Raw genomic sequence first — 1,138,633 nt, 5'->3', positions numbered from 1 at the left:
GCAGACGTTCGCATTTTGGAAGCAGGGCTGCCTAAGGAACCCTGCAAGAAACCCCGAAGCTACGTTTGAAGTTAGAGGGGGCAAGACAAGCAAGCAGCCCCAGTCTCTGTGCGTCTGTGCGAGTAGTGCCATGGGCAGATGAGGCTGAGCAACAGCTTTCCAGGCTAGCCCCTTCTGGCTGAGAGCTATCTGTAGATATTCGCATTTTTAGAGCAGGGCTGCCGGAGGCGCACAGCAAGGACCCCAATGCTACTTCTGAAGTTTCAGGTGTCAAAGCAAGAAAGCAGACACAGTCTCTGTGTCTCTGTGCGAGCAGTGCCATGGGCAGATGAGTCTGAGCAACAGCATTACAGGCCAGCTCATTCTGGCTGCGAGCTATCTGCAGACTTTCGCATTTTCAGAGCAGGGCTGCCGGAGGCCCCCTGCATGGACCCCCAAAGCTACATTTGAAGTTGGAGGTGGCAAGACAAGCAAGCAGCCCCAGTCTCTGTGCCTCTGTGTGAGCAGTGCCATGGGCAGATGAGGCTGAGCAACAGATTTCCAGGCTACCTCTTTCTGGCTGAGAGCCATCTGTAGATGTTCGCATTTTGGAAGCAGGGCTGCCGGAGGAGCCCGGCACGGAACACCTAAGTTACGATTGAAGTTTGGTGGGGCAAGACAAGCAAGCAGCCCCAGTCTCTGTGCCTCTGTGTGAGCAGTGCCATGGGCAGATGAGGCTGAGCAACCGCATTCCAGGCTACCTCTTTCTGCCTGCCAGCTATCTGCAGACGTTCGCATTTTCGGAGCAGGGCTGCCGGAGACGCCCGGCACGGACCACCTAAGCTACGTTTGAAGTTTGAGGGGGCAAGACAAGCAAGCAGCCCCAGTCTCTGTGCCTCTGTGCCAGCAGTGCCATGGGCATATGAGGCTGAGCAACAGCTTTCCAGGCTAGCCCCTTCTGGCTGCGAGCTATATGCAGACGTTCGCATTTTGGAACCAGGGCTGCCTAAGGACCCCTGCAAGAAACCCCAAAAGTACGTTTGAAGTTGGAGGTGGCAAGACAAGCAAGCAGCCCCAGTCTCTGTGCCTCTGTGTGAGCAGTGCCATGGGCAGATGAGGCTGAGCAACAGCTTTCCAGGCTAGATCTTTCTGGCTGCAAGCTATCTGCAGACGTTCGCATTTTCGGAGCAGAACTACCGGAGACGCCCGGCACGGACCACCTAAGATAAGTTTGAATTTTCAGGGGGCAAGACAAGCAAGCAGACCCAGTCTCTGTGCCTCTGTGTGAGCAGTGCCATGGGCAGATGAGGCTGAGCAACAGCTTTCCAGGCTACCTCTTTCAGGCTTAGAGCTATCTGCAGACGTTCGCATTTTCGGAGCAGGGCTACCGGAGACGCCCGTCACGGACCACCTAAGCTACGTTTGAAGTTTGAGGGGGCAAGACAAGCAAGCATCCCCAGTCTCTGTGCCTCTGTGCGAGCAGTGCCATGGGCAGATGAGGCTAAGCAACAGCTTTCCAGGCTAGCTCTTTCTGGCTGCGAGCTATCTGCAGACGTTCGCATTTTGAGAGCAGGGCTGCCGGAGGCGCCCGGCAAGGACTCCCAAAACTACGTTTGAAGTTTGAGGTGGCAAGACAAGCAAGCAGCCCCCAGTCTCTGTGCCTCTGTGCGAGCAGTGCCATGGGCAGATGAGGCTAAACAACAGCTTTCCAGGCTAGCTCTTTGTGGATGCGAGCTATCTGTAGATGTTCGCATTTTCGCAGCAGGGCTGCCGGAGTCGCCCGGCACGGAACACCTAATATACGTTTGAAGTTTGAGGTGGCAAGACAAGCAAGCAGCCCCAGTCTCTGTGCCTCTTTGCGAGCAGTGCCATGTGCAGATGAGGCTGAGCAGCAGCTTTCCAGGCTAGTTCTTTCTGGCTGCGAGCTATCTGCAGATGTACGCGTTTTGGAAGCAGGGCTGCCTAAGGACCCCTGCAAGAAACCCCAAAGGTACGTTTGAAGTTGGAGGTGGCAAGACAAGCAAGCCGCCCCAGTCTCTGTGCCTCTGTGTGAGCAGTGCCATGGGCAGATGAGGCTGAGCAACAGCTTTCCAGGCTAGATCTTTCTGGCTGCAAGCTATCTGCAGACGTTCGCATTTTCTGAGCAGAACTACCGGAGACGCCCGGCACAGACCACCTAATATAAGTTTGAAGTTTCAGGGGGCAAGACAAGCAAGCAGCCCCCAGTCTCTGTGCCTCTGTGTGAGCAGTGCCATGGGCAGATGAGGCTGAGCAACAGCTTTCCAGGCCAGCTCATTCTGGCTGCGAGCTATCTGCAGACTTTCGCATTTTCTGAGCAGGGCTGCTGGAGACTCCCGGCACGGACCACCTAAGCTACGTTTGAAGTTTGAGGGGGCAAGACAAGCAAGCAGCCCCAGTCTCTGCGCCTCTGTGCGAGCAGTGCCATGGGCAGATGAGGCTAAGCAACAGTTTTCCAGGCTAGCTCTTTCTGGCTGCGAGCTATCTGCAGACGTTCGCATTTTCAGAGCAGGGCTGCCGGAGGCGCCCGGCAAGGACTCCCAAAACTACGTTTGAAGTTTGAGGTGGCAAGACAAGCAAGCAGCCCCCAGTCTCTGTGCCTCTGTGCGAGCAGTGCCATGGGCAGATGAGGCAAAACAAGAGCTTTCCAGGCTAGCTCTTTCTGGCTGCGAGCTATCTGTAGATGTTCGCATTTTCGCAGCAGGGCTGCCGTAGGCGCCCGTCACGGAACACCTAAGACACGTTTGAAGTTTGAGGTGGCAAGACAAGCAAGCAGCCCCAGTCTCTGTGCCTCTTTGCGAGCAGTGCCATGTGCAGATGAGGCTGAGCAGCAGCTTTCCAGGCTACCTCTTTCTGGCTGCGAGCTATCTGCAGACGTTCGCATTTTCAGAGCATGGCTGCCGTAGGCGCCCGGCACGGAACACCTAAGATACGTTTGAAGTTTAAGGGGGCAAGACAAGCAAGCAGCCCCCAGTCTCTGTGCCTCTGTGCCAGCAGTGCCATAGGCAGATGAGGCTGACCAACAGCTTTCCAGACTACCTCTTTCTGGCTGCGAGCTATCTGCAGATGTTCGCATTTTCAGAGCAGGGCTGCCGGAGACGCCCGGCATGGACCACCTAAGATACGTTTGAAGTTTCAGGGGGCAAGACAAGCAAGCAGCCCCAGTCTCTGTGCCTCTGTGCGAGCAGTGCCATGGGCAGATGAGGCTGAGCAACAGCTTTCCAGGCTACCTCTTTCTGGCTGCGAGCTATCTGCAGACGTTTGCATTTTTAGAGCAGGGCTGCCGGAGACGCCCGGCATGGACCACCTAAGATACGTTTCAAGTTTCAGGGGGCAAGACAAGCAAGCAGCCCCAGTCTCTGTGCCTCTGTGCGAGCAGTGCCATGGGCAGATGAGGATAAGCAACAGCTTTCCAGGCTACATCTTTCTGGCTGCGAGCTATCTGCAGACGTTCGCATTTTCAGAGCAGGGCTGCCGGAGGCGCCCGGCACGGACTCCCAAAACTACGTTTGAAGGTTGAGGGGGCAAGACAAGCAAGCAGCCCCAGTCTCTGTGCCTCTGTGCGAGCAGTGCCATGGGCAGATGAGACTGAGCAACAGCTTTCCAGGCTAGTTCTTTCTGGCTGCGAGCTATCTGTAGATGTTCGCATTTTCAGAGCAGGGCTGCCGGAGGAGCCCGGCAAGGACCACCGAAGCTACGTTTGAAGGTTGAGGGGGCAAGACAAGCAAGCAGCCCCAGTCTCTGTGCCTCTTTGCGAGCAGTGCCATGTGCAGATGAGGCTGAGCAGCAGCTTTCCAGGCTAGCTCTTTCTGGCTGCGATCTATATGTAGATGTTCGCGTTTTGGAAGCAGGGCTGCCTAAGGACCCCTGCAAGAAACCCCAAAGCTACGTTTGATGTTAGAGGGGGCAAGGCAAGCAAGCAGCCCCAGTCTCTGTGCCTCTGTGTGAGCAGTGCCATGGGCAGATGAGGCTGAGCAACAGCTTTCCAGGCTACCTCTTTCTGGCTGAGAGCTATCTGTAGATGTTCACATTTTAGAAGCAAGGCTGCCTAAGGACCCCTGAAAGAAACTCCAAAGCTACGTTTGAAGTTGGAGGTGGCAAGACAAGCAAGCAGCCCCCAGTCTCTGTGCCTCTGTGTGAGCAGTGCCATGGGCAGATGAGGCTGAGCAACAGCTTTCCAGGCTAGATCTCTCTGGCTGCGAGCTATCTGCAGACGTTCGCGTTTTCAGAGCAGGGCTGCCGGAGGCGCTCGGCACGGACCACCTAAGCTACGTTGAAGTTTGAGGGGGCAAGACAAGCAAGCAGCCCCAGTCTCTGTGCCTCTGTGTGAGCAGTGCCATGGGCAGATGAGGCTAAGCAACAGCTTTCCAGGCTAGCTCTTTCTGGCTGAGAGCTATCTGCAGACGTTCGCATTTTCAGAGCAGGGCTGCCGGAGGCGCCCGGCAAGGACTCCCAAAACTACGTTTGAAGTTTGAGGTGGCAAGACAAGCAAGCAGCCCCCAGTCTCTGTGCCTCTGTGCGAGCAGTGCCATGGGCAGATGAGGCAAAACAAGAGCTTTCCAGGCTAGCTCTTTCTGGCTGCGAGCTATCAGCAGACGTTCGCATTTTCAGAGCAGGGCTGCCGTAGGCGCCCGGCACGGACCACCTAAGATACGTTTGAAGTTTCAGGGGTCAAGACAAGCAAGCAGCCCCAGTCTCTGTGCCTCTGTGCCAGCAGTGCCATGGGCAGATGAGGCTGAGCAACAGCTTTCCAGGCTAGCCCCTTCTGGCTGGGAGCTATATGCATACGTTCGCATTTTGGAAGCAGGGCTGCCTAAGGACCCCTGTAAGAAACCCCAAAGCTACGTTTGAAGTCGGAGGTTGCAAGACAAGAAAGCAGCCCCAGTCTCTGTGCCTCTGTGCGAGCAGTGCCATGGGCAGATGAGGCTGAGCAACTGCTTTCCAGGCTACACCTTTCTGGCTGCGAGCTATCTGCAGACGTTCGCATTTTCGGAGCAGGGCTGCCTGAAGCGCCCGACATGGACCACCTAAGCTACGTTTGAAGTTTGAGGTTGCAAGACAAGCAAGCAGCCCCAGTCTCTGTGCCTCTGTGTGAGCAGTGCCATGGGCAGATGAGGCTGAGCAACAGCTTTCCTAATTAGGTCTTTCTGGCTGCGAGTTATCTGCAGACGTTCGCGTTTTCAGAGCATGGCTGCTGGAGGCCCACAGCACGGACTCCCAAATCTACGTTTGAAGGTTGAGGGGGCAAGACAAGCAAGCAGCACAAGTCTCTGTGCCTCAGTGCGAGCAGTGCCATGGGCATATGAGGCTGAGCAACAGCTTTCCAGGCTAGCTCTTTCTGGCTGCGAGTTATATGCAGAAATTCGCATTTTGTAAGCAGGGCTGCCTAAGGACCCTTGCAAGAAACCCCAAAGCTACGTTTGATTTTAGAGGGGGCAAGGCAAGCAAGCAGCCCCAGTCTCTGTGCCTCTGTGTGAGCAGTGCCATGGGCAGATGAGGCTGAGCAACAGCTTTCCAGGCTACCTCTTTCTGGCTGAGAGCTATCTGTAGATGTTCGCATTTTAGAAGCAAGGCTGCCTAAGGACCCCTGAAAGAAACTCCAAAGCTACGTTTGAAGTTGGAGGTGGCAAGACAAGCAAGCAGCCCCAGTCTCTGTGCCTCTGTGTGAGCAGTGCCATGGGCAGATGATGCTGAGCAACAGCTTTCCAGGCTAGATCTCTCTGGCTGCGAGCTATCGGCAGAAGTTCGCGTTTTCAGAGCAGGGCTGCCGGAATCGCTCGGCACGGACCACCTAAGCTACGTTTGAAGTTTGAGGGGGCAAGACAAGCAAGCAGCCCCAGTCTCTGTGCCTCTGTGTGAGCAGTGCCATGGGCAGATGAGGCTAAGCAACAGCTTTCCAGGCTAGCTCTTTCTGGCTGAGAGCTATCTGCAGACGTTCGCATTTTCAGAGCAGGGCTGCCGAAGGCGCCCGGCACGGACTCCCAAAACTACTTTTGAAGTTTGAGGTGGCAAGACAAGCAAGCAGCCCCCAGTCTCTGTGCCTCTGTGCGAGCAGTGCCATGGGCAGATGAGGCTGAGCAACAGCTTTCCAGGCTAGATCTTTCTGGCTGCAAGCTATCTGTAGATGTTCGCATTTTCGCAGCAGGGCTGCCGGAGGCGTCCGTCACGGAACACCTAAGATACGTTTGAAGTTTGAGGTTGCAACACAAGCAAGCAGCCCCAGTCTCTGTGCCTCTGTGCCAGCAGTGCCATGGGCAGATGAGGCTGAGCAACAGCTTTCCAGGCTAGATCTTTCTGGCTGAGAGCTATCTGCAGACGTTCGCATTTTCGGAGCAGGGCTGCCGGAGGCGCAAGGCACGGACCACCTAAGGTACGTTTGAAGTTTGAGGTGGCAAGACAAGCAAGCAGCCCAAGTCTCTGTGCCTCTGTGTGAGCAGTGCCATGGGCAGATGAGGCTGAGCAACAGCTTTCCTAACTAGATCTTTCTGGCTGCGAGCTATCTGCAGACATTCGCGTTTTCAGAGCATGGCTGCTGGAGGCCCACAGCACGGACTCCCAAATCTACGTTTGAAGGTTGAGGGGGCAAGACAAGCAAGCAGCACAAGTCTCTGTGCCTCTGTGCGAGCAGTGCCATGGGCATATGAGGCTGAGCAACAGCTTTCCAGGCTAGCTCTTTCTGGCTGCGAGTTATATGCAGAAATTCGCATTTTGTAAGCAGGGCTGCCTAAGGACCCTTGCAAGAAACCCCAAAGCTACGTTTGATGTTAGAGGGGGCAAGGCAAGCAAGCAGCCCCAGTCTCTGTGCCTCTGTGTGAGCAGTGCCATGGGCAGATGAGGCTGAGCAACAGCTTTCCAGGCTACCTCTTTCTGGCTGAGAGATATCTGTAGATGTTCGCATTTTAGAAGCAAGGCTGCCTAAGGACCCCTGAAAGAAACTCCAAAGCTACGTTTGAAGTTGGAGGTGGCAAGACAAGCAAGCAGCCCCAGTCTCTGTGCCTCTGTGTGAGCAGTGCCATGGGCAGATGAGGCTGAGCAACAGCTTTCCAGGCTAGATCTCTCTGGCTGCGAGCTATCGGCAGACGTTCGCGTTTTCAGAGCAGGGCTGCCGGAGGCGCTCGGCACGGACCACCTAAGCTACGTTTGAAGTTTGAGGGGGCAAGACAAGCAAGCAGCCCCAGTCTCTGTGCCTCTGTGTGAGCAGTGCCATGGGCAGATGAGGCTAAGCAACAGCTTTCCAGGCTAGCTCTTTCTGGCTGAGAGCTATCTGCAGACGTTCGCATTTTCAGAGCAGGGCTGCCGAAGGCGCCCGGCACGGACTCCCAAAACTACTTTTGAAGTTTGAGGTGGCAAGACAAGCAAGCAGCCCCCAGTCTCTGTGCCTCTGTGCGAGCAGTGCCATGGGCAGATGAGGCTGAGCAACAGCTTTCCAGGCTAGATCTTTCTGGCTGCGAGCTATCTGTAGATGTTCGCATTTTCGCAGCAGGGCTGCCGGAGGCGCCCGTCACGGAACACCTAAGCTACGTTTGAAGTTTGAGGTTGCAACACAAGCAAGCAGCCCCAGTCTCTGTGCCTCTGTGCCAGCAGTGCCATGGGCAGATGAGGCTGAGCAACAGCTTTCCAGGCTAGCCCCTTCTGGCTGCGAGCTATCTGCAGACGTTCGCATTTTTGGAGCAGGGCTGCCGGAGGCGCCCGGCACGGACCCCCAATGCTAAGTCTGAAGTTTGATGTGGCAAGACAAGCAAGCAGCACAAGTCTCTGTGCCTCTGTGCGAGTAGTGCCATAAGCAGATGAGGCTGAGCAACAGCATTACTGGCCAGCACTTTCTGGGTGAGAGCTATCTGCAGACATTTGCAATTTCAGAGCAGGGCTGCCGGAGGCGCCCGGGACGGAACACCTAAGCTATGTTTGAAGTTGGAGAGGGAAGACAAGTAAGCAGACCCAGTCTCTGTGCCTCTGTGCGAGCAGTGCCATGGGCAGATGAGGATGAGCAACAGCTTTCCAGGCTACACCTTTCTGGCTGCGAGCTATCTGCAGACGTTCGCATTTTTGGAGCAGGGCTGCCGGAGGCGCCCGGCACGGACGACGCTAGCTACGTTTGAAGTTTTAGGAGGCAAGACAAGCAAGCAGCCCCAGTCTCTGTGTCTCTGTGGGAGCAGTGCCATGGGCAGATGAGGCTGAGCAACCGCTTTCCAGGCTAGATCTTTCTGGCTGCGAGCTATCTGCAGATGTTCGCATTTTCGGAGCAGGGCTGCCGGAGACGCCGGCACGGACCACCTAAAATACGTTTGAAGTTTGAGGGGGCAAGACAAGCAAGCAGCCCCAGTCTCTGTGCCTCTGTGCGAGCAGTGCCATAGGCAGATGAGGCTAAGCAACAGCTTTCCAGGCTAGATCTTTCTGGCTGCGAGCTATCTGCAGACGTTCGCATTTTCAGAGCAGGGCTGCCGGAGGCGCCCGGCACGGACTCCCAAATCTATGTTTAAAGTTTGAGGTGGCAAGACAAGCAAGCAGCCCCCAGTCTCTGTGCCTCTGTGCGAGCAGTGCCATGGGCAGATGAGGCTAAGCAACAGCTTTCTAGGCTACCTCTTTCTGGCTGCGATCTATCTGTTCATGTTCGCATTTTCAGAGCAGGGCTGCCGGAGGCGCCCGGCACGGAACACCTAAGATACGTTTGAAGTTTGAGGGGGCAAGACAAGCAAGCAGCCCCAGTCTCTGTGCCTCTGTGCGAGCAGTGCCATGGGCAGATGAGGCCAAGCAACAGCTTTCCAGGCTAGATCTTTCTGGCTGAGAGCTATCTGTAGACGTTCGCATTTTCGGAGCAGGGCTGCCGTAGTCGCCCGTCACGGAACACCTAAGATACGTTTGAAGTTTGAGGTTGCAAGACAAGCAAGCAGCCCCAGTCTCTGTGCCTCTCTGAGAGCAGTGCCATGGGCAGATGAGGCTGAGCAACAGCTTTCCAGGCTAGATCTTTCTGGCTGAGAGCTATCTGTAGACGTTCGCATTTTCGGAGCAGGGCTGCCGGAGGCGCAAGGCACGGACCACCTAAGCTACGTTTGAAGTTTGAGGTGGCAAGACAAGCAAGCAGCCCAAGTCTCTGTGCCTCTGTGCCAGCAGTGCCATGGGCATATGAGGCTGAGCAACAGCTTTCCAGGCTAGCCCCTTCTGGCTGCGAGCTATCTGCAGACATACGCATTTTCAGAGCAGGGCTGCCTAAGGACCCCTGCAAGAAACCCCAAAGGTACGTTTGAAGTTGGAGGTGGCAAGACAAGCAAGCAGCCCCAGTCTCTGTGCCTCTGTGCGAGCAGTGTCATGGGCAGATGAGGCTGAGCAACAGCTTTCCAGGCTAGATCTTTCTGGCTGCAAGCTATCTGCAGACGTTCGCATTTTCGGAGCAGAACTACCGGAGACGCCCGGCACGGACCACCTAAGATAAGTTTGAAGTTTCAGGGGGCAAGACAAGCAAGCAGCCCCAGTCTCTGTGCCTCTGTGTGAGCAGTGCCATGGGCAGATGAGGCTAAGCAACACCTTTCCAGGCTACCTCTTTCTGGCTGCGAGCTATCTGCAGACGTTTGCATTTTTAGAGCAGGGCTGCCGGAGACGCCCGGCATGGACCACCTAAGATACGTTTGAATTTTCAGGGGGCAAGACGAGTAAGCAGCCCCAGTCTCTGTGCCTCTGTGCGAGCAGTGCCATGGGCAGATGAGGCTGAGCAACAGCTTTCCAGGCTAGCTCTTTCTGCATGCGAGCTATCTGTAGACGTTCGCATTTTAAGAGCAGGGCTGCCGGAGGCGCCCGTCACGGAACACCTAAGACACGTTTGAAGTTTGAGGTGGCAAGACAAGCAAGCAGCCCCAGTCTCTGTGCCTCTTTGCGAGCAGTGCCATGTGCAGATGAGGCTGAGCAACAGCTTTCCAGGCTAGCTCTTTCTGGCTGCGAGCTATATGCAGACGTTCGCATTTTGGAAGCAGGGCTGCCTAAGGACCCTTGCAAAAAACCCCAAAGCTACGTTTGATGTTAGAGGGGGCAAGGCAAGCAAGCAGCCCCAGTCTCTGTGCCTCTGTGTGAGCAGTGCCATGGGCAGATGAGGCTGAGCAACAGCTTTCCAGGCTACCTCTTTCTGGCTGAGAGCTATCTGTAGATGTTCGCATTTTAGAAGCAAGGCTGCCTAAGGACCCCTGAAAGAAACTCCAAAGCTACGTTTGAAGTTGGAGGTGGCAAGACAAGCAAGCAGCCCCAGTCTCTGTGCCTCTGTGTGAACAGTGCCATGGGCAGATGAGGCTGAGCAACAGCTATCCAGGCTAGCTCTTTCAGGCTTAGAGCTATATGCAGACGTTCGCATTTTCAGAGCAGGGCTGCCGGAGACGCCCGGCACGGACCACCTAAGCTACGTTTGAAGTTTGAGGGGGCAAGACAAGCAAGCAGCCCCAGTCTCTGTGCCTCTGTGCGAGCAGTGCCATGGGCAGATGAGGCTAAGCAACAGCTTTCCAGGCTAGCTCTTTCTGACTGCGAGCTATCTGTAGATGTTCGCATTTTCAGAGCAGGGCTGCCGGAGGCGCCCGTCACGGAACACCTAAGATACGTTTGAAGTTTGAGGTTGCAAGACAAGCAAGCAGCCCCAGTCTCTGTGCCTCTGTGCGAGCAGTGCCATGGGCAGATGAGGCTGAGCAACAGCTTTCCAGGCTAGCTCTTTCTGGCTGCTAGCTATCTGCAGACGTTCGCATTTTCGGAGCAGGGCTGCCGGAGGCGCCCGGCACGGACCACCTAAGCTACGTTTGAAGTTGGAGGGGGCAAGACAAGCAAGCAGCACAAGTCTCTGTGCCTCTGTGCGAGCAGTGCCATGGGCAGATGAGGCTGAGCAACAGCTTTCCAGGCTACCTCTTTCTGGCTGCGAGCTATCTGCAGACGTTCGCATTTTCAGAGCAGGGCTGCCGTAGGCGCCCGGCACGGACCACCTAAGATAAGTTTGAAGTTTCAGGGGTCAAGACAAGCAAGCAGCCCCAGTCTCTGTGCCTCTGTGCCAGCAGTGCCATGGGCAGATGAGGCTGAGCAACAGCTTTCCAGGCTAGCCCCTTCTGGCTGCGAGCTATATGCATACGTTCGCATTTTGGAAGCAGGGCTGCCTCAGGACCCCTGTAAGAAACCCCAAAGCTACGTTTGAAGTCAGAGGTTGCAAGACAAGAAAGCAGCCCCAGTCTCTGTGCCTCTGTGCGAGCAGTGGCATGGGCAGCTGAGGCTGAGCAACAGCTTTCCTAATTAGGTCTTTCTGGCTGCGAGCTATCTGCAGACGTTCGCGTTTTCAGAGCATGGCTGCTGGAGGCCCACAGCACGGACTCCCAAATCTACGTTTGAAGGTTGAGGGGGCAAGACAAGCAAGCAGCACAAGTCTCTGTGCCTCTGTGCGAGCAGTGCCATGGGCATATGAGGCTGAGCAACAGCTTTCCAGGCTAGCTCTTTCTGGCTGCGAGTTATATGCAGAAATTCGCATTTTGTAAGCAGGGCTGCCTAAGGACCCTTGCAAGAAACCCCAAAGCTACGTTTGATGTTAGAGGGGGCAAGGCAAGCAAGCAGCCCCAGTCTCTGTGCCTCTGTGTGAGCAGTGCCATGGGCAGACGAGGCTGAGCAACAGCTTTCCAGGCTACCTCTTTCTGGCTGAGAGATATCTGTAGATGTTCGCATTTTAGAAGCAAGGCTGCCTAAGGACCCCTGAAAGAAACTCCAAAGCTACGTTTGAAGTTGGAGGTGGCAAGACAAGCAAGCAGCCCCAGTCTCTGTGCCTCTGTGTGAGCAGTGCCATGGGCAGATGACGCTGAGCAACAGCTTTCCAGGCTAGATCTCTCTGGCTGCGAGCTATCGGCAGACGTTCGCGTTTTCAGAGCAGGGCTGCCGGAGGCGCTCGGCACGGACCACCTAAGCTACGTTTGAAGTTTGAGGGGGCAAGACAAGCAAGCAGCCCCAGTCTCTGTGCCTCTGTGTGAGCAGTGCCATGGGCAGATGAGGCTAAGCAACAGCTTTCCAGGCTAGCTCTTTCTGGCTGCGAGCTATCTGCAGACGTTCGCATTTTCAGAGCAGGGCTGCCGAAGGCGCCCGGCAAGGACTCCCAAAACTACTTTTGAAGTTTGAGGTGGCAAGACAAGAAAGCAGCCCCCAGTCTCTGTGCCTCTGTGCGAGCAGTGCCATGGGCAGATGAGGCTGAGCAACAGCTTTCCAGGCTAGATCTTTCTGGCTGCGAGCTATCTGTAGATGTTTGCATTTTCGCAGCAGGGCTGCCGGAGGCGCCCGTCACGGAACACCTAAGATACGTTTGAAGTTTGAGGTTGCAACACAAGCAAGCAGCCCCAGTCTCTGTGCCTCTGTGCCAGCAGTGCCATGGGCAGATGAGGCTGAGCAACAGCTTTCCAGGCTAGATCTTTCTGGCTGAGAGCTATCTGCAGACGTTCGCATTTTCGGAGCAGGGCTGCCGGAGGCGCAAGGCACGGACCACCTAAGCTACGTTTGAAGTTTGAGGTGGCAAGACAAGCAAGCAGCCCAAGTCTCTGTGCCTCTGTGTGAGCAGTGCCATGGGCAGATGAGGCTGAGCAACAGCTTTCCTAACTAGATCTTTCTGGCTGCGAGCTATCTGCAGACATTCGCGTTTTCAGAGCATGGCTGACGGAGGCGACCGGCACGGAACACCTAAGATACGTTTGAAGTTTGAGGGGGCAAGACAAGCAAGCAGCCCCAGTCTCTGTGCCTCTGTGCCAGCAGTGCCATGGGCAGATGAGGCTGAGCAACAGCTTTCCAGGCTACCTCTTTCTGGCTGCGAGCTATCTGCAGACGTTCGCATTTTCAGAGCAGGGCTGCCGTAGGCGCCCGGCACGGACCACCTAATATACGTTTGAAGTTTGAGGCGGCAAGACAAGCAAGCAGCCGAAGTCTCTGTGCCTCTGTGCGAGTAGTGCCATAAGCAGATGAGGCTGAGCAACAGCATTACAGGCCAGCGCTTTCTGGGTGAGAGCTATCTGCAGACATTTGCATTTTGAGAGCAGGGCTGCCGGAGGCGCCCGGCACGGACTCCCAAAGTTACGTTTGAAGTTAGAGGTGGCAAGAAAAGCAAGCAGCCCCCAGTCTCTGTGCCTCTGTGCGAGCAGTGGCATGGGCAGATGAGGCTGAGCAACAGCTTTCCAGGCTAGCCCCTTCTGGCTGAGAGCTATATGCAGACGTTGGCATTTTGGAAGCAGGGCTGCCTAAGGAACCCTGCAAGAAACCCCGAAGCTACGTTTGAAGTTAGAGGGGGCAAGACAAGCAAGCAGCCCCAGTCTCTGTGCGTCTGTGCGAGTAGTGCCATGGGCAGATGAGGCTGAGCAACAGCTTTCCAGGCTAGCCCCTTCTGGCTGAGAGCTATCTGTAGATATTCGCATTTTTAGAGCAGGGCTGCCGGAGGCGCACAGCAAGGACCCCAATGCTACTTCTGAAGTTTCAGGTGTCAAAGCAAGAAAGCAGACACAGTCTCTGTGTCTCTGTGCGAGCAGTGCCATGGGCAGATGAGTCTGAGCAACAGCATTACAGGCCAGCTCATTCTGGCTGCGAGCTATCTGCAGACTTTCGCATTTTCAGAGCAGGGCTGCCGGAGGCCCCCTGCATGGACCCCCAAAGCTACGTTTGAAGTTGGAGGTGGCAAGACAAGCAAGCAGCCCCAGTCTCTGTGCCTCTGTGTGAGCAGTGCCATGGGCAGATGAGGCTGAGCAACAGATTTCCAGGCTACCTCTTTCTGGCTGAGAGCCATCTGTAGATGTTCGCATTTTGGAAGCAGGGCTGCCGGAGGAGCCCGGCACGGAACACCTAAGTTACGATTGAAGTTTGGTGGGGCAAGACAAGCAAGCAGCCCCAGTCTCTGTGCCTCTGTGTGAGCAGTGCCATGGGCAGATGAGGCTGAGCAACAGCATTCCAGGCTACCTCTTTCTGCCTGCCAGCTATCTGCAGACGTTCGCATTTTCGGAGCAGGGCTGCCGGAGACGCCCGGCACGGACCACCTAAGCTACGTTTGAAGTTTGAGGGGGCAAGAAAAGCAAGCAGCCCCAGTCTCTGTGCCTCTGTGCCAGCAGTGCCATGGGCATATGAGGCTGAGCAACAGCTTTCCAGGCTAGCCCCTTCTGGCTGCGAGCTATATGCAGACGTTCGCATTTTGGAACCAGGGCTGCCTAAGGACCCCTGCAAGAAACCCCAAAAGTACGTTTGAAGTTGGAGGTGGCAAGACAAGCAAGCCGCCCCAGTCTCTGTGCCTCTGTGTGAGCAGTGCCATGGGCAGATGAGGCTGAGCAACAGCTTTCCAGGCTAGATCTTTCTGGCTGCAAGCTATCTGCAGACGTTCGCATTTTCGGAGCAGAACTACCGGAGACGCCCGGCACAGACCACCTAATATAAGTTTGAAGTTTCAGGGGGCAAGACAAGCAAGCAGCCCCCAGTCTCTGTGCCTCTGTGTGAGCAGTGCCATGGGCAGATGAGGCTGAGCAACAGCTTTCCAGGCCAGCTCATTCTGGCTGCGAGCTATCTGCAGACTTTCGCATTTTCTGAGCAGGGCTGCTGGAGACTCCCGGCACGGACCACCTAAGCTACGTTTGAAGTTTGAGGGGGCAAGACAAGCAAGCAGCCCCAGTCTCTGCGCCTCTGTGCGAGCAGTGCCATGGGCAGATGAGGCTAAGCAACAGCTTTCCAGGCTAGCTCTTTCTGGCTGCGAGCTATCTGCAGACGTTCGCATTTTCGGAGCAGGGCTGCCGGAGGCGCCCGGCAAGGACTCCCAAAACTATGTTTGAAGTTTGAGGTGGCAAGACAAGCAAGCAGCCCCCAGTCTCTGTGCCTCTGTGCGAGCAGTGCCATGGGCAGATGAGGCAAAACAAGAGCTTTCCAGGCTAGCTCTTTCTGGCTGCGAGCTATCTGTAGATGTTCGCATTTTCGCAGCAGGGCTGCCGTAGGCGCCCGTCACGGAACACCTAAGACACGTTTGAAGTTTGAGGTGGCAAGACAAGCAAGCAGCCCCAGTCTCTGTGCCTCTTTGCGAGCAGTGCCATGTGCAGATGAGGCTGAGCAGCAGCTTTCCAGGCTACCTCTTTCTGGCTGCGAGCTATCTGCAGACGTTCGCATTTTCAGAGCATGGCTGCCGTAGGCGCCCGGCACGGAACACCTAAGATACGTTTGAAGTTTAAGGGGGCAAGACAAGCAAGCAGCCCCCAGTCTCTGTGCCTCTGTGCCAGCAGTGCCATAGGCAGATGAGGCTGACCAACAGCTTTCCAGACTACCTCTTTCTGGCTGCGAGCTATCTGCAGATGTTCGCATTTTCAGAGCAGGGCTGCCGGAGACGCCCGGCATGGACCACCTAAGATACGTTTGAAGTTTCAGGGGGCAAGACAAGCAAGCAGCCCCAGTCTCTGTGCCTCTGTGCGAGCAGTGCCATGGGCAGATGAGGCTGAGCAACAGCTTTCCAGGCTACCTCTTTCTGGCTGCGAGCTATCTGCAGACGTTTGCATTTTTAGAGCAGGGCTGCCGGAGACGCCCGGCATGGACCACCTAAGATACGTTTCAAGTTTCAGGGGGCAAGACAAGCAAGCAGCCCCAGTCTCTGTGCCTCTGTGCGAGCAGTGCCATGGGCAGATGAGGATAAGCAACAGCTTTCCAGGCTACATCTTTCTGGCTGCGAGCTATCTGCAGACGTTCGCATTTTCAGAGCAGGGCTGCCGGAGGCGCCCAGCACGGACTCCCAAAACTACGTTTGAAGGTTGAGGGGGCAAGACAAGCAAGCAGCCCCAGTCTCTGTGCCTCTGTGCCAGAAGTGCCATGGGCAGATGAGACTGAGCAACAGCTTTCCAGGCTAGTTCTTTCTGGCTGCGAGCTATCTGTAGATGTTCGCATTTTCAGAGCAGGGCTGCCGGAGGAGCCCGGCAAGGACCACCGAAGCTACGTTTGAAGGTTGAGGGGGCAAGACAAGCAAGCAACCCCAGTCTCTGTGCCTCTTTGCGAGCAGTGCCATGTGCAGATGAGGCTGAGCAGCAGCTTTCCAGGCTAGCTCTTTCTGGCTGCGATCTATATGTAGATGTTCGCGTTTTGGAAGCAGGGCTGCCTAAGGACCCCTGCAAGAAACCCCAAAGCTACGTTTGATGTTAGAGGGGGCAAGGCAAGCAAGCAGCCCCAGTCTCTGTGCCTCTGTGTGAGCAGTGCCATGGGCAGATGAGGCTGAGCAACAGCTTTCCAGGCTAGATCTCTCTGGCTGCGAGCTATCTGCAGACGTTCGCGTTTTCAGAGCAGGGCTGCCGGAGGCGCTCGGCACGGACCACCTAAGCTACGTTGAAGTTTGAGGGGGCAAGACAAGCAAGCAGCCCCAGTCTCTGTGCCTCTGTGTGAGCAGTGCCATGGGCAGATGAGGCTAAGCAACAGCTTTCCAGGCTAGCTCTTTCTGGCTGAGAGCTATCTGCAGACGTTCGCATTTTCAGAGCAGGGCTGCCGGAGGCGCCCGGCAAGGACTCCCAAAACTACGTTTGAAGTTTGAGGTGGCAAGACAAGCAAGCAGCCCCCAGTCTCTGTGCCTCTGTGCGAGCAGTGCCATGGGCAGATGAGGCAAAACAAGAGCTTTCCAGGCTAGCTCTTTCTGGCTGCGAGCTATCAGCAGACGTTCGCATTTTCAGAGCAGGGCTGCCGTAGGCGCCCGGCACGGACCACCTAAGATACGTTTGAAGTTTCAGGGGTCAAGACAAGCAAGCAGCCCCAGTCTCTGTGCCTCTGTGCCAGCAGTGCCATGGGCAGATGAGGCTGAGCAACAGCTTTCCAGGCTAGCCCCTTCTGGCTGGGAGCTATATGCATACGTTCGCATTTTGGAAGCAGGGCTGCCTAAGGACCCCTGTAAGAAACCCCAAAGCTACGTTTGAAGTCGGAGGTTGCAAGACAAGAAAGCAGCCCCAGTCTCTGTGCCTCTGTGCGAGCAGTGCCATGGGCAGATGAGGCTGAGCAACTGCTTTCCAGGCTACACCTTTCTGGCTGCGAGCTATCTGCAGACGTTCGCATTTTCGGAGCAGGGCTGCCTGAAGCGCCCGACATGGACCACCTAAGCTACGTTTGAAGTTTGAGGTTGCAAGACAAGCAAGCAGCCCCAGTCTCTGTGCCTCTGTGTGAGCAGTGCCATGGGCAGATGAGGCTGAGCAACAGCTTTCCTAATTAGGTCTTTCTGACTGCGAGTTATCTGCAGACGTTCGCGTTTTCAGAGCATGGCTGCTGGAGGCCCACAGCACGGACTCCCAAATCTACGTTTGAAGGTTGAGGGGGCAAGACAAGCAAGCAGCACAAGTCTCTGTGCCTCAGTGCGAGCAGTGCCATGGGCATATGAGGCTGAGCAACAGCTTTCCAGGCTAGCTCTTTCTGGCTGCGAGTTATATGCAGAAATTCGCATTTTGTAAGCAGGGCTGCCTAAGGACCCTTGCAAGAAACCCCAAAGCTACGTTTGATGTTAGAGGGGGCAAGGCAAGCAAGCAGCCCCAGTCTCTGTGCCTCTGTGTGAGCAGTGCCATGGGCAGATGAGGCTGAGCAACAGCTTTCCAGGCTACCTCTTTCTGGCTGAGAGCTATCTGTAGATGTTCGCATTTTAGAAGCAAGGCTGCCTAAGGACCCCTGAAAGAAACTCCAAAGCTACGTTTGAAGTTGGAGGTGGCAAGACAAGCAAGCAGCCCCAGTCTCTGTGCCTCTGTGTGAGCAGTGCCATGGGCAGATGATGCTGAGCAACAGCTTTCCAGGCTAGATCTCTCTGGCTGCGAGCTATCGGCAGAAGTTCGCGTTTTCAGAGCAGGGCTGCCGGAGTCGCTCGGCACGGACCACCTAAGCTACGTTTGAAGTTTGAGGGGGCAAGACAAGCAAGCAGCCCCAGTCTCTGTGCCTCTGTGTGAGCAGTGCCATGGGCAGATGAGGCTAAGCAACAGCTTTCCAGGCTAGCTCTTTCTGGCTGAGAGCTATCTGCAGACGTTCGCATTTTCAGAGCAGGGCTGCCGAAGGCGCCCGGCACGGACTCCCAAAACTACTTTTGAAGTTTGAGGTGGCAAGACAAGCAAGCAGCCCCCAGTCTCTGTGCCTCTGTGCGAGCAGTGCCATGGGCAGATGAGGCTGAGCAACAGCTTTCCAGGCTAGATCTTTCTGGCTGCAAGCTATCTGTAGATGTTCGCATTTTCGCAGCAGGGCTGCCGGAGGCGCCCGTCACGGAACACCTAAGATACGTTTGAAGTTTGAGGTTGCAACACAAGCAAGCAGCCCCAGTCTCTGTGCCTCTGTGCCAGCAGTGCCATGGGCAGATGAGGCTGAGCAACAGCTTTCCAGGCTAGATCTTTCTGGCTGAGAGCTATCTGCAGACGTTCGCATTTTCGGAGCAGGGCTGCCGGAGGCGCAAGGCACGGACCACCTAAGCTACGTTTGAAGTTTGAGGTGGCAAGACAAGCAAGCAGCCCAAGTCTCTGTGCCTCTGTGTGAGCAGTGCCATGGGCAGATGAGGCTGAGCAACAGCTTTCCTAACTAGATCTTTCTGGCTGCGAGCTATCTGCAGACATTCACGTTTTCAGAGCATGGCTGCCGGAGGCGACCGGCACGGACCACCTAAGCTACGTTTGAAGTTTGAGGGGGCAAGACAAGCAAGCAGCCCCCAGTCTCTGTGCCTGTGTGCCAGCAGTGCCATGGGCAGATGAGGCTGAGCAACAGCTTTCCAGGCTACCTCTTTCTGGCTGCGAGCTATCTGCAGACGTTCGCATTTTCAGAGCAGGGCTGCCGTAGGCGCCCGGCACGGACCACCTAATATACGTTTGAAGTTCGAGGCGGCAAGACAAGCAAGCAGCCGAAGTCTCTGTGCCTCTGTGCGAGTAGTGCCATAAGCAGATGAGGCTGAGCAACAGCATTACAGGCCAGCGCTTTCTGGGTGAGAGCTATCTGCAGACATTTGCATTTTGAGAGCAGGGCTGCCGGAGGCGCCCGGCACGGACTACCAAAGTTACGTTTGAAGTTTGAGGTTGCAAGACAAGCAAGCAGCCCCAGTCTCTGTGCCTCTGTGCGAGCAGTGCCATGGGCAGATGAGGCTGAGCAACAACTTTCCTAATTAGGTCTTTCTGGCTGCGAGCTATATGCAGACGTTCGCGTTTTCAGAGCATGGCTGCTGGAGGCCCACAGCACGGACTCCCAAATCTACGTTTGAAGTTTGAGGGGGCAAGACAAGCAAGCAGCCCCAGTCTCTGTGCCTCTGTGCGAGCAGTGCCATGGGCAGATGAGGCTGAGCAACAGCTTTCCAGGCTAGCCCCTTCTGGCTGCGAGCTATATGCAGACGTTCGCATTTTGGAAGCAGGGCTGTCTAAGGAACCCTGCAAGAAACCCCGAAGCTACGTTTGAAGTTAGAGGGGGCAAGACAAGCAAGCAGCCCCCAGTCTCTGTGCCTCTGTGCCAGCAGTGCCATGGGCAGATGAGGCAGAGCAACAGCTTTCCAGACTAGCCCCTTCTGGCTGAGAGCTATCTGCAGACGTTCGCATTTTTAGAGCAGGGCTGCCGGAGGCGTCCGGCAAGGAACACGTAAGATACGTTTGAAGTTTTAGGGGGCAAAACAAGCAAGCAGCCCCAGTCTCTGTGCATCTGTGCGAGCAGTGCCATGGGCAGTTGAGGCTGAGCAACAGCTTTCAAGGCTAGCCCCTTCTGGCTGCGAACTATATGCAGACGTTGGCATTTTGGAAGCAGGGCTGCCTAAGGACCCTGCAAGAAACCCCAAAGCTACGTTTGAAGTCGGGGGTGGCAAGACAAGCAAGCAGCCCCAGTCTCTGTGCCTCTGTGCCAGCAGTGCCATGGGCAGATGAGGCTGAGCAACAGCTTTCCAGGCTAGCTCTTTCTGGCTGCGAGCTATCTGCAGACGTTCGCATTTTGGAAGCAGGGCTGCTGGAGGCGCCCGGCACGGACCACCTAAAATACGTTTGAAGTTTGAGGGGGCAAGACAAGCAAGCAGCCCCAGTCTCTGTGCCTCTGTGTCAGCACTGCCATGGGCAGATGAGGCTGAGCAACAGCTTTCCAGGCTACCTCTTTGTGGCTGCGAGCTATCTGCAGACATTCGCATTTTCAGAGCAGGGCTGCCGGAGGCGCCCGGCAAGGACTCCCAAAACTACGTTTGAAGTTTGAGGTGGCAAGACAAGCAAGAAGCCCCCAGTCTCTGTGCCTCTGTGCGAGCAGTGCCATGGGCAGATGAGGCTGAGCAGCAGCTTTCCAGGCTAGCTCTTTCTGGCTGCGAGCTATCTGTAGATGTACGCGTTTTGGAAGCAGGGCTGCCTAAGGACCCCTGCAAGAAACCCCAAAGCTACGTTTGAAGTCGGAGGTTGCAAGACAAGAAAGCAGCCCCAGTCTCTGTGCCTCTGTGCGAGCAGTGCCATGGGCAGATGAGGCTGAGCAACAGCTTTCCAGGCTACACCTTTCTGGCTGCGAGCTATCTGCAGACGTTCGCATTTTCGGAGCAGGGCTGCCGGAAGGGCCCGACATGGACCACATAAGCTACATTTGAAGTTTGAGGTTGCAAGACAAGCAAGCAGCCCCAGTCTCTGTGCCTCTGTGCGAGCAGTGCCATGGGCAGATGAGGCTGAGCAACAACTTTCCTAATTAGGTCTTTCTGGCTGCGAGCTATCTGCAGACGTTCGCGTTTTCAGAGCATGGCTGCTGGAGGCCCACAGCACGGACTCCCAAATCTACGTTTGAAGTTTGAGGGGGCAAGACAAGCAAGCAGCCCCAGTCTCTGTGCCTCTGTGCGAGCAGTGCCATGGGCAGATGAGGCTGAGCAACAGCTTTCCAGGCTAGCCCCTTCTGGCTGAGAGCTATATGCAGACGTTCGCATTTTGGAAGCAGGGCTGTCTAAGGAACCCTGCAAGAAACCCCGAAGCTACGTTTGAAGTTAGAGGGGGCAAGACAAGCAAGCAGCCCCCAGTCTCTGTGCCTGTGTGCCAGCAGTGCCATGGGCAGATGAGGCTGAGCAACAGCTTTCCAGGCTAGCCCCTTCTGGCTGAGAGCTATCTGCAGACGTTCGCATTTTTAGAGCAGGGCTGCTGGAGGCGCCCAGCAAGGAACACGTAAGATACGTTTGAAGTTTTAGGGGGCAAAACAAGCAAGCAGCCCCAGTCTCTGTGCATCTGTGCGAGCAGTGCCATGGGCAGTTGAGGCTGAGCAACAGCTTTCAAGGCTAGCCCCTTCTGGCTGCGAACTATATGCAGACGTTCGCATTTTCGCAGCAGGGCTGCCGGGGGCGCCCGGCAAGGACTCCCAATACTACGTTTGAAGTTTGAGGGGGCAAGACAAGCAAGCAGCCCCCAGTCTCTCTGCCTCTTTGCGAGCAGTGCCATGGGCAGATGAGGCTAAACAAAAGCTTTCCAGGCTAGCTCTTTGTGGCTGCGAGCTATCTGTAGATGTTCGCATTTTCGCAGCAGGGCTGCCGGAGGCGCCCGGCACGGAACACCTAAGATACGTTTGAAGTTTGAGGTGGCAAGACAAGCAAGCAGCCCCAGTCTCTGTGCCTCTGTGCCAGCAGTGCCATGGGCAGATGAGGCAGAGCAACAGCTTTCCAGACTAGCCCCTTCTGGCTGCGATCTATCTGCAGACGTTCGCATTTTCAGAGCAGGGCTGCCGGGGGCGCCCGGCAAGGACTCCCAAAACTACATTTGAAGTTTGAGGGGGCAAGACAAGCAAGCAGCCCCCAGTCTCTGTGCCTCTTTGCGAGCAGTGCCATGGGCAGATGAGGCTAAACAACAGCTTTCCAGGCTAGCTCTTTGTGGCTGCGAGCTATCTGTAGATGTTCGCATTTTCGCAGCAGGGCTGCCGGAGGCGCCCGGCAAGGAACACGTAAGATACGTTTGAAGTTTTAGGGGGCAAAACAAGCAAGCAGCCCCAGTCTCTGTGCATCTGTGCGAGCAGTGCCATGGGCAGTTGAGGCTGAGCAACAGCTTTCAAGGCTAGCCCCTTCTGGCTGCGAACTATATGCAGACGTTGGCATTTTGGAAGCAGGGCTTCCTAAAGACCCTGCAAGAAACCCCAAAGCTACGTTTGATGTTAGAGGGGGCAAGGCAAGCAAGCAGCCCCAGTCTCTGTGCCTCTGTGTGAGCAGTGCCATGGGCAGATGAGGCTGAGCAACAGCTTTCCAGGCTAGATGTCTCTGGCTGCGAGCTATCTGCAGACGTTCGCGTTTTCATAGCAGGGCTGCCGGAGGCGCTCGGCACGGACCACCTAAAATACGTTTGAAGTTTGAGGTGGCAAGACAAGCAAGCAGCCCCAGTCTCTGTGCCTCTGTGTGAGCACTGCCATGGGCAGATGAGGCTAAGCACAAGCTTTCCAGGCTAGCTCTTTCTGGCTGAGAGCTATCTGCAGACGTTTGCATTTTCAGAGCAGGGCTGCCGGAGGCGCCCGGCATGGACTCCCAAAACTACGTTTGAAGTTTGAGGTGGCAAGACAAGCAAGCAGCCCCCAGTCTCTGTGCCTCTTTGCGAGCAGTGCCATGTGCAGATGAGGCTGAGCAACAGCTTTCCAGGCTAGCTCTTTCTGGCTGCGAGCTATATGCAGACGTTCGCATTTTGGAAGCAGGGCTGCCTAAGGACCCTTGCAAGAAACCCCAAAGCTACGTTTGATGTTAGAGGGGGCAAGGCAAGCAAGCAGCCCCAGTCTCTGTGCCTCTGTGTGAGCAGTGCCATGGGCAGATGAGGCTGAGCAACAGCTTTCCAGGCTAGCTCTTTCTGCATTAGAGCTATCTGTAGACGTTCGCATTTTAAGAGCAGGGCTGCCGGAGGAGCCCGGCACGGACTCCCAAAACTACGTTTGAAGTTTGAGGTGGCAAGACAAGCAAGCAGCCCCCAGTCTCTGTGCCTCTGTGCGAGCAGTGCCATGGGCAGATGAGGCTGAGCAACAGCTTTGCAGGCTAGCTCTTTCTGCGTGCGAGCTATCTGTAGATGTTCGCATTTTCAGAGCAGGGCTGCCGTAGGCGCCCGTCACGGAACACCTAAGACACGTTTGAAGTTTGAGGTGGCAAGACAAGCAAGCAGCCCCAGTCTCTGTGCCTCTTTGCGAGCAGTGCCATGTGCAGATGAGGCTGAGCAACAGCTTTCCAGGCTAGCTCTTTCTGGCTGCGAGCTATCTGCAGACGTTCGCATTTTCGGAGCAGAACTACCGGAGACGCCCGGCACGGACCACCGAAGCTACGTTTGAAGGTTGAGGGGGCAAGACAAGCAAGCAGCCCCAGTCTCTGTGCCTCTGTGCGAGCAGTGCCATGGGCATATGAGGCTGAGAAACAGCTTTCCAGGCTAGCTCTTTCTGGCTGCGAGCTGTATGCAGACGTTCGCATTTTGGAAGCAGGGCTGCCTAAGGACCCTTGCAAGAAACCCCAAAGATACGTTTGATGTTAGAGGGGGCAAGGCAAGCAAGCAGCCCCAGTCTCTGTGCCTCTGTGTGAGCAGTGCCATGGGCAGATGAGGCTGAGCAACAGCTTTCCAGGCTAGATGTCTCTGGCTGCGAGCTATCTGCAGACGTTCGCGTTTTCAGAGCAGGGCTGCCGGAGGCGCTCGGCACGGACCACCTAAGCTACGTTTGAAGTTTGAGGTGACAAGACAAGCAAGCAGCCCCAGTCTCTGTGCCTCTGTGTGAGCACTGCCATGGGCAGATGAGGCTAAGCAACAGCTTTCCAGGCTAGCTCTTTCTGGCTGAGAGCTATCTGCAGACGTTCGCATTTTCAGAGCAGGGCTGCCGGAGGCGCCCGGCATGAACTCCCAAAACTACGTTTGAAGTTTGAGGTTGCAAGACAAGCAAGCAGCCCCAGTCTCTGTGCCTCTGTGTGAGCAGTGCCATGGGCAGATGAGGCTGAGCAACTGATTTCCTAACTAGATCTTTCTGGCTGCGAGCTATCTGCAGACGTTCGCGTTTTCATAGCAGGGCTGCCGGAGGCGCTCGGCACGGACCACCTAAGATACGTTTGAAGTTTGAGGGGGCAAGACAAGCAAGCAGCCCCACTCTCTGTGCCTCTGTGTGAGCAGTGCCATGGGCAGATGAGGCTAAGCAACAGCTTTCCAGGCTAGCTCTTTCTGGCTGAGAGCTATATGCAGACGTTCCCATTTTGGAAGCAGGGCTGCCTAAGGACCCTTGCAAGAAACCCCAAAGCTACGTTTGATGTTAGAGGGGGCAAGGCAAGCAAGCAGCCCCAGTCTCTGTGCCTCTGTGTGAGCAGTGCCATGGGCAGATGAGGCTGAGCAACAGCTTTCCAGGCTACCTTTTTCTGGCTGCGAGCTATCTGTAGATGTTCGCATTTTAGAAGCAAGGCTGCCTAAGGACCCCTGAAAGAAACTCCAAAGCTACGTTTGAAGTTGGAGGTGGCAAGACAAGCAAGCAGCCCCAGTCTCTGTGCCTCTGTGTGAGCAGTGCCATGGGCAGATGAGGCTGAGCAACAGCTTTCCAGGCTAGATCTTTCTGGCTGCGAGCTATCTGCAGACATTCGCGTTTTCAGAGCATGGCTGCCGGAGGCGACCGGCACGGAACACCTAAGATACGTTTGAAGTTTGAGGGGGCAAGACAAGCAAGCAGCCCCAGTCTCTGTGCCTCTGTGTGAGCAGTGCCATGGGCAGATGAGGCTAAGCAACAGCTTTCCAGGCTAGCTCTTTCTGGCTGAGAGCTATCTGCAGACGTTCGCATTTTCAGAGCAGGGCTGCCGGAGGCGCCCGGCACGGACGCCCAAAACTACGTTTGAAGTTTGAGGTGGCAAGACAAGCAAGCAGCCCCCAGTCTCTGTGCCTCTGTGCGAGCAGTGCCATGGGCAGATGAGGCTGAGCAACAGCTTTCCAGGCTAGCTCTTTGTGGTTGCGAGCTATCTGTAGATGTTCGCATTTTCAGAGCAGGGCTGCCGGAGGCGCCCGTCACGGAACACCTAAGATACGTTTGAAGTTTGAGGTTGCAAGACAAGCAAGTAGCCCCAGTCTCTGTGCCTCTGTGCGAGCAGTGCCATGGGCAGATGAGGCTGAGCAACAGCTTTGCAGGCTACCTCTTTCTGGCTGCGAGCTATCTGCAGACGTTCGCATTTTCAGAGCAGGTCTGCCGGAGGCGCCCGGCACGGACTCCCAAAGTTACGTTTGAAGTTTGAGGGGGCAAGACAAGCAAGCAGCCCCAGTCTCTGTGCCTCTGTGCGAGCAGTGCCATGGGCAGATGAGGCTAAGCAACAGCTTTCCAGGCTAGCTCTTTCTGGCTGCGAGCTATCTGTAGATGTTCGCATTTTAAGAGCAGGGCTGCCGGAGGAGCCCGGCACGAACCGCCGAAGATACGTTTGAAGGTTGAGGGGGCAAGACAAGCAAGCAGCCCCAGTCTCTGTGCCTCTGTGCCAGCAGTGCCATGGGCAGATGAGGCTGAGCAACAGCTTTCCAGGCTAGTTCTTTCTGGCTGCGAGCTATCTGTAGATGTTCGCATTTTCAGAGCAGGGCTGCCGGAGGCGCCTGGCACGGAACACCTAAAATACGTTTGAAATTTGAGGGAGCAAGACAAGCAAGCAGCCCCAGTCTCTGTGCCTCTGTGCGAGCAGTGCCATGGGCAGATGAGGCTGAGCAACAGCTTTCCAGGCTAGCTCTTTAAGTCTGCGAGCTATCTGAAGACGTTTGCATTTTCGGAGCAGGGCTGCCTAAGGACCCTTGCAAGAAACCCCAAAGCTACGTTTGAAGTTAGAGGGGGCAAGACAAGCAAGCAGCCCCAGTCTCTGTGCCTCTGTGTGAGCAGTGCCATGGGCAGATGAGGCTGAGCAACAGCTTTGCAGGCTACCTCTTTCTGACTGAGAGCTATATGTAGTTGTTCGCATGTTCGCAGCAGGGCTGCCGGAGGAGCCCGGCACGGAACATCTAAGCTACGTTTGAAGTTTGAGGGGTCAAGACAAGAAGGTATCCCCAGTCTCTGTGCCTCTGTGTTAGCAGTGCCATGGGCAGATGAGGCTAAGCAACAGCTTTCCAGGCTAGCTCTTTCTGGCTGCGAGCTATCTGTAGATGTTCGCATTTTAGAAGCAAGGCTGCCTAAGGACCCCTGCAAGAAACTCCAAAGCTGCGTTTGAAGTTGAAGGTGGCAAGACAAGCAAGCAGCCCCAGTCTCTGTGCCTCGGTGCCAGCAGAGCCATGGGCAGATGAGGCTGAGCAACAGCTTTCCAGGCTACCTCTTTCTGGCTGCGAGCTATCTGCAGACGTTCGCATTTTTAGAGCAGGGCTGCCGGAGGCGCCCGGCACAGAACACCTAAGATACGTTTGAAGTTTGAGGTTGCAAGACAAGCAAGCAGCCCCAGTCTCTGTGCGTCTGTGTGAGCAGTGCCATGGGCAGATGAGGCTGAGCAACAGCTTTTCTAACCAGAACTTTCTGCCTGCGAGCTATCTGCAGACGTTAGTGTTTTCAGAGCAGGGCTGCCGGAGGCCCCCGGCACGGACCACCTAAGCTACGTTTGAAGTTTGAGGGGGCAAGACAAGCAAGCAGCCCCAGTCTCTGTGCCTCTGTGTGAGCAGTGCCATGGGCAGATGAGGCTAAGCAACAGCTTTCGAGGCTAGCTCTTTCTGGCTGCGAGCTATCTGCAGACGTTCGCATTTTCAGAGCAGGGCTGCTGGAGGCCCACAGCACGGACTCCCAAATTTAAGTTTGAAGTTTGAGGGGGCAAGACAAGCAAGCAGCCCCAGTCTCTGTCCCTCTGTGCGATCAGTGCCATGGGCAGATGAGGCTGAGCAACAGCTTTCCGGGCTAGCCCCTTCTGGCTGAGAGCTATAGGCAGACGTTCGCATTTTGGAAGCAGGGCTGTCTAAGAAACCCTGCAAGAAACCCCGAAGCTACGTTTGAAGTTAGAGGTGGCAAGACAAGCAAGCAGCCCCCAGTCTCTGTGCCTCTGTGCGAGCAGTGCCATGGGCAGATGAGGCTAAGCAACAGCTTTCGAGGCTAGCTCTTTCTGGCTGCGAGCTATCTGCAGACGTTCGCATTTTCAGAGCAGGGCTGCTGGAGGCCCACAGCACGGACTCCCAAATCTACGTTTGAAGTTTGAGGGGGCAAGACAAGCAAGCAGCCCCAGTCTCTGTGCCTCTGTGCGATCAGTGCCATGGGCAGATGAGGCTGAGCAACAGCTTTCCAGGCTAGCCCCTTCTGGCTGCGAGCTATCTGCAGATGTTCGCATTTTTAGAGCAGGGCTGCCGGAGGCGCCCGGCATGGACCCCCAATGCTAAGTCTGAAGTTTGAGGGGGCAAGACAAGCAAGCAGCACAAGTCTCTGTGCCTCTGTGCGAGTAGTGCCATAAGCAGATGAGGCTGAGCAACAGCATTACTGGCCAGCACTTTCTGGGTGAGAGCTATCTGCAGACATTTGCAATTTCAGAGCAGGGCTGCCGGAGGCGCCCGGGACGGAACACCTAAGCTATGTTTGAAGTTGGAGAGGGAAGACAAGTAAGCAGACCCAGTCTCTGTGCCTCTGTGCGAGCAGTGCCATGGGCAGATGAGGCTGAGCAACAGCTTTCCAGGCTACACCTTTCTGGCTGCGAGCTATCTGCAGACGTTCGCATTTTTGGAGCAGGGCTGCCGGAGGCGCCCGGCACGGACGACGCTAGCTACGTTTGAAGTTTTAGGGGCCAGACAAGCAATCAGCCCCAGTCTCTGTGCCTCTGTGCCAGCAGTGCCATGGGCAGATGAGGCTGAGCAACAGCTTTCCAGGCTAGCTCTTTATGGCTGCGAGCTATCTGCAGACGTTCGCATTTTCAGTGCAGGGCTGCCGGAGGCGCCCGGCACGGACTCCCAAAGTTACATTTGAAGTTTCAGGGGGCAAGACAAGCAAGCAGCCCCAGTCTCTGTGACTCTGTGCGAGCAGTGCCATGGGCAGATGAGGCTAAGCAACACCTTTCCAGGCTACCTCTTTCTGGCTGCGAGCTATCTGCAGACGTTTGCATTTTTAGAGCAGGGCTGCCGGAGACGCCCGGCATGGACCACCTAAGATACGTTTGAAGTTTCAGCGGGCAAGACAAGTAAGCAGCCCCAGTCTCTGTGCCTCTGTGCGAGCAGTGCCATGGGCAGATGAGGCTGAGCAACAGCTTTCCAGGCTAGCTCTTTCTGCATTAGAGCTATCTATAGACGTTCGCATTTTCAGAGCAGGGCTGCCGGAGGAGCCCGGCACGGACACCCAAAACTACGTTTGAAGTTTGAGGTTGCAAGACAAGCAAGCAGCCCCCAGTCTCTGTGCCTCTGTGCGAGCAGTGCCATGGGCAGATGAGGCTGAGCAACAGCTTTCCAGGCTAGCTCTTTCTGGGTGCGAGCTATCTGTAGATGTTCGCATTTTCAGAGCAGGGCTGCCGGAGGCGCCCGTCACGGAACACCTAAGACACGTTTGAAGTTTGAGGTGGCAAGACAAGCAAGCAGCCCCAGTCTCTGTGCCTCTTTGCGAGCAGTGCCATGTGCAGATGAGGCTGAGCAATAGCTTTCCAGGCTATCTCTTTCTGGCTGCGAGCTATATGCAGACGTTCGCATTTTGGAAGCAGGGCTGCCTAAGGACCCTTGCAAGAAACCCCAAAGCTACGTTTGATGTTAGAGGGGGCAAGGCAAGCAAGCAGCCCCCAGTCTCTGTGCCTCTGTGTGAGCAGTGCCATGGGCAGATGAGGCTGAGCAACAGCTTTCCAGGCTAGATCTTTCTGGCTGAGAGCTATCTGTAGACGTTCGCATTTTCGGAGCAGGGCTGCCGTAGTCGCCCGTCACGGAACACCTAAGATAAGTTTGAAGTTTGAGGTTGCAAGACAAGCAAGCAGCCCCAGTCTCTGTGCCTCTGTGCGAGCAGTGCCATGGGCAGATGAGGCTGAGCAACAGCTTTCCAGGCTAGATCTTTCTGGCTGAGAGCTATCTGTAGACGTTCGCATTTTCGGAGCAGGGCTGCCGGAGGCGCCCGGCACGGACCACCTAAGCTACGTTTGAAGTTTGAGGTGGCAAGACAAGCAAGCAGCCCAAGTCTCTGTGCCTCTGTGCCAGCAGTGCCATGGGCATATGAGGCTGAGCAAGAGCTTTCCAGGCTAGCCCCTTCTGGCTGCGAGCTATCTGCAGACATTCGCATTTTCAGAGCAGGGCTGCCTAAGGACCCCTGCAAGAAACCCCAAAGGTACGTTTGAAGTTGGAGGTGGCAAGACAAGCAAGCAGCCCCAGTGTCTGTGCCTCTGTGCGAGCAGTGCCATGGGCAGATGAGGCTGAGCAACAGCTTTCCAGGCTAGATCTTTCTGGCTGCAAGCTATCTGCAGACGTTCGCATTTTCGGAGCAGAACTACCGGAGACGCCCGGCACGGACCACCTAAGATAAGTTTGGAGTTTGAGGGGGCAAGACAAGCAAGCAGCCCCAGTCTCTGTGCCTCTGTGTGAGCAGTGCCATGGGCAGATGAGGCTAAGCAACACCTTTCCAGGCTACCTCTTTCTGGCTGCGAGCTATCTGCAGACGTTTGCATTTTTAGAGCAGGGCTGCCGGAGACGCCCGGCATGGACCACCTAAGATACGTTTGAAGTTTGAGGGGGCAAGACAAGTAAGCAGCCCCAGTCTCTGTGCCTCTGTGCGAGCAGTGCCATGGGCAGATGAGGCTGAGCAACAGCTTTCCAGGCTAGCTCTTTCTGCATTAGAGCTATCTGTAGACGTTCGCATTTTAAGAGCAGGGCTGCCGGAGGAGCCCGGCATGGACCACCTAAGATACGTTTGAAGTTTCAGGGGGCAAGACAAGTAAGCAGCCCCAGTCTCTGTGCCTCTGTGCGAGCAGTGCCATGGGCAGATGAGGCTGAGCAACAGCTTTCCAGGCTAGCTCTTTCTGCATTAGAGCTATCTGTAGACGTTCGCATTTTAAGAGCAGGGCTGCCGGAGGAGCCCGGCACGGACTCCCAAAACTACGTTTGAAGTTTGAGGTGGCAAGACAAGCAAGCAGCCCCCAGTCTCTGTGCCTCTGTGCGAGCAGTGCCATGGGCAGATGAGGCTAAGCAACAGCTTTCCAGGCTAGCTCTTTCTGGCTGCGAGCAATCTGCAGACGTTCGCATTTTCAGAGCAGGGCTGCCGGGGGCGCCCGGCAAGGACTCCCAAAACTACGTTTGAAGTTTGAGGTGGCAAGACAAGCAAGCAGCCCCCAGTCTCTGTGCCTCTGTGCGAGCAGTGCCATGGGCAGATGAGGCTGAGCAACAGCTTTCCAGGCTAGATCTTTCTGGCTGCAAGCTATCTGCAGACGTTCGCATTTTCGGAGCAGAACTACCGGAGACGCCCGGCACGGACCACCTAAGATAAGTTTGGAGTTTGAGGGGGCAAGACAAGCAAGCAGCCCCAGTCTCTGTGCCTCTGTGTGAGCAGTGCCATGGGCAGATGAGGCTAAGCAACACCTTTCCAGGCTACCTCTTTCTGGCTGCGAGCTATCTGCAGACGTTTGCATTTTTAGAGCAGGGCTGCCGGAGACGCCCGGCATGGACCACCTAAGATACGTTTGAAGTTTCAGCGGGCAAGACAAGTAAGCAGCCCCAGTCTCTGTGCCTCTGTGCGAGCAGTGCCATGGGCAGATGAGGCTGAGCAACAGCTTTCCAGGCTAGCTCTTTCTGCATTAGAGCTATCTGTAGACGTTCGCATTTTAGGAGCAGGGCTGCCGGAGGAGCCCGGCACGGACTCCCAAAACTACGTTTGAAGTTTGAGGTGGCAAGACAAGCAAGCAGCCCCCAGTCTCTGTGCCTCTGTGCGAGCAGTGCCATGGGCAGATGAGGCTGAGCAACAGCTTTCCAGGCTAGCTCTTTCTGGGTGCGAGCTATCTGTAGATGTTCGCATTTTCAGAGCAGGGCTGCCGGAGGCGCCCGGCAAGGACTCCCAAAACTACGTTTGAAGTTTGAGGTGGCAAGACAAGCAAGCAGCCCAAGTCTCTGTGCCTCTGTGCCAGCAGTGCCATGGGCATATGAGGCTGAGCAACAGCTTTCCAGGCTAGCCCCTTCTGGCTGCGAGCTATCTGCAGACATTCGCATTTTCAGAGCAGGGCTGCCTAAGGACCCCTGCAAGAAACCCCAAATGTACGTTTGAAGTTGGAGGTGGCAAGACAAGCAAGCAGCCCCAGTCTCTGTGCCTCTGTGTGAGCAGTGCCATGGGCAGATGAGGCTGAGCAACAGCTTTCCAGGCTAGATCTCTCTGGCTGCGAGCTATCTGCAGACGTTCGCATTTTCTGAGCAGTGCTGCCGGAGACGCTCGGCACGGACCACCTAAGCTACGTTTGAAGTTTGAGGGGGCAAGACAAGCAAGCAGCCCCAGTCTCTGTGCCTCTGTGCGAGCAGTGCCATGGGCAGATGAGGCTAAGCAACAGCTTTCCAGGCTAGCTCTTTCTGGCTGCGAGCTATCTGCAGACGTTCGCATTTTCAGAGCAGGGCTGCCGGAGGCGCCCGGCAAGGACTCCCAAAACTACGTTTGAAGTTTGAGGTGGCAAGACAAGCAAGCAGCCCCCAGTCTCTGTGCCTCTGTGCGAGCAGTGCCATGGGCAGATGAGGCTGAGCAACAGCTTTCCAGGCTAGATCTTTCTGGCTGCAAGCTATCTGCAGACGTTCGCATTTTCGGAGCAGAACTACCGGAGACGCCCGGCACGGACCACCTAAGATAAGTTTGGAGTTTGAGGGGGCAAGACAAGCAAGCAGCCCCAGTCTCTGTGCCTCTGTGCGAGCAGTGCCATGGGCAGATGAGGCTGAGCAACAGCTTTCCAGGCTAGTTCTTTCTGCATTAGAGCTATCTGTAGACGTTCGCATTTTAAGAGCAGGGCTGCCGGAGGAGCCCGGCACGGACTCCCAAAACTACGTTTGAAGTTTGAGGTGGCAAGACAAGCAAGCAGCCCCCAGTCTCTGTGCCTCTGTGCGAGCAGTGCCATGGGCAGATGAGGCTGAGCAACAGCTTTCCAGGCTAGCTCTTTCTGGGTGCGAGCTATCTGTAGATGTTCGCATTTTCAGAGCAGGGCTGCCGGAGGCGCCCGTCACGGAACACCTAAGACACGTTTGAAGTTTGAGGTGGCAAGACAAGCAAGCAGCCCCAGTCTCTGTGCCTCTTTGCGAGCAGTGCCATGTGCAGATGAGGCTGAGCAACAGCTTTCCAGGCTAGCTCTTTCTGGCTGCAAGCTATATGCAGACGTTCGCATTTTGGAAGCAGGGCTGCCTAAGGACCCTTGCAAGAAACCCCAAAGCTACGTTTGATGTTAGAGGGGGCAAGGCAAGCAAGCAGCCCCAGTCTCTGTGCCTCTGTGTGAGCAGTGCCATGGGCAGATGAGGCTGAGCAACAGCTTTCCAGGCTACCTCTTTCTGGCTGAGAGCTATCTGTAGATGTTCGCATTTTAGAAGAAAGGCTGCCTAAGGACCCCTGAAAGAAACTCCAAAGCTACGTTTGAAGTTGGAGGTGGCAAGACAAGCAAGCAGCCCCAGTCTCTGTGCCTCTGTGTGAGCAGTGCCATGGGCAGATGAGGCTGAGCAACAGCTTTCCAGGCTAGATCTTTCTGGCTGCAAGCTATCTGCAGACGTTCGCATTTTCGGAGCAGAACTACCGGAGACGCCCGGCACGGACCACCTAAGATAAGTTTGGAGTTTGAGGGGGCAAGACAAGCAAGCAGCCCCAGTCTCTGTGCCTCTGTGCGAGCAGTGCCATGGGCAGATGAGGCTGAGCAACAGCTTTCCAGGCTAGTTCTTTCTGCATTAGAGCTATCTGTAGACGTTCGCATTTTAAGAGCAGGGCTGCCGGAGGAGCCCGGCACGGACTCCCAAAACTACGTTTGAAGTTTGAGGTGGCAAGACAAGCAAGCAGCCCCCAGTCTCTGTGCCTCTGTGCGAGCAGTGCCATGGGCAGATGAGGCTGAGCAACAGCTTTCCAGGCTAGCTCTTTCTGGGTGCGAGCTATCTGTTGATGTTCGCATTTTCAGAGCAGGGCTGCCGGAGGCGCCCGTCACGGAACACCTAAGACACGTTTGAAGTTTGAGGTGGCAAGACAAGCAAGCAGCCCCAGTCTCTGTGCCTCTTTGCGAGCAGTGCCATGTGCAGATGAGGCTGAGCAACAGCTTTCCAGGCTAGCTCTTTCTGGCTGCAAGCTATATGCAGACGTTCGCATTTTGGAAGCAGGGCTGCCTAAGGACCCTTGCAAGAAACCCCAAAGCTACGTTTGATGTTAGAGGGGGCAAGGCAAGCAAGCAGCCCCAGTCTCTGTGCCTCTGTGTGAGCAGTGCCATGGGCAGATGAGGCTGAGCAACAGCTTTCCAGGCTACCTCTTTCTGGCTGAGAGCTATCTGTAGATGTTCGCATTTTAGAAGAAAGGCTGCCTAAGGACCCCTGAAAGAAACTCCAAAGCTACGTTTGAAGTTGGAGGTGGCAAGACAAGCAAGCAGCCCCAGTCTCTGTGCCTCTGTGTGAGCAGTGCCATGGGCAGATGAGGCTGAGCAACAGCTTTCCAGGCTAGATCTCTCTGGCTGCGAGCTATCTGCAGACGTTCGCGTTTTCAGAGCAGGGCTGCCGGAGGCGCTCGGCACGGACCACCTAAGCTACGTTTGAAGTTTGAGGGGGCAAGACAAGCAAGCAGCCCCAGTCTCTGTGCCTCTGTGTGAGCAGTGCCATGGGCAGATGAGGCTCAGCAACAGCTTTCCAGGCTAGCTCTTTCTGGCTGAGAGCTATCTGCAGACGTTCGCATTTTCAGAGCAGGGCTGCCGTAGGCGCCCGTCACGGAACAGCTAAGATACGTTTGAAGTTTGAGGTGGCAAGACAAGCAAGCAGCCCAAGTCTCTGTGCCTCTGTGCCAGCAGTGCCATGGGCATATGAGGCTGAGCAACAGCTTTCAAGGCTAGCCCCTTCTGGCTGCGAGCTATCTGCAGACATTCGCATTTTCAGAGCAGGGCTGCCTAAGGACCCCTGCAAGAAACCCCAAAGGTACGTTTGAAGTTGGAGGTGGCAAGACAAGCAAGCAGCCCCAGTCTCTGTGCCTCTGTGCGAGCAGTGCCATGGGCAGATGAGGCTGAGCAACAGCTTTCCAGGCTATCTCTTTCTGGCTGCGAGCTATCTGCAGACGTTCGCATTTTCAGAGCAGGGCTGCCTAAGGACCCTTGCAAGAAACCCCAATGCTACGTTTGATGTTAGAGGGGGCAAGGCAAGCAAGCAGCCCCAGTCTCTGTGCCTCTGTGTGAGCAGTGCCATGGGCAGATGAGGCTGAGCAACAGCTTTCCAGGCTACCTTTTTCTGGCTGCGAGCTATCTGTAGATGTTCGCATTTTAGAAGCAAGGCTGCCTAAGGACCCCTGAAAGAAACTCCAAAGCTACGTTTGAAGTTGGAGGTGGCAAGACAAGCAAGCAGCCCCAGTCTCTGTGCCTCTGTGTGAGCAGTGCCATGGGCAGATGAGGCTGAGCAACAGCTTTCCAGGCTAGATCTTTCTGGCTGCGAGCTATCTGCAGACATTCGCGTTTTCAGAGCATGGCTGCCGGAGGCGACCGGCACGGAACACCTAAGATACGTTTGAAGTTTGAGGGGGCAAGACAAGCAAGCAGCCCCAGTCTCTGTGCCTCTGTGTGAGCAGTGCCATGGGCAGATGAGGCTAAGCAACAGCTTTCCAGGCTAGCTCTTTCTGGCTGAGAGCTATCTGCAGACGTTCGCATTTTCAGAGCAGGGCTGCCGGAGGCGCCCGGCACGGACGCCCAAAACTACGTTTGAAGTTTGAGGTGGCAAGACAAGCAAGCAGCCCCCAGTCTCTGTGCCTCTGTGCGAGCAGTGCCATGGGCAGATGAGGCTGAGCAACAGCTTTCCAGGCTAGCTCTTTGTGGTTGCGAGCTATCTGTAGATGTTCGCATTTTCAGAGCAGGGCTGCCGGAGGCGCCCGTCACGGAACACCTAAGATACGTTTGAAGTTTGAGGTTGCAAGACAAGCAAGTAGCCCCAGTCTCTGTGCCTCTGTGCGAGCAGTGCCATGGGCAGATGAGGCTGAGCAACAGCTTTGCAGGCTACCTCTTTCTGGCTGCGAGCTATCTGCAGACGTTCGCATTTTCAGAGCAGGTCTGCCGGAGGCGCCCGGCACGGACTCCCAAAGTTACGTTTGAAGTTTGAGGGGGCAAGACAAGCAAGCAGCCCCAGTCTCTGTGCCTCTGTGCGAGCAGTGCCATGGGCAGATGAGGCTAAGCAACAGCTTTCCAGGCTAGCTCTTTCTGGCTGCGAGCTATCTGTAGATGTTCGCATTTTAAGAGCAGGGCTGCCGGAGGAGCCCGGCACGAACCGCCGAAGATACGTTTGAAGGTTGAGGGGGCAAGACAAGCAAGCAGCCCCAGTCTCTGTGCCTCTGTGCCAGCAGTGCCATGGGCAGATGAGGCTGAGCAACAGCTTTCCAGGCTAGTTCTTTCTGGCTGCGAGCTATCTGTAGATGTTCGCATTTTCAGAGCAGGGCTGCCGGAGGCGCCTGGCACGGAACACCTAAAATACGTTTGAAATTTGAGGGAGCAAGACAAGCAAGCAGCCCCAGTCTCTGTGCCTCTGTGCGAGCAGTGCCATGGGCAGATGAGGCTGAGCAACAGCTTTCCAGGCTAGCTCTTTAAGTCTGCGAGCTATCTGAAGACGTTTGCATTTTCGGAGCAGGGCTGCCTAAGGACCCTTGCAAGAAACCCCAAAGCTACGTTTGAAGTTAGAGGGGGCAAGACAAGCAAGCAGCCCCAGTCTCTGTGCCTCTGTGTGAGCAGTGCCATGGGCAGATGAGGCTGAGCAACAGCTTTGCAGGCTACCTCTTTCTGACTGAGAGCTATATGTAGTTGTTCGCATGTTCGCAGCAGGGCTGCCGGAGGAGCCCGGCACGGAACATCTAAGCTACGTTTGAAGTTTGAGGGGTCAAGACAAGAAGGTATCCCCAGTCTCTGTGCCTCTGTGTTAGCAGTGCCATGGGCAGATGAAGCTAAGCAACAGCTTTCCAGGCTAGCTCTTTCTGGCTGCGAGCTATCTGTAGATGTTCGCATTTTAGAAGCAAGGCTGCCTAAGGAACCCTGCAAGAAACTCCAAAGCTGCGTTTGAAGTTGGAGGTGGCAAGACAAGCAAGCAGCCCCAGTCTCTGTGCCTCGGTGCCAGCAGAGCCATGGGCAGATGAGGCTGAGCAACAGCTTTCCAGGCTACCTCTTTCTGGCTGCGAGCTATCTGCAGACGTTCGCATTTTTAGAGCAGGGCTGCCAGAGGCGCCCGGCACAGAACACCTAAGATACGTTTGAAGTTTGAGGTTGCAAGACAAGCAAGCAGCCCCAGTCTCTGTGCGTCTGTGTGAGCAGTGCCATGGGCAGATGAGGCTGAGCAACAGCTTTTCTAACCAGAACTTTCTGCCTGCGAGCTATCTGCAGACGTTAGTGTTTTCAGAGCAGGGCTGCCGGAGGCCCCCGGCACGGACCACCTAAGCTACGTTTGAAGTTTGAGGGGGCAAGACAAGCAAGCAGCCCCAGTCTCTGTGCCTCTGTGTGAGCAGTGCCATGGGCAGATGAGGCTAAGCAACAGCTTTCGAGGCTAGCTCTTTCTGGCTGCGAGCTATCTGCAGACGTTCGCATTTTCAGAGCAGGGCTGCTGGAGGCCCACAGCACGGACTCCCAAATTTAAGTTTGAAGTTTGAGGGGGCAAGACAAGCAAGCAGCCCCAGTCTCTGTCCCTCTGTGCGATCAGTGCCATGGGCAGATGAGGCTGAGCAACAGCTTTCCGGGCTAGCCCCTTCTGGCTGAGAGCTATAGGCAGACGTTCGCATTTTGGAAGCAGGGCTGTCTAAGAAACCCTGCAAGAAACCCCGAAGCTACGTTTGAAGTTAGAGGTGGCAAGACAAGCAAGCAGCCCCCAGTCTCTGTGCCTCTGTGCGAGCAGTGCCATGGGCAGATGAGGCTAAGCAACAGCTTTCGAGGCTAGCTCTTTCTGGCTGCGAGCTATCTGCAGACGTTCGCATTTTCAGAGCAGGGCTGCTGGAGGCCCACAGCACGGACTCCCAAATCTACGTTTGAAGTTTGAGGGGGCAAGACAAGCAAGCAGCCCCAGTCTCTGTGCCTCTGTGCGATCAGTGCCATGGGCAGATGAGGCTGAGCAACAGCTTTCCAGGCTAGCCCCTTCTGGCTGCGAGCTATCTGCAGATGTTCGCATTTTTAGAGCAGGGCTGCCGGAGGCGCCCGGCATGGACCCCCAATGCTAAGTCTGAAGTTTGAGGGGGCAAGACAAGCAAGCAGCACAAGTCTCTGTGCCTCTGTGCGAGTAGTGCCATAAGCAGATGAGGCTGAGCAACAGCATTACTGGCCAGCACTTTCTGGGTGAGAGCTATCTGCAGACATTTGCAATTTCAGAGCAGGGCTGCCGGAGGCGCCCGGGACGGAACACCTAAGCTATGTTTGAAGTTGGAGAGGGAAGACAAGTAAGCAGACCCAGTCTCTGTGCCTCTGTGCGAGCAGTGCCATGGGCAGATGAGGCTGAGCAACAGCTTTCCAGGCTACACCTTTCTGGCTGCGAGCTATCTGCAGACGTTCGCATTTTTGGAGCAGGGCTGCCGGAGGCGCCCGGCACGGACGACGCTAGCTACGTTTGAAGTTTTAGGGGCCAGACAAGCAATCAGCCCCAGTCTCTGTGCCTCTGTGCCAGCAGTGCCATGGGCAGATGAGGCTGAGCAACAGCTTTCCAGGCTAGCTCTTTATGGCTGCGAGCTATCTGCAGACGTTCGCATTTTCAGTGCAGGGCTGCCGGAGGCGCCCGGCACGGACTCCCAAAGTTACATTTGAAGTTTCAGGGGGCAAGACAAGCAAGCAGCCCCAGTCTCTGTGACTCTGTGCGAGCAGTGCCATGGGCAGATGAGGCTAAGCAACAGCTTTCCAGGCTACCTCTTTCTGGCTGCGAGCTATCTGCAGACGTTTGCATTTTTAGAGCAGGGCTGCCGGAGACGCCCGGCATGGACCACCTAAGATACGTTTGAAGTTTCAGGGGGCAAGACAAGTAAGCAGCCCCAGTCTCTGTGCCTCTGTGCGAGCAGTGCCATGGGCAGATGAGGCTGAGCAACAGCTTTCCAGGCTAGCTCTTTCTGCATTAGAGCTATCTATAGACGTTCGCATTTTCAGAGCAGGGCTGCCGGAGGAGCCCGGCACGGACACCCAAAACTACGTTTGAAGTTTGAGGTGGCAAGACAAGCAAGCAGCCCCCAGTCTCTGTGCCTCTGTGCGAGCAGTGCCATGGGCAGATGAGGCTGAGCAACAGCTTTCCAGGCTAGCTCTTTCTGGGTGCGAGCTATCTGTAGATGTTCGCATTTTCAGAGCAGGGCTGCCGGAGGCGCCCGTCACGGAACACCTAAGACACGTTTGAAGTTTGAGGTGGCAAGACAAGCAAGCAGCCCCAGTCTCTGTGCCTCTTTGCGAGCAGTGCCATGTGCAGATGAGGCTGAGCAACAGCTTTCCAGGCTATCTCTTTCTGGCTGCGAGCTATATGCAGACGTTCGCATTTTGGAAGCAGGGCTGCCTAAGGACCCTTGCAAGAAACCCCAAAGCTACGTTTGATGTTAGAGGGGGCAAGGCAATCAAGCAGCCCCCAGTCTCTGTGCCTCTGTGTGAGCAGTGCCATGGGCAGATGAGGCTGAGCAACAGCTTTCCAGGCTAGATCTTTCTGGCTGAGAGCTATCTGTAGACGTTCGCATTTTCGGAGCAGGGCTGCCGTAGTCGCCCGTCACGGAACACCTAAGATAAGTTTGAAGTTTGAGGTTGCAAGACAAGCAAGCAGCCCCAGTCTCTGTGCCTCTGTGCGAGCAGTGCCATGGGCAGATGAGGCTGAGCAACAGCTTTCCAGGCTAGATCTTTCTGGCTGAGAGCTATCTGTAGACGTTCGCATTTTCGGAGCAGGGCTGCCGGAGGCGCCCGGCACGGACCACCTAAGCTACGTTTGAAGTTTGAGGTGGCAAGACAAGCAAGCAGCCCAAGTCTCTGTGCCTCTGTGCCAGCAGTGCCATGGGCATATGAGGCTGAGCAAGAGCTTTCCAGGCTAGCCCCTTCTGGCTGCGAGCTATCTGCAGACATTCGCATTTTCAGAGCAGGGCTGCCTAAGGACCCCTGCAAGAAACCCCAAAGGTACGTTTGAAGTTGGAGGTGGCAAGACAAGCAAGCAGCCCCAGTGTCTTTGCCTCTGTGCGAGCAGTGCCATGGGCAGATGAGGCTGAGCAACAGCTTTCCAGGCTAGATCTTTCTGGCTGCAAGCTATCTGCAGACGTTCGCATTTTCGGAGCAGAACTACCGGAGACGCCCGGCACGGACCACCTAAGATAAGTTTGGAGTTTGAGGGGGCAAGACAAGCAAGCAGCCCCAGTCTCTGTGCCTCTGTGTGAGCAGTGCCATGGGCAGATGAGGCTAAGCAACACCTTTCCAGGCTACCTCTTTCTGGCTGCGAGCTATCTGCAGACGTTTGCATTTTTAGAGCAGGGCTGCCGGAGACGCCCGGCATGGACCACCTAAGATACGTTTGAAGTTTGAGGGGGCAAGACAAGTAAGCAGCCCCAGTCTCTGTGCCTCTGTGCGAGCAGTGCCATGGGCAGATGAGGCTGAGCAACAGCTTTCCAGGCTAGCTCTTTCTGCATTAGAGCTATCTGTAGACGTTCGCATTTTAAGAGCAGGGCTGCCGGAGGAGCCCGGCATGGACCACCTAAGATACGTTTGAAGTTTCAGGGGGCAAGACAAGTAAGCAGCCCCAGTCTCTGTGCCTCTGTGCGAGCAGTGCCATGGGCAGATGAGGCTGAGCAACAGCTTTCCAGGCTAGCTCTTTCTGCATTAGAGCTATCTGTAGACGTTCGCATTTTAAGAGCAGGGCTGCCGGAGGAGCCCGGCACGGACTCCCAAAACTACGTTTGAAGTTTGAGGTGGCAAGACAAGCAAGCAGCCCCCAGTCTCTGTGCCTCTGTGCGAGCAGTGCCATGGGCAGATGAGGCTAAGCAACAGCTTTCCAGGCTAGCTCTTTCTGGCTGCGAGCAATCTGCAGACGTTCGCATTTTCAGAGCAGGGCTGCCGGGGGCGCCCGGCAAGGACTCCCAAAACTACGTTTGAAGTTTGAGGTGGCAAGACAAGCAAGCAGCCCCCAGTCTCTGTGCCTCTGTGCGAGCAGTGCCATGGGCAGATGAGGCTGAGCAACAGCTTTCCAGGCTAGATCTTTCTGGCTGCAAGCTATCTGCAGACGTTCGCATTTTCGGAGCAGAACTACCGGAGACGCCCGGCACGGACCACCTAATATACGTTTGAAGTTTCAGGGGGCAAGACAAGTAAGCAGCCCCAGTCTCTGTGCCTCTGTGCGAGCAGTGCCATGGGCAGATGAGGCTGAGCAACAGCTTTCCAGGCTAGCTCTTTCTGCATTAGAGCTATCTGTAGACGTTCGCATTTTAGGAGCAGGGCTGCCGGAGGAGCCCGGCACGGACTCCCAAAACTACGTTTGAAGTTTGAGGTGGCAAGACAAGCAAGCAGCCCCCAGTCTCTGTGCCTCTGTGCGAGCAGTGCCATGGGCAGATGAGGCTGAGCAACAGCTTTCCAGGCTAGCTCTTTCTGGGTGCGAGCTATCTGTAGATGTTCGCATTTTCAGAGCAGGGCTGCCGGAGGCGCCCGTCACGGAACACCTAAGACACGTTTGAAGTTTGAGGTGGCAAGACAAGCAAGCAGCCCCAGTCTCTGTGCCTCTTTGCGAGCAGTGCCATGTGCAGATGAGGCTGAGCAACAGCTTTCCAGGCTAGCTCTTTCTGGCTGCAAGCTATATGCAGACGTTCGCATTTTGGAAGCAGGGCTGCCTAAGGACCCTTGCAAGAAACCCCAAAGCTACGTTTGATGTTAGAGGGGGCAAGGCAAGCAAGCAGCCCCAGTCTCTGTGCCTCTGTGTGAGCAGTGCCATGGGCAGATGAGGCTGAGCAACAGCTTTCCAGGCTACCTCTTTCTGGCTGAGAGCTATCTGTAGATGTTCGCATTTTAGAAGAAAGGCTGCCTAAGGACCCCTGAAAGAAACTCCAAAGCTACGTTTGAAGTTGGAGGTGGCAAGACAAGCAAGCAGCCCCAGTCTCTGTGCCTCTGTGTGAGCAGTGCCATGGGCAGATGAGGCTGAGCAACAGCTTTCCAGGCTAGATCTCTCTGGCTGCGAGCTATCTGCAGACGTTCGCGTTTTCAGAGCAGGGCTGCCGGAGGCGCTCGGCACGGACCACCTAAGCTACGTTTGAAGTTTGAGGGGGCAAGACAAGCAAGCAGCCCCAGTCTCTGTGCCTCTGTGTGAGCAGTGCCATGGGCAGATGAGGCTCAGCAACAGCTTTCCAGGCTAGCTCTTTCTGGCTGAGAGCTATCTGCAGACGTTCGCATTTTCAGAGCAGGGCTGCCGAAGTCGCCCGGCACGGACTCCCAAAACTACGTTTGAAGTTTGAGGTGGCAAGACAAGCAAGCAGCCCCCAGTATCTGTGCCTCTGTGCGAGCATTGCCATGGGCAGATGAGGCTGAGCAACAGCTTTCCAGGCTAGCTCTTTGTGGGTGCGAGCTATCTGTAGATGTTCGCATTTTCAGAGCAGGGCTGCCGTAGGCGCCCGTCACGGAACAGCTAAGATACGTTTGAAGTTTGAGGTTGCAAGACAGGCAAGCAGCCCCAGTCTCTGTGCCTCTGTGCGAGCAGTGCCATGGGCATATGAGGCTGAGCAACAGCTTTCTTAACTAGATCTTTCTGGCTGCGAGCTATATGCAGACGTTCGCATTTTGGAAGCAGGGCTGCCTAAGGACCCTTGCAAGAAACCCCAAAGCTACGTTTGATGTTAGAGGGGGCAAGGCAAGCAAGCAGCCCCAGTCTCTGTGCCTCTGTGTGACCAGTGCCATGGGCAGATGAGGCTGAGCAACAGCTTTCCAGGCTACCTCTTTCTGGCTGAGAGCTATCTGTAGCCGTTCGCATTTTCGGAGCAGGGCTGCCGTAGTCGCCTGTCACGGAACACCTAAGATACGTTTGAAGTTTGAGGTGGCAAGACAAGCAAGCAGCCCCAGTCTCTGTGCCTCTGTGTGAGCAGTGCCATGGGCAGATGAGGCTGAGCAACAGCTTTCCAGGCTAGATCTTTCTGGCTGAGAGCTATCTGTAGACGTTCGCATTTTCGGAGCAGGGCTGCCGGAGGCGCAAGGCACGGACCACCTAAGCTACGTTTGAAGTTTGAGGTGGCAAGACAAGCAAGCAGCCCAAGTCTCTGTGCCTCTGTGCCAGCAGTGCCATGGGCATATGAGGCTGAGCAACAGCTTTCAAGGCTAGCCCCTTCTGGCTGCGAGCTATCTGCAGACATTCGCATTTTCAGAGCAGGGCTGCCTAAGGACCCCTGCAAGAAACCCCAAAGGTACGTTTGAAGTTGGAGGTGGCAAGACAAGCAAGCAGCCCCAGTCTCTGTGCCTCTGTGCGAGCAGTGCCATGGGCAGATGAGGCTGAGCAACAGCTTTCCAGGCTAGATCTTTCTGGCTGCAAGCTATCTGCAGACGTTCGCATTTTCAGAGCAGGGCTGCCTAAGGACCCTTGCAAGAAACCCCAAAGCTACGTTTGATGTTAGAGGGGGCAAGGCAAGCAAGCAGCCCCAGTCTCTGTGCCTCTGTGTGAGCAGTGCCATGGGCAGATGAGGCTGAGCAACAGCTTTCCAGGCTACCTCTTTCTGGCTGAGAGCTATCTGTAGATGTTCGCATTTTAGAAGCAAGGCTGCCTAAGGACCACTGAAAGAAACTCCAAAGCTACTTTTGAAGTTGGAGGTGGCAAGACAAGCAAGCAGCCCCCAGTCTCTGTGCCTCTGTGTGAGCAGTGCCATGGGCAGATGAGGCTGAGAAACAGCTTTCCAGGCTAGCTCTCTCTGGCTGCGAGCTATCTGTAGATGTTCGCATTTTCATAGCAGGGCTACCGGAGGCGCTCGGCACGGACCACCTAAGCTACGTTTGAAGTTTGAGGGGGCAAGACAAGCAAGCAGCCCCAGTCTCTGTGCCTCTCTGAGAGCAGTGCCATGGGCAGATGAGGCTGAGCAACAGCTTTCCAGGCTAGATCTTTCTGGCTGCGAGCTATCTGTAGACGTTCGCATTTTCGGAGCAGGGCTGCCGGAGGCGCAAGGCACGGACCACCTAAGCTACGTTTGAAGTTTGAGGTGGCAAGACAAGCAAGCAGCCCAAGTCTCTGTGCCTCTGTGCCAGCAGTGCCATGGGCATATGAGGCTGAGCAACAGCTTTCCAGGCTAGCCCCTTCTGGCTGCGAGCTATCTGCAGACATTCGCATTTTCAGAGCAGGGCTGCCTAAGGACCCCTGCAAGAAACCCCAAATGTACGTTTGAAGTTGGAGGTGGCAAGACAAGCAAGCAGCCCCAGTCTCTGTGCCTCTGTGTGAGCAGTGCCATGGGCAGATGAGGCTGAGCAACAGCTTTCCAGGCTAGATCTCTCTGGCTGCGAGCTATCTGCAGACGTTCGCATTTTCTGAGCAGTGCTGCCGGAGACGCTCGGCACGGACCACCTAAGCTACGTTTGAAGTTTGAGGGGGCAAGACAAGCAAGCAGCCCCAGTCTCTGTGCCTCTGTGCGAGCAGTGCCATGGGCAGATGAGGCTAAGCAACAGCTTTCCAGGCTAGCTCTTTCTGGCTGCGAGCTATCTGCAGACGTTCGCATTTTCAGAGCAGGGCTGCCGGAGGCGCCCGGCAAGGACTCCCAAAACTACGTTTGAAGTTTGAGGTGGCAAGACAAGCAAGCAGCCCCCAGTCTCTGTGCCTCTGTGCGAGCAGTGCCATGGGCAGATGAGGCTGAGCAACAGCTTTCCAGGCTAGATCTTTCTGGCTGCAAGCTATCTGCAGACGTTCGCATTTTCGGAGCAGAACTACCGGAGACGCCCGGCACGGACCACCTAAGATAAGTTTGGAGTTTGAGGGGGCAAGACAAGCAAGCAGCCCCAGTCTCTGTGCCTCTGTGCGAGCAGTGCCATGGGCAGATGAGGCTGAGCAACAGCTTTCCAGGCTAGTTCTTTCTGCATTAGAGCTATCTGTAGACGTTCGCATTTTAAGAGCAGGGCTGCCGGAGGAGCCCGGCACGGACTCCCAAAACTACGTTTGAAGTTTGAGGTGGCAAGACAAGCAAGCAGCCCCCAGTCTCTGTGCCTCTGTGCGAGCAGTGCCATGGGCAGATGAGGCTGAGCAACAGCTTTCCAGGCTAGCTCTTTCTGGGTGCGAGCTATCTGTAGATGTTCGCATTTTCAGAGCAGGGCTGCCGGAGGCGCCCGTCACGGAACACCTAAGACACGTTTGAAGTTTGAGGTGGCAAGACAAGCAAGCAGCCCCAGTCTCTGTGCCTCTTTGCGAGCAGTGCCATGTGCAGATGAGGCTGAGCAACAGCTTTCCAGGCTAGCTCTTTCTGGCTGCAAGCTATATGCAGACGTTCGCATTTTGGAAGCAGGGCTGCCTAAGGACCCTTGCAAGAAACCCCAAAGCTACGTTTGATGTTAGAGGGGGCAAGGCAAGCAAGCAGCCCCAGTCTCTGTGCCTCTGTGTGAGCAGTGCCATGGGCAGATGAGGCTGAGCAACAGCTTTCCAGGCTACCTCTTTCTGGCTGAGAGCTATCTGTAGATGTTCGCATTTTAGAAGCAAGGCTGCCTAAGGACCCCTGAAAGAAACTCCAAAGCTACGTTTGAAGTTGGAGGTGGCAAGACAAGCAAGCAGCCCCAGTCTCTGTGCCTCTGTGTGAGCAGTGCCATGGGCAGATGAGGCTGAGCAACAGCTTTCCAGGCTAGATCTCTCTGGCTGCGAGCTATCTGCAGACGTTCGCGTTTTCAGAGCAGGGCTGCCGGAGGCGCTCGGCACGGACCACCTAAGCTACGTTTGAAGTTTGAGGGGGCAAGACAAGCAAGCAGCCCCAGTCTCTGTGCCTCTGTGTGAGCAGTGCCATGGGCAGATGAGGCTCAGCAACAGCTTTCCAGGCTAGCTCTTTCTGGCTGAGAGCTATCTGCAGACGTTCGCATTTTCAGAGCAGGGCTGCCGAAGTCGCCCGGCACGGACTCCCAAAACTACGTTTGAAGTTTGAGGTGGCAAGACAAGCAAGCAGCCCCCAGTATCTGTGCCTCTGTGCGAGCATTGCCATGGGCAGATGAGGCTGAGCAACAGCTTTCCAGGCTAGCTCTTTGTGGGTGCGAGCTATCTGTAGATGTTCGCATTTTCAGAGCAGGGCTGCCGTAGGCGCCCGTCACGGAACAGCTAAGATACGTTTGAAGTTTGAGGTTGCAAGACAGGCAAGCAGCCCCAGTCTCTGTGCCTCTGTGCGAGCAGTGCCATGGGCATATGAGGCTGAGCAACAGCTTTCTTAACTAGATCTTTCTGGCTGCGAGCTATATGCAGACGTTCGCATTTTGGAAGCAGGGCTGCCTAAGGACCCTTGCAAGAAACCCCAAAGCTACGTTTGATGTTAGAGGGGGCAAGGCAAGCAAGCAGCCCCAGTCTCTGTGCCTCTGTGTGACCAGTGCCATGGGCAGATGAGGCTGAGCAACAGCTTTCCAGGCTACCTCTTTCTGGCTGAGAGCTATCTGTAGCCGTTCGCATTTTCGGAGCAGGGCTGCCGTAGTCGCCTGTCACGGAACACCTAAGATACGTTTGAAGTTTGAGGTGGCAAGACAAGCAAGCAGCCCCAGTCTCTGTGCCTCTGTGTGAGCAGTGCCATGGGCAGATGAGGCTGAGCAACAGCTTTCCAGGCTAGATCTTTCTGGCTGAGAGCTATCTGTAGACGTTCGCATTTTCGGAGCAGGGCTGCCGGAGGCGCAAGGCACGGACCACCTAAGCTACGTTTGAAGTTTGAGGTGGCAAGACAAGCAAGCAGCCCAAGTCTCTGTGCCTCTGTGCCAGCAGTGCCATGGGCATATGAGGCTGAGCAACAGCTTTCAAGGCTAGCCCCTTCTGGCTGCGAGCTATCTGCAGACATTCGCATTTTCAGAGCAGGGCTGCCTAAGGACCCCTGCAAGAAACCCCAAAGGTACGTTTGAAGTTGGAGGTGGCAAGACAAGCAAGCAGCCCCAGTCTCTGTGCCTCTGTGCGAGCAGTGCCATGGGCAGATGAGGCTGAGCAACAGCTTTCCAGGCTAGATCTTTCTGGCTGCAAGCTATCTGCAGACGTTCGCATTTTGGAAGCAGGGCTGCCTAAGGACCCTTGCAAGAAACCCCAAAGCTACGTTTGATGTTAGAGGGGGCAAGGCAAGCAAGCAGCCCCAGTCTCTGTGCCTCTGTGTGAGCAGTGCCATGGGCAGATGAGGCTGAGCAACAGCTTTCCAGGCTACCTCTTTCTGGCTGAGAGCTATCTGTAGATGTTCGCATTTTAGAAGCAAGGCTGCCTAAGGACCACTGAAAGAAACTCCAAAGCTACGTTTGAAGTTTGAGGTGGCAAGACAAGCAAGCAGCCCCCAGTCTCTGTGCCTCTGTGTGAGCAGTGCCATGGGCAGATGAGGCTGAGAAACAGCTTTCCAGGCTAGCTCTCTCTGGCTGCGAGCTATCTGTAGATGTTCGCATTTTCGCAGCAGGGCTGCCGGAGGCGCCCGGCACGGAACACCTAAGACACGTTTGAAGTTTCAGGGGGCAAGACAAGCAAGCAGCCCCAGTCTCTGTGACTCTTTGCGAGCAGTGCCATGTGCAGATGAGGCTGAGCAGCAGCATTCCAGGCTAGCTCTTTCTGGCTGAGAGCTATCTGTAGATGTTCGCGTTTTGGAAGCAGGGCTGCCTAAGGACCCCTGCAAGAAACCCCAAAGCTACGTTTGAAGTTTGAGGGGGCAAGACAAGAAAGCAGCCCCAGCCTCTGTGCCTCTGTGCGAGCAGTGCCATGGGCAGATGAGGCTGAGCAACAGCTTTCCAGGCTACCTCTTTCTGGCTGAGAGCTATCTGTAGATGTTCGCATTTTAGAAGCAAGGCTGCCTAAGGACCCCTGAAAGAAACTCCAAAGCTACGTTTGAAGTTGGAGGTGGCAAGACAAGCAAGCAGCCCAAGTCTCTGTGCCTCTGTGTGAAAAGTGCCATGGGCAGATGAGGCTGAGCAACAGATTTCCTAACTAGATCTTTCTGGCTGCGAGCTATCTGCAGACATTCGCGTTTTCAGAGCATGGCTGCCGGAGGCGCCCGGCACAGACCACCTAAGCTATGTTTGAAGTTTGAGGGGGCAAGACAAGCAAGCAGCCCCAGTCTCTGTGCCTCTGTGCGAGCAGTGCCATGGGCAGATGAGGCTGAGCAACAGCTTTCCAGGCTACCTCTTTCTGGCTGCGAGCTATCTGCAGACGTTCGCATTTTCAGAGCAGGGCTGCCGTAGGCGCCCGGCACGGACCACCTAATATACGTTTGAAGTTTCAGGGGTCAAGACAAGCAAGCAGCCCCAGTCTCTGTGCCTCTGTGCCAGCAGTGCCATGGGCATATGAGGCTGAGCAACAGCTTTCCAGGCTAGCCCCTTCTGGCTGCGAGCTATATGCAGACGTTCGCATTTTGGAAGCAGGGCTGCCTAAGGACCCCTGCAAGAAACCCCAAAGGTACGTTTGAAGTTGGAGGTGGCAAGACAAGCAAGCCGCCCCAGTCTCTGTGCCTCTGTGTGAGCAGTGCCATGGGCAGATGAGGCTGAGCAACAGCTTTCCAGGCTAGATCTTTCTGGCTGCAAGCTATCTGCAGACGTTCGCATTTTCTGAGCAGAACTACCGGAGACGCCCGGCACAGACCACCTAATATAAGTTTGAAGTTTCAGGGGGCAAGACAAGCAAGCAGCCCCCAGTCTCTGTGCCTCTGTGTGAGCAGTGCCATGGGCAGATGAGGCTGAGCAACAGCTTTCCAGGCTACCTCTTTCAGGCTTAGAGCTATCTGCAGACGTTCGCATTTTCTGAGCAGGGCTGCTGGAGACGCCCGGCACGGACCACCTAAGCTACGTTTGAAGTTTGAGGGGGCAAGACAAGCAAGCAGCCCCAGTCTCTGCGCCTCTGTGCGAGCAGTGCCATGGGCAGATGAGGCTAAGCAACAGCTTTCCAGGCTAGCTCTTTCTGGCTGCGAGCTATCTGCAGACGTTCGCATTTTCAGAGCAGGGCTGCCGGAGGCGCCCGGCAAGGACTCCCAAAACTACGTTTGAAGTTTGAGGTGGCAAGACAAGCAAGCAGCCCCCACTCTCTGTGCCTCTGTGCGAGCAGTGCCATGGGCAGATGAGGCTAAACAAGAGCTTTCCAGGCTAGCTCTTTGTGGCTGCGAGCTATCTGTAGATGTTCGCATTTTCGCAGCAGGGCTGCCGGAGGCGCCCGGCACGGAACACCTAAGACACGTTTGAAGTTTGAGGTGGCAAGACAAGCAAGCAGCCCCAGTCTCTGTGCCTCTTTGCGAGCAGTGCCATGTGCAGATGAGGCTGAGCAGCAGCTTTCCAGGCTAGCTCTTTCTGGCTGAGAGCTATCTGTAGATGTTCGCGTTTTGGAAGCAGGGCTGCCTAAGGACCCCTGCAAGAAACCCCAAAGCTACGTTTGAAGTCGGAGGTTGCAAGACAAGAAAGCAGCCCCAGCCTCTGTGCCTCTGTGCGAGCAGTGCCATGGGCAGATGAGGCTGAGCAACAGCTTTCCAGGCTACCTCTTTCTGGCTGAGAGCTATCTGTAGATGTTCGCATTTTAGAAGCAAGGCTGCCTAAGGACCCCTGAAAGAAACTCCAAAGCTACGTTTGAAGTTGGAGGTGGCAAGACAAGCAAGCAGCCCAAGTCTCTGTGCCTCTGTGTGAACAGTGCCATGGGCAGATGAGGCTGAGCAACAGATTTCCTAACTAGATCTTTCTGGCTGCGAGCTATCTGCAGACATTCGCGTTTTCAGAGCATGGCTGCCGGAGGCGCCCGGCACGGACCACCTAAGCTATGTTTGAAGTTTGAGGGGGCAAGACAAGCAAGCAGCCCCAGTCTCTGTGCCTCTGTGCGAGCAGTGCCATGGGCAGATGAGGCTGAGCAACAGCTTTCCAGGCTACCTCTTTCTGGCTGCGAGCTATCTGCAGACGTTCGCATTTTCAGAGCAGGGCTGCCGTAGGCGCCCGGCACGGACCACCTAAGATACGTTTGAAGTTTCAGGGGTCAAGACAAGCAAGCAGCCCCAGTCTCTGTGCCTCTGTGCCAGCAGTGCTATGGGCATATGAGGCTGAGCAACAGCTTTCCAGGCTAGCCCCTTCTGGCTGCGAGCTATATGCAGACGTTCGCATTTTGGAAGCAGGGCTGCCTAAGGACCCCTGCAAGAAACCCCAAAGGTACGTTTGAAGTTGGAGGTGGCAAGACAAGCAAGCCGCCCCAGTCTCTGTGCCTCTGTGTGAGCAGTGCCATGGGCAGATGAGGCTGAGCAACAGCTTTCCAGGCTAGATCTTTCTGGCTGCAAGCTATCTGCAGACGTTCGCATTTTCTGAGCAGAACTACCGGAGACGCCCGGCACAGACCACCTAATATAAGTTTGAAGTTTCAGGGGGCAAGACAAGCAAGCAGCCCCCAGTCTCTGTGCCTCTGTGTGAGCAGTGCCATGGGCAGATGAGGCTGAGCAACAGCTTTCCAGGCTACCTCTTTCAGGCTTAGAGCTATCTGCAGACGTTCGCATTTTCTGAGCAGGGCTGCTGGAGACGCCCGGCACGGACCACCTAAGCTACGTTTGAAGTTTGAGGGGGCAAGACAAGCAAGCAGCCCCAGTCTCTGCGCCTCTGTGCGAGCAGTGCCATGGGCAGATGAGGCTAAGCAACAGCTTTCCAGGCTAGCTCTTTCTGGCTGCGAGCTATCTGCAGACGTTCGCATTTTCAGAGCAGGGCTGCCGGAGGCGCCCGGCAAGGACTCCCAAAACTACGTTTGAAGTTTGAGGTGGCAAGACAAGCAAGCAGCCCCCACTCTCTGTGCCTCTGTGCGAGCAGTGCCATGGGCAGATGAGGCTAAACAAGAGCTTTCCAGGCTAGCTCTTTGTGGCTGCGAGCTATCTGTAGATGTTCGCATTTTCGCAGCAGGGCTGCCGTAGGCACCCGTCACGGAACACCTAAGACACGTTTGAAGTTTGAGGTGGCAAGACAAGCAAGCAGCCCCAGTCTCTGTGCCTCTTTGCGAGCAGTGCCATGTGCAGATGAGGCTGAGCAGCAGCTTTCCAGGCTAGCTCTTTCTGGCTGCGAGCTATCTGTAGATGTTCTCGTTTTGGAAACAGGGCTGCCTAAGGACCCCTGCAAGAAACCCCAAAGCTACGTTTGAAGTCGGAGGTTGCAAGACAAGAAAGCAGCCCCAGTCTCTGTGCCTCTGTGCGAGCAGTGCCATGGGCAGATGAGGCTGAGCAACAGCTTTCCAGGCTAGATCTTTCTGGCTGAGAGCTATCTGCAGACGTTCGCATTTTCAGAGCAGGGCTGCCGAAGGCGCCCGGCACGGACTCCCAAAACAACCTTTGAAGTTTGAGGTGGCAAGACAAGCAAGCAGCCCCCAGTCTCTGTTCCTCTGTGTGAGCAGTGCCATGGGCAGATGAGGCTGAGCAACAGCTTTCCTAACTAGATCTTTCTGGCTGAGAGCTATCTGTAGATGTTCGCGTTTTGGAAGCAGGGCTGCCTAAGGACCCCTGCAAGAAACCCCAAAGCTATGTTTCAAGTCGGAGGTTGCAAGAGAAGAAAGCAGCCCCAGCCTCTGTGCCTCTGTGCGAGCAGTGCCATGGGCAGATGAGGCTGAGCAACAGCTTTCCAGGCTACCTCTTTCTGGCTGAGAGCTATCTGTAGATGTTCGCATTTTAGAAGCAAGGCTGCCTAAGGACCCCTGAAAGAAACTCCAAAGCTACGTTTGAAGTTGGAGGTGGCAAGACAAGCAAGCAGCCCAAGTCTCTGTGCCTCTGTGTGAAAAGTGCCATGGGCAGATGAGGCTGAGCAACAGATTTCCTAACTAGATCTTTCTCGCTGCGAGCTATCTGCAGACATTCGCGTTTTCAGAGCATGGCTGCCGGAGGCGCCCGGCACGGACCACCTAAGCTATGTTTGAAGTTTGAGGGGGCAAGACAAGCAAGCAGCCCCAGTCTCTGTGCCTCTGTGCGAGCAGTGCCATGGGCAGATGAGGCTGAGCAACAGCTTTCCAGGCTACCTCTTTCTGGCTGCGAGCTATCTGCAGACATTCGCATTTTCAGAGCAGGGCTGCCGTAGGCGCCCGGCACGGACCACCTAAGATACGTTTGACGTTTCAGGGGTCAAGACAAGCAAGCAGCCCCAGTCTCTGTGCCTCTGTGCCAGCAGTGCTATGGGCATATGAGGCTGAGCAACAGCTTTCCAGGCTAGCCCCTTCTGGCTGCGAGCTATATGCAGACGTTCGCATTTTGGAAGCAGGGCTGCCTAAGGACCCCTGCAAGAAACCCCAAAGGTACGTTTGAAGTTGGAGGTGGCAAGACAAGCAAGCCGCCCCAGTCTCTGTGCCTCTGTGTGAGCAGTGCCATGGGCAGATGAGGCTGAGCAACAGCTTTCCAGGCTAGATCTTTCTGGCTGCAAGCTATCTGCAGACGTTCGCATTTTCTGAGCAGAACTACCGGAGACGCCCGGCACAGACCACCTAATATAAGTTTGAAGTTTGAGGGGGCAAGACAAGCAAGCAGCCCCCAGTCTCTGTGCCTCTGTGTGAGCAGTGCCATGGGCAGATGAGGCTGAGCAACAGCTTTCCAGGCTACCTCTTTCAGGCTTAGAGCTATCTGCAGACGTTCGCATTTTCTGAGCAGGGCTGCTGCAGACGCCCGGCACGGACCACCTAAGCTACGTTTGAAGTTTGAGGGGGCAAGACAAGCAAGCAGCCCCAGTCTCTGCGCCTCTGTGCGAGCAGTGCCATGGGCAGATGAGGCTAAGCAACAGCTTTCCAGGCTAGCTCTTTCTGGCTGCGAGCTATCTGCAGACGTTCGCATTTTCAGAGCAGGGCTGCCGGAGGCGCCCGGCAAGGACTCCCAAAACTACGTTTGAAGTTTGAGGTGGCAAGACAAGCAAGCAGCCCCCACTCTCTGTGCCTCTGTGCGAGCAGTGCCATGGGCAGATGAGGCTAAACAAGAGCTTTCCAGGCTAGCTCTTTGTGGCTGCGAGCTATCTGTAGATGTTCGCATTTTCGCAGCAGGGCTGCCGTAGGCGCCCGTCACGGAACACATAAGACACGTTTGAAGTTTGAGGTGGCAAGACAAGCAAGCAGCCCCAGTCTCTGTGCCTCTCTGAGAGCAGTGCCATGGGCAGATGAGGCTGAGCAGCAGCTTTCCAGGCTAGCTCTTTCTGGCTGCGAGCTATCTGTAGATGTTCTCGTTTTGGAAACACGGCTGCCTAAGGACCCCTGCAAGAAACCCCAAAGCTACGTTTGAAGTCGGAGGTTGCAAGACAAGAAAGCAGCCCCAGTCTCTGTGCCTCTGTGCGAGCAGTGCCATGGGCAGATGAGGCTGAGCAACAGCTTTCCAGGCTAGATCTTTCTGGCTGAGAGCTATCTGCAGACGTTCGCATTTTCTGAGCAGAACTACCGGAGACGCCCGGCACAGACCACCTAATATAAGTTTGAAGTTTCAGGGGGCAAGACAAGCAAGCAGCCCCCAGTCTCTGTGCCTCTGTGTGAGCAGTGCCATGGGCAGATGAGGCTGAGCAACAGCTTTCCAGGCTACCTCTTTCAGGCTTAGAGCTATCTGCAGACGTTCGCATTTTCTGAGCAGGGCTGCTGGAGACGCCCGGCACGGACCACCTAAGCTACGTTTGAAGTTTGAGGGGGCAAGAGAAGCAAGCATCCCCAGTCTCTGTGCCTCTGTGTGAGCAGTGCCATGGGCAGATGAGGCTGAGCAACAGCTTTCCAGGCTAGCTCTTTCAGGCTTAGAGCTATATGCAGACGTTCGCATTTTCGGGGCAGGGCTGCCGGAGATGCTCGGCACGGACCACCTAAGCTACGTTTGAAGTTTGAGGGGGCAAGACAAGCAAGCAGCCCCAGTCTCTGTGCCTCTGTGCGAGCAGTGCCATGGGCAGATGAGGCTAAGCAACAGCTTTCCAGGCTAGCTCTTTCTGGCTGCGAGCTATCTGCAGACGTTCGCATTTTCAGAGCAGGGCTGCCGGAGGCGCCCGGCACGGACTCCCAAAACTACGTTTGAAGTTTGAGGTGGCAAGACAAGCAAGCAGCCCCCACTCTCTGTGCCTCTGTGCGAGCAGTGCCATGGGCAGATGAGGCTAAACAAGAGCTTTCCAGGCTAGCTCTTTGTGGCTGCGAGCTATCTGTAGATGTTCGCATTTTCGCAGCAGGGCTGCCGGAGGCGCCCGGCACGGAACACCTAAGACACGTTTGAAGTTTGAGGTGGCAAGACAAGCAAGCAGCCCCAGTCTCTGTGACTCTTTGCGAGCAGTGCCATGTGCAGATGAGGCTGAGCAGCAGCTTTCCAGGCTAGCTCTTTCTGGCTGAGAGCTATCTGTAGATGTTCGCGTTTTGGAAGCAGGGCTGCCTAAGGACCCCTGCAAGAAACCCCAAAGCTACGTTTGAAGTCGGAGGTTGCAAGACAAGAAAGCAGCCCCAGCCTCTGTGCCTCTGTGCGAGCAGTGCCATGGGCAGATGAGGCTGAGCAACAGCTTTCCAGGCTACCTCTTTCTGGCTGAGAGCTATCTGTAGATGTTCGCATTTTAGAAGCAAGGCTGCCTAAGGACCCCTGAAAGAAACTCCAAAGCTACGTTTGAAGTTGGAGGTGGCAAGACAAGCAAGCAGCCCAAGTCTCTGTGCCTCTGTGTGAACAGTGCCATGGGCAGATGAGGCTGAGCAACTGATTTCCTAACTAGATCTTTCTGGCTGCGAGCTATCTGCAGACATTCGCGTTTTCAGAGCATGGCTGCCGGAGGCGCCCGGCACGGACCACCTAAGCTATGTTTGAAGTTTGAGGAGGCAAGACAAGCAAGCAGCCCCAGTCTCTGTGCCTCTGTGCGAGCAGTGCCATGGGCAGATGAGGCTGAGCAACAGCTTTCCAGGCTACCTCTTTCTGGCTGCGAGCTATCTGCAGACGTTCGCATTTTCAGAGCAGGGCTGCCGTAGGCGCCCGGCACGGACCACCTAAGATACGTTTGAAGTTAGAGGGGGCAAGACAAGCAAGCAGCCCCAGTCTCTGTGCCTCTGTGCCAGCAGTGCCATGGGCATATGAGGCTGAGCAACAGCTTTCCAGGCTAGCCCCTTCTGGCTGCGAGCTATATGCAGACGTTCGCATTTTGGAAGCAGGGCTGCCTAAGGACCCCTGCAAGAAACCCCAAAGGTACGTTTGAAGTTGGAGGTGGCAAGACAAGCAAGCCGCCCCAGTCTCTGTGCCTCTGTGTGAGCAGTGCCATGGGCAGATGAGGCTGAGCAACAGCTTTCCAGGCTAGATCTTTCTGGCTGCAAGCTATCTGCAGACGTTCGCATTTTCTGAGCAGAACTACCGGAGACGCCCGGCACAGACCACCTAGTATAAGTTTGAAGTTTCAGGGGGCAAGACAAGCAAGCAGCCCCCAGTCTCTGTGCCTCTGTGTGAGCAGTGCCATGGGCAGATGAGGCTGAGCAACAGCTTTCCAGGCTACCTCTTTCAGGCTTAGAGCTATCTGCAGACGTTCGCATTTTCTGAGCAGGGCTGCTGGAGACGCCCGGCACGGACCACCTAAGCTACGTTTGAAGTTTGAGGGGGCAAGACAAGCAAGCAGCCCCAGTCTCTGCGCCTCTGTGCGAGCAGTGCCATGGGCAGATGAGGCTAAGCAACAGCTTTCCAGGCTAGCTCTTTCTGGCTGCGAGCTATCTGCAGACGTTCGCATTTTCAGAGCAGGGCTGCCGGAGGCGCCCGGCAAGGACTCCCAAAACTACGTTTGAAGTTTGAGGTGGCAAGACAAGCAAGCAGCCCCCAGTCTCTGTGCCTCTGTGCGAGCAGTGCCATGGGCAGATGAGGCTAAACAAGAGCTTTCCAGGCTAGCTCTTTCTGGCTGCGAGCTATCTGTAGATGTTCGCATTTTCGCAGCAGGGCTGCCGTAGGCGCCCGTCACGGAACACCTAAGACACGTTTGAAGTTTGAGGTGGCAAGACAAGCAAGCAGCCCCAGTCTCTGTGCCTCTGTGCGAGCAGTGCCATGTGCAGATGAGGCTGAGCAGCAGCTTTCCAGGCTAGCTCTTTCTGGCTGCGAGCTATCTGTAGATGTTCTCGTTTTGGAAACAGGGCTGCCTAAGGACCCCTGCAAGAAACCCCAAAGCTACGTTTGAAGTCGGAGGTTGCAAGACAAGAAAGCAGCCCCAGTCTCTGTGCCTCTGTGCGAGCAGTGCCATGGGCAGATGAGGCTGAGCAACAGCTTTCCAGGCTAGATCTTTCTGGCTGAGAGCTATCTGCAGACGTTCGCATTTTCTGAGCAGAACTACCGGAGACGCCCGGCACAGACCACCTAATATAAGTTTGAAGTTTCAGGGGGCAAGACAAGCAAGCAGCCCCCAGTCTCTGTGCCTCTGTGTGAGCAGTGCCATGGGCAGATGAGGCTGAGCAACAGCTTTCCAGGCTACCTCTTTCAGGCTTAGAGCTATCTGCAGACGTTCGCATTTTCTGAGCAGGGCTGCTGGAGACGCCCGGCACGGACCACCTAAGCTACGTTTGAAGTTTGAGGGGGCAAGAGAAGCAAGCATCCCCAGTCTCTGTGCCTCTGTGTGAGCAGTGCCATGGGCAGATGAGGCTGAGCAACAGCTTTCCAGGCTAGCTCTTTCAGGCTTAGAGCTATATGCAGACGTTCGCATTTTCGGAGCAGGGCTGCCGGAGACGCTCGGCACGGACCACCTAAGCTACGTTTGAAGTTTGAGGGGGCAAGACAAGCAAGCAGCCCCAGTCTCTGTGCCTCTGTGCGAGCAGTGCCATGGGCAGATGAGGCTAAGCAACAGCTTTCCAGGCTAGCTCTTTCTGGCTGCGAGCTATCTGCAGACGTTCGCATTTTCAGAGCAGGGCTGCCGGAGGCGCCCGGCAAGGACTCCCAAAACTACGTTTGAAGTTTGAGGTGGCAAGACAAGCAAGCAGCCCCCAGTCTCTGTGCCTCTGTGCGAGCAGTGCCATGGGCAGATGAGGCTAAACAACAGCTTTCCAGGCTAGCTCTTTGTGGCTGCGAGCTATCTGTAGATGTTCGCATTTTTGCAGCAGGGCTGCCGGAGGCGCCTGGCACGGAACACCTAAGACACGTTTGAAGTTTGAGGTGGCAAGACAAGCAAGCAGCCCCAGTCTCTGTGACTCTTTGCGAGCAGTGCCATGTGAAGATGAGGCTGAGCAGCAGCTTTCCAGGCTAGCTCTTTCTGGCTGAGAGCTATCTGTAGATGTTCGCGTTTTGGAAGCAGGGCTGCCTAAGGACCCCTGCAAGAAACCCCAAAGCTACGTTTGAAGTCGGAGGTTGCAAGACAAGAAAGCAGCCCCAGCCTCTGTGCCTCTGTGCGAGCAGTGCCATGGGCAGATGAGGCTGAGCAACAGCTTTCCAGGCTACCTCTTTCTGGCTGAGAGCTATCTGTAGATGTTCGCATTTTAGAAGCAAGGCTGCCTAAGGACCCCTGAAAGAAACTCCAAAGCTACGTTTGAAGTTGGAGGTGGCAAGACAAGCAAGCAGCCCAAGTCTCTGTGCCTCTGTGTGAACAGTGCCATGGGCAGATGAGGCTGAGCAACTGATTTCCTAACTAGATCTTTCTGGCTGCGAGCTATCTGCAGACATTCGCGTTTTCAGAGCATGGCTGCCGGAGGCGCCCGGCACGGACCACCTAAGCTATGTTTGAAGTTTGAGGGGGCAAGACAAGCAAGCAGCCCCAGTCTCTGTGCCTCTGTGCGAGCAGTGCCATGGGCAGATGAGGCTGAGCAACAGCTTTCCAGGCTACCTCTTTCTGGCTGCGAGCTATCTGCAGACGTTCGCATTTTCAGAGCAGGGCTGCCGTAGGCGCCCGGCACGGACCACCTAAGATACGTTTGAAGTTTCAGGGGTCAAGACAAGCAAGCAGCCCCAGTCTCTGTGCCTCTATGCCAGCAGTGCCATGGGCATATGAGGCTGAGCAACAGCTTTCCAGGCTAGCCCCTTCTGGCTGCGAGCTATATGCAGACGTTCGCATTTTGGAAGCAGGGCTGCCTAAGGACCCCTGCAAGAAACCCCAAAGGTACGTTTGAAGTTGGAGGTGGCAAGACAAGCAAGCCGCCCCAGTCTCTGTGCCTCTGTGTGAGCAGTGCCATGGGCAGATGAGGCTGAGCAACAGCTTTCCAGGCTAGATCTTTCTGGCTGCAAGCTATCTGCAGACGTTCGCATTTTCTGAGCAGAACTACCGGAGACGCCCGGCACAGACCACCTAGTATAAGTTTGAAGTTTCAGGGGGCAAGACAAGCAAGCAGCCCCCAGTCTCTGTGCCTCTGTGTGAGCAGTGCCATGGGCAGATGAGGCTGAGCAACAGCTTTCCAGGCTACCTCTTTCAGGCTTAGAGCTATCTGCAGACGTTCGCATTTTCTGAGCAGGGCTGCTGGAGACGCCCGGCACGGACCACCTAAGCTACGTTTGAAGTTTGAGGGGGCAAGACAAGCAAGCAGCCCCAGTCTCTGCGCCTCTGTGCGAGCAGTGCCATGGGCAGATGAGGCTAAGCAACAGCTTTCCAGGCTAGCTCTTTCTGGCTGCGAGCTATCTGCAGACGTTCGCATTTTCAGAGCAGGGCTGCCGGAGGCGCCCGGCAAGGACTCCCAAAACTACGTTTGAAGTTTGAGGTGGCAAGACAAGCAAGCAGCCCCCAGTCTCTGTGCCTCTGTGCGAGCAGTGCCATGGGCAGATGAGGCTAAACAACAGCTTTCCAGGCTAGCTCTTTCTGGCTGCGAGCTATCTGTAGATGTTCGCATTTTCGCAGCAGGGCTGCCGTAGGCGCCCGTCACGGAACACCTAAGACACGTTTGAAGTTTGAGGTGGCAAGACAAGCAAGCAGCCCCAGTCTCTGTGCCTCTTTGCGAGCAGTGCCATGTGCAGATGAGGCTGAGCAGCAGCTTTCCAGGCTAGCTCTTTCTGGCTGCGAGCTATCTGTAGATGTTCTCGTTTTGGAAACAGGGCTGCCTAAGGACCCCTGCAAGAAACCCCAAAGCTACGTTTGAAGTCGGAGGTTGCAAGACAAGAAAGCAGCCCCAGTCTCTGTGCCTCTGTGCGAGCAGTGCCATGGGCAGATGAGGCTGAGCAACAGCTTTCCAGGCTACACCTTTCTGGCTGCGAGCTATCTGCAGACGTTCGCATTTTCGGAGCAGGGCTGCCGGAAGCGCTCGACATGGACCACCTAAGCTACGTTTGAAGTTTGAGGTTGCAAGACAAGCAAGCAGCCCCAGTCTCTGTGCCTCTGTGTGAGCAGTGCCATGGGCAGATGAGGCTGAGCAACAGCTTTCCTAATTAGGTCTTTCTGGCTGTGAGCTATCTGCAGACGTTCGCGTTTTCAGAGCATGGCTGCTGGAGGCCCACAGCACGGACTCCCAAAACTACGTTTGAAGTTTGAGGGAGCAAGACAAGCCAGCAGCCCCAGTCTCTGTGCCTCTGTGCGAGCAGTGCCATGGGCAGATGAGGCTGAGCAACAGCTTTCCAGGCTAGATCTTTCTGGCTGAGAGCTATCTGTAGACGTTCGCATTTTCGGAGCAGGGCTGCCGGAGGCGCAAGGCACGGACCACCTAAGCTACGTTTGAAGTTTGAGGTGGCAAGACAAGCAAGCAGCCCAAGTCTCTGTGCCTCTGTGCCAGCAGTGCCATGGGCATATGAGGCTGAGCAACAGCTTTCCAGGCTAGCCCCTTCTGGCTGCGAGCTATCTGCAGACATTCGCATTTTCAGAGCAGGGCTGCCTAAGGACCCCTGCAAGAAACCCCAAATGTACGTTTGAAGTTGGAGGTGGCAAGACAAGCAAGCAGCCCCAGTCTCTGTGCCTCTGTGTGAGCAGTGCCATGGGCAGATGAGGCTGAGCAACAGCTTTCCAGGCTAGAGCTTTCTGGCTGCAAACTATCTGCAGACGTTCGCATTTTCGGAGCAGAACTACCGGAGACGCCCGGCACGGACCACCTAAGATAAGTTTGAAGTTTGAGGGGGCAAGACAAGCAAGCAGACCCAGTCTCTGTGCCTCTGTGTGAGCAGTGCCATGGGCAGATGAGGCTGAGCAACAGCTTTCCAGGCTACCTCTTTCTGCCTGCCAGCTATCTGCAGACGTTCGCATTTTCAGAGCAGGGCTGCCGGAGGCGCCCGGCAAGGACTCCCAAAACTACGTTTGAAGTTTGAGGTGGCAAGACAAGCAAGCAGCCCCCAGTCTCTGTGCCTCTGTGCGAGCAGTGCCATGGGCAGATGAGGCTAAACAACAGCTTTCCAGGCTAGCTCTTTGTGGCTGCGAGCTATCTGTAGATGTTCGCATTTTCACAGCAGGGCTGCCGGAGGCGCCCGGCACGGAACACCTAAGACACGTTTGAAGTTTGAGGTGGCAAGACAAGCAAGCAGCCCCAGTCTCTGTGACTCTTTGCGAGCAGTGCCATGTGCAGATGAGGCTGAGCAGCAGCTTTCCAGGCTAGCTCTTTCTGGCTGAGAGCTATCTGTAGATGTTCGCGTTTTGGAAGCAGGGCTGCCTAAGGACCCCTGCAAGAAACCCCAAAGCTACGTTTGAAGTCGGAGGTTGCAAGACAAGAAAGCAGCCCCAGCCTCTGTGCCTCTGTGCGAGCAGTGCCATGGGCAGATGAGGCTGAGCAACAGCTTTCCAGGCTACGTCTTTCTGGCTGAGAGCTATCTGTAGATGTTCGCATTTTAGAAGCAAGGCTGCCTAAGGACCCCTGAAAGAAACTCCAAAGCTACGTTTGAAGTTGGAGGTGGCAAGACAAGCAAGCAGCCCAAGTCTCTGTGCCTCTGTGTGAACAGTGCCATGGGCAGATGAGGCTGAGCAACAGATTTCCTAACTAGATCTTTCTGGCTGCGAGCTATCTGCAGACATTCGCGTTTTCAGAGCATGGCTGCCGGAGGCGCCCGGCACGGACCACCTAAGCTATGTTTGAAGTTTGAGGGGGCAAGACAAGCAAGCAGCCCCAGTCTCTGTGCCTCTGTGCGAGCAGTGCCATGGGCAGATGAGGCTGAGCAACAGCTTTCCAGGCTACCTCTTTCTGGCTGCGAGCTATCTGCAGACGTTCGCATTTTCAGAGCAGGGCTGCTGGAGGCGCCCGGCACGGACCACCTAAGATACGTTTGAAATTTCAGGGGTCAAGACAAGCAAGCAGCCCCAGTCTCTGTGCCTCTGTGCCAGCAGTGCCATGGGCATATGAGGCTGAGCAACAGCTTTCCAGGCTAGCCCCTTCTGGCTGCGAGCTATATGCAGACGTTCGCATTTTGGAAGCAGGGCTGCCTAAGGACCCCTGCAAGAAACCCCAAAGGTACGTTTGAAGTTGGAGGTGGCAAGACAAGCAAGCCGCCCCAGTCTCTGTGCCTCTGTGTGAGCAGTGCCATGGGCAGATGAGGCTAAGCAACAGCTTTCCAGGCTAGCTCTTTCTGGCTGCGAGCTATCTGCAGACGTTCGCATTTTCAGAGCAGGGCTGCCGGAGGCGCCCGGCAAGGACTCCCAAAACTACGTTTGAAGTTTGAGGTGGCAAGACAAGCAAGCAGCCCCCAGTCTCTGTGCCTCTGTGCGAGCAGTGCCATGGGCAGATGAGGCTAAACAACAGCTTTCCAGGCTAGCTCTTTCTGGCTGCGAGCTATCTGTAGATGTTCGCATTTTCGCAGCAGGGCTGCCGTAGGCGCCCGTCACGGAACACCTAAGACACGTTTGAAGTTTGAGGTGGCAAGACAAGCAAGCAGCCCCAGTCTCTGTGCCTCTTTGCGAGCAGTGCCATGTGCAGATGAGGCTGAGCAGCAGCTTTCCAGGCTAGCTCTTTCTGGCTGCGAGCTATCTGTAGATGTTCTCGTTTTGGAAACAGGGCTGCCTAAGGACCCCTGCAAGAAACCCCAAAGCTACGTTTGAAGTCGGAGGTTGCAAGACAAGAAAGCAGCCCCAGTCTCTGTGCCTCTGTGCGAGCAGTGCCATGGGCAGATGAGGCTGAGCAACAGCTTTCCAGGCTACACCTTTCTGGCTGCGAGCTATCTGCAGACGTTCGCATTTTCGGAGCAGGGCTGCCGGAAGCGCTCGACATGGACCACCTAAGCTACGTTTGAAGTTTCAGGTTGCAAGACAAGCAAGCAGCCCCAGTCTCTGTGCCTCTGTGTGAGCAGTGCCATGGGCAGATGAGGCTGAGCAACAGCTTTCCTAATTAGGTGTTTCTGGCTGCGAGCTATCTGCAGACGTTCGCGTTTTCAGAGCATGGCTGCTGGAGGCCCACAGCACGGACTCCCAAAACTACGTTTGAAGTTTGAGGTGGCAAGACAAGCAAGCAGCCGCCAGTCTCTGTGCCTCTGTGCGAGCAGTGCCATGGGCAGATGAGGATAAGCAACAGCTGTCCAGGCTACATCTTTCTGGCTGAGAGCTATCTGTAGATGTTCGCATTTTCAGAGCAGGGCTGCCGGAGGCGCCCGGCACGGACTCCCGAAGTTATTTTTGAAGTTTGAGGTTTCAAGACAAGCAAGCAGCCCCAGTCTCTGTGCCTCTGTGCGAGCAGTGCCATGGGCAGATGAGGCTAAGCAACAGCTTTCCAGGCTAGCTCTTTCTGCATTAGAGCTATCTGTAGATGTTCACATTTTAAGAGCAGGGCTGCCGGAGGAGCCCGGCACGGACTCCCAAAACTACGTTTGAAGGTTGAGGGGGCAAGACAAGCAAGCAGCCCCAGTCTCTGTGCCTCTGTGCCAGAAGTGCCATGGGCAGATGAGACTGAGCAACAGCTTTCCAGGCTAGTTCTTTCTGGCTGCGAGCTATCTGTAGATGTTCGCATTTTCACAGCTGGGCTGCCGGAGGAGCCCGGCAAGGACCACCGAAGCTATGTTTGAAGGTTGAGGGGGCAAGACAAGCAAGCAGCCCCAGTCTCTGTGCCTCTTTGCGAGCAGTGCCATGTGCAGATGAGGCTGAGCAGCAGCTTTCCAGGCTAGCTCTTTCTGGCTGCGAGCTATATGTAGATGTTCGCGTTTTGGAAGCAGGGCTGCCTAAGGACTCCTGCAAGAAACCCCAAAGCTACGTTTGATGTTAGAGGGGGCAAGGCAAGCAAGCAGCCCCAGTCTCTGTGCCTCTGTGTGAGCAGTGCCATGGGCAGATGAGGCTGAGCAACAGCTTTCCAGGCTACCCCTTTCTGGCTGAGAGCTATCTGTAGATGTTCACATTTTAGAAGCAAGGCTGCCTAAGGACCCCTGAAAGAAACTCCAAAGCTACGTTTGATGTTAGAGGGGGCAAGACAAGCAAGCAGCCCCCAGTCTCTGTGCCTCTGTGTGAGCAGTGCCATGGGCAGATGAGGCTGAGCAACAGCTTTCCAGGCTAGATCTCTCTGGCTGCGAGCTATCTGCAGACGTTCGCGTTTTCAGAGCAGGGCTGCCGGAGGCGCTCGGCACGGACCACCTAAGCTACGTTGAAGTTTGAGGGGGCAAGACAAGCAAGCAGCCCCAGTCTCTGTGCCTCTGTGCCAGCAGTGCCATGGGCAGATGAGGCTGAGCAACAGCTTTCCAGGCTAGCTCTTTCTGGCTGCGAGCTATCTGTAGATGTTCGCATTTTGGAAGCAGGGCTGACTAAGGACCCCTGCAAGAAACCCCAAAGCTATGTTTGAAGTCGGAGGTGGCAAGACAAGCAAGCAGCCCCAGTCTCTGTGCCTCTGTGCGAGCAGTGCCATGGGCAGATGAGGATGAGCAACAGCTTTCCAGGCTAGATATTTCTGGCTGCGAGCTATCTGTAGATGTTTGCGTTTTGGAAGCAGGGCTGCCTAAGGACCCCTGCAAGAAACCCCAAAGCAACGTTTGAAGTTTGAGGCGGCAATACAAGCAAGCAACCCCAGTGTCTGTGCCTCTGTGTGAGCAGTGCCATGGGCAGATGAGGCTGAGCAACAGCTTTCCTAACTAGATCTTTCTGGCGGCGAGCTATCTGCAGACGTTCGAGTTTTCAGAGCATGGCTGCCGGAGGCGCCCGGCACGGACCACCTAAGATACGTTTGAAGTCTGAGGGAGCAAGACAAGCCAGCAGCCCCAGTCTCTGTGCCTCTGTGCCAGCAGTGCCATGGGCAGATGAGGCTGAGCAACAGCTTTCCAGGCTAGCTCTTTCTGGCTGCGAGCTATCTGTAGATGTTCGCTTTTTGGAAGCAGGGCTGCCTAAGGACCCCTGCAAGAAACCCCAAAGCAACGTTTGAAGTTTGAGGTGGCAAGACAAGCAAGCAGCCCCAGTCTCTGTGTCTCTGTGTGAGCAGTGCCATGGGCAGATGAGGCTGAGCAACAGCTTTCCAGGCTACCTCTTTCTGGCTGCGTACTATCTGCAGACGTTCGCATTTTCGGAGCAGGGCTGCCGGAGGCGCCCGTCACGGACCACCTAAGATACGTTTGAAGTTTGAGGTTGCAAGACAGGCAAGCAGCCCCCAGTCTCTGTGCCTCTGTGTGAGCAGTGCCATGGGCAGATGAGGCTGAGCAACAGCTTTCCTAAGTAGATCTTTCTGGCTGCCAGCTATCTGCAGACGTTCGCATTTTCGGAGCAGAACTACCGGAGACGCCCGGCACGGACCACCTAAGATAAGTTTGAAGTTTGAGGGGGCAAGACAAGCAAGCAGCCCCAGTCTCTGTGCCTCTGTGCCAGCAGTGCCATGGGCATATGAGGCTGAGCAACAGCTTTCAAGGCTAGCCCCTTCTGGCTGCGAGCTATCTGCAGACATTCGCTTTTTCAGAGCAGGGCTGCCTAAGGACCCCTGCAAGAAACCCCAAAGGTACGTTTGAAGTTGGAGGTGGCAAGACAAGCAAGCAGCCCCAGTCTCTGTGCCTCTGTGCGAGCAGTGCCATGGGCAGATGAGGCTGAGCAACAGCTTTCCAGGCTAGATCTTTCTGGCTGCAAGCTATCTGCAGACGTTCGCATTTTGGAAGCAGGGCTGCCTAAGGAACCTTGCAAGAAACCCCAAAGCTACGTTTGATGTTAGAGGGGGCAAGGCAAGCAAGCAGCCCCAGTCTCTGTGCCTCTGTGTGAGCAGTGCCATGGGCATTTGAGGCTGAGCAACAGCTTTCCAGGCTAGCTCTCTCTGGCTGCGAGCTATCTGTAGATGTTCGCATTTTCAGAGCAGGGCTGCCGGAGGCGCTCGGCACGGACCACCTAAGCTACGTTTGAAGTTTGAGGGGGCAAGACAAGCAAGCAGCCCCAGTCTCTGTGCCTCTCTGAGAGCAGTGCCATGGGCAGATGAGGCTGAGCAACAGCTTTCCAGGCTAGATCTTTCTGGCTGAGAGCTATCTGTAGACGTTCGCATTTTCGGAGCAGGGCTGCCGGAGGCGCAAGGCACGGACCACCTAAGCTACGTTTGAAGTTTGAGGGGGCAAGACAAGCAAGCAGCCCAAGTCTCTGTGCCTCTGTGCCAGCAGTGCCATGGGCATATGAGGCTGAAGAACAGCTTTCCAGGCTAGCCCCTTCTGGCTGCGAGCTATCTGCAGACGTTCGCTTTTTCAGAGTAGGGCTGCCTAAGGACCCCTGCAAGAAACCCCAAAGGTACGTTTGAAGTTGGAGGTGGCAAGACAAGCAAGCAGCCCCAGTCTCTGTGCCTCTGTGTGAGCAGTGCCATGGGCAGATGAGGCTGAGCAACAGCTTTCCAGGCTAGATCTTTCTGGCTGCAAACTATCTGTAGACGTTCGCATTTTCGGAGCAGAACTACCGGAGACGCCCGGCACGGACCACCTAAGATAAGTTTGAAGTTTGAGGGGGCAAGACAAGCAAGCAGACCCAGTCTCTGTGCCTCTGTGTGAGCAGTGCCATGGGCAGATGAGGCTGAGCAACAGCTTTCCAGGCTAGCTCTTTCAGGCTTAGAGCTATATGCAGACGTTCGCATTTTCGGAGCAGGGCTGCCGGAGACGCTCGGCACGGACCACCTAAGCTACGTTTGAAGTTTGAGGGGGCAAGACAAGAAAGCAGCCCCAGTCTCTGCGCCTCTGTGCGAGCAGTGCCATGGGCAGATGAGGCTAAGCAACAGCTTTCCAGGCTAGCTCTTTCTGGCTGCGAGCTATCTGCAGACGTTCGCATTTTCAGAGCAGGGCTGCCGGAGGCGCTCGGCAAGGACTCCCAAAACTACGTTTGAAGTTTGAGGTGGCAAGACAAGCAAGCAGCCCCCAGTCTCTGTGCCTCTGTGCGAGCAGTGCCATGGGCAGATGAGGCTAAACAACAGCTTTCCAGGCTAGCTCTTTGTGGCTGCGAGCTATCTGTAGATGTTCGCATTTTCGCAGCAGGGCTGCCGGAGGCGCCCGGCACGGAACACCTAAGACACGTTTGAAGTTTGAGGTGGCAAGACAAGCAAGCAGCCCCAGTCTCTGTGACTCTTTGCGAGCAGTGCCATGTGCAGATGAGGCTGAGCAGCAGCTTTCCAGGCTAGCTCTTTCTGGCTGAGAGCTATCTGTAGATGTTCGCGTTTTGGAAGCAGGGCTGCCTAAGGACCCCTGCAAGAAACCCCAAAGCTACGTTTGAAGTCGGAGGTTGCAAGACAAGAAAGCAGCCCCAGCCTCTGTGCCTCTGTGCGAGCAGTGCCATGGGCAGATGAGGCTGAGAAACAGCTTTCCAGGCTACCTCTTTCTGGCTGAGAGCTATCTGTAGATGTTCGCATTTTAGAAGCAAGGCTGCCTAAGGACCCCTGAAAGAAACTCCAAAGCTACGTTTGAAGTTGGAGGTGGCAAGACAAGCAAGCAGCCCAAGTCTCTGTGCCTCTGTGTGAACAGTGCCATGGGCAGATGAGGCTGAGCAACAGATTTCCTAACTAGATCTTTCTGGCTGCGAGCTATCTGCAGACATTCGCGTTTTCAGAGCATGGCTGCCGGAGGCGCTCGGCACGGACCACCTAAGCTATGTTTGAAGTTTGAGGGGGCAAGACAAGCAAGCAGCCCCAGTCTCTGTGCCTATGTGCGAGCAGTGCCATGGGCAGATGAGGCTGAGCAACAGCTTTCCAGGCTACCTCTTTCTGGCTGCGAGCTATCTGCAGACGTTCGCATTTTAAGAGCAGGGCTGCCGTAGGCGCCCGGCACGGACCACCTAAGATACATTTGAAGTTTCAGGGGTCAAGACAAGCAAGCAGCCCCAGTCTCTGTGCCTCTGTGCCAGCAGTGCCATGGGCATATGAGGCTGAGCAACAGCTTTCCAGGCTAGCCCCTTCTGGCTGCGAGCTATATGCAGACGTTCGCATTTTGGAAGCAGGGCTGCCAAAGGACCCCTGCAAGAAACCCCAAAGGTACGTTTGAAGTTGGAGGTGGCAAGACAAGCAAGCCGCCCCAGTCTCTGTGCCTCTGTGTGAGCAGTGCCATGGGCAGATGAGGCTGAGCAACAGCTTTCCAGGCTAGATCTTTCTGGCTGCAAGCTATCTGCAGACGTTCGCATTTTCTGAGCAGAACTACCGGAGACGCCCGGCACAGACCACCTAATATAAGTTTGAAGTTTCAGGGGGCAAGACAAGCAAGCAGCCCCCAGTCTCTGTGCCTCTGTGTGAGCAGTGCCATGGGCAGATGAGGCTGAGCAACAGCTTTCCAGGCTACCTCTTTCAGGCTTAGAGCTATCTGCAGACGTTCGCATTTTCTGAGCAGGGCTGCTGGAGACGCCCGGCACGGACCACCTAAGCTACGTTTGAAGTTTGAGGGGGCAAGACAAGCAAGTAGCCCCAGTCTCTGCGCCTCTGTGCGAGCAGTGCCATGGGCAGATGAGGCTAAGCAACAGCTTTCCAGGCTAGCTCTTTCTGGCTGCGAGCTATCTGCAGACGTTCGCATTTTCAGAGCAGGGCTGCCGGAGGCGCCCGGCAAGGACTCCCAAAACTACGTTTGAAGTTTGAGGTGGCAAGACAAGCAAGCAGCCCCCAGTCTCTGTGCCTCTGTGCGAGCAGTGCCATGGGCAGATGAGGCTAAACAACAGCTTTCCAGGCTAGCTCTTTCTGGCTGCGAGCTATCTGTAGATGTTCGCATTTTCGCAGCAGGGCTGCCGTAGGCGCCCGTCACGGAACACCTAAGACACGTTTGAAGTTTGAGGTGGCAAGACAAGCAAGCAGCCCCAGTCTCTGTGCCTCTTTGCGAGCAGTGCCATGTGCAGATGAGGCTGAGCAGCAGCTTTCCAGGCTAGCTCTTTCTGGCTGCGAGCTATCTGCAGACGTTCGCATTTTCGGAGCAGGGCTGCCGGAAGCGCTCGACATGGACCACCTAAGCTACGTTTGAAGTTTGAGGTTGCAAGACAAGCAAGCAGCCCCAGTGTCTGTGCCTCTGTGTGAGCAGTGCCATGGGCAGATGAGGCTGAGCAACAGCTTTCCTAATTAGTTCTTTCTGGCTGCGAGCTATCTGCAGACGTTCGCGTTTTCAGAGCATGGCTGCTGGAGGCCCACAGCACGGACTCCCAAAACTACGTTTGAAGTTTGAGGGGGCAAGACAAGCAAGCAGCCCCCAGTCTCTGTGCCTCTGTGCGAGCAGTGCCATGGGCAGATGAGGCTAAGCAACAGCTTTCCAGACTACCTCTTTCTGGCTGCGAGCTATCTGCAGACGTTCGCATTTTCAGAGCATGGCTGCCGGAGGCGCCCGGCACGGAACACCTAAGATACGTTTGAAGTTTGCGGTGGCAAGACAAGCAAGCAGCCCCCAGTCTCTGTGCCTCTGTGCGAGCAGTGCCATGGGCAGATGAGGATAAGCAACAGCTTTCCAGGCTACATCTTTCTGGCTGCGAGCTATCTGCAGACGTTCGCATTTTCAGAGCAGGGCTGCCGGAGGCGCCCGGCACGGACTCCCAAAGTTGTTTTTGAAGTTTGAGGTTGCAAGACAAGCAAGCAGCCCCAGTCTCTGTGCCTCTGTGCGAGCAGTGCCATGGGCAGATGAGGATAAGCAACAGCTTTCCAGGCTAGCTCTTTCTGCATTAGAGCTATCTGTAGATGTTCACATTTTAAGAGCAGGGCTGCCGGAGGAGCCCGGCACGGACTCCCAAAGCTACGTTTGAAGGTTCAGGGGGCAAGACAAGCAAGCAGCCCCAGTCTCTGTGCCTCTGTGCGAGCAGAGCCATGGGCAGATGAGACTGAGCAACAGCTTTCCAGGCTAGATCTCTCTGGCTGCGAGCTATCTGCAGACGTTCGCGTTTTCAGAGCAGGGCTGCCGGAGGCGCTTGGCACGGACCACCTAAGCTACGTTGAAGTTTGAGGGGGCAAGACAAGCAAGCAGCCCCAGTCTCTGTGCCTCTGTGCCAGCAGTGCCATGGGCAGATGAGGCTGAGAACAGCTTTCCAGGCTAGCTCTTTCTGGCTGCGAGCTATCTGTAGATGTTCGCATTTTCAGAGCAGGGCTGCCGGAGGCGCCCGGCAAGGAACACCTAAGCTACGTTTGAAGTTTCAGGGGGCAAGACAAGCAAGTAGCCCTACTCTCTGTGCCTCTGTGCGAGCAGTTCCATGAGCAGATGAGGCTGAGCAACAGCTTTCCAGGCTAGCTCTTTCTGGCTGAGAGCTATCTGTAGATGTTCGCATTTTGGAAGCAGGGCTGACTAAGGACCCCTGCAAGAAACCCCAAAGTTATGTTTGAAGTCGGAGGTGGCAAGACAAGCAAGCAGCCCCAGTCTCTGTGCCTCTGTGCGAGCAGTGCCATGGGCAGATGAGGATGAGCAACAGCTTTCCAGGCTAGATATTTCTGGCTGCGAGCTATATGTAGATGTTTGCGTTTTGGAAGCAGGGCTGCCTAAGGACCCCTGCAAGAAACCCCAAAGCAACGTTTGAAGTTTGAGGCGGCAATACAAGCAAGCAACCCCAGTGTCTGTGCCTCTGTGGGAGCAGTGCCATGGACAGATGAGGATGAGCAACACCATTACAGGCCAGCTCAGTCTGGCTGCCAGTTATCTGCAGATATTCGCATTTTCGGAGCAGGACTGCCGGAGGCCCCCTGCACGGACCACCTAAGATACGTTTGGAGTTTGAGGGGGAAGACAAGCAAGCAGCCCCAGTCTCTGTGCCAGCAGTGCCATGGGCAGATGAGGCTGAGCAACAGCCTTCCACGCTAGTTCTTTCTGGCTGAGAGCTATCTGTAGATGTTCGCATTTTCAGAGCAGGGCGGTCAGAGGAGCCCGGCACGGATTACCTAAGCTACGTTTGAAGTTTGAGGGGGCAAGACAAGCAAGCAGCCCCCAGTCTCTGTGCCTCTGTGCCAGCAGTGCCATGGGCAGATGAGGCTGAGCAACAGCTTTCCAGTCTAGCTCTTTCTGGCTGCAAGCTATCTGCACACGTTCGCATTTTCGGAGCAGGGTTGCCGGAGATGCCCGGCACGGACCACCGAAGCTACGTTTGAAGGTTGAGGGGGCAAGACAAGCAAGCAGCCCCAGTCTCTGTGCCTCTGTGCCAGCAGTGCCATGGGCAGATGCTGCTGAGCAACAGCTTTCCAGGCTACCTATTTCTGGCTGCAAGCTATCTGTAGATGTTCGCATTTTCAGAGCAGGGCTGCCGGAGGCGCCCGGCACGGACCACCTAAGATACGTTTGGAGTTTGAGGGGGAAGACAAGCAAGCAGCCCCAGTCTCTGTGCCAGCAGTGCCATGGGCAGATGAGGCTGAGCAACAGCCTTCCACGCTAGTTCTTTCTGGCTGAGAGCTATCTGTAGATGTTCGCATTTTCAGAGCAGGGCGGCCAGAGGAGCCCGGCACGGATTACCTAAGCTACGTTTGAAGTTTGAGGGGGCAAGACAAGCAAGCAGCCCCAGTCTCTGTGCCTCTGTGCGAGTAGTGCCATGGGCAGACGAGGATGAGCAAGAGCATTACAGTCTAGCCCCTTCTGGCTGCGATCTATCTGCAGATATTCTCATTTTCGGAGCAGGACTGCCGGAGGACCCTTGCTCGGAACCCCAAAGCTATTTTTGAAGTTTGAGGGGTCAAGACAAGTAAGCAGCCCCAGTCTATGTGCCTCTGTGCGAGCAGTGACATGTGCAGATGAGGCTGAGAAACAGATTTACAGGCTACCTCTTTCTGGCTGAGAGCTATCTGCAGACGTTCGCATTTTTAGAGCAGAGCTGCCGGAGGCGCCCGGCACGTACTCCCAAAGTTACGTCTGAAGGCGGCAAAACAAGCAAGCAGCCCCAGTCTCTGTGCCTCTGTGCGAGCGGTGCCATGGGCAGATGAGGCTGAGCAACAGCATTACAGACAATCCCCTTCTGGCTGCGAGCTATCTGCAGACGTTCGCATTTTCAGAGCAGGGTTGCCGGAGGTGCCCGGCACGGACCCCCTAAGCTACGTTTGAAGTTTGAGGGGGCAAGACAAGCAAGCAGCCCAAGTCTCTGTGCCTCTGTGCGAGCAGTGCCATGGGCTTATGAGGCTGAGCAACAGCTTTCCAGGCTACCTCTTTCTGGCTGCGAGCTATCTGCAGATATTTGCATTTTCGGCGCAGGACTGCCGGAGGCGCCCAGCACGGACCACCTAATCTACGTTTGAAGTTTGAGGTGGCAAGACAAGTAAGCAGCCCCAGTCTCTGTGCCTCTGTGCCAGCAGTGCCATGGGCAGATGAGGCTGAGCAACAGCTTTCCAGGCTAGTTCTTTCTGGCTGAGAGCTATATGCAGACGTTCGCATTTTTAGAGCAGGGCAGCCGGAGCCGCCAAGCAAGGATCCAATGCTATGTCTGAAGTATGAGGTGGCAAGACAAGCAAGTAGACCCAGTCTCTGTGCCTCTGTGCGAGCAGTGCAATGTGCAGATGACGCTGAGCAACAGCATTACTGGCCAGCTCTTTCTGGCTGCGAGCTATCTGTAGAAATTCGCATTTTCAGATCAGGGCTGCCGGAGGCGCCCGGCACGGACCACCTAAGCTACGTTTGAAGTTTGAGGGGGCAAGACAAGCAAGCAGTCCCAGTCTCTGTGCCTTTGTGCGAGTAGTGCCATGGGCAGATGAGGCTGAGTAACAGCTTTCCAGGCTAGTTCTTTCTGGCTGAGAGCTATCTGTAGATGTTCGCATTTTTAGAGCAGGGCTGCCGGAGGCGCCCGGCACGGAACACCTAAGATACGTTTGAAGTTTGAGGGGGCAAGACAAGCAAGCAGCCCCAGTCTCTGTGCCTCTGTGCCAGCAGTGCCATGGACAGATGAGGATGAGCAACACCATTACAGGCCAGCTCAGTCTGGCTGCCAGTTATCTGCAGATATTCGCATTTTCAGAGCAGGGCTGCCGGAGGAGCCCAGCACGGACCACCTAAGCTACGTTTGAAGTTTGAGGGGGCAAGACAAGCAAGCAGTCCCAGTCTCTGTGCCTCTGTGCGAGCAGTGCCATGGGCAGATGAGGCTAAGCAACAGCTTTCCAGGCTAGCGCTTTCTGGCTGTGAGCTATCTGTAGATGTTCGCATTTTCAGAGCAGGGCTGCCGGAGGAGCCCGGCACGGACCCCCTAAGATACGTTTGAAGTTTGAGGGGGCAAGACAAGCAAGCAGCCCTAGTCTCTGTGCCTCTGTGTGAGCGGTGCCATGGGCAGATGAGGCTGAGCAACAGCATTACAGACAATCCCCTTCTGGCTGCGAGCTATCTGCAGACGTTCGCATTTTCAGAGCAGGGTTGCCGGAGGTGCCCAGCACGGACCCCCTAAGCTACGTTTGAAGTTTGAGGGGGCAAGACAAGCAAGCAGCCCCACTCTGTGCCTCTGTGCGAGCAGTGCCATGGGCAGATGAGGCTGAGCAACAGCTTTCCAGGCTACCTCTTTCTGGCTGCGAGCTATCTGCAGATATTTGTATTTTCGGCGCAGGACTGCCGGAGGCGCCCAGCACGGACCACCTAATCTACGTTTGAAGTTTGAGGTGGCAAGACAAGCAAGCAGCCCCAGTCTCTGTGCCTCTGTGCCAGCAGTGCCATGGGCAGATGAGGCTGAGCAACAGCTTTCCAGACTCCGGGCCTGCCGGAGGAGCCCGGCACGGACCCCCTAAGATACGTTTGAAGTTGACGTGGCAAGACAAGCAAGCAGTCACAGTCTCTGTGCCTCTGTGTGAGCAGAGCCATGGGCAGATGAGGCTGAGCAACAGCTTTCCAGACTAGCTCTTTCTGGCTGCTAGCTATCTGCAGATATTCGCATTTTCGGAGCAGGACTGCCGGAGCTGCCCGGCACGGACCCCCTAATCTACGTTTGAAGTTTGAGGGGGCAAGACAAGTAAGCAGCCCCAGTCTCTGTGCCTCTGTGCGAGCAGTGCCATGGACAGATGAGACTGGGCAACAGCTTTCCAGGCTAGCTCTTTGTGGCTGCGAGCTATTTGTAGACGTTCGCATTTTTAGAGCAGGGCAGCCGGAGCCGCCAAGCAAGGACCCAATGCTATGTCTGAAGTTTGAGGTGGCAAGACAAGCAAGTAGACCCAGTCTCTGTGCCTCTGTGCCAGCAGTGCAATGTGCAGATGACGCTGAGCAACTGCATTACAGGCCAGCTCTTTCTGGCTGCGAGCTATCTGTAGAAATTCGCATTTTCAGATCAGGGCTGCCGGAGGCGCCCGGCACGGACCACCTAAGCTACGTTTGAAGTTTGAGGGGACAAGACAAGCAAGCAGTCCCAGTCTCTGTGCCTATGTGCGAGTAGTGCCATGGGCAGACGAGGATGAGCAAGAGCATTACAGTCTAGCCCCTTCTGGCTGCGATCTATCTGCAGATATTCTCATTTTCGGAGCAGGACTGCCGGAGGACCCTTGCTCGGAACCCCAAAGCTATTTTTGAAGTTTGAGGGGGCAAGACAAGTAAGCAGACCCAGTCTCTGTGCCTCTGTGCGAGCAGTGACATGTGCAGATGAGGCTGAGAAACAGATTTACAGGCTACCTCTTTCTGGCTGAGAGCTATCTGCAGACGTTCGCATTTTTAGAGCAGAGCTGCCGGAGGCGCCCGGCACGTACTCCCAAAGTTACGTCTGAAGGCGGCAAAACAAGCAAGCAGCCCCAGTCTCTGTGCCTCTGTGCGAGCAGTGCCATGGGCATATGAGGCTGAGCAACAGCGTTACAGGCCAGCTGTATCTGGCTGAGAGGTATCTGCAGACGTTCGCATTTTCGGAGCAGGGCTGCAGGAGGAGCCCGGCACGGACCACCTAAGCTACTTTTAAAGTTTGAGGTGGCAAGGCAAGCAAGAAACCCAAGTCTCTGTGCCTCTGTGCGAGCAGTGCCATGGGCAGATGACGCTGAGCAACAGCTTTCCAGGCTACCTCTTTCTGGCTGCGAGCTATCTGCAGATATTAGCATTTTCAGAGCAGGACTGCCGGAGGCGCCCGGCACGGACCACCGAAGATACGTTTGAAGTTTGAGGGGGCAAGACAAGTAAGCAGCCCCAGTCTCTGTGCCTCTGTGCGAGTAGTGCCATGGGCAGATGAGGCTGAGCAACAGCTTTCCAGGCTAGTTCTTTCTGGCTGTGAGCTATCTGTAGATGTTCGCGTTTTCGGAGCAGGACTGCCGGAGGCCCCATGCAGCAATCACCCAAAGCTTCGTCTGAAGTTTGAGGGGGCAAGACAAGTAAGCAGCCCCAGTCTCTGTGCCTCTGTGCCAGCAGTGCCATGGACAGATGAGGATGAGCAACACCATTACAGGCCAGCTCTTTCTGGCTGCGAGCTATCTGTAGATGATCGCATTTTCGGAGCAGGGCTGCCGGAGGCGCCCGGCACGGACCACCTAAGCTACGTTTGAAGTTTGAGGGGTCAAGACAAGCAAGCAGCCCCAGTCTCAGTTCCTCTGTGCGAGCAGTGCCATGGGCAGATAAGGCTGAGCAACTGCATTAAAGACCAGATCATTCTGGCTGCCAGTTATCTGCAGATATTCGCATTTTCGGAGCAGGACTGCCGGAGGCCCCGTGCACGGACCACCTAAGCTACGTTTGAAGTTTTAAAAGGCAAGATAAGCAAGCAGCCCCAGTCTCTGTGCCTCTGTGCGAGCAGTGCCATGGGCAGATGAGGCTGAGCAACAGCTTTCCAGGCTACCTCTTTCTGGCTGAGAGCTATCTGTAGATGTTCGCATTTTCAGAGCAGGGCTGACGGAGGAGCCCAGCACGGGCCACCTAAGCTACGTTTGGAGTTTGAGGGGGCAAGACAAGCAAGCAGCCCCAGTCTCTGTGCCTCTGTGCCAGCAGTGCCATGGGCAGATGAGGCTGAGCAACGGCATTACAGGCCAGCTCATTCTGGCTGCGAGCTCTCTGCAGACGTTCGCTTTTTCGCAGCAGGGCTGCCGGAGGCGCCCGGCACGGACCACCCAAAGCTACGTTTGAAGTTTGAGGGGGCAAGACAAGCAAGCAGCCCCAGTCTCTGTGCCTCTGTGCGATAAATGCCATGGGCAGATGCTGCTGAGCAACAGCTTTCCAGGCTACCTCTTTCTGGCTGCGAGCTATCTGTAGATGTTCGCATTTTCAGAGCAGGGCTGCCGGACGCGCCCGGCACGGACCACCTAAGATACGTTTGGAGTTTCAGGTGGCAAGACAAGCAAGCAGCCCCAGTCTCTGTGCCAGCAGTGCCATGGGCAGATGAGGCTGAGCAACAGCCTTCCACGCTAGTTCTTTCTGGCTGAGAGCTATCTGTAGATGTTCGCATTTTCAGAGCAGGGCGGCCGGAGGAGCCCGGCACGGATTACCTAAGCTACGTTTGAAGTTTGAGGGGGCAAGACAAGCAAGCAGCCCCAGTCTCTGTGCCTCTGTGCGAGTAGTGCCATGGGCAGATGAGGATGAGCAAGAGCATTACAGTCTAGCCCCTTCTGGCTGCGATCTATCTGCAGATATTCTCATTTTCGGAGCAGGACTGCCGGAGGACCCTTGCTCGGAACCCCAAAGCTATTTTTGAAGTTTGAGGGGGCAAGACAAGTAAGCAGCCCCAGTCTCTGTGCCTCTGTGCGAGCAGTGACATGTGCAGATGAGGCTGAGAAACAGATTTACAGGCTACCTCTTTCTGGCTGAGAGCTATCTGCAGACGTTCGCATTTTTAGAGCAGAGCTGCCGGAGGCGCCCGGCACGTACTCCCAAAGTTACGTCTGAAGGCGGCAAAACAAGCAAGCAGCCCCAGTCTCTGTGCCTCTGTGCGAGCAGTGCCATGGGCAGATGAGGCTGAGCAACAGCGTTACAGGCCAGCTGTATCTGGCTGAGAGGTATCTGCAGACGTTCGCATTTTCGGAGCAGGGCTGCAGGAGGAGCCCGGCACGGACCACCTAAGCTACTTTTAAAGTTTGAGGTGGCAAGGCAAGCAAGAAACCCAAGTCTCTGTGCCTCTGTGTGAGCAGTGCCATGGGCAGATGAGGCTGAGCAACAGCTTTCCAGGCTAGTTCTTTCTGGCTGCAAGCTATCTGTAGATGTTCGCATTTTCAGAGCAGGGCTGCCGGAGGCGCTCGGCACGGAACACCTAAGATAGGTTTGGAGTTTGAGGGGGCAAGACAAGCAAGCTGCCCCAGTCTCTGTGCCTCTGTGCGAGCAGTGACATGTGCAGATGAGGCTGAGAAACAGATTTCCTGGCTACCTCTTTCTCGCTGAGAGCTATCGGCAGACGTTCGCATTTTTAGAGCAGGGCTTCCGGAGGCCCCAAGCAAGGACCCCAATGCTACGTCTGAAGGCGGCAAAACAAGCAAGCAGCCCCAGTCTCTGTGCCTCTGTGCGAGCAGTGCCATGGGCAGATGAGGCTGAGCAACAGCGTTACAGGCCAGCTCTATCTGGCTGAGAGGTATCTGCAGACGTTCGCATTTTCGGAGCAGGGCTGCAGGAGGAGCCCGGCACGGACCACCTAAGCTACTTTTAAAGTTTGAGGTGGCAAGGCAAGCAAGAAACCCAAGTCTCTGTGCCTCTGTGCGAGTAATGCCATGGGCAGATGAGGCTGAGCAACAGCTTTCCAGGCTAGTTCTTTCTGGCTGCAAGCTATCTGTAGATGTTCGCATTTTCAGAGCAGGGCTGCCGGAGGCGCTCGGCACGGAACACCTAAGATACGTTTGGAGTTTCAGGGGGCAAGACAAGCAAGCTGCCCCAGTCTCTGTGCCTCTGTGCGAGCAGTGACATGTGCAGATGAGGCTGAGAAACAGATTTCCTGGCTACCTCTTTCTCGCTGCGAGCTATCTGCAGACGTTCGCATTTTTAGAGCAGGGCTTCCGGAGGCCCCAAGCAAGGACCCCAATGCTACGTCTGAAGGCGGCAAAACAAGCAAGCAGCCCCAGTCTCTGTGCCACTGTGCGACCAGTGCCATGGGCAGATGAGGCTGAGCAACAGCATTACAGGCCAGCTCTTTCTGGCTGCGAGCTATCTGCAGACCTTCGCATATTCAGAGCAGGGCTGCCGGAGGCGCCCGACAAGGACCACCTAAGATACGTTTGGAGTTTGAGGGGGCAAGACAAGCAAGCAGCCCCAGTCTCTGTGCCTCTGTGCGAGCAGAACCATGGGCAGATGAGGCTAAGCAACAGCTTTTCAGGCTAGTTCTTTCTGGCTGCGAGCTGTCTGTAGATGTTCGCGTTTTCGGAGCAGGACTGCCGGAGGCCCCATGCAGGGACCACCCAAAGCTACGTCTGAACTTTGAGGGGGCAAGACAAGTAAGTAGCCCCAGTCTCTGTGCCTCTGTGCCAGCAGTGCCATGGACAGATGAGGATGAGCAACACCATTACAGGCCAGCTCTTTCTGGCTGGAGCTATCTGTAGATGATCGCATTTTCGGAGCAGGGCCGCCGGAGGCGCCCGACAAGGACCACCTAAGATACGTTTGGAGTTTGAGGGGGCAAGACAAGCAAGCAGCCCCAGTCTCTGTGCCTCTATGCGAGCAGTGCCATGGGCAGATGAGGCTGAGCAACAGCTTTCCAGGCTAGTTCAATCTGGCTGCCATCTCTCTGCAGAAGTTCGCATTTTCGGAGCAGGACTGCCGGAGGCCCCCTGCACGGACCACCCAAAGCTACGTCTGAAGTTTGAGGGGGCAAGACAAGTAAGCAGCCCCAGTGTCTGTGCCTCTGTGCGAGCAGTGCCATGGGCAGATGAGGATGAGCAACACCATTACAAGCCAGCTCTTTCTGGCTGCGAGCTATCTGTAGATGATCGCATTTTCAGAGCAGGGCCGCCGGAGGTGCCCGGCACGGACCACCTAAGATACGTTTGGAGTTTGAGGGGTCAAGACAAGCAATCAGCCCCAGTCTCTGTGCCTCTGTGCGAGTAGTGCCATGGGCAGATGAGGCTGAGCAATTGCATTAAAGACCAGCTCATTCTGGCTGCCAGCTATCTGCAGATATTCCCATTTTCGGAGCAGAGCTGCCGGAGGAGCCCGGCACGGACCACCTAAGCTACGTTTGGAGTTTGAGGGGGCAAGACAAGCAAGCAGCCCAAGTGTCTGTGCCTCTGTGCGAGCAGTGCCATGGGCAGATGAGGTGAGCAACACCATTACAGGCCAGCTCTTTCTGGCTGCTAGCTATCTGCACATATTCGCATTTTTGGAGCAGGGCTGCCGGAGGCACCCCGCACGGACCCCCAAAGCTACGATTGAAGTTTGAGGGGGCAAGACAAGCAAGCAGCCCCTCTCTCTGTGCCTCTGTGCAAGCAGTGCCATGGGCAGATGAGGCTGAGCAACAGCTTTCCAGGCTACCTCTTTCTGGCTGCGAACTTCTTGTAGAGGTTTGCATTTTCAGAGCAGGGCGGCCGGAGGAGCCCGGCACGGACCACCTAAGCTACGTTTGAAGTTTGAGGGGGCAAGACAAGCAAGTAGCCCCAGTCTCTGTGCCTCTGTGCCAGCAGAGCCATGGGCAGATGAGTCTGAGCAACAGCATTACAGGCCAGCTATTTCTGGCTGCGAGCTATCTGTAGATGTTCCCATTTTCAGAGCAGGGCTGCTGGAGGCGCCCGACAAGGACCACCTAAGATACTTTTGGAGTTTGAGGGGGCAAGACAAGCAAGCAGCCCCAGTCTCTGTGCCTCTGTGCGAGCAGTGCCATGGGCAGATGAGGCTGAGCAACAGCTTTCCAGGCTAGTTCTTTCTGGCTGTGAGCTATCTGCAGACGTTCGCATTTTTCAGAGCAGGGCTGCCGGAGGCGCCCGGCACGGACCACTGAAGCTACGTTTGAAGTTTGAGGGGGCAAGAAAAGCAAGCAGCCCCAGTCTCTGTGCCTCTGTGCGAGCAGAGCCATGGGCAGGTAAGGCTGAGCAACATCATTACAGGCCAGCTCTTTCTGGCTGACAGCTATCTGCAGACGTTCGCATTTTCGGAGCAGGGCTGCCGGAGGCGCCTGGCACGGACCCCCTAAGATACGTTTGAAGTTAGAGGTGGCAAGACAAGCAAGCAGCCCCAGTCTCTGTTCCTCTGTGTGAGTAATGCCATGGGCAGATGAGGCTGAGCAACAGCTTTCCAGGCTAGTTCTTTCTGGCTGCAAGCTATCTGTAGATGTTCGCATTTTCAGAGCAGGGCTGCCGGAGGCGCCCGGCACGGAACACCTAAGATACGTTTGGAGTTTGAGGGGGCAAGACAAGCAAGCAGCCCCCAGTCTCTGTGCCTCTGTGCGAGTAGTGACATGGGCAGATGAGGCTGAGCAACAGCTTTCCAGGCTAGTTCTTTCTGGCTGAGAGCTATATGCAGAAGTTCGCATTTTCGGAGCAGGGCTGCCGGAGGCGCCCCGCACGGACCACCTAAGCTACGTTTGAAGTTTGAGGGGTCAAGACAAGCAAGCAACCCAAGTCTCTGTGCCTCTGTGCGAGCAGTGCCATGGGCAGATAAGGCTGAGCAACTGCATTAAATACCAGCTCATTCTGGCTGCCAGCTATCTGTAAATGTTCGCATTTTCGGAGCAGGGCTGCCGGAGGAGCCCGGCACGGACCACCCAAAGCTACGTTTGGAGTTTGAGGGGGCAAGACAAGCAAGCAGCCCCAGTCTCTGTGCCTCTGTGCGAGCAGTGCCATGGGCAGATGAGGTGAGCAACAACATTACAGGCCAGCTCTTTCTGGCTGCTAGCTATCTGCACATATTCGCATTTTTGGAGCAGGGCTGCCAGAGGCACCCCGCACGGACCCCCAAAGCTACGATTCAAGTTTGAGGGGGCAAGACAAGCAAGCAGCCCCTCTCTCTGTGTCTCTGTGCAAGCAGTGCCATGGGCAGATGAGGCTGAGCAACAGCTTTCCAGGCTACCTCTTTCTGGCTGCGAGCTTCTTGTAGAGGTTCGCATTTTCAGAGCAGGGCGGCCGGAGGAGCCCGGCACGGACCACCTAAGCTACGTTTGAAGTTTGAGGGGGCAAGACAAGCAAGTAGCCCCAGTCTCTGTGCCTCTGTGCGAGCAGAGCCATGGGCAGATGAGTCTGAGCAACAGCATTACAGGCCAGCTCTTTCTGGCTGCGAGCTATCTGTAGCTGTTCACATTTTCGGAGCAGGGCTGTCGGAGGCGCCTGGCACGGACTCCCTAAGCTACGTTTGAAGTTTGAGGTGACAAAACAGGCAAGCAGCCCCAGTCTCTGTGCTTCTGTGCGAGCAATGCCATGGGCAGATGAGGCTGAGCAACAGCTTTCAAGGCTACCTCTTTCTGGCTGCGAGCTATCTGTTGATGTTCGCATTTTCGGAGCAGGGCTGCCGGAGGCCCCCTGCACGGACCCCCAAAGATACGTTTGAAGTTAGAGGTGGCAAGACAAGCAAGCAGCCCCAGTCTCTGTGCCTCTGTGCGAGCAGTGCCATGGGCAGATGAGGCTGAGTAACAGCATTACAGGCCAGCTCTTTCTGGTTGCGAGCTATCCGAAGATGTTCGCATTTTCAGAGCAGGACTGCCGGAGGCCCCCTGCACGGACCACCCAAAGCTACGTTTGAAGTTTGAGGGGGCAAGACAAGCAAGCAGCCCCAGTCTCTGTGCCTCTGTGCGATAAATGCCATGGGCAGATGCTGTTGAGCAACAGCATTACAGGCCATCTCTTTCAGGCTGCGAGCTATCTGTAGATGTTCGCATTTTCAGAGCAGGGCTAACGGAGGAGCCCAGCACGGACCGCCTAATCTACATTTGAAGTTTGAGGGGGCAAGACAAGCAAGCAGCCCCAGTCTCTGTGCCTCTGTGCCAGCAGTGCCATGGGCCAGATGATCCTGAGCAACAGCTTTACAGGCCAGCTCTTTCTGGCTGCGAGCTATCTGTAGATGTTCCCATTTTCAGAGCAGGGCTGCCGGAGGCGCCCGACAAGGACCACCTAAGATACGTTTGGAGTTTGAGGGGGCAAGACAAGCAAGCAGCCCCAGTCTCTGTGCCTCTGTGCGATAAATGCCATGGGCAGATGCTGCTGAGCAACAGCATTACAGGCCAGCTCATTCTGGCTGCGAGGTATCTGTAGATGTTCGCATTTTCGGAGCAGGGCTGCCGGAGGCGCCTGGCACGGACCCCCTAAGATACGTTTGAAGTTAGAGGTGGCAAGACAAGCAAGCAGCCCCAGACTCTGTGCCTCTGTGCGAGTAATGCCATGGGCAGATGAGGCTGAGCAACAGCTTTCCAGGCTAGTTCTTTCTGGCTGCAAGCTATCTGTAGATGTTCGCATTTTCAGAGCAGGGCTGCCGGAGGCGCCCGGCACGGAACACCTAAGATACGTTTGGAGTTTGAGGGGGCAAGACAAGCAAGCAGCCCCCAGTCTCTGTGCCTCTGTGCGAGTAGTGACATGGGCAGATGAGGCTGAGCAACAGCTTTCCAGGCTAGTTCTTTCTGGCTGAGAGCTATCTGCAGAAGTTCGCATTTTCGGAGCAGGGCTGCCGGAGGCGCCCCGCACGGACCCCCTAAGCTACGTTTGAAGTTTGAGGGGTCAAGACAAGCAAGCAACCCAAGTCTCTGTGCCTCTGTGTGAGCAGTGCCATGGGCAGATAAGGCTGAGCAACTGCATTAAATACCAGCTCATTCTGGCTGCCAGCTATCTGCAGATATTCGCATTTTCGGAGCAGGACTGCCGGAGGGCCCCTGCACGGACCACCTAAGATACGTTTGAAGTTTGAGGGGGCAAGATAAGCAAGCAGCCCCAGTCTCTGTGCCTCTGTGTGAGCAGTGCCATGGGCAGATGAGGCTGAGCAACAGCTTTCCAGGCTAGTTCAATCTGGCTGCCATCTCTCTGCAGAAGTTCGCATTTTCGGAGCAGGGCTGCCGGAGGAGCCCTGCACGTACCACCTAAGCTACGTTTGGAGTTTGAGGGGGCAAGACAAGCAAGCAGCCCCAGTCTCTGTGCCTCTGTGCAAGCAGTGCCATGGGCAGATGAGGCTGAGCAACAGCTTTCCAGGCTTCCTCTTTCTAGCTGAGAGCTATCTGTAGATGTTCGCATTTTCAGAGCAGGGCCGCCGGAGGAGCCCGGCACGGACCACCCAAATCTACGTTTGGAGTTTGAGGGGGCAAGACAAGCAAGCAGCCCCAGTCTCTGTGCCTCTGTGCGAGCAGTGCCATGGGCAGATGAGGTGAGCAACAACATTACAGGCCAGCTCTTTCTGGCTGCTAGCTATCTGCACATATTCGCATTTTTGGAGCAGGGCTGCCGGAGGAACCCCGCACGGACCCCCAAAGCTACGATTCAAGTTTGAGGGGGCAAGATAAGCAAGCAGCCCCTCTCTCTGTGCCTCTGTGCAAGCAGTGCCATGGGCAGATGAGGCTGAGCAACAGCTTTCCAGGCTACCTCTTTCTGGCTGCGAGCTTCTTGTAGAGGTTCGCATTTTCAGAGCAGGGCGGCCGGAGGAGCCCGGCACGGAACACCTAAGCTACGTTTGAAGTTTGAGGGGGCAAGACAAGCAAGTAGCCCCAGTCTCTGTGCCTCTGTGCGAGCAGTGCCATGGGCAGATGAGTCTGAGCAACAGCATTACAGGCCAGCTCTTTCTGGCTGCGAGCTATCTGTAGCTGTTCACATTTTCGGAGCAGGGCTGTCGGAGGCGCCTGGCACGGACTCCCTAAGCTACGTTTGAAGTTTGAGGTGACAAAACAGGCAAGCAGCCCCAGTCTCTGTGCTTCTGTGCGAGCAATGCCATGGGCAGATGAGGCTGAGCAACAGCTTTCAAGGCTACCTCTTAATGGCTGCGAGCTATCTGGAGACGTTCGCATTTTCGGAGCAGGGCTGCCGGACGCCCCCTGCACGGACCCCCAAAGCTACGTCTGAAGTTTGAGGGGGCAAGACAAGCAAGCAGCCCCAGTCTCTGTGCCTCTGTGCGAGCAGTGCCATGGGCAGATGAGGCTGAGCAACAGCTTTCCAGGCTAGTTCTTTCTGGCTGCGAGCTATCTGCAGACGTTCGCATTTTTCAGAGCAGGGTGCAGGAGGCGCCTGGCACGGACCCCCTAAGATACGTTTGAAGTTAGAGGTGGCAAGACAAGCAAGCAGCCCCAGTCTCTGTGCCTCTGTGTGAGTAATGCCATGGGCAGATGAGGCTGAGCAACAGCTTTCCAGGCTAGTTCTTTCTGGCTGCGAGCTATCTGTTGATGTTCGCATTTTCAGAGCAGGGCTGCCGGAGGCGCCCGGCACGGAACACCTAAGATACGTTTGGAGTTTGAGGGGGCAAGACAAGCAAGCAGCCCCCAGTCTCTGTGCCTCTGTGTGAGTAGTGACATGGGCAGATGAGGCTGAGCAACAGCTTTCCAGGCTAGTTCTTTCGGGCTGAGAGCTATCTGCAGAAATTCGCATTTACGGAGCAGGACTGCCGGAGGCCCCATGCACGGACCCCCTAAGCTACGTTTGAAATTTGAGGGGGCAAGACAAGTAAGCAGCCCCAGGGTCTGTGCCTCTGTGCCAGCAGTGCCATGGGCAGATGAGGATGAGCAACAGCTTTCCAGGCTAGATCTTTCTGGCTGAGAGCTATCTGTAGATGTTCGCATTTTCAGAGCAGGGCTGCCGGAGGCGCCCGGCACGGAACACCTAAGATACGTTTGGAGTTTGAGGGGGCAAGACAAGCAAGCAGCCCCCAGTCTCTGTGCCTCTGTGCGAGTAGTGACATGGGCAGATGAGGCTGAGCAACAGCTTTCCAGGCTAGTTCTTTCTGGCTGAGAGCTATCTGCAGAAGTTCGCATTTTCGGAGCAGGGCTGCCGGAGGCGCCCCGCACGGACCCCCTAAGCTACGTTTGAAGTTTGAGGGGTCAAGACAAGCAAGCAACCCAAGTCTCTGTGCCTCTGTGCGAGCAGTGCCATGGGCAGATAAGGCTGAGCAACTGCATTAAATACCAGCTCATTCTGGCTGCCAGCTATCTGCAGATATTCGCATTTTCGGAGCAGGACTGCCGGAGGGCCCCTGCACGGACCCCCAAAGCTACGTCTGAAGTTTGAGGGGGCAAGACAAGCAAGCAGCCCCAGTCTCTGTGCCTCTGTGCGAGCAGTGCCATGGGCGGATGAGGCTGAGCAACAGCTTTCCAGGCTACCTCTTTCTGGCTGCGAGCTATCTGGAGACGTTCGCATTTTCGGAGCAGGGCTGCCGGAGGCCCCCTGCACGGACCCCCAAAGCTACGTCTGAAGTTTGAGGGGGCAAGACAAGTAAGCAGCCCCAGTCTCTGTGCCTCTGTGCGAGCAGTGCCATGGGCAGATGAGGCTGAGCAACAGCTTTCCAGGCTACCTCTTTCTGGCTGCGAGCTATCTGTTGATGTTCGCATTTTCAGAGCAGGGCTGCCGGAGGCACTCGGCACGGAACACCTAAGATACGTTTGGAGTTTGAGGGGGCAAGACAGTCAAGCAGCCCCAGTCTCTGTGCCTCTGTGCGAGTAGTGCCATGGGCAGATGAGGCTGAGCAACAGCTTTCCAGGCTAGTTCTTTCTGGCTGAGAGCTATCTGCAGAAATTCGCATTTACGGAACAGGACTGCCGGAGGCCCCATGCACGGACCCCCTAAGCTACGTTTGAAATTTGAGGGGGCAAGACAAGCAAGCAGCCCCAGTCTCTGTGTCTCTGTGCCAGAAGTGCCATGGGCAGATGAGGCTGAGCAACAGCATTACAGGCCATCTCTTTCTGGCTGCGAGCTATCTGTAGATGTTCGCATTTTCAGAGCAGGACTGCCGGAGGCCCCCTGCACGGACCACCCAAAGCTACGTTTGAAGTTTGAGGGGGCAAGACAAGCAAGCAGCCCCAGTCTCTGTGCCTCTGTGCGATAAATGCCATGGGCAGATGCAGCTGAGCAACAGCGTTACTGGCCAGCTCATTCTGGCTGCGAGCTATCTGTAGATGTTCGCATTTTCAGAGCAGGGCTAACGGAGGAGCCCAGCACGGACCGCCTAATCTACATTTGAAGTTTGAGGGGGTAAGACAAGCAAGCAGCCCCAGTCTCTGTGCCTCTGTGCCAGCAGTGCCATGGGCAGATAAGGCTGAGCAACTGCATTAAATACCAGCTCATTCTGGCTGCAAGCTATCTGCAGATATTCGCATTTTCGGAGCAGGACTGCCGGAGGGCCCCTGCACGGACCACCTAAGATACGTTTGAAGTTTGAGGGGGCAAGATAAGCAAGCAGCCCCAGTCTCTGTGCCTCTGTGTGAGCAGTGCCATGGGCAGATGAGGCTGAGCAACAGCTTTCCAGGCTACCTCTTTCTGGCTGAGAGCTATCTGTAGATGTTCGCATTTTCAGAGCAGGGCGGCCGGAGGAGCCCGGCACGGACCACCCAAAGCTACGTTTGGAGTTTGAGGGGGCAAGACAAGCAAGTAGCCCCAGTCTCTGTGCCTCTGTGTGAGCAGTGCCATGGGCAGATGAGTCTGAGCAACAGCATTACAGGCCAGCTCTTTCTGGCTGCGAGCTATCTGTAGCTGTTCACATTTTCGGAGCAGGGCTGTCGGAGGCGCCTGGCACGGACTCCCTAAGCTACGTTTGAAGTTTGAGGTGACAAAACAGTCAAGCAGCCCCAGTCTCTGTGCTTCTGTGCGAGCAATGCCATGGGCAGATGAGGCTGAGCAACAGCTTTCAAGGCTACCTCTTAATGGCTGCGAGCTATCTGGAGACGTTCGCATTTTCGGAGCAGGGCTGCCGGACGCCCCCTGCACGGACCCCCAAAGCTACGTCTGAAGTTTGAGGGGGCAAGACAAGCAAGCAGCCCCAGTCTCTGTGCCTCTGTGCGAGCAGTGCCATGGGCAGATGAGGCTGAGCAACAGCTTTCCAGGCTACCTCTTTCTGGCTGCGAGCTATCTGTTGATGTTCGCATTTTCAGAGCAGGGCTGCCGGATAAGCCCGGCACGGACCACCTAAGCTACGTTTGGAGTTTGAGGGGGCAAGACAAGCAAGCAGCCCAAGTGTCTGTGCCTCTGTGCGAGCAGTGCCATGGGCAGATGAGGTGAGCAACACCATTACAGGCCAGCTCTTTCTGGCTGAGAGCTATCTGCACATATTCGCATTTTTGGAGCAGGGCTGCCGGAGGCACCCCGCACGGACCCCCAAAGCTACGATTGAAGTTTGAGGGGACAAGACAAGCAAGCAGCCCCTCTCTCTGTGCCTCTGTGCAAGCAGTGCCATGGGCAGATGAGGCTGAGTAACAGCTTTCCAGGCTAGCTCTTTCTGGCTGCGAACTTCTTGTAGAGGTTTGAATTTTCAGAGCAGGGCTGCCGGAGGCACCCGACAAGGACCACCTAAGATACGTTTGGAGTTTGAGGGGGCAAGACAAGCAAGTAGCCCCAGTCTCTGTGCCTCTGTGCCAGCAGAGCCATGGGCAGATGAGTCTGAGCAACAGCATTACAGGCCAGCTCTTTCTGACTGCGAGCTATCTGTAGATGTTCCCATTTTCAGAGCAGGGCAGCCGGAGGCGCCCGACAAGGACCACCTAAGATACTTTTGGAGTTTGAGGGGGCAAGACAAGCAAGCAGCCCCAGTCTCTGTGCCTCTGTGCGAGCAGTGCCATGGGCAGATGAGGCTGAGCAACAGCTTTCCAGGCTAGTTCTTTCTGGCTGCGAGCTATCTGCAGACGTTCGCATTTTTCAGAGCAGGGTGCAGGAGGCGCCTGGCACGGACCCCCTAAGATATGTTTGAAGTTAGAGGTGGCAAGACAAGCAAGCAGCCCCAGTCTCTGTGCCTCTGTGTGAGTAATGCCATGGGCAGATGAGGCTGAGCAACAGCTTTCCAGGCTAGTTCTTTCTGGCTGCAAGCTATCTGTAGATGTTCGCATTTTCAGAGCAGGGCTGTCGGAGGCGCCCGGCACGGAACACCTAAGATACGTTTGGAGTTTGAGGGGGCAAGACAAGCAAGCAGCCCCAGTCTCTGTGCCTCTGTGCGAGTAGTGCCATGGGCAGATGAGGCTGAGCAACAGCTTTCCAGGCTAGTTCTTTCGGGCTGAGAGCTATCTGCAGAAATTCGCATTTACGGAGCAGGACTGCCGGAGGCCCCATGCACGGACCCCCTAAGCTACGTTTGAAATTTGAGGGGGCAAGACAAGTAAGCAGCCCCAGGGTCTGTGCCTCTGTGCCAGCAGTGCCATGGGCAGATGAGGATGAGCAACAGCATTACAGGCCATCTCTTTCTGGCTGCAAGCTATCTGTAGATGTTCGCATTTTCAGAGCAGGACTGCCGGAGGCGCCCGGCACGGACCACCTAAGTTACGTTTGGAGTTTGAGGGGGAAGACAGGCAAGCAGCCCCAGTCTCTGTGCCAGCAGTGCCATGGGCACATGAGGCTGAGCAACAGCCTTCCAGGCTAGTTCTTTCTGGCTGAGAGCTATCTGTAGATATTCGCATTTTCAGAGCAGGGCGGCCGGAGGAGCCCGGCACGGATTACCTAAGCTACGTTTGAAGTTTGAAAGGGCAAGACAAGCAAGCAGCTTCAGTCTCTGTGTCTCTGTGCCAGAAGTGCCATGGGCAGATGAGGCTGAGCAACAGCATTACAGGCCAGCTCTTTCTGGCTGCGAGCTATCCGAAGATGTTCGCATTTTTGGAGCAGGACTGCCGGAGGCCCCTTGCACGGACCACCCAAAGCTACGTTTGAAGTATGAGGGGGCAAGACAAGCAAGCAGCCCCAGTCTCTGTGCCTCTGTGCGAGTAATGCCATGGGCAGATGAGGCTGAGCAACAGCTTTCCAGGCTAGTTCTTTCTGGCTGCAAGCTATCTGTAGATGTTTGCATTTTCAGAGCAGGGCTGCCGGAGGCGCCCGCACGGAACACCTAAGATACGTTTGGAGTTTGAGGGGGCAAGACAAGCAAGCAGCCCCCAGTCTCTGTGCCTCTGTGCGAGTAGTGACATGGGCAGATGAGGCTGAGCAACAGCTTTCCAGGCTAGTTCTTTCTGGCTGAGAGCTATCTGCAGAAGTTCGCATTTTCGGAGCAGGGCTGCCGGAGGCGCCCCGCACGGACCCCCTAAGCTACGTTTGAAGTTTGAGGGGTCAAGACAAGCAAGCAACCCAAGTCTCTGTGCCTCTGTGCGAGCAGTGCCATGGGCAGATAAGGCTGAGCAACTGCATTAAATACCAGCTCATTCTGGCTGCCAGCTATCTGCAGATATTCGCATTTTCGGAGCAGGACTGCCGGAGGGCCCCTGCACGGACCCCCAAAGCTACGTCTGAAGTTTGAGGGGGCAAGACAAGCAAGCAGCCCCAGTCTCTGTGCCTCTGTGCGAGCAGTGCCATGGGCAGATGAGGGTGAGCAACAGCTTTCCAGGCTACCTCTTTCTGGCTGCGAGCTATCTGGAGACGTTCGCATTTTCGGAGCAGGGCTGCCGGAGGCCCCCTGCACGGACCCCCAAAGCTACGTCTGAAGTTTGAGGGGGCAAGACAAGCAAGCAGCCCCAGTCTCTGTGCCTCTGTGCGAGCAGTGCCATGGGCAGATGAGGCTGAGCAACAGCTTTCCAGGCTACCTCTTTCTGGCTGCGAGCTATCTGTTGATGTTCGCATTTTCAGAGCAGGGCTGCCGGAGGCACTCGGCACGGAACACCTAAGATACGTTTGGAGTTTGAGGGGGCAAGACAGTCAAGCAGCCCCAGTCTCTGTGCCTCTGTGCGAGTAGTGCCATGGGCAGATGAGGCTGAGCAACAGCTTTCCAGGCTAGTTCTTTCTGGCTGAGAGCTATCTGCAGAAATTCGCATTTACGGAACAGGACTGCCGGAGGCCCCATGCACGGACCCCCTAAGCTACGTTTGAAATTTGAGGGGGCAAGACAAGCAAGCAGCTTCAGTCTCTGTGTCTCTGTGCCAGAAGTGCCATGGGCAGATGAGGCTGAGCAACAGCATTACAGGCCAGCTCTTTCTGGCCTCAAGCTATCCGAAGATGTTCGCATTTTCAGAGCAGGACTGCCGGAGGCCCCCTGCACGGACCACCCAAAGCTACGTTTGAAGTTTGAGGGGGCAAGACAAGCAAGTAGCCCCAGTCTCTGTGCCTCTGTGCGAGCAGTGCCATGGGCAGATGAGTCTGAGCAACAGCATTACAGGCCAGCTCTTTCTGGCTGCGAGCTATCTGTAGCTGTTCACATTTTCGGAGCAGGGCTGTCGGAGGCGCCTGGCACGGACTCCCTAAGCTACGTTTGAAGTTTGAGGTGACAAAACAGGCAAGCAGCCCCAGTCTCTGTGCTTCTGTGCGAGCAATGCCATGGGCAGATGAGGCTGAGCAACAGCTTTCAAGGCTACCTCTTTCTGGCTGCGAGCTATCTGGAGACGTTCGCATTTTCGGAGCAGGGCTGCCGGAGGCCCCCTGCACGGACCCCCAAAGCTACGTCTGAAGTTTCAGGGGGCAAGACAAGCAAGCAGCCCCAGTCTCTGTGCCTCTGTGCGAGCAGTGCCATGGGCAGATGAGGCTGAGCAACAGCTTTCCAGGCTACCTCTTTCTGACTGCGAGCTATCTGTTGATGTTCGCATTTTCAGAGCAGGGCTGCCGGAGGAGCCCGGCACGGACCACCTAAGCTACGTTTGGAGTTTGAGGGGGCAAGACAAGCAAGCAGCCCCAGTCTCTGTGTCTCTGTGCCAGAAGTGCCATGGGCAGATGAGGCTGAGCAACAGCATTACAGGCCATCTCTTTCTGGCTGCGAGCTATCTGTAGATGTTCGCATTTTCAGAGCAGGACTGCCGGAGGCCCCCTGCACGGACCACGCAAAGCTACGTTTGAAGTTTGAGGGGGCAAGACAAGCAAGCAGCCCCAGTCTCTGTGCCTCTGTGCGATAAATGCCATGGGCAGATGCAGCTGAGCAACAGCATTACTGGCCAGCTCATTCTGGCTGCGAGCTATCTGTAGATGTTCGCATTTTCAGAGCAGGGCTAACGGAGGAGCCCAGCACGGACCGCCTAATCTACATTTGAAGTTTGAGGGGGTAAGACAAGCAAGCAGCCCCAGTCTCTGTGCCTCTGTGCCAGCAGTGCCATGGGCCAGATGATCCTGAGCAACAGCATTACAGGCCACCTCTTTCTGGCTGCGAGCTATCTGTAGATGTTCCCATTTTCAGAGCAGGGCTGCCGGAGGCGCCCGACAAGGACCACCTAAGATACGTTTGGAGTTTGAGGGGGCAAGACAAGCAAGCAGCCCCAGTCTCTGTGCCTCTGTGCGAGCAGTGCCATGGGCAGATGAGGCTGAGCAACAGCTTTCCAGGTTAGTTCTTTCTGGCTGCGAGCTATCTGCAGACGTTTGCATTTTTAGAGCAGGGCTGCCGGAGGCGCCCGGCACGGACCACCTAAGCTACGTTTGAAGTTTGAGGGGGCAAGACAAGCAAGCAGCCCCAGTCTCTGTGCCTCTGTGCGAGCAGAGCCATGGGCAGATAAGGCTGAGCAACATCATTAAAGGCCAGCTCTTTATGGCTGAGAGCTATCTGCAGACGTTCGCATTTTCGGAGCAGGGCTGCAGGAGGCGCCTGGCACGGACCCCCTAAGATACGTTTGAAGTTTGAGGGGGTAAGACAAGCAAGCAGCCCCAGTCTCTGTGCCTCTGTGCGAGTAATGCCATGGGCAGATGAGGCTGAGCAACAGCTTTCCAGGCTAGTTCTTTCTGGCTGCAATCTATCTGTAGATGTTCCCATTTTCAGAGCAGGGCTGCCGGAGGCGCCCGGCACGGAACACCTAAGATACGTTTGGAGTTTGAGGGGGCAAGACAAGCAAGCAACCCAAGTCTCTGTGCCTCTGTGTGAGCAGTGCCATGGGCAGATAAGGCTGAGCAACTGCATTAAATACCAGCTCATTCTGGCTGCCAGCTATCTGCAGATATTCGCATTTTCAGAGCAGGACTGCCGGAGGGCCCCTGCACGGACCACCTAAGATACGTTTGAAGTTTTAGGGGCAAGATAAGCAAGAAGCCCCAGTCTCTGTGCCTCTGTGTGAGCAGTGCCATGGGCAGATGAGGCTGAGCAACAGCTTTCCAGGCTACCTCTTTCCGGCTGAGAGCTATCTGTAGATGTTCGCATTTTCAGAGCAGGGCTGCCGGAGGAGCCCGGCACGGACCACCCAAAGCTACGTTTGGAGTTTGAGGGGGCAAGACAAGCAAGCAGCACCAGTCTCTGTGCCTCGGTGCGAACAGTGCCATGGGCAGATGAGGTGAGCAACACCATTACAGGCCAGCTCTTTCTGGCTGCTAGCTATCTGCACATATTCGCATTTTTGGAGCAGGGCTGCCGGAGGCACCCCGCACGGACCCCCAAAGCTACGATTGAAGTTTGAGGGGGCAAGACAAGCAAGCAGCCCCTCTCTTTGTGCCTCTGTGCAAGCAGTGCCATGGGCAGATGAGGCTGAGCAACAGCTTTCCAGGCTACCTCTTTCTGGCTGCTAGCTTCTTGTAGAGGTTCGCATTTTCAGAGCAGGGCGGCCAGAGGAGCCCGGCACGGACCACCTAAGATAAGTTTGAAGTTTGAGGGGGCAAGACAAGCAAGTAGCCCCAGTCTCTGTGCCTCTGTGCGAGCAGTGCCATGGGCAGATGAGGCTGAGCAACAGCTTTCCAGGCTACCTCTTTCTGGCTGCGATCTATCTGTTGATGTTCGCATGTTCAGAGCAGGGCTGCCGGAGGCACTCAGCACGGAACACCTAAGATACGTTTGGAGTTTGAGGGGGCAAGACAGTCAAGCAGCCCCAGTCTCTGTGCCTCTGTGCGAGTAGTGCCATGGGCAGATGAGGCTGAGCAACAGCTTTCCAGGCTAGTTCTTTCGGGCTGAGAGCTATCTGCAGAAATTCGCATTTACGGAGCAGGACTGCCGGAGGCCCACTGCACGGACCACCTAAGATACGTTTGAAGTTTTAGGGGGCAAGATAAGCAAGCAGCCCCAGGGTCTGTGCCTCTGTGCCAGCAGTGCCATGGGCAGATGAGGCTGAGCAACAGCTTTCCAGGCTTCCTCTTTCTGGCTGAGAGCTATCTGTAGATGTTCGCATTTTCAGAGCAGGGCTGACAGAGGAGCCCGGCACGGACCACCCAAAGCTACGTTTGGAGTTTAAGAGGGCAAGACAAGCAAGCAGCACCAGTCTCTGTGCCTCTGTGCGAGCAGTGCCATGGGCAGATGAGGCTGAGCAACAACATTACAGGCCAGCTCTTTCTGGCTGCTAGCTATCTGCACATATTCGCATTTTTGGAGCAGGGCTGCCGGAGGCACCCCGCACGGACCCCCAAAGCTATGTTTGAAGTTTGAGGGGGCAAGACAAGCAAGCAGCCCCTCTCTCTGTGCCTCTGTGCAAGCAGTGCCATGGGCAGATGAGTCTGAGCAACAGCATTACAGGCCAGCTCTTTCTGGCTGCGAGCTATCTGTAGCTGTTCACATTTTCGAGCAGGGCTGTCGGAGGCGCCTGGCACGGACTCCCTAAGCTACGTTTGAAATTTGAGGGGGCAAGACAAGCAAGCAGCTTCAGTCTCTGTGTCTCTGTGCCAGAAGTGCCATGGGCAGATGAGGATGAGCAACAGCATTACAGGCCAGCTCTTTCTGGCTGCGAGCTATCCGAAGATGTTCGCATTTTCAGAGCAGGACTGCCGGAGGCGCCCGGCACGGACCACCCAAAGCTACGTTTGAAGTTTGAGGGGGGCAAGACAAGCAAGCAGCCCCAGTCTCTGTGCCTCTGTGCGATAAATGCCATGGGCAGATGCTGCTGAGCAACAGCATTACAGGCCAGCTCATTCTGGCTGCAAGCTATCTGTAGATGTTCCCATTTTCAGAGCAGGGCTAACGGGGGAGCCCAGCACGGACCGCCTAATCTACATTTGAAGTTTGAGGGGGCAAGACAAGCAAGCAGCCCCAGTCTCTGTGCCTCTGTGCGAGCAGAGCCATGGGCAGATAAGGCTGAGCAACATCATTACAGGCCAGCTCTTTCTGGCTGAGAGCTATCTGCAGACGTTCGCATTTTCGGAGCAGGGCTGCAGGAGGCGCCTGGCACGGACCCCCTAAGATACGTTTGAAGTTTGAGGGGGTAAGACAAGCAAGCAGCCCCAGTCTCTGTGCCAGCAGTGCCATGGGGACATGAGGCTGAGCAACAGCCTTCCAGGCTGCCTCTTTCTGGCTGCGATCTATCTGTTGATGTTCGCATTTTCAGAGCAGGGCTGCCGGAGGCGCCCGGCACGGAACACCTAAGATACGTTTGAAGTTTGAGGGGGCAAGACAAGCAAGCAGCCCCAGTCTCTGTGCCTCTGTGCGAGTAGTGACATGGGCAGATGAGGCTGAGCAACAGCTTTCAAGGCTACCTCTTTCTGGCTGAGAGCTATCTGCAGAAGTTCGCATTTTCGGAGCAGGACTGCCGGAGGCCCCATGCAGGGACAACCCAAAGCTACGTTTGAAGTTTGAGGGGGCAAGACAAGTAAGCAGCCCCAGTGTCTGTGCCTCTGTGCCAGCAGTGCCATGGACAGATCAGGATGAGCAACACCATTACAGGCCTGCTCTTTCTGGCTGCGAGCTATCTGTAGATGATCGCATTTTCAGGGCAGGGCTGCCGGAGGCGCCCGGCACGGAACACCTAAGATACGTTTGGAGTTTGAGGGGGCAAGACAAGCAAGCAGCCCCAGTCTCTGTGCCTCTGTGCGAGTAGTGCCATGGGCAGATGAGGCTGAGCAACAGCTTTCCAGGCTACTTCTTTGTGGCTGCGAGCTATATGCAGATATTCGCATTTTTGGAGCAGGGCTGCCGGAGGCCCCCTGCACGGACCCCCTAAGCTACGTTTGAAGTTTGAGGGGGCAAGACAAGCAAGCAGCCCCAGTCTCTGTGCCTCTGTGCGAGCAGTGCCATGAGCAGATGAGGCTGAGCAACAGCTTTCCAGGCTACCTCTTTCTGGCTGCGATCTATCTGTTGATGTTCGCATATTCAGAGCAGGGCTGCCGGAGGCGCCCGACAAGGACCACCTAAGATACGTTTGGAGTTTGAGGGGGAAGACCAGCAAGCAGCCCCAGTCTCTGTGCCTCTGTGCGAGCAGTGCCATGGGCAGATGAGGCTGAGCAACAGCTTTCCAGGCTAGTTCTTTCTGGCTGAGAGCTATATGCAGATATTCGCATTTTTGGAGCAGGGCTGCCGGAGGCGCCCGGCACGGACCCCCTAAGATATGTTTGAAGTTTTAGGGGGCAAGACAAGCAAGCAGCCCCAGTCTCTGTGCCTCTGTGCGAGCAGTGCCATGGGCAGATGAGGCTGAGCAACTGCATTAAAGACCAGCTCATTCTGGCTGCCAGCTATCTGCAGATGTTCGCATTTTCAGAGCAGGACTGCTGGAGGCCCCCCGCACAGACCACCGAAGATACGTTTGAAGTTTTAGGGGGCAAGATAGGCAAGCAGCCCCTGTCTCTGTGCCTCTGTGTGAGCAGTGCCATGGGCAGATGAGGCTGAGCAACAGCTTTCCAGGCTACCTCTTTCTGGCTGCGAGCTATCTGTTGATGTTCGCATTTTCAGAGCAGGGCTGCCGGAGGCGCCTGGCACGGACCCTTAAGCTACCTTTGAAGTTTGAGGAGGCAAGAAAAGCAAGCAGCCCCAGTCTCTGTGCCTCTGTGCGAGCAATGCCATGGGCAGATGAGGCTGAGCAACAGCTTTCAAGGCTACCTCTTTCTGGCTGAGAGCTATCTGCAGACGTTCGCATTTTCGGAGCAGGGCTGCCGGAGGCCCCCTGCACGGACCCCCAAAGCTACGTCTGAAGTTTGAGGGGGCAAGACAAGCAAGCAGCCCCAGTCTCTGTGCCTCTGTGCAAGCAATGCCATGGACAGATGAGGCTGAGCAACAGCTTTCCAGGCTACCTCCTTCTGGCTGCGATCTATCTGTTGATGTTCGCATTCTCAGAGCAGGGCTGCCGGAGGTGCCCGGCACGGACCACCTAAGATACGTTTGGAGTTTAGGGGGAAGACAAGCAAGCAGCCCCAGTCTCTGTGCCTCTGTGCGAGTAGTGCCATGGGCAGATGAGGCTGAGCAACAGCTTTCCAGGCTAGTTCTTTGTGGCTGCGAGCTATATGCAGATATTCGCATTTTTGGAGTAGGGCTGTCAGAGGCGCCCGGCACGGACCACCTAAGCTACGTTAGAAGTTTGAGGGGTCAAGACAAGCAAGCAGCCCCAGTCTCAGTGCCTCTGTGCGAGCAGTGCCATGGGCAGATGAGGCTGAGCAACTGCATTAAAGACCAGCTCATTCTGGCTGCCAGCTATCTGCAGATATTCGCATTTTCGGAGCACGACTGCCGGAGACCCCCTGCACAGACCACCTAATATACGTTTGAAGTCTGAGGGGTCAAGACAAGCAAGCAGCCCCAGTCTCATTGCCTCTGTGCGAGCAATGCCATGGGCAGATGAGGCTGAGCAACAGCTTTCAAGGCTAGCTCTTTCTGGCTGCCAGCTATCTGCAGATGTTCGCATTGTCAGAGCAGGGCTGCCGGAGGCACACGGCACGGAACACCTAAGATACGTTTGTAGTTTGAGGGGGCAAGACAAGCAAGCAGCCCCAGTCTCTGTGCCTCTGTGCGAGTAGTGACATGGGCAGATGCGGCTGAGCAACAGCTTTCCAGGCTAGTTCTTTCTGGCTGAGAGCTATCTGCAGAAATTCGCATTTACGGAGCAGGGCTGCCGGAGGCCCCATGCACGGACCCCCTAAGCTACGTTTGAAGTTTGAGGGGGCAAGACAAGCAAGCAGCCCCAGTGCCTGTGCCTCTGTGCCAGCAGTGCCATGGGCAGATGAGGCTGAGCAACAGCTTTCCAGGCTAGTTCTTTCTGGCTGAGAGCTATCTGTAGATGTTCGCATTTTCAGAGCAGGGCTGCCGGAGGCGCCCGGCACGGAACACCTAAGATACGTTTGGAGTTTGAGGGGGCAAGACAAGCAAGCAGCCCCAGTCTCTGTGCCTCTGTGCGAGTAGTGCCATGGGCAGATGAGGCTGAGCAACAGCTTTCAAGGCTACCTCTTTCTGGCTGAGAGCTATCTGCAGAAGTTCGCATTTTCGGAGCAGGACTGCCGGAGGCCCCATGCAGGGACAACCCAAAGCTACGTTTGAAGTTTGAGGGGGCAAGACAAGTAAGCAGCCCCAGTCTCTTTGCCTCTGTGCCAGCAGTGCCATGGACAGATGAGGATGAGCAACACCATTACAGGCCTGCTCTTTCTGGCTGCGAGCTATCTGTAGATGATCGCATTTTCAGGGCAGGGCTGCCGGAGGCGCCCGGCACGGAACACCTAAGATACGTTTGGAGTTTGAGGGGGCAAGACAAGCAAGCAGCCCCAGTCTCTGTGCCTCTGTGCGAGTAGTGCCATGGGCAGATGAGGCTGAGCAACAGCTTTCCAGGCTTGTTCTTTGTGGCTGCGAGCTATATGCAGATAATCGCATTTTTGGAGCAGGGCTGCCGGAGGCGCCCGGCACGGACCCCCTAAGATACGTTTGAAGTTTTAGGGGGCAAGACAAGCAAGCAGCCCCAGTCTCTGTGCCTCTGTGCGAGCAGTGCCATGGGCAGATGTGGCTGAGCAACTGCATTAAAGACCAGCTCATTCTGGCTGCCAGCTATCTGCAGATATTCGCATTTTGGGAGCAGGACTGCCGGAGGCCCCCCGCACAGACCACCTAAGATACGTTTGAAGTTTTAGGGGGCAAGATAAGCAAGCAGCCCCAGTCTCTGTGCCTCTGTGTGAGCAGTGCCATGGGCAGATGAGGCTGAGCAACAGCTTTCCAGGCTAGTTCTTTCTGGCTGAGAGGTATCTGTAGATGTTCGCATTTTCAGAGCAGAGCTGCCGGAGGAGACCGGCACAGACCACCTAAGATACGTTTGGAGTTTGAGGGGGCAAGACAAGCAAGTAGCCCCAGTCTCTGTGCCTCTGTGCGAGCAGTGCCATGGGCAGATGGGGCTGAGCAACAGCTTTCAAGGCTACCTCTTTCTGGTTGCGAGCTATCTGCAGACGTTCGCATTTTCGGAGCAGGGCTGCCGGAGGCGCCCGGCACGGACCCCCAAAGCTACGTTTGAAGTTTGAGGGGGCAAGACAAGCAAGCAGCCCCAGTCTCTGTGCCTCTGTGCGAGTAGTGCCATGGGCAGATGAGGCTGAGCAACAGCTTTCCAGGTTACCTCTTTCTGGCTGCGATCTATCTGTTGATGTCCGCATTTTCGGAGCAGGGCTGCCGGAGGCGCCTGGCATGGACCCCTAAGCTACCTTTGGAGTTTGAGGGGTCAAGACAAGCAAGCAGCCACAGTCTCTGTGCCTCTGTGCGAGTAGTGCCATGGGCAGATGAGGCTGAGCAACAGCTTTGAGGGCTACCTCTTTCTGGCTGCGAGCTATCTGGAGACGTTCTCATTTTCGGAGCAGGGCTGGCGGAGGCCCCTGCACGGACCACCAAATTTACGTCTGAAGTTTGATGTAGCAGGACAAGCAAGCAACCCCAGTCTCTGTGCCTCTGTGCAAGCCGTGCCATGGGCAGATGAGGCTGAGAAACAGCATTAAAAACCAGCTCATTCTGGCTGCCAGCTATCTGCAGATATTCGCATTTTCGGAGCAGGACTGCCGGAGACCCCCTGCACAGACCACCTAATATACGTTTGAAGTTTGAGGGGTCAAGACAAGCAAGTAGCCCCAGTCTCTGTGTTTCTGTGCGAGCAATGCCATGGGCAGATGAGGCTGAGCAACAGCTTTCAAGGCTAGCTCTTTCTGGCTGCCAGCTATCTGCAGACGTTCGCATTTTCAGAGCAGAGCTGCCGGAGGCCCCCTGCACGGACCCCCAAAGCTACGTCTGAAGTTTGAGGGGGCAAGACAAGCAAGCAGCCTTAGTCTTTGTGCCTCTGTGCGAGCAGTGCCATGGGCAGATGAGGCTGAGCAACAGCTTTCCAGGCTAGTTCTTTCTGGCTGAGAGCTATCTGCAGAAATTCGCATTTACGGAGCAGGACTGCTGAAGGCCCCATGCACGGACCCCCTAAGCTACGTTTGAAGTTTGAGAGGGCAAGACAAGTAAGCAGCCCAGTGTCTGTGCCTCTGTGCCAGCAGTGCCATGGGCAGATGAGGCTTAGCAACAGCTTTGCAGGCTAGTTCTTTCTGGCTGAGAGCTATCTGAAGAAGTTCGCATTTTCGGAGCAGGACTGCCGGAGGCGCCCGGCACGGAACACCTAAGATACGTTTGGAGTTTGAGGGGGCAAGACAAGCAAGCAGCCCCAGTCTCTGTGCCTCTGTGCGAGCAGTGCCGTGGGCAGATGAGGCTGAGCAACAGCTTTCCAGGCTACCTCTTTCTGGCTGCAAGCTATCTGGACACGTTCGCATTTTCAGAGCAGGGCTGCCGGAGGAGCCCGGCACGGACCACCTAAGCTGCGTTTGGAGTTTGAGGGGGCAAGACAAGCAAGCAGACCCAGTCTCTGTGCCTCTGTGCGAGCAGTGCCATGGACAGATGAGGCTGAGCAACAGCTTTCCAGGCTAGTTCTTTCTGGCTGCGAGCTATCTGTAGATGTTCGCATTTTGAGAGCAGGGCTGCCGGAGGCGCCCCGCACGGATCCCCTAAGCTACGTTTGAAGTTTGAGGGGTCAAGACAAGCAAGCAGCCCCAGTCTCTGTTCCTCTGTGCGAGCAGTGCCATGGGCAGATGAGGCTGAGCAACTGCATTAAAGACCAGCTCATTCTGGCTGCCAGCTATCTGCAGATATTCGCATTTTCGGAGCTGGACTGCTAGAGGCGCCCCGCACGGACCCCCTAAGCTACGTCTGAAGTTTGAGGGGGCAAGACAAGCAAGCAGCCCCAGTCTCTGTGCCTCTGTGCGAGCAGAGCCATGGGCAGATGAGTCTGAGCAACAGCATTACAGGCCAGCTCTTTCTGGCTGCGAGCTATCTGTACCTGTTCACATTTTCGGAGCAGGGCTGCCGGAGGCCCCCTGCACGGACCCCCAAAACTACGTCTGAAGGTTGAGGGGGCAAGACAAGCAAGCAGCCCCAGTCTCTGTGCCTCTGTGCGAGTAGCGCCATGGGCAGATGAGGCTGAGCAACAGCTTTCCAGGCTACCTCTTTCTGGCTGCGATCTATCTGTTGATGTTCGCATTTTCAGAGCAGCGCTGCCGGAGGCGCTCGGCACGGAACACCTAAGATACGTTTCGAGTTTCAGGGGGCAAGACAAGCAAGCAGCCCCAGTCTCTGTGCCTCTGTGCGAGTAGTGCCATGGGCAGATGAGGCTGAGCAACAGCTTTCCAGGCTAGCTCTTTCTGGCTGCGAGCTATCTGCAGAAATTCGCATTTACGGAGCAGGACTGCGGAGGCCCCATGCACGGACCCCCTAAGCTACGATTGAAGTGTGAGGGGGCAAGACAAGCAAGCAGCCCCAGTCTCAGTGCCTCTGTGCGAGCAGTGCCATGGGCAGATGAGGCTGAGCAACAGCTTTCCAGGCTAGCTCTTTCTGGCTGCCAGCTATCTGCAGACGTTCGCATTTTCAGAGCAGGGCTGCCGGAGGCACCCGGCACGGAACACCTAAGATACGTTTGGAGTTTGAGGGGTCAAGACAAGCAAGCAGCCCCAGTCTCTGTGCCTCTGTGCGAGTAGTGCCATGGGCAGATGAGGCTGAGCAACAGCTTTCCAGGCTAGTTCTTTCTGGCTGAGAGCTATCTGCAGAAATTCGCATTTATGGAGCAGGACTGCCGGAGGCCCCATGCACGGACCCCCTAAGCTACGTTTGAAGTTTGAGGGGGCAAGACAAGTAAGCAGCCCCAGTGTCTGTGCCTCTGTGCCAGCAGTGCCATGGACAGATGAGGATGAGCAACACCATTACAGGCCAGCACTTTCTGGCTGCGAGCTATCTGTAGATGATCGCATTTTCAGAGCAGAGCTGCCGGAGGAGACCGGCACGGACGCCCAAAGTTACGTCTGAAGTTTGATGTGGCAAGACAAGCAAGCAGCCCCAGTCTCTGTGCCTCTGTGCAAGCAGTGCCATGGGCAGATGAGGCTGAGCAACAGCTTTCCAGGCTAGTTCTTTGTGGCTGCGAGCTACATGCAGATATTCGCATTTTTGGAGTTGGGCTGTCAGAGGCGCCCGGCACGGACCACCTAAGCTACGTTAGAAGTTTGAGGGGTCAAGACAAGCAAGCAGCCCCAGTCTCAGTGCCTCTGTGCGAGCAGTGCCATGGGCAGATGAGGCTGAGCAACAGCCTTCCAGGCTAGTTCTTTCTGGCTGAGAGCTATCTGTAGATGTTCGCATTTTTAGAGCAGGGCGGCCGGAGGAGCCCGGCACGGATTACCTAAGGTACGTTTCAAGTTTGAGGGGCCAAGACAAGCAAGCAGCCCCAGTCTCTGTGCCTCTGTGCGAGCAGTGCCATGGGCAGATGAGGCTGAGCAACAGCTTTCCAGGCTACCTCTTTGTGGCTGAGAGCTATCTGCAGACGTTCGCATTTTCAGAGCAGGGCTGCCAGAGGCACCCGGAACGGACCACCGAAGCTACGTTTGAATATTGAGGGGGCAAGACAAGCAAGCAGCCCCAGTCTCTGTGCCTCTGTGCGAGCAGAGCCATGGGCAGATGAGGCTGAGCAACATTATTACAGGCCAGCTCTTTCTGGCTGCAAGCTATATGGAGATATTCGCATTTTTGGAGCAGGACTGCCGGAGGCGCCCTGCACGGACCCCCCCTAAGCTATGTTTGAAGTTTGAGGGGTCAAGACAAGCAAGCAGCCCCAGTCTCTGTGCCTCTGTGCGAGCAGTGCCATGGGCAGATGAGGCTGAGCAACTGCATTAAAGACCAGCTCATTCTGGCTGCCAGCTATCTGCAGATATTGGCATTTTCGGAGCACAGCTGCCTGAGGCCCCCTGCACGGACCACCTAAGATACGTCTGAAGTTTGAGGGGGCAAGACAAGCAAGCAGCCCCAGTCTCTATGCCTCTGTGCGAGCAGTGCCATGGGCAGATGAGGCTGAGCAACAGCTTTCCAGGCTAGTTCTTTCTGGCTGCGATCTGTCTGTTGATGTTCGCATTTTCAAAGCAGGGCTGCCGGAGGCGGCCGGCACGGACCCCCAAAGCAATGTCTGAAGTTTGAGGGGGCAAGACAAGCAAGCAGCCCCAGTCTCTGTGCCTCTGTGCGAGCAATGCCATGGGCAGATGTGGCTGAGCAACAGCTTTCAAGGCTACCTCTTTCTGGCTGCGAGCTATCTGGAGACGTTCGCATTTTCGGAGCTGGGCTGCCGGAGACGGCCGGCACGGAACACCTAAGATACGTTTGGAGTTTGAGGGGGCAAGACAAGCAAGCAGCCCCAGTCTCTGTGCCTCTGTGCGAGTAGTGCCATGGGCAGATGAGGCTGAGCAACAGCTTTCCAGGCTAGCTCTTTCTGGCTGCGAGCTATCTGCAGAAATTCGCATTTAAGGAGCAGGACTGCCGGAGGCCCCACGCACGGACCCCCTAAGCTACGTTTGTAGTTTGAGGGGGCAAGACAAGTAAGCAGCCCCAGTGTCTGTGCCTCTGTGCCAGCAGTGCCATGGGCAGATGAGGATGAGCAACACCATTACAGGCCAGCACTTTCTGGCTGCGATCTATCTGTAGATGATCGCATTTTCAGGGCAGGGCTGCCGGAGGCGCCCGGCACGGACCACCTAAGATACGTTTGGAGTTTGAGGGGGAAGACAAGCAAGCAGCCCCAGTCTCTGTGCCTCTGTGCGAGTAGTGCCATGGGCAGATGAGGCTGAGCAACAGCTTTCCAGGCTAGTTCTTTCTGGCTGCGAGCTATCTTCAGATATTCGCATTTTTGGAGCAGAGCTGCCGGAGGACCCTGCACGGACCACCTAAGATACGTTTGAAGTTTGAGGGGACAAGATAAGCAAGCAGCCCCAGTCTCTGTGCCTCTGTGTGAGCAGTGCCATGGGCAGATGAGGCTGAGCAACAGCTTTCCAGGTTACCTCTTTCTGGCTGCGAGCTATCTGTTGATGTTCGCATTTTCGGAGCAGAGCTGCCGGAGGCGCCTGGCACGGACCCCTAAGCTGCCTTTGGAGTTTGAGGGGGCAAGACAAGCAAGCAGCCCCAGTCTCTGTGCCTCTGTGCGAGTAGTGCCATGGGCAGATGAGGCTGAGCAACAGCTTGCCTGGCTAGTTCTTTCTGGCTGAGAGCTATCTGCAGAAATTCGCATTTACGGAGCAGGACTGCCGGAGGCCCCATGCACGGACCCCCTAAGCTACGTTTGAAGTTTGAGAGGGCAAGACAAGTAAGCAGCCCCAGTGTCTGTGCCTCTGTGCCAGCAGTGCCATGGGCAGATGAGGCTTAGCAACAGCTTTGCAGGCTAGTTCTTTCTGGCTGACAGCTATCTGGAGACTTTCGCATTTTCGGAGCAGTGCTGCCGGAGGCGCCCGGCACGGAACACCTAAGATACGTTTGAAGTTTCAGGAGGCAAGACAAGCAAGTAGCCCCAGTCTGTGTGCCTCTGTGTGAGCAGTGCCATGGGCAGATGAGGCTGAGCAACAGCTTTCCAGGCTAGCTCTTTCTGGCTGCGAGCTATCTGTCGATGTTCGCATTTTCAGAGCAGGGCGGCCGGACGAGCCCGGCACGGATTACGTAAGCTACATTTGGAGTTTGAGGGGGCAAGACAAGCAAGCAGCCCCAGTCTCTGTGCCTCTGTGCGAGCAGTGCCATGGGCAGATGAGGCTGAGCAACAGCTTTCCAGGCTAGTTCTTTCTGGCTGAGAGCTATCTGCAGACGTTCCCATTTTCAGAGCAGGGCTGCCAGAGGCGCCCGGCACGGACCACCGAAGCTACATTTGAAGTTTGAGGGGGCAAGACAAGCAAGCAGCCCCAGTCTCTGTGCCTCTGTGCGAGCAGTGCCATCGGCAGATGAGGATGAGCAACAGCATTACAGGCTAGCCCCTTCTGGCTGCGAGCTATCTGCAGACGTTCGCATTTTCGGAGCAGTACTGCCGGAGGCCCCATGCACGGACCACCCAAAGCTACGTCTGAAGTTTGAGGGGGCAAGACAAGTAAGCAGCCCCAGTCTCTGTGCCTCTGTGCCAGCGGTGCCATGGGCAGATGAGGCTGAGCAACAGCTTGCCTGGCTAGTTCTTTCTGGCTGCGAGCTATCTGTAGATGTTCGCATTTTCAGAGCAGGGCTGCCGGAGGCGCCCCGCACGGACCACCTACGATACGTTTGGAGTTTGAGGGGGCAAGACAAGCAAGCAGCCCCAGTCTCTGTGCCTCTGTGCGAGCAGTGCCATGGGCAGATGAGGCTGAGCAACAGCTTTCCAGGCTACGTCTTTCTGGCTGAGAGCTATCTGGAGACGTTCGCATTTTTTTGAGCAGGACTGCCGGAGCCGCCCTGCACGGATCCCCAAAGCTACGTTTGAAGTTTGAGGGGGCAAGACAAGCAAGCAGCCCCAGTGTCTGTGCCTCTGTGCAAGCAGTGCCATGGGCAGATGAGGCTGAGCAACAGCTTTAAAGGCTACCTCTTTCTGGCTGCGAGCTATCTGCAGACGTTCGCTTTTTCGGAGCAGTACTGCCGGAGGCCCCATGCACGGACCACCCAAAGCTACGTCTGAAGTTTGAGGGGGCAAGACAAGTAAGCAGCCCAAGTCTCTGTGCCTCTGTGCCAGCGGTGCCATGGGCAGATGAGGCTGAGCAACTGCATTGAAGACCAGCTCATTCTGGCTGCCAACTATCTGCAGATATTCGCATTTTCGGAGCAGGACTGCCGGAGGCCCCCTGCACAGACCACCTAAGATAAGTTTGGAGTTTTAGGGGGCAAGATAAGCAAGCAGCCCCAGTCTCTGTGCCTCTGTGTGAGCAGTGCCATGGGCAGATGAGGCTGAGCAACAGGATTACAGGCTACCAGTTTCTGGCTGAGAGCTATCTGAAGAAGTTCGCATTTTCAGAGCAGGGCTGCCGGAGGCGCCCGGCACGGACCCCCTAAGATACGTTTGAAGTTTGAGGGGGCAAGACAAGCAAGCAGCCCCAGTCTCTGTGCCTCTGTGTGAGCAGTGCCATGGGCAGATGAGGCTGAGCAACAGCTTTCCAGGCTACCTCTTTCTGGCTGAGAGCTATCTGGAGACGTTCGCATTTTTTTGAGCAGGACTGCCGGAGCCGCCCTGCACGGATCCCCAAAGCTACGTTTGAAGTTTGAGGGGGCAAGACAAGCAAGTAGCCCCAGTGTCTGTTCCTCTGAGCAAGCAGTGCCATGGGCAGATGAGGCTGAGCAACAGCTTTAAAGGCTACCTCTTTCTGGCTGAGAGCTATCTGCAGACGTTCGCTTTTTCGGAGCAGTACTGCCGGAGGCCCCATGCACGGACCACCCAAAGCTACGTCTGAAGTTTGAGGGGGCAAGACAAGCAAGCAGTCCCAGTCTCTGTGCCTCTGTGCCAGCGGTGCCATGGGCAGATGAGGCTGAGCAACTGCATTAAAGACCAGCTCATTCTGGCTGCCAGCTATCTGCAGATATTCGCATTTTCGGAGCAGGACTGCCGGAGGCCCCCTGCGCAGACCACCTAAGATACGTTTGAAGTTTTAGGGGGCAAGATAAGCAAGCAGCCCCAGTGTCTGTGCCTCTGTGCCAGCAGTGCCATGGGCAGATGAGGCTGAGCAACAGCTTTCCAGGCTAGTTCTTTCTGGCTGAGAGCTATCTGAAGAAGTTCACATTTTCGGAGCAGTGCTGCCGGAGGCGCCCGGCACGGAACACCTAAGATACGTTTGAAGTTTGAGGGGGCAAGACAAGCAAGCAGCCCCAGTCTCTGTGCCTCTGTGCGAGCAGTGCCATGGGCAGATGAGGCTGAGCAACAGCATTCCATGGTAGTTCTTTCTGGCTGAGAGCTAACTGAAGAAGTTCGCATTTTCGGAGCAGTGCTGCCGGAGGCGCCCGGCACGGACCACCTAAGATACTTTTGGAGTTTGAGGTGGCAAGACAAGCAAGCAGCCCCAGACTCTGTGCCTCTGTGCGAGTAGTGCCATGGGCAGATGAGGCTGAGCAACAGCTTTCCAGGCTACTTTTTCCTGGTTGCGAGCTATCTGCAGATATTCGCATTTTCGGAGCACAGCTGCCGCTGGACCCTGCACGGACCACCTAAGATACATTTGGAGTTTGAGGGGGCAAGACAAGCAAGCAGCCCCAGTCTCTGTGCCTCTGTGCGAGCAGTGACATGGGCTGATGAGGCTGAGCAACAGCTTTCAAGGCTAGCTCTTTATGGCTGCGAGCTATCTGGAGACTTTCACTTTTTCAGAGTAGGGCTGTCGGAGGCCCCCTGCACGGACACCCAAAGCTACGTCTGAAGTTTGAGGGGGCAAGACAAGCAAGCAGCCCCAGTCTCTGTGCCTCTGTGCGAGCAGAGCCATGGGCAGATGAGGCTGAGCAACATCATTACAGGCCAGCTCTTTCTGGCTGAGAGCTATCTGCAGACGTTCGCATTTTCGGAGCAGGACTGCCGGAGACCCAATGCAGGGACCACCCAAAGCTACGTCTGAAGTTTGAGGGGGCAAGACAAGTAAGCAGCCCCAGTCTCTGTGCCTCTGTACAGTGCACAGAACACCTAAGATACGTTTGGAGTTTGAGGTGACAAAACAAGCAAGCAGCCCCAGTCTCTGTGCCTCTGTGCGAGCAGTGCCATGGGCAGATGAGGCTGAGCAACACCTTTCCAGGCTAGTTCTTTCTGGCTTAGAGCTATCTGCAGACGTTCGCATTTTCAGAGCAGGGCTGCCGGAGGCGCCCGGCACGGACCACCTAAGATACTTTTGGAGTTTGAGGGGGCAAGACAAGCAAGCAGCCCCAGTCTCTGTGCCTCTGTGTGAGCAGTGACATGGGCAGATGAGGCTGAGCAACAGCTTTCCAGGCTAGTTCTTTCTGGCTGCGAGCTATACGAAGATGTTCGCATTTTCAGAGCAGGGCTGCCGGAGGCGCCCGGCACGGACCACCTAAGCTACGTTTGAAGTTTGAGGTGGCAAGACAAGCAAGCAGCCCCAGTCTCTGTGCCTCTGTGTGAGCAGTGCCATGGGCAGATGAGGCTGAGCAACTGCATTAATGACCAGCTCATTCTGGCTGCCAGCTATCTGCAGATATTCGCGTTTTCGGAGAAGGACTGCCGGAGGCCCCCTGCACGGACCACCTAAGATACGTTTGAAGTTTTAGGGGGCAAGATAAGTAAGCAGCCCCAGTCTCTGTGCCTCTGTGTGAGCAGTGCCATGGGCAGATGAGGTGAGCAAAGGCATTACAGGTCAGCTCTTTCTGGCTGCTAGCTATCTGCAGATATTCGCATTTTTGGAGCAGGGCTGCAGGAGGCGCCTCGCACGGACCCCCAAAGATACGTTTGAAGATTGAGGGGGCAAGACAAGCAAGCAGCCCCAGTCTCTGTGCCTCTGTGCGAGTAGTTACATGGGCAGATGAGGCTGAGCAACAGCTTTCCTGGCTAGTTCTTTCTGGCTGAGAGCTATCTGCAGAAGTTCGCATTTTCGGAGCAGGACTGCCGGAGGCCCCATGCAGGGGGCACCCAAAGCTACGTCTGAAGTTTGAGGTGGAAAGACAAGTAAGCAGCCCCAGTCTCTGTGCCTCTGTGCGAGCAGTGCCATGGACAGATGAGGCTGAGCAACTGCATTAAAGACCAGCTCATTCTGGATGCCAGCTATCTGCAGATATTCGCATTTTCGGAGCAGGACTGCCGGAGGCCCCCTGCACAGACCACCTAAGATACGTTTGAAGTTTTAGGGGGCAAGACAAGCAAGCAGCCCCAGTCTCTGTGCCTCTGTGTGAGCAGTGCCATGGGCAGATGAGGCTGAGCAACAGCTTTCCAGGCTAGTTCTTTCTGGCTGAGAGCTATCTGCAGAAGTTCGCATTTTCGGAGCACGACTGCCGGAGGCCATATGCAGGGACCACCCAAAACTATGTCTGAAGTTTGAGGGGGCAAGACAAGCAAGCAGCCCCAGTCTCTGTGCCTCTGTGCCAGCAGTGCCATGGGCAGATGAGGCTGAGCAACAGTTTTCCAGGCTAGTTCTTTCTGGCTGCGAACTATATGGAGATATTCGCATTTTCGGAGCAGGGCTGCCGGAGGCGTCCCGCACGGACCCCCCTAAGCTATGTTTGAAGTTTGAGGGGTCAAGACAAAAAAGCAGCCCCAGTCTTAGTGCCTTTGTGCGAGCAGTGCCATGGGCAGATGAGGCTGAGCAACTGCATTAAAGACCAGCTCATTCTGGCTGCCAGCTATCTGCAGACGTTCGCATTTTCGGAGCAGAGCTGCCGGAGGCCCCCTGCACGGACCACCTAAGATACGTCTGAAGTTTGAGGGGGCAAGACAAGCAAGCAGCCCCAGTCTCTATGCCTCTGTGCGAGTAGTGCCATGGGCAGATGAGGCTGAGCAACAGCTTTCCAGGCTAGTTCTTTCTGGCTGCGATCTATCTGTTGATGTTCGCATTTTCAGAGCAGGGCTGCTGGAGGCACCCGGCACGGAACACCTAAGATAAGTTTGGAGTTTCAGGGGGCAAGACAAGCAAGCAGCCCCAGTCTCTGTGCCTCTGTGCGAGTAGTGCCATGTGCAGATGAGGCTGAGCAACAGCTTTCCAGGCTAGTTCTTTCTGGCTGCGAGCTACTTGTAGATGTTCGCATTTTCAGAGCAGGGCTGCCGGAGGCGCCCGGCACAGACCCCCTAAGATACGTTTGGAGTTTGAGGGGGAAGACAAGCAAGCAGCCCCAGTCTCTGTGCCTCTGTGCGAGCAGTGCCATGGGCAGATGAGGCTGAGCAACAGCTTTCCAAGCTAGCTCTTTCTGGCTGCGAGCTATCTGCAGACGTTCGCATTTTCAGAGCAGGACTGCCGGAGGCCCCTTGCACGGACCACCTAAGATACGTCTGAAGTTTTAGGGGGCAAGATAAGCAAGCAGCCCCAGTCTCTGTGCCTCTCTGTGAGCAGTGCCATGTGCAGATGAGGCTAAGCAACAGCTTTCCAGGCTACCTCTTTCTGGCTGAGAGCTATCTGTTGATGTTCGCATTTTCAGAGCAGGGCTGCCAGAGGCCCCCTGCACGGACCCCCAAAGCAACGTCTGAAGTTTGAGGGAACAAGACAAGCAAGCAGCCCCAGTCTCTGTGCCTCTGTGTGAGCAGTGCCATGGGCAGATGAGGCTGAGCAAAGGCATTACAGGTCAGCTCTTTCTGGCTGCTAGCTATCTGAAGATATTCGCATTTTTGGAGCAGGGCTGCAGGAGGCGCCTCGCACAGACCCCCAAAGATACGTTTGAAGTTTGAGGGGGGAAGACAAGCAAGCAGCCCCAGTCTCTGTGCCTCTGTGCGAGCAATGCCATGGGCAGATGAGGCTGAGCAAGAGCTTTCCAGGCTACCTCTTTCTGGCTGAGATCTATCTGTAGATGTTCGCATTTTCAGAGCAGGGCTGCCGGAGGCCCCCTGCACGTACCCCCAAAACTACGTCTGAAGTTTGAGGGGGCAAGACAAGCAAGCAGCCCCAGTCTCTGTGCGAGCAGTACCATGGGCAGATGAGGCTGAGCAACAGCTTTCCAGGCTACCTCTTTCTGGCTGAGATCTATCTGTTGATGTTCGCATTTTCAGAGCAGGGCTGCCGGAGGCACTCGGCTCGGAACACCTAAGATACTTTTGGAGTTTGAGGGGGCAAGACAAGTAAGCACCCCCAGTCTCTGTGCCTCTGTGCGAGTAGTGCCATGGGCAGATGAGGCTGAGCAACAGCTTTCCAGGCTAGTTTTTTCTGGCTGAGATCTATCTGTAGATGTTCGCATTTTCAGAGCAGGACTGCCGGAGGCGCCCCGCACGGACCACCTAAGATACTTTTGAAGTTTGACGGGGCAAGACAAGCAAGCAGCCCCAGTCTCTGTGCCTCTGTGCGAGTAATGCCATGGGCAGATGAGGCTGAGCAACAGATTTACAGGCTACCTCTTTCTGGCTGAGAGCTATCTGTAGATGTTCGCATTTTCGGAGCAGGACTGCCGGAGGCCCCATGCACGGACCACCCAAAGCTACTTCTGAAGTTTGAGGGGGCAAGACAAGTAAGCAGCCCCAGTCTCTGTGCCTCTGTGTGAGCAGTGACATGGGCAGATGAGGCTGAGCAACAGCTTTCCAGGCTAGTTCTTTCTGGCTGCGAGCTATCTGCAGAAGTTCGCTTTTTCGGAGCAGGGCTGCCGGAGGCGCCCGGCACGGACCCCCTAAGCTACGTTTGAAGTTTGAGGTGGCAAGACAAGCAAGCAGCCCCAGTCTCTGTGCCTCTGTGCCAGCAGTGCCATGGGAAGATGAGGCTGAGCAACTGCATTAATGACCAGCTCATTCTGGCTGCCAGCTATCTGCAGATATTCGCGTTTTCGGAGAAGGACTGCCGGAGGCCCCCTGCACGGACCACCTAAGATACGTTTGAAGTTTTAGGGGGCAAGATAAGTAAGCAGCCCCAGTCTCTGTGCCTCTGTGTGAGCAGTGCCATGGGCAGATGAGGTGAGCAAAGGCATTACAGGTCAGCTCTTTCTGGCTGCTAGCTATCTGCAGATATTCGCATTTTTGGAGCAGGGCTGCAGGAGGCGCCTCGCACGGACCCCCAAAGATACGTTTGAAGATTGAGGGGGCAAGACAAGCAAGCAGCCCCAGTCTCTGTGCCTCTGTGCGAGCAGTACCATGGGCAGATGAGGCTGAGCAACAGCTTTCCAGGCTAGTTCTTTCTGGCTGAGAGCTATCTGCAGAAGTTCGCATTTTCGGAGCACGACTGCCGGAGGCCATATGCAGGGACCAACCAAAACTACGTATGAAGTTTGAGGGGGCAAGACAAGCAAGCAGCCCCAGTGTCTGTGCCTCTGCGCCAGCAGTGCCATGGGCAGATGAGGCTGAGCAACAGCTTTCCAGGCTAGTTCTTTCTGGCTGAGAGCTATCTGAAGAAGTTCGCATTTTCAGAGCAGGGGTGCCGGAGGCGTCCGGCACGGACAACCTAACATACGTTTGGAGTTTGAGGGGGCAAGACAAGCAAGCAGTCCCAGTCTCTGTGCCTCTGTGCGAGTAGTGCCATGTGCAGATGAGGCTGAGCAACAGCTTTCCAGGCTAGTTCTTTCTGGCTGCGAGCTACTTGTAGATGTTCGCATTTTCAGAGCAGGGCTGCCGGAGGCGCCCGGCACAGACCCCCTAAGATACGTTTGGAGTTTGAGGGGGGAGACAAGCAAGCAGCCCCAGTCTCTGTGCCTCTGTGCGAGCAGTGCCATGGGCAGATGAGGCTGAGCAACAGCTTTCCAAGCTAGCTCTTTCTGGCTGCGAGCTATATGCAGACGTTCGCATTTTCAGAGCAGGACTGCCGGAGGCCCCTTGCACGGACCACCTAAGATACGTCTGAAGTTTTAGGGGGCAAGATAAGCAAGCAGCCCCAGTCTCTGTGCCTCTCTGTGAGCAGTGCCATGTGCAGATGAGGCTAAGCAACAGCTTTCCAGGCTACCTCTTTCTGGCTGCCAGCTATCTGTAGATGTTCGCATTTTCACAGCAGGGCTGCCGGAGGCCCCCTGCACGGACCCCCAAAACTACGTCTGAAGTTTGAGGGGGCAAGACAAGCAAGCAGCCCCCAGTCTCTGTGCGAGCAGTACCATGGGCAGATGAGGCTGAGCAACAGCTTTCCAGGCTACCTCTTTCTGGCTGAGATCTATCTGTTGATGTTCGCATTTTCAGAGCAGGGCTGCCGGAGGCACTCGGCTCGGAACACCTAAGATACGTTTGAAGTTTGAGGGGGCAAGACAAGTAAGCACCCCCAGTCTCTGTGCCTCTGTGCGAGTAGTGCCATGGGCAGATGAGGCTGACCAACAGCTTTCCAGGCTAGTTTTTTCTGGCTGAGAGCTATCTGTAGATGTTCGCATTTTCAGAGCAGGACTGCCGGAGGCGCCCCGCACGGACCACCTAAGATACTTTTGAAGTTTGAGGGGGCAAGACAAGCAAGCAGCCCCAGTCTCTGTGCCTCTGTGCCAGCAGTGCCATGGGCAGATGAGGCTGAGCAACAGCTTTCCAGGCTAGTTTTTTCTGGCTGCCAGCTATCTGCAGATATTCGCATTTTTGGAGCAGGACTGCCGGAGGCGCCCCGCACGGACCACCTAAGATACTTTTGAAGTTTGAGGGGGCAAGACAAGCAAGCAGCCCCAGTCTCTGTGCCTCTGTGCCAGAAGTGCCATGGGCAGATGAGGCTGAGCAACAGCTTTCCAGGCTACCTCTTTCTGGCTGCGAGCTATCTGTAGATGTTCCCATTTTCAGAGAAGGGCTGCCGGTAGCGCCCGACACGGACCACCTAAGACACGTTTGGAGTTTGAGGTGACAAAACAAGAAAGCAACCCCAGTCTCTGTGCCTCTGTGCGAGTAGTGCCATGGGCAGATGAGGCTGAGCAACAGCTTTCCAGGCTACCTCTTTCTGGCTGCGAGCTATCAGTAGATGTTCGCATTTTCAGAGCAGGGCTGCCGGAGGCGCCCGGCACGGACCACCTAAATATGTTTGAAGTTCGAAGAGGCAAGACAAGCAAGCAGCACCAGTCTCTGTGCCTCTGTGCGAGCAGTGCCATGGGCAGATGACGCTGAGCAACAGCTTTCCAGGCTACCTCCTTCTGGCTGCGAGCTATCTGCAGACGTTCGCATTTTCAGAGCAGGGCTGCCGGAGGCGCCCTGCACGGACCCCCTAAGCTACGTTTGAAGTTTGAGGTGGCAAGACAAGCAAGCAGCCCCAGTCTCTGTGCCTCTGTGCGAGTAATGCCATGGGCAGATGAGGCTGAGCAACAGCTTGCCTGGCTAGTTCTTTCTGGCTGCAAGCTATCTATAGATGTTCGCATTTTCAGAGCAGGGCTGCCGGAGGCGCCCGGCACGGACCACCTACGATACGTTTGGAGTTTGAGGGGGCAAGACAAGCAAGCAGCCCCAGTCTCTGTGCCTCTGTGCGAGTAATGCCATGGGCAGATGAGGCTGAGCAACAGCTTTCCAGGCTAGTTCTTTCTGGCTGCGAACTATATGCAGATATTCGCATTTTTGGAGGAGGTCTGCCGGAGGCGCCCCGCACGGACCACCTAAGACACGTTTGTAGTTTGAGGTGACAAAACAAGCAAGCAGCCCCAGTCTCTGTGCCTCTGTGCGAGCACTGCCATGGGCAGATGAGGCTGAGCAACAGCTTTCCAGGCTAATTCTTTCTGGCTGAGAGCTATCTGCAGACGTTCGCATTTTCAGAGCAGGGCTGCCGGAGGCGCCCGGCACGGACCCCCTAAGATACGTTTGAAGTTTGAGGGGGCAAGACAAGCAAGCAGCCCCAGTCTCTGTGCCTCTGTGTGAGCAGTGCCATGGGCAGATGAGGTGAGCAAAGGCATTACAGGTCAGCTCTTTCTGGCTGCCAGCTATCTGCAGATGTTCGCATTTTCGGAGCAGGGCTGCCGGAGGCGCCCGGCACGGACCCCCTAAGCTACGTTTGAAGTTTGAGGTGGCAAGACAAGCAAGCAGCCCCCGTGTCTGTGCCTCTGTGCGAGCAGTGCCATGGGCAGATGAGGCTGAGTAACAGCATTAATGACCAGCTCATTCTGGCTGCCAGCTATGTGCAGACGTTCGCATTTTCGGAGAAGGACTGCCGGAGGCCCCCTGCACGGACCCCCTAAGATAAGTTTGAAGTTTTAGGGGGCAAGATAAGGAAGCAGCCCCAGTCTCTGTGCCTCTGTGCGAGCAGTGCCATGTGCAGATGAGGCTAAGCAACAGCTTTCCAGGCTACCTCTTTCTGGCTGAGAGCTATCTGTAGATGTTCGCATTTTCAGAGCAGGGCTGCCGGAGGCCCCCTGCACGGACCCCCAAAGCAACGTATGAAATTTGAGGGGGCAAGACAAGCAAGTAGCCCCAGTCTCTGTGCCTCTGTGCGAGCAGAGCCATGGGCAGATGAGGCTGAGCAACAGCATTACAGGCCAGTTCTTTCTGGCTGAGAGCTATCTGCAGAAGTTCGCATTTTCGGAGCAGGACTGCCGGAGGCCATATGCAGGGACCACCCAAAGCTACATCTGAATTTTGAGGGGGCAAGACAAGTAAGCAGCCCCAGTCTCTGTGCCTCTGTGCCAGCAGTGCCATGGGCAGATGAGGCTGAGCAACAGCTTTCCAGGCTAGTTCTTTCTGGCTGAGAGCTATCTGATGAAGTTCGCATTTTCAGAGCAGGGCTGCCGGAGGCGCCCGGCACGGACCGCCTAAGATACGTTTGGAGTTTGAGGGGGAAGACAAGCAAGCAGCCCCAGTCTCTGTGCCTCTGTGCGAGTAGTGCCATGGGCAGATGAGGCTGAGCAACAGCTTTCAAGGCTAGTTCTTTCTGGCTGCGAGCTATATGGAGATATTCGCATTTTCGGAGCAGGGCTGCCGGAGGCGCCCCGCACGGACCCCCCTAAGCTGTGTTTGAAGTTTGAGGGGTCAAGACAAAAAAGCAGCCCCAGTCTCAGTGCCTCTGTGCAAGCAGTGCCATGGGCAGATGAGGCTGAGCAACTGCATTAAAGACCAGCTCATTCTGGCTGCCAGCTATCTGCAGATATTCGCATTTTCAGAGAAGGACTGCCGGAGGCCCCCTGCACGGAACACCTAAGATACGTCTGAAGTTTGAGGGGGCAAGACAAGCAAGCAGCCCCAGTCTCTATGCCTCTGTGCGAGCAGTGCCATGGGCAGATGAGACTGAGCAACAGCTTTCCAGGCTAGTTCTTTCTGGCTGCAATCTATCTGTTGATGTTCGCATTTTCAGAGCAGGGCTGCTGGAGGCACCCGGCACGGAACACCTAAGATACGTTTGGAGTTTGAGGGGGCAAGATAAGCAAGCAGCCCCAGTCTCTGTGCCTTTGTGCGAGCAGTGCCATGGGCAGATGAGGCTGAGCAACAGCTTTCCAAGCTAGCTCTTTCTGGCTGCGAGCTATCTGCAGACGTTCGCATTTTCGGAGAAGGACTGCCGGAGGCCCCTTGCACGGACCACCTAAGCTACGTTTGAAGTTTTAGGGGGAAGATAAGCAAGCAGCCCCAGTCTCTGTGCCTCTCTGTGAGCAGTGCCATGTGCAGATGAGGCTAAGCAACAGCTTTCCAGGCTACCTCTTTCTGGCTGCGAGCTTCTTGTAGAGGTTCGCATTTTCAGAGCAGGGCGGCCGGAGGAGCCCGGCACGGACCACCTAAGCTACGTCTGAAGTTTGAGGGGGCAAGACAAGCAAGCAGCCCCAGTCTCTGTGCGAGCAGAACCATGGGCAGATGAGGCTGAGCAACAGCTTTCCAGGCTACCTCTTTCTGGCTGAGATCTATCTGTTGATGTTCGCATTTTCAGAGCAGGGCTGCCGGAGGCACTCGGCTCGGAACACCTAAGATACGTTTGGAGTTTGAGGGGGCAAGACAAGCAAGCAGTCCCAGTCTCTGGGCCTCTGTGTGAGCAGTGCCATGGGCAGATGAGGCTGAGCAACAGCATTACAGGTCAGCTCTTTCTGGCTGACAGCTATCTTCAGATATTGGCATTTTCGGAGCAGGACTGCCGGAGGCCCACTGCACGGACCAACTAAGATACGTTTGAAGTTTGAGGGGGCAAGACAAGCAAGCAGCCCCAGTCTCTCTGCCTCTGTGCGAGCAGTGCCATGGGCAGATGAGGCTGAGCAACAGTTTTTCAGGCTACCTCCTTCTGGCTGCGAGCTATCTGCAGATGTTCGCATTTTCAGAGCAGGGCTGCCGGAGGCGCCCGGCACGGACCCCCTAAGCTACGTTTGAGGTTTGAGGTGGCAAGACAAGCAAACAGCCCCAGTCTCTGTGCCTCTGTGTGAGCAGTGACATGGGCAGATGAGGCTGAGCAACAGCTTTCCAGGCTAGTTCTTTCTGGCTGAGAGCTATCTGCAGAAGTTCGCATTTTCGGAGCAGGGCTGCCGGAGGGGCCCGGCACGGACCGCCTAAGATACGTTTGGAGTTTGAGGGGGAAGACAAGCAAGCAGCCCCAGTCTCTGTGCCTCTGTGCGAGCAGTGCCATGGGCAGATGAGGCTGAGCAACAGCTTTCCAGGCTAGTTCTTTCTGGCTGAGAGCTATCTGAAGAAGTTCGCATTTTCAGAGCAGGGCTGCCGGAGGCGCCCGGCACGGACCACCTAAGATACTTTTGGAGTTTGAGGTGGCAAGACAAGCAAGCAGCCCCAGTGTCTGTGCCTCTGTGCCAGCAGTGCCATGGGCAGATGAGGCTGAGCAACTGCATTAATGACCAGCTCATTCTGGCTGCCAGCTATCTGCAGATATTCGCATTTTCGGAGCAGGGCTGCCGGAGGCGCCCGGCACGGACCCCCTAAGATACGTTTGAAGTTTTAGGGGGCAAGATAAGCAAGCAGCCCTAGTCTCTGTGCCTCTGTGTGAGCAGTGCCATGGGCAGATGAGGTGAGCAAAGGCATTACAGGTCAGCTCTTTCTGGCTGCGAGCTATCTGCAGATATTCGCATTTTTGGAGAAGGTCTGCCGGAGGCGCCCCGCACGGACCACCTAAGACACGTTTGTAGTTTGAGGTGACAAAACAAGCAAGCAGCCCCAGTCTCTGTGCCTCTGTGCGAGCACTGCCATGGGCAGATGAGGCTGAGCAACAGCTTTCCAGGCTAGTTCTTTCTGGCTGAGAGCTATCTGCAGACGTTCGCATTTTCAGAGCAGGGCTGCCGGAGGCGCCCGGCACGGACCCCCTAAGCTACGTTTGAAGTTTGAGGGGGCAAGACAAGCAAGCAGCCCCCGTGTCTGTGCCTCTGTGCCAGCAGTGCCATGGGCAGATGAGGCTGAGCAACAGCATTAATGACCAGCTCATTCTGGCTGCCAGCTATGTGCAGACGTTCGCATTTTCGGAGAAGGACTGCCGGAGGCCCCCTGCACGGACCCCCTAAGATAAGTTTGAAGTTTTAGGGGGCAAGATAAGGAAGCAGCCCCAGTCTCTGTGCCTCTGTGCGAGCAGTGCCATGTGCAGATGAGGCTAAGCAACAGCTTTCCAGGCTACCTCTTTCTGGCTGAGAGCTATCTGTAGATGTTCGCATTTTCAGAGCAGGGCTGCCGGAGGCCCCCTGCACGGACCCCCAAAGCAACGTCTGAAATTTGAGGGGGCAAGACAAGCAAGTAGCCCCAGTCTCTGTGCCTCTGTGCGAGCAGAGCCATGGGCAGATGAGGCTGAGCAACAGCATTACAGGCCAGTTCTTTCTGGCTGAGAGCTATCTGCAGAAGTTCGCATTTTCGGAGCAGGACTGCCGGAGGCCATATGCAGGGACCACCCAAAGCTACATCTGAATTTTGAGGGGGCAAGACAAGTAAGCAGCCCCAGTCTCTGTGCCTCTGTGCCAGCAGTGCCATGGGCAGATGAGGCTGAGCAACAGCTTTCCAGGCTAGTTCTTTCTGGCTGAGAGCTATCTGATGAAGTTCGCATTTTCAGAGCAGGGCTGCCGGAGGCGCCCGGCACGGACCGCCTAAGATACGTTTGGAGTTTGAGGGGGAAGACAAGCAAGCAGCCCCAGTCTCTGTGCCTCTGTGCGAGTAGTGCCATGGGCAGATGAGGCTGAGCAACAGCTTTCAAGGCTAGTTCTTTCTGGCTGAGAGCTATATAGAGATATTCGCATTTTCGGAGCAGGGCTGCCGGAGGCGCCCCGCACGGACCCCCCTAAGCTATGTTTGAAGTTTGAGGGGTCAAGACAAAAAAGCAGCCCCAGTCTCAGTGCCTCTGTGCGAGCAGTGCCATGGGCAGATGAGGCTGAGCAACTGCATTAAAGACCAGCTCATTCTGGCTGCCAGCTATCTGCAGATATTCGCATTTTCGGAGAAGGACTGCCGGAGGCCCCCTGCACGGACCACCTAAGATACGTCTGAAGTTTGAGGGGGCAAGACAAGCAAGCAGCCCCAGTCTCTATGCCTCTGTGCGAGCAGTGCCATGGGCAGATGAGACTGAGCAACAGCTTTCCAGGCTAGTTCTTTCTGGCTGCGATCTATCTGTTGATGTTCGCATTTTCAGAGCAGGGCTGCTGGAGGCACCCGGCACGGAACACCTAAGATACGTTTGGAGCTTGAGGGGGCAAGATAAGCAAGCAGCCCCAGTCTCTGTGCCTCTGTGCGAGCAGTGCCATGGGCAGATGAGGCTGAGCAACAGCTTTCCAAGCTAGCTCTTTCTGGCTGCGAGCTATCTGCAGACGTTCGCATTTTCGGAGAAGGACTGCCGGAGGCCCCTTGCACGGACCACCTAAGATACGTTTGAAATTTTAGGGGGAAGATAAGCAAGCAGCCCCAGTCTCTGTGCCTCTCTGTGAGCAGTGCCATGTGCAGATGAGGCTAAGCAACAGCTTTCCAGGCTACCTCTTTCTGGCTGAGAGCTATCTGTTGATGTTCGCATTTTCAGAGCAGGGCTGCCGGAGGCCCCCTGCACGGACCCGCAAAGCAACGTCTGAAATTTGAGGGGGCAAGACAAGCAAGCAGCCCCAGTCTCTGTGCCTCTGTGTGAGCAGTGCCATGGGCAGATGAGGCTGAGCAAAGGCATTACAGGTCAGCTCTTTCTGGCTGCTAGCTATCTGCAGATATTCGCATTTTTGGAGCAGGGCTGCAGGAGGCGCCTCGCACAGACCGCCAAAGATACGTTTGAAGTTTGAGGGGGGAAGACAAGCAAGCAGCCCCAGTCTCTGTGCCTCTGTGCGAGCAATGCCATGGGCAGATGAGTCTGAGCAAGAGCTTTCAAGGCTACATCTTTCTGGCTGCGAGCTATCTGTAGATGTTCGCATTTTCAGAGCAGGGCTGCCGGAGGCCCCCTGCACGTACCCCCAAAACTACGTCTGAAGTTTGAGGGGGCAAGACAAGCAAGCAGCCCCAGTCTCTGTGCAAGCAGTACCATGGGCAGATGAGGCTGAGCAACAGCTTTCCAGGCTAGTTTTTTCTGGCTGAGAGCTATATGTAGAAATTCGCATTTACGGAGCAGGACTGCCGGAGGCGCCCCGCACCGACCACCTAAGATACTTTTGAAGTTTGACGGGGCAAGACAAGCAAGCAGCCCCAGTCTCTGTGCCTCTGTGCGAGTAGTGCCATGGGCAGATGAGGCTGAGCAACAGCTTTCCAGGCTAGCTCTTTCTGGCTGAGAGCTATCTGTAGATGTTCGCATTTTCGGAGCAGGACTGCCGGAGGCCCCATGCACGGACCACCCAAAGCTACGTCTGAAGTTTGAGGGGGCAAGACAAGTAAGCAGCCCCAGTCTCTGTGCCTCTGTGCCAGCAGTGCCATGGGCAGATGAGGATGAGCAACAGCTTTCCAGGCCAGCTCTTTCTGGCTGCGAGCTATCTGTAGATGTTCGCATTTTCAGAGCAGGGCTGCCGGAGGCGCCCGGCACGGACCACCTAAATACGTTTGAAGTTCGAAGAGGCAAGACAAGCAAGCAGCACCAGTCTCTGTGCCTCTGTGCGAGCAGTGCCATGGGCAGATGAGGCTGAGCAACAGCTTTCCAGGCTACCTCCTTCTGGCTGCGAGCTATCTGCAGACGTTGGCATTTTCAGAGCAGGGCTGCCGGAGGCGCCCTGCACGGACCCCCTAAGCTACGTTTGAAGTTTGAGGTGGCAAGACAAGCAAGCAGCCCCAGTCTCTGTGCCTCTGTGCGAGCAGTGCCATGGGCAGATGAGGCTGAGCAACAGCTTGCCTGGCTAGTTCTTTCTGGCTGCAAGCTATCTGCAGACGTTCGCATTTTCGGAGAAGGACTGCCGGAGGCCCCTTGCACGGACCACCTAAGATACGTTTGAAATTTTAGGGGGAAGATAAGCAAGCAGCCCCAGTCTCTGTGCCTCTCTGTGAGCAGTGCCATGTGCAGATGAGGCTAAGCAACAGCTTTCCAGGCTACCTCTTTCTGGCTGAGAGCTATCTGTTGATGTTCGCATTTTCAGAGCAGGGCTGCCGGAGGCCCCCTGCACGGACCCGCAAAGCAACGTCTGAAATTTGAGGGGGCAAGACAAGCAAGCAGCCCCAGTCTCTGTGCCTCTGTGTGAGCAGTGCCATGGGCAGATGAGGCTGAGCAAAGGCATTACAGGTCAGCTCTTTCTGGCTGCTAGCTATCTGCAGATATTCGCATTTTTGGAGCAGGGCTGCAGGAGGCGCCTCGCACAGACCGCCAAAGATACGTTTGAAGTTTGAGGGGGGAAGACAAGCAAGCAGCCCCAGTCTCTGTGCCTCTGTGCGAGCAATGCCATGGGCAGATGAGTCTGAGCAAGAGCTTTCAAGGCTACATCTTTCTGGCTGCGAGCTATCTGTAGATGTTCGCATTTTCAGAGCAGGGCTGCCGGAGGCCCCCTGCACGTACCCCCAAAACTACGTCTGAAGTTTGAGGGGGCAAGACAAGCAAGCAGCCCCAGTCTCTGTGCAAGCAGTACCATGGGCAGATGAGGCTGAGCAACAGCTTTCCAGGCTAGTTTTTTCTGGCTGAGAGCTATATGTAGAAATTCGCATTTACGGAGCAGGACTGCCGGAGGCGCCCCGCACCGACCACCTAAGATACTTTTGAAGTTTGACGGGGCAAGACAAGCAAGCAGCCCCAGTCTCTGTGCCTCTGTGCGAGTAGTGCCATGGGCAGATGAGGCTGAGCAACAGCTTTCCAGGCTAGCTCTTTCTGGCTGAGAGCTATCTGTAGATGTTCGCATTTTCGGAGCAGGACTGCCGGAGGCCCCATGCACGGACCACCCAAAGCTACGTCTGAAGTTTGAGGGGGCAAGACAAGTAAGCAGCCCCAGTCTCTGTGCCTCTGTGCCAGCAGTGCCATGGGCAGATGAGGATGAGCAACAGCTTTCCAGGCCAGCTCTTTCTGGCTGCGAGCTATCTGTAGATGTTCGCATTTTCAGAGCAGGGCTGCCGGAGGCGCCCGGCACGGACCACCTAAATACGTTTGAAGTTCGAAGAGGCAAGACAAGCAAGCAGCACCAGTCTCTGTGCCTCTGTGCGAGCACTGCCATGGGCAGATGAGGCTGAGCAACAGCTTTCCAGGCTACCTCCTTCTGGCTGCGAGCTATCTGCAGACGTTGGCATTTTCAGAGCAGGGCTGCCGGAGGCGCCCTGCACGGACCCCCTAAGCTACGTTTGAAGTTTGAGGTGGCAAGACAAGCAAGCAGCCCCAGTCTCTGTGCCTCTGTGCGAGCAGTGCCATGGGCAGATGAGGCTGAGCAACAGCTTGCCTGGCTAGTTCTTTCTGGCTGCAAGCTATCTATAGATGTTTGCATTTTCAGAGCAGGGCTGCCGGAGGCGCCCGGCACGGACCACCTAAGACACGTTTGTAGTTTGAGGTGACAAAACAAGCAAGCAGCCCCAGTCTCTGTGCCTCTGTGCGAGCACTGCCATGGGCAGATGAGGCTGAGCAACAGCTTTCCAGGCTAGTTCTTTCTGGCTGAGAGCTATCTGCAGACGTTCGCATTTTCAGAGCAGGGCTGCCGGAGGCGCCTGGCACGGACCCCCTAAGATACGTTTGAAGTTTGAGGGGGCAAGACAAGCAAGCAGCCCCAGTCTCTGTGCCTCTGTGTGAGCAGTGCCATGGGCAGATGAGGTGAGCAAAGGCATTACAGGTCAGCTCTTTCTGGCTGCCAGCTATCTGCAGATGTTCGGATTTTCGGAGCAGGGCTGCCGGAGGCGCCCGGCACGGACCCCCTAAGCTACGTTTGAAGTTTGAGGGGTCAAGACAAAAAAGCAGCCCCAGTCTCAGTGCCTCTGTGCGAGCAGTGCCATGGGCAGATTAGGCTGAGCAACTGCATTAAAGACCAGCTCATTCTGGCTGCCAGCTATCTGCAGATATTCGCATTTTCGGAGAAGGACTGCCGGAGGCCCCCTGCACGGATCACCTAAGATACGTCTGAAGTTTGAGGGGGCAAGACAAGCAAGCAGCCCCAGTCTCTATGCCTCTGTGCGAGCAGTGCCATGGGCAGATGAGGCTGAGCAACAGCTTTCCAGGCTAGTTCTTTCTGGCTGCGATCTATCTGTTGATGTTCGCATTTTCAGAGCAGGGCTGCTGGAGGCACCCGGCACGGAACACCTAAGATACGTTTGGAGCTTGAGGGGGCAAGATAAGCAAGCAGCCCCAGTCTCTGTGCCTCTGTGCGAGCAGTGCCATGGGCAGATGAGGCTGAGCAACAGCTTTCCAAGTTAGCTCTTTCTGGCTGCGAGCTATCTGCAGACGTTCGCATTTTCAGAGCAGGGCTGCCGGAGGCGCCCGGCACGGACCCCCTAAGCTACGTTTGAAGTTTGAGGTGGCAAGACAAGCAAGCAGCCCCAGTCTCTGTGCCTCTGTGCGAGCAGTGCCATGGGCAGATGAGGCTGAGCAACAGCTTGCCTGGCTAGTTCTTTCTGGCTGCAAGCTATCTATAGATGTTCGCATTTTCAGAGCAGGGCTGCCGGAGGCGCCCGGCACGGACCACCTATGATACGTTTGGAGTTTGAGGGGGCAAGACAAGCAAGCAGCCCCAGTCTCTGTGCCTCTGTGCGAGTAATGCCATGGGCAGATGAGGCTGAGCAACAGCTTTCCAGGCTAGTTCTTTCTGGCTGCGAACTATATGCAGATATTCGCATTTTCGGAGGAGGTCTGCCGGAGGCGCCCCGCACGGACCACCTAAGACACGTTTGTAGTTTGAGGTGACAAAACAAGCAAGCAGCCCCAGTCTCTGTGCCTCTGTGCGAGCACTGCCATGGGCAGATGAGGCTGAGCAACAGCTTTCCAGGCTAGTTCTTTCTGGCTGAGAGCTATCTGCAGACGTTCGCATTTTCAGAGCAGGGCTGCCTGAGGCGCCCGGCACGGACCCCCTAAGATACGTTTGAAGTTTGAGGGGGCAAGACAAGCAAGCAGCCCCAGTCTCTGTGCCTCTGTGTGAGCAGTGCCATGGGCAGATGAGGTGAGCAAAGGCATTACAGGTCAGCTCTTTCTGGCTGCCAGCTATCTGCAGACGTTCGCATTTTCAGAGCAGGGCTGCCGGAGGCGCCTGGCACAGACCCCCTAAGATACGTTTGGAGTTTGAGGGGGAAGACAAGCAAGCAGCCCCAGTCTCTGTGCCTCTGTGCGAGCAGTGCCATGGGCAGATGAGGCTGAGCAACAGCTTTCCAAGCTAGCTCTTTCTGGCTGCGAGCTATCTGCAGACGTTCGCATTTTCGGAGCAGGACTGCCGGAGGCCCCTTGCACGGACCACCTAAGATACGTTTGAAGATTTAGGGGGCAGGATAAGCAAGCAGCCCCAGTCTCTGTGCCTCTCTGTGAGCAGTGCCATGTGCAGATGAGGCTAAGCAACAGCTTTCCAGGCTACCTCTTTCTGGCTGAGAGCTATCTGTTGATGTTCGCATTTTCAGAGCAGGGCTGCCGGAGGCCCCCTGCACGGACCCCCAAAGCAACGTCTGAAATTTGAGGGGGCAAGACAAGCAAGCAGCCCCAGTCTCTGTACCTCTGTGTGAGCAGTGCCATGGGCAGATGAGGCTGAGCAAAGGCATTACAGGTCAGCTCTTTCTGGCTGCTAGCTATCTGCAGATATTCGCATTTTTGGAGCAGGGCTGCAGGAGGCGCCTCGCACAGACCCCCAAAGATACGTTTGAAGTTTGAGGGGGGAAGACAAGCAAGCAGCCCCAGTCTCTGTGCCTCTGTGTGAGCAGTGACATGGGCAGATGAGGCTGAGCAACAGCTTTCCAGGCTACCTCTTTCTGGCTGAGATCTATCTGTTGATGTTCGCATTTTCAGAGCAGGGCTGCCGGAGGCACTCGGCTCGGAACACCTAAGATACGTTTGGAGTTTGAGGGGGCAAGACAAGTAAGCACCCCCAGTCTCTGTGCCTCTGTGCGAGTAGTGCCATGGGCAGATGAGGCTGAGCAACAGCTTTCCAGGCTAGTTCTTTCTGGCTGAGAGCTATCTGAAGAAGTTCGCATTTTCAGAGCAGGGCTGCCGGAGGCGCCCGGCACGGACCACCTAAGATACTTTTGGAGTTTGAGGTGGCAAGACAAGCAAGCAGCCCCAGTGTCTGTGCCTCTGTGCCAGCAGTGCCATGGGCAGATGAGGCTGAGCAACTGCATTAAAGACCAGCTCATTCTGGCTGCCAGCTATCTGCAGATATTCGCATTTTCGGAGCAGGACTGCCGGAGGAGCCCGGCACGGACCCCCTAAGATACGTTTGAAGTTTTAGGGGGCAAGATAAGCAAGCAGCCCTAGTCTCTGTGCCTCTGTGTGAGCAGTGCCATGGGCAGATGAGGTGAGCAAAGGCATTACAGGTCAGCTCTTTCTGGCTGATAGCTATCTGCAGATATTCGCAATTTTGGAGCAGGGCTGCAGGAGGCGCCTCGCACAGACCCCCAAAGATACGTTTGAAGTTTGAGGGGGGAAGACAAGCAAGCAGCCCCAGTCTCTGTGCCTCTGTGCGAGTAGTGACATGGGCAGATGAGGCTGAGCAACAGCTTTCAAGGCTACCTCTTTCTGACTGCGAGCTATCTGTAGATGTTCGCATTTTCGGAGCAGGGCTGCCGGAGGCCCCCTGCACGTACCCCCAAAACTACGTCTGAAGTTTGAGGGGGCAAGACAAGCAAGCAGCCCCAGTCTCTGTGCCTCTGTGCGAGCAGTGCCATGGGCAGATGAGGCTGAGCAACAGCTTTCCAGGCTACCTCTTTCTGGCTGCGAGCTATCTTTAGATGTTCCCATTTTCAGAGAAGGGCTGCCGGAAGCGCCCGACACGGACCACCTAAGATACGTTTGGAGTTTGAGGGGGCAAGACAAGAAAGCAACCCCAGTCTCTGTGCCTCTGTGCGAGTAGTGCCATGGGCAGATGAGGCTGAGCAACAGCTTTCCAGGCTACCTCTTTCTGGCTGCGAGCTATCAGTAGATGTTCGCATTTTCAGAGCAGGGCTGCCGGAGGCGCCCGGCACGGACCACCTAAATATGTTTGAAGTTCGAAGAGGCAAGACAAGCAAGCAGCACCAGTCTCTGTGCCTCTGTGCGAGCAGTGCCATGGGCAGATGAGGCTGAGCAACAGCTTTCCAGGCTACCTCCTTCTGGCTGCGAGCTATCTGCAGACGTTCGCATTTTCAGAGCAGGGCTGCCGGAGGCGCCCTGCACGGACCCCCTAAGCTACGTTTGAAGTTTGAGGTGGCAAGACAAGCAAGCAGCCCCAGTCTCTGTGCCTCTGTGCGAGTAATGCCATGGGCAGATGAGGCTGAGCAACAGCTTGCCTGGCTAGTTCTTTCTCGCTGCAAGCTATCTATAGATGTTCGCATTTTCAGAGCAGGGCTGCCGGAGGCGCCCGGCACGGACCACCTATGATACGTTTGGAGTTTGAGGTGGCAAGACAAGCAAGCAGCCCCAGTCTCTGTGCCTCTGTGCGAGTAATGCCATGGGCAGATGAGGCTGAGCAACAGCTTTCCAGGCTAGTTCTTTCTGGCTGCGAACTATATGCAGATATTCGCATTTTTGGAGGAGGTCTGCCGGAGGCGCCCCGCACGGACCACCTAAGACACGTTTGTAGTTTGAGGTGACAAAACAAGCAAGCAGCCCCAGTCTCTGTGCCTCTGTGCGAGCACTGCCATGGGCAGATGAGGCTGAGCAACAGCTTTCCAGGCTAGTTCTTTCTGGCTGAGAGCTATCTGCAGACGTTCGCATTTTCAGAGCAGGGCTGCCGGAGGCGCCCGGCACGGACCCCCTAAGCTACGTTTGAAGTTTGAGGGGGCAAGACAAGCAAGCAGCCCCAGTCTCTGTGCCTCTGTCTGAGCAGTGCCATGGGCAGATGAGGTGAGCAAAGGCATTACAGGTCAGCTCTTTCTGGCTGCCAGCTATCTGCAGATGTTCGCATTTTCAGAGCAGGGCTGCCGGAGGCGCCCGGCACGGACCCCCTAAGATACGTTTGAAGTTTGAGGGGGCAAGACAAGCAAGCAGCCCCCGTGTCTGTGCCTCTGTGCCAGCAGTGCCATGGGCAGATGAGGCTGAGCAACAGCATTAATGACCAGCTCATTCTGGCTGCCAGCTATGTGCAGACGTTCGCATTTTCGGAGAAGGACTGCCGGAGGCCCCCTGCACGGACCCCCTAAGATAAGTTTGAAGTTTTAGGGGGCAAGATAAGGAAGCAGCCCCAGTCTCTGTGCCTCTGTGCGAGCAGTGCCATGTGCAGATGAGGCTAAGCAACAGCTTTCCAGGCTACCTCTTTCTGGCTGAGAGCTATCTGTAGATGTTCGCATTTTCAGAGCAGGGCTGCCGGAGGCCCCCTGCACGGACCCCCAAAGCAACGTCTGAAATTTGAGGGGGCAAGACAAGCAAGTAGCCCCAGTCTCTGTGCCTCTGTGCGAGCAGAGCCATGGGCAGATGAGGCTGAGCAACAGCATTACAGGCCAGTTCTTTCTGGCTGAGAGCTATCTGCAGAAGTTCGCATTTTCGGAGCAGGACTGCCGGAGGCCATATGCAGGGACCACCCAAAGCTACATCTGAATTTTGAGGGGGCAAGACAAGTAAGCAGCCCCAGTCTCTGTGCCTCTGTGCCAGCAGTGCCATGGGCAGATGAGGCTGAGCAACAGCTTTCCAGGCTAGTTCTTTCTGGCTGAGAGCTATCTGATGAAGTTCGCATTTTCAGAGCAGGGCTGCCGGAGGCGCCCGGCACGGACCGCCTAAGATACGTTTGGAGTTTGAGGGGGAAGACAAGCAAGCAGCCCCAGTCTCTGTGCCTCTGTGCGAGTAGTGCCATGGGCAGATGAGGCTGAGCAACAGCTTTCAAGGCTAGTTCTTTCTGGCTGCGAGCTATATGGAGATATTCGCATTTTCGGAGCAGGGCTGCCGGAGGCGCCCCGCATGGACCCCCCTAAGCTATGTTTGAAGTTTGAGGGGTCAAGACAAAAAAGCAGCCCCAGTCTCAGTGCCTCTGTGCGAGCAGTGCCATGGGCAGATGAGGCTGAGCAACTGCATTAAAGACCAGCTCATTCTGGCTGCCAGCTATCTGCAGATATTCGCATTTTCGGAGAAGGACTGCCGGAGGCCCCCTGCACGGACCACCTAAGATACGTCTGAAGTTTGAGGGGGCAAGACAAGCAAGCAGCCCCAGTCTCTATGCCTCTGTGCGAGCAGTGCCATGGGCAGATGAGACTGAGCAACAGCTTTCCAGGCTAGTTCTTTCTGGCTGCGATCTATCTGTTGATGTTCACATTTTCAGAGCAGGGCTGCTGGAGGCACCCGGCACGGAACACCTAAGATACGTTTGGAGCTTGAGGGGGCAAGATAAGCAAGCAGCCCCAGTCTCTGTGCCTCTGTGCGAGCAGTGCCATGGGCAGATGAGGCTGAGCAACAGCTTTCCAAGCTAGCTCTTTCTGGCTGCGAGCTATCTGCAGACGTTCGCATTTTCGGAGAAGGACTGCCGGAGGCCCCTTGCACGGACCACCTAAGATACGTTTGAAGTTTTAGGGGGAAGATAAGCAAGCAGCCCCAGTCTCTGTGCCTTTCTGTGAGCAGTGCCATGTGCAGATGAGGCTAAGCAACAGCTTTCCAGGCTACCTCTTTCTGGCTGAGAGCTATCTGTAGATGTTCGCATTTTCAGAGCAGGGCTGCCGGAGGCCGCCTGCACGTACCCCCAAAACTACGTCTGAAGTTTGAGGGGGCAAGACAAGCAAGCAGCCCCAGTCTCTGTGCAAGCAGTACCATGGGCAGATGAGGCTGAGCAACAGCTTTCCAGGCTAGTTTTTTCTGGCTGAGAGCTATATGTAGAAATTCGCATTTACGGAGCAGGACTGCCGGAGGCGCCCCGCACGGACCACCTAAGATACTTTTGAAGTTTGACGGGGCAAGACAAGCAAGCAGCCCCAGTCTCTGTGCCTCTGTGCGAGTAGTGCCATGGGCAGATGAGGCTGAGCAACAGCTTTCCAGGCTAGCTCTTTCTGGCTGAGAGCTATCTGTAGATGTTCGCATTTTCGGAGCAGGACTGCCGGAGGCCCCATGCACGGACCACCCAAAGCTACGTCTGAAGTTTGAGGGGGCAAGACAAGTAAGCAGCCCCAGTCTCTGTGCCTCTGTGCCAGCAGTGCCATGGGCAGATGAGGATGAGCAACAGCTTTCCAGGACAGCTCTTTCTGGCTGCGAGCTATCTGTAGATGTTCGCATTTTCAGAGCAGGGCTGCCGGAGGCGCCCGGCACGGACCACCTAAATACGTTTGAAGTTCGAAGAGGCAAGACAAGCAAGCAGCACCAGTCTCTGTGCCTCTGTGCGAGCAGTGCCATGGGCAGATGAGGCTGAGCAACAGCTTTCCAGGCTACCTCCTTCTGGCTGCGAGCTATCTGCAGACGTTCGCATTTTCAGAGCAGGGCTGCCGGAGGCGCCCTGCACGGACCCCCTAAGCTACGTTTGAAGTTTGAGGTGGCAAGACAAGCAAGCAGCCCCAGTCTCTGTGCCTCTGTGCGAGCAGTGCCATGGGCAGATGAGGCTGAGCAACAGCTTTCCAGGCTACCTCCTTCTGGCTGCGAGCTACTTGTAGATGTTCGCATTTTCAGAGCAGGGCTGCCGGAGGCGCCTGGCACAGACCCCCTAAGATACGTTTGGAGTTTGAGGGGGAAGACAAGCAAGCAGCCCCAGTCTCTGTGCCTCTGTGCGAGCAGTGCCATGGGCAGATGAGGCTGAGCAACAGCTTTCCAAGCTAGCTCTTTCTGGCTGCGAGCTATCTGCAGACGTTCGCTTTTTCGGAGCAGGACTGCCGGAGGCCCCTTGCACGGACCACCTAAGATACGTTTGAAGATTTAGGGGGCAAGATAAGCAAGCAGCCCCAGTCTCTGTGCCTCTCTGTGAGCAGTGCCATGTGCAGATGAGGCTAAGCAACAGCTTTCCAGGCTACCTCTTTCTGGCTGAGAGCTATCTGTTGATGTTCGCATTTTCAGAGCAGGGCTGCCGGAGGCCCCCTGCACGGACCCCCAAAGCAACATCTGAAATTTGAGGGGGCAAGACAAGCAAGCAGCCCCAGTCTCTGTACCTCTGTGTGAGCAGTGCCATGGGCAGATGAGGCTGAGCAAAGGCATTACAGGTCAGCTCTTTCTGGCTGCTAGCTATCTGCAGATATTCGCATTTTTGGAGCAGGGCTGCAGGAGGCGCCTCGCACAGACCCCCAAAGATACGTTTGAAGTTTGAGGGGGGAAGACAAGCAAGCAGCCCCAGTCTCTGTGCCTCTGTGTGAGCAGTGACATGGGCAGATGAGGCTGAGCAAGTGCTTTCAAGGCTACCTCTTTCTGGCTGAGATCTATCTGTTGATGTTCGCATTTTCAGAGCAGGGCTGCCGGAGGCACTCGGCTCGGAACACCTAAGATACGTTTGGAGTTTGAGGGGGCAAGACAAGCAAGCAGCCCCATTCTCTGTGCCTCTGTGCGAGTAGTGCCATGGGCAGATGAGGCTGAGCAACAGCTTTCCAGGCTACCTCTTTCTGGCTGAGATCTATCTGTTGATGTTCGCATTTTCAGAGCAGGGCTGCCGGAGGCACTCGGCTCGGAACACCTAAGATACATTTGGAGTTTGAGGGGGCAAGACAAGTAAGCACCCCCGGTCTCTGTGCCTCTGTGCGAGTAGTGCCATGGGCAGATGAGGCTGAGCAACTGCATTAAAGACCAGCTCATTCTGGCTGCCAGCTATCTGCAGATATTCGCATTTTCGGAGCAGGACTGCCGGAGGCCCCTTGCACGGACCACCTAAGATACGTTTGAAGTTTTATGGGGGCAAGATAAGCAAGCAGCCCCAGTCTCTGTGCCTCTGTGCGAGCAGTGCCATGCGCAGATGAGGCTGAGCAACAGCTTTCCAGGCTAGCTCTTTCTGGCTGCGAACTATATGCAGATATTCGCATTTTTGGAGCAGGTCTGCCGGAGGCGCCCCGCACGGACCACCTAAGCTACGTTTGGAGTTTGTGGTGACAAAACAAGCAAGCAGCCCCAGTCTCTGTGCCTCTGTGCGAGCAGTGCCATGGGCAGATGAGGCTGAGCTACTGCATTAAAGACAAGCTCATTCTGGCTGCCAGCTATCTGCAGATATTCGCATTTTCGGAGCAGGACTGCTGGAGGCGCCCGGCACGGACCACCTAAGATACGTTTGTAGTTTGAGGTAACAAAACTAGCAAGCAGCCCCAGTCTCTGTGCCTCTGTGCGAGCAGTGCCATGGGCAGATGAGGATGAGCAACAGCTTTCCAGGCCAGCTCTTTCTGGCTGCCAGCTATCAGTAGATGTTCGCATTTTCAGAGCAGGGCTGCCGGAGGCGCCCGGCACGGACCACCTAAATACGTTTGAAGTTCGAAGAGGCAAGACAAGCAAGCAGCACCAGTCTCTGTGCCTCTGTGCGAGCAGTGCCATGTGCAGATGAGGCTGAGCAACAGCTTTCCAGGCTACCTCCTTCTGGCTGCGAGCTATCTGCAGACGTTCGCATTTTCAGAGCAGGGCTGCCGGAGGCGCCCTGCACGGACCCCCTAAGCTACGTTTGAAGTTTGAGGTGGCAAGACAAGCAAGCAGCCCCAGTCTCTGTGCCTCTGTGCGAGTAATGCCATGGGCAGATGAGGCTGAGCAACAGCTTTCCAGGCTACCTCCTTCTGGCTGCGAGCTACTTGTAGATGTTCGCATTTTCAGAGCAGGGCTGCCGGAGGCGCCTGGCACAGACCCCCTAAGATACGTTTGGAGTTTGAGGGGGAAGACAAGCAAGCAGCCCCAGTCTCTGTGCCTCTGTGCGAGCAGTGCCATGGGCAGATGAGGCTGAGCAACAGCTTTCCAAGCTAGCTCTTTCTGGCTGCGAGCTATCTGCAGACGTTCGCTTTTTCGGAGCAGGACTGCCGGAGGCCCCTTGCACGGACCACCTAAGATACGTTTGAAGATTTAGGGGGCAAGATAAGCAAGCAGCCCCAGTCTCTGTGCCTCTCTGTGAGCAGTGCCATGTGCAGATGAGGCTAAGCAACAGCTTTCCAGGCTACCTCTTTCTGGCTGAGAGCTATCTGTTGATGTTCGCATTTTCAGAGCAGGGCTGCCGGAGGCCCCCTGCACGGACCCCCAAAGCAACATCTGAAATTTGAGGGGGCAAGACAAGCAAGCAGCCCCAGTCTCTGTACCTCTGTGTGAGCAGTGCCATGGGCAGATGAGGCTGAGCAAAGGCATTACAGGTCAGCTCTTTCTGGCTGCTAGCTATCTGCAGATATTCGCATTTTTGGAGCAGGGCTGCAGGAGGCGCCTCGCACAGACCCCCAAAGATACGTTTGAAGTTTGAGGGGGGAAGACAAGCAAGCAGCCCCAGTCTCTGTGCCTCTGTGTGAGCAGTGACATGGGCAGATGAGGCTGAGCAAGTGCTTTCAAGGCTACCTCTTTCTGGCTGAGATCTATCTGTTGATGTTCGCATTTTCAGAGCAGGGCTGCCGGAGGCACTCGGCTCGGAACACCTAAGATACGTTTGGAGTTTGAGGGGGCAAGACAAGCAAGCAGCCCCATTCTCTGTGCCTCTGTGCGAGTAGTGCCATGGGCAGATGAGGCTGAGCAACAGCTTTCCAGGCTACCTCTTTCTGGCTGAGATCTATCTGTTGATGTTCGCATTTTCAGAGCAGGGCTGCCGGAGGCACTCGGCTCGGAACACCTAAGATACATTTGGAGTTTGAGGGGGCAAGACAAGTAAGCACCCCCGGTCTCTGTGCCTCTGTGCGAGTAGTGCCATGGGCAGATGAGGCTGAGCAACTGCATTAAAGACCAGCTCATTCTGGCTGCCAGCTATCTGCAGATATTCGCATTTTCGGAGCAGGACTGCCGGAGGCCCCTTGCACGGACCACCTAAGATACGTTTGAAGTTTTATGGGGGCAAGATAAGCAAGCAGCCCCAGTCTCTGTGCCTCTGTGCGAGCAGTGCCATGCGCAGATGAGGCTGAGCAACAGCTTTCCAGGCTAGCTCTTTCTGGCTGCGAACTATATGCAGATATTCGCATTTTTGGAGCAGGTCTGCCGGAGGCGCCCCGCACGGACCACCTAAGCTACGTTTGGAGTTTGTGGTGACAAAACAAGCAAGCAGCCCCAGTCTCTGTGCCTCTGTGCGAGCAGTGCCATGGGCAGATGAGGCTGAGCTACTGCATTAAAGACAAGCTCATTCTGGCTGCCAGCTATCTGCAGATATTCGCATTTTCGGAGCAGGACTGCTGGAGGCGCCCGGCACGGACCACCTAAGATACGTTTGTAGTTTGAGGTAACAAAACTAGCAAGCAGCCCCAGTCTCTGTGCCTCTGTGCGAGCAGTGCCATGGGCAGATGAGGATGAGCAACAGCTTTCCAGGCCAGCTCTTTCTGGCTGCCAGCTATCAGTAGATGTTCGCATTTTCAGAGCAGGGCTGCCGGAGGCGCCCGGCACGGACCACCTAAATACGTTTGAAGTTCGAAGAGGCAAGACAAGCAAGCAGCACCAGTCTCTGTGCCTCTGTGCGAGCAGTGCCATGTGCAGATGAGGCTGAGCAACAGCTTTCCAGGCTACCTCCTTCTGGCTGCGAGCTATCTGCAGACGTTCGCATTTTCAGAGCAGGGCTGCCGGAGGCGCCCTGCACGGACCCCCTAAGCTACGTTTGAAGTTTGAGGTGGCAAGACAAGCAAGCAGCCCCAGTCTCTGTGCCTCTGTGCGAGTAATGCCATGGGCAGATGAGGCTGAGCAACAGCTTGCCTGGCTAGTTCTTTCTGGCTGCAAGCTATCTGTAGATGTTCGCATTTTCAGAGCAGGGCTGCCGGAGGCGCCCGGCACGGACCACCTACGATACGTTTGGAGTTTGAGGGGGCAAGACAAGCAAGCAGCCCCAGTCTCTGTGCCTCTGTGCCAGCAGTGCCATGGGCAGATGAGGCTGAGCAACAGCATTACAGGCCAGCTCTTTCTGGCTGCGAGCTATCCGAAGATTTTCGCATTTTCAGAGCAGGGCTGCCGGAGGCGCCCGGCACGGACCACCTAAGATACTTTTGGAGTTTGAGGTGGCAAGACAAGCAAGCAGCCCCAGTGTCTGTGCCTCTGTGCGAGCAGTGCCATGGGCAGATGAGGCTGAGCAACTGCATTAAAGACCAGCTCATTCTGGTTGCCAGCTATCTGCAGATATTCGCATTTTCGGAGCAGGGCTGCCGGAGGCCCCTTGCACGGACCACCTAAGATACGTTTGGAGTTTGAGGGGGCAAGACAAGCAAGCAGCCCCAGTCTCAGTGCCTCTGTGCCAGCAGTGCCATGGGCAGATGAGGCTGAGCAACAGCTTTCCAGGCTAGTTCTTTCTGGCTGCCAACTATCTGCAGACGTTCGCATTTTCAGAGCAGGGCTGCCGGAGGCGCCTGGCACAGACCCCCTAAGATACGTTTGGAGTTTGAGGGGGAAGACAAGCAAGCAGCCCCAGTCTCTGTGCCTCTGTGCGAGCAGTGCCATGGGCAGATGAGGCTGAGCAACAGCTTTCCAAGCTAGCTCTTTCTGGCTGCGAGCTATCTGCAGACGTTCGCATTTTCGGAGCAGGACTGCCGGAGGCCCCTTGCACGGACCACCTAAGATACGTTTGAAGATTTAGGGGGCAAGATAAGCAAGCAGCCTCAGTCTCTGTGCCTCTCTGTGAGCAGTGCCATGTGCAGATGAGGCTAAGCAACAGCTTTCCAGGCTACCTCTTTCTGGCTGAGAGCTATCTGTTGATGTTCGCATTTTCAGAGCAGGGCTGCCGGAGGCCCCCTGCACGGACCCCCAAAGCAACGTCTGAAATTTGAGGGGGCAAGACAAGCAAGCAGCCCCAGTCTCTGTACCTCTGTGTGAGCAGTGCCATGGGCAGATGAGGCTGAGCAAAGGCATTACAGGTCAGCTCTTTCTGGCTGCTAGCTATCTGCAGATATTCGCATTTTTGGAGCAGGGCTGCAGGAGGCGCCTCGCACAGACCCCCAAAGATACGTTTGAAGTTTGAGGGGGGAAGACAAGCAAGCAGCCCCAGTCTCTGTGCCTCTGTGTGAGCAGTGACATGGGCAGATGAGGCTGAGCAAGTGCTTTCCAGGCTACCTCTTTCTGGCTGAGATCTATCTGTTGATGTTCGCATTTTCAGAGCAGGGCTGCCGGAGGCACTCGGCTCGGAACACCTAAGATACGTTTGGAGTTTGAGGGGGCAAGACAAGCAAGCAGCCCCATTCTCTGTGCCTCTGTGCGAGTAGTGCCATGGGCAGATGAGGCTGAGCAACAGCTTTCCAGGCTACCTCTTTCTGGCTGAGATCTATCTGTTGATGTTCGCATTTTCAGAGCAGGGCTGCCGGAGGCACTCGGCTCGGAACACCTAAGATACGTTTGGAGTTTGAGGGGGCAAGACAAGTAAGCACCCCCCGTCTCTGTGCCTCTGTGCGAGTAGTGCCATGGGCAGATGAGGCTGAGCAACAGCTTTCCAGGCTAGTTTTTTCTGGCTGAGAGCTATATGTAGAAATTCGCATTTACGGAGCAGGACTGCCGGAGGCGCCCGGCACGGACCACCTAAATACGTTTGAAGTTCGAAGAGGCAAGACAAGCAAGCAGCACCAGTCTCTGTGCCTCTGTGCGAGCAGTGCCATGGGCAGATGAGGCTGAGCAACAGCTTTCCAGGCTACCTCCTTCTGGCTGCGAGCTATCTGCAGACGTTCGCATTTTCAGAGCAGGTCTGCCGGAGGCGCCCTGCACGGACCCCCTAAGCTACGTTTGAATTTTGAGGTGGCAAGACAAGCAAGCAGCCCCAGTCTCTGTGCCTCTGTGCGAGTAATGCCATGGGCAGATGAGGCTGAGCAACAGCTTGCCTGCCTAGTTCTTTCTGGCTGCAAGCTATCTGTAGATGTTCGCATTTTAAGAGCAGGGCTGCCGGAGGCGCCCGACACGGACCACCTACGATATGTTTGGAGTTTGAGGGGGCAAGACAAGTAAGCAGCCCCAGTCTCTGTGCCTCTGTGCGAGCAGTGCCATGGGCAGATGAGGCTGAGCAACAGCATTACAGGCCAGCTCTTTCTGGCTGCAAGCTATCCGAAGATGTTCGCATTTTCAGAGCAGGGCTGCCGGAGGCGCCCGGCACGGACCACCTAAGATACTTTTGGAGTTTGAGGTGGCAAGACAAGCAAGCAGCCCCAGTGTCTGTGCCTCTGTGCGAGCAGTGCCATGGGCAGATGAGGCTGAGCAACTGCATTAAAGACCAGCTCATTCTGGTTAACAGCTATATGCAGATATTCGCATTTTCGGAGCAGGACTGCCGAAGGCCCCTTGCACGGACCACCTAAGATACGTTTGGAATTTGAGGGGGCAAGACAAGCAAGCAACCCCAGTCTCAGTGCCTCTGTGCGAGCAGTGCCATGGGCAGATGAGGCTGAGCAACAGCTTTCCAGGCTAGTTCTTTCTGGCTGCCAGCTAACTGCAGACGTTCGCATTTTCAGAGCAGGGCTGCCGGAGGCGCCCGGCACGGACCACCTAAGATACGTTTGGAGTTTGAGGGGGAAGACAAGCAAGCAGCCCCAGTCTCTGTGCCTCTGTGCGAGCAGTGCCATGGGCAGATGAGGCTGAGCAACAGCTTTCCAGGCTAGTTCTTTCTGGCTGCGAACTATATGCAGATATTCGCATTTTTGGAGCAGGTCTGCCGGAGGCGCCCCGCACGGACCACCTAAGACTCGTTTGGAGTTTGAGGTGACAAAACAAGCAAGCAGCCCAAGTCTCTGTGCCTCTGTGCGAGCAGTGCCATGGGCAGATGAGGCTGAGCTACTGCATTAAAGACCAGCTCATTCTGGCTGCCAGCTATCTGCAGATATTCGCATTTTTAGAGCAGGACTGCCGGAGGCGCCCGGCACGGACCACCTAAGACACGTTTGGAGTTTGAGGTGACAAAACAAGCAAGCAGCCCCAGTCTCTGTGCCTCTGTGCGAGCAGTCCCATGGGCAGATGAGGATGAGCAACAGCTTTCCAGGCCAGCTCCTTCTGGCTGCGAGCTATCTGCAGACGTTCGCATTTTCAGAGCAGGGCTGCCGGAGGCGCCCTGCACGGACCCCCTAAGATAAGTTTGAAGTTTGAGGTGGCAAGACAAGCAAGCAGCCCCAGTCTTTGTGCCTCTGTGCGATTAATGCCATGGGCAGATGAGGCTGAGCAACAGCTTGCCTGGCTAGTTCTTTCTAGCTTCAAGCTATCTGCAGATGTTCGCATTTTCAGAGCAGGACTGCCGGAGGCGCCCGGCACGGACCACCTACGATACGTTTGGAGTTTGAGGGGGCAAGACAAGCAAGCAGCCCCAGTCTCTGTGCCTCTGTGCCAGCAGTGCCATGGGCAGATGAGGCTGAGCAACAGCATTACAGGCCAGCTCTTTCTGGCTGCGAGCTATCCGAAGATGTTCGCATTTTCAGAGCAGGGCTGCCGGAGGCGCCCCGCACGGACCAGCTAAGATACTTTTGGAGTTTGAGGTGGCAAGACAAGCAAGCAGCCCCAGTGTCTGTGCCTCTGTGCGAGCAGTGCCATGGGCAGATGAGGCTGAGCAACTGCATTAAAGACCAGCTCATTCTGGCTGCCAGCTATATGCAGATATTCGCATTTTCGGAGCAGGACTGCCGGAGGCCCCTTGCACGGACCACCTAAGATACGTTTGGAGTTTGAGGGGGCAAGACAAGCAAGCAGCCCCAGTCTCTGTGCCTCTGTGCGAGCAGTGCCATGGGCAGATGAGGCTGAGCAACACCTTTCCAGGCTAGTTTTTTCTGGCTGCGAGCTATCTGCAGATGTTCGCATTTTCAGAGCAGGGCTGCCGGAGGCGCCCGGCACGGACCACCTAAGATACGTTTGGAGTTTGAGGGGGAAGACAAGCAAGCAGCCCCAGTCTCTGTGCCTCTGTGCGAGTAGTGCCATGGGCAGATGAGGCTGAGCAACAGCTTTCCAGGCTAGTTCTTTCTGGCTGCGAACTATATGCAGATATTCGCATTTTTGGAGCAGGTCTGCCGGAGGCGCCCCGCACGGACCACCTAAGACTCGTTTGGAGTTTGAGGTGACAAAACAAGCAAGCAGCCCAAGTCTCTGTGCCTCTGTGCGAGCAGTGCCATGGGCAGATGAGGCTGAGCTACTGCATTAAAGACCAGCTCATTCTGGCTGCCAGCTATCTGCAGATATTCGCATTTTTGGAGCAGGACTGCCGGAGGCGCCCGGCACGGACCACCTAAGACACGTTTGGAGTTTGAGTTGACAAAACAAGCAAGCAGCCCCAGGCTCTGTGCCTCTGTGCGAGCAGTGCCATGGGCAGATGAGGATGAGCAACAGCTTTCCAGGCCAGCTCTTTCTGGCTGCCAGCTATCAGTAGATGTTCGCATTTTCGGAGCAGGGCTGCCGGAGGCGCCCGGCACGGACCACCTAAATACGTTTGAAGTTCGAAGAGGCAAGACAAGCAAGCAGCACCAGTCTCTGTGCCTCTGTGCGAGTAGTGCCATGGGCAGATGAGGCTGAGCAACAGCTTTCCAGGCTACCTCCTTCTGGCTGCGAGCTATCTGCAGACGTTCGCATTTTCAGAGCAGGGCTGCCGGAGGCGCCCTGCACGGACCCCCTAAGCTACGTTTGAAGTTTGAGGTGGCAAGACAAGCAAGCAGCCCCAGTCTCTGTGCCTCTGTGCGAGTAATGCCATGGGCAGATGAGGCTGAGCAACAGCTTGCCTGGCTAGTTCTTTCTGGCTGCAAGCTATCTGTAGATGTTCGCATTTTCAGAGCAGGGCTGCCGGAGCCGCCCGGCACGGACCACCTACGATACCTTTGGAGTTTGAGGGGGCAAGACAAGTAAGCAGCCCCCGTGTCTGTGCCTCTGTGCCAGCAGTGCCATGGGCAGATGAGGCTGAGCAACAGCATTACAGGCCAGCTCTTTCTGGCTGCGAGCTATCTGCAGAAGTTCGCATTTTCAGAGCAGGGCTGCCGGAGGCGCCCGGCACGGACCACCTAAGATACTTTTGGAGTTTGAGGTGGCAAGACAAGCAAGCAGCCCCAGTGTCTGTGCCTCTGTGCGAGCAGTGCCATGGGCAGATGAGGCTGAGCAACTGCATTAAAGACCAGCTCATTCTGGCTGCCACCTACCTGCAGATATTCGCATTTTCGGAGCAGGACTGCCGGAGGCACCTTACACGGACCACCTAAGATACGTTTGGAGTTTGAGGGGGCAAGACAAGCAAGCAGCCCCAGTCTCAGTGCCTCTGTGTGAGCAGTGCCATGGGCAGATGAGGCTGAGCAACAGCTTTCCAGGCTAGTTCTTTCTGGCTGCAAGCTATCTGCAGACGTTCGCATTTTCAGAGCAGGGCTGCCGGATGCGCCCGGCACGGACCACCTAAGATACGTTTGGAGTTTGAGGGGGAAGACAAGCAAGCAGCCCCAGTCTCTGTGCCTCTGTGCGAGTAGTGCCATGGGCAGATGAGGCTGAGCAACAGCTTTCCAGGCTAGTTCTTTCTGGCTGCGAACTATATGCAGATATTCGCATTTTTGGAGCAGGTCTGCCGGAGGCGCCCCGCACGGACCACCTAAGACTCGTTTGGAGTTTGAGGTGACAAAACAAGCCAGCAGCCCAAGTCTCTGTGCCTCTGTGGGAGCAGTGCCATGGGCAGATGAGGCTGAGCTACTGCATTAAAGACCAGCTCTTTCTGGCTGCCAGCTATCTGTAGATGTTCGCATTTTAAGAGCAGGGCTGCCGGAGGCGCCCGGCACGGACCACCTACGATACGTTTGGAGTTTGAGGGGGCAAGACAAGTAAGCAGCCCCAGTCTCTGTGCCTCTGTGCCAGCAGTGCCATGGGCAGATGAGGCTGAGCAACAGCATTACAGGCCAGCTCTTTCTGGCTGCGATCTATCTGTTGATGTTCGCATTTTCAGAGCAGGGCTGCCGGAGGCGCCCGGCACGGACCACCTAAGATACTTTTGGAGTTTGAGGTGGCAAGACAAGCAAGCAGCCCCAGTGTCTGTTCCTCTGTGCCAGCAGTGCCATGGGCAGATGAGGCTGAGCAACTGCATTAAAGACCAGCTCATTCTGGCTGCCAGCTATCTGCAGATATTCGCATTTTCGGAGCAGGACTGCCGGAGGCCCCTTGCACGGACCACCTAAGACACGTTTGAAGTTTTAGGGGGCAAGATAAGCAAGCAGCCCCAGTCTCTGTGCCTCTGTGCCAGCAGTGCCATGGGCAGATGAGGCTGAGCAACAACTTTCCAGGCTAGTTCTTTCTGGCTGCGAGCTATCTGCAGACGTTCGCATTTTCAGAGCAGGGCTGCCGGAGGCGCCCGGCACGGACCACCTAAGATACGTTTGGAGTTTGAGGTGACAAAACAAGCAAGCAGCCCCAGTCTCTGTGCCTCTCTGTGAGCAGTGCCATGGGCAGATGAGGCTGAGCAACAGCTTTCCAGGCTAGTTCTTTCTGGCTGCGACCTATATGCAGATATTCGCATTTTTGGAGCAGGGCTCCAGGAGGCGCCCCGCACGGACCACCTAAGACACGTTTGGAGTTTGAGGTGACAAAACAAGCAAGCAGCCCCAGTCTCTGTGCCTCTGTGTGAGCAGTGCCATGGGCAGATGAGGCTGAGCAAAGGCATTACACGTCAGCTCTTTCTGGCTGCTAGCTATCTGCAGATATTCGCATTTTTGGAGCAGGGCTGCAGGAGGCGCCTCGCACAGACCCCCAAAGACACTTTTGAAGTTTGAGGGGGGAAGACAAGCAAGCAGCCCCAGTGTCTGTGCCTCTGTGCGAGCAGTGCCATGGGCAGATGAGGCTGAGCAACTGCATTAAAGACCAGCTCATTCTGGCTGCCAGCTATATGCAGATATTCGCATTTTCGGAGCAGGACTGCCGGAGGCCCCTTGCACGGACCACCTAAGATACGTTTGGAGTTTGAGGGGGCAACACAAGCAAGCAGCCCCAGTCTCTGTGCCTCTGTGCGAGCAGTGCCATGGGCAGATGAGGCTGAGCAACACCTTTCCAGGCTAGTTTTTTCTGGCTGCGAGCTATCTGCAGATGTTCGCATTTTCAGAGCAGGGCTGCCGGAGGCGCCCGGCACGGACCACCTAAGATACGTTTGGAGTTTGAGGGGGAAGACAAGCAAGCAGCCCCAGTCTCTGTGCCTCTGTGCGAGTAGTGCCATGGGCAGATGAGGCTGAGCAACAGCTTTCCAGGCTAGTTCTTTCTGGCTGCGAACTATATGCAGATATTCGCATTTTTGGAGCAGGTCTGCCGGAGGCGCCCCGCACGGACCACCTAAGACTCGTTTGGAGTTTGAGGTGACAAAACAAGAAAGCAGCCCAAGTCTCTGTGCCTCTGTGCGAGCAGTGCCATGGGCAGATGAGGCTGAGCTACTGCATTAAAGACCAGCTCATTCTGGCTGCCAGCTATCTGCAGATATTCGCATTTTTGGAGCAGGACTGCCGGAGGCGCCCGGCACGGACCACCTAAGACACGTTTGGAGTTTGAGTTGACAAAACAAGCAAGCAGCCCCAGGCTCTGTGCCTCTGTGCGAGCAGTGCCATGGGCAGATGAGGATGAGCAACAGCTTTCCAGGCCAGCTCTTTCTGGCTGCCAGCTATCAGTAGATGTTCGCATTTTCGGAGCAGGGCTGCCGGAGGCGCCCGGCACGGACCACCTAAATACGTTTGAAGTTCGAAGAGGCAAGACAAGCAAGCAGCACCAGTCTCTGTGCCTCTGTGCGAGTAGTGCCATGGGCAGATGAGGCTGAGCAACAGCTTTCCAGGCTACCTCCTTCTGGCTGCGAGCTATCTGCAGACGTTCGCATTTTCAGAGCAGGGCTGCCGGAGGCGCCCTGCACGGACCCCCTAAGCTACGTTTGAAGTTTGAGGTGGCAAGACAAGCAAGCAGCCCCAGTCTCTGTGCCTCTGTGCGAGTAATGCCATGGGCAGATGAGGCTGAGCAACAGCTTGCCTGGCTAGTTCTTTCTGGCTGCAAGCTATCTGTAGATGTTCGCATTTTCAGAGCAGGGCTGCCGGAGCCGCCCGGCACGGACCACCTACGATACGTTTGGAGTTTGAGGGGGCAAGACAAGTAAGCAGCCCCAGTCTCTGTGCCTCTGTGCCAGCAGTGCCATGGGCAGATGAGGCTGAGCAACAGCATTACAGGCCAGCTCTTTCTGGCTGCGATCTATCTGTTGATGTTCGCATTTTCAGAGCAGGGCTGCCGGAGGCGCCCGGCACGGACCACCTAAGATACTTTTGGAGTTTGAGGTGGCAAGACAAGCAAGCAGCCCCAGTGTCTGTTCCTCTGTGCCAGCAGTGCCATGGGCAGATGAGGCTGAGCAACTGCATTAAAGACCAGCTCATTCTGGCTGCCACCTATCTGCAGATATTCGCATTTTCGGAGCAGGACTGCCGGAGGCCCCTTGCACGGACCACCTAAGACACGTTTGAAGTTTTAGGGGGCAAGATAAGCAAGCAGCCCCAGTCTCTGTGCCTCTGTGCCAGCAGTGCCATGGGCAGATGAGGCTGAGCAACAACTTTCCAGGCTAGTTCTTTCTGGCTGCGAGCTATCTGCAGACGTTCGCATTTTCAGAGCAGGGCTGCCGGAGGCGCCCGGCACGGACCACCTAAGATACGTTTGGAGTTTGAGGTGACAAAACAAGCAAGCAGCCCCAGTCTCTGTGCCTCTCTGTGAGCAGTGCCATGGGCAGATGAGGCTGAGTAACAACTTTCCAGGCTAGTTCTTTCTGGCTGCGACCTATATGCAGATATTCGCATTTTTGGAGCAGGGCTCCAGGAGGCGCCCCGCACGGACCACCTAAGACACGTTTGGAGTTTGAGGTGACAAAACAAGCAAGCAGCCCCAGTCTCTGTGCCTCTGTGTGAGCAGTGCCATGGGCAGATGAGGCTGAGCAAAGGCATTACACGTCAGCTCTTTCTGGCTGCTAGCTATCTGCAGATATTCGCATTTTTGGAGCAGGGCTGCAGGAGGCGCCTCGCACAGACCCCCAAAGATACGTTTGAAGTTTGAGGGGGGAAGACAAGCAAGCAGCCCCAGTCTCTGTGCCTCTGTGCGAGCAATACCATGGGCAGATGAGGCTGAGCAACATCTTTCAAGGCTACCTCTTTCTGGCTGCGAGCTATCTGCAGACGTTCGCATTTTCGGAGCAGGGCTGCCGGAGGCGCCCGGCACGGACCCCCTAAGCTACGTTTGAAGTCTGAGGTGACAAGACAAGCAAGCAGCCCCCGTGTCTGCGCCTCTGTGCCAGCAGTGCCATGGGCAGATGAGGCTGAGCAACAGCATTAATGACCAGCTCATTCTGGCTGCCAGCTATCTGCAGATATTCGCATTTTCGGAGCAGGGCTGCCGGAGGCCCCCTGTACGTACCCCCAAAACTACGTCTGAAGTTTGAGGGGGCAAGACAAGCAAGCAGCCCCAGTCTCTGTGCGAGCAGTACCATGGGCAGATGAGGCTGAGCAACAGCTTTCCAGGCTACCTCTTTCTGGCTGAGATCTATCTGTTGATGTTCGCATTTTCAGAGCAGGGCTGCCGGAGGCACTCGGCTCAGAACACCTAAGATACGTTTGGAGTTTGAGGGGGCAAGACAAGCAAGCAGTCCCAGTCTCTGGGCCTCTGTGTGAGCAGTGCCATGGGCAGATGAGGCTGAGCAACAGCATTACAGGTCAGCTCTTTCTGGCTGACTGCTATCTTCAGATATTGGCATTTTCGGAGCAGGACTGCCGGAGGCCCACTGCACGGACCACCTAAGATACGTTTGAAGTTTGAGGGGGCAAGACAAGCAAGCAGCCCCAGTCTCTCTGCCTCTGTGCGAGCAGTGCCATGGGCAGATGAGGCTGAGCAACAGTTTTTCAGGCTACCTCCTTCTCGCTGCGAGCTATCTGCAGATGTTCGCATTTTCAGAGCAGGGCTGCCGGAGGCGCCCGGCACGGACCCCCTAAGCTATGTTTGAAGTTTGAGGTGGCAAGACAAGCAAACAGCCCCAGTGTCTGTGCCTCTGTGCCAGCAGTGCCATGGGCAGATGAGGCTGAGCAACTGCATTAATGACCAGCTCATTCTGGCTGCCAGCTATCTGCAGATATTCGCATTTTCGGAGCAGGGCTGCCGGAGGCGCCCGGCACGGACCCCCTAAGATACGTTTGAAGTTTTAGGGGGCAAGATAAGCAAGCAGCCCTAGTCTCTGTGCCTCTGTGTGAGCAGTGCCATGGGCAGATGAGGTGAGCAAAGGCATTACAGGTCAGCTCTTTCTGGCTGCTAGCTATCTGCAGATATTCGCATTTTTGGAGCAGGGCTGCAGGAGGCGCCTCGCACAGACCCCCAAAGATACGTTTGAAGTTTGAGGGGGGAAGACAAGCAAGCAGCCCCAGTCTCTGTGCCTCTGTGCGAGCAATGCCATGGGCAGATGAGGCTGAGCAACAGCTTTCAAGGCTACCTCTTTCTGACTGCGAGCTATCTGTAGATTTTCGCATTTTCGGAGCAGGGCTGCCGGAGGCCCCCTGCACGTACCCCCAAAAATACGTCTGAAGTTTGAGGGGGCAAGACAAGCAAGCAACCCCAGTCTCAGTGCCTCTGTGCGAGCAGTGCCATGGGCAGATGAGGCTGAGCAACAGCTTTCCAGGCTAGTTCTTTCTGGCTGCCAGCTATCTGCAGACGTTCGCATTTTCAGAGCAGGGCTGCCGGAGGCGCCCGGCACGGACCACCTAAGATACGTTTGGAGTTTGAGGTGGCAAGACAAGCAAGCAGCCCCAGTCTCTGTGCCTCTGTGCGAGCAGTGCCATGGGCAGATGAGGCTGAGCAACAGCTTTCCAGGCTAGTTCTTTCTGGCTGCGAACTATATGCAGATATTCGCATTTTTGGAGCAGGTCTGCCGGAGGCGCCCCGCACGGACCACCTAAGACTCGTTTGGAGTTTGAGGTGACAAAACAAGCAAGCAGCCCAAGTCTCTGTGCCTCTGTGCGAGCAGTGCCATGCGCAGATGAGGCTGAGCTACTGCATTAAAGACCAGCTCATTCTGGCTGCCAGCTATCTGCAGATATTCGCATTTTTAGAGCAGGACTGCCGGAGGCGCCCGGCACGGACCACCTAAGACACGTTTGGAGTTTGAGGTGACAAAACAAGCAAGCAGCCCCAGTCTCTGTGCCTCTGTGCGAGCAGTCCCATGGGCAGATGAGGATGAGCAACAGCTTTCCAGGCCAGCTCTTTCTGGCTGCGAGCTATCTGCAGACGTTCGCATTTTCAGAGCAGGGCTGCCGGAGGCGCCCTGCACGGACCCCCTAAGATAAGTTTGAAGTTTGAGGTGGCAAGACAAGCAAGCAGCCCCAGTCTCTGTGCCTCTGTGCGAGTAATGCCATGGGCAGATGAGGCTGAGCAACAGCTTGCCTGGCTAGTTCTTTCTAGCTTCAAGCTATCTGCAGATGTTCGCATTTTCAGAGCAGGACTGCCGGAGGTGCCCGGCACGGACCACCTACGATACGTTTGGAGTTTGAGGGGGCAAGACAAGCAAGCAGCCCCAGTCTCTGTGCCTCTGTGCCAGCAGTGCCATGGGCAGATGAGGCTGAGCAACAGCATTACAGGCCAGCTCTTTCTGGCTGCGAGCTATCCGAAGATGTTCGCATTTTCAGAGCAGGGCTGCCGGAGGCGCCCCGCACGGACCAGCTAAGACTCGTTTGGAGTTTGAGGTGACAAAACAAGCAAGCAGCCCAAGTCTCTGTGCCCCTGTGCGAGCAGTGCCATGGGCAGATGAGGCTGAGCTACTGCATTAAAGACCAGCTCTTTCTGGCTGCCAGCTATCTGTAGATGTTCGCATTTTCAGAGCAGGGCTGCTGGAGCCGCCCGGCACGGACCACCTACGATACGTTTGGAGTTTGAGGGGGCAAGACAAGTAAGCAGCCCCAGTCTCTGTGCCTCTGTGCCAGCAGTGCCATGGGCAGATGAGGCTGAGCAACAGCATTACAGGCCAGCTCTTTCTGGCTGCGAGCTATACGAAGATGTTCGCATTTTCAGAGCAGGGCTGCCGGAGGCGCCCGGCACGGACCACCTAAGAAACTTTTGGAGTTTGAGGTGGCAAGACAAGCAAGCAGCCCCAGTGTCTGTTCCTCTGTGCCAGCAGTGCCATGGGCAGATGAGGCTGAGCAACTGCATTAAAGACCAGCTCATTCTGGCTGCCAGCTATCTGCAGAAATTCGCATTTTCGGAGCAGGACTGCCGGAGGCCCCTTGCACGGACCACCTAAGATACGTTTGAAGTTTTAGGGGGCAAGATAAGCAAGCAGGCCCAGTCTCTGTGCCTCTGTGTGAGCAGTGCCATGGGCAGATGAGGCTGAGCAACAACTTTCCAGGCTAGTTCTTTCTGGCTGCGAGCTATCTGCAGACGTTCGCATTTTCAGAGCAGGGCTGCCGGAGGCGCCCGGCACGGACCACCTAAGATACGTTTGGAGTTTGAGGGGGAAGACAAGCAAGCAGCCACAGTCTCTGTGCCTCTGTGCGAGTAGTGCCATGGGCAGATGAGGCTGAGCAACAGCTTTCCAGGCTAGTTCTTTCTGGCTGCGAACTATATGCAGATATTCGCATTTTTGGAGCAGGTCTGCCGGAGGCGCCCCGCACGGACCACCTAAGACACGTTTGGAGTTTGAGGTGACAAAACAAGCAAGCAGCCCCAGTCTCTGTGCCTCTGTGTGAGCAGTGCCATGGGCAGATGAGGCTGAGCAAAGGCATTACACGTCAGCTCTTTCTGGCTGCTAGCTATCTGCAGATATTCGCATTTTTGGAGCAGGGCTGCAGGAGGCGCCTCGCACAGACCCCCAAAGATACGTTTGAAGTTTGAGGGGGGAAGACAAGCAAGCAGCCCCAGTCTCTGTGCCTCTGTGCGAGCAATACCATGGGCAGATGAGGCTGAGCAACACCTTTCAAGGCTACCTCTTTCTGGCTGCGAGCTATCTGCAGACGTTCGCATTTTCGGAGCAGGGCTGCCGGAGGCGCCCGGCACGGACCCCCTAAGCTACGTTTGAAGTCTGAGGTGACAAGACAAGCAAGCAGCCCCCGTGTCTGCGCCTCTGTGCCAGCAGTGCCATGGGCAGATGAGGCTGAGCAACAGCATTAATGACCAGCTCATTCTGGCTGCCAGCTATCTGCAGATATTCGCATTTTCGGAGCAGGGCTGCCGGAGGCCCCCTGCACGTACCCCCAAAACTACATCTGAAGTTTGAGGGGGCAAGACAAGCAAGCAGCCCCAGTCTCTGTGCGAGCAGTACCATGGGCAGATGAGGCTGAGCAACAGCTTTCCAGGCTACCTCTTTCTGGCTGAGATCTATCTGTTGATGTTCGCATTTTCAGAGCAGGGCTGCCGGAGGCTCTCGGCTCAGAACACCTAAGATACGTTTGGAGTTTGAGGGGGCAAGACAAGCAAGCAGTCCCAGTCTCTGGGCCTCTGTGTGAGTAGTGCCATGGGCAGATGAGGCTGAGCAACAGCATTACAGGTCAGCTCTTTCTGGCTGACTGCTATCTTCAGATATTCGCATTTTCGGAGCAGGGCTGCCGGAGGCCCACTGCACGGACCACCTAAGATACGTTTGGAGTTTGAGGGGGCAAGACAAGCAAGCAGCCCCAGTCTCTCTGCCTCTGTGCGAGCAGTGCCATGGGCAGATGAGGCTGAGCAACAGTTTTTCAGGCTACCTCCTTCTGGCTGCGAGCTATCTGCAGATATTCGCATTTTCAGAGCAGGGCTGCCGGAGGCGCCCGTCACGGACCCCCTAAGACTCGTTTGGAGTTTGAGGGGGAAGACAAGCAAGCAGCCCCAGTCTCTGTGCCTCTGTGCGAGTAGTGCCATGGGCAGATGAGGCTGAGCAACAGCTTTCCAGGCTAGTTCTTTCTGGCTGCGAACTATATGCAGATATTCGCATTTACGGAGCAGGTCTGCCGGAGGCGCCCCGCACGGACCACCTAAGACTCGTTTGGAGTTTGAGGTGACAAAACAAGCAAGCAGCCCAAGTCTCTGTGCCTCTGTGCGAGCAGTGCCATGGGCAGATGAGGCTGAGCTACTGCATTAAAGACCAGCTCATTCTGGCTGCCAGCTATCTGCAGATATTCGCATTTTTGGAGCAGGACTGCCGGAGGCGCCCGGCACGGACCACCTAAGACACGTTTGGAGTTTGAGTTGACAAAACAAGCAAGCAGCCCCAGGCTCTGTGCCTCTGTGCGAGCAGTGCCATGGGCAGATGAGGATGAGCAACAGCTTTCCAGGCCAGCTCTTTCTGGCTGCCAGCTATCAGTAGATGTTCGCATTTTCGGAGCAGGGCTGCCGGAGGCGCCCGGCACGGACCACCTAAATACGTTTGAAGTTCGAAGAGGCAAGACAAGCAAGCAGCACCAGTCTCTGTGCCTCTGTGCGAGTAGTGCCATGTGCAGATGAGGCTGAGCAACAGCTTTCCAGGCTACCTCCTTCTGGCTGCGAGCTATCTGCAGACGTTCGCATTTTCAGAGCAGGGCTGCCGGAGGCGCCCTGCACGGACCCCCTAAGCTACGTTTGAAGTTTGAGGTGGCAAGACAAGCAAGCAGCCCCAGTCTCTGTGCCTCTGTGCGAGTAATGCCATGGGCAGATGAGGCTGAGCAACAGCTTGCCTGGCTAGTTCTTTCTGGCTGCAAGCTATCTGTAGATGTTCGCATTTTCAGAGCAGGGCTGCCGGAGCCGCCCGGCACGGACCACCTACGATACCTTTGGAGTTTGAGGGGGCAAGACAAGTAAGCAGCCCCCGTGTCTGTGCCTCTGTGCCAGCAGTGCCATGGGCAGATGAGGCTGAGCAACAGCATTACAGGCCAGCTCTTTCTGGCTGCGAGCTATCTGCAGAAGTTCGCATTTTCAGAGCAGGGCTGCCGGAGGAGCCCGGCACGGACCACCTAAGATACTTTTGGAGTTTGAGGTGGCAAGACAAGCAAGCAGCCCCAGTGTCTGTGCCTCTGTGCGAGTAATGCCATGGGCAGATGAGGCTGAGCAACAGCTTGCCTGGCTAGTTCTTTCTGGCTGCGAGCTATCTGTAGATGTTCGCATTTTTAGAGCAGGGCTGCCGGAGGCGCCCTGCACGGACCCCCTAAGACACGTTTGGAGTTTGAGGTGACAAAACAAGCAAGCAGCCCCAGTCTCTGTGCCTCTGTGTGAGCAGTGCCATGGGCAGATGAGGCTGAGCAACAGCTTTCCAGGCTATTTCTTTCTGGCTGAGAGCTATCTGAAGAAGTTCGCATTTTCAGAGCAGGGCTGCCGGAGGCGCCCGGCACGGACCACCTAAGCTACGTTTGAAGTTTGAGGGGGCAAGACAAGCAAGCAGCCCTAGACTCTGTGCCTCTGTGCGAGCAGTGCCATGGGCAGATGAGGCTGAGCAGCAGCATTACAGACTAGCTCTTTCTGGCTGCGAGCTATCTGTAGATGTTCGCATTTTCAGAGCAGGGCTGCCGGAGGCGCCCGGCACGGACCACCTAAGACACGTTTGTAGTTTGAGGTGACAAAACAAGCAAGCATCCCCAGTCTCTGTGCCTCTGTGCGAGCAGTGCCATGGGCAGATGAGGCTGAGAAACAGCTTTCCAGGATAGTTCTTTCTGGCTGAGAGCTATCTGCAGACGTTCGCATTTTCAGAGCAGGGCTGCCGGAGGCGCCCGGCACGGACCACCTAAGATTCTTTTGGAGTTTGAGGGGGCAAGACAAGCAAGCAGCCCCAGTCTCTGTGCCTCTGTGTGAGCAGTGACATGGGCAGATGAGGCTGAGCAACAGCTTTCCAGGCTAGTTCTTTCTGGCTGCGAGCTATCTGCAGATATTCGCATTTTCGGAGAAGGACTGCCGGAGGCCCCCTGCACGGACCACCTAAGATACGTTTGAAGTTTTAGGGGGCAAGATAAGCAAGCAGCCCCAGTCTCTGTGCCTCTGTGTGAGCAGTGCCATGGGCAGATGAGGTGAGCAAAGGCATTACAGGTCAGCTCTTTCTGGCTGCTAGCTATCTGCAGATATTCGCATTTTTGGAGCAGGGCTGCTGGAGGCGCCTCGCACAGACCCCCAAAGATACATTTGAAGTTTGAGGGGGGAAGGCAAGCAAGCAGCCCCAGTCTCTGTGCCTCTGTGCGAGCAATGCCATGGGCAGATGAGGCTGAGCAACAGCTTTCAAGGCTACCTCTTTCTGGCTGCGAGCTATCTGTAGATGTTCGCATTTAAGGAGCAGGGCTGCCGGAGGCGCCCTGCACGGACCCCCTAAGACACGTCTGAAGTTTGAGGTGACAAAACAAGCAAGCAGCCCCAGTCTCTGTGCCTCTGTGCCAGCAGTGCCATGGGCAGATGAGGCTGAGCAACAGCTTTCCAGGCTAGTTCTTTCTGGCTGAGAGCTATCTGAAGAAGTTCGCATTTTCAGAGCAGGGCTGCCGGAGGCGCCCGGCACGGACCCCCTAAGCTACGTTTGGAGTTTGAGGGGGCAAGACAAGCAAGCAGCCCTAGACTCTGTGCCTCTGTGCGAGTAGTGCCATGGGCAGATGAGGCTGAGCAACAGCTTTCCAGGCTAGTTCTTTCTGGCTGAGAGCTATCTGAAGAAGTTCACATTTTCAGAGCAGGGCTGCCGGAGGCGCCCGGCACGGACCCCCTAAGATACGTTTGAAGTTTTAAGGGGCAAGATAAGCAAGCAGCCCCAGTCTCTGTGCCTCTGTGTGAGCAGTGCCATGGGCAGATGAGGTGAGCAAAGGCATTACAGGTCAGCTCTTTCTGGCTGCTAGCTATCTGCAGATATTCGCATTTTTGGAGCAGGGCTGCAGGAGGCGCCTCGCACAGAACCCCAAAGATACGTTTGAAGTTTGAGGGGGGAAGGCAAGCAAGCAGCCCCAGTCTCTGTGCCTCTGTGCGAGCAATGCCATGGGCAGATGAGGCTGAGCAAGAGCTTTCAAGGCTACCTCTTTCTGGCTGCGAGCTATCTGTAGATGTTCGCATTTTCAGAGCAGGGCTGCCGGAGGCCCCCTGCACGTACCCCCAAAACTACGTCTGAAGTTTGAGGGGGCAAGACAAGCAATCAGCCCCAGTCTCTGTGCAAGCAGTACCATGGGCAGATGACGCTGAGCAACAGCTTTCCAGGCTACCTCTTTCTGGCTGAGATCTATCTGTTGATGTTCGCATTTTCAGAGCAGGACTGCCGGAGGCACTCAGCTCGGAACACCTAAGATACGTTTGGAGTTTGAGGGGGCAAGACAAGCAAGCAGCCCCATTCTCTGTGCCTCTGTGCGAGTAGTGCCATGGGCAGATGAGGCTGAGCAACAGCTTTATAGGCAACCTCTTTCTGGCTGACAGCTATCTGCAGAAATTTGCATTTACGGAGCAGGACTGCCGGAGGCGCCCCGCACGGACCACCTAAGATACTTTTGAAGTTTGAGGGGGCAAGACAAGCAAGCAGCCCCAGTGTCTGTGCCTCTGTGCGAGCAGTGCCATGGGCAGATGAGGCTGAGCAACAGCTTTCCAGGCTACCTCTTTCTGGCTGCGAGCTATCTGTTGATGTTCGCATTTTCAGAGCAGGGCTGCCGGAGGCACTCGGCTCGGAACACCTAAGATACGTTTGGAGTTTGAGGGGGCAAGACAAGCAAGCAGCCCCATTCTCTGTGCCTCTGTGCGAGTAGTGCCATGGGCAGATGAGGCTGAGCAACAGCTTTCCAGGCAACCTCTTTCTGGCTGACAGCTATCTGCAGAAATTCGCATTTACGGAGCAGGACTGCCGGAGGCGCCCCGCACGGACCACCTAAGATACTTTTGAAGTTTGAGGGGGCAAGACAAGCAAGCAGCCCCAGTCTCTGTGCCTCTGTGCGAGTAGTGCCATGGGCAGATGAGGATGAGCAACAGCATTACAGGCCAGCTCTTTCTGGCTGCGAGCTATCTGTAGATGTTCGCGTTTTCAGAGCAGGGCTGCCGGAGGCGCCCGGCACGGACCCCCTAAGACACATTTGGAGTTTGAGGTGACAGAACAAGCAAGCAGCCCCAGTCTCTGTGCCTCTGTGCGAGCAGTGCCATGGGCAGATGAGGCTGAGCAACAGCTTTCCAGGCTAGTTCTTTCTGGCTGAGAGCTATCTGAAGAAGTTCACATTTTCAGAGCAGGGCTGCCGGAGGCGCCCGGCACGGACCCCCTAAGACACATTTGGAGTTTGAGGTGACAGAACAAGCAAGCAGCCCCAGTCTCTGTGCCTCTGTGCCAGCAGTGCCATGGGCAGATGATGCTGAGCAACTGCATTAATGACCAGCTCATTCTGGCTGCCAGCTATCTGCAGATATTCGCATTTTCGGAGCAGGGCTGCCGGAGGCACCCGGCACGGACCCCCTAAGATACGTTTGAAGTTTTAGGGGGCAAGATAAGCAAGCAGCCCCAGTCTCTGTGCCTCTGTGTGAGCAGTGCCATGGGCAGATGAGGTGAGCAAAGGCATTACAGGTCAGCTCTTTCTGGCTGCTAGCTATCTGCAGATATTCGCATTTTTGGAGCAGGGCTGCAGGAGGCGCCTCGCACAGACCCCCAAAGATACTTTTGAAGTTTGAGGGGGGAAGACAAGCAAGCAGCCCCAGTCTCTGTGCCTCTGTGCGAGCAATGCCATGGGCAGATGAGGCTGAGCAAGAGCTTTCAAGGCTAACTCTTTCTGGCTGCGAGCTATCTGTAGATGTTCGCATTTTCAGAGCAGGGCTGCCGGAGGCCCCCTGCACGTACCCCCAAAACTACGTCTGAAGTTTGAGGGGGCAAGACAAGCAAGCAGCCCCAGTCTCTGTGCGAGCAGTGCCATGGGCAGATGAGGCTGAGCAACAGCTTTCCAGGCTAGTTCTTTCTGGCTGCGAGCTATCTGCAGAAGTTCGCATTTTCGGAGCTGGGCTGTCGGAGGCGTCCGGCACGGACCCCCTAAGCTACGTTTGAAGTTTGAGGTGGCAAGACAAGCAAGCAGCCCCAGTCTCTGTGCCTCTGTGCGAGTAATGCCATGGGCAGATGATGCTGAGCAACAGCTTGCCTGGCTAGTTCTTTCTGGCTGCAAGCTATCTGTAGATGATCTCATTTTCAGAGCAGGGCTGCCGGAGGCGCCCGGCACGGAACACCTAAGATAGTTTTGGAGTTTGAGGGGGCAAGACAAGCAAGCAGCCCCAGTCTCTGTGCCTCTGTGCCAGCAGTGCCATGGGCAGATGAGGCTGAGCAACTGCATTAATGACCAGCTCATTCTGGCTGCCAGCTATCTGCAGATATTCGCATTTTCCAAGAAGGACTGCCGGAGGCCCCCTCCACGGACCACCTAAGATACTTTTGAAGTTTGAGGGGGCAAGATAAGCAAGCAGCCCCCAGTCTCTGTGCCTCTGTGTGAGCAGTGCCATGGGCAGATGAGGTGAGCAAAGGCATTACAGGTCAGCTCTTTCTGGCTGCTAGCTATTTGCAGATATTCGCATTTTTAGAGCAGGGCTGCCGGAGGCCCCCTGCACGTACACCCAAAGCAACGACTGAAGTTTGAGGTGGCAAGACAAGCAAGCAGCCCCAGTCTCTGTGCGAGCACCACCATGGGCAGATGAGGCTGAGCAACAGCTTTCCAGGCTACCTCTTTCTGGCTGAGATCTATCTGTAGATGTTCGCATTTTCAGAGCAGGGCTGCCGGAGGCACTCGGGTCGGAACACCTAAGATACGTTTGGAGTTTGAGGGGGCAAGACAAGCAAGCAGCCCCAGTCTCTGTGTCCAGCCCCAAGCAGCTTCGGTCTAAGGCAGTTCAGCCCCAAGCAGACCCAGTCCCAAGCAGACCCAGCCCCTTCCAGTTGCAACCCCAAGCAGCCCCAGCTCTGAGACCTAAGCGGCCCCAGCCCCAAGCAGCCCCACTCCCAGCAGTCACAGCCCCAAGCAGGCCCAAGCCCCAAGCAGCCCCAGCCCCATGCATCCCCAGCCTCAAGCAGCACAAGTCCCCAGCAGGCAAAGCTACAAGCAGCAAAAGGCCTGAGCAGCACAAGCCCCAAGCAGCCCCAATCCCAAGCAGCCCCTTCCCCAAGCAGCCCCTGCCCCAAGAAGCACAAGCCCCAAGCAGAACAAACCCCAAGCAGCGCCAGCCCCAAACAGCCCAAGCCTCAATCAGCCCCAGCCCCAAGCAGCACAAACACCAAGCAGCCCAAACCCCAAGCAGCCCATGCCCCAAGCAGCACAAGACCCAAGAAGACCCATACCCAAGAAGCCCCATTCTCAAGCAGCCGCAGCCTCAAGTAGCCCCATCCCCAAGAAGCCCCATACCCAAGCAGCCGCAGCCCCAACAGCCGCACCCCAAGCAGCCCCAGACCCAAGCAGTACAAGCCCCAAGCAGACCCAGCCCCAAGCAGCACAAGCCCCAAGCAGACCAAGCCCCAGAAGCACCAGCCCCAGCAGCAACAGCCCCAAGCAAACCCAACACCAAGAAGCCCCAAACCAAGGCAGACCCAACACCGAGTAGCAAAAGTCCCAATGAGCACAAGCCCCAAACAGCCCCAGCCCCAAGCAGCACAAGCCCCAAGAAGACCCATCCCCAAGCAGCCCCATCCCCAAGCAGTACAAGCCTTAAACAGCCCCAGCCCCAAGAAGCCCCAACCCCAAGAAGCCCCAGTCCCAGAAGCACCAGCCCCAGCAGCAACAGCCCCAAGCAAACCCAACACCAAGAAGCCCCAAACCAAGGCAGACCCAACACCAAGCAGCACAAGTCCCAAGGAGCACAAGCCCCAAACAGGCACAGCCCCAAGCGGCCCCAACCCCAAGTGGCCCCAACTCCAAGCAGCACAAGCCCCAAGCGGCCCAAACCCCAAGCAGACTCAACCCCAAGAAGCCCCATCACAAAGCATTCCCAACCCCAAGCAGTACAAGCCCCAAGGAGCCCCAGGTCCAAAGAGCCAAAGCTACAAGCAGCCCCGGTGCCAACCAGCCCCAGCCCCAAGCACCACAAGGCCCAAGACGCAAGCAGCACAAGACGCAAGCAGCACAAGATGCAAGCAGCACAAGATGCAAGCAGCCCCGACCCCAAGCAGACCGACCCCAAGCAGCCCCGAACCCAAGCAGCTGCAGCCCCAAGCAGTACAAGCCTTAAACAGCCCCAGCCCCAAGAAGCCCAAACCCCAAGAAGCCCCAGCCCCAGAAGCACCAGAACCAGCATCAACAGCCCCAAGCAAACCCAACACCAAGAAGCCCCAAACCAAGGCAGACCCAACACCAAGCAGCACAAGACCCAAGGAGCACAAGCTCCAAGGAGCACAAGTCCCAAGGAGCAAAAGTCCCAAGGAGCACAAGCCCCTAACAGCTGTTGCCCCAAGCGGCCCCAACCCCAAGTGGCCCCAACAACAAGCAGCACAAGCCCCAAGCAGCACAAGCCCTAAGCGGCCCAAACCCCAAGCAGACTCAACCCCAAGAAGCCCCATCACAAAGCATTCCCTACCCCAAGCAGTACAAGCCCCAAGGAGCACAAGCCCCAAGGAGCCCCAGCCCCAAGCGGCCCCATCCCAAAGCGGCCCCAACCCCAAGCAGCTCAAGCCCCAAGCAGCCGCAGCCCCAAGCGAACCCAGCCCCAAGCGTTCCCAGCCAAAGCGAACCCAGCCCCAAGCATCATCAGCCCCAAGCAGCCCCAACCCCAAGCAGCCCCAACCCCAAGCAGCACAAGCCCCAAGGACCGAAGCCTCAAGCAGCCCAAGCCCCAAGCAGCCTCAGTCCCAAGCGGCTCCAGCCCCAGCCCCAAGCAGCCCCAGTCCCAAGCAGCCCCAGCCCCAAGGAGCCCCAGCCCCAAGCGTCCCCAACCCCACGTGGCCCCAGCCCCAAGCAGACCCAGAGCCAAGCAGACCCAGCCCCTGTACCAAGCAGTCCAGCCCCAAGCAGCTTCGGTCCCAAGCAGTCCAGCCCCAAGCGGCCCCGGCCCCAAGCAGTACAAGCCCCAAGCAGACCCAGCCCCAAGCAGCACAAGCCCCAAGCAGACCAAGCCCCAGAAGCACCAGCCCCAGCAGCAACAGCCCCAAGCAAACCCAACACCAAGAAGCCCCAAACCAAGGCAGACCCAACACCAAGCAGCACAAGCCCCAAGGAGCACAAGCTCCAAGGAGCACAAGTCCCAAGGAGCAAAAGTCCCAAGGAGCACAAGCCCCTAACAGCTGTTGCCCCAAGCGGCCCCAACCCCAAGCGGCCCCAACCCCAAGTGGCCCCAACTCCAAGCAGCACAAGCCCCAAGCGGCCCAAACCCCAAGCAGACTCAACCCCAAGAAGCCCCATCACAAAGCATTCCCAACCCCAAGCAGTACAAGCCCCAAGGAGTCCCAGGTCCAAAGAGCCAAAGCTACAAGCAGCCCCGGCGCCAACCAGCCCCGGCCCCAAGCAGCCCCGGCCCCAAGCACCACAAGGCCCAAGACGCAAGCAGCACAAGACGCAAGCAGCACAAGATGCAAGCAGCACAAGATGCAAGCAGCCCCGAACCCAAGCAGCACTAGACCCAAGCAGCCACAGCCCCAAGCGGCCCCAGCACCAAATGTCCCCAACCCGAAGCGGCCCCAATCACAAGCAAACCAAGCCCCAAGCGGCACAAGCCCCAAGCAGCCCCAGTCCCAAGCAGCCCCTGCCCTTAGCAGGCCTTGCCCTTAGCAGCCACAGCCCCCAGCAGCCACGGCCCCAGCAGCCACGGCCCCCAACAGCCCCAGCCACCAGCAGCCAGGGCCCACGCAGACCCAGCCCCAAGCAGACCCTGCCTAAAGCACCCATAGCTAAAGGCATCACAAGCCCCAAGTCCAAAGAGCCAAAGCTACATCAGAGTAATCCCAAAGCAGAGCAGGCCTCAAGCAGCCCTGACCCCAAGCAGACCTCGCCCCAAGCGGCCCCAACCCCAAGCGGCCCCAATTCCAAGCAAACCAAGCCCCAAGCGGCCCCAGCTCCAAGCGTTCTCAACCTCAATTGGCTCCAGCCCCAAGAAAACCCAGCCCCAAGCAGCAAAGGCCCCAAGCAGACCCAGTCCCAAGCAGCACAACCCCCAAGCAGCCGCAGCACCAAGCAGTAGAAGCCTTAAACAGCCCCAGCCCCAAGAAGACCAAACCCCAAGAAGCCCCAGCCCCAGAAGCACCAGCCCCAGCAGCAACAGCCCCAAGCAAACCCAACACCAAGAAGCCCCAAACCAAGGCAGACCCAACACCAAGCAGCACAAGTCCCAAGGAGCACAAGCCCCAAACAGGCACAGCCCCAAGCGGCCCCAACCCCAAGTGGCCCCAACTCCAAGCAGCACAAGCCCCAAGCGGCCCAAGCCCCAAGCAGACTCAACCCCAAGAAGCCCCATCACAAAGCATTCCCAACCCCAAGCAGTACAAGCCCCAAGGAGCCCCAGGTCCAAAGAGCCAAAGCTACAAGCAGCCCCAGCGCCAACCAGCCCCAGCCCCAAGCACCACAAGGCCCAAGACGCAAGCAGCACAAGACGCAAGCAGCACAAGATGCAAGCAGCACAAGATGCAAGCAGCCCCGACCCCAAGCAGACCGACCCCAAGCAGCCCCAAACCCAAGCAGCTCAAAACCCCAAGCAGCACTAGACCCAAGCAGCCGTAGCCCCAAACAGCCCCAGCACCAAATGTCCCCAACGTGAAGCGGCCCCAACCACAAGCAAACCAAGCCCCAAGCGGCCCCAACCCCAAGCAGTCCCAGCCCCAAGCTACCCCAACACCAAGCTGCCCCAATACCAAGCAGGCCCAACCCCAAGCAGGCCCACTCCCTGCAACCCAAACCCCAAGCAGCCCCAGCCCAAAGACGCAAGCAGCACAACCCCCGAGAAGAACAAGCCCCAAGCCGCCCTACCCTCAAGCAGTCCCAGCCTCAAGAAGCCCCAGCCTCAAGCAGACCCAGCCCCAAGCGGACCAATCCCCAAGCCGCCCCAGCCCCCAGCCGCCCCAGTCCCCAGCCGCCCCAGTCCGAAATGTCCCCAAACCCAAGCGGCACAGGTCCCAATCGGCCCCGGCCCCAAGCAGCCCTGGCCCCAAGCAGCCCCGACCTCCAAGAACCACAAGCCCCAAGCAGCCCCAGCCCCAAGAAAACCCAGCCCCAAGCAGATCCAGTCCCCAGCAGACCCAGCCCCATCCAGTTCCATCCCCAAGCAGTCCCAGCTCTGAGACCTAAGCAGCCCAAGCCTCAAGCAGCCCCACTCCCAGCAGTCCCAGCCCCAAGCAGGCCCAAGCCCCAAGCAGCCCCAGCCTCAAGCAGCACAAGCCTCAAGCAGCACAAGCCTCAAGCAGGCAAAGCTACAAGCAGCAAAAGGCCCGAGCAGCACAAGCCCCAAGCAGCCCCAATCCCAAGCAGCCCCTTCCCCAAGCAGACCCTGCCCCAAGAAGCACAAGCCCCAAGCAGAACAAACCCCAAGCATTACAAGCCCCAAGGAGCACAAGCCCCAAGGACCCCCAGCCCCAAGCGGCCCCATCCCAAAGCGGCCCCAACCCCAAGCAGCACAAGCCCCAAGCAGCCGCAGCCCCAAGCGAACCCAGCCCCAAGCGGACCCAGCCCAAGCGAACCCAGCCTCAAGGAGCCCCAACAGCAAGCAGACCCAATACCAAACACACCCAACCCCAAGCAGCACAAGCCCCAAGAAGCCCCATCCCCAAGAAGCCCCATTCTCAAGCAGCCGCAGCCTCAAGTAGCCCCATCCCCAAGAAGCCCCATCCCCAAGCAGCCGCAGCCCCAAGCAGCCGCACCCCAAGCAGCCCCAGCCCAAAGCAGCCCAAGCCCCAAGCAGCCCCAGTCCCAAGCAGCCCCAGTCCCAAGCAGCCCCTGCCCTTAGCAGCCACAGCCCCCAGCAGCCACGGCCCCAGCAGCCACGGCCCCCAACAGCCCCAGTCACCAGCAGCCAGGGCCCACGCAGACCCAGCCCCAAGCAGACCCTGCCTAAAGCACCCATAGCTAAAGGTATCACAAGCCCCAAGTCCAAAGAGCCAAAGCTACATCAGAGCAATCCCAAAGCAGAGCAGGCCTCAAGCAGCCCTGACCCCAAGCAGACCTCGCCCCAAGCAGCCCCAGCCCCAAGCGGCCCCAATTCCAAGCAAACCAAGCCCCAAGCGGCCCCAGCCCCAAGCGGCCCCAGCTCCAAGCGTTCTCAACCTCAAGCGGCTCCAGCCCCAAGCGACCCCAGCCCCAAGCAGCAAAGGCCCCAATCAGACCCAACCACAAGCGGCCCCAACCCCAAGCAGACCCAACCCCAAGCACACCATGCCCCAAGTACACCATGCCCCAAGCAGATCCGGCCCCAAGCAGGCCCGGCTCCAAGCAGCCCCGGCCCCAAGCGGCCCCAACCCCAACGAGCACAAGCCCCAAGGAGCCCCAGCCCCAAGCGGCTTCAGCCTTTAGCATCCCCAACCCCAAGCAGCCCCAACCCCAAGCAGCACAACACCCAAGCAGCACAAGACTCAAGCAGCACAAGCTCCAAGCAGCACAAGCTCCAAGCAGCCACAGCCCCAAACGGCCGCAGCACCAATTGATCCCCAACCCGAACTGGCCCCAACCCCAACCAAACCAAGCCCCAAGCGGCACAAACCTTAAGCGACCCCAGCCCCAAGCGGCCCCAGCCCCAAGCGGCCCCAGCTCCAAGCATTCTCAACCCCAAGTGGCCCCAGCCCCAAGCAGCAAAGGCCCCAATCAGACCCAACCACAAGCGGCCCCAGCCCAGGGCAGACCCAGTCCCAAGCAGATCCAGCCGCACGCGGCACAAGCCCCATGCGGCACAAGCCCCAAGCAGCCCCTGCGCCAAGCAGCCCAGCCACAAGCAGCCCAGCCACAAGCAGCCGCACCCCAAGCAGCTGCAGCCCCAAGCAGCCCCAGTCCCCAGCAGACTCAGTCCCCAGCAGACCCACTCCAAAGACGCAAGCAGCACAAGCCACAAGCAGCCCCAGCCCCAAGCGGCCTCAGCCCCACGCAGCCCCAGCCCCACACAGCCCCAGCACCAAGCAGCTCAAGGCCCAAGCGACCGCAGCCCCAAGCAGACCCAGCCCCAAGCAGACCCAGCCCCAACAGCACAAGCCCAAAGCAGCCGCAGCCCCAAGCAGCACAAGACCAAACCAGCCCATGCGCCAAGCAGCCCATGCGCGAAGCAGCCCAGCCCCAAGCAGCCGCAGCCCCAAGCAGCCTTAGTACCCAGCAGACCCAGCCCAAAGACGCAAGCAGAACAAGCCCTAAGCGGCAAAAGCCCTAAGCGACCCCAGCTCCAAGCGGCCCCAGCCCCAAGAAAACCCAGCCCCAAGCAGCACAAGCCCCAAGCAGCCCCAGCCCCAAGCAGCTGCAGCCCCAAGCAGTACAAGCCTTAAACAGCCCCAGCCCCAAGAAGCCCAAACCCCAAGAAGCCCCAGACCCAGAAGCACCAGCCCCAGCAGCAACAGCCCCAAGCAAACCCAACACCAAGAAGCCCCAAACCAAGGCAGACCCAACACCAAGCAGCACAAGCCCCAAGGAGCAAAAGTCCCAAGGAGCACAAGCCCCTAACAGCTGTTGCCCCAAGCGGCCCCAACCCCAAATGGCCCCAACTCCAAGCAGCACAAGCCCCAAGCAGTACAAGCCCCAAGCGGCCCAAACCCCAAGCAGACTCAACCCCAAGAAGCCCCATCACAAAGCATTCCCAACCCCAAGCAGTACAAGCCCCAAGGAGCACAAGCCCCAAGGAGCCCCAGACCCAAGCGGCCCCATCCCAAAGCGGCCCCAACCCCAAGTAGCCACAGCCCCAAGCGAACCCAGCCTCAAGGAGCCCCAACAGCAAGCAGACCCAATACCAAACACACCCAACCCCAAGCAGCACAAGCAGCCCCAGCCCCAAGCATCCCCAGCCCCAAGCAGCCCCAACCTCAAGCAGCACAAGCCCCAAGGACCGAAGCCTCAAGCAGCCCAAGCCCCAAGCAGCCTCAGCCCCAAGCAGCCCCAGCCCTAAGCATCCATAGCTAAAGGAAGCACAAGCCCCAAGCAGCCCCAGGTCAAAAGAGCCAAACCTACAAGCAGCCCAAGCCCCAACACCCTGGCCCCTTGCGGCCCAGGCCCAAAGTAGCATGGGCCTGAAGCAGACCAGGCCCAAAGCAGCCCAAGCTAAAGGCATCACAAGCCCCAAGCAGCCCCAGGTCCAAAGAGCCAAAGCTACAAGCAGCCCCGGCGCCAACCAGCCCCGGCCCCAAGCACCACAAGGCCCAAGACGCAAGCAGCACAAGACGCAAGCAGCACAAGATGCAAGCAGCCCCAGCCCCAAGCGGCCCCAGCCCCACGCAGCCCCAGCCCCACGCGGCCCCTGCGCCAAGCGGCCCCTGCGCCAAGCAGCCCAGCCCCAAGCAGCCCCAGCCCCAAGCAGCCCCAGTCCCCAGCAGACCCAGCCCAAAGACGCAAGTACCACAAGCCCCAAGTGGCCCCGACCCCAAGCGGCCCCAGCTCCAAGCGGCCCCGGCCCCAAGCGACCCCAACCTCAACGAGCACAAGCCCCAAGCAGCCCCAGCCCCAAGGAGCCCCAGCCCCAAGCAGACCGACCCCAAGCAGCCCCGAACCCAAGCAGCACAAAACCCCAAGCAGCACTACACCCAAGCAGCCACAGCCCCAAGCGGCCCCAGCACCAAATGTCCCCAACCCGAAGCAGCCCCAACCACAAGCAAACCAAGCCCCAAGCGGCCCCAGCCCCAAGCGGCCCCAACCCCAAGCAGTCCCAGCCCCAAGCTACCCCAACACCAAGCTGCCCCAATACCAAGCAGGCCCAACCCCAAGCAGGCCCACTCCCAGCATCCCAAACCCCAAGCAGCCCCAGCCCAAAGACGCAAGCAGCACAACCCCCGAGAAGAACAAGCCCCAAGCCGCCCTACCCTCAAGCAGTCCCAGCCTCAAGCAGCACCAGCCTCACGCGGCCCCAACCACACGCAGTCCCAATTCCAAGCGGCCCCCACCCCAAGTGGCCCCAACCCGAAGCAGACCAAGCCCCAAGTGGCCCCAGCCCCAAGCGTCCCCAATCCGAAGCAGACCAAGCCCCAAGCGGCCCAAGCCCCAAGGAGCCCCAGCCCCAAGCGGCCCAAACCCCATGTGGCCCCAGCCCCAAGCAGACCCAGCCCCTGCACCAAGCAGTCCAGCCCCAAGCAGCTTCCGTCCCAAGCAGTCCAGCCCCAGGCGGCCCCGGCCCCAAGCAGCACAAGCCCCAAGCGGCCCCAGCCCCAAGCGGCCCCAACCCCAAGCAGTCCCAGCCCAAAGACGCAAGCAGCACAACCCCCGAGAAGAACAAGCCCCAAGCCGCCCTACCCTCAAGCAGTCCCAGCCTCAAGAAGCCCCAGCCTCAAGCAGACCCAGCCCCAAGCGGACCAATCCCCAAGCGGACCAATCCCCAAGCCGCCCCAGCCCCCAGCCGCCCCAGTCCCCAGCCGCCCCAGTCCGAAATGTCCCCAAACCCAAGTGGCACAAGACCCAAGTGGCACAAGACCCAAGCGGCACAGGTCCCAAGCGGCACAGGTCCCAATCGGCCCCGGCCCCAAGCAGCCCCGACCTCCAAGAACCACAAGCCCCAAGCAGCCCCAGCCCCAAGAAAACCCAGCCCCAAGCAGACCCAGCCCCAAGCAGACCCAGCCCCATCCAGTTCCATCCCCAAGCAGCCCCAGCTCTGAGACCTAAGCAGCCCAAGCCTCAAGCAGCCCCACTCCCAGCAGTCCCAGCCCCAAGCAGGCCCAAGCCCCAAGCAGCCCCAGCCCCATGCAGCCCCAGCCTCAAGCAGCACAAGTCCAGCAGCACAAGCCTCAAGCAGGCAAAGCTACAAGCAGCAAAAGGCCCGACCAGCACAAGCCCCAAGCAGCCCCAATCCCAAGCAGCCCCTGCCCCAAGAAGCACAAGCCCCAAGCAGAACAAACCCCAAGCAGAACAAACCCCAAGCAGCGCCAGTCCCAAACAGCCCAAGCCTCAAGCAGCCCCAGCCCCAAGCAGCCCAAACCCCAAGAAGTCCAAACCCCAAGCAGCCCAAGCCCCAAGCAGCCCAAGCCCCAAGAAGCCCCATCCCCAAGAAACCCCATCCCCAAGCAGCCGCAGCCCCAAGCAGACGCACCCCAAGCAGCCCCAGCCCCAAGCATTACAAGCCCCAAGCAGACCCAGCCCCAAGCAGCACAAGCCCCAAGCAGACCAAGCCCCAGAAGCACCAGCCCCAGCAGCAACAGCCCCAAGCAAACCCAACACCAAGAAGCCCCAAACCAAGGCAGAACCAACACCAAGCAGCACAAGTCCCAAGGAGCACAAGCTCCAAGGAGCACAAGTCCCAAGGAGCACAAGTCCCAAGGAGCACAAGCCCCTAACAGCTGTTGCCCCAAGCGGCCCCAACCCCAAGTGGCCCCAATTCCAAGCAGCACAAGCCCCAAGCAGTACAAGCCCCAAGCGGCCCAAACCCCAAGCAGACTCAACCCCAAGAAGCCCCATCACAAAGCATTCCCAACCCCAAGCATTACAAGCCCCAAGGAGCACAAGCCCCAAGGAGCCCCAGCCCCAAGCGGCCCCATCCCAAAGCGGCCCCAACCCCAAGCAGCACAAGCCCCAAGCAGCCACAGCCCCAAGCGAACCCAGCCCCAAGCGGACCCAGCCCAAGCGAACCCAGCCTCAAGGAGCCCCAACAGCAAGCAGACCCAATACCAAACACACCCAACCCCAAGCAGCACAAGCCCCAAGAAGCCCCATCCCCAAGAAGCCCCATTCTCAAGCAGCTGCAGCCTCAAGTAGCCCCATCCCCAAGAAGCCCCATCCCCAAGCAGCCGCAGCCCCAAGCAGCCGCACCCCAAGCAGCCCCAGCCCAAAGCAGCCCAAGCCCCAAGCAGCCCCAGTCCCAAGCAGCCCCTGCCCTTAGCAGGCCCTGCCCCAAGCAGCCCCAGCCCCAAGCAGTACAAGCCCCAAGCAGACCCAGTCCCAAGGAGCACAAGCCCCAAACAGGCCCAGCCCCAAGCGGCCCCAACCCCAAGTGGCCCCAACTCCAACCAGCACAAGCCCCAAGCAGCACAAGCCCCAAGCGGCCCAAACCCCAAGCAGACTCAACCCCAAGAAGCCCCATCACAAAGCATTCCCAACCCCAAGCAGTACAAGCCCCAAGGAGCCCCAGGTCCAAAGAGCCAAAGCTACAAGCAGCCCCAGCGCCAACCAGCCCCAGCCCCAAGCACCACAAGGCCCAAGACGCAAGCAGCACAAGATGCAAGCAGCACAAGATGCAAGCAGCCCCAGCCCCAAGCAGACCGACCCCAAGCAGCCCCGAACCCAAGCAGCACAAAACCCCAAGCAGCACTAGACCCAAGCAGCCACAGCCCCAAGCGGCCCCAGCACCAAATGTCCCCAACCCGAAGCAGCCCCAACCACAAGCAAACCAAGCCCCAAGCGGCCCCAGCCCCAAGCGGCCCCAACCCCAAGCAGTCCCAGCCCAAAGACGCAAGCAGCACAACCCCCGAGAAGAACAAGCCCCAAGCCGCCCTACCCTCAAGCAGTCCCAGCCTCAAGAAGCCCCAGCCTCAAGCAGACCCAGCCCCAAGCGGACCAATCCCCAAGCCGCCCCAGCCCCCAGCCGCCCCAGTCCCCAGCCGCCCCAGTCCGAAACGTCCCCAAACCCAAGCGGCACAGGTCCCAATCGGCCCCGGCCCCAAGCAGCCCCGGCCCCAAGCAGCCCCGACCTCCAAGAACCACAAGCCCCAAGCAGCCCCAGCCCCAAGAAAACCCAGCCCCAAGCAGACCCAGTCCCAAGCAGACCCAGCCCCATCCAGTTCCATCCCCAAGCAGCCCCAGCTCTGAGACCTAAGCAGGCCCAAGCCCCAAGCAGCCCCAGCCCCAAGCAGCCCCACTCCCAGCAGTCCCAGCCCCAAGCAGGCCCAAGCCCCAAGCAGCCCCAGCCCCATGCAGCCCCAGCCTCAAGCAGCACAAGTCCCCAGCAGCACAAGCCTCAAGCAGGCAAAGCTACAAGCAGCAAAAGGCCCGAGCAGCACAAGCCCCAAGCAGCCCCAATCCCAAGCAGCCCCTTCCCCAAGCAGCCCCTGCCCCAAGAAGCACAAGCCCCAAGCAGAACAAACCCCAAGCAGAACAAACCCCAAGCAGCGCCAGTCCCAAACAGCCCAAGCCTCAAGCAGCCCCAGCCCCAAGCAGCCCAAACCCCAAGAAGCCCAAACCCCAAGCAGCCCAAGCCCCAAGCAGCACAAGACCCAAGAAGCCCCATCCCCAAGAAGCCCCATCCCCAAGCAGCCGCAGCCCCAAGCGGCCGCACCCCAAGCAGCCCCAGCCCCAAGCAGTACAAGCCCCAAGCAGACCCAGCCCCAAGCAGTACAAGCCCCAAGCAGACCAAGCCCCAGAAGCACCAGCCCCAGCAGCAACAGCCCCAAGCAAACCCAACACCAAGAAGCCCCAAACCAAGGCAGACCCAACACCAAGCAGCGCAAGTCCCAAGGAGCACAAGCCCCAAACAGGCCCAGCCCCAAGCGGCCCCAACCCCAAGTGGCCCCAACTCCAACCAGCACAAGCCCCAAGCGGCCCAAACCCCAAGCAGACTCAACCCCAAGAAGCCCCATCACAAAGCATTCCCAACCCCAAGCAGTACAAGCCCCAAGGAGCCCCAGGTCCAAAGAGACAAAGCTACAAGCAGCCCCGGCGCCAACCAGCCCCGGCCCCAAGCACCACAAGGCCCAAGACGCAAGCAGCACAAGACGCAAGCAGCACAAGATGCAAGCAGCACAAGATGCAAGCAGCCCCGACCCCAAGCAGACCGACCCCAAGCAGCCCCAAACCCAAGCAGCACAAAACCCCAAGCAGCACTAGACCCAAGCAGCCACAGCCCCAAGCGGCCCCAGCACCAAATGTCCCCAACCCGAAGCGGCCCCAACCACAAGCAAACCAAGCCCCAAGCTGCCCCAACCCCAAGCAGTCCCAGCCCCAAGCTACCCCAACACCAAGCTGCCCCAATACCAAGCAGGCCCAACCCCAAGCAGGCCCACTCCCTGCAACCCAAACCCCAAGCAGCCCCAGCCCAAAGACGCAAGCAGCACAACCCCCGAGAAGAACAAGCCCCAAGCCGCCCTACCCTCAAGCAATCCCAGCCTCAAGAAGCCCCAGCCTCAAGCAGACCCAGCCCCAAGCGGACCAATCCCCAAGCGGACCAATCCCCAAGCCGCCCCAGTCCCCAGCCGCCCCAGTCCGAAACGTCCCCAAACCCAAGCGGCACAGGTCCCAATCGGCCCCGGCCCCAAGCAGCCCCGGCCCCAAGCAGCCCCGACCTCCAAGAACCACAAGCCCCAAGCAGCCCCAGCCCCAAGAAAACCCAGCCCCAAGCAGACCCAGTCCCCAGCAGACCCAGCCCCATCCAGTTCCATCCCCAAGCAGCCCCAGCTCTGACACCTAAGCAGGCCCAAGCCCCAAGCAGCCCCAGCCTCAAGCAGCACAAGCCTCAAGCAGGCAAAGCTACAAGCAGCAAAAGACCCGAGCAGCACAAGCCCCAAGCAGCCCCAATCCCAAGTAGCCCCTTCCCCAAGCAGACCCTGCCCCAAGAAGCACAAGCCCCAAGCAGAACAAACCCCAAGCATTACAAGCCCCAAGGAGCACAAGCCCCAAGGAGCCCCAGCCCCAAGCGGCCCCATCCCAAAGCGGCCCCAACCCCAAGCAGCATAAGCCCCAAGCAGCCGCAGCCCCATGCAGCCCCAGCCTCAAGCAGCACAAGTCCAGCAGCACCAGCCCCAAGCTACCCCAACACCAAGCTGCCCCAATACCAAGCAGGCCCAACCCCAAGCAGGCCCAGCCCAAAGACGCAAGCAGCACAATCCCCGAGAAGAACAAGCCCCAAGCCGCCCTACCCTCAAGCAGTCCCAGCCTCAAGAAGCCCCAGCCTCAAGCAGACCCAGCCCCAAGCGGACCAATCCCCAAGCGGACCAATCCCCAAGCCGCCCCAGCCCCCAGCCGCCCCAGTCCGAAATGTCCCCAAACCCAAGTGGCACAAGACCCAAGTGGCACAAGACCCAAGCGGCACAGGTCCCAAGCGGCACAGGTCCCAATCGGCCCCGGCCCCAAGCAGCCCCGACCCCCAAGAACCACAAGCCCCAAGCAGCCCCAGCCCCAAGAAAACCCAGCCCCAAGCAGACCCAGCCCCAAGCAGACCCAGCCCCATCCAGTTCCATCCCCAAGCAGCCCCAGCTCTGAGACCTAAGCAGCCCAAGCCTCAAGCAGCCCCACTCCCAGCAGTCCCAGCCCCAAGCAGGCCCAAACCCCAAGCAGCCCCAGCCCCATGCAGCCCCAGACTCAAGCAGCACAAGTCCCCAGCAGCACAAGCCTCAAGCAGGCAAAGCTACAAGCAGCAAAAGGCCCGAGCAGCACAAGCCCCAAGCAGCCCCAATCCCAAGCAGCCCCTGCCCCAAGAAGCACAAGCCCCAAGCAGAACAAACCCCAAGCAGAACAAACCCCAAGCAGCGCCAGTCCCAAACAGCCCAAGCCTCAAGCATCCCCAGCCCCAAGCAGCCCAAACCCCAAGAAGTCCAAACCCCAAGCAGCCCAAGCCCCAAGCAGCCCAAGCCCCAAGAAGCCCCATCCCCAAGAAACCCCATTCTCAAGCAGACGCACCCCAAGCAGCCCCAGCCCCAAGCAGTACAAGCCCCAAGCAGACCCAGCCCCAAGCAGCACAAGCCCCAAGCAGACCAAGCCCCAGAAGCACCAGCCCCAGCAGCAACAGCCCCAAGCAAACCCAACACCAAGAAGCCCCAAACCAAGGCAGAACCAACACCAAGCAGCACAAGTCCCAAGGAGCACAAGCTCCAAGGAGCACAAGTCCCAAGGAGCACAAGTCCCAAGGAGCACAAGCCCCAAACAGGCCCAGCCCCAAGCGGCCCCAACCCCAAGTGGCCCCAACTCCAAGCAGCACAAGCCCCAAGCAGTACAAGCCCCAAGCGGCCCAAACCCCAAGCAGACTCAACCCCAAGAAGCCCCATCACAAAGCATTCCCAACCCCAAGCATTACAAGCCCCAAGGAGCACAAGCCCCAAGGAGCCCCAGCCCCAAGCGGCCCCATCCCAAAGCGGCCCCAACCCCAAGCAGCACAAGCCCCAAGCAGCCACAGCCCCAAGCGAACACAGCCCCAAGCGGACCCAGCCCAAGCGAACCCAGCCTCAAGGAGCCCCAACAGCAAGCAGACCCAATACCAAACACACCCAACCCCAAGCAGCCCAAGCCCCAAGAAGCCCCATCCCCAAGAAGCCCCATTCTCAAGCAGCCGCAGCCTCAAGTAGCCCCATCCCCAAGAAGCCCCATCCCCAAGCAGCCGCAGCCCCAAGCAGCCGCACCCCAAGCAGCCCCAGCCCAAAGCAGCCCAAGCCCCAAGCAGCCCCAGTCCCAAGCAGCCCCTGCCCTTAGCAGGCCCTGCCCTTAGCAGCCACAGCCCCCAGCAGCCACGGCCCCAGCAGCCACGGCCCCCAACAGCCCCAGTCACCAGCAGCCAGGGCCCACGCAGACCCAGCCCCAAGCAGACCCTGCCTAAAGCACCCATAGCTAAAGGCATCACAAGCCCCAAGTCCAAAGAGCCAAAGCTACATCAGAGCAATCCCAAAGCAGAGCAGGCCTCAAGCAGCCCTGACCCCAAGCAGACCTCGCCCCAAGCAGCCCCAGCCCCAAGCGGCCCCAATTCCAAGCAAACCAAGCCCCAAGCGGCCCCAGCCCCAAGCGGCCCCAGCTCCAAGCGTTCTCAACCTCAAGCGGCTCCAGCCCCAAGCGACCCCAGCCCCAAGCAGCAAAGGCCCCAATCAGACCCAACCACAAGCGGCCCCAACCCCAAGCAGACCCAACCCCAAGCACACCATGCCCCAAGTACACCATGTCCCAAGCAGATCCGGCCCCAAGCAGGCTCGGCTCCAAGCAGCCCCGGCCCCAAGCAGCACAACACCCAAGCAGCACAAGACTCAAGCAGCACAAGCTCCAAGCAGCACAAGCTCCAAGCAGCCACAGCCCCAAACGGCCGCAGCACCAATTGATCCCCCACCCGAACTGGCCCCAACCCCAACGAAACCAAGCCCCAAGCGGCACAAACCTTAAGCGACCCCAGCCCCAAGCGGCCCCAGCCCCAAGCAGCCCCAGCTCCAAGCATTCTCAACCCCAAGTGGCCCCAGCCCCAAGCAGCAAAGGCCCCAATCAGACCCAACCACAAGCGGCCCCAGCCCAGGGCAGACCCAGTCCCAAGCAGATCCAGCCGCACGCGGCACAAGCCCCATGCGGCACAAGCCCCAAGCAGCCCCTGCGCCAAGCAGCCCAGCCACAAGCAGCCCAGCCACAAGCAGCCGCACCCCAAGCAGCTGCAGCCCCAAGCAGCCCCAGTCCCCAGCAGACTCAGTCCCCAGCAGACCCAGTCCAAAGACGCAAGCAGCACAAGCCACAAGCAGCCCCAGCCCCAAGCGGCCTCAGCCCCACGTAGCCCCAGCCCCACACAGCCCCAGCACCAAGCAGCTCAAGGCCCAAGCGACCGCAGCCCCAAGCAGACCCAGCCCCAAGCAGACCCAGCCCCAACAGCACAAGCCCAAAGCAGCCGCAGCCCCAAGCAGCACAAGACCAAACCAGCCCATGCGCCAAGCAGCCCATGCGCGAAGCAGCCCAGCCCCAAGCAGCCGCAGCCCCAAGCAGCCTTAGTACCCAGCAGACCCAGCCCAAAGACGCAAGCAGAACAAGCCCTAAGCGGCAAAAGCCCTAAGCGACCCCAGCTCCAAGCGGCCCCAGCCCCAAGCGGCCCCAGCCCCAAGAAAACCCAGCCCCAAGCAGCACAAGCCCCAAGCAGACCCAGCCCCAAGCAGCACAAGCCCCAAGAAGACCCATCCCCAAGCAGCACAAGCCCCAAGAAGACCCATCCCCAAGCAGCCCCATCCCCAAGCAGCTGCAGCCCCAAGCAGTACAAGCCTTAAACAGCCCCAGCCCCAAGAAGCCCAAACCCCAAGAAGCCCCAGCCCCAGAAGCACCAGCCCCAGCAGCAACAGCCCCAAGCAAACCCAACACCAAGAAACCCCCAAACCAAGGCAGACCCAACACCAAGCAGCACAAGACCCAAGGAGCACAAGCTCCAAGGAGCACAAGCCCCTAAAAGCCGTTTCCCCAAGCGGCCCCATCCCAAAGCGGCCCCAACCCCAAGCAGCCGCAGCCCCAAGCGAACCCAGCCCCAAGCGGACCCAGCCCAAGCGAACCCAGCCTCAAGGAGCCCCAACAGCAAGCAGACCCAATACCAAACACACCCAACCCCAAGCAGCACAAGCAGCCCCAGCCCCAAGCATCCCCAGCCCCAAGCAGCCCCAACCTCAAGCAGCACAAGCCCCAAGGACCGAAGCCTCAAGCAGCCCAAGCCCCAAGCAGCCTCAGCCCCAAGCAGCCCCAGCCCTAAGCATCCATAGCTAAAGGAAGCACAAGCCCCAAGCCGCCCCAGGTCAAAAGAGCCAAACCTACAAGCAGCCCAAGCCCCAACACCCTGGCCCCTTGCGGCCCAGGCCCAAAGTAGCATGGGCCTGAAGCAGCCCAGGCCCAAAGCAGCCCAAGCTAAAGGCATCACAAGCCCCAAGCAGCCCCAGGTCCAAAGAGCCAAAGCTACAAGCAGCCCCGGCGCCAACCAGCCCCGGCCCCAAGCACCACAAGGCCCAAGACGCAAGCAGCACAAGACGCAAGCAGCACAAGACGCAAGCAGCCCCAGCCCCAAGCAGCACAAGATGCAAGCAGCCCCAGCCCCAAGCGGCCCCAGCCCCACGCAGCCCCAGCCCCACGCGGCCCCTGCGCCAAGCGGCCCCTGCGCCAAGCAGCCCAGCCCCAAGCAGCCCCAGCCCCAAGCAGCACAAGTCCCCAGCAGACCCAGCCCAAAGACGCAAGTATCACAAGCCCCAAGTGGCCCCGACCCCAAGCGGCCCCAGCTCCAAGCGGCCCCAGCTCCAATCGGCCCCGGCCCCAAGCGACCCCAACCTCAACGAGCACAAGCCCCAAGCAGCCCCAGCCCCAAGGAGCCCCAGCCCCAAGCGGCCCCAACCCCACGTGGCCCCAGCCCCAAGCAGACCCAGAGCCAAGCAGACCCAGAGCCAAGCAGCCCCTGCACCAAGCAGTCCAGCCCCAAACAGCTTCGGACCCAAGCAGTCCAGCCCCAAGCAGCCCCGGCCCCAAGCAGCACAAGCCCCAAGCGGCCCCAGCCCCAAGCGGCCCCAGCTCCAAGCATTCTCAACCCCAAGTGGCCCCAGCCCCAAGCAGCAAAGGCCCCAATCAGACCCAACCACAAGCGGCCCCAGCCCAGGGCAGACCCAGTCCCAAGCAGATCCAGCCGCACGCGGCACAAGCCCCATGCGGCACAAGCCCCAAGCAGCCCCTGCGCCAAGCAGCCCAGCCACAAGCAGCCCAGCCACAAGCAGCCGCACCCCAAGCAGCTGCAGCCCCAAGCAGCCCCAGTCCCCAGCAGACTCAGTCCCCAGCAGACCCACTCCAAAGACGCAAGCAGCACAAGCCACAAGCAGCCCCAGCCCCAAGCGGCCTCAGCCCCACGCAGCCCCAGCCCCACACAGCCCCAGCACCAAGCAGCTCAAGGCCCAAGCGACCGCAGCCCCAAGCAGACCCAGCCCCAAGCAGACCCAGCCCCAACAGCACAAGCCCAAAGCAGCCGCAGCCCCAAGCAGCACAAGACCAAACTAGCCCATGCGCCAAGCAGCCCATGCGCGAAGCAGCCCAGCCCCAAGCAGCCGCAGCCCCAAGCAGCCTTAGTACCCAGCAGACCCAGCCCAAAGACGCAAGCAGAACAAGCCCTAAGCGGCAAAAGCCCTAAGCGACCCCAGCTCCAAGCGGCCCCAGCCCCAAGCGGCCCCAGCCCCAAGAAAACCCAGCCCCAAGCAGCACAAGCCCCAAGCAGACCCAGCCCCAAGCAGCACAAGCCGCAAGAAGACCCATCCCCAAGCAGCCCCATCCCCAAGCAGCTGCAGCCCCAAGCAGTACAAGCCTTAAACAGCCCCAGCCCCAAGAAGCCCAAACCCCAAGAAGCCCCAGCCCCAGAAGCACCAGCCCCAGCAGCAACAGCCCCAAGCAAACCCAACACCAAGAAGCCCCAAACCAAGGCAGACCCAACACCAAGCAGCACAAGCCTCAAGCAGGCAAAGCTACAAGGAGCACAAGCCCCTAAAAGCCGTTTCCCCAAGCGGCCCCAACCCCAAATGGCCCCAACTCCAAGCAGCACAAGCCCCAAGGAGCACAAGCCCCAAGGAGCCCCAGCCCCAAGCGGCCCCATCCCAAAGCGGCCCCAACCCCAAGCAGCACAAGCCCCAAGCGAACCCAGCCCCAAGCGGACCCAGCCCAAGCGAACCCAGCCTCAAGGAGCCCCAACAGCAAGCAGACCCAATACCAAACACACCCAACCCCAAGCAGCACAAGCAGCCCCAGCCCCAAGCATCCCCAGCCCCAAGCAGCCCCAACCCCAAGCAGCACAAGCCCCAAGGACCGAAGCCTCAAGCAGCCCAAGCCCCAAGCAGCCTCAGCCCCAAGCAGCCCCAGCCCTAAGCATCCATAGCTAAAGGAAGCACAAGCCCCAAGCAGCCCCAGGTCAAAAGAGCCAAACCTACAAGCAGCCCAAGCCCCAACACACTGGCCCCTTGCGGCCCAGGCCCAAAGTAGCATGGGCCTGAAGCAGCCCAGGCCCAAAGCAGCCCAAGCTAAAGGCATCACAAGCCCCAAGCAGCCCCAGGTCCAAAGAGCCAAAGCTACAAGCAACCCCGGCGCCAACCAGCCCCGGCCCCAAGCACCACAAGGCCCAAGACGCAAGCAGCACAAGACGCAAGCAGCACAAGACGCAAGCAGCCCCAGCCCCAAGCAGCACAAGATGCAAGCAGCCCCAGCCCCAAGCGGCCCCAGTCCCCAGCAGACCCAGCCCAAAGACGCAAGTACCACAAGCCCCAAGTGGCCCCGACCCCAAGCGGCCCCAGCTCCAAGCGGCCCCGGCCCCAAGCGACCCCAACCTCAACGAGCACAAGCCCCAAGCAGCCCCAGCCCCAAGGAGCCCCAGCCCCAAGCGGCCCCAACCCCACGTGGCCCCAGCCCCAAGCAGACCCAGAGCCAAGCAGACCCAGAGCCAAGCAGCCCCTGCACCAAGCAGTCCAGCCCCAAACAGCTTCGGTCCCAAGCAGTCCAGCCCCAAGCAGCCCCGGCCCCAAGCAGCACAAGCCCCAAGCGGCCCCAGCCCCAAGCGGCCCCAGCCCCAAGCAGTCCCAGCCCCAAGCTACCCCAACACCAAGCTGCCCCAATACCAAGCAGGCCCAATCCCAAGCAGGCACTCCCAGCAACCCAAACCCCAAGCAGCCCCAGCCCAAAGACGCAAGCAGCACAACCCCCGAGAAGAACAAGCCCCAAGCCGCCCTACCCTCAAGCAGTCCCAGCCTCAAGCAGCACCAGCCTCACGCGGCCCCAACCACACGCGGTCCCAATTCCAAGCGGCCCCCACCCCAAGTGGCCCCAACCCGAAGCAGACCAAGCCCCAAGTGGCCCCAGCCCCAAGCGTCCCCAATCCGAAGCAGACCAAGCCCCAAGCGGCCCAAGCCCCAAGGAGCCCGAGCCCCAAGCGGCCCAAACCCCACATGGCCCCAGCCCCAAGCAGACCCAGCCCCTGCACCAAGCAGTCCAGCCCCAAGCAGCTTCCGTCCCAAGCAGTCCAGCCCCAGGCGGCCCCGGCCCCAAGCAGCACAAGCCCCAAGCGGCCCCAGCCCCAAGCGGCCCAAACCCCAAGCAGTCCCAGCCCCAAGCTACCCCAACACCAAGCTGCCCCAATACCAAGCAGGCCCAACCCCAAGCAGGCCCAGCCCAAAGACGCAAGCAGCACAATCCCCGAGAAGAACAAGCCCCAAGCCGCCCTACCCTCAAGCAGTCCCAGCCTCAAGAAGCCCCAGCCTCAAGCAGACCCAGCCCCAAGCGGACCAATACCCAAGCGGACCAATCCCCAAGCCGCCCCAGTCCCCAGCCGCCCCAGTCCCCAGCCGCCCCAGTCCGAAATGTCCCCAAACCCAAGTGGCACAAGACCCAAGTGGCACAAGACCCAAGCGGCACAGGTCCCAAGCGGCACAGGTCCCAATCGGCCCCGGCCCCAAGCAGCCCCGACCCCCAAGAACCACAAGCCCCAAGCAGCCCCAGCCCCAAGAAAACCCAGCCCCAAGCAGACCCAGCCCCAAGCAGACCCAGCCCCATCCAGTTCCATCCCCAAGCAGACCCAGCTCTGAGACCTAAGCAGCCCAAGCCTCAAGCAGCCCCACTCCCAGCAGTCCCAGCCCCAAGCAGGCCCAAGCCCCAAGCAGCCCCAGCCCCATGCAGCCCCAGCCTCAAGCAGCACAAGTCCCCAGCAGCACAAGCCTCAAGCAGGCAAAGCTACAAGCAGCAAAAGGCCCGAGCAGCACAAGCCCCAAGCAGCCCCAATCCCAAGCAGCCCCTGCCCCAAGAAGCACAAGCCCCAAGCAGAACAAACCCCAAGCAGAACAAACCCCAAGCAGCGCCAGTCCCAAACAGCCCAAGCCTCAAGCAGCCCCAGCCCCAAGCAGACCATGCCCCAAGTACACCATGCCCCAAGCAGATCCGGCCCCAAGCAGGCCCGGCTCCAAGCAGCCCCGGCCCCAAGCGGCCCCAACCCCAACGAGCACAAGCCCCAAGGAGCCCCAGCCCCAAGCAGCTTCAGCCTTTAGCATCCCCAACCCCAAGCAGCCCCAACCCCAAGCAGCACAACACCCAAGCAGCACAAGACTCAAGCAGCACAAGCTCCAAGCAGCACAAGCTCCAAGCAGCCACAGCCCCAAACGGCCGCAGCACCAATTGATCCCCAACCCGAACTGGCCCCAACTCCAACCAAACCAAGCCCCAAGCGGCCCCAGCCCCAAGCGGCCCCAGCTCCAAGCATTCTCAACCCCAAGTGGCCCCAGCCCCAAGCAGCAAAGGCCCCAATCAGACCCAACCACAAGCAGCCCCAGCCCAGGGCAGACCCAGCCCCAAGCAGATCCAGCCGCACGCGGCAGAAGCCCCATGCGGCACAAGCCCCAAGCAGCCCCTGCGCCAAGCAGCCCAGCCACAAGCAGCCCAGCCACAAGCAGCCGCACCCCAAGCAGCTGCAGCCCCAAGCAGCCCCAGTCCCCAGCAGACTCAGTCCCCAGCAGACCCAGTCCAAAGACGCAAGCAGCACAAGCCACAAGCAGCCCCAGCCCCAAGCGGCCCCAGCCCCAAGCGGCCTCAGCCCCACGCAGCCCCAGCCCCACACAGCCCCAGCACCAAGCAGCTCGAGGCCCAAGCGACCGCAGCCCCAAGCAGACCCAGCCCCAAGCAGACCCAGCCCCAACAGCACAAGCCCAAAGCAGCCGCAGCCCCAAGCAGCACAAGACCAAACCAGCCCATGCGCCAAGCAGCCCATGCGCGAAGCAGCCCAGCCCCAAGCAGCCGCAGCCCCAAGCAGCCTTAGTACCCAGCAGACCCAGCCCAAAGACGCAAGCAGAACAAGCCCTAAGCGGCAAAAGCCCTAAGCGACCCCAGCTCCAAGCGGCCCCAGCCCCAAGCGGCCCCAGCCCCAAACAGCACAAGCCCCAAGAAGACCCATCCCCAAGCAGCCCCATCCCCAAGCAGCTGCAGCCCCAAGCAGTACAAGCCTTAAACAGCCCCAGCCCCAAGAAGCCCAAACCCCAAGAAGCCCCAGCCCCAGAAGCACCAGCCCCAGCAGCAACAGCCCCAAGCAAACCCAACACCAAGAAGCCCCAAACCAAGGCAGACCCAACACCAAGCAGCACAAGACCCAAGGAGCACAAGTCCCAAGGAGCACAAGTCCCAAGGAGCACAAGCCCCAAACAGGCCCAGCCCCAAGCGGCCCCAACCCCAAGTGGCCCCAACTCCAACCAGCACAAGCCCCAAGCAGCACAAGCCCCAAGCGGCCCAAACCCCAAGCAGACTCAACCCCAAGAAGCCCCATCACAAAGCATTCCCAACCCCAAGCAGCACAAGCCCCAAGGAGCACAAGCCCCAAGGAGCCCCAGCCCCAAGCGGCCCCATCCCAAAGCGGCCCCAACCCCAAGCAGCCGCAGCCCCAAGCGAACCCAGCCCCAAGCGGACCCAGCCCAAGCGAACCCAGCCTCAAGGAGCCCCAACAGCAAGCAGACCCAATACCAAACACACCCAACCCCAAGCAGCACAAGCAGCCCCAGCCCCAAGCATCCCCAGCCCCAAGCAGCCCCAACCCCAATCAGCACAAGCCCCAAGGACCGAAGCCTCAAGCAGCCCAAGCCCCAAGCAGCCTCAGCCCCAAGCAGCCCCAGCCCCAAGCATCCATAGCTAAAGGAAGCACAAGCCCCAAGCAGCCCCAGGTCAAAAGAGCCAAACCTACAAGCAGCCCAAGCCCCAACACCCTGGCCCCTTGCGGCCCAGGCCCAAAGTAGCATGGGCCTGAAGCAGCCCAGGCCCAAAGCAGCCCAAGCTAAAGGCATCACAAGCCCCAAGCAGCCCCAGGTCCAAAGAGCCAAAGCTACAAGCAGCCCCGGCGCCAACCAGCCCCGGCCCCAAGCACCACAAGGCCCAAGACGCAAGCAGCACAAGACGCAAGCAGCACAAGACGCAAGCAGCCCCAGCCCCAAGCAGCACAAGATGCAAGCAGCCCCAGCCCCAAGCGGCCCCAGCCCCACGCAGCCCCAGCCCCACGCGGACCCTGCGCCAAGCGGCCCCTGCGCCAAGCAGCCCAGCCCCAAGCAGCCCCAGCCCCAAGCAGCCCCAGTCCCCAGCAGACCCAGCCCAAAGACGCAAGTACCACAAGCCCCAAGTGGCCCCGACCCCAAGCGGCCCCAGCTCCAAGCGGCCCCAGCTCCAAGCGGCCCCGGCCCCAAGCGACCCCAACCTCAACGAGCACAAGCCCCAAGCAGCCCCAGCCCCAAGGAGCCCCAGCCCCAAGCGGCCCCAACCCCACGTGGCCCCAGCCCCAAGCAGACCCAGAGCCAAGCAGACCCAGCCCCAAGCAGCCCCTGCACCAAGCAGTCCAGCCCCAAACAGCTTCGGTCCCAAGCAGTCCAGCCCCAAGCAGCCCCGGCCCCAAGCAGCACAAGCCCCAAGCGGCCCCAGCCCCAAGCAGCCCCAACCCCAAGCAGTCCCAGCCGCAAGCTACCCCAACACCAAGCAGTCCAGCCCCAAGCAGCTTCGGTCCCAAGCAGTCCAGCCCCAAGTGGCCCCAGCCCCAAGCGGCCCCAGCCCCAAGCTACCCCAATACCAAGCAGGCCCAACCCCAAGCAGGCCCACTCCCAGCAACCCAAACCCCAAGCAGCCCCAGCCCAAAGACGCAAGCAGCACAACCCCCGAGAAGAACAAGCCCTAAGCCGCCCTACCCTCAAGCAGTCCCAGCCTCTAGCAGCACCAGCCTCAAGCAGACCCAGCCCCAAGTGGCCCCAACCACACGCGGTCCCAATTCCAAGCGGCCCCCACCCCAAGTGGCCCCAACCTGAAGCAGACCAAGCACCAAGTGGCCCCAGCCCCAAGCGTCTCCAATCCGAAGCAGACCAAGCCCCAAGCGGCCCAAGCCCCAAGGAGCCCCAGCCCCAAGCGACCCCAACCCCACGTGGCCCCAGCCCCAAGCAGACCCAGCCCCTGCACCAAGCAGCACAAGCCCCAAGCAGCTTCCGTCCCAAGCGGCCCCAGCCCCAAGCGGCCCCGGCCCCAAGCTACCCCAACACCAAGCTGCCCCAATACCAAGCAGGCCCAACCCCAAGCAGGCCCAGCCCAAAGACGCAAGCAGCACAACCCCCGAGAAGAACAAGCCCCAAGCCGCCCTACCCTCAAGCAGTCCCAGCCTCAAGAAGCCCCAGCCTCAAGCAGACCCAGCCCCAAGCGGACCAATCCCCAAGCCGCCCCAGCCCCCAGCCGCCCCAGTCCCCAGCCGCCCCAGTCCGAAATGTCCCCAAACCCAAGTGGCACAAGACCCAAGTGGCACAAGACCCAAGCGGCACAGGTCCCAATCGGCACAGGTCCCAATCGGCCCCGGCCCCAAGCAGCCCCGACCTCCAAGAACCACAAGCCCCAAGCAGCCCCAGCCCCAAGAAAACCCAGCCCCAAGCAGACCCAGCCCCATCCAGTTCCATCCCCAAGCAGCCCCAGTTCTGAGACCTAAGCAGCCCAAGCCTCAAGCAGCCCCAGCCCCAAGCGGACCAATCCCCAAGCGGACCAATCCCCAAGCCGCCCCAGCCCCCAGTCGCCCCAGTCCCCAGCCGCCCCAGTCCGAAATGTCCCCAAACCCAAGTGGCACAAGCCCCAAGCGGCCCAAACCCCAAGCAGACTCAACCCCAAGAAGCCCCATCACAAAGCATTCCCAACCCCAAGCATTACAAGCCCCAAGGAGCACAAGCCCCAAGGAGCCCCAGCCCCAAGCGGCCCCAACCCCAAGCAGCACAAGCCCCAAGCAGCCGCAGCCCCAAGCGAACCCAGCCCCAAGCGGACCCAGCCCAAGCGAACCCAGCCTCAAGGAGCCCCAACAGCAAGCAGACCCAATACCAAACACACCCAACCCCAAGCAGCACAAGCAGCCCCAGCCCCAAGCATCCCCAACCCCAAGCAGCCCCAACCTCAAGCAGCACAAGCCCCAAGCAGCACAAGCCCCAAGGACCGAAGCCTCAAGCAGCCCCAGCCCTAAGCATCCATAGCTAAAGGAAGCACAAGCCCCAAGCAGCCCCAGGTCAAAAGAGCCAAACCTACAAGCAGCCCAAGCACCAACACCCTGGCCCCTTGCGGCCCAGGCCCAAAGTAGCATGGGCCTGAAGCAGCCCAGGCCCAAAGCAGCCCAAGCTAAAGGCATCACAAGCCCCAAGCAGCCCCAGGTCCAAAGAGCCAAAGCTACAAGCAACCCCGGCGCCAACCAGCCCCGGCCCCAAGCACCACAAGGCCCAAGACGCAAGCAGCACAAGACGCAAGCAGCACAAGACACAAGCAGCACAAGACGCAAGCAGCCCCAGCCCCAAGCAGCACAAGATGCAAGCAGCCCCAGCCCCAAGCAGCCCCAGCCCCACGCAGCCCCAGCCCCACGCGGCCCCTGCGCCAAGCGGCCCCTGCGCCAAGCAGCCCAGCCCCAAGCAGCCCCAGCCCCAAGCAGCCCCAGTCCCCAGCAGACCCAGCCCAAAGACGCAAGTACCACAAGCCCCAAGTGGCCCCGACCCCAAGCGGCCCCAGCTCCAAGCGGCCCCGGCCCCAAGCGACCCCAACCTCAACGAGCACAAGCCCCAAGCAGCCCCAGCCCCAAGGAGCCCCAGCCCCAAGCGGCCCCAACCCCACGTGGCCCCATCCCCAAGCAGACCAAGAGCCAAGACGACCCAGCCCCAAGCAGCCCCTGCACCAAGCAGTCCAGCCCCAAGCAGCTTCGATCCCAAGCAGTCCAGCCCCAAGCGGCCCCGGCCCCAAGCAGCACAAGCCCCAAGCGGCCCCAACCCCAAGCGGCCCCAGCCTCAAGCGGCCCCAGCCCCAAGCAGTCCCAGCCCCAAGCCACCCCAACACCAAGCTGCCCCAATACCAAGCAGGCCCAACACCAAGCAGGCCCACTCCCAGCAACCCAAACCCCAAGCAGCCCCAGCCCCAGCAAGCAGCACAACCCCCGAGAAGAACAAGCCCCAAGCCGCCCTACCCTCAAGCAGTCCCAGCCTCAAGCAGCCCCAGCCTCACGCGGCCCCAACCATACACGGTCCCAATTTCAAGCGGCCCCAACCCCAAGTGGCCCCAACCCGAAGCAGACCAAGCCCCAAGTGGCCCCAGCCCCAAGTGTCCCCAATCCGAAGCAGACCAAGCCCCAAGCGGCCCAAGCCCCAAGCAGCAAAGGCCCCCAAATAGCAAAACACCAAGCAGACCCAACCCCAATTGGTCCGAACCCCAAGCGGTCCAAACCCCAAGCAGACCTAATCCCAAATGGCCCCAACCCCAAGCGGCCCCACGCCCAAGCAGCACAAGTCCCAAGCAGCACAAGCCCCAAGCAGCACAAGCTCCAAGCAGCACAAGCCCCAAGTGGCCCCAGCCCCAAGCGGCCCCATCCCCAAGAAAACTCAGCCCCAAGCGGACCATGCCCCAAGCAGACCATGCCCCAAGCAGACCATGCCCCAAGGAGCCCCAAACCCAAGCGGACCAAGCCCCAAGCAGACCAAGCCCTAAGCGGACCAAGTCCCAAGCAGAACAAGCCCCAAGCGGCCCCAACCCCAAGCGGCCCCAAACCCAACGAGCACAAGCCCCAAGGAGCCCCAGCCCCAAGCGGCCCCCACCTCAAGCGGCCACAGCCCCAAGAGGCTTCAGCCTTTAGAAACCCCAACCCCAAACAGCACAAGACCCAAGCAGCACAAGACCCAAGCGGCCCCAGCCCCAAGCGGCCCCAACCCCAAGCAAACCAAGCCCCAAGCGGCCCCAGCACAAAGCAGCCTCAGCTCCAAGCGGTCTCAACCCCAAGCGGCCCCCGCCACAAGCGGCCCCAGCCCCAAGCAGCCCCAGACTTAAGCAGACCCAGCCCCAAGCAGCTCCAGCCCCAAGCAGCCCCTGAACCAAGCGGCCCCAGCCCCAAGTGGCCCTGGCCCCTTGCGGCCCCAACCCCAAGTGGCCCCAACCCCAAGTGGCCCCAACCCCAAGCGGCATAAGCCCCAAATGGCATAAGCCCCAAGCGGCACAACCCCATGCTGCACAAGCCCTAAGCGGCCCCAGCCCCAAGAAAACCCAGCCCCAAGCAGACCCAGCCCCAAGAAGACCCAGCCCCAAGCGGACAAATCCCCAAGCGGACAAATCCCCAAGCGGCCCCAGCTCCAAGCAGAACAAACCCCAAGCAGAACAAACCCCAAGCAGCGCCAGCCCCAAACAGCCCAAGCCTCAAGCAGCCCCAGCCCCAAGCAGCCCAAACCCCAAGCAACCCAAGCCCCAAGAAGCCCAAACCCCAAGCAGCCCAAGCCCCAAGCAGCCCCAGCCCCAAGCAGCACAAGCCCCAAGAAGCCCCATCCCCAAGAAGCCCCATCCCCAAGCAGCCGCAGCCTCAAGTAGCCCCATCCCCAAGCAGCCCCAGCCCCAAGCAGTACAAGCCCCAAGCAGACCCAGCCCCAAGCAGCACAAGCCCCAAGCAGACCAAGCCCCAGAAGCACCAGCCCCAGCAGCAACAGCCCCAAGCAAACCCAACACCAAGAAGCCCCAAACCAAGGCAGACCCAACACCAAGTAGCAAAAGTCCCAAGGAGCACAAGCCCCAAACAGCCCCAGCCCCAAGCAGCCCCAACCCCAAGTGGCCCCAACTCCAAGCAGCACAAGCCCCAAGGAGCACAAGCCCCAAGCAGACTCAACCGCAAGAAGCCCCATCACAAAGCATTCCCAACCCCAAGCAGTACAAGCCCCAAGGAGCCCCAGGTCCAAAGAGACAAAGCTACAAGCAGCCCCGGCGCCAACCAGCCCCAGCCCCAAGCAGCCCCGGCCCCAAGCACCACAAGGCCCAAGACGCAAGCAGCACAAGACGCAAGCAGCACAAGATGCAAGCAGCACAAGATGCAAGCAGCCCCGAACCCAAGCAGCACAAGATGCAAGCAGCACAAGATGCAAGCAGCCCCAGCCCCAAGCAGACTGACCCCAAGCAGCCCCGAACCCAAGCAGCACAAGACCCCAAGCAGCACTAGACCCAAGCAGCCACAGCCCCAAGCGGCCCCAGCACCAAATGTCCCCAACCCGAAGCGGCCCCAACCACAAGCAAACCAAGCCCCAAGCGGCACAAGCCCCAAGCAGTCCAAGCCCAAAGCAGCCCAAGCCCCAAGCAGCCCAAGCCCCAAGCAGCCCCAGTCCCAAGCAGCCCCTGCCCTTAGCAGGCCCTGCCCTTAGCAGCCACAGCCCCCAGCAGCCACGGCCCCAGCAGCCACGGCCCCCAACAGCCCCAGCCACCAGCAGCCGGGGCCCACGCAGACCCAGCCCCAAGTAGACCCTGCCTAAAGCACCCATAGCTAAAGGCATCACAAGCCCCAAGTCCAAAGAGCCAAAGCTACATCAGAGCAATCCCAAAGCAGAGCAGGCCTCAAGCAGCCCTGACCCCAAGCAGACCTCGCCCCAAGCAGCCCCAGCCCCAAGCGGCCCCAATTCCAAGCAAACCAAGCCCCAAGTGGCCCCAGCCCCAAGCAGCCCCAACCCCAAGCGTTCTCAACCTCAAGCGGCTCCAGCCCCAAGCGGCCCCAGCTCCAAGCGGCCCCGGCCCCAAGCAGCCCCAGCCCCAAGGAGCCCCAGCCCCAAGCGGCCCCAACCCCACGTGGCCCCATCCCCAAGCAGACCCAGAGCCAAGCAGACCCAGCCCCAAGCAGACCCAGCCCCAAGCAGTCCAGCCCCAAGCAGCTTCGGTCCCAAGCAGTCCAGCCCCAAGCGGCCCCGGCCCCAAGCAGCACAAGCCCCAAGCGGCCCCAGCACCAAGCGGCCCCAGCCCCAAGTGGCCCCAACCCCAAGCAGTCCCAGCCCCAAGCTACCCCAACACCAAGCTGCCCCAATACCAAGCAGGCCCAACCCCAAGCAGGCCCACTCCCAGCAACCCAAACCCCAAGCAGGCCCAGCCCAAAGACGCAAGCAGCACAACCCCCGAGAAGAACAAGCCCCAAGCCGCCCTACCCTCAAGCAGTCCCAGCCTCAAGCAGCCCCAGCCTCACATGGCCCCAACCACACGCGGTCCCAATTCCAAGCGGCCCCCAACCGCAAGTGGCCCCAACCCGAAGCAGACCAAGCCCCAAGTGGCCCCAGCCCCAAGCGGCCCCAATCCGAAGCAGACCAAGCCCCAAGCGGCCCAAGCCCCAAGGAGCCCCAGCCCCAAGCGGCCCAAACCCCACGTGGCCCCAGCCCCAAGCAGACCCAGCCCCTGCACCAAGCAGTTCAGCCCCAAGCAGCTTCCGTCCCAAGCGGCCCCAGCCCCAAGCGGCCCCAACCCCAAGCAGCCCCAGCCCCAAGCAGACCCAGTCCCAAGCGGCCCCAGCCCCAAGCGGCCCCAACTCCAAGAGGCCCCAACTCCAAGCTGCCCCAGCCCCCAGGTGCCCCAACCCCAAGCTCAAAGGTCCCAAGCAGCCCCAACCCCAAGCCGCCCCAAGCCCACACGGCCCCAACCCCACGCAGCCCCAACCCCACGCGGCCCCAACCCCAAGCGGCCCCAGCCCCACGCAGCCCCAGCCCCAGGCGGCCCCAGCCCCAAGCAGCACAAGCCCCAAGTGGCCCCAGCCCCAAGTGGCCCCAGCCCCAAGCGGCACAAGCCCCAAGCGGCACAACCCCATGCTGCACAAGCCCTAAGCGGCCCCAGCCCCAAGAAAACCCAGCCCCAATCAGACCCAGCCCCAAGCAGACCCAGCCCCAAGCAGACCAATCCCCAAGCGGACAAATCCCCAAGCGGCCCCAGCTCCAAGCGGCCCCAGCTCCAAGCAGCCCCGGCCCCAAGCGGCCCCAACCCGAAACGAGCACAAGCCCCAAGGAGCCCCATCCCCATGCGGCCCCAACCCTAAGCGGCCCCAGCCCCAAGCGGCCCCAGCCCCAAGCGGCTTCAGCCTTTAGCACCCCAACCCCAAGCAGCCCCGAACTCAAGCAGACCGACCCCAAGCAGCCCCGACCCCAAGCAGCACAAGATCCCAAGCAGCACAAGACCCCAAGACCCCAAGCAGCACAAGACGCCAAGCAGCACTACACCCAAGCAGCCACAGCCCCAAGCAGTCCCACTCCCAGCAGCCCCAGCCCCAAGCAGCCCCACTCCCAGCAGCCCCAGCCCCAAGCAGCCCCAGCCCCAAGCAGCCGCAGCCTCAAGTAGCCCCAGCCTCAAGCAGCCCCTGCCCCAAGCAGCCCCTGCCCCAAGAAGCACAAGCTCCAAGCAGAAAAAACCCCAAGCAGAACAAACCCCAAGCCGAACAAACCCTAAGCAGCCCCAGCGTCAAGCAGTCCAATCCCCAAGCAGCGTCAGCGCCAAACAGCCCAAGCCTCAAGCAGCCCCAGCCCCAATCATCACAAGCCTCAAGCAGCCCCATCCCCAAGCAGCCCCAGCCCCAATCAGCACAAGCCTCTAGCAGTCCCAGCTCTAAGCAGCACAAGGCTAGCCCATTCTTGGACATCTTCAGACATGCGAATTTTCAGAGAAGGTCTGCGTCAGGTTCCCCACAGGGACCCCCGGGCTAGGTGTGAAGTTTGAGGTGGCAAGGAAGGAGCCTCAGTCTCTGTGCGCTTGTGCAAGCAGTGTCATGGGCGGATGAGGCTGAGCAATATCTTTCCAGGCTGGACCCTTCTTGGTAAGACATATCTTGAAACGTTCGCATTTTTGGGTCGGATCTGTGGGAGGCTCCCGGCAAGGACCCCCTGGGCTACGTTTGAAGTTTGAGGGGGCAAGGCAAGCAAGCAGCCCCAGCCTCTGTGCGCCTGTGCGAGCAGTGCCATGGGCAGATGAGGCTGAGCAAGAGCTATCCAGGCTAGACCCTACTAGGTGCGAGCTATCTGAAGTACTTCTCACTTATGGTGCAGGATTGTGTGAGGCGCACGTCAAGGACACCCTAGGCTACGTTTGAAGTTTGAGGTGCCAAGGCAAGCAAGCAGCCCCCATCTCTGTGCGCCTGTGGGAGCAATGCCATGGGCAGATGCAGCTGAGCAACAGCTTTCCAGGCTAGTCCCTTCTTGGTAAGAGATGTCGTGAGACGTTCGGATATTCGGGTCAGGGCTGCAGGAGGAGCTCAGCAAGGACCCCCTAGGCTGCGTTTGAAGTTTGAGGTGGCAAGACAAGCAAGCAGCCCCAATCTCTGTGCGCCTGTGCGTTCAGTGCCACGGGCAGATGAGGCTGAGCAACAGCTTTTCAGGATAGCCCCATCTTAGTAAGAGATATCCTGAGACGTTCACATTCTCGGTGCAGGGGTGTTTCAGGTTCTCAGCAGGGACCCCCGGGCTACATTTGAACTTTGAGGTGGCAAGGCAAGCAAGTAGCCCCAGTCTCTGTGCTTTTGTGTGAGCAGTGCCTTGGACAGATGAGGCTGAGCAACAGCTTTCCAGGCTAGCCCTTTCTTGGTAAGAGATGTCCTGACACATTCTCATATTCGGTGCAGGGCTGCTGGAGTCGCCAGGCAAGAACTCCCTAGGATACATTTGAAGATTGAGGTGGCAATGCAAGCATGCAGCCCCAGTCTCCATGCGCCTGTGCGAGCAGTGCCATGGGCAGATGAGGCTGAGCAACAGCTTTCCAGGCTAGCCCCTTCTGGGTGCGAGCTACCTGGAGACGTTCGCATTTTCAGAGCCGGGGTGCTTGAGTTTCACAGCAGGGACTCCCAGGCTACGTTTGAAGTTTGAGGTGGCAAGGCAAGCAAGCAGCCCCAGTCTCTGTGCCTCTGTGCGAGCAGTGCCATGGGCGAATGAGGCTGAGCAACACCTTTCAAGGCTAGCCCCTTCTGGTTGCGATCTATCTGGAGACGATCACACATTCGTTGAACGGCTGCTGGAGGCACCCGGAAGGGACACCCGGGCTATGTTTGAAGTGTGAGGTGGCAAGGCAAGCAAGCAGCCCCAGTCTCTATGTGCCTGTGCGAGCAGTGCCATGGGCGGATGAGGCTGAGCAATATCTTTCCAGGCTGGACCCTTCTTGGTAAGACATATCTTGAAACGTTCGCATTTTTGGGTCGGATCTGCGGGAGGCTCCCGGCAAGGACCCCCTAGGCTACGTTTGAAGTTTGAGGTGGCAAGGCAAGCAAGCAGCCCCAGTCTCTGTGCCTCTGTGCGAGCAGTGCCATGGGCAGATGAGACCGAGCAACATCTTTCCAGGCTAGCCCTTTCTTGGTAAGAGATATCGTGAGAAGTTTTCATTTTTGGAGCGGGACTGCGAGAGGTGCCCGGCAGGGACCCCCGGGCTACGTTTTATTTTTCTGTTGTTGCTGTGCTCAGTTCATGACAGGATGTAGTAATAATAATGATAATAATGATGATAATAATAACAACAACAACATCTCTGAGGGAAAAAGGTGAATCTTTCCAACCTAGTAAGGAGGTGAAAGGACCAAACGCCCCAGTCCTATGCCAGGAGCAAGACCTGGGAGGCTGCAGCTGGGAAGGGCTGGAACAACACTCAAATCTTGCCCCGAATTAATATGGGAAGCAATTTCTTCTGTATGAGTACAAAAAGCTGAAAAAGAGTTGGTGAGAATCTGAAGAGGTGTTCAGGGTAATTTGCTACTGCAAGGAAGCAGTGAAATAAATCCTAGCAGTCCTGCTAAGGGCTGAGCAGTGCTCCGATGCCTCCTTTTATCCAAAACGTTTTGCTTTGTGCTGTTGGATTTTTCACTCGCTGATAGATTCAGAGGAGGGGGGGAAAGAAGCAGCCTGTAGCATATTTTTTACAGCTGTAAGCACAGAAGTGAAAAGGATCAAAAGAAATAATTTATCATCTTCTTGCATGCTTACAAAAATAAATGCGCTTTCAAGTGGCAGAGACTTTTCCCAAGTTTCCCTGCATCACAGACTATTTATAAAGGCTCAGCTCTACTGACTTTCTGTGGAGGTTTGAATTTTTCACTTCAACAGCAGCTTCTTCCTGTGGATCTCTAAAAGCTTATGTAAATAGCAATGGGTGATGGTTCCCACTGCTGCCGCAGAGTATTAGCTCCCTTTTAGATAGCATGAGACGGGTATAGAAATATGATGTAGCTTATTGCAAGTCATGTCTTGATACTATAAATAGCCTTATGAGATGCTGTCTGCTGGCTATGATGTGATGGGGGCCTAAAAATACCTGTTCTGGACTGATTTTGCATCCTGGAAATTTGCTGATGGGAACTAGGTCTTGGGCAATTGGCCACCGAGGGACACCCGCATGGTAGACCTCGCGTGCGTTTGTTCACGGATTGCTTTTAAAAGCCATTCCAGCCTCTTTCTCCAACTGCAAAGAGGTCAGATGTGGCAAAACGCGTGACACAACCTGCTTACAAAGAGCCGTGTGTCTCCGGCATGGTGGGTACCGCAGTCTGGCACCGCGCCTTGCACCGGAGCATCCCTGCTCCACGGGCCAGACAGACGGCGGTGTGAGAGCGAGCCTCCTAATTATCATCAGATTACCTAATTAAATGGTGCTAAACGCATCCACAGTGTTAGTTTCCGGGTGGCGGTCACATTTAACCGCACAGAGGAATTGATTTGGCTTCATTAGGGAGAACTAAGAGAACACATCTCCGTCTCTTGTGATGGTGGGGGGTTGCAGTTGAGGGGATCTGTGTGTAACACAGTGCAAACCGTGTTCAGCTTCCACGAGCCCACCTTGCGACTGGAGAGGCAAGCTTCAAGGAGACAGGCTGCAGAAATATGTGTTCCTTAGCAATTAAATGGTGGTGTGGTTTAACCCGGCAGCTGGCAACTAGGACCACGGAGCCACTCACTTGGTCCTCCCTCCCCAATGGGGTGGGGAGGAGAATGGGAAAAAGTAGAACTTATGGGCTGATATAAAGACAGTTTAATAAGACAACAAAGGAAATCATAATAAAAATATTATTGTTATTAATGGAATGTGCAAAACAACTAATGCACAGTACAGTTTTTCTCACTGCCCTATGAAGGATTCGCAGCCGGTGCCCAAGCAGCGATCGCAGAACTCATGGATTTTGTGGATTTCGTGGATTTTTGATGAACTCACAGAAGTTCGAGCTCATGCGAAAGATCAAACCCATGGAAAAAGGGATTCCTCTCCCCTGGCCAACCCCATTTATATACTGAGCATATGATGTCTATGGCATAGAATATTTCCTTTGGCCAGCTTGGGCTAGCAGCCTGGCTGTGCTCCCTCCCAGCTCCTGCATGCCTGCACATCTGCTGAGCATGGGAAACTGGAAAAAGGCCTGGATTTCATAGCAATAACTAAGCACATCAGTGTTATCAACATTCTTCTGGTACTAAATCCAGAACACAGCAGCTACTGGGAGGGAAACTACCTCTATCCCAGCCGAAACCAGGAGAAATGGGTGTTTAGCATTTCTGCGGCGGTTAATTTTTTTAATCTTGCCAGGATGAGGACACCTAAACCACAGGTCTGAAGTCCTGGCTATAAGCTGAAGAAGTGTTACTCCTGCGTGCAAGGCGCTGGGGATGGGTACCACGAGGCTGCCGATAGCCCGAGGGAGGTTTGCACCTGCGACGTTATTTAGGCAGCCGTTGGCTAAGGGCCTTTATTGGAGTGGATCGCTGGGGAAAGGCAGAAAACAATGCCCACATCACCTCATGGACCTTTACTCCTGTGCAATCGTCATAACACAGAATTAAACCCAGCAAAGATGTCACCTCCTTTGTGTGGAAAAGGAAAATTGCTTTGTGGAGTTTCCCGTTGAAATGCTCTTCTTGGGCACTCCCACCCGCCGCGAATCTGGTTTTGAAAGACAAACCGCAAAGCTTTTTTCAGCTTTCAGCAGACAAGAATCTGAGGAATCACATGTTTGTGGAAGAGCGTTCTCCAGCTGAAATGCTTCCTATTTTTTTTATTTTTTCTAATTCAAAGCCTTGGAAATTTCTAAGGTGATGCTGTTAAAATTTCCATTTTCTTTCCAAGGCCATCTTTTACCTAAAAAGATGACACGAAATATTAGTTTTCTTGACTGTAACTGTCAGCACAGAGTTTTTTGTTCCTTTGGACAGCACCCAGGGCCTTATTACATACAATATTGGGAAAAATGAACAAAGCCCAGTGAATCTTACTGAGAAATCAGTAGCCCAGACAAGTGTTGTCTTCCAGCACCGTGATTCTCCCTCCATCTCTTGGGTGCTCAAGCCCAGACAAGGTCTCCTTGGGAGATGGCCCTTCTCCACACTGGCCCCGCTGTTTCTCCAAGTCCCTGCGCTGAGGATCCTCACCCATGGCCCTGGTCCCTAGTGTCCTCAACATATATTCCATCAAATATCTTCTCCGATGGTGAACTAAGTGGGAAATCGGAGCTTGCTGAGCTGCGCATCTCACAGCTACTCCAGAAGTTGAAGGGTGATGAAGATCAGCTCTGAAACCCATAGGAAATGAGGAAGCCTCTCCTGATGGGACCCTGCTATGGGGCTGATACAACATCCAGCCCCTTCATGTCCAGAATAACAAGCCTTGTCTCTCTTTTCAAAGCAACCCAAGTGCTACGAGCCAGCAGTGGGCTGGAATACCACCCTGACCGGCTCCTGAGCACACAGCCTGAGGTCCCACACAGCCTGGGATGACTCCTGTGCTGTCAGAATGGACAAATCAGTCTAAAATAACACAGCTAGCCGTGTTTATACCCAGTGAGAGCTCTTTGCGTTTACTGGAGGCTGGGTGGGGGTTGATGGGCAGCCATACTCTGGCTTTTCATGCTCTACCCGAGGCAGCCCGTGGTCTCAGACCACCTTGGGCAGGCAGCAGCAGGTCCCTGCCCCACTCCTGGGGACCGCCGCAAGAGCCGGGACTCATCACCCAACGTGCCATGCAATCAGACTCATTGGCAAGTGCTATCAAATGGCAATTATCCTGATTTGCATAAATATAGGTGAGCTCATCAGCAGCAGCTGCTCTCTCCGAGCCTGGGTGCAGTGTGCATGCATCTGTGCTGAATGGCAATTCTGGGGGAAGAAGGGGGAAACGGGGGTAAAGGAGGAAGCTGCAGGGTTGTGTATCATCGCCTTTCGCTCACCCAGGGAGGTGCCGTGCTCCTTGGCCCTCCAAGACGCCCCTTTGGGGCTGAATTGCTGAACGATGGAAAAGGATGCTCACAGCCTCTGCACTCCCCCCTCGAACCTATTCAGGCACATTTTGGGCTTCTTCGCCTCTGCCCTCTCGCAGGGTTCCTCACCTGCACCCAGATGTGTTGTGCAAAACAGCTGGTGAAATTCGTATAGTGTCAGGATGGGATTTTAATCAACCAGAAGCATTTCTGGGCTCCCCAGTTCAAGAAAGATGAGGAGCTACTGGAGAGAGTCTAGCGCAGGGCTACGAGGATGAGGAGGGGACTGGAGCATCTGTCCTGCGAGGAGAGGCTGAGGGAGCTGGGCTTGTTCAGCCTGGAGAAGAGAAGGTTGAGAGGGGACCTTAGAAATACCTACAAATATCTGCAGGGTGGGTGTCAGGAGGATGGGGCCAGACTCTTTCCAGTGGTGCCCAGCGACAGGACAAGGGGCAAGGGGCACAAACGGAAGCAGAAGAAGCTCCAGCTGAACAGGAGGAAGAACTTCTTCCCCTCTGATGGTGACGGAGCCCTGGCCCAGGCTGCCCAGGGAGGCTGTGGAGTCTCCTTCTCTGGAGATATTCAAGCCCTGCCTGGACAAGGTCCTGTGCAGCCTGCTCTGGGTGACCCTGCTTGGGCAGGGGGTTGAGCTGGGTGACCCACAGAGGTCCCTTCCAACCCTGACCATTCTGTGATTCTGTGATTCGGTGATTTCGTTGCCTACTCAACCCATGACAACCTCTTAAATCCACATCTTTATTCCGTTTTAACCCCATTTGAATGTGCTCTTTGTTTAAGCCCCTGGCTGGGGTGATGCTCAGGCACGATGCCGAGGCTCCTGAGCAGAGACAGAAGAGACTTCTCCCTTTTCTTTCTGTAACTGGGAGTTTTTTCTGTTGCTGCACAGAAATCTGTTATTGGCTGTCGGTGACAGCAGAACCAAAGGTTATAGATGCGTGCAATTCTTTGTTTTATTTGATTTGGAAAAGAAGAAAGAGATTAAAAAAAAAGTAGTTTACGTTTTCAAATGAAAAGAAAGGGAACCAGCAATTCATCGAGTTTTGACAGAGCACTCCATCATTTGCTCCTCTTCCAGGAACAAAAGCGAATTTGCAAAAAAATCAAGACAATGGGAGGTACAAAGTTTTTCCAAAGGGAAACATTTCTCTGTTGTTTTAACAAATGTGAAGAATGAGTGCAAATGCACACAGATGTCCTCGGCGCACTCCTCTGAGCCATGGCTTTTCCCCTCCATTCTCCCAAAGGGATGTGAGGGCACGGAGACGTGCGTGCCCCCTCCTCCCCATCCTTCCCCCCACCAGCTGTTGGTACCTAACAGTCACTTCTTTCGAAATAATTACTGTCTGTAGTGGTTTTGGAGAGGGCTGAGGTTACGCTTCCCATAATAATGAAGGAGAGAAAGGCAGTTGGTGGTGAAATCCTTTCCTGGTGGATCCAAGCATTTGTTATATTATAAAATGATATTGCTGCATATACACCCTTGAGTAGGTGTGTTTTGAGTGTTTTCTTACTGCATAAATACTCTGACTATATTAGGAAAGTAGGAAGAAGGTTTCCAGAAGTTGAGCTGTTCAAACAAACCCTGAGAATAATGATTTTTGCTTTGGCCCGATTTCTTCTTGCTCTTTCTTCTGCACCAAGTGGCAGCTGGAGGACAGCGTGTTGTACCCAGCACCTATTAGCCCCTGACTAAGAAGTCTGTGGGAGAAATGAGTTGTTATTCAAGCACTGCGTGGAGAGGGCCCTCAAAGCTTTTCTTGCACTCAACGAAGTTGTGCCGATAGCGAAGCCCAAGGCTTGGCGGCGCAGCGTGGCTGTAACGCGGCGTGTAACCCGCCCGGCGCGCAGACGGATTAAATCTGATGGGCGGTGGGATTCGCGGGGCTGGAGTTTGCGTCTCGGTGATTGTCACGACCGTCCGGCTGCTCTCTAACGAGCGCGGCCTGATCACCCTCCGTGCTGGGCATGTGCTTTCTGGAAAAACCCCGACTTCTGCAACCGCCCCAGGGCAGCGCTCGGGCTGCAACCCCGAGGCTGGTGCTAAGCTCAGCTGATTTTTGCTTTTCTAACAGAGGCTTGCGTTAGATTAATTTTGCCACCAGCCCAGATCTGGTTTTGAAGCAAAAACTTTGTATTTTCCCCCGTTGATGAGAAATTCACGACTCTGTGAAGTTTTGGCATGGCAGAAGGTGAAGGCTCTCAGGGTTTTGCTCTGCTTTCTTTTGAGCTGCTGGGTCCTCTCCAAGCTCGCGTCGGGAAGCGGAGCTTGGGCTGTGGGAAAAGCACGGCTGAGGCACCCTGGAGGATTTGTGCTGGGGGCCCTGATAAGCAAACGCGCAGAATATTGCTCAGCTCAGCTTGCTGGGGTAGTTAGACCTTAGAAATCACTGTGAGCTGTGTGCTGGGCATGGTACAAGGCACCAGAAACAAAAATCCTTGCAAGAGGCACGGCAAGGCTCGGTCTCTCTCCAGGCTATAGAGCTATATATATATAGGCTGTAATAGAGGCTATATTCCTTTCAAATATTTTGAAAGGAATCAGAAACACTGCAGATTTTTCATAGCCTGTAACTAGGATATCCGTTCATTCCTGAAAAACATCCCAATAATACCCGTTAATAGCTGCACGCTCGTTTAACCGCCACCATCTCTCGGTTGCCCAGTCCTCGGGGTTGGGGCTGGCTCTGCCCTCCCTCCCAGCCCTCCCCGGGGCCGTGGGCTGCCATCCAGATGGACAGATTCCACGGTGTAAAACACTTACAAATTATTCAGGAGTGCACAATAATGAAGTACCTGCTTTTAATGCTTTAGGGTATTCCCAGAGTTAGTAAAAATATTATAATTCCCCATAAACAAAAGAGGTCCTGCAGCGGCTCTACGTGATATCACTAAAAGGCAAAGAAAGCAGAGGTGACTGCAGCCTGGGACCCTACTCTGCGTGTCACAACACATATTTTCATACCTAGCAGTAATAATAGTTGTCATATTTTATTTATTCTGGTAGCACAAGGTCCCAGTTAACTTCAGGACACACAGGTAGTTGTTACCCTTGCATGGAAGGCACTGAGGTGGTGTGGTTTGATCCATGCTCATTTAAATCAATTTAAAAAAGGCATTTGGAGTAAATACTACCATGAAATTTAGCACCGGGTGCTCGCCTGAGCCCACCCAAACCTCCCAGCTCCGTGGGGAGGGAAGGAGAGAAGCACCAGGGAGCTGGAGGAGGGATCTGACAGACAAACCGTTCGACTCATTGCCATGGGAAAATGGCCAAAGATATATCTATAATGGGCCAAATTCCTGCTTCCCACAGACATCAGCCTAAAAGCCCATCAGCAGGTGCTGGCGGTGGAGCAGGGATGGTTTCCACGAGCCGAACTCGGAGGTGGATAAACCTGGCTGGTGTAAAATAACCAGCTGCTGCTGTCGGCCGGATCCGAGCGTGGCGTTCAGCTCTATTTTTCACAGGGACGGATTATTTGGCCCCGTATCTCCCCAAGCAGCAGAACCCCTCACAAAGTAAAATTCAGGATTACCATCAATGTAAACATGCGCTTGCACAAGCCGTAATGCATGAAAAATGCTTATGGAGCTTTTATGAAGGAAAAAAATCACTATAATCATCATAAAAATCTCTACCTTACCAACTTACTTAATGGAAGTGTATTATACGCCCAGGGAATGTTTACTTACTCTTTTGCTTAAAACTGCTTGTGTGATGCAGAAATATTTAATGGAAATGTATATTATACACAGAATTCATTTACTGTTTCACTTAAAGAACTCCTTCCGCAGAGCAGCAATTGTTAATGGAAATGTGCTGGGGAGTTGTTTATTGTAAAAGGTAATGTTTTCCTGGTTTTTCCCCCAAATGCTATGTGACAACCAACATTTAAAAGACTTTTTTTCTGCAGGGATCTTTGTAGGGCTGGTAGGAGTCACGTCCACAAGCTATTTTATCGGTGACCGCCTGGAAGGACAGCATTCGCCCTGGGAGCCGTGGATCAGTGGTGCCGAACCGCAGGGACACAAAAAGGAGCGAAAAGCTGATTTTTTATGAGGGTGAAGCATCACTTTGCTTTCGTTGCTCTTCCGTTTGCCCCAGCGCAGCACCAAATTTCAGCTTCAGCGGCCGGGGGGGAAATCTGGAAAGCATAAAAGGGCAAAAAGCCCCCAGTCTGATGGGAGCTACTGCGACCGAGACGGGCTGGAGGAAAAGCTTTAAAATCTGGCGGTGGCTTGACTTGTATTTCACAGCCACAAGACTCCTGACAAAGTAAAGCTCCTCTCGACGCCCGCTCCAAAGACAATTCCCATTTCCCCAGCAAACGTAAGGAAAATGAAAGCATTTGGAGTTACATGACCGTGTGTGACAAATCCCAGCACAGCGGCTCTAATTGATTTAACTTGGAGCTGGGGATTAAATTACTTGAAAGGAACTGGAAAAGCTGTTTGGGTTTTTTTTTTTTCCCATCCATAACCACTAGCTAAAATACACAGCACATGCAACAAAACAGCCCGGGCGAGCGCTTGGTGGAGTGATTTAGAGTGCGCTCAGTGAAATAAAGAAGCTAAATTAAAAGTAATCATACTTAGCAACACAAACATGTATTACACTGTTAATACTCTTTGGACAGGGTGCAGTTTTTTAGAGGTGAGGAAGACGTTAATAAGTGTAACACAAATATGCGATCATTGCTTTTTAGCGGATAATTGAGTGCAACAGCGCTTTGCTGTCTAATTTTTGTGGAGCTCCATTTGTCTTTTCTCCAGCTCCCGAGCGCTCTTCACGCTTTCCCTCATGTTATTTCCATCAGTCCCAGCGTGACCCAAACCCTTGTTTACTATAAGGACTGGTGTCTGCCTTCCTATAAAACGCTGTGGTTTGGGGCATGCAGCTTGTCCCCCATCCCTACTTGCCCGGCAGACCCCGGACAGGAGAAGCCATAAACTGCTTTTTCCAGCCTAAAAGTTGGTGAGAAAGGAGCCCAGTTGCATTGCTGCAGCAAGAACCCCATGTGTCCCTTGAGTTCCAGCATCTAGAACCCCTGAACCTCTCTACTTGCATTTTGGAGTTAGAGACGTATGCATGAAAGGGGTAGCACATGTCCTACCGGCTCTGAAATAAGGAGCAGAGGAAGAGTTCAAAATGCACAATTAAAAAAGTCAAAAAACCCTCTCATCTGCTTTTTTTTTGGTGCATCAAAATTCTCATAGCAAAAGTTCTCTGAGCAAAGGCTGCTCCAGGGAGGGAGAACACCAGCTGTTTCAGGCAACAAGTTTAATAAGGGTGCCCTGACATCTCACTTTAGAACTGGACTCCTGCTTGGCCACCAGCTTGGCTTCGTTACTTGCAACCAGCTGATCCTGCTCTGCTCTGGGGGGATGAGGGCAGTGCCAAATTCAGCACACATGGGCTTAATTAGGTCAGTTTATTTAATAAGAGTGGGGCTGTGCCCTTGTCTTTTGGTGCTCTGACTGTGGTGGTTTGGTTTCTTCTTCAGGTTGATGAGGAGCTGCTTCTTGGTTGCAAGGTAAGAGTGAAGAGCTTATGTTCTTGCTGCGGGGGAAGGATTAACAACCCAAGTCTAAATTAATATCTGTGTTTAAGGCAAAGAACAATTGGGATCACTGGCTTTAGTGTAGTTGTTCCTTATTTATGTAGGTGCAAATGTGATTGTAAAGATGCTCATTGACTCCCCCCCTTATAAAACGATATCTCCAGGCTTGAATTTCTTTGTGTGGTAGTTTTATATGCTGGTGTTTTCCATGAGCTTTATGGGTTTGCTCCTGAGTTGGATGAGGGTGCGAGGGGGAGTCAGGCCATGGTCCTGGTTGCTGAGCTGTTACAGGCTTTTACTGGAAGTTTAGTGGCCCAGGAAAAAAAAAAAAATCTGCTTGCTCATCCTTCTGGTAAAGATGATTGATTGTGAAAGCAATGATATAAAATCTAATGTTATTTTAGATGACCTATGAAAGGAAACCTCTTCACCTGGGGAAGCTCCTGGGCAGGAGCCGGGTCCTTGCTAGTTGTCACCTTGTGTAGCTCTGTGTAGGAGCTGAGGATCTGGCCCGTGTAAGTTAGCACAAGTAATTTTCCAGTATTTGTCAAAATGCTCTTTCAGCCTAGTGCGCAGAAAGCTTATCTTTTTCCTGATAAGCACAGAACTGCAGAGTGTCTCTGAAAGTTTTCCATCCTTGAGTGGAAGTATGGAAAAGATAAATAGCTGCTGGGTAATTGTTTGGCAGAAGGTAACTGCAAGAAGCCCTTGGAGGAAAAGAGCTGTGGAAAACAGCAGGACTGGGGGGGGCAATGATGGCCCAGGAGCCTGTTTCAGCTCAGCTCCAGCCCTTTTCAGGGGAGAGGGGAAGAAGGTGGCCCTGGAGGTGGTGAACAACTGAAGCAGTGAGTGATCTATGCAGCAATCATAATATTTGGGTTTCATGGTGAGGTGGGATTGCAGCAGGTTGATGGGCAGCGCTTCACTGCTTTCCCAACCAAAAATGGTGTGGTTTGCTGACTGCCCCAATGGAGCAGGCAGCTTCAAGGTCCTGGAAACAAAACCAAGCTGAATCCAGAGCATCGTGAAAGCCAGGTGTTTAAAATTTGCCTTTTTATCAATGCTGGTTGGTGATGTGGCTAGTAAGAGGGCCTGGGCTTGTGCATGTCTGAGAATAAACCCTGTGCAGTTGATGTGAGAGGTGGTGAGTGGTTGGTGAGGTGGGTTATGTGGTAAGATGCATGGTTGATGTGGTGACTACAGCTTGTTCTTCGGGACTTGATGTGGAGTAAGGAGATTTTGAGACATAATTTTATGCTGTAGTGTTATAGGCTGTTCAAAAATGGTGGCATGTGAAAAGGTTTCTTAAACAGAAAACTGGAATGGATTTTAGTAACCCCAGGAAGGAGTAACTGATACAGATCTATGGATCGGCTGTGGGGCTAGCTGACTGGATGAACTCTCTCCTAGTCTTTGTGTGAAATGGAGGAGTTTAATCTGAATTTTTTCATGCCACTTAAACCTGGGAACACTTGCTGGTCCTCTCAGGCCCTTGTTGGCAAAGCTTCCTTAGAAATCCTGACATATGATGCTCTCTTAATGTGGAAACTGTGTCCCAAGCTCCAGATAATTGAATATTGACCTCATTTCAATAGACAAAGAGGTGATGACTGGTTGGAAATCTATCAGCTCAACTGGTCAGGTTATATCAACACCTCCTTTGTGCAGGAAAGAAAATGGCATTGACCACTGATGCATAATTTTGGGACTGTTAAAGGTTAAGTTACTCGAAGCCTTAAATCACTGTGGATGTAAGTGAATGGAAATTAAATGAGAAGTACTGGGGAAAAAAAAATGAACTGAGGAAGAGCGTGCTATGGAGTGCCCCCAAAATCTTGAGCTTAATGGCAAACCCATGAAAACATTGTTATAGGAATGCCTGAGAGAGGGGAAGTGGGATAAATGGTAACGAATGTGGCAATAGGTTCGGATCTCTCTGACACGTAAGAGAAGGCAAAGGGCATTGATGAAATATGTGGCCAGTAGATTATGATCTCTGTGAAACAAATGACTCTGCGGGGTCTAAGCCTGTGGCTCCACATGTACAGTATGGAGCGACTGGGAATTGCGAAGCGATGGGAGCATGGATGGGCACTCCTGGTCTGTATCTAGATTGTCATGGAAAGCATAGAAAATGGTGAGGAGGGTTCAGTTTGTCACGTGTTTGTCTAGCAAAGAGAGTTTCCCTGAGTTATTTGACGCAATGTAGGTAACATGAGTTCTGTACTTTAAAAACAACCACAGACCTCTTAGCTAGAGGGCATAAATTGGTTATGTGTTGCATTCTGGTTGGGGAGAGCTTCGCCTGCATGCAGGTGTTTGTTACTGGTCCACTTGGCTGGTTTTGCTCATTTAAAGAGAAACAAGTGTCACAGGAGAGACTTGGGCTTAATGGACTAACCTCCACTTCACCTTTTCTCCTGTTTACATCTTGTTATCTCAGCAGCTGAATTCCTCTGAATTGCTTCCAAAAGAACACAAAATCCAAAGCCAATTGCTCAGCTCGTTGGAATAGGATCTGAAATGCGTAGACCACGACAGAACATCGGAGAAGTTTCTGTAGTTTACACTTTTACTGGAGGAAATGGTCAAATTTGTTGAGGAAAATACTTGTAAACAAACTCCCCCAATTTGTCACCTTTCATCCCTGAGTAAGTATTTAGAGCAAGGCTGAAAGCCCCTTGCCCCAGGGGATAGAAGGAACTTTAATGGCAGTGCTAACCCAACCATATCTAGAGCAGCTTAAATGTGCTGCTCCAACACGAGATACAAGCAGAGTGAAATGTCAATACCAGTCAGCGTAATGCGTGAGTGGTTTCTGACATGAGAAAGGATAAGGGTGGTTGATCTTTAACCAGGGTTTTTTTTTTTGTGTGTGCAAGACTTCTGCTTGGCACTTGGCAGCTCCTTGCAGCCACCTTCCATCATCCCCTCTTGGGGTCTTGCTGACTTTTCTACATGCTGTGGGGATGGCTTGGCCGTTCTGGATAAGTTGGGTATGCCTGTACTGTGTGGGATGAAAACTCCAGGAGTGTTGCCCAGGAGTGCTTATTCTGAAGAAATATGTGGTTTGTGGCAGGGTCACAAGGTTTTTTGTGTGAGCATCTGTTATCCAGATCATCTGCGTCTTGGGCAGCTGTAAAGCTTCTTGCTCTGGCCCTGATCTTGCTTGTACCAAACATGACTGGGATTTCTAAGCTAATTAATCTTAGCCTGAGTTCATTTTGTCAACACAGAAAATGTTGATGCTTGGAGCCTGTTCTCAGGTGATCTCCAAGTGATTTCTGGGAGCAGGCAGCTCGAATGAGTGTGGTGTAGGTCTGGTGGCTTTCCTCTTTGGGAAGGAGAGAAATAGGACTGCATGCCAAACCTCAAGGTTGTCTTTTAACTCTGCTCTAGGCCCCAGGGTGCTAACATGGAAAGGAGAAGGTGCCTAAAGGGGTGAAGCTTTATGCCATTAACTTTCTATGGGAGAAGGGCATCTGCAGATAGAAAAAGACCTTGAAACCCCAGGGCAGGTCAAGGAATACCACACAGGCCAACAGATCTACAGCTGAAAAATTATTTCTGTGTCATCTCTGCAAAACTTCTTGTGTTTAGGCTCTTCTGTTGCTGTTCCAGGAGCTGCTGGTACTTATCTGCCATACGCTCTTTATGGTGAACTGGTGGCAATCTGTGTGTGAACACTCATTTTGTCTCCTATTTCTAGCAACCCAGTGCCTCCACAAGAGCAGAAGCAATCTGCTCAAATATAAAAATGGTCTTTTTCGAAAGTCATGTAGACAAGCTTGAAATAGCTGTGCTATTTGTGCTACGAAAGAATATATTTGTTCTTCAGCTGAAATAAAAATTCCTGAAATAGTCGCCAGCAGAGATGTATCAAGGCAGAAGTTCTGACCAGGAAAGGCGGCAGCTGGGGAGGAAGATGTGCGGCTTGGTCCTGAGAGGGGTCCCAAAATGGAGAAGGAGCATGATAATTGCACATCTTGTGTCCGTTCCTGCTTGCCACAGCAACCTATCTGTGTTGAGCCCTTGCTGAGTCCTGCCCCAGGGTCTGCATAGGCTTGGGCATCCCTTCCTCAAGTGAGATCTTCTGTGCTGGAGCATGAGCCTGTCTACCTTCTGGCAATGGGTGACCTCTGAGGGTGACTACTTCTGTCACAGTTACTGCACTGGTGTACGTAGCTGTACAGGCAGTGTTGGGGATAGGAGTGTTTCACTTCTCACACCTTAAACTGTGGGTTCACGTTACCTTTATGAACCAGTAGTGAAGAAGGTGCATTTCCATAGTGGCTGTAGAGTTAAGTGACCCTGGTTTAAAAAATCCAGCCATGATCTGACTTGAACAGCAGCATTTTTTACCGTGGTTGTCTCAAGCAGCAGGTAGAAGGAAGGCTCTTTATTGCCACAGAGCTGTAGGAAAGGTATGGTTTGTAATCGGCAGCAAGGGAAAGGCACAGTTTGGCTTGACCTTTTGCAGTGTGCTTCTTTCCCAGCCCCAAGGAACAAGGGGAGCCCCAAGACAGATTTTACAGACCTGACACTTAAAGTAATTAAGATTCAATGAGATTCTTGTTGAAATAGTTTCATCCTGATTTCCATCCCAGACTGATTATTGGAAATTGTCTCATTTCCCTGAGAGGGTGACTCCTGTCATGGGAAAGGCTCCTCCACAGAGTTTCAATATTCAGTAAAACCAACTTCAGATGACATTTTTTTCCTCCAAAAGGCTGGAGGAAAATGCCAAGAGAGACAGAGGAACAACTATGAGCTCGGCTGCTACAGACCTGTGGGTTTTCTGTGGTGGTGCCATGCTAATGTAAGACATGGAAAAGGTGGTGGTCTGGAAAAGAGAGGGATGTCTGAGTTGCCTTTGGTGATTTTTCTGCTGACATATGGGAGGATCTGGCTCAAAACCCAGGAAGGTGGGGACAGAAGGGTCACTTGTGAGGTGAACTGCATGGGGTTTAGCTGTGGGTCCCCAGAGTACCCTGCTAGTCTTTCTCCCTGACTTTCAGCCAGACTGAGGGTGGGTAGAGGTCACCAAGCTGGTGAAACCACTGGAGTGCTGCAGGCCCTCCTTGCAGTATATGGAACCACCTGCACATGGGTGGTCAAAGCTATTGCTGCAAGGCCCCCAAGTCCTGTACTGCTGGGATTTTGCATGCATATTTGAAATTTCTGCTGGGTTTTTATCCTACTTATTCCAAAGTCTTTATTCTATCAATGAAAATTCAAATGTTTAATTTTCCATCTGCTGTGGTGCACTTCTTGGCTCTTTTGCTGAAAAGCTCTGTTGTTACTTGACTCCTTTCAAGGATAAAGTGTGCTTCTTTACAGGTGGGACTTGCAAAATGAACATGATGGCTCTAGCTTCCATTCTTCCTTGGAGGACAGGGCTTTCTTGATGGGATTGTATTACCCATGGTGTAATAAAAATATATGACTCGTGTGAAGGCAGGCAGACCAACTAGGCTTTCCACAAAGCGTGGGATATATTAATTCTGGGATGCCTAGTTCAAAAGAGAATAAGACTGGGACTACAACCTCCATAAAGTAGCAGAAGGGCAGGCTTTGTGGCTTGAGTGTCTTGTGCATGTGGTACCTAATGGGAGAGCTCGGCTCTCAAGCTGGTTCAGATGAGGAGCCGCAGCTATGGCTACTGGAGTAAAGGCATTTAAAGTTTGGGAAGTGCAATTTTGTGTTGAGAGGACTTGGAACAAATGTTATTTGTCTCACTCTAGGAAACCAGAACAAAACGTTTTGGTTTGAGGGCTTCTGAGATGTTTGATTTGGGATGAGAGGCTTAAAAAAAAGATTTCAATGTATTTCTCTGAAATATTTTGAGATGTGTTCAAATTGCTTCTATAGAACTTGACTTATATTTCCAAGTAGTGAATCTCAGGATGCTTTGGAAAAAAGGAAAATAATTTTCTTAGCGGGCTTCCTAATGTGAGTGGCTCCTTCATTCAGTGATGCCACCACGAGAGCAAGACTCGAACAGATCAGCCAAGGCCATTATAGTAACACTGCATCCTCCTCTTCTGTCTGCATCTCCCAAAGGTGCCAGCAAACTAGAAAGGGACAAAAAAGGCTCTAGAAAAGTGGTTTTTGCTCTATTAGAAAAAGTTTATTCAGTTTTTCTGAAAGAAAAAGATGGATGAACTGGTTATAATCTTCCCATAACTTCTAATGGGGAGAATGCATCATGAGATTCGGAAGGATTGCTGAAAGACAAAGCTTGGAGCCAGAAACTTCCGACTAGGCAGAGGAGGCATGTATCATGCTGTGAGGGTAATTAACACAGGGAAAGGCCTTGCTAGGGTTGTGATGGGATTTGATGAAAACTGGAGCTTATTATTTTCTTAAAATAAATTCTGTAACTGCATCCCAGACTGGTGCAATAGAGGAATAGCTCAGCTTTACAAAGCGTGGAAGTCAGTTTAAGCAATTATCAGTTTCTTTCAGCATAAAATCAACAAAGATCTCATGAGTATGAGCAATATCAGAAAAGGAATTATAAGGGACTGAAGGGAACCTGAGAGTGCCATTATTTTCCGTGCATGGGGAGTAAAAACCAAACAGACAGAATAAATTGGCAAGTATAAATTTCCATTCATTACGATACTGAGACACAATTTCTCACAATTTGTCATGTGCAGAGCTTTAGATGTTGGAATCAATTTTCCATTCAGGGAGATGCTACAGGAAAGTGAATGTGAAAGTTTGCAGTTGTCCATGAGCACAAACTATGCAAACACACAGAATCACAGAATGGTTTGGGTGGGAAGGGACCTTGAAGATCATCTCGTTTTAACCCCCTGCCATGGACAGGGACACCTTCCACTTTGACCCGGTTGCTCATGGACTGGATCAAAAAAATTTGCTGCTTGAAGCATCTTGCTCTTAATAAATATGGATAGCTCTCTAATATCCTCCTCTTCCCATCCTTGGGGATGTGTTGCTCTGTCAAGGAGAGGGGCAAAAGCGATTTTTGGTTGTATGATCCAGCAGCCTTCCTCATGTCTCGGTTACACAGTGCAAGTTATCTGTCAGTAGGGCTGTTCTTCCAGTTTCTAATGTTGGGGGATAGCACAAAACTGGATGGTGTGAAGAAGCCAGCTTCAAGCTAGTTTGCAGGAGAGTAAAATGTCTGAAAGTCTATTAGAATTAATATGGTCCTGATAATTGCAGTATGTAATAAATGCTAGATTGGGGTCTTATATGAGGTTGAAGGAGAGGGAGTTCCCTTCTGAGAAAAATAAGGAAAGGAGGGGAGCAAAAGTTCAGAAAATAGGGTTTTTCAAAGAATTCCCAGCTGCTGAGACCCTTTGTACCCTGCCATGCAGAAGGTGCAGGTGAGAAGGTTTTCTCCTGTTTTTAGCTTATCTGCAGCTCCCTGGCATATCTCCACCCTGTGCTCACGACCTCACTGATCAGAGAGTCCAGATCTGGTTTGTTTTCTGAAGATTTCACCCATAGAAAATTTGGGGTTTTTTTGAAATCAAGGTTATGCCACAGGCAAGTGCTTATTGTATTTCTGTGGTAATGACATCTGTGTGATGTACATTCCCTCTCCTGGAGTGATGCTGAAAAATTATGGTCCAGCATAGAAGCACCATCAGAAGTTTGGAAGAAGTAAAGAAAGGAAGAGCTGATGCTGGGGCTGTTGAGTCAGGTGTCTGAAGGTGGAAATGGAGATGCTAGTGTGGAAGGCCATCACTGCATGGACCCAAAAATCGTTCCCTTGCCATCGCGCAGCCCTGGTACCCCCTCTTCTGCATGGGCAGTGAGTCCCTCCAGCACTTTTGGAGCTGCTCTGCTAGATGGTGCTGTTGCCCTGGTTTCCGAGAGCAGTTTGAGCTGGTCCTCAGCAGATGGTCCTCGGAGGAGAATTAACCCTTATTCAATTAATAGCTACTGTATTAGCCAGAGCCTGTGGAAAATATGCTGTGCTCCAGGAGCTGCTGAGAGCTGCTCAGAGCACATCTGCTGCCAAACCGCCTTCCTCGCTGGCCAAAGCCGTGCTCTGAGATGGGCCAAATCTCCTCCGGGGTCTGCTGCTGGACTTGGAAGCCTTACTGATGTGAGTGTGCAGTCTCATACAGCTCGAACAACTCTTGCCGCTGTACAAGCGGCATCCTTAATCTCCTGGTATTAAAGGAACAAGGAAAAGAAAACTCTATGGGCGTGTCAGGAGATTAGGACAAGAAGCAACCAACGTTGTGTGGCCATTAAAGTAGTATTTCAGCTTGATTTTGACAGCAAGCTGGGACATTTGAGGGAAAACTGCTTTTAAATTTTATCAGGTAGAAGCTGGCCCTGAGTTATTTCTCTGCAAATCTGGAAGAACTTCACTGCACTCAATGATGATGTTTAATATTCCTGTGAGTCTTTTCTTTGAGGAATATCCCCAAATGCTTCTTGAGCTATACACGCCCTGCCAGGGAAAGACACTCATTGCTTGGGCAGAAAAAGCTAATAACTAATATGCTTCCTGGCAATTAAAGCGGCAGTGAAATCCCGCTCTGGGGACTGAGGTAAACATTTGAAAAAATATTGAGATCTTTAGGCCCGGCAAAGAGCTGAGACAATATTAGGACTAGAGCTACTAAACATCCATAAAAGCAGCTTTTAGACACCTGAGCCCAGTGTTTAGCCTGTGAGTGCCAGAAACACCCCTGTTTCTGCTGCTCTTTGCTCAGCCAGGTGAGGTGAGCGTGTTATGGCTGAACCCAAACCAGATGTATATGAAGCATTTTTCTCTTCACGCAGCTACCATGAACACCAGAGTCGGGCAAGGTTCTTGCATGTATGGGGCACAGAAATTGTCGGGGTTTTCCCCCTCTGTGTCAAATTTAAGTGATATCTTGGTGAACTCCAGCATTTCCCACGTGTGCACCTTGTTCTCATGCGTGCTTCTGGTGGGACTGCTGCTCAGGCAGGATTAACTAAATCCCATCGTGGTGCTGGGCTCTGCTTGTCAGAGAACAAGTTGGGGGCCTGGGTATACCCCCCACTTTGTGCCTCTCGTGATTCAGGCTGCAGCTTTGCAGGCTTCAGACCTGCTGGGGGTGGGTGGTTCTGAACACAAGTCCAGGGTGGGAGGAATGGATGGATGGATGTGGCCCTTTGTCTCTCCTGGTGAAGCCCTTCTACCTCACCTAGCTCATTAAATATGAATTGCTCCAGTGTTGAACCCAGCTCTCCCACATCCCAGCTGACTGCCCTGCCTGCAGAGCTGTAATGCTGCTGGCTGGCTTGATAAATATTTAATCACCGCACAAAGTGGAGCAGCTCTGCTGTGTGGTGGCTGAAGGCATCAGGTCAGAGCACTTTGGGCAGTGCTGGGGTACAGGCAGCACCCGAGCTTCAGAGGTAGCCTCTGGCTGCACAGGAGATGGGTTGCCCATGGGTTTTGGTTGGATGAAAATCCAAGCAACCAGGCAAAAATATCTTTGTTCCACCCCAAAGTGTTAGGAAGGTCAGAGCTGGGAAGGATGTTTCCTTGGAGGTGGTCCAGGGATGCTTTATAAGCAGCTGAGCTTTCTGAGGCTCCACTTGAGGTTGATGTGGCTGGGCAGGAAGGAGCAGGGGACTCGGACACCTTCAGCAGTGGTGAAGAGTGGTTTTGAAGTCTGGGAGTGGCTGTGTGTCATTAGCTGCTGCAACAGGAGGGAGCTGAGGTGTAAATAGGCAGGGGTATCCTTCAGCAGTGGGCTAACAGCATTGCAGAGAGAAATGTGTGAGGGCAGCATGGCCTGGACTGCCCCAAAATGTGCCTTGGTGAGCCCCCAAGGACTTTGTAGCTTGAGACAAGTGATTGCATGCACCTAATTTGGGTGGCACCAGGGCACCTCATCCTGGATGCCCGCTGCCCTCCCGCTTGGCAGGACAAAGGGCTCTGAGGGACTTGTCTACAGCCCCACAAAATTTCCGTGGGTGAGCTGGAAGCTTGGAGCAGCTTTACTGCACCCAGCCTCATCAACGTGGTCAACCTCCAGCTAGGGAGCTGGAGGAAAATTTAACCCCCCCCCCATTTCTCCCAGAGGCACAGGGCTTGAGAAATGACAGCAAGGAGAAATTTCAGACTGAAGTAAGGATGCGCTGGGTGCTTCTGCGTGCTGTGAGCTCGCGTGTAGGGGAGATGTGTGGAGGACCTGGTTGATTGCAGAAGAGTAGCTGGTGTTCCCGCCAGCTTTCCTTGGCGCCTGGGAGTAACGCTGGTCCCCAGCAGACCAACCCCAGCCACCGCGCATCTGATGGCAGCCTGTAAGGTTCGCTTTAACCAGGTATATTTATAGCAGGCTTAGCTGCAGACTCCGGTGTCTTTGTATCAGATTTCCTTACATAACAGTGATGTTACAGCACCTTGGGTTTCTCTTGACAGTGAATTACAGCTAATTTCTCTCCCCCCGTGCGCCTGAAAGGAACGGGAGCAGCAGGCTGCAAATCTCTTCACGAGAGGAGCTGCGATGGTGAGAGCGGGGAGAGGAGTTACTGCCGGGGAGGGCAGCCGCTTGAAAGCGGTCTCCGAATCTCAAGTGGATGCTGTAACAATGCTCAAGTCCTAGCTCTGTGGATGAAATGGCTTAGTAATCATTAGAAAAAAAAAAAAGCTTGTGGAGACGTGTCTGAGTTCGATAGAGAGTCTTGAAAGTAAAGAACGCTGGGTTTCTGGTGCCATAACTAATCTCTGAAAGCAGCTGCACCTTGAAAGCAAACCCTGCTATCTTAATTTTCCCAATAACCATTTTAATGTCTGTGTTTCCAGCGTGTTTCTTTGCACGCAGCTGGTCCGTGTTGAATTATTTGTGAAACTCCTGTTGAAGGCAAGCCCTGGGCAAATGTGAAGTGGGGGCTGGCAAAGGGTTGCCATGCGTTTCCCAAACAATCATGTGAAGTTCAGGAGCTGTGTTTGAGGGGTGTGGGGGAAAATGTATTTATTCCCTGCCCTAAGGTAGATGGGACCAGACCAGAGGCAGTGGGTAGGATGTCAGGCTGGTACAGGGATTGCAGCCTCCTTGGTAGCAGGTAGTTTTAAGCACGCTTTATTAACTGTACTTCTGACATGGTGCTCTTATGCTTCCTGTAGTTTTGACCAATTAGTGCTCCTATTAAATTGAAACTTCTTATTTAATATCAAGCTAATGTAATGAAGTCTGATTCACTTGTTAATCCACTTGCAGGTAATTGCAATGATAATAAAGTTACCGGATTGCTGTTTCTGGAAGTGCACCCTTCTGCACTGCCCTGGAACTGAGTGGTTTTGCTAATTTGCTCAAGTAGTGGACACCCACGGATTAGATGTAGAATCTATTTAAAAACCGTCTTCATTCTGCATCTTTAGTATCCATAACCCTTTGCCAGGTTAAGACATCTACATAAATGAAATAAATAAGGGATTGATCTGATGCAAGCTTTGTGGAAACAAGTAATTTCTTAACATGAGCCAAGTGAGTAATTCACAATGAATAATTTATCTGACATCTTTTGCTGCTCATGGAGTTTCAGCAAACAGATTTCTGCTTCCTTCAATTAACAGCAGAAAGCTTTTGACAAATTTGGGGTGAATGTTCTCAACAGGATGGCTTGTTTGCAAAAAAGCCTCTCTCCAGGATCCAAGATTGCAGTTTCACAGCTTTTTTTTTTTTCCTGTCGTGAGGAGCCACGCGTTAAGAGATGAGGACTGGGGAGCAGGGTAGAGCTGGTAGCTTGGGGCTGTGGTGTGGCACCTGCCCTGATGTGGGAAGCAAATGGATTTTCCAATTGTCCACTGTTTTTTTTGTTTAAGCCAAATGCTGTTTAGATTGTGAATTTTTGCCTGGGATGTGTGGTATCAATGGTTTGAGTTTAGAGAGGCTGCAATGATGGCTTTGGAGTGGGAGCTCCCCATTGGGTGGTTCTGCCAAGGAGTCTCAAGACTTTCAGTTCATGGTTATTTCCTTGCAGAGTGAAGGGGGTAGAAAAAGGCCAAAACCTGCCCTGTTTTCTCCACTGCTGTGTTGCGTGGCTGTGGAGGAAAGCAAGGTGGGAGCAGCCCTGTGGTGGGCAGAGATCACCTCTGTGGATAGCCCACTAGGAATGAGCATGGTGACCAGGTCCCACAACTGCCTTGTCTTTCTCTACTTGACCAATGACTTGAGCTTGCAGAAAATGGGTCCCTTTGCTTGGGAACCTGGTGGTGTTCTGAAGCAGAGGAAGTTCCAGCTGAAGATGAGGAAGAACTTCTTCCCTCTGAGGGTGACGGAGCCCTGACCCAGGCTGCCCAGGGAGGTTGTGGAGTCTCCTTCTCTGGAGATGTTCAAGGCCCACCTGGATTTGGTCCTGTGCAGCCTGCTGTAGGTGACCCTGCTTTGGCAGGGGGGTTGGACTAGATGACCCACAGAAGTCCCTTCCAACCTCTAACATTCTGTGATTCTGTGATTCTGTGTTGGACACAGCTGGTAGGGCCATACGGAGCTGTGAGGGGCTGGGCTGGCTGTTGAGGTCCCCTCTTGCAGGACCTTCCGGTCTCTGTGAGCTTTGAGACTGGAGTGGATGCCAGAATGCGATGCAAGATGTGTTCTCTCTCAAGTGAAATATGTTTGTGCTCGCATGTTTTCTTCCCTTCTCTTTGCATGGCATGTGTTTCAGCCTAATTGCAGGGATGTGTGTACCCTCCAAACCTGTCAGGAGCAGAGCTGTGCTGCTGATGGCTGTCTTCAGCCATGAGTTTGTAGATGTTGTAATCAATGTTACATGAGTCACTTGTTTTCATATGTGGCAAATCTTGACTAAAGACTCCCTACTTAGCACTCCCTTGGCTTCCTCGTTGGCCTTTCCCACATGAGTGTTGGACAGCAAAAAAACCCTAAATTATTAAGGCTGTTACTTGTAACGCATTTTCTCCAAGCTAAAACAAGCTGTTTGTTTACAGAATAGAAAGACTAGCAGAAAGGAGAAGATTTGTCAGGTTTTGAAATACAAGACAGCGTACAACCCTCCATTTGAAGATGCAAATGAAAGCTTTTGAACTCCTGTTGTTGCTGTCTTCAGATACAGCCCGCACAATAAGCTGAAGAAATGATTTTGACTGGCTCTGCCTCGGTTCTTACTGGGAGCTACTTGTTACAATAATCACAGAATCATAGAATGGTTTGGGTTGAAAGGGACCTTAAAGATCATCTGGTTCCAACCCGCCTGCCATCAGCAGGGACATCTTCCACCAGACCAGGTTGCTCAGAGCTCTGTCCAACCTGGCCTTGAACCCTGCCAGGGAGGGGGCAGCCACAGCTTCCCTGGGCAACCTGGGCTAGGGTTTCACCACCCTCATGGGGAAGAATTTCTTCCCAACATCTAATCTCAGTCTGCCCTCTGTTAGTTTAGAGCCGTTCCCCTTTGTCCTATCACTACGCACCCTTGTGAAAAGCCCCTCTCCATCCTTCCTGTAGCCCCTCCAGGCACTGGCAGCTGCTCTAAGGTCACCCTGGAGCCTTCTCTTCTCCAGGCTGAACAGCCCCAACTCCCTCAGCCTGTCCTCGTAGGAGAGGTGCTCCAGCCCTCGGATCATCTTCGTGGCCGCCTCTGGACCTGCTCCAACACATCCATGTCCTTCTTATGTTGGGGGCTCCAGAGCTGGACGCAGGACTCCAGGTGGGGTCTCATGAGAGCGGAATCAAGGAACAGAATCCCCTCCCTTGCCCTACTGGCCACATAATGTCTCTGGATTTGTCCCTCTGCTTTGATGGCACAGCTGAAGGTCCAGCCTTGCTCCAAATCTGACTGTGTGTGGTCCTAGGTGACTTGGGTACAAGCACTTGACAAACTCTCCTATGTGTTCAAATTGCTTTTGTTCGTATTTTGCCATCCCATCTGGTATTTATTTTTACTTGAACATCTTCAATTTTAGATGTTGCACTTAAAAATCCAGTTGAGTTTCAGTGGATGAAGAAAATGTTATGTGCTGTTGGTAAATCAAAACATGCTGAAGAAATTGGAAGGATAGGGAGTCAAGAAGATAGATGACTTTGGATGGTCTCATTGCTGGAGCTTTGGGTCAAGTGAGACCCTACCCATGTGAATTTGATTTTTCTCAAGCCAAACTCTTGCAATTATTTATTCAGATATTCATGTTGTAACAAATCTTGATTGGCAACTTATATTGGATATATGAATTTCTTTCAGTGCCAAAGTGATGAGGTGCCCACTTAAACCAAACTTATTCTCACAGCCTGAATTTTGAAGAGCTTGCAGTGATTTGGGATCATGTGGGCACCGTCATCGTTTGCATGAGAAAGTTTGGGTGCCTCAGAGGGAATATTCTGCAGTTCCGGAAAATGAGATGCCTTTGAATTGCACCAAAAATGGTATCACTTAAAGTGCTGGATACCTTTATATCTAATTTTGAAGTGAAAGCCTTGTTTTCTGACACATTTTAACGATGTTTAAATAGGCAGTAATTGTCTTTTAATTATTAGATCAGTAATAGGATAAGTATCTTAATCTGTTACGCTGTGATTTCTAAAATATATTACTATTCATGCCTTGGAATTGATTATATTTAACGTGCATTAACTGTCTTTTAAAATCTCTAATATGTCTATTTAGGAATCTTAACTTATGCATTTAAATTAGATTTAATAGGAAAGGATTTTGTGAAGCTGAATTTTTGTCCAATAAGAACAAGTCTGAGGCTGGGGAGATGAGAGGTGTGCCATGGGCATGGCTCATTGCAGAGCTGGATGGCGTAGCAGTGTGGGGTTGGAGGTTGAAAATGTCGCCATAAAACCAGTGACTTTCACCAAGGACTAGTTCTGCCCCAAATCCCCCATTTCATCCCTCCACATGCCTGTAGGGATGCTGAAGGACCAGAGATGTCCTATGGTCAAAAACACTCCGTTAGTGCCCAATAGCCTGGCTACTTTTGGCACCTAACAAATGTTTGTGGTGGGGACTATTAAAAATCTCCTGCTGAGGAACTGTATGCATTTAGGTCTGATTAGGAACTGTAAACCTGCGTTTGCAGGAGGTTAGTAGGAAAATGCTTCCGACTTCTTTCCAAAAGTACTTTGGGACCTGGCAAAGATGAGTCACTAAATTATTCAGTAGAAGAATTTGGTTATTTTTAGCCATGTGAGGAATGGGTCATATCACTTGTACTTTGGGGGTTTTGGTTTTTTTCCCTGGAGGTCAGGTTATAAATAAAATTGTGGTGTGTTGCAGCTCGTCAGGGACTTCTCTGTGCTATGCACATCTCCCTTGGGATGATCCTGTGGATTCTCCCACTCTGCTCTTGTTGTATGTAGGTTTTCTGCCTGCCGCGAGCAGGTACGTTGGTGAGGATGCTGTCCTGGGGCCAGCCAGGTAGAAAGGTGCTGCGTGGGCATGCCTGAACCCCGCAGGCAGAGTTTTGGGGAGGATTCCCCCAGCACCAAGGCTGTCCCTTCCGTAAGGGATGAGTGCTCTTTCCCTCTCCCATCTTTTGGGGTGCCTGTGCATTTTTCTGTGCTTCTTGCAGCCCCAGTGAAACCAGGCAAGTCCTTATACCGCTGTACGGATTCCACCTAGAGCTGCTGTCCCTAACAGGGGAGAAAAGCCCATGTTTGTAGGATTGTCTTTGTGAAATGAATGGTTCCTTTCCTTCTTTCTTCTGTGCATTTAACTACTTTTTCCAATCCCAAATTAAATGTTTTCACATTGGGTTGTAGGGACCGAAGACATAGGATTGGAAAATACCATTTGTGTCGAACCGTGTATTGGTCAACACTGCTGCACAAACTGCTCTGTAAATTGATTGAGCAATTCCTTAGAGCTAATTAGGTTTCTTTTCTTCACTAATCTTCCTGGAAGGCTGAACCAGAACCCAGGTCCTTTGATAATTAAATTTGTTTTAAAAGCAGAAGCCTTTGAGTTTGTAGCAAGTTTGCATCCTTTTATCAACTCTTTGAGCCAAAAGTGCTGATTTTTTCCCATCTGATTGTCTTTTTTCAAAATGTAATTGTAGAAATTGCTCAAGCATGTACTAAGAGGTCACTTGTGCTGATGACAAAGATGATTTTCTTTCAGCATCTGCTGGTAAATGCATCTTCTGTATTGCTCTGATGGATCTTTTGTGGGCTTGGTCCAGCCTGGATCCACCTCCCCTGCACCAGGAAGGCCAGTCTGGCCAGTGACCTTCCACCAGGGTCCCACCGCTGTCTCTTACCGTAGTAGGAATGATTCCTGCAAGTGAGAAATGGTGTGGATTACCTGTCTAATGTGCCTTGGGAGCACGCTGATGCTTTTCTTAGGTACACCATGCCGGTGGACTATGCTTTTCTTGGAGGAATGTGCCCATTGGGTTGTCTGCAGGAAAACTGTGGACCATCAAGTGAGATCCTAAAATACCATGGACGAGGTAGTCATTTCAATTCTTCTGTTACAGCTGGAATCATTGTAGTTAATACCAGATGGACAATTTTGCAATCTATCCTACTAATTTGCACCTTATTTCCCCCATTCTGTGAATAATACTCTGACCCTTCTCCATATCGTTCAAGACCTACCTGGACAAGGCCCTCTACAGCCTACTGTAGGTGACCCTGCTTCGGCAGGAGGGTTGTACTAGATGACCCACAGAGGTCCCTTCCAACCCCTAGCATTCTGTGATTCTGTGATCGTTGATGCCTCCCAACTAACCATTAAAACTCATCCCTGTGCTTCTATTTTCTTCCATTAAGTTCATTAAAGCAAACATTAGAGCAGTTGCAGGTTGGCTTTCCTCCATGTTCAGCCTTAGCCACCATCGTCTCTTCCAGCACAGCCCATGATAAACTTCCAGTTCAGACCCTCTCAAAGTCTGTGGTAATCACTGGTTTTGCTGTCTTACTGACAGTTTTCGCTGTGACTACACACGAGATGCTTTATTTTTTTCTTAAGCCTTGAGCGGTAGTGTCTGCCATGTTGCCTTTGTCCTGGAAATAATTTATTCTGGCAAAGAACAGTATTGGGCTGGACTGGCAGGATCTTCTTTTGAAGAACCCCACATTACATTTTCTCCTGTCTTTCAGATACTTTCATGATTTTAATTGCTCTTTCTGTGCTCTGGCGAGAGACTAGTTTTGTGGGTATCCAGATCACACATTTTTCCTTACTTAAATGCCCAATATTGCCTGTTTTGCAGTCCAGCTGCATCACCCCAGAGCCGCGAGCGGTATTGCTACAGGGCTCAGTATCATGACAACTATTTTGGTACTCGAGGGTGGGGATTATCCCCTTCCAGAAGTTCATTTTGGAAGTCCTGTACACTGAATTTTCCTTCACTCAGAGATGTAGTTTCTGCTACAGCATGGGAGACTCCTGAGTTCCAAGCTTTTCCTCTGCACCCTCTGGAGCAGTTCTTCCATACACTCTTCCTGCCCTGGGTTTTGCATGTCTTCTGAATTTTTTTTTTGTAATGAAATGCTTTTCTTTTGTAAGGAAATACTTTTTAAAGGTACTAATAACGTGGCTGTCAGAAGCTGAAGATGCCATATGAGATCTGGGGAATTTACTGAAACACGAAATGAAAGGCTATGTTTAAATCTGGGATCTACTGCCCTGGGAAGAGAGGGGAAGTGTCGATAGCACCGAAGGGGGAAGAAAGAATGACCCCATCATGCAGCTTGCAGATGGACCATGCCTTTTGGTGTCTTAATCCAGGACTAAATCTCCTGTTTAATGAGGAGGAGGTCGTGTGAGCTGAGTGACAGCTCCCTAAGATAACCCCTCAGACAAGAATGGTGAGTGGTGGCTGTTGGGAATTAATGGACTGAACCTGTGACTCTGCAAAACCAGCATGTATGTGTGCTTGCAACATGGCTTCCCCTTGCAGAGGAGGTTCAAACAGGGCAAGACTACAGGATCAGATATTTTTACTAATGACTGACCTAACATGGGAGACATGGAGTTTGTACTTTCCCAGTGATGGGGAGCCTTTCTCCTTTCATATTTAGCTTTTTTTTGGGGGGGAAAGGCACTCGGCGGTGATGCTGTATATCTAAACACAGTGGGAGCTGCAGGTTGCCCTGTGGGGTTTAATTCTGCAGCGAGGAAAATGTTTGGGGAACTTAAACTGTGGCTATTAGCATCTCATTTAGAGATCAAACATTTTAACTTTTTTGATTTTAATTATTTTTTGGGGCGTCCACTCACCTCTATCCGTTGCTGTGGCTCTTGGAAAAAACTGTACAATTCTGTTCTTGGCAATGGGGCCTGGTTGAAAGCTTTGTTTAAAATGCGCACGTAGGGGAAGAGGGGTTTGGTTTAAATTCCTTGGTATTTAGCCACTGCCAAATAAATAGCATTTCTCCACAGATGCTCTCGGCTACAACCATCTGCATGCTCCAATTATTTTCTGCTAATATTTTTAATTATTGCAAAATACAATCACTTCCATTATTTTTCATTAATTCCTCAATAACATCTCATTTTTCAAACTTCAATTATTTTTCATGACTGATCATTTTTCCATCAATCATTCACTGTCACTTGTAGTCCTGAATGAAACTGGAGTTCTACAGTGTAGTACTTTATTTTTAAGGTCCTCCAAACATGCATTTTGAGACAACAAATTAACTCCCATTTCCTTTGCGTGGTCTGGCTTAGAGGAAGACTCTTAAAGCCCTGCATGACTCAGCAAAGTCCCCACATTGTAGGACCCTGTAGAGAAAACACTTTCTAAAGTGTTATAAAACACTTAATATTCTTATATGTAAGGGGTGTAATCCATAAGTGTGTGCATATATGACGATGTAATACACTTACATACAAGGGGTGTATAAGCACCCCTTATAGAAGACACTTCCCACCACTCGTGCCCTCTTCTGACCTGAGATGGGAGAGCCAAAGACCTTTCCTTCTTCATTTGTTCTCCCCAGATGCAAATACTGGAGCTTCATCAGAAGTATTTGGGTTCATATATGTTCTTTTTTAAAGGCAGAAATGACTCCTGAAATAAAACCTGCAGAATTGAGTGGTTTGGAGAAGTCAGTGGGGAAGAGCTCATCAGCTGTTTTGACATGGGGATTAGGGGACAGCAGATGAAATGAGTGGGCGATATACTTCCATGGATGAAACAGTGGCTTTCATTCTTAATGGCGTCCATCTTCAAACATTACCATTGCCATCAAGTGGTCTTTGCCTACAAGAATATTGCTCAGAAGTCCTTGCAGAGCTTGTGCAAGATGATGTTCAGGAGGTCTTTCCCCTTTTTATGTGCTTTTGTGTGGGTACCTGCAACAAAGGTCTGATTTTCGTGAAGCTCCTGCCATGCTGCATGGAACCGGGTGACTCCAGCCCGTGATTAACGGAGCGAAGGGTTTGTTCCAAATGCTCAAAGATGCTGGGAGAAAAAACCTCTGTGTGCAAGTGGCACCAGTCCCTTTTTGCTGCTGTGGAGAGTTCGTTCCATGCAATTGTCTCGCTTAACCTCATTGTTTAATATTTTTAATGACTTCTTTGGTCTGTGGATATTTGTAACATTAACATAATTATCTATCTTAACATACTGTATTTGCCGCCTGCTGGGGATGAAACACTGAATCTAACACTAGTAGCTCATTAACAATAATGCTACTAGCTCATTAACAATGTTGACCCAATTACATGTTGTGTGTCCCAGAGACAAATAACTGTAATTGCGACTCAAAAGTGATTTCATAAACACTGAGGTTCTTTTTGAAATGCAAAATAGGGAGCATTATTTGAATTTTCAGTATAAATACAGGTTTAAATGAGAGCAAATCATCCTACTAAAACAAAATTTCCGTCCGTGCAGACATCCTTAAAAAAGGCCTTTTGCAATGAATTGATCTGCAGTGTGTCTTGTTCTGCAGCATCAAAACCATTTTCATTTTTGTGCAAAAATTATACCAGTTATAGACAACAAAAGCCAGACATCTGGTAACTGGCAGCCGCTCTGGCTATCAGCAGGTAGCGGTTTTCTTTTCAAACCATTTGGATTATGTGGCGCACCCAGGACAATAGGAATCTGATGAAGCCATTGATATAATCTGCTAAGATTTTTTTTTTCAAGCTGTCTGGATGAAACAGAGCTAAAGAGATTTGCAGGAGATGATGCTCGTGAGCCGCATGTGCGATGCAGTGCATGCAACCTGCAGCCACGTGGTGTGTTGTGAATGGAAGTGGGGAAAAGGACTGTAATATCACATTAGCGAGGCATATGGATTGGAGCTTGGGATGACTGGTCCCAGAGGCTGGCGTGGGACATGCTAAGGGACACCGGGGCTGGTGTGGGATGGAGCTGGGGAGGGTGCTTGTCTCCCTGGGCGTGCTGATGTCCAGCAGCACTGCTGCTTGCTGGCTATGGCTCTCAGTGTTGTCTTTGTAACTGATGTTCTGCATTTTGAGTTACTCTCCCTTTGATACAGAGCATAAACTGGACTCTTTTGGGGTTGGTTGTTCATCCTTGTCGTGGGCTTGCATGCTTAGCTGTTGTTGTAGGAATACTCCTGCCTGGAAGTGGGATGGAGCTAAACTTGTGGTACAGGCAAACTTCATTGAAGGAAAACACACTGAGAAAACCAAAATGATCTTATTTACTGAACTGAAACAAGAATATTTCTTTCTCTTTGTGTACAGGAGGGCTGTTGCAAAGCAGAAACTTTGTGTTGTGGATAGGCAGTTAATGCTCAGTCTTGGGAGCGCCCATTTCACAGAATGGTTAGGGGTTGGAAGGGACCTCTGTGGGTCACCCAGTCCAACCCCCTGCCCAAGCAGGGTCACCCAGAGCAGGCTGCACAGGACCATGTCCGGGCGGGGCTTGAATATCTCCAGAGAAGGAGACTCCACAACCTCCCTGGGCAGCCTGGGCCAGGGCTCTGTCACCCTCAGAGGGAAGAAGTTCTTCCTCATGTTCAGCTGGAGCTTCCTCTGCTTCAGTTTGTGCCCATTGCCCCTTGTCCTGTCCCTGGGCACCACTGGAAAGAGTCTGACCCCATCCTCCTGACACCCACCCTGCAGATATTTAGAGGCATTTCTAAGGTCCCCTCTCAGCCTTCTCTTCTCCAGGCTGAACAAGCCCAGCTCCCTCAGCCTCTCCTTGTAGGAGAGATGCTCCGGTCCCATCGCCATCCTCGTAACCCTCCGCTGGACTCTCTCCAGTAGCATTTGCAGAGCTATTTGCCCAGAAGCTTTTCTGCTGCTGCTGTGGCCCAGGCCAATTCGTGGCATCGAACCAGTTTCCATTCTGCAGGATAATCCCCTGTAGCTTGTACAGTCCCTGCTGGAATAGAGTATGGGGAATAAATAAGAAATGCATCTTCATGCCGAAGCAGGGATGGGTAGGGAGGGTGGCAGAGCCTTTGCTGGAAGGTGTAGGGAGCCTCCAGCTCTTTGGGACATGGGGCTCTTCAACATGGTACCTCATCCTCTTGTGGTCTTGCTTCTCCCTCGGCACTGCTAGTTACTGACGGAGTGAGATTTACTTTTAAAAAGCAACTTCAGTGCTTCTGCCACAATATTTAATGACGTTACCAAGATGGCTAGGAATGGATTTTTAAGCTTGAAAGGAGATGACAACCTCGTCACACGATATGCCAGATGATGGGTAAATTGAAACTTCTCATCATTATTTATTGAAAACAGCTCCTATAGCCTACCCAGATTTTTCAGCCTGACAGGGCTCATTTATTTCATATTTTAAACATTAAAAAAACAACAACGGGGGAGGCTGTCATTAAGATATCAGTGAATCAAACCATTGAATGAGATAATTGTTCACCAAAGAGGAGTTAGCTGAATTTTTAATGCAGTGTCAGTGTGGCTTAGAGGTGAAGGTTGTTGAATTTACAGCATTTTGTATGCAATCATATCATTAGGAAACAATGCTGTATTGAAAAGCCTGGTCAAGTAGCTTGACTTGCCTCCAGCCTCCCAAACCAGTCCCTGGTCATGTCTGGGTTGCCTGGTGATGCCTGGTATGGCTGGGAGAGCCTCCCTCGGTGTTTTGCTTCCCATCGTGCTGAAGAGCTGTTTGGTTTGTTGCTCATGTCAAAGGCTTCAAGACCAAGGTCACACACCCCAAGCTCCGGCTCTCTCACACCGTTCCCCGAGAGAGACTGCCTTTATGCCTAAAGGAGGCCAACCTAGGGCAGGTTTTCAGGCAAAGCCCAGATCCCAGATTGCTAACGCCAGCCATGGAAGGGGTTCAAAGGAGGTATTAAGTCCCTGAGGCAGAATTGAAATACTTTTTTTCTTGCCCTGGCCCAAGAGCTGTAGCTGTAGCAGAGGCTTAGAAGAAGACAGAATAGGAGACTTTCAAAGAGCAGTCTGAAAGAAAAAGAGCAGAGAGGTTGAATCTCCCTGGGCAGGGAAGTGCCTCTTCTGTAAGCTCATGGCTCTGCATGGCAGATGAGGAAGCTCCTGTGTTCTGCTGCAGTTCTTCAGCAGCAATGAAGAGGCTGATTTCCTGGGTATAAATATCTCCAGAGCAGAGAGAGAAATTCAAGTCCTTGGTGGTAGGTCTGCTAGCGGCTGGGCAAACCTGTGAGCCCTGCTTGACATAGCAAAGACTTTAGTGAGAATTATGGACACAGCAGCCATCAGCAGCTCCTCAACTGCCTCAGCTGGCTCAGATCTCCCCTTTGAAGTGAAGTCATAGTTTTTTTTAAGTTCTTTGACTATTTCCACCCCCTATGCTAAAGTGAAGTGTCCTTGCAGGCAGCCGAAACGAGTGCTCTCACTGTCTTGTTATGCTTGGTAAGAGTCTTTGCGGTGACTGGAGAAGCAGAGGAAGATGTTGTTATATCAACTCGAGGAACCTCCTGCATCCTTTGAAATCATCACTTTGGTGTTTTCGCTGGGAGCTGCTGACCGCCCTGAGACTTCTCTCGCCCATTCCCTGGCTCTTTTGGGACTGGATGAACATTACTGCTGGCTGTAATTGCAGCTGCTTCTGCCCACCCAGCCCTGCTCAAACTCCTCCCAGGAGAGCTTATTACAGCGAGAGCTTTGATCCTTCATGGATTTTGAGCTGAAAGATGAAGTACCTGCCTAGCCTGGGCAGGGTTTTGTTTGGTTTTATTTTCCCGTTTTCTTCTGGTCTCTGAGAAGACAGGAGACTCTAATACGATATTAGGCTCAAAAGTTCATAATTTGGGAAAATCTTGAGATATGTGTTTTCTTCTCAGACCCTGTTGTGCAGGTGACATGATGGGATGCATATCCTGGAAGGGTGGCTCCTTTCTCTGTCCTGGGGCACATCCCTGCCAGAGCCAATACTTCTGGACACAGGACTTGAAGGAGGAGGAAAGTGAATCAGGCCACTCCTGCACCCCAGGTAGCACCCTGAGGGTAGGAACAGGTTCCTCCAGCCATGAGCAGCCACAGCCTGGGAGCTCTCTGGAGAATTGCCCAGGGGTTGGTATGAAAGCTGTGCTGATGGGGTTAATACCTCTGCAGCGGTGGTGCACATGAACATTGCCTGCCACCACTTTTAACTTGCAGATATAGATGGAGCAGGGTGGCTTGTGCATCCGTGGGCATCGTTTCCCTGCATGGGGCAAAGGGCTCTGAACCCAGGAGTGGCAGTGAAGGGACCAGGCTGAGTTTACCACGTGCCGTGGATGTGCCAGGATGAAGAACACGGTGCTCGAGCAGCTCCTGTTTTACTGGGTGTATGGGCTGAACGAGCTTTCCCTCCCCCTTAGAAAAGGGTTATAGGCATGGTGGTGATGGGTTGATAGTTGGATTTGATGATCTTAGAGGTCTTTTCCAACCTTAATGATTCTATGATTATTTTTTCTGACGTAGAGGGATGGTTCAGTGTGCCAAAATTGTGTTTGGAGTCTGTAGCAATTCAGCAACACGGGCAATGAGCTGAGTTTCTTGGCAAGGCAGGGCTGAGCTAACCTGATGGTGATCCGCCCCAGCGCTTGCTGCTCTTGTGATCCGAGAACAGTGAAACTCCAGCCCTAAACTGGGTTTATTTGGTTTGCAGGCAACATTTCACAAGTTGGCTGGCTGCAATGTTTCCAAAAGAAAGCTTACACTGGAGAGCCTGGAAATAGGGTGCTGGGGATATATCATGAAGGAGACAGCTCTGGAGTGCTTAGGAAAAAAGCAAAGGAGGGAAGGGGTTTGGAGTGTTTTTTTTCTAATGATTGCAGGAATTTGGGTCAGGGCATGGTTGGGTGTGTGTTGATAGCAAAACAGCAAAGTGCATTGGTAGCAGATAGGGTTCGCATGGCACCATGTGCCATCCTGCCTGTTTTTTGGCTTGGGTGCCAAGTTTTAGGCTCCAAGTGGAAAATGGTACGTGAGCTCAGCTGTGTTACCTGTATGAGGGAGGGGAAAGCTGAAGGTGGCTGGTGGGATCCCACCCTAGCTGGCCACAGATTTGTTGCTTTGCCCTTCTGCTAGTCAGGCGGTAAGAAGGACCTGCTGAGAAGGATGGCTCCTATTTCATATGATCAAATGCAACCAGATGTGGGCTGGCAAAGGTGGTGTGCCCTTGTACCAGCTGTGCTCTGACAGAGGGGTCTCATCTGCCTGGACTTCCATCCCATCCTCTGGAAAATGGCAAGTTTTGGCTGTGGTGCTTCATCTCCCAGGCTTCCATCAAGCCTGATGCCCTTCTCCTTATCCCCATGCCACAGCTGCAGTCACTAAAAGCCCCTTGAAGCCTGAGAAACTCCTCGACATATCCCTTTTCATCTCACATCTGAGATATCCCATTTAACCTGTGGGTCCTGGGGTTTTCCAGCAGATCTGATGGGAGGATTTAGCCTTTAGAAATATTCAGATGAGATATCTACTGCAATGGTCCTGGAAAACTGCAAACACTAGCAGATCAATTATCTATTACCAAGAACAAGTATTTTAAACCATTGGTATTCAGCTAGCTTGCTCCAGTGAGTCTTTCAGCACCTGTGTGAATTCCGAGCGGTTATCGGAATAAAGTCTGGGATGCTTTTCTGTGCTCCTTTAGTCAATGTTGCTATGTAAACTGTGCTGCCCAAGTCAAATGGAAACCTGATGGGAACGGGGATGGTTTTGCTGGTGGTGACATTTTGGTGCTGAAAGGAGGAAATAACAGGAGAAAGATGGGTTTTTGAGGAGAGAGAAAAATACCCACAACCAGAAACCTGCTAGATAGGTAAAAATCTGGGTGCAAACCTAGGTATGGGAAAATGTGTTGAACTGTCTGCACTTGGTAGTATCTTCTGCCTTTTGCATGGGGGATTTACTGTGGCAAACCTTCCTGGAAAGCAATGGGAGCAGAAGCAATGGAGACTGAAAATTAAAGAGAAAATTGTTTTTTAAAAAAAAAAAAAACAACCCCAAGCAACCATGTCAGCAAAAGGGGGGATCGCTCTGTCCCCCTTGGGTGATTTCTGCCCTTGCCTGCAGAGCTGGCTGGGCACCGGGGCTCCTGTGCTGGGGTGAGTGAGGAAGGGGTGTCAACACAATTAAACAGGCAGCTATCGATCTCCTGATGATTCCCATCGACAGGACATCGCAGCCGGTGAGGTCTAATCTGTGGCATGTTGAATTGCCTCGGAGCTCAGGGGACCTGCTGGGCTTTCCCCATTTCTCCTCTGCCTTTCCAGTATGGGCAGCTCTTTTTCATGTGTATATTGTTACTGATGTGTGTGTGACAGCATGTCAGGAAATGAAAATTGCTGCTGTCCCAATTAACTTTTCAAAAGCCAGGCTGAGGACCAGCAATGATCTGTGTGAGCTTGTGGTACCGTGGGTGGAGAATGGTGACCACTGTTGGTGAGCGGGCTGGCTCCCGAAAGGCTGCACGTGTGGCACATGTGAGCTGACAGCAAAATTAGCTGCCTGCCAGTCACTCAGTTTTGATCTGTGCTGACGTAACCAAGTGAGCTGGGAACAAAAGAGATTTTTCAGAGTTGGTTGTTATTTAGTTAACTTATTACAGTTGTTATAGTCACGCCTTCTGAGCAGCAGCCCCTGCTGCCACACTCCAGCAGGATGAGGCACTGCTGAAGCAGGCAGAAAACCTGGTGAAGAGTCATATTAACAAAAAAACACATGTTTTTTCAATTGAGTAGAGCTAGATGTGGTGGGATGCTGCTGGGGCAGGATCCTTTCCATGGGGCTTGTGATCCCTGAGCCGGATGCAAAGGGCGGGCTGGTTGTGTGTGTGCCACCCAGCAAGAGCAACGGCAGTGCTTTTGCTTTGAGAAAACTCATCTGAGCTTTATATTATGTGTACACACACATACATTGTCTTTTATTTCCATATGTTGCATGCATATTTATTTTATGCATGCTAGAAAACATCTCTGCTGGTTCCCATTGGCTCCAGCCCCTTCTGCAGACCCTGAAGATCGTGATTGCCTTTCCCCCAACCAGTTAATTCTGTTTTTCTAAGCCTCGCTCTGTCAGAGACCTTCTTGCCACTACAGCATTCGGGCAAGATTTAGCTCATAATTGCCTTCTGTTAGGAAAAATGATTTGGCATGAGAAATCTTCCTTGGCTTCTGCTGGCGAGCTTCTGTGGAAGGCTGCTTTAATATCCGCCTCGGAAATTGTCACTTACCATACTGCAGGAGTCTGCGTTGGAAAACGGGGAAGGGATCGTGACTGCACTACCACTGGAAACGAGATTTAGAGTTTATTTTTGGGGGGTATGAGAAGATAGCTCTGGTCAACAGCCTGAGTTGAACTGTATGAGTGTGGTCCCTGTGTAGTGCTTCTTCTCCAGAGATTTGGAAGTAATTCCTGGATCTGGGTAAATAGGGGTAATAGGTGTTCCGAAGGCTTCCTCAGTCCTTCCACATGAATCCGTTGTATCTGGGTCTCCTTAATGACAGCTGTGTTACAGACCTGGCCAAAACAAGCTATTCTCTGACAGCCTGACAATAATAACAAAAATACGGCTTTTTCCAACCTTGTGCGAGGTCCTTTAAAGATTTTATCTTCATCCCAGTGAAGTCCACAGTTTAATCTGGAGAGCTTGAAATCGTTCATGAAGTATGTGACAGCTCTCCATCCTTTCTGCTGGAGCCAAAGCCAACTTTTGGGGTTGTTTAGGGGACTCATAGAATGGCTGAGGCAGGAGGGGACTGTCCAGTCCCACCTCTGATCAAGCAGGGTCAGCTACAGCCAGCTGCCCAGGATGGAGTCCAGCTGGATTTTGAACATCTCCAAGGATGGAGACTCCACAAACTTTCTGGGTGACCCATTTCAGAGGTCGACTATGTCCAGTACGTCCCTACCTCTCTCAGACTAGGGAGCTTGGACCTGGGACTCCATGTGTGCCTCACCAGTGCTGTGCAGGGAGGATGCTCACATTCAGCCTGGTGTCCACCAGCACCCCAGGTCTTTCTCTGCAGAGCTCAGCCCCACCACGTACTGGTGCATGGGGCTGTTCCTTCCCAGGGGCAGGACCTGGTGTTTCCCCTTGTTGAACATCACAAGGTTCCTCCTGGCCTGTTTCTCCAGCCTGCCTAGGGGCCCCTCTGGGGCTTCACCACCATTCTTGCCACAAGCACCCCTTAACTCCTGGCCAAAATAACCAAGCCTGTGCCTGCCCTACAGATCTAACCACCTGCACTCTTGCTTCTCATCATGGCTTTTAACTCATTTGTCCATCATTTCATCAGTTTCTTGTTGCTACAGAAATGGGGAAAAAGTCTTATTTACTTCTGCTGCTGACGTTATTTTCACTTACTGTGCAGACTGCTGGTGAGTTTTATTAATATACTATTTGTCAGAGTGCTTAATGCATGTTTGTAAAATGGCTTAGAGGTAATTTGCTGTTTCTATTTAATTTTTAATAAGGCAGCTCTCTGCATCACACCGTCTGCTGGAGAGGTTTTATTTAAAAATATCGAAGCTGTGACCATTGTGTTTTAATTCTCTAATTCGTCTAGCCGTGCTGACAGCAGTGTGGCTTTGCTGCAGATACCTCCTGTGCTTGGCAATTAGCACTTTTCTGGAGGCTGTGATGGGCGGTGAGCTTTGTAGCTTTCCCCTCCAGCTGCTGCTGGGCCATTTGAGGTTCTGGCCCTGGGGATGACCTCACCTTCCAGGCTGCCACAAGTGGACCTCAAATGTCATCTTTGCTGCAAACGTTTCTATGAAGGGTTTGGGGTTGATGAACTTCTGTTATCTGGTGCAATGGCGTGGTCAGAAAATGCTAGACCATCCCTGTTCCTGGCTAAAAGTCATAATTCCTGGCCCCTCAAGGGGAAGCAAAGTGGCGATGGGACCATGCAGTCTCCAGCTATCCTGGGATGCTGCTGCTTTGTCTGACTGTAGCTTACCCATTCCACCAGGCTGCCCTAGAAATGGGTTGAACTTCTGAACCTTCCAGCCTGGTCAGGGTGAGGATGCAGCCCTCATGGACATGCCAGTGGTGGCTGGTGGACAAGCATGCAACGTAGTAAAGTAGTGTGCAAAAATTAGCAGGGAAGTAGTGCCTGGCACCTCTCTCTTTCCTGGCTTCCCTTCTATTGTATTTTCATTCTTTGGTGAGATGTTTGAAGGCTTTTTGGAGGGAAGGTCCATGGGTCTGTGAGCAAAGAGCTTCCACAAGGAGATCTATAGGATCTGATGGGGGTTCCCAGCACTGGAACATCATGGAAGGAGACTGGGAGGGGAAGGTGGGAAACACTGAAGATTCCTGTTTGGAGAGAGCCCTTTGATATCACTTTCATAACAGAAAAAGCTTCTGCGCGTAGAATGCTTAAGCCTGGAGTGTTGACTTCTGTTTTGAAATTGTGATTGTGACCACTGAAACCTGTACTTGAAGTGGTCAGGTTTTAACTACTCCGTATTTTCGAAGTCCTTTAAGATGCCAGTGCTCTGCCACAGAGGTCCTGGCTTGTTTTATCAAGGCATTTATTGGAACTGGTCTCCTGAGCCCCATGGAGAGCCAGCAGGTGTTGGGGAAACTCTTCCCCTGCCTTAAATCTCAGCCCATTTCTGAACCTCAGCCTGGCGCAATCTCTTCGCATGACACAGTGGTTCTGCCCTTATAACTAAATCTTCTATGCTTTAATGATCACGCCTTTTTTAATTTATATGCAAAATTGATTCTCAAAATCAATACCCCTGTGGGCTGAGAACCCTGGGCTGCAAGTGGAGCTTGACTCTGGCTGCAGGAATGTTAATTGTTACTCCTGATGACTATTTGAGCTTAAGATGCAACATGGCTGTGTTTTTTGTGTGTTAGTTTCTTCTTAAAAAAAAAAAAAAACCCACACCCAAAACTGAATTTGCTTCTATATCAAAATCTATAATAAACAGCAAAGTAATTTTTTTCCAGAGCCCCCAGTAAAGTGAGATTAATCACTTCTGGTTTCATCTTAGCTTTGCTGAAAATGGTGTTTAACTTTCAAGCTCCTTCTAAACCTTTAGTAAGTTTGAGTGCAACTTCTTCAATCAAGTGTAGAGAGCTCCTGGCTCACATTCCAGCTTTGAGGGTTACAGCTGCTGCTGTTAAAGATGCCTTTGCATTTTTGGATGGCTGTTAATGACTTCCCTTTGGTTTTGATGTGCTGAAATAACACTGCAAAATGGAAATGTAAATAGTTGAAGGCAAAACATTGGTACACATCCCTGCCTGATAGCAGGGAGATGTTGAATCATCAGAAGCGAGGAGTTGTACTTGGAGGTCTTGCTAGTTTTAACCGCAAGCTCCGCGGTGGACTTGGACAAATCGTACAATTCCTGTGATCAGCGTTCATTCCTTAAATGGGCACAAACTGGTGAATCTCTGATGTTTCATTTAGTGATCATGGCTGATACAAGCTGCACCTCCTGTGTCACGGAAGACCCTCGTGCTGCAGCAGGATTCATCCCAAGCAGCTCGATACGCTTGCAACTAATGCTTTTGCAACAGAAAACACTGAAGCTTACGCTGTTGCGTGTAAGCTTTGAATTTCCTGATTACTGAACCATTTTGGGAAGAGTTGTAAGCCTTGGCCAAATGTCCTATGCCAAAAGCTATTTTGAAGAAGATCCACTCCATAGGTTCAGTGACTCCATCTTGCTGAGAAGCGAGACCCTAGTTATTTCAAAAAGGTGAAAAATTGGTGTAAAAATCTGAATTAAAATTTTACTTTGTGTGTTTACTTGAATACTTTTGCGGTTCAGCTGAATAATTGAGTTTTTTAACTCTTCACCTAGCTCAGGGGTATCAGTCCTGTTTCATCTGAACACAAGGAAGAACTTCTTCCCTCTGAGGGTGACGGAGCCCTGGCCCAGGCTGCCCGGGGAGGCTGTGGAGTCTCCTTCTCTGGAGATGTTCAAGCCCCACCTGGACGCGGTGCTGTGCAGCCTGCTGTGGGTGACCCTGCTTGGGCAGGGGGGTTGGACTGGGTGACCCACAGAGGTCCCTTCCAACCCTGACCATTCTGTGATTCTGTGAATCCTAAACAAGTTTTGGGTCAAAACCCCTTGCAGTCCTCTTACCTTCTCCATGTTTTTAGCGAAATCGTTGCTCCGGCTTTGTTTGGGGTTGGGGTATTTCTGCAGGGAGAGCGGCAGGACCCTCACTGGGATGACAGCAAAGGGGGTGCCGTGGAGGTGACTTGCTGGGTACAATGCATGTGGGTTTCTTCAGGGCAGACGAGGCACCTGGTGTCAGCGTTAGCATCACTGCTGAGGCTGGGGAGAGCCAGCCTGTGCAGTCAGCTGTGTGGCATCATATGGCATTCATCACGGGCAATTGTCTTCAATTTGGACTTGACCCCTGGAAGTCCTTCAGGAGGCACTTCAAGGCAAACATCTGAGACCATAAACTGAGGAAGAATAAAAATAGGCCCCAGTCCCTGCAGGGTGGAGCTGTCAAAATGTTAAAGGCATTTTGCAGTGCTGAAGAGTCACTGTTATGTGACCCTGTGTTTTAAGTAGAAAAGATGAGAAAACAGCTCATGAAGATGCGAATTCGCCTGCGCTGAGCCTCTTCTTGGAGACAGTCCCTCAAGGAGGTGCCTGCTGGTGCCCAGCCCAGTGCACCACAAACTCAGCTTGCTGGTGGAAGCTGTTTTTACTGGGCTGATTTTGCACCAGAAAGCGTTATACTGGATCAAGTCTCATTTCCTCCAGTTTATATCCTGGCTCAGGTTTAATTTCTTCCCCAGCTAGCATAAAAGGCATCAAGCTAGCCCCAGCTTTCTGCTGTTCCCCAGTTCAAGAAAGATGAGGAGCTACTGGAGAGAGTCCAGTGGAGGGCTACAAGGATGGTGAGGGGACTGGAACACGTCGCCTACGAGGAGAGGCTGAGGGAGCTGGGCTTGTTCAGCCTGGAGAAGAGAAGGCTGAGAGGGGACCTTATAAATGCTTATAAATATCTGCAGGGTGGGTGTCAGGAGGATGGGGCCAGACTCTTTGCAGTGGTGCCCAGTGACAGGACAAGGGGCAATGGGCACAAACTGAAGCAGAGGAAGCTCCAGCTGAAGATGAGGAAGAACTTCTTCCCTCTGAGGGTGACGGAGCCCTGGCCCAGGCTGCCCAGGGAGGTTGTGGAGTCTCCTTCTCTGGAGATATTCCAGCCCCGCCTGGACGCAGTCCTGTGCAGCCTGCTGTGGGTGACCCTGCTTGGGCAGGGGGTTGGACTGGGTGACCCACAGAGGTCCCTTCCAACCCTGACCATTCTGTGATTCTGTGATTGTTTGCTGTGAGCTGCTTGCCAGGGCACCTGGATCCAATATTAATGATGGTGGACCTTGGCCTTGGCTTCCCAGGCACAGCTCTACTTGGAAAGTTCAGAAGCAAAAAATACTTTTTCACACAGTGCTTTTCTCTCTCTGGAACTGTATTTCAGGGGAAGTTTTAATTTTTTTTTAAGTTTTAATGCAAATTAGAAGAAAGCATGTTGGGATCTCCCCGTCTGCAGTGAAGTGGTTGCTGCGGAGCTCCCAATTAAGATGCTTGGGGTGAGGATACAGGTTTGCTTGGCTTTCCTGGAGCTGATTATTAATTGCCTAGCAGATTGTGAGTGGTATGTAAATAATAGATGGGTAAGGATAGATAGAATATCCCTTTGTTTCCTTGCTGCATCTGCACTGTGCAACTTGACTAAAGAAGCTGGACTTTTTAGCAACTGTCACCGCAAAGGAAGGAAGCGGTTTCCCTGCCATGCTGTGGAAACGCGCTCTTCTTTGCTTGGTCTCTCTATGGGCATCAATATTTTTGCTGTCGCTGATCCCAGACTGGCTTTGTCGCTGCCTGGTGGCTTGCGGAGCCTCGTGCCATCATGGCACATCCATGGGGGGAAAGTCTCTGCAGGGGGGAGCTCCCTGGGAACCAACTGTGCTTTGTGGAGGTGGCACCAGGATGGGAAAGACAAGAGATTTCCTTCCAGCACCTTAGCACTTGTGCTAAGGGGTCTGCTTAAATATCTGCGTGGAAGTTGTGATCACAGAATGGTCAGGGTTGGAAGGGACCTCTGTGGGTCACCCAGTCCAACCCCCTGCCCAAGCAGGGTCACCCAGAGCAGGCTGCACAGGACCGCGTCCAGGCGGGGCTTGGATATCTCCTGCTTGGTGATCCCGGTGTTAGCAAGCTGGGACTCTGCTTTGTGCGAAATCCTGCTGGAAAGGTTGTGTTGTGTTGGTTTTCCTTCCTCTAGCTATAACCCTTGATCTATTTATTGATTGCTAGCAAGATAATAGCTTTTGCTCTGGCTGTGCTCAGAAACGGGGCCTGAGGAGTGAGGGTGCAATGCAGAGACTGCAGCAACAGTGCTAATAACAAATATTCTGTGTGTCTGGTTGCAGGCATGTCGCTGCTGGGGTGGCATAGGCTGGTGAGTGGCCCCAGCCGATGGAGCAGCCCTGCTGCAGGCATCGCTGCTGTCACGGCAGAGGGACATGCGGCTGAACTCATTTCTTGTATGTTGATGTAAACCATTGAGTAGTTTGGGTGGGAAGGGACATTTGAAGGCCATCTAGTCCAACCCCCCTGCCGTGAGCAGGGACATCTTCACCCAGATCAGGTTGCTCAGAGCTCTGTCCAACCTGGCCTGGAATGTTTCCAGGGATGGGGCATCTCCCACTGTTCTGGGCAACCTCTGCCAGGGTTTCACCACCCTCAGCATAAAGAATTTCTTCCTTATATCCAGTCTGAATCTCTCCTCTTTCAGTTTAAAACCATTTCCCCTTGTCCTATAGATCATCCTCGCAGTCCTTGCTTCCCTATATGTCTCTAAGCTGTTGCCAGTCTTCATGTGATTAATTTTGTCTGTTCCTCATCAGGACAGAGCTCAGCAACTCAGTGTGGTGGCTTTGGGGTGCCAGTAAGAAGGCGGTAACTGTCCTGTACGATACCATGTGATAGAGTTTGAAGGAGGGATCTCATCTCCTCTTTGGATGCTTGGCAGCAGAAAATTCCTGGGTTCCTTTTAGCATTTACTACCTTGGTTTTGATTATTGCTGGCTTAGACACGGCTTTAGTGATAAGTGATTGCTAGGATGCTGATGAGTGTGTGAATGTTCTCGTGTTGGTGCTGGGCTGCCAGCCCCTCCTTGCTGGCATACACTGGGACCACCAATGCTCTGGGGTCGCTTTGACTTCTCTGGAGGGATGGGTTTGTCCCCCATCGCTGCCTGGGAAGTCTTCTCCAGCTGGGGTTAAAGTTTCTAGCAGAAGGATGGCAGTAACTGCTCAGGTGAGGTCTCTCTCACCTGGACCATGGGCAAGGGTATAGTTTCCTTCCTCCCTTACTGGGGAATATCTTGGCTGCTTTGCTATGAGCCTGGTTCCCTTTGCTCAGCATTGAACAACATTGCTGACATGTTCTGCAGGTGCCTAAGGGACAGCACAGATCAGCCCATGTCCCACCAGCTGAAACTGGTGCTGAGGGGCAGCTTTAAGTACAACTCAAAAATGTGTTCTTCCAGTTGTGTCAAAATCCCTTCAAATTCTTGTCTGTCACGCCGTACACAGTGGCATCTCGCCTTTATGGCATCCCCCCCAACCAGCCAAGGGGGTGGTGGACCCCCAAACACTGAGGATGGAGGATGCGTACCCGTGAGCGTATGCTGTGCTGCGGGGACATGCGTGCTCCTGTGCATACATGTACACATACGTGTCGGTGCTACACTGCAGGCCCTTAATGCTGACCTGGTGTCCACAGGCTATAATTTCTGTAATTTCCTAATCTGTATTTTAAACTTCAGATGTGGAAGTGGGTGGAAAGATGGAGAAGGTGAGTTTGGTGGTTAAATTACTGGGTACAGGTAAAGAGCTGGAAGATGAGCATCCTGGTCTGGTGGAAGATGTCCCCGCTCATGGCAGGGGGGTTGGGACCAGATGATCTTTAAGGTCCCTTCCCACCCAAACAATTCTATGAGTCTATAAGACAACACGGAAGCCTCCTTCCTGTGCCAGGGCTCCCCAGCCCACCCGGGGTTTGGACATTGGCTTTGTTCCACAACAGAAAAAGAAAATGCAGAAAATTCCCACAGAGGGATGTTTTGGTTCACTTCTCAAAAGTTGTCTTGGCTGAAACAGAGCTGTCTTATTTGCTTTTTGACCTTTCAGAAATGTTATTCTGCAATACATACTAGAAAATATCTATATTAAAAAACAGCTTAACATGAAAGGTCGACATCATCTGCAGTGAAAGTGCAAGAGGCATGGCGGCTGATGCCCCAGCGAGGCTGTGGGCGTGATGGCCCCTGGCAGGTTGGCACCGCCGAGGGTCCCTTCGCCTCTCACCGTGAGCTGGACCCTTCTCTTCCTCTTCACTGCTCCCCCAAAAAGAGCTCTGTCTTCTCTCAGGGTCCTAAAGCCCCTGCCCACAGCTGTGCCATGAACATCTATACATAACTGTATAAATATAAGTATATGTATAAATACAGGTTTGTGCATATACCTATAGATATGCTTAGATACTTATGTACTTGCAGCAGGGAACCCCATCCAGCCATGGAAAAACTGTAAAAAAAAAAAAAAAATCTATATTTAGTATGAAAAACTCCCTAGGCAAATAGTAATTAGGAGGAGGGTTTGAAATGCTTTGCTCTGGCTATTTAGTGTTTGCTTGCAGTTTAGACTGCGTTAGGAATATTGCTTTCTCCTGGTCCCTCCTGCCTGGGTGAAACAGAAACCTGACCTGGAAATAAAAGATCTCTTAAAATGGCTGTGGCTTGGGATCGCCTCCCTGCCTCGGAGCCAGTGGCTGGTGAAGAGCTGGAGGGAGAAAAACTGTCCTTTCTTGGGGAGAAGACCCCAACAGACACGGAAACCCCCCCAGGATGTACCTCCTGGGTTGAGGGGCTGCAGGGGTCAAATACCAAAGTCATGGTGTGTGTCACCGGTTTGGGGACGTTAAAGGTGGAAGTGCTCCAGCTGGGATGCACGCTGGCTGAGCTGCAGTGGGTTTACAGTGAGATTGCAGATGAAATGAGAGGGAAGAACTTAAATACTGCTAATAACACATAATAGTATCTAATAAATAATTCTAATACTAATACATAATACTAATTTGGACTTAGTGAGGGTTTTCAAGCCATCTTGAGATCCTTGCGAGCCTCACCAGAAGCAGCAAAGCACTTTGCTGGTGTCAGTAAATGTGGTGGATTTTTTTCTGTGCAGTGGGTTAGATCCCAGCATGAATAGGAGAATTTTGGGCCAGCGTGGAGCAAGGTTGCCAACAGCCGCTTTGATCAGCGGAGTTAGATGTCCTGAGCTGGGGAAAATCGGTCTGGGGGTTTGTGGATCTGAGTGCTCTCTGGTTGGGGTCCTGCCACCAGCCCCTGCTATTCTCCATCCACCTGTGCACATGCGAACACGACACCATGAGTTTTATTGCTTTTTGTTTTTTAAAGAACTATGTATTTCAGTGTAGAAACATTCCAGCCTGGCTATGATCCCTGCTCTTGCACAGCACTCCAAACGCTGGAGTGACCTCATGAAACTAAACAGACTTTGCACCCTAAAAGGAGAGCCCTGGATGGCAAACCCAGTTGAAATTAAATGGGAAAGCAGCCCCGTTGCTCTCGGGGGTTGAAAAGCAAAGCCCCATTTGTTTCTTTGCTGATAGCCCTTGAGCAGTTTGCTGCAGCTCCGGGCCGCTAGGAAGGAGGTACCTAATGCCTCGTCCCCGCAGTATGTCACGCTGATGGTCTGTCAGTCACTCCCAAACAAGTTTTACACGCAATTTTGTTCCCTCCAGGGTAGCTGCTCAGCTCCTAGTTGCCCGGGCATATAATCACTTCGAGGAAGGGGATGGCCACACTAAATATCTCACTCAGTACTCAGAGTTGTTAGCTAAGTTTTAAGGCTTTTTATGCTTGCAGTTTTTCTTTCTTCACAGCTTCGTGTATCTGTTGAGGGTACCCAGGAAAGCAAAGTGCTTGGAAAGGAGATGCCTGCACATTTTCATTGCTTTTAGGGCGGCTGTGGTAGCGATACGTTTGTACCTGTGGCTTTCTGAGCTGCGTCATCATCCAGCTCTGCTGCAGTTTTAGTCCAGTCTGTTTGTTACCAAAACCCTAGTGAGGCAGCGTGATGGTCATGGTCTTCCCAGCCTGGTCTCCAAGGTGTGATGGCATCCGTTGTAGATGGTGATTTCTGCTTCGCTGCCTCTGTGGATAAAGCGTCGCAATAAGGGACGTTGGTTTGAAGGGCAACGCGAAAAGGAAGTGGGAAAATGTGTTCTTGGTCATGAGGAATAACATAGCAGGTCACCTGCATTCAGTGGGGAAAAGCCATGGTATTGGAGGTACCTGTGAGGTGTGGACGTGTACTTCCCAGGGGAGCAGCCTGCAAAAGCTGTAAGCTGCTCTCCAGGGGAAGGTGGACATTCGAAGACAAGTTTTGGTGCCCAGCTGCACGTAGCAGATCTGATATGTGGTTTGTAAATGTATCGCTTTTTGCTCTGTTGCTGATGGAGCAAAGAACTGAGATTCATTCGAGGTAAAGAATTCTGGTTCACTTTCAAGCCTTTAATTTAAACCTGCCTCAGTTTCCCCAGTAGGAAACTGGGCAGGCCTTGGTTGGGGATAGCGCAATTACCTCGAAAGTCTCCAGGTATGCACGCTTGACTCCTTTAGAGTCTTTCTAATCTGGTAAGATACTTATTGACATATTCTCTACTGCTGTTTTAAAACTGTCTTGCTTCCCCTTTCCCTCCTGGCAGCTCTTTCACCCTGTGCAGCCTCCCAGGGAAGTCTGCAAGTGGTTTTAATTGACTGAGAGCGGTTTGTGCTGCGCTCAGATCCCCAGGCACGGACAACTGGCTGATGAGGTTTTACTCCTGCTGCAACAGATCGCAGCAGCAATGGCTTTTGCCTGTTAAAAATCTGTTTTGTTGGAATAATAATGAATTATGTGGCAAATTCTGGGTTGAACCGAGCCATGTGGATGGGGTTTCTGTGCTAAGTAGCTTTATCTTTGCTGAAAATGAGCATTTGTGCCATAATTGCAGCAAAGAACACAAAGCATTGCCTGCTCCTGGGGTTTTCCCCTGCCCAGAGCCCTGGGGACATCCTGGCTTGTGGGGTCCCCCCAGAGGTCACCTCTTCTCCTCACCCAAGACTTTCTAAGAAAGGGAATAGCCTGGGCCACCACTGGTGGTGAGAGCTGCCTTGAAACAGCAAGAAACGATGTAATTATGAGGAATTCCCATTCCTTGTCATGGGAAATGTATGAGGAGGTGCTGTCAGCTGCTCCCTGAAGATGAAATGGAAAAGCAGATCCAAACCCATCAGAAAAAGCCACAGAAACCACGAAGTAAAAGCAGCTCCCGCAAACCATTAAATGTCCCTGCATTTTAGATACGAAATAAAACCAAGAGGACTTAAAGTTCCCCCCTGTGCTGGATGGGAGACTCAACATCTTTCAGAATGTAATCCACTGTTTCGCCTCCCAACACTTGGATTGGCTTCTTCCCAAGGCTGTCACTGCCTCTGCTCCTGGCAGAGGTAAATAGGTGTTCTGATTCCTGGTGGGATTTACATCTCCTTGTTTATCCGTTCCAAGTGTTAATTCGTAACATGAAACTCTTCTTGGTCTTGAAGAACAGGTAGATGTGGTTTGATGAAGGTTCTGGTGGTGCCTTGTAAAAATATAGGGCTGGAGTACATAATCCCAACAGTTTGTTGGAAAACTGTCGGTTTTTTTTCTTTTTCCCCAGCAGAAATGAATTCAGACCAATCCGGGGCATTGGATTAGTCTTGACCTGTTAAATTGGTTCAGAGTTATACAGCATCAGATGTTCACTGCGTTGACCTTTTTAATGAGAAATGAGTCTATGAGGTCTGTTTTACTCTCAGTAAAATATTTTATGAATCTGAGCAGTGCTCTCCATCATTTAGCTATGTAGCAAGTTATAGAGGGTAGGTTACAACGTGACCAAGTAAAATTAGCTTTTTGACAGCTTGTCCAGGTGGAACATGTCTAATTTGTTAACTTGCTGGCCCCTTTTCTCCCTGTGCCAAAAACCTCAAAAAAAGCAGACACCGGTGAGCAGCCTCCACGGGGGGAAGGAAAAGGTGAAGGTGTCTGGCAGAAGCTGCTCTGGCAAATCTCTGGCAGCCTGCGCCCTGCCAAAAAAAAAATAAATAAAAGGGCAAAGCTCCAGCACTTCTCACTTTTGCAGAGCTTTTAGAGATTTTTCTGAGAGGGGAAGCCCTTTTTGTTGGAGGTGCCTGACCCTGGAGCAGTGGCTGCGCTGTCGGATGCTCCTATCCTTCGTTCTACCCCTCCTCATATGATCTGAATATTTTAACCAGCTCAAATTAAGAAATTCTTTGAATTATTTCTAACCACAGTGCGAATTAATTCAACTTTGTCTTCTCTGGGGTTTGAAGCACTGAACGCAGAATGCATTGTGCACAAGCTAAGAGCTTGGCAAACCCAACTCTCTTCAAAAACTGTTGAGATGTTGGGCTGTTTTAGAGGATCTGTGGGGATTCACCAATTTCTCCCATGGACTTTATGGAGAAAGGAGAGCGGTGACAGATGCTGACCTGCACAAGGTGCTTTGTGCTCTGCTCCTTGGCCTCTGCACATCCTTGAGGTCAGATATCTGTGTGGTGCTGCTGATACTTTGCCTAAAATTAAAGGTGCTTTAAATCCAAGTCAACTGTCTAAATACAGGCGTTTTGTCCCAGTTTAAGTACACTGTGATATCCTCCTGAGCTGCCAGTTCCCACTCCAGGGAAGTCCCCTCTAAATCCCGTGTTGTTTCTGCCAGCCCCCATGGGTGTCTCGGATGATGGGAGGTCATCTGAGATGCCAGCAAATGCTCACTACAGCACCGCTGAATCCCATCCATACAAGAGCATCCACGAAATCAGGGACTTGTAGGCAATATCTGTTTACGTAACGCTCCATTTATCCTGACTTGCTGTCGACATTGATCATTCAGTGTCTTTGGGAAAGACAGTTGATGCTATCAAATTAATTTTTACCTTTGTTTTTATGCTGCACTCAAGTAAAAACCTTCAAAAGTGGCATGTTCACGGTGCGCTTTGGTGAGACCTGGTCTTTGCCAAGATGTAGTTTCCTCTTTGTTCCCTCAAACCAACTGTTTAGTTTATAAAAACAGTCAGGTATAGAGTTTTCCTATAATTTGACAGACACCACTGGATGGGGACATGGTCCCTAGATCTTTTATGACAAATAGAAGAAATTACCATTTTATGGAAAGTGAATAGTCAATATTTCATTTCATAGTTGCCTTGTACAATTTTCTCCATTATTTGGAGAAGATTAAATGAGAACTCAATTCATTATTACATTTTAAAATATGCATTGGATTTCTCCAGTTTGTTATTTTAGGCCAGCTCTTCCTAGGCTGTTCCTTGGCAAGAATAAGGTCAGGATTTTTTTCTTGTAGTGTTTTTTTCTGTGTGAAAGATTAAAGACTCATTTAAGCTGTTATCATTGAAAACATGTGTTCCTGCTGAGTCACACCGGGGTTCCTGTTAGTCATCTGCTGAAATGCTGTCTCTCTTTTTGGCATGTTGGGTGTCGAATATCTGTTACCGCTTTCCAGGTGCAGTGGCCAACAAGCTGGGATTTGAAAGATGATCTCAGACATGTCTTCTGCGGAGATGGGAGGATTTTCCAGTGTTTTAAGGAACGAAAACCAGAAAAGCTTGAAGGAAGCAAAAGCTGGTGATGAAAGTGGAGTTGCTCCTCAGAGGAAAATTGCAGATTTTGACCAATTCTGTTCAGAAATGTCTCCATCTGGGATGGCTGCACCTCCTCTGAGACCTTGTTGACTTCATGGCAGCTTTGTCATCCCAGGAGAAGTGTCTTGGGCCACCCAGCTGAGAAGATGAGGTGAGGGAGCCCGGCTGTGTTGATCGCCTGTCTGGTGTGGCACCAGATCTTTAACCATCTGTGTCTCTGTGTCTGCTTCCAGCCTGCCCCTCTCCAGGAGTTAGTAGTCTAGGAACTAAAAAGCGGTTTAAAAAAAGGAATTTAGAGGGATAGAAATGAAAAAAAAGGAACTAAAATGATTTCATTACACTTTTGCAATGATATGATGAAGAATTAGAAATGCCCTGTACCTCGCAATTCTAGCTTTTGCAAGCATTGACTTGGAGGTGGATCTCTGTGTCAATTCTTCTGTTATTTCTTAGTATGAAGAGGGTCATTTGCAGATGGAGAGCTGCATCTGCTCTCTTCTCATGTCCTTTGTGCCACCCCTGTCCCTTGCCACCAGCTTTGCTCCAGCTCCCCCGAAGCCCCCGTAAGAAACACAGGAGGTGAATGTGGTCAGTGCAGTCTTGGCTCAGGTCATGCAGGGGTGGTGGGAGTTGCAGACAAGCTGCAGCCCCTCCTGCCCGGCTGTGACCAGCACGCGGAGAGGAGGAATCACAGCCAGCCAAACCCATGTACAGCAATATGAATCATACCCTGTGAGCGATGTGACAAACAACTTATCCACGTCTGATCTGCTAATACATATTTATTCTGTTAACAAGTAATTCATTCCCGAACAGAAAGCTGGGGAGCTGATTTATATCACAGTCAAATCAAGTCTGAACAGGCTGCTAAATTCACCTGTATAAATCATGACAGTTTTGTTTTTGCTACGGGCTGTAGAGAAAACGGGACCTGAGCAAACATGGCACTTTGACTGTTAATAATTAATAACAGTTAATGAAGAGCATGAGCGATGCTCTATTAAGATTATTATTAACACTGATAATTATTTTAGTACTCCCACAGCGATCATTCACAGAAATGATGACGAACGATAGGCACCTTAGGGTGCCCTCGTCGCTCCGAGGACGCAGGTAAGTCGCGTGGTTGAATGGGTGTAGCAAAAGGTCCACGTTCCCCTTTGCAAGATGCTTTTACTCCTAATTTGCAGTGGGGGCCAGAATAAATGCGTATGTTTTGTAGAGACTCCCCATCAGCATTGCCCCCCAAGAAGTAAATCGGTGTAAGTCATTCCCAGGTTTAGTTGTATTTACCTAATAACCTCAGGTTGTTTGAATGGGGTGAATACACGCTGCGAGGAACACTCCCAATTCAAAATATCACAGGATCCCACAGAATCACAGAATGGTCGGGGTTGGAAGGGACCTCTGTGGGTCATCTAGTCCAACCCTCCTGCCAAAGCAGGGTCACCCAGAGCAGGCTGCACAGGACTGCGTCCAGGCGGGTCTGGAATATCTCCAGAGAAGGAGACTCCACAACCTCCCTGGGCAGCCTGGGCCAGGGCTCCGTCACCATCAGAGGGAAGAAGTTCTTCCTCATCTTCAGCTGGAACTTCCTCTGCTTCAGTTTGTGCCCGTTGCCCTTTGTCCTGTCACTGGGCACCACTGAAAAGAGCTTGGCCCCATCCTCCTGACACCCACCCTGCACATATTTGTAGGCATTTCTAAGGTCCCCTCTCAGCCTTCTCTTCTTCAGGCTGAACAAGCCCAGCTCCCTCAGCCTCTCCTCCTAGGAGAGATGCTCCAGTCCCCTCCTCATCCTCGTAGCCCTCCGCTGGACTCTCTCCAGTAGCTCCTCATCTTTCTTGAACTGGGGAGCCCAGAACTGGACACAGGACTCCAGATGGGGCCTCACCAGGGCAGAGTAGAGGGGAGGAGAACCTCCCTCGACCTGCTGCCCACACTCCTCCTAATGCACCCCAGGACCCCATTGGCCTTCTTGGCAGCCAGGGCACACTGCTGGCTCATGGTCAACCTGTCATCCATCAGGACACCCAGGTCCCTCTCCACAGAGCTGTTCTCCAGCAGGTCCGCCCCAGCCTGTACTGGTGCCTGGGGTTGTTCCTCCCCAGGTGCAGGACCCTGCCCTTGTCCTTGTTGATCCTCATCAGGTTCCTCTCTGCCCAACTTTCCAGCCTGTCCAGGTCTCACTGAATGGCAGCACAGCATCACTATATTTTCATATCTGTTTTTTTCCTTCCTATTAAATTAATTCCTCTTTAGAAGGTTACGTTTTTGCTGTAGCTTTTACATATCTTCTGTCTCTGTACAAGGTAAAATTACTTTAGCTTGAATTTCTACCATTTTAACAAACAGCAAATAAAATGGATGTGGATTTCCTGAGAGGGCGAAGCGTCAGGAGCAGAAATATTCACGAAAGGTTTAAACTCCCTTGACTGAGTTTCCCTGAGAGGTTTAAGCAAGCGTTTCCGCGTTCAGATTCAAGTTAATCTACGGGTTTTTACAGACATCATGTGTTGAAAGCTCTAAATCCAAGAAAGGCTTTTTTGAGCCTTCTGCCTTGCCGTGGCTGCCTGGTGACGGTGCTGAATTTAATGCGTCGATGATATATTCAACACAGCGCGCCGTAAGTAGTTGCTAAATATTCAGCAGAGCCTTGGCTGCCTCCTTGCACTAAGACCCAAGACAAGCTCAGATGGTGACATTTTCTTCCCTAATCCTTTTACTCCTCTGCCCATGCAAGAGATTTGCAAAGGATGCTAAATGTCACCAAAGACCCTTCAAGCTTGTAAAACTATTTAAAAGTTGGGGCTTTTTTTTCCAACGAGGGTACAGCAGTGTACAGTGCCACCACCCTCTGGAGAAGAGCCTGGTTTTAATGGCTTTGAACTAGAAGAGGATAGATTAGATACAACAACGAAATTCTTCACTGTGAGGGGGGTGAGGCCTTGGCAGAGGTTGCCCAGAGAAGCTGTGGCTGCTCCCTCCCTGGCAGTGTTCAAGGCCAGGTTGGACAGGGCTCAGACCACCCTGGTTTAGTGGAAGATGTCCCTGCTCATGGCAGGGGGGTGGAACCAGGTGATCTATAAGGTCCCTTCCAACCCAAACCATTCTATGAAGAACTTTTTCACTCTGAGGATGACGGAGCACTGGAACAGGCTGCCCAGGGAGGCTGTGGAGTCTCCTTCTCTGGAGATATTCAAGACCCACCTGGACGTGGTCCTGTGCAGCCTGCTGTAGGAGACCCTGCTTGGGCAGGGGGTTGGACTAGATGACCCACAGAGGTCCCTGCCAACCCCGAACATTCTGTGATTCTGTGATCTCTTCCAGCATCCTTCCAGAGGAACCTGAAGGTTGCAAGCATGTCGTGACCCCATGTTGGGGTGAAGCCCAGATGATGTTCAACTGAGGATCATAGAATGGTTTGGGTTGGAAGGGACCTTAAAGATCATCTGGTCTCAACCCTCCTGCCATCAGCAGGGACATCTTCCACTAGACCAGGTTGCTCAGAGCTCCATCCAATCTGGCCTTGAACCCTGCCAGGGAGGGGGCAGCCACAGCTTCTCTGGGCAACCTGTCACTGTGAGATTATGGTGTGATTAATAAAATACAGCTACTTCATGCAAACCTGTAAACTAGGCTGAAGCTAACGAAGCTGATTGCTTTTGCATCTTGCAGTCTGGTTAGCACCAGCCTGAGGATGAACCATCACTCTGGGGAAACAGCATCGCATGGCAGATGAAAGGAGGATGATCTGGTAATGTTGTAGCTGGGGTTTATTTTAGATTCTTGCCCTGAAGGGAGATGATTAGTGTTTTTAACCAGATATCTCGGTTTTCTAGGATTGAAGTGGCTGCTGCATCCCAGTTACCATGTGTAAGGTGAGGCAGCAGTGCCGGTTTACCTGCAAAAACTGGCATGAGAACAAAACATTAAAAATTTAGCTCTCGGATGGGGACCAGAGAGTTTTCTGTGGGATTAAAAGCCACAGCAGAGTCCATAGATACAGCAGTTATGTCTAGCATAGCTGTTCTACCCCAGCCAAAAATGAGTTTTTAATTCACAAGGCTGGAGAGCTGTCTGTAACAGGAGATGCAACATCTGGGTGAGGATGTTCTCTCGGTGGGTTTTAAGGTGGGGAATGAGTTTGGCAAGAAAGTGTTACAAAAGCAACAGTTATTAGAAGTAGAGAATAGTCTTTCTATTCCTGCAAATGTTCAAGCTTCGAATGTTTTCCCTAGGTAAGTATGGAAAAACGTGGAGTTTTATGTGAACTGACAATTTAAACCAAAGATGATGTCTGTCTGTTATTCGGGCTGTTTCTCTTCAGCCAGTTTGAAAAACGTATTTAAACCAATGTAATTGGCTTAAATTGAAAACCAGTATTTCATTTTTAGGTTATTACGAGAGCTGTTAATAGTTTCAAAGCTTTTGTACTAGGAACTTGCTGAAAACAGCCCTTTGCAATGACCAATTTTGGTTTTGATGAACAAGAGTCCTTTGACCAAAAGAATTTAGCTGAAAAAAAACACCATCCCCAGCCCTATCCTCCGTGTCCTGGCACAAGACCCACCTTGCCTCACGCCTTCTGGCAGGCGGTGAGCTTGGTCGGGGAGAAAGGCTCAGCTTTGCGCCCAGCCTGGCACTCGGGGACTGCTCCGTGGTCCTCCAGCACAAGCCAAAGTCAGACATTGTGCACAATGTCGTCTTCTCTCCTGTGTAAACAGCCATTTATTATGCGTAGAAAGAGATCACTGCGTATACAAAAAGATTTTTTTATTCCTTTTTTTAGGTTCTTCCCAATCAAGTCTTGCTTTTTAATTGTTCATACATGGAGGGGGTTTATTGGCCATATTTCTCCCACGTTTCTTAATTGTGAGCACAGATGAATGTACCGAGCATAACATTTCAACTGCCTTACATGAGTTCATAACATTTTGCAATAACCCTCGCAATATTTTAGATGAACACTTGCAGGACATCTGTTGGTGCTGGAAAAAATGATGCAGGTTTTTGCTTTTGTTTTTTTAATTGCTATTTTGTCAGAGGAATAGGCAGGCTTCTGTCACAGAAATGAAAATCCTGCTAAGCCCCGACAAAACCTGCTTGGTGTTACCCCCGTTCCTCCTTCCCTTCTCTAATTGGTGGAGCTGCAGGAACGACTGAAGGTAAAGTCTGCAAACAGATATTTTGGAAATTGAGATCGATATCTTGCGAAGCCATATGCACATCTCCCCGGGGGGTTTATTTAGCCGGTTAGTGTCTGTGTTGATAGTAGCACCGTGAGTTCTGTTTGATGTCAGCTTTGGAAAGGTATGGGAATAAGCGATGGCATGAGCACTGAGCTGGCGTTTGCAGGAGAAATGTGCTTCGTGTGCTACAAATCTATGAATGAGAAGCTGTGTGAATAATCACAGAATGGTTGGGGTTGGAAGGGACCTCTGTGGGTCACCCAGTCCAACCCCCTGCCCAAGCAGGGTCACCCACAGCAGGCTGCACAGCACCGCGTCCAGGCGGGGCTGGAATATCTCCAGAGAAGGAGACTCCACAGCCTCCCTGGGCAGCCTGGGCCAGGGCTCCGTCACCCTCAGAGGGAAGAAGTTCTTCCTCCTGTTCAGCTGGAGCTTCCTCTGCTTCAGTTTGTGCCCGTTGCCCCTTGTCCTGTCGCTGGGCACCACTGGAAAGAGTCTGGCCCCATCCTCCTGACACCCACCCTGCAGATATTTAGAGGCATTTCTAAGGTCCCCTCTCAACCTTCTCTTCTCCAGGCTGAACAAGCCCAGCTCTCTCAGCCTTTCCCTAGAAGGGCAACTAAACCAGAGGACTCAATCAGGCAGGCCACATTTAAATCTGATTTTTGTCCCCAAGGTTTAAAAAAAACAAAAAAGCTGAAATTTTTGCAGCATCTGCTCTTTGGCAGCAACCAAGTGCTCGCAGGGGATGCCCTTGCTGGTGCCCTGTGTGGATCAGCCTCCTTTCTGGCAGACTTGTTGGGATGAAGGCCACTGCATTAGCTGGTGATGGGGATGTGAGGAGCTCCGGCAGGAACCACAAACCCTCCTCGCCCTGGGGAAGAGGCAGAAGGGGGTGGCTGCCACAAGCATGGGGGGGCTAAGTCTGGCCACCTACGCTTGGATTTCATACCCACTGTCATCATTTATCATCCACGTGCTCTCGGGGCCTGGTTCTTGTTTTCTCACATAAAATGTGAGCATTTTCCTTTGGAATAGAGGTGTTAATTCATTTTCTCAGCTCCGTCTCCCCATCTTTCCCTTTCTTCTCTCTACTTAAAGTAACAACATTGGGATAAATAGTTATACCTTTAAAAATGCATGGCTTTTGCTATATTTTTCCTTCATTTGCGAAGCATGACTGTACAGTTTCAGCCAGAGTATTTTATATGCGACGGGGACAAACACCCTAAAGGAAAAACAAGTCAGAAACTGATGTCTCCGCAGAGCATCCCACTCCAACTGCTTCCAAGGTGGCAGCAAACACCTCCTTATTTAAACTGGGGGGGTGGGACACCCCCTACAGATGTCTGTCTCAGCCTGACCCACTCATCATTTAGGAGAATCTTCCCATTTGTGCATCCCCTGGTGATGAGATGATGAGGCTGGGGGTGCCACCGCTCCCCAGAGAAGGACGGCTGAGGTGGCAGAGCAGGCTGACACCCCAAAAGAACTTGGGATTTCAGGTCCTGTTGTCTTCTGTTTCTCCTACGTGACCTCGGGCAAAGCACTCAATATCCTAGTACCTTATTTTCTCATCAGTAAAATGAAGATAATCACTCTTATCTCACTAGGGTATGAAGATGGATATACTAAAGACTGTGGTAATTAGCTGTTGTGGTATTGGGTCATCTAGTAATTCAAATGGATCTTACAGGAGAGATTAACCATCATAACATCTGTTTCCTCTGCTCTGAACCAAGTAGGAAAACACTTGATTTTTGCAGGGAGAACTTCTGTCCAGGGTGACTTTGGTGCAATTCTTTTTCTGGCTAAATTTTGACTCTTAATGGCTTGGAAAAAAATAGGAAGGAAACTTTAACATGTTTCTCCAGGTTGTTAATTAGACAAATTGATTTGAGATAATGCAGATGCTCTTAATGGCTTGCTCTGTATTTCGGTTGGTTTTAACTCAAGTAGCTGATGGTGCGGGAGCCTGTGCTACCCTCACAGCACAGCTGTAACAGCTGGAAGTGGTGTCTATGTTCTGTGTTGTGTTTCTGTGTGTCCATAACAGCCTAAAAAAGTGATGCCTTTGCCTTGGACCCCTTTGCACTTGGGCAGTGCAGGGGGTGGGCTCACCGCTGAAGGCTGTGCAGGCTGCCACAGCACGGGAACAACTTGTCGCTGGCCCCCCTGATTCTTTTTTGCAAAGCAGGTACCAGAGATCATCAAACATGGAATCTGGGGACAAACTTTTTAGCAGGGCCTGCTGCTACAGGACAAGGCATAATGGCTCTAAACTGAAAGAGGAGAGATATAGATTGGACGTAAGGAAGAAAGATTTCATGATGAGGGTGGTGAAACCCTGGCAGAGGTTGCCCAGAGAGGTGGTCGCTGCCCCATCCCTAGGAACATCCCAGGCCAGGTTGGACGGGGCTCTGAGCAACCTGCTCTGGGTGTAGATGTCCCTGCTTATGGCAGGGAGGTTGGACTGGATGGCCTTCAAAGGTCCCTTCCAGCCCGAACCATTCAATGATTCTAGGAAATCCAGCTGGGTGGTTTGGAACATCTTCTGAGATGCCAAATCGTTTGTGGTCTTTGCCCCTGTTGCATCTGGCAATGGTAACGCTGAGGTACCGTCCACTCCCTGGGGGCTTGCTGGCAGCTTCACTGCAGTGCAGTTACAAGGACTTGTGAGGTGTGCGGCACGATATTGTCAGTGAAAAACAAAATATTTAGCATAATTTTTGATGAGTACTGGCACTGTTACTGCAGTGGTAAATCTCTTTACCTTCAGGCACAGCAGGTCTGCTCTCCAGGTGCTCTTCAGAATATTACTTTGAAACTACTTCGTGGCTTTTCCCTAGTAAGCTATTTAGGAATTAAAAAACCCTGAATCATCTTTTTATTAAGTTTATGTACTGGCCCAGCACGCATTCCAACTGAATGCTGCAAAGTTTGCCAGCCAACAAAATCAAATCAATTAAGCCCACAAGATTTATGAAGCAGGTCTGTGGAAGCTTACGGGGCTGGAGTCACTGGCCTTTTGCCAGGGACAGGGAAGGAAAACACATTTTCACCTTGGCTCTTTCAACGTGCAGGGGTAAAGGTGCACCATCGGGGCGCGCGATGCGAAGTGAGCTGGGAAATTCTGCACAGAGATGTTGTGCTGTGGGAGGATTCATCCCCTGGTGATGCCTTGGGGGCTGCATCTTTTGGGATAGATTTTCAGAGGACCAATTTTTTTTTTTATTTTTTGGAAATGACAAAGGAGGTGAAGGTATCCTGGGTAAAATCACACGTGTTGCCCTTGGCATCTCTGTGATATGTCAGAAAAATTGGGGCGATGTCTGTCTTCAGATAGGCATGGGGTTATGGGCAGCGTCATGCATGGGGACATTGGGAAGTGTCCTTTGAGCAAGTCGTTAATTCCCAGACCTCTGTCTCCTCCATCCATCCCAGCAGCAACGCCGCCCTCGAGCATCCCCACCACCTCCGCCCGCACAAGAGGCTGAGTTTTTCTGCCAGCCATCCAGATGCTTTTCAGAATATTACCTGGTATCAAATGTGCAGGAAAAGTAACCTGAAAATAGCAAAATCAGAAGGGTTAATTACTCATTTGATTATAACCAACTAGCAGTACGTCCAGGCGCAGTTTAACTTCTCTTTTGATGAGTCACCAAAAATGGTCAAACCTGAATGGTACGGGGAAGACATGAAGTTACTTCATAAAAGAGATTTTTACACCTATGATTAGTTTTAATGGCAGATAGCCAGCTGAAACACTGCATAAAAGCATTGTACAGGGCACAATACCTTGTTACCTCTGAGCACACCTACATCTCGGGCCGACCTCAGCAGGCAGGTCAGCAGAGAGGGCTGGCTATGTGGGGAGGGGGAATTGCCTTTTTTTCCCAGAATGGTGACTTTTGAGTAGGATTTTACATGACAGCCTTCCTTTTCTACCTCTTTCATATTTCCATTATCATTATTTTCTTTTCCTACACACAAATCACCTCTGGTTGAAAACCAGGTTTCCTCATTCTTATTGATCTGCTCCATGAATGTAAAATTACCTAAAGCTGTTCCTGTCACTCCTTCGCATCCTGATGTGGTTTGACTGCTCTCCCAAGTGACACTTTTCAGATGCATGTTTTCATTCTTTAAAAAAATGCATCTTAAAATAGTTCTCGCTTCCCTTTGTAGTTTATCGATTACCATGTGGCAATTTCCAGTCCCAATCTCGACAAAACTTTCATGATACAGGGCTGATTATTGAGAGAAATTGCTTCCTCTCCAGCTCTTACACCTTGCATAGGACCTGGGTGACACTTGCATATCATGTCAGGACGAAATAATTGGAGACCTACAGAGATGGGATAAAAAGGGAAGCTTTTAGTGAATAAGTACGGGATTATAGGAATGAAAAAACTGAAATAGAGGTGCTACATCTTGTGGGATGTTGCTAAAGCTCCCAGTGGGTTCGATATTCCTGATGTGCCTCCATACTCTTGCCTTTGGGTGCGCTGCACGGCACTGGTGAGCACTCGCCCCATGATCACTCTAGCAAAGTGATATTAAAGGAAGGGTTTTGCTTCTCCGCTGTACTGCAAATGGATTGTGAGATGTATTCAACCTGCGCAAAGGAGGTAGAGATTCATCTGAAAAATATGTAGGCAATGCTCCCAGGGAAGGCGGTGCCTGAATGATGCATGGGTAGAAGCGAGCTCCACCAGCACCAACCTTCATGTGAAAGCAGTAAGGCATGGGGTGAAGATGCAGCAGAGGAGAGAGAAGAATTGGCAATACCGAAGCAAAGTTAAAGAGCTGCTAATTTCTCTCATCAGTGAGTGCAGGAAGGGAATTAAACTCATAAACTGGGGAGTGCAGAAGTGTGTCCAAGTAAATAAAGCTGATGGCCATGTGTAAATGCAGAGCTCATGGCATTTACCATGGGGCTTATGGGTGCTCGTCTCTGCGCTGGGAGCCTGGGGTGGGACCAGAGGTTTAGGTTGGGTATTAGCAAAAATGTCTTCGCCAAAAGGGTTATCAAGCACTGGACCAGGCTGCCCATGGAAGTGGTGGAGTCCCCATCCTTGGAGGTATTTGAAAGACGTGTAGATGTGGCACCTGGGGACAGGATTTAGTGGTGGACTTGAGAGTGTTAGGTTTATGGGTTGGACTCAATGATTTTAAGGGTCTTTTCCAGCCTAAATGATTCTAAGAGCTGGAAATGGTCTCCAGGCTGAGGGTGGAGGTCTTCAGGAGTTTAAGAAGTTGTTAAGAACTCGTGATGACATTTGAGGAAAGAAAGAGCCCTTGCTCTCATTAGCAGTAAGGCCGTTTTGCCCAGTGAGCAAGCTGAAGGGCATCAAAGCACACTGCCGTGGATGCTTGAGGATGCTTAAAAGCCTCTTCATCCTTTCAGCGTGGTGGAGCGCAGCCCAAGCTCCAGAGAGAAGAAAACCTTGCAAGCCAGATCTGCAGCTGGCACCCAGGGCTTGACGCTGCTGAGATCGTTTGCACCCAGGAGCTGTCACCTTAGAACATCCCAAATCGAAAGGCACGAAGGGCTGCCGGAGTGACGGGGGACCGCGGTAACTGCATGAAGGGCGGTGCTTAATGTTAAAGTAATTTCCTAACGTGAATTAAATTGCCATCAAGAATGGTAGCAGGTACCTTATGGGGATTGGTGACAGACAAAAAGGTGGCAATCAAAGCCTTGGTGGGCTATAGAAGATGGCACTGACATTCTACAGGATGGTATCAGGAGCTGTGATGGCAGAGCAGTCCTGGACGCAGCGACGCATGGGACAGGGGATGGAAAGGGGCTCTGGCGTGCGGCGCTGCAGCATCTTTGGCTTAAAATCCATGGGGTGTGGGGGGCAGAATCCTTGCTCGCTTGCCTGCTGAGGACAGTCCTGGTGCTCAGCAGGACTCGGGCTCCGTTGAACTTCATACGCAGCAGCAGTAGGGGATGAACCGCTGAGAAGAAAGCAGTGACACCGCTGCATGCCAGCGAGCGAGCCAGGAGGGGGATTGCCCTGTGTAGGGTATTGCTGGGTTCTGCAAACTGTAGTTTTTGGGGTAGTTTTTATAACCCAGCATGAGCCTGTCCAGGGGAGACTCTAACATTTGGGAGTACGCAAGAGGTGGAGCGTCCGTGTTGCGTTTAAGACACAGGCGGTTGTGAGCGAGGAAATTGCCGTTGCTGAAAGCCTGTGTGAATTATGTCTTTACTATTTATGGAAGAAGAGTAAGGTCACTTCCCCAGGCGTCTGGATTCAATTTGCTTACGGAGAGGAAGGTGCTAGGAAGAAAAAGTGAAAAGCCTGTTTGTAACAGAGCGAAAAAGCCAGTAAAAGCCTTAAAAGTTGGCATTGTTCTTTGAGCTGTGATAAATAATGTCCCTCAGGCTGTGAAGAAGGGCTTGAGAAAACCTTAGGTATAGATTTTAATAGCACAGTTGGGTGTGCTGTGGAGGCTGGGTGTAGCAAGGCACCGTGCCTTTAGCTTTTGTCCAAGTCAGTGGACTTGGAGGTGCTGGGGGCCTCCCTTTGCGGGGCTGAGCTCTGGTGGTTACGTCCATCACTCCACATAATTGAATGAATGATCTGGGACTTCGAAGCAGCGGAAATCAGTCCCAAACCGAGCCCGTGCCGGCTCTGCCAACACAACACTGTGAAGTCTTCGAAGTCAAGCACCCCAAAATCAGAGCATGAAGGTGCCCCTGAGACAGAACTATTATTTTCCCCTCAGGCTTTTTGCTGAAGCTCATCTTAGTTGAGGTCTTCTCCAGTGCTCACTACCTGTAGGTGCCACGAGGGAGCAGGAGATGCTTTGCATCCTTCCACAGAGATGGAATTGGGAAGATGCCACCGAACTCAAACCATGCTTAAAGCAGGGCTGTCTCTGCACTGACTGGGGCAAGAAGGCTGTCAGAAAGCCAGAAATTATTGTGGTGTTAAATATCACGTTAAAACCTTATAGAAAATTTAGACAGATACTGTACAGCCCATTTGTCCTGAATTTCCCAGTCTCCCAGCAAATCCAAGTCTTCAGATATTCTGCCCTGTGCCATCAGGTGAACCTTGCTCGTCAGGGAGCCCTTCAGAGGTCTGGTGAGGGTCTCTCTGGTGGCATGGGCAGAGGGTCACCCTCGCCGGGACCTGGCGGTGCAGCAGTACACACGTGTGGGCAGCAAGCACCATGCAGGAAACGAAGCCTGGATATTATATACATATCTATGCATTATGCACACCCTCACAGCTGTTCTCTGCAGATTCTGAGTTTTTATTTCTGAGTTTCCTGATCTGTTTGCCTAGAGGAAAGGCTCACTGGTGGAGAAGCCGGGGTGGTTCCATGCCCCAGCAGGTATGGTGCTGGTGGCTCCGCTCCCACACGCGTGGGATGGATGCTCGGAGAGGTTCCCCCAGCCCCATGCTTCTTGCTGGCAGAAGCCCATCTGATGCAGCAGTTGGGGTGATGGAGGGGCGAGAGAGGGAGCGAGGGCTGGCAGGCAGCCCCCGGAGCCCACAGCCCCACTGGCAAGGCATCCGCCGCTCTGCTCCAGCCGTGGTCTCGGTGGGTGCTCGATATTTTTCTCAAGCCTTTGTTGCTAACACAGAGTGTATTTCGCTTTACGCACAGAGGACACAGGTTTTGCAGCTCTGGCTGCTTTGTTTGGGTTTTTTTCATGCTTTTTATTGTTGTTGTGACACAGGCTGGGGTGGTTTTTTTTTGTTCCTCTCTTCCCCACTCTGATAAATGATTCACCTGGAAAGAAGCCAGCTCAGGCATTAGGTTTGGCACTGACCTGCTTCTGAGCAATGCTTACCCTTTTTCCCAGGCAAGGCCAAAGTAGCAGAGGTTCCTCCAAATTAATAATTCCATGGGGTATTCAGTGGTTCAGTCTTAATACTGATGGACCTGTCATAGAAGATGTAAAATCTGCATGCAAAGCCCTGGCAGCCAACTGAGTTCCCACCACAGCTTGTTTACCAGGGCAGAGCCACAAATTGCAGCGGATGTGGAGAAACCAGCCAGAGTGATCCTCACTCCAGCTGAAAGCTCTTCCCTGTTCCCAGCTGCATATATAAGTTTCTCCTGCCCTCTTGCCCATGCTTTGAATCACAGAATGGCGGGGGTTGGAAGGGACCTCTGTGGGTCACCCAGCCCAACCCCCTGCCCAAGCAGGGTCACCCACAGCAGGCTGCACAGCACCGCGTCCAGGCGGGGCTTGAATATCTCCAGAGAAGGAGACTCCACAACCTCCCTGGGCAGCCTGGGCCAGGGCTCTGTCACCCTCAGAGGGAAGAAGTTCTTCCTCATGTTCTGCTGGAACTTCCTCTGCTTCAGTCTGTGCCCATTGTCCCTTGTCCTGTCGCTGGGCACCACTGGAAAGAGTCTGGCCCCGTCCTCCTGAGGATGTTCTTGAGGTGTTTTGCTCTTTGCTGAGGTTGTTTGCAGAGTCTCCCCGGGTTCGTGGTACGCTGGGCAAGAAGCTCCTGGTCCCGCTGGCTCCAAGATGAAGGTTTGAACTCAAGATGGAGTAAAGCTGTTAGACAAGCAGGTATCTCTGCTACAAGTGGTAAGTGGGACCGTGCTTTCTATTGAAGTGTATATTATCACGGTGTGAGAAATATTTTTTACATCAGACTTGTGCTTGTTGGCTGTAGATTATTGTTCATCTTGGTATAGGAGGCTGCTTCTCAGACCACTCTGTTATTTAGCACTCTGGGCTCCCGTGCGCTAATCGGTGCTTATTTCTGAGTTAACGGAGGGGTATGGAGTGGGTCTGGCTCTCAATGGTGCTTCAGGTGGAGAGGAAGGAGAGAGCTTGGTGCGCAACTGTACGCGTGGGAGAAACCAGACAGGAGGGAATGACTAATTCAAATATCTTTTTCTTTCTGAGAGTTTCAAATGAATCTTTGTTTGGGGAGCAATTGAGAGATAGCTCTGTTTGGGAAATTAATCGCACTTGCTCTAAAGGACCCTTTGTCAAAGGAATGCTGAAAAAATTTATGGTCTTGAGCCAGGCCATGCAAGTATTGAATGAAGAGTGTCAATATATGGTCTTCTGTTTACAGCTTCAGAGAAAGAGGCTTTTCAGACAGAGTATGATTTGTACCAACTCCTACCCGCAATTGATCTCAAAAGGACCAATTTAATGCAGGATCTGTTTATTTTAGGAGAGTGCTAACAGACTTTTGAAAGGGTCAGCGGTGGAGCCAAACGGATTTTCAGTATCTGTGTTATCGAAGAAAAGGCTCGCTCTCCGTTGTGCTCTCCAGAAACAGTGGAAGGCAAAACTAGACATTTATACCTCAGTATCACTCTGTCAAAGAACACATTAGAGCTATGTGGCTTTTACACAATTGCAGGTAATCTCTTTCGGTGTGATTTCAAGGTTCTGGGAACTCAGGCTTATGCAAATTGTGGTAAATAACTTCACATGCTTTGCTGTAAGGGGACAACCGCAGTCTTTGGCTACTGGTAGTCCAATGCAAGATTTATCTTCGTTGAACAATGGCAAGCGTAATGTAAAAATCGCTCAAGAGACCAATAAATAAATATTCCTCCTTTGCTGGGAGTGAAGGAAAAATTAATGTCCAGGCAAAGAAAGCAATTTCTCAGCGGAGGAGCTGAGTTTCCTGATAAATGCACTCAAACTTGCACGCCAAGTTTGGAAAAATGAGGCTGCTGGTCGCGCAGAGCTTCGTGAGCCCTGGTTGCCCCTGCACCCTGGTAGGAGAGGAGGAGCAGCAGCCCTGTGCCCATCCCAGAACTGCTTGGGATTAACCCTTCGTGATATCTGGACTTTCACGCACGCCTGGGTGCAAGGACGAAGTCTCCTGGCATCGCTCCTATGTGCCACCACATCCCCACAGCACGGACGCCATCTGTCCTGGGAAAAACACTGAAATGCCTTTTTTTACACCCATTTCCTGAATGTATCTGCAAAAGTTAGGGCACCCACAGTAAACCCATGCAGCCCATGTTTGGGATATGGAGGGATTTGTGTTGCCAGACGTGCGGGTGCAGCAAAGGACCCCCCCTCTCTGCCACCCCAGTCCTGCCAGCGCAGGGTTGTGTCTTCCAGTCCCCGTATATGAGCAGTAATTCGGCACTGGGCAGGTCTCCGCATCCCAGCGCCTGCGGCGGTGACCGCGTGCCGCATCCCTTTTCCTTACGTCCTCGTGCCCGCTGCCTGCTCGGGGAAATATCCAGCCAGCCCTTTGCAACCACAGCAAAGACAGCACGCTGGGCTCGGCTGATCAATACTCTTCCTAAAAGGGTCTTCATTTTCCTCTCGCCGCCGCCTGACAAAGGGTGCCAATATTTTTCACCGGGCTGCTGGTGCCTACGTGCCCGCTGTCTGCTAACCACAGCGCTTTGCACGTACCTGCCTTTGGCCTCTTGGTCTGTGGGCATCGCCCCCTCCTTCGATTAATGCAGAATAAATATTTAGACAGTGGGATAAGAGTCTTCTTCAATGTAATTAGTGTTTTCTTATGTGTCTGTTAGATGAAATATTGAAACTTTTGTTGTCCTTCTTATTTACCTAAATTGTGAGTGACGGATGATCTTCCTTCACATGAACATCTAATTTGTGAGCAGTTATTCTGGGAGACGTATATAAAGCATTTCTTTTGAAATAGTATGAAATGGCTAGTTCAGGGCCATGCTCACATATGTTGTGCTCATTTTGGTACTGTGGATGAGTTTTGTGGAGAATGCGATTCTTGCATATTACAGACTGGTAATTTCCAGGCTTAACCTAATTTTCAGCAAGTCTCACTAGGAATTTTGACTATCCAGTACAGGCTTGGGGTGGACCTGCTGGAGAGCAGCTCTGCGGAGAGGGACCTGGGCGTCCTGGTGGACGACAGGTTAACCATGAGCCAGCAGTGTGCCCTGGCTGCCAAGAAAGCTAATGGGATCCTGGGGTGCATCAAGAAGAGTGTGGCCAGCAGGACGAGGGAGGTTGTCCTTCCCCTCTACAGTGCCCTGGTGAGGCCTCATCTAGAGTACCGTGTCCAGTTCTGGGCTCCCCATTTCAAGAAAGATGAAGAGCTACTGGAGAGAGTCCAGCGGAGGGCTACAAGGATGATGAGGGGACTGGAGCATCTCCCCTACGAGGAGAGGTTGAGGGAACTGTGCTTGTTCAGCCTGAAGAAGAGAAGGCTGCGAGGGGACCTTATAAATGCTTACAAATATCTGCAGGGTGGGTGTCAGGAGGACGGGGCCAGACTCTTTCCAGTGGTGCCCAGTGACAGGACAAGGGGCAATGGGCACAAACTGAGGCACAGGAAGTTCCGTCTGAACATGAGGAAGAACTTCTTCTCTCTGAGGGTGACGGAGCCCTGGCCCAGGCTGCCCAGGGAGGCTGTGGAGTCTCCTTCTCTGGAGATACTCAAGACCCGCCTGGACAAGGTCCTCTACAACCTACTGTAGGTGACCCTGCTTCGGCAGGAGGGTTGGACTAGATGACCCACAGAGGTCCCTTCCAACCCCTACTATTCTGTGATTCTATCCCACCAATGTGAGATGTGGTTATTTTTGCCTGAGCTTGTAGGAAGTGCACAAATTTGTGTGCAGAGACCTGTTTCCATCTAGTCTGCAGCTTTTGTGCTTTGAAGCCCTGCCAGGCTTCACCACGGCCCATAGATGAGTTAGGACATGGTCCCGTTCTCCACCTGCCTGCAGCTTCTGGGCTGATGCTTCTGCGTCTCTCGGGTGCAGGAGTCTCTTGGCACAATGAGCTTGGGGTCGGCGGGGTGTGGGAAGCATGCAGGCTTCCCCTGGGAAGAAAGTTGCTCAAAGCATGAAAAAGTCCATTGCTTTATAAAAATGTTAGGGGTTACTACCTTAGTGATGCCAAGCAAGGCGTTGAGCGAAGCCCTGGCAATACTCCGGCCCGTTGCGTCACTGTGTATTCTCCGTAATGTTGGTTCATGGAGGTTCTCATTGGTGTGACCACTAGGAAAATAACTTGGATTACCACTGAGCTTTCAGCAACATCGATTTACAAACATGTTTAACACGGTACTATGACCGTCTTCGTACACCATAAAAGTCCTGTAAGGGTTGCTTCCTGAGCAGTTCAACTCAGTCATTTTAAATGACTCGACCATAGCCATATATTCAGATATTAATTCAAAATAGTTATTCACCAAGGATATTTGAGCAGCCGATAACCAGCTTGCCTCAGACACCATGGAAGGTATAAATGGCTCAGCAGCTAAAGATATGTCAGTGCTGTTACAAGTCTACGTTTGCACAGGGGAAGAATCTTGCTTTAAAACTACTTAGCCTGTTTGGTGCTAGTTTCTGCACTCTGCTCTCTGCTAACAACATAATGGAGATGAACGAACCTAGAAGGTTTCTGACATATTTCCATAATTTGTCTTTTTTCTTTTCATGACCTGGGTTTAGGGCGGAGTTGCACCTTTTTTTCCCCTCTAAGTTTTGTGTCGGCTGACTATGCAGCAGAAAGCTTTTCCTGGTAAATGCTGTGCTCCTTTGTGCTGATGGGGAGCTGAGTCTGCCCGAAGCTGGTCAGATGAATGTCCAAGGAAAATATGTCAGGGAGACTGTTCAAAGAGCCTCACAATCCAGTCATTTCGGGCGTTTCGTGCCATCTTCTCAGTGAGATGAACAAGACCCATTGGAGAGATGTCCTTGTTATCTTTCCCTACTTGTCTGACCCTTGCGCTCTTCCTGCTGCTGAAGAGATCTGGGGCAGAAATGTCCGAATGCTGAAGCCGGTGGGGATGTGCAAGGCTGGCAGCAAAGCAGAAAGCGCTTGTCCTCTTGGGGAACCAAAACCATTCGGGTTTAACCAGGTGACACACAACACCCAGGGACTACAAACAAACCAAATAATTGGGTTGTTTAGTTACAGTTTAAAACTGAAGGGTTTCAGATTTTTTTGTTTTCAAAAATGCCTTGAATTCTCTTCTGTTTATATTAAATAAGGTCGAGAAGGGATAATCCCCATATAGAAAGACCTAGACCTCTTCTTTTCTTTTAGAGGAACACTTTATTCCACCACAAAAAAAGAGAAGGGAAGGTTTTAAAGGATTTTCTATTGTTATTTTGGAGAAAGCAGCAGTATTCTCATTTCAGATTAATCCCAAACTACAGTATATTGGTACTGAAATATCTTTTCACCTTGGCGGAGCTATAACAGTGATTACTCAGACAGCTTTGTTTGCAGTACGAGTTCCAAAAATCTTTTAATTTCATTTATATCTTAATGGTGTCAGCAGATGTATTTCACCTAGGAAATAAAGCAGAGAGGAGAGGACAGGTGTCTGCAAGCTAGAAAAATTTGAGAAGCCTACGAAAAGGCTGTTTGGGTGGAAGGAAGTGTTCTTGTATCCTTCTTGGCTGTTGCTCAGGTCCTTTCAAGATGCCTTGAAACGTCCCAGCTTTTCTCGTGTCAGCCCGTGAATGAATTTTCTTCTGTGGGGAAACTCAGTGCTGGGGCAAGGCACAGGGGCTGCGTTCCTCCCCCGCGAGACAGACGCTGGGTGGTCCCAAGTCATTTATTCCTCCTCCTCTGCCTGGTCTGTGCTGGCCGCGTGGGCTGTGCTGCCAAGGGAGCAGAAGCTGCGAGCCGGGAGCATCTTGATCTCTCCCAGCCGATTATCCTGTGACAGAAAGGGAGTAATCTATGAAGATGGCTCTATAAACACATTTTTGCCGGAGTGATGTTATTACGGCGGTTTTGCCAAAAGCAATTATTTTATTGAATAAGTTCATTGTGCTGCCAGGGGTCTGGCTATACTTTATGTGGCTTAAATGAGGTTCCTTGCTAAAGGAGATTTTCAGAGAGCTCTAATTTTATCCAGCCTCTGACTCATTAGCAGCAGCATGTCTCCTTGTCGTTGTTCTGTCACAGACGGAGGATGCGAAGAAGGATGGCCCGCTCCCGTGGCTGGCAGCGCTCAGCGCGAGGAGTGGAGAGGTGGCCCTCACATCACCGATAATGATGAAAGAACCTTTTTTTGAGGGGATGTTTTCTGTTTACCAGGTTTTGTGAGTCATCTGTAGGTGGTTCACCTAAACGGGCACGGCTGGAGGAAATGATTCACCCTGGCACCGGATGGTTGATGTTGGCTGGGTCTGATAAGCAGAGTGAAACACGGGAGCACCGGGCCTCTGACAATAACCGCCATCCCCGAGGTTATCTCGTAGGCAGGGCATTTTCATTTTTTTTTCCATGATTCACACCCAGTAGGATAGCCGAGGTGCTGGGCGTGAAGTGTGCCAGGAAGGTTTTATCATCTTGCTAGGTCTTCTTGGGGCTGGAGGTCTGAGATGTATGCTGGAGTCTGATAAAATGTGGCTTTTTTGGTTATTCCTTTGCTCCTCAGGGTCAGAAATGTTTCTGCCGCGCAATGGCAGTGATGCACGCAGCGTCCGGGGCTGCTCTCCCTGTCATGGACTGTGTGGCTCCTGCTGAAAGTAGCCGGTCAAGGGCAGAGGAGCGATGCAACGCCCGTGATCCTGCCTCCTTCGTCCCTGTGTTACCCACCCCAAGGTTAAGCAGAGAACAGCCCTCCCGGTGCAGCCGTATCCCATGCTCATCCATCCGCGGTGCCTCCCCGCGTGTTTGTTAGTTCCAACTCGTTAGCACTGAACTGATACTCCAAGGAGCCTCGCCAGGGCTTGCTATCAGCTTCAAGGTGACTTGCTGGAAGCTGCCACTCTTATCGCTGTCTCTGTTGGATGGTGGATGTGACCCAACTGTTTTATCAAGTCTCATGATGGGGAGGGGGGGGAGAGCAGTCTTGCCTGCGCTGTCTGCCGGAGACATGAAAATCCTTTATCTGATAACACGATTTTGTGGCATATTAGGAAAAGAAATTTCTCTTCAGCTGGCATTGTTCAACGCTTTGGGAAAACAGGCAGAGGTGAAGTTTTCTATCTCTCGTTTGGCACAGACCCCCAGGTAAACTAGAAGGATGATACGGTGTGTAAATGCACGCCATCTGGTTTGGAGGGATTAGGACCACGCTCAGCCTGTGGGCCAGTGTCCCTCGGGTCTCTTTATGACGGGCTGATGGTAGCAGTTTAAATTCATTGTGGATGTAAATGATGTCCAAAGGATTTGTGGGCTTGCTGCTATTCCTCTGAGCAGGTTTGGATGCCTTAGTAGCTAAATCCAAATACCTGGCCAAAGAAATGCAGATTCCTCTATAAGCCACCCTTTGTTTTTTATGCTCTTTTAGAGATAACGTGACACTGCAGATAAGCCCTGGGCGATGCTTGTCCTTTCTAACCAAAGGAACAGCACTTTGTCTGGCTTTCGCTGGGCTCACTTTTTTTTTTTCCAGTTCGGCTCTTTAGATGACATGTCCGGGCTGAAAGCTCAATCTGCTGAATTCGTTCAAAGACTTTGCCCGTCTTCTGTGCCACAGAAACACAGTGGGGCTTCCCTCTGCGGTTACAGAAGCTGATCTGACTTCTCTCATTGCTGTATATATAGTTGGGTTAAGGAAAATCACTGCCGCAGAGGAGCCCTCTGGCAGTGCTCGGTGGTGGCACCTTTCTTCAACCCAATACCTGCTTGTCAGAGGAGATCCTGAACCCCACGTTTTCTGCGTAGATGATAAATCAACAGCTCTGTGCAAATCACAGAATCACAGCATGGTTGGGCTTGGAAGGGACCTCTGTGGGTCACCCAGCCCAACCCCCTGCCCAAGCAGGGTCACCCAGAGCAGGCTGCACAGCACCGCGTCCAGGCGGGGCTTGAATATCTCCAGAGAAGGAGACTCCACAGCCTCCCTGGGCAGCCTGGGCCAGGGCTCCGTCACCCTCAGAGGGAAGAAGTTCTTCCTATAACCTGGTAGTGGCTTTGGGCAGCCTGACCAAGGCTGGGTGGTGGATGTCCTCTCTCCTGCGGTGTTGATCGGCTCCCACATGTTTTCGTTAAAGTCTTCAGTTGGAAAAAAGGACTTTAATCCAAAACTTGGATTTAGAGCCAGATTCAGTGTCTGGCACATACCTGTCATTTCAGTTAATTAAGTGGTTACGTGGAGAGCAGGTCAGAGAACTGCTGTGCTCCCTGTATGATTAATGGGACTAAGTGGTTTGAATCATTTTACAGGACCACATTGCTAGGGCAGCCAGGTGCCTATTTCATGCTCATAAATCAGACATCTAAAATGATGTGAATACCCTCATCAGAGCTTTACGCAAGAAAAGGATGATTTCTGCCTTCTGAAATTCAACACGGCAAATAAAATGCACTTTTGAACCTGCTGCAGCAGAAGATACCGGGACACGTGAGCTAGGACTGGGCAGGTCTTTATGGCCAAATAAAGAAGTCAAGTTACTGGTACTCCAAACTCCATCCTGAGGTTACTTTCTTGGCTACGTGGCTGCTGTTAGGAGCCTGCTCCAGAGCCTTCTCAGCTTTGATGGCCAGAAAGCTGCTCTTTATTTTGATGCTACGTTAGTCCCTGTCTAATTTATATCCATAGGCTCCTGCACCAGTGTCTCTTGACCTGACCAAGCTCTTCTCATCTCTGGTGCTTAGACAGGATGCCAAACCCTTGCAGCTTTTGCCATTGCTAGGCTCAACAAGGGGAGCTGGGCTTGTTCAGCCTGAAGAAGAGAACGCTGAGAGGGGACCTTAGAAATGCCTACAAATATCTGCAGGGTGGGTGTCAGGAGGACAGGGCCAGACTCTTTGCAGTGGTGCCCAGAGACAGGACAAGGGGCAATGGGCACAAACTGAAGCAGAGGAAGTTCCAGCTGAACATGAGGAAGAACTTCTTCCCTCTGAGGGTGACGGAGCCCTGGCCCAGGCTGCCCAGGGAGGCTGTGGAGTCTCCTTCTCTGGAGATATTCCAGCCCCGCCTGGCCGCGGTGCTGTGCAGCCTGCTGTGGGTGACCCTGCTTGGGCAGGGGGTTGGGCTGGGTGACCCAGAGGTCCCTCCAACCCCAACCATCCTGTGATTCTGTGACATGCTTTAGAGTTTCCTTTTGCATGATAAAGTCGGGTTTTGCCTCCTTTGGTCAGGCTAGGAAGCCTTCTCTGCAGCTGCGCAGGTCTGAAATCATCTCTGGTGGTGGAGAACTGCTTGTGCTGTTCGAGAGGAGATCTCCCTCATGCCTTGTTCAGTGAAAGGCATTAATGCTTTCCTGTCTGTGGGGGAAGTAGGTGGTGAATCCCAGAATTGCACTGGCCTTTTCGAAGGCTTCCATGAATTAATTGGGGCTGTAACGTTGCGAAGAAAAGCAAAGCAACAGTGAAATGAATCAAGCTAGTGCAGCAAAGGGGACCTTATCTACAAACCACCCTTGTTCTTCCACGTTCCTGGGTTCATTTTCTGATCTCTACTTCAAGCGCAGTGGTTGAGGACTGACAGTTGCCACCTCAAAAGCCGTTGCAGCTTTGAGGAGCTGCGATTGCGCCCTGTTAGCACGGGTGCATGGTGCTGGCAATGGTGCCAGCGAACGCCCGCAAACTGCAGGAGCGTGGCCAGCGATGGATGCCGTGGAGGGTGAGGAGGGGAGCTGTCGGAGCTGGGAACCTAGACCTGCTCCAGAGGTCCAGAATAGCTGAGAAATGAATGTATTGCTGCCCTCTGGCTATGGGTGCAGCGAAGCCAGGAGCCCCGGCTTACTCTTGCCTTCCCTGGAAGAAACCGCACTGCCGGCAGCGTCCCACGGACCAAAAGGGAGGGTTTTCACCGGGCATTTATGAATTATAACGGCAGCAAAAGCGACCCCTCCTCCCTGCCGTGGGAGAGAAGGAACACACCATTTCTGCAGGCAGACCGTGACGTTCCTGCGCTGGGCAGCTGGGCTTGTTGACAGGTTATAATCAATTCTATCCAACCTTTTAAGTAACTTAATTCCCCAAAGCAGTGCGACTTAAGTTCATAATCAATTCTTCTAACCTAATAATTGGAGGGCAAATTATTCGAAAGTGACAGCGAGGGATGTAGCTGGGGAAAAAAAAGATGCTGCCTCTTGCACTGCCCTCTCCGGAGGGGCTAAGGCTCGGCAGCTTCTCATGCTGACAGCACGTGTGTTGGGGAAAGCGCTGGCAGAAACGGCTCCGCTCCTGAAAATGCCTCGTTTCATCGCAAACAGTAAAAAGGCATTGACTTCACAGAATCACAGAATGGTCGGGGTTGGAAGGGACCTCTCTGTGGGTCACCCAGTCCAACCCCCTGCCCAAGCAGGGTCACCCAGAGCAGGCTGCACAGGACCGCGTCCAGGCGGGGCTGGAATATCTCCAGAGAAGGAGACTCCACAGCCTCCCTGGGCAGCCTGGGCCAGGGCTCCGTCACCCTCAGAGGGAAGAAGTTCTTCCTCATGTTCTGCTGGAACTTCCTCTGCTTCAGTTTGTGCCCATTGCCCCTTGTCCTGTCGCTGGGCACCCCTGGAAAGAGTCTGGCCCCATCCTCCTGACACCCACCCTGCAGATATTTAGAGGCATTTCTAAGGTCCCCTCTCAGCCTTGTCTTCTCCAGGCTGAACAAGCCCAGCTCCCTCAGCCTCTCCTCCTAGGAGAGATGCTCCAGTCGCCTCACCATCCTCGTAGCCCTTCGCTGGACTCTCTCCAGTAGCTCCTCATCTTTCTTGAAGTGGGGAGCCCAGAACTGGACACAGGACTCCAGATGGGGCCTCGCTAGGGCAGAGAGGCACTTGACATCACAAAATCGGTGTTGAGGATGGGAGGGGTGGGCTGTGACACCCCAGGCTTCCCCCGCCACTGGGAGCGGGGCAGGTTCCCAGCAGGCAGTGGAGAGCAGCTTTTCTGCCGCACCGGGGTCTTGGGTCAGCACATCCCCATCGACCGCTGAGAAATGCTCAGTGCTGTTGTTCTGAGGCCCACAGAGATCATGCAGATCCACCAAACCCAGGTTTTAAAGCGAGCGTTTAACGGGAGGAGCCGCAGAGCTGCAAGGCTGTTCATCAACTTGAATTTCAGATCCGGAGTTTTCATATTTCGGGCTGTGGACCTTGCCGTTAAGGGTGATGGGTGAAGTCCAGAGTTTGGTAGTCCCCAAAGTAGTTTTATTCACAGTAATTTAATCTTCATTTTACTGCAGCCGTGCTCTCTGGCTCCTGTTCATGAAACCTGTATCACTAGGATATGTTTCTCAAAGTTTAGTGAACATTCCCCCCATTTTTTGGGCAAATATGGAACAACTTGATGTTTTTTGCTCTTCAACACAGAAAATCGCTGAAATTTGAACCATGAAGAAATAAGCAGCCCTTCAAGCACAAAGAAAATCTTCTCCACATCTATATTTTTCCATCAGTTTTAATTTCAGATACAACCTGCTGTGACCGAGTCGGACTTTTAACATCAGAAAGAAATATTCTGTCTGAAATGGCGAAGACTGTGCAAAACAAGAGGTCTTTTGTGCGGCTGGCACAAATCCTTCGCCCTGGCTGCTGTTTTGCTCAGACCTAGGGTCAGATCAGCTTGTTATTTGGAGGAGCCTAAGGTCCTCATCTATTCCTATGCTTTTACCGTTTGTAGCTGGTGCATCCCAGGTGTGGGGAGGTCAGAAATCCCTCACCTGAATTTCCACAGCGCTCATTTATTAACCTGTTGCTCATGTAATCTGTGGATGCATCTCAAATCCGTTTGATAAATATGGATGTCGCACAGTTTACTCCATCCTACAGTTCCAATTAGCATTAATAGGATTCGCACATCCGGCGAAATCCACAGGTTGTGCAGGTTCCCACCGTCTAAGATTGTCCCTGCATCCCGTACATCCTTTTTCTCTTTTTTAATAGAGAGCAGTGCTGATGCACTGCACATCAGTTCTTGATGACAGGAGTAAATATAACTCTGGCACATTGGAGCACTGACTTTGACTTGCTCTGTTAAGGACTGGCTTGGCTCGCGGTCACTCATTTTGGCTTTTGCACTTAATTATAACTTGAGGTCACACAAGGGCCCGAAACCATAGGTATCCTGCAGTCCTTATGGGATGTACGGCTGTATAATTGGACCCATGTTGAGGATGGAAATGCTTAGCTGTCGCTGTGATACAGCCTCTGGATTGGGCAAAGCAACCTCCTGGGCTGGGAGCCCTGCACTGCAAGCGCCATTCTGCAGCTCCCTCCCTTTGAAAACTGAGCTGTGCACCCTTGCACACCTCTCCCGACACCAGCTTCTGCTGGCTGGTGGGAGCCAGTTTCTAGGGTAAGTCGGAACCAAGATGTTGAGTGCTTTAAAGGTCCTAAACCCACCTGCTGCCAGCCTGGGATATCAACCGTGGCATCCCGAGAGGGTTGGGGGGATGCTGCTTGCTGGCCCGCCGGGCTCGTGACGGCTGCCACAGCACAGCTGAGCCCTCGTGGGCAGCTCGGGGACGGCAGTGAGCGTCTCATGACCTCGCTCAGACAACAGATTTGCTCCCCATCCCCATGAGGACCACGCTATGTTAATGAAAACCTTCTAAGCAAGATCTTCAGCGGTGGCTCATGGGCATCGTTAACCACAACTGCGTATTTTTCCTGGACCCCTGGCGTCACAACCCAAGCCCACTTGGGTTTCTACCTCTTGCTTGACCCAGGAACAGCTAGCATGCAGAATTGATGTCAAACCATTCATTACTGAAAGAAAACATCAATTAGTATCAGCCATGCTGCATTCATTATTGTTTCTAAAATTAGTATAAATGATCAATCAAGGTTACGCATAATGAGCAACAGCAATACCTGAATTATGAAGCGTGTGGAAATAATAAAGGTGACAAGCAGAAATAGCTTTCCTCTGGGAGAAAATATTAGGCTCCCAGCAATAATTTACTACCTTCCTTTGTTTGAATACAGATTTGAATTTTACACCAAAATACTATTAAGAGCCATAGGGAAAAGAAGTTTCTATTTTTGCTTGGTATTTCCAAAATAAAGGTTCTGACTTTCTTTCTAAGGTCCTGTTCTGGTCATATAACATGACTGGGCTTGGGAAAAGTAGTGTGAATGTGCAGGGTTTTACCCAGTAATGAAAAATGTGTCTATGGAGCTGTACATGAAAATTATTTCAAATAAACATGTAGATGATAAAGTGATGCAGGAACGAAGGAAGAAATTCTTCTCTGGAGTATCCACTGTTGGAAAATTCAAAGGTTTAGCTTGAGACCTTGAGTTTTCTTTGCTCTTTCATTTTTACAACTGGGGAGAGAAGTGTTTGCTATTTGGACAAAATGAAGCTCATTTTGACTTCTCCTCTGCTTGGGAACCTGTATGGAGATGATCAGAGGTAAGCAGGAGCCACCTTGGCTGTGTTTCCATTGCTTTTGATTTCCAGAGGATGGGGGAAGCACGGACGGCCTGGTGGAGGTGCTGAGGATGGTCAGGAGTTGATGACTGTGAGGAGGGGATGAGGGTTGTTTCAGCGTGGTGAGCATGGAGCTAAGGGTGATCCCTTGCCAGCCCACCAGCATTTGAAGGGCAGTTACGAAAGTGATGGACACAAACCCTTCTTCGTAGTGTTAGCTATAGAACAAAGGACAGGGGCCACAAATTGTGAGTTGGGAACTTCTGGTCAGTTATTGGGAAATGCTTCTGGACAAGGAGGGTGACATAGTCCTGAAGAGGTGGCATCTCTGTCCTGGGAGGTTTCCAGGACTTCACTAGATGAAGCTGCAACTGATGGTCTTGCTGCTGCCAAGAGCCCTGTCTGGAGCAGGAGCTGGGACCAGAGACCTCCAGCATTCCCTTGCAGCTGATGTTTCTGTAATTCTTGGGTTTAGATGGTGCTGTGGTGTGCTGGGATCCAGCAGCCTCCAGCTCAGGGAAGTGTGGCTGAGAAGAAACGGTGATCGTTCTTGGCTCATGGCAGGGAAAGCCAATGACTTGGAGATACCAGAACACTGCATTAAAAATAAAGAGGGCATTCAGAACACGGTGCAGAATTCAAGCATAATTCAAATTCATAAGCAAATTGAAGTATTGCCATTTCCCATTTTTCTGTTTTGGAAGTCATTGCGATCCATCCTGGGGTCAGGATTCTGGAGCACACTGTTTCCCAAGGGATTTTGGTCCTACGGCATCGCAGGTGCTGCAGCTGCAGCCCCGCCGGGGATGCTCGTACCTGGCGATGAATAAAAAACACGGCGAGTGCCGGAGCTGTGCATTGCCTCCGACGCCGCGGGTCGTGCCACCTCTGCGTGGAAGCCTCCCCGGAGCAGACGGCAGCGAGCCGCTGCTGTTTGTTTGCAGCTCCTCGCTGTAATTCCGCTCCAGGGCACCTCGGGATCTCTGCCCCGTGCCCTGTCTCTAGCTGATCTCGTGTGCAGCTGGGGAAGCTGTGTACGAGTTTGATGGCTCCTGGCTGAGTTTGGAGGGGGAAAAAGCAAGACAAAGTTCCGTGTCTCCTGCCATATGACCTGCCTCCCACCTTGCCTGCCGCTGACAGAGGGGAGAGGCAAAGAGTGGAGGAAAAAGGGGAATTTTCGTGTGTGTTTTTGTGCACGCGGTGGTTTTGTTGCAAGAGGCTGAAGCGCTGGTTCTTCAGGGCTTTCCTCCCGGGGCCACGCACACACCGATTCCCAGGCTCCTGCTTCCTTGGCCCCAGTGAGCCCTGCCTGGCTGCGGCCGCGGGGGTCCCACCGCATCCTCTGCGGGTACCACCCATGGCACCTTCCGGAGCATCTGTTTTGTACACACTCGAAGGACTGCCGAGTGAAACTACTCTCCTGCATTAACACCGCAGCCTCTTCTCAGCATTCAATTTAATTTTAAGCCCTTCAGTTTAAAAAAAAACCAACCAAACCCAAACAACCACCAACAACAGCTGAATTATAACAGCTACGCTTTAATCAGAGCGATGATTTCCCATCTAATTGAATCACTGCACAAGAAATATTCCCTGACTGGAACCAAATACCAGAAAAAATACTTTTCAAGCCCTGGAACAGGCTTGAAGTTGTTTTTTTTTTATTTTGATGAGAATAATGGGTTTGTTTGCTTCTAATAAAATTTATGATAGTCTTAAATATTCTCATTATATCCTTACCTTCAAGTGCAGCACAGGTTTTGTAAATGTCATTGTTACTTAGCAACCTTGACTAGTTTTTGAAACACTTTTTGATTTGGGGAGTATAAAGAAGATGTAAACATGAATGGTGTGTTTTTCATAAACATAGAGCAAAGCATGTATTTCTCAATTCAGGCAACTAATTTTAGATTAAAGGGAAACAACAATCGCAACCGTGGAAAAATTCTCCAGGAAAGAGATCACAGAAATGAACGTTTTCAGCTTGTGCATCTGAAATAAACTGTAGCCGCAAGATTAACTGGGCAGGGACAGTTGGTTATATTTAAAATTGCGATATCCATCAGGCAAAATGACATCTCCTTTCAGTTATGTGGCTGCATAGATCACAGCAAGCAAGCTTATCAGGTCGGGAGGAAAAGAACATGTGTGATGCTGATGTTTTGTACGGAATGGGAATCCGAGTTGTATAAATTTGAGTATTCAGTCAACTCATGGTACCAAGAGCAAGTATAGTGGGCTTTGTGGAGGCTGTAAAAAGAAAGAAAAGGGGGAGTTAATATTGACACTGGGTGAGATAATTTTAAAGGCCATTCCCTTGATATGTTGATTTATGTATTTATATACATTTATATAGGAAAAAGTATTCAAAGCTGAGAGAATTGACTTAGATTTTGATAACATGGCAGTTCCGCAGGCTATTTCAATCAAACCCAGCGATATACAGTATCAGTTTCGTCAGTATTAGATGACAATTTACTTATTGAGTAGATGAAAATAGCTGTGATGATAGGGAAATTCTCATCTAAAGAAAATGTTTCTCCTGGAGTTGTGCAGAAACGCGTTCTTGACAACGTACTCCTAAATGCTCATCATCGATCATCCGCAGGAGACTACGACTGTCGCTGCGCATAAAGTGGGCCAGGTCCCCCAGAGCTGGTGGAACGGTAAGAAAAGGTGGCTGGGACACGGCATCGCCTGGACGAAGCGGGAGTTTGGGGTGGCAGAGGTGTCCCAGCAGCCCTGGACGAGCCTTCCTGGGTAACTGAGGTTCTCCTCGGCCACTGGAAGTCTGTGAGGAGGGATTGGTTGGACCTGATGACCTTAGAGGTCTTTTCCAACCTTAATGATTCTGTGGTTCTATATCAGCAGCCCTCCAGGAGTGCCTCCAGCAGAGCCAGCGCTGCCTTGGCACGGGAGGAAGTTTCAGATGATTCCCTGATGTTCTGTGAAGCTTTCTAATTTAGTTTCTCAAAGTCAATAATTACCCCATTATGATGACTTCACATGCCTGAATTTTTCTGGGAATTAATGATCATTTTTCTCTCAAGTTTCCTGGGGACCATTTCCAAGTAACTAGTTATCCTGTACTTATTCGACTTCATACGTGCGACTGAAAGGAAATAACCCTTCTGATTTTCGTGATGCAAATATAAATGAAAACACACACAAAAAATGTATACATTCACACATGTATACATGCATATGTATATACACAAGAAGACCTCCTGCAAAATAATATTTCCCAATGCAAAAGTTCAATCTTTGGAAGCTGGCTTTTCTGATAGATTTTTTTTTCCCCCCTTTTAGAAAATATCAGGCCAGTTCTGCCGGCAGCTTTTAGTTAGATTAAAAAATTGAACATGTATTCGTACTCCTCAGTTTCTGTCTTTTAGCTAGTTTCTATGACAATTCTTTACCTTTTGCCCCATGTCTACTTAGCTTCCTTAATAGCATCTCATGAGGGAGTTGTCAAAGGTTTTCTGAAAGTCCGTGTAGACCATCTGTCCTGTTTACAGAAAGATAGCCGAGGAAAAAAAAAGGCAGGCAGAAAGGATAAATGAGTTGTTCAAAGCCAAACAGCAGGTTGGTTTCAGAGAACCAGGGAAGGAACCCTGGAGCCCGGCGTCTCCTCAACTGCTCGTGGCGTTAGACACCGCTTTCCCCGCGGAAACACGAGCCCACTAAACCAGGCAAACGCAGGTAAAAACGAGAACAGAGTGAGTGAGAAATAAGTAGCCTCATTAGTTCCTGGATCAGCGATCGCCAAGCTGCTTTGGAACCCGCTTCCTGAAAACAAATCTGCCATTAATAAGGGACCTGCAGGTAAGTACCTCATTAGAGTCAGATTAGCAGGAGTTTAACGGTCCGCGAGCTCTCTGCGTATGGCATATTGTTTTACATAGAGACAGAAACTGCGACGAGGAGCAGGGGAGGCAAAGGGAGCTGTGGTGGAGGAGATCAGCTCTTCCTCGGGACTTGCTGCACAAACAGGCATCCCTGTGCTACGATGAGGGAAAAGGGCTCAGGTGCACAGCGAAGAGCAAATGAAACGCCCGGCTCCCAGGAATCACAGAACCACAGAATGGTCGAGGTTGGAAGGGACCTCTGTGGGTCACCCAGTCCAACCCCCTGCCCAAGCAGGGTCACCCAGAGCAGGCTGCACAGGAACTTGTCCAGGCGGGTCTTGAATATCTCCAGAGAAGGAGACTCCACAACCTTCCTGGGCAGCCTGTTCCAGTGCTCCGTCACCCTCAGAGGGAAGAAGTTCTTCCTCCTGTTCAGCTGGAGCTTCCTCTGCTTCAGTTTGTGTCCATTGCCCCTTGTGCTGGTGCTGGGCACCACTGAGAAGAATCTGGCCCCATCCTCCTGACACCCACCCTGCAGATATTTATAATGAGCATTGATCTCTACGATTAGTTGCTTATGTCACCAACATCTAACCGGCAACATACTGGGTCGCTCTACTTCTCTTTCCATGTGTATATTGTACTTCGCATGCCGGTCAAGACATCAGGTGTTGGGCTGGAAGAACCTCCCCAGACAGCCTTGGGAGGCTGCTGGAGAAGCTGAAGAGAGAAGATAGCCTGGCTGCTGGTATATCAGACTTTCATACTTTGTGGCTGAACGCATATCTGCCTGTCTCTTGATGTTTTCAAGCTGTGGGGAATGCAAAGGCTTTCTGTAATGTATGCCAATGAACACAAAAAATGTTAACAAACCTGTATGTGATTTTGTGTTTTGGAAGCATAAGCTTTTGGAGTGAAGCAATTACACGAGACTCTTGTTATTGACCAGTAAAAAATGTTTCTAGCCGTGAAGAAAAGTGAAGATGGCTTCAAAGCGTGAACTCCAGAAGGTCGTGCACCAAAGAGCAGCATGGGCAAATCCTTCAGTCCTCGTGGCTGTTGAGGGTCTGCGGGGGTGGCTGTGCTGCAATGTGAGATGACTGTGCTAAAACGCAGAGGTGGTGTGAAAATCAATTAAAACTCATTACATGTTTTGAAAAAAACATTTTGAAAGGAATGCAAGACAAAAATGTATCTTTAGACTACCACACTATACAAACATCTCCTTATCCTGGCAGAAATACACCAGTCCAAATAGATCCACTTCCCCCGATCTGTTTAAAGCCCTTTTTCTCCCTTGAATGGAAAGAGAGGAAGGCAGGGAGAGATGCTGGAGCTCTGCATTTCACACTTGGTTTGCTGTCCTGGGAGGCCTGCTGGAGGGGAGCAGAAAAGCAAACAAGAGGCAGCTTCCGCATTGTTCTGTTTATTGTGCCTCCATAATTCTCTTGGGGAAGAAGAGGGACTGATTTTTAAACATTTTTTTTGGTTTGCCTTGTCCTGCCAGGTCTAAATTAATGAGTGACTGGGCTCAACATGCGGCCAGGTTTCTGCCTGTGAGGACCGGTACTGGCTCTTTTAAAAAGGCAAGGACAGGCAGCGATGGTCCTCGATAGTCCCATGACCAGAATGTTTCCCGGCATTAAGGTAAATGCTGGCTTCTGTCTGGTTTGGAAGATGAATTTTAACCCCCTCTTATTTCCCAGGAGAGTGCCTCAAATGCCAGGTCATTTTTTATTAAGTTTCCCTCCTTCTTGCCTAGTGGTATTGTTTCAGATTTTAGGAGCAGTGGAGCATTCCCTGGTCCAGACATGAGAAGAAACAGGATAGGACAAGGGGGAACGGCTGTAAACTAAAAGAGGGCAGATTGAGATGAGATATTAGGAAGAAATTCTTCCCCATGAGGGTGGTGAAACCCTGGCCCAGGTTGCCCAGAGAAGCTGTGGCTGCCCCCTCCCTGGCAGGGTTCAAGGCCAGGTTGGATGGAGCTCTGAGCAGCCTGGTGTGGTGGAAGATGTCCCTGCTGATGGCAGGGGGGTTGGAACCAGATGATCTCTAAGGTGCCTTACAACCCAAACCATTCTATGATTCTATGATATCTGTGTTGTTTAAGAGGAATCAGGACCAAATTTTCCAGCTGTCCAAACTTTGCTTACCCTCAGGAGGGCAGTGGGAGCTGGATTTAGGACAAACCACTGGTGCACAGGGATGGATGGGGGGGAGGAAACGTCAAATATATGCCCTGTGTTTTGTAAGCATGGGAGTGTGTGCCTTCCTAAAGGGCAGACAGGTCCCAGCATCCTCCACCAGTCCTACGTGCCACCACATGAGTCAGACCATGCAGACAAGATGATCTGAAGCCATTCCTGACCTGGTCTGCTACTAGGTGACGTGGGTTTTGTAAAGAGCGTGAAGTCATCCCATGAGGTAGCTTGAGGTCTTACTGCCCAGGGGAGGGTATTCTTTGCAGAGGGGGCATTGCAATCAGAGGGACTGTGTGAGGGCTGTAATGCAGTGCTTACATCAGGGTCTAAGTCCCTAGCAGAACTGCAAGATGCTTTGGTTTGGAGATCAGTCACAAACTGGCCAGGGGCTTGCACAGGGGTCTGGTTTCCTGCTAGCCATTAGCAAAAAAATGGTCTATTTTTTGCTCAGTGCATCCTTGAGGTGATCCGTGCAGAGCAAAAGGTAGAGCAGTGCGGTACAAGACTACACAGCTCTCACAGACGGAGGGATTGAACCGAGATCTACCGCTCTGCGGGTGAACCCTTGGAAGCCATTAGGAAGGCGAGCTATTGGATGTGAGCAGGAAAACTTTACAGGAGCAGTTTTTAAAACACTTTCTTCTTTTTCCTCTTGTTTTCCAAGTTCAGGGTGTTTGGAACTAGCAGCTAGAATCTCCACAGTTTTGGGACAGCTGGCATGCTGTTTTCCAAAAAATCTGTATTCACAGCCACTTGCTCGACTCCAATGAGGACAAGGAGGTGTTTTGCATATTTCTGTGTTAACACATTAAGGGAGCTCCCACACCCAGCAGAGTCCAGGACCTGGGGATTTCTCCTCCCAGCTGAAGCCCAGTCCAGGGTACTGGGAGATCCAGGTGACTCTGTCCCAGGCTGATGGATGTGGCCGCTGCTGTCTCATTTCCAGGTCCAGCCGGGAGCAAGACTGAGCCCGTATCCCACAGAGGTACACGCACAGACACACAGACACGTCTGGCTGCACAAACTGCCATGGACACGGTGCTGCCTTTAGCAGCACCAACACGTAACACCACCAGAACTCACATGAAATGTAAGCACTGATAGCTCAGACCTGTCCTTCCTCTCCAGCCGCTTGGGATTGAAGAAGGGTGGGATCAGCCTTTTTCACTGCATCTTTTGTTGTTCTGTATATTTTTCCTCTTCAGGTTTGTGTTTCTCTCCATCTGCCTCCCCCCTCTGTGTGTGACAGGACTGCTCAGTCTGGGCGTGGGAGGGAACCACAAAGTCAGCTCATCACCTCCTCCACCTTTCTTGACACGTGTAAATTTTTGTTCATTTTTGTTTTCTCCCTAGGTCTGGAGCCGAGCCTTGCAGGAAGTTGGTGATGGGGCTTTAGCTAGACCTCCTCCTCCTCTGCCTTTCCTCAGATGCAGAGGTCCTTGAGTTGCAAACCTGAACAGGCCACCATTCCTCCCAACCAGCTGTGAAGTTCCTCTGTGTATGTGTGTGTGTTGGTGGGCCTGGTCCACTCAGGCACTCAGAAATTCCAAGAAAGCAGCTGGGCTTCACCTTCAGGGCAGGGATTAATTTTCAGATATTTGTCAGATTAAAGGCGTGCATTGGAAGTCAGGTATTGGACCAGGCTGCCCGGGGAAGCAGTGGAGTCACCATCCCTGGAGAGGTTCAAAAACCACATAGATATGGCACTTGGGGACATGGTTTGGTAGGCATGGTGGTGTTGGTTTGAGGGATGGACTTGATGATCTTAGAGGTCTTTTCCAACCTTAATGATTCTCTTATTCTATGATAAGTTCAAAATTAAACAGGGTCTATAGAAGTTAACTATTTAAACTGTTGTATTGTCCTGCAGCTCAGCTCAGTGCTGGAGGTGTTCCGACGGGCAGGGTCACTGGCAGACAGCAAAACACGCTGCCAGGAGGGAAGGGGGTGTGCAGAGCTGGGCTGGAGACGCCGTAAAGGCAGCGCTGGCTGCGCACCTCCGTGAGCTGGTGAGGAGCTGCGAGCTCCTGGCTCCTCACCTGGAAAATGAGCGGGTGACTGTCCTGAGGCCAGCACGGAGGTTGTTGTGGGAACAGGAAAACAAACCAGAGCTGGGGTGCTTTCACTGCTGGGCGACGTTTTTTTCCCACCTCAACTCTTTCTACTGTCATCACATTGCGATCGTACCGGTAGGTTTTCCCCACGTGCATTTTTGGGGACGATTAAAGAGAACTGATTCTTTAAATATGGCAAAGCGGGAGAAGCAACTCACAGGGGCTTGCTTTGCTCTTTTTCTCTTTTAGCTGTCAAATTGTGTTAACCCTGATAAATGTGCTTTCATTTCTGCAAAGCTGGTTTATTGTCTCAGTGCATTTTATTTTCAAAGTTACGAACTGTCTTGACTGCACTGCCTTTCTCTCGTGGGTCGCACCAAAGCATTGGCATTACGATTCCCACGCTAGGGATGATGCTTTGGCTCAAAGGTTGACTTGTTGAAGGTCTATTTTCTTTCAAAGTGCTTCTGATATGAGTGCAGCAACAATATGGTTTATTTTAAAGCCATTTGGTCTTCCCAGATGCTCAAACCTGTTAATTATATATTTTTTAGATATAGTCTGCTAACAGCTGAATGGAGTTGGGGCATCACACAATTTCTCTGAATCATATTTTCCCGGCAGCCAGCAAGAGTACATGTATGTTTCTGGTTTTGCTTTTTAAGCTGAAAACTCACCTGGAATTGGACTTGGACTTTTACAGAAATGGGTTTTCACATTTTTGTAGCTGAGGGTCACTTATGAAAACTAGCAAAGCCCCAGACCTTGCTGAGTCAGAGTGATCCTTCTCGTTTCCAGCCTTCTTCTCCACCTCAGCCAACTTTGGACTGATGCTTTCACTCCGACCTTCCTCTCTCCACCTTCAGCTGCTGACACCATCTCCTCTTGCTTGTGGCATGTTTCTTTTTGGCTTTAGCAGTACCAATAAATCTGTCCGACTCCCACAGACTGCCGGGAACCTCTGTAGCTCAGGAAATGCCATGTGGAAGCCAAGTCTTGGCGAGGGTCTCACTCGGTCTGTGCTGCAGCCAGCCCGCAGCACAGTGGTAAGGCACCCACAAGGCCACTAGCGCAGGGTGCAGGAGGTGATTTCATTCTCAGGTTTGCTGCTAGAGCTAGCACTAACCCTGCTTTTTTAGGTATGAACGTTTCTGATATGCTGGTGAATTAGTCTCGCTCCTGCTGGGCTTGGTTTCCGCAAAGGCCAAATCAAAAGAGTTGAGGTGGAGGAAGAGGCACAAAGATGCAGGCAAAAGATGCCCTGCTGAGAGGTCATTCAGCTTCTGAAAGGGGAAGCTCACACACTCCCAGGCCAATCAGATAAGAAGGAAAATCAAATTAAATGTTCTAAGGTTGTTTTATCAAGTTTCCTCAAAGCAGATAACCCCCCCCCAATCTAATTCTGAAGATAAGTGCCAAGTGCTGCCTGTGATTCACCATCCTAGCACTGAAGTTACAGAAATGAGTAACAGTCCTGCAGCTCTGGCTTGCAGCTGATTTTAGGTGTTTTCTATCAGTCTGCTTTTAAACAAATCGTGTGTGGAACCTATTTTTTGAAATATTGATAGTTACATGTCTCGCAGTGGAAGAGAAGACAATCCACTTTAAAAACCCTATTTAAGCTGATCAGTTCGCTGTTTTGCTCTCCATTGAGCAGACCCAGAGCCGCTTAGCTCTGTATCCTAGCTGTGGAATTGCTGAAAGTCGATGAAGAATTGCTTTCAGCTCTTCACAGATAATGATTCCTCCGGTCATTATGGGATGTGGGCTGGCCTAATAGCAAGCTGAAGGGAGTGGGGAAAGGCTGCAACTGCAAAGTGGGAAGATACTTGATCTGGCTGAGCCAAGTGAGGAAGAGGAGGAAGGTCGAGGTCCCCAGGACACCAGGTTGAGGAGATGCTGCAGCGGTGTCATTCCAAAGCACAACTCCCAGCATCCTGTGTATTGCCCTGAGTCAGCTCACCTAAGGTCTTTCTGGCACTGGGAGTCCTCGGGTTTTGGGGCGGCTGTGGTGGCATAGCTCCTGCCTGGCTGCCGGGGGGAAGCTCTCCGGGGGGATCCCCTCCTGTGCTGGCACCAGGACAGCTTTGCACAAAGAGCTGCTTCTTCCTGAGGCGACACTGGTCCCTAGGGGAGGGAGAGAGATTCCTAAATTTGATAAAGCCTTTGACTGAAAGTAGCTTTTGCTGGTCACAGTAACGATGTTTACAAAGAAAGGAAAGAAACAAGCAGCTCTACCTGTCAGATGTTTGCCAAGTCCCCCTGAGTGCACTACGGGAGGCAGAGAGGGACATTTCACCCTTGAGAAAACTTTACCTTTGTAGTGCAGCCAAGATCACCGGCTTGCATGAATGAGCTGTCATGTCAGCTCTGGTCAGGGGGGGTGATGTGAACTTAAGCACCTGACTTCTCTCATGATCTCTACATTTTGCCTTCGTGCCTGAGCGTATCTCGCCCTTTTGCGCTGCCTCCTCTCCACCTCCCCGCTGCTGTTCAGAACGGTGCGTTGTTCTCACTCGTACGCGGAAGGTATGGACCACACGGGCCAAACCCAGGGACAGAGGCTGTTAAACATGGGGACGAGCTCTGGGGCTCTGTGAGGATAAAAAGAAATGGTCTGGCTACGAAGGGGGGATTTAGAAAAACTGGGCTTAGGTTTTGCTTTGTGGGAGCTGTCTCTATGATGCTTCAGCTGTCGCCGTGCTTTTGCTGTCATTTTGTACAGATGTGATAGTAAAACTGCGCACGCCTGGCTTTCCTGCGCCTGGCCCCAGCGATGCTCGCGGCCTGGAAGGACGAGGCTGCGCACGATCGCTGGACGCGTCCAGCTCCTTCCCAGGCATTTTGAGTTTTGCCTTCTGCCAGCCTGGATGTTCATCTGCCGCCCTCAGTGAGCTGGTCCAGCTCGCTAACCCAGCAGCAAGGGAGAGCCTGGGAGAAGAAAAAAGGTGTTTTCTGTTGATTTAGTGAGTTGAAGGAGGGAAGGAGATCTCCCAGGAGAGTAGGATTTTGCCTTTCAGCAACCAGCTTGGATGTTTTTTACACTGAGGATGTGAGAAACTGGCCCAGATTGCCCAGAGAGGTGGTCGATGCCCTATCCCTGGAAACATTCCAGGCCAGGTTGGACGGGGCTCTGAGCAACCTGATCTGGGTGAAGATGTCCTTGCTCATGCTAGGGGGGGTTGGACTAGGTGGCCCTTAAAGGTCCCTTCCAACCCAAACCGTTCTGTGATTCTGTGAACTTAGAGCTGAGCAGATCTGATGTGTCATACAGAGGACAGCACGAGCCCCAGCAGTTGCTCCAGAGAGCAGAATTAGGGTCATGCTGTCACCATCACCTCTCTCCACACTGCCTTTCACCCATTCTGGGCATTGACCTTTTGAGGGCAGCATCTGACCAAGGGAGTTGGTCACTCACCCCTGCACGCCCCTTGCCCAAGCACAGGGGTGATTATACTTACCTCCTCTTTTGCAACCCCAAATCTTTTTGCGAATACTAATAAAGCCATGGTGTGAACTGAAAGGGTTCTTGCTGTTAGCAAGCAGAGCTTTATACAAGAAGTCACCAAGCAGGCACCTGTCTGAAAATTAAAGGTAGGAAGCAGATACAGGGAGGAAAAATGCAATGGTTCTCCTCCCAACACAGCACAAGGCTGTTCCCAGGAGACCAGATGCCCAAGAGGAAAAGCAACTCAGGTATCTCACGTAGGATTTTTCAACAAGGCTCCTTCCTTCCAGCACGTGGTAGTTAGAGGTGGCCGATCAAACCAGGGCAGCTTGCCCACAAGCATGCTGAAACTCCTTCTTCCCGGGTCCAAGGGCTCCTCTACCCCAGGAACACTCTCTCCATCACAGGGAAGCTATTGCAGAGCATAGGAGGCTCTGAGCTCTGGCCACCCTTTGTTTCCTAAATTGCAAGAACCTGATGTAATTCAGAGCAATCTCAGATTGCATTAGTCTTGCCTCAGAGCCCTGCCCAGTTTATTAGCTCAAAGGAAGGTAAAAGCCACATTTCTGTCCACTCTATTTTCTTGCCTTGATCCACAAACTTCAAGTGCAGATGAAACTCTGCTCGGGAAATATTTTAATGTAACACTATGTACGTATTTATCTCCCAGGTTTTTATTGTCACTCTGTGCCTTTTCACAAATAAGGAAGGAGTATGCTATCAAGTGCTGCCAATTGCATGAATGTAGAAAGCAGAGAGCGTTGAATTTTCCCTAGGTTGATATTTGGCAGCAAATTCCCTTCAGCTGGAAGAGGCAGCTCAGGGCTGGTCCCAGGTTCGTGGCCAGGTGTGTAATTGATGTTTACAGGATGCAGGGCTCTTTCTGAAAAGAGAAGGTGAAAAAATTAGGGGTCTCTCCTGACTGTCGATGTCTTGTTCTAAGTGTGGCCATGAAGTCAATGCTTGTATCAGTATTTGCAGCTAACCAGAGTCCATTAAAAACCCCAACATTTAAAAGAAATGGGGTGTGGGTGCCAGCAGGCGATGGTGTGAGCGGGGAGCTGCTGGGCTTGCGGGGAAGAGGGGGACTCTTCGTTGCGGTGGCCTTGGCGCGGCTCCTCGCCATCTCTTTACCTGTGAAAGACGCCATTTCCAGGCAAAGCTTAACCTTCCCTCGCATGGCGGTGGGGTTCAGACCACCTCCATTTTCTCTCCACTCGTGGTGGGTAGGAGGGCTGGGGGCTGAGGAGCCTCTCGCTCCTCTGAGGAGGATGCTAACGGCCGCGGCTTCGTCACGCAGCAGCCTTCGCCATCATGGCCCCCGGCGCCGTGCTGGGGAGCCCCGGGGGTCACGTTCGAGGGTTTTGCGTGGGGCACAGCTTGTTTTCCGATACCAAACGCAGCCAGCCCCAGGTACGATAGCCCAACCGCCCCAAAACCCTGGCTCCAAGCCCCCCGCTGCGCCCCAGGGGCCCTCCCATCTGCTCCTGCTGCTCCTTCCCGGCCCGGGCAGGGGTCCTTCCCGGCTTCGAGATACCCCCCCTCCCCATTCAATTTTAACGCGTTGTCTTTTATTATGGATATAACCGGAATAAAATAAGATAGACTTTCCCCGTGATTATTAGAGGTGATAATTTGCAACCTAAGTGCGTTGCCATGGAGACGTGAGAAGCCCCCGAAGAGGGAGGCCGGGAGTTGCGGCCTAATCCTGAGGTGATTTTCAATAGCACCAGCTGTCCCGGGGCTGAAAGGCATGGCAAATTACGCCATTATTGGAGGGAAACAGGGAGGCTAAGCTAATTATTTGTGGGCTTTAGACACAGGTGTTCATAAAAGCGGGGCCGTGCGCTCCTCATCAAGGGCCGCCCGGGAGGAGGAGGCCCGGCGGGAGGCCCCGGCCCTCATTACAATCACAAAGGGGCGGCGGCGGGCCGGCTGCCGCCATGGGGCTGTGCTGCAGGTAACGCGGCCTCGGCCGGGGGGCTGGCTCCTCTCCGGAGGGCTGTCTGGGTTTTGAGGGGGGTTTTGTGCCCGCTTTCCCTCATGTTTTTTCTGGGGGATGGGGTTGGAGCCTGGGGGTTTGGGGGTGTGCGGGGGGGGGGGGGGAGTGAGGCTCCTGAGGGGGCCCATGAGGTGGGCCATGAGGCCGGCCATGAGGCCCCTGAGGAAGGCCCGGCACCGCGCTGTTACTGCAAAAAAGTCGATGAGAATTCAGCATTTTGTGTTTTTAAAACTAGGCAGATCGGTTGGTATTCAAATATGACCAAACCGAAAATGTTTGGGGGATTTGTATTAAGCCCCGCTCCCTCAGCCTTTCCTCATTAAAAAAAAAAAAAAAAAAGCTGGGCTTGTTCAGCCTGGAGAAGAGAAGGCTGAGAGGGGACCTTAGAAATGCCTCTAAATATCTGCAGGGTGGGGGTCAGGAGGACGGGGCCAGACTCTTTCCAGTGGTGCCCAGCGACAGGACAAGGGGCAACGGGCACAAACTGAAGCAGAGGAAGTTCCAGCTGAAGATGAGGAAGAACTTCTTCCCTCTGAGGGTGACTGAGCCCTGGCCCAGGCTGTCCAGGGAGGCTGTGGAGTCTCCTTCTCTGGAGATATTCCAGCCCCGCCTGGACGTGGTGCTGTGCAGCCTGCTCTGGGTGACCCTGCTTGGGCAGGGGGTTGGACTGAGTGACCCACAGAGGTCCCTGCCAACCCCAAGCAGTCTGTGATTCTGTGTGATTCTGTGTATTGCTTTTGGGAGCTTGGTGAGTAACATGAGCGTAAAACTTTACTGAAGCAAACTGTGCCCTTTTATCTAAACTTTGCTTGGTGAAGGCTTTCATGTTTACTTTTTTTTTTGCCTTCACTGGATGTACTGAGGAGTGTGTAAGATAAACATATACAAGCAAAACATTTTGAGACTAGAAACTAAGCAAGCTTATTACAAGCCAGATCGGGAGCCTGACACAGGGAAATGGCATGGTTTCTGGGTGAGGAAAATTCTTAGCTATGTGTTCTGTTTATGTGTGTGTATAGAAATACTTCTATGGAAATATACTAGCTATGCTCATTACTGCCTTAGTGGTTCTGTGCTTCAGGCTTTAAAGACTGCTCCTCAACTCTGAACTAGGATTTGAAGTATCTATTATGGATACTGTAAAACCTCCTGGAGTATTTTGGGGTGTTCTTATGTTGTGATAGTGAACCCCGTGAGGCCGCGAAGCTCGAAACCTCTCTCTGCTTGTGGGGCAATGGCCCCTGTGAGCGTATGGCTCGGCCCCAGCCGATGTGGGGGGCCCCGGTGCTCCCAGAAGGAGCTGGGATAGGTCCTGGACAAACTGTGTTTTGCACAAATTCAAATTTTAGGCTGGTTATAAGGAAGAAATTCTTTACAATGAGGGTGGTGAAACACTGGAACGGGTTGCCCAGAGAGATAGTGGAGGCCCCATCCCTGGAAACATTCAAGACTAGGTTGGACAGGGCTCTGAGCAACCTGATCTAGTTAGTGGTGTCCCTGCTTGCTGCGGGGGGGTAGGACTAGATGACCTCTAGGGGTCCCTTCCAACCCAAAACTTTCTATGAGTCAAATATGACCAAACCAAAATGTTTGGGGAATTTGCATCTGTTTTATCGAAGAAGGGCACTGTTGATTTTGTCAAAAGAAAATGCTTTAAACAAGATTTTTGAAAGTGTGTTTTGAAGTTTCCTTTGCCTTTATTTAAAAAGAAAAGCTTTAAGAGTTGTAATTTGTGTTGATTATAGAAAATATTTTAGCAAGTAGAAACCACATTAATTTTGGTGAATTGCCAGATAAGCTGTTTGTCGCAATGCTAGCGAATGCATCCCAAAAAAAATGCAGCCTCTTAAAAATACTTTTGAGAAAAATACATTGTCTCCTGAGGCAATCGTGGCCCACAAAGCTGCACCTTACTCGATGCCTGACCAAAAACCTCTGTTGGCACAGAGATGTGAATTTCCTGAAGCTGGTGGCTGGACTGCTGTTGCCAGAGGATCGTTTTTCAGGTGGGGTGCACGTTAGGAGTCAGCATGAATGCTTGTGGGCTGAAAGCTTACTGCCTGGCATAAACCAAAGGGAGCATCCGCTGGGGAGCACAGCAAGGGGAATTTGCTTCATCTCAGATGGTGTGGTTACTGTGTAAATGTACTGTCTTTCTTGGCTAGAGCTTTCAGATGTGTGGAAATCTCTCTACTAGAAACTTTCTCTACTGGAGAGAGTCCAGCGGAGGGCTATGAGGATGGTGAGGGGACTGGAACATCTCTCCTACGAGGAGAAGCTGAGGGAGCTGGGCTTGTTCAGCCTGGAGAAGAGAAGGCTGAGAAGGGATCTTCTAAATGCTTACAAATATCTGCAGGATGGGTGTCAGGAGGATGGGGCCAGACCCTTTCCAGTGGTGTCCAGTGACAGGACAAGGGGCAATGGGCACAAACTGAAGCACAGGAAGTTCCAGCTGAAGATGAGGAAGAACTTCTTCCCTCTGAGGGTGACGGAGCCCTGGCCCAGGCTGCCCAGGGAGGTTGTGGAGTCTCCTTGTCTGGAGATATTCCAGCCCCACCTGGACGCGGTGCTGTGCAGCCTGCTCTGGGTGACCCTGCTTGGGCAGGGGGTTGGACTGGGTGACCCACAGAGGTCCCTGCCAACCCCAAACATTCTGTGTGATTCGGTGAAAAATAAAGGATACCAGGATTAGTATATGTTTCAAAGCCTAAGAAAGTTTTGTGGTGTATTACACTATTTGTTTTGATAAGATAACTTTATCGGGGTACTGGATCTGTTGCTGTTGGGAAGAACCCATGACAAGTGTGCATTCAGATTGTATTGTAAGTTAATTCCACATGGTATTTTATGTTTTATTTTTTCACTATCTTTCAGAATAATACTACAGCATTGAGGCAAGGTCATGTGTCTTCCCACAAGGTTAAAAACTGGATTTACTAGTACAACCTGTGATCTTGTCTAATGTATCTTTTGAGGGTGGAATTAAGTATCAAGTTCAGGATATATTGCTCAAATCAACAGTTGAGGCCACAATTCCTTACACTTTGTATTTTTATAGCCTTTTAAAGCATAAATGAAAACGTTGCATATTGTTAAATGTCAAAGTACCATAAAAAAGTTCACACTCGATAGCTTCGAATAGCAGAGTGTAGGCTGACATGGCCAATTACTTGTCTTCCGAATAATAATGCCATAATGGATTCATTACCTTGCTGCTGGAATATAACGAAGAAGTAAGAACCATTGTCATTTTTATGCACTGTGTAACACAAATATATTCACAGTGCAGTAAGATATGTACTTTACTATACATACTTAGTGTCTATATATATATATACACTTAGCATTTACTATATGCTCGCGTGCCCGTAGTGCTTTGTGAGTAGCCTTTAAGCATTTACAGCAATCTCTTTTGTAACTCCCTAGACAGCAGCACTGTTGCTAGCTTTCAGGGAAGGGTGGTTGCTGCTGAGGAAGCGAGGGAGATACCCGAATCTCTGAACAGAGGCTGTGTCTCAACAGCGCTGAATGTAGTTTTAGGAGGGGGGCTTTTGCACGTTGTAACCGGGACCACCACAATCCTTGGTACTAAAAATAATGCTGCAGTTCCCAGATGGCCCTCAGCCAAGCCTCTCTGGGCTAAGCTTTTGCAAATATTCCTGGGTTAGATTCTCAGGAAGGTTGTGGAGGAGAGCAATTGGGGTTTTTAGCTTGCAGGTGTGCCCTGTGTGTCAAGCTTTGCAAGCAGAAGCAACTTTTTATAGCTGTGTATCTCGTGGTTTGGAGACCTGTCAAGAGAAGCCTTAGCTTCTGTTTTTTCTCCCTCTATGTTGCTTTCCTCTGAATTGTTGGCTATGTGCATTTTATTGAAATGGGAACATCTGAAACAATTAAGCAGGGAGAGAGCACCACATGAGCTGAGAGAAGCCAGTGGAAAGCTGTCTCAGGTGGGTCCTTGTGGAGTTCTTCAGGACAGAGTCTGGGCTTTGAAGCCAAGTTCTTCACCATGGTATCGCTTCACCGCATCTAGAGAAATAAGGCAAGGAGGATTTAAAGCCCATAGTTAGGGTGGCAGATGCTCTTCTCCTGCACTCTTTTGTGTTGGGTGTAGCATGTGCTGTTGTTACAATGTTCTTTTCAGACTTTGAGAGTTATAGCAGTTGCTGTATAAAATCATATGTGAAAAAGCAAAGATGTCTCATGAGAAAAAGAGAGAAAAATGCAGCAAAAAGTGACGAGCTGGCATGTGGTGCTGCAGGGGGGCCTGTGATCCTGTTAGGGTCTGGCTGTGTAGCAGCAGCCCATGCACGGGGATGGGGAGTTGGCCTTTCCAGACAGGCACAGCCAAAGGGGCAGGGTGAGCTGTGGCAGCTGGGACCTGGGAGTGTTCGCTGTGGGAAGCCCTTGGCAGGGTGGAAGGGTGCTGGAGGAGGGGGTGCTGCTTTGGGGCGAGTTCTGAAGCACCGGAGCTCAGCCTGGCCCCGTTTGAGCCTTGGAGTGACACATGTCCACCATGGTCTTTTAGTTCGTGCTTTGGTGCTTCATGCTCTGGGTGGTGGTGTCCAGGGATGGCCCCTCTTTGAGTGCCAGCCATCCGCTGACTTCAGTGGTAGCAGATTGGGAAGAAGAAAAAGAGCAGAAAAAAAGCGCTTTGTGTGGATGATAAACTGTGTTTGGTGCTGGTGAATCCCCGGGGCCTCGTCCCTGCAGGCTCCAGGCCAGGCTGCCTGTGCCTCAGCTGTGCTAGCGTCTTGCTGCCCCATTCTGCTCCGTGCCCAGCTGGCCTTCAGCTGCAACCCCCTATGAGGAATCCAGGGAAGGCAGGGCTGCCGCTGCGAATTAGAAGGGTCCCGATGACAAATTTCTTTGCAAAGTGCAAGGCCAGCGACTGGGACTATTTTGTGGGCTCACTGGCGCGGTGCGAGCTGCGGTCTGGCTTGGCTCTTAAGTGCCTGGGGAGAAATGAGGGGGCTCCTTTGAAGCTAAAGGCCCTATTTAAACCCAATGCATTGTACTGTTATTGTTGTTGCTCATTATTGGGCCTTCTGCTGATTGCGTTCAGCCCGATAAGCAGTTATTGTTAAACTGAACTGTGAGACAGAGTGCAAGTGATGAACTGTGCTTGCAGGTAGATGGCAAAGCTACAGTACTGGGCAGTAGTTAGCATGTTATTTGTCTTTACTTAAATGCGAATAGCTGATACTGATCAGGAGCAGATTCTGCCTCTAGATACGCTTCCAGTTTATTACTTCTCTGGGTGCAGCACAATACTGTTATTGTTTAAGGAATGAATCAATGGAGTAGTGCTGCTGGTGGTTTTTATAATTTTCTTTGCTATGAGGATATATCCGAAGGGCGCTGCTTTCATATTTTAGCCTGATCTGGAAGGAAGAATCTTGTAGGGTGTGATTCTTTGCAGCCATGCAGGGTGTGTAGTTGCTTACTACTCTGCAAGGTTGATGTGGAAAACTTTGAATCTTTTTTATTTTTATTTTTTTTCTAGTTGGATAAAGACAATGCAGAAAAGCAGCAAGAATCATGGGATTTGCGTGCTAAATGCCACTTCAGGGCTAGTGGAGAAGTGAGGAAAGCCATTATGGCGTACTAATAAACAGAAACATAATCAGCCTGATGAGGAATAGAAGGCAAATAAAACCTAAAACCTGGGAAGCACATAGCATGGTGACAGCAAAAGAGCAGGTGTTTGGAGGATCCTGGCTTTTGATTGCGGCTCTGACACTTTGTGTGATTTTTCTGTAAAGTACTTGACCTCCTCCTGCCTAGTTAACCCAGCTGGAAAATTAGGGAAAGAAAGCAGAAGCCTCGGTAAAACTCAAATAGCACATCTGATCTGAAGTCTCCTGGGAATAGGGTTTTACAAAAAGTGTGGTGATATTAGATGTTCATTCTTTAATGCTTCCTCGCATAGTATTGCATGCCTGCGAGCGAGAGAGGTTGGGCTGGCCATGAAAAAATGTAGAGAAGCAATTTTTAAACAAGCCGTCTGATCGGCTGCGGGTACTATGTCAAAGTCACTACCTAGTTTTAGCTTTAAGGATTTCCTTCTCAACTGAAGGGTGAGCCTCTGTAGGCTTTGTTTTAATGCAGAGTAAGTATATGCAATTGATTGACCCTGTGGCAGATGTTTCTTGCTGTCATATTTGACACAAGATTGACTTTTCTCAGATTTACAAGTTGAAAAAGGCAGTTTTCTATAATGCAGTGCAAGCAAACATATATAGCGCAGGGCCAGCTGCTGCTGCCGTTAATAGAGGCCGACATGTCCATGCAGCCGGGTGCACGCGTACGCATATCCCCAGGGAACTGAAAATAATGACAGCTAAACTACAATCACTGTCCCAGCGTTGCAGCTTGGCTCACTCAAACCACTCCCTAATAATAGTATTACTTCATCTTGGACCATTTAATCTCGTTTATAATTTTAAATGGGAATAGCTAGTTAAAGCTGCCGTGTTCTCGTTTGGTGGGTGCAGAGCTGTGGTGAGCTGCTTTGCCAGAAACGGGCTGTGGTTTGTACAAAGAGCTATTGCTGCTCCGGCAGGAACCCAAGTGGCACATCCATATGGCTCGGGGCCACGCTGCTTTTTGTCTCTTCCCATGCTAGTAATAAAGCAGTACCGAATTTGTCCCTGGCTGGCTTTCACCTGCAGCCTCACAGACATGAGAGCTCAGAAGTTGTAGCTTCCATTAAAAAGAGAAAGGGCTCTTAGGATAAATGAGGTGGAGACAACTTGAGTGGTAAAATTGTTTGAAATAAGCTCTTAGCCAGGTTGAAATAATCATAGAGAGTAGAATGTGCGCAGCAGGGCACTTCCTCTGTGATTTGCAAGGGGCAATGACGTTTAAATGCTGGGAAATGCAAGTATCCAAAACCGAAGCGATGGCACAATTCAGGCTGAAGCCACTGGAGTTGGTGAACAAATACATTGTAAGCACGTTTCACGTGGCTCTGAAGAATACAGGTGGCTCGCAACTTTCCCTAGCTACATCTAGAATCTGCAGGATGTTTTTCAGCTTAGTTGTATGGTTTCCATTCTCAGTACCAAGTTTTGATTATTGCTTGAAGTAGTCCAGAGTCACATAATTGACATTCGAGAGACTGTGTCTGCTAAAATACCCCAGAGCACTCGAGAGTGGAGGGAAGGTGTAGTAAAGGAGCAAGAGGGTGAGGGCTAAAAAAGCTGAGACAGGCATACTGTAAAAAAGGGGTTCCTGAGGAACAGAGTGAATAACAGGCTTTGTCTACATAAGCAGTTACTGGAAGTAAGGTCCTTCTGGGGTGGGAGCTTCACTGCTGGGACACGTGCTTCAGGGTAAAAGTGTGTCTTGCTGCTTATTTCATCTCCCTGTGTCTAAAGAAATGCTTTTTCTGGACATGGGAATATCCATGTTTATATGAAAGTGATAATAACAAGACTCCTTGCTTTATGTGGCTGCTGAAGTATTGAATTCTGCCACTGTGGATGTGAACTCGAGGCAGATTATTCAGTATGTTTCTACTTAAGGATGTAATTTCTTCCCCCCCCCCCCCCAGATAGTGGGATCATCATTCCCTCTCCTCCTGCAGACAGATTTGGCGCTCTGTCCACACTTTCTGCAATAATCCAGTGCCCGTGCTGCAGCCTGTTTGCACGGTGTTGGGGTGTAGCACGCTCCCTCTGAGTCTGCGGACAGCACGGAACAAAACGGGAGAAGGTTTTACTGGGATGTCCCTGTGCATCCCAGTAATTTTCGAGTAGCGGGCAGTTGGGATCCCTTGGGTGTATTCTCACCATCACCCACCAGCTCAAGCCTAAGGAAAGCGCAAAAATGCTTCAGAGGTCCTTTGGCATTTGTCCTTCTGATGCCAGCTACAGCTGAAAAACCGAGCCTGCTCCTTTGCTGCTGTTTGAGTGGCATCTCTTCCTTTTTTCTTTTTTTCTTTCCTTCCCCCTCCTTGTACTCACCAAAGCAAGTCTCGGCAAATCCCTCTGGAACTCGCAGTGCTGGCAGGCTGTCATTTTATTTCATATTTTTCCTGAAACACCCTCTTTGTTTCTCATGCTTAACTTGAGCGAAGAGCAACTGGTCCTCGGTAGTTTCAAAGAGGTCTCATCCTGCCTATAAGGTGCTGAGTATGAGGTTGGTTTTGGGGTAGGACAGTGGCCTGTCAAACATCTTATGTTCCTCCATGGTTACCGTGGTTTGTAGCTGCCAGTGACTACAGTGGATGATTTCTTCTTCACCAGTAAGACCTCAAGACCCAGAGAATCGCCCCCACTGCTTCCCTCACAGGAGCTGGAAGGGGAGATGCGGGCAGAGCAGCCAGACGCAGCCGAACGTGTCGGGAGTGCCCGCCTGCAGGCAGCGAGACCCAGCCGCCGTCCCCGGCGTGGCGATGCCTTCCTCCAGCCGACAGCTGCTGTGGTCGTGTTTGTGCAAGAGGTGAGGCCGCGTGCAGGCAGCTGTTGGAGCCAGGCTGACCTGTGTGCCCGCAGCGCTCGGGGTCACAAAAGGCAGGAGTTTGTCCTCGAGGGACATGGCTGGCTCATGCTGCCTGCTGGACTGGTGTGCTTACACCACAGGGATAGCAGTCTGCTTCTAGAATAGAGTGGCAGAAAGGATTATCCTTTGATGTGAAGTGTTAGCCTGGAATATTCAGCAATAAAAATTCAGCTTTTTTTTGTAGGCAGGCGGAAGAAAAAAGGAAAACGGCGTGGTTTTGTTTAAAGGCCTAAAAAACTGTGGGATAATATTACCTAGAAACATTCACGAAGAAGAACGTAAGCGTAATGGAGAGGATTTTGTTTACAAATCTAAACAAGCACTTGTGGAATTTCATTGCAGTATTCCCCCAGCTCTAGTTGTGGCTGACCTGTAGGTTCACAGTAGTCATTCTGCAGTCAAAACATGTTTATCTAATGCTGCACTCCTTGATCTCGCTCGCTGAGTACGCTGGAACTCCCTATAGCGAATTAGTAATCATTTCAGAGAGCAGCTTTGCTCTGAGAGGTTTCCCTGTTATGGGAGTTGCATTTTCTGCGTTACAACGCACTGCCATGGTTTAGGGTTTTCTGTTTTCTTGTCTGACAGAGTTACCCGGTTCCCTCCCACGTTTGTTAGCAGTGCCTTCAGACCATCTGTGCGAGTCCCTCCTGTCCTGATCGCTGCGCTGATCTGGAGCAGCAGTCTCTGCCACGCCGGCTTGGAAGCCCTGCCAGTCTAATGGAAGGAGCAAAGGGCTAGGCTTTTGCATAGCCAAGTTTGGCTGTTTTGTCTTTCTTTTTTAATGCCAGGGTAACAAGTTCAGGAAAAAAAATCCGTGCAGCATATGCTTGAGATACTCACGAGCTGAACTCGCTTGTTAGGTTTTACAAAATTTTACTGTAATTGCGTGTAATTTCATCAGTCTTTGATTGCTAAAATTCTTCAGCCTAACGTGCTGCAGACTGGATTTTTAATGACTATTTCAAGAGGAAAGATCTGGGCACATGAGGATTATTTTTTGGGGAAAACCATCTTCCATTCGATAATAATCTGCAGTTGGCCAGCTGATCAGATTTTGTTGTTTGTACTTTTTGTAGTTTCCCTGGCAATATGTTTTCTGGACATAAGTATGAAGCTCTCCCAGGGAATTGGTCTCTCTATTAATGTATGAGGCTTTGGTAGCTGGAGCTTCCGAAGGTTGGCATCCTGGGGTGCATTCAGAGGAGTGTGGCCAGCAGGTCGAGGGAGGTTCTCCTTCCCCTCTACACTGCCCTAGTGAGGCCCCATCTGCAGTGCTGTGTCCAGTGCTGGGCTCCCCACTTCAAGAAAGATGAGGAGCTACTGGAGAGAGTCCAGCACAGGGCTACGAGGGTGATGAGGGCACTGGAGCATCTGTCCTACGAGGAGAGGCTGAGGGAGCTGGGCTTGTTCAGCCTGGAGAAGAGAAGGCTGCGAGGGGACCTTAGAAATGCCTCTAAATATCTGCAGGGTGGGGGTCAGCAGGATGGGGCCAAGCTCTTTCCTGTGGTGCCCAGAGACAGGACAAGGGGCAATGGGCACAAACTGAAGCAGAGGAAGCTCCAGCTGAAGATGAGGAAGAACTTCTTCCCTCTGAGGGTGACGGAGCCCTGGCCCAGGCTGCCCAGGGAGGCTGTGGAGTCTCCTTCTCTGGAGATATTCAAGCCCCACCTGGACGCGGTGCTGTGCAGCCTGCTCTGGGTGACCCTGCTTGGGCAGGGGGTTGGGCTGGGTGACCCACAGAGGGCCCTTCCAACCCCCACCATCCTGTGATTCTGTGATTGACAACTGGGGACCTGAGTCTGTAGTCCCACCCAGACAGCATGGGATGGGATTAGCCAGGCTGCTTGCCACCCATTCTGTGGGCTGACCCAGAACCTGGGGAACTGCACTGGTGCTGGTAAGGGCAGCAGCGTGGGGACAGTGCTGCAGGGCACCAGTGCGATAGTGGGGTAGAGTGGGCCATCAGATGGGCGACAGCAGGGAGGAGGGGTAAGTACAGGGCCAGGCTACCTACCCACTCCTCCCAAATGTGGAATTACCAACTTCTGTCAATGAGAGCCTGAAGAAACCCCTTGGGTATGTCTTGGCCTTCCCTCTCATTCATTCCAGCTGTTAATTCAGTGTCTTAGCTTGTTCTGTGAAGTTATGGGTGTTCCAGTGCAGGGAATCAACTGAGACCCCTAAATCCTAGGAGACTGCATCCAAAAGTGGATTTTTAAAAAAAACAATGAAGAGGTGCTCAAAAACTACAAAGTACCAGAGCAAATGTTTTCTGGAAGCCCGAGTTGGCTTCTTGCCAGCATGTACTGGAATGCAAAGTGGGTTTCATCTCCCCTAACTCTACCAACCCCTTCAAATTTACCTGTTTAGTCTCCTGCCAAAATGGAGAAAAGTAGGCATCCCTAGAACATTATGAATTCTTTGTGGATGGATTATAAGTCACCTAGGCAGGATACCTGTGGCATGGGTTGTGAGAAGAGCAGCGGATATCTATAGGGTTCCCTAGGGTCCCTTTATAGTCAGCAGAGAGCTCGTTAATACAACAGCGGACCGTATAGCAAGGGTCAAGTGAATCACTCCCTCGAAGCACTGCTGGCTTGTAAATGTAAATTCTGTAAATGCAGAAATGTGTCGGAAGCAGAAAGCTGAATGCCTCTGCTGTGTCTTGGTGGGGCTGGCTCCTCCAGGCTCTGCGGGGCCACCTCGTTCCTTCTCTGCTGGGTCCCCCTCTCTGTGGAGCGATGGGTGCAGGGCCCGGAGCGATGGGTGCGCGGCCAGTGCCTGTCAGCAGGACGCTGGCATTCTTTGTGGCCCTGTCAGAGAGGTGTGTTAAGTGCCTGGTGATCAGCAGGAGCGTATGGATAGCTGCGTGTGCAAGACTGGGGACTGCCTCGGAGAGATTCAGCTCATCCCTCTCGTTGCTGCTGTGTTCAATGGGATGATGGGGAGGCTGCTTAGAACTTGCCTTTTGTGGGTATTTTCTCCTTTTTTGGGTTGCATGTCCTCATTTAAGGCTGTGGGTTCTAATTAAGTGCCGTGTTCCAGGAGCTTGGACTCAACTTTGCAGGAGCCGTGATTCAGACACCCGAGGCAGTCTGTGATACTGGGGTATTTTGAAAAATTATGTCGTGGGCAGTTCAGGCTACACCCTAAAATAAAGTCAATTTTTCCACTTGATCTCTCTGCCTCGGAGATGCTAACAGCCTCTGGCCTCCTTGGTTGTTGCACAACTAAATAATATTTGTGAAGAACTTAGATAGCGTAGTCATGAGCATGGTATAAAAGTTGTAAGGAAACTAATAATCCTGTCTTCAGGGTATTTAATAAAAACCGGAGAAAATGCTATAAACGGGAGCACTGCAGCTCAAACACATGTAGCAAACAGCGATAAACAGTGCTTCATCCTAGAAACATCTCTCTCTTTATATTGTTTAATAACTGTGAGACATGAACAACTTGAGCTGTGTTATCACTGCATATTTTACTCAGCCTGATTTTTTTTTTTTTTTTTGCTTATGGAAAAAGAAAACAACAACAAAACCCGCAACCCACTAAGGTATGCATGTATCAGTAAGTGTGTTAAATGTTGCTTGTTTTTACCTTGATCAGCTAGAGTATTACATTATGATTGGGAAAGGATCTAGGCAGGGTGTCTGGAGCATCCCTTGGGAGAGGACCTGCTGGGACAGGACTGTGTTCAGAGCGGCGTGGACTGAGGGGCACTGGTTTGCCGGGGAAATGCTCCCCATCTTTCCCTGCTTGTTAAAATACATCTGTGGGTATCGTAGCCATCAAACAGGTGACCTGCCGCGCCGATTCCTTCATTTTTCTGGGGGAGGATTGGCATCCCTCACAAAACACTTTGCCAAGTGGTTATCGCAGAAGTGGAGACGGCTTTCAGTCACTCGTGTAGGCTCAGAAAAATGGGTGAGAAATCTGGAACTACTAAATGAGCACTCCAGTTTGCGCAGAGAGGTCCTGGTCACCAAGCTGGTGAGCAGCTTTCCCGGCAGATCTGGAAGTGTTTCTGAGCTACAGCAGGTCTGACGGAGTGCTTCTGACCGCTTGGATGCTGCTGTGGGAGTAAGGTTGGCTGACATCTCCTTGGCAGGCAGCAGAGATGAAGGTGGGTCTTGCCCTGTGCGAACCCCACCTGACTCAGGAGCACTGTGCTGTCCTCTTCTTGAACTTGCATGTGTTGACCAGATGTATGTTTTTTTCAGTTAAAAACTATTTTGGTATTATCTCGGATGGCTTGGTACCTTGTTTACCCTTACTACCAGCTGAAAATACTTCACAGTGTTTGGTGCCTGATGCTGCTCCTTAGTGAGGAGCTGGTGATGTTCCCTCTTGTTCTTCTCTTGTCCTACCAAGCCTGTTGTGTGCCAGAAGGCAGCTGATGCTCAGAGATGGCCCTGTTCCACAGCGGTTGCAATGGAGCCTGGCATATGGCTTGTACCTGTCTGTGTGTGTGGATCCTTTGAGCTAAGTGGTGTTTATATACTTTAAGAGCCGGTGTTTGTAGATGGAGGTTGATAACGTAACTCACTGAGGGTAAAACTGCCAGGAGAAGTATTAAATTGTAGCTCAGCCCGCTGGGTCTGGTGTTCGTAGTGGTGCTTCAGCTGTTGACTGCCTCCGCAAAGGAAAAGCGGAGAGGCAGTGGTAGAGGTGCGTTTGCAGTCACTCCGTATCATCTCCACAGGTAGATGGGAGCAGTCCTAAGTCAGGCACAGCCTCACAAGAAGAGGAGCTGTGTTGCCTGTCAGTGGTTCTCATTACCTTTTCTGCTAGAAAATGACACTTCTGATGTGCGCTGTGAGCTTTTCTGATGTATTTCAGCGCTGGAGCCTGCTCCCAGCCCGTGGTGGAAGAAGGACCTGCTGGGGGGGGGCGGGGAATAAGGCACTTGAGTGTGTGTAAAGGGAAAAAGGCTGAAGATGGAGAGTTTGCAAAGTTTTTCTGCAGAGGGAACAGTTCAAAACCAGGCAGTGACATGGCAGCGTGATGGGAGGGTGTGCAGTGGAAGCTGGAAGAAAATTGAGATTTGAGAGATTTGTGCAGGATGTGAACAGGAGCTTGAGCAGGTGCCCCCACTGGTTTGAGTGGCTAACCACAGTGGGTTTATTAAGACCCAGCTGAAGGTATTAAGCATTTGACTCATCATAATCAAATCCACTTCTTTAAGCCCACGTTTAATTACAGGAAGATGCACACCAGGCTCTGTTTCCCTGAAGACAGTGGAGATGGCTCCCTTGCAAACCCACCCCTATTGCTCCTGGAGGCTTTTCTGCCACTGTGCCATTATCCTGCTGTGGTTTTCCTCTCCCTGCGTGCCCTGGGATGCGGTGAGAGCTGCTCGGTGGCACTGGAGCATCTCCTGAGGGGTGGAGAACCTTCTTGAGCGGTCACTCTGTGGGCTGTGGAATGAAAAACCAAGTTGCCCAAGCTCCCGCCAATGCTCTGCGTGCTGTGTCCCTAGAGGGCAGTTATGTTTAAAGGAAATGTTTATGAAATATTCATATACATTAGGCATATGACTCATGTAAACCAGGAGCCTCAGCTTGCAATTTGGTTATCAGAAAAGTGTGACTTCTGAGTCATCTTCCAGAGAGCCTGCCTTTCTCTGCAGTCATAATGTATGGGCTCTGTGTAAATATATATACACTTATATATGTGCATGCATACATAAAAGCATGTAACAGTGAACTGAGTCTGGGTGGGATGGAATTAATTTTCTTTGTAGCAGCCTGTCTAGTGCTGTGTAAGGTTATATGTGTGTGTGTGTATACATACACGCAGAATCATTAGATTTATAAATCCTTCCTGTACTCTGAAAACTCTTCTGTAACCAAATTGTTTTCCCTGTGGTCAAAAAGGAAAAAAATAACCCAAATATTATTTGTTTTAGAACATGGTTTGTTGAATTGGTGATAGTTAGCGGATAAGAAGAGCCACTGTAGAGGTTTAGATGTGTAGCACCTCAGTGTCAAGCACCCGATTGCCTTTGGGGTTTCTCATGTCCCCTCAGCAGGGAGTCCCTGCTTGTCCCCACGCTGGCCTGGCCTGGAGTTGTCCCCACTGAGGCACTTTGACTGAACCCTTGGCTCTGTTTTGACACTGACAGCTCTTGCTGTGTCCGAGGCTGGCTGCGTGGCAGGGTACGTATGTCGCTCCAGTAACAGTTTAGCGAGACTGCAGTCGAGGTATCTCAGCCTGGATGTTTTATTGCCTCCTCACTTTCTGTTTAGCTTAAAACTTCTTCCATGTGTACACCCCAGGCTCCTGCTGTTCTGCTCTCCCCACCATGGCTGGAGCGCTCTCCGGCCACGGTCACCCTGGGAATCCTGGCTGTCCTCACCCTGCTGGCACATTTTGAGGTCAACAGGGGGAGGTTTAACCTTTATGACCATACAGCAGCCCTGCGTTGTCAGATCTCATCCCTCAAATCTCTTCTATGCTCTGCCTTTGTAAAATGACCTTTACAAAGCTTTAAGAGTAGAGCAAAGACACAGAACGCTTTGGCAGTTGTCCAGCCTATTTCATTGACTGTGATATTTTTCTTAAAACATCTAGAAAATAAACTAGAGAGCCGAGCTTTTGGTCTTGCTCTTGACGGAGATGTCTTTCAGTTCCTTTTCTTGCGCATCATGGCATTTTTTGTTTTTTGCTGGTCGAAGATGAATGATTACTTCAGTCTTTCAAAGATGAGGAGGTGGAGGAAGAATGGAACCGTAAAGCAACAGAGTAGAGAGGAGGAACAAAGGGGAGGGCAATGCAAAAGTCAGTGTTAGATGTGTTTAGAGCCTTTTTTTTCATAGGTGCTATAAAACTAATTAAATGCAGTATCTTGAAAGTACTTTTATGGGTCACAACAAAAGTGTGGCAGTGAAACCAAATGCTATTACTATATTATGTTTTACTTCACCCATGTTGGACCAATTTTCAGCTTTGAGACTTAACTACTGTGCCATGAATCAGGGGGAGAGGTCTGCCAGTGGTGACGGTGTTACCCTGGTGCAAAGCTGCAGTAATGGGGCTGTCTCCTATTTCTAAGTGACCTGGAGCTATAGCCTCCCATTTTAGCTACAATCAGTTACAACCTGAGTGTTTTTATTTGATATGGCTATGTTAAATTTGTCCTGGCCTAGGCTAAATAGTGACTGGATAGTCCATTTTTGTACCTACCCCTTTTAAATCTACAAATAACAGTGAAATCATTCTCGAGTGTGCGAGTTAAAAGGGTTTTGCTTTAAAAAAAAAAAAAAGAAATAACCACCACCTTGTGAAGGAAACTCAAAACCAAAGAAGAAAGCCTTGACAAAAGTGGTAATAAGAGCTGTCTCACTCACGCAAGCGAGAAGGTAAAGATTAGGTTGGAGTAGCGAAGGCTGGCTGCCCTTCCTGACCCTGTGTGCGGTTTAGAAATATCTTCACGTGGCCAAGCTCTGCGATGGCTTGGGCGCAGCTCAGGGTGGCAGGCAGTGAGCAGCCCCGGGTAGGGATAGCCATTGCCCTTGGGGCTTTGCTTGCCCGGGGGGAAGCTGCGGCTGGGTGAGGGGATATTGCCCAGCTCACTAGGGATGAGCCTAGGCTTGGAGTGCCAAGGCCAGGGGTGAGATTGACAGCCCAGCTCAAGTGTGTTTACACCAATGCACGTAGTATGGCCAATAAACAGGAGGAGCTGGAAGCCATTATACAGCAGGACGGCTACGACTTGGTCGCCATCACAGAAACGTGGTGGGACAACTCGCATGACTGGCATGCTGTCATAGATGGCTACAGACTCTTTAGGAAAGACAGACCAACAAGGAGAGGTGGGGGAGTTGCTCTATATGTGAGGCAGCAACTGGAATGCATTGAGCTTGGCCTGGGGGCAAGTGAAGAAGGAGTTGAAAGCTTGTGGGTTAGAATTAAGGGACAGGCTCACACGGGTGACATTACGGTGGGTGTATACTACAGGCCACCCGACCAGGAGGAGGAGGTTGATGAAGCCTTCTACAGGCAGCTGCAAGCAGCCTCACAGTCACAGGCTCTGGTTCTCATGGGGGACTTCAACCACCCTGACATCAGCTGGGAAGACCATACAGCTAGGCAGGCGCAATCCAGGAGGTTCCTGCAGAGCATCGATGATAACTTTCTGATGCAAGTGGTGGAGGAACCAACAAGGAAAGGCGCGCTGCTGGACCTTGTGTTAACAAACAAGGAGGGACTGGTGGAGGACGTGAAGGTTGGAGGTAGACTCGGCTGCAGTGACCATGAAATGGTCGAGTTCAGGATCCTGCATGGAGGAAGCAGGGCGATAAGCAGGATCAAAACCCTGGACCTCAGGAGGGCTGACTTTGGCCTCTTCAAGGAGCTACTGGGAGGAATCCCGTGGGCCAGGGCTCTCGAAGGCAGGGGGGTCCATGAGTGCTGGTCGCTCTTTAAACAACACTTCTTCCATGCACAGGAGCAATGCATCCCCCTGAGAAAGAAATTTAGCAAAGGAGGAAGGAGACTTGCATGGTTAAACAAGGAGCTTCTAGCGGAGATCAGGCAGAAGAGAAAGGTGCATGGCATGTGGAAAGAGGGACAGGCCACTTGGGAAGAGTACAGAAACGTAGTGAGAGCATGCAGGGATGCGACGAGGAAGGCCAAGGCTCACCTGGAATTGAAGCTGGCAAGGGATGTCAAAAACAACAAGAAGGGCTTCTTCAACTACATCAGCAGCAAAAGGAAGGCTAGGGACAACGTGGGGCCGCTGCTGAATGAGGCGGGTGTCCTGGTGACGGAGGATGCGGAGAAGGCAGAGCTACTGAATGCCTTCTTTGCTTCAGTCTTCAGTGCTAAGACTGGCCCTCAGGAATCCCCGGCCCCGGACGTAAGAGAGGAAGCCTACAGAGAGAACGACTTTCCCTTGGTCGAGGAGGACTGTGTGAGGGATCGCTTAAGCGATCTGGATGTCCACAAATCCATGGGCCCCGATGGAATGCACCCACGAGTGCTGAGGGAGCTGGCGGATGTCATTGCTGAGCCACTCTCCATCATCTTTGAGAGGTCCTGGAAGACAGGAGAGATGCCCGAGGACTGGAGAAAGGCCAATGTCACTCCAATCTTCAAAAAGGGCAAGAAGGAGGACCCAGGGAACTACAGGCCGGTCAGCCTCACCTCCATCCCGGGAAAGGTGATGGAGCAGCTTATCCTGGAGGCCATCATGAAGCAAGTGGAAGAAAAGAAGGTTATCAGGAGTAGTCAACATGGATTCACCAAGGGGAAATCATGCCTGACCAATCTGATAGCTTTCTACGATGACATGACTGGCTGGGTAGACGAAGGGAGAGCTGTGGATGTTATCTACCTTGACTTCAGCAAGGCTTTCGACACAGTCTCCCATGATATCCTCCTGGGGAAGCTGAGGAAGTGTGGGCTGGATGAGTGGATGGTGAAGTGGATAGAGAACTGGCTGAATGGCAGAACTCAGAGGGTTGTCATCAGCGGCGCTGAGTCTAGTTGGAGGCTGGTGACAAGTGGTGTCCCTCAGGGGTCAGTACTGGGCCCAGTCTTGTTTAACTTCTTCATCAACGACCTGGATGAAGAGTTAGAATGTACCCTCAGCAAGTTTGCTGACGACACCAAACTGGGAGGAGTGGTAGATACACCAGAAGGCTGTGCTGCCATTCAGCGTGACCTGGACAGGCTGGGGAGTTGGGCAGAGAGGAACCTGATGAGGTTCAACAAGGGCAAGTGCAGGGTCCTGCACCTGGGGAGGAACAACCTCATGCACCAGTACAGGCTTGGGGTGGACCTGCTGGAGAGCAGCTCTGCGGAGAGGGACCTGGGTGTCCTGGTGGACGACAGGTTAACTATGAGCCAGCAGTGTGCCCTGGCTGCCAAGAAGGCCAATGGGATCCTGGGGTGCATCAAGAAGAGTGTGGCCAGCAGGACAAGGGAGGTTCTCCTTCCCCTCTACACTGCCGTGGTGAGGCCTCATCTGGAGTACTGTGTCCAGTTCTGGGCTCCCCAGTTCAAGAAAGATGAGGAGCTACTGGAGAGAGTCCAGCGGAGGGCTACAAGGATGGTGAGGGGACTGGAGCATCTCCCCTACGAGGAGAGGTTGAGGGAACTGGGCTTATTCAGCCTGAAGAAGAGAAGGCTGCGAGGGGACCTTATAAATGCCTACAAATATCTGAAGGGTGGGTGTCAGGAGGATGGGGCCAAGCTCTTTTCAGTGGTGCCCAGTGACAGGACAAGGGGTAATGGGCACAAACTCAGGCACAGGAAGTTCCGTCTGAACATGAGGAGGAACTTCTTCTCTCTGAGGGTGACGGAGCACTGGAACAGGCTGCCCAGGGAGGTTGTGGAGTCTCCTTCTCTGGAGATATTCAAGACCCGCCTGGACAAGGTCCTGTGCAGCCTGCTGTAGGTGACCCTGCTTCGGCGGGGGGGTTGGACTAGATGACCCACAGAGGTCCCTTCCAACCCCTACTATTCTGTGATTCTGTGATTCTGAGGTGTGCAGCTGGAAGCCCCGGAGATCCCTTAGCTTGGGCTCAGCAGCATTTCCTCCTGGGTACAGAGTTCAGGTTATTTAGTGTCTCCTGAGTCATGGAATCACAGGATGGTCGGGGTTGGCAGGGACCTCTGTGGGTCACCCAGCCCAACCCCCTGCCCAAGCAGGGTCACCCACAGCAGGCTGCACAGCACCGCGTCCAGGCGGGGCTGGAATATCTCCAGAGAAGGAGACTCCACAGCCTCCCTGGGCAGCCTGGGCCAGGGCTCCGTCACCCTCAGAGGGAAGAAGTTCTTCCTCATGTTCAGCTGGAGCTTCCTCTGCTTCAGTTTGTGCCCATTGCCCCTTGTCCTGTCGCTGGGCACCACTGGAAAGAGTCTGGCTCCATCCTCCTGACACCCACCCTGCAGATATTTGTAGGCATTTCTAAGGTCCCCTCGGAGCCTTCTCTTGTCCAGGCTGAACAAGCCCAGCTCCCTCAGCCTCTCCTCGTAGGAGAGATGCTCCAGTCCCCTCACCATCCTCGTAGCCCTCTGCTGGACTCTCTCCAGTAGCTCCTCATCTTTCTTGAACTGGGGAGCCCAGCACTGGACACAGTACTCCAGATGAGGCCTCACCAGGGCAGTGTAGAGGGGAAGGAGAACCTCCCTCGACCTGCTGCCCACACTCCTCCTAATGCACCCCAGGATCCCATTGGCCTTCTTGGCAGCCAGGGCACACTGCTGGCTCATGGTCAACCTGTTGTCCACTAGCAGGGACTTTTAACCTGGCACCACCCGAAGCAGGGGTGCCTACAGCAGGCTGCCCAGGGAGGTTGTGGAGTCGTCTTCTCCGGAGATAGTCAAGACCCTACTGGACAAGGTCCTCTGCAGCCTGCTGCAGGTGCCCCTGCTTCAGTAGGGGGTTGGACTGGATGACCCACAGGGGTCCCTTGCAACCCCGACCATTCTATGATCTGTTCCTCTGAGTTTCCGGCAGCTCTGTGTGCTTTATACACTAGTACTATTCTCAAGATACTTGCTCATTAGCAGGAATTACAATTACCACATAGTTTGAACTGATTAAACAGTCTAATGATCATTACTAACAGTAGTAGCTATTCTAGTTGAGTGCAATTGGTGCATCAAAGTCTCACATTTTGGAGGTGTAAGTCTGCCCTTGGGAACAAAGATGTTCCTACTTCCTCGCAGGTATGACAGACCATAGTAACTATATATGGAAATGAGATGAAAAGGATTATTTTCCTTACCAGCATCAGCTGTTGGCTGCTGCAGGAAGGCTGTCGGATGGGCTGGAGCGGTGATTTGATCCTGCACGGCAGGCCCAAAGCTCCTACGGAACGCAGCCTTAGGTGTTCTAGCTGGAAGTGATGCTGACATGAGCAGGCTTGATGGGCTGGTGTCTGTGTGACAGCGAGGATGCGTCGGCGTGCAGAATTTGAAGAGACAGTGCTCTGAAAAATCGATGTTGCTTGCCTCGGTTTTCTGTAAACAGAGTTTTTTGGGTTTTAATAATGCATTGTTTGGATACCATAGCTTGTAATAAAGTGTTAAATTTTTGCCTTGTAGGTTTTGGACTGATTTAAACAACAACTGCCCTAGAGCAGTTAACGTGCACAGGTCTTGTATTATTTTCTATGTGGCTGCCTGCAAATGCATGCATGTTAATATAGAAGCTCTGTGCTTGGGACTCCCAGCATTAGTGCAGTATATTAGAATTTTTGTCTCAGGGTATTTACTTTTAAACATTTCATGTCTGGCTTCATCTTAGACTTACATTAACCTTGTGATGGAAGTCACAGAATCACAGAATGGTAGGGGTTGGAAGGGACCTCTGTGGGTCACCCAGTCCAACCCCTGCCCAAGCAGGGTCACCCACAGCAGGCTGCACAGGACCTTGTTCAGGCGGGGCTGGAATATCTCCAGAGAAGGAGACTCCACAGCCTCCCTGGGCAGCCTGTGCCAGGGCTCCGTCACCCTCAGAGGGAAGAAGTTCTTCCTCCTGTTCAGCTGGAGCTTCCTCTGCTTCCATTTGTGCCCGTTGCCCCTTGTCCTGTTGCTGGGCACCACTGGAAAGAGTCTGGCCCCGTCCTCCTGACCCCCACCCTGCAGATATTTATAAGCATTTATTAGGTCCCCTCTCAGCCTTCTCTTGTTCAGGCTGAACAAGCCCAGCTCCCTCAGCCTCTCCTCGTAGGGGAGATGTTCCAGTCCCCTCCTCATCCTCGTAGCCCTCCGCTGGACTCTCTCCAGTAGCTCCTCATCTTTCTTGAAGTGGGGAGCCCAGAACTGGACACAGGACTCCAGATGGGGCCTCACTAGGGCAGAGTAGAGGGGAAGGAGAACCTCCCTCGACCTGCTGGCCACACTCCTCCTAATGCACCCCAGGATCCCCTTGGCCTTCTTGGCAGCCAGGGCGCACTGCTGGCTCATGGTCAGCCTGTCGTCCACCAGGACACCCAGGTCCCTCTCCACAGAGCTGCTCTCCATCAGGTCTGCCCCAGCCTGTACTGGTGCCTGGGGTTGTTCCTCCCCAGGTGCAGGACCCTGCCCTCGCCCTTGTTGAACCTCATCAGGTTCCTCTCTGCCCAACTCTCCAGCCTATCCAGGTCACGCTGAATGGCAGCACAGCCTGCCGGTGTGTCTACCATACCTCCCAGTTTGGTGTCATCAGCAAACTTGCTGAGGGTACATTTTAATTCTTCATCCAGGTCATTGATGAAGAAGTTGAACAAGACTGGACCCAGTACTGACCCCTGAGGGACACCACTAGTTACCAGCCTCCAACTAGACTCAGCGCCGCTGATGACAACCCTCTGAGCTCTGCCATTCAGCCAGTTCTCAATCCACTTCACTGACCACTCATCCAGCCCACACTTCCTGAGCTTCCCTAGGAGGATATTATGGGAGACCGTGTCGAAAGCTTTGCTGAAGTCAAGGTAGACAACATCCACGGCTCTCCCTTTGTCTACCCAGCCGGTCATGTCATTGTAGAAAGCTATCAGATTGGTCAGGCATGATTTCCCCTTGGTGAATCCATGCTGACTGCTCCCGATAACCTTCTTTTCCTCCACTTGCTTGTTGATGACCTCCAGGATAAGCTGCTCCATCACCTTTCCCGGGATGGAGGTGAGGCTGACCGGCCTGTAGTTCCTGGGTCCTCCTTCCTGCCCTTTTTGAAGATTGGAGTGACATTGGCCTTTCTCCAGTCCTCGGGCACCTCTCCTGTCCTCCAGGACCTCTCAAAGATGATGGAGACATACCTGCAATGCTATTTTTAAACATTTATGTGTAGTGTCATGAACTATACCCATGCATCAGTACAGGCTTGGGGCGGACCTGCTGGAGAGCAGCTCTGGGGAGAGGGACCTGGGTGTGTTGGTGGACGACAGGTTGACCATGAGCCAGCAGCGTGCCCTGGCTGCCAAGAAGGCCAATGGGATCGTAGGGTGCATTAGGAGGAATGTGGGCAGCAGGTCGAGGGAGGTTCTCCTCCCCCTCTACTCTGCCCTGGTGAGGCCTCATCTGGAGTCCTGTGTCCAGTTCTGGGCTCCCCAGTTCAAGAAAGATGAGGAGCTACTGGAGAGAGTCCAGCGGAGGGCTACAAGGATGGTGAGGAGACTGGAGCATCTCTCCTACGAGGAGAGGCTGAGGGAGCTGGGCTTGTTCAGCCTGGAGAAGAGAAGGCTGAGAGGGCACCTTAGAAATGCCTCTAAATATCTGCAGGGTGGGGGTCAGGAGGACGGGGCCAGACTCTTTCCAGTGGTGCCCAGCGACAGGACAAGGGGCAATGGGCACAAACTGAAGCAGAGGAAGCTCCAGCTGAACATGAGGAAGAACTTCTTCCCCCTGAGGGTGACGGAGCACTGGCCCAGGCTGCCCAGGGAGGCTGTGGAGTCTCCTTCTCTGGAGATATTCAAGCCCCGCCTGGACGCGGTGCTGTGCAGCCTGCTGTGGGTGACCCTGCTTGGGCAGGGGGCTGGGCTGGGTGACCCACAGAGGTCCCTGCCAACCCCGACCGTTCTGAGACTGTAAATGCTTCGAAGGGTGGATATGCCTTCCCTTTTCATCTGTCCTGGGCAGGAGACATTTGCTGCAAGGTTGTGTGTCCAAAATTTACTTTTCGTTCTGTCACTTTGCATGTGTACACTTTTTGCTTGGGAGGTGAAGACAGTACTTGTTTCTCATTGTTAGTGTACTCAGTTTTTGGTGAATTGCTTTGCATTACAATTCTATCTCATTCTGTGTTGCTGTAATAAAGCCAGCAGAGCTGAAGAGTGATACGGGGTTGGAAAAATAGTTGAGCGCTACGTTATGATACAAATGTAAAAAGAAACATTTTGAAGTACTGAAGGAACATGAGTTTCTAATATATACAATAATCAAAACAGTGGGGATAAAAAGAGAACAATTTTCATGAATAATGTGGCACTTTAATGCAAACTATCAGCATATCCAATGATAAGCATTTTAAGTGGTGTTTTTACGTCTTTCAAAACGCTGTACAAATATTTACTGATTCGTGATACTACTAGGAGGAAGATAGGGGACTAGTTTTCTGGTTATAGGGCCGAGATAAAGGTAATGTTCACGCTGGGTCCCTGTGTGCTGCAGAATTTCTTTCCTTATTCATGAAAATGAGAAATGCTTTTGTCAAGTGCTTGGGATTAGATCCTTAAGGATTTATGGATGTGAAACGTGGCTGCAGCAATGCCTGTGGTTCGTGCGCCGGACCGCCGGGATCTAAAAGTTTCTCAGGGGCTCCTTATTCAGCCCTGGGGGAGCTTCTTAAAGGTCGTGTAAAATCTGTGTGTCGATACTTAGCAGCTGCAAAGTGCTCATGTGAAGCTCTGGGCTCGTCTACCCCCATGAACCTCACGGGGTTGATTGTGTGCCCGGAATGGTGGTTACAGCCCACAGGAAAAAGCCCATGGTTTGGGAAAGCAGGATTCTTTTTTTCTTGTCAGAAAACCCAGATGAAGTATGTTGGTTTTTTTCTTTACACTTGAATTTTCTGCTGTGTTGTGTGGGGGGTGTACGCAGAAAGATCTGCACGGAGGGTGAGAAACGGACAGTCGATACGCCCGGTGGCTGCGTGTGTAGACGCGCTGCTCCGTTTTACTGTGAAACAGGAAGGTTATTTTCCAAAGGCATCGAAGAACTGCGCAGAAGGAGCCTTGGACGAGCCCCTGGTTTGAGGCAGCGATCAGATGCGGGAGGCCAAGGCCCCGACCGCAGCTTTGCACCCGTGGGAAGTGATCTTCCCAACTCGGCGCCGCGAGTTCCGAGCGTACGCGGTGCTATAAATTGCGTTTAGCAGGATCGCGCCCGTCGTTTGAAGAACTGTGACATATTGCAGAGTGCCACGTGGCAGCATGCTGTAATACCCCGTGATGATAATGGAAACTTAAGCAGCTGAGAACAGGCTATAATTTTAGTCCATGTGCTTAATCGATAACATGTTGGCTTCACCTGGAGCGACCCAAAGCTTGCTCTGGAAACAAGAAGTGCTTGGGAAGTTGTTACAGTGCGTGGCTGGGTAACGAGGACAACAGCATCCAGCAAAGAAGTTTATTTAGTGAAGATAAAAGTGCGTCTCCCTGAAGTCACTTCGCTCCATAGATATTTTTATGGATGTGTATGACAACTTTCCTTTGCAGGGATCTCTATGCAATAGTAAAACCAGAAATTATGTTGCTCCCCAGGAGTTAAATTGTCCCATGTATCGTGAGATGGGGTAAACGTTTTCAGGCTGCTATAATTTTGAACACATCCTATTTATTGCTGCAATTATTGTTTCACTGTTAACAATAATTTGGCTCAGGGTTTTGTTACCAGGTACTTGCTTTGTTTAAACACCAGAAAATGTACTCCATAAAAAACCCTTTGTATTTCAAAGCTTTTGCTTGCAAATTTGACAACATTTATAAGACTGAAATGCCTTTTTATTTTTTTTCCTCTCTTGTCTTGACCTGTTTATGAGGAGAAAACACTAAAGCTCTTTGAATTCATCTGATGACCTTGTCGTGCGGCTTGGGAGATGCTGGCAGGTTTGCTTCTCTCTTCTGTACCTGGGCAGCCCCGGTGGCAGCGGCGTTTGGGCCCGCAGCGGCTCTGGCCGGCTCAGAGAGGTGTGCTCCCCTTTCCACCCACTGCGCATGGGCTTCTTCCGATCCTGACTCTGCTCTGATCTATGGCTGGGGGGGCGAAAAAGAGAATTTGCAAGCTCCTCGGGAGCGCTGGAAGCCTCTAATCAAGAGCTATTGTCAGCGCAGACAAACTGAGTTTACATGGTTTCCTGGACCCGGGTTTGTGCTTTAGTTCTGTGGTAATTTTGCAAACGTTGTCTGTAGGTTGGTGTGACCTTCCCGCAAGCCAGGCTCACCCTGGCCAGCGTGCCATCCTGTCTGGGCGAGCTTTGGGGAAGCTTTCTGCCATCGTTGCACGTTTTGGGTGCACTGCTTTTTCGCACGAGTGGGGCTAGGACCAGCAGACTGGGGCAGTGAAGAGATCTGTGATAGTTAAATGCTCTCAGATCCTCTGGGAAAGCCTAAAAATACCCAGCATCTGCGCACCACAGCCATTCACAGGACCTAGCTACTGGATGAGTGCAAGCTTTGGCTTTACTGCTGTCTGGCTCTTTATCGTATGGGCAGAGCGATGAATCACAGCATGGTCGGGGTTGGCAGGGACCTCTGTGGGTCCCCCAGCCCAACCGCCTGCCCAAGCAGGGTCACCCACAGCAGGCTGCACAGCACCGCGTCCAGGTGGGGCTGGAATATCTCCAGACAAGGAGACTCCACAACCTCCCTGGGCAGCCTGTTCCAGTGCTCCGTCACCCTCAGAGGGAAGAAGTTCCTCCTCACGTTCAGCTGGAACTTCCTCTGCTTCAGTTTGTGCCCATTGCCCCTTGTCCTGTTGCTGGGCACCACTGGAAAGAGTCTGGCCCCATCCTCCTGACACCCACCCTGCAGCTGTTTGTAGGTATTTGCCTACAAAGATGAAGTCTCTCTGCTGGAGAGCATCGTGGCTGCGATCTCTGGAAGGTGAGGTATGGAATGCACAGGCTGTGGATGGGACACCAGGAACCTGCAGGCTGGCCCAATATATCCTGAATTTCACCTCCTTGTCCCCTCCCCTGCACAGGGGTGCCCTCCCATCTGTAATTTTGGTAGGCAGCTTTCACTCAGCCAGGGTATTTTGGCCATGGGGACTGCTGCCTCTGTGGGTGCAGGTCTTGCTGCTTCTCCCACCACCCTTATGTGAGCAGTGTCTTGCTAGAGGTGTGGGGGACGGGGAGAGAAACCGTTCCTGTTCATAGAGGACACTGAGACATAAAAAAAAAACATTACTTTTAGATCTAATTTCATGCTAATTCATAATGAGGAGTGAGTTAGAGAGCAGGCCTGGAGTGAGAGCTGTCTGCCTGGAGGTCTGCCCTGAGCTGCAGGTGCTGAAAAATGGGGCTGTCTGCCTGCCAAGTGAAGTCGCTACGGGGATGCTGGGAGTATGGCTGGATAGGAAATTGGGTCCAAGCCACGGGTGATGTAAGAGGTCTTTACTGCCAAAGTTGTCTGTAAGTAAAGGCCTGGGCTTTTGGGCCAAGACTGGCCTTTTCTAACACTTCTCTCAGAACAGATCTGCTGAACTGTGGCACGCAGTAAAAGGAAGAGGCCAGCTGCATCACCGCTTCTCTTGGCGAGAGAAGAAAGGGCAGGCCTGGCCTGCTGTTACCGAAGGTCCACGCTGACCTCGTGGCCTCCCACCCTGATGGAAGAGGTGATGCCGTGCACCCCTGTGTTGTGTCCTCTGCAAAAACCCCGCTAGATACGGCGCGGTAGCAGAACTGCGCTGTTGAGTGATCTCAGCAAAGCCAAAGGTCTTTGTGGGTTGGAGTTGGGTCTGTAGGGCTTTGCTTGCTTTCTTTTTAAAGACTTTTCTTTTTGCAATCTGAATACAACTACCTAAGATCAAGGTGTTACTCTTTCATTGGCAGATGTCATTTTTCCAGCACTCCTTTACTACAGAGTAGAGAAAACTTTGTGCTCTGATGATGGGCACGAGTGTTTTAGACAGGGAAGCTACTGTTAGCAGAAAAGTGCTGTATACTGTTGGCATCGAGTGTGTTACTCCCACTGCTTTCTGAATTTCGTACTTCAGCGTGCAGATTCCTAGAAAGTCTGTGCACATGCGAAAATATTTAAATAGCGCATATTTTCCCTAAGCGCCGAGAGATACCGAACGGATACACCGTGATGAAGTTTAATGTTTAATGTTTTAAATATTCCTCACCAAATAAATAGAAGTAGATCACCCATGAAGGATGACTGTTTATTCCACTCATGAGAAGACCTTGATCATATATTAATGAGGAGTGTAATACTTCACCTTCAAGGGTGAGATACCCTATATATATGCAAAACCCCATATTGCCACACCTTGAACTTTGTAGAACAGCCAGATAGTTTTGCTACACTCCTAGACATGTCCCGTATCTATTTGCCCCACGTATGCCTGTGCTTGCATTATAAGGTAATAAATAATGACGTCTGGGGGTTAAAGAGTCTTCGTAAGAGCTGCTCTGAATTGATAAATCAGTAGCTATCGATTACCAGTGTGTTCTATTAATTTCATTGTGATGTCTAAAGGGCAATCCATAGCAATTAAATGAAAAGTCATCTGATAGCTCATGGTAATTGAATTTTAAAATTTATTAGCTTATGTTCATTTACTCCAAATACGAGTAATTAATATTTTATGCGACTGTTTTGAAAGCGAGAATTCTTTGGGGGTTCCTGTAATTGGGGCAGACAAACCTGTTTCTGTGGGAACCCCCAGCGCTGAGGAATGCTGAGGGTTGCAGATAAAGGGAGGAACTTATATCTAGGCTTCCTATGGACAGTGTCTTCTGTGTATGTGCAGAGAAACAAATAGACCAATTACTGATTTCCCAAGATTTTTTTTCTCTTACTGTAAACATTTTCTTAGCTTTCTTTTGCTTTCTCCTAGGCTGCATTTGATTTTAGTGTAGCGCTTCAGCTGTTAATAATTTAAAAAGGTATTTCTTGCGTGGGAGAGGGCCCTGGTGTGTGGCTACGCCTTCGGATTTCCAATGCAAAGCCAGCTCCAACTTTGAAATGAGGTGGGAAGGAGCGGGGGAAGCAGGTTTCTCAGTTCGATGGACTGTCCTCTGGTAAATACTGCGATGTGTATTTTCAGCATTGATTGTAACTTCACACAGCCGTGCTGATCCCGTGGAGAGATGCTCTACCATTTGGAGTAATTATTCCTTTGGATTACACCATAAATACGCCTGCTAGGTGAGGAAGGAAGAGCAGCGTTTCTCTCGGAGCTTTCAAAAGCTTGCCGATTTCTGCTTTCTTTGGGGAAGCTAATAACTAGTATAGAGACAAATGCAGACATTATCGGGCAAAATTAAGGTGTAAATCACTAGAGAGAATCTCCGCGTCGCTCCGCAGCGGTCAGGGGAAATCTAATTTTTGCGCTGCATTCTGTGTCGTGTCTGTAACTCTGTCACACAGCCCATTTGTTTGCCAGCCCCGACACCTCGTTGTTCTTCGCTTGAGCGTGCGGCTGGTAATGACATACCGGGTTAAGGGGTGTCAGAAACTCTGCGCCGGAGGAGGCAGCCGTCGGTAACCGGCCCGCGGGAGGTGAGCTGTGGTCGCTGCTGGTTGCGTTGGCTCCGTGCCCGCAGGTGCAGTTCAGCCACGGTTTCTGCTTGCATGGAAGCTTATTCTTTGACTTGCTCTAGTGATGAAATCGCCACTTCTGTGTCCAGGCATGTTCTGCTGTTCCTGGTTCACAGAATCACAGAATGGTCGGGGTTGGCAGGGACCTCTGTGGGTCACCCAGCCCAACCCCCTGCCCAAGCAGGGTCACCCACAGCAGGCTGCACAGCACCGCGTCCAGGTGGGTCTTGAATATCTCCAGAGAAGGAGACTCCACAGCCTCCCTGGGCAGCCTGGGCCAGGGCTCCGTCACCCTCAGAGGGAAGAAGTTCTTCCTCATCTTCAGCTGGAGCTTCCTCTGCTTCAGTTTGTGCCCGTTGCCCCTTGTGCTGTCGCTGGGCACCACTGGGAAGAATCTGGCCCCATCCTCCTGACACCCACCCTTGAGATATTTGTAAGCATTTCTAAGGTCCCCTCTCAGCCTTCTCTTCTCCAGGCTGGACAAGCCCAGCTCCCTCAGCCTCTCCTCGTAGGGGAGATGCTCCAGTCCCCTCACAATGGTTAGATTAATTAAGGAGGGGTGCTGGTCATTTTGTTGTGAAGGCAGTGCTTCACGTCTGGATGAAGCTCCTGCTCTGAATTAGGTGGTGAAAGGATGCAAATCCGGGTCTTTGGCGTGCTGTGTGAACGCCCGATCCACAGAGCTGTTATCTGTTAGGTCTTTTCTGCGGCAATTGCTTCAGTGATAACATGGTTGCATTGTTTCTGTGTCTGTGAGTTGACCGTGATCACCCCTGGACCATATACTCCGTGAGACTGGGAGACCCTGACTGTCCAACTTCTGTTAGTCGTTTGGTGACTTCAGTTTGTTACCTTTCCTTGAACCTTCTTCTATGAAACGTAAGGAGAGAGACTCCTTTAGTGTCTTATTACCAAATATGGTTACTAATTCCTTAATAATTATATTTGTTCATCTCGTAGTCTTTTTCCAAGCTTTCTCTTCTGAGTTATGGCTCCTGGAGCTGCTTATGATACTGAAGCAGTGCTCCAGCTGGCTCCTTTTCAGGATTTTTCCCACTCACGTCGAAAAATGGCTTTAGCTTGGTGGGGCACCAGGTTGCCGTGTCAGTTCTTTACTCAAGCTGATGTTTCCTGCGCTGCAGGACAGACCGCGCTCGTCCTGCAGCCCCCCATGCTGCTTTGGCTGTGCTGCAATGGGAAATGCATGCTGCACAGCTTGCTGAATGATCTAAATGCTGTTTTTTGTTGCTGGCCTCACCTCCTTATTGCTCTCTCATTTTTGGTGGTACCTGGAAACTAGAGTTCCTAACCATTGTGTTTGTTGTCTTTTCTTCAGATCCCCAAACCGCTGCACCGTATGTTCCCAGGAGTGGCTGTTGTGGAACTGCAATGGGATGCGCCTGCTCCACTGGCAAAGAGGATTCCCTTTCTCAGGTATGTCTTTAATCCATTTAGCATGGCCTAAACTGATTTTTCTTTTTTTTTTTTTTTTGTGTTGCCCTCCTGACTTAATCAGATATCATGCACTACAAAGATTTAAGAAGGATGTCTTTGTCAATAAACACACATTAATGCTGGCAAGATACTCTGCAAACTAAACACTGATTTCGCTAAGCTCCTGTTGATAGGCGTTAATAAAAGTTGAAATTGGGGAAATATGGTGTAATCTTTCATAGCTGATGTTGGTACATTCCAAAAGTAATTGCGATGGTGCTGTGTATTTCATCTTCTGATAGCCGTGTGTCGGCTGGCTCTTTCCCGGTTGTGGGATGCAAGTATTTGTTGAACACTACTGCCTTTTCCTATTATCAGCTCTACCACTTGCATTTAGTAATGGGCTGTACTAATATGGATAAATCCACTAAATGGATTCATTTGCTAGTAAGATGTAGGTGGTGTCTTTGAAAAGAATAACATCCCAGATTGTTTCAATTACGTCAGTCACAGACTTCTTTTTATTGTCCTATTACTTCCCTTATCTGTACTCTACAGTTCCCCGATTCTGTCACATATTGATTACCATTAGCTTCCTCTCGAGTTTGTAAATGATAATTAAAAATATTTGGTTTAGCTGCTTTCCCTTTAAGGAAGACTGGCAACACTATTATATAGCAAAAATAGAGATTTTTTTCCTTTTGTGAAAATGTGGTTTGTTGGGTATCTTTTTTTAAAAAAGCATATGATGACAGAATAATTTATATATTTGTTTTTAATCCTCACTGATTTGACTTATAATCATTTTTGAGCTTTGTGAAATTGGCTGCTTCAAAGCTGTGTGTGATTAGGGTGCAGACTGTCCTTTTCCTTAATAAATGTCATCAAGTCGTGATCAGTTGCACTCAAGAAACAGCTGATTTCCAATTTTGTGTTCAATTCCTGCTTATTTACTAAGATGACCAGCATCTGACTCTGTCCTCCTTTCCATACCTCCATCATGGCTGCAATATTGGGTTAAGAAATGCAAATCTATAACTTTTATGCCCTTGTAGGCTCTTTTAATACTGTACCTCGGAACAATTTGTGCTGTCTTGCTAGGCACTTGAACCAGCAATATCCTTTAGGAGTGTCACTTGTTTTTGCTGCTAGAGATGGTTTGTTAAATAGCCATAAGCAGTCACTGGGTCTCTGCACCCGTGGAGATCTCACTGCGCCGTGTCCTCCGTACAGACCCGGTTAGGACTCCGCTCCTGTGCGTCTCGCCAGCCCTCATGCCATACACAGACAAATGAGGCATGGGGTTTCTGTGTCTTGTGTGCTTCGTTGATTAACATTTGTCTTGGGCTGTAGCCTTGTGCAAAGGACGTTTGCATGGGTTCACTGGCTTCTGCAGAAAGCCTTTTGCTGTTCGCATGCTGTATGAACTTACCTCCCTTCTTCGTGCAGAAGGGTCTCAGCCTTTTCTCTTGCATACCTCTGCTCTTCTTCTATTTGCCGGCTTTTGGGAAATCCAGCTGGGATATTCCTGCTTTGCTTGTGGTGTCGCAGAGTCCAGGAACCCTCTGCAGCGCTCTTGATGTCCCCCAAAGACCCTTTGTGCTCCCTGCAAGGTTGGGCTGGGGCTCGTACCTGCCTGCTGCAGGGGCTTCTTCCTAGCCTGCTCCCTGGGTCTGGCCCTTGGTAGCTGTCTCCTCCCAGCTAGTCCTTCTGTCCCTATTTAAAAGATATGGTCCTCATGTAAAAAGAAGGAAGCAAAACTCAAGGTTGAAGGGCCAGGGCTTCCCTACCCTTTGGGAGGGAGCATCCGGGTGAGTTGGGCTTGCTCTCCCTGCACCCGTTCTGGGAGCTGGGGGGTCCCTGGAACAGGTCCCCTGGCATGCGGATGGCTTTTCCCTCCCACCGTGAGGGGAAGAAAAGCAGGGAGGCATTTTCTGGGTTGGGAACTGTGGGATAAGAGTGGGCAGGAAGGATGGAGCTTGCTCTGCACTTATGGATAGTGTCAAACTTGGCAGTTCTTCTTTGAAGCTTGTATTCAGGGGAAGTTTTTATGCGAACCGAGGAAGGCAGTAGACAGAAGCCATGTAAAGATGAGCAGAAATCTCTCTCCCACATCCGACGCTGCAATCTGGTTTTCTTCCACAAAGTCTGGAAATGCGTAAAAAGAAAAAAATATTTATTTTGGGGATACAGGGAAGAAATGCCAGACTCTTCACAAGCTGAATTGCGGTGTCCTTGTATCTTACAATGTATGTCAATGAGAGGGGGTTTTTTTTGTCATGAAGTTATAGGGGAAAAATCTGCTTTCACTTACAAAGGCAGCATTAGATAGTCCTGGCGTAAGATTTAACAAGTGTTACCAACCCTACAGCCAGAAAAATGTTTACACGAAAGATTTGTCTATGAATTGGTCTTTCCCTAGCATAAGGGTGCCTGCGTAAGCTGCCACCTGTGATCCATGCTGTCCAGGTCAAAGGACTTGAAAGCAGCTCTGGGGGAGAATATCTGCTCTCTGCATCTCTGCATACAGAGACTGAGATTAGCCTATTTGCGAGATCCTTTTATATTCCCTTCCCTGGCTTTCTCCCTCCCCTTTTCTTTTTAAGACATCTGTTTAAAACTCGGCATTTAGGCCAGCTAGGGGTCTCTTGATTGCACGAGCATGCTCCTGTCTCTCTGATTCAGCCAATTAAGGGCTCAGCTAGCTAACATTACCATTTTAATGCTGCTTATTGGGTGGCACAATTTGCTGCATGTGAAGAATAGAGTTCATGCCCTGCTATGTGCGAAGTGGCTTATTTGGCACGTTTGTCGTTAAAGGAATCTTTAATTAACAGCGGTTGCAGTATTTGTTTTCTCTGACTGAGGTGGGGATGGGAAAATGGAAACAAGCAGCAAGCACAAGGATTAATTGTGGAGTTAAACAGTTTATACTGTTTTGCTTAGGGTCTCGTTAGGGTGCTCATCACTGGAACATTTTTAACTGCGGTGCTGTTTTCTTGTTGCTTGCATAGATTCTAGGAAAATATGGGGTCTGATACTGCTGCTTTTAATGTGAGAGCTAACCGGAATTACTCTAAGTTACCAGTGAAATTGTGTTGGGGTAGGATTGGCATAAACTTTGGAAATAAAAGAAAAAGAGCTTTGGGTTGTTAATTGGCAAAAAGGAACACACCCTAAATGCGGCGTTTCGAATATGTTAGTCTAATAAAAGCCTTAATCTTATCAAAATACAACTGATGGGTATTATTAGTCCAGTTTCAATGCTGTGCACTTACACTTCAAATCATCTAGTTAATATGGAAAAGGCTCACTAATAATAGAGCCAAAGGCGTGCTGCTCCTCCGAAGGAGGGCAGGGATGGCAAGTCAGGCCAGCTGGGCTTCGGTGCTGGAGGTGGAGGTTATATATTCATAATAGCTGCAGACTTATTTATGCACCGCAGATAAACAAGCGTGCTGTGGGGGGGGACGTGGAAGGAAACTGCAGGACTTGGAGCACCAAAGGGCTGGCTCCTGGGCTTGGGAAACACTGGCTAAATGTAAACCAGAATAAAAAAATACGGGTAGTTGGACTTTAGAGCATAGCAGCCTGCAAGGACACTGGGATGGAAACTCAACCTGTGCGTGGCTTGGGTTAGAGGTCTCGAAAGTATGATAGCAATAAGTAGCAAAAAAAAAACCCCAACACTGTGGTTTGTTTTTTTTCCTTAAAAGATTAGCCTGCATTTCTGCATGGGTGATTACCACATGTTAGAGCAACGTGTGAGCATTCACTGTGCAGATCCCTGTATGCCCATGTTGACGGTAGCTTATTCTGAGTCTTTCTGCGTGGCTCTGGTTACTCCACTTGGAAAGCGGAGCAACCTTACTGCTGCAGAGAGCTACTACTGGTGCATACTGAGAGCATTTAAGTATTTTGCACGTCTGCTGGCCTTGCAACAGCTGAATAACCTCCCGTTAGGATTCTTTTTTTGCTTCAAATCCTGTGGCTTGAAGCCACGCTGGAATAAAATTCTTCAGGGAGTCATTTGGAGCTGGCACTAAACTAAACCAGAGGAACTTACTCGCTTTTCTGCCTCTTATTTCTATAACATTTTGGTCATTGCTGCTCACGAGGTTTGAGGAATAACATCTTCCCTTGGTGCTGTGAGGGAACAGCATCACGGTTTTTGGAGAGGAGACTCTCGTGAAGAGAAAGCCGCGAGGGAGGTGGCAGCGGCTGGCCTTGGCCCTGCAGAGCCCGCAAGCGGGGTCTTCCCTTGGTCTCCCGCTCTGCAGCTCAGGCTGAGCTTTAGCACGACGTGGGGCCTGTCCCCACTGCCTGCGGTGCCACGGAAGCCTTGACTGCTCCTTCCGTGGAGCTGTGAAGCAGCGTGCCGCGCACCCCTTGGCTTTAGCAAAGTCAGGCGTGCAAGCCCCGCTGCACCGCTCGGTGTAGCACTATCAAACGTTTATTCAGTACAGCACAACATACGGAATTCGTGCAACTTCTTAATAAAAAAAAGTGTATTAGTGATGGCAGACAACAGGGAGGATGCGATGGCGAGACACTGCACTATGAAGCTTCCCAGCCAGTTCAATGACCGGGGACGATGTGGCGGGGGTGAACGGTTCGGTTGCTTAAAACAACGTGGGTTGATTATTTCTGAAGGGTTAACAAACCCTCAGCAGGGCGAAAAAGGTGAACAGTGTGCCCAAAAAGGGATGGAGGTAAAAACCAGGCAGCAAAAAGACTTGTGTAAATGAAGCGTGGGCAAGGGCTAGGGTAGGGGAAAAGTTTTGAAATTCAAAGAACAGACTCAAAACTCAAAACTTTGCTGAAGACACCAAACTGGGAGGAGTGGTGGATACACCGGCAGGCTGTGCTGCCATTCAGCGAGATCTGGACAGGCTGGAGAGTTGGGCAGAGAGGAACCTGATGAGGTTCAACAAGGGCAAAAGCAGGGTCCTGCACCTGGGGAGGAACAACCCCAGGCACCAGTACAGGCTGGTGCTGACCTGCTGGAGAGCAGCTCTGTGGAGAGGGACTGGGAGTGCTGGGGGACAACAGGTTGGCCATGAGCCAGCAGTGTGCCCTGGCTGCCAAGAAGGCCAATGGGATCCTGGGATGCATTAGGAGGAATGTGGGCGGCAGGTCGAGGGAGGTTCTCCTTCCCCTCTACTCTGCCCTGGTGAGGCCCCATCTGCAGTGCTGTGTCCAGTTCTGGGCTCCCCAGTTCAAGAAAGATGAGGAGCTACTGGAGAGAGTCCAGCGGAGGATGGTGAGGGGACTGGAGCATCTCTCCTAGGAGGAGAGGCTGAGGGAGCTGGGCTTGTTCAGCCTGGAGAAGAGAAGGCTCAGAGGGGACCTTAGAAATGCCTCTAAATATCTGCAGGGTGGGGGTCAGGAGGACGGGGCCAGACTCTTTTCAGTGGAGCCCAGCGACAGGACAAGGGGCAACGGGCACAAACTGAAGCAGAGGAAGCTCCAGCTGAAGATGAGGAAGAACTTCTTCCCTCTGAGGGTGACGGAGCCCTGGCCCAGGCTGCCCAGGGAGGCTGTGGAGTCTCCTTCTCTGGAGATATTCCAGCCCCGCCTGGACGCGGTGCTGTGCAGCCTGCTGTGGGTGACCCTGCTTGGGCAGGGGGTTGGACTGGGTGACCCACAGAGGTCCCTTCCAACCCCGACCAGTCTGTGATTCTGTGAAAACTGGTTTTGTGGGTATAAGCTTAGGTTGCAAATAACTGCCACGGGTGGATGACGCTGAAGCTGGGGAAAAGCAGGGGAGCCATATGGGCAGCGTGCCACAGCCGGGACGGAGGGAGGGGCCAGATTTCATAGAATCATAGAATTATAGAATCATTTCTGTGCTCCCTTTTTCCATGCCTCTTCGTGCTGCCGTTCCTGCTGGTGCTGCCTGTGCCCGAGCAGCGAAACGGCGTTCCTGCCCCCAGTACCCTGCTTGTTGGGGCAATCCTGGGATGTGGAAGTTCAAACCCCGGCGGGCTGGATCCAGCCCTTGGAGCTCCGACAGTAGTTGATGTACAAAGGCATGCACGTCCCTGAATTTAATAGAGGGCAGGGAAGGAGAAATGGCCTGCTCGCCCACACCGGGGGCAGGAGGTCCAGCGGGGCGGTCAGGTACTGAATCTGTTGGGCAGAGGTTTGTAGCTGAGCTGGGGGACAGCCAGGGCTTCAAGCACACTGTTCTCTGCTGCTTTTTTTTTCTTCTTTTTTTTCTTCTTTAGCTGTTACAGCACTAAATCAAAATACCACTCGGGGACCTTGCTCTCCTCCAAAAAAACAGAATTTGGGGCAAATTCCTGTAGAGGTGGTATTTAGATGGTCCTTGTCAGAACTCCTTCCTCAAATTCCCCTCCAAGGAGGGTAACCAGGGATGGTGAGTTTTGACTGCTCGTGTGAATAGATGCAGTGGGGAGCACAGGGGAAATGCTTCGGAGAGCTGCCTGTCAGTACCAGGACTTGTCTGTGGAAAGAACATCTGTCAAGCCAAGCTGTGAAGCAAGAAACTTTCATTTAATTGAGACCATAACAAGAAATAGTGTGAGGAAAGAAAAGCCCTGTAGTCAGAGCTGAAACACCCAGGTAATGCTCAGCCTCTCAGAAGAACCAGCTAAGATGTGAGCATCTCAGAGAAGTGGGGGAAAAAATACAGCTCACTTTTTATTCCAGCAATTCATTTACTTTTATAGAACTATTTAAAAAAATGGTCGCAGTGAATTACCAGAACAGAGCTTTATGGCAACAAGCTAATGACTTCAAAACCTGATGCATTAAAAAAAAAAGAAATTACAATCACTGTTCCCTTGGGTTTGTTGTATCTTTTATTGGGAATGTTTGTCAGTAAATTATGACCAATTTGAATTCATCCGTCTCCTTTTCTCTACGTGTTAACAAGCCACTGCCTATTTAAATATGAGATGCTTCTGGAAGTCAGGCAAAAAGGAGTTGTGTCCTCTTCTCCTTCAAAGTGCTGGCCCAAGGACTGGTGGCAGAAGCTCTCTGGGAGGGTTTGGATGTTAAAGACAAATGAAGGCAGAGATCTGACCCGGTTTATTAGCAAGCCAACCTCCTCCTTGACAGGTGCTACCCAGAAAGCTGCTGTGCTCCAGAGAGCTGATTTCAGTGCCAGCCAGTATCAAGGATTTTGCAGTGCGAACCCCTGGAAAAGGGGAGGAGGATTTCCCACCTCCAACTAGGACACTGCAGGGGTTATCGCCTGCAGCTTGCAGCAGTTGGTAAGGATCTCGGTTTGCTGTTGCAGGCTGCTGTGAGAGGGTGAACAGGGCCGAGACACTGAGGAAAAGGACTTGTGTAGCCTGGATGCTGGAAGAGAGCCCTTTGCTGAGCAACACAGTGCTGCTCGGTGATGGAAGAGGGGTGTGATGTGCATTCTTCCTACCCCAACTCTCTCTGGGCTGTCCCTTGGCTGGTCCTGGCAGCTTCATGAACGCTTGCGCTGAGTCACTTGCCTCCCTAGCTCATGTCTGCTCTCCATTGCTTCTTCAGTATGACAGCGTAGGGCAATCACAGAATCCCAGCATGGCAGGGGTTGGAAGGGACCTCTGTGGGTCACCCAGCCCAGCCCCCTGCCCAAGCAGGGTCACCCACAGCAGGCTGCACAGCACCGCGTCCAGGCGGGGCTTGAATATCTCCAGAGAAGGAGACTCCACAGCCTCCCTGGGCAGCCTGGGCCAGGGCTCCGTCACCCTCAGAGGGAAGAAGTTCTTCCTCCTGTTCAGCTGGAGCTTCCTCTGCTTCAGTTTGTGCCTGCTGCCCCTTGTCCTGTCACTGGGCACCACTGGAAAGAGTCTGGCCCCATCCTCCTGACACCCACCCTGCAGATATTTAGAGGCATTTCTAAGGTCCCCCCTCAGCCTTCTCTTCTCCAGGCTGAACAAGCCCAGCTCCCTCAGCCTCTCCTCGTAGGAGAGATGCTCCAGTCCCCTCCTCATCCTCGTAGCCCTCCACTGGACTCTCTCCAGTAGCTCCTCATCTTTCTTGAACTGGGGATCCCAGCACTGGGCACAGGACTCCAGATGGGACCTCACCAGGGCAGAGTAGAGGGGGAGGGGAACCTCCCTTGACCTGCTGCCCACACTCCTCCTAATGCACCCCAGGATCCCATTAGCTCTGGGGAGTGAGGGTGTCCCTGTGCAGTTACTGGAGACACAGTAAAAGGTGACCTCTGGACCTCTGTCCATCTGGTCACTGCTCTCCCTTCCTCCCCCAAAACATTGTCCTGCGTCCTGAAGCTGACACCTGAGTGCAGGTGGGAGTGAGATGGGAGAACCTGGTGTCACAGTCCGGTCCCATGCCCTGACTTCTGCTAGTGTTCAAGGATGCCGCAAAAATAAAGGCTGCCTTGTTGCCTGAAGAGGACTGTAAATTCGAACCATAAATGTAGGGTGAATGTGAGATTTATCTGCGTCCTGCAAGACAAAGCACAGGACATTTTCATTGAACTGCCTGTCTAACTGGACCTTGCCTTCCAGCAAAAAAACCTCTCCAAAAGTAGGCGAGTGCTGGGAGCCACGGCTGGGGCTGGATCCATTTGTAGGAATGAGGACTGTACCAGTGAAGGCAGTGCTGGCAGCCTGCTGAAAAGGATTTCTCTCCCAAGTTTGTGTCACAGCTTGGTGCTTGTCGTGCAAAAATATGCAGACCCTTAAAGATGCAAATAGGTACTTAAAGTGATTCCCTCGCTTCCATGCTCCAGCAAAGATTTCGAGTACTTCCCCCCCACCCCCAATTGTGTCTATTCAGTTGTTTCTTGCTCTGAAATTAGCGTTAGTTATTCACACTTCTACATACACACACATATAATAAATTTATCTCTTTCCATATAATGCTTTGCATGTTGCTCTTAATTACATTCTCTTTCTCCCAAGGCATTTGCCTGAAAATGGTGACAACAGCGGAGTTCGGTCCTGCAGAGTTCTTGCTGCTTCTGGGGCATCTGAGGGTCAGTCCCTGTCACCTGGGGCTTCCTTGGAGAATCCCAAATCCAGCTCATAGCAAGAGGAGGAGGAGGAGGCTGGGACATACATCTCACATACAGCACGTTTTGTCCTGCATCCTGTTGTACTTGTCGGTTTTACAGCACTGTTGTTGTGAAGGATGCTAGAGTGGATTCGGAGGCGTACAGCGGTGTTCAACGTGAGGTATTCTCCTTGGTTTGTTTTCTCTTTCTGCTGTGAACCTTGTTTTCTCTTTGGTATGGCAAACTGAGCACTCCAACAGCTTCTTCTAGAATCTTTACATGGTTGGAATGGAAGAGCGGCTGAAATAATCGCTTGCTTTTCTAAATGACAACAGTATTTACTGCATGGAGTTGTGGAATTTGCTGGTGCTGGTTTTTAAGGATGGGTTAGACAAACACGTACTGAATATGATTTTGCTGTAGCTGAGGAAATGGAAATGCATTTAAGGGCTGGCTGTGTTTGCTAGGATTCCTGATAAGCAGCTATCTTCGAAAATTGTAAGTGAAGAGGGAAATCCCCGAGGAATGGGGAAAAGCAATGTATGCCTATTTTTAGCTGTCCATACTGTTAGAAAGTTTTTCCCGACATGTAATCTAATCTTGCATCTCTAGGTCTGTAACTTCAGCCTGTTACTTCATACGCTATCTGCAGAGGACAGCAAGAACGGATTTACTGCCGTTTCCTTTGCATCAGCACTTTCCCTAGTTGGAAAGTTGTGTCTTTCCATAGATGTCCCATTTCTGGACTAAACTACCTCGGTTCTCATGTGCTTTGTTTATGGACTGTATTTTCTAGATTTCTGTTCATTCCTGGAGTGTTTTTCTTTTTTCAGTCATCTCAGCATGCTCTAACTGTGCATTCTTACGGTGTTGTTCACCCTTTTCATAGCAGCAGAGACCAGCTCCTGTTTGGCCGATGACCCGCTCTAATCCTGAGACCCTTTTTGGCAGAGCTGGTGCTCAGGCTCTCATTCCTCATCCTGTGTTTGCACACCCGATAGTTTTACCTACGTGCTGTACTTCCACTGCCATTTTGAATTCCACTCTATTTCTGCGCTGTTAATCTGATCTGAAAAAGTAATTCTGAATTCAAATCCCACTCAACAAGACTTGCAGCTCTGCGTAGCTTGGTTTATTCTTCACAGTTTAATAAGAATACTTGCAATTTAATTGTTGCAGGCGTTCATGAAAATACAAGATAGCCTGGCAGAAGGGGAATCACCGCTTTTGCATCACTTTGCAATGAACCACTTGCTGTCTTTAGGAATCAGATTTGTACCTGCTTGTAGAAACTGCAGCTAGGTAGTTTTTTTCTAGGTTGCTTTACAAGAAGTTGTGAGAGGCAGAACTTTACGGGTTCCAATGTCTGCAGCTTTTCCCTGACTGCAGGGTTTCTTGTCGCGGGCATAAATTACAGAGGTTCAAATACCAGAGGCCCAAATTGAATTTCATGATACCCAGCTGAATAGGTATTCTCTAATGTCTGCTATAGATTTGTTGGTGAGATCCATCTCCTTGTTCCAAAAGCTGCTGTTAAATACCTGGGCGTAACCCAACCTTCCCCTCCTTTCCTCCAAGTTTACAGTTTCTCTTCTTTTTGCCTTTTCTGACGCTTACTCACTGGAACATTGACTGTCTTTTCTCATTTTGCCTCCCATGCTTCTGCCTTCCCTCTATCCTGAGGTCAGGTCCTTGATTCCTCTCCTTGCAGGATTTATGCCCCCCCTCTCCTTTTCCCCTTCTTTGTGTTGCAGTCGTGAAGGTCACTGAAGAGGTCCCTGAAGCAGCCTGGGCTGTCCTCTCCTGTGCTCCACGGTGTGGGGCTGCCTCGCTAGCATGTGTTCTGCTGCCTTCCTCCACACCGTCTTCCCCAGAGATGTCACTGCCAGACTGCTGAATGACCCGAGACCCGTGCTTTTCTGCACTCCGTTTGCCTTCCTCGCCTGCTCTTGCACCTTTCTTCCTTCAGAGTGATCTCCATCATCTCACCATGGCTTTGGCTCAAATTACTTCTCTGTCCTTTAGATTCCCAGCCAACCCTCCCCTGTCAGACTGGGAGCTGTTTTATTGCAGACTAGTCCAGCGGGGAGGACGATACAGACTGTTGAAATGTTTTTGGTTTTTCCCCTCCACCTGTACAGGATAGTGCTGCCTTTTGCTGTTCTCTGCAGATTGCCTGTGTACACACACCTACACCGACTTGTAGAGAAGTGATACAGAGCAGCCTTTGCAAGGACAGCAGAAATACACAGGTCTTGCCCATGAACCAGTTGCTTGCATCCAAATAAACGATTAGAAAGCAATCTAAGGGAATAAAATTCCCTAACAGCAGAAGGCTGGCAGGTGTGTGGACCTGGCAAGGTTTGTGGAAGGAGGTAATATCTCTTATTAGACCAATTGATACAGTTCATAAAAACAAGGGAGCCTGAGGCTCACAAACAGCAATGTTCAAAGCTAGATATGATTTGAAGGCTATTGCTCTGAGTTTTAACCAGATATGATAATCATTTGGACTGTGGGAGAGAAAAGAGTGGCTGCGTGGGGGAGAGGGGGTTAGCAGCTGGGGAGGGAAACCGTGGCTCTCTGGGAGGGAATTTATTGCGATTAGAACTTGCGAGCGGGGTCTCACAGAATCACGAATGGTTGGGGTTGGAAGGGACCTCTGTGGGTGACCCAGCCCAGCCCCCTGCCCAAGCAGGGTCACCCACAGCAGGCTGCACAGCACCGCGTCCAGGCGGGTCTTGAACATCTCCAGAGAAGGAGACTCCACAACCTCCCTGGGCAGCCTGGGCCAGGGCTCCGTCACCCTCAGAGGGAAGAAGTTCTTCCTTGTGTTCAGCTGGAATTTCCTCTGCTTCAGTTTGTGCCCGTTGCCCCTTGTCCTGTCGCTGGGCACCACTGGAAAGAGTCTGGCCCCATCCTCCTGACACCCACCCTGCAGATATTTAGAGGCATTTATTATGTCCCCTCTCAGCCTTCTCTTCTCCAGGCTGAACAAGCCCAGCTCCCTCAGCCTCTCCTCGTAGGAGAGATGCTCCAGTCCCCTCCTCATCCTCGTAGCCCTGTGCTGGACTCTCTCCAGTAGCTCCTCATCTTTCTTGAAGTGGGGAGCCCAGCACTGGACACAGGACTGCAGATGGGGCCTCACTAGGGCAGTGTAGAGGGGGAGGAGAACCTCCCTTGACCTGCTGGCCACACTCCTCCTAATGCACCCCAGGATCCCACTGGCCTTCTTGGCACCCAGGGCACACTGCTGGCTCATGGTCACCCTGTCTTCCATCAGGACACCCAGGTCCCTCTCCGCAGAGCTGCTCTCCAGCAGGTCAGCCCCAGCCTGTACTGGTGCCTGGGGTTGTTCCTCCCCAGGTGCAGGACCCTGCCCTTGCCCTTGTTGAACCTCATCAGGTTCCTCTCTGCCCAACTCTCCAGCCTGTCCAGGTCACGCTGAATGGCAGCACAGCCTGCTGGTGTATCCACCACTCCTCCCAGTTTGGTGTCATCAGCAAACTTGCTGAGGGTACACTCTAACTCTTCATCCAGGTCACTGATGAAGAAGTTAAACAAGACTGGGCCCAGTACTGACCCTTGGAGGACACCACTAGTTACCGGCCTCCAACTAGACTCAGCGCCGCTGATGACAACCCTCTGAGCTCTGCCCTTCAGCCAGTTCTCAATCCACCTCACCGACCACTCATCCAGCCCACACTTCCTGAGCTTCCCTAGGAGGATGTGATGGGAGACAGTGAGACAGTCTCTGCTCCTTGCCATTTACCATTTTAACTTGTTCTTATGTTAGACCTTTCTGCCTCCCCAATGACAAGGGGGAAAGCGAGGGCAATTTATCCCCCCGTGGAAAGCAAAGATCCGCAGCTTGCGCTGGGTGAAGCCCGGCCGGTCGCTCTGCCTCGGCAGCGGTGCGCTGGAGCAGCAGGGATGCTGCCGCCCGGGATGTGGCTGAACGGGGCTCGTGTACCCACAGCAATGCAGCTGTTTGGTAGGAACAAAATTCTCCCTTCTGCTTCCAGTTTAGTATCCGTATAATAGCTAGATTAGCCTCAACAGCCAGGCGAAAATAATGAGCGTTTTGATTAAGACAAGCTGGAAAAGGGCCAAATGCTAATAAAATTAGAAAGAACTTAGCCTCTTCAAATTAAATGAATTGTCTGCGTAATGAGAAAAAAGTTTGAATTAGCTAACCAGCGCCCCAAAATGAAGCATTAGTAATCTTTATTACTGGAAACCTGTAGAATCTGAAAACAAATTGTTCTGTTTTTCATTAATGCTTAATTTAGCTGATAAGCATAGAGTTGCAAAATCATTTAGGGGAGAGAGTTATTGCAGGAGCTGTGCTGAGGTCTCCCTGTTGTGCGCTGGTGTTCTCTGGTGTGGCACAGAGTTTTACAGCCCTTCCTGGGCAGGCGGTCCTGCGGGCTCCTGCTCCCTCCAGCTGAGCATCTCCCTTTGCTCAGCGTGGGCTGGAAGGGGCTGGAAGTGCGGACGTTGTCAAGGTGGTGGGTGAATACAGCTCACCATTTCTTCTCCAGAGCTGCAGAGAACACTAAATGCCTCAAACGCAAGCCTGCCGCGGGCTCGGTGCATTGATGGTGGCTGTCACTGGAGCTTGTGTGAAGCTGGTGGGGACTGGGGGAGATTCACGGATTAAAGGTACTTAAAATATGGGCGAAGACAAGAGGAAAAGTCCATATTTTGGACCAAATGGATGGAGCTCACCTCTGAGCAAAGCCCGCCTCGATGCCGTAAGTAGTAAGCCAGAGAAGTGGGAGCCCTGCTGCTGGAGAAGGGTGCTGACTTTGCAGTAGCTGGGAAGTCATAAAGACTGGATTAAAATATGTTAAAACTGAAGTGTTCAGAGTCAGATTCTGTCAAACTTGTGAGGCAAGGGTAGAAATGCACTGAAAGTAATTTGACATCTCTGAAGATACGGGCAGAGTTGTTTTTTCTTTTGCCTGTGGAGGAAAATACCCTTAAAAGTAGCGTAAAGACATCCGTGGTGCCTGTAGTAGCCGTCAGTTTGATACCCTACAAAAAATCTACCTAATTCTAGTGTACTAATAGGAAGCTGGTTTGGATAGCAACACATTTCTTTAACGTTATGCTTGTGGCCAAAGGGACTATAATGTGTTGGAGGAAGGGGAGGGCTGATCTGAAGACTCAAGCTGGTCCCGGCTCAGGAAGGTGATTACTGTTATTAGAGCTCTGCCCAAGCTGGACTCACACCTGTGAAGTGACTGTGAGGAAATGGCCTTTTTACTCAGCAGGTTCCCTGCCTTGGTGCGCTCAGAAACGTCTGCGCTGCTGCGGCCACCAGGAAATGCAGCCATTTACTGCCTTTTTTTCTTTTTTTCCACCATTTAGCCATGTTCATTCTGCAGGGTGGAGGGAGAGCAAGCTGCGGGGTGATGCTCAGCCCTTGCCACGTTCAGTGACTGGCATGTCTGCGGTGAGACTGGTGGTCATCACTGGGTAGGATGAGAGGGACCGCTTTTCAGCTGCAAGTGTGGCCAGCAGGTCGAGGGAGGTTCTCCTTCCCCTCTACTCTGCCCTGGTGAGGCCCCATCTGCAGTACTGTGTCCAGTTCTGGGCTCCCCAGTTCAAGAAAGATGAGGAGCTACTGGAGAGAGTCCAGCGGAGGGCTACGAGGATGGTGAGGGGACTGGAGCATCTGTCCTACGAGGAGAGGCTGAGGGAGCTGGGCTTGTTCAGCCTGGAGAAGAGAAGGCTGAGAGGGGACCTTAGAAATGCCTCTAAATATCTGCAGGGTGGGGGTCAGGAGGATGGGGCCAGACTCTCCTCAGTGGTGCCCAGCAACAGGACAAGGGGCAAAGGGCACAAACTGAAGCAGAGGAAGTTCCAGCTGAAGATGAGGAAGAACTTCTTCCCTCTGAGGGTGACGGAGCCCTGGCCCAGGCTGCCCAGGGAGGCTGTGGAGTCTCCTTCTCTGGAGATATTCCAGCCCCGCCTGGACGCGGTGCTGTGCAGCCTGCTGTGGGTGACCCTGCTTGGGCAGGGGGTTGGGCTGGGTGACCCACAGAGGTCCCTTCCAACCCTGACCATTCTGTGATTCTGTGATTTTCTGGGAAGTGGCTGGCCTCGTGATGTTAGAGAGGAAAGATGATGGCTTCCCTACCCCGAACGCCTGTATTAGCTGGGAAACTGCAGACAGCAATCAGTGGCTGCCTCTTTGCTCTTCCCCAGCTGCTTCCCATGCAGCCGAGACCAAGCAGAATTTCTGTCTGTGTACAGAGGGGTGGTTTTTTTCCCTGCCTGTTGTGTAGGATCGCTTTGATCGATTGCAAAAGTAACTTGTATTCCGGAGTATTTTTTTACACTTGCTCTGAAGCGGTGCAAATAATCGCTCGGGGTGATGGGACCATCAAGCGAGGCTGAGGTTTTGGCAGCGAGAGCGCTGTGACCCGCCAGTAACCCACGCCAGCCGGAATCATCGCGTAGTTTCTTTATATTCCCTGTGTGTTTATCACCTGCTGCTGAAACTAAGAACTCTCAGGTAAAACCTCTTCGTGTGCAGTTGCGTGGCGTTTAGTGGCAGCGATGCCCCGTTTCCTTGCTGCCGCCCTGATGTGCGTCCAGCCCGAAGCGGGAGGCAGCCGTCTGCCGAGCAGAAGCAGCTCCCGCAGAGGTTTTGCCTGCAGAGCTGGAGGGTTCGCTGGTTCTGTGACACAAGCCTTTAGTGCTGTCCGACCTCGCAAAAATCGTTATCAGAAACTAGCAGTGAGTGCTTGAATTCAGACAGCAATGCTATTGACTCCGAAGTGAAATGAGGTTTGATTTAGCTGCCAGGCAGCAATATAGCCCTGCAACAAATTAAAGTAAGATGATGTGACAGTTAAAGTGTTAAATTACATTTCTTGGGGATGGTGGTGGGCCCCGCTGTCAGCTTTTAACTCTGATGAATATTGCTTGCTTGATATTTATTTTGTACGTTCTGTTTGGTGTTAGGGCTGCCTTTGTGAGCAGCATCGTTGTTTCCAGTGTTGGTTTCAATTTTCTGTGTCATTACGTTGCTACATCTGCCGCAGACCAGCACCTGAACCTGGGATGATGATGGTTTTGGAAGAGGGATAAATTTCTATGCAGCTCAAAAGAGGCAAGAACGGCTGCGAATTAGAAAAATGTGTTTGTCGCCAGCTGTCGTCAGCACCGCTGTCTGCTTCCTTAGATGCTTTGGGAGGATTTTACTTTCAACTGATAGTTTTGCAGAAGGTACTTTCAGGAAAAACCCTTCATGGAGGTGCATCTGCTTCAAGTCAGCTTCTGATTAGAGCTTCAAAGATGATCACGGTACTCTGTCAACTTCTGTTTAATTCATTTGTGGCTTTGGCTTCCAGGTGAGGCTATTATTTGCTTGTTACTTGCTTTCTAAATAGGACTTTTGTTTTGGTTGAGTTGCCTTTAAAATGAATGCACGTTTTTAATTACGTTGTCTGGTTTGTCTTTTAAACGAGGCAGGTGCTGTGTCTTGGAAATAACATATGTGAATCCGGTACCTGGAATATAGAAATAGCAGATGTTGAGCCATACAGCTGTGGCTACGGGGCACTGTTTTGAACACTTAGTTTTACTTCTGCACAGTGACAGAAAGGTTAATCTTCCCACTTCCCATTACTTTATTAGCTCGTCAGACAACTGGTAAAAACCTGAACTCTTCCTCCTTTCCTGATTCTTGCCTCCCCAGACTGTGCTCCAGGTTGAGGGAGCTCCAAAGACTTTCAAGTCGGACTGCCTATGCCAGGATGTGGATTGATAATAGTGTCTAGAGCTGTGACAAGCAAATAAGGGACATGGCAATTAGTAGTTCCATTAGATGCCGTATTACTAACACTAAGGCAGTGGAGGGAGGCGAGATCTATGAATCCAGCTATGTGGGAACCTTTGCAAAAGACAGGCTTTGCAGAAGACTCTTTTTTTACTGAGTAGACATCATAGTTTCTTATGCCCAGTGATCGGTGCATTTAATCTAGGCTGTACTGGGGAATCACAGAATCACAGAATGTTCGGGGTTGGAAGGGACCTCTGTGGGTCACCCAGCCCAACCCCCTGCCCAAGCAGGGTCACCCACAGCAGGCTGCACAGCACCGCGTCCAGGCAGGGCTTGAATATCTCCAGAGAAGGAGACTCCACAGCCTCCCTGGGCAGCCTGGGCCAGGGCTCCGTCACCCTCAGAGGGAAGAAGTTCTTCCTCATCTTCAGCTGGAGCTTCCTCTGCTTCAGTTTGTGCCCGTTGCCCCTTGTCCTGTCGCTGGGCACCACTGGCAAGAGTCTGGCCCCGTCCTCCTGACACCCACCCTGCAGATATTTAGAAGTATATATTAGGTCCCCTCTGAGCCTTCTCTTCTCCAGGCTGAACAAGCCCAGCTCCCTCAGCCTCTCCTCCTAGGAGAGATGCTCCAGTCCCCTCCTCATCCTCGTAGCCCTGTGCTGGACTCTCTCCAGCAGCTCCTCATCTTTCTTGAAGTGGGGAGCCCAGCACTGGACACAGTACTGCAGATGGGGCCTCACCAGGGTGGAGTAGAGGGGAAGGAGAACCTCCCTCGACCTGCTGCCCACACTCCTCCTAATGCACCCCAGGATCCCACTGGCCTTCTTGGCACCCAGGGCACACTGCTGGCTCATGGTCACCCTGTTGTCCCCCTGCACTCCCAGTCCCTCTCCGCAGAGCTGCTCTCCAGCAGGTCCGCCCCAGTCTGTACTGGTGCCTGGGGTTGTTCCTCCCCAGGTGCAGGACCCTGCCCTTGCCCTTGTTGAACCTCATCAGGTTCCTCTCTGCCCAACTCTCCAGCCTGTCCAGGTCTCGCTGAATGGCAGCACAGCCTGCTGGTGTATCCACCACTCCTCCCAGTTTGGTGTCATCAGCAAACTTGCTGAGGGTACATTCTAACTCTTCATCCAGGTCGTTGATGAAGAAGTTAAGACTGGAGAAGTTAAACAAGACTGGGAAGTCCTGCATATGCTGGCCACCTGTGGCATACTTAGGCAATGCTTAAATCCAGTCCCTGGTGGCTACATCTAGCTGAAATCGATGGCTGGTGTGACTTAAGCAGACGTTTAAGGGTTATTGTAGATGGGGAGAGTAATGTGAATCAAAGACCAGATGTTTAATGCATAGGGCAACTTTTCATCCTGGCTTCAGCTCTAGTACCTGCCGTGGCATCTCTCGAAGACGAAGCGAGGTGTCCGTCACTCCCCTGCCCGTAATTGCTCCCAGAGTGACCGATTACGGGCTGAGGTGATGGTAATGAGCTCTGTGCACGAATCCCTCCTATACGATTGCATGCTGATGGTTGGTACGAGACGTAAAATGCCTCGTGCGAGAGGGCATCGCACGGGACTCGCATGTGGCCCTGCTGGGTGGGAGCGTGTTTGACCTTGGGAAGGGCGTGAACCCCTTGGGTGTAGCTGGCTGAAGTGCTGTGGCACTTGCCAGTACAGCTGGAGGACTGAAACTGCCTCGTAATTAAGTCAAGGAACAAAATAGCCTGAGGGGAGAGATTTTGAATTTAAATGGAGCCCCAAGGAAACCTGAAGGAAGGGATTAGATACAAGAGGAAATGCATTCCAGGTCTGGGGTAGGCTGCTGTGGTGGGGCCTGTGGAAGATGTAAGGCTTGCAGAAAAACATGATTTTAAACACACAGCTAAGGCTTGTGATGGTGGTGAGAGTGGGAGAAGCTGCTCGTGCTGGGATCAATGACAAGAAACAGCCTCTGAGACCATGTTATTTGGAGTTTGTAAATAATTCTGGATTTGTCCTGACTGATGTCTGGCGATTCTCCATTTGCCTTTGTGTTTTAGCAGTCTTTTTATGTTGGCGGCTCTTTGAATGCTGCCTTGCTTCTCCAGGCCACCATGAGGCAGGAGGAATCACCTCGGCAGAAGGGCGTGGGGTTGGAGTTGGTAACGTGGAGGTCTCCTGGCAGAGGTCCTCCTCCTGTCCCGCTTGCTCCGCTTTTCTCTCACGTACATGTGGGGATTGAGTTTCCACCTGGCAAATGTTGGCTGTGTTTTTGCTGGGATCCCCCGGGCTGTGTTTGTGCCATGGTGAGGAGGCTCCCTGCAGCGTGTGGATCTCGACTGTGTTTGCCCAAACCATCCCACGTTGTCCCCAAACGCTATTTAACTTAGGTAGTATCTTGCTGGTACAGTCCAGGTGGTTACTTTAAATGTGGTGATTTTTGCAATATCTGATGATTTTATGAAATGCTCTGTTCTCCTCATCTTTGATAAAGAGGAGGGATCCCGGAGACTTTGCAAATCTTCTCTCACGTAGACCATGAAAATTATTCTGGAGGAATAGCTGGAGTGCTGGGTGCTCCTGCACGTCAGGTGCTACAGGGTGTAATCCGCTGCTGTTGTGCGTGAAGAAAAAATGGGAGTGCATTTCCTTCTCACTGCTTATTTTCCAGTCTTTTTCTGAAAGGTTCATTTTTCTGTATATACATAGAAACTTTGGAGATTTACTGTTCCATTTAGAAGTACAAGCATATGTATCTCTCCTCTCATCTCCTTGCTGCGGGAGTTGTGTGTAGATCTAACATGCTCAGATAAGAATGCCCTCCAATGGAGTCAGTAGTGAAGTGAATTAATTTTGCAAAGTAATTTTATAAGTAAATTAATGAAGGGAAGAGGCTAAACCTGGCAGGGTCCTTCTAAGAGCAAGGAACAGGCAGAACAGGTTAAATATTGTCTTCTCTTTGTGTGTCTTTTGGGGAAGGACACCTGTTTCTGATCCGTTGTTGTTATTTATGGAGTCAGGTTAATTAACAACGAAAGGAGCTGTTATTTCTTTACAAGTGTGGGAATGTATAATAGTTGCTAGCATGTGTGGGAGGAACTCCTGTGCTTGTTTTGCTTTGAAGGCAAGGCACAAATCTTGAGTGTCATGATGGTGGGTGACTGATTCAACCAATCTTTTTTCCAGTCGTGTCAGATTCCTTGGGTTTGTATAGAATTGTATATGTTTATGCTGTTCTGTGGCTTTAGAATTTACTGCATTGTTAGTTCATGACTGCAGCTAGAAAAACCTAGGAATAATGGCACTGGAGCAGGCCAGGGTGTTGGTGTCTTTTCTGGAGGTGCCACCGGGAGACAGATGCTCTGAGAAACACTGCAATGAAGCAGTCAGATAAATAAAACATGTCCTTTTTGTCCCAGCCTTCCAGAAGATATTTTTCTGGTAGATAAGCATCGATTCTAACTATTCAGATAAAAAAGGGTCTGTAACAAACATGCTAAGCTTAACACCTCTGACAACCAGTCAGTGCTTTTCCCACAGCAGAGCTAAATCTCCCCAGTTCATTGGCAAAACATGGGAGAAACAACAGGTCTACCAATATTTTTCTGATAGATAAGCATTGATTCTAACTATTCAGATAAAAAAAGGTCTGTAACAAACATGCTAAGCTTAACACCTCTGACAACCAGCCAGTGCTTTTCCCACAGCAGAGCTAAATCTCCCCAGTTCATTGGTAAAACATGGGAGAAACAACAGGTGGTGGTGTTGGTGAGAGAAGGAAATAAAAGAGGATTCAAGCAAAGTACATTTTGCTGAAGGGATTCCTACCTGCTATAAAAGTTATTTTCAACTTAATAGCCCTTCTCAGAGCTGATAGTACAGACACATGAACAAAAGAGCTAAGTGCACTTGGAACAGCTTGAAAAGAGTGCTGAAATGGCTTAAAATAGGGAGAGAATATTAACTACGTGGATTTAAACCTACAGGACTACACTGTGTTAATTGCTTAAAGTCAGCCTTACTGCAGCTTCAACACGGGCTGGCATTGAAAATGTCACAGAGGGAACCACCAGTGCCTCTGAGTATCTGGATTTTACTGAGGTATCTTAACAGGAATCTTCACAACATCTGGCCTCAGCTGCACATGCAGAGCACTTGAAAAACCGAGTGCTGAGCAAAAGGGAGGCAAACATCCCTGGGGAGCTTCCCGGTGAGAAGGGAGCCCGCGCAGCATCCTCCAGAGGTGCAAGGTACGCTGCTCCGCGTAGGAAAATCTAACGTGCTGGCTCTGTCGCGTAGGGCTGGGAGGTGAGAGGGGTCCTTTGGCACTGCCACGGATCTCCTGCTCCCTGCAGCGCTGGGCTCCTGCCAGCTCTTATACAACTTTTATGAGGGGTCTGTTCTCCCCTCTCACATTTGGCACGTGTGTAACCAGCAGGCAGGCTCTGGCCGGCAGGATTTGCTGTGTTTGCCAACACCCGTGTGCAGTTCTGTTGTGGTTTTTACCGCTGACACAACTGTCAGTCCGGAGACTCAGCTGGAAGCAGCGAGCTTAGCCAGGCTTCGTGCTGGAGATATAAATTTGGACTCTACTTGACTCATCAACAGGATCAAAATATATTCCCTCTTCCCTTCAGTAACCATGATGAAACAGGTCACCGTGAAGACTTATTGTTTGGTGCTAACCACCGAAGAGATTAAGAAATTGAACTAAAGCCAAGCTGAGCATATGGCAAGCCGGTCCCAACCTACTGCAGCCATGAGCTGCCGCTGTTCGGAGAAGGGTGTTCAAACAGAGTGTCTGGTTATAGAATACTTGGTCTTAACCTGATCACCTCCAGTGAAGCAGGTCTGTTTAAACTGACCACAGCGGTATCCTGAGGCCTCACCTCGAGTACTGTGTTCAGTTTTGGACCCCTGACTACAAGAAAGACATAGAGTTGCTGGAGCGTGTCCGGAGAAGGGCAACGAGGCTGGTGAGGGGTCTGGAGAACAAGTCTGATGAGGAGTGGCTGAGGGAACTGGGGCTGTTTAGTCTGGAGAAGAGGAGGCTGAGGGGGGGCCTTGTTGCTGTCTACAACTAACTGAAAGAGGTTGTAGTGAGGCAGGTGCTGGTCTCTTCTCCCAGGTAACTAGCGATAGGATGAGAGGCAATGGCCTCAGGTTGCATCAGGGGAGGTTTAGATTAGATATTAGGAAAAATTTATTCACAGAAAGAGTGGTTAGGCATTGGACCAGGCTGCCCAAGGAGGTGGCAATGGCACCAAGGGGCAACGGGCACAAACTGAAGCAGAGGAAGTTCCAGCTGAACACGAGGAAGAACTTCTTCCCTCTGAGGGTGCCGGAGCCCTGGCCCAGGCTGCCCAGGGAGGCTGTGGAGTCTCCTTCTCTGGAGATATTCCAGCCCCGCCTGGCCGCGGTGCTGTGCAGCCTGCTGTGGGTGACCCTGCTTGGGCAGGGGGTTGGGCTGGGTGACCCACAGAGGTCCCTTCCAACCCCTGCCGTGCTGGGATTCTGTGATTCTGTTTGTGGTGTAACATCTCCGATTGTGAGTTACTCCGAGTTGCCCCCTGAAAGGGAACAGACTTTTCAAACTGCAGCAATTAGGCTTCATATTCTTCTATAATGCTTGCGATAATACAGACACAGGAACATGTAATTCCCTTTTTGATGCATTGATGCTATCATTTTTCCTTTCTTACATTCATTGGTGCTTTGTCTGGTGTCTTGAGATGGCTGGTGGGAGGAGGTTTCTCTTTGATTTCTTTCTGGGGTAGTATGCACCCACGTATTATCGGCCCTAAAAGTCGGAGTGTTGATGCTCGAAGGGAACCTTCTGGTGTTTGAGACGTTTAAAAGAAATGTGAGTGATCGCATGTGTGAGACTGAAGGACGTTTATCTGAGAGGTGCCCCCAGGCGAGGAGTGAGAGTGGTATGAGAGGTTTGTACCACGCTGGGGAAAAAGTTTTTTGATCAACAGAGCGATCTGGCCATGACTGCAAACCCAGGGAGCATGGCCTCAGTCAAATGCTGCTCGGTGGCTTTAGCTTCTCCTACTGCGTTGTCTAAATCTGGCGAGGGAAGGGCAACTTGCTGATACTTGAAGCGAGAGGAGTATGGAGCAGAAGACACAAAAGGGCAAGAAGAGACTCTGACCGCTTCAGGGGCCAGGCAGCCGCTGAGAGCGGAGCAAACAGTGATGCTACCAGCGAGCCGGAGTGTGTAAAATCCATTTGCATGCGGGATGCTCCCTTTTTTGTCAGCTAAGCTGCATGTGGCGGAGGAGCCAGAACAAAGAAAGATGATGAGGGAAGGCCCAACACATGGAGCTTTGAGTGTAGCTGCTCTTGCTCCCGACTTGGGATAAAAGCTTGACGGGGGATGAGCATCCCTCGCCCGGTAGGAAACCGTCGGGCTGTAAAAGAAGTGACAAGGTGTGGGTGAGCGGCGAGGGAAGGAGGCCGGTTGGCAAAGGCAGGCGAGAGAATTCAATCTGGAGTGAAATGTGTGAGGACAAGCACCGAGAAAAAAACGGGAAGGAAAAATTTGAGAGTGAATAGCAAGCAAGCCATCGTTTTAAATTTGGATATATACAACTGAGCTGCACAGACAAAAACAGGAGGAATGCAAATAACAGGCCAGATTTTAAGAGCGCAGCTCTCTGATATGTAAATAGAGAGAGTATGTGGGGGATTCAGCTCTATCAGTTCCTCCTTTTAGTAGTCTCCCGCATTGCTATGAATTCCTCTAGGTCGCAGACTCTGTTTTGCTAAAGTTAATTTCTTCGTCAGTGTTGGGATTTCTTCTCCTGAGATTTTCGGGCAGCAAGGTGTGCTTTGGATTCTGCAAGCTCAAACACACAAACGTGATATATTGGGTGGAGAGTGAATTTTGATGTTGATGCTATTCTGAGCTGTTTAAATTGACTTTCCAGGGCAAAAAAAATCTTTTCACTGATGTGAACAGAGGCAAATTAGCTACAGTAATTGAGATCAGAGTCGGTCTGTTTACCTTTCTTTAATGTTTGGAGCTTCGAATATGGTCATCCTGTTGTAGAAACACAGCACCAGCCCAACAGTTTGCATCCAGATTAAATAACTTTGGTTCCTGTGGCAATTTTGCCTCTTCCTTGGAGGAATATGCTGTGGAAATGGTGCTGCCTCTATGGCAGCAAGTAAATGGGATTATGAGCTTTTTGTTGTGTTATTTTTACATCTTATTTTTTCCTTAATCCAGATAAGGATTTATAATAGTCTTTGGCTTAGAAATACCCTTCTGCGTTACCCCAAGCAGCGTAAAGGCCTCTCGGTGCTATTGGTATCTCCCAAAATCTAGTGATTTCTAAAGCGTTTTACTATGAGATTAACGGAGCAATCTGCCAGGACGGTAACAGGCCAAAGTGGGGGGGCATACACTGTCAGTAACTCAAAATGACAAACCTTGCTGCCCACAGATTTTCCCAGCCCTTGGGCAACAACATCTGATGCCAGGAAGGTGGAAAATGGGGTACAGGGTGGGGTTACAGCTGTAGTGAGCTTCTGATGGACCTGTGTGGAGGTTATTGTCTGGGCTGAGAGCCCTTGTCTTGGGGGATGTGGAAGCCGAGCTGGTTTTTGGCTGTGTCTTCCCACAGTCCAACCCCAGCCCCCCCTTCCAACCTCTACTGGAAGGAGCTTTAGTGTCGCTGCCGGCAAGATCGCTCACTGGTTCTTGATGTCCTTCATTCGTCTTCTACTGCGTCTTCTTGTTGCTACTGCTCTTTTAGATCAGCCATAAAAACAGGGTACGCTAGTGCCTGTGGACTAGTAAAGCTTTAGAAGAATTAAATGATCCTTCAGAGGTGACTCAGACTCATGGTAGTTTGCTTAGAAGAAGAAAACCACGATGTAATAGATATTTTTTTTTCATGTGTCAAGAGATGACCTCCATCCTCATTGACCTTTCTGCTTGCTGGACTAAAGACAGTGTAGGAGAAACATCAGTGATTTCAAGTAATGTTGATGAATAACTGACAGTTATTTCTGTTCCTAAATAATTTCTGTGGTTGATCTTGCTTTTCAGGACATGGTTTAGTAGGCATGGTGGTGTTGGGGTGAGGATTGGACTTGATGAACTTAGAGGTCTTTTCCAACCTATGATTCTATGATTCCTCTGTGCTTTCTAAATATTACCTAGTCCCCTAGAAGGGATACTTAAAAAGTTATTTTGCTTTTCACATTTGGTTCCTTTGTGGTTGCTGATCTATTCCAGTACTTCTTTGAAAAGTCACTGGCTGTGTCAGGATAGGGGCACTCCTCACTGTGGAAAAACACCTAGCCACAAAGTTGTATTGACATGCAAATTTTGAAATCTTTTGACCGCTCAGAACTGGACTTTGATTTGTTAATCTCCACTGATGACCTAAAGGAGGTGGCAGAGATTCAAGCAAATGGTTGTTTTAAAATAAAGGTAAAGAATCTCTGTTTCACGGATTCTTAGTCAAGTTTAATCTCTGTGAGGAGTGGACCTGTCATGAATCCCTCAGGCTGTCAGCTATCCTCAGGTACCTGGAGCAGCAAGATGCAGCGTAAGCCAGAGCTGTGCAGGGGATGCTGATATGAGCAGAGGTGGGAGCATCGGGCTGCAGGTCCATGCACGGAAGAGCCAAGGGCATAACCCTTTGCCGGGGGTTCTCCTCTCTCCCATGGGATAGTTTTCTTCTGCACAGACCTCCTGTGTTCTGCTGAAATACAGCCCAGTCTATGGACAAAACTCAAGGTGCTGGACCACATTTTTCCTGATTTTTCACATGTTAATTTTATGTTCCTTCAATAAGGAGTGAAGGTGATTGAGAACTTACGCAAGGCATTTTGGGGATATTTCTGACCTGGCTGGGATTTCCCTCTTGTAGAGCTCTAACAGCTCCTTTGTCATCTGGACAGGAGAGAAGAAACAAAAGTTGTCTTCCTCCAAACACAAAGGCTTTTTGTATTAAATAACAATCCCCGTATGGTAGCAATGGTGAGACTGCAGGTGCACGCACTGCGTTCTCGCCTGTGTGCTCGAGCCATTTAACCTCAGCAAAGCGGAGCAGCAGGCGTTGGGCGGGTGCAATGCCAACCCCTGATCTCCTCTCCTGCAGCTGCAGCCATGGTGATTCGCCTCCTGCAAAAAAGGGTTACGCGCTGAACCGCAGCAGCAGATCTTAGGTGCTCAGCTGAGATCCAACGTGTAGTCAAGGGAGCTGTTTCCACCATTTTCTGGCTCGCTGCCACCTGTACAACTGCTGAGGAGAAGCACTGACGACGAGGTTCTTCACTGGGAGGGTGGTCGGTCATGGGACCAGGCTCCCCAGGGAAGTGGTCACGGCACCAAGCCTGTCAGAGTTCGAGGAGTGTCTGGATGATGCTCTTAGTGCTGATGGTTTAGTTTTAGGTAGTCCTGCGAGGAGCAGGGAGTTGGACTCGATGAGCCTTATGGGTCCCTTCCAACTTGAGATGTTCTATGATTGTATGACTGTGTCGCCCACTGGACTGCCAGCAGATCCAGCTGGCAGTGACCGAAGTGGTAAGGACAACATGGAAACTGGTGCCAGGGCATGTGAATCAAGCTCCTAATCTGTGGTGGGACCATCAGATTCCCGGTGTGGGGCTGAACCCAAGCGACCTGTTAAAAACCAACTCAGAAGCACAGCGTGGAAGAGTTTAATAGCTGGAAGAAAACCCCATCTCTTGATTCATCCAGAAGTCATTTTTTGCAGTTTCTCTAACATACATATTGCAGATATTCTATGTCAAAATCACTTATTGTCAGAAATAGAGAAGTTAAAAGGAAAAATATACACTGTAATGATACTCCCCCACGCGCTTTTGCAGAAACCAGCTTTTTTCCTGGATCACTGAATGTGCACCTTGAATAAATGTGTATTTGTGACACACAACTATTGGAGAAGCTACATGTTGTAAACAGGGTGTCAAAAGGGTATGGCTGTTTTTCAGGTCAGCTGCACAAATGAAGGGGAAGAATGTAATGAAGTCTACAAAGAGGCCCACTTTTGTCACAGTCTGACACCACAGGTTAACTACTGCTGCAAGGTTGACTTCACGTCCTATGATGCAAGCTCCTTCCTCTCTCTCTCTCCTCCTTTTACCATCAAAAGGCAGGGCTTTATAGTAAAGCAAAACCTTGGCATCATTTGTGGTGGGTTTTGTCTCTGCTATTGCTTAACCGTGTCTGTGTATTTCATCTCATAAATATTGAAGAGCTCATGATATGAAAGTGTCTCTCATGAATTCTCAGAGTATATGAAAAACACTATTGAAAACTCCTTTATCTCATTGTGCTGATCAAGGAAAAAATGGCAAAAGCTTGGTAATGATACTGATTGGCTCAGATTATTGATGCATCCTTGGGTGGTCTTTGGGGGTCTCAAGATGAAGGCTTATACTCCTCATCACAGTGTCCGCTGGTTGACCTTTGTTTCTGCGCAGACTCAGTTCTAAGATCACGTATACCGTGTCACAGAATCACAGGATGGTCGGGGTTGGCAGGGCCCTCTGTGGGTCACCCAGCCCAACCCCCTGCCCAAGCAGGGTCACCCACAGCAGGCTGCACAGCACCGCATCCAGGTGGGGCTTGAACATCTCCAGAGAAGGAGACTCCCCAGCCTCCCTGGGCAGCCTGGGCCAGGGCTCCGTCACCCTCAGAGGGAAGAAGTTCTTCCTCATGTTCAGCTGGAGCTTCCTCTGCTTCAGTTTGTGCCCGTTGCCCCTTGTCCTGTCACTGGGCACCACTGAAAAGAGTTTGGCCTCATCCTTCCAGGTTATTTTGCTCCAGTCTTGTTGTCCTCTTGGTGCCTCTTTATCTCTGTAGCTTGGTACATCTGCCCTCCCAAGGCTCAGCTGTCTGGGGTAGAATTGCTTAGGAGCCTCTCTACCTTAGAGCTTTCTTGCCTTCTCAAAACAGCAAGTCAAGTTTGTCTAAGTAGCGTTATTGAGGAGCCCCTTTATCTTAGCGCTTTCCTGTCTTCTCAAAACAGCAAGGATCTCCTTTAGTTTAATTAGAATCACTCTGGTAAGTGGAAATTTTACATTTACAGGTGTCACTATGCTGGTTTGGACTGTAAGGTCGCGATGCCTGCTCAGAACATGTGATTCAAAGAGGAATTACGGAGCTTGTGATAGTGGTAGCCTGAAATCCTATGGCATGTGTTATAGAGAGGTCATACTAGACCATTTGGCAGTCCTTTCGGGAAAATCCATGAGTCTAACCAAAGCCTGTAGATCCCCTTTGAAGACTGCTTGGGTAAAGCATTAATCCCTTTTCTTACCAGTGGGAGAACTGGTGTTATTTTGCCCAAGTGATCTGCAGCATAACAAAGATGGTCCAGCTTTAGAGAAGCAACTTACTCTGTAAACAGCTTCCTACATACCCACCCACTCTAGGAGAAGATATATGGGCAGTAATTGAGGTTTAGTGTGATCAGGAAAGGAAATTTCCCAGGGAATGGTTTCGCCTGCCTACAAATCAGTTTGGTCTCATTCCTCCTTACTGAAAATTCATTGAGACAAAAGGTATTTTAAGTTCTTGGGTTTGGTGGTCGAGATTACTGTATCTTTGGTGAGCTCCGAAAGGGCAGTGAATTCTTCAACTTGTAGATTTTGTTCTCAGAACAGAAATGTTTTTGTGAAATACATGATTTCCCCCCCCCCCCCCCCCCCCCTCTGTTTCTTGCTGTAAAACGTGTTTGGGGCATGACAGTTCTGGTTTGTGACAGATTTTAAGCCTCAGGTTTATTTGTCCAGTCTCAGAATGCCATAAAGGAACTTGTGAAGGTGTTGTGGCTTGGGCTTCGGTGACAGGGCCCCTTGCGTGGGGGTGTTTGTATGCTGCTTTCCTGCTCCGTCCACCTATTCTGCCCAGCGGATCTGAGCAGTAAACCGTGGTGGCCAAGTTTCCAATTATCCCGAAGCCGCTAACAAGCTTCACTCCAGGCTTTCAGAACCAACTGTGCAGACCCTCTGGTCCCGGAGTTTGCTTTATTTGCAATACCTGCACCGTAAGGAATTACGATAAGGTGCATTCCTGAAAACAACAGAAAGAGCCGGCGCTACGCAACGTCTTGTATTGAACGAGGTCTGTGAGCTTTGCACCTATAGCTCATTTCTGTGAGCTCCTCTCATTCTAGAGTTTACCAGGGATTACAACAGGAGCCATCAGGTTACCGTTGCCCTAAATGCTGTCCTCCTTCCTTCAGAGATAACCTTCTTGCTTTGGTCGTGTTAGACAACTGTAGCACACACCAGCGTTAAAGGATTACTGTAGAAGTCACCCACTAATACAAAACAGTTGCTCAACAGAATCCACAATTGCTGTCTCCCCATGCAACTCCGCTTTATAACTTTATTTTACATGACAAAATGTTCTTAACTCATCTAATTTAGATTGACAGCACATGGGCCGCAATGCTTCACAGACGGAAAAATCAACGAGCACACACTTATTTATGTATAAAAAGCAATGTGAACACCTTGTCAGTACTGCGATGGATCAGAATTCCGAAAATACATGACAGTTTGCCAGAGATGAGCCAAGAAGTCTGAAGCTTCCTCAGCTGCCACATACTGGAAGCAGAAAGAGGGCCTCAAGAGCCATGGGTGCTGCACCCTGAATCTTCTAAGTTCTGCAGAGCGAGACCCTCTGTAAGGGCTAACTCTGCTCCAGAGAAAGAGGCCACCAAGCTGTTGAAGAAAAGAGGGGAAGAGCTACCTTCCAGTGGCTGCTGGAAACAATTGATCTCCCATTAGCTTTCCAAACTGGCCAAAACCAAGCCAGAGCCTGGGTAATCGGCTTTACGACTGACTGCGTCTAGAAGGCTGATCAGAGCTTTTTATAAAAAAAGGAGCTGCTGGAGAGAGTCCAGCGGAGGGCTATGAGGATGATGAGGGGATTGGAGCATCTCTCCTACGAGGAGAGGCTGAGGGAGCTGGGCTTGTTCAGCCTGGAGAAGAGAAGGCTGAGAGGGGACCTTAGAAATGCCTCCAAATATCTGCAGGGTGGGTGTCAGGAGGACGGGGTCAGACTCTTTCCAGTGGTGCCCAGCGACAGGACAAGGGGCAACGGGCACAAACTGAAGCAGAGGAAGTTCCAGCTGAAGATGAGGAAGAACTTCTTCCCTCTGAGGGTGACGGAGCCCTGGCCCAGGCTGCCCAGGGAGGCTGTGGAGTCTCCTTCTCTGGAGATATTCCAGCCCCGCCTGGACGTGGTCCTGTGCAGCCTGCTGTGGGTGACCCTGCTGGGGCAGGGGGTTGGGCTGGGTGACCCACAGAGGGCCCTTCCAACCCCTACCACTCTGTGATAATACACCAAACCAACTCAAAATGGAGCGGCAGGCAGGCAGGATTGTAGAAAAGAGCTTCTTTAGGAGTAAGAGAAGTGGAACCGGGAGAAAGTTGAAACCAGAGTGGGTTTGGATGAGTCAGTGGTTTGGGCAAAACTAATGCAAAGCTAGGTGGAGGATTCTCCCCTGCCCCTTCTTGAATGGGAATGTGAGTGAATGAAGATAGAACTGTTCTTTGGGCTGCGGAGGAGACACTGGAGTGGGCTCATGTTAGCTGACTTGGAAAAACTGAGTAGGCAAACTTGTAAAGGTGACAAATTGTATTTTAATGACTTAGGACCTCCAGCTGATGGGACATGTAGTAGAATCCAGACTTTGTCTCCAAGTGAACTATGATGCCCGTGGTTGGTGGAAGGGGTCTTTGTTCCATTGTCAGCATCAGCTCCCTGGGATAAATAGTTTCAAGTAATACTTCAGTTGGTGATTGTTAACATTTATCATAGCCCACTGTATTCTTCTCTGGCTCAAATTAGGGTAACTCCTTTAAAAATAGTTGCGCTACACTGGTCTATATCTGCCATACAGTTGGCTCTGACACCCACTTTAAATTCATTGCTCCTTCTGACCATTTTCCCCTGCTCTCTGCTTTATTCCTGATGAATTTTTTTTCTCTGACTTTGTTCCCATCAGGTTCTGTTTCACCCCTACAGATGGGTTGAGAGATGTTATGCTGTCATCCAGATTATGCTGGGCGGGGAATCATATAATTCTCTTCATTTCTCCCCAGTCGTTCTTTAGTGTGTCGGTACATTTGCATGAGAAGAGGATCTTTGTGAGCTTTGTTCCTTAAGGGCCCATCTGCTCTTGCTGCTGATTTCCCCCACCTGAAGTCATAATCCTGCTTTTGGTATGACAGTAGCGGGGAAGAAGTTACAAGATGTCAGAGGATTATGGCGCTTTCAGGTAGAGGAGCAGATGGACTTCACACAAGCAAGGTTGCAAGGTTATAACTCAGAAAGCAAAAGGATGGGGGAAAAATGCAAGGAAAGGGTAGAAGTGTTCTGCCAAAATGGGTCTGTATATTGCTGAATAGATTTTTTTTTTTCCCCAAAATAATTATAATACATTCTTAGCTCTTGAGCTCCAATGCTGATTAAAGCAGAATAATATTCACAAGGCAGCTGTTTTATTAATTTCTGTCTGGATAAACTAATCTCAAAGGGAAGTCAAAGCCTCAGCGTGCCGCATATGGAATACAGCCATGGTAAGAGATTGGACCTGTCATTAATAATTTGCAAAAAAAATTTAATGTGCTGGTGAAAAAGAGTTTGGTGTGTTGTTTTTTCGCCCAGCATTGTTGCTGAGGCACGAAGGAACTTTGGGAGTCAATGAGTCGCTCCGGGTACCGCTCAATATGACGTGGCCTTTTGCTTGTACAGGTTGGTTCCCTGCCTCTCTCACGCACGGAGACTCAGGAGAAAAAGCCAGTTTTCCATGCCAACATCTAGAACTGCAAGTATCTTTCTTCTCTGTGGTATGCGTCCTCCTCCTGCCTCACCACCGGCTGTGCGGAAGCAAACTCTCCCCTGGTACCGAGCAGAAGTTGGAAGAGTAATGAAATTCCTCCTAAACTTTGCTCCTGGAAATTCAAGCTCCTGCTGTCCTTCAGCTGTCATTGGAGCTACCCTCTGCTGAGAGTATATACTCTTTTCGTTCCCATCGTCTTGATCTTCTGGAAATGTGGTTTTTTATATTTACACACATATTTCATTTGTTATCGTGGTGCATTGCTTATGAACTGGCCCCAGAGCAATACTTTTGACAATATTTTAGGCTTTGATGGTATTATCTGTTCCCTGTATAGGGAGAGAGAGAAAAGCTAGTGACTTTGATTTTGAAAGATAGTAACTGTATTATCCTGAAAGCGCACAAAGGTCCCTGCTCCCTTTCTTAGACACTCCCTATGGTCACGGCAACATCTGAAATCAATGCTACTCATTCATCCCTGTCGTAACTGAAATGATGGCAGCTGGCCCCATGCCCTGTTACACACAGACGTCTCCTGTACCGTCTCCGCTTACACAGCACGGAGAACTCACTGGTTTGGAGTCTCCCAGCCCTGCAGTTTCGCCAGCAGTAAATCCCAGTAAATCTTGCCCTCAGCGCGCTTCGTTCCCTCTCTGTTTGAAGTAAATCAGATAACAAACAACATTTGAATCGAAAAATAGACTGGTTGGCAACAGAGAAAATTTTCATAAGTAATACTGGCAGCTTAGGGAGGATAAAATTTGTGAGGCTCCGTCCTTATGCTTTGAGGCTTGGGACGCATTGCCAGACTCGGAGATGCAGAAGTTCTCCCTCAGTGGGACTTTATGCCATGATTTTGGCAAACTTTAGGGAATTTGCTTCTATTTGCTAAGAATCCAGGATTTGGCATTGTTGGATGCAAGATACGCAATGGGTTATTATGGCAACTCCTGTGATCCAGCGAATGTGACTCCGTATGCTTGTAGTAGAAGGGTGGGAAGTTACCTGTTGTTGCCTCCAAAAAGTCTTCCCCAGTGCTAGATTAAGCATACTTTGCACATTTGATGCATACTGAGATGACCCAGAGATCCGACAGACCCCTTCGATTCAGCTTGCAGTGGGTTTGTGGACTTCTTATCGGCAGGGACTTCCTTAATTCTCTTAGGCCAGATAGAAGAAGGATTTCTTTCTGGAGTTTTTGTGGTCGCGGTCACGTGGGGAACTAAAAGGGAATGGAGTTGTTTGGAAGGAACTTTATGTTGGGAGAAAGGACGAGCTGTGGACATAGGGTTTCTGCAGCCTCTGCAACAGAAATGGCAAGAAAGCAAAGGGAAAATTGCGGCTGAAGGTGAAGGCAACGTGTTAGTGCAGGGATTTATCAGTGGGGGAATGTTTCTCACGCAATAACCGTTCCCCCACTGACTGTCGTGCTCTGTTTCTTGACAGAGCGCTACAAAAATAGTCTGGAGAAGGGAAGCCAGGGAACTGAAATTCATAAAGTAGTGTTGACGGTCCTGGAGTTCATAACAGAATGATTTTTCTGATACACCTCAACTCTCCTCTTCTGTCGCTCTGCCTTGCCAGGTTTGGTAGCGGACTCATCAGGGTTCAAGTGCGGAGATGAGAACAGGGATCTGGGATTTCAGCAGTCTACTTCTGCTGCTCACTTGGGGCATGGCTTCAAATAAGTCATTTACACCTCTTGGTGCTTTAGATTGCACTTGGTTCAGACGGGAGGAGGGCCTGCTACCAGCCTGCCGAGACTGGCTAGCAATGTTTTGTCAAGCGATGCTTAGGCAGGGCGCTGTATGCCTGCGCAGCATGCGGTGTGCAGAGGTTATTTGTCTTATCTTCTTTTATCCTGGAAAGGTAGGGGACAGCTGGTTCCCTTTATCTGGGCAGCGCCGGCAGTGATGGGGTTTCTCATGTGTGAGCAGTGGGCCACTTTGAGACAGCTGTGATTTATCTGAGTCATGCATGTGTGCTGTACCTCTTCTGAAAGCAAAACCTCCCCTAGGCATGAGCTGATCTACCGCTGGAGGGAAGATACATTGCAGACTTTTCTCCTCCAGTTAATTTAGTAGCTAGCCAAACTGCCTCACAGGCAATCCGTGTCCCACTGGGTTGATATTTTCCAGCTGGAAAGATACAGCCTGTGAATAAAAATGGAAGAAAGAAGCAGAAAGAGAAGTTGGCTCAGTGGTTACCAGGAAAGTCTAGGCCCAGGCCTCAGTTTCTGCGGAGTTTAAGTCACTTAGCTACTGTAAGTGAGAAGCCACTGCATCTGTGTGTTCTGTTCCTCAGGCTCACGTTCCTTGCGCACTGTTGTCTTCAGTTTCCCTGAAATTCTTCATCCTCCTATATAGCTCGGTCATGCTGGGCAAGAACAACCCCATGCACCAGTACAGGCTGGGGCGGACCTGCTGGAGAGCAGCTCTGCGGAGAGGGACTGGGAGTGCTGGTGGACGACAGGTTGACCATGAGCCAGCAGTGTGCCCTGGCTGCCAAGAAGGCCAATGGGATCCTGGGGTGCATTAGGAGGAGTGTGGCCAGCAGGTCGAGGGAGGTTCTCCTACCCCTCTACTCTGCCCTAGTGAGGCCCCATCTGCAGTGCTGTGTCCAGTTCTGGGCTCCCCAGTTCAAGAAAGATGAGGAGGTACTGGAGAGAGTCCAGCGGAGGGCTACAAGGATGAGGAGGGGACTGGAGCATCTCTCCTACGAGGAGAGGCTGAGGGAGCTGGGCTTGTTCAGCCTGGAGAAGAGAAGGCTGAGAGGGGACCTTAGAAATGCCTCCAAATATCTGCAGGGTGGGTGTCAGGAGGACGGGGCCAGACTCTTTCCAGTGGTGCCCAGTGACAGGACAAGGGGCAACGGGCACAAACTGAAGCAGAGGAAGTTCCAGCTGAACATGAGGAAGAACTTCTTCCCTCTGAGGGTGACGGAGCCCTGGCCCAGGCTGCCCAGGGAGGTTGTGGAGTCTCCTTCTCTGGAGATATTCAAGCCCCGCCTGGACGCGGTGCTGTGCCCCCTGCTCTGGGTGACCCTGCTTGGGCAGGGGGTTGGGCTGGGTGACCCACAGAGGTCCCTGCCAACCCCGACCATTCTGTGATTCTGTGATGCTTACTTGTGTCTGCGCCGCAGCTCGGTCACCAGCCAGTAAGGGAGCCGAGGAGTCTCAGAACTGCAGTAAAAACACCAGCTCCAAGTGTGGGCAAACAGTGCAGGTACAAAGAGGAGATGAATGTCGTTCTTTAATGTGCTCTTTAGATCAGATTGCTGTAAAGTAGCCCCGAGGAAATAGGCAGCAGTTGTATTTGTGTGTCTGTGTAGGCACTCCCCACCTACTGCTCAAATTTAAATTTGAGCAAATGCAGTTGGGTAACTGTGTTATTTATTGCTCTTTATCTGCAAAATCACCAGGTCTCCATCCAGAACTGTGCTGGGGAGAATAAAAGATGCTTTTCCCAGGCCTCCACGAGAGACATGTACCAAAATCAAAGACAACCTGTAGGAGAGGAAAAGAACCAAGAGAGAGACTGATGGCTAAAGCTGAGCAGCAAAACCAGTAGCCAAACTGGAAATGTAGCTTTTACAGCCTAGGCTACAGCTATACTGCAGGCAGAGCCCGTTTCTCCCCTCTGGGGGCAAATGACCCAGCGTGGTTAAGGTGCATCCTAATGGGAACAGCCCTTGCCCTTGGTTTCTTTTGTCCCTCGGATCCTGCTGGGGCACTGCCCGGTGCTCTTTTCCCTGGATCAAAGCAGTTCCAAGGATCAGGGTGATAGCTGAGCTGTCGGGATGACGGCGGGTCAGCGTCCGAGTCCCCGGCTGGTCTGCGTGTGAACCTGCTGCAGTATCTGCTGGCTCGCGTCCTGCCCCACGCAGTCTCTGCCGCGAGCGCCAGCCAACGTCTGCTTGACACATGCTGACTCTTGGTGTACTCTGGCTGCTTAGCACTGATCTGACAGCACAGAGCAGCCAAAGATATGTTGAAATGGCTCTTGAAAATTACCTTTGTGCAAAGAGGATCTGGAGAGTGTAATATTGCCAAAGCAGCTTTCTGCTCAAGAGTGGAAACAGGACTTGGCAGCGATTCTCTTGCCAGAACTCTTCCTTGGGGCTACAGCGTCCAGCCACAAATCTGATTAACTTTTTGATTACTCTAATTCATGTTGAGATGTAGATGAGTCCCAGTTAGGCTTCGGTTTGGGAGAGCCCAGTGGTGGCTTCAACTTCTCACTCTCTGGTCAGCCCACCACATCTGGACACTTGTTTGCCCAGAGCAGAAAGTTCTGACTCCCCGTTGTCTCCTTTCTCCCCCTGCTCCCATCCCAGCTGTAACCCTCCTCTGTGGGAGTCTGCAGGTACCAGCTCCGCTCCGACGCGATTCTGTTCGTGTGGTGATGGTGGGGAGGCATCTTCATGCCTGCCTTAGTCTACCTTGCCTAGTTTAGACGAGCTTTTTGAGACAGCAACGTTAAGTCCATCACTTGAGATACAGAGCCCCTATGTTCTCAGAGTGCTGTAATCTGAGAAAACCAACTAGGTATGCATTAAGAACAGGGGCAATAAACCAAATTATTGAATTCAGGCGTGGGGGGAAATGAAAACGCTGAAAAATATCAAGTTTCTTTAAGAAAAATAGAATTAATCCTTAAATCACACCTTGTCAGAGGAACGCTGCAATCCCTCAATCTTTCAGCAGCAGCTGGGTTTCCAGTTCACTGTGAGTGATCGTTGCAGCATATAAATAAAATTGCCCGCTAAAACTAACCTGATATTTTGGGATTTATTTCTTCCCTCTCCTGTTGTGACACTTAACGCTAGTTTCACCTGAAGTCATTCCCATGTTTGTCCTCTTGTGTGGGTAAATATGCAGAGAAACGGGTACCGTGCAGCAGCCAGTGCCTGGGCAGCTGCCGTGGCACACTTAGAGCCGAGATACTGGAGAGAGTCCAGCGCAGGGCTACGAGGATGAGGAGGGGACTGGAGCATCTCTCCTACGAGGAGAGGCTGAGGGAGCTGGGCTTGTTCAGCCTGGAGAAGAAAAGGCTGAGAGGGGACCTTAGAAATGCCTCTAAATATCTGCAGGGTGGGTGTCAGGAGGACGGGGCCAGACTCTTTCCAGTGGTGCCCAGCGACAGGACAAGGGGCAATGGGCACAAACTGAAGCAGAGGAAGCTCCAGCTGAAGATGAGGAAGAACTTCTTCCCTCTGAGGGTGACGGAGCCCTGGCCCAGGCTGCCCAGGGAGGCTGTGGAGTCTCCTTCTCTGGAGATATTCCAGCCCCGCCTGGACGCGGTGCTGTGCAGCCTGCTGTGGGTGACCCTGCTTGGGCAGGGGGTTGGGCTGGGTGACCCACAGAGGTCCCTGCCAACCCTGAACATTCTGTGATTCTGTGAGATCTGCAGGCTGGGGGAGAGGGGCCGGAGCCCTCAGCCATGCTCTTCACACCCGGGGGTCCTGTAGCAAAAGCCGGATCGCTTTCCTTGCCGTGTTGCCTGGCCTTCCCATCTCTTGGATGAAGTGGGAAAATCTCTTTCGAAAAAGGGAAAAGAGAGGCTGCCTGGGTGCAGTCATAGGTCTGAATCCTTCGGTCTGGTATCCTCGTCCGGAATTAACGGCAGCAGCCTGTGAAATGTGCGGGAGCTGTGGGGAGGCGGGTGAGAATGGCGTTGGAGAGATTTGGTACAGACGCAGCCAAGTCCTTACAGCACGTGTGTAGCGTCACTCCTGGCTCTCGTGTTAAGGTTGGGCGCGCGTTGAAGCGCGTTACCAACTCAACACCTCGACGCCGGTGATGGGCGGCGGGATGCCCTCTGCAGAGCGGCGCTACTGTCGCCTTTCTCAGCCTGTCTAAGGCGAAACTGGATTTTTGGTGGCAGACGCTAAAGTTCCTGACGGTTCCTCTCAGACTTCCTCTGGGTCTCATGCTATTTTTATTTCTCTTCCTGCAGGAAAAAAATAAACCACCCAAAGCTGCTTGTGCCCTGCTTCGTGCGCGCTCGCCGGCTGTTACGGGCCCTGCTCGTAATGCAAAGCAGCTCTCCTGCCACACGGGAGCGTCCAGGTGGTAGGCTCTCTAATATCGTGTGGCTTTTCTGAAAATTCCATTAAGTTGGAGCAGGGAGAAAGGACTGAGAGATGGCAAACCCTTCTCCGGAAAAAATCACACTCTGAGGTTAGCTGAGGCTAGCTGGCAGTGAGCTCTTTTTGCTCGTAACATACTACTGCAAGTTTTTGGGGTTTTTTTGAGATGTGCTTTTTTTTTAGTGTGCCTTATAAGAAAAAAAGCTTCTCTTGGCTATCTGATGACTGTCAAGATTCAGGAATTTGATGCAGAGAAGAGGAGAAAGAAACAAACCAATAAAATGCTGCTGTATTTTCTGATCTGTAGGCTTTTTAAAAAAGCTGGGACTATTACCCAGCACAGCAAGGCTAGTGGATAAAAAGCCAGTGGGACCTCTTGTAGGCAACGATGCGGATTAAAGAAAGTTTGTTTCATTAAAGGAGCCAATGTGAAAATACAGTTTGCAGGGTGTTTTGGTAGCGGAGGAGGAAGGCAAAGGAGTGCAAATGGGAGTGAGGTGGTGTTGTTGAGCAGCTGTGTCTCTACTGAAGGTCCACAAGCTGCACGTAAAAAGCAGGTATTGGCACCAGGCTGTCGAAGGTGAGGTTGGCGGGGCTGCAAGTGTGTCTGGTCCGGCGTGGAGATGCTGTGGGAAGGAGAGCTTGCTCAGCAGCATCTCCGAGGGAACGGCATGAACCCAGCTGGTCGCTTAGGCTGGAGCAAAGAGACCAAGCTGCCCTGTAGCTGAGTTAATCCCTGCTGGATGCAACGCCCTGGGAGGAGCAGGGGTAGCAGGACCGGGTGGTGTGGCAGGCTGGAGCAGTGCCTGCCAGCGTGGGGTTTTTTGTTTTTTTTTCTTTTTTTTTTGAATTTGAAGTTTTTTCTTTCTGCCTTGGTCTGTTACCATGCTTGCTGTGAGTCGGTCAACCCAAGATGCAGAGACAAGTGGACTTAGTGCACACTTGGCAGGGCCAGTTGCAATCTTTTGCTGTAATAGCATGTCATTATAGGGTCAAAAAGTTTCTTCAGAGGTATTTATTCTACTTGTATTGAAATTAAGACATGAATTTTATAATAAAATCAATTTTGGATCTCAGGTTGCTTCTCAGTGGATAAAGATGATACACCGATATGATGTATGCTTAGGAAATGAAGAGGGAGAGAAATTAAACCTCACTCTGATTTATTTTCTCGAAAGAGTTATCTGTATAAATCAAATCGTTCTTCCAAATGGACCCACGTCCTGTTAGTGGTGACTTGGGCACAGGGAGGTTTTCTCTCACTTCTACATGTGGTCAGCTCTGCTGCGTTGCGCAGGGTGGAACCGATGGACTTGCTTCCTAGTTCAGGAGCATTTTGTTTGTATGAAACATGAAACTGGAACAACGCTTTGCTTGTTTCTTATGAAGAGTTTATAGCTCTTTTTTTCAAAAGTAAGCTTCTAAGTGCTTGGGTTATGGACAGTGTTTTTCTGGGGGTGAGTTAACGGGTGCTGACGTTGCAGCATCACTGTGACTGTTTGGTCTGGCTCCTTGGGCAGGACAGAGTACGAAATAGCTGTGGTGTTGTATTTTTTCTTCCAGTTCAATAGGTGTGCTGAGGTGAAATGATGTTACCAAAAATAAAAGTACTCATGCCAACAAAATAAACGTTGTCAGCAGAGGACCCACCACAGTCCTCTGGTCCTGTGGTTACATTGCTGTCACTCTTGAAAACTTGTACCATGCTTCAGGTTGAACTTCCTTCTGTGGCCAGAACTTGTAGCTGCTGCTGCTTGTCACAACATATTGCATGCTACAGTGAGAAGTCCTCTATTAATTTTGAATCCTCTGTAGTTATCCTTATTGACCCCTTAATCTTCTTTCTGACAAGCTAGAATATTACAGCTTTTCTCTTCTTCTCTAATTAGCCTTGAGGCTTTTGTTTGCATCCTCACCGGCTTTCCAGTACCTGATTCCTGACTGGTAGGGCAGGGTAGGACACAGTGGTGTTACCCCCAGAGCCATTCCAAAGGTAATTTCACTTCTCCTACTCCAAGATTATTTAGTTTTGACACTCTTAATCATTATTGTCTTTTGCTGTTCGCTCCAGTGTTGTACAGAGAGCTCTCCATCCACCATGACCCTTCCTGAGGTCCTTCTAGAAGAGGTGGTTTTCAGGGGAGACAACCTTGCTGTGCGACTGTATCCTGCGGTATTGGGTTGGATTTGTGGAAAACGGCTTTGTGCTGAGCCATTGGTCATGTTAAAGCACCTGTGCCCAGGTCATCCGGTCTTTCTGCACTGGTGACTACTTCTGTTGCCGTTGACCAGTTGCTTAAGTGTTTTGTCAAAGGCCAACTTTGTCAGAGACGCATGGGTGTGTTTGGTTGGAGATAAGAAATGTCAAAGTGCAGTTTAGTTGAGTGCTACTTATTATGAAGCCTTCTTAAAAACAGAGGCTGATGGGGTGAGCAATGCCCCGTCTCCAGCTATGCTGGAGAATTGTCGATAGGTTTGTCTTGAATTGGTTTCCGTGAGAGTTCGTATGTTGGTCACTCCTGATGGCGGCTGAAATCCTTGCCGTTAATTGCCCCGAGTTCTTTATCTCCAGTCAGTGATTGGCGTTTTCATGTTTCATTGGCACCGTTTCACCGCAGAGCGACGGGAGGAAGAGGAGGTCAGCTGAAGGCTGTAGCCAGCAGCAGGCCAGCAGACAAGCTGTGCGCAGCCAAGTGCCACAGGCGTTTTGACCCTCCCAGGTAAACGGTGTGACCTGAGCTGTGGCCCTTCTGCACGGGTTCAGCTAGCGTCAGGGCTGGCAGTGGGGACCAAAAGCTGGTGTTTTTATGCTGGAGGAAAAGAAGGTTATCAGGAGTAGTCAGCATAGATTCACCAAGGGGAAATCATGCCTGACCTATCTGATAGCTTTCTACGATGACATGACTGGCAGGGTAGATGAAGGGAGAGCATGGATGTTGTCTACCTCGACTTCAGCAAGGCTTTTGACACGGTCTCCCATCACATCCTTCTAGGGAAGCTCAGGAAGTGTGGGCTGGATGAGTGGTCGGTGAAGTGGATTGAGAACTGGCTGAATGGCAGAACTCAGAGGGTTGTCATCAGTGGCGCTGAGTCTAGTTGGAGGCTGGTAACTAGTGGTGTCCCCCAAGGGTCAGTACTGGGCCCGGTCTTGTTTAATTTCTTCATCAATGACCTGGATGAAGAGTTAGAATGTAACCTCTGCAAGTTTGCTGATGACACCAAACTGGGAGGAGTGGTGGATACACCAGAAGGCTGTGCTGCCATTCAGCGTGACCTGGACAGGCTGGAGAGTTGGGCAGAGAGGAACCTGATGAGGTTCAACAAGGGCAAAAGCAGGGTCCTGCACCTGGGAAGGAACAACCCCATGCACCAGTACAGGCTTGGGGTGGACCTGCTGGAGAGCAGCTCTGTGGAGAGGGACCTGGGTGTGCTGGTGGACAACAGGTTGACCATGAGCCAGCAGCGTGCTCTGGCTGCCAAGAAGGCCAATGGCATCCTGGGGTGCATCAAGAGGAGTGTGGGCAGCAGGTCGAGGGAGGTTCTCCTTCCCCTCTACACTGCCCTAGTGAGGCCCCATCTGGAGTCCTGTGTCCAGTGCTGGGCTCCCCAGTTCAAGAAAGATGAGGAGCTACTGGAGAGAGTCCAGCGCAGGGCTACGAGGATGAGGAGGGGACTGGAGCATCTGTCCTACGAGGAGAGGCTGAGGGAGCTGGGCTTGTTCAGCCTGGAGAAGAGAAGGCTGAGAGGGGACCTTAGAAATGCCTCTAAATATCTGCAGGGTGGGTGTCAGGAGGACGGGGCCAGACTCTTTCCAGTGGTGCCCAGCGACAGGACAAGGGGCAACGGGCACAAACTGAAGCAGAGGAAGTTCCAGCTGAAGATGAGGAAGAACTTCTTCCCTCTGAGGGTGACGGAGCCCTGGCCCAGGCTGCCCAGGGAGGCTGTGGAGTCTCCTTCTCTGGAGATATTCCAGCCCCACCTGGACGCGGTGCTGTGCAGCCTGCTCTGGGTGACCCTGCTTGGGCAGGGGGTTGGGCTGGGTGACCCACAGAGGTCCCTTCCAACCCCTACCATTCTGTGATTCTGTGTTTGTCATTTAAGGCACAGAAAAAGCTGCTTGGCTCCATCCGAGTACAGCGCTGATGCAGTTCCTGGAGAAAAGGCAACGTGTGGCTGAGCGGGAAGCGAGCGGCGACAACCCCGTCCTGCCGTGGAGTCCCTGGAAATAAGTCTTGTCGGGACGATCTTATGCAGTAGTTTGAGGGAATAAATGATGAAGGATGGACAGCTAATAACGTTATCAGTCGCATTGCTGAAATAGATAGAAATCCTCCCAGTGAGGTGTTTTCTTTCCATTTTTTTGGCACATTTTAGGAATGTGAGACTGCACAGGCTCTTCTGAGCACTCTCTGTCTCAGACTCACGTAATCATCGCTTCATCTGCGCTTTTCTATCGGAGTTAAATTATGCTGCCCTTTAACGGATCTGCGCTGGGTGGGTGGTGCTTGGCCTGATGGTTTTAGAGATGACCTCAGCAGAGGAACTTGGCAGGGTCCTGCCTGCAGAGCTGCCTCAGCTGGGGCCGTTTTCCATAGGGATGGGCAAAAACCAGAGCCTGAGACTTGCCAGCCACGCAGTTTTTCATATTCACAGTGTCTGTGAGCCTGTCTTCTCTTTTCTCTTTAAAGGTTCTGCGTGCATATATATGTATTTATGTGTAGATTCAACCAAAAAGACTTCTGTTTTCTACAGGGGATGCAAAGATGGGTTGTAAACGGCGCAGAAACTGGAAATAAGATTTCTAACAGTGGGGGTAGTTAAGCATTGGAGTAACTTTCCCGCCTTTCAGAGCATCCGTTTCCCAAAATCTTTACTTGAATATCACATCCTTGTCTGAAACACAGACTGTAATCCAGCTCTGAACAGTTCAGAAGCTCTGTGGCCTGGAAGAGGTGGTGACAAGGGTCCCTTCAGGGAGGGATAACGGGAACCCGAGGAGGGCTGTGCTCAGGGGCTGCTTGATAGCGCAGCAAATGGCAATTAGGGGGTAGTTTTATTTAGATATAAACGTGATATTTTTAAATGAAGCAAATAGAGAGCTGGATAACATAATCAGTGCTGTAGACCCTTCAATCGTATTCATTCTGCTGTTACTTCAGCTTTCTCAGGGTGCCAAAAATGTTTGTATTGAGAATTCATCTCTCTGAAATAGCAGCTGGAGGTTTGTGAAGGGGAGAGACAGATGGGGTTTTTGACCCCTGGGGAGACAATTTGAGATGGAAAAGAAGTACGCTAACAGAATAAATTCTGCTGAAATTATGGTTAAGTGACTAGCTAAGAGTGTTGACCTTTAAATCACCATATTTAAGGTTTGAAGTCAACAAATGGTCGGGGTAAGCGAGGTGGTGCTGAAGGGAATGAATTACTGTTGTAGGCTGCCTGCAGACTCAGGAAGACAACAGAGTGTTGAGGAGTTCCTGTTTAAACCACTTTTATTCTGTCAAGTGAACACATTTTTCAGACGACCTTTAGATCTGGGACGCAATGCACGTGCAGGTAAGGTGAGGCAGCTTGAAGGAGAGGGGAGTGTGCTTTGACTAACAGATGTGCAAAACCAGCAAAGGAAGGAGACTTAGGGATAAAAGCATGTGATAATTAGAAGGTAAAGATCCAAGCGTGTGGCAGATGCAAGAGAAGCTAATCAGGTCTTACGGTGAATAAGCAAGAGGATTAGTTAAAATCAGGAGAGAGAATGATTTCATTGTACAAAGCATTTGTAAAACCTCATTTGTAATATCACGTCCAGCACTGGGCGGTGCGTTTAAAGAAGGATATTCACAATATCACTGGAGTGTAAAGGCAGCGTTACAGGGTTTATCGAGGCATTACGAGGGCTATCAGGGCTACGAGGATGAGGAGGGGACTGGAGCCTCTCTCCTACGAGGAGAGGCTGAGGGAGCTGGGCTTGTTCAGCCTGGAGAAGAGAAGGCTGAGAGGGGACCTAATAAATGTTTATAAATATCTGCAGGGTGGGTGGCAGGAGGATGGGGCCAGACTCTTTTCAGTGGTGCCCAGCGACAGGACAAGGGGCAACGGGCACAAACTGAAGCAGAGGAAGCTCCAGCTGAAGATGAGGAAGAACTTCTTCCCTCTGAGGGTGCCGGAGCCCTGGCCCAGGCTGCCCAGGGAGGCTGTGGAGTCTCCTTCTCTGGAGATGTTCAAGCCTCACCTGGACGTGGTGCTGTGCAGCCTGCTCTGGGTGACCCTGCTTGGGCAGGGGGTTGGGCTGGGTGACCCACAGAGGGCCCTTCCAACCCCAACCATTCTGTGATTCTGTGATTCTGTGATTAGGAGGGCGAGCCCGGGAAGAGAGGCTCCCGGAGCTGCCCTGACAAGAGAGGGACAAGAGGACTTGGTTGTGCTTCTCAGTATTGATGTATTGAGGCGAATGGTTTTAAAAATAGTCGCAGCCTTCTATGGGACAAGCTTGAAAGCTGAACGAGAGTTAAAGCGTAGGGTTGAGCGAGGGTGTGAAAGCACAAATGCCTGTAGAAGCACTGCTCCTGCCTGCAGGGCTGTCACAGACCACTCTTGAAGACTGGAGAGGATCAGTGCCAGGATCAAACTCAGCAGCGTTGCCTCCTCCAGTGCTTCGAGAGGTGCTCGAAGGCATCGTCTCTCAGAGTCCTTTGCAGATGGGAATTATGGCAGAGAGGGAAAGCTAGAGCTTACAGCTTGAAGCAGTGCAGGATTCAACACTGATTTCTGTGCTGGGGAGTGAATTTGCCTGCAGTGATGAGAAATATGATGTCACAGCAGGAATGCTGTGAGAGGGACATCAGTGTCCCTTTTATTCCTTTGTCCCTTTATTATATCCCTCATTAACTTGTGATGAGAACAGATCATAAAGTAGAAACTCCAACTCACTTATACTTAGCCAAATAATGCATTGGTTTCTATATAGAAATTTATAAGCCAGAAAGTTGGGCCATGGTGACCTGGTGACAGCCACACATGGGAGATACCCAGCTGCAGTTTGTTGGACTGGGCATCGAGTCTAATCACTAGTAAGAAGAAGCCTCATGGAATTAATTGCCCTTCCCCTTCATTTTTTGAAGAGAAAGATCTATCTTTTTCTTTACTCCAGGGCAGAAGGCATAGACATTAAACAGTGCAGGTATGTCACTGCTCGTTTCAGTCTTAATGCAAACATATTGGAATTTTCATTATGTTTGTTCATTGTTCTTCGAGCCCTTCATGCAACCTGATGGAATTGAGCTCGTTTATGAAGATGGAAAAGGAGGGGGAAGAATCATTATCATCTTTATGAGGTATTACGGTCCCACCGATCAGCAGCCTGTTCAGTTCTGAGGGGTAATCAACATGCACCTTTCATCTTTTTTTGTTTTATGCTTTTGCCATGGCCTGTAGTCTGCCAGACGTGGGCATGTAAAACAGAGAATGGGCAATTAATAATTTGGATTGGCTTGCACGCTTGCAGCATTACAGAAACGTGCGTGTGCATGCATAGAAAAAACGGTGTTCCAGTGGTCCACAGAGCATCCACCCATTGCAATTTCTCATTCTTCTTAGAAAAAAAAAAATAAACTAAGCCTTATCTTTGAAACCCGTGTGGGACAAAGGCAGAGGAAAACCTGTCCTATTGGCAAATTCAGGAGGTGCCACTGACTAGTGCCCAGCGTTTAGTAAAGTTACTCTGTTCTGTGTGCTAGGTGTGCAAAAATACACGCAGATTAATGAAGGCATTGCCACATAGTCTGTAAGATGGTGTTGGCTTGCTAAACCCCAGGCTTTAGAGCGCGCTGAGTTTTTATTTTTAACCTGTAAGTACATAGAGCAGCAACATTTTGGGGGAGAAATCAGAAATCCAGGCAGGGCTGGTTCAGGCTAAGGCAGGGCTCTAAATCGTCAGAACTGGGGAACCTGCCCCAAGCCCAGGGAGGGGTGTAGGACCTCGAATCCGCATCCTCCTGGGACTACCTGGATTTTGCTGCCAGGGAATAACGCCTGGGTGCTTGGGAGCTGTCTGGTGGCAGGGCCTGGCGCCACGTGAGGGCTGCAGCTCCAGACACACTTCTCAGAAGCATCAGCTGAGCACAGAAATGACGGGCAGTGGCTTCCCGGGGCACTGGGATGTCTGGGAATCGGCAGGATAGCCTTGTCCAGCGAGGAGGGGGTGAAAATCTCCCAAGTAGGGAATGGGGACGGACAGCCATACCGATAAAATGGGATTTTTGAAAGAAGTCAGAAGATTTCAGTGTGATTTAGAGAGGTTCCTTGGCCTCAGCCTTCTCAGATGTTTCTCCTGACTTGGTAGGAGTTTGTATCTAGCAAGCGCGTCTCGTGTTACAGAATCACAGAGTCACAGAATGGTTGGGGTTGGAAGGGACCTCTGTGGGTCACCCAGTCCAACCCCCTGCCCAAGCAGGGTCACCCAGAGCAGGCTGCACAGCACCGCGTCCAGGTGGGGCTTGAACATCTCCAGAGAAGGAGACTCCACAGCCTCCCTGGGCAGCCTGGGCCAGGGCTCCGTCACCCTCAGAGGGAAGAAGTTCTTCCTCCTGTTCAGCTGGAACTTCCTCTGCTTCAGTTTGTCCCTGTTGCCTCTTGTCCTGTCACTGGGCACCACTGAAAAGAGTCTGGCCCCATCCTCCTGACACCCACCCTACAGATATTTGTAAACATTTGTGAGGTCCCCTCTCAGCCTTCTCTTCTCCAGGCTGAACAAGCCCAGCTCCCTCAGCCTCTCCTCGTAGGAGAGATGCTCTAGTCCCCTCCTCATCCTCGTAGCCCTCCGCTGGACTCTCTCCAGTAGCTCCTCATCTTTCTTGAACTGGGGAGCCCAGCACTGGACACAGGACTGCAGATGGGGCCTCACCAGGGCAGAGTAGAGGGGAAGGAGAACCTCCCTCGACCTGCTGGCCACACTCCTCCTAATGCACCCCAGGATCCCATTGGCCTTTTTGGCAGCCAGGGCACGCTGCTGGCTCATGGTCACCCTGTCGTCCACCAGGACACCCAGGTCCCTCTCCACAGAGCTGCACTCCAGCAGGTCCACCCCAGCCTGTACTGGTGCCTGGGGTTGTTCCTCCCCAGGTGCAGGACCCTGCCCTTGCCCTTGTTGAACCTCATCAGGTTCCTCTCTGCCCAACTTTATTTATTTATTTATTTATTAATTTATTTCACTTTATTCGCTTCCGCGTCGGATGGGCTGTCTCTTGCTGACCGCTGAGCTGCTGGTTTTAATGGCAGTACTGGACTGGTCCTCCACTGGGCTTCCCAGCGTGGCATCCCTGAAGCTGAGTGCAGGGAGGAGGGGGAGGCACGTGCATAGAGGGAGGCCGTAATGAGCTGGGGATGCTGATTCAAATCTGCTGTCTCAGACGATGAACTGGGGATCTGGGGGTTGGACTTCAGAGTCCCAAGCTGCAAACTGTTCTTTCTGGCTGGTTTTCATAGAGTCAGGCACTGTGCAATGCGAAATGAGCCCCTTCTCTTTCCTCCGAAGCTGCTTACACCGTCCTTACTACTTGTAAGGTCTGAGCAATTCACTGTCTTTAAGAGAATTTGAGGGAGCTGGGCTTGTTCAGCCTGGAGAAGAGAAGGCTGAGAGGGGACCTTAGAAATGCCTACAAATATCTCAAGGGTGGGTGTCAGGAGGATGGGGCCAGACTCTTTCCAGTGGTGCCCAGTGACAGGACAAGGGGCAATGGGCACAAACTGAAGCAGAGGAAGCTCCAGCTGAAGATGAGGAAGAACTTCTTCCCTCTGAGGGTGACGGAGCCCTGGCCCAGGCTGCCCAGGGAGGCTGTGGAGTCTCCTTCTCTGGAGATATTCCAGCCCCACCTGGACGCGGTGCTGTGCAGCCTGCTCTGGGTGACCCTGCTTGGGCAGGGGGTTGGGCTGGGTGACCCACAGAGGTCCCTGCCAACCCCGACCATGCTGTGATTCCGTGAATTATCTGTGTAACTGTGGGGTGAAGCAGAAAGGGGTGGTTCTTCCTGTGGTAGAGCTAGGATGCTCTTAGGTCACTGGCTAATGTTTTCCTCCTCACCAGTGCTGAGTCTTCCACTGGGTTCCCATCTCCTCAGCCCTAGCAAGGGGATGTGATAGCGAAGCACTCCAGTCAGGAGGAACATGGTAATTTATATGTCCTGCTGATGCGGGGTGAAAAGGGAAGGAAATTTATGACTTGCCTATCCACATCACTTCTTTGACAAAATTGGTAGGGTAAATAGACCAAAGCCCTGTCTGCAAGTCCAAGGACAGTGACTGTCTGACCTGTAGTGTCAGGGACTGGAGGAAGGCTGCAGCACAGAGAAATGATCATTTAGCTTGGTGTCCGAGGATGTTATCCCAAGAGTAGTTAATGCATTTATGGTACTGCACTGTCTTCTATTGGATTCAATATATTCAAGTGTTACTCAATCTATTTTCTATTTAGTTTGCAGTAACCTCTGGTATTAACCTTTCCTTCTTCAGCGTGTGCTGGAAGAACAGAACAGACAGCAAATAGAGATCTGCCTGAAATTATGTGGCGTTTGTGGAGAATGTGAATCTATTTGCAAATGTCTAGGAACAAACTTTGAGTGGGTGGAGTTAGCTAATAAACTAGAATATTCATCTTTCGTGGCGCTCGTGAATTTAACTTCTTTAAAAGCAGTTGGTTTTATGCTGCGTTCACCTTGGAATCTCTCATTACTGTCAGGGAACTGAGGCGTCAGTTATCATTTTCTATTAAAAGCATTAAAAGAAAAATGTGATAGATTATGGAAGTGATAGCCTGTGCTACAGATGAAGGTGTGGAGACCCTGCTGTCAGTGGGAGTCTGTGCGTGCTAAAAAAGTGCTGCTCCAAAGCTGTTGGAATTTGGAGCCACGTTAATCTGGAAGTACCCAAATACCAATTAAATTTTGCTTTATTTGCTGGTGTAAAATAACTTCTTTAGACAGATGAAGCAGATAATGTCTATCCCCAGCAGACCAAGTGAAAACAACTGGCTGAGAGCGCGTTATGATTTCCAGAAGTCATAGCATTGGTGAAATATTGGTGAGTCAGCAATAGCCTTGAACAAGGCGATCGCAGCTTTCTTACCAGCTCCCCTGATGGTTTCTCATTGTTCAGACAGATACAACCCCAGAACCCTTCGGGTCCGATCGTGGTGACACCTGGCACATAGGATCAGAAACCTTTTTTAGCTATAATTGTTGCTGGGGACTCCTCTTGACCTTCTTTTTCAAATTACTTTTTTAAAGCTATATAGTAATACTTTGCACCTGGAGTGCTGAAAGCTGAATTGCAGAGAAGTGAAACTGAACTTTCTGTTGCATGCATCAATTCTGGATAATTGTAGCTTTAAAATACGTATTTTCCTGCATGGTTTAAAAAGAAACTGTCGTGGAAACTTTTTGCAAGAGAAAATGTCATTATGCTGGAACAATGTAGTTGGAGAAAACAAAGAAAAAAAAATAGAAAAGTGGTAATTAGTACAGAAACCCAACCAGAAAACATTATGCAGTCATTTATTCTCTCCTACACTCCACACGCTGTCACGTAGTTCGTCATATTTGCCTTACAGACAGCACAATAGAGCGCCCTAAAAAGAAAAGGAAAAGCTTGCCGGGCCGAACAGTAAATCTGGAGGTGCTCCAAAACTGAACCCACGCCTATTTGCTTTATGGCAGCCGGTAAAAGTCCCTTGTGCTTTTGATACCTGTAATTTTTCGTAGCTAATCCTTCCTTTCTCCTTATTTCTAAAATATCTCATTACCAGGAACCGCACAGCCCAAAGGTGGTATTGCCAATATTTTTAACTGGGGGCTCCAAGCAAAGCTGTTAATCAGCCACCCACGGCAAACCTCCTCGTACTGGCAGAAGGGAGTTGGTTTCTTTGCCCATTTTAGACAAAAGCTCGTTCTCAGATCCGGGATCCAAGCGGGCAGGATAATACTGCTGGGCAGACAAACATATGTTTTACAGACTTGTTGGAAATCTTCCCGCTTTGTTCCGAAAAAAATATGGTGTGTTGAGGGTACAAGAGAAAGTTCAATTTACCTCGGAGGGAGGCGGTGAATTCCCGTCCTGGGAAATCCTTGGGAAATGCTGCCGTTCAGCACAATCTGTTCTGCACCCAGGGCAAAAGAAGAAATACGCTCTTTAGAAGTACTTCTGTGACCCTCCGGGCTCAACCGGCGCTGGCACCGGTGAATTAGCAAGATAGCCAGACAGGGATTAGCATTACCAGAGGCAGGGGAATCGGCCCCACCTTCCTTCCAGTTTGGTGGTGGGATTTTAAAAAGCGATTTTAGTGAAAACACGGGAGGAGATTTCAGTTCCAGGTGACGTTGAATCATGCAGAAGGACAAAATGAGTCCTAAATGCTGTATAAAAAGGGGAAAATACCCCCCCAAGCCCAACCAAACATTTTGATGCTATTCCTTCATACATTTTCCAAACCCTATTGAAGATTATTTTGGCAAAAAAGAAGCTTTTGCCGTGTTCGTGGGCAGGGGAATCGGCCCCACCTTCCTTCCAGTTTGGTGGTGGGATTTTAAAAAGGGATTTTAGTGAAAACACGGGAGGACATTTCAGTTCCAGGTGACGTTGAATCATGCAGAAGGGCAAAATGAGTCCTAAATGCCGTATAAAAAGGGGAAAATACCCCCCCAAGCCCAACCAAACATTTTGATGCTATTTCTTCATACATTTTCCAAACCCTATTGAAGATTATTTTGGCAAAAAAGAAGCTTTTGCCGTGTTCGTGGGCAGGGGAATCGGCCCCACCTTCCTTCCAGTTTGGTGATGGGATTTTAAAAAGGGATTTTACTGAAAACACGGGAGGACATTTCAGTTCCAGGTGACGTTGAATCATGCAGAAGGACAAAATGAGTCCTAAATGCCGTATAAAAAGGGGAAAATACCCCCCCAAGCCCAACCAAACATTTTGATGCTATTTCTTCATATATTTTCCAAACCCTATTGAAGATTATTTTGGCAAAAAAGAAGCTTTTGCCGTGTTCGTGGGCAGGGGAATCGGCCCCACCTTCCTTCCAGTTTGGTGGTGGGATTTTAAAAAGGGATTTTACTGAAAACACGGGAGGACATTTCAGTTCCAGGTGATGTTGAATCATGCAGAAGGACAAAATGAGTCCTAAATGCCATATAAAAAGGGGAAAATACCCCCCCAAGCCCAACCGAACATTTTGATGCTATTTCTTCATAAATTTTACAAACCCTATTGAAGATTATTTTGGCAAAAAGAAGCTTTTGCCATGTTCTGACAGTTTATCTTCCTGCTTGAATTGGGTGCTCATCTGTGCTGGAAGGCAGACGTCAGTCTTTTGTCGCCTCAGACAAGTTCTCAGGGTTAAAGGGTCAAGAGTCGCAGATTGGAAGCCAAAGCAAGATGAATTGAGAAAAAATAATGTGCACAATTTTAACAATGAATGCAATTAACTGTTGGGATAATTTACCTCGGGGTATGATGGCTTCTCCCTCACTCGAAGTCTTTAAATCATGACTTGAACGGCTGTCGAAATGGGGTTGTGTAGCTCAGAATTGAATTATGTTGAATTTTGATATAGTAGGGAGCGATTATTTGTCCTTTGATGTCCTTTAAGTGTATGCATATGTAGGGAGAGAAGCATATATATGTATATCTATAAATAGAATACCCCTAAAAGATGTAATGCATTGAGCACAACTCCATGTTGGGAGAACATAAGCCTTCTCTGCTTGTAGTTCCAGAATTATATAATTATAAGTATATATATATTAGTATAAAATTCACATCCTACCCACTCCCAGGCTTTCCCGTACTTTCGTTGCGGATTAATGTTTTCCCTACAGAAACTCGTTAGTGAATAGCTGAAGCCATGATCTGCAGTCCAGCAGATTTGCCTGCAGTAAAGAATCTCCGGTGGCAAGAAGTGGTTTTAAATTTTCATAGTTCTCACTGTAAAATAAGCCTTCTCCTCCCCTACAAATATTTAATAAATATTGCTAAAATGCACAGGTGTGCATTTTATTGTGTGTTGTTCCAATTTTGTTGTCCATTTTTGTTGGATATTATTCCAAATAAGGAATAACAAACTAATCTGAGCTATGGAACAGGACAAACTATTTCTTGCTGGAAGAGAAAAATCTGAATTTTTTCCTGACAACTTTGCTCGTATTTTAATGACAGGCATGGGTCAGGTTGGATTAAATTCACGACCTGTCTGGCTGCCCAGGTCGGGTGCCGCCGGGGGGTCCATGCACAGTGCTTACGCAGAGCCACGCTGCCGGCGCGGGGCTCTTCTGTGAGACCCTTGCTGCAATTCCTCGTCTGCAATGGCTTTCACAGAATCACAGAATAGTAGGGGTTGGAAGGGACCTCTGTGGGTCATCTAGTCCAACCCTTTCCCCACATGTTCCCAGTGATTCCTCGATGGATTGACTTCACAGGGCTCACGTTTGAGACTCGCTCCTCTTCCTGGGCGTCATCCAGGTTAACTCGGGGAGGGGCAGGGAGCCTCTGCTGCCCGGTGAGCGGCGAGGTGCTTGGTCCCCTTCATGGGAGCGCGGGCGACAGCTTCGCTCTGGCGCGGTGGGCATCTGTTCAAGAAACGCGAGGTACTGCTGATGCTGCAATTTTTAGCCACATCCTAAGGCTTGATTTTTTTTTTTTTTTTTTTTTTGATCCTTGTTTGATGGGTTTAAGCATTAGGGAGTAGTAAAAATATCACAGTCTTCAGCAAGACTAAGGATTTCCCACTCTTGTTCAACTTCTTCATCAATGACCTGGATGCAGAGTTAAAAAGTACCCTCAGCAAGTTTGCTGATGACACCAAACTGGGAGGAGTGGTGGATATACCGGCAGGCTGTGCTGCCATTCAGCGAGACCTGGACAGGCTGGAGAGTGGGCAGAGAGGAACCTGATGAGGTTCAACAAGGGCAAAAGCAGGGTCCTGCACCTGGGAAGGAACAACCCCATGCACCAGTACAGGCTGGGGCGGACCTGCTGGAGAGCAGCTCTGTGGAGAGGGACCTGGGTGTCCTGGTGGATGACAGGGTGACCATGAGCCAGCAGCGTGCCCTGGCTGCCAAGAAGGCCAATGGGATCCTGGGGTGCATTAGGAGGAGTGTGGGCAGCAGGTCGAGGGAGGTTCTCCTCCCCTCTACTCTGCCCTGGTGAGGCCTCATCTGGAGTCCTGTGTCCAGTTCTGGGCTCCCCAGTTCAAGAAAGATGAAGAGCTACTGGAGAGAGTCCAGCGGAGGGCTACGAGGATGAGGAGGGGACTGGAGCATCTCTCCTAGGAGGAGAGGCTGAGGGAGCTGGGCTTGTTCAGCCTGGAGAAGAGAAGGCTGAGAGGGGACCTTAGAAATGCCTCTAAATATCTGCAGGGTGGGTGTCAGGAGGATGGGGCCAGACTCTTTCCAGTGGTGCCCAGCGACAGGACAAGGGGCAACGGGCACAGACTGAAGCAGAGGAAGTTCCAGCTGAAGATGAGGAAGAACTTCTTCCCTCTGAGGGTGACGGAGCCCTGGCCCAGGCTGCCCAGGGAGGCTGTGGAGTCTCCTTCTCTGGAGATATTCCAGCCCCCCTGGCCGCGGTGCTGTGCAGCCTGCTCTGGGTGACCCTGCTTGGGCAGGGGGTTGGGCTGGGTGACCCACAGAGGTCCCTGCCAACCCTGAACATCCTGTGATTCTGTGAGATAGGGTGGTTATTTCAGCTTAAGGTTTGCACTGCCTGTTAGGGTTCGTTTGATGCCAACTGTCTCTGCTTTTAGGAGGCTGCAAAATTCTTCCCTCGGGCGTTTTTCTTCCTATTCTTCACCTGCCCTCCTTTAATATTGTCACCCCATAAATATACCTTTACATTCCTGCCATTGACACACGCTGAGGATGGGATGCTGAGGATTTTGACAGCCCAAATCCTTCACAGCCTGAGCTGGATAACTTGGGTGAAATGAGGTACCTGCAGCTCAACCTGAATCAGCCGTGTGTGGCGGCGGAGGCTGTCCGTGTTGTAGCGGTCAGATCAGTTATATTGGAAACAAATCTTTTTTTTTAAGCTTAAGTGATCTACTTAAAATGTCTGTGGACATATCACTTTATCCTACGGCCGCTCCGCGAAGCAGCGTGAATCGGGATTGCCTCGGGGTTCGTGCAGGGATCCAGACAGCCGGGCACGGAGGAGGTGTGGAGGCAACAGGAGGAGCATCTCAACCACTCAAGGGCCAGAATACCCTGGGTTAGATCTGCTGCCCACCCAGCTGGGACCCCTCTTCCACAGTGTCCAGTGCCAGACATTGCAGGGGTATGAAAAAAATAAAGTTTGAGAGTTATTTTCCTTATCAAACAGGTTATACCCTGAAAACCCAACCAGCTGGGGTGTTCTCAGATTCGTGTCCTGTCCTCCTGTTGTTTTAAATTTCTCTCTACTACAAAACATCTCATGTTCTCTACTTTTATACAGTGTTTATCACTGGGACAAGTTTATTTCCAATTTACCATTACTGGTATAACGAGATAGTTATATTTATAACCAAATGTAGCTTGTTAATAATACAGTTTTTTAAATGGAATTGAATAATTGAGGTCTTGGTTGCTTCAGATGGCAGCACGTTTGGGTCTGATGTCTGGCTTTGGATAATCGCTCCTGCTTTTCCTTTGGCCTTCGATTGGGAAGCCTTCCCTGGCCCATCCTAACTCGTGGTTTAATGTATCCGAGATGTTTGCAGCAGCCAGAAGTCTATGCATAAACATTTTTGTCTTCCTTTGCTGTGGCTGGCAGTGTTCTGGGGCCATCTGAATAGAAGCATAAGTTATATTTATAGCAGGTTTGCTCCTGCGTGTGTGACACCGGCGTATCAGAGTCCAGTAGTCTGCGGGGCACGGAGAGCAGCTGGCCTCCCTGCTGTGTTTTAAACGTCCCCACTGTGTTACGGGTTGGATAATGCACTTTTCCTACTTCACTGGTTTATAATGGGAGGGAACCGTTTTCTTGGCGTAGGAAGAATTCTGTATCGGGGCAGCGGGTGCAGAAGTTACCGTCTGTCCTTCCAGGAGGACAGGCTTTTTGGGCACGTGTGGGCGCGCAGGCACCGCGCTCTGGCAAAGGTTTTAGCAAAGGGCATTTGGGGAGAAGAAGCTCTGAGGGAGAAAGGCATTTTTGCTCTCCTCTCTGCCCAGCTGTGTAAAGAAACACCGCAGAGCTGGGAACCGCTACGGAAACGCAACCTGCTCACCAATTTGACTAGGTTTTCTTGCTCTTGAATTATGCAGTTGCATAATTTTCTCAGTGTGTGTTTTACATGGCAGGTCTTTTGAACCGAAGAATTATGTATGAGCAAGGACCTAAGGCCCTGCAAGTGCGAGCGGGCCGTGCGTAGCTTTTATTGCAATACAGAGTTTCAGCATCGTTACGGACTCAGCTAAATTACGTCTGAAAGAAACGGCGTGTTGGGTAAACACGAAGACCACGAGACCCAGAGCAAACGGAGAGAGCGTGGTAGCAATTCAAATATGAACAAACGGCAGCGCAAAGAGAAAGGTGGAGCAGACAGAGGCGTTTGCATACTTTGCTTAGGAGACGGCGGTACGAAGCCGTTGGCACTGCAGCTCGTCTCAGGGGTATTCTGGCTGCCGTGAAAGGGTACGGAGAGAGGTTCTTCCGAGCCGCGGCCATTTGTATTTCTCACGTGCAGGTTTGCTGTAAGGAGAGGTATCCTGGGAAACTTGTGGCTTCAGCTTGTACCCTGGTACTGGTTTTGAGTGAAAAGTTACCACATTGTGACCCTCAGCAAGTTTGCTGATGACACCAAACTGGGAGGAGTGGTGGATACACCAGCAGGCTGTGCTGCCATTCAGCGTGACCTGGACAGGCTGGAGAGTTGGGCAGAGAGGAACCTGATGAGGTTCAACAAGGGCAAGGGCAGGGTCCTGCACCTGGGGAGGAACAACCCCAGGCACCAGTACAGGCTGGGGCTGACCTGCTGGAGAGCAGCTCTCTGGAGAGGGACTGGGAGTGCTGGGGGACGACAGGTTGACCGTGAGCCAGCAGCGTGCCCTGGGTGCCAAGAAGGCCAGTGGGATCCTGGGGTGCATTAGGAGGAGTGTGGCCAGCAGGTCGAGGGAGGTTCTTCTTCTCCTCTACTCTGCCCTAGTGAGGCCCCATCTGCAGTGCTGTGTCCAGTGCTGGGCTCCCCAGTTCAAGAAAGATGAGGAGCTACTGGAGAGAGTCCAGCGGAGGGCTACGAGGATGAGGAGGGGACTGGAGCATCTCTGCTATGAGGAGAGGCTGAGGGAGCTGGGCTTGGTCAGCCTGGAGAAGAGAAGGCTGAGAGGGGACCTTAGAAATGCTTACAAATATCTGCAGGGTGGGTGTCAGGAGGACGGGGCCAGACTCTTTCCAGTGGTGCCCAGCGACAGGACAAGGGGCAACGGGCACAAACTGAAGCAGAGGAAGCTCCAGCTGAAGATGAGGAAGAACTTCTTCCCTCTGAGGGTGACGGAGCCCTGGCCCAGGCTGCCCAGGGAGGCTGTGGAGTCTCCTTCTCTGGAGATATTCCAGCCCCGCCTGGACGCGGTGCTGTGCAGCCTGCTCTGGGTGACCCTGCTTGGGCAGGGGGTTGGACTGGGTGACCCACAGAGGGCCCTGCCAGCCCCTGCCATTTTGTGATTCTGTGATAAAATGACTACAGTGACAAGGCAGCTTGTGCGGTGATGCCCAGTGCCAGAGATCCCTCTACAGAGCCTGTGCAGGGGCTGGAGTAAAGCTGCAGTACGTGCATACTAATAGCAAGCGGCTGAAGGTTTTTGCCATTAAATTTGCTTCCTTTGTTGACCAAGGAAATAAACTTGGTCCAGTGCTTGCATGAGCAGAATGCGAAACTGCAGCGTGGTTAGTGGAGGCTCGTAATTATGCCTCATCTCTGCCGTGTGCTATGTCGGATCCCAAACTGCGCTCCATGGTGCGTCTAAGAGTGATGGAAATCCCACCTTGCTTTGAGCAGGGGAGAGCAGAGCCGGCCGCATACTGCTGGTAGTTTCTAGCAGTGATTAATCCCTGCTGTACGTTAATGGTGCTGTGCTGCCCGCCCAGCTTCGGAGAGGGAGGCAGAATATGAAGTTATCGGGGTCCTGATCTGAAGATCCGGACTCACCTCCCTCCTGGATCCCCTTTAGGTACCCCTGAATTCACAGAATCACAGAATCCCAGAATGGTCGGGATTGGCAGGGACCTCTGTGGGTCACCCAGCCCAACCCCCTGCCCAAGCAGGGTCACCCAGAGCAGGCTGCACAGCACCGCGTCCAGGCGGGGCTGGAATATCTCCAGAGAAGGAGACTCCACAGCCTCCCTGGGCAGCCTGGGCCAGGGCTCCGTCACCCTCAGAGGGAAGAAGTTCTTCCTCATCTTCAGATGGAGCTTCCTCTGCTTCAGTTTGTGCCCGTTGCCCCTTGTCCTGTCGTGGGCACCACTGGAAAGAGTCTGGCCCCATCCTCCTGACCCCCACCCTGCAGATATTTAGAGGCATTTCTAAGGTCCCCTTGCAGCCTTCTCTTCTCCAGGCTGAACAAGCCCAGCTCCCTCAGCCTCTCCTCGTAGGACAGATGCTCCAGTCCCCTCCTCATCCTCGTAGCCCTCCGCTGGACTCTCTCCAGTAGCTCCTCATCTTTCTTGAACTGGGGAGCCCAGAACTGGACACAGGACTCCAGATGAGGCCTCACCAGGGCAGAGTAGAGGGGAAGGAGAACCTCCCTCGACCTGCTGGCCACACTCCTCCTAATGCACCCCAGGATCCCATTGGCCTTCTTGGCAGCCAGGGCACACTGCTGGCTCATGGTCAACCTGTCGTCCACCAGCACACCCAGGTCCCTCTCCACAGACCTGCTCTCCAGCAGGTCCACCCCAAGCCTGTACCGATGACTTGCTGTTGAAATGGTCTCATATGCCAAAGTGATCTCACTGCAGATGTTTAAGTGGGGCTGCTTTTTCTTGAAAATGTTTGCTCGTAAGCGTAATTCCCATGTGCTTGCGGGTGTCTTTTGAGCCTCCTCTGCCAGAAGTCCGCGTGAGCTGGGCATACTCTGACTCAGCGCTGGGGGCCCGGCAGCTGCGTGGCTGCAGGCGGTTGCTTGGGTGGTGGTCCCTTCTTTGTGCTTCTTCTCGCGCCTTGCGTTTGAATGTCACAAAGTATTTCACAAGATAATAACTGACTACTGAATTTTTGTAGTAGTCCAGTGAGGTAGCTGCTCTCGTTAAATGTTTTGCTCGTGGGTGAACTACAAAAGCACTGCTCTGGCTAAGGCTGGAGAAATTAAAGTGTGATGTGTTGCAAAGCCCTGTGAAACCTGGAGGAAAATAGACCATCTCTTCATCTCTCGGGAATAGAAGGTGAGGAGGTCAGCAGCTTAGAGCATGACTGATCTTCAGGGCAGCAGAAATTAGATTATTAAAGGAATATTCAAATGAATCTCAAATAGTTTCACTTTGAGGGCTGTGACCCGAAATCACAGAAGTTTTGACTTGGTTATTACGGTGAGGTCTATTAGCAGCGTGAGTACAGTCACCACTGAAGTCCTGGAGTTGCAGGGGTGAGAATTAATAGATTAAAAGGGGGACAAAAGCACAGGGTGCAGGGGGAAGCCCGAAGTAACGCACATCAGTGGGACTCTTGGCTGCTCCTCGTGTCCTGGCCACATGCCTTGTCCTTTTCCTCCTCGAACCAGGGGCTGTGTCTCTCCAAGGCCTTCCCTTGCAAGCAGGTCTACTCTGACAGCTCAGATTTGGAACTGTGCTGCTCCTTCCTCATTAGTAGTTTTAAAAGTTGTGTCTTCCAAAGCAGCTTTTCTTCTCCTTCCCTGTCTCCTCCCGCTCTGTAGCGCTCATTATGGAGGTGACAGATGAACTGGAGGTGACTGAGCCGTGGACCTTCAATTGTTTGTTGACCTATGCTGTCTTTCCTCTGAACAGCTCCTAAAATTACAAATTACAGATCTGCTATGAAGCTATTTAGTTTAATTGGTACATTCATTTTTATGGAAAGAAGGTTACTGAACTCTCGGCGCTCTAGTGTCAAAAACCTACAAGCTCCTGACGCCCAAATGACTTTGCATGGTGAAAGGAATAATCCACCATTACTATGCTGCTAGCATTTATTGTTGGTGTGACTTGCACAGCTCGTGAAACTCCGGAGTTAAAAATGATGAAGTGGTGATGGTTATGGTTTTAATGCTTGCTTCTTTGTAAATTGCTATCTGAAGTGTCACTGGAAGGAATGATTTGTGAGCGTGATGGTGCACTTTGCCAGCTGAGCATCTCATTAGCACAGTGGACTGTAAACTGCTTTATCACTTGCTATGGTTTATAAGTGCATTCTAATAGCTTCCTCCTCTCAGGGAGGTAATCTTTTGCTTTGTAAATGTGAGCCTATTATATATTCATGTTAATCAGCAAAATCAGTATTCCCTCTTGAGAAGTATGAAGATACCTGACTGAGAAAATGCTCCCAGGTTCCCTTGTATTACGACCCTTCTCTGGGTGCCGCAGGAGAGCCGTCGGATGTGCTCTGCGTGCATCGCTCTCCTGTAACCCAGCAGCTTGGAGAGGGAAGAACTTCCCCAAGTCCAGCTCTCGCATCACAAGCAATCGTGTCTGTAATCCCTCGCCTTCCCCTTGACTTGCTCGCCCTCCTCTCCGTATCGTTTGGCTGTTCCAAGAAGCTCATGTGCTTGGCTGAGCCACAGCTGTGCTTGTGCCAGCCTTGCTCGCTAGCTCCGAAGGTTGTCTCCTGCTCCGCGCTACCCCCGGGAGCCAGAAACAGGCACCGATTTGGGGGTCTGGCGTGTGCCTTGGCTCTCGGTTGTCTTATTTTAGGGGTGAAGTTTTTGGCTTTGTACTAAGGGGCGTTATTCTGCAACCAGCATCGCCTCCCAGGGCAGTTTGTCTGTAATGGCTTGGGGACACCGGGCGTCTGTGGCCGCTGGGGCTCACGTGCTGAGGGTATGGGAGACGGCAGTCCCTTCCATGTAAGCTGGCTACCAAACTTCACTGACAATTTTTACATGCATTATTTTTAATGAGCTGCTGTACGTTCTCTAATGCACTTTCCATAAAAAAGATCTATTTATGTGTGCGTACATACACTTCTCTTTTGTGCTTTTCTGCTTTGGACAGAAAATTGCAGTTATGTTGCACGCAGTGACGTTTTATTCCCATTCTTTCTTTTGCCTAATTATAGAACAAAGAAGTAAAATACAGCAACTAAGGATCCTGTGTGGTTTTTGAAAGTGGCATGAATTGGAATGAAGAAAGGGATGACTGTACAGCTTACCTTTAAATTGGGTTTACCTTGGCTAAATTCCAGGCTGTAAAGGAATAATCAGTGTTTGGAAGTGAGTTCCCATCACCGCAGTCTGAATAGTTAATTCCCTCACTCTGTTGGCACACCGAAGGCTTCTGCTGATGGCTCCATAAATTCTTCTCGTTTTTATATTTGTGATAATTGCTGTCATGTCATAAAGGGCTACAGCAACATTTCTAAAATCAGCAGCTTACCTTCAAGCCTCTCAGTCTATATTTCAATGGACTGTTCAAGTTAATAGATCAAGTAAAGTCTTAACTTTTAGGATGAAGTTAAGAGCGAGACAAGTATCTTGGATATAATAGTCACACTCAGTAACGCTTAAAACTCTCAGGGGCCTTATATAAATGACATTTTTTTCAGGCTTTTCTATCGGTGCACTTTGGAAAAGAGCAGACTGAAGCACAGTGCCACACGATGCACGAGGCACTGAAGCACAATATGAACATTCGGCCGAGCTAAATGGGTGCCTCGTCACTGAACGCAAGGAAGTTTGGGGTTCTCGGAGCCTCCGAGTATCAGTCTGCTCTGCGGAGAAGAAGTACTGCGTACTTGGAAGTACGGCTTGAAGCATCCAAGCCTTGAAGGCTTTGGTCCAAAAGCACCGTGTTTTAATGCCAAGCATCAGTCTATGTACGTAGATAGGGGATCACAGAATCACAGAATGGTCGGGGTTGGAAGGGACCTCTGTGGGTCACCCAGTCCAACCCCCTGCCGAAGCAGGGTCACCTACAGTAGGTTGTAGAGGACCTTGTCCAGGGATGTGTGTATGTATGTCCTTTCTTCCTGACTTAAATGCAATAGGCAATAAAATGATGTTGGAAAAAATAAGGACTAAACCAGTTTATATTTTTTACCATCTGTCCTCCATCAGCGTCCCAAAGTGCCTCTGATGGCCAAAATCTGCTCTTGGGTTAAAGCATAAAATTCCAACCAAAATCGACGGGAGCTGGACACGCACATCTGAGGGCAGAAGTTGGCCCTACGAGCTCTACATATGGCACCACTGAAAAGCTGCCGGGCACCTTTGGGATGCAGGACAGAAGGCAGATGGGTTAACAGTGTGCAGCAGGCAAGAAAACGTTGGCTGAGGACTTTGGGGCAAACCCGATATCAGTACGGCGAGAGCGAGCCGGAATCTGGATTCCCTAACGGCAGGGGACAGGGTCTCTCGGTGAGATGTCCTCAGAGAGCTTCCCCCTGCTCTCAGAGGAGATAGCAAGCCTACTCCACCGAGTGAATTTATGATTTTCAAGCAATAATCAAGCTGAGGGTGCGAATGAAACCAAGAGCTGAAGCAGGAGTAGCTGCTGTGTTTGGCACACCTGGGGTGCTCTTAGTGGGAAACACGAGAACGCACAGGCTTTGCAAATAAACCTCTGCTGGCAGTGGGATTTTGGGAAACTGTGTTTGGGGACTGGGATTTGGAGCTGGAAGTGGTATCCTACACAGGTGATTGGGGAAGTGCTTGGAGTGTTGATTTTGGGATGTTTCCTCGTAGCCTCAGCTATTAATTCACCGACTTTGGTATCAGGAGGTTCAGAGAGGCAGAAGGGGATGCACGTTTCTCACTTCTGCTGTTCTGAAAAGACGACTGCAAATGCCAAGCCATGCCAGTTGTACACTGTAATGTGAATTACTGAGCAACAGCTTGTTTCTCCCTGAGCATACTGTTTTTGAGTGGTGTTCCAAGAAAAGCCTCAGCTTTTTTGAAAGGTAGGAGAGGAATCTCTCACCAACGCAGATTAAAGCAACTGTGATCAGGCGAAGGGAAAGGATTCGGATTTTCCTGGATTTGTTTTTTTCGGCTGTGGAGGAAGGGAAGTGTTTCAGGTGGAAAGCACAAGCTTACATTTTTTTCTATTTTAAAAGCACTATATTGCGACAAGTGTAGTATCCTGCCAGATTTCACATATGCATTCGAAGTTGTAGATAAGGAAGACATGATAATTTTGTATGTGAATTTTTTGGGCAGATCTTCTACTTCAGCAGAGCTGCGGGTGGTGGAAGAGGTATAGCAGGTGTGGAAGAAGAGAATGGAGGCAAACGTGGCTGTAGGAAAGGGCTGCTTTAGAACAGTCTGGACCCAGCCTGAACTAAATCCAAGTTGTCAGGTAGCAGCTGGTAGGAATTAGAGTTGAACCACGTATAAGTACAATTTCTTCTCCTTCTTTTTGAAAGGGCCAGAAAAGAGAAAGCAGGTGACTGGGGGCTCTACGCTCCCCAGCAGAAATCCTGGGTTGGAGGAAGGTTTGTAGTCGGTATTACGTGACGTGATTATTCCTGCTGATTTTTTTTTTTTTTCCTTACCCTTGGTCATGTCTATTTAGCTTTTGATCATTATGTGTCAGGGATTGTCTGTGCAATAGGGGCTTGCTTTTCTGCTGAGTACATCAGTAATATAATAACTTATTTTCTGAGCAGATATGTGCATGGGAGAGGTCCTGTTTTTTCAATAGCTCTGTGTCTCCTCGATAGGATTCTCTAGTGACTATTAACCTCTGACTGAGGCTTTTCTTGCTTTAACGGGGGCTATTTTTCTATTCTGACAAATTCAGTTCCAGGAAACCAACATCTTTTAAAAAAAAAAAAGGAGAGGAAGGACAGAAAGACCAATAGATGGATCGTGTTCCAATAGTCCTTGCTTCCTTAAGAAACCACATTAAAAGCATACAAAAGGATGAAATAATCTTGAATTGAACCTTTTCTATGAATATACCATTAAAGCGGCAACACTTGAAAGTGAAGGCTACTGCCAGCTGTCCAGGTTTTTGCACAGCACTTGGATACGTGATTGCTGCACCTTCCTGAGGTTTGCCACAGCTTCATATGTGCAAATTGATTAACTAAGCGTTAATCCTAAATATCTCCCACCAATTTGTGGCATTCTTGAAAGTTCTTTGGGGAACTTTCTCCGATTCTTGGAGAAAATATGTTAGGACAGCACAAGGTCTTGTCTTTTCCTTGATATGCAAAGGCACCCTACGGCAGGCATGGCATCTGTTGGGGATCTGGGACTTGGGCAGCCTCATCATGTCTGTAGCTCCCGACTCCCACCACCTCACACAGAATCACAGAATCACAGAATGGTTGGTGTTGGAAGGGACCTCTGTGGGTCACCCAGTCCAACCCCCTGCCCAAGCAGGGTCACCCAGAGCAGGCTGCACAGCACCACGTCCAGGCGGGGCTTGAATATCTCCAGAGAAGGAGACTCCACAGCCTCCCTGGGCAGCCTGGGCCAGGGCTCCGTCACCCTCAGAGGGAAGAAGTTCTTCCTCGTGTTCAGCTGGAGCTTCCTCTGCTTCAGTTTGTGCCCGTTGCCCCTTGTCCTGTCGCTGGGCACCACTGGAAAGAGTCTGGCCCCGTCCTCCTGACACCCACCCTGCAGATATTTGTAGGCATTTCTAAGGTCCCCTCTCAGCCTTCTCTTCTCCAGGCTGAACAAGCCCAGCTCCCTCAACCTCTCCTCGTAGGAGAGATGCTCCAGTCCCCTCCTCATCCTCATAGCCCTCCGCTGGACTCTCTCCAGTAGCTCCTCATCTTTCTTGAACTGGGGAGCCCAGAACTGGACACAGGACTGCAGATGGGGCCTCACCAGGACAGAGTAGAGGGGGAGGAGAACCTCCCTCGACCTGCTGCCCACAGTCTTCTTGATGCATCCCAGGATCCCATTGGCCTTCTTGGCAGCCAGGGCACACGCTGCTTCTCCAGCAGCTCCCAGTCAGCTGCCAGTAGTCACTTGTTCTTCTGTCCTTCAAAAGGACTAAAAATGGCAGCAAGATCATACAGATATTCTTTGCATTACCCTTCTCTGACCCTTTGTCACTCAGCTGACTCATCTGCCTTGGCTTTTTTTGGTAAGTTTCCCAGCTGGTTCCGCAAATGTGCCAGTGCGATGCCGATGCTGGTTTGCCAGCCGCTGGACTGGATGCACCAGGCATCTTTGAAAAGCTTGAGACCTGCTCACCACTGGGTAATAAAGAATTTAAATCACCGCTAGCTGTGCATTTGGGAATGTGTGATTAGCTAACCCTTTGCTCTGCTGGCCTTTGGACTGCTCTGCTTTTAATTTATTCTGAACCCTCCCATGCCGTTGTGAGGTGCAGCTGGGACATCTGTAATGCCTCTGGAGTAATCGCACCAGCGTTTAATCCAGGGCTGTTGGTAGGAATGTGTGTCTCGCTGGGAGCAATTACAGGAGGCACGATACCTCCCTGCTGAAAGACATCCTTCCTGCATGGGACAGACCGGGTTTCTCTGGGTACTTTGAAGCAGAAGGTCAGCTCAGAGGGCATGGGTATTTATTTCCTGCTGTTTTCCATGGTCCCAGAGGGGAGGCCAGTGGCTCTTTCAATAACTAGGAAATTGCATTCTCCGGGTTTTTTGTAACCAGTTACTTCGCCAGTTCCAGACTACCAGAATCGCAGGTGAAAGTGGTGTTTCGATAATTCACAAGCAACCACCTAGCAAGAGTTTCTCAAAGATTGTACGAAATGTAGGATGGACCCCAAAACCAGAGGCAAAATGAAAACAGAAGGTAACTGGGTGTGTTTCATCAGACACTGGTCCAGAAACTGGTGGCCTGATTCTCAGGTGGACAAGACGTCTGTCTCTGTCCAGGTGATGCCCGGAGACGTTATCTCCCCCGGACTGGTTGGGATTTCTTGGTGGTGTTACTCTGCTCCTGGCCTCTTGGACCAGGGGTGGACCTTACACGTTGTAAGTTTTCTTTGCACGTGTTCATGACATGCATGTGGGTTGTGCCCTGTGGCTCCATGAATCTCAGGGAAATCCCTACCTGAAAGCCACGTTTTGTCTTTCACAGAATCACAGAATGTTCAGGGTTGGAAGGGACCTCTGTGGGTCACCCAGCCCAACCCCCTGCCCAAGCAGGGTCACCCAGAGCAGGCTGCACAGGACCTTGTCCAGGAGGGGCTTGAATATCTCCAGAGAAGGAGACTCCACAGCCTCCCTGGGCAGCCTGGGCCAGTGCTCCGTCACCCTCAGAGGGAAGAAGTTCTTCCTCATCTTCAGCTGGAGCTTCCTCTGCTTCAGTTTGTGCCCGTTGCCCCTTGTCCTGTCGCTGGGCACCGCTGGAAAGAGTTTCAAATGGGTTTATAAGTGTTACTGGGTTTGATCTTGAAGTAGGTTAGGAGTAGCTATGACTGTGCCACCTACCAGGAGGGACAGAGGTCGATTGACAGGAGAATGAATAAAGTTTTTGCAGGCAACTTTGTCAGACATGGTAAAGGATTCCCACATGAAAAACATCAGTTCCAACTTCAGTAAACAGACGGTGTAAGCAGTTCCTTCCTATATGTGGGAGTAAATGGTCTCTCTTGAGACAGCCATGGGACCTGGCAGACCCTGAGAATGAAATCTGGGAGGCTGTGAGGTGGGCAGCTTCCTTGGCAACAGACGCAGAGGGAGGAGAGAGGAGCTGTGCTCCAACCCTTTGGCATGACAAAACGAACACCAATGATTTGTTTGTTTGACAAAAACAAACGTCTGAAAGTCGCTCTTTCTCCTCAGAGCTACTTGGACTGGCTTTTGTGGTACCTCATCCGATGCTCGTCCTTTAAAGCCTTGGTTGCTAGGAAGGTTTTCTAAAAAAATACCGTAATTACATTTCTTCGGGTGGAATATTGTACGTAAAAGTGAAGCGATGCCTGGAGGGCTAATGGGTTGCTAGCATCCGAATCCCAAGGATCAGTGAGAGATGTGCGAGTCTATAACAAGAAACTGGGTGGGTTTAATTAAGAGTTTTAAATACCCCTAGCGCTGGCGCAGATCTGATCCACTTCAACAAGTGTGCAGGGGATGGATTACCTGGGAGGAGTCTTCAGTAAATCAGTTGTGAACATGCTGCATTTTTGCAAAGCTCTGTAAATAAAAGCAGTGCCGTTGAAACTTTCTTGGATTTATCTGCAGTCTTTCTGGAGAGGTGGCATAGCCTGGAAATTCTTCTAAATACTGTTCAGATGGCTGCCTTGAAATTTGGTTTACGGAGGTGATTGAGATCCTCAAGGGTTACAGCACATTATGGGGAAAAACCCAGATAACTTCCCGAGTTCTTCATTAAAACACTGAAAAGTGATCAGTGCGTTGGATAAAGTTCCATAGGGCACAATCTTATATTTAAAAGAGCCACTACTAGCCTGGGTGCCCGTCTGTCCTCTTAGCTCTTCTGGCTGAATGATGCTCCTCTGAAGTGCCATCTTGTAGATGGTTTGGATGTCTCCGGGGGTCTGGAGGGCAAGAGCAGAGCTGCGTGCCTCCGCGGCGAGGCCGGGCAGCAGCTGAGATACTCAGCCTGGTTACTGGCGAAATAATCCTTCGGTCTTACCTGGTTGGGTGCCAGCTGCGAGTCCCAAACTGGGACGCTTTCTGAGCGCGTCGCCGGCGAGCGATGGAATTGCCCATTAAACCCAGAACTGGTTGACAGGCAGGATTACTAGCTGGGGTTTGGATTAGCCCAGCTTTATTTTTTAATGTACCGTGGTGTGTAGTCGCTTGCGGTCCTGCTGCATTCTGGCGGGGTTTAGTCCCTCGGACAGAATATAATCAGCATTTGCAAGCCTGTAGGTCTCTTGCTAGTTTAACTGGTGAAGGTGGAAGCAGTTCTTAGGTATACATAAAGCACAATTTGTTATCTCAAGACATTTGAGACCTCAAGGAATATCTTTAACTGTATCGTTCTGCTCATTACAAGAGGTATTATAATAGATTCCCATGGCGGAAGAGGCTTGGGTGATAACATTCAAAGGAAACTGATTGGAAAATCTACATGATTTGTAAAATACCTCTTGCTAAAGCACATGAGAAGTGTAATGAAAGCATAATAGTAATTATATGAAATTCATACAAGCGACAGTCTCCAGCAGCTCCTCATCTTTCTTGAACTGGGGAGCCCAGCACTGGACACAGCACTGCAGATGGGGCCTCCCCAGGGCAGAGCAGAGGGGGAGGAGAACCTCCCTCGACCTGCTGGCCACACTCCTCCTAATGCATCCCAGGATCCCACCGGCCTTCTTGGCAGCCAGGGCAAACTGCTGGAAAGATGAGGAGCTGCTGGAGAGAGTCCAGCGGAGGGCTACGAGGATGGTGAGGGGACTGGAGCATCTGTCCTACGAGGAGAGGCTGAGGGAGCTGGGCTTGTTCAGCCTGGAGAAGAGAAGGCTGAGAGGGGACCTAATAAATGTTTATAAATATCTGCAGGGTGGGTGTCAGGAGGACGGGGTCAGACTCTTTCCAGTGGTGCCCAGCGACAGGACAAGGGGCAACGGGCACAAACTGAAGCAGAGGAAGCTCCAGCTGAACACAAGGAAGAACTTCTTCCCTCTGAGGGTGATGGAGCCCTGGCCCAGGCTGCCCAGGGAGGCTGTGGAGTCTCCTTCTCTGGAGATGTTCAAGCCCCGCCTGGACAAGGTCCTCTGCAGCTGCTCTGGGTGACCCTGCTTGGGCAGGGGGTTGGGCTGGGTGACCCACAGAGGTCCCTTCCAACCCCAAACCTTCTGTGATTCTGTGATTCATGCTGATATGGCACTTTACAACAAAAATGAATTTGTGTGATGAAAGTAGAAGTGAGACAAAGGAATAGTGTTTTAAAAGGCAGTGTTGAGGGAACTTGGATGTTCTGGAGAGGCTGGTGTTGACTGCAAGAAAAGGTCAATTCTTATTTTTGTGTGGAGCTGGCAAACTGCTGAGCCAAGCTGTCAGAACAGCTCTGGTTCCCTTGGAGGGTCTGCTGCCGGCGAGTAAAATCAAACCAACCTTGCTGGGAACGCAACTGCCGCTCAACAGAAGCAAAGCTGCTCCTGGGTACAGCGATGGCGTTCGGGTGCTCGTTCCTGCCGACGGCGTCGTTCGGTTCTCAGCACTTGCAGTTTTGGAGAGACCTCAGTAGTTGTTTGGGTTGTTTTTTTCCTTTTCCTAATCTTCAGGTGGAGCTGGGTAATTAGAAGACTTGTCGGAGAGCCTGCAGCACTCAAGCTATGGCTGAGGCAAATTTCAGTCCGTCGGTATTTCCAAAAACTCTCACGTCAATTTTTTAATGAAATTTTGTTTGAAATGGTGTTATATGGCTTGTGCTCATATCTCTCTGGTTTTGCAGTGTGCGCTGAGTGACAAACTAATAGACTGGTGTTTCTGTCTTGGTATTGCTTCACACGTATCTCTACTACCTCTTGGTAGCCTACTACCTTGGCTCTAATGACAACAGCCTGAAAGTGTTATTTCATTTTGTCAGAACTGTTTTCATCCAGGAAAGAAGGCAGCACACTTCAGTGAGCACCAAATTGCAGCTGCCCTTAGTTATTCAGAATGCAGTATTTTAACTATTTAATGTTCATAATTATTCAGAATGCAATATTTTAACGATTTAATTTTAATGCTATACTGTGACATCAAAAGATGTCGTTTTAAACCACATTATTTACACTTGTGTAACTTCAGAATATAGAATATATAGAATGTATTTTCCCCAAGATAAAAGTTGCTATTGTCACATGAGATTTTTGTTTTCTGTGTTGAAAACATCCCCTTTTGTTTTTCTACATCACTGTACTGCAAGGAGCAAAAAAGAATGAGTTTCAGTAAAGAATTCTAGCTAAAACGATACCTTAGACCCAGCTTTTATAGGAATGCTGTGAAAGTCCAGATGAGACTTTCCGTAGTCCTGCGAAGGGCAATTTGTCTGGCCCTCAGGCAGGTTTGATGCCAGGTCGGGTGAACTGCCCTGCGAAGGACCCGTGTCTGTGCGTTAGCGTGGCAGAGCCCTAAGGTGCCGAGCCTGGGCTAAGAGAACTAATTTTTGTATGCCAGATTTAGGACAGATAAATCCCTCCTTGACACTTCTGCTGGTTCTACACACGGCGCAAGAACGGGGAGGAAATCGGTCCAGACCTGCCCATGGGCTCAAAACTTTTCGTACCCCTGAGACTGTTTGCATGGAAGGCTGGAGCCACGTCCAGTAAAGCCGGAGGATGCGTTTCCAGCTGGTCCAGCGGTGTGGGAAATCCAGCCTTGCCTTTGAGGCGTGCGGAGAGCGGGCAGGACGTGAAACGAGGGGGTTTATCCTCTGGGCGTTCGACGTGGTGCTGCGCTGGGCGGGCGTGTGGGTTGTGGCTGTTGGTTTCTGAAGCGCAGCCGGTGGCAGTTATTGTCACGCTGCCGTTTCGTACGTTGGGAATCGGCGAATAAATAACTGCCGGCCGGCAAATGCTGCTCCCTGGCAGATACAGATTCCTGGCACTGGAGGATTAATGGCTTGAATAACTTTTTCAAATAGTGTTCTGCTGAGGCAGCACGAATGGGGCTCATGGTCACTTTTTGTCACCTAATATGAGCCCTAAAAGGTTCAGTAAACGACACTGCCGAAATGGAAAACCAGATCAGCCGTCCTATCTCGGCACCGAGCCTGCTGCGGGGGAATGCGGCCGGGCTCACTTATCTTCCCTAAGCCACAACGCGCGCAGATCTTGTGGTCAAAATACAGCCTCTGATTTCATTTTCTATCTTTAGTACATATTTATTTGTGTGTAGTTGAATGCTTTCCTTCGTTCCGATTTCATTATGGTGAAGTAATCGATACCGAGTGGAGTACATTGGGCATGACATGATTGCTGGTGCAGCGAGTGATAGCTTGCGTCTGGGAGGGATGGCCTGTGGGGCTGTAACAGCGGGCAGAGCTTTTCATCTCCGTGTCGGATTCAAATCCCTGACATGAAATGAATTAGGAGGATCAGTCTAGCCTGTATCCTGACGGACTGACGCCTTTCACAAAGCACATTATTACTCTTGGTCCCGGTTTTCACCTTTGTTGCAAACTCAGCCCACAGCCCGAGAGCCTGAACAGACACGAAAAGAGAAAATGAGGTTCCAGCTTTATCCCACAAGCTCTGGCCCAGGCCACTCGGGATCAAACAACATCACGGAGAGAGTACAGGAAAGCTTCGATTGCTGCTGTCCTGGGTGGAAACATGAGGCGGCTAAAGTCAGGGTTCAATTTTCCAGGAACTACCAGTTCAATAATTGCAACCATTGAAGTTAATAATAAATTGCCCTCCTCCATAGTTCTTTTGGTTTAAAATTTCCTAGGGCCTCACTCGGGAAGCCAGCATCACGACCTCCTTTTACGATTTGCAATTGTAAGTGTAATTTTGCAATCTCCGGTTCCCCCGGGGAGAAGCAAGGCAGAGCTGAAACGAGAGATCGCCGCAAGGACGCGGCGCAGGGGCGGTTACGTGGCTGCGTTGCTGAGCCCTGGCCCAGCGCTCTGTGTCCTGGCCGGAGCGCAGAACGACCAGCGGTTTGGCTTCACAGGTTGCCCCTGAGTGTTGGGTTCTCGTGAGAAGGCACCTATTACAGAATCACAGAATCACAGCGTGGTCGGGGTTGGAAGGGACCTCTGTGGGTCACCCAGCCCAACCCCCTGCCCAAGCAGGGTCACCCACAGCAGGCTGCACAGCACCGCGTCCAGGTGGGGCTTGAACATCTCCAGAGAAGGAGACTCCACAGCCTCCCTGGGCAGCCTGGTCCAGGGCTCCGTCACCCTCAGAGGGAAGAAGTTCTCCCTCCTCTTCAGCTGGAGCTTCCTCTGGTTCACTTTGTGCCCATTGCCCCTTGTCCTGTCGCTGGGCACCACTGGAAAGAGTCTGGCCCCATCCTCTTGACACCCACCCTTGAGAAGACGTTGGTAGACTCTCGCCTCCCAGATCCTTTGTACTACACCAGGATTTTTGTTTTCAAGCTTTTTGGGAACAGACCTGTTGCCCAACGTATGTTTATATTTATCTGTCAGTTAGAACTTTTACACAATTGCATTTGGCTACGCCTAATTGGAGAGCTGAGGGTTAAATTTCTCCTGCTCAAACTGAAGGTGAAACTTCTCCGTACATCAGTGGAGCCGGCCCTTAATTGCTAGTGCTCATTTCAGATAATGAAAGCCTGCTGCTCCTTCAGAGCCGTCTGCAGATTCATCACTTCCAAGCTAGGAGTTTGCACTCCTCCATTTTTTATAATTCAGTGGTCTGTTAACAGTCCACACGTCTTTGATTTCTGGCTGTCAGCGCTGTGTAACTCCACGAGTTTCTGTGCTGAGCTCTGAACGGAGGTGGCTTCTCTGGGAGGGTTTGCTTTAGCCCTCGCCGGAGCCCTGGGCTGCAGCTCAGTCGTGAGGATCTGGGATCTGGATACCTGCAGCGGGAAGAGGCAGGGAGATTTGTGCCGCTCTGGTTAGATCACAGAATCACAGAATGGTAGGGGTTGGAAGGGACCTCTGTGGTCATCTAGTCCAACCCCCTGCCGAAGCAGGGTCACCTACAGCAGGCTGCACAGGACCTTGGATGACGCCTGGGGGACACCACTAGTTACCGGCCTCCAACTAGACTCAGCGCCGCTGATGACAACCCTCTGAGCTCTGCCCTTCAGCCAGTTCTCAATCCACCTCACTGACCATTGATCCAGCCCACACTTCCTGAGCTTCCCTAGGAGGATGTGATGGGAGACCGTGTCGAAAGCCTTGCTGAAGTCTAGGTAGACAACATCCACTGCTCTCCCTTCATCTACCCAGCCAGTCATGTCATTGTAGAAAGCTATCAGATTGGTCAGGCATGATTTCCCCTTGGTGAATCTATGCTGACTACTCCCGATAACCTTCTTTTCCTCCACTTGCTTGTTGATGACCTCCAGGATAAGCTGCTCCATCACCTTTCCCGGGATGAAGGTGAGGCTGACCGGCCTGTAGTTCCCTGGGTCCTCCTTCTTGCCCTTTTTGAAGATTGAAGTGACTTTGGCCTTTCTCCAGTCCTCGGGCACCTCTCCTGTCCTCCAGGACCTCTCAAAGATGATGGAGATAGGCTCTTAGAAGCCAGCATCCCTTTCTGAAAACCAAACCCAACCATAACTGATATTCAAATCACTATAAAGGCTCCGGGTCCTGGTGGCCTGGGTATGGAAGTGGGATTCGGGCCACTTCGTTGCTGTGTGACTCGGGCAGGTTGCTTAATCCCCCCGTGCCTTGCTTTCTCCCTTCATAAACCTCCAAGAATTTGAGAGGTGTCATTTGGGAAGTGCTGTGAGATTTACAGATGAGAAATAGTAGCATTTGATGTGCCTACAAATACACATTATGATTGCAACCTTACTGTATAAAATGAATATTTAAACAAAATACCTATATATAGATGATAGAATCATAGGTTGGAAAAGACCTCTGAGATCATCAAGTCCAACCATCTTTGATCAAGATACCAAACTCTTAAACATCCTTGCTCCAAAGTAAATGTATTTTGAGCTTGTATGTAAACAAAAGGGTGCAGAATTTGCTCTTTTGCCTTCATTTCTAGAAAGCCCATTTTATTGCGAACTTGCCACGTAGGGGCAGGGGATCTGTTAATTTGGAGGCAGCAGGTAAGTGAATAACGGAAACTGAGCGTTAGTTGCATGATGGAGTGAAGGTGCCAAAAGATATTTTAGATGCCCAAATGAAGGGAAGCAGAAAATAGGAGAAAATGTACAATAAAATGGGTGTAGACAAAAGAATTGTCATTAAACATATATACTATGATAGAAGAAGGTCTATCTTCTATATTTCTATATTTCAGGAGGGTTGGACTAGATGACCCACAGAGGTCCCTTCCAACCTCTACCATTCTGTGATTCTGTGATAGAAGAACGTCTGCAAAGGAACAACAACATAGGTAACATGCCAGTTTCCCAAAGTGCTAGAAGACACAAGTAAAACTCCATTTTTCCCAAGCAGTCAGTGCAATGAAAAATGTTTATTATTACATATGTCTGGCTAAGAGAGACCTTATGGGAGAAGAAGTCGTGGAAGAATTACAGTAGGCCATTTTTTTGCCCTGGGAAGCTCCAAGGGGCGGTTTGGGAAGCGGGGAGCAGGGTGTGAGCTCTTTGCGGGCGGGAGTCCCTGCGCTGCGGGGATGGGGTAGGGACTGCGCAGTGACCTCCCGTAAATTGGCGGGTGCCCGGCTGATCCCCTGCTCGCCGCCTGCCGCGGCTCCGTAAACCCCAAGCCGGGCACATCCGCCTCCATGGGCTGTGCTCACCAGTGCGGTAGGTACAGCTAAAAATAAATGATAGCTCTGATAAAGAAATGAAAGAAAATCTGCTTGTTGTCGTAACAACTGTAGGCTCCTGGGAATTAAAATCTGAGGAGCTACTGGAGAGAGTCCAGCAGAGGGCTGCGAGGATGATGAGGGGACTGGAGCATCTCTCCTACGAGGAGAGGCTGAGGGAGCTGGGCTTGTTCAGCCTGGAGAAGAGAAGGCTGAGAGGGGACCTTAGAAATGCCTACAAATATCTGCAGGGTGGGTGTCAGGAGGATGGGGCCAGGCTCTTTTCAGTGGTGCCCAGTGACAGGACAAGGGGCAATGGGCACAAACTGAAGCAGAGGAAGCTCCAGCTGAAGATGAGGAAGAACTTCTTCCCTCTGAGGGTGACGGAGCCCTGGCCCAGGCTGCCCAGGGAGGCTGTGGAGTCTCCTTCTCTGGAGATATTCCAGCCCCGCCTGGACGCGGTGCTGTGCAGCCTGCTGTGGGTGACCCTGCTTGGGCAGGGGGTTGCACTGGGTGACCCACAGAGGTCCCTGCCAACCCCTGCCATTCTGTGATTCTGTGCTGTACAGGACCTATGCCTTTTTATCACTGTGCCCTGAGATGAAATCTCTCTCTCCTGCTTTTATTTTTTTTCCCAACTTTGCTCTTGGAGTGCGTGTAATTATCACAATTTGCATGTCGCACGATGTGGGACTGCAGTTTTCAAATGCCAGCAGGTAGCATAGGGAGGCGGGAGCTGCGAAGCCTGAGGGAAGCCTGGAGGAATCCAAGGAAGCCCGTGCCAGCCCCGAGAGCTGCAATTGCTACGGTGGCAAATGAGTCAGACTCATATTTTTGTCTAACTGTCCTGCAGTTGGCAGGGATTCCAGTAGAAGCCAATACAGAAAGCTTCTGAAAAAGCCATTTCTAATTCCCACGTCACTCAGTTGCCCTCTGTGCTCCTCAGCTTTCTGAGAGGGTCAGTCGTGCTGTGCCCCGACTCCTCGCTGGCCACCAAGGTGAGGGGACTTCACCCCAGAGACGACGCAGGTGGCAAAGGTGAAGAGCTGGAAGGGGGTAGGTGGCTTTTTGCTCTCCCTGTTTCTGTGTTCCTGAACAGCAGACGTGTTCCTGTACACAAGCATCGTGGTACCTCCACAACCCTGAACAACTCCCGGGAGTACTAATGGGAGCTGCGTTGCACGTATTGTGTAGTGTCCAGCCGAACCCTGAGAGCTGGTAGTGTTGCACACACACTCGTGGTATTTTATTGACCTACCAGCCATGGTTTCTAGGTGAACACTGACAAGAATCACAGAATCACAGAACAGTAGGGGTTCCAAGGGACCTCTGTGGGCCACCCAGCCCAACCCCCTGCCCAAGCAGGGTCACCCACAGCAGGCTGCACAGCACCGCGTCCAGGTGGGGCTGGAATATCTCCAGAGAAGGAGACTCCACAGCCTCCCTGGGCAGCCTGGGCCAGGGCTCCGTCACCCTCAGAGGGAAGAAGTTCTTCCTCATCTTCAGCTGGAACTTCCTCTGCTTCAGTTTGTGCCCCTTGCCCCTTGTCCTGTCGCTGGGCACCACTGAAAAGAGTCTGGCCCCGTCCTCCTGACACCCACCCTGCAGATATTTAGAGGCATTTCTAAGGTCCCCTTGCAGCCTTCTCTTCTTCAGGCTGAACAAACCCAGCTCCCTCAGCCTCTCCTCGTAGGAGAGATGCTCCAGTCCCCTCCTCATCCTCATAGCCCTCCGCTGGACTCTCTCCAGTAGCTCCTCATCTTTCTTGAAGTGGGGAGCCCAGAACTGGACACAGCACTGCAGATGGGGCCTCACCAGGGCAGAGTAGAGGGGAAGGAGAACCTCCCTCGACCTGCTGGCCACACTCCTCCTAATGCACCCCAGGATCCCATTGGCCTTCTTGGCAGCCAGGGCACACTGCTGGCTCATGGTCAACCTGTCGTCCACCAGGACACCCAGGTCCCTCTCGACAGAGCTGCTCTCCAGCAGGTCTGCCCCAGCCTGTACTGGTGCCTGGGGTTGTTCCTCCCCAGGTGCAGGACTCTGCCCTTGCCCTTGTTGAACCTCATCAGGTTCCTCTCTGCCCAGCTCTCCATCCTGTCCAGGTCACGCTGAATGGCAGCACAGCCTGCTGGTGCATCCACCACTCCTCCCAGTTTGGTGTTGTCAGCAAACTTGCTGAGGGTACATTCTAACTCTTCATCCAGGTCGTTGATGAAGAAGTTGAACGAGACTGGGCCCAGTACTGACCCCTGAGGGACACCACTAGTTACCAGCCTCCAACTAAACAAGCTTCGCTTCAAAACCCCAATGATTTGGTGATGGAGAAGGCTGGAGTCGGGAGGTCCCTGTGTGCGGCTCCAGGCGCTTCCTACCCAGGGAAAGGACTTGCCCATGGAAACACGAGCCGTGCACCACGCATCAGTGCTGCTATGAGCATAACTCGCCAGCGCACAGTGAGAAGTTAATGACATCTCGGGGTTAAACATTTAGTGACACATCAATTTTGTTGTCGTAACAATTTTTCCTGGCATCTGGCACGTAACACAGATCCATGAAATTTTGTTTAAGTATGAGAAACATGAAGTAAATTGCCTCTGCTTGTGTGTGTGTTTCAGAAGCCCTTACTCCACAGCTGTCCTGTGTCCTACGCTATACACACGTACATATACTATTGCTGTGGTTTGTAAACTCTCTTGGTGTCTGTATTCAAGTAGCAACCTGCTGCCTAACTAAGGGGGAGCATTCCACGATGTTCCAAGCATTGGCAATGACGTGAAATGATCTACAGCAGGAGAGGGGGAAATAAAAAAACCCAGCCTTGATAACGCGCACCCTTCCCAAGCTGCCCGATGAATGTAGACCACAAGGACTCCGTTATGAAAAGTGTTGTGTGCCGTTCTGTGTAGGTGCAAACCATGTCAGAGAAGGCAGTGCGCCGAGTGAGCTCGAAGCCTGGCATTTTAATAAGCGAAATATCTCATTTTAAGTGTGTAGAGTTTATTCCCCCCTGGGGCCAATACTTATTTTTATTTTATTTTTTTTCGTCGAAGGGAAGCAGGAGAGCTATCAGTAGTTGCAACCACTGTATATGACATTTTAAGGCAAACCCCTATAGTATATAACAGAAATACAGTATTTGCTTAACACTGCATTAATAAATATGTACTTGCTCATACATTCTCTGATAAGGTGTTCAAAGGCATAATGAAAGATGGTGATAGAGTTCATATGAGTAGAAGGGTGGTGTAAACTCATGCATATAGCCAGAGAAGGAGAGAACTTTGTAAGAAATGGGCAAACCACACTGTTCTCATTCCTGGTGGGACCAGTGACCTGTTTCTGGCCACACTGGCCAGATGGGCTTTGCCCCTTGTTCTGTGCAAGGAGGCAGTGTCTCCCCACAGATGTTCCGCAGGTAGGGAAGGGACCAACCCGTGATGTCCCTCAGGTCCCCACCATCAGCCTTCTCTGCCAGCTTTCGTGCTTCATCTCAAGCTACACTGTCCACCCTCACCTTAACTCTGCTTCGCACACCTCCTTTTCATTTCTCTAATTTTCCTTTGTGTACAACTCTGCCATGTCTTTCTGAGAGCATCTCCTCGCTGCTGCAGGCCATCATTGAGGTGCATTAGGAGGAGTGTGGGCAGGAGGTCGAGGGAGGTTCTCCTTCCCCTCTACACTGCCCTGGTGAGGCCCCATCTGGAGTCCTGTGTCCAGTTCTGGGCTCCCCAGTTCAAGAAAGATGAGGAGCTACTGGAGAGAGTCCAGCGGAGGGCTACGAGGATGAAGAGGGGACTGGAGCATCTCTCCGATGAGGAGAGGCTGAGGGAGCTGGGCTTGTTCAGCCTGGAGAAGAGAAGGCTGCGAGGGGACCTTAGAAATGCCTCTAAATATCTGCAGGGTGGGTGTCAGGAGGACGGGGCCAGACTCTTTCCAGTGGTGCCCAGCGACAGGACAAGGGGCAACGGGCACAAACTGAAACAGAGGAAGTTCCAGCTGAACATGAGGAAGAACTTCTTCCCTCTGAGGGTGACGGAGCCCTGGCCCAGGCTGCCCAGGGAGGCTGTGGAGTCTCCTTCTCTGGAGATACTCAGGCCCCGCCTGGACACGGTCCTGTGCAGCCTGCTGTGGGTGACCCTGCTTGGGCAGGGGGTTGGACTGGGTGACCCACAGAGGTCCCTTCCAACCCCGACCATTCTGTGATTCTGTGATTCTGTGATCATGCTAAGAATGGTGTTTTCAGAGCCAGTGCAGTCACTTGTCTCCCTGCCCAGTCTCCAGTAAAATTGGTTGTTTACAAAGCTCTGAGGAGACTTTGAAAGTCGTACCGGAGTCTTCAGAGCCAGCTGGGTCACAAGTTGTGCCTGCTCTCAACAGGACGGAGTCACGGTGGTTTATGGTCCTCCTGCTCTGCTCATACTCACTGGTCAGGCAGGATTTGGCTAACCCCTTCGTTAGCTGCAGAGGAGCAGGAGATACTCGGAGATGGGACCTAACATCCACCTCTTGCAGCAGCCAGTGCCAGTTGCTTCAAAGCAGTGACTATTTAGCACAACTGCTGCAATGCTGTGTGAGAATTTGGTCTTCCCAGAGCCTTTCTTCAATCCCCTGACATCCTGATTTAAGACTCAGAGCAACAAGTTGGAGGCATGCCTGTAGGTGTTCGTATTTTTTTTGTTTGGATTCACTCTGTCTAGTCCTGATCCTAGACTGAAAAGGGCTTTCTTGTGTATTATCTTGAATACTTGTGCTGTACTTCTGCACCATCTTCAGCGTCTTACCGAAAAGCTGCTGCTTTCTGCCTGCCCGCTCTTCAGATTTGCCCTTTACTTATTTTTTTGTCCGAACTCTGTAACTAGATATGGTCAAAAAGTAGTGTTGGCAAAAAACCCCAAGCAGCGTGTGGAAGTTTGTCTGCTGAATTCATTTTCAGCGCAAACTCTGTCAAACAAATCGTGCGTCGAGTGTTTCGATACAGAGCGTGCCTGAAGGAGCGGATGTGTGTGAAACTATATTCTGTATTTCCCATTTTGGAGGTTGTATGTTCTGTTTGCTGACAACACCAAACTGGGAGGAGTGGTGGATACACCAGCAGGCTGTGCTGCCATTCAGCGTGACCTGTACAGGCTGGAGAGCTGGGCAGAGAGGAACCTGATGAGGTTCAACAAGGGCAAGTGCAGGGTCCTGCACCTGGGGAGGAACAACCCCAGGCACCAGTACAGGCTTGGGGTGGACCTGCTGGAGAGCAGCTCTGTGGAGAGGGACCTGGGTGTGCTGGTGGACGACAGGTTAACCATGAGCCAGCAGTGTGCCCTGGCTGCCAAGAAAGCCAATGGGATCCTAGGGTGCATCAAGAAGAGTGTGGCCAGCAGGACGAGGGAGGTTCTCCTTCCCCTCTGCTCTGCCCTGGTGAGGCCTCATCTGCAGTGCTGTGTCCAGTGCTGGGCTCCCCAGTTCAAGAAAGATGAGGAGCTACTGCAGAGAGTCCAGCGGAGGGCTACGAGGATGAGGAGGGGACTGGAGCATCTCCCCTACGAGGAGAGGCTGAGGGAGCTGGGCTTGTTCAGCCTGAAGAAGAGAAGGCTGCGAGGGGACCTTAGAAATGCCTACAAATATCTGAAGGGTGGGTGTCAGGAGGATGGGGCCAAGCTCTTTTCAGTGGTGCCCAGTGACAGGACAAGGGGCAACGGGCACAAACTGAAGCAGAGGAAGCTCCAGCTGAAGATGAGGAAGAACTTCTTCCCTCTGAGGGTGACGGAGCCCTGGCCCAGGCTGCCCAGGGAGGTTGTGGAGTCTCCTTCTCTGGAGATATTCAAGCCATGCCTGGACAAGATCCTGTGCAGCCTGCTGTGGGTGACCCTGCTTGGGCAGGGGGTTGGACTAGATGACCCACAGAGGTCCCTTCCAACCCTGACCATTCTGTGATTCTGTGTTTTGCAACACAGTTGTAGCGCAAATGGCAATGCTGTACACACAGAGCTACCGATACTTATCCAGAATTCTGGAAGCTCAAATCTCTCTTTAATCCACTGAATGTCGGCTTTTGTTGCGTGCGTCCTTTTGGAGATAGGTAACAACCCAAAGCTCATCTTTAATATCAGCGTACGAGATGGATTTCATGTTCTGTAGGTTTCAGTTGCTTGCTCGGTGGTTATGCTCAGATAGCCAGCGGTAAGCTTTTTTTGTATGCTACAGATTCCTCGAAAGCGTTACTGTTTTGTGACCTGGAAGACTTACAAAAGGCTTTTAGTTGAGATACGTCACACCCGGACGTTTCTTGTTGCCCCTGGCATGCAGGACAGGTTGTTGTATTGATTTGATTATTGGACCTTTGATCAACCTAATAAAGTACTTCCCAACATCTGGGGAGCGTCGGGAGAAAGAAGTTAATCCTGACATCATGAGGTGACGAGAGTTTTTTTTGTAGAGTCATTCCCTGAAATCAGCCTTCATGCTGGAGTGAAGTGAAAGCTAATTAAAAACTGCAGATCTCGAGGACGGATTGCAGAAACCGTGGCCGTTTAGCACGAATGACAATACAGGGAGACATTTCCCTAGCTGGGTTTTGCAGCCAGAGCTATAACTACGAGGCAGGGAGGATGATTTTCTCCTCTAAAGCAGAACATTCCCCTGTGCTGTACTCCTCTTGTCCTCTTGCTGGTTACATTTCTCAAACTATTATGGCTCTTCCATTATATTTGTATGATAATTTGCATTAACATTAAAAGAAATGGAGAGGGGTGAGAAAACCCGGAATAGAACTTGATGTGAATTGACATCTAGGAGCTATATTGATTTATATTCACTGAGAAATGTAATCTAAACGCAAAGAGAAAGGAGCTAACAACGTGTAGAACTTCAAATAGGTAATCATATTATCTTTGCCTTTTACTTCCCATATCAATCCTGAAATCTGAGAGGCTCTTGTGCATGTGTGATCTTCCTTTGCTGCCGTAGATGGCAGAGAGCTTGTTGCTTCTGGTTTTGAATGAAGCAATAGGATTGATTTCTGGAAATAAACAGAATAAATTCACAAATGAGAAAATAGTGGGTTGTGACTGTCAGGGCTTGGACATGAACTAATGAGTGTCACATGAATATCTAATTGGCGTCTTCTGGCACCCATTTCATAGCAGTGAGGCTGCAAGGTATTTTACGATGCTCCAGTGGCCAAACAGCGGCAGCACCGGGAACCCCCTTTGGTCTGCTTCGCTTCCAGGGCTCCGGACGTCCCGAGCGTGGGAGCGTCCGTCCTCGGAGGGACACACCACACACTTCATTCAGCAGCAACGTGACATCTGGAATGCTGATTTTGAGGGATGCTGAGCAACTCCTGTCATTAAATTATGGTTTAGAGCAGTCGGTATTTCCCAAGAATGGCCCCTGGGGACAGAGAGTAAGAGTGAAGATTCACACCTCTATTTTAGGCAGCATTAGGCAACTAATTGAGTTGTGTTTGAGCAAAGTTCGAAGCCTGATTTCTTTACAGAGGCAGTGGAGAAAAATTTGGTACCTTTGGGGATGCGTCTGATTCAGAATGTCAAAATGCTCCTACAAGAAACATATCCTATAGAAAAGGGCCGTTATCTGTAAGTCAGGTCTCCATTAGGGTTTTTTTGGGTTCCAAGATCATCTTGAAGTCTTAAAAATCTCCTTCTAGGTAACTTTCCAAGGAAAAGGAAAAGGTGACTTTCCAAGGAGGTCAAGGAAAAGAGGTTTTAGAAGTAGTATTTGACCTCCACGCCCTGACTCCCAAGTGTAGGATACAGAAATGTCTTGATAATAAAAGATTGATCGAAAATACAGCAGAAAAATCAGCTTTGGGAAGAGAATGGTTATTTCTCCCAGGAGCACGTGGCAGATTTCAGTCGCCAGAGCTGCCTTGTGGGCTGTCAGCTGTTGTGTCGGGGGGAGAAGCGTGGACGTCTCGTGCCAGCGTGGCGTGCCCAACGCTGGATAGTTACACCGAGGAACATTAAACCCATGGCAGCCTCTGCTAATGGAGATAGCTGCAGGTGCGGAGTTTATTGTTGTGTAACTGGAAAGTGTAACTCTGAGTAAGTGGATTGCTAACGACCGATTCTTTGGCAGCCCAACAACAGTACGCTGAGATTAAACGGAGTTAATGATCATTTGTCGGCAAGTATCAGTTTACTTTCCATTAAAAAATACGGTAGCTCTTCAAGCTGCAACAAGGATTTTAAAACAACGAGGGGTTTATGGGAAAAAGAGGTTTTGAAGTGGCAGATAACTACCGGCTAACGTTTGGACTAGCATTAGGCAGCGTATTCTGTTTCTCACTGGGAGCCGTAGCTCGGTTGGCGAGCTGAGCCGCCGTGGGCTGTTTTTCCTTTCGTTGTGATTTTTGTCTCATCTTGGCCACGTTGCTCCTAGTAAAGGACTTCACATTTGAACAAATTGCTTCTCAGCCTGAACAGTCCAACACAGAAAATGAAAAAAAAATGACCAGATGCTTGTCTGTCTCCCAAAGGGAAGAGCGCAGTGGTCTGACCGTCAAGTTTGACATACCTAATCAGCAGTTCAAGCCCTGGCAGTCGTTCAGAGGCAGATAATGCAGACTTGATATTTTGGCTGGGGACTGGCTGGGGCGAAGAATTAGGCATGGCAAAACAGTTTCCAAAGGGAGCTGACAGGAGATGAAAACAAAATTTGTTCAGTAGTGTAATTTGTTGTCAACGCGGCTGCTCCGAGTTCGCCGCGTGTTGGGACAAGTGTCTTCTGAACCACGACGGGAGAAAATAAATCCAGAGGAAGGCAGAAAAGAGGCTTGGCTGGTGAAGCTGGCGCAGGGCAATCCGCTCTGCGGTCACACAGCCCTGGTTTAACCCGTACTGAACATCGTGCCTGCCCCAGCCCAGTCAGGCAACGTTTGCGTGAGATGCGTGAGAGGATCTCCGTAGCTTTGCCGGTCGGGAATCAGGGCAAGGAGTTTCCCCAAGGTGAACCGTAAGTGCACGCTGTGACGCTGTGGTGCCCTGCCCAAGGCAGAGGTATGGCTCTAGGTGCTCATCGTGGGGACCACCTCTGCCCGTGGGCACAAATAGCCTTTTTGATCCCATCATGGCATGCAATGAAATTGCTTTTCCGGCTGATTTCCACAGGGACAGGTTCAAGGCCAAAGAAACACAGCCAAGAGTAAAACTGGGTGTGTGGCTTCGCTTCCATTACCCGCCACATCTGGGGATCACTGATAACGCCCAGCGCAGGGTTTGAAGTCGTAGCTGTGGTAAAGGTTTAGTCTCTCCTACAGGTTGGATGTAGGAGGGGAGCATGATTGTGCAGCTTCGCTCGCGGTGTCAGACGGACAAGTGTGCCCTGAGGCATCAGAATCGGCTGCCCCAAGCAAAGGGACTGGAGGGCCACGTGTGCAAGAGTGGTGGGTCTGTCACCATTTAGCAGTAAGGCATTGCCAGTTGTGAATTCACAGAATCACAGAATCACAGAATGGTCGGGGTTGGAAGGGACCTCTGTGGGTCACCCAGCCCAACCCCCTGCCCAAGCAGGGTCACCCAGAGCAGGCTGCACAGCACCGCGTCCAGGTGGGGCTTGAAGATCTCCAGAGAAGGAGACTCCACAGCCTCCCTGGGCAGCCTGGGCCAGGGCTCCGTCGCCCTCAGAGGGAAGAAGTTCTTCCTCATCTTCAGCTGGAGCTTCCTCTGCTCCAGTTTGTGCCCATTGCCCCTTGTCCTGTCGCTGGGCACCACTGGAAAGAGTCTGGCCCCATCCTCCTGACACCCACCCTGCAGATATTTGTAAGCATTTCTAAGGTCCCCTCGCAGCCTTCTCTTCTCCAGGCTGAACAAGCCCAGCTCCATCAGCCTCTTCTCGGAGGAGAGATGCTCCAGTCCCCTCCTCATCCTCGTAGCCCTCTGCTGGACTCTCTGTAGTAGGTCCTCATCTTTCTTGAACTGGGGAGCCCTGCACTGGACACAGCACTGCAGATGGGGCCTCACTAGGACAGAGTAGAGGGGGAGGAGAACCTCCCTCGACCTGCTGGCCACACTCCTCCTAATACATCCCAGGATCCCCTGGATCTAATGGAAATCTCTTCCTTCTCTGATTTATAAGAGTCGCAGGCACTTCCTTACAAAATTTCTGGCATTTAAATTTAGAGGTCATAAATGATTTTCTTAGCATTTAATATTAGCTATAAAATATCCGTATTTTAATATATTAGTGTAGCATTAGCTGTAATCCTCGGAGACCTGCTATTGACTGAGAGTCCTATTTAGCAAAGCTTTTCAGCTCTTGCTTCCCTTTGCTCTTGTGACTAATCTGTCGACATCAGTGGGGCTTGTCTGCTTGTTCGTGCACTTCAAACCAGGCACGTCCCTGAGAGCCGTTTGCAAGCTGTCTGTGAGGAACTTCTGTGCCCTGCTGGTTGTATCGAAATGGCTTTGTTTGCAAACCGAGGGGTCATCTGGTTGAGGGTGAGGGTCAACAGAAAGAGTTAGGCTCTTCCAGAGTTTGGATCACCTGATCCTAAAGGAGGTGTCCAAGAGTGATGCATTGAAACTGGGTTTTCTCGCTCTTTTGACTGTAATGAAGAACCTCAGATGATTAGATCAGATGGAGACATCTGCATTTTATATGGCAAAAATTTAAGGCAAAAGAACACTGCCAAGACTTCACCAGTACTTGGGGAATCCATCTTTTTCTGTCAGTGCTGTTGCCTATCTCCCTGGGTGGTTGAGGATAAGGTTAGTGATGCTAGAGTTCCTCCAGCCCCTTCCCTAGGGAGCAGCAGCATTTTCCGAGGGTGAGGAGACATTAATCAGGTTTTGCTCTGAACTCGAAAAAACTCAGAACTTGCAATGCATGGAGAGGATGCATGGGTTTCTGAGGGGCAGCCACTGCTTGCAGGGAGAGGTGCCTGTGGTGGGTAGGACTAGCTAGGGCTACAGGAGTCGGGTCTGGAGGAGAGAGCGGGTAAGAGGAGACCCTGTGGCTCAGAAAGCTTGGCTCCCTGGAGAGCGGAATAGAGAAGGGGCATCTGGAACCCAGAAAGCACACTGAACTGGTTCCTGGAAGCTGTCACAAAATGAGCATCATTTCCAAAATCATTAAAAATGAAGCAAATTCACTCTTCGACCGAACTCTTACTGGCAGCTTCCCCATGTAAGAATGAGGATTTCTCAAAGGGTGTCCTCTGATTTCAGTAAACCATGGGGGCATGACACGGTGCGTTGGGCACAGGTAGCCTTCAAGATCACCTTCGGGAAAATGTGGAGAGAGGAGCTGTACTTTTTGCAGAGGGAGGCATTAATTGCTGCATTTTTGAAACCTGTGCTGGCACAAGGTACCCTGGACTTTGCCCTCCCTCTCTTTAGGGAAAACAAATCTTTCCAAGAGGCTTCACAACTGCTGTAAGAGAAGAAACATCTTGGCAGTCCGTCAGAGACCGTAATGCACCAGAGGCACCTGAGCACCTGGTGGTAAGTCACTGAGAATTTCACAGCTACATTTTACTCGGAAAGAAGGTCACTTTCATAAATTTCTAAGGCTGAGCTGACTCCCACATGGCTTGATGTCCAGAAAAGTCCACGGTTCATCCAGTTGGGACGAGACCAGTACCCACTTGTGTAAGAACAGAGAAGTCGGCAGGTTTTGTTGGTGATCCTCTAGAGGAATGCCAGTTGTACCTTCATGTAACTTCCAGAAAGGAAACTCTTCCTAAGAAAATGCCCATCTGGAGTTAGAACGAGGATTAGTGAAAATGGAGGAGTGCTGACCTTGAGAAGAGCAGCATGGGAGTGAACTTTGCTGAGACATCTCTCGCTGCTTGTGCTTGATAACTTTGAGAGGATCTCGGCTGCTAAAGTCCAGGATCATCAAAAGAGGAATGACTGGCATCTTTAAAAATTTGGATATTGCAGCAGACTAAACCATTTAATCCTGTTTGTTACAGCAGATTTACTGTCCTTTGTTCAAGTTACAAAGTTGTGGGAAGAGAGGGGAGAAACTAATTTATTTTGATGAAATAAGGGAGATAACAGGAAGGTCCAAAATACAGCTGCATCCCTCTAACCTGAAAAATGAACTCCAGGAGAAGTATGGCTGGTATCCACACCTTCTGGTCTCCTCTCTTGCTGTTTTTGGCAGTGCCGGGGTTGCAAAGCCCGTGTGATAGACCAGCGATTACTCTTTGCTAGGTGAGGTTGCCTGTAGAGTTGGAGCTTGGGCTTGAGGGTGCTTGTGAGCTGCGAAAGGCTCTCCGGACCAGCATGGATGTGCAAGCAGCCGTCTTCTCCGAGTGGTGGGAACCACGGCTGGTACCTGCCTGACCGTGCTCAGCCGCAGGGAATTTAAAAGCACGGAGGATGTGTGCTTGTGGAGTAGCAGTGTGGTGGATGGCCACCTTCACCTGCGACAATGTGACGGTTTCATTGCTCAGGATGGAGTTATTTGAGCTTCAGTGCTGTGTGGACACTTACTTAGAAGCTGCTCGGTGGGTGGGAGAACGTGAACCAATGCAAGGACTCTGCAGAAGAGAAACAACGTTTAGATTTACCAGCTGGACTCACAAGTGGCAAAACAGGAACGATGATTAAACTCTAACCACAGGAAAACAAGAACTTGCCATACAGCGTTAGACCTAGATTTCTCAAGGCAGCAAATCATAGAATGGTTTGGGTTGGAAGGGGCCTTAAAGATCACCTGGTTCCAACCCCCCTGCCATCAGCAGGGACATCTTCCACCAGACCAAGCTGCTCAGAGCTCCATCCAACCTGACCTTGAACACTGCCAGGGAGGGGGCAGCCACAGCTTCTCTGGGCAACCTGGGCCAGGGCTTCACCACCCTCATGGGGAAGAATTTCTTCCTAGTATCTCATCTCAGTCTGCCCTCTTTTAGGTTAGAGCGGTTGCCCCTTGTCCTGTCACTACACACCCTTGTGAAAAGCCACTCCCCACCCTTCCTGTCAGCCCCTTCAGGCACTGGCAGCTGCTCTGAGGTCACCCCGGAGCCTTCTCTTCTCCAGGCTGATACTCTAGAGGAGGGTGAGGAGAAGCACTGCTTCCTTCAAAAAACATGCCGAGGCAATGGAAGTGGTTGCTTGTCCTGCCAAAGCAAAAACCATTCTCTCTTTTGCATGAAAACCAGAGACTCTTTATCTCATCTGTCTAATAAGCTCATTAATTGTAAGTCATTTAGTTAATTTAAGGATCTTTGTAAGGGGGACTTAATTCTGTGTTGCTGTAATGCTGGAGTAACATCAATGTGGTTGTTATTGTGGCTGTTCAGTGCTTACATTGGGAAAACTGCAAGCGAAACAAAAAGAGCAAAGAAACGAAGTTAATTGTAACAAAAAAGAATATAAACTCTCTTTAGGTGGCATTTCATAATGGAAAGATGCCATGGACATGGAAGGACGTACACGGAGGAGCCAGCTAGGAGTGGGGCCCTGGGCTGGGATGCAGCCAACGTCAGGGAGAGCGGCACGAAACTTCCCGACAAACAGGTAGGAGAGGAGAAAACTTCACTGCAGCTTGGCTTGACTCGCACCAATTTTCTAATTATGTTTGAAAGGCACTTAAGTAAGTGTGATGAAATTATGTGTTCTGATCTACTGCGTAGTTGGATGAATTCATAGAGGTGTATAAAATATTCCTTGTAACAAGTGAAAGGGGAGTGGCAATTCTGGAGAACAAAATTATATGAGAAGGAGGTAATTGCACATAATCTTACGGTGGATAATAGTACCTTAAACATGGGTATTGGGATGTAAAAGTTGGTAAAAGAAATGTTCAAGTTTTTGAGCAGGTCTCTTGAGGTAGAAGGAACCAGATCCTAGAAAAAGTGGTAATGTGTTACAGGGTAAACAGAATCACAGAATCACAGAATGGTCGGGGTTGGAAGGGACCTCTGTGGGTCACCCAGCCCAACCCCCTGCCCAAGCAGGGTCACCCAGAGCAGGCTGCACAGCACCGCGTCCAGGGGGGGCTTGAATATCTCCAGAGAAGGAGACTCCACAGCCTCCCTGGGCAGCCTGGGCCAGGGCTCCGTCACCCTCAGAGGGAAGAAGTTCTTCCTCGGGTTCAGCTGGAGCTTCCTCTGCTTCAGTTTGTGCCCGTTGCCCCTTGTCCTGTCGCTGGGCACCACTGGAAAGAGTCTGGCCCCGTCCTCCTGACACCCACCCTGCAGATATTTGTAGGCATTTCTAAGGTCCCCTCTCAGCCTTCTCTTCTCCAGGCTGAACAAGCCCAGCTCCCTCAGCCTCTCCTCATAGGAGAGATGCTCCAGTCCCCTCCTCATCCTCGTAGCCCTGCGCTGGACTCTCTCCAGTAGCTCCTCATCTTTCTTGAAGTGGGGAGCCCAGAACTGGACACAGCACTGCAGATGGGGCCTCACCAGGGCAGAGTAGAGGGGAAGGAGAACCTCCCTCGACCTGCTGGCCACACTCCTCCTAATGCACCCCAGAATGCCATTGGCCTTCTTGGCACCCAGGGCACACTGCTGGCTCATGGTCACCCTGTCGTCCCCCAGGACACCCAGGTCCCTCTCCGCAGAGCTGCTCTCCAGCAGGTCCGCCCCAAGCCTGTACTGATGCATGTTGAGCACTGAACAGTGTCCTGGGGGTTAGAGAAGGAAAAGCCTGCTGGTTTGGACTGGGTGAGACGTGCAAAGGCAGTCGTACGTGATGGAAAGCATCTCTGTGGAGGTGAACTCCTGCGGCCCCGGGGCAGGCTCCATGGTGCCAGTCGGAGGATCAGCTGTAGCCAGTGGCTGCGGATACAGAACAGCTCAAGGTTTTCATTGCGTGGACAGGAATGGAAATCTCCTCCAGCCCAGTGAGTGCTTTTAACCCCTGACCTTCAGGGTCACACTCGCTCTTATAACTTCTCAGCCCATGAATCTCCTTTTATTTATTTTTTTTCCTGGCACAGTAGAAGGGATGGGTTTTGGCTGAGGAAGGCAGCAGTTCTTCCTGCAGAAAATGTATGTGCAACAAAACCTGTTGGCCATAAGCCTCAAAGAAAACCCAGGACTGATTTCTGATCTCCATCGCAGCATCTATTGTGGTTTGCAGGGTCTGGATCAGACTTCAAGCCCTCCCCTGGGCTTGGCGCTGGGGCTGTAGGTGAAACAGCGAGACTTTTCCATAGCCTGAGGGGAGAGGGCAGCCGAGCGACTCGGGCAGTTGTCGCTGCAGTGACTGACTGGGCAGCTGTTTGTCCTAAGACCCAGATGTGGCTTTACTGGTCTCTCTATCCCCTTACTTCCCGAAAGCGATGCCCACAGAGGTCCCTTCCAACCCCTACCATTCTGTGATGCTTGCTTCCACTGATGGGGAGCCTGTTTATTTTAAGGCCCACACCAGCCTTTTACCTCTCAGGATCCGCATTCAGATTGAAAGCGAAAAAGGAGTTTCGTGGTGAAAACGTGCTCAGCCATTTGTGAAGCTCCTAAACCCCCAGCGCAGCACCACTGGCGCGCTGTTCCTAACGAAGCTCAAGGCAAAAATAAAAGCGGTCGCGTGTCAGAAGAAAGCACAGCGCTTGCCTGTTCTCTGCTCGGTTCACATCCGTTCTGCTCGTCCTCCACCAACACTCGCTCTGAAGTTGGAAAAAGTACCCAGCTGGCACGGAACGCTGCCGGACGGCTTGAGAGAGAACGGCCGCTTCCTGTGCTCTGTCTTTGCTCTTTGTTTGCTTTCATGTGCAATGCAGCAGGACTTACCGTGTTTTCACACCTAGAATACGTGCAAAACTTCAATAGAAAACCAAGATACGGAACCTGCAGAAGCTCTCGGTGACACCTTCATAGAATCATGGAATGGTTTGGGTTGGAAGGGGCCTTAAAGATCATCTGGTTCCAACCCCCCTGCCATCAGCAGGGACATCTTCCATCAGACCAGGTTGCTCAGAGCTCCATCCAACCTGGCCTTGAACACTGCCAGGGAGGGGGCAGCCACAGCTTCTCTGGGCAACCTGGGCCAGGGCCTCACCACCCTCATGGGGAAGAATTTCTTCCTAATATCTAACCTAAATCTGCCCTCTTTTAGTTTAGAGCCGTTCCCCCTTGTCCTATCACTACACACCCTTGTGAAAAGCCCCTCTCCATCCTTTCTGTCGGCCCCTTCAGGCACTGGCAGCTGCTCTGAGGTCACCCCGGAGCCTTCTCTTCTCCAGGCTGAACAGCCCCAACTCCCTCAGCCTGTCCTCGCAGGAGAGGTGCTCCAGCCCTCAGATCATATTTGTTGCCCTCCTCTGGCCCTGCTCCAACACATCCATGTCCTTCTTCTGTTGGGGGCTCCAGAGCTGGACACAGGACTCCAGGTGGGGTCTCATGAGAGCAGAGTAAAGGGGCAGAATCCCCTCTCTCGCCCTGCTGGCCACACTTCTCTTGATGCAGCCCAGGACATGGTTGGCTTTCTGGGCTGCCAGCGCACATTGCTGGCTCATGTTGAGCTTCTCATCCAGCAGGACCCCCAAGTCCTTCTCCTCAGGGCTGCTCTCAGCCACTCTCCGCCCAGCCTGTACTTGTGTTTGGGATTGCCCCGACCCACATGCAGGACCTTGCACTTGGCCTTGTTGAACTTCATGTGGTTCACGCAGGCCCACGCCTCCAGCCTGTCAAGGTCCCTCTGGATGGCATCCCTTCCCTCCAGCGTGTCAACCACATCACACAGCTTGGTGTCAGCAGCACCTTGAACGTGTTCACCTTGAACAGCGGAGCTGCGATGGCACGGTTGGACCAACAGCCCTGTTCACTCTTTAGCCTTAGGCTGAGCAATCTGAATGTTGTGTCTTTTTTTATAAATTAGAAAATTTACCTGCTTTGCCCTGACCGCGTTCTGCTCTTCAGGCTTGACATAGCACATGAAGTCATGTGCTGGGTGATAGATTCCAGTCCAGCTTGTGGTGTTCTTGGCCACGTAGACTTGCACCTGCAGACGTTCCCTGTGCTTTGAAGTCAAGAGCGCAGTTTCTTAGGGAAAGATCTGCTCCCCAGAGGACTGGGAGAATCTTGGCGAGAAGCTCCCGTCTCAGCGTGGCTACGAGTAGTAAGATTATCACCATATGTTGCTCTGTGTGTTCAGATAGAAGGGGTCTTGGCCACATGCTGGCAGAAGTCTTGGTTCTGTTTGAAACAGAAGCCTGCGTTTTCTCAGCTTGCTATTTCCTTGGAGCCAAATCCATATTTAGTGTTGAGACTTTTTTATTTTAATTGTAAAATCAGGCTTTGCGGGAGGAAAAGTGTTTGTGCTACATGAGCAGACACTCGAGGAAAGGCTGATTTTGGAAGGGCAGTTTTTAGAAACAAGTTGTGAAGAGCCGCTCGGAGCTCACGCTGAGAACACTGTTGGGCTATGGTTTCGGTGCACGTGCAGAGGTGGCGATGGTGCTACTGAGAACAGGGAGAAGACCGGTCACGGGGGAAGCGAGGAGAAAGAAGAGACCAAAAGACGAGCAAACCCAGAGGAAACAGCAGAGGCGAGTTGTGGACCAACGGCGACAAGTGCCAGGAAGAGAGACTTTGCAGAAGGAGCTGTCTTGCAGAGCCAGGGGAGAGGATTTGGTGCGTGAAAGCTCCTGGGGATGGCACTGGGACCACCCTCGAGAGCAGGGAGCGGCGAGGGTGGTGGAGCAAGGTCAGTCCGTCATGAGGAATAGGGTGGCAGGGTGCCTTCCCCAGGGCCCGCGCCCCGGGTGATTTCTAGAGAGAAACCTCCCGCGTGCAGAGGTCTGTAGGCAGGTAGTGATGGTGTTTCCAGAAGACTGGTGCCTGGCCGGTGGACATTCACTCAATTAGTTGTCTGAGCTCCTCGGCTTTCACTTCAGACCCAACATGTGCTCTTCCAGCAGCCAAAAAGTCACTGAAACGCGTGTGGCAGCTCGGTGCGTTGCGCTTGCGGGAAAAGCGGGTGGAGAGCGGCCAAGTAAGCTGTGCAAGGTTGGGGTTCCTCCGCTGCTGGCAGTGCTTTTGCTGCTGCAGAGACCACGGTTCGACCTAAGGCATGACACGCTCTAATTGAGACAAAGCAACGGTTGCAGGCAGAGCAGATTGGTTTGGTTATTTGAAATGAGTCTTGCGTGAAGTCATGCTGAAAGCCAGAATCCCCGAAGAAGAAAAACCTGAGCTGCAGAGTTCTGCTTGGGATTTGAATCCTGTTTCCCCCCGAGGTGCGTGTTGTGGAAACGTTGGAGGTGTTGATTCACAGAATCACAGCATGTTCGGGGTTGGCAGGGACCTCTGTGGGTCACCCAGCCCAACCCCCTGCCCAAGCAGGGTCACCCACAGCAGGCTGCACAGCACCGCGGCCAGGCGGGGCTGGAATATCTCCAGAGAAGGAGACTCCACAGCCTCCCTGGGCAGCCTGGGCCAGGGCTCCGTCACCCTCAGAGGGAAGAAGTTCTTCCTCGTGTTCAGCTGGAGCTTCCTCTGCTTCAGTTTGTGCCCGTTGCCCCTTGTCCTGTCGCTGGGCACCACCGAAAAGAGTCTGGCCCCGTCCTCCTGACACCCACCCTGCAGATATTTAGAGGCATTTCTAAGGTCCCCTCTCAGCCTTCTCTTCTCCAGGCTGAACAAGCCCAGCTCCCTCAGCCTCTCCTCGTAGGGGAGATCTCCAGTCCCCTCCTCATCCTCGTAGCCCTCCACTGGACTCTCTCCAGTAGCTCCTCATCTTTCTTGAACTGGGGAGCCCAGCACTGGACACAGCACTGCAGATGGGGCCTCACCAGGGCAGAGTAGAGGGGGAGGAGAACCTTCACGCTCATCACACTCCAAAACTCAACACTCAAGAGAAGACGCAGCCGGTGCCACCGCCGTGGCTTGGAGCTCCGTCTCTGCGGCTGGAGGCTGCCTGGCCGTGGCCCTGCGCGATGAGAACCCTCCATCCCGCCTTCACGTGCAGGTATGTCCAGCGATGCCGCGCACGCTCTCGTCGCTGACAGCCAGCGAGTGGGACTGCGCGAGGTCTCGCCACCCTGAGAGCTGTGACAGGTTGTCCTGACGCAGCCCCAGAGCTCCTGAACCCTCTTAGATCCGGCTCGCTCCCTGCCGGATTGCGGTTGGAAGTGCTCAGGCCTTTTCATCTTCACATTTCCCCCCAAATTATGGATTTTCTGGGTTCTATCGTGTGTATTCAGTGCTGTATTTGGGACTGCTGTTCAGCCACCCCCTGAAGTTTAATACAGGGCTCGTTTAGCTGCTCCGGACCCCTCATCCTGAGCCCTGATGTTTTTTTCCTTCGGAAGTATTGGTGCCGGTCCTCAGCTGCAGGATCTTCCCAGCGCCCTGCTGGCCTTGGGGCCGAGCCCGCGGTCTCTTCGTTTTGCTTTCCGATTCTCTCCTCTTTAGGTAATATTTTTTCTCGAGGGCAAATTGGATGTTTGGGAGAGTCTCGTCTTCCTCGTTCCAAGCAATTCTCAGGAGAGGACCCATCTTCCTCGTTCAAAATAATCCTCTGTGCTAGGAGAACTCCGTGTGGGTTTCTTTCTGGGCTCCCCAGCTTGAGAAAGATGAGGAGCTACTGGAGAGAGTCCAGCGGAGGGCTACAAGGAAGAGGAGGGGACTGGAGCATCTCTCCTACAAGGAGAGGCTGAGGGAGCTGGGCTTGTTCAGCCTGGAGAAGAGAAGGCTGAGAGGGGGACCTTAGAAATGCCTCTAAATATCTGCAGGGTGGGTGTCAGGAGGATGGGGCCAGACTCTTACCAGTGGTGCCCAGCGACAGGACAAGGGGCAACGGGCACAAACTGGAGCAGAGGAAGTTCCAGCTGAAGATGAGGAAGAACTTCTTCCCTCTGAGGGTGACGGAGCCCTGGCCCAGGCTGCCCAGGGAGGCTGTGGAGTCTCCTTCCCTGGAGATATTCCAGCCCCGCCTGGACGCGGTGCTGTGCAGCCTGTTCTGGGTGACCCTGCTTGGGCAGGGGGTTGGGCTGGGTGACCCACAGAGGTCCCTGCCAACCCCGACCATTCCGTGATTCTGTGAAAATGCAAAAAAAGCGCGGGGGAAGGAGTCGAAGTGCCGGGTTAGCGGGGAAGAACCGCGGGCGGTGGGCCCGGCCCCCCCCCCGGGGCAGGGCAGCGCGGAGAGCGCAGTTCCCCCGGCGGCCCCCAGAGGGCGCCCGCGCTCCCCGCCGCGGCGCTGCTGAGGCGGCGGCTGCCGAGCGCGGCCCGGCCCCGTCCCCCCCCCCCCCCCTCCCCGTTCCCCCCCATTCCCCCCCTCCCTTTTCCCGCCCTCCCGGGGCCCGCTCCCGCCGCCTCCCCCCGCCCCCATGGCCGCCTCGGCAGCACGTCCGGGCTCGGCGGCGGAGGCTGCGGGCGGCAGCGCCCGGAACGAGTGAGACGCCGCAGCCCTGCCTCCGGCGGCACCCCGCCGGGAGAGGAGGCAGAGCCGCCCCCCCCCCCCCCCCCCCCCCCCAGCTCAAATTCCCCTTTTTTTATTCTTTTTTCCACTTTTTCTGCTCCGCGTGGAGATGGAGCCGCCGCGACTCCGTTGATGCCCGCCGGACGGCTGTTTTTCGGAAGGCAGGATTTCCCTCTCGGGTTTTTTTTTTTCGCTGTGGAGGTGGGAGGACCCTTCCCCAGCCTTCCCAGTCTCCCCCAGTCCGTCCCCGCCGCGCTCGGGAACCGCGGAACCTCCGGGACCGAAGGCAACTTTTTTTGTTGTTTTTTTTTCTTTTCCTTCGCTCATCCCCCGTCTGCAGGCACCGGCGGAAAAAAAAAAAAGGGAATAAAGCAGCCCCGGCGAGGAGGAGGAGGAGGAGGAGGAAGGGGCCGTGCGTGCATGTGTGGCTGCCGCCGCTGCTCCGGCCCCCGGATCCGGAGGTGCGCGGTGAAATATGGAGAAGAACCTTGGATGTGTTTGGCTACCGAAGCTGGTTCTTCTCCTCCTCGGGTCGGCGAGCCTTCAGCCTCCGGTCTCCGGTAAGTCAGCGCTGCCTTGTCCGCCTCGGAGACCCCGGGGGGGGGTTTTTTCTCCGCAGCCCGGAGCGATGTGCCCGTTTCTTGATGGACTTTCCCCCCCCTTCCCTCGCCGTTTGGGTTTTTTTTTTTTGGGGGGGGGGGTCGGTGTGGTGTTGCTCGCCGGTGCGAGGTTTTGCATCCCGCGGCTGGGAAGCGGGGAAGCGGGGCGAGAAGCGCCTGGGAAAGGGGGATATCCATGGAAAAGAGCGGAGAAACGGGGCAGGAGCTGGCACGGTGGGTGCCGCGGTGCTTGGCACCCATCCTCCTTCGCACCGCATCCCGCTCGCGGGTGGATTTGTTCTCCCGGAGCTTTTTGGGGTCCACCAAGGTTGCGTCGGCTGGGTGAAGGCAGAAAAGCGGCGGAGGAGTTGGCAAGGCGAGAACCCGGCCCTTGTCATCTGCAGAGCAGCTCCCAGCTGTGCCGCGCTGCGATGCGCGGGGCGCATCTTCCAGTTCTAAATCGGAATTGTGATCCCGAAGGCGGTTGTGCGGGGAAGCGGGGTCGGGGACGGACGCGGCGATGCTGCGGAGCTGCTCGTGCGGGAAGGGCTGGGCGGCACGCAGAGCTCTGGGTCAAAAAGGAAGGAAAGAGAAATGGGAGCGGGAGCCGAGAAGTGTTGGGAACTAAGAAAGTGCAGCTTTGATTTGCGGGAGGCGGAGGGAGATGCGTGCAAGGAAATATTATTCTCCGGCGCTCCCAGTTCTCTCTAAAAGCGAACGAGGAGCGCTTCGGGAGGGGAAACCTTGGGAAGGGAGAGCCTGGAAGATACAAAAAGGGATGCGAGCCCCCTTGCTTTCGCAGCAGAGACGGAGGAACAATAGGGACCAAGTCCCCACGCCGGCGCCGAAGCGGGTTGCTGCCATGGGGGGAAAAAAAAAGCGCTTTGCCTGCGGTGAGCTCCTCGGCGTCTGCTGGCGAGGCTCAGGTTATCAGCTCTAGGCAGGCGGTGGTGGTGCTGCCTCCGCACAAGCCCGGCGTATCTTTGGGGTGTCCTGATTTTGGGGAGTTGGCAGGAGAGCTGGAAGATGCTGCTGTGCCGGAGCGGGAGGTGCCCGTCCCCACCGTTGTCCTCTGCGGTTACTCGCGTGGAGGGTGGGAGCAGGGCGATGAGTAGGTGTTTCTCTTGCCTTTCCAGCTTCAAAGCTGCTCGGCGTGGCAGGGATCCTCCTTTGGGAAAGGGGATTGACTCGCAGGCTGCTTCGCTGCCGGAGGAGGGGATGGAGCCAGAGCCTGCGGAGGGAAGGAACCCGGCTGCCGTGGCAAGGGTCAGGCGTGCTGCAAAACCGCGGCTCCCACGGTTTGGTCCCATGGGGACCATGGAAAACCGCGTGGTCCACGTATGGGTTGTGTGTTTCGCGCCCCATCTACCATCCCACGGGTGTTTATCGCACCGATTTTGAAGGGGACATCTTTGCCTTGCGCCCAGTTCCTCGTGCTGCGCTTCCCAAGCTGCGAACGGGCAAAGTTTTCCCCGCGTCGCAGCCCCGGGGGGGCCGTCGGGACTTCGTGCTTCCCTGAGCGTCCTTGTCACCGGCCCACGTCAGCCCACGAAACCGAATCGAGCGGATCCTGGCCTTCTCCCTGGCCTGGACGAGCTCCTCTACAACCTACTGTAGGTGACCCTGCTTGGGCAGAGGGTTGGGCTGGGTGACCCACAGAGGTCCCTTCCAACCCCTGCCATGCTGGGATTCTCAGGCAAGGCCGCGGCCTCCCGCTCGCTCGCCGCGGCGTCTCCGCTCCCCGCACGCTGGCACGCCGCGGGCAGGAGGTGCGTGGCACGCTCCCCACGCAGAGGTTCCCGGGCACGCAGCGAGCCAGCGCTGCTGACAAAGAGCTCCCGGGGCCGGGGCCGGCTCCTCTCCTGCTCCCTGCCCGGAGCTGCCATGGACGTGCCCGCCAAACTTTGGTACCCAAGGACGGCGGCGTGGGCAGGGGCCGCGTCCCGCGCTTGTCGTGCGAGGGGCGAAACAGTTTGGGGGGTGAGAGGAAAAGTAAAGCACCACGGGAGACTTGGGCTGGCTAAAAACACGTGCGTGTGGACGGGAGAACAGAGGAAGGGCAGCGTTTGCCATTTTGGAGAGCGTGTTCCTGATCAAGGCGGGTGTAAAGGAAGCGGTGTTTGATCGTTACGGTGCCCTACGGTTTGTTCTGTGTAGGTATAAGCAGCTATAAAATGCTTTTCCTTCTTTTTTGTCTGTAGGTGGGGAATTTAACTGGACCTCAAAGGTTTTTTATTGAATGGCTGCTGTGTTTGGTGCCTTTGACTCCCGCTAGCTCTTGGTGAGGAATTTAGCGTTAGTGGAGCCCGTGGCGGTCGCTCCTGTGAGTGGTGCAGTATAAATCACCGCTGACCCGGCGCGGCGTCCGTGTCCCGTGCGCTGCGGTTGCCTTCCGTGCTGCGAGGCGTGCGAGCCGCTGCGCGTGTGACGGGAGCGGGGCGCCCGCCGCGCGTTTGCCGGGGTGCGTTCGAAAATTGCCTACAAATATCTGCAGGGTGGGTGTCAGGAGGATGGGGCCAAGCTCTTTTCAGTGGTGCCCAGTGACAGGACAAGGGGCAACGGGCACAAACTGAAGCAGAGGAAGCTCCAGCTGAAGATGAGGAAGAACTTCTTCCCTCTGAGGGTGACGGAGCCCTGGCCCAGGCTGCCCAGGGAGGCTGTGGAGTCTCCTTCTCTGGAGATATTCAAGCCCCGCCTGGACAAGGTCCTGTGCAGCCTGCTCTGGGTGACCCTGCTTGGGCAGGGGGGTTGGACTGGATGACCCACAGAGGTCCCTTCCAACCCCTACTATTCTGTGATTCGTGGAGGACGAGCAGTTTACGTTTGAGTACTCCTCTTCTTTCTACGGTTTGTTGAATGTTTTCGTATTTAGCTTTGCTTTTTTGTCCTCCCCCCTGCTCCACGTGCTGACTTGGAAGACGCAGTCAGGAGTGTTTGTTCTCAATGAGATCACGCCAAGTGCGATATCCAGATTTCACGCTCGGTTCGTTTATCCTTGACTGCTACACAAAACTTAGCGTGAAAGGTCTGTTCCAGAGCTCAAGACATGGCAGTGCCATCAAGATATTCTTGCATTTCTGTCTGAACCCGTCTTTGCTTGACTGTTTAGTGCTGGGACGGCGAGATCTTTGGGGCAGGACTGCAGGGGCTTCGCTCTGCAGACCCCCAGCAGGAGCGCGGTCCGCAGCGAGGGCTTCCAGATCAAAATGCTGAATATATATAGCTGCGCTTCCCAAACTTGGAGAAGAAAACCTGTGGGACTGCTCATTCCAGACGCAGCTTGCGATCTGGGCGAGTTCTTCACATCACCTGGCCGAGCTGAAGTTCGGAGCCGGTGCGCTGACCTTGCTGTCTGCATCTCCCTGGAGCAGCCCGGTGGGAGATGGATGAGCAAGTGCCGCCTTCTCCCAACCCACCCGGGCTTTCTCCCCGCTGTCCGGGAAGCAGAGAGCCTTGTCCTGCCTCACATTTTGACTGGCAAAAGCCTGGTGCTGTCTGTGGGCTGGTGTTTCCCCGTAGCTTGTTGTTTACCGTCGTCCTGCCATAATCTGGGTTCTGCGCGAGCTCGGTGACGTCTGGGGTGGCCTCTGCTAACGGGAGACTGCTGTCAATCCAGTGACATGACAGCTGAAGTAACCCTTTCAGCCAGTCATCAGATGCTCAGCGCACGGATTTTCCACCAGATGTCCTTCAGAGGGCCGGTACTGATATTTTTAAACGCTGCTTTTATGAGATAAAATAACGCTACCAAACGGAGGGTTTCCTACGCGCCCGCTCGCGCGGCCTGTCCACCTGCGAGGAGAAAACTCTGCGATGGGTTTGCACCTCCGTCCTTGGCGGAAAAGGTGGTCAGAGAGACTCCAGCAAGCGTGCTGTCGCGAGTAAGCTGTGGAAGAAGTTTGCCTTTTGCTGGTGTTTTAACATCGAGCCGGAATAAAGCTGGCCGGTGCCGCTCCGCTGACGAGGAGCCTTGGCCGTGCCGCTGAGCGGGGCTGGGGACGCGCGGACCCGGAGGCTGCGCGTGGGTCCTCAGGTGGGTCCTCGCCTCGGCTTGGCTATCGCAAACCCCTCGGTTGATGTGATTTACGGCGGTTAAGTGACTTCGTGCGTGGAACGAAGCGCTTGTGGGAGAAGGCTCGAAGAGGGGACCGCGTTTTCACGTGCCGGATCTTCCCTTCCGCGGGAACGCGGATCTGGAGCAGCGTGAGGCAGCGCAGCCAGTCTCCGTGTTGTAATACAAATAGATGGAAATTCCTTAAAACGTTGGCCTTGCTTGAGTGGAAAATATACTGACAAATTCCGCCGAGGCTTTCATGATTAATTAACTAAAGGCAAAAAAACTCACTCGCTCTGTTAAAATTATCCCATGGGTGAAAGATTGACCTGAATTTTTTTATTTCCATTGGAATCCAAAGTAAACACGCTGGCCCCGTCCTCGTTTCCCTTGCACCCCCCTCACCGCAGCTGCGGTGCCGCGGGCTGGACGGAGGTGCTGCTGCCCGGGAGCGTCGCCTCGGGAGGCAGCACCCAGGTCTGCAGGGTGCAGAGCGGTCCCCGCGCCTCTGGAAGCCATCTGCTGCCAGGTACTGCTTGCTGTTCTCAGGGTCTCTGGACACCCTTGCTTTTAATTTCCCCAAGGGAATTCCTTTCTCCATGCCGGCCTGAAAATTGATCTGCTGAAAAATAGGAATCGTGATGTTCGTTATCCACGCTGTGAGGCTGCGCCGCGGGCAGAGCTGAGCTCTGGTTTGCAGGGAACTGGCTTCAGCGCCGGTGTTCGTGCCACTTTCTGTCTGGCTCCCTGGGGAAGATTTCTGACTCTCACTTTAAAGAGTTGCTCCCTGGTCAGCCTGGAGACGAGACGGCTCCGGGGTGACCTTAGAGCAGCTGCCAGTGCCTGGAGGGGCCGACAGAAAGGATGGAGAGGGGCTTTTCACAAGGTCGTGTAGGACAAGGGGGAATGGCTGTGAACTAAAAGAGGGCAGATTTACGTTAGGTATTAGGAAGAAATTCTTCCCCATGAGGGTGGTGAAACCCTGGCCCAGGTTGCCCAGAGAAGCTGTGGCTGCCCCCTCCCTGGCAGGGTTCAAGGCCAGGTTGGATGGAGCTCTGAGCAACCTGGTCTGGTGGAAGATGTCCCTGCTGATGGCAGGGGGGTTGGGACCAGATGATCTTTAAGGTCCCTTCCAACCCAAACCATGCTATGATTCTATGAATTTCTTCTCCAATGTTTGTTGTGGGGGTGGCTTAAATCGTTACCGGTTCTGGTCCTTGAGAACTTGATCTACTCTGTGTCCATTACCTTTCTGCTCCTCCCCATCCCCTTCGATAAACTTCCCAGTCTGTTTGCCCGCTTCTGCTGTTGAAAAGCAGCTGTGGTCCCCGCTGTGAGAGAAAGGATGCTTGGGAATCTTCTTTTAATGCAGGTGGAGAGGCTCAGGCATTTGAGATTTGCTCCTTTGGGTCTTCTGTGCTGCCTCGTGTAAGGAAAACTACCCAACTATGGGAGGCAGTGACGGGAAGTGAAGTGTATCTCCTGCTTTCTGACAGTAAATTCACTGCTAAAATAGAGTATATTATTCCTGAAAGAGAGCACATCAGATAATTGTAAACTTAGCAGGATTTTTTCTTTCTGACAGCGTAGCTCAATTTCTGCTTTGATGTGAAGGGCTACAGCTAAATTGGGCTAACGACAGAACATCTCGCTGGAGAGCTTGGAGATGGCTGCGCTCGGAAGGAAACGGAGTTCTCGGAGCGGCGCGATAAACGCGCGGTTGAACGTCTCAATTTCTGTCTCGGTTGATGGCAGTCGTTTGTCGATGGTAGTGCCAATATGTGCTGTAATTTTATAAATGCTCTGAAATATTCAAAATAGGTTGAAAACTACTCTGAATTGCTACCCGAAGTTTTAGCAAAATATTGGTTGTCAAACAGAGAGGCTGAAGGAGTAGGGTCTGCTTGGAAATTGCGTTACTGGCTGAAAACCGGGTATCTTCTCGCCCTGCGAAGCAGAGTTGAAAACAGGGAGACTGCTGATGTTCTGGTGATTTTATTTACTTTTATGGTGCTTTACAGTCAGATTCATTGATTTGATCGTGTGCACCCAGCCCACGGTCACACTTTCCCGGGCTTGAGGGCTGAGGAGGTGGCTCCTCTCCCAGCCTGGAAGCAGAAGGTGAGCAACCACCAACTTTTGGTTTGCTCTCAACCACTAAAGCTTTCATATCGATTTCCGTCTGTCTTGGGAAACCGCATCCTGACCAGCTGAGAAGTTTGGCTCATTGAAACAAATCGTGTCGTTCTCTTGTGGGATCTTACAGCAAGAACATAGGGTGACAAAAAGAGGTGAAGTGTAAGAGAAAGATGTTGGAAATGACACAGAAAAGCTCCTGCTCTGTGCACATAGCTTCCTGGACAGTGAAATGTCCCCCAACCACCAGTGCAGGTGTTGATGGAAACATTTATTTTAGTTAGAGAGGGTAGAGTGGTTGGCTACTTAACGTGACACGTGTTAGGAGACACAGAATTTATCCAAATCATGGGGGAGGTGGTGCTTGTCCAGCATGGATGTACTGTGGGATGAGGACGTGCCGTGGGAGGTGAGGCTGCTCGCTGGGGAGTGGATGGAGAGCTTTATAAATTGCAGGGTTACGACTCTTCTGAGAGGCTCTGTAGATGAGCTGAGCTAAGGTCACCTCTTCAATCACCAGAAGAGCTCTGTAAATGAATGACAGTCTCCTAGTTCATATTTTTATCATTTATATGTAATTATAGTTTCACGGCCTGGTGTCTGCGTTCCGTGTACCCTGTCAATCAACGGGGGCTTCAGAAGTTGTGCTGACAGGGATGTGTTTGTCCCGTGCAGGTGAGGAGCTACATTGCTGTATTTCCATGCTGCCTTTGCTTAGTGCTTTCCTTTTTCCCCTCAATAGCGTAGCAGACGTTCTTGTCTCCTGTTTCTCGAGCTTTTGTTGGCTCCCACCACAGACCTTCCGCCATCTCCACAGTGGCCCGATGCTCTGTCAAACCTCAGTGCAGCACTGCAAGGACAGGCTCTTTTGGTAGGGGTAGCAGCAAGGTTACTCGTGGATATGGGTGGTTTCTACAGTGAAAGATTAAGGAAGTGGAGAGATTATGGCATGATAAATTGGATTAAAGCTAACTATTATTTTGCGGTTCCCTGCTTGATCTTGGGTACACTGAGTGGAGAGAGATTGTTATAAAAAATAGTGGCATGAAGTTTTATCTTCTGCCTGGCTTATCACAGATGTGAGTCTCAAGGAAAGCAGCTAAGGTGAAGCCCCTACTTGAGCCCTGCGCGTGATGCACTTGGGCACGTGCTGGAGATCTTGCAGCCGGGGTGGGAGCAGATAATGTTTCCACTAAAAGAGGAATCATTTGCTTATTTTGTCTGTTCTGCATGTGGACAATCCATAGAACTTCATCCGTTTGCCTTGCAGGGCTGTGCTGGGCTGGAGAACATTCTCCCTCGGCAGAATCGCACTCTCTGGGTTGCTTTTTGCTTGCTCGTTCTTCCTTGGTTTCTCGTTTGGATTTGCTTGGCTTTGGTTTCTTGCCACTGGTTCTTGCTGTGCCTCTCCCCATGAAATTAGCAGTGAATTCTCCCCGAGAAGGTACGAAGTACAGTGAAGAGCACTGGAGCAGGCTGCCCAGGGAGGCTGTAGAGTCTCCTTCTCTGGAGATATTCAAGCCCCACCTGGACGCGGTGCTGTGCCCCCTGCTCTGGGTGACCCTGCTTGGGCAGGGGGTTGGGCTGGGTGACCCACAGAGGTCCCTTCCAACCCCGACCAGTCTGGGATTCTGTGATTCTGTGAAGGCACATCTTCATAGCCTTGCTGACAAGCTGAACAGATTGATCCTGGACGGATGCTCCTGATCTGCCTGTGCTGCTGCCCGCGCAGCCGGAGCCAGCGCCCGTCCCTGGCCCTTTGCCGCCAGGAGCAACCGTCGTGAGCCGGAGGTGGGTGCTCTTGGCGTAGCTGAACACCGACCTCCTAAATATTTTTTTCAGAAGCTTAATCCGGGTTCGTTGTTGCTTTTTCTTGGACTGTGTTTTGAGGAGGAACATAAAAGCCCCCAGCAACCAGATCTGGTTCAGTGAATCCGAGACATCTCGGTTCGGAAGGCTGGTGCCTACGTTAGTGGTGTGACCTGCAGCTCAACTGGTGGGCGCTTCTGTCTGGCTGTCGAGCTCGGAGAGCAGTAATTAGCCAGAAACGCGACAGCTCTGGAGAAAGTCGGTGATATAATTGTGTAAAGTGTTTCTTTTTAATGGCAGGGCTCCCAAAAACCTTGTGATAGAACCTGAAGGTTGCTTCCCTAGGAGTGGAGTTGACTTAGGAGCAAGGAGTGGGCTGTCCTGGGGCCGGCAGCAGGTACTGGGCAGAGCTGGATGTTCATCCTTAGCCCACAGCTACCCAGAAGGGCTCATTTGGTGCAGAGCTCGTGCTTGAACCTGCTTCCCCCTGAGTCTCTCCAACACTCCTCCCTTCGCTAGCCAAAGTCTAAAAAGCATTTTATAAACATTCTTTTAAGTTTCTGTCCACAATGTTCATTCATATTTTTCCTGTAGAAGCATCAGGGGAAGAAGACAGACATTTAAAAGGGCTCTGAGGGGCCTTTGTCCATATTCCCTTCCTTTTTTTTTTTAATTCTCTGCCTTCTGATGCTCAGAAGAGAGAAAAAGTCCTTAAAACTTTTCCCTCTGCTCTTCCCCGCTGTTGAAGACACCCAACAGACCATGGTGGTGGTGGGACCCAAATGCACCAACCTGTAGACTGCTGAAGAAGCGGGGCATCGTCTTGCTCGGGTTGAGGTTCTGGTTGTCGTCATGGTGGCGGCGGGCGCTGGAGTCGGGTCCCAGGGAAGGACTGGCGCAAATTCTTTGTAGGTGTGTAGTTAGTAACCATGGTGTTGGCTGGGGTTTGTGCCGAACCACCCGTGGAACCGCCTGAGGGAGAGCCTTGGAGGAGGGTGGTCCAGCAGAACGGAGTGTGCATTTTAGGAGATGGTTGTAGATGGCATTTTGTATATATTTTGTATGGTTGCAGTGTTGTGAGGTTTTCCCCATCATGATACAACTCTATGAATTTCATACTCGTTTTCCAAATGCCATGGTGCTTCTGTTTCCCTTCTCCCCAGTGAATACCCTTTTTTCCTAGTTTCTCCCTCCTTTGTTGTATTATAGATGCTCTGAGCGTGCTATTGGCGTGACCGGTTATCCCAGTCTCCTCCGTGGTATTTGTAAATTTGGCAAAAAGGCCCACAATCCCCTCATTCTGCTGTGGAAGGAAGCTTCCTACACGGCTTTCCGCTCAGAAGACTGCAAAGGTTTAGATGAATTATTGAAGAGGAGCCTGTCATACGTGTGAAAGTAGTTAACGGTCTTAGATTTGGACTTTGCTGTTATAAAGGACATTGGGACTTTTATGTATTTATTTATGGGGGCTCCGGACCTCTTTATTTTCCCTGGACGCAATGAATACCGTGTCCTCCTGTGTGAGGAGCAGCGTGAAGCGAGTTAAAAAATTAACTGAATCTGACAGCTCTTGTTTACACCACAAGGCTGTGCTGCCATTCAGCGTGACCTGGATAGGCTGGAAAGCTGGGCAGAGAGGAACCTGATGAGGTTCAACAAGGGCAAGTGCAGGGTCCTGCACCTGGGGAGGAACAACCTCATGCACCAGTACAGGCTTGGGGTGGACCTGCTGGAGAGCAGCTCTGCGGAGAGGGACCTGGGTGTCCTGGTGGACGACAGGTTAACCATGAGCCAGCAGTGTGCCCTGGCTGCCAAGAAAGCCAATGGGATCCTGGGGTGCATCAAGAAGAGTGTGGGCAGCAGGTCGAGGGAGGTTCTCCTTCCCCTCTACACTGCCCTGGTGAGGCCTCATCTGGAGTAATCTGTCCAGTTCTGGGCTCCCCAGTTCAAGAAGGATGAAGAGCTACTGGAGAGAGTCCAGCGGAGGGCTACAAGGATGGTGAGGGGACTGGAGCATCTCCACTACGAGGAGAGGCTGAGGGAGCTGGGCTTGTTCAGCCTGGAGAAGAGAAGGCTGCGAGGGGACCTTATAAATGCCTACAAATATCTGAAGGGTGGGTGTCAGGAGGATGGGGCCAAGCTCTTTTCAGTGGTGCCCAGTGACAGGACAAGGGGCAACGGGCACAAACTGAGGCACAGGAAGTTCCGTCTGAACATGAGGAGGAACTTCTTCCCTCTGAGGGTGACGGAGCACTGGCCCAGGCTGCCCAGGGAGGCTGTGGAGTCTCCTTCTCTGGAGATATTCCAGCCCCGCCTGGACGCGGTGCTGTGCAGCCTGCTGTGGGTGACCCTGCTTGGGCAGGGGGGTTGGACTGGGTGACCCACAGAGGTCCCTTCCAACCCCTACTATTCTGTGATTCTGTGATTCTGTGTTTCACCGTTCCTTATTAGGAGGATGCAAAACAGGGACGGCTTCATACCGCCGGATAATGGCAGAATGGCTTTTTTCAGCGTCCACAGAGATTTGTAAGCGTAGAAATTTTCTGTGCCGCTGACAGAGCTGCCAAAAGGGGCTGATGTCTCCCATGGTCCCAGTGTTGATAGGACGTCTGGCGAACCAGCGGCGTAAGGCTGCTTAGAAAAGGGTATTAATGCATAATTAGAAGTGCTGTAGGACTGAGGGTGTTGTACGTGCAATGCTTTTTTGAAAAATCCTGGAGATTTATGTTTTTAGATTTCTGACTAATCGCTTTTGACTTTAAAGGTAAGGGGATACTCAGTTTGTGGAAATTAGCACAGCTGCGTGCTCTGGAATTGCAGGTGTGTGTTAGGAGACGTATATTCTGGTGGAGACGGTTACACGTGGCGGTTTGCTGCGATCGCCCTCTCGCACAGGCATTATTCATTCTTTGTTTTCATTAATCTGAAATAAAGGTCATCTGGATGAAAGATTCAGGAGGAAACTGGGTAAACAGCTGTACTTCCATACTGCCCACACAGTTCTCTAAGCCCACAGTAATGGAGAATAAATCAGATTTTTTTTTTTTTAATCCATCAAATATTAACGATTTAAACAATTATAAAAAGCGAGAGAAAGGTTCTTTCAATACATTAGGCCAGATTCTCAACCTGAATAAATCTTCACTGACTTCCACGGAGACACCTTCGCATCAGCAAAAGGCTCCTAACGCAGTTTGCTGTCCATCATTTGCGTTCCCGATGTGCTCACCTCGGCGCTGAGTCTCTGTAACCAAATAGCTTCGCTGTAGCAGGTGTATTGATATTAAAAGGGTTGTTAACATCTCTCCAGAGGGGGATATTCTGTTACTGGTAACTCTGTCAAGCTTTTCCATCTGCGTAGGGAATTTGTCAGAAGCTGGCCGTGTGTTGTTAAAAGTATTAGTTATCTCTTGATTTGGGTCTAATTGAATTCCGTCATTAATAGAACTCAATTACAATCGATGGCAGATGACACCACCGCGAGGACAGCGGCCACTCGAGGTTGGGAGCAATGCTTGGTGCTCAACCAAGCAGTCACAAACGGGGCAAACGCCGTCGCTCTCTTAATGAGCAAATTTTCCGATCCTCACCGAGGGGAGGTCTCCTGCTTAAATGGGCACACTGGCTGGGAGCCACCCAAATCCCTTGACACCGTCGCTTCGTTGCAAATTGGTTTTTGTGCATCAAGTATGAGATGGTTTTAATCTCAAACGTGCAATAAAAGAATACTCTGGTTCCCCCCCCGCTCCGCGATGCTCCTTATGTGAGCTTGATCTGTCTTGATCGCAAATTCTTGAAGTGCTGCGGAGTGAGGCCGTTGATGAAGAGTCACAGGAGGCATCTATATCTATATCTATATACATACTATATGTATATTCATAGATTCATAGAATCATTTAGGTTGGAAAAGACCCATAAGATCATCAGGTCCAACCGCTAACCTCACACCACCCAGTCCACCACTAAACCACGTCCCTAAGTGCCACAACTCCACAGCTTTTAAATCCCTCCGGGGATGGGGACTCCACTGCTTCCCTGGGCAGCCCGGTCAAGTGCTTGGCAAGGTTTTTGGTGAAGAAATTTTTCCTAATACCCAACATAAACCTCCCCTGGCACAACTTGACGCCACTTCAAGCTGCAGCAGGGGAGGTTCAAATTCAATATTAGGGAAAAGAGAAAAATAGAAAAAATTTTACCTGTGTCAGTGGTCTCACCAGTGAGGGAAGCCGCCTAATCCCTTTTCTTTGTTGCAGGAGGAATTAAGAAATGGTGAGTTTATATTTTTCCTGAATTTTACCCCAAACTGAATGTTGCTATCTACAGCTAAAAAGGAGGATAGTGTCAAGCAGCTGGAGCCACGGACTCCATGCACCACAGATATTTCCACTTCAGTCCTGTAATGTCCTGTTTTGTTTAAGGTAACGTGAGAGCAAGGTTGGAAGAGAGAGTCATTAACTCTGAAAAAGTCTAAAGTATCTTCTCCCTCCCACCCCTTTGCCCATTCACCTTGGATTTGAGATTTTTTATACACCTCCGCATCCCTTGCATCTTTTCCCTTAGAAAACAGGAGCAGGTTCCCATCCTTGGGTGGGAAGAGCCTGAAGCAGCCCTTTGCAGAGCTCTTTCAGCCAGGCCAGAGGAGGAAAAGCTCCTCCCTGCAAACGGTCTTTGCATTTCTTTCCCCACCAGAAACACCTTCTCTCTGCCGGTGACTTGCTGAAGTCTGATACTGTGCACGTTCCTTGGTCTGTCTTTATCACAAATTCTTGAAGTGCTGCGAAGTGAGGCCGGTGATGAAGAGTCACAGGAGGCATCCCTGCGTGCGCCAAGCCTGGGCTGTTGGTGTTGTGTTGTTACTCCTCCTTTTCATATCGGAGCTTGCAGAGCGTCCCAGGAACGCCACGTGCACCCAGCAGTAACCACAGAACTAGTTAGGTGCCACCAAACCCGTGAGGCTCAGGAGAACAAGCTCACAGCCAGAGAGAAACCGGAGCAGAGCCCAAAGTGGAAGTGTGAGAGCGATGGATTTGCAGGTTTTTGCTGAGCCTGCACAAATCAGGTCGGAGACTCTTGCTCCGTTGTTTAATTTGCTGCCCTCCAGCAATGGCCACCAACTGCTGCTGGTGGCGGCGAGACCTCTGGAAAGATCCTGCAGGGACAGTACAGAACAAACAAGCTCATCCATCACCCGTGAGACTGAGAGCTATACCGCTAGGCGTATGTTACAGCAGAACCCTGGGCTATATTATACCATTATTTTTTTTTAAAGTAATACTCTTGACAGATTTTAATGGGAAATTCCACTTACAAATCAATGGTGTGATTCAGGCCTGTGTTTATTAACACATTCCTCAGATTGCAGATGAGTGGAACTACCTGAGTACAATTCAAATGGCCCTGAAAGGCGGAGTGTGACGGTGCTGGAGCGTCGGATAATTGATATTGCCAGGCTCTGTCTCGGTAAACGAGATCTGTCCGTGTGCGTTAACGTGCCCCATACCTGAGAGCAGTGACTATTTCATTAGTTCTGATTGCTCCTGACACCTCTCGCAGCGCCGGGAGTTTCCCTGCGTCGCCCTTTGCCGGGCTCCGGGCTTTGCCTGCTCCGTTCCCATATGGTGGGTAAACGGGTTGTGTCAGAAAGAAGGAAACCTTCATACAAGGTCAATCCGGGTCACTGCATGACTTAAAAAACATCAAAAAACCCACAGCCAGATGCTCCTGGAGCTGGGGTTGCCTTGCCCGGTTTGCTCAGCCAGCTAAATGAATGCTGGCGCAGAGGTTTCCGCCCCGAGTGCTTCTCCTTGGCTGAGCTGCAGAGCTGAAGGTCCTGTGGTCCTTCCCGCTGACGCTGAGGCCAGACTGCTTTGGCATAGAGTTTATTATTATCTAATTTTTTTAGTTTAATATTATCTAATTTTCTAGTTGGTTATTTAGCATCTCTGCCCGTGACAGGCGGGTTGGAACCAGATGATCTTTGAAGCTCCCTTCCAACCCAAACCACGCTATGATTCTACGAATCCTGATTGCTTTGTAGTTTTCAATCGTACCCGTTCGAAAATCTCATTTTCCCAAACGGCTCTGTGACGCTGCCACGGCCTCCTAACTGTCCCATTGCCGCCTCTCCGCGGAGTTAAATGAGGATGAGGAGGTGCTTATCGCGGTTGTACGGCTGCACCGCTGCGAGCACCTATGAAGGGTGGCAAAATGCTTGGAGATTCCTGTAGTAAAAGGGGTGCGACACAGCTGTGATGTACGGCGGTCGTAAAATGCTGATCGTCCCGGCGCTTGTGAGCTCCAAATGAGACCAGAGTTAGCCTGACGATAAATTAGATTTTAAAAGGTAATTCGGTGAATGTATGATGAAAATTTGGCCTCTCGGTATACGATCCGTCAGCAACTTACCTGAATTTGTTCCTCATTTTTTGTAAAGCATTTCTGGATGGCATATACGTTAGTCTGTAATATGAAAAAGCGAGCAGCTAACGGTTTCCAAAATCCATCCCTGGGAACAGTCTATCTGGCTCCTGGGAAGAAGTCGATCTTTTAAAATTACAGTTGGTAAAGATTTCCACAGACATCGTTGGCAGATGCCTCCTGAAGCTGTGACCAAGGAAAACCATTCTCCTCCTTCGTGGTCATCAGCCTTCCAAGGGTAGGTGCCGAAGGCTGTCCCGCACCCCTCCGTTGCGACACGCGAGCCCTCCCTGGCGTTCGCAGCCCCGATAATCACAGAGTCACAGAATGGTCAGGGCTGGAAGGGACCTCTGTGGGTCACCCAGCCCAACCGCCTGCCCAAGCAGGGTCACCCACAGCAGGCTGCACAGGACCTTGTCCAGGCGGGGCTTGAATATCTCCAGAGAAGGAGACTCCACAGCCTCCCTGGGCAGCCTGGGCCAGGGCTCCGTCACCCTCAGAGGGAAGAAGTTCTTCCTCATCTTCAGCTGGAGCTTCCTCTGCTTCAGTTTGTGCCCGTTGCCCCTTGTAAGGTGAGGAGGGGCTGAGAAATACCCCTCCGCGGTCCTTCGAGCTGCAACGGGTGACTTCTCCGCGTGGCTCGAGGTGTTGCTTCTCTCCCTTCCTCAGCAGATTAAGGAATAACCATAATGGTTCCAAACCAGGACTTAACTGTCAGCTGTCTGGACTAGAAGGGCTGCAGCTAACGAACACATCCCATCCTCTGCTCCCACCTCCTTGCAAATCCTTTGTACTGTGTTACTCTAAACGCTAGCAGGGCTTTTTTGGGTGTTGTGGCTTTGGGCTTTGGTTTGCTGCGTCGCCTTAAATACGTAACAAATCTGCATCTCATATCTGTGAGGGAAAACTCCTTCAATGATCACAGAAGAGGCAGGGTGGAGGAAGGGGCAGTTGCATTCCTGTTAGTATCAGTTCCTGTGGGTTCCTGGCTGCTGTCTTCTGCTTGTGCATCTGTACTTAAAACAGCTGCCAGGTTTGGGGTCACAAGGGAGTTTTTCCCTAACAGCCAGATTGCCAGGGACTGGTTTTTCCCCCCTTTCCTGCAGAGTGGGGTCTGCTGGGCTTCGTAGCATCTGTTCAGTGGTGCCCAGCGACAGGACAAGGGGCAACGGGCACAAACTGAAGCAGAGGAAGTTCCAGCTGAAGATGAGGAAGAACTTCTTCCCTCTGAGGGTGACGGAGCCCTGGCCCAGGCTGCCCAGGGAGGCTGTGGAGTCTCCTTCTCTGGAGATGTTCAAGCCATGCCTGGTCCTGTGCAGCCTGCTCTGGGTGACCCTGCTTGGGCAGGGGGTTGGACTGGGTGACCCACAGAGGTCCCTGCCAACCCCGACCATGCTGGGATTGTGTGATCGTGGTGAAGACAGTGTGCAATGATTAAACCATGAGCACGCAGGCGATCTCTCTTCATCACTGAGGAGAAAGTAGGATTTGAGCGCTCGCGGTGAGTATCCTCGCGGTGCGTGCAGCCCTGGCTCTGCCTTGCTCCAGCTGTTAGCAGCTGTCCCGGGCTGATGTGGGTGGCCAGGGGGTAGAGCGAAGCCGGTGGAAGTATGTGAGGTCCCTAGGAGGTGGCCTCCCCCTCCTCGGAGAACGTTGCAGGCCGTTTCTCATGCAGGCAGCGCGCTGGCATTTCTGTGGGTCGGGAAACCAAGTTGTTTTTGTGACTGATGGAATAGATGAGCATTTGGGTGACTCTGCACTTCAGCAGGTTTTGAAAAAACAAAAGAACTCCTTAGCCTGCTGTACAGATAAGTGCATAATTGCTCACCGTATGCCGAAGCTCCGTGTCGCTCGTAAAAGAGCTCGTAACGAGCCAGAAAGCGCTTGTTTTCTGGTAAGACCAAATGATGTAGCAAAATACCTACTGCCCTGCCGAGAATGAACCGGGTAGGGGGGCTCAGCTCCACCGGTGCTACCTGGGAATGGCTGAGGGAGCAGTGCCCTCATTAGACTAAATCCTGCTTTAATTCCCAATGTTCATTAGGGGCCTGACAGTCCCTTCAGAGTGCCTGGGCAGCTTTTTGCAGTCCGGTGGCTTCTGTGGGTGCTCTGCGCGTGTGGACAGGGCATGAGATGCGGTCTGGTGGCTGGAGGTGGTTTAAATTCTGTATGTGGCGAGTTGGTGCGTGTGAAAGTGGGTATGTTTGTGTGTGCATTGCTGAAGTTGAGTGTATTTTGGTGTCTCGGATACATCTGGGTGTACACCGGGGTGCATTAGGAGGAGTGTGGGCAGCAGGTCGAGGGAGGTTCTCCTCCCCCTCTACTCTGCCCTGGTGAGGCCCCATCTGCAGTGCTGTGTCCAGTGCTGGGCTCCCCAGTTCAAGAAAGATGAGGAGCTACTGGAGAGAGTCCAGCGGAGGGCTACGAGGATGAGGAGGGGACTGGAGCATCTCCCCTACGAGGAGAGGCTGAGGGAGCTGGGCTTGTTCAGCCTGGAGAAGAGAAGGCTGAGAGGGGACCTTAGAAATGCCTCTAAATATCTGCAGGGTGGGTGTCAGGAGGACGGGGCCAGACTCTTTCCAGTGGTGCCCAGTGACAGGACAAGGGGCAACGGGCACAAACTGAGGCAGAGGAAGTTGCAGCTGAAGAGGAGGAAGAACTTCTTCCTTCTGAGGGTGACGGAGCCCTGGCCCAGGCTGCCCAGGGAGGCTGTGGAGTCTCCTTCTCTGGAGATATTCAAGCCCTGCCTGGACGCGGTGCTGTGCAGCCTGCTGTGGGTGACCCTGCTTGGGCAGGGGGTTGGGCTGGGTGACCCACAGGGGTCCCTGCCAACCCCGACCATGCTGGGATTCTGTATGCACGTGAACATACATATAGAAAATGTATGTGCATGCATGTATACCTGCAGTGAGAGGGAAAATGCAGGTTCTTAGTAGTCCGTAGTTAGAGAAGCAAACCGGCTTGCTAGAAGAGACGAAAGCAGAATTGGAAGTGTGCGCTACTGCGGTAATTAACTTTTTCCTTCAGATTGTGATCTAACATTTGAAAAAAAACCCAAGCTGGAAGGACTTATCTGGAACTGAAGGTTTCAGTTTTTATCCCTAGGGTTAATATAGTCATGATATTATTTGGTCGTCTTAGAATCAGAAGTTCAGTGCCAGATTAAACACATCCTAGCAGTCTTTCGCCACCGTGTCAGATACTCATTTTGTAAATGGAAATAGAAGCGTGCGTTGGAAGCCGGGGAGATGGCAGCCTCCCTCCCCCTGCAGAGAATTAGAAAATTTCACATAGTTTTGATCTATAGTGTAAATTAGGCCTCCGAAGCGGTGTGCTACGTCTTCATTAAAAGAGGCGAGGGTAATTGTGAGACCGTGTAGCATGATGACGCGGGGTTTTCTCGTCTTCTTTTGTTGCTGGATGGGTTTATTTTGTGTTATGACTTCTGGAGAGCGGTTTTGCACTCATGCAAAAATATGGCTTTGTGTGCTATATATAATCAACAGAAGCATGCACTCCTTTTCCCTGAAAGATGTGGTGCTTTACTGAAGTGTTGGATGTTCATGATTAATGCATGGGTTCATTAAAAAATACTTTTTAAAGTAGAAATGTGATGTCTTCTCCTGTTAGTTATAGTAATTAACAGTACCCAGGGACGGATTTTACAGGGATAAATCAGAAGTATGCGTTCAGGCCACCTTTTGGCCCCCTGGGGTTTTCTATTTTCACTTCCAAACAGCGATAAATGACGCTCTTTACATACAATTAATGTGTTTTTAATGAACAATTAGAAAATTGCTGTGGGATGAAATTACTGCGAGGTAAACTTTGACTTTTAAAGGGAAAACCGCCCTCTGTGTTTATACACTTGCCAAACTTTTCCTGTGCAAGTGTTCTTGTCTTTGCAATCCCTTTCAGTTGTTTTTCCTTGCACCGCTGTAAAAGCTCCTTCAGGCGATAGGAGAAAAGCTGTTGATGTTTTGAGGTTTCCCGTGTCAAGAGTGGACTTTGGACACGGGCTAGGAATAAAAAAAAATACCTTGGAAAAGCAGAGTCAGTTGTTCCTGCAAATCAGAAGTCTCAACCCAAAGTGCTCGCGCACGTAGAGACGCCGGGACAGGAACGGGGTGCAGGACGCATGACTTCCGCGCCGCGACAAATCCCCGTCGCGCCGGTGATCTCGGCCGAGGGTGCGTTGGGGATTCGGATCAGGGCTTTAGGCTTGATAGGCACCTGCAGAGATTTCATCTTCTGTCTCACGTGGATTTATTCCGTTTGCTAGAATTTGATTCCAGCAGACAGTTTCTGGAAATCGGAATAATTTTTTCACACCTGTGTTTCGTGAAGTGATTGGCTCTGTGTGAGCAAAGAAGGTAAATATGAAGAGGGGAAGGAGAAACACTGATTTGTAATGTGTTAAGCCGGAGCTTTACATACGTAATTTGGCTCCTGCATTTTGTGATGGAAATACCCATCTCACAAAAATGTTTGATTGTAGGCACACAGTGTTTTCCAGATATTCCAGACCCGCCTGGACGCGGTGCTGTGCAGCCTGCTGTGGGTGACCCTGCTTGGGCAGGGGGTGGGACTGGGTGACCCACAGAGGTCCCTTTCAACCCCGACCATTTTGGGATTCTGTGAAATGGGTGATGGGTGGGTTTAGTGTGTTGTATGAGCCTGCTGGTTAATATTCAGCGTGACGCTGGAATCGCTGGAAGATGAACGTCTTTCCCCATTATACTGTCCTGTAACTGTGAGGGTGCCAACATGGCAGAGGCCGAGCAGCACCCTCGTTGCGTTTGGCTTGCACAACGGCGGGGTTGGGTCTTCAAACCCTTGACGTTCAGTTTGCTCTTAAAATTCTTAAGCAGTTACAGAATCACAGAATCCCAGAATGGTCGGGGTTGGAAGGGACCTCTGTGGGTCACCCAGCCCAACCCCCTGCCCAAGCAGGGTCACCCACAGCAGGCTGCACAGCACCGCGTCCAGGCGGGGCTTGAATATCTCCAGAGAAGGAGACTCCACAGCCTCCCTGGGCAGCCTGTGCCAGGGCTCCGTCACCCTCAGAGGGAAGAAGTTCTTCCTCGGGTTCAGCTGGAACTTCCTCTGCTTCAGTTTGTGCCCGTTGCCCCTTGTCCTGTCTCTGGGCACCACTGGAAAGAGTTTGGCCCCGTCCTCCTGACACCCAGCCTTGAGATGTTCAACAGCCTGAGGTTCTGGCACTGACGAGGTGAATCAAAGATGCAAAATCTCTCATGTTTTTGAACAAATGAAGCACTTAAATCCCCTTCTGCGCAACCCGAATCCTGCACATGTAGAAAAGCTTGAGTAAATGAGGAGCGCCTGCGTGGGGTGAGCCGATGCGTGCTGCCGTCGGGCACGCCGGCTGCGATTCAGGCTTACCTTGCTGTGAAGTTTGCAGTGCTGTGTCTTCCCGCTTCCTCAGACGGATCCGGAGGGGCTTTCTGATGCCGTAGAAGCCAGCGTGCAAGTCTGCATTTCCACCAGATTTGGCTTTGAGTAATTAGGTGGACAGATTAATTGATGGGTTATGTTTCTATTTCTGGGCCGCTCGTTATTTGAAAGGGAAGTACTGTAAAAAGGCAGTCAATATCAGAGTAAAGGTACATGACATCACCTTCTGTAGCTGTGGATTTCTCTTCCTTGGTCATTTTGTGAAGTCAAAGGAGAGGAAAACTATGGTAGAACGTCTGCTGTGACCAAACCTCTAGAAAACATCCTCTCCTGGCATGAAGCCCCATCGATGTGCTGGGATCTTTCCAAGAGTGGCGAGAAGTCCTTTGGCAGACGTTCTTGAAAGGACTCTCTCAAGTTAAGTGCAGACCACATTGTCCAGACTGGTTTCATCTTAACTTCGGAGCTCAGAGGCTCTTTCTCAATCAAATTTGACCGAGGAGTTAAATTGCTGTGAAAATGGGGTGTTAGAGACCCGTAGATGGTTACAAAGGGCTGCTGGAGGAGAGGCAGCAATGTACGTATGCCGCTCGGGACGCAGAAGGAGACCCGAAATCGAGACACCGGGCTGGGCTTGGAGACTTTGGCTGCTGCCAGATGTGTCTGTATTGGAGTGGGAGCGGCATCCTTCAGCGCAGTGCTCCTGCGAAGGGGCTGTTGTAACCTAGTAGGGGTTGCTTTAATGTAGGCTGCACAGGCCCTTGTCTAGGTGGGTCTTGAATATCTCCAGAGAAGGAGACTCCACAGCCTCCCTGGGCAGCCTGGGCCAGGGCTCCGTCACCCTCAGAGGGAAGAAGTTCTTCCTCATCTTCAGCTGGAACTTCCTCTGCTTCAGTTTGTGCCCATTGCCCCTTGTCCTGTCACTGGGCACCACTGGAAAGAGTCTGGCCCCGTCCTCCTGACCCCCACCCTGCAGATATTTGTAGGCATTTCTAAGGTCCCCTCTCAGCCTTCTCTTCTCCAGGCTGAACAAGCCCAGCTCCCTCAGCCTCTCCTCGTAGGAGAGATGCTCCAGTCCCCTCCTCATCCTCGTAGCCCTCCGCTGGACTCTCTCCAGTAGCTCCTCATCTTTCTTGAACTGGGGTGACCCTGCTTCGGCAGGGGGTTGGACTGGGTGACCCACAGAGGTCCCTTCCAACCCCGACCATTCTGTGATTCTGTAGCATCAGCCTCAGAGCAGCGCTGGGCTTCCAGCTCTTGCTCTCTGCTTTGCAGGAGACCTGGATTTGGTTCCTGCAGTTGCTGGCCCGCCATGAGCACCAGTGAGACGAGTCAGGCATTTGTTGTGCACCTTTACAAGGTTAATCCTGGCAATAGCAATCCTAAAAACAAGCCATTTTTTAATTCTCTCAAAACCATTTAATTCTCTCAAAACCAGGACGGCATGATCCTGTCCAGGGCCAGCCAGAGCAGAGTAAAAAAATTCTGCCATCTCTTTCACTTTCTCATCGAGAGCGATGATGTCTTCCTTCCCCCTCACAAGGAGCATTTGCTGCGGCTCCCACTGGGCTGTTTGTGTTAGAAATTAAATGCAGTCAGACCTGGTTAATCCCCATCTTGCTCAGCCACGTGCCTGGGTGGCCAGAAGTCCTGTGCAGCTGACACGGTGAGGATGCACCCTGGGAAGGGCTGGACTTGCGGGGCGCGACGTTTATACTGGTTTAACTGGTCTGGATGGAAATAGGGCAGAGTCTTCTGTACTTTGTTATGAAATAAAGCAGGAGGGTTATGGGTGTTGTGGTTTCAGGGCCTCTGCTGCGTTTGGTGACTTGGGTGCTTTGGTGGCTTTTGCGTTGTGTGAAAGGCAGGAATGTGTCAGGGCTCTGGAGGACGCAGCATGGACGCTCACACTGGTTCTGCCCCAAGATGGCTTTTCATGTCATTTGTGTTCCTTTTCTCCAGAGAGAAAAAGAACAGTAAGAACAGGAAAGACTGAACGATAAACATGATCTGCATTTACTGTAAAAACACCTCTTGGTGGTGTTGGGTTGAAGGTTGGACTTCATGATCTTAGAGGTCTTTTCCAGCCTTAATGAGTCTATGATTCTATATACTCTCCAGTTCTTTTGAGGCCAAAAGCACTCAGAAAAGTCCACGGAAGAAGGAAAGGGAGATTTAGTTGGCCCTTGTCTTCCCTGGTGAGACAGATTTGCCAGCAGCAGTATTTTCCACCCCATGGAGGTTGCTGGAGGTTCCGTAAGTGTCTCGCCTTTCTTCAGGTCTGAAATTGAGTCGATCCTGGAGCGTTTATCGGAGCTGGCGTTAGTTGGGCGGATCCTAGGGAATCTGCTGTGGCAGCAGGTAACACTGAAAGCTCCTCCAGAATAAACTTACTGGGGCAGTTATTTCTGAGGGAGTCGTTGCGTGAGGTGCTCAGAAGAAAGGGAAAGAATTGCAGAAAGCAGAAAGGCAGTGAGGAACTGGAGAAGAGAGTTGGATGTCCAAATTAAACGCAACAGCAGTGATTTTGAACACGAAAGAAGCAATTTATGGGAAGCTAGTGAAGTGAGAAGGGAGGCGAAACGGTGAGAAACAAGGCAAATTGCAAAGCACGAGGACGCTGCCTGTGGAATGGAAATGCGTGGAGCGGCCAGGCAGGTTAGAGGAGCGCTGCCTAGATGGGGAGGGATACAGCAGAAATGGGTAGGAATATGCATATTACATCATCTGCATATTTCCCTGCTGATTTTTTTTTTTTCTTCCTTTTTGTGCAAAACCATCTTTGCCAACCTGATGTTTGTGTTGGCGTTCACTGACCCCACAAGCAATTATTTGCACGCCTCTACTGAGAGATCGCAGCGACAGAGCTTTGCTCTCCACCATCCCACACCTACGTGTGCACTCCGTATGGCCCTGGATTTCCACGTATACATGGTCCTGGTGTATTTCTTTTCTGTAGAATAAGCTGGATTCTTAAGATTTGAGGGCTTTGGAGTGCTCAAAAGTCATATTTCAGTTTGCTTACTTGAAACTTTGGCTTTCAATTAGTTGGAGGTTGTTCTGGTTAACACCCTGCTGAAGGGAAGTGCTCAAAGCTGTTTGTCACTTGTTTCAGTTGCTGGTAATTGCAAATAGCTGGAGAAGATTCGATGCAAATTTTGTTCTAAAAATTAGTCACCCTCCACAAGAAGCCGCACCACGTTGTTTTTGAAGAGGCCTGCTTTGAATCTTCAGCCGTACGCGTGCTGGGCCACCGTGATGGATGAGCTCAGGGCTGTGCTGTGACTCCGAGCTCAGAGATCACGTGTTTGATGGATGCTCTGAGGAACGTCGGATGCCTAAATAACAAGAAGTTGGGAGCGTGATGGCTTCCAGGAATGGCCAGTCCTGTAGGAGAGTGGGGATGGTGGGACGTGAATTAACGATCAGTCCCTCCTGCTGTTTCAGTCAGTGAAAAGCCAGGACTGACTGACATTTACGTGCTGTTTGTCCATACGGGGAAGGGATTTCTACAGGAGCAGTTGCTTTTCCGAATGGAAATGAGGATGCCTTTTCTAGCGGTGCTGCCACTGGTGAGCAGAGGTAGGGAAGGATGCGCAGGAGGGATGCGGAGAAGGGTGGGCCGTGGAGCAGAGGTAGGGCGGTGGATGTTGTGTGGGGGACTGGACACAGTACCAAGAGTAGAAAATGCTTCTTGGGTTGGCATTGCTGAATGGCATTTATCACAGAATCACAGAATGTTTGGGGTTGGAAGGGACTTCTGTGGGTCACCCAGCCCAACCCCCTGCCCAAGCAGGGTCACCCAGAGCAGGCTGCACAGCACCGCGTCCAGGTGGGGCTTGAATATCTCCAGAGAAGGAGACTCCACAGCCTCCCTGGGCAGCCTGGGCCAGGGCTCCGTCACCCTCAGAGGGAAGAAGTTCTTCCTCATCTTCAGCTGGAACTTCCTCTGCTTCAGTTTGTGCCCATTGCCCCTTGTCCTGTCACTGGGCACCACAGGAAAGAGCTTGGCCCCATCCTCCTGACACCCACCCTGCAGATATTTGTAGGCATTTTTAAGGTCCCCCTCTCAGCCTTCTCTTCTCCAGGCTGAACAAGCCCAGCTCCCTCAGCCTCTCCTCGTAGGAGAGATGCTCCAGTCCCCTCACCATCCTCATAGCCCTCCGCTGGACTCTCTCCAGTATCTCCCCATCTTTCTTGAAGTGGGGAGCCCAGAACTGGACACAGGACTGCAGATGGGGCCTCACTAGGGCAGAGTAGAGGGGAAGGAGAACCTCCCTTGACCTGCTGCCCACACTCTGCTTAATGCACCCCAGGAGACCATTGACCTTCTCTCACCAGAGAGCTGGCCGCGCGTCCTCCTGTCCTCCCGCAGGCGTGCGGGGCTCTGTTGGTTAAAGCAGGGCTTATCCAAGAACTGAATCCAGCCCCAAATCTTTACAATAAATACAGCATCAAGTGTATGGGCATTTATCAAGTGTGGGCAGATGCACCTTTTGTTGAGGACCGTGAGCATCAGATTCCTAACGTCGGTGCTGGGCCAGCCCGGAGGCTGAATTATTTGCGCTCTCGCAGGGAGCTGCGAAGCTTTTCAGTGCTTTACTGCAGCATAAATCCTGTTGTTACGCTGATTTACCTGTGGCCTTTAGAAATGTGAGAAATATTTTCCCACCGACAAGAATATTTTCCCAAAAGTTCTCCGATGGTCTGAAGCGAAGAGTCCTTAGCGTGTGATAGAGAGGTCCGGGGAAAGGACCTCTGGTGTGGTAAACCAGATCTGGTGACTTCTCGAGGAGAAATTGCTTTGGGTTTGCTTCCAAGCACGGAAAACGATCAGGTTTTGGAGAGGAATTGGTGTTTGGCTTCTCATATCTGAGCTGGAAGGATACCAACCACTTGGGTTTTTTCGTGTGGGTTTCTCGATCCAGCTGTTGGTTTTCCGTCGGTCTGAGGGCTGTTTTGGGAAGGGAAGGTTGCATCCGTGGGGCTCGTCTCTGGGAGGTTTTGATGTTCTTGGAGAGATTAGGGAGGCTTTTGAATGCTGTCCCTCAGTTTACTGGAATGCTTTGGCTTTTTTAATTTTTTGTTACTATTTTGAAAAGTATTGTCCTTGAAGCCGGAACGCAGAAGTAACACATTTCAGTAAATCAAATTTATAATAAATAAGTGCATGTAATTCTTCCTGCTTTACTTTTCTCACAAGTATTTGCTGCTATCTCTTGCAAAGTTACGCCTGAGCTAGGTGGCAAGGACGAGACACTACACTATTTAAGGACACAGGTACTGGGTGTTCCCCCATCCCAGTACTCGGTTGCCTTCTGCCTCCACCCATGGGATGGCGGAGGGGTCAGGCTGCCCTGTGAGCTTCAGGGAATGGCCTCTGTTTTCTTGCGAGCGTCGTTTCTTCCTCTTGATACAAAGGTTGCGATGGCCTGGAGCCATCCAGCCTAGCTGGTGGCTGGCGGAGGGGCCAGTGGCTTTCTGTTAGCAGGAGGGGCTGGCCGGTCTGTAAGGTCATGGTGAAACATCTCCCAAGCTGCTGAGCTGGGGACGTTAGAAATGCCTACAAATATCTGAAGGGTGGGGGTCAAGAGTGGTGGATACCCCGGCAGGCTGTGCTGCCATTCAGCGTGACCTGGACAGGCTGGAGAGTTGGGCAGAGAGGAACCTGTTGAGGTTCAACAAGGGCAAGGGCAGGGTCCTGCACCTGGGGAGGAACAACCCCATGCACCAGTACAGGCTTGGGGTGGACCTGCTGGAGAGCAGCTCTGTGGAGAGGGACCTGGGAGTGCTGGGGGATGACAGGTTGACCATGAGCCAGTAGTGTGCCCTGGCTGCCAAGAAGGCCAATGGTCTCCTGGAGTGTATTAGGAGGAGTGTGGGCAGCAGGTCGAGGGAGGTTCTCCTTCCCCTCTACTCTGCCCTGGTGAGGCCCCATCTGCAGTGCTGTGTCCAGTGCTGGGCTCCCCAGTTCAAGAAAGATGAGGAGCTACTGGAGAGAGTCCAGCAGAGGGCTATGAGGATGGTGAGGGGACTGGAGCATCTCTCCTGTGAGGAGAGGCTGAGGGAGCTGGGCTTGTTCAGCCTGGAGAGGAGAAGGCTGAGAGGGGACCTAATAAATATTTATAAATGTCTTCAGGCTGGGTGTCAGGAGGATGGGGCCAGACTCTTTTCAGTGGTGCCCAGTGACAGGACAAGGGGCAACAGGCACAAACTGAAGCAGAGGAAGCTCCAGCTGAACCCGAGGAAGAACTTCTTCCCTCTGAGGGTGACGGAGCCCTGGCCCAGGCTGCCCAGGGAGGTTGTGGAGTCTCCTTCTCTGGAGATATTCCAGCCCCGCCTGGCCGCGGTGCTGTGCAGCCTGCTGTGGGTGACCCTGCTTGGGCAGGGGTTGGACTGGGTGACCCACAGAGGTCCCTTCCAACCCCCGCCATGCTGGGATTCTGGTACTGAACCCAGCAGAGATTACTTGCCAAGGCAGAGGATGTGCAGCTCTCTGTATGAATTCCTGACGTACGTATGGGTGAGGACTGGGCAGTGTCTGTACCCTGGTAGACCCTGTGAATGTTGTGTGTACCTGTGGCCCTTTATCAGCGACTGAACCTCGCTGCTGATTTATAAACCAGCATTCCCTAGGGGTGAAAACTCAGAGGGACAAGCGACTTGTGTATTGCTGGTTAGCTTTGGCAGTGAGCAGTGAGTATCTTTTGACTTTCACCTTCATGTCATGGGTCAGCGTGGAGATCACGGAGGACAAAATGGCAGTATGCTAAGAGTGATAGAAGAAAACCTCTCCGCGTCAGTTGGATATTATTCAGTGAGTGATGGGGAAATTAGGCGAGGATCTGAAATTTGTGCTCCTTGTCTTATGAGAGTTCAGCGATAAATTGCTCTCTCCTAAGCAGGACCTTGATTGCGGTGATGGACAGGAGGGTGTGGAGACTGGAAATCAATAGCTGGGAGAGATTCAGGCAGGAATCATCAGTTTGCGGGCAGCGGAGACCGAGATCTGCGCGGCTCAGTCACGCAGAGCTCACATGGCTTCAAGGGGACTTTTTTTGTGCCAAGAACGGCAGGATTTGGCCCTCGCAATTTTTGTAAGTACTTTCCAGAGGATTTATGAATAAGCTTTGGGTCCAATTTTATTAGTAGTGATTGTATAATAACATCAGCTTATGACGGCTGAACATTGCTCCTTCTGACGCGTGGTCTCGGGGCAGGACAGCCCATTCACTGCGCAGCCCAGATGCGCTAATTTTGTTAATTAACCGAGGCTTTTGGTTCTGTCGGGCATCTCCGTCCTTCTCTGTGTATCCAGGCCCTTTTGCTTTGTATTAGCTAAAAGGATTCACGCGAGGACAGGACAGAAGGAGGTTGGAATTTTGCTCTGGAAGAACCACACGATTCCGTTCCTCGTGGTCAAACCATCAGCGGAGGAGTTGTTGGCGGGTCCCGGTCAGGACCTGTGCGTGCCGGGCACGTGCGTGGGGAAATGAATCCGATTCGAGCTGGAAAGGTTAGGCCCCACAATGTCCCCTTATTTAAAAAAAGGTGAATAACGTAGATGAAACCACGTATACGTACACACACCCAGTTGCACGCTTATGGGTATCTGTAGATAGATGAAGGACCAGGGGGGAGATGTTTAGATACTGGGTTACTGCCAGAGGGGTGTGGGTACCAAATTCTGATTTATGTGAATAAATGTAAAACGCAGTCAGTTACTGCAGAAAGGTCAGAATAAAACCAGAGGCTCTAAGAATACTAGAAGTGTTTCCAGAAACCGAGAGTATTTTTTTGTCCGAGATGTGGCAATGAATGAGGGAAATGATGGAGGACTTGAATTTGGCTCGTATTACGAAATTTGAGAGTTTAATTAGTTAGAGCACTTCTCTCGTTTAATCTTCAAGCATTGTATTAACGGCACAAGTGTTCAGTGATGATCTCCATAGCTTGAGCTTAAAAAAATTAAATCAAGTTTTAATGCAATTTTTTCTGGGTAGAATTAACCGTAGAAAGATTTTGGGGCCAGAGTTCTAACATTACGTCCAATCCTAGCGTAAAGATTGTTTTTATTATTGACAAAATACTTTCACATATTTGATGTTACTCATCCTGGATGCCAGGCTCTGGTATCCCACACAGTGTTACTCTCTCATGGGAATTCATTTCCCGACCGGCGTTTTTGGGATAGTCCAGCCTTAAATTCAGCAGAAAACCCCCCAAGCCCCTGACAGCTTTCAAGTTGATGATTTTTCAGTTACTGTTGGGATTGTGGTGGGCCTGGCTTCCGCCGAAGGACGGGAAGAGGACGGGTTGTGCTGGGGTTGAGCATTTTCTGTGCTGTTTGAGACCTTTACAGCATCCCGTACCAGATGTCTTTTGCAAAGTACCAGACAGTGAATTAAAAAATAAAAACCCCAACCAAACCTTAGTGAGCAACACGGAAATCAAATCTCTTTGGTTAATAACTGCGGATGAAAGCCTGGCAGTTGTCAAGAAATCATATTTATTTGCCAAGCACTGCTTTGTCTGGAGTCTAGGGGTAACAAAGCACTTCATAATTAAATTAATTTCACGGCGTCACTGTAAATGGAGGAGCACAATCGCTCTTGGTAGTTTTGTAGCTTGGGGCTACGCGGGTGAGATTTTGAGAAGAGGCTGGAGAGTTTTAGCTGAGAGCTTGGCAGCTGAGTGAAGCCCTCGTAGATGACTTTGGCCACCACTCTGTGAGTCCAGGGGAAAAGAGGCCTTCTCCAGGATCTCCTGGGGCAGGAGCTCCCCTTCCCTGCCTCTTCCCTTGCACCCAGGACCGAGCATCTGGGGAGCGGAGCGCCTGGGGCTCCCCAGCATCCATCTCCTACGCAGGTCAAGTGGAAAACTGCACAGAAAGTGGATTTTTTTGGTAGTAAATTAGGCCATAAAATAAAACGGATGGTAACTGATGTAAGGAGGATTCTTGTGTCCCCGTTCTCACCCCATGGGCAGAGTCCCACACCCCATGAGTTTTGACAGCGGAAACATGGAGTCTTTTTGCCATAAAAACTGATGTTTCTGGAAGGGAAGGGGAGTTGCTCGCCAACGGTTATGTAGTCTGCGAAGTGAATTCTCCAGGATGGTTCAGGAGACCGAGGGACCCCTCCCTCCTTCTCCCACTTCTACAGGCACCGGGTCATAGAATCACAGAATGTTAGGAGTTGGCAGGGCCCTCTGTGGGTCACCCAGCCCAACCCCCTGCCCAAGCAGGGTCACCCAGAGCAGGCTGCACAGCACCGCGTCCAGGCGGGGCTGGAATATCTCCAGAGAAGGAGACTCCACAGCCTCCCTGGGCAGCCTGTGCCAGGGCTCCGTCACCCTCAGAGGGAAGAAGTTCTTCCTCGGGTTCAGCTGGAGCTTCCTCTGCTTCAGTTTGTGCCCGTTGCCCCTTGTCCTGTCGCTGGGCACCACTGGAAAGAGTCTGGCCCCGTCCTCCTGACCCCCACCCTGCAGATATTTATAAGCATTTATTAGGTCCCCTCTCAGCCTTCTCTTCTCCAGGCTGAACAAGCCCAGCTCCCTCAGCCTCTCCTCGTAGGAGAGATGCTCCAGTCCCCTCACCATCCTCGTAGCCCTCCGCTGAACTCTCTCCAGTAGCTCCTCATCTTTCTTGAAGTGGGGAGCCCAGCACTGGACACAGCACTGCAGATGGGGCCTCACCAGGGCAGAGTAGAGGGGGAGGAGAACCTCCCTCGCCCTGCTGGCCACACTCCTCTTAATACACCTATTTTGGGGACTCTGGACTGAGAAGGGCTGTCACCGAGAGTTCGTATGAATTTTAATCTACCTGATACCAGAGTGGAGGCAATGTGAGTCCGGGTTGGATATTTTCGGCTTCATTCGACACGAAGGGAGATAACTCCTCTTACCTGGCATCCCACAAGCCACCTGCCTACTGAGCGTGGGGTTTAATCAAAGTGACAAATCTGGAGCCAGTGAAAATGAACCAATTAATTGTAGTCAGTGGATTTTTCTCCTCATTTCACTTGGGTGGATTTAGGCCATTAGGTTATTTTCCATTCCGAATCTCCGACAAAAATATCACACGAAGCTAGACAGCGATGCTGTTCCCTGTAAGGAGGAGAATGAAAGACAGAAAAAGCCTTAGGGAAGAGGGCACCAGGGCTTTCGCAGCTACGAGAAGTAGTCACATTTTAGACTCTTGTATTTCTATTTTAAGCCGCAGGGACTTCACTTGGACCTTCACCTTTGCTGAAGTTGTATTAAGCAGAGTCTGTATCTGATATAATGTTTATGCCTTTGACTTCACAGCTGAGATTTAAATACTGAGGGTTTTATATCCGTAAAAAGTGCAAATGAAAACAGAATATTTACGGATCATTGCAAACCACGGTGCGTTTCCTCCTGGATTACTTTGGGGTAATCACCAAAGGGATATTTTATAACTTCTAAAACAGTTCCTTCCTCTTACTTGGTATTCGGTGTGATCTCCTCGTCAGCTTGTTACTGAGTGACTTCACAGCTGAATTTTTGTATTTTTTAGTTAGGTTTCACCAAACATGAGGCTAAAAAAAGCTGGTGTGGCTGTTCAGTCCGCTCTCCCGTGGTGCATCAGACGTTGCTTTTTCCCCCGTGGTTCCTGGTGGGAAGCTTGGTGGTGGTGGTGGCAGGAGCCGCAGAGAGGTTTTGTAGGGCGCTGGGGACCGCCGGTCGTGTCCCTCGGTGCGTTGGGGGTTCCTGCCTCCGCCGGTGCTTCGGTTTTATGGTCGAAAGGAGAGGGAATTTGGGGTGGAAATGTTGGAAAATTAAAGGCCGAGCTGCGTGGGCCTTGCAGCCGGTGGAGGGAAGGTGAGGCAGAGGAGAGCGGTGATGGTGTCCACCTTGCCAAGCTGATGATCTCATTTCGAAGATGAACTGAAGTTGGATCCAGGCATTTCACAGGGATTTCCCTGGACTCAAGTTGTGTCATCAAGTACTTCTGTGGAAAGAAACGGCAAATCCTTTGTTTCCTGCAGTTTGGACATTACAGAGGTGTTCAGACGTACTGGAAAACTGAGCTCTTGTGTAGGCTGGGATCGGAGGAAGGCGCTGAGAAGGCAGTGTGGGTCTCCTGGGGAGCGAACCCACTTGGGAGAGGGGCTGTCTGCCCAGGCAAGGGGACTCTGTTGGACATCTCTGGCTCTGACGCTCTACCAGGTGCTGGCAAGGGGCTGGCTGTGCCAGGACGCTCGGGTCGTGCCCAGCCTGCCAGCTGATGACTGATGGAGAACAGCCCAGAGTTCAGGTACCATGGGTGGCGGTGGGAGGAAGGGTCCCGTTGGTGTCCCAGCCTCGCATGGCTGTGCTCAGCGCAGGTGGTGGCCGTGGCTTGTTTGTGGGGAGCTTTTCAGGCTGCTGGGCAACGGAGGAGAAATAAATTCAACTCAGATTGAGCAGCAAATGCCTTGGTAGTGCCTTTCTTGCTTACACTGAGACGGCTTTCTGAAGGTGATGCCTTCTTCTGATGGCTGCTGGCAGGAGGTGAAGTTTCGAGAGAGTTAAATGCGAATTGCTCCCTTCAGTATAGGCAATTCACCGATACAGAATCACAGCACGGTTGGGGTTGGCAGGGACCTCTCTGTGGGTCACCCAGCCCAACCCCCTGCCCAAGCAGGGTCACCCAGAGCAGGCTGCACAGCACCGCGTCCAGGCGGGGCTGGAATATCTCCAGAGAAGGAGACTCCACAGCCTCCCTGGGCAGCCTGGGCCAGGGCTCCGTCACCCTCAGAGGGAAGAAGTTCTTCCTCATCTTCAGCTGGAACTTCCTCTGCTTCAGTTTGTGCCCGTTGCCCCTTGTCCTGTCGCTGGGCTCCACTGGAAAGAGTCTGACCCCGTCCTCCTGACACCCACCCTGCAGATATTTGTAGGCATTTCTAAGGTCCCCTCTCAGCCTTCTCTTCTCCAGGCTGAACAAGCCCAGCTCCCTCAGCCTCTCCTCGTAGGAGAGATGCTCCAGTCCCCTCCTCATCCTCGTAGCCCTCCACTGGACTCTCTCCAGCAGCTCCTCATCTTTCTTGAAGTGGGGAGCCCAGCACTGGACACAGCACTGCAGATGGGGCCTCACTAGGGCAAATACTGGAGGAGTTACACTGGTTTGACTAGAGTCAGAATTTAGCTGGCAGTGTGAATATTGAAGGCATTTTCAAAAATCAGAGTCCATTCCAGGGTCTGCTCTGAGGCTTTTGCCAGAGCCGAGGCCGACCGCAGCCGAGCAGTCGTTGTCGGAAACCCAGCAGCGAACAGGTAGGCGGCCTGGGACGCGCCTTGATTGACAGCAGGCTACTGATGTCTGCGAGATGACAGGCTCTGACTTCGAAAGAAGAGCTTAATTAGCTCCGCTCCAAGAGGTCCATTCTCCCCTGTGTACGCGTGCATAGCTCCAAGTGACATTAATGTGAATTATGTACCGGGAGGAGAATAGACCCAGAGGAACGTGGGGGAGGTGTGGGACGGAGAGAGGCAGAAAACGAGGTGGTGGTGGGGGAGGAGGAGGAGGGAGCACAAAGGAAAGGAAATGCTGGGGGAGTGGGTATGTGCCCCAGGGAGGAGAGGTGGCCTGCTGGGTGCTGGGAGCGCGGGGACCTGCTCGTGGCTACCCCCACCGGGGAGGTGACGCCAGGGCAGATGACCATGTTCTCCTTCCCCTCTGCACTGCCCTGGTGAGGCCCCATCTGGAGTCCTGTGTGCAGTTCTGGGCTCCCCAGTTCAAGAAAGATGAGGAGCTACTGGAGAGAGTCCAGTGGAAGGCTACGAGGATGAGGAGGGGACTGGAGCATCTCCCCTACGAGGAGAGGCTGAGGGAGCTGGGCTTGTTCAGCCTGGAGAAGAGAAGGCTGCGAGGGGACCTGATAAATGCCTCTAAATATCTGCAGGGTGGGTGTCAGGAGGACGGGGCCAGACTCTTTGCAGTGGTGCCCAGTGACAGGACAAGGGGCAACGGGCACAAACTGAAGCAGAGGAAGTTCCAGCTGAATAGGAGGAAGAACTTCTTCCCTCTGAGGGTGACGGAGCCCTGGCCCAGGCTGCCCAGGGAGGCTGTGGAGTCTCCTTCTCTGGAGATATTCAAGACCCGCCTGGACGCGGTGCTGTGCAGCCTGCTGTGGGTGACCCTGCTTGGGCAGGGGGTTGGGCTGGGTGACCCACAGAGGGCCCTGCCAACCCCCACCATTCTGGAATTGTGTGATTTTGTGACCAAGGAGTCTTCCCCAAGGGGAAAATCCTTGGGAAATCTCCCTCCCTCGCCTCTCTTCCTTCAGAGACTCCAATTCCTGTGTGAGAACGTTCCCCAGCCTGGTTTCAGCAGCAGCCAGATGTGGAATGGCCAGATGTGGGACAGACATGTTGGGATTAGGGGATGGAGGAGAGGATCCGCGTGTGCTGGGGCTGGCGGGGCGGGAGGCTCCTTTTAATAAGGAAAAAAAGAGAGTGTTAGATGCGTGACCAAAAGCTCCTGTTTAAACTGTAGTTAAAGACGAGAGAGAAGCGAAATGGAGTAAGACATAAACTACAGAAATGATGAATGGCTGCGTCTGGTACGTCCGTGTATGGGAAAGGAGCTGCCGTGCATAATTAAACGGGGCAGAAATGGAAACGTGCGTGGTCGCTGCCAACTAAAGAGCGTGATGAATGAGTTGTGCTCCGTCATGTTCACGTATCGCCCGCTGCAGGTTAGTGGTGGTGCTTTTGTGGTTACTTACTCTACTTTTGTTGCTTGTGCCAACTTATTTTTGGCAGTAAACGAGACAGGGTTTGGTTCCTCTGCCCAACAGGTCTGCGAGTCGGTGCTCCTGCAAAGTCCCTGTCTCTCAAAATCTCTCCGGGACACAGGAGAAAACAAGGCTTTTCACAGAATCACAGAATGGTCGGGGTTGGAAGGGCCCTCTGTGGGTCACCCAGTCCAACCCCCTGCCCAAGCAGGGTCACCCAGAGCAGGCTGCACAGCACCGCGTCCAGGTGGGGCTGGAATATCTCCAGAGAAGGAGACTCCACAGCCTCCCTGGGCAGCCTGTTCCAGGGCTCCGTCACCCTCAGAGGGAAGAAGTTCTTCCTCATGTTCAGATGGAACTTGCTCTGCTTCAGTTTGTGCCCGTTGCCCCTTGTCCTGTCACTGGGCACCACTGAAAAGAGCTTGGCCCCATCCTCCTGACACCCACTCAACCCCCTTTTTTTTTTCCCACCCCTAGAACTGAATAGACTTCTAGTGTTTAGACTTAAATAAAGAGAGTTGGTGATAAACCTCCCATTGGGGAAGATACTGAGATCAATCAAAAAACAAAATCCCAAGGTACCGCTTGCCGTTGTAACCTTTGCCAGGCCCCCGGAACCCAGGTACTAACTTGAAATGCAAGAAAAGGTCCCTAATTATTTTTAAATAGTGTTTGGGTGTGTGGGGTCCATAGCTGGAATTTCTTTTTAGGTTTCATCAAACCTCAGGCAGCGCTGAAGACGCTGTGGTGTGTGACGGGGAAGCTCTTGTGGAGAGCTGTGGACATTGCAAAACCCCGTCCCGTACGCGCTGGCATCACTTGGTGGTTACTGGGGCTCGCGGCTGTCACGTGGGACGGACGTCTGTCCGTCCGCGTCGACCGGTGTCATCGTACCCCTCGCCGAAGAGCTCGCAGGGCAGCCGGAGCCGTTGTCGGAGGTGTCAGGTCCTGGTGGTGATGGGACGTGGAGCTGTGGTTGGGCATGGACCTGCGCACCTCTCCGGTGCCAGGCCACCGACCGGCCTCCCAGGCACGAGCCTGGTGGCTCCCCGTCTGCTGACGGGCACCCAGCTCCCTCTGATCCAGAGGTCAACGCGGGCGTTTGGGTAGTGTGCAGGGAGAACGGCTGAAAATTTGAGAAGGGATTGAATACTCGTGGCCGAATATCAGAGAGACCACTTGGTTCCCTGCTAGATTTGCTGGATTGAGCCCTCAAAGCCCACGTAGAAGAGCTGTGCAGAGGTTGCATGGAGGGGACCTGTGTGGGCCAGGGTCAATTGCTGGTGACACAGTGCTGGTAACAGAATCATAGAATGGTTTGGGTTGGAAGGGACCTTATAGACCATCTGGTTCCAACCCCCCTGCCATGGGCAGGGACCTCTTTGACCAGCTCAGGGTACTCAGAGCTGCATGCAGCGTGGCCTTGAACGCTGCCAGGGAGAGGACAGCCACAACTTCTCTGGGCAACCTGGGCCAGGACCTCACCACCCTCATGGTGAAGAATTTCTTCCTAATATCTAATCTAAATCTGCCCTGTTTCAGTCTAAAGCCATCACCCTTTGTCCTATCCCTACAGGCTCTTGTTCAAGGCCAGGTTGGATGGAGCTCTGAGCGACGTGGGCTGGTGGAAGATGTCCCTGCTGATGGCAGGGGGGTTGGAACCAGATGATCTTTAAGGTCCCTTCCAACCCAAACCATTCTATGATTCTAAAAGTCCCTCTCCAGGTCTCTCGCAGGCCCCTTCAGGCACTGGCAGCTGCTCTAAGGTCTCCCCAGAGCGTTCTCCTCTCCGGGCTGAGCAGCCCCAGCTCTCCCAGCCTTTCCTCACGGCAGAGGGGTTCCATAGTGGCTCCCTCCCACAGCCTCCGTTCATTAATGGTACTGTAGAGTACCAAGGGATTAAATCACTGCAGTAAAAAAAAAATATGTATGTGGGCATTAATGAAGGTCAGAAAGATATTTACCAACTAAAGGGGATATGTCTGTATTATATTACGGCCCCAAATCCAAATTTTTCAGGTGTTTTGACTTCGCTGCTTTATGGCGTCAACGCGAAGTGCCTTAAGACCCGGAGGAAAATAAATTTAAATTCACAGTAAAAATACATACAATTTCAGATTATATTGAGCTTTTCCACCTTCTAGTCTAACACTTCTATTTTTTTATTGGAATTTGATTGAAAAACACAGCAAGTATATAAAATGCCTCCTTGGAACATAATAAAAAGTAGGATTAATTTGCACAGCTAGCGTTAATGCTAATCTAAAGAGCAGATGTTTAAGTAATTGTAATGTACGGCCCTGCTACAAACTGAAGTTGAACTTGAAATACCTTTGCCTGTGAAAAAAAACCCCAGATAACAGCGACTCCGAAGGCAGATTTGCCCATAATAGGCTTGAGAAATGTCCCTTTTAGGCTTTTTCACGTAGAGAAGTTGGTTTTACAACTGTGCGTGTTAAAAAAGGTGCCTGAGGGATTCATGGAGCTCAAATGTGACAACACGAGTGTGACAACGTGGGCGTGATGGCACGGGCACTTCGGGAAGGGCACACGCTGTTGCTGAGGTGGTTCTTCAAGGCGTTGGACCTTCCTGCTCCATCCAGCCTCTTCAGGCTGTTCTTGTTTTCGCCGTTGTCCTTCCAACCAGAGGATGCAGAAGACTTCTTGCCCGGGTAGCGTCGTGGTGCTCAGCGAGCCAACCGCGTCCCTCTGCCTGGCCTCACCCTGGGCAGGGCTGGGACGGAAGGACCTCCGCAGGTCCTTCCCAGCCCGAGGCCATGTGCTCCCCTTGGATTGAAAGAGTCCGGAGCGATTGCTCCCAAGCCCAAACCTCAGAGGGTGAGCTAGGAGCGTTATGGTAAGGCTGGGCTGTCCGGAGGGAAGCGAAGAGCCTCAAATTCCCCACGTAGCTTCTGGAGGCACCTGAAAAGGTTGTGGCTGAAAGCCAACCTTCTTCGGCTGGGGCGGGAAGCTCCAGAAGAAACCCTGAGCAACGGCAGGATGAGGTAGGGGGCAAGTTTCAATTTTGCATTGGCTGTGCCTGTAATATGAGCGGCTTCTGCAAACCGAATCTGAATATTACTTTATTTTATGAATCAAATTCCCTCTGACGCAGGCTGATGCTGCTGATAACTGCAAAGCCAGCTCCGTTTTGACTAAGTCTGTGTCTTCGCTTCTGAGCTTCATTGCTACCTGACAGTCGAGATATAGTTCATTTTCTTCTGAAAACAGAATGTTATGAGGAAAAGATGTTTCTGTTTTCTGGTTAAGATAAATGCGCTGTTTTTTATTTTTGGAGTCTGAAGGGCAATAAACACTAAACAAGGGAAAGGAAGGAAAAAGGCGCATTCAAAACCTGCTCACATACTCTGTGTTTTCTGCTGTTATTACTTTGGATCAGGTTATAAAGAGCGCCCTGGACGGGGACAGATTTAGAAGGGTGATCGACATCCACCAGCTCCTTTCCTTCCCCAGATTTTCCCCGAGGAGCAGGCCAGGACGCAGCGGGCTCTTCGCGAAGCCGTCTGCTCGCGCGACTGCGCAGCGGAGCCCGTGGGGAAGCGGCACGTCCCCAGATCCGCAGGGGGACCGGAGGGCCCTGTCCCTTCTGATGGCGACCGTGACGCTGACGGTGTCCTGCGCCCAAAGCAGGTCACGTAGCTCCGCCGCCTTCGTTTGTCCTGGTAATAATTCTCCCCTCTCTGTCCCACCGCACCTTGCTGCGCCGAGGCCCGTTAGCAACGCGCACCTTGCCAAAGACGTTTGCCGAGGCGTGAGAGGAACAGCGAGCAGCTGCCGCGCTCCCGCTGCCAGCCCTGTGAGCCCGGCGATGAAGCCTCATGACTAAAACCATGAAGGCTAAATAAATAAATTAAAAATAAGGAAGTTATTCCCCCAGTGGAATCACAGAATCACAGAATGGTTGGGGTTGGAAGGGACCTCTGTGGGTCACCCAGTCCAACCCCCTGCCCAAGCAGGGTCACCCAGAGCAGGCTGCACAGGACCTTGTCCAGGCAGGGCTGGAATATCTCCAGAGAAGGAGACTCCACAGCCTCCCCGGGCAGCCTGGGCCAGGGCTCCGTCACCCTCAGAGGGAAGAAGTTCTTCCTCATGTTCAGCTGGAGCTTCCTCTGCTTCAGTTTGTGCCCATTGCCCCTCGTCCTGTCACTGGGCACCACTGGAAAGAGTCTGGCTCCGTCCTCCTGACACCCACCCTTGAGATATTTATAAGCATTTCTAAGGTCCCCTCTCAGCCTTCTCTTCTCCAGGCTGAACAAGCCCAGCTCCCTCAGCCTCTCCTCGTAGGAGAGATGCTCCAGTCCCCTCCTCATCCTCGTAGCCCTGCGCTGGACTCTCTCCAGTAGCTCCTCATCTTTCTTGAAGTGGGGAGCCCAGCACTGGACACAGGACTGCAGAGCAAATGCAGTGTAAGCTGCGTTAGGGCGGCAGATAGAGATCTGCCCTTTGGCCATAATAGAATGAGGTTACCACTGGGCTTGTGCAAAGAAAGAGCGTGTTAGGGAGAAAGCGTGGCATTGCTGCTTGCTGGAGCTTATCGCGAGAATTCATGGCACCAGCGTCATCCAGGAAAGCTGAGGCTTTTTGGGTGTTTAGATGGAGTAGAAGCAAAAGGCAGTGATGCTCGGTTACAAAATAGATGTGTGCAATAACGTTCGTGCTGTGGAGGCGTACGCAGGGTGGTGTTCGGTTGATGGTTGGACTTGATGATCTTAGAGGTCTTTTCCAAACTACGATTCTATGATTCCATGTCCTGTGGAAATGCGCTTTGAGAGTACTGTCTGGCTGTGATGAGGATCTTCTGAAGCCCGTGCAGCTGTTGTGATGTGTTGCTTCCCAACTATAGAGGACAAGATATCTAAAGAGTTTCAGAATCAACGAGGAGAGACGAGAAATGCTGGGAATGCTGCAAGTAAGATCTAGGGTGCAGGTGATTTCAGGCTGATACCCAGAGAGTTTCCCATGTTGCGAGAGTGCCCAGGGAGAGGTTGCCCAGGGAGGTTGTGGAGTCTCCTTCTCTGAAGGTATTCAAGACCAGCCTGCTCTGGGTGACCCTGCTTTGGCAGAGGGGTTGGACTGGGTGACCCACAGAGGTCACTTCCAACCCCAACCATGCTGTGATTCTGTGAGATAAAAGGGGTTGTAGAATCATTGCCTGATGTAAAATTGTTGAAGATCTATTGCCTTGATCGTTTAAAACTGAAAGGGATAATGGCAGCCTTCGTAGCGATGTTCAGGGTTGTCTCGGATCGCCGGATGAGGTGACGCTGCAGTAGCTGTCTTTGCACAGGCGTGGGACCTCGTGTGTGAAGGTCTGGGACCTGGTGGCACGCATCCAACCCGGTGTCTGCCGTTGGAAATTAGTGGGATTGCTGGAAGACAATTATAGAATTGCCGTGATTTGAAGGAGCTTTGTTCCTTCTGTACCTGCCCTTTTATCAGGGTTAAGAAAAGGCAGCCGCATCCCGGAGCGGTTGTTTAGCCGGGGGCTGCGCTGCCTGAACAAGGCTGGAGCGAGGTCCTGTGTGTGCGGAGAAACGGCCGAACCTGGGTGTTTCTCCTTCGGTTTTGCCCACCCGAAGCAGCGCCAGGCTTGTACTGGTTTGGATTGGCAGCTGTGGTTTGCTTCTGTTGGCCAGCACGGCGCTGGGCTGATGAACCCATAGATTGGAAATAGTGACCCTCCGTGTGAAAACGGTGCGTGTTGACTCGGGACGGGCCACGGGCTGGGTCGCAAGCGGCTGGAGGAAAGCAGGGGGGCAGAAAATGATCTGTTGGACAGGCAGTAGCTGCGCAGCGAGCGATATCCAATAACCCCACGGCGCGAAGCGTTTTGCTGTCGCCGTGGCAAAGAGAACTTTTTAGGAGGGATCCAGCGAAGCGGCGGGAGCGGAGGTCCCAGGTGGCCGTCCGTGTGCCGTGACGGATGGCAGAGTTGGGGTAGGTGTGAGCTGATTCTGCGGCGTTCGGGGCGTGTGGTTGTGCACTGAAATATTGATGTTGCTCCACCTGATGACAGGAGCTCCACGCTGGCAAATGGCTGGAGGTTTGTAGTTCAATGAGGAGCAATCGTGTTAACAAAGGTAGCACAAACCATTAGGAAATCTCCGTGCCGCATCTCCGCGTCAGCTCCCCCCGAACACCGATATTAACGGCGTAGCCAGACTTTAATGATTTATAACAATGGGTGCTGCATCAGCACGGAGAGCAGCCAGCAAAAGGGAAAGCGAACCTGGAGGGGAACAAATGACGAGAGGAGGAGGTAACACAACTTGAAATTGAAGAAAGGTGAAATACTACTGCAGTAGGGAATATGTGATTTTGTGTGATGCGACAGAGGTTTTTTTGAGCTGAAGACCTTCAGGTGGTACCCAAATGCTGGATATTTCACAGAATCACGGAATAACAGAATGGTCGGGGTTGGAAGGGACCTCTGTGGGTCACCCAGCCCAAACCCCTGCCCAAGCAGGGTCACCCACAGCAGGCTGCACAGCACCGCATCCAGGCGGGGCTGGAATATCTCCAGAGAAGGAGACTCCACAGCCTCCCTGGGCAGCCTGGGCCAGGGCTCCGTCACCCTCAGAGGGAAGAAGTTCTTCCTCGGGTTCAGCTGGAGCTTCCTCTGCTTCAGTTTGTGCCCGTTGCCCCTTGTCCTGTCACTGGGCACCACTGGAAAGAGTCTGGCCCCGTCCTCCTGACACCCACCCTGCAGATATTTGTAGGCATTTCTAAGGTCCCCTCTCAGCCTTCTCTTCTCCAGGCTGAACAAGCCCAGCTCCCTCAGCCTCTCCTCGTAGGAGAGATGCTCCAGTCCCCTCCTCATCCTCGTAGCCCTCCGCTGGACTCTCTCCAGTAGCTCCTCATCTTTCTTGAAGTGGGGAGCCCAGCACTGGACACAGGACTCCAGATGGGGCCTCACCAGGGCAGTGTAGAGGGGAAGGAGAACCTCCCTCGACCTGCTGCCCACACTCCTCCTAATGCACCCCAGGATCCCATTGGCCTTCTTGGCACCCAGGGCACACTGCTGGCTCATGGTCAACCTGTTGTCCCCCAGCACTCCCAGTCCCTCTCCACAGAGCTGCTCTCCAGCAGGTCCACCCCAGCCTGTACTGGTGCCTGGGGTTGTTCCTCCCCAGGTGCAGGACCCTGCCCTTGCCCTTGTTGAACCTCATCAGGTTCCTCTCTGCCCAACTCTCCAGCCTGTCCAGGTCACGCTGAATGGCAGCACAGCCTGCTGTTGTATCCACCACTCCTCCCAGTTTGGTGTCATCAGCAAACTTGCTGAGGGTACCCTCTAACTCAGTACTGTGCACCGGGCCCAGAGGCACTGCAATACCGGGACGATGCGCGGGGCAGAGGGAGCAAGCTCCAGGTCCAACCCCCGAAGGTTGGAAGAGAAGGTTGAAAGAAGGAAAGGATCCACAGCTGTTTGGATATTTATTGTCAGGCTCCAGCGTGCTACCAGAGGGTAAAGAACCGACCTGGGGAGCTCTGGCACAGCCGATGGAGGTGTGAGAGCTGGGGGTCCGCAGGCTCCGCCGGCGCCCGGGGCAGGGGTGATGGGCAGCGCCGGCTCCCCGTAGGCGCTGGCGGGGAGCGGAGGGTGACTCAGCTCCCCGTCAGCGAGGCGAATTGCCACGAATTGCCACGTCTCGCAGGAGTGACCTTTGCCACTTGTGAAAACTTTCCGCTTTTCCCTCTGCGTTTATTAACACTGCCTTCCTTTAGCAGCTCCGCTCCCCGCCTTGGCAAAGCCCCAGTGCCCAGCCACCCCGTTCTGCGCCGTCCTCTCCCTCTCCAGTGACTGCACACCGTAATTCCGTTATTCAGCAGCAACCCTGCGAGGCGTTTTGCCGTGGCGGTGAGAGAGCCCGGCAGCGTGAGGAGCAAAACCACGCCGCCTCGCGCCAAGCTGCGTTCGCTTTTCCGCGTTTATTAAGGGCCGGTGCCACGGTCGGAGTCGCATGCAGGTCGGAGGCGACGAGAACGCATTTTATTCTGACTAAATGCTTCCTATCGTTTCTGATCGGGGGAGATTTATGACATCTGATTATAGTAACACCATTACCCGGGCAGCTGCTCTCTGCAGAGGGTAGCAGAGCTGGCCAGTTAGCTCGGACGCTCTGCCTGCGTGTCTGTCTGCGCTAGCATCAGGAGGAGCTGCTGCTCAGCTTGCTGGTGGGACACGAGCCCCGAAGCTACAGCTCACCCCGAAGCTACAGCTCGCCCCGAAGCTACAGCTCGCCCCGGGTAGGAACACGGCTGGATTTTTTTGTTTGGGATTTTATTGCTGTTTATTTGAACAACAGTGAAGGGAGATTTGCACTCTCATTGCTGTTCGTGGCTATGGACTGATCCCGCTGTTCAGCCAAGTGCCTCTTCTCCTTTCTCCTCTCTCACAGAGAAGCCCCAGTTTTACTCGTTTCTTAAAAAATTCCGATTTTCCAGAAAATATCCCTACAAGGCACATATACATGAAGTTCATAGAATCATAGAGTGGTTTGGGTTGGAAGGGACCTTAAAGATCATCTGCTTCCAACCTCCCTGCCATCAGCAGGGACATCTTCCACCAGCTCAGGGTGCTCAGAGCTCCATCCAACCTGGCCTTGAACCCTGCCAGGGAGGGGGCAGCCACAGCTTCTCTGGGCAACCTGGGCCAGGGCCTCACCACCCTCATGGGGAAGAATTTCTTCCTAATATCTAATCTCAGTCTGCCCTCTTTTAGTTTAGAGCCGTTCTCCCTTGTCCTATCACTACACCCCCTTGTGAAATGTCCCTCTCCAAGTTACGGATTTTTTGCATACCTGGACTGCTATTCTCCCAGCAGAGTTTGGCTTGTATGTAGAATTAAGTCCAAATCCCCCAAACTTTGGTGTAACTTGCGTAGGGAGGTTGTGGAGTCTCCTTCTCTGGAGATATTCAAGCCCCGCCTGGCCGCGGTGCTGTGCAGCCTGCTCTGGGTGACCCTGCTTGGGCAGGGGGTTGGGCTGGGTGACCCACAGAGGGCCCTGCCAGCCCATAATGTTCTGTGATTCTGTGAATATACAGATTAAACGAAGCAACGTTTCTTTGTGTGTCACCCACACTGATGGGTTCACGTTCGGGATGAAAAGGGACTGAAGGGAAAGATGGGGCCAGTAAAAGCTGATGCGGAGCTAAAAGGCACTGGGACGATCCCGGGGAGAAGGAGATGGCTGGAACCCCCAGCCCTGGTGGGAAGTGAACCTGGATTTTGGCACCGGCTGCCGGCGAAGCTGCAGCACTTAATGGTTTGTGGGAGGTGAACTGGGACGGGAATTTGGGGCATGGTAGTGATGGCAGTTAGTGCTCAGAAGAGGAGACTTTCCCAGAGTTCTCGGCTGGTGGTTAAAGAGCTGTCTGACTCAGCATAGGTAACTGTGATTAGCCTGTTTTTATGGCGAGAAGTTAATTAATAAATAGCTGAGTAAGGGATTTGCACATCTCTTCCGCTCTGGTGGCCGCAGCGGCAGGCGGGAGGTAACAGGTCTACCCCGGAGCGCTTCGCGTGGGGCTGTGTCCCTGCATCCGCGATGAGAGCCGGGGGGAACGGGCAGCTGCGGATGTCTGGTGTTCGGCGAGAAAGCGGGGAAGCAACGTCCCCAGCCCGAGATGCGTGTGCCAGTCTGGCTAAAACACAAGTCCCTTCCGACCGCGGAGCAAATGCTGCGTTACGTGATGTGTAACGTAGCGATGGGGTAAAAAAGAGTCTTAAATACCACTTAGAGACTGAAAAACAACCCAGGGAGTTGTTTTTTACTGGCTGCAAAATGACAGTGGCGTTGAAGGTAGTGTCTCAAAGCAGACTGTCATCCAAGCAAACGGCACAGACCAGCAATGCAGATAATCCCCCTTCTTCCTCCTCACCTGCAAGAGCCAGAGGCAGCCCGGAGATCCTGAATCTGCTTTCATTGCCGAGAGCCAAATGTTGGGTTGGGTTTATAAATGTAGAGCAGGAAGGTAACTGTGCCAGAAAGTTTGAAAATTTACTTCCAGTATGTTGCTTTGGAGTTGTGACCCATTTTCAGACTTCTCCTTTTGCTCAAACTGGGAATTGTGTCTTCTGTCAACGGACAGTACTCACCAAGGGACTTCCTTCATGTATTTTGGAAAAATTACTCCTGGCAGTGTCCATTTTGGGATGGGGAAAGCGTTGGTTTTGTTACTTTTTATGGCTTTTGGGAAAAAACCCTGTGAAGCCTTTTTAGCACAAATATATTAGTCTGTTCTGAATCACAGAATCACAGAGTGTTAGGGGTTGGAAGGGACCTCTGTGGGTCACCCAGTCCAACCCCCTGCCCAAGCAGGGTCACCCAGAGCAGGCTGCACAGCACCGCGTCCAGGCGGGGCTGGAATATCTCCAGAGAAGGAGACTCCACAGCCTCCCTGGGCAGCCTGGGCCAGGGCTCCGTCACCCTCAGAGGGAAGAAGTTCTTCCTCATCTTCAGCTGGAACTTCCTCTGCTTCAGTTTGTGCCCAGTGCCCCTTGTCCTGTCGCTGGGCACCACTGGAAAGAGTCTGGCCCCATCCTCCTGACCCCCACCCTGCAGATATTTAGAGGCATTTCTAAGGTCCCTAAGGTCCCCTCGCAGCCTTCTCTTCTCCAGGCTGAACAAGCCCAGCTCCCTCAGCCTTTCCTCGTAGGAGAGATGCTCCAGTCCCCTCCTCATCCTCATAGCCCTCCGCTGGACTCTCTCCAGTAGCTCCTCATCTTTCTTGAACTGGGGAGCCCAGCACTGGACACAGCACTGCAGATGGGTCCTCACCAGGGCAGAGTAGAGGGGAAGGAGAACCTCCCTCGACCTGCTGCCCACACTCCTCCTAATGCACTCCAGGATGCCATTGGCCTTCTTGGCACCCAGGGCACACTGCTGGCTCACGGTCACCCTGTCGTCCCCCAGCACACCCAGGTCCCTCTCCACAGAGCTGCTCTCCAGCAGGTCCGCCCCAGCCTGTACTGGTGCCTGGGGTTGTTCCTCCCCAGGTGCAGCACCCTGCCCTTGCCCTTCTGAGCATCAAACCTCCAACAAACCTATCTGAATTTGGCATTTGTTCTCCAGCTGCCGGCGTCTGCGTGCGCGGCTGCGAGCAGCGAGCGGAGGAGCAGCCTTGCCCTGCAGCAGCGTCCGAGCGATGTTTCACACGCCGAAGGCGGAACGAGCGCCATCGATCCTAGCTACGCTCCGGAGGCTCGGGGAGGGGGGAAAAGTAAAGCAGCATTGATTTGGAAATGGTAGTAATGGAATCGAGGGTGCTGTTTGCTAGGAATGGATAAAAATGAGTGACCTTTCTGGTGCGCTCTGTCTGCTTAAATCAAACCGTAATAAATGAGGCAGCATTTTCGGACAAGCTAATCAATAGGTCGGCGTAGTCGGGGAACCTCATATCACAGAAGCTAACTGGGTTGGACTTCATCGTGTGAGTTACAGCCTCCGCGTAGTCCTTGGGAGGCTTGGGAAAGTGCAAAGGGTCTGGAAAAGGGAGGAAAGGCTTTTGCTGGAGAAGCAGCTCGTGCCGTGAGTGGCCCCGGGGAGCTGGCTGCAGTCCCCCCGCCCAGCATCGCCTCTCGAATGAGCAAGTGGGTGCTGAGAGAGCCTGGGGTGAAATCTGTTTGAGGGGCTGCTAGAAACGGAGCTTTACTGGGAAGCGTAACTGGGGAGGAAAACGTGATGGATGGTTGTGTTTGACAGAATCACAACATCTCAGAATCAGAGAATGTTCAGGGTTGGAAGGGACCTCTGTGGGTCACCCAGCCCAACCCCCCTGCCCAAGCAGGGTCACCCAGAGCAGGCTGCAGAAGACCTTGTCCAAGCGGGTCTGGAATATCTCCAGAGAAGGAGACTCCACAGCCTCCCTGGGCAGCCTGGGCCAGGGCTCCGTCACCCTCAGAGGGAAGAAGTTCTTCCTCATGTTCAGCTGGAGCTTCCTCTGCTTCAGTTTGTGCCCGTTGCCCCTTGTCCTGTCCCTAATCACGACGTCCTGGGCATGCACAGCCTGGATGCACGCGTGCTCGCGGTCTGCACAGCCTACGAGATGCTCCGGGGGCTGGAGAGTCTGGCTGCTTGTTCAAAAGCTGCAGGGAGCCATGGAGAGAAGGCCATTAAATAGTAATTACCTGTCTTGGTATCGATGGAGTTGACCTGATTATAGGCAGGGAAAGGCTTGGAGTGGATTAATGGTGGATTCTGGGGTGCATCAAGAGGAATGTGGCCAGCAGGTCGAGGGAGGTTCTCCTTCCCCTCTACACTGCCCTGGTGAGGCCCCATCTGCAGTGCTGTGTCCAGTGCTGGGCTCCCCAGCTCAAGAAAGATGAGGAGCTACTGGAGAGAGTCCAGCGGAGGGCTACGAGGATGAGGAGGGGACTGGAGCATCTCTCCTACGAGGAGAGGCTGAGGGAGCTGGGCTTGTTCAGCCTGGAGAAGAGAAGGCTGCGAGGGGACCTTAGAAATGCCTCTAAATATCTGCAGGGTGGGTGTCAGGAGGATGGGGCCAGACTCTTTCCAGTGGTGCCCAGCGACAGGACAAGGGGCAATGGGCACAAACTGAAGCAGAGGAAGCTCCAGCTGAAGAGGAGGAAGAACTTCTTCCCTCTGAGGGTGACGGAGCCCTGGCCCAGGCTGCCCAGGGAGGCTGTGGAGTCTCCTTCTCTGGAGATATTCCAGACCCGCCTGGACGCGGTGCTGTGCAGCCTGCTCTGGGTGACCCTGCTTGGGCAGGGGGTTGGGCTGGGTGACCCACAGAGGGCCCTTCCAACTCCGTACATTGTGTCATTTTTTTGAATGGTGGCAATGCAGCGTTCACAACGTGATTGTGTCCGTGCAAACCTTCCAGATACTGGATGATATTAGCCTGCAGGAACTTCACAGTCTGGACCTACAAGGTTCAAGCTGTTACCTTTGATCCTACAGATGCCTTCTCTGGTCCTCTGGCTCCCGTCTGGCACCCAGTATGTGGAAGGAATCATGATGGTGCCGATGTGGCACCTGGCAGTGCTTCAGAAGGAGCTTGGAAGGGCTTGCCTTGAGTAATTTTAGCTGTCTGGCTTGGTTACCATATAAAAAGGTTATGCAGAACTTGTTTGCATTGCAAAGCTCTCAATATAGTTAATATTAATATTAATAGTTAATAATTAGGTGTCTTTATGCACTAGGTAGAGATTTGTGGCATCTATATGATATTCTTGGGAGAGTATGCACTGTACCTGACTGACTCTGGTGGCCCACCCCTGCATGTGAAGTCATGTCTCAATCTAATTATTTCTTTTTTTGTGGGGACTTCATTAGTGGATGCAGTTGTGCTGTAAAGGTTGCTTTTCTGGGAACTGGTTTGCTCGCCCTAAGTTTTACTGTACCGCGTTTGAAACACAGTAATAATAATAATAATAATAATAATAGTGGTTTGCACCGCTGCAGCAGTTTTTTCACACAAAGAACAGAGAGTACGTTAGGGAAATTCTCGAAGTATACCTGACAGCAAATCAAAGCTAGCTGTCATATTGCCACTTATCAAAAATTCGTAGCAATTAGTAGCCTGTGCTTTGCAGATAGGGACGGCGAGGAGAGGGTCCAGACGATGCGCGCTGCATTAGTGGCTGAGATCAACACCACTGTACTGGTTTAGACACAGTACCAAACAGTCTCTGAAAGGGCTTTTTCTGCTGGTTAAACTTAATTTAGCCTTTTCTTTCTTTCTTTTTTTTTTCCTTTCCTTTTTTATTTACAATCCATTTCCTCTGTGTTTTTCTGCCTGGTTATTAAGAGTAATGTCACACCCCTTTCCCCAGCAGCATTCTGCGTGCCGATCTTCACTGTAATTATATTTTGCGCTTAAATAATGGTTTTCACTCAGATTTCGAAGTGTTTTCGAAAGGTGGTAACGTTTTCTCTGTGCAGCCTCGGCAAGTTGCACGTGACGTGAACGCAGAGGTGAGTTAGGAACTCGGTCCTCCGCCGAGACCGGGAGCGTGCCCTGGCCGGGCTGAAATGGAGCTGCCGTTTCACGGCTGTTATTTCCCCCGCTGCCCCGAACAGCCCCTTTCTCTCACACCCTGATGGCAGTGGGATGCTACGGGCTGCGTTCTGGCTGCCGGTCGCTTATACGCATCCTTTCTCCGCACGCAGCCCTTCGGGTACCGCTCAGCAAGAAGTGCCGGTCCGCGGACCTGGGTTATTCTCTCTTCTCTCACCTCCTAAATGGCCAGGGAGACTCTCGGACAACTTCCAGTGGCTTTTGTCGGACAAATTTCTGTTTAGGCATGTTGGACAAGCCTAAGTTCTGGGAGGCATTAGGAGGAGTGTGGGCAGCAGGTCGAGGGAGGTTCTCCTTCCCCTCTACTCTGCCCTAGCGAGGCCCCATCTGGAGTCCTGTGTCCAGTTCTGGACTCCCCACTTCAAGAAAGATGAGGAGCTGCTGGAGAGAGTCCAGCGGAGGGCTACGAGGATGAGGAGGGGACTGGAGCATCTCCCCTACGAGGAGAGGTTAAGGGAGCTGGGCTTGTTCAGCCTGGAGAAGAGAAGGCTGAGAGGGGACCTTAGAAATGCCTCCAAATATCTGCAGGGTGGGTGTCAGGAGGATGGGGCCAGACTCTTTCCAGTGGTGCCCAGCGACAGGACAAGGGGCAACGGGCACAAACTGAAGCAGAGGAAGCTCCAGCTGAACATGAGGAAGAACTTCTTCCCTCTGAGGGTGATGGAGCCCTGGCCCAGGCTGCCCAGGGAGGCTGTGGAGTCTCCTTCTCTGGAGATATTCCAGCCCCGCCTGGACGCGGTGCTGTGCAGCCTGCTCTGGGTGACCCTGCTTGGACAGGGGGTTGGGCTGGGTGACCCACAGAGGTCCCTTCTAACCCCAAACATTCTGTGATTCTGTGATCTCCACAGAAGGACTTTGCTGACGATGCACGGTCCATTCAGAGATAAATACCCGGGTAACTCGTTCCAAACAGAGCATCGGTGGAGGAAATACATAGTTGCCTTAAAACAGTAATAACAACAGGGAAATAATTCAATGTGGCAGAGTTAAGGTGTGATAAAACATTTATTGCTGTACACATGACAAGAAAAAATGTGTTTATGTTTATATGGCAGCGTAAGATTTATGATATCATTAACTATTCATTTCCCTGGCTTTAAGTGCTGGGGGTTTCTAGATGGTGCGATAGACAATTGCTCTGCTTTCATTTAGCAGCCTTCAAAATTGGGTTTTCTTTTTCAAATGGCGTTGTGGGGGCATTGGACTTCGTGAAAGGATGATTTCCCACATGGAGAGGAGAATAAACTTGCCTGAGGTCTCCCACTGAGTTGGGAACAGGTCTGGTTTCTCCGACTTGCTGCAGCAGGGATGCTGGGGACCGGCCTCCCCTTGCACGTGGGCAGCAGCCTGATGGTTTCACCTGCCCCGTACATACCACACAGCCTTCATTTTTCCTCACAGCCCATTTCCTTCAAACCTCCCAGCATCCCACGGCTCTAATCCTTCCTCTCACTGCTTTCTCCGTGCCCGTTTCTGTGCCGGTGTTGTATTCAGCAGGCGACAAGTGGAATTGGTGCCCTGAAGATGGGCTCAAAGGGTGAGGAGGGAGTTGGCACGGCTGCGTGCGTCGTGGCCGTTCGAAGCAGAACTCGGACATAATTAATGCATCTGCTGCTCATTCAGCAATGCATTTCACACCCCAGAAGTGCCTTTTTGTCAGTGCCTCGTCTCAGCACCTGCTCGCCTAAAAGAAGGCCCCTTTAATGTATATTTTATGAGGGTGTAGCGCAGCGAGGGAGAAGGCGTTATTATTTGGAAATCTCTATGTCAGTACACATTAAATTGGGACTTAGTCATGGGTAATTAGCAAGCATTGACCCACACCGTGATTTATACCGTATTTTGTAAGCTTAAAATAGTCATTTTCCTGACGAACAAAAGTCCTGTGTATCTGAGGAAGGCCGGGGCTGGCGGGATGCTCAAGCCGAGTGAGAGCGGCTGAGGAGGGGTGGAAACAGGGTTGTTCCCCGAGTCCTTCGGGAACGGGGACACGGATCTGAGGTGCGGCCCCAGACAGAAAAACTCACCGTTGTTCACTTAAACGCAGAGGATTACTGAAACATTTTATCCTATTTAAAGCAGGAGAGTAATAATTTACATAGTGCTGAGATGTAATGAATTGCGATTAAACATGCGTCATTAAGCAACCGACCTTCCAGACGTAGACCAAGGTGGTTGGTTGATTCAGAAGACTTCTGAGGGGGGAAGAAAATGTGCAAGTGTGTGTATGTGTGTAAGCAAGCTGGCATTGTAATAAGTGCACCACTGTGCCACTCTTTCTTCTGTCTGTCCCACTGAAATCAGCAGGGAGGTGGATTTATTCTACTCCCAATACTTGAGAAGAAACAGGAGGGGAGAAAATCACAGAGTGTTCGGGGTTGGCAGGGACCTCTGTGGGTCACCCAGCCCAACCCCCTGCCCAAGCAGGGTCACCCAGAGCAGGCTGCACAGGACCTTGTCCAGGTGGGGCTTGAATATCTCCAGAGAAGGAGACTCCAGAGCCTCCCTGAGCAGCCTGGGCCAGAGCTCCGTCACCCTCAGAGGGAAGAAGTTCTTCCTCATCTGCAGCTGGAGCTTCAGTTTGTGCCATTGCCCCTTGTCCTGTCACTGGGCACCACTGAGAAGAGTCTGGCCCCATCCTCCTGACCCCCACCCTGCAGATATTTAGAGGCATTTATTAGGTCCCCTCTCAGCCTTCTCTTGTCCAGGCTGAACAAGCCCAGCTCCCTCAGCCTCTCCTCACAGGAGAGATGCTCCAGTCCCCTCCTCATCCTTGTAGCCCTCCGCTGGACTCTCTCCAGCAGCTCCTCATCTTTCTTGAAGTGGGGAACCCAGAGCTGGACAGAGTACTGCAGATGGGGCCTCACCAGGGCAGAGTAGAGGGGAAGGAGAACCTCCTGTCACTTCTGTTAATGAGGTTGTTTCTCTTGCCATCCCTCACTAAGACGGTCGACAGGCAAAACCTCTCTGAGCGGCGATACGCCCTAGCAAAATGTTGCGGTTGTGTTATCCTAACTGTGAAAATAGATGTAGGGACAGTGTTTACGCTCGATGTCTTGTGCCGTCTGTCGATGTACGCACAGCAAATGAAATGTAAAAAGAGACAGAGCTGAAATTTTGGTGCTTTTTTGTATTTGGCAGAAGAATAGATGCGAAGTCTAGCACTGGCCCAGGCTGCCCAGGGAGGTTGTGGAGTCTCCTTCTCTAGAGATATTCAAGCCCTGCCTGGACGAGGTCCTGTGCATCCTGCTGTGGGTGACCCTGCTTGAGCAGGGGGTTGGGCTGGGTGACCCACAGAGGTCCCTGCCAACCCCGACCGTTCTGTGATTCTGTAAAAATCAGTCTCGAAAGGCTGCATGATCTGCGCCGATGGCCACCAGCGAGAAGTGGCGTAGGCAAGGTTGGCGTGCCAGGGAGGGAGGTGAAGGTGCCCGCTGCAGCTCGGTAGCGGTTTCTGCCCCGACGCCTTTGGATATGAACACATTTCTTTGCACTGCAGCTGGAGTCAAGCTGCGTCTCGGTTTAGACACAAGTGAGAGGTTTCCCGTCTAGGTTGAATGCCATCTTTAAAAGTGAACTAAAAATATTGCGGTGTCTTTTCATATTCTTGATACGCCCAAGTCCAGAGCGCGCTGGGTTCCATCAACGCCGTATCATGGGCAGGTTTTCTTCCCGCCGGTTCCTTCGCTGGGTTACGCCTTTTAAGCCCACCTCGACTCCTCTGATGTTCCGGAATGTTGCCTTTCGGTCCACCCGTCCCCTCTCACACTGCGCGGCGCTCCTCAAAGGCAGCAGTATGTGATGCTGCAGCTGGGGGGTGATTAGGAACCAGCAATTAAGCTGGCGACATTTGTCGCTTTCCGTGGGATCGGGTTGGTGTTTGATCTAACCAGCCCGAACTCTTCCCAGCTATAAATGACGCTTTATTGCCCGGTTTGAAAAGAAGCTCTGTGTCCTGAGTTATGGATGCAAAGAGCTTGCATTAATGAATTTTTCAACTTTAGTAACCCAGGAAATTGAAAATGGGAGAGAGAGAGAGGAGGAGAGAATATATTCTTGTTATGAAGCAAATGCAGCTAAGATCCAGAAATAAAAGATGGTAAATTAGCTAGTGGGTATTTTATGTTCTCTCTTTTGACTTGTCTCTTTTCCAGCTTTTCATTAATAAGGCTGGCTTAAAAATTATAGCCCTGTTCTGACAAGAAGTGCTGTGGATACCCGACCGATACGCCGAGTATATCTGGAGGCTGGAGAAAAATGGGAGGCAGATGGGGAGCAGATGCGTGTAGCACTTTATTCTGGGTTTTTTACAGCAGTGGGGCAGCGTCGGCAGCGCCATCCAGCTCCTGGACAGGTAGGAAACTGAGCAATATCCCATAATTTTGCCAGGAGCTTGTGACACTGTTTGGATTCATTCTGCTCTGAGCCTGTTCCCGGCTGTTTTTTGGTCTAACCAAGCCGATGAAGGCTCTGACGGTGGTTTTGCCCAAATCATGCAGTCCAGAAACCCCAGGCTGCGAAGGGCAGGGTGGTTCCCGTTTCAGCTGCGTCAAAAGCTCCGCTAAAGAGGAGCTGCCGGCGCTCAGCACTCCGGAGTTTATCCAACTTTTTGACACTAGAGATTGAAGTGTTTAGCCTTGACGACTCCCCTCGCCGTACCGTGTGAATAATAATCACTCACTCGACGGGAAGGACTTGCTGGAATCCGTCAGCAGTCCGTGCCTGGAAAGCCTGCAGAGCTGGAAAATAGCTGAAGAACGCCAGGTCTGGTTTTTTGTAACAAAATGAACCATCTTGTGCTTCTCTCAACTTTAAATCTTCTTTGATGAGGCAGCACAGACGCTACTGCTTTTCAGTGATTTCACCCTAAGCGGTAAATCCCTGTTTTTTTCAGGTTCCTTGCCTTGTCACTGTTCCCACTGAAGGCGAGTTTTGAGTGGGTAAAGAGTGGGAGGTGAAGTCACCGAACGCAGGGTGAGAGTCCAGTGTGGCTGGTGTGAGCCCCAGGGAAACACCGTGGGGTCGCATCATACCGGCGGGCTTGGTAAATTGGGACTTGGCAAATTAGGGTTTGGGGTTATCTGTGGTTCACCATCTGTAACCCACTGGTTATCCCGTATTTGGGGCCTCGCTGGTTTGTGTGACTGGGAGAAGAAATGAAAGGCGTGAGTTAAAAATAGAGATCAAGAAGTATCTCTATATGGGGAGGGAGTTTGTGGTCGTTGCTGCAGAGGCGGGCAGTGTCCGCGGGGACAAAAGGGTTTAGACCGACTCATGGGTGGTGGCAGGTCCGTAAGTGGGTGGTAGGGGACTAGGCAGGGTGGACTCTGCCATCACTCGTCCAACAGCTGTGGGTGCTACAAAGGTTGTCTTGGCTTGGTCGTCAAGAATTGAAGGCGTTTGGTCGGAGTCAGGATTTGGTCTGAGTCCGGGTGATGGAGCCTTCACCCTGCCCCAGCCCGTGGTGACCGCTGCGGTGGGCAGGCGTCCCGGCTCCGGGAGAGCCTGTCTGCTCCGGGGGGAGAGGGGGGCTTTGCTACGGCGAAAGAAGAGTTATATTGACCAAAAAGGGGAGCTTTGCTACGGCAAAACAAGAGTTATATTGACCAAAAAGGGGAGCTTTGCTATGGCGAAATAAGAATTATATTGACCAAAAAGGGGAGCTTTGCTGTGGTGAAATATGAATTATATTGACCAAAAAGGGGAGCTTTGCTACGGCAAAACAGGAATTATATTGACCAAAAAGGGGAGCTGTGCTACGGCGAAATAAGAATTATATTGACCAAAAAGGGGAGCTTTGCTATGGCGAAATAAGAATTATATTGACCAAAAAGGGGAGCTTTTCTACAGCAAAACAAGAATTATATTGACCAAAAAGGGGAGCTTTGCTACGGCAAAACAAGAATTATATTGACCAAAAAGGGGAGCTTTGCTATGGCGAAATAAGAATTATATTGACCAAAAAGGGGAGCTTTGCTACGGCGAAACAAGAATTATATTGACCAAAAAGGGGAGCTTTGCTATGGCGAAATAAGAATTATATTGACCAAAAAGGGGAGTTTTGCTACCTCAAAACAAGAGTTGTATTGACTAAAAAGGGGAGCTTTGCTATGGCAAAACAAGAGTTATATTGACCAGAAATACTGAAGCGTGAATGGCGTTTCTTTGCGGCTGAAGATCAATGTAGGAGAGCGTATTTTTTTTATTTACACCACCGAGGGGTTAAGGTGTTTGCCTGAGAAGAAAGGAAAACAGATCAAAACTCTTAGGCAGCTTTTGCCAAACCCGCAAGAAGCTGTTTTTTTTTTTTATTGTTTTAATTTAGCTGTAATTAAATTCTTTAATTAAAATGCTCTGCTGAAATATTTCACAGACAACGGCAATTTGGTTCCCGCGTGTTGACTTTTCCCTTCTGCTGCCTGGGAATTTTATCGTGGCTCGGATCCACCCGAACTGGTCCCCGCGTGGGCACGCGTGTGCCGGGCCGTCGGCCGGAGGTGGTTTGGTAGCCGGCACCGCCAAACCCCCGTCGCCGTCTCAGCCGGCAAAAGCCTCCGCTGAACGCGCTGTTAAAAAATAATCACACAGTTTCTTTGCAGAAGGATCTTCCTTTAATTAAAAATCTGTAGACCGATATTATTAGCACTGAAATGCAAGCTGGTGTAAACCAGGGTTGATCGCTTCTAAAAGAAACGGCTGAAAAAAGGGTTTGAAAGTACCGTTGGGGTAAAGACTCGAGTTTGCATCCCTAACGCTCAGTCCATTAAACCATTTGCAAATCCTTCTTTTTTTTTTTTAATTTTTCAGCACGGTGGTTCTTTATTGCAGTCTGCAGCTTGAACTTTGTAAAGGTTACCTAATCCATATCTGATTAAATACGTGATTGCGGGCCCCGATTACGGGCGCGCCGGCTCGTTCGTGTGTAACCTGGCTTGGGTGGCGGGGTGCCCAGAAATCGGTCCCAACCGGGTTTTAGGCAGAAGACCTGCCTGACGGACGAGGATTTCAGCTTGTAGCTGAAGAGTAAACGAAGAAGTGCTGGGACATCCTGGGATGTCTGAGCGCTCGTGCGTAACGCGCGCTCTCAGAAGCGGCCCATTTGTACCGTGTTCCCGAGCAAAGCGTGAGGAGCAGCCGCGCTCTGCAGGTAGCAGCTAAATTCAAGCCCTAAATCTGGATGCCGTCGGTGGGTACGGACCCCCTGCGCTGCCCGGACCCCCGCCCGGGCAGACCCTCTGGCTTGCCTTTATTTTACCATATCACAAGGCAGGTTAAGCTGTTTTGCCCCCGCTAAGGATGGTGTGGGCTCTGCGAGGCGCGCGGCGGTGGGGTTCGCGATGGGTCGTTCCACCGCTGCTCTCCGGCGACCGCGTCGTATCAACGAGTTTATTCAAACCAGCAGAAATTCGAGGGCCTGTTTTTGCGAGGAATGGATTTAAGCTCTATTGACAGAGCTGACTTTTATCTCGGAATTAGTCCCACATAAAATAATTGCATTTAAAAAGGACTCAGCAGGCTGCTGTTATCAAAACCTTTTGAAAGGTCTGTTCTGTTTGATATTGCCGTTTGGCTTTTTTTAGACAACATCAAAGAAAAAAAAGAAAAAGACCAAAAAAAACAAAAAGGGAAAAGAAAAAAGGAATTGATAAGAGACATGGCAGTGCACGCTAGCTTACCCTTGTCCCCTGCTGTTAAAAAATGCCCGAGCAGGCTCAGGGCACCACGTGGCAACTCCGTACGCCGCTTCAGAGCGGTGCCGGGACAGATGCCGATGGATGGTGTGCCGCCGTGGAGCCGCTCGTGTAGACGGCATCGCAAGAAGGGATTTCACCAAGAGAGAGATTTGTTTGCGTCTCTCTCCATCTTCATTAATGAAGTTCTGAGCCCGAGGATTGTCTGCTGAGGAGCGTTTCTCCGCCTGCTGACGCAAGGAGACGGTGGGTGAAGGCTCATCTGCAGGTGGCCAGCACGGCTTTGGTCTTCAGGCCAGGTCTCGGCTTCTGGGCTGACGCGGGGAGGTTGCGGGAGCTCTGTGCTGGTGTGGCGGTGGGTTTGAGTCGTGAAGAAGAATCACAAAAGGGGAATCATGGCAGGAATAAACTCCCACAGCCGTCCTGGAGTGAAGCTTCTTCAAGCAAAGCCGGGAGCGACCCTGCAAGGTTATTCTGGAGGTGGAAGCGTACCAAAATTTGGGCATTTCTCTGCTCTGTCCATGGAAGAGGTAAAACTGCAGCTTTGTACACAAAACAACGGTGTCCATGGAGTTGAGTGCCTAGGCCTCCCATTGCATGGCCGGCTCTTCTGTGAGATGCACGGTGGACAAGTGGACAAGCCCATGTGGATGGAGATCCTGTCTCTGCCCGGCTTTGGTCCCTGCTCTGGCTTTCCCTCCTGCAGGTATTAGCAAGGCACAGCTGGAGGAAGTATTTCATCACAGCCCAGATTAGAAGTTAAAGAGAAACGCGACCCAGGCTAAGACAAAGGAGTAGCCATACTGGCCTTTGGAAATGTCAGTGGGGTACTGGTTGCTGTTGTGTAGCTCTTCGTGTCTGTCTGTGTAAATGGAAGCTGCAATCATAACGCACAGACATGACAGGAGCTGGAAGAACTTCTTCACTTTGAGGGTGACGGAGCCCTGGCCCAGGCTGCCCAGGGAGGCTGTGGAGTCTCCTTCTCTGGAGATATTCAAGCCCCGCCTGGACGCGGTGCTGTGCAGCCTGCTGTGGGTGACCCTGCTTCGGGAGGAGGGTTGGACTGGGTGACCCACAGAGGTCCCTTCCAACCCCGACCATTCTGTGATTCTGTGATTAGACGTTCACACCTATTTAAGCACTTTCTAAAAATGCTAGCAGAGTAAGAGATGAAAACTGGAAAGACCGTGGGTTAATAGGCACCGTCCTCTGTTCTGCCGTACGGGGTCTCGCTCATGGTGGAATCCCCAGGGCCTTCTCCAGTGGGGAAGCGTTCACATCGCAACTGTCCTGCTTCAGCAGCTGAAGTGGAAAGAACAAGGGGATTGGATCAAACTAGATTTAAAATGTAGCTTTTTTTTTCTTTCCTGATAGAATTAGCATCTGAAAATTCAATTAACGTCAAAAGAAATTTTCTGCTCAGCCCAGACCAACGTATTACACTCAGTCTTTGTGCGAAATGAAGGACTGCAGAACTGACTCACTGAGGAGATGGGAGAGAGCCGGTCCTTTCTGTCCGACGGCCTGTGCTGCGGGCTGCATGGGGGGGGCGAGGTCCCCCACCCCGTGTGGAAGCACCGCAGGAGGGCTTCGTGGCTCTTCTCACAGAGCTTTTCCACTTCCAGTTGGTGGCATGTTTAGAAGAGGGGATAACACCCTGTCCCCCTGCTCGGCTGTGTGATGGGAAATTCAAGTCCTGGCCTTGGGATCAATGAGTATTACTTTGCAGGATGTCTGGTATTGCCGACAGCAGCCAGAAGATCTCAGAGCCTAAAAATGGTGACGTTTCCCTGAGCAGGAGGGGAGGAGGCAGAGGAAGGAAGGCAGGACCAAAGCGGGTCCAAGGAGCCTTGACGACACCTTCTTTCTGTTCGCTGTCTGTCTGTCCTTGCATTTTCTCCTTCAAATCCTGTAGAAAACATTGAGGGAGGTTCTCCTTCCCCTCTACACTGCCCTGGTGAGGCCCCATCTGGAGTGCTGTGTCCAGTGCTGGGCTCCCCAGTTCAAGAAAGATGAGGAGCTACTGGAGAGAGTCCAGAGGAGGGCTACGAGGATGAGGAGGGGACTGGAGCATCTCTCCTACGAGGAGAGGCTGAGGGAGCTGGGCCTCTTCTGGAGGGTGGGTGTCAGGAGGACGGGGCCAGACTCTTTCCAGTGGTGCCCAGCGACAGGACAAGGGGCAACGGGCACAAACTGAAGCAGAGGAAGCTCCAGCTGAAGATGAGGAAGAACTTCTTCCCTCTGAGGGTGACGGAGCCCTGGCCCAGGCTGCCCAGGGAGGCTGTGGAGTCTCCTTCTCTGGAGATATTCAAGACCTGCATGGCTGCAGTCCTGTGCAGCCTGCTGTGGGTGACCCTGCTTTGGCAGGGGGTTGGACTGGGTGACCCACAGAGGTCCCTGCCAACCCCGACCATTCTGTGATTCTGTGAACTGCCCACATTGGCATCTTTTAGGTGAATTCTCTGCTTGCCAAGAGTTCCTCTTCTTTAGCTTTCTGTGGACGCTATAAAGTCATTAAATCGAAGCATGGAGTAATACGTGAGCTGCCTGGGGTCAGACGGGAGCGGAGGGCTCGTGTCACTCCTCGGTGACAAACACAACATCGTCTGCCTTCAGACACCCCGTCCCTAGGAGCTTGGACCAGAACCTCGCCTTGCCCCTCATCAGACCGCTCCGCGTTTCATCTGTCCCCGCTCCGTGTCGCTCCCCTGCCTGCTCAGCTTGCGGCCGCGATTGCCGAGTTAACAACGGGTCGCTCGATGGTGAGGAGCCAGCTGTCTGGAAGCGGATTTCACAAAGAGAAATCTGCTGAGAGTTTCCTGGGTGGCTCAAAAACTCAGCTCCGGAGCCGAGAGAAACGTGGCGAAAGAACGTTTGCCGGTGGTTTAACGGAGCGTGGGGTGACCGGGCAGGGCACGGCGGCGTCGAGGCGAGAGAAGCTTGTGTCACTTACAGTCCTTCAGGGAACTGGATGTTCATTTTTATTAACTTTAATTATAGGAGCCCTATAAAATTTTCCCATTTTGTGTTGCATGAAAAATGCGGGGGTTAATTGCTCTTGACATTTTGCCGGTTTGTGTTTCCCTCGAACGCGATCTTGTACTCGCAGTAGAGACGAGGACACCAGTTGGCTTCGTTTAGAGTTCAGAGGCTACGATCACACCGTGAAATTAGTATTTTTGCTACTTCTCTCAGCAGCTTTACAAGCACGGGTGTAAATGCGTGTGTTTTAAGAGGGTGTTCTTGGATTTGTGGTGCTTGGCTTGTTAAATACAACAAGCTTCCTTCGCTCCGTGCTCTACCTACCCAGTCAGGTCTGCATTGTGGTTTTTTTTTTCCCCCCCTTTCATCCTTTCCTTCCCCACAGAGCTGTCAGATTTTTCATCCTCGTTGTAGGTTTCAAGCCATCTGGACTCTTAACTGTCTGTATTTATTTCTTTTTTTTCCAAATGTCATCTTGTCTGCTATTAAAAAAAAGGCATCTGAATATTACCAATTATAATGTCTGATGGCTGGGTAATCTCTGAGCTCAAGGCAGCTGCTGTTCCCCGTTCCTGGTGGCAGCCGGGCACGTTGGACTGCATCCATTACCTGTGATGACGCCTCGGGATCTCCGAGCGGGGAGATGATATGCAAAGCGAACTGATCTGATGGTGATTTGGAGAGACAGAACAACGCAGAGCGCAGGAGACCGACGGTGCGCCCGCCGCGCTTGGAAATGGAGAGTCGATCTGGAAGAAGAACGTCAGACATCGCGGCAGAGCAGGGCTGGTGGAGCTGGTGGAGCATGGTGGACCATCACCTCTTGGTGTGTAGATGTGGGTCAGTGGTGGACTTGGGGGTGTTAGGTCAATGGTTGGGCTCTGTGATCTTCAGGGTCTTTTCCAATGCCTTATGATGGTTGGACTTGATGATCTTAGAGGTCTTTTCCAACCTTAATGACTCGATGGTTCCATGATCCTGAAAGAACAGAGGTACGTGCCTAGCAGGCTGGTTTCTTCTAAGAGTCGCCTGATTCAACCTATTTGGGTAAATAATGTTTGAGTATAGCATAGATTTGAGTGGTGGCCGAGAAAGAGAATTACTTGGATGCTTGTCTGCAACATAAAAATATTTTCCAGCGTTGTTATGCCGATGAGAAGTTCAACCCCCAGCTCAGTAAATACGGAGGACGCAGTACGAGACCTATCTTGAAGGTCGTGGAGATGCAGAGAGAGATATCCAGAAATAGTAGTGTTCTTTTATTTGTTTTTAAGGTATAGAGATTAAGACTAGACAGAAACGATAATACAGGAGATAACAAAGCTGCTGCTAAATCCATCTCCTATGCACAAGTCAAAATTGTCATGAAAAAATGGATGTGAAGCCGTGGAGGTTCTTGCTGAGTAGAAGACTATACCCAGATAAACTCCAAACTCTGGAATTAATCTAATGAAGTAGCTGTTGATCCTACCATAATGTAAATCTGTTCCCTCTGCATTTGCTGAGTCTTTGCAGCTCAAGTGTACTGAATGCGACGTTTTTAGTCAGGTCGTGTTTTCATCTTGGACTTAGAGGAGTCTTAGACTTCAACTTAGACTTCAGAGGAGAGAAAAATTGTTGCTCTGCAGTACGGTTGAGACCGGGAGAATATATACGCAGAGTAGGTCCGTGTAAATAAATAAATAAGTAATATTAGCGCTGTGATGTGAAATGAGGGAAAAAAATGGAATGGTTATTGAAACGGCACTGTGTTCTGTGTCATAAATTTCCTACTCCCGTGGGCTGCTGTAGCATTTCAATCTGAGCCGCCTGCCGGCACAGATAGCCAGGAAAGAAATGAAAAAAAAAAAAAAGGAAGAAAAGAAAAAAAAAAAGAAAAGGCTGACACGTATCTCACGAGCAGCGTGGTGCAGAATACCAAATGAGCAGCCCGGCTCATCGGGATGAGGAACGGTCCCGGCAGGTGAGCTGGCAACGAGCAGCGGGCACGGGAAGGGCGGCTGCTGAGCTACACCACCTCCAGAAACTTTTTCGTAAGGTCTTTGCGGCTCTAACACAGATAAATTCATTTTTTTCCCCCGAGGTGTGGTGTTTATTGTAACACACGGTGAGTCTGTGGCGTGCCTGGCGCAGGCTGGGGTGGAGCTGCCCGCAGCATCCCGCTCGGCCGCGCCATCCCCGGGTGCGGCCTCTTTACATCGCGGCTCTGCTGCCCACCGTGTATTACTTTCACTTTAAACGATTACAAATCAGGGTGCAACTTTATTTTCTATCCTTGGTTCAGGATCAAATATTGAAATTTCTCAAGAGCCGAGCAAAAAATGCTCAGGACTTGGGGCTTTGAGATATAAATACATACTACTGGTAGCGTGCAAAATGAGGGCTATTAATAGGTAAGAACATCTTTCATTTTTCTCGTCTCTCCCTGAAGAACAGCAGTCAATTAAACCCGTCTGAGTGAGGGGATTGGGGTGGGTTTTTTTTTTTTTTAAGAAGCCAGGATTGACTGTTTATGCAATGAAATTGAAATAGCTGGCAGCGTTGCGGACTGCGGTGGTTTTAGCCGGAGACCCGTCGTCGTGCAGAGCGCTGCACCGCGAGCCTCCCCTCGCTGCCCCGCCAGTGAACTTGGCCCTGGGTGCCAAGAAGGCCAATGGGATCCTGGGGTGCATTAGGAGGAGCGTGGGCAGCAGGTCGAGGGAGGTTCTCCTTCCCCTCTACTCTGCCCTAGTGAGGCCCCATCTGCAGTGCTGTGTCCAGTGCTGGGCTCCCCAGTTCAAGAAAGATGAGGAGCTACTGGAGAGAGTCCAGCGGAGGGCTACGAGGATGAGGAGGGGACTGGAGCATCTCTCCTAGGAGGAGAGGCTGAGGGAGCTGGGCTTGTTCAGCCTGGAGAAGAGAAGGCTGAGAGGGGACCTTAGAAATGCTTATAAATATCTGCAGGGTGGGTGTCAGGAGGATGGGGCCAGACTCTTTCCAGTGGTGCCCAGTGACAGGACAAGGGGCAATGGGCACAAACTGAAGCAGAGGAAGCTCCAGCTGAAGATGAGGAAGACCTTCTTCCGTCTGAGGGTGACGGAGCCCTGGCCCAGGCTGCCCAGGGAGGCTGTGGAGTCTCTTTCTCTGGAGATATTCCAGCCCCACCTGGCCGCGGTGCTGTGCAGCCTGCTCTGGGTGACCCTGCTTGGGCAGGGGGTTGGACTGGGTGACCCACAGAGGTCCCTGCCAACCCCGACCATTCTGTGATTCTGTGATCTATTAACAGGGTTGATTCGCTCACCGCGTTGACCCAAATTTGGCCGAGGGCTCCGCGCCGCACCGGCTGCCCGGCTCCGCGACCGGGGGAGCGCCTGCAGACGAGTTTTGGGATCTGTTTTAGTGCATGTTTGGCTGAAGTTTGTACTGTAATTCCCTTAAGAAACGTCAGGGTGTTGTATTTGTATACATTTGTAGTTTATGGATTGATTTTTTTTTTTTTTTTTTTACGATCAATAAAACAGAAAGAGTACATGAAGGAGCCTGAGTGTTATAAATCTCCTCCGAGCAGTTTATGGACTGTCAGTTTGCTGCGTTCCCGGAATGATTTTATAAGGGCTTCAATCTCGGGCATTAAGGGTCTGCTCCCTGGGGGGCCCAAAGGCCTTGTGAAGAAGTTGGTTTCTGCGGAGCGGAAGAGCAGAACGTGGTGTTTGCCCACCGGCTCGGGTGCTCCTTCTCCTCGAGGCTCCACCAAGACCTCGAATGTGTTTTGGGTTTCCAATGATGCCGTGAAAAGCCAGAGTTGAAGCTAAGTGCTTGCTCCTTCGGCGTTGTCGCAGCGCTGCTTCGGTAGGAAGGAAACCAAACGGTGCTTTTTCGTTTTGTAATCATTTTTATGGTCATTTCTGCGTGGCAAGTTCCCAACTTTTTAGTTTTACAGCTGCGGTACGCACCGACATTGTACAGTTTCTTCTCGTTCTGCTTCACTTCATGCTGCGCTTTCTGATATTGGTGCCGTCATCAACGGGAGTCCTTCTTACTGAACTCTTTTCAAGGCTTTTATTTGCTTTGGTCAAAGCACATTGATTTTCCTACCTTAAAAATGAAGGAATGAATCTCATTGTGATCTCGGTTTTGTCTGGTTTTCAGCTCTGAAATGGGCCGTGGAGGACGACAGCGCGCTTCGGGCGTTTCCTTGCGGTGAAATCTGTAATGTGGGCAGAGGAACTTGGTGGTTAATCCATGCCACGGGCAAAATTTGGTCCTGTTTTAGGCAGAACAGTCTTTGCTGTCGGGGATGAACCTTGGTTACGCTACGCACAGCCTGCCTTGCTCACAGGGAGGCTGTGGCACAGCAGCCGGGAGGAGAGTTGGCTCTTGTGGTAGGAACGTGGGGATTGATTTTGAACACACGCCTTGCTCCTCACTTGCTCTGCCTGATGGAGATGGGATTCGTTGCACTCGGTGTCAGGGCTCTCTGAGGCAGGTATCGCTGGTGGAGATGCCCACAGCTCGTCTGCATCAGCAAATTAACCACCTTTCCACTCGTCTTTTACGTTTCTATGGGCCTCTTTTGCTACTCTTTGCATTTTTGGTAATTATTGTAGTTATAATAGCGTCATGTTTAATAATCCGGAGCTGTTTGAAGCCCACGTGTGTTGCCAGAGCATCCTGAGCTGAGCCAGGTCGTGCACACACGAGTGTTGGAAGGGCCACGGAGTCTCTTTGGTCTCTACCAATTGTACCTGGAGGTGAAGCAGGGATGGAGCCAGGCATCTTTGATGTTCTTCAGATGCATCTGCTCCCGTTGTCTGCTTCGGACGACCCCCTGGGCTGCGTCTGATCCGGTGGGGTAATTCCTCTGGGAGTCCTCCTTTTCCCGTGACAGGGACCGTTACAGGAGACTGGAAATACGGCGTTAGCATGTTGATGGCATCTCTGAGGGAGTCGGCGTAGGAGCCACATGAGTAGCTGGTGCTGATGACTACTGCCCTGCTGCAAGTAGACAGGGACGTGGCTGTGAATATAAGGGATGAAACTCACTCCATGCATCAACTCCTGCAACAGGTTTACTTTAAATGTTCCAATCTGGTAGCTGTGGGTAGTTACTATGAGCGTTTTATTACTCATTTCTCTTACTGATGTCTTCTGGTTGGTCGCTGGTTGTGTTTGACCGGCTTACGCGGCTTAGAGAGAGGAAAATCTGCGACGAGCCCAACTGTGCAAGGGGGGAGTCGAGCTCTGTCATTTCTCTCCGCGCTCTTCCACCCCTTTCCTCTGTTTTTCACAGCGGGAAGGAATTTGGCCTCGAGGTTTTTTTATTTCGCATGCATCGTCGCTGCCGAAGTGCACAAGCTGCTCTCGACCTGCATTTATAATCTGTCTTTTTTTAATGACGTTTCCCTGAACACCTGACAGTCTCAGCAAGGGGTAGACCTGCCGCCTCGGATGCTGTGGACCGGTGTTGGCTCTTGCTCCTGAAGTATTTGGTTTCATATCTCAGCTGGCACTTGAAGGGAGGTGTCACCACCGTTGCTGCGGGCTTGGAAGCAGGTTGTGTGGGTGCGTTGCCCGCTCTCTTACCCCGCAGCTGTATTTGGCACATTTCTCTCATCGCATCTGGATGTCTCTGGGGCGGGGGCTGGTGTCCCTGGGCTGGGCTGAAGTGGGTCCGGCCATGGGCAGGGCTGGGGGAGCCTGGGGCGGAGGCCAGGACACCTTGCTTGCTGGCTTTTGCTTTGATCGCTTGCTTTCCTCGGTGGAAGGTTCAAGAAGTACATTTGCCTAAGGAGTAGGTGAAAATCCATACGGGTATCGCTGTACCAATGTAGCTATAGGGACACAGGCTGACGCGTAGAGAAAAGACATGGATCATGTTCTTGGTAAATATTTGCTGTCAGTAGGTAATTTCTCTTGAAAAAGAAGAATAATTCCTCCTATTTGCAGAGAAAGGAGAGATCCCCTCTCCCCCCTTCTCCCATCCCCCAGGCTGGCACATCCTTGCTCTGCTTTAATCCCTGACCTACATCCAGCATCCAGGCTCCCACTTCTCGTGGTTTCTCTCGCCGCGAATATTCTTTTCAAGAGCAGTTGGCTGAAGGATTCCCTGAACGTGTTACGAGGCAAACAGAGCAATCTTTCACACTGCTGATCTGGAACCGGGAGAAAAACCCTCTACAAATCTCCCCGCTGCTCATTCCTGTCACGTCCCTGCAGCTCGATTGTCTCTCCTCGTGTCTTGGCACACGTCTTCACTTCTTCCTTGGCCTTGCATTTTGAATGCTACCTTCCTTATCTCTCTCTCTCTTTTCTTTTTTTTATCCACTTTCACTTATCTTTTGTCCTCTATCCACAAACCATCACCCTTCCATGAGCCTTGCTGCAGCTGAGTGTGCCTCCCCGCATAGTTATTAGCCATCTAATTTTTCTAATTTCACCCAGAACCTTATTTAGCGGAGTCATTGTGCGAGCCTCATCTAGGCAGGAATTACTTGAATTAAATAGCTGTCTGCTGTGTGGTGTTTTGGCTTCAGGTTCCTTTTGTAGTGAGTAAAATTTGCGAGGAAGATACATCTCGACTAGTCTGAAGATAAGTCCTGCTTCTTTTTACTTATTAGACTCTTTTTTAAGAGTAAAAGAGCTTTAAAAATACCCCGGATAATAAAGCAAATAGAGGTGCCAACTGGGGAGTCGTGTTGGACTGAACGGCTCTTTGGAAAGTCTGGGTTCCTGCGCTCGCTGAGAAGCAGGTGGAGAAGCAAAGCATCTTCACGCAGGTGTTGGGAAGTTCACCTTGTTTCTTCAGCACGCTGATGGTGTGACAGTAGGTGGTACTGCAGTCAAATAGATCTCCCAGGTTGCTGGAGTGTGCCAAATCGTCTCGCCGGCGCGGTACGTGCCGAGGTCTTGGTGGCTGCGTCTTCCTCCCTTGAGCACAACAGTTGCGGGACTTGCCCGGCACTGCCCTCACTCCATCACCCCCTTCACCTCACACGCACACGGGTGAAGAGCTCCAGGGGTAGAGTGGGTGGCTGGAGGAGGTTGGGTAGATGTGGAAAATACGTTCACTTCTTGTTCACGTAAATGGTTCTGTAGATAGCTGGTTTTTCAGCCCGCTTGCTGATGCGGGAGGATGAAGGACTCAGAATCATAGAATGGTCAGGGTTGGAAGGGACCTCTGTGGGTCACCCAGTCCAACCCCCTGCCCAAGCAGGGTCACCCAGAGCAGGCTGCACAGGACCGTGTCCAGGCGGGGCTTGAATATCTCCAGAGAAGGAGACTCCACAGCCTCCCTGGGCAGCCTGGGCCAGGGCTCCATCACCCTCAGAGGGAAGAAGTTCTTCCTCATCTTCAGCTGGAGCTTCCTCTGCTTCATAGGACTGGAGAGTTGTCGGAACGGTTTTGTTTCGCTCCACGTGCAATCTTCGGTTGGAGTCCGAATAATCAATGCAACAAAACAAACAAAGCTGTTAAAAGTTGGCAAAACTGCTGGAAGAACATCATTGCTTCTCTACCTGATATCTCGGTGGAGTACTCGCGTTGGGTGCTTCACACCAAGCTTCGAATTCCTTCTCCTGCCAGAGAGGGTGTGAAGACACATCTCTCCTGCTGCAAGAATGCCCTAACTGCTAACCTGAGGAGCAGCAGCGGCTGAGATCTCACGGTCTCCTTTGGTGCTCTTCCAGGTAAATAATCTGCTCAACAGCAGCAAAAAGAAGTGTCTAACCTGGCAGGTTTTCTATATGTCTAAAAATACTTCGGGTTTCCTCGTAGACATCTCACTCGCTCAGTTTTTCGCTGTTCCAGTATTAGCCCTTCACTTCTTGACCTCTGAAAGGGTACTTTCTTTGCTGGCCCATCTCCAAATTATTCCATCTTATTAATTCTTTTCCTGAGGTGCTTATTTAACTAGACAGCTCTGGACACCCTTGCCAGAAGTATTTTCTCCTTTGTTTGCCGGGGATGTACGTTCCAGACAGCGTTTGCACTTGGCATTTAAATTCAAGCCCTGCCTACGTTGAAGTTCACAAGATCTTTAAGGGCATTTAGAATTGACAGAGAGAAGAAAATCTGTCTTTATTGTGTTTTCTACAGTGTTCTCGCTAAAGGAAAGATCTTTCTTCTGAAGGTATTTCCAATACGGCTGCAACCAGAGGAGACAAAGTTATCAAGGTGTTGTTGGAGGCTACTAAAGAAGATGGATTTGGCAGGGTCCCGAGAGTCGGCGTTGTCTAAGATGCTGAAAATCTTCCTTTTTTTCTCTCTGCTTTCCCTGGTCAGGCTTGTGCATTTGTGTCAGAAAAAAATACTCTTGTTGGGTCATCAGAGGCTTTGGCTTCCTTTGGCTTTTCACTTTCTTTTTTTTCTATTTCTTTGCTGAGGGATCTTTGTACCCTGTTAGGGCCATCAAAAAGAGCTGGAATTGTCGAGTATATTTTGATTTTTTTCACCTCACTTCTTCTTCTGAGAGCTTTGTTGGACCTCCAGTCACCGCAGAGTACTGGAGATTCTCCCAAGCCAGCTTCTTCCCGGTGGGCAAAGACACCCACAGCCGTGGGGACCCCCAGCTTGGCAGAGGCTGGTGGAGAAGGTGGATGAGCCTGCCTTGGGCGCAGTGCTGCTGGGCTTGGGTGGGCGGCCAGGCTGGAGCTGCTGGGCTGCTGGTAGGGACGAGGGGAAGGTCCCAGGGCTGTAGCAGAGGGGTTACGCCACTGGCTGAAGTTGTCGTGGTCAAAGGAGGGTCTTACAGAGGGTCTGACAGCGGGTGGGAGGAGACTTCCTAATAATTTTTGTGCAAGCTACGTTGCTTTTATGGGGCTCCGGTTATGCATCGTTCATCCCAGGAGCAACTGCACTGCAGTTCTTTTTAAGGTATTATTTCTTAATTTTTCTGTTCCCCTTTTGTCCCAGCAAGTTGTCTGTACTCCTCGAGCTAGTTCATGTTCTCCATCCCTTGGGCAGGAGAGGGATGAGGGCTCTAGGTGCCTTTTCTCCCTCTCTGGGGCTGGGCAGACTGAGGTCCAGACCCTCAGCCAGTTTGCTGATGACACAAAACTGGGAGGAGTGGTGGATACACCAGCAGGCTGTGCTGCCATTCAGCGAGACCTGGACAGGCTGGAGAGCTGGGCAGAGAGGAACCTGATGAGGTTCAACAAGGGCAAGGGCAGGGTCCTGCACCTGGGGAGGAACAACCCCAGGCACCAGTACAGGCTGGGGCGGACCTGCTGTAGAGCAGCTCTGTGGAGAGGGACCTGGGTGTCCTGGTGGACAACAGGTTGGCCATGAGCCAGCAGTGTGCCCTGGGTGCCAAGAAGGCCAATGGGATCCTGGGGTGCATTAGGAGGAGTGTGGGCAGCAGGTCGAGGGAGGTTCTCCTTCCCCTCTACACTGCCCTGGTGAGGCCCCATCTGCAGTGCTGTGTCCAGTTCTGGGCTCCCCAGTTCAAGAAAGATGAGGAGCTACTGGAGAGAGTCCAGCGGAGGGCTACGAGGATGAGGAGGGGACTGGAGCATCTCTCCTACGAGGAGAGGCTGAGGGAGCTGGGCTTGTTCAGCCTGGAGAAGAGAAGGCTGAGAGGAGACCTTAGAAATGCCTCTAAATATCTGCAGGGTGGGGGTCAGGAGGACGGGGCCAGACTCTTTCCAGTGGTGCCCAGCGACAGGACAAGGGGCAACGGGCACAAACTGAAGCAGAGGAAGTTCCAGCTGAAGATGAGGAAGAACTTCTTCCCTCTGAGGGTGACGGAGCACTGGAACAGGCTGCCCAGGGAGGTTGTGGAGTCTCCTTCTCTGGAGATGTTCAAGCCCCGCCTGGACGTGGTCCTGTGCAGCCTGCTCTGGGTGACCCTGCTTGGGCAGGGGGCTGGGCTGGGTGACCCACAGAGGTCCCTTCCAACCCCGACCATTCTGTGATTCTGTGATTCTGTGATCTTCAAGTCCTACCTTTGGGCTTTTCCAGTGGTGCTGGGAGGAGCGGTTTGGTTTTCTCCCTTACCTGTTCCCTCTCACTCGAGATAAGGGAGGACGAGAGAGTCTCTGTGTACGTTACCTCCCATTTTTTGACCTGCATACAAATTAATCCAGGATCCTGCTGATGATGTATCTAAGTATCGAGCCTCCCTGGTAGAAGAGACTATATTCTCTAGGAGGAAAGGGAGGATTTCTGTCTGAACCGTGTGTTACAGGAAGCACAAAAATAAGATAGATATATGGAAAGTCTTTTAGTGTTGATGCCTCTGGTAGTTGTTAAAAGCTGATGCCTTAGCACCTGATTAGTGCCATAAATAGAAGTGAAAACCCGAAAGGCTGAAACCATCCCTCCAAAAGCATAAAACGATCTCAGCGTCATCCCGTCAGCATTTTGGAGCAGTGAGGTGTCTTGTCTCTCGATCGCAGCTTGGGCATCTTCCCAGCCAAAGCAGCCAGAGATGCTGCCCCGACTCGGGCGAGGAGTTTCTTTCCCAGGAGAATGTTTGTCCTTTCAGCCCCGTGCTTGGCTTGCTCATCGTGGGCCCTTTCTCTGTATCTAAATCAGGTGCAGAGGGGTACTGCCAGGTGGGTGACTACTGCTTTCTTTGCTGGAAGTTATTTTATTTTGTTTGCCTCATCTCAGAAGCTGAAATACCTGAAGGGTGGGTGTCAGGAGGACGGGGCCAGACTCTTTCCAGTGGTGCCCAGCGACAGGACAAGGGGCAATGGGCACAAACTGAAGCAGAGGAAGCTCCAGCTGAACAGGAGGAAGAACTTCTTCCCTCTGAGGGTGATGGAGCCCTGGCCCAGGCTGCCCAGGGAGGCTGTGGAGTCTCCTTCTCTGGAGATATTCCAGCCCCACCTGGACACGGTGCTGTGCAGCCTGCTGTGGGTGACCCTGCTTGGGCAGGGGGTTGGGCTGGGTGACCCACAGAGGTCCCTTCCAGCCCTGACCATTCTGGGATTCTGTGATTCTGTGATCCTTTTACTTGCAGGCACTGAGAGGATTTTCTGGCGTGCTGATGACATCGGTACCTTATTTAAATGCATGGAAAGCATTTTCCTGTGAGGTGTGAACATACAAAGGGGAAAGAAAAGCCTTGGGCTCTCCTGTCTGGGCAGATTTGCTCTCCGTCTGATGCTTTTTTGTCAGAGAGAAGCGGATATCTGAATTTCTCAAGTCACTTGATGAATCTTTTACATGGCAAAACGCGTGAAGGTTGCAGAAACTTCGGTTTCCAAACTCCCCTGGTGTGGTCCTTTTAAGCTTTGCAGGAGAAAAGACACTCTTAGCCCTTGACATCCCCAAAACCGAAGTGCATTTCAGCAGAGCGTCGGAAATGTCAGATCTGCCTTGCTTGATTTCCCCTCTTCCCCGTTTTATCTGCGGTTCACTTTTGCTGCCCTGTTTACCACTTTTATCTTTCTCACCCTGACAGGTTGCTTTTTCCACTGCTGTCCGGGCTTTGAAAACATGGCATCTCCCCTTAGCTGATCCCCGCTCTTGAAATTTCCATTGACCACTGCTTATCTTCAACGTCTTGCATCCGCGCTCTTAAGGTTTCTTTAGTAATGCGTTCGCTCCCCCAGTCCAGCATGGAGATGCCCGTGGGGTGCTAAAGTAAATGATATTAATTTTTTTTTAAAAGCTTTCATCTGTTTTCTGTTCTCTAAGTGCCTTATAGTGGCATTTATAAAATTGGTCTTATTCTTGCGTCTATGGCAGGATTTGGCTGGGACCGGGTGACTGAAATGGTGGTGTAGCTTCTCATCTGTTGTGACAGCAGAAGAAACAGTGCCTTTGGTGGAGCACACACAGAGCAATAGAAAATGGGATCCTGAGAGGTTGCTCAGTTCTCCATAAAGTCTTCTTATGTGTCCTTTTTGTTCTGATCTGGTTTTATTCTCCACTAATTTGCTCTCGTGAGATCTCACCTGGAGTCCTGCATCCAGCTCTGGAGCCCCCAACACAAGAAGGACATGGATGTTTTGGAGCAGGTCCAGAGGAGGGCCACGGAGATGATGCGAGGGCTGGAGCACCTCTCCTACGAGGACAGGCTGAGGGAGTTGGGGATGCTCAGCCTGGAGAAGAGAAGGCTTTGGGGTGACCTTAGAGCAGCTGCCAGTGCCTGAAGGGGCCGACAGGAAGGATGGAGAGGGTCTTTTCAGAAGGGGGTGCAGTGATAGGACAAGGGGGAACGGCTCTAAGCTAAAAGAGGGCAGATTGAGATGAGATATTAGGAAGAAATTCTTCCCCATGAGGGTGGTGAGGCCCTGGCCCAGGTTGCCCAGAGAAGCTGTGGCTGCCCCCTCCCGGGCAGTGTTCAAGGCCAGGTTGGATGGAGCTCTGGGCAACCTGGTCTGGTGGAAGATGTCCCTGCTGATGGCAGGGGGGTTGGAACCAGGTGATCGTTAAGGCCCCTTCCAACCCAGACCATTCTATCATTCTATAATTAAAGGTGGGGAGGTGGAGGTAAATGCCTCATGTCTTCAAGACCCAGCAGCACAGCCAGAATAGGCTTCTTTGAAAGCCCGTGAGGCTTCAAATCCTTTGATGCTTTCTGGCTCTTAGCTTCATGGAATGCCGTACCAGTGCTGGTAGGATGGAGGTTGTCAATACAAGCACACTGAGAGGTGCCACAAGCAGAGCCAGAGAACATCCGTCTCCGTGTAGGTGCAAATCTACAACCACCTCAATTTATTATTAGTAGTGACTGGCCAGCATTGAGCTTTTTCCTCCAGACTTCTCCAGGCTTTGCAGAGATGCCGTGTTACCCGTTCCCTCCCGCTTTCCCTCTGCAACTGCTAGTAGTTTTCCCTCTGTGTGGTAGACAGATCCAGCTCATCCCACCCACTGCTCTCCTACCTGTGCTCAGCAGAAAGACTCACTGACTTTTTCCACCCCTTGCTGTTGTCATCTAAGTGTCCAGCAGCAATGTTGATGCTTTTCAAGTCTTTTCTGTGCTCTGCTAACCTGCTTATCCTTCGCACTTTGAAAACTGCTGCTCCAAAAGTTGTCTTTGCCAACCGACCGATCGCTTTCCTATACTGGAGCCTTCAGAAACTCCCCCTCCAAACCTCCTCTATCCATGCCCGCCTGCGTCTGAGCAGGAAAAAAACATCTCTGCTTACGAGGCTGCGCCCTGCAAAGAGTACACTGCCGGCGGTGGAACGATTTATTTTGTTTCTCTGCTTTTTTCTGAACAAAAAGAAGATAAAAGCGCTAAAAGAGGGACTCTCCATTCTCACAGAATCCCAGAATGGTTGGGGTTGGAAGGGACCTCTGTGGGTCACCCAGCCCAACCCCCTGCCCAAGCAGGGTCACCCACAGCAGGCTGCACAGCACCGCGTCCAGGTGGGTCTGGAATATCTCCAGAGAAGGAGACTCCACAGCCTCCCTGGGCAGCCTGGGCCAGGGCTCCATCACCCTCAGAGGGAAGAAGTTCTTCCTCGGGTTCAGCTGGAGCTTCCTCTGCTTCAGTTTGTGCCCGTTGCCCCTTGTCCTGTTGCTGGGCACCACTGGAAAGAGTCTGGCCCCATCCTCCTGACACCCACCCTGCAGATATTTGTAGGCATTTCTAAGGTCTCCTTGTTCTCTCCCTTGCCCTGGCTCCTGCTGGGCAGGGTCAGGGGAGAAGCTGGGGCATCTTCACGGCGCGGCAGTGCCCAGACGCCCCGAAGCTCTTACTTGGGATTCTGGGGACGAACGAGCGAGTTGTTCCCCATCCCGCAGCGGCAGCGCGGTGGAGGATTTCCCATTCATCACCGGAATGACAGCAATTCGCGTCGCTGCCTGCCTCCTCCTGGGCGATGCTCGCTTTCGGGCTGCTGCCGAGATTGATACTTGCCATTCCCTGCGATCCAGGTGATTTGGGTTCCTGTAGACACATCTGGCGGCTTTCGGTCTGCCGTTCGCATCGCTGCCTCAGGAGCTCTGTCAGAAGGAGATCCAGGGAGAATAAAAAAAGCAGAGGCTTGCCTTGTTCTCTGCCGAGCTAAACTCGTCCTTTGTTGGGGTGAGAATCTGAGCTGTTCCTGAGAATCAGCCAGCTTCGTAGAATAATAAAAACTCAAGATAGAGAGGGTGTTCTGGTCATCTCATCTACTCCTCCCTCCCTGTCAGCGCGGATTTTCTCCCCTATTGTGTGCTTTTCAGGTGCCTTTGTGGTGTGAGATCCAATTCAGCTTTGGTTGTCCCAGGCAATAACGTTCTTCCCCCCGGCCTCGTTACATACCCCAGCGAGGCTCGGCTTCCTTCGGTCGAACATCGCCATTTGCCTCTGACAAGGCATCATTTCTTTTCCGTTGAAGGTGCAGAGATGATTCAAGCGCCCTGCTTTTTCCATCAGGATCACCTTGTTAAAGGGAATTAATCCCAGGCTCCTCTGTTCCTTATGCTCGCTCCTTTTTTTCCTTTCCCTCCCGTTCCATTGTGCTGGCGGTGCGGCGAGACGAGAAGCGATCACAGCTTCGCTTCGTGCAAAAATGAAAGCAGCCATCCCGAGACCCCCATCCTCCATTCCAGCACCTGGCTTTTCACAGAATCCCAGAATGGTCGGGGTTGGCAGGGACCTCTGGGGGTCACCCAGCCCAACCCCCTGCCCAAGCAGGGTCACCCACAGCAGGCTGCACAGCACCGCGTCCAGGCGGGGCTGGAATATCTCCAGAGAAGGAGACTCCACAGCCTCCCTGGGCAGCCTGGGCCAGGGCTCCGTCACCCTCAGAGGGAAGAAGTTCTTCCTCATCTTCAGCTGGAGCTTCCTCTGCTTCAGTTTGTGCCATTGCCCCTTGTCCTGTCACTGGGCACCACTGGAAAGAGTCTGGCCCCGTCCTCCTGACACCCACCCTGCAGATATTTATAAGTATATATTAGGTCCCCTAAATTTAGAGATAGACCTCTTGGCATCCCGCTCTCCGTCTGTATTTATCTGCTTCCCTGCCTCGTGTCCTTAAATCCCGGAGAAGCGGAAGCCGAAAATACCCGTCGCGATGAACTGGGGAGTCGCCAGAGCTCGATACCACGATGCCGTGGGAGAAGCGCTTGGAGGTGGGTGAGTCGCAGGCGGCGGTGGGTGGGCTGTGGGGAGCAGACCCGTGAGCCGGGTTGGGGTTACTGTGCTGACGTTGAACGGTGGGGTCCCTCTGCCAGCTGCCTCTCAGCACAGGGCAAGGGAGTTGTTACGTCAGGTTTGCTTGGATGTTTCTTTCATTTTTTTCTCCATTAAAAACCAGGCAGTTTCTGACCGGCGACGTTTAGCAGCCCGCTTTTTATTTTGTTTTTTGTGCTGGTGAGGTTTCGGAGCTAGAAGCGCTGTTGCTTTATGGACAGTCCAGGCCCTGCTGCAGCTGACAAGTCCTGACAGATTGATGGCCGTCGTAACACGGAATGAATTTGCTGATTCCTCTGTTTATAGCAGTGCTCCTGCTCTGAGAGTATATTTGGCTTGCACGAAACGGTGGTAATACACGGAGCAGATCTGCGTCTGATACTGTCATAAGGAGACCGCCGTAGCGTGGCGAGATTTATTACGGGGCTCGGATTGAAAAATCCCGAAGCTGAGCTCACCAGGAATGTTGCAGGGCGTACAGCGTTTGGGTAGGACGTTTAGATGAGCACTGGGGTGACCTCAGAGTGCGGGGACGGCTCAGGGGACGCGCGGATGCCCTCGGGGCTTTGGCATTCTGCGCTGCTGGCGGAGGATGCCCTGCGTTGTGGGTAACTTTGGGTTGTGAATTTAGTTTGTCTCGTGGCTCCGAGTGCAGCTCTGCGGAGAGGGACCTGGGTGTGCTGGTGGACAACAGGGTGACCATGAGCCAGCAGTGTGCCCTGGCTGCCAAGAAGGCCAATGGGATCCTGGGGTGCATCAAGAGGAGTGTGGGCAGCAGGTCGAGGGAGGTTCTCCTTCCCCTCTACTCTGCCCTGGTGAGGCCCCATCTGGAGTCCTGTGTCCAGTTCTGGGCTCCCCACTTCAAGAAAGATGAGGAGCTGCTGGAGAGAGTCCAGCGGAGGGCTACGAGGATGAGGAGGGGACTGGAGCATCTCTCCTACAAGAAGAGGCTGAGGGAGCTGGGCTTGTTCAGCCTGGAGAAGAGAAGGCTGAGAGGGGACCTTATAATTGTTTATAAATATCTGCAGGGTGGGTGTTAGGAGGATGGGGCCAGACTCTTTCCAGTGGTGCCCAGCGACAGGACAAGGGGCAACGGGCACAAACTGAAGCAGAGGAAGCTCCAGCTGAACCCGAGGAAGAACTTCTTCCCTCTGAGGGTGACGGAGCCCTGGCCCAGGCTGCCCAGGGAGGTTGTGGAGTCTCCTTCTCTGGAGATATTCCAGCCCTGCCTGGACGTGGTGCTGTGCAGCCTGCTGTGGGTGACCCTGCTTGGGCAGGGGGTTGGACTGGGTGACCCACAGAGGTCCCTTCCAACCCCGACCGTTGTGTGTGATTCTGTGTGTGAATTATTCTGCATTCAATCGATGCGTGAACCCTGGAGAGCACCTTCAAAGTGTTTTAAAATAGATGTTAGTTGAGAGCAACCACCAAGAGGTACTTACAGGAAGAAGTTACGGCCTAGTCTGCTGTTCATTTCTAAACGACCGTTCAGGAGTCTGTTAATTCAGCTTTGCTTTGAGCGTTAGCTTGGGAAACAGCCCGGCTCTGCTGATGGGTCCCTTGGGGGTTTCCCAGCGAGTTGTGGGGTCCCGGGAGTTTGGAAGCGAGGGCTGTGACCGCAGGAGAATGATTTGTGAAAAGACACCGCTTGGAAAGGGCAGAGGTTCTTAGCCAGGCGCAGCAGCGTCAGAAGGGTCCGTGTGGGAGCCCTGCAGAAAGGCTACGGACCCGTTCGGGACGAGGAGAGCGACTGCCGCTCCACCTGTACGGAGCCCGTTGCTGCGTGGGCTTTCGCCAAGTTGGGTCCTTCCTTCTGGGCTGAATGAACTGCTCTTCCGTACTCCTTTTTTTCTTATTTTTGGTAAAACCAATTGCATCTTCTCTGTATTAAAGCTGCTGATGCCTTGGTGGTGGTCGGAGACCTCCTAAACCAGTTATCCCCACTGCCAACCTGTTTTTCCTCCACGGAGACGTCTGATGTCTTCTGCTAGCAGCATCTTTTTTGCATCTGCTCTTACACTCAGATAATCATAGAACCATAGAATTCTAGGTTGGAAAAGATCTCTAAGATCATCAAGTCCAACCATCCACCCAACACCACCATGCCTACTAAATGATATCGTGAAGTGCCACATCTACACTGCTTTTAAAACACCTCCAGGGATGGTGGTCAATGAAGTTTCTTTCTAAGAGGGTTTTGTTATCTTGGTTTTGTTCTTCTTCTCCTTCTTTGACCTTAAAAACATTAAAAAAAGCCTGCGTGAGTTTTCAACCTTTGACTTGAGTTCATGTTTAATAAGGAACAGAAGTTCAGGCGGTGTCATGCCCGCAAAGGAAAACTGAATTTATATTTTGACACAACGAGATTCGGAGATGGTTCATAAACCCCAGCCCGCCCTCTCTCTCCTCCCCCGGTAAGGAGTTCAGCAGGCGGTGATGGTGCGGAGGCCTTCATCGGGACGCGGCCGCCGAAGCAGGGCTTCCAAATTCTGCAGACGAGCTGGGCACCGTAAACTGTCGCCGTCCGTCACGATGAAGTAGCTTGTGCTTGGCCAAAGGCCCGTTGGGCAGAGTCGACGAAAGGCGCGTTGTCAGAGCTCGGCGCTCCTGCGTCCTTCCGTCGGGGCGAGGGGAGGAGGGAACCCGGCCGCGGCGCGAGGTGTTGATTGGTGCCGTTGCCCTTTCCGAAAGCGAAGCCGTAAAGCAGAGATGGACCCGTCAGACGCACCGGTAATGGCCTTTGCTGTAAAAAAGCCCTCACCCCGATTGTAGCCTATTTGTGCTTTCAGCAGTCATTAAATGGCAAATGCTACGCTTAAGTAGTGTTATATTAAAATCAAAGTTCATAGTCTGCTTGGTATTAATCACAGAATCACAGAATCACAGAATGGTCGGGGTTGGCAGGGACCTCTGTGGGTCACCCAGCCCAACCCCCTGCCCAAGCAGGGTCACCCAGAGCAGGCTGCACAGCACCGCGTCCAGGTGGGTCTTGAATATCTCCAGAGAAGGAGACTCCACAGCCTCCCTGGGCAGCCTGGGCCAGGGCTCCGTCACCCTCAGAGGGAAGAAGTTCTTCCTCATCTTCAGACGGAACTTCCTGTGCCTCAGTTTGTGCCCATTGCCCCTTGTCCTGTCACTGGGCACCACTGAAAAGAGTCTGGCCCCATCCTCCTGACACCCACCCTGCAGATATTTAGAGGCATTTCTAAGGTCCCCTCTCAGCCTTCTCTTCTCCAGGCTGAACAAGCCCAGCTCCCTCAGCCTCTCCTCATAGGGGAGATTCTCCAGTCCCCTCCTCATCCTCGTAGCCCTCCGCTGGACTCTCTCCAGCAGCTCCTCATCTTTCTTGAACTGGGGAGCCCAGAACTGGACACAGGACTCCAGATGGGGCCTCACCAGGGCAGAGTAGAGGGGAAGGAGAACCTCCCTCGACCTGCTGGCCACACTCCTCCTAATGCACCCCAGGATCCCATTGGCTTGATTAAACTCCGAACTGTGGGAAGAGAAAATCCCAAGTTTCCTTAATGCAATTCCGAGGCATTATTCCAGATTTCCTCCGCCGCCTGAAGCTGCTCTGTTCAATTCGGGAAAGGTTTTGCCTGCGTTAGGGGGCCATGGGGTTTCTGTTGGTTGCCAGTGTGAAATGGGTCTTTCTGAAATATATGAAAAGTTCTCTGGCTCCAAAAGTTGCTTTAATGAGGGCGTTTATTAATTCCCTGGCTGAGGATCGGCAATAGCGGTTTCCCTGCTCAGCGGGGCTGGTTGATCTGCCGCCTCCGCCGCTACCCCAGCCCGCCCCGCCGCGCTGCGAACAGCAAAAAGCTGCGAGGAGCCCAAGTTAAAAGTCAAAGCAAGAAAGGAGGCCCTCCAAAATCGGGGACGGGAGTCGGGAGCACTTCACTTTCGCCCAGAAAAGATTGGTGAATTGTTGCTAAACAGTGCCAGTGACATTTCTTCTCCTCAGATTAGAAGTGATAAAAGAACTAAATGAAAGACGCAGCTTTTCCCAAAGCCTTCTAATCTGATGTTTTGTGCATCTTTCTTTATGCTTGATATTATGTTGAATTATGTTTGTTAACCCCCTGAGAATCACAGAATGACAGAATGGTCGGGGTTGGAAGGGACCTCTGTGGGTCACCCAGTCCAACCCCCTGCCCAAGCAGGGTCACCCAGAGCAGGCTGCACAGGACCGCGTCCAGGCGTGGCTTGAAGATCTCCAGAGAAGGAGACTTAAAAAAATTTGGGTTTTCCTCCAAAATGATAGCTAAAATGGAATTATTTTTTCCCATGATTTATTCATTCCTGAACCCGGGATCGTATATTTACGTGGCATCTTGTATATCTATCAAAGAATTCGTCATGCTCTTGAATTTGAACTCCTGACCGGCCTTTACAACGGTACTAAAAATATTTGATGGCTGCCTTTGAGCTGTGGGCCAAACCGAAAGACGAATTGCAATCAGCTAATGGCTGCGTGCGCCTTACCCGCACAAGTTACTTACGTTCCTTACGTTAACTTGTGCTGAGTCTGGTAAAAAAAAAAAAAAAAATCAGATTTTAGCACTGGAAATGGGTGTTTGCAGCACTGTGCCGATTGGGTTGAACAAGCCTGGACCCGGAGCTGGCTTCCACCCGGGGAGGCACCCGCGGAGCTCGCCCGTGCTCGGCAAAGCACCGAAACGGGGCCAGAGCATCCCATCACGGGGTAAAAGGGAAATCCGGAACTCTTCTGTCGAGCCGTCGGGTGTCGAGCGAGGTAGCTGGGGCTGCCGAGCTCCAGGGGAAATGGAAGCGCTTTGGGCCGGGCGGTGGGGCTGGGGACGGGCAGGTCCTCGGGGTTTCGGCTCTCCCGAAGCGCGGCAGGGAAGGGGATGGGGAGGGACGGTAGAGCAGTGCCCTGCAGGGTAAAGGGAAGGGTCGAAGGAAGGCGTGTGACTATCACAGCCCCTAATGGGAGTGATTTGGTCAAACCGGGCTGGGAAAATCAACCCAAGGGAAGGATGTCCCTGGTGATGATCCCTGATGATGATGAGGACCCTGATGTCCCGTGGAAGGGGGCCGACTCGTAAGCAAGCGCGTTAGACCCGGCCGGTGCTGTCGCCAGCACAGCTCCCGGGTCGTTTGTCTCCCTCGTGGTTCCATCAGGAGCGAGCCTCGCACCATCGCGTGCGTCTCCGGGGGAGCGGAGGGTTGTGTGGCGTGCAAGGCCCAGAGAGGCATTTCAGTTCAGCTGATTGATTTTTGGTTTCATGCCCCGGGAGGTCTTCCAGCCCGCTGCCGTCCCCTGCCTGGCACGAGCCAGGCTTCGCCGCTCCCCACTGCCTCCAGGCTTGGCCAGCGTCTGCGCCCGGTGACGACAAGGACCTTCACCGACCATTTAGCATCGCTTTAAGGGCTGCTTCCCAAGACAAGATTAGGCTCTCACAGTTTTTGGTTTCAGAAACTGTTTTTTCCCCTTAGCAGTTCTGCGAGCGAACGGTCAAACTGCCGCCGCCGTTCACGCATGCCGACGAGGTGAAAGAACGGGTTGGAAGACGTGCAGACAGTGCCCCAGGTTGGGCTGAAGGCAATTAATGGAGTGAAAGCTGAGTAACTGCTTCAGAAGCATCTGGGTGACAAGAAAATAGAGAATTGCAAGCGTCTGCTTCGCTGTTATCACGCAATGCCAGAACTTCTTGCTGCCGGCGTAAGGTTTGAATGCAGTAAATTAGCCCAATGGAAGTAACGTGGTCTGGTCAGTAGGAGAAGAATGGTTTAGGTCAAGCTTTGGTAGAACTGGAGGCAAACGTGTTGGCGCATCGTTGTCATTTTCCGAATGGATGCTGGGATGCTGGAGAAACGTGCAGTCTGTGCTGGAGTGTGGCTCGTTAGGTGAAGCCGACTGCAGTCAGGTAATGTGAGGAGAGCGTCTGCCAACGCGTGGAAGCAAATGACCTAAATTAACATTATCAGAGAAATCTTGGAGGAACTCCTTCAGACAACCTGCAAGGGAACCACCAGCTCCAGGAACAGAGGAACAACCCCATGCACCAGTACAGGCTGGGGCTGACCTGCTGGAGAGCAGCTCTGTGGAGAGGGACCTGGGTGTCCTGGGGGACGACAGGTTGACCATGAGCCAGCAGTGTGCCCTGGCTGCCAAGAAGGCCAGTGGGATCCTGGGGTGCATTAGGAGGAGTGTGGCCAGCAGGTCGAGGGAGGTTGTCCTTCCTCTCTACTCTGCCCTAGTGAGGCCCCATCTGCAGTGCTGTGTCCAGTGCTGGGCTCCCCAGTTCAAGAAAGATGAGGAGCTACTGGAGAGAGTCCAGCGGAGGGCTACGAGGATGATGAGGGGACTGGAGCATCTCTCCTACGAGGAGAGGCTGAGGGAGCTGGGCTTGTTCAGCCTGGAGAAGAGAAGGCTGAGAGGGGACCTTATAATTGTTTATAAATATCTGCAGGGTGGGTGTCAGGAGGATGGGGCCAGACTCTTTCCAGTGGTGCCCAGCGACAGGACAAGGGGCAACGGGCACAAACTGAAGCAGAGGAAGTTCCAGCTGAAGATGAGGAAGAACTTCTTCACTCTGAGGGTGACGGAGCCCTGGCCCAGGCTGCCCAGGGAGGCTGTGGAGTCTCCTTCTCTGGAGATATTCAAGCCCCACCTGGACGCGGTGCTGTGCAGCCTGCTCTGGGTGACCCTGCTTGGGCAGGGGGTTGGGCTGGGTGACCCACAGAGGTCCCTGCCAACCCCGACCATGCTGGGATTCTGTGATACTTCTTTGAGGCCGGGATGATGAGATCTGTAAAAAAAAAAAAGTATATTTTTATTTTATCGAGACAGAAGACTCTATCCTTTGGTTTGAAAAACTATTTCAAATGAGGTGGAGTCCTTCCACGTAAGATTTTTTTCTCCCTGCAAGTTGCCCTGTAAAGAATTAAAAAAAAAAGAAGCATTGACAAGGAGGCAAGGCAAGAAAAGTGTCGCCTGCGTTGGTTATTACAATGTCCTTTATAGTTTGCTCTTCCTCTTATGGCGTGGTTTAACATATGGCTTTTTGTAGCCCACCCATAAATATCTTTCTGGTGCTTCTGCTTGCGTTTTTGATGGAATAACACACATGCCACATGTCTGCGCTTGAGACGAAGCAGTTGGTGATGTATCTGCTCACTTTCTCGGCTGCAATCAGCGTTTGCTTTTCATGTATTTATAATTCATCTTGGTTAAAAAGACACCGTTGTGGCTGACGGAAATAAAACCTAACAGGCCTTAAAGCCCGCAATAAATATGAATTCATTCTTTCAATTGCTCCCTTGAGGCCTGACACTGCAAAGTGGCGAGGAGCTTGTGTTCACGCCGAGATCGATGAGACTCCACCAGCCACCCCTGCGACGCGTGCTGATCTATGGAAATCCTCCCCTTTTTTCAGTTAAATTTAAAAAAAATGCCGATAGAAACCCAAGAGAGAAAAGGCGGAGGGAGGAATGGAGTTACAAATATATTTAAAATTGTCTTTCTACGAAGCCACGCTCAGAGTGGGGACTTCAGCGCGTGGCAGTGTGCTGGGAGCTGGGGTGATGTCCAGGGGACATCGTGAATGCTTCCCCGGGCGGGTGGTGGTCAGGGACCGGGCTGGAGGGACCGCGCTTGCTGTGGGCAATCGGAAGTGTTACGGGGCCCTGGCGACTTAAATGGGCAGAATAAGTGAATGGACTTGGGGAAAAAACTCTAAATAAAATACTAGCGAGTGTTTTACCTTTGGCAGAACATCGTATCTCTGCTCCGTGCTTTTTCTTTAAAGATCCGCGGGTGGGTATCATCAGTTGGTTACCAGTCTTTGCCATCGTCCGCCACCTTGCAGAATCACAGAATCACTGAATGGTTGGGGTTGGCAGGGACCTCTGTGGGTCATCTAGTCCAACCCTCCTGCCGAAGCAGGGTCACCTACAGTAGGTTGTAGAGGACCTTGTCCAGGCGGGGCTTGAATATCTCCAGAGAAGGAGACTCCACCACCTCCCTGGGCAGCCTGGGCCAGGGCTCCGTCACCCTCAGAGGGAAGAAGTTCTTCCTCATGTTCAGCTGGAGCTTCCTCTGCTTCCGTTTGTGCCCATTGCCCCTTGTCCTGTCGCTGGGCACCACTGAAAAGAGTCTGGCCCCATCCTCCTGACCCCCACCCTGCAGATATTTGTAGGCATTTCTAAGGTCCCCTCTCAGCCTTCTCTTCTCCAGGCTGAACAAGCCCAGCTCCCTCAGCCTCTCCTCGTAGGAGAGATGTTCCAGTCCCCTCCTCATCCTCGTAGCCCTCCGCTGGACTCTCTCCAGCAGCTCCTCATCTTTCTTGAACTGGGGAGCCCAGCACTGGACACAGCACTGCAGATGGGGCCTCACCAGGGCAGAGTAGAGGGGAAGGAGAACCTCCCTCGACCTGCTGGCCACACTCCTCTTGATGCATCCTAGGATCCCGTTGGCCTTCTTGGCAGCCAGGGCACACTGCTGGCTCATGGTCAACCTGTCGTCCACCAGGACTCCCAGGTCCCTCTCCACAGAGCTGCTCTCCAGCAGGTCCGCCCCAAGCCTGTAAGACCTCTTTTCAGTTGTGGCCGGGAGAGTGAATCGGGATGAAGTAGAGCTGAGGAAAAAAGGGGTCTCCTGCCAACGGGTGCGGAAAAGTGACCCAGACGCTGGTTTCCCCCGAAGCTCTGGTGGGTCATAAATGGCTGTGGGACCTTGTTGTCCTCTGTGGTGGGATGGCCTGGCCCCGGTGCCGGCTGCGTTCCCTGGGGCAGGGATGCTGCCGCTAACCTGCCGTGCCGATGGAAAATGCGAAGCAGGATCGCGGCCCCAGAGCTTTCAGGTCAGCGGTGTTTGGTAAGGACAGCGGTGTAACGAGTTGCTTAATTGTCCTGCTGGGGTTAACGAATCGGGGCTGGGAGCTGCGTTCTCAAAACACCCGTGTGCGGTTTTGAGTAAGAAATACTGCTTAGTTAGGGTAAAGTTGGGTTTAGGGTATGGCAGGTGTTGCGGTACTAAAAGCGATTTTGTGACCTGAAAGGTGAAGTAATATGCATATGAAAAGGTAGAATAATACGTATATGATAAGCACATGTCCCTTCAGTAATGAAGAAAAATACTGCTTATTGCTCCCACCTTGGCTAACTCGTATGGAACACTGAGACAAAATGAAATGCAACACTGCTTTTTTTCTGAATTTGCAGTTCGTTTTTCAGTTGTGTAAAACGTGATCCCTCTCCTGAAACTTCTCACGCGGCTTAAAATTGGACCTAGAACATACGGCGTAAGCGTAGTGATGGACCAAAGAGATGGGGTTCCTGTTCAAATCCTCCTGGTCAGAGAAAGCTTGGAGTCAGGGTTTGAACCCAAGTATGGAAAGGGGTCTTGGAGCGCTGGATCTGCACGGGAAGTCTTGGGAGAACAGAGTTGCAGCACTCTTAGTGGGAAAAACACAACTGGGGGGATACTGGGCAAGGCTTCTCTCATTGCTGCTCGTCTCTGGGACAACGTGAAGCAGATGGGAAACTCAACTGGCGTTGGGATTCCGACCACTTTGTCCTTCCTTGTAGTCTCCTTCCCCCTGAAGAAGCTTCTGGAGGGATGTAGGTGAAAAATGTGGTCATTTTCATCTGTCGTTGTTGCAGCTTTGTTGCCACCGAGGAGATATTTTATGATGGGTTGGTGGGTTATTATGCGTTTGTGCCCAGATCCTGAGGTTTTCTGTGTCTTGCGGCGTATCGCGTCTCAGGGAAAGGAAGTAGAAAAGAGCGTTTTAAATATTCAAAGAGAAAAGAAACCAAAGTGAAAGTTTACATGAGGCAAGTATATAATAAAAACGCACAGAGGTGCTCTAGAAAGGTAAAAATAAATTGAAATCGTGAGCAACCTGGTCTGGTGGAAGATGTCCCTGCTGTTGGCAGCGGGATTGGAACCAGGTGATCTCTAAGGTCCCTTCCAACCCTGACCATTCTATGATTCTATGATTCTGTATGCCATTAATATTTTAGTGATCAGATGCTGGTAATTAATCTGTGCTGTGTTGGGTGAAGGAAGGGATTGGTTGAATGCACAAACTGAAGCAGAGGAAGCTCCAGCTGAACTGGAGGAAGAACTTCTTCCCTCTGAGGGTGACGGAGCCCTGGCCCAGGCTGCCCAGGGAGGCTGTGGAGTCTCCTTCTCTGGAGATATTCAAGCCATGCCTGGACAAGGTCCCGTGCAGCCTGCTCTGGGTGACCCTGCTTGGGCAGGGGGTTGGACTGGGTGACCCACAGAGGGCCCTGCCAACCTCAACCATGCTGTGATTCTGTGATACCCCTTGTCAATGGGGAGGGGTATCACAGTTGCCCCGTTAGCGTGCAGATTAAGATTCGTTGTTGTTCTCGCTGGTAAGAACTCAACAGCCTGCTCTGCAGGATGCTGCTGATGGGAGCAAAAGAGCTTTTTTTCTTTTCTTTTCTCCAGGGGAGCTTCAGGCTTTAGGTGAAATGGTATCTTTTGGTGTAATTAGCAGTTGATTTTTGATGTAATTAGTTGCTGTTTTAGTCTAATGGCTGGGACATGCATGTGGGATAGGGGCAGGTGGGACGATTTTTCTGCAGGATTAACAGAATGGCATAAAAAAGCTTCTTTCCTTGCCGTGAAATTTATTCAGGGCTGCAAAAATGCCTGCCTAATTAATAAGCAAGTCCATAATAATCTTATCTTGCAACAAAAAGGTTTTACATGAAGCCATTAGTGAAGGTAAGACTTTGCCTTTTCTCTGAACCCATCATCCCTGCGGGTGGAAGTGATGGAGTGACGGAGAGGTGGTTTCTATTTCATCATTTGGGGCTGTCATGACAGTTGCCGCAGATCAGTGATGCTTCTCCGAGGTTTATTAATGATCTCTTTATCTAACCTTAATTCCGTGGCGCTGACGTATAAGAAGTAGGTACAGGAAGGAGTTGGAATTGTCTGAGCAGAGCTCGGGAATGACTTCTAAGGAGCCGTCTGAAATTCTGCAGCTGTGATTGATACATAAACCAGGCACTGCATGGGACCAGATGCCCTCTGCAAGCCACCTTTATATTTGAACGTATGCAGAAGCCTTGGCCTCTACTCTGAGCGTGCATCTCACAGCTCACGTCTGCGGTGGGTACAGTTGATAGAGTCTCAGATATGGCCGGGCAGGTCTTGTATGTGCACTTATTATAAACCTGGGGTGCATTAGGAGGAGTGTGGCCAGCAGGTCGAAGGAGGTTTTCCTCCCCCTCTACTCTACCCTGGTGAGGCCCCATCTGCAGAGCTGTGTCCAGTTCTGGGCTCCCCAGTTCAAGAAAGATGAGGAACTACTGGAGAGAGTCCAGCGGAGGGCTACGAGGATGAGGAGGGGACTGGAGCATCTCTCCTACGAGGAGAGGCTGAGGGAGCTGGGCTTGTTCAGCCTGGAGAAGAGAAGGCTGAGAGGGGACCTAATATATGCTTAAACATATCTCAAGGGTGAGTGTCAGGGGGATGGGGCCAGACTCTTTTCAGTGGTGCCCAGCGACAGGACAAGGGGCAATGGGCACAAACAGAAGCAGAGGAAGCTCCAGCTGAAGATGAGGAAGAACTTCTTCCCTCTGAGGGTGCCGGAGCCCTGGCCCAGGCTGCCCAGGGAGGCTGTGGAGTCTCCTTCTCTGGAGATATTCCAGACCCGGACGCGGTGCTGTGCAGCCTGCTGTGGGTGACCCTGCTTGGGCAGGGGGTTGGGCTGGGTGACCCACAGAGGTCCCTGCCAACCCCGACCAGTCTGTGATTCTGTGATTCTGTGATCTTTACTCCGCTGTGAGCTGAAGTTACTGCTGCTCTTAATGTATATGGCTAAGTCTGCAGCAGAGCCTAGAGACCCCAGTAAGGGTCTTCATAAGGGTCTTCATCAATGGTCATGCCATGTACATTCTACGTTGCGCCTCGCATCAGAGAGGATACAGGGCTGTTACAGCTCTGACTCAACAAGACTGCAGTCTGCAGCTCAGTTTGTAACAGATTACTGCTTTCGCCTCGGAAAATCTGCTGTGCGGAGATGTTTTGTCCTTGATGGCCATCGTACAAATGACTGTGAACATACAGTCTTGGAAAGCTATGAAGAGGCAACCACAGGTCAGATTAGAACTGAATATGTAAAACGTGTGGGCTTATGTTTGCATTTCTCACCTTAAATTAGTAAGATTTAACAAAAAAAAGATTTATTTTTGGTTTAAAACATTTGAATCCATTGCTCATGAGCTGGTTTCTTGCTTTAGTTCTGCAGCACAATTTGTGTCTTCAGGAGCTGGACCTAACTTTGCAAAGCACAGTCTGGGCATAGCTGCAGGGACGCAGGCCGTTCCATGCCGTAGGGAGACAAAATCCACTCCAGGTCAGAAACACAGCTGGACTTAGGAGAAATAATCATGGAATGGTAGGAGTTGGAAGGGCCCTCTGTGGGTCACCCAGTCCAACCCCCTGCCCAAGCAGGGTCACCCAGAGCAGCCTGCACAGCACCACGTCCAGGCGGGGCTTGAATATCTCCAGAGAAGGAGACTCCACAGCCTCCCTGGGCAGCCTGGGCCAAGGCTCCGTCACCCTCAGAGGGAAGAAGTTCTTCCTCAGGTTCAGCTGGAACTTCCTCTGCTTCCGTTTGTGCCCATTGCCCCTTGTCCTGTCACTGGGCACCATTGAAAAGAGTCTGGCCCCATCCTCCTGACACCCACCCTGCAGATATTTAGAGGCATTTCTAAGGTCCCCTCTCAGCCTTCTCTTCTCCAGGCTGAACAAGCCCAGCTCTCTCAGCCTCTCTTCATAGGACAGATGCTCCAGTCCCCTCCTCATCCTCGTAGCTCTCCGCTGGACTCTCTCCAGTAGCTCCTCATCTTTCTTGAAGTGGGGAGCCCACAACTGGACACAGGACTCCAGATGGGGCCTCACTAGGGCAGAGTAGAGGGGAAGGAGAACCTCCCTCGACCTGCTGCCCACACTCCTCCTAATGCAGCCCAGGATGCCATTGGCCTTCTTGGCAGCCAAGGCACACTGCTGGCTCATGGTCAACCTGTCGTCCACCAGCACACCCAGGTCCCTCTCCACAGAGCTGCTCTCCAGCAGGTCAGCCCCAGCCTGTACTGGTGCATGAGGTTGTTCATTCCTGGACATGTCACTGACCTTGTTGAGCCGCTTCCCTCACTGTCCTCGTGTCTCTTCTCCAGCAGCGCTGCGCTCTCTTTGGGACGGGGCAGCCCTAACACCTCCGGCTGGGCTCAGTGGGGACATCTGCTGCGATGACACGGAGAAAGTCCCACTCGTGATCTGCAGGGCTGTAGATTCGCGTATTTAGAGATAAAGACCATCTCCTGTGCCTGTCGAGGTGCAGCTTGTACCAACCTCTGGTGTCCCGGGGCGGCCGAGAGGGCTGTGTCTGCGGCTGGGCTGGGTGCGGCGGCTCAGCGGGGTGGTACGGGGACTACAGGGTGAAAATACCGACGGGGAGACAGGGCTCAAAGGGTGAATGTGCTGCCAGGAAAGTTAAAAGAAGGGAGATTTAAAAAATGACGGGCTGAGAGCGGTTAAATCTGCATGAGGGTACGGAAACTGAATCCATGAAAAATGAATGAACAGTAAGCGCATCGAGATACGTGTTGAATAAAAGGGAATGCCAGAGGAGGAAGGTTAGAAGAAGAGACGCAACACGTTTCCTGATTTTTATGCAACGTTAATGGTAATTTTGCGTGTCTTACCCGTGTCAAATTCCAGAAATCTTGTCAGCGACGGGAGAGCTTGGAGCGTGGCGCCGTTTCCTTGCTCTCTTTGGGGGTGATGGAGCGAGGCGGGAGCGCGTACGGCTCCCAACAGTCTGCTAACGCCTGCTGACGCGGGGAGTTTGGGTGCTGTGGAGGCCTGAAGGGCTCAGCAAGGCAATGCCATTCCTGACTTCAGGTCTGCTGCCAACCAGTGGCTTTCTACCCCAAACCAGTAGATTTCGACCTCGATTTTCATCTGGAAAGCTTTAAAGGTCTACAGATGCGTTATAGGAAAAAAAATCTTTGTAGGCTCCATATGATTGTCCCTTTAGCACTTGATTTTTCATAATGGGTAGAAATCAAAAGCGACTTTTAGCGTTAAATGAGCAAAGGGGTGGAAGCATCTTCTCACCATTGCATTCTCTTTAGATATTAACTCAATTAGATTTGTTTTAAATTCTCCCTGTGCAATAGCTGGCGCAGCATCGCATGACACCAGCGTGTTTGGAAATAACTCGAATATTGTAATTTATTACCAACAAAACTGGCAGCACTAAGAAGTGGCAGAAGCATTTTTGCTTGGTCTTTACTTGGGAAGCGTGAGCCGAACGGTCCCAAGCAGGAGAGAAACCTGGAAATCAGGTCGCGAATGCCCTGGCTTCTCTTGGAGCTCTGCGTTGGGTGCCTGTGTTCACAGAATCACAGAATGGTCGGGGTTGGCAGGGACCTCTGTGGGTCCCCCAGCCCAACACCCTGCCCAAGCAGGGTCACCCAGAGCAGGCTGCACAGCACCGCGTCCAGGTGGGGCTTGAATATCTCCAGAGAAGGAGACTCCACAGCCTCCCTGGGCAGCCTGGGCCAGGGCTCCGTCACCCTCAGAGGGAAGAAGTTCTTCCTCATCTTCAGCTGGAACTTCCTCTGCTTCAGTTTGTGCCCATTGCCCCTTGTCCTGTCGCTGGTCACCACTGGAAAGAGTCTGGCCCCGTCCTCCTGACACCCACCCTGCAGATATTTAGAGGCATTTCTAAGGTCCCCTCTCAGCCTTCTCTTCTCCAGGCTGAACAAGCCCAGCTCCCTCAGCCTCTCCTCGTAGGACAGATGCTCCAGTCCCCTCCTCATCCTCGTAGCCCTTCGATTCAGCGGAGGTTGTGGACCTTTAGAAAACTACAGAGATTTTCTGTTAAGGGTACAGCTGATGAGTCCTGAGGGTAAGAACTGACTGTGGACTACTGGCTGTTGATAATAAGTTTTCTGTACAGATGTGTGTTGGGGTGGTAGGGGCTAAGTGAGGTGTCTCTCACCTTCGTGCTCTGCGTCTTGGAAACGTTCAGCTTGCAGCTAGGCCCCCAGTTTGGCTCTGCGGTCGTGCCAGTATAGAGAGCCAGCTGACTGCAGTTCCCCACATGCATATTTAATTTCGCTGTGTATGGCAAGGTAGGGGATCTGATAAATATTTTATGAAATGATAGGGGGAAAGAATTTTGTGTGCGTGGAGCAAAACCAGGGATCAGTTTTTGCTGGGACGCTTGTCCCTCGCTCAGCATATACTGTCTGAGCTCAGCGCTGTCTGAAGGACGGGATTTGATTTGTAAAGGTCCGAGATCTTGGGAAAACTCCAGCAGAGCATTGAAACACATACATCGTCTCATTAAAACAATCTGTTCCGATGTGGAAATGAGTTTGCCGTGTTACCTTTGTCCCTGGGCTAAATACTGCTCTCCTACATAATAGCAAGAGCGTGGGCTCGGGAGCAGAGTCAATTATAGGCGGCCACGCTGTCCCCGGGGGAGCGAGGGGTCGCGGCGCGGCCGAGGAAGCGGGAGGGCAGATGTCCTTTGATGAATGGGACGCCCCGTGCGCTTGGGGCATCTGGCAGGCAGGCAGATCCTCGCTGCTGCTCCTGCTGCCGCGTGGGGACAGCGTGGCCCTGATCGCTTGGCCCCCAGCTTGCCACCCAGCCCTCGCTTGAGGGGGAGCGGGGGGGACACGGCTGGCCCAGCAAAAGGACGTTTAAATATCTGAGTTTTGGGGACCTGTGTGGCATTGAATTGCCCGAGAGCGAAGGTGGCCCAGACGTGGTCCTCTGAGGAAGCCATTCCTCAAGGCACCAGTTGCGGCCAGCGCTGGACTGGGAGGAATCCAGGAGCCCACGCACGAGGGACGTTGGCTGTAGAAGGATGGTTCCCATTTTTTCCCGTAACGTGGGAGTGTTTTGGTCCCCGTAAAGCAAACGATTTCCGCGTAGTTAATTAAAGTCTGATTTCTAACAGCGGAAGGGAACGGCACCGCTTTCTCTGGCTCCTTTGTTGCCGGCGTGAAAAGCTGGGGGAGATCGATGGGTCACCGCCTCCAGAAGGGGCACAGCCATCCTGTTTCCAATTGCTCTCTTAAAACATGGCACAGAAAGGGAAAAAAGTGCAGCTGCAGCTTGGTAACACGTCAGCATTTACTTCAAAACCCTAAACATCAGTGGGTGTTTTTAAATGTGAGCGGTGGGGTGTTAACTTCCCAATATTCTGTGTATGGAATTGATGACTCCGTTGTCTTTTGTTAGCTGACTCGTAGCTACCCGCATTTTAACGTTCACATCATTAAGTTTTAGAAGTAAATAGTGATGTTTAGCTTTTTGCGTTGTAAAAGGAATGGATTTAGGTCTGTGCTTGTTCCAGTGAGATATAGATATAGATATATATGTATATATATTTATATATGTGGCTGGGGGCACATTGTGTTACAGAAGGAAATATATTTTTATATTTTTTATATTATATTGTTATATCCTAGGAAATGGTCCTATTTTCCTTAAATTCAGAAACACCGGGATGTAAAACCCGGCAGCCCTCCCGCTGCTCTTTTGTAGTGCGTGCCCCGCGGGCCGGAGAAGCCGAGGGCGAAGCAACCGGGGACGCCGTCGGTGGCATCGGCCACGCCGCCGCGGCGAGGGCTCTCGGGGTGTCCCGGTGCGGGACCCCACATCTGCCGGGCCGGGTTGCCGAGCCCCCGGGGCTGCCGGCAGCGGGGCCACGCTGCGTGGTGGGACGCGCACAACAGCCGCGTCTCGTCCAGGGGGAGGAGGTGGGTTTTGAAGAGGTCCTCGGGGGAGCTGGGCGAGACAATGGCTACTGAAGGAAGCCACGGGGGCTTTTGAGGAGAAAAAGCAGCATCTGTTTGAGGTCTAGGCCTTGGAGTGGCTCTATTCAACCCGCCGGAGTTGGGCTTGTCCTTTTGAATTGCCCCGCACGTCGTTGAGCGGGAACGTAGCACTTTTGGAAAGGGAAAAGTAAGGAAAGTTCTTAATTTTTTTTTTTTTTGCTTTTGCTGAGCTTGTTTCCAAGAGTTTTCCGCTCCTTAACCGCCTGCTGCTGTGTCTGACGGCTGTCTAATACCGAGCTAACAGGAGGAACGCTGCGGGAACGTCCGGAGCTGTTGCGTTGCTTTCTTGGCGCTCTCGGCACCGTGTAGCTGGCTCTCTAGTCCTTGACTGCACCAGCGTAAATATGGGCTGAACCCTGGCAACTCCTCTCTGCTCATGCTGTTGAGAAGTGATTTATAGAAACATCGAATGATAGAATGGTTTGGGTTGGAAGGGACCTTAAAGATCATCTGGTTCCAACCCCCCTGCCATCAGCAGGGACATCTTCCACCAGCCCAGGGTGCTCCGAGCTCCATCCAACCTGGTCTTGAACCCTGCCAGGGAGGGGGCAGCCACAGCTTCTCTGGGCAACCTGGGCCAGGGTTTCACCACCCTCATGGGGAAGAATTTCTTCCTAATATCTCATCTCAATCTGCCCTCTTTTAGGTTAGAGCCGTTCCCCCTTGTCCCATCACTACACCCCCTTGTGAAAGCCCCTCTCCATCCTTCCTGTCGGCCCCTCCAGGTAGTAGAAGGCTGCTCTTAGGTCACCCCGGAGCCTTCTCTTCTCCAGGCTGAGCAGCTCCAGCTCCCTCAGCCTGTCCTCGTAGGAGAGGTGCTCCAGCCCTCGGATCATCTTCATGGCCCTCCTCTGGACCCACTCCAACACATCCATGTCCTTATGTTTGCTGGGCACTCTGGAGGCCACAGGCAGCCACGTCAGGATCGGGCCCATCATGTATGGGGTGCAGAAGCGATCCGTGGAAGAGCTGCTTTCTCCTGTATTTGTCAGGTAAACAGTAAAATGCCCAATGGCTGTCTGAGCTCTGGTGGCTCTTAATCCGTGTCCACCGTAGCGAGGTTGGGGCTGGTGGAGCACAGCCCAGCGCTGCTCCTGCCACGTTGCAGGAGTTGAGGTGGTGGTCCCAAGCAGGGACCTGGTTTTCTTTGAATCTCCTCTCCTGCAGCGTTCAGGCATGCCTGATTTCCCTTCCCAAGGTATTTCTTTGCCAGCCCTAAATCGGCATCGTGTGGCAAAAGGGGGGTGAGTGATGCTGAGCGGTTACACCAAACCACTCCAGGCTCCCAAGGAGATTTGGGATGAGCAAACCCAATGGCTGCTCTCCTCTGAACTCCTCTCCGGGCTCCTCTCGGCTCGAAAGCCCGTGAAAAGTGTGTAAGCGCGGTGTGTTGATATGAATTGAACATCAGCTCCCATTTGCGTTGTGTCAGTGGAGCTCCACCATTTGGGCTGGTTAACAGTTCTGAAGACTTCTGCTCTGGAAAGTTGGGCAGAGAGGAGTTGGGCTGGAGAGTTGGGCAGAGAGGAACCTGATGAGGTTCAACAAGGGCGAGTTCAGGGTCCTGCACCTGGGCAGGAACAGCCCCATGCACCAGTACAGGCTGGGGCTGACCTGCTGGAGAGCAGCTCTGTGGAGAGGGACCTGGGTGTGCTGGTGGGTGACAAGCTGACCATGAGCCAGCAGTGTGCCCTGGGTGCCAAGAAGGCCAATGGGATCCTGGGGTGCATTAGGAGGAGTGTGGGCAGCAGGTCGAGGGAGGTTCTCCTTCCCCTCTACTCTGCCCTGGTGAGGCCCCATCTGGAGTCCTGTGTCCAGTTCTGGGCTCCCCAGTTCAAGGAAGATGAGGAGCTACTGGAGAGAGTCCAGTGGAGAACTACGAGGATGATGAGGGGACTGGAGCATCTCTCTTGCGAGGAGAGGCTGAGGGAGCTGGGCTTGTTCAGCCTGGAGAAGAGAAGGCTGAGAGGGGACCTTAGAAATGCCTCCAAATATCTGCAGGGTGGGGGTCAGGAGGATGGGGCCAGACTCTTCCCAGTGGTGCCCAGCGACAGGACAAGGGGCAACGGGCACAAACTGAAGCAGAGGAAGCTCCAGTTGAATATGAGGAAGAACTTCTTCCCTCTGAGGGTGACGGAGCCCTGGCCCAGGCTGCCCAGGGAGGTTGTGGAGTCTCCTTCTCTGGAGATATTCCAGCCCCGCCTGGCCGCGGTGCTGTGCAGCCTGCTGTGGGTGACCCTGCTTGGGCAGGGGGTTGGGCTGGGTGACCCACAGAGGTCCCTGCCAACCCCGACCATTCTGTGATTCTGTGATTCTCTTGCACGTGAAATTGCACGTGGGTGTGCTGGTGACTGATGGGCAGCCACGTGGACCTGCTTTCCCTGAAACGACATTTCCTACGAGCGGCGTTGTCCCGCCTAAAGAAGGAAAATTTAGTAGTGGCAGAGAAGTGCAAAGAATTAGAGATTTTCTCCTGGGTGGCATAACAGAGCGACCCGAGGACCAAACTCAGGACTCTTCTGTCTTCTTCTGGTGTGTCTCCTTCAGTATGTGGCATTTCTCCCGTGGATGCTGGCTTCTCACCGTGGTTAGGAGATCCCTAAAACGCTTCACTTCTGTTCCGTACCTCCTGTGAAATGCTGCTCATGCTCAGGCCTCTCTGTGCGAAGGCTGTGTCGCTGGATTGAGTTTCCCACACCACTGCAGTTAAATAGAATATATAAAAAGTCCCTTTCGCTTCCCTGGGAGATACGAAGATTCTTCTCTAGTGGATGCTGCAGAATGCTGTTTGAAATATTTAATTTGCATTTTTGTTCCAAGCTTAATAATAATGTAAAAAAAAAACAATCCCTGCGAACAAAGGGGTTGCTTGACAACATGAATTTCTTCACTTTCAAGCGTGCTGAGAGTGTGGCGAACACATTTATCACTGATGAAGCAAAACAAGGAGCGAAGCACATGCTTTGTCGTGAGGTTTGTCCGTCTGCAACAGGAGCTTGGGGTTTTTTGGCCTTCTGGGTGCTTTTTTAACTCCGTCGGTGCATGACCCTTCCTCAATACAAGCTCTGGCGTTCTGCAAGTTGTTTTTATTTTGCTAGCCCTAAGTACTGACCAAATTATTTCGCATTTATTATTGAATGAGGAGGGATTAGGAAGTCGTGCATACGCTTCCCCAGCAGCCTCTCTGCCCTTTTGACTCGTCGCCTAAACGAAGGGCTGCTTCCTCCATGGGACTATTTAACTCTTTGAGCTGAGAGTGGAGATTCTTCAGCTAAATGGAGACGGACACTGGCTTGAATGGCCTTAATCTGCTAACGCTCTCATTAACATGCAAATTGAGGTTTCCTCTATCACCAGCAGCCTTGTTCCATCAAATAAGGAAGAGCTGAGCTAAGCAGGGCTAATCTGGCTGCCTGAATTAGCAGTCTTGGAGCACGCCTGTGTGGAGGTGGGCTGGACATCACAGAATCCCAGAATCCCAGAATGGTTGGGGTTGGAAGGGACCTCTGTGGGTCACCCAGTCCAACCCCCTGCCCAAGCAGGGTCACCCACAGCAGGCTGCACAGCACCGCGTCCAGGCGGGGCTGGAATATCTCCAGAGAAGGAGACTCCACAGCCTCCCTGGGCAGCCTGGGCCAGGGCTCCGTCACCCTCAGAGGGAAGAAGTTCTTCCTCGGGTTCAGCTGGAGCTTCCTCTGCTTCAGTTTGTGCCCGTTGCCCCTTGTCCTGTCGCTGGGCACCACTGGAAAGAGTCTGGCCCCATCCTCCTGACCCTCACCCTGCAGATATTTGTAGGCATTTCTAAGGTCCCCTCTCACTCAGCCTTCTCTTCTCCAGGCTGAACAAGCCCAGCTCCCTCAGCCTCTCCTCGTAGGACAGATAAGATCAGATGCAAGTCCTAAGAAGAGTATAAATAATTTTTTGCCTAAACTTCAGAGGCATCAGTTCAGAGAGAAAACAAAAATATGTTGTCCCTGTAAGCTTCCAAAAGTGTTTTTAGCACCGTTCTCATGCGGTAACGTGGCCGAAACCTGCTCGGTGTTGGCATGGTGGGCTCTCACAAACCCACAACGCCGTTCTGCTTGGGTTTAGCAGGTTGGGGAGTTAATCCATGGACGTGAAAAGCTACGTCGCTTTGTGGTTTTGTTTCCAGGTGGCAGCATAGTTATTGCCAGTGCTGAAAAAAGCCTGGCTGTTTACCCCTGAAAATACAGAACATCTTTTCAGCCCTCGGAAATGAGCCCGAGGAGGTGCGATGCCTGTCCTGTCCGTGAGTGTCCCTCGCAGACCCTTTTCTCTGACCACTTACTTTGCGTTCGATAGACCAGGTCTCTCAAATCTAAGAAGTTCTCCCAGGTTTCATGGGTTGGGGCATGTTTGTCATGTCTTTATACTGTACAGAAGGGTCTAATCCAGAAGGACATCAAGGAATTTCCTACCTCTTGGGATAACAATTTGTCTTAGCATAAGGGTTCTCCAACAGCACAAATTTTGATCACATTTGGTCTGAAAGAACTCGTTGTAGCTTGTTAGAGCAGGTCCTGCTGCTGCAACAGGTAAAGGCTGAGACCACACGTGGTGGATATGGAGCAGTGGCCTTGATTTAGGGTTGTCCCTTCAGCCCGTTGCGTTTGCCCTGACTCCAAAGTCTCTTGATTTCTTGATTTTAGTAGGGTTGGACCTTATTTTCACTTACACCCCGTGGATGTGAATCTTTTCTCCCTCACGACATTGTAAACCATGAGTAACTAATGGGTCCTTGACACTGCGTACGCTGGTGAGGCTGGTGCAGACCACCTGAAAGCAGTTTTGGCAGCACCCCATGTCTCACTTCTCCTTGGGAGCCACCGAGAGCTTCACAATCTTGAAACCCAGTCGTCTCAAAACCGCTTATATTCGTCTCTGACCTCTTACTCGACTTCGGGAAGCGATAAAACAATTTTGTCTGAGGAAGTAACGCGGTTACAACCTCTGAAATGATGCTAAGAACATTGAGGAACTAATCTCATTGAGTCTTCGGGAGGGCTGACAGCTGGAGCCCGGCCTTGCGCGAGGGAGGGAACCTAAGCAGGAAAAAATTGCTTCAACTTTCCGTAGTTAAATCCTAATAGGCTTAGTAGGAGAAAATAAAAGCAATTCATTTAATGTTACACTCGTTTAAATGAAAAAGAAACAAGTGGGGACAGAGAAGAAGAGATGCAGCCTTTAAAATTAGCCAACGTTTCACGCCTATTTCTCCTCGCCGTCCTCGTTTGCTGATTTCAGGCTTGTCAGAAGCATCGGTTTGGGCCTTCAATCTCGTGACGGCCATGAATTTTCATGGCAGCCCGCGTGACCCCTCGACACGGGCTATCAGCCGGGTGTCCTTCGCCGAGCGGGCTCGGCCGGCGCTGGGGTGGGCACAGGGGCCGCGGCCGCCCCCTGCCCCGCGCCGGCGTGGGAGAGGCCAAATTGAATTTCAAACAATGGAATCGAGTGGAAAATTCAACTTGTCGGGGGTGACGGGGGGAGGATGGCTTGCTGCCACGCTTGTCGAGTGCAAGTCCCCGATGGCTTTGCTTGATTGGCTTCAGCTTCCGTCGTTATAACCCTGGCTCCCTTAATTTGTCTTTGCGATGAAAATTGCTGTGCGAAATAATAACGTTACTCCCCTTAATTAATCTGCAAGATAGCCCTGCGCGGAGCGGGTAAATCTGAGTTCATGGTCAAGGTTGGATTTGTTGCCAAGAGATGATGCGGGTTTTCCTTCTGGGTTGTTTATTATTTAAAATAAATACGTACAACGGAACGGCGTTCTGCTTTATGGTGATTGCAAGCGAAATAAAACCAAGTTATTAGCAGTCAGGTTAGGTATTTTGATAGAAGACCGCTGGAGGTTTTAATTAGAGCAGAAAACAAAAGGCAGAACAGTAAATAGTGGTTGTCATCGATCAACGGGTTTTATTACTCTGTCTGTTAATAAGGGCTTCCCATTTTCCCAGTAAGAATCGCTACTGCGAAGTAAACTTTTAAAGTGCATTTTGGAGATATTCTGTGGAGATGTTCAAGCCCCACCTGGACGTGGTCCTGTGCAGCCTGCTCTGGGTGACCCTGCTTGGGCAGGGCGTTGGGCTGGGTGACCCACAGAGGTCCCTTCCAACCCCGACCATGCTGGGATTCTGTGGTTCTGGTTCCCACCAAGTTTTCTCTCAGAAATACCGCGAATTCTGCGGAAGGCTGTGAACTCTGCAGAGAGTCTCCTCTTCTGCAGGGGAAGTGGCCCAATTTTCGCCCCGCTCGGCTGGGGTGGGAGATCACGGACACCAACTTTGGGGCAGGGGGCCACAGCCTGGCTGGGAGTTTGCCTGCTTTCATTGAGGGCACTCAACGTAAGTTATAGCAGAGTTAGGTCGTTAGGAAATGCTGCTTTTCTGGGAATAGAGAAACAGAAAATGAAATATTTGTCCTTTGAAGTCAATGGTTTTTTTGCCATTAACCTCGGCGACAGTAAGGTTTTTTTCTCTATAGCAGCTATTTTAAAACAGATTTGTTCCTTCTCTTCTCTCCCACCGTAATGAAGAAAGATGCCGCTTAACTACTAGATCTCGATCTTCCTCGCTTTGGAAGAGAGGACGATGTGTATTTAGCATTGTTTGAGCACAGCCTCCTGCAGGGCAGTAGGATGCTAAAATTCCGAAAAACCTTCCAAAATACCTGCTTGTTTTCCTCTGCTTGGGCCCCTCCAGTTCCGGTGCTGCCGAAGCACGAGGGGAATTTCAATAGAAAATCTGGAGGAAAAATATCCACGGTCAGCAAGCAATTAACACGCACAGATTTTTTTCCGAGGGGGACTAATTCTTGCCTTTCTAGTTCGTAACCATTTAGCACGCTGTGTTACAGTAAAGCGATGTTGCTGCTTCCACCCCTTATAATCGACGGTCGTTATCCTCCGTTCCGCAGTGCTTTGGGTAGAAACCCGAGTACTCCAAAGAAGATGAAAAACTGCTGGCTCCACAGCCAAGTTGCGAGACAGTAATTAACGATCTTCATATTCATCTCCTGAAGCAACAGCACTTGGGGCTCCAGAGAGATTTTTGCCTCTCAAGCTGAGAGACTTTTATCACTGCTTGCATAAAAACTTTCCTTTTATACCCAGCAAAAAGTTCTTAGCGTTGCAGAAGGCACGCTCTTGCCCTGGTTTATGGTTGAACTGGTGTTAGAAGGCTCTGTGACCATTAGGGAGGTTTCAAATTCCCAGGTTTCTTGACCTCCAAGCATTAAGGTTCCTTGGTTGTTTGCTTCAGAAGTAACAGCAGATGTTGCCTCTACTTGCCTTGAGTTGTGTAGAAACAGGACAATTTCTTCGTTCTCCAGAGGTTTTAAATTCCCAGGTTTCATGGCCTGCAAGCATTAAGGTTCCTTGGTTGTTTGCCCCAAAAGTAGCAGCAGATATTACCTCTGCTTGCCTTGAGTTGTGTAGAAACGGGACAATTTCTTCGTTCTCCAGAGGTTTTAAATTCCCAGGTTTCATGGCCTCCAAGCATTAAGGTTCCTTGGTTGTTTGCCTCAAAAGTAACAGCAGATGTTACATCTACTTGCCTTGAGTTGTGTAGAAATGGCGGCAGTTTCTTTGTTCTCCAGAGGTGCTGGGCTGTTGTGGTTCTGCTGTGCCCAGTCCTGCTAGGCCTGGTGTGCCTCCAGCCACGTGAAGGTTGCTTGCAGACATGGGCAAACAGGCAGAAGCTGTTCTGCTCTGTTATCTGGTCGTTGTGCAGTGTGGCGTGGTCAGGGCCATTGTCTTTTCATCCTCTGGTTGAAGCACATCTGATTGTATGAGAGAAGAAGGGTGCAGCACGTGGTCCCCAGGTACCTTCTGAAATAATGGTGGGGATCACAGCCGGCCTTGCGCCGTGGTCACCTGGGCTTTGCACAGAATGGGGGACATGTGGGATCACTGCACGGTGAACACGCAAGGTGTTTGCCCTCAGGGTCTCCTCCCACTTGTTCTCTTGACTACTTTGAGAGAAATCTAAATTTCACTGATTTTCGAGTTTTCCCTTGTGAAATCCAGATGTGCATTTGCTGCTAATTCCATAAAACGTTCAAAGACACGAGCATCCTATCAGCAATCCCCACGATGCTTCCTACACCTGGACAGAAGGGAAGAACAGATGGTGGTACTGAAATGGGACTTCCACAGCTCCAGAGGTCCAAGAGGTCGGTTTGCACGTGCCACTGACTTTTAGAGATAAAAGGGTCACGTGGTACCTCCGGCACTTAGGATGTATAAATTTGTTCCATTCTTTTTTACTTGCTTTCTTAGACTTTGTTAATTTTGGTGCCCGTATCCTCTTTACTGGTGGATCGTTCTGCTCGTTCCCTGGGCTGACTCTCAGCAGGCCTTGCTTTGGAGAAGTCTTACTGTAATAAATGTAATTACTGGAAGGAAGAGCCGCGTGGAGAGCGTTTCCCCAGAGCCCATGAAAGTCAGAAGAAGCTTCTCCAGGAGGAGAGCTGGAGAACTGCAGCGTGGCGGTGGTGGGAACAAGGCATCTGTAACCGCTGAGGTTGGGCTGCAAAGTTATTTTCCAGAAGTGTGTGGTTGGTTCCAATCTGTTGTTGGGAAATGCTGAAAAATAACCTTGTTTTCAGAAATGCCTTTGCGCGGTTGGAAGGTGCGATGCTCACAGCACAGCTTGGTTTTTCATCTTCTGCAGAAGGCCTTAAAACAAGCTATGGGACAAATGAACAATGCCAGCCTGAAGGCGGCCCCGTCTATTTTGCCCCTCGTGCCTTCCAGAACAACAACTTTTCAAGAATTCAGGTCAACCGCAGCTCATATGTTGCTGAAGAAGCACGTTTAGGTGTGGCAAGTAGGAGGTAGAAAATACCTAAACCCACGCGTTATTTTCAAAGCTTTGAATATTGAATTTTCACATCTTCCAATAAAACTTTTCAGTATTTCATTTTGAGCAGGACTTTATGTTTAATAGGAAAAAAATGTCAATCATAGAGGTGAAATGAGGCCCCATCTGGAGTTCTGTGTCCAGGTCTGGGCTCCCCAGTTCAAGAAAGATGAGGAGCTACTGGAGGGAGACCAGCAGAGGGCTATGAGGATGATGAGGGGACTGGAGCATCTCTCCTACAAGGAGAGGCTGAGGGAGCTGGGCTTGTTCAGCCTGGAGAAGAGAAGGCTGAGAGGGGACCTTAGAAATGCCTCTAAATATCTGCAGGGTGGGTGTCAGGAGGACGGGGCCAGACTCTTTGCAGTGGTGCCCAGCGACAGGACAAGGGGCAATGGGCACAAACTGAAGCAGAGGAAGTTCCAGCTGAACATGAGGAGGAACTTCTTCCCTCTGAGGGTGACAGAGCCCTGGCCCAGGCTGCCCAGGGAGGCTGTGGAGTCTCCTTGTCTGGAGATATTCCAGCCCCGCCTGGACGCGGTGCTGTGCAGCCTGCTCTGGGTGACCCTGCTTGGGCAGGGGGTTGGACTGGGTGACCCACAGAGGTCCCTTCCAACCCCGACCATTCTGTGGTTCTGTGAAATGTGTAGTTCTGGGTGAAACAGAGCATTTCACCTCAATGCAAAATAAATGATGGAGACCGCAGTGGGAGGAGCTGATTCTGCAAATTGCTTCCAAGCTTTACATTTCATTTATACCTGGACAGCTTTTTTCCTTGAATTTTAATTTTTTTCCCAGCAAATCTGAGATATCTGTTCCCTGGCCGTCTCCAGGGCTGGGGAGAGGTGCACGCCGTGGCTCACCGTGCTGAGTGCTTAACGTCTTTGACCCGGCTATCCCCACGACCTGGACTTCATATTCTTCTCCTCCTAATTCCAAAACGATGTTTGCAAAGAGGTTTTTTTTTTCTCCCACAACTAATCCATTAAGCCAGAATTGAAGGATAAATACCGACAACACGCTCTGTTAGCCTGAATTTGATCTTCGCTGTCCTAACATGCCTGTGGTGGAAAATCAATAGAGGAAATAGAGAGGAGCACGAGAGACCCCCCAGCGCGGTGGGGAGCGCCCGTGTCTTCTCCGTCTTCTGTTATTCCAACTATCCATAAACTCTGTGTCATATTTGGAGAATGTTGTAATTGCTGTTCGTCGGCGTTTGTGTTCTTGGGTACATATTTTGAATGGAAGAAACAAAAGGATGATGGTCTTGTCATCGCGTGCTGTTAATTAATTACACAGTTGGGCTGGTTCCACAACTCAACACGTGAGCTTGCTTTTGTTAGGCTGCTGTGAAAAAAACCTTTACGGTGCGAAGGAAAATAACTTCTTGATTTTTGTTGCGTCTACGGTTAAATTATACCCCTGCGCAGAACTCCGTGCTTCACAATTTAATCGAGTATATTAATTAAATTCTCAGTGTTTTCTGAAAGTCAAGTTTCTGTACAAACGATGTCGTTCTCTGCAGACACCGACTGGCATCAGGCCCGTCAGCTCGCTGTAGTTTTCCCACCGAGATAGCTTCATCGGTAGGTTTTTACCCCTGGAACAGCGTCGCAGCAACTGACCCCTCAGCATTTTGAAATGCCCGTCGTCGTCGTTGGGACCCCAGCGACACTGGGTGAAGGCTGGGGAGCGCTTTGTTGCAGGTAGGGCGCTGCCCGTTGATCTCCCTCACTGGAAGGAGAAGAATGAGGAGGAGAAGGGCTGTTAGAAGGCTTCAGTGGCCTCAGGTTGCGTCAGGGGAGGTTTAGGTTGGATATTGGGAAAAATGTCTTGACTGAAAGAGCGGTCGGGCATTGGACAAGGCTGCCCAGGGCAGTGGTGGAGTCCCCATCCCTGGAGGTATTCAAAAGTACGTAGGTGTGGCACTTGGGGACATGGTTCAGCAGGCATGGTGGTGTTGGGGTGATGGTTGGACTTGGTGATCTGAGAGGTCTTCTCCAACCTTAACGATTCTGTGGTTCTATGATTTGATGATTCTATGATTCTAGGTAAGGAATCTCTATCAAGAGAACAAAAACAATTAGAAGAGAAGATCTTTTGACTGTCATTCCCTGTTGGTGGAATATATTTCTTATGTGCCCTTCGCTGGTGTTTTTTCCTCTCTCTCTCTCTCTCTCTCTCCATCTCCTTATCTGTCTGCAGGTTCTGTACCTCCCTCAGCCTATTCAGCAGCCAGGTATACCTTTGAATTGGCCATTATTTTTTTGAGGGATAAAAATGCACACAACTCTTACAAAAAGGAGAGGCTCCCGGAGGCCAAAGGCATGGGTAGCTTCTTGGGGGGGCACACGGGGAGGAGGGGAGGAGGTCACGTCAGCCTGCTCCTTCTGCCTCCTCCTGCTTTGCACTGATTTCCATTTCTCCCAGTCCCTTCACTGGATTTATATCACCAGATACATACACATGAGGATTATTTATAGCGTTGTCAAACGTATCCAGTCAGTCAAACACGATGGAGTTGCTGGAGTTGCTGCATTCCTACTCGAAGAAGAACTGTAGCGGGAGGTGCCCAAAATCCGGAGGAGATCCGGAATCTGCAGTTGCCGTGCGTACATTTTAGGTTGGAAATTAATTTCCAGCGGGCTGTGTGCAATCATGGAGTATCATCCCCAAGAGAGATTCTGGGGTGCATTCAGAGGAGTGTGGCCAGCAGGTCGAGGGAGGTTCTCCTTCCCCTCTACTCTGCCCTGGTGAGGCCCCATCTGGAGTCCTGTGTCCAGTGCTGGGCTCCCCACTTCAAGAAAGATGAGGAGCTACTGGAGAGAGTCCAGCGGAGGGCTACGAGGATGAGGAGGGGACTGGAGCATCTCTCCTAGGAGGAGAGGCTGAGGGAGCTGGGCTTCTTCAGCCTGAAGAAGAGAAGGCTGAGGGGGGACCTTAGAAATGCTTATAAATATCTGCAGAGTGGGTGTCAGGAGGACGGGGCCAGACTCTTTGCAGTGGTGCCCAGCGACAGGACAAGGGGCAATGGGCACAAACTGAAGCAGAGGAAGCTCCAGCTGAAGATGAGGAACATGAGGAAGAACTATTCTGAGAAGTCCCCAGACTTTCTTCAGAAAAGTCCTTTCTCCAACCATTGTCTAGCAGCCTGCTGGGAGCAGAGGTGTTTTTTTCGCGAGCATGTGTGCCGGGTCCCCGCTTGGCTTTGCAAAAAGGTTTTTTTCAGTGCCACAGAGGAAATTGTGAGAGACTTCAAACTATGCTCAACAGGCTTAAACGTTAGCTTTTAACTTCTCCAAGTTTCTAGCAACATCTAGGAAGAAAATTAACTTTCAAACAGAAATAAATAGCAGTCAGGCTTTGGGCTTTTCCTCTTTAACTTTTATATTCTGTTTTACTTTATTATCTCTTTCACTGTATTCATCTTTTCACTTTGAGCTTCCATCCAGAAGCTCAGCCAAGTCCAAAAACAATGGTTTTTGTGATATTTGTAGACTTGCCAGAGTTGAGGAAATCTCTTGGTAGCCTTGTTTATACAAGAATTTTGGCAGGCTTTATAGGCAAATGCTGCGAAACAGGTAGGGATCAGACCAATTCCTAAAAGGTTTCTGTGTTTAGGAGCTTGAGACCCAAGGCTGTTGTTGCTGAATATAAAAAAAAAGTCCCAAAGCTTGTAGTATCTCAGCTGTGTTGATGATTTTGGAGCCTAATTCTTCCTCTCTGTACTGCACTTCACAAGAGGGCTAAGAAATGGAAATTGCAACCCCTCTTTACGGACCTGCATACAGGCACAGCGCACAGGCAGGGTTTCAATGCGTACACGCGTGTTGGCCAGGGGAAAATAAATATTGGCTATAAAAAGCCTGAAATTGCCTGAGGATATCAGAAATAGCGTAAACTGGAAGCCGCGTCTGCCCGGCGATCGCTGGCCCCGTGGCCCGCGGTGCGGCGTGGCGTGTCCATCTATTCTGTGTCAGTTGTGGTTCAGCTTTTCCGTGCTCCTTGTGGGATCCCACAGAATCACAGAATCACAGAATGTTCGGGGTTGGCAGGGACCTCTGTGGGTCACCCAGCCCAACCCCCTGCCCAAGCAGGGTCACCCACAGCAGGCTGCACAGGACCGCGTCCAGGCGGGGCTTCAATATCTCCAGAGAAGGAGACTCCACAGCCTCCCTGGGCAGCCTGGGCCAGGGCTCCGTCACCCTCAGAGGGAAGAAGTTCTTCCTTGGGTTCAGCTGGAACTTCCTCTGCTTCAGTTTGTCCCCGTTGCCCCTTGTCCTGTCACTGGGCACCACTGGAAAGAGTCTGGCCCCATCCTCCTGACCCCCACCCTGCAGATATTTAGAGGCATTTCTAAGGTCCCCTCTCAGCCTTCTCTTCTCCAGGCTGAACAAGCCCAGCTCCCTCAGCCTCTCCTCGTAGGAGAGATGCTCCAGTCCCCTCCTCATCCTCGTAGCCCTAAAAAAATCTTGAGGCATGATAATAGGGTTTTTTTTTAACTCAAAGCCCTGAAAAAGGAATCACCGGGTAACAGGGCACCGGGGCGATGTGGAGCTGAGGCCTCGCGTTGCTTGGCCTGAGGTGCGAGAGAAAGGCACGCGCGGGAACGAGCATCCAAGGCATTCTGGGTTGGTGCTGGAGGCTTCTGGAGGTAGTCAGGAGCAAAAAAATAAAGGCTAGTGCTTATCAGCAGTGATTCTTAGAGCAATCCATCTGCAGATCCACAACCAGACTTGAGTGGTTTCATTCCGAAAGAGCGTCTCCCGGTGAAGCAGCATCTTTGCGACGTGGCTGGCCAGGGACTAAACCTGGGAGCCGCGGATTTAATGGCAAATAAATCCTGGTGGGATGCAGGAAAGCCTGCTCGAACTGGTAGAAAATATGGGGAAAATCTCATTTTACACTCCACTGGATGGACCAGTTGCACCAGTGGGATGGCGTCTTCAGCAAGCGAGATATGGGCAGTGTTAAATACAGATTATAAAGTGGCAAAGAAAAATCATTTTCAATTTAGGCAAATTTTGTGCTGTGCGATTCTGCAGGACTGTGACCCCAACGTACCAGATCTTAAATCACTGCCCGATCAATCGTATTTCAGCTTACGCGGAGATTTCCGAGGGGATTGTGCAAAAAGCTCCTTTGCGCTCGGCAGCGCGGCGCCCGTCCACCCATGGGCAGGAAGGTGGCTTTTCCCCGGGGTTGAGGGGACAGAGGTGAAGGTGCACATGAACTCACCTTGTTAGCTCATGGAGGAAAAAACCCTGTATTTTGCTTTTTAATCACGGTGCGATGTGCGAGGACGGACGGTTTCACCTCCGCCATGCTGCTGCAGAGACACAGCAGGGACACGTAACCTGTTGAACCCAAAGTTTTCATCTACTTTAAAGCAGTCACATTAGTGCAAAGTTGCTAAAAAGGTCTTCTCTTGGCCTTCTACACTTTGAGAAGATGCTTTCGTGGTTAGAGATGGCTGTGCTTGATGGACATGTGCTGTGGAGCGAACCTATAAGGGCTGCATATTCTGGTGGTGGGATTTGTTTGCCCGTGGTGAGGGTAATGCTTCCATTCTCAGAGCACTGGAGATAGAGACCTTTTTTTTCTTGAGGACAGTATTTCTTTGCACCAAAAGATCTTTCATTAAAAGAAGCTAAGTCTAGCTCTCTTGTATTAATAATTACCCAGATATATACTGTAATAAATGAGTCCCGAATGATCCCCCCAGGGAGATGATGCAGAGAGAAGCAGCAGTTTCAGCCTGCGGAGCCTGAGCTCTATGCAGTACCTCCATCCAACACCAAAAGCATCTTATGTCTGTATCCAAAAGCAAAAAATATGATTCAAATCATCTGATATTTTCCGGCAAAAAATATCATTCCAGTCATCTGATATTATCCTACATGAGATTCTAAATTGCTAGATTTCCTGACTCAAATTCTTGTTCTTTCTTTCTTTGCTAAGATGCACAGTCAGCATAGGAAAGAAAGAAAGAAGAACAAGAATTTAAGTCATAAATGTATCAATATCAGAAAAGTGCACTAAAAAGTGTGAATTTTTCATGAAACTCCTATCATAGCAGATTTTCCAGTCCAAGATGCATGGTCAACATGGACTGGAAAATCTGCTATAATAAGAGTTTCATGAAACTCCTATCATAGCAGATTTTCCAGTCCAAGATGCATGGTCAACATGGACTGGAAAATCTGCTATAATAAGAGTTTCATGAAAAATTCATACATTTTGGTGCACATTTCTGATATTGGTCCAATCACACTATCATATAAAAGGCATTTTCTAATGGGGGGAAAAAAAAAAATCAGATGCTGCTCAGGGCGCTGGCCCGGTGACCAGCCATGCTGTTGGAGCCTGGACAGAAGAAGGCTGTTGTGGAAGCGCAGCGGGACCCAAGGTCGGGTGGGATCTGTGGGCCCGCTCGGCGCTCGAAAATTTAACTGACTGACCGCTGTGCCTGGTGAGAATGAGCTTGTAGTCAAGGACATCAACGTGGTTATGTTCGTGCCATGTGGATTATTTTTATTGCCCGGCAAAGGACCAGAAGAAGATAGACTTCGTTGGAAATTTGCTTCCACTCTGGCTGTTCAATCTGTTGCACTAAATAAAGCTGCTGGAGGACGCTGGCTGCACCCGTCGTCTCTCGATGGTGCCACGTAACATCTGCTCTGCTCGGGAGACGTGGGAGCTGGGTTCCCGTTTCCAGCCGCTGGCTGGGCACCCTCTCTCGAGGGACCAGCTGGAAGTCCCACAGTCGCCTTTCCACCTCTTTTGGCCACCAGAAGGTACAGACGCAGTAAAAATGCATTTATTACTAAAGCTGTTGGGGATCTATGGCTGATTTTCAGAAGAACACGCAATTTTTGCAAGGCTCTGTTGCAAAATATATGCTAGATACCTACTTACGCTATACAGAATCACAGAATCACAGAATCCCAGCATGGTGGGGGTTGGAAGGGCCCTCTGTTGGTCACCCAGCCCAACCCCGTGCCCAAGCAGGGTCACCCAGAGCAGGCTGCACAGCACCACGTCCAGGTGGGTCTGGAATATCTCCAGAGAAGGAGACTCCACAGCCTCCCTGGGCAGCCTGGGCCAGGGCTCCGTCACCCTCAGAGGGAAGAAGTTCTTCCTCATGTTCAGCTGGAGCTTCCTCTGCTTCAGTTTGTGCCCGTTGCCCCTTGTCCTGTTGCTGGGCACCACTGAAAAGAGTTTGGCCCCTTCCTCCTGACACCCACCCTTGAGATATTTGTAAGTATATATTAGGTCCCCTCTCAGCCTTCTCTTCTCCAGGCTGAACAAGCCCAGCTCCCTCAGCCTCTCCTCGTAGGAGAGATGCTCCAGTCCCCTCCTCATCCTCGTAGCCCTCCGCCGGACTCTCTCCAGTAGCTCCTCATCTTTCTTGAAGTGGGGAGCCCAGCACTGGACACAGCACTGCAGATGGGGCCTCACCAGGGCAGAGCAGAGGGGAAGGAGAACCTCCCTCGACCTGCTGGCCACACTCCTCCTAATGCACCCCAGGATCCCACTGGCCTTCTTGGCAGCCAGGGCACACTGCTGGCTCATGGTCATACGTGCATTTGTTGTGGTTGCATATGCTGCTCACATACATACTCAGAAGCAGCCAGCACTTAGGTGTCCCATTTAGCTGGGAGATCTTACGCGCAGACGAGCTATGCATGTAAATGCATATTTATGTATTGCAGCGCTTTCGGTGCCTTTTTAAAATTGCTGGAATGTGTTCGTTATTTCCTGGTATTTCAAATGTTTCAAAGGAATCTAAAATTGAGTAGATGTACGGAAAATAATAATTGCATTCCCTGTTTGTCTGTGTGCACGCGCAGGTTTTCAGATTCATGGTTTTGTACTTGGAAACCTCCGTCTTTTATACGGAGACGTTATTCATTCGTGCCGCTCAGTCATTTAGTTGTCTACTAAACATATGCATCCAGCAAAAAAAATGAAAGGGAAGCTTTTCAGAAACAAATTCGGTCTGGTTGCAAACATTGTTTTGGGAGAAGCTGGTTCAACAGCGTCCTTTGAAGTTTCTGGAGCTGCTGGGAGATTATGCGAGTTGGGAATTACGATACGGAAACGGGGCGGAAATACATCGTCCCGGGTACGCAAGGCTGAAGAACCCACCGCTTGGAGATGGTGTAGGCTATCCCTAACCCCACAACCCAGGTGTAGATAGACCCACCTGCCAGAAATCCCTTCCAACCCACATCATCAGTGATCTTCTGGCCAGATGATTTATTGATGCCCCGTTTCCACAGCAGAGGGATGAGGTTTTACATCTTTCATTCTTGTTTTTTCTTTTTTGCTTTTTATTAACGAGACTCTTGATACGGTTGCTAGAACATCACCTCTTTCAGCCCATTATTTTTTCCGTACGCATTGGTGGGTAGATAAAATATTGTTGTGCCTTTTAGGATATGGAAGATTGATGAGGAAAGTGGCTGTTGCTTTTTTCTGCGATTTGCATACTGAATTACGAGGGTCATCGCTTCTTCCCTGAAAGCTTTTCCTTTTAGCAGCGATATTTACTGCAATTCATCTGGGAAACCAATAGCTCTAATTTTTTAGAGTGAGGTGTGGGGTTCCGACCGCATGACTCTCATTAGATTCGATGGGAAACTTTCAATAATTAAAACCTATTTTTCATTGGAGTTGCACCTCCGTCGCGGAGGGAGCAAAAAAAACTAATGAAGAAGGATTCTGATGCACCCAACTCTTGCACACCATTAGACCGCTGATTAGCGGTGATGCGAGCGAGCGAGCGAAACCCCCTTACCCTGCTCTGCGCTGCCAGATAGGGATGAAAGGAGAAAGTGAAGGCTAAAAAGGAAAGGACAGCCATTCCGACTGCGCTGACATTTATATATGAGCTAAGCTGAAAAAAATAATCATTTGGAGGAACGCAAGGCGGCGAATATTTAGCTGGCTCGGTGGCGGGGAGCGGAGAACCGGGAGCTTGTTTAGATTATATGTACTTAATGAGTCTAACTGGCCTTCCAAGTTTGCCTTGAATTGGCATTACGGAATGAAAGGTGGTGATATTTAATTGGAAAGACTGAACCCTGATGAATGTCTTAGAATCATAGAATCATAGAAAGTTTTGGGTCGGAAGGGGCCCCTAGAGGTCATCTCGTCCAACCCCCCGCAGCGAGCAGGGACACCGCTAACTAGATCAGGTTGCTCAGAGCCCTGTCCAACCTGGTCTTGAATGTTTCCAGGGATGGGGCCTCCACTACCTCTCTGGGCAACCCGTTCCAGTGTTTCACCACCCTCATTGTAAAGAATTTCTTCCTTATATCCAGCCTAAACCTACTCTGTTTTAGTTTAAAACCATTACCCCTCGTCCTGTCACTGCTGTCTCTACTAAAAAGATTGTCCCCATCTTTCCTATGGGCTCCCTTTAAGTACTGAAAGGCTGCAATCAGGTCACCCCGCAGCCTTCTCTTCTCCAGGCTGAACAAGCCCAACTCTCTCAGCCTGTCCTCGTAGGAGATGTGCTCCAGCCCTCGGATCATTTTTGTAGCCCTCCTTTGGACCCGCTCCAACAGTTCCATGTCCTTCTTGTGCTGAGGGCTCCAGAGCTGAACGCAGGACTCCAGGTGAGGTCTCACCAGAGCAGAGTAGAGGGGCAGAATCACCTCTGTGGACCTGCTGGCCACGCTTCTCTTGATGCAGCCCAGAGTCTTCACTCTTACTGTGATATTTCTGCTTAGGGAGATGTAGCACTTCAGAGGAGACCGGGCAAATCGGGTTCGTGGGGAAAGGCGTGCGGTGGAGTAAGAGTTTGGTTCTTGCCGCGGAGGTGCGAGCCGCGTGATTCATGCGCGAGGTGACATTTTCACCAGCAGTCGAAATGACTGGTTTCACATTTGTACCCGAACAAGGCGAGCAGAGTGTTTTTAAAACCTTGTTAACCTCTCATGTAGGAGCACATTTCTGTTTCAGAATAATGAAAAAATGTTCTCCTCGGTCCCTGGGAAGGCTGCAGAGATCCTGGGGAAAGGCAGAGAAAACCTCTCTCTTGGGCAGGCGGCGGTCGGAGGATGTGATGGGAAGATCACACACACAGAATCACACAGAATGGGAGGGGTTGGAGGGGACCACTGTGGGTCACCCAGTCCAACCCCCTGCCCAAGCAGGGTCACCTACAGCAGTGGGTCACCTACAGCAGGTCGCCTTGGGCACCCCCAGCGAGTCACCAATGGTTTTTCTTCTAAGAACTCAATGAATTTGGTCTCTTGGGGACAAATATCTGAGGTTTTAGTGCCCATAAAGTGATGACAAATAGATGTGTGTATCTGTAGATACGGGGTTGCAAATTATGTCCCTCTCAACCTTCTACCGATGGCTTTTGGATGAATTTCCACACCAATGAGCACCCGAGCCAAGGTTTCCCCGGGGCAGGAGCGCACCAGTCCCACCGAGGATCACAAGGCACTGAGGTGGTTGTGTCGTAGAGTACAAAAATCATGGAATCATAGAATGGTCAGGGTTGGAAGGGACCTTAAAGATCATCTGGTTCCAACCCCCCTGCCATGAGCAGGGACATCTTCCACCAGCCCAGGGTGCTTAGAGCTCCATCCAACCTGGCCTTGAACACTGCCAGGGAGGGGGCAGCCACAGCTTCTCTGGGCAACCTGGGCCACTCTTTCACCACCCTCACAGAATCACAGCATCACAGAATGGTCGGGGTTGGCAGGGACCTCTGTGGGTCACCCAGTCCAACCCCCTGCCCAAGCAGGGTCACCCACAGCAGGCTGCACAGCACCGCGTCCAGGTGGGTCTGGAATATCTCCAGAGAAGGAGACTCCACAGCCTCCCTGGGCAGCCTGGGCCAGGGCTCCGTCACCCTCAGAGGGAAGAAGTTCTTCCTCATGTTCAGCTGGAGCTTCCTCTGCTTCAGTTTGTGCCCGTTGCCCCTTGTCCTGTCACTGGGCACCACTGGAAAGAGTCTGGCCCCGTCCTCCTGACACCCACCTTGCAGATATTTAGAGGCATTTCTAAGGTCCCCTCTGAGCCTTCTCTTCTCCAGGCTGAACAAGCCCAGCTCCCTCAGCCTCTCCTTGTAGGAGAGATGCTCCAGTCCCCTCCTCATCCTCGTAGCCCTGATGTTTCCAGGTGCTTTGGGTTTTACACTTTCTTGAGGTAGCAGATTGCAGAAATCCTCCCAGAGTTCTGTAGCCAGTCAAGGATTCCTTTGTTTCTACCCCCAAGTCTGGCTATGACTTTTTTTTTTTGTCGAAGCTCGATGAAACAGTTGAAAACCAGTTTTATACCTGTCCTGAGCTGTTTACATCTCGTTGCTGGGAGGTGCTGGAGGCAGGAGCATCTGCCCGGCGCCCTGTGCCTTTCCAGGGCAATATTGCCGGCTTGGATTCCAGCCCATCCTGCCGACTGGACAGCTGTCATCACTGTAATAAAATTGAAAATATAAGCTGTGATGATGACACCCGTCATCTCTGTGTCGCTAGCAAAGGCCTGCCTGAAAATGACCCGCATTTTCTAACGATCCAGGCTGAGAAATCCAAAGCCCTCTGATCATCTCCTCTCTGTGACCTTATCAGGGGCCAGGTTTTTTTTTTTCCCCCTTTATGATTTCCTTTTGTCATAAATTCAGGCCGTTAATGCTGCTTTTTATGCATACATTTATCGTGAGCACTGCAAATATTTTGACAAGGTATTATTCTTTCATAAGGTTTCTGTAAATACAATTAGACTGGCTCTAACTCAGAGTGACGGTGGTCCTTCCAAGATCTTCTAGACCTCCCGTGGGTGCTGTTTAGTCCTTTAATTGCTTACTAATGTAAAAATATCATTGTGAGTATGGCATAAATCATGACAATTTTGTCCCACAAGAGGCTAAGAGCAGCTCGAGATGCCATAATTAAGATATACTAATAGATCCAGCAATTTATATAACAGCAGCCTTTAACGAGGATGAAAAATGGTATTGCTCATGTTGTTCCAGAGGCAGAGTTGCTGTTTGCCACGACGGGGGGGTTAGCTGAGCTTCAGTACTTGTGGGGAACATCGTGTGGGAGCTGTTAAAGCTGCAAATGTGGATTTTTCTGCAAATACCCGTGTGTGTGGCTTTGTAAATCTCAGATGCTCTTGAATAGGTGCGTTGAAGACTGGGAACTAGGACCTCTGGAACGATGTCAAAATTATTCTGGCTATATCTCCTTATAGGATTAGGAAATGTAAGCCTTGGGATCTGCCTGAGGATTGCAGATCATTTGTGTCCCCATCAAGAAGGTTTTGTCCAGGACCAAGAATCACAGAATCACAGAATGGTCGGGGTTGGAAGGGACCTCTGTGGGTCACCCAGTCCAACCCCCTGCCCAAGCAGGGTCACCCACAGCAGGCTGCACAGCACCGCGGCCAGGCGGGGCTGGAATATCTCCAGAGAAGGAGACTCCACAGCCTCCCTGGGCAGCCTGGGCCAGGGCTCCATCACCCTCAGAGGGAAGAAGTTCTTCCTCGGGTTCAGCTGGAGCTTCCTCTGCTTCAGTTTGTGCCCGTTTCCCCTTGTCCTGTCGCTGGGCACCACTGGAAAGAGTCTGTCCCTGTCCTGTGCAGCCTGCTCTGGGTGACCCTGCTCCGGCAGGGGGTTGGACTGGGTGGCCCACAGAGGTCCCTTCCAACCCCGAACATTCTGGGATTCTGTGATTCTGTATTTTATAAAAATCTATTAACAATTCCTGGAGCAGTCTTGGGACTCCCTTTTCTTTCCTCCTCTGAAAGAGGACTACGGTTACACGCCAGCTCTCATTCCCTCTGGACCGTCAGCCCGTGACATTTTTCCGTGCGAAGATGAACGCCTTCGAAACGTGGTCGGTGAGGGCCACCCACCCTTGCGCACCTCGGACCTGAGCAGCAGCCTCAGACCCGGGGGTGCTCCTGGCACCAGGGACTCACCCCTCCAGCTCGGGTGACCTCCCCGCTCCGAGCAACTTCATAACTTAGATTTTTTTAATGGGTTTTTCTTGCCTTCATGATGGGGTTTACGGTGCATTGTTGGATTCCTTAATCACCATGAAAATATTTTACGACAACAAAGGTGGTAAAACCCTAGCCTTGCGCCAGGTAGCGGTAAATTCGGGGCCGTACCAGCGACTACGGAGAGCTGTATACTTTCAGAGATGCCTCCCCGGGTGGTGCTCTCAGTCTGTGTACCAAGAAGAGCAATTTTACATCTTAAAAGCGGTGGGAGTGAAGCGACTGATGACTCGGGGCATCCCTCCTGTAAAAGCTCGTTAAGAAACGCCGTGTAGTTTGGAGGCAAGGATTGCCAACTCAGCAAGACTTTATTTTATTAAGAAGCAGATGAATTTTCTGTTTGGTTTCCAGGGTGAATGAAAGTAGCCCAGCCAAAAGGCAAGCCTGGAGGCATGGGGATGGTTTCCATCAGAGGGTTGGGGTCATCATGACGTGTTTTGGTTGGCAGGAGGACATGGCAGCACCAGGATGGGGTGGGCTGATGGAGCTGGTTGTACCCAGTTACCCTTCAGCAGCAGCTTTGGTAGATCTCAGAGCCACCTGCCCCCATCTATGGTCGCCTGCGAGACCTCCATGTGTTGCCTGCAGAGCTGCCTGGGGCCAGGTGAGACTCATCCACCATCACACAACGAGTATTTGGGGCAGAAACCTGCCCAGGGCTACCTCTTTTGGTCCTGCCCTGCTGCTGGTTTCTGTCCCCACGTGAGTGTGCTGGAGGGACTCATCCAGGTTTGTAGCCAAATCCATGTCTGAAATTAATCTCTGTTAGTGTTTGCAATTTGTGAAGTATTTAGTAACCTTCAGCTTTCACTAGTAATTACTACAGGTGTGTTTTCTTACTCTGTGAAGGGATTTGGGTACCCTTGTTGCAGTGAGGAGCGCGGGAGAGGAGGTTACCGAGTGATGCTTGGAGGAACCGTGGAACTGAGGATGCAGAAAATGTGTTCAAATGCAGAAAAGCAAACGCAGGGGGAGGTGTTTTCCCCTCTATTTGCTTTCATTTATGGCAAACCTAGGTGTGATTTGTTCTATTAAGTTAAAACAATTTTAGCCAGCATGTAGGGGATATTTAAGTTGAGGGTGTTCCTTTTAAGAGCTGTAGAAAGGTAAGGTGTTTCATAGCGGCTTCAGAAAAGGGCTTCTTGGTGTTTAAACACCAGAAGGAGTCAAGTCACCTAATGGAAACTAAATACTGCCAGGTTCTTTGCTGGTGTCGATTAACTCCTCTCTGGTGGCTTGAATAAAGAGATAGGGTTGGAGCAGAAGAAACCTGGGCAAGGCTGGGGTGCGTACCAGCAAGCCAGGAAAAACCAGTGTGAATTGCAGGAAAGGGCAGGAAGGGAACTGGCTGGTTTAAACCCCTCTAAGATGGTGCTCTTCCATGCTCAGCACCTCCTTGCTGGTGGCACACAGGCTTCTCTGGAGCCCTGCACTGATTTTTAGTCACAGTGCTGAAGAATTCAACTTCCAGCATCCCTTGGTGGAAAAAAATGTATCCTGCTATTTCAGGATTTCATGGCGGAAAAAGTCCTGGGGGCTTCGATTCTCAGGGATCACAGAATCGCAGAATGGTCGGGGTTGGAAGGGACCTCTGTGGGTCACCCAGTCCAACCCCCTGCCCAAGCAGGGTCACCCAGAGCAGGCTGCACAGGACCGCGTCCAGGTGGGGCTTGAATATCTCCAGAGAAGGAGATTCCACAGCCTCTCTGGGCAGCCTGGGCCAGGGCTCCGTCACCCTCAGAGGGAAGAAGTTCTCCCTCCTCTTCAGCTGGAACTTCCTCTGCTTCAGTTTGTGCCCATTGCCCCTTGTCCTGTCGCTGGGCACCACTGAGAAGAGTCTGGCCCCATCGTCCTGACACCCACCCTGCAGATATTTTTATAAGCATTTATTAGGTCCCCAGATGCGTAGGTAGAAGGTGTCCCTCTCTTTCAACTACTTGGGAGCTTGATTTCAGAACATCTCTTGATGTGTTGATGCGAAGGCATGGAGGGATGTGCGGGGCTGAGCCTCCCTTCCTGCCTCCCCCCGAGTTTTGCAGTGGTATTTGCACTTCATTTCACCCAACGTGTAGATCCGATTCGTTGACATCTGCTAAGGAGGCAGCGGAGAGAAATCCGCGCATGTGAAATTCCGGCGAATAACGTCTGCATTTCAATGAGCCGGAGCCGTTGTTACCTCGCCGTTTATTCTGTGGCCTTTGGGGCTCTGACAGGCAACACCCAATCTGTTTCTCATCAGTTGAAATTCCAACAGTTACTTACAACTGGTTTACTACAAAGACTTTCCTTAAGGTCGTGCACGTCAGCTTCGTGGTGAAAACATCTCCTCTCCAAACCTGGCCGGCGATTGCTTGGACATTTAGATAGATCAGCGATGGAGTGGTGGAGAGGAGCTGGAGGACAGGAGCTGATGCCGAGAGCTGGCGTGGACATAATTACGCTCTCTGTTCCCTCAGAAGACAACAGTAAAGGGCTCATCACAAGCTCCAGCAGGAGTAAAGGCTGCCCTCGGCAGTGGTTTTTTCAAAAAGAAAAAAAAACGTCTAGGAGGGTGTTATTGAAGGTGCAAGAATGCCTGCTTCATGTCAGGAGTGATAGAGGGGATTGTAAAAGTGAAAGTATAATAAAAAAGCCTTAATATTTTCTAGTTTTTAGTAGCCTTTAGGACTGTAACTCGTATTCCTGCACGCACAGTGATCTAACGATGTACCTGTTGCACTGATCCCCGTTTTCTCATTAAGGAATGTAGTAGAAGGACATGGGCACAAGCTATCACTGAGTCGTCAGACAAAATAATCAAGTGAAACAAAAGTGGTCTTGGTTCCCAGCAAATAATTGGGAAAATTGTGGGATAAAAGAGACTCCTAAATAATTCTACTCCAGACAGCTCGGCCTCGGGAGGGCAAAGGCGCCAAGCTCCAGAGATCAGGAGACACCAAGAGAGCAACAAGACCAGAGCCAAACAACCTGAAGGACACGATGGACGTGATCCTGGAACTGAGTTTGTGCAGAAACAAAGGTCAATCAGTGACCAGCGTGATGAAGATGATGATGAGAGCTGGTGTGGTGGGGATATTCAGAGTGGGGATGCAAAGATGCTGGGGAGGGAACGTGTGTGTCCAGGGTTGGGGGGGTAGCCAGAGCCAGAAGAAGCAACTCTCACCAAACTAAAAGAGCAGGTTGGACTCTGAGATGTGTTGTTAGGTCTGCCTTGCTCCTGCGGCGTTTTCGGAGCTAGCGCTTGTATCCCTGTCCTAACTCATCTTTGGTGGCAACTGCCTGGGAATGCGAAATCCGTTCAGCGTCTACGTGGTGTTTTCTCGGTTGCCCCGATGGAATCTGGCTCGGCGTCGCGGGGTCGTTCCCGAGTACAGGGCTGCTCACATCGCCTTCCCACGGCGAAAAGAGCAGCGAGATGATGGTGGGGAGGATACAGCGCACGGAGCTTCCAGGTGGATGCCAGGATTTCCAGGCGAGGGGCAGCTGAGCCCAGCGCCCGTCGCTGTGGGTGTAACCTGGGGGTCCTGATGGTGAAGAGACAGCTTGCCCTGGGGGGGTGGTGATGTACGTGAACGCTCTGCCAGTCTCCCTGGGACTCTCATCGGCAGGTTATGGTGGAATTTGCTTGCCAGGGGGGTTTCTGTCCCCTTGTTTCTTCTGGACTGTGAAGCACCATCAGCTGTTGGAGGTAGGCTGCTGCATGGGGTGGGTTTTGCCGCACCTGTGCAGTCAATACTAAATTCCTATATGACATTTTTCACTAGAATCAGAATGGTGGGGGTTGGCAGGGACCTCTGTGGGTCACCCAGTCCAACCCCCTGCCCAAGCAGGGTCACCCAGAGCAGGCTGCACAGCACCATGTCCAGGCAGGTCTTGAATATCTTGAGAGAAGGAGACTCCACAGCCTCCCTGGGCAGCCTGGGCCAGGGCTCCGTCACCCTCAGAGGGAAGAAGTTCTTCCTCATCTTCAGCTGGAGCTTCCTCTGCTTCAGTTTGTGCCCATTGCCCCTTGTCCTGTCGCTGGGCACCACTGGAAAGAGTCTGGCCCCATCCTCCTGACCCCCACCCTGCAGATATTTAGAGGCATTTCTAAGGTCCCCTCTCAGCCTTCTCTTCTCCAGGCTGAACAAGCCCAGCTCCCTCAGCCTCTCCTCGTAGGGGACGTGTTCCAGTCCCCTCCTCATCCTCGTAGCCCTCCACTGGACTCTCTCCAGTAGCTCCTCATCTTTCTTGAACTGGGGAGGCCAGAACTGGACACAGTACTGCAGATGGGGCCTCACTAGGGCAGTGTAGAGGGGAAGGAGAACCTCAAACTTTCCCCCCCTGATGCTCTCAGGTCAGCTCACCTGGGAAGGTGGTAGGTGGCCTTGTTGGTTGCCTTGTTGAAAAGCAGGCTAAGCCAAGAACCGGGGAACGTATTCCAGGAAACGCTTGTTGTTTGAGAAGGGAATGTTGATGGGAGATCCCTCCAAACACCTGCTCCCTTTACCAGCGATGGTTGCTACGCTTCAGTAGGGGGTTTGCCACCTGTACCGTGTGCCCTGTCTATGGTGACAGTATAATACCAACGGAATTGTCATTAGTTTTCCCGTCTCTCCGTGCTGAGGAGTATCATTGCAGGTGACAGAAAGCAAGCGTTCCAGTTTCCTCTCACCACCTTGGAAGAATAACAACACACCTTTCATTTTCTCCCCCCTGCATGCCCAGCTGATGCCTGGAGAACGTCTGCAAACAGTGCCGGGCAGCGCTCCTCCGGTAACGCACGGGTGCGTCTGAAATATTCATGAATTACAAATGAGGTCTGGGAACGGAGAAGCTCTGGCTAGGTAGTAATGGATTAGCAAATTAGGATGTGACTTGTTACCTAGAAATCTACTCCTTCCTATTTAATTTATGGGATTTATCATTTTGTGAAGGAGGCGCTGGCCCTTAAGGCCTAATGTAAAGTAAAATAAGAGAATGGTTTTACAGATGTCATGCATGATACAATAATGGATTTCTGCCAGGGAAGAAATCATTTCAATATTCTTCATACTCTGAAACTAAAGCACCTTCAGACTCTTGAAGTTGTGTGTAGGCTCAGGGACAGGAGGTAATTGCGCTCCCAGATGGAATTGCTGCAGTTTCATGCCTGAGCGAGTGACAACTGAACGACGAGGCTGCGCCGACCGGCGTTTTCTGAGGTCTCTTTTTTTTACCTGTCATGCTAGGGAAATCTGAAACGCAAAAGGCTGTCAGAAGAAACAACCGTAGCTCCGTTGGAAACCAATTTGCAGGAATCCCGTTGAGCAGCGCTCCAAAGAACGGGGTTTGACCAGTTGGGGCTGTGTTTTCTGTGCGAGACAGTTGGAGAGCTGGAGACACATCTCCTGGTGGGCTCTTGGCGTTGTAAGCGGTGTAAGGTGCTACTGATTTTGGGTGAGGAACAGCAGAAAGCATGGGCTGCAGGGTCTCTCCCGGTCCTGGAGAGGACTTCTTCACCTGTCCTAGGCGGACCTGCTTTCCGCCTGCATCTGGACCCGTCCCCTTCCATTTGCAGTCGGTTCATCTCCCAAGGCAAGGTCAAGGATGTTCTTCAGTTGCGGAGAAGTTTTCAGGCCATCTCTGCAGTTTGGAGAGGTTCCTCCTGCTCTGCAGACTGGGTGCTCTGGCTGCTGGCAGCCGTGGAAATGATTCTTCCTGGGCTACCTGAAACTCTCCCCAGCTTTTATATGGTCATCCTAAAAGAAGAATTTACTCCCTTTACTCTGGAGTATGTAGACTGTGGTTTTGACCTGAGTTGTAGCGGTGGAGTATTGCCTTGCAGATGGGACGGAGGGAAGGGAGAGTGAGCCGCTCATGAGAAAATGTCTGATTCGTGTTTGATGCCATTAAATTTCCAGCTCAAGTGAGCCTCAAGGCTCCTCCAGAGGCTTGTGATGGCACTTGTTTCAGGGCTTCTCCGGCGTGCTGTGCAGATGGTGGGTCCTCCTTGTCCAAAGCCCTCGAGCTCTCGGTGGAGTAGGCGTTGGTGACCACCCTCCCTCCTGCCTCTTTGTTAGACCTCACGGTCCTTTCCCCTCACAAAATATAGTGTATTTTATGTAAAGCGAGTAGTGTCTGTAGAAAAGCCTAAAGATATCCCCATCCTTGTTGGTGGGTGATGTGGGTATGAATGCTCCCTGGCCTTGGAGAGCTGAGCTGGAGGTGCACGATGCCCTGGGCAGCTGCCAAAGCCTTTGGGCTGATGGAAAGGGTGATGGGGCCGAGGTCATGTTCTTCTTCCTCGAGTTAACGAAGTTCAAGCTTCTGTGACAAACGTAAACTATTTGGAAAGCTCAGTGTGGTGATAATTTCTTCCCAGATAAGGAAGATTATTTAATTCAAGCTCATTACGCAAAGAGGAGGGCAGAAAATACTGCCTGCTGCGTGTAATGGTGTAATATTTTCGCAGCGTGCTTGCAGGGGCCTTGCTGCTGCCCGGCTGCCCTGACGTGATATCGCCTGAAGTTTTCTACGCGCAGCACGGCTCGGTACGTCGCAGGCTTCTGAGGAGCTTCGTTGGGGCCCCGGGGGCATAAATTCCGACGTATTCTGATTTCTGTGTTCCTATTAACCAGGCCTTGGGGAGATTTCTGAGCACCTGAATGTATCTTTCTTTCTCCATCTTCTTCACGGAGACGTACAACCGTGCTGTTTCGTCCTCCCTGCTTTAACGGCGGAATGCTGAGGTGTCCCCATCGTCCCGGTTCATCCCCGCAGGAAGACCTTGGGCCTTCGCAGTTGCACACTGAGGATTTGTTTTGGCACTGGGTGTCAGATAATGAAGTGGATAATTATTTTGACTGCCGTTTCCCTTGAAAGGGGTAGAAGACAATTCATTTTTGTGGTCTGCCCTTTGTTGGTTATCAAGCTTTGCTGAGCTTTGTGCTTAATTCAGGTTTCCTTCTGATGGCGATGGGCAACAGAATCACAGAATGGTTGAGGTAGGAAGGGACCTCTGTGGGTCATCTAGTCCAACCCCCTGCCGAAGCAGGGTCACCTACAGTAGGCTGTAGAGGACCTTGTCCAGGTGGGTCTGGAATATCTCCAGAGAAGGAGACTCCACAACCTCCCTGGGCAGCCTGGGCCAGGGCTCCGTCACCCTCAGAGGGAAGAAGTTCTTCCTCATCTTCAGCTGGAGCTTCCTCTGCTTCAGTTTGTGCCCGTTGCCCCTTGTCCTGTCACTGGGCACCACTGGAAAGAGTCTGGCCCCATCCTCCTGACCCCCACCCTGCAGATATTTGTAGGCATTTCTAAGGTCCCCTCTCAGCCTTCTCTTCTCCAGGCTGAACAAGCCCAGCTCCCTCAGCCTCTCCTTGTAGGAGAGATGTTCCAGTCCCCTCCTCATCCTCGTAGCCCTCCGCTGGACTCTCTCCAGTAGCTCCTCATCTTTCTTGAACTGGGGAGCCCAGAACTGTGCAGTGCCTTTCCGTGCAAGTGCGGCTCTTTATTATTGAGACTCTGTCATTTATGTAAATCCTTTCCCACATTATCATTTCTAAGCAGGGAGAGAGAGGATTCCCAGCTCCTGGAATCGGTATCCAGTGGATACAGATGATCCAGGTATGAAAGCGCCCGAGACAGGCGGGAATTCTTCTGCCTTTATCTGCTCTTTGCAGCTGAATTTCTCCAGGGCTGATTCATGTAGGTCCTGGAGACTTGGTACAGCTTTATAGCTAGGTACCGCTGTCAAACACTTGCTTGGCTGACAAGCTGGCAACATCGAGGTTTTGAAGGACACTAAATTAAATTAGAGCTGCAAGATCCCAGTCTGTTCTCTATGCAACAGCGACTGCATCAGTCTATCCGGATTTGAATGCTGTTTCCACTCGCGCACGCTGACGATCTCCCTCCCTGACACTTTGCCAGCGTCTCCCCGGTCTCCTCTGATGCCTGCCGTTACGGATAGACCAGTGAATTTCTCAACATGCCAAAGGCAGATCCGTCAGCCGATTCTTCTTTCGGCTACAGAGAGCGGGGGGGGAAAAATAAAAGCTGGGAGTAGGATGTACACAGCAGCGGTGATTGGGAAATTGGCCTGGGAAGATCGTTATGTCGTTGGAAATTGGGCAGAGGGAGTTTGACGTGGAGACTGGGCACGGGCTTCTGAGTAAAGAATTAATTCAGTTGCGTTAACCTAGGGCTGATCTCTGATGCTTTGCTGCAGGAGGCCAGTAGGTCGAGGGAGGTTCACCTTCCCCTCTACACTGCCCTGATGAGGCCCCATCTGGAGTCCTGTGTCCAGTTCTGGGCTCCCCAGTTCAAGAAAGATGAGGAGCTACTGGACAGAGTCCAGCGCAGGGCTACGAGGATGGTGAGGGGACTGGAGCATCTCTCCTACGAGGAGAGGCTGAGGGAGCTGGGCTTGTTCAGCCTGGAGAAAAGGCTGCAAGGGGACCTCATAAATGCTTCTAAATATCTGCAGGGCGGGGGTCAGGAGGACGGGGCCAGACTCTTTCCAGTGGTGCCCAGCGACAGGACAAGGGGCAATGGGCACAAACTGAAGCAGAGGAAGCTCCAGCTGAAGATGAGGAAGAACTTCTTCCCTCTGAGGGTGACGGAGCCCTGGCCCAGGCTGCCCAGGGAGGCTGTGGAGTCTCCTTCTCTGGAGATATTCCAGCCCTGCCTGGACGCGGTGCTGTGCAGCCTGCTGTGGGTGACCCTGCTTGGGCAGGGGGTTGGACTGGGTGACCCACAGAGGTCCCTTCCAACCCTGACCATTCTGTGATTCTGAGGGATCTGGGGGGCTTTGTGTGCCCACGAATTGCCGGCAGACCTGCGGCGCGATCCCCGAGCTGGCCTTCCACCCTGTCCCATTCTGCTTGGGAACCCCATACGGCACAGCTCGAATGCCAATATATCCTGATGGGATATTCCGAAACAAAGATGTTTGGCACGTCAGAGGAGGCGCAGAGCTGTTCCTCTCCAGCCCCGTTCCAGGAGTGAAGCTACATTCTACACTCAAGATCCGACGTTCGGTTTGCACAAGCCTATAATAGTCGTGTCTGTTTTGCTTGCTGGCCTGGAGGAAGGAGATTCGCCATCTTGGGTGAGCACCGGGGCCGCTTTCGAGTGGGCTGCATCGGGCTTGAACGTACCATATGTGCACGTAGGTACATGTAGGTAATTGTAGGTACACGTAGGTAATTGTAGGCAATTATTGTCTATTCTGCCGCTGCTGGAGTTTTTTTCCTTCTTCCATCTTTGTCAGCACGGTAATTGCTGGTTTTATGCTGTGGTGGTTGTTGACCCAAGCTGTCCCCAACCGTGGGTGCCTCGGCGCTGCCTGGTCCCTGGAGAAGGCGATGGGAGCGTTGCCACCCCTGTGGATGGCGATGAGCTTCGCCCTCAACCGAAAATGTTAAGCAGCCTTAAGATGAGCTTTTTCTCAGGGTGTTGTGTATCCCTACGGTAGGTAGATTCCTCGGGGTGTTCAGGATGGCCTGAGCCTCTGGGAGATGTTGCTCCCTTGCTCTTCACCTTTGTGGGCACTGACCTGTGAATTGGGAGGGTTGCGTTCAGCCCCTGGCTCCCTCTTCACCCTCGGAGTGTTCCCTGCTCCCGGGATATCATAGAACTGTAGAATCATCAAGGTTGGAGAAGACCTCTAAGATCAAGTCCAACCATCAACCCAACACCATCACGCCTGCTAAACCATGTCCCGAAACCATGTCAGAACTTCCTAAGCTGTAAAATGGGATTTTTATAATAGGGTGAGATGTAAAGTGGGGGAGAGGGAGGGATGGACCTGAAAGCTGTTGCTTCAAGGCTCCGGAGAGCTGTATTGTGTTCTGCACATTGGCCTGAGCATCAAAAATGATGTCCAACTGTTCCTCATTTTGAAGAAGGAAAGGGGGGGGGGGGGGAATCACCAAAAAGAAAGCAGCTGTGAAACAGCTGTGATAGTTGCAGATGACTTGCTAATGCATAAGCCAGTCTGTTAAAGAGGCTATTTACAAAAATCTGCATATTGTGCTGGCAGGTAGGGTGGGCCGAGCCATAGGTGCCTCCTATGACCACGTCCACAGCTTGGAGTTCCTGCAAAAACCATATATATTCATGTGCACACATTCACTGTGTCTGATTTTTGTGGTCTTGGCAATGCAAAACTGCCAAGGGTTGAGCGCTATAGCCAATAGTCACAGCCTTGCCGTGTGAATAACGTCTTTGCTTTTATTTTATATGATTATGATTGGATAAATAATATTGATTTTGAAAGCACAGTGTGCAGTTTACCCCGCTTCAGCTGAACATTTCTCAGTTTTCTGTTTCTTTCCATATGACACCTGTACCAGTCCCTCCCCACTGGAGTTTCCTGAAGGCATTTGCACCTATTGCACTAAAAAAATCTCCGCTGAATAAGTACAGGTGGAATAAAAGCTTCACGATTAGATCCCGAGAGAAGATCCTAGCGCCTGTGCGATAATTATGAAATGATTAATGGGAGTAACGTTCTCTGCAAGTGAAAGATTTGGAGGTGTATTATTATATTAGGAGTGTTTATAGCAAAACAGGTAATCGCGTCCCAATTAATGTCACAGTGTGTGCTCATTAGGTTTTCAGCTGATCTTCGGAAACTTCATTCTTGTGACAAATAAGAACTTGCCGGTGGAATAATAAGAATATTAATAAGCGAATTGCCTTGAATAAAGCCTTGACAGAAATACTGTGTTGAATAAGAAGTATAGATCGCTGGTCTTCCCAAGCTGTCTAATGCTTTAAAGATTTATACCAAGGTGTAAAATACACCAGGGCTTGTCATTTGTATTCACAGAATCACAGAATGTTCAGGGTTGGAAGGGACCTCTGTGGGTCACCCAGTCCAACCCCCTGCCGAAGCAGGGTCACCTACAGTAGGCTGTAGAGGACCGCGTCCAGGTGGGTCTTGAATATCTCCAGAGAAGGAGACTCCACCACCTGCAGCCCGGTCGGCGGAGGATAAAGCCCACGGATGCAAGGGGGAGAAGACGTTGGCTTCTCCGCTGGGTTCCTCCCAGGTCAGGAGCTCACAGGGTGGCTCGGTCCCGCAGGGTCTCGGCGTTTGCATGTTCCCGAGCTTTTCTTTCCCCCCGCTGAGCGGGGAGACAGTGTAAAGCAATCTGCCTGAAGGCTTTGTCAGCGAGAAAGCTGGGAATAAAACCTGACTCATTTTGTAAAGGGTTAGGGAGATAAAATGGAAGGTGCAGTTAGCAAATCCGCAGGTGTCCCCAGCCTGGGAAGAACATGGGAAGGAAGGAGTCAGACTTGTTAGGGGAATGAAAGCTTGGAGAAATAATGCCAAATTGACATGACAGAGTGAAATAAAGGTAAGAAGATGTAGGCAAGAGACCCCCGCAAGCGTTGGTAGAGATTGACAAAGGTTTGGGCTTGACAGCACAGTTAACAAGAGGAGCTGGGAGGGATGGTGGATCCCATCACCAAAAGCATGGTGTGAAAAAGGCAAATATTGCTGCGTTCACTGAAGTGCCCCGGGTAGCAGCAAGCAGAGGGAGTTTTTCCTCTCTACTGGGCACCGATGAGGCCGCAGCTGGAAAACCGGGCTCAGGGTCGGGCACTGCACATTCAAACTCAGCAGCCAGTCTGGGGAGCGTGTAGAGGTCTGGGGAGAGGTGACCTTGAAGGCGAGGTTTCGGGTCTCTGGCTGAGCTGGAAAAAGGTGGTTGAAGCACGAGCAGGTCGAGGGAGGTTCTCCTTCCCCTCTACTCTGCCCTAGTGAGGCCCATTCTGCGGTACTGTGTCCAGTTCTGGGCTCCCCACTTCAAGAAAGATGAGGAGCTACTGGAGAGAGTCCAGCGGAGGGCTACGAGGATGAGGAGGGGACTGGAGCATCTCTCCTATGAGGAGAGGCTGAAAGAGCTGGGCTTGTTCAGCCTGGAGAAGAGAAGGCTGAGAGGGGACCTTAGAAATGCCTCTAAATATCTGCAGGGTGGGTGTCAGGAGGATGGGGCCAGACTCTTTCCAGTGGTGCCCAGTGACAGGACAAGGGGCAATGGGCACAAACTGAAGCAGAGGAAGTTCCAGCTGAACATGAGGAAGAACTTCTTCCCTCTGAGGGTGACGGAGCCCTGGCCCAGGCTGCCCAGGGAGGCTGTGGAGTCTCCTTCTCTGGAGATATTCCAGCCCCGCCTGGACGCGGTGCTGTGCAGCCTGCTGTGGGTGACCCTGCTTGGGCAGGGGGTTGGGCTGGGTGACCCACAGAGGTCCCTTCCAACCCTGAACATTCTGTGATTCTGGCTGAGCTGGAAAAAGAAGGTTGAAGCACGAGGAGATCTTATAGTAAAGAACATTCTGTTGTAGAGAGGATGTTAGCGGTGATTTTCTGTATCTACTGGGGACATTGTTGCTAGAGACCGGCTTAATAACCAGCAGAGGCTTGAGCTGGATGCCAGGATAAAGCTTTCCAAATATAAAAATAATTGTGGACGAGTGTTCTTTGGAGGCTCTTCAAGGCGAGCATCGGTTGGGGACGCTTCAGGTCCACCGCTTCTCCCCAGCACACTGCTGAGGTGTCATTTGTATTCACAGAATCACAGAATGGTAGGGGTTGGAAGGGACCTCTGTGGGTTACCCAGTCCAACCCTTCTGCCGAAGCAGGGTCACCTACAGTAGGTTGTAGAGGACCTTGTCCAGGTGCGTCTTGAATATCTCCAGAGAAGGAGACTCCACCACCTGCAGCCCGGTCGGCGGAGGATGAAGCCCACGGATGCGAGGGGGAGAGGACGTTGGCTTCTCCGCTGGGTTCCTCCTGGGTCAGGCGCTCACAGGGTGGCAGCAGCTTTCTGCCTCCCGCGTCCGTGTTTCCCCCCGCACCACCCCAGCGCTCGGGACGAGCCCTGTTTAACCACAGTTTTTCAGGCGCTGGAGTGGCTGCGCAGGCCGGGATTAATTATGTTTGTCTCCGTGATAGATGCTTTTCAGCAAGCATTTTCATGAGGGAATCGGCAAATTAGACCGCAGCGGTCTTTACGCTTTAACAACGTGTCATCGGGACGAAACCGCGGTGCGGCTTGATGCTGCCACAATTAACGGCCGCGCTAATTTGTCATCTCTTCTTGCTCTCTCTTCAGCCATCGCTGTAACTTCTTGCCCCTGTCGTGCCCCCCTGCGTCGCAATGAAATATTCAGGAGCAATCACCGACGATAAAATGGATAGGTAATCCGAAGCGACAGCTGTTGTATGCGAAGCATTGATATTTTAGATAATTGCATTTAAAATCCAGTCTCGCCGTGGTGCGTATCGATCGAGGGTCGGTAGCCAGATGTACCGTGGAGCTGCCCTGGCAGCTGGATTTCGGATAGCGGGGAGAGCTTTTCCATCTGGGAGGGCGAAGACCGGGGCTGGCTGCTGGCAGGGCAGGCGCAGCCGCGGCTCCTCCGTTCGGTGCCTCCGCGGTCTCGCTCGGCTCCGGTCCCGCTGAGCGAAAGCTCGGGGCTCCTCGGGGCGTTTTGTAGAAGGTCCCATTATTTCCAGCTGCCCGCGGGCAGCTGGCTCTGCGGCTGCAGCGCGGGCGGCGAATTTGCTGGTCGAGGGGATGGTTTTCGGTTGTCGCACGCTGCGAGCATCCCTCGAGGTTTTTAGGGGCTGGCGTGAACAGATACAGCTACGCAGCAGGCAGCTGAGACGCTTTTGTTTAACTGAAAATGAGAAATGTGATGGTTAAATGCCTCGGCCTAGAGGATCGGTTTGTGTTTGTTCAGCGGTCTGTAGCTCCACGATGTAAGGGTTCTCCACCAGCATAATGGAAGGTGATGCCATCAAGAGACGTAGAAATTCTGTCAAGATTTTAGTATTTACCCGTGGCCGAGATCAGAACGAGCTCAGGAGCATCTCAGTTGCCAGGTCTGTCCCTTTCCAACCCCCACACTGTGCTGCCTTCTTGTCATAGCAAATTAAAATTAAAGATGTCCATAGCTCAGGTACGCGGAGAATCACAGAATCACAGAATGTTCGGGGTTGGAAGGGACCTCTGTGGGTCACCCAGTCCAACCCCCTGCCGAAGCAGGGTCACCCAGAGCAGGCTGCACAGCACCGCATCCAGGTGGGGCTGGAATATCTGCAGAGAAGGAGACTCCACAGCCTCCCTGGGCAGCCTGGGCCAGGGCTCCGTCACCCTCAGAGGGAAGAAGTTCTTCCTCGTCTTCAGACGGAACTTCCTCTGCTTCCGTTTGCACCCGTTGCCCCTTGTCCTGTCGCTGGCTACCACTGCAAAGAGTCTGGCCCCGTCCTCCTGACACCCACCCTGCAGATATTTAGAGGCATTTCTAAGGTCCCCTCTCAGCCTTCTCTTCTCCAGGCTGAACAAGCCCAGCTCCCTCAGCCTCTCCTCATAGGAGAGATGCTCCAGTCCCCTCCTCATCCTCGCAGCCCTGCGCTGGACTCCCTCCAGTAGCTCCTCATCTTTCTTGAACTGGGGAGCCCAGCACTGGACACAGGACTCCAGATGGGGCCTCACCAGGGCAGAGTAGAGGGGAAGGAGAACCTCCCTCGACCTGCTGCCCACACTCCTCTTGATGCACCCCAGGATCCCATTGGCCTTCTTGGCAGCCAGGGCACACTGCTGGCTCATGGTCAACGTGTCGTCCACCAGGACACCCAGGTCCCTCTCCACAGAGCTGCTCTCCAGCAGGTCCGCCCCAGCCTGTACTGATGTATGGAGTCGTTCCTCCCCAGGTGCAAGACCCTGCCCTTGCCCTTGTTGAACCTCATCAGGTTCCTCTCTGCCCAACTCTCCAGCCTATCCAGGTCACGCTGAATGGCAGCACAGCCTGCCAGTGTATCCACCACTCCTCCCAGTTTGGTGTCATCAGCAAATGTCTCCGATTGCAGTTCAGCTGTCTTCCTTTTCAATGCACACTAATCAGGTTTAACTAATTCCTCGCATCCGATGTGTCAAAACCCGGTGAGCAAGAAGATGGGACGTGGGATGTCATTGCCCCGTCGCTTGGCTAAATCTCCGAAACAGAGCGAAGCGCGTTGGTCGAGCGTTTGCACATACGGCGCTGTCGGGAGAGCGGGCAGCGGGCTGGGATGCAGGGCGCGCGGCTGGGCTGTGCCTTACCGGGACAATTAATGCAGTAAATGGGAGATGAAGTTAGGGACGCGATAGACTGAGCCAACGCAGGAGACGCTCCATTTATTTCCCTGTTTTTTTCTTTCTTATGTTATCAATAAGCATTAGTTTGGGATTACGAGCTACAAGAGAGGTTAAAAATTGAGTATGGTAGCATGGAAATATGGACAAGAATCAAATAATGGCCTTGCACAGATCTGCAGGGCTCCCATCTGCGGTCCCGGGGGTCAAGCGGGGTTTGCTGGGCTGGAGAGGAGCTCGGCAGGGCAATGCCGCGCGGGGCTCCCCGCTGGGGACAGGCGTGGGCAGAGGTCTCTGCGATGAGGGTTTAGAATGGTTTGGCAGGCATGGTGGTGCTAGGTTGATGGTTGGACCTGATGATCTTAGAGGTCTTTGCCAGCTTTAATGCTTGTGTGATTTGCTGAGCTCCGTAGAGACTTTAGCCCAAGTCCTAGCTGAGCTGCAAGCCTGGGCAGGATAAATGCACCCTCCTGTAGATACTTCAGGACCGCTCCAGGATTGATTTCCCCTCTCCAATTGCAGCAAGATCTTATCTTCTTCACCTTCTCCTTCGTTTCTATGCACTCTCCCATGCAATGGGTTTATTCATCTTCTGAGAGTCTCCATCACGGCCCACCATGCAAGATGTGTCAATGGGGCAGTGGGTTTATTGATCATCTGAGAGTCTCCATCACGGCCCACCATGCAAGACGTCGGGTCAGTGGGGCAATGGGTTTATTCATCTTCTGAGAGTCTCCATCACAGCCCACCATGCAAGACGTCGGGTCGGTGGGCCAATGGGTTTATTCATCTTCTGAGAGTCTCCATCACGGCCCACCATGCAAGATGTCGGGTCAGTGCGGCAATGGGTTTATTCATCTTTTGAGAGTCTCCATCACGGCCCACCATGCAGGACATCAGGTTGGTGGGGCAATGGGTTTATTCATCTTCTGAGAGTCTCCATCACGGCCCACCATGCAAGATGTGTCAATGGGGCAGTGGGTTTATTGATCATCTGAGAGTCTCCATCACGGCCCACCATGCAAGACGTCGGGTTGGTGGGGCAATGGGTTTATTCATCTTCTGAGAGTCTCCATCACGGCCCACCATGCAAGACGTCGGGTCGGTGGGGTTTTCTGCCTCCAGGCTGGTGCGATGCACATGCTGCGCCGTAAGCAGAGCTTACCCTTGGTGGGGGCTTGGGGGATCCATCGCTGTGTCCAGCCTGGCTTTCGGAGCTCTTATGGGCTGACCAGGCTCCAGACTGAAATCTCTGTGAGATGCCAGTGTCTTGTGAAAATCGGAAGACTTCCTGAAACAGCCATCACGACAGAGTTGAGAAGGATACCTGGTAGGAGGCTTCCAACTGAGCACGCGGAGGGTTTTTGCTATCACTAGCAAAATGTTCTTTCTGTGCTCCTTGGAGGTCCTTGGGCTGCCTTGGACTCGGCTTCAAATGAAGCCCTGGAATTCTAAAACGAAGACCAAGCATGGTATGGTCCCAGGAGCTCCATGTCTGTGTCCCCGTTCCCCCCACAGCGCCGGGACGTAGCTCTGCTCGGCTGCTCCCTCCGCTGGGGCAGGATCACGGCCTGTGCCCGGGAAAGAACCACTTTGTTTCTCTCTTCCTCCATTCCCCTGTCTGCCCAAGAGGATTCATAATAATAAAAGGTGCCCTTCCCGAGGCTCAGTTCGTTAGCGTTGATAAAGCGCTTTGGGTCCTCCAGCGGGACGTGCGAGATGGAAGGAGGCGAGGGAGGCATCTTGATTTTAAGCTGTTGGTGGCGTGTAAGATATCGCTGGCAAGCGAGAAGACTCTTTGTCTCCATGGAAGGCTCCGTACGGGGGGAGAAAATGAGAAGAAAGGCACTTTTAGAGTCTTTTTTCAGGTATTAATCACACTCTTAAGTATTTACAGAGTGTCGCTGTCATATTTACTTTCCATCCGCAGTCAATCTTTTGCTCACTCCGCTGATTAATTGCCTGTCTGGACATCTGAAGTACTGATTAATTGATGACCCAGAAATACTAACTAGCGTGCCCCTGTGCTTAAATGCTTTTTTATATGCAAAAGAAAACCCTCAGCGTGCATATTTTGAGGGCAAAACCGGAAAGTTTTCCTTTTCTTTAATAGGTCGTTTTGCTCCCTGCAAAGATGGGTGAGGTAGGGTTTTTATAAAACAAACTGGCAGAAATGGAAAATCATACCCTTTTGGGTTTTAAACTCAAAATCTGTGTATGATATTATGTTTTATGCAAAAAAAAAAAAAAAGTACTTAGTGTATTTTCTATTTGCTGCCGTGCAGCCTGTCGCCTTCCCGTTATCCGATGGTAATCTGCTATGCCAGTATCGCAGGAAAATAGAGCGGAGAGCTGCGTGCCGAGCTGCAGAGGAGTGTGACAAGGAAAAATAACTCTTTTGCTATGCTTTTATAATCTCCCCAGCCCGCTCTCGTTCCCAAGGAGAAGTTAAAGAAGTGCCAAGGGGAGAGGGGACAGTGTTTAGCTACTTCTGCATCATTCCGGTCTCCCTTCTGGCCCTTCTTCGGCTCCACGCGGGTTTCTAAAGTGGAGTCCTGGTGGGATCCTCTGCTGTAATTCTCTCTCATCGTGCAGAGCCTAAATAATGCAGAAGCGAGGAATGGAGATAATAGGGCTGCTGACATCTGGCTAATTGCCATGCCGGCTGGGGGCTGCCTGGCAGCTGAGGGAGGCGTGATTTGGGGGTGAAGAACTTCTAGTGAACCGTGATGGACAGAAGCCATCAGAGAGAGACAATACATGGGTTTTTTTTTTTCTCTCTAAACGGGTCTCGGTGGTAACGCCGTCACCTCTGGTATCATGCGGCTTCAGCTGAGCAGAGAGAGCAGCCTTGAGGATGGGGAGGGGTGGGCACTGTTTAACAGTCGCAATATACGGCCTCGTAATTGTTGCAGCTGAATTTCAGCGTGAAGTGGAGAGGAGTCGCGTCTTTTCTGCACATTTCCCTGTTGAAGATTGCAGTTAGTAGTGGGAAAATGTGAGGAATCACAGAATGGTCAGGGTTGGAAGGGCCCTCTGGGGGTCACCCAGCCCAACCCCCTGCCCAAGCAGGGTCACCCAGAGCAGGCTGCACAGGACCGCGTCCAGATGGGTCTTGAGTATCTCCAGAGAAGGAGACTCCACAGCCTCCCTGGGCAGCCTGGGCCAGGGCTCCGTCACCCTCAGAGGGAAGAAGTTCTTCCTCGGGTTCAGCTGGAGCTTCCTCTGCTTCCATTTGTGCCTATTGCCCCTTGTCCTGTCACTGGGCACCACTGGAAAGAGTCTGGCCCCATCCTGACCCCCACCCTGCAGATATTTGTAAGCATTTCTAAGGTCCCCTCTCAGCCTTCTCTTCTCCAGGCTGAACAAGCCCAGCTCCCTCAGCCTCTCCTCGTAGGAGAGATGCTCCAGTCCCCTCATCATCCTCGTAGCCCTCTGCTGGACTCTCTCCAGTAGCTCCTCATCTTTCTTGAAGTGGGGAGCCCAGAACTGGACGCAGTACCTCCAGATGGGGCCTCACGAGGAAGCCCCGCCTCATTTTTTTTATCACTCTCTGAATTTGTTTGTTCCCCTTTCTAACATGCTTTTAGACTAGAAAAAAAAACAAAAAAAAGGCAAGAAGACAACTGTGCTTTTATGAATTCACTACAGGCTCACTAATGATGGCTGTGGTTTGAATGGCTGCACTCCCTCCTGTCCTGTATTGTTCTCTCAGATTTGAAGCTCTTCCAGGTAGACGCGATGTCTCTGTAGGCACCTGGCCTCTGGAGCACGGCTATGCCATTAGTATGAATAATCTTTCATTTTTGAACTGTCTGTATCGGCAGAAAATATGTCTCTTTAAAAACATGAGTTCCATTTAGAACTTTCTGCAAAGAAATTCAAAGGGACTTCAAACCTACCTGCAGCTAAAAATAGTGATTTTGGGCACCTGCTTTGGCAAGGAGTTGGCTGAATGTGGCGGAACTTTTCCAACTGGACGTAACTATGCTCTTCGAGATGGATGAGCTGTTCGGAGTAGAAATATTATGTAACACTTTTGGGAAAGCTCCAAGTTCTCTTTTATTAATATCATTAGTTAGGTCATTTCAAATCAACCCAAAACTTTCAATACATGCGCTGGGTTTGTTTCAAATAAATAAATAAATTTTCAGTAAATAGGGCGAGATAGAATATCTTCTACCAATTCTATTTCCGTGTCATGCTCAGTGAAATACTGAAAATTTTCTCCTTGTCCAAACCCTGGATGTTTCTGAAGAAATCATAGACGAAAGGCTGGACATGAGCCGGCAATGTGCGCTGGCAGCCCAGAGGGCCAACCATGTCCTGGGCTGCATCAGGAGAAGCGTGGCCAGCAGGTCGAGAGAGGTGATTCTGCCCCTCTACTCTGCTCTGGTGAGGCCTCACCTGGAGTCCTGCATTCAGCTCTGGAGCCCTCAGCACAAGAAGGACATGGAACTGTTGGAGCGGGTCCAAAGGAGGGCTACAAAAATGATCCGAGGGCTGGAGCACCTCTCCTATGAGGACAGGCTGAGGGAGCTGGGCTTGTTCAGCCTGGAGAAGAGAAGGCTGCAGGGAGACCTGATTGCAGCCTTTCAGTACTTAAAGGGAGCCTATAGAAAAGATGGGGACAATCTTTTTAGTAGAGACAGCAGTGACAGGACGAGGGGTAATGGTTTTAAACTAAAACAGGGTAGGTTTAGGCTGGATATAAGGAAGAAATTCTTGACAATGAGGGTGGTGAAACACTGGAACGGGTTGCCCAGAGAGGTAGTGGAGGCCCCATCCCTGGAAACATTCAAGACCAGGTTGGACAGGGCTCTGAGCAACCTGATCTAGTTAGCGGTGTCCCTGCTTGCTGCAGGGGGATTGGAGTAGATGACCTCTAGGGGTCCCTTCCAACCCAAAACTTTTTATGATTCTATGATAACTTGGTTGTGTAGCGAAGATGGAGACCATCGGGAAGAGGCAGCAGCGTTTTGCGAGGCGGTGGGAACGCGTACCCACTGCCTTCCACACACGCACGCTGCTGCCTTGTAATTCAGTGTTTGGGTTTGCCGGTGGTTAACGTTTTAATCTACGGCCTCCAAATATGCAAAATGTTCAGAGGGTAAATCTAAACTATTACCTTTACATTATGAATGCCGCTGGCTACATGTTTATTGTGCAACTTCATCTGGAAGGGTTCTTTCATGAATTTTGATCAATTTTTCAACAAAGCCCTGTTGCAAGCGGTGAATTATGTATTAACATATGCTCATGCTAATTTATACGACGCTGACAGCTTTTGGGCGTTGGATCAGTGACGAACATTTCTATTTCTAAAGTTTATTTATTGATAATATCAAGGGTATTGGGACTACCATTCAAGAGAGGAGGCATCTGTTCTTTGCTTGCTGTGAGTTATTAGGCCGAAGTAACGAGTAACGAACAGGGTCGTGGACGCCGTTATGGGTTCACGGTGCGATCCATGGCTTTAACAGATGTCAAATGCCTGACGTAGCAACCAGACAGCAACTGACAGTTTGACCTGTTTAGCTTCATCACGTTGGTAGTTTGGTTTAGCTGGAGAGTGGGCTGGATCGGTGGTCGGTGAGGTGGATTGAGAACTGGCTGAATGGCAGAGCTCAGAGGGTTGTCATCAGCGGCGCCGGTAACTAGTGGTGTCCCTCAGGGGTCAGTACTGGGCCCAGTCTTGTTTGACTTCTTCATTAGTGACCTGGATGAAGAGTTAGAATGTAGCCTCAGCAAGTTTGCTGATGACACCAAACTGGGAGGAGTGGTGGATACACTGGCAGGCTGTGCTGCCATTCAGCGAGACCTGGACAGGCTGGAGAATTGGGCAGAGAGGAACCTGATGAGGTTCAACAAGGGCAAGGGCAGGGTCCTGCACCTGGGGAGGAACAACCCCATGCACCAGTACAGGCTGGGGCGGACCTGCTGGAGAGCAGCTCTGTGGAGAGGGACCTGGGTGTGCTGGTGGACGACAGGTTAACCATGAGCCAGCAGTGTGCCCTGGCTGCCAAGAAGGCCAATGGGATCCTGGGATGCATTAGGAGGAGTGTGGCCAGCAGGTCGAAGGAGGTTCTCCTTCCCCTCTACTCTGCCCTGGTGAGGCCCCATCTGGAGTCCTGTGACCAGTTCTGGGCTCCCCACTTCAAGAAAGATGAGGAGCTACTGGAGAGAGTCCAGCGGAGGGCTACGAGGATGGTGAGGGGACTGGAGCATCTCTCCTACGAGGAGAGGCTGAGGGAGCTGGGCTTGTTCAGCCTGGAGAAGAGAAGGCTGAGAGGGGACCTTAGAAATGCCTCTAAATATCTGCAGGGTGGGGGTCAGGAGGATGGGGCCAGACTCTTTTCAGTAGAGCCCAGCGACAGGACAAGGGGCAATGGGCACAAACTGAAGCAGAGGAAGCTCCAGCTGAAGATGAGGAAGAACTTCTTCCCTCTGAGGGTGATGGAGCCCTGGCCCAGGCTGCCCAGGGAGGCTGTGGAGTCTCCTTCTCTGGAGATATTCCAGACCCGCCTGGACGCGGTGCTGTGCAGCCTACTCTGGGTGACCCTGCTTGGGCAGGGGGTTGGACTGGGTGACCCACAGAGGTCCCTGCCAACCCCCACCATTCTGTGAGAAGGTAATGTGCCTGTCAATGAAAAAAGGGATTCACTGCTTCGTGGCAGCGCCCCGCGCCGCACCCCTGGATGCGGTGTCGCTCGCGCCTTCGTCTCTGCTGGATTTTTCTGCCCTTTGCCACAGGGCTAATTGCGATGTGCTGCAATTTTAGGGAGAGTACGCGGAATTCTGGTTTTGGAGAGGACAGATTCAGTAGGCTGGAAGCTGATGGCAAAACGATGGACGCGGCCGATGGGTCGGGAGGATTGGAAACGTTGGTGCTTTTGAAAAATAAACGCTCATTGACTCTCACGCAAAATAGAATGATGCACTGGGAATAATAGGGTGGTAGAAAATGGCAATTAGAAGCAAGCCTTTCCTTCTGATGGGAGAAGAGCGAGAAAGCTTGGAAAGTAGTGGATTTTTCTGTTGGTTTTTGATGTCTGCTTTTGCAATTTTTGCCTGTGATGAAGTCTCACTGGCCTGAGACATGCGAGGTCCAGGGCTGAAGGCTGACCGTAGTTACTTTAAACTGTGCAGGGCATATATGCCCGATGAGATTTCTAGTTATTCAAATCAGGGGCTACTGCTGCAGTGAAATGTCTTTAGAGAAGAAGATGACATGTTATAAATATGGTAAGAAATATTGAGATAACAGACCAGAGGTACACCAAAATAAATGCCAGTAGCGGGAATGCGATACCGCAGTCTGTTCCTTCGCTGTTTTAATTTGATGATGAGTAGCCTTGTGAACCACTGGATCGATGGACAGATGGTTTTGTTCATAGAGCCCAGTTCCCAAGCAGGGGTTTAATTTTTTTCAGCTCAAAAGTCTATTAAAAAAAAGTCAATGGTGTTAACATTCAGACATTGCTTTGACTCCCTGGTCTGTCTCCACTTAGACTCTAATGCTCTAAGCCCCTTAGGACGTTTGGATAAATGCCCATAGGTAAGAACAAGTTTAGGGGCTGGAGAAAGACATCTTGACCTTACCAAAAAATAAAAAATCAAGGGAAAACATAAGCGGGCATTTCAGATGGGAAAATCCACGCTAGGATTTTCCGAGGAACCAAGAAGCAGCTTAGGCACCTCCTTTCCCATTCCCTCTTCTCTCAGTGATGTTTTAGAGCTGAATTTCCCTTTTTTTTTTTTCGGAAATGTCAATTATTGACTGGAAGCCGCGACCCCGAGCTACTGGGGGAGAAGCCCCGTCGTTTCGTTTGGTGTCGGCGCAGTCGTTAGCGCAGCGAATTGTCGGGCCGTTCCCCTTGGGTGGAGAGACGCTTGCCGCGGTCCGAAGGAAGCCATCCCACTCTCAGATTCATACGGAAGGGGTTGGGTTGGTTTGTCGCGAAGCCGCAGTTTTTCCTCGACGCCTTGATTGGGTTCTCACACCCGTTTCTGTCTCGTCGGTTCAATTTGTACTGGTTGCACTGGAGGTGTCGCGGTGATTTGTCTGACGTGATCTCGTCCGAGGCTTCCCTGCTCTTGTGCAACACCTCTCCCCCATCCCTCCCTTTGCCAGCTTGTACTTATTAATCTTTTCTACCACATGATTAGGTTTTGTATAAATACTCTATAAATAAACATACTTAATGATGCCACTAATGATTAATTGGTTCATAATGGTTTACTGGTCATGATTTATGGATGACAAGTTTAAGCAATTATTAAGCTTAATTATACGTAATCGATGGGGTATTATTCCATTGTTTGTCGCAGCCTTTGTTAGCAATGTGAATGAAAATAAATGTGGTAGGAAAGACTGCGAGTTCAGTAGTTGTTAAATGGGTGTATTAATGCTTACATGTGTAAATAATTAAATGTACTGCTGCGCGCTGAACGCGTGGCTGAAGGGGCACCGGGACCTCACCTCCCGTGCCACGTTTGGGGAGCAACAGGGAGAAGATATAGGAGGAATCATTTTGATTTTGAGAAAGGAAGGAAGCTATGTACTATATATGTATCTTTATGGATATATAAGTGTATGTATGTATATAAAAAAATGTCACTGGCCCATACTGATGCTACCTTTCCTTACTACTTACTTCCAGCCTTCTGGTACTTGAAGGGGCTACAGGAAGGATGGAGAGGGGCTTTTCACAAGGGTGGGTAGTGATAGGACAAGGGAGAACGGCTCTAAACTAACAGAGGGCAGATTGAGATGAGATATTAGGAGGAAATTCTTCCCCATGAGGGTGGTGAAACCCTGGCCCAGATTGCCCACAGAAGCTGTGGCTGCCCCCTCCCTGTCAGGGTTCAAGGCCAGGTTGGACGGAGCTCTGAGCAACCTGGTCTGGTGGAAGATGTCCCTGCTGATGGCAGGGGGGTTGGAACCAGATGATCTTTAAGGTCCTTTCCAACCCAAACCATTCTATGATTCTATGATTCTACTAAAATACGAAATTACGTAGCCAACCTGAATGCATACTGTTTAATCACACATGAGAGTGTCATGTCTGTAGTGGGCTGAAGGCTGTATCTTAAATAAATTGTAGTTGTCCTTATCTCTCTGAGCATCAAAGGCTTTGATGAAGCCTAGGTTCCTCCCTGGGATACATTCACCAGAGCCTAAGCTTACCTGAGAACTTAGCTGACATGGGACAAGCAGCCAGCAAGGAGTGACACGTTTTCTGTGCTTGCTTAGTGTGAAGGTTTTCATCCAGACCAGTATGAGATCGGGTTCTGTGTTACTGCTCCCGGCGTTGCGCGCGTGGTTTGGAGTCAGATACGCTGCTTTGTGCTTGCTTTGCAGGGGCTCTTCAGCAGCTGTCAACTAATGCAGATCCGCAGGGCGGTACTCGTTGTCATCTGCTGAGGGTGGCAGACAAATAAAGGTGTCTGGAATACATTAGGAGGAGTTTGGTCAGTAGGTCGAGGGAGGTTCTCCTTCCCCTCTACACTGCCCTAGTGAGGCCCCATCTGGAGTCCTGTGTCCAGTGCTGGGCTCCTCAGTTCAAGAAAAATGAGGAGCTACTGGAGAGAGTCCAGCGGAGGGCTACGAGGATGAGGAGGGGACTGGAGCATCTCTCCTACGAGGAGAGGCTGAGGGAGCTGGGCTTGTTGAGCCTGGGGAGGAGAAGGCTGAGAGGGGACCTTAGAAATGCCTCTAAATATCTGCAGGGTGGGTGTCAGGAGGACGGGGCCAGACTCTTTCCAGTGGTGCCCAGCGACAGGACAAGGGGCAACGGGCACAAACTGAAGCAGAGGAAGCTCCAGCTGAAGATGAGGAAGAACTTCTTCCCTCTGAGGGTGACGGAGCCCTGGCCCAGGCTGCCCAGGGAGGCTGTGGAGTCTCCTTCTCTGGAGATATTCCAGCCCCGCCTGGACGCGGTGCTGTGCAGCCTGCTCTGGGTGACCCTGCTTGGGCAGGGGGTTGGGCTGGGTGACCCACAGAGGGCCCTGCCAACCCCGAACATTCTGTGATTCTGTGCTTGTTTATCACTGAGTTACTTTGAAAAGTTGGAATGGAGTCAAAGCACTGTGTTAATTCAGGCTGCAGTCAGAACGGAAGAAAACGCATTGTTTGCTGCATAATAGAAGGACAGATTGCTTCCAACGCACAAGAAAACGCTACCGAAAATGTCCCTTTAATCTAAGCATTGGGAAAAACTCACCAGGCCTTAAGAAATCTCCTAAAATATAAATATTGAAGGGTAGGTGTTGAGGTGTTAGAGGGAGGAGTATCTGATCGGTTTGCCCTGTTCTGGCGTTGGATGCTCCAGCGGTGGCTTGGGTTGCTGTGCTGGCTTGCAGCGGCGGGTTGGTGTGGGAAGAAGCTTCCCGTGTAAATTATGAACGCAGAATGGAAGAAAAAATGCGAAGAACACTCAGCAATTGTTTGACATTTCAGGGAGAAAGGGTTTTCTCCTTGTTACGCCAAAATCACAGGATCACAGAATGGTCGGGGTTGGAAGGGACCTCTGTGGGTCACCCAGTCCAACCCCCTGCCCAAGCAGGGTCACCCAGAGCAGGCTGCACAGGACATGGCGCTTGATAATTCAGTGAGCCAACAGCTGACTCGGTAGGAAGGCGGCTGTCCTTGTCACGAAGCCAACAAGACCAGAATTTCTCTACTTTCATCCCCAAATAAGCGTTCCTGATGTGTAAAATCCCGCAGGATGTTGGCAGACTGGACCGTCCTCGCGGGTTCAATCCTCGGTGATGGCCCCGGGGGGGACCCCAGCCTTCCCGCGGGGCTGCCCGGGGTGGATGGTTGCGCCGGGCCATTCTTGGTGGCTCTGCGTCGTCTCCTGTGGGATTTCAACCTGGAAGGTGTCCCCAGATCGGTGCCTGCTGGTGCCCTGGGGATGGTCCTTGCTGCCCTAAACCAGGGCTGCAGGAGGGGATTTTTTTCCCCTGTCCTGAGCCCACCAGAGCCTGCAGCATCGCCACGCGCCCAGCCAAGCGCGAGGAGTTGCAGCCAATTTCATCATGGAAGCGTGGAGATGATTGCAATCAATAATCAATCAAACCACTTGCGGTACTCATCATACATCACTTTTCAACGTGGTTGCTCCGTGCCGCTCCTTAAAATTATAGATGCTTCTCTCTAAGCAGATTTACTCCTTTGCGTGCTGGAAAATGCCAGCTAGTCTTAAACTTTTAGGTGATGTTGTCAGCATTTCGGAGCGGCGATTAAGGGAGTAACAACAAAGAAAGAGTTGGATATAGAGCATCAGGGCTGGGCGTCCTCTCCCTTTGAAGGTGGATGTCCCCGGGCAGAGCTGCGCCGCAGCCCTTGGCCGTCCTCCTGCGAAGGAGCCCTGCCGGTCCGCCGCACGCCGTAACTCGCAGCCAAAGCCCGGGGATTTTGCAGGGATTTTTTGATTTAAAAATGGTCCCGCGCATCCGTCTGCGTGGAATGTCTCTCAGGTCTTCCCGGCACTGACGTTCGTCTTGTGAGTTTGGGAAATTAAAAAGCCCCGCATCGCAGTGACCCTGCGAAACGGGGCAGCTTCTCTTCTCGCTTCTCTCTCTTTTCTTCTCTCTTCTCTCTCTTTTCTTCTCGCTTCTCTCTTTTTTTCTTCTCGCTTCTCTCTTTTTTTCTCAATTCTCTTTTCTTCTCGGTTCTCCCTTTTCTTCTCGCTTCTCGCTTCTCTCTCCTTTTTCTTCTCGCGTCTCTCTCTTTCTTCTCGCTTCTCCCTTTTCTTCTCGCTTCTTCTCGCTTCTCTCCTCTTTCTCTTCTCGCTTCTCTCCTCTTTTTCTTCTCGCTTCTCTCCTCTTTCTCTTCTCTTTTCTCTCCTCTTTTTCTTCTCCCTTCTCTCTTCTTTTTCTTCTCCCTTCTCTCTTTTCTTCTCGCTTCTTCTCGCTTCTCTCTTCCGCTTCTTCTCGCTTCTCTCTTCCTTTTCTTTTCTCTTTTCTTCTCGCTTCTCTCTTCCTTTGCTTCTCTCTGCTTCTCTCTTCCTTTGCTTCTCTTTGCTTCTCTCTCTCTTTGCTTCTCTCTCTCTCTGCTTCTCTCTCTCTCTGCTTCTCTCTCTCTCTGCTTCTCTCTCTCTCTGCTTCTCTCTGCTTCTCTCTTCCTTTGCTTCTCTCTGCTTCTCTCTTCCTTTGCTTCTCTCTGCTTCTCTCTCTCTCTGCTTCTCTCTCTCTCTGCTTCTCTCTCTCTCTGCTTCTCTCTCTCTCTGCTTCTCTCTCTCTCTGCTTCTCTCTCTCTCTGCTTCTCTCTCTCTGCTTCTCTCTCTTCTCTCTGTTGTTCCTCCAGCTTTGGGAAGAAAGCGGCGCTGGGGTTTCGTAGCTCGCCTTTGGTCTGTGGGTAATGATGCTGGATGGTGAACATGTTTGTGTCTTCCTTTAAAAAAAAACCAATAGACCGGAATATTATTATTTTTCATTATAGATGTTACAGTGGCAGGACTATTTGGCTCCGGTTTTCGCAGTTCTGTCTCTCCCGAGCACATGTGAGGCTTGGAAATATTTTAGTCTCCTAGCCCAGGGCAGGACTGTGCTGGGTCCAACAGGCTTTTTGGGTGCTGGGTGCTGCGCTGGCGATGCCAGACCGCCGCCCCGCTGCCGGGGAGCACGGTGCAAAGTCCCTGGCGCGGTTATAATCCTGATTTTGTGAGAGCTTTATATTATAGGAGCTGCTCCTTTTCATAGCTGGCATTTGGTAGTAGGTGTTTACCATTGGGATTTGCACTCTGGACCATCGCTGGGTAGAAACCAAGTGCCGGGAGCTAATGTTAGAAAGCTCTGTTCTGCTCTAGTCTCTTGGGTTCACATGCGCGTCGCTTCCCGAGTCGATCCTCACCGGATTTGAAATGCCAGTGCTTGATGTTTATTCAGACTGGATTATTCAGCATGACCTGGATAGGCTGGAAAGTTGGGCAGAGAGGAACCTGATGAGGTTCAACAAGGGCAAGTGCAGGGTCCTGCACCTGGGGAGGAACAACCCCAGGCACCAGTACAGGCTGGGGCTGACCTGCTGGAGAGCAGCTCTGTGGAGAGGGACCTGGGTGTGCTGGTGGACGACAGGTTGACCATGAGCCAGCAGTGTGCCCTGGCTGCCAAGAAGGCCAATGGGATCCTGGGGTGCATTAGGAGGAGTGTGGGCAGCAGGTCGAGGGAGGTTCTCCTTCCCCTCTACTCTGTCCTGGTGAGGCCTCATCTGGAGTGCTGTGACCAGTTCTGGGCTCCCCACTTCAAGGAAGATGAGGAGCTACTGGAGAGAGTCCAGCAGAGGGTAGAAGAATGGTGAGGGGACTGGAGCATCTCTCCTACGAGGAGAGGCTGAGGGAGCTGGGCTTGTTCAGCCTGGAGAAGAGAAGGCTGAGAGGGGACCTTAGAAATGCCTCTAAATATCTGCAGGGTGGGTGTCAGGAGGATGGGGCCAGACTCTTTCCAGTGGTGCCCAGCGACAGGACAAGGGGCAACGGGCACAAACTGAAGCAGAGGAAGCTCCATCTGAACCCGAGGAAGAACTTCTTCCCTCTGAGGGTGCCGGAGCCCTGGCCCAGGCTGCCCAGGGAGGCTGTGGAGTCTCCTTCTCTGGAGATATTCCAGCCCCGCCTGGACGCGGTGCTGTGCAGCCTGCTCTGGGTGACCCTGCTTGGGCAGGGGGTTGGACTGGGTGACCCCCAGAGGTCCCTTCCAACCCCGACCATTCTGTGATTCTGTGATTATGCTGGGAAATTTCAAGGCAAAACGGTGGGGGAAACATTTTTCTTCTTTGGAATAAATGAAAAGCATCCTGAGCTCCCATCCGGTCTAAAAGTTTGCAGATGAAAACGGACTCTGCTGGAAGTCTAAACGTGGCATTTATTATTAATTAGTCCTATTTTTTATTTATTCATACACCACCACACATTACATACAAATGAAAACCTTCCCCTCAGGAGTCGCAGGGTGCCTCAGAGATACGCGTGCGCCGTCGTAGTCGAAACGGAGACGTGAAAGAAGCCTGGGAAGCTGAATTTATACGAGAAAGGTCATAAGGTTACCCCACCTCACCCCTCTGCTTTGGTTTCCTAGGTGGGAAACGTGTTCAGCTGACCCCTGTTCCATCAGAACGAAGGAAGGATGAATTAAGAAGGGTTTTTCAAAGATGCCTGAGAAATTAATGGGAATTAATGAGAATTCCGCAAACTCTCAAAAGCTCCTATCCCTGATTTTTGTGGGGTGCTTTGAACAAGAGAGCTCATAAAAAAGACGACAGAATTTGTTCAGCTTCAACAAGTTTCTTCTTCAGGAGCCATTTAGAGACGTGGAGATTTTCTTAGTTTTATTCTGCTCTTGGCTAGCTGAGATAGCAGACACTCAGACATTGCGACCCAGCCCTTCTTTCTAGAATTTTCTCTTTGTACTGTGAAACTGGTCTTTGTCTTCCTTGCCTTGAGAGGTTTTATGGTGACCTAGATGTACTCAGAAAGTAAGAAAAACATTATGGTAATAGTAACCAGAGCCACTTTTGTGTGATCTCCTACTGATTCGAAGAAGCTTGTTTTATTCTTGCAGATCTTCCTCTTACACGCTGTAGTACACCTCTGTGTACCCTGTGTGTACGTTGGGACAACAGAGCAAAATCATGAGTCGTCTTGTCCTTGACGCTCAGATAGATGTGTGTGTATTGCAATTAAACCCTCCAGAAGAAAGTTTCCTTCTGTGCTGCTGCGAGGTGAAGGCAGTTCTCGGTAGCATCTCTATCGCCTGTGGGCAACGAGACAGCCAGCAGCAACCTTCTCCCATCTCTACGTCTGCTGGGACTTGCACCTCCGAGGCTCCTTGGGGGGCTGTTCAGGGCAGATGGGACCTGAAATACTCCCGGTGTTTAGCTTAGAGGAGGTCAGCACTGCCTCGTTCTGTACGGTTTGGGTTTGGAAGCGGCAGGGAGAAAGGAGGGGAGGCAGAGGGCCTGGTGAGGAGCAGCTTTGCACGATCTCCTGTGTCTTGGACACTGCACTCAGAAAATTTTAAACTGTCTGTAGACTTTTAACCTAACATGTCTTTTTCATAGAATCGTTAAAGTTGGAGAAGACCTCCAAGACCATCGAGCTGTCACCCCAACCCCACCATGCCTGCTAAACCATGTCCCCAAATGCCACATCCACAGGTTTTTTTAACCCCTCCAAGGATGGGGACTCCACCACTGCCCTGGGCAGCCTGGTCCAATGCCTGACCACTCTCACTCAAGACATTTCTCCTAATATCCAACCTAAACCTCCCCTGATGCAGCTTGAGGCCATTGCCTCTCGTCCTAAGATGGGCACGCGGGCACAGCGAGCTGCTTTTGTTGGGGTGAACCGTAGAATCATAGAATCATTAAGGTTGGAAAAGACCTCTAAGATCATCAAGTCCAATCGTCAGCCCAACACCTCCATGCCTCCTGAAGTGCCATATCTATGTGTTTTTTGAACCCCTCCAGGGATGGGGACTCCCCCACTGCCCTGGGCAGCCTGGTCCAATGCCTGACCACTCTCACTCAAGACATTTCTCCTAATATCCAACCTAAACCTCCCCTGGTGCAACTTGAGGCCATTGCCTCTTGTCCTAAGATGTGGATGTGGGCACAGCGAGCTTCTTTTGTTGGGGTGAACCATAGAATCATAGAATCATTAAAGCTGGAAAAGACCTCTAAGATCATCAAGACCAACTGTCAGCCCAACACCCCCATGCCTGTTGAATCGTGTCCTGAAGTGCCACATCTACATGTTTTTTGAACCCCTCCAGGGATGGGGACGCCACCACTGCCCTGGGCAGCCTGGTCCAAGGACTGACCGCTCTTCCAGTCCAGACATTTTTCCTAATACCGAATCTAAACCTCCCCTGGCGCAACTTGAGGCCATTGCCTCTCGTCCTATCACTGGTTACTTGGGAGAAGAGACCAACACCCGCCTCACTACACCCTCCTTTCAGCTAGTTGTAGAGAGTTATTTCTGGACTTTAAAGTTCTTACAAGCATGTGCCTTTTGTGAGTGAGATGCAGTTTCGTGCCGTACAGCCGATGCCGGGCAGACAGATGCCCTGATTTTGGCCAGTGACTGTAAATGAGGGTTGCTCCTCCTGATGCTTGCTAGAAATGACGCCTGCCGGCCGCCTGGCCAAGGCTCTTGGGCTCTTCTCCAGGGCTTGGGTTGCCTTCGCGTTTCTGTTGTTTGCCTTGGCAGCCGCTCGCCGTGTGGGCTGATCTGATCAGCTGTGGTTTTGGAAGACGTTGCTCTTTGGAAGTGATGTACCTAGTTACGCTTCTGAAGTGGTGCACCTCAGTTGCGTGAGGGAACAGAACATAGAAAAGCAAGGGGATGAAAAAAATTGGGTCATCATTTTAAGACATATGTGAGATAACGACAAAAATGGAAGTCGGTTCAGGTTTCCGGCGTCCCTGGCGTGCCCCTTGCTTTGCAGGTCTCAGTGCTCGACTGGGACTTCAAGAAAGCAATTTCCCATTGACTCGTATTTTGAAAAAGCCATTTTTGAAAAAGGTGCTTCTTTGTCATTATTCCTTTCACAGCTGTGCTTGCTCATTTGCGATTCGGCTTACCAACGCGCGTGCCGCACGAGCAGGGTGTGATTTTAATTAACTAGCTGTTGAGATCCTTGAGTAAAAGGTACTGCTGTAATTAAATGTTATTTGCAATTGTCTGCCCTTGCTTTTTGATTTGCATTGGAGAAGATTACTGGGAGCCAATCTGGAAAAAGGGTCTTGATTTTCGATATTGGCTATAGCAGCGGTGACGACTTCCCAAACTCAGGAGTTTCCGTGGAGGAATCGCTGGAAATAATCCCTGATACAAACAAGACCTTTGCCACCTGTGTCCTAATCAGGGTGGGAGAATGGGACCCATCTCAAACTGGATGCGTTGGGGAGAATTTGGAAAAGAAGAACAGTTAGAATCTTTTCTGTTTGGAAAAGAAGAGTTGCCGAGGAGCAGAGAGGTGAGGGCTCAGTGCTGAGAAGGCTTTATGCGGCCAGTCAGTAGGGTGTCACCACCCCAGGGTGTCCCTCCACCCCATCCACATCCGCACCCACTGACTCCTTAGCACATTCCCAAACTGCCCCCAAAATGCATCCTCGTCCTCCTCCTGCTTGAGATCCAGTGAGAAAAAAGGGAAAACCTCAGCTTATTATGACTTGGAAACCTTCTCAGTATCTTAAAGATTTCTTCCACCCACCCCGAAGTTACTTATTTATTCAGGTGTGAACTCTGCTCGGTGATTTATTGTTTGTCATTTGATTCGATCTTGATTAAAGCTGTAATATCACTATTTAAAGGAAATCAAATCAGGATTGCAATTCTGCAATCAATCATGAGTCTCCCTGGGATTTCTTGCTGGCCTCTCTCCCCGACTTCCCATCTTGTTGGAAAAGAGCCTTCCATTGGTGCTTGGTTTTAGAAAAAGCATTGATCTTCTGTCTTGGATGTGGCAAGAAGGGCTTTTTTTTTTCTTTAACGCATCACCTAAATATGGGTAGGGCTGGGGTGGTTGGGGTTTTTTTTGTTTGTGTTTTGTTTTTTTTTGGGGGGGGGTTGTTTTTTTTTGACAGGCAATATTTTACATTTATGTAGCAATTTCCAGCCAAGGATTTCCAAATACTTTTAAAACATAAATGTATTCAGCCTTGCAGAAATCCAGGAGGGAGGAGAGGTAAATGGGAAGACTGGTCTCCCGTGGTTTTTATGGGATATAGAGAAGTTTGACGAGCCAGAAGGACTGACATACATATATTCAACTCCTGATACAGGCTTTCTGAGTCTGCAAAGCACTGAGAATATTTGTAAGACCTTATATACCAGAATGAATAGATGGTATTTTAAATTTGCACTCTGATGTATTCAAGCGGGAGCCCAAAAAGATCTGGGCACCTAAACTGGAACTTCATTTCCCTTCCTACGGAACAGCTCCAGCACTGAGCATCCCTTCTTGATAGAAAGACAAAAGGTTGAATTTCTTCGTTACTGGCTAAAAAATGTCAAGCTGCAGCCCGAGCCGAGTAAGTGCCTTCATCTCGATTGCTTTTCTTCCCCCTCTCTGCTCACTAAACCTGGATTATTTCCAGTAAAGCTGAGGAACGGTGATGCTGTGAGACGGGGACGTGCCCAGTCCTCGTGGAGCAAGCTGGGATGGGGCGGGTTGGTAGAGCGTAACGCGAAGCGTTCTCCGAGCTGCTGTGAAAAATGGGAAATTCTCGGGCTAGGTCTGAAGAAAAAAATCCATTTTTAAAGGGAAGAGCTTGAGGTCTTGGCTTCAGAAGAGAGTAGGGAGCTGCTGGTGGGACATGGGTGTCCCGGCACGTCCCTGAGATGCCGAGAGAGGGTTTATTTCCCGCTCACGTCGGCATTTCCTCGCTGGTCGGTTCAGGGCAGCTTCCCCCTCCGCTGTCTCCCCACACATTGCATTTCCCGGCACCTCGCGCTCCCCTTTGGTAGCAAGGGGTCTTGGTGCCTGACAAAAACGGTCTTGATTTGAGCCAGGAATGTGGTGTGGAGGAGACACAAGGCATTGCCTGGTGGCCGCAGTGAGAGGAGGTGCCTGGGCAGCCTACTGACTAGCCTCACTAGTCTACATTTTTTTTTCCTTACAAAACAAGGTCTTTTTTAACCAGTTTATTACCACTAAAAAGTTTTTTCACGGCGTTGGTTGTAATTCAGAGCCGTTCTCCCATTTCAACTCGGATGCTCGTACCGCTCTGATAGGGTTAATTAAGGCCGCCGGCGCGGCCTTCTGCGGTGTTTTGGATAACGAGAGGGACGTGGGGAGAGGGACGTGGGGTGAGCGGCGTCTCTCCCGCCGGAGCAGCAGATGGGACGCTGGGGAGGAGAGCTCCGGTTGGCAGATGCGAGCGTGTTTGCAGGGAGCTTTGCTCCTGCAGCCCCTGCTGAGCGGCATCTGAAAGGTCACGGAGATGGAGGCATCCAGCTGGGCGCGGAGACGGAGCCTGGGGACCAGGGAGCCTTCCTCCAGGAGCCTTCCTCCTCTGCGGAGGAGCCAGGGAGAGCCGACGACTCTGGGAGCAGGTCCAGTGCCAGTGACACCGTGCCCAGTCCTGAGCCTGGGGTGGTGGGCAGGAGATCAGTCCACCCCTGCAAAGCCTCTGATGCCTGCAGGGCAATATTTTGTGTGTTTGTTCTTCTTCTCCAGCTTTCCTCTATTGGGAATGGAGACATTAAGGGCCTACACGCTCATACCAGAGTCCTTCGGTGCTCGCGGCGTGGTCAAACAGACCCCCACGTACTGGAGAGACTGGTATGGCTCTGGTCATCTCTGCAGCACTGGGACACCTCAAACCTGGCTCAGAGCACAGGTCCATGCTGATCTGCCCTACAGAAATGGTCAGGGTTGGAAGGGACCTCTGTGGGTCACCCAGCCCAACCCCCTGCCCAAGCAGGGTCACCCAGAGCAGGCTGCACAGCACCGCGTCCAGGTGGGGCTGGAATATCTCCAGAGAAGGAGACTCCACAGCCTCCCTGGGCAGCCTGGGCCAGGGCTCCATCACCCTCAGAGGGAAGAAGTTCTTCCTCATCTTCAGCTGGAGCTTCCTCTGTTTCAGTTTGTGCCTGTTGCTCCTTGTCTTGTCCCTGGTAAAAATGTCGCTCGTAGAAATGAGGTCTTGTTGTTCTGGAGAGTCAAGGGCGTAGTCCGTTCTTCACAGCCGCGCAGCGTTAGCTATGTTAATGCGTCCGTCTTGACAAATAATTGCAGCAAATACTGAGGAAAAGCGTCTTTTGAGGTAATGGCCAGAAAAGAACACGCGACCTGACCTGCAGTCTCGATTTTTAAATGATTTTTTCTATGTGCCTGTAATCAAGAGAGCTAACTCCCCGTTTTCTGTGGGGCCAGACGCTGTGGTTTCTAGGTACAAAGCATTTTTTTCTGCCGTTCTCACTCAGTGCTTTGTGGTTGGGTGGGTTTTTTTTCCCCATTTTCCCTGGAGAGGTGTGTGTCTGCTTGCTGCCTGACACCCGTAACCAGTTCAGCCCCTTCTTTTCTCTGCTTCTTTCTTCTTCGCGTTGTGCAGCATCCTCCTCTTTCTCCTGTCACTTACTGTCCCAGGAGACTCTCGGGACCCCCTGTTAGTTCCTTTCAGCAAAGAAAGCTTTTTGACAGCTAGTCTGAGTCCTGCTCAATGGCGTGATACAAAAAAGAAGTGATAATAGGTCGTTTTCTCCCATTTTCAGATCATTTTCGTTGGCATTTCCATCTTTTTTTTTCTCTTTACCCCTTCATTTCAAGATGTTCGCCTCCTGCTGACGTCCCCCCGCTGTGATAAGCTCAGGTTGTCATATGGGGAACGTGTGTCTCCAGGCCACTTGGTGCCCTAAGCGTTGACACCGCTGCTCCTGTGGCTTTCTCCCCTTCATTTAAGGGGTGGGAGAGAAAAAAGTCCAGTATTTTTTTTTTTTTTAATTCATATTTTTTATTTTTTATTTTGATTTTTTATTACAGAAGTATTTCTGTTAAGCAAGTGAGTGGTCCAGAGCATCTCTTCACTGGCTCCTCCCCTTCATAGAGATAAATAAGGAGTTTTGTGGGAGCTGCAATTTTCTGTATCTTTTTTTCTCCAGCAGCAATTCTCCCAAATCTGCGTTATTAAGACAGAATTGAGAACTGTACACAGCTCACCTCTGTCTTGGGGTTCATCAGAAATCTACCGCTTGGAGCGTGCTAGTGGAGAGCGAGCGTTTCTGAAGACGTGAGGCAGGAGATGGTGGGGACTGGTCCCAGCCACGTGGTACGGTGTTGCTGCCTTCTTCCCTCATAAGGTTGGGTAACACCGGGGGCTTGAAGTCAGAGGGATCGCTGGTGGAACCTCTGAGGATCTCGATCTCCTCGCTTCACAGAATCACAGAATGGTCAGGGTTGGCAGGGACCTCTGTGGGTCACCCAGCCCAACCCCCTGCCCAAGCAGGGTCACCCACAGCAGGCTGCACAGCACCGCGTCCAGGCGGGGCTGGAATATCTCCAGAGAAGGAGACTCCACAGCCTCCCTGGGCAGCCTGGGCCAGGGCTCCGGCACCCTCAGAGGGAAGAAGTTCTTCCTCCTCTTCAGCTGGAGCTTCCTCTGCTTCAGTTTGTGCCCGTTGCCCCTTGTCCTGTCGCTGGGCACCACTGGAAAGAGTCTGGCCTCGTCCTCCTGACACCCACCCTGCAGATATTTATAAATATTTATTAGGTCCCCTCTCAGCCTTCTCTTCTCCAGGCTGAACAAGCCCAGCTCCCTCAGCCTCTCCTCGTAGGAGAGATGCTCCAGTCCCCTCCTCATCCTCGTAGCCCTCCGCTGGACTCTCTCCAGTAGCTCCTCATCTTTCTTGAACTGGGGAGCCCAGAACTGGACACAGGACTGCAGATGGGGCCTCACCAGGGCAGAGTAGAGGGGAAGGAGAACCTCCCTTGACCTGCTGACCACGCTCCTCCTAATGCATCCCAGGATCCCATTGGCCTTCTTGGCAGCCAGGGCACACTGCTGGCTCATGGTCACCCTGTCGTCCACCAGCACACCCAGGTCCCTCTCCGCAGAGCTGCTCTCCAGCAGGTCAGCCCCAGCCTGTACTGGTGCCTGGGGTTGTTCGTCCCCAGATGCAGGACCCTGCCCTTGCCCTTGTAGAACCTCATCATGTTCCTCTGTGCCCAAGTCTCCAGCCTGTCCAGGTCACGCTGAATGGCCTTTGAATGTGATTTAGCTTTGCTGGTCTTGCGTTAACAAAGAAGAAAAACTTCACTCATTTCAATCACTAAAATGAAGAAATTTAGGAATACCGGGATTGCATCTTCTGTCTCTTCCATGAAATTATTTTGGGCTTTACCGTATATGTTAAGGGTAAAAAGGTTCATTGTGCAGCAGGTTAAAGCAATACGTTTGTCAGGCAGAATGTCCTGTCCAGGCTTATGAAAAATGACAAATAGGTCTGATTTTTACCCTCTTTTAAGCTGACTTTCCATTCTGTTTACCCTCACCCCAAGGAACCTCTGTTGTCGAGAGGCCAAAGGAGCCTTTGGAGCAAATTATGCCAAGTCTGGACAGCCCACGAGAAATTCGCTCCCTTAGAAAACGCTTCCGAACCATGGAGGCTGAGGCTGGTGCTTGCTCTGTCGCCGAAACCCTTTTCTTTGTCTCTTTTCGACTGCAAGGCTTTGAGACATAGAAGCCGTGTCTTCATTTGAGGATTCTGTTATGCAAAATGATGTGAAGCTCGGGAACTGAAAGCTCCTGTCCTGCAATCATCACGTCATACAAGATGATTCCTCAGAGAACGAGGTCTCGCGAAGGTCCTTCCCGACGGGCTATCAGGACAGTTCTCTCTGCGCTAACACTGTGGTTCCGTGCGTTGAGCAGGGATTTTGGAGCTCAGTATATAAATAAATCAAATATTTTAGAGCGTTGGGTAGAAGGACGGAATATACATCTTTTCTCACAAAACAATCTTGGCTGGAGTTCAGTCCAGGGTGGCTTGGATCTAACTGTAATGTGTGTTGAATTTTGAAATACTGTGTTTTGGTGGTTGCATAGAAAACTGAAATTAGAACAAATAGTTCTGGATTCAGTCCCTCTCTCTAATTGTGTGCTGGAGATATTTTTCATCATCTTCTTGCGCTGTGTCTCCTTCCTGAACATGAATGTTTCACAGGTTGCATTCATTTTGTCGGGGAGAAATGTGAGCTGTAGAAAGAAGCAGGATGAGCGTGACTCACCAAACACCCTACTGAAGATTACATATTTATCATTGAGCTTTACCAGTTAAACCATCGTTTCGGTGGTTTTAGGTCAGCTTAGCCTGGCACGCCAGCTTGGACTCTGCTAATCGCTGTTTATCAAACATATTTAGTGAACAGCTCATAAAAAATTCCAGGCTAATGATGAGCCTCCAGTTGTGTACGGAGTGGTTCAAGAGACCGGTAATTGCGCATCCTTTCCCTTAGATTGCCAGTGTGGCTTTTTGGCCGGTCTGGTCGGATGAGATGTGGAATGGGACCGAAACCCCCTCCTCGTTTCTCCTGCCGACACGGAGCGGCAGCTGCCCGTGCGATGGGAATGAAGGGCAGCGCCAAGCGTCACATTCATTTGAAATGGGGCCGTGCTTTGTTGCTTCTGCAGGAGATTTTAATGGTAAACAGGCTGTAAATATTTCTGTCCCTTGAGATTTCTGAGGACAACGTCTTTCTGAATTTATTGATTATTTGTAGTGGAAAGGTGCAGAAAAATAATTAACAGCAACGCTCTAGTAATTCCTCCGTAGTGCAGTTTATAATGACCATCTCATTATGGAAACATACTCAGAATTCATACATAATCTTGTATTTTAAAAAGTTTTTTGGTTTTTTTTAAAGCTTTTTTTGGGGGAGACAGGTGGATTTTGAATAGGCGATTAAGCAGAATATTCCTGCTGAAGAAGGGAAGTGTCTTTTTTTCCACGTATGAAAGAAGAAATGTCAGCAGTAGCTGGCGACTGAAGGAAAAGCGAGCTAGCCCATAGCATCACAGAATCCCAGCATGGTCGGGGTTGGCAGGGACCTCTGTGGGTCACCCAGGCCAACCCCCTGCCCAAGCAGGGTCACCCAGAGCAGGCTGCACAGCACCGCGTCCAGGGGGGCTGGAATATCTCCAGAGAAGGAGACTCCACAGCCTCCCTGGGCAGCCTGGGCCAGGGCTCCGTCACCCTCAGCGGGAAGAAGTTCTTCCTCACGTTCAGCTGGAGCTTCCTCTGCTTCAGTTTGTGCCCATTGCCCCTTGTCCTGTCGCTGGGCACCACTGGAAAGAGTCTGGCCCCGTCCTCCTGCCACCCACCCTGCAGATATTTGTAGGCGTCGCTTGACTTCAGTTGGCGGTTGAGGGATCTGAAAACTTGACTGTGTTTCCAGGTTTGGAACTGATCAAAGATGTATTTATCATGCTAGACGTGAAAGACAGGAGTCCGAAACTACGATTACCCGATCCCTCTACAGTTGAATTTAGTGCTTGTGATGTGTGACTGGATAAAATCGAGGTGAACGTTGGGATGGAAGTCATGGGAATCGCTTTGCTTTGTTGATTTAAGCTGTCACATTTCAGCTTCCCAAATGTAACACGGTGCTGGTATTTTCCTAGCAGCACAGAGCTCAAACAAAATAATAAAAATTGCTACGTAGTATGCGGCTGCCCTGGTATTCTGCAGAAATCGTGGAGCCGTGTAGGGAGCGTCGTCTCAGACGCGTGGTCCAAGCGTGGGTTAAGCCGGCACGCGCACGTTGGGAGTTTTCAGCAGAAATGACTGCATTTCTGCCTGATAGGTTATGACACGGAGGCTAATTATATACCGTGTGCGTGATCAATTAGTGAATAGCTGGGGAAGATCAATGGAAGGAGCGTGATCTTTTCGGGGGCACATGCAAAGGGTCACGCTCACGCGGGGAGAAGCCTGCGTACTGTAATCTGGTATTAATCCCTTCGCCCGAGAGTGTAAAGAAATAATGCGTGTCGCTGATTTAGTGACTGTATGCTTTTAATTCGTGCCTTTTCTGCTGCTTCCATACGTAATAAACTCATGTGTAAATGTGTTTGTAATGAAAATCCTTGGAAGTGGAGCTTTTCCGTTCTTACTATATCCCTGCTTGCTGCAATCCAGTGAGAACATGGACGTGTCATATTTCATAGAATCATGGAATGGTTTGGGTTGGAAGGGACCTGAAAGATCATCTGGTTCCAACCCCCCTGCCATCAGCAGGGACATCTTCCACCAGACCAGGTTGCTCAGAGCTCCATCCAACCTGGCCTTGAACCCTGCCAGGGAGGGGGCAGCCACAGCTTCTCTGGGCAACCTGGGCCAGGGTTTCACCACCCTCATGGGGAAGAATTTCTTCCTAATATCTCATCTCAATCTGCCCTCTGCATTTGTGACCGTGGGTTTCCCCAGTCCTAGCAAAGCACCTTGACTGCGATGGCTACTTCGAGGTTTTATAGAGACTTGCTTTCCTTTAACGTATATCTTTGACAGATGATGTTTTATTTTTATTCCTTTTTTTCTTTCCTGAAGCAAAGCAGATTTTTTTTTTTTTTTTTTTTTTAAATTGAAAACTGTTTCTGAGATAATAAAATCCTTTCTTGCCCAGTTTCCCCAGGGCTGCTGGGGAGTATCAATAATGGTCATATCAGCTTGCACCTGCAAAATAACTATTACAGCCTGTGTCTGAAATTAATTACAGGCACAGAAAGGTAGCACTGGTATTTTACAGAGGAAAAAATGCACCTTGAAAGCCGATAGAACTTGTATGGTGGGCTGTGTGGAAATCAAGTTCCTCAAGTAACATCGTATTGGCTGCAGCGGAATTCATAACATCTGTAAGGTTTCCAAGTCAATTTAGTTTTTTAGCAGTAATTCTTCCCAACGCTGTCTTTTTTTTTTTCCCTTAGCACCATTTCAACTCGCACACAACCTGCTTCATAAATTGTCAGGGCACGGCAATAGTTTCTAAAATCCGAAATGTGGAAGAGTTCAAGAATCTCAGGGAGTGAATTATAAAACCGGACAGATTTAGGTTTCGCAAGAAATCTCCTGGAAATAAATCCAGTCCACCCAGTCAGTGCTTTCCTGGATTTAGAATATTTCAACGCTATAAAACTTTCAGAACTCTGGAGCCCCGGGAGCAGGGGATGAATTCACTGCAACAACTCTGTTGCTTATTTCTTTTTTTTTCCTGCTGTTGTGCTTCGCTGTGTTTAAAGATACAAACCTGTAGTCCGTCATCTTGTCCTTCGCTGTCAGAGAAGTAGGCTCGAGGTTTTTTTTCTTTTCCTTTCGCGGTGCAGGGTGTAACAGAGCAGACAACGCGTCGCTGAAGAGCCGTGATTCACGGCCGGTATTCCCTCCCCTATTTGAGCATTTTTACTGGCAAATATGCCACGTTTCCGATGAGGAAATCACGGCGAGTATCTCCACGCTGGGAATGGGCTGCCTTGGGTAGCAACAGCAGATATTGGTGCGGATGCAGGACGCATCTCCCGTGTGTTATTTGCGTCGGCCGCTCTCGGAATCTGCTGTTGGCGCGGCCACGCTTGAAGCTGGCGATCACAGAATCACAGAATAGTAGGGGTTGGAAGGGACCTCTGTGGGTCACCCATTCCAACCCCCCTGGCCCAAGCAGGGTCACCCAGAGCAGGCTGCACAGCACCTTGTTCAGGCGGGGCTTGAATATCTCCAGAGAAGGAGACTCCACAACCTCCCTGGGCAGCCTGTTCCAGTGCTCCGTCACCCTCAGAGGGAAGAAGTTCTTCCTCATGTTCAGACGGAAACAGAGGCGATAGATGCGCTGAGTCTGTCTGGTGATGCGCTTTTCTCTTCAGTTTCTTCTCTAAAAGTTTAGTTTGGGCACCAACTGAAGCAGAGGAAGCTCCAGCTGAAGATGAGGAAGAACTTCTTCCCTCTGAGGGTGACGGAGCCCTGGCCCAGGCTGCCCAGGGAGATTGTGGAGTCTCCTTCTCTGGAGATATTCCAGACCCACCTGGACAAGGTCCTCTACAGCCTACTGTAGGTGACCCTGCTTCGGCAGGAGGGGTGGACTAGATGATCCACAGAGGTCCCTTCCAACCCCTGCCATTCTGTGATTCTGTGATTCTCCCCGTTCGTTCAAGATGTCTGTGATTAGTACTAAGACGTGGTTTTCAGGGAAGAGGAAAGACACTGCTGTTAAAAATTGCAGTTCTCCATACGGTTCTTGCTGAAGCGATACGGACTGAGGTCGCCGTGTTGGGTTTGTTCCAGCGGTGAGACTTAGGTCTGGAGGCTTGGAAAGTTCCTACTGACTTCCTTGCTATAGCTGGACCTCCTCTTCTGCAGTTGTGGGTCTCTTTTGTCTTTTTAGGCAGTGAGTCACCAGAGTAAAGTCCATAGCTGGTACAGGAGGGGGAACTCAGGTCTCCAGGTCTCCCCCCCAGCTCCTTCTTGCCTGCCGTCCCTCCGCTCAGAGGGTGCTGCGTTGGTTGCTGTGCGCTCGTCCGATTTCACGTCGAGGTGTCCCGACGCGGACTACTCGGCACCGAGTAGCCTGCGCTCCGCCGGCTTTGTGAGTGGGAGGTAACGAGTTAGCGTTTCTGCGGGCGGAGAGAATTCATTCTCATATTTCTGAAACACAGTTCCTGACTGGCAGGCTGTGCCACGAACAACGGGCACGTCTTTGGCAGAAGCAAGCAGCCAACCAATAATCCAACCAATAATCCAACCAATAATCCAACCAATAATCCAGCCAAATCCTAGCAAACAATTCTGGCTGTACAACGCCTGCCAAACTGCTACGGCTCCTTCAGAAGTTGCCACGAGCGTCTGGGGAGATGTAGGCAAGTTCTGCTTGCTGGTGACCAACGTGGGAAGAGCTGAAGCTGCTGGAAATGTTGTGGAAACTATTGGGGATGGCATTGCCGCGGCTGCTCGCCCCGCACTGAAGTGCAGAGTGACGTGGTTTTAATTAGAGCAGAAAACAAAAGGCAGAACAGTAAATAGTGGTTGTCATTGATCAACAGTTGTTATTACTGAAGCAGGGTCACCCAGAGCAGGCTGCACAGGACTGCGTCCAGGCGAGGCTTGAATATCTCCAGAGAAGGAGACTCCACAGCCTCCCTGGGCAGCCTGGGCCAGGGCTCCGTCACCCTCAGAGGGAAGAAGTTCTTCCTCATCTTCAGCTGGAGCTTCCTCTGCTTCAGTTTGTGCCCGTTGCCCCTTGTCCTGTGGCTGGGCACCACTGGAAAGAGGCTGGCCCCATCCTCCTGACCCCCACCCTGCAGATATTTAGAGGCATTTCTAAGGTCCCCTCTCAGCCTTCTCTTCTCCAGGCTGAAGAAGCCCAGCTCCCTCAGCCTCTCCTCGTAGGAGAGATGTTCCAGTCCCCTCATCATCCTCGTAGCCCTCCGCTGGACTCTCTCCAGTAGCTCCTCATCTTTCTTGAAGTGGGGAGCCCAGAACTGGACACAGCACTCCAGATGGGGCCTCACCAGGGCAGAGTAGAGGGGGAAATGAAACCCTTACGAAACCCTTGGCCGCCACCCATAGTCTGCAGTCAGAGAGGAAAGCAGAACAGCATCGGTTACTCGTCTTTTGGAGCACAGGCTCTGTGCTCTCCAAGGTTGGTGCAGACAATCAATTACAACTCACCCAAGTAATTATTGATACACAAATAAAGCAGTAATTATAGTTCAGAATTAATTTGCGGCTGGAACAATGAAACAAGGCTGCTGAACGAGGAACACAAGAGCCGTGGTTCGACGCAGAAGGGAGCGCGGCTTTTCCCGCTCCAGCGAGTGGTTCTGTGGGGTATGAGAAAATTAACGGTGAGCAATTACTTCGACAACTTCCATCACAAGGGTTGAACACGAACCTCTTCAGTACCAGAGCTGCTGTTAGGGAAAGCAATCAACCTTATAATAATGAACAAGGTTGTTGGAAAACAATTGCTGTGTAAGTGCTGGGTTAAGGTTGTGTTTTGTCCCCGTGGCTTTAGAGAATTCCCAATTTCACTGTCCTCTGAGGTGTAAATTTACATCCCCCAAAAGTTTATACCGTGCCAGGCTGCTACCATTTTGAGCTGGGAGATGGTCTGAAACAAACCCTCCTACTTTTATAAATGAATTAAACTTAACAGTGTTAAAAAAACACGGATGGAGAGGTGAGGAAGAAGGTGAACTGTGTTAATCCTTGACGTTCTTCCAGTGTGTCAGTAGGAAAACGTGAGATATGTGAACCCTCAGAGCCAGCTTAAAGAAAAACGAAAGAAATCATAGTGGGCCTGAGTGCTGATTGAGGCATTTTGCTGCAGATTCTGCCAGGTAGATCTTGTGAGTCTTTGGATAAACCAGTTATGGTGGAATTGGGCTCATCTGACGTTGGCTTTGGCTAGCGGGACGATAGTCTAAGCTTCCTCCGCACCAGCGGTACGGGTGTCACAAAAGGATGATTAATCCTGGCCAAAAATAAGTTGTAAACTTGCCGTGTGGCCGTGCTTACCTGTTGAAGGGAGCGCACATAGCTAGCTGAGACTGAATGTCCAACTTCTGGACAGTCCTTTTTTGCCCTTGGTGCAGCGTTTATGCACGTCTGGTTTAGTAGGCATGGTGGTGTTGGGTTGACGGTTGGACTTGATGACCTTAGAGGTCTTTTCCAATCTTAATGATTCTATGATCTCGCGCTCCTGGAGCAACGATTCCGCTCTCTACGCTTTCCTATTTAAAATTTGTCTTGTGCTCCAAGCGCAGTGGCCACTTTGTTCTCAGTGTAGCTCCAGCTTACGCTGAAGAAGACATTCTGCTCTTTCATCGCCTTCAAATTTGTTGCCCTCTTCTCCATCCGAGTTCGCAGTGCAGGAAAAAAAAGTTGTCTCGTGTTCCCTGGGTACAGCGTCGGAACGGGAGCTCTGGTGACCATCGTGCGTGATGAAGCAACGAAGAGCTCAAGATGCCTCCTTCCATCCTCACTCGTCATCGATGGGGCGTCAGGCCTCGAGAAGGAAGGGTCAGACGAGTGCTTGTGGGAACAGAAGTTTGGAGGTTCGTAGAAATGAGAAACAACAAATGAAAACAGTTGATTAGGAATTATTGCAAGTGTTCTTACAGTGAGAAGGCATTCGAGAGTTGTTGTCTTGGGAGAAGCTTCAACCCTGAGTTTCGTTACTTTTTTTTTTGTCGTTTCCCTGTAACTTCATTTTTTAAAATTCCCTCAGATAGAATTCTCAGTGATTCCTCTGAGGGTCTGCAATTTAGGTTCGTGCTGCTGTTCCTTTCTGCAAAATAAGTATAATAATATTTCACTTATCATGGGGTTATTCTGGCATGTCAAGTATAAATAAGAGCATAAATTCAAACAGAAAAGAAGATACACGTCCTGTAACAACACATTTTGAGTTGTTCTGCGGGACTGATGAACTCATTTCAAAGACAGAAATTGAAATTATGCGTACATGAAAGTTGTTTTCCCCAAGATAGGAGAGGTCCTTTGAATGTCCCTTCAGCATCCAGGAACAGCTGCAGTCCCTGGAGATACTGAAATAATTGTTATTTTCTGCTGCACCCCTTTAGTCAGGATGCTTTGCTCCTCAAAAAGGGCAGGGCAGAGGCAGAATTATTTTCAACTGAGAAATATATATTACCCCATGCACCAGTACAGGCTTGGGGTGGACCTGCTGGAGAGCAGCTCTGTAGAGAGGGACCTGGGTGTGCTGGGGGACGACAGGTTGACCATGAGCCAGCAGTGTGCCCTGGCTGCCAAGAAGGCCAATGGGATCCTGGGGTGCATTAGGAGGAGTGTGGCCAGCAGGACGAGGGAGGTTCTCCTTCCCCTCTACACTGCCCTGGTGAGGCCCCATCTGGAGTCCTGTGTCCAGTTCTGGGCTCCCCAGTTCAAGAAAGATGAGAAGCTACTGGAGTGAGTCCAGAGGATGAGGAGGGGACTGGAACATCTCTCCTACGAGGAGAGGCTGAGGGAGCTGGGCTTGTTCAGCCTGGAGAAGAGAAGGCTGCGAGGGGATGTAATAAATGTTTATAAATATGTGCAGGGTGGGTGTTAGGAGGACGGGGCCAGACTCTTTCCAGTGGTGCCCAGTGACAGGACAAGGGGCAACGGGCACAAACTGAAGCAGAGGAAGCTCCAGCTGAAGATGAGGAAGAACTTCTTCCCTCTGAGGGTGACGGAGCCCTGGCCCAGGCTGCCCAGGGAGGCTGTGGAGTCTCCTTCTCTGGAGATATTCCAGCCCCACCTGGAAGCGGTGCTGTGCAGCCTGCTCTGGGTGACCCTGCTTGGGCAGGGGGTTGGACTGGGTGACCCACAGAGGTCCCTTCCAACCCCAACCATTCTGTGATTCTGTGATACACGTGGTCAGTGGCACCCACTGCCTTGCAGTCCTGCTGAGTGCCAGCCCACGGGCGAGTTCAGGCTCATCTTCGAATCCTGCGCAGTGGCTCTGATTAGACCGCAGCATCCTGAGAAACGAAAATAAAATAAGTATGGAGAATTATTTTGGTTTGAGAGATGAGGAGCACGGCAGGGTTGCTCAGGGTGACCCGGGGTCGCTTGAGAAAGCCGGAAAGGGAACCCACGCTCCCAAAGCCAAACCCTGGTGCTGGAACCAGGAGGAATATTTCGTTAGGACATTTGTTCGGATGCGATGGTGAGAACTGCCCTGGCAGTAGATGAAGATGAAACGCTTCCATCCCTCTCCGTTCGTTAGGTTGGCTTTTCGCTTTGCTGTTCCTGATGTTCACGACAGCCATCTAGGAGGTGGCTTCGTTACCGAGAGTACAGGCTTGAAGGTCTTATACTACGGTGTCCATCAAATGGCACGAATGGGAGATCAGAGGTGGGAGAAACGATGACGACGTGTTCAGGACATCGAAGCCGCCTTGTTGGGGTAGGACAGCGTAATGCCGGTATGGCCGTACCGGGGAAACCCTCTCTGAAATCATCTGCCAAGGAGTGGGATAGCCATTGGAAAGCTTTAGCTTGTTTTATTAATATATTGCAAAATAAATCGCTGTTTCTTTCCCAAATCTGAAACATTTTTACATTTAATTGAAATGCTGCTGCCTCATTTCCCTAATGCCTCGCCGTAGCTTGACGAACGAAAGCCTCCAAAGATGGGCGGTTAATGAATAATGTTTTTTAATGCTATCCAACTAATACTGTTTGCGTTTTTGTACAATATAAAAGCTTCTAATGAAGAGAAATATTCTGGAAAATGGCTCTCCGGGGCTTGCTTGTAGCGCAGGCTTAGCTGCGGTGGGGAGGTCGGCCTGCGGCTCTGCAGGGCCCGGCGGCTGGCCGCGCTCGCTGATCGCTCTCTGGACACGGTTTCTACTGTCGCTTCACCGGCCCGCACGCCGTCGGGGACCGCGCTGAATTTTACAGCCTCCTAATTCATGGCTTTTAAAAGAAAACAGGCACCAGCGAGGGCTGGCGGTGCAGCTCTGTGGAGAGGGGCCTGGGTGTGCTGGGGGACAAGAGGTTGACCATGAGCCAGCAGTGTGCCCTGGCTGCCAAGAAGGCCAATGGGATCCTGGGGTGCATTAGGAGGAGTGTGGCCAGCAGGGCGAGGGAGGTTCTCCTTCACCTCTGCTCTGCCCTGGTGAGGCCTCATCTGCAGTGCTGTGTCCAGTTCTGGGCTCCCCAGTTCAAGAAAGATGAGGAGCTACTGGAGAGAGTCCAGCAGAGGGCTATGAGGATGAGGAGGGGACTGGAGCATCTCTCCTCCGAGGGGAGGCTGAGGGAGCTGGGCTTGTTCAGCCTGGAGAAGAGAAGACTGAGAGGGGACCTTAGAAATGCCTCTAAATATCTGCAGGGTGGGGGTCAGGAGGACGGGGCCAGACTCTTTCCAGTGGTGCCCAGCGACAAGACAAGGGGCAATGGGCACAAACTGAAGCAGAGGAAGCTCCAGCTGAAGATGAGGAAGAACTTCTTCCCTCTGAGGGTGACGGAGCCCTGGCCCAGGCTGCCCAGGGAGGCTGTGGAGTCTCCTTCTCTGGAGATATTCCAGCCCCGCCTGGACGCGGTGCTGTGCAGCCTGCTCTGGGTGACCCTGCTTGGGCAGGGGGTGGGACTGGGTGACCCACAGAGGTCCCTTCCAACCCCAAGCATCTTGTGATTCTGTGATATGTAGGGTGAGGGAACCGTGTGCCCCAGGGCAGTCAGGGATGACACCGTGGCCAAGCCAAGCCAAGCCAAGCCTCCATAGCTGGCCCCAGCTGTAACAGGGTGGGGGGGGGTGGGGGGGACGAGACCAGGTGAGGCTGCTTGGGCCAGCAAACACCCTTATTGCTGTGAGGACCCTCAACCTGGTGCCATTGGAAACCCCCTGTCTCTCACCTGTTGGCTGTTAATGAGCTGGAGCTCGTTAATGAGCCCCACCCATCCCTGGGGGGGGTTTTGGGAGAGGAAAGAGCAGCTACACCAGGGTTGCTCCTCAGTGTGGGTGAGGGAGAGGTTGTTGGCTGGGGCTTGACGCTGCTCATGAAGACACAAGGTAAGGAAAAAAAGCTGTTTTTCTTTCAGAAATGCTTTTATTTGAGCTTGTTGTGATAGCTGGGACGTGGCGAGGCGTTGTTGTGGGGGTTTGCTTTAGGTGTGGGTGAGTCAGAGGTGGGCTTGCTGGTGAATTTGCTGGGAAGTCGGTGGTGGGTGGAAGGGCTGCGTGGAGAGGAGGAGTGAGATGGATGCCTGTAGAATAGTTGCTATGTGCCTTTTCTGGGGGTTCTGTATCAGCAGGGGATGAAGCACCCCAGTTACAGCTCCATGAGTGCTCCTGAGAGAGGGGTGAAACGAGCTGGGGAGAGCGACCTTGCTGGGTTGAAACTGGGGAGGGGGTTTGTGCGGTTTGGTGGAGACCCCTCGTAGCAGAGCCATTTCTGTTGTGATGGTGGTGTTTGTGTGGAGGTAACTCGCCTGAGCTTGCCGCTGGTCTGGTCTCTGTCCTCGCTGCGTTGTGGCTGCTTAAGTCAAATGAGGTATTTTGTCAGATGTGTTCATACTGGGGATTGTTGTCGTGGTGGGGGGGAAGATGAAGGTGTGCCGGAGGCGTTCGATGAGCAATGTTATAGCTGAACATGGGGGAAGAGCGGTACAGAGTGGGTGATGGCTGGGGGCCACAGCAGCATGGGGGGGAAAGGACCGGTCGGTTGTGTGGTGATGCTTCTTCCCGGCTTGCTGCTGCTCCTGGTAGGGTCGTGGTGGGATGGAATCATGGAATGGTTTGGGTTGGAAGGGACCTTAAAGATCATCTGGTTCCAACCCCCCTGCCATCAGCAGGGACATCTTTCACCACATCAGGGTGCTCAGAGCTCCATCCAACCTGGTCTTGAACCCTGCCAGGGAGGGGGCAGCCACAGCTTCTCTGGGCAACCTGGGCCAGGGCCTCACCACCCTCATGGGGAAGAATTTCTTCCTAATATCTAATCTAAATCTGCCCTCTTTTAGTTTAGAGCTGTTCCCCCTTGTCCTGTCCCTACACCCCCTTGTGAAAAGATGCCCGTGGGTGATGGGCTGCGGTTTCATGTTGGCTTCTGAGCCCATGTGGGTTTTAAACAATAAACTCATTGGTAATGACTTGCTTTGGAGCTCAATAGCTTCCAGGTAGAACTTAGATAAAAACAATTTTATTGACAGTGCTCTGAAACATTTTTTCTTTTGGTGGTTTTGTGTGTTTTTCCTTAGCACTGGGTAGTAGTTTCCTGCTGCTGATTTAATCTAGTCTGGGAGAGAGGATAAAAATTGATATTACTTCTCCTCGTGCAGGTCTTCTGCTCTGGGTTTACACCTGCAGAAGCTTCACAAGTGTGGTGTGTGGGCTTTGAACTAAGTTACACCTACATGAAGACACATTTTGGTCTTCATAGGTGCAAGTCTAAACCTGAATGAAGTATGGAGTGTTTTATTTACAGGCAGGAAAAAGAATTGTGTAAATCTTCCTTTCTGTTTAGAGTTGGTCGCCTGCTTTGTGTAAATATTATGTGTACTTCTGATGAGCGAGATCTTGGTGTTTAAAGGTGTCAGGTGGCGTGTCCGTTAGCAGTAATTAGTGTAAGGTCTTCAGCTGCTGTGGTTTCCAAGGGAGGGGGGACAAAAGAAAGGAAAGAAAGGGAGAGAAGTCTAGGTTTGGAAAATGGATGTGGCCTGACACCTCCAGAAATACCAGCTTAAAATGTTTTTCATTAGGCTCTGACAAGAGATAAATGAATTCCCAGGAACAGAGCCGCGGATGAAACCTCTTTGTGCTTTTAGAAAATGAACATGTAGCATTCTAGAGCTAAAGAGAGCATAAATCTCTGCAGAAGTGACACCGAAAACCTGCTGAGCGTTTGCAGCGGGTTCTGCTGAGCGGTGGGAGTGTTTAGGAGAGCCAGGCGACGTGGGAGCCGGTGTCCTGAGGTTTCCTAGAACTCCAGGATCCTCACTTACTACTCGTCACCACCCTGATCTGAAAGGTAAAGCAGGGTAGCGCAACATTTAGTCACGCTGCTGGAAAGTGCTTTGTAGACTGCTTTGCTCTCTTTTCCTTAATGATACTCTGCTGACATCCTACGAAAACCTTAAATACAGCTCCGAATTAAAAGGGCTGTTTTCATTTTCCCGTGTTTATAATGCCAATCAATTGGTGCCTTGGAGCAATTATTGACTAATTAAAGACTATCTCGGAGAAGACGGAAAAAGCATTAGGAGCTCGCACGTGGCGCTAAACCATTTCATAATATTTGCCTAGTGCTGTAAATGGAAGAGCAAACAGAAATTTTGTTGAGCCTTTTAGCAATTGGAGCGCTGGTGACCAGACAGAAGAAATCTGTTACCGAAGCGGGAACCCTTTGTGCCGCTTAATCCTTTTAAATGTTATATACAAACGAGCTTTGGGCATCAAGGCTTGCCTGTGGAGCTGTGCAAGGATATCCATCAGCTGATAACATATTCGGTTACCTGCTTTTTTTTTTTAATTTACAGATGGAATCAAAAAGCTCAGCCCTGGAATTTAATCACCCTGTGGCGACGGGGTATTCGAATCCAGGGCGTGCGGTGGGATCTCTGTAGAAAGAGGGGGGGAAACCACGTGCAAAGAATCACCCGCTTGTATGGGCATGGGCACAAGTATCGAATGGAGAAGTGCAAAGAGATTTGATTTCTGGTGTCTTTTTATCATTATTTGTTTGGTTTATGCCTAAGCCTCTGTCTTTTACCACAAAAGGTTCTTTAAACCCTCTCTGACCTTTTCAGACAATCATAGGTGGTGCTTTGGACCAGCCGGAGTTGATTTATTGTTTTTCTTCATAATCTCGTGAACTTCATACCCTTTCAGAGCATAAGACCAAATCCATGGTTTTTTTTCTTCTGAGCTGCTGGAGTCAGCTGAGCTGGCAAAGCTGCTGGTTATTTCCCTGTAATTATGGTGAGTGAAGAACAGGAGATGGGCGAGTTGCTTGGCGTTGCTGTGGAAAAGCTTGTTGCTGAACTGAAATCCTTTTAGCCAGAAGGCAGGGTTTCCTTGGGCAGCACCATTTTTTTTTTTAAATGGATATTTACTAATTCAGAGGTATTTAAGAATCTCGCTGGAGTAAGTGGAAAGACATTGAATTCCCTGTCTAGAGACCAAGTCACCTAGCCTTCATTTCTCTCACAAAGTACACATTTGGTTTTTCTTAATCCTTGCTCCAATTAATTAATCCCAGTATCCTGATGAGAACACAGCTCAGTTCATTTATCCCAGTCTATGAATCTCCCCTATGTTTTCACCCAAGCAGGTGGAATAGGAATCCTGCCTTGGCTGCACCTGCTGTGAAATTTGTCTTCTGGGTGTGGGTTTTATTTTTTCCCTACCCTGTCAGCTTGATAGGTAACTGGTGAGCTGCTTATTTGAGCTGAGTTTTAGTGGTGCTTCACCTGGCGGGGTTGGATGTGGAGATCCAAATTGTGGAAATTTCTCTCTTTACCTTCAGCAAAATTCTCCCGACTCGCCCCTCTCTGTTATAACTCGGGTAGAGTTTGCACAGCGAAGTTCTTCTGGGTGAAGATTTGCAACTTGAAAGTACTTTTTTTTTTTTTTGTTGTTGTGTTTTAAAATCTTAAAAATGTTTGCAAAAACTGGTTTCTGAGCTAACTTCTTAAACCATTTTCAGAGGAAGATGAATAAGCTGCTTCACTGCTCAGGTGCTCTGGCAGGCTGGCGAGAGCAAGCAAGTCTTTTCAGTAAGAGGATGGAAATATTGGCTTAAAAATCTAAGATTTTTGTACACAAGAGGATGTCTGCCTTTACAGGGCTACAGGCCTTGTTATTAAAGGGTCTGTGTGCAGCTGTATGACTCAATTTTTTTTTTTATTCCTCTTTTTCCTAGCAGTTCTAGGTAAGTAGAAATAAGTGTTGGAATGAATCTCTGCCAGGAGGCTACAACAACTGTTGTACCAGTAAGAAAACAGCTAAAATATGGGGGTCTGTGCTGGTTGTGTTTATTATTGCTGGGGCCACTTAATGGTTTTCTTAATAATGTAATGCACAGCTGGTTGGAGCCCTTAAAAAGTCATTAATGGACTTTTCAGTAACTGAAACATGAAAATTATAAATTGTTCTTCCTAGGCTGAGACACTTAGCCAGTTGTTTACTCGTTCTATTAATAAAAAGAATATGGATTAGACAAGAAAAGTAGTTTGAAGTGCTGGTAGAGAACTTGTTTTATATTTATAGGAGATTTGACTTTAGAAGAGAAGGGGGGAAAAATGCTTTCCCTGTCTTTGCAATAGGGGAGGGACTTTTTTGTTACTTCCAAAAAAACCAAAAATTGTGGCAAATATAAGTGGTTATACAAAATATCAGGTTCTGGAAAATGGATGTGGAGCCTTAGCTGTCTCAAAAGGAAAAGTCACGTACTGTTTCCAGGCCTTTCCAAATCAGCTCGTGAGCTAATGCCTGCGAGGGGAGGGAAGGGGGAAGCAGGAGGGAGAAGGGGAAAGAGAAGATATTTTCTTTTGCAGCCACGGGGTTCCTGGCATCGCGCGGCTGAAAGGCGTCTGCAGCCTATTAAAGAGAGAATGAAATGCAATAATTGGCTTATCAAATTTTAGGTTGTTATGTAACATCTGGAAAAAAAAGTATATTTTTTGTGTGTGTGTAGCCTGAGCACAGGGATGGGGCTGCTTGCCTTGAAGCAGGCGGGTTCTCCTCCCGTCCTGTCGCGTTCGGGTGCTTCAGAGGAATAGCCATTGTCACCAACTCTTATTTTCATTATAGAGCACCAAGTGCTTTTTAATAATTGATACGCAACAGAGCTCTCCCTGTTTATCTCGGCTGAGGATCTGCCTGTTGACTGCGGTTCGCGTTCCAAATTGAAGCTGATGAAAGTCTCCACAGAGACCGCGGAGTCCAATTTTGCCTCATTTGGTGTTGCAATAATACGGAGAGCTAGGTGGCTGTTGGTTCACGGTCCTTTTACTCCAAAACATTCCTTTAATTTGGGTGGACTTGGTCAAACCCTGTGTGGGTTTTTAGCTCTGAAGTACAAACGCGTGGCAGAGTTACAGAGCTGGGATGCTGAAAAGAGACCTTTGGAGACCAGAAATTAAAAATAAATGCTAAAATGAGATCTTGACAAAGCACTTTCTACAGAAGGGTACCGCTCAGATATTACATTATTTATGAGGTTAATTTTTTAACTGTCTGCAATTGACCTACTCGGAGAAGACTTTCTGGAAGTAGCTCTGTCAGCTGTCCGCCAGTCGCTGCTGCTGAATGGAGCTGTGAAGTTTAGACAGATTCAGTTGTTAGCTTGGTTTGCTGAAGGATAATTATTTGTGGTGAAAAATCACAGAATCACAGAATTTTCAGGGTTGGAAGGGACCTCTGTGGGTCACACAGCCCAACCCCCTGCCCAAGCAGGGTCACCCAGAGCAGGCTGCATGGGACCTTGTCCAGGTGGGGCTTGAATATCTCCAGAGAGGGAGACTCCACAGCCTCCCTGGGCAGCCTGGGCCAGGGCTCCATCACCCTCAGAGGGAAGAAGTTCTTCCTCGTGTTCAGGTGGAAAATCTTTGGGGGAAGCCGTTGTGCTGTCCTGCCTAGGGAACTCGGCTGCTTTTGCCTCAGTGCCCTCAAGCACCTGCATCTCCTACGTGATTTGTGGTGATCTTGATCACGGTGGCTTGGTTGGTTTGGGGATGGGTGCCAGGAGTTCAGCAATTTCATATCCATCCATCAATTTGCTTCCTCTGAAATTGGTGAGCGAACGAGGCTTCGTCGGTGGAGCAGACCTTTTTGCTCCGAGGGGACGGTTGCGTCGCCCGGTCCAGCTGGGGGGATTGACTCTTCATCAGAAGCGTTTCTGCTTTTTCATCCTCACTTGATGCCCGCTTTCCCTGCTCGGCTCTGTGTTGGGAGCTGGTTCGTTACGGAGTCTTTTGCTCCAACCCCATCTTGACATTTCGCAGTCAGCTGGCGGCGAGCGGTCAATATTGCTGCTGTCGCTTCTCACAAGGCAGAAAATACACTATCACACCAATTAGGATGTTTACCCGAGCTTTTCTCTGCGCTCCTCCTTGCTGGCAAACGTGGCTCGGGATTTTAGAAGGGGAAAAGCACGTTAAAAATCCTGCTGGCTGGAGTTTCTGAAGCAATTGGCGTGGCTGCAGCTTCTGTGGAGTAGGGAACAAGATGGTGATCAAATCCTGCTCTCACAGCTTTGCAGGTCTGTAGTAATTCCTCTGGGTTATGTTTTGGGCTCGCTTGTGCTAGACAGTATCTCCATGGGGTAAGGGAAGATACTTGCCTCGTGGACTGGAAATTAAAACAAATTACAATGGCGTGACTGGGAATAGAATTGAGCGTGTTGACCGTAACAAGCAAGAGTGCTGTTCCCTCTCCCTATTTCAATATTTTCTACTTGATTTAATCATCCCGATTCATATCATGGGTGTGGAGGCTGCACAGATAGCGTGTCTTCGTGGCACAACGCAGGGCGGTTTAGATGATGGAGCTGAAATAGCTGCCATGAAGGTTACGGAGGTGCTTGAGCTCGGATCCTGGATGTGTATCTCTGTTTTTTTTATTTTTTGTGGCAGTGGTGAACTTCACCCAGACCTGGTGCTCCTCCGTTTCAGTTTAGGACGTAAGGAAACAAAGGTGTAAATTTAATTCTCACTGCTGGGAAGGATGTGTGCAAGATCAGCGAGAGCCGTGCTGTGAGTTACTGGGGAGCTCGTGGTATTGATGTGATGGGGATTTAATAATCTCCCTTCTTGTTTCTTGCTCCTTTTCCCGGTAATGGATGTAGGGGAGAACCACGAGCTTGCCAGGACAAGATCCCTGAGTGTTGCAGTTTGTTTTGGATATTTGCAGCGAGATTCAAACCAGCGTGAGGGTGGGTGTGGAGGATGTAGGTGACTGTCATGGCGTGAGCTGGGGGAGGGGGTGAAAATCTAACCAATATATTTTGGAAGCCATCTATGCAGCTTTTATTCTTGGAAAATAAGCATAATTCCTCCAGTGCAAACCCTGGAGTCCGAGTTTCTCGCTAAAGCTGAGAACAGAATCACAGAATGGTCGGGGTTGGAAGGGACCTCTGTGGGTCATCTGGTTCAACCCTCCTGCCTTGAGGTTGATCTCATCAGAGCTCACTTGGGTGTCTCCAGGTTGGTTTTTGAAGGCACCCATCCGTTGCGTACGCTGCGCTCGTACCGACTGGGCAGGGCTGGGCTGGTCAGCTGGGCAGCTTTGCTTTGAAACACCTCAATGCTGCTCCAACCTTGCTCAGTGGTGGGAAAACCTTGGTTAGGGTCTTGTATCGGGGTTTTTCCTGACCTCTGTGCGGTGGCCTTGAGCTCTCTGAAACAAAGTGAAGCTCTCAAACTCTTACACCAGAATTAATTTTGGTATGGTGAGGGGGTGTTGGAGGAGAGGAAGAAGAGGGAGGGAATTCCTGGGAAGTGGCTTTTTCCCAGCCGTTGGTTCTCTCGCTGCCGCTTGGGTTGGCTGCTGGGCAAAGGGTGCGTGGGCTGCTTGGACAAGGCACGGGATCTGAATATAATTTTTATTTCCTCTGCGGGAAGTTTTAGTTAAAGGTAATTGAATTAAATGGGTGTTTAGGTCCTGTGAGCAGAGAAACTGGTTTTTTTGTTGTCTGTCTTTGCAAGCAATGCTTAGTGCATGCTTCATTGCCTTTTTTAAAAAAATATAATTAAAAAACCCCCCAAACCACCAAAACCAAAAAGAATAAAATTTAGAAACAAATGAAAGAATCCTTCAAAAAAAAAAAAATCCTTCATTTTGAAGTGGAAAAGGAAACAGGAGTGCCCTAATATTGCCCTTGAAGCAGCAGAATAAATTCCATGCAAAATAAAGCAAAACTTTCTTCAGAGGTTGCGCGTGGAGCGGTATCATCTCCGACTTGCGCGTTTCCCAACGTGGTTGTCTCCTTTGTTTCTCCATCAAGTTATGAATATCTTCTTAGGAAAGGAAAGCCTCTTTCCTTTTGAATTTTTAATTCGGTCCCTATTTGCAGCCGAGCTAAACTGAAGCTTGAGCTGTCACTGTTGAAGAGGCGGATAGCGGTGCTTAGGCTGTTCAGTTTGTATGATCAAATGTAGCTCGTTAGACGAAGGGAAATACGGTGCCATTCAAAATAATGAGTTTGTTTAGTAAAAACCCGTTTTCCCACAATGGAGGCTTTGTAGTGCGGTAGCTCAAATTGTCATTGGCAGAGGTTGCTTTAAATTAACTTGTCATTAGGTTGTACAACAGAACTTTCCTCTAATAACTCATGACAGTGTGTGAGCGTAGATTCTTTTTGACTAGAAAGAAGCTGAAATCCTAAGTTGTAATTGGAAAAAGTTAAACTTTTCACTGCTTTTTTTTTTTTTAACTTGTTGAGGTGTTACTGAAATGGTTGGGGATGGCTTAGGGCAATGAAAGAACATAATAAATGTAGGGTGCAACTAATCATGAGCCCAATTTGATAGCAAATGGATGAAATTCCACAAAGCGGGTTGAAAAGTGTCCGGAGCCACCAGCCTGAAGTGATGGGTATTGGCATTTCTATAATACACACTTTATTCATAATTCTTCCTATTTTTAACAGGCTGTTGTCTGGCTCTGGGCTGTCAGCTGCTAGTTTGCCTCCTCCCTGCAAATCTTCCGTGGCTGTGTCTTGACTTGATTTTGGATGTCATACAGCGAATGTTCCGTGATTAAAGACATAATTGATTAGGGATAATGGGAGTAGTTAAATTTTAATCCAGCACTCCATCCTGCCATGGTGTCCTTCAGAAAGCCGATCGATCCGGTTGCTTCGGTCTTCGCTGCGGTAACGACGTGGGTTGCCGTTGGAGGTCAGGGCTCCTGTCTTCTGGCAGTTATGGCAAGGCTGCCTGGGAGCCATTTGTCACGCTAATCATGATGGCTGTTTTTGATAGAAAGCACACAAATGTGTATGTGTAAATGTGCCTTGTATGGAAAAACAGACCTGTAATTACATTTCGGGTGTACTAATTGAGTATCCTCGAAACTGCGTTGAGTATTGATTAGGAGGGGGCTCCTGTGCGGTGTTTATTGGCGTCGTGTGGTGCTCGGGCACAGCATTTAAGACCCCATGTGGTTTGAATCTGCTGAACGTAGCCACGGAGCTGCCCAATGAGCAGCAGCCCAGAACAAAAACGGGTGCCTGAGAGCGGAGAGTTAGTGTCAATAGTTTATCCCTGTTAAAATCTGGACGCATTTTTCGGCTGTCATGTCAACCGCACGTTGCTCCTTGCCAAAAGAATACGGGATAGATGGCAGTCCCTTGACGGGGCCCTAATTCAACTGTGTCTCCTCACTTGTTTTCTCTGCTGGGGAATTCAATATCTTGTTTAGTGGTGATTTCAGCGCTGCTCAGGTGGCTGTCAGAAGTTCCCTGTCCTGTAGCTTTTCAGCGGGCCTTATTTCAAGTCTGTGTTACCCGTTCTGGAAGCGTGTCGCTAAGGCGGCGTCACCCGAGAAGATGGCTTTTGATGTCAGCTTGAAATATTGACCGCGCTTCAAAATTGTCCGTTCATAACTGTGTCGCAGTTCGAAAGCTGGGTCAGCGTGGAGGAGATGCTGAACAGCAGTGTGTCACTGTAGCCTCGTTAGTAGGGCTGGTTGCAGCTTACTCGGTGTCAGCAAGGTGTTGGTGATGGGTAGATAGTTTTCACGCAGAATCACAGAATGGTAGAGGTTGGAAGGGACCTCTGTGGGGGTCACCCAGTCCAACCCCCTGCCCAAGCAGGGTCACCCAGAGCAGGGGGCACAGCACCGCGTCCAGGCGGGTCTGGAATATCTCCAGAGAAGGAGACTCCACAGCCTCCCTGGGCAGCCTGGGCCAGGGCTCCGTCACCCTCAGAGGGAACAAGTTCTTCCTCATCTTCAGCTGGGACTTCCTCTGCTATGTTTTATTGCTAGAATTCTAATGTGAATCCTTAATTACGTTGCCTGAGGTTCCAGTGTCACTTAGCCCTGTTTTAAAGATGGAGAAACAGACTCCTGGAGAGGTTTGAAGAGAGTTGCTCGTGATGGCCTAGCATTCCAGAGACAAAAATGAAGGATGTCTTTGGAGGTTGTGGGACACTGGTAATTGGCATCGACAGCCAGGTTGTCTCTGAGGGCTCGTACATGGCTGTTACTCCAACGCAGGGCAGGCAAATAGCTGAGGGGTACAACTGCGATCAGCTGACTGTTTTGCCATGGGATGGTTCAGGCTGGGAGGGACTGGGAGGTCAATCTGGTCCCACCTTCTGCTCAAAGTTCATGGATTGACTGGTTGGGTCCTCAAAACCTCTGAACCAGCCTTGCTGGGTGACCTGTCCCACTGCCTAGCTGCGACTTGGGTTCTGAAAATCCCAGCTACAAATGGTGTCTATCTGCAAGGCGAGTCAAGCGGTGAAACAGAATTTCTGAATGGTGCCCGTGACGATGCGTTATCATAAATGCTTGCACTGAGTTACAATAATGAAGTATGTGCCGGGATGAGAGGCTTGCGCAGCATCCCTGACTTCTGCTGAGGTCATCCAGGGCTCCGGCATCTGTCTTGTATTCCAGGAGTTCCTCGTTAACCTCTGCTCCGCTGGGAGCTGGTACTGCAAATTGCTCGGCAGAGTTTGTCTTGAAAGAAAGATGAAGTACCTGGTCCTGAGAATTGAGCTTCTAGGGCATTTTCATAATTGGAACCAATTTTCTAAATGATCCTTTTGTTTGGGTGCATACTTGCTTACTGTTTGGCAACAGGCAATCACTTGCATGGAGTTCAACGTTTAGTAATAGCATATCAACTATAGGTGTTAAATTAGTGGCTGTACATTGCTTTACTTAATATTTTACTAGAATAGGCAATTACATAAAATACATCTAAAGAGTTCACCCTCTTATTGCTTGAAAGCAATATTACGTGTCAGTTATTAAATACAGGTGGGCATAAGGAAACTAGGATTTGATTGCTTAATTCCTTTAGGTGCTAGTAAAAAATAAAAAATTCAGAATGGGGAATACTGTAAGGAAGAAATCCCTCAAAATATTTTTTAAGAATAATTAATTCTGACTAATTAGAACTCATCAAAGCACATAAAAGGTTTAAAAAAAGGGAGGATTAACTGAGAATGCTGAGCTTTCACCTCTGTATCTAAGGGAGAGAGGGATTCACACTGATTTGCTTTATTTTGGTATAGCTTTAAGCAGTGTCAATTTTTTTCCCTGTAACAGTGTTTTTATAGAACGATGGGAGTACACTTTTATTTCTTTATTAGAAGGTAATAGTAAAGCTATAATATAAAAAGGAAAGCATTTCTCCTTTAGCAGAGCTGTGGGTTGGTGAAGTGGCTCTCTTAAGGTACGGTGAACCCCAGGCAGGCGGGGTGCCTCATCCTGTGCGGTCCTGTGCTCGGCTCTGAGCAGCCCCTCCACCAGGCACCGAGGAGGCTCAGGATCTTGAAGAACAGTCCCTTAAGAGCTAAATCCTCCTATCCAAACAGCAGGGTGGATCTGCGATAAGCAGCTCAAATGAAGGATTATCATGGCTGCAATGCAGACGAGTTGATCTGCAGGACGCTTCCGTGCTTCAAGTCAGGATTAAAGCTGCTTGGGCACTGTCTCGGTGGTGGAATCGCTGTGGGTTTTCACCTGCTGCATTTAGGGGCCAAATTCAGATCAGAGGAAGGAGACTGTTTGATTTGGTAGGGTTTCTTAGAACCCTGGCTCGCGGGGGAGTTCGTATCAGTTTTAGTTCCGTTGGTTTAGAGGTCTGCTAGCACGTAGCTAAAGGTCTGGTATGAAATGGTCATCTCAAAGGCATGGATCAAAATTAAACATGGAGAGCTTAAAAGTTTCCTGAGATCATATTTGGCCTCTAATGGTGGTGGCCAGTGGAAGATAGTGGGCAATAAGGCCAATAAACAGGATGATTTGGAAACAGAAAGATACGTGGACGTGGGCATGCCGTGTGGCTTTGCGTGCAACCCTAAGGTTTGTGTGCAGAAGGCTGGCTCAGGACGTCTGCCATCGTCCCCTCCTGAGGGCAATCTGTAGGAGGGCGCTTGTGGAAAATGCATATTCTGGGTTGGTTTTTTTCCTTAGGGAAGGCTGAGGGCAAGAGGCCTTCAATGACAAGTGCTAGTTTTCAGGCCATTTTGCCTGTGGGTACTGAAGAAGTGGTAAGGGCAGCGTTCAGCAGGCGAGCAGCTCTTCCCACAGCGTGGAGTTGTGGTCTGATGCAACGTGGGGCTAGATCTCTGCAGCTCTGGTTTGCAAAATAACCGTGAGCCTGCAAGGAGTAGGGCTGGGCAGGTGAAGAAAACCTGGGGAGTCTGACTAGCGTTGGAGCGGGTCCAGATGAGGGCCACGAAGATGATCCGAGGGCTGGAGCACCTCTCCTCCGAGGACAGGCTGAGGGAGCTGGGGCTGTTCAGCCTGGAGAAGAGAAGGCTCCAGGGTGACCTTAGAGCAGCTGCCAGTGCCTGAAGGGGCTGACAGGAAGGGTGGAGAGGGGCTTTTCACAGCGGTGGGTAGTGATAGGACAAGGGGGAACAGCTCTAAACTAAAAGAGGGCAGATTCAGATGAGATATGAGGAAGAAATTCTTCCCCATGAGGGTGATGAAACCCTGGCCCAGGTTGCCCAGAGAAGCTGTGGTTGCCCCCTCCCTGGCAGGGTTCAAGGCCAGGTTGGATGGAGCTCTGAGCACCCTGGTCTGGTGGAAGATGTCCCTGCTGATGGCAGGGGGTTTGGAACCAGATGATCTTTAAGGTCCCTGCCAACCCAAACCATTCTATGACCTGTTGAAGTTGGGGCTCTTTGCAGAGCTTCAGTCCTAAATGCTAGCGAAGTTCGTTGCCCGTTGCCACAGTTACTTCCACTGCCTTGGTTAAATGCTAGAAGAAGGCTTTATTGTCCCAGCTGTGTAGCCAGTTCTACATCCACAGCTGTAGTCTTAGCATGGCTTTTGAACATTGGATGTTCATCTGAGTACCGCAGACTTTCTACGGCCCGCTAAGGAAGACGTAGTGGTGGTTCTTTTTCTAATCTGTAAATTCCATTTAATGTTTTCCCAATGCCGGTCATACTCACAGCCCAGCAATAGTGGTTGAAGGCTAAAAATTTATTTGTCCAGCAAATAGCAAAATCTGATGAAACTCAAGCTGGTTTATGTAAGTGAAACTCAATGTGTTTAGTTTTTATTTTTTTATTTTCCTCCTTCACACATCCTTGTACAAATTCAGGTCACGAAGAGGTCTCTAAACCTGGTGTGCTGTAGAACAGATGAGCCTAATGCTGCCCTGGAGCTGTATTACCAGACTGCAAGAGTGCATTGCAGCGGTATTGCCCGGCAATATGGAGGGAGTTCTGTGAGTCAGTGTTATAGGAAGAATAAATTCTGCCCTCAAATCCGTTCAGCAGAAGTGCAGACCAGTTGTGATAAATGAAGAGGAGGCAGCTGCTGAGCAGCTTCTACCAGAGATCTCCCATGACCTTGCCCAGTGTGTGGTGCAGTTGATGAGAGACCAGGGACGTTCCGAGTTAATTGCTTTTACATGCCTCCCAAATACTTGAACTAAAAGAAAAATGAGATTGGAGCAGCTCTGTGATGATCTATGAAAAGTATATTTTGGCTGGGCTGTGGGGAATATTTACTACACAAATGTATTGATTTTAATTTGAGCTGGGTGTCAGGAAAAAACAAGTAGGGGGAGATGGAACAGCTTAAAATAAACTGTTCTTTGGTAAGCGCTGAAGTGCTAGTAAATAAAAGTGCTGGATTTGTAAGAGTTGGTGCTTTTCCCCTTTGGTCTCTGTCAGACTCGAAACTGATTTTGTGGAGAAGGGTCAGAGAGTTTGTGTGAAGTATTGATGTTCGCAGGTAGGTGCCCAACTGGGAAGATCTCAAAATCACAGGTCTGCTCGGGTTATTTTCATGGTACAGTAAGCATTAGAGGAAAATACAGATGCGTAGGTTTGCCTTTGGTTTCTATTAAATGCTTTATTGCTAAAATAAATATACTTTGCTTTTAAATGTTATTTTTGAAAGCAACTGGCACTCGTGAGATCGTAGAATCATTAAGGTTGGAAAAGACCTGTAAGATCATCAAGTCCAACCGTCAACCCATCACCACAGTGCCTGCTAAACCATGTCCTGAAGTGCCAAATCTACATATGTTTTGAACACCTTATGCATAAAGGAGTGTTAGTTATGTTTAAATTCAAATAAAGTCATCAGAGCAGAATAGTTCATAGAAGGAATATGGTATTTCAGAAATGTGAGAAATCTGGAACATGAATGTAATTTGTATTTAAAAAAAAAAGCCACTGTGGACAGGAATCTGGGGTTCCAGATTTCCTCCTGTTGTTTTCCCTGCTTGTCTTTGCCACGTTGTGCAGTGGCACGGGGTGAGCAGAGTCATAGAATCATGGAATGATTTGGGTTGGAAGGTCCCTTAAGGATCATCTGGTTCCAGCCCCCATGCCATCAGCAGGGACATCTTCCACCAGCCCAGGTTGCTCAGAGCTCCATCCAACCTGGCCTTGAACCCTGCCAGGGAGGGGGCAGCCACAGCTTCTCTGGGCGACCTGGGCCAGGGTTTCACCACCCTCATGGGGAAGAACTTCTTCCTCATATCTCATCTCAATCTGCCCTCTGTTAGCTCCTCTTATAAGCAGAAGAGGTATGTGGTCTAATCTTCAGGCACCCCTAGTACAATTTACAGCTTTCGAAGATGGCTGGATGGGTCAGTAGTTTCTAGGTAAGGTATTTCGTGGTTTTTCCTTTTACTCTCTTGAAATCTCCTTTTTTTTCATTTCAGTCATTGTATCCATAGTAGAATAGATCACTGCCTGTACTGAAGCCTTCAGTTCTCCCTTGTTCCTTTCCTGCTATACCCTTGACACTCTTCCTTTTTCCCTTCAGCTGAGGTTACAAAGCTGTATTTGTTCTAGTAGCAGAACAATAACGGCTGTAAAAAAGGTTAGTATCATTTCTCTGAAACCCTTTTTAGAAATACAGTTTGTACGTGGAGCTTGAGGAGCTGTTTCAAAAACAAAGTTCTCATCCTTTGGAGAAGAAGAGACTGCATACTTCTGTTAACTGGTGTGGTGACAGTGAAAGGACAAAAAGATAATCTGAAACTAGATCTGAGTTGCTCCTTTGAGAAGAATATGCAGTTGTAGTAGGAACTCTAAGAGCTGTAGCAACTTAGGATCTGTGCAGTAAGTGGTAGAATATAACAGCTGTGCTGGCATCCACGAGGAGGGTGCTACTAAAATACTCTTTCTCCAACGCAGGCTCAAATTAAAACAGCTAAATAAAGGGATGAGCTCCATCTTGTTTGATAGAAAATGTCACTTAAATGTCAGATTGCCACCTGCCCGACAAGGGCTTTCATGACAATACAGCGTAGTTCAAACACCTCTGGAACATCAGTTCTTGGTTGAAGAATATGAAGGCTGTAGGAATAGTACATGTGCGCTGGTGTGGAATTGTGGTGGGGTCGGCATTTGCCATCTTCTGGAACAGTTCAGATCTCTAGAAAGTCTTCTGTCTGCTGTGGACACGTGACAGGGTTGAGGTACATGAGACTGCTTTACCTAAGCAGCTGTTTCTTTTAAAAGCTGATTTCTCCAGATCAGTCACTCCACGTCCATTCTGTTGTAGGCAGTTGGTCTGTGATGTCTTTTTGGGTGTTTTCATAGAATTACAGAATGGTTCGGGTTGGAAGGGACCTTGAAGATCACCTGGTTCCAACCTCCCTGCCATCAGCAGGGACATCTTCCACCAGCCCAGGTTGCTCAGAGCTCCATCCAACCTGGCCTTGAACCCTGCCAGGGAGGAGGCAGCCACAGCTTCTCTGGGCAACCTGGGCCAGGGTTTTGTTTGGTTTTGTTCCCTAGTGTGACAGCAGGACAGGGTAGGGATCTATGTGAGAAGCCAGTGATGTTTGAAATGTTGTTATAACTTTAAAAAAGGTAATACAGTTCATAAAACAACTTTGTTCTAGTAGGACAGGGTGTTCCTTAGGTTTTGGATGGCTTCAATGACTATTACTCGGGATCTGAGACTTTGAGTATCTTATGAAGTTGTGGAACACACTTTTATAAATTTGTTTGATGGGTGAAGGCCTTTAGTCTCAGGTCTCCCTTGTTCAATATAAAGGCTCTAAGTCAAAGTTGTAATAGCTGCAGGCCACTGAAGTGCAGAAAAAAATGACATGGTTGTGACCTTCAGACGTTCAGGTGGTTGTGATCAGCATCCTAAGTAGTTAGTTCAGAGGAATTTCTCAGAGCTGTGAGAATTTTGGATAGTGTAAGGGGTCTCCAGTGGAAGCAAAGGCCATGTATGGGCAGCCAAATGGTGCTTCTGGAAGCTGGTCAGTTAAATTGATGTCTAGATCTTGGTTTTTTTAGCAGACTAATTGGGACTTAGGTACCTGGTTTGCATGTAGATGCTTAAGCTGTGCTCCACCTTTGCTTGCCCCATGTCAAAGATTCCAGCTGGCAAAGTCTTTGTTATTCTGCTGATGCTGTGCTAACTCATTCTTCCTCCTAGTCTGAGTGTCTCGTCGATATTTTACTTCTGGATCCTGAATTCAAACTTCTCACCTTCACAGCGCCCTTGAACCTAGGGAGTCTGACATGGAGGGTGATGGGGGATAGAGACCCATAGGGAGAGGCAGAAGAAAAATAGAATGTCTGCAAGAGTACTAAAATACCACGAATTGCCTTATTTGGGGGGAAAAAGCCAACACTTCAGTGTCATAATTATTTTTAGTTACATTTTTAGCACTTTAAAATGCGAGGGGTGTATACTGTCAGGTGGAGATGTGCGGAGGGGTGAAGGGTGATGGTCATCATCTTCCTTGATGGATGGGGATCCTGATGGAGAGAGATCCAAGACCGGCACCCTCCTGCTGTAGGCAGGTTCTGCTGCTGTGCTGCAGAAAGGCTGGTGTGTAACGGTTGGAGAACGATGTAGGCTTGGGATGGACCTGCTGGAGAGAAGCTTTGCGGAGAGGGACCTGGGTGTCCTGGTGGATGACAGGTTGACCATGAGCCAGCAGTGTGCCCTGGCTGCCAAGAAGACCAATGGGATCCTGGGGTGCATTAGGAGGAGTGTGGGCAGCAGGTCGAGGGAGGTTCTCCTTCCCCTCTACTCTGCCCCAGTGAGGCCCCGTCTGCAGTGCTGTGTCCAGTTCTGGGCTCCCCAGTTCAAGAAAGATGAGGAGCTACTGGAGAGAGTCCAGCAGAGGACTATGAGGATGAGGAGGGGACTGGAGCATCTCTCCTAGGAGGAGAGGCTGAGGGAGCTGGGCTTGTTCAGCCTGAAGAAGAGAAGGCTGAGAGGGGACCTTAGAAATGCTTCCAAATATCTGCAGGGTGGGTGTCAGGAGGACGGGGCCAGACTCTTTTCAGTGGTGCCCAGCGACAGGACAAGGGGCAACGGGCACAAACTGAAGCAGAGGAAGCTCCAGCTGAAGATGAGGAAGAACTTCTTCCCTCTGAGGGTGATGGAGCCCTGGCCCAGGCTGCCCAGGGAGGCTGTGGAGTCTCCTTCTCTGGAGATATTCAAGCTTCACCTGGCCGCGGTGCTGTGCAGCCTGCTGTGGGTGACCCTGCTTGGGCAGGGGGTTGGACTGGGTGACCCACAGAGGTCCCTTCCAACCCCGAACATCCTGTGATTCTGTGATTCTTTTGGGGAATGTTGGTTACAAGTGAGGAAGCAGGGGACTTAGTGGTTGTGGCCAGTTTTGGCAATGTTGTCACCTAGAAATCACCCCACAAAAACCCCCTTAATGATCAGCTGGAATATAGTATTATTTAAGGAACAGAACTTCAGGAGAAAAAAGTGTTTGTTCTGGAAAGCACTTTGAGAGTGGAAGAAATATTCATTAAGTCCAGTCAGCTACATTGTGTACCTTTTGAGAACTGAATAGCTTGCACATAATAAAAAGATATGATACAGAAATAACCGAGGCTAGGAAAACGATGCAAGAATACGCATGAAAGTGTGGCGATACAAAAATGCGTCCTCACAATCTTCCTACTCCGTTGCTTTTGACTTAAAAATAGACAACGTGGTATTTGTCCATGTAGGGATTTTTGTTTTGGGTTTCTTTTGAACTCCCCAACTGGGCAAGCTGCGGCCGGGCATGTTTGTTTATGTGGCTTAATCACGTTACACAGTTCCTCCGCGTAAAGCCTGTAAGCTGGCGGTTTGTAACGGGATTACATACGTTGGCTTATTTGATGCAATTTTCTAACAAGGTTATTCAAGGATGCTGTGTTTGGATAGAAATTTTTTTCTCGCACCACTTTCATTTTCTTCACAGTCAGCCTTTCATTTTTATGTTTTCATGTTTGTCTGTCGTTGCCCTCCCTTTCTTGTCCGAAAAAATCATTTTCTCGAGTTTGGCAGTGCAATGCATCATCTTTTCATTGCCAGACTGCTTTAAGGCTTGTGATAAAGTCAGGGAGGGCAGCGGAATGAATCGGTGGCGTTGGGAAGGTATCTCCATCCCCGCCACAATAAACGAACAAACTGGAGGCTGCTGGGGTGATGCTGGCTCTTTTGCTGGGGTCGAACTTGAATTTGCTGGTTTTGCTCAGACTGGCAGCACAGATGTTGTATCCTCCCGTGGTCCCCAAGCAGAAATTTCACTTGGAGGGCAATGATCCACCTCTGGCATCAGGGGAGGGGAAGGGAACCCCAGCTGGAGGAGCTTAATTCCACGTAGTAAATTATGAATGTGAAATTCTCCCAGTAAAGCATTTTGAAGTGCTCCAGTGCAAACTCTGTTAAATGAGTGCATCCTCGTAAATCCCAGCAAGAATTAAATGACTCAGTTGAGACTTGCATCCTGTAATTAAAACTCTGAAGGTTCCTCTAGACCTAAATATAAATTGACGCTTCTATTTCCTTTTTTTTATGGGGCCCATATTTTTGGAGATGAAAGATGCCTGTGTGTATGGGTATGGGGTAGTAGGAAATGGCTCTCCACTACCAAGCATCTCTCAAAATGAGGACAAAAGGTCTTATTGCAATCCCAATAGCAACGGCTTCAGATAAAAATATTTTTGTAACAAAGGAAGTGTGAACGTGAAAATCTCTAAGGATGATGGAGCCTCAGGTCTTTAAAAGAAATGAGAAATATAATACTAGTATAGCACAGTTTGAAAGCCTAGGGACATTACCGGCCTTTAGACAGGGATCTTAAAGGAGTATGGCTTGCTGTGAAGGGCTTGGAGGGCAGAAATGGCTTTTTGTCCTCCTGGATAAGGCAGCCCCTGGAAGCATCTTTGTTCCGAAGCTCCAGAAATGCCGTTGGTGGGTAACAAGCTTGACCCCTTTGTTTTGTGATGGGATTAATAACCATGGAGATAGGAAATAATCCCTCTTCTTATCAGCCGCTGGCATGCTGACGGGCTAATGATGGGTTTCATTCCTGACCTGGAGGCCGCGTGTGGGGTCAGAGGGTATCTCGGCTACTGTAGACTCAGTGTCCTTCACTCCTTTTCCAAGGCTGCCCTCAACAGAGCTGGTTTTTACCGGTGGCTTTTGTCGTTTCCCATTGACTCCTGCAGCGGCTTCTCTCTGCTGCTTGCAGCCCGGAAGGGTGACAAGGGCTGCGGTGGCTTCCGAGGTCACCTTCCCCTCTTGAAAAAGATAGTGGCTTTCAGTCTTTGGCCTTGATGGTGGGTCTGTCCAAAGTCTACCTGCAGCTGGGGACCCCCCACCCCTCCCTTAATCACAGAATCACAGAATGGTAAGGGTTGGAAGGGACCTCTGTGGGTGATGTAGTCCAACCCTCCTGCTGAAGCAGGGTCACCTACAGTAGGTTGTAGAGGACCTTGTCCAGGTGGGTCTTGAACATCTCCAGAGAAGGAGACTCCACAACCTCCCTGGGCAGCCTGGGCCAGTGCTCCGTCACCCTCAGAGGGAAGAAGTTCTTCCTCATCTTCAGCTGGAACTTCCTCTGCTTCAGTTTGTAATCTGCAAAAGCTTGAGTTGATTTTTACCAGGCATAAATGTTTCTCCTATAATCTTCCCTGATAACGCTGGTTTAGTAGCTGGGAAAAACTCCATCAGTCGTTACTGGAATCCAGTCTGCTTTGGAGAGCTGTGCCTCGTGTTTTCTCAACAGTCGGAGGAAGCTCAAGGTACCATTCAGATTTTTCAACTGGAACGGAGTCTTTCTGAAAAAAATAGTTTGATATTTGAACCTTATTCGCCTGAGCTCCTCTTAAAATAGGTTTGCTGCTTTGGGGAGAACACTTACAACTCCCGTTTTCCACATCTAATGGTGGAAATAATGAAATAAACCCCTGAACTGGTCAAAACTTTGGCCTTCCTTGCACCTTCCTGAAGGCTATGTAAAGATCTTGGGGGTTGAAAATGGCCAAGTTATAAAGAAACTGAACTGGACCAGCGTAGTTGTATCACATCATAATTTGGCTACAGTTCATCTGCTAGTATAGATGGTAATAAGTAGTTTTATTGACAATAATCTGGAAACACATTAAATAAACCTGCTCCATTTAGTGTTTTGTATTTAAAACGTGTCCCTGATTTATGTGTTTCATTAAAGAGCGCGTTCTGATTTACAAAGAAAATAGTATTCAACTGAATTGCGTTACTCACTGTAGTTACCTATTATCTGTTATCTCTGTGCACTCTGGTTCTATGAAGAAATATAAGACAGTATTCTGGAAATACGTCCTTTATAGTTTTGATTTCAAATAGGTCTCTCAGCTTTATAAGATCAATTTTATTACATTCATGGAGGTCCAGAAGTTTATTTTGAGAGAAATGGCACCGAAAGCCTTTACTCTTCCATCTGAAGGACGCTAATGAAATAAGTCGGAGAAAATCCCTGCTGAAACAACAGTATTTCACAATGCTTTAGATTAAATGGTTGCAAGTATTTTTAGAAAAATCTGTACTACTTATTCCTTGGATCGCGATCTCTAGTGTTGATGGATACCTTTCAGCATAATACAGTAAACCTTAATAGCTTTCATTTTATTAATATCAACATTTTTATGCTAAAGGAACAGGGGCCCCAAAAATGAAAAGTATGGAAGGTTCTGCTTTTATATTAAAATTTTTTTTGGTGTTTTCGTAGCATGAAAGCATATATATTTTTGTCTGATTTGTAGGAGTTTACGATAAAACTGCCCATTCAGTGATTTGGGCACAGTGGTTAATGTCGCAAATCTTCATACTGTTCATTTTTAGCCTCGTGTCGTGCTTGCGTTGTCTAGGAGGCTCCATCTGTAATCTCTGTTCCGGTGCAAAAATACCTGGAAAATGAGAGCATTCAAAACAAAAAAGAAGAGATCAAGTCAAATAAGCTGATAATAGAGTGTTAGGTGTTGCAAACCCAGTAGTATCTTCCTATTTGGCTTTTGTCGGGCTTCTCCGTTGCTGCTGGAGGAGCTCTTGGCAGGCTGCATCTCCCTGAGCGAGGGATGAGGTTTTCTCCAGACAGCTTCAAAGTCATTGAGAAATCTCCGTTAAAGGGCTGTTGACTGAAGTGGTGACTGCTGAGCGTACCTGCCGTGGTTTCTCCGATTCCTGGGATGGGGACTTGTGCAGGTTAGCGTATCTGGTGGAATAAATGTCTGGAGATGGTTCTTCTGCATTCAGCATTTTTTTTGTTCTGCTCAAGATCCTTAGTCCGTAGATCGTCAGTACCCTTTGTGAAAGTTGTGTGTATTTTCTGTAAAGCTTTATGACTGATTATGCTAATCTCTAGATCCCTGCTTAACCGTGCCGGTCATTGTTGCCCTTTTCATTTCCGAAGCGTAACTACAATGAATTTCAGCTGAACTCCTGCCAAATGCCAGTTTAAACACAGAATTTTCCACCCTCTCTTCATTCCCATCATGTGATCTAGCACAACACGTGTGTGATGAGTTGTGGTTTTGGAGTTGGAGCTTGGTCTTGTAGACATCCATGAAGCAGGTCCTTAGTTGAACATCACTTGACCTTAATCCCTGGGGCTGATCCAAGCTGCCACAGCCCTGTTTTGGGAATTTAATTCTAGGAGCATGGGTACCAGGCCCAGGAGTGCTTCTCGCTGATGAGATGCTACAAACATGGTTCTGTCTGGGTGTTGGTGTTTATCAACAGCTGGAAACCCTTTTGCTTCAGAGAGGGTATGTGGTTTGTGAAGGAATTTAGTTCTGTTGGGCCAGTAGTCTTCCTGCCTTTGGTTTTCTGGTGTAATTAATATATTGTGAATAAAGCGCTGGTTCTGCAAATGCTGAACTTTGGAATTGAATCATTAAGGTTGGAAAAGACCTCTAAGATCATCAAGTCCAACCATCACAAGGCATTGAAAAAGACCCTGAAGAACTTTGGCAATGTTTTATCACAATACTTTTCTTCAGGTGTTCCTCTGCTCTCTTTTAGTAAAGAAGGGTTCTTAGAATAAGATCAGGAATTAAATGGAGAAGTTGGTTTCTTCCAGTTTGACTTTGTGATGGATAGTTTTGGCAAGCTGCCTACCTTTAAAATTAGGACAATATTTTATTTCTCCATTTTTTTCTGTTCTTGATTTTGGACTGAGATCTGTGCAAGGCAGGTACTTCAATCGTGACAGGTGCATCCAGTACCCAGTATGACCAGAACTGAATGACCAGATCATCAGTTGAGATCAGTACTGCCTGTTCCAGGTGAATCTGTCGTTTTTGGATGCTGTAGGCTTTCAGTTAACTCGTAGTTCATTTTCCCTATTGAAATTTCTGTTGGTAGACACTTCTGCTAGGAAAAAAACCTTTCCTTTTGGGTTCTTTCTGGATGACTAAATTTTTCCCTTATGATGGTTTCGCTGGAAGTAGCTTCTGAAAGTCGTCATTAACTGGTAAGGGTTTTTTCCCAGCCCTTCAAAGGCAGCTGAATGATCCCGTAACTGGTGTGAAGGCCAGTGTCTGACTACTCTACATAGTGTGGCATTCTATTGCTGGCTATAAATTGAATTTGATGACTACTTTTGAAGTTTATTACTGTATGTCAGTTGCTCCTTTTGGCAGGATATTGTCCCAAGCCTCATGAATAAAGTATAGCGTTTCCACGGTGGTTTTTATGGTATCAGCCCATCAAATACCCATCTGGAATTTTGCAAACACACTGTCAAATATGTTAATAAATCTAGTAAGAAACCTGTCATCATATATAAGGGGAGAGAAATACAAACATACGTGCGGTGGGGAAAATGAGAACAGACTATGTAACAGTTCAAATGCCGAAGGTTTATTAGCTTGTGTATTGGAAATCCAGTTCAAGGACTGAGCTCAGAACTTGAGGACAGGTTGTCGCTGTAGGCCAGCAAACCTCTTTGAAATGTCCTGCTTTCTCTCATCGATCTCCAAATGCTTTTAAGGATGTTAAGTTGAAATTTCGTAGGTGGGTAGGTTCTCATGTTCTTTGGGGAGGAACAACCCCATGCACCAGTACAGGCTTGGGGTGGACCTGCTGGAGAGCAGCTCTGGGGAGAGGGACCTGGGTGTCCTGGTGGACGACAGGGTGACCATGAGCCAGCAGTGTGCCCTGGCTGCCAAGAAGACCACTGGGATCCTGGGATGCATTAGGAGGAGTGTGGCCAGCAGGTCGAGGGAGGTTCTCCTCCCCCTCTGCTCTGCCCTGGTGAGGCCCCATCTGGAGTAGTCTGTCCAGTTCTGGGCTCCCCAGTTGAACAAAGATGAGGAGCTACTGGAGAGAGTCCAGAGGAGGGCTACAAGGATGGTGAGGGGACTGGAACATCTCTCCTGTGAGGAGAGGCTGAGGGAGCTGGGCTTGTTCAGCCTGAAGAAGAGAAGGCTGAGAAGGGGACCTGATAAATGCTTATAAATATCTGCAGGGTGGGGGTCAGGAGGATGGGGCCAAGCTCTTTTCAGTGGTGCCCACGACAGGACAAGGGGCATTGGGCACAAACTGAAGCAGAGGAAGTTCCGTCTGAACATGAGGAAGAACTTCTTCCCTCTGAGGGTGACGGAGCCCTGGCCCAGGCTGCCCAGGGAGGCTGAGGAGTCTCCTTCTCTGGAGATATTCAAGACCCGCCTGGACGCGGTGCTGTGCAGCCTGCTCTGGGTGACCCTGCTTGGGCAGGGGGTTGGACTGGGTGACCCACAGAGGTCCCTTCCAACCCCTACCATTCTGTGTTTCTGTGATCTCCAGCCCATGTCAACTGGATGCAAGGGGAAGAGGAGAACAGGCGTGTGTGTGTGGGTGGGCGCACGCTTGCCTGCTCACAGCTTGGGTGCGCTCTACCCAGGTGGGATGTGGTGGCATGAGCTTTTGCCTGGTTACAGAAGGGTGAAATGCTTTGTTCCTTGCATGGCCTCAAGTTGCATCAGGGAAGGTTTAGTTTGGATATTAGGAAAAATTTCTGTACTGAACGAGTGGTCAGACATTGGACCAGGCTGCTCAGGGCAGCGGTGGAGTCCCCATCCTTGTGTGAAGCTCTCTAGAACTGTAACGGTACTTCAGTTGTGGCTCAGAGGTCTGTCCAGAGGTCTTCAGAGAGAGGAGAAATCACTGTGTGCTTCGGCAACAGACAACAGATCCCTGCAAACCTCTCAAACGGAGGTTTTTTGATGTGTGCTTTTCTTCAAAGCCATGGAAAAATCACTCCAACAAGGAGAAGAATCAACGTATCCAGTCAGTATTGGTGCCTTGGCAAACTGAGACTGCTCTGGTCTTCATCTCTGGGATGAAGCTGGTGATGGTTAAGAGGATGCTCGCAGAATAATACTTGGCTGTTGTGCAGAAGGTTCTCTTATTTCGGTGTGATCTCCACACCTTATTGGGTTCTTGCGGTGCTTCTTGCCACTCCGGAAGGGTTAGCAATCTCTTCTCTTTTGGCGTGGGCAGTGGGATGCGTGATGCGTTACGCAAATTGCCAGGCAACGAAATTGTCTTTCCGAATGCCAAATCCTTCGCTGGCGAAGTACAGTTTGGCAAACGCCAGGGGCAACCTGCTCGAGAGGGATCCCTGCTGTCACCTCTGCGGCAGCCGGGGCGGAAAAATCCAAATTGCGTATTTTTAGGCTGAAGAAATGTTAATTCCCAGGGTTTCTGCTCTACACCCAGAGGCACTCAGGAGGTTAAATGCCCGTGTCCATTGATCACCATGGAATTTTAATATGAGCCAAGGGAGATATTTTTTTTAAATCTTTCTGGGATACGGAGCAGGCTTTTTAAAAATACACTTTTGTGCTGAAGTAATTTTGAATAAACATGTTCTCTATAGAGATCTCATTAGGTAAGCTTTTTTTAACATTACTGTTGAGATTTAGTACTTTTCCAAAAATATATACAGCATTTTAATGTAAAATTAATAATGTGGTAGTGGTTACATCTTAATGTTTACATGTATGTATACACTACATAAATGTGCATGTATTTGTGTATACATGTGTAATTATTTTAATGGGTAGACTTTTGGTGATAGTGATCCTATTAATACTGGAAAGAGCTTTATTTATTAATAATGATTTGTGATGTGAATAACATCAGAGGCCACTGCTTACCCCTGAACTGTATTTTTTATATATACATATGCATATATATATATATATAACCTCTCTCTCTCTATATATATATATATATATATGGAGCTCTAAGCAACCTTGAGTCTTGTGGAAGATGTCCCTGCTCATGGCAGGAGGGTCGGAACGAGATGATCTTTAAGGTCCCTTCCAACCCAAACCATTCTATGATACTTCTGAACATGGTATCAGGCTTTGAGGACTCGGGGGGAACATGAAATGTACCTCATTTCTAAATAAAACAAAATTTTTATTTTGCCCCCCCCCGCAAACCCCATACAAAGCCAAAAAGCAAACCCACCGAGGATCTTAGTGCAATTTTACAAACGGGGAATTTGCAGGGTTGACTTAGCTATAAACTCTTTACTTTTTTTTCTTAGTCCTTTAAATCAATAAATGGGCTTAAAGTGAAAATTTGCAAGGTGAATATTATGTTGCTTAGTCCTCTGATTTTTTTAGTCTTCGCTGTTAACTTTTTACAACACTGTGCAGCGTGCTACCCTTGGGTTAGCGCTGTGGTTACCATTTCCTTAGGCTACGTCGGAAAGAATCCCTTACGTGTTATCTTTATCGTATGATAACTATGTAACTATGAACAAAATCCCGTTGTTGCAACTTTGGGGCCATACGCCATTAAACTTTCATTAGATGATTATTGCTGACTGGAGCTTGATGAAATAGCGAACTAATCGGGTCCGTTTAGAATCAAAGCGCTGTTCTGTGCGTGAGGTTTTGCGGGACATCACACAACATAAATTCCGTATACGGTTCCATCCCGATGATCTTCAGAGACGGCACCAGCTTGTTTCCTTCCGTCTTTTGGGGCAATTAATACAGAATCAAAGGAAATGGAAGAGAGTGAGGGTGTAAGGGAAGAAATTAAAGACAGTGGGCAAATCACAAAATCACAGAATGGTAGGGGTTGGAAGGGACCTCTGTGGGTCACCCAGTCCAACCCTCCTGCCGAAGCAGGGTCACCTAGAGTAGGCTGTAGAGGACCTTGTCCAGGCGGGGCTTGAATATCTCCAGAGAAGGAGACTCCACAGCCTCCCTGGGCAGCCTGGGCCAGGGCTCCGGCACCCTCAGAGGGAAGAAGTTCTTCCTCATCTTCAGCTGGAGCTTCCTCGGCTTCAGTTTGTGCGCATTGCCTATCGCCGGACACCACTGGAAAGAGTCTGGCCCCATCCTCCTGACCCCCACCCTGCAGATATTTGTAGGCATTTCTAAGGTCCCCTCGCAGCCTTCTCTTCTTCAGGCTGAACAAACCCAGCTCCCTCAGCCTCTCCTCGTAGGAGAGATGCTCCAGTCCCCTCCTCATCCTCGTAGCCCTCCGCTGGACTCTCTCCAGCAGCTCCTCATCTTTCTTGAAGTGGGGAGTCCAGAACTGGACACAGGACTCCAGATGGGGCCTCACCAGGGCAGAGTAGATGGGAAGGAGAACCTCCCTCGACCTGCTGGCCACACTCCTCCTAATGCACCCCAGGATCCCATTGGCCTTCTTGACAGCCAGGGCACACTGCTGGCTCATGGACAACCTGTTGTCCCTAGGACACCTAGGTCCCTCTCCGTGGGGTTGTCTTAGCATTAGTGGAGTGTACGTGGGGTTTTCTTAGCATTAGTGGAGTGTGCTCTTCAGTCTGTATGTCAGGCGATTCCCGTGGGACCTGGACGAATACTGAGCAAGCTGTGAGGCACAGTTTTTCATTTCTGGATGTTTCATCCTGCATTTGCAGCTGACAAATCTTTCCCTGGGAAAAAAAAAACCACTCCCATCGCTTTCATGGGAAGCGTGTGTGTTCCTGCGGCGCTGATGGGCGCGCGCCCGGGGACATGCGAAGCGCTCTCCTCTCCTGAAACCAGTTAGCCCATTACTGACTGGGTCGAGCTTTGCGTTTCCTCTGCCTCTTCAATACAATCAGCCTTACTGTAATTGAGGGAGTAAATTATGGCGAGGATTTTTACTAAAGGGAATGGCTAAAATGTTTCCCTTCCGAGGAGGCAGATTGAGTTTGCCTTGCACGAAAAAAGATCCCCAAGAATCCCTTTTTTCTTTTTTTTTATAATATTAGGGCAAACCAGTGGCCTAATAGGTTTTTCAGTCATTTTGCGTGTCATCGTGCTCCTGGCTGTTAAATCTAGATGGGGAGGTAAGATTTGTCACTGAAGCTCAAAGAATGATTCCATCTAAGATAGCCTCTAGAAAGTCATCTGGAGCATCCGTAACCTTGTTTGGGGCAAAATGGGAAGATGGGAGCCCAGGAAAACATAAATTTTGGATACTCCTGTCAGAGCACTGCCTGGTTCTGAGGGTGCTGAGAAGGGATGTGCAGCGAGTGTCTGAGTTTTGGTTATTTGAGCATTATTTATCTTTTGTGGTGCTTCTTGGAAGGTATCCTGAGGGAAAGCTGTCCCTTCTCCCTCCAGCAACTTTGAGGGAAGGAGGGAAAGACGCACACTGCTCTTGGAGCAGAACAGGGTATCGTTTCTGAATGTCACAGAGCAGGAATGCTCATTCCAACAGACACGGCTCCGATGCTGCCTGTGATGTTGTGCTGGGTCCATAGAGATTGGCCCACCAAGCGTCACAACAAGCTGGAGATGCAGGAGCCTGGTGCCAGACCTGCCTGCGTGCTGCTTCTGGGCAAAGGAGCCCTGCTCGATTCACGAGGTCTTTCTGCAGTGCCTAGCTCAGGCGTATGGAGATTTAGCATCCTTTAATAGAAAAAACGAAGAAAAAAAATCTTCTATCTAATATTAACAATGATGTCTCTACTAGTATTGTGTGCTTAATTAGTGGGTTATCATTATTTATTTCTTTTTTTTCCCCAGTGGTGAACATAATAGAGAGCTATAAGCCTGGTTTGTTGGTTGGCAGGAAGGTCTGCAATGGATTTTTTCCAGTTCTTGGTGACTTGGGAGGCAAAATGATGACACAATGGAGAATGTGCCAAAAACTAGTGACTTCACAGAATCACAGGATGGTAGGGGTTGGAAGGGACCTCTGTGGGTCACCCAGAGCAGGCTGCACAGGACCATGTCCAGGTGGGGCTTGAATATCTCCAGAGAAGGAGACTCCACAACCTCCCTGGGCAGCCTGGGCCAGGGCTCTGTCACCCTCAGAGGGAAGAAGTTCTTCCTCATCTTCAGCTGGAACTTCCTGTGCCTCAGTTTGTGCCCGTTGCCCCTTGTCCTGTCCCTGGGCACCACTGAAAAGAGTCTGGCCCCATTCTCCTGACTCCCACCCTGCAGATATTTAAGAAGCATTTCTAAGGTCCCCTCTCAGCCTTCTCTTCTCCAGGCTGAACAAGCCCAGCTCCCTCAGCCTCTCCTCGTAGGAGAGATGCTCCAGTCCCCTCCTCATCTTCGTAGCCCTCCACTGGACTCTCTCCAGCAGCTCCTCATCTTTGTTCAACTGGGGAGCCCAGCACTGGACACAGCACTGCAGATGGGGCCTCACCAGGGTGGAGTAGAGGGGGAAGGAGAACCTCCCTCGACCTGCTGGCCACACTCCTTTTGATGCACCCCAGGATCCCATTGGCCTTCTTGGCACCCAGGGCACACTGCTGGCTCGTGGTCACCCTGTCATCCATCAGGACACCCAGGTCCCTCTCCACAGAGCTGCACTCCAGCAGGTCCACCCCAAGCCTGTACTGGTGCCTGGGGTTGTTCCTTGCCAGGTGCAGGACCCTTCACTTGCCCTTGTAAAGTTCCTAAACCTGATGCTGAGGAGAACATTGGGAACGAAGAGCTGGAAGTTAAAATGAGAGAAACTCAAATGCTAAGCAAGGTGGGCGTTTGAAGTGAGGTTGACTGGCCGCGGGAACGGTTGCTGTTGCTCTCTGAACGCTGCCACCTCCTTGTACGATCTGCTTGGTTGGTTAAGGGTTCTGGGAATTAAGAAATGGTTAATTGAATGATCTTTGTTATGGTTGAACAGATGAGAAGATGAAACTGTCTCATCCAGCCTTAGGGTCTGGGTGGCATCACGGTTATTAAATGCACTTGTTAATGGAAAATGGATATAGCTGTGGGGTTTCTCTCTGGTGTTTACAGATTCTCTTGGTATGTACGTAGGGGAAAAAGCTGATTGCGTATAGGAGTGAAACAGTTCATGGATTTCAATAGCAAAAATCTCATTCTGAATTTGGGTTTGCGTTTCATGCGATTTCTCCAGCTGAGCACCTGTTTTGCTTTCCTTTTTTCAACGTGCGAGTGGTGGTAGCTTCACATACATTTGTTCTCGGTGAGTTGTCCTTGGCCGTTAACTGGGTCTCCATCCTAGACTTACCTGCTTATGTGTTGTTCCACAGGACTATTTTTTGAGTGTACGAAGGCGAGCTCATCTCAGAATTCCATAAATTAAAAAAAAAATTCCAAAGGATGAAACTTTCCTTCTAAAACTGATACACTAAATTTTAGTTTCTTTATATTCAGTGTGAAATCCTTGAATTGTAAACAGGAATTTGAGATGATTATTTGAAGAAAAATGACTTTGAAATGCTTTACTGACCGTATGTAAAACTTTCGGAGGTCTCATTTAGAATGAAGTTGCAACTCTTATTTTCCATTCTAATTAAAAAAAAAAAAAAATCAGATGGAGGTTTGGGTGCTCTGGAAGTATTTTCCCAAGCAAAGCTCCCTTACCACCTGCACGATGAAACTGCTGATGTTTATTTTGCAACACGCCGTAAATACAAACCTGCCAGCCTTAAATCCTCCGTGCGTGACTGCAGGAATAAATTTTCCGGGCCGCGTGGTGGAATTGAAGCGCTCGTAAAGGGTGAATGCGCCGTGCTGAGCAGTTGAACCCTTGCCTTTTTCCATTAACCTGTGTTCCTCCTTTGCCTTTCAAACAATTACCTGGAGTTTTTTTTAAGGCTGATGCTTTCAGCGTTATAAATTAAAGCTTATTTGGCGGAGTTGTAGGTGACGAAGCACTAAGACCTTTTATTTTTCTTCTGTAAACAGAAGGTTTTATGCTTCAGGGGATACAACGCTGGAAAAACTGCTTCAGAGTTGTTAAGGCACGCGGCGGAAAAAATCAGAGCTCCTTTCTGCTCCCCAGCCTCTCTCAGATTTAAATAGTTTATGCAAGTACAGTACACGAGTGTTCAGCAAAGTGTCTCGACTAGAAGGGTCATGTCCTTACAAATGAAAGGTACTCCAAGTGCGAGTGTCATCGTGTGGGAAGCTGTTGTAGGGGGAGGCCGGAGCTGGAGTGGGCTCTGCTCCTGGCTGAGCCTCAGCCCTTGGGGCTGAAGAGCCAGGCAGCAGCTGACGGAGCTCAAGGAGTAACTCCCTACTTACACCTCCTTGAATGGATGGAGGAGATGACGTGTAAGATGTGAATATCGAGCTGCTGATTACTGACTTTGACCTCTGCTGTGTGTTTAAACCTGATATGATGTTAGCAGCTTCAGTCCTTTAGAGAAGTGTGTCCCATGTTGTACATTTCTGATTTTTTTTTTTTAAAGGGAAAATAAACCCCAGCCTCGATGTTCGTTCTTTATCATTACGGTCTCGTAGCAACAGAGCTTCCTCTTAAATGACCCTTGCCATTTTGGTAGGTTTTGCATCCACGATGCTTTAAATAACCTTAATTCTTCTTGCAGTTTCTGGAACTTGGACAGAAAAAAAGTCGATTTACTCTTGGTTTCCCAGCAAAGGATGCGTTATTCGTTCAGACTCTTGTCAGGGTAAAGCAAGGTTATGAATATTAAGGCATTGTTTTTGTGTAAAACAGTTTCCAGAGCAAGTTGCTCACTTCATAAATATTTCAGGAGTTTGAAGGTAGCAGCTCTTACTAAGTAAAGCTCATTGACTGCTGAAAATAATTCTGCTTGCAGCAGCTGGGCCTCTGCCCAGTGTGTTACTGGTGTAGGCACGCCGCCTGTAATTAAGATTATTCAAAGCTTCCCGTTGTGGAATACAGTTTTTTGTGTTGCTCGGTATGTTAAACTTCACTGTGTGACTCATGCTTCTGTCTTGTTCTGGTTTTATTTATTACCTTTGGCTTGTTTAAATTGATTTTTCACGTGATCTCTGTAATCAACCTGTGTAGGAAGCTGTGGAACGTCTCGATTCGGGTCTCCTCCTGATCCCAGCAGGGTATGTGGCTCTGTTTACAGAGGGAGGACTTCTGTCCGCGTGTGGCTGGGAATTCCTCTTTCCCTTCATGCTGCGTGAAGCTCTCCTGAAAAACACGTTTACTTGGAGGGTTGGTCATTGATCGGACAGAGCCAAGAAATGGGGTGGTTTGATTACCTCGAAGAAAGGCGTAATCAATGCAAATTGTAAATCTGGAATAAATCTATTAACTTTCCTTTGCCTTATCAGTACAGATGGGATCAGACTCTTAGCCGTTGCGTCTTTTACACTGATTAACCGTAATTCTCAAATAAGGAAAGTCACTTTTTTGATGGAGGAAACTATAAATTTAGTATTTTATTTGCTCCCACTGCTGATTTCAGGTTCTCCTTAATGGAATTAAGTTAGTAATGCTGACACTGTGTAGCCGAGAGCTGTGTTAGGTCGTGGTGATGTTGGATGGACCGCAAAGCTTCCTGGCATCTCGGTGGATTGGCCAGGTCCCGTGTTCCAGTTTTCGCTTCAGCGCTTACTGAAATCATAGAATCATAGAACGTTTTGGGTCAGAAGGGAGCCCTAGAGGTCATCTAGTCCAACCCCCCCGCAGCGAGCAGGGACACCGCTAACTAGATCAGGTTGCTCAGAGCCCCGTCCAACCTGGCCTTGAATGCTCCTGGTAGGGCTGTGGTGGGATGGAATCATGGAATGGTTTGGGTTGGAAGGGACCTTAAAGATCATCTGGTTCCAACCCCCCTGCCATCAGCAGGGACATCTTCCACCAGACCAGGTTGCTCAGAGCTCCATCCAACCTGGCCTTGAACCCTGCCAGGGAGGGGGCAGCCACAGCTTCTCTGGGCAACCTGGGCCAGGGTTACACCACCCTCATGGTGAAGAATTTCTTCCTTATATCCAGCCTAAACCTACCCTGTTTTAGTTTAAAAGCATTACCCCTCGTCCTGTCACTGCTGTCTCTACTAAAAAGATTGTCCCCATCTTTCCTGTAGACTCCCTTCAAGTACTGAAAGGCTGCAATCAGGTCACCCTGCAGCCTTCTCTTCTCCAGGCTGAACAAGCCCAACTCTCCCAGCCTCTCATAGGAGAGGTGCTCCAGCCCTCAGATCATTTTTGTAGCCCTCCTTTGGACCCGCTCCAACAGTTCCATGTCCTTCTTGTGCTGAGGGCTCCAGAGCTGAATGCAGGACTCCAGGTGAGGTCTCACCAGAGCAGAGTAGAGGGGCAGAATCACCTCTCTGGACCTGCTGGCCACGCTTCTCCTGATGCAGCCCAGGACACGGTTGGCCCTCTGGGCTGCCAGCGCACATTGCCGGCTCATGTCCAGCCTTTTGTCTATCAGTACCCCCAAGTCCCTCTCGGCAGAGCTGCTCTCGATCCTTTCATCCCCCAGCCTGTATTGATACTGGGGATTACCCTGACCCGGGTGTAGGACCTTGCACTTGTCCTTGTTGAACCTCATGAGGTTCCCCCAGGCCCACCTCTCCAGCTTGTCCAGGTCCCTCTGGATGGCATCCCATCCTTCTGCTATATCAACCGTACCACTCAGCTTGGTGTCATCTGCAAAGTTGGTGAGGGTACACTCGATGTCGCTGTCCATGACATTGATAAATATATTGAACAGCACTGGTCCCAGTACAGACCCCTGAGGGACTCCACTCGTCACTGGTCTCCATCCGGACATCGAGCCGTTGAGCACTACCCTTTGGCTGTGACCATCCAACCAGTTCCTTATCCACTGAAAGGTCCACCCATCAAATCCATGGCTCTCCAATTTGGAGAGAAGGATGTTGTGGGGGACCGTGTCAAAGGCTTTACAAAAATCCAGAGAGACTCTTTCAGTTTAAAGCCATTACCCCTTGTCGTATCACTACATGCCCTTGCAAAAAGGCCCTCTCCAGCTTTCTTGTAGGCCCGTAAGTATTATTTATAATTCTTAGAGGATACCGACGTGCCAGCTACCAAACTAGTTTAAAGGCAAACAAAATCAGTGGAAGACTTTTGTTATGAATGTTTTTTTTTCTAATAAAAACTAGATTCCCATGGTTTCTAAGTGTGCTGTAACAGTGAAACTGTTCCTATAAAGGATGGAGCAGAATCTTCAGCCTCGTGTGACAGGATGAGACAAGAGATTGTTCAGTCTGGAGAAGAAGAAGCGTAGGGGAGACTTTATTTCTCTCTACAGCTACTCAAAAGGAGGTTGTAGTGAAGCGGGTGTTGGTCTCTTCTGCCAAGTAACCAGCGATAGGATGAGAGGAAATGGCCTCAAGTTGCATGAGAGGAGGTTTAGGCTGGATATTAGAAAAAAGTTCTTTACTGAAAGAGCGGTCAGACATTGGAACAGGCTGCCCAGGGCACTGGTGGAGTCCCCATCCCTGGAGGGGTTCAAAAAACCTGTAGATGTGGCACTTGAGGACATGGATTAGCAGGCATGGTGGTGTTGGTTTGACAGTTGGACTTGATGATCTTGGAGGTCTTTTCCAACCTTAATGATTCTGTGGTTCTGTGCAGTGTGACTCTGGACTGTGCCTAGATCTCCAGAGAGAAGGTGAGACAAGGGTGGTGGTATTGAAGGGATCAGGTGTCCGGTGGCCCAGTCCAAATGCCGGGCTCGTTTTAGACTTGCCCATCTAGTTTGGTGAGAAGACTCCAAGAGGTCCCTGCTGGGGTGGGTGTAGGAAGGGTTTTGTTGTGATTGTCCTAGTGGAGGAGGAGGTGTGCTCCATAGTTAGTCATGTTGAATCTACAGATGGTGCTAACCCCTGGCAAATGTGAGGAGGAGCAAGGTGGCTGAGCCTGAGATGAAACAGGCTTAGGACCATCTATGTCATCTTGTGTTTGTTATGAAGTAGGACATCCACAGGCAGCTTACCCAAAGTCTGCTGGCGTGCAGAAACTTGTTCTGTTTAGGCATTTGTCTCTTCATCAAGTTACCCCAACTAGAACAAAACTTAAACTTGAAGTACAGGAGGTATCTGCGAAGTGAAAACTGTTTTCTGCAGATCTGTAGGTCAGGGAGTGTGGAAGGAGGTGAACAGTGCAGGAGAACCAGCCATGATAAGGAATGGGCGGCTGCTGAATCCAAGTTATCCGTTAAAAAAAGCAGGTTGGGTCATTATAGATAACAGTTCTGCGGTCATACGGAAGCCGGTAAGAGCTTTTTATTAGATAACTACCTCATAAATCAGTCCAACAGAAGAGAGGCCTCAAAACTGAAATCTTAGTGACACCTCTTCATTGCTGTTCTCGGTGATATATGACACGGGCCATTAGTTTAAGTGCTGCAGGTCTGCTGGGATGGTGCCGGTGGAGTTGCACTGCATGCATCTTCATCACGCAAACGCGGGCGTTAAAACACCGAGACGCTCGGGATGCGAAGGTGCGGCTGTAAATAGAGGGGGGAGCAGCCACCAAGCAGCTGCTCTCCCGGTGCCGCGTGCCGATGAGATGCCAGATGTTGGCAGGTCCATGGCGGTGGCTCTGGGTGCGCCCAGCGATGGCATTCCTGGGAGCTCTGCCCATCTCTGGTGGGTGGGGAGAGAGGAGGTGGTGATGCTCTTGTCCGAGAGCTGAGCAGCCTGCATGGAAAGTCGTTAAAATTAGCAGCGATGTGCTCGTTGGCGAGGGGAGAGCGTGTGTGTACACAGTGGCACAATTATTTAACGAATGCTGTTAACTATGTAAGGTGATACAATTACAGAGTCACAGAATGGTCGGGGTTGGAAGGGACCTCTCTGGGTCACCCAGTCCAACCCCCTGCCCAAGCAGGGTCACCCAGAGCAGGCTGCACAGCACCGCGGCCAGGAGGGGCTGGAATATCTCCAGAGAAGGAGACTCCACAGCCTCCCTGGGCAGCCTGGGCCAGGGCTCCGTCACCCTCAGAGGGAAGAAGTTCTTCCTTATCTTCAGCTGGAGCTTCCTCTGCTTCAGTTTGTGCCCATTGCCCCTTGTCCTGTCGCTGGGCACCACTGGAAAGAGTCTGGCCCCATCCTCCTGACCCCCACCCTGCAGATATTTAGAGGCATTTCTAAGGTCCCCTCTCAGCCTTCTCTTCTCCAGGCTGAACAAGCCCAGCTCCCTCAGCCTCTCCTCGTAGGAGAGATGCTCCAGTCCCCTCACCATCCTCGTAGCCCTCCGCTGGACTCTCTCCAGTAGCTCCTCATCTTTCTTGAACTGGGGAGCCCAGCACTGGACACAGGACTCCAGATGGGGCCTCATCAGGGCAGAGTAGAGGGGGAGGAGAACCTCCCTTGAACCAAACTGGTTTGTGATCTTGGAGTGGGGGGGAATAGTTTGTTGACACTACAGCAATTAGAAAATACTTGCCTTTTAGAACACAAATGTAGTGATGTTAATTTTAATTATGTATGATTACTTCTACAAAACATTTAAATTGTGGTGTTGAATCGTGCGGTATTGGTTGCTGTGCGTTTTGTTGATGTGTGGAGCAGATGGGCGTGAAAGAGCCTGGAAGTCATCCAGAAGTTGGCAATTATTAACTGGGTCATCTGATACGGATTTATTCGAACACTAGTTAACATACCTACATAAACATCTGTCTGCTCTCCATACGCATGTAGATGGTACATGTAAAGACAACTTAATTCCATGTAATGGTTTTAATTGTGAGATCATAATTAGCAGGAGTGTGAGTCCTGATTCCCAAGACCCAATCCCCCTTTTCTGTTTGCCAGTGTTTGGCATTATGTTATTTCTGGATCCCTGTCTAATGAGATGTTTCATATTGCAGGATTATGTGACTACAGCTGCAAAATAATAACTGTTGATGGAGTATTAATCCTTTTTGAAGGTGCTGAGAACTTAGGCGACTTCTGTGTTGCTTAATTGGGTGCTTGTATGAAGTCAGAAGGAGTTAACCTCATCTCCTCCTGTGAACTGAACCAAAGGTCTGTGTAAATCAAATAGGCCATCATTTAAATACCTGGTGACTTGGGGTCGTCAGCAGCCAAATGGCAAAATATTGAACTGCGATGACCGCTGCAGGGGATCCACAGGGGAAGGGAAAGGAGGAGTGAAGAGAGAGCTCCCGTTCTCCACCACGCGTGTCACCAGGTCGGGGTCTCGCTTAGCACTGGTTGTGTGATGGAATCCACTATTGAGCCTTCGGGTGGGTGGGCAGGTGGCTGCTGGGGAGGGCAGTGACTTCGTGCCCGGGAAAGCTGCTGGCTCCCTGCCTTGGGCAAGGAGAGGTGTGGGATCCTGGTTTGCTCTTGGAGCATCGTGTGCCTGTGTGTCTGCAGCACAGGTCCAGGCCAAGGATGCTTCTGTCGCAGGGCAGAGCGAGTGGAAGAGGTCTGTGCCAAGGGCTGGGTCTTTGCCTAGTGAAAGAACAGTCACCGAGACCTTCTCTCTGCTGGGTGCTCCTTACCCTGTGCAGAACATGGACCTTTCCTCTCTCTGTCAGCTTCCCTTGCAGTGGGGCACGCCAAAGAGGTTCTCTTTGACGCTTTCCAGTCACATACTCCTATCCCTGCATGCTGGGCTGATTCACAGAATGGTCGGGGTTGGCAGGGACCTCTGTGGGTCACCCAGTCCAACCCCCTGCCCAAGCAGGGTCACCCAGAGCAGGCTGCACACGACCGTGTCCAGGCGGGTCCTGAATATCTCCAGAGAAGAAGACTCCACAGCCTCCCTGGGCAGCCTGGGCCAGGGCTCCGTCACCCTCAGAGGGAAGAAGTTCTTCCTCATGTTTAGCTGGAACTTCCTCTGCTTCAGTTTGTGCCCGTTGCCCCTTGTCCTGTCGCTGGGCACCACTGAAAGGAGTCTGGCCCCGTCCTCCTGACCCCCACCCTGCAGATATTTGTAGGCATTTCTAAGGTCGCCTCTCAGCCTTCTCTTCTCCAGGCTGAACAAGCCCAGCTCCCTCAGCCTCTCCTCGTAGGAGAGATGCTCCAGTCCCCTCCTCATCCTTGTAGCCCTCCTCTGGACTCTCTCCAGTAGCTCCTCGTCTTTCTTAAACTGGTTATTTTTCTGCAGTTGCCCTTGGAACACAGAGTTTCTTGGGGATGTGGTTCCTGCCACAGCACCCAAGAGCCTCTGTCCTCGCTGTGGTGGTGGGACCCTTCTGCTGGCGCTCTCTGGGCATTCACCCAACTCTTGGGAAAGCACTTGTGATGCTGTGCCTGATTCGGGCTCCGTCTGCCTTTTGCCTTGTTCTGTTGGGTGGCAAAGCTCAGGAAGAGAAGTAACATTTTTGTTGTGGTTTAACTCGGCAGTCGGACTAGCACTCGACAGCCTCTCGCTCACCCCTTCCCTTCCCTCGAGTGGGATGGGGAGGAGAAATGGGCAGAAGGGAAAAGTTGTGGGTTGAGATAAAGACTATTTAAGACAACAAAGAAAACCATAATAATGAAGAATATGCAAAAGAAACTATTTAGAATACAGTTTTGTCGCTGTCTGGCAACTGATTCACAGCCGGTCCCCAAGCAGCGACTGCAGAACCTGAATCTTCTGAACTCTGAATTTTGCAAAACTCCCCCAAAGAGACCCAGCTCCTGGAAAAGTCTGAACTCCCGGGCAAGGGAAGATTTGAACTTGGGAAAAGGAAGATTCCTGCCCCCCAGCCAACCCCATTTATATACTGAGCACGATGTCTATGGCATGGAATATTTCCGTTGGCCAGCTTGGGCTAGCAGCCTGGCTGTGCTCCCTCCCAGCTCCTGCACGCCTGCGCATCTGCTGAGCATGGGAAACTGGAAAAAAGTCCTTAATTTCTTAGCAAAAGTTAAAATCATCAGTGTTATCAACATGGTTCTGGTACTAAATCCAAAACACAGCAGCTACCAGGAGGGAAATTACCTCTATCCCAGGACAGGTATTTAAAGGTGGATATGGAGAAGTGACAGAAGCACATCCCTCACAGCCGTATCTTGTCCGGCTTTGGCATCAAGGTGATCCTGGTGTTCCCCGCTGATAGCGGACTCTCCAGCTGAGACAGATGGCAGGGTGGTTTGAGCAGGTCCATAAGGCTGAGATTTGCTCCTTGAGGCAGCTTTATTGTTACCTGTGCCTGTCCCAAGCAAGGGCTCGTTTGGGGTGAACTCTCCCTTTCTCAGCAGGGTTTGAGTGGAAAATATCTTTATGGCTCTCAATGCTGAGAACTGAATCGCAGCACCGAGGTATGGTTGGAGGCTGCTCTGAAGAGAGATGCTTCCAGTCCTGGTGCCGGGGTGGGCACGGCTGGCTCTGCGGCTGGGCTGGCTGTTAGGCACAGGATCTCCATCTTCTTTGGAGATGCGGGAAGGCGAGGGCCAATTTCAGAAATACTCGGTGTGCAAATGTAGAAATGTCAACTGAGCTGTGGGTAATGGGGACAAGCAAGGGTGTGGGACTGGTGTGGGGCGGTGACTTCTGATAAAGGCTCCCTGTTGCCAAGGGCATTGTGAAAAATTAAGTATATTGGTTGTACAACATGGATGTATGCGTGAATGACTCATTTGCCCAACAAGACTTGGGAGAAACTATGATTAGTAGAAATAATACAGAATTCATTAAAAATATAAACCTTACATCTTTCTAATAGGTCCTTTGGAGGAGGTGGGTTCAAGTACTTAATTGATGTGTTTTTGCTGAAATACATGGTGAATGTGAGTCATAATTAATGTTCTCACGAAGCCGAAGGAGGACAGGATAGCGTAGTCCTCGTCGCACATCTTGAGCGCTTTCACCGAGATCAAAGCTTGTCTTCCATTTAACAAGACAAATTAATTTCCTGAAGAATTTGTGTCAAACCCCTTGATAACATTTAGATTTATAGGCCTTATAGCAATATTAAATAATTAATAAGTCAACAAAGTACTATCACTACGGCAGTGTATTTTTGAATCTGCGTTATTACTGTAAAGAAATTAGATGTCTAGCGACGTTATTCCCCAGTGCCTGTAAGTGGGTGCTCTGGGCTGGGATCTTCTGGTACAGAACTACTCATTCAGTTCGCAGAAAATGGTGGAAAAGCAGTGGCTAACCCTAATTTGGGGGGAAGGAAAAAAGGCCAAACCACCATGAAGCCAAGCAAAAAAAACCCTATTAATGCGTTAGTGTAAGAAAAAGTGCTTGGAGTTTCCATTTTTGGTCTATACAGGAACAGATTGCCTTAACTATGAAGGCGAAGAGTCTAATTTTAAACTTTTCTTTCCCTTGAAGTTGTGTTGGAAGATACTATTTTCTAATAATTTATGGATTTTTTTTTTTTAGAAGCATTTCAAGCAGTTACCCTACTGGAGTGAATGAATTTGACCATTTCAGAAAGGGTAGATTTAGGCTAACTTGTGATATTGGATTTTTTTGAGATCTTTTTCCTTGTAGAACAAGAACACTTTGGTATAGGGTCCTTGGAGTTGTGTGATGTTGTCACTAATGTAGTGGAAATGCAGTTAGGCTGCTGGACAAAGCTGTGCAGCTGGTGGACTTCTCACAAAGGCCTTGACAAGGGGCAATGGGCACAAACTGGGGCACAGGAAGTTCCGTCTGAACATGAGGAAGAACTTCTTCCCTCTGAGGGTGACGGAGCACTGGAACAGGCTGCCCAGGGAGGTTGTGGAGTCTCCTTCTCTGGAGATATTCAAGACCTGCCTGGACAAGATCCTGTGCAGCCTGCTGTAGGTGACCCTGCTTGGGCAGGGGGGTTGCACTAGATGACCCACAGAGGTCCCTTCCAACCCCTACTATTCTGTGATTCTGTGATTCTGTGACTTCAAAATGTAGCTTAATTTTAAAATATGAGGAAGCCAATGTGTCAAAATTGCCCATATGTGAAAATGTTAAACACCTTTGGGGGCACAAAACTTAACTTCATTCTTCTATCTGCAAGTCCTTCTCGCTGCCAACAACTCTCCGATACGTTGTCTGATTTCAGCCAGGCTTGGTGGAGGAGCAGGGGTTTAGGAAATGGTGAGTTCCTGTAGGGTTAATGAGGATCAATAGCTCAGCAAAGGAGAAATGCATGCGAGTTCTGTGCCTGAAGAAGGGGCAGGATGGAGGTTTTGGGGGTGTGGGGGGCTGTGGTTCTGTCACAGAATCCCAGAAAGGTAGGGGTTGGCAGGGACCTCTGTGGGTCACCCAGCCCAACCCCCTGCCCAAGCAGGGTCACCCAGAGCAGGCTGCACAGCACCGCGTCCAGGTGGGGCTGGAATATCTCCAGAGAAGGAGACTCCACAGCCTCCCTGGGCAGCCTGGGCCAGGGCTCCGTCACCCTCAGAGGGAAGAAGTTCTTCCTCATCTTCAGCTGGAACTTCCTCTGCTTCAGTTTGTGCCCATTGCCCCTTGTCCTGTCGCTGGGCACCACTGGAAAGAGTCTGGCCCCGTCCTCCTGACACCCACCCTGCAGATATTTGTAGGCATTTCTAAGGTCCTCTCTCAGCCTTCTCTTCTCCAGGCTGAACAAGCCCAGCTCCCTCAGCCTCTCCTCGTAGGAGAGATGTTCCAGTCCCCTCACCATCCTCGTAGTCCTCCGCTGGACTCTCTCCAGTAGCTCCTCATCTTTCTTGAACTGGGGAGCCCAGCACTGGACACAGGACTCCAGATGGGGCCTCACTAGGGCAGAGCAGTGTCCCCTCTCCCCGCGTGGCTCTGGCTGGGGACGGTGGCTGGCGTGCCAAGGCTCCGGAGGCAGCCGTGGGGAGAGAGCTGGGCTGATGGAGGGGGCTCGCTGGGGAGAAGAGGAGTTAATGAGGTGGCAGCGTAAGAAAATGGAATGTAATTTATCAGGAAATTATATTTCTGGAGTTCTGATGTGTGCGAAGCGGTGCGTTGCTATTCTAAGAAGAGCTGTGGTTGTACGTGATTAGGTGATGCAAAAAAAAAAAAAAACCCTTGAAAATGAAAAAATGAGAATGTTGCATTCCAGAATGTCAGGATGTCTTCTGATGCTGGCAGATTTTCTTGGTTTTTTTCTGCTGAAATTACATTGATAAGCCTTCAGGACATTGTGGGTTTTTTGGGGCTATAATTCCTATGGAATACCTAATTTTTTTTAGAATAAAATCTCTTAATGGCTTTGGTTTTGACCATAATAGATGCACAGACAATGTGCGCTGTACCCATGCCGTGTCCTGTGGACAAAGGATGAAGAACAGATGAACCTGTGGAATTTATTGCAGCTATTCCTTCCTGCCTATCGGTGCCTAATGAAGTATTATTTTATTATTAGCATAATAAACGATGGTGCAGATGGGTATGATCCCTATTTGAGTTCTTATGTAGGCTTTAGCCACTGGATGCAAGCTGCTGAAGGCTTGGCGTCACGTTCTCCATCGCAGCAGCCGCAGTGTGGTCGCCACGCTCCCATTCGAGGGGTTCCGTACTGGGGTGCTGGGGACACTGACTGGGAGAGCTGGTAGAAAGCGGATTTTTTTTTTGTTTGTCTGTTTTTTGTTTGTGTAGAAGTAAGCAAAGTCATGGGTGTTTTGGGTTTTGGTGGGGTTTTGGGATTCCCCCCTGTATAATATATTTACTTTTGCTGTGTTTGGGAAATCCATGGGACGTATAATGAGTGGGAAGTTGAAAAATAACCTCAGGCTATTATTATTTTCATCATGTTTAATTAGCATTTTTGCGAGTTGTTTGTAGCTTCCCTTTGGAAGGGCTTCTGGTTTTATTTGCTAGAACTTTTTCTTTGTGATTTTAATGGGAAGGGAAGCTGAAATGTCAGGTTTGGGGGGTGGGGGTGAGATTTACTCTTGGCAGATGGGGAAGATTTTTATTTTTCCATTAGGAAAGCGTTTTAAACCCACTACATTTCACTTCAGGCCCAGATTTTGCGGGAGAACCAAATCGCTTTTCTCCCTTTAACCTTTTTGCTGCTGTTCCTTCGGCATACTAATGTCTGTGGCTGCTGACTGCTAGTAATTTCCTCCTGTAGTATCTCTATTTTTAGCCAGGCTAGCTAGCTGTGAAGTGGTGGCAAGGTGTAACACTCTGGAGTCAGACTTGCTTTATGCGTGTGCATCAGAAATGGCTTTATTCAGCTAACTGGGAGCTTGAAAGCTTTCTCTAATTCATAGTATAAAGCAGATGGTGCTTATTTTTTCCTTCCATTCTCACATCTCGGAGTTTTGGTTAAGCGGAGTTTAATTCCAGCTGATGGGAGAAGTGGAGTTGAGTGAGTTGAAGGATGCTCATCCAAGCTCCGAGCATCACCCCGTGACTGCCTGAATTCTTTCCCGTTCCCCTGAAAATCGTCTCCTGCAGGAGTGAATGCTCTGTTGCAGCTACCAGTTTACATCTGCTTTACACCTCCCTTTTGCTAGGGTTTGTTCTGCAAGCGTAACGTCTTAGCAAATGAAGTCCAAAACCTTTAAATGTATTAATTCAAGTCAGTTTAGAGCAAAAATGGGTTTTCACAGAATCACAGAATGGTCGGGGTTGGAAGGGACCTCTGTGGGTCACCCAGTCCAACCCTCCTGCTGAAGCAGGGTCACCTACAGTAGGTTGTAGAGGATCTTGTGGTCGGGGTTGGAAGGGACCTCTGTGGGTCACCCAGTCCAACCCCCTGCCCAAGCAGGGTCACCCAGAGCAGGCTGCACAGGACCACATCCAGGTGGGGCTTGAATATCTCCAGAGAAGGAGACTCCACAGCCTCCCTGGGCAGCCTGGGCCAGGGCTCCATCACCCTCTTCTCTTAAAGTTTCTCCTTTTTTAAGCTAGCGTTAAGACTGAACGCTACACCTGCCCGTGGAAAATCCAAACCTCATGAAGAGGGCACGTGGTTTGGGTGCAGTTGCTGGAAACTGTGTGTAGATAGATCAAATTTCAAGGCTAGAAATGGTTATTTAGAGCTTTTTCTCCGTGCCAGACTTTTTTAATTATATTTTTTTCAATTCCTATTTGGGAAGAGGGTTCTGCTGGGTGCCGGCAGTCTCTGCGCAGCCGTGGGTACGCGTGGGCTTGGTTCCCTCGCGCGTGGCTGGGAGCCGTGGGGACAGCACCCTGCTGGGAGGGAGCATCTGCATCGCTGCCTTGGGGCGGTGTCGGGGTGCCCTCCGCTTCACAGTTGTGGCAAAGAAGAACAATTTATTCCTGACAGCTTCAGTAACAATATTAACTGATTAATGCCGGAGTTCTCTCGGGATAATTGGGGTATGGACATGCTCAGCATGAAAGCCGAGGGGTAGGAGGAGACCCCCGGCTTCCCAACTGCCGCTCCGGGGGCGAGGCAGTGGGCCGAGCAGATTGTCCCTTTTCCATAGAAACGAAGGGTGCTGAGGAGGGTGGGAGACAAAGGCGTGAGCCCCGCGTGGGTCAGCTGTCGGGAGCCCTCCGAGCTGGGGGCGAAACAGCGGGGACGACTCCGGCTCTAACAAAGCGTCTTGGAAACGCGCGGCTTTGTTGGGAAAGGGCAGAGAAACGTGGGCTCTCTGGGACTGTTTGATGGAGAAACACCTTAGTTCCCCCTCTTTAAGTTCAAACTCAAATAAAATTGACGGAGTGGAAACTTTCCTACTTGTTTTGGTCTTGTTTTGGAACGCTCAGAAAATAAATTATTCAAATTCTGGCTGACGAAGGTTTGCAGAAGGACGACGCGCTGCGTAGATGGGAAAAGCGGCAGAGGTGACGATGCTAGTTGAAGTAGCTGGTAATAAAAGTTAAAGAATTGTTTAAAAACACACTAATTCCCTATGAACTTTCTCTTTCGGAAACATTGAGCTTTCTATTTGGATAGCAGACACAATGAGACAGTTTTGCCTTTGTTTTTCCAGCAAGATTGGGTCCAGACCTACAGATGGGAAATATTTGCATAATTCTGAAGTCTTGGGTGTAAGGCTGCAACTGTGCTAATTTACGCTAGCTGATGCTCTGCTGCTTTTTGTGATCCTGGAAAAAAAGAAAAAAGAAAATAAACTAGATGAAATAGGGAGAAGAGACGTGGTTAAATGGGATTTCAGCTGCTGTATCCGATGGGCACCTGCTGGTTTGGAATTTGTGGGAGTTCTGTGGTGTTAATGATGTGTTTATTACTTTGCTCCTGAAGCTGAATCTGTCAGGTTTGACTCGGATTTTTGTTAACGACTTTCGCACAGAGAATTTGCTGTTTTAAGGGGCATCTCTGCAAACACAAGATTCAAAGGCAGCGAGAAGTTTTTTTAGAAGAACAAATGTCCACGTTCTGGTCGTATTTCCTATTTTTTATTAATTCAGTGACCCCTGCTGGGTAGGACTTAGAGAAACAGTCAAGTATATTTGTCTCTTTTTATGAAAAATAATGTATTTTTGGACTGTATGATGAGTTTTTGTAAAAAAAACTCCCCCTTTTCACTGGGTCTTTCTGGTCCTAGGCTGTGGGATTGGTAATCCTTGGGGAAATGACCTGGCGTGCCACACGACCCGAGCCACTGCGGCCGTGGCCACTTAGAGTAGGACGTAGGTGGTAAAACAGCAGAGCTCTGCTTCCTCTGGATTCCCGCGGATGAGCCGATGGTCTTTGGTCCCTGGGATGCGCCAAGGGTGGTTTCGGATCCACTGTTCTTCGGTGTTGCTTGCTTAAAAACAGTAAAAGGTCTCTGTGATGGCGTTTTTCTTCTCTGAATGCTGCTTGTCCTTCTAGGACTTGCGTTCAGGCACATCTGCCAGCATTGCTTTCTGCAAGGGTGGTGTGAAGGAGGATAAAAATTCTTAATGGAGAGGAAGGGAGGAGTGGAAACTTCGAGTTTATTTGCTCTTCTCGCCCTATAAATACAGTGGAATCATTTAACAGTTGCTGTGCATGAGATTAAGTGGTTTTGTTAGAGTGTAGTGGGAAAACCTTCCATTTCTCGCCTCCGCTATTCAAGCGTATCCAGAGAAACATATAGGAAAAAAAATAATACTAAAGACTGAGGTGTCTTCTCACGCCGGCTGTGCAAGTTTCTCATGCAAGGGTAGGTGTGAGCAGGTAGTAGAGGCGGTGGAAGCCCGGAGAAGAGGGACCGTGCTTTGGCACGTAGTAATTATCAGTGACCAGTGCGAGAGAAACTCGGCTTTTCAGGACTGGAGGTCGGAAGGGGTTACCTTGTTAGTTGTAGATTTATGTTCAGCTTTTCCAAGCTGACCCAAAATACCATTTTTCCTTCACCTCACCCTGAATGCGGGTCTTTCCACCCTGGGGATATGAGCCACGTACGCCAAGAGGAGACACACCAGCTACAAAAGTGGCATTTTTATGTGTTAAAACAGTTGTGGGTTTTTTTTTATCTGGAGCCTTTTGGGAGGCTTTGCTCCTTCTTAGCCTGTGGAGGACAAAAAAACACAAAGGCAACAGATGCTGGACGCGGATATTGTGTAATCACGTATTTCACGGCTGTCACTTGGTTGTCCCCGCGGGAAACCTGCGTCGGCTCCGTGAGTGCCGGCCGGGTGAGATGGAGGGGATGCTGCCTGCCCGTGCTTGTTGCCAGAGTGGGGGGACCTGGTGTCATTGGGGTGGTAGCATCTGGGCTGGGTTGGTTCTTTTTCCTTGCCCAGCTCTTCATAATCCTCAGAGCATCTTGTAGAGATGACTTTCCTCGGCCCTTTGCTAAGTGGTGGCAGGGCTTAAATTATCACAGAATCACAGCATGGCAGGGGTTGGAAGGGACCTCTGGGGGTCATCTGCTCCAACCCTCCTGCTGAAGCAGGGTCACCCAGAGCAGGCTGCACAGCACTGCGTCCAGGCGGGGCTGGAATATCTCCAGAGAAGGAGACTCCACAGCCTCCCTGGGCAGCCTGGGCCAGGGCTCCATCACCCTCAGAGGGAAGAAGTTCTTCCTCATCTTCAGCTGGAGCTTCCTCTGCTTCAGTTTGTGCCCGTTGCCCCTTGTCCTGTCGCTGGGCACCGCTGGAAAGAGTCTGGCCCTGTCCTTTTGACACCCACCTTTGAGATGTTTATAAGCATTTCTAAGGTCCCCTTGAAGCCAGCAGGGTGTAACTGCAGATCTTGGTTCTTCTGTCTCTCCTCCACCCTCCCCGGAGAAACACCAGCGCTTGGGGGGAGCTTTGAGCCCAGCTCAACCTTTTCTTCACTGACTTTGTGGTTTTTCAGTGATGGTTAAATACCTTCTCAGTCGCTGGAAGGGCGTGATGGCTGCCTCTTGAGAAGATGAAGCCGTTACCATTTGTTTGTGAGGCTGAACCAAGTAGCTTGTGATACCACATTTGGATAGCCCGACGTGTTTGCGTATGGCTGGCACGAGCTCAAGGAGAGATCAGCTCGGCAGTGAAACTGCATCCCTCCGTTTTGATTTTACACATGAGAGGTTCCCGTTCAAGCGTGTGAGGCTCTCTGAATCTCGGAACAATGTTTAGGGGAAAAAAGTACAGTAATTTTCCTCTTTTTCTTGCCTGCCTCCCTCCCGCCCCGCACCTCTTGCAGCTCCATCACATACAATTATTTTAGTAGCAGGAGGACTCTGTAATTTTCAAAATACAGAAATGGAGAATAGCGTTGAAAATGATCCATTACTGAAGATACAACCAAAACAAATTGGAGGCTGGGTCTGGGGTTTTTTTCATTCTTAAATTGTCCCGTTTTCACCCAAATGGCACGACCCACTTTTGTGCACCCTACGGGCTTCTCCGGGTGGTGCTGTTACTGGGTGGATTTCCATTCCCCAGTTGCTCTACCATGGCATTTTTCCTTGAACATCATTTTGGGGTGACTTGAAATCTTTGGTTTTCCAAAACGGCCACGAAGATGATCCGAGGGCTGGAGCACCTCTCCTGCGAGGACAGGCTGAGGGAGTTGGGGCTGCTCAGCCTGGAGAAGAGAAGGCTGCGAGGTGACCTTAGAGCAGCTGCCAGTGCCTGGAGGGGCTACAGGAAGGATGGAGAGGGGCTTTTCACAAGGGTGTGTAGTGATAGGACAAGGGGGAATGGCTCTAAGCTAAAAGAGGGCAGATTGAGATGAGATATTAGGAGGAAATCCTTCTGCATGGGGATGTTGAAACCCTGACCCAGGTTGCCCAGAGAAGCTGTGGCTGCCCCCTCCCTGGCAGTGTTCAAGGCCAGGTTGGATGGAGCTCTGAGCACCCTGGTCTGGTGGAAGATGTCCCTGCTGATGGCAGGGGGGTTGGAACCAGATGATCTTCAAGGTCCCTTCCAACCCAAACCATGCTATGATTCTATCATTTACAGGGGTAGTGAGGGTGGTGAGGTTTGGCTGAAAGGGGGGGGTAGAGAAATCGCTGCTCCTGCGATGTTGCTCTTGACCTTTGAAGATGATACACTACAAGTTCCCTGTTTCTTCAGTTTATCAAATTGTGTTCTGCAGGCTTTGGAGAAGTGACTCGACTGCTCTTTCTGCACAGATTTATGCGTGCTGGTCTGCTCAGATCCTTTCTGATAACCATAATCCTACGTTACAAGCCTCCTGTTGTTGTTTAAAGGAAAGAAATGCCTCCAGTAGTTACAGTGCCAGGCAGAAGGGGACACGTCTCGCTGCTGAGATTTATTTGCAGGTCAGCTGCTATACAGTCACACCGCTTTACCTTTCAGAAAGCGAAGAGGTGATTTATTGCGGGGGGATTTTTGTATGCATCAAGTATTTTTGAGACCGGAGCCTCAGAAAAGGGCACTTAAATATATTTACATTAGGAAAAGTGACTACCAAAGTAAAAGTCTGCAAAAGATTCAATTAACCTTTTCACTATAAATCTAACTCCATCGATTGTTATCTTCCTCCTCCTCCTTTTCCTCCCTTTCTTGTTCTGTTTGTGGTCGACCAGTTTTGTTGCCTGCTTTTAGATATCGTGTGCATCAACTGCTTTTGCTAGCTCCAGCCCAGCTCGGTGTCTGCAACAACCTTATATTTTCATCTCCGGGTCTCCCATAGTGATTTTGGCTGCTTTATTACTTCCTCTAGTCCTGATAAATTTTTAATTGAAAAAATCAATATAGACCCAAGGATATAGGGCCAGCGGAGAAGTTTTGTAACCTACCGGGGTAAAACTTGAAAATATTAGTTTTACCTCGGGGCTTCACGATTTCCCTTGAAAGAATATTATTTATGGGAGTGAAGGAGGAGAGAAGGTGCGTTCTAGCAGTCAGAGTCTTGCTTTTGAAGGATCGTCAGAATTGTTTATAACATTTTGATTTGCCCCCTCTTTTAAGATATTTTTGCTTCAGAGAGAGGTAACAATATATGGAGTCCACTGTTGTGGTTTTTTTGTTTTGGTGCCTGTTTGTATGAACTGTGTTGTTGTTCAGCTAAATACTCCTCCAGATGTCAGGCTGGATCCAAATGAAGCACTTGCTGAGATCCAGATGATATTTTGATTTTTTTTTTTTTTTTTTCCTGTGGTAACTCACCTCTGCTCCTCGATGATGCTGGGGATGGAAACATGGCGGACCTGCTGGAGAGCAGCTCTGTGGAGAGGGACGTGGGTGTCCTGGTGGGCGACAGGGTGACCATGAGCCAGCAGTGTGCCCTGGCTGCCAAGAAGGCCAATGGCATCCTGGGGTGCATTAGGAGGAGTGTGGGCAGCAGGTCAAGGGAGGTTCTCCTTCCCCTCTACTCTGCCCTAGTGAGGCCCCATCTGGAGTCCTGTGTCCAGTTCTGGGCTTCCCAATTCAAGAAAGATGAGGAGCTGCTGGAGAGAGTCCAGCGGAGGGCTACGAGGATGGTGAGGGGACTGGAACATCTCTCCTAGGAGGAGAGGCTGAGGGAGCTGGGCTTGTTCAGCCTGGAGAAGAGAAGGCTGAGAGGGGACCTTAGAAATGCTTCTAAATATCTGCAGGGTGGGTGTCAGGAGGACGGGGCCAGACTCTTTCCAGTGGTGCCCACGACAGGACAAGGGGCAACGGGCACAAACTGAAGCAGAGGAAGTTCCAGCTGAACATGAGGAAGAACTTTTTCCCTCTGAGGGTGACAGAGTCCTGGCCCAGGCTGCCCAGGGAGGCTGTGGAGTCTCCTTCTCTGGAGATATTCCAGACCCGCCTGGAAGCGGTGCTGTGCAGCCTGCTGTGGGTGACCCTGCTTGGGCAGGGGGTTGGGCTGGGTGACCCACAGAGGTCCCTGCCAACCCCGACCATTCTGTGGTTCTGTGATAACGGAAGAGCAGGGCAGGAGCCGTGTTTGCATTGACTTGGCTGAGCAGCACCAGAGCAGGAGGTCTCATGGAGAGGGCCTGGTGTCCACAGCCTGAGCATGTGAGCGGTTTTTCTGGAGCGAGCTGTAGGCTGTTCCCCGGAGGCCTGATGCCTGTGGGATGCTTAAAGAACAGCCTCAGGCTTGGCTTCAGCTGGAAGGGGTCCGGTTTATGTGCTTGAAGGCTGCTCTGCCATGTGGATCGAGCACGTGGAGGTCGGAGGTGCAAGGAGCTCCAAAGCATGGTCGAGATCCTAGCTGAAATGTTGTATGGGTGTTCTCCTTCCGTCCATGAAGCTCTGGAGTTCTGGGAGAAATCCCAGTGCTGTGAGATGGCAGCTGACTTCTGTATCTCATAACTTCTGCCACAGGTGAACCATGTGTATATACATCATCATGTATGTTAGTGTTTAGGTTAAGTGGTTTTTCAAATGATAACTACCAAGAAAAACAATGGTTTTTTTCAAGCTAGGTACATCTCACTTCAGTGCAGTTATTAGAAGTGCTATATACAGTAAATTGGTCTTTTTTTTTTTTACTGTAGACATTTGAAAGGGTATGACTTTGCACATATTAGCACTAATATAAAATACAAGAACCTACCCTGTTCTGCTAACGGTGACCAAGCATAGCACAAGCTCAATTATGTTGTAAACTTGGGTTAGTTCATCTGATTCTTCTTCAGGCTGGGTAAAAGCTCCAGACAGGAGCTGACTTACAGATTCGTATCGCAGTCAGGTGCCAGGTTGGATGGAGCTCTGAGCACCCTGGGCTGGTGGAAGATGTCCCTGCTGATGGCAGGGGGGTTGGACCCAGATGTTCTTTAAGGTCCCTTCCAACCCAAACCATTCTATGGTTCTATGGCTGCTGTGCAGATTTTTTTACTGCAATCAAAAATTGCATATTTTGACAATTCGAAGTGCAGCTAATGTCAGAAAGATGTAAAAAGCGCTTTATAAATTCTGCATCAAAATGGGGAGATGCTTTTTGGCTGTTTGCAGGTTGTTAAATTGTGGAGTGCTGCTGGTGATATGGAAGATCCTTACATGTCAATGTTCATCGAGGAGGTTGTCCTCTAATAAAGCAGTGGTGTGTCCAATGTGCCCTGTTATCTCTAGAGATAAATCAGTGCATGGCTCTTGGGGCCAGCTCCAGCTGTCTTGGTGTGAAGCACCTTGGAAGGCCTTCAGATGAGTTCCTGTTGTTTTATTCTATTCAAGAGCCAAGGACGGGAGTTGGGGTGGACCTGCGTGGTCACAGCTTCACGGCTGTGGGGAGGCCCAAGGCGAGCAGCCCCGCATGGGTGAACTGGGGGAGAGGCAGGGCTCTGGGTGCCAGCCTGGTCTGTGGTGGGATTAACTGTCGCGTGGTGCGGCTCACAGCTGCACACGTGCTTTTTCATGAAACCCACCAAAATGGCAGTAAGTTACCCTATATGTAGTCTATTTTAATTATTTTTTCCTCCCTCTAGTTAGGCTGGAGTTTTCAACCGGTGCTTTCAGCTGGTTTTGCTGTGAGGGTGCCTTCAGCTGTGTAAATACTGGTAAGGTGCAATTAGTAAATACGTAAAAAGTGGAGCTGTCTGTATCTCACAAGGGTTTTAGAATTGGAATGTCTTGAACCTGAACCTGTCTATTAGAAATAGTCCAATGGTAGAATTTGGCTGAAATAAAATTGCTGTTCCTTGTTCAAATGTGTTTTGGAGAACGATCACCAAGTCGCATCCTTCCGGCGAGGGTGCTTGGGACCCATTCGAAGATGACAATGTCAAGCTATAAATTGTAAATCCTATTTTTCCTTCCCAGTAACAGAGTTTTCTTTTAATATGCGTTGCAAACAACCGTTGACCGATTACTGAGTGGCTTTGATGTGTGAAAGAGCGCGCAGTCGTGTACCCAGTGATGCAATTCCCTCTCTGCGTGATGCTCGACTAGCATTTGAATAGAAATTCTCCTGCACAAGACCCTCTAAAAGCTGTCTTTTATCCTGGATCTGACAATAGTTTTTCATTCACCTGCAAATTAATTTGTGTGTGCCTGTATATTTGAGCACAGGGATCAAGACAGTTATTCGTGCTTGAGTGTTGTAGAACAACGCTGTGGTTTGAAGGAGCAGAAGAGTCTTCGTGTCTGAGTGACAAGCGGAGTTTGGATGGTGTCTGTGACGGCTCTATAACCAGTAATTTAAAAAATGTGACGGATTTCTTCCTTAACTTAAATCTTTCATTACACTCCTTCAAAGCTAATTTCTTTCGTATTTTCCTGAATGCTGACTTCCATTAATTTCACTCTAGGTAATGATACAATTATATGTCATCAGTGACACAATTCCATATGCAATACATCAGCTCCTTTGTGTGGCGGGCGCACTGCTGGAGTTTGGACGGTTTCCATCTTGTGCCTTGCCAAGAGCAGTTCTGGAGTCTCTGGCAGTTTGTCTGACATGAGTCAAGACTGGTAAAGCAAAGCTTCTTTGGCAGAGGGTTCTGCAAACTTGGCCATTTTGTAGGTGGCCATTTGATGCCTAGGAGAAGGGGACGAGCCAGCTAAAAAACTCTATTTCCCATAGAAAGTAATGGCTAAAATATTCAGCTGAGAGAAATAAGAACTCAGCTAGCAAGAAGCCTCCTGGAGATGCGGGCGGTACATCTGTTTCAAGTGCTAATGACAAAAAAAAAAATTCATATTCGTTCCCTTGAGCTATGATTTTGAAAATAGAAAGTGAATATTGAGAAATCAAAGACTCTTCTATTTTTTCAAGTGTATGGCCTTGCTGTGTGAATGAAGACTGCAAGACTGGCTGCTCGTCTTGCTTATCCGAGCCAAATTTTGCTTTCTATTTAAAAAGTCTTATTGGATGCAGATCTCCACTAATGGGACGAGAGGTTGGCCATGAGCCAGCAGTGTGCCCTGGCTGCCAAGAAGGCCAATGGCATCCTGGGGTGCATTAGGAAGAGTGTGGCCAGCAGGTCAAGGGAGGTTCTACTTGCCCTCTACTCTGCCCTGGTGAGGCCTCATCTGGAGTGCTGTGTCCAGTTCTGGGCTCCCCAGTTCAAGAAAGATGAGGAGCTGCTGGAGAGAGTCCAGCGCAGGGCTACGAGGATGGTGAGGGGACTGGAGCATCTCTCCTACGAGGAGAGGCTGAGGGAGCTGGGCTTGTTCAGCCTGAAGAAGAGAAGGCTCAGAGGGGACCTCATAAATGCTTCTAAATATCTGCAGGGTGGGGGTCAGGAGGACGGGGCCAGAGTCTTTTCAGTGGTACCCAGCAACAGGACAAGGGGCAATGGGCACAAACTGAAGCAGAGGAAGCTCCAGCTGAAGATGAGGAAGAACTTCTTCCCTCTGAGGGTAACGGAGCCCAGGCTGCCCAGGGAGGCTGTGGAGTCTCCTTCTCTGGAGATATTCAAGCCCCACCTGGACAAGGTCCTGTGCAGCCTGCTGTGGGTGACCCTGCTTGGGCAGGGGGTTGGGCTGGGTGACCCACAGAGGTCCCTGCCAACCCCTGCCGTTCTGTGATTGTCTTAACTGGGAGGTGTGCTCTTGAGCCCCAGAATCCCACCCTTTTTCCAAAGTGCAGGCACCTGGACTCATTGCAGATGCCTGGGTGTGTTAATTGGATCAAAACCCAACCTCTGCGCAGGAAATCTGGGTCTTGTGGGTTCCAGCAGTGCGTGGGCGATGCTGGGCGACGAGCAGTGAGATCAAGGCGCTGCTAAACGGGAATCAATAAATGCAAGACTGTCTCGAGCTCCTTGAGGAATCAGAGTCAGGACTCTCCTGGCGTTTTGAAGGACTTTATAAAGCGGCTGGGGAGTCTCAGGCGCTGACTGGCAGATAAGGCGATAATGATTCCTTGCACTATGGGAATGAAGGAAACCATAAAATCCATCTCCTGTTCTTTTCACATGTTGTCTGATGCCTTTGATCATCCAATTTTGGCATATTCCTCTCTGAGGTTTGCCACTTTCAAAGCTACCTTTGATATGATGCTGTCCTATAGACTTCAGGGGAGTCCCTGGTGTGCGGGAGCGGAATTCTCTGCTGCCTGCCTAAGCCCGTGGGCTGGATGCCTCTGGCTGCGGCCCCTGCGGAGGTGGTTACGGCTCCACTTTCCGAAGAACCGGTGCAAAAATACTCTGCTGTCATTCTTCTCTTTGCTCTGGGTGGCTGGGCCAATCACAGAATCCCAGCATGGCAGGGGTCGAAAGGGACCTCAGTGGGTTTTCATAGCAGTTGCTGTGCCCGTTACCATGGTCTTACCCATCTGTGCAATTTCTTAGCTTGGTGCATTTGTATTGTGGTTTTTTGTTTGGATTTTTTTTCTCTTAGGGATTCTTCTCCATTCTTCTCCCCTCTCTCTCCTTAGGACCTGCTAGTTATTTGTTTTATCTTTTCTATGCATCTTTCAGTAGTTTTCCTGTTGACAGTCCTGGAAGGAAGGATGGCTCCTCTCCCTGAGGCTATGGAGGGGGATTACCGTAATCAGGTGGGCAGATGACAGCCAGGAACAAAGGCGGCTTTGACCTGGCCCCACAAGAGCCCTGTGGCAATTGCGCCTGTCCCCAGGCTGTGGTGATACCTGCTGGGACACCAGGCTGCCTTCAGAGCCTGAGCAAAAGCCCCAGGTCCTGCTCTGTGCAAGGGAAGGGGGTGTCTGGATGAGCAGAGGACATGATGGAAGCATCCCGGGTTGGGGTTTTGGGGTGTTGAAGCTCTCATGCCTGCTGGAAATGGTCTCAAGTTGAGTCAGGGGAGGTTTAGGTTGGATATTAGGAGACATGTCTTGACTGAAAGAGAGGTCAGGCATTGGACCAGGCTACCCAGGGCAGTGGTGGAGTCTCCACCACTCCAGTTTTGGAGGATTTCAAAAAACGTGTGGATGTGGCACTTGGGGACATGGTTTACCAGGCATGGTGGGGTTAGGTTGATGGTTGGACTTGATCATCTTAGAGGTCTTTTCCAACCATATTGATTCTGTGATTTTATGGTTCTGGTGAGAAAGGGGGTGTTGGTCCAAGCCCCGCTCATCTGGGAAGAAGTTTTTCAGTATCAAGACGAAGGTGGTAAGGGTTTATTCCTCCTGTGTCATCTCTTTTTGGCTGGGTTGCTGGTTTTGATGGGTAGCTTTGTTGCTCTAAGCCGTATTTCTTGCAGAAATCCCCGCTGCCAACCACTGTCACCTTCGCTTCCGCTTGGTTCTTAGCTCAAAGCTGGCACCTGCCAAGCTGCTCGTCTTTTCCGGAGGGGTGTGATGCATGGGAAGCCTGATATTCTAGGGAAAGTTACAGTGCAGAGATAGACTTATCTGTCCTCAGAATAATTTGGTTGACAACTGGATTTGGCTGTTGAATGATAACCCTGGTTAGCAGGAAATGGGCTTGTCACTCAGCCGGCTGCGGGAGTTTTCAGCGTCTCTAATTAGGAAGAGAGAATTTCCTCCGAGCAAAATCAGCTTTGTGTAATACCTGTTCTCTAGGATATGTAGCATTTAAGGTATTCTACATATCCTTAACACAATATTATTTGGACATATTTTGACACCCGTTGCCTTAGCAAACCATGTATTTTTCACTGTACTTAATTAAAAGAACGAATGGCCATTTAAGAACTATATATTTATTCAGTCTTCTGTGATATAGCAAAAAAAAAAAAACCCTCAGGTGCTGGTAACAGGGAATTAACGGTAAGGCTGTAGCTCTGGAATAGAAAACTGTTCCTTTTTTTAAAACTAAAGAGTGCTCTGAAATCACGTTGTCTCGAAGCCGCCTGCTTTTTGTTTGCCTGCAGAGACGCTAAAGCTGCGTTTTGCAGAAGTGCTACGTGTACCAGTTGGGTCACTTGCCGTATATTAAACAGCTTTTAAAGATCACAGTGCCCATTTACTGTTCTGTTTTCCAAGGAAATATAAGCCTTGGAGTGGCACTTCCAGACCTCAAATGCTGTGCTGCACATGTAGGCTGGAAAAGGAGTCAGGGTCCTGCCTCGAGGTTTGATTCAAACCTGCTTTGATGGTCACATTAAGATTATTATTATTTTTTAAATACGTTCTGGACCAGTTTCTCGTTGTGAAGCTAAAAGCTGGGAGAAATCTGGTGAATAAAAGCATCTAAATTATAAGCGTGCATTCCCAGATTTCTTTCCTCTGTCAGGTAATCAGCAAGCCCTGTTCCTCAGAGCATCCTGGTGATTAAGAGCCTTAATTCATTTAGTATTAATTATTTAGAGAAGAAAGGAAGGTCTTGCAATTCAGCTGGCAGGAGATGGTGCCTCTCCAGGCCTGGTGCCTTTTAGGCAGGCAGTCGTGGTGCCCCTGAATCACAGGATGGTTGGGGTTGGCAGGGCCCTCTGTGGGTCACCCAGCCCAACCCCCTGCCCAAGCAGGGTCACCCACAGCAGGCTGCACAGCACCGCGTCCAGGTGGGTCTTGAATATCTCCAGAGAAGGAGACTCCACAGCCTCCCTGGGCAGCCTGGGCCAGGGCTCCGTCACCCTCAGAGGGAAGAAGTTCTTCCTCATCTTCAGCTGGAGCTTCCTCTGCCTCAGTTTGTGCCCGTTGCCCCTTGTCCTGTCGCTGGGCACCACTGGAAAGAGTCTGGCCCCATCCTCCTGACCCCCACCCTGCAGATATTTATAAGCATTTCTAAGGTCCCCTCTGAGCCTTCTCTTCTCCAGGCTGAACAAGCCCAGCTCCCTCAGCCTCTCCTCGTAGGAGAGATGCTCCAGTCCCCTCCTCATCCTCGTAGCCCTCTGCACTGAAGTGTTCCAGGGCACGATACCCGATTGATCTTAAATGTTATAAATTGTAGCCTCTCTTTTTTAGAGAGCTGCAGAGCATCGGTATCTGTGCTTTTTGCTGGATGGCTTTCAAATCCTGCCATAAATTCTCCTTTCCCGCTGTCCTACTGGTTGCCTCGCTGAATCACGGCGGCTGCCGTGAGCTGGGTGCTCCAGCCCTGCCCTGTGTAGTCAATTCTACCTGTGTAAAGTGGGTGTCAGGCGTTGCCAGATGGTCTGGTTTCATCCGCAGCGAGCCCAAATCGCCGCTGCCCTATATCTTTTGCAGTTGTCCACGTAGGTGTGAGGAGGGTGTAAAACATATATTAAAGCTACTTCTGGAAAGAATGATAAATGCATCAGCGGGAAGCGAGGGAGCCAATTACTCAGCGTGATTAAAAGCAAACAGATGACCTATAATTGCATTTCATAACTAAAAAATTCACTGCGTATTGGTATATTTTTATTATGGAGTTTATTAACACTTCGTAAAACTGTACAACGTGTGTTACTAATAGCTGCTGTATAATTGCAATATATTTTAAGTTTTCGGCTCGAAATGCTTTTTAAAGGGGATTTAGTATAAATGCAGATAGTAATTTTGAAATGGGATTTAGTACAAAGGCAGGTAGTGATTTTGGTCAGGTGATGTTTATGACCGCGTGGCTCTTGCTTTTAATTCGGTGTCTGGCTATTCAAAGGACCCAGCAGTGAAAAATCTAACCCCGACTCCGGCATGGTGGGCCATCACCTCTTGGCGTGCAGATGTGGGTCAGTGGTGGACTTGGGGGTGTTAGGTCAACGGTTGGGCTCTGTGATCTTCAGGGTCTTTTCCAACGCCTTATGATGGTTGGACTTGATGATCTTAGAGGTCTTTTCCAACCTTAATGACTCGATGATTCCATTCCTGCTGATCTATATCATGTTTTTGTAAAAAAAAAAAAAAAAACAAACCCAAAAAAACCATACAAGCACTGACTTGGGAGAGTTCCTGGCGGTGACAAGACTGCTGTGTTACTTAACATCTTCCTTCAGCGCTTGTGCATCCAGAGATGGAATAGATGGGCTCTAGCAGAGCTGCGAGTGGATGGGGCTGGTGACTTCTGTGCTCTGAAGTGCCTGAAATGATGTAGAGGAGGGGGGAAAATTGACCATAGTGGTGTGGAAAATAAAAAGAAATAGATCCGAAGTTTTGAGAAGAAATGTCGTGGGGCGTAAGATTGAGGCGTCTGCCAAAGCGGGCTTTTGTAGATGGGTGAAAATAAGGCTGAAGGATGCTCAAAGCCTGTGTGGGGGGCTTGGCTGGGGGAAGGGAGAGCAGCAGCCGTACCAGAACGCTGTCGCTGAGCCCAGGCTCGCCCTGCATCGGCACGGGCTGCCCCCTCTGCTATAGCCAGCAGCTCCTTGAAATTCTGGCTATAAAACCTCAGTTCCCTTAAATTAAAAAAACAAAAACAAAAAAAGCCAACCAAACAAAAAAAAAAAACCCAAACAAAAAAACCTCCAAACCCCAAGAAACCCCCCAAAATCTCCAAAACCCAACAAAACCCTAAAACCCCCCCGAAAACCCAACAAAACCCCCAAAACCCAATGAAACCCCCCAAAATACCCCCTCCAAACCCAACGAAACCCCCCAAAAGAACCCCCCAAAACCCAACGAAACCCCCCAAAATACCCCCCCAAAACCCAACCAAACCCCCTAAAATACCCCCCAAAACCCAACCAAACCCCCTAAAATACCCCCCAAAACCCAACGAAACCCCCCAAAATACCCCCCCAAAACCCAACGAAACCCCCCAAAACCCAACGAAACCCCCCAAAATACCCCCCAAAACCCAACAAAATTCCCCAAAGGAACCCCCCAAAACCCAACGAAACCCCCCAAAACCCAACGAAACCCGCCAAAAGAACCCCCCAAAAGAACCCAATGAAACCCCCCAAAAGAACCCCCCAAAACCCAACGAAACCCCCAAAAGAACCCCCCAAAACCCAACAAAACCCCCCAAAAGAATCCCCCAAAACCCCCCAAAAGAACCCCTCAAAACCCAACGAACCCCCCCAAAAGAACCCCCCAAAACCCAAGGAAGCCCCAAAAGAAACCCAAACCTATTCAGCAGGCAAAGTGAATTGCCGTGTTCTGGAGGGATATGAGTGAAGCTGAGTATTTGGGAACACGATGTTTGTAAAATATGGATTGTCCCCATCCCGAATCATCCGAGACGGAACCCTCGGTGCCTCCTCGCCCCCCGGGATCCCGCTCGCTGGCAGCGATGGCCCGGGGGGAAGGCTGGGAGCTGCAGTTCTTGAAGTGGAGAAAGCTCAGGCATAAAACTAACACAGCGCTAAACATTTCTGTGGTGTAAATGTTATGTGATCACCAGCTACTCCGCTGAATTATTTTCCTTCAATTTTCTGAGTGTGTTTATATTTTTTTCCTTGATAACTGTGTTTTTAACTGCATTTTCTGGTGTGACGGATGATTGCGTTGCTTTGAAGTTTCACTTCAAGCTGCTGTTACTCCTGTATTCAAATAAAACTGCAGGTTTCATTGTCCCTAGGTGTATTTTACTACTTAAAACACATTGCTGTGCAGTGAATGCAATTGCATTACAACAGCAGCGATGCTGTGCGTTTTGCTTGGAAAATACACAGATTTATCATTTGTGGTAGGTGAGTGTTTTGGTTTGGGCTGGATAAAAGCCAGGTGCCCACAAAAATGGCTCCATCACTCCCCTCCTCAGCTGGACAGGGGAGAGGAGATATGATGAAAGGGTCGAGACAAGGACAGGGGGAGATCACTCACCAGTTACCATCATGGACAAATCAGACTGAACTTGGGGAGAAAACAGAGTTTAATTCACAGAATCACAGAATGGTCGGGGTTGGAAGGGACCTCTGAGGGTCACCCAGCCCAACCCCCCTGTTGAAGCAGGGTCACCCAGAGCAGGCTGCACAGGACCGCGTCCAGGCGGGGCTTGAATATCTCCAGAGAAGGAGACTCCACAACCCCTCTGAACTCTCTCCAGTAGCTTCTCATCTTTCTTGAAGTGGGGAGCCCAGAACTGGACACCAAATCAGAGTAGGATAGTGAGAAATAAAACCAGATCTGGTTGGGCTCCTCTCCTCACAGATCCCCAGGTCCTGGCAGGAGCCTGTTCCAGCAAGGGCTCCCCATGGGGTCACAGCTTCTTTCAGGCTCTGGTGTGGGGTCCCTTTCATGGGCTACAGGTGGATATCTGCTCCACCGTGGACCTCCATGGGCTGTAGGGAGACAACCTGCGTTATCATGGTCTTCATCACGAGCTGCAAGGGAAGACTCTCTGCTCTGACATTTCAGTCACATCCTCCCCCCCTCCTTCGCCCCTGCTGTTTCACCCCAGAGTTTTTTTCTTCCCTTTCTTAAATATGTTATACCAGAGGTGCTACCACCGTTGCCGATTGGCTTGGCCTTGGGCAATGGTGGGTCCGTCTTGGACCCAGCTAGGACTGGCTTTTTCAGACATTGGGGAAGGTTCTTGCAGCTTCTCACAGAAGCTACCCCTATAGCCCCCCCACTACCAAAACCTTGCCATGCAAACCCATAACAGTGAGGAAGGGGAAAAATACCGTCTGGATGCTCTTTCATCTTCTGACACCCTATTAAAATGGAGCAAAATGTTCCTCGTTTCCCTGTGAAGTATCCTGAGAGCTAGCAGGGGTTTCAAGCAGCCACTTCATCACCGGTGGGTTGCAAAGGGCTGTCCTGCTCAGCAGCTGGTAGGGGTGAAGAACGGACGTTGGAGTGCGAGGTGCGCTTGTGTTGGGTCATCCAGGGATTCCCTGGAGCCCAACTGGAGGAGGGACTGATGGATGATCCATCCTCTGGAGCAAGGATCGAGCCCTGCCTGATCCAGCTCTTCCGAGGTTGATGTCCAAGCAGGTTCTGATGTTGCTGGCTTGCTCTTCTGAAAACCAGCTGCCAGGAGCTCTGGAGCCTGCTAGCTATGGCCAGGGCTATCAATACATGGACGGACGCGTCAAAAGAGAGTATGAAGTTCTTGTATGGTATTCTACTTGCCATTGCCTGTCCTACTTCTGGTTGCTTGTTCTTGATTTTTTTTCTTAAAAAAAAAAAGCTTAAAGACTTGCAGGATAAATCAATACTTAAATACTTTCACTAGCTAGTATTTTTATTATAGCATTTTTTCTCTGAGCTGAAACCTATATAATATGAAGCAGAAAAGGAAAGACCAGAGTAGGGAGGAAAACCAGAAGATGCATTCCAAATGGAATAAGCTACGGGTAGGTTTTCAACGCGCCTGACTTCACAAAAGAAAAGGCGTTGAATCAAGATGGTGCTGGAAAGTCAGGTCAGATTTTGAACAGATAGTTAAACTAAAGCCCATACTTGGGGGAAGAAGCGCAAAAGCTGGATGGATTAAATCCTTATCTGGGTTGCTGGAATGTGCGCTCACCTCTCCTTGAGGGGTTCATAGAATCACAGAATGGTCAGGGTTGGAAGGGACCTTCAAGATCATCTGGTTCCAACCCCCCTGCCATCAGCAGGGACATCTTCCACCAGACCAGGGTGCTCAGAGCTCCATCCAACCGGGACTTGAACCCTGCCAGGAGGGGGCAGAGAAGCCTCTGGGCAACCTGGGCCAGGGCCTCACCACCCTCAGGGGGAAGAATTTCTTCCTAATATCTCATCTCAATCTGCCCTCTTTTAGGTTAGAGCTGTTCCCCCTTGTCCTATCACTGCACCCCCTTGTGAAAAGCCCCTCTCCATCCTTCCTGTTGACCCTTCCAGGCACTGGCAGCTGCTCTAAGGTCACCCCGGAGCCTTCTCTTCTCCAGGCTGAACAGCCCCAACTCCCTCAGCCTGTCCTCGTAGGAGAGGTGCTCCAGCCCTCGGATCATCTTCATGGCTTCCTCTGGACCCGCTCCAACACATCCATGTCCTTTGATGGGGGGGGGGGAATCAGTTCTATGTGATGATCGTTTCAAACTTTGTTTGAAATGGATGGCATCTCTGCCATAAAAGATAGAAAAAATATTTAGGTACCAAAATGTAAAAAGGAGAAACTAAATACCGTTAGTGGCTGCAGAATGGCACCCTGGCCTCCTGGTAAGCTGTCTGTGCCCTCTGTCTCCGTAAGCAGAGATGTAACGTGTTTCTGTTTCGTGTGGGTGTTTGGAAAGGGACCTGGGAAACAATATTCTTGCATGAAAACAGAGGTCTGATTTTCTTGAAACAAAGCAGTTAGACCAGAGAACACAGACATTTGCTTTTGTTGCATGCAATGAAGCTTTGCACAGAAATTGCTGTAATTTTTCAAGATAGATAAGCTATATAATTATCTAAGCTTAATCTTTTTTTAAACGTTGTCTATAGTTTTACAGCACTTTACTGAAGTGTGGGGAACAATTTGGTTTTTCCCTTGCTGGGAGCTCTGCTTTAGGGAGCCAGAACAGGCTCTTGATCGAAGCTGTCCTCTCAAATGAGCTGATTCCACACAGTGCACATGGTACAGTGGCTTCAGGAATATGAAATTAAATTATACTGTGGAGTCTGGCATCCATACCATCTCTCGCGAGCAGTCTCCTCTTTGAAGGACACCAGGCTGGGTAACTTTCTTTCGGTTGGCTATGGTGGACTTTGCGGGGCTTCCCCCGTGCCACAAGCCACCTCGCGCTGGCATCCCATCGGCTGACTGCTCTGGTTGCCTTGTCCCCGAGGCTCCCGCAGCCCTTGTCACTTGGCATGGCACTGGGCACCTCTGGGTTAGGTCGTCTGGAAGTTCTGGGGGATGACAAGCTGACCATGAGCTGGCAGTGTGCCCTGGCTGCCAAGAAAGCCAATGGGATCCTGGGGTGCATTAGGAAGAGTGTGGCCAGCAGGTCGAGGGAGGTTCTCCTTCCCCTCTACTGTGCCCTAGTGAGGCCCTATCTGGAGTCCTGTGTCCAGTTCTGGGCTCCCCAGTTCAAGAAAGATGAGGAGCTACTGGAGAGAGTCTAGCGGAGGGCTACGAGGATGAGGAAGGGACTGGAGCATCTCCCCTACGAGGAGAGGCTGAGGGAGCTGGGCTTGTTCAGCCTGGAGAAGAGAAGGCTGCGAGGGGACCTTAGAAATGCCTACACATATCTGCAGGGTGGGTGTCAGGAGGACGGGGCCAGACTCTTTCCAGTGGTGCCCAGCGACAGGACAAGGGGCAACGGGCACAAACTGAAGCAGAGGAAGCTCCAGCTGAAGATGAGGAAGAACTTCTTCCCTCTGAGGGTGACGGAGCCCTGGCCCAGGCTGCCCAGGGAGGCTGTGGAGTCTCCTTCTCTGGAGATATTCAAGCCCCACCTGGCCGCGGTGCTGTGCAGCCTGCTCTGGGTGACCCTGCTTGGGCAGGGGGTTGGGCTGGGTGACCCACAGAGGTCCCTTCCAACCCCGAACCTTCTGTGATTCTGTCCCAGATGTGTTGAACCCAGATCACAGATGTGTGTGTCAATGCGGTTGCTGTTGGTGTGCTACCACCTCGGACCACTTGTGTTAAAGTACTTTGAGTCTGTGTGTGTCTGGCTTCACCACACCTACCCCAAAGACACCCCATCTTCTCTGTGGGCTAGGAGATCCACACTGAATGACAGAGCTGAAAAAAAGTCAATAAAATGATGTCTGGCTGAAGAAGGAAAGCACCATGAAGGCATGGTCCTGTTTCAGCTGGGTGCCTGACACCAGGCAGTGGTCGCTTCGTGCCACAGCGAAAGCTTGGCCAGCTTGAGGATCTGGTCAGGAGACACTTGCCCTGCTTTGCTGCTGCTGATTGCATGTCGTTTAAAATACAGCATTGTGGGGAAAGTTACTGTGGAAGTGGAAGAAAATTTTGTTTATTATTACCACGATAGTGTTTCTAAAGAAGTCATATCTGGAATTAGCATAGGGAACTGGGATTTTTAGGAGATGCTTCATGATGGCAGAAGAACATCTGTTCTTGATAGATGCTTCCTCCTGATCTGATCATTAAATAAGCTAAAATATGAGGTGTGATATTTTCTGACTTCGGAGTGAGTCCCCTTCTGACAGCGAGAGCAAAATACTGATTGGAAATCATGATGGGTGGTCAGATTGGAGGAACCCCTCCCCGCATTTGCTCTGTACTTTTTTTTTTAATAACGTGGCTGCGTCCATATTTAACAGGGCAATGGCAATTATTTCCCGTCGCGGAGAGGCTCCCGTGGCAGAGACGCGGTGCCGGTCGGGAGCCACGTGTGCTGGAACTGCTCTGTTACGCTCCCTGTCAGTCAGGGGATGCTGATGGGTCCTTATTAATGTAAATGGCTTTCTGTTCCTTTTAGCTTTGTGGGTAGAGAAACCCAAGCAACCTCTCTTCCATCTTTCTTCTAGTTAATTGACATAATTGGTAGAAATGGGCCATTTGGGAGTGCAAACCCCTTTAGTACCTAAGTGAAATTACCAAATACTGTTTATCTACACAAGTGCCGGTAATTTAAATTGAAGTGTTTGGTCCTAACCTTTATTCTTTCCCCAGCAAGTGACTTCATTCAGGTGTTTGGTCCAGTGTCCTCTAGTTTTTATATTTCACGTCTCCTGCTTTCCCTGCCTTGTAGGAAGACCATCGGTATTTACACGCTTTTATTTACACGTAGCAGTGGGGGAACACGGGGAGCTGAGTCTCCAGGGGCTGTGATCGCGATGGACTGGGCTTTGAGAAAGCTGCTGTGGAACTTGCCAAACCAAGGAGAAAATTCCAATGTTTAAATTGGTTCATTAAAGGTGGGGCTTTTAAAGTGATGATGTTCTTCAAGAACAGGCTGATGGGGTGGTTGGTGTTTGCTCTTTCTTTTTGCTTAATTCTGTGAGAAACCAAAACAGAGGGACCTGATGGAGCTGCCGTTGTGTGGACTCTGGTTTCTTCTCCTCCCACTCCTTGCTGGTGATGCTTCTAAAATGTGTTTCTATACTGGAAAGGGAAAGGGAGTGCTGGTGAACTAAGAGTTTATTTAAATAAATGATGATAGTGTCTGAAATAACGTTCGCACCGCGGTTTCACAACTGTGCAAGTCCCAACCTCTTCTGTTCTTCTGCTTTTAATTTGTGAATCAAGTTCAGAACAACTTTATATCATTAATTACGCTGCGCTGGCGAAGGAAGCACTGTAGAGTAAAACACGTCCTGACCTACTCGTCACAGGGAGCTACATGCTCTTGGGTTCGCCTAGTTCCTTCTTAATCTGATTTTTTTTCTCGTTGTTCATAAAAGCATGAAATATTTCTCTACTCCTTAAAGATTATCACACACACAGAATGGTAGGGGTTGGAAGGGACCTCTGTGGGTCACCCAGTCCAAACCCCTGCCCAAGCAGGGTCACCTACAGTAAGCGGTAGAGGACCTTGTCCAGGTGGGGCTTGAATATCTCCAAAGGAGGAGACTCCACAGCCTCCCTGGGCAGCCTGGGCCAGGGCTCCGTCACCCTCAGAGGGAAGAAGTTCTTCCTCGTGTTCAGCTGGAACTTCCTCTGCTTCAGTTTGTGCCCGTTGCCCCTTGTCCTGTCGCTGGACACCACTGAGAAGAGTCTGGCCCTGTCCTCCTGACCCCCACCCTGAAGATATTGAGAGGCATTTCTAAGGTCCCCTCTCAGCCTTCTCTTCTCCAGGCTGAACAAGCCCAGCTCCCTCAGCCTCTCCTTGTAGGAGAGATGCTCCAGTCCCCTCACCATCCTCATAACCCTCCGCTGGACTCTCTCCAGTAGCTCCTCATCTTTCTTGAAGGTGGGAGCCCAGAACTGGACACAGCACTGCAGATCGGGCCTCACCAGGGCAGAGTAGAGGGGCAGGAGAACCTCCCTCGACCTGCTGCCCACACTCCTCCTAATGCACCCCAGGATGCCATTGGCCTTCTTGGCACCCAGGGCACACTGCTGGCTCATGGTCACCCTGTCGTCCACCAGGACACCCAGATCCCTCTCCACAGAGCTGCTCTCCAGCAGGTCCGCCCCAGCCTGTACTGGTGCCTGGGGTTGTTCCTCCCCAGGTGCAGGACCCTGCCCTTGCCCTTGTTGAACCTCATCAGGTTCCTCTCTGCCCAACTCTCCAGCCTGTCCAGGTCTCGCTGAATGGCAGCACAGCCTGCTGGTGTATCTACCACACCTCCTAGTTTGGTGTCATCAGCAAACTTTCGGACGGTGTGTTGATTTTTAGATGCTATATGCTAATCAGCTTATTCAGTGCTTAGGAGTTTTAATAACCCTGCGGCGTGGTGTTACCCCAATATTCATTCATCAGATGGATTTCTGTTCTTCTGCTGGGGACAGGAGACTGGTGGGAGGGTGAGGTGTCCCCTCCTGGTTGGAAGCTTTTTGAAGACTCAGCTGTACTGTTACCAACGCGCGGCACGGGATGTTGTTTCAAGTGTGCTGCTCTAGCAAGCAGACTAGCGGGCTGTTGTTTCATTAATTACCATGATTAGTATAAACCTAAGCAGGCCATTCAAGGTGTGGGCTGGCGCTCTGCTCTTGGCAGCTGCTTCTCCGTTCGGCGTTGTCATCTCGGCGATTTTAGCCTGGAAAACATCGTTCCCAGTTGCACCAGCGCGGTGGTGGGTGGAGCGGCAGCAGTTCACGGCGCACACAACGGCCTTTCCAGCAGAGATTGTTTCCGACAACGTTAGAAGCTTTGCAGCGAGAGAAGCTGTGTGGTGGACAGATGACCTAAGGGTTGTTGGTGTTCAGGGCAGGCAGAGGGAGGCGGATGGCTTTCACCAAGCTGAGGAGTGATGCTGGAGGAGGTTGGGGGAAGAAGGTCGGTATTGTGCGCTCGCCCGGCCCTGCTACAATGGGGCCCTGTCTGGTGCCTGCTGGGGTCTCGAGGTAATGGGATCCTAGGATGCATTAGGAGGAGTGTGGCCAGCAGGTCGAGGGAGGTTCTCCTTCCCCTCTACTCTGCCCTGGTGAGGCCCCATCTGGAGTCCTGTGTCCAGTTCTGGGCTCCCCACTTCAAGAAAGATGAGGAGCTACTGGAGAGAGTCCAGCGGAGGGCTACGAGGATGAGGAGGGGACTGGAGCATCTCTCCTACGAGGAGAGGCTGAGGGAGCTGGGCTTGTTCAGCCTGGAGAAGAGAAGGCTGAGAGGGGACCTATTATATACTTACAAATATCTGCAGGGTGGGTGTCAGGAGGACGGGGCCAGACTCTTTCCAGTGGTGCCCAGTGACAGGACAAGGGGCAATGGGCACAAACGGAAGCAGAGGAAGCTCCAGCTGAACCCGAGGAAGAACTTCTTCCCTCTGAGGGTGACGGAGCCCTGGCCCAGGCTGCCCAGGGAGGCTGTGGAGTCTCCTTCTCTGGAGATATTCAAGACCCGCATGGACAAGGTCCTGTGTAGCTTGCTGTAGGTGACCCTGCTATGACTGGGGGGTTGGACTAGATGACCCACAGAGGTCCCTTCCAACCCCTACCATTCTGTGATTCTGAGGTACTGCTGTGGTCACAGGAGGCATTCACGTCACAGTTGGCCATATAAAAGAAGCTGTTACGGATGGTAAAAGTTATGAAACAACATAAATCACAGAATCATTAAGGTTGGAAAAGACCTTGAAGATCATCAAGTCCAACCGTCAACCCAACGCCACCATGCCTGCTAACTCATGTTGTGAAGTGCCACGTCTACACGGTTTTTGAACCCCTCCAGGGATGGTTTGTCGTTGTGTTTTCACAGCTTCACTGAAAATTTTCGTTTTTGTTGTCAGGAGGATGGGGACAGAGTCTTTTAAGTGGTGCCCAGCGACAGGACAAGGGGCAAAGGGCACAAACTGAAGCAGAGGAAGCTCCAGCTGAACACGAGGAAGAACTTCTTCCCTCTGAGGGTGACAGAGCCCTGGCCCAGGCTGCCCAGGGAAGCTGTGGAGTCTCCTTCTCTGGAGATATTCAAGCCCCGCCTGGACGCGGTGCTGTGCAGCCTGCTGTGGGTGACCCTGCTTGGGCAGGGGGTTGGACTGGGTGACCCACAGAGGTCCCTTCCAACCCCAACCGTTCTGTGATTCTGTGAAACCACAACAAACACTTCCTTTTCCTGTTACCTGCCTCTCATGTAGCTCAGGGTTTGGATTATTTTTTTTTCCCTTTTGTTTTTTTCCAATGAAATTTTGCAAATTGAACCTTTGCCCGGTTCAAATCAGATGGGAGAGCTGGAAGGCCCCCAAGAGAAATGTTAAAGAAAACCCGTCTTCTCCCGGCTGGTAGTGGGAGTTTGCGGTGGGATGTGCCAGCGTGGCTTTCTGTAGCTCGGCCAGGCTTTGCCTGAGCAAGCAAAGAAGGTGCAGAAACCAATTACACAGCGTTAATGGCAAGAGATGTGTGGAAATTGTAAAGCAAGAGAAGCAGTTCAGGGATGGGATGGGTGAGGGGAAGCAGAGGCTCCCTCTTGTCTGTAAATCAATTGGCACGTTTGGTTGTTCTGTGCTTGAACACCTCTTACAGCTCGTTAAACCACAGCGTAGTTTGTAACATCATCGAAGTGAGTGAAGAGCCTTTGTAATCTGTAGTAGAGTTGGAGGAAATCCTCTCGCCTGGGGTCAGTGGGATGCTTCTTCCCCAGGTCAGCCTCCTCATGTAGAGCATGATTGGAGGCGGGAATGGAGATCTGGGAAAAAAAAGACTGTTTTTGAGGAGTTTGATGTTCTTTTGGACTGCAGGGCTTCATTTGGAGCAGTTTAGCAATTCCCCGTCTTACCTGGTGGACCCGCACCACCCATCCTGGCTCAGGTGCTCAGGAGCGAGGTCTGCAGGGCTTTGGGTCTGGGTGTTCTGGTGCCTGCACGGGCTGGCAGGGTTTTGCTGGGCCGTTTTGCTTTGCAAGCCTTGGTTTGTTCATTTACTTTGAGCCTGGTTTTTACTTGAGGGGGAGAAGAACAAGAAAATCCCAAACCTCCCAACCACACCCTGGATTTTTGATTGTTCTGGAACCTCAAATAGAGAAACAGGGCAGACCTATAGAATCATAGAATTATTAGGGTTGGAGAAGACCTCTAAGATCAAGTCCAGCTATCACCCCAACACGACCATGCCTGCTAAACCACGTCCTGAAGGGCCACATCTACACATTTTTTGAACTCCTCCAGGGATGGGGACTCCATCGCTGCCCTGGGCAGCCTGGTCCAATGCCTGACTACTCTTTCAGTAAAGAATTTTTTCCTAATACCTAACCTAAACCTCCCCTGGTGCAACTCCAGGCCATTGCCTCTCGTCCTGTTGCTAGTTAGTTGGGAGAAGACCAACACCCGCCTCACTACAACCTCCTTTCGTAGGGTAGAGTCCCTAGCTAAGGGATGTAAAACTTTTTGATGTGTAGCCCCCTTTTTCCCTCCCAGAAACACTTCTAATTAAAAGGCATTTAGTTGCAGGGGTGGCCAAGAGCTGACATAGCCTTGGCAAAAGGCCCTGAAGCCACTGCCCCATCTGCATAGCATTATCCACATGAGTAGGTTTTCTTCATCGAAGTCAACATGACCGTATGGCAATATTCAGATTTGAAATTATTTCAAATGGATTCCCGTGTAGTTACAACTCTGTATTTGCAATCTTAGTGATTTCAATTTGGAAACTCATTCAGGTGAATAATATAATGTCGGACTGTTCTTTCTGTTTTCCTTTGAAGCCAGCGAACTTCAAAAAAAGACTTTATTACGAGTAAACTTCTCAGGTTGGAAATAGTACACCAGGATGTTTTGGATTTATTTGCTCCACGCGTCAAATTGAGCGGAAGTTACTGTTATTGCATAATGTTTTACTAAGAGCGACTGAATTTTGTGCTCGGAGTTCTAAGCTTTTCCTAGTCTCAGCAGATACATTTAATGACTGAGCTTTCACGTGGGAGTTCTTTTGTGGTTATATGGGTGAAGGACCTCTCCTTCCACAGCTGCTGTGCTGCTCCTTTTGCCTGATGGTTCTTAAAACACGTGTTCAGCAGAACTGGAAGTGAACTTGCACGATAAGAACTTTACGTCCAAGGGTCTGGAAGAGCCATGCAGGTTGATCTCTGGTTGGTGAGACAATACAGCAGGACCTGTGGTTACACCAAAACCACGCAGCAGACTCGATTGTGTGTCTTCTGGGTGTTTCAAGCCTCAGCACTCAGTGGTTTTTGGACCCGCTTGCCCGAAGACAACAGGGCGCTGTGTCTTGGTCAGAGTGACTCTGCGGTGATTTGACGGTGAGCTGTCATCTTCAACAGACCTGCAGTAGGAATTGGGCATAAATCAATGCAATGCATGACGAAGCGTTTGGGCTCTAATCAAGCATCTTGGTGCAAGTCACTAGGGAAACTGGGTGCAAGAAGTCATCTTGAGTGACTTAGCAACCACTGATCCCAGCCTGGGGGGGCCGAGGAGTGGCGGGAGGGCTCCTTGTGCGCTTGTTCCTACACCAAGTGGATGCTTGGTGGAGACTTGAGTTGGCTTTTCAACCATATCTGGGCTTCTTCTGTGCTTACTCAGGTGGTAGGGGGACCTGAGGAGTATAGTCCGATTCTGTTGTTGGCCGTGGTTAGATAGGGACAGAAAAATGATCCGGCTCCGGAGGTGCTTGAGGAAAGTGTTCTTCAGCTGTTGTGAGAGCTTGGAAGGAACATCTTCACCTTTTTATAAAGAGAGATGGGAAGAGGGAAAGTGGTAGGTAAAGCACAGCGGAAAAACTTTTGGTTGAAGAGAGCCTGAGACTTTGTCCTTTGGAGGACAAGCAGCTCAGAGCAGAATAAGGAGGAGAAAATGTACTTGGAGTGAAGTTATGACTCTTCATCAGGAGACATGTATACCAAGGAGGAGAGGGAGTGGCAAACCTTACCTGGGGATTTCCTTCGTATTCTTTGGTAACGTTGAAATACAGCGTATGTTCAGGGAGTGAGCAGGAACAAAACACCGAATAAAAGCTAGATCCTTTCCTACAATTTGATCAGAAACTTTGCAAGAGTATGAAAATAAATGTTGTAGCTAGCCCTGTACACGCGAATCCACTGTTCTAGCGTGTTTTGAAGTGGGAATGCTGGAGGGCTCCTTCAAGGTATTTCAGTTCCTGGGCAGAAATGGTTTCTTTTTCCCCCGTAGTAGTGAAGTTTTGAGTAAAATAAGCTTCTAACAAGGAGAGGTGGCTGCTGGATCGCAAAATAATTGTTTGGGATTGCTGATCCCCTTCCCAGGTCCAAGCTGGAGGCCTGAGTTGAGCAGCCACCAAAGCTGAGGCAGATGAGTTCTGCTCTTTTCTGTGCTCAGTGATCAAAATTTGCTGAGCTGATTCCTTTTTCTTTGGTGTGGTGTTTTTTTTTTTCCTTCTGTTTTCTCCTTGTTAGGAAAGAATTCATTAGTATTTGGAGGTGGCAGAGAATGAGGCTTGGGCTTTGAAGACATTTTGAAGTACAATGGTGTTTAATACATTTTTCACTGGATCTTTATGAATGGCTTCTGAATATTGATCTGCCACAAAAGCTGGTCCTCTTTCTTTTGTGGTTTTCAGGAAAAGCGCTCCATCATGTCGCGACGCAAGGCTTCAGAATATAGGCTCAGATACTTGGTGGATGTAAATTAATTCAACACCACTGTCCAAGTCAACATCTAACCCATGGTATATTGGGCTTGATCTCTAAAACATGCAGGACTCAACTTTTGGTCGTTACGCTTACCCGGTGAAACAAAAATTGTGCCTCTGGTGCTGTTGGAAGAATGGAAAGTAAGAGATGTTGGGGTGTGCTTAAATTATAAGGTGCTCAACCAGAGACAGCTCCATTGTCCTGGGGCTTGTGGTATGTGACAAACCCCCAGAGGAGATGTTTATTTTCTAGCTAGTGATTTTTTTTTTTTTGTAATTCAAGTTTTTTCCAAGGGTCTGGATTATTCCTGGAGTCGGGGGCGGCGTGTTGGCTTTTTTGTCTTTTTTTTGTTAAACTAATAGTTTAGGTTGGAAGGGACTCGGGAGGTCATCTCGTCTAGCCCCTCAATTTTTCTGTTCCTGCAGTTGAGAGACATGGAATTAAAGTAAAACAAGGAAACTGTGATTTATGATGAAATGGAGTAGGCTTTTTTTTCTGCTGGAAAACCTGATGCATTAAGGGAGCGTGATGGGAGAACGGTTTGGTATTCATTGGTTATCCCTCACAACAGCGGTCTCAATTGCTGTTGGGTGTTTTATGACTCAGATTATGCTCCGATTAGCCTTTTTTTTTTTTTAATCTTCATTCTTGTGGGTTTTTCAAAAGCTGAAATGAAGCATTCCGGGCACACAGTCCAGCAGCTTTGCTGGCGTTGTGCGAGGAGGGAAGGGCTCTGCGTCTGCGCTGCGCTCCCCATTCGTTTCGTTAACGTTCGCGTACGTTATCGCGGCGCTGCAGTTTGTCTCCTTAATGACCACCGGTCTGGTGTTCCCAGAAGCCTTTCACTAAAGAGAAATGGGGGAGCTTTAATTTCAAGGATTGAACGAGAAACTCTCTTCTCCATTTCGTAAATGGGAGTAGAGAGGATATTACTGTGCGTACAATATCTTTATTTAAATAGGAGGAGGGCACAGCCGACCTCCTGCTGCCCCACCTTGGGTGCTGCTTTGCTTTATGCACGTGTGTGGGTGGTGGCTACGTGTGAGGAGATGCTCGTGTGGGGTCTTGGTGGCTGGGGGGCCCTGGGTCGCCCAATATGTGGAAGGAGATAACCCACCCCCCCCGGGTCGGGTGTGCCAGAGCAGTCCCGCTCGTCCTTCGGTGCAAACACAGCTCTGGTTTCTCGCAGAACCAGGAGGGGACGATTTGTCTGTGTATCATTAACATCGTGGGGATTTATTACTTTCTTTGTCGTTTTCCGAGTGGTTTTGGGTTGCGGGTGCTGGGGTTACATCGCCCCCGCGACGGGCGCTGTTGGTGCGTCGGTGTCTGTTACGTTGTCCCGATAAGCTGGGCTGGTGGTTTTCACCTTCCTGGTTTTCACCAGTTACTGAGATTGATTGAAGCTGTGTGCTTGTCCTGTCCAAAATGCTGCGTAATTAATGCCTCGTTATGCTAACACATGCAAATGCAGTCATATGCATGTGATGGAGAGGGGGGGAGAACAAAAAGGATTAGAGAGTTCACTCCAAAGTACAAATTAATTTATTGCCTTACTAAATGGCCTGCAAGGAGGGAGGAATGCTTTTAAGGAATGAACAAATAGGAAAACAAAAAAACCCCCTGTCTAAATGTTTTGTCTTGCCGAGAAGCGGCTCCGTTCCGAGCGCCGCGGCGCGCGTTTGAGCAGCGCTGTTCCTGCTATAGGCTCTGCTCGGCTAAGATGCTCTGAAATTGAGCACGGAGTTCTCCTTCGTGGAATCTGTTGTTTTTTTTTTTCCACCCCCTTCACTCTTGCTTCTTCCTCTGCTCTTTTTTTTTTTTTTTCCTAAATGTATCACCATCTCAAAAAAAAAAAAAAATCAAATTTTTTTTTGCTCCTTCTGCCAACGTAGAGGTCATGCAAGGGATTTCCTTTTTCAGCAACCGGTGCGTTCTTTTGATGTTTCAACGCGGCATCTCTCGCTCTTCATTATCTTTCCATCCTCCTCTTTATTCTTTCTCTCACCTGCCTTCTTTCTCCTTTACATACGTTTCCACATCCTTGCCCTCTCAGGCTCTTGTCCTCCTTTGCCCTTTCATCTAAGCACAGAAGTCTGTGCTGTTGGCTCGTGTCTTTTCTCTTGCAGTCTGACTTTTTCCACGATGACTGGTAAAAACCTGCGTCTGGCCGGATCTGCCGGCCTTTTCTTGTTGCTATTCCACTCGACTGTCCCCTTTTTAACCCTTCTCTTCTTGGCTTGGATTCAGTGCTGGATGGATGTGTTTTTCTTTTCTTTCTTTCTCGCTGCTGCTTGACTGTTCCTTCACTGCTGCCCTGGGGATTTCCTCGTCCTTCCCATGCTTGGTGTTCCTTACGGCTCTGCCATAATCCCCCCATCCCTTCCCCAGGCATTATTTTTTAAATCTAGGTGATCTAATCTAATAATTTTGGTGATTTTATTTTAGTTTATTTTTTGCCCCTACAGTTACCCGCTCAAAATTCCCTTCCTGCCTTTGCTCTGCTTCGTTGAGTCCCCTATCTGTAGCCGGGCACCTCTTGGATGTCTCTTCTGCATCGTCTTCTGCTGGTCTGGGTTGCAAAGCACATCTATGGGCTGGAGCTCCGAAGGTTCCGTGTAGGAACAGCTTTTTCATAACTGGCCAGATGAGAAGGTTGTGCTGTAGGTCTCCGAGATGTGAGAGGGGATTGGTAGACAGCTTTTGATGGACAGTAGCTGTCAGGATGGACTTGACTTCTCAGCCTGGTTCTGTAGGGCCACGCTCGGCTGACTCCTCAAGGCAAACCTGAGCTCTGGTGTGTCTCGGGTAGGCATTTAACAGCTGTGAGAGTAACTGCTTTCACTGCCAGAAAGTGAAAGCGCCTGCGGGGCAGAACATTGAGACGGCCGATGCACTGCTGTCTTGACGTGACCTGGATGGGCTGGAAAGTTGGGCAGAGAGGAACCTGTTGAGGTTCAACAAGGGCAAATGCAGGGTCCTGCACCTGGGGAGGAACAACCCCATGCATCAGTACAGGCTGGGGCGGACCTGCTGGAGAGCAGCTCTGTGGAGAGGGACCTGGGTGTCCTGGGGGACGACAGGTTGACCATGAGCCAGCAGTGTGCCCTGGCTGCCAAGAAGGCCAATGGCATCCTGGAGTGCATTAGGAGGAGTGTGGGCAGCAGGTCGAGGGAGGTTCTCCTTCCCCTCTACACTGCCCTGGTGAGGCCCCATCTGGAGTCCTGTGTCCAGTGCTGGGCTCCCCAGTTCAAGAAAGATGAGGAGCTACTGGAGAGAGTCCAGCGGAGGGCTACGAGGATGAGGAGAGGACTGGAGCATCTCCCCTACGAGGAGAGGCTGAGGGAGCTGGGCTTGTTCAGCCTGGAGAAGAGAAGGCTCAGAGGGGACCTTAGAAATGCCTACAAATATCTGCAGGGTGGGTGTCAGGGGGATGGGGCCAGACTCTTTCCAGTGGTGCCCAGTGACAGGACAAGGGGCAACTGGCACAAACTGAAGCAGAGGAAGCTCCAGCTGAAGATGAGGAAGAACTTCTTCCCTCTGAGGGTGACGGAGCCCTGGCCCAGGCTGCCCAGGGAGGCTGTGGAGTCTCCTTCTCTGGAGATATTCCAGACCTGCCTGGACGTGGTGCTGTGCAGCCTGCTCTGGGTGACCCTGCTTGGGCAGGGGGTTGGGCTGGGTGACCCACAGAGGTCCCTGCCAACCCCTGCCAGTCTGTGATTCTGTGTACCTTGGGGAAATGAACTTAGCACGGCGGCTGCTCTGCTGGATTCTACTGCTGAGCGTGGTCTGAAAGCTTACGGGGATTGTTCGGAATTAGGATAACGTCCTGGTTGGTAATACTGCTTTCAGACACTTAACGACATTGTTATTCTCCAGGAATTTGCTTGTTTGGCTACGCTTTCATATTTCTTTAATCTTGAAAACTATATAAAACCTAATATATGGGAAGTATGGAAAGTACCACCGATGCTGTGCTGCTGCCTGTAGATCCAGTGCTCTATCTCTTTCTCATGTGTCCAAGTTGTCAAGTGCAATACTGAGAAAAACTGAGGAAATCCAGCACATAATGGGAAATAATGTAATTAAAAGACTTGAAACAAAAGCACAAGCGCGTAGGGGGAAAAAAAGCCAGCACTGCCAAGTCAGCGCAGTTATAACCGTTCCGCAGTCTTCTCTGGATGCTCAAAAGGAAAATCCAGTTCAGCACCTCCTGCGCTGTACGAACACCCCAGGCGCTGTCTGGGTTTCCCTCGGGCAGCGAGGTCTGCGGCGGCCGCTGCCTGGAGCTGCGGAAGGCTCTGGAGCAGAAGAGATGCTCTATCCCACTGCGCTGACCAGATCTCATATTTTTTTAATGTAGCCAAATCCCGTTGTGTCGTACCTCCTCTGTGCCGTGCAAGCGCGACGATTGTCCCATTTCATTCCAGGGGTAACTGGATCTGCTGAACTTTTTCCCAGAAACTTTTAACTTCTATGAATTTCGAAGCTGGGAGAAGCAGCAATGTGTACTGCAGGGCTTGGTTGGGGAGCCTTGGTTTTGTTCATCAGTCTAACTTCGCTGAGCTCATCAGACTAAACGGCTGAGGGAGCTGGGCTTGTTCAGCCTGGAGAAGAGAAGGCTGAGAGGGGACCTTAGAAATGCTTACAAATATCTGCAGGGTGGGTGTCAGGAGGACGGGGCCAGACTCTTTCCAGTGGTGCCCAGCGACAGGACAAGGGGCAATGGGCACAAACTGAAGCAGAGGAAGTTCCAGCTGAAGATGAGGAAGAACTTCTTCCCTCTGAGGGTGATGGAGCCCTGGCCCAGGCTGCCCAGGGAGGCTGTGGAGTCTCCTTCTCTGGAGATATTCAAGCCCCGCCTGGACGTGGTGCTGTGCAGCCTGCTGTGGGTGACCCTGCTTCGGCAGGGGGTTGGACTGGGTGACCCACAGAGGTCCCTTCCAACCCTGAACATTCTGTGATTCTGTGAAATTAGGCAGTGAGAATCACTTGTAAAAATTTTTATGGCAAGCCTGCCTTCACCTGAGGCCAGATGGTCTCTGCTCAGAGGACATGGGCTCTGTCTCTTCCAGAGGCTGCCGCAGACTGAGTTTCACCGAGCCCATGGGCAAAGCAAGCAAACTGTGGATGTGTGTAGGTACTTGTTCAAATCGTTTTACACAGTCTAGTCAATGTGGCATTTCTGCCCAGACCAGGGTGATGGTAGGCAGCTGCCGGAAGACTTGGTCTCTTTTTTTTGCCCTTCTTGGTCATTGTCCTCCAAATAGTCGTGTGCTTGCCCTCTTCCTTGTGTTTGATGACTCAGTTATGAGGAATCTGACTAATCACAGAATGTTCGGGGTTGGAAGGGAGCTCTGTGGGTCACCCAGTCCAACCCCCTGCCAAAATAGGGTCACCCAGAGCAGGCTGCACAGGTCTTGAATATCTCCAGAGAAGGAGACTCCACAGCCTCCGTGGGCAGCCTGCGCCAGGGCTCCGTCACCCTCAGAGGGAAGAAGTTCTTCCTCATGTTCAGCTGGAGCTTCCTCTGCTTCCGTTTGTGCCTGTTACCCCTTGTCCTGTCGCTGTGCACCACTGAACAGAGTCTGGCCCCGTCCTCCTGACCCCCACCCTGCAGATATTTAGAGGCATTTCTAAGGTCCCCTCTCAGCCTTCTCCAGGCTGAACAAGCCCAGCTCCCTCAGCCTCTCCTCGTAGGAGAGATGCTCCAGTCCCCTCACCATCCTCGTAGCCCTTCGCTAGACTCTCTCCAGTAGCTCCTCATCTTTCTTGAACTGGGGAGCCCAGCACTGGACACAGCACTGCAGATGGGACCTCACCAGGGCAGAGTAGAGGGGAAGGAGAACCTCCCTCGCCCTGCTGCCCACACTCCTCCTAATGCACCCCAGGATCCCATTGGCCTTCTTGGCAGCCAGGGCACGCTGCTGGCTCATGGTCACCCTGTCGTCCCCCAGCACTCCCAGTCCCTCTCCACAGAGCTGCTCTCCAGCAGGTCCACCCCAGCCTGTACTGGTGCCTGGGGTTGTTCCTCCCCAGGTGCAGGACCCTGCTTTTGCCCTTATTGAACCTCATCAGGTTCCTCTCTGCCCAACTTTCCAGGCAGGGATTGAGGAGTGCCGTGGTCAGAGATCAGCTTAGGTCAGCTGTAGAGCTGCTCTCCAGATTAGTGGGCTATCCCAAACATCTTTAGTGGGAGAGGAGTCATATGGGGTCCAATCAATAAATAGTGCTTTTCGAGACCTTGGTAGTCAGAGAGGTAGCGGAAAGGAGCGTCTGCGTGTGTGTGTGTGCTCTCATCTCTCATCCCATCAGCGTTTGTTTGATGTCCGCAGGCTGACCGCGTCTTAGCACCGAGTGTGTAAGGTGATGTGGCAATCCCATCTGTTGGGTAGGGGTTGTCCCTTGTTTCTTTAGCGAGAACGACACGTGAAACTCAGCTGGTTTGGTTGGATATGGGGTTCCCTTACTTTATAATGTGAGTGTGGTTTAGCACTAGAGGGGTGGCTTGAGCGTGGGTCAGATGATGATGGATCTGCTCAGTAGTCTCAGACTTGCCCCTGGTAAACCCTTCTTTCTAGACGTTGCTCATCAGTCGCACCCAGGGAAAGTACTTGGGATCTGATGTGTTGAGCTCTCCGGATATAAGCGGTGGGGTACCGTAGTGTGAGGCACTACCCTTAGGGGTAAATCACCTAAATGCCTTATTTTCATGAAACTAAAGCTTTAAAAATCAGACAGCCAGTTGCCATGTGTTCCTTACAAGTCGTTGAATATAGAGGAGTTATGATGGAGTTGTTGTTACAGGCACTTTTAGTCCAGTCCAAATCCTGTGATAGCACCACTTGAGAGCTTCAGTGATTTGGAGCATCAGGATCTGGTCCTGATAAAAAGTATGTGTTCATTTTTATACAAAAAATGAACAGGGTTTCCACGTACCGCACGCTTGTGCGTTGCGTTGTACGCTTCTCAGAGCAGGAATTATTTCCACCTCTGAGGGTCAAATGCAGGCATGAAGCTAGATTTTCATAATTTCACAGAGCTGAAATGAAATATTCAGCACCCCAGAAGGCACATCATGACTTATAATAAAAACATTACAACAAGAGTTCTCTTTTTAATATACATGAAGCTTCGTATTAGTGCGTTTTATGCAAACAGGTAAAACTATCAAGTTTTGCTGTATATTCTGCATTACCTAAGCATGTACATAAACACCTATTAGCCTGGCCATTAAGCTAATTCACGCAGGCTCTGTGGATGAAGGGATAAAGAAAAATCTTCTGAGAAAATGTATGCTCGGAGTGTCCATAAATACACTTTGTGGCAGTAGACTTAGTTCGGTTACAGTGCTCCGCTCCCAAATTCCGATTACTGGGGGGTATTTCTGTATTCACAGATTTCCAGTGGTCTGTGTGCAAAAGTCTGATTTCTTAATGTTTATTTGAAAAAGAAGAAAGCTCCAGGGGTGGCCCGGTCAAATGCTTTTGCCGCTGTGACATCTCTTCCCTCTCTATAATGGAAGCAACTGATGCAGAACATGAAGGGGGGGGGGGAAACCCCACCCACCCACCCACCCTAGAATATTACATTTCACAAAGCCGGCACAGAAAGTGGAGGATTCAAAGCGAGGGACTGATTAAAAAGAACATCAGAGATCATCTTTTAAATGTTAATTTTGTCTGGGGCCCGGAGAGTGATAACCTTGAAGTTACTCTGATGTTACCTGTCAGGGTGAGAAGCCCATTAGTTTTATTCCTGTATCACAAAGCAGGTCATCACGTAGGGTAATGTCTCGGTTGCTAAAGCAGCAAGGGACCAAGGATGGGGTCTTTTAGCTTCAAGGTGGTTTTTTCCCTCCTTTATTTGGCTAAAGGACGCATGGGCTCTTGCCAAGGGCGCTCTCCTTGACCTCGGAGCTTCAGATCTCCAAGCAGTGCTAGAGGCTTGTTTGATGGCACGGATGTGCTCGGAATAGCTGACGTGGTAGCTTGGCGTAGGAGGTATTTAATCTTCGCAACGCTTCTCTTCGAGTTGGTAGTGAAGCCATAGATCTCATAAATCTGAGCGTGCTGTAGTCGGAGGGAAGAGGAAGCACTGAGGTGCCCTGGACACGTTGGTTTTGGTAGCCTCTGGTTTGCAGGACTCCTAATTTCCTGGAAGCTTGTGGTTTGGTTTTTTTTTTTTTTTTTGTAATATTTTTTTCCAAATATGAGGGTGCTGGACCTCAAATGACAGCTGTGAACATGCATGTGAAAAGTGAATGTATTTATTGCAACAGAGAAACCAGCTGTAACAGCAGTTCTGTCTCTTGTTCTGATTTTTAAAGCCTCGGAGAGGTGAGGAGCCTGGAAGCCAGTCCCAGGGAAGGCATGGTGACCTGGGACAGATGCGGGGGTGTCCTGGCCATGACGCAGGTGATAGAAGAAAGCGTTAACCCCTATGGGTGTCGGTTGGTTTCTGCCAGCCATGCTGGGGATCATCAGCCCGGGTCTGAGCGTAGATGCGAGCAAGTGTGTTGTCCACAACTTGGTGGCTGTTAATGACCATAACCTTTCCTTAGCTGGTGGCTGTCTTGGAGCTTTGAGGGACTGCAGGTGAAAAATTAAGGGCATTAGTGAAGATGCCAGGTAATGGGAGAGCCCCCGTCCTACTGAGACCAAAACTTGGAAACAGAAAACATGAGCGTGTTCTACAACAAGTTTTGGAAGAGCTCTTCATCTCTTCGTTGTCTTACCTGGTTGCCGCCTTTTCCCTCCTTGCCTTCTGTTTCAGTTGAGCTGTTGCGGTAAGGATGAAATTGTAGGTGTAGCATCTCAGTTTAAAAATGAGTTTTCTACTCTGCTTGTGTGCAGCCATTTCAGATATGAGATGCTTACTGTCATGCACAATGGCCAAGAAGCTGCCCAAGGACTAGAAGAACTCTTTCCTTGTCTTGATGTTCCCAGCTCCTAGAAGGCTGTGCAGTACGGTAGCTGGAGAGATGACTGCCTGGCTGGGCTCGGCTTTGCAAGCCTGATACTCGGGACTGGAGATGGAAAGGCTGCTCCTGCCTTCTTGGTTGCAGCTATGTGGTCTTTTGCCTTGGGTTTCCACCACGTCGGGTTGGAGGCACCAAGCGTTCTGGAGATAGCACTCCTGCTTTTGGAGAGTACAGAAGGAGCAAGCCTTGGGAGGAAAGACCTCCATAAGCTGGAGCTCTGCTTCATTATGGTCTCGTTCTCAGAGCAAGGGGTTTTTAGGCAGTAGGGACCCAAAGGATCTATAGGAGCAGCCTACGTATGGGCTGTTGTGCCGCATGTCCTCAGCTGGCTTACCCTGGGGTAGCAGTGGCTTGGGTGGTGGTTGGCTTAGGCTTGAGCGTGTAGCTGTGGCTTGGGTGGTGGTTGGCTTAGGCTTGAGCAAGTGCTGAAATCCAGGCATTTTTAAACCAGATAGCTACTATGTAGGAGAAAAAGGATCCAGGGAAATGCTCTTGATGTCTGACTTAGGCCTCAAATAAACGTGGCATTGAAAAAAGTTGTTGGAGAAATGGCACTGATCTGTATTTTCTACACTGTCTTGGGAATCCTTTCATAGGCTCAGTTGCGTTTCAAGGGCTGTGTATATCTGTACACACAGAAGTGTGCACTATCCTTAGTGAATATAAAATGAATACAGAAATATTCATGGAGAAATTAAGTTCCCCCTGAAAAGGCCTCCCCCAGTAATGTGTTTTTTTGAGACAAACGGTGTTGAAGCAGTCTTCTAGAAACTGGGCTCTATCTTAAGACCGCTTGTCCTCTACGGCAGCTGATATTTGTCGGCCGGGTTAGAGCGTGTTCAACCTGCTTTTCCTAAACTGTGCTAGCAGAACTTGGTTTCTCATTGTAAGTCACGTTTAAAACTTTTCTGCATTCGATACGTAGATGTCTTGTTTCTTCTGGTGACAGTCCTTAGTTTTATGCGTGTAGAATGGAGCGTTGTGTGGGCTGGTCTGAGTCTGGGATTTGTTTCTCCCTTAATTCGAGGAAGGCTGAGTTTGTTTATCCTGGGTTGTATCGTGGAGTTACTTGAGTTTTTTGGTGTTGAAATAAGTTGATGTCTTAGATGTGGTGAATTGTTTCTTACAGCCTGGTCTAGAGGAATCAGGTTTAGTGTTTGCTGCTTGAAGTAGAAATTCGGGAGAAAAATTTTGTGGAAGGCCAATGGCATTCTGGGGTGCATTAGGAGGAGTGTGGCCAGCAGGACGAGGGAGGTTCTCCTTCCCCTCTACACTGCCCTAGTGAGGCCCCATCTGGAGTCCAGTGTCCAGTGCTGGGCTCCCCACTTCAAGAAAGATGAGGAGCTACTGGAGAGAGTCCAGCGGAGGGCTGCGAGGATGGTGAGGGGACTGGAGCATCTCCCCTATGAGGAGAGGCTGAGGGAGCTGGGCTTGTTCAGCCTGCAGAAGAGAAGGCTGAGAGGGGACCTTAGAAATGCTTATAAATATCTGCAGGGTGGGTGTCAGGAGGATGGGGCCAAACTCTTTCCAGTGGTGCCCAGAGACAGGACAGGTCCTGTGCAGCCTGCTGTGGGTGACCCTGCTTCGGCAGGAGGGTTGGACTGGGTGACCCACAGAGGTCCCTTCCAACCCCGACCATTCTGTGATGCTGTGGAAGCCAAGGGCGCAAGAAGATGATGTGGTTGGGAGAGCTCTCCGGACTGCCCTGCGTTGAGGTGTAACCCTGCAGCTGGCCTTCCCAAACTGAGCTAATAGGTCAAATATGCAAATGCATACTCATGGGATTTTTAAATTCTTTCCTACTTTTCTCCTTCAGCACATTTTACAAAAAGGTGACCATTAGATTCTTATCCTTCCAGGTAACCTCTTGTGAAAACACGCAGTCGTTTTCTTTCATTTTGAAGAAGTCATCATTACTTCTATCTCCAGGAATAACACTTGCAGGAAGATTTGAATTTTCCTCGTGTTCTCAAAGCTCTCCAGGTTATTCAAGCTGTTAGGTGCTTTGCAGTGCAGCAATTGGGGTTAAATACGCCTTTTGCAAAGGGTCTGAATGGCTGAAATTGCAGCTGAACTGGAAGGGTAATTGCGCGAGAAGAAAGTTCATCTTTGTTTAACTTCTCTAACTTCTACATTTGCTGCACTGGAAGCTGTCATAACCCCGTTTCTTCTGCAGAAATGGATTATTTACTTGTGATAATAGCCCCATAAAATCATTAACATGCTGTCATAAACAGCTGGGTTAACTGTGCTGTAAGCGTCGGTGCCATAAATAAGTTGCCCAACGAGAAGCTGTGATTTACAGGCGGAGCACAGTTGCCTTTGGGAGAAGGGGAAGCAACACATGGTTTCAAAATAACTACTCTTTCACGCGTTGTCAATAGATCTTTATACTATTATGTGGTTTTTGTGGTGTATAGCAAAAGTGCTGTGTTCCAGCGTAGAGCGTTTGGGCCCGATTCTGAGATGCTTCCTGCAGTAACTGGAATCGGAGCGTGAAGACAGATGACAAGCAAATTGGGATTTGACTGTTCTTGATGTTACTGGACAATGAGTTTTATTCGGAGGTCTTGTGGTGCTGTTGTCATCGTGCCTGAAATGCTCCGCAGTTGAGGCTTCCAACTCTTGCTTTCTCCTTTGCTCAACTTGATTAATTTTTTGAAGCCGTAACTTTTTCATTTATGCACTTTGAAGGAAATTCTGCTACCTGGCTGTTTCACTTAATCACAGAATCACAGAATGTTCGGGGTTGGAAGGGACCTCTGTAGGTCATCTAGTCCAACCCAAGTACTTAACAATAAAATGGATTTCCATAAAGAAAATGCCAAGTAGTTGTTTATGCTTTCACACAGCCCAGAATCCCAGCATGGCAGGGGTTGGCAGGGACCTCTGTGGGTAGAAACACATAACCAATATTTACTCTGTGCTTCTTATGGTTTTGCTGTTCCAGGTTCACGGATTAAGACTTTCACATCGCTGAGGTTCTTGACCGAGCCTTCGGATGCTGTCACCATGCGCGGAAGCAACGTGTTGTTGAACTGCGTAGCCGAATCGGATCAAGGAGCCCCAGTTATTAAATGGAAGAAAGATGCGGTCTTCTTAAACCTGGCGGTCGATGAAAGGAGGCAGCAGTTGGCCAACGGCTCGCTCTTGATACAAAACATAGTCCACTCCAGGCACCACAAGCCGGATGAAGGGCTCTACCAGTGCGAAGCATCTCTAGAAGGTGTTGGAGCTATCATCAGTCGGACAGCCAAGGTCATGGTAGCAGGTAGGCAGAAACGTTTTTTCTTTTTGGATTGCTGCAAACACTATTGGTGAGAAGGTGCCTTTTTTTTTTTTTAAAAAAAAAAAGAGGCAAAAATTTACATAAAAGCCCTTTGAGTGCCGTGGGTTTTCTTCTTTCCTTCTTCAAAAGAAGCAAAGCTGGGTATGACACTTCTGCAACAGCAATTTATTTCTGATAAGGTATTAGTGGTGTTTAAATATGTCTCATCGCCTCTTCATTGCTGTGAGTTATTTGCTGCATCTTTATTGTCTGCAAAATAAATGAAACCTCTGAAGTTGGAAATTAACTGCTTTTTGGAAGAAATGAAGGTCCCCAAACACGCGAAACTTCTGTAGGGCACTGAATGTACAAATTTTTATGGTTTTTAGGAACTTTCGTAGACGAACTGATGCAGCTTGCTGGAATTGGCAGCCTCTTTGTGTTTTCTTTGGAGGGCTGGTGCAGGTATATGGCAGAAGGAACAAAAGTTGGTTACCGATGTATCTGAGAAGACACATGGCTTCGTGGATGTAACAAATAGATTTGTAAAAGATGGGTACCTGGAGCTTTGAAGGGTTCATTTTGCTGCTTAGTTGATCTGTAGAAGGATGTTGTAAGTCCTAAATCTTCTTATTACTGGGGGTAAAAATGGTTGGAAATGCTTCAGTTGAGAGCTACTTAGTAACTAATACCAAATAGAACACGTTGGAGTTGCAAATAATTTTGATTACGATCGTTATTTAAGAATTCTGCCAATTCAAAGGGGATGCTTATTGTTTCTGCTCTTGGTGTGGATGGAGCTACTGTGTGTTGCTGATTGCTCTGACTTAGACCTGGTGAAGAATATTCTTGACCTGACATGGGTTGAGCAGCTTGAGAGTAACTTAGTAACCTTGGGAAGAGAGGATAAAATACTCTTTTATGCTCGGGAGAAGATTGCCGCTTCTGGCCTTTAGTGCACAGGTGAGTGATGAGTTTGTTCAGGCGTGTTGGCAATGTGGAGAATCACAGAATGTTCGGGGTTGGAAGGGACCTCTGTGGGTCACCCAGTCCAACCCCCTGCCGAAGCAGGGTCACCCAGAGCAGGCTGCACAGCACCGTGTCCAGGTGGGGCTGGAATATCTCCAGAGAAGGAGACTCCACAACCTCCCTGGGCAGCCTGGGCCAGGGCTCCGTCACCCTCAGAGGGAAGAAGTTCTTCCTCCTGTTCAGCTGGAGCTTCCTCTGCTTCAGTTTGTGCCCGTTGCCCCTTGTCCTGTCGCTGGGCACCACTGAACAGAGTCTGGCTAAATGAATGGTTTGGGTTGGAAGGGAACTTATAGATCACCTTTTCCCAACCCCACTGCTATGGGCAGGGACCTCTTCCACCAGCCCAGGGTGGTGAGAGCTCCGTCCAACCTGGCCTTGAACACTGCCAGGGAGGGGGCAGCCACAGCTTCTTTGGGCAACCTGGGCCAGGGCCTCACCACCCTCATGGTGAAGAATTTCTTCCTTATATCTAATCTAAACTTCACTTCTGCCTTCTGAGCTCTCCTCTACTAGCTAGAAAAGGCATGCTTTCTTATGATAACCGATTAAAAAAGGCAATAAGAGTCTTGGCTCTTTCCTAATCTGCCTCCTCCCCACCACTTTTCTGTCTGAATCGCTGGTCATTGAGCCACCTGTCCTCAGCAGCGTATGTACCTGCTGGGCTATGATTCCTGCCCAAAGTGATGGAGAGAGCCCCACAGATGGAAAGAAATTGGTCGTTCTGTTAGCAAGTCACCCTCGGAGCGAACCTGCAGAGCTGTGCTTTGCCAAGTAGGGCTTTTTGCCAGTTCAAGTTGTTATTTGGCCTTGATCTTGGTTGTTGGCAACCACTAACTAATAAAATCACTCCAATTATTCTTTGTGAGTGAGTGCACATATGTGAGTATTCCCCGTCGTGCTGTGCCCAGCTCTGTAATTTTGAGCTTTTCGTGGGAAGGGCTGTGCTGTGCGTGTTAGGCTCTGATCTCCTATCCCTGCAGCGGTGGTGGGAAGTTGGAGGTGGAGGGCCTTCCTCTGCTCACGAAAAATTTCGCTGAAACTGGAAGAACTGATAAAGATTTCTTGATTGGAAAGACACCGAGAAGGAGAAGAGGCGATGTGCATGAATTGTAGTACTGGATATTTGTTTAAGCAGAAGTATTTTTTCCTACAAACGTGATCACACAGGGAAAGTGGTTGCCCAGGCATGCTGTGGAGTCTCCAGCTCGGTGATGTTCAAGACCTGGTTGGATACAACGCACCGCAACCTGCTGGTAGCTCCGCTGCTTGCTGTGGGGCTCTGGCCTTGGACTTCAAAACCTGGTTGGATATGACCTGCCACTACCTGCTGGTAGCTGCCGCTGCTTGCTGCGGGATGCTGGCCTCAGACTTCAAGACGTGGTTGGACACAACCCGCCACGACCTGCTGGTAGCTGCCACTGCTTGCTGTGGGGCACTGGCCTTGGACTTCAAGACGTGGTTGGACACAACCCACCACGACCTGCTGGTAGCTCCGCTACTTGCTGTGGGACGCTGGCCTCGGACTTCAAGACCTGGTTGGACACAACCCGCCATGACCTGCTGGTGGCTGCTGCTGCTTGCTGTGGGACGCTGGCCTTGGACGGTCACTGTAGGGGCCTTCTGACCTTGGTGATTCCGCTTTGTATTTTTTAATTCTGGTTGTGTGAAATCGGTGAATATTCTAAGGTGGAATATAAGGCATTTAAAATTGGCAACGAGCTCTTTGAGCAAAAATGGTATTTTGCTCTCTGAAGGACATGTGTTCCTGAGTGAGCAGAATTTTTGTGTTTTTATTTTTTTTAAGGGAGTGACTGCGCAATGTTGGCAGAACATCATTGACTTAAGGCACTGGCAGATGGAAACACGACAGAGTAAGGCAAAGAGGGCAAGAGGAGAAATGAAGGTCTCGCACTCCAGCGTGTTGTGTTAATCATTGCTTGGCAAAGCAAATAAACCTCCGATGTTCAAAAAAGCTGCCTTTTACAGAGATAAGGATTGGGATAGGGTGAAGCTATATTTAATATTCTAACTCTTTCTGATCTGTTGTGTGGTGTACAACGTGTTGCTGCTAAGAAGACTTTGCAGAATCACAGAATGGTCGGGGTTGGCAGGGACCTCTGTGGGTCACCCAGCCCAACCCCCTGCCCAAGCAGGGTCACCCAGAGCAGGCTGCACAGCACCGCGTCCAGGTGGTTCTGGAATATCTCCAGAGAAGGAGACTCCACAGCCTCCCTGGGCAGCCTGGGCCAGGGCTCCGTCACCCTCAGAGGGAAGAAGTTCTTCCTCCTCTTCAGACTTATTCTGGACAGCCTGATGCTGGCACGTGCGATTGCACCGTCCCGGGGAGTGGAAGGTTGTGATCGTGTCAAGGGTACATATCCTCATTTCTCCCATTTCTCGGAGATTTCATTCTTGCAAGATCTTAAAGGAAGGATCATGAGCTTTTATATTTCAGGCAGGAAGAGATTCATCCACTGAATTACAGTCTCATCTTGGGTAACGTCACTTTTAAACTCTAGGTCTGTTCACAGTGTTTTAAGTACTTACTGTGCTGTTTGGCAACATGGAATACATCACCATTTACGTCTTTGGAGGTTAAAATTGCCAAACCACTGGTAGTGCATAAGGGGTGTATATCTTTCTCGCTGTAAATGCTCTGAACGTGATTTCACCACGCATTTCGTAGCATTAGCAGTCAATAAAGCAGTCACCGCTAAAAGGTAGCAGGCAGCTCCGCGCGGAACAGACTGCTCGGGGGTACTGAAAGTATATTGCCCTTTTAAAGCCCTTTCCCTTATTCTTTCACTGCTTTCAATAAAGAAAACATAGCAAATGAAAACTGTTTTTAATCAGTCAGGAATTTTATGCACGAAGCTTGCCGCGTACGAGGAAAATACACCGTTTGGAAGAACTTCTCGAGGGTCCTTACGGCCCCGACGTGCTCCAGCTGTAGAAGTGTTCCTGGCTGAAATGGAAATGAGAGCGCTGGAGAGAAACCCAGAGCTGCTTCCTTCTCCAGCATCTTGTTAAAACTCCAAGTTTAATAGACTACTTATTGATGTTTCTAGTAATTGATAGGATTTTGGGTAGAAACCACGCTACCCTGTCTTCTGTCTCTATTTATAGACTGTTGTAGCATCAGTCCTTCAAAGGTTCTGGCTTTACTTTTACTCTGAAACATAGGTCTTTCGCAGGAGGATAAAAAGTGGAGTCCAAGGTTGCTTTATAGGGAAATTCCTGTACTTCAGCATCCAGCCTCTTGGTGAAGAACAGCTCTCGGGGGGGATGAGATAGGAATTTTTTTTGTGCGTGGTTGTGATGATTTATAACTAGAAATTGATTTGTAACAGCTTTTTTCTTGTTAAAAAACACCCCCAAAACCCAAACAAAACAACGGATAATCACAAAACCACAGAATGGTCGGGGTTGGAAGGGACCTCTGTGGGTCACCCAGTCCAACCCTCCTGCTGAAGCAGGGTCACCCAGTCCAACCCCCTGCCCAAGCAGGGTCACCCAGAGCAGGCTGCACAGGAGTGCGTCCAGGCGGGGCTGGAATATCTCCAGAGAAGGAGACTCCACAGCCTCCCTGGGCAGCCTGGGCCAGGGCTCCGTCACCCTCAGAGGGAAGAAGTTCTTCCTCTTGTTCAGCTGGAGCTTCCTCTGCTTCAGTTTGTGCCCGTTGCCCCTTGTCCTGTCACTGGGCACCACTGGAAAGAGTCTGGCCCCGTCCTCCTGACACCCACCCTGCAGATATTTGTAGACATTTCTAAGGTCCCCTCTCAGCCTTCTCTTCTCCAGGCTGAACAAGCCCAGCTCCCTCAGCCTCTCCTCGTAGGAGAGATGCTCCAGTCCCCTCACCATCCTCGTAGCCCTCCGCTGGACTCTCTCCAGTAGCTCCTCATCTTTCTTGAAGTGGGGAGCCCAGCACTGGACACAGCACTCCAGATGGGGCCTCACTAGGGCTGAGTAGAGGGGGAGAACCTCTCTCAACCTGCTGGCCACACTCTGCTTAATGCACCCCAGGATCTCGTTGGGTTTCTTGGCAGCCAGGGCACACTGCTGGCCCATGGTCAACTTGTCAACCACAATATTAGGAAAAATGTCTTGAAAGAAAGAGTGGTCAGGCAGTGGACCAGGCTGCCCAGGGCAGTGGTGGAGTCTCCATCCCTGGAGGGGTTCAAAAACCGTGTAGATGTGGCACTTGGGGACATGGTTTAGCAGGCATGGTGGTGTTGGGTTGATGGTTGGACTTGATGATCTTGGAGGTGTTTTCCAACCTTAAGGATTCTGTGATATTTTTAGATGGTGTTTGAGACCATCATGTCCCTCGGCTTTGAACGTGAGACTGCCGCTCATGCCACGGTGTTACGTCAGGTTGCTTCATCAGTATGAGAAAAATAAAGAAAATCCAAGGTGTGTTATAATGGTGCTGTCGAGAATCAAATCTCTGCTGTGTACCTGTCTGGGCAGAACACCAGCAGCTTCCCGAGAGGCAAGGTAACTGGACTTCAAAATTGCAGCCCTGTGTTTGTGGTGGTTGCACCTTAGGCTGTGTTGCTGTAGCAGCACTGCCAGGCTTCAAGCAGCAGCAGGCGAGTTGCTAGGACAGCTGTTGAACCTGAGGTTAAAATCTTGGGGGTGTGAAGAAATTTGAATCCCCACTGACTTTTACAGCTTAATTGTTTTCCTGGTTCTTTTCAGAATATTATAAATCCACTGATAATTCTAAAAGATCTGTTCAAGTGCATGCAGGATGGCTGAGAAATGATGAAATGTAATATTAGATACTGTTGCCTTACCAGTATTTTTGGATTTCAATGAACTAAGGATGAAAATGACTCGAATTTAGAGTGGCATGAGGAGGAATGGCTTTTAAGAAACTATGGTGTAAACACAGGAAACCTGCTATACGAAAATTTAGGAAATACTATATTGGAGTAAAGAAGACGTGGTCTAAAGTGTTCCATATTTCTTATTCCCTGGTTCTAGGGAACTTTCTGGTTCCCTAGCAAGCTGGTCACTTTCTTTCTAAAGAAGGAAGAAAATTACGTTCAGAAATTAATTGTTTGGAGGGTATAACTTAATTTTTAACAACTAAAATCAGCGGATTCTGACTTCATTTCTTTTTTTTATTCCTACCTTTTTTGATTCCTCATCACAGGAGATTCTAGACTATTTAATGTGAATTCATAAATCATAATAAAAGTAGTGAAGAAAAGGAAAACAAACTCCACTTCCCTCCCAGCCTAATTTTGGAACTTGAAAGTATGATTTTCTTGATAAGTGGCAAAAGAAAAAATAAAGCACATGTTAGTAACTCTGTAGAAGGGGTGTTATAGCTGGAAAACTTCGATTACAAGTAGCACCCCTTGCCGGTGAATTCAGCAGAGTAGCTGGACGTTTATGAACTCTTGGCCAACAGATCTTTATTTCTCTGATACGCCTTTTTCTGTTTGCATTTTATCCACGTACAGACAGCGCGTGCAGTGTGTGATGGTGCGCAGAGCATCACTTAGGACTCTACCAGGAGCTGGTTAAGCTCAGGATTTAAGAACTAGATAGCTGAATTACATTTTTTTCTTTTCTTTTTGCTGCATGCCATAAGAATATATGCCTGTGGGACAGCTTTTTACATCCGTCCATGACCTGTAGTGCTTAATAGTTTGTTGCTTAATGGAACGGGCGATTCCTGAGCGCTTGCTCCGTGCTGTCGCTGCTTCATGTTCCTTTGCTGTATTTATAGGGTCCACACGCACCACTCGTGCACAAGCATAAGTGCTGTCATGCTGTTAAAGCTCATTAGCACATTTGTATTTAAAACCACAGCTGAGATGTGAAAGGAATTATCAGGAAATCAGGTAAATAGTTGACTCTTTACGTGCCGCTCTGTTTTGGTCCCGGTTTATTCCGCTGTCTTGTGCAGAAGTTGCAGCTGCTTTCCCTGATGTAAATGGGAGTGCAGGGACCTAAGGAACCAAAGAAAATCCAAATAAAACATCCAGTCAATATCTAGTGAGGTAGTTAGCCTTTTGAGGTCATCACATTTATTTATTTTTCTTTAAATGGCCATTTTCAACCTTGTTCATGGTTATTGCTTTCGCTGTATAAGCTGAAAAGCTCTGGGAAGGGTTTCTGTTCCGTGTGGCTGCTGGTGTGCAGCGGGCTTGGCTTTACATCCATAATTCCTCTGTGTGTCTGTCCCAGCTTTGGTCTCGTGGAGCTGAGGTGGCTGCTCGAGGAGCCTCGTGCACGGAGCTGCTCTGCTTTTCCCTGGGGAGCTGCGGTGGGGTCTCCCGCTGCAGGACCCAAGAGCTGTAGGTGGTGCTTCTGCTTCGTTGGGAGTAACCTCAACTTAGGGAAGAAGGCGAGATGCTCCTGCCTGCGTTGCTTCAATCCTTAGTAGACCATTGAATATTGGAACGCTTTGAGCTTGAATATCCACTCCAGGGAAAATTTGGGAAGAAGTAACCGGCTCCTTTTGGTGACTGGCTGCTCTTGGTTGTCACGGTTATCGCTGGGTGCCGAGTGGTTTTGGGTAGAAGAAGCAGCTCTGCATGATACGCCTCGACTGACTTCCAGTGCCAGGAGAAACAGGGCAGCCATCTTCTGCCCTGTTACTGAAAATAGCAAATTGTGAATGGGCAGAAGGAGTAAAGAGGCTCTGGATTACTTGGAGCCAGTTATCATAGCCTGTTGGGTGAGGAATGAGACGGAAAGGGGGCCCAAAAGGCTAGAAGAGAAGAAGGCTGAGTGCTTTTTTTTTTATTATATCTGTACAATATAATCTAGATACACTACAACTAATCGGATATTTTTTTAACCTTCCCTTTAAATATGCCACTTATATCTAAAGATAATGAAAACACTCAAATTAGTTAAACAGGTGTTTTATTTTGCTAGAAATAGCGCATTCGAAGAGGCTTTACTTCTAATAATTGAGAGTCCGGCGGCTTGGGGGTGCCTCGGAGCGAAGGGCAGATAGAAGCTCGTCTCTGACAGCTCCCACAGTGTTCAATTAACACACGGTTCTGGCTTTCACTCATTTCTCTATTCCAACTCTCTATATCCTCCCTACTTTTCCTTTGTTTCCCGTTTCTTGTGGTTTTTCCACAGAAAATCAGCTGAACGCTGTACCTTTCCATTTCAGCAGACCGACCTGATCCCCACCGGTGTGAACTGGGAGTAGCTCCACCACAGCCTTCCACTGGTTTTACAGTAACGAGTGGAGAAGTAGGCTGTGTCTGAATACGTATGTGCCTTGGCTGATATTCCACCTAATGTCTGAGTACCTGAACACCAACGCAATAACGAGCAGAAAGGCTTTCATCAGCTGTTAATTTTATTTTTGTTGTTGACTTTGAAATTCCCGTAGCGAGTGACTGGGGAGCAGCAGGCACCCGAGGACCTCTCCAGTCGTACATCTCTTGATGTGTATCCATCTGCGTTGCTCTTGGGTACGCTTTCTGTCAGGAGGAGGAATAATTAACTCTGTACTTAACACAGAAATAAATAGCTGTCTGTTCATCCGCGTGAACGGCCGCAAGTTAGGGGACCTAATAAATGCTTCTAAATATCTGCAGGGTGGGGGTCAGGAGGACGGGGCCAGACTCTTCTCAGTGGTGCCCAGCGACAGGACAAGGGGCAACGGGCACAAACTGAAGCAGAGGAAGCTCCAGCTGAAGATGAGGAAGAACTTCTTCCCTCTGAGGGTGCCGGAGCCCTGGCCCAGGCTGCCCAGGGAGGCTGTGGAGTCTCCTTCTCTGGAGATATTCCAGACCCGCCTGGACGCGGTGCTGTGCAGCCTGCTCTGGGTGACCCTGCTTGGGCAGGGGGTTGGACTGGATGACCCACAGAGGTCCCTTCCAACCCCTACCATTCTGTGATTCTTCTATCATTTTCAGTTTCCCGAGTTTATCAACCTGTAGGAAAGCAGCGTTGCACAGTAATAGTGTTTGAGACCTGCCTTTCCGTACAACACTCCTTCGATTCGGGTGTGGAGTGGCACCAAAGGTGTTTTTTTTTGTGCTGTTTTGAGCACATTGAGAAATGCTCTGAGCATTTCCCAACACCCCTTCCAGTAGCGGGCTGTTGAGAAACGCTCAGCGGGAATGCATGCCCCTGCAGTTCCCTGCTCTGCCTGTCCTTGTGCTGCGTAGAAACGTGGCTTTAATTAGCAAATTTCATTTAGGAGAAAGGTTTTGCTTTCGTTTTTTAGTGCCTGACAGAGATTTACTTAGACTGAGCTCGAGGAGATTGGATTAAAAAAGGAGCAGCATCGGTTGGCGAGGGCATGCAGTTCAGTGAAATAAAATAATGGGGTGTAATAGATCATAGCCCTGGAGATGGCGATCGCCCCGTGGATCAGCTGCCCAGTTGACCTTCCAGGAGAGGGTTGTTCCCACCCCGTGTTCCCTGATCATCTCTCTCCTCCGGTTTTACAAGCCCAAAGGGGTAGGACTCCTGTGGTCTCCTGTGGGGATCAGTCCATCGGGATGGTTTTTCTGGAGATGAATCCTCAGTTTTCTTGGTGTCATCAATTTGTCCCCTGTCGTGCAGGACAAAGGTGCTCTTGGGGTCTGATGGTCTAAGCCTGGAAAGAAATGCTTGACTTTTAATTTCTTTTGGAGGTATAAATGAGCTTTTTTGGATTTTTTTCGTGATGTAAAAGCACCTGTCAAGGTGATCGTGTTGCTGGGGCTCCTCTGGCTGGACAGGTGATAACTGAGGCAGTAATTCTAATGAGAAGAGCCTTTGATTCTCACCTTCTTAGGCCCTATGACTTTTCTGAGCCTTGCTGAAAACCTTTTTACCCTTTGTTGCTTTTTTATGTCTCCTCTTCCTCTTCCTCCGTCCCTCTCCCAGTGGCGGTCATTTGAGTGAAGGAGGACGGACCTACCTGCATCTAGTTCCTGCCAGCATCAGCTTCCAGTTCCATCTGTTCATGGTGGTTTTCATTTAGGAGCGTTTTCTTTTCCTGCTGTGACCAGATGCCCTGCCTGAGGCCGGTCTCCTGTTCCCGGCTGGCAGGGCAGGCTGTGCCACTGCTGGGTGCGAGTGGGGTCATGGAGCTGGGACCAGTTCATGCCTCCAGCCTTCACAGCATCACAGAAGGGCAGGGGTTGGAAGGGACCTCTGTGGGTCACCCAGCCCAACCCCCTGCCCAAGCAGGGTCACCCACAGCAGGCTGCACAGGACCGTGTCCAGGTGGGTCTTGAATATCTCCAGAGAAGGAGACTCCACAGCCTCCCTGGGCAGCCTGGGCCAGGGCTCCGTCACCCTCAGAGGGAAGAAGTTCTTCCTCATGTTCAGCTGGAGCTTCCTCTGCTTCAGTTTGTGCCCATTGCCCCTTGTCCTGTCGCTGGGCACCACTGGAAAGAGTCTGGCCCCATCCTCCTGACACCCACCCTGCAGATATTTGTAGGCATTTATTAGGTCCCCTCTCGGCCTTCTCTTCTCCAGGCTGAACAAGCCCAGCTCCCTCAGCCTCTCCTCGTAGGAGAGATGCTCCAGTCCCCTCCTCATCCTCGTAGCCCTCCGCTGGACTCTCTCCAGTAGCTCCTCATCTTTCTTGAATCTGATCTAATCCTTTTATTTCTGACCATGAGGAACAGAGGGATCATCATCATTTCTTGAATTACAATCTAACATACGTTAAAAATTTGTTGAATGTTTTGCTCAGACTCATCCTTACTTTTACTTTTACCGGACTAAACCTGATTTAATGGCTGTACACATCATCTTCCCATATCTCTTGCTGTGCTTGTTGCTTGCTTGGTTGTCCAGATCAGACACGTTTATCTGACAGCGGTGTCGTTAGCGTCTCGGGGCACGAAGTAGCAGGAAAGAAGTGAAGAATATTGGCGTGTGCTTTAACAAGATGTGTTGTGGGGAGGCTCTTGGAATGGTTGTTCCAGGCAATGTGTAGTGCAGTTATTGCTTGCAAGGGTTAAGATGCCAACATCTTGCACGCTTGTCTAACGTAGAATAAAATATCAGGACTTCTTTCCTCAACGAAGCCTGCGGTGTAAAGCCATTAAAAGTGAAGAATTTTATAGATGTATTTATCTTAGAAGATTATAGAAGAACAAAGAGCTATTTTTTCCGAAATGCTCTGGCTACATTTGCTGAAACGTGTGATTTTCTTAACGGCGAGCAGTGCAGTATAATTTGATGTTCGGTGTCATGTAGTTTGGGGCAGTTCAGAATAATATCTGGAGTTCACAGTGAACCTAGACTTAAATTTCTCACCCTGCGTATCCCGAACATTAGGGACCTGGCTCTCGGAACAGCGTTTATAATGATGAATTGGATCCAAAGTGTCATTTACAGTGAACGGGGAGAATTAAATGCCAAGGAGTGAGATTTGTAGGAGCTGGCGCGCTGAACGCCTGCGTCCTCATCGCTTGCCTGTACTGGGCTCCAGAGCTGGAAACTGCCTGCTGTGCTTCAAGCAGCACGCGCTTGGGCACCGGTGGGATGATCCTTCTTGTTACAGCGTCGTCAGGGGAAGAAGTAGCCGTGTTGATTGGGAAATGAAATAGGAGGTTGGAGTTTCGGACCTGTTTTGGTAGAGAGGGCTCCCCAGTTGAAGAAAGATTGAGGAGCTACTGGAGAGAGTCCAGTGGAGGGCTACGAGGATGAGGAGGGGACTGGAGCATCTCTCCTACGAGGAGAGGCTGAGGGAGCTGGGCTTGTTCAGCCTGGAGAAGAGAAGGCTGAGAGGGGACCTTAGAAATGCCTCTAAATATCTGCAGGGTGGGTGTCAGGAGGACGGGGCCAGACTCTTTCCAGTGGTGCCCAGCGACAGGACAAGGGGCAATGGGCACAAACTGAAGCAGAGGAAGCTCCAGCTGAAGATGAGGAAGAACTTCTTCCCTCTGAGGGTGCTGGAGCCCTGGCCCAGGCTGCCCAGGGAGGCTGTGGAGTCTCCTTCTCTGGAGATATTCCAGCCCCACCTGGACGCGGTGCTGTGCAGCCTGCTGTGGGTGACCCTGCTTGGGCAGGGGGTTGGACTGGGTGACCCCCAGAGGTTCCTCCCAACCCTGACCATTCTGTGATTCTGTAACCCGTTGCACCCCTTCTCCTGAAGAATCTCCCTGGCAATCCCTCCTGTGATGCTGCAGACTGGCGCTTTTGGCTGGTGTGTGTTGCAAGAACTTCAGATGGGATCTGGTTTTGCACATTTTTAACAAAAGTGATTGTAGAGCACATGGGTGCTTGTCGGCTGTTTCCTCGCGTGCTTGGAAAAGCGGATGGTTCTGCGAATTTTGGTTATCTCAATAGCATAAAGTTGTGGAGAGCTGGCCAGCCAGCACAGAAAAGCTTTGGGATATGCCCAGCAGTATCATTTTAGGTACTAAAGTACATTTTGTGGTGTCAGCGTAACCGTCGGTACCATGGCGTTTGCTGAAGTGCGTCCCGCAGAGCGGTTTTGCCTGGCTCGCCGGAGTTTAGCTGACCAAGTTCTGAGTAAGCATATTCTTCAAATGTCTCAGTGCTGTTTTGCCTGTGGTCCTCCTCTGATCTCGGTTTTGGATGAGCATGCAGCGCGTTTGAGGATGAACACAAATGCAGCAGATTTGGAAATGTGTCTCCCTGTGATGTGTTCGCCTTACGCTGCCGTCCGTGCTGGCAGAACTGCCGCGGTCGCTCGCGAGGAGTGAAGGTGAAACACTGAGCCAAGACCATCAGGTGGAGGTGGGGAAGGGGGACGATGCAGAAGTGGCCAGGCTTTCTGGGCAGCTGCTGCTTGGTGTCTTTTTATTTTTTTTTCGATAGATCTTCCCCTATGTCTTGATTTTTCTTTTGTCCCTAATAGAAGTAATGAAGATGTAGTTATTTTTAGGGATTTCGTTAGGTTAATTTAATTTTCTGACTTGGGCCAATCTTGTGGCCATGTTGCCTGCTCTCTTGTTCCCAGTTTAACCCTTGTGATGGTTCCTTGACCTTGCTTCCTCGAAATCCATGCACGTTTCTGAAGTGATGTTTAATAAGATGAGAGAAGCTGTTTACAACCCTCTCATTTTTCTTGGGTAACCTCCGTTGGGCAAATGAGAAGCGGGTCGGCGGTGATGCCACCGCGTCACCACGGGGGAGAGAGCTTTAAATTAGCCAAGCTGATCTCCAAGTTCCATAAAAGACATCGTCCGAGCAGTTTAATGAGAAGGGGTCAGGTCGCTCTACCCCAGCCGGGACCCGTCGCGGACGTACGTGCTGGTTTGGGACTTGACGCGCCGCAAAAAAGCAGGCTTCGGAAGTTCTCTGCGTGCCGTGATTGATGGAGGCTGATTCCGGGTTTACAAGCGAAAATGTAGAATTCTTAAACCTTCTGATATCCATATTTACCAGCAGATGATACAAGCCAGCGCTGACAGGGGATTGAAGGGCTGACAGATAGGCGTCCTCCAGCTCCAATCTCGGATTCCGCGCGAACCTTTAGGATGTAAATGGGAAGCGTGTTTTGTATTCGTGAATGCAAAAATGCTCTTGAAAAGCTTTCCCTTTGAAAAGATTATAATGATTAGCATTTATTATGCTGCTGTTTTCATGCAAAAAAAAAGAAAATCCTGCCCAGATTTTACTCAAATTGAACTTTTGTGCCTTGTGTAATAGCCCTGCTTTGATTTGAATAAGATTCAGAATAAAATGGGCAGATAAGAAGTTAAACACTACAGAGAGGAAAAAAAAAAAAATCCTCATTTGAGCTGCTAAATGCGTGTGTGTTAATACACAGACAAAAATGAGGATGTTTACAAGTAAGTGCTGTCACAGAGGGCACGCCAAAAAGTCTGGGGAAGAAAAAGCAATTTAGTGGAGAGCAAGATGTTAAGTTCCTTAATTTTCTCTACAGCAATAAAATCTGGTAAAAGGAGGGGAGTGACTGCAGGGATTTTTATTACCGTGGTTCCCACTAGCGTAGCTGTAGCTGAGAGTCTGTCAGCATTTCCGTGATAAAACTCTCATTTTCATGGGTTTGTAATTCAGTGCTAAAAGCTCACCTGGGCTGGTGCCTGGCAGCCAGGATTTTAAGTCACAAATTAATATTTCATACATTGGGAAAACAAGGTGTTTGGCCAGATCTCAATTAACCAGGGATTTGAAAAAGGGGGTTGCCTCTCGCATCAAACTTCTAACGTGTCATGTCTGAGTCGCTTTGTTGTTGTTAGTGATGGTGGTTACTGGTCAGATCCTACGGAAGAAAAATCAAGGGAGAGAATCCTGCCGCAGGGTATGGAGTAAGTAGTGAAATCAAAAGTTTGGCAGAGAGATTTTGGTTACCAGCCTGGGTTTGGTTGGTTTTTAGGCTGGAGAAGAGAAGGCTGAGAGGGGACCTTAGAAATGCTTACAAATATCTGCAGGGTGGGTGTCAGGAGGATGGGGCCAGACTCTTTCCAGTGGTGCCCAGTGACAGGACAAGGGGCAACGGGCACAAACTGGAGCAGAGGAAGCTCCAGCTGAAGATGAGGAAGAACTTCTTCCCTCTGAGGGTGACGGAGCCCTGGCCCAGGCTGCCCAGGGAGGCTGTGGAGTCTCCTTCTCTGGAGATATTCCAGACCCGCCTGGACGCGGTCCTGTGCAGCCTGCTCTGGGTGACCCTGCTTGGGCAGGGGGTTGGACTGGGTGGCCCACAGAGGTCCCTGCCAACCCCGACCATTCTGTGATTCTGTGGTTTTTATCATTTTTCTCACTTTATTTCTCTCTTTAGCTTACTTAAAGCCAGCTCAGACACCTCTCTGTTACGCTGCGCTTTGCAAGGCAGTTTTACCTCCGGAGTTGTGTGGGGGGAACAACTCCAGCTTTGGGGCCGGACAACGAGCCGGGGAGGTTTAGACTCTGCTCAAGCAGGGAAAAAAAAAAAAAATGCAGAAGTGGCGAAGATCAAGAGGATCCTGCCCAAAAATGGTCATTAAGCTCGGAGCTGGGGCAATGCCAGGTAAAATCAAGTCCCTGGAGTGTTAAGACCTGTCGTGCGCTTGAAGGTATTTAGGACACAGACTTGTTCAGTAGAGAGGAGTAATCGTAATTTGCAATCTGCTCTCTAGCAAGGTTTATCTGATGGGTTGGAGCTGGATTTCTCAACTGAATAGTGGAGGACGAATAATACTTTAGCTTTTTTTTTTTTTTTTTTTTTGAGGCAAAATAGGGGTGTAAGTTATTTGCTTAGCTACCCCTTTTTCCTAGCATTACCCAGCTACTGTGCATATACAGCGTCCAGTTCTGGGCTGCCCAGCTCAAGGAAGATGAGGAGCTACTGGAGAGAGTCCAGCGGAGGGCTACGAGGATGAGGAGGGGACTGGAGCATCTCTCCTACGAGGAGAGGCTGAGGGAGCTGGGCTTGTTCAGCCTGGAGAAGAGAAGGCTGAGAGGGGACCTTAGAAATGCTTACAAATATCTGCAGGGTGGGTGTCAGGAGGACGGGGCCAGACTCTTTGCAGTGGTGCCCAGCGACAGGACAAGGGGCAACGGGCACAAACTGAAGCAGAGGAAGCTCCAGCTGAAGATGAGGAAGAACTTCTTCCCTCTGAGGGTGACGGAGCCCTGGCCCAGGCTGCCCAGGGAGGCTGTGGAGTCTCCTTCTCTGGAGATATTCCAGCCCCGCCTGGACGCGGTGCTGTGCAGCCTGCTCTGGGTGACCCTGCTTGGGCAGGGGGTTGGGCTGGGTGACCCAAAGAGGTCCCTTCCAACCCCGACCATTCTGGGATTCTGTAACGAGTGGAAGGTGTTGGCCCCATGGTGTTTTTAGGTATTCAGGAGATAAACATTTGAAATATTGAAAATGTACAGGGTTTTTCCCAGAACATCCCGTCAGACAAGGTGGTTTGCAAGTCCCTGGGGATCCAGACACGGAGTGTGGGTTTGCTTGGCTGCGAGTAGCACGTGCCTCCCCTCGCGGTGCTCTCCTCGGACCCGGAGCGATCGTTGGCTGGGCAGCCAGCGGCTAGGAGATCAGCTTTAAAATATGAAACCTGGTTGAACGCTGTTTTTCTGTTGGCTGGCTTTGGCATTGGATATGTACTTGTTTCAGCTTTTTCTACAGTTGGTAAGACTAGAAATAATTGATTTTTGAGAGAGAGCAGAAAAGAAGATGAAGCTCTCCTTCCAGTTCTTGCTTCCAAAAGCTGTTTCTGTAAATCTGGACCAGAAGGAAGGAGTAGCTGTTTCGCTTAATGAGTGTAGTTTTTTTTTTTTTCCATTGGCATGTGAGACTGTGACCAAACATGAATTTTTTGATTTTATGAGCAACATTAGTGGTAGCATCCGCAGCTGACTGGAATGAATTTATTTCTATTGCAATCCGTCCTTTCTCTTGATTAGTTTCTGAGGTTGAGGTGAAATGTTTCTATGATATTGGAAGTGACCAGCAATTTTGCCAAATGCCCTTATGGAAAATAATTTTTATTATTATTATTGTCATGTTCTTTCCATCTCTGTCTGAAATGTTTCCTCTAATCCTCTGAACTTGTAGCCTGAACTTTTACGTCTTCATCCTTTACTGTTTATACATGAAGCTGCTGGAATTGGATTCAGCCAGGGAGTTTGTTCTTTATGTCCTTTTCAAACATGAAGTCTCCTTTCTGTGCTCCTGGATGGGCTCCGCTTATTGCGGGAGACATTGCAGCAAAGAACTTTTAGGCAAATAAAAACGATGTCAAGCAGAGCTGAGCACTTCACAGCCTGGCAGTCCCCTGTTCACAGCTCTGCTTTCAACAGGGTTTCGTTTTACGATGATGAAAATCCGGCCAGTAAACCATGACTATCAGGAGGACAGTAACAAGAGTCCAGAAAGGGGAACGTGATGAGAAACAATTTATTTTGAGGAGGAACCCTGGAGAACAGAAGGCTCCAGGGTAACCTTAGAGCAGCTGCCAGTACCTGAAGGGGCCGACAGGAAGGATGGAGAGGGGCTTTTCGCAAGGGTGTGGAGTGACAGGACAAGGGGGAATGGCCATAAACTAAAAGAGGGCAGATTGAGATGAGATATTAGGAAGAAATTCATCCCCATGAGGGTGGTGGAACCGTGGCCCAGGTTGCCCAGAGAAGCTGTGTCTGCTCCCTCCCGGGCAGTGTTCAAGGCCAGGTTGGATGGAGCTCTGAGCAACCTGGTCTGGTGGAAGATGTCCCTGCTGATGGCAGGGGGGTTGGGACCAGATGATCTTCAAGGTCCCCTCCAACCTTTACCATTGGAACCAGATGATCTTCAAGGTCCCTTCCAACCTTTGCCATTCCATGATTCTATGACCCAGTTAAGCTGTTTCTGTGGGTTGCTTAACTTTATGGAAGACATCACAGAGCGCTTGGTGCTGCAGTGTAATGGTCCTACAGCCAAAAAAATTGTGTTTTGGAGCAGGGATTCAATGATGACCTTCCTGGCTGAGCTGCTGGCGTGTGACCCATGAGGTGGGGTGCCCTGGCAGCAAGGGCGGGCGACAGTCTGTCCCCTGTGGTGCCGGAGGAGAGTGAAGCACAGCACGGTGTGCGCTGGACCACGGCGTGGGGATGCAGCCAGGTTCTGGTGTCAGCATGGGTCTCGCTCTCGGGGTGGCAACTGCGTGGGAGCTGGTCCTGGAACCCCAGCATCGCGCCCTCCAGCTCTGCTCAAAGCATGGAGCAATGGCACGTTTTTGTGCATTCCCTTTCCTGGGGAGAAATTCGTGTATGTACCAGTCAGCACAAGCTGATGAAGCAGTTTTTTTTGAAGGAAAATCCTCTGAGTACGGGTTTGCTTTGCCCCAGCAAGATGCTTCTGCTTCGTTGTTTGGAAGTCTAAATAATTCTTGGCGTGGGACAAAGCAGAGACGTTGAAGCAATGGAAGGAATCATTAGTGAGGGGTGTTTCCTTCCTTTCAGGCTACCCAGAAAAAAAATCCTGATTAAAAAAAAATGAACTTTTAAAGGATTTTTAAAATCCCCACTCTTAGAACTATGTTACCACATCCTACACTATAATGTGCTTATGCATGAATACCTGATGAAGGCAGAAGCCTGGCGAAAGGATGGTGTCTTCGCTATCTAAAAAGAAAATACACAGTTAGAACAGAGCTGCCAAAGGCAGAAATTTGTTTACTGTCTGTATTTTCTGTGCTGCAAACCAACAAGTACTTTGTTCAGCAAAGGAAGCTTTTATATCGATGAGTCTGGAGAGCAATATTTTTAAAGTGTATTTTTCTTCACCATTAAGCAGTTGTGTAAAAATGATACTTTCTGATCGTGTTCTTTATAGAAGTTGGGAGTTATATCTTCAGTGACAAAAATAAACCTTAAGTCCTTTCTAGGTACTTTGAAAGTGTGAGGCTCAGAGGGATTCTCTTCCGTTACGCAAGCGTGAAGTGGTAACGGTAGTGATGTGTATTGCTCAGCAGGACTCGGGTGGAGATGGTGGAATTATTTCAGCCCTGAGAGAAGGGTTTAATTTGCTACTTGCTGTGTCGTGAAGGGCTGAGAGCCCTGGAGATATGGGGTGGGTTGGGACCCGCTCGGATTTGACCCTGTAACGTTGTGGCTGGTAAAGCATCTTTGTGCAACCCTTGCTGCTCGAAGCCCTGAGCGTGGCTAACGGAACAGGCGAGGCAGAATCGTCGGATCCTGAAGGTTGGAAAAGACCTTGGAGATCATGAAATCCAACCGTCAACCCAATAGGAGGAGAGAATTTGAGTTGGCTTTTCCTATCTCCTGCCTGACCCAGGAGATGCAGAAGCTCACAGATTATCGTGACGTCTGGTTCAAAAGACATCTGTAGCTAGGTTGTGAAAGGAAATAACTCTTTCGGGTGGGAAATCTGAAATAAATACGTAGTCTCCCCTTGGCGACTCTCGGTGGCCTCGCCTTGGGGATCCTTGGCGGTCTCCCCTTGGGACCCTTGGCAAGTCAATGAACCAGGGAATCATAGAATGGTTTGTGTTGGAAGGGGTCTTAAAGATCATCTGGTTCCAACCCCCCTGCCATCAGCAGGGACATCTTCCACCAGCCCAGGGTGCTCAGAGCTCCATCCAACCTGGCCTTGAACCCTGCCAGGGAGGGGGCAGCCACAGCTTCTCTGGGCAACCTGGGCCAGGGTTTCACCACCCTCATGGTGAAGAATTTCTTCCTAATATCTAATCTATATCTCCCCTCTTTTAGTTTAGAGCCATTCCCCCTTGTCCTATCCCTACACCCCCTTGTGAAAAGCCCCTCTCCATCCTTCCTGTCAGCCCCTTCAGGTACTGGCAGCTGCTCTAAGGTCACCCTGGAGCCTTCTCTTCTCCAGGCTGAGCAGCCCTAACTCCTTCAGCCTGTCCTCGCAGGAGAGGTGCTCCATCTTCAGTTCCAACCTCACATTGGTGGGACAACACGCACGTCTCCTCAGCACTGGTCCTTCAGGCACAGGAAATCACAGAAGAAAAAGAAGGTGCGTGCCCTACGCGCTGCCAAGGCTGCTTGTCTTTGGGATGAACATTGGTTTTTCCTCCCTCTATGTGCAGCATCAATGTTTCTGATTCATGGTTAAAGCTTCGATTCACTATGGTAGTGCAAATAGCAGCACATTTTCAAAAGAGACTGTTTCAAAGTGGGAAACAGGCCTTCAGTTTGAGGTAGATCTTCAGTGACTACTCTGGTGAGGCCCCATCTGGAGTCCTGTGTCCAGTTCTGGACTCCCCAGCTCAAGAAAGATGAAGAGCTACTGGAGAGAGTCCAGCGGAGGGCTACAAGGATGACGAGGGCACTGGAACATCTCCCCTCCGAGGAGAGGCTGAGGGAGCTGGGCTTGTTCAGCCTGGAGAAGAGAAGGCTGCGAGGGGACCTAATAAATGCTTATAAATATCTGCAGGGTGGGTGTCAGGAGGATGGGGCCAGACTCTTTTCAGTGGTGCCCAGTGACAGGACAGGGGGCAATGGGCACAAACTGAAGCAGAGGAAGCTCCAGCTGAACCCAAGGAAGAACTTCTTCCCTCTGAGGGTGACGGAGCCCTGGCCCAGGCTGCCCAGGGAGGTTGTGGAGTCTCCTTCTCTGGAGATATTCAAGCCCCGCCTGGACAAGGTCCTGTGCAGCCTACTATAGGTGACCCTGCTTCAGCAGGAGGGTTGGACTAGATGACCCACAGTGGTCCCTTCCAACCCCTACTATTCTGTGATTCTATGATGGCTTTGAGTGCAAAACTCCTTCTCAATATATTTAGTGTTGTGTTTTTCAAAAGAAAAAAAAAAAAAGGTTTTTATGAAGTGATGAGTAATTTGGCACCGCTGAGAAAAATGAGTCCAGAGTGTAACATTGTAGTAGAGAATGAGATGTAAAATTAATTTTATAAAGTCTGTTTCATGGGGGTAGAAGGGTTTTTTTTCCCCATGTCTCATCTGCCCGCACAGCACCAGCGCGGAGGCGATTTTGAGCGCGCTGCATCGTACAAATCCTGCCTGCCTCTGGAGCTGGCAGCGGATTGCCGAGCAGGCAGCGCCCGGCGTAAGGAGGCGGCAATTTTTTGTGTGGAGTCCAACAAAAAAGAGATGAAGCCGTAAAAGTTGATGCATTTGGGGTTTTCTTGTTTGTTTGCTTGTTTACTGCTCAACTGGAGGAACTTAACTGGTCAAAATGCTGAGAGACTCCGAAGGGTGTAGGAGAGCCTTGATAACCTCATCGTTGTCGGGGTGATGTGACCCTGGGTTTCCCATCCCACGGTGGCACTGGGCAGAGCATCCCCAGCCTTCTCTTTCCTTCCAGACCACAATGAAGGAAAAAAGGGAAGTTTTTTGTCTTTTTTTTAATGTGATAACATAAATCTTTCCATTAAAATTTACTCCTCTGGAGTACTGCGTCCAGTGCTGGGCTCCCCACTTCAAGAAAGATGAGGAGCTACTGGAGAGAGTCCAGCGGAGGGCTGCGAGGATTAGGAGGGGACTGGAGCATCTCTCCTAGGAGGAGAGGCTGAGGGAGCTGGGCTTGTTCAGCCTGGAGAAGAGAAGGCTGAGAGGGGACCTTAAAAATGCCTCTAAATATCTGCAGGGTGGGTGTCAGGAGGACGGGGCCAGACTCTTTCCAGTGGTGTCCAGCGACAGGACAAGGGGCAACGGGTACAAACTGAAGCAGAGGAAGCTCCAGCTGAACCCGAGGAAGAACTTCTTCCCTCTGAGGGTGACGGAGCCCTGGCCCAGGCTGCCCAGGGAGGCTGTGGAGGCTCCTTCTCTGGAGATATTCCAGCCCCGCCTGGACGCGGTGCTGTGCAGCCTGCTGTGGGTGACCCTGCTTGGGCAGGGGTTTGGACTGGGTGACCCACAGAGGTCCCTGCCAACCCCGACCATTCTGTGATTTTTATTTCACTGTTCGTGAGGAACATAGCAGCAATTTAAACTGGTTTTCTTGAGTATGTTGAGTAGAGCAGTAAGCCTGTGCATCTCCCAGGTGTGGTGCAGGGTTCATGGGTGTTCCTGGATGGACAGCAAAGCAGAACCGGGACTCCCCGATGTCGCAGTCAGGCGCCGGCTCCTTGTGGCATGCTCCAAGGTTCCTTGTGGGGGGGGGGGAAATGGCTCATTACGTACCCAGTGGCATCCTGGCAAAGTGATGGTGGCAGGAGGAGAAGCGATGAGGTGGGGAGAGCGAGCCCCGATGGTGGCAGAGCTGGCAAATCTCACCAGCAACAAAATAAAGCCTAAAGACTGTATGATAGGAAAAAGCAGCAATTAAAGAATAAAAGGGGAAGATGGGGAGTGCACTAGTTATTCATGCTGAGGTGTTTTTCTCCTGGGTTAAAGTCTGGTGTAACCCCAGTGTAAATCTCCTCTTAGGAGGAGTGCAGTTTACAGGCCAGTGTCCCTTTAGTAGTAGGTGGTTAACGTTGCTGGGGGAGACCGCGACGCTGTGTGGGTCTGTAAAAGCAATAACGAGACATTCCTTATCCTTTACTAACTCTGGCACAAATAAGTTCTTATCCCGACCTTTACTAGGCTCCAGGTTTTGACAGAGGTGCAAGGTTAAGAGTTTAATGTGATTTTTTTATTATTATTTTTTTTTTTTTCCATTAGCGGCTAAAGGCTCATCCTGTTACATAACAACTATTTCTAATCTTACTTAGCATGGAAAAAAAAATAATAATATCCCACTCTTAGATGTATCTTCTAGGCCAACGTGGGACTGCCCCAGATTTTACTCCCAAGGCAGAAATATTAATTTGATGCTGTAATAAAAGAGCCAAAAAGGTCATTGCGTTGGGGTTGCCGTGGCCACTAATGGTTTGTGTTGCTACAACTCTCCGCTGCACTTTGTGATGGGGAAGTGACTTCGTGGCCCCTTGTTATTTGGTGTACAGTAAAGCCATGAACAGGGTTTGGAGCGACGGTGCCCTGGAGCTCAGGAGCCAGCCTGCAGAGGAATTTTTTATATATATATATAAATATATATATTTTTATGTAATATGTATACACACACACACATTGTATTGGAATAAAAACTTCTAGGAATACCAATGAGAAAACAAAAAAAGCCAACTGAAGAGAATCTTTCGTTTTGGAGAACCCAGAGGACAAACTTGTTGCTTTGGGTAAGAAAAGATGATGTTTTAGAAAAGGAAATTTCCAGGAGCAGCGTGAGATGTTGGAAGCGGTTTGGAGCGAGGGGTGGGGGGAAACAAGTGGCAGTTGACTCGTAGAAGTTGAATCTCATGCTTTTTGTTGGCAGCCTCAGGGAAGGTTTAGATTGGATGTTAGGAAAAATGTCTTGACAGAAAGAGCGGTCAGGCATTGGACCAGGCTGCCCAGGGCAGTGGGGGAGTCCCCATCCCTGGAGGGGTTCAAAAACCGTGTAGATGTGGCACTTAAGGACACGGTTTAGTAGGCATGCTGGGTGTTGGGTTGATGGCTGGACTTGATGATCTTGGAGGTCTTCTCCAGCCTGAATGATTCTGTGATTCGATGGGGATTTTGCAGAAGGTTACTTGGAGAGGAGCAGAAACAGCAATGGGTCGGGAGCAAAGAGGTGGACCATACAACTGACCACTAAGTTGTGGATGGTGATGCTGGAATCCCTACATTCGATAGTCACGTTTTTAAAAATTGTCAAGTTTGGGATAGAAACACAATATTTAGAGATGAACAAAACAGGGCAGAGCCATAAGAAGCTCTCTGTTCAGTTCATGAAGGACTGTCATGAGGAGGAGTTTTCCACATCCATGGAAGCAGAGTTGGGTGGGTGTCTCGCCGTCTCTGGGTCTTCAAGTCTTACTACTCCCACTGCTACTTCTTCCATGAAAACTGAGAAAAGTGGGTAGCCTGGGTGGGCAGTTTGGAGGAGACCCTGAGCCAGCGAGGAGGAGGAGATATGCAGGCATTACCGTGCTGTGACACCTCAGCCTTGTCGCTGGAGCCCATGTCTGGCTCCCGGGAGAGGAGGAGCCAGCACAGAAGGTGGTCAGCATGTTGTGTGTGCAGTGAGAGGCTGCAGACGTGGTGCTTCGGAAGCTGAAGCGCTTCGAAACGAAGATGGAATGCAGAGCTGGAGGCTGGTACTTGAAGGAGCTGAGCTAGTGAGGACATCTGACTTGTTGGGTCTTTGCCTGATGAATCCAGGCATGGCTTATGCTGGGCGTTGGGCGAGGGGTCGTCGCTTGGGCGTTGGACGAGTGTCTCTGTGCCGAGTGGGGTGGGTACTCGTGCTCTGCTCATGAAACATTAGTGCCATCCCATCCCATTTGCATGAGGGGGATTTGGAGAATTGGTCTTCTGATGAGTTCGTGAAGGTGTCTTCCAAGAACAAATGCAAAATACGAAGCATTGTTAGTGAGTTTCCTTGTCAACTCTTTAATGAGCAGCTGATTAAAAATAAATACACTGTAGATAGAGGGGGGGGAAAACCCCTTGGCATTCTAGTTTAAAAAATAACCTTTACAATGGAACTAAAATACCTGATTTTCGAAATCAATGAAGACTGTGGGTAGCACAGGTAAGATGCACAGTACTGATTTGCTGAGAAAATGTACAAGTGGGTACCAATTACGTCAAGTAGAAGGCTGTTACACCATTTAGCAGCTTACTGGAAAGGGCAGGATTGATTTTTAATTTGAACCAAAGAAAGAAACGGAAGAACCGGCAAGGCAGGAGATGCGTTGGTGAAGACTTGGGTTGCGCCTTCGCTCCTTGCCGTGTCCCACCGGCTGTGCTCGGGGTCCCAGCTCAGCCTGGCAGCACACATCTTCCCCCACTGTTATGTGGCTTGGTTATTTTCAATTAAATAAGTGCATGTTCTTAGAGCTAGTAGATGTAGGAACTTTTTCCTATTGGAGTATGTTTATATGGGAGGGGAAAATATATATATATTTTTTTTTTTTTTTTCAAGAAAGCTTAGAAAAGTAAAATAAAACTTCATCTGTAAAACCAAAATGTTTTAATCGGGCAGCGTTACTTTAATGCCCCTTTATAATTAGAATATAGGTGCTTCATGCTACTGGTTTGTAAGCTGAACTTACTGACCAGACATTCTTTTGGGAGACAGTGTCTCAGTTGAGTTCCCAAGGTTTTTGGGTAGAGTGCGTGATGGGAGATGTCTCGTCTGCTAGAGGGGGAATTCAGCCATAGCTCCGCGAAGCAGCGTAGCAGGACGTTGAAATTATTTTTACGATCAACCGAAAGCTCAACGGACCGTTCTACCTTTGTCGTTCAGTTCCTTACGGATGTTTCGAAACATTCATAAATATAATTTCTGCAAGAAGTGGTGCTCCTTCGCAGAAGGAATATGTTTAGTCAAAAATTCAATTTTCTAAAGAGAAGATGTTGTGACGGGAAGATTTGTATCCAACCCTGGTTATTCTCATTGTTTCTACGGAGCTGTCTGGAAAGTTGGGCTTTGGGAATGCCCACAACTATGTAAAAGAGAAAATATTAAGACTACCAGCAAGCATTAACTTTATTGAAGGTTCTGTGGCAGGTTCATTACTTTAATTGCTTTATCTGAAAACTGAGGACCTATTTTATTTCTGCAATATTTTGGATTTCTATGGAAATTTAGTCTCCTCTTTTCCTGGTGGAGAATCTTAATCTTCTTCCCAACACATCCTTAAAGGAAAAAGGTAGTAATCGGTTGTGTATTCACTATATGAAAAAAATAATACATCCAACGCTATAGTGGTTTGCTTGAAAGACAGGATTAAAAGGTAAGGGCTGCACTGCGTTTGAATTTACTGCCAAAAAGAAATGGTACAGAAACGTTGCCGTCAGACCTCCGAGCAGGTGGAATGTGTCGCAGTTTGAGGCTGTCTTGGTTTTTTTTGGAGTTGTGATGTGGAAGAAGAGCAATGTAATACCACAACACTAATGTGCAATATTTAAATACTCGAGAGGCTCGCTTCCTTTAATATAACTGCTTTGTAGGTGAGCAGCATGGCTTAAGATAAGCTGAGCTGGACTGTAGCAGACGAGAACCTGTAGTTCTAGAGCAACTGGGTAGCACGTTTTCTGCTTTTGGAGGGAGAGAAAGATGAATTTTGAATGCCAAGAACTCAACTAAAAAGGAATTTCTGCCTGTTCTGTGTCAGATGGCTTTTGGCTAGTAACAGCGTGGCGAAACATCTGTTTTAGCGGAGTTATTGTGAGCGCATTTCCATTCTGCCTGTTTGCTATCCCATTAATAGGTTCTCCTCCCCCTCTACTCTGCCCTGGTGAGGCCCCATCTGGAGTCCTGTGTCCAGTTCTGGGCTCCCCACTTCAAGAAAGATGAGGAGCTACTGGAGAGAGTCCAGCGGAGGGCTACGAGGATGAGGAGGGGACTGGAGCATCTCTCCTACGAGGAGAGGCTGAGGGAGCTGGGCTTGTTCAGCCTGGAGAAGAGAAGGCTGAGAGGGGACCTTAGAAATGCCTCTAAATATCTGCAGGGTGGGGGTCAGGAGGATGGGACCAGACTCTTTCCAGTGGTGCCCAGCGACAGGACAAGGGGCAATGGGCACAAACTGAAGCCGAGGAAGCTCCAGCTGAAGATGAGGAAGAACTTCTTCCCTCTGAGGGTGACGGAGCCCTGGCCCAGGCAGCCCAGGGAGGCTGTGGAGTCTCCTTCTCTGGAGATGTTCAAGCCCTTCCTGGACGCGGTGCTGTGCAGCCTGCTGTGGGTGACCCTGCTTGGGCAGGGGTTTGGACTGGGTGACCCACAGAGGTCCCTTCCAACCCTGAACGTTCTGTGATTCTGTAAAAAGCTCGTTACGTTTCTGACAGAACGCACTGGAGAAATGAGGAGTTGGTAGGATTTTCCTAACGACCTCCGAATGATGGCAGTTATTCACACCGTTTCGTAGGTTAGGGAGCTTCAAGCTTATTAGTTTCTGAGGTTAAAAACAAACAACAACTGCACTTCGTTTTCCTTAAAGCCAATTTATCCCTTGGGTCGATAGATCTCGCTGCTCTTGTCCGTGTTTCAGCGCTGTGCATATTAATTAAAACCTGCAATGGTTATTTTTTTAAAAAATCATATTTGGCAGTACAATTGTGAGTAATGTACACCCTGAGTGGGAAAGCAAGGCTGGTGTTTGGGCAAAAATACCTCGAATATTGTCCTTATGCTCTGGCTGCGTGAATCTATGGATTTATGTATATGTTTGTGTGGAGGGAAGCTCCTCCTGCTATTTTTGTACTCATTACCGAGAAGAAAATAAGAATAGGCATCGCTGGCTTTGATAGACAAACCCGAGAATGAAGTTCTGGTGACTTTCCGTCCCCTCGTATTAGCGTTACGGGCTGGAGGCCCTGGGGATTGCGCTGCAGAAGGAATATTGACGTGCCACTTGACACGTTGTCATTAACCTGCAGCTGATGACAGCGTCGTGGTAGCGTGAGGAGATCTGTATAATGCGGCATTGCCGAGGAGTCACAAACATTTAGCAGCACAGGCACAAAATCTGCTGGTCTTGATTTTTATTTCTTTCCTGTGCTGGGTGAGAAGAAGGCGAACCAGTGGCTGTTGGCTACTGGTCTACTCGGAAGAGTTGGTCGTCACGGGGAAATAGGCAAATGTCGGTTTAGGGCTCTTTTTCTGCGTTCAAGCCCGATTTTCTTTCTTTACCAGTGAGGATGCTGTTCATTTGGGGATATTGAGTAACGTATGAAGTAACACAGTACAAAGTAATAATGGTGTAACCTGTTTGCAGATGTCCATGCCACCGCTTTGAAGACTTGCTGTAGGCAAGGTGGTAACTCCTGCTTTGAGACCCTCAATCTACGATATGTACTCTGTTAGTTTTTTCTCTGTGAATGGTGTGACTGGGATTATTCCCATGTGGGAAGTCGACAGCTCGTCTCTTCCCTCTCCCCCTGCCCTTTGCTGTCTTGGCTTCACTGGGGTGATTCTCATCCCTCTCTGTCCCTGGCTCTTTTTGCCCTTTACTCGTCAGCTGAACTCTCAGCGCACCCGTTCTCGCAGGATTTATGGCGATTTGGGCTTCTGTGACATTATTTTCCTCTTTTAAGGCTGTCATCTTGTAAGCAAAATGACTGACCATATCCCTTGAACTTTAGTGTAAAAGTCCGAAGCCTTTCCTTTTCTTAACCGAGTTATTCTTCAAAGTCTCTTTTTCCCTGCAGCATCACCTAAATCCTGTTCTTTGCTCCTTTCTCTTGGCAGTGGCCTTTACAAATGCAATCTTGCTTGGCTTGCCGCGTCACAGAGAATTTTTTCGCAGCCTGTTCTTCAGGTCCTGAGGATCCTCCTCCTCTCTGCCTCTTCTCCCCGGGCCTGCTGCTCCTGGAGCTGTTAGTTTTGCTCTTGGAGTCTCGTCTTCTCCTCTTCCACTCCTGATGGGAGCTAAATGGGCTGGTTGCACCGCCATGGTCTAGCTCCAAGCCGCGCTCTTGAAATGGAGTCGGAATTTTACCTCCTGACGACGGCATATACGTGTTTGCGTACGTACAAGTGTATACAGGCATGGTGCTTCAACTGGGATTTGGGTTTAGGAGGTCCATATTATGATCTGACGGTTGTCAAGAATCAATACCGGACCAGTCACCTCCCTGTGTCCTTGAGTGTGTCCATCCCCCTGGTCCAGTGGTCCCAGCCTGTCCCACAGAATCACAGAATGGTAGGGGTTGGAAGGGACCTCTGTCGGTCATCTAGTTCAACCCTCCTGCCCAAGCAGGGTCACCTACAGTAGGCTGTAGAGGACCTTATACAGGCGAGTCCCACTCCCTTGTAGCATATATTCCTCTTTTTCCTGATTGCTGACCGTGCTTCTTCCTGTGCCCTTTGGACTCATTGGGTAGAGAGCTGGAAGGTGTCCTCTCCAGAGCGTACATCCCCCGTTCCTCCCCACCACGGCACCTGGAGGTCGCTTCCATGCTGTCCCACTGGCAGCATCTCCTGTGGGTACCCCTAGGGATGGGGATTTGGTGGTGTTGGCTCTAATGACGGGTTTTCCAGCTGGTGTGGCGTTCGTTTTGGTCTAGGAAGCTCTTGTTCTCCTCGAAGCTTGTAAGATCTTTTTCCTTTAAGCCCTATAGCTCAGACTTGTTGAGAGTTGCCAGAGGCTTTTGGGAAGAGAAAAGGGGAATCTATTGGCTGTCGGTTAAAAGTTGGGTGTTGGGATTTGTGCCTGTGTACGTGTGCTCGAATGTATTTCTAGCTGAGGGCTTTTCCGTGGAAGCAATGTCTTATTTATCCTATGAATGAATCAATATCAGACATCCACGTGGTGTTTACCTGAAAGGGGCTGCTATTTTGCTACCAGTTGTGTCAACGGAGGATTAACCTATATTTTGTGATTCAAACCAGATTGTTTCTTCGTTTGCAAGAGAAAAATTGTGCTTTTTTTTCTTATCTCGTTTTGAAGTTTTCCAGATAAAAATATTGAAGAAGAGAAATCAGATACAGAAAACCCTTTTTAGAGTGTATTATCAAGTGCAGCGCTCAGCTGCTGAAAACACACACGTGCAGTCTCCGCATTTTTGGAAGATGAGGCGGATTTTGGACACGCTGTACTGAGGCAGGAGTAATTCTCTAATTAGGGGTGGCTTTGGGGGTGCGCTGAGCTTTCCTGGCAATAAACAGCAAACGAAATGGCCTCCCGTCAGCTAAAACATGCAGAAAGGGTGAGGCTTTTCTTGACGGTGGGCCAACGTGAACCTGAGATGGTGGAGCCTTTTCTCTCCAGCACTAATTAGCAGCGATGTTCAAAGCCACCCCTGGTGACAACTGCAAGCCCCTCGTTAGCGGCAGTGAGGTGGTGATGAGCCGATGGGTGGTCCGTGGAGGACATGGCCACAGAATCACAGAATGCTCGGGGTTGGCAGGGACCTCTGTGGGTCACCCGGTCCAACCCCCTGCCCAAGCAGGGTCACCCAGAGCAGGCTGCACAGCACCGCGTCCAGGCGGGGCTGGAATATCTCCAGAGAAGGAGACTCCACAGCCTCCCTGGGCAGCCTGGGCCAGGGCTCTGTCACCCTCAGAGGGAAGAAGTTCTTCCTCCTGTTCAGCTGGAACTTCCTCTGCTTCAGTTTGTGCCCGTTGCCCCTTGTCCTGTCGCTGGGCACCACTGCAAAGAGTTTGGCCCCATCCTCCTGACACCCACCCTGCAGATATTTGTAGGCATTTATAAGGTCCCCTCTCAGCCTTCTCTTCTCCAGGCTGAACAAGCCCAGCTCCCTCAGCCTCTCCTCGTAGGTGAGATGCTCCAGTCCCCTCCTCATCCTCGTAGCCCTCTGCTGGACTCTCTGCAGTAGCTCCTCATCTTTCTTGACCTGGGGAGCCCAGAACTGGACACAGGACTCCAGATGGGGCCTCCTCAGGGCAGTGTAGAAGGGAAGGAGAACCTCCCTCGACCTGCTGGCCACACTCCTCCTAATGCACCCCAGGATCCCATTGGCCTTCTTGGCAGCCAGGGCACACTGTTGGCTCATGGTCAACCTGTCGTCCCCCAGCACACCCAGCCAAGCTGCCTTGGACAGTGGAGAGTCTATCAAGTATGGGCTTTGAGGAGTTCAGGTGGAGTCATTTCGTTAAGGTTCATCGCTCGAGCATTAATTCCACAGCGCAACAGATGCTGAAACAGCTGATGTTAAGAAAACACCTTTTAAGTCCATTTTCCTCTTTTTCTTCAGTTACTGTTTATTTCTTTGAAAGCAAAACCTCGGAATTCCTGGTGAAGGGGCTTTCTCCAGCCTCGCCCGTGCGGCGTTGTTATCGCGGGGTCGCTTACGCCTGGTGGGCTCGGGCTCGTCGAGCCGGAGCGGGAAGCTGGGCTCAGCAGAAGCCAGATGGTCAGCGAGCGACCGCGGCTGATGCCCGCGAGGCTGCGTGCTCGAACAGGATCCCGTCGGAGTAACGCCAGGAAATCCGCTTTAAAAACACAAACAAGAGAAAGGAAGCGATCCCTCCAAAGCTCCCTTTTGAGCTCCTCTTGGCTTTCAGCTTCTCCGTACCCCGGGAGGAGATTTTACGGAGGCGTGTGTGCTTTTAGCAAGTGGGATGTCAGCCCGGCACGGCATCAGCCCCTCCATTCAGCTGCAGGGGAACTCAGCGGGGATTTTAAAGCCTATTTGTAAGAGCACGAGAGTCTTCTTGCTGTCACAAACAACACTGAATAATTTATTTGGGGGGAAAAGCAGCGATATCTCTGCTTTCCTAAAGATGCTGTTGCTTATCAGGCATCAGTCCTGCTTTCCCTGAAGACTCTTCTGTTCTCCCTTGCTAATGAGAGGAACCAGTGTGGGGTTTTTTTCCCCCTCTCGTTCAAATCTCGTCGCTAGGATGTCGCAGGAGACGGGTGCGTGCACGCTGTGATCTCCAGCTACTGGGATGTTCAGAGCCCTTTCCCCACTGCGGGCTCTCTAACAGCGGGAAGCCTGCAGTGCTTTTTCTGTTTTGCCAGAGCTTGATAGGTTGTACAGGCTGGAGAGCTGGGCAGAGAGGAACCTGATGAGGCTCAACAAGGGCAAGGGCAGGGTCCTGCACCTGGGGAGGAACAACCCCAGGCACCAGTACAGGCTGGGGCTGACCTGCTGGAGAGCAGCTCTGTGGAGAGGGACTGGGAGTGCTGGGGGACGACAGGGTGACCATGAGCCAGCAGTGTGCCCTGGGTGCCAAGAAGGCCAATGGGATCCTGGGGTGCATCAAGAAGAGTGTTGGGCAGCAGGTTGAGGGACGTTCTCCTTCCCCTCTGCTCTGCCCTAGTGAGGCCCCATTTGCAGTGCTGTGTCCAGTTCTCGGCTCCCCAGGTCAAGAAAGATGAGGAGCTACTGGAGAGAGTCTAGCGAAGGGCTACGAGGATGGTGAGGGGACTGGAGCATCTCTCCTAGGAGGAGAGGCTGAGGGAGCTGGGCTTGTTCAGCCTGCAGAAGAGAAGACTGCAAGGGGACCTGGCTTATAAAATCTTAAAAAAAATAAAGTACTTATAAATATCTGCAGGGTGGGTGTCAGGAGGATGGGGCCAGACTCTTTCCAGTGGTGCCCAGTGACAGGACAAGGGGCAACGGGCACAAACTGAAGCAGAGGAAGCTCCAGCTGAAGGTGAGGAAGAACTTCTTCCCTCTGAGGGTGACGGAGCCCTGGCCCAGGCTGCCCAGGGAGGCTGTGGAGTCTCCTTCTCTGGAGATATTCAAGCCCCGCCTGGACGCGGTGCTGTGCAGCCTGCTGTGGGTGACCCTGCTTGGGCAGGGGGTTGGGCTGGGTGACCCACAGAGGTCCCTTCCAACCCCGACCAGTCTGTGATTCTGTTTCAGAATCCCTTTTTAGTCAAGGACAACCAAATATATATTGAACTACAGGTATGGAAGAACAGGAGCTGTACCAGAATAACATCTTGTGGACCAGAGCCTAGCTGCCTGATATCCCAGGTCAGTGCCCCTAGCAGGGGAGATGAGGAGGGTCTCTCCCAGCCGAATCTTTTTCAGAAATACAAGTGTCTTTCCTAAAATTTCTTCTCTGATAAAGCAGTCTGTTGCAACAAAATGCTGTCTAGTGTTCTTCTGGAGTTGCAGATCTCCGAGCAGCTGCACAGCTACATCGATCAACAGGAATGCTTGGTGCTATCGCTGGTTTTAGTGTTGCTTAAATTGAAACATCACTGTATGAAGTGCAGGTTTTGATTTTTTTTGTTATTTTTACATTAGCCAAATTTACTGGCTGATACTCTTTGATAATCTGTGATTTAGGTAAATTTAGAACTTCCTCCGTGGCAGCTCCAGATCAAACCTAGACACCGGGGTTAACGGAGACCTTTTTGGGTGCAGATATTAGTCTTTTCTCTGGGGTGAGGTTAATCCCCTGTGCTCTGTTTCATCCAAACAAGGCAAATACCTGTGGGAAGCAGTGCGGTGCTGACACACACGAGCTCACTTGGTCATGTCCTCCCCAACATCAGATGGAAGAAGTGGACCATGGTAGGCCTCCAGTAGTAGTGTAGAGTCAAGTTAGCCTGGTATTGCTGGCAAGAAAGACGCTCTTGAAGAAAGGTTCTGATGCAAGTGCAAGCAGGTAGGGTGCTGGAAAGAATTCTTTTTTTGGTGTTGAATGTGTTTGGAGAAACTATTTGCCCATATTGCCTTTGTAATGCTGCTGGCGTTGAGGAGAGCCGTTGTAACAGAATCACAGAATGGTCGGGGTTGGAAGGGACCTCTGTGGGTCACCCAGTCCAACCCTCCTGCCGAAGCAGGGTCACCTACAGCAGGCTGTAGAGGACCTTGTCAAGGCGGGTCTTGAATGTCTCCAGTAAGTGCTGGTGAGACCAGCTTAAAACTCCTGGGGGCAGATGTGTGGAGCCAGTGGGGTGGGATCTTAATGGTAGAGTTTAATGGGAGATGCCCAGTAAATTCCCAGTGTGCTGGTGAGAGAGCCCCCGAACTGTGAGTTGTCCATTGGGATGTTTCAGTCTCTTTTTCTTTCTGTTTCTCTGTGGGCATCTCTTGGTGACTTGGTTCCCACGATGCTCACAGAAATACCAGGGACATGAGATCCTCGTTAGCTGGGAACTGGCTCTGTATTGCCACTGGCCTTGTTTCAGAGCTGAGCAAATCCAAAATCTGGTCACTTGACAGTAAGGGTGAAGTAGGCATCCAAATCATCATCCTTGGACATCAAATCAGATGAAACATGGATGCTTTGACCGCACCGTGGCGGAGCAGATGGGCGGTGAAGCTCGACTTTATTGCTCGGTGGCATCGCTGAAAGCCAGCAGGCGCAGGGAGGTGGTGGCTTTTCCATGCTGGAAACGAGCTCCCTGCGAAGCTGGTGACGCAGAATATGAAGTTTCTGAGCATACATATTCACAAAGGGTTAATGAATATTTAACATCTCTTTAATGAATAGTTAATCAGCTCTTAGACTGTTGGAGTCTTGCAGATTAACCAGATGCTTATAACCATCTGTAATACCTCTCGCTGATGAATTTTACAATCGTCTGCTACAGGTTCTTCATCTTTTAGTAGATGACTGGAAGATGTTACCAACACTCCATGGTTTATAATGTAATTGTGCTAAATATCACTTCAAGAAAAGTTTGACTGAAATGCTTGGGTACCATAGGGAAAGCATACTTCTGTGTTTAAAATACATAATAAATCATGCTGTCACACAAATATAGACTTAAAAAAAACCCTGAAGCGTTGGATACATACCATCTGGTGAAAAAAAGACCAGCCCTGCAACTAAAACTTTCAAAATACAGCTTATTAAGCTCAGAAACTTCTGTTTTGACGTAATGTAGAAGGAAGTCTTTCTAGCATGAATCACTTTTAATCTGCAGCTCATTCATAAACCAAAACTCCAGAACCTAAAGCATTGGCTGGGTCCATGGCCCCGTGGAGGGACGCACCTCCGCGGGGGATCGAGCCTTGCCCTCCGCTTGCACCGCGCAGGCCCGTGGTAACTAAACGAGTAGTTGGATATGTGGTGGTGTCTTGTGTAGACCTAAATGTGTGAGGGACCCATGGTGAGTAGGAAAGATCTGTTTTACCTGCGGGGTTAATGGTGAATTATTCTGAAGAGACCCGAGTCCTGTTGCTGTTTTTTGATGTATTGGCCCATGATGTGCCCTACCAGCTATGGTCACCTGCTGTGTCGCTGTAAACTTCTCCTGCTCCCCTGCTCAAGAAGGCTGAGGAGCTACTGGAGAGAGTCCAGCAGAAGGCTACGAGGATGAGGAGGGGACTGGAGCATCTCTCCTACGAGGAGAGGCTGAGGGAGCTGGACTTGTTCAGTCTGAAGAAGAGAAGGCTGAGAGGGGACCTAATAAATGCCTCTAAATATCTGCAGGGTGGGTGTCAGGAGGACGGGGCCAGACTCTTTCCAGTGGTGCCCAGTGACAGGACAAGGGCCAACGGGCACAAAGTGAAGCAGAGGAAGTTCCAGCTGAACCCGAGGAAGACCTTCTTCCCTCTGAGGGTGACGGAGCCCTGGCCCAGGCTGCCCAGGGAGGCTGTGGAGTCTCCTTCTCTGGAGATATTCCAGCCCCACCTGGACGCGGTGCTGTGCAGCCTGCTGTGGGTGACCCTGCTTGGGCAGGGGGTTGGGCTGGGTGACCCACAGAGGTCCCTTCCAAGCCCTAATATTCTATGGGTTCTGTGAAATGGCACCAGAACATCAACTTTCATCCAGCTTTGGCTCCGTATGCCTGGATCCTGTGACTTTTTCCTCCGAAATTTTTCACCATTCCCTTTAGCCCGTCAACTCCTCGGAGCTTCTGTCCCCGTCCAAACTCTCCTCCTCCTCCCCTGCCTTCGCCTCTGTGGCCACCTATGCTGTTGGTCCTTTTCTCCCAGGGCTGCAACTTAGTGGAGAAAATGTCCCCTTCATCTTCTCCCTTTCTGCACTGGTCGTCCCGTTTTTTTCCCTAGTTTGTGTACGGCTTTCGGATACTTTTAATGTCTCTACTACATTTTTAGACAACACTTTATTAAAAGAATAGTTTTATGAACCCGTACTCTGTCATCCTTCGGATTCCCTCTTTGTGATTCACTGAAGCTAGAAGAAATCAATTTATTTATGAAGCCATGATGGGGAGCAGCCCTAGCTAGCTGACATAATATATATTGTACTCAATAAATGGAAGGAAACGTATAGGCACGCGCAAGTACGTTTTATACCCCATCACTTTTGGATGCTGCTTGTTAGTTTGAAGCTTGATTCTGCATTAATTATTACCATTAATTTTGAAGCTGGGTTTTTATTTGACTAATGTGATTCTCAGACGCACCTTGCATAGCAGGGGTGCTTGTCTCTTAATTTCTGCTTGTTCCCAGCACCGTGTTATTCCCAGTAAAGGCGTTGGTGTCTGAATCAGTATAAATAGCTGAATTTTTAACCTGTGTCTTACATTTGCTTCTGAATTTACAAAGTTTGTCGCTTGGTAATGCCGTGCCGGTTGTACAGCGCAGGGTGGGAAGGATGCTGCTGCTCCGCTTTCAGGCTCTATGAACAAAAGGCCAAGAGGTGCCCAAGAGAATTAGTGCTTGGAGCACGCAGACTGATTTTTCTAAGGAACTTTTTGCTAATTCTGCAAGTACAGAAGTCTGAGCGGTTCCAGAAATATGCCTGTGTTTTTATGGCGGTGTCTGCCAAGGCCAGCAGAACCAGAATGACCGGCTGGCTCCTCTCGCCAGCCGCCGAATCCTTCAAAAATCCGAGTTTTGGATGCGGAGAGGCAGAATCACACAGAATCACAGATTGTTAGGGGTTGGAAGGGACCTCTGTGGGTCACCCAGTCCAACCCCCTGCCCAAGCAGGGTTACCTACAGTAGGTTGTAAAGGACCTTGTCCAGGTGGGTCTTGAATATCTCCAGAGAAGGAGACTCCACAACCTCCCTGGGCAGCCTGGGCCAGGGCTCCGTCACCCTCAGAGGGAAGAAGTTCTTCCTCCTGTTCAGCTGGAGCTTCCTCTGCTTCAGTTTGTGCCCAAACAATTTGATTCTTTCGTGACAGCAGTCATATCCACAGAAATGCTGGTTGTGTGTCCCAGCTGTGTACTGGTTCTACTGGTCTCTAAACAATCTGAGACCGTGGGTGTGTGCATTTATAGATTTCCTTATCTATTTTCAAGAATGCAAATGTTATATCCGAAAATAACGATCTTGAAAAGCACATTAAAAATGCCAGTAGATACGGCTTCCTCTCATTACGGCCCTTAGTGGCGACTCCAGTTTGCTGGGACCAGAAGATGCGTTGTGAAGATCCACGGCATGCTAAGGCATTTGACGGAAATTTTATCCAAAAAAGAAAATGCAAATATAATATGAAAAAAATGCTGGCTTGTCTGGATTTCATAAGTAAGATTGCAGGGGGGGAATAAATGAATAATTAATTGCAGATTCTAGTAGTTTATCTGCTGGTTCCAGCTTAACTAATCAAATAACTGTGTAGTCTGACAGCATTTGTGGTCTGGGTTCTAAGCAGCTTTTCTCAGGTTATTTTTTTTTTTTTTAGGCAAGGGAAAAAATATTGACTCAGTAGCTTGGGGGGCTAAAGCATCTCTGCCTCACCTTCCAAACCGAGAGGAGATGTCGGCGTTTCGTTGAGGGTCTCATTCGTAAGTCGGGTTCTGTTCAGCAGGGCTGTTGTGCCACCCCTGATTTACAGCTTTCCTCTGTCCTGTGTGATAGGTGTTTGTACCCAGGCTATGACACCTGGGGCTAAATACATGTGTACACCCGCTGTTTGAACTTAAAACTCGAGCTAAAGGTTTTGCCTGTCTTGTTTCGTGTGTGCTGATTCGAAGATCCGGTAGGAAAATCCTAACGGCACAATGGAGACTGTTGAGCAGGGATTCTTCATTGCGGCGCCGGGCACACGGGGGATTTCTCCTCCAAACGTGCACGCCAGACACCCTGTTGCTTCAGGTTAAATACAATCACACATGTAAATATTCATTCTATTTCTAGGAACTAATTAGCATATGTAAATATCTTTCACGCATGTCTGTTAGCATCTTTGGGTGGTCTTCCGGGGTCCCAAGATGAAGGCCCATCCTCTTCATCACGCTGGTCACTGATTGACCTTTGTTTCTGCGCAGACTCAGCTCTAGGATCACGTCCATCGTGTCCTTCAGGTTGCTTGGCTCTGGTCTTCTTGCTTTCTTGGTGCCTCCTGATCTCTGGAGCTTGGTGCATTTGCCCTCCCAAGGCCGAGCTGTCTGGAGTAGAATTATTTAGGAGTCTCTTTTATCCCACAATTATCCCAATTATTTGCTGGGAACCAAGACCACTTTTGTTTCACTTTATTATTTTGTCTGACGACTCAGTGACAGCTTGTGTCCATGTCCTTCCACTACATTCCTTAATAAGAAAATGGGGATCAGTGTGCGTGCAGGAATAGGAGTTACAGTCCTAAAGACTACTAAAAACTAGAAAATATTAAGGCTTTTTTTGTTATAGTTTCACATTTCTTACAGTCCCCTCTATCAGTGCGCTTTGCTAAGTAGTCCGATACTGCCTTGCTCCTTACCCCTGAGAGGAGTTGCGCAGCCGTTCACCGATGCTGTCTGAGATACAGTTATTAAATCTGGTAACCACAAGCGTAAAGCAGCTCATGCAAACATTTTCCTAATGATTGAACAAAATAATACGCTTAAATATAAATGAGTTGGATACTGTGACTGACATTTAAATCACCCAAAGCATTACAGGCAATATAGTATATTGCTTTTTGTGCGTTGGCTCATAAATGGTGCTGTTATGCCTTGGTTAGGCAGAGGAAAGTCCTCTCTGTTTCTTTATGTTCCTTTTCGCTCCGTTCCAAACTGTGGAAGGTGCTTTCAGTGTGTGTAAACCGTGCTGTCGTCCTGTTGACGTGCTCGGGTTGGCTTGAAGGCAACATCTGATGCACTCATCGCCCGGTAGTGACCGCACGGCTTGGAAGCTGCTGGTGGTTTGGCACTTTTGGGTAGCTGCATGCTTGGTTATACCTAATTTCTCTGCGCTTTTTAATTCCCAGTGTTCCCCTCCTGGTCCCAACCATGTGCCTGTGTGGGATATCCATCTCCATTCGACGTGAGGAAATGGCCTCAAGTTGCGTCAGGGGAGGTTTAGGTTGGATATTGGGAAAAATGCCTTGACTAGAAGAGCAGTCAGGCATTGGACCAGGCTGCCCAGGAGGGTGGTGGTGAAGTCACCATCCCTGGAGGGGTTCAAAAAACGTGTAGATGTGGCACCTGAGGACATGGTTTAGCCAGGCATGGTGGTGTTGGGGTGACGGTTGGACCTGATGATCTTAGAGGTCTTTTCCAACCTGAATGATTCTGTGATTCTATATGAGATCCCGTGGGGCTCTGCTGGGTTTGGTTTGGGGTGTTCTTGTCACACCTGTATTTGATTGAACTGCTCCTGTGCTAAAAGTTGGAGTTACTGAGTAGTGATGTCAGTTATGCCTGGGATTTATTTCTGTGTTTAAATTTTAATTATGAGAAGGCATTTCTGAGATCGTTCATTAAGGAAGGACTTTAGGTTGTGATTTCCTACAGAAGTGCAGCCATCTTTCTTTGCAAAATCTGGAGGTGCTCCCAGTTCTTAAAGAGGAAAGTTAATTAATCTAGGTCCTCAGCACCTCTATAATTCCTAAACATAAGTAGTCTGTAACGTTAAAAACTTTTGAAGTTATATTCCTAGTAATATTTTAACTGGTTATTCACAGTCAAATGATGAATTGAAGACGGCATCAGTAGGCTTTCAGGAGCCTTTTTTAGTAAAGGTCTTTCATGAGGAGTCGTTTCATTAGGGTGGCTTCAGAAATACACTGTTTTATTTTGCCTAATGCATGGGCAGTAAATTCACTTACTGAGAGTAAACGGATGATATTGGTACTGAGCAGGAAGGGTATGGAGATGTGCGTACCAGGAGAAAACCAAGGACCCTCCTATTATACTCATCCCTCGAGGACAATAAACTTCTGCAACTGGATAACTGAAGTTCAGCGCAAGTTCAGGTTTTCATAAGATTAGGACTCGATGCTTGGTATTAAAATTATGAGGCAGAGTAAGCACTGGGCCCTTCGCCAGGTCCGTACTCAATATTCAGACTCTGTTACCGAATGTCTTCCCTGAGAAGATCCAATTTAACTTCTGCTTCATAGTCTTCTTTCTCCAAATCAGATTCTTCCAGTTTTTCTCATCCCTCAGCTTTGTGAAGAGGCTTCTGGTGACTTCTTTGCTTGTTTCTACAGCACCTGGGAGCTCCAAAATTGTCTTTTAGCTTAGACAAGCTTGGTGCTTTCAGCATCCAAAGCTCCGATATTTTCTAGAACGGCTATACAGCCGGAAAATAGCAATTTAATAGATGTAGGAGAAAGGCTGTTTACGGAAAACCTGAACGTTCTTCTGATGTTCCATAAGAATCTTATGTTTGGTAATGGAGAAGGTTGGTAGGATGGTGTTTTAGTATAAAAGGAGTGTCCAGTGTAAAATCAAAAAAAGAAAAAAGACAAAGTAGATGCCTTTAGAATTGTCAGAAAGCATGACTCGTTGTGGTTTTGATAGTCCTAGGTAGAAGAACAGCGTGGAGGATGCCCCACTTATTTCTCCGTTTCTGAGCTAGTTGTGGTGACGAATATCTCTGTTGCCACAGTAACTTTGTTGGCGTAGTGCCTTCCTAACACGACATCTGTGTTTGGTTTGGGAAGTAAATACATTTGTTGGTGTTGTCAGAGACAGTGAAGTAGAAACAGTAAATAACGTTCTTGAAGGAGCGCATCTGCGGATGGGAGGGGACAGCATGGAACACAAACTAGGGGATGGCGAGTTCCTCTCTGAGATTTTTGGGGGGACAGAGGAGCCTTCCTGAGCAGAACCTGGGGGGAACACAAAGGCTGGGACCCGAGGCGTGCCGTTAGGGTTGAAGATGTTGCATCTTGCGTTAGACCAGGCTGCCCAAGGAGGTGGTGGAGTCCCCATCCCTGGAGGGGTTTGAAAAACATGTAGATGTGGCCCTTCAGGACATGGTTTAGTAGGAATGGTGGTGTTGGGTGGATGGTTGGACCTGATGATCTTAGAGGCCTTTTCCAACCTAGGATTTGATGATTCTGTGCCTGTTCCCAGCGTCGCCTCCAGCCGTGGGGCAGCCCCTGTGCTCGGTGGCCCTAGGGATGCTTGTGCACCCGCAGGCTCCTGGTGCTGGCACCCTTTCTGGCCTCAGGGCTCAGTTGTGTTTAGTAATTACAATCTAGCTGAGATCCCTGACTCTGGAAGGCCTTCTGCACCAAGCGCAGTAGGGATTGATTTATTTTTTTAATTTAAAAAAATGTTTTTTTCCTAATTATGGACACCCACACCCAGTGAAATCCCTTGCTGGGTTGTGGCTGAGCATCTAGCCTCGGGTGCTGGGTGGCCCTAGTACCAGGATGCACAGATGTAATCATAAGGACACTTCATAAGACTTCAAGTTTTTCTTGGACACCTACGATGCTGACTGTTTGGACTCAAATATTCATTCGCTTGCCCCTTTCCCTGACTTAAGTCCCTGCCCATGTTGTCTGTTCATATTTACCTATATGTTAAATATTTGTGCCCCTTCAGGTGCTTTAAATTGCTACCGTGGACCTTCCTTTTTTTATTTAACTTGAGCTGGCTTTTATTTTTGCCTTCAGTGCAGATTTGTTTGAGAAGAAACTGATGGTTTGATCACTTGGGATGGCAAGGGGGAGTTTCGTCGTAATTAGCTTGCAAGAGTCATTAATGTGAATGAATAAGCTGTTTGGTTTCTTTTTTTTTTTTTTTTTTTTTTTGAAGAAGGTGAGTTACATGTAATGCTAAGGGATAGAAAAGTGATTATGTAGAACTAGTCTTGGCACTGGGTTTCAGTAATTCTGGGAGGACTGTGTGGCCCGAGGAATAATGAATGTCTCCCAGGCTTTCTGGGGATGTCACCGGTGGGCTTGTTCAGCCTGAACAAGAGAAGGCTGAGAAGGGACCTTAGAAATGCCTACAAATATCTGCAGGGTGGGGGTCAGGAGGACGGGGCCAAGCTCTTTCCAGTGGTGCCCAGTGACAGGACAAGGGGCAATGGGCACAAACGGAAGCAGAGGAAGTTCCAGCTGAACAGGAGGAAGAACTTCTTCCCTCTGAGGGTGACGGAGCCCTGGCCCAGGCTGCCCAGGGAGGCTGTGGAGTCTCCTTCTCTGGAGATATTCAAGACCCACCTGGACAAGGTCCTCTACAGCCTACTGTAGGTGACCCTGCTTGGGCTGGAGGGTTGGAATAGATGACACACAGAGGTCCCTTCCAACCCCTACCATTTTGTGATTCTGTGGACATGAGCTCGCAAAAATCCAGGTCTCGTGTCTTCCCAGTCAGCCCCTGATCCTTCCTCGGTCAGCAGTTGCTACCAACGCCCCTGGGGCGTAAGGGAAATCCATCTTGGTTCCACAAGCGGTCAGCGAGGAATCAAATCTCTTGTAGTACTTGATAACAAACGTACGGATCTCGGCTATTTGAACGCCCCGTCCTGAACTTCCACTGCTGAGGATGGGTTTTATTGGCTTGCAGAAAATAAATTGTCTTCAGAACAATAAAGCCGGCGTTTCCTATGCTGCTCCAGATATTCTGCCACCTTTATTTCTGTAGAATATTAATCCTCACTGCAGAGACTACAGTGAGACTACAGAAGAGATTAAGTGATGTTCAGCATGTGTAAGGACATGAGATACTATTCCCCGTGAGTAGCTGGAGCATTATTTTCTTATTAAAAACTCAGAACATGAACCACTTCAGAACTTGAGTAATATATTATATGTGTTTTCTTCCTAAGGAATTCTGATTTAAATAAAAAGTCTTGCGAGAAGGGGGGGGGAAATCCATGTTCTGCTGTAAATAGCTATAGGGACATAAACAGTGCTCGGGCAAAACAAATAAACCCAACTTCACTGTGAAGTTCTGGTGATAATAGGAAGCTGCATGATGTACAGATGCGTTATTGATACAGATGGAGCTGTAAAACCGCTTTTAGTGACTTTTCTTACAAAATATTGGAATGATAACCACACTAGCAAAATTACTCTGCGGTTTTCCGTATTTGTTTTTGAAAGAACAGACATCATAATCTTGACGTATACTCCTTCAGTGTATGATTTGCCGCCTCTTAAAATATTTAAAGCCGTAAGGCAGAGCTCTGTGAATGTCCTGGAGATGATGAGGTTGGTGGGGTTAAGACAGAAGCGGGATGGGGTTGGGCTGTTCTTGCTAGGCACTTTGGTGATAGATCGTATAATTAAAACCCAACGTTGTAGTCCCAAGGAGCCATGACGGTGAAGCGTGGTTGATGTCCTGACCCATCGCTAGGCGTGAGGAGAGGCAATCCGTTTGCAAGCTCCTTCTGTATCCCTCAGTCTGGTATTTTAGCGGCCCATCCACCTTGTGATGTCCTCGTTCCCTAAGGAGACACCTGCGCTAGGGGATGCTGCGTGCTGGGGACCCTTCGTGTGTGTCGAAGACGCTGTGTGTACAGCCCTTGGGGTTAGATGAGTCTTGTCGTAGAAGCAGAGTAAAGATTTTTTACTAGCAAAGACATCAAAAAGGTTGCCAGCTCTCTCTGAGATAAAGGGATTAGAGCTCTAATGAGCCCAAGGAGTACCAAGAAGAAAATAATTATCTTCTTGTAGTTAAGGAACTAAACATTGACTGTAAAGAACTAAATCCTTGGTTAAAGGAGTCCATAATTTAATAGGTTGTGAGATATGTTAAATATATTGGAAAGACAGACAGACAACTGTAATATTTTAGCTTTTTCTTTCAGGGAAGAATTGGCCGAGTCTTCTGAAGTTTGATTTGCTTGTAGTGTCTCGTGATCTGTTGTTATACTCTGACGAAACACAGAAATGTGTCGGCAAGTCATTTCTAAGGTGAAGATGTGCTGTCTTGAGAGATGCTGAAAGCCACATATTCGTTTTTTTTTTCTCTTTTCCTAAGGAAAAGACACGTTGGGTTTGTTTTTCCATCCTGCTGATGACTTTTGAACCTTTTATAGAATCATAGAATGGTTTGGGTTGGAAGGGACCTTGAAGATCATCTGGTTCCAAATCCCTGCTATGAGCAGGGACATCTTGCACTAGACCAGGTTGCTCAGAGCTCCATCCAACATTGCGGCAGAACTTCAGTGATTCTGTAGCACACAGGGCTTAAGGCCATCTCATAATCTCAATCCTGAAGTGCTTTGGAGCAAGGATTTTTGATATCTGTATATCAGATGAAATTTATTTGCTGACTGAAACTTGAGTTGACAGAACGGTAGTGACTTTCATAGAATCGCGGACTGGTTTGGGTTGGAAGGGATCTTACAGACCATCTCATTCCAGCCCCCCTGCGATGGGCAGGGACCTCGTACACCAGACCAAGTTGCTCCAAGACCCGTCCAACCTGTCCTTCCTTTTGGGAACACTCTGATCCCCTCTTTGACCTGTAATGAATTGAAAACTAAAAGCTAGAGATGTGGTTCACAAGATTAAGTAGAACTTTTCCAGGTAGAGGAATGGGTTCAAATGCTGGAAGACAGCAGTCTGGAGGATGTTTTGACAGCTAAGGGAGCTGCAAGAAGGACCTCTGTGATGGCAAATGCAAGAGGGAATACTTTGGGGCTTGGTGATGGGGAAGGAGCTGGGAAGGCAAGATCAGCCAGAAAGGGAAAAGTGGGTGGGTGGCAGGTCTTTAATCTGGGTCACAGATGGCTGAAGTTACGGAGCAAGGCCTTGCAGCTCTCTTTTTCAGTAGTTATAACCACATATTTTCTGATCTAGGAACCCGTAGCTGCCAGCCCTAGCAATACCATGAGTATTTGAACTGACATTAGAACAACATCAGCGTACTGCTTTTCTTTCTTAGCTCAGACCTGTGGCTGTGTTACGTATTCGCAGTAAAAGAGCATTTCCAATTTTAAAAAGATACTTTTGAAAGCTGGGCTGTGGGATTGTGCTTGCCCGGAGCCGCAGAAAGCTGCTCGTCTGGGCCTCATCTGGAGTACTGCATCCAGTTCTGGGCTCCCCAGTTCAAGAAAGATGAGGAGCTACTGGAGAGAGTCCAGCGGAGGGCTACGAGGATGAGGAGGGGACTGGAGCATCTCTCCTAGGAGGAGAGGCTGAGGGAGCTGGGCTTGTTCAGCCTGGAGAAGAGAAGGCTGAGAGGGGACCTTAGAAATGCCTCTAAATATCTGCAGGGTGGGTGTCAGGAGGATGGGGCCAGACTCTTTCCAGTGGTGCCCAGTGACAGGACAAGGGGCAGCGGGCACAAACTGAAGCAGAGGAAGTTCCATCTGAAGATGAGGAAGAACTTCTTCCCTCTGAGGGTGATGGAACCCTGGCCCCGGCTGCCCAGGGAGGCTGTGGAGTCTCCTTCTCTGGAGATATTCAAGACCTGCCTGGACGCGGTGCTGTGCCCCCTGCTCTGGGTGACCCTGCTTGGGCAGGGGGTTGGGCTGGGTGACCCACAGAGGTCCCTTCCAACCCCGACCATTCTGTGATTCTGTGTTGGGGTGATGGTTGGACTTGATGATCTTAGAGGTCTTCTCCAACCTTAATGATTCTATGCTTGTAGACTTGTGATGCTGTGGTAGGGTTCCTGGGGACACACAGGATCTCTGTCTCGGAAGAAGTTGCCTGGCAGGGCTCGGGTGCCATCGGCCATGTGGCTTGAGAGCTGCTGGTGAGCTGTCGGGCAGGAGAGCTGGCGGGAGCTCAGCGCCATCCGGGTTCTGCGCCCCGCAGAATCGCCGCTGGCCGAGTGAAAAATGGTGATGAGAAACCATTGCGCGGAAAGATTCCCAAGCAGCTCTTGTGTAATGTAAATGATGTTTTTAGTTTTTCTCCCAGGGGAAAATTGCAAAGCTTCATGAGTCAATTAACGCTTTATAAATTATTTTGAGATCAGTGGATAAGTAGCCTGGTGTAAATGCACCGTATATTACCTGCAAAAGCTAAAAAGATGCCACCATGCCTTTTAACGAATCTCATCCTGTTTTCTCTCTCTGATTTGATTTATTTGCACTTAACGTCCTTTTTGATGTTAGAAGGCTGGTTTTTGAGGAGCTCCTGAAATTCTGGCGTTACCACTTGGGGAAGGAAGGAAGGAGAAGACTGGTTCTTCCCATATTATGTTATTTTCTCCTCTGGATTGGTAAGGCTACCCAAGCTGTGCTTGAGGGTAACTTCATTTTGCACCGAGTACTGCTGGTACCACCACAGTACGTCCTCGTCTAACACTAAAATATTCAAGTTTCTTACTGGTGCTGAAGGCTACTGCTTTTTTATCTTGGGTTTGTGGCAAAGGATGACAATGCCGTAGGATCCAGCCGGAGTAGAGCTAGCGGGTTGCCACATTTTAATAGACTTTGGTTTCCAGTGATGTTATTGCTGTCATGGTCGTTATCTTTTTGTTGCAGAGCTAAGCCCTGGCGGAACGGACCGTTTCGTCAGCAGAGGTTTGGTGCTACGGGCAAGAAAGTGGCCCGTGACAGAAAGGAGTGTCCCACTGAAGTCAGTAGCACTCAAGTCTTTGTGTGTGTATATAAAGCAGAACTTGACTCCTTGCCCACAAGACCTTCAAGAGCAGCCGGTGGCTTTTCCTGGGTGCCAGGACAGGGCTTGATCTCCTGAATCACAGAATCACAGAATAGTAGGGGTTGGAAGGGACCTCTGTGGGTCATCTAGTCCAACCCCCCTGCCGAAGCAGGGTCACCCAGAGCAGGCTGCACAGGACCTTGTCCAGGCGGGGCTTGAATATCTCCAGAGAAGGAGACTCCACAACCTCCCTGGGCAGCCTGGGCCAGGGCTCCGTCACCCTCAGAGGGAAGAAGTTCTTCCTCATGTTCAGCTGGAGCTTCCTCTGCTTCAGTTTGTGCCCATTGCCCCTTGTCCTGTCTCTGGGCACCACTGGAAAGAGTCTGGCCCCGTCCTCCTGACACCCACCCTGCAGATATTTGTAAGCATTTCTAAGGTCCCCTCTCAGCCTTCTCTTCTCCAGGCTGAACAAGCCCAGCTCCCTCAGCCTCTCCTCGTAGGAGAGATGCTCCAGTCCCCTCCCCATCCTCGTAGCTCTCCGCTGGACTCTCTCCAGTAGCTCCTCATCTTTCTTGAACTGGGGAGCCCAGCACTGGACACAGGACTCCAGATGGGGCCTCCCAGGGCAGAGTAGAGGGGAAGGAGAACCTCCCTCGCCCTGCTGCCCACACTCCTCATAATTGCTGCGACACAAATACCGCCACTGCGAAATGGTTACTTACACGCGACGGTAGCCGGTGATTTAGGGTTCCCTGCTAATGTTCAATAAAATGCCAATCGGGTCTGCGTTTCTCGGGTTGGTATTTGCCTCCGCCTGCATTTCTTCCCGTTTAATGGCCGCGGCGAGAGCGCTGCGCTCAGTTAATTCATTTATTGCGCTGTATTTCAAGGTTGGGCTTCGACATGCTTTTACCAAATTTGCCTCGTAAAAAAGATAGGTCACGGGACTGAAAAGCTTGACTGGCCTGCGGATGGATGAGTAAATCTGCCAGACCCGAATTACCGGCTGGGTGGAGTTGCTTCCCTGAGGAAGCCACTGATTTCCTGGGGGTAGGGGCAGTAGTAATTCTGCTAGTTGTAATGATTAGGAAAAGAAGGTGGAGGCTGAATCTTAATGCGAGGATGAACACGCATAAACAGACCCCCCGTAAATAAGGAAATATTATGGGCTTATGGAGGAATTGATTATTTTAGAAAAATATTGCTACCTGTAACGGTGAAACAATTATAACCTCGTTCTTCAGGGTTCAGCTGCGTAGCGTGTGATGTCTTCCCTAGTACGGATCTCGCGCTGATGCAATTTGTCTGTGAAGACAAATTAAAAAATTCAAGCCAGTTGAATTTTTATTTAATTTAGCCACTTCTTGTGTTTTGGGCACGATTCTAGTACCTAAGCGTTGGGGAGTATTGTCTGGTTGTCCTTAACCCTTAGCTGTGTGATTCTTAGCAGAAAACATGGGTTTTACACTGTAAGGGAAAGAATATAGCCGAAAGAAAAGATCTTAAAAATATGAAACTAAGTTCAGAAGTACTGCCCAACTGAGAAAAATAATGTAACATCCTGTTTAGTGTCTCATTTAAGCCTTATATTATTTGTGACATGTTGTTTGCTGCGTGACGGTGAGTTTTCGGATGGGCACCAGAGGTGTCGTGTGTAAGCTGGCAGAATCGCTTTTCCAATTAATTTGTTCTCTCTGTCCTGTAGTTTTTTGGCTGTCAGGTGAAATATCTCGTGGCTTTTATCCTTATGTGCAGAGGACATAAGAAGAGAGTTGGTCGGTGCGTGAGGGGAAGAGCCATCCCACGGGCGCGTGGCCGACCCGTGCTGTCTCCAGGGGCATTGCCCGTCCCCATGGGACTGTGGTCAACCATGGGCTGGGGGCGATTCCCACCTCTCCGGGGTGAATCCCATCACGTTCATGGTGCTCAGATCGCACTGTGACAAATCCACCGGGAAGCAGGTACCGTGAATAAGTTGGTGGATGTGCTTTGAACCTTCTCCGTGGCTGGAATGAGATGAGACAGGGCTGAAGCGTGCTTCATGGAGCACATCAAGATATGGGCTGGTGAAAAGATAAAATTTTAGGTTTGATTTTTTTCCCCCTTCCCTTTTGAACTGTGTTGCAGCACTTGAGAGAGCAGATGACTCCTTTTGTAGAGTTAATCCTCTCAAGGGCTGAGCTGCTTCGCATCCCGTGGGTTTGCATGCGATCTATAAACATCCTTGTGGTCTCATCTTTATTAATGATGTGAGATATTCCCAGCCCACGCTTGGGGAGTCAAAGGCTTCACACAGACACAGAATCACACAGAATGGTCGGGGTTGGAAGGGACCTCTGTGGGTCACCCAGCCCAACCCCCTGCCCAAGCAGGGTCACCCAGAGCAGGCTGCACAGCACCGCATCCAGGCAGGGCTTGAATATCTCCAGAGAAGGAGACTCCACAGCCTCCCTGGGCAGCCTGGGCCAGGGCTCCATCACCCTCAGAGGGAAGAAGTTCTTCCTCCTGTTCAGAAAGTTTGTCCAAACCAAGTTCTCTGACCTGTAGTGTCCCTTCAGTCACTAGTGGCGTGTCCTGCCCTTGAAGAGCTGCTGTAGCTTTCGTAGAGAAAGAGGCTTTCAAAGATTTTTCACCAGGCAAGAGTCGCGAAAATGGGTGCCCATCGAAACAAACCCCGAAAGCATGAAGCAGCTGACAGTAAATAAAATGGGCAGCAGCCAGAACTTCTCAGGTGCTGCGTTTGCATCTTCTACTCCGATGTTCCTCATCTTCTTCGTCTGTTTATCACAGCCTTGCACAACTCAAGAAAGATGAGGAGCTACTGGAGAGAGTCCAGCGCAGGGCTACGAGGATGAGGAGGGGACTGGAGCATCTCCCCTACAAGGAGAGGCTGAGGGAGCTGGGCTTGTTCAGCCTGGAGAAGAGAAGGCTGAGAGGGGATCTTAGAAATGTTTATAAATATCTGCAGGGTGGGTGTCAGGAGGACAGGGCCAGACTCTTTCCAGTGGTGCCCAGCGACAGGACAAGGGGCAATGGGCACAAACTGAAGCAGAGGAAGTTCCAGCTGAAGATGAGGAAGAACTTCTTCCCTCTGAGGGTGACGGAGCCCTGGCCCAGGCTGCCCAGGAAGGCTGTGGAGTCTCCTTCTCTGGAGATATTCCAGCCCCGCCTGGACGCGGTGCTGTGCAGCCTGCTCTGGGCGACCCTGCTTGGGCATGGGGTTGGGCTGGGTGACCCACAGAGGTCCCTTCCAACCCCGACCAGTCTGAGATTGTGTGATTAACACTCTCTGTGTCTTCTCCCAAGCCATGCCTAGCGCTTGGGCTGTCTGGCCTCTTGCTCTGCATTTGGGCATTATGAAAGAGGCACGTGAACCTTACACACTTACACATCGCACCCTCCATGTGTAAGATTCCCTCTGTTTCCACTAGAGTTAAAATAAATTGCCCCTTGTGCTCATGTCAGAAGCTTTTCAAGACTCTGGTGAATCTTTCTTCTGGCAAGAGTTTGCTCCACGGTCTGTCCCAGTCCTTGAGAACATCTGGCCCTCAGCATGAGTGAGATGAACGTCTGCTGAAGACGAGTGGTATATTTGACAGTTGAGGGTTTTGAACTGATCTTCCCTTTAAATAGATACCGTGAGCTCATGGCGTTAAGTGCCGTAAACCAGAAGGCTGAGGCCTTGAACGCGGTTTGATCTGCTGTGGATAGTCAACGAGGAGGGGGCAGAGAAGAAGCGTTTTGCTGTGAGTTGTTAGTAGTAATTTATATATGTTCTGGCTCTTCAAAACACCATAGAGGAATAGTCTGTGGAGTAGGGGAGGGGAAGGGAACACGAATAAGCATTGCCTTTGCTGTCTCGGGAGAATCTGTTACTCCTGGTAGCAGCGTCCTACCCCTCCATGCTCTGAACAGATTGACCTTTGATGTATCAAAAGTGGTCGGTCACGTCAGAAACATCCACTGCTGTCACTGAAGAATAAACCACCGTTCACATCACCTTAGTTCAGATTTCTGGAAGATGAGGGTCAAGGTGGACAGCCGGATCCAGAAGCCACACTAGGTAGGGTTTGCATGACAGAGAGGTTTGTGGTAGCCTTGGAGACCATGCTAACCCTTAGTGTATCTTCTGGGGTGACTAGTGCCGCCGTGCTGTGCAAGCTTCCCTTGGGTGGAGCCTTGCCTGTGCGTGTTCGGCGCTGACTCAGCAAGGTTTCGGCTCTGGCTGTTGTCGTGCCGTGGTACCGCTCGGTTCGGTGCTGTGGTGGTACCCGGCAGCGATGGCTGCTCGTTGGAGGCAGGGCTGGCTGCAGTGCCCGTTCTTTCTGCCTCTGGAGCTGGGGATACCTCTGTCCTGCTTGAAGACTCTTGGTTTATTGGAAGGTGTTGACTGGAGTTACACCTAGTTACTCTGAAGGTCTTTTCACGGTGGTTCTGAGGTACTTCCAGTGAGACAAGTCATAAAAATATCACGTTATGTTTGTAGATGGTTACATCAAGAGATTACTGGTCCACTCAGGGCATCTTTGTGCTTCTGCGGTGCTTTACGCAAGCAGAGTCGCTGCTCCGAGTGCAGGGCTTTAAATATGATGGACCAAACGATGCTGGTACCAGCAGACTCCCAGTGCATGGCGCACAAAGGAGAGCCTGCATTTTTTTACTGTTTTTAATTAGAGATTTTGAAATACAGCCCTCTTTAGATTATGTGGCAATACAAAAAAGGCCTTTTTTCTTCCTGCTTATTTCCTGTTTGAGGAGCAGATTCGATGAGTTCGTCAACAACTGGCGGGAAGCCTGGTCTGCTCGCTGGCTGCGAGCCACGAGCACTGGCAAGAACCGCCGGGAGGAAGATGAAGAGATTTGCACAGAATCACAGAATGGTAGGGGTTGGAAGGGACCTCTGTGGGTCACCCAGTCCAACCCTCCTGCTGAAGCAGCGTCACCTACAGCAGGCTGTAGAGGACCTTGTCCAGGCGGGTCTGGAATATCTCCAGAGAAGGAGACTCCACAACTTCCCTGGGCAGCCTGGGCCAGTGCTCTGTCACCCTCAGAGGGAAGAAGTTCTTCCTCGTGTTCAGATGGAGCTTCCTCTGCTTCAGTTTGTGCCCGTTGCCCCTTGTCCTGTCGCTGCACCCTCTGATTTGCGCCTTAACAGTGGCAAAGCAGTAGGTGGGCTTGTTGGTGGAGGATAAAAATTCAGGCTGGCATTTCTTTTCCTGACGCAGGTGTGTTAAGCTACTGTGAATGATGGGGAGTTTCTCTCCCAGAGATTCAGTACATAGTGTAGGCTTGTTAATAAATATTAGTGGTTTTGGACTAGATGACCTACAGAGGTCCCTTCCAACCTCTACTATTCTGTGATTTCGTTGCTTCGAATATCTATTGTGCTTTCAGACTGGGTATAAGGAAGATATTTTTTACCATGAGGCACTGGCAGAGGTTGCCCAGATTGGTGGTCGATGCCCCATCCCTGGGAACATTCCAGGCCAGGTTGGCTGGAGCTCTGAGCAACCTGATTTTGTTGAAGCTGTCCCTGCCCATGGCAGAGGGGTTGGACTGGATGACCTTCAAAGGTCCGTTCCAACCCAAGCTATTCCATGATTTTTTTCCTCTGTTCTTTTTGAGTAGTCAGCAAATAGTCTTAAGCTGAAAGCTGTGGCTGGATCTTGTAGAAATTGTGGGAGAGAGGAGTTAGATCCAACCCACTGAGCGAACAGCCATGGAGGGCTACGGGCGGGGAGCTCGGGAGGTTCGTGGTTTGCCTGTGGCTATCAAAATGTCATAGTTTCAAGCTGTGATCTTGAAGAAGGACAAATCTGCTTTTCATGAACTCTGAAATGCTGACGGACCTGTAGAATGAAGAGAGAAGCAATCTTGAGGGTGGTCCTTGAAGGATTCGGTTAGAACTGAAGTTTCTGTTGTTGTGAATATATCCTGCATGTGTGGAGTGTTCGGGCACAACAGCGTTGCGCTAGCGATTTGAACCCGAAAGAAGGATCGGCGAAGACTAAGTAGGACTGACCACGAAGGCATTGAGTCCTTGATGAAAATGCCCCTACAGCATAAAGTTGTGGATGGAGAAAGATTGCTTCCGTGCGTTATGCTGAGCGTAGCCGCATAAAAGGTGACGAGTAAATTAGATCTTAAAATTCTTGCGGTTTGGATAATCGGAGCTGACATCAGTAACGCAGGTTGGGGAGAAGTCTTTTTTCAGAATAATGAGTTCATTTATTTCCTGCGAGAGGTTCCAGGCGTCGGAGGGCAGATCCTGGCTCCGTCTTCCTTCAGCTAGCCTGGGTGGAATTAGATGGCTGCTGAGAACGGATGCGGTCGTGCTTGTAATGGACTGTACATGCTGGGAGAGAATTGCCGTGCTGGAGGAGACCTCGATGTGCCTCTCTGCTAGAAAAGGGGAATTTTGATTCCTGCGTGGGATGTTCTGAACTGTCCGTTCACGAGTTATGGTTTCTGTCTCATCTGCAGGGTGTTCAGCAGCTCTTGTGTGAGCGTGCCTGCGTGAGGGTAGGGCTGAGGGAAGAATAGGTGGCTTCTGACCTTCCTCTGGCTGGTTGAAGAGGAGACACGGTGGCTTTCCTGGCATCGTACGAGGAATCTGATCTAATGGTAAACTGTCAGGATGAAAACCGTCTGGAAAGGCGAGGATGCCTGGGGAGCTGGGGCGTTTCCATGGCTAAGTAGTGTCAGGGTTGAGACGCTGCTGGAGTTTTGAAGCCTAAACTCTCCCCTAAATCCTCTCTTGTGTATCTACTTACGTACATACTGTTACGGAATCACAGAATGGTCAGGGTTGGAAGGGACCTCTGTGGGTCACCCAGTCCAACCCCCTGCTGAAGCAGGGTCACCCACAGCAGGCTGCACAGGACCTTGTCCAGGCGGGTCTTGAATATCTCCAGAGAAGGAGACTCCACCACCTCCCTGGGCAGCCTGGGCCAGGGCTCCATCACCCTCACAGGGAAGAAGTTCTTCCTCATCTTCAGCTGGAACTTCCTCTGCTTCAGTTTGTGCCCATTGCCCCTTGTCCTGTGGCTGGGCACCACTGAGAAGAGTCTGACCCCGTCCTCCTGACCCCCACCCTGTAGATATTTGTAGGCATTTCTAAGGTCCCCTCTCAGCCTTCTCTTCTCCAGGCTGAACAAGCCCAGCTTCCTCAGCCTCTCCTCCTAGGAGAGATGCTCCAGTCCCCTCACCATCCTCATAGCCCTCCGCTGTTGCTTTTAAGTCAGCTATAAAGCCCATGCCTTGTTTCTTTGACTTTGGTATGAGTTGACCCAGCACAGAGATTCCCTCCAAAGCCGTGCTACTATCTGAGGTCAATGAAGTTGTTCTCCCAAAAGGGCAGCGGAGAGAGGAGTGCAGGGCTGCCCCTTTCATCTTGGCGACAGGGCTCGGAGGGCTGTCTGAAGACTTAGAGGACATCACAGCAAGAAATGTCAAGATGCGTTTTCCAGCACGATAGTTGAATGCTAAATACAAGTTGCAGAAATAATTGTCTCGCCCTTCAATGCGTAGGCTGAAAAAGCTCTCGCAGTTTGACTCTCCTGAAACGAGGCCAAATGCTTTGTTTGGCTTGGAGTTGGGGAGGAATCTGGCTGGAAGCATCTCAGCGGCTTTCACTCCGCTGGCACAAAGCATGACGAGTCACTCCTCGGTCCAAAAGCAGCAAGACCTGTGCTGGGAGGACAGCAGAAAAGCATGTGAAGTAGGTAAATTTTTGGACACTTGTTGGATGAATATTAAACAGAAGAGTGTCTGTTGAAACCCTTCCTTTATTGGATTATTTTTGGGGCATCTGGTGATGGTGGTCCCTAAGGTTTCTTTGAAGGAAGCACTTTTTCTTACCCCTCTTCAGCACAGCCCTTGGGTTTGAAATGTACTTTACAAAGACTGTTCTCCTTTCTGCTGGAAAAACTGAGAACTCAACATGAGCCCACACTTTCCTCTCCTGCCTTGGCTGTCCCTGAGTGGGGTTGTAGTTCGGGGGTACCCCGAAAGAAGCTCCCACTCGGTTTTATGGGAAGGAAGGAAATGCTGATGCAGTTACGGAAGAGCTTGGGAAAGCCTGGTTTGAACCCCTGCTTGGATTTCTCTTGTGACCTTGAGCAAATTGGTCACTGTAGTGTCTTCAGAAGTGCCTTAGAAGCTCGAGGAGCCGTTCTCAGTTAGAAGCCGCCACGTTTCACAAGCTATTGGGGTGCCACTTTCTGTGGCTTTCCTGCCTTTCGGTATTTTCACCTGTGTCTTAGACTCAGTTCTTAATCTATGAAAATGAAATAATATCTCTTGTTTACATAAGAATACAAATCGAAGACTGTGGTGGGCTCAGATATTATATTATATACACACTTATGTCATAATTAGTTGAAAGAAGCGTGTACGTCACTGTAACTAGCTGTGCTTGAGTTAATCTGGAGCTATTTGGACTTGCCTGCTGCTGTGCTTCACGAGTAATTACTTGGATCTCAATACACAATTTCACAAAATCCCAGCATGGTAGGGTTTGGCAGGGACCTCTGTGGGTCACCCAGTCCAACCCCCTGCCCAAGCAGGGTCACCCACAGCAGGCTGCACAGCACCGCGTCCAGGCGGGGCTTGAATATCTCCAGAGGAGGAGACTCCACAGCCTCCCTGGGCAGCCTGGGCCAGGGCTCCATCACCCTCAGAGGGAAGAAGTTTTTCCTCACATTCAGCTGGAACTTCCTCTGCTTCCGTTTGTGCCCGTTGCCGCTTGCCCTGTCGCTGGGCACCACTGGAAAGAGTCTGGCCCCATCCTCCTGACCCCCACCCTGCAGATATTTGTAGGCATTTCATTGCCAAGCCACGGTTGATCCTTATCTTGTGCAGACAGGGCTGTAGACCAGAGTCATCCTTGCTGGAGTCCAGTTTCTCAAATCAAACTTCCAAGGCTTCAAAGCGTTCCTGTTGTCCCTTTGGTGGCAGCTGCCGATGCTCAGCAGCACGGGCGGCTGCGTTTGGGTGTCTCCACGTGGTGGATTACAAACGGGTTGCTGCGGGAAGAACACCGGGGAAAACAGAAGATGGCAAATCGGAGTTGTGTAAGTTTATTTGTGAGGATGCTGTGTTGCTGTCTTTCTCCAAAACTCTCGGGTACTTTTCAATATCTCATTTTTTTGATGGAACAGTTCAGGATACAGAATCACAGAGTCACAGAATGGTCGGGGTTGGAAGGGACCTCTGTGGGTCATCTAGTCCAACCCTCCTGCCGAAGCAGCGTCACCTACAGTAGGCTGTAGAGGACCTTGTCCAGGCGGGTCTTGAATATCTCCAGAGAAGGAGACTCCACAACCTCCCTGGGCAGCCTGGGCCAGGGCTCCGTCACCCTCAGAGGGAAGAAGTTCTTCCTCATCTTCAGCTGGAGCTTCGTCTGCCTCAGTTTGTGCCCGTTGCCCCTTGTCCTGTCACTGGGCACCACTGAAAAGAGCTTGGCCCCATCCTCCTGACACCCACCCTACAGATATTTGTAAGTATGTATTAGGTCCCCTCTCAGCCTTCTCTTCTTCAGGCTGAACAAGCCCAGCTCCCTCAGCCTTTCCTCATAGGAGAGATGCTCCAGTCCCCTCACCATCCTCGTAGCCCTCTGCTGGACTCTCTTCAGTAGCTCCTCATCTTTCTTGAACTGGGGAGCCCACAACTGGACAGAGTATTGCAGATGGGGCCTCACTAGGGCAGAGTAGATGGGAAGGAGAACCTCCCTCGACCTGCTGGCCACACTCCTCCTAATGCACCCCAGGATGCCATTGGCCTTCTTGGCAGCCAGGGCACACTGCTGGCTCATGGTCAACCTGTCGTCCACCAGCACTCCCAGGTCCCTCTCCACAGAGCTGCACTCCAGCAGGTCAGCCCCAGCCTGTACTGGTGCATGGGGTTGTTCCTCCCCAGGCGCAGGACCCTGCATATACGTGACGTGGTCCATATCGTCGTTACCCCTAATTTATGTTCTTTCAAACAGCCGTGTTAACTTCCAGTTAATTTTGCTTGTGTGCATCTCTAGAGTCAGGAGCAATCAAGGCAACCCTATGCTCACCTTGTAAATCATAAGCATTCCCAATTAGTCCCCTAATTAGGTAACCCCCATGGGTTCCCCATCCGGGTGAAGGCAGGAGGGGTTCCTCCCTGCCTGGCAAGAGGAAAGCCCCACTCTCTGCACCGAGTCATTAGGAAGCCTTGGGAGATGGGCTGGCTAATTTAGGCATAAAGGACACATTAATAATGCTGCTTGTATATTTTTACCTTGGGCATGTGAAGTTGACGAAAATTGAGTGCTAATAAGGCAGGACCATTAGTGGTCACCATGCCGGTGGCTGAAGCGAAGAGAGCAGCTGGAAAATGGGACTGTAAAACAAATTAGCGTCTCCTTGCTAAGATTTTCTATTTCTTCTGGCGTGCTTTGAGGTGGTGGCTGAGCATCATTGAAATACCCAGCTCCTAGCAGGGCGAGGTATTTCCAATACCAGACACAAGTTTGAAGAGGGGTTGAACTCTTCTCCAGTTGGAAATAGGTGGTAATAAATAAGCCTGCGGTGACTTGATGTGTCGTCTCCGGGTCTCGTCTGCGTTTGAGACACCAGGCGAGTTTCCATCCTTGCCTGGTCAGGCAAGTGGGCACCTTCTATGCTTCCCACCGAGGTGCATTTTGTGGCAGATTGGTTTAACTGCTATCTATATAAACCTCAACTGCCCAAATTTCATGTATAAAACATGCCAAGGCACAAAATATCGTATTAATATCCATTTTATTGTGGTCTTCAAATCTCTCCCTTTAAATCCTTGTCATTAGGCTGACAGCCGGTCCTAGGAATGGTTGCCTGGTACCGTGCCGCACGAATTCCCTGGCTGGCAATATTGCTGCCTGTAGATACACCAGCAGGCTGTGCTGCCATTCAGTGTGACCTGGACAGGCTGGAGAGTTGGGCAGAGAAGAACCTGATGAGGTTCAGCAAGGGCAAGGGCAGGGTCCTGCACCTGGGGAGGAACAACCCCAGGCACCAGTACAGGCTGGGGCGGACCTGCTGGAGAGAAGCTCTGTGGAGAGGGACCTGGGAGTGCTGGTGGATGACAGGTTGACCATGAGCCAGCAGTGTGCCTTGGCTGCCAAGAAGGCCAATGGGATCCTGGGGTGCATGCATTAGGAGGAGTGTGGGCAGCAGGTCGAGGGAGGTTCTCCTTCCTCTCTACTCTGCCCTGGTGAGACCCCATCTGGAGTGCTGTGTCCAGTTCTGGGCTCCCCACTTGAAGAAAGAGGAGGAGCTACTGGAGAGAGTCCAGCAGAGGGCTATGAGGATGGTGAGGGGACTGGAGCATCTGTCCTATGAAGAGAGGCTGAGAGAGCTGGGCTTGTTCAGCCTGGAGAAGAGAAGGCTGAGAGGGGACCTTAGAAATGCCTCTGAATATCTGCAGGGTGGGTGTCAGGAGGACAGGGCCAAACTCTTTCCAGTGGTGCCCAGTGACAGGACAAGGGGCAATGGGCACAAACTGAAACAGAGGAAGCTCCAGCTGAAGATGAGGAAGAACTTCTTCCCTCTGAGGGTGACGGAGCCCTGGCCCAGGCTGCCCAGGGAGGCTGTGGAGTCTCTTTCCCTGGAGGTATTCGAGACCCACCTGGACGCGGTGCTGTGCAGCCTGCTGTGGGTGACCCTGCTTGGGCAGGGGGTTGGGCTGGGTGACCCACAGAGGTCCCTTCCAACCCCGACCATCCTGTGATTCTGTAATTAATTTTTTTGTTTTTTTTTTTACCCCCACTCCCCAATGAACTCTTCTAAATCCGAAATCTGAGTGTCCAGCCTTTCAGCATCCGTTTTATCTCCTCTGAGGTGCGCGGATTCGAGTCCCATGAGTTGGGCTTTGCAACAAGAAGGGGAATGGTTGATGTAGCTCCCGTTTCCATGAATTCACCCGAACACCGCGTCTGTGCTGGGGTTATTTGGCGAAGGCTGTAGGTCTTGGTCTCGTATCTCTGCTGCGCGTGGCTCGGTGCAAATCTTTTCAGAATTGTAGGTGGGAGCTAGCAAACAAAAAAAAAAGAACATAGAGTAAGTAAAGTGTAGCACCTCTCTGGAAACCAGCCTGTGGAAGAGAGAATTAGCTGTTTCTAAAATATTTACATTTGCAGATTCACTCACCCATGAGCTCTCTTCGCTGTTTTTCTGAAGCGAGCAGAAGGAAATCACTTTTTTTCATTACCTCGGTTTCTTGCCCTTCAGCTATTATGTGAATTGAAAGTGGGGGGTGAAAAAAAAAGTCTTGATGTTAAGTAACCTTGCAGCCTTTAATTTGAAACAAACAAAGCATTTAAAGCAGCCCTTCTCTGGGGGATTGTACTGAGTGCTGCTAAATTGCGGAATATTTAATAGCTAGCCCTGAGGTCTGTCCCCCAAATGATAAGCCATTTTATTAAGTGAACTTTAATTGCTGAATAATTGGGTCTTCTCGAAGGGAAGATGGGGATCCCGATAGGCTGCCGGCCGGGCTGCGTGGTAAATCGGCGTCGGGTACCGCTTTCAATGAAGTTTCCTAAGCAGGTCTGGGTGTGATGTGGGGAGTTGCCTCTGCCACCCTTTGGCTGCGTCGCTGAGGAGCTGCAAGGCTTCATTCCGGAGTCTCGGAAAGTGGCTTTGTCAGGATCTGTTTGCTGCCAGCTCTCGACAACCCGAATCACAGAAAGTTCAGGGCTGGAAGGGACCTCTGTGGGTCACCCAGCCCAACCCCCTGCCCAAGCAGGGTCACCCACAGCAGGCTGCACAGCACCGCGTCCAGGTGGGGCTTGAATATCTCCAGAGAAGGAGACTCCACAGCCTCCCTGGGCAGCCTGGGCCAGGGCTCCGTCACCCTCAGAGGGAAGAAGTTCTTCCTCATCTTCAGCTGGAACTTCCTCTGCTTCAGTATATCCCCATTGCCCCATCTATGTAGCTTCCAAAACTGTCTTTAAAGTAAATTGGCGTAAGCCAGGAGAGCTGTAAAGACCCAGTGATAGTTTGAAGATCTCCTATATTATGGTCCATCAGAGAGATGAACAAATTCTGAACATAAGCTTGGAAAAAGGCAATTAGTATCTTTTCACTGAGGCACAGCAAAAGGTTTTTTGCAACTTCCCAATCTATTATGCGTGGATTTTATTATCTTTTGTTAAACTTTAAAAGTAAAAGATTTGGGATCCCTGCAGAAAGGGAAGGGGTGCAGAGACTGGGCAAGGCCTGAGCCGGCTGTGCGCGGGGCCATGGTGGATAGAGTGCTGCCTTGGAAAAAGTCGTCCCTCCATGGAGATTGTTTTAGTCCTAGGTTTTACAGTAAATTGTTAGATTTATCTGTCTTTCATCCTTTAAAAATGAACAGTTTTCAACAGCTTTCCATCACTGTTCGCACTGCGTTGATCTTCAATATTTTTTTTTTTTCTTCTCTGAAGTGTTGAGTGCTTCTATTTTCCTAGCTTGCAGCAGCTTTGCTGGGGGTGAAAAGCTGTCACTTGTGCGTCTGTGCCAATAGCTCGGCTGAAAAGTAGCATCCTCACTGCAAGGGGGACGCTTGCGTGAACGGGGTTGGGAACCTTTTCTTCCCTCGCTTTGTTCACAGGGATCACTGGTAAACCCGGCAGCTGGGAAATACCATTGCCCACACAGCAGTAGGGTCACTTAGGCTTTTTTTTCCGCGTGGAAATGCAATTAGGAAGCCTTTACTGGGCCAGTTTCGGTCTTGCTGTAGATCTTCCCCACGTCAGCTCGTTGGGAGCGCTTCACCGTCTTGTGAGGTCTCATCCTCACCGATGCCCTGGGAGGTAGGAGCAACGCGTTTGAGGAGAACAACCGAGGCAAGAGAAGGGTGGCCAAAATCACACCAGAAAATAGGTGTTTGAATCAGATGATTAACTCAGGGCTCCCACCCAAATGTCTTTTTTGGTATGTGAGGATCCTCTAGTACATGGCTTTTGTTGAAGGTTTTTGGTGGTGTTTTGATGTCTGGAAAGTCAGGATCTTTATTTTTTGCTTCCTCAGCTTCTTAATGGCCTTTACTGGCAGCTCCTGTTTGAAAGTCTTCTCTGTGTGCTGGCTGATATAGTCTATAACGGGCTGGGGCAGGTAGAGTTACTCCTTGGGACCGGCCAGGACCGTCTGTGTGGACATCCAAATGTGTCCACACCATCTCCAGCACATCCCTCATCCAAGTGGTTGCTTCACCCTATCTTCCTCATTTGTCTTTGTCATGCTTGGCCACAAAAATGGTTATTTGGGAGATTTGTTTCCCTTTTTTTTCTTTTCTTTTCCTTATTTGTAAGTTTACCTATGCTATTAGTAAAGCAATAGTTTTGCTGGGGAATAAAGTCCATGATTTGCTGGGGTGCGTTAAGAGGAGTGTGGTCAGTAGGTCAAGGGAGGTTGTCTTCCCCCTCTACTCTGCCCTAGTGAGGCCCCATCTGCAGTACTCTGTCCAGTTCTGGGCTCCCCAGTTCAAGAAAGATGAGGAGCTACTGGAGAGAGTCCAGCGGAGGGCTATGAGGATGATGAGGGGACTGGAGCATCTCTCCTATGAGGAGAGGCTGAGGGAGCTGGGCTTGTTCAGCCTGAAGAAGAGAAGGCTGAGAGGGGACCTAATAAATGCTTCTAAATATCTTCAAGGTGGGTGTCAGGAGGACGGGGCCAGACTCTTTTCAGTGGTGCCCAGCGACAGGACAAGGGGCAACGGGCACAAACTGAAGCAGAGGAAGCTCCAGCTGAAGATGAGGAAGAACTTCTTCACTCTGAGGGTGATGGAGCCCTGGCCCAGGCTGCCCAGGGAGGTGGTGGAGTCTCCTTCTCTGGAGATATTCAAGCCCTGCCTGGATGTGGTCCTGTGCAGCCTGCTCTGGGTGACCCTGCTTGGGCAGGGGGTTGGACTGGGTGACCCACAGAGGTCCCTTCCAACCCTGACCATTCTGGGATTCTGACATCATCACCCACTTGAATTTTGAATCTTGTAGTCTCTGTCCTGTTCTTGCAGGTTTTTCCTTGTGTGGCACGTGAAGGGATGTGGTCCTTGTGGTTTTGAACCAAGCAAGGCTGGGGCATCTGGGGGTTGTGCAATGAAAGCTCCTACCTTGGCTCTCCTGCCCTTGCGAGTCAAAATTATTTCGTGGAAAACCAGACGCAGACCGTTCCTCCTCTGATTATGTGACTCCAGTGATTTATTTATCATGGGGTTTTTGGAGGATTTTTCCTTTTATGTGGGGGAAGGGCGTCGGGAAGAAGTACAGCAAGATACGACTGTACCGTTCTCCTAGCCTCACGTAGGTTTAGTTGTGCTTTCCTTTGAGTGCCGCCCTGTTCTGAAGAGTTTGCGTTGCCTGCTAGCATAGCTGCACTTTGTGAAAGTTGTTCCTGAGTGGGTTTGTAACTAATAGGTGCAATTTCTTACTCTTGGTGTTGATAACACATCTTTTCTTTGCTGTTAATGAGTGTAATTTAGAAAGTGTTAGTCACCCTGCCATTATAACGATCTCCAAGTAGTTCTCAGAATGTTGCGTCATTTTTTATTTATTTTTTTTAAACCAGCATCGTTAACAAATTCCAAATCAGTGTGGAAACACAGTGTGCAGCTTCTATTTTCAGCAGCTGTATAACTGTCTTTTTTTTCATTATTTTTGCTTGTGTTTGCAGGACCGCTGAGGTTTCTTTCCCAGACCGAATCTGTCACGGCGTTTGCAGGGGACACCGTTCTGCTGAAGTGCGAAGTCGTCGGGGAGCCCATGCCCGTGGTGCACTGGCAGCGGAACCAGGAGGACCTGTTCCCGAGCCCGGGCGACACGCGGGTGGCCGTCCTGCCCTCCGGAGCTCTGCAGATCAGCAGGGTTCAGCACGGGGACAGCGGGATCTACCGGTGCCTGGCGAAAAACCCAGCCAGCTCCAGAACTGGAAATGATGCAGAACTCAGAATTTTGGCAGGTAGGAACCGCACCCTTCCATACCACCTTTTTCTCTTCTCTGGTCGTGTCCTTTGGTTCTCTGAAAGAGCAGTTGCTCCTCTTGGGGCTGCTAGGCAGATTTAGCCCACTTTCTTTCCAGTCACTTCTACAAGCTTCCAAGTTCTTCTTCACATGGAAGAGCCTGGAGACATTTAGAAGCAGTTGGATGCAGAGGGTGAGGAGTTGACACCTTAGAAAGGCATTCATGCTGCCTAACTAAGAACTTCTTCCCTCTGAGGGTGATGGAGCACTGGAACAGGCTGCCCAGAGAGGCTGTGGAGTCTCCTTCTCTGGAGATATTCAAGACCCGCCTGGACAAGGTCCTGTGCAGCCTGCTGTGGGTGACCCTGCTTTGGCAGGGGGTTGGACTGGGTGACCCACAGAGGTCCCTTCCGACCCCTACCATTCTGTGATATGAAAGTGGTCTCTTTTACATGGTCAACGGAGAGAGACAAGTATTTTCCATCTCATGGTGTTGGTGAGAACACTGGAATTACTGTCCCAGAGCACGCTCTGGAAGGGTTCCTCCTGCTTCATTGACTGAAAGGGCAATCTGGTGGGACTAGCTGCTGGATTTACCTACTCAAAGTTGGGCTCCTTGGATACTTCAGTGCTTGGCGGGATCTGCCAAGTTGCATATGCTGCAGTTTGGGATCCACCACAGTTGGACTGTGACGGGTAATGTTCCTAAGTTCATGGCCAAGTGAGCATCTTGCTCTCCCTCTGAATAAACTCATCAGCTAGATAGGTGGTTACTACTGCTGTTGGGTATCAGCGACTGAGCACCAGAAGAGTGGTCTGAAGAAGGTATTCCTGCAAAATCTCCTTCCCTTCTAGTTCTGCACAATAACACATAACCACTAATTAAATGGGACAGAGATGGTGTATTTTTAGAAATTTCTTATATATGCGTTTTCTAGATGCATGTTGTTGGCTCGCATGATTTCTCACTAAGTGAGAGGTAACTGAGAGACTTCTGCAGTGGTCCAAATGCTGTAGAAATTAGGAAGGCCAGGTTCAGTCCTAGGGAAGTGTCCACATAGCGACAACATGTGAAACTTGAGTTCATCCTTACTTCTAGGAGTGGTTTGTAATAGCTCTGGGATTTATTGCCGCGGAAATTGGGTGGATTATAGTTTCTTCTGCGTTTGTGATTTGACACCGAAGGAAACAAGCCAAACGCCCACCAACACCTTCTTCCCTTTCCCAGTTTCGGTTCCTCATGCGTTGGGCAACGCTGGGCGTTCCTGCCTCTGCCCTTATTAATATCAATTTGAGGGGGGAAATAGAACGGGGTTTTTTTTTTCAAGGGTCTTGATTTTAATCAAGCACATCACAAAACTTTGTGTTTTAGACCTGGAGGACTCTTCTCAGCCTCCTCAGAGTATTGTTAATTTGCTGTCCATCTACACGTCTGGTCGTTTGTGGATGGACTGATGTTTCTTCCCTTGCCCAGTTTCGGTCGTTAACGTCCTGGCTAAATGGTCTTTCTCAGGCTGTCTCTAGGACGAGAGGGGAATTAATTTATCTCTTCCCAGCATCTTAAAATTTGATACCAGGGAAACACTGGAGCAAATAATGAGGGAAGCAGATAACGAGGAGCTAGTGGAGTCCATCAGACTTTGGCTTAGGGCAAGCGGCACAAGGTCTCATTTCAGGATAACACGAGCAGGCAGGAGCTCTTAGAAGAAGTGAGCGGTGCTCCTGAAACAAAAATTCAGATCTTGCCGAACCTCGTGGGGATTTCGCTCTCTTGTGCACGCTTTGATGGTTGAGAGCTGTCTGATACTTTGCTGCTAATGCTGCTGCTCCTGTTTTTGCTCGTTGGTAGAAATCTGTCTTCAGTTGCAGCTCTCCTCTCCCATAATTAGTGAAGGCAGAATACTCTTGTTGGCCTTTTTCCCCTGGTTAGTGGGGAGAAAAAAAAAGAAGAAAAGTCTTAAATCCTATGCAAAGGAATAGGCGACAAAACAAAAAACCAGCCTAGGTAGTATATCATAATTCTGTTTTTTTAAAACACTGCTTTTTCCACAGGCAGTGGTTGAGATTTGTTTGAACCCACAGCATCTCTGTCAGGATTTGTGGCGAAACGGTCCACGACGCTGGCAAATAATTCCTAATCTTCTCTAGGGCTGCCAAACAGAATGCAAGAGGAAAGGAGGAGGGATAAACTTCTTCAGTCACTTAGTTTCTGTAGTCGAAGTGCCTGTGGCTGAAATATTTGATTTGGTGTTGTGGTGGGTCTGGAGATATCTGCGTCTCCTCTTGATAGAAAAGTTCATCATCTGACATGAGTCAGGTTAGAAAAACAAAACATTGGGATGAAGAAATTCCTGATTTTCCTGGACAGAAAAGTCAAATTCACCCAGTCGGACCCAGACCTGTAGTTTAACTCGCCGTGTAAATGAAGGAATAGTCGAGCCTTTAAGCTCTGTTTGTAGAATCATGGAATGGTTTGGGTTGGAAGGGACCTTAAAGATACCACAGATATCATAGAATGGTAGGGGTTAGAAGGGACCTCTGTGGGTCATCTAGTCCAACCCTCCTGCTGAAGCAGGGTCACCCAGAGCAGGCTGCACAGGACTGCGTCCAGGAGGGGTCTTGAATATCTCCAGATCATCTGGTTCCAACCCCCCTGCGATCAGCAGGGACATCTTCCACCAGCCCAGAGTGCTCAGAGCTTGTTGCCGGAGAGAAGTGGTTTGTGGGTGCCTGGATGAGTCTTGGATGGGGAGCAAGGCACTGGGTGGGAATCTTTTACTGTGATAACTAAAAGACACTTCCCAAGTGACCGTTTGTAAGCGTGATTCCTCCATGCAGTTTGGTTCTGGCTGGGGGGAGGCTCTGGAGGGGGTGGATTCTCCCCCATAGCAAGTCAATAAAACCAGATTTTACGACCGGCTCCAGCCTCGCTGAATCCTCCGTCGGAAACCGCGTGCCTGGAGCAGTACGCAGGCCGTGTGAGAATGGGTTCTGAAGAACTTCTATGAAAAAGCCCAACGAGCCTGAGCAAAACTCTCAATGAGTTTCAAATCTGTCTGGTTTAATCTGTTGCTCTTGATATTAAGAGTAACCATCGTAGCTTTTTGGCAGAAAGCTCATTTCAAATGCACTTTTTTTTTTTCCCCACCTTTTAATTGAAGCGCTGCTCTTTTCTCTGGGGTCCAGAAGCTGAGTCCCAGGTGAAAAGTTTCAGCAAATACTGAAAACATGAGGAAATACATATTCAGATGACTACATGCGCTCACCTAATTAATTGAGAGGGGATAATGCTACTGTACAAAAAAAAAAAAAAAAACAAAACCAAACTAAAAGATCTTATACAAAACAATGCTAAGGAATTAATTCTTAGCCAAATTCATTGCTTCTGTAAATTAATGAATAACTTCCTTTGGGAGGTCTGTGCACTGCAGAAATGCGGGTGACATTTTAGAAGCGAAAGTTGAGTAGTTTGGTGCCTGAAACCTATTAATTCTCCATTTAGAAATAATAATCCCACCTTTATCGTTAGCTGTTGGAGTAATCTGCCGCTGTAGTATTGTCTGCTATGGAGGTTCCTTCTCTCTCTCTGAGCTTGTCTGCTGAGCTGCGGTGCGAGATAACGGCAGCAATATGGTGTAATTCCTTCGTCTTTAATGCAAATGGGGTCTGGCTGCTGCTGCCTGGCTCAGCTCCTTCCTCACGGTCACGCCTGTGAGTAGGGGAAGAGTAAGAGCAGCAAAAAGGACCTCGAGAAGGCATTGGGGAGGAGAGAGGTCGATGGTGGTGGTTGGGTAACTACGCAACAGCAGTTGCCTCGTGAGCTCAGGTTTGCTTTGATGCTGAAGTGACTCCGCTTCGTGGAAGAGCAGCTGCAAGGTTAGGCTTAATTAAATGCTTCTAAATATCTGCAGGGTGGGGGTCAGGAGGACGGGGCCAGACTCTTCTCAGTGGTGCCCAGTGACAGGACAAGGGGCAACGGGCACAAACTGAAGCAGAGGAAGTTCCAGCTGAAGATGAGGAAGAACTTCTTCCCTCTGAGGGTGACAGAGCCCTGGCCCAGGCTGCCCAGGGAGGCTGTGGAGTCTCCTTCTCTGGAGATATTCAAGCCCCGCCTGGACACGGTGCTGGTGCAGCCTGCTGTGGGTGACCCTGCTTGGGCAGGGGGTTGGGCTGGGTGACCCACAGAGGTCCCTGCCAACCCTGAACATTCTGTGATTCTGTGAAGTATTCATTATATTTCTAAAAACTACTTAGCATATTCATTACTTTTCTGGGAACTAATTAGCATATGTAAATATCTTTCACGCATGTCTGTTATTGTCTTCGGGGTCCCAAGATGAAGGCCCATCCTCTTCATCACGCTGTTCACTGATTGACCTTTGTTTCTGCACAAACTCAGTTCCAGGATCACGTCCATCGTGTCCTTCAGGTTGTTTGGCTCTGGTCTTGTTGCTCTCCTGGTGCCTCCTGATCTCTGGAGCTTGGCGCCTTTGCCCTCCCAAGGCCGGGCTGTCTGGAGTAGAATTATTTAGGAGTCTCTTTTATCCCACAATTATCCCAATTATTTGCTGGGAACCAAGACCACTTTTGTTTCACTTGATTATTTTGTCTGACGACTCAGTGATAGCTTGTACCCATGTCCTTCTACTACATTCCTTAATGAGAAAACGGGGATCAGTGCAACAGTTACACCGTTAGATCACTGTGCGTGCAGGAATACGAGTTACAGTACTAAGGACTAGTAAAAACTGGAAAATATTAAGGCTTTTTTTGTTATAGTTTCACGTTTCTTACAATCCCCTCTATCAGGCCTTTTCCTTCTTCTTAACCTCAGCAGATAGTGCTAAAGAGTGTTTATTCTTAGATGAAAACAGATTTCCAGCAGATGTGGCCCACTTAAAATACTGAACTTGTGAATTTATTTTCTGTATTTTGGATCTAACCTATTTCAAGTTTATCTTCTCCAGTGCCTATTTGCTGCGGGGGTGCCTTGCCCTGATTCTGATTCGCACGTATAAAAACCAACCAAACAGCAACAACGGACTTGAATAAAAAAACCCCAGCAAAAATGAAAAATAATCATTTATAGCTGCAGAAATGGCAGAGGTGATGCATGAGACCGGAGCCGGGTCCCCTCCACGGTGGATCCGGCTCGTGGCACAAGCTGACCTCGCTGGCACCCTGTTTTGATGCCCGTTTACCGGTGAGGTGACGCGGGCAAGCGCTCTAAGCTGCTGTGGGTGCTGCGGGTGCTTTGGGAGGGGTTTGGGTACCAGAAACCTGAGGGCGGGCTTCCAGTTTGAGGGAGTGAATGGTGGTAAATTAATAATAGTTCAGAAAAGAATTATAAGGTTTTTCTGTACGTAGCCTGCCTTTTAGTAAATACATGGGAAATGTTGTGCTTTATCCAAGATATCTTTATAGAATTGCTGTTAGGGGAGCAATGTTTGGGGGAAGGGGCTCTGTAATCGGCCGTTTTTATGAACGAGATGAAAAACCGATGGCTGGAAACCTCAAGGTACATTTTTTCAAGCAGAAAAAGGTTGAACGCTGGATACCAGTAGTAGCAATTGGAGCTCTTTAGTAATGAATTTTCCATCAGTGGCTTTTAAATCAGGTTTGGGTTTTTAGTCGCTGCCTCAAACCCATCTCCCCTACGAGGAGAGGTTGAGGGAACTGGGCTTGTTCAGCCTGAAGAAGAGAAGGCTGAGAGGGGACCTTATAAATGCCTACAAATATTTGAAGAGGGTGGGTGTCAGGAGGACGGGGCCAAGCTCTTTTCAATGGTGCCCAGTGACAGGACAAGGGGCAATGGGCACAAACTGAGGCACAGGAAGTTCCGTCTGAACATGAGGAAGAACTTCTTCCCTCTGAGGGTGATGGAGCCCTGGCCCAGGCTGCCCAGGGAGGCTGTGGAGTCTCCTTCTCTGGAGATATTCCAGCCCCACCTGGACAAGATCCTGTGCAGCCTGCTCTGGGTGACCCTGCTTGGGCAGGGGGTTGGACTGGGTGACCCACAGAGGTCCCTTCCAACCCCTATTATTCTGTGATTCTGTGATACTGTGACAAATGGAGGGAGCAGCGCAGCCGGCTTGAGGGGCATCGCTCGTGCTGTGGAATTGGGATAATTTCCATCAGAGGTTTTGTTTGTGCCTCGTTAGTAAAGAGCCGTTTGGCTGGGGCGTGCCGCGTCACAAACCATGCCGCCTTCCTTAGCAATCGGGTAATTATGCTGGGTTTTTAATTATGAGTGATATTTGGATGGATTAGGGGGAAAGTATTTTTGTGCTTGGTCAATAGATCCTCCTGAGGAGTTGTCTGTTGGAGGCAAGTGTGGGAACAAGGCAGCGGCGGGAGAGTATTCGCTGTCTTTCCCCGTGGGTTCTTACCAGGAAAATTCCTGGTTACAGAATCCCAGAATGGCAGGGGTTGGCAGGGCCCTCTGTGGGTCACCCAGCCCAACCCCCTGCCCAAGCAGGGTCACCCAGAGCAGGCTGCACAGCACCGCGTCCAGGCGGGGCTGGAATATCTCCAGAGAAGGAGACTCCACAGCCTCCCTGGGCAGCCTGGGCCAGGGCTCCGTCACCCTCAGAGGGAAGAAGTTCTTCCTCATCTTCAGCTGGAGCTTCCTCTGCTTCAGTTTGTGCCCGTTGCCCCTTGTCCTGTCGCTGGGCACCACTGGAAAGAGTCTGGCCCCGTCCTCCTGACCCCCACCCTGCAGATATTTGTAGGCATTTCTAAGGTCCCCTCTCAGCCTTCTCTTCTCCAGGCTGAACAAGCCCAGCTCCCTCAGCCTCTCCTCGTAGGAGAGATGCTCCAGTCCCCTCCTCATCCTCGTAGCCCTCCGCTGGACTCTCTCCACTAGCTCCTCATCTTTCTTGAACTGGGGAACCCAGCACTGGACACAGCACTGCAGATGGGGCCTCACTAGGGCAGAGTAGAGGGGAAGGAGAACCTCCCTCGACCTGCTGGCCACACTCCTCCTAATGCACCCCAGGATCCCGTTAGCTTTGTTGGCAACCAGGGCACACTGCTCAACAACAGATCTCTGTAAGAGCTGGAGTATCTGGGCTATCCCTGCTTCAACAGCATTGCTGAGGTCGCTCGAGAAGCTGGCTGTGTCCTGACCTTTAGCAAAAGAAGGTTACATTTAAAATGCTTATGAAGAACCCTGGGCAATGAGCTATTTTGCCTCTCCCCCCATAGATAAAGCTGATGAGTGCTGTAGTAATATTTATAATAATATTTTACTGGAAGGTTCCTGGTGTATGATTAACGTTATGGAATGGAGCTAGCTTTGAGGATGGTGTCAACGAGCGGACCTTGCAAATTTGGGTGTGCAGAGGAGGGTGGAGTAGTTCCCTTGGAGTTTACCACTGGTTCTGCTCACGAGATGCAACCCACAAAGAAGCCCCCACCAAAAAGGGAATTTGGTAGAGTCGGGACAGCCTTTGCGTTGCTGCTTGGAGATGTGCTTTATGCTAAATAGCGGCGCTGGAGCGTTAATATGGAATGTTTTTTCATACTTATAATAACATTATGACTAATAGTAACATGTTAATAAACTCAGTTATATAAAGAGTAACAAATAATAATCATTAATATTAGTGGCTGTTAATGACTGACTACTATAGACTATGACTACTATACTATTCTATACTATATTCTATATATACTATATACTTTATATACTATTCTGTACTATATTCTCTATATACTATATACTTTATATACTATTCTGTACTATATTCTCTATATACTATATACTATTCTATACTATATTCTTTATATAGTGTATTCTGTACTATACATCTTTCTCCTCTCCAGTGACATTCATGGGGCTGCATCGGAAATCTAGTGTTAGGTTCTTCTCTGGATTCGGTTCCTACCTGGGTCAAAGCACTGCTCCTTAATTGCTTGTGTCTTTGCATCTCAAGGACAACGTAGGTCTGGAATAACGTCTGCCAAAGCTCTGCTGCTCAGCTGAAAGGGAGGGTGTCAAGACGTTGCTGCTTTCTCGCTTCAGCACTGTTCTCCGCTCTCAGGATAGAGGAGAATGGAGTTGTGGAGCCGTTCCTTGCTCTGTTTCAGTTTTGCCTCGAAAACTTTAATGGCTAGGGAAAAAGCTTCCTTCTTTTGTCTTGTAAATACAAACCAGCAATGTCCCTTCTCTACCCCAGCAGTAATAAATTTCATATTATTCTTTTACTGAAGGATCTCAGAGAACAAAGCAAAGGGCCGTAAATATTTTTGTCTTCATTGTGGATGAGGGAGCAGAGTATCTTGCAAGAAATCATCATTAAAACTAGAAATGGGACCCTTGATGCACAGTCTCCCGTTCCAGCAGCGACTTAGCACCGTTTTCCTCGCACTTTAGTTAATCTGTTTTGAAGTTACTACAGTGAGAAGAATGTCTTCACGCTGCGAACGTTACAGTCTTTGTGTGTCCTCGTTGCTTAGATGCTCCCGGTCCCATCCCGTCCCACAGCGCTGCTGAGCCGGGCTTGTGGCTTTTGGGAAGGGAGGGAGGAACGGATCGAAGCAGAAAAATGCTAGCCAAGGGGTTTGGGAGGCAAAATAGCAAAATCCCAAAGTGCTGCCTGCATTCTGATTATACATTTTGATGCATTCTGGAGGTTGGGAGATGGGTATCATTTTAATGACAGATTCCTCGAACGCTGTTGGGGCATAACCTGTTCTTTCACGTTGGGATGAAGTCTTCAGCCTCTAGGCGTGATGGTGAGATCAGGGTGGGGAATTTCGCTGGCCTTCACTGGCAGCAGAGAGCAAAATTGGGGTTGATTTCTACAGATCTTGATCTCTTTTAATCGAATTTAGAAATGCGACTATGAACACCTCGAGATAGCCCGTCACATCGGTGTGACGTTAAAGGCATCTCAGTTCTGTAATTTGCAAGATAAAAAATGCTGCAGGAAAAAAACAAAACCGTACTGGCAAAGTACAATATTATCCATATATGTTGAGAAGAGGTTTCACGGGCGCGATAGGATGGGAGCCTTCTGTCGGTTGAGCGCCGCGTACCAACGCGGTGGTGTGGCACAAAGGAGCTTAGGACAGTGAGGTGCCGTACAACAGGTTGCAACGCATTTTTCTGAAACCATTTCCTTTTTCCAGTAGGTAACGCAGCTAAAATCCTACAGTAGCGCTTTTCTCCTCGCGTGCTGAAGAGCTGTGTCTGTCTGGCCGAATCCAAGTGAGCTCCTTGCAGCTTCATTTGCCTTGAAGGACAGAAATAAATTGCCTTGCCTTGTCTTGAGTTCCACTTGCTTAAGACCAATTTGGTAAGAAGAGTTAAATACATCTGGAAGTCTTATGGATGTGTATTGACCCAAATCCGAGGGTTTGTTGAGAAGAACGGTCAGTGATGGACTATAAAGTATGTTGGTATAATGTGGCAGAACCTATGCCTTTGACATAAGAATGATAAAGAAATGAAATCGGGACCTTTCCCTGCTGCAGAATACATTGTATGTCCTTACTTACATCACAAACAATCTCAATTACTCCGTTAACCATCTGTAGAAAAGGTTTAAAGTGACTTCTTCTAATAAGGCTTTGTGAAGATGTGTTATATTATTTGGCAAGCGGTGTGGTATTCTCAGATATCGGTGTAATGAGGACTACTGAAATGGCGTACGCATCGGTAGATCCTGTTTGTGGTCTTCAATTTCAACTGTGTGTCATCGGTTTAACGAGCATGGAAAATACGTGTAGAGCTGTACCTCGTTACTGCACACTGTGTGCTGGAGAAAAATGCGAAATACGAATCGAGAGGTTTTGCTGTGTTCGGGGAAGAGAAGTTCTTACAGCTCACTGCTTTGTAATTGGGTTTAGGTATATCTGTACGTTCTTAAACATTAATATAAGGATCTTGTTAAAATAAAATCAACAAATAGACCTGTACAGGCTGGAGAGTTGGGCAGAGAGGAACCTGATGAGGTTCAACAAGGGCAAGGGCAGGGTCCTCCACCTGGGGAGGAACAACCCCAGGCACCAGAACAGGCTGGGGCGGACCTGCTGGAGAGCAGCTCTTTGGAGAGGGACCTGGGTGTGCTGGGGGACGACAGGGTGACCATGAGCCAGCAGTGTGCCCTGGGTGCCAAGAAGGCCAATGGGATCCTGGGGTGCATTAGGAGGAGTGTGGGCAGCAGGTCGAGGGAGGTTCTCCTTCCCCTCTACACTGCCCTGGTGAGGCCCCATCTGGAGTCCTGTGTCCAGTGCTGGGCTCCCCACTTCAAGAAAGATGAGGAGCTACTGGAGAGAGTCCAGCGGAGGGCTACGAGGATGAGGAGGGGACTGGAGCATCTCTCCTGTGAGGAGAGGCTGAGGGAGCTGGGCTTGTTCAGCCTGGAGAAGAGAAGGCTGAGAGGGGACCTTAGAAATGCCTCTAAATATCTGCAGGGTGGGTGTCAGGAGGATGGGGCCAGACTCTTTGCAGTGGTGCCCAGCGACAGGACAAGGGGCAATGGGCACAAACGGAAGCAGAGGAAGCTCCAGCTGAAGATGAGGAAGAACTTCTTCCCTCTGAGGGTGATGGAGCCCTGGCCCAGGCTGCCCAGAGGGGCTGTGGAGTCTCCTTCTGTGGAGATATTCAAGACCCACCTGGACGCGGTGCTGTGCAGCCTGCTGTGGGTGACCCTGCTTGGGCAGGGGGTTGGGCTGGGTGACCCACAAAGGTCCCTTCCAACCCCGACCATTCTGTGATCACCAAAGCTGCAGTTTTGCTTCTCGATGCTTAAACAAAACGCGTGAGTTACTCCAGCCATACTGCTCGGGTAGCAGAGCTGACGCTAGCCTTCACGGCGGGGCCGGGAGGCCTGGTGGCGGCTGTGGTTTCGGTGGACTGCGTTGGGTGCAGCCGGTGACGCTGAGGACATGGCCGGTGCCTCCTGGGAGGCTGAGCCCTTGCTGGGGACCTGCCGGAATGGTGGGCACGCTCTGATCTGCAGGGGTTTGAGCCCACAGCGCTCTCCCTCCTCTTGTTTTCTTATTTTCCCTCGTCTTATTTTTTATTACGTCAGCAAAAATGTATTTCATGTCGCTGCAAAATATGAATGTGCTTTCCTGCTTTTTTCCAAGTGCGGAACAGAATTACATAGTGAGCTACTTCGGTGTGTTTTAGGATTTTGGAGCTTTGGCTGATATCCAGCCTGTACCAGCTCTGGAATTCGATTTATCCTGGATGTATTTGAAGAGCCTTTTCAGCCAAATGTATTCCACTAAAGCCTTGGGTTTCAATTATCAATTGCTTCCTTTATCTAAGTTCAAATTTAATCTTCATTGATGTGATTTTCCCTATATTTTCATTTCTGGGCTTCTTACTTCTGCTCCCATCTTCCATCCTAACTAGGATCATTATTTTAATCAGAGACAACCTCTCTGTAATTTCAGAACTAAGTGCTTTCATTGAAGGGAAGGAGACACTCCCGTGTTGAGATCTGAATATTTTTACAGATTTTGTTTGCTTTCTGGTTTTACACATCTATGTTTATCTTTGGACAACTGACTTTAAAGAAAAAAAGAAAATCAAAACAAACCAACCAAACCAAAAAGCTGTACAAAAAAAATGTGGTTTTCTGCTAGTTAGCTACCACGTAGTTAATTATAGAATCACAGGATGGTCGGGACTGGAAGGGACCTCTGTGGGTCACCCAGCCCAACCCCCTGCCCAAGCAGGGTCACCCACAGCAGGCTGCACAGCACCGCGTCCAGGTGGGGCTTCAGTATCTCCAGAGAAGGAGACTCCACAGCCTCCCTGGGCAGCCTGGGCCAGGGCTCCGTCACCCTCAGAGGGAAGAAGTTCTTCCTCATCTTCAGCTGGAACTTCCTCTGCTTCACTTTGTGCCCGTTGCCCCTTGTCCTGTCGCTGGGCACCACTGGAAAGAGTCTGGCCCCATCCTCCTGACCCCCACCCTGCAGATATTTAGAGGCATTTCTAAGGTCCCCTCTCAGCCTTCTCTTCTCCAGGCTGAACAAGCCCAGCTCCCTCAGCCCCTCCTCGTAGAAGAGATGCTCCAGCCCCCTCCTCATCCTCGTAGCCCTCCGCTGGACTCTCTCCAGTAGCTTAGGTCATATGTGTGTTGTGGTTATCGCAGGAGATACCACGCGATCCCCGGACCAAAGGCATCGTGGGTCTGAAATAATTGATGTGTTTAATAATTAAATTATGAATCTGCTGAGTGGTGTGTGGTAACTTCTGCACCGGTTGCACTTGCTGACAACTGTTGTCAAACCCTACCAAATGCACGCAGCTCGTGAACAGGTTGTTGCTGCTTGTGTGGGAGAACCAGCTAATTACTTGGAGATGATTCTGGAAGATCTTGTCGTTGTTAATTTAGTGGGAATATGCGTTTATATCGTGTAATTTTTACGTCTGTGTCAGGAAACAGGGAGTAATGTCTAATGGCTGTCATCCAGCACATTTGTTTCAACATCTGTGGTACGAAAACAAAGTCGTTGTCAAGAGGAGGAACAGATTCACAGAATTGCAGAATCACAGAATAGTCGGGGTTGGAAGGGACCTCTGTGGGTCACCCAGCCCAACCCCCTGCCCAAGCAGGGTCACCCAGAACAGGCTGCACAGGACCACGTCCAGGCGGGGCTGGAATATCTCCAGAGAAGGAGACTCCACAACCTCCCTGGGCAGCCTGTTCCGGTTTGCAGCACTAATCTCTCTACTCAGTCCTTCTGAATTCAGATTTTTATAGTTATTTCGATCTTTGTTTTCTGAATTTTCCCAACTTGATGCTTTCCTTGTCTTCTCTCACCTGCCGTATTTATGAACTTCGGTCTTGCACCTCCGAAATAGCGGCATTAATCCAGTACCGCTCTTCACCTTATGTACATCTCTGGCTGTTCTTGCCATGAGTGAGCCTTTTCTTGTGGCTTTCCAAGACCTGACTTCAACACCAGGCTATAAACAGTCCTTTCTCGCTTTCCCAAAAGCTGGTATTTTTCTGCTGTCAAATTGCTCCCTTGCGTTCAACCTGTAAGCAGCTCCGAGATTGCCATTTGAGATATTTTTTATATGCCTGCACTATGATTTTCTGTTTTTCCCATCAGTAAGAATCTGTGAACGCTGTGGTCGCTTGGGTCCGTTACTGATCCGTCATTTTACATTCCCCGTTCCCAATAAAAAGAATATTTTGTTTTCTTGTTGTTCATTTTTTCCTTTATGGATGCTCACTGTCTCATTTGCTCTCGTAGATCCAGGTCTGCACAGACAGCAGTTTTTCCTGCAGCGACCGTCAAACGTGGTGGCCATGGAAGGGCAGGACGCTGTTCTGGAGTGCTGCGTTTCCGCGTACCCCCCTCCTACCTTCACGTGGCTGCGAGGAGATGAGGTTCTCCCCGTCAGGTAGCTCCGTTTTTCATGGGTCACGTATCTAACGCTACATTTTCTTGAGCGAAGTAAGGGGAAACCGGTGGGTAACGCTTTAAATTCCGCGGGGTGGACTTGGAGGCCATCAGATTTTCCTCCTAAATAACAAAGAAACTGGATGTGTCTCTTACCGGCTGCTACAACTCATCTGGGCACCAAATCCAAGGGTGGAATTGGACCATAAAAGTCACCTGGCTGGTGTTTGAAGTGGGAGCGTAAAGCTATTAACTGTGAAAATCACAACTGAGAATGACTTGCAGCGGGATTTATAGTGTGTATTTTGTGTTATCCATGTTTCAGGTCCAGAAAGTACTCGTTGCTGGCTGGCAGTAACCTCCTCATAGCGAACGTGACGGACGATGACTCTGGGACGTACACGTGTGTAGTCACCTACAGAAACGAGAACAGCAGTGGCTCGGCGGAGCTGTCGGTGATGGGTGAGTACGTGATCTGCGTCCGCTTCGCTGTTCCAAGAGCTCTTCTGATGAAGTCATTCTGGAAAAGGGAATAATTTCCAGACCTACAAATAACTGTACAAGTCCCGTCCCCGCTCTGAGCGGGTGTTCGCACCCGTGGAAACCACGTCCTGTAAATCTTTGAAGCCAGGTCCTGTAGATGTTGAATACCTCCCCCCGTGCCAGATCACCTTTTGGTTGCTCAACATCTCATGATATCGGTTGCTAGTTGCTACTGCTTTCCATACGTGGTCCTTCCCTGTTGTTTCTTCTTCCTGAAGCCTGATTTTTGGCACTAGAACGGGTGTCCTCGTTGGGCACGATGTCAAGCGCAGTGGGTTGAACGTCAGGCTTGTAGCTGCTTCTTTGTTTTTAATGTCATGAGCAGTCAATACGGTAAGATAAGAAAAAATCGCTGTGTTGAGCATCTTCTCCCCAAATTAACCCAAGTCCAAGGAAATTCGTGGAAGACCTCACTTGGCAGCGGTGCTCCCACTGTTAAACCTTACGGAAGCGCCCTGCCAGCAACCTGCTTTCCCCTCCCACTCCTGCCTCGTGGCAAATATTAATGGAATCTGAAATATGCTTGAATCTAATAGCTGCCTTTTCTCTTTTTTCCTGTCTTTAAACCGTTGAACAATAGCAGAGTGCATTAGTGTTATTCAGTCAGATCTGAAGAACGACATAGTTAATACTTAGTCAAACAATAACATTTTTCAATGTGCTTTTCATTTTGCGTTCTGGCTTTCAAGCTTCTGCATGAAAAATACTTTCGTTAGTGAATAGAGGCTTAATTTGGACTATAGGATATTCAGTGCTTGTATAACAATATCCTTTTATCAAGCCATAATAAAATATAATAATTACTGGTGAAGGAGGGTTCGGTTCTACTTTTTGAGGTACATTAATGTAGTCCATTGTTTTACTGGAGAAAAAGAAAAATGTGGCTTTAATTGTGGAAGTTCATTTATTGTGGAGTTGTTTTCATTAGAAGGAATCAAATATTGAATAGGCTGGTAAGTGGCTGGGCAGTATACTTATTTGCCTTAATGAAATACGTTGATTTGAAATCTGCTGTGCGGCAGGTGACTAATTGTCGTTGGAGAAGTAGAAATAAATTCCACTGAGATTTCACCCCAGCAATAGACTGCAGTATCCCTCGGTGAGAGGAACTGAGCTTTGCATTGATTATTGCGTGGATCATTTCTGGCCGTGTCTTTCCAATGCAAACTAAAAGGAGTTCAGAATCGTAAGTCCTTTAAGTACCTTTGGAAAAATATTCCTGTCTGGGTTCAAGCTGTCTGGCTACAAGCTTTGGCTTTGTTATGCCTTCTGCTCCAAGTGTGTCCTGACCTGGATGAAGAGTTAGAGTGTCCCCTCAGCAAGTTTGCTCATGACACCAAACTGGGAGGAGTGGTGGATACACCGGCAGGCTGTGCTGCCATTCAGCGTAACCTGGACAGGCTGGAGAGTTGGGCAGAGAGGAACCTGAAGAGGTTCAACAAGGGCAAGGGCAGGGTCCTGCACCTGGGGAGGAACAGCCCCATGCACCAGTACAGGCTGGGGCAGACCTGCTGGAGAGCAGCTCTGTGGAGAGGGACCTGGGTGTCCTGGTGGACGACAGGGTGACCATGAGCCAGCAGTGTGCCCTGGCTGCCAAGAAGGCCAATGGGATCCTGGCGTGCATTAGGAGGAGTGTGGCCAGCAGGTCGAGGGAGGTTCTCCTTCCCTTCTACTCTGCCCTGGTGAGGCCCCATCTGCAGTGCTTGTCCAGTTGTGGGCTCCCCAGTTCAAGAAAGATGAGGAGCTACTGGAGAGAGTCCAGCGGAGGGCTACGAGGATGAGGAGGGGACTGGAGCATCTCTCCTAGGAGGAGAGGCTGAGGGAGCTGGGCTTGTTCAGCCTGGAGAAGAGAAGGCTGAGAGGGGACCTTCTAAATGCCTCTAAATATCTGCAGGGTGGGTGTCAGGAGGACGGGGCCAGACTCTTTCCAATGGTGCCCAGCGACAGGACAAGGGGCAACGGGCACAAACTGAAGCAGAGGAAGTTCCAGCTGAAGATGAGGAAGAACTTCTTCCCTCTGAGGGTGATGGAGCCCTGGCCCAGGCTGCCCAGGGAGGCTGTGGAGTCTCCTTCTCTGGAGATATTCCAGCCCCGCCTGGACGCGGTGCTGTGCAGCCTGCTCTGGTTGACCCTGCTTTGCCAGGGGGTTGGGCTGGGTGACCCACAGAGGTCCCTTCCAACCCCAAACATTCTGTGATTAAGAAGTATGTGATGGCAACATGACACAGCTGGAAGGATGAATATGAGGTGATGCATACGAGATGATGAAAATCTCCAAGGGCAGATGACAGAAGGCCAAGATGGCCTGGTGCCATGCTTAGCAGTGGCACAGAGATGGGAGATGCCACCCTTGCTGGCTCTTTGTCGTCTCGAGGGGAAAGCGAAGCTGCCTTGCCGAGGCACAGGGCCGTTGTGCTCACCCTGATGGGCGAGCAGAGGTTTCTTTGGTAAAGTTTCTGCGTAGCTTAGGCATAGCGTCGATCTCCACTTCTTATTTTCCCGAGTTAGCCGGCTCCTTTGTGAGAGACTGAACTGAAAAGGAAACATCGTGTTCGTGTGTATTTGCATTAATAACAGAAATTGTTGAAAGGATTCAAAAGAAATTACATGACTAAACCGAGGAGGTGATGACAGCAATCCCCTGATGTCTGCTTTTCCGGAGCAAGACACCAGGGCTACAAATCGGCTCCGGATCTGTTGAGTTGCCGAATCCATCCTTACCTGTAGGAAACTCTGTAATGCACCAATTTCATGTGTAATCATGATATCTCATTAACAGGACGGTTAATTGATAGTTTTATGTTCCTTGGCTAGATAGAAATACGGATATTTCTGTGTGTTTCCTTGTTTATTTAACAGACTGCAAATCGCCCATCAGTATTTTGTAGCAAGACGAGCGTTTTTTGAATATTGACGTAATCCTTTAGTTCTTAATTTATCTGTGGTGCGAAGAGGGAGAAACGAAGCACTTTCAGTCAGAGGGCAAAAAATTTAGCAGCCCCATAATTTCCTCCTCTGAAGTCCGAGTCGACCACGTCAGCTCCAAGTTAGTTACATCGCACGGTAGCAAGGTGCTTTTGACCTTCTAAATAATGAGGCTATTGGCAAGAAACTGTGTGTTTCACAACGGCCTTCCTATTAGTTCTTTGCAAGAGCTAAAAATAACCCTTTGTGTTGGATATTAGCCCAGAATTGCAAGAAGTGAATGAATTTGCAAGAAGAGATAATATATTTTGCGAAATCTTCATTTTGCACCGTGGTCTTTTGGCAATATTTTAGCCCCATCTCCCCGTGTAAGGAAAATTAAAAGGTCCGGTGCAGATCACCTGGTTGCTAGATAAATCATCCGCATGCTCCGTAGCTTTAGAGGGCTTAGTGTTTAAACAACTGTTTGAAGATGATTAAATGTGTTAAGCAGTGTCAGCTGCAGTTGTTTTCCTAAATATTTTCTGGTGTTCAGAAGTGTATTTTGGGCTTGTTCTCTTTTGGCCTCCGAGGGGTTTTTTTGTTGAGCTTTTCTGTTACTGTGCTTTGTTAAGCGAAACTGAAAGTCTGCTGAGCTCTTCTAGCAAAGAAACCCCCTACCCCAACTCTCTAAATGTTCTGAAAGTGGCAGAAATCGGGGGGGAAAAAAAAATTTCCATACCCTATGCCTGCTTGTGGGATCTCACTCTGCTCGCAGCCCAGTTTGGCAGTGGGAGAATGGCCTGGGAGTTCAGGTCTTGGTAGAGATCTGGGAGAGTTCTACTTCCATAAACCCGTTGTTCTGTAGGTGGTCATGACTGGAGTGGTGGGTTTGCTGGTCTGCTGTCACACGTCATTGCTTTTTCTCCCTGGTAGAATTTGGATTGTCCCTTAAAGGTATCAAAGAGCGAACTATAATTGTACTGGTACAGCAGGGGAAGATCATCGCGTCTTCTGAAAGCAGAGAATTCCATAATAATTCATATATTCAGAATTATACTATCGATGCCTGGGATTTCAGGTCTCGGTAGAGATCTGGGAGAGTTCTACTTCCATAAACCCGTTGTTCTGTAGGTGGTCGTAACTGGAGTGGTGGGTTTGCTGGTCTGCTGTCACGCGTCGTTGCTTTTTCTCTCTGGTAGTATTTGGATTGTCGTATGAAAGAGCAAATTATAATTGTACAGGTACAGTAGGGGAAGAGCATCGCCTCTTCTGAAAGCAGAGAATTCCATAATAATTCATATATTCAGAATTATACTATCAATGCCTGGGATTTCAGGTCTCGGTAGGGATCTGGGAGAGTTCTGCTTCCATAAACCCGTTGTTCTGTAGGTGGTCGTAACTGGAGTGGTGGGTTTGCTGGTCTGCTGTCATGTGTCATTGCTTTTTTTCCCTGGTGGAATTTGGATTGTCCCTTAAAGGTATCAAAGAGCAAACTGTAATTGTACTGGTACAGCAGGGGAAGATCATCGCGTCTTCTGAAAGCAGAGAATTCCATAATAATTCATATATTCAGAATTATACTATCAATGCCTGGGATTTCAGGTCTCGGTAGGGATCTGGGAGAGTTCTACTTCCATAAACCCGTTATTCTGTAGATGGTCATAACTGGAGTGGTGGGTTTTCTGGTCTGCTGTCACGCGTCATTGCTTTTTCTCCCTGGTAGAATTTGGATTGTCCCTTAAAGGTATCAAAGAGCAATTGTACTGGTACGGTAGGGGAAGATCATCGCGTCTTCTGAAAGCAGAGAATTCCATAATAATGCATATATTCAGAATTATCCTATTGATGCCGTTGAATCAGGCAGCTGTTTTTTAAATGGATCAAGATTGAGGTAATGGTTTTTAATTCTCTTTTCCTAAAACGTCCGTTAAGGAGGAACAGAGAAGGGGATGGTTTTCCAGTAATATTGGGTCAGGAATGCTGGTGTGAGATACTTTTAGGTCCCTGTTTAAAGTAAGAGGCTTTTTCTTTTTGCTTTTTGCTACTACTTTCTATCTGAAAGGGAGTATTTTGAGCAAAAAGCCCTCACAGTTGCGAACTTTTACCGAGCATCCGTATGTGTGAGCTACAAACAACTTGACTGCAAGTTGGAAGTGGTTTTTTTTTTCTATGCAAATACCATTTACAAGGAAGTTTTTAGGACAAAGTTTTTTTTAGCACAAGTTTTATTTGCCGTTGCGGAAGAAAAGCTGCATTAGAAGTGTGGCCATGTGAGCCAAGCGGCGTAGAAAATGGCCTAGGTCTTTTTGACAAGAATGAGCGATGGTAGAGCACCCGCGCATCTCGGTCGCGTCCCTTTTTCTTGTTTTACTTCTGACTCTGCTGCATAAATTCCTGTAGCAAAATGGTTATTCAGCAATCAAGGTCGTGGAAAGTACTGAATGAAGCAGGGGCGGATCGCGTCGTTGCGTGCGAATCGGTTAGGTAGGGAGTAGTGTTAAGAAGGAAGCCTGCATCACCGTAACGTGGTTTGACACACCAACGAAGGCGTGAAAAATGAGGAGCCTTCTGACGTTCCCTTCGTGCGCGCTGCTTAAGCTGAGCTCGCACGGATGCACCATAGAATCACAGAATGGTCAGGGTTGGAAGGGACCTTAAAGATCATCTGGTTCCAACCTGCCTGCCATCAGCAGGGACATCTTGCACCAGCCCAGGGTGCTCAGAGCTCCAGCCAACCTGGCATTGAAACCCTGTCAGGGAGGGGGCAGCCACAGCTTCTCTGGGCCCCCTGGGCCAGGGCCTCACCACCCTCACGGGGAAGAATTTCTTTCTAATCTCAATCAGCCCTCTTTTAGTTTAGAGCTGTTCCCCTTTCTCCTATCACTACCCACCCTTGTGAAAAGCCCCTCTCCATCCTTCCTGTAGCCCCTCCAGGCACTGGCAGCTGCTCTAAGGTCACCCCGCAGCCTTCTCTTCTCCAGGCTGAACAAGCCCAACTCCCTCAGCCTGTCCTCGTAGGAGAGGTGCTCCAGCCCTCAGATCATCTTCGTGGCCTCCTCTGGACCCGCTCCAACACATCCATGTCCTTCTTGCGTTGGGGGGGCTCCAGAGCTGGACGCAGGACTCCAGGTGAGGTCTCAGGAGAGTGGAGTCCTGGAATATTTACAAAAGCAGTTTGTCTGTTGCTAATGTTAGAAGTCAAACCCTGTGATGTACCCTGTCGCTACATACTCATTGAGGAAGAATTTCCAAAACACAGAAGGTTACCGGGTGGGATTAACCTGTCAGGAAGCGGGCAGAGCTCCGGCGGATGGACGTTGCAGCAGCTCCGCGGAAGCTGGTGGACCCAAGAAAATTGGAGTTCATGTGAGGATCTGTTCCTCTGCGATGCCACGCTGCGGGGCGAATCAAACTTGCTCGTGTCTTGCTAGCTGGTTGAAGAAACCGAGTGCAGAATAGACTAGTTAATTATCTTCTGTGCTGAGTTTGAAGTTCTTTATGGAACGGGGCGTGTGTATACATGAGCTGGGAGGAAAACGCAGCATGGTAGTCTACGATAGATATCATGATGGTTTACTTCAGGCAAAATCAAGACAAAAATCTCTCCCCACAGCAAAGACTGCCTCTTTCCTATTTTTTTCCTAGATAAATTTCAATACTGAAGAGTTCAGTGTTGATGGAAGCATTGATACCATTCATTATGTTTCCTTCATAGATGGCTTTGAGGCTGATGTGTCCACGTAGGTTTTGCATCCCTACAGCTCCTCTGTCCAGTCAAGCAGGCAGAAATGTCCGGTGTGGTGTCTTTATGCCCTTTCCCAGGAGGTTGATGGGGCGGAGTCACCCAGTTCTCACTGAGCTGAGAAGCACTTAATGGTACCATCAGCTGAAAATATGGAAGTCAAATATCTAAATTAGGCACTGGGGAGAGGCTTCTTTTTCAGACTATTCACAGAATCACAGAATGTTTGAGGTTGGAAGAGACCTCTGTGGGTCACCCAGCCCAACCCCCTGCCCAAGCAGGGTCACCCACAGCAGGCTGCACAGGACCGCGTCCAGGCGGGGCTGGAATATCTCCAGAGAAGGAGACTCCACAGCCTCCCTGGGCAGCCTGGGCCAGGGCTCCGTCACCCTCAGAGGGAAGAAGTTCTTCCTCATCTTCAGCTGGAACTTCCCCTGCTTCAGTTTGTGCCCATTGCCCCTTGTCCTGTCGCTGGGCACCACTGAAAAGAGTCTGGCCCCGTCCTCCTGACCCCCACCCTGCAGATATTTAGAGGCATTTCTAAGGTCCCCTCTCAGCCTTCTCTTCTCCAGGCTGAACAAGCCCATCTCCCTCAGCCTCTCCTCATAGGAGAGATGCTCCAGTCCCCTCCTCATCCTCGTAGCCCTCCGCTGGACTCTCTCCAGTAGCTCCTCACCTTTCTTGAACTGGGGAGCCCAGAACTGGACACAGCACTCCAGATGGGGCCTCACCAGGGCAGAGTAGAGGGGGAGGAGAACCTACCTCGACCTGCTGGCCACACTCCTCCTAATGCACCCCAGGATCCCATTGATCTATTGATGTGGGGCAGGCAACTGAAGCTCTGCTGGAAATATGGGGTTTATGTGCTGAAACGTAACCAGGCTTGCAAAGATGAAGGTGCTGGACGAGATGGATCGATAACTCTTTCTGTGTTCACTCCCCTTTGTTTAGAGAATTAAAAAAATGTATTGCCTAATCAATAGCTTTCCGTGGCTTTGTGGGAGCCAGTTGTATTTTCCATCCACAAGAAATACATTGGGAAACATTTCCCTTTGCAAGCTGTGTCCTGCCATTGCACTGCTAACGGGGAGCACGGTGCAGTCACCCGCTTCATCAGTGACCTGGATGAAGAGTTAGAGTGTACCCTCAGCAAGTTTGCTGATGACACCAAACTGGGAGGAGTGGTGGATGCACCAGCAGGCTGTGCTGCCATTCAGCGAGACCTGGACAGGCTGGAGAGTTGGGCAGAGAGGAACCTGATGAGGTTCAACAAGGGCAAGGGCAGGGTCCTGCACCTGGGGAGGAACAACCCCAGGCACCAGTACAGGCTGGGGTGGACCTGCTGGGGAGCAGCTCTGCGGAGAGGGACCTGGGTGTGCTGGGGGACGACAGGGTGACCATGAGCCAGCAGTGTGCCCTGTGTGTCAAGAAGGCCAATGGGATCCTGGGGTGCATTAGGAGGAGTGTGGGCAGCAGGTCGAGGGAGGTTCTCCTTCCCCTCTACTCTGCCCTAGTGAGGCCTCATCTGGAGTCCTGTGTCCAGTGCTGGGCTCCCCAGTTCAAGAAAGATGAGGAGCTACTGGAGAGAGTCCAGCGGAGGGCTACGAGGATGAGGAGGGGACTGGAGCATCTCTCCTACGAGGAGAGGCTGAGGGAGCTGGGCTTGTTCAGCCTGGAGAAGAGAAGGCTGCGAGGGGACCTAATAAATGCCTACAAATATCTGCAGGGTGGGTGTCAGGAGGATGGGGCCAGACTCTTTTCAGTGATGCCCGGTGACAGGACAAGGGCCAACGGGCACAAACTGAAGCAGAGGAAGCTCCAGCTGAACCCGAGGAAGAACTTCTTCCCTCTGAGGGTGACGGAGCCCTGGCCCAGGCTGCCCAGGGAGGCTGTGGAGTCTCCTTCTCTGGAGATATTCCAGCCCCGCCTGGACGCGGTGCTGTGCAGCCTGCTCTGGGTGACCCTGCTTGGGCAGGGGGTTGGGCTGGGTGACCCACAGAGGTCCCTTCCAACCCCAACCATGCTGGGATTCTGTGAAAATACCATTATGGGGGTACCCTGCAACTGATGGCAAAATGTTAGTTGCTCCCTTGAAGGATTTTTTTTTTTTAAGTATACTTAAGAAATTATAAATGACGGTGCTGGCAGAGCTGCGGAACGCTGTGACGGAGTCGAGGAGTTCTTGGCACTGGCGCGGGGTTGTGCTGGCATCGCCAGCGAACTGCGAAGCCCCACGCGGTGCCGCGGGTTTTCTGGGGCAAAGCTGCCGGAGCCCTGGCAGCTTTTTAGTGTTTGCCTGGATCTCGGATCTGTTTTGCCTTCTTGAGGGGGGCATCTGACGAGAGGGGAAAGAGAAGGGTGGCGATGGCATCGTGGGGGCAAAGGGGCTGTCCTTGCTGAGCCTGGTGTGTGAGAAGTATTTTATGAATAGGAGACTTGAAGATGGGGTGCACGACAGCGTATGCTTGGCACTGCTGCTGTTGTGCTGAGTCAGCGCAAGGGCCGGAATCAGCAGAGGTTTGCAGAAAATTTTTCAGTTTTAAGTGTGAACGCGCTCGATATTCTGATGCACTTTTTTTAAATGTATCTTAAACACTGAGCATGATTACTGACTTATCCAGCACCCTCAACGAGCCAAGAATCTCACGTCAGGACTGGCAGCCCTTGAGAGAGACAAAATATTTGAGTAGGCGCCCGTGCAGACATCTTTGCTGCAAATTTGCAGCCGATGAAATCTGGTTTTCCTTTTTTGACAGCGTTATATCAAATCTGTGGAGCTTCCTATCAGGGTGTTGCTTTGGGACCAGCGGATTTGTAGATTGAGTCAGGGTTTGGCGTTGTTTTAATGGGCGTGAGCACATTCAGCTCCATAGAAAACAGGATTTTGAAAGTCTCTCTTTGTGTGTTTTTGTATATATGGGCAGAAGACCTGGGTAGATGAAGACCCGTGGAGACGAAGACCTGGGTAGACGAATTTCTCCCCTCTGAGGGTGACAGAGCCCTGGCCCAGGCTGCCCAGGGAGGCTGTGGATTCTCCTTCTCTGGAGATATTCATGACTCACCTGGACAAGGTCCTCTGCAGCCTGCTGTGGGTGACCCTGCTTGGGCAGGGGGTTGGACTGGGTGACCCACAGAGGTCCCTTCCAACCCCGACCATTCTGTGATTCTGTGAAGACCCCAGGTAGACGAAGACCCCAGGTAGACGAAGACCCCGGTAGACGTGTGAACTTCAGGATTGACTTCATCCTTTGTGGGAAGAAGCATCCGCTTCCATATAATTATACAATATATTAATTATATTTAAGTATTGTATAGTAGTATGAGCAGATATATTGTTATGTAATAATATAAGCAGATGTTATTCTGTACCTATTTACAGCAAAGTTTCTCCTCACTTACTCTGGTGCTGTTGACGCTGGCGGTGAGGCTGGGTTGGAACGAGCAGCAGTCTGATTTAGGAGAATTTCTGCGTAGGGTTTTTTATTTTTTTCCCCAGTCCTGTCTGATATCTTATTTTGCTGTTCGAGCAGTTTGACGGATATGTTCTGGGTGATTTTCCTTTAATGGAGCGTGTGAATAATGAGATGAATGCTTGCGGGTGGAGGGAGGCTTACCCTGGTAATGGTGTGCGGTTGAAGGACCGTCAGCTAATTTTTATTGCCGTGGATGGAATGGGAGTTGAGTGCCTAATTCAGACCATTCTGGAAATGTAATTCTTGTCAATGCACCCTGAGTATTAAATACTTATTCAGCGCCTGACACTTGTAAAAAGCACCTGAGTGAAACTCCAGTGTTGCCATTTTCTGATAATGGTGTTTAAATTCAATCCTATTAAAAAGAAATACACCTAACAAGCTCTGTGATACCAGTGCTCACTTGGCTGATCATAGGAAAATTGTTATGTCTGGGTATGGTCTACAGGTTGATGTTGAAGGGAAAAAATGTTAATACAAAAATCCCTTTGTATCCATGGGAGAATGAACATTGGGAAGTTAACTACAGCAGATCTATGCGTAGTCTGATTTTGCGACTTTGCATTTTGCGGATCAGCTTGCAGTAGTTGCAGAGACTTTCTGCCAACTCTGTTCTCTCCGTCGAGGGAGGGAGCTGGATGTGAGTGGTCAATGAGGCGGACTGAGAACTGGCTGAAGGGCAGAACTCAGAGGGTTGTCATCAGCGACGCTGAGCCTAGTTGGAGGCTGGTAACTAGTGGTGTCCCCCAGGGGTCAGTACTGGGCCTGGTCTTGTTTAACTTCTTCATCAATGACCTGGATGAAGAGTTAGAGTGTACCCTCAGCAAGTTTGCTGATGACACCAAACTGGGAGGAGTGGTGGATACACTGGCAGGCTGTGCTGCCATTCAGCGAGACCTGGACAGGCTGGGGAGTTGGGCAGAGAGGAACCTGATGAGGTTCAACAAGGGCAAGGGCAGGGTCCTGCACCTGGGGAGGAACAACCCCATGCACCAGTACAGGCTGGGGCGGACCTGCTGGAGAGCAGCTCTGTAGAGAGGGACTGGGAGTGCTGGTGGACGACAGGTTGACCATGAGCCAGCAGTGTGCCCTGGGTGCCAAGAAGGCCAATGGGATCCTGGGGTGCATTAGGAGAAGTGTGGGCAGCAGGGTGAGGGAGGTTCTCCTTCCCCTCTGCTCTGCCCTGGTGAGGCCCCATCTGGAGTCCTGTGTCCAGTTCTGGGCTCCCCAGTTCAAGAAAAATGAGGAGCTACTGGAGAGAGTCCAGCGGAGGGCTACGAGGATGAGGAGGGGACTGGAGCATCTCTCCTAGGAGGAGAGGCTGAGGGAGCTGGGCTTGTTCAGCCTGGAGGAGAGAAGGCTGAGAGGGGACCTTCTAAATGCCTCTAAATATCTGCAGGGTGGGTGTCAGGAGGATGGGGCCAGACTCTTTCCAGTGGTGCCCAGCGACAGGACAAGGGGCAACGGGCACAAACTGAAGCAGAGGAAGCTCCAGCTGAACATGAGGAAGAACTTCTTCGCTCTGAGGGTGACAGAGCCCTGGCCCAGGCTGCCCAGGGAGGCTGTGGAGTCTCCTTCTCTGGAGATATTCAAGACCCGCCTGGACGCGGTGCTGTGCAGCCTGCTGTGGGTGACCCTGCTTGGGCAGGGGGTTGGACTGGGTGACCCACAGAGGTCCCTGCCAACCCCCAACATTCTGTGATTCTGTGATTCCGCTGCCAGAAACATCGGGACATGGAGGGAGCTGTGCCCTGTCGCGGTCTGGGGTACAGCGCAGGACCTGTGGGGATGTCCCGCATCCCGGTGGGAGAGGGCCTGGCGTGCTGCCCCGCGTTCCTGCGGCAGCACTGGCTGGGGTTTCCTCTCTCGGCTCTAGGCTCCGTGGGGCTTGGCGTCCATCGCTTGAGTCTGGTTTTGCTTCTGGGCACGGGTGCTACAGGAGGTTTAGAGAAGCCTGAATAACTTTGGGAGGCAGTTCTGACCTGGAGCAATACTGGGGAGCTGCTTACCCTCTGGAGACAGGCATATTTCTATTTTTTCTGTTTGCTTGCTTGCTTCCCGGTTTGTTTTTAAAATATGATTTTGAGCTGAGTAACATGTGGGGGAGCCTCAAGTCCTGCAAAAGTTCCTGGTGACGTGGACTCGGTGAGAAGCCTTTGGGGTAGAAATGTGGGTGAGCTGTTGGGGGTCACCTTGACCTTCAGTGAACTTTGGGAGCTGATATGTCCCTTGGAAAATCTCCTTCATAGGTCCAATGCATTTTTCAAAAGTTTGCCACCAAGGAACCCCTTTTTGCTTTCGAGGATCCCCTTTTTGCCACCGAGCAGTTCCTTGAAGATCTTGTTGCACAGAAGGTTTTTGATCAGTGTTAATGTGTAAAGCTGGAAGGGGGGGAATGTGGGTCTTCTGCGTTAGCGGTAGTGGGAGAATCTTGGCTTCGTTGGTAGGACTGAGACAGATGCGATACCAGAAAACCAACAGCTGCTGTTCCACCAACTTTTAATGTATATTGGTGTTTTAAAAAACCACTTATTTTCTTTATAAAGTCCCTATTTTACAAAAGAATTAGCATTATTGCTTTAGAACTGTGTCATTGCTACAGAACGCTTGTTACTGCATTTTGGCATTTACATTGAAGTGTGAAATAAATCTCTTTTCTGAGCATTGAACGGGCTTAGACTTGGACTTGATGATCTTAGAGGTCTTTTCCAACCTTAATGATTCTATGATTCTATGGAAACACCGGGAAACCCAGAGAAGAGGTGTGTTTGCTTTCGCCGCACAGCTCCTCAGCGATGGCATCTGCTTGTTCAGCTGCTTCTGCGAATGTCGAATAATAACGCCAGGAGTTTTTCATAGCAGGGTATTTTAATTAATGGACGAGCACGCTTTCGCACCGTGCGATTTCCAGTCAGGAGAGCATGGCGTCTGCTTTCTGAAGACACTGAAAACGACGAGTAAAGACGATGCGCATGAAAGGAGTTTCCCCATATTGCTGTCCGGATTTGAGAAATGAAAACAGCGGATGTGGGCTCACATTTTAAACAGCTTGTTTTAAAAAAAAAAACAAACCCAAAAAACCAAAAAAAAACCCCAAACAAAACCCAAAGTTGTGGAGTTAAACTCAATGTTTCAAGCAGAAAGCTTCCCGTGAGTGGTTCCCCATACTTCACCTGACCCTTGGCTCTTCAGCTGTGAGTGAGGCCTCATCTAGAGTCCTGTGTCCAGTTGTGGACTCCCCAGTTCAAGAAAGATGAGGAGCTACTGGAGAGAGTCCAGCGGAGGGCTACAAGGATGAGGAGGGGACTGGAACATCTCCCCTACGAGGAGAGGTTGAGAGAACTGGGCTTGTTCAGCCTGGACAAGAGAAGGCTGAGAGGGGACCTTATAAATGCTTACAAATATCTGCAGGGTGGGTGTCAGGAGGATGGGGCCAAGCTCTTTTCAGTGGTGCCCAGCGCCAGGACAAGGGGCAACGGGCACAAACTGAAGCAGAGGAAGCTCCAGCTGAACCCGAGGAAGAACTTCTTCCCTCTGAGGGTGACGGAGCCCTGGCCCAGGCTGCCCAGGGAGGTTGTGGAGTCTCCTTCTCTGGAGATATTCAAGCCCCCCCTGGACGTGGTCCTGTGCAGCTTGCTGTAGGTGACCCTGCTTCGGCAGGAGGGTTGGACTAGATGACCCACAGAGGTCCCTTCCAACCCCTACTATTCTGTGATTCTGTGACTTTCTGGTGCGTTGCTTTGTCTCAGTGGAGAGAAGAGCCTCCAGCTGGGTGGCTGCTGAGGACAACCTCTTATCTCCTGCACTACAGACGGAGAACCGCCTGAATACATATTGTAGCGAGTGAAGTGGTTTCTTTTGCCCTTGGAGTGGTTTGCTCTCTATTCCCGAGCTCTCCAGAGTAATTTCTGCGACAAAGTGCTTGAGAACAAGTCACCCTGGTACTTTCAGAAGACAGCCGATATATGTAGATCTCATTGCGAAGCGCACTCATCGCATTTACAAATAAATAAATTGCTTTTTTTGTCTGGGTCTTACAGCCTCGTTTAGTTTCAGATGGGCACGGGCAGTTACCGGTGTGAGGCAAGGTTTAAATATCCAATTTGCCACTACCCATCCCGTCAAGTTTAATATGTATATTAAACTACCACGATTCTGGATGCGCTAATAGCGGTCTGCACCTTCGGTCCGGTCGTGCTCGTGAACTGGCACGGTCACGTTCAGTGAGAAACTGGGACAACTGGATACTTAAACCATGCAGTTTTATTTGTGCAACTGGTATAGAGGTGTTTTGAATTGCCAGTGGTAGTGACTGTCTGCAAGAAAGCACGTGCAAATATCATATTATTAAGTATAAAACACGTGAAAAGGTTATAAATAATACAGGCTGGCTATAAACGTTAGGGAGTAACTCTCTAGAGAGATTTCTAAGATTCCCCAGAAAAGGGTTTAGTCTAAGTCTCACCCAAGGTGTCCCAAGGCAGGGAGAAGCAAGGCTCAGCCCGTCGGCCGGTCCCGGTAGTCAGAGACAGTCTGAGATGGAGTTTCCCTTGACTTGCTCACCATGTTATCTTCTTCTCCCAAAATCCCCCATTTCCCTGGCTATTTTTATATCCTTTCTACATTTAAGGTGGAGTTTGAGTGACTGCAGTCATAAGAACCTTTTATCATGGTTGGTGTAAAATTCTCTCGCTTCACATTTAAAGGTAGAGTTTACAAAAAATTGAGGGTGCAGACTCGAAGAGGGGTGGTCGCACCTCGGAGGCAGGGAGCCTTATTAAAATGATATGAAAACGAGCAAAGTTCACGAGAGGGTAGCACCTTGGCAATGTTTGGAAAACCTGTTGGCTCAGGGGGCCAGTGACCCTGCTTGGGCAGGGGGTTGGACTGGGTGACCCACAGAGGTCCCTTCCAACCCCCACCATTCTGTGATTCTGTGATTTATCAGTTCGAGAGGACCATCTCTTCCCACTTTATCATCACGGAGCGTGGCCATGGAGTCTCCACCCTGCTCCATCCTCTGTGGTGTGTTGCAGGGAGTTGCTGTGTATTTTCCTCGCGTGCCTGCTGCAGCCGTGTCCCATCCTTAGAGCTCCTTTGGATTTTATGCTTTTCCTCAGTGGGTGAACAATGCTACGTTTTCCATGTAAACTTTAATTTTCAGATGCAAAACCTTAATTTTACTAATAATTCCACAGGTGGGTTGTGATTTCTCAGCGGCCCTTCCAAGCGCGAGTTTTGTCATCGTTAGCAGAGTAGGTTTGGTGGTGGAAGACAAAATATGATTTTTTTTTTTTTTTTTTTTTTTTTTTTTTCTTTTCTTCTCCTTGAAATGTCTCATCTGTAAAAGGAGACTTCGGGATGAGTTTCCCAGGTAAGAGGAACATTGGCGTCGCTGCGCTGACATGTTACTCATAATAAATATATCTAGTGCTATTCCCATGACTTTTCCCAGCTTTTGCTGTGCTTCAGATTCCTAAAAGTGTTTTAGGTTGGCTTTGGAGGTGCGCTTGCGCCTTGCCGGGAAGGTATTTACAGCTCCTAGTAGTAGTGGTGAAGAGAAGGCTGAGAGGGGACCTTAGAAATGCCTCTAAATATCTGCAGGGTGGGGGTCAGGAGGACGGGGCCAGACTCTTCTCAGTGGTGCCCAGTGACAGGACAAGGGGCAACGGGGACAAACTGAAGCAGAGGAAGCTCCAGCTGAAGATGAGGAAGAACTTCTTCCCTCTGAGGGTGACGGAGCCCTGGCCCAGGCTGCCCAGGGAGGCTGTGGAGTCTCCTTGTCTGGAGATATTCCAGACCCGCCTGGACGCGGTGCTGTGCAGCCTGCTGTGGGTGACCCTGCTTGGGCAGGGGGTTGGGCTGGGTGACCCACAGAGGTCCCTGCCAACCCCGACCATCCTGTGATTCTGTGGTTCTGTGACTGTGAGACTACTTAGATTCAGCGTTCGCAGTGTGTGTATTCCAGGTGCAAGGGAGAGGCTCTCAGAAGCCTTTTGAGCAAATGGTTCCGATTGAGTTGAACTACAAAATATTGAACAGAGCATACTACAGGCTTCCTACGAGCTGCTGGGTTAATACATACATTTATTAGCTTAGACAGACAGTCTGCTCTGCCAGGGGATGGAGTGAACTCAATTTAGACGCTGGCTGCGTCGTCCTTCGTAGGGGCTGCGGAAACAAGCTGGCGCCGGCTTCGCCGTGACCGCGAAATAATTGCGGCTTGTGAAATAACAGGATTCCTTTTTTTTTTTTCCTGCCACCCAAGGGAGATGTTCAACACAAGCACGGGTTCTTTTTTGTGGGCGTATTTAGATGTACAGTTCCCTGGTTAACAGAACAAAAATAATTTTCTGTTAACCAGGTCACTATACATCTAAATACGCCCACGAAAAAGAACCTGTGCTTGTGTTGATTTTGTTCTTCGTGTAATTGCATGTCCTATTGCAAAGTCTGACTGTAACGTGGTCCTGGCCTCTACAAAAGCTGCTGAAGTGGCAATGTTCTCCAGCGGAGACGGAGCGCAGCCAGGCAGCGCTCGTGACAGTATTTATTATATACAATATACAATATCACAGAATCACAGAATGGTCGGGGTGGGAAGGGACCTCTGTGGGTCACCCAGTCCAACCCCCTGCTCAAGCAGGGTCACCCATAGCAGGCTGCACAGGACCTTGTCCAGGCGGGGCCTGAATATCTCCAGAGAAGGAGACTCCACAACCTCCCTGGGCAGCCTGGGCCAGGGCTCCATCACCCTCAGAGGGAAGAAGTTCTTCCTCATCTTCAGACGGAACTTCCTGTGCTCCAGTTTGTGCCCATTGCCCCTTGTCCTGTCACTGGGCACAACTGGAAAGAATCTGACCCCGTCCTCCTGACACCCACCCTGCAGATATTTAGAAGCATTTCTAAGGTCCCCTCGCAGCCTTCTCTTCTCCAGGCTGAACAAGCCCAGCTCCCTCAGCCTCTCCTCGTAGGAGAGATGCTCCAGGCCCCTCCTCATCCTCGTAGCCCTCCGCTGGACTCTCTCCAGCAGCTCCTCATCTTTCTTGACCTGGGGAGCCCAGCACTGGACACAGCACTGCAGATGGGGCCTCACTAGGGCAGAGCAGAGGGGAAGGAGAACCTCCCTCGACCTGCTGGCCACACTCCTCCTAATGCACCCCAGGATCTCATTGGCCTTCTTGGCAGCCAGGGCACACTGCTGGCTCATGGTCAACCTGTCGTCCACCAGGACACCCAGGTCCCTCTCCGCAGAGCTGCTCTCCAGCAGGTCCGCCCCAGCCTGTACTGGTGCATGAGGTTGTTCCTCCCCAGGTGCAGGACCCTGCCCTTGCCCTTGTTGAACCTCATCAGGTTCCTCTCTGCCCAACTCTCCAGCCTATCCAGGTCTCGCTGAATGGCAGCACAGCCTGCCGGTGTATCCACCACTCCTCCCAGTTTGGTGTCATCAGCAAACTTGCTGAGGGTACACTCTAACTCTTCATCCAGGTCATTGATGAAGTTGAACAAGACTGGGCCCAGTACTGACCCTTGAGGGACACCACTAGTTACCGGCTTCATTACAATGTACAATATACACGCGCAGCCGCTTTGGTTTTCTGTGAAATTCAACCTTCCCCGGCCAGCAGCCCCAGCGGCAGCGGGATGCTGAGGGTGCCAACCCCGTCCCTGGAGGAAAAGTTGCTTTGTTTTTGGCTATGCAGCAGGTACAGGTATGTGAAACAACCCCTGCCCGTCGCCTGGGGAGGGCTGGAAATAGCGGAAGCACGTCCAGTCCAAGCCAAATTTGTGAAATATGCGCCGTTTCTTACGTACTTTAAAGAACTTTGATTTTATAAGTCCTTCAGAACTAAACAATAACTGACATCTGGTTTTTTTTGCGTGTGTGGTGAACTCCGTTTTAAACCTCGGAGGTGTGTTAGATAGGCACAGCGTGGGGTCTGTGAGCAAAGGTTTGTCACCACTGCTCTAATTAAAGCATAGCTGTAGGCCAATTAGGCACAGCCACGAGTGTTGCAACCACCTTTTTATGCAGAAGAGAAGGAATCATGAACTGGAATTCATTTTCATGGAGAACATCATATCTTCCATACTAACTCAGAGGGTTGTAAACTGGAGTTGAACTCAGATATAAAAATGCTGAAGCTCTGTCTTCTGGGAGCGATGGAGTTCGTTATCTCGTCGCGGGTGATACCCAAGAGCTGAAGGTAAATCTGTGCAGAAGCTCCTCTTTTGGGCAGTTGGAGCCTGAGCTTGGATCAGAACGAGTTTGAAGTAAAGCTTCACTTCTAGTGTTTATAAAACCAGACTGAAAGGCAAGTCTTAATTAAGAATAAATGAGGAAAAAAGCTTGCGTATTTTGGTTCTCCGTGGGGTTTGCGAAATGGTGAATGCGATGGCACAGACCGCCGAGATGTGTAGCGCTGAGAGTGACCCAGGTTTTGGGTTGGGGATGAAAGGACTTGGACCTCTTTGCTGTGATGGTCGCCTATCTACATAATTTTTTGCTAGGACCTTTTGGAAACAGCCAAAACAAGAGAAGAGGAAAAAAGAATTTAACTATTTAATTTGAACCGTTGACCTTATTTGCATGCAACTGTGGGGAAGAAAGAAGAGAATTGAGATGGGGGGGAGCTCACGTTGCGATTTTTAAGCTTTTTCCATCTGAACCATGCACAGAAAGGAAAAGTACAGCAAAAAAAATATGGAAAACGCAGCTTTTCTTTTGGGTCCTGGCTTGTATTCCTACTTTCTCTGGGTAGGGCCGTGCTGCTCTATCCATCATCCTGAGCCCCTTGCCCAAGTGTCAAGCTATTTTTGAAACATTGATTTGAGCTGCCTCTCTCAAAGCGGTGTTAGAAAGGTTGGGCTCTTTGGCCGAGGTGGACTTCGGAAGGGTAGGTGGAAGGAGGAGGAGAGGCTTGAGGATGGAGGATGAGAGGCTTGAGGATGGATAAAAGCAAACCCAGAGAGGTGAGGGGAGAGCCACTGCACTTAGGGGAACGGAGGGTCTGGTTTCTGGGGGCTGTCAGGGATGGAGCTGTGTGCCCTCTCGAGATTCAGGGTGTTCCTCAGGCTCCTGCTCGTGGCATCATTCTGGAGCCGGGGACCGTGGGGAAGGGTAGAACGCTGGCATTTTCCCCGTGAACCCAACCTCCCTTCCAAGATCAAGTCTTCAAAATAGAGCAGTCCAATAATCTGTATTTCTGTTACCTTTTCCACCAAAAATTACTTAGTAGATTGTATGTTGAACTTTTGAACCAGCCTTACGTAAATTGCTTACTGTACAAAAAAAAATGAGTTGGAATTCATTGAGCTGCTTGAAATGTAGGTCTCCGCGAAGCAGGATCTGTTTGAAGTCTGAAAGGGAATGGTTCATTAATAGGTGCATGATAAAGTCATATTAATTTTAGCGAATTTTTTTGTTTCAGAGAAATCTCAGAAGCTTGCAAGTTGATACAGTTAGCATGAGGACTGTGGCAACTGTTTATTTTTCCCTCCGCTATCCTTAAATATCAGAGAAGTGTGTTCGTGCTTGGTGCAGATGCTGTTGGTACTTACAGCAAGAAAAGTTTTAAAACTCAAGTCTATGAAATTCTATGAAGTTGGCAGATGCTGTTGAGCAATGTGTCTTTTTAAAGTAGTGTTTGGAGTACTTGTTCAATAGCTCTTTGCTCAAGTGGTTCCCCCTAGTCATCTTTTTTTCCCTTCTTTTTCCTTTTGTTGTTTTTACATTCCTGCCCATGTATTATTTACCTAAACCTCCTAGTCTCTATTCATGTTATTTTTCAGCATGGAGGCTTCCTTTCACAGAATCACAGAATGGTCAGGGGTTGGAAGGGACCTCTGTGGGTCACCCAGTCCAACCCCCTGCCCAAGCAGGGTCACCCAGAGCAGGCTGCACAGCACCGCGTCCAGGTGGGTCTTGAATATCTCCAGAGAAGGAGACTCCACAGCCTCCCTGGGCAGCCTGGGCCAGGGCTCCGTCACCCTCAGAGGGAAGAAGTTCTTCCTCATCTTCAGCTGGAACTTCCTCTGCTTCAGTTTGTGCCCATTGCCCCTTGTCCTGTCGCTGGGCACCACTGGAAAGAGTCTGGCCCCATCCTCCTGACACCCACCCTGCAGATATTTGTAAGCATTTATAAGGTCCCCTCGCAGCCTTCTCTTCTCCAGGCTGAACAAGCCCAGCTCCCTCAGCCTCTCCTCGTAGGAGAGATGCTCCAGTCTCCTCACCATCCTCGTAGCCCTCCGCTGGACTCTCTCCAGTAGCTCCTCCTCTTTCTTGAACTGGGGACCCAAGTTCTGTTTGCCGAGCAGGCTGGGGCTTTCCGTTTGGTTCTGTGGGGGCCTTTTTAAAAGAGAAGTATTCCTCTGAATATCGAGTATTCACAGATCTGATAAATTCGATGCCACATGTAGGTGCTGGGGGACGGTGGGTATGGCCGTGGTGGGGCCAGAGGAGCTTCTCATCACCTTGAGGAGAGCACAAGCTGTGGGACCTACGTGCGCTCTTGCATAGGAGCCGTGATATTTGAAGGCAAATCACTTTATGCTCTGTGTAGGACCTTGGTTTATAAAATCATGTAAAATTTACGTGACCTGTCAGTTAGTGGTACAGCTTTCTTGGTTATAATCTATATTTATAAATTAATTTGGCAGGTGGAGCTGGAACAGACAGCCTTCCCTGCGTCGTGTTTTCATGCAGCTTTGCCACAGACAGCCGACATGATTATGTCTCTTAAATAATAATGCTTTTGTAAAAAAAACAATTTAGACAATTTTTTTCCCCCCGGAAAAAAAGAAAAATAAAATGAAATTGTTTGTGTAGAAGCACATATTTTAAAGCCAAGATTTTTGAAGATGAAATTAATATATTTGGAAAACTAAACGTGTTTCATGTCAGATGGTCTGTATAATGTTTTGAACGCGTGCCACGCTTTCCTCGATGTAGAAGTTGGTTTGCCTGCAGCTTGCTCTGGTGTTTCTAGTGGAAGGGCTCTTCGTATCGACTGAAAAATATGAAGAGATTTAGCATTTTCGCAGTGAGGGTGTGGATTTCGCTTTATTTCTTGAACTTAGAACTGAAACTATAAAAACCATCTTCTAAAGCAAAAAATCAGTGGTTTTGAGATGGGTGGCATGGAGTAAGCTTAGAACTAGCCATGTTCCTCATCCTTTGGCTTTGGCTGTAAGCTATAATAGTTTAAAGCAGATTAGTGGTGGGCTATCACTAGGGTCTTGTATCTACATACTGTGTAACTTCATGGTGGGTAGGAGGTAAGAACCTCTCTGCCTTGGTGCCATTCCTCGCATGGTGCTTGCAGGTCCCCGAGGGACTCAGGGCTGGCCCTGCTTGGTGGGTGCTGGTTGACACTCAGCTCTGGCACAGCGGTGGGATGGCTGTGAAGTAGCCCTGCTGTCCATGAAAGGCTTTATTTAGCACAATATACAAGCACTTGTAAAATAAAATCTTCCTGTGAAGGTGTTTATGCAATCCATGTGGGAAGGGTATACCAATCTGTTAGTGCTGCTGGACGTAGACAGACAGGGAGAAGCCATTACTTAATGCACCTGGGGTACATGAAGAAGAATGTGGCCGGCAGGTCGAGGGAGGTTCTCCTCCCCCTCTACACTGCCCTGGTGAGGCCCCATCTGCAGTGCTGTGTCCAGTGCTGGGCTCCCCAGTTCAAGAAAGATGAGGAGCTACTGGATAGAGTCCAGCGGAGGGCTACGAGGATGGTGAGGGGACTGGAGCATCTCTCCTACGAGGAGAGGCTGAGGGAGCTGGGCTTGTTCAGCCTGGAGAAGAGAAGGCTGAGAGGGGACCTGATAAATGCTTCTAAATATCTGCAGGGTGGGGGTCAGGAGGATGGGGCCAGACTCTTTCCAGTGGTGCCCAGCGACAGGACAAGGGGCAACGGGCACAAACTGAAGCAGAGGAAGCTCCAGCTGAACATGAGGAAGAACTTCTTCCCTCTGAGGGTGATGGAGCCCTGGCCCAGGCTGCCCAGGGAGGCTGTGGAGTCTCCTTCTCTGGAGATATTGAAGCCCCACCTGGACGCGGTGCTGTGCAGCCTGCTCTGGGTGACCCTGCTTGGGCAGGGGGTTGGGCTGGGTGACCCACAGAGGTCCCTTCCAACCCCGACCAGTCTGTGATTTAGTGATTATTTTTTGCTCTTTTCTGGTGTCCTTTTTTGGGGTGGGGGTTTGGCGGGGATGTTGAGGTTCTGTTCCAGAGATGTTTCTTTAATAGCTTCTATTGAGAAAACCAATCTTCTGTACTAGACTTTTAGCAGAGACAGTTCAGATCTTATTTATTTTGGTACCTACTGCTATATTTATTTGGAGTTCTCTACTTAAGAGCTTTGACATCTTGATGGATTAGTTGCTTTGGAAGGTGTCATGGTTCTGCTGCTCCCCAGTGCTCCATCAGGAGTTAGCAACCCTGTCGTGAAACCACATGGGCTGAGTAACTCTGAAACCGTTGCTTGCTTAGCGCAGGGGATGCCCAGGTTCCTCTGTGTCCCGGTGAGCTTCTAGCAGCTCCCAGTGGAAACCCTGAGAGGCTGGATTTGGGTAGCTCCGGAAAACAGAAAATATTCCGCAGACGTCATCTGAGAGAGGTCGCACTGCGTCCCGTTGATTTGACATGACCAAAATATCCACTGAGATCAGCGGGAGCCTTGTTTGTGTCAGACCTGCAAGGTTTGAATCTTTATCTTCAAAACAGAGGGATAAAAACTCTGAGCAGCTTAGATACGTGTGCGAGAAGAGCAGCTTGGTGAGGGGCTCTTGGATAAAAGCTCTTCTTCAGGGGGAACCGGGATCTAGCGTCGTCTCTTTGCCCTGCTTTTCTGTTTCCCCGTGCCCCTTCACACAGCACCCTCTTTGCCTTTGGTCCTGAGAAGTTCTGCTTAAAAGCAGAAATGATATTTATTCAGCGTTTGTAGTGAAGTCGGCTTTGCGTCTTTGTTGCGCCGCGTTATCTTCAGATGCATCGTTGAATCCGATGTTGAAGGTCTCTGGCCCTATATCTTTTTTTTTATGTGGGACAGCAGACTGGTAACTTGGCTTCATCTGCATTCGAAACGAAACCGAGGAGGAGGAAGGAAGAGCTCAGCCGAGGAGAGAAGGATTAGCAAGCAGGGCAGTGCTTAACGCTGCGGCTTGTCCTCTACTCGTCCCTGCTCCATCAGTCTTGCAACTTGAATAATATTTGACGGGACTGATTCTCTTGAGTCCAGTGTGTCGATCGATGACTAAGAAAGGAAGGGTCATAAATGTTCTGATTGGGGGAGAAGAGACATCCCCACCTTACTTCCTCGGGGTTTAAGTACGATGAAGCATCTTCCTCATCTTCAGGGTGCTGATGAGGAAAGGGAGAATTTGGGTTTCTTGGTGTCTTTCACTGCAGGGGGAGGAAAGGGGCATTGCAGCTGGTGTGCGGACCTCTGCTGAGCACCGCTTGCTTCGACTGGTGGTAAGTGACTGGATCACGTCTGGGGAAGTAGGAATTGCTTGGAGACCATGGCTAGAGGAGGAAGATGACAAATTGCCCCAGCAAATGGATGTTTTGAACTTCTGATTTAGATTTAATAACCCCATCCGTAGTGTATCACAGAATCACAGAATGTTCGGGGTTGGAAGGGACCTCTGTGGGTCACCCAGTCCAACCCCCTGCCCAAGCAGGGTCACCTAGAACAGGCTGCACAGGACCTTGCCCAGGTGGGTCTTGAATATCTCCAGAGAAGGAGACTCCACAGCCTCCCTGGGCAGCCTGTTCCAGGGCTCCGTCACCCTCAGAGGGAAGAAGTTCTTCCTCGGGTTCAGCTGGAACTTCCTGTGCCTCAGTTTGTGCCCATTGCCCCTTGTCCTGTTGCTGGGCACCACTGGAAAGAGTCTGGCCCCATCCTCCTGACACCCACCCTGCAGATATTTGTAGGCATTTCTAAGGTCCCTTCTCAGCCTTCTCTTCTCCAGGCTGAACAAGCCCAGCTCCCTCAGCCTCTCCTCATAGGACAGATGCTCCAATCCCCTCACCATCCTTGTAGCCCTCCGCTGGACTCTCTCCAGTAGCTCCTCATCTTTCTTGAACTGGGGAGCCCAGAACTGGACACAGTATTGGATATGGAAAACTTGGAGGAGCGCTACAGATTTTTCCCTTACAGAATAGCATTTTGTCTTTTTAATACAAGCGATTGCCATGATATCTGGTCCTATAAAACCAAAACATTTTAGTGTCTGGATGTCAAAAACAGTACCTGACAAGTTCATAAAGAAAATATTTTTTTTGGTTCATCATCTTTAGTTCAGGAACGTCAGCCTTTTATAATAAAATTAAACGTGATTAGCAAGTCCTTAACATTTACGAAAAAGGTAATTGCTTTTTTACTGAAATAATAATTGTAAGGTCATGTTAATTATTTGTGGGTTTATTAGACCTGAAAAAAATATTTCTGCAATATCAGAGGTGCAGAAAAATTATTTTCCAAAGCGAATTTTCTCACTTTTTTTTTTGAAGTTGAGCCTAGCAGAGCGGAGTGCTTTGCAGACCGTGCTCCTATGTTTTTCATGTTTTGGATTTTAGTGTTTTGAGAAAAAAATCCAGCACTGCTTCAGCGGTAAGGATGCACACATGTAGAACCGCATGCTTCTTGACGCACCAGTGTGTTTCTCCTGTTGTTGTTAGTTCCGTGCTATTAATAGCGTTGCAGTGATTGGTTTTGTGTTTGTGACTGTTGTTGCATATAATAAAAGAGAGAAGAACACATTTTAGCCCCCAGGTTTTGGGGGGGGGAATAAGGAAGCTTTCTGAAGCCTTAAATTTTTTTCAACTCAGGCTGCTGAAAAGATAATTTTAATTAGTGAGTTGACCAAGATAAATTCTATAGGTACCACGTTCATTTCCCAATAGTTTGCAATAGTTTTCTTGATAGATCAGAAGCAACAGGTGACCTATTTGAATGGCATTCTGGAACGCGACAGCATGTGCTGCTATTGAAAAGAAACCATGGAAACATTAGTCCTTTTGTTTCTTTATAGAATATAATATTGGCAAAAGCTGGATTTGGCTTGGAAGGGCTGCTCTGACAGGTTCATGCGTTGGCCCGTGGTGCTGAGTTGTGAGGGCAAGTGGAGACGCGTAACATGCCTGGCTGCCAGCTTTTGCTCTGGGTCAGTACAGGTTTCCCAAAGGTTCCGTGCGATACTTGCCCGCATCCCGAGTAATTTTGGATGTTACAGATGATGCTCGATGCCTGTGTTGAAATATGTGAAGGTCCTGTGCAGCCTCCTGGAGGTGACCCTGCTTCGGCAAGAGATTGGACTTCATGACCCACAGAGGTTCCTTCCAACCCCAACCATTCTGGGATTCTGTGACCCTGCTTCGGCAAGGGGTTGGACTAGATGACCCACAGAGGTCCATTCCAACCACTACAATTTTGTGACCCTGCTTCGGCAAGGGGTTGGACTAGATTACCCACAGAGGTCCCTTCCAACCCCAACCATTTTGTGATTCATTGCCATTCTTACTCATCAGCAGAATTTCTCCCAAAATGATGCTTGTTGCGTTGACTCTCATTCGCCCGCTGATGCAGAAATGTGTGTCCTACCTGCGTGGGTCAATCCCCTGCCCAGGGTTGCAATTTGACCACTGCCCTTGGACCCAGAGAATTGCAAATCAACGATGGCTTCAAGGGCCACAGATATGTAGACCCATATTTATCTGCTCAGCTCTTCACCCTTGATTTGGAAGTAGCAGAAAGAGAGGTAGCCTGGCGCTGCACCACGGATGGTTACAGCTGAAGAAAAACTTCTGCTGGAAGTTGACAGTCCAGGTAGAAGGCAGCTTAAAATATACCATAAATCAAGTGCTGCTGTGTAACCTGTGAGGTAGCTCTGTCTCGCTCACTCTTCATGTGGAGAAGAGGTCTGAATATGGTGGCAGATCTCCTAGAGCCAGTACTGAGAATGCCATTGGCTTTATGGGGCCAGACTCTTCTCAGTGGTGCCCAGTGACAAGGGGCAATGGGCACAAACTGAAGCAGAGGAAGTTCCAGCTGAACCCGAGGAAGAACTTCTTCCCTGTGAGGGTGACGGAGCCCTGGCCCAGGCTGCCCAGGGAGGTTGTGGAGTCTCCTTCTCTGGAGATATTCCAGACCCGCCTGGACGCGGTGCTGTGCAGCCTGCTGTGTGTGACCCTGCTTCTGCAGGAGGGTTGGACTGGGTGACCCACAGAGGTCCCTTCCAACCCCTACCATTCTGTGATTCTGTGATTCCCGAGGCAGCCTGGCCAGGCACTGAGAGGATGCTCGGGGGCAACACCATTGTTAGGGGTGTCCTCTGGAGTACGGTTCAGCTTGGGCACCCATGACAAAGCTATTAGAATCTCCTTGGAAGAAGGTAAAGGTTTTCTTATATTTATGTTGGTAGAACAAGGGCTTCCATTTCTCTGCGGGCTGGCTGACCTAGTGATGGGGAATTAAACTTGCTAAGTTCCTGGAATCCAGGTGTCTTTGAGATCACCGAATCCCAGCATGGTCAGGGTTGGAAGGGACCTCTGTGGGTCACCCAGTCCAACCCCTTTGCCGAAGCAGGGTCACCTACAGTAGGCTGTAGAGGACCTTGTCCAGGCGGGTCTTGAATATCTCCAGAGAAGGAGACTCCACAGCCTCCCTGGGCAGCCTGGGCCAGGGCTCCGTCACCCTCAGAGGGAAGAAGTTCTTCCTCATGTTCAGCTGGAGCTTCCTCTGCTTCAGTTTGTGCCCGTTGCCCCTTGTCCTGTCGCTGGGCACCACTGCAAAGAGTCTGGCCCCATCCTCCTGACCCCCACCCTGCAGATATTTGTAGGCATTTCTAAGGTCCCCTCTCAGCCTTCTCTTCTCCAGGCTGAACAAGCCCAGCTCCCTCAGCCTCTCCTCCTAGGAGAGATGCTCCAGTGCCCTCCCCATCCTCATAGCCCTCCGCTGGACTCTGTCCAGTAGAGATGGCAGTGTCTAAGTTGTCTTTCAAGTACTGGAATTGGGGTCACACAAAATCTACCAAAGTTTCATTTCTGAGAGGCATAGAAGGGCTGTGGTTGATATTTTTTTTCTTTTTCATTTCTTCTTCTTGACCTGCGTGGAGTTTGGAGTTTTAATTGGTGTTACATCCCATAAAGTGCAAAGCATTTCGAAGATTGAAGGATCTTGTGACTTGGTGCATGTGGAAGTGTTCAGAGTAACGGAGGGAGTTGGCCCTCTGCCTTTGCTTACAGCTGATTTGGGTACAGAATTGTGGTTTCATGTATTTAACGTGTTGATCTTGGCCAGTTTTATGGGAAACATCAAATATCAGCAGAACATGTGCAGGTGTGCACGTCAACAGACTAACCTGCAGCAATGTATGTGCTTTTTGGATATTACATAGCAACATTTCTATTAATTTGAGTTAAGTAACTCCATTTTACACCTGCCAGATTAGTTTGAACGAGCACTGTCTAAAGCCTTACTGAATCAAAGGTTTAAAATCGATGAGAGGAGGACAAGATCGGTCGTGCTTTGTAACAGGGATGTCAAGCAGTTGCCTAAGGACAAAAGGAAGTTGAGAAGGAATGCAGTAATAGGCAGTTTGTTCATAGAAACACTTTGGTCCACCTCTGAACCAACTAACTTGGCTTTTCCAGCAGTTGGGTTCAAAGGCCCTCCTTGACTATCAAGATTTTATGCTAATGAAGAAGCAAATATCAACATGAGGTGAGTTCTTGCTCATCAGATTCCCATTTGGTTCCTGGTCTGGTCAAGGAGAGATTTCAGGCTCTTCGGTGTTGCTGCGTTGAATCTTTTTCTTCTCTTAATTTTTGAACTTCAAAAAAAAGATCTTGCCACTTTATCATTCTCTTGACTAAAAGAAGCAGACGAGCATTGCTTCTAGATTGGAAACTAAGAATACTTTGTGGCCTAGGAAGCCCTGTTTTCCTTGGTTTGGCGTTCCAGAGCATCCCAACTGGGAAATCAGGTTTCCAAACTGGTGGCTCTCATGAGCTACCGGCACTGTTAGTTCTTCAGGGTTGGGTTTTGGGCTTTTTTACGCTTTTCGATCTTTGTTAGGGGAAAATCTGGTGGAAAAATGAGCGATCGTCGAAAGGTGTAGAGGCAAAATGAAACGGAGAATGGGATCTGCAAGTAGCGATTTCGGTATCGAGCAAGCGCTCCGTACCGGGACTTGAACCACCTTGCCTTCTCCGTGCACATCTGCGTGAGAAAGGGTTTTAGAAGGAAGCACTTGTTTTCCAGGTCGGAAGCGATAAAGAGCACGGTGATTATTTCTGTAGGCTCTTCTGTGCTTTACCATCTGATGCCCTCAGTGTGTGTCACATGGAGTTATCCACCATAGGTCTGTATGTTGGTTAAATTTAGTATTTTGTTGCTTCCTTTGTAGGATTTTGGGACACATGGAAGCGATCCCTGTGGGCGTCTTGACTGTTGTTTCTCAGATTGGCCATAAAGCCTCAATTTTTTTGGCATAGGGGACTTTTGCAGCTCCTCTGCTTCGTTAGAACTGCTTCCATAACCATGATACCATCTCTGGGTCGTGGCGGGTGGTGGAAGGGTTTGCTCCTGGCTGTGTGATGGGTGGGGATTTACTCCAGGTTGTGAATGTTGAGTTCGTTAGAGGTAGTTGAGTAGTTAAGACTACACTCTGAGCAATAAGCCCTTCAAGAGCACTATGTGTATATAAATTGGAGCGTGGCTCTTCCCTTTTAACTTAACAGGACACATGTGCGCTTCCAAACATTGCAGATTTTATGGAAGAGGGGGAAAAAGAAAATTTGGGAATAGCCAGCACAACGTCTTGTGCAGGTCGGTGGGTTCTTAGCTGAAAACTCAATTTGCCAAAGCTTCGTCGTAGATCTCGACTGGTGGAAAGGCTTTGGGAATTTCTAAGATGTAGAAACCAAAGGGTGTTATATTGCATTTTCTGCAAGTAAAAGAAACAGCGATTAATAGAAATAATTGTTGGGGTGGGAGGCGCACATACGTGTTTGGGCACGTGTGTGTGCGTGGAGCCAGCTGGGGTTCTGCCCGTTATTTACGGGGTCGTGCGTCTTCTTCCCAGGTCCTGCTTTCACCGGGACGTTCAGAGCAACGCCAGAACTGCGTAATACACAGGATGCTATTAAAAATACAGATTTCGAACGTGCTGAAAGGAATCTTATTGCAGCATCTGTAGTTGGTTTTATTAAAAGCAGTTTAAATTCCCCTGCCTGGAGCGGTTTGGAATTACAGAGATGGGCTGCAGAAATTTACATTTTAATTGAGGCAGAAGACAAAATAGGGCACGGCACAGCATTCGCACGTTATGAGAAAGAATAAATAAGATATGTATCAGCTGGGAGGAAAGAAGTGACTGGCGGTTTTTCCGCTGCCTCCTGTGCTGTATTTTCTGACAGGGCAATGAGCAATCCTGGGCTTGTTGTGTTTGCTCCGTATCAAACGGCAGCAACTGAAGCTACCCCTACTGAGCAAGTTGTTTCTTGAGAACACGTTGTAAGACCTTGAGTGTTCCTTCAAAAAACTCCGCCAGGGACCCAGCAGAAGGTGGAGGGGTGGGCGTGTGGTCTGTCCACTGATGCCTTTTGAAAGGAGGAGGCTGAGAGTCGCTTCGTCAAGGGTTGGCGTGGGCTGGGCAGCTGACTAATTTTTCAAGTCTGGTTTCTAAAATGTTCTACAAAAAGCTCTGCTGAAGATTCCTTATGTTTAGTGTTACTGCTAGGGCCCAAAAATAGTACCGGAGAGTAATGACTTGTTATATATGATGTGAAAAATAACTAGATGCCATCAAAGTGGTTTGTCACTCCGAGCAGGTAAAAACGAGGGAGAAAACCACGGGCGTTGGGTCATGGTGCCAGCACCCAGCTCTCCCGATCCTGCTGCAGCAGCTTTCCCTTCGGCAGGAAAGCTTTCCCTCGACCTGCACTATTATTTTTTTAATCAATTGACAAAGAATTGTTGTCCGGGCTTTCTTTTTAAAAATATCTTGAGGCGTTCTTTTTCTGTTGGTTTCTGCTGTCGGGGTAGTAACTCACATGAGATTCTTGGATTTTAACATTAGAGCATAAACTTAGCTGGACCTACTGTTTTTTTGTACGATCCATGTCCTCCCTTTGGTGGAAACCTTAGGGCACCTTCCCCGTCGTAACCACTGCAGAGGAGCAGGTAGCGTAGCAGTTTGATGGGCGATGTCCAGGGTTTTGTTTTCTGCTCTCTGGAGAAGAATAAAAAGGCAGTCAAAACGCTTCCAGAAAGCCCTGTAAGTTCTCCCCTTCTCAAAACAAAAAAAGCAGTCTCCACCCACGGATGGTCTTGTGGTTTCTGACCCCATGGAAACCTCTCTGTGGGACAGCACAAGCCACGGGGCAAATAGGTGTAAACCGCGGAGGAACAGCCCATCTCTAGCTGCAAAACTCTGCATTTTTGACTGGCAAAGCTGGGACTGTAGGTGGTCCAGTTATAATTTCATTGTATGGAATCATAGAATGGTTTGGGTTGGAAGGGACCTTGAAGATCATCTGGTTCCAACTCCCCTGCCATCAGCAGGGACATCTTGCACCAGCCCAGGGTGCTCAGAGCTCCATCCAACCTGGCCTTGAACCCTGCCAGGGAGGGGGCAGCCACAGCTTCTCTGGGCAGCCTGGGCCAGCGCCTCACCACCCTCAGGGGGAAGAATTTCTTCCTAAAACCTCATCTCAATCTGCCCTCTTTTAGTTTAGAGCCAATCCCCTTTGTCCTATCACTCCACACCCTTGTGAAAAGCCCCTCTCCATTCTTCCTGTCGGCCCCTCCAGGCACTGGCAGCTGCTCTAAGGTCACCCCAGAGCCTTCTCTTCTCCAGGCTGAGCAGCCCCAACTCCCTCAGCCTGTCCTCGCAGGAGAGATGCTCCAGCCCTCGGATCATCTTCATGGCCTCCTCTGGACCTGTTCCAACACACCCATGTCCTTCTTATGTTGGGGGCTCCAGAGCTGGACACAGGACTCCAGGTGGGGTCTCAGGAGGGCGGAGTCAAGGGGCAGAATCCCCTCCCTTGCCCTGCTGGCCACGCTGCTCCTGATGCAGCCCAGGACACGGTTGGCTTTCTGGGCTGCAAGCGCACATTGCCGGCTCATGTTGAGCTTCTCATCCACCAGGACCCCCAAGTCCTTCTCCTCAGGGCTGCTTTCGAGCCACTCTTCGCCCAGTCTGTACTTGTGTTTGGGATTGCCCCGACCAAAAGTGACTCCTGTGGCTTTTGGTTGGGTAACTACTTTCTGTATCCTACAAAAACAGTTGGAGGTCCGCTCCTGTCTACTGATGTGGGAATGAAGACGAACCGGTGAGAGGGGAGAGCCTTCCAGCTCTGGCACGTGATGCGGGAGGTTGGACGAGCAGGGACTGCCACGAGGACATTCCCCGGTTTCTAAATTGCAGAAGGCTTATCAGGCTGAGCCAGAGAATTACCTGGATGCCCTGGAGGAACCGCCGCGAGCCTCGGCAGCGTGTGGCGTGGATCACCTCCTCTTTCCCCAGAGGAGAATCACAGAATCACATTATCACAGAATAGTAGGGGTTGGAAGGGACCTCTGTGGGTCATCTAGTCCAACCCTCCTGCTGAAGCAGGGTCACCTACAGCAGGCTGCACAGCACCGCGTCCAGGTGGGTCTTGAATATCTCCAGAGAAGGAGACTCCACAACCTCCCTGGGCAGCCTGTTCCAGTGCTCCATCACCCTCAGAGGGAAGAAGTTCTTCCTCATGTTCAGCTGGAACTTCCTGTGCCTCAGTTTGTGCCCATTGCCCCTTGTCCTGTCACTGGGCACCACTGAAAAGAGCTTGACCTCATCCTCCTGACACCCACCCTTCAGATATTTATAAGCATTTATTAGGTCCTCCTTAGGAGGAGGGGATCACGCAAACAGGACTGTGTTGTCACTGCAGATGAAACCACAAATGTGTTGGATATGGGTCCCCCGCCACAGGGATACGTGGCACAGCACGTGCATTTTCTGGGCTGCTCTTGAGAAGGAAATGAACAGATGAAGGCTCGAGAAGCTGGCAAGGAACTTTCACCATGTGTTTGTTCCTTATGGCTGCCCTAGAATTGACTAGGTCTTACTCTTTCGGATCAGTGGGAGTGCTGTATTAAAGAAAAAAAAAAATCGGCAATCGTAGAGATTTTTCTTCTAATCCACCACGTAGATTATTCTTCCCTCCTCCAAAAAAAAAATCCTATGAGGGGGAAAAAAAAAAATCATGTCCTACATACTTGTTTTGAAAGGATTATTCCTTTGTGATTAGAAAAAAATAATAATTTTCCTACTTTTAAACCCCTGAGTTCTAACCTTCGTTGTCTTTGATCTAAACAGCTAATCCAGTGGGAATTAAATTTTGATGTGGTTTCAAAATTTGGCTTCCTGCTGATTTTTAAGTGGTGAGTGTGAAACATGACCAAACCTTCAGCAGTGTGGTGCTAATTAACATCATCTGAACACGCTTTTCCCTCCAGTTAAACCCGAAGGCAGCAGCCAAATCCAACGGCAGTTGTCCCAACCACCTACCTAGGTCAGTGCTCGGGCTGTGTAATTCTCACCTTTGTTTAATTGCAATGGGTTGTCTCCATCTTTCAAATTAAATTACCTCCAGCATTCTGCACGGTGATGTCTCCATCTGCATTGTTCACCCCCAAAATACCCTACTTTGTCCTTTCATTGTGACAGAGGTACCAGGGGCGTTCAGTTAATTTTTATAATTCTTCTCTTTCCATCTTCTTGCCTAGATTTCAAATCTCTTCCAGCCTCGGTGACTTCGGCTTCTCCTCGCAAACGAATTTCCTTTGGGGAAGCTGGAAAAGCCAACTCAGGGCGTTGCAGCGCGTTCAGTTGCTTAATGAACTTCCATCTTTTATTGATACATGTATTATTTTACGTTGCCCTTTATTCTCACCTCGTCTTTCTCCGCTCTACAAATGAGTAGTTCTTTGGGTTAGGACAAACAGGGTATGAAACCATGCGAACAGAGAGGTGAGTCAGGCTGAATTTGGGTTTGAATTCTTGTTTTAGGCTCTACTGGTGTTTATTATTCAATCGCTGCTATGAGTGTGGTGTATGTTCTTTTCCCTTCGGAATAAATCAAAGAAAGATGTTTTTATTTTGAAGTGATCTAGTTGGTTCCCTTTTAGTCCAATCTTTCTTGCAGCGCATCTGTTCTGCTTTTGGCTTCTTTGCGCTTACACAGTATGGTTTTACTTAATGACTATTTTGAATCCGAAGTGGCCAGATCTTCTGTAAGCAATACCAGGATCTTCTCTGGAGGCGAATGCTCCTTTCAGAGATACCAGCTCTGACTTTGTTGTTGCTTTATATCTTCTATTTGTTATTTTCCTTTACTGTGAAAGATTTGTCCCAAGATCCCAGTGTAAGGGAGAGATTTCTTAATACATTGAATTAAATTGTCATGTGTCCCCAGGGATAGGTGTCTTTTCTCATCTGGCTTGATAAGGAATGATTAAAAATAAATGTTTCTAGAGCCTAACGTAATTGTTTTGTGATATGTATTAGGGAATACAGAAGTTAACACAAAGGAATAGCGAGAGACTGGATGGAGCAGATAAAGATACGATGTCTGTAGTCTAGTTTTTCATCCTTTAAGTGATTCTCTTCCTTCCTTTGAGAGATTGCATGTTGGGTCTGAAAAATCGGGAATTACTTGATCAAATGTGCCGAAAAACTGTCTGAAAACTTCTGAAGTAGCTTCAGTTTTAGGAATGAAGCGAGACAACCACCGCCATGAGAAGGTTTGGACGGTAGCTGACGGTCTACAACTGGGTGCGCCGTCAGGGTGACGGACCGTGTTGTCAAAGCAGGTGGGGACGGGAGGTTTCTGCCGTGGGCACGGGCTGCACGGTCAGATCGCGTCTCGCCGTGGTGGTCTGCTCTTGGGGGCTGCAGAGTCACCTTGGCCTTGAGACACAACGCAGATCTCCACCGGGAATAGATCAACCAGCTTCTGCTGGTGGGTGGGAGGTGACACCAATCTGTGAGCCCATTTTTGGAAAGACAGCTGTCCTTGTTCTGTAGATAGGGACGCTGGAGCTATGCCTGACCTCTCTTCATGGGACAGCAAGGAAAATGGGTGTTTAGAGTCTGGTTTGCATAGCATCAAGTGACAAATTATGATGGAGTTCAGCAGCTTGATCAATGATGGCACAGAACTTGCTCGTTAGAGCAATCAGCGTATTGCTTATGTACGACATGGCGTCCAGTTGAAATTCTGCCTACGATACGTTGGCGGGGCTTATCTGGATTTGAATGTACGAGATGCAAATCTGTTGCTGCCTCGTTCTAGGAATTCACGGGAAAATCGATGGGGAATTTTTGAGCTGTGCTGCCTGGTCGTTTCCTAAATATGCATCTAGATGCCTGCAAACACTACAAACGAGGAAAGTATCACGAAAGACAATTTTTCAGCGTCTGTGGGTGACTTTACTCGCATGAAAACTACTCCTTTCCAAATGATTGTTATGTTGTATGAATTTATGAAAGGTACTCGGGGTGTTCCAGCTGAGGGGGTGTTGTATCCCTTGGTGTTGAGAGCTAATAGTGATAAAAGGGTTCTTATGACCTAGGGATAAAGTGGGATAATGCACCCAGGAGAAGGGTGTTTGGCTTGGCAAGCTCTTCAATATTGCAAGGTGAGGTTTGGGGTCTGACTCAAGCTGGGCTTGAATGTTCAGAATACTGTTTTTCCGGTGTTCCTAGCATTTTGTTTGCTTATTTGTTCTCTGCTTCCAAAAGACTAACGCTCCCTGCAAACATGCTCAAATTTTAGAGAAAGCTAAAAACAAGGGCGTAGTTTTGTTTTAAAAGCGCACCCTGGATGTTGGGTTTGAGCTTTTAGCAGCCTTTTGGTTTTGGGTTGATGTTATTGGGGTGTTCTATTTTATTTTTATTCTAGGGAATAACTGTAGTACACCATGGAGGGAAAAATAATATGGATATTTTTTTCTGTCAGTGTATCTTCTCTGCAAGCTCATGTTTGCTAGAAATGGTGAAGAATAAAACATTTGGCCTGTACCTCATGGCTTACCTAAAACTTTCTCCAGCAACGTATTTTACTCCGCTTTCTTACAGGATAATTACATCAGGTTATTGCAAGATACCTTATGGCTCAGGGTCAGTTTAGTATCCTTTGCTTATTCTGATGTGTTGGAATTTATTCGTTGTGTGCCATTTTCTAGTTAAAGCTGCAGACATCTTCACAGAGAGCAGAGCCCTAAGTCAGTCAGGAATTCAGACTTGTCAGTAACTTTTATGTTTTCAGAGGGCTGCAGAGCCACGTGTTGAAGGACAGCAGGTACCAGCTACTCTGCCTTTAGTCTTTTTGAGGGAAAAGCATGTTTCCAGCCTGGAGGGGCTACAGGAAGGATGGAGAGGGGCTTTTCACAAGGGGGTGCAGTGATAGGACAAGGGGGAACGGCTTTAAACTAAAAGAGGGCAGATTGAGATGAGATATTGGGAAGAAATTCTTCCCCATGAGGGTGGTGAAACACTGGCCCAGGTTGCCCAGAGAAGCTGTGGCTGCTCCCTCCCTGGCAGGGTTCAAGGCCAGGTTGGATGGAGCTCTGAGCACCCTGGTCTGGTGGAAGATGTCCCTGCTGATGGCAGGGGAGTTGGAACGAGATGATCTTCAAGGTCCCTTCCAACCCAAACCATTCTATGATTCCCTCATAAGCAGAGGTCGTGAGCGCGGAGACCTTGGGCCACGGGTGCTCTGGAGGACTTGGTAGCTGCTCCGCTGTTCGAGTTTCATCTCCTGGATCATTTGTGGGGAGCTCCCATTTGGTTACAGGTACGGGAGGGAGTTCTGACATGGGCACGGGCTGCATTGTACGGAGGTGTGTTGGGACCGGAGCTGAGCAGACACCCACGTTTCGTGACGCTTCCACGTTGCCGCTTCAGCCCTGCTCTCGTTTTATTTCTGTTCCAGTCACCTGAAGCCCAGGAAGAGAAAAGGGAGTCACGCACGACAGCCTGTGCGGTTGCTGAAAGTGGAAACAACTCTTGTAAAATAATTCCTTGTTGTGCGTGTGTCTGGATGCAGCGAGCGGCGTTCTTAGCGCTGCAGTCGATCCTCTGTCCTGTCAAAAACTTGGGCTGGGTTCTGTCCTCTGCGTATTCCTCCTCATACCTGGAGGTTTTTGGACATGCATATATGCAAAAATCATCTCTGTTCATCTATGTTCTGCAAAAGGAAAAAATCCCACTGATGATTTATTTAATTTTTTTTTTTCTTTCAAAATCTGGCCTCAGTAGCTCTTGCTGGAAGCTTTCTATTTCTTTTCTCTCCCTGAAGGCTGCAGGCAACGCGTCTTCGTTTCCAGATCTTTCTCTTGTTTTAATATGGGTAAGGTGAAAAAATTCCCAGAAAAAAACTACCCAAAAACCTGGCAACAGGACGAGCTAAGCCCGTGCCCTGTTTCTTGTGCAACACTTGTTGACTTCTCCTTTGAGTCCGTATCAGGGATTTATTGAAGAAATCATTATATCAAAGGTCTACGCTGCCACTCTTTTCCATTTGCTGTATTTTGTTTTCACATTCTTATTGGAGAATACTTAGTATAGAAAGACTGCGGAGAGTAGGTTTTAAGGCTGAAAAAAAGTGAAGACTTAACGTTCAGCACCCGGTTGTGTTAAGCAACTGCCGTATTTTAGGCTGGGTTTAGCTGCTGCTTCCTCGTGGTGCCTGCTGTACCATGATATGTTTTCCAGTAGCTTACTCATAACCAATGCCTCTATTCTAGAGAGGAAAAACATCCATTGAAACCCTTCTGGATATTTAGTTTTGTCTCTCTTTTTATTTTAAAGCTCTACAGTGGCCAACAGGTCGAGGGAGGTTCTCCTTCCCCTCTACACTGCCCTAGTGAGGCCCCATCTGCAGTCCTGTGTCCAGTTCTGGGCTCCCCAGTTCAAGAAAGATGAAGAGCTACTGGAGAGAGTCCAGCGGAGGGCTACGAGGATGGTGAGGGGACTGGAGCATCTCCCCTACGAGGAGAGGCTGAGGAAGCCGGGCTTGTTCAGCCTGGAGAAGAGAAGGCTGAGAGGGGACCTTAGAAATGCCTACAAATATCTGCAGGGTGGGGGTCAGGAGGATGGGGCCAAGCTCTTTTCAGTGGTGCCCAGCGACAGGACAAGGGGCAACAGGCACAAACTGAAGCAGAGGAAGCTCCAGCTGAAGATGAGGAAGAACTTCTTCCCTCTGAGGGTGACGGAGCCCTGGCCCAGGCTGCCCAGGGAGGCTTTGGAGTCTCCTTCTCTGGAGATATTCAAGCCCCGCCTGGGCAAGGTCCTCTACAGCCTACTGTGGGTGACCCTGCTTGGGCAGGAGGGTTGGACTATATGACCCACAGAGGTCCCTTCCAACCCTGAACATTCTGTGATTCTGTGTGATTCTGTTCCTTTGGATGTTACAATGATCTGGGAGAGATATGGAAAATAGCTATCATCAGTTAGAATTCCGGTCGATCTCGATAATTCTTTTGCCCTTTCGAGTAAATAGTTACGGTGTCTCAAAAAAAAAATCCTGGACCTCTTATAGATAAATGGAAATTTTGGGTCTGCGTGTATTGAGAATTCCACGTTACTTTGGGAGCCACTCAGAATCTTGAACTTGAGTCTAATCCATTAACAGACTTGACTTTTATCCTGTTGGAAACTAGCTTTTAGGGCTTTTAGCTGAATCTTACTGGTGTTGAAAATTTCATTTCAAATATACTCATAGTTTTTTTTTTGCTCATTCTGCAGAGCTCAGGCTTTGACCTGTGCTTTTCTGGAGACAACCATCTCCTTCCCAGGTGACAGCCAAGGGTTGGAAGAAGCATATATTGTGTTGAAAGCGTAAGCTTTAATTTTATTAAACGGAAGGTTTACCCTCAAGTAAACTTAAAATAATTATCTCTTGTTCTGCTAGTTCGTAGTTGAGAAACTGGGGCTCTTGTGCTTTTTCCCATTGTCATGGAAATGTTGGGTGTTCAGCTAAATGCGATGGTCAGCTCTGCAACACACGAAGAAAATCGTCGCTCGTGCTTCATCATATTTGAGGAAAAGATGACATATTTTTACTATGTCAGCTTATAAATTTAGGGCCACGGTCAGTTGTTGACTTTGGACGCTCTACTTGGAGACTGAGCTGTCTGCACTGGGGATTCCTGCTGTGTACGTTAAAATGTGTACGTTAATTACAGCTTTCCAGCAATGACAAGGTGCAACCCATTAACCTTTCATTTTTGGTAGTTTCGATAAAGAATTTAGGACCAGGATAGGATGCCAGAAGAGCGCGTGGCCAAAGATTCCCAGTGTAGGTTTGGGGTCTTCCCAGCAAGGGTGAGACTCTGAGCAGCGGTCAAAGTGGTCTTGGCTTGGGAGCTCTTGTGTGGAGGCAAGTTTTCCCTTTGGAAAAGAGCTTTCTGCTTGTGTATGATCCTCCTAGGAAAAATGGAAGAGTCTCCTTAACCTTCATACAAGCAGTATTTCTCAGTGTATTTAATTCTGCTTAAAACATGCAGCCTTTTTCCCAGGTGACCTACAGCTATTAATGGCAAGAGGGAAATTTTTGTCCCAGAAAAATAAGCAAAGCAAGGATGCTATAGAATAGTGGGAGGGTGGTTTAATTTTAGCAATCTCTATATCAAAAATCTTTAATTGGTGTTCACTTTTTGTAAAGAAGCTATAAAGTTGTCTGTGTTGTATGCATAAATAACTGTATTTTTATATATTGTGGTAGTTGCAGCTATATTAATTATAGCACTGAGGTGTTTATAGTTCTCAATGAGTCCTTGATTTTTAGTATTCATAATATTATTATTATTAATAGAATTGTTCTTTGGAGGGGCAAAAAAAGACGAATTTGCAGACTGAGTAACTTAATGACTGCCATCAGTCTGAAGCTGCCAGTATGCATTTATCTCCATTTCCCCCCATATTTATTCCTTTTTGATAGTCATTTCCCTTTTATTTATGTCTTTCGTTGACGGATTGAATTTCTAATACACCCGCGTACGGCAAGGCTGCGTGCATTCATCCTGCACCTGAACAGTGCAATTTTTCTTGTTCTTCATGACGTTTTACCTCTAGTTCGAAAGCCGGGCGCGTGGCTCCTTCCAGGAGTCAACCGAAGCGTGTCGTATGGATCCATAGGGTCAACGACGCTGGTGTGGGCGGACGGCCAGCAGACTTCTCGCGTCGATGTGCCTATGCTCTACCCAAATAACTTATTGTGAGTTAGAACATGCCAAGCCGAGCCTGAATCTGCTGCACGGCCTAATAGCAGAGGGACCACAGCTCGTTGCTGTGAGGAGCTCCAGGGTAGAAGGTCCATAGTGATGGTGCACCTATGCGCTGTTCTCTTACACACGTGTTTAAAGGTGTCAAAGCTACTGTTATCTGTTCAGTCCAGCTGAGAGCCCAAGAAAAAATGCCTTAGACTCAGCAAAGAAAAGAAAAAGACATTTATCGCTGAAAAAAATAATCGGATTGCCATGGGTGGTGTACGATTTGTATAGCAGATGCGCGCGAGGGAGCGTGACTTTGAAACCACTCCGTAATCCAGGGTTCGTTTCAGATGGGTACAGGTCTGAAACTGCTGCCAGTAGGCAGTGAGCTGGTGAAAAGCCAAGATCTTGGCCTTCGGAGCCTGTCTTTGAAACTTGGATGTAGAAACCGGTAAGACACAAGGTGAACGTGTGTGGTGCGGGACTTTGTGCTTATCTAAAAATACGTCAAATTGATGTTCTCAGCAACTCCAGTCCCGAACTGTGCTACAGAAAATCACCTTTCCCAAGGGTTTTCCTTGGCGTTGTGAGAACCCCAGTAAGGCATTTGCTTTTACTAGAGATGCTCCAAATAATCCTTAGTTTAATATTTGATTATGGAAAGAAAGCCTTCAAGAAATGATCGGGAAAGGCAGAGGGGTCTCTTTTACAGGGGCTGGGGCTCACGGTCGTGATGCAGGAGGTGAAACCACTGAAACCCCAACTTTCTTTTAAACAGTTAATTGTGGTAAGCAGAGTAACTTTAATTATTTCGGCCATTTTACCATACCATAAACCTATTGGGTGTTTTTTGACGATAAAGGGAGATACTCAATGTTAAAACATAATTTCCTGCATTATTTATTTGTAAATGAATGCCCTTCTCTTTCGATGAATACGGAGAACGCTTGGGGAATGGATTGTCAGTGGCAGACTCCATTATATTTATCAAGGACATATCTCATAAACAAGTGGAAATTTAAGGTCAAGAGAAGCACTTAATCATCTGACTTTCCGCCTAGCTCAGATCACGGTGCTTCCATTAAGTGACTCTGTGTCAAATGCACAATTTCCCAAATGCACAATCCTGCGTCAAACGCACAAGGGGTTAGAATTAACTTTTTAGAAATGTAACCTGGCTTGAATAAGCCATGTCACGAGAGTCCCATCCCCTCCGTTCGCAAGCCGGCGTGAAAGCTGATACCTGCACTTAAAAAGAAGACCTACACTTTATGGTCCGCATCAACCATTAGTGCTTGAATATTTATTCTTCACTGATGATGGTTTCTAATTCTATAATAAAATAACCTTGTCCTAATTTTGTTTTCTTCCTTGAAAGAAGAAAAAGGCTAGCAGAGCTCTCTTAGTTCTTTTTTAAAACAAGTTAGCCTGGAGTTATGCAAACCCGCAGAATCCCACTTGTGGTGGCTTGCTTTCTAGTCAAACCGCTTTGCCTCTTTCTCTTAATTTATGGAGCGCTTTTAAAGTTTAACAACTGGTATCTGTTTCAACCTTGACGTGCCTTTTGCGAGTATCTAGTACGGTGAGTAGCTTCCCGTTCCATTGCGGTGACCTTCAAAAGATAAAGGTGGTGAAGGAGATGCAGTTATCTGTTTCAGCCCGTCTTCTCACAGAATCCCAGCATAGTCGGGGTTGGAAGGGACCTCTGTGGGTCACCCAGTCCAACCCCCTGACCAAGAAGGGTCACCCAGAGCAGGCTGCACAGCACCACGTCCAGGCGGGGCTTGAATATCTCCAGAGAAGGAGACTCCACAGCCTCCCTGGGCAGCCTGGGCCAGGGCTCCGGCACCCTCAGAGGGAAGAAGTTCTTCCTCCTGTTCAGCTGGAGCTTCCTCTGCTTCAGTTTGTGCCCATTGCCCCTTGTCCTGTCGCTGGGCACCACTGAGAAGAGTCTGGCCCCGTCCTCCTGATGTTCTCGGGTGTTTTGGCCAGTCTTCTCTGGTGGCCATCCAAAGCTTGTGCAATGAAAGCGACTGTTTCATGTAGAGATACGAACAGAAACTGGCTTGGTGAAGGAGGGCAGTAAGTTCTCACTGCTTGTCTACCAGCAGCTTTGTTGTTGTGGTTATTCATTTGGGGTTTATTTAAGAAAAAAATTAAAAAGGCAAAAAAAAAAAAAAGAGCTAGCATTGCTTAGAAAGAGGATTTTCAGGAGATGGTTCTGCTGGAAGAGGGTGGGCGCAGCCCCAGCAAGCAGCGAGACAGAGGGGTGCTCTGCTCATGGTTTTCTTGTGTGACTGGTCTGTGGTGAGCAAAATCTGGGAGAACCAAGGGGAAAACAGCAGCATTAAAGGGACCGAGAGGAATGTCTTTTGTCTGAGAGAAGGCATGGTTCTTCGCTTTGCGTTTCTCCCAGGCTCTTCCTTTGAAAGAGTCTAAATCTGTCCCCCCTCCCCACTGCACCCCCCAGTTGTATCTCGGGCGGCCAGGCTGAACACATGAAAATGAAAACCAGGGAAAGTTCAAACACTCAAGAATTATAATTACGGTCATCATGACCACGCTAATAAATTTTGCACTGTTTTTTGCTAGGGTTAATTAACTTTTGCACAAATCTGAGGGAAAGAAATAATGCTTGTGAATAATAAGCTTGCTTGTGGGAAGATACTGAAATACAGATCTCAGTGTCATGCAGACAAAAATAAAAAAACCCCACAACAAAGGAAAAATATCTCATAGGCAATGTTCTTAAAGACGCATTTCCCTGTAGAGCGACGCCTGTTCCCAGTGACCAATGTCTACATCACCAATGGATGTCGGACGCGATAATCTCACTGCTGTTCAAATTCAGTAAACATCCAGAAACAAGGAGGAAAAGGCCTTTATGCTATATGATGCCTGTCTTCTTATTTATGAAGGTGGTGTGTCTGGATGGAAAAGACCAGAAGGGAGCTAGCAACAGAGGAGCGAAAGCTTGTTGTTCCACGGCTCACTGGCATAGGTTGACAGTGAGCCAGCAGTGTGCCCTGGCTGCCAAGAAGGCCAATGGGATTCTAGGGGTGCATTAACCAGAGTGTGGGCAGCAGGTCGAGGGAGGTTCTCCTCCCCCTCTACTCTGCCCTAGTGAGGCCCCATCTGCAGTGCTGTGTCCAGTGCTGGGCTCCCCAGTTCTAGAAAGATGAGGAGCTACTGGAGAGAGTCCAGCGGAGGGCTACGAGGATGAGGAGGGGACTGGAGCATCTCTCCTACGAGGAGAGGCTGAGGGACCTGGGCTTGTTCAGCCTGGAGAAGAGAAGGCTGCGAGGGGACCTTAGAAATGCTTATAAATATCTGCAGAGGGGGTGTCAGGAGGATGGGGCCAGACTCTTTCCAGTGGTGTCCAGCGACAGGACAAGGGGCAATGGGCACAAACTGAAGCAGAGGAAGCTCCAGCTGAAGATGAGGAAGAACTTCTTCCCTCTGAGGGTGATGGAGCCCTGGCCCAGGCTGCCCAGGGAGGCTGTGGAGTCTCCTTCTCTGGAGATATTCAAGCCCCGCCTGGACGCGGTGCTGTGCAGCCTGCTCTGGGTGACCCTGCTTGGGCAGGGGGTTGGACAGGGTGACCCACAGAGGTCCCTTCCAACCCCGACCATCCTGTGATTCTGTGATTGAGTGACAATCAGTGCCATTGCCATGGCATCTCCCACTGGGGCCACCGGTCAGGAAGGAAAAGCCTGGCTTTGGGGCGGACAATGGCAACGTCCACGGGAGTGCAACGAGGTGAGCTGATCTCCGGGGCTCTTGGTGGGGCTTGAGCGCATCCTGCTCCCTTTCACCTTCTGCTGAGGTAGAGGAGTGACCGTTTCTGCCTTTCTTAGCCCTGCTGTCTCTTAGTGTTTGGGGGTTTTTTTGAACGTCTGAGACATTTTGATGCCACGAACAATAGAAGAGATATCCGTGCTGGCTGTGCTAAAACTGATTGTCAGCCTCTGAGGTGCTTGAAATTAAGATCTGAAAGAAGACATTTGTTGCTGTGGTTGAAGTTGAGGAATGAGATTCTACTAAATAACTGTAGACTTGCGAGTTATCCTGACGTGTGCACCAATTTCCCAGAGCAGAGCACAGCAGAGGTGGCTTGAAAGCTCCTTAATGATATCACTTACATCCTAGGAACGCTTGCCTTGAGAGAATGACATTAATCGCCTCTCATACTTTGAGGAGTGAGTTATGATAAAAGGAAGAGCCAGGCGAGGTTAAGGGAAGACTCAACTTTGCCAGAAAATGCAAAAAGAAGAAACAAGTCTTTGTACTATGTGTGAATCCCTTCAGTCGTTGTCATACTTCTCTAACGAGTTTGGTGTCCAGAGCCTGTTCACTGCAAGTTGCTTAGAACTAGAGCAATTAGCGTGTAAAAGATGCTTCCTATTTCAGAGGAACTGTACTGGAGAAATAAAGACCGCTAGCAAAACCATCTCGTATAGCAACCGAGCTGGCCAGCTGGTTTAGCACCAGCGAGCTGCTCTGGCCTTCTCAGCTCTGGTGAGGAAGGGTCTAAGTCATGGTCCCCGTCAACGAGTGACCGGCAGCGGGGTCAGTTCAGTCAGGGTGTGACGAGGTCTCTGTAGGTTTGTGCTGTGCCCTGACAAATGATAATGACCCTGGATAATGGGATCCTGGGGTGCATCAAGAAGAGTGTGGCCAGCAGGTTGAGGGAGGTTCTCCTTCCCCTCTGCGCTGCCCTGGTGAGGCCTCATCTGGATTACTGTGTCTAGTGCTGGGCTCCCCAGTTCAAGAAAGATGAAGAGCTACTGGAAAGAGTCCAGCGGAGGGCTATGAGGATGATGAGGGGACTGGAGCATCTCTCCTACGAGGAGAGGCTGAGGGAGCTGGGCTTGTTCAGCCTGGAGAAGAGAAGGCTGAGAGGGGACCTTAGAAATGCCTCTGAATATCTGCAGGGTGGGGGTCAGGAGGATGGGGCCAAGCTCTTTTCAGTGGTGCCCAGCGACAGGACAAGGGGCAATGGGCACAAACTGAGGCACAGGAAGTTCCGTCCGAACATGAGGAAGAACTTCTTCCCTCTGAGGGTGACGGAGCACTGGAACAGGCTGCCCAGGGAGGCTGTGGAGTCTCCTTCTCTGGAGATATTCAAGCCCCGCCTGGACGCAGTCCTGTGCAGCCTGCTGTGGGTGACCCTGCTTGGGCAGGGGGTTGGGCTGGGTGACCCACAGAGGTCCCTTCCAACCCCTACTATTCTGTGATTCTGTGGAGAGCTGGAGGAATTCGTTAGCAACCTTCAGATGGCCACGCTGTCAGGCTGGATGCCTACCAACAGCGTCACTAGAATTTCTGGGTATACTTCAGTGGAAATGTAGGATTATTGTGGAAAGACCACAGAAATGAACGTGGATAGATGCAAGGTGTCCAATTTACATGTGGACGCCCCAAAAATCAGGGTTTTTTTTGAAAAAACGTATAGTACTTCAGCTGCCTGTATGCAAAGAGGCAGCAAGATGGGACTGCGTGTTCATCTTCAGGTAGTGGAGAAGATTTAGACGTGGATACAATCATTCACAGCCAGAAGGTTGCTGGGGTAATAGGAAAAATTGACGCTGAAAAATATGAGAGCAAATCTTCGATAAGGTCAGCTATGGATGTCAGCAGCTGAATATGCAGAAGGCAGGTCCGGCGTTCCCACCGGAGGCTGTCAATTTGTTTTCTGTGAACTGTCAGGTGTCTCCAGAGCCTGTTCCATCACTTGATAAGAGCCGGAAAGTGAACGAGAAAATCCATCGAGAGATGAGTTGTTGGTTCGAAAAGGGTGATGGGTAGAATTTGTGAAACAGGATTCAAAAGGAGAGAATAAATGCAGGAGTCTGCCCTAGCTGGTAGTCTTCCAAGTGGAAGCTGCTGAAAGAAAGGGAAAGCCAAAAGGCCCCAAACGTGACATCACTCGTGATTTTTTTTTTTTTTTACTATTTTTAAAGGACTGTGGTACGGCACAGCTCGGGAGCGATGACAACAAATCAGCTGCTGTAAAGCTGTCTCTGCGCTGATGTATGCGCTGGGAGAGATCAGATTTGCAAGACATTTAAATGAGGTTTATAACACGCAGCGCCGCTAAATGGAAATTGGGCATCCAGGGAACGCTCCCGGCAAGAGCCGGCGTCGCTCTGTGCCGGGCGGGAGGCAGCCGGGCTTGTTCAGCCTGGAGAAGAGAAGGCTGAGAGGGGACCTTAGAAATTCTTATAAATATCTGCAGGGTGGGTGTCAGGAGGATGGGGCCAGACTCTTTCCAGTGGTGCCCAGTGACAGGACAAGGGGCAACTGGCACAAACTGAAGCAGAGGAAGCTCCAGCTGAACCCGAGGAAGAACTTCTTCCCTCTGAGGGTGACGGAGCCCTGGCCCAGGCTGCCCAGGGAGGCTGTGGAGTCTCCTTCTCTGGAGATATTCAAGCCTTGCCTGGACAAGGTCCTCTACAGCCTACTGTAGGTGACCCTGCTTGGGCAGGGGGTTGGGCTGGGTGACCCACAGAGGTCCCTTCCAACCCCAACCAGTCTGGGATTCTGTGGGATCCGCGGGAGGAGGAGGAGGATGTCGTGCGTAGCAAAGGTGGGCGTTGGGCTGATGATCGCTGCCCGCTCGGTTTGAGGAAGCCACTGAGTAAAATCAAAACCTGCTGTCACTTGCAGCCCAGCTTTTCCAGTTTCAGCCCCAGTATGATCGATCTTGTACTGGTGAGTTTGATTTTCAGATCTGGAGGATAGGCTGGAAGGAGATCTCCCTTTTCTTGTCAATGCTGGCAAGCTGCCGTTTGTTTTTGGTTTGTTTTTTTCCAAAATCCTGAAGAATTTGATTCGGGAATTGGAATGCCACTTTTCTGGAAGCTTCAGTGGTCCGCCCCCCGTGCACCTACCTTCTGCCTGCCGGGGAGGCTGGGATTGAAAAGCCAGGCTAGAGAGTAATGGAGATACACGGGGTAATCATAAATTCAGCGCTGCTCTTTTCCTGTTAGTAAAATATCTTGGAACTGGCAACTAACGTGGTAAAATGATTTCTTTCACCGTACGCATAAATTCCCCAAATTATCCAGAGTGTAATAAAAACAGAGATGGCATTGTCAGGAGAACGCATTTTTCTCCTGTGTGGATGGGGAGAGACGTTTGCAGACGTCGCCCTGACAGTTCCGTTCGTTCTTTTAACGCCTTTCGATACCGTGGGCTGTAGAGCTAGGAGGGGATATTAAAGCAAAAGAAAATAAAAATCCTCACGAAGGTACTGCTTTACAGTGGTGCAAGTATTGCGATTTGATGACAGCAATCTAGCTTTAAACCACGGTGATTTATACGTGCACTCGAAGGGCGAGAGAAATGAGGTTGGTTGCTGTTGGGCTTATTTTAAAGAAAAAGTAAAATATAGTCCGCCGAAAAAGCTGGTGGGAAGCAATGTGGGTCCTTGTACAATTGTGGAGCGGATGAAGATCTGAAAACGTCAGTGCTGTTGGTGTTGGCGTTGTTGGAGCTTCCCCCCAGATGACCATCTCTTTAAAGTACGTGACAGATGTTTTCTTAATCAAATACATCAAGTATCACCATTTAAAATTTGCCTACAAAGTGATTAGGCCCAGTTGCACGACATGGCCTCATACTGGTTTGGTTTGGTTTTGTTAATGTTGCAATTAATCTTGGCAAAAATCGAATTCATCCCTCGGCTGCTTTGGTGCCGTGATCAGTTGGTCAAAACCTAATGCAGCAACCCCCCGTCTAATCAGATCCGTTAGCCTGAGGTAGAGTAATGGCAGGTTCATGGAGTTTTGTTGCAGAGTAATATAATTATGTCTTCATTAGTTTGGGATAATTATTATTTTGAAGAGTAAGTTTCTAATAAGGCAGATATGATCATTCGTTACTATTTTTTTGGTCTTATTTTGGGGAACATGGAATGAATGCACTTCATAGCACTTGGGCAATGAATATGGGCTTTAATGACCAACATCTTCAACTCTGACAAAAAGAGCAAATGTCCCTCTTGAATGAACCAGTAGAATCAATGCAGCCCTGACACCTAATTATGACTGGTGCATGAATCAAATCTTTTACTCTTGCTATGATTAGGTGAAATAGGATTGCCCAGCGTTCATCTAGCAGCAGGAAAGTGCTCCTGGAGTTTAAAATGAACCAGGTCAGTAGCGAACAATTACACGATTAGACTTGTCCTTTCCAAGCGGTGGTGAATCACCGTGTTGGTTGGACACCGATGTGTTGCTGATCCGCTACAAAATCAAATCCTAAACACACTTCAGTCCCTCCCAGTCCCCAGCCATCAAGCTCCTTTCCTCTTCTGACCATGGCCAAGCCTTGTTCTCCCTCGATACCAACCTACAAAGGTTGTTCCCAACTTCTACTCAAAAAGGGCTCCATGGAGAGACAGTAGAGTCTGGTGGTTAGTGCACTTCATTCAGGCTTGAGCTTTTTGAGGCAGGGTGCGCGTGGAAGGGCAGCCCGGCCACGCGTACTGCTCGGCATGGGGACTGCAGAGCGCCAGTCGTGGGCTGTGCCTACCTGTGAGACAAAGCTGGTGGCATGCCTTCTCCAGCGGCATCCAGATAAATAGCATAGAGTAGCATCTCTGCAGTCCTTCAAGTACGGACCGTTTTCAAGATGGTATTAAAAAAGTCACTAAAGATGGAAAATATTATCAGTCTTCTGGGTAAGCCAGAAGTCTCTTACAGTCCCTCTTCCCAGCGATGTAGTCACCTTTCAGCATGCTCAATCAGCTGAAGACGTTCCACGCATGAAGCCTCCCAGTCCTTGGCTGCTGGATCATTTCTCTGGCCTGCCTTTGTGGTCCCTCGCTCCGGAATCTCTGTATCTCCTTTGAACCGGGTACCAGGACCAGGCACGCCGCTGTAGTAGCGGTCTCTGAAAGGCTGCATAGTCAGGCAAGATCAGACCTGTTCTTCTCCTTGATGTTCTTCTTTTTAAACATCCAAGGCTTACGCTAGCTTTTTGAGCCACCGCGGTGTACTAAGAGCTCACGTTGAGGCTGTTTGAGACCTCTGGATGTAAGTGCATCGCCTGAGGTCGCAGAGCGAGCAAGCTACCGTGGTCGTGTAGGACATCAAGGCTCTGGGCAAGTCTTTGGTCAGACCAGCAGACCATCCTGCTGTCCTTCAGAATACCCTTTTATATGCACGCCAGCATATCGTATTTTCTTTTTCCCTGTCCTGTGCTTTTGTTTCACTGTCTTGAACCAAACAGAGAAAACCCTTTGTGGCTTCAAAAATACTTAATAACTGTGGCGAAGCAGGATAAATACATTAATAGGCTGGATTCCCTATATTAAATGACTATAAAAAAGTCACTGTTATGAACAAAATGCACTAAAAAAACCATTTTGGAAAGACTTCCTGCGAAGGCCGGGATCACAGTATGAAAAATAGCACAGTATATTTGATGTAAATAGGTTGGTGGATGGAAGGCGTTTCCATAATTCAATTTGATTGTAGAACACATAATCTGCGGGAAACCAATAACTTGCCACTTAAAGAACAACTCATTCCTTTGAAAAATCTTCAATAAACATTCTATTTAGAAGCAATTCACATTTTACGTTCTACGTTTTCTTCTTGGGTTTTTTCCTGATTTTTTTATACTTAACAAATCTGGATGAAACCTGATGTTGCTTTCATGCAGGGGCTCCTGCTCACGGCTCCCTGGAATGAGTAGCCTGATTTTTTCCAATAAATGTGTATTTATTTTAATTTAGAGGAAGGTGAGCTTTTGAAGGGTCTGCTGTGTTTTAATAATAATTCAGAGTGTGGATTCTTGTTGGTCAGGTGTGTTCTGCAGTGGTGAAACTGAGAAATTGGTGATTTCAAGCTCCACAAGGGCAAGGGCAGGGTCCTGAACCTGGGGAGGAACAACCCCATGCACCAGTACAGGCTGGGGCTGACCTGCTGGAGAGCAGCTCTGTGGAGAGGGACCTGGGTGTGCTGGTGGACGACAGGGTGACCATGAGCCAGCAGTGTGCCCTGGCTGCCAAGAAAGCTAACGGGACCCTGGGGTGCATCAAGAGGAGTGTGGCCAGCAGGTCGAAGGAGGTTCTCCTCCCCCTCTACTCTGCCCTGGTGAAGCCCCATCTGGAGTACTCTGTCTAGTTCTGGGCTCCCCAGTTCAAGAAAGATGAGGAGCTGCTGGAGAGAGCCCAGCGGAGGGCTACGAGGATGAGGAGGGGACTGGAGCATCTCTCCTACGAGGAGAGGCTGAGGGAGCTGGGCTTGTTCAGCCTGGAGAAGAGAAAGCTGAGAGGGGACCTTAGAAATGCCTCTAAATATGTGCAGGGTGGGTGTCAGGAGGACGGGGCCAGACTCTTTTCAGTGATGCCCAGTGACAGGACAAGGGGCAATGGGCACAAACTGAAGCAGAGGAAGTTCCGTCTGAACATGAGGAAGAACTTCTTCCCTCTGAGGGTGACGGAGCCCTGGCCCAGGCTGCCCAGGGAGGCTGTGGAGTCTCCTTCTCTGGAGATATTCAAGCCCCACCTGGACGCGGTGCTGTGCAGCCTGCTGTGGGTGACCCTGCTTGGGCAGGGGGTTACAAAATCACAGAACGGTAGGGGTTGGAAGGGACCTCTGTGGGTCACCTAGTCCAACCCTCCTGCCGAAGCAGGGTTACCTACGGTAGGCTGTGGAGGCCCTTGTCCAGGCGGGTCTTGAATATCTCCAGAGAAGGGTTGGACTAGATGACCTACAGAGGTCCCTTCCAACCCCGACCATTGTGTGATAAATGTGTGCAAAGGACTGGCCATTCTGTCCCTTCCATGCCTGTATCATGCCGTTGCCACTGGGGTAGATCTTCAGACCAAAGCCACTGCTTCATCTCTCCTCCTCTGCCTCCAGCAGTGTGTTCCTGATGGCTTCTCCTCCATATCTCATCCTGCCTCAGTTGTCTGTCCAACATGTAGACGGGGGCTGCTCATCGTGACTTTTGTACCCTACTCTGCCGTTGGTTGTGGAGAATGCTCAGTGTGTTAGAGATAAACGCTGCATCTCAACGCACGCAGCAAGGCATGAAGCAGGTTCTGCACCGGCTGATGTGTCTTTGTACTGATGAAAGTTCTTCCGTTTGAAAGTTGTAGAAACAAAATAAGGCTCAGGATCTGCAAACATCTGCCTTGCTGCAAGCTTTGGGATGTACTGTCTGCGTGCGTCTTCCTTCTCAGAGGAGGATTTGTTTAACGAGGACCACTGGAGTATTTTCAAAATGTTTGCGTGCATGCATGAATAAATAGAAGTATTTGTCTTCCTGGGTATCAAATGGGGAAAAACATAAGCGTGACGTGGCTCATGGTCTTGTGTCTTGTGGGAGATCCAGCGTGGTGCCATCAGGGTGAAGAGCCGGTGGCTCGTGCCCGGTGCCTGGCAGGGCTCTGCTGGGCGATGTCCCCAGCGGCGGTTGGAAAGGGAATGAAATGAGCGGTGTCGCTCCCAAATTTCATCACCGTTTCTGGTTAACGGAGAAACGCCTTCGGCTGATTTCTTTTTGAGCGACAAGATTATCCAACCTGTAGAAAAATGGGGTGAAAACCTGTTTTTATGAACATTGGATTGACTGAATGGGGTGTTTTGGGGTGAAGGGTAGAGGTTAACTGCCTCTCCACTGTGAAAAGCAATCTGGTTAGTGCTTGCAGCGTGTGTTTTTAGTAATTTCTGGCTTTACCAGTAGCTTTTAGTGGATCCTATGGTGGATTATAATATTTAGCCTAATGAAAAACTGTGTGAGGTAAATCTGTCCAAAGAATTGCATATTTCAGGTAACCAACTCTTAATTTTCTGCTGTTGTGTCCCAAATTACAGGCTTCACCTTACTCTTAGGGGTGTTATTTGCATAATGTGTTGTGTTTTCTCTTTGAAGGATGACTGGCCATCAAAATATTTGGATTATGGAATTTTTTCTCATCCTCTCCCCGTTACGTTTTGAAGTATGGTAGACAAAATCATATTCTGAAAATTATTTTAGTTGAATTGTTTTGTTGGCGTTTAAATCGGAGGAGAATTCCATCTTGGGTTCTAGCTGCCAATTTTCAGTGCTTCTCTCTGTATCAACATTTAAAAACTGTTTTTTTGGTTAAGAATTTATGTATTTCCAGTGTGTAGGGGAGTATTGCCTCATTAAAACCTTGGGTGCTGCTCTGGCCCTCTCAAATCTTTAAAGGTGGCCCGGAAGCATCCCACAAGAGAACTGCTTTTGCAAAAATATCAAGGATGTTTTAATCATGGATAGCTGGGGATTTGTTTGGTTTTGAGTAGTTTCAATAAAGAAAAAAAAAAGGAGCAGCCTTTCTGCGTTCAGTCCCAGCATCTACTTGCTAGAATTACCAAGCTCAAGGCCAAGTAGGTGATTAGAAAGATGCTTAATTGTAGGAGTATTTGGGAGAGACGTGTGTGCCCTTATTTTATGTAAGTATATGAAATATTTTATGTACATATTTTGTATAAAATATTTTAATGTTAATTTTAATTGTGTTAAATGTATATTTTGTACACTAGACACATATATACTTACATAAAATACACAGGATCTTGAAGTTATTAAAATCTGAAGCTTCTGCAGGAGAGTTAGGTGGATTTTTACATCTTTGTTGTGTGTCCATGGGACGCATGCCAGCTTTTTTAATTAAGAAAAACTTCCGTTAGAGTAGAACTTGGACTCTTAGATGAGTGGATCAGTGTTGCTACCATTGGGTTTTTACCCTAGAACTTTTGAATTTTAGCTGTGCAATACACCTCCCGCCAACGTGGATCCCTTCTTGTGGCCACAAGACTCAACCCCACTCAAGCCCCGCTCCTTTCTTTTCTGGGCTGTGGACTTGGCTTGAGGAAACACCAGTTCTGATCTCAATAAGCTTCAGCTGGTCTTGGAGGTTCTGTTGTACATAAGGACAATCCCAGCTGATCCGTTGAGAGTTGCAGGATTCACTCCCCGATGTTTTGGTTTCTCTGGGCCGTGTCCGTTACTTTTGAGAAGTAGCGTCAGAACCGTGAGCTAAAACTGACTTTTTCATTTTGAGCTCTGTTACCGACTTCTTATCCGACCTTGAGTAATTTATTCATCATTTGTGTGAGGTTTTTTCCCCCCCCCGTGTGTAATGTGGTTCATAATAGCTGTCTCACAGGAGCGTGGTGAGACTCAATTTATTAGTTTTTTGTCAAGTCCTTTCTGAAATGGAAAAATGCCATAAAACCGCAAAGTATGAATATAATAAATTAATGTGCAAGCTCCTTTCAAATTAATAGCCAGATTGCGAGCCATTTACTCGCACTGAGAAGTGTCCCAATACTCTGCGAGTAGATTTGCTGAGCGAGGCAAGCTATGAAGGAGGGGTACATGGGGCAAAACTTAGAAGAAGAAAGGAATAATGTTGTTGAACTGGGCTTGGGGGTGCTCAGGCTTTAAAGCCAGAGTTGTTGGGAAGGCTGGTCAATACGCAGCTGTAGGGAGGGAAAAAAAACCCTGAACCTGTGACACTTCTGAGGTCAGGGCAGCCCTCTTTTTATTTGTTCTTGTAACAGTCTTGCTTAGGCAGCTGGAATTATTTCCCCACTTCAGTTTTCTTGATACTGTTGTCCAGATCTAGAGCTTGCTGGATCTATATTTAAGCGTACTTGATATTAGGTTGGGGCTGGAAAGAGTTAATTCTCCAGTGCTGCTGGCTTTTTGATCTGTACTGTATTTAAGACTGTCAAGGTACTGAAGGAGAATATATTAGGGTTCTGCCTATTTTCTTGGTCTGCAGGCATTAACAAGAATAATATTGTGCTTTGATAGTTATTGCGCTTGCCCAACGTGTATTTTGAAGTCACTTTGTAAAAAAAATAATCGATGTGTACAACCTGAAGCAAGGAATGCTTAATAAAGTGGAGTTCAGAAGAGCAAAGCTGGGGATTCCCCGGTAATTGCCACTAGCGTGGCGAACCATGCGTCGAGATGGGTAAGAATGAAACGGTAATTTGGATTCCGAACCTTTGGCTCCATTGATCAGTGAGTTCTGATGTGGGACCGTTGTGGCCGAACGCTGAGAAGCCCCGGGGACACAGCACAAGGCGTCGTGTCCCCGGGTGATGGGTGGCAGGGTCATGGCTGGACGCGAGCTGCTGCGGGCTTGGAGATGAGCGAGCGGCTGGCTGCTCCGGCTCGGGAAGAGCTGCGCTGGCTGAGGTTCAGACCTCGATTTTAACTCCAGAGGGGAAGCATTGAAGTGGCTCTTGCAGGGTTCCGGATCTGTTAATGGCAGCAAATGGTATCATACCTTTCCTAAGACAGGCAGGGGAAATGCGGAGAAGCTAATGAACTCATAGCCACGTGGGCTCCTCTGGCATCGCGCGCCGTGTCCGCGGTCGCAAATCACAGAATCACAGAGAATCACAGAATGTTGGGGGTTGGCAGGGACCTCTGTGGGTCACCCAGTCCAACCCCCTGCCCAAGCAGGGTCACCCAGAGCAGGCTGCACAGCACCGCGTCCAGGCGGGGCTTGAATATCTCCAGAGAAGGAGACTCCACAGCCTCCCTGGGCAGCCTGGGCCAGGGCTCCGTCACCCTCAGAGGGAAGAAGTTCTTCCTCATCTTCAGCTGGAGCTTCCTCTGCTTCAGTTTGTGCCCGTTGCCCCTTGTCCTGTCGCTGAGCACCACTGGAAAGAGTCTGGCCCCGTCCTCCTAACACCCACCCTGCAGATATTTAGAGGCATTTTGAAGGTTCCCTCGCAGCCTTCTCTTCTCCAGGCTGAACAAGCCCAGCTCCCTCAGCCTCTCCTTGTAGGAGAGATGCTCCAGTCCCCTCCTCATCCTCGTAGCCCTCCGCTGGACTCTCTCCAGCAGCTCCTCATCTTTCTTGAACTGGGGAGTCCAGAACTGGACACAGGACTCCAGATGGGGCCTCACCAGGGCAGAGTAGAGGGGAAGGAGAACCTCCCTTGACCTGCTGGCCACACTCCTCCTAATGCACCCCAGGATCCCATTGGCCTTCTTGGCAGCCAGGGCACACTGCTGGCTCATGGTCACCCTGTTGTCCCCCAGCACACCCAGGTCCCTCTCCACAGAGCTGCTCTCCAGCAGGTCAGCCCCAGCCTGTACTGGTGCCTGGGGTTGTTCCTCCCCAGGTGCAGGACCCTGCCCTTGCCCTTGTTGAACCTCATCAGGTTCCTCTCTGCCCAACTTTCCAGCCTGTCCACGTCATGCTGGTCACAAATAAACGTGGGATTTCCACGAGCAGCAGCAGTGCCTGGCAGATCCCCGCCGCACAGTAGTTAAATGTCGCACTGGGTTTTTTTTAGCCCAGCAGGTTGCAGCTTTCGTCTCCTCTCAGCTTACAAACCATTAGTGAGTCGGAGTTGTGGCTCTCAGTGGTCTTCCAGCCACTGTAAATACAATTTCTGTTTGAGCAATACAATGACTTCCGAAAGGTCAAACCCTAACCTTTTTCTTGCTGGCAGAAAGGCATAAATGGCTCCTTCCTTTCTTGTGCCTGGAAAATCGCAGAGACAAGAGATCTGTGGGATTCACGAGGTTCTTTTATGTGGCTGTTGGGGATGTATTTGAGTGGATCTGTAGTATTCGATTGAGGGAGCAAAGACGGGTTCAGCTGGGCACCCCCTGAAAAGTCATCACAGTAATTGCGGTTGTAAAAGGTCCTCGAGAATGAAGGGTGGAGTTACAGGTTGCTAAATACACTGAAAAACCTAAATACATACCCACGAGTATAAAAGGTAAAATCTTCAGCTGAATTTGAACATCTTGCAGCCTAGGGGTGAGCATGCTGGCCAGGAAAAAAGTTGCCTGTGAATTCCTGGTTGACGTCGTATTTTGAGGTTGTCACAAACATTTAAAAGTTTTTTGAGTCTCTTCATTCACCTGAAGGTTGTTGTGTTTTGCATCTTCAGTGTAACGGTTTGTACGTGTGAAACGGGATGAAGAAGATGGCAGCAGTTCAATAGCAAATTTTTTCCTACAGTTGTTAAAAACTTAAGGATCTTTGCTCCTGTTCTCCTCTACAAGAAAAGGTTCCTGTCCCACAACTCACGCACTTCTTTTTCTTCTGCAATTTCCTGTACCTGAAGGACCAGCATTGTGGAGATGTGCGTGTTGTCCTGCCCGTGTGAGATGGAGCACCTCTCCTCCGAGGACAGGCTGAGGGAGTTGGGGCTGTTCAGCCTGGAGAAGAGAAGGCTCTGGGATGACCTTAGGGCAGCTGCCAGTGCCTGAAGGGGCCGACAGGAAGGGTGGAGAGGGGCTTTTCACAAGGGTGGGTAGTGATAGGACAAGGGGGAACGGCTCTAAGCTAAAAGAGGGCAGATTGAGATGAGATATTAGGAAGAAATTCTTCCCCATGAGGGTGGTGAAACCCTGGCCCAGGTTGCCCAGAGAAGCTGTGGCTGCCCCCTCCCTGGCAGTGTCCAAGGCCAGGTTGGATGGAGCTCTGAGCAAGCTGGTCTGGTGGAAGATGTCCCTGCTGATGGCAGGGGGGCTGGAACCAGATGATCTTTAAGGTCCCTTCCAACGCAAACCATTCTATGATTCTATGGAGATTTACTTCTTGGCTTTCGTGTTTAACATCGTTTGAGAAATTGCCGTGATGTATGCAAATGAAATCACTTGATGAAACTGTTGTTGATGAAAGCAAATCTCTGAGTGGGCAGAGTGGAGCGTTGTCATCTGCTTTGGGACGTACCGGATTGGGACCACCCTGAGTCAATGTGCTAAGCAGAGATCTGGAAGAGGCGAGAGATTGCCCGAGCGTTGGCTGTGGGGTATCTAAGCTCCTTAGTCTTGATAGCACAGACTCAGCATTTCTTTTTCCGAAAAATAAACACCTTGGAGTGTTTGCGCTCGGAAAATGCGCCTGCTTCTCTGATGAGATCTTCACAGGCAAATTAGATACGAAAGGTGACGTGTTCCCCCCGACTCGAGGGATGCTGACCTGCTCGTGGCCAAACATGCTGCAGCCTGTGTGCCCGGCAGTTATTCCGCACGCCCCAAGAGAAATTGCGTTCTCCAGTGATTAAATTTACAGGGTGAGGAGTAAGCTTAATGAGAGATGTGTTAGGGAAAAGGCATGAGTGATTATTCAAATTTTATAGAAATACAGAAGTAGAAGCAGCATCCTCTTTAGTATTATGTCTGTTGGTCGTTGGGGTCTACCAGTGTTGCAAGAAGTTTCTTTTGAGCTGCACGAGTGCAGAAGATTGGGTGTTCGTGTGGATGAGGGTCTCATGGTACGTGACTCTTAATGATTGCCGAAAGCACATTTTCCTGGGCAAATATTTAATCAAGTTGACTTTTCTTTTTTCTCTCCCTTATTTCCCAAATCTATGCAAATACAATTAAAATCCAACAAGTATTAATATCTTACATGAATTTCCCTGGATAAAACGAAGGTAAAGGAGATTTAAGGGCTTTTCTGCACGTGTTTCTCCTTTTTTCCTTGAAGGAATAGCAAAAGTGAAATACTGCCAGTATTTTTTCTGTGGAACTGAAAAGCAGTAGCCTGTGTAGTCTGATGAGGACAGGCAGTCTTATCTACCATCTCCTGGTTCCTGCTTGGGAGGAGCAGATATAGGGGTTAAATTGAAAATGAGGGGCCTTATTAGTCTTGCCTAATGATGAGGGCAAATGCTCAGGTGAGCTAAGAGGGAAGGACACCTCTTGGCAATTCCAGTAGCATTTTGCATGTATTCTTAAGAAAAAAAAAACCTGGAAGGAGATGTGCATTTGAAAATATAACATAAAAAACTGAGGGGGGCAACTCATATCGATTGGAGGCAGATCCCGGAATGGTCGGGCTTGGAAGGGACCTCTGTGGGTCATCTAGTCCTACCCCCTGCTGAAGAAGGGTCACCCAGAGCAGGCTGCACAGGACCTTGTCCAGGCGGGTCTGGAATATCTCCAGAGAAGGAGACTCTAGATCAGTCTTATCCCCGGAGCAGAACAAACAGGCTGCTGTCAGCAAGGGCACGGGTGACTGCGAGTGCTCCCTGCAAGGCTGGGTTCAGCCGCTCCGCGCGGTCGCGTGCCACCTGAATTTTTTGGGAGTCTTAAATTGGGTCCAAGTGCTTGGAAGTTGGTTGTCAAAGTCCTGCGTAGGCTACGGAGTCTCCTGGGGTAGCGTTAGCTATGATTCTGAATAATGACTTCCATGTATTAAAAAATGAAAACTTTGTATTTACACATATTTATTGCTGAATTGTAGTGACAGAACATCACTGGACTAGATCCAGTCAACAGGAGGAGCTGACTCTGGTAACGCTTACGGACCTGTTGGTTTCTCATTCTATTCCTTTTTGGCAGAGCAGAGCGAGGCGGTGGGTGTTAGAAGCCTTTCAGACCCATTTACTAAGTTCCCTACGTAGCCGTGGGGCTACAACGTGGAGAGGAGGTTCGGAGTTGTGATGCCGAGCCGCAGTAGAACTGGGGGTTGTGCGTGAAACGGAGCTGGCGGATTGGAAAGTGTAAATAGTGATTCTACGTGAGAAGATCGTGGAAGTCATTTACTTGGGAATTTGAATGTATACATTTCATATTTATAGACAATTGCAGATACTCAATAAAACGGATGGAAGGAGAAGTAATTAAACATTTGATTATATCAAATTTGGAGTAATGAGACAAAATGAGGGTCTTGCGTACATACAGAAGATTTTTGTGGCTGATTATGTTCTCCACTCCAGCTTGGAACCTGCTTTGTCATCAATTTCAATTTTGTGGTTAATGAGAAATAATGCAAGCACATTTAGAAGGGTTTAGGCTTCGTGGTTATTGGGAAAATTACATGAAAACATACAGTCTAATATAGACAAATGTGAAAGAAGTCTGGAGGCAATGAACCAAGCTACGGAGTACATGTGACTATAATAGGAAAATCCTTGAGGCCATCATTTTAGCTTTTTGATAGAATAAAATGGCAAAGAAGTTATTGAGATCCGTCAGCAGAAGGGAATATAAATCAGTAAAGTCACGGGAGAGCGGAGCCGATGCTTTGGATGAGTTCAGGGGCATCCGGCGCAGGCCAAGCCACGCTGGAGGCTTTGTCTTGCGTGAGAGCAGCTGGCAGGTTGGGAAGAGTTGGTGTTCCTTGGGTGTGGGGTTTTGTTATTATTGGAATTTGATTATGGATTTGGGGATCCAGGAATTCATTCGGAAGAGATTTAAAAATTGAAGTTAACATGTGCTAAACCAGAAATCTTTAGATGCAGAATTGCTGCCATTGTATTGCAAATTTTCATGGCTGCCTCTCAACAACGAAGTATTTTTCAAACTTTGTTGAGAACTCGGGAAAAGTGCAGCCTACGGTTTGGCCACGAGCTCATGTCTGCTTGTCTTCTAACCCAATGTGTTCATTTTTCCCAGCTGGATGTTGGGCATCAGAATTTTCCAGAGAAATGGCACGTTCCATCTGACGCCGTAAAGCTTTGTATGTAGCGTCAGATGTTTTCCTTTCATCTCAGCTTTTAATTTTCAACGAAAAAGCTTCTCGAGATGTTTTTCACCAAGGTTTTTGGCCTTCAACATCCTTTCTGTTCCTCTGTGCCTTCTTTCAAAAGGTTTCTGTTTCCTTGGAAAAAAAGAAAAGAAAAAACCGAAAAAAGAAAATTAAGACTTAAAAAATGACAGAGAAAAAAGAACTAAAGGAGAACTGATTTCATAAAGTAACTAAAAGAATATAAACTTATGTACAGGATTCTTTCGAACCTGGTTTTCAACTCTGGATTAAGGTCCTTAAAGATATTTGTTAGCAAATGCTGGAGACCGTGTTTTGTTAACTTCTGAAAGGAGAAGATGCAGGGGTCATTTTGCATGTGTGTTTTGTCCTCGAATGATGGTATATGAATTTTCTCAGAAGCTCTGTCGCCGCGAGGAAAGCGGATAGTGATTTTTGTGGGTACTAAACACCTTTTAAATGGCCAAGTACCTCGACGGAACAATTAGCTAGACACTATTTCACAAAACCGTGTTGAAAATGTCCTCATTCCGGGCATAATAATATTACTTAGTGGAGGAAACGGAGCCGTGGCTTAAATGGTGAGCGGAGTCATGCTTTTGGGAGTGGGATGGGAGTGCTTGGATGGGGCCAAGCTCTTTCCAGTGGTGCCCAGCGACAGGACAAGGGGCAACGGGCACAAACTGAAGCAGAGGAAGCTCCAGCTGAAGATGAGGAAGAACTTCTTCCCTCTGAGGGTGACGGAGCCCTGGCCCAGGCTGCCCAGGGAGGCTGTGGAGTCTCCTTCTCTGGAGATATTCCAGACCCGCCTGGACAAGGTCCTCTACAGCCTACTGTAGGTGACCCTGCTTGGGCAGGGGATTGGACTGGGTGACCCACAGAGGTCCCTCCCAACCCCGACCATTCTGTGATTCTGTGACAGCACAAGTAATATTAAAATAAGTTTATCTTGACTTCAAAGCTTTTACTTCATTTCCAATACCTATTCAAGGCAAGCGATGCTGAGGATGACTTTTCAGTAGAGGTTGGTTTTCTCAGTAGGCAGAAGGTGGACACGTAGGCGTGAAACCTTGAGTCCTTGCGAAGTGTAGATACCCTATCTCCCAATAATACAACAAGCTCTGATAGAAGTAATTATTAAGGGGGGGGGGGAGAAAACAGGAATATAAAAAGGAAAGACACAAATGAACCCGCAGTGGCTACTTAGGAGGCTTACCCTGGTGAGTTATCTCTGGTTGCCCAGTCCGAATTGTGCAATTTCTGTGCTAAGAGTAGGAAACAGTCGTTCTCTTTTCACGGCGCTTGGCTTTCATGGCGTGAATCTTTTTCTTCTCTCTCCACGCCAACCGTTGCCTGTCTTCGAGAGCTGGTTTCAGAGAGCACGTCTCGAAACCAAGAGTTATGGGTGAAAATTGAGCTGCCATCGAGGTTTCCCGTAGGGTTGCACCTACCCAGTGGAGGCAATGGGTTGACATTGGGTTTGCTCTGCGCCGCGTGTCTCAGTGCTGCGTCGGGGAGGGATTCGGCATGGTACTTCAAGGAATAACCACAAGGCCTTTTGTACGGTAGGAGAGCTGCGTCAATGTTCTGAATTCGGTGTGTGAGTGTGTTTTCCTGCCTCAATAAAGGAAACACTTGAGTAAGAATCAAAAAACATTTTGTAAATTGACGAATTATGTTCCTTGCGTCCCCTAAAGTGCAGTGAATTTTGATACACGTAATTCCTTAAGACTCAAGCTGTTTTTACAAATATTTCCATCAGCTTTTTCAGCGTTTCTTTCTTTTACCTGCACTTTTACAACTGTAATTTTCCTTTCTGGAGCAAATCTTTGAAACTCTTTGTTGCCGAAAAAGCCTTTTTATTTGTGTGCCAGCCTGGTTTTCCCTTCAACAGCTAAATGTGTAAAGTGGTGCTGGGAGGAGTGACAGCTGTCAGAGCAATTAGTCTCACGTCTCAGCAGCTGAGTACTTAGAGATGAAAATTTTGCCTTGTGCATAAATTAAGGGAGGAGCAGTCACGTGGCGGCTGGGAAAAGCAACCCAGTACCTCCTTCCAGTCCTATCTCAAAGGTGGTCTTGTCCTGTGAAAAGAATTAATAGTTTCCTCAAAAGAATGCTCTTTGGGTGAAAGTTTTTGCTCAGCAGAGAGCCCATGTGTCCATCTTAGATTCTGTACAAACCCTCGAGGTGAGTTTACCCACGGTCCGTGAATTAGCGGGCTGTTTGAACAGAGGAGACGAAATATCTATTATTAAACAGGGGTCAAGAGCGTTACTTATAGTAGTAAACACTAATCCTAGTAATACAGTCGGAGCCTGCGGGTTTGGGATCACACTGGTGAGACCTTAGGGTTATAGATGATAGCTTTTATTTGTTCTGTAAACTGCCGAGAATACGAGAGCTGTAAAAATGGTATTGCAGTGTGCACCAGCGCTTGTAAATATTGTATCTGAAGGAATGAGATATCTGCGTGGACAAGTTTAATTCCTCCTGCTGGTACTCATTCAGGATTTTAAAGTTAATGCTGCCTTTTGTGGAAAAATAAGGTGCTGCGGGTATTTTAATCATAACCAGTAATGGGGAGGGCTTTGGTTTTAATTTTTAATTAAAAAGAGACAGCACTGCCAGCCGTCCAGTGTCCCCACTAGAGTGATAGAGCATTGATTTAGTAATTGAGGGAAGAGTTGCTGAGAGAGGCTGAAATTCAGCAATGTGACCCTGATTCAGCAAACCACTTGCCTAGCTTTAGTCAGACGAGTGACTTCAGCGACATCAGTAGAGGTGAAGGACTAGGGGTGGGTTAGCACCCGCCTGGCAGAGGCGAAGAGGGGTGCGTGGGGTGCTTGTGCTCACGCGCCTTCGCGCTCCGTTACCCTTTTTGGTGGTGGGATGGATGATCTCCAGGAAGATCCACCACCGCCACCCGCTCTGAGGACAACTCGAGGTCACGGATGTCCAGCTTTGCTTGAGTTAACTTGAACCCCTCTTGCACCTCACCTGTAGAAGCAGGCTCACCTGCAAGCTGGTCTTAGATGTTGGAGACCAAGCTTAGATTGTCGGGTAAATGCCAGGACTTCCCATAGCTCCTCGGTGCACGGAGAGCTTCTAGAGTCGCAATAAAACGCCAAGCTGCAAATGCGATGATCTGTAATTAATATTATTTCCTGATGCAATCCGATGCTGAAAGTTGCAGAGATTTTATTAGGAGAAAATAAAGGATCAAAATAGCCAAGGACAGCGAGATAAAGTTCGAAGGCATTTCAGAGATGCTAGCCTGTGATCGTTACAGAGCCGTGGAAGCTGTGTGACGTGACGTTGTGTATATGGACACCTCTGTCCTACAGCGTATGGAGGTAGGTCACGTAGGAGAACGCCGATAACTCGGCTGACGGTCAGGGAAATATCGGACTGTGGTGATAATGAAGCGAGCAGCTGTGTTGTTGAAGAGTCACTTTTGTTTTCCCATAACTAATATCTGGAATATAAAGAAGGCTGCGAGCTGGGGGAAATACATACTTGTGTGTATATGTATACAGGCATATATGTTAAGAGTGGTTTCATCTATAGAAATTTTACACAGTTGCATACACATATGTAGACCTGGATTGAACTGGCCAAGAAGTAATCTGTTGACCTTGCCATAAAACCAAATGGTTGTATTTTAATTTATTGGTTCTTTTAATGCTTTACTTATGCAATAGGCTTGTATTAACGTGAGCTTTCTTCTGTGTTTTTTTTTTTTTTAATACCTCGTGCTTCTATGCATTTTGGCACCAGCTCGTTTTGGGAGAGAAGATGTGGTTGGAAAATAGGATGGTGCTTGGATGCTTTGGGTTAAGTGCCGGTCGTGAGCTTGATATCCCAACATAATCACAGAATGGTCGGGGTTGGAAACGACCTCTGGGGGTCACCCAGTCCAACCCCCTACTGAAGCAGGGTCACCCAGAGCAGGCTGCACAGGACCTTGTCCAGGCGAGTCTTGAATATCTCTAGAGAAGGAGACTCCACAGCCACCCTGGGCAGCCTGGGCCAGTGCTCCATCACCCTCAGAGGGAAGAAGTTCTTCCTCATGTTCAGACGGAACTTCCTGTGCTTCGGTTTGTGCCCATTGCCCCTTGTCCTGTCACTGGGCACCACTGGAGAGATGCTCCAGTCCCCTCACCATCCTCGTAGCCCTCTGCTGGACTCTCTCCAGCAGCTCCTCATCTTTCTTGAAGTGGGGAGCCCAGAAATGGACACAGGACTCCAGATGAGGCCTCACCAGGGCGGAGTAGAGGGGAAGGAGAACCTCACTCGACCTGCTGGCCACACTCTGCTTAATGCACCCCAGGATCCCATTGGCCTTCTTGGCAGTCAGGGCACGCTGCTGGCTCATGGTCAAATATTAATAATTCCATCATTCTACAAAATGCACCAAAGGAAGGATGAGGAGGAAACTGGGCATGCCTGGAGGAACACCTTGGTCCCCCCTCCGCCTTGTTCTCTCCGGGCTTTGCCAGCCTGTTCCCAGATGGTTGGAGGAGGGGGCATAGACCATGGAGATCCTCACCCTTCTTGCTCCGGTGAGCTCAGCCCCGTGGAGGACACGGAGCAGATGAGGAAGCCCGTCTCTGGCCCTGCGCTGCGGTTTTTGTAGTTCACAAAAGGCAGTCAGAGGATATCGCTGGTTCTGCTACTTGTTCTGAGGCACTCGGGAGAGGTCATGGTGAATTCTTGGTCCTGCACCCATCCATAGCCAGTGAAGAGCTACTCCCTTCTCTAACTTCAAAATATGTTAGCTCTGAAAGCTCTGTGTTGACGGTAAAGCCCAAAAATACAGAATACACGATGCTTAAAATGCTTCCAATTCAGGAAATTAAAATTCAGAGGCTAATAAGGTAGAAGGCAAATGCAAATGATCGTTAGGGACTTTATTAAAGCTATGCTTCTTTCCAAAAAGCCACGGTTTTGGACAGGGTGAGATATGTGCTGCGAGCTGGAGAACACGAGCTGTGGGGCTTAGTGTGACTGAGGCATCGTTTGCGGTGAGCTGCCGTGCCTGGCAAGGACCGTGGGGCTGGTGCACTGGTACCACCCCAGCCTCCCACCCACACTGGGGCTCACGGCTGGACTAGTGAGCCGGGACCTGTGCCCCGTTTCGAGAGGTGGGTTGTAGGTCCAACAGCTCCGGTGTTTTGCTCAGATGTGCGTTTTGCTGGACTGCAGGGTTGTATACGGTTGTATTCTAGTAAAGCCAGGGCTGTGCAGATGTTCCGTGTGATCTGAGGAGAAGGTGGGTGATGTATCCAGAGCATAGCGTTGTATCAAAGGTGCTTTGCGAAGAGTTAAATGGTAGATCAGTAAATTCTGAAATTGCCACCTAAAATAGAATCATGGAAACGTTTGGGTTGGAAGGGACCTTGAAGATCACCTGGTTCCAACCCCCCTGCCATCAGCAGGGACATCTTCCACCAGACCAGGTTGCTCAGAGCTCTATCCAACCTGGCCTTGAACCCTGCCAGGGAGGGGGCAGCCACAGCTTCCCTGGGCAACCTGGGCCAGGGCCTCACCACCCTCACAGGGAAGAATTTCCTCCTAATATCTCATCTCAAGATATCTGCCCTCTTTTAGTTTATGGCCATTCCCTCTTGTCCTATCACTCCACACCCTTGTGAAAAGCCCCTCTCCATCCTTCCTGTCGGCCCCTACAGGCACTGGCAGCTGCTCTAAGGTCCCCTCTCAGCCTTCTCTTCTCCAGGCTGAGCAGCCCCAAATCATCCTCAAACATCTAATTTCAAATTAGCTTGGCTAAATATATAATATTCAAGAACTTCAAAGGAACTGATTGAACAAGTGTCTAAATTATATATGTTCTTTTTTTAAGTAATTCTTGAAACAGTGGGAAATGGGGGAAGAGTGGAGGGGAGCTGCTTGTGTGCTGCGGTTTGAAAAGGCTGAGGGGGTGCTTCCATGGTTGTGGGCTCCACGTGGGGTAAAATATTTTTCTAATATTTGGACCTGTGACCTGAAAGAAAACAAAACCTTGCAAAAGTCCATAGCTAACACAAGTACAGATACTGGAGCATCTCTCCTACGAGGAGAGGCTGAGGGAGCTGGGCTTATTCAGCCTGGAGAAGAGAAGGCTGAGAGGGGACCTTAGAAATGCTTCTAAATATTTGCAAGGTGGGTGTCAGGAGGACAGGGCCAGACTCTTTGCAGTGGTGCCCAGCGACAGGACAAGGGGCAATGGGCACAAACTGAAGCAGAGGAAGCTCCAGCTGAAGATGAGGAAGAACTTCTTCCCTCTGAGGGTGACGGAGCCCTGGCCCAGGCTGCCCAGGGAGGCTGTGGAGTCTCCTTCTCTGGAGATATTCCAGACCCGCCTGGCCGCGGTGCTGTGCAGCCTGCTGTGGGTGACCCTGCTTGGGCAGGGGGTTGGGCTGGGTGACCCACAGAGGTCCCTGCCAACCCTTAACACTCTGTGATTCTGTGATACGTTATTTTGTGAGAACAGGAATTAATGAAGAAAATGCGTTGCTGATTGATGTGGAGTAATTAGGGGAGCTCGGCGCAAGGAAATGCTATGCGTGTGGCTGTGTACTCTGGACTGAAGAGGCCATCTATACAGGCTTTGCTGGAAAATAGACCAGGAAAGAGTTGAGGGTCAAGGCTGCTGAGCATCTGAACATCGCTCCCAGCACCGTGCAGCAGCCAGAGCTGCTGGTTTGATTTTTGGGATGGGTGGAAATGGGACCGCTGAGTGAGCCTGGCACCTCTGTGCCTGGCGGGGGGAAAACCCTGCTGAAGAACTGCGTCTGTGGTTCGAGAAGAAAATGAAGCAAGTGATAAAGACGTCCAGGGTGAACCATGACACCAGTTAAAGAATTGGAAAAGATACTTGAGGTGAAAGAGCCCCTTAGATTTAATTTGTCGGAGAAGGTTACAGAGTGGTTTGATCATGGTCTGCAGCTATCTGTGCACAGAACAGAAGTAGAATAATGGAGCCTTGCAGTCTACCTGGCAGAGATAGGAAGAACATCCATGGCTGAAAATGGACAAATGTAGACTAGAAGTAAGATAATACTGTATTCTTAAATGAGAATAATTAATCAGTAGAAAAGTGTACGAAGAGCCATGGTGTATTTTGTATCACGAGATAAAAAATGAATGAGCTTCCTAAAATATACAGAGTAATTCAAAAAGTGATTAATTGGGGAAGTCCTATTTGAATCAGGAGTTAGGTCAGGCTGGATCATCGTCACGTACCCTCCTGATGAGCCTGATCCACGTGCTCTCATTTTCCCACTGGTAAAATGACAGCGAGGTGTCAATCTTCACTTGGGTATGGCAAGCCCATTAATATCTACAGGCGAGATGTGTCATAGCAATTAAACTATGATTGCTTTCGCATCAAAGGTCAAGGCGGTTGGAAGAACTGAGCTGTCGGTGACACCAGCTGGCAGGAATTCAACTCGTTGGATCCGTTCAAGCTACATTTGGGCAGTTTGTGGTGTGTTAGCGTTGAGGTTCAGAAGCGGCGCGCTGAAGGACGTTGTGCAGATACAGAATGCGTGTTGCTTTAGTCTGGTTTAGATCTGGTTTTAAAAATTGATGTGTCTTGTCCTGGGGAAGGATTGAGTGAAGCTTGGTGTTTGCTAGTTCTTAGTTTTCGTTTATTCTGTGTAGTGTTTCAGCAGGGCCTGTTGTGATAGGTGATGGTTTTAAACTCAAAGAGGGGAGATTCACACGAGATCACAGAATCCCAGCATGGCAGGGGTTGGAAGGGCCCTCTGTGGGTCACCCAGTCCAACCCCCTGCCCAAGCAGGGTCACCCAGAGCAGGCTGCACAGGACCTTGTCCAGGTGGGGCTTGAATATCTCCAGAGAAGGAGACTCCACAGCCTCCCTGGGCAGCCTGGGCCAGGGCTCCGTCACCCTCAGAGGGAAGAAGTTCTTCCTCCTGTTCAGATGGAACTTCTTCTGCTTCAGATGAAAGGAAGAAATTTTTTACGCTGAGGGTGGTGAGACCCTGGCAGAGGTTGCCCAGAGAGGTGGGAGATGCCCCATCCTGGGAAACATTCCAGAATATGTCTGTCCGTACTCGCCTTGAAATAAAATAAAAAGTCATTTCATTTTCCTTGTAGAGACAAGGCTAAAGGCTAGCAAGTGCTAGGTCTTCATGAAAGAAGGACCTAATGTATGCTTACAAATATCTGCAGGGTGGGTGTCAGGAGGATGGGGCCAGACTCTTTCCAGTGGTGCCCAGCGACAGGACAAGGGGCAATGGGCACAGACTGAAGCCTGGGAAGTTCCAGCTGAACACGAGGAAGAACTTTTTCCCTCTGAGGGTGACGGAGCCCTGGCCCAGGCTGCCCAGAGGGGCTGTGGAGTCTCCTTCTCTGGAGATATTCCAGCCCCACCTGGACGTGGTGCTGTGCAGCCTGCTGTGGGTGACCCTGCTTGGGCAGGGGTTTGGGCTGGGTGACCTACAGAGGTCCCTTCCAACCCCGACCATTCTGTGATTCTGTGAAAGCATCTAAAAGTTTCGCTTGGTTTGAAAACTGAAGGCATACGCTAGGCAGATTTATTTTGGTTTATTTGGTTAACAATCCTACCTGCCAACCGAGTACAAGAATGCGAGCAAGGGCAGAATATGGATTATGGAAAAGGCTGAGGATGCTTTTGGTGCAGCTGGCATGAACGTGCCTCTCCACCGGGTGCCCTGGTGGGGGGTGACCATTCTTCTTGGCACTAAGAAGGAAGTGCAGGGAGATGAAAGGGGCTCGAAGCAGCCCTGGCAGCTGCACGCGCTTTGTCGCACGACCCCTCTTCTGCTCTGGGTAAGGCGTTTGCATTTTGATCAGAGGGAAAGGAATCAACGAGCTCTAAGTCGATTAGTGAGCAAAATCAGATGTTTTTGACGTAATCCAAGGCCACCGAGAATAAAAGTGATGGAGGTTTACGTGCACTGTCCAGCAGAACCTGAATCAGGTGTTTTCTTCATAGCACCCAAGTCATCTGCTCCAGGAACCAAAAGCATAACTCTTCGTTTTCCATTAATTCACTCAAAAGTCAGGACTAAAGCAGCTGACGGCTCTTGTCCTATCGCTACAGGCTCTGCTAAAAAGCCTGACCCCATCTTTCTCCTAAGCCCCCTTCAACTACTGGAAGGGCTGCTCTAAGGTCTCCCCGGAGCCTTCTCTTCTCCAGGCTGAGCAGCCCCAGCTCTCCCAGCCTTTCCTCCCAGCAGAGGGGTTCCAGCCCTCGGATCTTTGCTGGGGCCTCCTCTGGTCCCTCTCCAGCAGCTCCAGCTCTGTCCTGTGCTGAGGGCTCCAGAGCTGGATGCAGGACTCCCGGGGGGTCTCACCAGAGCATGGCAGAGGCGCAGAACACCCTCCCTCGCCCTGTGCCCACGCTGCTGGGGATGCAGCCCAGGGTATGGTTGACCTTCGGGGCTGCCAGCGCACATTGCCAGCTCCTGTCCAGCTTTTCATCCCCCAGCACCCCCAAGTCCTTCTCCTCAGGGCTGCTCCCCATCCCTTCATCCCCAGCCTGTATTGGTACCGGGAGGTGCCCTGACCCATGTGCAAGACCCTGCATTTGGCCTTGTTGAACCTCATGAGGTTCACACGGGCCCATTTCTTGAGCTTGTCCAAGTCCATCTCTATGGCATCCCGTCGTTTTGGTGTGTCCACTTCACCACTCAGCTTGGTGTCATCCGCACACTTGCTTGAGGGTTCACTTGATCCTGCTGTCTGCATCACTGATGAAGATATTAAACAGTACTGGTTCCAATACGGACCTCTGAGGGACACCACTCGTCACCTATCTTCATCTGGACACTGAGCCATTGACCACTGCCCTCTGGATGCGACCATCCAACCGATTCCTCATCCACCGAGCAGTCCACCCATCAAATCCATCTCTCTCCAATTCAGAGAGAAGGATGTTGTGGGGAAACCACGTCAAAGGCCTTACTGAAGTCCAGAGGGATGACATCTGTAGCTCTTCCCTTGTCCACTGATGTAGTCACTCCATCGTAGAAGGCCACGAGGTTGGTCTTGGGCAGGATTTGCCCTTGGTGAAGCTGTGCTGGCTGTCTCGAATCACCTCCCTGTCCTCTGTGTACCGTAGCATAACTCCTAGGAGGATCTGTTCATGATCTTCTGAGGAACAGAGGTGGGGCTGACAGGTCGGTAGTTCCCAGGGTCTTCCTTTCTGCCCTTTTTAAACGTGGGTGCAACATTTCCCTTTTTGCAGTCACCAGGGCCTTCACCTGACTGCCAGGACTTTTCAAACAAAGTGGAGGTTCCTCATGACTCTTCCCGGGTTTTTAAAACAGAAAGGGGAAGCTTTTATTACTTTTTAGCAACGACTTCTTCATTCTCTGTATTCTCCCCAGCTTGGTTTGTAAAGCTTTTCATGCACACCTCAAATCTTGCTTTTCCAAGGTGCTCATTCGGAGCAGCTGTCCTCAGTTTGTGTCAACGATTTTGTCTGAGTGGTGTAATTTAAAAGCTGATGTACTAGCCTGAGTAAATGGCGTGAGAATCCACTCGTTAACTTGCCAGGTACGTGAAGGGGTCTGAAAGTACAGTAAGCACCGTAACAGACTGCAGTGAAGTCTCCAATATTATATATACTGCTGTAATATGTATTCTGTCTTACCTCCTCGGTTTCTCATTTCCCTTTCTTTTAAGGCTGCGATAAAATGAAGATTGAGGCCGTGCAAGTAAATAGCTCCAAAATAAGTACCTTTTCAGCACGCTTTCGCAACGTTTTCCTCTTGCAGAGTGACAAACTGCTGCCAGTCTTTAGGGCTGGACAGCCTCCAGCCAAACTCCTCCGGGCGGAGGGGAAATGCGATCAGTTGGTGAGATTTTTTTCCTTAGGAGGTAACAGCTTGATGGCTGATAGAATGAAAATAAAGAAAGGAAAATACAGAGGGGCTGCCGTGCTTTTTAAAAATTATTTTTCTTTTTTTTTTTTTTAATACTTCCAAGCATAATCATAGAATTGTAGAGTGGTTTGGGTTGGAGTGGACCTTAAAGATCATCTCGTTCCAACCTCCCTGCCACAGAATCACAGCATGTTCAGGGTTGGAAGGGACCTCTGTGGGTCATCTAGTCCAACCCTCCTGCAGAAGCAGGGTCACCTACAGCAGGCTGCACAGGAACTTGTCCGTGCAGCTGCCATCAGCAGGGACATCTTCAACCAGCCCAGGTTGCTTGGAGCTCCATCCAGCCTGGCCTTGAACCCTGCCAGGGAGGGGGCAGCCACAGCTTCTTTGGGCAACCTGGGCCAGAAAGATTTTAAAATGCTCTGAAGCAAATCCTGCATGTGACAAAAACGAAGCATTTTAAGAGGCTGAAGCTTTAGGGGCATCTCAAAACGTTGTGCCATTCAGAAGACACTTTCCAGTCTCCGAGCCAACAGACAGCTTCAGCGGAGCGTCTCTCAAGGTAAAAGAGCGGTTTGCTCCTCCTTTCCAGACGTGGGGATGAGCCTGAGCAAGCAGGGATGCCCGTTCTGCCCACGTGGACCTGGCTGAAACACGGAGTGAATCCAGCGAGCTGCTGGCTGTGCACCTTCAGTTCTTGGTAGTTTTATTTGAAACTTGTGCTACTGAGTTAAAAACGCGGCGTCGGCCAAAAGAAGTTTCCTAAAGACACCTTCTGTGAGCAGCTCACAGCTCGTCGTACTTTTTTGGTGTCAGTGGGGTGTTTTTTCCCTCTCGCACTCACATTTTACCTCCCTGGAGTCTCGTTTCCCCAGCCTGTTGTTACGGGCTTTGCAACCCTTGGATGGTTCTCCTCCCCCTCTACACTGCCCTGGTGAGGCCCCATCTGGAGTGCTGTGTCCAGTTCTGGGCTCCCCACTTCAAGAAAGATGAGGAGCTACTGGAGAGAGTCCAGCGGAGGGCTACGAGGATGAGGAGGGGACTGGAGCATCTCTCCTACGAGGAGAGGCTGAGGGAGCTGGGCTTGTTCAGCCTGGAGAAGAGAAGGCTGAGAGGGAACCTTGGAAATGCCTCTAAATATCTGAAGGGTGGGTGTCAGGAGGATGGGGCCAGACTCTTTCCAGTGGTGCCCAGCGACAGGACAAGGGGCAATGGGCACAAACTGAAGCAGAGGAAGTTCCAGCTGAAGATGAGGAAGAACTTCTTCCCTCTGAGGGTGACGGAGCCCTGGCCCAGGCTGCCCAGGGAGGCTGTGGAGTCTCCTTCTCTGGAGATATTCCAGCCCCGCCTGGACGCGGTGCTGTGCCCCCTGCTCTGGGTGACCCTGCTTGGGCAGGGGGTTGGACTGGGTGACCCACAGAGGTCCCTTCCAATCCCGACCATTCTGTGATTCTGAACAAGATGAGGCGTCACCGATGCGGACGGGAGGTTGATGGCGGGGGGAGCCGTGGCAATGCCTCATCCCTGGCCGCACCACCCTCTGACCCGGCTCCTTCCCATGGGGAAAGCCGCGGCGCGTCCCTCCGCCCCAACGCTGTGTTGCAAAAGTGGAAAAAGGAATGAAATGGTGAAGAACAGCAACAACAACAACAACAAAAAATCTGTTTATTAGAGATCAGGACTGCTCCAGAGAGGGTAATGAACTCGTACAGTGCTCCCCTCGCTTCTGCGGTGTTTTTATCCGTTTTCAGCCTCCACAATTTTCTTTCTGATGAGGTTACCGCGGTTGCTTTTAACCTCAGTGAGGGATGCTGGTGGAGGAGGAGTGGGGTGGTGCTGGCTCGTTAACCGACCCGCTCGTCATCGAGAGCCGGACCCCCATGCCCGCCGTGGGGCTGGGGTAGAGACCGGGCTCCTGCTCCCGTGGCAGCCGCCCACGCTGGTGGGACTTCACCAGGGGCGATCACGGCGAAGGTGGGCAGATCCGGAAAATGGTTTTGGGGAGAAGGTACAAAAGTAAACGTGGGAAAGCCACGCTGCAAAGAGGTGGCTTTCTCTGCCGGCTAAGAGCCTAAGATACACAAGAATCTCACAGGGATACCTATTAATTACACTGGCTTTTAATTATCTGTCACTGATACGTTACATGACCTTGAGCAAGTCATTTACTCTGTGTGTGTGTATCTGTCTGTAAAACGCTTGTGAATTATTTAATGTCTACAAATTGCTTTGAGATCCCAAAATGAAACGTGTTGTAGTTGCAATTAGCAGGTCCGATAGCCTGGTGCGCACTGGCGTCGGCTCGAACCTCAGCGAAGAGCTCCAGGAAGGATCCATTGCTGGTCCTTCACGGACCAAGGGGAAGACGAGAGAGACCGTGCGGCATCCGGGCTCAACGGTTGTCTTTCTGTCTGGCCACAAGTACTTTCTGTCAGCAGATTGTGGAAGGGTAGAATTTTGCCTCTTGCACAGATGAAAGGTTGTCAGATATTTTTGCATTTATTTTTTTTCTTTTTGATGAGGTGAAGCTTGGTGCGTGTAAGTACTTCTCTTGAGTTAACTCACAGCGATGGTATCTTGATGTTTTTAGGAAGGGAAGGAATGAAGAAAATCACAGAATCACAGAATGGTCGGGGTTGGAAGGGACCTCTGTGGGTCACCCAGTCCAACCCCCTGCCCAAGCAGGGTCACCCAGAGCAGGCTGCACAGAACCATGTCCAGGCGGGGCTTGAATATCTCCAGAGAAGGAGACTCCACAACCTCCCTGGGCAGCCTGGGCCAGGGCTCCGTCACCCTCAGAGGGAAGAAGTTCTTCCTCATCTTCAGCTGGAGCTTCCTCTGCTTCAGTTTGTGCATATTGCCCCTTGTCCTGTCGCTGGGCACCACTGGAAAGAGTCTGGCCCCATCCTCCTGACACCCACCCTGCAGATATTTGTAGGCATTTCTAAGGTCCCCTCTCAGCCTTCTCTTCTCCAGGCTGAACAAGCCCAGCTCCCTCAGCCTCTCCTTGTAGGAGAGATGCTCCAGTCCCCTCCTCATCCTCGCAGCCCTCCGCTGGACTCTCTCCAGCAGCTCCTCATCTTTCTTGAAGTGGGGAGCCCAGAACTGGACACAGGACTCCAGATGGGGCCTCACCAGGGCAGAGTAGAGGGGAAGGAGAACCTCCCTTGACCTACTGGCCAAAAAACCCAATTATGCCTTCTAAAACCTTGAAACGTCTTTCTAGCCCTACAGTATTTTGCAACATAGGTGAAATATTAAAAAAAATAAAAATTACGATGATAATTTTGCTCTAGCTGCAACTTTCTCACAAGCTCATTTTTTTTTTCCTGCATTTTCTCAGGCTTTAGCTAATTGTTGGTATCGGGTTAGCCTTCAGGAAGCCTGCTCCATGGTGCATGTGTTCCTATCATGCAGGGCTGTACAGAAAGAACGTTGATGCATCGAAAGATAAAGCTTGACCCAATACGCAATTATGAAATGCTCGTTTGTTCCCCGGGCGGATGGTATGCGGTCAATAACTGTTGGCTGCACTCTAAGTCATAAAGGCAGCAATAAAATAAAATCTTTAGGCAGTTATGAATTGACAGCTATTGGTGACCTTAGTTTTCGCTTCCCAGGCTGTCCGTTATCGGCGCGTGACATAAAAGGAACATTTATTAGCATCCTGCTTCTGTGGGCTCCAGCCAGGCAAGCCCATTCCAGAGCTGGGCCAGCGTTTTTACCTATCGCAAGGGGCAGGGATGCTATATTTCATCTTTATATTGTTTTTGACGTGGTGGTCATACATGAAAAAATGTTTTAATGGAGGGAAAAAATCCTCTCTCCGTGTCGAACGTCTCTACCGCTGGAGGCAACATCCTTGTATTTCACAAGTCCTCCAGAATATTGTTGTTAAAATAACATATTATGAACCATTTGAAAGATTTATGCACCTGAGTTGTTTATAAACTCAGAAATTTAGAGACATTTACGTTAATCCTGAAACACTCTGCGCCGTTGTAGAACACGCTGGTCTATGAGGTAGCTAAGTTTAATTATAGATTGCTTGTAGAAGTTGTACAGAGCGTACTCCGTGGAAACTTGTAGGTGAGTGTGTGCACGCGTTGTCTACCCAGACCCGGAACCTTGCCCACCATGGGTCTGATTTCGGTACTTTTTAACGGCGTCGGTTTCTTCTATGAGGAGGGACACGTGTAGCTGCTGCATCTTCCAACCCTGAACATTCTGTGATTCTGCCACTGGAGAGAGTCCAGCGGAGGGCTATGAGGATGATGAGGGGACTGGAGCATCTCTCCTATGAGGAGAGGCTGAGGGAGCTGGGCTTGTTCAGCCTGGAGAAGAGAAGGCTGAGAGGGGACCTTAGAAATGCTTACAAATATCTGCAGGGTGGGTGTCAGGAGGACGGGGCCAAACTCTTTCCAGTGGTGCCCAGCAACAGGACAAGGGGCAATGGGCACAAACTGAAGCAGAGGAAGTTCCAGCTGAAGATGAGGAAGAACTTCTTCCCTCTGAGGGTGACGGAGCCCTGGCCCAGGCTGCCCAGGGAGGCTGTGGAGTCTCCTTCTCTGGAGATATTCAAGCCCTGCCTGGACAAGGTCCTGTGCAGGCTGCTGTGGGTGACCCTGCCTGGGCAGGGGGTTGGGCTGGGTGACCCACAGAGGGCCCTTCCAACCCCAACCATTCTGGGATTCTGTCATCTGCTCCTGGGTGCTGAGGTTGCTGGAGCCAGATGGAGCTCCTGGCAATTTCACAGGGTCCTTCTCCACCTTTCTGAACTTACTAGGATCTGGCTACCTTGAGGGCAATGAAGTGGGGGCTGTTATTGGCCGCCAGACCATGCAAGCCTCCCCCAAAAAACCCCAAGAGGTTGGGGATTTTTTTTTTTTTTTTTTTTTTTTTGGGCACATATTATACCCTTGGCAAGTTTTTGAAACTGATATTTAGGAAAAAGGCAAAGGACACGAAGTGGCAATGTCTGTGAGGAAGTAGTATTTTGCGATAGGAATTTCTGACTTGATTCCCGACGTGTGAATGATCTTTTGCATGACGTGAATTACTAAGAAAATCCTTTTTTTCATAGCAGCCTCTTTATACTCCCGTTATCCTTGAGGAGCGGTCCTGCAGCAACCTGTCCTTCAGTGCTCCGACCCCATCTGAAAACCGTGCAAGAAATCTTGGTCCCTTTTGCGTTTCCATGGGATAGCTGCACGTGGAACCGGTGCAGAGACAGGAACGAGTTTTCCTTCCATCAGCTGTGTCGCCTTTTCCTCTGCGCTGGGGTGAGGGGCTGGCTCCTACAGATCCCTGAGCAAAGCACCTATTTTTTTTTTAGCTAAGATCAAGACTTTCAGCTCTGCAAGGATAGCAGGGGTCATCGCAGAAGGGTTTCTGTCTTTGGAAGCAGAAGTGGGAGCAATGTTAGGCTTTGCTTTCCGCTGTATTTTCTGGATAGAACGATGGAGAATCTTCATCATTATTTATAAAACTGAAATTGTGTTTTCCATTAAGTGTGTCATCAGTGCACTCATTAGTAGAAGTACATTTAGTAATGTAGTCAGTGAAAATAAAATCTCATCATTTGATTCTTTTTCATTTATACAGTGCCGGAGCGGGAAGGTTAGCAGCTATTGAGTTGGCTTGGGCTTGCCTTAGAAGATGCAGAGTGGGAAACAAGTGCTGAGGTTTTCTGTCCTCTCCCATTGGCTGGATTTTCTGCTTTCTTACCTTTTTCTCCCCAGTCTCTGCTCAGCTCCCGGTATTTTACGGTACGGATGCGATGGAAACCATGGGCAGCTTTGGAAGTTCAAAGGCTGCTCCAGGTTGTGCTGAGGGACGAGGATACAGCTGGGTTAGCTGCAGAGCTGGGGGTTCAGGCAGAGGAAAATACATTTCTAATATGTTGAGCGGGACGTGCGTTGCAGGTGAGAAGGCTTTGCCTATAAACACCCGGATCTAGCTGCAAGACTCATCTCTGCATCTTCTCTTCTTGCATGTCCATGGGACTGCAATGGTCTCTCACTTGAATTTTTGGTGGCTCGGGTCTTTTTCTCTTGGGAACCATCAACTTCTGCCGTTCCGCAGTAGCGGTATAAGCTCACCTTCACGTTGAGAACTAGAGGCATGAAAATAATCTGAATCATTAAAGACAACAAGTAATGCCTTTATTTAGGTGAAGAATGAAGTTTTACATAGGAGAATAGTATCATTTTTCTTCTGTTTCTTCAAGGCTGGTCTGAGGGGAGATAGCTTGAGATCCCGTTGTCTTTCTGCCTGTCGGGCATAGAGTTTAGAGTAAGACAAGGATAAAGAGCTGTGGTAAGAGATAAGGAGATAGTAGTTCTAATTTACTCTTTTTTTGAAGACACGTTAGTGGGGTTTTAATTTTTAAGCCTCATGCTCTTTGGAAAGAGTCGTGCATTGTAGTGCTAGTCATGGTTTTTTCCTAAACTTCTTGTGGTAATAACGCAGTTCCTGAATTACTGTGTAGGCCAGGGAAGAGTAGTAAACACATACATATATAAGAAAAGTAAACACACATATATAAGAAAACATGTTCATATAAAAAAAACACAATTCTCCTGTCATGTTTAGATCAGGAGGATCTCCACTGGCTTTGAGTTAGATCGTGCTGGCCTTGAGACAGGCGCAACCGGGCACGTTCAGTTGACATCGCTTGATTTTTCCGCTCATGGTTTGCGCAAGTTAGTGGTGAAAAGTACAAGGGATTTTTTTTTTTTAAAGAGGATTTTAATCTGCGAGATGACGAAGCCCCCTTTTAAGTACGTATGGTTGGAAGCCTTCCCGTTCAGAAGGCTGGCAGGGTTGGCCACTTGCTGACGGCGGTTATCTTTCTTGGGTCAGCCGAAACGCGTTCCTTATTCAAACATGCAAAAAGAGAAGACACTTTGCATTAGGAAATGCTGACGTTTCGCGGAGTTAGAGTCGTTTCCTCTTGTGGCAAGATCAGCTGTCAGCTTGCAAGAGGTATTTCTAGAAGTAGGGAGGTCAGCCCAACACACAGCTCTCGAAACTAGCAGTTTCTGCTGGCAAGTGTTCCATTAGTCCCTGAGTCTCTGCTTACAGACTCGTTACAACCTGTTTTTGACTGTTTTGATAATAAATGCAGCCTGCTGTGGCCCTTAAATCACAGAATCACAGAGTGGTAGGGGTTGGAAGGGACCTCTGTGGGTCATCTAGTACAACCCTCCTGCCGAAGCAGGGTCACCCAGAGCAGGCTGCACAGGACCGCATCCAGGTGGGGCCTGAACATCTCCAGAGAAGGAGACTCCACAGTCTCCCTGGGCAGCCTGGGCCAGGGCTCCGTCACCCTCAGAGGGAAGAAGTTCTTCCTCAGGTTCAGCTGGAGCTTCCTCTGCTTCAGTTTGTGCCCGTTGCCCCTCGTCCTGTCGCTGGGCACCACTGGAAAGAGTCTGGCCCCGTCCTCCTGACCCCCACCCTGCAGATATTTGTAGGCATTTCTAAGGTCCCCTCTCAGCCTTCTCTTCTCCAGGCTGAACAAGCCCAGCTCCCTCAGCCTCTCCTCGTAGGAGAGATGTTCCAGTCCCCTCACCATCCTCGTAGCCCTCCGCTGGACTCTCTCCAGCAGCTCCTCATCTTTCTTGAAGTGGGGAGCCCAGAACTGGACACAGGACTCCAGATGGGGCCTCACCAGGGCAGAGTAGAGGGGGAGGAGAACCTTCCTTGACCTACTGGCCAAAAAACCCAATTATGCCTTCTAAAACCTTGAAACGTCTTTCTAGCCCTACAGTATTTTGCCACATAGGTGAAATATTATTAAAAAAAAAAAAATTACAGTGATAATTCTGCTCTAGCTGCAACTTTGCTTACAAGCTCGTTTTTTTTCTTTCCTGCATTTACTCAGGCTTTAGTTGATTGTCGGTATCGGGTTAGCCTTTGGAAAGCCTGCTCCATGGTGCATGTGTTCCTATCATGCAGGGCTGTACAGAAAGAACGTTGATGCATCGAAAGATAAAGCTTGACCCAATACGCAATTATGAAATGCTCGTTTGTTCCCCGGGCAGATGGTATGCGGTCAATAACTGTTGGCTGCACTCTAAGTCATAAAGGCAGCAATAAAATAAAATCTTTAGGCAGTTATGAATTGACAGCTATTGGTGACCTTAGTTTTCGCTTCCCAGGCTGTCCGTTATCGGCGCGTGACATAAAAGGAACATTTATTAGTATCCTGCTTCTGTGGGCTCCAGCCAGGCAAGCCCATTCCAGAGCTGGGCCAGCGTTTTTACCTATCGCAAGGGGCAGGGATGCTATATTTCATCTTTATATTGTTTTTGACGTGGTGGTCATACATGAAAAAATGTTTTAATGGAGGGAAAAAATCCTCTCTCCGTGTCGAACGTCTCTACCGCTGGAGGCAACATCCTTGTATTTCACAAGTCCTCCAGAATATTGTTGTTAAAATAACATATTATGAACCATTTGAAAGATTTATGCACCTGAGTTGTTTATAAAGTCAGAAATTTAGAGACATTTACGTTAATCCTGAAACACTCTGCGCCGTTGTAGAACACGCTGGTCTATGAGGTAGCTAAGTTTAATTATAGATTGCTTGTAGAAGTTGTACAGAGCGTACTCCGTGGAAACTTGTAGGTGAGTGTGTGCACGCGTTGTCTACCCAGACACGGAACCTTGCCCACCATGGGTCTGATTTCGGTACTTTTTAACGGCGTAGGTTTCTTCTATGAGGAGGGACACGTGTAGCTTCTGCATCTTCCAACCCTGAACATTCTGTGATTCTGCCACTGGAGAGAGTCCAGCGGAGGGCTATGAGGATGATGAGGGGACTGGAGCATCTCTCCTATGAGGAGAGGCTGAGGGAGCTGGGCTTGTTCAGCCTGGAGAAGAGAAGGCTGAGAGGGGACCTTAGAAATGCCTCTAAATATCTGCAGGGTGGGTGTCAGGAGGACGGGGCCAAACTCTTTTCAGTGGTGCCCAGCAACAGGACAAGGGGCAACGGGCACAAACTGAAGCAGAGGAAGCTCCAGCTGAAGATGAGGAAGAACTTCTTCCCTCTGAGGGTGACGGAGCCCTGGCCCAGGCTGCCCAGGGAGGCTGTGGAGTCTCCTTCTCTGGAGATATTCCAGCCCCGCCTGGACGCGGTGCTGTGCAGCCTGCTCTGGGTGACCCTGCTTCGGCAGGGGGTTGGGCTGGGTGACCCACAGAGGGCCCTTCCAACCCTGACCATTCTGGGATTCTGTCATCTGCTCCTGGGTGCTGAGGTTGCTGGAGCCAGATGGAGCTCCTGGCAATTTCACAGGGTCCTTCTCCACCTTTCTGAACTTACTAGGATCTGGCTACCTTGAGGGCAATGAAGTGGGAGCTGTTATTGGCTGCCAGACCATGCAAGCCTCCCCCAAAAAACCCCAAGAGGTTGGGGATTTTTTTTTTTTTTTTTTTTTTTTTTTTTTTGGGCACATATTATACCCTTGGCAAGTTTTTGAAACTGATATTTAGGAAAAAGGCAAAGGACACGAAGTGGCAATGTCTGTGAGGAAGTAGTATTTTGCGATAGGAATTTCTGACTTGATTCCCGACGTGTGAATGATCTTTTGCATGACGTGAATTACTAAGAAAGTCCTTTTTTGCATAGCAGCCTCTTTATACTCCCGTTATCCTTGAGGAGCGGTCCTGCAGCAACCTGTCCTTCAGTGCTCCGACCCCGTCTGAAAACTGTGCAAGAAATCTTGGTCCCTTTTGCGTTTCCATGGGATAGCTGCACGTGGAACCGGTGCAGAGACAGGAACGAGTTTTCATTCCATCAGCTGTGTCGCCTTTTCCTCTGCGCTGGGGTGAGGGGCTGGCTCCTACAGATCCCTGAGCAAAGCACCTATTTTTTTTTTAGCTAAGATCAAGACTTTCAGCTCTACAAGGATAGCAGGGGTCGTCGCAGAAGGGTTTCTGTCTTTGGAAGCAGAAGTGGGAGCAATGTTAAGCTTTGCTTTCCGCTGTATTTTCTGGATAGAACGATGGAGAATCTTCATCATTATTTATAAAACTGGAATTGTATTTTCCATTAAGTCATCAGTGCACTCATTAGTAGAAGTACATTTAGTAATGTAGTCAGTGAAAATAAAATCTCATCATTTGATTCTTTTTCATTTATACAGTGCCGGAGCGGGAAGGTTAGCAGCTATTGAGTTGGCTTGGGCTTGCCTTAGAAGATGCAGAGTGGGAAACAAGTGCTGAGGTTTTCTGTCCTCTCCCATCGGCTGCATTTTCTGCTTTCTTACCTTTTTCTCCCCAGTATCTGCTCAGCTCCTGGTATTTTACGGTACGGATGCGATGGAAACCATGGGCAGCTTTGGAAGTTCAAAGGCTGCTCCAGGTTGTGCTGAGGGACGAGGATACAGCTGGGTTAGCTGCAGAGCTGGGGGTTCAGGCAGAGGAAAATACATTTCTAATATGTTGAGCGGGACGTGCGTCGCAGGTGAGAAGGCTTTGCCTATAAACACCCAGCTCTAGCTGCAGGACTCATCTCTGCATCTTCTCTTCTTGCGTGTCCATGGGACTGCGATGGTCTCTCACTTGAATTTTTGGTGGCTTGGGTCTTTTTCTCTTGGGAACCATCAACTCCTGCCGTTCCGCAGTAGCGGTATAAGCTCACCTTCACGTTGAGAACTAGAGGCATGAAAATAATCTGAATCATTAAAGACAACAAGTAATGCCTTTATTTAGGTGAAGAATGAAGTTTTACATAGGAGAACAGTATCATTTTTCTTCTGTTTCTTCAAGGCTGGTCTGAGGGGAGATAGCTTGAGATCCCGTTGTCTTTCTGCCTGTCGGGCATTAGAGTTTAGAGTAAGACAAGGATAAAGAGCTGCGGTAAGAGATAAGGAGATAGTAGTTCTAATTTACTCTTTTTTTGAAGACACGTTAGTGGGGTTTTAATTTTTAAGCCTCATGCTCTTTGGAAAGAGTCGTGCATTGTAGTGCTAGTCATGGTTTTTTCCTAAACTTCTTGTGGTAATAACGCAGTTCCTGAATTACTGTGTAGGCCAGGGAAGAGTAGTAAACACATACATATATAAGAAAAGTAAACACACATATATAAGAAAACATGTTCATATAAAAAAAACGCAATTCTCCTGTCATGTTTAGATCAGGAGGATCTCCACTGGCTTTGAGTTAGATCGTGCTGGCCTTGAGACAGGCGCAACCGGGCACGTTCAGTTGACATCGCTTGATTTTTCCGCTCACGGTTTGCGCAAGTTAGTGGTGAAAAGTACAAGGCTTTTTTTTTTTTTAAAGAGGATTTTAATCTGCGAGATGACGAAGCCCCCCTTTAAGTACGTGTGGTTGAAAGCCTTCCCGTTCAGGAGGCTGGCAGGGTTGGCCACTTGCTGACGGCGGTTATCTTTCTTGGGTCAGCCGAAACGAGTTCCTTATTCAAACATGCAAAAAGAGAAGACACTTTGCATTAGGAAATGCTGACGTTTCGCGGAGTTAGAGTCGTTTCCTCTTGTGGCAAGATCAGCTGTCAGCTCACAAGAGGTATTTCTAGAAGTAGGGAGGTCAGCCCAACACACAGCTCTCGAAACTAGCAGTTTCTGCTGGCAAGTGTTCCATTAGTCCCTGAGTCTCTGCTTACAGGCTCGTTACAACCTGTTTTTGACTGTTTTGATAATAAATGCAGCCTGCTGTGGCCCTTAAATCACAGAATCACAGAGTGGTAGGGGTTGGAAGGGACCTCTGTGGGTCATCTAGTACAACCCTCCTGCCGAAGCAGGGTCACCCAGAGCAGGCTGCACAGGACTGCATCCAGGTGGGGCCTGAACATCTCCAGAGAAGGAGACTCCACAGTCTCCCTGGGCAGCCTGGGCCAGGGCTCCGTCACCCTCAGAGGGAAGAAGTTCTTCCTCAGGTTCAGCTGGAGCTTCCTCTGCTTCAGTTTGTGCCCATTGCCCCTTGTCCTGTCACTGGGCACCACTGAAAAGAGTTTGGACCCATCCTCCTGACACCCACCCTGCAGATATTTGTAGGCATTTCTAAGGTCCCCTCTCAGCCTTCTCTTCTCCAGGCTGAACAAGCCCAGCTCCCTCAGCCTCTCCTCATAGGAGAGATGCTCCAGTCCCCTCCTCATCCTCGTAGCCCTCCGCTGGACTCTCTCCAGTAGCTCCTCATCTTTCTTGAAGTGGGGAGCCCAGAACTGGACAGAGTACTCCAGATGAGGCCAAAAAAAAAAAGAGAAAAGCCCGTTTGTTGGAAGCCAGTGTTTGAGACCCAAGACCCAGACCTGCCTTGCATGGTGTTGCAGAATCCCTGTGGAGTGGTTTGGAGGAGCGTCGGAACGCCGACCTGCGGCAGTCCTGCCCCGCGAACGGGACAGGCTTCCGAGCACGCTCCGCGTCTGAGGGGATCTTCGGGCACATGAAGGTCAGGGCTGTCGCATGATCTTTACGGAAGGAGATGCATAAAAATTAATTTTCAAATTGGCTTTTTTTCTTGCATTGCGGAAAACGAAGCGCTCATCCTCTCCCGGAGGTCTGCCGGCACGGAGAGAAGGGATTTAATTTTGAATCTGGGAGCTCGCCATACCACGTACTGGTTTGCTCTGTCTGCTGGGGGGCAACTGGGAGCCCACCAAGAACTTTAAACTTTTGTGCAAACTATTTTACGGAACTACTTAGCTGCAAAGTTTCTCCTGTCTTGTGTTTCACATAAGCGACGCCATTCAAACTGATAAAAATCCTCCCGAGTCCATAGGGTTGCACGCTGGGGTCTGTCCTAATCCTTTATCTGAAGATTTTTAGTGAGGAATTTGATGCCACTTGCTGATACAAATTCTGTTAAGCCCCACATCTCCTGGGCATCTTCTTTGATAGATCTCCGGTAACCTTTTGGGTTTTCTCTCCCTTTTTTGGTATGGCATCCAGTATAAAATATTCTCAGTCCGTGACTGGGGCGTTTTCATAGGGACACTCAGTAACGAAAACGAGCGTTTAGAAAAGTGTTTTCATCCTGGTATGGAATAAGGACAAGCTTTGGAGGGGTTATTTTAAATTATTTCTGTCTGAAGATAGAATTTTAAGGCTTTCACCCGGAGCAAGGGTTAAGTACAGTGTGAGCAGTGCAAGGCTGTTCGGGAGGAGTCTCCCTGAACTCCCACTTTCCCACAATTCGTAGAAATTTTCTGGGGAAAAAAATACTTCTGTGAAATATTGCAAGCTTTATGGGGAAAAAATAGTCTGGAGTGAGTTTGAGCCACTTTATATCAGTACACTGTAATTGGAAGGAACAGGAAAACAGCATGAGTTTTTATTTCCTTTGCAAGGGACCTCACCAGCCTTCTTCGCATATGCACGCCTTTAAAATATTCAGTACTGAGAAAAAACACATGGAGAGCAAATATGGCAGCGCTTGACATTTATTGATATATAAAATATTTATAGAATGTATGTTTGTAATGCTTGGCATGTTATATATATATATATGCATACACTTTTCCAGTCTGAATGTGTTAGATCTGTCTGCTTTGGTAGGGGGTTACGTTGTCTTGATTTGTGATGTCTCACCTGTGTTTAATACTGCATAATTTCCACCAAAGTAATTAGGAAAATGACTCACTTTAATCGTGTCAGTAAGAAAAATACAGGGCACACCTACCCGACTGGCAGAAAGGTGTTGGCGAGCGCGTTATAGTTGTTAAATGCATCCATTCCCTATGAAATTCAACACCCAGATATGCATATACTGTACGTCATCCATAAAAAAAAAACCACGTATCCAGCTTTCTAGCAGTTTAGAAAAATGCCAACAATTAAAAAAAAAAAATAAAGGGGAGAGAAATGGTGGGGAGAGGAGCAGCAGTTCCGGCAGAGGGAATGAAAAGGTGCAGGTCAGCGGGGTCAGGGTCCTGGAGCGCGCGCGTCCTAAAGAATAACTGGCAGGAATCTAGGAATTACAAGTGTAGAAATTAATTGCAGGCTTCTGGTGACATGGCAATAAACCATGCTAATGAAGATGGAGTGGTATGTGGTTTTGTTACGGCTCGGAAAAATGACGTGGTTTATAAACTGCATGGGTATTGGTGGTTTTATGTGAGTTTGTTGAATAAATTATACTAGGACTCTAGTTAAAAAAAAAAAGTGTTAAAAATTAACATGTGAATGTCTGAAATTTTTTTTCTTCAGCTTCTTCTTACCCAAAGAGCTGCTTTTTCCTTAAGCCATGCTACTCAGTGCTGATTCTTCATAACTGAGCCACTAAACCACCTCTCTTTGTGTATCCCCAGTGTAAGCCATCCCATTTTTTAAAAACCTGTTGATAATCATCCTAGTCTTCCCTTAGGAGTGATGTTTTATTTGAAAAAGCATCTACAAAATCCCCCATGTTGTGGCTGTGTGGTCTGCAGACCCTGATTTAACGCCCGTATGGCCGCAGAGCAAGAAGAGCCCAGCCCGGAGCGTGTCTGAGCCTTTTGGAGAGGCAATTAGACAGCTAAGTTAATCAGGACACCTCATCGGTTTTAATTTGCACGCATTGGGTTTGATCTGAACTGGCATAGGAGCTTCTTGGTATCCTAAATTATTAAATACGCGGTAAACATGAGACCAATCTGAAAGAGGAATGAAAAAGCTGGGGCACGGGAGCAGGGCTGGAGGGGCCCAGGGCAGATGCTTTTTTTAATTGCAAGTAATTTAGTTCAAAAGCAGAAACAATTGCTAAAATCAAGAAAACGCTGACGTAAAAATTTTGGTGTCTTTGATCTGCTTAGTTTTGTGTGTTATGCACAGTTTTTAAATAGAATAATCTCATTTTCACAGAATCACAGAATGGTCGGGGTTGGAAGGGACCTCTGTGGGTCACCCAGTCCAACCCCCTGCCCAAGCAGGGTCACCCAGAGCAGGCTGCACAGCACCGCGTCCAGGCGGGGCTGGAATATCTCCAGAGAAGGAGACTCCACAGCCTCCCTGGGCAGCCTGGGCCAGGGCTCCGTCACCCTCAGAGGGAAGAAGTTCTTCCTCGGGTTCAGCTGGAGCTTCCTCTGCTTCAGTTTGTGCCCGTTGCCCCTTGTCCTGTCGCTGGGCACCACTGAGAAGAGTCTGGCCCCATCCTCCTGACCCCCACCCTGCAGATATTTAGAGGCATTTCTGAGGTCCCCTCTCAGCCTTCTCTTCTCCAGGCTGAACAAGCCCAGTTCCCTCAGCCTCTCGTCGTAGGAGAGATGCTCCAGTCCCCTCATCATTCTCATAGCCCTCCGCTGGACTCTTTCCAGTAGCTCCTCCTTTTCTCATGAGTACTCCCACCTTGTTGTACACACGCGTTTGGAGAGCACTGGGGATGAATTGGGAGCGTATGGTTGAAGAGATGATGATGCCTAGGACTCTGCCTTCACTTATTACCAAAGCTCGAAACTATTGTCAATAAATAAAAAAAAAAAAAGAGTTTTGTAGTTGGGGTGGTAAAATTGAAGCCCTGAAGAGCACGGTTTTATCTGCACGTCTGGCACAGTATTCCTACCGGACGCCGGTTTTGGTGCTTATACCACGTTGTGATGTTCAGACATTTTAACGGTTTTCCTCGATTTCTGCATCCCCAGCGAGACTTTTTGGTCTGATGTGCAGAAACCCCCCATTAGTTTAGTGAGTACTGGAAATCGAGCTGCTCTAAATCATCGTTAACTGGACAAGAAAAAGGAGGGGGGTACTTTTGCCCTTTCACTGGTGGCTTGGCTAGTGGCACCTCTTAGCGTCCAGCTCCTACGCGTTTAAAAACAAACTGTGGATCACGCAGGTATTGTAGAAAAAGGAACCAGAGGAAAAAGAAACCCCCTGAGAAATCAATCATTTGATTTGCAGAGATAAGCCTGAAAATAAGAAAGCATGAAGCCACGTACTAAATAGGAAGCTTGAAATTAAATCCGGAGTTGCTCTCGGGTGAGCTGGAATGCCGAGGGAGGCTGCGGAGAAATGGAATTTGATCGGGTGGTTGAGGAGTGAGCTGTCGTCCTTGCTAAAAAGGGGCTGGAGTTAGGGATGCGAGACCACGCTGCTTAGCGTCTGGGCGATTGGGTTTATAATTTTCAGCTTCTTTTAATTTAGAGGGGTTTTCTTTCTTAATATTATGTCTTTATAAACATTACGGTCAGACATTGGGAACGATGGCTCAAGAACTGCAGTTGGATTTTCTGTCTGAGATGATAAGGCATGGATGGTGCTCAGAAGTTCATCTCTGGTGGCTTCTTGGTGGCTATTCAAAACGGAGACCGTCGTTCCCTTACAAAAACTGACACAACGTGCGTGGGCTGCTCGGTGCTTGTGTGTGTTTTCCAGTATGATGGGGGGTGGGCTCATTAGAATGATGATGTTATTAACGGTTTTCCTCAACTTGCTAATTCCTGTCGTCCTAGTATTACAATAATAGTGAAATTAAATTAGCATATCGTCTAGCATACTGAAAAACTGTGAATACATTACAGTAATACAAGGCAACAGATAATTGCTAGCTTAATAAGAATTCATTTTCGGCAAAGATTACTTGACCTTTTTCTTCTTCCAGTCGCTCGGGATAGAGTTCCTGGTTATTGGTTGTCTCCTCGTCTTCTGTAAACCCAGTCAGAAGTCCTTCTTGGTTATGTGAAAATGTCTCTACTTTAAATACTTCTAATTTTATGTCATTTGTCAGTGGGCTTGTCTTGTACCTGTATGTGCCCGTCCATGCGTTGACTTGTAGGACCTCGTTCCGTATGCAGTTGGCCTCTGATCCTTTGAAATGAAAGAGGTTTTATAACCCCCGTACTCGCTTAGTGTGAGCTATATTTATTTTTTTGTTATACAGAAATCCTGTGTGTCTTCTAAATTGAGGTTTTATTTCTTTGTTTTAGTAAAATAAAAGCGAACGTCAGCTGTTTTAATTGTATTTTCTAGAATAAGCGCTTCCCCTCGTATTTAATTTTTGATAGGCTCGGGGTTAAAGAGAATGATTTGAACTACAGATGTATTTTTCTGTTTATGTCTAATATTTTTCAGGCTTATTGAAGTGATGTACTTGCTAAGCCTCAATTTATATCCACTCATTGCCACTGTCATTTTTTCCCCCATCTTTTTTTCAGTTCCACCGTGGTTTTTAATTCGCCCTTCAAGCCTTTATGCCTACGAGAGCATGGATATTGAGTTTGAATGCGCCGTGTCTGGCAAGCCCGTTCCTACAGTGGAGTGGATCAAGAATGGAGAAGTGGTCATTCCCAGCGACTATTTTCAGATAGTGGTAATTACCTGGCAATTACTTATTAGAAATCTGTTTTCTATTAAGTTGTGAAATGTGTTCTGATGCTTGATCTGATGCTTGCCTTCATAAATATAGTGGTTTTCCCAAAGGAAACCAAATTTCTGCTGTCTCCGAATACAAATAAGGCACGTTGCATTGAGATGTGTTAGGTCAAGCGCGTTGACGTTGTCTCCTGGCTTTAGTGCGAGCTGAGCCAGGGAGAAGTAACAGTGTCAGGTCATACTCTGGGTTGCTATTAATAATATTGTTTACTACATGTTAACGGCTTCCCTTACTGTTGTCCTTGGCAGACAAAAATCACAGGTCTCTTCTCCAAGGAGACCATACAGTGACACCGGGGGTTAAAAACAGCGAGGGTCACTTGACGTAATTACGCCTTTTCGAAGAGAGTTGCGGTGCACCCTGCCCAAAGTAACACCCCCACCCAGGACTCCAACGTTTTTTTTAGTTTAAATATCACTATAATAAGGGCTAAGAATTTCTGCTGTGTTTTCTGAAAGGGTCGATTTAGCTTGGCCTTCACAGAATCACAGAATGGCAGGGGTTGGAAGGGACCTCTGTGGACCATCTAGTCCAACCCTCCTGCCAAAGCAGGGTCACCTACAGTAGGCTGTAGAGGACCTTGTCCAGGTTGGTCTGGAATATCTCCAGAGAAGGAGACTCCACAGCCTCCCTGGGCAGCCTGGGCCAGGGCTCCGGCACCCTCAGAGGGAAGAAGTTCTTCCTCCTGTTCAGCTGGAGCTTCCTCTGCTTCAGTTTGTGCCCGTTGCCCCTTGTCCTGTCGCTGGACACCACTGGAAAGAGTCTGGCCCCATCCTCCTGACATCCACCCTGCAGATATTTGTAAGCATTTCTAAGGTCCCCTCTCAGCCTTCTCTTCTCCAGGCTGAACAAGCCCAGCTCCCTCAGCCTCTCCTCATAGGAGAGATGCTCCAGTCCCCTCCTCATCCTCGTAGTCCTCCGCTGGACTCTCTCCAGTAGCTCCTCATCTTTCTTGAAGTGGGGAGCCCAGCACTGGACACAGGACTCCAGATAGGGCCTCACTAGGGCAGAGTAGAGGGGAAGGAGAACCTCCCTCGACCTGCTGGCCACATTCCTCTTGATGCACCCCAGGATCCCATTGGCCTTCTTAGCAGCCAGGGCACACTGCTGGCTCATGGTCACCCTGTCGTCCACCAGGACACCCAGGTCCCACTCCACAGATCTGCTCTCCAGCAGGTCCGCCCCAGCCTGTACTGGTGCCTGGGGTTGTGAAAGCGATGCGAGTGAGCTGAGGTGTTGGGGAACACCCCTGAAAACTTCAGCCCATGGGAAAATGTCCGTAGGCCATGAGATGTGGCTTGTTCAGAGACAGGGCTTGGTTCAGCGCTTTCTCATTTTTCACCTTGGTAACTAGTGGTATTGATTATCGCCGTGTCTTTTAATTACCTGTCAGAAAAGGAAATTCTTCCTAATGTGGTTTTTGTGCAGAATACACTTATTCAGCCCTGCGCAATAGCAAATTCAGTCCTTTTTCTGGGCGTCATCACTTATTAAGAAGCCAGGAGCCATTTGGAGAAAGGACAGCTGTGTTGCTGTCCTGGTTGTCTGGTGGAAGCGTCACAAAATTATTTCACTTAACAGTGAAGGGAAGGTACGTTTCAGCCAGAAATTCCCCTCACTGAGAATATTTTTTACCCAACATAATTGGTTTCTGCTTGTGCTAACAGAAGTTAAAAGTCAAATCTGTTTTAGACGAAGTAAGCGCGGCGTGACCTTTTCTGGAGGATCTCCAGGCCTCTTGACCTTCAGAGCAGAATTTGTTCAAAGACGCAGAGGTTGAAAGTTCTTTTAAATCTCCCCTGCAGCAAAGGGCCGAGACAAAATCCAGCTCGAGCGCCGGCTGTAATTCGGAGCTGAAGTCTTGACGACGGGGTCGGACGGGCTCTGCGGGAGAGTGAATTTGGCCTTGGGCCATGGGCACCGTCAAATCGTGAAGACCCCAGGGGGTTGAGAGATTCCTGAGGAAAGGGCTCGTGGTTACGGCCCTCGATGGACCAGGGCTGTGTGAGCTCGGGCTGAGGTTACACACAGTCCCATGTTTCGCAGCGTAGCCGTTCTGGAAAGGTTTTATAATCCACCTTCGCTTTGGGTGGTGGTTTTTTTTTTCTAATTAATTCTCTCTCCTTCCTTCCTTTCTCTTTTGCTGTCTCTCCAGGGTGGCAGCAACTTACGGATTCTGGGCTTGGTAAAGTCAGATGAAGGTTTTTATCAGTGCATAGCTGAAAACGAAGCTGGAAACGCGCAGGCCAGCGCGCAGCTAATCATCCCGGAGCCTGGTAAGATGCAGAGGACACGCGGAATTGTAGATGTAATTAATGCTATTAACATAAAAATCCCAAATGAGCAGCTACTGTTCTTTACTCCCTCTTACTTATCCAGCTGCCTGGCCGCGGTTAAAAGCGCGTCCAGATAGTTTGAGGCGTTTTGTTCGCTGGGGCAATTACAGATGCCGACCTTGTCCTAGAAATGACTCTGGAGGCCACCTAAACCTTCATGAAAAGCCAACGGCGATGTCTTGCTGTCTGTTGGTGGGCTTTATCCCGCTGGAATATCAGAAGGCAATCAGAAACGGGTGAGGTGATGGAATGAAGTAGTCCGTAAGCGGTGGAGAATGATATCATACCTAGCTCTGCGTTAAGCTCTTGTAGAACATTTGTCTCGGGGAAAGAGAAGAAAAAGGAAGAAGAGGAGCGGTTTGTCAGTGGGATATCAAGGGCAGCCAAGTGTTGAGATCAGAAGGTTTTTGTCTGCGTGCTGGAAGGATGAATTTTTTGTCTGTTTGTTGCTCTGAAATTAATAGGTGTTTGGTTTTTCTGGGCGGCGCTGTGGGTGGACTGCTTGATGGGTTTTTAAGGAACAGAAAGATGTCTTCATCTGAAGCTAGATGGTATGTAAAATGGGGATAAAAGCCTCGCAGAGTTTCTGGGTTGTAAATGATTAATGGCCTGCACTGGGCTGCAGGTTACACTTGCTGCTTCTCATGAATTATGCCAATAAGCTGAGAACGAGAGAACGTGCTGAAGCCTCGTTCGTTCTCCAGTTTGGACTGGGAAGAGCAGAATCTTGGTAGCCCACAAACAACCAACCAAGACAGCCCTACCGAGATCAATTAACCAGCCTGATAGCTCACACCATAGAATTTTGGGAGGAAATCCTTTGAAAAGTTTCCATGCAGCATCACTGTGAAGTTTTAAAGCTTTGCCAAAAATCTGGTCTTCTGGAATTAGAGAAAGGAGTATGGCCGCAGTCCACGTTCTTGTTACCTGTAGTAGTCTGGCTCTTGGGGACTCCTGTGTGAACCCGGAGCAGGATTGGTGCTGAGATCCATCACAGAGCAGCCCTGTAAGCTGTAGCCTTACGAGCACTGTTATCCAGAGTGGCTCCAGGCGGGGTGGAGCGAGGTGGCAGGGCATCGTGGCCATGGCTGAGATGGCCTGGTAGACAGAACTGAGGAGTAAGCACCATTGGAAGCCTCAGATCTCCAGTTTGCCAAGTCCCATGCAGATACTTAAGGAACAGGGCTGAGGTATCACAGAATCACAGAATGGTTGGGGTTGGAAGGGACCTCTGTGGGTCACCCAGTCCAACCCCCTGCCCAAGCAGGGTCACCCAGAGCAGGCTGCACAGCACCGCGTCCAGGCGGGTCTGGAATATCTCCAGAGAAGGAGACTCCACAACCTCCCTGGGCAGCCTGGACCAGGGCTCCGTCACCCTCAGAGGGAAGAAGTTCTTCCTCATCTTCAGCTGGAACTTCCTCTGCTTCAGTTTGTGCCCGTTGCCCCTTGTCCTGTCACTGGGCACCACTGAAAAGAGTCTGGCCCCATCCTCCTGACACCCACCCTGCAGATATTTGTAAGCATTTCTAAGGTCCCCTCTCAGCCTTCTCTTCTCCAGGCTGAACAAGCCCAGCTCCCTCAGCCTCTCCTTGTAGGAGAGATGGTCCAGTCCCCTCCTCATCCTCGTAGCCCTCCACTGGACTCTCTCCAGCAGCTCCTCATCTTTCTTGAGGTGGGAAGCCCAGAACTGGACACAGTACTGCAGATGGGACCTCACCAGGGCAGAGTAGAGGGGAAGGAGAACCTCCCTCGACCTGCTGCCCACACTCTTCTTGATGCATCCCAGGATCCCATTGGCCTTCTTGGCAGCCAGGGCACACTGCTGGCTCATGGTCAACCTGTCGTCCCCCAGCACTCCCAGTCCCTCTCCGCAGAGCTGCTCTCCAGCAGGTCCGCCCCAAGCCTGTACTGATGCATGGGGTTAAGACCAACCTTTTATCAAACTAATAATGATTTTACCCTAACGGTGATTTCTACCCCAAACTTGTGTCAGAGTAAAATAGTCACTTTTTCATTTTAGTGATGCAAAAGGCTACAGATAGTTTTTTGGTTTTATTTATTGCAAATAATTTGCACCATCCAGTGGGCTAAATGTGATGCGAATGTTCTTTTTGGGGATTTTGGAAATTTTATTCGGGTAGAAGGGTGTAAGCAGTCGGATTGCTCCTGCTACCGTCGTCATTACGCGGATGCATGGAGTCACATCCACTGCTGGCAACTATTAGCTGCAGGACCTGAAGTAGTAGCAGCACGTAAGTTGGCATTAAAGCAAGTATAAATGAGCTCAGATTGAGACCAAATGGGAAGGCTGTGATGCTAAATTGGAATTAGACAATACAGAAATGAGAAGTGAAAGCCATCCAGGCTGCGAGCTCACGCAGATAATAGCTTCCACTTTTAGCATTCCAGATGTGGCTATAGGATGCTCAGAACTATTTCGATGTGTGTTGCTGAGACTATAAAAAGCCAACGAGCTCCCTGAGAAATATAAAATTTCTGTCCTATTTAGCTGAGATTATGGCTGGAGAGGCATGGTACTTACCAGTGCGTTATGAACTAGAGTAGAGTAAGTGGTGGGAGGTGGTCTGCGGTACCAGCATTAGTCAATAAATCAAAGTACATTCGTGGATTCCAGCACACTTGGGGAAAAAGCACTTGGGATTGTTTTATCTCCTTTTTCCTTTATTTCCTGTTAACAACCTTAACGTTACCATCTTAGGAAGCGATCGCTCACAAGCCCGTGCATCAGTACAGGCTGGGGCAGACCTGCTGGAGAGCAGCTCTGTGGAGAGGGACCTGGGTGTCCTGGTGGACGACAGGGTGACCATGAGCCAGCAGTGTGCTCTGGCTGCCAAGAAGGCCAATGGCATCCTGGGGTGCATGAGGAGGAGTGTGGCCAGCAGGTCGAGGGAGGTTCTCCTTCCCCTCTACTCTGCCCTGGTGAGGTCCCATGTGGTGTACTGTGTCCAGTGCTGGGCTCCCCAGTTCAAGAAAGATGAGGAGCTGCTGGAGAGAGCCCAGCGGAGGGCTACGAGGATGAGGAGGGGACTGGAGCATCTCTCCTGCGAGGAAAGGCTGAGGGAGCTGGGCTTGTTCAGCCTGGAGAAGAGAAGGCTGAGAGGGGACCTTAGAAATGCCTCTAAATATGTGCAGGGTGGGTGTCAGGAGGACGGGGCCAGACTCTTTCCAGTGGTGCCCAGCGACAGGACAAGGGGCAATGGGCACAAACGGAAGCAGAGGAAGCTCCAGCTGAAGATGAGGAAGAACTTCTTCCCTCTGAGGGTGACGGAGCCCTGGCCCAGGCTGCCCAGGGAGGCTGTGGAGTCTCCTTCTCTGGAGATATTCAAGCCCCCCCTGGACGCGGTGCTGTGCAGCCTGCTGTGGGTGACCCTGCTTGGGCAGGGGGTTGGACTGGGTGACCCACAGAGGTCCCTGCCAGCCCTGAACATCCTGTGATTCTGTGATTTTATCACAAGAGGAAGAAAAACAGCCTTAAATACTGTTTATTTCTTTAAGAAACGAAACAATAAATGAGGCAGATTTAAAGATTTTGGGTGTCTCATCGTCTCCAACTCGCACGTTCTGGGTTTTTGAGGCTTGGGTGCTTCTCTTTCTGCTTTGTGGCTCTGCTGAAGGCTGATGGGCTTTTTATGGTCTGTGGGAACACGCGAGCGGACGGAGCGGGCGCCAGGACCACAGCCCACAAGAATTATTCTGGTTACGTTGTGGCAGAGAAACAAATTCTCAGCAAAAAAAAGGCAGATGTAAGAGATCTCAGCTGGCTGTCGTCTCTTTATAGCCGTGTAAAACCTGTTATTTGCACACCTGGAAAATGAGTAGCGAGAGGCGTGGCGGTGAGTGATGGACACGCGTAACTTCAGAGGCGGCGAGAGTCCCGGAGGAAAAGCTTCCCGTAAAGAGCTCCCAGCCAGTGATTTGCTTTACGCCGGTGGCTTCTCGCAGATCCACCCGTCAGATATTCACAAGGTGCAATAAATTCCTTGCTAGACAGATCTGCAGCTCGGGAAGGTGCCCTTTCTGGTAAAAATCTATTTTTTCCATCTTTTTAATTCCTCTACAAGTTGCATAGCTCCTGCTCATGCCAGGTTTTCAGCTTAGCAGATTTAACATTTTTCTTCACGCAAGATCTTTGCAAAGGCTTCTGTAGAAGAAGACTTAGGCTGGGAAACCTGTGAATTACTTTTCCTTGCTTATTAGTTTTTATAATTATAGCATAGTATTATTTATAATTACTTCCCCAATAAAAAAGCAGCCACAAAGAAAATCCATCAATGTGCTAAGAAACTGAGTTAATATTGGGCATTAAAACATCAGATTTTCAGTCCTTGCCAGCGTGTTGGAAAAACAAACCATCTGCGTTAATCTTGCTGATGGTTAGCGTTAAAATTAATCTGAAATAAAACCCGTGATTTGGAGTATCAGGGAACCCAGGGTTTTTTTGTAAGGGTTGGTAAAACAGTGACAAAGTAGCGGTGAGGAATGCTCTTTATTGGAAATTTAAAAAAAAACAGTGTTTTTTTCTTAACAAACAGTGAAAAAGTAGCGATGAGGAATGCTCTTTATTGGAAATTAAAAAAAAACAGTGTTTTTTTCTTGACGATTGGTAAAACGGTGAAAAATTAGCGAGGAGGAATGCTCTTTATTATCGGATATTTTAAAAAAACAGCATTTTTTCGTGACGGTTGTTAAAACAGTGAAAAAGTAGCGATGAGGAATGCTCTTTCTTATCAGAAATTTTTAAAAAAACAGCGTTTTTTCGTAATGGTTGGTAAAACAGTGAAAAAGTAGCGATGAGGAATGCTTTTTAGTATCGGAAATATTAAAAAAACAGCGTTTTTCCTTAACGATTGGTAAAACGGTGAAAAAGTAGCAATAAGGAATGCTCTTTATTATTGGAAATTTTAAAAAACTGGCATTTTTTCTTGACGATTGGTAAAACAGTGAAAAAGAAGCAAGGAGGAATGCTCTTTATTATCGGAAATATTTAAAAACCAGCATTTTTTCTTGATGATTGGTGAAACGGTGAAAAAGTAGTGACGAGGAATGCTCTTTATTGTCAGAAATTTTAAAAAAGCAGTGTTTTTTTCGTAACGGTTGGTAAAACGGTGAAAAAGTAGTGAGGAGGAACACGCTTTATTATCGGAAATTTTTAAAAAACAGCATTTTTTTCTTGACGATTGGTAAAACGGTGAAAAAGTAGCGATGAGGAATGCTCTTTCTTATCAGAAATTTAAAAAAGCAGCGTTTTTTTCTTAACGATTGGTAAAACGGTGAAAAAGTAGCGATGAGGAATGCTCTTTATTATTGGAAATTTTAAAAAACTGGCATTTTTTCTTGACGATTGGTAAAACAGTGAAAAAGAAGCAAGGAGGAATGCTCTTTATTATCGGAAATATTTAAAAACCAGCATTTTTTCGTAACGATTGGTAAAACAGTGAAAAATTAGCGATGCGGAATGCTCTTTATTGTCAGAAATTTTAAAAAAGCAGTGTTTTTTTCATAACGGTTGGTAAAATGGTGAAAAAGTAGCGAGGAGGAACGCGCTTTATTATCGGAAATTTTTAAAAAACAGCGTTTTTTCTTGATGATTGGTAAAACGGTGAAAAAGTAGCCATGAGGAATGCTCTATTATTGGAAATTTTAGAAAAACAGCGTTTTTTCTTGAAGATTGGTAAAACGGTGAAAAAGTAGCGATGAGGAATGCTCTTTATTATCGGAATTTTTTAAAAAAGCAGCGTTTTTTCGTAACGGTTGGTAAAACAGTGAAAAAGTAGCGAGGAGGAATGCCCTTCATTATTGGAAATTTTTAAAAAACCAGCATTTTTTCTTAATGGTTGGTAAAACAGGGATAAAGTAGCGATGAGGAATGCTCTTTATTATCGGAAATTTTAAAAAACCAGCGTTTTTTCGTAACAGTTAGTAAAACTGAAGAAGTAGCAATGAGGAATGCTCTTTATTGTCGGAAATTTTTAAAATACGGCGTTTTTTCATAATGGTTGGTAAAAGGGTGAAAAAGTAGCGACGAGTTATGCTCTTTATTATCGGGAATTTAAAAAAAACAGCGTTTTTTCTTGACGATTGGTGAAACAGTGACAAAGTAGCGAGGAGGAATGCTCTTTATCGGAAATATTAAAAAAACAGCATTTTTTTGTAACGGTTGGTAAAAGGGTGAAAAAATAGCGATGAGGAATGCTCTTTATTATCGGAAATTTTAAAAAAACAGCGTTTTTTTCGTAACGGTTGGTGAAACGGTGAAAAAGTAGCGAGGAGGAATGCGCTTTCTTATTGGAAATTTTAAAAAACCATCGTTTTTTCATAACGATTGGTAAGACGGTGAAAAAGTAGCGATGAGGAATGCTCTTTATTATTGGATTTTTTCAAAAACCGGCGTTTTTTCGTGATGGTTGGTGAAATGGTGAAAAAGTAGCGAGGAGGAATGCTCTTTATTATCGGAAATTTTAAGAAGAGGTTGGGCGGATGTAGCTTTGTGCTGGTAATCCCGCTCCTGCCTTGGTGGGGGAGGCTGGGACGCATTGTCTCTCCAGTCTGCTCCTGACGCCCGGCGTTAGAAATAGCAAATTTCACAGAGCTGCTTTGCATTGTGTAGGCAGAGACAGAGCAGAAGAAAGAAGTGAGAGACGATTCCAAGATCCTACTCATAAATTTCGGAGTAGAATATATCTCTGCTGGTTTGATGCTGCCAAAGCTGCGCTCTACTGAGCTGCGACACAGCCTGGAGTATTTGAGATGCTTCGAAAGGAAAGAAATGGTGCTAAGTTGTAAATACACCTTAGGGCTGTGAGGTGTAACCTTCCGTGGGATGCAGGAGGGCTGTGCCTGGTGGCTTCTGACCCTGGGGGAATTTAACGTGCTGTGTCATCGTCCCCAAAAGGAGCCTCGCCACTGGTGATGGCCAAAGAGGTGCTTCAGGGGAGACCAGTGGCAGCAAAAAACCATAAAAGCGCCTGATGCCCAGGGACGGGGAGAAGAATAACCTCCTGAACCACAGTGTAGAGTGGTTTTTTTTGTGTTGGAACAAGAAATTTAACATCCTTATTTTGGTATGCGCAACTGGTAAGCTGTTGGCGTTTATTGCACCACATAAGCAGTAATAATCATGATAACAGTAAGAATAAATTCAGTTTATATGCTTTTATGGTGGTCTTTGCCATAATATTAGGACACCTTGCTGGGGATTTATAACAGGCGTATGCAGAAATGCAAAATCAGCAGAATATTTTTCTATTTAAAAAGAAAATAATTGGTGTATAAAGGCCATCCTAAAAACAGCAGAGGTGCTAGAAGGCACCTCTGGATAGATGGGCTGGAAGGGATCATCTTGGAAGGTTTTTGGAGCTTCCATCTTTGCAAATATTTAAGAATAAGTTAGATAAATATCTGCTGGGAATGGTTTTGAATATGGCCATGGGGTGTAGGAAAGGATTAGCTGGGTTCGTGAGATCATGCCTGTTTGTGCTTTCCATTGATGTTGTGAACGTTGGTGGAAACTTTGGCCTTCTACAAAGATGTTGTTAGATGTGCTTGATCTCGTCTTAAAATACTGATATAAAAAAATGGTGGCTTTGTTCCGTAAGAGCGTTAATGGTTTGGAAACCTGGCAGCTGGGTTTCTACACCACCACGGTCTCCTCTGAAGCTCAGGAGAAGAGCTTCTGTGCTGGAGTCAGTCTGCTTCTCCCCGACCGAGTGAAATGGCAGTGCAGGCAAAACTTGGAATATCTGGACACTCAGGGAGAAATTCAGCAAAAGCGAGGGCCCTGGTCTGGGGAGAGGGGTCATGGGAGAGTGTGGTGAGACCAGATGTCTCCTGGTCTGACGTAGGATTTCTCATCAGTGGACGTGTTCCTGTGAAATACCAGGTATTCTGGGGTGAGGTGTTTCTCAGCTGCCTTGCTGCGTGTAAAAGACCTAGGTAGGGTGAACAGGAGGAGTTTTTATAGATGGCTTCAACATGAGAGAGGAGCGTGCAGCCCAGAATTAATGGTCCTGTTGTAAGTAGGAGGGATGTGGTTGTAGCTTGTGCAAGTCTGAGACAAGCAGCGGTTGGACCTTGATGTTGTCCGTCCCTGGGGAGTGCTGCTGGTGGGCGGCTGCTGTGCGGCGCGGGAGGCTTCACTGCTTTCGCCTTGGGTTTAGGGTTCACAGAATCACAAAATGTTCAGGGTTGGAAGGGACCTCTGTGGGTCACCCAGCCCAACCCCCTGCCCAAGCAGGGTCACCCACAGCAGGCTGCACAGCACCGCGTCCAGGCGGGGCTTGAATATCTTCAGAGAAGGAGACTCCACAGCCTCCCTGGGCAGCCGGGGCCAGGGCTCCGTCACCCTCAGAGGGAAGAAGTTCTTCCTCATCTTCAGCTGGAACTTCCTCTGCTTCAGTTTGTGCCCATTGCCCCTTGTCCTGTTGCTGGGCACCACTGGAAAGAGTCTGTCCCCGTCCTCCTGACCCCCACCCTGCAGATATTTAGAGGCATTTCTAAGATCCCCTCTCAGCCTTCTCTTCTCCAGGCTGAACAAGCCCAGCTCCCTCAGCCTCCCCTCGTAGGGGAGATGCTCCAGTCCCCTCACCATCCTCGTAGCCCTCTGCTGGACTCTCTCCAGCAGCTCCTCATCTTTCTTGAAGTGGGGAGCCCAGAACTGGACACAGGACTCCAGATGGGGCCTCACCAGGGCAGAATAGAGGGGAAGGAGAACCTCCCTCGACCTGCTGGCCACACTGCTCCTAATGCATCCCAGGATCCCATTGGCCTTCTTGGCAGCCAGGGCACACTGCTGGCTCATGGTTGCGGGTCTCTGTTGGGACCACCAACGTACCCTCAATGAAGTGGGCGAAGGTGCCGGTGCTGGGGGCTGGGAGCGAGCTCTCGGGATTTGGACGCAGGTTTGTACGACCAGGGGGAGAAGTTTGGGTGAGCCAGGAGCTCCTGGGAGAAATGGAAGTAGATGAGGAGCTCTCATGGCTTCAGCAGTCAAGAGCAGATGAGGGAGGTCTGGAAGACTGAGATTTTGGAAGCTCTTTTTGGAGTTACCTTAGTCATCTAAGGTGTCAGGTAAACACCTAAGAACGTTTGTGCTTCCTGGGTCGTTTACGGACGTGTTTGTGCTTTCTTTGAAGAAACAAACCATACAATTAAAGAGTGATCCAAGCAGAAAGGTTCTGTAAAGAAGTGGTTACAGAAAATCTTCTGAAACTTATTGCATGTAAAAGCGAAAAAGCTGTTGTCTATTACAGGAACACAACTATGTGTTACAATAAATTTAGGATAATTTAAAAAAAAAAAAGACGGAGAAGGGTAATAATCTCCTATAAATCTATTAACCATTTAAGGTCCAGCCTTACCGTGATTTTTTTTATCTTTAATAAAGGATGTATGTTGATAAATAATAATCACTGGGAACTGGAATGCAATTAGGGTTTAAGTGGTGTTAATTAAAATATCACTTACTGTATATTGACTTTACATGGTAATGTCGGAATAATCACAAGATAGAATGAATAACTGCACAATTAGTTCTAAGGCTTTGAGATCTATTAGCATTTAATTTGTCAGAGGAGCAGAACTGAAATGACTGTGTTATAAATATGGAAAGTTGATGTGCTTTTCAGTCCTGCATGGGTTTGGTGCCGAGAACTGGATGCAGTGACTTCATATAGGAACTGTGACTGTGATTTATTTGGTTCGTGGGGCTTTTTGGTTTTTAAACCTTGAAAATTAGATTTTTGGGTTTCAGAAGCGTGGTGTGAGCGACTAGGCTTGCACACCGGAAAGCTTCATTTTTCCTGTAGGAATCTGAGCGCAGAGAAAGCAGGTTTCCAGGAAGAGCTCATCGGAGAGCTGCTCGCTCCGGTTTGGCGTAACTCCGCTGCGAGCGCGTCTATAGAGCCATATATCTCTATATTTGAATTTCATACACGGAAAGGGGAAGAGTCACAGTGCGTGTGGTCTACGTGTGAAAGCACTTTGGGGTTTGTTTTTTTACGTACAGGTTACTCGAGTAGACTGTGAAGATGCGAGAGCCTTTTCGTTTCTGTATTTTAAAGGTAGCAGACGATTAAGAGTTTTAATGAGACCTTCGATACGTCGATGCGCTCGAAGTCATAAAGAGAGCATCGGCGGCAGCTGATCTTGCAAAAATGGGGGGGAAAAAAGAAAAAGAAACCAAATGAGAAGTGAGTGATGCTACAGAGTGCGGCTCCTGCGAGGGGGATTTACCGTCGGGAGAGGTGACGGCACGAGTTTCAGAGAAGCCGTTGGTCGTTCTTGAATGTACGTCTAAGGCTCTGCGGGCTGGCCGTGGGCCAGGATCCTTCTGCCCCCCTTCCCAGGGAAATATCTGTGGCCTGAATTTCAACCATTAAATGGGGAGTTGTTACGGGGCCACGCTGGATTTCGCAGCCTGTGTGGGTTTGGACTTTCTTCCTTTACCTCTAAAGAAGAAATTGGGGGAAAAATACCGAGAAAAGCCTTAGAGATGAAAGGCAAACTATTGCCTAAACTGCTAACATGATGCTGGTGTGGCAAAGGTTTTGCCCCACACCTCCCAGTAACTCACTGGGATGGCTACTGACAGAATGAGTTTAGTAGTATTGGGCTGTTTATCGAGGGTGGCCTTAAAATAACCGCATGAGAAATCGCGGGGTGCTCATATATTCAGTAGCAGGGCGCTGGCTAGGTGTTTGAAGTTACTGAAGAGTTGTTTGCCTCTGCACCCTCAGAGGGAAGAAGTTCTTCCTCATCTTCAGCTGGAACTTCCCCTGCTTCAGTTTGTGCCCGTTGCCCCTTGTCCTGTCGCTGGGCACCACTGGAAAGAGTCTGGCCCCGTCCTCCTGACCCCCACCCTGCAGATATTTGTAGGCATTTCTAAGGTCACCTCTCAGCCTTCTCTTCTCCAGGCTGAACAAGCCCAGCTCCCTCAGCCTCTCCTCGTAGGAGAGATGCTCCAGTCCCCTCCTCATCCTCGTAGCCCTCCGCTGGACTCCCTCCAGTAGCTCCTCATCTTTCTTGAACTGGGGAGCCCAGAACTGGACACAGGACTCCAGATGGGGCCTCACCAGGGCAGTGTAGAGGGGAAGGACAACCTTCCTCGACCTGCTGGCCACACTCCTCCTAATGCACCCCAGGATCCCATTGGCCTTCTTGGCAGCCATGGCACACTGCTGGCTCATGGTCAACCTGTCACTCACCAGCACACCCAGGTCCCTCTCCACAGAGCTGCTCTCCAGCAGGTCAGCCCCAGCCTGTACTGGTGCCTGGGGTTGTTCCTCCCCAGGTGCAGGACCCTGCCCTTGCCCTTGTTGAACCTCATCAACTCCTCTTCGTCATCCACGTCCCCTCCTTTTGCAGGTGCTCATTTTTCCATAACGGTTTCCTTCAGAAGCGCAGATGAAGTTACCCTGCAGAGTTCAGGAGTAAGAAGGTCGGGAGATGCATCGCCGGCAGTCCCCAGCGCTGATGGGTTTTTCTACGTAGCGCTACCTTGTCACCTTCCCGGCAGAAACCCATTTGCTGCGCTGCCGTTAGAGCAGCGATAAGGAAGGGGAAGAAACAGCTGAGTGTGTTTGGTTTAGGGGGAAAGGGCAAATTAATCTTCAGGCATATTTGTCAGCAACGCTAACTTGGTGTCCTTGCTCCGTGACGGGAGGATTTGGGGAAAACAACCCCCAGACACGTAGAGAATTACACGTGGTCCTGTGTAGGAAACCGCTGGGTGCTATATTAATTTTGCTTTGATTCATACTCGGGGTCAGAGGTGCAGGGTGGCACGTGGAGCGCCCGCACGAGGCACAAAAACACGTTGCCATTATCACTCCGAAGACGAGAATATATTCGATTTGCTTAGCACTGGCAGCTCAGACTGGTGGGCTTCGTCATCCCTGCGCACGCGGGTTTGCCCGCGCTCTCCTGCCTGCAGAAAGGCATTTTTCCACGTTGCAGAAGAGGAGTCTGGGGGAGGAATTTAAAAGGGGAAGGGCAGACTTTGGCTCCTCGCCACCTGGAGTAAAATCCATTTCACTATCCTTGTTATGGTGTTAAATACGGGCTAAAGAGTTTAATATGGATTTATGTAATGAGCTCCCAAATTGATTTTGCGGCGCGAGCTCGATGTAGGGTTTAGGAGCTGTCTCTTGTGCAGATCAAAGCAGTGCTCCTGCCTTCTGACAGTGCCGAGCAGGGGCTTGGGGGCAAAGATGATGATTCTCCCTCCCCCTCCATCACCCTTTCTTTTGCTTCTAATGTTGGTTCAGACCTATTAGGACTTTTTCTGTTTCTGTGTTGATTTACATCTGTGGGATCAGAGAGTAATAAGGGGGGAGGGGGTAAAATAAATAAATTTAAAAAATAAAAGAAAAAACCTGAACCAAACACAAATAAAAGCCTTGTGCAATCTCCTAAGGGAGGAAGCAGGCACATTTCTTCTAGGAATGCAAATTTCTTGTCTGAGTGACAGGGAAAAAAAAAAAACCCCAGGCTTCTCGTATTCTCCCCCTTCCTCTCCTCCATCTCTTCCTTCTCTCCCCTTCCCCCCCCCTCCCCCCAGTTCAGAAATAATTTCGTGCCCCTTGTTTAAACATTAATTATTGAGCTGGAGTGATTTGCGAATAATTTGCAGGATGATATTTCTTGGAAGTTTAGGGGATGAATCCCTGAGCTGGTGCATCTTTCATCCCCCCCTTCCCCCCGCCTGGCTCGGTGGCCTCGGTTAGACGTAATTGTAATTGGTGTCTGGGTTGGGATGACAGTGTCAGCCTATCATTTCAGGGTTTAGAGCTGTGCATTGGATAGCCAGATTTGTAATTATAATGTGCTTTACTCCCATTTATATTCAGCGGCGTTGTCGCCTTGCTGTTCCTTTCCCTGGGAGTGGAATATTGGGTTGGGGAGGGGGTGGCTTGGAAGCAGCGAGAGCCGTTATTTGTTCCGAGAACACCCTTGGTTCTCTGAGGAACACTGGGCCAAGGTGAGCAGCCATCACAAGTTACCGTTTACTGTCCTGGAGCACGTACTCCGAAATTGGTCCTGTCAAAATGAAATCTGTTGTCCGTCCAGCAGTAAAAAGCAGAATTTTCCTTGCGTGGATAGCTGGAACGGCATTATCTGTGCTGCGAGCCAGCGCTGTGCCCCGGTCAGGCTGCTGGGCGGAGGATTTCTTACCATGGCCTCTTAATGATGATTATTTAATGGTCTTGTTTTCCTCTGTCTGCTTTCAGCTGTAGTTGCAGGTCCACAAACAGAGATTTGCAGAAGTCAGCAACTTGGTACCACAGAATCACAGAATGGTAGGGGTTGGAAGGGACCTCTGTGGGTCATCTAGTCCAACCCCCCTGCCAAAGCAGGGTCACCTACAGCAGGCTGCACAGGACCTTGTCCAGGCGGGTCTGGAATATCTCCAGAGATATTCAAGAGCCACTGGAGCAGAGATCGGAATCCATTTCCATATCTACTGTCATTTTTTTTGCAACAGTAGAAGTTTAATTTGGAGAAGGTCTGAGGGTTTGATTAGGTAGAAAAAGCCCCGTTGGCCTTCGTCAAGCTGTGGCTGGGACCGCGCTGGTCCGTGCGGCTTCTCAGGCGACCGCTTTGCTAGCAAACCCATAATTTTCATGTTTGGGATGTTATCCCTTCAGCCTGCTTAATATTTTTCTTCTTTCAATTTCATCACGTTATCTTTATTCGCTTTGAAGGATTTCTCTTGCTCACGGGTCTGCTTTCTGCAAATTCTTTAATGTCATGATATTTTCCCCAGCGTCATCGCGTCTGCAGCCATCGCGTGCAGCGTGTGGCAACGCAGGCGTCTTCCTAATGGGATTTGAACCTATAATCCCCCGGGAGGGTCCTAATCCGGCCGCGGATTTTGGGGTGAAAGGTGTTTCCAGTTCGTTTTGTTTCATATTCATGGGGCTTCTGTCTGCAGAAAGAGGCGTTCGTTAGAGCAAAGAGTGGGTTCAAGAAATTCATGCTTTCTAAAGCCCTGCTGAAGAGTTAGTCCTTCACCTCTGCTCTCTGGTTTCATGAGGAGGGAGCTGTTTTATACTACTTTATGCATGGGAGAGCTTCGACGTGAGGATGAGAGGCTCCTCGCCTCCTATCGGGGTCTGCTCAACCCATGGCAAAGGTCTGAATTGACCTTGCCAAAGTTCCAGGCTTTCATCTGTTTAGCTCTTCAATTAATTCAAAAAAAAAGGGAGGGGGGCAATAGCTCTAAAAGCTTTTAAAGCATGTGCAAGAAAATTAAGTTTGTTGACATGAAAAAGAATATTTTGTAGAGGGAAACTGTGAAAAAGAATAATTTCCCTCTCTCTCATTTGGTCCCAAACTAAAAATATACGTGTTTCTGTCCTCTCTGTCCTTCTGTAGCGTCATCTGTTGAGAAAGTAGGGAGGGTGCAGGGCATATACGTGGGCTTTCCTGATGCTTTTTGCTTCTCTTGAGCCTTTGGCATAGGTCACAGAATGGACATGGGACACAAAGGCATTCCTGAAGGGTGATGAGCAGTTGTGTGGGCTGCTGTGTTGTTTGTAGAATCATTAAGGTTGGAAAAGACCTCTAAGATTATCAAGTCAACCCGTCACCACCATGCCTACTAGTTTCCCCTGCTTGACCCAGGCCACCCCGAGGGTTCCCCTGCCAACCTGGAGTCCCCTGTTGTGCCCTTCCCATCTTAGAATCACAGAATCCTTAAGGTTGGAGAAGACCTCTAAGATCATCAAGTCCAACCGTGACCCCAACACCACCATGCCTGCTAAACCATGTACCAAAGTGCCATATTTATGTGTTTTTTGAACCCCTCCAGAGATGGGGACTCCACCACTGCCCTGGGCAGCCTGTTCCAATGCCCGACCGCTCTTTCAGTAAGGAAATTTTTCCTAATATCCAACCTAAAAGTTGACTTCTTTGGGAACAGGGAGGGACCCTTTGCTCCCGACCAGACCTGAGCATCTCATGGCTGAGGAATGGTGGATAAACCATTGTACCATTGCCTATTCTGGGCTTTAAATTCGTGTCCCACATCTGTAAATCTTGGCTTATCCACGCTGACCTTAGGTGTCGGTATTCCTGATTTATGACAGATGCCTGGAAATGAATCTTGTCTCCTTGCAGGACCAGAGCCGCAGTTAGGAGTAATGCCTCGGTCTGCTTCTAAGGAATTCAGACTTTTAATATCCTTACATTTGGGTTTTTTCTTAAACCAGGATTAAGGAAATCTTAGATATCCTTTGTTTATTTCTGTGTGTTGGCTTTGGGTTTCTTGGTGGGTTTTTTTCCCCTTTTACTTGTAATTTAGCTGACGTCGGATTGCTGAGCGGTTCCGATAAGAACAATTCTGTTACAGAAACAGTTGGCGGGATTTTCCCTGCCGAAAGTTAGTATCTGTCACAGAATCACAGAATGGTAGGGGTTGGAAGGGACCTCTGTGGGTCATCTAGTCCAACCCTGTCCTTCAGGTGGCAACAGCTGTTCGCAGGTGTTGTCAGTTAAAACAGCTACAGCAGCAGTTTCAGCTGAATAAAGCAAGATTTTGCTAATCTAGTGGTGTGGAAGAACAGGGGAGAATTTTGAAGCACCTGTCACTGTATCACACAGTATCACAGAATGTTTGGGGTTGGAAGGCACCTCTGTGGGTCACCCAGTCCAACCCCCTGTCAAAGCAGGGTCACCCACAGCAGGCTGCGGAGGACCGCGTCCAGGCGGGGCTGGAATATCTCCAGAGAAGGAGACTCCACAGCCTCCCTGGGCAGCCTGGGCCAGGGCTCCGTCACCCTCAGAGGGAAGAAGTTCTTCCTCATCTTCAGCTGGAGCTTCCTCTGCTTCAGTTTGTGCCCATTGCCCCTTGTCCTGTCGCTGGGCACCACTGGAAAGAGTCTGGCCCCGTCCTCCTGACACCCACCCTGCAGATATTTAGAGGCATTTCTAAGATCCCTTCTCAGCCTTCTCTTCTCCAGGCTGAACAAGCCCAGCTCCCTCAGCCTCTCCTCGTAGGAGAGATGTTCCAGTCCCCTCACCATCCTTGTAGCCCTAAGATACCATTGGCCAGGTCTCTTTGGTCTGGTCTCAGGACCAGTTGCTATACGTGTTTCTTAATAGCAAGGCATAGCCAGTCTACCAGGAGGAATTACTCTTGATTCTGGCTTCAATTATTCTGATGTGAAGTTGCTCAAAATTAAAACAACTCTTTTGGATTTCAGTTACTAAGTTGCTTGTTATATTAAAATCTGGCTTAGTATATTTTATTAGTGTTGGTATTTTTGCAAGACTATATTATTGGGCTAGCTTTTTTTGGGAAAAAGCGAAATCAACCTGCTGGTATCCCCAAATTAAGATATTTGTCTAGCATGTTGAAGGCAAGCTTAACAACGCCGACTTCAAACCAAGCTCTTTCACAGAAATATAAAGCCATATAAAAATTAATGTTGCATATATAATATTGTCTGTTTGCGCTATGGTAGTTCTCCTGTGGCTTTCAGGACTGAAATCCCAGTAAGCCTTGCCTTCAGCCTGCAAGGGGCAGCTTTATGTTGAGATCTGTGGATAAATAAGAAAAATACACTCTAACTGTCATCCTCTAAAGAGGGTTCAGTTTAGCCAGAGGTTTTAAGCACTTCATCTGGTTTTTGTTCGTAATTAGTGCAGGATGGAGGGAAACGCATAGGTTTATGCTCTGATGGGTGTTTTCCCAAAGGAAGGAGCAGCTCTTGTCCATCCACTTCTCTGGAAAAGCAGAGGAGGCAACAGAAACACAGAATCACAGGATGGTCGGGGTTGGCAGGGACCTCTGTGGGTCACCCAGTCCAACCCCCTGCCCAAGCAGGGTCACCCACAGCAGGCTGCACAGCACCGCGTCCAGGTGGGTCTTGAATATCTCCAGAGAAGGAGACTCCACAGCCTCCCTGGACAGCCTGGGCCAGGGCTCTGTCACCCTCAGAGGGAAGAAGTTCTTCCTCGGGTTCAGCTGGAGCTTCCTCTGCTTCAGTTTGTGCCCATTGCCCCTTGTCCTGTCGCTGGGCACCACTGGAAAGAGTCTGGCCCCATCCTCCTGACACCCACCCTGCAGATATTTGTAAGCATTTCTAAGGTCCCCTCTCAGCCTTCTCTTCAATGCTGCCATTGAACCTGGCTGGCTTTGGGCATGGAGCTGTGCCTCCAGCACATCAGATCAGAGGAGATGGTGTTAGCAGGGGAAGGCCAGGTTTGCACGTGGCTGTAGGTGGAGGTGGAGCGGGCGCCATTTATTCTGCTGTCTCTGGAGCAACGCACGTGCCCTTCTGTGCAAGATGGAATGATCTCTTCCCTCCCTTGGGCGTGAGGCTTTGAGCTTTAAGCAGTCCTTGTAGAAAATGTCTTCTTTTCCCCTAAAAAATTTGCCAGTGTTTGATTTTGTGGCTTGTTTGAAACCCATCTTCTTGCTCTCCATGAAGTTTGTGAGTTGCTGAGTGGTGCTCAGCGGAATATGTCCTGCAAGATGTTCATCACAGAAATTTCTAATTAAATTGTAGAAGTCTTGGTTCTGTCAAATAGCTTGGGTGCTCTCATGGGTAAAAAACTCAATTCATGTAGTTAGTTAAGAAAGGCTAGAATGTACGTAACAAATAGGGAAATGTGAGTCTTCAGAGTGAAAACTGCATTAGTGTCATGCAAGCTCAGAGCTAGTGTCCAGCATTCTTCTGGAGGTGGAGAGGATCAGTATGCTCTTCAGTTGGGTAGGACTAAGGTTATGGTTGGAGTTAATATCACTGCAGTCTTGCTTAGCTGGAAGACAAAGGATGAAGGCTGGGTTCAGGATAGATCTGTAGCTCCGCGCTTTTTCTTGGAGTCGGGCAAAGTGGTTGTGGTGTTTTGAGGGGTAAGGTGAAGGAAGTGAGGGACTTCACAGTGGGATTTCACCTGCAGTCTTTCTCAGCCAAGGCATGTGAAATATTAGCTGACATCAGGAAGGAGATGTGGCTAAACACTGTTGTGGAAGTAAGAAGAGTTGTTGTGCTTTGTTGCCTGGTGGGGGTTCATATTAGGGTTAGGAAATCCTGTTCAGGCCAGAGAGAGTATAGGTAGGTCTCAGAGGTCAGCACGTCCTTCTTCCCGCTAGATTTCTTGTTAGGGTTGGTGTTAAGGAAATGAGGGCCTTCCAAATGGACTTGTTCAGCCTGGAGAAGAGAAGGCTGAGAGGGGACCTTAGAAATGCATCTAAATATCTGCAGGGTGGGTGTCAGGAGGACAGGACCAGACTCTTTCCAGTGGTGCCCAGCGACAGGACAAGGGGCAACGGGCACAAACTGAAGTAGAGGAAGTTCCAGCTGAAGATGAGGAAGAACTTCTTCCCTCTGAGGGTGACGGAGCCCTGGCCCAGGCTGCCCAGGGAGGCTGTGGAGTCTCCTTCTCCGGAGATATTCCAGCCCCGCCTGGACGCGGTGCTGTGCAGCCTGCTCTGGGTGACCCTGCTTGGGCAGGGGGTTGGACTGGGTGACCCACAGAGGTCCCTTCCAACCCCGACCATTCTGTGATTCTGTGAAACAAACCTGGTATTCTGTACGTGGTGGCAATCGTAGTCCGTGTTCGGGAGCTGACACGCTGCAGAGTATCGTGCGTGTAGTGCCCCGTTCCTGGCTTCCCTTACAGGCACTGGGGGGGTCTCCTGCGACAGCAGCACCGTCTGCAGCTACGAGCTGCTGCGGACATCCCCGGGGCAGCGTCGGGTTTGGAGGGAGGAGGTGGCACCCCACGGCTGCAGTTACAGACAGCAGCACGGGGACGGTGGACCACTGGGCTTTTCTGTTTTTGTGCACAATGATAAACCTTGAACATGGGTTCCCAGTCCTGGGCAGTGCAGGATAATCAGGCCTATCTGTCCCCTCCATGCTCTGATATCTGCAACCCTCTGGTGGATCTGGCAAACAGCAAACTGGCCGGGAACACCCTGGGATGTGTTTTCTCGCTCCCCTGTTTTTCCTTCAGGGAAGCCCTCCCTGGCTTCGGCAAATCTTCTGGCTCCAGCCATCACTTTGTTCCCCGTGTCTGCGTAGCTGCAGCCGTTTGGCCAGACCAGCCGGAAGAGCTGCTTGCTGACTACGTGCTCCGTGTCCCCGTCACTTTTCAGGATCCCTCCATGTGCCACCGCTTTCCCACCGCCGCGTCCCCAGCATCGCGTCGTACTCTGGGTCGAGGTCTCTTGGGCCTCCTGGCTTTAATAACTTCTCTCTCTCCATCCAATCTTATGAAAATGTATTTAGTATTCAGGGATTTAGATCTTGACCTTCTATAATTATTGACACCTATTTAATTTCTCCTTTCATCCATGGCCAAGCCTGGTACAGCTGCTATGGCACATGTGTATACATCAGTGTTGCCAGCACAAGCTGATGGGCATTCATGCTTGAGTGTCTTTTTTATTTTCTCCTTGGATGCTGGGGAGCAGCCTGAGTAGCTCGGAAACTAAAGAGCTTCATCTATTAGGCGTGACAGATTTGTATTCAGCGGTAAATGCCTGACCTTGCTCAAACTCCCTCATCCATTCCCATCATCCCCTCCCAGATGAAAGATTCTGCTTAACTCCTGCTTCCTGTCTGTCGCCTTGGAAACGGGCACGAAGCGCTGCAGCCGGAGAGAATCACTAATAAGAAAATATCTCTGGTGTGAGAAAGAAAAACGCGTCGTGAAGAAAGGCGCAAGTGGCAAGCCGACATGCTTTCGGGAGGAGGAACGTGGGGAACACAACTGTGTTCCCCTACAGTGAAACAGGCGAATAAATGGGCTGAAACACCAATGCCCTCCTGCTCTGGAGCATTATGATTTGAGTTTCCACGTGGGTATGTAACGGGGCAGAGCACCCGAGCAGTAAAACTCGTGTTTTGGGCTTTGATGGAGCGTGAGCAGGCATGGGAAGAAAACCCGGCGTGCCCATCGCCTGCCATCGCTGCCCTGCTCTCCTTGTCACCCCGTGATTTGCACACCTCAACCTCTCGCCGCTTCTGGGTTTGAATGGCTTCCCAGGTCAGGAAAAAACCACTTTACGTAGAAACTTTAGTTTCTGGTTTCTGCAAAAGCTGCTTTGGGGAGATTTGAGTGGAGCATCTCTGCTACGAGGAGAGGCTGAGGGAGCTGGGCTTGTTCAGCCTGGAGAAGAGAAGGCTGAGAGGGGACCTTAGAAATGCCTCTAAATATCTGCAGGGTGGGTGTCAGGAGGACGGGGCCAGACTCTTTCCAGTGCTGCCCAGTGACAGGACAAGGGGCAATGGGCACAAACTGAAGCAGAGGAGGCTCCAGCTGAAGACGAGGAAGAACTTCTTCCCTCTGAGGGTGACGGAGCCCTGGCCCAGGCTGCCCAGGGAGGCTGTGGAGTCTCCTTCTCTGGAGATATTCCAGCCCCGCCTGGACGCGGTGCTGTGCAGCCTGCTCTGGGTGACCCTGCTTGGGCAGGGGTTGGACTGGGTGACCCACAGAGGTCCCTTCCAACCCCAACCATTCTGTGATTCTGTGATTTGTTGCGATGGGAAGCATCGGCAGTCGAACTATGCAGCAAACAATCTTCCTCGTGCGCTGTGCGCTCCGTTTCGTCTGCAGCGTGCACGCGGTACGTGTCCACGTACGTTAAAACCAGCCCGTTAGATCCCAGTGAAGGTTGGTGTGAGTTTACTGGCTCGCTGTGCTGACTGGCTCCAGCGTTGAGCCCGGTGTTTTCAACTCAGCTGCTGCACTGGTTTCCCTGTCCGGAAGAATCCCAGGTAAGGGGTGAGAGGTTTGGGTAGGTCTGGGTCTTTTCCGCCAGATTTGCTTCATTGCATGTTTTGAATTTGCTGGATGTTACTACGTTCTGGACGGAGGTCAGGAATCCCCATCAGTTACTTCTGTGTCAATCTGGAAAATGGGTATATAACAAAAATATATACATATACAGAAGCACAACATTTAGTCACAAATTGAAGAGTTCGGTCAATTGCATCAGTCTGTACGTTTTATCTTGGCTAAGGCCGTATGAATTTGTATATCTGTATGAATTCTCACAAGCGATTCCTGTTTCAGATGGACGAACAGTCCCAGCAGTACCTATGGCCTATTTGGGTCATCAGAGGTTTTGGGGATGGTGAGGGAGCGTGGGGCCCTGGGTATCTCCTGGGCAGCCGGCAGCGGTCGCTGGCGGAGCATGTCCTGGATGGTAGAGCCGACGGCGGAGGCTCTTTGCAGTGGTGTTGAAATATGTTTCTAAAGCAGCATGGTTGTATGAAATACGAATCACAGAATCACAGAATGGTAGGGGTTGGAAGGGACCTCTGTGGGTCATCTAGTCCAACCCTCCTGCCAAAGCAGGGTCACCCAGAGCAGGCTGCACAGCACCACGTCCAGGCGGGGCTGGAATATCTCCAGAGAAGGAGACTCCACAGCCTCCCTGGGCAGCCTGGGCCAGGGCTCCGTCACCCTCAGAGGGAAGAAGTTCTTCCTCCTGTTCAGCTGGAACTTCCTCTGCTTCAGTTTGTGCCCATTGCCCCTTGTCCTGTCGCTGGGCACCACTGGAAAGAGTCTGGCCCCATCCTCCTGACACCCACCCTGCAGATATTTAGAGGCATTTCTAAGGTCCCCTCTCAGCCTTCTCTTCTCCAGGCTGAACAAGCCCAGCTCCCTCAGCCTCTCCTCGTAGGAGAGATGCTCCAGTGCCCTCATCATCCTTGTAGCCCTCCACTGCACTCTCTCCACGCGTATTTTATTGTTCCTGGGGTCTGTGCCACCCTTGTTACAGTGACGAATGTGAAAGAAGGAGATTCAGAAAGTTGACGGGTAGCACGCACTGAGTAAAAGAGAGAGGACAAGGGATGGAGTGGTAAATAGCAAAGGGTGTTAAAGTCCTCCAGCAACAGGTCTGATATTGGGGAAAATCATTCAGCTGCGATTTGTAACATTAAAAAAAAAAATATACGTGCTGTGCTTATCCTGCATTGCAAAGTTCGTTGAAGATTCTAGTGTTCAAATAAGGAAGCAAAAATTATCATCGTCACTTTGTCATGGAGGGTTTTATTTCCTATGGTTCCTTCCACAGAAAATACTATTAAGTGGTAAAAGTAATTAAAACATGGCTGAGAAATATTGCAAACATGTAAGGAAAGAAAGGGTTCAAATGCTTGGGAAAAGAAGGAAAATATGGTTGCAGACTTATTGCAAGAGGACATTCATAAAATAGATACCACATATAAAATCAGGTGGGAAATACTTGAAGTGAGTAGCTGGGTTGAAGGATTAATTTAAAGCAGGACAGAAGAAGGGGTATATGTATGTTTGTGAAGAAGCAGGTTCTTCTGCTAACGTTCACGTGATTGGCTTTGGAAGGGAAGGAGAATGTACTGGGATGGACAAGAAAATAGAATGGAGTTTTTATAAAAAAAATAAACCCCATCAGTTGAAGTATCACTAGCATGAAAATATTAAAAGGAGAGAAGAAATTAGAATATCTGTACCTGACTGTCTATACAACATAACGTTGTGTAAGGCTTTAAGGTCCTCTTACCTTCCACGTAGGATTTCTGGAAGGAAGCTGCGGGTGGACCGAGCAAACCACAGAATTTGCGTAGTGGGGACTTTGGATATTTCACCACGTATTTTCAGGTGAAATCTTGAGCGAGAAAACGGAAGCTGTCTAGGAATGAAAACTGTGAACACGTGTATTGCTCTGCTGATGTTAAATAGCAAGCAAGCAACTTCTGGGAGTATTTAACCACCTTGGTTTATACAAGCAAGAGAGGTAGGGGGGAAGGAATGTGATCTGACACAAGTATTCACCTATAATGCATTAAAAGAGAAGAGATAGAATAGCTGTGGAGAGGGCTCTATGGAAAGGGATGTCTTGAGAATCCAACCTGATCCCCTTCCTCGATTGGAGAGGGTCTTTTCACAAGGGTCTGTAGGGATAGGACAAGGGGGAACGGCTCTAAACTACAAGAGGGCAGATTTAGATGAGATATTAGGAAGAAATTCTTCCCCATGAGGGTGGTGAAACCCTGGCCCAGGTTGCCCAGAGAAGCTGTGGCTGCCCCCTCCCTGGCAGGGTTCAAGGCCAGGTTGGATGGAGCTCTGAGCACCCTGGTCTGGTGGAAGATGTCCCTGCTGATGGCAGGGGGCTTGGAACCAGATGATCTTTCAGGTCCCTTCCAACCCAAACCATTCCATGATTCTATGATGCAATTGCCTGTTTGACTGATGGAGAGCACCACGTAGGCTCTGGTGCTGCCTGACGTTCTTGTGCAGAGCACAGACCCCATTCCCTGTCGGGACAGCGCGTGTTTAATGGATTGAAAACTGAGAGTCGTCGCTGGGTGGGTGTGTTGGTGGGGGCATCGAGCAGAGGTTGTCGGTGGGCCTGGCGCTGTTCAATGCCGAAGAATTTGTAGATAAATAGAAGCTTCTTAGTACTGGAGTTAAGTGGGTTCGAGATGGACACGTAGAATGGCTAGGACAGCTGAGCAAACTAAGCCTGTGCAAACAACGTGTTTTAACTATAGCTAATTACAAAATAATATGTATAGCAATAAGAAAGTGGGCAGTACGGGGCTATGAGCAACCTGATCTGGTTGAAGATGTCCCTGCTCATGGTTGGGCATTGGACTAGATGGTCTCTAAAGGTCCCTTCCAACCCAAACCTTTCTCTGATTCTATACCTAGAGAAGCACTGCAGAAAGTAATTGCCCTGGAAAGGGCGGAGGAGAAACAACGCATTCAAACAGGAATCTCCACGAGTGCTGTGAGGAAGAGGGAGAACTCATGAAATGCATCAATTTGGGTATCTAAGGGAGGAGGGGGCTGCTGCGATGCCTCCCCGCAGCCCCCCAGGGAGGAGCTCCACGGGCAGGGCTGGGTGACGTTCCCCGACGGAGCGTTCGGCTGCCATCCTCCAAGATGCCTTTCAGCTCAACACTGAGCGTTTAAGGGTGATGTTGGGTGCAGAATCCGTGGTGAGTCCAGCGTGATATGGCTGTGGAGATGCAACCCTGAGAGCCGCCTGTGGAAAGCCAAACCGTGTTTGGAAAGTTGGGTTGGCCCAGCAGAGAGAATTGGTGCCCGTATGGTGAGAGAGAGTACCAAAAAATGTGTGACTGCCTTGATTTAAGCTAAAATATTTTCATTTAATTGGCAAAGATGAAATTAACTTGAAAAGAAATCAATAAAAAATGATTTTTTGGAGGAAAAATTCAAAAATAAAGGAGAAAATTCAGATTTGTAGAGATTGCTGTTTTCGTTGGGACTGCTGTCCGATGTGAAAATTCATTCAGCTAGGGTTTTGGAGAGGAGGGGTGTTGCTGGTGGAAGGAAAGGTGGTTTCTTTTTCCAGGAGCCTTAGTGGGACGGCGAAAAGGAAGGTTTTGCTCTTTGGTGCAACAACAAAACTCATCATTTGTGTTGAGAGATTAAACAGAGTGTAGGTAGCTGGCTTAGAATGCGTTCTGCGAGACCGACTGCGTGGAGGAATGCGATTGCCGTGTTTAATGAAGTGTAGTGTACTCTCATCTCTATGATTATTATTTTTTTAAGCAGGGTACTGAGTGTGCCATTATAGAAAACTCCTCCGCTATGGAGATCTCTGAAGAGGGAGAGGAGAGGTAGCTATAGTTGATGCGAACGGAAGGCAACTGTTGAAATAAATCAAGTCCTACCGAAGGCTGAAATTAAAGGGGCAAAAATCGAGATGCACGTGCACATTTGCAAGTCTGTTTGCAGACAGCTGTAACGCAAGGTCTTTGTAACCTTGGCGGGATTTGCTGGGGCGGTCTCCGTATGGAGAGGAAAACACTTTTCCGATACGTTAGTCGCACACTGGCTTTCCTTCGGCATCAGATACGCATGAATATTTCCCCGGCGTTTTCTTCTTTTGCTAAAGCTGTTGGGCTGTATTCTGCTCCACACATGACTTGGTTTGATGCTGTACCGGGAGCCTTGCGCATCCCTTCGCCGCAGCGAGGAAAGGGAAGCGAGCCGCGTCCTCCGCTGAGGCGTTGCCGATCCGTCTGGGCCGGCGATGTATTACGGATGCTGGATCCAAAAGCACGCTTGTTTGTTTTGGTTCTGCTTCCCGAGACCCTTGTGCTGCGGAATCAATACTGTTTAACGTCGGTCTTGCCAGCTACTCCTTTCTTTTGGGACCGAAATTAGGTTAACCATGAGCCAGCAGTGTGCCCTGGCTGCCAAGAAAGCCAATGGGATCCTGGGGTGCATCAAGAAGAGTGTAGCCAGCAGGACAAGGGAGGTTCTCCTTCCCCTCTACACTGCCCTAGTGAGGCCTCATCTAGAGTACTGTGTCCAGTTCTGGGCTCCCCAGTTCAGGAAAGATGAAGAGCTACTGGAGAGAGTCCAGCGGAGGGCTACGAGGATGAGGAGGGGACTGGAACATCTCCCCTACGAGGAGAGGTTGAGGGAACTGGGCTTGTTCAGCCTGAAGAAGAGAAGGCTGTGAGGGGACCTTCTAAATGCTTACAAATATCTGCAGGGTGGGTGTCAGGAGGATGGGGCCAGACTCTTTTCAGTGGTGCCCAGCGACAGGACAAGGGGCAATGGGCACAAACTGAGGCACAGGAAGTTCCAGCTGAACATGAGGAAGAACTTCTTCCCTCTGAGGGTGACGGAGCCCTGGCCCAGGCTGCCCAGGGAGGTTGTGGAGTCTCCTTCTCTGGAGATATTCCAGACCTGCCTGGACAAGGTCCTGTGCAGCTTGCTGTAGGTGACCCTGCTTCGGCAGGAGGGTTGGACTAGATGACCCACAGAGGTCTCTTCCAACCCCTACTATTCTGTGATTCTGTGACCTACCGCTTGAGCGTATGCAATTACCCGAAGAGCAGAGGCTTGGAAGGCAACAACTTTTAGAGCATTAGACATGGCAGCTTGAGGACATGAGCGAGCACCAGACTGAGACAGTTCTCCCATGATACTACCCGGTTTCTAAACTTGGTTGGAGAGACCGAAGGCAGGTATTTTCCCTTTCGCTGAAGACTGTGTTGGCGTAAAACCTGCGCTCAGCTGGTCCTTCAGAACTGATGAAAATCCCCTTCTGCGTCAAGACTCCTCAGTCGCACCACACAGGGCGTACCCGAAATGCGTGTGTTTTCTCCACGGTTTGGTGGCTTCATCACGCAGAGGATGGAATTTGAGAAGTCTAGAAAAAGTGGTTTTTAGGATTTTTTTTCATATAATCTTGTATATTATGTTTACTCAATTCAGTGGAATTTTTGACATGCGCTATGAAGCGGGTAAATTGCAAACTGACCCTTACAGATGTTAAAAATGTAACTCTATACAGAGTTAGAGGGTACCCTCAGCAAGTTTGCTGATGGCACCAAACTGAGAGGAGTGGTGGATACACCGGCAGGCTGTGCTGCCATTCAGCGTGACCTGGACAGGCTGGAGAGCTGGGCAGAGAGGAACCTGATGAGGTTCAACAAGGGCAAGTGCAGGGTCCTGCATCTGGGGAGGAACAACCTCATGCACCAGTACAGGCTGGGGCGGACCTGCTGGAGAGCAGCTCTGTGGAGAGGGACTGGGAGTGCTGGGGGACGACAGGTTGACCATGAGCCAGCAGTGTGCCCTGGCTGCCAAGAAGGCCAATGGGATCCCGGGATACATCAAGAAGAGTGTGGCCATCAGGTCGAGGGAGGTTCTCCTACCCCTCTGCTCTGCCCTGGTGAGGCCCCATCTGGAGTCCTGTGTCCAGTGCTGGGCTCCCCAGTTCAAGAAAGATGAAGAGCTACTGGAGAGAGTCCAGCGGAGGGCTACGAGGATGGTGAGGGGACTGGAGCATCTCCCTTACGAGGAGAGGCTGAGGGAGCTGGGCTTGTTCAGCCTGGAGAAGAGTAGGCTGAGAGGGGACCTTAGAAATGCCTCTAAATATCTGCAGGGTGGGTGTCAGGAGGACGGGGCCAGACTCTTTCCAGTGGTGCCCAGCGACAGGACAAGGGGCAACGGGCACAAACTGAAGCAGAGGAAGTTCCGTGTGAACATGAGGAAGAACTTCTTCCCTCTGAGGGTGACGGAGCCCTGGCCCAGGCTGCCCAGGGAGGATGTGGAGTCTCCTTCTCTGGAGATATTCCAGACCCGCCTGGACGCGGTCCTGTGCAGCCTGCTGTGGGTGACCCTGCTTGGGCAGGGGGTTGGACTGGGTGACCAACAGAGGTCCCTTCCAACCCCGAACATTTTGTGATTCTGTGATGTTCATAAACCACCCCCACTTCCCCAACTCCTCTTAATCTAATCTTCATCTGGATCATCAGAACTATTCTCCTGCGCTTCCAGTCAGTTCTGTATTTCCATCGCCAGCCCTGGAGTGGTGGGGGTTTTGTTTTGCCTTTTCAGTTGAGCGTGAGTTGCTTGAGGTTGGAAAACATGGTGCCTTTTTGCTGCAGACAGATTATTTTCTTATCAGCCTCTGCCGATTGCCGTTCTGACACTTTGGTGTTCGCCATCGCGCCTTGGCTTGGGAGGATTATTCTAGCGTGAGCGCTGTTTGAATGTACTCTTTGGTCTGCTCCCGAGTTTTGCCGGAGGCGGTTTGTCTGCCTGCCGTTTCTTACATTACCCCAATGACCTGAGAAAGAAAGCATGATCTATAAAGCAGAAAATGGTAGACTGTTTAAAGGAGTGTTTTACATTGAGCAAGTCCTATCTTTTTTTTTTTTTTTTTAACTTTATTTGAATATATGAATTTTAAACGGTAGCAAACCACTCATTTCTCATTTCGGGAACATCACACAGATCCAGGCAGGTGTAGCTACGCTGAGGAGTTTATTTTCTCCTTCCATTCATAAGGAAAGAGGAGCAAACGTTTTATGTCACGTTTTTTCCTCATGAGAACTGAGTGAAGGTCGCTAGGACTCACCTGAGTGTAAACCTTCGTATGCAAAATAAATTTGATGCATTTTACACCCGTCGGGAAGGGAATACGCGATCAGAGCCGTGGTTTTCTCTGTCCTATGCTGGAGGGTCCACCTTGCCACGTACCAAACAGCGCTCCGGTCTGTCTTTTGGCTCATAATGTTTTCTGGTGGCTGCAGAGGTTGATTTTTATTGCTACGTCGTTCTTGCCGTGGCTGTATATTGTCTGAGGTTGTTGTCAAAGCTGTACGTAGGCATTCGAGGGGTAAGTGAAGTATGGCCACGTGTCCAGCCCGTTGTTCAGCTCTCTGATGCTTCACTTCTCCAGTTTCTAGCTGTTAGTTTTCCAGAAGTGGCAACCAAAGCTGGAACTCCCTTTACCTGTACTGGTTTCTGCATTCCCTACTGAGCATTAATTGACAGCAGGCAATTAAATGAAGCCATATTAATCCAACATAACGCAATTACGAGAAAGCTTATCTCTTCAGCTTCTTCCTTATAAATTATTAAAGGAACGTGGCTTAATATTGTGCTGTGAAGGTCTCTGCTGATGGCCGCTTTCGTGCGCTGGGTTGGGATGCAGTCCTTCTCTGCCATTGGAGCAGGGCTCTGTTTTACTGCCTGATGGTTTTCACCTTGCCTTTCACTGCTACGAAAGGTGCACCGTGTCAGAAGAAGGCTTACGGGCAGTGTCTGTAGTTGGTGCGTACGGCAGGCTCGAGCTATGATTTTAAATCCTCTTCTGATCTCACTTAGAATCGTAGAATCCTTAAGGTTGGAACAGAAGGTGATGAGCAGTTGTGTGGGCTGCTGCATTGTTCGTAGAATCATTAAGGTTGGAAAAGACGTCTAAGATTATCAAGTCAAACCATCAACCCATCATCACTATGCCTACTAGTTCCCCGAGGGTTCCCCTGCCAACCTTGAGTCCCCTGTTTTGTCCTTCCCATCTTAGAATCATAGAATCCTTAAGGCTGGAAAAGACCTCCAAGATCATCAAGTCCAACCGTCACCCCAACACAGAATCACAGAATCACAGAATAGTCGGGGTTGTAAGGGACCTCTGTGGGTCATCTAGTCCAACCCCCTGCCGAAGCAGGGTCACGCAGAGCAGGCTGCACAGCACCGCGTCCAGGCGGGTCTGGAATATCTCCAGAGAAGGAGACTCCACAACCTCCCTGGGCAGCCTGGGCCAGGGCTCCATCACCCTCCAAGTGAGGAAGTTCTTCCTCACGTTCAGCTGGAACTTCCTGTGCTTCAGTTTGTGCCCATTGCCCCTTGTCCTGTTGCTGGGCACCACTGAAAATAGTTTGGCCCCATCCTCCTGACACCCATGCTTGCTCAGCTGTGTCTTGAAATGCCACAGCTATATGTTTTTTGAACCCCTCCAGGGATGGGGACTCCACCACTGCCCTGGGCAACCTGTGCCAGTGCCTGACCACTCTTTCAGTAAAGAATTTTTTCCTAATACCCAATCTAAACCTCCCCTGGTGCAACTTGAGGCCATTGCCTCTCATCCTAAGATGGGGAAGTGGGCACAGCGAGCTGCTTTTGTTGGGGTGAACCATAGAATCACAGAATCATTAAGGTTGGAAAAGATCTCCAAGATCATCAAGTCCAACCGTCAACTCATCACCACCATGGCTTCTGAATTGTGTCCTGAAGTGCCATATCTATGTGTTTTTTGAACCCCTCCAGGGATGGGGACTCCACCACTGCCCTGGGCAGCCTGGTCCAATGCCTGACTGCTCTTTCAGGAAAGAAATTTTTTCTTGATACCTAGTCTAAACCTCCCCTGACGCAACTTGAGGTCTCTGGCTGCAAGATGTAGCTGTGTTATGGTACCTGCCCGAGACAGCAGCCGGGAGCCAGCGCAGACAGCAGCAAAGCTGCGTGGACGCAGGTCTTTGCCCAGGTTAACGCAACCTTCTCACCAGTTGGGTGAGCAGGAGTGGGTACCGTAGTAATGTGGCTACACCGCTTCGAGTACGTGGAGGGTTTCTGCTCAACGTTGCGAAGGATGAACGTCTGTGAGTGCTTGTGGGGTTAGGCCCTTAGCAATGTGGTGCTTTCTGCAAACCCAGCTGGGTTTCAGCACCGCAGTAAGAAAGCACGATGTAAGGATATCGGCGGTGTCATCCTGTGTCCCTTTGGGGTAGTAACAAAACAGAATGTGTTCGTTTTCGTGTGGATTTAATGATTTTCAGCCAAATACTCATCAACAGGACCAGTTGGTAGGGTTTGTTTCAATCCTTGCCGATGCCCTGTCTGAAAACGACACCCGCTTTTAATGAAAGCTTCCCCCTTCCCTTCTTGCCGCGTACGAGCGATGCCAACAGAAATGAAATGAGATTTCAATGGCTGTCTTCTGCTTTGTAGGAGATTGTTAGCATGCAGGAGAAGAGCGAACGTTTGCCAGCGACATAATGTGTTCCCCAGAGAACCGCCTCCTGCATGAGTTACAGAATATCACAGAATATCACAGAATAGTAGGGGTTGGAAGGGACCTCTGTGGGTCACCCAGTCCAACCCCCTGCCCAAGCAGGGTCACCCACAGCAGGCTGCACAGGACCTTGTCCAGGCGGGTCTTGAATATCTCCAGAGAAGGAGACTCCACGACCTCCCTGGGCAGCCTGGGCCAGGGCTCCGTCACCCTCAGAGGGAAGAAGTTCTTCCTCATGTTCAGACGGAACTTCCTGTGCCTCAGTTTGTTCCCATTGCCCCTTGTCCTGTCACTGGGCACCACTGAAAAGAGCTTGGCCCCATCCTCCTGACACCCACCCTGCAGATATTTGTAGGCATTTATAAGGTCCCCTCGCAGCCTTCTCTTCTCCAGGCTGAACAAGCCCAGCTCCCTCAACCTCTCCTCGTAGCAGAGATGCTCCAGTCCCCTCACCATCCTCGTAGCCCTCCGCTGGACTCTCTCCAGTAGCTCTTCATCTTTCTTGAACTGGGGAGCCCAGAACTGGACACAGTACTCCAGATGAGGCCTTGCCAGGGCAGTGTAGAGGGGAAGGAGAACCTCCCTCGACCTGCTGGCCACACTCTTCTTGATGCACCCCAGGATCCCATTGGCTTTCTTGGCAGCCAGGGCACACTGCTGGCTCATGCAGGCTTTGCATGGAAAGGTAGTTCCGCATAGCAAGCGAAGCAAAATGATTTTGCTCTCTTCGATAGGACAGCCTGGAGCGGGCAGAGGGCAGGTCTCTACGCCGTCGGCCGAGGAGGTGCGAAAATCCAAAGCTCTTTTGGAAAGGAGGTGAAAAGGGAGAGTTGCGGGGCAGCACCGCAATGGAGACGATGCTGATGGCTCTCTGGGGCTGCGAGGAGAGCAGCAGGCTGGCGTTGTTTCAGGCCCTCGTGGTGGATTATTGACATGCAGATCAGCGCCGGCGTGCTGCGCTGAATTGCTCCCGTATGGAATAACTCAGGCCTTGGAATCACTCTGAATAGCTTGGGCTGGAGCTATAGATTTCTGCGGGCCTCTCTGCTTGATTACATTTCTGGTTGGATTCACAAATTTATAAAAAAGAAGTCGGTTCATTTATTTTGGGCCAAATGGGATAGACGTGAAGGAATTTTATGTGTCTGATGGAGGCTTAAAAAAAAAAAAAAAAAGGTGTTCAAATGCCGTGATTACCTTGAATTTTGAGAGCTTTAGAGCCGCTGCAGTCAGGATGAGCACACGGCGCTGGGCTGGTTCTGGCCATACCTCTAACCCCGTAGCTCTCATCTACCTTGTGCTTGGCCAATATTTGCGCAGGCTTTCGTCCGGACGAGCGTGTGGAACTGTTTCTGCCGTTAGATTTTGATTTCGTATTCTCCTGATCAGCCCTCGATAATTTCCTGCTTAGAAACCAGCGCAGCGGAGCTACGCAAACGTGCAGCCTCGCTGCTGCCAATCATGGAGATTCGCTCTTTTTCCCTTTTTCTTTTGTTTGTTGGTTTGCTTCTGTTTACAGGAAATGTTCGTTTTTGGCTCATTTTTCTCTTATCATCATGCAGACTCATTCCTAAACATCGTTGCTGCGTTTTTGGTGGTTTCTTCTTTATTAAAGTAGTTGTAGTCACTTGGCGAGACCAACGCGAGCCGGTGTCGAACGCTGAGCGATAGCGTGAGCGGCAGGGCACGAGTAGACTCGGTGGTGTTGCTAAGCCATCTCCATGAGCACTCCCCACATGCTGGACCAAGCCACCTCCCCTGATGCCACGTGAACGTCTCCTAAAATGCAACTCGTGCACTAGGTTTCCTGTTTTCTTAGCGGTCTTCATTCCGACGGATAGGTGGCTTCCGTAAACGTCTCCAAGACTCTTTCTGCCTGTCTGCTGTCATCCTTATTTCTTCCTCCAAGGAGAGCCCCAGGCTGGAGCTGCTTAGGAAGGCTCTGTCTAGCAGCAGCTCCCAGGAAGGGACTGATCTCCTGCTCATGACCCCACTTTGCATTTCCCATCCGGGGTAGCAGGGGAAAACTTCTCGAGCAGTAGGAATCTCCTCAGGCTCCAACAAGATGTTCTTCCATGCTTGTAACGGCCACCAGGATGGTATTTACTCTCGTTATTAGGTATTTTTTCCTCTCGTCCTTCGCTGTCTCAAGGAAGCTTGAGGGCTGGTGTCTTCATCGCTATGCTAAGATATAGTCCTCTCCTTCAAGCTGTCGGATTTTCAGGGACCACCGCCGCAGTTTTCTAAGGCTACTCTCTGCAGACGATGGATGGGGCTCCTTCTCAGGAGCAACATCCGATGGAGCAGCGAATCACCGGTGTGTGCTCCTTGCCTTTGTTCTCACGGGCTTCCACTTCAAGGAGACCAATTAGCTGTTCCATGAGGTTACTGCTTGCTAGCCTGACCTTCCTGAGCACGTGGCATGGTATGATGTTTGCACGTTATGACACATGAGGAAAGCTTCTGTATGGGTCTTGAATACCTATAAGATGTAGCTTGCACTTTTCCAGCTCCTCAGGACTTGGCATAGCAATTGATTGCTGTGTCTTTGTACAAAGACTCAAGAAGAATAATGTTTTTTTTTATTTTTCCTCATCTATTCCTTCAACTCTAGGGTTTGTACAAGGCAGTTCTCCAAGTCTGTCTTTTCTTTCATGCGTACACGTCCATACTTTTTTGGAGAATGTATCACCCGTGCTGTAATGATCTTTGCCATCACCCTGCATGGAGTCAATGAGTTCTTAAGAAAGATTTTTTTTTTCTTTCCCCTTTCTTTTAAATGGTGCTTCCTTTTTCTGCATAAAATGTGTTTCATTTCTCTTTTACATAGAAAAATCCATTGCGTTTCCATTTCTTTTCTGGCTGCCTTGCATGTTCATTAGCTTAGCTTGCTGTGCTAGCAGCACTTGACTTTCCAGAATTCAGTATCAATTGTAATGTTTAAAAACATAAATTCCTGATTTATATTCTATCCCTCTTGTTGTATGGAGTCACAGAATTCAGATTTTTTCAGCAAGATCCCCTAACAAGATTTTTCTGAAGTTCCCCAAGTTCTTGAATCCTTTCAGAAATGTGTTTATCGCTTTCTCCTTCCAAAAAATACTCATCCCACTTTAAAGCCTGAGTAATTTATCTCTCTCTGTAAATAAAACCTGAACAGTTTAGTATCATTTTAGCAGCAAAAGGTCTGTTATCAGAAGTATAAAATGTTTAGATGAAGAAAATTCTGTTGTTCCCTTAGTCATCCAGCTGGAGAATTTTCATTTTAAAACTTGAAGCTTGCAGGCAGACACGGGGGAAAGAAAAAATTAACCCCTGCAGGTTTCCTCCATATTTCACTGGGCACCCTCTCCCCATATTGCAGAACAAAGTTTCAGACTGACTTTAAATTTTCAAAGCGAGAGGAAACCTCTGTAAATGCTTGAATATCTTGGCCAACTTCTTTCACGGTGGTGCCAGGGAAGTGAGTTACCTTCTGAGAGGTTAGAGACTCGGGTGGTGTGAACCGTGCTGCTTCGGGTTGGAGCCAGTACAGCCTCCGCCGAGGAACGCCGACAGTGAAATATTGAGTTCCATTTTCCCATCAGCGAATGGCTGGAAAATAACTCCGCTGACAGGGCTGGTGATTGGTTACATCTGATGGCAATCCTTGGCGCATCATCTTTCATAAGTACCGTGGGGGGAAAAAATTATTTCTTTTTCTGTCAGCTTAACTGCGGCTTGAGATACCTCAATTGAAAAACTTCTTTGTTCTTGAACCAGCCGAGTCGTGTTTTGTTCCGTTGCCGTGTTTCGATTTCTCCCGTTCTGATGCGTGCTATTAATCACAGAATCACAGAATGGCAGGGGTTGGAAGGGACCTCTGTGGGTCACCCAGTCCAACCCCCTGCCGAAGCAGGGTCACCTACAGTAGGCTGTAGAGGACCTTGTCCAGGCGGGTCTTGAACATCTCCAGAGAAGGAGACTCCACAACCTCCCTGGGCAGCCTGGGCCAGAGCTCCGTCACCCTCAGAGGGAAGAAGTTCTTCCTCATGTTCAGAGGAGGGACGGATTTGGCTATTTTCCTGCTCTGCTGATGTCTCGCCGTTCACGCTCCGTCTGGGGCCGCTCGTTGGCAGCAACGGCTGACAAGTCCCTTCCAACCCCAACCGTATGCGATTCTGTGATCTCCTGCGAGGGGATGCGAAGTTAGGATGCTCGTTTTGGTGGGGACGACGGAGCTGGAGGCTTGTTCTGCTGAGGGATTCTCCCGCAGCTCTGGGCAGCAGCTCCCTCTCCCTTTCTCCTTGAAAAAAAACTTCGAAAGGTCTTGGGCTCATCCGAATGCAGAAACGTCTCTCTCTCTCGCTTTTATCTCAAATTCCTTCTCAAGACAGGAAAACCACTTCTGTCTGGCTCTGAATAATAACGTAGAGCATGGAGAGCCCCGTCGGTATCAAAGCGTTCGCAGTGTGAGCACGGTTCGGTATGAATAAGGATATCATAATTCATCCCTCCAACATCAAATGGTTTACTGTAATTTTTAATTCTTCATAGATTTATATGGGCCTACTTTGTACCTTTGAAAACAACAAGGAGTTTGCCCTTGTCTTCAGGACAAAGAGGTGCCGGATCCTACCGAAACAGGCTATATTAATCTCAGCTGTAGAGGGCTTCATTTTTTTTTTCGTTAAAGAGTTTGTTTTCTCTGCTTTTGCACGTTAGAGGATTATTCCCTCTGGTAACAAACTTAATGCAGGGGAATGTAATAAACTAAAAGCAAATTAACTGTGTTGCTCTAAATTCTCTTTCCTCGTACGATCAGTCTTGTAATTTTCAAAGGAAACAGTATAAAAGTTGCAAGACTAATAATCATAATTATTATGAAGAATGAATCCTGAGATGTTATTACACAATAAAAACACACCCTCCCATGCTGGGTCTTACTGTTCAATTATTTAAAGCTCCCTGACAATTATAAACTCGCTTCAAGTCTGTTGTCTTATATGATGAGGAACCGCATCCCCAGCCACAGCAGCTTGCTTTTTTTTATCATTGCAGTTCAAAATAAAATTGCATTTAATATTTCAAAAGGAAGGATTCTTTCTTTAGTCCTCCAATTTTTCTGCTTAGAAATGCTATTTTATTTCAAAGCATTATCCAAGAGAAAAAGAAAGCAAGCAACGTTCCAAACCGATGCGCTGTGATTATGTTCTCCAAGGAACAGAGCTGAGGGAAGAGGATTGTGTTGTCAACTTCTTAAAAAATAAAATCAACTGTACTAAAAATGTGAATTATGTATTAATATTTGTCAAAGTTGAGAAGAATGCTGTCGATACAGCTTATAGCAGCAAGTCCTCCGTAGCAAACTCGGATCACGACATGTCAGAGGTGCTTGGCTTCCTGGCGCTAGTCAGCCCTGGCCAGGGCTTGCAGGTATCTCGGCAGCCTCACGGGCAGCGTCTCTCCCCAGTTATTTGGGAGAAGCAGGGATGCAACAGCTTTCATTATTCAGAAGATGTTTGCTGTGGCGGTGTAGGGTCTGTCTTAGAGGTTTTTAAAAAATGGGCAACTTTCATAGAATCGTTAAGGTTGGAAAATGGGCAACTTTCATTGAATCGTTGAGGTTGGAAAAGACCATGAAGATCATCAGGTCCAACCAGTAGCGTTTATGTACTGGTGGTATAGAGTTGTGTGTAGAAAGAGTGATTTTATTTGGTTCTATCTTCCATGTCTCAGCGTTACTTTGAGTCCCTCTGAAATCCCCTGAGTTTGTGTTCCCCAACTTCATCTCCATGTTGCTCTGATCGTTTTAAGGTCTTTCATGGGTTATTTATGCAACTCACGGTACGCAAGGACCAACGTGCTTGGGCAGACCGAAGCCTGTCCTAACAGCCCTTACCAGGATGCGCAGGGAGAAGCGTGACATCAGGACAAGCTTCCCCAGAAGGCGCTGCCATGGTTGACCATCACCCATTGCTTCCCTCCTTGGTGGAGCCCACCCGTACCATCCCGCTCCCTGTGGGAGCTCCACCGAAGGATCCTCTTCCTTCCAACCTTGCCTCTGCCGCTTGCGGGTTTTGTGAACTGGTTTGGGTGGCGAAACTCCTCGGCGAGGAGCCAGCCCTGTGCATGTGGGGGACGTCGGGGTCTTCTTCGCTGGCACGGCTCCCGTCCTTACTGTGCCCATTTGTCTAGGTGGAACGGCATTTTTCCTCAATAATTTGTGACTTCAACTTAAATAATCTTGTCCAGACGCCCACGTGTTCGTTCCGTAGAGTTACTGCCAGATCAAATCTTGACTCGGTAGCTCCTGTATAAAGCAAAACAGTTTCAAAATGATTTCCCCTCCCTGTACTGAGTAAAATATTGCTCCCATTAGATCCGCCGTATCCTTTTCACAAAATACGAGTGGGCGGTTCTCCACTGAAAAATTGCAACCTAATAGGTGAGAAAAAGGTTGAAAATTACAGGTGATTGAAGAGAGAATTAGAATGGCAGCGAGCCAGCAATTTTGATGATGCTACCGTAACTACCACTATTATGTGCAATTCTTTTTAAGTCTATGGCAAAGTAGATAATGTTAACAAAACTATTAGTATCACTACACACCGCTATAAATATCCTTCGTGTTGTCTCGGAGTAACTGCTTTTCTAATGGGGCACAGTGAGTTTCATTAATGTATAGATTGCTTCTGCAGGTTTCTTGCTTTTATCTGTAAATTCAATATCCCAGAAAAAAAACCTTAAGAAATGTATAACATATTACTATATTTTTTCGGCGCTTTACATCATGATAATGGTCTCAAAATCGGTATTCATCCTGTCGGATTGCTATTTTTTAAACTGGCTTAGGTGGGGAGATAATTTTTAGAAAGGACAAGGCATTAAAATCTCTGCTGACTCTCTTTATTCTGCGGCGGCACGATCTGCCGTTGAGCTTTCTAACAAGTTTATTGTAGATTGGAGGCACCAATTCTCTCAGGTTGGGAATCCTCTTAATTACTAATTTTGTTACTGGGGCGGCGGAACAATTGCTCTGGGAGCGGCGTGAGCTTTCCTGTAGACCTACGTCCTACGAGCCTGTGCCTCACAACCGCGGTCGTCCTCTTCGGGGTCCTTTGCTGACCCCTTCTCCCACCGCTGGAGCACATCCCGGGGTCCCAGTGGGTGTGAATGCAGTCAGCCCCCCCCCACTTTTGGGGCCCCTGAGTACCACCTGCCAAGAGGCAGCTGAGGGAGGAGCACCTTCTCGGTACCAAGCCCGCACATCAGGCTGAAGGGATGGTCATGGAGTTCCATGGAAGCCTTTTGATCTGTGGGGACACCGCACCCGAGAACTGGTTTTTCATTAAACTCACAGAATCCCAGAATGGTCAGGGTTGGAAGGGACCTCTGTGGATCACCCAGTCCAACCCCCTGCCCAAGCAGGGTCACCCACAGCAGGCTGCACAGCACCGCGTCCAGGTAGGTCTTGAATATCTCCAGAGAAGGAGACTCCACAACCTCCCTGGGCAGCCTGGGCCAGGGCTCCATCACCCTCAGAGGGAAGAAGTTCTTCCTCGTGTTCAGCTGGAACTTCCTCTGCTTCAGTTTGTGCCCGTTGCCCCTTGTCCTGTCGCTGGGCACCACTGAAAAGAGTTTGGCCCCATCCTCCTGACACCTTCCTTTATTTGAGATCCTTAATCTCTAGAGAAATTTGGTTAGAATTGGCCAAAACGGAACAGCTGCTGTAGAGGGTATAGACGGGCAGATGGGATGATTATTCAGCTTTCTTTCCTTAAAAATCAAAGTTAAAAATATATAATGGCAAAAACTGCCGTGAAAGCTGATTTCGCACAGGGGCTTCAGTCTAGGGCTTAAATTTTTGGTTTTTGGTGCAAGGGCTTTTACCATTTCTATGTCTGGCCTTTCCGATAGTCAATGAACTATTTAATTTTGCGTTCAGTATCTCCTTAGGACCAATTGGGTCAGGCCTTCGGTCTCCTGCAGTTCAGCAGCTGCTCTAATTCCCATTTGTGGTTGCCCCCTCCCTGGCAGGGTTCAAGGCCAGGTTGGATGGAGCTCTGAGCAACCTGGGCTGGTGGAAGATGTCCCTGCTGATGGCAGGGGGGTTGGAACCAGGTGATCTTTAAGGTCTGCCCTCTTTTCTAACTTTTTAATATCGTTGAAATGAAAGTGTTCAAGAGCTGCCCGGGTTATTAAAGATCTTACATCGCGCTTTCCAGGAAATCTGGACTCAGGTGTTTCTCTCCTCTTTGTATATTTTCAAGCTGAACGGTGGCATTTATTTCATGCAGTCTTACCCAGGGCATACAATAAAATGATGGTAGAGCTTCTTCCCTCTGAGGGTGACGGAGCCCTGGCCCAGGCTGCCCAGGGAGGCTGTGGAGTCTCCTTCTCTGGAGATATTCAAGACCCACCTGGACGCGGTGCTGTGCAGCCTGCTGTGGGTGACCCTGCTTGGGCAGGGGGTTGGACTGGGTGACCCACAGAGGTCCCTCCCAACCCCGACCATGCTGGGATTCTGTGACTCTGTGATATGGGCCGACAAGGAAACTCAGAGCGACTGCGTTGATGCAGTTCCTATGTCAGGAAGAAGGCAGTGGTGAGAGCAAAGTAGTCGTGGCACCTGGGCGATTGCAGATGGAGAAAGACCTCTTAGATCCTCCTCAGTCTCTTCTGATACTTTTATTTCCATGAGATCTGAGCGTTTCACATTCCTGAATTTACTTACACGATGACTCCTGTCTCGAGCTAAGTGATTTGGGAGGGGGTTTTTATATTGCCTGCCTGAGGAATGCTGTGTGTTGTGATTCATGTCATAAAAAAGCGATGAAAAACGAGCATGATTATTTCATTTTGCAGAGGGGAAAAGATGGGAGCTGTACAAGAGAGATGTTGTATATTATGCTGAAATTCTCGCAGAGCTAGCGGTTGGACCAGGAACACCTCTAATCCAGGCGAAATGCCTTGGTTACACAGCTGTCTGTCATCTTTTTCTGTCTCTTTTTTGGGCTGTGTGGTCAATAGGTCGATGGTTTTGGTGCAGGTCAGACCCGGTACTTTACTGATGAATGTTCTTTGCGGTAAAGCATCTCATGAGTTCGCCTTTGCTCTTCCCTTAGATTTTGTGTGGCCAACACGTGGCAGATGCTCGGTGAAGCAAAGCCAGTTGGCCGGATTTTGTGGTTTATCGCAAGACCTAGGATGCGTTGTGGACCACGGTTCTATTGGGCAACTCAAAATCCCTTCTTGGGAAATTGATTTTTTTTAATTCATTTTCCAGTTCATCCTGATGTGTAAGCCACAGAAGCGGGTGCTGTAGGGATTTGTTGAGATCAGCTTGGTCGTGGGGAGCAGCTCCCCGAGCAGCGTTAGTGAACCGGGGCCGCCGAAGGGAGTTGTGGTGATGCGTCTCCTCTTGGCAAGACAGAGGCGAACAGGAGGCTGACGCAGGCTGAGCAAAGTTTTTTAGGGAAAGAAGGATAACACCCAGTGAACTGAGGTGCTAAACCTTAGCAGATGTATGCTGGAGGAGGAGGGTGGCCTCCTTCCCCTCTACTCTGCCTCCTTCCCCTCTACTCTGCCCTAGTGAGGCCCCATCTGCAGTGCTGTGTCCAGTTCTGGACTCCCCACTTCAAGAAAGAGGAACAGGCCTCTGGGCAGCCTGTTCCAGTGCTCCGTCACCCTCAGAGGGAAGAAGTTCTTCCTCATCTTCAGACGGAACTTGCTGTGCCTCAGTTTGTGCCCATTGCCCCTTGTCCTGTCACTGGGCACCACTGAAAAGAGCTTGGCCCCATCCTCCTGACACCCACCCTTCAGATATTTGTAGGCATTTCTAAGGTCCCCTCGCAGCCTTCTCTTCTTCAGGCTGAACAAGCCCAGCTCCCTCAACCTCTCCTCGTAGGGGAGATGCTCCAGTCCCCTCCCCATCCTTGTAGCCCTCTGCTGGACTCTCTCCAGTAGCTCTTCATCTTTCTTGAACTGGGGAGCCCAGAACTGGACACAGTACTCCAGATGAGGCCTCACCAGGGCAGTGTAGAGGGGAAGAGCTGCCAAGGCGTGTGTGAGTTGAAGCTTCCCGTGAGCTGACCTCGTCAAGACGCGGAGGCTCGTCTGTGTCCATCAGCGAAACCTTGCGGGAGTGGAGTAGCAGCGAGGAGCGTGCGTTGGGTGTAATTCAGTGATTATACTTTCTTATACATTTAAATAACGGTTGACCGAAGATCTTTGGAGGTCTCATGGATGCTAAAAGTTGGTCTACGAGCTGCTGTGAATAGAACTTGAGGGAAAAAGAGAGATTGAGGGGTGGGTCTTGATTGGCATCTCGGAGTGGGAGCGAAGGGTTCAAGTACGTAGTCTGCCTCGGTGAGGAGTCCACCCGCTGTCAGAAACCTCACGTGGGCTCCCCAGGGTAGGGGGCTCCAAGCTTACACCGTTTCGGGGTGCTCCAAGGAGCAGGGACAAGGGAGTGTGGTTCTGATGCAAATATAATGCAAATATTGAGAAGATGATATTTCAAAATCAAACATCAGAAGCTTTTCTTGAGAACCAGCTGAGAGATTCCGGAATGTTTCCATGAAAGAAATGGTTATTTCTCAAAATGAGAACATCTCGGTCATACTTTCAAATTTTTCACTCTTTTTTTCTTTTCCTTGGCAAAAAATATTAGTCAACTACGTTCATGAATAGTTTTGAAACCCTTCAGGGCTCAGTTTTAAAGCAAGATCAGCTTTTGCTAGAAAATAAATAACCCCCCCACGGCACGCTGTTGCGGGAGAGCCGGTGGTCGCAGGGAGGAGGATGAGGAGAAGCAGCTGATGGCGAGCAGCGGGGAAGCGTGGACCCTGCAGCCACTCTCCCTGTCGTTACTGGAAACGGCTGCTGAATTTCACTGGTGGAAATAGGAACGTGCTCACGCGTTTTGAACACCAGCGATGGTGCCAGCATTTGTTTGCTGTTTAACGCTGGCGGTGTTTGACCATGAGACCCCTCGCAAGTCCCTCGACTGCCTGAAAAAGCCTTTAAAAAGCTGATTTCTGCTTTTTTTTCCTTTTTCCGTGGGTGGCAGCTATTGTTCGGTGGGTCGGAGCTGGCTGCCTGGATTCACTGCCCGGCCTTTCCTCGGGGAGCGTTTGCGGGTGATTGAATTTCTCACAAGCAACAGCCCCTTGCCCCCCCCTATTTTTCTCGGTGACTAATGGATGATGACGGATGTCACCGGCGCGGTGACGCCAGCCCTGCCTTCGCAGCTCCGAGGGGGAGAGCAACAGCGCTTCTCTGAACACGAGAGCTGGTCAGTGCTGGGTTTGCCCATTATTTTTGATTTTTTTTTAGAGTAGCATCAGTAAATTAATAATTTTGCCCATTATTTTTGATTTTTTTTAGAGTAGCATCAGTTAATTAATAAGTTTGCCCATTATTTTTGATTTTTTTTAGAGTAGCGTCAGTAAATTAATAAGTTTGCCCATTATTTTTGATTTTTTTTAGAGTAGCATCAGTTAATTAATAAGATCTTTTCACTGCACGAACGTAAGCAGCCATTAGGGCCACGTTTGCTATTGATTTTTCTTTTCCTTGCAAATGCGGATAGCAGTTTTCTCAGCTGTAAAAGGAAAGAAAAGGAATATAATACACAGACAGATGTGCACACAGATGTGCGCTAGAAGCAAGAAGTGGGTGCCTGTCGCAGCCCACCTGAGTCCCCCCGTGGAGAGCTGCTGGCCAGGCGGTGTCCAGAGCAAGCTGAGATGTGAAAACAGAAAGATCTCGGATTTACTGCAGCTAAAGAAATGATATGAAAGTGGTTTTTATCATTTATAGGTGATTTCTTAAAATGGAATAGAGGTTAGTGACGGGAGCGCGGCCGTAGTGTCTGTCTGTGGAGGCTGCAGCTGCCAGCCTGGGGCACACCAGCTCCCCCCAAAAAAGAGAAACCAGTAAAACCTTTCCTGTTCTGGTGGAGCTGCGGTCACACCTGGGACCGTGCTGGGATGGTGATGCCAGGCAGCTCTTCGCACCCAGCACCCTTAGACCTTGGTCAGCAGGGCTTCGTCTTCGCTGCCTTGACTCCGCCTGTTTTTTTTGTGTAAAGTAGCTCTTAGGTGACAGTAGTTAATGATGTGAGAAAAATAAAATCTCTTCCTTCGAACTCTGCCCAAGCAGCTTTCCTGCGATGATGCAAACACTGTCATCACTGTTGGCCTGGACAGGCTGGAGAGTTGGACAGAGAGGAACCTGATGAGGTTCAACAAGGGCAAGGGCAGGGTCCTGCACCTGGGGAGGAACAACCCCAGGCACCAGTACAGGCTGGGGCGGACCTGCTGGAGAGCAGCTCTGCGGAGAGGGACCTGGGAGTGCTGGGGGATGAAAGGGTGACCATGAGCCAGCAGTGTGCCCTGGGTGCCAAGAAGGCCAGTGGGATCCTGGGGTGCATTAGGAGGAGTGTGGCCAGCAGGTCAAGGGAGGTTCTCCTTCCCCTCTGCTCTGCCCTGGTGAGGCCCCATCTGCAGTGCTGTGTCCAGTGCTGGGCTCCCCACTTCAAGAAAGATGAGGAGCTACTGGAGAGAGGCCAGCGCAGGGCTACGAGGATGAGGAGGGGACTTGAGCATCTCTCCTACGAGGAGAGGCTGAGGGAGCTGGGCTTGTTCAGCCTGGAGAAGAGAAGGCTGAGAGGGGACCTTAGAAATGTTTATAAATATCCGCAGGGTGGGTGTCAGGAGGATGGGGCCAGACTCTTTCCAGTGGTGCCCAGCGACAGGACAAGGGGCAATGGGCACAAACTGAAGCAGAGGAAGTTCTGTCTGAACGGGAGGAAGAACTTCTTCCCTCTGAGGGTGACGGAGCCCTGGCCCAGGCTGCCCAGGGAGGCTGTGGAATCTCCTTCTCTGGAGATATTCCAGCCCCACCTGAACAAGGTCCTCTACAGCCTGCTCTGGGTGACCCTGCTTGGGCAGGGGGTTGGACTGGGTGACCCACAGAGGTCCCTTCCAACCCCGACCATTCTGTGATTCTGTCCCCATAGATGCGCTCCTCCTTTTGACCCCGGCGCGAAGCTCTTTGCCTTGCCTGCTACAGGTTCAAATCATTATTTGTAACTCCCCACAGGGGCCACGGTTGTACAAAGTCTTGTTTTGCGCGTTTAACAGCAGGGCCGTGTCTGGCTCGCATCATCCTTAAAATAGTATAACCCTTGGGCACAACTGCCCCAGATGAATTGGAATTATGGGGTGGTGTAGGTCTATATCGCACTGCTGATATTCAAAGTAAGCACAGATAGCACATCTTTTGACTCCTACAGGGGATCCAGATAAATGATATTTTAACCTGTGGTATTCTATTGATAGTTATTGTAGCCTTCTTCAGCCTGACCATGCCTTTTGCCTCTCTGGCCACCTGACGTGTGCTCTTCCCAGGACTTTCCTCCTTGCCTCTCTTCTTGCTTCCCACCCCAGCACACCCCAACTTTCAGATCTTGCAGTGTGATCCCATTTTCCAGCCGTTTATCCTTCTCTTGTCTTCCACATGCTTTGCCACCCCTTCAGGGTCTCTTCCCCAATGGAAGAGGAGACAGAAAGGAAAGCTGTTGGCTCTTCTCTGGGGGAATTAAAGGGGCGATGTGGTTGTCTTCTCCATCTATCTTCCCTCCAGTGGCTGTCCATGCCCCAAGACTGGGCTGGAGGTTGAAAGAGTAGATGTTTGATGGACGTTTGTCTTGTTTTTCCTCTGGCTCCTGAGAGACAATCAGATATTGTGGTGAAGAGCAGAGAATAAAGTCCTAGAACGGCACGGCTGGTTTGCAGGTGTGGGCTAGAGAGCGGTTCAACGTCCTGAGTTTCCTGGGGCTGAGGAAGGGGCTGGGTTTGGTGGCACGGCCCTCTGGGCATTTTTCCTTCCCTAACTGCGGTGTCGGCCTCAGAATCTCACGGTCCATCCAGGGGACAGACCCTGCGTGCTCTTCTGCGAGCGTGAGCAGCTTCTCCCTGTCAAGAGGAGCGTGTAGGAGGAGATGCTCTGGCTTGCTTTCCATGGAGCTGTCTCCATTTACTAGTTTGAGGTCGCGCCATTTAGCCGATAACTCACCTCCCTCCTCCCTCCATCACAGCTCGGCGATTAAGCCGTTATCCTTCGGGGCATCTCTTGCCTGTGTTTGAGAAAATGAGGCTGGAGAGAAGAGAAGCGCCTGTTTGTATTTAGTTTCCGATGTGGTTCTTGTTGCGTAGGGTGGAAGTAGTAAAATCTCCCCAGTCTCCGAGTTTTTGCGTTTCCGATACGGACGTGCTGTTTCCAAAGCTCTGTTGGCCTGATCCTGCGAGGTGCTGAGTCAGGAGTGAATTGCTCATACGGTACCATCAGGCGTTGTTGACACACATGAACTTCAGTGATTTATAGCAAGGTTCGGAATGTCGCAGAAGAGGCATAATAAAAATTAATACCGCATGACTCGTTTCTAAGAACATCATTATGGCACCGAGTAGTAATGAATGACTGTGCGAGGAGCCAGAAGGGGGGAGGGATGTATGGCAGCGAGGACAGATCTTTGATTTGGTGAATGAGTACCGCCGCATATGGGCTGAAAAATCTCAAAACGTATGCTGGGGTACCCCGACACCCCGGCACGTGCTCCGTGTCGGTGGTAAGACCCAACACATGTGAACACAGAATCATGGAATGTTCGGGGTTGGAAGGGCCCTCTGTGGGTCACCCAGTCCAACCCCCTGCCCAAGCAGGGTCACCCAGAGCAGGCTGCACAGGACCTTGTCCAGGCGGGGCTGGAATATCTCCAGAGAAGGAGACTCCACAGCCTCCCTGGGCAGCCTGGGCCAGGGCTCCGTCACCCTCAGAGGGAAGAAGTTCTTCCTCGTGTTCAGCTGGAGCTTCCTCTGCTTCAGTTTGTGCCCACTGCCCCTTGTCCCGTCACTGGGCACCAGTAAGAAGAGTCTGTCCCCATCCTCCTGACACCCACCCTGCAGATATTTGTAGGCATTTCTAAGGTCCCCTCTCAGCCTTCTCTTCTCCAGGCTGAACAAGCCCAGCTCCCTCAGCCTCTCCTCCTAGGAGAGATGCTCCAGTCCCCTCACCATCCTCGTAGCCCTCCGCTGGACTCTCTCCAGTAGCTCCTCATCTTCTTGAACTGGGGAGCCCGGAACTGGACACAGGACTCCAGATGAGGCCTCACCAGGGCAGTGTAGAGGGGAAGGAGAACCTTGCTTGACCTGCTGCCCACACTCCTCCTAATGCACCCCAGGATCCCATTGGCCTTCTTGGCAGCCAGGGCACACTGCTGGCTCATGGTCACCCTGTTGTCCCCCAGCACACCCAGGTCCCTCTCCACAGAGCTGCTCTCCAGCAGGTCAGCCCCAGCCTGTACTGGTGCCTGGGGTTGTTCCTCCCCAGCTGCAGGACCCTGCCCTTGCCCTTGTTGAACCTCATCAGGTTCCTCTCTGCCCAAAAAATTCTGTAAAACGAAATGGAAAGGATTCTTTCCAAAGTGTCTATGTTGTGAAAAAAAATGACGAATTGCAACAAAAATGGATATCTGTTGGGGATCTTTTGCTTTAAGGATGCTTTACGGGAAGAGCGCCTGGCTTGTTCGGGTGCTGGGTGTTGCCTACGCAGCATCTCTCGAGTGAGACGTTCCTGCAGCGAGCTTTTTTTTTTTCTCACTCACGACTTTCACAGTTTGCTCAGTGGAAGGTGCGAGATGGGTCAAAAAGGTTCTGAATTTCAGAAAAAGAAAAGGTTTAAAAAAGACTAAGTTCTCTGAGGGCAGGAGGGTGGCAGGAGACTGGGTTGACCAGGCTACGGCTGTACCAGGCAGCACCAAGCAAAAAGCACGTATTTGCTATTATTTCTGGAATTAAAATTCCCAGTAAATTGCTTTCCCTTTTGAAACCGAGGATTTGGAGATGAGAACAGATTCAGATTCTTATGTCAGACTTGAAATTCGTGCTGTACCGATTTAAATAACCGACGTAAAATGCTAAACCTAAGGAAAATTTTGAGGAGGGGAGGAGAGACGTGAATTAATCGAAAAGATTTATATTTTAACTTGAATATAGCATCTTGTTTTTTTCTGAAATGAAATGCTTGACTTAAACCCTAAATGTCCCTGTTACGTTCAAATACATTCAGTGAAATTCTCAAAAGTTGTTTAAAATGGAAATAGATAAAAATTTGTATTAAAAAACAATTCAAATCAAGGAATTGAAATAGTCGTTAGAAGGCATAAAAATATTTTCGAGGTAGTGTCTTGGCTGGAAATTTTCATCTGATGTCTTGAGATGTTTTGGCGTCGGGGTGTGGGGGATATTCAGGGGAAGTGTGATTTGCAGCGGGAGGTTGAAGATTGGAAGCGCGATGGTTTTTTCGTTTTTGCTGAAAAAGTATCAAGTTTCAAATCCCTCAGCAAGCTCTAATTAACGGTATTTAGAAGTGTAGCTAGCCTATGGTAAAGGTCCTTATTTTAACAGACTCGCAAGTGTAAAACAGTGGCAATTCCATGAATAGTCTTTGCTTGGGTGAGGTTATAATTAAAAAAAAGCTGAGTGGATAATACCATGTACATTAACCGCTTTGTGAGATACAGACAGTTCCTATAGGTAGCCCAGTCTCTTTCTGTATTAATTTATCCCCCTGAAAATGGAGTGTCCTTTTTAATTTAGGCATGTGGCAACGTGGTATGCGTAGAACAGGCTTCAATCCAACCCCTAACATTTAAAAAAAAAAAAAAAAAAAAAAGAAAAATAAATGTTCAATTAAATTAAGCACCATTAACTAATATCATGCAAATTCTAATTGCTTTAAAAGCAGAGAAGTCAAATTTATCTTTATCAGTTCAGAACTCGGTCCTCCATGAAGATTACCGGGACGGCTTTTAGATCGATATCGCTGGCAGCTAAGAGCAGCATTTTCTGTATGCACAAGAACTTCTGAACTTATTTTTCATCTTCAACTTGCAGCTTCTTCCCTTAAACTTTCCTTAAACTTCTTTCCCTTTTCTGTCAACTTGGTGAATATGTAAAAAAAGGGAAAAAAAAAAGGCAAGTGAATGGCGGAGGTCCAAAACTGTGCTGAGGTCTGGGTGTGTTTGTACCTATATATATATATATATATATATATGAATAATATCCCTGAGAGCACTTGAGTGAGAACGTGAGATGTTTTATAACTTGGATTTGGGGAATTTGCACCCGTGTCTCTTAGCGGGAGGGGCTCATGAATAAACCCATGCCATCTATTGCCACCTCTGCTTAGCAACAATAATGTTATATCTTCTGGACACCAGATCGCTTGTGGGATGTAATTACGAGGGCTTTTTTCCATTTGTCCATCATCTCTTCTTGGATGTCCAACAGAAGCTTTTGCTGGGCTGTAAAAACACTATTTAGAGGGGAGATGGCTGCTGCTTGGATCTCCTCCTTCCCTGCCTGCAGGAAAGTACCTATACGTTTAAAAAAGAAAAAAAAAGCCAAAAAAAAACTTAAAAACAACCAAAACCCAAACAAAACTATGAACAATGGTAAAAAAAAAAAAGCCATCTCTTTGAATTGAGTCTCATATTCCTATTATTTTTAATTTCAAACAGCCTATGGCTGCTGTGTATGGGAAGCAGTGGTGAAGTGGGATGTCCCGCACGATGTTTTACCCTTAGTTGTTTTCAAACCCCAGAAATAGTTGGCCTTGCGCGTGTTTTACAACTGCTCTACATTTTATAAATAAAAGCTGTTAACAAGCGGGTCCTGAGCACCTACATCAAGCATAGTTCTAAATTTTTGAAGGACGTTGGCTTTAGGAGCGCGAGGACGGGTCCTACTGGCAAAATATTAAGATGATCACAGAACTCGTAGCTGATTCTGGATTATAAATAATGGGGGATTTGGTTCTGACTTTGAGGTGCTCCATTTGGCTTCCTAAATGGAATCATGAGGGTCAGCTCCTATCAGCCCTTCTCGGTTGCTGGTGTAGTCATTTGCACACGTGGAAGATGAATCCAGCGGTCCGGTTTTCCGCTCGCCTCGTAGAGCGGCAGATGATTATTCACGCTGCCGGGAGAGCGGAGAAAGATGCGCTTGGCGAGGAGTTAATATGAACCACATCAGGCTGAAATCAGAGCCTGTCAGACTCTGATGAAGATGGTTTAACCGGTGCTGGATTGATCTTCTGTAGTCATATGAAAGATTGAAGGATTGCCGACGTTGCTTGCTGAGATAATTTCGGGTTATATGTCTCTCTATATTGTAGTATTGTACCCTATATGTTTGTTACTCGCTGCTAGCAGCAATAAAAGTGAAATTGCTTCTGGCAGTGATAGCTCTACAGAGTTTAGTGGAAACCACAGTAAAACGCATGCTTAGTGGACTGGGGCTGCAGTCCCAATCTTGCCGCTTTTCACCTCAGTTTTTGCTGTTGTTGTCACCAGTTGACGCCTAGTAGGTCAGCCACAGGCAGGAGGTCACGAAGGGTGTGGGTTCACCTCCAGATTTTAGATACTTAGCATGTCTGAAGGTGGATACCCCTGTTTGGTGGTTTGAGGAGCTTTTTTGGGCTCTGTTATCTGTGCTAGGTAGATGTCCTCATTGTCTAGGGGGCAGCTTAGACACCAGTATATATGTAGTCACCTAAATGTACATATCTGGACTTGGGGCTGGTCATAGCTACTGGGGAGAGTCCAGCAGAGGGCTACGAGGATGAGGAGGGGACTGGAGCATCTCCCCTACGAGGAGAGGCTGAGGGAGCTGGGCTTGTTCAGCCTGGAGAAGAGAAGGTTGAAGGGGGACCTTAGAAATGCCTCTAAATATCTGCAGGGTGGGTGTCAGGAGGATGGGGCCAGACTCTTTCCAGGGTGCCCAGCGACAGGACAAGGGGCAATGGGCGCAAACCGAAGCAGAGGAAGTTCCGTCTGCAGATGAGGAACAACTTCTTCCCTCCGAGGGTGACAGAGCCCTGGCCCAGGCTGCCCAGGGAGGCTGTGGAGTCTCCTTCTCTGGAGATATTCCAGCCCCGCCTGGACGCGGTGCTGTGCAGCCTGCTGTGGGTGACCCTGCTTGGGCAGGGGGTTGGACTGGGTGACCCACAGAGGTCCCTTCCAACCCCGACCATTCTGTGATTCTGTGACAGCACAAGTTTCTGAAAACTGAAAGGGTTTTGATGGAGGAGAGGTACCAGACAGCCGTGCCTGACCAGGAGGATGGATATTTGGTGGAGGAACCATGGGCCGGGGTGTTTTGTGGGGAAATGAGAATTTCTACAGGCCCTCAGATGCCAAGAGAGTTAATACCGGGGCTTTTTCTGAATTGCTGTATTTGATTTAAGCACCAGAACTCTGAAAAAGCCTCAAAGGTTTGTCTGTGTGGGTTTGTTTTTTTTTCCCAATCATGCCCTTGGTACTTCTCTAGAGATGTTCACCTACTGCAGCCCTCGTTAGAAGAAGACAATGCGCTTACTCTTATAATACATGAGTCAACATATAGAATAGACCAGAAGCCCATATCTGCTGGCTTTGACCATGAAGCAAAATAGTCGCGTCGTCGTAATATAAATGTACACAGGATTATTCTTTAGCCTCGTGTTTGCACATTATTTAGATCAGTGGCCCGTGACTAAGGACGCTAAACGCCAGCTCAGTGCAAATAACGGATCGGCAACTTTGCAGCCAAAAAGAGCTATGACTGTGGCTTAATATTTTCTTTCAACACATCATTACTCTGGAAATGCCACTGGGAAATTCCTTAATTCCCTCTGGTTTTGGATGGATCACAATAAGTAAGAGGTAATAATGTTTGTTATTAATAATAACAGCGGTATCAGTGGCTTTTAATAATAAATTAGGGATAACAGAAGAAAATGCTAAGCTAGGGAACGTCATGCTTTTTGCATAGAGCTGTTCTTCATAAGCTCTTTCGATAATACAACGCTGTTAATGATCTCAATTAATAAATTAGTAAATTACTAAATAAGTAAATTAATGCTACTGTTAGAGTTCACAGTATATGCATAGGGACTGACCAAAAAAGATTTGCAATAATGAAAAAAATGAATTGCTTTTTGGTTTGGTACCAGTGGTGAAGACCTGCTTTTCGGGGCCGGTGTGGCCCGTGAAATCGGTCCTTACGCGTCGTGTTTGCCCTCGGAGAAGGTTCGGTAACTGTGGGTGCCCCGTAAGGTGCACGCGCCGAGTCAGGGGGGCAGCTGATCACTTAAAGCGAATATTTTTATTTATTTACTTATTTATGTTGGCAGCTTTCACGTGGATTGGGGACAACCAAATCCTCAAACTCTATAAATAGGAACCGTTCTCAAATTAACTTTACTGCTTGAATCTGCAGTTTGGGCGTTTCTGGGTTTTGCACGTAGACGAAACACTTTTCCGTGGGGAATGGTGTTGAGGTTTGCTATCTTTTTTTCTTTTCATTTTATTCCGCTTTGATGCAATTAGCTAAGAAGCCAGGCGCTGAAGCACGCTGCTTAGTTTCCGTGCTTCCCAAAAGTTTGCGGGCGTCAGGCTTTGCGTGGTCAGTTATTGCTGGTTAATGAGGTGAATGACTTCTGCTGCTTGGGGGGCAGGAGGCCAACCCAGTGAAACAGGAGCGAGCAAAGGGACGTCTCCTTCTGACCCCTCGTGCAAGAAATAGTTTCCAGTTATCCGGAGGAAGTAGCCTACTCGAGGTTTGCGTGTTGCTGTTCACTTTAGAGGATGGTGTATTTTAAGGTGTGATTTTTACTATTAGGTTTTTTTTCTCTCTCTTCCATCCCCTGTCGCTTTACTCACGCTTATTCCATGCCACCTTGGCCCTTTGTTCCGTAACACCTCAGCCGTGGCCACCACGGCACCTCCCGCCCGCCCCGACACCCCCGTGTCACCGGCCTCTCTGACTGACTCCTCTCCTTCCCCTCCAGCTGTCCCAAGTTCCAGTGTCCTCCCCTCTGCCCCCCGAGATGTGGTCCCTGTTTTGGTCTCCAGCCGGTTTGTCCGTCTCAGCTGGCGCCCACCCGCCGAAGTCAGAGGCAGCGTCCAGACGTACACGGTCTTCTTCTCCAGGGATGGCGTCAACAGGTAGGCGTCAACGGATCGTGGGTCTCCTCTGGATGGGGGGATAGTCCTAAGAGGGCCTCAGGTCTTCACAAGTACCTTGCAAATGGTTCTCAAACTGGTGTTCTTCTCCGCGTGGTAAGTGTGAAGCTAGGAAGAAGTTCCTGTGTTTTTGTAGGCATCATACCAATGTTTATGTGACGGTGCTCGTTGTCTTGGTATGAAGGACCATTTGCGTTGAGTGATGCCTGTGGATCTTACCTCCTCCAGCTACTACTTGGCCGCCCAACACGAAGTATTGTTAGCTCTGTATTTTAGCTTTCATCTTGCTCTGTAGACAGAGGCTCAAGTGTTCTTTTCATCCCTGGCAGAGGCGGGTTTGGTTGAGCGCTAATCAACCAGAGAAGAGAACTGCTTTTAGAGCAGTGCAAATGGCCTGAGGCCTTCAAAACAGCTGGGGAGTGAGTTGTGGAGACTTTACGTGGTTGCAAATACAGTGGACCAGCCTGGGCCGTTGTGGCCGTGTGGATTAGAGCTGCGCAGGGGAGAGCTCTTTTGTGATGATGGAACTATAGATGGTTTGGTGTTTGCATGATTTCTTAGCATATACACTCGTTTCGCACTCGAAAAAGGTGCTGTACATTTGCACTTGGGTTTTATTTTCCTAACTTTGTACATGGTTTCAACAAGGGCAAGGGCAGGGTCCTGCACCTGGGGAGGAACAGCCCCAGGCATCAGTACAGGCTGGGGCGGACCTGCTGGAGAGCAGCTCTGTGGAGAGGGACCTGGGTGTGCTGTGGGACGACAGGGTGACCATGAGCCAGCAGCGTGCCCTGGCTGCCAAGAAAGCTAATGGGATCCTGGGGTGCATTAGGAGGAGTGTGGGCAGCAGGTCGAAGGAGGTTCTCCTTCCCCTCTGCTCTGCCCTGGTGAGGCCCCATCTGGAGTGCTGTGTCCAGTGCTGGGCTCCCCAGTTCAAGAAAGATGAGGAGCTGCTGGAGAGAGTCCAGTGGAGGGCTACGAGGATGGTGAGGGGACTGGAGCATCTCTCCTATGAGGAAAGGCTGAGGGAGCTGGGCTTGTTCAGCCTGGAGAAGAGAAGGCTGAGAGGGGACCTTAGAAATGCCTCTAAAGATCTGCAGGGTGGGTGTCAGGAGGATGGGGCCAGACTCTTTTCTGTGGTGCTCAGCAACAGGACAAGGGGCAATGGGCACAAACTGAAGCAGAGGAAGCTCCAGCTGAAGATGAGGAAGAACTCCTTCCCTCTGAGGGTGACAGAGCCCTGGCCCAGGTTGCCCAGGGAGGCTGTGGAGTCTCCTTCTCTGGAGATATTCAAGCCCCGCCTGGACGCGGTGCTGTGCAGCCTGCTGTGGGTGACCCTGCTTGGGCAGGGGGTTGGACTGGGTGACCCACAGAGGTCCCTGCCAACCCCGACCATGGTGGGATTCTGTGATTCACACCTGAGAAAAAACTTGTGTTTTTCTCCTCGTGTACAGCATTATGAAGAGCTCACTTGAAGTATCCTGTCCTGTGTTTCTCTGCACTTACGATCCACTTCAGCTGCTGGCTGGTAGCTCGCACTTGTGCGTGTCCTGATGGCAGCTCAGCTTCTGAGGGGGCTTGAGTAGGAATCTAGGTTTAATTGAAAAATGAGCGGACGTGTGTTGGATTCACGAGAGCTGAAGAAGTGGGACCCCTCAGTTAGGTTGGGCTTCTCCTTCACCCAGAAGGGCTCAGTCTTGCAGGCAAAATTTCCTGCCCCTGCCTGGGGCAAGCTTCTCATCTTATCTGCAACAAGGTCCAGCTTTCTTTTGTAGCCATATTGCCATTTCTTCACCGAATTGGACCGGGCTGCCCAGGGGAGTGGAGGAGTCCCCATCTCTGGAGGGATTGAAAAGGCGTGGAGATGTGGCGCCTGGGGACATGGTTTAGTGGTGGACTTGGCAGTGTGAGATTAACGGTTGGAGTCAATTATCTTAAAGGTCTTTTCCAACCGTAATGATTCTGTCATTCTATATATAAGGCTTTTTCGTTGTTTCAATGCTTGTAGAGACCTGCTGCAAGGGGCAGACGCTCCGAAACAGCGATGTGTGTCCATCTGGTCCCGCCTGAAAGGCCACAACACCCAAAGCACTTGGGATGGCAGCGTGAAAGGCTCTGTAAAAGACAGCTCTTAAATTCAAGTTGGCATTTCTGAGGCCACTGCCGGAGGCAAGCGTCTTCTGCAGCCCGGTGTCACTTGTGGGATAAACGGCGTGTAGGCAGCGGGGTGAGTTGGTGGCGAACACATGGTAGGAGCCAGGCTTGTTGGGTTCGGTTCACAGCTGGGACACGAGCATCTCACCTTCTGCAAATCCCCCCGAGCCTGACTGCGAGCAGAGAGGGAGCGACAGGAGCTGAGCGAGACAGATGGGGCAGAGGTTCGGAGTTCAGATCTCCATCCTGCGTCAGATCAAGTCTCCGGTCGCGGCCAAGTGTGCGTGAAATGAGAGTGACACCTCGGTGGAGCGTCAGGAAGGGGATGGGTTGAAGGTTGTAAGGAACGTGGAGAAGATATTAGTTGGCCCTAGAAGATGAACTAATGCAAAGAGAGCGATGGCTGAGTTCAGTGGGAAGTGAGGATGCTCGGTGGCTCCCCGGTCACTCCTGGTTTGGGTACCAAATCGGGGCTCACATGGCTGGGTTGGGTGTTTTTGCACACGTGGGTCCTAACGTTTGCCTGCAGCCATCACAGAATCATAGAATGGTCAGGATTGGAAGGGACCTTGAAGATCATCTGGTTCCAAACCCCTGCCGTCCGCAGGGACATCTTCCACCAGCCCAGGGTGCTCAGAGCTCCATCCAACCTGGCCTTGAAACCTGCCAGGGAGTGGACAGCCACAGCTTCTCTGGGCAACCTGGGCAAGGGCCTCACCACCCATCGCCAGCAGTAAGAACGGAACCGGGTCCTGGGCTGTGCATGGGGGATTCTCATCTCCTCACGTTTATGAAGTGCTTTGAGACGTGTTGATGGGCGTGAAGTGCCCGTGACGTGGCAGTGTCAGAGGGCACTGCTGTAATCACGTCTCATTTATTTTAATTGTCTTAAAAACATCAGAGCTCTCAAACACAGCTGGATCAGGCAGATTCTAGCTCAGCCTTGGAGTTTAGCAGTGAGGAGAAAGTACTGATGTTCTCATACGAGGCCTTTAAATAGTGGCAATAATTCTGAAGTTAAAAAAAAAAGATGTAAAAAGAGCTCACCCTGGATTCTGTGATGCTTCAAATTAAGTTTTGTTCCATAATTTCCATGGTGCTGCTCAAAGTCCTAGAAGGGTGCCTTAGTCCTATTCCCAACTAGATGCACACTTTCTTAGAGTCTCTTGGAGAAGACCGTGGGCTCTGTGCTAAAATAACTAAACAAATAAATAGATTAAATGGAAAAAAACAAATTTCACTATGCTCCCTCCAGCAAGAGGCTCAAAATACCACCTACAGTTCACAGAATCACAGAATGGTAGGGGTTGGAAGGGACCTCTGTGGGTCACCCAGTCCAACCCCCTGCCCAAGCAGGGTCACCCACAGCAGGCTGCACAGCACCGCGTCCAGGTGGGGCTTGAATATCTCCAGAGAAGGAGACTCCACAGCCTCCCTGGGCAGTCTGGGCCAGGGCTCCGTCACCCTCACAGGGAAGAAGTTCTTCCTCATCTTCAGCTGGAGCTTCCTCTGCTTCACTTTGTGCCCATTGCCCCTTGTCCTGTCGCTGGGCACCACTGAAAAGAGTTTGGACCCATCCTCCTGACACCCACCCTGCAGATATTTAGAGGCATTTCTAAGGTCCCCTCTCAGCCTTCTCTTCTCCAGGCTGAACAAGCCCAGCTCCCTCAGCCTCTCCTCGTAGGAGAGATGCTCCAGCCCCCTCCTCATCCTCGTAGCCCTCCGCTGGACTCTCTCCAGTAGCTCCTCATCTTCCTTGAAGTGGGGAGCCCAGAAGTAGACACAGAACTGCAGATGGGGCCTCACAGGGCAGTGTAGAGGGGAAGGAAAACCTCCCTCGACCTGCTGGCCACACTCTTCCTAATGCACCCCAGGATCCCATTGGCCTTCTTGGCAGCCAGGGCACGCTGCTGGCTCATGGTCACCCTGTCGTCCACCAGCACACCCAGGTCCCTCTCCACAGAGCTGCTCTCCAGCAGGTCCACCCCAGCCTGTACTAGTGCCTGGGGTTGTTCCTCCCCAGGTGCAGGACCCTGCCCTTGCCCTTGTTGAACCTCATCAGGTTCCTCTCTGCCCAACTCTCCAGCCTGTCCAGGTCACGCTGAGCTTTTGAATACGCACCTGTAGTCCTGCAACCTTTCAGACAAGCTGTGAGATAAAATTAATGTGGTTTTCCAAAAAGGGGAAAGCTTCCGTGGAATTTTTGAGTTGTTTATTGTTTACACATCATTTTTGCAACAGAGCTATTTTTCTGCTTACAAAAAGAAATCCTGGGTTTGACATTAACCTCGGGGATGCAAAGGAGTTGTCAGAGAAATTACTGTGAAATCTGGAGTAAGGGTTCGAGAACGGGGAGGACTTGCCGGTGACAGCTGGCAGCACCACCAAGTCCAACACAACGCGGCCATTTCGGGGACCATCTGGAAAAACAGTCTCCTGTGTTTTGAACTCTCTCTCGTAAGGGCTTTTTTTTCAGCTCAACCCTTTCAAAGAAACCCCTTTTGGAAGTGATGGCACTTCCTGCCGCGGCGTAATCACCAGAGCCCCGCTGATGGGATGCTCTTTAATCTTCGTGCTCAGCCAGGCATCGTGCGTGGGATCAAACGGTTTGGCTTGCCCATAAGGAGGGTTGGAAAGAGCACTTGAAGGTAAAAGGCAAGTTTCTCAGAAAAGGATAAAACAAACCTTAAATCCATTAGGAAATAAATAAACAGCCAACCGATACACCGGCAGTCAGGGAAGTTTCTGGCTGAGATAAAAATTGGGGTTGAAAAGTGAGATAATCTGTAATATTTGCTGGTAATAGCAGACTGCTGATGAAAAAATGAGCAGAAATAGAAAATTTCATGTATAGGATCTGTTAGTAGATACCTATCTCTTAGTATAAATTCAATTGTGCTTATTTTCTGTTAAAATACAGTGGAATATAGCAGTAGAATACAGTGCGTGCATTTCAGTGGATAGCATTCTTCAAGGTATAGACATGTACACACACACCATAAAAATCCACCCTGCCTCACAGGAGAGGTCTTCCAGAAGAGCCAGGAGCTTGTTTAGGTTTCATTTGATGTTGTAAGCTCAGTGGAAAAAAATCCCTATTTTATACGCAAGGGATAAGGTCATCCAAAAGATTAAAAGTGCAGAATTCACCAGTGTAACAGGTAAATCTCTGCCTTTTTGTTTGATTTCCCATTTTACTGCTGGGACGCTGCCTGGATGGCGGGCTCTTGGGAACGGGGCTGTCCTTGGGTGCTGCTGCATCTCCGGCATCTCACGCATCCACGTGCTGTTGAAACTTCAACTTTAATTAAATATTAATTTTTTAGCTAGAGGTGGTCTTCAGGTGGGAAGCGTTGGATCCGTCTCCATCTGACCTTAGAGCAGCCTTCCAGTGCCTGGAGGGGCTACAGGAAGGATGGAGAGGGGCTTTTCACAAGGGGGTGTAGTGACAGGACAAGGGGGAATGGCTCTAAACTGCAAGAGGGCAGATTGAGATATTAGGAAGAAATTCTTCCCCATGAGGGTGGTGAAACCCTGGCCCAGGTTGCCCAGAGAAGCTGTGGCTGCCCCCTCCCTGGCAGGGTTCAAGGCCAGGTTGGATGGAGCTCTGAGCAACCTGGTCTGGTGGAAGATGTCCCTGCTGATGGCAGGGGGGTTGGAACCAGATGATCTTCAAGGTCCCTTCCAACCCAAACCATTCTATGATTCTACGATCTTTAAACCCTTTCTGAACCACCAGCGTTTGCGTCTGTTGCCCACGTTTAATTGCAAACTGATTTAGAGGACCAATTTTTGTTGTTGTTCTGAGCGTTTGCAGAATGGGCCGGATTTGATCTTTCACTCCACGGGCGAGTTCCGATTTTGAATGGATTTTGACGTTCGGGTTTGCTATCGGCCTCGCCGTTTGTTCCTCCTCCTCACCCGTCTCCGCTGGTTTGCCTCTCCGTCAGCGAGCGTTGATTCACACAGGCATTTGGTATTTCTGCGGTAGCGTCTTAGTCACCACAAAAAAGAGACGTGGTTTCTTTGTGCTGATTCGCTCTCGATCTATCTCTAAACCAAATAATAACCCCTCAAATGTAATCTCAAGGCACCCTTCATTACCTGTGCGTAGTTTAAAGGAGTTCTGCTGACTCGGTGAGAATTTACATTGCTATATTTCAAATTTAATTTTTAATTTACGATAAAAAATTGACTGTATTTATAGAAAATAAGAAATATTTATATGGTAATATAAATTAATATAAATTTTAGATGAGAGACAAACCCCCAAGATACAGTTCAGCTTTTGTTTGCAACCTTTGAAATGACAAGTTAGCTTAAATAATGGGTCCTGATTTGTAGCTATCCTTTTTCAACTGACCGTTAGGAAGCATATTTCCCAATAAATGAAATTAAATTCTCTGATCTTGAAAAAAAAAAAAAATAAAATGACCCTGAAAATCAGCAATATGACAGCTGACTGTAAAACCCTTTGACGCTTCTGCAAGTTTGGGACCAGTTTTATTTTTAGTTGAATATTGACTAGGACTGGTTTGCAATAACTAATTAATAAGCACGTTGATAGTCACAAGGAGCGAACGGATCTCCCGGTTCAGCTTCCTACGTGTTGCGGAGTGGAGAAATGAATCCAGGGACCACTTAACTGAATACAAAACCCTACGTTTGATTAAAGCCCATCTTCAGAATTGAGCTGAAGTTCTGAAAGATCATTCCCAGATGATCTATTCACGTTAGTTTTGAGGTCTGCTTGTTATAATCAAGGACTTTATGTTATTTTGTGGGAGAATGATAATGGGAGATAAAAAAGGAACTCAAGGTAGTAAAAGTCCGTCCGCTTTAAAATTAATAGTATTCATTTCACAGCGAGGAGCATTACCATGACTTGTCTTGCTCGAAGTAACTAATTAGGTGTGTGAAACATTATAAAAGCATTTGTTACACACGTAAGAGATATATGGGAACTGTAATTATCTCTTTTTTTTTTTTTACATGCTGATACCATAATGTTACATGATCTTCAGTCACTGGAAATTACGTGTCGAAGCCTCCATTTTACAAGAAAGTGGATGACTTTCGGCAAGGTCTTTTTATTTTTAGATTCTAATTTATGGCCCAGACGGGTTTGAAAAAGCAAACCCTGAATGTAAAGGTGCCTGATTCAGCGATGTTTGGGGCTTTTTAGATCATTCCTGCATTGCCTTAGCATCTGTGGCTCATTAACCCTTCACTGGTAGGCAGGGGCACAGGATGGACTTTTGGACGCGGGTGATGCCCATCTCGCCTGACTTCAGCGTGAGCACGTGTTGGTGGGGCAGGGCGCTGGAGAACGACAGCCACATCTTTTACAGCATCCATCTGACATGGCTGAGGCGTCGGTTTTGCAAAGACAAGCGTAGGGTTGTTGCATTCTTAAGGAGCTTCTTCTCTTTGGTGTCTGGAGGGTTGAAGGCATCATAGAAGACATCACTGCCCATTGTGACGTTGGCAGGTGGCCCGTTTAAACAAAAGGGATAAGTTTCTCTCATGGCTCATAATTACATTGCTAGGGGATATCACAGAAACCAAAAATGGTGGAGTTGGAGGAGACTGGACAGTTTGAGGGAGACAGACCCATTTGGGTGTCTGTGGTCATCTGGGTGCCGAAATTCCAGACACCTGTGAGCAGGAGCTCTATGCCAGCAGAAGAACCAGATGTTTTTGACCTATGCCTGAAGAAGAACCAGATGTTTATGACCTGTGCCAGGAGAAGACCCAGATGTTTCTGACCTATGTCTGGAGAAGAACCAGATGTTTCTGACCTATGTCAGGAGAAGACCCAGATGTTTCTGACCTATGCCAGGAGAAGACCCAGATGTTTCTGACCTATGCCAGGAGAAGAACCAGATGTTTCTAACCTATGCCAGGGGAAGAAGCAGATGTTTCTGACCTATGCCAGGAGAAGAACCAGATCTTCCTATCGTGGTTCACTTATTCCTCTGAACATCTTACCTGGCTGCTGCCAGGTGGTGAGACCTGGCTGGGCTGGTGGCTCTTGTCCCATCTCGGCCTGCCCAAAGGGAAACCTCAGCCCTTTCTTTAGCTGTGTTCCTCTTGATCTCAAGGCCTGGGGTGTTTGCTTGATTATTTTTCAGTCTTTGCTGAGGAAAGTCTGGAATTTATTTTTCTTTTACACAGTCCCTTTCTTCATTTATTTTAAGTTACAAGATCTTGGACTGCCCTGTGGGCTTCAGGTGTTGGATTTGAAAGACACGCTAGATCGATTGCTAGAAAAGCCAAGCTATAGGAAGTAAAACATATAAAGGTTTAATTTGCTCAGTGCTGTTCCGAGGTGTGTGGAGGGAACTTGGTGGCTGGCCAAGAAGGGAGAAACTTCCCTCTATTAACCATGACCCAGCAGTGTGCCCTGGCTGCAAAGAAAGCCAATGGGATCCTGGGGTGCATCAAGAAGAGTGTGGCCAGCAGGCCAAGGGAGGTTCTCCTTCCCCTCTACTCTGCTCTGGTGAGGCCTCATCTAGAGTCCTGTGTCCAGTTCTGGGCTCCCCACTTCAAGAAAGATGAAGAGCTACTGGAGAGAGTCCAGCGGAGGGCTACGAGGATGGTGAGGGGACTGGAGCTGAAGATGAGGAAGAACTTCTTCCCTCTGAGGGTGACGGAGCCCTGGCCCAGGCTGCCCAGGGAGGCTGTGGAGTCTCCTTCTCTGGAGATATTCAAGCCCTGCCTGGACGCGGTGCTGTGCAGCCTACTGTGGGTGACCCTGCTTGGGCAGGGGGCTGGACTAGATGACCCACAGAGGTCCCTTCCAACCCCGACCATTCTGTGATTCTGTGACAGCCCAGAGCTGCTCCTGTTCTACGCTGCTCCCAAATTGGAAACCGTCAAATTGCCAGAGCACAGGGCTGGACTTGGATTAATCAGCGTTGGAAATTATGTGTGAATACTGCAAGATGGAGTGTGCTGCAGATGCCCCCAGCCACCACCAACTTGGGTGCTGTCTCCAGCGGGAGCAGCAGACTTTCACCTGGACTGGACTTGCATTTAGGCATGGACTGGCTCATCACCACCACCATGCTGGGTTCATCAGCGCGAGAGTCCTGATGCGCTTGGGTGGTTGTACAGCTCCTGGTCTGCACGGAGGAGTGTCCTGGGAGATGGGCTTTGGTACCACCACCACCATCTGATGGAAGGTGAGCCCTGAAGCTGCTGAGGTTGCATTTGAAGATGATCATGCTGGACTCTAATCAAAGTACTGCTTAGATGTTTCTAAATGGCGGAGGTTGGGATGCGACGGAGCAAAGATGAGCAGCTGCCCTGGGTCTCCTCCCGCCTCTGTGACGGGGCTGGATTTTATTTCCATTGCCCTGCAACCTCTGTGTTGGATATAAAACAGACTGGGTCAGAATTTCGCTCCTCATCGTAGCACTTCACACCTAGATCTCAAACTACTTGAGATGAGAGCGTTGTGCTGGTTCAGCCCCTGTAGTCCAAAATGCGAATTTGGTTCAGCTCAGGAAGCCACCCCATGGCAACGTCAGTGCTGAGGGCACCAGATTTCTGTATGTGTGTTTGGTTTTTTTAATTTCTTCTTAATAATAGAGAAAGACTTGCTGAAAGAATGCTACAAGCCATACCACCTTTCCAGACTTCTATATATGGATCACCATGGGTGCTGCAGTGGCAGAGAAATATTAAAACAGAGATTTGCCTGGAGTTTTCTTCTATTGCTTCACCTGCTTTTTCTTCTCGTGCTCCTTTACCGCTATTTGGGGCTTGAAAGGTGGTCTTGTTGCTTCTTGGCTGTTAAAAAAAAAAAGATATATATAATGAGATACCTGTGATCCTGCAGGTGGGAAGTCAAGGGGCATATTTTGTTTCCTCTTACTGCTGTGGGTTCCTGCATCTGAAAGGGTTGATGAGAACATCGTAGCTGCTCAGTTCAGGTGGTGTTGGCTGTTGTTCCAACCCCCCCCGGTGTTGTACCGCTGGTTTTGGAGTTGGTCGGCTCCATACAAACCCATTCGAGCTGCTTGCAAGGCAACCGGGTTCCTACTTCTCCTAGGACAAGGGGCAACGGGCACAAACTGAAGCAGAGGAAGCTCCAGGTGAAGATGAGGAAGAACTTCTTCCCTCTGAGGGTGACGGAGCCCTGGCCCAGGCTGCCCAGGGAGGCTGTGGAGTCTCCTTCTCTGGAGATATTCCAGCCCCGCCTGGACAAGGTCCTGTGCAGCTGCTCTGGGTGACCCTGCTTGGGCAGGGGGTTGGGCTGGGTGACCCACAGAGGTCCCTTCCAACCCCGACCATGCTGGGATTCTGTGAGCAGCGCCACAAAAAGGTTGACAATTAGCGATTTAGTCTTAAATGCTTTTTTATTTTCTTCCTGCAGCGTGAAATCTACCTTTCTGTTGTCGTTAGCGTTGCAGAGGGCTCCTAGCAAAGCAGACCGCCGTAATAAATCAGTTACAAAAGCAATTTTACCTGCTCCTGTTTGCAGATTGTCCACGAAACGACCGTGATTTCATCCAATTGAAACCCTGCTGTACTGTTTTGGGGTTGTGTTTTTCCCGGATAATCCCACGTTAATGACTCTAGGTCTGTATCTTCCTCACCAGTCGGTTTGGTCTCACCGAGCAGCACGAAGCCCCAGCTGGGCAGAGCTTTGACCCGCGACGGAGAAACCAGTGCCAGGGTGCAGATGCCCCATTAGCTCTGGGTGCTTACGGTGCTGGGAAATATTATATGACTCTTACTGTGGTGGGAGGGTGACGTCCCGCGTGTCTGCTTGGCCAGGGGCTGCCACCTCCCAGAGTCTGGGCTGAACCTTCACTCTGGAGACCATCACCAACCAGTTACCCCAGTGCTCATCACTGGGAGCAGCTGGTGGAGGAGTATTGATCGCATTTTTCGCTGGGACTCTGTGATAGCAAACTCCTGGCCAGGTTGGGCAGAACGAGAACCCTGGCTGATGCAGGCAATAGCGAGCGGTGGTGTTACTTCAAACAAGTTCGGTGCTGGATGCCAGGCAGGCTCACCATCACTGCTTGGGAGGAGAAGGACCTGCTCCCCCACGCACCGGTTTCCCAGCAGCCGACAGCCCAGTTTGCAGACGTGGGGTGGTGTCTCTCCATCCATCTGTGCTGGTGTCTCTCCATCCTTCTGCTCTGGGAGAAGGCTGCCCTGGACCACCTGGGTTCCTGGGGCGCAGGGCAAGCTCCACAAATGGGTTTTGAGGTTAGATGGCGAGTGGTGGCCCCATCTTTGACAAAAATTCTGCGTGGTCCCTTTGCCTGTGGAACGGAGCCGGGGTGGTGTGGCCGGCACAGCTCTCGTGGGAGCGCGGACAGGGATGGAGCAATCCAAACCCTGTTTTCTATAGCTGGATGCTTATGGTCCAAGATGCATCTCGCTTGCTATGTCGGAGATGTCTTCTTTTATTGAATAGCCATTTGCTTTTGTAAATTTAACTTTTTAAATTTATGTGAGGAAAGGCAAAGAACTAGTATACCATATACAGAATCACAGAATCACAGAATGGTCGGGGTTGGAAGGGACCTCTGGGGGTCACCCAGCCCAACCCCCTGCCCAAGCAGGGTCACCCAGAGCAGGCTGCACAGCACCGCGGCCAGGCGGGGCTGGAATATCTCCAGAGAAGGAGACTCCACAGCCTCCCTGGGCAGCCTGGGCCAGGGCTCCGTCACCCTCAGAGGGAAGAAGTTCTTCCTCGGGTTCAGCTGGAGCTTCCTCTGCTTCAGTTTGTGCCCGTTGCCCCTTGTCCTGTCACTGGGCACCATTGGAAAGAGTCTGGCCCCATCCTCCTGACCCCCACCCTGCAGATATTTGTAAGTATATATTAGGTCCCCAGTGCCTTACTTACTTACTTACAGTGCACTACCTTACGCAGTGTTTAAATGCAAGTCTCTTTTGTAGCACTTGCAGCATTCCCAGTTGCTTGAATTGGGCTTTTTAAAGTAAAAGTCAAAAATAAGCTGCGAACTGAAGTCTGCTAAGCAATCATACCTTGCAGGCTACCAACTGCATAAATAAGTAATGCTTTAAGACATAAATGCATTTTAAAATGGAGGTTTTTTTGTTTTTTTTTTTCAGGGAACGGGCAGTCAACACATCTCAGCCTGGGACACTTCAACTGACGGTGGGCAACCTGAGGCCGGAGGAGACCTACACCTTCCGAGTGGTGGCATACAACGAGCGGGGACCTGGGGAGAGCTCGCAGCCCGTCAAGGTCGCCACGCAGCCGGAGCGTGAGTGTGCAAGGGCCGGGGGCTTGGCCGGGCGGCAGCAGCCGTAGCGACCATCTGCAGCCCTGTCCTTCTCAGCGCGGCGGTTGGAGGGTTCTGTAGAGCTCCTCTTAGAAATCATGGTCCTTGAGCATGGTGAATGAAACCTTTCCTCGGTTTGTAATGTTTCTTGCAGAGCATCTGGGTGCCCAGCAGCAGCGTGTTCCTAGTTTGGGTCGTGGCTTTGCTGGTCACTTCTATTATGGGGCAGCAGGAGGGATATCAGAACCTGTGCTGTGGTGCGTAAGGAGTTGGTTTTCACTAGGAAACGTTACGAATTTAACAGAAGAGACAAAAACTTTCCCTTGGAGTAAACGTTTTGGCTTATTTGTGTTTAAAAGCAAATATTTTCTATTAGTTAATGTTTAGCCGTAAGTGTGTTTTATAAATCTTGGGAGCAGGTGGAACCTTTCAGTGGCCACTTTCCTCTTTAGTTAATATGAACAGTAAGTGTGTGTTATAAATCTTTGGAAGCAGGTGGAACCTTTCAGCAGACACTTTCCTCTTTCTGTACGTCTCATTTGACTGGAAGTTATCTGCACACATCTGGTCTCCAGCAAGAAGAGAGCTTTCTCCTGGCTCTTTGCCCTGTCGCAGCTTTTCTTGCTTGGAGGGTCCAAGAAGGGCTGTTGCAGAGACGGGATTCAAACATTATTTGTGTCTTTCCACGGCAAAATTAGTTGTTTGGAAGAATTAATTATAAAAATGGGGTTGGTATCTGGTTTTTAGCACGGAGGTGGCTGCTGTGTGTCGTGTGGATGGGCGCTGGTCTGCTTTGGTGAACCGAAGGTCCTGTGCAGCCTGCTCTGGGTGACCCTGCTTGGGCAGGGGGTTGGACTGGGTGACCCACAGAGGTCCCTGCCAACCCAGACCATTCTGTGAAGGAGTGAAGGGCAGGATGCTGAGGTGCTTTTATGCTCCATCCGTAAGCCAGAACACGCTCTCCCTCTGCAAGAAGGTGGGAAGTCCGATGCTGAACAGAAGCACCGAGACCGTTCCACAGTGTCACGCGTTGCCGTGTACCAAAATTGAACTGAAAGGCGGTATTTGTCTGCAAACCCCTCGTTGTGTGAAGAGAACGGCCGCGCTTGTAAACCCTGAAATGTGATTTTTGATTCACGGCCGCAGGTGACTTGTGGCTGGGAGCGGGCAGAGGAATCACAGCATCACAGGATGGTCCGGGTTGGCAGGGACCTCTGTGGGTCACCCAGTCCAACCCCCTGCCCAAGCAGGGTCACCCAGAGCAGGCTGCACAGCACCGCGTCCAGGCGGGTCTTCAGTATCTCCAGAGAAGGAGACTCCACAGCCTCCCTGGGCAGCCTGGGCCAGGGCTCCGTCACCCTCAGAGGGAAAAAGTTCTTCCTCATCTTCAGCTGGAGCTTCCTCTGCTTCAGTTTGTGCCCGTTGCCCCTTGTCCTGTCGCTGGGCACCACTGGAAAGAGTCTGGCCCCATCCTCCTGACCCCCACCCTGCAGATATTTGTAGGCATTTCTAAGGTCCCCTCTCAGCCTTCTCTTCTCCAGGCTGAACAAGCCCAGCTCCCTCAGCCTCTCCTCGTAGGAGAGATGCTCCAGTCCCCTCCTCATCCTCGTAGTATGACTCTCTGCAAGGAGAAGAGGGGCTTGGAAGCAAATCCAGCGAGAAGGCGAGCCTCCTGAGGTGGCTTTAGGTGGCTTTGGAACTGTTGGGTTCCTTTCGCAGCTAAACTGAGCCCCGGGAAAGGTGTCTGTGAGGGCCGGGGAGACCGTGAGCCGCGTCCCCTGCTCAGGCAAGGGATGGTGTGAGCCTGGGGGACAGGGACCTTGCAGCTTCCATTATTCGTCAGGTTAGTGTCTATAGCCTTGTTTATCAAAAAACATAAATTTTCCTCTCTGTCCTCGCTTCCCAACTCCCCAGGAGTAGTGATGCTAGTGAAATACCCCCCGAGATACGGCGCTTTCTGTTCTTCTGGATGGCCTGGCATTTCAGATACGTCTTTCATTCCTGCTCTGAGATTCCTCCGCTGCTTTGCAGTTACGCAGCTGCCACGTGGAGCCATAAGCGAGGCATTCCCAGCCCCTTTTTGGGGAAAATAATGCTTGAAAGGCAGATTATGAATCTGAGCCTTTTGAAAGTAAGGTAGTAAGTAGCTAACCAGCAGCATCATTTGTCTATTAGTAATTTATCTCTGCGTAGACACACGCACAAATACGCATATACACGTTTCTGTATATGCTTGTATTTTTATATATATATTATATATATATTTTTACAGAATTAAAATAACATTCTAATCAAGAAAATGCCTTTGCCCTCACAAAGCCCCGGTGGAAAACAGGCGCCGCTACCCCCTGCCGTTACCGTCCGAAGCTGCCACGGCGCGGAGTTACCGGCTCCGGTTGATGCGCAGCGTGGCCGTTCGGAATATCTTTCCTATTTAATAACTTCGAGATTTCTCTGAAAGTGTCAAGTCGGAGCGTGGAGAAAATATTGCTTTCCGTTCTCCTGCTCGCTTTTTACTGTGGACCAAATTATCTTATCATTTGGAAACAACTCTCTCTGGTCCTGGGAGGCCGTCAGCCTCCGTGGCTGCCTTTTAGAACATGCTGTAACTATTGTACGATAAATTACGTGGCTGCCCAGAAATTGAATTTCCACATTATTTGAAAATATCAGAAGTATTATGCAAGCTGGCATTGTTAAAGAAGCAAAAAGCTGATGAAAAAGGACATCTGAAATTCATGTCTGTCGGTGCCTGTTTCGAAAAGCACATACATTTGCTCGGTAATCAGTTTAAAAGATCAGCAGAACAAGTTCCAGCTTTTTGAAATAATCACCCCGAATGGATGGGCTGGCTTTCTGCGAAGGTTTTTGTCCCCAGATTAACCAAAACTCCCCTTTCTTCGTAAACTCCAGCCCATTTTCTCTGCCTTTATGATATATAATTTCACTACAGTATTATCAGTCCGGATTTAAATCCCTGCCTGCTGAAGCCACGTCTAATCTTTTCATACCGCGTGCGGAGACTTTGTGAGTTATTATTTTGGCTCCTCAAGATGCTGGTAAAGCGGCTTGGTAGTAGAGAAGAAAGAACCACGTCTGTTCTGGCGAGGAGGATTGAGATCGTCCATCCGAGCTTTGAAAGCGGTTCCCTGCTGTGGGACCAGCTCGCTGCTTTTCACAGCCCTGATGAATTAACGCCCGTTTCCTACTAAATCCGTTGTCTCCGCGATGGGTGCGTTAGTTGGGGAAGGAGAAGATGAACAGGAAGGTTGGCGTGCTCTGAAGAAACTTGACGGCGTCGCTCCAGGCTCCTGAAGTCGCCTCCCTTCCAGTGAAATCAATTTAGCGTGCGCTGACATCTCAACTTCTACCCCAGCATCTTTAAGGGCTTTATAAGGAAAAATTAATTATTGTACCCTTCTGAGGTGGGGAAGTGTTATTACGCCTACTTAAGAGAAGCCCAGCTGGGTCCCCATACGCCTGCACCCTCCTGCGCGACGCTGCGAGGAGCAAATCTCTGCCCCCGAGGCGGGGAGCAGCCGCGAGGGGCTGTGTTCCCCACCCCGGTGTCCCAAAAATGGGAATTCTGAAGCAGAAAGGCAGGGATTTGGGAGTTGGATTATGTGGGTGGGGCGTTTGGCAGCACCCAGAGGGTGAGCGTGCTTGCACGGGAGCCTTGGGTGACTTTGGCCACTGATACCCACACCTGCCTCGAGACTTTTGTAATTATTTTTAATTCCCATTACAGGCTGGTGCTTCTCACCTCGGATATCGGTCCCTTTGTAATTTCAGAATTTCATTTTTTGCGATTATGATGGGGAAGCATTTATATATATTTTTTTTAATATATTTATATATATATATATTTTTATCACTGATCAGCTGCACCTGAAATTTTCTTGCAAAGACAAACAGCAGCAAAACCTGCCCTCAGTGCTGCACTGAAACAATTGCACCAGAAGCTATTCAAGTTTTTGGTTTGGGGTTTTTTTTTGCCACAAGTTTTTCAAGGGGGAGACAATATTCTTTGAAGTGATTGCGCAGAAAATGTTGAGAAGACGTAGACGAAAATTCAGCTGCGGTCTCTTTTAACGTGCGTTTCTTATACAGATGTCAAAACCGCATAGAAAATTAAAAGGCTATGAAAATTAATACAGTGAAATTTCACCTGAAAAAGCGAGGGAAGGCAGGGAAGTCCTTAAAGCCCCCGTAGATGACAATTTTATCAAGCAGCCATCGCTTCTGTGTATGTTGGTCTGTGCAAATTAAGTTTGCGGAGTAAACACGTGCTGGAGTAACTGAATTTTTCTGGAGACTTGTAGCAGACCTGTCCATCCTAGACACCAAGCCAGAGACGGTGCCAGATTGTCACCTCTCGGGGCTGGCCAGGGTCCCCAAGCAGGGCCTCAGTTGCACCTCTGCTGCCGACTCAGCTATTTTGTACTGTGTCCAGTGCTGGGCTCCCCAGTTCAAGAAAGATGAGGAGCTGCTGGAGAGAGTCCAGCGGAGGGCTACGAGGATGAGGAGGGGACTGGAGCATCTCTCCTACGAGGAGAGGCTGAGGGAGCTGGGCTTGTTCAGCCTGGAGAAGAGAAGGCTGAGAGGGGACCTTAGAAATGCCTACAAATATCTGCAGGGTGGGTGTCAGGAGGACGAGGCCAGACTCTTTCCAGTGGTGCCCAGCGACAGGACAAGGGGCAATGGGCACAAACTGAAGCAGAGGAAGCTCCAGCTGAAGATGAGGAAGAACTTCTTCCCTCTGAGGGTGATGGAGCCCTGGCCCAGGCTGCCCAGGGAGGCTGTGGAGTCTCCTTCTCTGGGGATATTCCAGACCCCCCTGGACATGGTGCTGTGCAGCCTGCTGTGGGTGACCCTGCTTGGGCAGGGGGTTGGGCTGGGTGACCCACAGAGGTCCCTTCCAACCCCGACCATGCTGGGATTCTGTGATTTTGGGTACGGGTCTCAGTCATGATGATGGTAACCTCGTCGCTGTGAGTGATGCTGAACGGTCTCGTGAGAGTCAGGGTCTTGCCAAGACGAGAGCCCTGGGATGAGTTTGGGCAGGAACTTCAGGTTATCCGAAATGCCTCTGGCCGAGGTGGGCCTGATCGGGTTTTTTTGGGAACAGAGGAATGCGAATCCCCTTTCCCCAGTGCGAAATGGCCATGGATTGGGTGGAGAAAGAGCTGAGCGTGTGTTTGAGAAGGTGGGAAGGCTGGAGCTAAGGCTCTGTGGCTTTGGGCAGATCGCTGAAGCCTCTTGGTTTCTCCATTCCCGTACTATAAATGAGCAATATTGACAAGAGATGAGCTCTCCAGGTCTCTTCCAACCTGGGCTGTTTGTTGAGTCTATGACTTTCGCTCTCTGCTTCCTCACACCCAGGTTACAGGTCTGTCTGCTGCATCCTTCGTGGCAGGGATTTCCCTTCCCATCATGTACTGATACAACAAAAATCAGTATTTTTAACGAGACTTGCTGCTAGTCCTGTTTAATGAGGGAGACACGGGGCTCTGTCCTGTGCCGCGGCCTGTCCAGCGTCGGCTGGCACGGGGATGAACCGCGGACGTGGCACTCTCCATCCTTTGGTTCACAGGGACAGAACGTGTATTATTTTGAAGTAAGAAAATAAAATGTTGGTCTGAGTCTGCCAGATTTTGTGTGTACAGAAAGATCTTTGGAAGAATGAATGGCCGCTTCGGTTTTGGGCAGTGCCTGGTTTGCAAGGTGCCGGGGTATTTATATATTTATATATATTTCATATATTTATCAATGTGTGAAAGATCTGTGCAGGCAGAACCATGAGTATCTCCGGTGTAGCGCCTCGGTAGGGAATTTTTCCTGTCATTTGATGAAGGGGTGAAGCAGTGCTGAAGGATGCGTTCTGCAGAGTCATTAATATCCTCCTCATTTGTGTGTATCCTTCCGTAATGGCGCAGTAAAATACACCCTGGGGTAACTTTATGCCGTTCTTCCATGGTTCTTTAATTTTATGAGTAATTTATGTGGAGCGTTGGCGGGAGGTGGGGGGAGGTTTGCAGTGGCTTGAAGTTTTAATGAAACGTAGCTTGCCTTCTGAAAGTTAGGCAGACCTGAAGGAAAAGATGACGATGCCTGGTTTTCTGTCCGCCTTTGATTCCTGCTTTTGGTGTCCCATCTGCTGCTTTTTTTTTCCTTGGGCTTCTAATTTTTATTTTTTTTTTTTTTTTGTCTTGGGAGAGATGAGTTGCTTCGGTCTCAGCTCTTGGGAGCTGCTTTGCTTTGCTGAATGTAAGGGCGAGAGGTTGGCCCCAGTGTGGGTGCAGGTACGGCGGCTCTCCTGGCATCCTTTCTGCTCTCCTGAGCAGTGACCTGGATGAAGAGTTAGTGTCCCCTCAGCAAGTTTGCTGATGACACCAAACTGGGAGGAGTGGTGGATACACCAGCAGGCTGTGCTGCCATTCAGCATGACCTGGACAGGCTGGAGAGCTGGGCAGAGAGGAACCTGATGAGGTTCAAAAAGGGCAAGGGCACGGTCCTGCACCTGGGGAGGAACAACCCCAGGCACCAGTAGAGGCTGGGGCTGAGCTGCTGGAGAGCAGCTCTGTGGAGAGGGACCTGGGAGTGCTGGGGGACGACAGGGTGACCATGAGCCAGCAGTGTGCCCTGGCTGCCAAGAAAGCCAATGGGATCCTGGGGTGCATTAGGAGGAGTGTGGCCAGCAGGTCGAGGGAGGTTCTCCTTCCCCTCTACACTGCCCTGATGAGGCCCCATCTGCAGTGCTGTGTCCAGTGCTGTGCTCCCCAGTTCAAGAAAGATGAGGAGCTACTGGAGAGAGTCCAGCGCAGGGCTACAAGGATGAGGAGGGGACTGGAGCATCTCTCCTAGGAGGAGAGGCTGAGGGAGCTGGGCTTGTTCAGCCTGGAGAAGAGAAGGCTGAGAGGGGACCTCAGAAATGCCTCTGAATATCTGCAGGGTGGGTGTCAGGAGGACGGGGCCAGACTCTTTTCAGTGGTGCCCAGCGACAGGACAAGGGACAACAGGCACAAACTGGAGCAGAGGAAGCTCCAGCTGAAGATGAGGAAGAACTTCTTCCCTCTGAGGGTGACAGAGCCCTGGCCCAGGCTGCCCAGGGAGGCTGTGGAGTCTCCTTCTCTGGAGATATTCCAGCCTCGCCTGGACGCAGTGCTGTGCAGCCTGCTGTGGGTGACCCTGCTTGGGCAGGGGGTTGGACTGGGTGACCCACAGAGGGCCCTGCCAACCTTGACCATTCTGGGATTCTGTGAAAAGATGAGTTCAGATCCCCGGGACGCATCTGTGATACGGTTTTAGTCCTTTGTTTCCCTTGGCTTGGTTTTCCCCCTGGTTTCACTTCGAATGAAGTATAAACGGGTTTTTTTGGGGGGGGGAATCGCATCCGTTTTCCCATGGCGAGCGACCTGCCCCATCCCAGCTCCCACCCTCCCCGTCCTGCTCCGCCGCCGCGGGGACCGACCCAGCTTTTGCCTTTTAGAGACGCTTAACCTCGAGTCAGGGCTGGTTAACAGAGGCTGTTAGCATTGATAATTGAGATGAAAGATCACCTCCTGCTGTTTGATTCTTTAGGCTCTGGCTCCCTTTAGTGCCATGGCCTTTTTTTGCCTTTTTTTTTTTTCTTTTCCTTTCTGTTTCCCATTGAATTTCTGGTTTCTCTGTGGAACGAAACAGTCCCTTAAGCCGGATTCAGTGGCTCCATCTGCGCTTACCGGCTGCGTATGCGGCTCCCTGCGTGACGTGGAGAGGCCGATGAAGATTCTTGTAAAGGCCATTTTGCAATCACAGGATATAAGGAGGGATCAAATAAGAGAAAAATGAAAATTTATATTGTACTGTTTCCTAGAAAAATAGTTGTTGAGGAGAGGAAAATATTCTGCAGGTCTATCGTGAAGCTTAGATTGATTCTCACCTGCCCTTTAATCAGCAAAAAAAAAATGACCAGATGAGCGTCTGGTTGGTTCTTCCAGTATTTCTCTAAAGCCATCCACGATCAGATTCTTAAAGATATTTATTCAGCTGAAAAATTTCCATCTTCCTGAGTCATCTTCATTTCTGAGGGCGTTTCCACTCTCTGCATCTCACCGCGGTGGTGCCACCCCGTTGCCTTCTGTCCCACCTGCACCCAAGGGCCTCTGAAACCTGTCAAGGGACCTAAGAAATACTGATTTAATTCTGACCGATCCATAGTGCTAAGTCCAGGGCCTCTCCGGAGCTGGAGTTCCCACCTTGCTCGTGGAGTCACACTGAGCAAGGTGCCTCGTGCCTCAACGTTGTCAGCCCTTTGGTTGAAAAGTGGGGACGATGGTGAAGACACCCTGGAATCGTGATCTTCTGCAGACCGCATGCAAGCTCTTCTTTTCTGGGAGTTTCGAGGGTGGATTTGACTTATCAGTAGTGGGAGAATTTGTTACCACCTTGGCAGACAAAGAGTTAAAATGAAAACCAAATCAAAGCCAGAAAGTAAAACTTTGTTTTCATATTGTCTTGGGTTCAATTTAAAGAACTCCAAAAGGCTTGCTGTTCATCATCCATCTTAATTAACTGAACTAAGCCAGTCGAAATCTTTTCTTTTGGGGGTTTTGTTTGGTTGATTTTTTTAATTTTTTTTCCCGACCAGCTCTTCGACCTCCTTTGAAGAGTGTCAGTCTCTTTAGAAAGGTGCATCACTATATGAAATATTGTAATTAATGGCTTTGCCTCCCCTTCACGAGACCTTCTTCACTTCAAGGGGCAATGGGCACAAACTGAAGCAGAGAAAGCTCCAGCTGAACATGAGGAAGAACTTCTTCCCTCTGAGGGTGACGGAGCCCTGGCCCAGGCTGCCCAGGGAGGCTGTGGAGTCTCCTTCTCTGGAGATATTCCAGCCCCGGCTGGACGCGGTGCTGTGCAGCCTGCTGTGGGTGACCCTGCTTGGGCAGGGGGTTGGACTGGTTGACCCACAGAGGTCCCTGCCAACCCCCACCATTGTGTGATTCTGTGAAGTCTCAGTGTCCTCAGTTGGACAGAGGAAGAAACCTGGTAGATGACGAATACATTTTAGATCAGACGTGTAGACGGAATCCTTCCTGCAGCAGTGGTGAGGAGGCATCTCCGTGGCTTCACGCTCGGGGCAGAATGGCTGGTACGCTCGACACATGGCAAATCAGTGCCGGTCTCGGGCATTGCTTTCCTTCTGATTGCCGAGGTTGCCACTATACTCATAAAACTGTCTTCTGAGATGCGTGCCCATCTTTTCGTGTCTTCTGGAAAAGACGATTTAAAACCAAAATTTAGAACAAAAGCAGTAAAAGCGGTTGTGTTTTATTTCCTGATGCTCCAGAGGAGGTGGCCTGAGCGCGATGCTGAGAAAGACCCGGTCCCGTTTCTCCACTGTTTCTCTGGTGGAGAATCTTACAGCCATTTCCCAGGGATTTTTAAATAGTGTTAAATTAATTACATTTTCCTATTGTTTTTAGCAGATCTTGTCATGATAGTTTCTGCCCATTTTTCATGACCTCAGAATTTCCTCGTGTGAGAATACTGAGGGTATTTCTTATTAAAAACATTTCTCTTCGTGCTTACTTCTACTTCAAAACTACTTTGTGTTTTTCATCGGGCTTTTTAAATATAGATTGAGGATAGGAAGAGTAGGGCAAGGACCAGAGGTTTGGGGTTCACAGGAAATTATGGCGATGGAGTCTCTTCTGTCTTGAAGTACGGCGAAAATAATTCTTGATTGCTTTCCTTTTTCTGCTTTAATGAATCAGTGCATTTCATTCTGTCATCCACCATGTAGAACTTGTGAAAAACACTAAATTCAGTGGAAGTAATTTAAAAATTGTTTAGAAAGGAAGTATTTTGCTTTGAAAAATGTCATTACTGGATCTTTCAGCACTATGGAAATATTTTGCTTCGTTTTTCTTGCTGAGCTAGAATTGTCACTTTTTTTTCCCCCAAATGTTTTGATGTCTGTGAAGCCCATGTTTACCAGAAATAATCTGCTTCGGTGAAAATAACTCCAAATGCTCGGAAGGGAAGAGGGATTTTCCATTTCTGAGGTTTGTCTGCGCCGCACGCTCCTGCCTTTCAGTGGTTCACGGAGGTGGTTGATGTGAAGAATTCGGCGCTTGTCACCTAATCATTTCTTTTTATAAATAATAAGCTTCACTGTCGGGAAGGGCGTTGTAATTCTGCTCCAGGTTTGCCGAGGTGCAAAGGCACCATTATGCCAAGTAAAACACTTGGACTGACTTGCTGAGAAGGAGCAGCAAATTAAAGCTGCTTTTATCCGAAAAAATAAAAATGCAGAACAGATGAGCGTATCTTAATCAACTATGCAAATCAAGGCATGGCGCCGTTTGCATGAAATCTCCATATTTATAGGTGCCTGATGAGAATGGTGATGCAGAGGCAGGGTGGAATCCCCCAATGCAGCATGGTGGGGGGCAGCCGGACCTCCCCGGGCACCGCTTGCCCTGTGTGAGCAGAGGATGACAACTCAGGTGGGGATGCATGGAGACAACGATGAAGATGTCACCTTGCCGGTACGAAACACGTTGCAGTTGGAAGCTGTTTTGCACCAAGGTCTGTTCCCTCTGTCCGTATGTCCCTCGAGGGAGCGTTTTGACGCCGCGGTCCTCGGGCAGCGTGGCCGTCCTTTCCGCTCGCTGCTGGTGAGACACGGGGCAGCGTCTCACCGGCCAGATCTGGCGCTTGGCTTTGGCACTGTCTGACCGGTCTCTGGACGAGGGCACCGGCGTGTCGCTTGGCTGAGGTTCATCCAAAGATCTCTGCTGAGCTGCAGACCACTGGGATGGACCGCTTTGTCTCCCTACAGCTTTCACAGAATCATGGAGTCATGAAGGTTGGAGAAGACCTCTAAGCTCATCAAGTCCCACCGTCAGCCCAACACCACCATGGCTGCTAAACCGCGTCCTGAGAACCTTTCCTAAAACAATGGCAAATGGGGCATTGGGGACCTTATCAATGTTTATAAATATCTGCACGGTGGGGGTCAGGAGGATGGGGCCAGACTCTTCTCAGTGGTGCCCAGCGACAGGACAAGGGGCAACGGGCACAAACTGAAGCAGAGGAAGCTCCAGCTGAACACGAGGAAGAACTTCTTCACTCTGAGGGTGACGGAGCCCTGGCCCAGGCTGCCCAGGGAGGCTGTGGAGTCTCCTTCTCTGGAGATGTTCAAGACCCACCTGGACGCGGTGCTGTGCAGCCTGCTGTGGGTGACCCTGCTTGGGCAGGGGGTTGGGCTGGGTGACCCACAGAGGTCCCTTCCAACCTTGACCATACTGTGATTCTGTGAGCCTGATTTAGGCACCGGGAGGAGCCCTGCTCGGTGCCTCCAGGTGATCTGGTGCCACCAAATTGTACTGAATGGTGGTCCAAAGCTCCTCTCCAACCTTTTGGTCAGAAACAAAGAGATCTCTAGAGAGAGATGGGTTTTATTTCTAGGACGGCTGTGTTTCAAGACCTAGATTATGATCGAGGCTATTTGTGTTTGATTAACCATCCCGCTCGGCTTCCATCAGGGACCTGTGTGCTGCCGTCGTCGGGGATTAGCAGGGTTGGAGATGCTCAGCCTTAATTGCTCTGGTCCGCTGTAGGAACCGTAACGCAGCATCACGAGAAGGAGAAGGTCAAAGAGAAGATGCTCTGCGAAACGGGCTGCTGCAGAGCGTTGCGAAAATCGCTTTGGATGTAGGAATTGAAATTCTGTCTCGGTTCCGTTTGACGTGCATTCATCTTTGTTTTATCTGGTCCTTTCTTCCTACCCCAGAAATCTTGCAGTATAAATAGGTAAGATAAAGAATGGGTAGGAGATATATTATTATGCCATTTTACGGGGAGGAAATTGAAGCCTCAAAGTATTAAATTATTTATCCAGGCTCCCTCTGGAAGTCTGAGCCGGAGCCAGGGTTGCAGTAACCTGTTTCTCAAAATTAAAAAAGGTGGAATTTCTGTCCCTGCCGAAGTCGATCGGAGCCGCTTTCCAGTTCTGCGGCCGCTGTCGCTTCGCCGCAGCGCGTAGCGGGGCCTCCAGCCGCTGTCAGTGCTCTGCCATTCGAGGAAGGGTTTTCCTGCCATTTCCCAGACCGCCAGCAAGCGCCGAGCGTTTGGACGCCCTGAAGCGGGTGGATTTTGTAACGAAAGCTTGTTTTCCACGCGACTTTGTCCCACTGACTGCGGACTGTTTCTCTGTTGATGACATTATTTAAGTGTTCGTGTTTGCACCCCGTGTTTGCTTCCAAATAGCTTATTGGCATTAGTGATATCTTAATTAGTGATATCTTAGGGCTATGAGGATGGTGAGGGCACCAGAGCATCTCTCCTACGAGGAAAGGCTGAGGGAGCTGGGCTTGTTCAGCCTGGAGAAGAGAAGGCTGAGAGGGGACCTTAGAGATGCCTCTAAATATCTGCAGGGTGGGGGTCAGGAGGACGGGGCCAGACTCTTTCCAGTGGTGCCCAGCGACAGGACAAGGGGCAACGGGCACAAACTGAAGCAGAGGAAGTTCCAGCTGAAGATGAGGAAGAACTTCTTCCCTCTGAGGGTGACGGAGCCCTGGCCCAGGCTGCCCAGGGAGGCTGTGGAGTCTCCTTCTCTGGAGATATTCCAGCCTCGCCTGGACGCGGTGCTGTGCAGCCTGCTGTGGGTGACCCTGCTTGGGCAGGGGGGTTGGACTGGGTGACCCACAGAGGTCCCTTCCAACCCCGACCATGCTGGGATTCTATAATTAATTTTGGTTCACGGAGAGATTTTCTCCCTGGTGCAAACTGCAGCAGGAGACTACTTCTTCCTCCATCTGCAGTCCTGTGGCTTTTCTGCCAGAAATAAAGGCCATCGGTATCTTGTAATAATAATAATAATCATAGGAAACCATTTCAAATACTGTTCTCTCTCAGAGTTCAGCGGCAGGGCTGACAGGTTGGTTACAGCCTGGACAAGGTCCTGTGCAGCCTACTGTAGGTGACCCTGCTTGGGCAGGGGGTTGGACTAGATGACCCACAGAGGTCCCTTCCAACCCCTACTATTCTGTGATTCTGTGATTCCTAGAACTCTGCGCTGTGATTTGTGCCGGAATGTTTGAAAGTCAGGCAAAATAACGATGGGAGTGGAAATGCTGGGTATGGTACTGAAGATGCTTTTTGAAGTTTCTTCGTTAATCAAGAGCCGGTATAGGTGTTGAGCTGCTTCTCCTGCCACTGTTTTACACGTTTCTGGCCAAGGTTTTCTTTGGCAAGAAGAAAACTCCGTACTTCTGCCTCGTAGTCCAGGCTTTGTAGATTTGTGTTGTGCCCCACGGCGCATTCGGGGTCTCTGGTGATGCTCAGGTCCTCCATCACATCGCTTGGTGCTACCATCGCTGGTCCCATGTTCCTTAGGAAACCGAACAGTGGTAGATTCCCGCGTCCGTCTGTGCTGCGCAGCTGGGCACCGCGTGGCGAGGGAAAGGGCAAACGAAGGAAAACCAGAAGACTCTGCCAAAATGGAAACGCCGGCTGCTTCCGAAGCCGGCTCCGATGTCAGCTCTGGTGGGAAGCGCTGGAGGCATCTGGGGCAGTCCTGGCCACCGACCGGCGTGTCTGCAGAGCGTGGCCCATGCGTGGAATCCGGTTGTGCTGTCTTAATAATTATGCTGCCTGCAGGGTCTCTGAAGTTGCATCTTTCTGGGCAGCGTGGAACCAGATTTTAATGAAATATTGGTAAAGCTGTTAACTACAGAGAGAGAAGGGGAGGGGGGGAATCAAAGGCGCAGTCAAAGCATGCGCTCTATTATCAATAACTGCAACTGGCTTCATAAATATTTTTTATGCCAAGAAAGCTAACGGGATCCTGGGGTGCATCAAGAGGAGTGTGGCCAGCAGGACGAGGGAGGTTCTCCTGCCCCTCTACTCTGCCCTAGTGAGGCCTCATCTGGAGTACTGTGTCCAGTGCTGGGCTCCCCACTTCAAGAAAGATGAGGAGCTACTGGAGAGAGTCCAGCGGAGGACTACGAGGATGAGGAGGGGACTGGAGCATCTGTCCTTGTAGGAGAGGCTGAGGGAGCTGGGCTTGTTCAGCCTGGAGAAGAGAAGGCTGAGAGGGGACCTTAGAAACGCCTACAAATATCTGCAGGGTGGGTGTCAGGAGGACGGGGCCAGACTCTTTCCAGTGGTGCCCAGTGACAGGACAAGGGGCAACGGGCACAAACTGAAGCAGAGGAAGCTCCAGCTGAAGATGAGGAAGAACTTCTTCCCTCTGAGGGTGACGGAGCCCTGGCGCAGGCTGCCCAGGGAGGCTGTGGAGTCTCCTTCTCTGGAGATATTCCAGACCCACCTGGACGTGGTGCTGTGCAGCCTGCTGTGGGTGACCCTGCTTGGGCAGGGGGTTGGACTGGGTGACCCACAGAGGTCCCTGCCAACCCCGACCATGCTGGGATTCTGTGATTCTGTGACCCAGAATTGCTTTGAACTCGCACGTTGCTCACAGATCATGGTTATTTATTTACGTTTGATATGTTTTCGGTGCAGATCAGCAGAGAACCAGCTGTTGTAACGAAAAGTGAAATGTAAGAACAAGAACATTTTAATCATTGCATCTCACTATAGAGAAGAATAAATCAGTAGAAAAAATGCTTTTAAAAAGCAGCTTTCGTGGTGGAGGTGGCTGGCCTGACACAGAGCTGGAGACCGAGGAAGCCTAGCTCAGAATTAGAAGTTAACGTAATGCTTTAAAAAAAAACTGAGTTGGAATGAGTAGTTTTGTTTTCCTTAGAAAAGCGTGGTGGTGGTACGTGCTCTCTCCGGGGAAGGTTTAATGCAAAGATTTGATGCTCTCTTCTACCTGGAAGGATTCAGAGCATGAACGCTTGAACGGCACGCTTGGTGCGGGACCATCATGGCCCGTAGACGGGAGGTTGGGCTGGACTGTAGGCAGCAGAAGTCAAGACCTCTGGGACCAGAAAGAGAGAGAAAACAGGTAGGACTGTGATCCTTTCACCTCGTTTTTGGGCATCCAACTTCAAGGTGGTCTTTAGGACTCTGCTTTCTTGTCCCAAGGCTGCCGTGCGTTATTCTGCGTCAACACACCTTAGAGCCCAAGGCTTGAGCCCAGCAATAGCTCTGGAAGAAGGTCAATGTCTTGTGCTGGAGCTCCAGGCAACGACCTTGGGGTAACTGAACTCTTTACCCGCCAGAGCAGGTACAGGAGGCAGAGTTTCAGAAACTTATAAAAATGTCGGTTTTGAGAGAGATACTTGGCGTGTTCAGGCAGTTGCCAAGCAATTTTTGACGTAGTTGCCTGCATTCCTATTTTAGGCATTTCTATCTTTCTTACATCTTATTAACTATTATTATCAGAAGTTTAGCTGAACAATAGCAAAGAGGAAATCAAATCTCTATGCAAGAACAGTGGAGGCTCATGAGAGTAGAAATTGTGTTCCTGCAGGTTTTGAGGAGCAGTTGACTGCATGGACATGGGGTTTTACGCATCCGAAGATGAGCTGGGTCAATACCAGCGTCTCTCAATAAGAAAATGCTTTCACTGGTGTTCAGAGATGTCAACCCTTTCTGCTCCTATAATAAATCAAACTTTGCAGGGTTTCTAGAGGTTTTAAAGCCCTCATAACCTTCAAGGGGCCGGGTCTTCCCAACAGCTATTGCCCACCTCAAGCTTTGAAGTCCTCCTGCTGAGCTCCTCCGGGTCTGCTCACGCCAGAGGCAAGAGCGTTGACTCAACTTGTGCCGTCGTACCCTGGAGGTGTGAACCCGAGTGTCGTTTCTCCTGCCAGAGGCCCCCAGCTTGCCCCATGAGTGTGGTGCATCAGCAGCCGGGACAGGACACGGACGTGCAGTGTTCCTGCGCTGGAAGATGGAGGAGGGAACAAGTTATGGACGTTCTCTGGAGCCGCTTTGGCGATTGGCAACTGCACATGTCCTCTAAGGGTTTGTACGGACTGCTGGCAGGAGGTTAGCGCCAAAAATAGCCCATAAGCTGTAAGATCTGAGAACTTCTGGAAGGTTGAAAGCAAGACATACCATTTACGCAGAGGACAGCCGCTTTACTGGGGCCAGCTCAGGTTAGAAACACAACAGTCCTGCTCTGCAATGACTACGTTAGGAACACAGGTACTTAATTGCTGCAATAATGAATAGCTAAAATCAATGTATGTATCAGGAGCCTATGGTAAATATTATCTTTCAGCCCCAGGAACAGTGGTTTTTGCGGCAACGTGAGGCAGATTCTTCCAGCACAGCGTGGCTACAGCCATTCAGCCCAGCAAGACAGGATCAGCCGCACTGACAGGGACCTTAGAAATGCTTATAAATATCTGCAGGGTGGCAATTCCCACTTTTTGATGGAGGAGGTTTCATAGCAGGCATTTAGAAAATGAAACAAGTGTAAGATGTGTAATTCTAAGCTAAACTAATTCTTGACAGTTGTATCTTTTAAAAGGTAACATATTTCTAAAAAAAAACTTTAACTTGTTAAGAGAACAAGGAGATTTGCACTTTGCTGTAGCTCTGGGAACAGCAACAAACAACAAGATATTCTCATTTTGAGGAACCTGATGAGGTTCAACAAGGGCAAGGACAGGGTCCTGCAGCTGGGGAGGAACAACCCCATGCACCAGTACAGGCTGGGGTGGACCTGCTGGAGAGCAGCTCTGTGGAGAGGGACCTGGGTGTGCTGGGGGACGACAGGGTGACCATGAGCCAGCAGTGTGCCCTGGCTGCCAAGAAGGCCAATGGGATCCTGGGGTGCATTAGGAGGAGTGTGGGCAGCAGGTCGAGGGAGGTTCTCCTGCCCCTCTGCTCTGCCCTAGTGAGGCCCCATCTGGAGTCCTGTGTCCAGTGCTGGGCTCCCCACTTCAAGAAAGATGAGGAGTTACTGGAGAGAGTCCAGCGGAGGGCTACAAGGATGGTGAGGGGACTGGAGCATCTCTCCTACGAGGAGAGGCTGAAGGAGCTGGGCTTGTTCAGCCTGAAGAAGTGAAGGCTGAGAGGGGACCTTAGAAATGCCTCTAAATATCTGTAGGGTGGGTGTCAGGAGGATGGGGCCAGGCTCTTTTCAGTGGTGCCCAGTGACAGGACAAGGGGCAATGGGCACAAACTGAAGCAGAGGAAGTTCCAGCTGAAGATGAGGAAGAACTTCTTCCCTCTGAGGGTGACGGAGCCCTGGCCCAGGCTGCCCAGGGAGGCTGTGGAGTCTCCTTCTCTGGAGATATTCAAGCCCCGCCTGGACACGGTGCTGTGCAGCCTGCTGTGGGTGACCCTGCTTGGGCAGGGGGTTGGACTGGGTGACCCACAGAGGTCCCTGCCAACCTGACCATGCTGTGATGCTGTGATAGATAACATTAGCCCTAAAGGAAAGGCGGTGAATGCATGTTTCTAAAATAAGCACTGGGGAGAAAAAAAAAAAAGGTAAAAAAAGCAAAGCATTCACCCATTTCTGGCTCTGGACTTGATTGCTTTTCCTGCTGGTGAACAGGAGTGATCCCACCAAACAGCCCCAGAAGTGGCAGTTGCCAGAGCAGCATCAGACTCACTGCGAGCGGTTGTCGTAGCTGGTGTTTAGGAAGCAGTCCCAGGCGCTGAACCGAGCTTTTATGGGTGGTTTTTGGAACACATTGAAGCATTATGTGGAGCCCGTGGTGAAAGAAAACCCCTCAGTCGTCCGCCTGCCCGCTTTCCTTTATCCTTTCTGCTCAGGGAAAGGATGCTGTTGGTCGTAAAAGACGGACTCCAGAAGAAATATGATTTAATGTCTTGTTTTAATGGAATGTAAAGCAGTTCTAGGGCTTCTCTGCTATGTAGAGAAAGAAGAACTTAGGAAAAGATTTAGAACTCAATGCCAGTTTTCATGGGATTATTATTTGACAGAAGGGATCAGGAGAGATTATTAAATGCTTTGTGCGTGCGGAAAATGTCGAGACCTTAAGCACATTAGCCTGCCTGTCAGAAATATTGCAATAAAATGAAAAGGAAAGCTGGGGGCAGGAAAAAAAAACCGTTTTAGAAGTATCCACGCTGCACCTAAGCCTGAATCTACAATCTGCCTTTTGTCGGTGAGACGTCCGAGTGCGTCCGTGCGATGCCCAGCTCCGCCGTCCCGGCTCTGCGGGAGGGGACAGCCGGGTCCGGGGAGTGCAGGGCCAGGTGCTCCTTGGCCATCGCTGCTAATATATACTTACAAATATCTTCAGGGTGGGGGTCAGGAGGATGGGGCCAGACTCTTCTCAGTGGTGCCCAGCGACAGGACAAGGGGCAGCGGGCACAAACTGAAGCAGAGGAAGTTCCAGCTGAAGATGAGGAAGAACTTCTTCCCTCTGAGGGTGACGGAGCCCTGGCCCAGGCTGCCCAGGGAGGCTGTGGAGTCTCCTTCTCTGGAGATATTCAAGACCCGCCTGGACAAGGTCCTCTACAGCCTACTGTGGGTTACCCTGCTTGGGCAGAGGTTTGGACTGGGTGACCCACAGAGGTCCCTGCCAACCCCGACCATTCTGTGATTCTGCTCATGGGTTCATGAGAGGGAGCTGGTACCATGAAAATGCCTCAGGACGGGGACGTAGCGTTGCAGAAAGCTTCTTCTAGGAGCCGTAATTCTGTTACCTGCCGCTTGCATGACAGCTTGTGAGTTTGTTTTATGCCAGAGCACGCTCCGTACTGAAAGTAAAAAGGTACTATTTGGTGTTGAATCACAGAATCACAGAATGGTCGGGGTTGGCAGGGACCTCTGTGGGTCACCCAGTCCAACCCCCTGCCCAAGCAGGGTCACCCAGAGCAGGCTGCACAGCACCGCGTCCAGGCGGGGCTTGAATATCTCCAGACAAGGAGACTCCACAACCTCTCTGGGCAGCCTGTTGAGGAGTTTTTCGAAATAACCCTCCGCTTGACCTCTACGGTTTTGCCACAATTGTCGTTCGGTTTCTTTCTTCCGCTGTTGCTCGCGTTGGAGGCGCGGGCACAGGTAAGCTATGGATATCCTCACCTCCCAGCATCTCTTGGGGTTAGGGCCAGCAGAGACGTGCACTGAGTAATTTTCTGGGGAAAAACTGGTAGTTGTAGGAGTTTATTAAGCTTTTTTAGCTGTTTTGCTTTTGGTAAGCGATTTAAGCTGAGACCCAAAAGCGTGGTGTAGTTGATGCGCGATAACTGGCGTTCAGGGTGGAATTGGAGCACTTGAAGACAGTCTGTAGACCAGAAGGTGACCTGGGATGGGTTCCTGAGCAGTTACAAGGGTTGATTTTGTCTTGTCCTTGGAGGAGTTGGGTGCTTCTTCACCCACCAGCGTGAGCTGGTGGCAAGGCAATCTAAATTTTGCCTTTCAAATGATCTCTGCTTTGGGCTAAACCTGTTACAAACCTCTGTATTTTTGGTTCTGATCAAACTAGATGATAGTTTGAAGGGTGGGATGTTTTAATATTTTTATTGTCATTATTTGGTTTATAAGGTGAGCTTGTTACAGCCCTGTAATTTCTGTAAGCGCTGGGCACCGCGCAAACACAGGAATATTATTAAAGAGCAGAACTGCGTATTAATACTGGAGCTTATACGGGAGAAGCCTAATTTTTAAGGGCAAATTAAGGTTTGGAGATGCTGAGAGATCTCTGGTCCAGCCCCTGCTCGAAGCAGGTCAGCTCCGAGATCAGCCCAGTCGCCCGGGGCTTTATGCCAAGAGCTACGTGATGTCTTCTGACCAAATCCATCGCCGTGCTACGAGGTTCCTGGGACTTCGAAACGGGGGGACACCAACCCAGGGCCCGGCCTTTGTGGGCTCCCTCCTTCGTTAGAGCCAAGGGCTGCCTTGACTAAGCGGTGCCTCGCTGGAAAGCGGCTTTAAGCTGGCGGTTAGCGTGTTGATGGGATGACTTGGGTTTTGTCGGGCGGTGTGTTGGTGCTCGCCTGGGCGTTCTTCTGATGGCTCCTCTGATGGCAGTCCTTTGCTCCAGCTGGTCTTGGATGATCAGGTTTGCATGGCTCCAGTTTCCTACTACCTCAAGGTAAATGCATCTGTGGCGTGCATTAGGTATTTGTGCTCGTTGTTTCCCAAAAATTCAATTTTAAGATGGAGTCCGTCCACTGAGCCACAGGCACGGGGGTGTAGCCTAGGTGGAGCAACCCTTTTCAGTATTTCACGTGTTCACCATGCGATATCCAGGACAGTCATTCCGCAGGGTTCTTTTCCAGGGGTTTATCATCCCTTTTATCTGGGGTTTCTGAAGCGTACCGTGCTGAATCACAGGATGGTCAGGGTTGGAAGGGACCTCTGTGGGTCGTCTAGTCCAACCCTCCTGCCGAAGCAGGGTCACCCACAGCACCGGGCTGGGTCATCCTGCGCGTGTGGGGCCGGGACGCAGCGGTGGGTGATGGAGGAACGGGGTTTTCACGCCATCCTTTCCTTTCCGTGCAGTGCAAGTTCCCGGGCCGGTGGAGAACCTGCAGGCTGTGTCTACCTCACCTACCTCGATTCTGGTCTCCTGGGATCCCCCAGCCTACGCAAATGGCCCCGTTCAAGGCTACAGGCTCTTCTGTACGGAGACGGCGACGGGAAGGGAGCAGGTGAGTGGTGACCGGAGCAACTCTGCTCCAAATGTGGAGATTTGGTGTAGGCATCTGCAGGTCTTCAGAGCCCTGTGAAGACACAGAGGGAGAGGTTTTACGGGTTAGTCCTCCAGGTTAGGTAAACGTTGCACAGACCAGTGATAAAAGAGCAAATCAAGCAAAATAAATTTCCACCAGTATAAAACGGGTGCAGCGGGTAGAAGGGGCCTCCTGTTGTACATCAACCGTTCCTCAGCTTTACACTGAAATTTCAGAATAATGCCAAAGAGCGTTCAAAGACCCTTTGGTCTTCCCCTTTACATTATGCAAAGCCATCAATATATTAATGGCAGCGTGTAGGTGTGATCTTCGTAGAACGTATATATTTAGTTGCTTCTTGTAACTCCTTCCAGGTAGGAGAGTAAAATATTACAAATCCAGGCTGGAAGTGATGCCTTTTCTCTCCAGACTGACACAGAATCCCAGCATGGTCGGGGTTGGCAGGGACCTCTGTGGGTCACCCAGCCCAACCCCCTGCCCAAGCAGGGTCACCCACAGCAGGCTGCACAGCACCGCATCCAGGTGGGGCTGGAATATCTCCAGAGAAGGAGACTCCACAGCCTCCCTGGGCAGCCTGGGCCAGGGCTCCGTCACCCTCAGAGGGAAGAAGTTCTTCCTCATCTTCAGCTGCAACTTCCTCTGCTTCAGTTTGTGCCCGTTGCCCCTTGTCCAGTCGCTGGGCACCACTGGAAAGAGTCTGGCCCCATCCTGCTGACACCCACCCTGCAGATATTTAGAGGCATTTCTAAGGTCCCCTCTCAACCTTCTCTTCTCCAGGCTGAACAAGCCCAGCTCCCTCAGCCTCTCCTCGTAGGAGAGATGCTCCAGTCCCCTCCTCATCCTCGTAGCCCTCCGCTGGACTCTCTCCAGTAGCTCCTCATCTTTCTTGAAGTGGGGAGCCCAGAACTGGACACAGGACTCCAGATGGGGCCTTGCCAGGGCAGTGTAGAGGGGGAGGAGAACCTCCCTCGACCTGCTGGCCACATTCCCCTTAATGCAGCAAAAATCAGTGTTTATGCTGTGCACTTGATTGCGTTCCCAACTCTGCCACGAGCTCGTGCTTTCTTGCGGCAGATGAGCAACCTTGCCTTCTGCAGACGGCAAACTTCTCAGGCACTTCAGGGGGCAACAGGCACAAACTGAAGCGGAGAAAGCTCCAGCTGAAGATGGGGAAGAACTTCTTCCCTCTCAGGGTGATAGAGCACTGGAACAGGCTGCCCAGGGAGGCTGTGGAGTCTCCTTCTCTGGAGATATTCCAGCCCCGCCTGGCCGCGGTGCTGTGCAGCCTGCTGTGGGTGACCCTGCTTGGGCAGGGGGTTGGGCTGGGTGACCCACAGAGGTCCCTTCCAACCCCGAACATTCTGTGATTCTGTGATTCCTGCTGGCCGTTGAATAAACCAGTATTTAACAGGGATGCAGCAATGGAGAATGAACTCTGTGGGTGGAATATGGCCTGGATAGGTTTTTAGCAAAGAATAGGGTAGGGAAGAAAGCTGAGAGATCCTTTTTTTTTTCCTGACCTGACAGCATGTGATAATTGCAGGCATCAGCAGGCTCGATACCCATGCTTCAGTAGTCTTAAGGGAACTTTTATACCATCCCCATTTTTTCTGTGCTTGCTTTATTTTACTGCCTCCTTTTCTCCAAAATTCCCCTTTGGCTCTTTGGCTTTATTTTCTGCTTTCCCCACCGTGTACCTACGGAGTGGCAACAAATGACTTAACAAAAAAAAACCCAAAAACCCATTTTGTCCTGTGCCCTGAGTAACAAAACACAACTCTGAGGCTCTGAAGTCCCCTCCGTCCCGGAGCCCTGGGCAGGGCTGCGGGCGAGCGCTGAGAGCTGAGCTGTTACAAACCACTCTGTTACAAATTGCTTTTTTTCTAGCAACTTAAATTAAGGATTTAGCTCCCTCCTCAGAGTAAAAAGCTCCCCTCTAACCCACTCGTCCCTTGGCATGGCCATGGCGCTGGTGGTCACGTTTCCCTGTGGTTTGTCATCCCTGTGTGCTAGAACGTGGAGGTGGACGGGCTCTCCTACCGGCTGGAGGGGCTGAAGAAGTTCACCGAGTACACCCTGCGCTTCCTCGCCTACAACCGCTACGGCCCCGGCGTCTCCACCGAGGATGTGACGGTCACCACGCTGTCGGATGGTGAGTGGGGGGACGGAGCGGGCTCGGGGCGGGCGGGCTGCGTCGAGCGGTTGCGGTCGTCGGGCTTTTTCTTCTGCCGCCGTGTTCGGGAAGAGGCAGCAACGAAGAGAGGAGGTCGTTGGGTGTGCAGGGTGGAAATCATAGAATGCTTTGGGTTGGAAAGGTTGTTTAGAGGTCATCTGGTCCAACCCTTCTGCCATGGGCAGGGACATCTTCACCCAGATCAGGTCACTCAGAGCCCTGTCCAACCTGGCCTGCGGTGTTCCCGGGGATGGGGCAGCAACCACCAATCTAGGCAGCTTGGACCAGGGTTTGACCACCCTCATGATGAAAAATTTCTTCCTTATGTCTAGTCTAAATGTATCCTCCCTTAGTTTAAAGCCCTTACTCCTTGTCCTGTCACAACAAGCCCTGCTGAAAATATTTTCCTCAAATCAAGGGGTTCGGTACCTGCCTGCAGCAGTACCCGTGGGGCTGATGTTCATCTCAGAATCACAGAATCCCAGAATGGTAGGGGTTGGAAGGGACCTCTGTGGGTCATCTAGTCCAACCCTCCTGCCAAAGCAGGGTCACCTACAGTAGGTTGTAGAGGACCTTGTCCAGGCGGGTCTGGAATATCTCCAGAGAAGGAGACTCCACAACCTCCCTGGGCAGCCTGGGCCAGGGCTCCATCACCCTCAGAGGGAAGAAGTTCTTCCTCATCTTCAGCTGGATCTTCCTCTGCTTCAGTTTGTAAACTCCATCACGTTTTTTTAAAGGTGGCACAAAAGGTGTCAACCAAGCTTTTAAAGTGGGATTTATAAACAGTTAATTTTCCTCCTGATGGGAATTTGAACCACCTCTTTATCATTTCTGTTAATAAAGCAATATCATGGAGGTTGGGTGGCCCTGGCCTGGGTTGGGATCACTGATTTAAGGTCATTTTCATGGGGAAAAAATGTTGACTTTTACATGAAGGTATAAAATCAGGGAGAAGCAAGAAATAGGTGGCTGTGGGCTTCAACTTGCTGGGCTTTTCTGCCCTCAGAAGGGGAGCAGAGCGCATTCAGAAACTGGCTGAGGCACCTCAAGCCACATAAAAATTGTGTTTTTCCTTTCCGTGCTGTGGAGTGATGGTAGAGCAACAACATTGGGTGGAGAACCGGGGTGTCGGAGATTTATTCCTTTACATTTGCAAATATTTGTCGGCAATCCTTGACCTCTGGAGGAGAAAGCCGGGAGGGGCAGCGTTTTCATTTGAAGAAGCCTGAGCCCGGTCTGCAAGGAGTTGAATTCCAAAATAAAAATGCACCTGGGTGAAGGGCGGCGGAGGAGAGCTGCTGGGAACCTCTAAAACAGACCCTGTGGAGGGGGCCGGGGGGAACCCCGAGCGAGGGAGCTGCTGAACCCCAACACTGATTTATTCTGCGTTATTCCAGGCTGTATCTTCAGTGGGGTTCATCCACGAGACCCCCCGGCTCGGTCATTGCACGTTTGACACCTCTGCAAGATTTTTTTCAAGTGCTGCTTACGTCTACCCAGCAAATTCAGTTTTCCCTTGCAATCCAGCCTGGGTCTTGGCAGAATAAATTACTTCACACTTATAATTATAAAAACAAAAGGAAAACAAGTGAAAAATGAATATTTTGCATAATGTATGTAGATTTAATTCGCACCGTGAAGTGTAGAAGTGCGGCCCCGTACTCCGCTTTGGTTTTAAATGTCACCCTAAGTGAGAAGGGGAGAGATTGTTATTCATGAGTCTGCAAATTATCCCCCACAAGCGTTTCAAAACGCTTCACCTGTCTGCGAGAGGAAATCGTTGCTAACGAGAAGGTTTGGGTGAGACTATTCCAGAAAACAGGAGTGCGCGGAGGCGCCTTCGTTTTGGGAGTCTGGAAAAAGGTGGTGTTTCTTTTTATTTAAGCAGAAGTCTGGAAAGAAGTCAGTTGGCTGCAGCCTTCCCAGCCTTCCTCTGGTTTTTTTGGAGCAGGCGTAAAAGAAGAGAAAATCCCTTTAGGATATCTAATATGTACTTACAAATCTAATATCTAATATACAAATCTAATATATACTTACAAATATCTGCAGGGTGGGTGTCAGGAGGATGGGGCCAAGCTCTTTCCAGTGGTGCCCAGTGACAGGACAAGGGGCAACGGGCACAAACTGAAGCAGAGGGCAGCTCTGTGGAGAGGGACCTGGGTGTCCTGGTGGACGACAGGTTGACCATGAGCCAGCAGCGTGCCCTGGGTGCCAAGAAGGCCAATGGGTTCCTGGGATGCATTAGGAGGAGTGTGGGCAGCAGGTCGAGGGAGGTTCTCCTTCCTCTCTGCTCTGCCATGGTGAGGCCCCATCTGGAGTGCTGTGTCCAGTGCTGGGCTCCCCAGTTCAAGAAAGATGAGGAGCTACTGGAGAGAGTCCAGCGGAGGGCTACGAGGATGAGGAGGGGACTGGAGCATCTCTCCTAGGAGGAGGGGCTGAGGGAGCTGGGCTTGTTCAGCCTGGAGAAGAGAAGGCTGAGAGGGGACCTTAGAAATGTTTATAAATATCTGCAGGGTGGGTGTCAGGAGGACGGGGCCAGACTCTTTTCAGTGGTGCCCAGCGACAGGACAAGGGGCAACGGGCACAAACTGAAGCAGAGGAAGCTCCAGCTGAAGATGAGGAAGAACTTCTTCCCTCTGAGGGTGACGGAGCCCTGGCCCAGGCTGCCCAGGGAGGCTGTGGAGTCTCCTTCTCTGGAGATATTCCAGCCCCGCCTGGCCGCGGTGCTGTGCAGCCTGCTCTGGGTGACCCTGCTTGGGCAGGGGGCTGGGCTGGGTGACCCACAGAGGTCCCTGCCAACCCCGACCATTCTGTGATTTCCATCCTCCTTATCCCGGGTCCTCCTGAAGCCACTTTGGTCTCTGGCACGAGGGAGAGCAGCCCAGGGTTCCGCAGGGAGAGCCTGGGTGAAGGCAGCAGCCGTCCGAGCTGTCCCGAGAAGGGAAGGAGGGGATGCAGAGAGCAAGCCAGGAACACCAACACTTTCCGCATTTTCTTCTTTTATGGGACCACGCAGAGACCTTTCGCGGGGTGAAGGTCTTTTCTGCTGGAAGGATGTGCAATAAAAGAGCACGAAATCACTCCTGCATGGGGGAGCCAACAGCCTACGTAGAGGAGAGACAAAGACATTTCATCCGTCCTGGTTTATGAGGGAGAGAGAAAGGATGGAGAAAGCCTCTAGTAGCCCGTGCACACATCTGGGGTTTGGGGAGGGTTTTGTTCCTGCCTCCCCTGCCATCACTCTCCCCAGGCTACGCTTTTTGGATTGCAACCCGTCCTCCAGCTTAAAGTGAGATTCAGCAGGCTCATCCATCAGGGACCGCTGCGGTCGGAGGGACGGGGGCTGCCCACCTTGCCCTGCTCCGGACAAAACCGTAACGAGAAGCATCTCGCTTCTCACGACCTTCTCAAGGTCTTTGGTCCTTGCTTCGTGTCCTCTTCGCATCTCTGGTAGTTTATTTTTCACGTCGGTAGCCCGACCTGGAGGGCAGCCCCTGGGCGAGGAGCAGGGATGCTCTCCAAGGGCAGCGACTCCCGCGCCGCTCTTCTGAAAGCTGGTGTGAAACCAAAATAAATGATGAGGTTCAACAAAGCCAAATGCAGGGTCCTGCACCTGGGGAGGAACAACCTCATGCACAAGTACAGGCTTGGGGTGGACCTGCTGGAGAGCAGCTCTGCGGAGAGGGACCTGGGTGTCCTGGTGGACGACAGGTTAACCACGAGCCAGCAGTGTGCCCTGGCTGCCAAGAAGGCCAATGGGATCCTGGGGTGCATCAAGAAGAGTGTGGCCAGCAGGACGAGGGAGGTTCTCCTTCCCCTCTACACTGTCCTAGTGAGGCCTCATCTGGAGTCCTGTGTCCAGTGCTGGGCTCCCCAGTTCAAGAAAGATGAAGAGCTACTGGAGAGAGTCCAGCGGAGGGCTACGAGGATGATGAGGGGACTGGAGCATCTCCCCTACGAGGAGAGGTTGAGGGAACTGGGCTTATTCAGCCTGCAGAAGAGAAGGCTGCGAGGGGACCTAATAAATGCTTACAAATATCTAAAGGGTGGATGTCAGAAGGATGGGGCCAAGCTCTTTCCAGTGGGGCCCAGCGACAGGACAAGGGGCAACGGGCACAAACTGAAGCAGAGGAAGCTCCAGCTGAACATGAGGAAGAACTTCTTCCCTCTGAGGGTGACGGAGCCCTGGCCCAGGCTGCCCAGGGAGGCTGTGGAGTCTCCTTCTCTGGAGATGTTCCAGACCTGCCTGGACAAGGTCCTGTGCAGCCTGCTGTGGGTGACCCTGCTTGGGCAGGGGGTTGGACTAGATGACCCACAGAGTTCCCTTCCAACCCCTACTACTCTGTGATTCTGTGATTCTGTGACAAAATTGGGAGAAAAGTCCTGCAAACAGGTCTGTCTTTCCTTTCCTCGCGTAAAAATGAAAGGATCATTTTTAAGTCTGCCTTCCTCTTGAGAGAGCGCGTGCTTGAAGGTGATTTTTTTCCACGCCAATCCTTTGCTGTGCAGCATCCGATGCGGTACGTAGCGGCACAAAAAAAAAAAAAACCCTGTACTTATAGTTCCTGCAGGTCTGGGGGCAGAATTTTTCCACCAGGCTCCGAGATGTCATCTGTAGCCTGAGAAATGCACCCCAATCAAAGGGATTTAATGGGGCATCTCCACTGCAGGAGGTGCAGACCCCGAGAGCTTTCACCAGATCGAGGAACAGACTGTATCTTTAATGCTTAATTTTTGGTTGAAAATACAGCTCGGATAATATTTGGCCAAGCCGCGTGCCATTTCAGCAGCGCTTTGAGCTATCACGCTCATGAATTTATCAAAAAACATTTAATCCCAGCAATTGGCAGGCAGTCTTATTTCATGCTTCCTGAGTACTTGATTTAACTGTAATTTATATCCGTAATTATAATATGAATGCTTTTTCTTAAAAGTAGGAAGATTGACGTTCAGATTGACACAGGAGACAGCCTGTGAGGTTTATCAGATGTCAGTAGCCATCCCTGCGTTCGCACGAGAACGGGGGCGAGGAGGAACGGGCTGCGAGGGCGTTCACCGGAGCCACGAGCGTGGATTGACTGGAGATGAACGGCGGCGTGGCTGGGACCCTGGTGGGACCGAGTCCCCTGTACCGCCCTGGTCGCCCAACCTTTTGGCGTCGTGAATTCCTCTAAATACAAATAAATTCTGCATACACCGGCAGGCTGTGCTGCCATTCAGCGAGAGCTGGGCAGGCTGGAGAGCTGGGCAGAGAGGAACCTGATGAGGTTCAACAAGGGCAAGGGCAGGGTCCTGCACCTGGGGAGGAACAACCCCAGGCACCAGTACAGGCTGGGGCGGACCTGCTGGAGAGCATCTCTGTGGAGAGGGACCTGGGTGTCTTGGTGGACGACAGGTTAACCATGAGCCAGCAGTGTGCCCTGGGTGCCAAGAAGGCCGGTGGGTTCCTGGGGTGCATAAGGAGGAGTGTGGGCAGCAGGTCGAGGGAGGTTCTCCTCCCCTTCTGCTCTGCCCTAGTGAGGCCCCATCTGCAGTGCTGCGTCCAGTGCTGGGCTCCCCACTTCAAGAAAGATGAGGAGCTACTGGAGAGAGTCCAGCGGAGGGCTACGAGGATGGTGAGGGGACTGGAGCATCTCTGCTACGAGGAGAGGCTGAGGGAGCTGGGCTTGTTCAGCCTGGAGAAGCGAAGGCTGAGAGGGGACCTTAGAAATGCTTATAAATATCTGCAGGGTGGGTGTCAGGAGGACGGGGCCAGACTCTTTCCAGTGGTGCCCAGCGACAGGACAAGGGGCAACGGGCACAAACTGAAGCAGAGGAAGTTCCAGCTGAAGATGAGGAAGAACTTCTTCCCTCTGAGGGTGACGGAGCCCTGGCCCAGGCTGCCCAGGGAGGCTGTGGAGTCTCCTTCTCTGGAGATATTCCAGCCCTGCCTGGACGCGGTGCTGTGCAGCCTGCTCTGGGTGACCCTGCTTGGGCAGGGGGTTGGGCTGGGTGACCCACAGAGGTCCCTGCCAACCCCGACCATTCTGTGATTCTGTGAAAATTCCCCAGCCCGTCTTTATCCTTTTGGAAGAAGTACCGGGCCGTTTCCCTCCTCCTCCTCTCCCCTCTGCCAGGACTTTCCTGACGCAGAACGTTTTGAGGTGTGAGCGTCAGCCCTGAAACCTCGGGTAGTGCCTCTGCCCCTCCTGTGCCTCTCCAGAACGGCAGCCCAGGGATGCAGGGGCTCACTCAGCCGTCTCGGTCCTTCCAGACCAAGCTGAAGAACAGCAAGCAACCAGCAGAACAACAAAGGACCTGGGTTCATCTGATGGGCAGCTGAAAAAAAGTTTAGTTTGGGTTTGTTTTTTCATTTCACCAGGTAGAATAGAAAAAAAAAAAACCCCAACGACAACTCTGAGTACCTTGGCGTGTAGAATCAGAGACTGCTTTGGGTTGGAAGGGACCTTTGGAGGTCATCTAGCCCAAAGCCCCAGCGGTGAGCATCACTAAGTCCGGAGCAGTGGGGCTCATCTCCGCTACCTTCAGACACCTGGTCCAAGGCAGCGAGGCTCCCAGAGTGTATTTGAGGTTTCCTCTGCCGCTGCGTCACCCCGTGCCGAGACAGAGGGGGCTGAATTATCCCTGGCTGCATCGGTCTCCGTTTGCCGCTTATTGAGTAACTAACGCTGGGTAAGATGAGTCCTGCTCTAATTTCTGCTGGCGTAATTAAGCGGCGAAGAAGAAGCAAAAACCAAGTTTTAGCAGGCACCTCCAATTTCTTTGTCTGATCGAGGTGTAAAGCTGGAGGAAGTAATTGCAATCTCGCAGGCGCTGGGTGTGCCGGGGGAGCTCGCTGGTTATTATGCAACCTGAGATGTGAAATCAGGATGTCTGGTTTGGTCATGCGCAGCGAGCGAGGGGTGAAGACACGCGGGGTGGCCTTGGAAGGGATGGAGTTCGATGCTGGGTCAGGCCTGGATTTATTTTTCATTTTTGATTGAGGATCTGGTAGAAGAGATAAGGAGCGCGTCAATAATGTTCATGTATGCAGCAAAACTGGGAAATATGACCGGCGTTCACCAAAGAGAAATAATCAAAATAATAAAGATAGATAGTAAAAAAAAAAATAAAAAGGAAAAACGAATAGAATTTTGTCTGATAGGGGAATGTGCCATAGTAGCAATAAAACTTGAGAGTCAGCAATGAGCGGGAAAGGTTTAAGGTGGCAATGGGTGAACGTCACGATGAGCCTTCGCTGTCCTTCAGAGAGGAGAGAAAAGAGGACTTGGGTGTGAGGAGCAGGGGCTCTGGGCAGCTCCGACTTGCTCACAAACGAGAGCAAATATTCTCCAGCGAGAACAGACTATTCGGGGAGAGAGCGGCGTTCGCCGGATCCGGCTAATTCGGAAATGTCCAAAAATCCCTCGCTTTTCTTTCTCCTCACGGTACCGAGTACGTCACAGGGACGGCTTTCTGTCTGGTCTTCTTCAGGATGAGGGGAGTGTGAGCAGTGACGTCTCCTCCGCGTTAAGGGAGGGGAAATGTTTCGCCTGCTGTTTTGGTCCTGTGGCATCAGCGATGCCCGAGATCAGCTTTGCGTTGTCGTGGGTGGTGTGGAAACAAATGGCGAATAGTCCCTGTGAGAGGGGGAACTGGGAGGAGTGGTGGATGCACTGGCAGGCTGTGCTGCCATTCAGCGAGACCTGGACAGGCTGGAGAGCTGGGCAGAGAGGAACCTGATGAGGTTCAACAAGGGCAAGGGCAGGGTCCTGCACCTGGGGAGGAACAACCCCAGGCACCAGTACAGGCTGGGGCTGACCTGCTGGAGAGCCGCTCTGTGGAGAGGGACTGGGAGCGCTGGGGGATGACAGGGTGACCATGAGCCAGCAGTGTGCCCTGGGTGCCAAGAAGGCCAATGGGATTGTGGGGTGCATTAGGAGGAGTGTGGGCAGCAGGTCGAGGGAGGTTCTCCTGCCCCTCTACACTGCCCTAGTGAGGCCCCGTCTGGAGTGCTGTGTCCAGTTCTGGGCTCCCCAGTTCAAGAAAGATGAGGAGCTACTGGAGAGAGTCCAGCGGAGGGCTACGAGGATGGTGAGGGGACTGGAACATCTCTCCTACGAGGAGAGGCTGAGGGAGCTGGGCTTGTTCAGCCTGGAGAAGAGAAGGCTGAGAGGGGACCTTAGAAATGCCTCTGAATATCTGCAGGGTGGGTGTCAGGGGGATGGGGCCAGACTCTTTCCAGTGGTGCCCAGTGACAGGACAAGGGGCAACGGGGACAAACTGAAGCAGAGGAAGCTCCAGCTGAACCCGAGGAAGAACTTCTTCCCTCTGAGGGTGCCGGAGCCCTGGCCCAGGCTGCCCAGGGAGGCTGTGGAGTCTCCTTCTCTGGAGATATTCCAGCCCCGCCTGGACGCGGTGCTGTGCAGCCTGCTGTGGGTGACCCTGCTTGGGCAGGGGGTTGGCCTGGGTGACCCACAGAGGTCCCTTCCAACCCCGACCATTCTGTGGTTCTGTGGGAAACCAGCCAGTTCCGAAAGCTGCTGGTCTGGAGGGAGCAAAAAAGAGACTGAACAGGGCAACTTTGCATGTCGAGCCCCGGCTGGTCGGGGCAGAGCTGGGAGGGGGCTCGGGGCCCATAGCCGGGGATGCTGGGATCCCCCAAGCTGGACCACCCGCTCTGATGGAGACTGTCGCTCACCCTGCGTCCTGCCCAGCGGCGAACCTCTGCGACTGGGGATCCCCAGGCTGAGGAGGAGTTTCTGTTTTCCTCGCTGCTCACTTGGCTGTGCCGCTGCCTCCAAACAATCTGAGTTTTCCGAGTATTTTGATTCAAATGCAGTTTTTTTTCTCTTTTTCCTTTCCTTTTTATGATCCGTAGAGCCTTCGTGAAGGAGAACGGTATTAATGTGGGACTTTGCTACCAGTGGGACCCTGCTGTTTAGCCCTTGGGTTTTCTGCTCTTTTGTGGCTTGTATTTAAAGAATTATTTTCTTGTTAGCACTGACAAATGACTTGGCTCTGACTGCCTGAAATCGTTAAACAGCGGCGTGCGCTGAGGATGCTACGAAGAGCGGCACTTTGGGGATTTGTTTATTGACCGCAGACGTGACCAGACAGAGTCCAGCGGAGGAGCCGTCTGACCAGCGCCGCGTGAAGCAATCTGGGGAAAAAAGTACCAGTTGCATCACTCGCTGTGACCCTGCTTCAGCAGGAGGGTTGGACTAGATGACCCACAGAGGTCCCTTCCAACCCCTACTATTCTGTGATTCTGTGACCAGGTGTTTCTCATCGTATTAGTGCCGATTATATTATTTAGAGATTCATAGATGTGAAGGTGAGAGGTGACTCCTCGCTATAGATGCAGCCCGCGTCTTCCAGAGCGCTGGTGCCACGCTGGTGGTCTCCAGCTGTGGCAGCTGGCAGCTTGGATGGACAGTGTGGACTGTAGGGAGGGTCTAGGTATGGAAACCATACTTAGAGATGATGTAGGCAGCAGCCCCCACTGGGTTCACCTCTATATGGTACATCGAATTTCACCAGCTCGTTCTGGTGGAGTCTCCTTCTCTGGAGATATTCAAGACCTGCCTGGACAAGGTCCTCTACAGCCTGCTGTAGGTGACCCTGCTTCAGCAGGGGCGTTGGACTAGATGACCCACAGAGGTCCCTTCCAACCCTGACCATTCTGTGATTCTGTGGTGAACGTTGTGGCCCAGAAGAAGTGATTTACAGAAATAACTTCTGTGTCCGCCATGCTCCTCGGCAGCGATCTTCAGTGCAGAGTGAAGAAGTTGAAAGAAAGGTGCGCTGGATTTCTAGTGTAGATGGATTCCAGCTCGTAGCTCTTTGCTTATTAAATTACTCTTTACAGCCAGAAGTCCCTTCCCTGTTCAGAGAACAATAGATAATAACCCGTGCTCTGCACTTGTTTAGATAAAATTAATTTTATTTGGTCTGTAAGATGTTTGAGCTCTCAGACCATTCTTGTAGATCTTTGCTGAACAAACTGAAGCAGAGGAAGTTGCAGCTGAAGATGAGGAAGAACTTCTTCCCTCTGAGGGTGACGGAGCCCTGGCCCAGGCTGCCCAGGGAGGCTGTGGAGTCTCCTTCTCTGGAGATATTCCAGCCCCACCTGGACGTGGTCCTGTGCAGCCTGCTCTGGGTGACCCTGCTTGGGCAGGGGGTTGGACTGGGTGACCCCCAGAGGTCCCTTCCAACCCCGACCATTCTGTGAAGATGGAAACCCCCCCTGAGTCAGAACCATTTGTTTGATTGAAGGTTGTGGGTGCCAGGCCATCTCATGAACGCCTGGTGAGGCATCTTTGTGAGACCCTGTGTTGAATGGCTGTTAGTCCCGTTGAGGAATTATCAAAAAAATATCCAAAGTATATTTGTTGGAATGGATAGAACAAAGATGAGCTGTATAAAACTGGCTGTGGATTATAGTGTGTATGATAAGGAGAGCCTAAATGTAAACCATTGTTTTATAAATAATATCTAATGACAAGGTGTCTTTTCTCTTTGGCCCTTGGGCATCCCTGTAAAAAGGGGTGCCACTGAGAGAGGAATACACTTCTCGGTCTGTATATAACAGAAATGTTCTGAAAAGTGCTTCAATAAATAAAAGCTGGAGAAATTGCGGCATGTTTTTGTTGATTTCTGACCAGGCTGATCACAAATGACTGAATTCAGGTAGCTGGCCTCACTGCAGGATGCTGCTGTTTCAAGGGCTTACTATCAGGGCTACTAAAAAGGGGCAGAAATGAGCAGCTGCGTTTATTTTTCCCTCTCCTTAGGGGACCTCTGAAGTGCCACCTGGATTAGCTGCGTGGCCGTGACCAGATTGTAAACTAGGTGTAAAATCTGCCCTCTCCTCTTTCCAACAAGAGAAATATTTGATGTAACCTGTGCCGACTGCGACGCTAACGGCAACGTTTCCCATTTTCTCTTTGCTCTTCTTCCCTTGCAGTGCCCAGCGCCATGCCTCAGAACGTCTCCTTGGAAGTGGTGAACTCCAGGGTAAGTCCGCCCCGTGCTCAGCACCTCCTGGCACCGCGATCGCGGCCGTCTGCGTCGGTGTTCCTGCTTCGTGGGGCTTTTTCGTGTACAAAGAGACCCAGGCTGCCTTTTGCAGAAGGTTCCCTTCGCTTGTGTGGGAGATCGCGTTAAAATAAAGAACTGGAACGCCCCAAAAATTACATTAAAGAGAGGCAGTGATTTTTGCAGAGAGGCTTCAGCCACAGCAGTGTCCCTTCAGCTCAGGTGAACAAGCCGAAACCATTCCCTGGTTGCAGATGAACATCTGCGATGAACGTAACTGCGCGTTGAGTCGGTGGAACGATCTCGGGGACTGACGAGCAGCAGAGATGCTCCTGGGGGAACGAGGGGAGGGAGAGAAGTGTCTTGGTGGTGGGTTGTGGGCACCATGTGCGGGTAGGTCTGTTGTAGCCTTGCTTATTCTACAAAATGTGTTTGTTTTCTTCTGAAAGGTGCGTTTCTACCTCTTGAATCCAGTGCTTTCCATCTTAAAACAGTCTAACGTGTCGCTGATGAAGTGGGTTGATACTATTTCATAATATAATATTGCACATAATAGGTCTTAATTATGTTTACTGCTTGTTGAGTGCGATTTTTGAATATATCCTGAAAACGGTTTCGATTATTTCGTTCTATTCATTCCTGCTCTTTACTGGAACTCCATAAGCTTTCATTCTGTAGCTGATTTTAATGATAGACCCATTTGGACATGGAAAAGCTCTCCCCTGAGAGCACGAAAGGCACAACCCCCACCTCCCCACCCAGTAGCATCCCGTCAGGATGTCCCCTTGGGTCTTTGGAGGTTTCCACTTGCACAGCTCCCAAGGAGTAGGAGCCCCAAGCTCGCTGACGAGGATAAACTGCAGTTTAATGATCATTTATATAATTCCTAATTTTCTGGGAACGCCCAGCAGCTGTCAGTTTGATCTTTCTATTCCACTGCTCCTTTTAATGACATCAAACGTATATATTCTGATTATTTTCTTTTTTTTTAACGCACCCAACTCCGGTTACTTTTCAATTCCTCTTACGCGTAGTGCCCAAAGGGCATTGATGTCTTGGCACATCTTGTTCCGACCCGCTGTGTTTCCTACTTCTTGCTTATTCTCGAGGTAAAATGTCACAGAGCAGCTGATCGCGTTCGGTGACCTTTTGTGGCGATCATTTGCATTTAAAGTACTGAGAAGAAAAATAGAAAACGAGCTGCGGGGTGCGGTGCTGCATGGGATGGCGTGCGGGTGCTCCTGCCTTGAGACGCATTACTGCATTATTGGCGCTTACAGAGGGAGGTGGTTGATACAGATGGGAAAAGGAAGGGGACCTTGGAAATGCTTCTAAATATCTGCAGGGTGGGTGTCAGGAGGACGGGGCCAGACTCTTTCCAGTGGTGCTCAGCGACAGGACAAGGGGCAACGGGCACAAACTGAAGCAGAGGAAGTTCCATGAGCCAGCAGTGTGCCCTGGCTGCCAAGAAGGCCGATGACATCTTGGGGTCCATATGAAGAGGAGTGTGGGCAGCAGGTCGAGGGAGGTTCTCCTCCCCCTCTACACTGCCCTAGTGAGGCCCCATCTGGAGTGCTGTGTCCAGTTCTGGGCTCCCCAGTTATAGAAAGATGAGGAGCTACTGGAGAGAGTCCAGCAGAGGGCTACGAGGATGATGAGGGGACTGGAGAATCTCTCCTACGAGGAGAGGCTGAAGGAGCTGGGCTTGTTGAGCCTGGAGAGGAGAAGGCTGAGAGGCGACCTAATAAATGTTTATAAATATCTGCAGGGTGGGTGTCAGGAAATGAAGCAGAGGAAGTTCCAGCTGAAGATGAGGAAGAACTTCTTCCCTCTGAGGGTGACGGAGCCCTGGCCCAGGCTGCCCAGGGAGGCTGTGGAGTCTCCTTCTCTGGAGATATTCAAGCCCCGCCTGGATGCAGTCCTGTGCAGCCTGCTGTGGGTGACCCTGCTTGGGCAGGGGGTTGGACTGGGTGACCCACAGAGGTCCCTTCCAACCCCGACCATTCTGTGAAGAAAGGGTGGGCTGTTCCTCAGTCTCGCCCCTACCCACCGTGGTCAGCGGCCATCAGTATGTTCCGAGTCACAGAGCACTGAATGTTGGAAGTCTTGGTGAGATGTTACTTTGCAGATGTACGTGCTGCGTTGGCCAAAGATGGATTTCTATGTTCATCTGAGTGTCTGGCTGAACTGCGTTGTGCGGGGCGGCTGTTTCGTGGCAGACAGGAGAAATGGGTCTCAGTCCTCCTCTGCATGACCAGTGATACCCATGTACGCCGGCAAACCTCGATAAAGCTTGAATGGAATTTCAATATTTACAGCTACTTAATTTGGAACAACACATACAGAAATAATGAGCTAGACTTGCTAAATCGTACGGAATAAAGAAGTTTTTCAAGCAGAACGATCGGCTTCACAGACCATGCCCCAAAATACCTTTGCTGGTTCTTTTGCAGTACAAAGCTTGTGGCGACTGCGGTTGAGGCACCACGAAACTCCAAAGGTTGGAAAGAGCTGCATGCAGTCTCCCACTCTTGTAAAAGACTTCAATAACCCAGAATATTATATTTCTGCATTCCGTTTTTTATCGTGTTCTTGCTTTTCTTCCGTCTTGGCAGCAGTCGGAATTAATTTGATTAAAGGCTTATAATTCACAAACTGATTAAATCAAAACAAATAACTAAATAACCCACGTCGCAGGGTAACTGGATTTGAGTAGTGCACAGAAGGGCCCAAAGGCTGGCCTTGGCAGTTCCCAGAATTATTTAAAATTTTATCTCTAGCTTAATAAGACTTCTCTCTTTATGCTATTTTTCTTTGGCGGTGGCAGATCTATTAATTTAATAACATCACGGAGATGGCCAGGCGAACGGAAGATGCTTGATATGAATTACTATTAGCATGATTATTGCTTAATATCGATGACGGTCCGTGACTGGAGCCCTCGCTCAGGTCAGAATTGATAACGGTGACGAGGACTGTGGCAGAAATTCAGTTCCTTGCCTAAAAGGTTTCGCTGTGAAACGCGACGCGGGAGTGGTGGGGGCAAGTCAGCGGGCGATTCCGTAGCAGAAGCTGTCAAGATGCGTAGGGTGCCTACACGGGCTTAACGAGCGGTAGGTGATCACTACCCCAACTGGCCTCTTGGGAGTAAACGGCCAAGACTTTCTTGCACGAAACGAATCTGTTTCAAAACTTTCTGCGTCGCTTGGGGTTCTTCTGGATTTTCTTCTCGTGTAAATGAATCATCGGTGTTCAGTTGAGCAAGAGAGCGCGGTGATGGCAGGGGTCGGCGCGTATCCGCGTGTCTCTGTCGGCGTTAAATTCTATGCGTCAACCAAATTCAGCAGGAAAACCAAAAATGCCCCTTTTTTTCTCCTTGCTTTTTGCATGACGTGGATTATTCCTAATAAGAAACAAGATTTCTTTCAGATAGCTTCTGCTTGAAAATATCCTCCTTTGCTGAAGTAAAGGGACATGTGCAACAATTAAGAGGTGAACAGAGTCTTGTCCGAGCGATATCGGCGTCACTTCTGGCAGAAACAGGGTGGCAATTCCCACTTTTTGATGGAGGAGGTCAAAAACGGGGAAACATTTTCATAGCAGGCATTTAGAAAACGAAAGAAGTTTAAGACGTGTAATTCTAAGCTAAACTGATTCTTGAAAGTTGTATCTTTCAAAAAGTAACATTTTTTTAAAAAAACTTTAACCTGTTAAGAGAATAAGGAGATTTGCACTTTGCTGTAGCTCTGGGAACAGCAACAAAACCCAAGATATTCTCATTTTGAGGAACCTGATGAAATTCAGCAAGGGCAAGGGCAGGGTCCTGCAGCTGGGGAGGAACAACCCCAGGCACCAGTACAGGCTGGGGCGGACCTGCTGGAGAGCAGCTCTGTGGAGAGGGACCTGGGTGTGCTGGGGGAAGACAGGGTGACCATGAGCCAGCAGCGTGCCCTGGGTGCCAAGAAGGCCAATGGGATCCTGGGGTGCATCAGGAGGAGTGTGGGCAGCAGGTCAAGGGAGGTTCTCCTTCCCCTCTACTCTGCCCTGGTGAGGCCTCATCTGGAGTCCTGTGTCCAGTGCTGGGCTCCCCACTTCAAGAAAGATGAGGAGCTACTGGAGAGAGTCCAGCAGAGGGCTACGAGGATGAGGAGGGGACTGGAGCATCTCTCCTACGAGGAGAGGCTGAGGGAGCTGGGCTTGTTCAGCCTGGAGAAGAGAAGGCTGAGAGGGGACCTTAGAAATGCCTCTAAATATCTGCAGGGTGGGTGTCAGGAGGATGGGGCCAAGCTCTGTTCAGTGGTGCCCAGCGACAGGACAAGGGGCAACGGGCACAAACTGAAGCAGAGGAAGCTCCAGATGAACCTGAGGAAGAACTTCTTCCCTCTGAGGGTGACGAAGCCCTGGCCCAGGCTGCCCAGGGAGGCTGTGGAGTCTCCTTCTCTGGAGATATTCCAGCCCCGCCTGGACGCGGTGCTGTGCAGCCTGCTCTGGGTGACCCTGCTTGGGCAGGGGGTTGGACTGGGTGACCCACAGAGGTCCCTTCCAACCCCGACCATTCTGTGATTCTGTGATTTGAGGAGATTTTTTGTCTTCCTTTGAGCTCGTTTCTCCCACCCTGTTCAAGAACCCGCATGAAGGCAACTCCTGGTGGCTGTTTAGGTATTTGTTTACTTCTTCTTCGCTTTAAATATTGATGCATTTTTACTTTCGGTAATTTTTTAAATACTAGTTGCTAATTAGCAAATCTGAAGTGCATAAATAGCAATAGATTTATCTAATTAAAACTGTGTGTAACTTTATTTCTCCTTCCCTTTTTAGAAGACAGAGTAAAGTGAAGCAGTAATTGGTAGTAACTGTGGAAGCAGAGTTCCTTTGGTTGTACTTAGCAGCGATTTAATTTGGGGTTGTGGTTCCACTGCGATGAACAGGGATTGCTCCTGGGCTACAGGGATGATGAGGGGACTGGAGCATCTCTCCTACGAGGAGAGGCTGAGGGAGCTAGGCTTGTTCAGCCTGGAGAAGAGAAGGCTGAGAGGGGACCTTAGAAATGCCTACAAATATCTGCAGGGTGGGTGTCAGGAGGACGGGGCCAGACTCTTTCCAGTGGTGCCCAGCGGCAGGACAAGGGGCAACGGGCACAAACTGAAGCAGAGGAAGCTCCAGCTGAAGATGAGGAAGAACTTCTTCCCTCTGAGGGTGACGGAGCCCTGGCCCAGGCTGCCCAGGGAGGCTGTGGAGTCTCCGTCTCTGGAGATGTTCAAGGCCCGCCTGGACGCGGTCCTGTGCAGCCTGCTGTGGGTGACCCTGCTTGGGCAGGGGGTTGGGCTGGGTGACCCACAGAGGTCCCTTCCAACCCCGACCAGTCTGTGATTCTGTGAGGACTTTTCATCAGGTAGTTAAGGGTCTGAGAACATAACCAGTAACATTCTCCTGGGTAAAATCAAGAGTCCTGTAATAAATCTGGGGTTTTTTGTCATTTCTTTTGTTTGTGTGTGTTTGTATATATAGATAAAAAAAATCTTCATGGTCGTTACGCCCCGTAATGTTTGCAGAATCCTACCGCAATGTGCTGTTTATGAGATTTTTAAAACACCTAGAAATAAGCTGCAGGAAGAGTTACTTCTAATCATTAGTTCACATTAGGAAAACACAGGGTTTGTACAGTTTTAGCAAAGGAGACAGTGGCTTAAGCTGCTGTAGCTGTGGATCATAGACCAGAATTCCACGTTTGCAACAGTTTGCTGCGTATTATCCGCAGCCCTTTCCAGCGTGAGTAACTGGATCGTTCACCGTTCACTGAGCAAAGCCATCCCCTGCTTTTTGCCCCTTCTTTTTGTGGTCAGTTATTCCTAGCGAAGTCTCGGCAGCGATGGAGAAGCGTGTTTTACTGTCAGGAGAGGTAGGCTAGCGGGCGTCAGGACCTGCACCCCTAACAAATCACGGAGAATCACAGAATCACAGAGTAGTAGGGGTTGGCAGGGCCCTCTGTGGGTCACCCAGCCCAACCCCCTGCCCAAGCAGGGTCACCCAGAGCAGGCTGCATAGGACCACGTCCAGGTGGGGCTGGAATATCTCCAGAGAAGGAGACTCCACAGCCTCCCTGGGCAGCCTGGGCCAGGGCTCTGTCACCCTCAGAGGGAAGGAGTTCTTCCTCATCTTCAGACGGAACTTCCTCTGCTTCAGTTTGTGCCCGTTGCCCTTTGTCCTGTCGCTGGGCACCACTGGAAAGAGCTTGGCCCCGTCCTCCTGACACCCACCCTTCAGATATTTATAAGCGTATATAACGTCCCCTCACAGCCTTCTCTTCTCCAGGCTGAACAAGCCCAGCTCCCTCAGCCTCTCCTCGTAGGGGAGATGTTCCAGTCCCCTCATCATCCTCGTAGCCCTCCACTGGACTCTCTCCAGTAGCTCTTCATCTGTCTTGGACTGGGGAGCCCAGAACTGGACACAGTACTCTAGATGAGGCCTCACCAGGGCAGCATAGAGGGGAAGGAGAACCTCCCTCGTTCTGCTGGCCACACTCTTCTTGATGCACCCCAGGATCCCATTGGCTTTCTTGGCAGCCAGGGCACACTGCTGGCTCATGGTCACCCTGTCGTCCCCCAGCACTTCCAGTCCCTCTCCACAGAGCTGCTCTCCAGCAGGTCCACCCCAAGCCTGTACTGGTGCCTGGGGTTGTTCCTCCCCAGGTGCAGGACCCTGTATTTGCCTTTGTTGAACCTCATCAGGTTCCTCTCTGCCCAGCTTTCCAGCCTGTACAGGTCACGCTGAATGGCAGCACAGCCTTCCGGTGTATCTACCACACCTCCCAGTTTGGTGTCATCAGCAAACTTGCTGAAATCACTGCATTTCACACTGTTTAAACACACAGATGGATAGATGCCTTCTGGAGATGCTCCGTCTTCGCGCCAGCTTCGACCTGCTCAAGGTGTTTCTGCCATCGGGCCAAAATTTCGGAGAGCTGCAGGAGTGAAACGGGAGGCTGTGACTTTGTCTGGGGGGGGTAGAGGAGGGTGAAGCTGTTCTGTCCTCAGAGCAGCTCACCCAGCCCGCGCCCGCCAGCGCGGGGGCTTAATCGTGGCCGGCTGGCGTAAGGCTCAGCTTGACTTCGGGATCAGCCCAGGCAAGGGCAGATGGTGGTCAGCGCCGCGTTGGCTAACTCCATTTTTAGTTGTGTTCAAACATCTTAACGTTTGGTGATGGAGAACGGTGCCCAAGGCGCCGAGTGCTGCAGAATATCTATGAGTAGGTAGGTACTTTGGAGCTCGCTGCAATTTTTCAGCCACGCTGATTTTTTTTTTTTAATGTTGTTTCTCTGTCCTTTTTCTAAATTATTTTCTCCAAAGGATTTCGAGACTGGAAGTTAGGCGTCTGGCTGCCTGCTCTCATAGGTGCTCACCTTGGGACATTTTACGTGTAACCCTTATTTGGGGCTGGAAAGGATCTGCTGAAGGGACCGAAAGGGAACGAGCCACTTGGCAGGAGTTGTGCATCATCTACACCTGGAAAACAGAATCCCAGAATGGCAGGGGTTGGAAGGGACCTCTGTGGGTCATGGAGGAGGCAAGGGGAGTGAGCATGGTGGCCCAGGCAGGAGGGCAGCTCCAGAGGGAAGGCAGGCAGCTCAGGAGGGAAGGCATCTCCATCCACCCCCCTCCAGGTGCATCAAGGTAGCCGTGGCAGAGGAGCAGCTGGGGATAATGAGAGGCTCTCCTGGGAAGAGCCAATCATGGGGGGGAGCTGGGAGGGGTGGTGGCTCCATGGGGGCAATAAAAGAGGCAGCCTGAAAGAGCTGGAGTATGAGAGAAAGCTGGGGTATGAGAGAAAGCTGGGGTGAGTAGTTCTTCCTGTTGTTTGCAGTGGTGGGTGGTTGTCTGATCCCTTCTACCCTATGATGAGTGTGGGGCTGCTGGCTGGGCTCTGCTGGTTGTTTGGGGCTGTGCTGGGTCTCTTGCTTGGCTGGTGTCAGTGTAAGGGTTGTGGTGCACCTCTGCTGAGGGTGAGGGTGGAGGAACCCAGGACTAGGTCCTGTGCAGCCTGCTGTAGGTGACCCTGCTTCGGCAGGGGGGTTGGACTAGATGACCCACAGAGGTCCCTTCCAAGCCCTACCATTCTGTGATCTAGTCCAACCCCCTTGTCAAAGTGGAGTCACCTACAGCAGGCTGCACAGGACCGTGTCCAGGTGGGTCTTGAATATCTCCAGAGAAGGAGACTCCACAACCTCCCTGGGCAGCCTGGGCCAGGGCTCCATCACCCTCAGAATGAAGTTCTTCCTCATGTTCAGGTGGAACGGTTAGCAGTTTTCATATTAAACTCATTACCACGCTATCAGCTCTTGGACAGTCTGTGGAACAAAGCCTTCACGATTTGTAAGCTCTCTGAGTAGAATTTTATGAAGTTTGCCCCCCTCCCCGCTCTGATTTTGGTCCTCACGTTGATTTCTGCTGTGGAGGAGGACGCAGACCCAAGGAGACGTGCCTGGGGATGCTCTGTGACAGATGCAAGATGTGCAGGAGTCAGATGTTGCCACTGCAAAAATAGGGGTTTTTTTTTTATATGGCTGGGCATCTGGGTCTGGAGGCTGCTTTGCACTGACGGCGAGCGATACGCTCCAGCGCAGCCAGGGAGATCAGCCGTTCTGTCAGATCGTGTTTGGCTCAGCTGCTTAAAATCCCTCTGCTACTCAATGTACCTTAAAAGGTGCTGTAAATGCATCCTGGAGCTCCAGAGGAGGTGTTGCTGAGCCATACGTCATCCTCGTGTGGTGCCTCTGGCTCGCTGGAGGTTGAGGATGGATTGGGTCCTTTGTGATAAAGCAATATCAACAGAGAATGTTTCTGTTAAGGCTGGGCAGAGTGCTTGAATTGGGTGTGATATATTCCCTTTTAGCATCTTTTATCGCATGTGAAAGATTTGGTTGGTGTGGGGAGTATTTTCCCCCCGAATGAGCACTATTTATAAAGCTCAGACTTGATACGAGGAAGCATTTCTTTACCGAGAGGGTGGTCAAACTCTGGGAGAGGCTTCCTGGAGAGAAGGTTGATGCCCCATGCCTGGCAGTGTCTAAGAGGTGTTTGGGTCATGCCATTGGTAGCACGCTTCAACTTTGGTTGAAAGTAGTGTGGGCAGCAGGTCGAGGGAGGTTCTCCTTCCCTTCTACGCTGCCCTAGTGAGGCCCCATGTGGAGTCCTGTGTCCAGTGCTGGGCTCCCCAGTTCAAGAAAGATGAGGAGCTACTGGAGAGAGTCCAGCGGAGGGCTACGAGGATGGTGAGGGGACTGGAGCATCTCTCCTACGAGGAGAGGCTGAGGGAGCTGGGCTTGTTCAGCCTGAAGAAGAGAAGGCTGAGAGGGGACCTTAGAAATGCCTCTAAATATCTGCAGGGTGGGGGTCAGGAGGATGGGGCCAGACTCTTTTCAGTGGTGCCCAGCGACAGGACAAGGGGCAATGGGCACAAACTGAAGCTGAGGAAGCTCAAGATGAACATGAGGAAGAAGTTCTTCTCTCTGAGGGTGACGGAGCCCTGGCCCAGGCTGCCCAGGGAGGCTGTGGAGTCTCCTTCTCTGGAGATATTCCAGCCCCGCCTGGACGCGGTGCTGTGCAGCCTGCTGTGGGTGACCCTGCTTGGGCAGGGGGTTGGACTGGGTGACCCACAGAGGTCCCTTCCAACCCCTACTATTCTGTGGTCAGGCAGTTGGACTGGATGATCATTGTGGGTCCCTTCCAACTGAAAATATTCCATTTCTATTCTAAATCTATCCTATAATTACCCCTTACCTTGCTGACAAAGTTTAAACCTGCCTGAGAAAGCAGCAGGGCATGCAGTGGTGTGGCCTGGGGTAGAGGAGCCTTCTCCTGTCCCACCCGTGGGACCGATGAGGATCCGTGGTTCAACACTGGCCATGTTGGGTGCTGAGCACCTTTCGCAGCGACCAGCTTTCTAGGAGCAGAGCCCATTCGGATCTGAAGCGCAGCCACAGTCTGGCCTGCTGGTCGGAGCAGTGATCCCATTTTACAGACAGGAAGACTGAGTCCTGAGGAACTTCTTCAAGAGGTCAAATACTAATCAAATTACTAATTAATGAGGCACATGTAATGAAACAGTCCTGCTGGTGGTAGAGTTATTTTGGGGAAAAAATAGAGCGATGACAGCCAAGTAAGAAGTTCAGGTGCTTTCTTGGGCTAACCCTGTGCTCAAGGCTGCCCTGTGATATTTCTCTCGGGCATTTCATGGCGAGGGGTGGGGGAACAGCAGGGTGGTTAAGCTGGGGTTTAACATGGCATTTGCCAAGCGTGAAAAACATAGTGATTCATTTAATTAGCTGATGTTTGTAGAGAGCTGTGGAGACCCAAGCTTTTGGATGGGCATAAATGTTGCGGCTGTAGGAAAAGATGAGCTGTGAAGTGGAGATTGAGATTGGATTCCTCGTAAAGGAATCGATATCAAAGAAGTAGTTTAAAAGAAGCAAAAAGTGAAATCAAAATGACTGCCACTCCTGTTTAGAGTCTAGAAACAACGCATGTAACCTTTCAATATGCTACTTCTGGAGAAGGCCAGAGAAAAAGAGCTCTTTAACCTTTAAATCTATTACTTACAGGAAGGGATAGTAACAAGCATCGGGCTGAACTTTTAGAAGGAGAAAATTTGATGAAGGGTAGGTCGGTACCTTCTGATCCTCACTTTTAATTATCCACGTTTCGGAGACTAAAACTGTTTGTGGGTCATTCTCTTAGAAAATATCTCTTGAATTAATCCTGCTGGAAGATGTCTTTATCAAGAAAGCCTTGTAATTGTGTACCTGGAAGTGCATCAAACAAGTGTAAAGAACTGTTTATCTTGAAGACTACGATGATTTTTTTTGTCCTGCTTTAAGGGGTATTGTCCACATCCGGCACCTCACTGCTGAGGACTTATAAAGTCTCCGAGGTTATGGTGTCAAAATTGGACAGATTCATTATGTTATGGGATTTGATTAAACCTTGTTCAAGGTGATGAATGCCCTGGCCACCTTTCCAGTTAAGGTAAATTTAGCGATACTATTAAGCCACTTAATGCACCCAGGCAACACACGGCGTAGGAGCTGTAGGCAGTTATTTCTTAATGATAAAGACTGGGTAGCTTCGGAACAGCGTAGCACGAGAGGTTTACCCAGAGACCAATAAAGCAAATTAATGAGCTATGACACTGATTAGCAGAGCTATATGTTCCTGGGTATCTCCGAGAGAAATGATCAAAGGACTGGGGAAGGAGAAAGACAAGGTCAGGAGGAGCAGGCAGGGGAGCGGGTGGTGCGTGGTGCTCTGCCCTTCTCCCTGCTGCCTCCGACCCAAAGCCAAGAGGAGGGAGATGCTGGGATTTGACTTTCCATCCTCAGGACAACAGGATTTCTGCATGTCTTTGGAAATAAAGAAACATGCCAGGTTAAAGTACCAATATCCCTTCGAATGTGAGCAACACAGAAAGCTTCTAAGGTGTCTGGGTAATTCTTTACATGTCCTCGTGTGCAGCTCTTGGATCTTTTCCTGGATTCTGGGGGGGAGGCTGTTTTGATAGAGTCTATATTTACTAAAAATGCATGGTATCTTTATATTGTGGTTTGTTATGTGTTTTAATTTTACCTCTATGGATTAGCTGTCATTATAAGTTATGAGTCATAGTATCAAAAGGGCACTAAATATTAGGGAAAAAAAAGCAAAAAGCAAATATACAGCCAAGACTAGACTTCATTTCTAAATTATGAGTAAAAAATAAGTCTCAGGCTATTAAAAAAAAGGAATTTGGTGATATTCTTCAATCACAAAAAACTAATTTGAACCTTTTTAAAAAAAACTTTTACACATTGTGGTAGGGGACTGAAGACAGCTATTTCCAATGCTCCGTGCAGTTGTAGCTGATGTTAACGCAGCTCGTCTGGTTGAAAGCTCTCCCTTTGGTGTAGGACGTACACAGAGCAGTGGTTCCAGCTGGAGTAAATTTGGGTTTTTTGCTCGAGATGTATACAGCCAGATTTTTTAATTATGAGGCTTCTAATGTGAGAGAGAGATTAGAAGCCTATCTTTGGTTTGGGGTGATACCAAACAGCCATTTTCACCCATGGGCACTGAAATACCACGGCCGTGCGCTTGGCCATCACCAGCTCCATCCAGAGGGTGTTTAATGTCCACTGGGAAAGCTGTCTGCTCTGTGTTTGTCTGGAAAAAAAGGATTTTTGACCTACAGTATCTCCTTTGGGTGACCTGAATGATGGTTTTCTTCAAAGTCTGATATTTCCATGGTCAGTAGAACTTCAGCCTTGAGCCAGGGCTGTCCCATTTCTTGTCGTAAAATCCTCCACGTTCACTCAGGTGGTTACTGCTTGGGCTGGAAAGGAGGAGCAGGAATAATGATACCTTAGAAAACCGTGGGGACAATAACAAGTTGTTCTGGTGCTGTGGCCACCCTTCAGTCTGTCCCATGGCTGTCTGTCGGTCTGGTGCTCTTCCAGGGACGGGCGCTGTCAGCTCTGTCTCTGCTCGCTGCTTCACGCCAGCGCGGAAGGATTGAGATCCTCCCAAAGAAAAACCTGGACTTCATGAGGGTCTTTGGGTTGTCAGAAGTTCCTCAAAACCCATCAGCAGGCTGGCACGAATGGCTCCGTCCCTGCCAGGAGCCACAGTTGGATGCTGCGCGTGGTTCAGTTGTTCTAATATTTACTTTTGCTCCCTGAAGAGATCCTTATCCTTTTGCAATTAGGCAGGTAGACTGACAAAATAACTTATAATCATAGCAACCGAAGCAGTGCAGATATGTTCCTAAATATATTTCTCCTTAATGTGTTGTGGTAAACAGTTTATTTGTTGATGAACGTGATCCTTGAAAACCACCAGCATGATGTTGGTGTCCCGATAATCACAACGTTGTTTCAATACCAGACGAAGCCACTGAACTTAGCAGAGCTGCCTCTCTTCCCGGCAAAGAGATTTAAATCTCGTATAAAGAAGCGATGCTTTTAGTGGAAAACTGGGAGCTGGTAGGTCTGTGTTTTAATCCCAGCTGGTTGAGGAGGAAAGCTTTCATTCTGTGGGTTGGTTCCATCTGTCTATGGCAGTGCCCTACTTTCTCTGTCCAAAATTTGGAGCTTGGTGAAGTCCTCTTGCATTTGGAGGTGATGTAAGCGTCTTCAAATTATTTTTGCCAGCGTTAGCATTCTGATCCCTGTTGCAATATGGCCCTGAATGAGGGATTGAAGCACCTGGCCGAACTGCTCTGATATCTTGAAGTGCTTGCTCTGTCTCGGAGCGCAATGTTATTTCTATTATTTGCCAGGATCTGGCGAGTGGCTTGCTCTTCCCTGTGCATCTGTAGGGTGTGTGCCCTGCTTTCACAACACTTTACAGAATCACAGAAAGTTTGGGGTTGGAAGGGCCCTCTGTGGGTCACCCAGCCCAACCCCCTGCCCAAGCAGGGTCACCCACAGCAGGCTTCACAGCACCGCGTCCAGGCAGGGCTTGAACATCTCCAGAGAAGGAGACTCCACAGCCTCCCTGGGCAGCCTGGGCCAGGGCTCCGTCACCCTCAGAGGGAAGAAGTTCTTCCTCCTGTTCAGCTGGAGCTTCCTCTGCTTCAGTTTGTGCCCGTTGCCCCTTGTCCTGTCACTGGGCACCACTGAAAAGAGTCTGACCCCATCCTCCTGACCCCCACCCTGCAGATATTTAGAGGCATTTAGAAGGTCCCCTCTCAGCCTTCTCTTCTCCAGGCTGACCAAGCCCAGTTCCCTCAGCCTCTCCTCATAGGAGAGATGCTCCAGTCCCCTCCTCATCCTTGGAGCCCTCTGCTGGACTCTGTATGGCTCAAATATATATATGTCAAATATGTATAGATCTGTGGCTGCAATTGCCACCAGACTTGGGTTGGGTTGATGGAAGCATTGGGTGGCTTTCCATCCGGCGTGGCTGAAGCTGAGCGGGAAGGTGGACAGCACGTCCGCCATCGAGACACAACCTCCCATGGCATTGCCACGTGCTGCTCCCAGGATCTGCAGGCGGGGAGGAAAAACCCTCCTACCAGAATATATGTATGTTTTGGTTTTTTTTTTAACTGAAACAAAGTAATGCTTTCTCTATGTTGGTCTTAGAAGCAGTTCAAATTTTTAATTGGGATTTTCTGGCACAGTTCAGCCCGCTTGTCCAACCTCCCTCGACTTGCTGGCCACACTCTTCCTAATGCACCCCAGGATCCCACTGGCCTTCTTGGCAGCCAGGGCACACTGCTGGCTCATGGTCAACCTGTTGTCCCCTAGCACACCCAGGTCCCTCTCCACAGAGCTGCTCTCCAGCAGGTCCGCCCCAGCCTGTACTGGTGCATGGGGTTGTTCCTCCCCAGGTGCAGGACCCTGCCCTTGCCCTTGTTGAACCTCATCAGGTTCCTCTCTGCCCAACTCTCCAGCCCGCTTAGGGCCACAGCATCTGAGTGCAGATGTTGCCTGGTAGAAACCAGACTCTAAATGCTGCCATCCAAGTTGTCAGCATCAGAACACTTCCATGCTTGCCCTATAAGAAGCAGATGTCATGCCAGGTGACCTACAGAGAGATTTTCCATCAGCCTATATATTGCATTTAAGGGAACCCTGAGGAAACTTGTTTTGTTCAGGTTTCTTGAAGGAGTTGGAGGAAACAACAAGCTTCTCCTCATTTGTGAGCAGACAGGAAGACAAATTACTCACTGTAAATAATTCACTCATCTCTAATTCCGGTTCGCTCTGTTTTAATTTTGTGATCCTGCCAGAATTTTTTCCGCATTGCTTGCTTGGGTTTTCTTTCTTCTGCAGTCCTCTGTGCTCTAATGTCTTTTCCGTAATTGTTTTGACGAGGGAACATCTTGCAATTAAAAGAAAAAAAAAAAAAAAACAGCAGGGTTGTAAGAGAGCAACACCACTAGCACAGCTGAAGAGACAAATAAGACCGAGCATCCTAATGGAGGCAAGGCCAAATGGAAGCAACATACCAGAACGTAACCATGACTGGAGGGGTTGACTTGCTTTTGGCATCCAGAGCTGCTCCGGCTTCCCGGCAGCAAACTGAGGGCACCGTGGGGTTGTGGATGTTTGGGGTCTGATGGATGGTGCTGAACGCTTTGAGATACAGTGTCAGGGCATTGGCGTAACCCCAGAGCCCCGGGGCTGGGGACAATCCCACTGGTCAGGGTTGTGACTTGATTTGCTCCTTTTTTGAAGGGACCAAGGGTGTTGCCCACTTAGGGAGCAAAAGGCAATTAATGGAAGTGGTAAGGTTAATGGATGTAAATTAAAGGGCATTAAACCCTCATGCAGGTGCTGTCAGCTGGATGTGAAGTTGTGGTTTAAGTGGAGTGTGAGACTCCTTGAAACACCAGCAAATGAAAGCCAGTTTGTTTCTGAAGGAGGACACCCACACCAGAGTTCGGTGCTCTTTAATTTACGGGTGTTAATGTCCCTCTGTAAAATAATTCCTTTTACTTCTGTTGTCAAGTCACAGAAAAGCAGCTTATGGTTGCTGAAGTGGTCTCCCCTTTTGTAAACAGATTTTCATCTTCCAGGTCCTAGAATGGGGGAATGACTTTTTTTTATGATGATGTTCAGCCCCATCAAACAGGACGAACCTCACCCCCTCGGCTCCGTGCTCTTCCCATCCCCTACCAACTGACGGGCAAGAACAGTTTGCAGTCGTGTCTGTACATAGTCGCTTTGATTATTATTTTCGTGTTAAGGGGTCCCTGAGCACTGCTGCCTATCTTCAGCATCTCATCCTGCAGCTGCCACCACCCCGAAGGCCGCCGAGAGCTGCCTTCACGCAGCAGTTGAGGACCGAACAGCAGCAGAACTGGAGAGCCTGACGCTTTCCCAGCATCACAAATCTTATTCTCTGCTCGGTCGTACGCTAGTTCGATCGATTGCTGTGAACAAGCAAGCATTGCAAGAAATTATTGGTAATATTTCAGGTGTAATATAGATTTTCCTAAGCTGGTTTTGAGTGCAAGGCTTCCCTTTCATCCCTGTGTCCCTGAAGGCCTCTTCTGCATTTTTTCTTTTCACGCCCAGCCAGGGTGCACTTGCCCTGCCTTCATACACCACCTTTATATTTGGCCCTCTGGGCTTTTTTTTTTAGAGGGGTAACCCATAACTTGCAAATTAATTTTTTATAATCACATATATTTATGTAGATTTCTTTGGCTAAAGTCCAGTGAGTAAAATTGGTGGCTTTGAATGACCTTATTTTCTAAAAAAATAGCAATCTCTTATTCAACATGACTGGTTTGTGCAAGAAATTACTACAGTCTTCTAAGATTGTCATTCCTGGGAAGGACTTCTGAGTTATTTCAATTTGGTTATGGAATCTGGCAGCCAACCTTTGATGAACTCCCATAAAAGGGCCAGGTTTCCCATCTGAAACTGGGCACCTCCCTTTGAATAGACGTGCAGAACGGGGACACCTCTGCCAAGGGGCAGCTCGGGGACGGGCTGGTCCCTGCAGTGAGCCAGGGTCGGGGTGAATGGATGGTCTTTGAGCATTTTTTGTTTTGGGTTGTAGTGGAGAAAGAGAAGAGATGAGGGGGAGGGAAAAGGAAATCTTCATTTGCATGACCCTCAAGATTTCTACCTTGATGACAAAGTTGGGTTGAAAGTTTGAAGAAATAATAACTAGGTAATAAAAAAGCTTGTGAAGGAATGCTGCATGGCTGGGCAAGAGAGTTCGCGATTGGGAGGGTTGGGTTTGGCAGCGTTCAGAAGCTCAGGAGATGTGCTCGGTCTTATGGCGGCCTTTGAATACTTAAAGGGGGCTCAGAAAAAAGATGGGTGCAGGTTTTTTAGGAGGACCTGTAGTGAAAGGACAAGGGGTAATGGTTTTAAACTGAAAGAGGGGAGATTGAGACTGGATATAAGGAAGAAATTGTCTATGCTGAGGGTGGTGAGACCCTGACAGAGGTTGCCCAGAGAGGTGGTCGATGCCCTATCCCTGGGAGCATTCCAGGCCAGGTTGGATGGGGCTCTGAGCAACCTGATCTGGGTGAAGATGTCCCCGCTCGTGGCAGAGGTATTGAACTAGGTGACCTTCAAAGGTCCCTTCCCACCCAAACCATTCTCTAGTTCTGTTTGAGAGCGGGACTGCACTCGCCTCTCGCGATGCAGCGTGTAACAACCAGGAGACCACATTGATGCGAGTTGCTCCAAGCAGCGTGATGATGGGCTGTGGGACCTTTGGCTGAGAACTGTGGTAAATCTGGAAAGAAGACGCTTTTCCAGCCCCACGCTGCGGGTAGCATTTCTGCTGTCTGCCGTGGTCACGGGGGCACGCATGGTTTCTCTAGGCAGATAGCAAAGGCGGTGAAACAGATTGGCATGATTTGCCACCTGATTTCTGAAGGGCTTTCTGGAATATTAACCGGAAAAACTTGAAAAACCTGGGTGTCCTGGTGGATGACAGGTTAACCATGAGCCAGCAGTGTGCCCTGGCTGCCAAGAAAGCCAATGGAATCCTGGGGTGCATCAAGAAGAGTGTGGCCAGCAGGTCGAGGGAGGTTCTCCTTCCCCTCTACACTGCCCTGGTGAGGCCCCATCTGCAGTACTGTGTCCAGTTCTGGGCTCCCCAGTTCAAGAAAGATGAAGAGCTACTGGAGAGAGTCCAGCGGAGGGCTACGAGGATGATGAGGGGACTGGAACATCTCTCCTAGGAGGAGAGGCTGAGGGAGCTGTGCTTGTTCAGCCTGGAGAAGAGAAGGCTGAGAGGGGACCTTAGAAATGCCTCTAAATATCTGCAGGGTGGGTGTCAGGAGGATGGGGCCAAGCTCTTTCCAGTGGTGCCCAGCGACAGGACAAGGGGCAATGGGCACAAACTGAAGCAGAGGAAGTTCCAGCTGAAGATGAGGAAGAACTTCTTCCCTCTGAGGGTGACGGAGCCCTGGCCCAGGCTGCCCAGGGAGGTTGTGGAGTCTCCTTCTCTGGAGACATTCAAGACCCGCCTGGACGTGGTCATGTGCAGCCTGCTCTGGGTGACCCTGCTTGGGTAGGGGGTTGGACTAGATGACCCGCAGAGGTCCCTTCCAACCCCTACTATTCTGTGATTCTGTACCGGGCCGTATGGGAAGCGAGGGCATAGATGCTGCCAAAGCAACTTCTCAAGGCTGCAGTACGACTTCTGGCGGATAATTATCTGTAAAAATGCGAAAAACAGGAGGGATTTTCCGCAGTTTAAAACAAGTTTCATCTCCAGTCGTGTCCACGTGTGTAATGGAGCGAGCACAGTGGGTGATGTGCAAAGGGGAGAAAGCTCTGCTGGAAGAACATCCTGGCTTGGTGGAGGAGAAAAACCCAAGTAGTAACAATTAACCCTTAAGTGTTTTTCATCTTTAAAGTGCTTAACAAATATGAACTGATTAATTCCCGTGGTTCCCTCTTGGGATGTTAGCATGGTTTCCTGCATGGGAAGGGATGAGCCTTGGAGGAACGCTGGACCCCTTTAGGAGGACGATGCTGTCTGCTTCTGCAGACACCAGCTGAGGTCTAACAAAGCGGTGGCTGATGGCTGCGGTCTCACTGCTGGTCTCAGAAGGTTGATCTGAAGGAAGAACATGGAGAACTTTTTGATTTGCTTCCCTAGCCCAAAGCTGTGTGTGCTGCTGAGGACCCTCCCCAGGGCACTAGATACGCTGTATGTATAGCAACCTATATGGAATTAGATCTGCATGCGACGCTGCTGCAGGGGAAGTAATCATGAGTTTGAATAGTCAAAGACCAAGCATAGAACACGACTTCATGGTGGAACCTCAGTTGATTCCTTTCCCATGTCTTAAGGACACAGAGGTTCAGCCTGCGCCCATGTTGTCCTATGGACAGCTGCCCAGTGCTTGGTGCAGGGCGTGCCATCGGGGTTTGGAAACTTCCATACCCATGCTGGCCAGTGGCCATCAAATATCTCCCTTTGCTCAGTCATGTACGGATGTGCATGAACAAATGGGACCAGGGTGGTGTGAGAACACCCTAAAAAGTCAACTCCTCCATCCCTGATGTGAAGGCTCCTGCTGCCACATCGCTTTGAGGTGTATTAGTTGAAGAGTGGATTACTGGTTGCTTCTGCGTCTTGCGTGGAGGGGGTTGATCGCTGAGGGTTTCCCTGCCCGTGAGCAACGGGGACCGCTGCAGAGTCTGACCCTGTGGTTAGGAACTGGTTTTATTCCTGCCCCTGGTTTTGTACTGGGCTGGTCACTCTTTCAGATGTGACCACGGTAATTGCCTCCTTCATTTTCTGGTGCCCAGCTTGGGCTGGGAGCTCTCGTTTTTGAGCACTGAGCAGGCACAGAGTGGACAGGAGTGGTGGTTTGAATAAATAAAGGACTCCAACACAGCTAAAATTGGAGCAAAATTGTTGAAGAATTGCGTAGTAAGCGTCATAAAGCACCCGAAAGTAGTAGAGCTTAATTTTTCCCAGTCAAATGGAACAGGGGGATAATGTAATCCTTTCCACAGGAGTGTTGTGAAAATAAACCCATAAACGAACATATGAATTAAATTCATTAGTGTTTGCAAAGTGCTTATGCTGTAGAAATCCCAGGAGGAACTTAGTAACTCTATCTCCCGACCAGGACTGAAAAGTAAGTTGAGTGAGCAGAGTGAAAGCAGACTAATGAGCATCATTTAGTTAAATCAGATTCTGTGGAATGAGTCAGGCGTGGGAAAGGCTGCCCAGCATTTCCTAGCTGCTGCCTCATGACTTGGCAGGATGAGGACAGTTCAATATGGTTTTTTACAAAGGCTTCCTGGCTTATTGAGAAAATAAATGGGGAAAAAAATAATTCCGTGGTGGTATCACAGAATCGCAGAATGGTTGGGGTTGGAATGGACCTCTAGAGGTCTCCCAGTCCAACCCTCCTGCCCAAGCAGGGTCACCTACAGCAGGCTGTAGAGGACCTTGTCCAGGTGGGTCTTGAATATCTCCAGAGAAGGAGACTCCACAACCTCCCTGGGCAGCCTGGGCCAGGGCTCCGTCACCCTCAGAGGGAAGAAGTTCTTCCTCATCTTCAGCTGGAGCTTCCTCTGCTTCAGTTTGTGCCCCTTGCCCCTTGTCCTGTCACTGGGCACCACTGGAAAGAGTCTGGCCCCATCCTCCTGACCCCCACCCTGCAGATATTCAGAGGCATTTCTAAGGTCCCCTCTCAGCCTTCTCTTCTCCAGGCTGAACAAGCCCAGCTCCCTCAGCCTCTCCTCGTAGGAGAGATGCTCCAGTCCCCTCCTCATCCTTGTAGCCCTCCGCTGGACTCTGTATGGCTCAAATATATGTATCTCAAATATCTATAGATCTGTGGTTGCAATTGCCATCGGACTTTGGTTGGGTTGGGGAAAGCGTTGGGTGGGTTTCCATCCAACGTGGCTGAAGCTGAGCGGGAAGGTGGACAGCACGTCCGCCATCCAGACACAACCTCCTGCAGCGTTGCCGGGTGCTGCTCCCAGGATCTGCGGGCGGGGAGGAAAAAACCTCCTACCAGAACATATGTATGGTGGATTTTTTAACTAGAACAAAGTAATGCTTTGTCTACGTTGGTCTTAGGAGCAGTTCAAATTTTTAATGGGGGTTTTCTGGCACAGTTCAGCCCGAGGCAGTTACCTCCCCCAGTAATGAAGGTAATTCAGTCCTACAGGTTTCCCCCGCTTCAAAATTCGCTGTTGCGGAGGCTTCGCTGCCTCGTCGAAGGGAGCCGTTGCTCCTCCAATTACTCCCTCCTCAAACAGCTTGCTTTTAATCTAAAAAGTCCCATTTTTTCCGCTCGCTGTCTGTTTCTTCACCTTCCATCGGAACATTACTGCTCCACTCCAATATCCTGGAACAAACTCGGCTAAGTCCCATGCATATTCATAAGTTTATTTTCAGCGCGGCTGTTCTGCAGCTCCTCTTACGCGTTGATTATATTCAGCCTCGCCGCAGAAGTTCTCAGAAGTTTCCAGCTGTTTGAAAACCTTGTCAGAGCTCCCGTGTGCACAGCTGAATGCAGAGCTGGAATATGTTTTTGGTGTCATAAATAAAAAGTCGAAACATCGTGGTGCTGGAGCACCAACGGAACGTTTGCGGTTTGTTGGTTGCCGGAAAGAGGAGCAGAACCCAAAGCAGAGTGAGAGCACAGCAAAAAAAAGGAGTTTGTCCTGAAAAATATATTAGAAAAATGTTATTTTTGAAGTTATTTGCTATCTGTACTTCTTAGGGACAGATTAACGCCGATTGCAAATGAAGAAGCATGCTGTGTCTTTTATTACGATTTATTTTTTGTGGTGGGTTTGCTGTGACGAAGCACGCGGGAGGCAGTCGGGGGATGCTTCGTTTTCCACCCCAGGCCATGCTAAGACAGGGGCTGGGAGCACCCCACGGGCACGCAGGGGCCTGTCACTGCGGCTGCTGGTGCTGGGCAGCTTGCACCTTACTTAATGAGTTTTTAGAAATAATTGAGAATCAGGATTAATTGCAGGAATCACAGAATTCTCTGTGAACCTCCTGGTTGCTGGGAGAATGTTTTCTTTCAAGTCCAGGAGAATTAAGTTGACTCAGTCAAATACCGGGGACCTGTAACCCCGAGACTGGTCAGAAGCTGAGGAAGAAATTAGGTGTTCTTCTTTCTTTAGGTCTTCTCCAAAGTCCTCCCAGGACGTTGGGAGAGCTTCGCTGGCTTCAGCGAGCACCGCTTGCCCCCATGGATCGCTGCAGCGATTGCTGCCCATTTCAGCTTTTCACTGTTTGCAAATGTCCTTTGTTGGCCACCGAGGTAGAATGATACTCAGGAGGTCCTAAAACTTCCCAAATTTTTGGAAAATGGAGCATTTTCCCTACGGAAGGATGTTAGTGTTGCTGACAGAAGGAGGATTCTTTGTAGAAAGGTGTCTTCCAGAAACATCACCTTGGTGAGAAGGGTACTTTAATGGAGATCTCTTACTTTTGCATGCTTAAAGGTAGCCTGCGGTTGGTGCAAACCAGGGTGCTTCTGAGCAAAGGGGCAATTATGGATTTATTTTATATATATATTTATGTTTGCGAGGGCTGAGGGGAAAGGCTGTCTGCGGCAGCTTGTGGTGCCTGGTGACAGCAGGACAACCGCAGCTCAGGCACCGCTTGGCCTCGAAGGGCTGAAAGGAAGGACTCTGTAGAAAAACTTTCCATGGATCTTAACAGATTTTTTTTATTTATTAATGAGAAACCTAATGCAGGCTGTTGAATGGTGGTGATTCCCTCCTGCGTTTCCCCCCTGGGTCTGTACCTCCACTGCCCATGGCATTTGGCTCGGTGTATGCTGGGTTATTCCTCCCAGCATTTTCTCATTTCCTACTTATTTTGAAAGATGTTATGCAAGCCTTTAGTTGAATTTATTGTGAATTACGTTAAAAAAGTAAAAGTAATATAGCCAAATTCAATGAAGACTGACAGGCATGTTGCTGCTGAGGAACAGTGATTTAATCGTGCCGGCGAGCAGTTCGCCCAGTGCAGAGTTGCTTAGCCGCTGTTCTTCAGAGGAGAATACTGCTTGTATATGCTTATATTATGCTCATTCATATAACGAATTATTAATTTTTGAATCAAAAATTTCTCGTTAATTTGTTTTGACTGAGCTCAGTATGTGATGATTTTCGCATCCCAACTGTGGAAGTCGCGATGGTTCGCTTGACTGAGGTGTTAAAAACTATTTGAGACAAGGGGAAAAAAACCAATGGTACCGGAATAGAAGCAGGAAATCGTATTTCATTTGGGGAAGTTCCATTCAAATCTGAATTTTGCAAATCTTCGTTGCTCCCTGGGCTGCTTTCAATCTGGGAGTCAATGTACCCGGTTTGCAGTGATTAGACGGGAGGGTCTGCGAGGAGCACAAATACGTATTCCTGGCGCTGACTCCTGTGCTGTAAAACTTGCAAATCCCTGTTTTTTTTCCCATCCATATCGGGAGGTGAAGCCTATGGAGCAAGCTCAGCCCAAACGACGTGTCCTGTCGGATAACTGGCTGCGTACTCAGAATCACAGAATCGCAGAATAGTAGGGGTTGGAAGGGACCTCTGTGGGTCACCCAGTCCAACCCCCTGCCCAAGCAGGGTCACCCACAGCAGGCTGCACAGGACCTTGTCCAGGCGGGTCTGGAATATCTCCAGAGAAGGAGACTCCACAACCTCCCTGGGCAGCCTGTTCCAGTGCTCCGTCACCCTCAGAGGGAAGAAGTTCTTCCTCATGTTCCTCATTTATTAGGTCCCCTCACAGCCTTCTCTTCTTCAGGCTGAACAAGCCCAGCTCTCTCAACCTCTCCTCGTAGGGGAGATGTTCCAGTCCCCTCCTCATCCTCGTAGCCCTCCACTGGACTCTCTCCAGTAGCTCTTCATCTTTCTTGAACTGGGGAGCCCAGAACTGGACACAGGACTCTAGATGAGGCCCCACCAGGGCAGTGTAGAGGGGAAGGAGAACCTCCCTCGCCCTGCTGGCCACACTCTTCTTGATGCACCCCAGGATCCCACTGGCTTTCTTGGCAGCCAGGGCACACTGCTGGCTCATGGTCAACCTGTCGTCCACCTGCCTGAGTGTTTATTACGAACAGCTTTCTCTTCACTCATTAGGAAAAGTATCTTTTGCTGCACCGAAACGCGACAAAACGAGCTGTCGGAAATTTGGGAATGGCTCCTCATGAAAGTTTACCGAGTCAAATAAACACAGGAGCAATTCGTTCCGGGGCTCGATCTGCGCACTCCTGGTTCAAGATGTGAGATAATTCGGCTGTCTGTCTTCCGTTGATTTCCGATACCTTGTAATGAGTTGTGAGATTTCTGCAGCATTGGCAGAGTTTTTTAATTGGGTTTTATTTTTATTGTATTAGTATATAAAAAAAAAAGACAGCAAGCGCTTGTGCTTCCCTCATTTTCCTTAGCATTTCTTAACATGATATTTTAATTGCCTTTTATGCAGAGATGCACGCTGGCAATATGTTCTTTTGTCATCCTCAAATATATTGGCCTGGTGCCATTTATGAAAGAAAATTTCCCTTCGGCAGTCTGACAGCGGAGTGTACAGATTTATATGATTTTTGACATTTTTCCGTCATTATTTTTTTATTACTGTAAAGAAGAATGTGTGCAAAAAGAAAAAAAAAAAGCTGCTCCATAGTGATGAAATTTATACTGTCTTTCAGGATGGGAATATGATTGAGGCACTTAGCAGTGTTTGATACCATTTACCTTTCGTGGTCTCTTTTGTCCCCAGTTCCTTACATGTAATTTAGCTGCTTAAAAGTGCTTAACGTACAGGGTCATGGGATGATGGTGAGCTGTTTTGTTTTCTTGCCTGCATCATCAGCAATTAATAGCAAAAGGTATGGTCATAGGAGAGAAAATTATTTTAGAAATGCCTTGAATGCTGGCAGTCTTCATCTCTTGCCAACGCTGAACGCTCTTGCGACGCCGTGTACAGCAAACGGCTGAAGAGACGGGACCGGGGCGTTGAGCAGGACGTTGCACGTGCCATGGACACCTCTCCAGGGTGGGACAGGCGTATTTGTTGATTGGAGTTTCCATTTCTCAAAGTCGTGGCTGCTCATAGAAGCAGACAAAATTATTTTAACAATAGAAGCTGTCGGGGAGAGATGGGTGGTTGCGGAGATGTTGGGTGTCATTAATGTCGGCAGCTCTGACTGGGCAAGACAGTTGAAACCCATCCGTTACTCCTAATTTTCCATACAGCTAGTGGGTGTGCAAAGCAAATCTCTGCTGTGGAAATCCAGGTACCCCCAGAAGCGCCCACTGTGGCGGGCGATGCTCTCGCTGGCTTTCCGCTGCCTGCCTGCCCGTGGGTGCCTGGGGGAAGCAATCCCAGCAGCGAGCCTGGGGTCGCCACGAACTCAGCAGCGTCGCTGAACGGCGGCAGTGGGCGGCTGTGCGCTTCGGACCATGGAATGGGAATTGTTTCCTGTAGCCTTCTTCAAAAACATTTGGCGTATCCTGGAGAAGAGAATCATAGAATCCTTAAGGTTGGAAAAGACCTCCAAGATCATCAAGTCTAACCATCAACCCAACACCACCATGCCTGCTCAACCATGTCCCGAAGGGCCATATCTACAGGTTTTTTGAACCCCTCCAGAGATGGTGACTCCCTCACTGCCCTGGGCAGCCTGGTCCAATGCCTGACCGCTCTTCCAGTCAAGACATTTTTCCCAGTATCCAACCTAAACCTCCCCCAATGCAACTTGAAGCTGTTTCCTCTCATCCTATCACTAGTGACTTAGGAGACCAACACCCACCTCACTACAACCTCCTTTCAGGTAGTTGTAGAGAAGCTATGGGTTTTGGCAGGCGTCTCGTACTGAATTACCCTACTGCGGAGTAGTGGCTTTGTCTGCCGGAGTCACAAAAAGAGCAAGAGGATGTTGGGTTCAGAAAGCTACGGATTCACAAATTGAAGTTATCTGCAGGCAAGGAAGCAGGGACCAAAGCTCAGGCCAGGACAGGCAGTGAGTTGTTAGGCAACCAGGGGCAAACTTGGTTAGGCTGCAGCATCCAGGCTGGCTTGGAAGCCTGAGGGCTCTGATTTCTGAGGCAAAATGAGCTGCAAGTGTGTGTGTGCGTGTAAAAATGGGAGCTTTCTGCTTTATTTGTTAGCTTTGCCTTTTCCTGTGTTCCTTCCATCTAAAAGGAGAGCGCCCTGGAAGACTGTCTGTAAAAAGCCTCTTAAAACTGCTATTTTTTTCTAGAAATTTCATTGAGGTGATAAAGGTCCAATGGCAGGAGACAGGTTCCTGCTCCAAGGTTCAAGGTGGCCTTGGATGCCTTCTGCACCCCCCAACGCTTCCTCGGTGCCCGACAATAGAAATGGCCAATATAAAATAAAATAGCAGAATGGAATACTTGGATAGAAAACCAGAAGAACTTCACCTGGTTTCGTTGACTTCTCCCATAGCTCCAGTTCTCTGAGAGAGCGTTTCCTACAGACCGTCCTTAGGATGGTCTCAATGTTGAAGCGAGAACGAGCGGTTGCGTTGAATAACCAGCTCTTAGCTTGTAGCGACGCACAAGCTGACAGGCTGTGGTCACGTTGAAATTAGAACTCTGAAGCTTCCAAATACCCTGTTTTAACTATGCTCCTTTTTTTTTTTAATACTTGAATTTGAATGCTTTGCAGCACGTTTTCAGCTGAGCTCTGAGCCGTGGGGGTTGGCGGTGTAGCCGCAGCACATGGTTACGCATGCGCAGCCATCCGACAAGGTGGTTCTACTCACCAAAAGTCTTGAAAAATAAATCAGTGTTCCAAGAGACTTGTGCTTTGCTGGTTTATACGTAGTTGTTTTTTAACTTATGGACTAAAGAAGTTTAGGAGTGTTTAATATTTGGCAAAAGTTTAATACATCCCATAGAATGAAGTCTAAATACAGCTGCGAATGCGTGTCGCGAGGTAAGCGGAGTTCCTTCATGGCTCTTGTGTTTGCTGGTGTTGCCATTCAGACTGAAGTCGGGACCTTCCCATTGCCTTTTTGGGTAATTCTGGGCTTGGTGATCTAAGTATTATTTCTCTTATGTGTATTTGTACCTTTAGTTAGGCATTGTCAGGCTCTGATGATTGCATGTCTTCTCTTTGAGGAGAAGTTGGTAGAATCCATGCGAAGACTTTCAGATATCTGATAACAAGAGTGAAAAAGTAAGAAGCGAGTCAAAAATTGGCGCGGAGATGGAAAAATTGTAGCTTAGCGCAAGGCAAGATTCTGTACCCCGAAGAGGGCTGGTCCTGCAGCCAGGGCAGCTCAAGCGATGGCCTCAGTTGCCTGTGTCGTGCCACCGCTGGCTTGGGTGGACAGAACGGGAGGATGGGGTGGCCGTGGCTCCTCGGGGCACATCAAGACCCACCTGGACAAGGTCCTCTACAGCCTACTGTAGGTGATCCTGCTTCAGCAGAGGGTTGGACTGGGTGACCCACAGAGGTCCCCGCCAACCCCTACCATTCTGTGATTTTGGTACCTCCAGCTTTGTCCTTCTTGGCTGCGGGGCACGCAGCGGTCACGGCTGCGGCTCCGCCTGCCCTCTCCTCCACCGGTAGCATCACGCCGCCATTAACTCCATATTGATTTTGTGTTCGAGGAGAGAACTGTAATTACAGAGAGTCTCTACGCAGAGACACCGGTCTTCTGTCCGCTCACCGAAGCTGCATTTCGCATGGTTTATGTCTCTATTTCAACCCCATTCCTCTGCAAGGTTCTGCGCCCGTGATTAAAAGTTATAGCTTTGTTCTGTTGGTACAGTGGAAAACACCGAGTGAAAATATTCCCTCGTTCACCCTTGGCTGCGGATGTAACCGTAACGAATGGTGCCTGTTCCCAGCTCAGAGCTGGGGTCAGCGGTGACCTGACTCAGCTCCTGCTATTAATTTAAGAGAGATGGTGATAGCCGCTGTCTTGGACCGGGGTGAAGGAGCCACGCTCCCCCCCTGCCCCCTTGGTAATAAACTCGTCGTCCCGTGGCTCTGTAAGCTCGATAATTTTATTAGGTTTTCAGCACGGACCAGAAAGCCAGAAATGAAATGACCGCGTCTTGCGCTGCAATATGTGCCCGGGCCAGTTAACGAGATGGGGACATTTCTCATACTCAAACGGTTGGAAGAGATTGGGCAGTGTCAGTAAAAATGTGGCCAGATTGGTTTATTGTCCTCGTGCGCTTTCACTGCAGCATTTTAATTGCGAGTAGTCGAGATAATTTTCCCATCTCTATTGGCCTTTAGAAGATGAAAATCGTAATTTGCGGTAATACGGAAAAAATTAGGGATAAACTTGGCGGGGAGATCTCGATTCGTCATTCTGGTGGTGGAGGTGCGTGCTCATCGGAACCTGGCTGTAACGGAGGAGGAGGGGACGCGGATCTGAGGTTGGTGGAGCGTGTGCAAGAGGGTTGTTTTCGTGGTCGTGGTGCATCAGCAAATAGTTTCTGGGTCAAGGTTTCCCCTTCAAAATGACTGAAAGGGGAGTTGGAAGGAGTTGTAGTGTCCTTTGGTCCCACCGCTAATGCACGGCCAGTCCCAGCAGTCAGTTTGCTGGGTTTGGGTGGTTTTTATTTTCCCCTCCTCTACCTCTCTTCCCTCGTACTGGTAAAGCACTGAAGCGCTGGTCTTTTCCCACCACGTTTGCTGGGGGATCGTTTGAGTGTCACTGTCGCGCGTCTCGCTGGGTATTGCTGTTTGTCTTTCCTGAAACCCCCTAAATTTTCCTTGTTTTTAATGTTACTCTGCTGCTTCTAGTTATGCTCCTGGGTGCCATCGTGAGCAATGCCTTGCCGTTGACATTTATCGTTTGTATACACTTTGTGCTCTTCTCTTCCCCCCAGTACTCGTGTGCCGAGTCCCTCGAGGGACAGATTTTCATTAAAATTGGGGGGGGAGAAGTTACATTTCTTCATGCAATTGCTGCCGTTGCTGCTGTTATTCCTTGCATTACTGCGGTGTATGTGCCCTCTAGGCCTGTACAAATACAGGCTGAAGACCCCGCTGTGCTGGACGAGGTGACAAAACAACAAAATAACAGCCTTGGCCCCCAAATTAGAGTCAGAGGGATTTTCTGGTAGTTAAGAACACCTTTCGGTGTGGCTGGTATTAAGGTATTTGCAAATAAGCACACTTTTTAGCTCACTACTAATTATTGCCGTAGTCATATGCTGTCTTCTGCTGCATTTACTGCTTGACAAAGATGATGAGGGGACTGGAGCATCTCTCCTACGAGGAGAGGCTGAGGGAGCTGGGCTTGTTCAGCCTGGAGAAGAGAAGGCTGAGAGGGGACCTTAGAAATGCCTCTAAATATCTGCAGGGTGGGGGTCAGGAGGATGGGGCCAGACTCTTTCCAGTGGTGCCCAGCGACAGGACAAGGGGCAATGGGCACAAACTGAAGCAGAGGAAGCTCCAGCTGAAGATGAGGAAGAACTTCTTCCCTCTGAGGGTGACGGAGCCCTGGCCCAGGCTGCCCAGGGAGGTTGTGGAGTCTCCTTCTCTGGAGATATTCCAGCCCCGCCTGGACGCGGTGCTGTGCAGCCTGCTGTGGGTGACCCTGCTTGGGCAGGGGGTTGGGCTGGGTGACCCACAGAGGTCCCTTCCAACCCCAACCATTCTGTGATTCTGTGCTGGAATCCTGAGGAGGTTCGCTCCATTTGGAGAAGACTCCTTTGTGTTTCAGCCACAGAAAGAACTGTTTCGAAGCTATGACAAGTAGGTCCCTGGAGCTCAGGTTCCCCCGTGAGAAGTGCGATAGCAGGCTCGTTGGTTTGACATGGCTGAGAGCTCCTGCTGGATCCGTAAAAATGGATTTCTGCTTGAACACAGGCAACTAAAGTAAGTACCTGAAAGGTCCCTAAGGGAATTTTACCCAGGAACAACATCTATATTAAAAGCTGTCTGTAACGTTCTTCAAGATTATTTTTTGGGGGAAAAGTGAGAAATGAAACTTGATTTCCTACTGGTTGATGTTTTGGAGGATATAGGTAAGATTCACAGAGTTCATTTTGCAAAGAAATATCAGGTTTTGTACTAAAAATGAGGGAGGGAGGGAGCGGCCGATGGGTTGGATGGATTCCCATGCTGACAGAGGGTGCACAGCACCGTGGTCAGGCCTTAATTTCATTTAGAGACAATACAGGATAGTAGAGAGCAGTCAATACCATGCTGCCATGGGCTGGATTTTATGAACTTATTTAATGACATCTGAATTTGTTATTGTTTTATTATTAGGAAGCAGGTTTTGTTAGAGACCTTATGGGATAGTCTCAAGTTTTTCTCAAATTTTCCACGTGGGGGGAGATTTCTGAAACCATCTGGCTTCTCATTCAGCCTAATATTTAAGATACTAAATGCTGGGTATGGAGGCTTGTAAGGGATAGAGAAAGTTCATCTCTAGAAAAAATAATGTAGTGGAGTTTGTCAAGACCATTGACCAGTGAAAAAACTTAGTTTTTAGATTTTATGGGCCAAAGCAACTGGCCCTGGTGTCTTCTGAAGAAGCTGCAGGGTGTCAGGAACGGGAGTGAAATCGCAGGTGCGGAAAAAATCGGTTATCCCAGGATGTTGGTGACTGTCGGTTTTGCAGTCCTGTAAAAGACTTCATGTATTTTGGACAACATTTCACTTGGAGTATTTTATTCATTTTTTTTATCAAGTGCCTGCACTCCTGGGGGCAGATGGGGCTCGTCCCTGATTTCTTTTGGTTTCATCCTGCTGTTCAAGGAGGATTTGGATAGAGATGGAGCCATGGTCAGAGGAATATGGCGTATTTGGGTATAATTGCCTGCAGCTATAAACACTGAGGTCTTTGCCGTCCTTCCCATTGCATCTCTTCACAGAATCACAGAATGGTCGGGATTGGAAGGGACCTCTGTGGGTCATCCAGTCCAACCCCCTGCCGAAGCAGGGTTACCCAGAGCAGGCTGTAGAGGACCGCGTCCAGGCGGGGCTGGAATATCTCCAGAGAAGGAGACTCCACAGCCTCCCTGGGCAGCCTGGGCCAGGGCTCCGTCACCCTCAGAGGGAAGAAGTTCTTCCTCATCTTCAGCTGGAACTTCCTCTGCTTCAGTTTGTGCCCGTTGCCTCTTGTCCTGTCTCTGGGCACCACTGAAAAGAGCTTGGCCCCATCCTCCTGACACCCACCCTGCAGATATTTGTAAGTATATATTAGGTCCTCTCTCAGCCTTCTCTTCTCCACGCTGAACAAGCCCAGCTCCCTCAGCCTCTCCTCGTAGGAGAGATGCTCCAGTCCCCTCCTCATCCTCTTAGCCCTCCTCTGGACTCTCTCCAGCAGCTCCTCATCTTTCTTGAAGTGGGGAGCCCAGCACTGGACACAGGACTCCAGATGGGGCCTCACCAGGGCAGTGTAGAAGGGAAGGAGAACCTCCCTCGACCTGCTGGCCACACTCCTCCTCATGCACCCCAGGATCCCATCGGCCTTCTTGGCAGCCAGGGCACGCTGCTGGCTCATGGTCACCCTGTTGTCCCCCAGCACTCCCAGTCCCTCTCCGCAGAGCTGCTCTCCAGCAGCCCTTCTAGCAGCCAGTCGGGTCATACAGACGCGGTATCTGTTTCACCATGTTTTATGGAACATAAAGTTTCTAAAGGAGCCAGGGAAAATACTAGTAATCGTTTCAATTTTCCCTGCATTTGTCGCTATCTTGTTATACACACGTGCTAAACCAGTCCTTAAAAAAGAAAAATAAAAGCCATAACATTTTCTTACTAAAAATCAAAACATTAGGTGCGGAAACCTGCCTGATTACGTTGTTAAACACGTGCAGTCAAAGTCCCGGAGAGGGAAGAGGAACGCGTTGAAGACTTCAGTGAAATGTGAGCTTGGCTGAACTGCGTGTAATGCGTGCTTTAAAAGGGGCATTTAAAGCAGAAATAAATTAGGCAGGAGAGAAAGCTTTGCGGGGCAGAGTAGAAAGGCTTTGTGATTACTCTCAGGAACTGTATTTTTGCTTTTCGTTATTCTCTGCGATCTCATCTGTGCAGATTTAATATCTCACTATCAGCATTTATTGGATTTTTTTAATGAAAAATAAGCATACGTCTTCTCTGTGTAAATAGGAATATAATCGTTGGCGTAATGATACCCTAAATGCCTTCAGTTCTGGGGATCAGCTGGGTTTTTTTCCCCCTTGCTTATTGAACTTTATCCCACTCATCCTCTTTGTCTGTCCTTTAGGATTTTGGCTTAGCAAACTTTCTGTAAAAGGCAGCAGCGCTCGTGCCTGGGCACGGTTTCTGCCACCTGAAGAGCAAAAAGGAGCATCTGGGCAGCCGCTTTAGCTTAGGATGCACCGTTCTTCCCCTGTTATCACCAAGTCTTTCAAGTGACATTTGCAGGAATCCCATCCACGGCGTTAGCTGACATCATCCAGCCGCGAAAATAAAGCCAAACGTTTCTCTGGTCTTGGGATGCCAGTGAAATGAGGAGGAATGAGCAGAATGTGTGGATCACATTGGGGGGGGGGGAAAAAAAGGGCAATTACCCTTTATGGACTGTTCCTCAAGTAATTTCCACTAGAAATGCATTTTTTGGAGGCAAAATATAAAATAGTAGACTTCATTAATGAAGAGCTGGTCTCAGCAGAAATGTCGTGTGCAGGACAGGCTTCAGCTGCGATGGGAAATTAGAAGCGAAAAATATTACTGCTTCTCGTTCTGATATTTTGGGGCCAGATCTGGTAAGGAGCAGTGGTGATGGTGTGACTGCAAAGCTAGCTCCAGAAGTGGGACCAAAAGAGTCAGCAAAGCAGAACCAGAACGTTGTGTTGGACACATGAAATGGAGCTGGGACCTGTCCCCCTCGGCTGGTTCCTGGGGCGCTGGTTCCCAGTGCCCAGGGCATGGGGATGTGGGCATGGGAGGGTTTGCTGCTGTGCTCCGGGCTTCAGCTGGATGCTGGTGAGGAGGTGATAGGAGGTGGCTGGTGCTGGGCTTCCCAAGCCCATCCTCAAGAGTCCACTGACGTTTTCAGTTAGTTTGTCTAAAATTCCGTTTTTGACATCTAGAAGACCTGTGGGTCTAGGTCTTTGTCTCTGTGGTCGCAGCATTACGATGGAGAAGGTATTTGGTGCTGGTGTGACTGTGGATGCCACTGTTAAGAGGTCTTCACTTCACGTGTCTTGACTCAAGTACTGAGGTTTCACCATTTGCAATGGGCAGTCGAAGCGAGAGGAGACCCATCGTCTTATTCTTCCACTGCTGGCCTCTCCTTTTACTGGCTGGAGCTGCTGAGGCCATCGTGCTTCGTTTGTTAAGCAAAGAAATGATGTTTAATGAAGTGAAGGAAAGGCATCACACTTTGACTGAATAGCTAGGAAAGTTGGCCTGGGCCTTGAGTGCAGTCAAGAGCGCAGGGTGGAATTTTTGGTGCGTCTTTGGCCATCTTGGTAAACATGGAGTATGGTTTTTGGTCAGTTGGTGTTTTTCAGTGGGTCTGTGAATCTGAATATGCTGGATTTCATTCTGCTTCACATACTGATATTTTGGGACCAGATCTGGTAAGGAGCAGTGGCTTTCAAGGATTTCATTCTTGCATCCCCCCAAACCAGCATGGTCGTCTCGTGAAACATCAGAAAGTGTTAAAACAAGCCGGAAAGCCCATTGCTGTTCGTGTAAGGGTGGGAGAGGGGGTGGCCTGTCCCCGCTTAGGGGTGCCCAGCGGCATGGAGGTCCCACGGCCAGCACCGGGAGCATCCCAGCACCTCCCGTAACGTGGAACAGGGGCAACGGGCACAAACTGAAGCAGAGGAAGTTCTGTCTGAACATGAGGAAGAACTTCTTCCCTCTGAGGGTGACGGAGCCCTGGCCCAGGCTGCCCAGGGAGGCTGTGGAGTCTCCTTCTCTGGAGATATTCCAGACCTGCCTGGACAAGGTCGTCTACAGCCTGCTCTGGGTGACCCTGCTTCGGCAGGAGGGTTGAACTAGATGACCCACAGAGGTCCCTTCCGACCCCGAACATTCTGTGATTCTGTGAATCTTCCCTCGCAGCGCTGACTCGCCTGGACTTGCTGGAGAGTCCTACGAGACTGCCAGAGATTTGGAAAATAAAATAAAACTGTTTCCAGGAGATTTATTGTCGGGTTTCTATTTATGCCACCGCTGCTTATGTCGTTCTGGGAGGATGAAGGTACCTGAAAAGAGTTGTAAATTTATGCCTGCCTCCTCGAGGTCTTTTTTGCTCAGCCAGAATGGTTGGGAGATTTCCAACCCTAAATGAAAATCAGGACCTGAGGTTTCTTTCGTGTTCCATTGAATGACTTCTACGGCTTTTTTTCCTTAGTTATGTATAACCTGAGGGGGTTTTCTTTGCTTTTCTGTTGTTGTTTTTCTTATTCCTTGTTGATAATGCGTATAGACAAATGGGAATAATGTTTCTTGTTAATTTATGTTGCAGAACCAAAGAAAAGGGAAGCCGTAAAAGATTTTTGTGTGTTATAAAAATAGCCCTGCCTAATGGGATTGGTGCGTAGAGGGTGGTTGGAAATAAAAACCTGAGGCCAAAATAGGCTCCCTAAACCCAAAGATGGGATCCCATAGCTCTACTGAAGCCGAAAGGATAGGTGCTCCCATCTTGAAAATCCAGAGAACAGTGTCTAGAGAATAAAACAATTATAAACCAGCCTATTTCTGGGCTTGAATTACATGATATTTATGGAATTGATCATGCCAGAATTAGCTTTGCTTCAGAACTTTGAAGGTAGCCTTAACTCCCAGCTTGCCATTTTAATGCATAATTAACTCTTTTCACAAGCTGAATGTTATCTTTCACGGAGAATTAAGGAAATGTATGATGAAAATCTGTATTTCTGCTCCGGTAATGTTCTCCAGTGCTCTGCAGATTATTTTGGTGGTTCTTTTTTTAAAAAATATGTGGCAGTAGGAGAGAATTACTCTTTGTGAGTTTTCTCCCCATTCATAGAGGCTGAAGTTGTGACGTTATCCGAGTTATTTGAGAAGCGTTCCTGAAGTGTCCCTGGGTTTACAACAGAAATTCAGCCTGCCCCTACGCTTTCTCATTGCAGAGCCCTTGGCGTCAGTCCAACGTGCTTCCAAAACAGTTGTCTGAATTTCTTTAGAGGGATTCACAGCTATGAGGAGTAACGTTCTGAAGTAAAGGTCAGATGGACTTGTGCCAGCTCAGTGTTTGCCCGCTAGAAGTAGGCATTTCGGCCATTCAGCGTGACCTGGATAGGCTGGAAAGTTGGGCAGAGAGGAACCTGATGAGGTTCAACAAGGGCAAGGGCAGGGTCCTGCACCTGGGGAGGAACAACCCCATGCACCAGTACAGACTGGGGTGGACCTGCTGGAGAGCAGCTCTGAGGAGAGGGACCTGGGTGTCTTGGTGGATGACAGGTTGACCATGAGCCAGCAGCGTGCCCTGGCTGCCAATGGGATCCTGGGGTGCATGAGGAGGAGTGTGGCCAGCAGGTCGAGGGAGGTTCTCCTTCCCCTCTACACTGCCCTGGTGAGGCCCCATCTGGAGTCCTGTGTCCAGTGCTGGGCTCCCCACTTCAGGAAAGATGAGGAGTTACTGGAGAGAGTCCAGCGGAGGGCTACGAGGATGAGGAGGGGACTGGAGCATCTGTCCTACGAGGAGAGGCTGAGGGAGCTGGGCTTGTTCAGCCTGAAGAAGAGAAGGCTGCGAGGGGACCTTAGAAATGCCTCTAAATATCTGCAGGGTGGGTGTCAGGAGGACGGGGCCAAGCTCTTTTCAGTGGTGCCCAGCGACAGGACAAGGGGCAACTGGCACAAACTGAAGCAGAGGAAGCTCCAGCTGAACCCGAGGAAGAACTTCTTCCCTCTGAGGGTGACGGAGCCCTGACCCAGGCTGCCCAGGGAGGCTGTGGAGTCTCCTTCTCTGGAGATATTCCAGCCCCGCCTGGACGCGGTGCTGTGCAGCCTGCTCTGCGTGACCCTGCTTGGGCAGGGGGTTGGACTGGGTGACCCACAGAGGTCCCTTCCAACCCCGACCATTCCGTGATTCTGTGATTCATCGCCAGTGAGTAGGTATCTAGTAAAACTTGTAAGGAACAGATTTGTCCTGTGCCTTCTAAATGGTCTCTCAGGTGCTGTTGGTTGCATCAATACAGAAATATAGCACTTGATGGGAGAATAAATGATGCTGATTGTGTGTCTTATTATGCAGCTTATGGTCCCCATCCGCTGAAACTCAAAAAAAAAATAGAATATCTTCTTGGCTTTAGGGAACTTTGGTTCAGGAGATGCGAAGCAGAGTGCTGCGTAGTGTTTGTTAGCTGTGGCTTTTCTTCAGATGGTGAAGTAAAAAGTGGCATGTAAAATTTGAGAAGTATATAGAACCACTTTTTCAAAACCATAGTAGTATGCAGGAATCATAAGATTTACTAAATGCACAGATCAATACTACGTTATTGTTTGACTCGTGAAGGCAAATGACGTTGGCTGTCTCCTACCTCACCTGGAGGAAGGAGGAGACTCCGTCATCATCTGCAGCAACAGTTGCAGCTCTTCGATTCAGTAAGTCCCTCCTGAACTGCGTATTAAATGCTCTTTGGCAAGCTAAAGATCTCCAAATCTGCTCACATCTTTTGTATTGATTTATTAAGCGGTTTCCTATATTTCTGTGTACACTCGAATATATTTACGTCTGGTCTTTTCTGTGAATGCCGAGTCTCCTGTGTTCTTTCTCTGCTGCCTTTTTATTTGGTCCGCAGTAAGGATTTTGTTTACACGCAGCAGTACTCATCACCTTGTTTCTTCTGTCCAAGTTAATTATTGAAATAGAGTTCTCAGAGCATGCACCAGGAGAAATAGCGTTCCTGTGGACCAGGGCATGTGCTGCACAACCTCACGTAAATCGGGAGCGTTTCCACAATAAGCCTTAGCATCTTGGGCATGCAGGCACGAGGATGAGGAGTGTGGGTTTGGGATGAAGCACTGCTGATGGGTCACACGAGAATTTTAGAGGAAGAAAACCCGTGCAGTATCAGAAAAAGTGTTTAGTCTACACGAAGGCTACTCCTTGGTAGTAGGAGGTTGGTATTTAGTTGGTTCAGTTTTCAGCACTGTCTATCTGGGTGCATGTGTGTTAATTATATTAAATGCCTGCTACTCTCACAGCCTTTTTTTAATCAGGAAATAATTGCGTGCTGGTGTAATATATAGTTGGATTCAGCAATACTTGCTCTCAGCACTGTTCCGTCGCTATGAATAGGAGATAAAGCCATTTAACCACAATTACCAACCTTTGGCAAAGCTTGCTCGTTCTGGTACGTACTCTGCGTTACGCTGTGCCTTCTCATACGTGAAGTGAAGGTTTGATCCTGGCCCAAGCGTTTAGGAACAGCGAGGAGGTGCAAAATCTGTAGCTGTATTTCAGTTTGGACCTCTCTGCACTGGAGATGGTTTTGGTAGTTCACAGAATCACAGGATGGTCGGGGTTGGAAGGGACCTCTGTGGGTCACCCAGTCCAACCACCCTGCCCAAGCAGGGTCACCCAGAGCAGGCTGCACAGGACCTTGTCCAGGCGGGGCTTGAATATCTCCAGAGAAGGAGACTCCACAACCTCCCTAGGAGTTGATGAGGCTGTGAAGTCTGTGGAGATCTGGGTCCGTGAAGCCCTACGTCGAGCCCAGCTGCTGGCTGCTCTTGTTGCGTCTCTGCTGGTTCATCCATAAGTGCAAGGCTGAGCCGTGCTCTCGAGTGAAATCTGAGGGATTTTTGGATAATCTTTTGTTTTGACTCTTTGTCTTTGCTGTATAGGTTGTTTTCCCATCGGATAAAAACAGGACCAAAATACTTATTTACGACATGGTAATGACAGCCTAGAATTTCTAAGAGTTGACATCTGGTGTAATTTACTTGAGCTGGAAAACCTTGGAAATTATTTTTCCCCAAGAAGGGTGCGACAAAGGTTTCTAATTTTTTAATGGTTGCTTTCTTCTTCCTGTAATGTGAAGTCAAATTAGCAATGCGATATGGTATTGCGAAGCGAAAATGGCCCTCTTTATCTACTGGATGGTATCCAAGTCATCATGTGCCACTTGCATGATAAAATTATGTGGTAAAGAAAAGAAAAAAAAAAAAGAATCATGTTCACTCAAAAGACGGCAATAACATAAAATGTGGTCTTTATTTATTGTGACTGCAATATCTGCTGCTTTGCTCTGTCTTGTACTGGAGGTCAGATTATGCAGGGTCCTGTACCTTTCCTAAGAGGGAAATTGCAGAAGATGAGACACGATGGTGGTGTTTACGGAGCAAAGCTTTGCTGACGAGCGACGATAGCAGCGGAGTACGACTCGCTGTGCACCGTTTCTCAGTATTTATAGATATTTTGCCGTAAGGTGCTTGATCCTTCGCTCCAGTCAGACAAGCTCCAGCAACAGCTGCTGGAGGCAGGCTCTGATCCCACCACCGCGATGGCTTTGCACCGCCCAGCCCTAAGCTCTTAAATGACGCGAGTAAAGGTGTAGAGCAGCTTCTTCCAGCAGCTCCTCCTGTGAAGGGAGGATGTTATCACAGAATCATAGAATGTTCGGGGTTGGAAGGGACCTCTGTGGGTCATCTAGTCCAACCCTCCTGCCGAAGCAGGGTCACCTACAGTAGGCTGTAGAGGACCTTGTCCAGGCGGGTCTTGAATATCTCCAGAGAAGGAGACTCCACAGCCTCCCTGGGCAGCCTGGGCCAGGGCTCTGTCACCCTCAGAGGGAAGAAGTTCTTCCTCCTGTTCAGCTGGAGCTTCCTCTGCTTCAGTTTGTGCCTGTTGCCCCTTGTCCTGTCGCTGGGCACCACTGGAAAGAGTCTGGCCCCATCCTCCTGACACCCACCCTGCAGATATTTGTAAGCTATGGCAGTCCGATGTGATAAACCGTCGCTTAATTTACTTAGTGAGCAAGTGCGTCGTGCACAGCACCATCAAGTTACTTGGTCAATTCTGAAAACTTTGATTTTTTTTTTTTTACGATTTTGACAGTTCTTCTCCCTCAAGGGCCTCAATGTTGTGCCTATGAGATAATGGGAACAGGCAGGACTCAGATCACCGTCTTTATAATTCTTACACTGCAGCTTTTCGTTTCAAAGGGATGTAGCCCTAAGGGTCAAAGCTGCCAGAAACGCTGCCTCAGCTATTCTGAGATGTTTCTTTTTAGCAGTCTTCCCAACTGGGGTGGTTAATTGCCATCATCAGGTGGGAATCCACCCCACTGTTAATGCAACAGATTATCTTCAAAAATCCATTTATAAAGGTTGCTGTAGTTATTACCCAGTCAAAGAATAACAACCGGGTGCTGGACTATTTAGGTTACTGCATGCTTTACTTCGGGGGGCTTTGTTCAGGACAGTTGCTGGGATTATTTCTCATTTTTCTTGACAGCTCTATTGTGCCTTCCTTTATTGGTAACATTAGGACATTAAATCTTCTGAAAGGGAAATAACGTTTTTAATGTAGTGGCACTGGGTGTCAGGGCTGTAATCAAAGTTTGGCCGGTTACTCATCCTGGCAATGTTGTGCACCTCTATCTCTTCCTTGAAATGGTGATAAAACTTCCAAAATGTACCAAAATAAGCCATTTTTGTGCGTTTAGCTGAACGGAGCTGCCCCCTCTCCCAAGGTCAGGCAAAACCAGATTTCTTGTTTATCCCATTGAGGCAAGAATTAATCCCGAGGAGTATTACAGACTCCATTACACCGGTCAGGGGACGGAGGGGACGGTCGCAATGATCACTTCTGCCCTGTGAAGCTATGAATCTGGGCTCTGCTTCCAAGGAAAGGATGGCGAAAAGGCTCGGGCTCTTCCTTTGGGAGGGCTGGAGAGTGCAGCGGTACCCGGCACGTGCAGTACTGAGCCTAAGGATGGGAGGGCTGTGATGCCCTCAGAAAAGGAGACAGGACCTGGGTGTCCTGGTGGACGACAGGGTGACCGGGAGCCAGCAGTGTGCCCTGGCTGCCAAGAAGGCCAATGGGATCCTGGGGTGCATTAGGAGGAGTGTGGGCAGCAGGCCAAGGGAGGTTCTCCTTCCCCTCTACACTGTCCTAGTGAGGCCCCATCTGGAGTGCTGTGTCCAGTGCTGGGCTCCCCAGCTCAAGAAAGATGAGGAGCTACTGGAGAGAGTCCAGTGCAGGACTACGAGGATGGTGAGGGGACTGGAGCATCTCTCCTAGGAGGAAAGGCTGAGGGAGCTGGGCTTGTTCAGCCTGGAGAAGAGAAGGCTGCGAGGCGACCTAATAAATGCTTATAAATATCTGCAGGGTGGGTGTCAGGAGGATGGGGCCAAGCTCTTTTCAGTGGTGCCCAGTGACAGGACAAGAGGCAATGGGCACAAACTGAAGCAGAGGAAGTTCCGTCTGAAGATGAGGAAGAACTTCTTCCCTCTGAGGGTGATGGAGCCCTGGCCCAGGCTGCCCAGGGAGGTTGTGGAGTCTCCTTCTCTGGAGATATTCCAGACCCGCCTGGACAAGGTCCTCTACAGCCTACGGTAGGTGACCCTGCTTCGGCAGGAGGGTTGGACTAGATGACCCACAGAGGTCCCTTCCAACCCCTACCATTCTGTGATTCTGTGAAAACTGAACCAAATAATGGTGTCTGTGCTCTTAATTCAAGATAACGAGGCTGCTAGTGAGGACTGGCACTCTCTAAAGCAGGGTGTGGGCTGCGGTCTTGCATCTTGGGAAGCATCCCCTAGCCATCCTCTGTGGGACGCCAAGACAGCCGGGTCCCCATGAGACAGGGGGGAGATGTCAGCGATGCAGGTTTCCTTTGGAAATGGTGACCGTGATGGGTTGTCTCTGAAGAAGCATTAAATAAATACTTAGGGGTTGGAGTAAAGGACCCCCAGAGGTACTTCAGTGACATTTCTATTGCTTTCTGGTGTCATTTTGATATTAACTTCTCTTCCAACATGTCTCGGATGCAGTTCGGGTTAATGAAGTGCCTGACTCTGATCATTCCACCAAACTTAGGCACTTAATTTCGTCATCTGAAGTGCAGCACCCTAAATGCTGCTTCTTTTAGTGATAAGGTGCAGGCAGCTCCTGAAGTGTGGTTCAGACAGGCGGTACGTCCTTCTCTGACCAAGTACTGGGATGCTTCAGCTGTGTACCTGAATTAATTGGGATGACCCTAGTCTTGAACATCCATCATCAGATTTATGACGAAGTTGGACTTTGCAGCTCTAGTGGTAGACAGCACTTGAGGCTGGACTAGATCCAGTGTTCTTTGCTGTAGAAGAATATTCTTCTGCAGGTCCATTTATCAGTGAAGATATCAATTATAACTACATCTATTAGGGGAGGTCTTCAGGACAAGACTTTCAAGCATCAGAGATGCCTTAAGCTTATCACAGACTGATACAGTTTCTGGTTGTGCAGAGGATTAGGCAAATCCCACTGAGTTCTGCAAATTCAGGCTGATTTGGGGGTGGAGGAAGAAAAATTATACCAAAAGTGTCCCAACAGCAGCCAGCTCTGATGCCGATTCAGGAATATCTAGCTGCGGGTCACTAAAGCAAAAGCGCTTGTTAGAGGAACTAGAAAACAGAAAATACATTTTTGTGTCATAGTTGATGTTTGCTGGAGCCCTGCTTAGTGTTGTTGAATGTCCATAGGGAGTGAAAAGTCTTTAATTAAACAGATGCCAGTGGGTGCAAAATTTAAAGGCCTGTGCTGAATGGCCTGTGTCATTAATCCTAAAAATCAATATGATGCGTTTGGTTGTCTAGTGACTTCCAGTCATTTACTTTTCCCAGATGAATTTGGCTTCTGGGTCCTGTGATCATTACAGGGACCTCCAGCGCTTCAAATTTTCAAGAAGAACATGATTAAACAAAAAAAAATAGAGATAAAACCAGGAGTAATTACTGAAGATTGCGTATTTTCATGGCTCGCTGGACCTAGAGTTGTTTAAGGCAAGGCGTGATACCTGGGCTGCCCTTGTTTTTCAGCCAGTGTTTTAGAGGCTTGGAAAGCTGAAAGTGGAAGCACAGATAATGTTAAATCAGAATTAAGGAATAAGATCAGCGCTGAGATACAAATTGGGGAGGAATTAAGTGGTGGGCAGGTTTTAAAAAGGAAATGAACGTAGGGTGAGGAATGGTGCCCTGGGGTGGGACTGCCCTTGGTCGCTGGGACAGACGAACTATTCTGATTTACCCTGGGGAAAATGTCCAAGCACCTTCATTTCTCACCGAATGCCAAATTCTAGTTCTCATCAGTTCTGTGAGCTGTGAGAAGCGCCTCGGTCCGTTCAGATAACCGTGCCACGTGTACGAGAAGCCCCTTTTTTTGAGGCTGTGTTTGAGCCTTCCACCAGTGCCCGCCTGGGACGTCAGAGGAATCACCATTCTGTAAGACGCAAGACCATTATATAGAATAAATATGGAGATGAAGTTGTTTTATAGCTGCTACAGAAGTGTGCATGTACAGTCCGAAGGCGGCGTGCAGTCACGGTGGGTGAGAGTGGAGAGTGACAGATTAGTTTGGATGAGGATTTGCTTGACTTTGAAAGTCTACTGGTGGGTCTTTGTGCTGCATTTTTGTTTTCAATTAATCACAGAATCACAGAATGGTCGGGGTTGGCAGGGACCTCTGTGGGTCACCCAGTCCAACCCCCCTACCCAAGCAGGGTCACCCACAGCAGGCTGCACAGCACCGCGTCCAGGCGGGGCTGGAATATCTCCAGAGAAGGAGACTCCACAGCCTCCCTGGGCAGCCTGGGCCAGGGCTCCGGCACCCTCAGAGGGAAGAAGTTCTTCCTCCTGTTCAGCTGGAACTTCCTGTGCTTCAGTTTGTGCCCGTTGCCCCTTGTCCTGTCGCTGGGCACCACTGGAAAGAGTCTGGCCCCATCCTCCTGACACCCACCCTGCAGATATTTGTAGGCATTTCTAAGGTCCCCTCTCAGCCTTCTCTTCTCCAGGCTGAACAAGCCCAGCTCCCTCAGCCTCTCCTCGTAGGAGAGATGCTCCAGTCCCCTCACCATCCTCGTAGCCCTAAAAGCTTTACAATCCCCAGGACCCAGCCACTTGTTTGAGAACCAACTTCAGGACAGGGCCAGAACCTGCCCTTCTCGTTTCATTTGAACTTTTCCCGGGGCTTAATTGGTGACGAGGTCAGTGTACGTTCATTTTTCTGGTCTTCTCATAGTCGTAAACTTCGTCGCTAGGCGATCATTAAAACACAGTTTTAGAAAACCACATTTTATTAGCATTCAGGCCCAAGCCTAGCGATGGGAGATGCAGTCGTATAATCAAAAGGAAAAGCAAGGTGCTCCTGTGAATAAACGGAGGTAACAAAGCTCAGAAGCACTTCAAAGTGCCAATTTCAATAGGGCGCGGAAAACGCGTGCAACTTGGGGATGTCGTCAAGGAAATTTAAGAAATACAGTTTTTGTCAGCATGACTTAGGGGGGTATTTCACAGGGTGTGCTTTTAGTTACAGAAAGAAAAGAAGCAGAGATAGCAGAGTTTAGCGCAGACGTGTAGCGATGTCCCTCCCCGTACCGGCTCCCTGTGTTTCTTCCAAGGGCGCTTCCCTTCCCCTGGGTACTGCTCTACGATGCTCTGCAGTCCCGAGAAGCATGTTGGGGCATGTCCTAGGCTAACCTGAACATTTACAGAGGCAGAAGTGGTTTTCTTTAAGGTCCCAAGCCTGGTGAATTGTCCCTGCGCCTTCTGATGTCTTGGGTGTGTTGGAAGCGCTGCTGGGTGCGCTGGCTCTTCTCCCAAGCAGAGCAGCCGCTCGAAATGCACTTGAACTTCTGCACCGAGAGGTTAAAAATCCCCTGCGGCATCAGTGTCGGGGGAGGGCGTCATCTCAGTCAGGTCTCAAGCTTTAAAAAGAAATCAACATTGGTTTTGAGTAAAATTGAGTAGAATCACAGAATCACAGAATGGTAGAAGTTGGAAGGGACCTCTATGGGTCTTCTAGTCCAACCCTCCTGCCGAAGCAGGGTCACCTACAGCTTGAGCCCTGTCTTCCCTGACCTGTTACCCCATAGTACACCACTAATTCTCCTGAAAATCAACTGAAAGTAGTAATGTTCTTCAAGGAGAGTGTTGGTGCATGGCACGTAGCAAGTTAAAAAGGAGGAAGGGAGCGTTTGCGATTCTGCCGCAGGGCTGAAACGAGGAGCAGAGCTGGCGCCGTGCTTCAGTACCAGCGAAACAAGCTGGTGCTTTCAGATCTTTCCATTCCGTTGTCCTGAACGCATCCTTCATTCTTCTGCCTTTCAGGTTGTTTCTTCTCAAGGCCAGGTTGGATGGAGCTCTGAGCAACCTCGTCTAGTGGGAGATGTCTCTGCTCATGGCAGGGGGGTTGGAACCAGATGATCTTTATGGTCCCTTCCAACCCAAACCATTCTATGATGATATGAAGTTGTTTGTTATTTAGCTAAGGCAAGGAGCTGGTCGTGGAGAGGAGTGAGGATGAGTAGCTTCAATCAGTTGGGTAATAAATCAATCTGAACCCTGGCTGTAGATTGTGCAATCCAGAATTTTCCTCTTTGGACATAAGAATTGCCAACCCTGGCAACATCTGGCAGTTTTTCCTTTTCTTCCACAGATGTTCCAATATCTTCTTGTTTCCCTGGCCTTTTTGAATAGGAGTATTCATCATTATCTACCATCTTTGAGCAATTCAGCAGAAGCTTTAGACCCATTTGTAGAATTGACCTCTTTTTAGCTCTTGGCTCACGATCCTGTCCAAATCCTTTCCCAGCCCTCTCTCGGTGCACGCGACTGGGCTCGGGGAGCCGTTCCAGTGCATGATGCACGCTGAATAGTACCAGATGGTTCCTTTTCTCTTCAGAAGCTCACTAACTAACCCCTATACCCAAAATAGCGGCTTTTCTGCTACCAATTTAGGCCTTCAAATTTGAGCATTTCCGCTGGGGAGCTACCTTTATTCTTCCTACATGAGGCCCAAAGAGATGCTCTCCAGGTTAACGTGAGAAGTAGGTAGGCTTTGCGCTCCTGTGTTCCCTTACCGCAACAACCTTCGTGCGCGTGAAGACTCGTGAACCTCCGTTGCAGTTAATGTTTTGGGAATTGCGGTTACAAAAATGTGTACTTTGCAAAAAAGGAGAGTATCAGTGACTTCATTAAAAATCACACAGAGAATTAACGTCGAAGCTAGGGCAGGCTCTGGCACTCAGGTCATGGACCTTGGAGCTCCGTCGGTCTCCGAAGGCAGCACGCGCTGCTCCGTTGCGTGTGTTATAACGGGACGACCCTCCTTTGCCTCTGTGGGAGCGTGAATATTGAATGAACAGGTTTAGGGATGCATTATTTCGTTGTACTTTTTTGATTTCCTCCTATTTTGTTGTTTGTGGCGGTGCGCGGTCGTTTGGGCTGGTGGGCAGCTAGCATCTTCCTCCAGAGATGGATCCCTGCCTTCGAGGGATCTCCAGGCAGCTCCTGATACCAGCACAGCGTGACAGGGGCGCGTGCATTAACATTATTTAAAATGGAATATTTTTTTTTAAATAATCCTGAGATTTTTATTTTAATCTGAATCTTAATGGCCTAATTATTCTGAAATTATTGTGCCCTTTGCTTTATAAACTCTTAATCAGGAGGCTCTTGGGCAGAGGTCGTTTAAGTAATCAGCATCAGTATAATCAGTAATTAAAGTGATAGCCAACTACAGGTGTTGCTAAGTGCTAATCAATTAAGTGCCTTTGTAATTGAAAACTGGATTGAAATATTGATAGTTACTTTGATCCCTGGACCTGTGAAGTTCCAGTTGGCTTTCTTAGAGTTGACTGAAGCCCTTCACGAGTTTGAGATATTTTTGTATTACAGGGGTTTTTTTTTTCCTTAATGAAAACTTTCTAGCCCATCTCTGAATGAGAAGTCAGCGCTTTGAAAATGTTTGTGAGTAGGATGTTCTTTAAAAATAAAGAGCTTTTCAAGTTAATGGTATCTCTTAGTTACTTCAAAAGGCTTTTGTTTCCAACCGTGCTTACAAAATTAGTACAAGTTAGTTTTAGTTGTATGATGAACTGTCTCAAAATGCTCTAAAAAAATCTAAAAATGCCTAAAAATCCATTAAGCAATCACTCTTCTCTGCTTAGGTAATAAAACTAAGAAGCTGAAAGCAAGATCCACCTGTCCTTAAAAATTTATCATGTCGGGTGATTGGCTTTGGATGTGGGTTTTCCTCACCGTCAGCTGTAAAAAGAGCCTGTCTAAGCTTGGCGGAGAGGAACCTCACCAATTTGGAAACATGAAAATTGTGGAAATGTTGGTCTAAGCAGTTCCCGTTCCGTAAGAGAGGAACGCTGCGCTGCGTGCTGTTTTGGGGTGTCCATACGTCACCCAGCTAACGAGCGCTCGATTGCTCTGTAGACAACTATTTCTCAAGTCTTTTTTTAAAATCTTTAGAACAAAATTTTGGAAGCCGTTGTGCCTTAGAAGTTTCTGCATTTGCAGAGAGAGAGCGAAAATGATGACTTTTTTCATTGTGTGTTTTCAAACCTCACTATTTTCTGTTTGTTTTATTCCTTTGCCGCCGTAACCAAGTGTTCGCCTGAGGTGCCTGACTCTTCTAAGCCTTGTATTTGGTTGTGTTTTGTCTTCTCTTCAAGTTAGTGAAGAAACCCAGAGGCATTTTTATCCTTAAGTGTTTTTTTTTTTTTCCCCAATATATCATTACTATCACTTTAGGGTTTTTTGGGTTTGTATTTGGTTGTGTTTCGTCTTCTCTTCAAGTTAGTGAAGAAACCCAGAGGCATTTTTATCCTTAAGTGTTGGGTTTTTTTCCCCAATATATCATTACTATCATTTTTGGTTTTTTGGGGGGTTTTTTTTGTTTATTTTGATTTTTTTTTTTAAGGCTGTGATGATCAACTGGTTTTAAGTATTTGATCGTGCAGTTTTAATATAAGAGCTGTTTGGAGACGTAGTTCGGAAGAGAAATATCCTGAGGAGCTAATACTGGCTGAAAAGTTCTTCCTACCTTAACAATCCTCCCAGGTTTTTTTTTTCTTCTTATCTTTGGGGTGGAGGGGACGTGGTTTTATGAAACACCATGCTGGGGGACTTCCAAATTGCTCGTATCCAAGGCTACTGCCAACAGCCTCAACACATATTTGTAAATTAATTTGCAGCTTATGCCTTGGTTGTAGGGGGAGAACCCCTTCCCTGCGGGGTGGTGGATGCGGGGACGGCCGTGGCTTGGAGGGCGGCAGGAGAAACGCGGCTTCTGCATGAAGTGCCTTCCTCCGTCGCTCGTGCGTGAATTTAGTTAATTTACTAAAATAAAAGAGTCATGGAAGAGCAGTACTGGTTGGAAAAAACAGATCCAAACCTCATCCCTTCTGCTCTTCAACTTGCAAATCGGCACCTGAAAAATCCTCTCCTCTTCGGCCCTCGATGCCTTCAGATGTTTCTGGTAGGACTTTGGGAGTTCACAGCACGTACGGTGAAGGGCTCTCCTTTTTCTTTCCTTGCCCTCGGGTTCCTGTATTTTTGCAAGGCGCTTCCATGTCCCCACGCGGGTCTAAGCTATCGTGTCCCCACGCGGGTCTAAGCTATCGTGTCCCCACGCGGGTCTAAGCTATCGTGTCCACACGTGGGTCCAAGCTAATGTATCCCATGCAGATCTAAGCTAACGTGTCCACACGCTGGGCCAAGCTAACGTGTCCACACGTGGGTCCAAGCTAACGTATCCCATGCAGATCTAAGCTAACGTGTCCACACGCGGGTCTAAGCTAACGTGTCCCACGTGGGTCTAAGCTAACGTGTCCACATGCAGGTCTAAGCTATCGTGTCCACACGTGGGTCCAAGCTAATGTATCCCATGCAGATCTACGCTAACGTGTCCACACGCTGGTCTAAGCTATCCTGTCCACACGTGGGTCCAAGCTAACGTATCCCATGCAGATCTAAGCTAATGTGTCCTATGTGGATCCAAGCTAACGTGTCCACATGCAGGTCTAAGCTAACGTGTCCCACGTGGGTCTAAGCTAACGTGTCCCACGTGGGTCTAAGCTAACATGTCCGCACGCAGGTCCAAGCTATCGTGTCCACACGTGGGTCCAAGCTAATGTGTCCTATGTGGGTCTAAGCTAACGTGTCCACACGCGGGTCTAAGCTAACGTGTCCCACGTGGGTCTAAGCTAGCACGTCCACAGCTGGGAGCCTGAACCTCATTGCCTCCCAACACGCGTTAAACTGCTGATGATCAAGATGCTATTAGTTCGTTCTCCCAGAGCGTTGAAAATATCGACTTAAAGCCTTCCAAAATAAGACATCCTCATTTCATTAAAAACATCTTCATGCACGTCTTCTGTAGGCAGCCTAGGTCTGACTTCGGAATAGTTTTGACTTTCCCTGTAGCTTTAGGGTAATAAGCTTCCGTGCCACACGCGTAGCGTAGAAGTGTTTCCTGGGAATTTGTCTTCTCTTTCAGGAGAGAACTCACCCACAGCAAAAAAACAGTAAAGTCCCGTTGACTCGACCTTGGGATGCTTAATTTCATGGTGAAGTCTATGATTTTGTAGTTACGCCAGGCTTAGCAGATCTTGCTGCACAAATGGCGCCTGGATTTTCACGTTTCCTCAAGCGTTAGCCTAATTTAAAGTACGCCGAAGTCTTAGACGTATTTTTAAAACACTGTCTTTTTTTAGACATTTTTTTAAAATACTGTCTTTTTCAAATCCCTTCTTGGGTCTTGCCTGTTTTTCAAAGCACACCTGATCTGGGAGATAATGCACGTCTTCTACGAGCTGTTCAGGTCGTTTGGATTTAATTGGTAGGAAAAATGGAGCCGGAATGCACGCTTCACCCAGGGATTATTGAGACTAAGATTAATTAACAGCAGTTAAAAAAGCTAGAGTTAGACATTTCTATGAATTTTGGCAAGCACAGAGGGGCTGGTTCTCAGCGACGCGGGACAAATTCTGAACGCTCGTTGCAGATCGTTGGGAGCCCTTCTATGGGCTGCAGCTCTGTGTTGGGTGGTGACCAGTCCAACTCAGCTCTCAAACATTGTTTATGGGTCTTTTTTAAGGACGAAAGATGAGTCCAACTGGTTGTGAAACTTTCTATTTAGTGTTCTGAGGGCTTTTAATTATTTGCAACTGCGTCTCGGGCAGTCTGTTGTGGTTTTGGCTACAAGCCTTGCTTCTGGCAGGTTCCACTTATTTATACTAGTATTTAAATTTTAGTTTCTTCAAGCCTACAGTCCCATTTCGGCTCACAATCTTAGTAGGGGAACTTTTGCCCTCTGGATGTATTGAAACCACTGGTATTTTGGAGGGGGTGTGATTTTGGTGGGTTTTTTGATTTATTGTGGTTCTTAAGCATATTTCATGTGCAGCGTTTGACAGACCTTGGGTAGCTTCAGTGCCTGTTGCTATCGCTAATAAAAGCTAAACAAAGGCGGTAGGAGTATGTAAGATTTAAAACAGCTTTGCAAAGTCTCGGAACCCTTTATGAAAGCACCTGAAGGTTATTCCTAGTTTCCATACAGAGGGAGTGTTTCTGGGAGATCATTGCCCGAGTCCCTCACCGAGCGCAGAACACACCTGGCTCCCAAATCTGCCGTCTTACTCCGGAAATTAATTTCAAATCCCAGTTCATGGATGGGTCATATCTGGAATGCGAAATGTGCCTTTTCTTGCTGCTGGCCATATATGGAGGGCAATAGCCCATTTTCTTATTGCATGACATCATCAAGTTACTCCTTTTTTTGAACTTTTTCCAGCTTTTTACAGATGGGGTGAGTGGATTGTAGATGCTTAATCTACATAAATTCACGACGGGCGCTCTTATTCTGGCTTGATTTCCCTTCTCCTACCTTGCAATTGTTCAGGCTTTGCCTTTTAACCAGAGTTAACCTGCGTTAACTGAAGCATCCAGTATATAATTCACCGTCAGCTGATAGATGGGAAGTTTTAACCCACAGAATTTCTTCCAAACATGTGAAATCTCTAGGGTACTTTGATCCTGGGTAGCGCCTGTCGTACCCTTTGAAGGTGCTAGGCACTCCACGAGCCCCTTCCCATTGCCTTCCCATTGCCTTCCCATTGCCTTCCCATTGCCTTCCCATTGCCTTCCCATTGCCTTCCCATTGCCTTCCCATTGCCTTCCCATTGCCTTCCCATTGCCTTCCCATTGCCTTCCCATTGCCTTCCCATTGCCTTCCCATTGCCTTCCCATTGCCTTCCCATTGCCTTCCCATTGCCTTCCCATCCCTGTGCTCTTTGGCAGCTCATGGTGTGCCCTGGGTGTTTTTACACAAGTCTTATTCCCAGTTTGGTTTAGTTGGGTTCTACTTTTCCGGCAGAATAGCCAACATCCTTGAGGCGCATGATTGCTTCTACTTGGTGAGTTTTAGGGGTCTTCCTCCAGAGTATCACTTCAAGGCTCGGTTGTATCAAAGAGCTGATTTGTGTATCTAGCTGGTGTGATTGTAGATAATTGAATATCCTTTGGGGGAAAAAAAAATCTTAAGGAATTGACTTAGTAAAGAAAAAAATCAGAAGAAAAGCATACGTGCAGAGACAAAGTGCAACAGATAGATTTCATAAAGCGAGTACTAGTCGTCTGCTACCATAAATGAATGAATGTTTGCAAATATCTGTTAATGAATATGTATGGCCAGAGGATTATTGACTAAAATAAACAGACAGATGGTCTTTGCACATCTAGAAACTTTGATTTGGTAAAATTGTGAGATTTCTGATGCTCCGTATGTCGAGTCAATGTAGAGATAACATCTCCGCTTTTTTCTTATTCTATTAAATAATCGTGAAAATGGGAAAATGAAAATATCCTGTGGTTTTGGAAAGATGTTAAAGGTTCAGCTCAGGTTTGGTTGGATGTGTTGGACCAATGTCTGTTCTCCCTGAAAAGGTTTGTTAAATACAGTTAAACTGGAAGGGATCATGCCATGTCGTTTGCAATCTGTAAAGGGCCGTTTTGCAACGTCAAGGGCATTCACAGCTCTGGGTGAGGGCAGCGCTGGGCGTCCGAGCTCACGCTGAGCTGTTCAGGGTGACTTCCTAATGATGCGAGGAAGGGACCACACTCTGCTTGAAGAAGGCTCATTTCAGCAAGCGGAGGTGACCAGCAACCTTTTACGTTGCGTTCCGACCAGGACTAACAGGTTCCCAAAATCCTCTTCAAGCTGGCTTCATTTTGTGGTTTCCTTAGGAGTCTTGGTGTAACATAAAGGAAATCTTTTCTTTCTGTTGGCTACCTCTCGGATGAAGCATGAAGGATTAGAGCACTAGTCATTACTGCTCTCTCTTAAGTAGAAGAAAGGACAAGAAGCCTGTCAGAACCTTAGTCATTGATTTTCCCGGAGCAAAGGGTCACATGTTAAGTGCTATTGATAAAAAGCATCGTTGTGGTGTCCATGGAGACCAGGTTGTTGAGATGAAAGTGAACTGTTACCGTTACAGTGACAGCTTTAGGTGGATCTGTAAAGAAACCTGCTTTTTCCTCTAATCATAAGGAAGATTTTATTTATTCTACCTTGACGGTTAGATCAAACCCATTGCTTCTGTGAGACCTGCTGTGCAGGGAGATGCAGTCACTGTTGGCTTCAAGGCAGAGGAAGGGATATTTGGGGTCGCTTTTAAAAATCGCAGCTCCAGGTGCTTCGATGCTTCTGGTGGAACACTTGTTAGCCTTTTTTAATCGAATTAGTGTCGAGTTCAGGCTAGAAATAATATGGCTGCAATAGTTTCTTATATCCCTAAAAACTATGCATGTATAAATCTCAGAAGTAGTTGTACACAGGTCATACTGTGCCTGTGTGCAGCAGGCTTTGCCCTCTGCTGTGTTTTCGAATATGCTTGGAGAACATGCTTGGAGATGCTTGAAGAACATGCTTGGACACTGGGACCCTTATTCCAGTGTGCTCTTCCTTTGGGAGCCTTCGGAGTTTTCTTTGCTCAGAAAGGTAGGACCAGTGCTGCCTGGTCAGGGTCCACATGGAGCACCTCGGACTTGCGCAACCTTATGATGAAATGCCTCAAGGGAGACTGGAGCCATTCCTGCTCCAGTTCCAAAATTATTATAGCATCTGTAGGTCTGTGAAATGGTTGCTGACTGGCCCCGTCGAGGGGTTAAACCACCCCAGTGGCAGATCTGTTGCTTGAGTATTGTTCTGTTTGCAAAAAACTCTTTGCTTTGGGTGGGCAGTGGCCTGGAGAACCCTTCCTCTGGGGAAGCATAACCAACGCTGTTGCTGCCTCACCTAGAAGACAACAAATTGTCTTGGGGCCTTCTTGTTGTTCTAGCTCACACGCAGCTCAGCGAACTTTGTTGTTTGAAAGAAATTGGCAAAATATGGTTTGGAAATGACGGTGGACCACCCAAAGATCCACTCGAAAGTCTGGGTCGTTGGAAGGTGTTCCAAATTATGGGATTTCTTTCAAAATTCACGTGTAGTTTCTTATCAGCTGGTTCAGTTCTCAATTTTCTATAAGCTGCACCTTGGGGTATAAGTTAGTGTTACTGCACTTTCCAGACTGAGACACCAGTGTGATTGGTCCCTTCTGGTGGGATTTTTCAATCTACAAGTCATTCCTGTGACCATCTGCCTGCAGGACCTGTGCAACAGGTCCCTGAAAGTGTTCTTACCCCTCCACTTCTTTATTTTTCTTCTCCATATATTTCTTTTTTTGTCCTGGATGGGAGCAGCTAGGGTTTTAGAAGAGCTTTTCTTGTTGGTATTGAAGGGGCAGGGGAAAGGTTGAGTTGTTCTTACTTCCCTTCCTCTGAGAAAATATCCGAATGCTCTGCTTCCTTCTCTACCTGGGAAATGGGGTAGTCACAGTGTCTTCGCACAGAATCACAGAATGGTCGGGGTTGGAAGGGACCTCTGTGGGTCACCCAGTCCAACCCCCTGCCCAAGCAGGGTCACCCAGAGCAGGCTGCACAGCACCGCGTCCAGGCGGGGCTGGAATATCTCCAGAGAAGGAGACTCCACAACCTCCGTGGGCAGCCTGGGCCAGTGCTCTGTCATCCTCAGAGGGAAGAAGTTCTTCCTCATGTTCAGCTGGAGCTTCCTCTGCTTCAGTTTGTGCCCATTTCCCTTTGTCCTGTTGCTGGGCACCACTGGAAAGAGTCTGGCCCCAACCTCCTGACTGTCCTTGCAGCTGGGCTGGAATATTCACAGATGCTGAGGCCCCCATGATGAGAGCGTGGCTTGATGTTATGCAGAGATAAGAACTGTTGGGACTGCACCAGTATCACACAGCAAGTTACCTGTAGACATCCTCCGAGCTGTCAGCAGAAATGTGCTTTACAGCCCCTCTCTGGGTGTTCACATTCTCCTGTAAACATTTTAAATGTAGGCAATTTCAATATGCAAAGTGACCAAGCCTGTTTTTAAAACAATCGCTCTCTGGTTTGAAAAATGGAGTTGATTCTGCCCTAGTGCAAAAAACTCAGCATTATTTCACTCAGCAATGCAAACGTGAAGTATTGATTTTGAAATGTATAATTGATTGTAACAATCACTGGGCAGTATACGTGCAAAATTGATTTTTTCTATTGCAGTAATTAATTTGATATGTGCCATAACATATTTATGCAGGGACTAAGCAACTCAATAATGGTAATAAATTGTGTTGGGTCAAAAGCTACCCACTGTGATGTGGTTGGCTTTGCTCTTTTCTAAAAATTTGTAATATAATGCTGTAAGAGATATTGTAGATACAGTTGTGCAATTGTGGAGCCTTGTTCCACAGAAACCCTTAATACCCTGAGTACCTTATGTCATGCTGAGTAAAAACACCTGAAGGACTGGAGGCTTGCAAGGAGCAGCTGGTGCCCAGATTGTTTTAGCAGAGAAGTGTTGCTGTACGGTATCAGCTCTCTTATCAGTCCTGCCCAGTAAATCTGGTAGTTTTTCCCGGGCAAATTGCTAGAAACTCTAATAAAGAATAGCATGAGTAGACATGTGGATGGACATGATATGACAAGGAAGGATCGATACAGCTTTTGTGGAGGGAAGTCCTGCTTCACGTGCCTGTTGAAGTCCTTTGAAGGAATCGTTGAGCACGTGGGCGAGGAGATCTGGTTGATATCGTCGGCTTGGGTTTCCTAAAGCCTTACGATAAGACAGACCCCTCACAAAAGGCTCCTGAAGAAATGAAGTCACTGCAGTGTAAGGAGAAAGATCCCTTTCTGATAAGCAACGGAGGTGATAAACAAAGAGGGGGAGAGAGGTGTCGGCTTGTCTCGGCTGGGGAGCTTTGATGGTGGGGTCACCCAGCGATGCGTGCTGGGGTCCACACCGCTAATGCGCAGGATGGAGAGCGAGGAAACAATGGAGAGCAATTTAATGGAGCAGAAGTGAAAGGGGGTTGCTAAAAATCCACACAACGCTGAGTGACTGGGAGATGAAATCACAGAATCACAGAATGGTAGGGGTTGGAAGGGACCTCTGTGGGTCACCCAGCCCAACCCCCTGCCCAAGCAGGGTCACCCAGAGCAGGCTGCACAGGACCACGTCCAGGCAGGTCTTGAATTCTCCAGAGAAGGAGACTCCACAACCTCCCTGGGCAGCCTGTTCCAGTGCTCCGTCACCCTCAGAGTGAAGAAGTTCTTCCTCGTGGTCAGATGGAAAAAGAGTAGATGAAGTTCCGTGTGGTCAAATAGAAAGCGATACAGAGAGAACGTGCGTACCCACTGCTGTGCCCTGCACTAGCTGGGGATGGGGTCTCACTGTTCAACGTCTGGAAGCACAGTGGTCTGCGGCGGTGAAAGCACTGCTGAGCGTTGGGGCTTCTTGGAATAGGAACAGGGTTGAGAAGAAAATGATCACTGCAGCGCGGCACAAACCTGCCGTGCGTCCTCCACCAAGCGTGGGAAGGAGGAAGAGGTACACGGAAAGGTGACGGGAATGGCCAAGGACATGGATTGGCTTCTGCGTCACCGCGACAAAACGGCTTCGGACCTTTCTTCCAGGAGAGAGGTGGCAGGGATGGGTGTCTGGCTGTGTAGGGATGTGTTACAGAATCACAGAATAGTAGGGGTTGGAAGGGACCTCTGGGGGTCATCTAGGCCAACCCTCCTGCCGAAGCAGGGTCACCTACAGCAGGCTGTAGAGGACCTTGTCCAGGCGGGTCTTGAGTATCTCCATTGGGAGCCATATAGATGAATATCTCCATGTTGGGAGCCTGTGGGAAGGGATGGTTTCAGTTTGGGCTCTTAGGCTGAGAGAAGAGTGCTCATACAATCTAGGCTAGACAAGCAATATTTAGAATAAAAAAGTGATTGGTCTTGGCTAATTGCGTCGCTGCTGACTGGCGAATGGCTCAGCAAAAATTCGCTTTGTTGTTGGGGTCGGCAATAAGTGTATTCCCAAGAGGTTTGCCCTTGTCTAGATTGATAGAACAAGGGTGCAGTAACGTCTCTGGGAACATCTGTGGAATTCAAATGGCATAAAGTTGTTAGAACTGCTCAGGTTGATACTGAGAATGGTAAAATAGGTTGGGTTGGAAGGAGCTGGGTTTAAAGGTCATCGAGGCCAACCCCGTGTTGGTATCCTACAGTCAAAAAGACACGAACTTGGCACTTTGGGCTGAAAAGCGAAAGGAGTTGCAGTGTCGACTCAACCCCAGAGCTAGGTATTCTAGTGGCGTGTTGAGAAATTCCTGAAAAGGGAGAAAATCTGTGGTATAAAAAGAAATCCGTGGTCTATATAGCCAGCCACTGCTAGAGAACGTATGGTGTTCTTTATGCCAGTTTGAGTCTTTTTAGATTTGATTTGGTTTTCTCCTCAAAATAACAACTTAGTTGAACACATGTTGTTATTAGAAAAACATAGCCTTTGCCTTTTTTCCTTTTTTTTTTTCATTCATTTTATGTGCTTTATTCCTGTCATCTCTTTGCAAAAAAAAAAAAAAATCAACAATAATATCTCTTCTTTTACAGAGCATCAAAGTTAGCTGGTTGCCTCCACCCCCAGGTACTCAAAACGGATTTATTACGGGCTATAAAATCCGACACAGAAAGACTACCCGCAGGGGTGAGATTGAAACACTGGAGCCAAACAACCTCTGGTACTTGTTCACAGGTCAGTGTTCACGTGGTAGAGCCTCGCAAGGGTTTGATGAATTAAATGCTTTGGGAATAAAATATACTTTCACTTCAAGGCAACATTGATTTCTCTGCTGGCAGGTAGCATTTATTGTGTTGTACAAAGACAGTCTTTATGCTGGTATTTTTAAGCCAATTTTTTCCTTAATGCTTTTATCAGAGGTTTGTTCCTGGATTTTATCATTAAGGAGTTTGAAGCTGAATGTCTTGTGTCCAGTAGCTTAAGCCTCAGTTGGTTTTTTTTAGAGCACTCAGTCAACATCTCTTATTTTCTCAGGGGTGCAAAAATATCGATTTCCTTAGTTTCTTTTCCAAGATTTTCTGTGGAAAACAGCCCCTCACAGAATAAGAAGTTCAACACTAGATCACAACAAAACTGTAATTGCCAGGAATCAAAGCGGCCAGGTGATTATCGTGAGGGCAACAGTGAATGCTGGTAGGTGGCAATGATTTCACCTGGGTTCTCACATTATGCCCAAGACACAACTGAGAAAGCAGCCAAGTATTGAGGGAGAAAATCAAACTTTGGCCAAGTCAGTGGCACCTTTGCCCCTGAATTGGGTATAACCATGATTTCACCTCAAAGGGACCTGCATTACGTTTACTTTCACACGTCAAGTGTGATCTTTAAGAATCGGAATCAACTCTGGATTGTGTTGAATCAACAACATCATTGACTGCTTTGGAAGGAAAAGCAGTGTTTCCTTTCAAAACGAAATAAAAGCAAAAGTGGGACATTTTTGTGAGGAAGACCTTAAATTCTGAAATCTCAGCTTGGTCATCTAACTTGGTTAGATGTCCCCATGGGATGTCTAACCAAGTCACCATGGTTAGAGTCCCCATGGGACCTCTCATGAACGCTACAGAACGAGTAGCTGCAAATGAACAAGTCCTTGGTGGGAGGAGATAGCTTGTTAAACACTTTAGACGAGTTGGAGGGAATCTATTTGCTGGCAGATGAAGTAGAAATAACGAAGAAGCTGCTGAGATGTTTGAGTTGCTCTTGCTCTGATGGCCTAGAGAAGAAATCACAGCGATGCAGTCGAAGTCCCAGTGTGAAGGTGCACATCTCTGTAGCTCCACAACTCCCATCCCTGGGGAAGCAAGAGCAAGTTGACCTCTGTTGCGGTAGATCCCCACGCCCTGAGCAAACTCTTTTTTTCCCCGTGAATTATTCCGGGCTTGATGAGCTGCAGGAGCCCTGGTGGGACTGTGGGCCCTCCTGCCTGCTCCCACTGCCACAGCCCCGCCACAGCCCACCTCCCTGCATCCCAAACTCCAGCTGGGGGGAGATGTGTTTTAGGAAGCAGTGAAGAAAAATACCCAGATCTCGTGAGGGCTTTCTGCAGGCGTATGTTGTGATTGCTGGAGTCGGAGCTGTGTGGCTGTTACAAATCACAGAATCACAGAGTGGTTGGGGTTGGAAGGGACCTCTGTGGGTCACCCAGTCCAACTCCCTGTGGAAGCAGGGTCACCCAGAGGAGGCTGCACAGGACCGCGTCCAGGTGGGGCTTGAATATCTCCAGAGAAGGAGACTCCGCAGCCTGTTCCAGGGCTCCGTCACCCTCAGAGGGAAGAAGTTCTTCCACATCTTCAGCTGGAACTTCCTCTGCTTCAGTTTGTGCCCGTTGCCCCTTGTCCTGTCGCTGGGCACCACTGGAAAGAGTCTGGCCCCGTCCTCCTGACAGCCACCCTGCAGATATTTGTAGGCATTTCTAAGGTCCCCTCTCAACCTTCTCTTCTCCAGGCTGAACAAGCCCAGCTCCCTCAGCCTCTCTTAGCACCTAGGCGCTTCAGCTCTTCGCCGTAATCCTGTTTGGTAGGCAGGTGCTTTACGGGGTGAGAAGAACATCTGCAACACCAGAGGAGCTGAGAGTTCCAGTGCAGGTTTTTAAATAGCCGCTAGCAATTTTAGAGCGGGCGTCCATGTCGGCTAAATGTCAGCTGCTCTTTTTAATTACGAGCGTTCTTCTCCAGAGAACGTTTGCCGTTAAATGGAACATGTTTTTCCCGTGCTTGGTGGTCAGTGTAGACTGAGCAAAAAGATCAACCTCTGTCCCCGCCTCGGGGACTGGGAGGTCTCGTGGCACAGTCAGGAACGCTGCAGTAATAGTTTTCTGATGGCTTTAGCCACAGAGGAAAACGTCTCTTTCTGCATTCGTGCTTATTTCATAATATTGGTAAAAGACATTTTATTTTTTCGCCTGGACTGCGTGCTCCGAAGTTCCTCAGGAGCACGGCAAAGCCGAACGCTCTGCTAACCTAGACCCTAGCCTGCTGATTTGATGGACCTGCAGTTCCCTGCGGTTTAAAAGCGGGGAACTGGCTTTTAGTTATGCAAAACAATTCTTCATTTTTCTACTAATTGGACTTCCATTAATTTGGTATGTTTGTGTGGATGCATAATGGGAATTAGGACCCAAACTAGTCCTGGGCCTGTGCAGCTCTCATTCGATTTTTTTAAAGCGTTTTCTTGAGGTCACAACTCTCTTTTCCCGCGTGCATGATGACCTTTCTATACATGTCCATATGTATTTTTAATATATATGTATGCATATATGTGCATTTCTATATATTTCCTTCATACCGCAAATCCAGCACAACTTTATTAGAGGTTTCATTTTATGCAAAGGCTGTTGCAGACTCAAGTATTGCCATGAATTTGGGGTTTTTTTTTTCATCTTCTTGCTTTTTGTGATTATCTTCTATGATTTTTGTTTTTTTCTGCTGTTAAACAGGGCTGGAGAAAGGAAGCCAATACAGTTTCCAGGTGGCTGCCATGACAGTGAATGGGACGGGGCCCCCCTCGGACTGGTACACAGCAGAAACACCCGAGAACGATCTCGACGGTAAATGCATCTCTTCTTTTAAAAGCTGTTGTCTCCCAAAGGCTTCTTGCTGGGGGGTGTCACTGCGGTTGTCACCCAGGTCGGGGTGAGGGGTTCTAAACCCCCACCAGCAGATGTTTCCCTGGGTCCTGTGTGCCCTGGGTTGAGTTTCTCTGCTGTCACCGGGACCAAGGAGTCGGAAACCGTGGTTGAAATAATTCCCGGCCAGAATTTCGAGCGTCGTGGCCGTTTGCAATAACCCGGTGAAGCGAAGGCGTAGCTTCATAACTGATAAACATAATCAAAGAAACAATGAAAACGATGGCAACAATCCTCCAAATTCGTTATGCAAATGCTCAGATAGGTCAGCTCCACTTCCCCAGCCTTTATTTGCAGACGTTGGAAATGCGGGCTGGCAACGAAGCTGAATAATTAGTGAAAGATGACGGGATGCAGATACCTGAAAGCTGTGGGCTGCATAAATCGGTGCAGATGCTGGCACGAAAGGGAAGAAAAACACGAAAATGAAAGGAATATTTGAAGTAGTGCGGGAATAAAAGGAGAGTAATGAAAAAGTCTACCTAAAAAAATTAAACAGAGCGCAAAGCGAATGGAACAAAGAGCCTGGCAGATGGAAGTCACAGCAAAGCTGCAGACAATCCGCGAGAAGCAAATATGTAGGGGAAAGGAGATGGATAGAAAATAAAAGCAAACTGATGAAAATTGCTATGATTTTTAAAACAAAATAAGTCGCCTAAGAAGGATCAAAGGCAAACTGGATGAAAGAATAAATAAATAGTCAGTTTAAGTGCACAACAGTACTTGATGCTGCCTTTCTCTCGACTGACGGGATCTCCTTATGATCTCAAAGTCAGCCTTTGCAGACTGGAGCATTTCTGCCTTTTCCCTGTCTCCAAAGGCCGTTTCCCAGCAGAGCGGGAGTGCCCGCGGCGCGTGGAAAGGGAGAGCCAGCGCCTGCGGTTCCTCATCAAGCTGTTAAAGAAGAGGTGATGCTTCCAGACGCGGTGTAACTATGCCAGCGGATCACACCACGCCACGCTGCGAGATCACAGAATCACAGAATGGTCGGGGTTGGAAGGGACCTCTGTGGGTCACCCAGTCCAACCCCCTGCCCAAGCAGGGTCACCCAGAGCAGGCTGCACAGCACCGCGTCCAGGCGGGGCTTGAATATCTCCAGAGAAGGAGACTCCACAGCCTCCCTGGGCAGCCTGGGCCAGGGCTCTGTCACCCTCAGAGGGAAGAAGTTCTTCCTCGGGTTCAGCTGGGGCTTCCTCTGCTTCAGTTTGTGCCCATGTGATAATGCCTTTCTACTTACGTGTTGGCTGGGCGGCAGTTTGAGAAGTGATGTTGCTGAGATGAAGCAGCTGGCTTTTCACTGGAGAGAGTAAAAGAGAAATTCTGAAGGTGCCACAGTACGCCGAAAGAAAGGAACACATTTGAGCACCTTTGTTTCGATTCACCTTTAGTACGCAATATGTTCCTTTGAAGTTTTTGTGCCCAACTACATCTGGGGTCAATCAAGAGGAGTGTGGGCAGCAGGTCGAGGGAGGTTCTCCTCCCCCTCTTCTCTGCCCTAGTGAGGCCCCTTCTGCAGTGCTGTGTCCAGTTCTGGGCTCCCCACTTCAAGAAAGATGAGGAGCTACTGGAGAGAGTCCACCGGAGGGCTACGAGGATGAGGAAGGGACTGGAGCATCTCTCCTACGAGGAGAGGCTGAGGGAGCTGGGCTTGTTCAGCCTGGAGAAGAGAAGGCTGAGAGGGGACCTTAGAAATGCCTCTAAATATCTGCAGGGTGGGTGTCAGGAGGACGGGGCCAGACTCTTTCAAGTGGTGCCCAGCGACAGGACAAGGGGCAACGGGCACAAACTGAAGCAGAGGAAGCTCCAGCTGAAGATGAGGAAGAACTTCTTCCCTCTGAGGGTGACGGAGCCCTGGCCCAGGCTGCCCAGGGAGGCTGTGGAGTCTCCTTCTCTGGAGATATTCCAGACCCCCCTGGCCACGGTGCTGTGCAGCCTGCTCTGGGTGACCCTGCTTGGGCAGGGGGTTGGACTGGGTGACCCACAGAGGTCTCTTCCAACCCTGACCATTCTGTGTGATTCTGTGATACATGTGTGCATGCAAAGACGACTGGAAGCCCGGTTGGTGTCGGCAGCACGAAAAGAACAGTATCCTGGAGTACGGCGTCAACTCCCAACGGATGTTCATTTTAATTAGTGTGTTTTGTTAAAGTGATTAGAAATCCAAACATAGCCGCTGCTTCAGAGTTCCCTGGAAAGCTCACATGCCTTTACTGGCAGCTGGGAAGGTTTGAATTATTTATTTTAAGCATCAAATTTTGTGCTTTAAGAAGGAAAAAGAAAGAATTTGAAAGCAGCGCTTTTCCCGTTGGGTCTGGTTTAAATAGCTTGAGCAAGGCTGCCAGAGAATCTCTGATCAACTTCGCAAAGGTGTCCTCCGGGAAAATGGGTTTAGGATGCTTGGGTTCCGATTACTGCCTTGAACAGATGGGAGCTGTTATACATATTAGATTATGATATAGTTTAGCTTCAGCTCGAAATTAATGCTCTTAGAGCATGGCAAGCTAGACTGCTATCATATTGTAATTTATACTGATGAATGATTGGGGAAATAGGTGAACAAAATGGGCTGAGTGAAAACTGCCCTGACTTTGTTAAACATACGTCTTTGAGTGTCGGAGAAAATCGCTAAAGTGACCCAAACGTAAAGCATTTCTCATGCTTGACAGCGGAATTAAGAGCCTTTAAGTAGCACTAAGTGCAGTATTCCCTGGCTGGAAGACGTGGGGTGCTCAAGGCGTCACGTTGAAGGGCAGCGAAGGATCGGGAGGCCCGTGGGAGCAGATGTGGAGTCCCGGGAGAGGTGACACCAGGCGGTGACACAGAACTTCGGCTGCCGACGTTGGGGAACCGAGTTGTGCGTAGGGGAAGAGAGGAAGAAATGCAGCGCCGAGAAGGCTGGTTTCGCAGGTGGATCTGCTGAGGAGTTCTGCTCCTGTGTGCCAGATGCTGGGCTGGGGGTTGGCTGACGTCCACAGCTCCCGTGTCCGAGCACACCACTTGCTTACAAGTACCCAGAGATGTCCCTACATGAGAGCAAGTGAGAAACTCACGGTGCAGCTAAGAAGGGGACTGTGTATTTGGCTCATTTGGGACTTAGGATGAAGAACCCATTTGGTACCTCGTGTAGGAGAGTGGGATCTGGGGCCAAGCTCTTTTCAGTGGTGCTCAGCGACAGAACAAGGGGCAATGGGCACAAACTGAAGCAGAGGAAACTCCAGCTGAAGATAAGGAAGAACTTCTTCCCTCTGAGGGTGACGGAGCCCTGGCCCAGGCTGCCCAGGGAGGCTGTGGAGTCTCCTTCTCTGGAGATATTCCAGACCCGCCTGGACAAGGTTCTCTACAGCCTACTGTAGGTGACCCTGCTTGGGCAGGGGGTTGGGCTGGGTGACCCACAGACGTCCCTTCCAACCCCAACCATTCTGTGATTCTGTGATCTCAAGGCTGCTTCTCAGAAATAGGTCTGGCATCACGTTCAAGCCCAGGAGAAACCAAAATAAATGTATTGGTCTAGAACTGCAAAGAAATGGCCAGACAAAAAAGGCAGAAATGTTTCAATAACGTTTCAAGAAGAGTTTTACTCCTGGATATCTGAGTGCCAGGACGCTGAAAATCAGCAGAGCCATGCAGAGACTGGATGCTCCGGTTTCCCACATAACTGGTGGGTTTAGATGTATGGCTGTATGTTACGTTTGGCAGAAGTCCTAACTGTGGAAAACGCGCTTCACTATAAAGAGAACCCGAAAATATCTTGTTTGAGGAGGGGGAAAAATAGTTGGTTCTGACGTTTGACTTTGTACTTTGGAATGTGAACTCCGCGGTGCAAATTCTAAAACTCAGAGCTGGGTCAGAATAAGAAAAATGTTTTTTTTTTCTAGGAAATATTTAAAGTTATTGAAAATGTCATTAAAACCACGTTATGCAGAAAGCTGAAGCAAAAAAGTGCGTGTTCAAAAAATAGCTGCATTTCTCAAACATCGGTGTTCAAAGAATAGCTCAAAAATGTTGTTCAGCCCAGGTTCCTTTTAGAGACTGAATTCACGAGAAAAGTATAAGAATTTAAACTGCCTTTTGCTTTTCTAAACAAGGCGTCGTGATTTAGCTCTGAAATGCGTGAAGCGCATCTTTGGATGGTTTGAAATAAAGAATGTGAAATGTCTGAATAAAGTAATTTTCAGCTAAACGGCTGCCGAGAGGTATCTGTGCCGCAGCCGAGATCTCCGTGTTGTGTCAGATGTACAAATGATCGTTTGAAGGCTCCCTGGATGCTCTGATCTCCTTTGCCTCCTGAGAACTTTTGGGAAAGTTTGAGGAGTTGCGGTACTGCTACGTTATCCAGCTTCTCATTTCAAGGCGTGAAATTGTGATTTTTATCGTTGGGGCTTGTGAGAAACGCTTCTGTCATTTGTTTTTCAAACAGCACTGTTGAGGAATAGCTGCCCACGTAACTTTTTGCTCCGGCATTAAAACAAAGTTTGGGAGCGGAGCGGGGGTAAATGGCAACTCGCCCCGACTCACGGTGGCACTGCTGGTGCAATCTGTTTCTTCTTTTTGTGAGTAGCTGCTTTTCAGTGAATTTTCTTCAGCCTTTAAGCAAGACCCGTGCTTTGCAGTTTGAAGGGGTTGAACGCAAAGGGCTGCTAAAGCTGCTGGGTGTTTCGGACTGGTAACGTGCTAATCAGACCTCCCTGAAGGTGCAACAGGTTTGCAGGGTGCTCTATCGTGTTTATAAGAATTCATCTGAAAGCTCATAAAATACCAAGGATGCGTGTATGGCCCTGGGTATTGACAAGTGCTAATTCTTCTTTTTATTCCTTTTCCAAGGTTTACAGTGGGAATGCTTCACAACTGCAAAGTGTCTTTTGTTGGAGTTTACATCATTTTATATTCCAAGTTTTTTCTACCCTGTCCTTGGTTGCCTTCCGTATATGCTTTCACCTATTATATTGCAAGCCTTTTTATTGGGGGGGAAAAATAGTAACTTGTCTCTTTCTGCTCTCAAAAAGACAAGCTACTGTGCAGCTCCTCTGAAGAGACTTGTGATATGGTAGTAATCTGGTAAACTCAAGCAAAAGGCATTTACTCATCTAACCTTTACAGTAAAATTAGGCTTGTAGAAGGCAAATAGACTCCAAGCGATGAATTACCACTTAAAGTAGTGATTTTTACCTGGGAATACCTGTCAATAAAATGCCTCATTCTGTCGTTTCATTTTTGAAATGTTAGTGTGTTATTTAAAGCACCCCCAAAGCAGGAGATGCATGTCCAAGAGTTGAAGTCGCTTCGTGTTTTCATGGGAAGGAGACAGATTATTGCCATAATATACCAGTATGTCATCCACAAAGTAAACCTTTTTGTTAAATAGTGAACACAGGACAACTCGTGCAGTCAGCTGTCAGGACCCTGCTGAACTCGCAAATAGACCAGGGAAGAGAGAAGTTGTCCTACTGGAAATTCTCTCGCAGGTCATCTTTCATTTTCCTGCATCATTTTAAATCTCTCTTATAGCCTGATGCTAAAGGTGGAAAGCACTAGGAGATACTCTGTTTAAAACAGGACGGGGCGTATCGGTGCTCTTGGAAGGGAAAGGTGTAGCTCAAGAACAAAATTGCATGTAAGCTCTGCATGTAACTCGGGGGCAGCTGGTTGGGTTTTTTTGTGTAACTCTTTCGATCTAAGCTCAAATCTTATGAATGGTAAAATTGGATGAGTAGAGTGTTAATTTATACTTTTGTTTTTGAATCCCAGAATCTCAGGTTCCTGACCAGCCCAGCTCTCTTCATGTCAGGCCCTTGACAACAAGTATCGTCATGAGTTGGACTCCGCCGCTGAACCCCAACATTGTCGTCCGTGGGTACATCATCGGCTACGGCGTAGGCAGTCCATACGCTGAGACGGTGCGGGTGGACAGTAAACAGCGTTATTATTCCATTGAAAATCTGGGTAAGTAGTTGTTTTCATTCATTTCATTTCATGGGAAGAGATTCCGCTGAGATCACGCTATTTTTGTAGGTTTATTTTCAGGCTGTCACCAGTGCTTCCTTTATATGTTGCTTTTTTAGGCTATTTCTGCATTCCATTTTACATTTGGTCTTATCTTCAAAACTCTGGATGCTCTCAAACATGTCAAATCTCTTTCATAAAATCCTCATTTTATTCAGTAGCTCTGTGAAGTCGTGTGCTCCTAATACTGGCTCCCACTTGTGCAGAGAGCTGGACCTGAAGCTGGTGTTCCCTGGGCTGGCCCACCTCGTGTTTGAATTCGATGGCAGTCACCAACCTCCTGTTTTGTGTCTGTCAAGAGGTGGTTATTCACGGCACAGCCTCTGTAACGGTTCATCTAAATTCTCAGCGTGGTACGTAGCGACCCGGATCCTTCCAGTGGTGACGGACCGTTCTCCTAGCACTGGGAAAACAGTTCAAAGTTTCAAGGAAGTCAAAAAGAGTGATGGTTTCTTTGTCTTTTCTTCTTTAGCACTTTTATTCCAGGTATAAATGGTAAGTTTCTGCTTAGTAATCTGGGAACAATCAGATATTACGGGAAGATTTAATGCCTTGGTGCATTAGGAGCGCGCAGCTAGGCCAGTTATCTCAGTTCTGTAGGACCACAACTCTGGTATCTGGCACCGCTTTTCTTTCGAACTGGTATTTTACAGCACCATGAAGCTCCATCGTCCAACCTTTTTTCCGTTTCCTTGGGGAAACCTGAGAGCAGAATAACTGGTTTTACTGGTACTTCATCGAACAGCTTCTCTATGTCCAGAGGCATATTTCCCAATGGAGGTATTTGTAAAGAGCCATGCAGAAACACTCCCGAATATTCAGTGGGTTCTTCAGAAGAAGACTGATTTGGTAATGTTTTGTGTCGGTGTGAAGTTATTCTGCAAAATGGCAAGATGTCTGAATGGACTATGAAAGAAATTTGGTGGAATATAAAGATAAAAGCTATAGCTAATGAACGTGTGTGTCTAATAACTAATGGTCAGGATTAAACGCAAAGTGTTTTTTTTCATTCTGAAATGGAGTTAAATTCTCCCAAGCCTGTTTTACGTTGTTTCATGTCTTTAATGAGTTTTCAGTTGAGTCTTTCTCCATTGTAGACCCAGAAGTACTAGAAAATAAAAGTTCTATGGACAGAGCCATCGAAGCCGATGTGCTTTGGCTTTGGGAAGAGCTAGGGAGGAGGTGCCTACACAGCTCAGTTTGGTAGAGTTCCAAATGTTCAGCTCTCACTAAAAGCGTCTTTGACTAACAACCGGAGAAATGTCTTGGGTTTTGTGAAGCTTTAGTGTTTGTCTTCCTTCATGTATTAAATAACCCGTGAATATATTTGCATGTAGGACCTGTGATAGCCACTACCATCAGGTGGAAGATATGCTAGGAACAACCTGGAGATACAAAAGCCTGCTCATAGGGTAACTGCACTTGGTGTTTGTGGAAAGCTGATCGTATACGTAAGATGTTAGAATGGTTTCTGTGGATTAAAAAGCTTCTCCTATATTCTTGGCTGTGCTGGCAGGCAGAAGTACATAGAAAGTCCATCAAGTCAGGGAGGAAGTTTCACTAATATGCTTTAATTACAGAGGTAACACTTGGACATGTAGGAAATGTCAAGAAACTGTTGAGCGTGTCAAATATTTGGCTTTAAATAATTTGGTCACTGAAATCAAGGTTGGGTTTTTTTGCTGAACATCCTCCAACAGACTGAGGTTTCGTGGAAGTTATTAATCATTCAAGTATGTTTTCGTTGTACGTTTTGTTGGTTTGATTGCAAATACTCAAAATAGGAGCAGCGTAACTGAGTTGTCGTTGTCCAGGTAAGCCGCGTGCATCTGGTCTCTAACTGGAGAAGGGTACAGGCACTTTGGTCCCAAATCCTGAAGTGCGCACATTTCAAATTCAACTTCTGAGAACGTTCACACGTACAACTTTGGAAATCAATTTCCATGAATAATAGCACTAATTAAATTCCATCGTTTCAATATCCACAGAAAATGAGCCCCAGAGGGATGTGACCAAGGGCCCAGAGAAAGCTTTTAAAAAATCAGAACGGTTGCCAACACTTCCTACGTTATTCACCCACTTTATCAGAAACCATTACAAGAAAATTGCAGAAAATGAGGAGACAGAATTCTTTTCCTAATAAAACCACTGTTTTCGATAAGGTTGTGAATCAAAATGTGCTGCTGGCAGGAATAAGGGGGAAAAAGACTTCCTAGGTGTTACGTGGATTCATCCCACCTGTTGTAAAATTTGCTGTGAAACCTATGCACGAGGGTTCTACCTTATCTTAAATGTATGATGCGAAGGCGACGGTGAAGTCTGATACCTATAAATGCTGAACTTCGGTGAGGTTTTCTCTCCCCTCCAAAGACCTCGTCCAGTTTGATCCTCGTGGCTTTCAGCGTTTGCTTCCTCTCGGCTCCCCAGCTCTCCTTTGTCTCGTTGGGCAGAGACGGCGGAGAGGTCGCCCCGCTTCCCCTCAATCCGGTCTGTGATGTAGCTAGCTGAAAAATGGCGGGGTTGCAGCTTCCCCAGGTTCACCACAGTGCTGCTTTCTATTTTCCCTCTGGATGCTATTTTGAAGCGCGCTGCAAACCTGTCTATCGTTTAGATTCTAGAGCAGTAGATACTTGCGTTCAAGAGCCGTCAGATTTGTTTGACATCAGCTGCCTTGCAGAAATCCTGCCCGACTCTCACGTACAGTCACCGTTTTCACACACAGATGCCCAAACCCAATAATCCAGGTCCACAGCAGGCGTTATTTTGCTGCTCTAAGCTTGTGCTGTAGTCCTGAGAGAAATGTTGGTGAGGAAGCCCCATCTGGAGTACTGTGTCCAGTTTTGGGCTCCCCACTTCAAGAAAGATGAGGAGCTGCTGGAGAGAGTCCAGCGGAGGGCTATGAGGATGAGGAGGGGGCTGGAGCATCTCTCCTACGAGGAGAGGCTGTGGGAGCTAGGCTTGTTCAGCCTGGAGAAGAGAAGGCTGAGAGGGGACCTTAGAAATGCTGATAAATATCTGCAGGGTGGGTTTCAGGAGGATGGGGCCAGACTCTTTTCAGTGGTGCCCAGCGACAGGACAAGGGGCAATGGGCACAAACTGAAGCAGAGGAAGTTCCAGCTGAAGATGAGGAAGAACTTCTTCCCTCTGAGGGTGACGGAGCCCTGGCCCAGGCTGCCCAGGGAGGCTGTGGAGTCTCCTTCTCTGGAGATATTCCAGCCCCGCCTGGCCGCGGTGCTGTGCAGCCTGCTGTGGGTGACCCTGCTTGGGCAGGGGGTTGGACTGGGTGACCCACAGAGGTCCCTGCCAACCCCGACCATCCTGTGATTCTGTTAAATCTGGTGCCGTGCTGGGTTGAACGGGGATGCGAAACACCCAGACGCCATACGTGTGCGCGCTACATGCCTGTTTGATCTTTTTCCTGGGAACAACTTTCTTCTCTCTGTGTTCAGATGTGCATAAAAGCACCTCCTGGGCTAATTTCCAAAGACCTAACAGCTGAGAGATTGAGAAGAGGGATGCACGTGGGTGTTGAAAGTTGGAGGTAACAGCCCCCATTGGCTTTATTTCCTTCCCAGCGTCTTTGATACGGTTGCCCTGGAAATTCCCACTTTTGCTGATCCCGCTTTGGCAGTTCCTGCCATAGGTAGGGTTGCTGCAGCGATTTCTGCTTGTTGGAGATGCAAGTTCCTCATGCTGATAGTTGTGTGGGTTTCGTTCCTCCTTCCCCAACTTGTTTGTACAGCCACGGGTCATTGTTGGCCACCTGCAGGGACGTCCTACGAATGGGGATGGTTGGCTACCACTGTTACACAGGTCTGGAAATTTGTAGTTTTTCATTTTTATGCTAAAATCTGAAATGTAATCGCAAATGATTTCCTAGTATCACAAAGTGAAGTTGGGGCAGAGTCAGAAACAAAATGTGGCTCGTGCTTTAAGCTCGGGATTGTCAAGCTTCACTGTGGCCAGGCTTTAGAGGAGTTGGTAGCTTCACTTGTGATCATGGTATGTCAGTGTTTGGTGCAGAAACCTTTGTGATAAGATAGAACTAATGATAAACTCTCTGAACTGCTTATGTATTTTAGCCAATTTCAGATGTTTAACTGACTCACCTGAGTTTGAGCCGTATCAGCCCATGTTCCTTCTCTAGTCCATCACGCAGCAAGAGACAACAGCAAGGATAGTTTAGCCCATTCAGCAGCTTCATCATCTGATTTTTTCCCCGTTGACCACAGTGGATGTCTGTAGTTGTAAATTAGCAGGCGTAGTGGTGTTGTGTTGACAGCTGATGGTCTTAGAGGTCTTTTCCAATCTTAGTGATGCTATGATTAGCCATGGTGTGCATGGTTACACATCAGGATTTGCCGTTCTAGAGGTGATTATCAAATTCCAGAGACCTTTGAGCCTTCAGTCTGCTGCTAATGATGGACCAAAAATGCTTTCTGAGTGGTACGTGGTGGTTTTGGATGGAAGTCAGATATTGAAGTCTCTTTAGAAATCCTGTTGGATGCTTCACTGCACCTTCGTAATCCTAAATACTTTAAAAACTCCACTTGAGAGTACAAGGCTCAGAAGTGAAGGACAGTCTCCCTAAGCAGATCACCCTTAGGGGAAGGATGGAGACGTACACGCTCACAGTGACCTGCTTTTTAAATTCTTTCCTCTTGATAATGCAAGTGTAACACCAATATGCCCAAGTCAAGTGGCAGCTTTGCATCACATGTCAGGTACTTCATTGATCACTTCTTTCATACAAAACTTTTTTAATGACTGTAACAGCCCGTACCCGAGCTGTTACAGATCTTGTCTGAGTAGTACACTTCAGCTACTGAATAAATCACTTCAAAAACATGAAGAAAACTACTCAGTCTTTCATAATAGTGATGGAGAACTTTATTCTCTGTGATGATCATCTTGAATACAACTATACAGAGGTAACACTTGTACTCTAGAATAAATTGAGTGATTTTCTCGTGACGGAGTGGTCATATTGCCTTGGAGACACTCTCCACAGGTGCAGAAGGATACAAGAATATCCAGAGACCTCAGCTTTGTCAGTGAAAAATTTGTTGTGTTTTCTTTCTGCAGTGAATGAAAGATATTTGATGTCAGTCTCATAAATTTCAGGAGCATTCTCCCCTGCTCTCCTTCAGCCTTTTCTGTGACAGATAAATCAGTGCTTGACTGAGTCTCCGATGAATAACTCTAACAAGAGGACCAACTTCTAGTGAGCCACTTCATTTTCTTTTCTTTTTTTTTGAATATTTTTTTAATTCTTTGCTTGTGATTATAAATGGCAAGGTTATTTGCTGATTAATGGTGGTTTGAACAATATTGGAAAATTCACAGATGCCAGTTCTGATCTTTTACGCGTAAGGAGTAACGATTTCTGCACTCATCCAACTCGGGAGGCATTAAGCGTAGTAATGAACTGTCTGGGCTCGTGTCCACGGAGCTTCGTATTAAAGCTTAGTCATGAAATAAAAGTTTAAAGGAAAAGGGAAGAAGTATGCCAAGGAGGTTTCCATTTACCAATTATGCAGCCATAAACCCCAAAATATCTGAAGCACCCCGCTGGTTGTAATAATTTGCATAAAACTTGTAGTAGATCGTAAAGCTGTGGTGTTAGTTAAAGCACTGGAAAAATGAAACATGGTAACTTTATCGTGATGTATGTTAACAGCATTATGGTGTCATTCTGGGATATTTTGATAACTCATTCTGGGGTGTTTTAATAACTTACTGGAAAGTAAGGAGAAAAGAGAGAAGGTGAAGGTAAGGAGAAAAGAGAAGGTAAGGAGAAAAGAGAGAAGGTAAGGAGAAAAGAGAGAAGGTGAAGGTAAGGAGAAAAGAGAGAAGGTAAGGAGAAAAGAGAGAAGGTAAGGAGAAAAGAGAGAAGGTAAGGAGAAAAGAGAGAAGGTAAGGAGAAAAGAGAGAAGGTAAGGAGAAAAGAGAGAAGGTAAGGAGAAAAGAGAGAAGGTAAGGAGAAAAGAGAGAAGGTAAGGAGAAAAGAGAGAAGGTAAGGAGAAAAGAGAGAAGGTAAGGAGAAAAGAGAGAAGGTAAGGAGAAAAGAGAAAGCAGGTGCAGATTTGCAAACCCGAGACTCAGTTTTAAGCTGATCGGGAAAGGTAATTCCTCTGCTGTCCATAGTAATGCTTCCATCTGTAAAATGCCCAAAGTCTTTCCATGAGAAAATATATCTAAAAATGACCGTTTTACAGATACTCCAACCATTCATGAACTGAATATGATGTGAAAGCTGTACCAAATCTGAGTCTTACAGAAATGTGGACATTCTTCTTCAGAGCACGTCCCTTCCTCCCCCCTTCTCTATGTGAGAGCAGAAGAACAAGGCCTAAGTTTAGAAAAAGTTTTTAAGTACAGTTGCCTTTGTGACCCAAGAAAAAGCTACATTCATCTCTCCAAATGCGTAAGGATTCGTATGTGCCCTCTTGAAAGAGTTTGATTGGGAAGCTGGAGTGCACATCTTGAAATATGATTTTCATGTCTCTCTTTAACTTGAACCTTTGATCCTCCTGGGCTGGCAGTGAAAGCAAAGTGCATAATATGCAGCGAAACCGAGCGAAGACTTTTCAAAGTTACTCCCTCTCCTCCCATAAAGCCTGAAGCTCCACACATCTGAAAATGTGAAGCTCCGAAGAGAAAATCTGATGGATGTGAGCAATTTCTGCTTAATTAGTAGTTTGGAGAATTAGAGCTGGAGTATGAATAATAAGAAGGTATTAACAACTCACACCGGTAAGTGGTTGTGTAATGCCGGAGGGGGCTGCACGGTCTCCCCCGGTCTATCCGGACCGGTGCGAGGGGCTCTGTAGGGCAAGGAGAGAGGTTGGCAGCCGGGTGGTCTTGTCTTTGCGCACCTTGATGGAAGTGTTACTGTGCTGTTGATGCACTGGAGTTTTGGATGGCACAAAAGTTAAAATTCATGGATCGCTGCGTTGTTCAAGGTATAAAACTTCCAAAAAAACCAGCGACAGTTGCAAGTGACAAGAAATGAAGATAAAGCTTTTAGCTCTGAATTTATATTTTAACAAATATACGAGTAGGAATACAAGGGTTCCATCAAATTCACCTTCGTTTTAACTGCGGATCAGATTAAATTTGACCCTGATGCATAGATGAGGCAGAAAAGCATTTTGTTTTATTGCGCTGGGAGAGAAAGAAGGTTCTTCATTTGCTTTAATCTTTGCAGATGACAGTTGTGGATTAGAACAAAGACATGAAAGGGAACAAAAAAGCTTTTTAATGTAGTTTTGGGTTGTTTTCTTCCCTTTGCATTTTTAATACAAAACGGAGCAGGGAAAATCAAACAAAAAATATGTTAAATTTTATGCATCTCACCGTTTCCCTCATAGATTGCATTAAAGCACAACGCTAACAAGTAAAAGGCACTTTGAGACGCCAGGGACCGTTCATTTTCCTTCTTGCCTTTGAAAACTGTCGTTTAAAGCACCCTGCCATTTCTGTAAATACTTCATGCATCAATTTTCTTTCATTTCTCCCCGACTTCTCTTTCTTACAGAGTATGGAGAAATTACTCCCAAGCAAAGGGTCAGTTTTTGATCCACACACTTACTAACGTCACGAACAGACCTTGCGTAACTCCCCCAGATCAGATACTGTGTGGATTTTAAGAGCGTCCTTGTGTTAAAGTGAATTTTAGCCTCCCCGTATGCTTACGTGTAAGAGTCCGCTCATACAGTTCGCTCTGGCTGACTTTCTGTAAGGCATTTTAATTTGTTTATGCCTCCAGCTGTAAAAAAATAGCTAAACAGGCTTCCCTGACAAACTGTTTAGGATTTATTGACAGGAGACGGAACAGAAGAGCTGAACGTTTCCCTTCGTCGTTGGTGAAGAACGGAATGCCGAAGAAGAACTCTTAAGCTCAAATTGTAATATAAATAATACAGAGAGCCAAGAGTATTTTTTTCTTTCTTTGTATTCATTCCTCGACCTGAAAATAAAGGCAGCTTTGTTGCAAGGCTTGGTTTTCAGGGGAGAGGACAGAGACAACACTGTGCTTTGGCTTCTGGAGCGTCACTGATCTCTCAGTCGCGGATGCCAAGGAGATCAAAACAGCCAAGTGACCCCGGCGTAGAGATGCACTTTTGCTTGGATGAAAGGCTTGGTTTTTTTGCGATGGGAAAGACCACGTCTCCTCATGGTGCAACTTTTTGTGTAAGAGTGCCTGAAGAAGCCTTGCCCACACACAGGTTGACCCTTCCCGGCACATTAATGGCGTTTCCTCTGGTGTCGGGAAGCATCTCGAGTCATTTTTTATTCATTTCTCCGTATGCCTTACACTACATTTTCTGCTCCGCTACTTTACTACTCCTGAGTTCGGCTGCGTTTCTGACATCAATAACAAATGTACGTGATACGCGTAGGGACTTTGTTGTGGTTGTTCCGCGTCCCTCCCGACACGGCGTGCACTGAGCTTGCAACGCACCGCGGGACTTGTAAAGGTTCACGTCTCGGCAGGAGGCGAGACCTGTTCCTAAGCATGCTCAGATGACAGTCTGCGCTCGAAAAGCAGCCCTGCACACTTTGTTTGAATGCACACAGGGCACAGCTCAAGAGAAATCGGCAAGCGGGCATAATATATGATGAGATGACATCTTAAAAACAACTGCACCTAGATTTGCTGTTCGTCTCCTGAACTACATTAAAATAAAAGCACTTAACAGATTCTCATTATAAATTCTCTTTGCTCCGTTAACCACTTTCCCTGGTGTTTTGGAAGTTAAATGTTTGCAGAACCAGCCTGAGTGCCTATAGGCACACCCGGAATAGTGAGGCACAGAGTTGTCATCCAGCTGCGGCAGCTGGTTGGGAAGCCATGACCTGTGCTGGTTCATGTCCTCCCTGGGTCATGTCCTCCCTGCCTTACATGGTGCGCCCACCCAAAGGCGCCGTGGCTCCAGGAGAGGTCTGTGTTGACTTCTCGGAATGGTTCGCCGAGAGATGCCTTGCCAAGACACAGCCTGTGAGAAGCCAAGGAGGTCCAGTCGCTGAAGGACGCTGCTGGAGCTCACACCGCAGCAAAGCCCCCAGGTATTGCCACCTAACCAAGATTTTGGAAGATGACTGGAGTCCTAGTTTCTCATCTAAAGAGCCAGGATGTGCCTTCAAGAGCTGTAACAGATTCAACGGTGAGATTGGATGGCAAATTGCAGGTTAGGTTGTATTCGTTTTGAAATGGAGATGTGTAGGACCCCCCTCTGTCCCTCATCCCTCACATCTCTGTGAAGCAGATGGGCAGAACTGTGCTCCTCGGGGACAGTTTTAAATCAGATACAGGAAATATTTTAAGCATGTCTCTGTATTAACATATCTTCATGATTTGTGCTACAGTGGTGCCCAGAGGTTTGAGATGAGATCAGGGTTTCATTGTCTGTTTAATGCAGAAGCATATTGTAAGGCTCGACTTCAAAGAGCTTGTGGGCAAAAGACTAAAGGAAATGGAGAGAAAAAACATAAAGAGTTAATACCGTAGGGACTGAGGACACACAGAAACCGGTGATGTGTCCATCATTTTCTGTCTGAACATGAGGAAGAACTTCTTCCCTCTGAGGGTGACGGAGCCCTGGCCCAGGCTGCCCAGGGAGGCTGTGGAGTCTCCTTCTCTGGAGATATTCAAGCCCCGCCTGGCCGCGGTGCTGTGCAGCCTGCTCTGGGTGACCCTGCTTGGGCAGGGGGTTGGGCTGGGTGACCCACAGAGGTCCCTGCCAACCCCTACCATTGTGTGATTCTGTGATTTTTTGAGAAGTTTGTCACGTGCTGCAGATGTGAATCCAAGTTTCCACTGTTCTCTGTATTTGCTCTCAAAACGGATGTTTTTGTCTAAAGAGGGCATTAACAGCCGGGTGGGGATTTTCCCAGGATGAAAGTTTCCGATTTGGATGCCTTAGTCAGCAATTTACATCATCCTCCCGGATCTTAGACAGAAGGAATTGGCTTGCAGGAGATACTCCTGATGCTTCAAATCACATTATTTAGCTGACTTTGTTTAAACACTGGATGAAACCTTCTCGCTTGGAAAAAATGTGCCAGATTTCCCAAACTGACATGTTGTGCTTTCCATTCGTGAAGGAAGCATTGGGCCCACCCTCTGTAACGGTGGAAAATGCATTCTTGAATTTCACAGCGTTTGGTAAGTTGAATTTTATTGAACAAAGTCCTGCTCTGTGATTAAGGATTGTTTGGTTTACCAGAAGATGTAAATGTATGCTAATTCTGTTGTGGTAGAGAAAGGAGAGTTCGTTGGTAGGTCTCTTCTTTTATTGAAAGCAATGCACGAGCCCTTTATTACCCATTTGAGCCTTTCAGACAGTAACTCTTTTCCAAATTACCTGATACATCCTATGAAATAATATCACAGAACCTATCTCCTCATCCACCCCCAAAATGCAGCTATGGCTGATGTACAGAGTGCCTGGAAGAAATAAAATAAAACTGGTTTACTCTAGCTGTCAACAAAGGAGAAACTCACTTGGAGAACTTCACCATGGTAGTCTACTCTAGTGGAATATTTGTGGTTAAATTCACTAATATGTTTACAAGTTGGTTTTGGGGGTTGGGGTTGGTTTTTTTTGAAATATGGATATCATTTCCCTAGATGGTGCTAGGATCTGCTTCCAAGCTTTGCTCTCTAGGGGAAGCGTATGTTGTCCAAGAAGTGGAATACATCACTTATTGTTTCTATTAACGGGGTTGAATCTGCTGGCCATTAGGTGCCTGGTGGACATTTGGAAAATCAGAGTCAAGGCGCTTTTATTTTTGGGATGATGGTCATTTCTGCACAGAGGAGGCCAAATCACCCCGTTCTTCCCGACCCACAGGCGAGACGCTGCTGACGCTCGAATGTCACGCGTGGCACGGTGCATGATGCTGTCCGGCCAGCCCTGACACTGCACCTCTCAAAGCACACGTTTATTTAGTAGCCTGAGGTCTCACCCTCCCTTGGGAAGAGATTCCTCCTGAATCTGCGGAGAAAGGTCTCCAGTTCCCTCTGAGCCATTCGCACAGCGGGATCTCCAGCAGGAGCTCCACCTGCTTTGGGCTTGCTTGTGGTGGCACTGCGAGCTGAGAACTTTGTTGTCGTCTGTGTTTTGGGCTCCTTGGTTTGGTCTCTGTTTTCCTGGGAGCGTTTCCCCAGGCCTGGCCGCAGAGGCAGGAGACTACATCTGTCTGTGACGTTGGAGGTGCTTTTCTCTCTCGATTCCTCGGAATTCAATAACCCTTGTCTGCAGAGTCTATACCTCCATTTGACATTTGTCCTGTGGATGGATTACCCTTTCCTGGTAATAAACTAATGTTACTAGGTCTAGGAACTGATACTGCTGCTATTGATTACTAGGTGTAATGTTTTCACAGACCCAGACAGGAGTAAATGAGGCTGTTCTCCGGTTGCTTTTCGAGATAATTATGAGTGACTGCTTTTCTGCCCTTTAGAGGCTCTTTCAGCACCAGTAACGCTGGCAGGACCCATAGGGCACGGACATAATTCTCTGCAAGACCTTTTCTCCTTTAAAAGGGCATTTCTTGCAGGACTTACGCTGCTTACAACAAATTCTAGCATTTGTGTTTCCACTCCTTTCACTGCTAAAAAAGGGGAGCTGGTAGCTTTTGGTGCAGCGAAGAGAGAACGATGGAGAGGGCGGAAGGGTCCTGTGTCAGCAGCAAAGCCAGGCTCGTGCTCTCCCTATGTTTGCAGGAGCTGGTGTTAATTTTTACAGAGTAGCTTAGGTTGGAAGGGATCTCTCAAGTCGTGTCGTCCAAGCCTTTCTTTAAAGTAGGGCCAGCTTCGCAGGTAGCGCTGGGTCACCCCAGTGTCATCTGCAGGTGACCTCTGAGCACCTTCAAGGGTGGGTGTTCCACAGTCTCTCTGGACCGCTGCTTCGGTGCTTGACAACCCTCATATTTATTTTTTTTCCTAATAACTAACAAGAGCTTCTCTTACTGCAGCTTTCACCGTGTCCTTTTACGGCAGGATGTTGTCGGACCCCATCTGCTTTGACCAGATGTCTTTGTTTCCACTTTTTCTGCAGAGGGGCTGCAGCTCCTCACGATGGATACCTGTCTACTCCCTCTGCCATCCCAAAGGCTCTTGTAGCCTAAAGTTAAAAACAGTTTAGTAACGGGGGGCAAAAATAAAAGGCAAACGATGGCAGCCTTCCTCCTCAGCAAGCTCTGGCAGCAGGAGCGCGTTACCACGCTGTACTCGTAGACCACGGTGATGCTCAAGCAGAGCAGAAGGGATCAGAGCTGGAGGGACTGCTCCTTCACTTTCGGTTGGGATCAGGAAAGGCACTGATAAACGTGTTGGGAGCAGATTATTGAGCATATAACTTATCTTTATTGCTATTTTATTGGCTGAGTTGCATTAGAAGAAATTCCGATGGTTTTAAGTGCAAGACAGTGATTCGGAGTGACGGGATGGGATTGAGCAAAGTTTTTGCAATGATTAGGAGACCCCGTCTTAGGTTTGGCTCTCTCAGGGTACTAAACTGCAGGTCCCTCGTGTCGGGTGATAAAATGGGAAATGAGAAGAGGAGAATGAATTTTTATTTCGGAGAGAAAGGAGCTGATCTGGAAAATCAGCTGAGCGCGCTACCCTCTTTCCAACACTGTGGTTTAAGGCGAGGAGCTTCTACATCTAGTTGTCAAGTATTTATTTCATATTTCTAGTTTGGAGAGGAAATGAAATTATACTTGAAAACTCAACATTTGTCAAAAGACCCCATGCAGTGGCTGTAGAGATGTCACAATTTTACCCTCTTAAGGGGGAAAATAGCTGTGATATCTGGAATGAGTTGGTATTCGTTGACTATTTTCTCTACAGTAACAACATGTCAGTAGCAGAAATTGATTTTGTTCACGCTTAGTTTGAACTTCTTGTCCTTTTTTTTTTCCTTGAAGTTGAACTGCAGAACACAACTTTATTTGCAGAGCATGTTCCACACCAACACGGGCGTGGGGATCCTTGGCTGATGCTCTAATTAAAGCTGAATTCTTTGCTCAGCTTCTTCAAAGGCAAGAAGAGATTCCTTCTGCCAGAGAGAAAAAAAAAAAGCATATAATTTTCTCCTTCTTCTGCTCCAGAACAGCAAATACAGCAGTAACATCATTGTTATAGAGTTGTGTTCCTCGCTGTGGTGAGCAGGAGTTGGTGGAGGAAAATTCGGACTATACCTCTGACCCCATAAGCATTATTAATATTTAGTGCGGTTCAAAAAGCAACTCTCTGCTGCATGATAATATTAATGCTTTTTCACTTTTTCATTGTATTGGTGGAAACCAAACTTTAATACTGTGTTCAAACACTGTGCCATGGCAAATTGCTTTTTTTTCTCTTACCTAAGAGGGCACTCAAGCAATTATTTATTGCTCCAGTTAGCAGCAGCTCCAGTTAACTGCCTGAGTTTTTCAGATTTTTAACAGAAGGCTAGAGATCTTCACTCACTTTTGCAAATATAACCTTACCCAACCCAACATAAATCATATGTCAGTCTGTTAAGTTTGTGAGATTTGATGGACTATATATTGTGCTATACGGGCAGTCGTGATGACGTATGTGCGATACGGTCTCCACTTCCAAATGAGCTTTCCTTCAACTTACCACATCTCCACCTAATTTATTAATTTCTGTGAGTATGTTTTTCCTGATCGTATTAATAGTAAATCACTCAGCTTAATCATTATTTGGTATTCACAATGTATTTTGATTAGACGTGACAGTTCTGCGTGGTTTGGGCAGTAATATCTAGAATCAGGTTTTTCAAAGTAATCTTTCACATTTAGAAATAAAAAACCTGTGTTCAGGGTGATGTTCTTTTCCGACTGATGCCTCGTTATTTAAAATTTAAGCCAAACAAAGTCCAGATGTCTGCTCTGGCCGTGGCCAGTGGAGATACGTACCAACCCTTAGAGGCTGATTCATCTTCTGTTTCTGAAATACCTGTCTTAGCGTGGGACAAATTGTCCTTCAGGGGTGCTTGGCTCTTCAGTCGCTACAGGGACAGCCATTATAAACTAAACCACGCGCCTGATGTACAGAAGCAGTAAGATTAATCCACTGTCTGTCTCTATATGTCCTCTTCAGTATAGTCACCGTGTCCGCTGCTGCTAAGAGCAAATAGCTGGTGTGTCTCAAAGTCCTAAAACTTCATCTTTTGGTGTTCTTCTCTGCATTTCCCAAAGTCTGCCCTAGTGAATGGTCTGTGTTAATGCCTTACATCGCTCTTCCAGACGTCATTCAGAACTCCTGAACAGGCACAGCAGCTGGGACATGGGTAGAAGGAAGAGATGGAGTCGGTCTAGACTGTGTATATGGGTTTCTTTTTCTTCTGCAGAACCTACTGGATGTGACATTATTAAACTCTCAGCTAAATAATGATTTTGTGTCTCAATAAATAAATCTTCGTGTGGAATCTGGAGAGTTACAACACTTAGTTAAATTAGAAATTAAAAGTAGTATGCTAATCTGTAGTGGAAATCATATGAAAATGTATGCCACATCTCTGTGAATACAAAATAGTTTCCTTATGAATAATGAAATTACGGTGAGTACCAACTGAATTAATAACCTTACCATACTTAGCGCAGAGAGTTATTAATGCACCAGTCATTCATTTGGCAATTTTTAAAGTTTAGCTCTTTTGCGATAGAAGCGCAGAAGTCACCTGAATATTAAACAAATATGTCACTGTTTCTCCTGGACGTAAGATTAAGTACTAAGTATGTGGGTGGAATGGATATTGGTAACAATAGGCAAGAAGTACTTAAAGATTATTTACTCATTTCAGGTTCCCTGTAATAGTATTAATCATGCAGAGCTGATTTGGTGTTAATGTAGATGAAATAGGTAATTCTGCAGCAGGTCTTTTGCAATGTCGCGTTAATAAATGCCTCCTCACATCCAAACATTTGTTATTTTTCAGTAAAGAAATTTGAAGAAGCGATTCGCAGCTTTGGCAGGTGTGGAAGCGCCCAATGTATTCAGCTGCAATTTTCTTCTGTACAAATAGAATTAACAGCTACAAAAAAAAAAAAAAAAAGAGGGGGGTGAAGCAATTCACATGGAAAAAAATCAGGAAAATGGATTGCCTTGTTTTGCTCAGAAAACAGTAGCGAAAAACAGCATGGAACTGACGTGCTCCTTTCACTTTGTTTTCACTTAGGGGTATATTTAGAGTAACCCCGTGGTAAACTAGGACACGCAGACCAGCACAGCCCGGCCGTGCACCCAGAAGTTAATTCCCGGGTGTTATTTGTTGTCTTCCACATCCTCCATATTTACAACATAGAGGTAAAATGGCTGTTCCCGATGTCATTCTGACCTCAAGAAGTTAGGGAGGGAGGCTTTTTGCTCAGCGTCCAGGAGTGATGGGGATGGCATTGGTACCCTGCAGCATCCCTCGCCTCCGTGTAGCCCTGCACGTAGCTCCGTGGCTTCCCCTGCTCGGGGTCGGGAGGTGCAGCTGATAGGAGTTGGTTCCGACTTTCTTATACAGGCAAAGCTGCAGGTATGATGTAAAGGAGAACTTTAAAACTTAAAAGGTAGCACCAGGACATTAGGGAGATAAAGCTTTTGGAAGGGAGACGAAAAGGATGGGCAGTGGTTGTGCTCATCACTTACACGCAGGCGTTTGCGTAACTTTATTTTCTTTTTTCTTGCTTTTCAGGAAAGAGCTCATCCGTTCTGCGTCCCAGCTCGGACTTTTAACAGTGTGTGCTTTGTTTTTGCCTTATTTGTTTTCTCCTGCAGAGCCAAGTTCCCATTACGTGATCTCCTTGAAGGCCTTCAACAACGCGGGCGAAGGGGTGCCTCTGTACGAAAGCGCGACCACCAGGTCGATGACAGGTGAGCTGCAGACGCCGATTCGCGATCTGCTCCCCAGCAGTCAACGTTTGCCTTCCAAAGGTGCACGCTGGGCAAACCATTCTGGTCAAGGCGAAGGAAGAAAAGAGCTCTGCAGTCTCCAGGTCCCTGCTAGAATAGACCAGCTTCGTTTTCCTCTTTAGTGTAAATACACAGGTAGAATGAATTATTTACCCTTTCGAGAAGCTGGTTGTACAGATTTAATGGGATGCTCGCAGGCGCTTGCTCTTCGGTGCTGGTGGGCTTGGGGAGAAGCATGACTCCCAAGCAATTTAAATATTTAAAGATCAGGGCAGGCTGGTGGTGAACAACTTTGCTGACTTAAGCCTAGGTGAAATTATTTTTGTTTCCTTCCCTTTTTAAAGCAGTTGAATGGAAAATGATTTAGTTCAAAACATGCTGTCGTCATGCGCATCTGCGAAAGCACGTAGAGGGGTTGCAGAAGGTGAAAGAACATAGTGATGAGATTTTCCTGGCAGGAGAAGGCTCACGGAAGGGATTACCGAGCGGGAACGGAGCAGAGTGATTTTTAGGAAGCTGCTTTTCACAGACGCATTGCTGGGATGCTAGCAAAACTAGAAAATCAGAATTATTCTTGCATAGCACTGCCTCGCGGGCTTTTTTCTGCAGTCGCTGGTCTGTGGGTGGGACTGATGAGGGGTTAAAAGAACAGAACTGAGCGAAAACAAAAGAGCGTTTTCCCTCTGGAGCGGCACCGCCGTTTGGCGTTGGGTTTTTTTCTCGCGTTCCACCCATGGTGTTCGGAGCTGCCCGCAACGGGAGCTGCGTCACTGAGAGCAAACCCCATCGCTGACGCTGGCTTGGGTGGAGCACGAGGAGTAAATCCAACCAAACGGCACTGCTGTGGCTCTGCGAGGAAAACCAGCTTTTATCCACATGGCTTTGTGAAGTATTCCCATGAGAAATCTTGGAAAGTCAGAAGGAGGGGAGAAAAAAAAAGATATTAATAAAAAAAAAATTAATTACACCATCAAGGGCAACTGTAACAAGGTACATTAGATAGAATAAGTGTCAGGGAACTTCTGGCTGAGAATTATTAATCTTTCTCCTGTCTGCAGTCTACAGAGGTCATTCTTACTGAGTGTGTGTCTTGTAAAATCTTTTTCCAATGAGTTTGCCTCAGGATCCATATATACCTGTATTTTTAAGGTCTTTTTCCCAGTCGATTCTATTTAAAAATGACCCAGCTGGCCCGTGGGATTTGATTTTACGTCTGTGTATAACCTCTCATAAACAAAACGATATCCAGGAGTGAGAAAGGTGATTCAGGCTTGGGCTCTGTTTTGGTGAACCGACCCGATGATCATCTGCGAGAAGTCCACCTCGGTGTTTTAATTGCTGAGAGACGTCTGTAGCCGGAGCTTCCCACCACCTCCCACCCGGCTTTGGTCGTTCGTGGAGGAACATCTCAAAAAATGCTCTTAGCAGAGCAGGAAGGCACGGGATCTGTGTTCCCTGAGCACCGAAAAAGCCCCGAAACTGTGCCTTTGTGTGCCCGTTTAGCATATTTATAAACGTACTTTGGTGTCTGCTTGTGTGGATATGGGGTGTATTTGCAAAACAGCTCCAAAGAGAGCGAGAAGCTGGTTTCGGTCAAGAGATTGCAATTTCCAGATGACAGATGTCCACATGTAAATAACAGCAAATGAATCCTTGGTGGGAAATGGCGGATGTATTTAGGGACGTGTTTTCAGCCGCTGGTGGATTAGAGACATTTCCCCTCTTCTTCAGGTCAGTGGTGACGTGTTTCAGAAACTGAATTATCTGGATTGATGGAGTCTGACCATTTATTTTGCTAAACCCAGCCTCTTTCCGTAATCTCCTCTACAGCAGGAATTCAGGTTTCAGTATGGCAGGGAACGGAGAAAGAAAGTGCAGTATTTGTTAAAACACCAACTCGGCTCCGGTCGCATCAGCTTTCACCGTTAGTTTGTAAAAAAAACCCAACAGAAATGGGTGTTGCTCACCTTCCAAAGTTTCCAGCCAGTTCTTTTGGAAAACTTCAGGAAAAGAAGCTGTTTCCTTTCACCATGCAGAAGCTCGATTCACTGGGATTGGGCAAAAAAGAGATTCAGGTGCCCATCCCTCCCCGTGCAGAAAGTGTCTTTGAGTTTTGGATCACAGCAGCAACATCCAGGTTGGTTCTTTTGCTTCAGAGCTGATATTCAAACTTAGAAAGCAGCTTTTGATGCAGGAAGCAACGAAAGAAGCAGGTGGAACCTGATGGCTTGTCATACATTTTAAACACCCTCGTCTCCTCTGTTTTTCCTTCTGAAGGCTGCGACCTGCCGGAGTTCTGAATAATGAATTACAAAACCGTAAAACAGGGGTGATCAAAGAGTGTCAGGAGCTGGAGGTGCACACGGAGCAGGCAAACTGTAGCAAATGCCAGTGAGGAAATACTAGAGTCATTTATGCTTTGATTAATTAATTAGCGTATTATATGAGGGGGACGAAAACAAGCAAACGACCTTTTGGCGTGCCGTTGCTGTGCTTTCCCCATTGCATTTTGAAATTGTATTTAGAAAAATGACAAGTGGTAAATAAGGAGTCAGTAAGTAGAGTTTTAAAAGATGGGCCAGCAGATCACCGGGTGCTTCAACAAGGACAGAGGTGTTTAAACTGAATAGGAGCAGTCTCTGGTTCCTGTGTGAGTGCCATCACCATGCAGCCCCAAGGGCAGGAGCCAGCAGCTATCTCGATAATTAAGATCACCCAATCACAGACACACGGGAGAGGAACCGTGCCTGTTCCTTGAGGAGGAAGCCCACTTGAAGACAATCCACAGCTCCATGCCTGGATGTGCACATTCATCTCGCCAAGAGTGTTCAACCAACCGTTGCAAGGTCTTCACTTCAGCAGTGGAATTGCCGTGTTCTGTTCTGCCTGACAAACGTTTCAGCAGATGCAGAAGATGTTCCTTTCAAGAGCCCAAAACAGCAAAAGACCCTGGAGAAGGATGCTGGGAGAGAAAAGCATCGGTAACTCCTAGGCATGTGAGAGTAGGTTGCATCTATAAATGAGGTTGGAAGATGACACGCTCTCCACTTTGTAGGTGTTTCCAATAATGTGTCATTTAAGTGATTCTTTTTTTTTTTTTTTTAAGAAAATGTAAATCATTTTAAGGCAAGACTGTGCATGGACTTCTCGTGTGGAGAAAACACAGCGTATCTGGAAGCAAGTTGTGAGAAATAGCACTTAGCGCTGGTTGGGTTTGTAGTAGTGATGTAACTGAAGTGTTGCTGATGCGTTCTCATTTTGCATTAATGCCTTTCTTTCTGTTCTCCTCATGTTCCCCCTCCTCATTAATGCCATGCATTTAACCCATTGTGATGTGTGCCCCTTGGTGGCTGTTTGTGTTTTGGTTTGGTTTGTTTTTTTCTGTTGAACTTACCTGTTCATTTATTTTGGAATGCTCATTTGGTGATGTATGGACCCAGACCCCATTGATCCATTAGAAGTTGATTTTTATCCTTTGCTTGATGATTTCCCTACCTCAGTCCCAGATATCTCCACCCCCATGCTCCCACCAGTAGGTGTCCAGGCTGTTGCACTTACGCATGATGCAGTGAGGGTCATCTGGGCAGACAACTCTGTCCCAAAGAACCAAAAGACTACGGAGGTTCGCTTCTACACGGTCCGATGGAGAACGAGCTATTCGACAAGTGCTAAGTACAAGGTGAAATTTTAACACGTTACGAATTTATGAGCTATTGCATCTGTTCGTATTTCATTTGCAAAGACTCTGAATTGGCTTTTATGAACTTCCCTCAACCAAAATTCCCGTTTCAATCAAAAGGAAACTTGCCTAGGTAACTACTGCTTCCTAGAAAGATATGTGTTTAGTTGGGTGAAAATGCCATGTTTTAATTCCACGTGTGAATTGTTGAGAGTTTTGATCTTTAATCTTTACCGATCCCATATAAACTGGTCACAGATTTGGTAGCGCAGTAGCGTAGTGTGAGCAGGAAGAAATCACAGAATCACAGCATGGTCAGGGTTGGAAGGGACCTCTGTGGGTCACCCAGTCCAACCCTCTGCCCAAGCAGGGTCACCTACAGTAGGCTGTAGAGGACCTTGTCCAGGCGGGGCTGGAATATCTCCAGAGAAGGAGACTCCACAGCCTCCCTGGGCAGCCTGGGCCAGGGCTCCGTCACCCTCAGAGGGAAGAAGTTCTTCCTCGGCTTCAGACGGAACTTCTTCTACTTCAGTTAATACCAATTGCAAACCCACCCAATTCCACCCGCCCAGATTAGGTATTCTCAAATAGCGAAAAAATGAAGGTATGAGACAACTCGATTAGAACGGAGCTGACAGCAGCCCACTACTTTCCACGTGACCATTTCTTTTCAAGTCCTAACGAAAGCGGTACCGAATCAGGTGCGGTACAGCGGAGAGATACGGTGGGACAGGGAAAGGGAAGGAACAAGCACAGCCCTCAGGCTTTTTTGTTTGCTTGGTTTTGAACAAGAAGCTACCTTTCCCCTCTATCGTCGGCTTATATATTGCATCTCATATAACATCCACCTTCCCTGTGATGAGCATGTCCTTCCCCCCGTGCCCTACCATAATAGCTGTTATCGCTTGCCTAAAGGATCGTATTGATCCATAGTGAGTTGTTTGCTATGGATGTATTTTTATACTGCAAGTGGGTGCCTCGTTCTTTTTACTCTTCTCTGTCCTAAAAAAAACAGCCTCAGACAAGTCGTTTTTACAAGCACCATGGAGCCGGCTCTGCTGTATCCAGCACAGAGGCTCCTCCGATTAGAGCCTAAATGATGTCTCTAAATATAAGTTCGCATTTCTAAACCCCAGAGGATGGCTCTCCGCCTCTTTAGGTTTGGACTCTCATCTCGAAATCCTTCCCGGGTCATTCTTGGAAGAAGCGGGAATGGTGATGGAGCAGCTCTTGCCTTCAGTCTCTTCTCTGGTTGGGATTTTGCAGCTCTCCCTGGTACAGACCTCAGTCAGAATTTAACTCGCTGGCACTCGGCTGAGCCAACGTGCCGCTGCAAACTATCCGTTCCAGTTGCGTTACCCCTGATTTGCTCCCGTGCCAGCGGGGAGGAGACTCAGGTCAGGTGGCTTTTTGCTGCAGGTGCTGGCCCACTGCAAAGCTTTTAAATAATAGCACACCTTTGTAAGGTGTAAAGCCCCGTACCTTGCTTTTACATCTACTGGCACGCTGTTGTCCACATCAGATCACGGCACGCTGATCTGCAATATTAAACCCAAATTTTGTATGCTCCTGCCGTTGTAGCAAGGTAATTAAGGATGCCAAAACGATGCATTGTAATGTTTTGTGTGCCCTGCCTTGATCTGACTGCTATTGAGAGATGGATTTCCGTGCCCGACGGAGTGTAGCCCAGGGAAGAGGAGCGAGTCCCAGTTTGCAGCTCTAGTGATGCAGTCGAAGGTCCAGAAAAGACAGCGTTACGCTTTTCCCATCATAGTCCATGATTACATCTTCTGTAGCATCCCCATGCGCTTACTGAGCTGCGCGAAGTGGGAGATGATGGGTGACAAACAAAAATGATTGAAAATAGCCCTATTAATCCGGTGGGTAGGAGAAGCAGGTCCTGCTTGGAGGTGTTGAGCTCGTTGGCTTTCTGCTGGCGCGAGCAGGTGGACATCTCTCGCAGAGCCACCACACGGGGATCCGGGAGCCGTCGAGGAGCTGGAGGCTGAACAGGAGAGGAGAAAGAGTGAAATTACCTTTTTTTGCCATCATCTCTAGTTGACCAGTCTGTGGGTAGCATGTAAAGAGCCGGTCTGACTCATTTCACAGAGTCACAGCATGGCAGGGGTTGGAAGGGACCTCTGTGGGTCACCCAGCCCAACCCCCTGCCCAAGCAGGGTCACCCAGAGCAGGCTGCACAGGACCTTGTCCAGGCAGGTCTGGAATATCTCCAGAGAAGGAGACTCCACAGCCTCCCTGGGCAGCCTGGGCCAGGGCTCCGTCACCCTCAGAGGGAAGAAGTTCTTCCTCATGTTCAGCTGGAACTTTCAAAGCAGAAGCAATCAAAAATCAGAGGGTCTGCTTTTTTGAAAGAACCACATTTTTTCAACCTATATCTTTGAAAACGGTGGGGGAAAGCTTCCGTTTTCTTCAGAGGGATCTGGGTCAGGCTCACGAACAGATTCCTGTAGCACTTGCCTTTGTCATTGAGTTTCCAAGGCTTTTGAGTTTGGCCTTGAGTTTCCAAGGCTTTTGAGATTTTCCCATTCAAGTCCGCCATCGCTTCAAAAACGTGTATCGGGTCTGATATAATGAAGTTGGAAGTTTATGAATTTAACTTTGCCCAACTTCACTTTGTACAGAATCACACAATAGTAGGGGTTGGAAGGGACCTCTGTGGGTCATCTAGTCCAACCCTCGTACGAACCGAGCCGAACAGGCATGGCGTGGCGTTACTAAAGGCGCTTGCAGCAGTTGCACCCCCTTCATCTCCACGCGATCTTAACTTCATCTCCATGTGGTGTGAACTTGAAGGACGTTTTTTAGCTATTGAAATGCTAATGTTGCCTATTAAGCCAAACAGTCAAAGAAAAAACACCCGGCTGGAGACAAATAACTTTCTTTTTATCAATAGGAGCCCAATGTCTTTATGTTCTGCTAAAGACTATTTTGGTCAGCCATGGGTTCAAACCCTGTTGTTTTTTCCATGTGCGTTTTTCCTGGTTGTTTGCAATATCTGAGCACTTCCATAATCATAGTTATCAAATTTCGCTACCCTCAGTCATGCTGAGGAGCATTTTATGCTATAAATGATTTGATTTCTTCCAAAAATCTTGTCTGGGGGAGAAAATTATTATTCCCCATCTTTCAATCCAGCCTTTAGTTAAAGAATAATTGGTTTCAACTCTAGCAGGTAGATTTTGGCATCTTTGGCAAGGGGCTGAGTGGTTTAGTTGGGCCGTTTATGAATACATATGTTTTAAGTGCTGTCTTCGCTTCCGTATTTCAGCTTTCTGTAGAGGGGGATTCTCTGCTGGAGTAAACCCCCGAGTACAGATAAATTTGAAAACCGCTGAGTTCCAAGAACTAGGAATTTTAACCGAGTATGAAGATGATAAAATCTGGTATTGCATGAAGTCGTCCTATTAAGTAGCATGCAAAACATCTGTCAGAGCACTGGTGATAAAACAGCGTACTGAAGGCGTATATAGCCCATTCATTAATGCCTCTGCAAAGTACGTTTCTCCCACTCCCCCTTGAATATTACTGCTTTATTCTGTGGTGTGCTGGGAGCTCAGCCTCCCATTTTTAGTAAAAGTCAGTTTATTTTTGAATCATCTGATGATTACCATCAGAATGGCACTACGGATGCGTGCCAGCAAGATACCTTCTTGGGAACGGCTTCCCACGTGTGCACATCAAGGTAGTCTTCTGGTGCAAAGTCACACGTACGTTGTCCTTACTCAGTAAACCTTAGATCTGTAGGTGTATAAACGTGTAAAAGTGCCCAGCGCCTTTAACTCGCCGGCCTGGAAGTTGTTGACGCTGGTGGACTGCACGCCGGGCTCTGTGGCTTGAAAAGCGTGGGAATGGATTTTATTCGGTTGTCACCGCTTTGTCCCAGAATTTCCTTCTCGCCTGTCTCCTTTGAGACCAGGGCAGTTTGGCTCAAATTGTTCCTTCCTGCGGGCGGAGGTGAAAAAGCTAAATCAGCTAAAAAGAAATGAACAATTTAATATTCACATCAACATCAATACGTTTAGTTGTTCGTAACGCATCGCAGTGAGGCAGGTCAATAATATATTTCAAATATAATCTAATATATAAACATCACGTTTAACCAAGCAGAAGCCTGTTTTATGAATACAAAAATGCATCTTTATGCAGGAGTCCCGGGTCATGTTTTGATCTCTATCATAAATATGTGTTAACCCCAGGAACTTGGAAGCCTTAGGACTGTTCTAGTGGTAAAAATGCTTTCTGAGCCTCCACTAAAAATCAGTAGATATTAAAAACTATTTTCTTTTTAGAGGGAACCCATCAAAGTGGCTGGAAATGACTCTTTAAGTTACAGAAATGTTCCTGGGGTTTTTTTCCTCATACAGGCATAGATGAAGGACGTAGGGTTAGCTTCCAATTTACATTTGAAAAAAAATGCGTGACAGATTGCTTTGTCTGGGGAAAAAAGAGAGCATTGCCATAACTTATTTAACTGCCTAAATTACAGGCAGCAAGTTTACTATCGTATTTGTGGTACTAAAAATACTACAGTTAAGGTATGCAGTAGCAATAGAGCTATTTTGCTTGAAAAAAGAATCCATTGTAGCTGTGTTTCGCTTGGCTACCAGCAAAAAGAGTGGCTTTAAAGGCGTTCTCCTCTCCTTCTCTTCGCAGTCAGCAGATACGACCGCTCTGAGCCACACCGTGATAGGCCTGAAGCCAAACACCATGTACGAGTTCTCCGTCATGGTCACCAAAGGTCGGCGGTCCAGCACCTGGAGCATGACCGCACACGCCACCACCTATGAAGCAGGTACGGAAGGGCTGCTTTGGTTTTTCTTTCTCATCGAAAGCCTTGTCCAGGTGCATCCTAACTGCATAAGCTGACAGCGAGTATACAAAATTACCTGTATTTCTTCACTTCTTTTCATGGGTAGCAAAGCAGAGCAGTTACTCTGCTGAGCGCTGGTGTCCTTGCGAGAAGTTAGGAGGTGGTCGAACGTGTGTGTAGCGCTTTGCCCCGTAATATAACGAGTAGCTGTGACTTTTAATGCTGATGATTTAAAACAGTTTTCACTTTTCCAAGAAACCCAAGATCAGGTGAGAACGGTTATTCTCTTATTATTAGATACTTGATTTTGCTACTTCAAAATTCTGACTTGGGAAGTTCTACGTGTCTCAAAGTCATGAGTTCCCATCTTATCCACTTAGTAAAAAGGCCTGAATGACTGCTTCTATCCAACTCAAGAGCTAAAGGGATGTGTTTCAAAACTAAACAACCCCAGGGCTGATCGTAACGCTGTGTGGACGCACTTCAGCTGCTTGCCATGCTCTGTGCTGGCAACCAGCGCATCGGCCCAGCCAAGACCTCCGGCCAGCGTCACAGCGGCTGAAACCATGTGTGCAAAATTAGAGACAGAAACGGGGGCAAAAGCAGAAGTCAAGTGAGCAGTCTTTTCAGCTTGCACCTTGTTTGTTGTAAAAACGCCGTGACCTACACTTTGCAGAGTGTTGACTTGTATCACAGAATCACAGGATGTTCGGGGTTGGCAGGGACCTCTGTGGGTCACCCAGTCCAACCCCCCTGCCAAAGCAGGGTCACCTACAGTAGGCTGTAGAGGACCTTGTCCAGGCGGGTCTTGAATATCTCCAGAGAAGGAGACTCCACAACCTCCCTGGGCAGCCTGGGCCAGGGCTCCGTCACCCTCAGAGGGAAGAAGTTCTTCCTCATGTTCAGCTGGAGCTTCCTCTGCTTCAGTTTGTGCCCGTTGCCCCTTGTCCTGTCGCTGGGCACCACTGAAAAGAGCTTGACCCCATCCTCCTGACACCCACCCTGCAGATATTTATAAGCATATATTAGGTCCCCTCTCAGCCTTCTCTTCTCCAGGCTGAACAAGCCCAGCTCCCTCAGCCTCTCCTCATAGGAGAGATGCTCCAGTCCCCTCCTCATCCTCTTAGCCCTCCTCTGGACTCTCTCCAGTAGCTCCTCATCTTTCTTGAACTGGGGAGCCCAGCTGCAGATGGGGCCTCACTAGGACAGAGTAGAGGGGAAGGAGAGCCCCCCTCGACCTGCTGGCCACACTCCTTATGCACCCCAGGATCCCATTGGCCTTCTTGGCAGCCAGAGCACACTGCTGGCTCATGGTCACCCTGTCATCCCCCAGCACACCCAGGTCCCTCTCTGCAGAGCTGCTCTCCAGCAGGTCAGCCCCAAGCCTGTACTGGTGCCTGGGGTTGTTCCTCCCCAGGTGCAGGACCCTGCCCTTGCCCTTGTTGAACCTCACCAGGTTCCTCTCTCTGTCAGCGCCCTGCTGACAGTTTGGTAAGGCATCTTCCCCGTGCTCGGTGTTTTTATACGTCTATATCTCATTTCCAGCAAGCAGCTGTTGTTAATATGAACAGTATGCTTCTAATAAATAAATACACTTTGAAGGCTTAATTTAGCTGCTCTTCTCGAGCAGTTGAGTGGTATTTTCCAAGCGGGAAACTATGACCTGAAAGATGCTTCAGACTCTGAAGGGGACTGAATGCAGTTTTGATGACAGACGCCAAACACACGTTATAATTAACCCTAGTTCAGCGGGATAAAAAATATTTGAAAAGGGATGGAGACGACATGATCTCTGCAGATGAGACCATCCTCTCCAAACCAGAATTGTCTCTTTCCTTTTTGCGTGCCTTCAGTTGACCACAGTAGGGAAATAGCATGCCTGGGATTTACTTCTGGTTACCATGTGGGCGTTAATGGAAGCACGTATCCTGAGCCCTAGGCTGTCGTTAATTGAGAGTAGGGTCTGCCCTTAAATTTGCGTTTCTTTCAGAATAAGCTATTGAGCCCTCTTTTGAAACCCCTAAGTAGATTTGCTTTTAAATAACTCCGCTGAACTGCACGAGACTGTATACCGAAGAAGTACTAGATTTTCCACATTATTATTGCCTATATAGCTTGCTTGTCCATAGCTAAGAATGTCTATGGTTTTGCTTAAAATATTTTTCCTCTTCATCTGTTGTCGATAGCAATCTGTCCATTTGGGCCCCAACGGGCTGTATCTTCCCGAGGGTGACTGGTGGCCTTGAAAACGCTCTTAAGTGCCCTTACAAATCGGTTTCTACCAGTGGACACCAGACAAAGTCTGCTGGTGAATATTGATTTGTTGGGTGATTGGTTTTTTTCATGAAAACCACAGTCCAGGCCAGTTAATGAACAAAGGGAAAATAAGAGGGAATACGTGTGTCCTTAGATTTCCCCGTGTGATTGCAATGCAATTATCCGAGCTTGATGGAGCAGCTCTGTTAATTAAGGGCATCCTGCACTGCTGATCTTTATTGCCTATTTCGTAGCCGTTCCACATGTTGGATCTCCCGTAATGATATTAAAGAACATACATATCAACGCTGGCACAGAATTCACTGGAGGTTGCTGCCCGGGCTAGGGAGAGTTGTCATGCCCGTAATTCAAAAGCAACTCCCAGAGCCAAGTTCCATCTCCAGATCTGCCTCCACAAGCCTTGCTGATATGAGGGGTGTTAATGAGCGCGAAGGGAAACATCTAAAGCTTTGATTTTTCTCGCAATGTCTTACGTTCGCAATCTGCTGAAGGCAGAGCTCAACTCCAGCCGCTCAGCGGGGCTCGCGTGGTGATCAGCAGCACGGAAAGCCTGTGTTACAGGAGGAGGCTTCCAGGCTTTACAGTTTTGAGCTGACGAAAGACAGAAAGCCTAGGAAAGGTGAGGTTTAGTTCATGAACACATGTCAAAAGGGAGAACAAACATGTCAGACAATGGAAAACAGTATTTAAGATAAAGATGCTGTTTGCAGGCAGAGAGATGGAAGCACTTTGGTAGAAATCACAGAACCACAGAATGGTAGGGCTTGGAAGGGACCTCTGTGGGTCACCCAGTCCAACCCCCTGCCCAAGCAGGGTCACCCAAAGCAGGCTGCACAGAACCTTGTCCAGGCGGGGCTTGAATATCTCCAGAGAAGGAGACTCCACAGCCAGCCTGGGCCAAGGCTCCGTCACCCTCAGCGGGAAGAAGTTCTTCCTCATGTTCAGCTGGAGCTTCCTCTGCTTCAGTTTGTGCCCGTTGCCCCTTGTCCTGTCACTGGGCACCACTGGAAAGAGTCTGGCCCCATCCTCCTGACACCCACCCTGCAGATATTTGTAAGTATATATTAGGTCCCCTCTCAGCCTTCTCTTCTCCAGGCTGAACAAGCCCTCAGCCTCTCCTCGTAGGAGAGATGCTCCAGCCCCCTCATCATCCTCGTAGCCCTCCGCTGGACTCTCTCCAGTAGCTCCTCATCTTTCTTGACCTGGGGAGCCCAGAACTGGACACAGGACTCCAGATGGGGCCTCACCAGAGCAGTGTAGAGGGGCAGGAGAACCTACCTCGACCTGCTGGCCACGCTCCTCCTAGTGCACCCCAGGATTCCATTGGCTTTCTTGGCAGCCAGGGCACACTGCTGGCTCAGGACTATCATACAACAGTTTGTGTGAAGTTGGAGAATGTTGCAGAATAGGTTTAGCGAAAGTAAAGAGAAGCAGAATTTTATTTTTAAAACCAAGTGTGATTCATGTATGAGAAGGGTTGTCTCTCGCAGTTCTGTGAAGCAGCAACACAGTCCATGATGTTTCTTCCAGTCCACTGTTTTTAAACTGATCAGCCAGTGTCCCGAGCCAGCTATAAGCTGAGTAGCTTTCAAATGCAACACAACCCTCTCGAGAAATACTAATGATAATCATAGCGTCAGCAAAGACAATAACAATAATGTAAACGTCCCTGGCAATATGGGAGCTCACGTCACGCTGGGCATTGCCGAGGCTTAGGAGACTGGTCAGACATCTGTGATCTTGCGTTGTGTCCTGCCTACTTCAGACTGAGAAAGGTGCTCCCAACGAGGAGCAGCTAATGTGACCAAGCTGAAGTGAAACACTGGGGGCCCCGTTGGTGCTGACTCTGGACGTAGCAGACTGAACGTGGTGTTCCAGCACGTGTAGGAAAGAGATGGTCCACCACAAATTGCCCACAAAGAGCATCAGCTGGCGAGTGGTCACCTGCTTAGTGATACAGAATCACAGAATGGTTGGGGTTGGAAGGGACCTCTGTGGGTCACCCAGCCCAACCCCCTGCCCAAGCAGGGTCACCCAGAGCAGGCTGCACAGCACCGCGTCCAGGCGGGGCTGGAATATCTCCAGAGAAGGAGACTCCACAACCTCCCTGGGCAGCCTGGGCCAGGGCTCCGTCACCCTCAGAGGGAAGAAGTTCTTCCTCGGGTTCAGCTGGAGCTTCCTCTGCTTCAGTTTGTGCCCGTTGCCCCTTGTCCTGTCACTGGGCACCACTGGAAAGAGTTTGGCCCCTTCCTCCTGACACCCACCCTGCAGATATTTAGAGGCATTTCTAAGGTCCCCTCTCAGCCTTCTCTTCTCCAGGCTGACCAAGCCCAGTTCCCTCAGCCTCTCCTCGTAGGAGAGATGCTCCAGTTCCCTCCTCATCCTCGAAGCCCTCCGCTGGCCTCTCTCCAGTAGCTCCTCATCTTTCTTGAAGTGCAGACAGCGGTAACAGAAACTTTGGCTTTCTGCGTACGATTTCTTGGTTGCTCTGTGGCTCCCACTTTTGAAAAGTTCAGCTGGTGCAAATACCGTGAGACCATCTGCTCAGTGTTACTTCCAAGGGATCAGTTCCTCAGGAGCAGAGCCCGTACGGCGGCTGGCTCTTGCCTTCCTTCTGGTGGTCTAAGATCACTGAATGTTCATCACCTGGAAGATTTGTGTCTGTGCTTTAGGTTGGGCTGGTTTAGCTCAGCATGATCCGACAGATTTGTAAAGCTTTACCTCCTAACGTGATTATGGAGCCGTTCTCCAAACATTCGGGGAAGCTGTTTAGTAGCCAGATGGGTAGGACACGGATGATGGGATGCTCCTACGCTGGGTTTGCCATGCTGTTACGCTATCTATGGGCTCCAAGTCATCTACAGCCTGTATCAAAACTAAGTAAACAAACAGTGAGCTCAGCACCGATGTGTTACCTCTCTCTCTTAACTATTTTTTAATAATTGCCCGTTTTTCCTTCTCCTCCACAGTCTTACGGTATGATTTTAAAATTCTTGAGATGCTGTGCGAGACCTCGTGGCCAGCATTAGTAAAGCAGGGTGCAGGGCAGACACTGCAGGCTCAGAAATCCTGCCTGCCCTCTTTAATTCAGTGGAAACAGAAAAGCTACGAATTTTCTGTCGTGTCTAGAATGTCCCAAGCTGCGCATGTATTTAATGAATATACACGGTTATATTTGCTTGATACTGGTGCCCACCTACAAATGTTCCTAATAGAGAAGCCCCAGTGTTATTACTGTTATTAAACTTGTAGGGCTCCCAGAGTGTATTAGATGTTCTTGGAGACCTTGGTGGTAGTTTAGCTAGAAGGACCGATATTAACGGGAGGAGAAGAGCTAGCCACCGTATCCTCACATATCCACACGTGATGTTTTGTGCAATTGCCACTGTGGAAATCTCCCTTCTAGGCAAAGCCCATGTTACATGTCTGAAATGCACCTAAGGACACTCGTAATTGAAGGCATCTAAGAAGGCGGTGGATGCCTACAGAGCAGTTCATGCCTGCTACAGCGTGTAAGGAATTCAAAAGAAGGTGAATGACTTCTGGTTTCAATTATATTCGTTATTTTCAGCTCCAACCTCTGCTCCCAAGGATTTGACAGTTATTACACGAGAAGGGAAGCCCCGGGCCGTCGTTGTCAGCTGGCAGCCGCCGTTGGAAGCCAATGGAAAAATTACTGGTAAACATTTACATTATCCTATATTCTCCTTTTCATTTTACTGTTCTGATCATTTGCTGCTTTCACTTTCTCTCTCTGGGTGTTTTTTTTTTTTTCCTCCTAGGCTGCTGTCTGAGCTGACATTATTTTATTTTCGCTTACTTTTCTCAGCCAGCTTGGTCTGGGATTCAAGGCAACGTTAGGAATACTGCAAGATCTAAAACCCGGGAGATGTAAATCTTTTATTTTTAAATGCTAAGAGCAGTGATGCAAGTTTGAAAACGCAGCACTTGACGCAAAGGCTTTGTGGCAAATGCTGCTCAATGATAATTAGAAATGACTAATACTAAGTACTTTGTTTGGCTGTAATGCAGTACATAATATACTTAATGATAGGTTGCTCGGTGCGCCGCATAATGGGAGAATTTATTGGTAGATATTTAACTTTACAGTAACAACTTAAGGCAGTGATGATCAGGAAAAACCCCTAATACTGACTGACAGGAACCAAACTTCATAGATGCCTTACAATGACAAATTCTATTTTCCAAAATACTGCATGTAACCTTAGTGCCTAATTAAGGAATCTTTAATGTTAATATAGTTTGAAAAACAGAGTAGAGTTCTAGCTGAGTTTTGCATTGAGATGATCATTTTGGGCTGCTAATAGACATCTCGGAGGCATATAATTATTGGGAGAAATATTGCTCATCCTCAAAAGCATGCACGTGATGGTCACATTGCTACAAACAGTTGGGTCAGACCAGTTCTACAACACATTTTTGTGGATGAGAAAGCGTGGGTATGTCACCATTACTGCTGGTAATCCCAGCAACACGCTGCTGGAGCATTGAGAAATAGAAATGTGAGAGGAAGGGTGCTTTGGAGAGATGTCCTGTGTGAGCCGTTGGCCGTGAAGAGCCCTGGGTTGGGTTGTAACAGCTGTAACTCAGCAGGGCTTCGCTGGCGTCAGACGAGCTGTTGTGACCTCACTCCAGGAAAGTATCCCACTTTATATTACCAACAAAATAAGGATACGTTTCCATGTGGACATCACCCAGTGATAGCAATTCCTGGGTTCGACTCGCATAACTGTGTATAATTTCACTCTATATTATCATCTGTATTATCACCCTAGTGAGGCCCCATCTGGAGCCCTGTGTCCAGTTCTGGGCTCCCCAGTTCAAGAAAGATGAGGAGCTACTGGAGAGAGTCCAGCGGAGGGCTACGAGGATGAGGAGGGGACTGGAGCATCTCTCCTACGAGGAGAGGCTGAGGGAGCTGGGCTTGTTTAGCCTGGAGAAGAGAAGGCTGAGACGAGACCTTAGAAATATCTGCAGGGTGGGTGTCAGGAGGATGGAGCCAGACTCTTTCCAGTGGTGCCCAGTGACAGGACAAGGGGCAACGGGCACAAACTGGAGCAGAGGAAGTTCCAGCTGAACAGGAGGAAGAACTTCTTCCCTCTGAGGGTGATGGAGCCCTGGCCCAGGCTGCCCAGGGAGGCTGTGGAGTCTCCTTCTCTGGAGATATTCAAGACCCACCTGGATGTGATCCTGTGCAACCTGCTGTAGGTGACCCTGCTTGGGCAGGGGGTTGGACTGGGTGACCCACAGAGGTCCCTTCCAACCCTGACCATTCTGTGATCGGCACTTTACTGTCCATGACCATGTCCAGAAGGGGGATGTTTTGACAGAACGGCTCTGTTTACACTGAAGTAATTTAGCCATTAGAGAGAAGAAACGATCATTCTGATGGACAACACAATGAAATGAGGGCTAATAGTCCTGATTCCCCAGTGACTAAAAGGCAAGATAAAATAAAAACTTTCCTGACTTCCAGGGCATGAAATGACTCCGTGGCAGCGCTCGTGTAGGGATTTTCCGTCGATTGCAGCAAAGCAGATTGGGTCCCCTGACATCCACGCACAAACTACTTTCTTGGAGCACTTGGTTGAAGAATGACTCTCACAGGGGTTGTTCTACTGTGTATGTGGTCAAATGTTTCATAGACATATCCAACCAAGGAAACAGCTCCTGGTGGAGGGTGGAAATGTCCCCAACAACCAGCTCTTCATCCCTACAAAGGCTTGAGCGAGTGTATTTGTGTTAATTTGAGAAACCCATATATATATTTTCATAACTTCATGACATGTCCGTGACCGGTGCAACCATGCATCTGGAATGAGCTTTAAGAAGCATCTTTGTTTCAGAAAAGAATAGAGAAATAGCAATAAGGAGGCTTCCTCCAACTTTGTGGTGGTTTTGGATCCGGGCACAAAGATGAAGCCCAGAAGACCCACCTGGGCTCTCCCCGCTCCAGTAGCTCGCTCCTGCGGCACGGCACTGAGGACCAGATTTAGAGTAGGATTTTTTTGCGTATGACTGATTTGCCAGGGAGCATTTTGGGAAAAGTGAAGAGGATGTTTTCCAAGTTAGGCAGAAACTGGTATTGCGGAGAGTGCTAGATCTCTCAGCCTTGCTTAAAGGCTTTTTAGTTCTTCCCAAAATTTTGTTTGCTGGTAGGGTAATTCCTACAAACTGTTACCATTTCCTAAGACTGATACTTCTGCTCTCTAAGTTCTAAAATTTTTAAGTTTTGTTCAGTGGTAAGTAGTTAATGTAGTACTCTAAGTTACCAAAATTCCAGGTTACCAAAATTTTTAATTCTTCATTCTTTTCCCCAAAATACTTTCCCCTACATTTGCCAAGAAATACTGCGTGGCTTCCCGCAAGCACCCAGTAACTAACGTGTATCATTAATGCTATTTAGTTTTATTTCGGCACTGAAACACTGAAGACTTAGGTTGTATGGTTTATAGCAGCCATCAGACTGAATGGTGCACCTGAATTTGAGAAATGCGCTTGTAACAGCCTTTTAACTTGTGCTCCCTATTTTTATAGGTATTTTTTATGTTTAGGTATATTTTTTAAAATCCATATTTCTTACAGTGCATACTGTAATCGTGGTTTTGTTCTAAATATAGACAAATGTGTGATGTCGTAACGTTCCTCAAAGCTATTTTGATCGGCCACGTGCCATCACTGCTTTTAAAAATAAAACCCCAATTTTTAAGAAATCTGAATTTTATATATATATATAGTAAAGGAAGCGTGTTAAAATTTGATTGCAGTACTAACTGAGAGACTGTGTTTATTCAGCTTACATCCTCTTCTATACTTTGGACAAGAACGCTCCGATTGATGACTGGATTATGGAGTCCATCAGCGGTGACCGGCTCACCCACCAGATCGTGGACCTCAACCTGGACACCATCTACTACTTCAGAATCCAAGCTCGCAACGCCAAGGGAGTGGGGCCCCTTTCCGATCCGATTTTCTTCCGGACGCTGAAAGGTTTGGATCTGTGTCATCTGGATATTAATGATACATAGAATTTTCTGATGCCTCTGCGGGAGCTTTGCAATTAATTCCATGTCAGCCAGAAGAGATCCTACTACTTGAAACTGGTAGTGAGAGATAAAAGCAAAATGCTACATAGTGTAGTTGACAAAAGTAAACCACATAATGAGGCAGTAACTGTATTTTTAAATTCAGTCAGCTGGGGGAAAGCACTCTGACACCACCTAACTTTCTACTGTCAATAATAAAGCTAATTGGATCTGACGGGATTTCTCTAGGGAGGTCCCTTTTCATTTGGGATCCTCTAGGAACCCGGAATGACTCACTCATATCAAGAGCAGCCATGCAAAATTATGATTAAAAATCTCAGCAAACCGAGATGCAGCCTGACTCTGGGTGGGGAGAGTTGCTCCAGCTATTTTTTCGGTACCTGTCATTAACAACAGACTAATTAATGCCTGATCCCTCTCCCGTAGTGACCAGTGAGAAGGAACAGGCTGGTATTTCAGCGCCGATGCGTTCATGAGAGCAGAGGACCGCACTTGTAGCAGGCTCAGTTTCAAATTAACGCGGAGATATATTCCTCTCCTCTCTTCCCCGCTGCCTGTCTGTGCGGAGGGCTGACACGGTCTGCCCAGAAATTATTAGTTATGAAGATGTAAGCAATATTACCGTGAGTGGGAAGCAAGGTGCTTGCCGCAGCTCCGCTCCCGGTATTTTAACTGTCGCTCATTCGTTGGCACAAAGGTGTAAAATTACCTTTAGTGTAGTTAATGAAAAATTCAGGTGACATAAACAGCGAACCTATTCCAGGAAATGGTGAGGGGACTGGAGCATCTCCACTACGAGGAGAGGTTGAGGGAACTGGGCTTGTTCAGCCTGAAGAAGAGAAGGCTGAGAGGGGACCTTATAAATGCCTACAAATATCTGCAGGGTGGGTGTCAGGAGGATGGGGCCAAGCTCTTTTCAGTGGTGCCCAGTGACAGGACAAGGGGCAATGGGCACAAACTGAGGCACAGGAAGTTCCGTCTGAACATGAGGAGGAACTTCTTCCCTCTGAGGGTGACAGAGCCCTGGAACAGGCTGCCCAGGGAGGTTGTGGAGTCTCCTTCTCTGGAGATATTCAAGACCCGCCTGGACAAGATCCTGTGCAGCCTACTGTAGGTGACCCTGCTTCGGCAGGGGGGTTGGACTAGATGACCCACAGAGGTCCCTTCCAACCCCTACTATTCTGTGATTCTGTGAAAGAAGCGTGGCGGAGGAGAGAGCGCGTTAGCACCGTGTCTGCTCTAGAGACAGTCCAGGGATCGGTGTGTAAAAATAACATCTTGGCAGAAGGTAGGTGGAACTGGACACAGGCTGGGCCTGAGAAGTCAGGGCTGGAGGAAAGTTAGGGAAAGAGAGTTAGAAGTTAGGACTGGAGAGAGTCCAGCAGAGGGCTACGAGGATGGTGAGGGGACTGGAGCATCTCTCCTACGAGGAGAGGCTGAGGGAGCTGGGCTTGTTCAGCCTGGAGAAGAGAAGGCTGAGAGGAGACCTTAGAAATGCCTCTAAATATCTGCAGGGTGGGTGTCAGGAGGACGGGGCCAGACTCTTTCCAGTGGTGCCCAGCGACAGGACAAGGGGCAACGGGCACAAACTGAAGCAGAGGAAGCTCCAGCTGAACACGAGGAAGAACTTCTTCCCTCTGAGGGTGACGGAGCCCTGGCCCAGGCTGCCCAGGGAGGTTGTGGAGTCTCCTTCTCTGGAGATATTCAAGCCCCGCCTGGACAAGGTCCTCTACAGCCTACTGTAGGTGACCCTGCTTGGGCAGGGGGTTGGACTGGGTGACCCACAGAGGTCCCTTCCAACCCCTACCATTCTATGATTCTGTGAAATTCAGACTCAAACCTGTGCCTTGAGAGGCATGGAATTAGCGTTCACACTAATTGTGTTCCTAATTGAGCCTCTTTAAGCAATTAGAAGTGACTCCGTTTAACGCGAGCTGTACCAAAGCCAGGCAGGATGACTGCAGGGAAGAGGTGACACGTGGCCCCGCGCCGTCGCCTTTGGGCGGTGGGTTGGTTTGGCGAGAGCTTGTGTTTGAGCTGGTCTTTCAGCAAACCTTCGTGTGAACAGCAAATCCCATTCAGGCTGGGAGTGAAAAGCCTCATACGACAGTTTTCATGAATTAGCAAGAGTCATTAAAAAAAAATGAAAAATATTCTCAATTTGTTCTGAGCTGATCACCACCTCCCCAAGTTTGCAGGACTTCCTCGTCCAAGTCATGTTTGGCTTGGACTGAGTTCTTGGTAGGATCCTGATGGCTCGTTCTCCGCTGCCGTGCGATGTGAAGAGATGGCGCTTTGCGGGCGCTCCATCTCCGTCGGGCGGATGGTGCCAAATTAATTTCACGCTCACGATTTGTGCCAAGCAGCAGCAGTCTATTAGACCGGGTTTGAAATGACTCAAGGCATCAAAATGCAATAACGGCAGACTAATGAGATATGAAGAGATATAGAGACCCAGATAGCTAACTAAACCACAAGATTAATGCACTTGATAGCGCCTACTTTGTAATGTTTACACAAAGTACCGTAAAACTCATTTGGGGAATGAATTCTAGATCAGACAGCATCAACAGATACCAAATAGATGATTTTATACATTTGTTACGTCTTGTAATAGCCTACAAGGACTCCGTATTATACCCTGCCATGAATACTTCATGATATCCACCCTAAATATGTCACGTTCAATACTATTCAACCGGTTTTTTGACAAATCTGCCCCTACGTTGGAGGTGAAAAGACTTTCTGAAGTCTGGAGCGCGTTCTGAATTATGCAGAAATGTTGGTTTCCTGCCCTTAATGATTATTAACCGAAGATGTGTATGTGCCATACGGTAATGCACGCTCTGACGGCAAATCTGTGTCGTGATCAGAGGGAGTTGTAAACCACGAGGAACTAAACAAGCATCAAAGATCAATGAAGTCACCCACTGTCTCGTTTCCTGTATTACAGCCCATAAAGCTCCTCCAAGGAAGGCAAGCCATTACTCGGGGTGTAATTGCAGTGTGGATATTTGTAGCGACTTTCCTTTACTAATGAAAATGTACCGATCTGTGAGAAAGAGATATGTTTAGTAGTAAATAACGCCACCACGGAGCAATGAGTTTATATTCTTCCACCGCCGCTCCGCTGATGATAATATACAGGCAAACGGGCAAACCCTTAGCTTACGTAAATTGTCGTTGCACCCTGAACTTCAATCAACCTACGACAGTTTGCATCAGTCGAGGATCTGCTTTTTTTATGCTCCGGCTGGTTAAATTTGTCGCTGAAAGCGTGGAGAGTCGGATACACACATTCTTAGGGACCTGGAACAGAGGGATAAAATGGGATTGAACATCCCACCTTTTTTATTGTTCTATAATTTGGGCCAAAACTGGAGGTTGTTACTAGGATTTTTCTTACTCCTTACCAAGTCTGGATGACTTTGGGCTACAAGGATGATGAGGGGACTGGAGCATCTCTCCTACGAGGAGAGGCTGAGGGAGCTGGGCTTGTTCAGCCTGGAGGAGAGAAGGCTGAGAGGGGACCTTAGAAATGCTTATAAATATCTGCAGGGTGGGTGTCAGGAGGATGGGGCCAGACTCTTCTCAGTGGTGCCCAGCGACAGGACAAGGGGCAATGGGCACAAACTGAAACAGAGGAAGAACTGAAGATGAGGAAGAACTTCTTCCCTCTGAGGGTGACGGAGCCCTGGCCCAGGCTGCCCAGGGAGGCTGTGGAGTCTCCTTCTCTGGAGATATTCCAGCCCCGCCTGGACGCGGTGCTGTGCAGCCTGCTCTGGGTGACCCTGCTTGGGCAGGGGGTTGGGCTGGGTGACCCACAGAGGGCCCTTCCAACCCCAACCATGCTGTGATTCTGTGACTTTAGTAAATATTATGTGTACGCATGTATGTATACGTATATATGGAAGAGAAGCAGAGAGTGCTCAAATAGTGGTGTCTTTCACAGTGTATGGTCATGGATTTCCCCTGAAGTTAAATTCCAGCTCTCGATGTGACATTATTTTTATGGCGTACAATTTTCAGAAATTAAGTTGCAGAAGCAGATAAATAGCCTGAAATTTATTTGCAACGGCCCGTTGCGATGTGCCAGCTAAAGAGTGTGTGAATGACCCGGTGATAGCCAGAGGAAGGAGGATTTCCTCCATCTTTTAAGTAACTTGTCAGCGATTCTTTTTTGCATCTGTTACAGAAAGAAGCAAATCTCAGAACCGCGCTTGCTGAATGTTGCTTCCCAAACAGACATTCCTTGTGCACTGAGCTCCTGTAATTGCAGAAAATTAGGGAGTAGTATTCTGCTGATCGGAATCGCAGAAAATCTAATAGCAAGATGGAAAAAATGAAATAAATGGAAAAAAGATGCCTGTTAACGTACCTATAACCATAATGTCGGGCATGAATAAAACACTGGATCGGGTGTTTTTTTAGAGGGAAAAGTGGACAGGAGGAGAGAGAGGGAGGAAGAAGCCACGGGCTGAGTGTCATAACAACCTTCCCAGCTATTCCCATCGTGCTAAGACCAGCAAGCAGAACCATCCGTGGGCTTTCTGCAGGGCGCCAGGTCCCGAGATGCCACCGTAGCATTTCTGAAAGAGCCCGGCGATGGCTGCGGGGTCCCCGCCGTGACCCTCCCCTTGCCCAGGGTGCTGTGGGGCGGCATTTCTAGCCCTGCAGTGCCCTCTAACGCTGCCTGGGCGTCGTGGTTTGGCAGCGCATCCCTGTCCATAACCGGCACCCGTCGCGACACCCGCGACATGTCGGGAGCGGGTAGTTACCCGCCGGGGGATGCGGCAGTGATGGCACCGCGGTGTCGCGGGTTTCGCCTCCACCATCCCCCGGAGAAGCCGAGCGATGCCAGGGCAGCGTGGAGGTGGCATCAGCACCCGGACGGAGGTGGTGGTGGGCACGAGGAAGTTCTCGCGTTTTCAGGAATGCCTTTGTCCTAAAGGAAAGGCGATGAGCCCGGGTATGGCTCCGCGGGGAAGCGTGTGCTCACAGGTTTCTCGGACGTTTTGCTCCGTGTACCCCGCTTCTCTGCATCCAAGTCAAAAAGTGGAGGCGGGGGGGAAATTAACTTAGGGTTTGGGAGTCATCAGAGGAGCTACTCCCCTCCTGCTACAGGCGTGGGGCTGGTAGATGCGCCTGTAAATGTGAATTACTGCTAGCTCAGTACCCCCATTTGTTCCTAGCACGAGGCGGGTCTGGAATATCTCCAGAGAAGGAGACTCCACAACCTCCCTGGGCAGCCTGTTCCAGGGCTCTGTCACCCTCAGAGGGAAGAAGTTCTTCCTCGTGTTCAGCTGGAGCTTCCTCTGCTTCAGTTTGTGGCCGTTGCCCCTTGTCCTGTCGCTGGGCACCACTGGAAAGAGTCTGGCCCCATCCTCCTGACACCCACCCTGCAGATATTTGTAAGCATTTCTAAGGTCCCCTCTCAGCCTTCTCTTCTTGATAAGGTCCTCTACAGCCTACTGCAGGTGACCCTGCTTGGGCAGGGGGTTGGACTGGGTGACCCACAGAGGTCCCTTCCAACCCCTACCATTCTGTGATGCCACGCTCTAGAGGAGGTTTTGCGGTGGCTTTAGCAGCAAGGGGAGCAGCGTGCTCTGCGCCTGCAGGCAGGGGTTATGAGACTTCCAGAGTCACGTGCTAAATCACTTCTTTCTCCCCCAGTTTCCTGTACTTAAGGTTCCTGCATAATTTATTAAGCAGAGGACTGGATAATGCGCTACGATGGTAGCTGCTTATGAATCTGAGGAAAGTTTAATTCCCTCAGCCGTATCATAAATAGTCAGAAGCTGTAGCCGTGCAGGAAAGCTTTTAATATATGTATTGAATTTGGAAGTCTTGTCTGGTGCACTTCAGAGCACGCTGTCTTTTATGGTTATTATGCAAAAACGTGTAAATAGTTTTAAACCCCTTTGTCAAAAGCTGAAACAATGATAATATCAGTCAGACTGAGCTTTCAACTGGTAGGTGATTTGACTGTAATTATTCAAAGAAGCAGCGTCTCTCTCTCTTTCCCTCCTTGCTTAGTTAAACTTCCTGGATCATCAGCAGAGGACTACGAGGATGAGGAGGGGACTGGAGCATCTCTCCTACGAGGAGAGGCTGAGGGAGCTGGGCTTGTTCAGCCTGGAGAAGAGAAGGCTGAGAGGGGACCTTAGAAATGCCTCTAAATATCTGCAGGGTGGGGGTCAGGAGGATGGGGCCAAGCTCTTTGCAGTGGTGCCCAGTGACAGGACAAGGGGCAACGGGCACAAACTGAAGCAGAGGAAGTTCCATTTGAACAGGAGGAAGAACTTCTTCCCTCTGAGGGTGACGGAGCCCTGGCCCAGGCTGCCCAGGGAGGTTGTGGAGTCTCCTCTGGAGATATTCAAGCCCCACCTGGACGCGGTGCTGTGCAGCCTGCTGTGGGTGACCCTGCTTGGGCAGGGGGTTGGACTGGGTGACCCACAGAGGTCCCTTCCAACCCCGACCATTCTGTGATTATGTAAGAGAACAAGAGAATGAGAAAATGCTGTGCTAAAGGTTTCACATCTGGAAGAACTTGGTGAAAGTATCTGGCAGGAGGCATTGTTCAACCTGTGCTCAGAGTTCCAGGACCATCTGGATGATACTTTTGGTCCGAATGGTTTAGTTTTAGGCAGTCCTGTGAGGAGCAGGGTGTTGGGCTCCAGGGTCCTCACGGATCCCATCCGACTTGAGATGTTCTGTGATTCTATGATTCTGTGTTTGTCCTCTCAGTCCTCCAGGATCTCTCTGAAAAAAGGGAATGGTAAAACTCATCCCATGACGTGGAGCCCTCAGCCTCTAATGACATTGTCTCTCTCTCTTGCAGTCGAGCATCCCGACAAAATGGCCAACGACCAAGGTACGGTGCCCTCAGTCTGTCGCCTGTTCTACCGGGGTGGGGGCCGCGCTTCTCACCTGGGCTGCACACCTGGGGAGGCAGGCGCCGGCGTGATAATTAATCTGGTTAATGAAGTTCTGCTCGGCCGAGGCTGCTGCTTTGGTGGGGAAGATGTAAATTTTCGGGCGAGGAAATTGTTTTGTCTCTTTTCTGAAGGACCAATTAAAATGTCAAGCTTCTTTGTATGAAATAAATTTTTAGTCTCTCCGCTGCACTTCTGAATAATTCACATGAAGTATAATTAAGCTCAGCATAATTTCCAGCCTCCTCTTGCACCCTTTTGTGGGTTATAGATTAAAGTTCAAAAGCCTCGCGGTGAGAAATCACAAAGCATCTTTCCTCTCAAAACAGCAGCTCCTGTTTAATAATAGCAAAGTTGAGTCAACTTTTCAAGGCATTATCATTGCGTTTTCCAAATATGAATATATGTCTGATTAGTCACAGTTCCTCTGCTCCTATCTCCTTTCAAACACTTGCAAAGTCTCTTGCCAGGGTATTTTTTCCTTTTTTTACCTTAGACCTATTTATTCCCAAGTATTTCTTTCAGTTACAGTGAGAGCGTTGTCCATTTATGAGACATCTGCCCAAGGAAAGAGTCACGGTGACGTCCGGTAAAGTCCGACCTGATCTTGGGAGGTTTATTGGGATTTGAGCTCTCACTTCACGTTAGTTTAAAAGGCAAAGTGAGGTGTAAACCTCAAATCCCTGTTTTCACTTAACAGCTACTGTCTTACCCCAGTGTAATGAGTGGAGTTAACCTGCAATAGATAATTCCTAGGGAAGACGAGAAAGCATTACTTAGAAGATCAAAGTCAACTGTAGGCCCCTTCATAGGTTTAATTTTGACCTGGAGCATCCCTGGAGGTAACCCAGAGCATATTTCTTCCCTAGGATTTTACTTTGTACCATGCAGAGTCTCACAGCAAGAGAGACCCGCTCGCAGGCAGCGGTGGAAATTCACCCTCTGATTTCAGCATATGATTTGCTGAAAGGAGCAGAAGTATACAAATGATAAAATTAAAAGCTGGTTTGGCTCAGAATGACTTTTCTCACCACGGCACGCACGAATTGAAAATGTCGGATTTGAATAGATAAAAAACTGTTTTTAAAGGGTAAATGTGTTCGGTTACAAAGAAGCCTGGAAGCAAATTGTCAGTATATTTTTCTCAAATTAGCGTTGGAAATGTTTTCGGGCAGTTTTGGAAAACCCAGCAGAAGCTTCAGCACAAGGTATCAGCTGGGAAGCAGGACTGAAAAAGCATCAGGTTCAGTTTAAAAATAAAGGGGGGGGGAAAAAAAGTCAAAAAGTCGGGCTTGATGGAAAGCACAGTTGGTGTTTGAGCTCGTCCCTGGGCACGCTGCTCCGTTTCCGCGGCCCTGTGTGGTTGCATGGCCGTACCGTAGGGCTGTTATTTAACCTACCTCAAAATACTGCAGAAAAAGAGAGCTCTGGGTCCAGGGGGATTTTCCTTTGGTGCATCGTGTTCCTGTCTGGGAACGCTGTGCCCCTTGCTAGGGTTTTCCTCGCGATGGAAAAACTGCTACCAGCATAGTTCGTTGTGTTTGTAAAGCCTGAGCGGAGTTTGCAGATCTGTGGGTGTCAGGAGGATGGGGCCAAACTCTTCTCAGTGGTGCCCAGCGACAGGACAAGGGGCAATGGGCACAAACTGAAGCAGAGGAACCTCCAGCTGAAGATGAGGAAGAACTTCTTCCCTCTGAGGGTGACAGAGCCCTGGCCCAGGCTGCCCAGGGAAGTTGTGGAGTCTCCTTCTCTGGAGATATTCAAGCCCCGCCTGGACGTGGTCCTGTGCAGCCTGCTCTGGGTGACGTGGGATTGCAGCCGGAGCCTGGGAATTCCCAGTGGCTTCAGGTACAACGGGGACTTTTGATTTTAATTGAGTCAAATAGCTTACAACATGGAATGTGGTTAGTGTGTCTTTAGCGGGCGACAGGCACGCAGAGCGGGAGTTAGACACGGTCGGTCACTCCTGGTACGTAAATACTGCCTTTGGGCCGGGGTAGCTGAAACACGCTGCGTTTTCATTCCTTAGTACTGTGGTATACAAGGTGGAGAAACTCTCAGCTTTTCGTTCTATCTTCCGTAGGCTTGTTGATATCTAAATTCAGTCTCCATTTTTACGTGACCTCAGTGATGAGTTTTACTCAGTTTCCATCTTTCCAGCCTTGTTCAACTTCTTCATCAATGACCTGGATGAAGAGTTAGAATGTACCCTCAGCAAGTTTGCTGATGACACTAAACTGGGAGGTGTGGTAGACACACCAGGAGGCAGGTGTCCAGACAGGACAAGGGGCAATGGGCACAAACTGAAGCAGAGGAAGTTCCTTTTGAACTTGAGGAAGAATTTCTTCCCTCTGAGGGTGATGGAGCCCTGGCCCAGGCTGCCCAGGGAGGCTGTGGAGTCTCCTTCTCTGGAGATAGACATCCGCCTGGACGCGGTGCTGTGCAGCCTGCTGTGGGTGACCCTGCTTGGGCAGGGGGTTGGGCTGGGTGACCCACAGAGGTCCCTGCCAACCCCGAACATTCTGTGATTCTGTGATTTACGTGACCTCAGTGATGAATTTTACTCAGTTTCCATCTTTACGTGACCTCAGTGATGAGTTTTACGGAGGTTAAGCCTGATGTTTTCACTTGCCTTTATGGGATCTTTAGGCAGCTCTGTTAAAGGCAAATCGATGGGGCTGGGTCTCACTGTAACTGTGCTCCAAGCCCAAGCGTGGAGACAAAGAAAGCCAAAGTCTCTAAAAGCTCATTTGCTTTAGAAATCAAGGCTAATTCTTTAATCGTCCTGAACCAATGCCTGCTGGAGTCGGTGGAAGCCTTTTAAATTGCTCTGTGCTTTGGACAAGGCCCTTAGGGCCACGTCTGCCACAAATGCGATTCTTATTGAGTGACATGAATTAACCCTGGTAGGTCATCTGTCTCGAACTCCAGCTCGTGGTTCCCGAGTTTGGCAAGCAGAATCGACTTACGTGGCAGCAAAGCACTGTTGGAGGGTGGGGGAGATGCGAGGGGGTTTGGGCAGAGATACCGAGATTTCAAGGGCAGGAGGTGGTCGAGTTTTGAAGATCCCAGATGTGGGGTCAGCTAGAAGGGATGGTACCACTGCTTCCATCCTTAGGTGCAAAAGAGGAGATGGGGAGGAGAGTTTAAGGAGAACTTCAGAGGTTTCTTGGTCAGGACAAATGTGCTCCCAGTTGCTGCAGCTCCTTGGGAGAGCAGAAACCAGCCACTGCAAGAAGGGGCTACCACTGAGAAGACGAAGGAGGCAGGAGATACCTCCATGACTTCATGCTTGCCTACAAGTGATGGACAGAGTTGAGCCCGGCCCAGCCCGTCCTATGGAAGCTTTGGTCCACAGCCATCTGGCAGAGAACGAGAAATCCTGTTGATGAAACGCAAATAGTGCTCCCAGGGCAGGAGGTGGTCGAGCTTCGAAGATCCCAGATGTGGGGTCAGCTAGAAGGGACGGTAGCACTGCTTCCATCCTTAGGTGCAAAAGAGGAGATGGGGAGGAGAGTTTAAGGAGAACTTCAGAGGTTTCTTGGTCAGGACAAATGTGCTCCCAGTTGCTGCAACTCCTTGGGAGAGCAGAAACCAGCCGCTGCAAGAAGGGGCTACCGCTGAGAAGAGGAAGGAGGCAGGAGATACCTCCGTGACTTCATTCTTGCCTACGGGTGATGGACAGAGTTGAGCCCAGCCCAGCCCATCCTATGGAAGCTGTGGTCCACAGCCATCTGGCAGAGAACAAGAAATCCTGTTGATGAAACGCAAATAGTGCTCCCAGGGCAGGAGGTGGTCGAGCTTTGAAGATCCCAGATGCGGGGTCAGCTAGAAGGGATGGTACCACTGCTTCCATCCTTAGGTGCAAAAGAGGAGATGGGGAGGAGAGTTTAAGGAGAACTTCAGAGGTTTCTTGGTCAGGACAAATGTGCTCCCAGTTGCTGCAGCTCCTTGGGAGAGCAGAAACCAGCCGCTGCAAGAAGGGGCTATCGCTGAGAAGAGGAAGAAGGCAGGAGGTACCTCCGTGACTTCATTCTTGCCTACGGGTGATGGACAGAGTTGAGCCCAGCCCAGCCCATCCTATGGAAGCTGTGGTCCACAGCCATCTGGCAGAGAACAAGAAATCCTGTTGATGAAAAGCAAATAGTGCTCCCAGAGCAGGAGGTGGTCGAGCTTTGAAGATCCCAGATGCGGGGTCAGCTAGAAGGGACGGTACCGCTGCTTCCATCCTTAGGTGCAAAAGAGGAGATGGGGAGGAGAGTTTAAGGAGAACTTCAGAGGTTTCTTGGTCAGGACAAATGTGCTCCCTGTTGCTGCAGCTCCTTGGGAGAGCAGAAACCAGCCGCTGCAAGAAGGGGCTACCACTGAGAAGAGGAAGGAGGCAGGAGATACCTCCGTGACTTCATTCTTGCCTACGGGTGATGGATAGAGTTGAGCCCAGCCCAGCCCGTCCTATGGAAGCTGTGGTCCACAGCCATCTGGCAGAGAACGAGAAATCCTGTTGATGAAAAGCAAATAGTGCTCCCAGGGTGCAAACGCTGTTACCCGAAGGGCAAAGAGAGGACCTTCACCATCCAGAGAATCAAAGCACGCGTTTCCCAAGAGAGCCCTGAAATGGGCAGTGGGTGCCAAGCCTGTAAACCTGTCGGCTTCCTTTCGGGTTTTTATTTTGCCTGTCTGCACCTGGTAGAGCACGGCATATTGAAAGGTAGTAAAAATGGTAATACAAAAATAAGAATAAAATTACCATTTCAGATGCTCAAGAGAGCATTTTTTTTGTCACGAACCTTATGCGTGTGGGACAAGGCAAGCTGTGGTAGAGGCTTCCTGGAGTCTAAAAAACTCTCTATTTATGATTTTCATGTGAATTATAGAGAGGCAGACTGGGCAAAGAAGAGATTAATTCTTTGTGTTTTATCTTGCCCCCGTTTCCATTTCATAAATCAATATTAAATTCTTTAGTCCGTGCTTTGTCAGTATAGGACTTGTCAACACTTCTGTGTTGCCATCGGAATTAGATCTCTGCAAGAGCAAAAAAAGCTGATTTCTGCTTTTGGACTACAAATGTTTTATAACTTCCCCTGTAAATTTTGATGAAAGGAAACATGCACAGTTTTGAACAAAGGTTTCTCCTTATCTTAGGAAATTTCGATACGTTTTGCTTGTTCAGTTGTTTGCTGAAAACGTACCTCCCATGAAATGGGTCATATCAGCTCTCTAGATCAATGCGTGTATCGTTATGAAAAACTGTTACATATGGAATATAGGTAAGATTTTTTTGTCTAATGTGACATTACCCTTTTTAAACCTTAAACTGGATAGTTACAAGTTCAGATTTAATGTTGACTGCCATGGTGAGGCTAGTGGGAGGTCTCCTCTTCCCCATGGCCGGAGCAGGGCCCATGACCATACTCAGGCTCGATAAAAAGCACATGGAGAAGATCATCCTAGACAGAAATCCACAGCTTTTGTTTCCAAATCCCGAGGAAAACGGTGATCTGCATCGTTTTGCATACAGTCCGGAGGCGCATGGAAGGGTTTCCAAGTGATGCTGGGGGACTTTGCCTCTCCTGAGCAGGGGATGAGCGCTGGTGCTTGACCAGATACCTGCTATTTCACGCCTTGGTGCTCTGCATCTCGTGAGTCATCAGAGCACCACTTGGTTCAGCTTTCAGAGCGAGAGGGCTTGAAGCGCAGTCTAGCCGTGCGTGGAATTTGGCTTTCTGCAGTTCAACCTTTGCCATGTTGGATTATTGCGGGCGCGTTGCCGTTCGCCCATTTGAAACCTTCCCTGGCTTGTTTTTCTGCATATGCTTTGCTGCGTGAAAACATCTACATCTGGTACATCTACAGCCTGGTATCAGCCCCAGAACAGCCACATCATCTCATACCGTGACTGCAGAAGGCATCAAGTTTGCCTCTTTTTTTTTCTGTTAAAGCTTTTGATGGCTCCGGGCTTTTGGTTCTGAAGCCGTTTTGCAAACTCTCAGCGTAGCGGGAGCGAAAGGATGAGCAGTTCAGATCTTTTTCAAAAAGCTGCTTCCTAAACAAATAACTCAGTGGTCTGTAACGCTCTTCACTAGAGAAAAAAAATTAGTATCCCATTTATCAGAATAAACCATTCTGGGGGAAAAAAAAAAAGGCGCTGTTTGAACTCTGTCATCAGGCGATGTTTCCCAAGCAAGTGTAGGAACTTTCACAGAATCACAGAATGGTTGGGGTTGGCAGGGACCTCTGTGGGTCACCCAGTCCAACCCCCCTGCCGAAGCAGGGTCACCCACAGCAGGCTGTAGAGGACCTTGTCCAGGCAGGTCTTGAACATCTCCAGAGAAGGAGATGCTGTGATTCTGTGATTCTTTCTTAAGGTCCAAATAATGGAAGGCATCTCAGATGGCAAAGCATGCTTGAAATTTAAAGACCTGTTGTTCCTGGCTGCGTTTTCTGCTACCTTGAGGCGTAGTTGAGACAACTGTCTGTGGATGGGCTTGAAGCGGAGAGACCAGAGAGTCAACAGGTATTGTGGTATCTGTTGGCCTCATCTTGCATTTCTTTCCAAGAAGGCGGCCACTTGACGCTTGCTGATCAGCAAATTTGCGAGCACCCCTGCCCTCGCCGAGCTCTTCAGCTGTCACCAGCACTACGTGGGTGTCTCCTTCGTTATCAGGTGCTGACCATAGATGGGAAGAAGACACAAGTCCTCCCGCTCTGACTTGTTTAAATGCTGATGGATGCAGAACCTCAGCGCTGAAAGTTATTATTGTACATCCCAGAGTCTGCCGTGTAGTGTAGTCAGTGGGGAGAGGTGGGCACCTTCAAAAACCAGCTTTTCCCATCAGTTCTGGTTGTGAGGTTTCCTTCTCTTATCACTGACCAACGAGGGAACTTGTGGATGGCCATGCACATGGAGATGGATCTTCACCTTGGTGCTGTCTGGATGTGGGAATCCGTGATGTGGCCATACAGCATTGCCCATCTCTTGCTGGTCCGTCTTCGAGGATGAAGAACATCCTCTGGAGCGATATTGAACTGTGTAACATGTATTACCCAACCTTTCTCTCTTCTGAGTTGAATTTCTACCTTCCCAGGAGATGATACCCAATTGGAACAAGGTGTTTTCTTCTTCTCAGATGCCTTTGTGTCTGCTCTAGGCAGAAGCTCCCGTTGCCTCTTTCTTTTCAGCCATCCTCCTTACTCTACTTTTACTCTGCTCTGTCTGAGCTTCCTTATTCAACCAGGTTTCTAGGAAGGCTGCAGGTCTAGCAGCGAGCTAGAGCTGCCCACCCAAAGGCAACTTGCTCTCTTCTGCTTCATCCTGGAGCAGGTTTCCAAGTGCTCAGTGCCATAACTACCTTACATAGGGAGCTCAGCTTTTCCATGGAAACAGAAGAGCAGCTTTTCTGATGGCACGGTACGCCTGACAGCTTGTGTTGGCTGCGAGAGCCGATGACTTGGTTTGCATGCTTGAACCTCCCAAATGACCTGGTTTGCATGCTTGAACCTCCCAAATGACCTAGTTTGCATGATTGAACCTCCTTGGGGACACCCATGGCACAGGAAATATCACTTACAGTCTCTGCTGTCTCATACCATAATATTGCTCAGCTGATTTTGTCCGTATTTTGGACTGTTTAAGGCGAAATACATCAGCAGTGGTAGTGGAGGGCTGCGTCTGGTTCAGAGGAGCCAAACGATAGAACAGCAAGCGTCGTTCCCCCTCCAGCTCTCCAGCTCAGGTCGTTGGCTTGCAGTGAGCGTTTTGCAAGGAGAGAGCAGCACGGCTCCGTTCCCTCAACGTCTACCGAGCTGCCCGCGCTGCGCTGGGATACCTGAAGTTTGCAACTAAGGAAGGCGCTGGAGTAAAGCATGAAAAAGGAAAGAGATTTCCCGCAAAATAAAAGCAGAGTTTTTGGCGGATTTCCAAGTGCTGGAGACCTGAGAGGATGAAGAACTGTTCTTGTCACCAACAGCTTGATTTTTTTTTTTTTTGTGCCGTGACAAGACCAAGTTGAAATGTTTATTTCATATAATGGCACCTGAAATGCAGTTGCGTGGGAAAATGATATGCTTTTTCAGAGAAAGACTCGAGTTACTGAAACATCTGAGAGACAGACCTGGGGGAAAACAGAAGTTAAACAGGGAAGTGGGAGGTGAGAAATGATACGTAGGTTCATCCGGATGCAGGTTTTGGTACCTCTGAAAGTACGTTACGCCCTTTAATACAGCTCATTAAAAAAGTAGGAAAATCAAGGTTAAAGACTGTTTAACCTCCATTCAAAAAGGCAGTTCTCAAAACAACAGCTGATTAGTCAAGGTGTTCTAATGATTCATTCCAAAAGCTGGAAGAATACAAAGGAAGAAAAAATGGATTATGAGGATGATGAGGGGACTGGAGCATCTCTCCTATGAGGAGAGGCTGAGGGAGCTGGGCTTGTTCAGCCTGGAGAAGAGAAGGCTGAGAGGGGACCTTAGAAATGCTTACAAATATCTGCAGGGTGGGTGTCAGGAGGACGGGGCCAGACTCCTTTCAGTGGTGCCCAGCGACAGGACAAGGGGCAACAGGCACAAACTGAAGCAGAGGAAGTTCCAGCTGAACCCGAGGAAGAACTTCTTCCCTCTGAGGGTGACGGAGCCCTGGCCCAGGCTGCCCAGGGAGGCTGTGGAGTCTCCTTCTCTGGAGATATTCCAGCCCCACCTGGACGCGGTGCTGTGCAGCCTGCTGTGGGTGACCCTGCTTGGGCAGGGGGTTGGGCTGGGTGACCCACAGAGGTCCCTTCCTACCCTGACCATTCTGTGATTCTGTGAAAGATCCACTGGAAACTGGTGGAAGCTGCAGAGGGAATCCATTCTCTGACCCAAAAGAAGCCCAAATGAGACCTGGAGGTTATGCTCACCTCGTACGTGACTTTATGACTGACCCTGAGGGTTTGTACCTAAATTCATTGGGCCGTTGAGTTTTCTACTTGTCTTCTGTAAGACAAGAAACCCACTGGTGGCATGGGAAGGAGGTGGAGAGCGACAGCAGTAGCGAGCTCAGTGCAAACAGAGGAGTGCCATAAAGTTATCAAAAATGAAGATGAAGGGAAAGCACGCAGGTTAGCTTACTTCTTAAATTAGATTACGAAAAACGTAGTTGAAACCTGGGACCGTGAAAAGTGAAGCAATAGCCTCGAAGCAGCAATGCTCTTGCAGATCAGTTGAGTTTTTTAAAGGGAAATACAACCTGAACTTTTGCCGAGTGAAAGCTAGAGGTAGAAATGATTCCTGGAGGTGTGTTGGCTTGGAGCAGAGCCTGGATAATCCTCAGGGGTTCAAGCCCTACCTACCCTTTAATACATAAAACCTTACAGTGCATCAGAGATTTCCCCCTCAACTCCTAAGCGCTGAGATTTGCGTGTTTATCCTAATGCTGAATAATATTTGTATGTCTTAATAGCAGAGCAGAGACGAATTGCCATAAATTCAGTCTCGGCTATTCCTGACAAACGGTGTGGTTGAAATACTCTGTCTGTTAGGAGTTACTTGCTTTCCTGCTTCCTTACCGGTGTAACTGCCTCTGAGCAGAAGTTGGGTCTGTTGGAAGAGTTACCCTCAGTGAGTAAAACTGGAAGACTCTGCTGCCTCGGGATGGTTTTAAAAAGTAAAGGGTTTCAGAAATATTTCTAGCCCAAGAACCACCCCCTGAGATGGACAGTGTAGCCCAGACCTTTCCCCAGTTGGTGCCTGGCTGCCTCCGTGCTTGCATCCCAAATATTCGTCATCTCCAGCTGCCAATCACCGTATCACAGCCAGAAATGAAGTGGGCAGCTGTTTACCCAAATATTTCGACAGTGAAAATGTCAAGTATAATGCCTTGAAAAGTGCTTTTCTGTTCATTAAAGACGTACGAAACTTGGGAGTCGGGCAGGCAGGGTTGGTCTTTTGAAGTCTCCAGTATCCTGACTGAATTTTCCAACGTGTTAGGCTCCCGCGAAGACGTTTCAGTGTGGGCTAAAAAGAAAAAAATAGTAGCATTTAGCAATCTCCCATGGAGATACCTGTTTTCCTAAGGATGATATAACCCCGGGGTCAGAACGTGTTCATGCGCTGCAGTGTACTGCTATGTACAGGGCTGCTTTAGAGTGTCATCTTGGTAAACAGAATTATTATATACCTTACATTTATCTCTATTTTGTCGGCTTTTACAGCTAAACACTTTGCAACCTTGCTTTCTTGGGATCAAGTTGTTGTAGCTGTACAATTATGCTGATTGAAAAGATGATTATATTGAAGTCTCTTCAGATGATAATCATCTTCCAGTTATTTAGGGCCATTCATCACAAAATACTTTCCAAATTGGTAGACAAAGTTATGCATGAGAATTTCTTCGCAATCCGCGGAAATTCAAGTACCTCTGGAGAGGAACGTGACAGTTGTTTAACAGTGCACAGCAGCAACAAACAACTGCAGGAAAGTGAGAAAATATTGGGGTTTTTTTGCTTAATCTGCCCAGAGATCTGGTGTAGATGGTAGATGTTTGATGTTGGGGGTTGGACTAGATGACCTCTAGGGGTCCCTTCCAACCCAAAACTTTCTATGTTTCTATGATGTAGAACTTATGTGGAATAATGGCTGGTAATTCCCTGCTCTGCACAAAGTTTTTGGAATTTTCACGTCCTTCCTTCCCCAACCAAAACTCACCTTCAGGTACTATTTGCCTGACCTGAGAGATGGCAGAGCCAAAAAAGACGGTTGGGAGAAGATGTCTTCTCCCTGGAGCACTGTCCCAGCAGAGCAATGCGGGCATTGGCCCAGCCCATGCCACCTGGGAAGGCTCATTTGACTTAAATGAAAAAGCAATTAGCTTTGGAGGAACGAGGTGGCTGCGGTTTGGGCTTTGCCATGGGGCGGTACGTCCGAACCAAGAGCAGGGTGTTGGCATAAGCTTGGTCTTTGCCAGAAGAACAACTTTTTACCTGGGACTACTTCTGCCATGGGTTTTGACCGCTCAATCCCATACCGGTAGAGACAAAGAGAAGGACTGAGCCAACCCTTGCGATTCTCCTTCTGTCGGACGTGAGGAAGCAGAGATGCTGGTCCTGGCGGAAACAAGGACGTACCGTCACAGCTATTTTACCCAAAGCTGATAAATAGGAGAAAATGAAGCAGGGGAAAAGATGAACACCTGGAATTTTACTATATTAATTTTGAAGTGCAAATTTTGCCTCAACAGCCAAAACATTTTTGGAATAATAATCATATCCTCGGTTTTTTCTTTTTTTTTTTTTTTTTCTTTTTTTTTTTTTTTTATGCCAGGGTTAGAAAGGAGCCAATTTTGTGAAAACCAAGCAGTTGTGGAGTTGCATTTCCACCACTGTGTTTCCAGGTAAAATAAATTAAAGGAAGCTTGCTTAATAGTAATGGAATGCCACCAGGCAGTTGGAGAGCGTGCCCGTGATTTTCTGTGCAGCATCGTCCCTCTGCCACGGTTCCAGCTGCTGGAAGCAGCTGGAACGATGCCCGTCACCCGTGGTGGGGGCTCAGATGGGTGCCGCCGCGGCAGCTTAGTTTGTCACTCTAACGAGAACATCTGGAGGAGGAAAAAAACCCGACAGAACAAGGCAAGCTGCTCAAAGGGCTGAAATTCAGCTTGCTTCCCAAAGCCTGCTTTGATGACAGATTTTCTCTAGCACATATGGGATCACTTTTCCCGCACTGTTTAATGGATTAAACGTTGTCAGACAGGCGGGGTCTCAAGCAACAAACTTGACTTTGCTGGTTTACCTGTCATACTGTGTCTGATGCCTTTTTGTCTGCCAACAGGTCGTCACGGGGATGGCTCCTTCTGGCCCGTGGACACCAACCTGCTTGACAGGAGCAGTCTCAACGGTAATTACAGGCTCCGTCCACCCATGCTCCGTAATTAAGTGCAGTTTTGGTGATAACGTCCTGCTTTTCTTCTCTTTATTGCTTTTTTGTTGTTCTCTCTCATGGTTTGGAGGCCACCCAACGTGCCCACAGGTTGCTCGCTCGCTGTTTTGTAGGGAAGAGTTATCTTGGCTGTTGAAAATCCTGTCCATGTGCAGAATACTTGCTGCAAACCACAGTGGTTTTAACAAGAAATGTTAACAAAAAATGGGGTCCGGACACCATATATTCTGTTTGGGCTTTCTTAAAGCTGATCCCCAAACTGCCCATCGGATTTCCAGCTGATGCAGCACTCCCACAAGTGTGTCGCTGGGTATCATCATCCCATCACAAGAGATGGCCATGGGAATGCCTCTAAAAAAACAACATCTTAAAGAGAATTATAAAATGCTTTTTACATTATTATATTTCAATTTAAGCTTTCTGCAGAAATTACCTTTTTGTTTTTGTTAGTTAATCCTGACCTAAAATAGGAAGACATGAGGGGAAACCCTGTGGATTAACAAAAATTAACTGAACCTAAACGGTGGCAGCTGGGGTGTAGAGACGCTATCAATAACTTCTTATTCCTGACCCCATCTCCGTTACCTAATGAAGCATGGTCATCTCACATTATGGAGTGAACAAGAACAAGATTCCCTCAAACGTGGTAGCAAGTGAGGTTTGAAAGTACAAAATAATGACAAGGCACATAGCTGATTAACTCATAACTGATTATTTTCGTCAGTCAAGACAAGGAAGGAGTGGAAAATATTACTACCTTTTTCTGTCGTACTTTGCTGCGGCCGGCACACCCTGGGTTTAGGCTTTTCTCCTGCTCTTCATAGTAGTTCATAAAGATAGGAAAACTGACTTTTGAGAAGTAAAGAGAGCTTCCAGGGCCTGCAATAAATAGGGAGAGACAAAAAAATGTTGTTTTTCTTGATAGTCACTGTGTTTTATGTGATGTATTCCTTCAATGCCTTTTACTCGGCATGGAAATGAAAAAGGACCCAAACCCCACAATCTCTGGGATTTCTGTGCTGGACCATTGTAATGCTAAAAGGATGGCACTCGCCGCTCAGTTGCCTGAAAAAACTATGAGAAAAAGGCAAATTGTTTAAATAACATCATTAGTTAAGTAGAGAAAGGATATTCTATCATAAAATCAAGGCAGAAAATTATAATTAAATCACATCTATCGCTAACTAGAACTGTTATTGGGAAAGACTTGTCCTTTTTTTCCTTTCTCATTCAGTTGTGCTAAAGGCAAAATGAAATCCCAGGCACGCACTGTTCAGTTTATACGTGGGAGCTTGTGGGGGTGATGCCATGTGAAAACTCTTGAGAACTTGTGAAATCTTGCACGGCTCTTCGTTTTGCATCCCATCGCACCGAATGTTTTTTGATTTTTCTCCCAGCTTAACTGGAAAGATACTTCGGGGTTCGTGAGTTTGTGGGCTTGTAGGATGCCTGCGAGATCGCCCTAGGAGACAGAGCAAAAGGAATTACTTGCTAGTTTGTGCAGCTGTCCGTGAAGTATGGCCCGATGTTATTCAACGAGACAAGAGAAATATATATATATAGAGGCGTTATTCAACAAGACAAGAAAAATATATATATATAGAGACGTTATTCAATGAGACAAGAAAAATATAAAATGGGCTATTCCCAATGCAATGGGGAATATATCGTTGAAAGCGAGGGACCAGGACTTGAAGTCAGTTTGACTGGGACTTGACACCAGAAATGATATTATTTTCAGTCCCTGTCTTGCTGCTGCGTTGAATCTAATAAGACTGAGCCCTTAACCTGCTCCAGCTCTGGTCAGCATAGCAACAAGGGAGCTGTGATGTGAGGCTGACCGTGGGGTGAATGCAGCTCCGACAAATGAATCGGGCGTTCAGGTTGGCTGATACGCAAGATACATATTTGCCTGTAAATACCGAGAAAGACTGTATGGGCCATAAAGAAAAAATCCATAGTCCCTGTATTTCCATTTTCAGCTGGTAGTAGCAAAAGTGAGCTGAGAGTTATTGACTCCCAACGTCAGGTTATTAACACCCAGAAAATGTAAGGCCGTTACTGCTTAAATATTTTCCCATTTGCTACACCGCTGAAGTAAAGCGAGACAAATTTCAGGTCTTTCTGGCACCCTTTTGTAACCTCCATCTGCTCTTTCAGAGGAATTCATGCCCCCTGACAGGCTTCATGTGATCTATTTTGTGGGTGACTCCTAAAAAGAGGGGAGGAAATCCAGCGCTAACCATCTCCTCCTTGCCCGTCTTCTTTCAGAGCCCCCCATCGGGCAGATGCATCCGCCCCACGGCAGCGTCACGCCCCAGAAGAACAGCAACCTCCTCGTCATCATCGTCGTCACGGTCGGCGTCATCACCGTGGTGGTGGTGGCGGTGGTGGCCGTCATCTGCACCAGGCGGTCCTCGGCGCAGCAGAGGAAGTACGTTCTCAAGTCACGGGGTAGAAGGAGAAGGGAGTGATGCTCGGCTTCAAAATAGATATGGGCAATAATATTCATGCTGTGGAGATGTAGGCATGGTGGTGTTGGGTGGATGGTTGGACTTGATGATCTTAGAGAACTTTTCCAACCTACGATTCTATGATTCTACGATTTTATTATCTTGGGTTGATGGTTGGTCTTGATGATCTTAGAGGATTTTTCCAACCTACGATTCTATGATTCTATGATTTTATTATGTTGGGTTGATGGTTGGTCTTGATGATCTTAGAGGACTTTTCCAACCTACGATTCTATGATTCTGTGATTTTATTATGTTGGGTTGATGGTTGGTCTTGATGATCTTAGAGGACTTTTCCAACCTACGATTCTATGATTTTATTATGTTGGGTTGATGGTTGGTCTTGATGATCTTAGAGGACTTTTCCAACCTACGATTCTATGATTCTATGATTTTATTATGTTGGGTTGATGATTGGTCTTGATGGTCTTAGAGGACTTTTCCAACCTACGATTTTATGATTTTATTATGTTGGGTTCTGGGGCTGAACTGCGTTTTCAGGCTTGATCTTTAATTTCTGGAGGTGTCGCTTATTGCTGGTGAGTGGTGAATATCCCCTGTCCCTCAGGCTGCAGAGGAGACCATGGAGAACAAGCACCCCTGACGTGGCGAGCCTTGAAAAATAAGTCTGCCATGCCAAGCTCTCTGTTGTTTATATTGCCAAGCATAATTCAGACACAGGAAAGAATCAATTCCATTGATTTAAAGGAAAAAAAACACCCAGAATTTGTCTGTGCCTGGTGATGCTGTCAGACCTTCTGACTCGGCAGCCCTGCACCTGCACAGCTGGGAACCACAGACAGTCCTGCTCGCTTGCTAATCTTTGGGAGGACGTTCTCCTCCCCAGACAGGCTGTCTCCAAAAGCCTGCCAGAACTGTTTCTCCAGATAATTCTCATATACTTGAAAAAAAACACCCTGTCTAGAGAAAAATACGGGGAAAAAAATCTTCAGAATTCCTCTGAAAGGCTATGAAAGGGCAGCAGCATAGAGCACGAAGCTTTTTTCAGTTTTGGTGAGAAGTTAGAAGTGGGTTTGAAACAGAGCTGGGCTTGACGCATTTAATTTATTGAAAATTAAGATGCTGTTCATTAATTTACTATTCCATCATTGTATTATTATACCATTGTGAAAGACTGGACGTGAGCAAGTTTAATGATAGCTTGCCCACGAGAATGATAAATGTTTGCACTACGGGCGAGACGTTATCACGTTGATTTGCATTGATGCTTAAAAAAGGGTGGCATGAGGAAAGAAGGGATGGTCGGGGGATGGGGCCAAGCTCTTTCCAGTGGTGCCCAGCGACAGGACAAGGGGCAACGGGCACAAACTGAAGCAGAGCAGGTTCCAGCTGAAGATGAGGAAGAACTTCTTCCCTCTGAGGGTGACAGAGCCCTGGCCCAGGCTGCCCAGGGAGTTTGTGGAGTCTCCTTCTCTGGAGATATTCCAGCCCTGCCTGGACGCGGTGCTGTGCAGCCTGCTGTGGGTGACCCTGCTTGGGTAGGGGGTTGGACTGGGTGACCCACAGAGGGCCCTGCCAACCCCGAACATTCTGTGATTCTGTGATTCTGGGACCAAACAGCTCCCCGTGGTAGCTGAAATCAGCTTTGGGCTGGCCAAGCATGGGCAGATGGCAGCTTGTAGGGTTTTACAGTCACCGGGGGAAGTGCCTTCTCTCAAGATGGATATCTCAGGGTAGATTTTTTTAAATAAGAAAGCTCTCATTTAGGCGGAGAAGTAAGGGCCTGTGCTTTTAGGAGTGCCGGGGTGGTTGAATGATGAACTGATTTGAAAATCTGCTGCTATTGTGAGTCTTAGCACCTGAAAATCATGTCGTCATCTGAAGGCAATGGAAGTTCTTCTGTTGAGTAGAGTTTGGTGAGTCAAGGCTGAAGCTCTCTTGAGTTTCTAACAGGAAAGGGGGAATTACAAGAGAAAGAAACAAGCAGAGAGATTCTTCTGTCAGAATTAGATGTCAAAAATTAAATATCCGACAAGCAATCTTGACCTCCTCTGTAGACCCTGGGGAAGAGCAGGAGCGTTCAAAAAATTGTTCATCTTATCCTAAGACATGGCGAGACTTGCTGTTTGAAGGTGCTTACTGCTGTCCATTGATTAAAACATGTGAAGCTGGTGGATTTGGATTTGCTGTTCTAAATGTCTGTACTGTGGGCAGGTGAATCTCACCCAAGCTGGCCCAAACGAGCTGTTTCTGCACTGGAAGAGGGGAAAAATAGGGCAATAAAAATTAAACAATGGGTCTTAAATTTAGCACAACAGGAATAATTCTGAATTTCTTCAGAACAGGTTGTTGGTAGGAACGACTTTGATTCTGACCTGCCTGGAGGGCTGCATATTGTGACACAAAGAATTTAGATTCAGGCTTTTATTGGCAGTGGGTTCTTAGTTTAAAATCACCGATGAACTGCTGAACAAAAGGACTGCAGTGGGGGTAAAGGCCAGATCTCGTTGGATAACGCATGTGTCCTTCCCCAGAGCAACAACTTGCAGGTGATGGAATAATCTCTTGTAAGCCTGCAGTGGAGGAAAGTCATATTTCTTAAGCTAATTAAAACTTGGCTGAACAAAGCACAATAAAACATATTATACAGAACAACCTGGTACTGACCTAGGTGGCTTAGTAGCTATTTTCTGTCCCTGTCATCTAGGGAAGAATGAAATGTCAGCCGTACAAACCCTGGGACAATGTGACACCAGTAAAAAATAGGGGATAAATATGAGTAAAGGATTCAGGTGCAAGAACTTACCTGCTTGTGGTAAAGGGAATGGTTCCTGCAGTAATTGAGATTCATACCCTCACCGTAATTACGTTTTCCGCAGCGCGAGACGCTCGCTGCCCTGCGCTGGCAGCGTCTGCTGAGGTGGTACCAAGGAGGATGGACGATGGGGCCACCCATCAGCTCCGTCCTTCAGCACGCTCCTGGTCCTGGCAGGTCAGTTCAGAGCTTAAGCCTGGAGAAGGTGAATCCTGGTTAAATCTTAAAGGAAAATATCGCTTTGTGCAGCATATATCCGAACTGCAGGACCTGCTTCGTCCAGGAACTTTTTTAAGGCTTCAAGGTAGAACAGAAGCTTGTAACGTGCCAGAACAATGAGACTATGGACTGGTAACACGAGGTTAGGACTACCGCAGGAGAAGAGGTGAGGGTGGACATCTAGTCCAAGCCTGGTAGGTAAATGGTATGTATTTAAGGCATTAAACATGAATCACGGTCTTGAACAAGTGCCCAACCAGTTAGTTTGCTGGGTGGGGGAGTGGTGTAAAAGGAGGCTGTGAAAAATAAGCTAAGACTAGTTTAAATCTGATGTAAGTAGTAGGAATGTGTCAGTATACGTTGGAATAGGCTCGGGGGAGGCGTTAACGAACGTGTAATCAAACTCAGACTAACAGGGAAGGAGTTGGCAGCCACCAAAGAGCCTCTGCATTTCACTGCTGTGTTCCCTGGAGGTGCTCCTCGTTTTCTGTGTGTCCCTGGTGCTGGGCTAGCTCGTTAGCTGCGGCCTCTGGCCCACTGCATATTAGATTAGATATTAAGAAAAAATGTCTTTACTGCAAGAGCGGTCAGACATTGGACCAGGCTGCCCAGGGAGGTAGTGGAGTCCCCATCCCTGGAGGGGTTCAAAAAACGTGTGGATGTGGCACTTGGGGACACGGTTCAGCAGGCACGGCGGGGTTGGGGTGACGGTTGGACTTGATGATCTTGGAGGTCTTTTCCAACCTTAGTGATGCTGTGATTCTGTGATCTCTGGCACGGCACCGGGAGGCTGGGTCTTGCCACGAGGGAGAGGACCAGCAAGCTACGTCGTAGGAGAGACAGGTACTGGGTTCAGCTTTTCAGAATGGCTGGCAGGAATAGAGGTCAAAATGAAATAATTTTTAATCTGTAAACATTGGGGGAGATTTTCTGGAGAAAGGATCATTTTGTATTCTTCTTTATTTTTTTGGACAGGACCTCTATACCACTTAAATTTCCTTTAATCCAGCCCAAAAGACAAAGTGCACATTTTTTTGCCAGGTCCAGAGCAAAGAGCACAAAATATAAAATCTTTATTCATGCATCGGAGCCATAATTGAGGTGAGGCAATGTTGGCATCGATTGTTGAGTCGCTTCAAAGTGCTTTGCAAACAGCGGCGCGGGAGGCTCGGGGATGGTGCGGGAGGTGGTTACGGCTCAGGGGCCTTTGCTTCTGTGTCCTGCCTCCGACACTGTCCCTGCTCCGTGAGGAAAGACATCCCGTCAGACCACGGCTGGATGGTTACCCTTGGGTTTTTTACAAGCAAGAACTTGTTTTGCCCAGGAGAACTGTTTATTCTGAGCTCTTCAGGTAGAGATAGGGCTACAAGGATGGTGAGGGGACTGGAGCATCTGCGAGGAGAGGCTGAGAGAGCTGGGCTTGTTCAGCCTGGAGAAGAGAAGGCTGAGAGGGGACCTAATATATACTTACAAATATCTGCAGGGTGGGGGTCAGGAGGATGAGGCCAAGCTCTTTCCAGTGGTGCCCAGCGACAGGACAAGGGGTAATGGGCACAAACTGAAGCAGAGGAAGTTCCGTCTGAACAGGAGGAAGAACTTCTTCCCTCTGAGGGTGACGGAGCCCTGGCCCAGGCTGCCCAGGGAGGCTGTGGAGTCTCCTTCTCTGGAGATATTCAAGACCCACCTGGACACGGTGCTGTGCAGCCTGCTCTGGGTGACCCTGCTTGGGCAGGGGGTTGGGCTGGGTGACCCACAGAGGTCCCTTCCAACCCCGACCATTCTGTGAGACATCTTCAATGATTGTAGTTAAAAAAATAAACAAGGAGGAGCAGTTATAACATCGTTTTCTCTGGGGGAATGTAACTGTGAAATGAAGGCAATGAAGAGTAATCTCACTCTGGAGTATTTGAAAAATTATCCTACGTAGCGTGTGTATTTTGTTAGGAGCTATGTGGGTGTGCTGGAGTCACTGCCCGGGCGGTGTTGTGCTGGAAACTGTAGAAATAGGCAAAGAGAAAGGGTTTCTTCTCCAGAGAGTTTATTTATTTTGAAAGTACAGCTGAAGTTCTGCTGTCATCATTCGAGATTGTATGCCCATAATAGATATTTTAAGAGCAGAGCTGAACTCTGGTTTCATATCCATCCTTAGAAAAATAATAGATACCATTACGGTAGGGAAGCTGGATGCATTTCATGTTCTAAAAGAAGTGAACAACAACAGAAACGCTGCCATCTGAGATCACTTTTTCAGTTCTGAACTCCTTGTCTTCCCAATCCGTGCTCCAGTTATAAAATGGCTAATGGACTAAATCTGAATCCCGCTGTAAATCTCAGCACGAGCTTCCCCAGCACCGGTTTCCAGTGCCGCAGCTGAGGTTTCAAGCTGATATTGAAGCTTTTACAACTGTCCTCTATAGATCTAATGTCCTCCCCCCCCCAAATATTGGGGGTGGGCGCGTTTTCAGAAGCCGAACCTCAGCTTCTGCATCTCATAAACAGAACACACTGGGGGAGGATTTATTTTCGTTTGGTACTGGTGACCTTTTCGTAGGCGCTCCTGGCTCCGATTCAGTTTGCTGCTCGGGGGGGCTGTCAGAGCATCGATAATTGGTGAGAAAAAACCCAGTGCAAACCAGGCTGGATCATTGCGTGTGTTTTTAAATGATACCATTGCTGTAGTGGTTTTGTAGGTGTGGGTGGAACGACAAGTTCATTATAAACCTCTATTCTGAGTTGTGTGTAAAATTACTCCGGGGTTGAAATGTCTCTTGCCTAGCTCAAGCCTGGAGAAATGAATTATTTTCACAGAATCACACAGAATCACAGAATAGTAGGGGTCGGAAGGGACCTCTGTGGGTCATCTAGTCCAACCCTCCTGCCGAAGCAAGGTCACCTACAGCAGGCTGCACAGGACCTTGTCCAGGCGGATCTTGAATATCTCCAGAGAAGGAGACTCCACAACCTCCCTGGGCAGCCTGGGTCAGGGCTCCGTCACCCTCAGAGGGAAGAAGTTCTTCCTTGGGTTCAGCTGGAGCTTCCTCTGCTTCAGTTTGTGCCCATTGCCCCTTGTCCTGTCACTGGGCACCACTGAAAAGAGCTTGGCCCCATCCTCCTGACACCCACCCTGCAGATATTTGTAAGCATTTCTAAGGTCCCCTCTCAGCCTTCTCTTCTCCAGGCTGAACAAGCCCAGTTCCCTCAGCGTCTCCTCGTAGGGGAGATGCTCCAGTCCCCTCATCCATTTTCGATGGAAAATGACAAAGAAGCTGCTGTATCCTGAAGTGAAGAAAGTAATTCCTTGTTTAGAACCAACATTATAGTCTTTTTTTTAAATGAGACAGAAAGAAGGACTTTGCTTTTTAATTTGAGAGCAGTCATGCAACCAGGTTTGAATGGAAGTGCTCATAATTATAGGTGTTAATCAGGATGGTTCCAGGGTCTGTGCGAGAAGGTATTAAAGAACTGTATTCCAGATTCTTTATTCCTGTGCTTTGAATTACTATTATTTTAATTTGTGAAGTTCTGGCGGTTGGCAAGTGACAGACTGAGCGTAGGAAGTGGTTATGACCAGAAGCCACCACTGTTACTTCTTGTGGGCTATAAACAAAAATCTCGGAACACCGTGAGCTGAGCCTCTGCCACCAAGTTTCCAGATCACGTTTTGAAATTCATCTTTTGGCCCGTGAAGAGCTTTTGGGGTACCGACCGGTCAAAGGACCTAAAACAATTTCTGTCTTGGGTGGCAGTTTGAGGATGGAGATATTTCTGCTGAAGTAAAATGTCATTGCCATCGGGTTCTGGGGAGGAGACAGGGCTGTGCCCTCGGTGACATTTTAAATTATAGGATGTGTTTGTTCCTCCTCTTGAAAGCAAACTGTTTGGTGATGGCACGTCGTTGTAACACGCATCTCTTGCTTTGTAGACCAGGCTGAGAAAATGTAGCGAAGAACAGGAATGATTTCAAACAACTGGAGTTTCTGAAAGTTTAAGATCTCCTCGAGGCTTTTTTCCTGGTGAAATAACCCCTTGCCATCTCCCACGCCGCTGCCTGAAGGGGGTGATGGGAAGGGCAGCGACCCGAGCACGCCTCCACGCGCGATCCCCACGGTGCGAGTCCGAGGGGTGGCGGTGGGAGCTTTGGCGTTGCTTTCCGAGGGTCTGGGAAGGAGCCTTCCTCGCAGGAGGTGCACAGCTGTGAGCAGATGCCGGGGGTATCTGGGATGCATTAGGAGGAGTGTGGCCAGCAGGTCGAGGGAGGTTCTCCTCACCCTCTACTCTGCCGTGGTGAGGCCCCATCTGGAGTCCTGTGTCCAGTGCTGGGCTCCCCACTTCAAGAAAGATGAGGAGCTGCTGGAGAGAGTCCAGCGGAGGGCTACGAGGATGAGGAGGGGACTGGAGCATCTGTCCTATGAGGAGAGGCTGAGGGAGCTGGGCTTGTTCAGCCTGGAGAAGAGAAGGCTGAGAGGGGACCTTAGAAATGTTTATAAATATCTGCAGGGTGGGTGTCAGGAGGACGGGGCCAGACTCTTTCCAGTGGTGCCCAGCGACAGGACAAGGGGCAACGGGCACAAACTGAAGCAGAGGAAGTTCCAGCTGATCAGGAGGAAGAACTTCTTCCCTCTGAGGGTGATGGAACCCTGGCCCAGGCTGCCCAGGGAGGCTGTGGAGTCTCCTTCTCTGGAGATATTCAAGACCCACCTGGACGCGGTGCTGTGCAGCCTGCTCTGGGTGACCCTGCTTGGGCAGGGGGGTTGGGCTGGGTGACCCACAGAGGTCCCTTCCAACCCTGACCTTTCTGGAAATCTGATTCTGTGGGTAACGAGGAGCTCAGAGTGCTCGTTTGCCTCTGGAAATCGAGGTTTTTCTTTCTTTTGTAACCTAAAAGTGCCCATGAAAGTGAAAATATTTGCCTGCGTCTTTTTGTACATCAGAAATATTTCTGCTTTGCCACTTGGGACAGTAATATGACTTTCCTTTCACAAAGTACTTCAAGGTGTTAAAAGGAAAAAAACCAAGGGTAAGAGTACTTTGGGATTATTGAGCAAAAAACCCTGACAATAAGCCAGAACAAACTGTTCTTTCAGAGTTATTTAAATTAATAGATTTCTGATAAGGCTTTCTCTACAGCTGTAAATTAGATATTCTGCTCCGCATTGAAGGGGCGCAGCTTTTCTTTAGGATGGAAGAGCTTGCATATTTTGTTGTAAATAGCCGGCGTAGTCGAAAGGAGGTGAAAGTCGGAGCGCAGCGGAGCGGTGCCGTCCCCTCGAGACACGGCGTGCTCCCGGGAGGAGGTGGCCCGCTGACGTGAGAGCGTGTCGTAATACCCATGCGTAAAGAGGGGAGAGGTAATGTTGCTCTAGGAAATTCTCTAGAAGGAATAATGTTGCTCTTTAGTGTAGATTTGAAGAACTACAACTTATGCTGCACGTGGTTGTGGAAGGTAGAGGATGTGCATAACTCGGCAGAAGTGGGCTCAGCGCCTTTTGGTCACTGTTTGTAGATCCAGGCACTCCACAAATGGCGAGATGACACTGGCCGCTTCCTTGGTGTTCCAGGAAGAGTGGTTTTGCCCAGTTGCTGCGTCAAATGGTGCAAAAAATGACCTACCCTTCTGAGCCCCAGACCCATTCACTCTGAGGGTGATGGAACCCTGGCCCAGGCTGCCCAGGGAGGCTGTGGAGTCTCCTTCTCTGGAGATATTCAAGACCTGCCTGGACGCGGTCCTGTGTAGCCTGCTGTGGGTGACCCTGCTTGGGCAGGGGGATGGACTGGGTGACCCACAGAGGGCCCTTCCAACCCTGACCATGCTGTGATTCTGTGATTCTGTGATCCCTTGGAGCAAACACCAGGAAGCGTAGGACCACACCAGGATATCTACTGTTCTTTGAAGGACACAACCAGACAGGTTGCTTAGAAAGACACCAATGAGGAGACCCCACTCTTTTGGTCTTACGAAGGGGAAGAACATTCTGACGTGACGGTTTTGATCTTTCTTTGCTGCAGGAAACGTGCAACCCACAGCGCTGGTAAAAGGAAGGGCAGCCAGAAGGACCTGAGACCCCCGGATCTGTGGATACACCACGAGGAGATGGAAATGAAGAACATCGAGAAGCCGACGGTCTCGGACCCTGCCGGAAGGGACTCCCCGATGCAGAGCTGCCAGGACATCACCCCCGTCAGCCACAGCCAGTCAGAAACGCAGCTGGGCAGCAAGAGCACCCCACAGCCCGGTAAGGGAGAGGTGGAATTGGCTGGGGTTCCCTTGTAGATCTGGGGAAGGACCTTTGAAGGTTGTCTAGTCCAACCCCATCCCTTGTTCTCCAATTTTTTTTTTTCCTCCATCACCAGCATATCCATTTTCTTTACATTAATTTGATATTGGTGGTTGGTGACCTCAGCCCAGCAAGCGGTGTCTATAACAGAGGGAGAAACCTGGCAAGATCCAGGAGACTGGAAGAATTGACATCTGCTATGGGTTTTTTTGCAGTGGTTTCAGACTAGGGGAAAATCCACCAGTTTTTATTTTTACGCCATTCTAACTTTTGAAATTGATTTTTGCAGTGGTTTCAGACTAGGGGAAAATCCACCAGTTTTTATTTTTACGCCATTTTAACTTTCTAAGTTGAGGAATTCAACTGGAAATCAAATGTCACTAAATTTGCATACCACGCTAAGAAAAACAGAGAGGGAGAAGGGGCGTGGAGAAGCAAGTGGGGAGAAAAAGAAAAGTGGAGGAGAGGGAGAACGTGATTAGGAAGAAGGTCAGCACCATCACCAGGAGCAGAATTTGCGCCAGGGAGGCTGAGAAAACTTACAGATACGAAGAACAGAAATTGTGTAAGAAAAATGGGGTTTCAGTGATGTCTCCTATATTTTTTAACCTTAGCACACAGAGCACATCACAGGTTTTGCTTCAGCTGATAATATTTTTTCCACTATAACGATAGAAAGCCGTGGCGGGGGCAGGCAGTGAGTACAGAGGGGGACGGAGGGCGAAACACAGCACGGAAGGTGAAAAAGGAAACATATCTGTCTTGAGTTCATCGTGAACACGTTGCTCATGGGTGACAGAGTGAAAGAATTCCAGAATATCGGCTGGGGCTGAAGGGGACTTTTTCAGATGCTGTTTTTATCCCTTTTCCATAGCTCCTGTTCTTGCAAGCAAAGAAAAGTTAAAAAGGAACAGTTTTCAAATTCCTAACTGGATTTAATTTTCTTTTTCTGGCGTTGTGCTTTGGGCTGGTGGTTTATTATTTAGAAGATAACTGTGAGAATGATTTCTGTTGGTTTTACAGAATGTTCGGGGTTGGAAGGGCCCTCTGTGGGTCATCTGGTCCAACCCTCCTGCCGAAGCAGGGTCACCTACAGTAGGCTGCAAAGGTCCTCGTTATATTAAACATCGGGAAAACACGAAGATTCCCTTTGCCTAAAGAGATTTTGCTGATGAGCCGGAGAGCTGATCCGGGGCCCAGCAAGATCAATGCGAGAGCTTTATTGATTGCAATAGGCTTGCAATCGAGTGCATGGTAGGAAGTCATCACAGCGTATGAGCAAGTTAATGACAAAGGCTGGGCCAGATATTTTATGTGTGAATGCCCTGGACCGTAAATAAATGCCTTGATGTTTCTTCCCGATAATAGACAGTTCAGTAATACTGTCCCTGGCTTTTCACTAGCAATTAGGTCTTTGAATGGCCGTCGATAGAAGACTTGGCGTTTCAGTCCTGCAATTCAGAGAACAGTGGTTTGGAAAAAAAAAAATCATGTTTTCATGCAAATGCTTTTTTTCTTCTTCTTTAAGGCATATGTGTTTGCTTGGGTATGTCAGAGCTGAATATTCTGAGTGGGTACGAAGTGTTACTGTATGACAGCATTAAACTGACTTCATCCATGGTTTATTAGAATAGCAAAAGTAGCGTAAATACGAGGTTTGTGTGAGATAAGGTATGAAAAGAGAAATACAGCTTTCGTTTCATCGCAGTCCACTCCACCAAACATCCAATTCCAAGCACACTTTCTTTCTGACAAGCCTGTTCTCTAGAATCTTTGAATACTTCAGATATCCTCATGTGACTAAATCGGAGCATCCGTATTTCAACACCTAAACGAAGAGTCTAATTTCTAGAGCTGCTGAGACAGTTTCGAATTGGGCTGGACCTGAGGCAGCGTGTCTCAGCTCTCTGATCTAGGTAGATGTGCTAGCTGCGATCCAGGACTAAGCAAGGGGAAGATCCAGGCACATCTTTAACTTGCTGTGGTTGCTGTAGAAAAAAACAAGATGCACCGGCTGGAAGAGCCACCATGAATTACCGGACAACCGGGACGTAGGACTTCGCGGCTTCTCACAAGGAAGGTCGTTCTCATCCTTTGGATGCGTTTCGAAGACCAATTCTTGGCTGCCAGGTTTTGTAGCTACCGGAATTTAGTCAGCCTTTTTCTGGTCTTGGTACTTGAATTTCAAAATAAGTTTAAAACAGGGAATTTACACGAAAAATACCATATTTTTATAAAGTGAGTGAGGTTTTCAGGATAATTTCAGAGACAAAGAAGAAGGGGACATGATACCTTAATTGTCTTAGAGGAAAAAATGCAAACAATAATTTTATTCAGAAAAGGCAGCCTAAAATAGTCTGTGCAGCTCTTTGCAGGTGATGATAATTTAATGGTCGGTTAAAATAACTGCATTCTAAAAAAAATCCAATTGGTCTTTCTGGTAGATAGAAGAGAAACATTCATTTCCAGCCTTTTCAACCAAGCTGTTGGGTTGGTTTTCCCTAGGTCCCGAGACGGAAGACGTTGGAAGCAGCATGTCCACGTTAGAGCGGTCGCTCGCTGCCCGCCGAGCCACCCGTGCCAAGCTGATGATCCCCATGGATTCGCAACCAAACAACCCGCGTGAGTAGCGGGGCCTTCCCCCATCCCCCTTCCGCAGCCCTCAAGCCGCGCTCACCCATCCGAAGAGCTCATAGGACCTTTCAGATATCATCTAGCTGTGCCTCAGAAAATGAAATAGCATTAGCAATGTTTCCTGCGTCTCAAAAAAGAAGAAAGGGTGGAAAAACTGTGGAGGGAATTCAGAAATCGTAGTTCTGCTCAGCCCAGGCTAAGCCCGAAGAGTTGTCGTTTCTGTTTTTACCAGGTGGATAAATCCCTCTGTGTCCCTGCTATAAAACTTTTAAAACAGAGGTTGGAGTTCAAGCTGCCAGAGCAGAAGGCTTTGCAATACTCAGATGTAAATAGTGGTGATGATATTATTATTATTATTATTATTATTATTATTATTATTATTATCATCATCATCATCATCATCATCATCATCATCATTATCATTATCATCATTATCATTATTATCATTATTATTATTATTATAAGTGATTATAATCAGCTGGACGTTACTGCAGTCTCTGCTAGACTTTCTTTGGTCTGTAGTAGTTGGCCACGCCACCTTATGCTTTTTTAATACCTATCAGCTCTCTTACTAAGCCAAGTAAATGAGGAGAAAAGGTATTTTTAACAGGTGTTCAATTTTTGCGACTACAGAACAAATTTCGTAGATGAAGTGGATCTTTTTCAAAGCAGCAAAGTACGCAAGAAAGACAGGAAGGCTGGCGAGCGTTAGCTGGGTTCTCCCATCCTGCAGAACTTATTAATTTTTCTGGAGTGACCTTGTCTCATATCTAAGCAAAGGAAGGGGATAAGTGAGAGAGGGTTTGGCACTGGTCAGGATGCCGGTGGAGGATGGGGCTTTGGGTCTCCGCCTTTCCTCTGTGATCAGTCTCTTGGTAGCTCTCAGGTTTTAGCTAGAAATTCTATCTTTGAGCTCACAAAATAGATCCAGTCAAAAATCTGTAGGAACTGGTACATCTGCATAAATAGTCTGAGTTGATGAACATATACTGACACAAATCCATTTCTTCATGTAATTTCTTTCTAGCTCTGATGGTTAAATGTAAGTGCCTATATGTAGGGTTGCAGAAGGGCACATCACAAATGATATATTAAAAAAAAAACCAGAAGGAACTGGATGAAGGAGAGGAGAAGCAACAACCTACCATGGCTCCTTACAAGGTGCTCGTATTGGTTCCCTTAATTTGTGTTCGTTACGGGTGCGATTCAGCCTCAGTACCCAGCCCTGACGAGGATAAACCACAGGTGCCCAAGGAGACATTGACTTCCAGTTCTCCACACCTTGGCCTGGGCACATCACCACATTTCAACCTCCGCCCTCTTCGTGATCTGGAAGAAAGACCTCTCGGTTGGGGCGGAGAAAGCTCCTACACCACCTGGCTGAGCCCTGGGCAATATTCCCATCTTGTGAGCACATTGATCTCGCGGTCAGGCAAGTCCTCCTGGGTTGGTCTGGGTTGGAGGGGCTACGAGGATGAGGAGGGGACTGGAGCATCTCTCCTGCGAGGAGAGCCTGAGGGAGCTGGGCTTGTTCAGCCTGGAGAAGAGAAGGCTGAGAGGGGACCTAATAAATACTTACAAATATCTGCAGGGTGGGTGTCAGGAGGATGGGGCCAGACTCTTTCCAGTGGTGCCCAGCGACAGGACAAGGGGCAACGGGCACAAACTGAAGCAGAGGAAGTTCCAGCTGAACATGAGGAAGAACTTCTTCCCTCTGAGGGTGACGGAGCCCTGGCCCAGGCTGCCCAGGGAGGTTGTGGAGTCTCCTTCTCCGGAGATATTCAAGACCTGCCTGGACAAGCTCCTCTGTGGCCTGCTGTAGGTGACCCTGCTTCAGCGGGAGGGTTGGACTGGGTGACCCACAGGTCGATAGCAAGGGTTAGTTAAGTGAAAGTCAAGCCAACATTGTTCTACAGCTTACAGATGAAAGTGCTTTTAAACCTAATTTTTCAGTCAAACGATGCATTTGGAGGAATGATGTCCTGTTTTCTATTAATTTATATTTTCAGCCGTATAGCTCAAATCTACAGCGACAACATATTACGGTTGTTTGCAAATATTTACACTCAGCTTTACAAAAAGCCTTATTTGTGGAGGCTGAGTTATGCTGAATACGTTTCTTTCCCCAGAAAATACAACTGAGGCTTTGTCAGATGAGATGCTCTAATTAATTTCTCTCCGTTTGCCTGATACTGAAAGAAATTGTCAGCAGCGAGCGATTAAATAGATTGAAGAAGCGACGTCGTCATTCTGAAGTAAAAACCACGTCCTGTTAATTGTCAAATGCCACATCTGGAAGCAGTCACGCTCGACTCGGTGATCGGTATTTGCAGTCTGGGAGAGTAAATATGTGTGATGTGCCTCTGCTTACTGAGGTGGAAGGAGCATAAACCAGATAAACTTGATAAGGTTTTAGTGATAACTTTGATGGCTCTGATGCTGCTGGGATACAGGCGGTCGCAAATACCCAGGCTATGGTATGGAGAGGAGTATTTACAGAGAAAAAACGTTCAGAAAGTCTTTGCAGGGTGTCACAGTCAGGTATTGTACCTCTAATTCCCCCCTTTGCTGGCTGTAATCTTAGGGAAGGCGAAAATGAAACGCTCACGGAATAAACCAGTTTGGAGAGAGGTTTCTGATGGGTTTTGCGGGGAGGTTTTTTCTCTTTACCCCCGTCCCTAAAATGGCAGAAAATCACAGTGATTCTTTTTTTCAGGGAAATATGAATATGTAGAGTCAATTGTTTGAGCAGCCTCTGAGGCGCTTGAATATGGTTCAGACTGTCCCACTTTGTCATTTCTCTAAGCTGTTCTCTTTTTTAACATCATGCGGTACATTTTAAACGGAGAACAGCGTTTAGGGAGCTCCGTGATTTGGTCAGGGAATTTCCATTTTCAGTGTCTTAGTGTATCAATATGAAGCACAAATTCAATTGCTGACAGGCTATGACAGAACAGCTTTGTTGTCCTCTCTGCTTGAAATTGCAAAGATTTATTGCAAATGTTTGCTGTTACCTCTTCTCTCGCTTCTCCACAACGGAATACCGCAATGAATAGTAATCCTGTCTTATTTTAGAAATGAAAGTGCTAGGTATCTACAACCTAAAAAAGAAATGAAGGCATGGACTTTGAAAAACAACTTGTTCTTTAATAGGCCTCAATAAAGACTGGCATTTTTCGCTGTAGCAGCGATGTTATAAATATTGTCAATAAAAATGTCTTATACAGCCAAAAATGAAATGTCTGAATAGTAGAAATTCGCTTCTAAGAGTGGGTGAATTGAACCCAGACAACTCTGAAGCTCAAATCACCCGGGTTAGCTCTGCTTCGTGAGTTTTCTTCATCCCCATGCTTTTCCATCACCTCTGGGAGTGCGGCGTTGTCTCACTGAAAGCCACGTGCTTAAAAATACCCCCCCTAAAGCCTTGGCACCGTCGTGGCTGCTTGTGTGACCTGGGGCAGGCAGCCCAGTTCGCCTCTCTGTGTAAAGGATGTAGTAGGAGCTGGAAGTGATTGTAAGGACTGTTTTAAAGTTTGCAGCACTGTTTATAATTCGTGTGCGAAAGGGGCTAAATAAGCCAAACCTTAGCACCAGTGAGCCAAACATCGCTGTTTATTGTTTAACTGGGCAAAATGAGAGTTTCCAAGTTTTTCCTAAAAGCCACAAAGACATTTATGGTTTGTAGAGCATTATTGTCACCCACTCTTCAAGCACCGAATGTTGAAAATAAAGGAGATAACTCACAGGAAAGCCTGAATTTGCCACGCCAGGTTTTCAAATCAAAGCGTTTCACTTGAATTCAACTCCAGAACTCAGCTTCGACTTCAGACTTTAGGTGCTGGTTTGCTGGCAGGTCTCAGCCCTGTTCCTTCCAGGTTTGGATGTTCCCAAGCAGGGAATGGTGCCCAGCCAGCCTCAGCTGATGGGTGAACATGGGAGGTCCTGTGCCCATGCTCCTCCAGAGCAGCGGCTGAGGGCAGCAGGCTCTCCTAAGGCATCAGCAATGGCACCAGGGACCTGTGCGTAGACAACTGAAATAAAGGGATATAAAGCACCCCCCAAAACGTGGCTGAATAGCTGGGACACAGACAAAAAGCTGTTTAATTTCGCAGAGAAGTCATTGCCGACTGCACTTGCGATTATCCAAGGTGTGCCAAAGAATCCTGTTTCTGTCTACAGAGGTGGCTTCCGTGGGCAGAGGCATCTTTTACACTGAGCGTTTGGGTGCTTTGCTTTGGAAACGTGGTGATTTCGGGTTCCCAACTGACCCTTTAAGGACTTCTGTTCCGTTTTCTCATGTAATTTCTCTCTCTCCTTCTTTCCTTTTAGCTGTGGTCAGTGCCATTCCGGTGCCAACCCTAGAAAGTGCCCAGTACCCCGGGATCCTGCCGTCCCCGACCTGCGGATACCCGCACCCGCAGTTCACCCTTCGGCCGGTGCCGTTCCCGACCCTCTCTGTGGACAGGACCTTCGGAGCAGCAAGAAGTCAGTACAGTGCTTTTTTTTTCTCTGTTCTTTGCTGTTAAAGTGCTTGGAAATAGGTTGCTTTGGATCACTGGGATGTGTAAGCTCCAACCAACACAAACCACGCTGCCGGGCTGATTTGGGAGCCAGGATGAGTCCGGTGTGGTAGCAGGAGCTGGCCATGGACTGTCTTCTCCAGCAGCAGCTACCGTTGCGATTTCCAGTCTGTACCGAACTGAAAAGTTAAAATTCACCTCATCTCTAATCCAATCCTGTCTGTTCTGCGGGTCTGTCAGTCATTTCACTGTACTTCAGTTTCCTTTGATTTATTCATGAGGCTATGCCCAGAAAAATGCAGGCTTCAAGAGCTCTTCTTCATCCCAGGGCAGAAGCTGGTATCATCGCTCATTAAAATCATCCGTGGTAGCACTTACACGACCTCTCCACACAGTGTCTTCCCAGGCTTAGCTGCCCTCGCTGCAAGAAACGTTTTCTTTAATACCTAACTTGGTAAAATTTAAGCCGATTGTTTCTCGAGTCAATTATAGCGGGCACAGAGAACAGCTGATTTTCTTCCTTTTGCCCATCCTTTTATGCACGTTATCCTGTCTCCCATCACTCTCCCTCTTCTCTGGAGTGAGCTCTATATTCCTGTTTGCTCCTCTGCAGTAACAGCTTTGTGGCTTGTGTGTTCCCATAGCTGTTCCTCACCTTGGCGTGATCTGGGGGGAAGCCCACGCACGCGGCGCGAGCCCCCAGCATCACCTTCACAACTCGCTCGCAAGCCTCTGCCACACCAGCAGCCATCTGTTCTTTGTTCAAGCCCGACGAGCGTGCTCTGGCACATTAATTATAGTTGGAGGGCTCATATTTTCTTATAATTCTCCCTTAACTCTACTGCAGATCAGGTCTGAATTATTGACAGATTAATGTCAATCTGTTACGTGTATTTTTTTCACATGGCGGAGACTTTGTGCTGCTCCACAGGGAGCTCATCTTGACGTGACTGATTTTTTCCTCCTATTTGATTGTTCCTTTCAGTCAGTTCAGACAGGCCCCTGGGGACTGGGGATTGAAATCCAGTGGTGGGATTGTAGATGAAAGGTGGGTTCAGGTGTCCTAGTCCTATTCCCCGTCTCTGCAGTGTGGTTGCTGAGGTCCTTTCAAAGCTACGTGGCAGTTTCCTCTGGAGGGTCTCACTGGCATAATCAGATTTTGATCTGCTGCTTAAATTAATACCAAACCCACCACAAACGCAATGCACAGAAACACAGTAGATTTAGTTCTTTGCCTGACTTATATTATATGTTGGGGAATAAAAATCAAATGAACTACCTGCTGTCTGATCGTGGAGATGGAAGGATAAAAAATTGAAAGCTGAATTGTTTGCTCAGCCATCATCGTCTCGACCCGCTCGTGAAGGACCTGAGCATCTTCAGCCCTTGGATCCAAAGCCCAGCTGTGAAAGCGAGGGAGGTTTCCCGGTTCTGCTGGTGCCTCTGGGCTGCGGGCAGCTCAGCTGGTAAATGCCGTGCCGAGTGGTGGCCGGGACACGATTGCTGTGGGATCAGTTCGGCACAACCCTCAAGACCATACATCCCTGGTGCCTTCAGCTTCTGCCTGAACCGGCCAAGATCATACATCCCTGGTGCCTTCAGCTTCTGCCTGAACCGGCCAAGACCGTACATCCCTGGTGCCTTCAGCTTCTGCCTGAACTGGCCAAGACCGTACATCGCTGGTGCCTTCAGCTTCTGCCTGAACTGCCCAAGACCGTACATCGCTGGTGCCTTCAGCTTCTGCCTGAACCGGCCAAGACCGTACATCCCTGGTGCCTTCAGCTTCTGCCTGAACTGGCCAAGACCGTACATCCCTGGTGCCTTCAGCTTCTGCCTGAACTGCCCAAGACCGTACATCGCTGGTGCCTTCAGCTTCTGCCTGAACCGGCCAAGACCGTACATCCCTGGTGCCTTCAGCTTCTGCCTGAACAGGCCGCTAGATTTACAGCTGGAATCTGGAGATGAGGATTTCAGAGAGGGGAATGTCTTTGAGATCCTGGTGGATCCAATGGCAGTTCATGGGGGAAGTTCTGCCTACAAACAGACGGGCTTGCCCAAGTCTTTCGAGCACAGCAGACTTCGGAGTTGAACAGCAGATTGCTAATACACAAAAGTTTTCTGCAAGAAGCTTGAATGCCAAACAGCTTTAATTATTCAGAAGACCTGATGGGCCTTGGAAAAGCTCAAGCAGTGAAGATTTCAGATAATTTAGGCGATTTCCCATTAAATCTTTCAAAAGCCGTGGACATCGCTTTGGATAACGACTAGTTTCAGATTATTGGGGTCTGGTAATCAAGACTGCGTGGTATTTTGAGAATTATCAGTTGCCATGTGCAATGACAGCCTGTTGCAGCCATTGCCTTTGTGCTCGTGAAGGGTGTTGACTTCCAAAGCTCCCAGATCATAACAAAAGACCTCTGGGTGACATATTCGCTTCTTCTGCTGGACCTTACATTTTCGCCACCACGGCCATGAAGCGAAGGCACAGACAAGGACATGGAAATGGTGTTTGTAGACACTTGGCACCACCACAAACAGTCAAGTGGTTCACCAGGTTTATGTAGTGGCAGCGTTCCTTACTTTTCAGTCTGAGGAGGGATGAAGGGATATAAAAACATGTTTCTAATACGAGCCCTGAAGATTTTCTCAGCGCCGGTGCCGCTGCTGCTGCCGAACGGCAGCACTTGGTGAGCTCGACCCATCTGGAAGAGCGTTCGATCTCCTCTGTGGGTCACCCAGTCCAACCCCCTGCCGAAGCAGGGTTACCCAGAGCAGGCTGCACAGGACCTCGTCCAGGCAGGGCTGGAATATCTCCAGAGAAGGAGACTCCACAGCCTCCCTGGGCAGCCTGGGCCAGGGCTCCGTCACCCTCAGAGGGAAGAAGTTCTTCCTCCTGTTCAGCTGGAGCTTCCTCTGCTTCAGTTTGTGCCTGTTGCCCCTTGTCCTGTCGCTGGGCACCACTGAAAAGAGTCTGGCCCCGTCCTCCTGACACCCACCCTGCAGATATTTAGAGGCATTTCTAAGGTCCCCTCTCAGCCTTCTCTTCTCCAGGCTGAACAAGCCCAGCTCCCTCAGCCTCTCCTCATAGGAGAGATGCTCCAGTCCCCTCCTCATCCTCGTAGCCCTCCGCTGGACTGTCTCCAGTAGCTCCTCATCTTTCTTGAACTGGGGAGCCCAGCACTGGACACAGGACTCCAGATGGGGCCTCACCAGGGCAGAGTAAAGGGGGAGGAGAACCTCCCTCGACCTGATGGCTATATTCCTCTTAATGCACCCCATCTTTGGGTTTAGTTATTTATTTTGGGGCTGTTTTCTGAATACAATCACGCCGTTGAGAGCAACTCGCGGTTAAAGAGGCTGTAGAAATGGCACATAAACCTTTTTCGTGTGTTTTACCCCTCAGTGAAAAATTTGCTGGATACTTGGCCAGTTGCAAGCTGTGCTTGAGAAAGAAATACCCGGCAATAATTCCTCTGGGGCAGAGTCTACCTGCGGTGCTGCGTGACCCAGCGCCCTATTGATTAAGATAAAGCGATCGCTGAATAAATCATAGGCCGTGCCATTAGCAAGGGTGATGCTCGGCGTCCTGCCGTCCAGACGATGCTTGAACGCCTTCTGCTCTTTCTGAAGCCCTTTTTCATTGACCCGAAGATTCGAGTGCTGCAGCTTGTCTTTAGGACAAATGATCTACTGAAGAGGAAACTTAAGAAAATAGAAGACAGAGTCAGGCCTCAGCAGAGCTTGAAAAATAAGCTGTCTCGCTTGTTTGATTGCTGCTGGCAACACTGCCGGCCATAAAATACAATTGTTAAATACCAGATTTTCCAAGCAAAAACCAGCTCTGAGCCATAATGAAGTGACTGTTGTTTGGTCAGCAATCCTTGTGTTCTCCTCCAGGGTCCTCCAGAGCTCGGTCACACCCGCTGCTTACCATGTTATCAAGTTAGGTAGGAGGAGATGGTGACGCGCCGAGTTTGCTGTGGATTACAGAAGGAAAGGGATGCTCTTTTTTTTTAACCTGTGCCACAACTATTGGAGATGCCTGGAGAAGAGAAGGTCCAAGGTCCAGAGGAGGGCTGGAGTACCTGTCCTACGAGGACAGGCTAAGAGGGCTGAGGCTGTTCAACCTGGAGAAGCGAAGGCTCCGGGGTGACCTTAGAGCAGCTGCCAGTGCCTGGAGGGGCCGACAGGAAGGATGGAGAGGGGCTTTTCACAAGGGGGTGGAGGGACAGGACAAGGGGGAACGGCTCTAAACTCAAAGAGGGCAGATTGAGATTAGATATTAGGAGGAAATTCTTCCCCATGAGGGTGGTGAAACCCTGGCCCAGATTGCCCACAGAAGCTGTGGCTGCCCCCTCCCTGGCAGGGTTCAAGGCCAGGTTGGATGGAGCTCTGAGCACCCTGGTCTGGTGGAAGATGTCCCTACTGATGGCAGGGGGGTTGGAACCAGAAGACCTTTAAGGTCCCTTCCAACCCAAACCATTCCATGATTCTATGATTCTATGCTGAGCCATCGCGGTCTCCAGTAGGAAAAAAGAGAGCTGGAGGAAACCATCTCGTGCTTGGGAGGTACTGAGGTGGCCCCATCCATGCGGTACTGAGGTGGCCCCATCCTGCCCCATGCACGAGGTACTGAGGTGGCCCCATCCTGCCCCATCCATGAGGTACTGAGGTGGCCCCATCCCTATCCTGCCCCATCCCTGTCCACTGGTCAGCAGGAACAGGCTGCATTCTGGTCCCATTCTGATCACGCTTTTGCAGGAGGCAGAGTGCTGTTCTTCAGGCTAATCCTAAAGACTACAGCTGGTCTAACAGCACCATGTTTAGAGGGAGCCATTCATCAGTGTATTGCCCTAATAATCCACATGATGAAAGCTTGGAGATGTTCAGAAAACGTTGTTTTAAAGACATTATTTTCTAGTATTAAAAAGAAAGACTGAAAATTGTGTAAATCAGAACAATAAAACAACAATTATATTAATAGCTTGCGATAGCCATAGAAAAGTGCTAAGGAATGGAGATTGAGGGTTGGACTAGATGACCCACAGAGGTCCCTTCCAACCCCTACTATTCTGTGATTCTGTGATTCTGTAATGGAGATCACTTTAATCTGTTTAAAGTGAGAGGCACTAAAGCAAATATTTCCTGAGCACGTTTCCTCTCGGAGCTGGCTTTTTTGGCTGGGAACAGTCAGCTCCGCAGTGAGCTCACCCAGCTGGGGACCTTAAATCCCTGCTACCCTGGTAGCTGCAGTCTGAACTGGGTGGAAACGGTCATTTTTACTCAGCGGTCGGGTTTGGGTTCAGCAGGGCTTGCAACACCTCACAAAAGTGGGATGAGAGCAGTGCTGGAGCTGTGGGTAGGGTCCTGCTGAGCCCCTCACTTTCTTTGCTTTCCTCTAGAAACAGAATCATCAGCAAAGAAATTTGGTTTTTTTCAGTACGTAATTCTTTGGGCTTGACCACGTGTGATTTAAAAATGGTTCTGCCGTGTTCCCGTGATTCGGTTTTAGATCAGCAATTTTTGAAAAATTTTTCTCAAAAGTATTCTTTGGGATGTACCTGAAATTCCATGGGAGTAGTAACCTGACAATAAACATACTATAAAAATACTACTGCCTGTGCTACAGTACGATCCAGAGCTCCCAGCGGGAATGAGGCCCTGATTTGTCGGCGTTATACGGGTATATAGTCTTGGTCGCGTGATATTTATAACCCGTGGAAGTTCAAAAATACCCAGAAAGTGATTAGCAGATGCGGAATGAAGTTCAGTCATTTGAAGTCCCCATCTACCGTCACGTACTTTGCATTGTTATTACCTTTTGTTTTCAATTCAGATTGGTTTTTCATTACCTGGCACTGTGGCAGAGCCAATAGCTACAAATCCAGGTGGGAATATTTCCAGTGTTACTACTTAATAGAAGATACACAATGTAAAAATGTCCAGAGACCGAAATTCATTGAACTGCTTAACAGCATTGTACCAACCAACAACTGTACAAAAGAAAAGGGGAGATCAAAAGACTTTGTATCAGATATTTATTCTTCTGCTTGGTGAGCAGTGTCCATGGCTACTGAAGTTCAGAGCAAGCTCATTCTCGATGTTCCTCACGTACAAAATGAATGCGAGCAGGGCTTTATCCAAGGTTTCGCCAAAGCAATGAGACCCTAATTGGTTTTACTGGGCTTTCGACCAGATCTTTATGTATAGCATAATATTTTCTTTACTCTGGCAAAATACTTTACTAAATTCAAGAGCAAAAGATCGCAGCTGGAATGCAGCGTGGTATTATCTGCTTCATCTTAAAGGTCAATTGGGAGTCTACTTTCTGTAAAAAAAAAAAAATAAGGTGATAATTGGATCAGTAGAAATAATCAGAAGTCTCAGGCGCTTCTGTTGAGGTGTGTGAAGGCAAATACCTGGCGGCTAGGCAGGGGGTTGATGTAGGTGATGCAGGCAGCGGGAGCGATGCGCTCGTCTTCATCCGTCCTTCAAATAAACAGTCCATCCCCTCTTCCTGCAGGGACCGGAGTGAATTGCAAATTGATGGTTCTCATTATGTTTGCAAGCATGCAGATCTTATTTTAGAAAAAAGTCTTCTCAAGCATGAAGCACCTTCATTAGACCACTTACCTTCAATGTTTAAATCCCAATTCTAGCTTCTGATGTTAATGGAGTCATCACACCTTTCTCTTCAGTAATAGCTGGAGGACAACCTGAAATCTTTTATGTAGTAACGGTTATGTGGGTCTCCAGATTTTACAACTACATCTATTAGATAAAACATACCCATACGGTAAAGCAGTCATTTAATAGCCTTTTAATGCAGAGACCGTTATGCTGATGCTGGCTGATGAAGCCGATGAAGCTTTGTTATCCAAGAGCACTGCTTCAGGAAATACCAAGAAGGTGTTTGATGGCTAGTAGCAGTAAGTATCTGCTATACTTGATTCTCCAAGATGGTCAAGAGCCTCCCAGAAGAACTGTCCTTGAGGACACAACGAAAAATGTTGGGCTCTGTAGGAACATTCAGACTTTGACAAACATCTTGAAAGACATTTTGAGGCTAAGAGCACAGGTTTGCTTTTCACTTTAAGCTAAGACCTCATGAAGGATTTGCTCCAGAAAGCATTGTAACCTCAGATGTGTACCGCGGTGAGACACCACATTGCATCCTCCTTAACTAGGACAGGGTGAAGGGACTGAAGAGCCCAGTGCCCATGGTGGCCTGGAGCAGCAACACGCTGTGACGCCGTCTTGAATGCGCGAGCAGTGAGTAAGGGATGGTGCTAAACTATCATTCCTACTCTACCCTGATACAGATACCTTCAGTATCTCTGGCATCCTTAAGGAGAACGTTGGCCCTCAGAGAAGAAGAGAGAGGTTCTGCTGGGCAAGGAGGGAAATGGAAAAGCAGAGCTAGGGTAATAGCATGATAATGCAAAGAGCATTGAAGGTGAAAACAAAGAAAATGAGCCACACTCGAGCAAAACTTTTGCAAACTGTAGATGATTTGGACCTTGGTCTGATCCTGTAGCTGGGTTCCTATCCGTGGTGTTCAATATTGCCAGGGATATTGGAGACCTAATATATACTTACAAATGTCTGCAGGGTGGGTGTCAGGAGGATGCGACCAGACTCTTTTCAGTGGTGCCCAGTGACAGGACAAGGGGCAACAGGCACAAACTGAAGCAGAGGAAGCTCCATCTGAACATGAGGAAGAACTTCTTCCCTCTGAGGGTGACGGAGCCCTGGCCCAGGCTGCCCAGGGAGGTTGTGGAGTCTCCTTCTCTGGAGATATTCAAGACCCGCCTGGACAAGGTCCTCTACAGCCTGCTGTAGGTGACCCTGGTTCGGCAGTAGGGTTGGACTGGGTGGCCCACAGAGGTCCCTTGCGACCCTGAACATTCTGTGATTCTGGATGTCTGCGACACTGCCATAGGAACAAGCAATGGGGCTGTGGAAGTGAGGAGAAATCCTCATTTCCATTTTTCGAAATTGTTTTGCCGCTTAGTAGGTTGTAATTACTTGTATACTTTGACATTAATTATTATAAAATGCCTTGAGATTTGCCTTGGCTGTGTAATTGCATGTTATTTGCACGATGAGCTCTGGCTGTTGCAGCAGGCTTTGAAAGAAACCAGATCCTCTGGAGCATTTTGGGCCCCAGTGTAGTGACTGATGCTGATAGCTGTGTGTCAGGAAGTTTTTCTTCAGTGAAAGGTTGAGCTTTTCCGAGATTTCTGTTTGGTGCCGCAAGCTGCGTGATGAACTCTTGTGCTGTGAGCCATCCTGGCTGGCACAGCTACTGTGGGGACACTGGACAACAGCAACACGCTCAAATTAAGTAAGTTCCCGTGGTGATCACGCTCTTCACTAACCAGTTTGCTTCCTTCCACTGTTCCACTTGCAAATAACGCCAGGCCTTGTGGGCATTCTCACCAAGAGGAGAACTTTCTGCAGTGCTGCTCCTCGGGGCCGTGGGGCAGGGGCCAGGAGACACCACAGACCCGAGCTCCGGGGAAGCCTCAGCAGCACTCGTGATGCAGGGTTAGGAAAAGAATATAGGAGATTGGGTTTTTCGTCCAATTCTCTTATTCTCACAGAATCACAGCATGGTCGGGGTTGGAAGAGACCTCTGTGGGTCACCCAGCCCAACCGCCTGCCCAAGCAGGGTCACCCAGAGCAGGCTGCACAGCACCGCGTCCAGGTGGGGCTTGAATATCTCCAGAGAAGGAGACTCCACAGCCTCCCTGGGCAGCCTGGGCCAGGGCTCCGTCACCCTCAGAGGGAAGAAGTTCTTCCTCATCTTCAGACAGAACTGCAGTAGGAACACAACATAAGTAGAAGTGGCAGGCTCTTTCCTGTGGCATGGGGAAAGGAACTTCTTGCCCCCATCCATAAAGCACCACAGCGGACTTACGCTTATCAGTCCTCCTTGTAATTAATTCTTGGCTAGTTTGGCTTGTCGTGGTAGGCACAGTGGTCAGGAGGAGATTTGAAAGGTTTTGAAGTTTTTTGACACGTTGGAGATAGTTGTTTATTGCGATTACAGTTCCCTTACAAGAACAAAGTAAGTCTGTCTTCTTTGGAATGCTTTTTTCTGTCTTTATTTTCTTAAACTTCTCAAAGTCTGGATAATGTGGTGCAGTATGGTGTCCTGGTGTAAACAGCAGCAGAAGTTTCTCTTCCTGACCAGGAGTCGGTGTTAGGTAAGGAGCAGCACCGTAAATCTGGGCAATGCCGCTGGGATGTGTCGGCGTGCGTCGCGCCTCTTGCCATTTGATGTCTCTCTTCCTACCAGCGTCTTCTTCACCGTGCACGCCGCACAGAAGTTACTCTGATTTGAGACTACGGGGTTAGAACATTTTGCATCTAAGAAGTTTGAAGAGAACCTTTTTCTGCATTCAAAGTACTGGTGACGTTAGACAACACTGTGGACCATTCTGAAAACTCCTGTGTAATCGTAATAATATTGGAATTTATAGTTTGGGTACAACATGGGTTTCTAGAAGGCTGTAGAAAGAAAGGGTTTTTCTGGTGTGTTGGTTGACAGCCGGCTGAACATGAGCCAGCATTGTGCCCAGGTGGCCAAGAAGGCCAACGGCATCCTGGCTTGGATCAGGAATGGTGTGGGCAGCAGGGGTAGGGAGGTGATAGTGCCCCTGTACTCGGCACTGGTGAGGTGACACCTCAAGTACTAGGTTCAGTTTTGGACCCCTCACTACAAGAAGAGCATTGAGTTGCTGGAGCGTGTCCAAAGAAGGGCAACGAGGCTAGTGAGGGGTCTGGAGAGCAAGTCTGATGAGAAGTGACTGAAGGAACTGGGGCTGTTTAGTCTGGAGAAGAGAAGGCTCTCTACAGCTACCTGAAAGGAGGTTGTAGTGAGGCCAGTGTTGGTCTCTTCTCCCAGGTAACTAACTATAGGACAAGAGTCAATGGCCTCAAGTTGCATTAGGGGAGGTTTAGCTTAGATGTTAGGAAAAAATTCTTAACAGAAAGAGTGGTCAGGAACAGGCTGCCCAAGGCAGTGGTGGAGTCCCCATCTCTGGAGGGATTCAAAAAACGTGCAGATGTGGCATTTCGGGATATGGTTTAGCAGGCGTGGTGGGGTTGGGTTGATGGTTGGGCTCGATGATCTTAGAGGTCTTTTCCAACCTATGATTCTCTTTGTCTCAGCCTTTGTTTTCAATAATACTTCAACTGTTTGCTGCTGTTTCCTGGCATGGAAAGTCCATGAGAGGTTGAAACAGAAAGTTTCTTTTAAGAAACACTGCAGAACATAGGGAAGCTGCCTTTTATATTAGAAGGTTGACACGGAACATTTAAATCTCTGAAGAATCGACTTTGAATATAGGCTATGAAAACAGCAACCTACTGCTTTGGCACACTAAATGCTGCAGCTGTCTCAAGGAAAAACAATATTGCTGATTGGTTTTGTGGAAATTAATTAAGTCCTTTCTTTGTTTCCAGCTTTTCTCTACTATGACTGGAACAGGACCGTCGTGCTGAACATGATGCATTTCCATAGCTGTAGCTCGTTCCAGTCTCCACGGGCCGTATTTATGTGTTTATTGATTTTTAATATTTAAAAGCACATAGAGAGAAGGAGATAATATCCTGCTTGTTTTGTGATATTTTTTAAAGGAAGATGTTTTGAGCTTCAGATGGCACGCGGCCGCTCTGAGGAACATCTGGTTTTTAATTCGTCCGCCAATAACTTTTGATGGAACTGTGTACACATCTCCTGCAGCTTCTTGGAGCGTGACGGCTAACGCTGTCCCTTCTGTTGAAAACGACCATAAAAATAGGAAATGGGACATAAAACATACATCAATAATAGTCCTTTGGTTTTTCTTTCTTTTTTTTTGTTTTAACCGTTCTCTTGCAGCTGTTAACGAAGGCCCAGCACCGCAGCAGCCGTCCTTGCTACCACAGACGCAGCCTGAGCACCCCAGCAACGAGGACGCCCCGAGCAGAACCATCCCCACCGCCTGCGTCCGCCCTACTCACCCTCTCCGCAGCTTTGCCAACCCCTTGCTACCTCCGCCCATGAGTGCAATAGAACCGAAAGTCCCTTACACACCGCTTCTGTCTCAAACAGGTAAGAGTGGCGGGGGGAGACGTCTCCGGGACCACTCATCTGAATCACAGACTGGTCGGGGTTGGAAGGGACCTCTGTGGGTCATCTACTGGGCCCAGTCTTGTTAAACTTCTTCATCAACGACCTGGATGAAGAGTTAGAGTGTACCCTCAGCAAGTTTGCTGATGACACCAAACTGGGAGGTGTGGTAGATACACCAGCAGGCCATGCTTCCATTTAGCGTGACCTCGACAGGCTGGAAAGCTGGGCAGAGAGGAACATGATGAGGTTCAACAAGGGCAAGGGCAGGGTCCTGTACCTGGGGAGGAACAACCTCATGCACCAGTACAGGCTTGGGGTGGACCTGCTGGAGAGCAGCTCTGCGGAGAGGGACCTGGGCGTCCTGGTGGACAACAGGTTAACCATGAGCCAGCAGTGTGCCCTGGCTGCCAAGAAAGCCAATGGGATCCTGGGGTGCATCAAGAAGAGTGTGGCCAGCAGGACGAGGGACGTTCTCCTTCCCCTCTACACTGCCCTGGTGAGGCCTCATCTGGAGTACTGTGTCCAGTTCTGGGCTCCCCAGTTCAAGAAAGATGAAGAGCTACTGGAGAGAGTCCAGCGGAGGGCTACGAGGATGACGAGGGGAGTGGAACATCTCCCCTACGAGGAGAGGCTGAGGGAGCTGGGCTTGTTCAGCCTGGAGAAGAGAAGGCTGAGAGGGGACCTTAGAAATGCCTCTAAATATCTGCAGGGTGGGTGTCAGGAGGATGGGGCCAAGCTCTTTTCAGTGGTGCCCAGCGACAGGACAAGGGGCAATGGGCACAAACTGAAGCAGAGGAAGTTCCGTCTGAACAGGAGGAAGAACTTCTTCCCTCTGAGGGTGATGGAGCACTGAAACAGGCTGCCCGGGGAGGTTGTGGAGTCTCCTTGTCTGGAGATATTCAAGACCCGCCTGGACAAGGTCCTGTGCAGCTTGCTGCAGGTGACCCTGCTTCGGCAGGAGGGTTGGACTAAATCACAGAATCACAGAATGGTCGGGGTTGGAAGGGACCTCTGTGGGTTATCTAGTCCAACCCTCCTGCCGAAGCAGGGTCACCTACAGTAGGCTGTAGAGGACCTGACTTCCAGTGCAGAAAAAAATGGAGACAAGACTGTCCCATACCTTGAAGAAATACCTCTGAGTGCTCACAGAGTGGAAAGTGGATATATGCGGTTTTGTGATAATAATCCAGTATTTCATTCTGGCAATCTGGATTCAAAATTCAGGACTGTGCGATAGCTTCAATTCAGAGTTAACAAGGAAGTGATAAAAATGAATTAAAAGCGATGCCAAATGAATGGCTTGGTCTTGTTTCCAGTCTCCCGTTACGCTACAGTAACCTGAACCGGTGCCAGAAGCTTGACTCTTGTTTCAAGGCTCGCCTTTTTGATAACGAAAGGGCTGTTTCTGCAAGCTGGAAAAGAACGGACTGCCATCCACTCCAGCGTGCAGCCCGCTTAAAAATTAAACAGCAAGCGCGCAAGGAACAGAAAGAAAATGATTTAAAATAAAAAAGAGGGGTGCTGTGGGATGGTGCTGCTAGGAATGAAGCCGTGGGCTGGTTGGAGGGTTAGAGGAGGTGGCTGCGTGGGGCTGGAGAGCAGCGTTCCTTGGTGGAAGCGGGGCCACGGCGGCGCGGGGCAGGGCAGAGCAAGAGGGGACGGTGCCTCTCCAGCTCCTGCCTGGCTTTGGTTCCAGAGCAGCGCCGTTTCGAGAGCAGCATTTTAAAAATGGATCAAATGAGAACATTTGTGTGAGGTATCTGGTATCTGCTTTGTTCGGGAAGTAGACCCCGTGCTAGGGTTCTTCGCATGGACTGGTATAATGTGAATAACGATATTTGCCTTGGTAACCCAAACTGCTTAGAGCTATTAAGGATTTTTTTTTTTTAAAAGGGGTTGCAGAGCTATTAAGGATTTAAAACTACTTAGAGCTATTAAGGATTTAAAAAAAAAAAGGGGGGGTTGCAGACTTGTAGCTGTTTGCCCTGTTCCTTTAGCTTGGATCATCTCCAGTTTGGCTCAGACAACCTTTGAGATTTCAGCTTTGCTCTTTTCCGTTCCAACCCTGCTTTCCCAGCACAGCTTTCTTGCCGTACAGCGTATGTTAGGGCGACGTTTGCGACGAGCGAGCTACCAAAACATCTCGGCATTTTTACTGGAAGCACCTGCTATCCATCAGCAAGTAATCCGGTTTCTGACAGCAGACAGAAGTAGATAAATCCTTATTTGCTGGAGAACTGCCCTTGCCAAATAGTGCTGCTGAATGATTTTTTTTGTATGTAACAGAGTCTATTCATCTTTATGTAGTAGTGCTTTTTACTTTCTGAGGATCCAATTCTGCTTGTCTTACTCTAGCGAGTAAGCCTGGCTGTCTCGAAAGGACCGTTTGTTCTTGAAGTCAATCAGAGTTTACATTTTAACTGTTATAATTGGGAGGCAAGGTAAAGAGAGGGGAAGTTGGGGCATGTTACTAATCTTCATAAAGTATCCCGTCATCCCGAATAATGAGGTTGCTTTTTTTTTTTTCCATAACTAATCTTGCATAAGCAGATGCCGTGTTGCCTGCGAGCAACGCGTAGGACTTTGTTATTGGGCAAAATTAAGAACTGAAAGTTTATGGGAATTATCTGCCAGAAAACAATGGAAATAAAGAAAACAAATGCTAAAGCAATGAAAAAATGAGTTGTACTGGACTCCGTCACACGGATGAAAGCAGGCTGCTGGGTTATATATGGCACTCAAGCTACTGTATTCACTGTTACACTAAACCCCCAGTTTTTACTTTCTGGAACTGTGTATAACTTCATTTCTGATCTCCCTCCAGCTATTTGGTGGTGTTGGGGGCTGTTTATTTCTCTCTCTCTCTGGTTTCCCTTCCTTTTCTCAGTGTACTTGTCCTTCAGAGTCATTAGGCTGACTGATGCCGTCTCCTTTAGCGATTTCTCGTGGAAAGGTTTCCTTTGTAAATGTTGCCTTCTGTTTGTGCCTCTGGGCGCTGGGGTGTGCAGGACTGCTCCTGGTCCTCCACGTGATCCCTCAAAAATAGGTTGCTCTTCCAGTGTCCTCTCCTGAATCCCACTCCTGTGGAACCCAGATCTCTCTTCACTTAAAACGGGAGCCGAGAGAGAAAGCGTTGATAAAGAGATGTCAAGAAGAAGCGCTTCCCTTCACCAGCAATCCTGAGTATTGAAGACTGCCTGCAAGCGTGGTATCTCAGCCATAGGTAGACACCCATGAAAGGGAAGTTTTGAAGGCATTTGTGACTTTACAAAGCTTGTGATGTATTTCTCTCTTTGAACAAACCTCCTAGAAAAGAGAACCGATGCATCCCTGTCACTCATGGCACATCTTTGCATGGTCGCTCATCCCTAGTCCCCACTGGTAGAGCGAAGGTGGCCAAGCTCTCTGCCGGTCAACGGAGACAATTCCCATATGGACCACGTCTGCTAATCATACCCCTCTTAGGGACATCTCAGGTTTAAAAGGCTTTGAGCAAATTCTCACGTTGGAATAACCGTTACTTTCCTTAACCTGATAGAATTAATGAATTTTTCATTACATTTTTCATAAACTCAAGACATTTTTATGTGCCCAGTGTAATAAAGGAATAGGGCAATAAGCAATGGGCTCATCATCACTTAAAGCAATTAAACTACTCTTTTGCCTCGCTGTCCTATTTTTTAAATTCATGTCACTCAAGTGTCTCATCCCGTCAGATAATACATAACTAATGGAACAAGCCCTCAGAACTCAGAAGGGGAGAGAGCAACCGAGAACTCTGGAGATTGATCCTGAGATTTTCAGCCAAGACTTTGAAAAGCAGGAACCTGAAGTTCAGTGGAGATTTCCCTCGAAATCCCTTCATTGCTGGTTTGCAGACTCTCCTCTGTCGGGTCCTAGAAGTTTTATTTCTCCTTGTATTGAGGAGCTTGCATGGAAACGCCAGGCAGCGGTGTCCTGCGGTCCTCAGCCAGCCCCACCACCTGCCCCACAGCCAACCCCATGCTGAAGCTCCGCTTGCATTTGTATATTTGTATTGTAGTCCGTGAGCTGATGCCGAACACTGGCCCTCGTGCAATAGAATCACAGAATCACAGAATGGTCGGGGTTGGAAGGGACCTCTGTGGGTCATCTAGTCCAACCCTCCTACCGAAGCAGGGTCACCTACAGTAGGCTGTAGAGGACCTTGTACAGGCGGGTCTTGAGTATCTCCAGAGAAGGTGACTCCACAGCCTCCCTGGGCAGCCTGGGCCAGGGCTCCGTCACCCTCAGAGGGAAGAAGTTCTTCCTCGTGTTGAGCTGGAACTTCCTCTGCTTCAGTTTGTGCCCGTTGCCCCTTGTCCTGTCACTGGGCACCACTGAAAAGAGCTTGGCCCCATCCTCCTGACCCCACCCTGCAGATATTTAGAGGCATTTCTGAGGTCCCCTCGCAGCCTTCTCTCCTCCAGGCTGAACAAGCCCAGCTCCCTCAGCCTCTCCTTGTAGGAGAGATGTTCCAGTCCCCTCCTCATCCTCGTAGCCCTCCGCTGGACTCTCTCCAGTAGCTCCTCATCTTTCTTGAACTGGGGAGCCCAGCACTGGACACAGGACTCCAGATGGGGCCTCACCAGGGCAGAGTAGAGGGGGAGGAGAACCTCCCTCAACCTGCTGGCCACACTCCTCCTAATGCACCCCAGAATTTTGGTATTGATATTACTATCAAAATCAGTTTTGGGATCTTGCCCAGGGAATAGATGAGCACGGGGCTTTTCCTTGGCTTTGACTGACCTGATGCTAAAAGGAGGTGTCTCCTCTAGTATTTTATCTATTCAGTGTAGCTCTGTAGAGGCATTATAATTAGCTGTTAGACTCGATCATATAGTTCATAAAAAAGGCATGCAGAGGTCATTATTCAGTTGTGAGGGATTTGGCCATGAAGGAATAAATATTTGAAAAGCTGTGCTCCTGGTTTTGGGTCATGACACCAGCCTAATCCAGAGCTTAAATCTGCCATTTTTCTTCCTTTTTTTTTTTTCATTTTACTTTTTTTCTTTTTTTTTTTTTTTTTTCTCGAGCCCTGTAAATCTGAACTCTTCACAGGAAGCCTTTCCTGTTGATATTTTATAGGAGGTCTCACCTTTTCACCACTGCTTTCTGATCAAGCGCTCGAGGTTCTTGATACTTATTCTGAAGGCGTGAGAATCACTCCGTGGTATTTCCAGTCCCCGCTGTGGCTGCGCTTGCTCCTCTTTGCAAATCGTACACACAGGCATACAAGTCATCTGACTTCGTCCCCTTTCAGGTTAAATAGAAAATGTCTGATGGAGTGTTGAGCTTATTGCATTATAGATCCGACATAAATTCCGTAAATGGACGGGAAGGATATTTTTTTTACGCCCTCGCAAATGAAAATTCCTTCTGGGTCTTGATGATCAGCTGCACTTTAAATGAACCTGAATTAGGAGGTCATTTTTCTTCTGCAGAAGCAAGCGTGAGGAGATAGAAAATACTGCCTGTGAAGTGGTGGGTTTTATATCGTGTCACAGTTCTAAAACTTCAGCCTTTTCAGGCTCCTGTATATTTTGTGAGATTGTAAAAATTTTTTTCTACATTTTTTTTTCCTGTTGCTGCTCCACTGAGAAAGTGCAGTTGGAAATCCAAATTGTCGTCTTCTCAGTCGTCTTCTTCCTGGTGTCAACCAGTGATACCCCAGAGCTAAACCCCACTTTATTCTGTGATTCCTGCTCCTTGCCGGGAGGTTGGACTGGATGCCCTTTAAAGGTCTCTTCCAACCCAGTCCGTTCGACAATTCTGCCCTAGTGAGGCCCCATCTGCAGTACTGCGTCCAGTTCTAGGCTCCCCAGTTCAAGAAAGATGAGGAGCTACTGGAGAGAGTCCAGCGGAGGGCTACGAGGATGAGGAGGGGACTGGAGCATCTCTCCTACGAGGAGAGGCTGAGGGAGCTGGGCTTGTTCAGCCTGGAGAAGAGAAGGCTGAGAGGGGACCTTAGAAATGCCTCTAAATATCTGCAGGGTGGGTGTCAGGAGGATGGGGCCAGACTCTTTCCAGTGGTGCCCAGTGACAGGACAAGGGGCAACAGGCACAAACTGGAGCAGAGGAAGTTCCAGCTGAAGATGAGGAAGAACTTCTTCCCTCTGAGGGTGACGGAGCTCTGGCCCAGGCTGCCCAGGGAGGCTGTGGAGTCTCCTTCTCTGGAGATATTCAAGACCCGCCTGGACGCGGTGCTGTGCAGCCTGCTGTGGGTGACCCTGCTTGGGCAGGGGGTTGGGCTGGGTGACCCACAGAGGTCCCTGCCAACCCCGAACGTTCTGTGATTCTGAAATGGGGCTTCATTTTCCTTCCTCGTGCCGAGCTGTAGGGTATGCCCCAAACTGACTACGGGCTGGGTGTACAGGGGAAGGGCTGCACTGCAGGTGAACTGCTCAAGATTTATTTCTTTGCCTCTTTTGGGGAAAAAAAAAAAGCAGCTTATATTTTCAATGTTTGAGGAGTAAAAGTGAAGAGTGAGGTGAAGAAATCTGGCAGCAAACATCCCTGTGTGAAAAGCAGTGGCTGGATATTGCCTGGACATTAGAAAAAAATCCTTCCCGTACCCCGGCTGTCCCCCACGCTCTTTTCATTACCAAATGCGAGAAGAAAGCCTGAGAAGAAAATGAGCTCCATGAGATCTTTTTTGTGCTGCTTTTTTTTTTTCCCCCCTATAGCTATTGTAAGAAAAGAACCAGAAAAACAGGAGAAGAGTGAAGGTTTGCAAAGCCAGTGTTAAACCCGTGAGCTGACAGTCAAATAAATAAGGGATGAAATCAAGAGGGAAAAAAGGTATCTGGGTATGAAGCAGTGAATCCTGGGCTGTATTAATCTCAGATATCAAGGGTTTGGGGCCTCGGTAGATGCTGAAATTACAGTGATCCGTAGAAGAGTAAATAGAAAGAATACAGTATTATAGTATTATATATATATATTGTATATTTATATAGAAAGACTCAATCGTGCTGAAAATAGATGGCTCCTCCCGGGAGCGTTGGCGAAATCCCTGCTACACAATGTCTGGAGTATCGGGTCTCAGGTGGGGTGTTCAGAGGCGGACACTGCAAGAATAAAACTTCTGGTTGTAGATTAGGCGAGTTTTGGGGACGTGAACTTAGAACCCTCTGGTGCTAGATGTAGGCACTAATTGCTATCCATTTTTTACGGTGTTTGATCCCCTCTCGTGCAAAGTGGGGAGTTAATTTGTGAGTGGTGTGAGTGAATTTGTGCTGAACAATCAATTAGCTCTGATTAATCAGCTATACAACCGACTTCTGGATCTTTTTTATTTTTTTTGGAAGTTTACCGTTCGCAATAAAAAAATCCCAGTGCCAATATAAAACACAAATGAAAAGCTATTGCTTCTAATTTGAATTCCGTCATTGAATTTAAAGGCAGCTGAGAACTCTTTTGTTAATGGGGTATAAAAATCTTTCTGGCGTAGAGGGTTTTTTTCTTATTTTAATGATGAGTGTAAATGAGATTATGGACTTGTCTTTATCATAGTCTACAGTAAGCAAGGTCTATAAATTCACTGAGAAGTTGAGAATGATTAATTTTTGAACCTTTTATTCTGAAATCCTAGCAGTTTGCATTAGCAGCTCCCAGACTCAAAGGAAAATTATTCTTTTATTTCAGAAATCTTTACCTGCCCCCCCCTTCAGTTTTAAAATGTGTTTTTCTTTGATGTTTCTTTTTATGAAGACAAGCTTTCTCCATTCAACTGGGAGATCTGTGGGCACAGAAGTGTCATGAAAGGGTCGGTCCTGTCCGTTAGAGAAATCTGGCCCTAGTCCGGTACAGTTTAATGAGCATGCAGATAACTTCAGACACCTGAGTTGTCTCATTAAAATCAACGGGACTGCTGGAAGGTGGAAGGTGAAGTGTGGATTTAGGTGCTTGTCTGGATACATGAACAAGTTCCCCTTTGATATACATGATCTATTTCAACACAAGGCAGCAGTTAAAAAAATATTTACCTGGATAATTATCTTGTAAATCCATAGGAAGATTTAATGATTGGCCATTCCTTCTCCCTGTGTTTCGTAAGTAGAGAATTACAACTTTTTCCACGGCGTATACAATTTCTCCATATTGATTTGGGACTGTGTGTGTTACCACCGAGCAGCTGCAGCCAACAAGTCGCTCTTGCCCTAGCACTTACTTATCCTGCATGTTGTTTCCACCAAACAGATTAAAAACGTGAAGAGCAGTTGAGACGTCAGAGACCAGATCTCTCTCTCGTGTTTCCACATCTTTGAGCAGTCTGTGTTGTTTTTGTCTTGAAGTGTCCTTTCCACACTCACTGTTTCTACGCCTATTTTGAAACCGTAAAAACGTGTGAAGTTCATCAGTGCTGTTTCAAAGCCTCCCTGATGGGCAGTCCCAGTACTTGCCTGGTGCTGTATTCTGGAGAGAGATTAAACGACCACTTGCTCCTTTGTGTTTTATTTCCCTTTTTACTTTATTTCTCCTACTATCAAATATTTTTTAAATTAAACTTTCCCTTTTTCTAGAACATTTTCCCTTGCGGAAGAAGCCCAGCCTCCATTGATTAACACCTCAAAAGTCACTTTTAGAAGCTCAGTTTCATGATGAAAAATATTTTTTCCCACCTGTAGTGTAAAACAGCTGAGTCTTCAAATGATATTTTTCGTAGGATTACATATTTTGTTCCCCTGAGAGGCACCGTCTTACTTGAACAGGAGCGTCCTGCCATGCAGATACGAGTAAGCTCACTGCTATGTGTTATTCTCATCTTTATGTTTCAACTTTGAAGTCATTTAAACTGACGCTGTTTTTACTGGTGGAAATATCAAATAACCTGAAAGTGGCATTTGATCCTTTGGTAATTTTCTGTTGTGCTTTGGTGAGAAAATTACCTCTTCGTACTGCAAGATAAGCAGCGTACCCCAGCAGCTTTGATTACTTCATAGGGAAAACATCTGGCTTTGTGTTGCTGCACAGGTCTCCTTCCCTACCCTTGAAGTTCAGGCTGCCAAATCTCCTTCCTGGAGACGTCTGGGGACAGACAAAATTCTTAAATCGTTTTAATTTTCCAGATGGATTGCTTTCAGTTTTGCGAGCTATGACCTACGGCTCTGTGGGAGCATCCTTGCAGAATCCTCCATGCCTGCAGATCTTCGTTACTAGAAGCAGTTCTAATTAGCAGCGCGGGTGGTGTTTGTCTTTTGGCCTGTTGGATAGAAAAAAAATGTGGAAAAGGTGTGAGAAGCAGGGCCAGAAAAGCTTATCCTCGTTTAGTTACAAGTCTGACATTACCTTCTGATTTCTGCAGTTTATTTTGACTTTTACAGTCTCATTGTAGAGGATTCCTCTTGGTACTCTTCACCCTTCAAGAATCCTCTCGGTTCTTATGAAGAGAAGGGCTTGTTTGCACCCCAGAAAACAGGTCAGTTTTCATCTGCCCCATCAGACCAGGTGATCTTCAACTGCAGATCCTCTTCATGTCTTTTTGACATATGCCCTGTCTGTTGGGCTACAAAGTATATGAATATATCTGTATCCCCGGTTTGGAAATTGTCTGTTTATGTTTCCAAACTGATTTTCGCCTTCCCCTCTACACTGCCCTGGTGAGGCCCCATCTGTCCCCAACTCTGTCCAGTTCTGGGCTCCCCCTTCAAGAAAGATGAAGACCTACTGGAGAAAGTCCAGCGGAGGGCTATGAGGATGAGGAGGGGACTGGAGCATCTCTCCTACAAGAAGAGGCTGAGGGAGCTGGGCTTGTTCAGCCTGGAGAAGAGAAGGCTGCGAGGGGACCTTAGAAATGCCTCTAAATATCTGCAGGGTGGGTGTCAGGAGGACGGGGCCAGACTCTTTCCAGTGGTGCCCAGCGACAGGACAAGGGGCAATGGGCACAAACTGAAGCAGAGGAAGTTCCATCTGAACAGGAGGAAGAACTTCTTCCCTCTGAGGGTGACGGAGCCCTGGCCCAGGCTGCCCAGGGAGGTTGTGGAGTCTCCTTCTCTGGAGATATCCAAGCCCCGCCTGGACGCTGTCTTGTGCAGCCTGCTGTGGGTGACCGTGCTTGGGCAGGGGGTTGGACTGGGTGACCCACAGAGGTCCCTTCCAACATTCTGGGATTCTGTGATTTATGAGACATGCCTGCACATATCTTGCCTGTTCCAAAATCCTTTTCGCTTTGTTGAATACCCTATACCAACAAGAAACAAAATCAGCTTTAGATGAAGCAGATATTGAGCAGAGCATTTTGTCCAACTCTGGAATCGATAAAGTGGTGGCAGGTTAAAAACTGGAACCAGGAGCCGGTATACAGCACAGTGCATCTTACTGCAAAATCCTCTTTTCAGGGTGTCTAGTGTCCTGTCTGCCGTCACCCATTGTATTTGATGATGGTTGTATGTGTTCATGGAGAGCAGAATGTTAGGAAGATAAACATTTTTACAAATGCTACGTGTCCTTTCTATAGCAGTGATCCCTACCTGAGGTGTTGGCCTAGATATGTCCTTCCTAAGCCCAGCTGTTAGTTGTCTCTGTGAAGAACATCGCGAGCTTGATCCACATCTCAGTGTGGTTAACAGAAACTCTCGTTCCCGTTGAGTCTTGCGTTACCACCTGGTGAAAGCAAATTACTGCAGCTCCTTCTGAGCTGATTCCATCGCATCTTCCCTGTATGGATTATCATATAGACTCTTCCTCTTCGTCACTGGCCGTTAGTAAACCCCTCTCAACACTTTGCACAATTCAATTTTTCCGACGTGCGGGTCCTCAGGCTTGCGCAGAGCTTTCCAGATAGGATCTTCCCGACACTCAGTAAAATGGCATTGCTGGTTACCTTTCTGCCAAAAATTGCTTGCCTCCTACATCTGAAGATCGTAGTTGACTTCTCCAAGGCACGTACCCACTTGTAGGCTTGAAATCAGAAGCGTGCAGGCTTTTCACTTCCCTCGTTTCCTTCTGTTAGACCCAGCAGAATTTATGGGAAAGCTTCTGTTCCTTCTTCTCAGAGGAATGACTCATTCCTAGTTAACTTTAGACTTCTGATGAATAGGCGTTCTCTCTGTGCCAGTCACATAAGCTCAGTGTGCAGCCAAAGGAGAGAAGGGAGTATCTTCTGAAAGGCAACTCGTGAAACCTCTCCCTACACTTTGGAAGGTGCTGCTTTCCATAGATGAGTGAGGGAGGTGGAGGAACCAGCAGAGACTCATCCCTCGATTTAAACAGCTGAAGTGGTGTGATATTCAGCTGAAGTGATGTGATACACGATCTGGCCTCCTTGCTGTGAAAGATCTAAAAGTTTGGCTGAGCAGCAGATAGGCAGAAAGGTCCCTGCAGTTCTTGTCGTGTTATTCTAGCTGTATTTCCAAGCTTTTACTAGTAATAGGTTTCATAATCACACACCTATTATATGTATCAAAATATCAAGAATCCATCCTAGATCCAGATCTTGAGGAACTCCACTGGTAGTCGCCTTCTACTGCAATATTCTCCACTGATCGTGATTTCTTACCGTCTCTACTTTCAACTTTTATGTTCATCTTCATTTTCTCCATTTTAACTTTTTTTTCCAAGTCACTGTTTTGCATCATCGCGCAGAATGCCCGTAACTCATGAACCACACAAGACTTTTTGGTCTTCAAGCTGGATACAGACCCCAGATCCATTGAGTGCAAACACAGTGGTTTTTGACGCGAAGTTTCCAGCTCACTACCCTCCCTGCAGCTAGGGACTGGCCTTTGGAAAGCCTGCCATGTGAACAGCAGAAACCCTTAGCCCTCTCACCAAAATGAGTTGTTCTCACCTGGCTGAGTATCACAGAATCATAGAATGGTTTGGGCTGGAAGGGGCCTTTGAAGGCCATCTAGTCCAAGCCCACTGCTGTGAGCAGGGACATCTTCAACCACATCAGGTTGCTCAGAGCTCCATCCAACCTGACCTTGATGTGTATGTACATCACCTTCGAAGGCCAGCTAGTCCAAGCCCACTGCCGTGAGCAGGGACATCTTCAGCCACATCAGGTTGCTCAGAGCTCCATCCAACCTGACCTTGATGTGTATGTACATCACCTTTGAAGGCCAGCTAGTCCAAGCCCACTGCTGTAAGCAGGGACATCTTCAACCACATCAGGTTGCTCAGAGCCCCGTCCAACCTGACCTTGATGTGTACATCATCTCATGTCCCATTTGACATATCTCAAAGTAAAATATTGCCAAGTAGCTCTCCCAAAGTGTTGCTGTCAAGAGGATGGATGCTATATTGGTTTTACTTGGTGTCCCTCGTGAAAACGTATGGCCTGATATGCACAAATGTGTAAAGTGTTAGAAAACTGCTTCTTCTTGGCTTGGTGCAGGATTGCATGGATGTGCCCGAGGATGGTACTGCAGTGAGTTCAGTATGGCCCGGAGGGGTGGCGGTAGCTGGGGTTTGCACCTGGTAGCCATATATCATCTAGCTAATGAGCCAACGAAGCGTTTAATAACCCTGCTGAGAAAATAAAACTTTTAAACAGCCAATCCGTGCTGGGGCTGCTCGGAGTTACACCTGGTCGGTACTGTCGTCTTCTGCCTCTCGCGGCCCCAGTTCCAAGGTTTCCTCTTTTTTTTTGCTTGTGAGATTTCCACCGAGTTGGAAAACATTAGAAACCAAAGTGATTTTAATTCAATTAGCTACTCATTTGCATAAATTATTTTATTTCACGTGTCGACCTTCTCCATCCAGAATTCTCTTTGAGAGGCCTGCTTGGTCTTTCTAACATCCTTTGGGGAGAGAGGGCTCGACTGTTGTGCTAGTTAGATATGACGGGCATCACCGTGGGAAGCAGTCACTGCTGGGAAACGTTTGCTGAAGACCTTGACGTACGCAGCTACGCGTAAGGAACATTTGCTCAGCTTCATTTTAGTTATGAGCATTATGATTCGCCTGTTGCTTTTGTGAGCTAAGGGGCAAAAAGATGCACAAACTGAACTTGCTAATCATCATAATGGCTTCTCATTAACAATATCCAGGAGGGAACATCTGTCCTCGTGCAGAAAAGTGGGTCTTTAAGTCCAATTACTACAATTAATGAGTTACATATGAGGAACATGTTTTTTGCCACGGGAGTTAGAGGATTACAATAGCAGCTCACTCTGTGTTTCACAGGAGCTCCTCACCACCACAGCAAATACTGACCTCTCAATCAAACAAGTCGCAACGCGAAGTGACTTGTGTAAAAACAGCCAGTTTGGGTCCATTATCTAACCAGAAAACAGCATGAGCGCGATTTTCTGCGGCAGCTTTATCATATTATTTATTCTTCACGTCGTGGTGATATCCCTCAGCAACTTTGCTGAGGACACAAAACTGGAAGCAGTGGTAGATACACCAGAAGGCTGTGCTGCCATTCAGTGAGACCTGGACAGGCTGGAGAGTTGAGCAGAGAGGAACCTGATGAGGTTCAACAAGGGCAAGGGCAGGGTCCTGCACCTGGGGAGGAACAACCCCAGGCACCAGTACAGGCTTGGGGTGGACCTGCTGGAGAGCAGCTTTGTGGAGAGGGACCTGGGTGTCCTGGTGGACAACAGGTTGACCATGAGCCAGCAGTGTGTGCCCTGGCTGCCAAGAAAGCCAATGGGATCCTGGGGTGCATCAAGAAGAGTGTGGCCAGCAGGTCGAGGGAGGTTCTCCTTCCCCTCTACACTGCCCTAGTGAGGCCCCATCTGGAGTGCTGTGTCCAGTTCTGGGCTCCCCAGTTCAAGAAAGATGAAGAGCTACTGAAGAGAGTCCAGCAGAGGGTACAAGAATGGTGAGGGGACTGGAACATCTCTCCTACGAGGAGAGGCTGAGGGACCTGGGCTTGTTCAGTCTGGAGAAGAGAAGGCTGAGAGGGGACCTTATAAATGCCTCTAAATATCTGCAGGGTGGGTGTCAGGAGGACGGGGCCAGACTCTTTTCAGTGCTGCCCAGCGACACGACAAGGGGCAACAGGCACAAACTGAAGCAGAGGAAGTTCCAGCTGAAGATGAGGAAGAACTTCTTCCCTCTGAGGGTGATGGAGCCCTGGCCCAGGCTGCCCAGGGAGGCTGTGGAGTCTCCTTCTCTGGAGATATTCCAGACCTACCTGGACGCGGTGCTGTGCAGCCTGCTCTGGGTGACCCTGCTTGGGCAGGGGGTTGGACTGGGTGACCCACAGAGGTCCCTTCCAACCCCGACCGTGCTGGGATTCTGTGATCCCAGGACACATTCCAGGTTCCCAGGGATCGGATAAATCTCTCTTCCGCAGGGCACGCGGGTGCTAAGAGAGGGGGAACAGCACAGCTGCTGGGGCAATAGCTGCCATTCCCTTCTTCCCTAAGCACTGCGGGTGATTCCAAAGCTCTGAGGGAAAAACCTGCTGAGGAGCTACAGCCTGTGTGCCGGGCAGTTTAGGGTTAATTCACCTACGACGGTAGCTTCATCACTTTATATTTTAGATTCGGGCTCTTGTGTGTGAGTGCTGGGTGCACATTCCGCGTGCCACTGCGTGCATCTTCCCCCTCCTTCTTGGGAAATAAGCTTTTTTTTTTTTCCCCATGAAGAAATGGAAGCGAAAAACGTTTCCTTTTTTTAAAACCCGATTTGAATGTGCAGTGCTTGGGAGATTGAATCTTTGGGGATAGCTGTCGCCTCTACTCTGACTCAGATAGAGGGAAGTTTGAAGGCCCAGTTATTAAAGAAGTCTTTTAGCTATTAAACTGGAGCTGGAAGAGTGAGGGTATCTCGGTGGCGATCTCTTTTGGCTTGCATTGAGCTTTCACACTTTCATAGCTTCAGCTAAACGGGAGTTATCTGCGCTTCTCAGCCTTACGGAGAGGGTGTTTGTGAGCCTCTCCCTCTCTGCCCCTGTCTCGAGCTCTTTTCTGGAACTTTCTTCTGATGAGCACGCTGTTGGCAGCTCGGTTCAGGGAGGGATTTTGTTCTCTCTTCTGCTCCGTTGTGTTTTCTCTGCCTTAAACCGATTAAAAATGTAAACACCGTTCTTTGAAATACAGGAAAATTAATGTGCAGCCCTCGTCCCCTGGCTGGAGCTGTGAGGATACAGGGAGCTGTCACGGCTGCGGTGATTTGGTGGGATTTGGGGAGCGAGAGCTGCCCGCCTTCCCGCGCCGGAGTTCGTCCCCAGGCAGTGCCGCTCCGCGCTCGGGAGCGTTGCTTTCAGGAGACGTTAACGATCTGGAAGGGAAGAGAGGTGGTCAGGTGGGAATCCAGTGATGGAGGAAACAAATAGGTCTTTAAACTGAAGGTTCAGAAAAGGACGGTTTGGTTTTGCATGGGAACCGGCTGGGTTTCCGATCCGAGATGCGGATTTTGGAGCGAGCCTGCGTGCGTTCCGTGTGGTTGGAGACATCTCCTAAGCTCCTGGGCTCCAGAGCCACGGGCATCCTCGTACAAACCTGTCCTGTGACTGATCCTTGGGACTCTCCTTCTTCTGCGCACATTTTATGGCTGGAGTGTCTCCAGACCTGTCTTCCTCCTTCTGGGTCCGATTCTGATGCAGCAGCCAATAGCCTACTTGACTTACTGAGGCTGATGCATATTAATACCTCTAATAAGCACGATCAGCTACTAAAGCAGTGGCTGTTGTTATTATCATTACTACAGTACACATTTTCTTAATAGAAAAAAGGCTGGGAACTTGCTGAAGTGGAGGAAAGACACAGAAAAAAACTATTTATTTAGGATTCGTCTGCTTGATTTCCGCGGAAAATGATAAATAAAGAGCAAAAATTGCGCCCAAGTGCCACGGGAGCTGGCAGCCTGCCCTGTGAGACCCCCAAAGTCATCCCCTGTGCCAGAGGGGATCTGCTGTTACCTGGTGGGGATGGCTGGGGGGATCTGACAGTCCCTGGTACGGGATGCCTCCTGCCAAGCAAGTGTCAGCCTGGAGAACGCGTATTCAACGATAGGAGCATGAAACTCCCCTTAGGGCCCAAGCAGGCATCAAAGTGGTTTAATGTCAGTAGGGAGAAAGTGGGAAGAATAAATTTTGGGGTACTAGGTGATGGAAAGAAGTGCCAGAGGCACTCCGTGGAAGGAGTTTGGTCGTGGGGCTGTTGAAGCCGCAGCTGCAGGGGGAGCAGGGTTGGTCTGGCGGCAAGCAGGCTTGAAATTGCTGTCCCCCTTTTTGGCCTTGAGTCTCTGATGCATGAGAGAAGCGATCTCAGTTTGGCTTTGTGTGGCAACTTTAATTTTAAAACTATCCCCGTTGGCTTAAAATTAATGTCTCCTGTGCCTGTCTCAACTGCCAGCCCTTGTGTCTCCAGCAGAGCCTTGCACCTTGTGCTGAGTGGAGGCAGGCTGTCCAGGACAAAGGTTTCGTTTTGGGGGGTTTTAAATCATTAAAAGAGACAAAGAATTTTTAATTTCCTCCAGAAGAGAGCTGAGACATCTCGGCTGAGGCATCTTTAAAGGGCAGCGCTTCAGCCAGTGCCGTTCCCCCAACCTGGTCACGACTCTGGTCTTCAGTCTCACTTTCTCCCTCAAGCACAACGTCAAACTCGCAGTTCCCTGCCGGGCAGGGGCCACGGAGCCCAGGTTTTCGTTATCTTCCCGGAGTACCCGGTTTGTAGGTATTTTCCCCCAGGAAAATTTAAGGTTCTTGTGCGAAAACGTTTGGTTCTGCGAAAGAGCAGGCTTCGTCGAAAAGTGATGTCGACGGACGACTGCAAACCTGCCGCGGCTGCGAGTCCTCTTTCGGGAGCGGAGCCCGTGAAAGATGATGGAAGAGTTTTTAGAAAGTGTTTGTGTTGGCTGTGATGCTCCTCCGGGAAGAAGCAGCGTCTGTGTCTGTGAAAACACAAGCAGCAGCGTGAAACCCAGCTGCGTTTTGCCTATCACCCCCCCTAATTCCGCTGCAATCCCCGTTTTCATATCCACGGGTTCTCATTGTGACTCTTTTTTCTCCTTCCAGGGCCAAACCTCCCCAAGGCTCAGGTTAAAACAGCATCCCTCGGCTTGGCGGGCAAAGCCAGGTCACCTCTGCTGCCCGTCTCGGTGCCCACGGCCCCGGAGGTCGCCGAAGAGGGCCACAAGCAGACGGAGGACTCCGCCAACGTAAGAACCCCCTTTCCGAGCCAGCCTTCTGGCGAGCCTCATCACCCATTCTGTTCTCTAATCCCCAATCTGCTCGTTAATTTTTAGATAACGGTCTGTCCCTCCCTACCTAAGGTATCACGCTGCGGCTGATAGCTATTAGAAAGCTCGTAAAGAGTTCTGGCAGCCGGGAAAACTTTGCCACTGGTTTTAATGGACTTGGGCGTGTGTGATACAGGGGAGAGGCGAGTGCTTGAATTCCGAGTTAATATTATCCATGGGACAGCTCGCACAGCCTCTGCTGAGCACCCTGAGATAGCAGGAGGAGAGGAGGAGGGGATGAGAAGAGCGATAAGGGAAGGAAAGAATTTTGGCAGGAAAAAGGAGTCTATCCTAATACCAGATAATGGTGAGAAAAAGAACACTGAAGAAGTAGATGTGGAACTGAAAAGGTGGTGAAATTAGAATAAGCTTCTCACTCCTGTTAGGACTCTCGTAGAGAAAGGTCTGGCGTGGAGAAAGGTCTGGCGTGATCCGGAAGACGAAAAAGTGCAAAAGAAAAGGAATAAGGAGAAAAAGAGATATATTAAATACACGCTGCGGATCACCTCTTTTCATCTACTTGCACAGGAGAATGTTTTGCTAGGCAGTGGTTTGTCAAACATCTCCTTAGAGAATCCTTTTCCCTTTAGCCACGCTGAAAATGTAAAGACAAAAGATTTGCTTTAGACCTGGAGGGCTTGGGTCTGCTGCCTGATGGCTGCAGGGCAGCAGCGCTTGACTCCCGCTTGCCATCGCCAACAGCGTAAAACTGTACTTCTGCATGTGGTCGCAGAAGGATTCTCACTTTTTGCCGGGAGAAGGGGACATGGGACGATGGAAGAGGCATGGAAGCTCCAGCTGGAAGGGGAACGGGAAGGCAAATGCCTTCCGTTGTAAAATTGCTGGCATAAGGAGTAATTTAAGGCAGGACATTTGATAACACGAAGCGCGATTTCAGCTCTCGGTGCCTTATTTTATCAGAGCAGCACGATTTAGCTCCCAGGAGAGACGCTGCTCAAGCTCCACAAGTGTGAGGGTGGTTACAGTGTAGGCAACGAGCTCATGGTTCGGTCAGAATTTGGGGAGAAAGGCTAAAATTTGGGGAATTTTTTTTTCTTTTGTAAGCTTGACTCTGCAGGGGCTCTTACCTGATGAGGTTCAACAAGGGCAAGTGCAGGGTCCTGCACCTGGGGAGGAACAACCTCATGCACCAGTACAGGCTTGGGGTGGACCTGCTGGAGAGCAGCTCTGCGGAGAGGGACCTGGGTGTCCTGGTGGACGACAGGGTGACCATGAGCCAGCAGTGTGCCCTGGCTGCCAAGAAAGCCAATGGGATCCTGGGGTGCATCAAGAAGAGTGTGGCCAGCAGGACGAGGGAGGTTCTCCTTCCCCTCTACAATGCCCTGGTGAGACCTCATCTGGAGTACTGTGTCCAGTTCTGGGCTCCCCAGTTCAAGAAAGATGAGGAGCTACTGGAGAGAGTCCAGCGGAGGGCTACGAGGATGGTGAGGGGACTGGAACATCTCCCCTACGAGGAGAGGCTGAGGGAGCTGGGCTTGTTCAGCCTGGAGAAGAGAAGGCTGAGAGGGGACCTTAGAAATGCCTCTAAATATCTGCAGGGTGGGTGTCAGGAGGATGGGGCCAAGCTCTTTTCAGTGGTGCCCAGCGACAGGACAAGGGGCAACGGGCACAAACTGAGGCACAGGAAGTTCCGTCTGAACATGAGGAAGAACTTCTTCCCTCTGAGGGTGATGGAGCACTGGCCCAGGCTGCCCAGGGAGGCTGTGGAGTCTCCTTCTCTGGAGATATTCAAGACCCGCCTGGACAAGGTCCTGTGCAGCCTGCTGTGGGTGACCCTGCTTCAGCAGGAGGGTTGGACTAGATGACCCACAGAGGTCCCTTCCAACCCCTACTATTCTGTGATTCTGTGATTCTGTGATTCTTTTAAGCTGCCTGCTCCGTGCCGCTCTGGGGACCGCAGGGCTGGCACAACACTGTCAGATCTTTTCCTGGATAAAACCCACACGAGTAATGAATGTTTGAGCTCCCTCTCGGTGTCTGAAAGCAGAGGGTCGCTCCTCTTGCTCTTGCAAGATTTTTGGGGTCGTGGTTTCCAACAGTAAGGGCAGCGCTGGTGATTTTAGGTTTTGTTGTGGATTCTCGGTTGACCGTACCCCAACGGGTTACTTTCCTCCAGCCCAGTTAGGTGCCTCTGAAACCAGTTCCCAGTCTGCCGCTCCTCCTAAAGGCGATGCTGAAAATTCCCAACTGCTAGCAAGGGCTGAGAAGTTCAGCTAATTGCTGACTAGGAGATGACACGTTTGGATGAGCGTTTGACGTCTCTGCTGGGTGCTAAGAAGGGTTTTCACAATCCCCCGAGACACGGACGCCTGCAGCATAGGGGAGGGAGCTGGGGAAATGAGGGGTCAGGGGGAGGGTCATTAATATTTAACGTTGCTCTAGCGTGGTCACCCCTGGTTTTCAGCTCATGTTTGGAGCCCAGAGAGGCTTTGCTATCCAGCCTGCAAGGGTCAGCCCATCCTTGAAGGCTCCAGGTCCCTGAGGACCACGCAGGGAAGGTGTCCTGGTGGGGTGTCCCGGGAGGTCCCTGCCACGGGCCATGTCCCAGGCTCTGTGCCGGGGTGGGGGGGGTTGGTTCCCATCCCGCTGCCCGCTTACCTGTGTGCGTTTGCTCTCTTGCAGGTTTATGAGCAGGACGATCTGAGCGAACAGATGGCCAGTTTGGAGGGGCTAATGAAGCAACTCAACGCTATCACAGGCTCAGCCTTCTAACAGCTCTCGCTGAAGCGATAATTATCCCGGAGCATTGCAGCATACCAGGATTCCACGCGTACCACCCACGTCCACCACCCCATAAAATCATCCTGTTCCCGGTACCGCTCCTTCAGTGCAAGGGGGATTCTTGCAAAGTCCTAAAAGGAATGAGAAAACGAGGTAAAAGGAAAGAATAATAACGGAAATGTCGCAGAACCGTAGGTCTGGCATCTCAAGTGATGGAAGCGTGGCGAGACGAACGATGTCATCACCGCGGAGTCATAGCTGATGCCACCGGATTGCTCATTTTGATCTAGTAGTCTTCGTAGAGCTCAAGTTGTCATGACTAACTCATGTTTTACTCCGTAGAGGTTTTGTAGCTCTTTGTATAGATCTAGTCTTACCTCATGCAAGTATGTTTTTGAACGTAGACCGTGCCACTGGTGAGGCAGTGTTGTAGGTCACTCATTTGTGGTTTTTTTTTTAAGTACGTAATTACTGACTACAAAAACACCCATAGCAAATAATCGCGCCACCACACCAAAAATTTGGAAGTTTTCCCGACAGCGCAAAACGAGAAGACAAATTACTGATTTCTCTCGTCGTCTCCGTCACTCAGCTCGCACGAGTGGTGGGGATTAGCAAATCGCTGTAAAATTCAGCCATTTTAGCAAGCGTTTGTAAATCCTCCCGTAGTTAATGTTTTATGTATGGCAAACAGAGAACCAGGAATGTAAAAAGAAAAGAGAATTAAAAAAAAAGAAGTCTGCGTTGGTGGCCTGCTGCCAGCCGGCCAGTGTATGCTTGCAGAAAGAGGACATAATATGCAATCTTCTCTGACACGCAGTCGTTACGTGCTTAAGCTGGAATAAAACATGACTGCATATGGGTGGCCTTTGTGCCACACCGCCCTGTGAGGACATTGGGAAGCGCTGCCGGGGCCACCGTGAGCCGGAGCAGTGACAAAAACGGAGCTGAAGTTTTCCCCGAGCCTTTCCCATCCCTCGGACGGCTCCGATCCGAGGACCCGTCCGCCTGGGATGGCGATGGGCAGAGGATGAGGAGGGCAGAGGGCTGGCAGGCGCCGGGTGCTTCCCGCGGGCAGGACGCGAGCCTGGGGGGAGAACCACAGAAACCAGTCAATAACTGAGAAATTAATTAGGAGGGCTTTTCTGCAGGCGTGGTGTCTCCTGGTTGAGGTCGGCGGTAGCGCGTGACCCATCGTTAGGGATTCCCTTTCCTCGCCTTCGGGCTTTAGCTGGGCATCGCGGCGTTTACTGACGGCGATAACTGGTTTGAATTGACTAAATGTTGTGTGCATACAGTTCATTGCTAAATTTTCAGCTGCATTCAGCGTTAATCCCTGTTTATGCAGCTGAATCACCAAAAGGGAACTAATTTGCATATTTATCAGTTAGGAGGCTGCAAAACCCAATGAGAGAGTTTCAGATGAATTATTCCATTCAGCTCTGCCTTTGATTTCAAGCTTGAGTGGGTCATAATTTTAAAAGAGCATGGAAAGGATAGGATCTTTACAACCTAATAGCTCCTTTTATTAGGTGGGTAATTATATGTGAATCTCCGAATAAAATATTTTGAGTGAAATGGCACTGCAACAGAAGTAATAATTCAGATTATTTTCTATGGCCCCGTGCTGGAAAGGAAATCAGATGTCAAGGAGGAATTCAAATGCTTCATTAGGAACTCCAGCGTGTTGGTGAAAACGCTCCTTTAAAAATGCCTTGTTATTCAATTTACCAAGATCTTAATGAAATATCTCGTGAGTGAGGAAACCTTGTTTGCACGGGAGACTGAGCTTGCCAGTTCCGAAAGATTCGCAACCAAAAACCTCTGCTGAAAATAAAATCCGCCAATCGTGCCCGCTGAAAACCCAGCTCAGCTGTTAGAACCTGGAGAATCACTACCTCCATTTTTTTTAACGTGAAGATAGAAGGCTTGACGCAGCTTTTGAGTAGCTCCCTGTCCATATTTGTCCAGATTGACGTTGTCGAAACAGAGACGGAAGGTCAGATCTGTTGCTCGCTTCTCATTTAGGAAATATCTCTTACCCTGGATTTGCGGCACGATAGCTGGGAGCAGAAACTGGCCCCAGGACTTTGAAGAGCAGCACTGCAGCTTTTTAACCACGGGATGCTAATCCAGGACCAAGCGTAGAACAGGACCAGCTAATCCAGGACCAAGCGTAGAATAGGAACACAAGCGCACAAAGAGCTTTGCAAGTTGGGTTGGGTTTGGGTTGGACGCAAGCGTTGCGGTGTCCAGGCGTCTTTGGGATGGACCAGCCTCTTCGTTTTGATTTTGGGCATCTCTGACTTGAGCACCAAGGCCCTGAAAGCCCGCAGACTGATCTGGCCCTCCCTTTCTTCTGCTGTTGGAAGCGTATCTCTTTCCAGGCTCAGCCCATTGAAACCAGTAACACCGTTAGACCAAGGCCAAGGTCCTTCTGGGGCACAGGAAGTTCCGTCTGAACATGAGGAAGAACTTCTTCCCTCTGAGGGTGACGGAGCCCTGGCCCAGGCTGCCCAGGGAGGTTGTGGAGTCTCCTTCTCTGGAGATATTCCAGCCCCGCCTGGACAAGATCCTGTGCAGCCTGCTGTAGGTGACCCTGCTTCGGCAGGGGGGTTGGACTAGATGACCCACAGAGGTCCCTTCCAACCCCTAGTATTCTGTGATTCTGTGATTCTGTCCACACCGGGCACCCTGTCTGCGGGATGGAGCAGCTCCATCAGCTCAGCCCAAGCAAGACACAGCCGCTCCCCACCCCCTTTCGAAATAAATTAGTAAGAAATTTCGGCTTCAACTGAAGTTGTGAGTAAAACTAAATTATTCTGTAGAAACACTCAGTTTTGGAAGTTGTTTTTTGGTTTGGTTTGGGTTTTTTTTAATGTTTAATGTTCCTTCCCTGAGCTACACGACATTAAATTTGGGTGTCGTTGTCCTCCAGAGCCTTGGAGACATCCCCAACCTTCATCAGCGGATGATTTTAATACAATCCCCAACTAATTAGTAGGCAGGCATTTCTTTTAAAGTTTCACCTTACGCGTGAGCTACGTAACTTGACAATCTCAAAGGAGTGTTTTCGCACAGAACTCCCACGTTATATTTTGCTGATGCTCTTATTTATTTGCAGTGAGCTCGGCTGAGAATTTCTTTGGATTTTGACAAATTCCTCAACTGTCAGAATATTTATAGCCCGTGACTGTCTCAGCCGTGGACGTTCCCAGAAAAAAACGTGATGAGACATCTGTCAATGCGTGATGGGCCCGTGAAGCTCGATGTTACCATGGAAGATCATTATCAAATCAATACAAGGCTGCCATAAACAAGTGGAAAAAAAATCCAGCAGTCAAAAATAGATATATTTTTTCTTGTCTTTTCCCCTTTTTGTTTTTTTTTTTTGCTTCAAGACCTAAAAGCGGAGCAGTATCAGTGCTTCAAGAGGCTGAAGGCTCCCTAGCTCAGTGTCTTTGTGAACTCCTCCTGGAGAAAAGGTTCAGTCACTCTGAGAAGCTTTTTAATTTTTGGAAGGGGGGAGGAGAATCTGCTTGTTTTTCTTGCGTGTGGTCTCGATAATGTCACCAGACATGGATACTGCCAATATTTTGCCATAAGGTGGGTGGTGTCACTTCTCAGGGAGCGAGGACCATCAGATCCCCTATACTGGTCTGGCTGTTTGTGCACCCTTGTGTTTGGGAACCGGTAATTCCCACCTAAAAAGCAGCCAGAAATCAGAAGAACATGAAGACATTTGCGTAGGTCCAAGCAGGGTTGCCCACTCCAGGCTTTCCCAACAGGTTTGCGAATCCTTCCGAGGCTGGTCCTTGCTGTCCCCGCGGCACCCAGCCCACCACCAGCAGCAACGCACCTCCCAGTGTGCTCTGGCAGCTTTGCGCTGGTAGCAGAGGAGATCGCAGCCGCGAGGCTCTGGTGCGGCTGGGGACATCACGTGTCTTCATGCTGCAGTAAGATTCTGCCACAAAGGGGCTGTCCTTCACTGAGATTTTTACAGGAGCATCTTTTCACCAACCCCTTCCTGGAGCTCTTCACAAACTGGCTTAGGTAAGGATGCTGTGCGTCCCTCCTTGACATTCTGAAAGACGAGATGAGTTTTTCAACCGTTTCTCCAGAGCTTCTGGGCAGGTTTGCAGTGCCTGCTCGCTCGCTCGGACGTCTTCTGCCAAAACACGCGGTGGGGAGCCAGCAAACGCCAGGCAAAACGGTGGCAGGGGTTGTTGGAGCGTGGAAAGAGGGGAGCGAGTTTGATGCCAGCTCTGGGTCCTTCCAGCTCTTGGGAATTGCCAGATGTTTTCTCCTACAGTTGGAGCTGATGGAATAATTCCTGCTGTAGCTCACCGAGGGTCCTTTCCCGGGATGCCCTCCTGGCTGGTACCGAACGCTGAATCCATACGGAGATGCTCACACACGCAGGCGTGGACCAATTTTAGCCACGCCGGTGGTAGAACCATTAAAACCCTAAGCAGATGGAATTAAGGGAAGCGCTCTGCGGGCAGCGGCAAGCAGAAGGCAGCGGATCCGCGACCTCCTCGGCCTCATTTCTGAGATGGATACCTGGAAGCTGGGCGGAAGAAGGGTCGTTTTATATTTAAAGAAAATCACGGCTTCGCAGGTGATCGGAGATTGTTTTTCCTGGTGGCTTTGTTTCCCGGCGTCCCTGCTCAGCATCCTGTCTGGTGTCGAACTGGGTTCTCGGAGGCTCCATGACCTTTTTTTTTTTTTTTTTTTTTGTCTAACGCTCTCAGCAAAAGGCATTGAACGCATCCTCATTCCGGTCTGGGTTGGCTGGAGAAGGCGACGCAGCCCCCACGTGCTTCGCTGGATGCTGTACATGTATTTTCCACGTGCGAGGAAGCAACGTGGGTAGGGAGAAGGGAACGATGATGCCGTTTTTATTCTTGTAAAATAGACCTGGCGATTCCTACGTTTGCGAATCGCCACCGCGTTTGGGATGGGGTGGTTGGGGGGGGAGGGTGTACTTTTTATAAGTAATATTTAATTTATTATTTAGGGTGTTTTCTTTTGGATAATTTATGATACAAGGGATACCTGGCTGGCAACCTAGAGCAGGCTGTTAAAGCTGCAGTGTGCCCATGTCCCCCGTGTGCTGGGCTCACGGCCCCGCGCGTGAGGATTCGGGAGGGTCGGGCAGCGGGACCGTGCCACCGCATCGCCGGTCACCGCGGCTGTCACCCACGCCCCACGGGCTCCAGCCTGCTGGTTCGATGGCCTGGCACTGGCGAATGCCATTTAAAGGGCTTTGCGAGGTAATTTGAAAATTCTTAGCATACTAGTGATATGTTTATCTGATAGAAATGGGTTCTACTACAGCTTTAACTAGCCTTAGTTTAAAAAAAAAAAAAAAAAGAAAAAGAAGAATCTTGTTGTTACGAAAGGCCTAAAGATGGCATTTTGAGCCTATAAGCAGTTTCTTTAAATTGTCGGACTCTAGCATTGTTAACCAAATTAGAATAGTGACTGCAATATTTAAGTGTAAATCTTGTTCTATGAGAAAGGGAACTTGCTTACAGTTTAAAAAGAAATGACTGTTTCTACACACAATCTTGTATACTACTACATGAAGAAGAAGGGGGTTTTGTAATGCACTGTAGAACAGTCTCATATTCATTTTTTATAGAAATGTTATTCCAATGGTGCATTTTTTTGTTTAATAAATAAAGTTTTGATACAAATTCTCTCTCCTTGTCGTCTTCTTTCCTCTTACGCCCCGTTGCTGTTGTTGCAGTTGTTGTTTCTCCTTCACCCGAGTGCCCTCGTGCTTTGCTCCCAGTGTCATGGGTGCTTTCATTGCGAAGCCACCCTGGCACCGCGTGCAGCCAGCTGACGCAGAATCATAAAATCATAGAATCAGAGGTTGGAAAGGCCCTCTAAGATCATCGAGTCCAACCATCCACGCAACACCACCTTTCCTACTAAACCATGTCCTGAAGTGCCACATCCACACGTTTTTTGAACCTCTCCAGGGATGGGGACTCCACCACCTCCTTGGGCAGCCTGGTCCAATGCCCGACCACTCTTTGAGTAAAGAATTTTTCCTAGTATGTTTTTACAAGGGCATGGAGCAATAGGACAAGGGGTGATGGCTTCAAACTGAAAGAAGGAGATTTAGATTAGATAGAAGAAAGAAATTGTTCACTCTGAGGGTGGTGAGACCCTGGCCCAAGTTGCCCAGAGAAGTTTCCCCCTCCCTGGCAGTGTCTAAGGCCAGTTTGGACAGGGCTCTGAGCACCCTGGGCAGATGGAAGGAGTCCCTGCTCATGGCAGATGGTCTATAAGGTCCCTTCCGACCCAAACCACTTTTGATTCTACATCAGCTTCCAAGTTTTGCCCTGCAAACCGTTTGCAACGTGGACTAGGTGGGAAGGGCACTTTTTATGTACATTATGCCCCAAACCCTCCTGCCTCCCGCTTTCCCATATGGGTGCTGAGAATGGGTGGCTTCTTATCTGACCAAAGGAGACACAGACAAGTCCATGTTCGGAATAAAACACAATTAGAGCAACTCTTTGTCCTGTGCCAGTTCTGAGGAGCTGGTCGACCTCACGTCCTCCTCCGTGTCTCTGCTTCCCAGCAGATTGCTCCTCATGTTCGACATCGTGGCAAACTCCCTGGTGTGCCCATATTTGTTCTTTCAGACAAAGCTTTTCTTTCCCTTCTAATGCAGAGGATTCTGGGTGAAATGAACATTTGATGAGGTGAGTCGTCTGCTTTTTTCCCACATCATTCTCAACTTTTAGGGCTCCATAACAAGATCTGACTCTGCGGAAGGAATTGCTTTTCTTCTCTTGCAGTTTGCTCTCTCAAGGTCTCGTCCAAAGAAAGCAGCATGGTTTATGGTTCCAGAGCTTTCACGTTTATTTCTAAAAATTAATACCACTTTATGGATGCTGAAGACCTTTTTACGTTCTTGGCACAACCTTTTTCCGTATCAAAAGTCCTTTTATTTTGAAGCTCCAGGCAGTGGCAGGTACCAAATCATCACATCAAGCGAGCGGGAGGATTTTTGTGTTTGAAGAGTGCGATATAAAGAGAACGAAGACGCTATCTCCATATTTAGGTAACGGTATTAAACCTGCTTTTGAAGCGAGTCAAAACCTGGCAGTTTTGTCCATCTGCAGTGGTGAGAGCGACAGAGGTACGTCCCACCCGAGCACCTTCCCATCCAGGCAGGGACCGGGTGCTGGGGACCTTGGTGCTCGGTGGCGACCCTGGTCGTGTCCCCCAGGGCCATGCCCAGCTCGGCAGCAAGGCAGAAAGCGGCCAGGGCACAATTTTCCTCCAAAGTTTGGTTTTGATGCTAACAAGGATGGTGGGAGCGGGTGGTGGGAAGGGGCATTCTGGTGAGGTTCAACTTTTGACATTTCCAGATTTAAATTTGGTGAAAGGAGGACATTAATTTCATTTTTCCTTCAAAGATTGTTACTGCGTTTTAGAAGATAATGCAAAATAAACGTCAAAGCTCAACTGAAAGCTCACCAAACTGTTCCATTCTTCGGCAGGGGGGTTGGACTAGATGATCCACAGAGGTCCCTTCCAACCCCGACCATTCTGTGATTCTGTGAAATGCAGGCTCTGGGGGCTTTTGCCTTCATGGCACTTTGTAAATGTTGGGTTCACAGAATCACAGAATCACTCTGTGGGTCATCTAGTCCAACCCTCCTGCCGAAGCAGGGTCACCTACAATAGGCTGTAGAGGACCTTGTCCAGGGTTCTCCTCTGCACAAGGGAAAGCCCCTTCAGATACCTTAAAGAGCTGAATCTGATGCCCCACTGGGACCTTCCTCCAAAGAAGAAGGGCGTGAGCTGCCTGCAGTTTGGTTTTTGGGCTGAAAGCAAAGGTGGGTCATTGTCCCAAAGGAGATCGAGGGAGAAGAATCTGCTGGAATGCCCTAAACCTAAACCTGCTTCTGGGTTTGTGCTGGAGTCCTTGAAAAACTGGCTTTGGGGTTGTCACTGGGGATGAATGGAAACCCTTTCAATTAAACCACATTTAAGCACACAGGAATATGTCTGTAGGGGAAACCAACCCCTGAGGAATTGCATGCATGGAGGCTTTAGCTGGAATTTAAAATGGTGGCATGCTAATAAATTTATCACGGTTCAGGATTTTATTGGTCAGGTGGGTGTATTGTGTTTCATGCACAAAAAGACGTCGCCCTCTCTTGGGGCCAATAAATTAGATCTATTTGAGCTTTTCGTGTAACGAAATAAAGCTAGCGTGGAAAACAAATCAGTGGACGGCTTAGAAGAAAATATTGTTTGACTTGAAGTCAAACTGACTGCCAGATCAGTGATGTTTCGGTCTGAAGACCTTTGTGGTCGCGGTGTGGGGTTCTGGGGGGAACTTTTGCGTGCCCATCACCTTGCTTTTCCCTGTGCCTAGTAGAAGAGGCTGCAGCCAGCCTGGGAATATCAAACCATCATAATAAATGAATGAGCGCCTGCGGCTGAGATGCTGTTTTCCAAGGGTGAGTAAGCTGCAGACACGAGTGGGAGGGCTCAAGCCCTGCCTTTGGTGACTCCATCGCTCTAGGAGTCGGGTGCTGCTCGCCTGGCTGTGATCGGGCCAAAAAAAGAAAGAATAAATCGGAGCTGGCCAGTAGTGTGTTTTCTATATTAAATAATTTGCAACCAACCTCCTGAGAGGCTCGGCAGCTCACCGATGGCTTTTACTTCACAGTTTCCCCAGCTCTGATTTCATGATCGCTCCACAGGAGGAGGCTGGAGTGTGTGGCTACAAAATGAAGCCCAACATAGCAAAAAGAGCGGGCGGTTTGACAGGAGGTGCAGAGCCCGCAGGCAAAAACCACTCCCTGGACAAGCATCAGTGCGGGAAGCAGCTCGGGGTGAGAACCTGCACAGTTTGTGTGTGTAAAAACTTCTTAGCACGGTCCATAAAAGAAGCAAAGCTGGGAAATGCAAGGAAGCGAATCTGCTGTGTACAAAACCCCTCTCAGTGATTTTTTTTATTGCAGTAGTTGCACAGAAGCGCGCTGGAGCGGCTGCAGTAGAATAGGAGAGGGTTGGGATCCCCCACCCAGCACCATCACCGGAGTCTGGGCATGGAGCGTTTCCTTAGCTTTCATTTCCAGCTGGTTTTAAGGAGACTGAAGCACTGGGAGCTGAGGGATTTGCAGGAGCAGACAATGTCGTTGCTGGAAGATCTAAGCAACCTCCAACCCAGGCGCTGGGGAGTCGTAGCTGGGGGTGGCTGAGCGGCGTTTTGGGCCGGGGCTGCAGAGAGATACATCTCCGTAGCCTTCTCCCAGCTTTGCCAGCTCAAGTACACCGGAGTTATAAAATCTTTTAAATAAATATAATCCCACTCCTTGGGGGTTCCTCTGAGGGCAGGCATCCGTAGGCGTAAGCTTGGAAGCAGCAGGGTTGGCTGGGAGGCTTCCCCGAGGCTGGGATCTGCAGAGTCTCATCTTGCAAAGAAAGAAAAGAAATGAACTTCGATGTTTTCTGGCAACAGGCAGTGCCCGATGAAAGTCCTCTTTAGGAACAGGCAGGACGTCGGTGCAGCATAACACCACCTCTCTAAGGAAGTTATTTGCCTTTAAAAGCAGTTTCCCTGAGCCGAGGAGGCAGAGCTTCACCTTCGAACCACGCGTCGGCTCCCTTGCTGCTGCAGTGCCAAGCCACGATGCTGTTTAGAAAGTGCGTTTTAAAAATGGTCTTTCCCCCCCCCCCCCCCCCTTTCAACCATCAGAAACTGATTTGAGGCTATCCAAGTATTTCACTGAAACGTATTGGATTTTATGGAATGTGCTCAGGAAACTATCACAATGGTTTATGTCAGTCTTGTTTCAGTGTGGCCAAGTATTTGGCTGTACTGTAAATATTTTGACCTTTTTATATGCATCATGCTTTAAAGCTACCTATGTTCCAGCTGATATTATAATGCAGAAGTCCAGATGTAGAAGTCTGACTTTGCTGAAATATAAATCATATACCTCCACACTATTTCCTTGTGAAGAAATCTGTGAATTTTTTAGTTTTCACCCTGATTTGGGATGAAACCAGGTTTTGGCTCTGTTGTGGAGCAGCAGCTCAGTTTCCCAGCAGTCTTAAGCCAATGTGCTTTGCTACAGCTGCTGTCGCTGGTGCCCCAGGCAAGATGGTCCTGAGGCAGCAACCAAGCCAAAAAGCAACCCACCTTCATCGTATTTTGTGTTGCCCGTGGTCTGATGGAGTGTTCTGCTGGTCGACCAAACACCTGCAGAGCTGAGACCTCAGACATCACTTGGACAGGAGTTGTTGGGTCCTGGCTGGGGGTGAAGCTCCAAGGAGAGCGGCAGATGGAGTTGGACTAATCCCACGCCATCCCTCCCGTGGAAACCCAGCTGGCTTGGCTGATGTGTTGAGGTCCCTCAGCCCACGATGAGAGATAGCAGAGCTATGGGCGTGCAGGGCTCTGAGCTGCTCCCACACCCCCTCCCCAGACTCCAAACTTCACCCCACGGCTACCCCCAGCGAGCTTTTCCCCTCTCATTGCCTTCTTTTCCGTGGAAAACTTCTGAGGCGGAGTGTGAAAGCCTGTAAAATCATGAAAATGTTTGTAAGAAAAGGAAAGTCATTCCTCTAGTGTAATGACAGCGTGGGTTAATGTATATATTAATTTTGAGTGTCTAGGCAGAACATGAAAGAGGGGATGGTTTGTCTGATAGAACAAATTACACCCTTGCTCAAATCTGGAATGAAAAGCTGGTTCTTTATTTGGGCGATACCAAATTTAATTTTTAATGTTTGGTCCATGCGAAAAAAAAATGAAAAAAAAAGCAGTGGGCATGTAATATTCAGCATCATTTTACTATGACAAGGTGCTACCCGGGCTCCCAGCACCCTCCTGCACCAGCCATGAATATTTCAGTAACCCAGGAGGCGCAGCGTGAGCTGGAAGGAGAAGAATTGGTGTAGCCTACGCACATCCTTCAGCCCCGGCTCAGGAAGGTGTCTCTGCTCCCCAGAGCAGAGCCCGAGAGGGCACCGTGGGATGGGGGACGCTCTGGGAGCCCATACCCAGAGGATGGGGTCCCAGTACAGCTCTGCCAGACCGTGGGATGCCCTGCTCCGCGACCAAGGGTGGTGAGGTGATGCGGTGGGAGCGGTGGCCCTCCCACCACAAAAGCTTCTGGCCCAGCTCTCTTTCCAGGTCTTGCCCTGGGCTGGAATTTCCCCAAATAAGCAAGAAGAGGTGCTTTGCCTTCCCTAAGCCACTGTTTGGTGGACATGGTGCGACATGGTCACCAACCCTTGGTCATTACCCATACCAAGGGTGCTTCCACCACCTTCGTCGCCCGCAGTTGTCCCCTGCTCCTGTGTCAGCACAAAGCAGAGCACGTCCCCTCCCAGTATGGCAAGAGCAAGGTGGGCACCCAGTTCTCCTTCCTGCAGCTCAGGCGCTCGAGGCAAAGCATGGGCTGAGCTGGAGCCCGAGAAGACAACGGCTGGTGGGATCAGGTCGTGAGCCGAGCTACAAAATTAGATGCCTTTGATCGGGGTTTGTAAACACCAACATTTAACTTTCCAGACCACCAAGTTTCATTAAAAAAGAAAGCCTGAGTAAGTGGAAACAATTTTATATTGCTGCTAATGAAATTGGATGAAGATAATAGGGTCTCGTTTGAATCATTACACGTTTCAGCTGCAATTTTTATTCTCGCAGTTTCATTGTTCGAAACTCTGCATATTTGCCATATTCATTAAAAAAGAGAGCAAGAGACACAACCTTAGCACTGAAAAGAAAACAAAGCTTGTCACGGAGAGAGATATTTTTATATAGTAACAATTGTTTTCCTTTGTACTTGGGAGCCACAAGATACTGGTGGAAAAATGGATTTACTGGGTCTAGAAATAACTTTCTTACCTCTTACCATCCCCAGCAGACACCGATGAAACCCCACAGGCATGTGAGACTGCTCGAATTAGCCACCTGGCAACACAGGCAGTCTCCTGGAGATCCAGAAACAGCACTTAAAACAGAAAAGTGCTCCACAGAAGGGTCGATAGCCGAAAGTATTCAATTTGCGCGCGGACACATCAAGGATTTGAACCCTGCTCCCAGGGTTTTTATCCCCGTTCCTGTCAGCTGCTCCCATCTCCCCAGACACTAAACGGCTTTACAGTCAGAACAAATATTGTTATAGTTCGATGACATTCCCTTCGCTCAATTAAAAACTTTTAGTTGAAGTTAATTAAACTGAAAACTTGGTTTAAAAAAATAATTAAAATACTTTAACAGTTAAATTTAATTAATTACGTCTAATTGGAAACTTTCTGACAGTTGAGGGGGAAAAAAAAAAATCCGTTCTCTAAGACTGGGTAAGAAAAATCTCTTGAGATTCAGCAAGGAAAGGTGGTGGTGGCCTGACTTGTCCCCCCCCAGGCAGCACCAAGCGCTCTGACACCAAACCCGCTCTCTCGTCTTCTACTGAAAGATGGAAGAGGCTGAAAAATGTCAGCACCACCATAATGATGGGGGGGCTGGAAAATGTACTTTTCTGAAAATTCCCCATTTTCACAGAATCACAGAATGGTAGGGGTTGGAAGGGCCCTCTGTGGGTCATCTAGTCCAGCCCTCCTGCTGAAGCAGGGTCACCTACAGTAGGCTGTAGAGGACCTTGTCCAGGTGGGGCTTGAGTATCTCCAGAGAAGGTGACTCCACAGCCTCCCTGGGCAGCCTGGGCCAGGGCTCCGTCACCCTCAGAGGGAAGAAGTTCTTCCTCCTGTTCAGCTGGAGCTTGCTCTGCTTCAGTTTGTGCCCATTGCCCCTTGTCCTGTCGCTGGGCACCACTGGAAAGAGTCTGGCCCCGTCCTCCTGACCCCCACCCTGCAGATATTTAGAGGCATTTCTAAGGTCCCCTCTCAGCCTTGTCTTCTCCAGGCTGAACAAGCCCAGCTCCCTCAGCCTCTCCTCGTAGGAGAGATGCTCCAGTCCCCTCCTCATCCTCGCAGCCCTCCTCTGGACTCTCTCCAGTAGCTCCTCATATTTCTTGAAGTGGGGAGCCCAGAACTGGACACAGCACTCCAGATATTTTGTTAACTTGTCTACAAAGAGGATCACGAGGCAATTTGATTACAGTGCATTAGTACTGCAACCTAAAGGCTGTTGAGTCGAGCAGAGGAGGAGTGGCAAGGACCATGGCTGCAAGCTGAAGCTGAAAAAAAACCAAATTAGAAGCGAACCCTGTGCTTTTAGCAGCAAGCATAATTAACCCCTGGAACAAAAAGCTCCTGGAAGGGTGGAGTCTTCCCAACGCGGTCAAAGCAAACCAGCCTCCAGTTGAGACTGGATGGCTCCGAGGAGCACACGCTAACAGAACAGATGGAGAGCGTTTAGCCCATGGTGGGATGTGCATCCCTTTTCGTTTTGTTTTCCAGCCTAGGCGATACACCCCTGGAGAGGTGGTGGGGATGCGTCTGTCGATACCTCTCCAAATCACCGGGCTCGACTAAAGCTGTCCAGCTAAAACCGGGCTGCAGCTTCCCGTCGCCTGGGATCAGGTGCAGGCACGCGGCGGCTTGGTGGAGGTCAGGTACAATTTGAAGCTGTTATCCTTGTTGTCATGGGGAAGAGCTTAGGGGGAGTTAAGTGAATGTCTTCCTAATTAAAGGTAACTGAATGGCTCCCTGAAGATGGAGTGACTCCTTTTAGTCACGGTGGAAGTACCAAGGGCAGCAGCAGTGTACGATCAAACTGAGGCACAGGAAGTTCCGTCTGAACATGAGGAAGAACTTCTTCCCTCTGAGGGTGACGGAGCACTGGAACAGGCTGCCCAGGGAGGTTGTGGAGTCTCCTGCTCTGGAGATATTCCAGCCCCGCCTGGACAAGATCCTGTGCAGCCTGCTGTGGGTGACCCTGCTTCGGCAGGGGGGTTGGACTAGATGACCCACAGAGGTCCCTTCCAACCCCTACTATTCTGTGATTCTGTGATACGATGTTTAAATTCAGCTGCAACGCTGGAAACACATCTCAATTTCTACGGACCACTCGAGCCCTGGGTTTAGCGATCAGCTTGGCATGGGTCTACCACTGGAAACCTCTTGGGCACGTAGGCTTTGGATGGTCCTGTAGACACAGCGATGGTGTTTGCTGGTCGGTGCGCGTCTCCAGCAGAGGTGGGGTTGGAGGTACCACAATGCTCAGCCACCCCGTGCCCTTGCACACCTTGTTTGGCAATACAGGGGTCAAAGGTGGTACCCAGACACTCCTGCCAGCGTGCCCAGCACTGATGCGCTGGCACAATGAAAAATCCAGCTGTGACTCAGCTACCCAAGCACAGCTATCTAATGCTGCTAGGCCAGGACATCTCCCAGAGCCAGCAGATGGGACTCAGCTCTCGCAGGAAGCCTGCATCCATCCGGACCAGCAGCTGCCAGTGAGATGCAGCACGTCAGGGCATCTCAACGGGCACCGCATGTCTACATCTAAGCAACCAGATGGAGCCTTAGTAGCTCACCCCCCCCCCCCCCCCCCAGACTTGTGTGTGGAATTCGTGTCTGTGAAAAAAGGAAGATGAAAAATCCCAAAGAAAACAAAAAAGAAAGAAGTCCCTATGTCTCGAGACCCTGTAGGCTGTCAGGATGGAAAGTGTTTTGCTGTGCATCTGAGAGGACCAGTTAACCTCTACCTGCACCACTTGAACCGAAGAAAGGGGTGGTCACAGCCTCTCTGAAATGCATGTTCCCAATGGTCGGACATGTCGCTGCTTTCAAATTAAAGCAAGGTAAGGATTGTGATTTACTTAAAAGCACGCCACTTGTCACCTTGCATTTTCAATCTCCTATCAGTCAACTTCCTCCAGTAAAGGTTTAACCTTGGGAGCTTCTTGAAATGGATTCCTTTGGACTTTTGTTATGTTTCCTCCTGCTATATCTGTGCCATTTCTGCAGTGTTCGGAGGCAGCTGCACATTTCATATCCAGCCTAAAAAAATCACGTAGATGAAAAAAGTGCTCTTATGTGGATGGTGAGACTATTTGGCAGTCCTGTTCTATTATATTGTTTTGGGGTCTTGCTCTGGTTGTCCTATTCTATCCTATCCTATTCTAGATCTTTTTCTATTGTATTCATTCTGGTATCCGAGAGTGAAATTTATCACAACTTGGGTAACAGGTCACACAGGCTCTAGTAAATGTATAGGTAGGCATCTTCAGAGCGGAATGAATCCCATTTTTTTTGCCTGCTGAAGGAACCCGTGTATTTTCTGTCTGTAGGTGACCCTGCTTCGGCAGGAGGGTTGGACTAGATGACCCACAGAGGTCCCTTCCAACCCCTACTATTCTGTGATTCTGTGATTCTGTATCTCTCTGCTGATCGGGGGGGAATGCAACCAACTATTAATAAGACAGTAATCCAGTTCAATACTTTTGTTCTCCATATTTGCGAGAAGCCCATTCCACCAGTAGAGACCTGCATGCATTTGTCAAGGAGAACATTTCTGGGGAGAAGGATGGAGGAGAGGAAGAAGGGAAGAGCTACCCCTGTTTCAGGCAGACCTTGTTTGTATTGTAGGTGTTTATCAGGGCTCTTCTATGTCTGTCACTAGGAGGGATGAAATTAGACACATCCAGGGGCACAAACTGAGGCACAGGAAGTTCCGTCTGAACATGAGGAAGAACTTCTTCCCTCTGAGGGTGACAGAGCACTGGAACAGGCTGCCCAGGGAGGTTGTGGAGTCTCCTTGTCTGGAGATACTCAAGCCCCGCCTGGACAAGGTCCTGTGCAGCCTGCTGTGGGTGACCCTGCTTGGGCAGGGGGTTGGACTGGGTGACCCACAGAGGTCCCTGCCAACCCCTACTATTCTGTGATTCTGTGATTCTGTGATTAAGCCCAGCGTCATTCAGTGGACACGTATTTTACAGCTGCAAATTGTTCCAGCAAGACCAAAGATGCAGATGTACCTGGAGATTCCCTCAAAATCAAGCCAGCACTGTCAGGAGGGCGCTTGACTGTGTTACACTGACTCTATGCCTCTTGGTCCCACTGCGACATGGAGTCCTGCAGACAGAAGGGTGGAGGTATCTCCCGTAGCTCTGCCAGCTTTGCAGGACGACTTTCAGACGCACAGCCTGAGGACTCCATACCGTTTTCCTGCTGTTAGCGACTGAGAGTAGCTGTGACTCCTCGAACGGTTCTTCCTGTCGTCAGCATGGCTGCTCTGCAAAGAACACCACCCAACAAGGGAACGGAGAAGCCAGACACTGATTGCGGAGGTGACACAAGTACCATGTGACATCATTAATCAAAGCCTTGCTTCTCCCTCCATGTATGTGCTGGGACCTGCAGCCCCAGGGCTAAAATTTGCTGATTACCTGCACTTTTGTGGCTTGGCCTCACCGCGTCTCCGCTCAACGGGCACACTACGAGACGGCAAACATCGCCATGTCTTCTCCATCTTCAAGCCTCATGGGGCAAAGCCAGCTGAATGGCGGGCACGTGCCGAGACACATGCAACCCCCCTGTGATGGGAGGGAGGGGGGCTGTGATTTTCTTCGCTCAAACCAAGTCAACTTTTTATTATCGATAACTAGAGTTATTGTTTTTGTTTTAAATTGGCTGTAGTAGCTGCAATACATTAATGGCCAGCTAAAGGAATGCCTAATGCAAGCATAAATCTTCTGAAATATTTATAGCATACGTGTCTCAACATGTCCTGTATTTATAGGCAAACCATTTAAATGAATATCTGATAAGGAAAAAGACTATTAAGTTGAGAAAAATCTTCCCTTCCCGGCAGGGCTACAACAAGTATTTGAGCAGCTAAATGAATAAATCTGCTTGGCACTAATATATCAATACTGCATGTTCTATAAACTTTCCATGCAGGAGAATATAAATATCTGACAAAGAAATAATCCTATTAAAGGAGAATATTGACTGCAACTCAGAGCCATATGGATAACAGGTCTTTGCAGTATTATCTGCTGGGTCTTTGGTTCCCTGTCTTTACCAACTTTTTTTTTTTTCCGCCTCAACCTTAGGGAATCTTTTCTGAAGACGTCTCAGTTTAAAGCAAAGTAGCCAGAAAATCTCTCACAGTTCTAGAAAGGACCCTCATGCCAAGGAGGGATTTCACACAGCTTTGAGGGCTGGAGGGACTTTCTACATTGCACTGATCAGTGACTTACGCAGCGGTTCCTGCATCAATTTTATTACCTGGAGGGGGTTGCCGATGCGTTTTGAAGCAGCGAGACTAAAGGCGTACGAGAGGCTAAAAGTGCATTTGCTCCCTCCCTCCGGGAGAGCAGCCAGGTTTGGAAGCTCAGCACAAACCCCGGCCACCTGCAAGGCACGGGCAGCAGAAAATGAAGCCGGTTTAGCTACGGCTCCAGCTGAAGCATCAGAGCTTCAAATACAGTTACACCTTTGAATAAAATGCCTTTGCGTTGCACCACGGGAGCAGGAGTCCGAGCCGCAGCTCGTGCTTCAGGTAGCCCAGATTTCCACAAAAACGTGTTTGAAGACTAATCCACTCAAGGGACTGCTCAGTTTTAGTCACAGGCAACGGATGGCACCGTCTGTGGTCTTCTGGGTTTTATTTTCATACCTTTTTGTAGTGTGACCCAGCATGTAGGACTTTCCTAAGCCCTGTAAAACAACTCCTTGTCTTCAGGCTAACGCTTTCCACTGCTAAATAAACAAGCAGCCCCCCTCTGTGCGAGGGACTCACGTGTGCGAACGTCTGAGTCAGAGTAGACTGAGAAAATTAGAAAACTCACAGTACTGTTACATAAAACTGGGATTTTCAAAGGCACCTGAGTGTAGTAACTGAATCTCAAAGGATTTAAGCTACCTCGCTCTTTTCTGAGAATCTGAGTGGAAAATAACGTGGTATACATGCTCAGAAACTTTTCCGTTAAGAAAAAGCTCTGGGTTTTGTGGAGATTGGAAGTGATGGGAGTCAGAGAGGAGAGGGTGAGTAGCACTGAGCATCCTCCCCCTCCTGGCACACGGGTCAGGGGCTTAGGGCATCTGTTTCCCAACCAAAACATCTGTATTCGGGCACAACTGAAATAATTATTAATGAGCAGAATGAGTCTGCCTCTGTGCATCATGACATACCCAAATAAAAAGCAATACCTACCCCACAAGCTTAGTTCTTGCCCCAGGATGCTCCCTTCCAGCTGTTGCAGGAGTTTGGTGCTGGAATTGGTTTTTGGTATCCTTTATAGCCACTGTGCAAAGAGCCCGTTTGTGTGTGTAAAGCTGTCTCTCTTAGGGCTGGAGGGCACTCAGGCAATGTAAAATCCTTCCTTCTGCTTCCAGTGCTGACTGTTTCCCCTGTACCCCAACGCACTGCTCAGGCACGAATCACCTAAGTGAACTTTCTGCTTATTTTTTGGTCCCTTAAGCCCCCACCACAAATTCAGCTGCATAAAAACAACACTCATAAGGAGAAGGAGGTGCTGCTAAAGAAGATGGGTGCTCTTCCAAAATATGCTCGGGGAATAAGCTCGTTAGAGACAATCTTGTTTGCAGACACCTCTCTTGAAGGCAAGTTAATTTATGGGGAAGAACAGAAGTTGCAATCCGGCAGGGAACTCTTCCCAATGTATCTGGCGATCCCACAGAAGCCATAAATCTGCGTAGCGTCCCCTCCTAGAGCTTGGCTCCCTCTGTAGCCCCCGAAGGCATCACGGTGCGCAGGGAAGGTGGCTGTGGTACCACTCACCCACGTGCCGGTGGCGTGGAGGAGATGGGCTTCTGCGCTGCTGAGACCACAGCAACTCTGCTCAGCCTCTCCTAGAAGAGAGTATACGCAGGGAGCAGCAAGAATTAAAGGCAGAAAGAAAGATTATCGCAAGCAAATAGGTTACCAATGGGATGTTTTCTCCACTAAGCCCACTGAGGTCTTCTAAGCAGCAGTGGTGCAGCACCCAAAACCAGTGAGTCAAACCCGGTGCATCAGAAACTGGTCATTAAGAGATGACAAGTGCTTGTAGGCTTGGAGCCCACCATGGAAACTGGTCAATAGGAGATGACAAGTGCCTGTAGGCTTGGAGCCCACCATGGAAACTGGTCAACAGGAGATGACAAGTGCTTGTAGGCTTGGAGCCCACCATAGAAACTGGTCAACAGGAGATGACAAGTGCTTGTAGGCTTGGAGCCCACCATGGAAACTGGTCAACAGGAGATGACAAGTGCTTGTAGGCTTGGAGCCCACCATGGAAACTGGTCAACAGGAGATGACAAGTGCTTGTAGGCTTGGAGCCCACCATGGAAACTGGTCAACAGGAGATGACAAGTGCTTGTAGGCTTGGAGCCCACCATGGAAACTGGTCAACAGGAGACGACAAGTGCTTGTAGGCTTGGAGTCCACCATGGAGCACGGTGTGATGAAGAGGCAGGAGGGCAGGGCAGGACAATTTTTGGAGTCAGCATCGCCTTAAAAGGAAAGCCAAACCACGTCCTGAGACAACAACCTCAATGGGCTTTTGCCATCTGGATTTTACCTTTTTTTATGGCACCAAACCAGAGGCTGGGGACAATGTGACTGTTCTCTTCTTTCTCTGGCTTTGTCCAAGTCCCATATGACTCCTCTAATGCAAAATGTATAATTGCTGCTGTAAGCTCTTCCTTCTGGTTTTATTTCTTTTCTTTATACCTCTCCCTTCTTGCTTTCCACGCAGTGAGGATCTGGTTTGGCCAGCCAAGGTCACTTTGCAATATAAAGGCACTTTATAAAATTGCTGCAAGCCTGCAACCAAACAAGGCAGCCAGGCGCAAGAGAGCCCAAAGCTGTTGCAAGTTTGCAGGGCTTGGGACGGTTGGTGGGCACGGCCCATGGCTGTGTTCTCCAGTGGTGAAGGTGCCTGAAGAGGCAGAAATAGAAAAGAATATTTTCTAATTTTGCTGTTTATTCTCTTCCCCTTTTATGCATTCATTAGTCTTGGTTGGTATGCAGGGAAGCAGCCCAGGACTTTGAAAACCACTGCACTAACAAGCACTCCAGCTTGTTTCAGGAAACTTTTTTATTTCCCATCTTCAGTGCCATCCAAGAGGTTTTCAAACAGGATTTTTTTTTTTTTTTAAACCCTCAGCATTTAAAGACAGAATAAAGGATGTTGTTAATATGAATGTCTTTTGTTAGTTCTTTGTTTTTCAAATGCTTTAACAGTTTTTCTTCTGTTTTTGATGTTTAATAACAGATTTGAAAGATGTAGAATAACAATTATTTGCCAGAGGCCAAGGCAGACCCAGACTTGTCTTCAAAACACCAGCCACGTTCACCTGCTGAATGCTGCACCGCGGTGGGGACTCACCAATAATTTCGAGCCTGGTTTTTTTCCATATCACGGAATAACAAGACTAATGTTACCCAGGCTTCTCAAAGGGTCAGCTCATCGCCCGCGGCAATCCCGATTCAGTCACGCTGTGACTCCCGGGATGTCCCAGCTGCAGAAGCCAAGGGGGTCTCCCGGGCACATGAGGGACGCACCTCCATCACCCGCAGGCGTGTGAATCGAGCCCTTCACTCCTCTGCATATTTTAGGGCTTCCTCAAATGTAAAAGAGATGGTTTTCCAGACCTCATTAACACTTGATGCAGATGAAAGGGTTTATTTCCTCTTTTTTTTTTTTTTTGTTCTGGTGAGATCTGCATGAATTTTTGATCCAAACCCAAAATATTTTTCAATAATTTCAGTGGCTGAAGTGGTAAAAGAAAAGCGGTCAGCTCTCAGCTCTGCTCCTGGGACCAGCAGATGCAGCTCTTTGCCCGCGTTGCAAAGCTATAACGGAGTCCTCAGCGATCTGCTGCTCCCTGTTTCACACCCTGCCGATCCCCCTCCTCTCGTCGGCAGCTTGGGAGCGGCTCCCGCTGTTGCTCACACAGCCTCTCTCCTCCAGTACCACGTTTTTCAAACATGATTTGGTTTTTTCTGTCTTAACAGACTTGCAGGCATGGGACAGGCACGTGGTTTGGGTTATGGAGAACACAATCATCCACTTTTCCATCTACTCCCTTGCTGGTGATTTTTCTGGGGGGACTGGGGTGCAGGACAGGCTGTGCCCAGCCCCAGCTGTGTCCCCATAGAAGGGCTTGCTGAGGAACCAGCATGAAGCTGATTGTCCAGCCTGAGGAACGGAGCCTGCACGAACGGAGCCGTCTGTGATCTGCCACAGCAAGCACATGTACCTTTAAAAAAAGTGACGAAGGCCATTGCAGAAGTATTGTATTTTGGAGCAGTTAAGTGCTTTTTTTTTGGGGGGGGGAACTTTCTTCTGTGAGTAGAGAAGTAGCAGAGGTGGGATGTCAGAGTCTCACAGAATGTAACTTCTTGAAGTGGGCTTTTTTGGTTAATTTTGGGGGGGGGCAGGGAGGAAAGATGGGGAAAAAATAACCCTTTTGGTGAGGCATATGAGAAGGTCCACGCTTCTTGCTTTTGCTCCTTGTCTGATACCACAGTGCTTGTTTGCCTTGGATTTGTTTTCACCCACAAACCTGAAGATCTGAGGTTGTGTTCTTTGTCTGTCTTCCACGGTCAAGACACTCAACCTGTAGCTTGTCCCTACGGCAGTGTAAAGCCAGGTTTTCATGCCCTCGTGTCTGATGGATGGGTGGCCCCTCTGTCTGGAAGCACCACACACCCATGACCCAGGTCCCCACTCGGGGCATCCCATCTGTCACCCACCTCCTCCAAGCGCACGCAGCATAAAAGTGATTTGACTGCAGCTTTTGAGGCCCTTTCAACAGAAAAAAACACCCAGCAAACTGTGGTTCTTCACAGTAAGAAACTTTGGAAGTGTCTCCAGCCAGGGGTACCCCACAGGTTGCTTTTAGGACATGGAAGGGATGAAGATGGCAGAAAGTTGAGAGGGGCATGGGCAGGATCTGGCTGCAGCTCATTGCCAAGGTCCTCCATGAGGTCCACGGCTGAAATAGCTCCGATACCCTTGCTCTAAATTTTAACAACCAGCTCGGTGCTCCACAAATCTTCATTTTGAAATGTTCCTTCAAGATTAGGAGCTGCATGCTTGATTGCACGGCGGATTGGAAGTGCGTGATGAAAAATGGAAAAAAAGAAAGAAGCACTCAAAGCTTGAGCAGCCCCAAAATGATGAGCTGGGTACAGGTGTTTTGCAGAAGCAAAGAAAGGAGAAACTTTAGACTAAAAGGACCGTGTGATCACTTCACAGTGAGACACCAATTTTTAAGTGGGCGAAGTATCCTGCCTGAGAGGGAGATCTCCTGATGAATTCCCACTCTTGAGTACAGCGTTCAATGAGGAAAGAAAATTAATCCAAAACAGACATTCTTCTTTAAAGTCTTGGAAGAAGAGCCTTGACCCTGCTTCTACTGAATTTAGGATCAGCTTTCCCATTAACTTTGGTTAGGAGAGACTGAAGTTCAAAAATCTTTGATGAATACTTTCCAAAGGTAAGTGAGGAACAGCAGCAGCTGTAAAAATGACCGAACAGAATAAGACAAGGTGACCGTAGACCTTGATCCAACGAACAGCATGTTGACGTGTTTAATTTTGAAGTGAACAGACTTCTAAAGCATGCAGAATTAAATATATGCATGTCATCTCCTAGGATCAAAGCTAAGGTGAGTGACAACCTGTCCATCAAGCACCAGAGCAGGAATTTTTTAAATTAGCCAAGAGAAAGAGACTGAGACAGCAAGGGGAGGAACACAGCCAACACTGTCTACGTTTCTTTGGCTCCGTTGCAGCTCGAAGACACGCAGTGTCCAAAAAAACCTTTAGCTTTTGCGAAGGTCGAGTAAAAGGTGCTGAAGTTCTGCTTTGGAGAGAAAGAAAGCCTGGAAGCATCCCAAGGGTGAAAGATGAAATAGGTATGAAGTGGACTGAAGACACAGTTCCAGAAAGACCTGGCAGAAGGGGAGGGAGCTGCTTATTGCAAAAGAGAAACGATTCCAGCCTTCCTACTCCAACAGTTAGTGCTTAATTTGCCACTAAATCTAATATATGAGGGAATTGCTGGAGTGGTAAGAGTGACACAATGCTTATATCTGAATCTTTGTATACTTATCATGCTCTGTGGTAAGCTCCAAAGCAAGCCAGGGTCAATAATAATAATAATAATAATAATAATAATAATATTTGTTCTAGGTGGCTGTTTCTTTTTCTCATAATCCTAACAGCCATCATTTATATTGGTCCAGCCAGCAGCTCCTGCCAGCTTGCAAAAACAAAGTGAGCTGAGGATGGATGGAAGGAGCTGTGGGTGGCTTGGCTTTCTGCTCACATGCCTCTTCCCAGGTCTCCCATCAGAAACCCACCGCAGTGGTCAGCGTTGGAAGAGCCTGACCTGCTGTCCTGATCCTCTGACCAAACCCTCTGGGCAAGAAGAGGGAGTTTCTAAAGACGTCAGGAGCTGAATTATTACAGACTGTTGGTAAGAAACAAACCCAGATTTGCATAAAATACTTCCAAGAATTAAAGTCAAGACTAGTCAGTGATGGCTTTAGTGGAAGCTTCCACAGAACTGTTTCTTCCCCTACTTTGCTGGATGGCAGCATGTTTCCCAGAACCTGTGTGTGACCTCCCGATGGATGAACTGCTGGTGGTGGCACCATCATCATCTTTATAACAACATCAAAAAGAACAACAATAGATAATAATAATGATTAATAATAATTATTAATCAGTATCTAATAATATAGTATATATAATTATATGTATAATATATGTATATTATATTATATTAAATTATATTATATTACATGTTATCCTGTAATTATTAATAATAAAGAAATAATAATAATTTCACAAACTAATATCAATATCCTGTTTTGCCAAAGGTAGAGAGATACAACTATAACTTTGGAAATCTGTCACCAGCACACTCCTGGCACACACGGATAACCCGAAGGTTCTTCTGACCAAGCATAAGCTTCTAATGAATTAAACTCATGTGAGTTTTAGGACTGAATACGAGGGTTGAAACCTGCAGCAAGGTGCGTAGATGCCTAATGGCTGTTAGAACTGGTTATTCAGCCCACAAGCAAGGTAACCCATATTGATAAGGATTCAAAAGCATTAATTCCCAATGGCTTTTCAATAATTTGTATGAAATGTGGAGCTCACAAGGGAATACAGTCACATATTTGGCGGTGGTAACTACCTTTGCTGGCAGCTCCAGCCAAGACAAGCACGTTGGGGAGAAGGAGGTAGTGAGCTACCTGGCCCGAGAGCTTCTGGATGTGCTGCAGGGCTGCGAAGCCAAGGCTGGACATCCAGCTAAGTCCTTCAGGGGTGCAGAACCAGCACCTTCACAACCAGGCCATAATTCATCATGAAAACCCACAGCAACTGTGTATGGGGATGAAACAAGGGACTGGGGATGAGAAAGGATTATGTGAAAGACTTTTCATACTGGCATGAAATCATATTTCATGTAAAACATATATTTTAAAGCCTGAGCAAAATGAGGCACTGGGCTAGTTATTAACCTTTGGTCTAGCTCTTAGGTTTATGCATGCTGGATTATTTGGTCTGACCTTCATAACAGAGGCCATGTAATTTCATCCATTTAACTTCATACCTTGTGAGATGTGTTTGGCTGCATTCTACCTCCAGTAAAAAGCACAATCTTGATGTGAAACCCTAGATTGTCAGAACTGGAGCAGTCGGACCCGCGATCAGCGGGGTCCAGGCTGAGGAGCAGAGCTTTGTGGGTGAGCAGGGGTGGGCTGGCACCTCCCCGCAACGCAGATCTGGCCTCCAGGGCTTGGGAGCTCGTGGACTTCCAGAGGTGTGAACCCACTTCTTCCATCAGGAGTGCGTTCCATCAGGTGGTAGTTTCAGGTTGGGAAGCGTGAAAGCCAGCAGAGCGGTTTATAATCCTCATGCCTTTTTTTGCCGTTGTTGCAAGCTGCAAAAAGAGAAGAAACAATCAGCAGGAAGGAAAGGGGTTATATTTCTGCTGTTAAGAGCTCATACAAAATATTTATTGTCAAATACATTAATTGTTTATTTGTTCCCTGTGGAATTTATTTTTTTGTCCCTGCTGCTTTGCAGCTCTTATTCCTTTTGGTGTTAAAACAGAGTGGGACTGCAGGTCAAATCTCTGAAGAGACTTAGATTTAACAAAATTTGCTTCTGGTGATGAAGACAAGTTATAGGGTGTTTTCTGGCCAGCTTCGTAAATAGAAATAAACCGATTTTGAAAGCATTTTAAGAATCATCCATCTTTGGCATGGTTCTTCAGAATACATTAGCATGGTAGAGATGATACTTTAGGATTGAAAATGTCAGTGAAATCAATACCTCACAGCAGTGTGGCATGCTTCTTTCCTCAGGTTTTAGTAAGTTAAGTTGTGACAGGTTTGCAGGACTTGTGGTTCCCAGGTCAAGAAAAGACAAAACAAAACTTCAGCCCTTGAGCTTTTGTTGACTTCAAGGTGTTGCACAGTGACAGAGGTCTTCAGTGGCAGAGGTCTTCTCTGCTTCCTTGTCTTTATAGTCGCAAAGATGCTGAGAAAAAAAGCCTTCTCTGCAGTCTTCGTAAGCACCAGGCAGTACTGGCTTGGTTTTCCTCTTCGCAGAGCAATTTCTGCTGGCAACAGCGGTCCAAAGGGCTTTGCAACGGTCACACAACAGCAATAGGTTTGGAAAGGCTGCCAGGGCTGCACTGAAGGCAAACACAGGCAGACATCAACACGGTGATGGGCACTTTCATAACAAGCGTTCTCTTTATTCCCTCAATATACAGCGCTGCCAAATGACAGGATAATGGGGGCAACCTCAGTTATACGAGGTCATGCGAGTCTAGGAGGTACCAATGGCGTGGTCTGCACGTTAGCCCTTACAAAAGAAAAAACACACTTGGGCGTCACTGCCTGTTTGTCCCCGTGCAGATTCTCCTGAGCTTATTGGAATAAAGTTTGATTAGAAGTCTTGACCCTACGTCCATTGAAGTCAACGTGCTTCTTCTGAAAGACCTGAGAGATTTCAGACCATGTCTTCAAAGAACTACATCATGCGTGCTAGTGCTTCCTTTTACCTTTTCCCATTTTACATTTATTCTTCTGTAATTTCTTTACTTGTTCAGTTGGTAGATTGGCAATAACATGCCTGAACTGGAGCCTGGAACCAGATGAAGGTTACGTCCAAAGTGTAGTAACCCATTTCCCGGCCTCCTCTCTGTGTTTATTTTCAATAAATGACTTGACACTTCTCTTGCAGTAGGAGATCATTAGCAGTTACAACATTTATTTTCAATGACATTATTACTTTGTATTTCATTTTCATAAAAAGGAATCTATTTATTGCTGCCTTGTGGAAAAAAAAAAAAAAGTCAGCAATTTAATTAACTAGTAACTCTGTCTTGAATTTTTCACGGGACTCAGGCTGTGAATTCCTGCAAAGGGAATGTTTTCAGACAACTTGCTTAAGAGCCTGCTTCAGCTGATTCTCAGCAGGCACCTTAACCCTGTCTGAAATCATTCCACTCTTGCGCTACGTGGTGGCTTATTTGTCCATTATCTCCCAACAACAGCATTTCCACCAGCACCTAGAAGTCTTGGATGCCACAGCGAGTCCTTTGGGACGGGCAGATAAACAAGCACTTAAGAAGAGAGAGTCTCTACTCTGTTCCCGACCTAGACAAAGAGTGCAACCCAGTGACTGGAATTAAAAAAAACGGGTGAAACATGTCAAGGGGGTGACCCGCTGGGTCACCTCTGCAGCCAGGAATAGAGCCTGGGTCCCCAGCGCCTGGCAGAGTCAAGCTGCACGAGCACGGCCTGATGCGGGAAAGGAGCTCAGTGGAAAAGGACGGAACGTTTTGCCTGAAATTGTGGGAGTTTGCTTCTACGAGAAAGTCCAGAAAAATGTGATGCTACCATTTGTAGAAAAAACATACTTTTTTTTTTTTTTTCCTAGAAACAGCGTTTTTATAACCACCCCTGACTGCTGAATCAGCCTGTAACTTTAGTACTGAAATCACTGGGCATGTGGAAAATGCTGGTTTCGCCAGGACTGGGTCCTGCCTACATGACACTGCTGATGTCTTCGCAGCTACTGGGAATTCATACATAGTGTTAAAAAACTGAGTGTATTTAGACCCCAAAACACGTGGAAAAGAAAAAAAACAAACTTAATTTTTATCTATTGGAGATCTTTTTTTCAGGACTGAGGGGGAAAGGCTCAAAGCCCTCCTGAAACTGCAGCAAACGGAGACCTGAAGCCCCTCGTTCGCAGCGGAGTCTTTCGCACTCCCCGACAGCCCATTTCTGTTGCTATACAACTTCTCACTTTGTTTCCCTGTGCTTTTCCTCTTTCTTTCAGCTTGAAATATCCATTCAGACTTAAAAAACCACGGCAGCCTACAGCCAATGTTGATAATATAAACTGGTTTGTGAACAAATAGGGGGTTTGGTTATAAATGGAGAATAATAAATATAAATATATTGTTATAAATATAATAATATATAATAATGTAATAAATATAAATATAAAAAATAAATAATAAATATATGGAGAATATAAAATACAATAAAACCCATGGAAGCTATGATTTCTTTTAGCCTCTTCCATTTTCTGCTGTTCCCAAAACTAAGTTTCATACCGACTAATTTCCAGCTCTGCAACGCAGAAGGAAAGTCAATCCGGGAAGCAGATCAAGACGTAACCATTAATATTAACGGTGCAGAACTATTGGCTTTCACTGCCTCAGAATAGAAAGCAATCCCCAGTGCACACCCTGGCTTGCCTCCCACCAAAGTTCGTTAGAGATCTATCCTTCGTTGTCCTTTGTGCTTTTTGTAGTTGGGTGGCAAGGCTCACCATTGGACCCAGTAAGTGAGAGAAAGGTATGGAAACCAAGGTGCCTAAGCTAGAGATCAGCAAGATATTCAAAGCCTCCATTAAGCATCTCACAGGGGAGAGCAGCAGCACGAAGGGCTTCAAAGCTCAACGGGGAGCACCACAGCAGCAAAATCCTGGTGATTAATTGCAGCAAACACCGGCAAAGGAAATACAATTAAAAACCAAACACAAATGAAAAGAAAATGCCCATCAGCATCCCGCAGAGCTTTGGGAGTCAGGGAGAGGCACCATAAACTACTGATCCAGCAATCGCCCCACACAGCAGCTGCCAGAATGCTGGCTGTGAAAAAAGGGCGAGGAGATTTCTCAGCTCTTGGAAGCGGTGCTAACAAAATCGACCCCTTCCTTCTTAAAAACAACCAGCTAAAGAAAATAGAGTGACAAATGACAAATGGAAATGACATATGAGTACACATCCACAAACAGCTCGGAAATCTACCCTCTTTTCATACACTAATCCAGCTCAATTGCTAAACTATGAAGTCATATAGATAGATGAGAACAGAGAAACCCAAAGTTATGAGAGTAAATTCATTGCCCAGCTTCCTCTTATTTCAGGCAACTTAGAGCATCTCTTTCACCTGTTATTCAAGCTGCTTCTTGCAAGTAGCCAAGCTTTCTCCTTTCCATTACCTTTACAGGAAAAATGCTTGAAAATTCCATTGCTTACCGAAGGAAAAAAAAAAAAAGATTTAATTTCAGTCTATATTTGCTAAAGGCCAGCTGGCTTTTCAGAAGAGATGTGAACTCTCACATTTCAGGACAAAGCTTCTCAGTGATACAGCTATTGCCTTTATGTGGGTTATCTCACCTGCCGCTGGTTTCTTTCCCATTGATCACAGAGGAAAGCAAATACCAAAGTGCCTGACTCCTGAATCGGTAAAGGAGAGGAGAGATGGATATACCTTGGCCATCCGCAGCCTGGGCTCAGACCTGAGCTGCATTCGCTGTAGCTGGTAGTAGCAATGCTCCTACAGCTGTCATGGTTGGAGGAGGTACATGACGCCAGGCGGTGAGGAGGGGTAATGTCTCTCCATTAGCTTAATTAGCGTATTTATAAGAAACAAGCAAGTATGGAGGTCTGAAGTTCTCTTCGAAGCAAAGAACCATAGCTCTGAACTGAACCCTGTATCTGAATCCGTTAAGCCAGCTGAAAGGTGATCGGTACCTGTGAGTAGGAGGGAAAGGCTGCCAGCCAAGAGAAAGGCAAAAATCAAAATTATTCTTGGAACAGCTAGGAGTTAGAAGAACAGTGTTAGATGTACCTATGTTCATTTATTAGATTAAATTAGATTTTAAAAATATCTATTTAATTTTTCCTCTGAGCTTGCTCAGAGAAGATAGTGTACATGACTAGGCAATTACAATGCCAAGCATGAGAAATTATATAAATTAGAAGAAGACACGTGAGGTGCATAGAACAAAGGGCTTGGAGGACAACGGTCTCCTGAAACCCCGAGGGAAGAAAATAAATCCCAGGAAAATGAGCTCAGTGGATTAATTATAATTGATAAAGAAGGCCATAAAGAAGGATAAAGATAACATAGAAAGAACAAGAAAGACTGGAATTTGAGCAGAAGGGTGTCAGGCCCCATTCCTGCAATTCAGTACATGCGGCTAAATTGTTCTTCCCAACGGGATCTGCGATGAGATTCTAAAATAAAGAAGGAACAAAAATTTGGTCCGTCAAAAACATCGCTGAGGTTTTAAGTAAGTCCATGTGTTGCTCTTATACAACCAGTTGCAGGATCAAGCACTGGTATTGTACAAAAATCCCTTCTCTGGTGCATGCCCAGTGGTCCAAGCAGCACGTGGGACATCTCGGGACATCTCGGGCCACTGATGGAGCATCCCCAGCTTTAGAGCTGCCAGAGCTGTGCAAATTATTGCAACTTTATTGGCTGGTATTTAGGTGGCAGAAGAAGAGAGAGCTTTTTAATTGGTACGTCCCCGAGTGGTACGCCTCTGACATTCACAGGATATTTGCTGTGAAATGAAGTACAGGTTTCGTGGACAAGACAAGATGCCATAACTTAGGTAAGAAGCTTTCAAACTTGACAATGATGTCTTTATTTGGAAAAAATCGGCTGATTTAATAGCAATTTGTTTGAACTAGAACTCGTGGAAGACAGACCCCCTTCCTGGGTCTGCACTGTTTTAAGCCTGAAAAAATATAAAGCATTAATATTTTACCTCTCTGCCTCCTTAACACGGAACTGTGTTTGCAAACTGTGCCCATATGGCCCTTGTAAAGAATGTGAGTTCATTAGCCGATGCTCACAGCTCCAGCTATCAAACCCAGGTTGTGGTTTTATGGACCTACCAGACAGAACACGATAACTCTGACTCCCTCCGCCAGCTTCCAGCTGATGTTATTCTTAAATAAAACTAAAAGCTGCAATGCAGAAGCAAGGCACAACGGATACTCCAGCTGTTATTATGATGTTCCTAGCGTGAATATGGGGCCAAAAGCATTGCACAGCATTTTTTTGGAAATGTAACTGAAAATTAGGTGTTTGATATTTTTCCCACCAAGACACCATCCCTCCTTTTCATCCCTATATTCCTTGGCTGTCATTGCTTTTAATACGTATGTGATAATCCCTGGCATGACCGTCCATAGAGAGGCTGAGGCCACCTCTGCAGATATCAACCACTGGGGTTCTTCTTTCGCCCAAAGCACGGGGAGGGGACTTTGGGAAAAAGGTCAGAGTCCTGAGCCTTGTCCACAGAAGCCAGGTTTGATCCTCCATGGTCAGAGCTCACAGCCCGGCTGGTCCAGGCCTTGAACAAGCAGTAAAAGGAGACCCAGTCTCCAACCATCTTGTCAACTCACACCAGCCTTTCCCCGTGCTGGTGGTCTGCCTGTGACTCCCTGTTCCCCGAACATTTGTACCTACATGTTCAACAGCAACATTACTACTTACAGCTTGTCTCTCATTGCTTTATATAATTCTGATACTATCCTAGATGCTGCCAAGACATTCAGAAGCAGATGTTCTCCGTTTTGTGATACTCTCAGCCTGCGAATAGATGAGTAAAACTCTCTTTAGCTACACATGGAGAAAATCAACACGTGGATTGTGGAGTAGAGCAGAAAGCCTCACAAATTGTTAGCATTTTGTTATTCCATCACAATCTGGTGTCTGAGTTACTGCACAGCCTTTCTGTTGGTGTTCTGTGTTCTTCTTCCACCCTTACCTTTGTACCTTCTCCCACATGCTCCACCTTGATGTGAAGCAATGACCTGCTTCTCCTTCACCACATAGCTAGCTGCTTCTGAGCTTACCCTTATTCACCTGAACATCTCCTTCCCACAGAGCCTTCCCTTACTGGCAGCCAACCTCTGCAGTATCACCATAAATTACAGCAAAGGGACCTTAGGGTCCACGTCATAGCTAAAGGTAGAAATCTTTCCAACAGTAGAGTTTAGCCCTGGAATAGATTCCTAGAGAAATTACCATCACTGGAAGTCTGTAAGGACAAAATAGAGAAGCTCTGTTAAGGAAATATGGGTCTTACATACACCGAATCATGTTTTGGAACACCTTCTTTCCAAGAGACAGTAAGAACAGGCACATCACCCAGGCTTTGACCAGGCTATCAGTTTTGAGACAGAGACCTTGATTGCACATCCCCACATAAAATCCATGAAGTAGCTAACAATCCTTAGAAATTCTAGATGTCCATGCAGAAGAAGGAAGTTCAATGTTCACCCAAATATGCAAGATGAGGAAGAAAAATTTCCTGATAGCTGCTTGAGCAAGGCAACATTTTTTTACAGCATTATCCACTGAATTAATTTTATTTGCAGCATTAGCCTTATTTCTTCATTGGAAAGATTTCCACATGACTTGCAGTGCTTTCTCATTTGTCTCTGTGTCTTGTCAGGATCAGACTTAATTACCTTTCCTTTCAGGGTTTTAAAAAGTAACCTGCCCTCCAGTCTTGCATGAAAGTTGTGTTGGCATGGTTACCCAACCCATTACTTCATGAGTATTGATTGTGTTACTTGTATGGCTTGAAAGCCATAAATTCACTAACTAATACTATCTGTTGAATTGAGAGTTGGAATTGCAGCATAAGCAATACTTTGTAACTCCAGAAATCCTGTCCAAAAATGAGAATTGGGAATCAGTTAATATAATTTTTTAATGGCTCTTGCAAGAAATATCGAAATGGAGGAAGGCTGTGCTGAGGCCAGCACACAGACCTCACATTTAAAGGCAGATGCTCGAGCGATGTGCGGAGGAAATCACTCAGCTGTTTGTATTTAGGAAATGAGAGCAAAGGATTTGTGGTGCAGAAGAAGAGCACAGCCAGATGTGATGCTGCATCCTCCTTTTGACACATGTGTCAGAGAATCTCTGACTGTAATGCAATAACCTGCCCATGAGGCCTTTCGCTAAAAATATGCTTGAACAAGGGGCTTCCAGAACTAGAAGTTTGGTAAAGGGTAAAACCCCTCAAGCTAGAAAAGACTCTATGCTGTGCTGTGGAGCCGATGGTCCACAAGCATCTTCTCAGAGCCCTACCAGGCTGTGCTCACCTAAAGCAGTCCCACTACGCCTGGCTCCTTCCTCCTGAGGTGCCAGTTACAGCTGCTGGCTGCTTCCTCTCTGCTTCTTGCTTTTGTTTTCCACACCAGCACCTCATCAAACAACAATCTGAAGGGTGAGAGGCTAATGTTCTCATTGCACCACCATGTGTCAGCTCGCAGTAAGAAGCTACGGTGGAATTAGCCCTCTGGTAAGACAGTTCCCGTGTGCAAGACCCTTTGCTGCATAATCGTTCTTGATTGCTATTTAGTGGTTGGAACAGAGAGCTGGTAATTAGGACTCCTGGGTGCTATTTTCAGCTCTGTCAGTCAGTTCATCTGTGACCTTGGGCAAGCCATTTATCGTCGCTCTCCCACTCTATGGCTCATCTTACCTATCTGGAAGACAGCAACGGCACTTGAAAAAAAAGTTCCTGAGGAAGTCATGAGACTGACCCATTAAGAGCTCTAGCACGTAAGAATCTGCCATCTGCAACCACCCCTGTATCAGTACTTTACTCCAGCCCCACACTGCCCGCTCCACGCCCCTTATGAAACCTTGAGGACACACTGCTGCGTTGCAGAGTCCCCCGTGTGCAGTCAGAGGCAGCAGAGATGTATGCCCACCACGCTGTGCCCAGAGGGTGGTACTGGGTGGCCCCTGGAAGCCTTGGTCCCTTCCAGCAGATGCTCCAGGCAGGTTGCTGCAATACTTCCCAGTGCCAAACTACGCAGAGACACAGATGCAGTTCTTCACTGCTCAGCACCCTGGGCATCTTCAGGAACTTGGCTTCATTTTTCTTTGTAAACACATCATACAAAGCTGCTATGGACATCTCATCCCTCCCAACATCTCGACCTCGGAGAACAGCTGCAATGGGCTCAATGGAGGTTCGTACAGCTAATAGCACATTCAAGCCAGCATTCCCCACCCAAAACACAGCTACTGCCCGACCCTGAAGGACCTCTGTCCTGAGCAATAGAGCCCGATGGGGTCCCCTGCAGAAGGCTCTGCCTAATCAGTGTTAGATTTTATGCTCTTCACAGAATTTGGCACCATAGTTTGGAGGCCAGATCTATTACTGGATGAGAATCCCTGAATCTCCCCAATCTTTTCCATTCCCCTAACAGATCAGAGGCAATCTGGAACAAATGCAGAGGTTTCATGTTGCTTCTCAGCTTGGCTCTATAGTATTTGCTCAGTAACTTTAAATTTGTGATGCTGGAAACCCAATTGCATAGTGTAAGCCTTTAAATTGTGATGTTTTGAATGCATGATTGTTTTAAATATTTATCCCTTTGGCAACTTGGAAATGATTGACTGAAACAGATGTATTGACCAAGAGGCCAGGGCTCTTCTCCTGTTTCAGAAGCAGCCAGAACACCCGATTCACTGAAACACTTTGATAAGGCAAGAGCTGCTGCAGTGAAATTATAATGACTAGACTCCAGTATAACCACGGTAACTAAACCGCAGCAATTTATTGTGTTGTCAAATACTTCGTTTTTCTTGAAATTTGTGATACTTGTTTTTTACAATCTATTTCCCTTCCATTATGGGTCCTCTGTAGCATGCAGTTTCGAAGTGAGGGTCGTGATGAGTAAGAATCCCTTGAAGTTTCATGACCTGGCAATGTCCTCACCTCCTGCGGGGTTCATTGAAGACCCATTGGTGGAAATACGCAGTAAAAGGTTTCATGAGCCCTTCCATGGTCCAACTTTTGGTCTCACCATCTGCTGCAGTATCTGACATTTGGGAGACGAGAGGATGGTTTTGGAAAGAGGCAGCTGAGTGATGTAAAAGCCAGCTGCAGTCAAAAGCTGAGGCCAATTTTCAATACACTTTAAAAATTAATTTTCTTTCAAGGAAATCGCAGTTCTACACCTTCCTCCTCATGGGAGCACCTGATGATCTCCTGCCACTGACGCCTATGTCATTGCCTTCTCTTCTCCTCAAGAAAGAATAAAGGCTAAGAAACTTATTTAATGGAATATGAGGTGCTGAGGAGGTTTGTTTCCAAACTGTAGGCGCTGGCTGGTATTGGTATTATGGCAGGCAGATCAAAGAAGTACACGCTGTGCTTGGAGAACACACCAATGAGGTTTGCAGTGGTCAGTCATTCCTGCTGAATATCATCCCAGAATTTGCATCAGGTCTCAGAAAGGAAGGTCTCCTGCAGAGAGGACCTTTGTCCTTACTGCAGAAATCTGTACTGATCTGAGAAAGCAGTCATCATTCTCAGCCTTCATCCAGGAGCTTCAGTAGATATTTTAGTACCTTGGACCTAAACTATTATGGAAGCTGAAAATGAGAACTGCGATCTTGCACTTGATTCAGTACAGTCCAGATACGTACTGAAGTACCCAGTGGAGGGCAGGCTGACATATCTTATTTATTGGTGTCTTGCATGGAAGCACTTACTTATTAATCACTTTCTGAATGAGTGATAGCTTTAAAATCCCATTGCTGAAGTACAGGAAAGAGGTGAAATGGTATGGAAGAGATGGTGAAAAAGGTATGGAAGAGATGGTGAAAAAGGTATGGAAGAGGTGAGGTGACATTCCCTTGGCAAATGGAGAGGACAGAAGGAATTTCAGATTTTCAGAAGAGAGCTTGTAATCAGAGAAAACGAAGGATGGTTTTGGGACCAAACAGACCAACTGTCAGTTTGTACCTTCACCCCAGCTACACAATACCGGAACATCATGCTGTTTGAGTGTTTGCCTCTTTAACGAGGTTCACTTTTAATCGGCTCTTTTGATCCAAGCTATCTTCATGCAGACAGATGTCGAACGGGGCCAGAGGGAAAGTGACCTTCATGGGCTTCAGAGACGAGAGACGGAGTGCTGAAGATGCATTTTTCTATCCCTGGTCTTTGAGGGTGTCCCTCGGCAGGAACAGCAGCTATTCCTATAGCTTTCCTGGCACTCTCTCAAGTGGGAGGTAATATCTCATGGCTGACAATGTGAAGGGCTGCAGGGAGGTCTAAAATAATGAAAATGTTTACTAACAAGAGGAAACCATCCATCATTGCCGCTAGAGCTGTTCCAGTCTGAATTCCAGCCGGAATCCAGAATGTGCCAAGTGCTAGATATTAGGTTCAGTGAGATGAATTAGTATTTAGTCTTTTGACAGATTCTGCACAGATTTTGCACAGGAATGGCGGGTGTGGCTCTGGAGCAACCACAGAGCTGATGTACTGAGGGTAAGTCCTTCAGTAACAGCCATGCTGCTGTTTGAATGAAAGGGAAAGAAGAATTTCTTTTGTTAAATAAGCCGCTGCGTTTTCTGGTCAGGAATGACAGCAGCTGCTCGTGACTCTCTGCACCATCTGGGAAAAGCAAGGTATTAATCATATGTGTTGGGTCAAGAATCCTCTGGGCTGTCCAGGGCTTTTTGATGCTTTCTGACCTCCAAAACCCTGGCTGTTTGATAAGATGCTGTGGGCATGATCAGGGTTATAGCATTTTGCCAAACGCTTAGGAGAAAAACAAGCAGACAGTCATCACTGGGGGTTTTTTTAGGAACAAATCATGTCAAACAAATCTAATTTCCTTCCATGACAGGGTCACGGCCTTGGAGATAAGGAAGAAGCAGGAGATGACTACAAAAGCACTTAGAAAAGCTTTTAGCACTGTATCACCTGCCTTTTTGAGAAGATAGGGAGGCGGAATAGTCTCGCCTGGGCTCTGCCTCGTGTCTGCTCGAGCCTGAGAGGAATTCAGGAAAAAGAGAGCGGTAATATCTTATTTCTGTGCACTTTCATCTAAAGTGCCTATGCTTGAAAGACCTCAGACTGCAGATGTTACCCTTCTGGTGCACGGCACGGCTTCACGCTGGCTGACACTTGTACTGCAGCCATTTGCTATTTCAGCTGGAGAAGGGTATGATACTGGTACCAAGCACAATTTCGCCACGCTTGCTGCCTCAGCTCGAGGTATGGTTTAAGAACATGGTAAAGAAGCTTTCCTGTAACAAGGAAAAGTTTAATGCGAGTCGGACCTTGAAGACTGTAGCTGTAGTCCTGGCTCTACCATGTTATAGTAGCAGAGGCGCATCCTCTTCGAATGTGCTCTCGAGGTGCTGTAATAGGAGGCTTAACCTTGAGCGGGGTGCTCCTGTCCTTATTTGCACTCTCCTGCGTACTTAACACTTTAGTAAAATACCCAGTATTATCATCCTGCCTTTTTATAGACGGCGCAGAGGCACCACAAAGTTCAACGACTCATTCAAGGTAACACAAATCAGGTTAGAGCTCCTGTTCGGGGCTCCCCAGTTCTGGCTCTCACCATGAAACACCCCCTCGTGCAGCCTTCCAATCCTGATTTTAACCTGATATATATATTGCTTGCACCCCCCGGGATTCGGTCACGACATGCCATCCAATATTCCAAGCAGCGAGTCCTCTATTAAACACTGAAATTTGCTTTACGACCGTGAGGACAAAGTTCCTCAATGTTTTTTCCAACTGGTTACCTGCCTGGAAATGACATTATTTTTTTCTGTGGCTATAAAGTTTGTTTTATTTCCCGGAATAGCGACATATACAGTTCATGGGGTTTTATGTGTCCTTTTAGAAAATGTTTTGTGCTCTGAACCAGCTAATGCATTATATTTTTGCCCCTCTTTTAGGAAAAAAAGGACAGAAAAAGTTAATGGTACGGAAAGATGATCTTCCTATGTAATGATGACTATTTTTACCAAAGTTTCAAATATCTAGTAGAGTTGTTGACTAGCCAGACCTAGGCCTTCAGCAAGACAAATGTGTTTTTCCCAATCCACCTTCAAAAATGTCTTAGGTTTTTTCAAGTTTGGGTCCAAGATTACACTTGGATAAATAGATTTCGATAAATCAGAGTATACTTTCAGCACTGAAGAATCAGAAAAAACATGCTTGAATTTCCTTTCACATATTTCACTTTGATTTACGTTCAATTAGCTTAGAGAATCTCAAAGCCATACATTTATCTATATGGCTTTTGTTATTGCAGCTTTTGACCATCTCATAAATTTTTAACAAGAAAGAGAGAAGAAATAGAGGTAAAACTGGAAGAAAAAAAGGAGAAAACAGAGGGGACTTTGTAACCTACTTGAAGGTACATTGCTCTGGATTGTGGTCTCTTCTTCCAGGACTTTGTAGTTGTGTTAAACACACAAGGATAAGACACCATCAGACCACAACACACTTGCAGCATGTCTTGAATTTGGACCAGTATCTTTTTCTTAGGCAACTGATGGCTGCACAACTGAGTCTCCCAAGACCACACTTTATCGTGGGCAATCTTTCCTGTCCAACTCCTAGAACTCACCTGTGGCTGTGTCTACACTGGCTGGCTGTGTTGTCCAGTTGGAGAAGATCTGCAGAGCACAGCAGCTGGGGCTGAGGACCTCATGTCCCAATGCATTACCAAGGGGCTTTTTGTTCGGCCTCATGCTGCTCTGGTCCCATGGGCTGGGTGCCACTTGCTGTGGGAGAGCATGAGCTGTCCTCCAGGAGCTTGGTTCCACCTGGAGAGCCCAGTTCCTGTGCTTCAGGACCACTCCTCAACCTGCAAAAACATGGCAAGAGGACAGGCTGGGCTCTCAGGCTCCCTTGTGAGCCACACAGACCGGCCACTTACCTGAATCTCTGCAGAACAGCTGTGTACACAAAGCCAGAGCTAGGCTTTACTGGTCAGACAGCCCGTTGTACAACATGCACACCAGACTGACTCCAGGACAATGAAAGATTACTCTGGATTTTGAGCTAAATTGCGTTGATGTAAATCTAGCCTAGTGCCATTGATTTCAAGCAGCTGCTGCAGACTCCTACGTCTTGTAACACTTCTGTTAAACCTAGCCTCACATACACAAATTAAGCCACCTATATAAACAAATTTAAACAAAACACAAAAGTATAAACAATTACCCTTCTGGAAAATGAAGTGTATACAGCAGAAAGAAATGTTCTTTCTGGATGAAACATTTGTCAGCCATTCTGAGATACCCTTGGCACAACAAGCCTTCATATGCTTCAATATCGATGATATTCAAAGCTTCAGCTAGGCAAATACAATCAGGTTTTTAGCCTTATAAAACCAATACAAATAACTATAAGTGCACTTCCAAGCTCTGACTCAAAAATGAATGCTCAGATTGTTATTTCCCACTTGGCTTAATAAACAAGCTAGAAAAATCTTTCTGATCTTTCCTAAACCAATTTAATAGACAAAACATCTTCCTTTTGTTTAACCACAGCATCTCGAGTGCAGAACATGTTGTTTTATTTATGCTCTTGGCCCTAACAAAAACATCTTATTCTGACAGGCAGTAGAGTTATGGCTTCATACTAAAATGTGAGATAACTTAGCACGAACAAAAGTAGTTCTTAATAGTACTAGGTATCACAATTAAACCTAAATAGAGATTTAGTTCATCTAGCTCGCTAAATAGGCATTTAACAGAGCTAGAAACCTAAGTGTTCTATGTTACCTGCTCACTTATTTGAGAGAAAGAGAGATATTTTTCTCTCTGGCCATGAGTCAGAACCAACAGTGATTGAGTTAGCCAGTGAAGGTCTCTTCATTGACTGCAGCAGAAGTTAGATGTGTCAGACCAAAGCTTTAGTTCAATATAGTCTACTGGCATCAACCGTATTGATTAAAAATCGTTTATATTGGCTGAGAATCAATTTAGTTGTTTTTCTTACATGTCTTCTCCACTTGTCAGTCTTGCCCCAAATAAGTACCTCCTCGACGCACTGCCTCCATCATCCTGAGTCAGGTGCTGCTGGAGCTCAGCAGTGCTTCGTAACCAACTGGGGCCAATTCACAGGCAGTGAGGGGATGTTTTATGAGTACAAGGGGTTTTGTAGGCTTGCTAGAGTAAAAGATTGCTTTAATGAAAAAATAAAAAGAAAATTAATGCTGATAGTCCCAGGCGAATACATGTTTATCTCATATCCTACATCAGAGAAAATGTTCGAGAGCAGCTCATGTTTCTTTCTGAATTGGCTCTGGAAGTAACACACCCCAGAGAAAGCTGCCTGCAGGCAAGCTCAAACGAACTGATATTTAACCTATTTATTTTTTATTTTTTGACTTTGTCGTTCAGTAGGCTAATTTGAGACCATTCTTTCTCCTTTCCCATACTCTGCACTCCTCTTAAAAATCTCTGCACATAGTCATTATATAAGGGGCTTATATTTCAAAGCTTGATTTAAAAAATACCTGGAGGTAATTCTGGTTTGAAACAAGTTCACAGAACAGTTTTCTATCAGTCGCCCGTTCAAACAAAATGAAAATTAAATGTGCATGAGAATTAGGCATCAGTTGCCTTAAACTGCCATTTTATGACTGTATACTTTAATTGGACATTGCAGATAAATCCTTTTAAAAAGCTTAAAAACAACGTTTTCCTCTGCCTAGAGCAGCTCATATTTTGTTCCAAGCAGCTGAACAAACACATTGGGTTTCTTCTTCCTCAAAGGTCTTTAAACCCTGCTCCGCTCTGAAACAGAGCTGGCCCATTACATGCATGAATTAGGCAGAGCAGATTCATGTAAATTGTATATTGACTGAAACGAAGTATACATAATTTCTTGCAGAAGGGAATGGATAGATTACGTTTTATTTGCTGAGGAAAAACATTCAGTCCCTTTTCTGTTGCTGAAGTCCCATAATGTTAGAAAGCTTCCATTATATATCACAGCAATCTTCCCCCTCTGCAGCTGAATCAAGGAATACTATTAATTTTACCTGCACCACAGGTTCCTGGACTGGCCACTATGAAGAGTCATTTGCTGGGCAAAGGAGAGAAATCAAATACATGGAGACGTGCAGCTGCTGACTTGGGTTTGCAGAGACTGCTGCAGTCAGCATGACAAAGCGGAGGAACAGACTTTCTGCAGCCCTGAGGCCATATCCAGTTGTGGTAGGAAACTACAGCATTAGGAATGCACCCAAGTCCATCTCATGAGAGGGCTGGGTGAAGGGTTCCCCGCATCTCCTGCTCCTCCGAAGTCCCTCTCCCAGAACCTCGCTGCGCTGATGTGCCGCTCTGGGCACTGATCCAGAGTGGAAGGAATTTCTTTCCAGATCATTATTTACTCATAGGTGCAACAACTGGAGAAATCTTTCAACAGGGTTGGTGTCTGACTTGCTGTCAAAAAAACAGCAAACAAAAAGGGCTGTGTCTTATAGGGTGAGCGGGCATAAAGCTCCCTCTGGAGTAACACCATAGATCACGAGTCAGGTTGTTTCCAGTCAGGGAAAACAACAAAGCATGAGAAAACCAAGTGAAGTGTAGGTTCCCTTGGTGCTGGGACACGGACTGCTGACTGTGTTGTGGGACAGCACTCTGCTCTGGGCAAGAGAATAATTGGACAGGACAACTCAATCTGCAGGTCTCAAAGCCCAGGTGCATCCCTCCACTACTTCAGCTTCCCCCACCGCGCTCTTCATTCAGCTTCACAGAGTGAAATGCAACATATCCTATACCAAGCCGCCAATATTCTGATTTATTTTCCTTCCTGCACCCTCCTTTACTAATTATCCAATATTAATACAGTGTTGAAGATTTATTTGTATGTTTTTTCCACTATGCTTTTCAACCAAAGCAAAGGAGCTTTTATAAATTATGTTTTTTATATTCAGCTCTCCTGAATATGACTTAATTTTAATTGGCTACCATGAAAATGTTGGTATCTGCATCAGTTTTCTGGTCTTCTGCAATGTCAATAGAAATTCTGCACTAGAATTGCATATTTGTCTTCACTGGAAGGGGATTCTACACAGCTATTTCATATCTGAACATACTCTCTTCCCTTCAAAATCAGTCCCAAATGTTTAGAGGCTTGAAGAAAACAGCAAGACCCATTTTCAGCTCTGCCTGGTTTCCACTGTTTCCACAGTGCGGACAAGGTTCTAGGAGATGGAAGTTTTAAAAATAACTCCCCCATCCCAATGCTTAGTAATTCACCATGTTTTAGGACATAAAACTTACGTCTTGGTCTACAAAAAACTCTAGATTTGCAACACTGCATTTTTCACGCAGTTTTTAGACAGGTAGACCCAGGCAAGAATCACAAACCTCGAACTAGAATCACAGAATCACAGAAACATTAAGGCTGGAAAAGACCTCTAAGATCATCAAGTCCAACCATCCACCCAACACCACCATGCCTACTAAACCATATCCTGAAGTGCCACATCTACATGTTTTTTGAACACCTAGGTGCTCAGGCTTTCTATATGAATTACAGATCGGCTTAGGAAGTAGATACTAACCAGCAAAAGGAACAGAAAATCACATAAGCTGTTCAGTAGGAAACGTCTAAATTGGTAGCTTCTCACAGACATGAGCTTCTCACTCAAGGCTGGAGAGAAATGTTCATGCTGTTAAAAATCTAGACTTGTACACTTCAAGGGTGTTTCAAAAGATCTTCGTCAAAGTGTTTTTCAATGGACCTGGCTAGTAAATAGTAATTCTGTTTCCACAGAAGTGTCCTGTACTTCTAAATTTGATTTTTTTCCAAGATTGAAATAAGATTCTCATAATATAAATTGCAAAATATCAGGATACAGAGCACTGCAACCAAAGAATGAAAATGAGATTCCTCTTTGAAATCAACACTTTCATTTTTACAAGGTCAGTTTGGTAACAAAAGTCGGAATGCAAAACAATACAAGAAAGTCTAATAAAACTATTTCAGTTTTGTATATTTTCAAAACTAACTTCATTCTTTTTCTTCAAATGAGTGTATCCATACGGAGCATTTCAAGTTAGTGAACAGTGATTTTATCCCTTTTCTTGACCAGCCTTATTTACAAGCAATATTGGCCGGCGGATTAGATGACCTAGTAGGATTTTCTTTAGTATCTAACTTTGATAATCTAAGGGTGATGACTATGTGAATTTGGCAGTTAGAGGGTTACCATTCCATGACATCAGTCTATTCAACCCCTCACTTTCAATCAAATGATCAATAACTCATTAGCCAACTCCTATTTAACTTCCAAGCAGTAAGGAATTGATGTCACCAGTAAGGAACCAGATAGGCATGTTCAGTAATGGTTGCGGATCTTCAAACAAAAAATACAAAGACATTAAATTTTAATTTTATGTAACAATTTACCTTCTGTTTTGATGTCACACCACCTTCCTAACAAAGACCAGAATTTCGTTCAGTGAGTTGTAATCCTTGAGTCACCTCTTTGTGAGACTGGAAAGTCACAGAAGCTGATGCTAGGTGATTATTCTTGTGACACGTATTTGTTTATTCCATTCCAAACCAGCACTATCATCTCTTCACACATTTTTCTTGAGCACTTCTCACTGATGAGAACTGCTTAGATTCCTATTCCCTTTTTTTTAACTGCAGCAGTGAACTTGACTTACTTAAAGGATCTAAATTCTGATTTGCTTTCTTCTAATTACACAATAAACTTTTCCTATATGATCATTTGCATAGGGAAGACCCTTCTATGTAAGTATGCCCACGTTCTTCAGTTCAGAAGAGCTTGCTATATTTGCAAAGGGTAATCTAAAAAACATATCATTTGAGGCATCTCTTTTTCAATTCTGCTAGTCATCTGACCAAAGGCAGCAGCATTAGCACATACAGGTACGACAGTATGGATTTCATTTCAATGCTATTGACTCTCTACCTGCCTTCTCTCCCAGGAGGTGGAACAAACAGCAGCCTAAGTGACAAAGTTCTCTGTGTGTGCTTGTTTTTGAGAAAAACTTCCATCTTCAACAAATCACACTCTCAGGCTACTGTGTTACTGTAGTTCCTCAGCATACTGAGCACCAGCACCACTGCAGTTACAGAATTTGCTCTGTTTAACAGCACTTGTGCTGTTGCATGGAATCACCCTCTAGCACCAGTGCCACAGGTTGTCCGTGGCTTGGCACTGAAGAGCTGAACATACCAGCAGACCTCACCTCCGAAAAGCAGAGCCAGCAATTCCCCAGGTACTCTCATGTGCTGGTCTAGATTGTGCTGGATATTTGAGAACTAAATGGGCCATTTCAGAATGACTCCCGGAAGATTTGCTCAAATTGCTGATAGCAGTCACAGCAAACCATCCCCATCCCAGCAGATATCTAGCAATAAAGCTTTGATTCACTAAACACCCACCTTTGATTCAGAAGGTTTGCAGGTTGTTTTACAGGCTAATTAATGAATCTCACAATGGCCCCGGTGTGCTGGTACATCCACCTCAACGCTGTCTTCAGCTTCTGTTCTTATTGATGAGGAATTCAATAATGGAAAAGCCTAGAGCATCAAGGTACATGAGAGTTACAATGCACAAATTAAAACCCGCTACATCCCTATATTTTTATGCTTCCCAGTACCAAGCGGAGCACGGATAGGGAGTGACCAGGTGGGAATCAGATGTACTTTTGTGTGGACAATCTTGTAGCAATATTAAATTTCCTCTCCTTAACCACAACAGCTTGATTGCTCATTTCATGTGAAATTTAAAGGGTTCAGCAGAAGAAGCATATTATTGTATAACATTAAAAATAGCCAGTATTTTTAACAATAAATAAATCATTATATACCTACATTTTCAGAAGAGTCTCCTGTGGCCTGTTAGGCCAAGGTAGAGGTAAGACGGATACGCAGATCAAGGTAAGAAATATATCTAGCAAAGACAAATAAGAAGACAGAGCCCTGTGCTACTTAATGCCTAGATGAAGTCTTCTCGAGCAAGGACAAAAATGAGGGACTAGATCAGCCATTTGAGGCTGGTAGTTTTATTCATAATGTAACGTCTCAGCCTTGGCTAGTTGGCTGTTCTCCAACAGCTTTATTAGCAGAATCTCATGCTAAAAATAGGGGCAATGGGAATATGACAAGAACCCTAATTGCCTCACAGAGCCCCTATTTCCCAATCTTTCCTCCAACTCCATGCCCTAAGTTCAAAATGAAGCACTTGCTGGGTGGTGGCCAACTCTTACAGGCCCTGCAATGCCCTCTCTGCAATATGTTCTCCAGCCTTAAGTTCAAAATCTGGGCTCATTTTCCTTTCAACAGCAAAGAGTCTCCTCTTCCTGAAGACTTCTGCCTCCTCCAATGTCGATCCTCCATTCTCCAGTCAGGTGAAGGCTGAGGTTAGAAAGAAATGGGATTTTCTGCTGTTTCCCAAGGTTGGTAGAATTGTGGTCTGCCTAGAGGTTTAGTACCCCTTCACGTCGCCAAGACCTCCTGCCTTTCTCGGCATTACTGTGGTGTGGAAATACAGAGCCTTGGGTGCTGTAGGGTGGTGTCTGAATGTACATCATCTCCAAGTGAAAGAAACGAAGCTTTGCTATCTAAAATATAGACCCTTCTTTTCCTTTAGCTACAAAGTTGTGTTTTCCTCTCAAGATATCTCGAAGCCTGAGGTACTGCTCCAGACCCTCCAAAAAAAAAAAATCTAAAAAGGGCCAAACCACCATTTTCATTCAAGAGCATTCAAGAAACAAACTTCTGCCTTGATTGCTCTGATCAAAGTTGTAACAGTTACATATTCTACTTCAGAATTGGAAATTTCTTTATTGGAGGCTTTCTGCAAGCTCATCCTTTCTTATCCCTATAGAGAACTTCTGGCATACGTATTTCCAGAGCAGAACATCAGCCTAAATCCTCTTCATTGGGAGAGACACTTGGGACCACCACTTCTTGGAGCTATTTTTTTTGTCGTAAGTGTTCCCATTGACACTCAGCAGCAGTAGTGCCCTTGAATCATCTTGAAGAGGCGTGACTACTTGAGAGATGAGCTTTTCGGTTAATTAGCTTTTGCTGCCTAAACTGAACTTTTTCATCATTTTCCATTACTGTCTTGGCTTCCAGCTTAGCAAAATTTGCAGAGACTCTTCATTTCCTTTTCCTTTGGGAGGTGGTAATGTAGAGAGTGCCTTGCTCAGCATTAATCTACAACAGCTTTCCTCCAACCAAAGATGCAGCCTGAGTTACGCCACTGACAGTGTATGCTGTTGTAAAAACCCTAGATTAAAGTCTTAACGATCAATTTAATTCTTCTTGTAACTGGCTGTGTTTGGCCGTTTGTTTTAACTGCCTTGAAAGTATTTCATTTCACTGGAAGAAACAGGGCTACAGTTAACAGATTTGAAAATTCCACCCCTAATTTCTGCACTTTGGTGGAAAAAAACAGAAAAATGGGGAAGCCAGAGCTCAAAGAAGGTGATGGACTGTTACTCATGTTCCTCTTGCCTGTGCCTGTTTTATACTACTTCTCTGCAGATGTGCAAAATCCACAGAAACACACGTAGGACGAAAATTAAAGCATAGTTCTCTGCAACAAACATTGATGAGGTTTTCATAACTAGATGTTGCATTAAACAAATAAGAAGAAAACATGCATAGCTGGAGGAATATATGTAGCTGTTAGAAAGGTGAATAGAAGCATGTCATATCGCTGACATTGTTTTTGAGAGAGAAATGTGCAGATGCAGGGAAATTACAAACCTGCCTGGAGTTGGTTCAGCTTAGACCATCTCTCTTGGCTTGACAGTCCGCACCTACTTCACTGGACACACTTCAGGATTTTAAACCTTCCATAGCAGCTTTAAGCATCTTTTATGATCACTGTTGTACACAGCAACTATGTTAAGAAATGCTAAAAATGCTTTTCTTATTTTTGATGTGGTAAGAATCTCACAGAGGACATCTCTCATTTACCGGCGGACTGTCCAATTAACCGTGATAAAGTATACATCAAATCTTTGAGAACACAGCTTGCTGAACCATCCCCGTATCTTTTCTGCCCATCAGCTGACCTATCTGATTGTGACAAGTATCCTTTTGTTTCCCATTAATCAACAGAACAGCTCGCTTAATAATTTCCTGGCCCTTGGCCCTGTAATTTAGGTCATTTAAGTTTTTTCTTTCTATCATAAGCCTAATGGGCACATTTAGGATCATGATGAAGAGCAAGGCTCCTGACAAATGGCAGCTATGTTGTGAACTTTAACTAGTGAGTTTGCAACAGCAATGAGCAATGAGGTGCAGCTCTATTTAAATCAAACTCGGGGGAGACAGTTTCCAAAAGGCCAATACTGAGCTTCCAGCAAGCGTTGGAAAGTTTGCCAAGGACAGAATACCAAGTAAGATAGCAAAAAACATTTGAAAAGCACATTAATCTGGAATTATTAGCACCAAATATACAGTACGGATCGTAGGGACCATGGGTGTTTCCACACCCCTGTGTGTCACTTCTAATGCATCTTGGCCATCAATGTTTTCCTGCTAACCAGCTAAGGTAGCACACATCATTTATGGGGCACTGGCAGATCTTTCTGTAGTCTGTTTTATCACTAGGATCCAAATGCTTAATAGAATCATAGAATCATAGGATGTTTTGGATTGGAAGTGACCTTAAAGGTCATCTGGTTCCAACCCCCCTGCCATCAGCAGAGACATCTTCCACCAGACCAGGGTGCTCAGAGCTCCATCCTACCTGGCCTTGAACAGTGCTATGGAGGGGGCAGCCACAGCTTCTCTGGGCAACCTGGGCCAGGGTTTCACCACCCTCATGGGGAAGAATTTCCTCCTAATATCTCATCTAAATCTGCCCTCTTTTAGTTTAGAGCTGTTCCCCCTTCTCCTATCACTACACACCTCTGTGAAAAGCCCCTCTCCATCCTTCCTGTCGGCCCCTTCAGGCACTGGCAGCTGCTCTGAGGTCACCCCGGAGCCTTCTCTTCTCCAGGCTGAACAGCCCCAGCTCCCTCAACCTGTCCTCATAGCAGAGGTACTCCAACCCTCAGATCGTCTTCGTGGCCCTCCTCTGGACCAGCTCCAACACAAGGATCCATGTCCTTCTTGTGTTGGGGGGGCTCCAGAGCTGGACGCAGGACTCCCGTATTGTTATTCTTGTTATTCCAGTTTTCACATGAAAAAATGCCAACCAGAGAGGTGGAATTACCTAGCCAATAACACTTGGAAAACCAGCGTTAGGGTCAGAAATCAGTCCCAGATCTCCTGAAAGCACTGCCTTACCTGGGAAGGAAGCCAACCCTATGCCAGCTAACCACAGGAACCTGGAAGAGTCTATATATTGATTACAAGGTCACTGAGTTAAAAATACTCATTTCTGACTTTACCACTGTCAGCATTTGCAGGAGCTAATTGCGAATTTCCTGTAGTAATCTCATCATTTGATTCGTGTCTTTAAGAGTGTGATTACCTGATTAATTGGCAACCCAATTTTGTTGCAAATTCCTGAAGTTACTGAATCAATTGTGACCTTAGTGTGGTAATTCTACTGGATCAGTTCTAGTTGGTTTAGTAGAAGTTTCTAGTTCATAATGTTTACACCTTCTGCAAGAAATGCCCTTGATTCTTCACTGGGTTCTTTAGTATTTTATGCTGAAACTTACTATAAGCTCCAGAGAGATGTTTTTTTTTCTAATTTCAGAGCAAAGGCACTTAGCTGCAGCCTTTGCAGAGGTACGACACTGTTTCTAAACCAGTACCTGGTTCCTCACCCAAAAGGAGAATGAACGAACTGATGGATCCTACGGTGACCCTCAGCCCTGGGAGGAGGGAGCAGCACCCCCGGGGCGGGCGCTGAGCCCTACCTGTGCGAAGTCCCCTTGCCTGGTTTTCAGACCAGAGGGAAGAGAATTGCTCGCTTTTTTCCTAAGCAGAAGCACGAACTCTTTTCTCCTAAAACATGAGTTTTCACGAATCTTCTTGTCTTTGAAACTTCCGTCTTTCTGGTGATGCTGTGAAAAGCTTGAGTTAAAGACTCAACAGTTGGAAGACTATGAAGCAGATAGTCTTTATCGCAGCACTAGACACACAGGGGATTTCTCCTCCAGTTTTGTGTGTCTGTTCAGGTTAAATACATAGCTTATATACGAGTTTTACGTACGTATTCATCAGAATCCTGAGAAAAGATTTACATATTCATTATTATTCTGGGAACTCACTATCATGTGCTAATGTTCCTTAGTGCATGCCTGTTTATGACACTGGGTGGTCATCGGGGGTCTCTGGATGAAGGATGTGCTCTTCCTCACAGTGTCTGCTGGTTGACCTCTGCTCTTGCGCACGCTCTGTTCCGCCAAGGGTAGTCTGTTCTGGTTTAGTGTTTGTTTTGTCATTCCTTCATCGTTATGGTTCTGTACATCTGCCTTTTCCAAGGTTGAGCTGTCTAAATAACATTATTTAGGAGTCTCTCTGTCTTAGAGCTTTCCTGTCCCCTCCAAAACAGCAAGTCAACCTTGTCTAAGTAGTGTTATTTAGGAGCCTCCTTATCTTAAAGCTTCCTGTCTTCTCAAAACAACAAGGATCTACTTTAGTTTAATTACAGTCACTCTAGTAAGTGGAATATTTACATTTACGGATATCACTGGTATGTTTGGTAGAAACAGGTCCATGCATCAAGGGTGTTGGGCAGGCAGAGCATCTACCAAACCACACAGTTGCATACACTTAATTTCATTGAGAAACCAGGAAAAATGTAGTTCTTAAGAACTGCATTCACAGGGCTGTAATTCAAAGTTTAGTGACTGCGTATTTATCTGGCTTTGGATCAAGCGTTACGTGTGCAAAATAAAACCCTGCTCCCATAAAAAAACCCTCATAACCTTGCATTTGCTCCCGTGTGAAGGCAGAGTCTACCTCTACAGCTTTCTCCGGGACTGCCAGGAAGACGTATCTGTGGGCAAGGACAAGAAGCTAGCTGGAGGCTACAGACTTGCCGCTTTCACTTTTACAAGACCTTGCCCAACTAGCAACGGTGCTCGTCTGGACTGGGCAAGAGTCTGAAGTCTGCACAGAACCAAAAATTGTATCCACTCCACCATCACTATGCTCAGTCATGAGCAGGGAAATCATTTTAACACTGAAGTTAATTCCCATTGAGCATATTGGCTTCTCTTTTTAGATAGTGTAAAAGAGCATTGATTCCTTGGTTTGAAGAATACGTGGGTTTGTGGCCATTGGAATTCTAGCTAATGTCAAGGCTAAATATTTAAAATTTAGTCCTGGGTAAGCTTTTTAAAGACATCTCCTTCAAGTCTACTTTCTTTTTAAGGAGGTCTCCTTTTGTCCCAAAGACATACATGAGCACAAAGACCAGAAAACAGGATTTTTTTTTTTTTAGCTGCTTCTGCTGCAATCACATCAGTTTAGTCTCAGTTCTAGGATTTATGCTCTGCATTCTTTTTTTTTGTAAATAAAATGAAACCGAGTAATCTGCCTAAATAATATTAAGGCTTCTTAGCTAAATCTTTAATTTAAACTGGGCATAATAGTCAAGAATAATAATCAAAGTAATACAACGGAATGCACAAGGGTCCATACATCCCCTACTGCAAAATACAGTGGAGGAGTGAGAATTTTCATGCAATATTAAATGCCCTGCAAGGATAGTTCTCCCTCTTAACTGTCCTTGTTGTCACAGTTGTTTACTATATGTGTGCGCAGTGGGATATGAAGGGAAGCGAGATCTTTACTGCAGAGAACAGTTCCTTCACCTAGTATCTCCACGGACCGTTGGGGCCAGAAACAATAAAAGATCTTTTTAATAACTTTGAAGTGCTTGGTCCCCTGAGTAGAAACCAAATCTTGTGGTAGGCAACTAAGCTTCCCACACAACATGCAAGGGAAGCTGGGAGCCTCCGAAGAAAAATGCAAACCAGCTGTAGGCTGGTCTGGAGGGCCATCACCTCTAGCTTGTCTCAAAAGCCAGCCCTTCACATGTGATGCTTTGCTTCAGCGTGAGACGAGGAGCTCAAGGCACGCTCCCACCCACCTGTATCATATACCTCTATCAATACCTTTGTCTGAGGTTCTGAATTCCTTCCAGGAGTGGCTTATAGTGATCTGCAGAGAAGGCGAATTGGGATGTGAACATCTATCTTCCCCCGCCTCCTGTGCTGGTAATCTAAGTCTCCAGGAAAAAAGGGTCTACATCCTTTTACGTGGGAGTTACAACCTTTTGTTTTTTCTCATCCAGAACCTGAGAAGCCTAACATACTGCGTCCCTCGGGGGACTTCGGATAAAGCCCAGTTATTTTCCAGTGCGTAGGCTGAACACGTTCACAGCTTTGGGAACGCACAGAAACAGGGAGAAAACTTCAGAAAGAAAAAAGGTAAAGCAGCACTGATGTTTGAACACCTACCAGAGGCCACAGCAACACAGAAGCTTTGTTCTGCATTGAACTCCAAAACACTGGTTTTATATATAGCAACTATTATTTAAAGCTTGTTGTTGTTGTTGCTCAGCAACTTGTCTGTAATGAAGGATGTACTGCTAGCGGGCTTCCTTGCAGATGGAAGCTCGAGCATCAGTCAAAGCAGCATCCAGTTAGGTGTGCACTGGCCAAGGCAGTGATGAATTATATGCCAGTCGGTTTCGTTATATTTAACGTCAATGAAGTCAGCAGTGGTAGAAAGCAGCAGCATCAGGCTAGTCAGAGTGTAAAAGGCGGTGGGGTGGTTCACCGATTCTGAATTGGAAAGAGAACCTTGGCATGACCAGCTAAGCAGATGTTGTGTGTAATGATTTACTTTTGGATCGCTGCCACACCGCCTGCAAGCAGAAGCACAGAATCACAGAAAGGTAGCGGTTGGAAGGGACTTCTGGGGATCATCTAGTTCAATCCACTGCCAAGGGAGGGTCACCTAGAGCAGGCTGCACCGGACTGCTGATAACCTTCTTTTCCACCACTTACTTAGAGATGACATCCAGAATGAGCTGTTCCATCACCTTTCCAGGCATAGACGTGAGGCTGACCATCCTGTAGTTTCCTGGGTCCTCCTTCTTGCCCTTTTTGAAGACTGGAGTGACATTGGCTTTCCTCCAGTCCTCAGGCACTTAACTCCTGTTCTCCAGGATCTTTCAAAGATGATGGAGAGTGGCTCAGCAGTGACGTGTGCCGGCTCCCTCAGCACTTGTGGGTGCAGTCCGGTTCACATGGAGGGCAGTGCTTTGGGGTCACAGGCTGTGTCTTCTCCAATCACAATAACACAAGATGCTGAACCGATTGTCAGATATTGGGTTAATTGGCTGAAGGCCTGAATTTTCTGTTCACGAGAAACATCTTTTTTGTTTTTCAGCAAGGTTCCAGTCCAAATTTCAGACCAAGTCCAAACCTGTCTATCAAACAAAATTTACTTGTAATACTTCCAAACAAGAAATTCAAGGTAGAAAGTGTTGGCAAATGCAAAAACATTGCATTTCCAAAACAAAAGATTCTTCCCATGCACCTCTGTGCTTAATACCTGAGTGTCAGCTTCACTCTTCAACTGATATTATTTCTTTTCAAATCCAAGAAAGTGGATGTTTTCCAGCCTTGAGGTCAATAAAACCCACCTTCCTTCTGAAAGTTGTTCCAAACATCTTCCTATACTTCATCATGCAGCACAGAACTTTCACTGTGAGGGTTTCTGAAACAGAATCATAGAATGCTTTGGGCTGGAAGGAGCCCCTGGATGTCATGCAGTCCTGCTCAGGGCCATGTCCCATCCAGCCTTAAACACCTTGAAAGGTGGACATTCCAGGGTCTCCCTGGACAATCTCTTCCAATGTTTGACCACCCTCATGGTAAAACACTAACATCTAATCAGAATCCACCATAGAATCACAGAATGGTTTGGGGTGGAAGGGACCTTAAAGATCATCTTGTTCCAACCCCCCGGCCATCAGCAGGGACATCTTCCACCACACCAGGTTGCTCAGAGCTCCATCCAACCTGGCCTTGAGCCCTGCCAGGGAGGGAGCAGCCACAGCTTCTCTGGGCAACCTGGGCCAGGGTTTCACCACCCCCATGGGGAAGAATTTCTTCCTCATATCTAAATCTGCCTTCTTTTAGTTTACAACCATTCCCCCTTGTGCCAGTTTGCATCCATTGCCTCTCACCCTACGACCACTCACCTCTGAGAGGACTTGGGCTCCATTGTCGCTGTGTCCTCTGATCAGGTAGTTGTACACAGCTATTACATCTCCCCAATTTTTCTCTCCTGCAAGCAAAGTGAACATAGTCATCTCAGCCTCTTCTGGTCGTATTCTCCAGCCCCGCAACCATCAATGCCTTTCTTTTTATGGAAAGCCCAAGACTGGAGACACCACTCCAAATGCAGCTTCATAGCATTCCCCAGAGAGGAAGCATTCCTCACCTTGACGTGCTGCTTGTGCTGTGGCTAATACAGCCCAGGTTGTCCTCCCTTACTGCAAGGACCCACGGTTACTCCATGCTTCGCTCTCTGGCCTCTTCCAAAAGCATGGACCCTCCCACTGGCCTCCAGAGACCCACAGAAGTCAGCGGGAAATTTTTACCCTCGTTACGGTGGGCAATGCTGCTGAGGCAGGGCATAAAGATTTGGAAACCGACAGTAAGAAATGGCTAAAAACATCTTGGCACTGGTTATCATGTTACCAAGGCAGCAGCAGCTAAACCTAGGCTAATTGGAGCGTGATTTTTACTTTTCTCTTCTATTTACGAGGTCAAAGTTTATTATTCCTAAGCTGGTTTCAAAAATCAAATCAATTGCAGGTGAATTAAAATTTAATTTTAGACAGAAAATGCGTCTGCGATGGAAGCAGAATATCAATCACCAAACCATCCGATTGTGTCAATAATCCATCTGTTTGCTAAAAGTTCATGTTGGCTGTAAGAAATGTGACATTTACCACACAAAATTTATTACTTTCTCCCCGTTCACCTCTTGCAATAAAATTGGGGATTTTTTTCCCCCATAAATCATCTCTAATTTGAGCCTAAAAAGAACTCAGTTCTAACAAGCTGAGATTTCAAAATAACACATTCTGCTGTTCTTTTTGCGAAAATTATACTCTGTTCCTACGGAGCAGCCTCATATGTAACATCCCTTCTCTGTCACTAACTTCTTGCCATCAAGCACGGGCTGAGACAGCAGTTTCCTTCTGAGCACCTCTCTTCCGGCAGATAAACTTCCCAAACATCATTCTTTAGGCCACGGTTCCTCGTGTCTCTAAACCTGCATTCAGCATTTTACGATACTACAGCAGGAGAGCAGTCCCAACTATTTTATGTTTGTCAGCACCTACATGGTCCTTTTTGATGGTTACGCTGGCGATGCCCTGGCAAAATTCCCAGTCAGGTGCACTATTTTACATCCTTTTTTTTCTAAGCCACGTGCAATGTCACTGCACACTGCGAGCCTGTGAAGTGTGTTAAAGCGTGGCTGCCTTGCAGCGAGGAGAGCATGGAGCTGCACAGAAAGCACCCGCCTTACCTCCGTCCGATTTATTCTGTTTTCTGCCAGAAGGCCTGGAGTGAGGAAAACACACCCGTGGTGCTCAGCTCTGTGCAAACGTGAATAAAGACTCACTTCACAGTTCTAAAAAGCAAAGGAAAAAAAAAAGGCACACATAACTATAAAAAACAGGCAAAAAGCGCTTCAAGATCCTTCAGAGAAGAGCTGTCATCACCACGTAGCATCACTGCCTTCATCTGTGTACACACAGATCTCCCTGCTTCTCTACGTCTGCGTGGCCCAAGCTGTAGCACAGGACTCTCTTTAATCACAGACTTTTCTTGGGGAAAAACAGTATCAAAAACAGTCGCTCCCCTCCATAGTCTGTCATCATCAAGACATCGTAGGTGCATGGAATAATTCGTAATGAACAGAGACAAAGTTAATTCCCGAGCATCCTGCTGAAACAGCTGGGCTAGATCCCTCCGATGAGAAATGCAGATGTTTTCAGCAGAACTACCTGTGCTTTTTTTTGGTAGACTTTAGTAGTGCTTTGCTTTTAAAAAAAAAAAATGAATGTGTGCTTCTCTCCAGCCGTAAAATATGCCCATATAAATGCGTTATCTGTCTATTAGCTTCCTAAGTGAAAAATGTATTGGAATCTCTGATTAAAAGGGACAAAGATATCCCTCATTGGTTTTGACAGGTTGGATATTGCCGAGCAGTATCTTCCCCTCCTCTGCCAGCAGAACAGCTATTCTGAAATCAGGGCACACTCTCCTCAATGGAGGAGCTGCACTATATTTTAGTGGGTATTTTAGATTTTTATTCCTCTGGGAGTGAGCATCGGAACGTCCTGGTCCTTATCTTACTTTACCCCAGTGCAGCCAAATTCAGGTGTAAACTCTGCTGTGCCGTCTCTAAGAGGAGAACTCCCTGCTGCAAGCGCTGCTCTCCTGGCGAGGGAGACGTCCTTCCATGGGTCTAGAAGGCTCTGGAGTCATAGCACTGCATAAAAGGGCTTTAAATAACTATTGTGTGAGTTACCCAATTTAATAAAAGAGAGCTAATAGTCAAAGTTGTCCAGTGAGAAAGGTTAATTAGAAAATTTGGCCTGGATTGACAAAGCTTTAAGTTTCCCCAGGACAGGCCAAACCGCATGAAGCAGCCCACCATCATCGTGCTGCTGACATTCCCTGCTGCCTCTGGGACAAAGCAGGGTAATGGAGAAGCAATCTGCTTCCCCCCATAGCTGTCAAGCCCTGGTTCAATAACTCTAGCTGTTGTTTGACAAGTGCAAGTTTTGTTTAGGAAGGCAGAAGGGAAACCAAAGCTTCGGTTTTCCGTTTCACCTCCCAGCACCTTGGCAGACAGCGTAAACAGGCCATTTGGCTTTTGTGTCGGAAACAGGCTGTAACAACTCTAACAAACCCGAGTCAGAAGAATTCAAGGTTTTCTTTCAAAGCTTTCACACTCATTTTAAATTCCCCGACCTGTGAGCTAGCTCGCTGCCATCGGAGAGCGCATTGTTCACTAAATGAGGTTTCAAGCTGCCATGGTTTTTCATCAGCAATCTCATGATCGGGACCATCCTATTCATCGCTGAAGTTTGTGCCAACGTCTTTGTCAAAAGCCTCTGTTGAATTATGTTCCACCTGACAATAAACACAGTCCTATCATTTTGTTCCAAGTTTGCTTGGTGGTGGTTTTATTTTTGTAGTAGCTAGTAATGTGGAAAACCTGTAACAAAAATGCTTTCTTCTAACATTTATGCCATAGCAGAAATTAGTGCCCTGTAAAAACTGGACTTAAACAAATACGGACCCAGCTCTGTTTCTAAATCATTTAACTGAGGACGGTCCAGCACAGGTAACAAAAGAAAGACCTGAAATGACATGCATTTATTTTGTAACTCAATGAAAATTTCTAGCTATTGTTTAATCACAATTGATTAACTGCCTTCCAAGATATCGCAATATCCTCCAACAAGATCAGATTCTGTCAGTAACACTGCGCAGGAGGAGAGGTCTCTAGAGACAAGAACAGCAGTTTAGGAAGGAGAAAATATTAGCTTAGGGAAAGGAGAAAAGAAGTGCTTACTTAGGAGACAAGGTCTGTCGAATGCTCTAAACCAGAAGGAACCGTCCTTGTCATCCAGCCCGAACAGACCACTTGGAGACTCCCGTCGTGTCTTTCAGGGACCTTCAGAAACCAGCCGGAACGTGTCACCCTCTCAGGCAACAGCTCATGCTGCTCTGTGCCAAACGCCAAACCACTCCTGAAAGCAGCAGATATCTGTCCGGTTGCCCAGCTCCTCACTGTCATGAGCATCCACATCACATAACAACGTTTATAAAGCATCAAAGTCCAGCTTGCGTTTCCTGGCTTTGTTCTGCTTCCAAAAAGCCCTTCCCGAAGCTTACCCCATCAACAGCTGGCAACCTTCTCCTCATTTCCACAACAGATTTGCTCACGACTAGTATTATCCCTGTGTGTTTCTCTAAATTGCCCTCCAGCTTAAAGAGCTCTACAGCTAAACAAGGTTTTGCTGTTCCTCATTCCACCTCCCAATGAAGTTAATACTCCCATACGTAATCAACACACCACTTGAGTAGCTGAATTTAAACTAAAGAGAACAAAGTGGAATTACTTGAATAGCATGTTGAGAAAAATAAATGTAGCTATTTAGATTTTTATTTAAAATTGATTTGAAACCAGTCCTCCTTAGAATTCAATGAAATAATTGCTATAACGTCCAGTGGGACCAGAATTTTGTATCACAACATATCCTTGGGAGCACTGAAACACTGTGAAACAATCTTCAACTCAAATCTTTTCCATTCCTCCTACTTACATGCAAAGATCTATCAAAAAGTGTCTTCTGCAGAGTGCCCAGAAGTAATAAATTCCAGATTATTTTGGTTAAACATGAGAAGAAAATCTCAGAGTCCTAACAACCAGCACCTGACTTAAACATCTCTGGAGCCGACAGATATGACAGGGAGATACAAAGAGCAAGCTGACATCTTCGTTCTTTTAAAATGCCACCGAAACATTGACAGAAGCCCAGACAAAGTGAATGCTGATGGGATGTTTCTGATACCTCCTTGTTCTTCACGACTGGGCTGGAGAAATATCATCTCCACCTTTCTTTATTTGAGTCAAGATGTGGATGGCAGCAGCAGAGCTGTAGGGCTGGCCTCGTGGGTGAACTGATTTATTATGCATGCTACAACACTGAGTACGGCTGGGACAAAGGGAGAGTTTATCAGTAGGGTGATTTTAAGTGAAATTTTGCACGTTATTTTTACAGCACTGTAGAAAACCTGAAGGTTTAGGAAAAGGGTTTTTAAATCAAACCAACAGGTGCTCGTAAAAGGCAATGAAAAAGATTCAGAAAATAATTTCCTTATTCTGTAGTCATTGTCTTACAAGAAATAGATTATAATACCAGAGTTTTGATGGGGTCACAGTGATGGCTGCCACTGGATGGAACAAAGAATTTATCTTTTCAATAAGAAAATAGCCAAATGAGAGACAGAGGTTTTGGCTCTTTCAGACTGCAGCCCAAGAAGAAATGCTGCTTTAACGCACAATGTCCTCATTGCTCCTACAGCTTCTCTTTATAGTGAGTCTTCAGGACATGCCAGGTTCTGGTCACCCTCCCAAAATGGAGAAGTGGAAGGACTCCTCTACTGGCCTTGGCTCCAACTCTCTGAAAGAAACTAGACACCTTAGAAAATCCAGAATATCATCCCAAACCCACTTTCTCAATGGCTAACCAATGTTCCCCAAACTCTACAGAAGCATCAGTCTTTCACGTCAAAGCATGAATTCCTCTTGGCTTCCCTGCAAGTGCTTTTGTACCTAGCTCAAGGCTAAGGTTCCTGGATGGAGAAAGCAGGCACTTTTCCGCTTCTCCTGCCAGAGGGCCTCCACTGTATACTTTTTTAATCTGTTCACACACCAATCTCACTCCTTTCCAAAGTGAGGAGTCTTTTTTTATTCCTTCTCTCCTCGTAAGGTATGTCCCTCATCCTCTTCATCATACCAATCACATTTAAACTTCCATATCTCTTTATCTGGTCTTACATACCAGAAGAATGGCACTGATTTGCTATTCAAAATACATATGTTATATAGGATAAACCACAGTTCTTTGGTTAATTTTTTTTTTTTCACTATTTTAAAAGACAAATTGTCCATGACTGACTCCAAAGAGACAATGCTACAAAGAACTTTTTTATTTAGCCAAAGCTTTAACTTCTGCTTAGCTTTTTAAAGTTAACTGTCCTTACAACTTCTCCATAATGACTGTACAGTGACAGACCCCCAGGTACCAATGCTACCCACCTGTTCTGTCAGGGGATGGAGTAACCCGCTCTTTGGAAGTGCTGGTGTCCTCACAGAATGCAGAGCAAGGCCAGAAACCCAACATTGCACACCTTACTACTCCAGCACCTCCTGGACCGTAACAAATAGTGCCATTCACAAAGCGACTGCTTCACAGCGAGACTCAGATCAGTTAATCTGTACTTTCTGCATCACCCAGGCTTTGCAGTTTCAGCTAGCTCATCCTCCACCAAGTCAACACTAAGAGAAAATATCAGGCAAGCACCTAGGCTTGAGCTGCAGAGATAATCATGCCATTGCAATCGCTGGAAGTTTGGTTCAATGGTTACTCAATTTCACAGTTAAAAACTGGCACCTCATTTCTCACTAGAATTTATCAAGCTTTGTATTTTGGTCTTTTTACACTTTTTTGCTGAATAGAGATCTTACATCCTGTGATCACTTTTGGTAAAATGGAGACTTTTCCGCATAAGGCACAGTTTCTGGCCTCAAATAAACTTCAGTGGTTTGTCTCTACTCCTTTCAAATCTTCATAATTTCCCTTATAGTGTAGAGTCCAGAACTGGACCCATTTATTGTCTTTACAAATGCTACACAGAAGACAATATCACCACTTCATTTTCATGCAACTCCTCCTTTGAGATATAAATCATCCTGCAGTTACATTGTTTAGACACCATTTAATCAGGTACCACGCAGATATTTATATTCTTGTACACTTGAATCATAAATAACCACCTCATTCATTCATCATTCCTGTTGCAATCCTATTAATTTACTCTAATGGACTTCCCCAGGAAGGGCAGCTCTACAATTGCAGACAGTAGCCAAGTGGTCTTACCCAGCTGTGTATTTAGATGTTTACACTTGTGAAAGGTAAGCAACTACCTTAGATCACATTTTGGGAGAAAAATACGTCATTTTTATTGACATGCTTCTTTGCAGGTTTTCTTCCACATGGTAAATTCAGAAGTCAAAAGATGCAATTATAAGATCATTCATTGCCTCCTATTAACTTCAGTCCTGGCTGTCATACAATGCTTTGGGTTGGAAGGGACCTTATAGGTCATCTGGTTCCACCCCCCTGCCTTGGACAGGGACCCCTTCCACCAGCCCAGGCTGCTCAGAGCCCCATCCAACCTGGCCTTGAACCCTGCCAGGGAGGGGACAGCCACACCTGAGACAGGACCTCACCATCCTCAGAGCAAAGAGTTTCTTTCTTCTATCTAATCTAAATCAACTCTTTCAGTTTAAAGCCATTACCCCTTGTCTTCTCACTACATGCCCTTGTAAAAGGAGTGTTTACAGCTCTTAAATGCTGCTTATTGACCAGTAATGAAGAACGCAAACGAAATATTAGTTTGTGGTACAATGCATACTTAGATTATCAAAACTATGAACTCTTTTTGACAGCACCATCTTTTTCCTATGCCTTACATAAAAGGTGATAGAGAATTGTTCCATGATTCATCCAAGCTCTTGGTCTCTACAAACAGATAAATAATTAATAAGCACTTAGTCAATTTTCCAACTAATTATATTGTTAGTGTTTTGCGACTTTTGGGTAGGCAATAGAAATATTAATAGGTCAAGGTGATGGGCAAAGTAAAGAATAGTCAAAGATGCAGAAGATTCAACCATTCCCGAACAAAGCACAACTTCTACCACTCTGTGGGAAATTGATTCATATGCGAAAATTCAGACAGGATATGTTGGGAAACTCATTATTCAAAGAAAATCAGTAAGCCCCAGAGCTCTGATGGGAACAGTATGCAATAATCTACATGCAGCCACTCAGGGCTGTGTGTTTTTTCAAGGGGATCAGCACCAGTGCGATGCCCCTCTTTTGAAAAATGTTATGCCTTTTTCAGCGTACACCCAGCACACAAAAGCTGTAAAATCAGGCACATCTACCTGTGGGGGACAAGTGCTCATGCACAAAAAGCAAATCAGGCTTTGCTTAACTCAGGTCAAAATTTAATGCTATTATGGTGATTTCTGAACCCTACCATTTCCCAACTCTCAGGAAAAGATCTCTTTTTTTTTTTTCTTATAACATCCTTGTGCTTCCTCCAGTACCAGAAACATTTTCATTTCTCTCTGTACTACACTACCCATGCTTTTGCAGAGGCGAAGAGTGCTCATTTGCTCTTACAGAAGTGGAACTCTTGATAATGAACCCATCCTCTGGCCACTCGCACCAGTCAGAGGTCACTGAAAGCCTATTAGGCTGAAAAGCAGTATTGGAGATCTAAGACAGCCTTAAACTTGAGCTAATGTTGCTTCTGTAAATAGGCTGCTGCAAAACAAAGATAGGAAGCACAGAACAGAAAGATTTTCTTCAAAGAGAAGTGCCTACCTGTTCTCCACCTAATCACTCGTCCCTCACAAGGCTAAAATGTAGACGTCTCATGTAAATGTCCTACTGCCACAAGTGCCTGCCAACCAGTAGAGAAGGGTGGATGGTTCTGAAGGCATCCAAAGACATCTTATCCACAGTCTAAAGCTGAGGCTAGATACGAAGGTTGGATCCCAACCTTAGGTATCCAACATCCAGTTAGTAAATACCCACATATTCTGCATTATTGGCTTGGGCCAAAGGGACTTGTCAAAGACAGAAGTCAGTGGTCTAACATTGAATTACATCTTTATCTCCTAACTTGCTATCCGAATGCTTGAAAATCATGCTCCTTACAGCCCCTCCAAAAAAAGGTCCAATGCCCTGGGCCTGATGGGGTCTGTAAAGAAAGTAATGGAAGCATCAACATATTTCTCCTTTTCATCTTTTTGTTGCTAACTGACAGTGAAAAATCTTAACAATTTCTTCCTGATCTTCAACAACAGAGAATTAGAAACCTTAGACACAAGATCATCTTCTGCTACTGCCTCAAGCAGCTGCTTTTCTTTCTCTTTGAAAGTGTTTTCCTCCCTACAAAGCTGCTAAAAGCCCACTTCACCCCTTGATGCCTTCTCTATTTGTGAAGGCTCTCAGTCATCCTGACAAACATTGCTCACTAGGAGCACCTGGAAATCTCACCCTGCAGGTTTTCCATGACATTCATTCCTTTTCCATCTTCTTTACGACAGCCTGATATTTTTCAAAACTGTAGAAAAAGGGACTTCTTGATCGGCACAGCTTGTGAGAAACCTTGCTGCTTTTGATGGGATGCTCCTTGTTACGAGCACATTGCCCTTCCACTTATCTCCAGCAGTGGACTGTATTATCAGCTAGGCAATTTATTTATGTGCCACCTTGCTTGTAGCAGCATGCTGTAGATCACATAGCTTGCCTTCATTACCAGGTGTGACAAGAGGGTATGACAGAAGTACAACATTAAAGGTTGCAACACTCAGATGCCACTCCCAAGAGTAATTCAGCCCTGCCTTTCCTGCAGGACTCTGCTTCCAGGCCAGGATTGGCAGCAGGGAGATGGAGACATTAGTCTCCCACGCTTACAGTCTGTTTTCCTGGGACATGCTTTACCCCCAGCTGTACCCTTCCCAGCTCCTGGAATCCTTGCAAGGGTTTTAATCTAGGAGCAGCAGTTGTAGGGTCACAGCTCTGGCTTCGCTTCAGACTCTTGATCAATAGCTCTCTTGTTCATGCTGCTTCTGCAGATGCCTCTCAGGGGAACATCATTCCAGAGAAGGTCTGCACAGAACTTCAAAGCGGTTATCTTCTGTTTGTGGTACAGCAGCAGCTCAGGGCCCCATTAACCAGAGTCCATAAAGTGACCTCAGCTTTCAGCGCGACAGGCATACAGCATCACAGGAAAAAGGTGGCAGTGGTGTATGCGTGAGACATTTTATTGCCGTCCATCCAAGCATAAATTTCATCTCTAGTTTTTGCTAAGATCCACTATTATCGTTTGCCCAGGAGATTTTTTTGCATTTATCATAACAAACCTGCAGCCATTAAAAAAAATGTGAAGAAAGAGACCATAAGGTTTAGCAATCTCATCTGCAAGGCTACTGCAACAGGAAAAAAAAAAGACAAAAAATCCCTCCATTATACAGAAAGAGATATTAAAGACAATTTTCATGTGGCATCTAAAGGTGGAATAACTCCTCAACTCTGCACTGCAACACCTGGTAACCCCATCACATGCAGAACAAAAGCAGGGCATCTTTGCAAGTCACCCATTACTTCCAGGTTTCAACCTTCTCGCTCTAAACTCTCCTATTGTCATCTCTAAATTAAGCATCTTCTATTTTGATATTTTAACTACTCCATCTGAGCTCCCATCCATGTTAGGAAATTAACTCTTCTGTAAGTGGCTGTCCCATCCCTTGCTCTTCAGACTTACAACCCCTTTCCTCTCAAAACCCACCCACAGGTGCCACGTATGTGGTCTTTGCAGACCAGGCGGTCTTTAAAAACACACACAAGAGGCAAACAGTCGGGTGTAAGAGTACACAGCATCTTCTGCCTGGTGAGAACCAGAGCTCCCATTACAGAGAGAGACGGCGCATACTGGGAAGGATTTCAGCAGCTTGACTGTTCCCACCTCGCTACAGAGAGCATCTTCCCTGTCTGTCCTCCTCCCAGGCAGTCTCGCTTCAGTCACGAAGCCTCTCCATGGATGCTGCGGAGCCCTGAAATACCCAGGGACACCAAAAACCGGGTTCAGCCTCAGACCAGAAACGTTCAGATTTAACTGGAGTACCAAACCGTGGGAATTCTGGGGTGCTTTCTGCTTCATTTCACCCCCTCCCTTGCCAACACGCTCCACTTTCCACATCCCTGTATGCTCATAACTTTCCCTTTTTGGAGCTGTTTGTAGTGGCAAATGTAGTATCCTTATATTATTTGTTAAAGATAAGGGATGGAATTATTGTCTCCTATCCTGAACAAGACTATTGCCTCTTTTACTGCAGTAATGGTTGTTATTCTTTTTTTTCTTTTTAAAAAAAAAAAGAGAAAAAGAATGACCACAGCCTATTCAGGGTATTAACTTTGATTTTCTTATTCCTGTAGCACCAAAGAAAAGAATTTGAAGATAAAAAAATTCTCATGGAAGGGAAGTTTACCTTTAATAGCAACTCACACGTTTGTTTGCATTTCTCAATAAAGCTTGATTATAAAGCCTTTGTAGAAGTAGCTTAAAAATAGACATCTCATGCAGCAGCAATAATGGTGCTGGTAATCTCTTTTCTCCCTTTTAGGAGATGGGAGTCTGACAAAGGCTGGGATAACAAAAAACAAATTGCTTACAGTTAGTTTTAATACAGTAAGGCAGAAAAGAAGAGCAGATAAATCTTTCAATACAGGAAACCCCAAAGCCTTCTATGGTGTCTATACAGATATAGCTGAATTGACAAGCCTGTGTTCGTTAATAAATTTAGTATCAAACATCTTCACCAAATTAATCCTGTCCATATATTGTCATTCCCCTAACTGAAGCTTTTTGAGAAAAAATAGTCTAAAAAATGCTTTCATTTAGCAAAAAACACCCAAACATTTTTCTTTTCAGGGGTGGAGAGTTTTGTTCCTTACTTTCTCCTTGCCCCTTTTCTTACCCTCCAAACTTCCCCCACAACATTTCCCTAATTTTTTTTTTAAGCCAGTGTTTCTTCATTTTATTTTAGCACTGAAAAGGAATTAAGAGGAAGCAGGGCAAACCCTTGGAAGAATGTCTCTGTAATAACATTGATTTTTCAGGTGGTTCCCACCAATAGAGCTGTTCTCCACATACCTCAAGGACAGCAAACTGCCCCCACCCCTGTAACAACTCTTTCTGATAGTTTGGAAGCACGATGCTTGTGGACTTCAACAGTTCTTGAGCAGACCAAAGCAAAACCAAGGACACATATGCAGTTCAGTGACCCATGCTAAATCAGTGCTTCTGCCAACTGCTTTGAAGACCTGGGAAGACGAAACTACCAGGGGACTAGTCCACACAAAAACAGTGATAAACGGGACTTGTGGGATTTCTGCTCTCTGCCTAGGACTTGGCATAAGTGACCACTGTCTGCTGGGGAAGAGAAGCCGAACAGCGCAGCTGGGGACTCCATCACCAGCCATCACCGTGTCCTGCTGAGCCATGAGGTACAGCAAGAGACAAGAGGTGGCCTTTTCTACTCATCACAACATGCTAACCCCTCATACATACGTTTTAGGCAAGGATAATTCAATAAATCTACATGCTTGCTTCTTTGCAGACACGTTTCTTACTTGTTCTTTCCTGGAGACTTCACATTTTTCAGTTCCTCAAGGTTTCGATCCGTGTCTGTCACCGCGGCAGTGATGGGACACTGCCTGACCTGCCAGCCTGCCCTCAGGTCACCGCAGCAGTTGCAGAATATCCACCTGCAATTTAAACCTAAGGCTAATGTTTGTTATTGTTCCTGTGCTCCAAGCTCTGTAATGGAATTAGTTCTTTTTTCAGAAAAACATCTTCAGTCCTTAAGCTCCTCCCGCTTTCTGGGTGCTTTCTTTCGCTACAGCAATTTGCAGAGTAGGTGGGAACTGAGCCATGAGCACAGAAGCATCCGTTATGGATCGGAGGGGCTTTACGACCATAACTTCAATACCTTGCGCAGTCAAAATTCAGGTTCCAGCCTTAACGTACAAATGGACAGTGGGAAAAAGGGTTCAGGAAGGGAAAAATTAGCCAGAGCATTCCTGTGACATAATTATAGAGGATTTCTCATAAGTCGAGGATCCTGAAGTTACAGAAAAGCTTCTTGCAAAGCATTCGATATTACAGCGCTTACTTTCATCTTCTGAATGCTCTCGATACATCACTTCCTGCTTTCTGCCTTTTTATTTTTATTTTAACCGATTTTCAACTCATCAGTATGAGAGAGGGAAATGAATTCCATTGAGGTGGTACATCACCTTTTACAGGAAAGATGAGGTGATGAAGCTACGTGGTGAGATAGAGGTTGACTGTTATGACTGTATGCATAATCCAAGTTGATACAGAAGTAATTTTTTTTCCTGTCCCAACACTGCATGGCTGCATTTTTCTTTGGAGCCTTTAACATTTTCAGGAAAGAAGAGAACATTAAAAGGAACTTCTCGTATTAAAAACCCCAACCATCATGCAAGTTCTGCAAATCAAAAGCTGAGCTGACAACGTGGGCAGCCTAAAATCACATCCCCTTTTTGATTTAAATGCCGAGTTCTCACATTGCTACTGGAACTTTATAGATAATTGTCTAATCATATCCACTGGTAATTTTTTGCCTCCCGGTAATTTTTACAGTGCTTGAATCACCAGGCTACAAACTCACTCCTTTTACTCAGGAAGGAACTACCTGTAAATCGAGGCAGTTCACCTGCACGCAAGACACCACAAGTGCTTTGGGTGGTGGCCTCCAATGGTTCTAGCTGCTTTGCTACAAGAACCAGCATCATCCTCTCCTGCCATGGTCAACAGTACGCTCCAAACACCGGGACCTGACATAGATTGCCTGCGGCAAAAGGCAGTACCAGCACCTCCCAGCCAAGCAAACCTCCAGCACAGCAGAGCTCAGGGCCATGCCAGCCAGGAAAACTTAATTTACTGATGCAAAATAGCTCTGGGTTCCCTCCAAAGGAGAATTTCAAACTGCCATCAGAGGAAAAAAAAAAAAAGAGACAAAAATCTTACTTTCCAAGTTCATTGTGCCTCCAGAACTGGGCTGAAAGGCGAGGTACTGATTGCATTAGTAATTCCGTGCGACGCAGGAGCATCTTTCCGGGTCCAACTTCTCCTTTCGAGAAGATGAGCCATGTTCTTCACACATTGTTCTTCCTCATCCATATGCTGATGAGTACACGATGAAATATTTGTGTTCAAATACAAGCTCAACTTAAAATTTACCGTTTTCACCTCCCTTTAAGGCATCCATATGCGATAATTTCCAAAGATGCCTGCTAAGATAATTCCTAAAGGAAAGAGTATAATTTCTTTTCAAAAGAAGTATACTTTTGTCCCAGATGCCTTTTGATCTAGAAATAGCTGTGCAGCCTGATATTTTTTCTTAAAATTAAGTTTCAGGATTAAGAAGGTAGAAAATTAGGAAAGAATCCATATAAAGTCTGATTAAATGAGTAAATGGCAAGTATTACACTGATCTAAAACCATCTACGTACCTCATGCCCTAAGAAAGGTGACTACCAAGCTACATGTTTCTAATTTATAGAGGTTAAGAAAAAAAATCCAAACAACTAAGGAAGCTTTTTGCTAGCTCGGAATCTCCATCATCGTTAAATTAGCAGTATGTTATGTTAAACAGCATCTCTTAAGCTGCAGCTCCTCACATCTGAGGAAATACGTTTAGAAAAGCCTGAGAGACCTCAAAGGCACATTATTAACCCCCCCGCGAAGCCCCAGGAGAGGGAAGAAATGGAACGAGGTATCCGAGCATCAACCCTTCCTTTAGAGCAGTAGCAGAAGTGCCTTGCCATGTCTGCTGGGTGGACCAGACCCCACTGCAGGGACCTCCTTGGGGGATTTGCCCCAAAGGAAGAGGCAAGGAAGGACCATGGGAGGAGGGGAGAGGAGCCCGGGCCATTTTCGATAACCAGAGGTTCTCATCACCCCTCCGGCACAGCCGTTTCACAAGCAGCACACGATCCGTCACACCTTCCAGAGAGACTCTTCCCGGGAACCGCCGTAAAAGTTTATTGTGGCTGTGGAACAGAAAGCAAACTAAAAAATCACTCACCAGCATCATCCCATCCAGCAAAGGCACCGTTTGAAATCCTCTGGCTGCTTCACAGCCATTCCTGGGCGCCTGCTTTATTATACACCAGGGAAATCATTTTCTGATAAACAGAAGTTGCCACTTGTTTTCAAAAAGGGTGAGCGCAACAACTTCATTAGAGCAGCTGGCATTTCGATGCTGCTTCTCACAGCTCACCTCAGCCACCACGGCAGGAGAAGGAACAGCAGCCATTTTATTTATTTATTTTGATTGGCAGCATTTTCCTGTAATCAAGTATTACATTTGAGGAACCTGATTTTCTGAAGCATGAAATGGGTATATAAATACAATTCCATGACCTGTAACATCCAATTTCAGAATCTTTTATCGAGCAACAGCTATCTAGCAGGAAACTAAAGATTCTCATTTCTTGGAAAGTTAAACGTAAATATTCAAAAGCATTAATCATGCAAAGTGAATTTTGGAGCCTTACATTTATTTCTGCTGTTTTGGTTTATTTGAATAAATCCAAAATGCAACGGTGTTGTGTTTTTTTTTCCAGAGCCTGGGCATGCATATCAAATTGCTTTTTCACCTCCTTTCTTTCTACATCCTCCACAGCCATAACGAAGGATCAAAGACTCCGCTTATGCCCTGTACCCCTGGGGAGCAAAGCTGCCATTCTTCCCACCCCACGAGAGCAAAGGTAGGTGACATTAGAGGCCCGAGCTCCTCCTGACCCATATGAGACCTTCACGGACACGAGCATTCGGGGTGCAGCCCTGTCTCTGCAGCCACAGCCGCTGTGTTCGGGGAGGGCAGGGATGCACTGGGGGTACGAGAGGTGTGGAGGCACCAGGCATGGATTTTAATGCAATGCAAAGAGTCTGTGCCAGGAGCTGGTCTTCCCTCCAGGTTCTTGCCTACGCTTACCTTCGTGCTTTTCTCCTAGATCAAAACATCCCTGTTTTACAGTTCTTCCAGTAACCTGTGCTTTGCTTCCAATAACCTGTGCTTTGCTTTTTTCCAGCTAAATGGTGCATTGCTTATTCTCCATCTTCAGTCTCCAAGGGACTTGTTTTTCCACGAACAGAGCGATTCCCCAGGCCCTTACTCCTGATGATTATTATTTGGATTGCAGTATTCTGTAGCAGTCCCAGGCTGCAACGAGGAGCTCTCTGAACCAGGCTGATTGCATCCCAGAATACAACAGATAAAGCACTTATTTCTGCATATCATCCCTCCTAAGCAGAGATGCTCATTTGCTAACCCAAATCCTGGCAGTTTTAGAAAATTACAGTGTTTCTCTTCACAGAATAGCACTTTTTAAATTACTTTATAACCTAGTAGTGTTTTCCAGTCCAGCTCTACAGGGAAGCCCATCACCTTCCCATACCACCAGGCACTGGGTGCAGTCCTGGCTCTACAGTAGCTCTCTGGAAATGCCTACGGCCAAGACAACACCGCTGGGGAAATGCAGTGGCTGAACAAGCGCCCGGGCTAGAGACAGTCATCAGGAGAGGGTAGCGACTAGCAGAGGGCTAACCAGTTGGGAGCTCAAGTGTTTGCACAGTCCCAGCCTGACCTGGACTACTAAATGGATCCACAATACCAATTTCTTGGGTCAAAACTAATCTTGTGCCCCAGATTTTGTTTGTCTGATGATACTGCTGCTACTGGGCACTGAGAGAGAGAGGACACCACAGAGGGCAGAAGGTCTGCAACTCCTTAAGCTGGTTTTATTACCTAAAGAAGGGTTTGTGAAACCGTACACTGTAGCATCTTGCGTAGGTTAATTGGCAAAAGAGAGTTCCAGAGTACTGACCTAAGCGTTAGAAGGGTGTAATCCTGCAGGTTATGGAGACGGACTCTGCTTAAACACTCCTTGCCAAGCCAATGCTTTGCACAGGTCCACATTTAAAAGACAAACAGTTATTTTTCTTTAATTCTCCAGCATCTGCGCATTTTTGTAATTGTATACAACAGGCCAAAATTAACAAGGGAATCCTGAAAAGGTTGAGCTGGAGCGTACTTTCATTGTGATCCTACGAAAAACTCAGCAGCAATAACCCCACCGATTTCACTAAGTTCAAATTAGACCCAGTTGCTTACATTATGCAAAGTAGAAATAAGAAGAGGCTGGGCCACCTACCTGAGCTGTGGCACTGGGTGCTGGTGTGGTACTCACCCATCCCACTGAGATGACTTCATCCAGACAGGAAAGCCATGCACACTCGTTATAGAGCGTCCAGTCTGAGTTCTGCCATACGTGGGACAGAAAGGCATTCTTTAAGAACACTGGTGGGGATGCCTGGGTGACAGTCACCTTTCCAGACACATGAATGACCATCGAGCACCGGCTGTCGTACAGCTCTCCATATCGCCGTTGGATGAGCAGACCTGGAAGAGCCGATTATAAACGTTCTTCTTGAAGGGGGGGCTGTAATGGGAGAAAATGCTAATTTGGCAGGAGGAAAAAGACACATTGCTTCAAAAATGTGAGCTGCCACTTTAGCAGTAGAATTATTGCAGCTTCTGGGAGAACAGGAGTCTGCCCAGGAAAGGGTGAAGAAAACCTTTCTCTGCATGACAATTTGAGGAACTGTCTTCCTTTCATAAATTCTCTGCACACGTACAAAAAAAATGCCTACAAAGGAATGTTCCCATTGAGGTTCTGCAGGAGATACTGAGGGAAGAGAAACATGAAAATCTCTTTGTTTGAAAAAGAAGGGAGAGATTTATAAGGGCTCACTTAAAATTAATTAGCATAGCAATACTATTTTGACTTTGCAAGCTTTCTCCACAAATCTCATCTCCCTGGCTACCATGGAATATGAATCGCTAGAATTAGATGCAAGGTCTATATACACCTCTTTTTCTTTTATCTTGGGTGTTTAAGCCTGTGATTCTGGTACCCTAGCACATGGCAGGGAATCGAACACTAATTTG

At 49.9% G+C, this 1,138,633-nt stretch overlaps 1 protein-coding gene across 1 annotated transcript; it reads left to right on the top strand.

Annotated features, from left to right (window-relative positions):
* Positions 1-395,805: 395,805 nt before the first annotated feature.
* LOC142365643 (netrin receptor DCC) lies at positions 395,806-1,074,800 on the top strand. Its single transcript, XM_075446652.1, has 29 exons — positions 395,806-396,252; positions 639,528-639,848; positions 700,932-701,216; positions 714,446-714,596; positions 714,921-715,057; positions 801,975-802,129; positions 804,348-804,468; positions 855,719-855,875; positions 868,149-868,303; positions 888,717-888,865; positions 890,921-891,059; positions 902,029-902,078; positions 957,470-957,611; positions 960,373-960,483; positions 966,307-966,501; positions 982,349-982,444; positions 985,924-986,162; positions 990,837-990,975; positions 996,842-996,949; positions 1,000,087-1,000,281; positions 1,007,179-1,007,211; positions 1,019,072-1,019,137; positions 1,021,451-1,021,613; positions 1,030,694-1,030,920; positions 1,033,468-1,033,584; positions 1,037,926-1,038,081; positions 1,049,008-1,049,220; positions 1,066,178-1,066,320; positions 1,069,045-1,074,800. The coding sequence occupies exons 1-29, from the start codon at positions 396,168-396,170 to the stop codon at positions 1,069,132-1,069,134; spliced, it is 4,338 nt and encodes a 1,445-aa protein (XP_075302767.1). The 5' UTR covers positions 395,806-396,167; the 3' UTR covers positions 1,069,135-1,074,800.
* The last annotated feature ends 63,833 nt before the right edge of the window (positions 1,074,801-1,138,633 follow it).

This window comes from Opisthocomus hoazin, chromosome W (assembly GCF_030867145.1).
Source record: "Opisthocomus hoazin isolate bOpiHoa1 chromosome W, bOpiHoa1.hap1, whole genome shotgun sequence".
NCBI classification, from domain to species: domain Eukaryota; kingdom Metazoa; phylum Chordata; class Aves; order Opisthocomiformes; family Opisthocomidae; genus Opisthocomus; species Opisthocomus hoazin.
Note: the sequence above shows the minus strand (reverse complement) of the source record. Positions and strands in the feature narration are given on the sequence as shown.

Coding starts and splice junctions, on each gene's coding strand:
- LOC142365643 (XM_075446652.1), top strand. CDS start 396,168: ATGGAGAAGAACCTTGGATGTGTTTGGCTACCGAAGCTGGTTCTTCTC. Junction 396,253..639,527: donor CCTTCAGCCTCCGGTCTCCG/GTAAGTCAGCGC, acceptor TTGCTGTTCCAG/GTTCACGGATTAAGACTTTC. Junction 804,469..855,718: donor GCTAATCATCCCGGAGCCTG/GTAAGATGCAGA, acceptor CTTCCCCTCCAG/CTGTCCCAAGTTCCAGTGTC.